Here is a 1,153,433-nt window from a genome sequence, read left to right as displayed (position 1 = left end):
ACAATAAATATTAATAAAAAAAAAAAAACATCCTGGCAGGGATCAGACCCCCCCCCCAACAGAAAGCTCTGTTGGTGGGCAGAAAAGGGGGGGGGGAATCACTTGTGTGCTGAGTTGTACGGCCCTGCAGTGAGGCCTTAAAGCTGCAGTGACCTATTTACTGAAAAATGGCCTAGTATTTAGGGGGGTTTAACACTGCTGTCCTCAAGTGGTTTTAATGATCTGATCTGCCATGTCCATGGCTTAATGACGTGTTTACGCTGCGGATTATGTTAAATGATATTCCCTGACGTTGGTTAACATAGCCGCAAATATCACCTTGTGGGTATGAGGCTTTAAAAGAATCTAAGATCTAATATATGGGTGTATTAATACTTACTTGGGGTTTCCTCCAGGCCTATGAGGCTCCATTGTCTTCTTATCACCACAGGTAATCTAGCAATGACTCAATTATTATCGTACCGCTTTGGCTGTGAAATATGTGTAATTATTTCATATGATTTATTTTCATTCCAGTGTTACCCAATACATTTATGTTATATGTTTATTTCTCTATTTCATGTCTCCTATAAACCCCATTTTATAGTCTTGTTGAAAAGTACATTCCTTGTGTTTTATACAGTGCAAGGATTTATGGCAAAAATTATTTTTTTACACTTTTTGTAGACTATTTTTTATGGGTTCCAATAATACTTGGTAAATAAGTGTGGGAGCCTCCTGCTCAAAAAAAGTGCAGGTACTGAAAATAATTAGAAAGGGCTACTGCTCTGTGCAGCAAATTACTCATGCAGAATGGGGGACATTTCTAGCCACTCAATAATCCAGAGATAATGCAGATTACATACTCACATATAACTGCATTATTAGTGTACAATCAGCTTCAGATATTTACTGCTTGCAAATTGTACAAAAAAAATATTTTATCAGTATTACATTAAAAAAAAAACAAAAGAAACCCAAACACTTGTTCAGTAATAACATGCTTGCAGCATTGTTTACAAAAATTTTATTTCACTTTAAAAGCTTGGAATGTCCAATGACATTGGAACTTCCTGTATAACAGCAGGAACTCAGCTGAGCTTTATCAAAACAGTTTTCATGGCCAGGTCAACGGCAGTTCCTGTCACAGCTTATGCCAGCATTAAAAATATTAATTCAAGGCTCTAGAAAACATGTTCGACTATCAGCAGCTGTAATGTCAGCTACTGTCACATATTACATCTATTCTAGCTATTAAATTCAGTTGCTCATTGGATTTACATAAAAGGTAACACCAGGGGCGTAGCAATAGGTGTTGCAGAGGTTGCCACCGCATCGGGGCCTTGGGCCAGAGGGGCCCCAAAGGGCCCTCACTCAAATACAGTATTAGCTCTCTACTGGTCCTGTGCTCATAATAATCACTTCTATAGATACTTTGAACTGTGGTAATCATTAACAAACTGTTTCCCATCCAGAGGCGTATCTAGGCAATATAGCGCCCATGGCAAACACTGAGATTGCGCCCCCCCAAAATAGTCACATGCCTCCAGATAATTAATCAAGTAGTCACTGCCTCCCAATTAATTGCTCACCACTACCGCATCCCCTGGCTCTCTGTTCCTAGCTGTCAGACCTTAGATTTCCGCCACCTCCGCATCTTCTGCCTCCTGGCAGGGGCATAGCTGGAAATCATATGGCCCTATAGCAAAGTTTTGCTTCCCCCCCCCCCCAACCCCACTCGCGCCCACATTAATTTTTAATAGCCAGAAAGTGCTGCTGAAAGTGTCTGTGTTATATAAATACATACTAATATGGTAGGACATCAGACTATGACTATGGTAGGATTAGATTGTGAGCTCCTCTGAGGACAGTCCGCTAGCCGTTCTACTCATATGTACTGCTGCCATAGCTCATTTGCCTGGAAGTAGGTAGATGGTTAACTGTTTGCTAGTGAACACTTTGGGCTATCACTACTTGTAAGGTAAATAAAGACCAGGGGACCTTGAACCAGACACTATTCAAATATTTGGCACAGGTCACTTTTAATACACAGATTTTTCCTTTTTATTAAAAACAGTGATGATCCAGTGTCCCCCAGACACTGCACTTTTACAAAAGTATGTGTCTCCCAGACTCCCCCTCAGGTTTACTAAGTATGCTTTCTCTGAGTCTGTGTCCCCCCACCCCCTCTCTTCCCCAGATGACCCCTGTGGTCAGCACTTTGTACATTTACTGATAAGCTGCCCCAGCTACTGCTTTTCTTTCTCTGCTGGGACACTGGGCACTGACCTGTTGTCTTCAGACTTCAGAGGCTGCCAAATCACAGGCTTGGAGAGCTTCATACACGCTGTATGAAGAAGGAAGGAAGGAAGGGGGGCGGGGCGGCCTGCATGCACCCTGGAGAGTGTGACTCCAGCTAAGCTGCCGTTATTATGACTGCAGGTGATCTGCACAGTGGGGAGGGCACCGTGGGTCTCTAGGAGGCCCTCTGCATACCCCCAAATCGCAGTACTAGGGCCCCCCTATGGCTGTGTTGCTATGGTGATCCCTCTCGATTCCTCCAGTCTCCCCCGCCCCTGCCTGCCGGCTCTCTCTTCGCTGTTGGAGTTTAGATTAGTGACAAGAGGAGAGACAGAGAGGGCGCACACTTCCCACCCCATGCGCTTCAAATGCAGGAAGTGGCTGATGACGTCACTTCCGCATTTGACGCCTGAGTGGATGGTGTGTGTACTCTCTGTCTCTCCTCTTGCCGCTAATCTAAAGGGACAGAGAGCCGGCGGGCGGGGGCGGGGGAGACCGGAGGAATCAAGCGCCGGGAGGTACAAGATGCGGAGGTGGCGGACAACATGGGGGCAGGCATGGCGCCCATGCTACACTGGCGCCCATAGCACTAGCCATGCCTGCACCCCTCTAGATCCGCCACTGTTCCCATCCCCTTCTTGTACCTCTGACACTGTAGTTGCCATTGGCAGGTTTTGGTGTGCAGTATTAATTGTTATGTATAGAGTGCTTGGGGGGCCCCATTGTAAAACTTGCAACTGGGCCCACAGCTCCTTAGCTACTTCACTGGGTAACACACATATGTCATGAATTGACGTCTGTGCTAAACACTGGACAACTGTGATCCAACTGCATCCTGTCCTGCAGTTGTGTTTGCTTGCCAGGACTGAGCCAGTGGGTCACATCTTGCAATCCGTTGGCTTAGTAAATAAGGCTTGTGTTTTAATTTTAGGTCTATTTTAAATAACTTGGTTTTTAGTGGTTTGTAATGGCAGTGTGACATGCAAATACCTTCTGTTTCTAGGAGGACTGTGTTACCGTGCAGGTGGTAAGGTGGAAGCCGGGGATGCTCATCCAGATCTGGGTACCCGGGTAAACCCGGGTATCCAACCATTTTTCCGCTATCCGGTCGGATCCGGATTCCGGATACCTGGGGCTGGATCCGGATAGCTCTATGCGGGTATCTGGCTGCATAATCCGGGTACCCGCGGATATCCGACGGATATCCGGATCCGGGTACTGTAACAAGGGAGATGATGTCATTGAGCCAATCAGAGGGCTCCCAGCCAATCAGAGGGATCCCAGCAGAAGCTCTAGCAACCAATCATAGAGGCGAACTCTGGCCAGCCCCACCTGACCTCATTGAGCCAATCAGAGGCCTCCCAGCCTAAGCCCTGGCACCCAATCACAGAAGGGAACCCTGGCTAGCCCCCCTGTGTAATAAGGAGGGCTGGCATGATGAGACAGATCTTCCTTGCTTGTGTAGCTGGCTGGCTGGTCACTGACAGACTTGCTCCAGTGCTGTTGGCTTAGCAAGTGCTGCCTGTATACAGTGATAAACCTAAAGCTTTGAGTGCTAAACACCTTCACTACACTATTGCTCTATTGTTTTTTTTAGCTAGCTAGTGTAATTGTTTGATTTCATTCACTCAGTTAGGTCCTGGCTGTGTCTGTGTAGGCCAGCAGGACAGTATAGGTTAGGGAGGGAATAGGATTACTGTGTTATTGTATTGTATTATATAGTTAGTTAGTACTGCAGTTAGTTGTTAGAGAGAGTAGTACTGTGTTAGCTTACTACTAGAGATGGGCCGAACCTCCGATTTTTGGTTTGCGAACCCTGTTTGCGAACTTCCGCGGAAGGTTCGGTTCGCGCGAACTTTCGCAAACCGCAATAGACTTCCATGGGGAGGCGAACTTGGAAAACTAGAAACACTTATGCTGACCATAAAAGTGATGGGAAAGATGTTTCAAGGGGTCTAACACCTGGAGGGGGTATGGCGTAGTGGGATAGACGGCAAAAGTCCCGGGGAAAAATCTGGATTTGACGCAAAGCAGCGTTTTATGGGCAGAAATCCCAAAGAAACATCACGTGTCAACACTCTAGTTAACAGAATAAAAAGTACACCCACACGATTTATGCCCAGATTGATGGGCTCCTTTTCTAAACAATCCCACCAAATTTTGGGGATTTTTGAAAGATACTGGCCAATTCTCCATCAAGACAAGGAATTGTCAAAACATTTGTCTACAAAACCGGCCATTACATCGACGCACAAAAAACCTTCTGGACATTTTGGTTCATAGCACATTTAGGGAAGAACAACCGTCCAGATTGACCTGGCTTCCACCCAAGCCAAATGGCTCATATAAATGTGGCCACTGTAAAGTCTGTCCTTTCTTGATAAAAACAGCCACTTTCTCCTCTCGGAATACCGATAGGCAGGCTCGGACAGAGCCGCCGAACCACCGACGGTTCCATCGGTGGGCCCCGACCCGACTGCCCCTCCTCCTGACCTGGGGGCCCCTAGAAGGCGTGCGCTGCATGGGAGAGCCGGGGAGGGCAGCCCGACTGGTTTTTTTTTTTTTTTATGTCCCTTAAAAAAAACTCTTTTCCCCGGGGGGGCCCCCTCCTATCCTCCCCCTCCCTCACCTCGGAGGGCCCCCCTCCTGTTACGAGCGGCGGGTACAGCAAACTTCCGGAGAGGTAAGGCAGAAGATAGAGGTCCAGCTGCCTCTCGGGCTACGCTGTCTCCTCTATGCCGCTCGCACTGCTTCCTGGTTTAGTGCGAGCGGCATAGAGGAGACAGCGACTGGGAGGCAGCTGGACCTCTATCTTCTGCTTTACCTCCCCGGAAGTTTGCTGTACCCGCCGGCCGCCGCTCGTAACAGGAGGGGGCCCTCCGAGAGTCCGAGGTGAGGGAGGGGGAGGATAGGAGGGGGCCCACGGGGAAAATAGTTTTTTTTAAGGGAAAAAAACCCCCCAAAAAAACAGTCGGGCTGCCCTCCCCGCGGCTTGTAAGGAGGGGGGACACCCAGGTGAAGGGGAGCATAGGAGTCGGGGCCCCCACTGGCTACCCACCCGGCTACCTAACTGCCCACCCTTCTGCCTACCCTCCCACCCGGCTACCTAACTGCCCACCCGGCTACCTAACTGCCTACCCTCCCACCCGGCTACCTATCTACCCACCCGGCTACCTAACTGGCTGCCCACCCGGCTACCTATCTACCCACCCAGCTACCTATCTGCCTACCCTCCCACCCGGCTACCTAACTGCCCACCCGGCTACCTAACTGCCTACCCTCCCACCCGGCTACCCTTCTGCCTACCCTCCCACCCGGCTACCTAACTGCCCACCCGGCTACCTAACTGCCTACCCTCCCACCCGGCTACCTATCTGCCCACCCGGCTACCTATCTGCCCACCTGGATACCTATCTACCCACCCGGCTACCTAACTGCCTACCCTCCCACCTGGCTACCTAACTGCCCACCCGGCTACCTATCTACCCACCCAGCTACCTATCTGCCTACCCTCCCACCCGGCTACCTATCTGCCCACCCGGCTACCTATCTACCCACCCGGCTACCTATCTACCCACCCAGCTACCTATCTGCCTACCCTCCCACCTGGCTACCTAACTGCCCACCCGGCTACCTAACTGCCTACCCTCCCACCCGGCTACCCTTCTGCCTACCCTCCCACCCGGCTACCTAACTGCCCACCCGGCTACCTAACTGCCCACCCGGCTACCTATCTGCCCACCCGGCTACCTATCTACCCACCCAGCTACCTATCTGCCTACCCTCCCACCTGGCTACCTAACTGCCCACCCGGCTACCTAACTGCCCACCCAGCTACCTATCTGCCCACCTGGCTACCTAACTGCCTACCCTCCCACCCGGCTACCTAACTGCCCACCCAGCTACCTATCTGCCTACCCTCCCACCCGGCTACATAACTGCCTACCCGGCTACCTATCTGCCTACCATGCCATGGGCGTCCCTACATAGGGCAAAATGGGGCATGCGCACTCCCCTGGCTAGCTGCTGCCCCCCCCTAGCTACCCGGACGTGGCTGGCCCGCCCGCCCTGGGGTGGCAGCGGAGAGAGAAAAGAAGCGGCAGGCACAGCGGCGCTGCCTGCCGCATCACTTAATTCTAAAGGGGGGAGCGAGAGAGGGGGAGCCCCAAGGTGAGGGAAGGGGGAGGGGGAAACGTCCTCCCTTCCCCACCGCTTCTCTTCTCTCTCCGCTGCCACTGAGGACACCTATAGATCTGGCTATTTAAACTGGGGACACCTATAGACCTGTCTATCTATACTGGGGGGCTCCTGTCATACCTAAACTGGGGGTACCTGTCACTAACTGAACTGGGGGGGGCGCCTGTCAATACCTGAACTGGGGGCACCTGTCACTACCTGAACTGGGGGGCACTGTCACTACCTAAACTGGGGGCTCCTGTCACTACATACCCTGGGGGGCACCTGTCACTACAAACACTGGGGGCTCCTGTCACTACATACCCTGGGGGGCACCTGTTACTACCTTAACTGGGGGGCACCTGTCACTACAAACACTGGGGGCTCCTGTCACTACCTAAACTGGGGGGTATCTGTCACTAACTAAACTGGGGGGCTCCTGTCGCTACCTAAACTTGGGGGTCCTGTCACTACCTAAGCTGGGAGGCTCCTGGTGCTACCTAAACTAGGGTGCACCTGTCACTACCTAAACTATCCAGGCCAGCCCAGCATCACCACCAGCCAACCAGCCCAGAATCACTGTCAAAAAGGCCACAGCATCACCACCAACAGTCAGGCCAACATTTACTTCAACCAGCCAAGTACAGCCCAGCATCACCGCCAGGCCGGCCACAGCATCACCGCCAGGCCTTTCAGCCCACACATCATCCCCAATCCAGCCAAAAACAGTATTGCCTGGCACAGCAGCCAGTAGAGGAGAATTCAGAAGCCAGGTGAGAGGTGTATACCATATTAAGTGGGCATTCTGCCTATTTATGTGAAATGCTGTTTATTTATGTGCCTCATGACTGCTGAATTTGTCTTGTTGGGGGCCTCATGGTTACTGAATGTCTTGTTGGGGGCCTCATGATTGCTGAATTTGTCTTGTTGGGGGCCTCAAGATTGCTGAATTTGTCATGTTGTCATATTTGTCATATCTAACCTATGCTGAGGGAAACTATTCTGGCTACCTATATTAGCCCACTGCCTTACTGTTACAGTTACATTACAATTACCCCCCACCCATGTGATGTCATGTCCACACCCATTTTTTTTGTCGCTGCGCGCTTTGCTTTTTTTGGGGGGGGGGGGTGTTGGTAAATTATCCGCACCGGGTGTCAAACACCCTAGCTACGCCACTGGAGGGGGGCACAGCTTGGAAGGGGGGGAATTGGGCACAGAGCGGCGGGGAGGGGGGGAAGCGTCCCCCCCTCCCTCACCTAGGGCCCCCCCCCCTTCCGCGCACCCCCCCTCCTCCAGAAGTGCAGCCAGCAGCGAGCGGAGAATAGCTACAGAGATGATGCTATCTCCGCTCCGAGTCCGCATGCCGCTGCCCTGCTGGTCTCTGACTGTAGTGTGTGACGCTGTCCAATCACGTTCTCGCAGTACTTCCTGCTAGAGCGTGATTGGACAGCGTCACTACAGGAGACAGAGACCAGCAGGGCAGCAGCGGCATGCGGAGCGGAGATAGCATCATCTGAAGCTGGTAAGCTATACTCCGCTCGCTGCTGGCTGCACTTCTCGAGGAGGGGGCTGCGCGGAAGGGGGGGCCCTAGGTGAGGGAGGGGGGAGGCTTCCCCGCTGATCTGTGCCCTCTGCCCCCCCTTCCAAGCTGGGGGGGACTTGCATTGTGTGGGGGTATCTCTGCCACCAACCTGATTGCATTGTGTGGGGGTATCTGCAGCCAACCTGATTGCATTGTGTGGGGGTATCTGCAGCCAACCTGATTGCATTGTGTGGGGGTATCTGCAGCCAAACTGATTGCATTTTGTGGGGGTATCTGCAGCCAAACTGATTGCATTTTGTGGGGATATCTGCCGTCAACCTGATTGCATTTTGTGGGGGTATCTGCCGTTAACCTGATTGCATTGTGTGGGGGTATCTGCCGTCAACCTGATTGCATTTTGTGGGGGTATCTGCCACCAACCTGATTGCATTGTGTGGGGGTATCTGCCGTCAACCTGATTGCATTTTGTGGGGGTATCTGCTGCCATTTGACTACTTGATGAATGATCATGAGGCATGTAACTACTTGAATATACAATGTATCTGGTCGGACCTAATCTCTGTGAATAACGCCGCTACTTATTTTGTGTTTTGTATTTTTTTTTTTTAAGTCTGCCCATGACTCATCATGACCACGCCGATGTTCCAGTGCATGGTGACACCCATTTAGTTTCGCATTTAGACATATCCCTATTGGAGACTGTCCTCAGAATTGCTCACAATCTATTCCCTACCATAAAGTCATGCAAAATTTCTAAAGTACATGTGTATGTGAGCCCAAAATGGGGGGGGGGGGGGGGGGGGGGAGGGAGTAGGAGGAGGAGAGGGGGGTGGGCCCCAGGCTGAAACTTCCTTGGTGGGCCCTTGGTGTCCCAGTCCGACCCTGCCGATAGGACTTTTTCCATTAGATCATTTATCAATTGTAATACCCCGGGGGTGGTTTACGCCTGCAAATGCAGATGTGACATGATGTATGTGGGACTAACAACTAGGCCACTGAAACAATGAGTCCTCGAACATATCGGGGACATAAAGCATAAAAATGACACATCAGTGGCCAGACACATGAACACAGCCCATTCATCTAAACCCTTTGAAATTACCTTCTGGGGTATTCAACAGTGGAAAATGGGTGTGAGAGGTGGCAATTTGGATAAGAAATTGCATCAACTGGAGGCCGGTTGGATCTTCAGGCTGGATACCTTAGCACCGCATGGTTTAAATGAAGATTTTGCTTTATCCAGCTTCCTATAAAGTATTGGCAAGTGGTGACACTGGGCCATTTTTTGATTATGTGTATTTTGTCCTGTTGCTCGATATAGACATTTTGTGCCGCACGTTTCACCTTATTAGATATATATATATATATATATATATATATATATATATATATATATATATATATATATATATATATATATATATATATATACCTTATCCCTATAGGTCTCTGATGCTTTTCTGTATAATCAGCCTCCTCTATTAGTTTTTTATGGGGTACTCTGCACTATTTAGGTGTAGATGATATGTATTCACCAAGCACCCCTTAATATTCCTTAGTCTCTCCCCTCTCCCCCCCCCCCTCCCTGTTTTTCATGCCATTCTTGTGATTCCTCTATTAGCCATGTTTGGGGTTTTATGCGACTATATAACTAGTGGATATATGCATCCACATTTATAGATGTATACACCTCTATGGTAGCAGACCCGTATACAGCAGCGCTGTTTCATGATGCATGTCAATGGGCAGACACCTCTTTCTATTATTTTACCCATCCCATCGCTTAGCCGGCTCTATTGCGTCACAACCAGGCCGCTGTAGCTGCTACCGATAGGTGTTTACAAATCACCATGGTAACTCCAGCGCGTCCGTGACTGTGACGCTTGCTAATCTCTCCGCCTCCCTTTGATCACACTGGCACCGGGGATTGTATACATGTTACCATGGCGACCAGCAGGGAACTGCGGCAAATCGGACAGCTCTATACCAAAGGGAGGGGGCGAGATCGGGAGTGACGTCACTTCCCCTACCCGTCAGCCGCTCATACGTCTAAGTGATGCTAATGTTGCACTGCGTGCATACAGCACGCAGTGCGCTACACTCACATGAATAGGGGCATGGCTGCTGTGGATATCTCCCCAGGGAATGAGCATGAGTAACACTTTGAGGGGGCGTGAAACACACAGGTGAGACTATTTGGTGATCTCTGAATGAGTACTTAACCCCCTTGGCGGTATGAAAAATACCGCCAGGGGGCAGCGCAGCAGTTTTTTTTTTATTTTATTTTTTTTAAATCATGTAGCGAGCCCAGGGCTTGCTGCATGATAGCCGCTGCTCAGCGGCATCCCCCCAGCCCCGCCGATCACCTCCGGTGATAGGCGATCAGGAAATCCCGTTCAAAGAACGGGATTTCCTGGAGGGCTTCCCCCGTCGCCATGGCGACGGGGCGGGATGACATCACCGACGTCAGCGACGTCGGGACGTCATTGGGAGACCCGATCCACCCCTTGGCGCTGCCTGGCACTGATTGGCCAGGCAGCGCAGGGGTCTGGGGGGGGGGGGGCGCGCGCCGCACCGGATAGCGGCGATCGGGCGCGCGGCGGCAGCGATCGGGGTGCTGGCGCAGCTAGCAAAGTGCTAGCTGCGTCCAGCAAAAAAAAATTATGAAAATCGGCCCAGCAGGGCCTGAGCGGCACCCTCCGGCGGCTTACCCCGTGTCACACACGGGGTTACCGCTAAGGAGGTTAATGAACTGTGTATGGCAAGCGCTTCAGCTTTGATTTGGGCTATTGTTACTGTGGGTGTATGTGGTGGGGGGCTGTTTATTATTTTTCATATACTATGTGTACTTTTCCTGACGAAGCTCAGCTTATGGAGTGAAACTAGCACTAGTCGATTTGCACTACCACTGTATATATTTTTAGCACTCCTTTGTCTTTCCCCAGCAACTTTACTACCTTCTGTGAAGGGTGTTGGTATTACTACTATGTAGGTTATATAGCTGCAGACCATTAATACTGCTGTGGATCATTGCAGCTTTATACATTGACTCTACATTTTGCCAACAAAGGTTTTTTACTGTGTGCCCTAGCTTAATGGGAATAGCTACACCTTGTGCCGGGATTCACATATTTGCTAGTGTGAACCAGGCAACAGGGGGGATCAGCAAAGATCTCCCATAAACGGAGCATACACATGCTGACTATTGATTGGCAGACCATTGAGTGTGGTTTATTACTGTTGACCATACCCACACTACTGGTGTCTGGCCTCTCATGGTGTCAGCATTTTATTCAATTTTTCATACATTACTCACTCACCTAAGGTCGTGTAAATAACGACAGGTGATTGAGGGTGACTAAACTCTTGTCACTTTTTAGTATGCTATAGGTCAGGTCCGAGTGGACATAAGTTTGTGTATACAGTGATAAACCTAAAGCTTTGAGTGCTAAAAACCTTCACTACTACTATTGCTCTATTGACACACCTCACTGTGTTACGCACCGCAACCAGCTGTTTGTGTAGTGACGGCCGTGCTGGACTACTGTGCAACATGGCGAGATTGCTCTTCCTCACTCAGTGATGTCGGGTAATGTGTGACTGCCTTATCAACTTTCCATGGCATTGATAAAAAGCTTACTTTTTTTTTTTAAATTACATTTTCTACTTGCTGTGTACTTGTTCAGTACCGCTACAATGAGAATCATATGGAGGCGGGCAAGTCTGCCATTGTGACCCCGGGTAATGGCCGGGGAAGGAGGGTTTGAATCCGGTGTGGAGCCTGAGAAACGGCTACCACTACACATCCAAGGAGGGCAGCAGGAAGGCATGCCCGCCCCGAGGTACTGACCAAAAATAACAATACAGGAGGACTATCGAGGGCTTGCTGTATTTGAAATGAATGTACTTTAAATCCTTTAACGAGAACCAGTTATGGCGGGCAAAGATGACACCACATTCCTTTCACGAGAATCATATGGAGGCGGTGAAGTCTGCCATTTGTGACCCCGGGTAATGGCCAGGGAATGAGGGATGGAATCCGGTGTGGAGCCTGAGAAACGGCTACCACCACACATCCAAGGAGGGCAGCAGGAAGGCATGCCCACCCCGAGGTAGTGACCAAAAAAAAGAATACAGGACTCAGGAGGACTTTTGAGGCCCTAATTGTAATGAATCAACTTTAAATCCTTTAACGGGAATCAGTTATGGAGGGCAAGTCTGTCATTGTCACCAAGGGTAATGGCGGGGGAATCAAGGTCCGATTCAGGTCCGAAGTGGGAGCCTGCTGAGATCCATGCTGTACCTGCCCTGACCGTGCTTTGCAGACCAGGCATCTATGGTCAGATGGACCCTTGACCCAGCGGAAGACAAACCAAGTCGAAAGCATTTGCCAAGAACTTTTTATGGAGGGCAAGTTTGCCATTTTTTCAATTGTATGAAACTTTAGATGGTACTATAGCCTCAGTACCATGGTGACTGACCATGGGTAATGGCCAGGGAATCCGGTTTCTATTGCGTTCCGGAGTTGGAGCCTAAGAAACGGCTACCACCACACATCCAGGCAAAGAGGGCAGCAGGAAGGCATGCCCGCCCCGAGGTAGTGACCAAAAATAACAATACAGGACTCAGGAGGACTTTTGAGGCCCTAATTGTAATGAATCAACTTTAAATCCTTTAACGAGAATCAGTTATGGAGGGCAAGTCTGCCATCCATTCAAGTGCAAGTTATGTTATGCACTGACTGCCAGGTATAATACAATGTGCAGTCACAGATGCAGTAAAAGGTATGCAGTGACTGCAAACAGCCGTTTGTGTAGTGACGGCCGTGCTGGACTGGTGCGCACCATGACGAGAGTGCAGATGACGGTGGCTTTACAGCCCATATGGTCGCTCTGCTGTTGTAGCTGAATGACAGAGCAGTGACTGTCCAGCTGATCAAATTTGGTCTGACCACAATGAAACAACGACCTTATTATCTTTGGTGTGCCACCCCCACCCGAGACACTCATATAGCCGGCGGTCATTGCTTCATTGTGATATGCAAGCCCCTTCACCGCGGCAAGGTGATGATCATGAAGGGGGATGGGCACATGTACATGCCTTTTTTTTGTTGCAGCCGCCCGCAGTGCAGCCAGAAAAATTAGGCGGGCATGTACACGCAGCAGAAAAATTAGTATAGCGGCCGCTGCTAGCAGCGGCTTTAAAAATTATGGAATCCGCCTAGAGTCCTGGACCCTGTTGGTGGCGGCGGAGAAGGCAGTCAAGAGGCCTGCAGGCAGAGATGCTGTGTGTGGGGACTGACTTAGTCTTCGGTCGTGCAGTAGCCCTCCGGGATCCATGCCTCATTCATTTTGATAAAAGTGAGGTACTGAACACTGTTGTGACTTAAGCAACTTCTCTTCTCAGTGACAATGCCTCCAGCTGCACTGAAGGTCCTTTCTGACAGGACGCTTATGGCAGGGCAAGAGAGAAGTTGGATGGCAAATTGGGACAGCTCTGGCCACAGGTCAAGCCTGCGCACCCAGTAGTCCAAGGGTTCATCGTCGCTGCTCGCAGTTAGTGTTGGGCGAACATCTAGATGTTCGGGTTCGGGCCGAACAGGCCGAACATGGCCGCGATGTTCGGGTGTTCGACCCGAACTCCGAACATAATGGAAGTCAATGGGGACCCGAACTTTTGTGGTTTGTAAAGCCTCCTTACATGCTACATACCCCAAATTTACAGGGTATGTGCACCTTGGGAGTGGGTACAAGAGGAAAAAAAAATTAGCAAAAAGAGCTTATAGTTTTTGAGAAAATCGATTTTAAAGTTTCAAAGGGAAAACTGTCTTTTAAATGCGGGAAATGTCTGTTTTCTTTGCACAGGTAACATGCTTTTTGTCGGCATGCAGTCATAAATGTAATACATATAAGAGGTTCCAGGAAAAGGGACCGGTAATGCTAACCCAGCAGCAGCACACGTGATGGAACAGGAGGAGGGTGGCGCAGGAGGAGAAGGCCACGCTTTGAGACACAACAACCCAGGCCTTGCATGAGGACAAGAAGCGTGCGGATAGCATGCTTTGTACCACCATGCAGTCATAAATGTAATAAAGATAAGTGGTTCAATAAACAGGGACCACGCGGCAACGCTAACCCAGCAGCAGCACACGTGATGGAACAGGAGGAGGCGCAGGAGGAGAAGGCCACGCTTTGTGAGACACAACAACCCAGGCCTTGCATGAGGACAAAAAGCGTGCGGATAGCATGCTTTGTACCGCCATATAGTCATAAATGTAATAAAGATAAGAGGTTCAATAAACAGGGACCACGCGGCAACGCTAACCCAGCAGCAGCAGCAGCAGCACACGTGATGGAACAGGAGGAGGCGCAGGAGGAGAAGGCCACGCTTTGTGAGACACAACAACCCAGGCCTTGCATGAGGACAAAAAGCGTACGGATAGCATGCTTTGTACCGCCATGTAGTCATAAATGTAATAAAGATAAGAGGTTCCATAAACAGGGACCGGCAACGGTAACCCAGCAGCAGCAGCAGCAGCACACGTGATGGAACAGGAGGAGGCGCAGGAGGAGAAGGCCACGCTTTGTGAGACACAACAACCCAGGCCTTGCATGAGGACAAAAAGCGTGCGGATAGCATGCTTTGTACCGCCATGTAGTCATAAATGTAATAAAGATAAGAGGTTCCATAAACAGGGACCGGCAACGGTAACCCAGCAGCAGCAGCAGCAGCAGCAGCACACGTGATGGAACAGGAGGAGGCGCAGGAGGAGAAGGCCACGCTTTGTGAGACACAACAACCCAGGCCTTGCATGAGGACAAAAAGCGTGCGGATATAGCAGCAATGCTTTTTGCCGCCATGCAGTCATAAATGTAATACAGATGAGAGGTTCAATAAACAGGGACCGGAAACGCTAAACCATCCCAGATGTTCATCGGTCATGTTACTTGGTTGGGGTCCAGGAGTGTTGCGTAGTCGTTTCCAATCCAGGATTGATTCATTTTAATTTGAGTCAGACGGTCTGCATTTTCTGTGGAGAGGCGGATACGCCGATCTGTGATGATGCCTCCGGCAGCACTGAAACAGCGTTCCGACATAACGCTGGCTGCCGGGCAAGCCAGCACCTCTATTGCGTACATTGCCAGTTCGTGCCAGGTGTCTAGCTTCATGCCCGGTTTCAGGTCCAGCGGTGCCAGCCACAAATCCGTCTGTTCCTTTATTCCCCTCCAAATTTCCTCCCCTGTGTGCTGCTTATCCCCAAGGCAGATCAGCTTCAGCAACGCTTGCTGACGCATGCCAACAGCTGTGCTGCACTGCTTCCACGATCCTACTGCTGCTGGTGCTGGGTTAGCATTTCCGGATGAGGTACAGCTTTGAGATGCGTTGGAGGAGAAGGAGTCAGAGAGGTAGGTGCTGCTGTTGTTATCCAGCTGTTTGCGGCGTGGGCAACACCCGCGCCGTAGCAGGTGAGGAATCGCTGCCAGGCTCCACAAGGTTCACCCAGTGCGCGGTAAGGGAGATGTATCGACCCTGGCCGAACGCACTCGTCCAGGTGTCAGTGGTGAGGTGAACCTTGCAGGCAACGGCATTCTTCAAGCTTCGGGTTATTTAGCTGACCACGTGCTCATGCAACTCAGGCACTGCAGAGTGGTAGCGGCTGGGAACCACGTAACGTGGGATGGCCACTGACATCATGCCCTTGAAGCTGTTTGTCTCCACCACTCGATATGGCAGCATTTCGCAGGCCAGAAGCTTGGCTATGCTGGCTGGCTGTTACTGCCACGGCCCGGGGGTCATTTGCTGGCAATTTCCTCTTGTGCTCAAACATCTCAGAGACAGACAACTCAACCGTAGCGCTGCACACCGAAGGGCTGTTGGTTGTTGTGTTTGATGAACACTGGGAGACCTCAAGAGCACTAGTCCGGAAAGTGACAGTGTCAGCATCGTCTGATGTTTGTGAATGTTGTGAACCACGCAATGGCTGGGCTACTGCTGCTGCTGAGGCGGGTCTGGTGGTGAGTCTGGTGAACCCAAGGGAGGCAGTGTTGCTGGTGGTACCCTGTCCTGCCGCGTTTGCCCACAGAGTGGGATGTTTGGATAGAATGTGGCGGCTCATGCTGGTGGTGGAGAGGTTGTTAATACTTTTCCCCCTGCTCAGGCGGGTCTTGCACACCTTGCAAATCGCCATGGTAACATCCTCAGTGCAGTCTTCAAAGAAAGCCCAGACTTTAACTGGCTGAGGACTCGGACCTCGTGCGTGATGTGCTGGTGCTGCTTAACCCACTGCTGGACGCTTGAGAGGTCATCCAAGTAATTATCTGGTCCTGTTCTTTTGGATCTGTGAGGGTTGTTGTCCTGGACAACATGGGCAGTATTGAGTGGGTTTTCTTGGGTGCTCCCCTGTGGCCTGTACGTGAACCGTCAGGGGAAACACCTCTTCCCTTGCCCCTCCCTCTTTCACCGGATTTCTTCCTCATTTCACTTATCCTTAAAGTACACGCTGACTGGCAGCAGTACAGTGGCAGTACAGAAATGCTATACAGTGGTGGGTGAGCGGTGTACCACTATTGTCAGCAGTGACACAGAGCACAATGCTATACAGTGGCGGGTGAGCGGTGTACTACTGTTCCCAGCAGACACAGAGTGGAAGTAAACACAATGCTATATAGTGTGGCTGAGCCGTGTACACAGAGTGGCATTAAACACAATGCTATATAGTCTGCTATATAGTCACCCCGAACAGGGTGATGTTCTGCAGAACCCGAACAGTGGCAAACACTGTTCGCCCAACACTACTGGGAGGGAACGCAGATTTTAGTACCTAAACACACGATACAACATGTTTTCCGGGGTCGGACTCTGAGGCACATACAGATGGTCCCGATCATCATCCTCATCATACAACTCTTCTCCTGAGTCTGACCCACCCACCACCTCTGCCACCCCAACATCCCCAGACACAGACCCCTCATCGTCCTCAACATTAACTTGGGATGCTGGCCTGAGCCAGACCTCCTCCTCCACATCAGGCCCCATCATCTCCTCAATGGCAGCCCTCATTAATCGCTCTGGCGACGGACTGATGGACACAACGTTCTCCTCCGGGGAGGGCTGCTGCTGACCACTGGCTGCTGGGGTGGATGTTATAGCTTGCATGGGGCGTTGGCTGTTGCTGTTGTTGGGAGTGCTGCTCACAGCGGAGGTCTCTGGGGAACTCATGTTGAGCTCATATAGTGGTTGACGGTGAGTGGAGTATTACTGATCCCAGCAATATACACACTGACTGGCAGAGTACGCAATGCTATATAGTGTGGCTGAGCGGTGTACACAGAGTGGCAGTAAACACAATGCTATATAGTCTGGCTGAGCGAGCGGTGTACTACTGTTCCCAGCAGAATCAGAGTGGCAGTAAACAATGGTATATAGTCTGGCTGAGCGGTGTACACAGAGTGTCAGTAAACAATGGTATATAGTCTGGCTGAGCGGTGTACACACAATGCTATATAGTCTGCTATATAGTGTCAGTAAACAATGGTATATAGTCTGGCTGAGCGAGCGGTGTACTACTGTTCCCAGCAGAATCAGAGTGGCAGTAAACAATGGTATATAGTCTGGCTGAGCGGTGTACACAGAGTTTCAGTAAACAATGGTATATAGTCTGGCTGAGCGGTGTACACAGAGTGTCAGTAAACAATGGTATATAGTCTGGCTGAGCGGTGTACACAGAGTGGCAGTAAACACAATGCTATATAGTCTGGCTGAGCGAGCGGTGTACTACTGTTCCCAGCAGAATCAGAGTGGCAGTAAACAATGGTATATAGTCTGGCTGAGCGGTGTACACAGAGTGTCAGTAAACAATGGTATATAGTCTGGCTGAGCGGTGTACACAGAGTGTCAGTAAACAATGGTATATAGTCTGGCTGAGCGGTGTACACAGAGTGGCAGTAAACACAATGCTATATACTCTGGCTGAGCGAGCGGTGTACTACTGTTCCCAGCAGACACAGAACAGTAAACAGAATGCTATATAGTGTGGCTGAGCGAGCGGTGTACCACTATTCCCAGCAGACACAGAACAGTAAACAGAATGCTATATAGTGTGGCTGAGCGAGCGGTGTACCACTATTCCCAGCAGACACAGAACAGTAAACAGAATGCTATATAGTGTGGCTGAGCGAGCGGTGTACCACTATTCCCAGCAGACACAGAACAGTGAACAGAATGCTATATAGTGTGGCTGAGCGAGCGGTGTACCACTATTCCCAGCAGACACAGAACAGTGAACAGAATGCTATATAGTGTGGCTGAGCGAGCGGTGTACCACTATTCCCAGCAGACACAGAACAGTGAACAGAATGCTATATAGTGTGGATGAGCGAGCGGTGTACCACTATTCCCAGCAGACACAGAACAGTAAACAGAATGCTATATAGTGTGGCTGAGCGAGCGGTGTACCACTATTCCCAGCAGACACAGAACAGTGAACAGAATGCTATATAGTGTGGCTGAGCGAGCGGTGTACCACTATTCCCAGCAGACACAGAACAGTGAACAGAATGCTATATAGTGTGGCTGAGCGAGCGGTGTACCACTATTCCCAGCAGACACAGAACAGTAAACAGAATGCTATATAGTGTGGCTGAGCGAGCGGTGTACCACTATTCCCAGCAGACACAGAACAGTAAACAGAATGCTATATAGTGTGGCTGAGCGAGCGGTGTACCACTATTCCAAGCAGACACAGAACAGTGAACAGAATGCTATATAGTGTGGCTGAGCGAGCGGTGTACCACTATTCCCAGCAGACACAGAACAGTAAACAGAATGCTATATAGTGTGGCTGAGCGAGCGGTGTACCACTATTCCCAGCAGACACAGAACAGTAAACAGAATGCTATATAGTGTGGCTGAGCGAGCGGTGTACCACTATTCCAAGCAGACACAGAACAGTGAACAGAATGCTATATAGTGTGGCTGAGCGAGCGGTGTACCACTATTCCCAGCAGACACAGAGTGGCAGTAAACAGAATGCTATATAGTGTGGCTGAGCGAGGTACACAGAGTGGCAGTAAACAGAATGCTATATAGTGTGGCTGAGCAAGCGGTGTACTACTATTCCCAGCAGACACAGAGTGGCAGTAAACAGAATGCTATATAGTGTGGCTGAGCGAGGTACACAGAGTGGCAGTAAACAGAATGCTATATAGTGTGGCTGAGCAAGCGGTGTACTACTGTTCCCAGCAGTGACACAATGACAGGGGGGACCCTGGCTAGCGTGGCTGGAGCGCGAACTACCCTGCCTGCCTACCCAAAGCTAAACCCACAGACAAATGGCGGAGATATGACGTGGTTCGGGTATTTATTTACCCGAACCACGTGACCGTTCGGCCAATCAGAGCGCGTTCGGGTCCGAACCACGTGACCCGTTCGGCCAATCACAGCGCTAGCCGAACGTTCGGGGAACGTTCGGCCATGCGCTCTTAGTTCGGCCATATGGCCGAACGGTTTGGCCGAGCACCGTCAGGTGTTCGGCCGAACTCGAACATCACCCGAACAGGGTGATGTTCTGCAGAACCCGAACAGTGGCGAACACTGTTCGCCCAACACTACTCGCAGTGTCTATATCCACACTTAAGGCCAGGTAGTCGGCTACCTGCCGGTCCAGGCGTTGGTGGAGGGTGGATCCGGAAGGGCTACGGCGAGGCGTTGGACTAAAGAGTGTCCGCATGTCTGACATCACCCCGAGATCGCTGGAGCGTCCTGTCCTTGCCTGCGTGGACTTGGGAGGAGGAGGAGGATTACTGCCAGTAGTACCTTTATTGCGTTGTCCTGTCACATCACCCTTAAAAGCATTGTAAAGCATCATTGACAGCTTGTTCTGCAAGTGCTGCATCCTTTCCGCCTTGTGTTGAGTTGATAACAGGTCTGCCACTTTGTGCCTGTACCGAGGGTCTAGTAGCGTGGCCACCCAGTACAGGTCATTCCCCTTGAGTTTTTTGATACGGGGGTCCCTCAACTGGCTGGACAACATGAAAGAGGCCATCTGCACAAAGTTGGATCCAGACGTACTCTCCATCTTCTCTAGCTCTTCCTCAGTGATGTCACGCAACTCCTCTTCCTCCCCCCAGCCACAAACAATACCACGGGAACGTGGAGCAGCAGAAGCCCCCTGTGACGGCTGCTGCGGTTGTTCTTCTGCCGCTGCCTCTTCCTCCTCCACAGAAACACCTTCCTCCTCCTCATCAGAGTCTGACTCCTCTCCTTCCCCACATAACTCCTCCTCTTCCTCCTCCTCCCCCTCTGTGCTGCCGCAGGTGTCGAGGAAACATCTGGTTCAGATGAAAATCACTCCCACGAGTCCTCCTGCCGTAACTGTTCCTGTTCACGCTCCTCCACAGCTTCATCCACCACTCGACGCACGGCACGCTCCAGGAAGTAAGCGTAGGGGATCAAGTCGCTGATGGTGCCTTCAGCGCGACTCACCAGGTTGGTCACCTCCTCAAACGGCTTCATGGTCCTGCATGCATTTGGCATCAGTGTCCAGCTGTTGGGCCACAACATCCCCATCTTCCCAGATTGTGTCCTTCTATTGTAATTATACAGGTACTGGGTGACGGCTTTCTCCTGGTCTAGCAGGCAAGAGAACATGAGCAGGGTGGAATTCCAGCGAGTCGGGCTATCGCAAATCAGGCGTCTCACCGGCAACTTGTTTCTACGCTGAATGTCCGCAAAGCGTGCCATGGCCGTGTAAGACCGCCTGAAATGCCCACACAACTTCCTGGCCTGCTTCAGGACATCCTCTAAGCCTGGGTACTTGGACACAAATCTTTTCACAACTAGATTCAGCACATGTGCCATGCAGGGTACATGTGTCAGCTTTCCCAAATTTAATGCGGAAATGAGATTGCTGCTTTTGTCACACACCACGTTGCCGATCTCCAGCTGGTGCGGGGTCAGCCATTGCTCCATCTCTTTGTTAAGAGCAGCCAGGAGAGATGGTCCAGTGTGACTCTCCGCTTTGAGGCAAGACATGTCTAAAATGGTGTGCACCGCCGTACCTGGCATGTAGCGTAGCTTCTGGGGAGATGGGGCTGTGTAGCTGGAGAGGAGGAGATGGCAGAACCGCTAGAGTTGAACTGCCACTCAGCCAAGAAGGAGGAGGAGGATGACAGCGAAGAGGATGTAGCAGGAGGAGAAGAAGAGGAGGTGGCAGGAGGCCTGCCTGCAAGCCGTGGAGGTGTCACAAGTTGGTCCGCTGAGCAGCCACGTACTCCTTGCTTGCCATCGGTCACCAGGTTGACCCAATGGGCTGTGTACGTAATATAGCGGCCCTGCCCGTGCTTGGCAGACCAGGCATCCGTGGTCAGGTGGACCTTCTTCTGGGCTTCTTCCGCTCAAAGACTTCCTTCACGGACACCTAGCTACTGCTGTGGGCAGAGGAGCAGGAACCGCTCAAGGGCACAGGCGGTGTGGAGGAGGGTGGCTGTGAAGGTGCAAGGGAGAAATCGGATGAAGATGATGCACCTGAAGGATGAAGAGGATAAGGAGGGTGGCTTGTCTTTTGGGTGCTGCTTTTCCTCTGGTGTTATTCCCATTGCTGTTTGTGCCTTTTCTCCAGGTGCCTTTGTAAGACACTTGTCCCTACGTGAGTGTTGGCCTTTCCACGGCTCAATTTTTGGAGGCAGAGAGAACAGATGGCTTTGCTCCGATCTGAGGCACACACGTTAAAAATTTTCCAAACTGCTGAGCCCCCGTGGGGAGATGGCACTACGGTGGCATCAGCAGCTGATCTTGAAGGGCATGTTGGCTGCCTGTCCATATCTGGCGATACATGGCGCCGGACACTGCCCCCAGCTGTTTCTGAGGACAAGCTCCCTCTGCTTCTTTCATAGACTCTTCTCCTCCTACTCCTCTCTGGCTCCCCCTCTGAACTGTCCCCCTGGTCATCTCCTCTATTGGGAACATACGTGGCATCCGTATAATCGTCGTCATAATCCTCCTGCCCAGCTTCACTTTCCTCAGACACCTCCACAACTGCACCAACATCAGGTGCTTCATCATCCCCCTCCTCACACGTTACGTCCATACTATCGCCACCTAACTCAGACGTATGAGATGGTGTACCTGCTCCTTCTTCTTGTTGTCGCAGTAGTGACTGTGAATCAGTGATTTCACCACCACCAAATAACTCCTGCGAAGTGTCAAATGCAGCGGATATGGTGCTTGTTGTAGCGCTGGTGGCTGCAGGAGATGAGGTGTTCTGTGTTAAATACTCAAGCACGTCCTCACAATTTTGGGAAGTGATGGCACGTGCCTTCTTTTGAGCACTGTACTTTGGGCCAGGTCCGCACGAAATCACAGCAACACCACCTCGCACAGACCTGCCGGTGCCAGGTGGCCTTCCTCTGGGTCCGCCTCTACCTTTTCCTCTACCTAGTTTGTCCATTTTGTCCATCTCGGGGGGATGCTAGGTATATGCAGTGAGGTGGGTTCACTCAACCCAAAGGGAGTTATATGCAGTGAGGTGAGTTCACTCAACACAAAGGTAGTTATATGCAGAGAGGTGAGTTCACTCAACAAAGGTAGTTATTATATGCAGTGAGGTGAGTTCACTGAACACAAAAGGTAGTTATATGCACTGAGGTGAGTTCACTCAACACAAAGGTAGTTATATGCAGAGAGGTGAGTTCACTCAACAAAGGTAGTTATATACAGTGAGGTGAGTTCACTCAACAAAGGTAGTTATATGCAGAGAGGGGAGTTCACTCAACACAAAGGTAGTTATATGCAGCGAGGTGAGTTCACTCAACAAAGGTAGTTATATGCAGAGAGGTGAGTTCACTGAACACAAAAGGTAGTTATATGCAGTTAGGTGAGTTCACTCAACAAAGGTAGTTATATGCAGAGAGGTGAGTTCACTCAACAAAGGTAGTTATTATATGCAGTGCGGTGAGTTCACTGAACACAAAAGGTAGTTATATGCAGAGAGGTGAGTTCACTCAACACAACAGCTAGTTATATGCAGTGAGGTGAGTTCACTCAACACAAAGGTAGTTATATGCAGTGAGGTGAGTTCACTGAAGACAAAATGTAGTTATATGCAGAGAGGTGAATTCACTCAACACAAAGGTAGTTATATGCAGAGAGGTGAGTTCACTCAACACAACAGCTAGTTATATGCAGTAAGGTGAGTTCACTCAACAAAGGTAGTTATATGCAGAGAGGTGAGTTCACTCAACACAAAGGTAGTTAGATGCAGTCAGGTGAGTTCACTCAACACAACAGGTACTAGTAGTAGGTATATGCAGTACTGGGTAGTACAATGTGCAACTCCCTGTCACACACACAGGTAGTCACTGAATGTGCTGCTGCTGGCTGGGCTGCTGGCAGTGGCACACACACAGTATGAATTAGCAATGCTGTCTAAGCAACACAAGTGTCAGTTTGACACACATAAAGAAAAAAAATACACAACAGGATTAGCTCTGAAAAGAGCTGTTGAATGAGGGTTGCTATTTGAGCAATTAGATTCTGCCAGGAGCAAGTTAACAAGCCAAGAGCCTGACTAATCTGTCCCTAGGAGAACAAGTCTGCAGCAGCTCGCCCTATTCTCACTAGCAGCAGGCACACGAGTGAGTCTAATGGCTCCAAGGCTGAGTGTAGCCGGATTGGCTACAATGTGCCTGCTGACTGTGTAGAAAAGTTGACCCTCATAGAGCATTATGGGGCGAATCAAACTTCCGGGAAAGTTCGCCTTCGCCGGCGGAGGCGAACCACCCGAGGTTCGCCTGGAACCGTTCGCCGGCGAACCGTTCGGCCCACCTCTACTTACTACAGATTACTGCAGTGTTGCTGTGCTGAGCATTGTCAGTGTGACAGTTAGACAGATAGGGCTTGATTCACAAAAGAGTGCTAACTGTTAGCACGTCCGTTTTCGTGCGAATTTTTGCATTGCACGTGATCGCGAATTTTCGCGCGAAACGATAACGTTTTCGCGCGCAAACGCAAATTTTACCGTGAAATCGATAACGTTTTCGCGCGATGCGAAAATTCGCGCGAAAACGGCCGTGCTAACAGTTAGCACTCTTTTGTGAATCAGTGTGCACTGTCTGTCCTCTACTCTGCGGTCTGTCACTCCGTGCTGATTTGATTTAAAGAGACTCTGAAGCGAATAAAAAATTATGATATTATGATTTGTATGTGTAGTACAGCTAAGAAATAAAACATTAAGATCAGATACATCAGTCTAATTGTTTCCAGTACAGGAAGAGTTAAGAAACTCCAGTTGTTCTCTCTATGCAAAAAAGCCATTAAGCTCTACGACTTTTGCAAAAGTCGTGGAGAGGGCTGTTATCTGACTTTTATTATCTCAACTGTTTACTTTTTCTATGCCAGAGGAGAGGTCATTAGTTCACAGACTGCTCTGAAAGAATCATTTTGAATGCTGAGTATTGTGTAATCTGCACATATTAGAGAATGATGCAATGTTAGAAAAAACACCATATACCTGAAAATAAAAATATGAGAATATTTTCTTTGCTGCTAATCTTCTAGTAATTATTCATAGTACACAAACAATTCATTATATCATATTTTTTTTTCCGCTTCAGTGTCTCTTTAAAGTCCAACCCCGATTTCATTAAAGTAAAAGTACCCCACATCATCTGGTGACATCATCACGTATAAGTTGTACTATATCTGCTGGCACTGGCAGCCGGGGGAGGGGCAGCAAGGGCAAGAGGACAGGGAGCAACATTACGGCCACCCTCAGAAGGTCTGCCGTGTCAGTGTCGACCCCAGCGGGCAGCCTACCCTCAGTCAGCGAGCTTTTCGCTCCAGGCTCCACTATTGAACTCAGGGCTGTTAGCCGCATGGAGTTTGAGGAGGATGTTCTGGGTTTTGAGGAGGGGGGGTATGATGTTGATGATGGGATGAAGGACCGTGACTACCATCCACAGGATGGGGATGTCAGCTCTGACTCTGAGGAGGAGGATGCGTCGGTGGGTTTGGCATGGAGGATCAGCATTGCAGACAGTGGCCGTGGAATGCGGGACCCACCACATCCTTCTGCCGCTACCACCAGCCGCACCACTCAACCCCCAACCGCCACAGGGAGAAAAGCCGCAGCATCCCATTCAAGCCGCAGGGGAATCTTCACCTCCCCCATTTGGCGGTTTTTCACTCTGCCCTCATTGGACAGCAAGTTTGCCATATGCAATGTGTGCAAACTAAAGATGAGCAGAGGTTGTGACACCTACAAGTATGGCACCTCCAGCTTCATCACCCATCTGGCCGAAAAACATGTTGTTGAGCATGAGGAGTTCAAGAGGCTGAAGCAAGCTGGCGCTGGCTAGCACCGCCATGGTGCCACAGGCCACTGCTGCTGATACCACCACCTATATTCAACCCAAAACACAATTGCGGTGTCATTTTTTGGAGGTGTCTGGGCTGAAAACTGTCATGTCCCAGTTGTGCGATTGGACTTTGGACACAACGTGGGCTGCACGACTGCTGTCTGGACCCTAGTCCTGATGTTAATTGACAGCTTTTTTTTTTTTTTCATTTCCACCAAATAATAAATTAGTGTTTCCCTTTAAAAAAACATGATGCTACATGCATCATTTACCCTAAAAACCCTTTAAAGCTATTTAAAGGGCACTTTCGGTTTTTCTATCCGGATACCCGAATAGGTCGGGTACCCGCGAGTAATTTGGTCGGATATCCGAATTCACTCGGATATCCGCAAGGTCAGATCCGGATATCCGAATCGGATCCGGGTATCTGGGTACCCGGATCCGGATCCAGGTGGGTTTTAAAAAGTACTACCCGAGCAACCCTGGTGAAGGCCTTTTTGGACCATTTATTCCCTCTTTAGTCCTTGTATGTCTTGGTGAGATGTCCCTTTTTACCCAGTTCATAAACAAAGTCCAAAAAACTCTGGACATCCGAACATTTAATGGACATCCTGTATTAAGAGAAATTGAGCGCACTACCGCAGGTTTTGTATTGGGAGGGGAACCAATGTGTGTGCAAGATCAAAAAAAAGGACTGAACTTTAATATGTAGCAAATTATGCAAAAGTAGAGTAGGCGGAAACAAAGAGAATTAAAAAAAAAGTATGAGCAGTGAGAGAAAGCGGAGTAATATAAGAGCAGTAAGACAATCATAGATAGTAAGGGTGGACAGATAGAGTAATGGTGGCCATACATGGTACAATTTTTTCATCCAATCTTACCATTTCTATGTAATATAAGGGAACTGCCTAAATTATCCTTTCAGTATATTCACTTAATTTACCCTTATACTACATAGAAATGGTAAGATTGGATGAAAAAATTGTACCATGTATGGCCACCTTTAGAGAGAGAAATGAGAGAGAGTGGGCTCTAGTCACAACACTTCTCAAACATGACTTATTTATCACCTAATTGATAACTTTAGGTGATAAATAATTTACAAGCAAAATAATCACTCATAGTTACATAGTTACATAGTTATTTTGGTTGAAAAAGACATACGTCCATCGAGTTCAACCAGTATAAAGTACAACACCAGCCTGCTCCCTCACATATCCCTGTTGATCCAGAGGAAGGCGAAAAAACCCTTACAAGGCATGGTCCAATTAGCCCCTAAAGGGAAAAATTCCTTCCCGACTCCAGATGGCAATCAGATAAAATCCCTGGATCAACATCATTAGGCATTACCTAGTAATTGTAGCCATGGATGTCTTTCAACGCAAGGAAAGCATCTAAGCCCCCTTTAAATGCAGGTATAGAGTTTGCCATAACGACTTCCTGTGGCAATGCATTCCACATCTTAATCACTCTTACTGTAAAGAACCCTTTCCTAAATAAATGGTTAAAACGTTTTTCCTCCATGCGCAGATCATGTCCTCTAGTCCTTTGAGAAGTCAAATTAGGAACTCAAAAACTCAAATTAAGTTATTCCTGATTAACTTGATTTAAATATTACTTTTCTTACCTTAATTATATTATATTTTTGCTCTTTGGGATCTTAACCACTTGAGGACTTTCTACCCCTTAAGGACCAGACACTTTTTTTCCATTCAGACCACTGCAGCTTTAACAGTTTATTGCTCGGTCATACAACCTACCACCTAAGTGAATTTTACCTCCTTTTCTTGTCACTAATACAGTCTTCTTTTGGTGCTATTTGATTGATTGCTGCTGCGATTTTTAGTTTTTATTATATTCATCAAAAAAGACATGAATTTTGTCAAAAAATGATTTTTTTTTTAATTTCTGTGCTGACATTTTTCAAATAAAGTAAAATTTCTGTATACATTTTTGTCCAAATTTATTGTGCTACATGTCTTTGATAAAAAAAAAAAAACATTCAGTGTATATTTATTGGTTTGGGTAAAAGTTATAGCGTTTACAAACTATGGTGCCAAAAGTGCATTTTCCCATTTTGAAGCATCTCTGACTTTTCTGAACACCTGTCAGGTTTCATGAGGTGCTAAAATTGCAGGATAGTATAAATACCCCCCAAATGACCCCATTTTGGAAAGAAGACATCCCAAAGTATTCACTAAGAGGCATGGTGAGTTCATAGAAGATTTTATTTTTTTGTCACAAGTCAAGAAAATGACACTTTGAAACAAAAATAAAACAAAAAAAAAAGTTTCCATTTCTGCTAACTTGTGACAAAAAAAAAAATGAAATCTGCCACGGACTCACCATGCCCCTCTCTGAATACTTTGGGGTGTCTACTTTCCAAAATGGGGTCATTTGTTGGGTGTGTTTACTGTCCTGGCATTTTGGGGGGTGCTAAATTGTAAGCACCCCTGTAAAGCCTAAAGGTGCTCATAGGACTTTGGGCCCCTTACCGCACCTAGGCTGCAAAAAGGGGTCACATGTGGTATCGCCATACTCAGGAGAAGTAGTATAATGTGTTTTGGGGTGTATTTTTACACATACCCATGCTGGGTGGGAGAAATATCTCTGTAAATGAGATTTGTTTGATTTATTTACACACAATTGTCCATTTACAGAGAGATTTCTCCCACCCAGCTCGGGCATGTGTACAAATACACCCCAAAACACATTGTACTACTTCTCCTGAGTACGGCGATTCCAACACTTTTTTGCAGCCTAGGTGCGCTAAGGGGCCCAACGTCCTATTCACAGGTCATTTGTGAGGCATTTGGTTTCTAGACTACTCACGGTTTAGGGCCCCTAAAATGCCAGGGCAGTATAGGAACATTACAAGTGACCCCATTTTAGAAAGAAGACACCCCAAGGTATTCCGTTAGGAGTATGGTGAGTTCATAGAAGATTTTATTTTTTGTCACAAGTTAGCGGAAATTGATTTTTATTTTCACAAAGTGTCATTTTACACTAACTTGTGACAAAAAATAAAATATTCTATAAACTCACCATACACCTAACGGAATACCTTGGGGTGTCTTCTTTCTAAAATGTGGTCGCTTGGGGTTCCTATACTGCCCTGGCATTTTAGGGGCCCAGAACCGTGAGGAGTAGTCTGGAAACTAAATGCCTCAAAATGACTGTTCAGGGGTATAAGCATCTGCAAATTTTGATGACAGGTGGTCTATGAGAGGCCGAATTTTGTGGAACCGGTCATAAGCATGGTGGCCTCTTAGATGACAGGTTGTATTGGCACTGAAGTGCAGGAAGCGCAGGATGTTCTCAAATCGTGATCTGGACATGGCAAGCAGAGAACATGGGCATGTGATGTATTGGGTGCGTAGACCAATAAGACCGCAATACATTCTTTTTGACTAGACCCAGGTTAGGAGAAGGCCCCAAAAAAATGTTACGTTCGGAAACTTGGAGTGGTTTCTACCGAAAAGGCTGGGCATAGTAGCTTCTTGGATTGGCGGTTGCGTATTGTGTGGCATAACGGTTGGTCTCAGTCACAGTTAAGTCGTAGAGACCAGCAGTGATCAGAAGCCCGCAGGGGGCAGATTAGGGCCTGATCTGATGAATAGGAGTGCTAGGGGGTGACAGGAGGTGATTGATGGGTGTCTCAGGTGGTGATTAGAGGGGAGAACAGATGTAAATAATGCACTGGAGAGGTGTTCAGGCGGGGTCTGAGGGTGATCTGAGGGTGGGGTCGGGTGTTTGGGTGCCCACAGGGGGTAGTTTAGGGTCTGATCTGATGGGTAGCAGTGACAGGTGGTGACAGGGGGTGACGGGGGGATTGATAGGTGATCAGGGTGTGATTAGATGGGAGAATAGATGCAAGCAATGCACTGGCGAGGTGATCAGGGCTGGGGTCTGAGGGCATTCTGAGGGTGTGGGCGGGTGATTGGGTGCCCAAGGGGCGGATAGGGGTCTGATCTGATGGGTAGCAGTGACAGGTGGTGACGGGGTGATTGATGGGTGATTGATGGGTGTTCAGTGGGTGATTAGAGGGGAGAACATATGTAAACAATGCACTTTGGAGGTGATCAGGGGGGGTCTGCGGGCGATCTGAGCATGTGGGTGGGTGATCAGATGCCCGCATGGGGCAGGTTAGGGTCTGATCTGATGAGTGGCAGTGACAGGTGGTGACAGGGGTGATTGATGGGTGATTGACAGGTGATCAGTGGGTGATTTTACAGGGGAGAATAGATGTATACAGTACACAGGGGGGGTCAAGGGGGGGTCTGAGGGCGTTCTGAGGGTGTGGGCGGGTGATTGGGTACCCAAGGGGCAGATTAGGCTCTGATCTGATGGGTAGCAGTGACAGGTGGTTACAGGGGGTGATTGATGGGTGTTCAGTGGGTGATTAGAGGGAAGAACAGATGTAAACAATGCACTTTGGAGGTGATCTGAGGGTGGGTCTGCGGGTGATCTGATGGTGTGGGTGGGTGATCAGATTCCCGCAAGGGGCAGGTTAGGGTCTGATCTGATGGATGGCAGTGACAGGTGGTGGCAGGGGGTGATTGATGGGTGATTGACAGGTGAGCAGTGGGTGATTTTACAGGAGAGAATAGATGTATACAGTACACGGGGGGGGTTACTGGGGGAGGGTCTGAGTGCATTCTGAGGGTGTGGGCAGGTGATTGGGTGCCCAAGGGGCAGATTAGGCTCTGATCTGATGGGTAGCAGTGACAGGGGGTGACAGATGTAAACAATGCACTTTGGAGGTGATCTGAGGGTGGGTCTGCGGGCAATCTGATGGTGTGGGTGGGTGATCAGATGCCCGCAAGGGGCAGGTTAGTGTCTGATCTGATGGGTGGCAGTGACAGGTGATTGACAGGTGATCAGTGGGTGATTACAGGGGAGGTTAGATGTATACAGTACATGGGGGGGGGGGGTCTGGGGAGGATCTGAGGGTGTGGGGGTGATCAGGAGCCCCCAGGGGGCAGTTTAGGGCCTAATCTAAAAAATAGCGTTGACAGATAGTGACAGGGAGTGATTGATGGGTGATTAGGGGGTGATTGGGTGCAAACAGGGGTTTGGGGGGTGGGCAGGGGGGGTGTGAGGGGTGCTGGGGGCGATCAGTGGGCAGGATCAGTGTGTTTGTGTACAGACAGAGGGGGCTGCAACCTGTGGTGGGCAAAGCCTATTGCCGGCGGATGCGCACGCATACCAGAGCGCGATCCCCGGCTAGGCAACACATAACGAGCCGCCGCCGATGGGCGTATTGCGGTCGTTTAGGCCCAGCCTTTGCCGCCGCCCATCGGCTGAAAGCAGTCGTTATGTGGTTAAAAAAGTAACATAGATAAGGTGAAAACAGAGGAAAACAGGTAAAAAAGCATTGTGAATCAAGCCCAAAGGGCGGGCAGAGAGACAGTGAAAAAGAGGGTGGAAAAGTAGAAAAGAGAGAGGGTAGGAACAGAGAGAGGCCAAATAGACAAAGCAGAGGAGAGTATTACACTACTATATACTTGTTTAGTGTAAGTACACTATTACACCAGCATAAATGATGAGTCATAAAAGATGGAGTGTTTAAGGGGAAGCATGGAGTTTGCAATCCTAAAGGGTGGTCAGGTAAATGACCACTCTGCTCATCACTCTATATTGGAAAGGGGCACCTGAGGCAATCTAATACTTGGGAAGAGCAGTAGAAGCTACAGAATATTGGGAGTGGGGAGGGGTATGAGCTCCAGAAGCTACCCAATACTGAGTGGGGGAGCACCAGAGACTTCCTAATACTGGGGGGAGCACCCAAAGGTGCATCTACAGACGTGCTGGTGTGGCTAATGCCCTGAGCGCTGCCTCCTTCCAGGCACTAAAGGGGATGCAGTTCTCTCTTCCTCCTCCCTGTGCTGTGCAGAGAACACAGGAACACAAGAGTTGTAGCGTTTGTATCACTGTGAGGGGACAGAGCAGCTTCCCTCCCCCTTCCCTTCAGCTGTGTGATTGTATTAAAGGAGGTCCTGCAGCTATCACACTGCTGATTATTTCATAATAAAATGCATTTACTGTTTAGGTGGCATGCTGCTGCGTCTGTCCCATACCCTGGGGCGGGCTTTCCTGCCCCCCGTCACTGGGCGCCATTGTTGGGATTGATATGGACTCGGCAGCATGCTGCTCCACCTTTATGGCCGTTATGTGAGCTTTTTTGCTTCAGCGACATGCTGATGCGTCTGATCCATACCCTGGGGCGAGGCCCTCGCCCACCGTCACTGGGCACTCTACTTAGAGCTTTCATAGACGCATCAGTATGTTGCATTGCTTTTCCGAATCCTAGATACCCCCTTGCTATGACTTGGCGCACTGTGTTACCCGACACATTCCAAAGGTCAAATCCTATCGTTCCCCTTATAGAGCCAATCTGGTTGTGAGGATTTCTGGCCTGATCTTTATAAAGCACAGACCATTTAGTGTGGAAAGTGCTACCGCGTGCTCATCCACACCTTATCGCGATTTGCGAGTCGGTTTGTTCAGTTCCTCTGGATAATATGTTCGGGTACTCACAGAACCCATATAATAATAGGTACAGGGTCATTATAATGTGTGATCACGTGGGAAAAGGGGTACAGATGAGCGGGTCGCATTCTCAAGATGATATTAGGTACCTTCCTGGGACTGCCTATACCTGGAAACAATAGGGTCAAACTATGACGCAATTATCTGCTAGTGAGCGAGAGAGGGGATGCCACAGTCACCTACACGGTGGGCCCTGGCATCTCAATTCCCTCGTAGGTGTAAATCACTACACAGAGAATTAAATGTGTGCATTGAACACCTGACATAACTGTCTAAGCAAATTTGGCCTAATTGGCTATTCATGAGGCAATGCTCATGCAAATATGCATTCGCTTTCGCATACCAACTATGCAGGGTCAAAAACCAATGCCGCAAAGCGGTCGCCCTGCGGGAATTAGTTCATGCTGCAATAGCACTATCCAGGAGCGCACGGGGAGGCTTCCCAATGCCCTCATACAACTGGGGGGACCGTGGGGTCCCAGGCGCTCTCACTGCCTGGGAACCACAGCGGCACCCCGGAGGGGGAGGCTGGGTGGCGCATGCGACCCCCCCGAGCGTGGCCAGCACCGGGGAGAGCCGTCCACACCCACCTTCCAATAATTAAAAACAGGCACTTACCTTAACGTCCATTGCGTTCTGCTGCTGAGCATAGCTTGGGTGCAACACATTTGAAAAGGAAAGGAATGAAGCATGCCTTGCACCGAGCTTTGGAGCTCAGGGCTGGCTCACACACTGCACTCCAAGGGGGGGGGGGAGGACAGGCGCAGACAGCCCACTCCAGGGCTTGTAGGTGTATCCTGTTATCACAGGATAAAGTTCAGGCATACGCCTGCTGGGTTTTGGTTAGCTGGATGTTATTTTTTGAACTTCTAGCTGATTATGAGGGTTATTTTCTAAGGGGTTTCAAATGGACAGGTTCTCTACACAGCTTTGCACTTCACAAGGATTAACATGATGAGTATGAAAAAAATGCCCATCAATGCCAAAGGCCTCAATATACCTGAAAAAGGAGGATGTTGCTTAGGGATATGTGGAAGCAAAGAGCTCAAGTAATCTTTGTTCAAGAAATGCATTTTAGAGGACCAGATCACCCCAAAATTCGAGACAGACACTTTCCCATATCGTACTACAGCAACTCCTCGCTCACAAAAGCTAAGGGGTCTGCTATTATAATAAGTAACTCCCTAGCGTTTACGGAGCTCGAGATCAAAATTGATCCTCAAGGGAGATTTATCTTTGTTAAATGTCTCATTAAACACATCAAATACAGGCGCATGCGCGCAGCTGACCAAGATGGCCGCTTGATCTAGGTCCTGCGCGTGTTCGAGGAGAATACCCACATCTAACTCTGGCAATGTTGCTCGGATTTGGCTCGTTCCTGCACTAACAAGAAGGGGAATACTCAGCCCATAGATCGTACTATGGCGAACAACACCAGAGCCAGAACGGGATCCAAATCCACGGCCTCAAGCGCTTCGGTTGAGTCACCCAAGATGGCGCCCGCTGTAGATCAGGAGGCGGACCAGCGCCCCGCCGGCAGTCAAGAGCTTTTCCACCATAACGGCTCACCTGCAGAAAACCCTACCTTCTCCGACCAAATCACTCTAGAAGAGCTCCGATCCATCATCCGTCAGGAGGTGGTCGACGCCACCAAACAATTGGGCTGCGAGCTTCTAAAAGAAATCCGCCTGCTGGGCCGCAGAACGGCTGCCGTTGAAGATCGGCTCGACAATGTTACTGTGGTCCTGGAGGGGCACGAAGAGGAAGTCACATCACTACGAGCTGAGGTACGGTCCCTACATGATAGACAGGAAGATTTTGAAAATCGCTCCCGCAGAGAAAACGTTCGCATCCGGGGCATCCCCGAGACAATACAGGACCTCCCGGGCTTCACCACTGCCCTTTTCCAAGAGCTCCTCCCGGGCCTGCCCATAGACCAGCTTGAAATGGACAGAGTCCACAGAGCCCTGTCACGCCAACTTCCTAATGGCGCCCCGAGGGACATCATCATCAAAACCCACCATTACCTGACAAAAGAGAAGATACTCCTGGCCGTACGCAACGCAACAGATCTTTCCTTCCAAGGCCATAAATACCAACTCTACGCCGACCTGGCTCCTGCCACCCTATCCCGCCGCAAGGACCTGCGGCCTTACCTATCGATCCTGAAGGATAAAGGAGTACGTTATAAATGGGGCTTCCCCTTTCAGCTCATCTTTCCATGGCAAGACAAACAACAGATCGTCCGATCCGTGGATGATGCCAGGGAGCGCTTTTGCCTATTAGGCCTGCCGCTTCCCCCACTGCCATCGCAAGAATCCTCAAACCAAGCGGGCCACCCTCACCAGTCACCCCAAGCAAGCCCAACTAGCCCCAAGGAACAACGCCCTCCCAAGGATCGTTTTCAAGCCCTGCAGCAGCTCTCATCACAAGTCTTTCAGAAGGTACCGTGACTTTAGCACTCATGCCTTTTTTTCATATTATTTTACCTCACTTATTTTTACTACGGCTGCTCCTCCGAGCAAAGCTTCTCAGGAAGACTGTTGAAGGTTGGAGCTTTTGCCACATTTAAACCGATGCCTGCTCCCTTCAACTCGATTCATGTCCTGCTAACCCGGACACTACGTATAGGCCTTCCACAGCCCCTCGTGTGGGCCAATGCCTGCCCTGCAGAACATTTGCTCCTTTTACGCTTTTGTTACACATTCAGCTTCGCCATGATCTTTTGCTCCACTGACCGTTTGCGGAGACTGCTGATAAGATCTCCCCGCTTGCTCTCTGCGGATTACGATTACATACTGGGCATGACAGGCACGCCTCATACGCATTAACTTCCAGCCAGCTACAGCGGATTGGTTTGCAGCAGACCTAATGTTCTCCCTTAATGTTATTGCACTTAATCTGTTATTTGGTTTGGTTTTATGTTTTTCATGCCTACTAACGCAAATCTCTCCAAGTAATTTGAATACTGCCCACTTTTCGGTTGCCAGTTGGCATACACTTTACTATTAACGACTGCTCCTCCCTCTTTATATGTAGTGTCCTAAGTCAGACCATGTTCATATGTTAACTGTTAGCATAATCTGTAGTATTACTATGAGCTTCTATTAGAAGATCCAATGTTCAACGCCTGTAAACGCTACAATCTCCCAAACCTACATAGAGCAGTTAATATGCTTCCTCCTCCATTTGCACACCACATAAACTGTTATCTCGCACAGGTGGATTTCTTTTTGTTTTTTTTGTTTTTTTTGTTTTTTTTTTTCTTTTATTCCTTATTCTAAAATGCCACTACACTATTTTACTCTGTTTGGGCCCCACACGCGGGCCTTGGCTCCTTCACTGCAAGTCAATAGCACCCTGGCCTGTAAGTTCTCACTGTTCACTGTTTTAGTAATAACCCAACCCCAGCTACAAGTTACCACAGCAAGATTAGCATTATTGCCAGACTTTTCAGATTATGTTTATTTCGCTCTCCTCAGTAGACCCCACGCCTCACAGAGCACCCAATGAGCTTCGGTCACCTGGAGCCCCGTGGGTGCATCCTGATGCTGTATTGCATCCTGCTATTCGGTTACGGATTCGCCGTTGTTACGGCGCATTCCTCTGTTCTGTCCCCCTTCTCCTTCTCATCTTTTCCCTCTGCTCCTCTCACTTTCTCTCCCAAGTCTTTCTATACTCTGAGTAGTGTTCTCCAGTCTGCATCCCGGAATACATTGAGACACCTATGTTTTATCATATCCATTCACATAAGCTCGACTCTCCATTCTAAACCACAATGGCATTAAATATATGTTCCCTAAATGTAAAGGGCTTCAACTCACCTATCAAAAGGTCCAAGGCCTTCACATATTTTCGTTCTGCTCATGCAGATATCATTTGTCTGCAGGAGACGCACTTTCCCAGACAATACGCTCCCAAATACCTACATCGCACCTTCTCACAATTCTACACTGCCAGCGCCCCTACGAAGCACAGAGGGATCCTTATTGCCTTTCGGAACTCTGTCAACTTCATTTGTAAACAAGAAATTAAAGACCCGGAGGGTAGATTCCTCATCCTATTAGGCACCATCCACGATATGGACGTAACCATCTCCTCCTATTATGCCCCCAACTCTAACCAACTGCCATTTCTCACGCATTACATCGACCTCCTCCTAAACCACGCCGTGGGCGCCCTAATCGCCTGCGGAGATTCTAATCTTACCCTACATCCTCATCTAGATAAAGACAACCCCAACGCATCTAATCCCTCACTTTTAGATATCCGAAACGGGAAGCGTTTCGAACAACTACTAGGCGATGCCCACCTTATTGATTGTTGGCGAGAACTCCACCCCTCCGCCAAACAATACACCTTCTTTTCCCATCCGCATAACTCACAATCCCGCATTGACCATTGCCTCATCCCAGCTTCTCTAACTCCTAGACTCACCAACGCATCAATTAAACCTATTCCCTGGTCGGACCACAGCATGGTAGCTATCACCCTCTCTTCCATCATAACAAGACCCCCAGAGATGCATTGGACACTCAACCAATCCCTCTTATCCGACCCTGATGTGGCCACCGCCTTAGAAGGCCACTTGAAGGATTACTTTGCCCTCAACTCGGGCAACTCATTCCTTCCGACTATGTCGTATGGGAAGCCCATAAAGCCGTTCTAAGGGGTCATCTCATCAGCATCGCCTCCTCCAGGAAAAAGCGCAAACTAGCAGAGCTAAAGATTCTTGAGCAAAACTACTCTGAGGCAGCTGAACAGCTCCAAGCTGATCCTTCTCCACGCAACAAACAATTATATTCCCAAGCCGCTGAAGCCCTCAATCTTCACCTCACTCATGCAGCTGAAAAAGGCCTAAGATGGAATAGATATAACTTCTATGTCAACTGCAACAAGCCTACATCAATGTTAGCTCGCAGACTAAAACAAATAAGCCCACAGGTTAAAGTTATCAAACTGCGCACCAGTCCCTCTTCTTTCACATGTAATCCACATAAAATCGTTAATATCTTTCAGCAGGGCCTCTCTAAACTCTATCAATCCTCAACCAAAGTTAACACCCTCCTGTTGGATAATACCCTCAAGGCTCTTCCACTCCCACCCTTAAATGACCTCTTTAGACAAAACCTAGAGAAAGCCATTACACTAGAAGAAGTCGTTAATGCCATTCGATCACTTAAAATAAATAAAGCCCCCGGCCCAGACGGGTTCTCACTTTCTTACTACAAGAAATTTGCGCACATCATATCTCCGCCCCTAGTCCAAGCCTTCAATTCCATACTTCAAGATGCTAGACCCGGCCCTGAGTCCCTTTTGGCAGGCATTAGCATGCTCCCCAAACCCGGCACCGATCACACCACCTGGTCGAACTTCCGCCCTATCTCTCTACTAAATGTAGATATTAAGGTTCTCGCAAAAATTTTAGCAACTAGGCTTAATGCAGATATCGGTTCACTGGTGGGGTTGGATCAGGTGGGGTTTATGCCGGGGAGACAAGCGGGGGACAATGTCAGACGCCTTCTGCATGTAATCTCAGCAGCCAAACAATCAAACTTCCCCATGATGCTACTCTCGCTGGACATCCAGAAGGCGTTCGATACGCTTTCCTGGGACTATTTACTTAAACTACTATCCCACTGGGGCTTTGGGCCAAACTTTTTGCATTGGATCAAGGCCCTTTATCACTCCCCACGCGCCTTCATTAAATACTGTGGCTTCCGCTCCACCACCTTCCCCATATGCAGAGGCACTAGGCAGGGGTGCCCCCTTTCTCCCTTGCTATTTGCACTGGCGATGGAGCCGTTGGCCCTTATGGTCGGTGGCTGTGTAGACGTTGGGGGGCTTCCCTTACACGGACGACAACACAAACTCTGCATGTACGCGGACGATGTTGTTCTCACCATTACCAACCCACAAGAATCACTTTCAAACCTGGCAGATATCTTGCTCACCTTCGAGGACATCTCTGGATTAAAAATAAATAGCCAGAAATCCAAGGCCCTCAACATTTCCCTCTCAGAATCGACACTACAAGCCTTAAAATCCTCCTGTGACTTTTCTTGGGAACCCTCCAAATTAAAATACCTAGGCATCTTCCTCACAAACTCATACCATACCATGTATAAAGCTAACTACCCCAAATTGATACAAGAGGTCGCTCACCTCATGGAATGCTGGAAAAAATACTGCATCTCCTGGGTAGGTCGTATAGCGTCGGTCAAAATGACCATTCTACCCAAATTACTTTATGCATTCAGAGTGCTCCCCCTTAATATTCCCACTGTTACTCTCAAACATATACAATCCTTGATACTCTCTTTTATCTGGGGGAAAACCAAACCTAGAGTCCCGAAAAGCACTCTCTTTCGCCTTAAGCAAAGTGGGGGGCTGGGGGTCCCTAATATAGCGGCATACTATACTGCAGCGCAAATCTCTCAGCTTACAATGTGGCACGAAACCTCCCACCCCCCACTCTGGGTGCAGATTAAGCAAGCCATCTGCGTTCCTGTTGCGCTCCAGAACCTTCTTTGGCTAACCCCGACCCAACGTAAAACCATCAAAGACCCCATTATCACTCACTCCCTCGGGATCTGGGATAGGGTCAAGTATAAGGCGGGCCTTATATCTCAGCATCTTCCCCTCACCTCCTTCTTAGGTCATCCTAACTTCACCCCAGGTCTAGACAACCCCCGAGCGTTTAATTGGTGGAAAGAAAAAGGCCTCACCTCTATTTACGACTTAGTAACCAATACTGCAGTTAAAACGTTCGCTTCACTTCGGGAAACGAGACAAATACCTGCTCATGAATGCTTTAGATACTTACAAATCTCTCACTTCATAGCCCGTTTTATCAAGCGTCATGATTCATTACTATCACGTACATGCTTTGAACATATCTGTGCCTCTGCCCCCGGCTCTGCGGGCCTAATCTCGTTAGTATATAAATGTATTATTAACCCTGCTAATTTACCTAAACCATCATATATCACAAAGTGGGAACAAGAGCTCAATATCTCCCTTGACCTTGAAGATCTCGCTGATGTCTGGTCATTCACCCCTAAATGCTCAATCAGCGCGTCCATTGTAGAAACACAATATAAGGTACTCTTCCGATGGTATTTAACTCCCAATAGGTTAGCAAAATTCGACTCCAAATCCAACGGATTATGCTTCAGAGGTTGTGGACATTCAGGAACCATGTCACATATATGGTGGTCCTGCCCCAGGGCCCGTAGGTTCTGGATCAGGATATACCAAATAATATACACTTCCATTAAGACACGGATCCCTAAACTCCCGGAAGTTGCCCTTTTGGGCATCAGACCCCCTGACACCTCAATTCACCAATATAGGTTACTGACTCACATATGCCTTGCAGGAAAACGAGTGATAGCCAGCTCGTGGCGCACCCCTTCCCTATCTATTGCCCACTTTAAATCCAATTTAAACAACGCACTTTGCTTTGATAAAATGAGAGCTATCTCTGATGATTCGCTTCATAGTTTTGAAAAGGTCTGGTCACCCTACACTTCGCAATATTTGCGCTGCCCCTCTAATCTGATCACTGAGGTATAAACGGCCTGGTCACGGAAGTGATTGAACACTTAATATAAAGGAGGCCCCATGCACTCTAAGAAGTGCCAATAAAGCAGTTCTCTCTCATCCGTGGATCGCAGACGGAGAACCTACTCCTCTACCTTTTCCCCCTCTTCCCCCTCTCCTCTCTATCCCTTCCTCTGGCTTTTCTCTCTCTTCCCTACTCCCCCAAGGGGGCTTTCTCTATACCCCCCTTGCTCCCCCCTCCCCTACCCAGCTTACCACCTACACTCATCAGTATATTGGGAGTGCCGCACGGCACCTTCCTCCCGCTTCCTCTCAGCCCTGATGTCACAGGTACTTAGGGTCACCCCCGAAATGGTCCACCCCACCTGCATACAGGACCTATTTCACTTTGGGCATTCTCCCTTTGCATATCCGTTGACCCCATTACCCTGGGGGCGTTGGTAAATGTTGCCCTAGGCTACCAACGCCCGTTTGACTTGCCTCAAATATAGGCCTCTTCAAAGAGGTGTAATGCACCGTTAGGGCTTTGCTGTTTTTATAACCCCAATGTTCTTTTGAATGTTTGGTTTACAAAAGTTGAAATGTTTGTACTCCTGCAATGTCTGTCTCAATAAAAATTTTATGAGAGAAAAAAACACATCAAATACACTTTAGACTCTGTGTACGCCCCAAATTGAGATCAGGACAAATTTATGCAGAACGTTCTCTCGGAGCTGGATGCTTTTGCGGAAGGAAGCGTTATTTTAGGAGGAGACCTGAATGTAGCTTTGGTGCCTAATCTAGGCACTTCACATGGGAAGACGAATGTTGCCTATGCCAAACTCAATCGGATAAAGAAAGTTTTGCATGACAGACAGCTAGTAGATGCATGGAGGGTGACACATCCAACAACCAAAAATTTTACATATTACTCCACAGTTCATGATATGTATTCAAGGTTAGACTACATTGTAGTTTCACATACCTTATTGTTGGAACACATTTCAGCTGCAATTGGAGTAATATCATATTCTGATCATGCTCCGATAACCCTACTGCTTAATTGCAAATCTAAGCGTGAAAAACCCTTCACGTGGAGGCTGAACGTGAATATGCTACAAGATATGCATACAAGAGAAAAGATTGCTGAACAAATCCGGGAATATTTAGCTTTAAACAATACACAAGATGTGTCACCCTCCATACTCTGGGAAACTCATAAGTGTGTCTTGAGGGGATATCTAATTAAGCTGGGTACTTGGATGAAGAGGGAGAGGGGTGCAGTAGTGGAGAGGCTCTTGGGAGAAATTCGAGATTTGGAACGTAAGCATAAAGCCCACCCAACACCAACTGACCTACTGACCCTGACAGCCACTAGACAGAAACTAAACAAAATATTTCAAGAGCAGGCTAGTCAAGCGGCCCGCAGATGCACACACGCTTACTATGTACATGCCCGTTTCTAGGGCCGTGCGACCCGTGCGGCCGCCCTGAGCACTGAAAGAATGGGGGCGCTGTAATGGAGGGGGGAGTCAGCCGTGGGGAGGGCAGCCCGACCTCTCCCTCCCTTCCTCTCCGCGGGCCGCCCTCTGCGCTCCCCCCTCCGAGTCTGACTGCAGAGTGAGTGCAGGAAAGCGCTGTGTACAGAGGGCAACTCACCTGCCTGCATTCCAATCGCCACTCACTCGCCGCTGATCTCCTCCTCTGCTTAGCCGCTGATACACACACTGCTTCCTGTTTAGCAGGAAGCAGCATGTGTATCAGCGGCTGGGCAGAGGAGGAGATCAGCGGTGAGTGAGCGGCGATTGGAACACAGGCAGGTGAGTTGCCCTCTGTACACAGCGCTTCCCTGCGCTCACTCTGCAGTCAGACTCGGAGGGGGGGCACGGAGGGCGGCCCGCGGAGAGGAAGGGTGAGAGACATCAGGCTGCCCTCCCCGCGGCTGACTCCCCCCTCCATTATGGGGGGGGGGGCTACCTACCCACCCACCTACCTACCCACCTACCTACCCTATACTGGGGGGCAGCTACCTAATCTAAACTATACTTGGGGGGCACCTACCTAATCTAACCTATACTGGGGGGCAGTTACCTATCTAACCTATACTGGGGGCAGCTACTTACCCTATACTGGGTGGCAGCTACCTAATCTAAACTATACTTGCTGGGCACCTACCTAATCTAACCTATACTAGGGGGCAGCTACTTATCTAACCTATACTGGGGGGCAGCTACCAATCTAACCTATACTGGGGGGCAGCTACCTATCTAACCTATACTGGGGGGCACCTACCTACCTAATCTAACCACACTGGGGGGCAGCTACCTAATCTAACCTATACTGGGGGGCACCTACCTATCTAACCTATACTGGGGGGCAGCTACCTAATCTAACCTATACTGGGGGGCACCTACCTAATCTAACCTATGCAGGGGGGCACCTACCTAATCTAACCTATACTGGGGGCAGCTACCTATCTAACTTATACTGGGGAGCACCTACCTAATCTAACCACACTGGGGGGTAGCTACCTAATCTAACCTATACTGGGGGGCACCTATCTAATATAACCTATACTGGGGGGCAGCTACCTATCTAACCTATACTGGGGGCACCTACTTATCTAACCTGCATTGGGGGCACCTACCTACCTAGCCTATACTGGTGGCAACAATACTGGCTACCTATATTGGAGGCACCTACCTAACTAACCTATACTGGGGGCACCAACCTATCTAACCTATGCTGGGGGCAACTATTCTGACTCCCTATATTAGAGGCACCCACCTAGCTAACCTGTACTGGGGGCACCTGCCTATCTAACCTATACTGGGGGCAACTATACTGGAGCACCTATGCCTGGCTACCTATACTGGGGGGGGGCAATAGCCGGGCACCTATACTGGAGCACCTATGCCTGGCTACCTATACTGGGGGGACCTATAGCTGGCTACCTATACTGAGTGCAACTAGACCTGGCTAACCTATACTGCAGGCACATATACCTGGCTCCGCGGGGGGGGGGGGTCGCAATTTTTACACCCTCGCCCTGGGTGCATTTTGGCCTAGAAACTGCCCTGACCAGAACCCTTAAACAGCAACAGCAATGCACATATATATCTCAGATCATCGACAAGACTGGTAAGAAACATATAAAAAGTGAATCTATCGCACGTACATTTTGTGACTTCTACCATAATCTATATAACCTAACAGAGAACCCACATAATAATTGTGCAGAACCAGAGATCTCGGATATTACAGATTACCTGGAATGATCTGGTATACCTAAACTAACAGATAAGGTTAAAAACCTATTGAAGGAACCCTTCACGGAGTTAGAGATCAAACATGTCATCGTAGGCATCAAATACGGTAAATCCCCCGGCCCTGATGGCTACCCTGTCGAGTAGTACTATGAAAAGTTTGGAGAGGTACTGATTCCATATATGTGCAAAATGTTTAACCCACTGACATCAACTGAAAAGTATACAGCTCCCTCAACAGACATTAAAAATCACACATAGCTGTGATAGCTAAGCCACAGAAAGATCCAACAGCTTGCTCCAGCTATCACCCTATCTCACTCCTCAATCTAGATCTGAAGATCTTTGCTAAAGTGATAGCCAATAGACTCGCGGAACATATGAGCTCCCTGATACATTGGGACCAAGTGGGTTTCATACCACAAAGAGAGGCCCGAGACATCACCACCAGATCCAATTCGCTTGGTCGAATGACATCTCTTGTATGCTTCTTTCAACTGATGCTGAAAAGGCTTTCGACCAGGTGGGCTGGAGATGGCTAAATTTGGTGCTGACACAAATAAATATAAGCGAACGCATGCTGGCTTGTATTAATAAACTATACTCTACGCCCTCTGACAGAATCAAGGTGAACAGCATACTCTCTGACCCCCTGCAGATCACTAATGGTACTCAACAGGGTTGCCCCTTATCCCCTCTAATCTTTGCTCTGATAGTGGAGCCGTTCTTATGTCATGTCAGGAATAATGGAAATATCATTTTCTTGACGCAACCAAACCCTGCCTAATTTAATAGAGGAATTCTTAACTTTCAGCAAACTGTCCCACTTTAAGATTAATATGGATAAATGCGAGGTTTACAGTGTAGGGATACCAACACCGGTGGTGGAATCTCTGAAACATAATTTTGCATTCAAATGGAAAGACAGGGGCATTAAATACCTGGGAACGTTTATTAATTAATCACTTAAAAAGATATTTGACTGAAACTTTCCTCCATTGCTGCAGACCTTGACAAATGATCTTAACCGTTGGGATTTTACCCAGCTTTCATGGATGGGACGCATCGTAGTGCTTAAAATGAACGCAATGCCTAGATTGCTCTACCTGTTCCAGACCTTAGCTGTTGCTGTGCCCCTCTCCTTCTTCCGTCAAACACAAACATTTTTTAACAGTTATGTGTGGAGACGCAAACCACCCAGATTGAAAAGGGAAGTACTATATTGTAATAAGCAAGATGGAGGACTTGCACTCCTCCCCAATGTACAGTGATACTATCAGGCAGCGATCTTAAGCAGAACAATTGACTGGAATAGACATAGAGAGCATAAACAGTGGGTAAATCTGGAGATGGCCCTAGCGGACTACCAAATTCAGAATCTAGTATGGATACTCCATAAACCTAAACCTACATGGGCTCTCCCACCTCTCTGTCAGAATACACTTGAAATTTTACATAAAACAAATGCGCAGCTGAGAATAGCCCCACATCCCTTCCCGCTGTTCCCTTTGTCAACACACCCTGAGATAGGGGAGGAATCTGGGGTCCTATCACGAAACAGAGTATTATAGGAGAGAAACCTACACTTTAGAGATTTGTGTTCCCATGAACGATGGATCCCAGGGGGGGAGCTGAAAGATAAACAAACATGCCAATGTTTGAGATGGTGGGAATATATGCAATATTGACATCTCCCTATGTCCCAGGGCATAACCCCAACACAGCTGAGGCAAAATTCTGAATAAGAGAATATGTGCATAGGAGAGGGGGCAATGGGGAAAACACGATCGCCGCTATATGCACTCTTAACCTCGCAGGCAACACCTCATATGCCATTTTTCTCCAAATGGGAGGCTGCACTGGGTAGATCATTTACACCAGCACAACAGAATAAGATATGCATCTATGCACACAAAACATCTAGGGCAGTTAAGGCGCAGGAGGTGAACTATAAAGTGCTCACCCATTGGTATTTTACCCCCGTAATAGATTCTTCCCCGAAAAAGAGAACGTTTGCTGGTGCTGCAATAATGAACCAGGTTCATCACTTCACATACTATGGTCATGTCCAGTGTTAGATACATTCTGGAAAAAGGTAGAGAAAATAATTACAGCTGTTTCAAACAGGCCTATATCATTTACCCCTGAGTTCTACCTCTTGCACCTTAATGACTGGTCCATGAAGAGCTATAAGAATTCTATTGTTTGCCATATACTCAACAGTGCTAAATGCCTACTGATCAGACACTGGGGAGGCACCACAATCCTGGGAATGGAAGAGCTAATCAGGGAGCTAGATAATACTGAATTAATGGAAAATCTAACCTACTCAGCACTAAATAAAATGGAAAAGTTTAAAAAGACCTGGGACTATTGGAACCATTTTAGAACCACAGAAGAGTTTGAAAATCTCCTTAGTGCAATATGACTCTCATATGAAGGAACTATATACAAGGCCAAAATTGATGGACATTCCACTGGAGTATACGCATCATTGAACAGTACTCATGATTTAGACTAGATATCTTAAAGGGATACTGTAGGGGGGTCGGAGGAAAATGAGTTGAACTTACCCAGGGCTTCTAATGGTCCCCCGCAGATGTCCTCACCGATGCTCCGGCCCCGCCTCCAGTTCACTTCTGGAATTTCTGACTTTAAAGTCAGAAAACCACTGCGTCTGCGTTGCCGTGTCCTCGCTCCCGCTGATGTCACCAGGAGTGTACTGCGCAGACACAGACCATACTGGGCCTGCGCTGTGCGCTCTTGATGACATCAGCGGGATCGAGGACACGGCAACGCAGGCGCAGTGGTTTTAAGACTTTAAAGTCTGAAATTCCAGAAGTGACTGGGAGGCGGGGCCAGAGCATCAGTGAGTGGCTGCGCCAACACAGGATGTCTGCGGGGGACCATTAGAAGCCCCGGGTAACTTCAACTCATTTTCCCCCGACCCCCCCTACAGTATCCCTTTATGAGAACTCATCTAGGGAGGGGGAGGGTTTGGTAGGGGAGGAACGGGGAGATCAGTTAATGCAAAATGTTGTTTAAAGTTGAACTGTTACCTATAAATCAGTATCTCTTATGGCGCTATCACTGTTCAACTGGACAGGAAGGCTTGACCTTCTGTTTAGCTGTTCACACAGTTCTCATGTTTTTCTGTTAAAACTGAAGCATACCATGTTTCCTACAATGTCACATGCTTTAGCTTGTATATATATGACTATGTAAAGTTGTGTTACTGTGATGCTGGAGGGTCATACTTTCTGACCACCCAGCACAACAAGGCTAAGAACTGGATAATGGAAGAGGCTACACAGGCTGTGATATCGCTACAAATAAGACGCAATGGCAGCGCAGTGCGATAGCAAACATTCAGACAGATACAAGACAGGACTATAGATTGAAGCGTAACTAGTAGCAACCGCAGCTCACAGTCACGTCCACAGAAGCAGAGCAAGCAGGCTAACCAACTTCACCAGCAAGCATCCACACAGGCAAGACTACAGGAAAGAACGTAACTAATAGCAACACAACTATGCTAGCTAAGCACGGTGATCACGATAAGCGCAACCTACCGAAACGTGCTAAACACTAAGGCCAATATGCAATTCACTTTTTCTACTGAGTTTTCGCCTAGGTGATATTTTTACAACTTGCCATAAAATGTGTTTTAAGTCACCAGCAATCAAGAAATTACTAAAAATAAATTTGATAGTACTTTTTCACTAACTTTTGGGTACTTTTTCAATTGTAAAATGCAGAAAATTTAGTTTATAGAGAAGATGAAAATTATCTCCTAGGAGATAACTCAGGTTAAAAAATTAATTGCATATGGGCCTAACTATCTAAACACAGGATATCAACAGTTCGAGTACATACAGTATATATCAGCGGCACTGATATATCACCGTAGCACGAATACAAGGAAAATAACAAATGCTGACTAGAATATGTATATATTGGCGATTAACCAATATATAACATATGCAAGGGAGACTAGCTAGATCTGAAGCAATACAGCGAACTAAGCTAGGCAATACAAACAATACAAAATCTCTACATTAGAAGGAGTACGTATATATGTCCCCCGTGGGAAATATATAATCGTAGCTCCACAAGATAACTGAACTAGAAAGTAGCAAGACAAGGAAATATTATTCACAGTATCAAAGGACCCAGTAACAGCTAAGACAGAGCTGAAACTATGATGGGTGAGGTTTAAAAGGGGAGGCAGACTTTTATGCTGGCATCAGCCAATGGATGCAAGCATGCAAATCTCCACACAGCTGAATGGTAATCATTCAATCCTGAGCTGGATTGATTACCATTTGCTAGCTGAAAGACTATCATAACACATGCATGCAGTACTATGCAACAACATGCATGCAGGAAATCCAGGGCTATCTGGCTGCAGCTCCGCTGTAGTAAGCCATTGGTGGAATGATGACAACATTCTGAGCTGCCCAGAACTGCAGAGCAATTGTAAATGACAATGTGACTCATTGCGAATGCACAACCGAATGCAGGCTGACAAGCCAGAACTGTCCGTTTAAGGGCTCCACCACAATGGACAGAACACGCCACATTAGGAATCCTTACAGTACCCCCCTCCTTTAAAGGCAGCTTCCAGACGCCCATGGAAACTGGCATAATTCTCCTGAACCACCCAAACCAAAAAACCAGATGCAAAAAATCCAGCAAACTGATCTGACTGATAACTCATGAAGGTTCGTGACAGCCCGACAAGACCAAATTCCAGAATCAGTCTCACCAAGACTGGACCAATCGGAACCAGAACCTACAGAACCATGCCCATCAGTACTACAAGCCTCAGTATGATACCCATCAGAACCGTGATTTCCAGGAAAAAGCCCCCCAAAATTCTGAGCGATACCCACCACCTTCCAGGGACTGTCCAAAAATGCCAAACCTTTTGCAATGCCCACCGGAACTGTCCTTACCAACACAATACCCAAGTTGAACCAGTCCAAGGCACCAGGACAAGTATCCTCAGAGATGAACTTTGAAGCGCCATAGAGATCCCAAGAGGTTAGAACGCCCTTTAGGCTCACATGGAGAACTATCAAGAACCCCTGTGGAACCTAGGGCAATTCCAGAGTCAGGGTTACAAGTACAAACATCAAGATCAGGGCTTTCAGGGACCAGAACCATCTCTGGGCATGCAGGCAGACTGGCAATATCAGAACATGTCCCCACTAAGGAAGCATCTGAGTATGCTGACACTTTAGACACACTTGGGCATTCTGGCACACAGAGCACATCTGGGCACACTGGTACAAGAGAAACTTCTGGGCATGTCAAGGAACTGCGGACCTCAGAGTCAGTCACGATAGGACCGAAACCAGGACTGGGCAGAAAATCATCATGACTAGACTTCACAGCTACTGGACTCTAACTAAAGAATGCAGAATCAGACTTAAATGTCACTGATTATAGCAAGGTTATTAACAAATCATGTTCAGGGGCATTAAGACAGGACAAATCTTCTGATGTATGCACCGAACTAGATAGGGGTTCCACAACTTCCTCTGGACTGGACAGAGCCTCATCTAGTACACTGGATTGGAGCTCCAAAAGAGCTGCAAAACAGTGGTGCTCAGCAGAGCTCGAATATTCGAGTAGCTCGAATATTCGAGCTCTTTTTCAGCAATTCGAGCTCGGTATTCGAGCTCCGAATAGCTGCAGCTATTCGAATGGGCTATTCGCGTACACTCGAATAGCCCATTCACTATTCGAGCTATTCGAGCAAACGGCGCTATTCGAGCTCGGTACCGAGCTCGAATAGCGTCATAGCCCAGATTGATGTCCTTAGAGCCAATCAGAGGGCTCCCAGGCCCTCTGACGGCAGCCAATCACAGAGGGGGACCCTGGCCAGCCCCTACCCTATAAATAGCGGCCGCCATGTTACGTTTCTCCGTCCTTGCCTGAGACTTGCATAGAGAGAGAGTTGCTCCTTTGTGCTTTGGCTTAGCAAGAGCTTTATTGTGGTCATTTACCTAGCGTTTTTGCTCACATACACCTCCTATACACACCTATATTGTTGTTAGTTAGTTAGACATTGTATTTTAGTTAGTAGCTTTTGTGTTACATAGAGACAGACACAGCTGCTGCAGGCTTACAGCTTTAGGCCTCAGGGCCTGCCTGTGTGGGCAGCTGTCCTCCTGTCCTCTGTTTATTTCTCTCATCTATACCAGTATTTCTGCTGTCCTTTACTACTGATTGTATTAGTATTGTAGTTATATACTGTAACTGTACTAGGACACTCACTGTCACTGTTCATAGGCTACTAGCTGCTCCTGCGTGTGTGCACTCACTGTCTGTGTACACACTACACACACTCTATTTCCAAGTTCTGATAACTGATTGATTATTGTAATTGAATATTGTAATTAGTTAGTTGTACTCACTGTTACTACTTACTGTACTAGGAGTCTCGGACACTCAGTCACTGTTCATAGGCTACTAGCTCCTGCGTGTGTGCACTCACTGTCTGTGTACACACTACACACACTCTATTTCCTTCTGATAACTGATTGATTATTGTAATTAGTTAGTTGTACTTACTGTTACTACTTACTGTACTAGGAGTCTAGGACACTCAGTCACTGTTCATAGGCTACTAGCTCCTGCGTGTGTGCACTCACTGTCTGTGTACACACTACACACACTCTATTTCCTTTTGATAACTGATTGATTATTGTAATTAGTTAGTTGTACTTACTGTTACTACTTACTGTACTAGGAGTCTAGGACACTCAGTCACTGTTCATAGGCAACTAGCTCCTGCGTGTGTGCACTCACTGTCTGTGTACACACTACACACACTCTATTTCCTTCTGATAACTGATTGATTATTGTAATTAGTTAGTTGTACTTACTGTTACTACTTACTGTACTAGGAGTCTAGGACACTCAGTCACTGTTCATAGGCTACTAGCTGCTCCTGCGTGTGTGCACTCACTGTCTGTGTACACACTACACACACTCTATTTCCTTCTGATAACTGATTGATTATTGTAATTAGTTAGTTGTACTTACTGTTACTACTTACTGTACTAGGAGTCTAGGACACTCAGTCACTGTTCATAGGCTACTAGCTGCTCCTGCGTGTGTGCACTCACTGTCTGTGTACACACTACACACACTCTATTTCCAAGTTCTGATAACTGATTGATTATTGTAATTGAATATTGTAATTAGTTAGTTGTACTCACTGTTACTACTTACTGTACTAGGAGTCTCGGACACTCAGTCACTGTTCATAGGCTACTAGCTCCTGCGTGTGTGCACTCACTGTCTGTGTACACACTACACACACTCTATTTCCTTCTGATAACTGATTGATTATTGTAATTAGTTAGTTGTACTTACTGTTACTACTTACTGTACTAGGAGTCTAGGACACTCAGTCACTGTTCATAGGCTACTAGCTCCTGCGTGTGTGCACTCACTGTCTGTGTACACACTACACACACTCTATTTCCTTCTGATAACTGATTGATTATTGTAATTAGTTAGTTGTACTTACTGTTACTACTTACTGTACTAGGAGTCTAGGACACTCAGTCACTGTTCATAAGCTACTAGCTCCTGCGTGTGTGCACTCACTGTCTGTGTACACACTACACACACTCTATTTCCTTCTGATAATTGATTGATTATTGTAATTAGTTAGTTGTACTTACTGACTGTTACTACTTACTTACTTACTGTACTAGGGACACTCACTCAGTCACTGTTCATAGGCTAGCTCCTGTGCGTGTTTGCGCGTGCGTGCACTCACTGTCTGTAGTGTACACACACTAAATTTACTTGTGATTACTACTGATTATTGTAAGTTGTAACTGCTAGTTGTACTTCCTGACTGTTACTACTTACTTACTGTACTAGGGACACTCACTCAGTCACCTCACCCACCAACCCACTCCATTAAAGTACCCCACTTTTCACCCGCCCTTTTAAAAAACTTTTGTCTATACGCCCAAAACATCGAAGATGTCTGGAAGTGGCAGCCAGCGCGGTTTGGGCAAGGGGAAGGGCAGCAAGGGAATCAGGAGGAGAGGGAGCAGCATTGTGGCAAGCCGCGGGCGCGGGCGCGCCACCATGCACAGTTCCGCAGCAGCAGCGTCAGTGGCTAACATTCCTCCCATAGCCACTGGCCGTGGACGCCTTGGGCGCCGCCCAGCAGGAGCATCTGCAACTCACGCTGCAGAGACACAGCAGCAGCAGCGTGTAGCACCTGCTCCGATTTTCCTCCAGCCGGGTCGGAAACGTCCCATTGAGGAAAAGCATGCAGACACTGTGGTGCAACTCATGACGGAGGATGAGCAGCCCGCCATCAGCTCTGCATCTGAGGCCTCCACCCTCACCACCACCACCACCACCCCTGTTCGCAGCAGCCGCCCAGCAGGGTCTGGGGAGGAGGCCAGTTCACCGTCACTCGCCGACCTGTCATTCAGCAGTCTTTTGACCCCAGGCATCATGAGTAAATTGTCTGCTGTTGTTGGCGATCTTGAGGAGGAGATGCTGATGGGCACTTTGGGGGATGAGGGATTGGACAGCAAGACTGTGGCGACAGTCAAGCAGCCCATCCATGCATCAGGAGAGGAGTTTGGGGGGTCCTCATCCCAGCAGGACATGTTTCAGGAGGGGGAGGATGTTGATGACCCGGTGACAGACAGAGACTGGGTGCCACCACCTCCAGGGGATGTCGTCCTCAGCAGCTCTGAGGAGGAGGAGGAGGATGCTCTTGTGGGCCTTGCAAGGAGGCGCATCATTGCAAGCATTGGCAGCAGCAGTAGGCAGGTCCCACAGCCTGCTGGTGTCTCAGGCTCAGCAGCAGCAGCAGCAGCATCTGCCAGTACCACCACCAGCCGCACCCAAGCCCCCAAGCCCCCCCCCAAACCACCACAGGGAGACAGGCAGCAGCGCTTCCATGCCGTAGGGGGATGTTTCTGTCACCAATCTGGCGCTTTTTCACCATGCCCACAGTGTACAGCAAGTACGCCACTTGCAACCACTGTCAGCGGAAGTTGAGCAGAGGTGCAGACCCCTTAAAGTTCTCCACCAGCTCGCTCATCAACCACCTTGCTGCGAAACATTTCCACCAGCATCAGGAGTTCCAGAGGCTGAAGGCATCTGGTGCTGGCAGTGGCACCACACCCATCACTGCACAGCCTTCAGCAGCAGCAGCAACAGCAGCCACCCGCCCTCCTGCTCCTCCAGCAGCACCAGCAGGAGTGCGGAAACGCACTGCTCCTCCCCCCTCTGCAACTCCTGCCGCCGACACTGAGGCCTGTTCTGGCAGCCAGTCCTCAGTGGCCTCCTCCGCTGTGTCTGCTGATTCCCGTGCCAGCAAAAGGCCACGCCAGAGCCTTTTGAGCGAGTCCCTCCAGGGGGTGGTTAGGGCTCTGCCTCCCAGCAGCCGTCGCGTGCGGCAGCTGAACGGCTTGCTGGCACGGGCCATGTGCTCCCAACTCCTGCCGTACACGCTCGTGCAGGAGGGGAGCGACATTCGTGCGCTGCTTGCTTGCGCAGCCCCAGACTGGCAGCTCCCCAGCAGACACTTTTTCTCCCGCAAGGCCATTCCTGCACTGCACCGCTTTGTGATGGCCAATGTGGAGCGAGGGCTGGAGCACGCGGTTGGTGAAAGGGTCCACGTCACCATGGACTCCTGGAGCAGCCGCTTCGGGACAGGCCGCTACCTGTCCTTCACTGTCCACTGGGTCAGCTTGGTGGAAGGGGGTGAGGATGGGAGAGCAGCAGCGGGCACAGCAGCAGCAGCAACACAGTGGGTGGTGCCACCCCGCAGGGTCAGGGGAACTGCAGCAGGTTCCTCCGATCCTCTGCCATCCTCCGGCACACCTGGCCAAACCCCCCGCCTCAGCAGCAGCGTGAAGGCCCGCCACTGCCAAGCGCTGCTGCACTTGGTCAGCCTTGGGAAGACCAAGCTGACGGCAACCCATGTGTTGGCCAAACTCCAGGAGCAGGAGAGGATTTGGCTGACCCCCAGAGGCCTCAGAGTCGGAGAGGTGGTGGCCGACAATGGGGCCAATCTGGTTGCCGCAATAGACAGGGGAAACCTGACCTACATCCCCTGTCTTGCCCACGTGCTGAACCTGGTGGTGCAGAAGTTCTTGCGCACCTACCAGGGGATGGGCGAACTGCTGGAAACGGCAAGGAACGTTGTGCGTCACTTCCGGCGCTCGGCTGCAGCCTGTGCGAGCCTGGAAGACGTGCAAAAGGAGCTGGATCTGCCACGCCATCGGCTGATCCTTGATGTTCCGACTCGCTGGAACTCCACCCTGGCGATGTTGGAGCGTCTGGTTGAACAGAAGCGCGCTGTCAAACAGTACCTTGCCCTGGCCACTGTTTCCGCCGCTCAGAGAAGGGACAAGACCAGCAACATCCCGTCCATCGTCCCCGATGATGACTGGAGGCACATGCAGCAGGTGTGCTTAGTGCTGGCTCCCTTTCTGCAGGCCACTAACATGGTGAGCAGGGACCATGCTATGGTCTGCGAGTGGGTGCCCCTGGTTTGTCTGCTGAACAGGGCCCTCGATGCTTTGCTGGAACAGGGAGCGGCAGCCTTGGACCAGAAGAAGCGGCAAGCAGCTGCACAGTCCACCTCTGAGGGGGAGGTGGAGGAGGACTTGGTGGAGGTCCCTGACCTTGCTGCTGATGAGGGGGAGCAGCACAGTGCAGCTGAGTTGGTGCGGGGGTGGAGAGAGGATGAGGCTGACGAGGCAGAGGAGGAGGATGAGGACTGCAGCACTGCCGTCGATGTGCCAGCAGACGTGGCCCGCCTCTTCCCAATGGCAGCGCACATGCTGACGTGCCTGCGCAGAGACCCCAGGGTGATCCAGATGAAGCAGAGGGAGGACATCTGGATCAGCATGATGTTGGACCCACGCCTCAAGGGGAAGTTGAGCCAGTTCCTGCCGCCTGCAGGAGGAGACCCAGCGCAACAAATAAGGAGCTTGCAGCAGGCCCTTGTTGAGCGCTTGGAGGAAGCCTTCCCCCAGCCTTCCACCCCCACTGTCCAGCAGCCAGCACAGAGGCAGCAGCAGGTGCCTGCATCCAGCAGCAAGCGCCCCACAGACCTGCTGTCTCTCAGCCACGAGCTCTACAGGACTGTAGAGGCTCCGGCAGCAGTGACTAGAGAGGAGGTGCATGCAGCAGCATCCTCCACCGGTCACAGCCAGCGCCTGACCCGCATGGTGGCTGACTACATGGGGTCCTACAGCGGGCTTGACAGCGATGCCCCTGTTGATCCCATGGAGTATTGGGTCAAGCGCCTGGAGATCTGGAGCGAGCTGGCGCAGTACGCCCTGGAAGTGCTGTCCTGCCCCCCTGCCAGCGTGCTGTCCGAGCGCTGCTTCAGTGCAGCTGGTGGTGTGGTCACCGAGAAACGCTCACGTCTGTCTCACAAGTCTGTGGACAGACTGACGTTTCTCAAGATGAACCAGGCGTGGGTGGAAGGCGAGTTCCTGGCCCCTGTTGTCGGCGAGAGGGGGACATGAACTGGCTAAGAACCATCGTTAATGTGCCTTACCACCCTTTACCACCTCCTGGCTCCTGCTCACTAAGCCAGCCTGGTTCACTTTGACTATTACGTCGCCTGCAGCCACACATTTTACACCTACAGTGGGCTGCTGTGTACTGCCCTTCTGCTGTCTGTCTGGGTTTCCCACTGCCAGGGTACACAGATTTACCTTCTGCTGCCACTCTGCCACCAGCTATTACGTCAAACAATAGCTATATATCTGTGTAATTTGTTTTACAAACAAAACCAAAAAACCATTAAAAAAAAAAAAAGGTTTAATTTTTCTGAGGTGCCCGGGTTGAAAACTGTGTTGTCCCAGTTGTGTATTGGACACGATGTGGGCTGCACGACCGCTGTCTGGGACCTCCTGTTGTGTTCATTTACGGCCTGGTATCACCGCTAGGTACCAGGGCTATTATGTCACGCTGCCTGCCTGCTGCCACACTCACACTACTCCTCCATTCCTCCTGCTGCTGCTGTCTGTCTGTGTTTCCCACTGCCAGGGTACACAGAATTACCTTCTGCTGCCACACTGCCACCAGCTATTACGTCAAACAATAGCTGCTCACATTACTCCTCCATTCCTCCTGCTGCTGCTGCTGTCGGTCTGTGTTTCCCACTGCCAGGGTACACAGAATTACATTCTGCTGCCACTCTGCCACCAGCTATTACGTCAAACAATAGCTATATATCTGTGTAATTTGTTTTACAAACAAAACCGAAAAACCTTAAAAAAAAGGTTTAATTTTTCTGAGGTGCCCGGGTTGAAAACGGTGTTGTCCCAGTTGTGTATTGGACACAATGTGGGCTGCACGACCGCTGTCTGGGACCTCCTGCCTGCTGTGTTTATTTACAGCCCTGGTATCACCGCTAGGTACCAGGGCTATTATGTCACGCTGCCTGCCTGCTGCCACATTCACACTACTCCTCCATTCCTCCTGCTGATGCTGCTGTCTGTCTGTGTTTCCCAACGCCAGGGTACACAGATTTACCTTCTGCTGCCACTCTGCCACCAGCTATTACGTCAAACAATAGCTGCTCACATTACTCCTCCATTCCTCCTGCTGCTGCTGCTGCTGTCTGTCTGTCTGTGTTTCCCAACGCCAGGGTACACAGATTTACCTTCTGCTGCCACTCTGCCACCAGCTATTACGTCAAAAAATAGCTATATCTGTGTAATTGGTTGTAAAACTAAAACTACAAAACCATAAAAAAAAAAAAAAGGTTTAATTTTTCTGAGGTGCCCGGGTTGAAAACTGTGTTGTCCCAGTTGTGTATTGGACACAATGTGGGCTGCACGACCGCTGTCTGGGACCTCCTGCCTGCTGTGTTTATTTACAGCCCTGGTATCACCGCTAGGTACCAGGGCTATTATGTCACGCTGCCTGCCTCATTGACTGCCTGCTGCCACACACTCATCCTCCTCCTCCTGCTGCTGAATTTACCTCCTGCTGTCTGTGTGTTTCCACTGCCAGGGAGCACATACAATGGCGCTTCCAACATGCGTGCGCCACCAGCTATTTGTTACGCTCAAAAATAGCTGCATTTCTTTAAAAAAAAAATTTTGAAAAGAGAAATAAGTGAAGAAGAAGACGATATAGAAGAAGATGAAGAAGATGAAGAAGAAGATGAAGATGATGAAGAAGAAGAAGATGAAGAAGAAGAAGATGAAGATGATGAAGAAGAAGAAGAAGATGAAGAAGAAGATGAAGATGATGAAGAAGAAGAAGATGAAGAAGATGAAGAAGATGAAGATGAAGAAGATGAAGAAGAAGAAGATGAAGAAGAAGATGAAGAAGATGAAGAAGAAGAAGAAGAAGATGAAGAAGATGAAGATGAAGAAGATGAAGAAGATGAAGAAGAAGAAGATGAAGATGATGAAGAAGAAGAAGATGAAGAAGAAGATGAAGATGATGAAGAAGAAGAAGATGAAGAAGATGAAGATGATGAAGAAGATGAAGAAGAAGAAGAAGATGAAGAAGTTGAAGATGAAGTAGATGTAGAAGAAGAAGAAGATGAAGAAGATGAAGAAGATGAAGAAGAAGATGAAGAAGATGAAGAAGAAGATGAAGAAGAAGATGAAGAAGATGAAGAAAAAGAAGATGAAGAAGAAGAAGATGATGATGAAGAAGATGAAGAAGAAGAAGAAGAAGAAGACAATATAAAAGAAGAAGATATAGAAGAAGAAGATATAGAAGAAGAAGATATAGAAGAAGAAGAAGAAGATATAGAAGATAAAGAAGAAGAAGAAGAAGTATATACAGTACTGAACAAATTTCTGGACACAACTTCTCTTTTCAACTTTTTTTTTTTAAAGGAACATCCCCACATAATCACTTGCTGTTGTTACTTGGAAAAAAAAGAGGTTTCTTGCATCATTCACCCTCAAAACAAGTGTTGGAAGCTATTTAAGGCCATTTCGAATAGTCAGCTCGAATAATGAGCTCGAATACCGACTCGAATAGTGAGCTCGAATTCCGAGGTCGAATCGAATAGTAAAAATTATTCGACTCGAATATTCGAATGATCTCGAATAATTTACTATTCGAATTCGACCTAACTCGAATTTTGAAAAGGGGTATTTGAGCACCACTACTGCAAAACAAGTCAGTATTGCAGCAACCCCCACTGAACTGGGCAAAACTGGGGAGCTCACTGGACAGGAAGGGGACTCTGGAACCTCTGCCACACTGGCCAGAGAACCAGAATTTTCCAAGATGCAAGGCAGGGTTTCAGGAACACTCACTAAACCGGACTGAAATTCTAAGACTTCTATTATTTTTACCAGAGTCAGAATTATCCATGTTACAGGGCAAGACTTCTGAAACATTCAGAGGACAGGGCTGGAGTTCCCTGGCTGATACAACATCAGACAGGGACTCCACAACCTTAGTTAAATCAGACTATGTACAGGGCAATGTATCCAAAATACCCGCTGACGAAGACAATGCTTCACTGGACAAAGATTCATCAAGTTTTATTAGAGTGGACTGTAATTCTAAGACAGCTGCTAAACAGGTGAATATTACTGCAACACCAACTGAGGTAAGCAGTGCCTCTGAGTCCTCTGCTAGAGATATTGAAGCATCCAAAGTACTGGGTGAAGCATAAGACTCTGAGACTTCAGCTTCACTGAACAGGATCACTGAACAATCCATGTTGCAGGGCAGAACCATGGAAGCACCTGCTGGACAGCATAAATGATTCTGTGACCTGAGCTTCATTGGACAGAACTACTGAATAATTCATGGTACATTTTCTGGACAAGGCAATGATTCTGTGATTTCAGGTTCACATAACAGATGCTCTGAACCATTCACGGAACCAGAGAAAAATGTGTAGAAACAGGAAGATCAGGACACAATGTTTGCACATCTGAACCAACGTTCTTCAACTGTAAAATTGGAAAATTCAGATGCTGGGGTTCTAAGGTTACTAAACATGATTGCAGAGACTCAGGAACTGATGCAGTGCATCTATTGGTGTCTGTGGATCATATGATTTGCAGGATGCAGAAAACAAATCAGTAGGAATTTGTTTGTATTTTTTTGCAAAACATTTTGTGATTAATTTAACAAATCCCAGGGGGTCATCAAAAACCTCCTCATTTTCATTAGCAACTTCCTCAGCCCAAGTTCTCATCTGGCTATCAAGCAGGTATAAGACAATAAACCTGGACTGCTGAAATGTTGTAGCTGATCTGAAAAAAGAACATGAATTCAAAATTTTGCAATTCTGCAAGTAAGTCGGAAAAGACTTCTTGCCTCCATTATAATGAGTTAGAGAAGCAAGGTGTGCATCTCTTCTTGGTTGTTGGGAAACAAGGCTAGCAGGCGATGTCGTTGCTAGGGGCAAAACAGAATTTGCATTTTTCTTTACAGAAGGTAATTGCTTAGCGATTCTCAGCATCACAGGACCAAAAATGGAACGCCTTAAGTTAGTGTGACTACACAAATGATTGGTTGCTATGGGCAACGGAGAGACCGAATTGACACTGGTTACTGAGTGTTGCTCATACTGACTCCCAGAGTGATCATTCAAGATCTCCATGCATCAATTAGCGGAATCACAAAGTCATGCACACACAGATTAATTTCAATCAAAGTAGAAGCAGACTCAATGCATGCATGCAAAACCATGTAGCTCTTAGTAGTGTAAAATTCATAGAAATATTCTTGATCATACTCCAATTCATAAATCAAAGCTTCAATTTCCCATTTTTCAAACGGAGGATCCCATTTATTCTTTTCGGAACTAAACAATTATTCTGGGTATAGGTAATTTACAGCTAGACCAGTCTGCAGGAAGCTAGCTGGAGTGGACTTGGCTTGGTTCACTCCAGACAGAGAATTAACTCGATTAACTGGATCATTACTAGGATATTTCCTATTCTTAAGAATGTCCAGGACTTGTAACAAGTGTTGAACTGCAGAATATGGAAATTTTCCTTGCTGCACAATTTGATTTGCTCAATACTCTGTAATATTTCCTCATAAGAATATTCAGACAATTCTTTTAAACAAAAATCTTTATTCTCCCTGGCTAGCAAGGAAAGTTCATTGATAGTTCCATAGGTCCATTTGACTCCCATGAATGATAATTGCATTTCGTTATCTGCTAATGACAGAGTCTGATGCGTAGTTTTATGCAAGACTTTAGACTTTGCTGCATACGGATTGCTTTTAAATGCTGCTGAAGGGACATTTGATTGACTAGCAATCAGGAGTTCATTAAGAGGATATGGTAATGGAGATATATTTAACCAGTTATGAATCACAAAAGCTATGAATTCTAAGGGCTTTTGTCTCAGAGTAGTGTGATCTAAAACATCAACTGCCCAATCAAAAATCTTGCCCTTGAATCAGAATCAGAATCACTTTATTTCGCCAAGTACGGCAGGGCCATACTCGGAATTGCTTATGGTACACATGGCATAGACATAGTATGAGGACAGACACGAAAACACATACAAGTACCAATTTATATAGGTAGCAAAAACTTCAGTAGAGGTATAGATATGTCCTTTACGTATAACATTCCCAGGAGCATTGGGAACCAGGGCAGGTGGAAGACGGATGCTGGCGCTAGGGCATGCTAGTAGGCAGGCCTCGACAGGGAAGGTTGGCGTTAAGCAGCCGAACCGCGTGGGGGTAGAAGGAGTTCTCCCGTCTGGTGGTTTTGGATGTTAATGTTCTGTAGCGGTGGCCCCGCGGGAGGATTTCGAAGTAGCGACTGCCTGGGTGGGAGGGGTCCCAGGAGATCATGGTGGCTCTCTTCATCATCCTGGCGGAGTGAAGGAGATCAAGAGGTGGAAGAGGAGACCCGATGATCTTCTCTGCGTTGGATATGACCCTCTGCAGTTTGAGTTTGTCACTGGCAGTTGCACCCGCGTACCAGACAATGACTGAGGAGCAGAGGATGGATTCTATGGTGGCGGAATAGAAGCTGGTGAGCAGTTTCCGGGGCATGCCGAATCGCTTCAGTTGGCGCAGGAAGAATAGCCTCTGCTGAGATTTCTTCTGAATTCTGATGGTGTTTTGTCCCCATTTCAGGTTGTTTGTGAGGGTCGTGCCTAGAAACCGTACAGATGACACCCTGGAGACTTCATTTCCCCCAATGAGGATGGATGTGGGGGGGGGGAGGGTTCCTCCTGAAGTCAACGACTAATTCAACTGTCTTAGCTGTGTTGAGTACCAGGTTGTTGTCCCCGCACAAGTTGCAGATGCTCTCGACTTCGCCGCGGTATTCCTGTTCTCCGTTGCTGCCAATTAAGCCGGTTATGGTGGTATCGTCCGCAAATTTGATGACCTTCACGGAGTCAGCGGACGAGATACAATTGTTTGTATAGAGAGAGAACAGTAGAGGTGACAGGACACAGCCTTGTGGAGCCCCTGTATTGGTGGTTCTGACGCTGGAATAGCAGTTTCCCAGCCTCACCTGTTGCGTTCTGTTTGTCAGGAAGTGTTTGATCCATGCCCGAAGGGTGGGGTCTACTCCGAGCTGCGTCAGATTAGAGAGCAGGATATCTGGGCAGATCGTGTTGAACGCTGAGCTAAAGTCCAGGAACAGGATCCTAGCGTAGGAGGCAGGGTTGTCTAGGTGCTCCGAGACGTATGCCATGCAAGCATTTATGGCGTCCTCCACGGATCTGTTTGCCCTATATGCGAATTGGAGTGGGTCCAGGTGGGCGTCAGTGAACTTCTTCAGGTGAGCAAGGACCAGCCGCTCGAGGAGCTTCATGATGTTAGAGGTCAGGGCCACCGGTCGGAAGTTGTTGTGCTCGGTGCTGCCTGGTTTTTTGGGGACTGGTACGATTATGGATCGCTTAAAACAGGAGGGGACTGTGCCCTCCAATAGTGACTGGGTGTATAAGGAGGAGAGCACAGGGGCTAGCTGTTCAGCACAAGTTCTCAAGCAGATCGACGACACCCCGTCGGGGCCAGAAGACTTCCTGGGGTTTAGCTTGCGGAGTAGCCGGAGTACCTCAGCTTAATGGACGGCAGCAGGTGCCAGGGTGCCGGATTCCCCCGAGGGGGGGGGTCACCTTGGCCGTGGCTGTTTGGTCTGTGCGCTGGCCAGGTTGTCTCTCGAACCTGCAGTAGAACTCATTGAGCTCCTCCGCCAGTTGAAGACTTGGGGTCACCGGCTGAGAAGCTGGTTTGAAGTTCGTGGCTGCCCTCAGGCCCTTCCATACTTCCCGTGTGTTGTTAGACTGGAGGCAGAGCCCCAGCTTCTCGGAGTAGGCCCTCTTTGCTGATCGCAGCTCTCTTTTCAGGGTGTACCTGGCCTCCTTGTACTCTTCAGTTGAGCCAGACCTATGCACTTCTGCCTTGCGTTTCTGAAGTCGGCGAAGCTTGTCGTTGAACCAGGGCTTGTTGTTGGGGAAAACCCTGAAGGTCTTGGATGGTATGCACATATCCTCGCAGAAGCTGATGTAGGAGGTGACGTTTTCAGCCCATTCATCAAGGGAGGGAGCCTCGAGGGTCGACCAGTCGGTGGTATCAAAACAGGCCTGGAGCTCCAGTTTTGCTTCGGTTGTCCATTTTTTGATGGTTTTGATGGTGGGCTTAGAGGTCTCCAGGAGCCTCCTGTACGTGGGGGTCAGGTGGATTGTATTGTGATCGGAGTTTCCCAGGGGGGCAACTAGAGAGGCCTTGTAAGCGTTCTTATGGACCGTGTAGCAGTGGTCCAAGGTGTTACAGTTCCTGGTAGGGCAGGTTATGTGCTGCTTGTAGCGGGGCAACTCATGTCGAAGGTTCGCCTTATTAAAGTCGCCCAGGATGATGAACAGGGCCTCCGGGAAGGCAGTTTCCCACCGCGAGATACAGTCCCTGAGGGTTTTCAAGGCCGTCTTGGTGCATGCGTCGGGAGGGATGTAGACTCCGATGAGGACAAGGGAAGAGAACTCCCTGGGGGAGTACTGGGGCCTGCAGTTTATGACCAGAAACTCGACATCAGGGGTGCAGGTTTTGTTGAGAGTGATGATGTTGGAGCACCAGGAGGTATTGATGTAAAAGCAGATGCCGCCCACTCTCGTTTTCCCAGAGAGGGATGCGTCACGGTCTGCTCTGAGGAGGTTGTAGCCTGGTACATGTAGGAAGTTGTCAGTGGTGCTGTCACTCAGCCAGGTCTCCGTAAAACAGAGGACAGGGGTGTTATTGCCGATATGGGGTTTGCCACCTAGCAGAAGGAGCAGCTCATCTAGTTTATTTGGGAGTGAGCAGACGTTTGCTAATAGGATGGCCGGGACGGGAGTGCGCAGACCTTTCCTTTTGAGTCGGACCTGGGCCCCCGCCCTCCTACCTCTGTGGCGGCGTTTGTTCGGAGCACACTTGGAGACGAGGTATTTGGCGTGGGTGGTTACAGCATCCCACAGGGCGGAGCCCCATGAAGTCTTGGGGGTGTCCAGGGGTTCCCATTTGAGGAGAGCCTCTCTAGATAGGGTGGCAGTGTTTTGTGGCCGGTCCCTGCCCATGGTATAGGTGCCTCAGTAGAAGGTGTTAGGCCCAGGTGGTAGTATGAGGCAGCAAGCGGCACATCACCAGTATAGGGCACAAGTGGGTGGTAGGCCCGGGTAGTAGCGAGGGGCAGGCAGTAGGTGTGAGGCAGCGGCAGGCGGCACAGCGAAATACAGGGCTCAAGTGGGTGGTGGGCCCTGGGCGATGGTATGAGGCAGGCCGGACACAGTGCGGGCACCAGAAGGGTGGTGGGCTCGAATGATGGTATGAGGGCACAAATGGTAAGCAGACAGCACAGTACAGTATGGGACACAGATAGGAGCTATAGCCGGCAGCAGATAGGTGAAAAAGCAGGCAGCACAGCACAGTATGGATGCGGGAGGTGTAGCGGGCATCCGATAGGTGGTATAGCAGGCAGCACAGTATGTCAGGTGGTGTAGCAGGCAGGAGGTGTAGCAGGCAGCAGGTAGGTGCAGCACAGTAAGGGTGGCCCAGAAGTTTGGAGGTAGCAAGCAGCACGATGGGTGGTATGAGCAGGCAGCAGGCAGAGACAGAACAGTGGAGCACGATGGGTGGTATGAGCAGGCAACAGGCAGAGACAGCACAGTGGATACCCCCAGGGAGGTGGACAGCAGGACTCACCATGGATGGGTGGCACAGGGCCGCCTCCGGCAGGATCCGCAGCAGCTGAGGGTAGTGTGAAGGGGGTGGATGGTCCTGGAGGTGGCTGGTCATGGAGGCCCCGATTCCTGGATGCTGGTCAGCGTTTCCTTGCCTGCGAAGTGCACCAGGCGGAATCCGCGTCGGCGGTGGAGATTGTTGCTGCGGGAGGGGGGCAGGCAGGGCCCTGCCGGGAGTTGCGGTGAAGAGGCAGTCCGGGGGCCATCAAGCATCGGCGTCAGGAGGCTGATCACTTGATGCAGGGGAGGCAGGAGTTGCCGCGGCCGGGACTTTTCCGGGGTTGCAGCAGCCGGCAGAGCGGAGGACCGGACGGGCAGACAGCAGCAGAAGCGGAGGTCCGGAGTGCCAGCAGCAGAGCAGAGGTCGGAGCATCAGCGTGCACACGGCTCACAGGGAGGCAGGCGGCAGTCGGGACGTGTCCGGGGATGCAGGAGCGGAGGTCCGGAGTGCCATCAGCAGAGCGGAGGTCCGGAGTGCAGACAGCGGCAAACTGCGGGGTCCAGCATAAGCAGCGGCAGGCAGAGTAGGGCCAGGAGCGGAGACCGGAGGGCCTGAGGATCGGCGTGGGACCTCGTGGAGTCCAGTGTGTCGGGTGAGTGTCCTCTGGGAGCTACACTACACCACACAGCCGGGGAAACACACTTGGCTGATTCTACTCTAACAGCTAAAAATTAACTAAAACTATCCCTAAAACTATCTAAAGCTATGGTAAACTATCTAAAAACTATGTAGAACTGCAAAAGTTGCAGGAGCCATGTGACCGAGGCACCTACACGGGCGCCATCTTGGTCTTTTCAAATAAGAGAGTGCAAACGATCTGATCAGCCCAGGTTGAAAATGCAGAAGCCTGAAAATCTGGATTTAACAAAAATCTATGCAATTCTGGCATAAATTTGCTTGCTGTTTCACAGTCAAGCTTTTAAAATCTTTCAAAAGACAGGGAACCATAACACACGGTGTCAGAGGCCTCCTCCATGTCATTTTGTGTTTGGCCCGTCATAATGTAATGTTGGGGGTCATACTTTCTGACCACCCAGCACAATAAGGCTAAGAACTGGATAATGGAAGAGGCTACACAGGCTGCCCCGAGCAACTGCAGCTCTGGGCTTCCGATATCGCTACAAATAAGATGCAACGGCAGCGCAGTGCGATGTTGCGCTGCTCTTGCGATAGCAAACATTCAGACAGATACAAGACAGGACTATAGATTATAGCGTAACTAGTAGCAACCGAAGCTCTTGGTCACGTCCACAGAAGCAGAGCAAGCAGGCTAACAAAAGTCACCAGCAAGCATCCACACAGGCAAGACTACAGGAAAGAACGTAACTAATAGTAACACAACTATGCTAGCTAAGCATGGGTGATCACGATAAGCGCAACCTACCGAAATGTGCTAAACACCAACTAGCTAAACACAGGATATCAACAGTTCGAGTACATATATATCAGCGGCACTGATATATCACCGCAGCACGAATACAAGGAAAATAACAAACGCTGACTAGAATATGTATATATTGGCGATGAACCAATATATAACATATGCAAGGGAGACTAGCTAGATCATGATGAGGGCATAAACTATTAGCCTCCACCTTTTAAATTTTACCTTTACCCAAAAACCTTATTCCCCCACACCATCTTTCATAACAAAATACACAGGACTCCAATATAACGTGGGAAATAAGGGCCAGAGCAGCCCTTAGTCTTTATTGAACAAATTAACAATAGTGCAAATAGAAATTAAATGGGGAAGGGATCGGGAGGACCAAACAAATGAACATAATTGACACGAGGGAAAGCAGCTCCTAACTCCGGCCCCCAGCCGCGAACTCCGACTCGGGGACAGCTGCATTCCGCCCAACATAGCAGTCTCTTAAAGCGTTGCACTTCTTCGGGGGGGTGCGCACCAAGGCAAACACCTCACCTCCCAGCTCTTGACCACCTCGGGATACCATACCCCCTCCACGCCGAGCCGGCAGGAAACCTCATGCCTGCGCGGCCCACCACAACCTAAGGGCCCTCTGGATTCCATCTCTAAGTGTGAGAGTCCAAAGATCTGTGCCCACCGCGTTCAGGTGGACCCCATACATCCTCAGGAATCTGGAAGTATCCAGTTCCAGGTCCACATGTCGCACTGCCACCCCCCCATTATGAACCACGAACCTGGACACTTCTCTATTTAGCTTCTTTCGAGCCCTGTTTACTTTGTCAACCAACTTGGCTTGTCTCCATTTTTGTCTACCCACCACCTCGGACCAGACTACTACTGTATTCGGGAAACTGGATCGCAATCTCAAGAAATCAAATTTTATGTCTCGTATGATACGCCTGGTGGAGTAGGAAGTCAGGTCATTACCGCCCGCGTGGATAACTAAAATGCCTGGGGGGCGATCAAGCCTAGCAAAGTGGTGAACCTCCAGGCACCACCCTAGCCCATACCATACCAGGGCCCCCGATCCAACGCACGCAAGCCTGGGCTCGTGATATGTCACCGCTCGCCGAGCTCCCCAGGCCACGTATGAGTGGCCAAGGATCCAGACCAGGCAAGGTGGAACATCTGAAACACATAACAAAACAAACACACAGTAGAAAATAAAGAAACAAAGCAACAGAACATATTCATAAAAGATGGGGCCTCACGTAGGAAAGAAAACAAGCTGATTCCCAGCGGCCAATTTTTTTAATCCAGGAGTTGCTCAGCCCCCACCTTGCAGCTTCGGTTGCAGCCCGAATCCGGAAGGAATGGGATGCAAAGCTAAGGGGGTCGTGACCCAGGAGACTAAGCAATTTTTGGAAAACCACCACGAATTGAAAATGGGATAACGAGGACCCCTCCTCATGACAAAAAAAGGTTACACCCCCTTTTGATCTAACATCCAAAAAACTCTTGACAGATTCTAACGGGCAAAAGGGGGACCCCTGTACTGGAAAAAGGGTAATCACTCTGCCCTTTCTGCGCTGATCTGTTTTTGACCTGCGCAAGTATATCACTACTGACTCATCTGAAACAGAAACATCCCCTTGCAACAAACCTCCTGGCTTTGATTTATTCGAACTAACCAGTTCTCCAATTCTAAAAGCCCCAAAAAATGCAAGGGAAAAAGCAGCTACAAACAAGCGAGACTCATACATTGAAAAACAGACCTCAGACATACGAACACACATGTCAGACAATATTGAGAAGGTCACCGGCCGACGCCTGTCGTGGCCCAAGACCCTGGACCGATAGCCTTTTAGGGCCATTCATACCCTCGGATCTTTTGTAACATCCGGAACTCCCTGCATTTTAAACAAAAATGCAAGAGCTGCAATTTTCTTGGATAAGGCCGAAGGTGAAACGCCCACTGCTCCATTACTTGCCATAAAATGGAACAATAGGCAAAGCTGATCGTCTGACAAAGTCACCGCACCACTCTGCTGCAACAAAGCATTCCATTGCGACCAAACCGACGAATAACCGTTCCAAATGGAGTGCGACACTGACCGTTGCATCCACGCCTCTATAGTCCGAAAGGAATCATCCATAGAACCTCCGGGCATTGCAGGCCCGATTGCTCGGCTCCCGGGGGTTCTCGTCGGAAACGATCCCACTGTAAACGAGAGAGGGCATCAGCCACATCGTTAGTCGTTCCAGGGATATGGGCAGCGTAAACATACATGTTGTTACGAAGGCAAGACAACACCAAATGCCGAAGCAGACATACAGCTGGTGGGGATGAAGCAGACACATGATTGATTGCCATCAATACTCCAAGATTATCGCAATTGAATTTGATCCGTTTGTTTCGAAATTGGCCACCCCATAGTTCTACTGCCACCACAATTGGAAACAATTCCAGCAGCAATAGATTCTTCGTGAAACTGGCTTGAACCCAATTGTCCGACCAAGGAGCTGCACTCCACTGCCCAGCAAAACAGGCCCCATATCCACAGGACCCTGAAGCATCCGTGAATAGCTCCAGGTCGCAGGTGGTAACACATTTTTCCATCCAAACCGAGCGACCATTAAACTCGGCCAGAAAGGAGAGCCACATGGTCAAATCGTCCCTCAATTCCTTGCGTAACCGAATCCGATGATGTGGAGCTGAAACCCCCGCTGTTGCAGATGCCAGACGCCTGCAGAATATGCGCTACATTGGCATAATTCTGCACGCAAAATTGAATTTGCCCAGAAGAGATTGCAATGCTCACAGGGTGATCTTACACACTTGTAAAGCATCCGCTATCGTGTTTTGAAGATCCACCACTTTGTCTTCTGGTAAGCGGCACTCCATGGCGACCGAATCTAAAGTAATGCCCAAAAACTTGATAATTGTTAGCAGACCCTCGGTCTTATCCTCTGCCAACGGAATGCCAAACGAATGGCAAACCTGTTGCATGGTCGCCAACAAATAACCACACTGTGATGAACCCTTTTCACCCAGGAACAGAAAGTCATCCAGGTAATGTATGACTGACCCTAGTCCTGACACGTCCTTCACTACCCATTTGAGGAATGTACTAAACGACTCAAAATACTGGCAAGAGATGGAGCAGCCCATGGGAAGGCACAAGTCGACATAGAAGCTGTGATCCCAAAAACAACCCAAAAGGCGAAAGCTCTCGGGGTGGACCGGCAGCAAACGGAACGCAGCTTCCATGTCCGTCTTTGCCATCAGCGCACCCCGACCTAAGCGCCTCATCCAATTGACCGATTTATCAAAAGATGCGTAGACCACAGACGTTTGCTCCAGGTCTATCCCGTCATTAACCGACGCTCCCTTGGGATAATAAAGGTGATGGATAAGTCGAAACGCGTTTGGTTCCTTTTTTGGGACCAAACCCAGAGGGGAAACTACTAAATTGTCAAACGAGGGGGCACGAAACGGGCCTGCCATGCGCTTTAGACCCACTTCCTTAGCCAATTTCTGCGAAATGATCTCTGGGCGAAGGTCGACGGACTTCAAATTACAATAAGCTGGTGCGGATGCTGTAGAACAAGAACTAGGGATGACAAAACCATGCGTAAAACCGTGTCGCAACAGATTTGCAGCGGGTAAATCCGGGTATCTACTTAGAAACCGCTCCATCTCTTGCACCTTCACCGGCGTCTTCCCTTTTACCTGAAGAGTCGGAGGAACGGTCCTTCCCTGCTTTACCACATTTTGTTGCGGAATGGCTGCTGCCACAGGAGGAACACTCGTGCTTAAAGTGGCACGAGCTTCCAAACCGGCATGAACTCTCATTAAACTGCCAGCAGAGTCCTTTCTTTTTTTGCGGCCAGCTGTCCAGATGTTCCTGAACCGCTGGCCCCACTCTGAAAGGACTTACCGCTGCGACCCGACGGCATCGTCAATTCCATCCAAAGCATAATATCTTTGTGGTCCCAACGAACCGAAGGACGCACTGCCTTGCGCTGCCGGAACTGCTCATCATACCAAAGCTAGGCGATGCCGCCGTAGGCACGATGAGCCTTCCCGATGCCGTCTAGGTAACAGAACAACGCAGAGCAGCACTCCGGATGCCATTCGCCCAAAACGCTCACTAAAATAGTACACGGAATCAATCTATAACGCCGCTGTTCCTCCTCCTCCTTCCTACTCTCATCGGGTTTTACCCGATCCAGGTTAAACTTTTCTAAAGGGAGCAATGAGCATATTTCCACATAATCCCCCCTCCAGATCCGTTCCTTAACTTCTGGTTTTAAGTGCAGCCCCAATGGCCCCTCAAAACACAGATAAACCTCCCCTTTTGCCGAGTCAGCCATTCTCACTTGACCAGCTGCCGGAGAGGGGGAAGGGGATGTAAGCCCTTGTGCTGGTACCACTACTGCGGGGGGGCGAAGGAGCCAAGGCCAGGTCAACCGCCTGCCCCACTGCATTAGTGTGCATGAGAGAAGGAGGTGACACCTGTGCTACACTTGTGGGAAGCGGACTAGGAAGGGGAGGGACCACCTGTGGTAAACATGCACCCAACATTGGTATCAAGCTTGCTGACACAGGGGTGGGAGGCGAGACTACCGCCTGCCCTTGAGTACCCACCCACGCCGCCAATGGGCTGGGTGTAGCTGCCACTACCGCTGGGGAGGCCTGCAAAGCCAAAGCAGCGTGTTGACCAAAGACAAAGCAGAAGCGGGGGGGGAAGGGACGCTAGTGGGAGGGGAAACAGCAGCAAAAGGCACAACAGTAGATTCCACACCTGCAACAGTACCTAACCCTGACCCACTCCCACCAGAATGTAAATTTAAAATCTCACCTGGCTGCACCGAGATTGAGCCCAGGCCAACCGATGCTCCAGATCCATCAGGATGGTCACCATCAGAAACTTCACCCTCCGAGGAGGAGCTAGAGCTCTGCCTGGGGGAAACCCCGGCGACTCCTCGAGGAGGGCTTCCGGAACTTTCTTCCCCTGGTCGGGGCCCTCTCGACTTCTGGGTAGCCTTCTTGCCAGAGATGCGTGGGGGAATCTGAGGGGAGGCCTGCCCAGATCGAGCAGCCGTGCTGCCAGACGCAGCAGGCTGGGTGGCCTGTCCAAAAGACGAAGCCTGCCCAGAAGAGGCAGCCGTAGAAGGCCCAGCCTGGTCTGCAGATGGTGTTCCAGAAGGCTGAGCCGGCCCCACGGATGTGGCCGCCGTCTTACCACGGGTGGAGACACCCGCCCCGGAAATACTCCTGCGCTGAGCAGGCCTGCTCCCTTTTTTAGAAGCCGACGCTGGGGAGGCACTAGGTGTCGCCAGCGGTGCCCTGGGGGAAGCGGTTTTCGGCGCACCGCTGGAAGAGCCCCGCCGCTGCTGGGGATTCCTTCCAGCTGCCTGCTTGCCGCTATGCTTCGTGCGCTTGGCAGGTGGGACTGGAGGGTCCCGGATGGGGCTCCCATTCTGGCGCTGAGCTCTTGGGGAGGCGGTCGGGCGGGCGCCGAACCCTCGCTGATGCCGCAGCCTGAGCTGGAGCTGCGTCCAGCACGCTGAACTGGCCAGAGATCCAGTCAGCTCCCTGGGTGGCCGCCTCCTGCCAGATCCGATCAATCAGGGACTCCAAATCCATCTCGCACGGATCCCTGCAGCGCTGCTACAGCCTTCCAGCTTTACAGTAGTAAGCCTTGTGGGCCTTGCTCCGCCCACCCTACTTAACCCCTTTTTTCCCACCGATCCCGCCTCCTTCCTCCTCAGTTCCCCTTAGGCCAGCCCTCTCTTCCGGGATCAACAGCTCAGCTGTTAATACTCTCTCCGCTGGGGCAAAGTTAGCCCCATCATGTCTGCCCTCCCCAGGCCCTGAAGCCCTCAGTACGGGCTCCACTGGAGCAATACAGCAAACTAAGCTAGGCAATACAAACAATACCAAATCTCTGCACTAGAAGGATGTTCTCTGAGCGCGCTCAGACTGGTGCTCCAGACATTACATTACATTTCTGCTACTTTAAACCTCTAAATGGAAAGACTGGACTGAAATTTCAGTGGATTCTAATGCATCACCTCTCCAGAAACACCTATAACCTTTCAGAACACCTGGATTACTTGGGATGGCAAAGATTTAAGCTGGATTGGATCTTCCTTGAAATCACCCACTGCTGTACACTGCACACCTTCCTTGGAATTGACCTGAGACTTTAAAGACTTTCAGCCTCTTTGTGCCCGCCCTCTCCCCATCCTGTGAGTAACTTTCATCGATTATCTACAGCATCTATGCTCTATAGACTATATTTTTCTACATATGTTATATATAATATCTTCAAACTCCTAAACAAAGGACTGTATTTTCAAATCCATGCTGTCCATCCATACATCTGTGTAAGGACAATTCAGTCTACACAAACGCTTTGATCTCTGCAGGATACCTTTCAGGACACCTGGATTACTTAGGATGGCAAAGATTTAAGATGGAGCCAAGAAAGTTCACACCTTGACTCTAAATAGGGCCTTACTCAGCAGGAGCCCTGGGCTGTCTCTTTTGTCCATTCTAATGTGTAAACATCAATATTTAGCAAAAACACTTCTCCCTGCATACCAACCAAGAAATATTTATCCAATTGACAAATCAACAATAATTCTACTTAAGTCTGTTGGAATCCTCAGAAAGACTCAAAGAGGGTCCAGAGGACGTGGGAAAAGACGTTCTTCACTGCAGAACCAAAATAACTCTGTGACAAATTCTACAGAGTACACCCAGGCAACAACCTCAATAACTCCAGCACAATCGAGCAGAGATGACAGCCACACATCTGGAGACTGTTCTGTCCTGGAGTCCTCAATCTCAGACCTCAGCTCCCAGGGTAGCCCCATCAAGGCTGTCCTCTGTAAGGTCAGATCGATAAACAACAAAAAAGCAACCATACATGATCTAATGGAGTCTTCTGATCTGGCCTGCCTGACTGAAACCTGGCTTTCTGAACCAGTTGGCACCACCCTGGAGGCCGCTGTGCCAACAAACTATTCCGTGATATACTGCAACAGGAAAGAACGCAGGGGTGGAGGAGTTGCACTTTGCTTTAGATCAGACCACTTACTGTAGGACCTACCAACTCGTTTGAATGCTTGGGGGTGCAACTTTCAGCTGAGAAAAACATAAACATATTGTTGATCTACCGCCCACTAGAAAAGGACGCGGACTTCCTTAAAGGATTTACGAGGCCAAATTAGTCAAAAAAGTTAATTACCTGTATAATCTTTTACTGCACGGAGGACGCTGTCCGCGCCCTCCGTGCCGATCCGCCGGGTCCCCCCACTCATTAGCCCCCCAGGCCAGCTCACGACCCCACGGCCCGGGTCAGGCTCCCCTGCCTCTCCCAAAATGGCTGCTTCCTCTGGCCTCGGCTGCGCAGTCCGCATAGCCGCGAGTGCGGCTGCGCAGCTCTAAGGCCAACCTCCCCGATCCACGATACGTAGCGTGGATCGGGGGGTTGGCCCTAGAGCTGCGCAGCCGCACTCGCAGCTATGCGGACTGCGCAGCCGCGGCCAGAGGAAGCGGCCATTTTGGGAGAGGCAGGGGAGCCCAACCCGGACCGTGGGGTCGTGAGCCGACCCAGGGGGCTAATAAGCGGGGGGACCTGGCGGATTCGGAGCCGGCAGACGCTATATGTTACCACCCACCAGTCACATGGTCCCTTGTGTCAGTTGGCGTCATTCGCCCGTTCTGATCTGAAGTTACAATGTCTCTCCCAATTGGCTGTTATGGTAGCGTAATGAGTCACACGGGAACTACATTACCCATAAAGCCTACAATCCCCAGAGTTCCCCCTGGTATATCGGGAACCAATGTTTTAACACATATGATTGGTTCCCGATATACCAGGGGGAACTCTGGGGATTGTAGGCTTTAGCGCGAGGCTATTAATGTTGAAGACGGCCCGCGTGGGGTTATGGGTAATGTAGTTCCCGTGTGACTCATTACGCCAGCATAACAGCCAATTGGGAGAGACATTGTAACTTCAGTTCAGAACGGGCGAATGACGCCAACTGACACAAGGGACCATGTGACTGGTGGGTGGTAACATATAGCGTCTGCCGGCTCCGAATGGTCAAGCCCCTGATGAGTCGGATGACGAAACTAGTAGGGCGTGGCCTGGAGAGCCGGTGAGACGCTGAGACCTCGAGGGGAAAGATACTTTTTATATGCGCAATTTTTACGGAAACACATGTGAGTGCACTACTTTTAATCATTATTTTTAAATAAACGGAATTATGCTATGTCAAGCGTTGTTTGAGTCCTAGAAATCTGACATTGGAGGTAAAGACTTACAACATAAACGCTGGTCTGCTGGTCTGTGAGGGGTCGGCCATTGAGTCTGGTGAGAGGCTTACCTACTAAGGTGGTGGAGACACGCTGGGTGACAGCATTGGCAAAGAGGGGAGCACCGGTGGAAAGTAGTTGTCTATTGATATAACAGTATCACACTATTGTAGTTTATTTTTTTCACATGACTAATGAGTATAAGAAGAGCGGAAACGGAGAAAGGAAGATCTGTTACTGGCTGGGCCAAATACGTGTTTTGCTGATCTTGAGTGATTAGCCATCTCTTCTGGTGAGCGTAATTGTTAACATTGGATGGAACTCTGGGGTGTATGAAGATTGTGGGAGACATAGACGTGACTCACATTAATGGAAGGACTTTATGTTTATTAGTCTGAAAGGGACTTGAATATTGAAATTGAGCATAGTGTTGTTGAGCGCTCTGCTGTTTTTATATTTAACCTTAATATCGAGTCTTCAAAGGACCTCTGTGACCAATTTGCCCATTTCTTCACAGACAAAGTCTCCGCTATAAGGTCCGTCATCCAACTTACAACATCTGAGCCTAATATAGCGCCGAAGACCATTTGCAGAGACAACGTAACACCTTGGTCAAACTTCAAAGAAATCGATGAAGAAGTCACATCAAGCATCCTCCTTCACCTCCGCCTAACTACCTGTGACCTGGATCCTGGCCCAACACAGTTCATGTTGAACTGCCCTGACCTGTTTGTACCGGTATTCCTCAAAATTGTTAACTGTTCCTTACAATCAGGGATATTTCCTGCTTTACTGAAGGCAGCAATCATCAGGCCTCTCCTCAAAAAAACCCTCCCTGGACCCTGATGCAATGACTAGCTACAGACCTGTCTCTAACCTTCCCTTTCTGGGTAAGCTAATAGAAAAAGCTGTATATCTCCAGCTAGAATCCAAAATCCTACAAAACAACAGCTATGACCCATTCCAGTCTGGCTTCAGGAAACATCACAGCACTGAAACTGCCCTCATCCAAATATGAAACCACCTGCTCATGGCAAGAGACAGAGGAGAGTGTTCCATCCTCATACTGCTAGACCTTTCTGCAGCCTTTGACACAGTTGACCATGACATCTTGATAAACAGGCTACAGGAATACTGCGGCATTGATGGCATAGTTCTTCAGTGGTTCAAATTCTTCTTGAGTGGCAGAACCCAAAAAGTGTCTATGGGGCCCTTCCTGTCCACCCCTATACCACTTAAGTATGGAGTGCTCCAGGGCTCAATCCTCTCTCCCCTGCTTTTCACGATTTACATGTTACCACTTAGAAAACTATTCCAAAAACATGGCCTGACATACCACTGCTATGCGGACGACACCCAACTATATCTTTCCTTCAAGCCTGGTGTGACAGACCCAACTCCAACTATAAACGCCTGCTTACGTGAACTACAGCAATGGATGAATGACAACTGGCTGCAACTAAATGCAGACAAAACTGAAGTCCTTCTGATCGGAGGGCAGCGCATGACAACAAAACAACTTAACTTGCAGTCTTCACCACTGGGCATAGGAGGCACGGATCAACGCAGCTCTAATCATGTGCGTAGCCTGGGGATTTAAACTTCAGAACTCACATCTCTGCTGTGGTGAAATCATCCTATTTTCACCTTAAGAACATCGCAAAAATCAACCACCTCATCCCCCCAGAAGATCTACCAACTTTAGGTCATGCCTTCATTACCTCCCGACTGGACTACTGCAATGCTCTCTACACTGGCCTTCAAAAAAAGGACTTGTACCACCTACAGCTGATACAGAACACTGCTGCCAGACTGCTAACCAACCAACCCCGTCACTGCCACATAATGCCAGTCCTGCACTCCCTTCACTGGCTACCTATAGAATGGAGGGTTCTATTCATGATCGGCCTACTGACATTTAAATCACTAAATAATCTGGGCCCTGGATACATGAAAGAAATGTTGCAGCTGCGTAGCAATCCCCGCATTCTCAGATCCACAGGTTCTAATAATCTAGTCATACCCAGAGTCCACTTGGAAACTGTTGGTCCCAGAGCCTTCTGTCATGCTGCCCCTACGTTTTGCAACTCCTTACCTCAACAGATCAGGACAGCTCCATCTCTAGAGGTGTTTAAATCTAGACTGAAAACCCACCTGTTCAGTTTGGCATTTGCAGAAATATAACTTTTGTTGTGTGAATACTTCATCCTACTACGAATTACTGAATCTGAGAGAGCCTAAGCGCTTTGAGTCCTATTGGAGAAAAGCGCTATAGAAATGTTATTGTATTGTATATTGTATTGAGTACATATATATGTCCCCGTAGAAAATATATAATCGTAGCTCCACAAGATAACTGAACTAGAAAGTAGCAAGACAAGGAAATATTATTCACAGTATTAAAGGACCCAGCCACAGCTAAGACAGAGCTGAAACTATGATGGGCGAGGTCTAAAAGGGGAGGCAGACATTTATGCTGGCATCAGCCAATGGATGCAAGCATGCAAATCTCCACACAGCTGAATGGTAATCATTCAATCCTGAGCTGGCTTGATTACCATTTGCTAGCTGAAAGACTATCATAACAAATGCATGCAGTACTATGTAACAACATGCATGCAGGAAATCCAGGGCTATCTGGCTGCAGCTCAGCTGTAGTAAGCCATTGGTGGAATGATGACAGCATTCTGAGTTGCCCAGAACTGCAGAGCAATTGCAAATGACAATGTGATGCATTGCGAATGCACAACCAAATGCAGGCTGACAAGCCAGAACTGTCCGTTTGCGGCTCTACCGCAATGGACAGAACACGCCACAGGAGGAATCCTTACAGTTACATTGTACTGCACTTTCTATTCCTTTGAAAATAAAGAATATTAAAAAAAAATAGGAGCCAACCCACATCACCTGTGTATGTGTTATACCTAGGCTTGTGTGCATGGAGTCCATCAATCAAATTGATCATAATGCTCCATGTGCGCAAGCCCAGTCTGCCTAGCTGTCACACATACAGCATACCACATGCATGCACACAGCAGCTGCTTCCCTCTAATAGGGATAAGTCCCAGTAGTTGTAGTACAGCACTGCAGCAAATGACCGTTGGCCGGCTATGTTATTCACAGTTTGTCAACACTTACTGTAATAGGAGGTAATGCATCAGTGTTCATATTCCTCTAATAGATATTAGCCAGCACAAGCAGGAGGCGTGAGTATCGCCGGCTCCGGGTGCTATGCTTATAAGAAATGACAGCTTGAGCAAACACCCTGCGTGCAGAGTTCGGGATCCCATCTTAAAGGGCAAGGCATATCTGTTGCAGAGTATAGACTACCCGGCAAATGCTGAGTGAAGTGAGGGCACAGAGCGGTGGACTATCACAAGTATTCCTTGTTTTTTCACAATTAATATTGATTGGAAGAATATGAAGACTGATACATTACCTCCTATTAAGCGTTGACAAACTGTTAATAACATAGCCGGCAAACGGTCATTTGCTGCAGCGCTGTACTACAACTACTGGGACTTATCCCTGTTAGAGGGAAGCAGCTGCTGTGTGCATGCATGTGGTATGCTGTATGTGTGACAGCTAGGCAGACTGGGCTTAAGTGCATGGAGCATTATGATCAATTTGATTGATGGACTCCATGCACACAAGCCTAGGTATAATTCATACACGGGTGGTGTGGGTTGGCTCCTATTTTTAACTTTAACTCTATTTCTGCGCAGTAAAAGGTTTTAATTTCTATCTGTGTTTTGGTTTCTAGAAGGAGCCTCTTGTATGTTGAGGAATATTGTGCAATAAAGATTTGACTATTTGGACTAAGATGTACTGGTGTTAGTGGCCAATTTGTATGTTCAAAAGGGTTTTTTAGTCTATTTATGGCTACACCAACTCATTAGCCCATATCATTAGGTCCTATCAGTATTATTTGCACGGTATGAGCTGCAGATTCCTTGGAAGCCCAAACTTTTTGTGTTTCTGACATTATTGTCAGATCTGAAAGATTAGCTTCATGCTTGTTTCTGGCATTATTCTTACACTACTGCATCCTAATAGACCAGCAGGACTGCCAGGCAGCTGGTATTATATAAAAGGAAAGGAAATAAATACGGCAGCTTCCATATATTTCTCACTTCAGTTGTCCTTTAAGAAGAAAAATATTAATCCACCATTAGATAAGGTAAATAACTAAGCTGTAGATTATAGGTTAGCGCTCTCACCTTGCAGTGCTGAGTCCCTGGTTCGAATCCCAGCCAGGACACAATCTGCATTGAGTTTGTATGTTCTCCCCATGTCTGCATGGGTTTCCTCCGGGCACTCCGGTTTCCTCCAACGTCCCAAAAACGTATAGATAAGTTAATTGGCTTCCCCCTAATTTGGCCCTAGACTATGATACATACACTACATAATACATACACAGACATATGACTATGGTAGGGATTAGATTGTGATCTCCTCTGAGGTACAGTTAAGTGGCAAGACTACATACTCTGTACAGTGCTGCGGAAGATGTCAGCGCTATATAAATACTAAATAATAATTATAATAATAAAAGCTGGGGGTTGTGCTGCACTTAGCAATACAATGCCACTGTCATGGCAAGATTGGCAAAGTGTTCTACTTTGTTTTTGTTCTTAGGGGATGTGAAGATATACTTTTAAAACATGATGTTTTTCCTATTACCATATTCTGTAATGTTTGGGTTTGCATGTGCCTAAGATAAGCTGTTCTCTTCGTATCATCTGTTTTTTTATTTGTGTGACATCTGTAAGTGAAAAAAAAAATCAAAGGCTGCTCTGTACTTCATATAAAAAGGTACCTTAAAAACTTCAGAATAGAAATAATACATTTTTGAGTGCCTCCTCTAGAGTATTAGCACCAAGGCAGCTTAGCCCCATGAAAAAGAAGATTAAAGGAGCACACTTTGAATCACCATTTTTTCACCATCAATTAAAACGTAAATAGCATCTAAAATCGAAAGCGCTGACAGCCGCGTTTTGTGATTTTGAGAGCTTTTCAAAGCGCTTTTTGCAGAGCGGGTTCTTTTTTCACCTCCTGACACAAGTCAGGAATTGAACTCTTTGACCCTGAAAATGTATTTACTCTTAAAAGCGTGAACGCAATCGCCACACAAAGCGAGTTTGTGAGTGTTTTGCGTTTTTCCTATACCTTCTATTGTAGAAAAATCACCCTAAAAATGGCAGCACTTTGCTGAGCGCTGGATCGGAAACTAACCGTGCAGATGTGAACACTCTCATAGGAAATCATTGCACAAGCACTTTTAGGGCATTTTTGAACATCACCGGCACTAAAAAAAAACGCCCTAGGTGTGAACAAGCCCTAAGCGGTATAGGCAACAGACTCACGTGTGATGTACCAAGCGTTCAGAGGGTGGTAGCTGTTTTCCATGAATGCGCTTCTTCAGGACAACCCCACCTTGCCTTATATATCATCTCGGAATCGAGATGAAAAATTAACTATAGCAAGTAACTTGTCTATATACAGTATCTTATCTAAAGTTTAGATGGTTTACACAGTAAATCTAGCTGCAAACAGCTTCAACAGCCTATATGTATTCACGCTTGGTTCTAGACGTATTCACAGAGGTCTAGATAGAACGTTGTCAAAAACATAAGCTAAGGTGAGATCAGATGGCTGAGGTACAAAGGAGGAAACAACGGCTAGGTCGATAACAGGCTAGGGTCATACACGGGAGATCAGATGGCTGAGGTACAAAGGAGGAGACAAAGACTAGGTCGATAACAGGCTAGGGTCATACACGGGAGATCAGATGGCTGAGGTACAAAGGACTAGGCAAGATAGTGGTCAGTAAAGCTAAGGCAGTCGCATTGAAATACAATAATTGATTAATCAAAGTTGCATTGAAATACAATAATAGTTTATCACAGAGTGACAAAGTGCCCAGCAATACCAGCGTACTGATTGCTATCACGGGCAAGGAGTGAATGTGAAACGAGGGTTTAAATACACTTAGAGCCTGACCAAGGCCGGCACCAAGCCACAGCAACCAATCAATAGAGATGTCGCGAACCTCCGATTTTTGGTTCGCGAACCCCGTTCGCGAACCTTCGCGGAAGGTTCGGTTCCCATAAAAGTTTGCGAACCGCAGTAGACTTCAATGGGGATGCGAACTTTGAAAAATAGAAAAAATTATGCTGGCCACAAAAGTGATGGAAAAGATGTTTCAAGGGGTCTAACACCTGGAGGGGGGCATGGCGGAGTGGGATCCATGCCCAAAGTCCCAGGGAAAATTTTGGATGTGACGCAAATCAGCGTTTTAAGGGCAGAAATTACATTGAATGCTAAATTTCAGGCCAAAAGTGCTTTAAAACATCTTGCATGTGTATACATCAATCAGGGAGTGTAATTAGAGTTCTGCTTCACACTGACGCACCAAACTCATTGTGTAACGCACCGCAAACAGCTGTTTGCGTAGTGACGGCCGTGCTGGACTGGTGCGCACTGTGGTGAGAGTGTAGGCCGTGGCGGTTTTCAAGCCCATATGGTGGCCGGGCTGTGGTAGCTCAATGATAGAACAACAGTGACTGTCCAGCTGATCAAATTTGGTCTGACCACAATGAAGCAACGACCTTATTATCTTTTGTGTCGCACCCCCACCCGAGACACTTAAATAGCCGGCGGTCATTGCTTCATTGTGATACGCAAGCCCATTCATCGCGGCAAGGTAATGATCACGAAGGGGGATGGGCACATGTACATGCCTTTTGTTTATTTGTTGCAGCCGCCCGCAGTGCAGCCAGAAAAATTAGGCAGGCATGTACACGCACCAGAAAAATTAGTGTAGCGGCCGCTGCTAGCAGCGGCCTTAAAAATTCAGAAATCCGCCTAGAGTCCTGGACCCTGTTGGTGGTGGCGGAGAAAGCAAGCGGCCTGCAGGCAGAGATGCTGTGTGTGGGGACTGACTTAGTCTTTGGTCATGCAGTAGCCCTCCGTGATCCATTCCTCATTCATTTTGATAAAGGTCAGGTACTGAACACTGTCGTGACTTAGGCGACTTCTCTTCTCAGTGACTATGCCTCCAGCTGCACTGAAGGTCCTTTCTGACAGGACCCTTGCGGCAGGGCAAGAGAGAAGTTGTATGGCAAATTGGAACAGCTCTGGCCACAGGTCAAGCCTGCGCAACCAGTAGTCCAAGGGTTCATCGTCGCTGCTCGCAGTGTCTACATCCACACTCAAGGCCAGGTAGTCGGCTACCTGCCGGTCCAGGCGTTGGTGGAGGACTATGGTAAGAAGTTGGACTAAAGAATGTCTGCATGTCCGACATCACCCTGAGATCGCTGGAGCGTCCTGTCCTTGCCTGCGTGGACTTGGGAGGAGGAGGGTTACTGCCAGTGGTACCTTGATTGCGTTGTGCAGCCACATCACCCTTAAACACATTGTAAAGCATCATCGACATCTTGTTCTTCAAGTGCTGCATCCTTTCCGCCTTGTGTTGAGTTGGTAACAGGTCCGCCACTTTGTGCCTGTACCGAGGGTCTAGTAGCGTGGCCACCCAGTACAGGTCATTCGCCTTGAGTTTTTTGATACGGGGGTCCCTCAACAGGCTGGACAACATTAAAGAGGTCATCTGCACAAAGCTGGATGCAGACGTACTCTCCATCTCCTCTTGCTCTTCCTCCGTGATGGGACGCAACTCCTCTTCCTCCCCCCAGCCACGAACAATACCACGGGAACATGGAGCAGCAGAAGCCCCCTGTGACGGCTGCTGCGGTTGTTCTTCTCCCACCACCTCTTCCTCCTCCACAGAAACACCTTCCTCATCACCATCATCAGAGTCTGACTCCTCTCCTTCCCCACACGACTCCCCTTCTTCCTCCTCCTCCTCCTTCTCTGTGCTGCCGCAGGTGTTGTGGAAACATCTGGTTCAGATGTAAATTGCTCCCATGACTCCTGCTGCCATAACTGTTCTCGTTCACGCTCCTCCACAGCTGTATCCACCACTCTTCGCACGGCACGCTCCAGGAAGTAGGCGTAGAGGATCAAGTCGCTGATGGTGCCCTCAGCGCGATTCACAAGTTTGGTCACCTCCTCAAAGCGGTCCATGACCCTGCATGCATTTCGCATCAGTGTCCAGTTGTTGGGCCATAACATCCCCATCCTCCCAGATTGTGTCTTTGTACTGTAATGATACAGGTACTGGGTGATGGCTTTCTCCTGGTCTAGCAGGCGAGAGAACATCAGCAGGGTGGAATTTTAGCGAGTCAGGCTATCGCAAATCAGGCGTCTCACCGGCAAGTTGTTTCTACGCTAAATGTCCGCAAAGCGTGCCATGGCCGTGTAAGAGCGCCTGAAATGCCCACTCAACTTCCTGGCCTGCTTAACCACTTGAGGACCGTGGGCTTTACACCCCTTAAGGACCAGCCACTTTTTTTCCATTCAGACCACTGCAGCTTTCACGGTTTATTGCTCGCTCATACAACCTACCACCTAAATGAATTTTGGCTCCTTTTCTTGTCACTAATAAAGCTTTCTTTTGGTGCTATTTGATTGCTGCTGCGATTTTTACTTTTTATTATATTCATCAAAAAAGACATGGATTTTGGCAAAAAAATGATTTTTTTAACTTTCTGTGCTGACATTTTTCAAACAAAGTAAAATTTCTGTATACGTGCAGCGCGAAAAATGTGGACAAACATGTTTTTGATAAAAAAAAAACATTCAGTGTATATTTATTGGTTTGGGTAAAAGTTATAGCGTTTACAAACTATGGTGCAAAAAGTGAATTTTCCCATTTTCAAGCATCTATGACTTTTCTGACCCCCTGTCATGTTTCATGAGGGGCTAGAATTCCTGGATAGTATAAATAACCCCCAAATGACCACATTTTGGAAAGAAGACATCCCAAAGTATTCACTGAGAGACATAATGAGTTCATAGAAGATATTATTTTTTGTCACAAGTAAGCGGAAAATGACACTTTGTGAGAAAAAAAAAAAAAAAAAAGTTTCCATTTCTTCTAACTTCGACAAAAAAAAAATGAAACCTGCCACGGACTCACTATGCCCCTCTCTGAATACCTTGAAGTGTCTACTTTCCAAAATGGGGTCATTTGTGGGGTGTGTTTACTGTCCTGGCATTTTGGGGGGTGCCTAATTGTAAGCACCCCTGTAAAGCCTAAAGGTGCTCATTGGACTTTGGACCCCTTAGCGCAGTTAGGCTGCAAAAAAGTGCCACACATGTGGAATTGCCGTACTCAGGAGAAGTAGTACATTGTGTTTTGAGGTGTATTTTTACACATACCCATGCTGGGTGGGAGAAATATCTCTGTAAATGACAATTTTTTGAATTTTTTTTACACACAATTGTCCATTTACAGAGAGATTTCTCCCACCCAGCATGGGTATGTGTAAAAATACACCCCAAAACACATTGTACTATTTCTCCCAAGTACGGCGATACCACATGTGTGGCACTTTTTTGCACCCTAACTGTGCTAAGGGGCCCAAAGTCCAATGAGTATCTTTAGGATTTCACAGGTCATTTTGCGGAATTTGATTTCCAGACTACTCCTCACGGTTTAGGGCCCCTAAAATGCCAGGGCAGTATAGGAACCCTGCAAATGACCCCATTTTAGAAAGAAGACACCCCAAGGTATTCCGTTAGGAGTATGGTGAGTTCATAGAAGATTTTATTTTTTGTCACAAGTTAGCGAAAACATTTTTTACACACAGTTGTCCATTTACAGAGAGATTTCTCCCACCCAGCATGGGTATGTGTAAAAATACACCCCAAAACACATTGTACTACTTCTCCCGAGTACGGCGATACCACATGTGTGGCACTTTTTTGCACCCTAACTGTGCTAAGGGGCCCAAAGTCCAATGAGTATCTTTAGGATTTCACAGGTCATTTTGCGGAATTTGATTTCCAGACTACTCCTCACGGTTTAGGGCCCCTAAAATGCCAGGGCAGCATAGGAACCCTGCAAATGACCCCATTTTAGAAAGAAGACACCCCAAGGTATTCCGTTAGGAGTATGGTGAGTTCATAGAAGATTTTATTTTTTGTCACAAGTTAGTGAAAATTGATTTGTATTGTTTTTTTTCACAAAGTGTCACTTTCCGCTAACTTGTGACAAAAAATAAAATCTTCTATGAACTCACCATAGTCCTAACAGAATACCTTGGGGTGTCTTCTTTCTAAAATGGGGTCATTTTCCTATACTGCCCTGGCATTTTAGGGGCCCTAAACCATGAGGAGTAGTCTGGAAATCAAATGCCGCAAAATGACCTGTGAAATTTTAAAGGTACTCATTGGACTTTGGGCCCCTTAGTGCAGTTAGGGTGCAAAAAAGTGCCACACATGTGGTATCGCCGTACTCGGGAGAAGTAGTATAATGTGTTTTGGGGTGTATTTTTACACATACCCATGCTGGGTGGGAGAAACATCTCTGTAAATTACAATCTTTTGATTTTTTTTTACACACAATTGTCCATTTACAGAGATATTTCTCCCACCCAGCATGGGTATGTGTAAAAATGCACCCCAAAACACATTGTACTACTTCTCCAGAGTACGGCGATACCACATGTGTGGCACTTTTTTGCACCCTAACTGCGCTAAGGGGCCCAAAGTCCAATGAGTACCTTTAGGATTTCACAGGTCATTTTTGTTTCAAGACTACTCCTCACGGTTTAGGGCCCATAAAATGCCAGGGCAGTATAGGAACCCCACAAATGACCCCATTTTAGAAAGAAGACACCCCAAGGTATTCCGTTAGGAGTATGGTGAGTTCATAGAAGATTTTATTTTTGTCACAAGTTAGCGGAAATTGATTTTAATTGGCTTTTTTTCACAAAGTGTCATTTTCCGCTAACTTGTGACAGAAAATAAAATCTTCTATGAACTCACCATACTCCTAACGGAATACCTTGGGGTGTCTTCTTTCTAGAATGGGGTCATTTGTGGGGTTCCTATACTGCCCTGGCATTTTAGGGGCCCTAAACCGTGAGGAGTAGTCTTGAAACCAACAATGTCGCAAAATGACCTGTGAAATCCTAAAGGTACTCATTGGACTTTGGGCCACTTAGCGCACTTAGGGTGTAAAAAAGTGCCACACATGTGGTACCGCCGTACTCAGGAGAAGTAGTATAATGTGTTTTGTGGTGTATTTTTACACATACCCATGCTGGGTGGGAGAAATATCTCTGTAAATGACAATCTTTTGATTTTTTTTACACACAATTGTCCATTTACAGAGAGATTTCTCCCACCCAGCATGGGTATGTGTAAAAATACACCCCAAAACACATTATACTACTTCTCCCGAGTACGGCGATACCACATGTGTGGCACTTTTTTGCAGCCTAGGTGCGCTAAGGGGCCCAACGTCCTATTCACAGGTCATTTTGAGGCATTTGTTTTGTAGACTACTCCTCACGGTTTAGGGCCCCTAAAATGCCAGGGCAGCAGGGGCGTAGCAATAGGGGTTGCAGAGGTTGCGACCGCATCGGGGCCCTTGGGCCAGAGGGGCCCCGAAGGGCCCTCCCTCAACTGCAGTATTAGCTCTCTATTGGTCCTGTGCTCATTATATTCACTTCTATAGATGCTTTGAATAGTGGTAATCATTAACAAACTGTTCCCCATCCCCTTCTTGCACCTCAGACACTGTAGTTGCCAATGGCAAATTTTGGTGCGCCGTATCAATTGTTATGTATAGAGTGCTTGGGGGGCCCCATGTAAAACTTGCATCGGGGCCCACAGCTCCTTAGCTACGCCACTGCAGGGCAGTATAGGAACCCCACAAGTGACCCCATTTTAGAAAGAAGACACCCCAAGGTATTCCGTTAGGAGTATGGCGAGTTCATAGAAGATTTTATTTTTTGTCACAAGTTAGTGAAAAATGACACTTTGTGAAAAAGAACAATAAAAATCAATTTCCGCTAACTTTTGACAAAAAATAAAATCTTCTATGAACTCGTCATACACCTAACAGAATACCTTGTGGGTCTTTCTTTCTAAAATGGGGTCACTTGTGGGGTTCCTATACCGCCCTGGCATTTTACGGGCCCAAAACCATGAGTAGTCTGGAAACCAAATGTCTCAAAATAACTGTTCAGGGGTATAAGCATGTCAAAATTTTGATGACAGGTGGTCTATGAGGGGGCGAATTTTGTGGAACCGGTCATAAGCAGGGTGGCCTTTTAGATGACAGGTTGTATTGGGCCTGATCTGATGGATAGGAGTGCTAGGGGGTGACAGGAGGTGATTGATGGGTGTCTCAGGGGCTGGTTAGAGGGGAAAATAGATGCAGTCAATGCACTGGGGAGGTGATCGGAAGGGGGTCTGAGGGATATCTGAGGGTTTGGCCGAGTGATCAGGAGCCCACACGGGGCAAATTAGGGCCTGATCTGATGGGCAGGTGTGCTAGGGTGTGACAGGAGGTGATTGATGGGTGTCGCAAGGTGTGATTAGAGGGGGGAATAGATGCAAGCAATGCACTGGCGAGGTGATCAGGGCTGGGGTCTGAGGGCGTTCTGAGGGTATGGGTGGGTGATTGAGTGCCCTAGGGGCAGATAGGGGTCTAATCTGATGGGTAGCAGTGACAGGGGGTGATTGATGGGTAATTAGTGGGTGTTTGGAGGAGAGAACAGATGTAAACACTGCACTTGGGAGGTGATCTGATTTCGGATCTGCGGGCGATCTATTGGTGTGGGTGGGTGATCAGATTGCCCGCAAGGGGCAGGTTAGGGGCTGATTGATGGGTGGCAGTGACAGGGGGTGATTGATGGGTGGCAGTGACAGGGGGTGATTGATGCAGTGAGTTATTACAGGGAAGGACAGATGTAAATAATGCCCTGGCGAATTGATAAGGGGGGGGTCTGAGGGCAATCTGAGCGTGTAGGCGGGTGATTGGGTGCCCGCAAGGGGCAGATTAGGGTCTGATCTGATGGGTAACAGTGACAGGTGGTGATACGGGGTGATTGATGGGTGATTGATGGGTAATTAGTGGGTGTTTAGAAGAGAGAATAGATGTAAACACTGCGTTTGGGTGGTGATCTGATGTCGGATCTGCGGGCGATCTATTGGTGTGGGTGGGTGATCAGATTGCCCGCAAGGGGCAGGTTAGGGGCTGATTGATGGGTGACAGTGACAGGGGGCGATTGACGGGTGATTGGCAGGTGATTGACAGGTGATTGACAGGTGATCAGGGGGGATAGATGCATACAGTACACAGGGGGGGGGGGTCTGGGGGGGGGGTCTGGGGAGAATCTGAGGGGTTGGGGGTGATCAGGAGGGGGAAGTGGGCAGGGGGGGGGGATAAAAAAAATAGCGTTGACAGATAGTGACAGGGAGTGATTGATGGGTGATTAGGGGGGTGATTGGGTGCAAACAGGGGTCTGGGGGGTGGGCAGGGGGGGTCTGAGGGGTGCTGTGGGCGATCTGGGGCAGGGGGGGGAGAAATCAGTGTGCTTGGGTGCGACATAGGGTGGCTGCAGCCTGCCCTGGTGGTCCCTCGGACACTGGGACCACCAGGGCAGGAGGCAGCCTGTATAATACACTTTGTAAACATTACAAAGTGTATTATACACTTTGTATGTGGCGATCGTCGTGTTAACATCCCGCCGGCACTTCCGTATAGCCGGCGGGATGTTGCGGCGGGTGTACGGAGACAGGCGCCGGCGGAGGATCGCGCCACGGATGACGCGATCGCTCCGCCCATGCCCTTACAAGGACCGCCGCCTCTGTGGGTGAGCTGGTCCTTGCGGGCTACACTTCCCGGCCGCCCCTGTGCGTTAGGCGGTCGGGAAGTGGTTAAGGACGTCCTCTAAGCCTGGGTACTTGGACACAAATCTTTGCACGACCAGATTCAGCACATGTGCCATGCAGGGTACGTGTGTCAGCTTTCCCAAATTCAACACAGAAATTAGATTGCTGCCGTTGTCACACACCACGTTGCCGATCTCAAGCTTGTGCGGGGTCAGCCATTGCTCCACCTGTTTGTTAAGAGCAGCCAGGAGAGCTGCTCCAGTGTGACTCTCCGCTTTCAGGCAAGACATGTCTAAAAACACAAGATTGGTTCACACAATGGCCAGGGGCCCCGGACCTCTCCCACTGGCCGGGGCCCCAAGGGCAACATGCGATACCTGGAGGGGAGTGCAGGTGGGCCTGGACCTCTCACACCCAGGCTCTGGACCTCTCACATCCAGAATGCCCACCAACACTGCCTCCATACTGAATGCTAAATTCGACACACACAAGCAATAGAACACAGCAGTACATGCATCCAGCTACATTTAAATGGTCAGCAGGCGCTCGTCAGCCAATCAGGATGCACTGTCATACACCCTTCACCTGCCATACCACATCTAGCAGCCATTAGCATTCAGGTGGGAGGCTTTAGTTGGACGCAATCGCAAGATTGCGTCGCTAGCAGGACCGCCCCGTGAAGGCATCCCTCCCACGGGGGTTCCTCCCTAACCGCTCACCTGTTTGCTGTGTCCTAGAGCTGAAAAAAAAAAGTTTAAAAACACAAGATTGGTTCACACAATGGCCAGGGGCCCCGGACCTCTCTCACTGGCTGGGGCCCCAAGCCCAACATGCGATACCTGGAGGGGAGTGCAGGTGGGCCTGGACCTCTCACACCCAGGCTCTGGACCTCTCACATCCAGAATGCCCACCAACACTGCCTCCATACTGAATGCTAAATTCGACACACACAAGCAATAGAACACAGCAGTACATGCATCCAGCTACATTTAAATGGTCAGCAGGCGCTCGTCAGCCAATCAGGATGCACTGTCATACACCCTTTACCTGCCATACCACATCTAGCAGCCATTAGCATTCAGGTGGGAGGCTTTAGTTGGACGCAATCCCAAGATTGCGTCGCTAGCAGGACCGCCCGTGCAGGCATCCCTCCCACGGGGGTCTCTCCCTAACCGCTCACCTGTCCGCTGTGTCATAGAGCTGAAAAAAACGTTTAAAAACACAATTTAAATGTAGCTGACCATTTAAATGTAGCTGGATGCATGTACTGCTGTGTTCTATTGCTTGTGTGTGTCGAAGACATGTCTAACACTGCGTGACACCGTCGTACCTGGCATGCAGCATAGGCCCTGGGGTGCGAGGGCTGTGTAGCTGGAGAGGAGATCGCGGCACCAGCCAAGGAGGAGGAGGATGACGACAGCGAAGAGGTGGTAGCAGGCGAAGAGGAGGTGGCTGGAGGCCTGCCTGCAAGCCGTGGAGGTGTGTGACAAGTTGGTCCGCTGCGCAGCCACGTACTCCCTGCTTACCATCGGTCACCAGGTTGACCCAATGGGCTGTGTACGTAATGTAGCGGCCCTGCCCGTGCTTGGCAGACCAGGCATCCGTGGTCAGGTGGACCCTTGACCCAACGCTCTTCGCAATAGATGACACCACTTGCACAGTACAGTTTGGGTATGGCCTTTTGTGAAAAATAATTGCGGCCTGGTATCTTCCACTGCGGTGTACCAATGGCCACAAACTTACGGAAAGCCTCCGACTCCACCAGCTTGTATGGTAACAGCTGGCGAACTAATAGTTCCGCCACGCCAGCTGTCAGACACCGGGCAAGAGGGTGACTGGCAGACATTTGCTTCTTCCGCTCAAATACGTCCTTCATAGACAGCTGGGTACTGCTGTGGGCAGAGGAGAAGGAACCGCTCAAGGGAAGAGGTGGTGTGGAGGAGGGTGGCTGTGAAGGTGCAAGGGAGAAAGCGGATGAAGACGATGCACCTGAAGGAGGAAGAGGAGAAGGAGGGTGGCTTGTCTTTTGGGTGCTGCTTTTCCTCAGGTGTTCTTGCCATAGCTGTTTGTGCCTTCTCTCCAGGTGCCTTCGTAAGGCACTTGTCCCTATGTGAGAGTTGGCCTTTCCACTGCTCAATTTTTGCTGGCAGAGACAACAGATGGCTTTGCTCCGATCTGAGACACACGTTAAAAAATTTCCAAACCGCTGAGCCCCCTGGGGTGATGGTGCTACGGTGGCATCAGCAGCTGACGTTGAAGGGCATGTTGGCTGGCTGTCCATAGCTGGCGATACATGTCGCCGGACACTGCCCCCAGCTGTTTCTGAGGACGAGCTCCCTCTGCTTCTATCATGGAGTCGTCTCCTCCTACTCCTCTCTGACTCCCCCTCTGAACTGTCCCCCTGGTCATCTCCTCTACTGGGAAAATACGTGGCATCCGTATAATCATCATCATAATCCTCCTGCCCAGCTTCGCTTTCCTCAGACACCTCCTCAACTGCACCAACTTCAGGTGGTTCATCATCCCCCTCCTCACACGTTATGTCCATACTATCGCCACCTAACTCAGACGTATGAGGTGGTGTACCTGCGCCTTCTTGTTGTTGTTGCAGTAGCGGCTGTGAATCAGTGATTTCACCACCATCAAATAACTCCTGCAAAGTGTCAAATGCAGCGGATGTGGTGCTTGTACTAGCGCTGGTGGCACTGGCTGCGGGAGATGAGGTTTTCTGTGTTAAATACTCAACCACGTCCTCACAATTTTGGGAAGTGATGGCACGTGCCTTCTTCTGAGCACTGTATTTTGGGACAGGTCCGCATGAAATCACAGCAACACCACCTCGCACAGACATGCCGGTACCTGGTGGCCTTCCTCTGGGTCTGCCTCTACCTCTTCCTCTACCTGGTTTGTCCATTTTGTCCATCTCGGGGGGGGGGGGGGGGTGCTAGGTATATGCAGTGAGCTGGGTTCACTCAACACAACAGGTAGTTATATGCAGTGAGGTGGGTTCACTGAACAGTTAAGGTAGTTAGATGCAGTGAGCTGGTTCACTGAACAGTAAAGGTACTTAGATGCAGTGAGGTGGGTCCACTCAACACAACAGGTAGTGAGATGCAGTGAGGTGGGTTCACTGAACAGTAAAGGTACTTAGATGCAGTGAGGTGGGTTCACTCAACACAACAGGTAGTTAGATGCAGTGAGGTGGGTTCACTGAACAGTAAAGGTACTTAGATGCAGTGAGCTGGGTTCACTGAACAGTAAAGGTAGTGAGATGCAGTGAGGTGGGTTCACTGAACAGTAAAGGTACTTAGATGCAGTGAGATGGGTTCACTCAACACAACAGGTAGTGAAATGCAGTGAGGTGGGTTCACTGAACAGTAAAGGTACTTAGATGCAGTGAGGTGGGTTCACTCAACACAACAGGTAGTGAGATGCAGTGAGGTGGGTTCACTGAACAGTAAAGGTAGTTAGATGCAGTGAGGTGGGTTCACTCAACACAACAGGTAGTGAGATGCAGTGAGGTGGGTTCGCTGAACAGTAAAGGTACTTAGATGCAGTGAGATGGGTTCACTCAACACAACAGGTAGTGAAATGCAGTGAGGTGGGTTCACTGAACAGTAAAGGTACTTAGATGCAGTGAGGTGGGTTCACTCAACACAACAAGTAGTGAGATGCAGTGAGGTCTGCTAATGTGTTGTGTGTTTTTTTCTTTCAGATTAAAGATATTACAACATCATTATTTTCAGACCCTTATATCCATTTAGATGCAGTACAATATACTCTTTTTGAAACTAGTATATATGTGAGTAACTTATATGTATTAGCCAGCTATGAGTGGCTATTGGAATTCATATTTTAATAGCCACTGTTAATGATACTTAGATGCAGTGAGGTGGGTTCACTCAACACAACAGGTAGGTTAGATGCAGTGAGGTGGGTTCACTGAACAGTAAAGGTAGTTAGATGCAGTGAGCTGGGTTCACTGAACAGTAAAGGTACTTAGATGCAGTGAGGTGAGTTCACTCAATACAACAGGTAGTGAGATGCAGTGAGGTGGGTTCACTGAACAGTAAAGGTACTTAGATGCAGTGAGGTGGGTTCACTCAACACAACAGGTAGTTAGATGCAGTGAGGTGGGTTCACTGAACAGTAAAGGTACTTAGATGCAGTGAGGTGGGTTCACTTAACACAACAGGTAGTTAGATGCAGTGAGGTGGGTTCACTGAACAGTAAAGGTACTTAGATGCAGTGAGGTGGGTTCACTCAACACAACAGGTAGTGAGATGCAGTGAGGTGGGTTCACTGAACAGTAAAGGTACTTAGATGCAGTGAGCTGGGTTCACTGAACAGTAAAGATAGTGAGATGCAGTGAGGTGGGTTCACTGAACAGTAAAGGTACTTAGATGCAGTGAGATGGGTTCACTCAACACAACAGGTAGTGAAATGCAGTGAGGTGGGTTCACTGAACAGTAAAGGTACTTAGATGCAGTGAGGTGGGTTCACTCAACACAACAAGTAGTGAGATGCAGTGAGGTCTGCTAATGTGTTGTGTGTTTTTTTCTTTCAGATTAAAGATATTACAACATCATTATTTTCAGACCCTTATATCCATTTAGATGCAGTACAATATACTCTTTTTGAAACTAGTATATATGTGAGTAACTTATATGTATTAGCCAGCTATGAGTGGCTATTGGAATTCATATTTTAATACCCACTGTTAATGATGTCTAATCCCGTGTCGTGCCAGCGAAAATTATTGACGTTGTTTTGCAAAGAAAAACTACAGAAATCCATTGTGAAAATACATTACTCTCCATTACCTATATACCACATGTATACCACATGTATATACCACACGATACCACATGTGTGGCACTTTTTTGCACCCTAACTGCGCTAAGGGGCCCAAAGTCCAATGAGTACCTTTAGGATTTCACAGGTCATTTTGAGAAATTTTGTTTCAAGATTACTCCTCACGGTTTAGGGCCCCTAAAATGCCAGGACAGTATAGGAACACCACAAATGACTCAATTTTAGAAAGAAGACACCCCAAGGTATTCTGTTAGTAGTACGGTGAGTTCATAGAAGATTTTATTTTTTGTCACAAGTTAGCGGAAATTGATTTTTATTGGTTTTTTTCACAAAGTGTCATTTTCCGCTAACTTGTGACAAAAAATAAAATCTTCTATGAACTCACCGTACTACTAACGGAATACCTTGGGGTGTCTTCTTTCTAAAATGGGGTCATTTGTGGGGTTCCTATACTGTCCTGGTATTTTAGGGGCCCTAAACCGTGAGGAGTAGTCTTGAAACGAAAGAAAAGGAGCCAAAATTCATTCTCCTCACAAGAAAAGGAGCCAAAATTCATTTAGGTGGTAGGTTGTATGAGCGAGCAATAAACCGTGAAAGCTGCAGTGGTCTGAATGGAAAAAAAGTGGCCGGTCCTTAAGGGGGGTAAAGCCCACGGTCCTCAAGTGGTTAAAGAACCTCCTATGTGTGCATTCAAGCGGTCGAGGAGTATGCGCGATACCCTTGTTCATGCTAGGAATACGCCAGTGGCTGACAAGAGGAATACAGGTAATTGGCTTTCAGGTTTACCAGCTTTGAAGGGGATGTATCCCTGTGGCCACTGTGTACAGTGTGGTTTTGTTGCAAGGGGACCATACTTTTCTCATCCGAGAACTGGTTCTCGCATATATCTCGATGAGTTTGCTAATTGCTCCACTACAGGTGTAATTTACATTATTATATGCCCCTGTGGGATGCTCTATGTTGGGCAAACCAGCAGGGACATTCGCACACGTATCTGCGAACACCGCAGCAATATTCGCTGCGGTGACGCGGATTCTCCATTGGCGCGCCATTTCTACACTGCTGGTCACTGTATATCGCAGCTACGTTATAGGGTAGTGGAGGTTGTTAATAAACTGTGGAGAGGTGGTGATATGGAGCAGAAATTGAAATGTAGTGAACTTTTTTGGATTTATAAATTAAAGACCAAATTTCCATTTGGTCTTAATGAGGAGGTAGACCTATCGGTTTTGTAGAGTGTTGTTTACTGTTAGTAAGGTCAGTTTTAGCATTTTAATGATGTTGTTGCTATTTAAATATTTGTATGCAATATCTTTTTCTAAAAATGTCTGTCTGTGTTTTTTGTAGATTTTGCCCGGCAAAGCACCGTCAAATTGCACCAGGAAGCGTTTATGGTAGCCAGGGTAACGCTCCACCTTCCTCCGTTCTTATATGCGAAGTCTAAGTCTTGTATGGCAAAAAATCCGAATGGATGCATTGATGTTCCGCAACACATGCGTACGTTTGTACGCAATGACTTTTGCATTACGGAGTATGGCGGAAGCGGATGTGATGTCAATGCGTATGGCGGCAATTGCCGCTTGTACGCATGCGTCACGAGGGCCGGCCCCGGTGCTTTGGGCCAATGAGCAGTTAGATGATGTGTATTTAAATCCTTGTCTGGACACAGCATGAAGAGGACGCTGCCCTGCATGATCGCATCTGTTGCTTATCTGGTGTTTGCCTGTTTGGACTTTGTTTGCCTGTGATCAAGAGACTCAAATTGCCTCGAAACAGCCCTGCTGTTGGGTAATTTAGACTTTCCTCCATTTCTGTTTTGTCAGGATATTGTAACATTGTTTCACTGCTTGCTGTACAGTTTAAATTTTGCTATGATGTTAATGTTTGTATCCTGCCCGTGTATCGGGTCTATGTAAAAGTGTTTTCACTTTAATAATAAGCATTGCATTTAAAAACATTTATTGGCTGGTGTGCATGTTCTTTTTTGTATTATTGAGGTATTTTGTATAACATTGCACCCTGCGTGAATATACAGAGCTTTTTCAGCTTGATGGTCTATTTCTATGGGTGTGCAGACCCTAATGTACATATATCGCGCTAAAGGCACCATCAGCGACTTGATCCCCTACGCTTACTTCCTGGAGCGTGCGTTCCTAGAGTGGTGGATGAAGCTGTGGAGGAGCGTGAACAGGAACAGTTATGGTAGGAGGAGTCGTGGGAGCGATTTTCATCCGAACCAGATGTTTCCTCAACACCTGCGGCAGCACAGAGGTGGGAGGAGGAGGAAGAAGAGGAGTCATGTGGGGAAGGAAAGGAGTCAGACTCGGATGAGGATGAGGAAGGTGTTTCTGTGGAGGAGGAAGAAGGGGCGGCAGAAGAACAACCGCAGCACCCGTCACAGGGGGCTTCTGCTGCTCCACGTTCCCGTGCTATTGTTCGTGGCTGGGGGGAGGAAGAGGAGTTGCGTGACGTCACTCAGAAAGAGCAAGAGGAGATGGAGAGTATGTCTGGATCCGACTTTGTGCAGATGGCCTCTTTCATGTTGTCCAGCCTGTTGAGGGACCCCTGTATCAAAAAAACTCAAGGGGAATGACCTGTACTGGGTGACCACGCTACTAGACCCTCGGTACAGGCACAAAGTGGCAGACCTGTTACCAACTCAACAGAAGGCGGAAAGGATGCAGCACTTGCAGAACAAGCTGGCAATCATGCTTTACAATGTGTTTAAGGGTGATGTGACAGTACAACGCAATAAAGGTACCACTGGCAGTAATCCTCCTTCTCCCAAGTCCACGCGGGCAAGGACAGGACGCTCCAGCGATCTCGGGGTGATGTCGGACATGCGGACATTCTTTAGTCCAACGCCTCATCGCAGCCCTTCCGGATCCACCCTCCACCAACGCCTGGACCGGCAGGTAGCCGACTACCTGGCCTTAACTGTGGATGTAGACACTGCGAGCGGCGATGATGAACCCTTGGTCTACTGGGTGTGCAGGCTTGATCTGTGGCCAAAGCTGTCCCAATTTGCCATCCAACCTCTCTCTTGCCCTGCCGCAAGCGTCCTGTCAGAAAGGACCTTCAGTGCAGCTGGAGGCATTGTCACTGAGAAGAGAAGTCGCTTAAGTCACAACAGTGTTCAGTACCTCACCTTTATCAAAATGAATGAGGCATGGATCCCAGAGGGCTACTGCCCAACCGAAGACTAAGTCAGTCCCCACACACAGCATCTCTGCCTGCAGGACGCTTGACTGCCTTCTCCGCCATCACTAACAGGGTCCAGGACTCTAGGCAGCACGGTGGCGTAGTGGTTAGCTCTCTCGCCTTGCAGCGCTGGGTCTCTGGTTCGAATCCCAGCCAGGGTACTATCTGCAAAGAGTTTGTATGTTCTCTCCGTGTCTACGTGGGTTTCCTCCGGGCACTCCGGTTTCCTCCCACATTCCAAAAACATACGGATAAGTTAATTGGCTCCCACTAAAAATTGGCCCTAGACTACAGTACTTACACTACATAATATAGATATATGGCAATGGTAGGGATTAGATTGTGAGCTCCTTTGAGGGACAGTTAGTGACAAGACAATATATATATACACTGTACAGCGCTGCGTAATATGTCAGCGCTATATAAATACTAAATAATAATAATAATAATAATAATAATAGGCGGATTCCTGAATTTTTAAGGCCGCTGCTAGCAGCAGCCGCTATACTAATTTTTCTGGTGCGTGTACATGCCTGCCTAATTTTTCTGGCTGCACTGCGGGCAGCTGCAACAAAAAAACAAAAGGCATGTACATGTGCCCATCCCCCTTCGTGATCATTACCTTGCCGCGGTTAAGGGGCTTGAGTATCACAATGAAGCAATGACCGCCGGCTATATGAGTGTCTCAGGTGGGGATGGCACACCAAAGATAATAAGGTCATTGTTTAGTTGTGGTCAGACCAAATTTGATCAGCTTGACAGTCACTGTTCTGTCATTCAGCTACATCAGCCGGGCGACCATATGGGCTGTAAAGCCACCATCACCTGCACTCTCGTCATGGTGCGCACCAGTCTAGCACGGCCGTCACTACACAAACGGCTGTTTGCAGTCACTGCATACCTTTCACTGCATCTGTGACTGCACATTGTATTATACCTGCCAGTCAGTGCATACCTTGCACTTGAATGGATGGCAGACTTGCCCTCCATAACTGATTCTCATGAAAGGCAAGGGGTGTCATCTTTGTCCGCCATAACATGTTCTCGTTAAAGGATTTAAAGTGAATTCATTTCAAAAACAGCAGGTCCTCCCGAGTCCCGTATTGTTATTTTTGGTCACTACCTCGGGGCGGGCATGCCATGCCTGCTGCCTTCCTTACCTGGATGTGTGGTGGTAGCCGTTTCTTAAGCTCCAACTCCGGAACGGAATAGAAACCGGATTCCCCGGCCATTACCCGTGGTCAGTCACCATGGTACTGAGAAACTAGTACCATCTAAAGTTTCACACACTTGAAAAAATGGCAGACTTGCCCTCCATAAAACATTCTTGTCAAATGCATTCGAGTTGGTTTGTCTTCCGCTGGGTCAAGGGTCCATCTGACCACAGATGCCTGGTCTGCAAAGCACGGTCAGGGCATGTACAGCATGGGTCTCAGCAGGCTCCCGCTTCGGACCGGAATCGAACCTTGTTTCCCTGGCTATTACCCGTGGTGACAATGGCAGACTTGCCCTCCATAACTGATTCTCGTGAAAGGCAAGTGGTGTCATCTTTGTCCGCCATGACAGATTCTCATTAAAGGATTTAAAGTGAATTAGTTTCAAAAACAGCAGGTCCTCCCGAGTCCCGTATTGTTATTTTTGGTCACTACGTCGGGGCGAGCATGCCTGCTGCCCTCCTTGCCTGGATGTGTGGTGGTAGCCATTTGTTAGGCTACAACTCCAGACCGGAATCATACCAGGAAGGGTTCCCCCGCCATTACCCTTGGTCATATTAGATTCTCGTTGCAGGTACTGAACAGCAAGTAGAAAATGTAAAGTAAAAAAAATAGATGTAAGCTTTAACAATGGTAGAGAAAGAACCATCGAAAGTTAATAAGGCAGACAGACATTACCTAACCAGACATCACTGAGTGAGGAAGAGCAATCTCGCCATGGTGCGCACTGCGCAGTAGTCCACCACGGCCGTCACAACACAGACAGCTGTTTGCGGTGCATTACACAGTGAGTTTGGTGTGTCAGTGTGAAGCAGTACTCTAATTACACTCCCTGATTGATGTATACACATGCAAGATGTTTGAAAGCACTTTAGGCCTGCAATTTAGCATTCAATGTGATTTCTGCCCTTAAAACACTGCTTTCTGTCAAAACCAGATTTTTCCCCGGGACTTTTGGCATGTATCCCACACCGCCACCTGGGGGTCCAGGTATTAGACCCCTTAAAACATGTTTTCCATCACTTTTCTGGCCAGCATAAGTGTTCCTAGTTTAACAAGTTCGCCTCCCCATTGAAGTCTATTGCGGTTCGCGAACTTTTCCGCGAACCAAACCTTCCGCGGAAGTTCGCGAACGGGGTTCACGAACCGAAAATCGGAGGTTCGGCCCATCTCTAATCATCAGTTGCCTGTAGGCATATGCCTACAGGACCTTATGGTAAATCCATAAATGAATCTAACATTTCCTAGGTTTAAAAAGTCGAAACTCGGAATTTGGTTTTCAGTAAAATCTGTGTGAACATATCCACTCCTAACTAGGGATGGACAATGAGATGCAAATCATTCCGAGTTCTTAAAGGATAATGCAAATGTTGTATGCAAATTTATGCAGCTTGAAAACAGGCCAATCAAATGTCACCTTGACAGGATTCGACTGGTCTGTTTTCAAACTGCATACATTTGCTTACAAAGTTTGCATAATCATGTATGAACTCGGAATGTTTTCATCTCATTGACCATCTCTACTCCTAACCCTATCAGACAAAGCTCTCTATAAATCGCCCCCTCTGTACATTTCGTTACTGGAAAACCACCAAAAATCTTTGCTCCTCCTATGTAACATGCTTGTCCTCTAGCATAGTCTCTTCCTCGCATGCTTCTTTTCATAAGTGTCCCTTCTTCTTTGGAACGGTCTTCCACATTATGTCTGTCAAGCTTCAAGTGTGGATACCTTCAAAAACGCACCTCTTCAGACAAGTTTATAATTTCACTAATATTATATACTGTAAATAATATAATTTATAGTCATATTTATCTCCTCACCTAGGAACTGATTCATGAAGCTGTGCTGCTATAGCAGCGCGAGCTACATGACAGCACTGCAAGCTAAATTCAGGCAGGCACATTTCACGCGCCGTCGTACAGCGTAGCAAGCCTTCCTTAATTACGCGTGCTGCTTACATAGATGGCTGCTGCTGTGAAGTATCAAGATCACGATACTTCATTAGGGTGGCTGCAACTATGTTATTTACCATAGTTACTATGTACTTTTCATAGTAACTATGGTATGTTAATTAACATAGTAGCGGCCACGCTAGTGAAGTACCGCGGTCGCGATACTTCACAACACTGGCCAGCATTTAAAGGAGCTTTTAAAGTAACTAAGGAAGGCACTCTATGCTGCACGACCGTGCATAGCGTGCCTTTCTGAATTTAGCTTGCGGTGCTGTCATGTAGCTTATGCAGCTTCATGAATCAGCCCCCTAGTGTCTACAGCCTAAAACCCTCTAGAATGTAGAGGCTCAATGAAATTGGCTTCTGTACAGCAAATGGAGCTCAGCTGACAATTGTCAGTTGAGTTTAGTGGTGGTTGAAGAGCGACTGTGGTGGGAGTGCACAGAGCCAGGATATTGAAATATACACCCTGGCAAAGATAAAAGGCTACAAACAAGGTGCAGCGTTCAGTCTCACATGTAAAAAATTTACAGAATAAATGGTAAAACAATCATTTCCATCATCAGAAGAGCCCAGAACTCAAAACTTACATTTTACATATACATATAAATAAAAAAAATACCCCATTTTTTTTAGTGTGGATACTCAGACGATAAGAGGCCATTTTCAGTATAAAGCATGTGCCCAGGATAAAGGTACAGCTAATAAACTGGCAAATGTAAGAAAGTGCATATGTGCCCACTCATGAGTTTACAAAGTGAAACAATTGTAATTATGTGCTTCTCCTCTCCCGACCTCAATTCAGTAAAGGCCCATACCCACTATTAACCATCCCATTCCCTTCACCTTTCATCTAGTCTTGGTTCAGTGGGTGGTTTGGTTGCCAGACCAGGTGTTAGCTGACTCATGTTTGTGTGATGTTTCAGCACTGTAATGCAGTGTTTAATGCACAGCAACCCCAACGATATGTCTTAATGAAATTACTTTCTCATTGCCTATCCCTGACACAGGGGCGATGTTAGGATCCTAGGAGATCCAGGGCACCAAGCAGGAGGAACCTGTGGCACGCGGTGCGCTTGCCGCGGCAACAAATGGGCATGGCCCTGTGGGAAATGGGCGTGGCCATGGGTGGGACCAAATTACATGAACTTAACGGTACTGTAACCTAACAATAAATGTGCCTGCCCAGCAAAATGTTGGCTGGAGTCCCCTATCCTTTAGATAGTTTATTATCAGTATAGGCATAGAGTAAAGATGCATACACACATTCAATTTTGACTGGTCAATCACCTCGTCCCCATCTGGAGTCTCTGCAGTCTGCCACACACAGGGTTATTACTAGCTGCCACAGCTGCATCCTCCCTGTGTCCCAACCTCCAGGCTGGTTCTGGCTGTGACTGTTCTCCCCGCCCCCCTCCATTTGCAGCTTTGCAGCAGAGGCTTGCTCTATAGCTCCTCATGCCTCTAGTGATGTTTAGATTCTTAGCACTACAAGGCTGGCTGTGGCTTCACTCCTCTCCCTGGCCTGAAGCTTCACTGTTGTTTGTATCTCTCCCCCCAACCCCTCACCCCTCGCAGTTACTTACTTTTGTTGCCTCTGGCTGGTTCTGGTGAGACACTGGCGAGGCTGGCACCTTAGGTGGTGTGGCAGTCTGTCTGTGGCTGTGTGGGGACAGACTGGAACCAATCTGGGGGTAGCAGGAAGCCAGGCTGAGGGAGGAGGATGCCAGGTTGAGGTGGAGGAGTCGGCACTGTGTGGTACCTGTGGTGTGAGGCGCTCCATCTGTGGCTGTGTGAGGAGCCGAGACAAGTGCTGCAGGTTGAGTTGAATTTTGGCGCCATGCGGGGGTCAGCGGGTGCCGGGTGGGCAAATGGCATCTCCTCTACATGTGCAGGGGGCGGAGATCTCTCCAGCCCCATCTTTTCAATTCAATCTCACACCCCTACCAGGTGCTCCTGATTGGGCAGGGGGCAGAGGGACGCATCTCGCATGGAGCCTCAGCTTTTTTAATGTGCTGGTCAGCCACTGATGATCATGAGTGGCACCCACAACATGGCGGCCACCGTGACGAGCGAACAGCGGAAACGCTGAGCCACTGACCAAGAGTCGGTATTAGGGGCTCCCCAAAGCCTTATCCGTGGTACGACCACAGATATATGATCCTAGCGGCGCGCCTGCCCTGATTTCTTCCTTGTTAAAAAAGTAATTCTTGATGCTTAACCTTAGCCCTTCCCTATATGAAAACACACTTTAAAAACTCCCTTCCAAATGCCCAACTTTAGTGCCCCTCTTTTTCTTTAATGATAACACCTATCCTATTCTATATCCCTCTAAATAAGCACTTAAATGTAGTAATATTGACCTTTCCCCAGCTTCAGACGTTCATCTTCTGTGCCAGAGACCAACTACCTGCCAGGCCTTCAGCTGTAAACTTCTCTGATGTCCAAATTCATGACAAAAGCAATCCATTATCAGTTTGCTTATGCAGGTGTTTTAGCCAACAACCAATGCTCAAACCATTGACTCCAAAGCTACCTGTTTCCCATTGTGCTGTCACTTGACATGTCTTGCTTCTGACTGAGCTGCAATGGTTTATTGGCTAAGCAGGTATTCAGGGAGGTGGTGTGAAACACAAGAGACATTTGTGAAGCACATAATCAGCAACGATACTAAATAAATGAGGTTTACTTTAGACCTTTTTTAGCTAGGTAAGTAAAGTCCATTTGAGCTCATTATCCCTGTAAACTACAAGCTGTTAAGTATGCAGCCTGCATATCACCTAAAATGTCCTTTAAATTCAAAGAAAATATTTCTTCTTTACTAATTAAACAACTGTATTTTATAACATAAACAGTTTGTTTAGATAATCTCTGCTGTAATCCTAATTATGTCTAATCCTGATTCCTGCACATAAAACTTCCTTTGGCAGTGATCCGGAGAGACCTCAGTGACAGTGATGTGCTGTGACACAGCTCTCTCATAGATCTAAAAGATCAAGGCTCTCACTAGGCACTATCAGTAGTGCAATCAGAGCAGCTAATGCCCTTAATGGTCCAAATCCTTCTTCCATCAACAGCTGCTGGTCCTATTTATTTTAAAACAAGTGGTACTTTACTTCTTGCACCAAAAAAAAAAAAAAAAAAAAGCAATTAAAGGCTTCTAAAACATTGTTTATATTTCATTTACTGTAAAGTTGCCTAGTGCTGACTTGGGCACTCACATTGTTTTATTTGTTGTCTGTGAATCCCAAGGAAGTGACCAGAGCAAATAATGTTTATGTGGAGACAAAGGGCAAGAGAAAAGCCTGACCCCAAACTGGACATAAGCTGCCTGTATGGTAATACTGTAAGGCTTGGGACCCACTATGCGATTGTAAACCATGCTAGGTAAAGTGATTTTTGGTCCTGCTTTCCCCTATCATTTTGAAAATACTGCATGCAGGATGATGGCAATTTTGCAAATCACAATCACTCCTGTGTGATTACCTTCATTGACTTTCATTAGCTTAGCGCTTTTGGAATCGCTGGCAATCAGTGGTGATTCCAAAGCGTGGCTGAAAGCACTCTAGTGGGTCTCAGGCCTAAGGCATTTACTCTAGTTGCTATAGAATTTTTTTTATAATAAAACAGATATAGATATAAATTGATAATGATGAATTTTAGATATTCAATATTTTCTTTATTTTGTATTTACAGTGGGATGTGAAAGTTCGGGCAACCTTGTTAATCGTCATGATTTTCCTGTATAAATTGTTGGTTGTTACGATAAAAAATGGCAGTTAAATATATCATATAGGACAGTGTTCCCCAACCCTGTCCTCAAGGCCCAACAACAGTGCATGTTTTGTGGAAATCAACAGAGGTAGATCATCAGCTCTGCTGAAACACTAATTACCACACCTGTGCATCTTTGTGGTTTCCTGCAAAACATGTACTGTTGGTGGGCCTTGAGGACAGGGTTGGGGAACTCTGATTATAGGAGACGCACACAGCGATATTTGAGAAGTGAAATTAAGTTTATTGGATTTACAGAAAGTGCGCAATAATTGTTTAGATAAAATTAGGCAGGTGCATAAATTTGGGCACTTGTTGTCATTTTATTGATTCCAAAACCTTTAGAACTTATTATTGGAACTCAAATTGGCTTGGTAAGCTCAGTGACCCCTGACTTACATACACAGGTGAATCCAATTGTGAGAAAGAGTATTTAAGGGGGTCAGTTGTAAGTTTCCCTCCTTTTTTAACTTTCTCTGAAGAGTAGCAACATGAGGGTCTCAAAACAACTCTCAAATGACCTGAAGCCAAAGATTGTTCAACATTATGGTTTAGGGGAAGGACACAGAAAGCTGTTTCAGAGATTTCAGCTGTCTGTTTCCACAGTTAGAAACATATTGAGGAAATGGAAGACCACAGGCTCAGTTCAAGTTAAGGCTCGAAGTGACAGACCAAGAAAAATCTCGGATAAACAAAAGCGACGAATGGTGAGAACAGTCAGAGTCAACCCACAGACCAGCACCAAAGACCTACAACATCATCGTGCTGCAGATAGAGTCACTGTGCATTGTTCAACCATTCGGCCCACTTTACACAAGGAGATGCTGTATGCAAGAGTGATGCAGATAAAGCCTTTTCTCCGCCCACAGCATAAACAGAGCCACTTGAGGTATGCTAAAGCTCATTTGAACAAGCCAGCTTCATTTTGGAATAAGGTGCTGTGGACTGATGAAACTAAAATTGAGTAATTTGGGAATAACAAGGGGCGTTATGCATGGAGGAAAAAGAACACAGCATTCCAAGAATAACACCTGCTACCTACAGTAAAATATGGTGGTGGTTCCTGTGATGAATGATACAGAAATCGAGATGATTAGCGATTCTGTATCGTTCCGCAAAGCAGAGCGGAATGACATTTTTTCTTTTTAAACGTACAACAGATGTCTTTCCTTCTCTCTGAGTGAAAGCAAACCCATCACCCACACTAAATTAACGTGTTCAAAAGAATTCCTTGCTGGCCAGGGACACAGAGGTGTGAAACCTAGCCAGAATCTGGGTGTCATACATCAAAGGGTGTTGCTCTGGCTGGTCACACTGAAATGCTAATTGAGCACCAAAAGTTATTTTCATCACAAGAAGGGCTAAGGCAGCTTTCCCAGCAAGAGTCCACCCGAAGCGGCACCGCTGGGGAACAGGTTTAAATGCATATGGTTTTTAATTTCGGTCTGTTAAATGAAAACCGTGTATAGCACAGCTATGATATTAATATAGTCTTGTTCGTTAAAATCTGCCCAATGTGCTGATATAAAAATCATAACAATAACTTGACCGGTTATTGGTGCATGACCCTCCTTGGGGCCCACTCAGCCTAACGCACTCATGCGAGATGTCATATTAATCAGTATTTTCTGACAATTATGAATCTGCTATCCACCCAAATATGACATGTATAGTTTATGAGTTACAGTATTTTACAACTTAAGCTCAAAATCATCCTAGGAGGAGGTGGACAGTCATTGGTGGGTAATTCAGAGGGGGCAGGCATTGCCACACCCCCAAACCAGCTTCACCAAAAGCACATTGCTAGCAGGCGGACTTCAGTCCTCCATTTTAATATCATCTGGATTACAGCTCGACCTGCTGCTGGGCAGAGGACTCCCAGCAGCCATCTTGGAACTGTAACATTTGCTTGGATTAAAAACTATACCTAAAGACCTATAATTCTTCTGAAACCAAGGACTTTGCATTTATTTTCCGAGAAGGAAATATCTCCAAACAGACTGCATTTCGGCTAAGTAAACCTTTTCACAATTATTCCCTTTTATTTTAAGCTTTGTGTGTATATGTTAATTAGTGTATGTAAATGTGTGTAAAGCACTTTTGTTATTAAACGTTTAAAAATCGTTTAGCGGTTATGACCTGTTGCTGAACATGCACAATCATACTTACTCCTCCAAAAACGTTACCTTGTGTTCTAGAGTATCTTGTATTTATAACCCATATGCTTGAATCGGGCACAAATAAACAGGTCTGGCGCCGATCCCTGCATACAGCTAAGGGTTAACTTACAGGGTTTGCTGTGGGCTAAAGTATTTACAGTCCTGTGCTGACTCACAGGTGGTGGCAAGCTTTTGAATTGTACGTCTGTGGTGAATCCTTTGGATTCAGGACGCTCCTCTCCGCTAGTCGGTTCATAGACTGCAAATCCACATATGGGCATCTATGCGCAAAGCGACAGCGAGACCGAGTTTCTGACTCTGAGTGATTGACCCGATAAAGGAATGGCCCGTGCGGTCTATGACAGTTCCATCATGCTGTGGGGCTGTGTGGCCAGTGCAAGGACTGGGAATCTTGTCAAAGTTGAGGGACGCATGGATTCCACTCAGTATCAGCAGATTCTGGAGACCAATGTCCAGGATTCAGTGACAAAGCTGAAGCTGCACCAGAGCTGGATCTTTCAACAAGACAACAACCCTAAACACTGCTCAAAATCCACTAAGGCAATTACGCAGAGGAACAAGTACAATGTTCTGGAATGGCCATCTAAGTCCCCAGACCTGAATATAATTGAAAATATGTGGTGTGAGTTAAAGAGAGCTGTCCATGCTCAGAAGCCATCAAACTTGAATGAACTAGAGATATTTTGTAAAGAGGACTGATCCAAAATACCTTCAACCAGAATCCAGACTCTTATTGGAACCTACAGGAAGTGTTTAGAGGCTGTAATTTCTGCAAAAGGAGGATCTTCCAAATATTGATTTCATTTCTTTTTGTGGTGCCCAAATTTATGCACCTGCCTAATTTTGTTTAGACAATTTTTGCACACTTTTTGTAAATCTAATAAACTTCATTTCATTTCTCAAATATCACTGTGTGTCTCCTATATGATATATTTTAATGACATTTTTTATTGTAACAACCAACAATTTACACAGGAAAATCATGACGATTAAGAAGGTTGCCTAAACTTTCGAATCCCACTGTATATAGCGCTGACAGCTATCGCTGCGCTTTAAAAAAACATAGTCTTGTTACTAACTGTCCTTCAGAAAGGCTCACAATCTGATCCGTACCATCGCCATCCAGCATAGTGTAAGGCCATTTTTGAGGGAAGAATTAACCACTTGAGGACCCACCCTTTACCCCCCCTTAAGGACCAGCGCTGTTATTTGTGATCTGTGCTGGGTGGGCTCTACAGCCCCCAGCACAGATCAGGGTGCATCTAGAGCGACCAGATCGCCCCCCTTTTTCCCCCACTATGGGGATGATGTGCTGGGGGGGTCTGATCGCTCCTGCCTGCCGGTGTTGCGGGGGGGGGGCACCTTAAAGCCCCCCTCCGCGGCGAAATCCCCCCCCCCCTCTCCTACCTGGCCCCCCTGGTGTTCCGGGCTGCACAGGACGCTATCCGTCCTGTGCAGCCAGTGACAGGACGTCCCCTGTCACATGGCGGCGATCCCCGGCCGCTGATTGGCCGGGGATCGCCGATCTGCCTTACGGCGCTGCTGCGCAGCAGCGCCATACAATGTAAACCAAGCGGATTATTTCCGCTTGTGTTTACATTTAGCCTGCGAGCCGCCATCGGCCGTGATTTGACAGGAAGCAGCCGCTCGCGCGAGCGGCTGCTTCCTGATTAATCAGCCTGCAGCTGGCGACGCAATACTGCGTCGCTGGTCCTGCAGCTGCCACTTTGCCGACGCGCGGTATGAGTGCGCGGTCGGCAAGTGGTTAATTACCTGTATGTTTTGGGGCTTCAGGAGTAAACCCGAGTGCCCGAAGGAAACCCAACACAAACATGAGGCGAACTGACTCCATTCAGATATTGTCCTGCCAAGATTCAAACTGGGGACCCAGCGCTGCAAAGCAAGAGGGCTGTTAATCCATCATTTTGATCAAATGTAGCAAGATCAATGGGAAGACATTTCCATCACTTGTTTTTTTGTTAATTACAAAGTCCCTGACCATAAATAATAATAATATAATAATGGCAGTATTTGTATAGCGCCTTTCTCCTGTCGGACTCAAAGCGCTTGCGAGGCAGCCACTAGAGCGCACTCAGTAGGCAGTAGCAGTGTTAGGGAGTCTTGCCCAATGAACTCCTTACTGAATTACTGGCTTACTGAACAGGCAGAGCCGAGATTCGAACCCAGGTCTCCCATGTCAGAGGCAGAGCCCTTAACCAGTACACCATCCATTACCAAAAATGTTGGGATGTTCTGTAAAATGTATATGAAAAGATTGCCAATTATTTAAACCATATATTTAAAGGGAACCTAAACTAAACATAAAAAAAGTTTCACTCACCTGGGGGTTCTACCTGCCCCCTGCAGCTGTGTCAGGAACTATGCACAACATTTGCATGGACTGCCGGGACTTTCATTGTGCCACCAGCAGAGACTGGACTGTGAGCAGCCCTGATTTTCTGCAACTCATTACATGCATCCTGTTATCATATGGACTATTTAAGGACTGCTTCTTCCTACCGCTAATTGCCAGAACTTTGAGCTCCCAGGCCTGAGCTTCTGGACACCCTGGTTCCTTTTACTTGCCCTGATTTCTGTGTATGACTTCCTGTCGCCGAATCCTGTTTATTTGTCACTGCTTCCCGGGTTATTTGTATATATATTGTGTGCTGTGCATAGGTTTGCATGATATTTGCATTCACGTTGTAGGCCTGCATTGCAATAAATCTTTATTTTTGCACCTTATTCCCTGGTTCCAGTGTCTGTATACTACAAACTGTGGACAAACCCTTGTTTCTCCATTCAGGTCTGTGACAGAAAATTCTGGCAATTAGCTGTAGGAAGAGACAGTCCTTAAAGGGAACCTAAACTGAGAGGGATATGGATATTTCCTTTAAAAAAAATACCATTTACTTGGCAGTCCTGCTGATCTCTTTGGCTGCAGTAGTGGCTGAATCCACACCTCAAACAAACATGCAGCTAATCCAGTATGACTTCAGTCAGAGCATCTGATCTGCATGCTTGTTCAGGGGTTGTGGCTGAAAGTATTAGAGACACAGGATCAGCAGCAGAGTCAGGCAACTGGTATTATTTTAAAAGGAAAAATCCATATCCTTCTCAGTTTAGGTTCCCTTTAAATAGTGCATGTGATAACAGGATGCATGTGATGAGTTGCAGAAAATCAGGGCTGCTCACAGTCCATACAGCCCTCTGCTGGTGGGTGATGGCACAATGAAAGTCCCGCCAGTCCATGCAAATGCTGCCACCAGCAGGCAGGAAAAGGTTGTGCATGGTTCCTAACAAGCTGCTCTGTTCCCGCGCCTTCATGGAACGATCCTCCGGTCCCCTGCAGCTGCTGTGTTTCAATTTCAGTGACTGGGTCAGTCAATGGCCACTGCACCTGCACGGCCCTGGCCACACATGTCCTTATTCAAGCTCCCACCGCTGGGAGCGTCCTGTGCAGTATGTGATTTTTGCAGGCATGCACAGTCCATCCCTGCGCAACCTGGCTTGATCACGCGCCCGTCGCCGTAAGTTTCCTAGGCATGTGTGGTTCAGTCTTTCAAGAACCGCCCATGCGCAGGACCTGTACGGTGACGGGCGTGTGATCGGGTATGCGAAATGGCCACGCATACGCTGTTGTGCAAGACTTCGTCTGAAGTCGTTGGGCTAACAGGGGTCACCAGTGGGACCACAGAGGGGACCCAGAGGACGCAGAGGGACCTTGCTGGCTACGGGGGGCTGGAGGAAGCCCCAGGTAAGTGCAGATTTTCATTTTAACAGTCTGCTCAGGGTCCCTTTAAAGGATACCTGAAGTGAGGGGGATATGGAGGCTGCCATATTTATTACCTTTTAAACAATACTAGTTGCCTGGCGTCCTTATGATCTTTCATTCATCAGTAGTTTCTGGATCACACACCTGAAAAAAAGCATGCAGCAAATCCAGTTGAATGTCAAACATTTTATCTGGATGCTTGTTCAGGGTTTATGGCTAAAAGTATTAGAGGCAGAGGTTCAGCAGGACAGCCAGGCAATTAGCATTTTTCAAAATGAAATAAACATGACAGCCTTCATAACCCTCTCACTTAACTTCAGCTGTCCTTTAAAAAAAAAACAAGTAAGAAAGAAGTATGTAGAAGAAGATAATGTCAACATATACAGTAAGTATACAGGGGAAGAATGAAGGTTCAGTACTTCTTTTATTATTTTGATATAATATTTCATTGTTTTAGTTTAGCTAAAGTTTTTACATTAACTCATTGTTATAAATAGTATCTAAACAACACTGATGTAGGCACCCTGGGTATAAACTATTGCAACAACTATAACTTATAAATGACAGGTAGTGTGCCTTACCTATTTTGAAGGACAAACCAATATTATTGGAAAAATGTTTATTCATTTAAACACATAAAGACAACGCATTTCACGGGTGCTGCTAGCCTGCTTCTTCAGGTCAATATAGTGCATACAATAAAAACATATACTGTACATATATGTTCTGACGCTCACTATTTTCAACACTGCCCCATAATCTAATGTGCAATACAAGGTCCCTATGTCATTTATCAACTATTATATTGTGTATCCTAAATTATATGTTATATGCTATATAGAATTATATTATATATTGTTGTTTGTTACTTTAAGCAATTGTGTAAACTATTGAGGTATCCTAAAGGTCCGTACACACGCCGGACTGAAGGCAACAATGGGTCCGTCGTCACCTCCCGCTGGGTGGGCGTTCCAACGACAGTCCGGCGTGCTTCTGAGCGATCCGCCCTTAGACATGCTATACAAATCATATAGCACAGAATAATCTAATTTCTCATAATTAACATGAGTTTACTAAAGATAGGTCTTGTTTGACCAGGGTGGTCATTTACCTGGAAAAGTTAAAAAAACTGGGCTTATTTGGCTTGTAAAAGAGCGCTTTCATCACCTGGCTTTGTCTCTATTTACAGACTCCGCCAGGGATTGGGGATGACAAAGCTGACCCAACTGTCCACTAGGGATGAGAGAAAATGCCTCTGATGTTATTGTGAAAATTTTGCTGAACCTTCTAGGTATGTTAAGGAGAACAGTGAGAACAATGATAGAAACATCTTTCAAAAAGACCTCATAGTTTTTTATATAACACTAGAAAAATGTTTTTTTAAAGGCCGCTAAATGACAGATTTATGTATAGACCATAATATAGGAAGGGGGAAGGGGAGGGGGCTTTGGAACCACCGTGATCAGATGCAAATACATTGGGGGCCGTCTTTCCACCACCTGCGCAGAGCACTAGCAAGCACTCAGCCAGTGGACGGAAGCAGCTGACAGGCGGTGAATTCACTGACTTCAGCTGTTCGTGAAAAAGAATTTGGCAATCTGGAGGTGGTGATGGGATCTAGCTCGTGTAGTAGAAACCAGAGAGATGCTGCACGTGAAGTGGACAGGGCTTGGTGGCAGAGTGAAGAGAGGGATGCTTCTCAGCCACGGAGCCATAAGCCACAGGAGCTGTAAGCCTATGAATGTGAGATGCTCATTTTCAGGCCCTTCCCTGTGTGACCAAAAGTTGTACAGGCACATGTATTTAAAGAGTAACTGTCAGGCTGCAGAAGCTAATTTAAACCTCTATTCTCCTGTGTTAAACAGTTTAGAAGGAAACCCAAAAGCCATTAGTGAAGATAAAAATCTTAGTTACCTTTGATGTGTGCTTATCTTAAAGGCTGTTATAGACCCATAAGGACGCAAGCCGCATACTAAACTGAAAAGCATTCTGGGGCCCTCCCCTCGGCTGCTAATGAGACGTTACAGCAGCTTCTAATCAGTCCAGCGCGTAGCACTGATAAATCTCCGGGCAGAGTACACTGCAGGAGTCAGCTATTGTTCCTAGCCACATGGCTCATTAATATTCACTGCACACTGTGTTGTTCAAGTACCAGCTTTTCTGTGATCAGGAAGCAGGCAGGACATGACGACACATTTGACAGAAAAACATGGAGCCTGCCATGAGCTGTCAGGAGCATCTATCTCTGCATATACTATATACAAATTCTGTGAAATCCAAACGTGGACAGTGAAATGCATATGTAATGTAAGCACAGCCAATCTTTAGCTACTGATATATGTGTTTATTTTCTCTGAGACCTTATACCTAACAGCTCCTCTTTAAGAAAAAATAATTTTTGAAGTCGGTAAAATTACATTTTGTGGAATTTTGCCATTTACATTAGCGTCTATACCGTTGAATTCCAAGGTTAATTACAAAGCCCCAATACATTCCATCATTACCAAATTTGCTAAGTATGTTAGTAGGAATAGTGGGGACTAGAGGAAAAAAAATTGTAATTTTTGAAAAAAATTATTTTTAAAACGTTGACAGAAAAAAATGTTTTTTAAACTGGTAAAATGGCATTGTGCTGTAGTACACTTTAATATACAGTATAGTTCCGAGTACTGTATACACATTTTAAGAAAACGTACAGCATAGTGTCCCTCCACCCAAGCCACTTTAACCCCTTGTCACCCATACAAGCAAGTGTAGCCAGGATTCGGAGCACAAACCACGTGGGGTTCTGCACCCTGAGCTAAACCAGGCCACATGGTCCATGAAGTGAGGGGAGGAGGCTCTGAAAGAGACTTAAAGGGCCAATGGGGAGCCCCAGTGGCACTTTTTAAAGATGCCTTGCCAGGGCTTGCTATACTTTGGTGTAGCAAGCCCGACCCCCATGACCCCCATGACATCCACTGTCACCTGCCTTTCTCTTCCCTCAAGCACATAGCACCCACACCTGCCGCCTCAGGGCATTCACAGCACTCTGCCCTGGCACCCTCCTCTTGCCGACTGCTGCATGCTAACCCCCGCTTTAAACTGCTGACACTAGCCCTGCATTGAAAGGAAACCCCACAAATGGAATACCTTCATTTTACATCAGCGTAAAAACCGATGGAAAACTCTGGCAGCAAATTTAAAGATGCTTTTGCCTGTTCACAGTGGGCATGGCATGGTGGTGTGTTCCCTGTCTAAGCAGGAACGCTTGAAATGGAACAGAAAAGATTTAGTATCCAAAAGTTAAGTCACATACGGTATCGGTTGAAAAGGGCGCCTGAGCTGCCTGTATGAAAAGGGCGCAGCCATAGACATCAATGTTATTCCTGGAAATATGGGCTACAAGGTGTAGAAAAGGGCGCCCGAGTTTTGATTTAGGCTACAAGCGGGCTCCCCTTTGTAGCCCATATTTTTTCGGCTACAAGGTTTTCAGCTACAGTAGGGCGCCCCTTTGTAGCCCATATTTTTTCCAGCTACAAGGTTTTCGGATACAGTAGGGTGCCCCTTTGTAGCCCATATTATTGCCTTTTTTTTGTAGCTGAAGTTTTTATATGGGCTACAAGCACTGTAAGCCGAATTATTTCATTCCCCCACTATCCATGGCGGCCTGGAGGGGGAATAGCAATTAACACATCCCGGAGTTTTTTTCCTAGCCGAAGTTTTTATATGGGCTACAAGCGCTGGAAGCCGAATTATTTCATTCCCCCACTATCCATGGCGGCCTGGAGGGGGAATAGTAATTAACACATCCCGGAATTTTTTTTCTAGCCGAAGTTTTTATATGGGCTACAAGCGCTGGAAGCCGAATTATTTCATTCCCCCACTATCCATGGCGGCCTGGAGGGGGAATAGTAATTAACACATCCCGGAGTTTTTTTGTAGCCGAAGTTTTTATATAGGCTACACCAGGCGCCTTTTTTTGTAGCTGAAGTTTTAATATGGGCTACACCAGGCGCCTTTTTTGTAGCCGAAGTTAATATGGGCAACACCAGGCGCCTTTTTTGTAGCCGAAGTTGGTATATATGGGCTCCACCAGGCACCCTTTTTTACCGGCGCCGTTTTCATATAAACCCTCACATACAGTGAAGCATACAGTTGAAAAAAGTATGTTTCACTGTCACCGTTTTGTGGTAACACACAGCATGCAGTGCATTGGGATGCTGCATGCCATTAACCCACACCAGCTGCACAGTGAATGGGTGTTGCATTGAAGTGTGAAATTCCCCGTTACAATGCGGCTGTTACGTAGCACCGCAACGCCCCACTGTGAACGTAGCCTTAGGGAACACCTATGTGGCAGTCTGCCAAATGCCTAAGGAGTACAAGATATTAGTATGAAATAGCGAAAGCAAAAAAAACAAAACCCAAAACTAAGAAACAATGATATATAATGGCACCCATTATATTATGTAAAAATCGTGCAAAAAAGGGTAATCATTGTAATTCCCATTTTTTCACAGAGAGTTAAAACCAAATGCCATTATTTGGTGTTGCCATAGCTGCACATGATTACTAATATGTATGAACTAGATAAAATAAAGCTATGACAGTAATAGGGTATAATTATCAAAAGTGTGCACAGTTATTGAAAGCCCCTATCAATCCATCTCGGAACTATTTTTGGCTTTCAATAAGAAATGCAATGTGAAACCTTAAAATGGAGGAAAGATATCAGTTCCTCCCTACATGAGAGTACTAGAAGCATCAATAACATTTTAAACATTATACTATATCTATAATCAATCAATAATAGTTTGTTTAAGTTAGTAGACTAGTTCAAGTAGTAGGAAAAAAAATCTTAATTTGCATTCAAATCAAATTTTAATAATTAAACAAGTCTCTAAAGGTGGCCACTAATGGTCCAATTTCTAGCGAAAAATCGTTAGAGCGATCAGAAATTCTGATCGGACGAAAAATCACTCACTACACCATCAACGAACCAATCTTTGCTTCCTATCACAACCAACAAGAAAATCCAAATTTTGGTTTGACAAAAATCCAATCTGACGACTATTGTTATAATACTTTGTAATCAATTGTGCCCATCAACAGAGATTATTTACAACCAATCCGATCAGAATTTCTGAACGATTTTTCGCTAGGAATTGGACCATTAGTGGCCACCTTTAGGAAGCAAATGACCTCCTAGGTGCAAAATCCAAAAGCCGAATTTCTGTGCTAATACTTCTTTGACACTGTTGATCTTTATCTGCTTCTCCATAACCTTGTCACTGGGGAACTCACCTCTTCAGGCAAGCATACTCTCCTCAAAAAAACATTCTAAGTGTGCTCTTGCACACTCCAATCCTAACAAGTATAACAAGCACTATGAATTGTATTGCAAATATAAGCCATTTATTGCTACACATATTAGCTCATGAATAAATACATGCTTTACCCATAAATTGGAGCCCAAGTTGCTACCCCTTTAAAACCACCTTCCTGCGAGGTTAACCCACAGTGGCTTACTTGCCCTGGATGCAGTTAAACGATTTATGTACTAGGTTTTAGATTAACCCCTTGGGGCATGTCCTATTGAAAGATTGCATAGGGTAAAGCAGTGACTTGCATATATGGTTTTAAAGGGGTAGCACCTTGGGCTCCGATTTATGGTGAAAGCATGTATTTATTAATGAGCTAATATCCGTAGCAATAAAAGGCATGTATTTGCAATGCAATTCATAGTACTTGTAATAAGCATACTCTCCTGCCTAGGACACTTAGCCCATTGACCACCATCTCTACCACTTCGTACACAGCTTCCCTTTACCTACTGTCCTATCCCTTAAACCTTTAGACTGTAAGGCCTTTTGACCAGGGCTCTCTTCCCCTTTTGGCTCACAAAGCTGTGTAATGTGTGTGCATACTTTCCACCCGTGTAAAATTATGTAGTTGATTTGTTCACTGGATCAGCTGTAATCCACCCTTGTCTTGTATTAACTGATGAATTGTTTGTGTTGTATTGTCATACCCTGTATGCTGTTGTACAGTGCCACGGAAGATGCAGGCGCTATATAAATCAATAATCATAATAATAATAACAACAATTGGGGATCAAAGGCCTAGTGCATTAGTGCATTATTGGATTTGCCCTCACCAGTCTGGATCTTTCACTGCCCCCTACTGCAATACTAGCTTCTCTCCATGCCTGCTGTCTGAAGGTGTACCTAAGGCTCTGGTTTTGTGTACCTCTTCTCTTCTCCATCTACACTCATACCCTTGGAAAAACTATACACAGTTTCCAGTTTCACCTTTGCATAACACTTGAATCTATCTGCCAGCTTCTGACCTCTGTAAAGGGGGCGTAGCCAATCTTCCAGCACAATCAGTTAACCTTTTGCACACTCACATGCTAATACTCACTGCAGAACAACCATCCAGGAAACACTGCTATCCTTGCAGTTAAGTTAAACGTCTTCATTAGCAAAAAAAAAAAAAAACACCCCACATTATTTTTCGTAGTCGCATACGCTGAGCAGAGGCTCCCCTGAGTTTGTATGTGTCCCACCTCTGGCGCTATAACATACATAATGGAACATGCAAGCATACAGTACATCAAACTATCAAAAGATTAAAGGAAGACTATCAATTAAAACAACTTTTTTTTAATACTCTATATTAGGGTACACATTACCACTAGTCTTAGGGGCACTTTATTTATTCACCCACTTCTTTCTCTCCCTGCTTAAAAATCATCCTTCATTCCTCACACAGCTGACAAATATACTTTACTGTGTCACAGCATGCAGGAGACATGAGGAGGAGACTGATCTGAAGAGGTAACAGGTAGCTAGATGTGCTGTAATATTGCTGTAATACAACTAGCAGTCAGGGGTGACATATATACACTACTCCTGACTGACTGACTAGCTTGCTTGTGATGATACACTCCAGGCTGCATCTACTTCATAGGCTGCTATGTGGTGTCTGTGCTGAGAGGGAGAGACACTGTTTACAAAAGCATTATCAAGATCTTTATCAGTCAGAGAACAGAAGACAAGGAACACACATTTAACTTAATATCATCCACTGCGCGCTACCGTATCTGTAAAATAATCTGACATAGCGTAACCTGCTTACTCAGTATAAAACTACACCCACAGCAAAAGTGTCAAAAGGTGAGACCGTGCCCGTGCAAATTACTCCCTCCACCTCTGAAAACAGAGCAGCTCACCAGATGATGACCACCAATATACAGGTGGAGTTCAAGCTCAGCATGTGGTACTCAGAGGCTCATCAGTAATCCACATCCATGGTGTCATAAAAAAGGCCTTTATTCCTCAATAAAAAAACACATAAAAACTTCATTGCGTAACATCCAATGCTCATATAAAACACACTGCGCCTCTCGCGCCCTCTATGAACTTACAAGCTCCAAGATAAAGATAAGCATATCACAACGGCAGGGCTGTCCGGCGTACCACTCTATTACTGCTGGGTTCGTTCGCGGCGTCCCGCTCGTTCCCCCGCAATCAGCGGCTCGTCCGGACTTCCGTGTAGTGCGTCAGGCGTACTGCCAGTACGCCTGACGCACTACACGGAAGTCCGGACGAGCCGCTGATTGCGGGGGAACGAGCGGGACGCCGCGAACGAACCCAGCAGTAATAGAGTGGTACGCCGGACAGCCCTGCCGTTGTGATATGCTTATCTTTATCTTGGAGCTTGTAAGTTCATAGAGGGCGCGAGAGGCGCAGTGTGTTTTATATGAGCATTGGATGTTACGCAATGAAGTTTTTATGTGTTTTTTATTGAGGAATAAAGGCCTTTTTTTATGACACCATGGATGTGGATTACTGATGAGCCTCTGAGTACCACATGCTGAGCTTGAACTCCACCTGTATATTGGTGGTCATCATCTGGTGAGCTGCTCTGTTTTCAGAGGTGGAGGGAGTAATTTGCACGGGCACGGTCTCACCTTTTGACACTTTTGCTGTGGGTGTAGTTTTATACTGAGTAAGCAGGTTACGCTATGTCAGATTATTTTACAGATACGGTAGCGCGCAGTGGATGATATTAAGTTAAAGGCATTCCCAGAGGATTCTACACAGCGCACTCCAGGAACTGCTCTGGACCTAAGGACTTTTATGTGTATTGTGTTCACTCTAGTAACGACATAGTACTGTTTCTATTGTGGTTGGCGCAGCATTTTCTACCACTAAAGTATAAGGAACACACATTGCAGGAATCTTTAACCCCTTACAACCATCTTAATAAAGCCTCATACACACGCTCAACAAAAGTCTTTTAAATGCACAATTATCAAACATTTTTTGTTGTTGAAACAAACCAAAAAAGTTGTTTGCTATTGTTCAAACAACTGATAAAACTCAGCTCAAGTCAAACTGTTGGATTGACTTGAGCTTCGTCTTATCAGTTGTTTAAACAATAGCAAACAACTTTTTTGGTTTGTTTCAACAACAAAAGTTGTTTCATAATTGTGCATTTAAAAGGCTTTTGTTGAGCATGTGTATGAGCCTTAAGGTGGCCACTAACGGTCCAATTTCTAGCGAAAAATCGTTCGAGCGATCAGAAATTCTGATCGGAAGTGAAATCGTTCACTACACCATCAATGAACTAATCTTTGCTTTCTATGTATCACAACCAACAAGAAAATCCACATTTGGGTTCGATGAAAATCCAATCGGACGACTGTTTTTATAATCGTTCATAATCCATTGTGCCCATCAACAGAGATCATTTACAACCAATTCGATCAGAATTTCTGATCGCTCTAATGATTTTTCACTAGAAATTGGACCGTTAGTGGCCACCTTTAAGATTTTTTCAGCAAGGTGATTAATAAACTATACACTGAGGAGTTGATAGCAACCCCCCTGTGCAGGAACATGGTCTAGTGATGCAGAGCCCAACACTTTTGTATCTAAAACTAAAGATGGATGATTTTACAGCAGAGAGGCAGAGCTGTGTGCGGAAGGAAATTGCTCCTAGAACTTGTGGTAATGTGTGCCCTAGCATACAGCATTAAAAAAAAGTTGTTTTAATCGATAGTATTCCTTTAAGAGCACATAACCTAATGTCCTCTATTGGGACAGATAGTGCTTTAAACTAATCCCATTAGGGAGCTACAATATAAAGCCATATGCACCATACACACAACAGTGTGAGCTGCGTAAATGCTAGTAATAGTTAGGGTACAGAATAATAGAGATAAGGGTGTAAATCAATATACAAAATACAGATTTGGTAATTATAGGGACAAATGTAACATGATGAATAAATTGCATAACAAATTACAAGACATTAATAAAATGTATAACAAATTACAAGACACAAAACGAATAATAAGTTTCAAGATACAAAAGGGTGAAAGAGTACTGCCCTTGCGAGCTTACAATCTAAAGAAATTGGGAGACAAGAGGTTGGGTAGTACACAATAGTGTGTTTTTAGATTATCTAGTAAGGAGTGCAACTTGGCCAGAGGTCAAAGGGAGAATGGCCTAAGTTACAGCTCATGCTTGTTGGAAAAAGTGAGTTTTGAGAGAGCATTTAAAGATTTTATAGGTTGGAAAGTGTCAGATGTGTTGTGGAAGGGGATTCCAGGGGAGGGGTAAAACACGTGAGAAATCTTGCATGCATGAATGCGAGGAGGTGATTCTAGGTCTATAGAGCGAGAGCACTGGATTTAACCATGGCCACAAGGATTATAATTACAAGAAAATCACAGAATCCATGCTCATGCATGTTATTGGGCCAGAGTTAGCATACATTTCAACTCAGGCGAGCCTCTGCGCAGTATATGTCACTACGCAAAATAAAGCAATTTTTTGCTAATGAAGACCTCTGCTTTTAAATTAGCTGTAGGGATGGCAGTGGCTCCTGGATGGTTGGTCTGCAGTGAGTATTTGCATGGAATTATTTTGTGGCTGTGCAAAGAATTAATTGATTTTGCTGTTTGACTGGCCACCCCCCATTTTATCTTACTTAAGTGTCCTCACTTGAGGAGGTGAGCCTGGATTCTGTGTTTTTCTTGTAACTATAATCCTTGCGATCAGTCTGGTTAGCTCTATGTCTTGAAGGTGACTACACATTTTGAAGACATCTGAGCTTTTTCTTAGGGCCTTGTCCACTATGGTAGAGAATATTGTATATAGATAGTCTCTGATAAAACTTGTTAACTAGGGGGTTATTATTATTAATTTATAAAATACCAACATATTCCGTGGCACTAAGTCTTTTTCACAATTTCTAAGAATTCCCAATGAGTATATAATTAGTGATACAGCAAACCTGCTCCATTTTTGTTATGTACAGTGCACATCTCAGTCAAATTGAAACATAGACGGTGTTGATGAAAGATTAGTAAAGTTGCATTTGTGGGCTTGTGTAAGAACAGTGAACTTTAGGCACATGAAGTTTCACCAAATATCCAGTCTGCAGGTTTGCAAGAGGGTCATACCAACATATAGGAGCTGCAGTAATGTATACCTATACTCGCAAGCAAGCCGACCCGCATATAAGCCGACCCCCCAACTTTTACCCGAAAAACCAGGGAAAAATGATTGACCCTCATATAAGCCGGGGGTAGGAAATGCTGGCCGCGTGATCCCCCCAGTGCGTCCCAGTATAACTAGTATAGTGCCCAGTATGGGTAGGTAGTGCCTCAGTATAGCTAGTATAGTGCCCAGTACAGCTAGTATAGTGCCTCAGTATAGCTAGTATAGTGCCCAGTACAGCTAGTATAGTGCCCAGTACAGCTAGTATAGTGTTCAGTATAGCTAGTATAGTGCTCAGTATAGCTAGTATAGTGCCTAGTATAGGTAGGTAGTGTTCAGTATAGCTAGTAAAGTGCCCAGTATAGCTAGTAAAATGCCCCAGTATAGCTAGTATCGTGCTCAGTATAGCTAGTATAGTGCCCAGTATAGCTAGTATAGTACTTCCTCCATCATCACACAGCTGCCGCCGTGGGGCGAGCTGCTGTGAACTATTTACACGCCCTGCACGGAGACGGAGAGGGGAATATTGGAAGCCGCCGGTAAGGTAATAGCAGCAGCAGCGGTGGCCGGGGGGCGGGGGGGGGGGAACCTACGCAGACATCGGTATAAACTATTGCAACAACTATAACTTATAAATGAGAGGTAGTGTGCCTTACCTATTTTGAAGGACAAACCAATATTATTGGAAAAATGTTTATTCATTCAAACACATAAAGACAACGCATTTCACGGGTGCTGCTAGCCTGCTTCTTCAGGTCAATATAGTGCATACAATAAAAACATATACTGTACATATATGTTCTGACTCTCACTATTTTCAACACTGCCCCATAATCTAATGTGCAATACAAGGTCCCAATGGTATGTCATTTATCAACTATTATATTGTGTATCCTAAATTATATGTTATATGCTATATAGCATTATATTATATATTGTTGTTTGTTACTTTAAGCAATTGTGTAAACTATTGAGGTATCCTAAGACATGCTATACAAATCATATAGCACAGAATAATCTAATTTCTCATAATTAACATGAGTTTACTAAAGATAGGTCTTGTTTGACCAGGGTGGTCATTTACCTGGAAAGGTTAAACAAACTGGGCTTATTTAGCTTATAAAAGAGCGCTTTCATCACCTGGCTTTGTCTCTATTTACAGACTCCGCCAGGGATTGGGGATGACAAAGCTGACCCAACTGTCCACTAGGGATGAGAGAAAATGCCTCTGATGTTATTGTGAAAATTTTGCTGAACCTTCTAGGTATGTTAAGGAGAACAGTGAGAACAATGACAGAAACATCTTTCAAAAAGACCTCATAGTTTTTTATATAACACTAGAAAAATGTTTTTTTAAAGGCAGCTAAATGACAGATTTATGTATAGACCATAATATAGGAAGGGGGGAAGGGGAGGGGGCTTTGGAACCACCGTGATCAGATGCAAATACATTGGGGGCCGTCTTTCCACCACCTGCGCAGAGCACTAGCAAGCACTCAGCCAGTGGACGGAAGCAGCTGACAGGCGGTGAATTCACTGACTTCAGCTGTTCGTGAAAAAGAATTTGGCAATCTGGAGGTGGTGATGGGATCTAGCTCGTGTAGTAGAAACCAGAGAGATGCTGCACGTGAAGTGGACAGGGTTTGGTGGCAGAGTGAAGAGAGGGATGCTTCTCAGCCACGGGAGCCATAAGCCACAGGAGCTGTAAGCCTATGAATGTGAGATGCTCATTTTCAGGCCCTTCCCTGTGTGACCAAAAGTTGTACAGGCGCATGTATTTAAGAAAAAATAATTTTTGAAGTCGGTAAAATGCCATATTGTGGAATTCTGCCATTTACATTAGCGTCTATACCATTGAATTCCATGGTTAATTACAAAGCCCCAATACATTCCATCATTACAAAATTTGCTAAGTATGTTAGTAGGAATAGTGGGGACTAAAGGAAAAAAATTTTAATTTTTGAAAAAATTATTTTTAAAACGTTGACAGAAAAAAATGTTTTTTCAACTGGTAAAATGGCATTGTGCTGAAGTACACTTTAATATACAGTATACTAGTTCCGAGTACTGTATACACATTTTAAGAAAACGTACAGCATAGTGTCCCTCCACCCAAGCCACTTTAACCCCTTGTCACCCATACAAGCAAGTGTAGCCAGGATTCGGAGCACGAACCACGTGGGGTTCTGCACCCTGAGCTAAACCAGTCCACACGGTCCATGAAGTGGGGGGGTGGAGGCTCTGAAAGAGACTTAAGGGGCCAATGGGGAGCCCCAGTGGCACTTTTTAAAGATGCCTTGCCAGGGCTTGCTATACTTTGGTGTAGCAAGCCCGACCCCCATGACATCCACTGTCACCTGCCTTTCTCTTCCCTCAAGCACATAGCACCCACACCTGCCGCCTCAGGGCATTCACAGCACTCTGCCCTGGCACCCTCCTCTTGCCGACTGCTGCATGCTAACCCCCGCTCTAAACTGCTGACACTAGCCCTGCATTGAAAGGAAACCCCACAAATGAAATACCTTCAATTTACATCAGCGTAAAAACCGATGGAAAACCCTGGCAGCAAATTTAAAGATGCTTTTGCCTGTTCACAGTGGGCATGGCATGGTGGTGTGTTCCCTGTCTAAGCAGGAACGCTTGAAATGGAACGGAAAAGATTTAGTATCCAAAAGTTAAGTCACATACAGTGAAGCATACCGTTGAAAAAAGTATGTTTCACTGTCACCGTTTTGTGGTAACACACAGCATGCAGTGCATTGGGATGCTGCATGCCATTAACCCACACCGGCTGCACTGTGAATGGGTGTTGCATTAAAGTGTGAAATTCCCCGTTACAATGCGGCTGTTACGTAGCACCGCAACGCCGAACTGTGAACGTAGCCTTAGGGAACACCTATGTGGCAGTCTGCCAAATGCCTAAGGAGTACAAGATAAGTAGTATGAAATAGCGAAAGCAAAAAAAAAACAAAACCTAAAACTAAGAAACAATGATATATAATGGCACCCATTATATTATGTAAAAATCGTGCAAAAAGGGGTAATCATTGTAATTCCCATTTTTTTCACAGAGAGTTAAAACCAAATGCCATTATTTGGTGTTGCCATAGCTGCACATGATTACTAATATGTATGAACTAGATAAAATAAAGCTATGACAGTAATAGGGTATAATTATCAAAAGTGTGCACAGTTATTGAAAGCCCCATCTTGGAACTATTTTTGGCTTTCAATAAGAAATGCAATGTGAAACCTTAAAATGGAGGAAAGATATCAGTTCCTTCCTACATGAGAGTACTAGAAGCATCAATAACATTTTAAACATTATACTAGATCTATAATCAATAATAGTTTGTTTAAGTTAGTAGACTAGTTCAAGTAGTAGGAAAAAAAATCTTAATTTGCAATCAAATCAAATTTTAATAATTAGCAACAAGTCTCTAAAGGTGGCCACTAATGGTCCAATTTCTAGCGGAAAATCGTTAGAGCGATCAGAAATTCTGATCGGACGAAAAATCACTCACTACACCATCAACGAACCAATCTTTGCTTCCTATCACAACCAACAAGAAAATCCAAATTTTGGTTTGACAAAAATCCAATCGGACGACTATTGTTATAATACTTTGTAATCAATTGTGCCCATCAACAGAGATTATTTACAACCAATCCGATCAGAATTTCTGAACGATTTTTCACTAGGAATTGGACCATTAGTGGCCACCTTTAGGATGCAAATGACCTCCTAGGTGCAAAATCCAAAAGCCGAATTTCTGTGCTAATACTTCTTTGACACTGTTGATCTTTATCTGCTTCTCCATAACCTTGTCACTGGGGAACTCACCTCTTCAGGCAAGCATACTCTCCTTAAAAAAACATGACCAGGGTAGGGCCCTATTTGAGCCGACCTTATTAATTACCGTAACAGAAGCTATGACACCCAATTGGAGTTATAAAGCCACAGCTTTATTACAATATTGACATTAAACATTAAATGAGCTGTGACAAGAAACACTGAAATAAAAAAAGGGGGGGGGGGAACAAAAACATATTACAATCACAAACATATTTCTATTAACAGATGGTGGGGCGCTTGAGCGCTCTGCAGGTCCCTTGACAATGCCCTCCCGTGCCGGCCACCAGCCTTCGGCTTACATTATCACATTATACATTATTGAATTATCCATTATTGCCATTATCCATTATCATTATCATATATATTCCATTATGGGATCCTCATTCGGCGCATTAATTGGTTATGCCAGCTCGGTGGGGAATACTTTCTCGATGTCCAAAGATACGGCATTGTCAAGGACCCGCCACAGCATTTGTCCTTGCCCTCTCAAGGACAAATGCCCGCCCACACGCAGAGCGCTGCCTCGAGAGCCTCTCTCAGGCCACATAATAGGATGCTGTTGCCCAGGTCGTTTAAGCGCACTCCACCACAAGCTGCCTTGAGACAGCGAGATATCCTCCCGCTGTACCCCCCCCCCTCTACTTCTATTGGGGCCTACCAGCTCCCCCAACCTTAGAGCTCCATGGAAGGCTAATGCATAAGCCAGTTGAAACAGCCGAACTTCGTGTTCACTGAGGCTATATGCCTCCAGTGTGCCCCGTAGTTCACTCAGCAGTGCCAGCGTGATGCAGATTGGATATGGGTGGGTGCTGAAAGGGGGGGGGGGCTTGCCATCCTTTCCATGGCTAGCTCTTTGTCAAGTTTCTGTGCCACCACCCCTGGGAATTGGTGAGCGGATTTCAAATTCTTTGCATTTGCCGTTTGAGTAGGCCGATTTGCATGGCATTATAAACCCCTCCTGAAAGCCATATGCTAGAAGGTCGGCCTGCTCCCTATTGGGGTACCTATCTAGCCATGGGGCCATCCCCCCGACGTTAACTGGCGTGACCCCCTTTCCCAGTTCCTAGCTCTGTCTTGGTATCCTGTGTGTTTTTGCTTCTTTTGAAACAATCAGCCCCTGGATGCCCGCTGGCCCCGCAGGCCGCGCAATCGTGCTTATATCTGCATTTGGTTCCCCGCTTGTAGGTATCGTTGTTGTAGTTCCAGCATAAACCTTTTATCTGCTGGGCCAGCGAGGCATCCTCCCCGCCGTCCGCCGCTTGAAAGGGGGTGTTGTGGCCCCCCTTGTACCCGCTACCGTACTCCGGCTTGGTTGGGCTACTCAGCGACATCCATAGCATGATGTCCCTGTGTTCCCACGTCAAAGATGGCCTGACTGCCATTTTTTGCCGGAACTGTTCATCATAGAGCAGCCAGGCCTTCCCTCCATATTTGTGATATGCTTCCCTGATGCCGTCTAAATAACAGAACATTGCTGCGCACTGTTCTGGGGTCTTCTCACCCACTATGCTGGCAAATATGTGAAAAGCTCTCGACCAATTGGGAAAGGTTCTAGGTATCAGTCTATACATCCGCCTTTGGTCATCCTCTTCTTTGCGGTGCTCCTTGCCCGTTTCCCACTTTTCAATGTTATAACTATCTAGCGAGAGCACTGTAACTATGTCGATGTACTGACCTTTCCAAATTTTTTTCTTTGTTTCCTCTGACACATGGAACCCCAATGGACCCGCGAAACAAACATAGGTGCTGCTCTTGGCCGAATCGGCCACTCGGGGGGTCTGTTTAGATTTCTCGGTCCTTCCCACCTCTGGGGTTGCTACAACCGGCGATTGACCATTCCCAACTTCTGGGACCAAGCAGCTCCCTTCCGTCTGTTTCGCGGGCCCCGCTTTCTCTCCCCCACCCCAGGCCCCCACCTGGTGCGTTGTCTTATTAGCCTTAATGGCATTTAAAATTTCCAGCAGCAAAGTCCACTGGTCCACATCTTGGGAGACAATCTTAGCAGTTCTAGGCACGGGCATTTCGTTAGAAATTAATCGATTAGTCTCACCTGTCCAGTTGTCCATCTCTGGAGGCGCCGCTGGTCCTTCCCTTCCATGCGGCCCCTGAGCTATCTGCTCCCCGGAGCCGTGGTGGGTGACCTGTGGGGGTAATAACAAAGAAGAGACCCCCTCCGCCCAGTTATATTGTTGCCGGGCGACCTGTCGTTGCCATGCTGTCGCGTCCCCTGCTGCCTCTTGGTGTCCCCAACCTTCATCCTGCTGGTCCCAGTGTTGTTCCTGCTCTTCCTCTTGTTCTCCTTCCCCCTCACTCTCCCCCGCTTCCTCTGCCGGACTCACCTCCGTGGTACTCTTCGCCTGCTGCTACCGCCTTCTGGCCCCTTCTGACCCGCCGCGTCTCCTTGCTGTACCGTGGCCCCCACCCTGGCTTCTAGTGGCTCCCCTGCTCGTTGCCCCTGGCCTCTTCTGCTTCCCCCCGCCCCCGAGGCCCCTGCCCCGTGCCGTCCTGCATCTGGCTGCCCCCCTGTGCCCTCTGGTTAGTGGCCCATGTCTCCCCCTGGTGGCCCCCCGTTCAGGGACCTGGCTGCGCAATGGCCCTTTTTCCTGGCCATCCTCTTGTGGACCCAGATCTACTCTGGGTCCTCCTCGGCAGCCCTGCTTGTGTGATCTGCGGGGGTGGGGGTTCGAGTGCCTGCTAGCTGGGGGTTGGTTGGGCCTTTGCTGGCCCCACCGCTGGCTGCCTCCCCCTCCGGGCCGTGCTGACCAGGGCTCAGTTGCTTCCTGACCTGGCGGCGGCCATTTTGCCGTGGGCTTGTGCAGCCTGGGCGGCGGCCATCTTGCCGGAGCTCCGTGCGGCGGCCATTTTGTTGGAGCTCCGGACAGCGGCCATCTTGGTGTGTACCAGGGAGAAGGAGGGGGCGTGGGCCTGCGGGCTGCTGCGAGCCGGACGCGCAGCTCTCCCCGGACGTGCTGGATGCTCCCCTTGGGCCGCTCCCCGCCTGCCTGCTGGAACCTCCTCGGTGACCAGATGCTGCTCTCCCCTGCCTGCCCGCCGGTTGGGAACTGCCGCCAGCCGTGCCGATTGCCGCCCCGATGGGACCCTCCTCCCCCCGCCTCCTGCTCCTGGCTGGAGAGCCTGTGGGGCTGAAACGGACCAGTGGCCTCCTCCTCCTAGAGCTCTCCAGGCGCGGAGCCCCAGCCAGGTGGGTCAGCTGTGTCTGTAGCCACTGCATCCCCTGCTCACCTGGCATGGCCCGCACCCGGTCCCACAGCTGCTGCATGGAGGAATCCATGGCTGCCCTGTGCCCTATCTGCCCTGTCCACAGTGCCCTGTTCGGGATGGGGAGGGAGGTGGATTATGGTGGGATACTGCAGTGCAGGAGCCAAGGGGGGTGCTGTTCCCGGCCTGTGTGGGATGGACGGGATGGGAAGGATGGGATGGATGGATGGGATGGACAGGATGGGATGAATGGGGTGGGATGGATGGACGGGACCCGAAAGATCTTTTTCTGGTACCTATCAGCGCAACCAGAAGCTTCACTGGGTGGGTGGGAGGCCTGGGAGCCCAGAAGCAGCTCTGGATGGGACGGGTAATGAAAGGTAGGTTCGGGGCAAAAGGGGGTGAGGGATCACCGGCTGTGTCCCTGCTGATAAAGCTGCTCGGGATGGATGGGCTGTTGGGAGAGGCGGAATCTGCAGCTTGGGGCAAATTAAAGGTAGCCCTGAGGGTAAGCTACAGTTTGTTCCTCCCGATGCTGGGTCAAGGGTGGGGAGGGATTCCTGGCTAAGGCCCAATAAAGAAAATGTTTGCACTTACCCCAGCCTTTGCTCCAGCGAGGAGAAGTTTGCTGTATCCACACGATCCCAAAAGGAAGGCTGCCTGGCCAGCCCCCTGGTCTTATAGTGTCCTGGCCCTGGCCAGGACACTCCACCTGTCCTTCACACCTGGCGACCCTATTGTTCTTGGCCAGTCCAGCTCAGAGCCCACCCGGTCACGCCCCTTCTCGCCCTAGCTTCGCCCAGCTCTCAGGTTACTTTCTAAGTGTGCTCTTGCACACTCCAATCCTAATTTCTTCAATCCTAATTTCTGAACGATTTTTCGCTAGGAATTGGACCATTAGTGGCCACCTTTAGGATGCAAATGACCTACTAGGTGCAAAATCCAAAAGCCGAATTTCTGTGCTAATACTTCTTTGACACTGTTGATTTTTATCTGCTTCTCCGTAACCTTGTCACTGGGGAACTCACCTCTTTAGGCAAGCATACTCTCCTCAAAAAAAACATTCTAAGTGTGCTCTTGCACACTCCAATCCTAACAAGTATAACAAGCACTATGAATTGTATTGCAAATATAAGCCATTTATTGCTACACATATTAGCTCATGAATAAATACATGCTTTACCCATAAATTGGAGCCCAAGTTGCTACCCCTTTAAAACCACCCTCCTGCGAGGTTAACCCACAGTGGCTTACTTGCCCTGGATGCAGTTAAACGATTTATGTACTAGGTTTTAGATTAACCCCTTGGGGCATGTCCTATTGAAAGATTGCATAGGGTAAAGCAGTGACTTGCATATATGGTTTTAAAGGGGTAGCACCTTGGGCTCCGATTTATGGTGAAAGCATGTATTTATTAATGAGCTAATATCCGTAGCAATAAAAGGCATGTATTTGCAATACAATTCATAGTACTTGTAATAAGCATACTCTCCTGCCTAGGACACTTAGCCCATTGACCACCATCTCTACCACTTCGTACACAGCTTCCCTTTACCTACTGTCCTATGCCTTAAACCTTTAGACTGTAAGGCCTTTTGACCAGGGCTCTCTTCCCCTTTTGGCTCACAAAGCTGTGTAATGTGTGTGCATACTTTCCACCCGTGTAAAATTATGTAGTTGATTTGTTCACTGGATCAGCTGTAATCCACCCTTGTCTTGTATTAACTGATGAATTGTTTGTTTTGTATTGTCATACCCTGTATGCTGTTGTACAGTGCCACGGAAGATGCTGGCGCTATATAAATCAATAATCATAATAATAATAACAATTGGGGATCAAAGGCCTAGTGCATTAGTGCATTTTTGGATTTGCCCTCACCAGTCTGGATGTTCTTTCACTGTCCCCTACAATACTAGCTTCTCTCCATGCCTGCTGTCTGAAGGTGTACCTAAAGCTCTGGTTTTGTGTACCTCTTCTCTTCTCCATCTACACTCATACCCTTGAAAAAACTATACACAGTTTCCAGTTTCACCTTTGCATGACACTTGAATCTATCTGCCAGCTTCTGACCTCTGTGAAGGGGGCGTAGCCAATCTTTCAGCACAATCAGTTAACCTTTTGCACACTCACATGCTAATACTCACTGCAGAACAACCATCCAGGAACCACTGCTATCCTTGCAGTTAAGTTAAAAGCAGAGGTCTTCATTAGCAAAAAAAAAAACCACCCCACATTATTTTTTGTAGTCGCATACGTTGAGCAGGGGCTCCCCTGAGTTTGTATGTGTCCCAACTCTGGCGCTATAACATACATAATGGAACATGCAAGCATACAGTGCATCAAACTATCAAAAGATTAAAGGAAGACTATCAATTAAAACAACTTTTTTTTAATACTCTATATTAGGGTACACATTACCACTAGTCTTAGGGGCACTTTATTTATTCACCCACTTCTTTCTCCCCATGCTTAAAAATCATCCTTCATTCCTCACACAGCTGACAAATATACTTTACTGTGTCACAGCATGCAGGAGACATGAGGAGGAGACTAATCTGAAGAGGTAACAGGTAGCTAGATGTGCTGTAATATTGCTGTAATATAACTAGCAGTCAGGGGTGACATATATACACTACTCCTGACTGACTGACTAGCTTGCTTGTGATGATACACTCCAGGCTGCATCTACTTCATAGGCTGCTATGTGGTGTCTGTGCTGAGAGGGAGAGACACTGTTTACAAAAGCATTATTAAGATCTTTATCAGTCAGAGAACAGAAGACAAGGAACACACATTGCAGGAATCTTTAACCCCTTACAACCATCTTAATAAAGCCTTATACACACGCTCAACAAAAGTCTTTTAAATGCACAATTATCAAACAACTTTTGTTGTTGAAACAAACCAAAAAAGTTGTTTGCTATTGTTCAAACAACTGATAAGACTCAGCTCAAGTCAAACTGTTGGATTGACTTGAGCTTCGTCTTATCAGTTGTTTAAACAATAGCAAACAACTTTTTTGGTTTGTTTCAACAACAAAAGTTGTTTCATAATTGTGCATTTAAAAGGCTTTTGTTGAGCATGTGTATGAGCCTTAAGGTGGCCACTAACGGTTCAATTTCTAGCGAAAAATCGTTAGAGCGATCAGAAATTCTGATCGGAAGTGAAATCGTTCACTACACCATCAATGAACTAATCTTTGCTTTCTATGTATCACAACCAACAAGAAAATCCACATTTGGGTTCGATGAAAATCCAATCGGACGACTGTTTTTATAATCGTTCATAATCCATTGTGCCCATCAACAGAGATCATTTACAACCAATTCGATCAGAATTTCTGATCGCTCTAATGATTTTTCACTAGAAATTGGACCGTTAGTGGCCACCTTTAAGATTTTTTCAGCAAGGTGATTAATAAACTATACACTGAGGAGTTGATAGCAACCCCCCTGTGCAGGAACATGGTCTAGTGATGCAGAGCCCAACACTTTTGTATCTAAAACTAAAGATGGATGATTTTACAGCAGAGAGGCAGAGCTGTGTGCGGAAGGAAATTGCTCCTAGAACTTGTGGTAATGTGTGCCCTAGCATACAGCATTAAAAAAAAGTTGTTTTAATCGATAGTATTCCTTTAAGAGCACATAACCTAATGTCCTCTATTGGGACAGATAGTGCTTTAAACTAATCCCATTAGGGAGCTACAATATAAAGCCATATGCACCATACACACAACAGTGTGAGCTGCGTAAATGCTAGTAATAGTTAGGGTACAGAATAATAGAGATAAGGGTGTAAATCAATATACAAAATACAGATTTGGTAATTATAGGGACAAATGTAACATGATGAATAAATTGCATAACAAATTACAAGACATTAATAAAATGTATAACAAATTACAAGACACAAAACGAATAATAAGTTTCAAGATACAAAAGGGTGAAAGAGTACTGCCCTTGCGAGCTTACAATCTAAAGAAATTGGGAGACAAGAGGTTGGGTAGTACACAATAGTGTGTTTTTAGATTATCAAGTAAGGAGTGCAACTTGGCCAGAGGTCAAAGGGAGAATGGCCTAAGTTACAGCTCATGCTTGTTGGAAAAAGTGAGTTTTGAGGGAGCATTTAAAGATTTTATAGGTTGGAAAGTGTCAGATGTGTTGTGGAAGGGGATTCCAGGGGAGGGGTAAAACACGTGAGAAATCTTGCATGCATGAATGCGAGGAGGTGATTCTAGGTCTATAGAGCGAGAGCACTGGATTTAACCATGGCCACAAGGATTATAATTACAAGAAAATCACAGAATCCATGCTCATGCATGTTATTGGGTCAGAGTTAGCATACATTTCAACTCAGGCGAGCCTCTGCGCAGTATATGTCACTACGCAAAATAAAGCAATTTTTTGCTAATGAAGACCTCTGCTTTTAAATTAGCTGTAGGGATGGCAGTGGCTCCTGGATGGTTGGTCTGCAGCGAGTATTTGCATGGAATTATTTTGTGGCTGTGCAAAGAATTAATTGATTTTGCTGTTTGACTGGCCACCCCCCATTTTATCTTACTTAAGTGTCCTCACTTGAGGAGGTGAGCCTGGATTCTGTGTTTTTCTTGTAACTATAATCCTTGCGATCAGTCTGGTTAGCTCTATGTCTTGAAGGTGACTACACATTTTGAAGACATCTGAGCTTTTTCTTAGGGCCTCGTCCACTATGGTAGAGAATATTGTATATAGATAGTCTCTGATAAAACTTGTTAACTAGGGGGTTATTATTATTAATTTATAAAATACCAACATATTCCATGGCACTAAGTCTTTTTCACAATTTCTAAGAATTCCCAATGAGTATATAATTAGTGATACAGCAAACCTGCTCCATTTTTGTTATGTACAGTGCACATCTCAGTCAAATTGAAACATAGACGGTTTTGATGAAAGATTTGTAAAGTTGCATTTGTGGGCTTGTGTAAGAACAGTGAACTTTAGGCACATGAAGTTTCACCAAATATCCAGTCTGCAGGTTTGCAAGAGGGTCATACCAACATATAGGAGCTGCAGTAATGTATACTTGTTAAATATGGTTTAAGAGCTGTTAATGTTAACTGAGTGTCTGGACAGGCAAAATAAACCTTTTTAACTGTGTCATTAGCTAAAACTGAAGAAAGTTTTACCATACTGAATCTTAGCAATGGACTCTTCTAGAAAGCCCCTCTGTGTATTTTACCAGTTGGTCTGGTCTCCTCAGTACAAAGATTGACTGTGGAAGAGCAGTAGCATACCTAGGGAATTTGACACCCGGAGCTGATTATTTACAGACACCCCCCTACCCCCCACACTCACACCCCTTAAACAACCAATTTTTTCATGGGAGAGTTGACTGGTTGGGGCGCCGAGCATGTTGCTGCAAATTTGGGGGATTTATGGGGAAAAGGAGTAGTCAGGATGTGGATGGAGCTAACCGGGGATGGGCTCACGTGTAGTTCACTACTCGAATTTGTGATTGAAATGAGGCTTAATTGCCTCAGATGTGCGGCTGGGAGAGAGGGGGTTACTTACCCATAAGTCTGCTGTCTTCTATGCGTTCCAAACGTCTTGCACGTGTCCTATTGGACGTGTTGCAAGACTCACTACCACGCACCTCATCCTTCCGGCTTGAAGGAGGAAGTGTGCGTAGTGAGCCAATCCCTGGAGCTAGCCATTATGAAACTCTGTATACTGCTGCAGAAGATGTCAGTGTAATATAAATACACAATAATAATATGGGAGGACATAAGACTGACTATGGTACGATTAGATTGTGAGCTCCTCTGAGAACAGTCAGAAAAAGAGGGACGTATGCAATAGGGGGATGCATAAGGGGGGGGGGGGGGGGGGGTAAAGAGGTACAGGCACAAGACATTGAGCCTGGTGGGAGAGGAGAAATGGCAGGAAGACCTCTGATCCGGACTGCAGACTTCGTCATGGCATGGACATGCTGTTAAAAGGAGCCACTGAAATCTGAAAAGAGGAAAGGGTCACAGGGGAAGACAACAGGGTGGAAGGGGATCTGGGAAAAGAGATAAGATTACTTGCAATCAAGCTAATCTAAATTGCCTGGAGCTTGCATCTCTGCTCACTACAGAAGTCGGCTGTCAGCACCTGTATCACTGACTTTTGCAACAGCAGACTGCCCTGCATTATTAATTACTCTGATCAGGATAAATAATTAATAGTCCAGGGCACTTTGGTATTACAGTAGCCAGTGCACATGGCTACTAATGACAGGCAACTTCTGAAGCACTAAAACCATCCTGCCACCTCTTCCTGCTAATGTCCCAGCTGCAGCACAGCAATCATTCATTCACTCTACTCACCCTGCTGCTCTGCATATTCACTCACTGCAGGCTCTGTGTAGAGAGCAAGGAAACACATTATCCATGGGACAGGAAGGAGGGGGGGGGGGGGTGCCACATCTACTGCAGCAAGTAGTACAGTCCCATGCACTGCCTACTGCTCTTTTCCTGAATGTTGCCGGAACTATGAAAAAAGGTCCAAGGTAGAAGAACACAGTGGCTGAGCCACAAAGTGGCACCCCTAGGCATGGCTGTGAGCACCTGAAGCCTTATGGTAGTTACACCACTGTGGAAGAGGTAGGATCTCTGTCTATGTTCTCTAAAACAAAAGTTCATTTATCTGTTGTAAATAGTTTTTAGTTGTAGGTTTACTTGTTTAATAGACAATAAAAACATTCGAGCCCTTTTTGTTCCGGATATATTCAGCTGTGATGTCATGTAAGTACTAACTCACAAACCTCAGCAACTTTGATTATGATCTCTTTTGATACAAGGTGGCAAATAATCAGGGCTGTACAGTGGCGTAGCAATATGGAGTGCAGAGGTAGCGACCGCATCGGGGTCCTTGGGCCAGAAGTATTCGCTCTCTATTGGTCCTATGCTGGTAATAATAACTTCTACAGGGGCTTTTATTAGTAGTAATCATTAATAAACTGTTCCCCATCCCGTCCTTGCACCTCTGATCTCTGACACTGTGATTGTCCTTGGCAGGTTTTGGTGCGCTGTATCAATTGTTATGTATAGAACACTTGGGGGGGCCCAATGTAAAGTTTGCACCTGGGCCCATAGCTCCTTAGCTATGCCACTGGGGGTGTAACAATAGACCCTGCAAGGTAAGTAGCCGCACGGATGGGCCCAGAAACCACAGGGGGCCCCGTGGGGGGAGAAGTTTCTTTTCCCTTTCCTGAGAGACTGTCCTGCAAATAATGTTGACTTAGAATGTTTAATGAATCCAGGCCATGTTTGCCAGACCATTTATAATATCCCCACTGAAAATATTCAGACATCTCTATTGGTGCCTTAGTAAATCAGGCACAGAAAGTCATTGGAAAGCTCACTGCATGTGTACTGTACTCGTATTTCATACACAAACAAACATGACAATTTACATAATTCAAAAGGGTAACCTTTATTTTTATTTTTTTTAAATCCCATAATTATTTTAAGTAAAGATGTCTCTTTTTCTTCCTATGATTAACTACCTGCAGACCGAGCAAGTATGCATCTACGGCGGGCAGGGGGCGCTGCGGTCCTGACCAGACGTAAGCTCTACGTCCCATTGACTGCGCGCCCCCGCCCGTCGCTCGGCCCGCTCTGCCCCCGCCGCACTGTGATGCCCTGCCGCCTCTATGACGGCAGAGCACTGTGAGCCGGGCAGGAGCCGTTTTCATTGGCTCCTGGCCCTGTCATTCATGTAAGCTGTTCCCATTGGCTTACATGGAATTACAGGGTCAGGAGCCAATGAAAGCGGCTCCTGACCGGCGCACAGCGCTCTGCCGTCATAGCGACGGCAGAGAGAGCAGCCTGCGGCGGGGACAGAGCGGCGTGTCCGGCGGGAGCGACGGTAACTTGCGGCGATTCGTCGTGAAGCGGCGGTTTGCTGGACCAGCACCCTCTGGTCCTTAAGGGCAGAGGGTGCTGGTCCAAAAAGGGTTAAAAAAACAAAACAAAACAAAAACAAAAAAACAACAACAACATTGCATACACCTTTCTACTTCCTGTGACTTTGCATTTTCATGGAAGAGGAAATGAAAGTTAAGTAATGGCATGTAAAGTCTACGTGGACTTTAAACTGTTTTAATGTTTTAAGCTTCAAATACATGACTCACAATTTCCTTGTGATAATCTTGTTGCAAACACTCTTATCAGTTCTAACTTAGCAAAATGATAATAGAATCTATTGATTTTGACCATATTAGCTGAGATATTGCATTGTTCTCAATGTTATTTTTTGACTTTGAAATAACCAATCAACGAAACCTTAAAGTGTGCCCGAGGCGGTTCTTTGTAATACAAATGGGACACAGAGGTATTTTCTTTGCTTAATGACATGCCTCTGTGCCCTTTGTGCGGCGTTCTCTGTCCCCCCAAAAATGCAGACAATGGTATTGTCACTAAATAACTAGTGTAAGGGGGATTCCCCAGCAGGCGAGACACTCCAGCAAAAGGCCCCTTTCCCCCTCCTGGATCCTCTTCCCTGCTCTATGCACCTCTCGCTCGCCTCTATCCCTCCCCTCCAAGCATCTCCTCCACCCCTCCCCATCTCTCTGATCTGTTAGGAGAAGCAGAGAGGTGAGCTGCAGCGTTGTGACCCCGGTAAAAGGCTTTACCTGATCCGGATAGCTCCTCGGATCAGGTAGTATGTTTTATAAAACCACTGGGGAGCAAGAGGTAAGGATAAAACATTTTACTATACATTGAGCCAAGTGGAACTCTGTAGAATTGTAGCTCCAGTGCAGACCAGGCCACAGAGTTGACAGGGAGTTGGTGAGCTTGGTCAGGTGATGACTCTGTGCTAAGGAAGGAACTTTCCCAATGCTAACAGCATACCTCCTAACATTTTAAATGTTGAAAGCGGGACACTTAGGCCACGCCCCCAACCCCCTAGTCACGCCCACAATTTTTTTTTACATAAATATTTTTAATTAATTACTCCCGAAAGGGAGGCGCATGAGGGTGCCAGTGGGTGGGGAGGAGGAGGGTGAGGTAGGCTGTGGGTGGGCAGAGAGGGGGGAAAAAAATCAGATCGAGGCACCAGCCCGAGATGCGAACGCGGCATGGATGGCTGCCGCCGTGACGTCACAGGAAGCGAGAAGACCAGATGGGATCCCGGTACGCAGCAGAGAGGCAATGAAGTTACAGCCCGCAACCGCTGCGCATTTTACTCTGCGGGGGGAAAGGGGACACTGGTAGTACATTAGGGGGGAGGGAGAAGCTTAATGGCGGCGACCATTCATGCTGCGTACCTATCTCGGGCTGGTGCCTCGATCGGATTTTTTTCCCCTCTCTCCCCAGCGGCCGGGACAAAGGGGGGGGGGCAGCGCGGGACAGCGGGACGGCCCCCCAAAATCGGGACCGTCCCGCCGAAAACGGGGCGGTTGTGTGCTCTGTACTAACAGTTTCATGATTTATTAATATAATCCATTTGGTGCGCTCCCCACCCTTACACTAAATCCTAGTGGAGAAGAGGACCACAAGTCTGCCGCACTGGTTGAAATGTCACATAAAAAAATATATAGTTTAAGAAACCGTGGCTAATCGGGTAGGAAGTGTTGCAGCGCAAAGGAGGAGACATCCTCGTGGTTTTACATGCGTGATATCGTATATACTTGTAGTATACTATATACTAGTAGTGCTACATTTTTACAATAAATTTACGCTATGAAAGTTTTGTTTAGTTCATGGTGTCATAAGAAGCTGTTTTGGTATAATAGAAGATTTGCCATCCAGGACTGTGCATATAAGCGCTGTGGGCCGTCTGTGAGACCGGGCAGCATCTGCTGAAGGTGAGCACGGTCCCTGGAGGTGACACCATTGCATGATCTAGGGGTGACCCTCTAAGTGTACAGTGTTGTTTATGGGCTACCAGGTGATGGTGGATACTCCATAAGTTTACAGTCTGCGCTATAAAAATGATGTATTTTTTTATTTGCGAATGAGGCTAATGCAAGGGAAGATACCAGGGGCTTGATTCACTAAAGCGTGATAACTGCTATCACAGCAGTTATCACGCGCTCTGCCGCGCAAACATTTTTACACGCGAACAGCATTAGTTCACGTGATAAATGAAGGTTATCGCGTGATCACGTGCGCTTTTCAAGTGAAACGTGCACATGATCATGCGCAAACGTTCGTTTATCGGGCTTGATTCACTAAACCATGATAATTCATATCACGGCCACACTAGCATTTTCACGCGTGTTTTTGCACAATCGCGAATTTTCTCGTGCAATTGTGGGAAAAAATTACAGATTGTGCACGAAAACGTGCGCGGCAATGATATGAGTTTTCACGGTTTAGTGACTCAAGCCCAATGTGTGATAACTTTGGTAACGTGTGATATCTTTGATAAGGTGTAATATTTGTCCTATCACGGTTTAGTGAATCAAGCCCTTCACTAGAGATAGCCCGAATGGTTCGCCTGCGAACGGTTCCAGACGAACTTTCGGTGGTTCGCGGTGAACTAGGTGAACTTTTGCGGAAGTTCGGTTCGCCCCCATAGAGCGCCATTAGGGTCAACTTTGACCCTCTACATCCTAGGTTCTCAATGTGTGGTACGCGTACCCCAGGGGGTACTTCTGATGGTTCCAGGGGGTACTCAGGCTTGATATACTTAACCAAGAATAACACATTTAGAGTTTTAGAAACTGATAAATCTTATTTAAGAAACACCAAATTAGGTGTTTTAGCTAATTAAAAGCTTAAGTAAATGCTTGGAAATGATTTAGAACCAATTATAATGTACTACGATTAAATATATATTTGTCAAGGGGTACTTGTGATAAGGTTTACTATACTAGGGGGTACTTGGTAAGTACAGGGTTTTCAAAGGGGTACATTCCAATAAAATGTTGAGAAACACTGCACTACATCACAGTCAGCAGGCACATTGTAGCCAATTAGGCTACACTCTCTCCTGGAGCCACTCCCCCCCCTTATATAAGGCAGGCTCCGCCGGCCATTACACTCACTCGTGTGCCTGCAATAGTGAAAGAAGGGACAGTTGCTGGCAGACTCTCATAGATTAGTTAGGCTGTTATAGGCTTGTTATCTTGCTCCTGGCTGATTCTTATTGCTAAAATAGCACCCCACAACAGCTCATTTGAGAGCTAATCTTGTTCTTGTGATCTATTTTTTTTTCTGTGTGTCACTGACACTTGTGTTGCATAGACAGCCTTGTTAATTCATACTGTGTGCGTGCCACTACCAGGCCCAGCACATTCAGTGACTACCTGTGTGTGTGACAGCAGGTGCACATTCTAATACCCATTACTGCATATACCTATTACCTGTTGTGTTGAGTGAACCCACCTCATCACTGCATATACCTACCTTTTGTGTTGAGTGAACCCACCTCATCACTGCATATACCTACCTTTTGTGTTCAGTGAACCCACCTCATCACAGCATATTCCTAGCTGTTGTGTTGAGTGAACCCACCTCATCACAGCATATACCTACCTGTTGTGTTCAGTGAACCCACCTCATCGCAGCATATACCTAGCTGTTGTGTTCAGTGAACCCACCTCATCACAGCATATACCTAGCTGTTGTGTTCAGTGAACCCACCTCATCACAGCATATACCTACCTTTTGTGTTCAGTGAACCCACCTCATCACTGCATATTAGGAGACAAGAAATGTCTGGCACTATAGTTTATTAGTGCAGCAAATTGCAAAAAAGTCATGTGGCAAGTACAGTTGAAAATGCAAAGCGTGCAGGTAAATTGGCATCAAAACAAAGGCATCACAGTGTTGGCTGTACCTAGGTGTGTGGGAGGTGGCTGGTGGCAGGTGTGCACGTAGTGTCCGGAACGGCAGCGGAACTAAGTAAGCTTCTGTCAAAAGACGCACTTCCGTTACGCTGCAATGGCCCGCCCTCACTATGTGAAAGGTCCAAAGTATCGCTCCAATGGGGCTCGAGATGGGAGGTGCCCAGCTAAAAGGAAAAGGTCGCGCGCCCACGTCATCAAGGACGTTGCGGGCAGCGGCCAATAGCTAAGTGTCTAAGCACTCGGGCCACTCACGAAGGTTGCAGTTGCTTGGCATTGAGATGCTAATCGCTATGGCAGGCCGGGCAGCCCCGCTCATGTGAACACGAGTAACAGGGCAAACACAGAGAGCCACGGCGAATATAAATCTAATACAAAGCAAAAAGATGAACTAACTAATAACAGCGGCCGATAGAAAATCGCACGGCTATCAACAATAGTCACCAAAAGTGTCTAGTATTCTCACACACTGGGGCTTATTAGCTAATTGGATGCAGCGGTGGAGCGAAACAAGAATGGGATCACAATCAAGAGAGGGATGGGAAGTGAACTGGGGTGTACCTGTGAATGTGGGTGAGAGAAGGGGGAGTGAAAGGGAAGGAAGAGAGAAAGAAGGAAGAAAACGTGAATGGGTACACTAAAGAGATGACCCAAAAGGGAGGTGAGATGTCATAACACCAGACAGACACTACATAATTGTGGAGAGGAACAAGTTACATCATGGCAAGTAAAAAGTCCCAGAAAGGGAAACTAGAATTGAAAATTTCAAATTTTATTACATGAAATTGTATTAAAAGACCCAGGGGTGGGTCAAACTACAAAAAGCCATATAAAAAAGGTACGTGGCTGAAAAATTAGAAAAAATGTTTAAAAGATGCCATGGTGTAAACCAATGGTCAACAACGAGTGGCTGCAAGGAGGCGTGAATGGAAGAAAGGAACCTAAGGGTCCAAGAAGCTTGCAAGATCTACATAGTCGTTAAGACCCAACGCACCCATAGCATTGGTGCGCAGAATCCAATGTGCTTCTTGTCTGAGCAGCAATTTTTTCTTGTCGCCACCTCTACGAGGGGTATTGCAAACATCATTTTGATGGACGACCGACATGTGTTCAACTATCCTTGGGCAACCTTTGCCCTTGGGTAGCAGACGCACATGTTCCAGGATACGCTCTTTGGCCATCCTGGTTGTCTTAACGTAAAACGTAAAAACGTTGGCATGGGAACCAAAGTGCATAGACCACATATTTTGTTCTGCATGTGGCAAAAAATGGAACATTACATTGCACAGGGCCAAGCTGAAAGGATCTGCCTGTTTTCATTAAATGGCAGGCTTTGCAAAAGCCGCATCGGTGATTGCCTGTGGATGTGAATTTGCTCAGCCAAGTGCGCTGTGGATTTTTGCGAAAGTCACTATGAACCAAAATGTCACCAATAGTAGGTGCTCTTTTAAAGGCTATCAGAGGTTGGGGAGGTAAGCTGTTCTTCAGAACCAGATATTCAAGTAAGAGTGACCAGTTCTTACTAAATGCCCACTTAATTTGTTTAGCCATAGGGGAACTTTCAAAAGAGAACACTCCTGAGTTGTTGGAACAACATCTGGGGAGATTATGCGAAAGAGAGGTGGGAGTATTCTGGACAGTCACCACTTTGGAGAGGTACAAGGGAGAGCAATTGGTGGCCAGGGGGTTTAGGAGATATCAGGAACCGTCTGAATACAGACAAGATCCCAAGTTTGTGGAAACTTGGAAGCAGGAATTTTTGGAGCGATTAGCCCGTCTACAAGACATCGTGCTTAAAGGGAAGGTTCAAGCAAAATAAAAAAAATGAATTTCACTTACCTGGGGCTTCTACCAGCCCCATGCAGCCATCCTGTGCCCTCGTAGTCATTCACTGCTGCTCCAGTCCCCCACTGGCAGCTTGCCGACCTCAGAGGTCGGCGGGCCGCATTGCGTACTTTTACGCATTCCCGCTAGTGCAGGAACATTAACACATACATTTTTATGCGTTACTGGTTCAATGCGTACATTTTTACCTCAGAGGTCGGCAAGCTGCCAGTGGGGGATGGCTCCATGGGGCTGGGGCCCCAGGTAAGTGAAACACATTTTTTTTATTTTGCTTGGACCTTCCCTTTAAAAGAAGCAAGGTAGAATTGGACCTTTTAACAACTGCCATTTCTGAAAATAAAGCTGAGTATAAAAAATTCCTCACTGAGGAACATTTTAAGAAAACTTGATAAAATCGATTAAAAACTAGCATCCGTCCAAGATAATATCAAGGCTCGCAAGCTGCATAAATTCCTATGTGATAGAGAAGATTATAAGTTTGGCAGGATTTTCTCCTGGGGACAAATCCCTGGTTCTAAACCAAGAAGAACACCAAGGGCATATTGGACCACTGACTCCGAGTCTAACGGAGAGGATACCCCTGAGACCTCGTCCAAAGCGGAACTCTAAAAAACCAGCTCCCAATCCCACTGACGTCCCTTTAGGTGGCGCATCAGGCGTGGAAGAGAAAGAGGGAAGAGACAGAAAAGTTACTTGGGAGGACAAGCCGAGAGGAAAAGGCAAGAAGAGGAAAGCATTTTAACAGCCAAGATGCCATCTAACGCTAAAATGAGTCTGGTGAACTTACCTACTGTAGAGTTACCGGAAGGGGTAGAACGTCTCCTTAACAAAGGGTTAAATTTTTCTTTCACTCAACAATTCAACTATGCACAATTTAAAGTGGATCTATACAAAGGAGTCAGGAAACTCAATATTCAGCATCACTTTGGAAAAATGAAAACAGAGGAAGCTTTATCCTTGATGGGCCCCCACAAAACTGAACAGACATTCGTAGGTCCCTTAGGGTTCAGTCCATCGGGATCATTGAATGATAAAGACCTTGGGGAAATATCAGCCCTGAACGAACTTTTAGTTGAGTCAGCTCTGGTTGAAGTACCACTGTCTGACATCACTAAGTTTAGGCCGTGTAGATCAACAATGCCCTTTCCCACACAAGCAGGCTCCTGTATAGATCTTTTTGAAAAGCAAATTGACAGTGAAATTAAAGCATTAGTCTACCCCACTGTAGCACAAAACTTCTTCCCTGTTGAATGTAGAGCCCTGCGTTGGTTGAAGAATCGCCCCGACCTCACCATATGCAAAGCTGTCCTCCTTTCCACCGAAAGTTATGAAGCAGAAGCTTTAAGACAGCTATCCGATACTCTGACCTATAGACCCCTCAGAGGAGACCCCACGGCAAGTTACCATTCTGCCCTGAGGAACCTCCTTCGGTGAGGGGTAGAAAATGGTTTCCTCACATCTGTTTTGGCCAATAATCTCTTGCCTTCCTTTGCAGTCAAACCCGTGTGGTATTGTCTACCCAAGATCCACAAATCCGTGACCGACCACTTTTGTCAGATCTCCCATCGCACCTTGGCGATACCATTGATGTCCTCGGTGGCATCGGGTCCTCATCGTGGTGCATGGGGGACCTGTTGGTGACCATTGATATCACCAGCCTTTACAGTAGTATCCCACACCTTGATGGTTTTTGTGCTGTAAAGATGTATTTGGATAGAGACAAAAAGGATGCTTCCTATATTGCTTATGTGTGCGAATGTCTGGAGTTTGTCCTCACACACAACGCTTTTCTGTTTGGGGATTCATGGTATCAGCAGGTCTCGGGTACCGCGATGGGGACCCCTGTCGCTTGCACCTATGCAAATTAATTTCTAGGTGCTTGGTAGGAACTCTACATTCATTCTGCCAATAATCCCTACAGGTCAGCCTTGAGGATGTGGTCCAGGTATGTGGATGACGTCCTTGCCTTCTGGTCAGGGGGCGTACCACTTCTTGAGTGTTTTTTGGAGTACATAAATCAAAATGATGTAAACATGCATTTTACCATGAATTGGTCAGAAGAAAGCATTTGCTTTATCGACCTTGAATTGGTTATTACACCTGAAGGTATTGTGACTAGAGGTTACCGTAAACCAACGGCCTCTAATACCATCTTATACTCCAATAGTTATCCACGGCATGTTACAGAATCTCTTCCTTCTGGTCAATTCCTGCGTTTACGCAGGAATAATACTAATTTGGAGGATTTTCTAAACCAGGCTGAAGACCTCAAACAAAGACTTCTCATTAGAGGTTATAATGAAGCTTGCTTGGACTTAGCTATCAGAAAAGCCACCATGAGAGATAGATCAGAGCTGATAAAGAGGAGAAAGCAGAGCAGGCCCACTAACAACACAGGAGTGTTCTCTTTTGAATTTTCCCCTATGGCTAAACAAATTAAGTGGGCATTTAGTAAGAACTGGTCACTCTTACTTGAAGATCCGGTTCTGAAGAACAGCTTACCTCCGAAACCTCTGATAGCCTTTAAAAGAGCACCTACTATTGGTGACGTTTTGGTTCATAGTGACTTCCGCAAAAATCCACAGTGCACTTGGCTGAGCGAATTCACATCCACAGGCAGTCACCGATGCGGCTTTTGCAAAGCCTGCCATTTAATGAAAACAGGCAGATCCTTTCAGCTTGGCCCTGTGCAATGTAATGTTCCATTTTTTGCCACATGCAGAACCAAATATGTGGTCTATGCACTTTGGTTCCCATGCCAACGTTTTTACGTTGACAAGACAACCAGGATGGCCATATAGTGTATCCTGGAACATGTGCGTCTGCTACCCAAGGGCAAAGGTTGCCCAAGGATAGTTGAACACATGTCGGTCGTCCATCAAAATGACCCCAATCTCTTGTCTTTTGCATGCATTGATGTTTGCAATACCACTCGTAGAGGTGGCGACAAGAAGAAATTGCTGCTCAGACAAGAAGCGCATTGGATTCTACGCACCAATGCTATGGGTGCGTTGGGTCTTAACGACTATGGCTATCATTCATGAACAGGCTGTCGGTAAAGAGAATCAGTGCAGGAAAACACCGCTGGCGGATTTTTAGGCTTCTGGGTGGGCATTCATAAAGATGTATCCATGTGCGGAAGCAGTGCGGAGATTCCCTGAAGTAAGCTGGCGGTAACCTTGCGGAAACACGGAAGCTGTCGAGTTGATACATTTCTCCGTGTTCCGCTCTACTGCAGCTGCCTGGGAGGTCTGTGTGTCTCCATTCACTTACATTGTTATCGCCACATCAGAGGGAGCGGTACTTCCCGACCTCACACCGCTTGCTGTGATCTTTATGAATGAACATTTTGCTACATTTGTTCCGATAATCACTGCACAAGGCGGTGATTTATCGCTCTGCTCGGTAATGTCATTTTTCCATGCGGAAAGAGCCTTTATGAATGCTGACTTTGCTAAGTGGTCGGTAAAGTCAGCTGTTTTAAGCATTTCCGCATGCGAAAATGCTTTATGAATGATAGCCTATGTAGATCTTGCATGCTTCTTGGACCCTTAGGTTCCTTTCTTCCATTCACGCCTCCTTGCAGCCACTCGTTGTTGACCATTGGTTTACACCATGGCATCTTTTTAACATTTCTTCAGATTTTTCAGCCATTTACCTTTTTTATATGGCTTTTTGTAGCTTGACCCACCCCTGGGTCTTTTAATACAATTTAATGTAATAAAATTTGAAATTTTCAATTCTAGTTTCCCTTTCTGGGACTTTTTACTTGCCATGATGTAACTTGTTCCTCTCCACATTTATGTGGTGTCTGTCTGGTGTTATGACATCTCACCTCCCTTTTGGGTCATCTCTTTAGTGTACCCATTCACGTTTTCTTCCTTCATTCTCTCTTCCTTCACTTTCACTCCCCCTTCTCTCACCCACATTCACAGGTACACCCCAGTTCACTTCCCATCCCTCTCTTGATTGTGATCCCATTCTTGTTTCACTCCACCGCTGCATCCAATTAGCTAATAAGCCCCAGTGTGTGAGTATACTCCACACTTTTGGTGACTATTGTTGATAGCCGTGCGATTTTCTATCGGCCGCTGTTATCAGTTAGTTCATCTTTTTGCTTTGCATTAGATTTGCATTCGCCGTGGCTCTCTGCGTTTGCCCTGTTACTCGTGTTCACATGAGCGGGGCTGCCCGGCCTGCCATAGCGATTAGCATCTCGTTGCCAAGCAACTGCAGCCTTCGTGAGTGGCCCAAGCGTTTAGACGCTCAGCTATTGGCCGCTGCCCGCAACGTCCTTGATGACGTGCGCGCGCGACCTTTTCCTTTTAGCTGGGCGCCTCCCGTCTCGAGCCCCATTGGAGCGATACTTTGGACCTATCACATAGTGAGGGCGGGCCATTGCAGCGTAACGCAAGTGCGTCTTTTGACAGACGCTTAGTTCCGCTGCCGTTCCGGACACTACGTGCACACCTTGCGAAACGGTCATAAGGACCGTGCACCTTTTGGCGCCCACACCAGCCACCTCCCACACACCCAGGTACAGCCAACACGTTACTGTGATGCCTTTGTTTTAATGCCAATTTACCTGCACGCTTTGCATTTACAACTGTACTTGCCACATGACGTTTTTTGCAATTTGCTGCACTAATAAAATATAGTGCCAGACATTTCTTGTCTCCTAGTTCGCTTGCATTTACTTTGCCTGCTGTCTTGAGCACATAGTTTTACTGGGTGTGTTAACACCTATGCCAGTAATTCACAGCTTTTCAAGAGTGCCTGCCCACTCTCCTACAAGAATCATCACAGCATATACCTGTGACAATCCAGCCCTGCGATCCCGTCCAATCTGCTCCCGTTAGCGTACGCAGGAAGTACGGGTGCAGAAGGACAACGAAGACCGGATGCTGGATCGTCAGAGGAAGAAGGTTAATGCGACAGAGCTTGCCAATCCCGTCTATTCTGCTCCCGTTAGCATATGTAGGAAGTACGGTGAACAGACTGACAATGAAGATTGATCGCGCAGCTGCCGACAATATGTAATGGCAATCAAAAGGACAGACCCTGCTTCACATTCAGTAGAAAAAGTTTATTAAAGCATGAAAAACATCACTGCATAAGCACCATAGTGTTACTTTAAAATCATACTTCACTGCTGGTGTAAACAAGCGCAGCCGGCTGGGCTCACACATGCACCTTCCACTTGTATCACATCAGTCACACCCGGGATCCCTTCACTCATCCACTGTATAGCAGGGGACTATCTATAAGTACAGCAAGCCAGAGTTCAGCAAAATTCCAAGCAAGGAGATGTAACAAACCCTGCATAGGGCTTAGCAAAGCCAGTAGAAGCACATGCAGGTCACAGAGGGCGAGGGTAAAGCATGGATTCATAAAGCCTGAAGCATGGAATTGCAATAAACCAGCTTGAATCTGCCTCACTGAGGCTCTCACCACTCAGGAACAGTTTCTGGTCATCTCCCATCTACTGTATCAGGAACATGGCAGTCTCTTAGCAGGCAGCTTTCACTACCCTGGGCAGTCCACATGCTCAGCAGGGCAGGCAGGGTCCTGGGTGTCTCATGCAGCTGATGGAAAGCATGTGCACACGTGTTTTGCCAGCCAGTGATCTCTCCAGCCACACAGACCTTCTCTTGTATGTCCTCCCACACGGTCAGCCGGCGCCAGGCTCCGTGGTAGGCTTCATGCAGGGTGTGTGGTCGGGCAGCGCTTGGTAGTCAGTGAAGAACGCCTTCACCACGCGTATCGGCTGCTTCCGGCCTTAATCATGTGATCACATGATTAAGGCCGGAAGCGGCCGATACGCGTGGTGAAGGCGTTCTTCACTGACTACCAAGCGCTGCCTGACCACACACCCTGCATGAAGCCTACCACGGAGCCTGGCGCCGGCTGACCGTGTGGGAGGACATACAAGAGAAGGTCTGTGTGGCTGGAGAGATCACTGGCTGGCAAAACACGTGTGCACATGCTTTCCATCAGCTGCATGAGACACCCAGGACCCTGCCTGCCCTGCTGAGCATGTGGACTGCCCAGGGTAGTGAAAGCTGCCTGCTAAGAGACTGCCATGTTCCTGATACAGTAGATGGGAGATGACCAGAAACTGTTCCTGAGTGGTGAGAGCCTCAGTGAGGCAGATTCAAGCTGGTTTATTGCAATTCCATGCTTCAGGCTTTATGAATCCATGCTTTACCCTCGCCCTCTGTGACCTGCATGTGCTTCTACTGGCTTTGCTAAGCCCTATGCAGGGTTTGTTACATCTCCTTGCTTGGAATTTTGCTGAACTCTGGCTTGCTGTACTTATAGATAGTCCCCTGCTATACAGTGGATGAGTGAAGGGATCCCGGGTGTGACTGATGTGATACAAGTGGAAGGTGAATGTGTGAGCCCAGCCGGCTGCGCTTGTTTACACCAGCAGTGAAGTATGATTTTAAAGTAACACTATGGTGCTTATGCAGTGATGTTTTTCATGCTTTAATAAACTTTTTCTACTGAATGTGAAGCAGGGTCTGTCCTTTTGATTGTTGTTTCTGGTTTAGCCATTGCCAGCCCCATGCTCCCACGATATTGTGGTATTCATAGTTCAATACCTGTGAGTTCCAGGAACTAGTTTTTTCTTGACAATATGTAATGGGACAATCCCTCACCAATCCTGTATTACTAGGCCACGGTTGCCATGCAGGTCTCATGCACTAGAGACTGCTGGAGGCAAATTCACTGTGTGCGTAGTAAACTGTTGGTTGGAGGTGACCATACATGCACAATCCCGATTGTATATACAATAGGTAAACTAAAAATATTGATTTTGCGCTGGAAATCTGATAAATTCATTGCCACCACTGTCTGATTGAATGCATGGAGCAGACAGTCTCCAACTAGCCACTCCTAGAAGGAGGAAACGGTTATTTACAACCTAGCTAGCAAATCAACAAGTTACAAGCAAATAATAAAACAATGCGGTAGTATGACTCTGACTCTTCAGAGGGCAGATTTGTTATAGCAGCAATCAGATGACCAGAACAGACACAAGACTGAACGATAAAATCGTTCGTTTTATTCTAAAACTACATGCACACAACTTAATTTAGCCCATAGATAGATCTTCCTGTCCGGCAGAAGAGATTGGTTTGATAGAAAGAGAATAGAGATGAAAAGAAACAGAATGTCTTAATATACAGTTCAAATACCGTTATTGGTAGTCCATGCAGCAATCGCAAGTCTTTGGTGGAAAGTCCAAGATGGCGGTTGCCATGTGGCCAGAGGCCTTTGTGAGAAATAATAAGATGGAGATTTTGGGCCAGTGTCCCGATGGCTGCCCGGATGTTGTTAGGCCAAGATTTCAGATGATGGACGCTGGACCTTTGTGTCATGGGAGTTTTGTTCCTCTCTGTAGGTGGGGGGAGTTATGACACGTACAAGTCCAGCCTTGTGGAATTTGAATAAGGCAGTGCCCCCTTAGGCAGGGAGAGACTTTGGGCCAATTCATGTTTTGCCCGCTCTCTGCGTGCCCATAGGTAACATCAAGAACCCGAATGAATATTCATAATCAGCGTAAGTGTGTGAATCTGCGAATACCAAACACGAAGAGTCTGGGTGGCTAATAGCACCGTCCTCCTTTTTCATACTGGCACTGGTTCCGAAAGATCCAGAGGGCTGAAAATCTCTCAAGACCAGTGTCACGTGCAGTTCAACACACGCTGCAGATTTGAATAACCTGGTATCTTTGTAACACCAGAAATATTACAAAACTGTTATTATTAAATACAGCTTGTAAGGGTTGTGGAACCTTTGGGAGTCTCAATTTGGCGTGATAAGGATCACTCCTTTGTCTCCTTTGAACTCAGGCCAGAAGGCTGCTATGTGCCGGACACCTGCTGGGTCAGTGCCTAGCAGTCTAAAAAAGAGCAGTGTAGGTGTGAGATTTCTCTCTCTCTGCCTGATTGGGGGTCCTGAATGCCAGGAAACCCGTTGTCACACTGAGGTGAGAGAAGCTGGGTAATTAGGAACAGTGTTTGCTGCCAGAGCCAGGAAGGAGAGAGGAAAAAAAACAATGGATTTAAAGCAAAAATGTAATTTTGACTATTTTTGCAAAGAAACTTGCGTTTATCGCTCACATGACACATACGCGGTTTTCTCGGGAACCGCAGAGCGTCACAATACCTAGCTGTTGTGTTTAGTGAACCCATCTCATCACTGCATATACCTACCTTTTGTGTTGAGTGAACTCACCTCATCACAGCATATACCTAGCTGTTGTGTTCAGTGAACCCACCTCATCACTCCATATACCTAGCTGTTGTGTTGAGTGAACCCACCTCATCACTCCATATACCTAGCTGTTGTGTTCAGTGAACCCACCTCATCACTGCATATACCTACCTGTTGTGTTCAGTGCACCCACCTACCTACGTGAGTGCACTTATTGCATACCTGTTAATTGTACCTGTGTGACTACACATTGTATTAGTCAAGTCAGTGCATACCTTTCACTTCATTCCCCCCAATATGCACAAAACGGACAAAACAGGTAGAGGAAGAAGTAGAGGCAGACCCAGAGGAAGGCCACCCAGCAAGTCTGTGTGAGGTCGTGTTGATGTGATTTCGTGTGGCCCTGGCCCAAAGTACAGTGCTCAGAAGAAGGCACGTACCATCAACTCGCAAGATTGTCAGGACGTGGTTGACTATTTAACACAGAACACCTCATCTCCCGCAGCCACCAGCGCTACTACAAGCACCACAACCGCTGCATTTGACACTTCGCAGGAGTTATTTGCTGGTGAAATCACTGATTCCCAGCCACTACTGCAACAACAAGATGAAGGCGCTAAGCAAGTTACACCACCTCATATGTGTGAGTTAGGCGACACTATGGACGTAACTTGTGAGGAGGAGGATCATTAAGTACCTGCTGTTGGTGCAGTTTTGGAGGTGGAGTAGAAGGAGACGAGTTGCTGAAAGAAGCAGGGGGAGCTCGTTATCAGAAACAGCTGGGGGCAGTGTCCGGCGCCATGTATCGCCACCTATGGACATCCAGCCAACATGCCCTTCAACGTCAGTTGCTGAGGCCAACATAGTGCCATCACCCCAGGGGAGCTCAGCGGTTTGGAATTTTTTTTAGTGTGTCTGCCTCAGATCGGAGCAAAGCCATCTGTTCTCTCTGCCTCCAAAAATGTAGCCGTGGAAAGGCCAACACTCATGTAGGGACAAGTGCCTTATGAAGGCACCTGGAGAAAAGGCACAAACTGCAATGGGAAGAGCACCAGAGGAAAAGCAGCACACAAAAGAAAAGCCGCCCTCCTTCTCTTCTTCCTCCTTCAGGTGCAGCGTCTTCAGCCGCTTTCTCCCTTTCACCTTCACAGCCACCCTTCTCCACTCTGCCTCTGACCTTGAGCGGTTCCTGCTCCTCTGCCCACAGCAGCCAGGTGTCCGTGAAGGAAATCTTTGAGCGGAAGAAGCCAATTTCTGCCAGTCACCCCCTTGCCTGGCATCTGACAGCTGGCGTGGCAGAACTGTTAGCTCGTCAGCTGTTACCATACAAGCTGGTGGACTCTGAGGCCTTCAATAAATTTGTGGCCATTGGGACACCGCAGTGGAAGATGCCAGGCCACAATTATTTCTCTAAAAAGGAGATACCCAAACTGCACCGTGAAGTAGAGAGGCAAGTGGTGTCATCTCTGGCACACAGCGTTGGGTCAAGGGTCCACCTGACCATGGATGCCTAGTCTGCCAAGCACGGTCAGGGCCGCTACCTTACTTACACAGCCCATTGGGTCAACCTGGTGACCAATGGCAAGCAGGGAGTATGTGGCTGTGCAGCAGACCAACTTGTGACACCTCCATGGCTTGCAGGCAGGCCTCCTGCCACCTCCTCTCCGCCCTGCTACATCCTCTTCGCTGTCGTCATACTCCTCCTCCTTGGCTGGTGCCGCGATCTCCTCTCCAGCTACACAGCCCCATCTCCCCAGGGCTTATGCTGCATGCCAGGTACAACAGTGTCACGCCATCTTAGACAGATCTTGCCTCAAAGCGGAGAGTAACACTGGAGCAGCTCCCCTGGCTGCTCTTAACAAACAGGTGGATCAGTGGCTGACCCCGCACCAGCTGGAGATCGGCAACGTGGTGTGTGACAAAGGCAGCAATCTCCTTTCCGCTTTGAATTTGGGAAAGCTGACACATGTACCCTGCATGGCACATGTGTTGAATCTAGTCATTCAAAGATTTGTGTCAAAGTACCCAGGCTTAGAGGACGTCCTGAAGCAGGCCAGGAAGTTGTATGGGCATTTCAGGCAGTTTTACACGGCCATGGCACGCTTTGCGGACATTCAGCAGAGAAACAACTTGCTGGTGAGACGCTTGATATGTAATAGCCCGACTCGCTGGAATTCGACTCTGCTCATGTTTTCTCACCTGCTAGAACAGGAGAAAGCCGTCACCCAGTACCTCTACAATTTCAGTAGAAGGACACAATCTGGGGAGATGGGGATATTGTGGTCCAACAACTGGACACTGATGCGAAATGCATGCAGGCTCATGCGGCCGTTTGAGGAGGTGACCAACCTGGTGAGTCGCAGTGAAGGCACCATCAGCGACTTGATCCCCTACACTTACTTCCTGGAACGTGCCGTGCCTAGAGTGGTGGATCAAGCTGTGGAGGAGCATGAAGAGGAACAGTTACGGCAGGAACAGTTGTGGGAGCAATTTACATCAGAACCAGATGTTTCCTCAACACCTGCGGCAGCACAGAGGGGGGGAGGAGGACGAAGAGTCATGTGGGGAAGAGGAGTCAGACTCGGATGATGAGGATGTGTTTCTGTGGAAGAGGCAGTGGCAGAAGAACAACTGCAGCAGGAGTCGCAGGGGGCTTGTGCTGCTCAACATTGCCGTGGTATTGTTCATGGCTGGGAGGAGGAGGATGTACCCGACATTACTGAGGAAGAGCAAGAGGAAATGGAGAGTAGGTCTGGATCCAACTTTGTGCAGATGGCATCTTTCATGCTGTCCAGCCTGTTGAGGGACCCCCGTATAAAAAAACTCAAGGGGAATGAGCTGTACTGGGTGGCCACGCTACTAGACTCTCGGTATAGGCACAAAGTGTTACCAAGTCACTCGAAGGCAGAAAGGATGCAGCACATGCAGAACAAGCTGGCAAGATTGCTTTTCAATGCGTATAAGGATGATGTCACAGCACAACGCAATAAGGGTACCACTGCCAGTAATCCTTCTCCCATGTCCACGCAGGCAAGGACAGGACGCTCCAGCGATCTCATGGTGATGTCGGACATGCGCACATTCTTTAGTCCAACGCCTCACCTTAGCGGTTCTGGATCCACCCTCCACCAACGCCTAGACCGGCAGGTAGCCGACTACCTGGCCTTAAGTGTGGATGTAGACACTGTGAGCAGCGATAAACCCTTGGACTATTGGGTGCGCAGGCTTGACCTGTGGCCAGTGCTGTCCCAATTTGCCATCCAACTTTTGTCTTGCCCTGCCTCAAGCGTCCTGTCAGAAAGGACCTTCAGCGCAGCTGGAGGCATTGTCACTGAGAACAGAAGTCGCCTAAGTCACAAAAGTGTTCAGTACCTCACCTTTATCAAAATGTATGAGGCATGGATCCCGGAGGGCTACTGCCTGCCCGAAGACTAAGTCAGTCCCCACACACAGCATTTCTGCCTGCACGCCGTGTGACTGCCTGCCCCAAGACTAAGTCGGTCCCCACAATGCATCTCTGCCTGCAGGCCGCTTGACTACCTTCTCCGCCACCAACAACAAGGTCCACCAGGACTGCAGGCGGATTCCTGAATTTTTAAGGCTGCTAGCAGCGGCCGCTATACTAATTTTTCTGGTGCGTGTACATGCCTACCTACCGTAATTTTTTGGCTGCAGTGCAGCTGCAACTACAAAACAAAAGGCATGTGCCCATTCCCCTTCATGATCATTACTTTGCCGCGGTGAAGGGGCTTGCGTATCACAATGAAACAATGACCTCCGGCTATATGAGGGTTCTGGGGGGGGGGTTGGCACACCAAAGATAATAAGGTCATTGCTTCATTGTGGACAGACCAAATTTGATCAGCTGGACAGTCACTGTTGTTCTATCATTGAGCTACCACAGCCCGGCGACCATATGTGCTTGAACACCGCCACGGCCTGCACTCTTGCCATGGTGTGCACCAGTTCAGCATGGCAGTCACTATGCAAACAGCTGTTTGCGGTGCGTTACACAGTGAGTTTGGTGTGTCAGTGTGCAGCAGTACACTAATTACACTCCCTAAATGATGTATACACATGCAAGATGCTTTAAAGCACTTTTGGCCTGCAATTTAGCATTTAATGTGATTTCTGCCCTGCTTTGCGTCAAATCCAGATTTTTCCCGGGACTTTTGGCATCCATCCCACTCATCCATGCCCCCTCCAGGTGTTAGACCCCTTGAAACATCTTTTCCATCACTTTTGTGGCCAGCATAAATGTTTCTAGTTTTCAAAGTTCGCATCCCCATTGAAGTCTATTGCGGTTTGCGCGAACTGAACCTGTTGCAGCGAACTGCGAACCTAAAATCGGAGGTTCGGGCCATTTTTACCCATCACATGAAATTATGCTTTTCACGTGAAAACGTTTGCGAGCGCCAGTTCGCGTGATAACTGCTGTGATAGCAGATATTACGTAAGAACTGCTGGGATATGGGTTACCATGCTTTAGTGAATCAAGCCCCAAAAGTGAAGTGCCAGTGATTGGGATGATATGCTGGTAGTGCTGTCTGTGGGTCTGGGCAGCTACCACAGAAGGTGAGATTGGTTCCTATTGGTGGTGGAACACAATCGCAGTGTTAACTGTTTAAAGTCCACACGGGGAATTTTTATATGCTGTGGTGCTTCCGGATACTGTGATGATGGTCTATGCAATGGTGGTCTTGAGTTGGAAGATACGGTTAGAAAACCTCCATCTATCGTGATACTGTGGACATTGCAGTTTCATGATTTTTCTACGTTGTGTGTCTGATTTTTCAAGAGAGCATTTCACTGGAATGGCTGCATCAAATATGAACATTGTGGGAACATAATAGTTTGCCTTTGCTAACAATAAAATATCCAGGAGGATGTACTTGGAATAGAAGATCCCATCTCACAGACAGAAGCCTTGGATTCTTCTCGTTGAATAAAACCTGACAAATTGTCAATGTCTAATAATTAATATCAAAATAATATAACTTATACAGATGGTCAATGAGATGCAAATAATTCAGAGTGGATGGGGGATTATGCAAATTGTTATGCACATTTATGCAGCCTGAGAATGGAGCAATCTAATTCCACCTTGGTGGGATTTGATTGGTCCATTTGCAAACTGAAAAAATAAGAATTGTTTGCCTCTCATTGACCCTCCCTAATGCTGGAATGTCTCCAGTGGATTTCTTACAGACAGCAAGTTCTTACACACCACCCCTTTTCAATGCATCAAATATTGTAAAGCACACTGGAAATGTTGCATCAACTATGTAACATCATGGTGAGATATCAAATGATGAACAGCATGGGACACAAGCACAGGAAGTGTAATTGTCATACTCAGGTGCACCACTACCCATCCTAAGTAAAGAAAACAGACCTAAGTGGTGGACAGAAACATATTCCCTAGGGATGCTCATTGTAAAACCTTGCCGCATATGTCGGCGGACTGCCGGGATCCACACTGAGGCGCAAGTCTCTGGGTCTCGGCGAAGCTCTGATGTCAGTGGAGTGCATGGCGCTCCTTCCATATTGGCCAAGCAGCGGACGCATCCTCAGAACGCGCTACGCCACTGTAAACATTAGCAGCATGCGTACCGGCATATCAGCTGACTTGCTGACATGCCGCAGACTGATTGGTTGTTTTGGATTCTGTTACTTTTTGATTGGTTAGTGCTAATATAAAAGAAAGGTGAGCGTCCTCAGTCTTCACCCATGATAGCCTACGCTGGGCTTGTAGCTGAGATTGCACTCACACCAAGTGCCTTGTCTTGCTGCAGATTCTGTCTGTCTCTTGAACAAGCTTCTTGCAGATCTGATACCTTGTTGCCTACCCGGATTGAACCTGACTACTCTTCTTCTGATTTTCTATTATCGACCCGGCTTGTACCTGTCTTTGCATTGTAACCTGTTTTGATTCCTATTCCGACCCGACTAAGAGGAATCCACCAGACACCGACGTAAATGAAAATATCAAGAGTTTTTATTCTTGACCGGAACAAATGGTCAACTGGTAAGTATCGAACCAAAGAAAGTGATTCACAATATATATCTTTTTTCTCACATTACATATATCAACTCAATCTTCTTTTCTTCACAGCCGGTGCACCGGTAAAGCTGGGGGAGGAAAGTTCAAGTTATATTTAGAACTCTTACAAGTAAGTACTATACATACAGTATATTCTGTGTCTACATTCATTAACTGTTATTCATAGCATATATACCATAGTATCACAATTCCTCAGCTGTAAGCTTGGATAGGAATAGGTCTACTGAGCAATTTCAGTTCTAATCAGTCTCTGTCCCTTGCTACCAAGTCCAAGCTATATTGCCCAGCAAAACCCTTTTTTAGTAACTGGGCTATGGTATTAAGTAACTTTTCTCTCTTTGTAATTATGGGATTTCTCCAGCTCCTTCTTATGTGACATGAAAATAAACAACTAACAAAATAAAGATAAAAGAAATAAAAGAAAAGAAAGAAAATAAATTAATAAATAAATTAGGGATCAATTATATCCAAGTTGGGTAACACAGGATCCTCCTTGCTTTGCTTGTATTCCACATAAGATGAAGTTCCACAGAAGTGAGTAGAACAATTAGATTTAAACAACTGGTTGACTTCTCCTCTTTATTGGATGCTTCTCTCCATTAACTGTAGTTCCTCTCCTTCAACAGTTTCCACGGCGACTCAGCTACACCACCTCTCCTTTTATTGGCAAGTAACTATAAAAATGTTGTGTCTTACTGATAAGTTCCCTTGTGATATATTTCTCTCTCTCTTTCCTTCTTTAACAGGATTTCCAATTCTGGCAGAGCATTTATGAAAGTGTATGAACTTTACTGACTGGTTACAATTAACATGGGACTGAGGATTTGACACTTTTAAACAGGAAGAGTGTCTCAGAAACAAACTAGCAGTTGGCGGCTGAGCTATGCATCAAATGAGGGTTTCACAAGGAGGCCAGGCACTCTATGGCAACAAAGTTCAAGATAAACTGTGATGTAACCTGGACACAGTCTCAGCTTCTCAGACATAAACAGTGTTAGAATGTATAATTAAACGGTTAACCATATCAAAGGTTACTGTTTCTTTAAGTTAATACTGGACAGGCAGATTCCGATTCGCCACTCTTAATCAGAGGAAAATGTTTCATTAATTTCTGTGGTTAACTGTCACTCTCTATCTGGCAATAAACACTGAACTCTTTTCTCTTCGTCTTTCTTACTCTTGCTCTTATTACTGCCCGTGACACTTTCAAGTAGTAATACTCATACTCATCTGTCACTTTCTGACTTGCTGCATTACATTTGGATCTTCTTCTCTGTCCCTTCCCTGCTTCCCAGCTGTTGCCTATACCATTCCTCTTTATAAATGGTGTCCTCTCTGTGCCTGGATTTTTTTTTTTAAAGTTTCTTTTTATTTGATTTTAGAAACATATATTAAACAAAACATTCCCCCAAACAGAAGGGGATAACAACATATAAAACATCAAGAAGAAGCTTACATACGGAATGTCATAAGTACATGTCGATATTCATCAGAGATGCAAAACATTTAGCAGTAATTATACCATCGTCTCATTTAAGAAGGTACAATACAGTGCAACCAACAACCTCACCTAGATATCAGATCAGTGCTGACTCCCCTCGCTCCCTCACCCCAACAGCGTACATAGGTTATTTCTGGGGTTGCATCTAATGCCACGATAAAGATGTACATGGTTTGTGTTATAGAATACTTTTAAGGTGTATATATAAAATGATAGATAGATCTCACTCTTCCTAGCCAGACCTTAAGGATACTTTATTCTGAAGATAAAGTGTCTCGGTTCTTGGTCCATACATCCCAGACCTTTTGAAATTTATTGGCACAACCCCTAGCAATGTAGGCTGCTTTGTATAAATGTAGAGATGAGTTGATAAGATTTTTCCAGAATTGGATTGATGGAGGATCCTGCTGTTTCCAAGACAGTAATATAGATTTCCTGTAATAAAACAGGAGGAGACCCACCAATGCTCTTTGGGCTCCAGTTGGAGCTAAGGATGATACTTCACCTAGAAGGCAATGAAGTGGTTTAGGGGGAACCCGTAGTTTAGTTACTTGTGAGATAAACTCACATATTTCCTTCCATTTTGCTGCTATTGCAGGACAGAGCCAAAAAATATGATCAAAATTTGCCGCATCTATCCCGCATCTCCAGCAACTGGAGCCCTCTGAGGAACGGAATTTTCCCATTCTAGAGGGTGTCATATATGCTCTGTGAATTATTTTAAATTGGATCAATTTGTCCCTTGAAGCTATTAAGTATTCAAATGATTTTATGAGAACATTTTCCCAATCTTCATCATCTAGATCAGAAATTAACCCAGTCCAGGGCTGCATGTAGACAGTGGAGTGGGGTTCAGTAAGTAATATTATATGTTGGTACAAAGTAGAGAGTGCCTTTTTGAGATTTTCATTGCATAGAGTATCTTCTAGTTCGGAACTTTGTAGACTAACCCGGGCCCCGCCATATTGCGACTGAAAAGCGTGTCTCAGCTGGAGAAAGCGGAAAAAATAGTTATTTGGCAATGAGAAGTTTTCTTCGAGACTGTTGAAGTTAATTAGAGTGCTGTTGGAAATAATATGTTTCAGCTGAGAGACGCCCCTCCTTATCCACACAACGGGGTCAGGGATAGAATAGAACTGTTCGAGTGTAGGGTTATTCCAGATGGGGGTGTTTGGGGATGCCCTATTGGCCGGGGGTTTGTACCAGGAGTGTACTGTGTTCCAGGCCTCGATTACAACTTTCATGTTTAGGGTTAGAGGATAGGAAGCTTTCATTCCTCTATATAGGATCTGTGCGAGAGCTTCAAAAGACCCCAAACAAGCCGCATCTAAAACTGTAGATGCATTAGAATGGTCTTGTACGAGCCACCAGTGAGCAGTTACCAATTGACTGGCTAGGAAGTATTTATATAGATTAGGGAATGCTAGCCCTCCCTCCGTCAATGGTCTCTGTAGTTTCCTTAGGCTGATTCGGGGAGTTTTGTTATCCCAGATAAAACTGCACATTATTGAATTGAGTTGTGCAAAAAAATTTTTGTTCAGTCGCATGGGGGAATTTCTAAATATATAGGTATATTTTGGTAGTAACTTCATTTTAATTAAGTTGATTCTTCCAACAAGGGACAAAAGGAGGCACTTCCAACTAGTCAATTTATGTTTGGTTTCTTGTAGAAGGGGGAGGATGTTGTACTGGTAGAAATCTGCAGTGTTATCAGATATCCAAACCCCCAAGTATTTGACCTTATCTACGGAATCTAAGGGTGTTTGTAGTTGGGAGTTTTTAGTAAGAGGAAGTATCTTTGATTTACTCCAGTTAACACATAAACCCGACAGTGGAGAAAAAGAATTGAAGATATCAAGTGCCCCAGTTATAGATTTGGTCGGGTTTTCAAGAAAGAGTACCATATCGTCTGCATACAGGGATACCCTCTCCTCCAGCCCCCCCACACGAAAGCCCTTCAACGAGTTATGTTGGCGAATTGCCATTGCTATCGGTTCGATGGCCATCGCGAATAGGGCCGGAGAGAGAGGGCACCCCTGCCTAGTGCCCCTTTGTAAACGAATGTCTTTCGACAGCATTTGACCAATACGAATATTTGATTTGGGGTGACTATAAATCATTTTAAGTCCAGAAATAAATTTGGGCCCAAATCCAAATTTGGCCAGAGTCAGCCAAAGATATCTCCACTCCACGGAGTCGAATGCTTTTTGTATGTCTAGGAATGCTAGTGCTCTTGGAGCCTCAGTCCCAGAAGACAGCTGTATATGCGTGTGTACTCGGCGTAAATTTATATCAGTCGTCTTCTGAGGCATGAAGCCTGTTTGGTCCGGGTCAATAATGTCTGAAATACATTCATTTACTCTGGTGGATAGGATTTTGGTGAGAATTTTTTGATCGTTGTTAAGAAGGGAAATTGGACGATAGGAGCTACATTCGATGGGGTCTCTCTGTGCCTGGATAACTGCTAGCCAACACACCGGATCCTCTCTGCCATCCTGAGGTAGCTGATACTGTGAAGTGTGCCTTCTCTCTCCTCGCCACATAACTGCGCACTTTCTGTGAGGAGAACTGGTTATAACCAGTTCTCCTATGCCCCTGTCTCGCGATATGCCTCTCGCGCTGCTGCTCGCGCTGTCTCTCGCACTCCCTCTAGAAGTTTCCCCGTTCTGTGCATCCTGGTTGCTATGCGACAAGGGAGAGTGTATGTGACTATATGCTCGCATTTACTCCCTTTCTAAGCACCTGTTTGGCTCCACCTGGCTGCCATATTCAGAACAACAACACATATATCAGCAACATAAACAATAACACTTTGTCCCCTGAAAGGACTACAGCCTCTTCTGGATTCCCTGTTGCCAAACCTCGGATTGTTAAAGGATGCTGCCTGCCCTGATCCCAGCCTGTCTGACCTTGCATCTGTATTGTGATTATACTTTCGTCTGGATTGCCTCTGCCCATAGGCCTCAGGTGACTATTCAATTATACTGTATCTGCATTACCTTGCTGTGTTTGGTGAATGCTATATGCCAGGTTGTATGCTACATCTACCTGCAGGGTTGTATAGTTTGTTGTTAGGTAGGAGTGTACGCAGGTGTTAGGGCTGGGTTATAGGTCAGTCATATGAGCATACAGTCTGACCTATAGCAAGTAGCCAGACAAGCCTGACACTCATTCACATTTCTGATCGGAAATTGAACTTCCTATCGTAACTCTGAAATCGGATATTGGATTTCTGTGGAAATACTGCATTACCGCAACTCAGTAATTTTAGCCCAATCACAGAACTTAGAAGCATTGGACCAATCAGACAATGCAGAGTCAACTTGGGAGTATTTGGCCAATCAGAGAATGCAAGAAATGACCAGAAAAAGACTCCTCAGAAATCGTAAAATTGAAATTGGATTTCTGCAAAAATACTGCATTAACACAACTCAGTAATTTTAGCCCAAGCACAGAAAAATAACAAAATTATAGAAGTATGATTTGTATGTTCGGCAGTGATGTATCATGGGATATCTTTTTTGCTCAATAAAGCTAAATAATTACAAATACGTTGTAAGGATTCCTCCTGTGGCGTGTTCTGTCCATTGCGGTAGAGCCGCAAACAGACAGTTCTGGCTTGTCAGCCTGCATTCGGTTGTGCATTCGCAATGAGTCACATTGTCATTTGCAATTCCTCTGCAGTTCTGGGCACTTTAGAATGTTGTCATCATTCCACCAATGGCTTACTACAGCTGAGTTGCAGCCAGATAGCCCTGGATTTCCTGCATGCATGTTGTTGCATAGTACTGCATGCATTTGTTATGATAGTCTTTCAGCTAGCAAATGGTAATCAAGCCAGCTCAGGATTGAATGATTACCATTCAGCTGTGTGGAGATTTGCATGCTTGCATCCATTGGCTGATGCCAGCATTAAAGTCTGCCTCCCCTTTTAGACCTCGCCCATCATAGTTTCAGCTCTGTCTAAGCTGTTACTGGGTCCTTTGATACTGTGAATACAATTTCCTTGTCTTGCTACTTTCTAGCTCAGTTATCTTGTGGAGCTAAGATTGTATATATTTCCCATGGGGACATATATACGTACTCCTTCTAGTGCAGAGATTTTGTATTGATTGCTTATCGTGATCACCCGTGCATAGCTAGCATAGTTGTGTTGCTATTAGTTACGTTCTTTCCTGTAGTCTTGCCTGTGTGGATGCTCGTTGGTGACTTTTGTTAGCCTGCTTGCTCTGCTTCTGTGGACGTGACTGTGAGCTGCGGTTGCTACTAGTTACGCTCCAATCTATAGTCCTGTCTTGTATCTGTCTGAATGCTTGCTGTCGCAAGAGCAGCGCAACATCGCACTGCGCTGCCATTGCATCTTATTTGTAGCGATATCGGAAGCCCAGAGCTACAGTTGCTCTGGGAAGCCTGTGTACCCTATGTAGCCTCTTCCATTATCCAGCTCTTAGTCTTGTTGTGCTGGGTGGTCAGAAAGTTTGACCTCCCGGCATTACATACGTACATTCCGCCTTAGGGAGACAAATTTATATTTAGCATAGCTTTTTTTAAGAGGATTTTTGGTCCCTTTAAGTCCTTTCTAATCTCATCATGCTTCTGAGTCACTATGCATTGTGATGTTTGTTAAAGGCTAGGATCACATTAGCACATCGGAGGGGAAAAATTGCATCACGCATTAATGTGCGGTGTAATGCATACATTAAAGCATAGAGTACATAAAAAGTAAGCTTCACATTTTGTCACTCACCATGTATTAAGCTACCAGTTGGGCCAGCAGGGCTTTGGAGTAGTTTAGGGCCTCCCCACACCTGGATGTCACCACCTCTGCCACAGCCTTTTGGCGATGTATGCTCTCACAGTTTACTCCAGAAATACTAGAAAAGGTGCCACAGGTTAACTCCAGCCTGGTGCTCAGGATCGACTTGGATCCTAGCTAGGCCCTCTGCCTCTATGCTAACATTAGGGAGCTTTACCTTGGGTTAAGTATACTTTAAAGACAGCAAACAACACACTGACTGAGAACAGATCAATGCTGTTCCCACTTGATATTGCCTGACTGGAATGCTGTCATAGAAACAATATTCTTTTCGATCAAATGAGTTACACAGCATAATTAGATATGTAATTGATAAAAGTGAATATTTATTACAAAATGAAGGGGTGGGGTGGGTGAAAGCTTCCAGTATATGATGACTTAAAGCGAAACTGCAATATAGAATAAAATAAAAAAATTAAACATACCAGTAGCTTCTAAATGATAAACTCAATCTGTCTGTATGATTAGCGCCACTCCCCGCTGCTGCAATCACTGCATTTTTTTTTCTGGATTCAGGCAAGATGGCCCGCAGTGCCTGATCACTTCCGGGTTACTGCTTGTCATTAGTATGTTTTTTTTGTTTTGTGTGGTAGCGTCAGGGGAGGACTGGGACCTTTTGGCCTGGGGGGAAAACACAACCTAGAGGCCCTTTTTCGGTAGCACCAGCCCAAATGCATATCTTTCTTGATTCCAATTACTGTATATAAATACATTGCCATAGCGTTACACTGCATTGAACAGTGCAGTGGTTTGGTTCATTTTCTAGAGTTCCTTGTGAAATCTTTTGAATATTAATGTCCGGTGTGTGGTAGCAATCATTTTTTTCTATTTAAGTCCAATCGAAGAGAAACTTATTGTTTTGGAACATTAGGGTTTATGCAATAAACTGCGGTAAGCAGAATTATGTGCAGCCGTAAAGTCTTACCACATGAGTAGAGCAGAATGCAATCCATTACATGTAATGCATTATGCTCTACTCATCGTTTGGTAAGACTTTATGTACGTAATTCTGCCTAACTCAGTTTATTCCATACACCCCAATGTGTGGAAAGCTATGTTTATGACCAGCTGAAATACAAACATAGCATATATCACAAATAGCATCCATCACACATATGAAACACACCAAATATTTCCTCACATATGCCTGCAAAGGGGAACTTAGTGCTGTGTGAGTACTGCATGCTATGTGGGTGCAGTTTATTGGGGTATAGGGAGTCATGTGGGTTGTAATGGCAAGTATTGGATTCCAGGAGGGTACTGAGAGTGAGTACAGGATGCCATGTGGGTGATGAGTGCTGGCTAAGGAGGTATTGCTTGTCATGTGGGTTCTGAGCAGGAGTGAGCTTCACAGAGTTCCAGCATTAGGATTCCAAATACTGACTAAAACATGTGGGCTTTGGGGGGGCGGGGGGGGGGGGGTTTAAGGGGAGGGGAGGGAGCAGTTAATTTACTCATGACCGCCTATAACTAATGCACTTCATGTTGGTTTCTACATCCAATACCTCCACCTTTTGAGTTTGAAGAAAAAAGCATTGGAAAGACAGGACGTCTCTATAGGCAGCAACAAGGGTATGTTAACTTCCCCACGCCCACAAGTTTTAATTGGTATTCCAAATCAGAACACCAGGAGCTCTGTGGAGTTCATGCCTTGTGATGAGTGCAGATGCTCAGTGCCATGTGGGTTCTAGGTGCTACCTATAGGTGGGTATTGGGTGTTGCATGGATGCTAAGTATGGATACTGGGTGCCAAGTAGAGGCTGGGTGCAGATGAAACTACTGGGTGCAGGTACTTCGTGCCATGTGGGGGCTAGGTGCAAGTACTTGGTGCAGGTACTGGGTGCCACAGGATGAGAATGCATGGTGCCATGCCTGTACTGGGTGGTGGCTTTGGGCGGGCACTGGGTGTCATGCGGGTGCTGATTGCAGGTACTCTGTGCCATGATGGTTCTGGAAATGGGCACTTATGTGGGTGCTGGGTGCAAATAGTTGGTGCCATGTGGAGGCTGTTTGAAGTTGTGAGTACTGGGAGCCATGTTGTGGCTGCTGGGTACAGGTATTGGGAGTCCAGTTGGTGCAGAAATTGGGTACCCGCTATGGGGGAAGGGTTGCAGGTACTGGGTGTCATGTGGGTGCTTAGAGCAGGTACTAAGTGTCATATGGAGGCAAAGTGCTAGTATTGGGCACAATCTGTGTGGGGGCTAGGGTGGGTATCATATGCAGTGTTCTCCCCAGGCTCTTTTAGCCCGGTGCTCCACCCAGCTAGTTTTGGTAAGCACCCGGCTGTCATCTGCTCACCTCCTCCTCTACTGTAAGCAGAGTTGGCCCTGCATTCTCTCATCTTGCCCCACCCAGCTTTTTCATGCCACCTGGCTACATTTTCATGCCACGCGGCTGGAAAAAAATCTGGGGAAAACACCAATATGGGTGCTTGGTGCAAGTACTGGGTGCCAGCTATAGGGGTGGCTGAATTCGGCACCATGTGGTTGATGCAAGCAGACTATAGTGGGGTATTGGGTGTTATGTGGGTATTTGTGCCATGTGTGTTTGCCATGGGGAGGGGTATTGGCTTGGTGTGAAGGTTGTAAGTAGATTCTGGGTGATAATGTGTACATTATGGGGGTGAGCTACTGGGTGAGTGTAATGTGGGTGCTGGGTATTGGGAGGAGTCACTGTGGAAGTGAGAGGTCAATGTAGGTAATGGGGATGTGAGAGGTCACTGTAATTGCTGCTGGGGGGAAGTGTGTGTGTGTGGGGGGAAGTCATTGGTAATCCTGCTGGGGATGGGAAAGGAGCAACTGGGGGAGGGAGAGGTCAGTGCATATTTATTATAATGTTGCCCGGTCAGTTGGACGCAGGGTGAAGCCGAATGACAGGAAGCGCTAAATATTTTTCCCCCTCGGAGTTGTTGCAACTTGAAGGGAAACATAATTCAGGGTCTACTGCTACTGCTGCCACACGGATAACACTGTAAATCCCGCTGTGTCACAATAGACATATTAACATTACATCTACAGTGGCAAACAGGTCAGGCATTATGCAGTAATAATGACCTGCCTCTTAGGTCAGTGTGGGTGCTGGGGGAGGGAGCTGCCTCTCCAAATAAAGTCTAATTCGGTGGAACTTTCTTAGTGGGCAGAGCTTCCAGTGAATAGTGGTGGGGTACCTTTATTGAAAATTTCAAAAGTCAAGAGCCCCCCCCCCCCCCCCTCTCTGCACGGACCTTCCAGACTGCACACCAATAAAACACACATTGCAGGACACACTTGTGACAGGACGCACACACACACAAACACACACACACACACTACACACACACTACACACACACATACTACAGTTCTCTCTCTTCAGTGATGCGTTCCTCCAGATCAGAGGTGCATGTGATTGTTACCAATAAACTCTTCAAAGGGCAGAGGAATGACAGCAAGCCAGCAACTAACTGCAAGTAGACAAAATCCAATGATATAAACCTCCTCTGGCGACCCGACCTCCGTTCCACTCCTCCACTGTCCACAGCTTAGCTTACTAGTTAGGTCAGGTGGCATCTCACAGAAGTAAAGTATCTTCGTTTCCAACCAGCAAGCTGAGCAAGCTCACTCTGTGACGGGGCAGCTCTTTGCTTTTACTTCACTCAGATGAGTGAGCAGCAATGGCTCCAGGCGGGGGGCGGAGTCATGTCCCGACTCACTCAGCAGCGTGAGCATGCTGATGCACACTATGCACACGCAGTGGCCGGGCAGCGTGAGTGGAAGGAGGCAGAGCCAGTCGGGCTGCGCACCTCCTCCTGAGCCGAACACGCTGTCTATAAAGGACGGGGGTGGGGAGTGAGCGGCCACGGCCACAACACATTCAAATAGCGAAGCTGCCTGCTTGTGCACAGCTCTCATTCTCCCTGCGTTCTGCACCTGTCCCGCACCGGCCCTAATTAATTTGGAAGAGGCGGCCCGGGGGGTAATCGCCCCCCGTCCCACCGGGCCAGTCCGCCCGTGGGTAGCCTGCACGAGAGGACTCCAGCACTGCACATGCGTAACTTGTCCTCTTGTGCGCTCTCAATCCTGCTCGTTCCTTCTCAAGCGCTAGTCATTGCTGGTCAGTGCTCTTATCAGGATGATCTCCTGCAGCAGGGCTTATAAAAGCAAAGGATCTGTGAGTCTTCTGACCAGCTGCTGTGTACAGTGAGCCTGCTGAGAGCAATGTGGGAAGTGTAGGCTGTAAATCTGACAATGCTGATATAGCAGCTCTCCCGACGCTCAAAGTACACAGATGCAGGTGAGAAAATTCACAGGTCCTTTGCCTTTATAAACGCTGCTGCAGGAGATCATCCTAAGAGCACTGACCAGCGTGATGGTGTCTGTCCCTGCCTGCCGCCATCTGCAGTGTGTCCACTCACTCCGTCCGTTCTGCTCCGTGTGTCACCTCTTGGCTGCTACACACACATTCCTCTCCCAGCCCCATAAGCCCCAGCGGCACAGGCACAGCTCCATGCGGCCAATCAGGAGGGGGTTGCGAGCAGCGTTGCTGGTGCGATGACAGAAGTTGGTAGGTGGGGTGGGAGGTGGACGGGACACAGAGTCCTCTCCCTCTTATGAATGTACTATACGGCCGCTGGTTTGGTTGGGAGGGAGGGGTGATTTGATGACTGATACGCGTTTGGATTTATAGCTGTCCGGGCTGCCACGGTGAGATGGGCTGTGTGTGCCTCTACAGCGCTGCCTCGCTGTCTTGTCCTGCAAGGTCATGTAAACACAGCCCCTCTCCTCCTCGTTCATGTGCCATAAATCAGCGTTCACGCTGCGCTGAAGGAACGAGCGTGGAGTGGCACTGGTGGGGCGGAGAAAGCGCGGGGACCTGGCCTGAGGGGAAGAAAAACATCTTGCAGGGAGAGGAACACAGGCTCTTCGGCATGATTTTAGCATTCACTTATAAGTCTATGCAGTTTACCGGCAGAATCTTGGGATGGGACAACACCAAAAGAGATACATAGGATGCGCAGAGGTATGTGATCCTTAAAGGTAAATACCCATATTATCAAATTGTATTAAAAAAAGATCCTTCAGTTCCGCTTTAAGAAATAAAAGGAGGTATCTTACCTCATCAGTATCTTACTCCTGTGTATAACTATGCTTGAATAAAATCTTTTTTAAATATATTGTTTTTTGTCACCTAATGAGGTAAGATACTTCATTTTATTACTTAAGCCAACATACAGTATACTCAAGTCATCATGTACTGAGGGCCACTTGGCTAGTAACCCTGAGGTTGATTCACAAAATCGTGGTAATACTGCCGGGCACAGACAGCCAGTACCAGACCGACAGTATCACGAGTAACAGCATGACCAGCTGTACTGGAGTAGTTACAGTAACATGCATTACTTGCAATAACGCTCATAATGTGTGTTACAGTATCAACGGTCGTGCTACTCGAGTACCCCAGGTCACACAAATAGCGTAACTCATGGTACTTGCAGATGGAAATAAGGTTAATGCTGCCATGCGCTGTCTGAATCTCCAACTGTCAAGGAACCTCCAACTGACCCCTGAGCACATTTTATTCCCTCTCACCAGCCGGAATCTCTTCTGACATATGTTTCTTCTTTGCTCCAGAGTAACAGATGCATCTCTAGCTTCTAGGTTAGTGATATGTCTGTACAGAACTCAGCTCTAAACTGTTCCATGAGGAATCGAGTTCCAATTCTTGTTGGCGACAGTCTTTATATGCATATTTAATTACCACTACAAACATGATGCGACATTCACTTAACCCAAAAGACAATTAAAAGAACATGAAATTACTTGTTTCTATATAGGTGGGGGAATATAAGGATTTGCACCAACAAGCTCTGTCAGAAGATAGGTTGAATTTGTCATTTACAATTCTACAATACCTTTCTAGGCTTGATGTAGTATGAATCCACCCGTTTTCAACTTACCTAATCACTGTTCTAATCCATTTCCCTTCTAAATATGATCAGATGTTGCCAATCATTTTTATGTTGAGGCAAAAGATTGTATGCCGATTAAATCTTAATGATTTAATTTGTTTGTTGTTGATTAGAACATGCATGCAGTGTACAGCTACCTGTACCTGAATTAACAAATTGCTGAATGTGGTAACGTAGGTTACCTAGTGAAAAGTTTAGTTAATATCTTATACTGGCAAGGGCTAGAGAAACCTGTACCTACTTTGCTTATGCGGAAATTTGGCCCGGCTAATGGTAAAGTTTGGACTGGTACACTCACTAAAATTCTTGTTGTCCAAAATGATCTGGAAAAGATCATTTTGGGAAGCATTTTTTTTAAATGAAAACTGTACAGATGCTGTTCAGCTCTACATTAAGCAGTGTGTATTTCTCTATTGAGAGCACAGGTGTTCAGACATACAAGCAGCACCATATTGTGGTAGCTTCCTTTGAGGTTTCCACAAAACTAAATGAGTTTCAGGCGAGGTGATCCATGCTGGGAGATCATAGCAGAGGTGGCAAGTGATATTGAACCTGAACACATTTTACAACAACAAATAACATTTGTAGAGCGCTTTTCTCCCATAGGACTCAAAGCGCATAAGCATGGCTCAGACCATCGTGGTACAGAGGAAGAATTTTATAAGTCCGGAAATGCCAGGCTAAACAGGTGGCTTTTCAGTCTGAATTTGAATAGCTCCAGGGATGGTGCTGTCTTTACTGGGTGTGACAGGGAGTTCCAAAGAGTAGGGGCAGCATGAGAGAAGGCTCTATCTCCAGATTTTTTGAGGTGCACTCTGGGAGTGACCAAGTTTATAGAACTTGCTGATCTGAGGTTGTGAGAGGTGTGGTGCAGCTTCAGCAAGTCCTTCATGTATCCAGGGCCCAAATTGTGCAGGGATTTGAATGTCAGCAGTCCAATCTTGAAGAGTATTCTCCATTCTACTGGTAGCCAGTGCAGTGAGCGAAGGATCGGTGTAATGTGACAGTGGCGAGGCTGGTTTGTTACATAGTTATTTTGGTTGAAAAAAGACATACGTCCATCGAGTTCAAACAGTACAAAGTACAACTCCAGCCTGATCCCTCACATATCCCTGTTGATCCAGAGGAAGGCGAAAAAAACCCCACAAGGCATGGTCCAATTAGCCCCAAAAGGGAAAAATTCCTTCCCGACTCCAGATGGCAAGATTGTTAGCAATCCGGCAGCAGCATTCTGCATTAATTGCAGGCGACGCAGGTCCTTTTTGTGGAGGCCAGCATAAAGGGCATTGCAGTAGTCCAGCCGTGATGTGATGAAGGCGTGAACTAGGGTTGGAAGATCCTCTGGGGGAATCAGAAGTTTAATCTTTGCAATGTTCTTCAGATGAAAGTAGGAAGATTTAACTACAGATGAAATTTGGTTTCTGAAACTCGAATCCCCATCGATTAGTACGCCAAGGCTGCGCACAAGGTTGGAGCTGTTTATGTCTGAATTCCCAATCCTGATTGGTGTTGCTTTAGGATAGAGCTGTTTTGATGGCGAGCACTGGCTTTGGACAAAGAGGACCTCCGTTTTGTCAGCATTCAGTTTCAACCAGTTATCATTCATCCAAGCCTGTAGCTCAGCTAAGCAAGAGTTTATTTTTGGAGTAGGGTCTGTTCCACCAGGTTTGAAAGACAGGTATAGCTGTGTGTCATCGGCGTAGCAGTGGTACGTCAGGCCATGTCGTTGGATAAGTGTACCAAGTGGCAACATGTAGATTGCAAACAGCAGAGGGGATAGGATTGATCCTTGTGGCACTCCGAATTGTAGAGGTGCAGGTTTGGACATTATAGGTCCTAGGGATACTCTCTGTGTTCTGTCAGTCAGGAATGATCTGAACCACTGGAGGACTGATCCACTGATGCCACAGTACTCCTGCAGTCTGTTAAGCAGGATTTCATGGTCAACTGTATCAAAAGCCGCTGAGAGATCCAACAGGATTAGGATGGAACATTCCCCTCTGTCCCTTGCCATGAGCAGATCGTTGCAGACTTGGATGAGGGCTGTTTCACAGCTGTGGTGTTTCTTAAAGCCAGATTGTAGAGGGTCCAGGATGTTGTTTACTGACAGCCTGGTTTCAAGATTTTAGATTTGCAGTTGAGTTGTTCACAAATTATCATTTCGGCTTAGGAAAATCTCAAGTGTGTACATTCCTTTAGTCTCCAAGGAAACTTTAAACTTTTAATATGTACCTTGCTTTTTTCTCCTCTTTCCTTACATTCAATGGAAAACAAAAGTTTGCTTTCTTAGAACAGAAAGAATTTGCGATAATACAGGTTGGAGTGAGCTTGAGATGTCTCCCAGTGCATCACTGCTGAATATATGCAAATTAACCATTGTTGCCCTTAGTTAAAGCAGAGAAACCGAGAGCCCAATATAGTGTAGTATGTATTGGATCAGGGAGAATTAGTGTAGAGTAAGTATTATACTTAGAAACATGGGTTACCGTTTAGGCAACCACTATATAGGCAGGTGGGGAGATTAGACCTGTCCCCACTCAGGAATAAGATGTCGCTCTCTGAAGAAGGAAAGGAGGGTTTGTCACCCTTCCAACCACCAAGGGTGGATATCTTGACAAGTAGATGTACAGAGGCGCCAAAAGGATAAAATATGCTAAAATATTTAAAATATTCGGGTGGCGGCGGTGGACCGGCCACTCAGAAATAGACTCGATGCTGTCGCTTAAGATAAAGACAATTTATACACATACTCCATGAACAGAACCGCAACGCGTTTCACGGGTATATTCCGGCTTCCTCAGGCAATAAACAGATAGGAGTACACAGTACAGTCTCAAGGTCACGAATAGCGCCTCTCGTTGCGGTTCTGTTCATGGAGTATGTGAATAAATTGTCTTTATCTTAACCACTTGAGGACTCAGCCTTTACCCCCCCTTAAGGACCAGCGCTGTTTTTTCCATTCAGACCACTGCAGCTTTAACGGTTTATTGCTCGGTCATACAACCTACCACCTAAATGAATTTTGGCTCCTTCTCTTCTCACTAATACAGCTTTCTTTTGATGCTATTTGATTGCTGCTGCGAGTTTTAGTTTTTATTATATTCATCAAAAAAGACATGAATTTTGGCAAAAAAATGATTTTTTTAACTTTCTGTGCTGACATTTTTCAAATAAAGTAAAATTTCTGTATACATGCAGCGCGAAAAATGTGGACAAACATGTTTTTGATTAAAAAAAACCCATTCAGTGTATATTTATTGGTTTGGGTAAAAGTTATAGCGTTTACAAACTATGGTGCAAAAAGTGAATTTTCCCATTTTTAAGCATCTCTGACTTTCCTGACTACCTGTCATGTTTCATGAGGTGCTAAAATTCCAGGATAGTATAAATACCCCACAAATAACCCCATTTTGGAAAGAAGACATCCCAAAGTATTCACTGAGAGGCATAGTGAGTTCATAGAAGATTTTATTTTTTGTCACAAGTTAGCGGAAAATGACAGTTTGTCACACAAAAAAAAAAAAAGGTTTCCATTTCTGCTAACTTGTAACAAAAAAAAAAATGAAATCTGCCATGGACTCAACATGTCCCTCAATGAATACCTTGAAGTGTCTATTTTTCAAAATGGGGTCATTTATGGGGTGTGTTTACTGTCCTGGCATTTTGGGGGGTGCGAAATTGTAAGCACCCCTGTAAAGCCTAAAGGTAGTCATTGCACTGTGGGCCCCTTAGCGCAGTTTGGCTGCAAAAAAGTGCCACACATATGGTATCGCCATACTCGGGAGAAGTAGTACAATGTGTTTTGGGGTGTATTTTTACATATACCCATATTGGGTGGGAGAAATATCTCTGTAAATGACAATTTTTTGATTTTTTTTACACACAATTGTCCATTTACAGAGTTATTTCTCCCACTCAGCATGGGTATGTATAAAAATACACCCCAAAACACATTGTACTACTTCTCCTGAGTACGGTGATACCACATGTGTGGCACTTTTTTGCACCCTAACTGCGCTAAGGGGCCCAAAGTCCAATGAGTACCTTTAGGATTTCACAGGTCATTTTGAAAAATTTGGTTTCAAGACTACTCCTCACGGTTTAGGGCCCCTAAAATGCCAGGGCAGTATAGGAACCCCACAAATGACCCCATTTTAGAAAGAAGACACCCCAAGGTATTCAATTAGGAGTATGGTGAGTTCGTAGAAGATTTTACTTTTTGTCACAAGTTAGCGGAAAATGATTTTTATTGGGTTTTTTTTACCAAGTGTCAATTCCCGCTAACTTGTGACAAAAAATAAAATCTTCTATGAACTCACCATACTCCTAACGGAATACCTTGGGATGTCCTCTTTGTAAAATGGGGTAATTTGTGGGGTTCCTATACTGCTCTGGCATTTTAGGGGCCCTAAACCGTGAGGAGTAGTCTTGAAACCAAATGTTTCAAAATGACCTGTGAAATGCTAAAGGTACTCATTGGACTCTGGGCCCCTTAGCGCAGTTAGGGTGCAAAAAAGTGCCACACATGTGGTATCGTCGTACTCGGGAGAAGTAGTACAATGTGTTTTGGGGTGTATTTTTACACATACCCATATTGGGTGGGAGAAATATCTCTGTAAATGACAATTTTTTGATTTCTTTACACACAATTGTCCATTTACAGAGATATTTCTCCCACCCAATATGGGTATGTGTAAAAATACACCCCAAAACACATTGTACTACTCCTCCCGAGTACGGCGATACCACATGTGTGGCACTTTATTGCACCCTAACTGCGCTAAGGGGCCCAGAGTCCAATGAGTACCGTTACCATTTCACAGGTCATTTTGAGAAATTTGGTTTCAAGACTACTCCTCACGGTTTAGGGCCCCTAAAATGCCAGAGCAGTATAGGAACCCCACAAATGACCCCATTTTACAAAGAGGACATCCCAAGGTATTCCGTTAGGAGTATGGTGAGTTCATAGAAGATTTTATTTTTTGTCACAAGTTAGCGGAAAATGACACTTGGTAAAAAAAAACCAATAAAAATCATTTTCCGCTAACTTGTGACAAAAAGCTAAATGTTCTATGAACTCACCATACTCCTAATTGAGTACCTTCTGGTGTCTTCTTTCTAAAATGGGGTCATTTGTGGGGTTCCTATACTGCTCTGGCATTTTAGGGGCCCTAAACCGTGAGGAGTAGTCTTGAAACCAAATTTCTCAAAATGACCTGTGAAATGCTAACGGTACTCATTGGACTCTGGGCCCCTTAGCGCAGTTAGGGTGCAAAAAAGTGCCACACATGTGGTATTGCCGTTCTCGGGAGAAGTAGTACAATGTGTTTTGGGGTGTATTTTTACACATACCCATATTGGGTGGGAGAAATATCTCTGTAAATGGACAATTGTGTGTAAAAAAAATCTAAAAATTGTCATTTACAGAGTGATTTCTTCTACCCATCATGGGTATGTGTAAAAATACACCCTAAAACACATTGGTCTACTTCTCCCGGGTACGGCGATAGCACGTGTGGCACTTTTTTGCAGCCTAACTGCGCTAAGGGGCCCAACGTGCAATGACTACCTTTGGGCTTTACAGGGGTGCTCACATTTAGCCCCCTGGCCCCACATGACAGGACAGTTAACAAACCCCACAAATGACCCCATTTTAAAAATAAGACACCACAAAGTATTCCATGAGGGGCATGGTGAGTTTACAAAAAAAAATATTTTTTGTCACAAGTTAGCAGAAAAGGATACTTTGTGAAAAAAACAAAAAACAACAATTTATGCTAACTTGTGACAAAAAACAAAATCTTCTATGAACTCACCATGCACCTCACGGAATACTTTGGGGTGTCCTCTTTCCAAAATGGGGTCATTTGTGGGGTCTGTCCTGGCATTTTAGGGCCTCTGCAATCATTACATGTATGGCCAGTATTTCTGCTATACTCCTTATATTGGGCATACAGGTAGTGCATTCTGGGCTGAAAGGAAAAATGAACGGCAAACATCCCTTCATTCGCATCGATCAATGTGGATGAACAAATATCTGCCAAAAAATGTGAAACAAAAAGAAAAGAAAGAGGGACATAGGAGCTGCCACCCCAAAAATCCAAACCCACCAGCTCGTATGCCCAGGCAAACCTGATTTATTCATCCACATCGATCTATGTGAATGGAGAAATCATTGCTTGAGTTCTTTTTTGATACAAAGTGCTTGCCAAAGCATATGAACCCCAACACCGCTCCTCGGCCCATATGCCTCTGCAAACGTATCTTTTTTACTGTGGAGGAGAAATCTCGTCCTACAGCGCTGCATGCACTGATTTTGTGTAACCTGACAGAAGCGCAATGCTTCTGTCAGGATGCATCATCAGTGCTGCAGCTGATTGGTCGGTTGGAAAAAAAGAGAGAAGAAGGAAAAAAAAAAAAAAAAAAGCAAGCAGCAAAGCACTTCAATAACATTAACTTTTTAAACTTTATTAAATATGTTCAAACCAAACAATAACATTGGTAACCAAATATTAACTTTTTTGCTTACCTGTTTTTTTGTTTTTTTTACCTGCGAGCTGAGGATAAACTTCTCCTCCCCCATGGGTCAATGTGCAAAGTGCAAATCGCACAGATATGTGGCGAAGTACATTATGCATTCTGTCCCAAGTGAAAGGAGAGGTTTCTGGCAGGCCAGTGTATTTGGATCTCTCAAAACCTGATGTTTGGGTTCACACTGCATACTGGCCTATCCGGTCGGTCGAGCCCGCCGCACCGTCTCGCCCAAAATAGATCTTCAGGGAATACCACAAGAGTAGCATTCGGCCTAGTAACTAACTGCGTCGCCGTAGACTAACATGACTTCCGGGCCGACCCAAATTGCCGCAGAAGCCACGCAGTAACGTAGGCATGAACTAGCGTTAAGTCAAGCACTTCCGGCTTAGGGGGGGACCGCAAAGTGTGACTTTTGCTAGGCAATTTGCCCTAACGCATCGCGCCAGTGTGAAATAGCACTGAGAGACCCTTGTGTGCCTACTGCTGTGTCTGTAGTTCCCTAGGTTCTAAAAGTGTGCCTTCTCGTGGTACCTCTCATAACAGTAAACGGGGGTGTCACGCCTTATTCCAGCCTTGCTGCAGACACGACATCTTTTTCTGGGGTTGCGTTGAGTTGGGGTACTGGGAATCGGGTAGGCGTAATGCCTTCCATGCAGCCGGCTAGTTGCATTTGGGTAAACATTTTTTATTTTAGTTGCATTTGGGGGTTGGGCTCTGGCACCTTCTGGATAGAGGAGTGCCGAAACGATCTCTTCCTGGAATTGAAGGAAAGATCCAGTTCTCCCAGCCTTACTGTAGAGAACAAAGCTGTTGTACATCGCCAATTGAATTAAATACACAGACACTTTCTTATACCAGCGTCTGTTTTTTCGGGAAATTAAATAGGGCCCTAACATCTGGTCATTGAAGTCCACCCCTCCCATGTTGGCATTATAGCTGTGGACGGCGAGGGGCTTTTCAATGACCTCTGTTGCCCGTGTAATTTGTACTGTCGTGTCTGTGTGAATGGTAGACAGAAGGTAAACGTCCCTCTTGTCCTTCCATTTCACCGAGAGCAAGTCATCGGTACACAAGGCGGCCCTCTCCCCCCGTTGAAGTCTGGTGTTAACGAGCCGTTGGAGGAAGCCCCGGCGACTAGGCCGGACGGTGCCACAGCATCGGATTCCTTCTACCTTTAAGTGCTGAAAGAGGGCCACACTTGTGTAAAAGTTGTCCACATAAAGATGGTACCCCTTCTGGAACAAGGGTGACACCAAGTCCTACACAATCTTTCCACTGCTCCCCAGGTAGTCAGGACATCCGACCGGCTCCAATTTTGAGCCTTTTCCCTCATAGACCCTAAAACGAGATGTATAGCCTGTGGCCCTATCACAGAGCTTATACAGTTTCACCCCATACCAGGCGCGCTTGCTTGGGATGTACTGTTTGATGCCAAGGCGCCCGGTAAAATGTACGAGGGACTCATCTACACAGATGTTCTGTTCAGGGGTATAAGCATCTGCAAATGTGGATGACAGGTGGTCTATGAGGGGCCGAATTTTGTGGAGCCGGTCATAAGCTGGGTGGTCTCTTGCATGACAGGTGTCGTTGTCATTGAAATGCAGGAAGCGCAGGATGATCTCAAATCGCGCCATGGACATGGCAGCAGAGAACACGGGCATGTTATGTATTTGGCGTGTAGACCAATAAGAGCGCAATACATTTTTTTTTGTAATACCCATGTTGAGGAGAAGGCCCAAAAAAAATGTAAGTTCGGAAACTTGGAGTGGTTTCCACCGAAAAGGCTGGGCGTGGCAGCTTTTCGGATGGGCGGTTATAAATTGTGTGGCATATAGGTTGGTCTCAGCCACAATTAAGTCAAGGAGATCCTGGGTGAGGAACAGTTCAAAAAAGTCTAGGGCCGATCCTAGTTCAACTGTCTCCACCTGGACTCCAGACTGGGTGGTGAAAGGGGGCAGTATGGGTGCGGCGGGATCAGGGGAATGCCAATCAGGGTTTGCCAGCACCTCTGGAAAACCAATGGGAGTACGGGCCCGTCTACTTGGTGGCTGCGGATCGGATCTTAATTCACGTACCACCGAACCAGTTTCTACTTCCAGGCTGGTGTTCGCCACTTCACCAGGGTCTTCTACGGAAGTACTGGTGTTGATAGGTCCAGGAGATGCTGCGCTGCTGGTGCATGCCTCACCAAGAAAAATCAGATCAGCGCCAGCACCACTCTGCTGCCCTTGAGACTGATCTTCCGCCACCTGCAGTCCAGTGACATGGGGTGTGGTACGCCTGGCTCTAGCCGGGACCTCAACCTCGTCATCGGAACTATCGGTCAGAGAGCCACTGCTGTCTACAGGATCGTACTCTGAACCCGAAGATTCGTCGAATAAGTCGACCCAATCATCCTCATCCGACTGGTCCATGTACCTGTAGATGTCTTCATTGGAAGACCTCTTTTTTGCCATGGTGGCCTGCTAAATTTAGGAGGTATTCCTCTGAGACTACCCAGGAAAAGAGCACCTACCTAGCGAAAGGGAGTACTTGAGAGGTAGAAAGCTGTGGTCACTGAGTTTAGATTAAAAAAAAAATCAAAACTGATGTTTACAGTGCCACAGCTTGTGTACAGTGTTTTTTGCAGTGATCAGAAAAAAAAAATTCTGTCACTGCGGTGGGGCGGGCTGAACGCAGTGCAGGCGAACGATCAGGTCTGATCGGGCAAACACTGCGTTTTTTTGTGGATCCTAGTGACCCTAATATAGATCTGACTGTGATCACTAATAATCACTTACAGATACTATATAGTACCAATGCTAATTAGCGACAGTGATGACGCTAATTAGTGACTGTGGTGCAGTGGGCTGAGCACTAACTGACACTAACAACCCTTTTGCTTAGCTAACTGGCCTAACTATTTGTTAAATGAGGTCATAATTATGGGCGACTTCAACTTTCCAGACATTGACTGGAGTATTGAGGCTACCCATTCTGGTAAAAGCAGCAGATTTCTGGCAGCACTACAGGACAATTACCTGACTCAAATGGTAACTGAACCAACTAGGGGGCATGCGTTACTGGATCTGATCATTTCTAATAGACCAGATAATGTATCAAATGTGCAGGTTCAAGAACATTTGGGAAATAGTGATCACAACATGATAACGTTTGATCTGGTGACTGATAGGCCACGGGGCAGCGGGACCACTAAAACTATGAATTTTAGAAAAGCAAAGTTCACTCAAATTAGGCAGGCACTAAGTTTGGTGAACTGGGATAATGTACTACAAGGGGAAGACACTGAAGGGAAATGGCAAGCTTTTAAACTTATACTCAATCATTACTGTAGTATGTATATCCCATATGGAAACAAAATGTCTAGGAATAAAAAAAGGCCTCTATGGATGAATAGAAAGGTTAAAGATAAAATGAAGAGGAAAAAGAATGCCTATAAGGTCTTAAAACAGGAGGGGACCGAGGCTGCACTAAGCAATTATAACAGTACATGTAAAGGAGGATACTGTGCACCTGTATCATAAACAGTTCCAAAGATTTATTTCGTTCCTCAGTCAAAAATATGAACAGCCTTGACATACGCAAAAAGAGGGTGCCAAACCTGTGTGCTTGAAGTTGAATTACTGCAGGACTTTGCAAGAAATCGTTAGAGAACGAACAATAGAGGAACATAATAAGATTTCCGGAGAACTCCAGGAGACCAGAGAACAACTACAAGAAGTAGCCTCAGAGGAGAACTTCACAGCAATTATTGCAAAAATCGAGAAAAAGATCTTGCCGATCCAGAACGAGCTTAAGGCTAGGAAACTTAAAAAGTTCCACCGTGATCGAGACGACTTCAGGAAAGGCAGAATCTTTTATTGGGGACAGGGAGGCACACCACAACGGGGGACCAAGCCAAGAAAAGGCAAGGGCTACTGGACCACAGATTCCGGTTCGGATTCAGAGGAGGACGGCAGTAATACCAGTAATAATAAGAAACCGGATAGGAAGCCGAAACCTAAACATCCTAGGAAAAAGAAGGGGGACTATAACCGAGACCCAAAGGCCAAACCCAGTCAGCCGAAACCATGTGCCTCCACCCCTTTAGGCGGGGAGTCCGCAGAGGAGGAAGACACAGACACTGGGAGAAACGTAACCTGGGACTCACCTGTGGCCACCAGGAGCCATTACAGCCACAGCAATGTCAAACGCAAGAGGACAAAGGAGTAAGAACTCCTGCAGAATCAAGAATTCAACAATGTTCAGAGGGAGAACTCCAGGTGGTCAATTTAACCAACCAGACTATTCCTGAAAGCTGCATTGCCCTCCTAAAGAAGGGTCTGGGATTTTCACCTGTACAGAACTTTGATTATGTGGACTTCTTTGTTGACCTATATAAGGCCACCAGGAAGATGATGATCACCCAACTTTACAAAAGCGGGGAGGGGACGCTCCAAGGACGGAATGATGGAGGCCCAACATCGGTGGAGAGTCCCTTATCCACCCTCGGGTTTAGTCCTGAGGTGGACTGGGACGCCACCGAGATAGAGGCACTCCGGATACTAGAGGAGCTGTGGGAGGAGGGAGGTTCCTGTGATGTGGAGGAGAGACAGGCACCCTTACCAAACCTGTCCCTGGGTAACCCCACTGACTTTCGAGCATGCAGGTCCACACGGCCCATACCCATTCCCCCCGGTTCCCCGATCGATCAGTTTTTTCACCAGGTCGCAGCGGAGATGAAAGCTATGTGTTACAACCAGGCCCCCGATAATTTAAATAAGACCGACAAAGCCGCCATTAGGTGGCTAAGGCAACGCCGTGACCTGGTGATAAAGCAGGCGGACAAAGGGGGGAACGTGGTGATCATGTCCAGTGAGTTTTACACAAATGAGGCCCATAGGCAACTAAACAACACTGAGTTTTACCAGAGATTGGGAGGCAATCCCACCCTAAAGTACCAGGCCAGCCTCCGTTCCTTGTTAAGACAGGGGGTGGAGAAAGGGTACATGTCACAGAGATTGGCAGTTGACCTGCTTCCCATGTCTCCCCGAAGTCCTGTGTGGTACCATCTTCCCAAGTTGCACAAGTCTTCGGAGAGCCCCCCAGGGAGACCAATCGTCTCGGGGTGTGGCTCCCTGACAGAACGTCTGTCCCGGTTCCTTGACCACCTGCTACGCCCCCTGCTCCGGGGGGTCCCATCCTACCTGGCGGATACACTCGACACAATTAACTTGGTCGAGAAAATCCTGTGGAGAAGTGACTACAAAATGGCCACCATAGACGTGGAAAGTCTCTATAGTAGGATACCCCATGAGGGGGGCCTGGGGGCGGTTCGAAGGTACCTGGACAGAACAAGCAAGGACGAGGGGTACAAGGATTTTCTTTGTGATTGCCTAAATTTCGTATTGACACATAATGCCTTTATGTTCGATGGAAGATGGTACCACCAGAGGTCGGGGACAGCCATGGGAACCTCTGTGGCATGTACCTATGCAGGTCTTTTTCTGGGGGCATGGGAGGAGGACTACGTCCACAACCCCAGAAATCCATTCAGACAGAATATAAAGACCTGGGCCAGGTATGTGGACGATGTGCTGGTCGTGTGGCAGGGAGACCAGGAGGAGTTCAGTGCCTTCATGAGTTACCTCAATGATAATCAGGTGAATATGCGCTTTACGTCAGAGGTAGGCGAGCAATCCATCAGTTTTCTTGATCTGAGGATTAGGCCCAATGGGGCCAACCTAGCCTGTGAGGGGTACAGGAAGGACACGGCTGTGAACTCTCTTCTTCACAGACATAGCTTCCATCCTAAGCATGTCAAGACCTCCCTGCCATACGGCCAGTACCTGCGTCTAAGACGAAATAACTCCAATATGGAGACCTTCGAGGTACAGGCACGGGAACTTACTGCAAGACTTGAAGCCAGAAATTACGACAGGCACTGCCTGGAGGAAGCCCAGGATAGGGCAAGAAAAATGGATAGGAACTCCCTCCTCCTGAGAGGCTCGGGGAGTCGAAAAGATAATAAGAAAAGTAACTTAACTCTCACTTTCGACTTCACCCCGATGTCAGCAAAGTTGACCCAAATCATCAAAAAGAATTGGGGGGTAGTGACGAGAGATCCAGCCCTCCACAAGGTGTTTCCGGACCCCCCCAGAGTTGTGTTTAGAAGGGCCCCCACCTTGGGGGACACCCTAATCCGAAGCGAATACCGCTCACCCCCTATTAGGAATTGGCTATCAGACAACCGTCCGAAGGGCAACTACAAGTGCGGCCACTGTGACTTCTGTGCCAATATGTGGGAGGGCACAAACTATCGCCTGGGAGGCCTACAGTGGGAAGTGAGGGCTTTCATCACTTGCCAGACCAAATTTGTCTCCTATGTGGTATTCTGCCCCTGCCTCTTCTACTATGTTGGAAAAACAACTCGCCCCCTTAAAGAAAGGGTAGGCGAGCATTTTAATTCGATCAAATCGGGCAAGGGTAGTCCCAGATTGATTGAGCATGTGAGGGAGGCTCATGGTGGGAGGGCAAGATGCCTGAGATTCGCAGGTCTCTTACATGTTGCCCCGTCAGGGAGAGGGGGTGACCGTGACCGGGAATTAACCAGACGAGAATCGCGGGTCATCTTGCGCTCCGAAGCCATGGGACCTCTGGGCCTGAATGATAGACTGGAGCTGGCGTGTTTCCTTGAACCTTAGGGCTCCTGGTGTCCCCCCTTCTTTTCTCCTTCTTGAGGTACTCTATATCTCCGCCTAGTGAATGTTTCTCCCTGAGGGTTCTGGTTCCGGGTTCTTTCTTTTTCCTCCTTTTTTTCTCCTTTGGGTGCGTTTGGGGGTGGCGACTTGTGAGCCTCTCACTGGGTGTGGGCAGATGTGAACGCCCAATACGGGATGAATGACTGTCCGCACGAGCGGCATACGGGTACCATAAATATCAAAAATAATAAATACATAACGCATGGGTAATGCAACAGAGGTCCCCAATAGGTGGGCCTGTATGGATCCACATAGGATCCAATAAAACATATAATGGATAATAATCAAAATATATATAAAAAAAAAAAAAAAAAATGTCCTTTGGTTTGGGTGCCTGATGCGGCCCGATGCGGACAGCCGACTGCGGGGGTGAATTTATCCGCCTTTGGGTGAGTCGAGGAACCTAGGGTCTTTGGCACCCCTGAAATCTAAGAATCAATAAAGCTCTTCCCCACACACGATAGGTGAGAGGTGTTGGGACCTGGCCCCCTTTGGGATGCCTTTGGAGGACCCCAGACACATATAAACCCCCCCCCCCCCTCCTCTTTCTCTCCCCCTCTCCTCTTTTTCCTTTCCCCTCCTACTCTTCTAGTGTCTCGCTTGTACTTCCCAATATCCAAAAGTGGGGACAAAGGATGCCCCCACAACAATGAGATGTGTGAGCCTGCCCCCTACCAATATGAGCATGAAGCACCTTAGTGTAGCAATAGTGTAGTCCTTTTCTTCCTCCTTCCCTTTCGTTCATAAGGATATGACAGGGATAAGGGTGAATACAACCCATAGGGTCTCTAAGTTCCCACACAGCCCTCCCGATCTTTTTAATGGGGTTTTTTTCGGGTTTGGGGGTCCCCATACGGGGTGTTCTTATCAGATCAAATAAAGGAATCAATTTTACATTTTAGAGATAGAACAGGCGGGTATAATGTCATATCCTCAGGTATATGGTGTGGACAGATGTCAATTTGCACAGAGCACGGTATTATGCCTTCCTTTATAGACACAATGGATTGTTTTTATGGGTTACCAATGTTAATAATGTATTTATATGTTATCGAATGCACACATTTTCTACAATAGAGTCACAGACATAGCACATTTTGATGACCTGGACACTTCGTCCCTTCTAGATGCACCGCACAGCATCACCTGATGTATAACACTATCTTAGGTCTTTCGCCGTAGGACGGCGGAACTCCGCCCCCTCACCCCCGACCTTTCCCTGTCACAACTCTACACCAATGAGACGGCGCCGGAGGCGGGGACGAAAGGTCCTATACAGGAGGCTTCCCGGCGCCGTCTCTTCACGGACACGCATGTGAGCAAGCGCCCGAGCGGCGTGAAACGGCTGTAGTGCCGTCCGCATCTTCCCCGGGTCACCTCTCCCTTCCACACCGCCTCAACTTCAAGCACACAGGTTTGGCACCCTCTTTTTGCGTATGTCAAGGCTGTTCATATTTTTGACTGAGGAACGAAATAAATCTTTGGAACTGTTTATGATACAGGTGCACAGTATCCTCCTTTACATGTACTGTACTTGTTTTTGGTGCCCTGCACAGAAATACTTGCTGCACATTTCATAGCTCTTCCTGCATGTCCCAGTGAAGTGGTTGGAACAACAATAATAAGGTGTAGGAATCGCATGCTGCATGTGATGCATAGCACCCTCTGAAGCTAGGCCATTAATCCCCAAGTCCAAGCATATGAGTGCCAGATCTCAAGCTATCCTGCTATACTGTACCTAAGCAATTATAAGGAGTGCAATAAAAATTGTAAAAAAGAAATTAGGCAGGCAAAGATTGAAGCTGAAAAACAAATCGCTAAGGATATCAAATCTAACCCAAAAAAGTTTTACAAGTACATTAACTCTAAAAAAAGAAAGGTTGACTGTATAGGACTCCTAAAGGATGAGGATGGGAACTCAATGGTGGATGACCAAGGTAAGGCAGAGTTATTAAATGCTTTCTTTGCTTCTGTCTTCACAAAAGAAACAGCACTGTTGCAAACTACAGAGGCAGAAGAGTCTCAATCTTCTAACTGTAATATTAAATACTTAACGCAGGAAGAAGTGAAGGCAAGACTAAATAAATTAAAAATAGACAAGGCACCTGGCCCGGATGGCATGCATCCTCGGGTCCTAAGGGAATTAAGTTCAGTTATAGATAAACCACTTTATCTTATCTTTTGTGACTCTCTTGCAACTGGCAGAGTCCCAGTGGATTGGCGTACAGCCCACGTTTTCCCATTATTTAAGAAGGGCAAAAAATCTGATCCAGGAAATTATAGACCTGTAAGTTTAACATCAGTTGTATGCAAACTATTTGAGGGGTTACTAAGAGATACTATACATGACTTCATAGTAGAAAATAATCTTATTTCTCAGCATCAACATGGGCTTACTAAAGACAGGTCCTGTTTGACTAACATGCTCAGCTTTTATGAGGTAGTGAATGCTAATATGGATATTGGGAATGCTGTAGATGTGATATACTTGGACTTTGCAAAGGCCTTCGACACTGTTCCCCACAAAAGTCTGGTGCAAAAGTTGAGGATGCAAGGACTGGGGAAGAGTCTGTGTTCATGGATAGGGAACTGGCTAATGGACAGAAAACAAAGAGTTGTGGTCAATGGATTGTACTCAAAATGGGAGACTGTTAGCAGTGGGGTCCCACAGGGGTCTGTTCTGGGTCCAGTGCTCTTCAATTTATTTATTAATGACCTAGTAGATGCAGTAGTGAGCAATGTTGCTATTTTTGCAGATGATACAAAATTGTGCAGAATCATCAACTCTCAGGAAGATAGTGTCATATTGCAACAGGATCTGGATAGGATGGCTATATGGGCACATACATGGCAGATGAAATTCAATGTTGACAAATGTAAGGTCATGCATTTTGGACGTACTAATGGTCTAGCACCATACAAAATAAATGGGATACAGTTGGGGACATCAAACTTGGAGAAGGACTTAGGAGTACTCATTGACAACAAGTTAAATAATCGTACTCAATGCCAAGCAGCTGCAGCTAAAGCTAACAAAATTTTGGGATGCATTAAAAGGGAAATAAAAACTCGAGATGCTAGCATAATATTGCCCCTGTTTAACTCTCTAGTAAGGCCACATCTGGAATATGGAATTCAGTTCTGGGCACCACATTACAAAAAAGATATTGCAGTTTTAGAGCAGGTGCAGAGACGAGCAACAAAATTGATGCGTGGGATGGAAGGTCTCACTTATCGAGAAAGGTTAGATAAACTGGGTTTATTTAGTCTAGAGAAAAGACGCCTTAGAGGGGATCTAATTAACATGTATAAATACATCAGAGGGCAATATAATACCTTGGCGGATGAGCTTTTTGTCCCTAGGCCTTCTCAAAGGACTAGAGGACATGATCTGCGCATGGAGGAAAAACGTTTTAACCATTTATTTAGGAAAGGGTTCTTTACAGTAAGAGTGATTAAGATGTGGAATGCATTGCCACAGGAAGTCGTTATGGCAAACTCTATACCTGCATTTAAAGGGGGCTTAGATGCTTTCCTTGCGTTGAAAGACATCCATGGCTACAATTACTAGGTAATGCCTAATGATGTTGATCCAGGGATTTTATCTGATTGCCATCTGGAGTCGGGAAGGAATTTTTCCCTTTAGGGGCTAATTGGACCATGCCTTGTAAGGGTTTTTTCGCCTTCCTCTGGATCAACAGGGATATGTGAGGGAGCAGGCTGGTGTTGTACTTTATAGTGGTTGAACTCGATGGACGTATGTCTTTTTTCAACCAAAATAACTATGCAACTATGTAACCACTAGTGATACTAAAAACGTTTTTAGATCACTAGGATAGTGATGGTGAGGGGGGGGGGGGGGGGGTTGGGGATCAGAGAGCAATCACAAATAATCAAAAACAATCACGAGACAATTACAACACAATTACAGCAATCGGCGCAATCAAAGCCAATCACGGACCAATTGAATCCAATAACGCGACAATCAAAAACCAATTACGTGACAATTGAAGCCAATCACACGACAATCGATGCTAATCACAGGGCAAAACAGCCAATCAGTGGGCAATTGGCAAAATCAAAACCAATTACGGGCAATTGAAGCCAATCACGCGACAATCGAAAACAAATTACGTGACAATCGAAGCCAATCAAACGACAATCGATGCCAATCACAGTGCAATTGAGACAATTGTAGCCAAACAAAGCACAATCAAGCCTTACAGACAGGAGATAAGATACACAATGGCAGGGGGGAGAATATACGCAATCAATGAACTAGGACGGTGTGGGGAGGATCGGAAGGGGTGGGGGGTGATCAGATACCCCTAAGGGGTAGTTGGGGGTCTAATCTGATGGATAGGAGTGACAGGTGGTGACAGGGGGTGATAGATGGGTTATTGACGGGTGATAAGTGGGTGTTTACAGGGAAAAACAGATGTAAACAATGGACTGCTGATGTGATCAGGGGGGGTGTCTCGGAGGGATCTGAAAGGGTGGGTGGGTGATCAGAAGCCCCTAAGGGGCAGTTGGGGGTCTGATCTAATGGGGGGCAGTGATAGGTGGTGACAAGGGATGATTGACAGGTGACTGATAGGTGATTGGCAGCTGATCACTGGGGAGATAGACAGATGCAGGGGAGATAGATAGGTTCAGTATACAGGGGGGGGGGGGGGTCGGGGGGAGATCTGAAGGGGTGGGGGGTGATCAGATAACCCTAAGGGGTAGTTAGGGGTCTGATCTGATCGATAGGAGTGACAGGTAGTGACAGGGATTGATTGATGGGTGATATGGGGGGTGGTTAGGTTGAAGCTGCGTGCTGCAGGGGGGTGTCTGATGGGTGCTGCGGGTGATCGGGGGGTCTGTGGGGCTCCTAAGGTGTGCGTGTGTGCTGCTATACTATGCCTGCTCTCCTCGCTGGTGGTCGATCGCTAAGTGTGACCACCAGCGGGAGGCAGGCAGTATAATACAGTTTGTTACGTAAACAAACTGTATTATATGCGTTCTATTGGTTAGTTTGAACTTTTACAGCCCGCCGGCGCTGCTGATTGGCCGGCGGGCTGAAGCTGCGTGATCGCTCGTTAATCAGTCTGCAGCCGGCGACGCAGTTCTGCGTCGCTGGTCCTGCAGCTGCCACTTTGCCGACGCACGGTATAAGCGTGCGGTCGGCAAGTGGTTAAGCGACAGCATCCAGTCTATTTCTGAGTGGCCGGTCCACCGCCGTCACCCGAATATTTTAAACATTTTAGCATATTTTATCCTTTTGGCGCCTCTATACATCTAATTGTTGCCCTTAGAAGCTAAACACACCTCCAGAACCGCTGGAATGCAATGATGTGTCAGCTTGTTAATTTGTACAGAGCCATAAAAATCCAACATGCATACAGACTGTTTCAGATTGTTCGATCCTCATCAGTGCATGGCATGGATTAATTTGGCTCTATGGAGTAGGGCTTCTAACACCGAGAGGTACAGACTAACCAGAAAGCTCATGGTGAACCAGAAGTCATTGGAGTGTGTGAGGGGCTACAATGGTCCTAAAAGCCCCCTCACTAAAATGCTACGGAAAACAAGAGTTTGCTTTCTTAGAACAGAAAGAATTTGCGATAATTCAGGTTGGAGTGAGCTTGAGATGTCTCCCAGTGCATTACTGCTGAATATATGCAAATTAACCATTGTTGCCCTTAGAAGCTAAACACACCTCCAGAACCGCTGGAATGCAATGATGAGTCAGCTTGTTAATTTGTACAAAGCCATAATAACCCAACATGCATACAGACTGTTTCAGATTGTTTGATCATCATCAGTGAATGGCATGGATTAATTTGGTTCTGTGGAGTAGGGCTTGTAACACCAAGAGGTACAGACTAACCAGCAAGCTCATGGTGAACTAGAACTCATTGGAGTGTGTGAGGGGCTACAATGGTCCTAAAAGCCCCCTCACTAAAATGCTATGGAAAACAAGAGTTTGCTTTCTTAGAACAGAAAGAATTTGCGATAATTCAGGTTGGAGTGAGCTTGAGATGTCTCCCAGTGCGTCACTGCTGAATATATGCAGGATTGAGGTCTGGGGAGGATGAGGGCCACATCACGAGTTTCTCTCCTTTTATGCCAATAGCTGCCAAAGACTCAAATGTAATCCTTGCAGCACGAGATGGTACGTTGTTATGCATGAAGATGATTTTACAACGGAAAATACGGTTCTTCTTTTTGTACAACGTCTTCTTTTTGTACCATAGAAGAAAGTGGTCAGTTGGAAACTCCACATACTTTTCAGAGGTTATTTTCACACCTTTAGGAACCCTAAATGGGCCAAACAGATCTCATCCCAGGATTCCAGCCCAAAACATTACTCCGCCACCTCCTTGCTGACATTGCAGCCTTGTTGCGGTGTGGTGTCTGTTAACCACCCACCCACCACTCCATCCATCTGGACCATGAAGAGTTGCACAGCACTTATTAGTAAACAAGACTGTTTGAAATTAGTCTTCTTGTAGTTCTGGGCCCACTGCAGCTGTTTCTGCTTGTGAGCTTAGGTTAGGGGTAGTTGAATCCTCTAAAAAAAATCACACACTTTGATGTTCGGGGGACTCTGGAGGCACCAGTAGCTTCAAGTATGTGTTTGCTGTTTTGTATTGGCATTCTAGCAGATGTTATCTTAATCTGATGTATTTGTTTAGCAGAACCATTCTTCATTTTGGTTTTATCTGTCAATCACAAATCTTTTAACAGTACAATGATCATGCTTAACCACTTGTCGACCGCCCCCAGCCGATGGGCGGCAGCAAAGACTGGGCCTAAACGACCGCAATACGCCCATCGGCGGAGGCGGCGGCAGGCGTGGTTATGCGGCGATCGCATCAGCCACCGGCGACTGGCTCCGCCCCCTCACGCTGTAACCCATCGGCCGTTCGGAAGCGCCGGCGGGTTACTAGCACCCGGATCGCCGCATGTACACAGTATAATAGGCTTTGTAATGTATACAAAGCCTATTATACTGGCTGCCTCCTGCCCTGGTGGTCCCAGTGTCCGAGGGACCACCAGGGCAGGCTGCAGCCACCCTAGTCTGCACCAAGCACACTGATCCTGCCCCCCCTTCCCTCTGATCGCCCATAGCACCCCTCAGACCCCCCCCCCCGCCCACCCCCCAGACCCCTGTTTGCACCCAATCACCCCCCCTAATCACCCATCACCCATCAATCACTCCCTGTCACTATCTATAAACGCTATTTTTTTTTTTAACCCTAATATGCCCCCTGCTCCCTCCTGATCACCCCCACCCCTCAGATTCTGTTCTTCCCTGTAATAACCCACTGATCACTCGTCAATCACCTGTCAATCAATCACCCCCTGTCACTGCCACCGATCAATCACCCCCTGTCACTGCCACCCATCAATGACCCCCTAACCTGCCCCTTGCGGGCAATCTGATCACCCACCCACACCAATAGATCGCCCGCAGATCCGACGTCAGATCACCTCCCAAGTGCAGTGTTTACATTTGTTCTCTACCCTAAACACCCACTAATTACCCATCAATCACCCCCTATCACCACCTGTCACTGTTACCCATCAGATTAGACCCTAATCTGCCCCTTGCGGGCACCCAATCACCCGCCCACACTCAGATTGCCCTCAGACCCCCCCTTATCAATTCGCCAGTGCATTATTTACATCTGTTCTTCCCTGTAATAACCCACTGATCACCTATCAATCACCCATCAATCCCCCCCTGTCACTGCCACCCATCAATCACCTCCTGTCACTGTCACCCATCATTTACCCCCTGTCACTGCCACTCATCAATCAGCCCCTAACCTGCCCCTTGCGGGCAATCTGATCACCCACCCACACCAATAGATCGCCCGCAGATCCGACATCAGATCGCCTCCCAAGTGCAGTGTTTACATCTGTTCTCTCCTCTAAACACCCACTAATTACCCATCAATCACCCCATATCACCACCTGTCACTGTTACCCATCAGATTAGACCCTAATCTGCCCCTTGCGGGCACCCAATCACCCGCCCCACACGCTCAGATTGCCCTCAGACCTCCCCTTATCAATTCGCCAGTGCAATATTTACATCTGTTCTTCCCTGTAATAACCCACTGATCAACTGTCAATCACCTATCAATCACCCCCTGTCACTGCCACCCATCAATCACCCCCTGTCACTGCCACCCATCAATTAGCCCCTAACCTGCCCCTTGCGGGCAATCTGATCACCCACCCACACCATCAGATTGCCCCAGACCTACCCTCAGATCACCTCCAAAGTGCATTGTTTACATCTGTTCTGCCATCTAATCACCCACTGATCACCCATCAATCAGCCCCTGTCACTGATACCCATGAGATTAGACCCCTATCTGCCCCTAGGGCACCGAAACACCCGCCCACACCCTCAGAACGCCCTCATACCCCAGCCCTGATCACCTTGCCAGTGCATTGCTTGCATCTATTTCACCCCTCTAATCACACCTTGAGACACCCATCATTCACCTCCTGTCACCACCTGTCACCCCCTAGCACACCTACCCATCAGATCAGGCCCTAATTTGCCCCGTGTGGGCTCTTGATCACTCGGCCAAACCCTGAGCCCCCCTTCCGATCACCTCCCCAGTGCATTGATTGCATCTATTTTCCCCTCTAACCACCCCCTGAGACACCCATCAATCACCTCCTGTCACCCCCCTAGCACTCCTATCCATCAGATCAGGCCCAATATAACCTGTCATCTAAGAGGCCACCCTGCTTATGACCGGTTCCACAAAATTTGCCCCCTCATAGACCACCTGTCATCAAAATTTGCAGATGCTTATACCCCTGAACAGTCATTTTGAGAAATTTGGTTTCCCGACTACTCACGGTTTTGGGCCTGTAAAATGCCAGGGCAGTATAGGAACCCCACAAGTGACCCCATTTTAGAAAAAAGACACCCCAAGGTATTCTGTTAGGTGTAAGGTGTATGACGAGTTCATAGAACATTTTATTTTTTGTCAACAGTTAGCGGAAATTGATTTTTATTGTTTTTTTCACAAAGTGTCATTTTTCACTAACTTGTGACAAAAAATAAAATCTTCTATGAACTCACCATACACCTAACGGAATACCTTGGGGTGTCTTCTTTCTAAAATGGGGTCACTTGTAGGGTTCCTATACTGCCCTGGCATTTTAGGGGCCCTAAACCGTGAGGAGTAGTCTAGAATCCAAATGCCTCAAAATGACCTGTGAATAGGACGTTAGGCCCCTTAGCGCACCTAGGTTGCAAAAAAGTGTCACACGTGGTATCGCCGTACTCAGAAGAAGTAGTATAATGTGTTTTTTATACATACCCATGCTGGGTGGGAGAAATCTCTCTGTAAATGGACAATTGTGTGTAAAAAAAATCAAACAATTGTCATTTACAGAGATATTTCTCCCACCCAGCATCTGTATGTGTAAAAATACACCACAAAACACATTATACTACTTCTCCTGAGTACGGCGGTACCACATGTGTGGCATATTTTTGCACCCTAAGTGCGCTAAGGGGCCCAAAGTCCAATGAGTACCTTTAGGATTTCATTTTAGAAAGAAGACACCCCAAGGTATTCCGTTAGGAGTATGGTGAGTTCATAGAAGATTTTATTTTTTGTCACAAGTTAGCGGAAAATGACACTTTGTGAAAAACACAATTAAAATCAATTTCCGCTAACTTGTGACAAAAAAAAAAAATCTTCTATGAACTCACCATACTCCTAACGGAATACCTTGGGGTGTCTTCTTTCTAAAACGGGGTCATTTGTGGGGTTCCTATACTGCCCTGGCATTTTAGGGGCCCTAAACCGTGAGGAGTAGTCTTGAAACCAAATGTCGCAAAATGACCTGTGAAATCCTAAAGGTACTCATTGGACTTTGGGCCCCTTAGCGCAGTTAGGGTGCAAAAAAGTGCCACACATGTGGTATCGCCGTACTCAGGAGAAGTAGTATAATGTGTTTTGGGGTGTATTTTTACACATACCCATGCTGAGTGGGAGAAATATCTCTGTAAATAGACAATTGTGTGTAAAAAAAAAATAAGAAATTGTCATTTACGGAGATATTTCTCCCACCCAGCATGGGTATGTGTAAAAATACACCCCAAAACACATTATACTACTTCTCCTGAGTACGACAATACCACATGTGTGGCACTTTTTTGCAGCCTAACTGCGCTAAGGGGCCCAAAGTCCAATGAGCATCTTTAGGCTTTACAGGGGTGCTTACAATTAGGCACCCCCCAAAATGCCAGGACAGTGAACACACCCCACAAATTACCCCATTTTGAAAAGTAGACACTTCAAGGTATTTAGAGAGGAGCATAGTGAGTCCGTGGCAGATTTCATTTTTTTTTGTCGCAAGTTAGAAGAAATGGAAACTTTTTTTTTGTCACAAAGTGTCATTTTCCGCTAACTTGTGACAAAAAATAAAATCTTCTATGAACTCACCATGCCTCTCACTGAATACGTTGGGATGTCTTCTTTCCAAAATGGGGTCATTTGGGGGGTAATTATACTATCCTGGAATTTTAGCACCTCATGAAACATGACAGGGGGTCAGAAAAGTCAGAGATGCTTGAAAATGGGAAAATTCACTTTTGGCACCATAGTTTGTAAACGCTATAACTTTTACCCAATCCAATAAATATACACTGAATGTTTTTTTTTTTAATCAAAGACATGTAGCAGAATAACTTTCGCGCTCAAATGTATAGGAAATTTTACTTTATTTGAAAAATGTCAGCACAGAAAGTTAAAAAAGTAATTTTTTTGACAAAATTCATGTCTTTTTTGATGAATATAATAAAAAGTAAAACTCGCAGCAGCAATCAAATAGCACCAAAAGAAAGCTGTATTAGTGACAAGAAAAGGAGGTAAAATTCATTTAGGTGGTAGGTTGTATGACCGAGCAATAAACCGTAAAAGCTGCAGTGGTCTGAATGGAAAAAAAGCCTCTGGTCCTTAAAGAGAATCTGTATTGTTAAAATCGCACAAAAGTAAACATACCAGTGTGTTAGGGGACATCTCCTATTACCCTCTGTCACAATTTTACCACTCCCCGCCGCATTAAAAGTAGTCAAAAACAGTTTTAAAAAGTTTGTTTATAAACAAACAAAGTGGCCACCAAAACAGGAAGTAGGTTGATGTACAGCATGTCCACACATAGAAAATACATCCATACACAAGCAGGCTGTATACAGCCTTAAGCAGCCCATACACTCAGCCGATTTTCTGGCCGACCGATCGATCCCGATCGATCGATTGCAAATCGGTTGGCCAATCGACCGATCGATGGCCGATTTCGATGGATTTCCATCGAACTTGCAGGGTGGAAAATTTAGGTCGATCTGAAGAGATTGCTTATCAGTTTGCATTGGCCTTAATGGAAATCTGATGGCAAAAAAATGCCATCAGATCGAATTTCAATAGATTTCAAACTGAAATCTGTTGGAATTCTATCCTGGTAAAAAATGTTCTAAAAACGCATCAGATAGACCATCAGATGCATTTCTTATCTATCTGCTGCCAATCTGACGAGTGTATGGGCACCTTTACTTCTGAATCTCAAGAGATCACTTGTGTGTGTTTACCTTCTGTCCCCAGCTTCTCTCATGCACTGAACATTACAGGCTTCCTGCAGACAGCTCTGCCTATGTCGTTAATTCCTCAGTATGTGACAGACCAGCTCCTTTCACAGCCTCCAGAGGAGGATTTTTATCCAGCTCTCTTCTATCACTGATAAGATAGCAGAGAAGCTGCTGGCTTATGTAAATAAAACACACACTGGAGTGTGCATAGAGGAACAGTTCAACACTGAAGAACTTGGCAGCCTTCCAGACACAGGCCGACAAGTCTGACAGGGGAAAGATACATTGATTTATTACAGAGATGGTTATAGTAGAAAGAGCTGCAGTGAGCCAGAACAGATTAGAATAGGTTTAGGAACTTGTAGGATGGTAGAAAAAACGTTGTAATTTTTGTTACAGAGTCACTTTAAAGAGAACCCGAGGTGGGTTTGAAGAATATTATCTGCATACAGCGGCTGGATCTGCCTATACAGCCCAGCCTCTGTTGCTATCCCAAACCCCCCTAAGGTTCCCCTGCACTCTGCAATCCCTCATACATCACAGCCACTTTGCTGACAAACAGCTTGTCAGAGCTGGCTGTGTTTATCTCTATAGTGTCAGTATGCTGCACTCCCCGCCTCCTGCAGAACTCCGGTCCCCGCCTGCATCCCTTCCCTCCCTGCTGATTGGAGGGAAGGGACAGGGGCAGGGACCGGAGCTATGCAGGAGGCAGGGGAGCAGCTGAGACTGACACTACAGATGTAAATACAGCCTCACAGCACGGCTGTGATTTATGAGGGATTGCAGAGTGCAGGGGGACCTTAGTGGGGTTTGGGATAGCAACAGAGGCTGGGCTGTATAGGCAGATCCAGCCTCTGTATGCAAATAACATTCTTTAAACACACCTCGGGTTCTCTTTAAGGGGCGAAAAGACTGTGGTCCTCAAGTGGTTAAAGGGATACTGTAGGGGGGTCGGGGGAAAATGAGTTGAAGTTACCCGGGCTTCTAATGGTCCCCCGCAGGCATCCTGTGCCCGTGCAGCCACTCACCGATGCTCCAGCCCCGCCCTGGGTCACTTTTGGAATTTCAGACTTTAAAGTCTGAAAACCACTGCGCCTGCGTTGCCGTGTCCTCGCTTACCCTGATGTCATCAGGAGCGCAGGCACAGACCATACTGGGCCTGCGCAGTACGCTCCTGGTGCCATCAGCGGCAGTGAGGACACGACAACGCAGGCGCAGTGGTTTTCAGATTTTAAAGTCTGAAATTCCAGAAGTGACCCAGAGGCGGGGCCGGAGCATCGTTGAGTGGCTGCATGGGCACAGGATGCCTGCAGGGGACCATTAGAAGCCTTGGGTAACTTCAACTCAATTTCCCCCGACCCTTAGAGCAGGGGTCCCCAACCTTTTTCAGTCCGGGGACCGGTATCCAGACCAAACCTTTCTCCGGGGCTCGGGGTGGGTGTTACAGGGGGCGGGGTTAGTGGCTGAATCCCGCCAAATTTGTAGTGGCAGGAGCCCCCCTCCGATTTGGAGTGTATAGGTAAATAGGTAGGGTATCTAGGTATAGTTGCCCCCAGCATAGGTGGCTAATATAGTTGCTCTAGTATAGTTACCCCGGGTAGCTAGCATAGTTAGCCCAGCATACCTAGTATAGTTAGCCCAGCGTGGCTAGTATAGTCAGCCCAGTGTGGCTAGTATAGTCAGCCCAGTGTGGCTAGTATAGTCAGCCCAGTGTGGCTAGTATAGTCATCCCAGTGTGGCTAGTATAGTCAGCCCAGTGTGGCTAGTATAGTCAGCCCGGTGTGGCTAGTATAGTCAGTCCGGTGTGGCTAGTATAGTCAGCCCAGTGTGGCTAGTATAGTCAGCCCAGTGTGGCTAGTATAGTCACCCAGTGTGGCTAGTATAGTTAGTCCAGTGTGGCTAGTATAGTTAGCCCAGTGTGTGTAGCCCGGACAGGTGCCCTGAGTGCCCCCTCCCTCCCTCCGCGGTCGCCGGTCCAGTTACCTTATGAGCGACGGCTGCTTGCACTTTTATATTGCCTGGTGGCCCCTGTCCTCCATGCTCTATCTTCTATAACCGCAGCAGCAGGTCCAGCGGCTGCTAAGGAGGAAGAAAGCAAGAGAGCGGCTTCCTGTGACGGCGATATATACGCCGTTACCATGGTAACCGCTCTTGTTTCCTTCCTCCTTAGCAGCCGCGGGACGTGCTGCGGTTATAGAAGATAGAGCATGGAGGACAGGGGCCACCACGGAATATAAAAGTGCAAGCAGCCGCCGCTCCTAAGTTAACAGGAGCGGCGGCCGCGGAGGGAGGGGGGCAAGAGGCCAGATCCACGGCCCGGATGAAAACTGCTCACGGACCGGCACCGAGCCGCGGCCCGGTGGTTGGGGACCCCTGCCCTACAGTATCCCTTTAAGTTTTCATGAAATATAAAAGTTTTAATACCTGGTTCAAGGCATTAAACTATTTCACACTTTTCAGCAGCAGAGAGATCATTTTTCTTTCTCATATTGCTTGAAAATGGTGGTCATCTGCTTCAGGATGTGGTACACCCTCTTTTAGTAGTTTTTCCTTTAATCTGGCTTACCGGGCACACTAGTTATCAGAGGTGTCCGAGATTGATTTCAGTGATCAAAACAGACACAATATCATCCATGAGTTTAATTGAAAAACAAAATATTTAATCTTTACGACCGTTACATACAATATGCATAATAATTTGGAACACAGTGTGGTTATGGCAAACTTTATTTCTGCATTTAACCTTTTTCCAGGGGGGCGTGGCCAAGATGGCACTCTGAGAGGACGTGTGAGCTCGGAGCTCCGCTGCCCAACAAGTACAATCTACTGCCATCGGGGGGTTTATACGCCCGCACAGTATTCCTTTGCTGCTGACAAGAGAGATATATCACCCTGGAGGATTGGTGCGCTCCTCCAGCTCAGCTCTCAGAGGAAGAAGCATCCTGGGACGCTGCACAGCTACCCTTAGCAGGCCCTTCCCGCCCGCAGAGATCTCCACGCCGTTTCTCACCTTATCACGAAATGGGCAATAAAAAAGGTGACAAAAAGGACAAAGGTGAAGCAGGACAGACAGGAGAGAGAACCCCTGCTGCTCCGGCCCCTTCAAAGCAAGCTTACACTGCGGCTGCAGCACACATACAAGAAGACATGGCTAGCCACGTGGCAGATGAACCCTCGCTCCCTAACTCGGCTGAACTGCTAGAAGCGATTCAAACTTAACCTTTTTCCAGCCATTTTTACGTGCACTGCGGCACCACATTCTTCTGTTCCTCCCCAGCCTACCAGTGTGGGCTCCCCCGCAGCCTAAAGCAGAAAGGCCCAGGGGACTGTGGCAAACCTATAATATTCCTATGCTATGTATTGTATAGTTTACTGTATTTTTTGTAATGAATCATGTTTATTTTATATTTGGTTTGATGCTAGCTAATGTAAATAAGATCCTCTATTGTTGCTGCTCCAAATAGCTGGAGGTGACACATGCCGAGTTGTCTATAGACTTGTTCACTTATTAAAACAATGAACTTGCTGGAAACCTCGGTAGCCTCAGATAAGACCTATTGTGATCCAGGCTTTTCTGGAAGCTTCTGGGTAATGCCTATAAGAACCAGATGAGCTGTGTTTACAGTCAGAATTGTGCTGAAGTTGTGAATGAGCAGACCTGCTGTACATTCTTTTGATGTAGTTTTTGAGTGTTACTACTGCGTGATATGGAGTTTTACTACTGCTTGAGATGGAATAAATGAATTATCATACACAAACTGTCAGTCGGCTCGTGGTGTATGCAGGGGCACCTCTAGCCATATTGTCACTCCAGGGGAGAAAACCTGTGGTGCCTCCCCCCCCATGGCGCCCCCCATGAAAATAATCATAATGCAGCAGTGTTTCACCAAAACATAATCCTAATACGGCAGCGTTTCACCAGAAAATACACAATGCCGGCTGTGTTTCACCAGAAAATACACAATGCGGGCAATGTTTCACCAGAAAATACACATAGGCAGGGCTCCACTTTCATAAGCCACAAAGTGGGACAGAAGGAGGCACAGGGGGACTGAATAAGGCACACAGGGCAACCTAGAGAGGCACAGGGGGACAGGAAGAGGCATGAGGGTTAGAAGTCACAAAGGTGGACAGAAGGAGGCCCACAGGGGGACACAAGGAGGCACAATGGGGGACAGAATGAGACACAAAGGAGGACAGAAGGAGGCACAGGAGGACAGAAAGAGGCACACAGGAGGACACAAGGAGGCTCAATGGGCAACAAAAGGAGACACAATGGGGGACAGAATGAGACACAAAGGAGGACAGAAGGAGGTCCACAGAGGGGCAGCAGGCAGTACAAGGGGACAGAAGAAGGCAGCACAAAAAAGGACAGTGGGAGGCACAGGGACACTGAAGGAGGCACACAGGGGGACAGTAGGAGGCACAAAGTGGGGCAGAAGGAGGCACAAAGGGAGACAGTAAGAGGCACAAAGGGGAACAGAAGGATGCACAAAGGGGGGGGGGGGGCATAAGGAACCACAAAAGGGTGACAGTAGAAGGCAGAGGGGGATGTAAGGAGGCAGAGGGGGATAGACAGAGCCACGAAGACAGAAGAAGGCACAAAGGGGTACAGAAGGAGGCACAAGGGGACAGAGGAAGGTGCAGGGTAAAGATGGTGCCACATGAGGACTGAAGAGTCACATGGAGAGAGAATGAGGAACATGAGGACAGAAGGAGGCAGAGTGGGACTGAAGGAGGAATAAGGGCAGAGGTAGCACAGGGGGACAAAGAATGGCACAAGGAGACATGAGGCACAGGGGGACACAAAGTGGCAAAGGGAGACAGGAGGCATAAAGGGGGACAGATGGAAAAACGGGGTCAGACATGGCACAAGGGACTAAAGGAGGCACAAAAGGGACAGAAGGAGGCAGATGGGGGGAGGATGTACAAGGCACAGAGGGACACAGTGGCAGCTGCCTGCAACTTACGATAAGCAGATGCATTAGAAGCAAGTAATAGACCACCCATGGGGGCGGGTCTCCATTCAGGGGGCAGGGCTCCATCCAGCAACATGGCGCCCCTAGGACCAATGGCACTCCAGGCAATGGCCTGTACTGCCTATGCCTAGAGGCTCCCCTGGTATGGACCCTCATCCCTACAGGGATGCTTGATAATTACCTGATCTGGACACAGGATCGGCTCTACTCTTAACCCAGTGTAGCTGACTGCAGCAGCGCTGCCCCAATTTATTGTACATGAGATAACTCATTCATGGCTGCTAAGAGGTTATAGAAGGCTTTGATACTTTCCTTCCATGGAGCATTTCGGCTATAATTACTAGGTAATTCCCGGGAGAGTTGATCCAGGGATTTATCTGACTGCCATCTGGAGTCGGGAAGGACTTTTTCCCTAAGGCTAATTGGCCCAGGCCTTGTAAGGTTTTTTGCCTCCCCCTATATCAACTGGGATATGTGAGTGTTCAGGATTGTTTTTGCTTAGTTTTCCTAGCTGATGGTACGGATGTCTTTTTTCAACCAAACTAACTAATAATATTGCTCTGCACTGGCGGCACATGGCAATATTACTGTTACTACAGCCAGCAGTGTTCCATGAGTTCCGCTATTAGCACGACCTGTGGTACTCGAGAAACGTAAGCATTGCTGTGGTAATGTGCATTACTAAGAAGCATTACCGTAACAACGCTCACTGTACTTAAGTACCGCGGGTCGCACTAATAGCTTAACTCGCAGTACATTAACCACCTAACTACTGAGGTTTTTTTCCCCTTCTGTAACAGAGCAATTTTCACCTTTCAGCGCTCTTTCCATTCATTTGCCCATAACTTCATTACCAGGGATAAGCAAGGGTGTGTGTGTGTGTGTGTGTGCGTGGGGGGGGTCAACTTACCCAGGAGCCTTCTGCTTTAATGGATTAGGTGGCTGGATAGTGTAATGGTTAAGGGCTCTGCCTCTGACACAGGAGACCTGGGTTCAAATCTCGGCTCTGGCTTTTCAGTAAGCCAGAAACTATTCAGTAGGAGACTTTGGGCAAGTCTCCCTAACACTGCTACTGCCTATAGAGCGTGTCCTAGTGGCTGCAGCTCTGGCGCTTTGAGTCCACCAGGAGAAAAAGCGCAATATAAATGTTCTGTGTTTGTTTGTTTTGTTTGTTTAATACGTCCCACGCTGCGTTCCAATTCACGGTCACATGAATACCGCACTTCCTCCTTCAACCCGAAAGGAGGAAGTGCGGTAATCACGTAAGCGTGAATTGGAACGCAGCATGGGACACTCAATGGGACGGATTAAAGCAAAAGGCTCCTGGGTAAGTTTAACCCTCCTGCGCACCTCCACTCAGGTGTGCTAATTACCTGGATGAATTCCGAATAAAACCTATTCGGAATTCATCCGTTGCTCCCCCTGTTCTTTACTACTTATCACACTGAAACAATCTATATCTTGTTTTTTTTGTGGCCGTCAACTATGCTTTCTTTGGGTGGTACATTTTGCTAAGAATTATTTGATTCTAAATGCATTTTAATTGGAAAAATAAGAAATAAAATCAAAAAATTCATTATTTCTCAGTTTTCGGCCATTATAGTTTTAAACTAATACATGCTATCGTAATTAAAACCCACACATTTTATTTGCCCATTTGTCCCGGTTATTAAAACGGTTTAAATATTTCCCTAGTATAATGTATGTATTTAATTTGGAAATAAACATGCATTTTTTTCAATTTTGCGTCCATCACTAATTACAAGCCCATAATTTCATAAATTACATTAATATACCCTTTGACATACATATTAAAAAGTTTAGTCCCTAAGGTAACTATTTATGTATTCTTTTTTTCTTTGTCTTTTTTATATGTATGTCATTTATTTAGTTAACTATAGGAAAGGGTGAGAGGTTACACATTTTAAATGTGTATATGGGTCTTTTTATGAAAATAAATGAATGTAGGTGTAATTTTACTATTTGGCCACAAGATGTCCTTGCGCATTTTTTCCTATTAGTGTACTATAAGTATGCTAAACGGGAAGCAATGTTTACATGTTACTTAGGAGATATAACGATGCAGGCATCTCATGGATGCTGGGGATCATTGACACAGGAACACTCATTCATCTCCCCGCTAACGGGCGGTGATGAGTACCCACATGGGTGCACATGCAGGAGCGAGTGCCGGCCATTCGCCGCAATAAACAAATGTTTACATCCCTGGGCAGGAACTTAGGTCTTGTGAGATGTAGATATACCATCTGAAATTTCATTAGTGGTTAATATTGCTGTGAGCTGTCTGCACGCAGCAATTTTACCACTGCTTGGTACACCAACCCCAGTGTGACATAAATTAAAGCAATGCAAAAGCAAATGTGGAGATTGCTACATTGCTTTTACTCAAAACCTTTGTCTAGTACATTTACAGTGCTGCCCATAATTATTCATACCCCTGGCAAATTTTGACTTAAAGTAACATTTATTTGCCCAGCAATTAATTTTTTTGATGGGAAATGACATAGGTGTCTCCCAAAAAATTAGACGATGTACAAGAGGCATTACTGTGAAAAAAAAACATTTTTCAGTTTTTATTTACAATTGAGAAAAAAGTGTCCAGTCCAAAATTATTCATACCCTTCACAAATTGTCACAGTCTGTGGGAAAATCCAAAGTTCTATACCATTCCAAATAGTCCCAGCTGTTCTAAAGCATCCTAAATACCCTGATTAATTGGGAACAGCTGTTTTAATCAACTCCACATGTGAAAAATAGCAGCTCTCTGCAGTTGGTTTGTGGACAGTCATGGCTAAGACCAAGGAGCTCAGTGAGGACCTGCAGCTGCGCATTGTGACTGCTCACAGGTCAGGAAAAGGCTACAAGGCCATTTTTTAATGTTTTCAAGTTCCAGTGGCTACAGTGCCAACTAGTATTAAAAAATACAAGATGTTTCGCACTGTGAAAAATCTCAGAGGACGTGGTCAGAAGTCAAAAGTGACACCTTTGCTGGCCAGTAGGATAATGAGAGAGGGAAAAAGAATCCAAGGATCACCACCAAGGCCATTCTGGTGAATCTGGGCTCTGCTGGTGGCAATGTCTTAAGGCAGACAATCCAACGGACACTGCACACTGCTGGGTTCTGCGGATGCAGACCAAGGAGGACGCCACATCTCCAGATAAGGCACACAAAAGCTTGCTTGGCCTTTGCTAATGCTCATCTGGGCAAAGAAGAAGACTTTTGGTCAGATGAAACAAAAATTAAATTGTTTGGCCACAATGATGTTTCCTTCATTTGGCGTAAAAAAGAAGCCTTCAACCAAAAGAACACCATCCCCACTGTCAAACATGGTGGTAGAAACCTAATGCTTTGGGGTTGTTTTTTAGCCAATGGACCAGAGAACCTAATCACAGTAAACGGTACCATGAAAAAAGAGCAATACACGAGGATTCTCAAGGACAACATCAGACAGTCTGCAGAGAAACTTGGCCTTGGGCACCAGTGGACATTTCAGCATAACAATAACCAAAAACACACAGCAAAAGTGGTTAAGAAATGGTTAGCAGACAACAACATTAATGTTTTGGAGTCCTGACTTGAATCCAATTAAGAATATGTGGAGGAAGCTAAAGATCAGGGTGATGGCAAGAAGACCCTCCAACCTGAAAGATTTGGAGCTCATTGCTAAAGATGAATGGGCAAAAATACCTGCGGAGATGTGCAAAAAGCTGGTCTGCAATTATAGGAAGCATCTGATTGCTGTAATAGCCAATAAAGGTTTTTCTATTGATTATTGAGAAGGGTATGAATAATTTTGGACTGGACACTTTTTGCTCAAATGTAAATAAAAGCTGAGCATTTTTTTTCCACAATAATGCCTCTTGTACATTATCTTTTAAGAGACACCTATGTCATTTCCCGTCAAAAAAAATTACTTGTTTGTTGAATAAAAGTAACTATGTCAAAATTTGCCAAGGGTATGGATAATTATGGGCAGCACTGTAAATGTACTGGACAAATGTTTTGAATAAAAGCAATATACTTGCCAGGGGAATGAATAATTCTAGGCAGCACTGTAGGTATCAGTTTAGAAGCTTTACAAAGCTGTGTCTAACATGGATGTTTGGAGAAGCCAAAGGCAACATTTCCACTTGGGTGTTACAGACGCGGCATCAGTGTTCATGCAAAATCTTATCCGAATCCCGCTGCAGTGCCAATTTAGGATTTGGATGCCTGTCAGGAAAAATACGCTGCAGGAACTATTTTTTCCACCGCATGCGAATCAGAAGCAGCCTATTCCCCTATTCCAATTCCCCTTCCAAATTTGTGTGCGGCGAAACCCTGCAAATTGAATTTAGTGGAAACGAAGCCTAAGCTTTTAGAGATACTTTAGTCCAAAGGGACATAGTATCAAATTAAATTGTTTGTTAAAATGACACCAAGGCATCCAAGCAAAGAAGCCACGTTGATTTTATCTGCACTACCCCTCTCTCATCAACCAAAAGACTGAAACTATGTAGGAATGTAAATGCTAGAAAATCTAGAGTCATGTATCTTAACAACAAAGCATCAATATTTGCAGCCAGGCTGATACATAAGACCACATAACAGGACTCAGATTGCTACATTTTTAAAGGTGAGCTGTTTTGTAAACAAGCTGACATTCTATAACATTGAAGACAAAGCTTATCAACTCTTTCCATATTTATAATTGTTCAGCTTCTTAAATTATTGTCATCCATTATAAGGTCAGTTTTGAAGTCGAGGAATATAAATGAATTACTGAAATAATCAAAACATGTCAGAGAACAATAACTTGACAATTAGTCAAGTGGAAAAGTTGAAAATATTTTCTTCCCATAAGTAAATAAGTTAAAGTAACTCTGTCATCAGTTTAACCTAGATAAACTGGAGACAGGTCTGTTTATGATGAAAGAAGGATCTTGGATTAGAACCTTTTTTACAATTGATCAGTTGCTGAAATAAGCTCTTTCAGGATGCATTGGATTCCAATGCAAATCCTTATAGCAACTATGTACAAAATGAGCGCAACCCATGAAACACCTCCAGACACTCTGACTGAGAAAACTCCACTAGACAACCACTTGAGTAGAAATATCAAATTGTATAGATAGAACTAACTTATAATTGATAATACAAACAAAAAAAGTAATAATAATAATAATAATAATGTTTCTGACTGGACTGAAATCCTAATGAGATTACACTATATTTCCACACTTTTGTGAAATAGTGAATTGTTAGACTAAATTTCGTATATCTAAATTCTGTATATAGAAATACACTAAATGTATATAACCATACAAGAGGAAGATATCAGTATTATATTCCTACTATGCAACAAATAATGGTACCACTAGTTATTACCAGTTTCATTCACTTGTTTCTTCGACATCAACCTTTTCAGGCTATAAAGCAAAACATCAGCTATCATTGCAGAAACATATAATCATGTCAGTAAATATACTATTATAATCTACTTTAAAATACTTGGAAAGAATGCCCTGGCATTTCTCACTGAGTATAGTCTCTCTTAAAATAGTCTTCGGTCCCTTGCCAGAATCCAAACTAGGATACTCAATGTGAGGAATAAATAAAAAAGTCTAATTAATTAACTGTTCTTGACTGATGAATAATGTAGGATATTTCCAATGAAGAAATTGCCACTGCAGCCTAGTAATTTCCTTTCATTTGTACTCCACAATAGGGCTCTTGTAAACTTGTGTTGCTAATGTGAACAATGTTCCTCTTCATCACCTGTAGCATTTGATTTTCTTTCTTTTTTGGGTTAACAACCCTCTCCTCTAGGGTAACTACATGTAAGTGTTTTTATCTCCTGGAAATAAACTGTGAGGCTTCTGATGCAAAGTAGTTCCTCTGAATTCAACTACTGTACACGTTCTTCTCTTTGCAGGAATATTCACTTAAAGAGGAGCTGTCAGCCATACTATCTCAGAAAAAAAAAACCAAATATATAGGTAGATATAGGTAGATAAATACTTGCTCTACTTACATAACATATGTATTGCACTGTCCACGTTATGACTAGAGATGGGCCGAACGGTTCGCCTGCGAACGGTTCCAGGCGAACTTTGGGGGTTCGCGTTCGCCTGCATTAGGCGAACTTTTGCGGAAGTTCGATTCGCCCCATAATGCTGTATTGAGCAAAATTTTTACCCTCCATTTCACTGTCAGCAGACATGTTATTGTCAAACACACTGCTTTCAGTGCTAGAGAACCCGCCCACCCTCCCTTCAAGCTAGGTGCTTTATACCATTTGACTCAGTTGTCTGCCTACACTAATTAGTTATGGGACAGCTGCTACACACTCTGCTAGGGAGATTTTAATTGGCCTCCTCCCTCCTCCCACCTCCCTCCTCACACCTCCCTTCTACCTATTCCCTCCTCCCTCCTACCGGAGGGAGGAGGGTCTCTTCTGCCAGGAAATTATACTATTTTAAAAACCAGTATACATCATACCATAGCTGGTACATCATACCATAGCTGGGAATACATACATGAGTATACATCATACCATAGCTGGGGATACATACATGAGTATACATCATACCATAGCTGGGTATCGAACCCAGATCTCACTGTGTGGTGGGCACGTCACCCTAAGCACTGTACCACTACAGAAGTAAGTGAAGCTAGCCTAAAATTTAACATTTATGCTCAATGCAATAGAACCATTAGGTTGCTTAAAGGAGAACTGTAGTGAGAGGTATATGGAGGCTGCCATATTGATTTCCTTTTAAGCTATACCAGTTGCCTGGCAGCCCTGCTGATCTATTTGGCTGCAGTAATAATAATAATCCAAACATTTGTATAGTGCTTTTCTCCTGTCGGACTCAAAGCGATCAAGAGCTGCAAGCCACAGGGACGCGCTCAAGAGGCCACCCTGCAGTGTTAGGGAGTCTTGCCTTGAACTCCTTACTGAATAGGTACTTGACCTAGCCAGGATTCAAACCCTGGTCTCCCATGTCAAAGGCAGAGCCCTTAACCAGTACACTACCCAGCCACTGTAGTGTCAATCACACCAGAAACAAGCATGCAGCTAATCTTGTCAGATCTTACAAAAATGTCAAACACCAGATCTGCTGCATGCTTGTTCAGGGTCTAGGGCTAAAAGTATTGGAGGCAGAGGATCTGCAGGATAGCCAGGTAACTGGTATTGCTTAAAAGGAAATCAATATGGTAGCCTCCATATACCTTTCACTACAGTTCTCCTTTAAAGGGAACCTTAACTGAGAATGATATGGATGTTTCCTGTAAACAATACCAGTTGCCTGGCAGTCCAGCTGATCTTTGTGACTGCAATAGTGGCTGAATCACACCCTGAAACAAGCATGCAGCTAATCCAGTCTGACTTCAGTCAGAGCACCTGATCTGCATGCTTGTTCAGGGGATGTGGCTAAAAGTATTAGAGACACAGGATCAGCAGGCGATTCAGGCAACTGGTATTATTTTAAAAGGAAAAATCCATATCATTCTCCGTTTAGGTTCCCTTTAAGAATTTGTAGCATAAAAGCCAACTCACATTGGCTGGGATTTGAACCTGGGTCTCACTGTATGGTGGACAAGCACACTAACCACTATACCAACTGAAGCTGGCCTGAAATTGCTGGCCTAAAATTTACTATTTATGCTCAATACAAGAGAAAAAGTAGACAAGACAAATAACACAAAAGAGAAGGCCATGTCTGGCTAAATATCTGTAAGCAGTGGCTGCATGGTGTAATGGATAAGGGCGCTGCCTCTGACAAAGGAGACCAGAGTTCAAATCTCAGCTGTCTGTTCAGTAAGCCAGCACCTATTCAGTAGGAGACCTTAGGCAAGTCTTCCTAACACTGCTACTGCCTATAGAGCATGCCCTAGTGGCTGCAGCTCTGGTACTTTGAGTCCGCCAGGAGAAAAGTGTGATATAAATGTTATTTGTCTTGTCTACTTTTTCTCTTGTATTGAGCATAGTGTTGGGCGAACAGTGTTCGCCACTGTTCGGGTTCTGCAGAACATCACCCTGTTCGGGTGATGTTCGAGTTCGGCCGAACACCTGATGGTGTTCGGCCAAACTGTTCGGCCATATGGCCGAACTAAGAGCGCATGGCCGAACGTTACCCGAACGTTCGGCTAGCGCTGTGATTGGCCGAAGGGGTCACGTGTAGTGTTGGGCGAACATCTAGATGTTCGGGTTCGGGCCGAACATGGCCGCGATGTTCGGGTGTTCGAGCCGAACTCTGAACATAATGGAAGTCAATGGGGACCCGAACTTTCGTGCTTTGTAAAGCCTCCTTATATGCTACATACCCCAAATTTACAGGGTATATGCACCTTGGGAGTGGGTACAAGAGGAAAAATTTTTTAGCAAAAAGAGCTTATAGTTTTTGAGAAAATCGATTTTAAAGTTTCAAAGGGAAAACTGTCTTTTAAATGCGGGAAATGTCTGTTTTCTTTGCACAGGTAACATGCTTTTTGTGGGTCGCGTTCAATGCAGTCCTAGGCCGAAGAGGTCATAGCCTAGGGTCACAAAAACCTGTTTATTTGGGCTATTTCAATGGTAGTGATGGTGACGTACATAAATCTCAGCTATGGCCGTTAGCAACGTCTGAATTTCACGAAATGTCTCATGCAGGTAGAAGACATATTGTTAGACTTGGATTCCAAAGATGGGGTCCCTACATCTCTGCAAATCAGAGTTACAGGGGTCCAAAATTGGTAAAATCCCCCATAGACTTTCATTGCCTCCCTATTTCACTTTCCAAAATCTCACATCTTTTCAAAGGGCAATGGCTTAGCAGTACCAAATTTTATAGCATTGTAGGGACCCTTAGGGGGAACATGACTGGTGAGTTTCGGGCCCCTAGGCCAAAGAGGTCATAGCCTAGGGTCACAAAAACCTGTTTATTTGGGCTACTTCAATGGTAGTGATGGTGATGTACATAAATCTCAGCTATGGCCGTTAGCAACGTCTGAATTTCACGAAATGTCTCATGCAGGTAGAAGACATATTGTTAGACTTGGATTCCAAAGATGGGGTCCCTACATCTCTGCAAACCAGAGTTACAGGGGTCCAAAATTGGTAAAATCCCCCATAGACTTTCATTGCCTCCCTATTTCACTTTCCAAAATCTCACATCTTTTCAAAGGGCAATGGCTCAGCAGTACCAAATTTTCTAGCATTGTAGGGACCTTTAGGGGGATCATGACTGGTGAGTTTTGCCACTGCTGAGCCATTGCCCTTTGAAATGGTGTGAGATTTTGGAACGGTAAATAGTAGGCCCAATGAAAGCCTATGGGGGATTTTACCAATTTTGGACTATTCACGGAGCCCCCCGCCGTGAATTGACAGGAAGCAGCCGCTCGCGCGAGCGGCTGCTTCCTGATTAATCAGCCTGCAGCTGGCGACGCAATACTGCGTCGCTGGTCCTGCAGCTGCCACTTTGCCGGCGCGCGGTATGAGTGCGCGGTCGGCAAGTGGTTAAAGGGAACCTAAACGGAGAAGGATATGGATTTTTCCTTTTAAAATAATACCAGTTGCCTGAATCGCCTGCTGATCCTGTGTCTCTAATACTTTTAGCCACATCCCCTGAACAAGCATGCAGATCAGGTGCTCTGACTGAAGTCAGACTGGATTAGCTGCATGCTTGTTTCAGGGTGTGATTCAGCCACTATTGCAGTCACAAAGATCAGCTGGACTGCCAGGCAACTGGTATTGTTTACAGGAAACATCCATATCATTCTCAGTTAAGGTTCCCTTTAAAGGAGAACTGTAGTGAAAGGTATATGGAGGCTACCATATTGATTTCATTTTAAGCAATACCAATTACCTGGCTATCCTGCAGATCCTCTGCCTCCAATACTTTTAGCCCTAGACCCTGAACAAGCATGCAGCAGATCTGGTGTTTGACATTTTTGTAAGATCTGACAAGATTAGCTGCATGCTTGTTTCTGGTGTGATTCACACTACAGTGGCTGGATAGTGTACTGGTTAAGGGCTCTGCCTTTGACATGGGAGACCAGGGTTTGAATCCTGGCTAGGTCAAGTACCTATTCAGTAAGGAGTTCAAGGCAAGACTCCCTAACACTGCAGGGTGGCCTCTTGAGCATGTCCCTGTGGCTTGCAGCTCTTCAACGCTTTGAGTCTGACAGGAGAAAAGCACTATACAAATGTTTGGATTATTATTATTACTGCAGCCAAATAGATCAGCAGGGCTGCCAGGCAACTGGTATAGCTTAAAAGGAAATCAATATGGCAGCCTCCATATACCTCTCATTACAGTTCTCCTTTAAGCAACCTAATGGTTCTATTGCATTGAGCATAAATGTTAAATTTTAGGCTAGCTTCACTTACTTCTGTAGTGGTACAGTGCTTAGGGCCCACCACACAGTGAGATCTGGGTTCGATTCCCAGCTATGGTATGATGTATACTCATGTATGTATCCCCAGCTATGGTATGATGTATACTCATGTATGTATTCCCAGCTATGGTATGATGTACCAGCTATGGTATGATGTATACTGGTTTTTAAAATAGTATAATTCCCTGGCAGAAGAAACCCTCCTCCCTCCGGTAGGAGGGAATAGGTAGAAGGGTAGAAGGGTGGAGGGAAGAGGGAGGTGGGAGGAGGCCAATTAAAATTTCCCTAGCAGAGTGTGTAGCAGCTGTCCCATAACTAATTAGTGTAGGTAGGCAAATGGTATAAAGGACCTTGCTTGGAGGAGGGAGGGTGGGTCCTCCAGCAGTGATGTGTATTTCACTCAATTAGGTGGGGCTCCAGGTATTAGAGCTTTTGAAACATGTTTTCTATCATTTTTCCAGTTGATAGAATTTTTTAAAATTTTGAAAGTTCGCCTCCCCATTGAAGTCTATTGCGGTTCGCGAACTTTTTCGCGAACCGAACCTTTCGCGGAAGTTCGCGAACAGGGTTCGCGAACCTAAAATCGGAGGTTCGGCCCATATCTAGTTATGACTCCTGTGAATTTTATAAAGGAAAAGTAGAGAATCCTATTCTAGACAGTTTCCATACTTACACCCTTATTCTCCTCTGCTCGATTTGCCCGCCCTTCACTCTGGAAAGTGCATTGTTTCAGCCTGAGAAATTTTGGCCAATCAGAGAGGAACAGAGGTGTAGGAGGGGAAAACAGGAGGGAAAGAGGCTTTAGCCAATCAGGCTGCATTAGTTAAGTCTGAGGGGAAGTAGAGAAGCAAAAAAAGACAACCCAGCATGCCCTGCAATTTCTCTTTTGTGTACCATATTTTCTGTGTAAGATTTATGTAAACTGGGGAATGATAATTTGTCAACAAGAAAAGTAATAGTGATTTTAACTTTTGGATTGCCTGATTAGCATCCTTATTACTTGTTTACAAGATAAAAATAAAGAATTGATTTTTGATTTTATGCCCGACAGTTACTCTTTAACAACAGAGTGTAACTGTAGGTAATTTCTTAATACATTCTATTTAAACTGTTAAGAACTTGGTTATAATCTTTCTTTTTTTCCTTTTCAGGCAAAGACAACCTCCAACACATCAGGTAAATATAACTTGTCTTTCAGCTTCACTTTCATCACAGACACAGGAAGGTAAGCATATATCTCAATATTAAAATACCAGTTGCAGTTCATGAATACATTTCCATAGCTGAATATATGAGGTGACACAGTTCAATACCAGATATAAGAATAATCCTGTGTGGTTACCTTTAATTAACTCTTCAGGGAACACTTATCTTTAACCACTTGAGGACCTAGGGCTTTACCCCCCTTAAGGACCGGCCACTTTTTTTCCATTCAGACCACTGCAGCTTTCACGGTTTATTGCTCGCTCATACAACCTACCACCTAAATGAATTTTGGCTCCTTTTCTTGTCACTAATAAAGCTTTCTTTTGGTGCTATTTGATTGCTCCTGCGATTTTTACTTTTTATTATATTCATCAAAAAAGACATGAATTTTGGCAAAAAAATGATTTTTTTAACTTTCTGTGCTGACATTTTTCAAATAAAGTAACATTTCTGTATACATGCTGCGCGAAAAATGTGGACAAACATGTTTTTGATAAAAAAAAAAACACAATTCAGTGTATATTTATTGGTTTGGGTAAAAGTTATAGCGTTTACAAACTATGGTGCAAAAAGTGAATTTTCCCATTTTCAAGCATCTATGACTTTTCTGACCACCTGACATGTTTCATGAGGGGCTAGAATTCCAGGATAGTAAAAATACCCCCCAAATGACCCCATTTTGGAAAGAAGACATCCCAAAGTATTCACTGAGAGGCATAGTGAGTTCATAGAAGATATTAATTTTTGTCACAAGTAAGCGGAAAATGACACTTTGTGACAAAAAAAAAAAAAAAAAAAAAAAGTTTCCATTTCTTCTAACTTGCGACAAAAAAAAATGAAATCTGCCACGGACTCACCATGCCCCTCTCTGAATACCTTGAAGTGTCTACTTTCTAAAATGGGGTCATTTGTGGGGTGTGTTTACTGTCCTCGCATTTTGGGGGGTGCTAATTTGTAAGCACCCCTGTAAAGCCTAAAGGTGCTCATTGGACTTTGGGCCCCTTAGCGCAGTTAGGCTGCAAAAAAGTGCCACACATGTGGTATTGCCGTACTCAGGAGAAGTAGTATAATGTGTTTTGGGGTGTATTTTTACACATACCGATGCTGGGTGGGATAAATATCTCTGTAAATGACAATTTTTTAATTTTTTTTACACACAATTGTCCATTTACAGAGATCTTTCTCCCACTCAGCATGGGTATGTGTACAAATACACCCCAAAACACATTATACTACTTCTCCTGAGTACGGCGATACCACGTGTGGCACTTTTTTGCACCCTAACTGCGCTAAGGGGCCCAAAGTCCAATGAGTACCTTTAGGATTACACAGGTCATTTTGAGAAATTTCGTTTCAAGACTACTCCTCATGGTTTAGGGCCCCTAAAATGCCAGGACAGTATAGGAACCCCACAAATGACTCCATTTTAGAAAGAAGACACCCCAAGGTATTCTGTTAGTAGTACGGTGAGTTCATAGAAGATTTTATTTTTTGTCACAAGTTAGCGGAAAATAACACTTTGTGGAAAAAAACAATAAAAATCAATCTCCGCTAACTTGTGACAAAAAATAAAATCTTCTATGAACTCACCGTACTACTAACAGAATACCTTGGGGTGTCTTCTTTCTAAAATGGAGTCATTTGTGGGGTTCCTATACTGTCCTGGCATTTTAGGGGCCCTAAACTGTGAGGAGTAGTCTTGAAACAAAATTTCTCAAAATGACCTGTGAAATCCTAAAGGTACTCATTGGACTTTGGGCCCCTTAGTGCAGTTAGGGTGCAAAAAAGTGCCACACATGTGGTATCGCCGTACTCGGGAGAAGTAGTACAATGTGTTTTGGGGTGTATTTTTACACATACCCATGCTGGGTGGGAGAAATAACTCTGTAAATGGACAATTGTGTGTAAAAAAATCAAAAGATTGTCATTTACAGAGGTATTTCTCCCACCCAGCATGGGTATGTGTAAAAATACACCTCAAAACACATTGTACTACTTCTCCCGAGTACGGCGATACCACATGTGTGGCACTTTTTTGCACCCTAACTGCACTAAGGGGCCCAAAGTCCAATGAGTACCTTTAGGATTTCACAGGTCATTTTTGTTTCAAGACTACTCCTCACGGTTTAGGGCCCCTAAAATGCCAGGGCAGTATAGGAACCCCACTAATGACCCCGTTTTAGAAAGAAGACACCCCAAGGTATTCCGTTAGGAGTATGGTGAGTTCATAGAAGTTTTTATTTTTTTGTCACAAGTTAGCGGAAATTGATTTTAATTGTTTTTTTTTCACAAAGTGTCATTTTCCGCTAACTTGTGACAAAAAATAAAATCTTCTATGAACTCACCATACTCCGTACGGAATACCTTTGGGTGTCTTCTTTCTAGAATGGGGTCATTTGTGGGGTTCCTATACTGCCCTGGAATTTTAGGGGCCCTAAACCGTGAGGAGTAGTCTTGAAACCAAATGTCGCAAAAGGACCTGTGAAATCCTAACGGTACTCATTGGACTTTGGGCCCCTTAGCGTACTTAGGGTGTAAAAAAGTGCCACACATGTGGTACCGCCGTACTCAGGAGAAGTAGTATAATGTGTTTTGGGGTGTATTTTTACACATACCCATGCTAAGTAGGAGAAATATCTCTGTAAATGACAATTGTTTGATTTTTTTTACACACAATTGTCCATTTACATAGAAATTTCTCCCACCCAGCATGGGTATGTGTAAAAATACACCCCAAAACACTTTATACTACTTTTCCTGAGTACGGCGGTACCACATGTGTGACACTTTTTTGCAGCCTAGGTGCGCTAAGGGGCCCAACGTCCTATTCACAGGTCATTTTGAGGCATTTGTTTTCTAGATTACTCCTCGCGGTTTTAGGGCCCCTAAAATGCCAGGGCAGTATAGGAACCCCACAAGTGACCTCATTTTAGAAAGAAGACACCCCAAGGTATTCCGTTAGGTGTATGGCGAGTTCATAGAAGATTTTATTTTTTGTCACAAGTTAGTGAAAAATGACACTTTGTGAAAAAAAACCAATAAAAATCAATTTCCGCTAACTTTTGACAAAAAATAAAATCTTCTATGAACTTGTCATACACCTAACAGAATACCTTGGGGTGTCTTTTTCTAAAATGGGGTCACTTGTGGGGTTCCTATACCGCCCTGGCATTTTACGGGCCCAAAACCGTGAGTAGTCTGGAAACCAAATGTCTCAAAATGACTGTTCAGGGGTATAAGCATCTGCAAATTTTGATAACAGGTGGTCTATGAGGGGGCGAATTTTGTGGAACCGGTCATAAGCAGGGTGGCCTTTTAGATGACAGGTTGTATTGGGCCTGATCTGATGGATAGGAGTGCTAGGGGGGTGACAGGAGGTGATTGATGGGTGTCTCAGGGGGTGGTTAGAGGGGAAAATAGATGCAATCAATGCACTGGGGAGGTGATCGGAAGGGGGTCTGCGGGGGATCTGAGGGTTTGGTCGAGTGATCAGGAGCCCACACGGGGCAAATTAGGGCCTGATCTGATGGGTAGGTGTGCTAGGGGGTGACACGAGGTGATTGATGGGTGTCTCAAGGTGTGATTAGAGGGGGGAATAGATGCAAGCAATGCACTGGCGAGGTGATCAGGGCTGGGGTCTGAGGGCAGTCTGAGGGTGTGGGTGGGTGATTGAGTGCCCTAGGGGCAGATAGGGGTCTAATCTGATAGGTAGCAGTAACAGGGGGTGATTGATGGGTAATTAGTGGGTGTTTAGGGTAGAGAACAGATGTAAACACTGCACTTGGGAGGTGATCGGACGTCGGATCTGCGGGCGATCTATTGGTGTGGGTGGGTGATCAGATTGCCCGCAAGGGGTAGGTTAGGGGCTGATTGATGGGTGGCAGTGACAGCGGGTGATTGATGGGTGGCAGTGACAGGGGGTGATTGATGGGTGATTGACAGGTGATCAGTGGGTTATTACAGGGAAGGACAGATGTAAATAATGCCCTGGCGAATTGATAAGGGGGGGTCTGAGGGCAATCTGAGCGTGTAGGCGGGTGATTGGGTGCCCGCAAGGGGCAGATTAGGGTCTGATCTGATGGGTAACAGTGACAGGTGGTGATAGGGGGTGATTGATGGGTAATTAGTGGGTGTTTAGAGGAGAGAATAGATGTAAACACTGCGCTTGGGTGGTGATCTGATGTCGGATCTGCGGGCGATCTATTGGTGTGGGTGGGTGGTCAGTTTGCCCGCAAGGGGCAGGTTAGGGGCTGATTGATGGGTGGCAGTGACAGGGGGTGATTGATGGGTGGCAGTGACAGGGGGTGATTGATGGGTGATTGACAGGTGATCAGTGGGTTATTACAGGGAAGGACAGATGTAAATAATGCCCTGGCGAATTGATAAGGGGGGGTCTGAGGGTAATCTGAGCGTGTAGGCGGGTGATTGGGTGCCCGCAAGGGGCAGATTAGGGTCTGATCTGATGGGTAACAGTGACAGGTGGTGATAGGGGGTGATTGATGGGTGATTGATGGGTAATTAGTGGGTGTTTAGAGGAGAGAATAGATGTAAACACTGCGCTTGGGTGGTGATCTGATGTCGGATCTGCGGGCGATCTATTGGTGTGGGTGGGTGATCAGATTGCCCACAAGGGGCAGGTTAGGGGCTGATTGGTGGGTGGCAGTGACAGGGGGTGATTGATGGGTGATTGACAGGTGATCAGGGGGGATAGATGCATACAGTACATGGGGGAGGGGGGTCTGGGGAGAATCTGAGGGGTGGGGGGGTGATCAGGAGGGAGCAGGGGATAAAAAAAAAATAGCGTTGACAGATAGTGACAGGGAGTGATTGATGGGTGATTAGGGGGGTGATTGGGTGAAAACAGGGGTCTGGGGGGTGGGCAGGGGGGGGTCTGATGGGTGCTGTGGGCGATCTGGGGCAGGGGGGGGGGGGAAATCAGAGTGCTTGGTGCAGACTAGGGTGGCTGCAGCCTGCCCTGGCGGTCCCTCGGACACTGGGACCACCAGGGCAGGAGGCAGCCTGTATAATACACTTTGTAAACATTACAAAGTGTATTATACACTTTATATGCGGCGATCGTCGGGTTAACATCCCGCCGGCGCTTCCGTATGGCCGGCGGGATGTTGCGGCGGGTGAGCGGCGCCAGGCGGAGGATCGCATCACTGATGAGGCGATCTCTCCGCCCATGCCCCTACAAGGACCGCCGCCATTTGTCAATACGGCGGTCCTTGCGGGGTCCACTTCCCGGCCGCCATTTGTCAATACGGCGGTCGGGAAGTGGTTAAGTAATAATCTTACAGTTGCTGACAGGAAAGCAATATTTCATAGCTTCACACTATATTTCATGTCACTGGCATGTCACTGCAGCTGTACCTGTACCTTCTCTCCCCTCAGGTTTCATCTTTTCTCCCTTCGTAAGAGCTTGTTCACACTAAGGGCGCTTTCTGGGTTTTTTAAGTGCCGGCGATTTTCAAAATCACCCTAAAAGCACTAGTGCAATGATTCCTTATGAAAGTGTTCATATCAGTGCGTTTTGACTGCTTTCCGCTCAGCAAAGCGCTGCCTGTACCATTTTCAGGGCAATTGGCTATAATGGAAGGTATAGGAAAAGCACAAAACGCTAACAAAATCGCTTTATGCAGCGATTTTGTGTGCGCTTTTTGTTCTGTGACAATTTAAATGTGAAGTGTTTCCGGGTCAGTCTGCACTTCCTGTTTGGACAGAGAGCAAACGGAGAAAAAAACCCAAGATGAGTCACAGGAGCTGGTTTACCACCGCGGAGCTAATCTCCAAGATACAGGACCACCCTGAATTATTTGACAAGAAGCATCCTGACTATAAAGATACCCCCAAGACCAATATGGCGTGGGCTGATATAGCTGCATACTTTTATGAGGACATATGGGAGAATTTTCTGATAGAACCAAAGCAGATAAAAGTAAGTTGACTTTTATGCTGACATTAATCTTATTTTTGCTTGCATAATTGTGTTATTTGTGTAGTTAACGTATGTAATGCTATGATCTTTAATGAAGAAGGCAATACTTTTCTTCTTCTAATATGCATAACTACAAAACTAGGCCTCATACAAACACAGACATGTGTGCCTTCTAACGCGGTGTGTTTTTTGCATCAATGCGAATTTGAATGTTATTTTTTGCAACCAAGCACAAATGTATGGGGTGTTTTTTATGAATAATAGTCCAAAATGAGAAATCTGTGTTTTATTTTAAGGATATTTTTAATCAACAAAAAAATGTGGACACTTCTCCACTCATACAATAACAAGATAATTTTTTTGTCAAAAAAAAAACAAAACACAAGCTAATGCTAATAATGCATTTTAAATAGGTATTGCACTCACTATATGAGGAAATATTGAGCCATCTGCTCTCTAATATTTAGCGCACTGTGGGTTCCTCTTAACAAAGCACCACCAAAGTTTGAAAATGTGGGAGGGATGACATCCTCTTCAACTATGTTTCCTTTCATAGTTCACACACAGTTATGTAGGAGGTAGGTAGCCTTCACAACAGTCACTGCATTTGTTGGCATCATTTTCATGGCAGTGTGGTAAATGCGCCATTTGCTAACTAGGATGCCGAAGGTGCATTCCACCACTTTCCTGGATTTGCTTAGTCGTAAATTAAAATAAATTTTTTCTGCTGACATGGCTCTTTGGGAAAAAGGCCTCATCACATGCTCTGAAAGGGCAAAGGCCTCATCACCAATAAAGGTGCAGGCAGGCGCGGAGCTAGGGGGGGTCGGGGTAGGTCAAGTGCCCCCGGGCGCCGGGTCCCTAAGGGCGCCCAGCTGAGCTTATTTTTTTTTTTTTCCTCTGCGGAGGGGAGCAGTGCAGAGAAGAGAAGAGGGAGAGCTATGCGGACGGTGGAGAAGGGGGCCATCTCCCCCCCTTCTCTCACCTTAGGGCTCTCCCTCCCTCCATCGCTGTCCCCTCCGTTATTGTCCGGGTGCTGGCGCAGCGGGCGGGACTCACCTCCGTCTCGCTCCAGCGCCGGCCGGAAGTTCGGATCCCGCAGCCGCTGCTCTGGTCTGGACTAGACCAGAGTAGCGGCAGATCCATCCGCGCTGCGACGAGACGGAGGTAAGTTCCGCCCGCCGCTGCCAGCACCCGGACATTAATGGAGGGGACAGCGAGGGAGAGAGAGCAGCTCTTCTCTGCGCTGCTCCCCTCCTGCTGGGGAGGCAGGGAGGGGGACACCTGGCTACCTACTCTGGGCATATATACCCCTGGCTACATCTACTGGGCATATATACCCCCTGGCTACATCTACTGGGCATATATACCCCTGGCTACATCTACTGGGCACATATACCCCTGGCTACATCTACTGGGCACATATACCCCTGGCTACATCTACTGGGCACATATACCCCTGGCTACATCTACTGGGCATATATACCCCTGGCTACATCTACTGGGCATATATACCCCTGGCTACATCTACTGGGCATATATACCCCTGGCTACATCTACTGGGCATATATACCCCCTGGCTACATCTACTGGGCATATATACCCCTGGCTACATCTACTGGGCATATATACCCCTGGCTACATCTACTGGGCATATATACCCCTGGCTACATCTACTGGGCATATATACCCCTGGCTACATCTACTGGGCATATATACCCCTGGCTACATCTACTGGGCATATATACCCCTGGCTACATCTACTGGGCATATATACCCCCTGGCTACATCTACTGGGCATATATACCCCTGGCTACATCTACTGGGCATATATACCCCTGGCTACATCTACTGGGCATATATACCCCTGGCTACATCTACTGGGCATATATACCCCCTGGCTACATCTACTGGGCATATATACCCCCTGGCTACATATACTGGGCATATATACCCCTGGCTACATATACTGGGCATATATACCCCCTGGCTACATATACTGGGCATATATACCCCCTGGCTACATCTACTGGGCATATATACCCCTGGCTACATCTACTGGGCATATATACCCCTGGCTACATCTACTGGGCATATATACCCCCTGGCTACATCTACTGGGCATATATACCCCCTGGCTACATATACTGGGCATATATACCCCCTGGCTACATATACTGGGCATATATACCCCCTGGCTACATGGACTGGGCATATATACCCCTGGCTACATATACTGGGCACATATACGCCTGACTATATATACTGGGCACATATTATTCTCCTGGCTACATATACTGGGCATATATACCCCTGGCTACATATACTGGGCACATATACCTCTGGCTACATATACTGGGCACACATATCCCTGCCTACATATACTGGGCACATATACCCCTGGCTACCTGTTCTGTGGACATCTCTACCCCTGGCTACCTGTTCTGGGGACATCTATACCACTGGCCACCTATTCTGGGGACATCTATACCGCTGGCCACCTATTCTGGGGACATCTATACTGCTGGCCACCTATTCTGGGGACAACTATAGACCTGGGGCTACCTATTTTTGGGGAACCACGTCAGATTGAGTGTATTTTGGAGAACTGCTGCCAGGTGAGAGGTGTCTACCATATTAAGGGGGCATTCTACCTATTTATGTGAAATGCTGTCTATTTATGTGACTCATGACTGCTGAATTTGTCTTGTTGGGGGCCTCATGGTTACTGAATTTGTCTTGTTGGGGGCCTCATGATTTGTTGGGGGCCTCAAGATCGCTGAATTTGTCTTGTTGGGGGCCTCATGATTGCTGAATTTGTCTTGTTGGGGGCCTCATGATTGCTAAATTTGTCTTGTTGGGGGCCTCATGATTGCTGAGTTGGTTATGTTGGGGGTCTCATGATTGCTGAATTTGTCTTGATGGGGGGGGCTCATGATTGCTGAATTTGTCTTGGAACATGCTGGAAGGTACATACTGAGGGAGGGTGGGTGAGCGTGAGCCTGCTAACCTCCATATACATTTGGCTCCACCCATAACCACGCCCACATTTATTATGTGACCACGCCCCTTTTTGGCGCGGCGCGCTACGCGCGCCGCAACCTTGACTTTGGGGGGCGCATTAATAGTCTTTGTCCCCGGGCGCTGAAAACCCTAACTACGCCTCTGGGTGCAGGGATAGACAGGTGAATGGGTGTTATGCCAAGGACGTGGTCAAGGGATGTGAAGTTGGCCCAGTTGCAGCTTTATACCAAACCGACTGTGGCGAAAGATTGCAGAGTCACTACTGCTCTCATAGGCACCCACATCAATATAATCACTTTTATATTCTGCATCAACTACAGCCATTAGAACTATCGAGAAGAACCTATGATAGTTAAAGTATTGGCTGCCAGATAATGCTGGCATTACCATCCTGACATGCTTGCCATCAACCACTCCCAGGCAATTTGGGAAATTGTGCTTTTTCCAGAATAACTCTGTTTTTTTCTCATTTTGCATGATCTGGGGGAGGCATTAAGTCCTGTTGCAGCTCCAGCCAGATGTTTCTGCAGGTATCTAAAACCATGTTCTAGACAGTGGACTTCCCCAACCTATATTCAAAATGTAGTGCTGCATACATATGTCCTGTTGCAAGGAATCTACAAATGTAAACACAAAACACCATTTATGTATTGTTCTTTTGCAGTTGATCAGTTGAGAACAAGATGGAAATCTGTTTGTGGCAATTACAAAAGGGAGTTGGAGAAACCAAAAAATGAGCAAAGAAGTGGTGAAGGGGGCCACAAACCATCAAAAATACAAGTTTACACCATTTCTGGACTTCCTCAAGCCACATACGGATACTGGGAAGTAATTATTGACACAGATGAATGAGAAAGCCATGATACTGATTCATAATAAGGCGAGCTTTATTTTTATTATCCTTTCTTAACAGTACTGAAGACAATCTATCTACTGAAGAAACCACAGAAACACAAACTACAGATTACGGACAGTGGATACAAGTGCAACACCTGTACAAGAATATGAGGAGAACATCCCTATGCACTCACCAGAGAGTCCATCCACTCATTTTAGTCCACCATGTTCCTGTAATGTTTCATTTAGGTACAGACAATGTTTTAGTGTTAGAAGAGCAGGTAGAAGAATGTCAAGGGCTGAATATGATCATAAAGTGATAGCTTCCATTGAGAAGGCAGTAACACACATGGAAAAAAGAGATCAAGACAGATCCAAATATAATGACCAGTCTACTCAGTTTCTCCTGAGTTTAGTTTCACCTTTAAAAAAATACCACCAGATATATTGTCAGCCAAACATGCTGTCATTGACGTTATAGAGAAATTTCTCGCACCAGAACCTGCTAAGGAAACACAAGAGCCATACTATTATGGGCAGACTCATATGGGTCAACCATATAGACCCCCAGTACAGCAACCATATTATGGTCAACATATGTATGAGCATTACAATTCTTATCCAAGTATGCAACATTATGCTCAGAGGCCTGCAAACCCCTACTATCCTAACCTACCACAAGTCCACAAGACACCTCTCCTGACACACTAATCTTTGCAAACTTAAGAGGTCAACCTAGTGTACACAACAGACCACAGGAAAATTCACCTGTCAGAGAGACAAACAGCATGTCACAGTTATTGTTTTTGAATGACATTTAATGTGCCCTCCTTCCATAAACAAAATGCTGATGAAGGTTTACTTCAAATGTTTACAGTTCATTTTGTTATGCAAATTAACATTATTTTATATATTTGAGCACACAGTGCTCATACTTTTTATTAATAATTACCTTAATGTAATTAAAAGTCAGTGTGTAGGACATATAGGCAGCCGGAACACTGTCCTTAAAAGTCTGGGCCACAATATCTCCAGGAGATAGTCAAAACTGTGGTGAAAAGTCATTGTGTCACAATTTGTAAACTTGTAAACTTTAAATGTGCAAGCTACACATTTTTCTGTGTCTTCAGTTGACATTTTTTTAATAAAAAAAAATTCAATTTTTTGCTTAAAAAAATTATGGAGTCAGTTACTGACAGATTACTGAAAAGAAAAAAAAAACAAAAAAAAAACAAAAAGATTATTTGCCTTTGTTAACATGTAAGGTTATTGCATTGTTATTGCATGCATTGTTGAAACGGACTGAAAAGGTGAGTTATATATACTTACAACTTTGGGTATAGTGGGCGCAAATTGATTGCCTATTGCTGATAACGACATTGGGGTCAGATATGTTCACATTTGAGTAAATAAACAGATCTCAAGATAAAATGCCTTTGAAGGGCCAATATATAACTTAAACATGGTATTACACAGGCAAATGAAAAAAAAACAGTTAAACTTACTTGGCTATATTCATCCTGGTGTAAGCAAAGAATTTCTCTGGATGAGCACGCAAATTGGTAAATAGACTGGAATTGGCCCTTCCAATCTCGACTCTAATTCATGGGATGCACCCAGTACAGACGAGGCCTGGACCGTCCCCTCATGAAAGCAACAGCAGACAATAGCAACACCAACTCTTCCTCCATTGCTATACTCCTCTCTACAAACCCACAAAGCATTGCAGGTACCACTCCCCTCATATATATCCTGGGCAGTACACTCATTAAAAGATTAATTATACTAATTGCAATTATTTAGGTTATTTAACTTAGGCCAAGAACTAGCTAAAAATGAAAAATGCAAAGAAAAATAAAAAAAGAAATGCTTAGAAAAACAAGAGCCTAATGCTGGGAATACATGGCTCAATTCTGAGCCATTTAGATGGCTCGATAGATAATTTTCGACACGTTCGATCTCCCGCCTGATCGTTTCCCAGTTCGATTCCGCATTGAACACAATGGAAAAACGAGCGGAAGATAAGAGAATCACCTGCGGAGTTGAGTGGGGAATCGATCAAGCGGGAGAATCGAGCGGCATAATCGAACCGTGTATGCCCAGCATAAAAAAAAAAATCATGCACAAAAATGGAAAATGTGAACAAGGCCTAAAAATCACTCTCCTCTCCACTTTACTCTGCTCCTCTGTTCTCCATTTCTGTCCCTTTCTGTCCCCCATTTTTGTCTGCGTTCACCTCCATCTCTGTATCCCTCTCAGGGGCATAACAATAGACCCTGCAAGGGATGTAGCCACAGGGGGATCCAGAATCCACAGGGGGGGGGAAAGTTTATTTTCCCTGTCATGATAGATTGACAACTAAGGGCATGGAGTGAAAAAAAACAACTTTCTGCTCTCTGCATAATTGTTCTAATGACTGCATTCGTTCAGCCACAGATAAGGAATCATACAAAGTTTTGCAGACAAAGATTTGTAGACAGTCCCTATTCAGTGTTCCACAGGGTCTTGTGTACAGCGCTGCTCTACTAGAGATGGCCAGAACTGTTCGCCGGCGAATGGTTCCTGGCAAACTTCCGTGGTTCGCGATCGCGGAGAACCGCAAACTTTTGCGGAAGTTCAATTCGCCCCCATAGTGCATCATTAGGGTCAACCTTGACCCTCTACATCACAGTCAGCAGGCACATTGTAGCCAATCAGGCTACACTCCTTCCTGGAGAGCCTTATAAAAGGCAGGCAGCGTCAGGCATTGGACTCAGTCGTGTGCCTGCAGTAATTAAAGAAGGGAGAGCTGCTGCAGAGAGAGCTATAGGGAAAGCTTAGTTAGGCTCTTGTAGGCTTGTTAGCTTGCTCCTTGCTGATTCTTATTGCTAAAAAAGCACCCCTCAACAGCTCTTTTGAGAGCTAATGTTGTTCTTGTGATCTATTTTTTTTTTTTTTGTGGCCCACTTGCATTATATACAGCCTTGTCAGTCAGTCGCAGCTGGCCTTTGGCACCTTAATTCCTACTGTGTCACTACCTGGCCCAGCACATTAAAGAGGAACTGTAAGCTCAAAATAATTTATTGCCAGCAGGTAGCCTATACCCAATTTATAGATGAAAACCCAGTATTTTCTGCTAGAAATCCAGCATTTTGCTGGAATTACACCTTTAAGTAGGAAGCCACGCCCCCTCATGAGGCTGCTCCGCGGCTGTATATTCATTAAGCTTGTGCGCATTGCCTTCTGGGTAGTGCCATCATAGGTTGCTAAGGGGGAAAAAAAACAGCAGTCCTCACTGTCATCAAGGTGGGACATGTGCACGAGGCAGAAGAAGTTTATCTTGCAGCCTCCGATGGGATGATTGATCATCCCTCTCTGCCCTGTGAAGCTGCCGCTGCCACTATCAGGTCAGCGACATGTGTTTAACTCTCCTCATCCCAGCTGGAATCCCTCTCTCGTCAGCTCTGCCTTTGATCTTCTAACTCTGCCTGCACGTCGGGTGAATGCACATGACATGCAGGCAGAGCTATAAGATCATCGGAGGCTGTAGGAAGAGCTGACGAGAGAGGGATTCCAGCTGGGATGAGGAGAGTTAAACACATGTCGCTGACCTGATAGTGGCAGCGGCAGCTTCACAGGGCAGAGAGGGATGATCAATCATCCCATCGGAGGCTGCAAGATAAACTTCTTCTGCCTCGTGCACATGTCCCACCTTGATGACAGTGAGGACTGCTGTTTTTTTTTCCCCTTAGCAACCCATGATGTCACTACCCAGAAGGCAGTGCGCACAAGCTTAATGAATATACAGCCGCGGAGCAGCCTCATGAGGGGGCGTGGCTTCCTACTTAAAGGTGTAATTCCAGCAAAATGCTGGATTTCTAGCAGAAAATACTGGGTTTTCATCTATAAATTGGGTATAGGCTACCTGCTGGCAATAAATTATTTTGAGCTTACAGTTCCTCTTTAAGTGACTACCTGTGTGTGTGACAGGCAGCTGCACATTTGTAATCCCAATCACTGCACCTGTTCACTGTTCAGTGCACCTGCATAGCACCTGTTCAGGGTACCTGTGTGTGTGTGTGTGTGACAGGCAGCTGCACATTTGTAATACCAGTCCCTGCAACCTGTTCACTGCACCTGTGTAACCACACATTGTTGTACCAGCAGTCACTGCATACCTGTTCACTGCACCTGTGTAACCGTACATTGTATTAGTCAAGTCAGTGCATACCTTTCACTTCAATCCCCCCCCAATATGGACAAAACAAGAGGCAGAGCCATAGGCAGGCCACCTGGCAGGTCTATTCGAGGTCACGCTGTCGTGATTTTGTGCGGCCCTCAACTAAAGTACAGTGTTCAGAAGAAGGCACGTGCCATCAACCCCCAATATTGTCAGGATGTAGTTGACTATTTAACACAGAACACCTCATCTTTCTCAGCTTCCGCACGGAAGCGTGACATATCTTACTCCTCATGCTCTGATTCTGGCACCCCACTTAACACTCAGTCGGCCGCCACCACCAAAGTGCCATCACCCCAGGGCTCAGCGGTGTGGAATTTTTTTTTGTGTGTCTGCCTCAGATGAGAGCAATGCCATCTGTACCCTCTGCCACCGAAAATTGAGCCGTAGAAAGACCAAGACCCACGTAGGGACAACTACCTTACGAAGGCACATGATTACAAAGCACAAACTGCAATGGGATGACCATCTGAGGAAAAGCAGCACACAAAAGCAAAGCCACACACCACAGTGGAAGAGACCAGGCCGCAATTTTTTCTCAAAAAAAGGCGATACCTAAACTGTACCGTGATGTTAAAAGGCAAGTGGTGACATCTCTGGCACACAGCGTTGGGTCAAGGGTCCACCTGACCACGGATGCTTGGTCTGCAAAGCACGCTCAGGCCTGCCCAAAGAATAAGTCAGTCCCCACACACAGCATCTCTGCCTGCACGCCGTGTGACTGCCTGCCCCAAGACTAAGTCGGTCCCCACAATGCATCTCTGCCTGCAGACCGCTTGACTGCCTTCTCCGCCACCAACAACAAGGTCCACCAGAACTGCAGGTAAATTCCTGAATTTTTAAGACCTCTAGCAGCGGCCGCTATAATAATTTTTCTGGTGCGTGTACATGCCTGCCTAATTTTTCTGGCTGCACTGTGGCTGCAACAACAGAACAAAAGGCATGTACATGTGTCAATTCCCCTTCGTGATCGTTACCTTGCCGCGGTGAAAGGGCTTGCGTTTCACAATGAAGCAATGACCGACGGCTATATGAGTGTCTCGGGGGGGGGGGGGGGCAGGGGCGGGTAGGCACACCAAAGATAATAAGGTCGTTGCTTCATTGTGGACAGACCAAATTTGATCAGCTGGGCAATCACTGTTGTTCTGTCATTGAGCTACCTCAGCCTGGCGACCATAATTTTTCTGGCTGCACTGTGGCTGCAACAACAAAACAAAAGGCATGTACATGTGTCAATTCCCCTTCGTGATCGTTACCTTGCCGCGGTGAAGGGGCTTGTGTTTCACAATGAAGCAATGACCGACGGCTATATGAGTGTCTCGGGGGGGGGGGGGGGGGGGGGGGCAGGGGCGGGTAGGCACACCAAAGATAATAAGGTCGTTGCTTCATTGTGGACAGACCAAATTCGATCAGCTGGACAATCACTGTTGTTCTGTCATTGAGCTACCTCAGCCTGGCGACCATATGGGCTTGAAAACCGCTATCGCTTGCACTCTCGCCATGGTGCGCACCAGTCCAGCACGGCCATCACAGCTGTTTGCGGTGCGTTACACAGTGAGTTTGGTGTGTCAGTGTGAAGCAGTACTCTAATTACACTCCCTGATTGATGTATACACATGCAAGATGTTTTAAAGCACTCTAGGCCTCCAATTTAGCATGCAATGTGATTTCTGCCCTTAAAACGCTGCTTTGCGTCAATTCCAAATTTTTCCCCGGGACTTTTGGCATCTATCCCACTCATCCATGCAAAAACTCAGATGTTAGACCCCTTGAAACATCTTTTCCATCACTTTTGTGGCCAGCATAAAGGTTTCTAGCTTTCAAAGTTCGCCTTCCCATTGAAGTCTATTGCAGTTCGCGAAAGTTTGCAAGTTCGCGAACGTTTGTGGAGGTTCGAGAACCCGGTTCGTGAACCTAAAATCGGAGGTTCGGGCCATCTCTATGCTCTACCCCCAGCCTCTCTACCTCTCCCCAAGTGCTGTGTACTGTAGTGATGCTTGAGGAGTCTGGGCACGGAGAGAGACAGCTTTCTGTTTTAATTACTGCATCTGCTCAGCCATTGATAATGAATCATACAAAGTTTTGTAGACAAAGATTTATAGACAGTCTCTATTCAGTGTGCAGCAGGCTTTTGTGTACAACACCCTACCCATCCCCAAGTGCTGTGATCTGTAGTGATGCTGGAGAAGTCTGCAGAGCCAGTTCTTCTCCATCAAATATGGACAGAGTGAGTGTAATAAGTTGAGGCTAGGAGTACATTCATCTGTCAGTTTTCTGTGTGCATTTTTCTGTATGCGTTTTCTGCACACCATGGGCTTGATTCACTAAACCGTGATAACTCTTATTTCGGCCGCGGTAGCGTTTATTGCGCGCGCAATCGCAAATTTCTGAGCGCAATTGCATATCTTTGCACGTGAAACCGCTAGTGCGCCTGTGATATGAATTATCACGGTTTAATGAATCAAGCCCCATGTGTGTCTGTCTGTGTGAAAACATACACATTTCATCACAGAAGCTAATGTATGTAATGCATTCAGTGCTTCACTGGTGTCAGTTTTTCTCTGCATGGAGAAAACACATTCAAGTGTACACTAGCCAATTGAAGAACATTGGTTCTCAGTTTACCTGTGCAGAAAGCGAGGGGGAGAGAGGGGGCCCCATCCAAGGTTTCACAGGGAGGCCCACTGATTTCTAGTTATGCCCCTGTATGCAAGCAACATAACTGCATTAATGCAGCTTGTGTTATATAAATAATGCACACTACTTGTATAACCCATGGTATGCTATTTTTGTAATACATGTTTTACAAGCAACATGCACATTGTATATATAACGCAAATTGCATTATTGTACAATGCATTCTACATTGTTTGCATAAACACCAGTAAAATTGACACGCACTGTGTGCACATATTAATTTTACTGGCTTTTTGTGTATCAGGGCCTGCGTTACCATTTAGATTGTGTTACTCATTTACAACACTTTGGGCTGGTGCACACCACAAGAGCTTTTAAACACTAGAGATTTTAAAAAAGCTTTTGAAAATGCAATGCTATGGGGGATTTTTGCAAAATCACATCACTCTAGTGTGCACACACACATAGGATAATATTAGCAGGAGCTGTTAAAATCACAAAGCGTTCAGAAAAGCCCTTCTGGTGTGCAGCAGCCCTTAGACTAAGCCAGTAATTGGCAGGGGTCATTCAGACTTCCTTCTCACAGTTTGCTAGGAACACTATGGAAAATTTATGTTTAATAGGTACCAAAAAAAGGTATAAAAGGAATATTAGCAAATAACCTTTGAAATGTGCAGAGCTTAAGGCTCGGTCCACACGAGGTGCGGTTGCAAAACCTAATCCGTGGCCCGAGCTCCGGTTTTCAAAAACCGGAACATAAATGGATCAAAAAACGTATCCGTGCTGCCCTTTTGCAGTACATTTCCAGTCCAGTTCCATTTTTAAAAACGTGTCCATGTCTATAGCTGTGGGTGGGGGGGCGCCATGCTAGAGGGGGTAGCAGCCAGGAAGGGGGGCAGCAGGCACACCCCCCTGACCTGGATCCCCCCTTCCATGCTCCCCCTCCAGCTAGTTTTGTTAAAATCAAGCCAGCAGGGAGCCGTAAACTCACTCACTTCCTTCCTCCACCGCTCGCCGCGTGACTTCCTGCAATGCCGCCCACTGAAGTACAGAGGGCGGCATTGCAGGAAGTGACGTGGCAAGTGGTGGAAAGCAAGGAAGTGAGCGAGTTCCCCGCTCACTGCTGGATTTATTTTAACAGCTAGAGGGGGAGCACGGAAGGGGGACCCAGGTGAGGCAGGGTGAGCCGCTGTGCCCGCTGCCCCCCTTTCTGGCTGCTACCCCCTCCAGGCTACCTCGGGACACCTAGAGGAGGAGCAGGCAGTAAGCAATCCGGATCTCCCTCCGTTTTTGTGTGCAAAACAGCCTGTGAAGGGGGAGATGCATTTTTGTATTGCCTTTCACTACCCCTCCGTGTATCCGGGGTCCGTGAAGTCCCATCTGGGGTCCGCGAAGTCACAACAAATCGAGACTCTCTATTCAGTTTTTCAAAACGGATCCCCCGGATCAATTTTGAGAAGTCTGTAAAGACAGCTGCTATTTTTAACATTGGTATCTGTTTCTCCAGTTTTGGTCCAGGCCCAAAAATGGAGCCACGGATACGTTTTTAAACAAGTGTACACCGGCCCTAAGTGAACAGAGTGCTTATTTTGCTTCAAGACTGGAGTTTCACTTTAACCACTTGAGGACCGCAGTGTTAAATCCCCCTAAAGACGAGGCCATTTAAGGCCTCGCTGCAGGGCCGCACAACTCAGCACACAAGTGATCCCCCCCCTTTTCCTCCACCAACAGAGCTCTCTGTTGGTGGGGTCTGATCACTCCCCCAGTGTTTAATTTTTATTTTTTTTAATATTTGTTATTTTTTTAAATTAAATTTCCCTATTCATTTTTTCCCCCTAACTCCCTCCCCTCCCCCCAGCCAGCCAATGACGGCGATCGGCTGTCATAGGCTAGGCTTCAGCCTATGGGAGCCGATCGCTCTCCTGTGTCCCAGGGGAACAGCCTTGTCACACGGCTGTCCCCAGTACAGTGCTGTCTTAGATTGCAACGCTGTACTATGCTAATAGATGGCGATCGCTGCTGGAAGACTGAAGGCGGAGCTCCGCTTACCAAGCGGAGATGAGCGTGCATCGGCGTGCGCAATCTCCTGCAAAATCCAGCCCAAGGACTTGACGCCATTTGGAGTTATGTGGTCCTGGGGCTGCCACCATGGTCACGCCCATTGGCGTGACACGGTCGTTATGTTGTTAAAGAGGAACTCCAGTGAAAATAACATGATTAACAAAAGTTCTTGATTTTTACAATAATGTATAAATGATTTAGTCATTGTTAGCCCATTTTTCCTCTCCCTGATTTACATTCTGACATTTATCCAATGCTGTCATTTTTACTGCTGGCTGGTGATGTCATTGGAAGTAGCTGCTGCTTGCTTTTTTGGCAGTTGGAAACAGCTGTTATTCCCACAATGCAACAAGGCTCCCACAGTGTGATGTCAGGACCATAGTCCTGACATGACACTGTTGGAGGGGTTTCAACACAATATCAGCCATACAGAGCCCCTGATGATCAATTTGAGAAAAGGAAAAGATTTTTCATGGGAAAGGGAGTATCAGCTACTGATTGGTATGACGTTCAATCCTTGGTCATGGTTTCCCTTTAAGCTCAGTGGGTACATACAGCATATGCAATTATGTAACTAAATCTAAGCCCCAAAATATGAACATATATATATATGCAGTGGACATACACAATGCAAAGAAAATGGCGCCAAACATGAAAACCCATATCTACCCAAAATATTTTATTCCATCCTGGATCAAGTGCAGACGGAATATAACATCTGGCAGATTGTTACATTTGTCTGTGTTCCTGCTGGTAACAATTCTTGAATTTCAACCCATAGTGTCACAAGGAAGAGAATGAATGAATAAGAGAAAAATACTTACACAGATAAGGGTAGTTATGCTCATCCTGTTGGGACTTAAATGAGGGATATGGTCAGTCTAGGTAAATGCAGACATTGTGGGTGGGTAGTGTAATGGTTAAGGGCTTTGCCTCTGACATAGAAGACCTGGGTTCGAACTCGGCTCCTCCTCAGTAAGGAGTTCTTGGGTGAGACTCAACACTGCTACTGCCCACTGAGTGCGATCTAGTGGCTGCCTCGCAAGCGCTTTGGGTCAGACAGGAGAAAAGCGTTATACAAGTACTGGAATTATTATTATTACTGTCCTCCACACTCAAAACACATGCTCACAACAAGCTGGAACACTTGAAATAATAAAAGCAAATAGGTTGTGAAAATGGAGGATCTTTGGTTCCAAAATGGAATGCAGTATAATTTGTTCTTGGCCATTTCACAACAATGAGGTTCCCTCATTAACACTGATCCCTACATGATTTTCTGTATACAGAATTTTCTTGAAAAGGGGTTAACATACAATCTGAAACAAATGTTTTCTGTCCCAGCTATATTTCTGTCTTAAAGAAAACCTGAACTGAAAATTAAAAGTCAAAATAAGCATACACAAGTCATACTTACCTCCCGTGTAGTCTACTCCTCAATCTCTTTCTTCTCTCCCGCGTCCTGTATGTCCACTGTGATCAAGGGAATTCTCCATCCTCCATTTGAAAATGGCCATTACCCCATAACAGCTTTCTGGTCAGCACACTGTTAAACTGTAACATCGTCCACTTGAGCCATATCAAAACATGGACTTTACCGGGCATATCAGTTGTCCACTCAGCTATAACTGACAGCAACTGATATATAACTGACAGCAACTGATATATTTCAGTTCTGACAAAATGTTGTCAGAACTGGAAGGGATCATTGTCAGAAGAAAATGGTGAGCTTCTGAGATGGACTGATGGCGAGGTAACTATTTAATGTTCATTTGAAGTTACCTCGTGTTTATTTTAAATAATTTTACTCAGTACAGGTTCTCTTTAAGATTGATCAGATCCTTTGAGGATCATGGCATGGTTTATTAGATATGGCATTACAGATCAATAAAAGTACTGATTGCGGGAAAAAAAAAAAAAGGTTGCTGTAGGCTTACCTCTTTATTGTATTTGGGGATTAAGTTATGGGTGGTGATTATGGTGTTTCCACTAGCTCACTGTATTCCCTACTCTAAGCCTATCAGCATGTTTAAAAACCTGGGTTTCAAAGTAAGGTAATTCTCATTTTCACCTTTTAAACAAAGGAACACATGCATGCACCTGAATTAAGTCTCTTTCTGTAGGAAGTGACAAATTGTACCAAAACGAAAAGGAAAAGAAAGTAAATGGGCTATTCTGGCATAGGGGCAAGAAAGCTAAAGCCTACAAGACCCCAGTGTCTGCTGAGACATATACACCATGATCGCTTTGCTACCAAAACAGCTGCTCCTGTTTTACTGCCTGAGGAAGTGGGCTGTGCCCCACAAAACACATTGCATATTTTGGAGTATGCTATTAAATAATTTTTGATGCTAATCTCATGTTGACTCTTCTGTGGGGAGGTAAGTACAATTTCCCCTATTTTTATTCATTTTAACATTGTTTTATCCTGATTGGGGCCTCGGTTTCATCTTCTATCTAAAGAGAGCAACATCTTAACATCCCTGATGGGACGGGTTTAAGTTCCCCTAATGCCTAAAAAGTGGTTGACAATTGGTAACCCAACTATACATTATTTTTCTTCCATTTGGATAAAATTACTACACTTGTTTATATTAAAAAAAAAAAAATCAAACAAACAAGAAGAGAGGAATACTCATGGTCATCCTGCTGAGACTTAAAGGATACCTTAGGCCTTATTCAATTCTAAAAAATTATGCCCTCTGTGTGTTTTTTTTGGCAAGGTGCGCATAGTCTTACTGCACCTCCCATGGCCCGGCGTCTGCCTCCGTTCACCCGCATTGCCTCCCGTTATCCCCTTCCTGGATAGAGTGGTCGGCGACCTTTGCCATCGGAATTACTGTGCTGCACATGAGCATGGTGTCTTCTTGGGGCAGCTTGTGACTGCGCACACCTGCACAATGACTTATCTGGTACGCACAAACCGCCCCAAGGGACACCATGCACAGCACAGGATTTCCGGGGCAAAGGTCGCTAACCACTCCGAGCAGAAAGAGGACAACGGGAGGCAATGCGGGCAAATGGAGGAAGACGCTGGGCCATGGAAGGGTGCGGTAAGCCTATGCGCAACTCCCCCCACACACACAGGGCATCATTTTTAGATTTTAATAAGGACTAAGGCATCCTTCAAAGGAAAATCAGGTGCTGGGGCATGTGGTCAGTTTACATGCAGACAATCATTAACCCTCTGTACGTAAAACATGCTCACAATAAGTGGGAACACTGACAGTAAAAAAGCTAAACTAGACAAACTAGGTTTCATTGCTGTATCCATCACTTTTGTTTGTATAGATATTGTCACATACTGTATGATGAAGAAATTAAGAAAATACTCTCCCATGGGGATGCTGATTGCAATAAAAACTTTAAAGAGTTTGTATTCCTCTTCCACACGAACAAATTGAAAATTAAACTTTTTGGTTGGAAATAGGCTTTAATAGAGAAACATTCAGTTATACCTTAAAAGATAGAGTATAAACACAAACTTTAAGGAAGTCTGAAGCGAATCTAAAAAACCCCAAAAAACAGATATTTACATAAGGACAGGGAAGGCTCTGGGTCCTATAGAGGCCTTCCCGTTCCTCTACTGGTGCCTGCGATCCACCATTGGCTCCCCCGATTGCAGTCTCCGACCAATGGGGCGGAAACTACTCTCTTTCGCTGCGGGAGGCTCCGGAAGTCTTTGGGAGCCTGAGTGCTCCCGACAAGGGCTGCTCGTACTGCACATGTGTGAGCACGCCATCTCGCACACTAATGCATGTGCAGTACATAGCGACCAGTTTTTGGGAGCACTCAGGCTCCCAGAGACTTACTAAGCCTCCTGCGGCTGGAGATTTGAACAGAGGAGCCTGCGGTGGAATGAGGGGACCAGGAGAGGAACAGTAAGGCTCTACAGGACCCAGAGCCTTTCCGTTCCTTAGGGGAGTATCTGTTTTGGGGTTTTTTTTTTTTAGGTTAGCTTCAGACTCACTTTAAAAGGGAATTTGGTAACTATCCTACCACAGCAAAATTGCTTATATTTATGAATACGTTGATATTGACATTATAGCAGCTAATCATATTAACATCCATTAGTATTGGTGAAATGGGTATGTTTTTAAAGGAAACACTACCAAACACATCACAATGCAACATTTTTTACATTTTATAAAGAACACTTTAGAATACCTATTAACACTGCTCTGCATTGCTTCCTCACTGATACTGCCAGAGGATACTGTTTACCTATGTGGCACCCAATGCTTTTCAAATAATTCCAGCAGCATTTTAATGTACATGAAGGATGGGCACCATTCACTTATAGGGATTGTGAAAACACCACCATGCTGCAGAGAGCATAGATGCCAAGTATTGTTTACTGCACGGCACCACTGCATGTGTAAACTGTGCCTTTGGAGAGTAAGCCAACTGCAAGTGCAGAAAGCAGTAGTTAGACATTTTAAGTCCTTTAAATTTTCTCAGTTCTGAGCTTCTTCTTTAGCTTGGTTCACTGGTGCCATCTATGTAAAGAAGGAAAAAAAATAAAAATTATTATCATGACTACATTTTACACATAGATTGGACACATTTACAAAACATTGCTTTTAAAATCATATCTCAGGAATTCTTGTACACAAAAATACAGCTGAAATGATTCTAACATGCTGCATGTACTTTTGAGGAGGAAGAAATACAGTCTGAAATGAAGGCGTACCAAATAATATTTTTTTTCAGCCATATTTACTCAATGCAACTTATAACAGCCAAGTAAAAGAATTAATACAAATAAAGGACAGGAAAAAAAAAAGAGCAAACCAAGTCAGATGAGGAGAGGGTCTCTCCCCCTCCCCCTATGTCAGCACTTGTTAAACAAGGGGGGAGCACTCTGTGGTTACCTATAATGGGAGGCACTCCCTGCTTGCCTATACTTGGGGGGACCTCATTGATTAACTATAAGGATAGAGGTGCACATTCTCTGGCTACCCATACTTAAGGAGGGGGTGGACCACTCTCTGGCTATCTGCACTTGGTGAAGGGGGCCTCACTAGATACCTATAATGGGGGGGAGGGCACTCTGTTGCTACCTACAATGGGGGCACTTCTCTGCTTGCCTATACTTGGGAGACCTCATTAGTTATCTATAAGGGGGGACGCTCTCAAGGCTACCCATAACAGCTGCCTAAACTGGGGGGTACTCTATGGCTACGTACAGTGGTAGTGGTGGTGGAGGGGGGGGGTGTCACTCTGGCTACCTAAACTATGTGTGTGGGAGGGGGACTCTCTGGCTGCCTAAATGTATTGCTCTGATTCTGCTCTGTTGTGCGCCACTCACTGTCTCTTCACCCTGCCTGCATAGTGACAGATGCGTGGAGGTCACATCTGTACAGCATCTGGTATATGCTGTTACACAAGAGATCAAGTCCTGATCCTTGCTAAGCAACAGCAATAACTCGGTGCACAAAACTTAAAGAGAAACTCCGACCAAGAATTGAACTTTATCCCAATCAGTAGCTGATACCCCCTTTTACATGAGAAATCTATTCCTTTTCACAAACAGACCATCGGGGGTGCTGAATGGCTGATATTGTGATGAAACCCCTCCCACAAGAAAAGTACATACTCTTGGCTGTTTCCTGTCTGTGAACCTTGCTGCATTATGGGAAATAGCTGTTTACAGCTGTTTCCAACTGCCGAAAAACATGCAGCAGCTACGTCACTTGCCAACAGTAAAATGTCACCATGCAATAAATTTCAAAATGTAAATCAGGGATTTAAAAGATTTTACAATGGGCAAACACTGAATAAATCATTTATACATAATTATTGTAAAAATGAATCACTTTTTTTTATTACATTATTTTCACTGGAGTTCCTCTTTAAGGTCTTGAGTGACCAATGTTTTACTAAGTAGCTTATGGAAATCTAGATCTTGGGAAAGCAACAAGCGCAGTACATTTTAGACTTATTTATTTATTGTATTTATAAAGCGCCAACATATTACGCAGCGCTGAACATTAATTTAGGTTACAGACAATATTTAGGGGTGACATACAGCAATATGACAATACAGGAATACAAGAAACCCAGATCACACAGCACAGTATGAGCATAAGGTAATGCTTAGTCGGTCACTGGATGGAGCATGGAGATTAGGCAAGTTAGGTTACCTCAAGTGCATAGCATGGGTTCACAGTAATGGGGGTGCATGATCAGGTAGGACACAAAAGGAGGAGGACCCTGCCCAAAGGCTTACAATCTAGAAGGAGAGGTAGAGACATGAAAGGTAGGGACCAGAGTTCCGTTGTGGGTTTAGAGCAATTGTGAGGGATGGTAGGCCAGAGTGAAAAGGTGAGTTTTGAGGGCCTTCTTGAAGATGTTGAAGGAGGGGGCTGCCCTAATGTGTGGAGGTAGAGAGTTCCAAAGTGTTGGAGCAGCTCTTGAGAAGTCCTGGAGGCGTGCATGGGACTGTGTGATGCGGGGGGCGGTCAGGCGAAGTTCATTGGAGGAACGGAGTGAGCGGCTAGGTGTGTACCTCTGAGTAATATCAGAAATGTAGGTTAGACAGGTTTTGTGGACAGATTTGTAGGTCAGACACAATATCTTGAATCTGGTTCTGGACTGGATAGGAAGCCAGTGGAGGGATTCACAGAGGGGAGCTGCCCTGGTGGAGCAATGGGAGGAGTGGATAATTCTGGCTGCCGCATTCATGATTAACTGCAGTGGGGATATTCGGGTCATAGGGAGAGCAGACAGAAGGGCATTACAGTAGTCGAGGCGGGAAATTATGAGGGCATGGATGAGGAGTTTGGTGATGGCAGAGGTCAGGAAAGGGCGAATCTTACAGTTGTTACGAAGGTGGAAGTTGCAGGACTTTGTGAGGTTTTGGATGTGGGGAGTGAAGGAGAGTTCGGAGTCCAGGGTGACACCCAGACATCGTGCTTGAGAGGTAGGGCGAATGGTAGTGTGGTTAACAGTGACATGCACATCTGGGAGGTTCAGGGATGGCCGGGGTGCGCTAGATCATAAATTCTGTTTTGCCTAGATTTAGTTTCAGAAACCTAGTGGACATCCAGGAGAGATGGCTGATAAGCAGGAGTAGACCTTGTCCATGGTAGTGGTCGAGATGTCAGGGGTGTGGAGGTAGATTTGGGTGTCATCTGCATACAGATGATAGTTAAAACCCATGGAGGAGATAACCTTGCCAATGGAGGATGTGTATAGGGAGAACAGTAGGGGGCCAAGGACCGAGCCTTGGGGGACTCCCAACGAGAGGTGGTTTGGGGTGGACAAGGACTCATTGAAGGAGGTTGTGAAGGAGCGGTTGGAGAGGTAGGATGAAAGCCAGGTCAGGGTGAGATCGTGAATGCCCATGGACTGGAGGAGTAGGGGACGATCTACTGTGTCAAAAGCTGCTGAAAGGTCAAGGAGGAGGAGAATGGAGCATTTACCTTCAGCTTTAGCTAAGGCAAGGTCATTGACCACTTTGGTGAGAGCTGTTTCAGTTGAGTGGGCAGGCCGAAATCCAGATTGCAGTGGGTCTAGCAGTGACTTGGCATTGAGGTACTGGGTCAGGCGTTTGTGAACCAGACGCTCAAGGAGTTTTGAGGCAAAGGGGAGGAGGGAGATAGAGCGGTAGTTGGAGGGTAGCGAGGGGTCGAGGGAGGGTTTCTTGAGCAGGGGCAATACTGTGGCCTGCTTGAATTATGAGAGGAAAGTGCCTGTGGATAGGGAGATGTTAAACAGGGTAGTGAGGACTGGGGTCAAATCCGTTAAGTGAGGCTGAAGTAAATCAGAAGGGATGGGGTCAAGGGGGGAGGTAGTGGTATGGAAAGTTTGCAGTAGGTGGTTGACTTCCTTAGTGGTAGTAGGAGTGAAGGAGGTGAAGGGAGGACAGGGTGGAGGAGGAGTTGGTTGGGAGGGGGAGGGAGGTGAAGATTGAAGATTGGATATTTCCTGACAGATGTAGACTATTTTGTTGGTGAAGTGGGTGGCTAAATCTGTGGCAGAGAGGGAGGAAACAAAGGGTGGGGGGTGGGTTTAAGCAGGGAGCTGAAAGTGGCAAAAAGACGCCGGGGATTGGAAGATTGTGCTCTGATGAGCTTGGTAAAGTATTCCTGCTTCGCATCAGCAAGGGCAGTGTGGAACTGCAGCAGGTTAGTCTTGTACTGTAGGAAATCCTGTTTAAGTCGAGTTTTCCTCCATCTCCGTTCAGTGGTACGCGTTTCCCTCTGGAGGTTGCGAGTATGGGTAGTGCTCCAGGGCTGGGGGTTAGGGGGGCGGTTGCGGCTAAATATTGGTGGAGCAGCTTTCTTTAGGGCTGATGAGAGAGTTTGGCGATACTGAGCTGCAGCAAGATTAGGACAGGTTAAGGTGGGGAGAGTGGAGGAGAGGGCATGGAGGGGGTCAGCAAAGACGCTAGAGTTGAGCTTGCGTAGGTCACGCTGCCATTGACCAGGTGGGTGGGCGGGTAGGTTGGAGGTGCCTTCCGTGAGAAGGTTGAAGGTGAGAAGGTGATGGTCTGAGGGTGGAAATGGTGCGATGTCAAGGTCTGCAATGGTGGTGGATTTAGTGAATATAAGGTCGAGAGTGTGACCTGCAGTGTGAGTGGGGGTGTTGGTGTGTTGTACTAGGCCAAGTGAGTTGGCTATGGTGAGTAGCCGGGTCGCGACAGAGTTGCAGAGTTCATCGATGGAAATATTGAAATCCCCGAGGATGATGGTGGGGAGGTCAGAGGAGAGGATGTGTGGGAGCCAGGAGGCAAGGTTGTCGAGAAATTGTGGTGTGGAGCCCGGAGGGCGGTATAAGACAGCAACAATGGCTGGGAGGGGATTGTAGAAGTGGATAGTGTGGGCCTCAAATGATGTGAATTTAACTTCAGAAGAAGTTAGGGTGACATTGAGAGCTTCTGATTTGGAAAAATTAATTTTAAAATTAGAAAGTCTGCCAAACTCCTTAAACGTATCTAGTAAGTTGGGAAGAGTTACAGTTGGGGACCCAAGGACGAATAGTAAATCATCTGCGAAAGCAGAGACTTGGAATTCCTTATTGACAATTAAAATTCCTTTAATAGAGGCGTCAGCCCTAATCAAATTGAGAAAGGGCTCCAGTGTAAGAATGAAAAGCAGGGGGGAGAGGGGACACCTCATACCGTTTGAAATGTCTAAGGAATGGGACAAAAGACCATTCACTTTAACTTTGGCTGAGGGGTTATTATATAGAATTTGGATCCATGCTAGTAATTTTGGGGGGATCCCCAGGCCTCAAAGAACCATAAACATATAGTCCCAGGAGATGTGATCAAAAGTTTTTTCTGCGTCAGTGGAAAGCATTATTCCCGGCATCGAGTGTTTTTGCATGTAAGAAATGATGCCTACTGCCTTCACAGTGTTCTCTTGTCCCTCTCTCCCGGGCACGAATCCCGATTGGTCAGGTGCCACAATATCTGAAATAAAAGGCGCGAGCCTGTTAGCTATAATTTCAGCATCTATATTGAGCAAAGATATAGGCCTATAGCTGGCACATAGATTTGGATCTTTACCCTCTTTTGGGATTACTGCAATATGCGCCTCCAGGAACTGTTTGGAGGGGCAGAGCCCGGGAGAGAGGGGGTTGAACGCACCTACAAAGGGGTCGGCTAATAAATCTTTGAACATCTTATAATACTGGGTAATGAATCCATCGGGCCCCGGGGCTTTCCCCGGTTTCATGCCTTTAAGTGCTGCCAGGAATTCCAAGACCGTGATAAGGGCATTCAGATCAGCCGCCTCTTCCTCCGAAAATTTTTGGAGGCCATAGTTCGTTACAAAGTCTTCCAACAGGTTTTTCCTGGACGGAAGAGAATTGTTTGAGCTTGCAGCATGATTGAAATTGTACAGGGATGCATAGTACAACCTGAATTCCTCTGCTATGTCTTCAGAAGAGAAGCGACTGGTCTGATTGGATGAAGTGATAGATTTAATGCTACATGTTAGTGCCTGTTTGTGTAAAACTCTCGCCAGATATTTACCACATTTAGAACTAGCATTTATTAGATCATGCAGGGTTTGCGCAGCTAAGGATTGTTTGTGTGCAGATTCCAATGCTCGTATTTTAGATATCAGGCAGTCAATGTTTCCTTGATGTTTCTTTTTTATCTTAGCCCCCAGACCAATCAGGTAACCCCTCATTACTGGCTTGTGAGCTTCCCAGGTGACAGGGGGTTTGTTTATAGTGAAATACGAGTCAATTCTTTGTCTTAGTTTCTCTTGGTGTCTTTTATCACCAGGTAAATATGGGTTCAGACTCCAACATCACGTCTTTTGGATTCTCTCGGGGAACTGCAAGACAATAGGTATAGGAGCATGGTCTGATAGAGTCTGAACCCCTATATCTGCTGAACGAATTAGAGGCAAGTCCCTTTGTTGGATAAAGAAATAGTCAATGTGAGTGTATTTGTTGTGGACTGCAGAAAAAAAAAGAGTAGTCTCTGGTGGTTGAATGCAGAGTTCTCCAAGAATCGAGCAGTGACAGGCTATCTAAGCGCTGCTTCACAAATTTAAGGGCTCTATAGGGCAGTGAGGAAGTTCCATTTGATGTGTCTGCCAGTGGTTTAAAGGTAGGTTTAGGTCTCCACCCAGAATTACTATACCTGATTGAAAGTCGCCTAATTTAGTTAACACTGAGGCTATAAAGGAGGGTTGTTTAGAATTTGGTAGTGTTGGGCGAACATCTAGATGTTCGGGCCGAACAGGCCAAACATGGCCGCGATGTTCGGGTGTTCGAGCCGAACTCCGAACATAATGGAAGTCAATGGGGACCCGAACTTTCGTGCTTTGTAAAGCCTCCTTACACGCTACATACCCCAAATTTACAGGGTATGTGCACCTTGGGAGTGGGTACAAGAGGAAAAACAAATTTAGCAAAAAGAGCTTATAGTTTTTGAGAAAATCGATTTTAAAGTTTCAAAGGGAAAACTGTCTTTTAAATGCGGGAAATGTCTGTTTTCTTTGCACAGGTAACATGCTTTTTGTCGGCATGCAGTCATAAATGTAATACAGATAAGAGGTTCCAGGAAAAGGGACCGGTAACGCTAACCCAGCAGCAGCACACGTGATGGAACAGGAGGAGGGTGGTGCAGGAGGAGAAGGCCACGCTTTGAGACACAACAACCCAGGCCTTGCATGAGGACAAGAAGCGTGCGGATAGCAATTTGCATTTTGTCGCCATGCAGTCATAAATGTAATACAGATGAGAGGTTCAATAAACAGGGACCGGAAACGCTAACCCATCACAGATGTTCATTGTTCATGTTACTTGGTTGGGGTCCCGGGAGTGTTGCGTAGTCGTTTCCAATCCAGGATTGATTCATTTTAATTTGAGTCAGACGGTCTGCATTTTCTGTGGAGAGGCGGATACGCCAATCTGTGACGATGCCTCCGGCAGCACTGAAACAGCGTTCCGACATAACGCTGGCTGCCGGGCAAGCCAGCACCTCTATTGCGTACATTGCCAGATCGTGCCAGGTGTCTAGCTTCGATACCCAATAGTTAAAGGGTGCAGATGGATTGTTCAACACAGCTATGCCATCTGACATGTAGTCCTTGACCATCTTCTCCAGGCGATCGGTGTTGGAGGTGGATCTGCACGCTTGCTGTTCTGTGTGCTGCTGCATGGGTGTCAGAAAATTTTCCCACTCCAAGGACACTGCCGATACCATTCCCTTTTGGGCACTAGCTGCGGCTTGTGTTGTTTGCTGCCCTCCTGGTCGTCCTGGGTTTGCGGAAGTCAGTCTGTCGGCGTACAACTGGCTAGAGGAGGGGGAGGATGTCAATCTCCTCTCTAAAGTCTCCACAAGGGCCTGCTGGTATTCTTCCATTTTGACCTGTCTGACTCTTTCTTCAAGCAGTTTTGGAACATTGTGTTTGTACCGTGGATCCAGAAGGGTATAAACCCAGTAATTGGTGTTGTCCAGAATGCGCACAATGCGTGGGTCGCGTTCAATGCAGTCCTAGGCCGAAGAGGTCATAGCCTAGGGTCACAAAAAACTGTTTATTTGGGCAATTTCAATGGTGGCGAGTCTGACGTACATAAATCGCAGCAATGTCCGTTAGCAACGTCTGAATCTCACGAAATGTCTCATGCAGGTAGAAGACATACTGTTAGACTTGGGCTCCAAAGATGGGTTCCCTACATCTCTGCAAACCAGAGTTACAGGGCTCCAAATTTGGTAAAATCCCCCATAGGCTTTCATTGGGCCTCCTATTTACAGTTCCAAAATCTCACATCTTTTCAAAGGGCAATTGCTCAGCAGTGGCAAATTTTCTAGCATTGTAGGAACTGTTAGGGGGATTATAACTGGTGAGTTTCGGACCCCTAGGCCGAAGAGGTCATAGCCTAGGGTCACAAAAACCTGTTTATTTGGGCTATTTCAATGGTAGTGATGCTGACGTACATAAATCTCAGCCATGGCCGTTAGCAACAGCTGAATTTCACGAAATGTCTCATGCAGGTAGAAGACATATTGTTAGACTTGGATTCCAAAGATGGGGTCCCTACATCTCTGGAAACCAGAGTTACAGGGGTCCACAATTGGAAAAATCCCCCATAGGCTTTCATTGCCTCCCTATTTCACTTTCCAAAATCTCACATCTTTTCAAAGGGCAATTGCTCAGCAGTGGCATATTTTCTAGCATTGTAGGGACCCTTAGGGGGAACATGACTGGTGAGTTTTGGGCCCCTAGGCCGAAGAGGTCATAGCCTAGGGTCACAAAAACCTGTTTATTTGGCCAATTTCAATGGTGGCGAGTCTGACGTACATAAATCGCAGCAATGGCCGTTAGCAATGTCTGAATCTCACGAAATGTCTCATGCAGGTAGAAGACATTATGTTAGACTTGGATTCCAAAGATGGGATCTCTACATATCTGCAAACCAGAGTTACAGGGCTCCAAAATTGGTAAAATCCCCCATAGGCTTTCATTGGGCCTACTATTTACCGTTCCAAAATCTCACACCATTTCAAAGGGCAATGGCTCAGCAGTGGCAAAACTCACCAGTCATGATCCCCCTAAGAGTCCCTACAATGCTAGAAAATTTGGTACTGCTGAGCTATTGCACTTTGAAAAGATGTGAGATTTTGGAAAGTGAAATAGGGAGGCAATGAAAGCCTATGGGGGATTTTACCAATTTTGCACCCCTGTAACTCTGGTTTGCAGAGATGTAGGGACCCCATCTTTGGAATCCAAGTCTAACAATATGTCTTCTACCTGCATGAGACATTTCGTGAAATTCAGACGTTGCTAACGGCCATGGCTGAGATTTATGTACGTCAGCATCACTACCATTGAAATTGCCCAAATAAACAGGTTTTTGTGACCCTAGGCTATGACCTCTTTGGCCTAGGGGCCCGAAACTCACCAGTCATGTTCCCCCTAAGGGTCCCTACAATGCTAGAAAATTTGCCACTGCTGAGCAATTGCCCTTTGAAAAGATGTGAGATTTTGGAAAGTGAAATAGGGAGGCAATGAAAGCCTATGGGGGATTTTACCAATTTTGGACCCCTGTAACTCTGGTTTGCAGAGATGTAGGGACCCCATCTTTGGAATCCAAGTCTAACAATATGTCTTCTACCTGCAATTCAGACGTTACTAACGGCCATGGCTGAGATTTATGTACGTCAGCATCACTACCATTGAAATAGCCCAAATAAACAGGTTTTTGTGACCCTAGGCTATGACCTCTTCGGCCTAGGACTGCATTGAACGCGACCCACGCATTGTGCGCATTCTGGACAACACCAATTACTGGGTTTATACCCTTCTGAATCCACGGTACAAACACAATGTTCCAAAACTGCTTGAAGAAAGAAGAAGACAGGTCAAAATGGAAGAATACCAGCAGGCCCTTGTGGAGACTTTAGAGAGGAGATTGACATCCTCCCCCTCCTCTAGCCAGTTGTACGCCAACAGACGGACTTCCGCAAACCCAGGACGACCAGGAGGGCAGCAAACAACACAAGCCGCAGCTAGTGCCCAAAAGGGAATGGTATCGGCAGTGTCCTTGGAGTGGGAAAATTTTCTGACACTCATGCAGCAGCACACAGAACAGCAAGCGTGCAGATCCACCTCCAACACCGATCGTCTGGAGAAGATGGTCAAGGACTACATGTCAGATGGCATAGCTGTGTTGAACAATCCATCTGCACCCTTCAACTATTGGGTATCGAAGCTAGACACCTGGCACGAACTGGCAATGTACGCAATAGAGGTGCTGGCTTGCCCGGCAGCCAGCGTTATGTCGGAACGCTGTTTCAGTGTTTCAGTGCTGCCGGAGGCATCGTCACAGATCGGCGTATCCGCCTCTCCACAGAAAATGCAGACCGTCTGACTCAAATTAAAATGAATCAATCCTGGATTGGAAACGACTACGCAACACTCCCGGACCCCAACCAAGTAACATGAACAATGAACATCTGTGATGGGTTAGCGTTTCCGGTCCCTGTTTATTGAACCTCTCATCTGTATTACATTTATGACTGCATGGCGACAAAATGCAAATTGCTATCCGCACGCTTCTTGTCCTCATGCAAGGCCTGGGTTGTTGTGTCTCAAAGCGTGGCCTTCTCCTCCTGCGCCGCCCTCCTCCTGTTCCATCACGTGTGCTGCTGCTGGGTTAGCGTTACCGGTCCCTTTTCCTGGAACCTCTCATCTGTATTACATTTATGACTGCATGCCGACAAAATGCAAATTGCTATGCGCACGCTTCTTGTCCTCATGCAAGGCCTGGGTTGTTGTGTCTCAAAGCGTGGCCTTCTCCTCCTGCGCCGCCCTCCTCCTGTTCCATCACGTGTGCTGCTGCTGGGTTAGCGTTACCGGTCCCTTTTCCTGGAACCTCTCATCTGTATTACATTTATGACTGCATGCCGACAAAATGCAAATTGCTATCCGCACGCTTCTTGTCCTCATGCAAGGCCTGGGTTGTTGTGTCTCAAAGCGTGGCCTTCTCCTCCTGCGCCGCCCTCCTCCTGTTCCATCACGTGTGCTGCTGCTGGGTTAGCGTTACCGGTCCCTTTTCCTGGAACCTCTTATCTGTATTACATTTATGACTGCATGCCGACAAAAAGCATGTTACCTGTGCAAAGAAAACAGACATTTCCCGCATTTAAAAGACAGTTTTCCCGTCACTGGACATCTTTTCTTTCCTGCTATTAATATACAGATTAACAAAAGTTTGCTTTCTTAAAACAGAAAGAGTTTGCAATAATTTAGGTTGGAGTGAGCGCCAAGATGTCCACCCCAATGCATCACTGCTGAATATATGCAAATTAACCATTGTTAACCAATATACAGATTAACTCTAAGCTTGGACTATTAACATCAATATCTCTCAGCAAAGAAAGTAATACTTCCTTTGTTAATAAATTATGGGCCCTTTAACCTCCTTCCCCTCTCCCTCTTCTTTCTACTCTCTTCTCCTTTCTATATGTCTATACCCCGGATCCGCTTTGGCTCCGTCACTGGACATCTTTTTCTCCTACTAAAATGACTTACAGCTTGTCACTCTAAATAACATCCTGGGCAATATTACATTTCAATACTGTGATAATTAATGACACTCATTTATTCACTCCTTTAAGGTACCTACAATAACTCTGCGTGTTACATACCGGTATATTCTTACCTTTGTGTTTCTAGTCATGCTCGTATTCATATTCTATTAATCAGCTGAATTCATGGTTGATGTTTGACAACGTTCAATATATATGCCCTCAACTCATGTTAGAGTTGAGTGTAGCTGGGCGGCGGTCCTCCTCACTTCGGCCGTTTCCCCTCAGAGGTAATCTCAACTGCAGATTGGTGGTTGTTATAGATAGAATTTAGGTGTAGATTGCCTCTGCAACAGTTTTAGGGTAGTTAGGGTGCAGACATTTTCCTTCCTATGGTTCTGGGAGGAAATGTAGGGTGGGGGGGTTACTGGGTTTTATATGTTCCTACTATTTCTATGTCTTTGTTGTGTAAGAGGCCTTCCTCTTCTTCTTTCCCTTTCTATCTTCTTGGCTCTGGACTCGCCTCCTGGACACATCCCAACTCGGGTGGTATCTGCAAAATTGACTGCACTCCTGTACCACATATTAAATCGTTGCCAATACTATTGCTAATCACGTCAAATGGATACTCTTAGATGTGTTTCTTGGAATGTCAGAGGAATGGGATCCAAAATCAAACGTTCCCTAATTTTTAATTATCTTAAACGATACTCCCCACATATTTGTATTCTACTCGAAACGCACTTATTGGGAAATAAAATTTTGTCACTTAAACGCCCTTGGGTGTCACATCATTATCACTCAGCCTATTCCTCTTATTCTAGAGGTGTCTCAATACTAGTACATAAATCTGTCCCCTTGAAGATATTAGACTCACTTTGTGACAATATGGGTCGATATGTTCTGCTTAATTTTGAACTGTATGGATTGGAATATATACTTGCAGGGGTGTATGTTCCCCCTCCGGTAGATAAGCAAATTCTTTACGACATTACCTCTAAATCCTCTAGATGGCATGGCGACAGACTTATAATAATGGGTGATTTTAACTTGACAATGGAATCTTCTATAGACAGGACTGGAAGCTCTACCCGGGATGGGAAAGACCTTAAAATGTGGGTAGAGGGCAACCAATTGCATGATCTTTGGCGATGGAAATATCCCACCAAAAAATCATTTACTTGCTTCTCCTCTGCGCATAAATCTATGTCCCGTATAGATATGGCTTTTGCAACCCCTCCTATACTGTCCCAAGTACAGGCTATAGATATTCTACCATCAGGTATCTCTGACCATGCTCCTATATTACTTACTCTAACAATTTCTACTAAACCTAAAGATAGACTTTGGAGAATATCCCGTTTTTACATAAATGAACCACTTATTCAACCCCAAATCTCGCATGCCTTAGTTAACTACTGGGAAACCAATGCTAACTCCACTTCCGAAGTTGTGATTTGGGATGCGGGAAAGGCTGTTATTCGGGGGCACTATATGTCTGAACTAAAAAATTATAAAACCAACTCCAGAACACATATAATAAACCTTGAAAATAAAGCTAAAGATGCTGAAAATTTATTTATACAATCTAATACTCCTGAAAACTGGAGGGCATGGCAGCAACTGGTAAGACAATGGAGACTTGCACTAGTGTCCCTGACCAAGAACGCCTTACTCCACCAGTCTCAATGTATCTTTGAATTTGGAGATAAAAACAGTAAACTTTTAGCTTGGCTATCAAGAGATACCGGGGGCCCCACAGCCATTCCTGCTATCTTAGGTGGAAATGACACTCTTCTAGTTGACCCAGAACATATAAATGAAACCTTTGCCACTTTCTATAAAGCTCTATATTCCTCTAGAGTCCATTACTCCTCTGTAGATCTAGATAATTATCTAGATACTATTGAACTACCGCTTCTTTCAGAACAAAATAAAACAAACCTTGATAAATCAATTACAGTTGAAGAGGTCCAAGTGGCCATTGCTGAGCTTAAACCTAACAAAACACCTGGCCCAGATGGTCTTCCCTCTGAGTTTTATCAGTGTTATTCCGATATACTGGCCTCTAAACTATGCTCTCTGTTTAATAGGGTTATAGAGGGACAATCTTTACCAGAGACATTTTCAGATGCAATAATAATACTTATACTCAAACCTGGTAAAGATCAAACCCAATGTGGGTCATATAGACCTATTTCTTTATTAAACACAGACGCTAAAATCCTTGCAAAAATAATAGCTAATCGAGTTAAAACAATAATTACCACAATAATACATAGTGATCAATCAGGATTTATGCCTAATAAAGGCACTGATATTAATTTACGTCGTCCATTCACTAATTTGTCCCTACCCTCCTCGATGTCCGGCCGCAGGGTGGTTGCCTCGCTGGACACCGAGAAGGCATTCGATTCTATGGAATGGCCTTATTTGTGGGAACTACTAGATCGATATGGATTCGGTACTAATTTTATTAAATGGGTCAAAGCCTTATATAGAGCTCCTAAAGCCAGAATCCGTACTGGCAACACCATCTCTGAACCCTTTTCTTTATATCGAGGCACGCGCCAAGGTTGCCCCCTATCTCCCTATCTTTTTGCTTTGGCAATTGAACCCATGGCTATTCTTTTACGCGACTCTGACCAGATGCAAGGGATCTCAATTGGCAGTATTGAAGAACGTGTGTCGCTATATGCAGACGACACTTTGCTATACCTAGGTGACCCAGAAACCTCGCTAACTTCGACACTTGACATTATCACAACTTTTGGATCATTCTCGGGTCTCCGAATCAACAAAACTAAGTCTGTCGTCATGCCTCTAGATAATATTCAACCAATCACTAACTCCAGTCCTTTGCAATGGGTGTCAGAATTCCGTTACCTTGGTATCTCTGTGACCAATCAAGTACAGGATTACTTTAGACTTAACATCTTACCGGTTGTAGATGCCTTTCGAAAGAAGTGCCAGTCGTGGAAACATTTACCACTTTCCCTCATTGGGAAAATAAATATTTTTAAAATGGTCTTCCTACCAAAACTTTTGTACGTTCTAAGACACACGCCAACTACCATCCCTAAAAAGTTCTTCAAAAACTTACATTCCCTAGTTTCAACATTCATATGGACTGGCCAGATTCCTAGAATTAGCCTCACTACATTACAATTGCCCATAGACCAAGGGGGACTCGCCCTTCCGAACATGCAATTATACTATTATGCAGCAGTTTTAGTCACAGCAAGATGGTGGTTCGCACAAGACAGATATAACCCTGCAGTGGTTACTGAAGCCGCGCAGCTAGGTTCCTACGAAAGACTCACACTTTTGGTATTTAGAGGAACCGCAAATGATGAACGATGTACCATTCCCGTGGGCACGGTCTGTAAAGTCTGGTCTGAAGCAATCAAATATCTGGATGTAGAGGAATATACCTCTCCACATACTCCCCTATGGGATAACCCTAATCTACAACACTTTACACAAATCCCTGATCCTATACTTTGGGCTAGAGCGGGAATTAAATCCTTGCAACACATAATTAAGAACGGGTCATTATTAACTTTCAATGAATTGAAGCAAGCATTCTCCCTCTCAAATAAAATGTTCTTTCGATACTTACAACTCCGACATGCCTTCTCGGCACAATTCCCCAATGGCGCCCCTACCCTAGAGGCCAATCACATGGAACGAATTCTTATGACACAAAACCTAGATAAACCCTTATCAGTAATTTATTCTGCTCTCCTACAGAGAAATAATGAAAAACTTCTCAGTTGTCAAGAAAAGTGGAACCAAGACATACCTGGCTTAGACAATACTGATTGGGAAGACATTCTAGATGACTATATCAAAATTCCTATTTCTGCTAGAGACAGATTAGTACAGGTCAAGTTTTTGCACAGAACCTATCTCACTCCTGAAAGAATGCATAAGATATGCGACTCACATAGTGCAATATGCCATAGATGCTCTACTGAGACTGGAACATTTTTTCATATGTTCTGGAGCTGTGATAAACTAAAACCATTTTGGAACGAAATATTTAATATCATAAATGACATTTTGGACTCCCAATTCATCTGTACACCCAAACTAGCACTGTTAGGACTATTTGATGAGCCCTCTTGCGGCAAGCACACCCAATACTTGATACGTATATTATGCTATTATGGCCGAAAGGAAATACTACGTGTATGGAAAGGAGATACCCTACCATCAATAAACTGCTGGAAACGTACAATAAACACAGCCCTTCCGCTATATCGAATGACTTACAAAAATCGTAATTGTCCGCAGCGATTTGATAAAATCTGGGCACCGTGGTACAATAATATTACAACTGCTGGGTCCAACCCTGATTGTTAACCGATTTAAAATACTTAACGCTGGTGACTGATCTTTGGGGGTGGTCCGGAGGCGGGTCCAAAAGCCATTCTCTTTCCCCTCTTCTCTTCTTCATTCTCTTCCCTTTCCTATACCTTCTCCTTTCTCTCTTACACCTCTCTAGTCTTTTTTCCAGCGGCACTAGTTGGTACTGACATGTACATTATTATTCGTAACTACATGCAATCTTGATGTATCCATTTACACATATATTTACTATTATGTACAGCTGTTCATCTTCTAAACCATTTTATGTACATATAATATGATTATATGCTGTTGCCATGATGTCTTGTTATGCATTAACTTTCTCATACTGGGAAACAGTGCTGCCATTTCTGTATCTGTATCTATATCTTGTTTACTTTTACAAAATAAAACTGATTTGTTAAAAGACAGTTTTCCCTTTGAAACTTTAAAATCGATTTTCTCAAAAACTATAAGCTCTTTTTGCTAAATTTGTTTTCCCTCTTGTACCCACTCCCAAGGTGCACATACCCTGTAAATTTGGGGTATGTAGCATGTAAGGAGGCTTTACAAAGCACGAAAGTTCGGGTCCCCATTGACTTCCATTATGTTCGGAGTTCGGCTTGAACACCCGAACATCGCGACCATGTTCGGCCCGAACCCGAACATCTAGATGTTCGCCCAACACTACACGTGACCCGTTCGGCCAATCACAGCGCTAGCCGAACGTTCGGGGAACGTTCGGCCATGTGCTCTTAGTTCGGCCATATGGCCGAACGGTTTGGCCGAACACCATCAGGTGTTCGGCCGAACTCGAACATCACCCGAACAGGGTGATGTTCTGCAGAACCCGAACAGTGGCGAACACTGTTCGCCCAACACTAGAATTTGGGGTATATACGTTAGCTAGTGTAAATGTACGACCCCCTCAGTTACCTTTAACAAACAGGTATCTATCTTCTAGATCCTGTTCAATATCAGTGGTAACAAATTCTAGGTTTTTGTGTATGAGAATGGGTACTTTAACGATCGGTGTAACACAGAGAGGATCTGATTATCGGTGATCTGCAGTATCACCGAGAATACAGATATATACCCGATTATTGATGATCTGCAGTATCACCGATAATCAGATATATCTCTAACCTCTGGACACCTGAGTAATATCAGTGTTTGGTGCAACAGTAATACTTTGAGGAGAGCCCCCGTATAGAGGGTGCAAGGCAGTAAGAGATACTGCCCAAAGAACAGGCTCCTTCCAATGGCCTGAGGCTTCCCAAGGGGAGGAGTCAGGCTGAGAGCGGGAAGGACCAGAGAGTGAGTGACACCAATGGTGGAGTGTCACTGACAGATCTGTGAACTATCTCTAAACAGAGGAGATAGTTCTCGAGGTTGGACAAGCCAGGTCGGCAACAGACAGACAGATCAGATACAGAGGAAAGAGACTGATACCTAAGGCAAGCAAGGTTTGGCAACGGAGTATCAGATATGTATCAGATATGCGAAGTACCAAATCAGAGATCAGAAGAGAGGTCAGGAAAGCAGAAGGTCATAACAAATAATCAACAATGTCTAGTCTTAAGGTGTGAACTCCTTGATAATCAACACCCTGGAACTAGTCTGAAGTATAACAGGAAGGTAAAGCTAATTCCTAGTCTTGGGTGTGAGCTCCATAGTCATCAATACCCTGGAACTAGTCTGAAGAATAACACAGATAATATACAGTATTCCTAATTTGGGGTGTGAGGTCCGTGATCATCAACACCCTGGAACTGGTCTAGAGAATAACACTAAGATATACAGAATTCCTAATCTGGGGTGTGTGGTCCTTGGTCATCAACACCCAGGAACTGGTCTAGAGAATAACACAGAATCTGACAAAAAGGTCTGAGTGCTTCCACGTAGTGATCGCAACGGCAGACACCAGAGAAATGACTAGTACCCAGTATATATACTAAAGCGCTCTCCAGCCCCTCCCCTAAGTGCTGGACCAATGGGATCTGGTTGAATTGTCAGCTGACCGGCTTGGTCAGCTGATTCCCTTCTGGCTGTTATAAAAGCTCTGCCTCTCAGCGCGCGCGCGCGTCCTTCTGAACCTGTGTGGACTATCAGTCCCAGCCACACCAGACATGTGTTGTAAACCATCCGCTGTGCTGGGCGCGGAAGCAGCCGCAACGCTATCAGAGCATGCAGCGTTTTTTCCGCGTTTAGCCATACCGACAGATGTAGGCCTATGCGTGCAAACCGCCGCGTCGGACGCGGGAATCAGCCGCCTTGCTCTGAGCACCCGCGGCGGCTTTTCCGCGTTTTCTCACAGGTACCCTTTAACTTTACATTGGTCACTTGTTGCATGGTAAAACCTGTGTATACCCATGGTTTAGGAGTTTAGGAATCTGGTTGCTTTTGAAATGGGTTTCCTGAGTAAAACCTACCATTGCTTGTTGTTTATGGAGAAAGTCTAAAAGCGATGTACGCTTTTCCGGGACATTAAGACCATTGATGTTAAGTGACAAGATCTTCCACTTTAAAGGAAAACTAGAGTCTGAGCTAGCTTGTTGTTGGTTAGTAGCAGCCATGATCACCACCCCAAAAGAGAGAGAAAGAGACCCCAGCAACGCGTCTCATAGAGGTATATTTTATGTTCAGGTAGATATCTAACAGCCAGCTCCAAGAACCCGGGTCAGGAGGCACTCATAACAGAAAATGGAAGAAGGCTGAAGAATGGTAAGTCATTAAAACCTAGCAAGGTCTGAAAAGGCGCACTGATAGATGCAATCCACACGGGTAGACACAACTGTGCCTTACCGTGAGTCACGTGGAATAACAAGTCAGATGACAGTAGTCAACTGCTGTGGGGTAGTGCTTAACACAAAAAGAACAAGACAGAACTATCCGGTTCTATCTCCAGAGAACTAGATTGAAAGCAAATGATATGCAAAGGTTGTGCGACTGTTCAGAGCTAAAACATGAATTATGAAAACCCAGAAACATTATTATTACCTAAAACAGAATAATTAACCAGAACCAGTGTGTCCCATCCCCAATCTATCCCTGCACAAAACATGTTATTCAAATGTGCTTCTCACCTACCCATCTAGGCATGTTAATAAAAAGAACTGCTATTGCCATAATAGTCATTCAAATTGCAAGTACGATTCTTCCAAACTTTGTTTAAAGAGGAACTCCAGTGAAAATAATGTAATAAAAAAAGTGCTTCATTTTTACAATAATTATGTATAAATTATTTAGTCAGTGTTTTGCCCATTGTAAAATCTGTTAAATGCCTGATTTACATTCTGACATTTATTACATGGTGACATTTTTACTGTTGGCAGGTGATGTAGCTGTTGCATGGTTTTTTGGCAGTTGAAAACAGCTGTAAACAGCTATTTCCCACAATGCAGCAAGGTTCACAGACAGGAAACAGCCAGGAGTATGTACTCAGAGTTTCTTATGGGAGGGGTTTTACCACAATATCAGTCATACAGTGCCCCCTGATGGTCTGTTTATGAAAAGGAATAGATTTCTCATGTAAAAGGGGGCATCAGCTACTGATTGGGATAAAGTTTAATTCTTGGTCGGAGTTTCTCTTTAAGCCGCCATTTTAAGTGTGAGCCTTAAAGAGACACTGAAGCGAGAATAAATCTCGCTTCAGTGCTTATACATAGCAGGGGCATGTGTGCCCCTGCTAAAACGCCGCTATCCCACGGCTAAACGAGGGTCCCTTCACCCCCAAGCCCCCCTGCAAAATCAACGACCAACTTGGTCGTAGATTTTGCTGCTGCTGGAGGCAGGGCTAACGGCTGCAGCCCTGCCTCACAGCGCGTCTATCAGCGGCGCATCGCCGCCTCTCCCCTGCCCCTCTCAGCGAAGGAAGACTGAGAGGGGCGGGGGAGAGGCGGAGATACGCGCTGACAGACGCGCGTCAGGTAGGGCTGCGGCGGCTAGCCCTGCCTCTATGCGGAAAAGGGGATGCGATGCACGGAGGGGGATTTGGGGGTGAAGGGACCCCCGTTTAGCCGCACGATAGCGGCGTTTTAGCAGGGGCACACATGCCCCTGCTATATATAAGAGCTGAAGCGAGATTTATTCTTGCTTCAGACTCTCTTTAAGCAATCAAGAGCTCTCCCCTTCATGCACAACCTCTAAAACGAGGCTACGGGCAGTTGGAGGGGAGAGCTCCTCAATCAAACTTAGTGGTTATAAACCTCCGAATACCATTTATATATATAAGCAAGCAAGATAATGCAATTGAGACAAATATTCCAGTTAGACATAGTGTATCATTAAGTATCAGCATTATATGATACAGTATCCTATAAACTCCTTCACTGTAGGTGCTTCAAGCATTTAAGCAGGGTTGAGACTTAGCGAATACTTGCATGGGAGAGGATGGGAGAGAGGTAAACTGTACAAACGGGGCCTGTTCAGTTTAGGTATATTGTCTCTAGAAGATTGAAAACTGTCAAAAATGCTGAGATGTAATGAGGACGGCAGTGGCAAAAAGAGGGGGATCAAATACTTGAGCGATAATGGAAAACAGTTAAGCAGGTAGGAATAGCGTTTTGGAGGCCTGATAAGACAGGTGAACACAGTGGGAAGGACATATGGAAACAATATAGTCATTGAAGAATGCATAACATGAAGAGGATACACTCGCTGGAACGGTCTCCGGACCCTTGTGAAGGAGACTCAGGGGATGAGAGAGAGGAGATCGCCTTTTTGAGCGGTTGGAAGCCTGAGTGTTGCGTCTGTTCCCCTTCTGAGGGGGCTCTTCACTGAGCCTTAGCTCCTTAGGTAGCTGGAATTCCGCATACCACTCTGGGAGTTCAGTGGACTGTAGATCAAAAGTTTGGCAGAAAGCGGGTAGATCAGCTGGTGTGCGTAAGATTGCCATTTTGTTTTCCTCCATCACTGCCAATGCGAACGGAAAGCGCCAGCGGTATTTAATTCCTTTATCTCTGAGCAGTTGGAGTAGAGGTTTCAAGGCCTTACGATTAGAGTAGATCTTGGAAGATAGCAATTTGATCCTCATTGAATTTAACTTCATCCTGCTCTCTAGCTGCTTTGGAGACCGCTTCTTTCAAAGGAAAAGATTGTAGGCAGCATATTACATCTGTGGGGGGCTCGTTATCGTTACCTCTAGGGCGGAGAGGCCGATGCCCTCGTACAAATTCAATGTGATCTTCCTTAGGCTTTTCCAGCAGGCCGTTGAAGATTGCAGTTGAGGCAGGTACGATCTGGTCAGCTAGGAGAGACTCCGGAAGGCTTCGCACGCTTAGGTTATTCCTTCTCCCTCGGTTATCAAGGTCCTCGATGCGTCTGTTCGCTTCAATCAGCAGCGTATTATGAAGGGATATTGCTTTCTTAGATGCATCTAGTATGGCGTCTCTCTGGATTCTGTTATAATTTAAGTAGGCCTCAGTTACTTGGCCTGAGTTTTGTGTAAAAGGCTTGTCCGCAGTGTATGCCTTTAAAATAGATAGAGGTTTGGTGATGCAGGCAGAGGCATCTCAGGGTCTGCGTGTAGCAGAAGATACACGCAGATACTGAGAACATGTTCCTAAAGAAGGCCATCGGTTTACTCTGACCTCCACTTACAGGACAGGAACAGTAAACATTGGCCATATTTACTAAACATCCACATGCCTGCATCTGGGTCAAGTGCCTCATTGATTATTAATCGAGTAGGCGGGTATGATGACACCACGAGTGGGTCCACCAATAGACTGATATAGGGGGTGGCGAAGATGATGTCATATTTAACTCTTTCCTAGTCGGTATTAAATCTGGAGCGAGCAATGGAGAACTCACTTCTGCTTCTTCCTTCTGCACTAGCTCGCAATACTGACTGGAACCCAATTATTTCTTTAAGCATGTTCTTCCTTTATGTAATCTGATATAATGTCTGTTGTACATAGGTAGTTTAGTGGAACGTAGGTTAGCAAGAAGTGCCTGAGTGACTTCAGTAGGGAGTCTAATCATGAGCTTGTAACGCAACATGAAGATTGGCATGGCTAGGATATGATGAATGTATCTATCTGTATTTCTGTAGTCCTGAATAAATAACGTAAACATTGAAGAAGCCTGAGAAAGTCTATCTACTGTTTGCTGTGTGGAGAGTCAAGTGATCTCACAGTCTGTGAGACGATGGTGTCGAAGCAAGGTGATAAGAACAGTTTATAACAGTGGTGCCTGAAATCCTTCCCTGCCTAGCAATACAGGCAGACGGGGCCGGGGCCGGAGAAATTGGTTTCAAGATATTCCACAGCAAAACAAGCGGAATAGACTGTAAAGCTTATCAAGCTGATACTGATAAGCTGGTGTGAGTGTGTGGGAGCCAAGCACACGGCAGCGATTCGAGAAATCAGCGGCGAAACTCTTGGACGTTACACTGTGACTACATTGTGCACTGTAGTCACCAGCCGAAATATGGGTCGAACGGGACACTCCGGGGCCAGCTCGCAACTCGCTGTGGGAGATGTCGATCCACTGAGCCAGTCCAGTGTGGGGACGGAGAGGACGGTGATTAAACGCTCAGAACGTTCCGGAGTCCATGGAAGTTTCGCAGGTGAAGTTGCGGGAATGCTGGTTTATTGCCAAGAATCTGCTGCTCAGGCAAGTTTGTTTGACGTTGTTATATGGCGTTATTGGTGTTATAACAAGGAGAGGATAATGTGTTAATGTGTATATTTTGTGTTAATTGCAGTGTGGAGGCTGCGGGCTTCTCATCTCTCCTGTGCGTGAAGGGAGGGGTGAGGAGAGGTGCAGCTCCGATGTAAATACAGAATGTGTTTTCAGAGTTTATGTGTTTTGTTTGGTTTCTTCGGATTCAAGTTTCCTGTGTTGCATATTTACGTGGGGGTTATTTCTGCATTTGTTTCAGGCATGTTTTTGCTGGAAAGAAGTCGATTGGTTTTTTTTTTTCTCTTCTCTTCTCTCCCCGTCTCTACAGAGACTGGGAAGAATGTCCAGATAGAGAGGGGGGGGGGGGGTCCCCCGCAGCAGGAGATAAGCCAGCGGTGCTTCTGTTAGTACTGGATGGGAGGGAGAGGGGATAGAAGAGGAAATCGAGTGTCTTTCTGTTTGTGAGATGTTCTGCAAGTTTCTCGTATTTCCAGTCAGAGCTGCTAGCATGCTTGTAAATATCTGTATCTGTTATGTTGTTCAGCCAGCTCGTCTGTTGTTCGTCTCAGTAATAGTGCTGTAATAGTTCTGAGTTATGGCTGAGATAAGCTGCAGATGAGTTGTGGAGAGAGGGAGTTTTCCACGTCCCAAGGATTTCTCCTTAGGTTTTTACGGACATCCAGGAATGTATGATTTTTTTTTTTTTTTTTACTCTGCATTGTGGATAGATGCTTTGTAACTATGCATAAAATGTTTGGTATGTGTGAGTTTTGTTTTCTCTCCTAAGATATAGGAACCAGAGGCTGCTATGGGAGCAGCCATCTTAGCTGGCAGTCCAGGACTCAAAATGGCGGCAGTGGAGAGAGCCCGCCCCCGAGAGTCATGGCCCCCACACGTCATGGCAGGGGGGGAGGAGGGGCTGGGGGATCCACGTCACGTCAGGCTGTGCTCGCGGCTCCGGGCAGAGCAGCTGAAAGGAAGGGGGGTAGAAATACAGAGACATTCTCCTGTGTGTCTCGGTTCTCAAAGTATTTCCCCAGAGCTTTTCCCTGGGTCCATGGAAAGGAATGCCAGAATAGGAAGTGTTTCCCAGCTAGGTGCAGGGACACACGTAGCAGTGCAGATCAGGAAAGGGTCTGTACTGAGTTGCTTATGGGATTATTCCTGTAAGTGGGGCACCTTAATGGGTGGTGCAGCATGAGTTCCCAATAGCGTATAGGGGGGGACAGCGCATCAGGGGGGGTGCCGGAGTTGGAAGAAAAGGGAGTTGACCAATCCGTCGCCGCTGCTGCAGAGCGGTGACGTTTTTTCCGGTTTTTGTCGTGGACAGGGCCAGAGCTTGACTGAGAGGTCTATGCTGGGCTGGGGCTGTTTTTTGGTGCGGTTTTTTCGTCCACTGATTGGTCAAAGGTGTTTTTTTCCAGCTCCTGTCAATTGTAGCACAAAGAACAAGGACTGACAGCAGTTCATGGGGCAATTATACAGATGATAGAATTGCCGTTTACAGAGTGACAGTGTATCAGTACGGTGTTTGCCATGTGGCTACCTACCAAGTGGGCATTCAGGGATCTGCATACAGGCATGTGATGCTGGTATGCTTAGCCCTGCACCCTGTGTAGTTTAAGTGCAAAGTGCTCCTTCCTACAGGGAGGCAGCCAGTTTTTTTTGGTAGTTTAGGTGGTGGCACGGCAAACCTTGATCAGAGGGTACAACACACAGAACTTCTAGCAGAGCTGGTATCGCGATGAAGTTCTAGATAAGTAAATGCGGTAATGAGTAAGAGCATTGCAGGCTCACCTGCAAAGCAGCAACAGGTGTGGCATCCGTAATCTGTGCATGCGACGGCCGCGCATGGACAGATAAGGGGGAATGTGGAGTGAGCTGCAATGAGGTGAGAGCTTCCAAAGGTGAAGTCCGCGGGAGCATATTTTAAACTGGTAAGTACTGAGGATAGTACTGAGGTAGGGGGGTGAGGTTTAACTCCAATCTACCAAAAAGAGTAAACAGAGTTCATGAGAACCATAAAGCAACGAGATCAATTACGGTATATATTGATCAATTTAAAGTGTAAAGAGTACAAGCCGCAGGGCGAATCCCAAATCATTAATAAGAATTGATTTGTTTGTATTTCGATTTCAGGTGTTTGGCAATATGGAATGGAGACAGCTGCAGTGCTGGCAGCAAGGATGGAGATGTCAGTCGGATAAGCGAAAGGTTCCAGATGCCAATCTAAGTTTGGAGAAACACGAGATTCCTGAAATTGGAAAGAGACTAAAACACGAGATTCCTGAAATTGGGAAGAGACTAAAAACCGAGGTTCCTGAGATCGGAAAACGTCTAAAAAAACTGTCTGAGCAAAGCATAGTGCAAATTGCTAATGTTTTTCTTTCCCAAGGTGGTGCTTTTATAATGAAGAGTACCGTGCTGATGGTGATCCTAGGTTGCCATTCCGTCCTAGGAGAACGAAGAGAGGACATTCTCATGTATAATAAGGGGTTAATGAGAATGCAAGGCCCAAGCATGTTAATGTTGGGTGACAAAGGTACTGATCCTTTCACACCTCCCTCCGCTTGGCACAGATGGACCATGCAGGGACGGAGGAAAAGAGCACTTGTGCCAGGAGAAAACAAATTTCATGGCACAAGGTGGGTGAAAGGTCTGAAGGGTCAGGTGTGCGGGCAGTGGGAATTGAATGGCAGTGTAAATCTCCCAGAATCGATGCACCGATCCAAAGGTTTGTTAAAGGGTACATTGCAGTACAATGGGTACATGCAAGAGGTGGAGTGTGTGATTCAGGGGTACCTTGTCTTGGTTATGCAGAGTGAGATGGTTCCAGATTGGAGAGGAACGAGTAGGAGGCGTCAATTCTCCTGCCGGAGAGACGCGGGGGACAACATCACACTCTGGAGCTACCAACAGAGAGTGCCTCTGAAACAACTATACACACGTAAAGGCTGGAAAGCCAAGGGTGGGTGGTTCTCGAAACAAGAAGTAAAAATCGAGATCAAGCCACATTTCCAGGTGACAAAGAGGGTGGGGAGAGCGGTCCCGGGGGAGGGAAAGCCCACACAGGGAACCCCATTCACACCACACGGGTCACAACAGGGGACGATATTACACAGTCCATATGCAACAGCTTATCCTCATGATAGTTGGGTAAGTGAAGAGGTACTCTTAATCGAACGATTGCAGAGAGTACAATCTTCCCGACCTCAGGTACATAGTGTGCCTCAGGAGATAAGGGGGGAAGAGGTCCAATCAGGACAGCTGGGGACATATTTTGTCAGCGAGAGATTGGACAAGGGGAGGTATATTAATTTTTCTGGAGAAGGATCTTTTGCATGGCAGCTTCGAGATGTTTGGGTGAACAAATGGAAACGGTGCAACATTCCTTTAGGCACCGCCACTTCCTTAGTTCCCACCTCAACCCGGGTCTTACACCAGGACCTGAGAGGTCAACCTTTTTTGGTGCTAGACGGGGAGGTGAAGCAAGTAGAGTTGTCCTCATGCGGGCAAGTCTTGCAGAAGTACCTGCGTTGGCCGGGGCAAGTCAAATTTAGTGAAGAAGCCTGCAGGCTCAATAACGCAGAATGCGAGGCTACCATTCAAAAGATCCACCCTGAAGCCCAACCGATAGTTCCGGTGGCTGAAGGAAAGGTTTGGTTTTTTAACATAAGTTCTAATGATACATTCAAGGTATATTCTCATAATTGTTCCGATAAGGGGGAGTTTCCAAGGGGAACATATGGTGGGAGCGGAGATCCCATATGGATCCAGTCATCCAGGTGGGATGACGTTGTTTCTCAAATTGTTAAGAGAACTCTAAAGTGCAAAGTTTCCCGGGTAGTTCCCGTCCTGAAAGAGAACACGACATGGGACAAAGGGGAACAGGGGTTTGATCCAAGACGACCACATTTTGTTACAAAGGTTAAACAAACAGTACACTAAGTTAGAGGTAAGATTTCACCATGATACAGGTGATCTTAACGAGGTAGAACACAAAAATGAGCAGGTGAGTTCCAGTCTGCCCTGGTGGACAAAGGTTCCGGTGATGTTCCAGGGACACTCGGACGGGGCATCTGCAGTTCCAAAGTTCTTTCTACACCCACTGGTCGTCTGGATGGGGATGACAACTTTAGGCATCATTGTCCAGGTGAGGTTGCGGGTTAAAATTACGTAAAATAAATTAACCTGGTCCAGAGATTGGTGCCTCATAAACAATCTACTGAACCAATAGTTTAAATTAAGGGATCTACAGGGTTACGGGTATAGGTTTAGTAGTACCTGTGATGGAGCTGATTGTATAAAGGCGCTCTTTTAGAAGGCACCTGGCACTGCTCCATCGAGTAACAAACAAACGAGTTTCACTTTTCTGTGGTCATGCAAGTTTGTGAGTGATACGCAAGTGACGCAAGTGCTGAGCATGTGGTATTGAGGGACTTAGAAGTAGGGCCTCCCCAGAGAGCCTGGTTACAGGAAGACCAAGAGGTCTTGCTCTCTCTCTTCCAGGGGTAACCGCCTAGAGCAGAGAAGTTGTGTGAGCACGAACATCGAAAAGTGAAACATACAAGAAAGAAACCAGGTACTGGGAGGTTCAGGCGCTGGGATCTGCGGGTCAAGCCGTTTTAGGGGGGATTGTTATAATTTAAGTAGGCCTCAGTTACTTGGCCTGAGTTTTGTGTAAAAGGCTTGTCCGCAGTGTATGCCTTTAAAATAGATAGAGGTTTGGTGATGCAGGCAGAGGCATCTCAGGGTCTGCGTGTAGCAGAAGATACACGCAGATACTGAGAACATGTTCCTAAAGAAGGCCATCGGTTTACTCTGACCTCCACTTACAGGACAGGAACAGTAAACATTGGCCATATTTACTAAACATCCACATGCCTGCATCTGGGTCAAGTGCCTCATTGATTATTAATCGAGTAGGCAGGTATGATGACACCACGAGTGGGTCCACCAATAGACTGATATAGGGGGTGGCGAAGATGATGTCATATTTAACTCTTTCCTAGTCGGTATTAAATCTGGAGCGAGCAATGGAGAACTCACTTCTGCTTCTTCCTTCCGCACTAGCTCGCAATACCAACTGGAACCCAATTATTTCTTTAAGCATGTTCTTCCTTTATGTAATCTGATATAATGTCTGTTGTACATAGGTAGTTTAGTGGAACGTAGGTTAGCAAGAAGTGCCTGAGTGACTTCAGTAGGGAGTCTAATCATGAGCTTGTAACGCAACATGAAGATTGGCATGGCTAGGATATGATGAATGTATCTATCTGTATTTCTGTAGTCCTGAATAAATAACGTAAACATTGAAGAAGCCTGAGAAAGTCTATCTACTGTTTGCTGTGTGGAGAGTCAAGTGATCTCACAGTCTGTGAGACGATGGTGTCGAAGCAAGGTGATAAGAACAGTTTATAACAGATTCCAGCCTTCTCTATGGCGTGCAGCCTCGAGGAGATAGCCACATCCTCTCTTACTTCGGCAACTGCGTCTGTTAAGGCCGTCTTAATTTCCTTAGCTAGGTCTCTCATATCCCCCATTGTTGGAGCCCTGGCCTCGACCTACCCTCTTGAGCTGTTTGGTTAGAGTCGTCGTTTGGGCGTGGGGGAGAGGAAGCTGACTTCTCCGGTGCCATTTTAGAGGCATGCACAGTCAGATTCTTGGACTGCTGTGTCCGGAAAATCTCTGGTATATTCTTCCCACTTGGTGTCTGGCTGTCTCCAGAGGATCTTGTCTGAATCTGGCACTGAGTATTTCTTCTCATTGAGCAAGTAAGTAGCAGAAAGCGTTAGTTTTCTGGGGACCGTTGCCGGAGCTCTCGCAACGTGCGTCCATCTTGGATCAGCGTCAAGCCACGCCCCTGGCCACTCATTTTTCTTTACTTAGCTGCTTTTTTCTTGCCATAATACAAATTCTAACAGTCTATTCAGTGGGACTATCAGCTGTGTATCCACCTGACTTTTTCACAATGCAACTGATGGTCCCAACCCCATTTATAAGGCAAGAAATCCCACTTATTAAACCTGACAGGGCACACCTGTGAAGTTAAAACCATTTCAGGTGGCTACCTCTTGAAGCTCATCAAGAGAATGCCAAGAGTGTGCAAAGCAGTAATCAAAGCAAAATGTAGCTACTTTGAAGAACCTAGAATATGACATTTATAGTTGTTTCACACTTTTTGGTTATGTACTATACTTCCACATGTGTTAATTCATAGTGTGGATGCCTTCAGTGTGAATCTACAATGTTCATAGTCATGAAAATAAAGAAAACTCTTTGAATGAGAAGGTGTCCAAACATTTGGTCTGTCCCGTACATATACACACACACACACACACACACACACACACACACACACACACACACACACACACACACACACACACACACTATATACAGTGGTTTGCAAAAGTATTCGGCCCCCTTGAAGTTTCCCACATTTTATCATATTACTGTCACAAACATCATTCAATTTTATTGGAATTCCACCTGAAAGACCAATACAAAGTGGAGTACACGTGAGAAGTGGAACGAAAATCATACTTGATTTCAAACATTAAAAAAAAAAAAAAAAAAAAAAAAAAAATTACTGCAAAGTGGGGTGTGCGTAATTATTCAGCCACCTAATGGCCCATACTCACGGGCTACAATTGTCGCCGCAACATGTGGCGCGCGCGTGTTGCGGCGACAGGTCGCCCATGAGTATGCGGCGTTGCACGGGCGCGCACCCCGAACTGTCGCCCGTCGCTGATGTCGCCAGGCGATTGGCGCGGTCAATCGCCTGGCGACAGTCGCCGCCGCAACTCCGCCGCAACTGTCGCTAGTCCGCGTGAGTACGCGGACTAGCGACAGCAACATAATTGCAAATAGACGGCGCTTCCGGCGGGGGGAGGGACAACAGCGACAGCTTCTGCCGCATCAGTTGCCAGGTCCCTCCGCCGTGTGTATGCGGAGGGACCTGGCGACGAGATGTCGCCGGCATGTCGCGCACACGCTCCCGTGTGCTAGCGACATGCCAAAAAGTAGCCCGTGAGTATGGGCCATTAGTCAATACTTTGTAGAATCACCTTTTGCTGCAATTACAGCTGCCAGTCTTTTAGTGTATGTCTCTACCAGCTTTGCACATCTAGAGACTGAAATCCTTGCCCATTCTTCTTTGCAAAACAGCTCCAGCTCAGTCAGATTAGATGGACAGTGTTTGTGAACAGCAGTTCTCAGATCTTGCCACAGATTCTTGATTGGAGTTAGATCTGGACTTTGGGCCATTCTAACACATGGATATGTTTTTTTTTTAAACCATTTCATTGTTGCCCTGGCTTTAGGTTTAGGGTCGTTGTCCTGCTGGAAGGGGAACCTCTGCCCCAGTCTCAAGTCTTTTGCAGACTCCAGGAGGTTTTCTTCCAAGATTGCCCTGTATTTGGCTTCATCCATCTTCCCATCATCTTTGACCAGCTTCCCTGTCCCTGCTGAAGAGAAGCACCCCCAGAGCATGATGCTGCCACCACCATATTTGACAGTGGGGATGGTGTGTTCAGAGTGATGTGCAGTGTTAGTTTTCTGCCACACAGTCACACAGTGTTTTGCATTTTGGCCAAAATGTTCCATTTTGGTATCTGACCAGAGCACCTTCTTCCACATGTTTGCTGTGTCCCCCACATGGCTTGTGGCAAACTGCAAACAGGACTTCTTATACTTTTCTGTTAACAATGGCTTTCTTCTTGCTACTCTTACATAAAGGCAGGGGCGTCTCTAGCCATTTTGTCACTCCAGGCGAGAAAACCTGTGGCGCCCCCCTCCCCCATGTGGTGCCCCCCTGATGAAGATAATCATAACGCAGCAATGATTCACTTAAAATAATCATAATGCGGCAATCTTTCACCAGAAAATAACCATAACGCAGCAATGATTCCCCATAAAATAATTATAACGCAGCAATGATTCACCATAAAATAATTGAACGCAGCAATGATTCACCATAAAATAATCGTAATGTGGGCAGCATTCATCAGAAAATAATCGTAATGCGGCAGCGTTCACCAAAAAATAATCGTAATGTGTCCAGCGTTCACCAGGAAATAACCGTAATGTGGCCAGCGTTCACCAGGAAATAATCATAATGTGGCAGCGTTCACCAGAAAATAATCGTAATGTGGCCAGCGTTCCCCAGGAAATAATCGTAATGTGGCCAGCGTTCCCCAGGAAATAATTGTAATGTGGCCAGCGTTCACCAGAAAATAATCATAATGTGGCCATCGTTCCCCAGGAAATAATCATAATGTGGCCAGCGTTCACCAGGAAATAATCATAATGCGGCAGCGTTCACCAGAAAATAATCGTAATGTGGCCAGCGTTCCCCAGGAAATAATCGTAATGTGGCCAGCATTCCCCAGGAAATAATCGTAATGTGGCCAGCGTTCCCCAGTAAATAATCTTATGTGGCCAGCGTTCAACAGAAAATAATCGTAATGTGGCCAGCGTTCCCCAGGAAATAATCGTAATGTGGCCAGCGTTCCCCAGGAAATAATCGTAATGTCGCCATCGTTCCCCAGGAAATAATCGTAATGTGGCCAGTGTTCACTAGCAAATAATCATAATGTGGCCAGCGTTCACCAGGAAATAATCATAATGAGGCCAGCGTTCACCAGGAAATACAACCACTAAACAGCAACGGTCTTGTCTGTCCCAGCTGTCATTTTTCCCTTAATGTCGTTGCCTGCCATATTTATTTATAGGAGCCACTGCCTGTAAAGGGATATATAGGGGCGAGCGTGGGAGGGAGGGGGGGATGGTAATCAGGGCCAGCCAGGGGAGCATATAAAAAAATTCGCTCGGAGGAAAGTTTGATCAAACAGTGGAGGAATCATAGCGGGCACGGGACGCCGGTAGCCGCAACAGGAGGAACACCGCTGGGTATTGGACCCGATAGGCGCTTAACAAACTTGGATGACGTGAGTGCGCATTCAGCGCAGGGCAATTGATTTTATGTCAAAGATTTTATGCTATGTCCGATTTTATTGTTTTTTCATGAGGTATTGGATTAAAACCTTTGGATTTCATCTGCTGCTGAGTCTGTGGTTGTTGAACCCAAGCTTTAGACCCACCTGGATTTGAGGTGGTCTGCTTCTGGTGAGCGTGCATTTTTTAAGGGGATCTCATGGAATTTTGGCACTTGAAGTGGAGCACTGACGGAGCACTTTTGGCACTTTATGGGTGTTTTATTATGATGTCATTTTATCAGTAATACACTATGTGCAGTTCTTCTTGATTTACAGGTGGCACATTATAAGAAGAGGAGCGCTGTCTCAGTAAAACTATTATATAAAAAAATTATCAAGAGCTGAGCCTGCGAGCAGCAGAGGCAGAGGGCACTCACTGTGAGCCGGTGTCGCCTCTGCATTTGTGTAGCCAAGCCAGCCGCCCTGGTGCATCACTTCAACCACGTGTGACAGGCGGGGGGCGGAGTTAGGGGCGGCGCCGGTGTGTAAATCAGCGTACGGCGATCGCACGCTCAGCACCAGTCAGCACAGAGAAGGAGAGGGGGCGGGGAGAGGGGGCGGACCAGTAGGCAGCAGCACGCACTGCACATATAAACTAACGTGCGTGCTGCTCGGAGGCTCTGAATGGGGAAGAGGAAGGGGGCGGACCAGTAGGCGGCGCCGGGCACAGGCTGAGCTGCCTGTCACAGCCGGCGCCGACCTGGCTGGCTGAAAGGAAAAAAATAAATAAATAAACACGCACAGAGCGCCCACTGCCACCAACTGCGCCATAGGCAAAAATTTAGAGTTGCCTAATGACACAGACGTCCCTACATAAAGGCCAACTTTATAAGCAATGAATGAAAAACAAACATGATTCTTTAGGCCTAAGACACACTGTGAGCACTTTTCTGACCGTCAGTGGTGTTTCTGCGTTGTTTTTTTAACCACTTAAGGACTGCAGTCATAAAACCCCTTAACCTATTTTGGTTCCTGGACGTAGAAACTACGTCCAGGAACCATGCGCGCTACCGCGTGCTCCCGTGGCCGATCCCCCGCTGAAAAAGCGACAGCTTCTCTCGGAAGTTACGCTTTTTCTGGCTGTAACGTACCCCATACGTCGCTCTAAGTGTGTGTTACGCTTAGAGTGACGTCATGTAAACAAACTCATGGCCGCCATCTTGTGGCCAAAAAGTAAAACTAGAACTAAAAGTAAAAAAAATTAAATTCAAACACACATTTACATTATAAATCACATGTTTACATCCCACCCTCCCAAAACTACCCAAATAAAATGTTAAATATAAAAAAAAACAAAACATTACAATAAAAAAACAACAACATGTAAATATTTACATAAGGGTCTAAACTTTTTAAATATCAATGTAAAGATGAAATACTTCTATATTTTTTTATTTTAAACTTGTAAATAGTGATAGATGCAAAACGGAAAAAATGCACCTTTATTTCCAAATAAAATATTGTCGCCATACATTGTGATAGGGGCATAATTTTAACGGTGTAATAACCAGGACATATGGGCAAATACAATATGTGAGTTTTAATTATGGAGGCATGTAATATTTTAAAACTATAATGGCTGAAAACTGAGAAATAATGAATTTTTTCCGTTTTTTTCTTATTCTTCCTGTTAAAATACATTTACAGTAAAGTGGCTCTTAGCAAAATGTACCCCCCAAAGAAAGCCTAATTGGTGGCGGAAAAAACAAGATATAGATCAGTTCATTGTGATAAGTAGTGATAAAGTTATAGGCTAATGAATGGGAGGTGAACATTTCTCAAGTGAAAACGACGGAACGCGAATGGGTTAAGGACCAGACACTTTTTTTCCATTCAGACCACTGCAGCTTTAACGGTTTATTGCTCGGTCATACAACCTACAATCTAAATGAATTTTACCTTCTTTTCTTGTCACTAAGGCCTAGTGCACACCATAAACCGCTAGCAGATCCGCAAAATGCTAGCAGATTTTGAAACGCTTTTTCTTCTTTTTCTGTAGCGTTTCAGGTAGCATTTTGCGGTTTTGTGTAGCGGTTTTGGTGTAGTAGATTTCATATATTGTTACAGTAAAGCTGTTACTGAACAGCTTCTGTAACAAAAACGCCGGAAAAAACGCTCTGAACAGGCGTTTTTCAGAGTGGTTTGCGTTTTTCCTATACTTATCATTGAGGCAGAAACGCATCTGCAATCCAAAAAATGCCTCACCCCGGCAGTATGCGTTTCTGCAAAACGCCTCCCGCTCTGGTGTGCACCAGCCCATTGAAATACATTACCCAAGCGTATCCGCAGCCGCAAGCGGATCGCAAAACGCAGCTGAACCGCTCTGGTGTGCACTAGGCCTAACACAGCTTTCTTTTGGTGCCATTTGATTGCTGCTGTGATTTTTAGTTTTTATTACATTCATCAAAAAAGACATGAATTCTGTCAAAAAAATTATTTTGTTAACTTTCTGTGCTGACATTTTTCAAATAAAGTAAAATTTCTATATACATTTTTGTCCAAATTTATTGTGCTACATGTCTTTGATAAAAAAAAAATCCAATAAGTGTATATTTATTGGTTTGGGTAAAAGTTATAGCAATTACAAACTATGGTGCAAAAAGTGAATTTTCCCATTTTGAAGCATCTCTGACTTTTCTGAGCACCTGTCATGTTTCATGAGGTGCTAAAATTCCAGGATAGTACAAATACCCCCAAAATTACCACATTTTGGAAAGAAGACATCCCAAAATATTCACTAAGAGGCATGGTGAGTTCATAGAAGATTTTATTTTTTGTCACAAGTTAGCAGAAAATGACACTTTGTGACAAAAAAAAATAAATAAAAAAAGTTTCCATTTTTTTTAACTTGTGACAAAAAAAAATGAAATCTGCCAGACTCACCATGCCCCTCTCTGAATACTTTGGGGTGTCTACTTTCCAAAATGGGGTCATTTGTGGGGTGTTTACAGTCCTGGCATTTTGGGGGGTGCTAAATTTTAAGCAACCCTGTAAAGCCTAAAGGTGCTCATAGGACTTTGGGCCCCTTAGCGCACCTAGGCTGCAAAAAACTGCCACATATGTGGTATCGCCGCACTCAGGAGAAGTAGTATAATGTGTTTTGGGGTGTATTTTTACACATACCCATGCTGGGTGGGAGAAATATCTCTGTAAATTAGATTTTTTTTTAATTTTTTTACACACAAATGTCCATTTACAGAGATATTTCTCCCACCCTGCATGGGTATGTGTAAAAATACACCCCAAAACACATTATACTACTTCTCCTGAGTACGGCGATACCACATGTGACACTTTTTTGCAGCCTAGGTGTGCTAAAGGGCCCAACGTCCTATGAGTATCTTTAGGATTTTACAGGTCATTTTGAGGCATTTGGTTGCTAGACTACTCCTCACGGTTTAGGGCCCCTAAAATGCCAGGGCAGTATAGGAACCCCACAAGTGACCCCATTTTGGAAAGAAGATGCCCCAAGGTATTCCGTTAGGTGTATGGCGAGTTCATAGAAGATTTTATTTTTTTGTCACAAGTTAGTGGAAAATGACACTGTGAAAAAATACAATAAAAATCAATTTCCGCTAACTTGTGACAAAAAATAAAATCTTCTATGAACTCACCATACTCCTAACGGAATACCTTGGGGTGTCTTCTTTCTAAAATGGGGTCACCTGTGGGGTTCCTATACTGCCCTGGTATTTTAGGGGCCCAAAACCGTGAGGAGTAGTCTGGAAACCAAATGCCTCAAAATGACTGTTCAGGGGGTATAAGCATCTGCAAATTTTGATGACAGGTGGTCTATAAGGAGGCAAATTTTGTGGAACCGGTCATAAGCAGGGTGGCCTTTTAGATGACAGGTTGTATTGGCATTGAAGTGCAGGAAGCGCAGGATGTTCTCAAATCGTGACCTGGACATGGCAGCAGAGAACATGGGCATGTGATGTATTGGGTGCGTAGACCAATAAGACTGCAATACATTCTTTTTGACTAGACCCATGTTAAGGAGAAGGCCCAAAAAATGTTACGTTCGGAAACTTGTAGTGGTTTCCGCCGAAAAGGCTGGGCTTGGTAGCTTCTTGGATTGGCGGTTGCGTATTGTGTGGCATAACGGTTGGTCTCAGCCACAATTAAGTCGTAGAGACCAGCAGTGATCAGAAAAAAAAAAATTCTGTCACTGCGGTGGGGCGGGTGAGGGTTTGGCCGGGTGATCAGAAGCCCGCAGGGGGCAGATTAGGGCCTAATCTGATGGATAGGAGTGCTAGGGGGTGACAGGTGGCGACAGGAGGTGATTGATGGGTGTCTCAGGGGGTGATTAGAGGGGAGTATAGATGCAATCAATGCACTGGGGAGGTGATCGGAAGGGGGTTTGAGGGGGATCTGAGGGTTTGGCCGAGTGATCAGGAGCCCACACGGGGCAAATTAGGGCCTGATCTGATGGGTAGGTGTGCTAGGGGGTGACAGGTGGTGATTGATGGGTGTCTCAGGGTGTGATTAGTGGGGGGAATAGATGCAAGCAATGCACTGGGGAGGTGATCGGGGGGGGGGGGGTGTCTGAGGGCGATCTGAGGGTGTGGGCGGGTGGTTGGGTGCCTGCAAGGGGCAGATGAGGGTCTGATCTGATGGGTAGCAGTGACAGGTGGTGACAGGGGGTGATTGATGGGTGATCAGTGGGTGATTAGAGGGGAGAACAGATGTAAATAATGCACTGGGGAGGTAATAAGGGGGGGGGGGGTCTGAGGGCAATCTGAGGGTGTTGGTGGGTGTTTGGGTGCCCACAACGGGCAGATTAGGGTCTGATCTGATGGGTAGCAGTGACAGGTGGTGACAGGGTGATTGATAGGTGATCAGGGTGTGATCAGAAGGGAGAATAGATGCAAGCAATGCACTGGCGAGGTGATCGGGGGGGGGGGGGGGTCTGAGGGCAATCTGAGGGTGTGGATGGGTAATTGGGTGCCCGCAAGGGGCAGATTAGGGTCTGATCTGATGGGTAGCAGTGACAGGTGGTGACATGGGGTGATTGATGCGTGATCAGTGGGTGATTAGAGGGGAGAACAGATGTAAACAACGCATTTGGGAGGTGATCTGAGGGCGGGTCTGCAGGCGATCTGAGGGTGTGGGCGGGTGATCAGGTGCCCGAAGGGGGCAGGTTAGGGTCTGATCTGATGGGTGGCAGTGACAGGTGGTGACAGGGGGTGATTGACAGGTGATCAGTGGGTGATTACAGGGGAGAATAGATGTATACAGTACACGAGGGGAGGGGGTCTGGGGAGGATCTGAGGGTGTTGGGGGGTGATCATGAGCCCCCAGGGGGCAGTTTAGGACCTAATTTAAAAAATAGCATTGACAGGTAGTGACAGGAGGTGATTAATGGGTGATTAGGGGGGTGATTGGGTGCAAACAGTGGTCTGGGGGGTGATCGGGGGGGTCTGAGGGGTGCTGTGGGCGATCAGGGGGCAGGATCAGTGTGATTGTGTGCCTACCGGGGGGGCTGCCTCCTGCCCTGGTGGTCGCTCGATCACTGGGACCACCAGGGCAGGAGGCAGCCTGTATAATACGCTTTGTATACATTACAAAGCGTATTATATGCTTTCCATGCGGCAAATCGGGGGCAAACAACCCGCCGGCGCTGCTAATTGGCCGGCGGGTTGACGTCGCGGGTGAGCGGAGCCTAATGCCGGCGGATGCGTGCGCATCACTGTGCGCAATCCCCAGCAATTCAGTCCCCCAGGTGTCGCCGCCAATTGGCATTACGCGGTCCTGGGGTGCCACTTTGCCGCCGCCAATTGGCTATGGGCAGTCGGCAAGTGGTTAAAAGGCTCCAATCGACTTGCATTTAAATCACTGTAAAATTGCTGAAAATCACAGTGAGTGATTTTTAAAAAAATCGAGATCGTGGCAATTTCGCCACGATTTTATTGCAAGCCAATGGGAGCGTTTTTGTAAAAAAATGCAGACACAGCGCTGACGGCCAGAAAAGCACTCACAATCTGTCTCAGGCCTAAGTGGACATTGGTGCATGTTCTCAGACACACTTCCAAAAACCATGGTCTGTTAAAGTTTATTCTTGCTTTCCGAAATACAAGTTAAAAAACTATATAATGGAAACAAGAAACCAAACAAAAGCCCTGTTCACAGTGATCACTTGTGTTGCAGAATAATTCTGCATGTCAACTCACTGCCCACATAATTCTGTAGGCATGTTCACAGTACTGTGTTGAAACTGATCAAGTTATACTAACTTGCTGCATGCTGGCTTTGTATTAAAGTCTATGTCCAGTCCCCATTGCGGTTCATACTCATTATTACATGTGCAATATACAACTGACCACTGTGAACCTAGCCAAACATGATTCAGAAGAAGATTAATTTAGGCAAGTGGAAAACTGTTCTGTGCTTAAATGCATCATAACTGATCAGAAGCAAGGGTAACCATATCTATAAAAGCAGATGCTTTGGCAGTTTACTGATCTGAAGCATACAGATGTGCGTTAACACAATGTCAAGGAGGAAATCTACTTAGAAAAGCAATTATTGCTACACATCTATCTGGAAAGTATTTCTGTATAAGGCTATTTAGGAAAGGGTTATAAGGCAAGTGCTTCATTGTACACTGAAAAAGATTAGTCACAAGTGGAAAACATTCAAGACAGTTGCCAATCTTCACAGATGTAGACATCCAAGCGAATTGATCCCAAGATCAGACTGTGCAATGATCACATAAAAACAGCCCTTTTAAGGTGGCCATACTCTAGTGACTTGGCGGGAAATCGATCATCTGATTCAATAATTATTATCGAATGAATTCGATTCGCAAGCATGCCTATTCAACAATTGGCCAAAATTAGTTGAATGTATTGATTGGACATGATGGGAAATATCGGACCAATGTTGTCGATCAGGAGAGTGGCGGAAACGGCGTGGGATAATCATGGACGAGGAATGTGACAGTGACCCTGACTGCTGTCCCTTCCAAATGTACCCATGCATTAAAATACTCCCAGCCCCTCCTCCTGAGATTCCTGTTTGCATAATAAGTAGTAGCAGATTTGCATATAATTTGCATCTGAATTGAATGCAAAGTGTGCAGAAAATCTATTTAGGTGCTGCACACTGAGCTGGTGGTCATTTCAAATGCAGCCTTAGTGGTATGCGCTGGCATTCTCCTCGCTGTTCAACCAAATGTACGTTACACATTTTTGTTTGCTTAGCTGCTCCCAAGGTTTTAAATTTAGGTTAGGTCACTTGCCCGGAGGTTTGCCTCACCGTAGCGCAAGTGTCTAGTATAATATACTTTGCATGCAAACCATATTGGAAGCTAAAGTTCCTCCTAATTTAATAAATGTTAGCACTTGTCTTGGATGCAGAGCATGCATTTTTCAGTCTAACAGAGGCGGTGTATGCCTGTGCGATTAACCATTCAATTGCAACATATGTTTAGGGACGCGCAGCCTTTCCCCCCACCTTTTATTAAAATACTTTACCTGTCATACTGTCCACTGGTTGTCCTTTGCTATGTCCGCCATTCTTCCTCTTTCGGGCCCCATGTGACTACCGGCATATAGCTTGTGGACACATGGTCCTACATGCTGTAACGCCAGCAGCCACATATGGTGCCAATGTGGAAGTACAGTGGACACTCGGGGGACAGTGTGACAGGGAAAGTATCTTATGCACGGGCTCCGGGGGCACATAAAACATTTGGCAGGATGAGGCCAAGGTCGATTCCTGAAAGATTTCATCAATCGGGAATTGGCGTGCGATGTATGAGCAGCGTACAGATCTCTCTGATCAGATTCGATCAGAGAAAGATCTGTCTCTTGCTCAAATCTGCCCATCATCGCTAGATATATGGGCACCTTTAGACTCTACAGACTTTACTTAGCATGTTAACTATTACAGTTCATGACAGTAAAATCAGAAAAAGTATGGCTTGTTTGGAAGAATTGACAGAAGAAAGCCTCTCCCCTCCATAAAGAACACAGTAACCAAGCAGCTCAGGGTGACCCAAACTACTAGGAATGTATAGGGGGATAAAAGGAACCAAAAAGCCCTCCTACTAAAAAAGCAAAGCTTGGTGTACGGTAATTGCCTTCTTAAAACAGAAGTAAATTTGCAATAATTCAGTTATAAGTGAACATTTGTGGTTACCCACAATGCACTACTACTAAATATGCAAATTATCCCTTTTCGCCCTTGTTAAGCCAAGCAAGCATCCAGACCCGCTGGTGTATAGCAAGCCTATAGCTTTAAGTTTTACACAGCCATATCAAACCCACATGTAGACAGCCTGTTTCGGACTTTGCAATGTCACATCTAAGCAAACCACAAGACATTCAGACAGACAAGACTAAGACAAATATGACCATAACTGACAGCACCATGTTTGGCAAAAACCAAACACAGAATATCAGCACGGACACCACATACCAAAAGTGAAGTATGGCACAATAGATGAGAGAAAAGACTGGCACTAGATGTCAACAAGAAGGCATGGGTCTGATATACCGGATTCCGTACTCAATGCATACACGTGCAACTCAGAAACAAGCACTGTATTTGTAGCAAAAAGGAAAACGAGGCAATGTGATTGCAAAAGTGAAGTACCTTTAATCCACGGTTGGAAGACACATCAGGGTGAACAGTGGGGGTGAGGGAGGCCTGACAGCTGTTTCGCTTAAAAACAAAGCTTCCTCAGTGGCCAAGGGAAAGGCCTCTGAGGAAGCTTTGTTTTTAAGCGAAACAGCTGTCAGGCCTCCCTCACCCCCACTGTTCACCCTGATGTGTCTTCCAACCATGAATTAAAGGTACTTCACTTTTGCAATCACAGTGCCTCGTTTTCCTTTTTGCTACAAAAGTGAAGTATGGTAGTGGAGAGGTGGTGATTTGGGCTTGTTTTGCAGCCACAAGACCTGAGTACCATGTAATCTGAGAGTCTATGAACTCCATTTTTATTTTATGACTGTTATTAGTTAATTAGAAGAGTATTAAATAATAATGAGTCTACTTAGCTGCCCAGTAAGATTTTATGAGGGACCATATGCAATTCACTTTTTCTCCTGAGTTTTCTCCTAGGTGATATTTTCAAACTTATCAATAAAATGCCTTTTAACCACTTGCCGACCGCGCACTCATAACCCGCGTCGGCAAAGTGGCAGCTGCAGGACCAGCGACGCAGTTCTGCATCGCCGGCTGCAGGATAATTAATCAGGAAGCAGCCGCTCGCGCGGGGGGCTCCGTGAATAGCCTGCGGGCCGCCGATCGCGGCTCGCAGGCTAAATGTAAACACAAGCGGAAATAATCCGCTTTGTTTACATTCTTACAACGCTGCTAACAGTAGCAGCGTTGTACCAGATCAGCGATCCCCGGCCAATCAGCGGCTGGGGATCGCTGTCACATGACAGGCAGGAGCCTGTTAGAGGCTGCACAGGACAGATCCGTTCCTGTGCAGCCTCTGATCTCCGAGGGGAAGGGAGGTAGGAGAGGGAGGGGGTGAATGTCGCCGCGAAGGGGGGTTTTGAGGTGCCCCCCGCAAACCTCAGCCAGCAGGAGCGATCAGACCCCCCCTACACATCATCCCCATAGGGGGCAAAAAAGGGGGGCGATCTGGTCGCTCTGCCTGCTACCTGATCTTTGCTGGGGGCTGCAGAGCCCACCCAGCACAGATCACAGAATACAGCGCTGGTCCTTAAGGGGGGGGGGTAAAGCGTGGGTCCTCAAGTGGTTAAACCACTAGCAAGCAAGAAAATACTCAGAATAATTTTGATTTCTCTTTCACCTTCTTTTTGGTACTTTTCAACTGCAAAAGTTATTTTAAAGAGAAGATTAAAAAAAATCTCCTAGGAGGTAAACTCAGGAGAAAAAGTGAATTGCATATGGTTCCTGAACTGGGATAACAAAAAAAAGCTGACTTTTTTAATTTTTAAGGGCTTCTTCCAGCCCCCGGTAGTCTTTAAAGCATCTCATGAATGGTCCGCACATGCATAGTAGCTCACGACCAAGCCAAATCAGAGATTTTTCTGAGGGGAACAGCAGCACAATGGAGGGGTCTCCGAAAACACTAAGGGGCCTCAAAGACTATGGTGGGTTGAAAGAAGTCCCAGGTAAGAAAAATTAAATTCTTTATTGCCCCAGTTCAGGTCTAGTTAACGGCCAGCCCATTGGCCCACGCATGTGTGGGTTTCCTCTGAGTATTCTGGTTTCCTCCCACATACCAAGAACACACGGATAAATTAATTGGCTTCCCCCTGACTTGACCCTAGACAACAATGGACATTTGAGTATAGTATGGATTAGATAGAGAGCTCATTTGAGGGACAGTTGAGGGACAGTTAGTGAAAAGACTATATATGTATACTCTGTATATGTTTACTCTGTAAAGTACTGTGGAAGATGTTAGCGCTATATTAGCACCATATATAGTGCTGCCCATAATTATTCATACCCCTGGCAAATTTTGACTTAAAGTTACTTTTATTCAACCAGCAAGTCATTTTTTGATGGGAAACGACATAGGTGTCTCCCAAAACATAATAAGACGATGTACACAAGGCATTAAAAAACATTTCTCAGCTTTTTTTTACATTTAAGCAAAAAGTTTCCAGTCCAAAATTATTCATACCCTTCACAAACTGTCACAGCCTGTGGGAAAATACAAAGTTCTATACCATTCCTAATAGTCCCAGCTGTTCTAAAGCATCCTAATTACCCTGATTAATTGGGAACAGCTGTTTTAATTAACTCAACAGGTGAAACACAGCAGCTCTCTGCAGTTGGTTTGTGGACAGTCATGGCTAAGACAAAGGAGCTCAGTGAGGAGGACCTGCGGCTGTGCATTGTGACTGCTCACAAGTCAGGAAAGGGCTACTAGGCCATTTCTAAAAGTGCCAGTTGCTACAGTGCAAAGTATTATTAAAAAATACAAGGTGTTCCGCACTGTGAAAAATCCCAGAGGACGTGGTCAGAAGCCAAAAGTGTCACCTGTACTGGCCAGGAGGATAGTGAGAGAGGTGAAAAACAAAATCCAAGGATCACCACCAAGGCCATCCTAGTGAATCTGTGCTCTGCTGGTGGCAATGTCTCTAGGCAGACAATCCAACGGACACTGCACACTGCTGGGTTCCACAGATGCAGACCAAGGAGGATGCCACTTCCCCAGATAAGGCACACAAAAGCTTGCTTGGCCTTAACAAATGCTCATCTGGACAAATAAGAAGACTTCTGGTCTTCTGTGTTATGGTCAGATGAAACAAAAATTTAATTGTTTGGTCACAATGATGTTTCCTTTAAATGGCGTAAAAAAGGAGAAGCCTTCAAACCAAAGAACACCATCCCCACTGTCAAACATGGTGGTAGGAACCGAATGCTTTGGCGTTGTTTTTTAAGCCAATGGACCAGGGAACCTAATCACAGTAAACGGCACCATGAAAAAAGAGCAATACATGAGGATTCTCAACGACAACATCAGGCAGTCTGCAGAGAAACTTGGCCTTGGCCACCAATGGACATTTCAGCATGACTATGACCCAAAACTCACAGCAAAAGTGATGAATGGTTAGCCGACAACACAATTAACGTTTTGGAGTGGCCCAGCCAAATTCCGGACTTGAATGCAATTGAGAATCTGTGGAGAAAGCTAAATCAGGGTGATGGCAAGAAGACCCTCCAACCTGAAAGATTTGGAGCTCATTGCTAAGATGAGTGGGCAAAAATACCTGTGGAGACATGCAAAAAGCTGGTCTGCAAATATAGGAAATGTTTGATTGCTGTAATAGCCAATAAAGGCTTTTCTATTGATTATTGAGAAGGGTATGGATAATTTTGGACTGGACACTTTTTTCTCAAATGTAAATAAAAGCTGAGAAATATTTTTTTCCCACAATAATTCCTCTTGTACATCATGTAAAGTATCAAAGAAGTGAGAATTGGCTCTTGGGTGCATGAAAAGGATGAAAACTTTAATCGTATATATCACAAATATCAGACAATAACAATATTACAAAAACCCCGTAAATACAAAATAACCCCATAAAAATCCCTCCTCACAAAAACCTCCCAACAACATGGGGGCTGCAGTCCCCCATGAAACTGTAAATATGCACCCTGCAAAAAACCTAGTAGTGGTACCACTGTTGTAAACAAATTAAAAGGCCAAAAAAAGGGGGTCAAGCCTGGCATATGAAGCACAGTTGGAAATCGATGGGTGCAGGCAAAACTCCTGAGTAATGTTCCTGAAACATGTGATAAGCGCAGGGAAGCAGATTGGGCAGCAGCATGCAAAGCACAAAGGAGCTCATAAACTGGAAGCAAAAAATGGCATCAAAGCAGACTGATGGCATGCGATGTTAATGACCAGTAATGCAGATGGATGGCATGCAAATGGCATATGTGAGAAACAATCCCCCAATCGCAGGGTAATGGAGATAAAGCAGAGCAAAAGTCTTTCACAATGGAGGGCACATGTGATGGATGTAGCATAAAGTCCCCCACTCGCAGGGCATGTGCAGGCAAACAGCCATCTATATTCGTGCAATGATGCTCTCACATAGTTACCAAGCTCCAGTGGTGGAGTCCAAAAGGCAAATGCAGATGTCGGCAAGGCTCCCTTATGCTGCCACACAGTTGACCCAGAGGCCAAGATGCTGAATGTCCGTGGGACCAAGGGGGTGCAAATTCCGGGTTGAGGAGGAGGAAATTCGCGCTGTCAGGAGGAGCCTGACATGTTTCGCCGCATCTAGCGGCCTTCTCAAAGGCAGACAGCGTGGTTATGAACATGGACGCCATAACGGCGTCCATAAATGCTGAATGCGCCCGTGCAGCCCGCCTACCTGCCCGCCCCCAATCACGCACACCGTCACCACACGCCCACCACAATGTCGGCGGCTGGGCGGCCCGCACTTGGAGCGCAGATGCGCTCCGAGGCGCCGAGCGGATGACGCGAGAGATGGCCACCCAATGGGGAGGATGAACGAGCGGAGCAGTGGGCAAGGCGGACACCGCGGACGCACACACCAGATATACACCAATACAATTAAAAAAATTAAAGGAAAAAATGAAGCAAACGAATACTAAACCCTTATAAATGTGAATCCAAGTGTGTGAATTAGCGTCCCGAGCATGGACGCACCAAAGAACTTTAGGGGCGCCAAGCATCGAAACGCAAATCCCACCCAAACACATAAACATTTATGTATATATACATATAAAAGAGAGGTGGAGAGAGACCCGCCCCTAAAAGTAATATTATAATAACATCCAAGTGGGTATGAAAACATACCCACATATATATGAATGGCCCTAAAGAAAAATTAGCTACCCGTGAGAGGAGGGAGGCCAACAAACAAGGGGGAAAAACGCATGGGGCCCAAAAATGAGACCCTCCCAGATGCAACGCAATGTGCATCCGGGTAGAGGGACCAGAGTGGAAAAAGAGGGGGGCTAGAGCAGAGACCCACCGAAAGCTCCAGGAAACTCCAACTTAGACTTATAGAATTAAACGGGCAAAAAAACCCGATAATTGATGCTGTCATTTAAACCCTTCGGTTCAGTGGCTTTAAGATCAAAAATCCAACGGGACTCCAGCTGTAGGAGGGCTCTGTCAATGTCACCACCTCTAGGATGAGCATGAACTCTATCCAGGCCTATGAAACTAATAAAGCTAGGGTCCCCTCTGTGCTCCAAATGGACGTGTCTGGAAATTGGGGATTTAAAGTTGCAATTTGCAACGTCCCCCACATGATTTTTAATCCTTTCCTTAAAAGCTCTTGATGTTTTTCCGACATAAAAACTGCCACATCTGCAGTACATAAGGTAAATAACCCCCACAGTATTGCAGTTAACAAAATGTTTTAATTTCCATTGACGCCCATTGGGCAAGGTGATATCCCTGCCTATTTGTAAATAGCGGCAGTAGACGCACCCTCCACAGCTGTAGGTACCCGTGACAGTACAATGTTTCTGGGGACCATTTTTACCCCAGAAATGGCTTGATGTGACATAGTTCTGCAGTGTCTTACTGCGTTTAAAAGTCACCTGTGGAACAGGCGATATAAACTCCCTTACCACTTTGTCATTTGTCAGCACATGCCAGTGTCGGCGGAGTATCCCGTCAACCTCTCTATTTTGATCGTTATATCGAGTTATTAAACGTGTATTGTTACTAGTGGAGGTATCTTTACTTTTTTTAGTCAGAAGAGCCGTCCGGTCTGACATCTTCGCTCGTTTGTAGGCCTTTTTCAGCCAGCGGTCCTTATAGCCTCTTTCTCTAAAACGAGAACGTAATAGCTTTGCCTCCTTCTCAAAAGTGGTTTCATCGCTACAGTTCCGACGTGCCCTCAAGTATTGACCCATGGGAATCCCACGAATCGTGTGAATGGGATGTGCACTATCAGCATGAAGATATGCATTAGAAACTGTAGGTTTGCGATATAGATTGGTTGACAGGGAGCCATCCGGCCCGACACTGATCATGAGATCCAAAAATGCCAAAGAGTGTTCATTGTATTCCATAGTAAATTTCAAGTTCCAATTATTGTGATTCAGTGTGGCCACAAATTCATTCAGTAGTTCTATACCACCTGTCCAAAACATGAGCACATCGTCTATGTACCTGTGCCATGCCACAATGTGGCACAGGTACATGACGAGGGCATCACTGCCGAAAAGATGGCGTTCCCAGTCCCCCAGGTACAGGTTTGCCAGCGAGGGGGCACAGGTGGTCCCCATCGCGGCTCCCTGCACCTGGAGGTAGTGAACGCCATCAAACACAAACACGTTGTTCTGTAGGATAAATGTCAAAAGGTCAAGAATGAACTGGTTATGGGGGAACTCCCCCATCTCCATTTCAGAAAGGAATTTGCCTACAACCTCGACCCCCCTCCCCTGTGGGATACTGGAATAGAGGGCCTCCACGTCCAGGGTCACCAACAAACAGCCAACAGGTAACTGCAATCCCTCAAGAATGCCCAAAAGATGCAGCGTGTCACGGACATATGAGGGTAGTCGGTGAACATGTTTCTGTAAATATTTATCAACATATACACTTATGCGTTCGGTTAATGATCCATTGCCAGGGACAATGGGTCGTCCTGGTGGTCTAGTGAGATTCTTGTGCACCTTGGGCAGGGCGTAAAAAGTAGGTGTGGTCGGGTTCTCTACTTTAAGAGTGGATCCGACCTCTGCCGTGATAACGCCCCAGCCAATCGCGACGTCAATAAGATCAAAAAGCATCCGCTGGTTGGTGATGACCCTAGACGCGGGGACCCTCCGGTACCATTTCTTATTGTTCAGGATTTTCTGGCACATAAATACATATTGCTCTACCCTCATGACCACCACGTTCCCCCCCTTTATCCGACGGTTTAATGATGATGTGTTTATTTTCGCGCAAATCTCTGAGTGCGCGGTATTCCTCGTCAGATAAATTGGGAATTTGATTTTTTGCTATCCACAGATTACGGATGTCCCTCTCAACCAGCGAGACAAACGTGTGGACGCTAGGACATAAGGAAAAGGGAGGGAACGAGGCGGACCTGGGCTTGAATTGTTGATTAATCTGTTCACTCGCTGTGCTATTAGGAGTAGTGAATCCAAAGAGATCATCTTCATCTCCCTGATCGGTTTCCTCACTCAACTTGATCAGATCCATTAGTGCTCTATAATCCTGATTGGACCAGTCTTTCCAATCCGTGATTACACCCCCAAGGGGGGTATCACTCTTTCTCTTGTGTAGAGTTCTCAACGTTAAATTGCGTCCAAACAAGTGTAAATCCTTCACCAATTCAAACCTATCCAGACTATTACTAGGGCAATAACCAAGACCCTTACCCAAGAGGTCTATGGTGCCCTGAGATAGAGCAAAACCCGATATGTTAATTACCTGCAAGTTATTAGAGAGTGTGGATTTGGTTTGAGGTGAAGGGCATGCTATGTCCCTGCGTTCCGTTCCCCGTCCTCCCCCAAAAAACCCGTAGAAGAGGACTGAGAACCAGAAGGCCCACATGCTCCTAAATCCGATTCACTATCCTCCCCCTGGGAATCTGTGGCGCTTGTAAGATATTTATTGATTGGGCCCACCTGTTTATTTTTACTTCTCTCTGTTATTTTGCTTCTCTCTGTTTTTTTCTTACTGTCTCTATCTTTAATTGTTTTTGATGGATGTTTGTCCCCAAAAGATCTTGTTACTGGGCGGTGTGGAGCGTCAGGATGTAAATCAGTGGAGGACACCCAAAGTGGTAAGGGAGTTTATATCGCCTGTTCCACAGGTGACTTTTAAACGCAGTAAGACACTGCGGAACTATGTCACATCAAGCCATTTCTGGGGTAAAAATGGTCCCCAGAAACATTGTACTGTCACGGGTACCTACAGCTGTGGAGGGTGCGACTACTGCCGCTATTTACAAATAGGCAGGGATATCACCTTGCCCAATGGGCGTCAATGGAAATTAAAACATTTTGTTAACTGCAATACTGTGGGGGTTATTTACCTTATGTACTGCAGATGTGGCAGTTTTTATGTCGGAAAAACATCGAGAGCTTTTAAGGAAAGGATTAAAAATCATGTGGGGGACGTTGCAAATTGCAACTTTAAATCCCCAATTTCCAGACACGTCCATTTGGAGCACAGAGGGGACCCTAGCTTTATTAGTTTCATAGGCCTGGATAGAGTTCATGCTCATCCTAGAGGTGGTGACATTGACAGAGCCCTCCTACAGCTGGAGTCCCGTTGGATTTTTGATCTTAAAGCCACTGAACCGAAGGGTTTAAATGACAGCATCAATTATCGGGTTTTTTTGCCCGTTTAATTCTATAAGTCTAAGTTGGAGTTTCCTGGAGCTTTCGGTGGGTCTCTGCTCTAGCCCTCCTCTTTTTCCACTCTGGTCCCTCTACCTGGATGCACATTGCGTTGCATCTGGGAGGGTCTCATTTTTGGGCCCCATGCGTTTTTCCCCCTTGTTTGTTGGCCTCCCTCCTCTCACGGGTAGCTAATTTTTCTTTAGGGCCATTCATATATATGTGGGTATGTTTTCATACCCACTTGGATGTTGTTATAATATTACTTTTGGGGGCGGGTCTCTCTCCACCTCTCTTTTATATGTATATATACATAAATGTTTATGTGTTTGGGTGGGATTTGCGTTTCGATGCTTGGCGCCCCTAAAGTTCTTTGGTGCGTCCATGCTCGGGACGCTAATTCACACACTTGGATTCACATTTATAAGAGTTTAGTATTCGTTTGCTTCATTTTTTCCTTTTATTTTTTTAATTGTATTGGTGTATATCTGGTGTGTGCGTCCGCGGTGTCCGCCTTGCCCACTGCTCCGCTCGTTCATCCTCCCCATTGGGTGGCCATCTCTCGCGTCATCCACTCGGCGCTGTGATGCGCCTTGGAGCGCATCTGCGCTCCAAGTGCGGGCCGCCCAGCCGCCGACATTGTGGTGGGCGTGTGGTGACGGTGTGCGTGATTGGGGGCGGGCAGGTAGGCGGGCTGCGCGGGCGCATTCAGCATTTATGGACGCCGTTATGGCGTCCATGTTCATAACCACGCTGTCTGCCTTTGAGAAGGCCGCTAGATGCGGCGAAACATGTCAGGCTCCTCCTGACAGCGCGAATTTCCTCCTCCTCAACCCGGAATTTGCACCCCCTTGGTCCCACGGACATTCAGCATCTTGGCCTCTGGGTCAACTGTGTGGCAGCATAAGGGAGCCTTGCCGACATCTGCATTTGCCTTTTGGACTCCACCACTGGAGCTTGGTAACTATGTGAGCGCATCATTGCACGAATATAGATGGCTGTTTGCCTGCACATGCCCTGCGAGTGGGGGACTTTATGCTACATCCATCACATGTGCCCTCCATTGTGAAAGACTTTTGCTCTGCTTTATCTCCATTACCCTGCGATTGGGGGATTGTTTCTCACATATGCCATTTGCATGCCATCCATCTGCATTACTGGTCATTAACATCGCATGCCATCAGTCTGCTTTGATGCCATTTTTTGCTTCCAGTTTATGAGCTCCTTTGTGCTTTGCATGCTGCTGCCCAATCTGCTTCCCTGCGCTTATCACATGTTTCAGGAACATTACTCAGGAGTTTTGCCTGCACCCATCGATTTCCAACTGTGCTTCATATGCCAGGCTTGACCCCCTTTTTTTGGCCTTTTAATTTGTTTACAACAGTGGTACCACTACTAGGTTTTTTGCAGGGTGCATATTTACAGTTTCATGGGGGACTGCAGCCCCCATGTTGTTGGGAGGTTTTTGTGAGGAGGGATTTTTATGGGGTTATTTTGTATTTACGGGGTTTTTGTAATATTGTTATTGTCTGATATTTGTGATATATACGATTAAAGTTTTCATCCTTTTCATGCACCCAAGAGCCAATTCTCACTTCTTTGATACTTTACATTTAACATGTTGGCAAGTGCATGATAAGGATATTTAGTTATGCTACGTTAGGACTATTTCATTTCAAAATCTGTTATATCCCTATTTTGACGCTGCCCTAGAATATTGAGACGTTTCCTACATACCTCTTGTACATCATCTTATTATCTTTTGGGAGACACCTATGTCATTTCCCATAAAAAAATGACTTGTAGGTTGAATAAAAGTAACGTTAAGTCAAAATTTGCCAGGGGTATGAATAATTATGGGCAGCACTGTAAATACAAATAAGAATAATATTAAGATTCTCTTTATAGCTGGTACAATCCAGCTTTACACTGTCACATTCCTATTGAGTTGTCATTTGCCTAGACACATCAAAACAAATAATGAGGACAATTTTTAGGAGTAGTAGTATACTGTTAAAATAATAGAGAAATACAAATTATTTTTCTTATAGTTTCACTTACTGATTAGAAAACTGGTGTCCTCTTCCTCTCTTGCCTCTACGTGACGATCTTTGTCCTGGTGTATTAATAACAAAGTTTATGCAAAACAATTTAGTTCAACAAACAGTTTAAGCACCGACAAGCACCTCAAACATGGATTTTAGTCTCTATGAAAAAACAAATATAAACCAAACTGCTTCTAGTCTGTAAAGATGAGAAAATGTTCACAAATAAATACAAGATTAAAGGTGCATACACTCCATACACTCGTCAGATTGGCAGCAGATAGATAAGAAATGCATCTGATGATCTATCTGATGCGTTTTTAGAACATTTTTTACCAGGATAGAATTCCAATAGATTTCAGTTTGAAATCTATTGAAATTCGATCTGATGGCATTTTTTTGCCATCAGATTTCCATTAAAACTACGTTTCCACTGTAGCGTTACATTTTCGCCTGCAAAAAATCGTATAAGATTTTTCTGATTGGTGAAAATTTGCATGTAAATTTGTACGCGTTTTTATGTTAATTTTCGTACGCGAAAATTCGCATTAGTTACATATGCATAATCTGCCTAGTAACAGCTTAGTCATGACTGCTGACAACTTCCTGTAACCATGGATCTAATGCGAATTTTCGGGCAAGTAACGCGAAAATTCGCATTGCCTATACAAAGCATTGTACGCGAATCATACGCAATGTCCGAAAAAATGATACAGGACCTCAGATTTTTTCACGCGTACGAACGCGTACGAAAATTCGCATAGAGTGGAAACGGCTGTATTAACTAACATTAGTTTTAAAATCTATGCAAATTTTCTGAGCAGAAAAACTGACACAAAACGCACAAGTGGAAACCTAGCCTAAGGCCAATGCAAACTGATAAGCAATCTCATCAGATCGACATAAATTTTCCACCCTGCCAGTTCGATGGAAATCCATCGAAATCGGCCATTGATCGGTCGATTGGGCAACCGATTTGCGATCGATCGGGATCGGGATCGATCGGTCGGCCAGAAAATCGGCTGAGTGTATGGGCCCCTTTAGTATCCAAATTAATTCTCTGTGCAGAGATTTCCATTAAGGCCAATGCAAACTGATAAGCAATCTCTTCAGATCGACCTAAATTTTCCACCCTGCAAGTTCGATGGAAATCCATCGAAATCGATCGAAATCGGCCATCGATCGGTCGATTGGCCAACCGATTTGCAATCGATCAATCGATCGATCGGGATCGATCGGTCGGCCAGAAAATCGGCTGAGTGTATGGGCTGCTTTAGCCTTGTATCTGCTCTGATCGTGTTTGACCTGTTTTCTGTATCTGACTAACCTTTTGCCTAAGCGATTATATCTTGTTTGTATCTCTGGTTTGACCCTGCATGTATGATGTTCCGTTGCCTGCCGATTATAATTCTGATGCTCTGTCTCTGTATATAATGTATATGATTCTCATGTGTATATATTAGTCAGGTTTGGGGTTCAGTGTGCACACTATATTGTTATGCTGGGATACCTTTGCATATTATCCTATATGCAGGGGGTCCATAGCATCTGCAATACCTGATATATTCTGCTTATGTGTTAGTTTCCAGTTGCACCATTGCTTATATTACTTGCCTGACGTCTGCATGATTCTCTGCATAAACTTAATACTAATTGTTTATGCATCCTCATAGAGTAATTCTCTGCATAAACTTAATGCTAATTGTGTATGCATTCTGATGGTCAGATTCTCTGCATAAACTTAATCTTGTTTATGCGTCCTGTTTGTTTGATTCTCTGCATGATCTTAATGCTGATTGTTTGTTTGTAAGCTGTGTTAGGCTAGAAACCCACTAGGAGAGTTTTTCTGAGCGCTTTGTGATTTGAAAAGCTCTAGCTAATGTAATGCTATGGGTGTGATCCCACTTGAGTGATGTGATTTTATAAAAATCCCCCATAGCATTGCATTACCAAGAGCTTTTTCAAATCACTCACGCTTACAAAGCGCTCCCAGTGGGTTTCTGGCCTAACTGTTTCGTTGCATAACTCTGTGCATGAACTTAATGTGCAACATTTATGCTGATTACAATAAATCTTTATGTTTATTCCTTTAATTCCAGTTTCAGTGTTTCTTGCATACTGACAGAGCAATCTTCCTTGCGATTCCCTTGCATTGCACACCAATGCAACAGAATCATGACAACTATAAAATACAAAACTAGATTCATGGCTCACTGATACCAAAATGGAGTTAAGGGTTTGTTAGTCAAACGTTAGGCCATGTTTACAGAAATTGTGTTTTTCTAATCAGGTCCAGCTGTCCCACTGACTCTTTTTAATCATATCCATGAAAGGTTGTAGCCTTAATTTTCAAGTGTTTTCAGAAACATGCACTTTATTTTCATTGATTTCATGATTATGATCAATATTTTACCATAATATATAAGTGACATGTCACGAAGATGTAAATGTTTGGCGTGATGTGTCACAACCTGAAAAGGGTTGGGAACCACTGCATTGAGGTACAGTAATACTAGATGACCTATTTTTATTGTACTATTTATAAAGCTGTGATTCGACATTCAATAACTAAATGGTTCTAAATCTATTTACATAAGCGTTTTCATTTTATTGTATGCAATGTTACCTCTGTTACCTCTGTCATAGTCATACATCCCTTGGCAATTGCCTCCTGTACCTTCATATTCAGAGGAAAGACCAAAGTGTGGACTCTGTCCTGTATAAACATAATCCAACAGTTAACTTTGGCCAGAGAATTGTGGTAATTTCTGCTGCAACATATATAGTGTTTCTTGTCCTACATGTAAAATAGTTACTGTCAACGGTACAATCATCTGCCTGACCGCACAGGCCTACTGCCTGGGTGTCACCCTGGACTTGGTCCTCTCCTTAACCCTCAACAATCAAACCATTTCTGTACAACAGGAGGAGATAACCACGCTTTCAAATGCAGGCTGCACCAGAATTGACCAGCTGCATAGATGTGCAGAGCCCACACATGGGAAGATTACACAACTTGCATTCAAAACACAATTTGCATTCAAAACAGATGCAACAAATGGAGGATGTTAGCTTCCAAAAAAACAGTTTGCGGGCAGATCGTTCAGTACTAGATTATTCTACCACATTGAGGGGTTCTCACGGAAGAGACCTAAACTCTAACAATTAAAGGGAACCTAAACTGAGAAGGATATGGATTTTTCCTTTTAAAACAATATCAGCTGCCTGCCTCTGTTGCTGATCCTGTGTCTCTAATATTTTTAGCCACAGCCCCTCAACAAGCATGCAGATCAGGTGCTCTGAATGAAGTCAAACTGGATTAGCTGCATGCTTTTTTAAGGTGTGTGATACAGCCACTACTGCAGCCAAAGAGATCAGCAAGACTGACAAGCAACTGGTATTGTTTAAAACGAAACATCCATATCCCTCTCAGTTAAGGTTCCCTTTAAACATAGTGTAAGCCTGGAGCAGTTAGCCATAAAATGGTCTACACATTTTCTAAAGAACAGAGAAGGAACTGGTAGCGAACACGCTAAAACCAGCGCAGGAGATTTGGGCACAGCGCAGGAGATTTAGGCGCAGCCGGTGCCACCATAGGCCGTAATAGGAATTACAGCTATAGCAGGCACAGGGAGTAACTTCAGCGCCATCAGAAGACAGAACTGAAGTTACTTTTAAAACATAATAATTCGGCTTCCAGCAGTTGCTGGAAGCCAAATTGTTTCATTCCCCACTATCCATGGCGGCCTGGAGGGGGAATAGTATTTAATACGGCCGGGACTTGTGCGGCAGCAGGATCAGCCATATACCGGCTGAATCCTGCGCCCAAGTCTCCAGCGCCGTCATCTCTCGTATGCACTGGTAGCAGGGCCGGTTTAAGCAACAATGGGGCCCCAGGGCAAAATAAACCTGCTCCCCCCCCCCAACAGATACAAAAATCGGCATTAAGGGACCTTTTTTGCAGCTGGTATAGTCAGGGTGTGAAGCCCCAATCGGTCGGAGCTCCACATTCTGGCTACCCCAGCCTGCATGGGGGACAAGGGGTTAAAAAGTTTCAGGAATGGGGACCCCATATAATTTTTTTTTTTAAATTCCCACACTCTAAACATACAAAAAAAATTGGGAAAATAGGAAAAAATGCCAGGGATCTTCATACAGCCATATTGCGGCTGTATAGCGATCCCTGGCCAAAGCGCTGCAGCTGCGTATGGACCCCCTGGAAACCCTGTCAGGAAATGTATTGCTCTTCCTTTTGATGAATGTAAGTGACATTTACCGCATTTAAAAGTATACTTTTTTCCTTCAAAACTTTAAAATCGATTTTCTCAAAAACTATAAGGTCTTTTTGAAAAATAGTTTTTTCCTCTTATTCCCAATGATCTCCTTAACCACTTAAAGGGGAACTGAAGAGAGAGGTATATGGAGGCTGTCATGTTTATTTCCTTTTAGACAATACCAGTTGCCTGGCAGCCCTGCTGATCCTCTGCCTCTAATACTATTAGCCATAGCCCCTGAACAAGCATGCAGCAGATCAGATGTTTCAGTGGTTCAGACTTATAAGTCTAATCTGACAAGACTAGCTGCATGCTTGTTTCTGGTTTTAATCAGATACTACTGCAGAGAAATAGACCAGCAGGGCCGCCAGGTAACTGGTATTGGTTAAAAGATAATAAACATGACAGCCTCCATATACCTCTCTCTTCAGTTCCCCTTTAAGGACCACAGTCTTTTCGCCCCTTAAGGACCAGAGCCTTTTTCTCCATTCAGACCACTGCAGCTTTCACGGTTTATTGCTCGGTCATACAACCTACCACCTAAAGGAATTTTACCTCCTTTTCTTGTCACTAATACAGCTTTCTTTTGCTGCTATTTGATTGCTGCTGCGAGTTTTAGTTTTTATTACATTCATCAAAAAAGACATGAATTTTGGCAAAAAAATGACTTTTTTAACTTGCTGTGCTGACATTTTTCAAATAAAGTAAAATTTCCTATACATTTGAGCGCGAAAGTTATTCTGCTACATGTCTTTGATAAAAAAAAAACCATTCAGTGTATATTTATTGGATTGGGTAAAAGTTATAGCGTTTACAAACTATGGTGCCAAAAGTGAATTTTCCCATTTTCAAGCATCTCTGACTTTTCTGCGCACCTGTCAGGTTTCATGAGGGGCTAAAATTCCAGGATAGTACAAATACCCCCCAAATGACCCCATTTTGGAAAGAAGACATCCCAAAGTATTCAGTGAGAGGCATGGTGAGTTCATAGAAGATTTTATTTTTTGTCACAAGTTAGCGGAAAATGACACTTTCTGACAAAAAAAAGAAAAAAAAAAAAAAGTTTCCATTTCTTCTAACTTGCGACAAAAAAAATGAAATCTGCCACGGACTCACTATGCTCCTCTCTGAATACCTTGAAGTGTCTACTTTCCAAAATGGGGTCATTTGTGGGGTGTGTTCACTGTCCTGGCATTTTGGGGGGTGCCTAATTGTAAGCACCCCTGTAAAGCCTAAAGATGCTCATTGGACTTTTGGCCCCTTAGCGCAGTTAGGCTGCAAAAAAGTGCCACACATGTGGTATTGCCGTACTCAGGAGAAGTAGTATAATGTGTTTTGGGGTGTATTTTTACACATACCCATGCTGGGTGGGAGAAATATCTCCGTAAATGACAATTGTTTTATTTTTTTCCCAGAACGTCATTTCGGACAGCACCCCTGGATGAGACCCATCTCCCTCCGCACTGTGGACAGGAAACTGTTAAAACCAAACATTTGCATAAGCAATAGGCAGCAGTACATAAGATACATTCAGGCTATAGTACCTCAGTTTAGTTTCCTGTCCCGGACGGAATGCGTGGGGAGATGTCTCCAGGAGTGCCATCCATGTCAGGCGGCAGGGGCAGCGTTTCTCAGGGCTCCAGGTGCAGCTGTACAGGGAGACAGTCTGGAGCCCTGCAGCGTGTCGGAGGCTTCTCTATTGGTGGCAGCGGATTTATGCGCACAGGCGCGCGCATGGAAGAAAGGTCACTTCCGGTTGAACCGGAAGTAGTCACGCGCATGGCGTCCCGCGTGATCTGAGGTCTGAGCTGCGCGGCAGGGGCCGCGGCGGTGATTGGAACAGCACACAGCTGTTCCCTGGAGGCGACATTAGCATACAATGAGCGGCAATTGCCGCATGATTAATGAGGTAAGCAGCATCTATTTAAAGTATATGTGGACATGATTCAGTTGGTTTGTGACTCTGAATCATGGAGGACGCCGCTGGGTCAGCTCCTGCACAATCTGTCAAGTCTGCCCAAGAAACCTCTCTGGCAAGTAGATGGATTATGATATTCTGCTTAGCTAGCTATACATTTGATATACATATTTATATCTGGAGGGAATGATCTAATGGCTGGTTATTTTTTATTATGTCTTATAGCCTAAAAGACAAGATAAAAGTGATAAAGCTAAAGAAGCTGAAAGGTCTGACAGATCCTCTGCTCATTCCAGCCAGCATGGATCTAGCAAGACGGAAAAGAAATGTGCCATTTGTAACAGCCATTTATCATCTTCCTCTACTAAGAAATTGTGTCGTCATTGTACAGATAAGCTTGTTAAGGAGGAATCCCCCGTTATATTAAAGGATTTAATGGGTTGGATGCGGGCTGAAATGTCCACAGCAATTAAAGAAATTAAAGATTCTGCTATTGCCTCTACCGCCTCAGCTGCTTCAGATAACGCTGGAACCAGTACTGCTGTAGATTCAATACCTATAGTAATTAGTCCGTCATCTCCAGGGGTACCTGTAGTTCCACCCGTACCTCCTAGGAGTCAGAGAAGAGAAAGCGATATTGAAGGTTCTGGTTTATCAGATGGGGAAATTTCTCCTTTTGACGAGATTTCTAATGAAGAAGATGATTTATCTAAGCCAGATAAACCAAAGTTTGCATTTTCACCCGAATTAATGAAGGACTTATTGATTGCCATGCATGACACGATGGGTATCAGGTCTGAGCAGAAATCATTGACACCCTTGGACGAGATGTATGAAAGCTTGGCGGATCCCCAATCCAGGTTTATCCCAGTCCATAATACGCTTAAAGGGCTGGTGCACACCAAAAACCGCAAGCAGATCCGCAAAATGCTAGCAGATTTTTAAACGCTTTTTTTTATTTTTATGAGGCGTTTTGCTAGCGTTTTGCGGATTGCTGCTGCGGTTTTCAGTATAGTAGATTTCATATATTGTGACAGTAAAGCTGTTACTGAACAGCTTCTGTAACAAAAATGCCTGGCAAACCGCTCTGAAGTGCCGTTTTTCAGAGCGGTTTGCGTTTTTCCTATACTTAACATTGAGGCAGAAACGCATCCGCAATCCAAAAAATGCCTCACCCAGGCATTTTTCGTTTCTGCAAAACGCCTCCTGCTCTGGTGTGCACCACCCCATTGAGATACATTGACCAAGCAGATCCGCAGCCGCAAGCGGATCTGAAAACGCCCAAAAAGCCGCTCGGTGTGCACCAGCCCAAAGTTATGATTAATAAGGAATGGGATAATCCGGAAAAGAGGGCCTTTTGGCCCAAATCCCTATCCAAACGGTACCCTTTCAGTCCTGAGGACCAGGGGTTTTGGGGTGTTCCGCCTAAGTTGGATCCATCTTTCTCAAGGGTGTCAAAAAAGACTGACTTGCTCTTTGAAGATTTTGGGAACCTTAAAGATCCAATTGATAAAAAAATGGACAATGTCTTAAGAAGAGCATGGGAATCTTCTTCTCTAACATTTAAGCCTGCCATAGCCTCCACAGCTGTAAGCAGATCTTTAAAGACCTGGCTTTTGGAGATACAGAATAAGATTGCTTCTGGAGTACCTAGAGATGAAATTTTAAATGACTTTCCTAAAGTTTTGAATGCTTCTAATTATTTGATTGATGCCTCAGATGATACGGTTAAGTTAACTGCTAGATCTACAGCTTTGGTTAATTCGGCGAGAAGAGGAGTATGGGTGAAAACTTGGAGTGGTGACACTGCTTCAAAATCAAAGTTGTGCGGTATCCCATGTGAGGGGGGTTTGCTCTTTGGCTCAAAGCTGGATGATACTCTGGACAGAACAGCAGATACCAGGAAAAATTTTCCAGTTAAAAAGAGACCCTTTCAGAATAAACGTCCCTTTCGTCCTTCATCCAAAAACGAGCCAGATCCCAGGTCCTCTAAGGGTAAAAGATGGGCTCCTTACAGATCACAAAAACCTAGATCCAATTTTGTTCCCTCAAAAAAGCCAGATAAACAATGACGCCAGGATCCCAGTGGGGGGGAGAGTTGCAAACTTCTTCGAGTTGTGGCAGCCTCTATTCCCAAACCAGTGGTTGCTAAAAGTAGTATTGGAAGGTTACAGTATAGAATTCAGTCAACGGCCTCCAACTCAGTTTTGTGTTACTCCCCACTCAAGAGATCCAGAAAAGGTTGTAGCTCTTCAAGAGGAAGTTCTCTCCCTTCTACAAAAGAGAGTGATTCGAGAGGTTCCAAAATGCCAAAGGGAACAGGGGTTCTATTCCCCAGTTTTTCTAGTAAAAAAGCCACAGGGCAAGTTTCGTTTTATTCTGAACCTGAAAAATCTGAACCAGTCAGTAAGGTACAGAAGATTCAAGATGGACAACATCCAGTCAGTAATTCGTGTGTTACAAAGGGACGATTATCTAGCATCCCTAGACCTAAAAGATGCCTATCTCCACCTGCCAATACATCTATCCTCACAGCAGTATCTAAGGTTCGCAATACAGATGGAGACAGAGGTAAGACATTATCAGTTCAATGCTTTGCCTTTTGGATTATCTTCAGCCCCATGGTTATTCACCAAGGTGATGTCTGAGGTCCTGGCAGTTCTTAGACAGAAAGGGGTTAACATTATTGGATATCTTGATGATTTCCTATTGTGGGGTAATTCACCTGATAAGGTCAACGAGCATATTGAAACTACAATAGACTTCCTACAGCATCTAGGCTGGATCATTAACTGGGAAAAATCTTCATTAATCCCTACTCAACTTATAGAATTTTTGGGGTTTAATGTATCTACTAGGGAGGAAAGACTGTTTTTGCCTTCCAGAAAGAAATGCATTATTCTTAATACTGTCTTCTCATTTCAGAGATCAAGAAGCATATCATTGAAAAAGGCTATGGCTCTACTAGGTCTTCTCACTGCTTCCTTTCCAGCGGTCCATTGGGGACAGTTCCACTCCAGGTTCCTTCAACTGTGGATCCTCAGATCCTGGAACAAGTCACTTACAGCTCTAGACAAGAAAGTACTGGTGCCTCACAGCATAAAAGTGTCTTTGATGTGGTGGCAGAACCACACACATCTATCCATGGGACGTCTTTGGAGTTACCCGGTTCAGACAACAATAACAACAGACGCCAGTTTATGGGGCTGGGGAGCTCACCTGAATTTCCTACCAGCACAAGGTCAGTGGTCTACGGAAGTAAGTTCGCAATCCTCAAACAACAGGGAGCTAGAGGCTGTCTGGCGGGCCTTACAACATTTCAGTACACAGATCAGAGATTCTCATGTCTTGATAAAAACAGACAACAGGAGTGTTGTGGCCTTCCTGAACAGGCAGGGGGGTACGAAGAGCAAGAGCTTATGGAAGCAGACTGCAAAGATCCTTTTCTGGTCAGAGGCAAACCTCAGCTCTCTGACTGCTGTACATTTGAGAGGGGCGTCAAATCAGACTGCAGATTGTCTCAGCAGGAAGAAACTGGACCAGAACGAATGGTCCCTGGATCAGGGGATATTCCAGGAGATTGTTGCTCAGTGGGGACATCCAGAGGTGGATCTCTTTGCCAGAAGGATCAATGCGAAGTGTCCAAAGTTCTGTTCCCTTTATCCAGAGGATACTCCTTGGGTAATAGATGCCTTCACGATCAATTGGGGGAATGCAATAATGTACGCATTTCCTCCAATCCCGTTAATCCCAAGAGTAATAAGGAAGATTATTCAAGACAGAGCACAAGTAATACTGATTGCCCCGCTATGGCCGAAACGAGCATGGTACACAGGTCTTCGATTACTAGCAGTATCAGCACCAATCACATTTCCACTTTTACCGAATCTATTGACACAAGGACCGATTGTCCATCCGGATCTGGGGCGCCTTCACCTATCAGCATGGAACCTGAGTGGGAGATATTAAAATCTAAAGGTTTCTCAGACGAATTATCACAGACTTTAATACAAAGTAGAAAGAAGGTTACCCGTGTAATTTACCAGAAGGCATGGAGGGTATTTAACAACTGGTGTTTGGAAAGATCATTCAATACATCTTCACTCAGGTCTATTCTGGAATTCCTGCAGTGTGGGTACAAAAAAGGTCTCAGTGTCAGTACTCTTAAGGTACAGGTGTCAGCCCTTAGTGTCTTTTTGGAAAGAAGACTGGCACAAGAGGATCTGGTGATCCGTTTCTTTCAAGCATTAAAAAGATTGAAACCTACAACTAGATCTAGAGTTCTAACCTGGGACTTGAATGCTGTCCTTCAAGCCTTATGTGAGTCTCCGTTTGAGCCTTTAGAGCAGATTTCAGACAAATATCTAACTCTTAAAACTATTTTTCTTCTAGCAATTACTAGTGCTAGAAGAATAGGGGAATTACAGGCGCTATCCATAAAGGAACCTTACTGCATAATTTCCGAAGATAGGATAACGCTACGTCCAGATATGTTGTTTCTTCCAAAGGTAGTGTCTTCATTTCATAGAAATCAGGAAATTTTTCTACCATCCTTTTGTGAGAATCCATCAAATGACAAGGAAAGAAAGCTCCATAATCTGGATGTCAGAAGGAGTCTTATTCACTACCTAGAGCGTACAGTTTCCTGGAGAAAGACAGAGGCAATTTTCGTTCTGTTCGCAGGAAGATCCAGAGGTAATAGAGCTTCCAAAACTACTTTGGCACGATGGATTAGACAAACAATTGTTTCGGCATACCAACTTCAGGGAATACAACTGAAGACAACTATTAAGGCTCACTCTACAAGAGGTATCTCAACATCTTGGGCAGAGAGGGCAGGGGCCTCCATAGATCAGATTTGTAGAGCTGCAACCTGGTCAAGTCACAATACATTTGTGAAGCACTATCGTCTGAACGTTTCTGCAAGCACAGATCTATCCTTTGGGCGAAAAGTGTTGCAAGCAGTGGTCCCACCCTAAATCTTTATCTCTTGTATATCGTCTCATCCAGGGGTGCTGTCCGAAATGACGTTCTGGGAAAGACCTCTTTACTTACGGTAAAGTCTTTTCCGGTAGTCATGAGGACAGCACCCCTGCAACCCGCCCTTAATTGGGTGGAAAAGAAGATAAGTATTTGTGTAAGCAGGATTTATGTCCGTGTCATCTTTTGTATTAACTGAGGTACTATAGCCTGAATGTATCTTATGTACTGCTGCCTATTGCTTATGCAAATGTTTGTTTTAACAGTTTCCTGTCCATAGTGTGGAGGGAGATGGGTCTCATCCAGGGGTGCTGTCCTCATGACTACCGGAAAAGACTTTACCGTAAGTAAAGAGGTCTTTTTTTTACACACAATTGTCTATTTATAGAGATATTTCTCCCACTCAGCATGGGTTTTGGAAAAATACACCCCAAAACACATTATACTACTTCTCCTGAGTACGGCGATACCACATGTGTGGCACTTTTTTGCACCCTAACTGCGCTAAGGGGCCCAAAGTTCAATGAGTACCTTTAGGATTTCACAGGTCATTTTGAGAAATTTCGTTTCAAGACTACTCCTCACAGTTTAGGGCCCCTAAAATGCCAGGACAGTATAGGAACCCCACAAATTACCCCATTTTAGAAAGAAGACACCCCAAGGTATTCAGTTAGGAGGATGGTGAGTTCATAGAATTTTTTTTTTTTTTTTTGCCACAAGTTAGCGGAAATTGATTTTAATTGTTTTTTTTCACAAAGTGTCATTTTCCGCTAACTTGTGACAAAAAATAAAATCTTCTATGAACTCACCATACTCCTAACGGAATACCTTGGGGTGTCTTCTTTCTAAAATGGGGTCATTTGTGGGGTTCCTATACTGCCCTGGCATTTTAGGGGCCCTAAACCGTGAGGAGTAGTCTTGAAACCAAATGTCGCAAAATGACCTGTGAAATCCTAAAGGTACTCATTGGACTTTGGGCCTCTTAGCGCACTTAGGGTGCAAAAAAGTGCCACACATGTGGTACCGCCGTATTCAGGAGAAGTAGTATAATGTGTTTTGGGGTGTATTTTTACACATACCCATGCTGGGTGGGAGAAATATCTCTGTAAATGACAATTGTTTGATTTTTTTTTACACACAATTGTCCATTTACAGAGAGATTTCTCCCACCCAGCATGGGTATGTGTAAAAATACACCCCAAAACACAATATACTACTTCTTCTGAGTACGGTGATACCACATGTGTGACACTTTTTTGCAACCTAGGTGCGCTAAGGGGCCTAACGTCCTATTCACAGGTCATTTTGAGGCATTTGGATTCTAGACTACTGCTCACGGTTTAGGGCCCCTAAAATGCCAGGGCAGTATAGGAACCCCACAAGTGACCCCATTTTAGAAAGAAGACACCCCAAGGTATTCTGTTAGGAGTATGGTGAGTTCATAGAAGAATTTTTTTTTTTGTCACAAGTTAGCGGAAAATGACACTTTGGGAAAAAAAAAACAATACATATCAATTTCCGCTAACTTGTGACAAAAAATAAAATCTTCTATGAACTCATCATACACCTAACAGAATACCTTGGGGTGTCTTCTTTCTAAAATGGGGTCACTTGTGGGGTTCCTATACTGCCCTGGCATTTTACGGGCCCAAAACTGTGAGTAGTCTGGAAACCAAATTTCTCAAAATGACTGTTCAGGGGTATAAGCATCTGCAAATTTTGATGACAGGTGGTCTATGAGGGGGCAAATTTTGTGGAACCGGTCATAAGCAGGGTGGCCTCTTAGATGACAGGATGTTTTGGGCCTGATCTGATGGATAGGAGTGCTAGGGGGGTGACAGGAGGTGATTGATGGGTGTCTCAGGGGGCGGTTAGAGGGGAAAATAGATGCAATCAATGCACTGGGGAGGTGATCGGAAGGGGGTCTAAGGGGGATCTGAGGGTTTGGCCGAGTGATCAGGAGCCCACACGGGGCAAATTAGGGCCTGATCTGATGGGTAGGTGTGCTAGGGGGTGACAGGAGGTGATTGATGGGTGTCTCAAGGTGTGATTAGAGGGGGGAAATAGATGCAAGCAATGCACTAGCGAGGTGATCAGGGCTGGGGTCTGAGGACGTTCTGAGGTGTGGGCGGGTGATTGGGTGCCCGCAAGGGGCAGATTAGGGTCTAATCTGATGGGTAACCGTGACAGGTGGTGATAGGGGGTGATTGATGGGTAATTAGTGGGTGTTTAGAGGAGAGAAGAGATGTTAACACTGCACTTGGGAGGTGATCTGATGTCGGATCTGCGGGCGATCTATTGGTGTGGGTGGGTGATCAGATTGCCCGCAAGGGGCAGGTTAGGGGCTGATTGATGGGTAGCAGTGACAGGGGGTGATTGACAGGTGATTGACAGGTGATCAGGGGGGATAGATGTTTACAGTACACGGGGGGGGGGGGGGGTCTGGGGAGAATCTGAAGGGTGGGGGGGGGTGATCAGGAGGGGGCAGTGGGCAGGGGGGGGGAATAAAAAAAATAGCGTTGACAGATAGTGAAAGGGAGTGATTGATGGGTGATTAGGGGGGTGACTGGGTGCAAACAGTGGTCTGGGGGGTGGGCAGGGGGGGGGTCTGAGGGGTGCTGTGGGCGATCAGGGGGCAGGGGGGGGGGAAATCAGTGTGCTTGGGTGCAGACTAGGGTGGCTGCAGCCTGCCCTGGTGGTCCCAGTATAATAGGCTTTGTATACATTACAAAGCCTATTATACATATGTGCAGCGGCGATCCGGGTGCTAGTAACCCGCCGGCGCTTCCGAACGGCCGGCGGGTTACTACGAGCGGTGGGCGGAGCGAGTCCCCGGCGGCTGATCGCGTCACGAATGCCGCGATCGCCGCATAGCCACTCCCGCAGCCGCCCCCGCCGATGGGCGTATTGCGGTCGTTTGGGCCCGGACTTTGCCGTCGCCCATCGGCTGGGGGCGGTCCTCAAGTGGTTAAAGGACTTCCGAGGCCAAAAACAAGAAAATGACACTATACCTTTTTAATATCAGAATCCACAGAGGACGTCCAGCGCGTCCCCCGCACCGGTCCGCCGTCATTGCAGCACTTTTCGTTTCCGCTTTGCGACTGCGCAGCCTTGGGCAGCATTACGGGACTCTGTACGCGGCGGGAGGCGGGCTAAAGGCTGCGCAGTCGCACTCGCGGCAAAGCGTACTGCGCAGCCGCGGCTCAAGGCGGCGGCCATCTTACTTGTGGCATACATGCGACCCGTTCAGTGGGGTCGGGCCGAGCCATGGGGGAAACGAAAAGGGCTGCAATGACGGCGGAACGGTGCGGGGGACGCGCTGGACGTCCTCCGTGGATTCTGATATTAAAAAGGTATAGTGTCATTTTCTTGTTTTTGGCCTCGGAAGTCCTTTAAAGGGACACTTAAGTAAAAAAAAAAAAAAAAAAAAAAAAAAGTTTTACTCACCTGGGGCTTCCAATAGCCCCCTGCAGCTGTCCGGTGCCCTCGCCGTCTCCCTCCGATCCTCCTGGCCCCGCCGGCAGCCACTTCCTGTTTCGGTGACAGGAGCTGACAGGCTGGGGACGCGAGTGATTCTTCGCGTTCCTGGCCACAATAGCGCCGTCTATGCTGCTATAGCATATATCATATACCATATAGCAGCATAAAGGGTGCTAATGTGTCTGGGAACGCGAAGAATCACTCGCATCCCCAGCCTGTCAGCTCCTGTCACCGAAACCGGAAGTGGCTGCCGGCGGGGCCATGAGGATCGGAGGGAGACGGCGAGGGCACCGGACAACTGCAGGGGGCTATTGGAAGCCCTAGGTGAGTAAAACTCATTTTTTTTTGTTTGACTTAAGTGTCCCTTTAACATATCCTGCAAATTTAGGGGTTCTAGCATTTAAGGTGGATTTGCTATTAACCATTAAAGTTGGCGGGTTTTTAAATGTGTATTTTTCTTCCTTTGAAACTTTAAAATCGATTTTCTCAAAAACTATAAGGTCGATTTGAAATGTTTTCCCCTCTTGTAGCCAGTGGGGGCCCCTACAAGCTCTGGGGCCCTGGGGCAATTGCCCCCTTTGCCTCTATGGTAGCGCCGGCCCTGACTGGTAGTGCTCCTATTCAGGCTGCAACTGAAATGATTACCAACAGAGGTGTGCAACGCCTCCCAGAGACATACATACGCTCCTTGAATTCAAACCAGATGCAAACCATGCACTAAACCCTAAAACTGGATGAAATTGAATAGAAATTGATACACATGAATGCAGCTAGCCATAAGTAGACTTCCATTTTTGTACAACAGGAGGAGATGGCAGCACACCAAGTGCAGGCTGTACACAAATTGACCAGCTGCATAGATGTGCTGAGCCCACGCATTGGCAGATTACACAATTTGCATTCAAAACAGATGCAACAAATGGAGGACGCTAGCATCCAATAAACCGTTTGCGTGCAGATTGTTCAGTACTAGACTCTTCCACGTTGAGGAGTCCTCACGGAAGAGACCTAACCTCTAACAATTAAACAAAGTGTAAACATGGGGCAGCTAGCCATAAAATGATGTACACATTTTCTTGCAACTCCTCCACAATCAAGCCAGCACCATCCGTAGTAAATAGCTCTTTATTGTTAAAGTAGCATGACAGACATGTTCACAGCCAACTGACAAACAATTGCCCTTAAATACCCCCCTGTATTCACCTCCACCAATCAGAGTCAGGTATCAGCAACCTATCAGACAGACAGACGACACAACCCCTTCGGGACAGACGACACAACCCCTTCGGGATCGAATTTCATCCCATAAGAGTGCTATAAGAAAGGGGGATGAGGATCAAGCGGTCTCCTGTCATTTTAAACAATGTGGTCACTCTGTGGCCCAATTGAGGGTACAAGTAATAGATCATATTCCTTTGAACCATAGGAGGGGAGATCGACAGAGGATGTTACTCATGAGGGAGGCGGAGTGGATCCACAGGTTGGGAACTCTGGGGAGGGGTGGCTTGAACAGAGAATATAATTTGTTACCATGTATATAGTCATGAAGGAGGGAATTGATATTGGTGTTTGTTCTCTGAGAAATGGAGGATCTCTATGTGTAATATTGTGCTGTATCGCTAATGTTTGATTTTAATTTGTTTTCACTTTCCATCCTTTCAGGTGTTGGGATATCTGCACCCTGGGGACAGAGAGGCGGCTTTACTTGTTTCCCAAGTGTACATGGGGCGTAAGTGTTGGCTGGTGAGTTGGCATCAAGCTTTTTTCCTCTCAAGGCGCCTACGTGATGCTGGCCTTGTTGCCAGGGACACGTTATGTTTGGTTGTCAGGGGTATATTATACATGTCCCCCTACTAGCAGAGCTTTTGTTAGCTCTGTGGTGTGGGGGAGAGCGCAATGCCCCATCTTAGTTGGATTATTAAATTGAGTTTATATATTACATAGATCTGTATTTATGGTTTCCGTCAGAGGGCGCAGTACTGCGCTATCTGGATTGAGAAAACTACGGATCTATCAGCGGTGGGTATATGGGGTAACTACCGCTATATATGCGGGGTTGTATCTCTTAGGTTGCTAAGGGAAGCGCGTTGTATACGCCCCCTGACAACGGGAGACACGTGACAGAGTCTCGTGATGACAGTGTCTGAGGTGACGCTGACTGTGGGGTGGTGGGCGTTGTAGACGCCCCCTGACGCCAAGGGTCATGTGACTATACGTCATGACGGCGCTGCCGAATGAGGAAATGGCTGATGTGGGACTTGCGGGCCTGCACACGGCAAGGTAGCCAGGTGAGGGGGAATGCGCAGTTGCGCATATTATTTGCATAGTTATGAGCAGTTCCCCAGTACGTCCGCTCGTGTGATGCAGACAGTTGAGGACCCAGCAGGTACTATTATGGGATATGTAATTTGAATGTTAGAGACTGTAGTTCTCACTGTGGTCCGCTTTGCTGCCTCTGTGTTCTGATAGGTTGCTGATACCTGACTCTGATTGGTGGAGGTGAATACAGGGGGGTATTTAAGGGCAATTGTTTGTCAGTTGGCTGTGAACATGTCTGTCATGCTACTTTAACAATAAAGAGCTATTTACTACGGATGGTGCTGGCTTGATTGTGGAGGAGTTGCTGGAACGTCTGAAGTGCAGAGACGCTGCAAGCCTGAGCACATCCACCATTCCCCTCCTTGGGTGCTTGCTTCACACTGATCTTGATTACACATTTTCTTAACAACTGCGAAGGAATTGGTAGTGCAGCTAGAGCCACCCCTATCAGGCCCTTAGATTGTAAGCCTTTGGCAGGGCCCTGCCTCCTTGTATATGCGACCTGATCATGCAACCTGCCCACACAATAATGTGAACTTGTTTACTGAGACTACTACTTCAGTGTATAATCTGGCATTGTGTGTCTTACTGCTGATTACCGGTGTTGTGTTATCGGTCACCCCCTATTATAATTGTCTGTAACCTTATTTATTGTCCAGCAATGCATAACATGTTGGCACTATATGATTCAATAAATAATAATACCTTGATAGCTTGTTTGTGGGTAAAAAGCTTTATTGTGGTCTTGGTTTTCATTCATGTGTGCATACTGATGAAACTGTCTTTCTCCAGAGAAGACACCACCTGACCCTCCTGTAAAATATAGAAATAGTTATGAAGTTTGCTTTATTATCTTGCAAAAACGCAGAAGCATTTCTGTATAATTGGCTCCTCAAGAAATTCCATAATCCTTTACATAATATACCATCCTTACATGCACATCCTACATCACAGGTGTCAAACTACAGTCCTTGGGGGCTATAGCAATGCCAGTGTTTAGGATGGACGGAGAAAGTAAAGTCTATTTAAAGTGGACCTAAACCCAGGACTTCATCTCTGCTCTAAAAGATAAGCAACAGCAGAATAACCTTTAAAGAAAAACATTTTTGTTACAGTTTACAGAACTCCTGTAATAAATCTGCAATGTGCATTTTTCCCACTTTCATGGAAGCAGACAAAGGGTTAACATCCTGTGTTTACAAATTAGCAGAGGCTGCCGAGATTCCTATGCTAACACAGCTGAGCGATCAAACTACAATACCTATTACTTGCAGCTGCGGGGGAATTAGACAGACTCTTCACTCTAAACACAAACAAGGTGTATTAATCTGTGTCTTCCATGGGTCCTGTGCATGAGTTCAGGTCCCTTTTAAGATGTGGCAAAAATGAGGACCTTGGCCCTTAAGGACAGGAGGACTGGAGTTCGACATCTTTGTTCAACATGGATGTCTACAACAAAACCGACAGCACTTAGGTGACACACACTTTAGATTGATTAATCAGATGACAAGAATCACTCCACAAATTGTTCAGATTATGCGACCAGCTATTCACTATCAGTAGCAGCTAGAAAATTATTGGACTGGACTGTTGTGATTTAAGAAAGTCAAGAGAGTAAAAGAATGAAGGCAGAGCCATTCCTGGACATTTTGACTTAAAGTTACTTTTATTCAACCAGCGAGTAATCTGTGTGTGTGTGTGTGTATATATATATATACACACACACACACACACACACACACACACACACACACACACACACACACACACACACACACACACACACACACACACACACACACACACACGCACACACGCACACACGCGCACGCGCACACGCGCACACACACACACACACACTAAATAAAGAAATACATTTGCCTCGGCAGAGTAACCAATTTATAAACCCAGGATGTTAAAGGACAACCAAAGTGTGAGTGATATGGAGGCTGTCATATTTATTTTCTTTTAAACAATACCCGTTGCCTGGCTGTCCTGCTGATCTTATGCTACTTATAATTTCAGCCATAGACCCTGAACAAGCAGGCAGCAGATCAGGTGTTTCTGAGAATATTGTCAGATCTGACTGTATTAGCAGCATGCTTATTTCTGGTGTTATACAGACACTTCTGCAGCCAAATAGATTAGCAGGGCTGACATGCAACGGGCATTGTTTAAAAGGAAATACATTTGACAGCCTCCATATCCTTCTTTCTTCAGTTGCCCTTTAACTCTATGTTTGCTTCCATAAAAGCAGAACGTAGACACACTGCAGATTTATTGCATTGTTTGTATCAGTTGTAACAAAGAAATGTTCTATTTAGATGTTATGCTGTTGCTTATCTTTTAGTGGAGAGAGGAAGTTCTGAGTTCAGGTCCGATTTAACTAGACTTTAGTGAATTCCGTGGCTCATCTTATTAAATAAATATGTCTATTAAAGATAAAATCTTGATTGTACAATCTTACTACTTCTATGTAATATGAGAGACTACTTGGCAAATATTGAAGCTAAAAATCAAATCGCTAGGGAAGCTTCTGTCTTCACAGCAAAGCATAGTTGTTGCAAATTCAAGATACAATCTTCCAATTTTAATATTAAATACTTAACAGAGGAAGGAGTGAAGGCAAGACTAATTAAAACCAAAACAGATAAGGTACCTGGCCCAGATGGCATACATCCTCGGGCGCTAAAGGAACTAAAGTTATTGATAAACCCCTTTATCTTATTTTTTGTGACTCTCTTTCAAGTGGTGATCCAAAAGATTGGCGTACAGCACACAATTTCCCATTATTTATGAAGGGGAAAAAAAATAAGATCTGGGAAATTATAGACCTGCAAGCTTTAAGTACCCCTGAGCAGGGTCGGACTGGGACATTGGGGGCTCACCAGAGAAATCTGAACGTGGGGCCCACACATCCTACGATTGTGGTGGAAAAAAAAAAGTGTGACCGTTGCACTGGAAGGTTGGCGTGGTCATGATGTTTCATGAACAGGGCAAAACGTAAATAGCAGCATTGTAATTCAGACACACTGCTGTCCAGCAAAACTTTGCATAGAGTCCCGCTCCTTTAATATACATTAATGTCCTAGTTACCATACATATGGCATTGTTTAGATTGTGAGCTCCTCTGAGGACAGCCAGTGACATGATGTACTCTGTAACGTGCTGCAGAAGATGGCAGTGCTATTTAAATACATAATAATAATATGGTAGGACATTACACTATGACTATAGTAGGATTAGATTGTGAGCTCCTCTGAGGACAGCCAGTAACATGACTATATGTACTCTGTACAGTGCTGCAGAAGATGTCACTGCTATATAATACATAGTAATAATATGGTAGGACATTATATGACTATGGTAGGATAAAGCTACATACACACGGGGGACAATTGTCCCCCGTTGCATGCGTGCATGCGAACAGGGAGCGCCAGCTCCCTGCCGGCGACAGCTGTCCACACGTCTCGCCAGAAAGGCAGAGACGTGGCGGAAGCTATTTGTGAATGGAGCATCCCCCAGCCGGATGCTCCATTCACTAGCATAGGTCTCCTGTCGCTAGCCCGCATACACACACGGGACTAGCGACAGTTGCGGCGACAGCTGTAGCTGGCGATTGAACATGTCAATCGCCGGGCGACAGCTCCGACGGGTGACGGTTCGGGGCGCGCGCGTCATACACACGGGCGACCTGTCGCCGCAACATGCGCGTGTCACGTGGTTGCGGCGACAGCCGTACCTCGTGTGTATGCACCATTACAGTGTGAGCTCCTCTGAGGACAGTCAGTGACATGACTATGTAGTCTATAACAGGGGTCCCCAACCTTTTCCGGCCCGGGGACCACTTTCTGACCAAATTTTTCTCCGGGGCCCGCGGGGGGAGGGGGTGTAGCGTCCTAGTGGACAGTGTCGTGCACAGCGGGTTACCGGGGGGGGGGGGGTTTGGGGGTAGTCATAGCTAGCATAGTTGCCTCAGTATAGGGAGTTTGGTTGCCCCAGTATGGCTAGTACAGTTACCCCAGTATAGCTAGTAGAGTGCCCAGTAAAGCTAGTATAGTGCCCAGTAAAGCTAATAGAGTGCCCAGTGTAGCTAGTATAGTGCCCAGTATGGGTAGGTAGTGCCCCAGTATAGCTAGTATGCCCCAGTATAGTTAGTATGCCCCAGTATAGCTAGTATAGTGCCCCAGTATAGCTAGTAAAGCCCCAGTACAGCCAGTATAGTACCCAGTATAGCTAGTAAAGCCCCAGTACAGCCAGTATAGTGCCCAGTATAGCAAGTATAGTGCCTCAGTATAGCTAGTATGCCCCAGTATAGCTAGTATGCCCCAGTATAGCTAGTATAGTGCCCCAGTATAGCTAGTATGCCCCAGTATAGCTAGTATAGTGCCCCAGTATAGCTAGTATGCCCCAGTACAGCCAGTATAGTGCCCACTACGCCTAGTATAGTGCCCAGTATAGTGCCCCAGTATAGCTAGTATAGTGCCCCAGTATAGCAAGTATAGTGCCCCAGTATAGCAAGTATAGTGCCCCAGTATAGCAAGTATAGTGCCCCAGTATAGCAAGTATAGTGCCCCAGTATAGCAAGTATAGTGCCCCAGTATAGCAAGTATAGTGCCCCAGTATAGCAGCACACTCCTCCTCCCCCCCCCCGCTGCAGTTACCTTGGCCAGCGGTCTCTCTTATTCCCCTCTCTCTCTCTTCCCAGCGTGTGAGTAACAGCGCGCCCTGCAGCTGCTGTGATAGGATAGAGAGTAGTGTTGTCCGGATCATGAACGATTCGGATCTTTGATCCGAATCTATTTTGTGAGTCGAATCATCCGAATCATCAAAATGAGTGATTTGGATCACAAAAGGGGCGGGGCCAGGAGTGACACGCCCCCTCTCAGCGGGCAGCGGGGTCCTGCTGGAAGCAGCGCAGAGATGGATCGCTCTGTTGGAGGGGACTCAGGGGAGCCAGCCTTGCAGGGACAGGTAGAGAGGACATGGGTGCCACTGCCAGATATGTGTAGAGCACACATACTGGCTATAACGTGCTGCTCATTAAAGGCTGTCTGTTCGTAGTTGTGCACAGTGATCACATTGGAAACTTTTGGCTCAGCACAGCTCAGTAACTTTGCAGTCATTGTGATTGCAGTGTAATATGATCCTCCTGCACTCAGCACAGCTGCACTTATCTTTGGGGAATGCTTTCTTTAACTGTGCGACATTTCCACTCAAGGTATACAGATGAACATGTAGGTGAAATATATGTAAAGCATATGATTGCAGCATGTGGGTATTGTGTGCAATTTGCAAACATTTCTGCTTTATGCTTGTCCCTCCTCCCTTCTCTGTCCACTCCCTGCCCTCTGTCCATCTTCTCCCCTTCTCTGTGTGTCCACCCCCCTCTCCTTCTCCTGCCCTGCTAGTCATTTCACCCCCCGAATGCTTCCCTTGTAAAATGATCCGAGATTCGGATCAAAGATCCGGATCTTTTCAATGATCCGATTCGAATCATCCGGATCATTGAAAAGATCCGAACTTCCCATCTCTAATAGAGAGGGAGGAAGCAGGAAGGAGAGAGCGGTTCCCATAGTAACGGCGCGCCGCTACAGGAAGCCGCTCTTTCTCTCCTGTTTTCCTCCCTCTCTATCACAGCAGCCGCAGGGCGCGCTGTTGTGACACACACTGGGAAGAGAGAGAAGGGAGAATATAACAGACCACGCGGCCGCCAGAGGTAACGGAGCGGCGGCCGCGGAGGGGGCAGGGCGGGCAGACAAGAGGACAGTCCCGCGGCCCAACTGGAAACGTCCTGCGGACCACCAGTGGGCCGCGGACCACAGGTTGGGGATCCCTGGTCTATAAAGTACTGCAGAAGATGTCAGTGCTGTAAAAATACATAATAATAATATGGTAGGACATTAGACTATGACTATGGTAGGATTAGATTGTGAGCTCCTCTGAGGACAGTCAGTGACATGGCTATGTACTCTGTACAGAGCTGCAGAAGATGTCAGTGCTATATAAATACATAATAATATGGTAGGACATAGAGTACAACTAGAAAGGAAAATGAACGAGGGAAGTGGAAAGGAGTGAGATGGGGGCATGGGCATAACAATTGTACCCAGAACTCCTGGCGGTCTCCATGGTTACCATGCTGAGTAGAGGTGGAGCGTTATACATTACTTGCTCTCTCAGCAGGACAGGTCCTCTTCACTCCCCTTTCGTTTAGCTCATCGCTGCAGCGTACAGTCAATTACTATGTAGCTCTCGATGACATGTATAAAGAGCCACGTGGTGATCAGCTGCACAGCATGGTGATGAGCTATACTGAAGAGGAGCGAAGAGGACCTGTTCTGTAGCTTGGAGAAGATAATGTATAACATGTTGTTGCTGCTCTGCCTAATGGGTGATCAGGGGACGGGGGACACGGACATCTTCAATCCCACAATCATGTGGGTGGCAAACAGTAGCTTTTTGCTGGGGGGGCCTGGAGGACTGTAGTTACACCCCTGGATTGGGTTGAAAAGGGGAGGAGTGCATGATAGGAGTTAAAAGATGTAAGAGTTATTAGAGGAAAGGAGAAGGGGGGGGGGGGGGGGGGTTGGGTGATACAGAGAACAAGATGGGGGGGGTCAGGAGAGGGAGGTAAAGTATAAGATGGAAGGGGGGGGGGAGACAGGAAGGGAGAAAGAGCAGGGACAAGATGGAGCGAGGGGAAATGAAAAGAGAGAGGGAGAGAGAGTCCAAGATGGGGGAGGAAAGGCACTAAAGTAAAACTGCTAACAAAGCAGTGCTGCAGTGCAGGTGATCCACCTCCTTGTTGTGACACAACTAGCATCTTCACACAGCACAGGAAGTTACAGCAGTCTCTGCCTGCATACCTTCTCCTGTGCAGTACTGCTAATTCCCCACCAAATAACTCTTGCAAAGTGTCAAATGTAGCGGATGTGGTGCTTTATAGTAGCACTGGTGGCTGTGGAAGATGAGGTGTTCTGTGTTAAATAGTCAACTACGTCCTGACAATCTTAGGATTTGATGGAACGTGCCTTCTTCTGAGCACTGTACTTTGGTCCAGGGCCGCACAAAATCACGTCAGCACGAACTCGAACAGACGTTCCGGGTGGCCTGCCTCTGGCTCTGCCTGTTTTGTCCATATTGGGGAACATGAAGTGAAAGGTATGCACTGACTTCACTGATACAATGTGCAGTCACACAGGTGCAGTGAAAGGTATGCAGTGACTGGTATTTCAAGACAATGTGCAGCTGTCACACAGGTGCAGTTAACAGGTACGCAGGGACTGGTATATAAAACAGCGTGTGGTCACACAGGTGCAGTGAACAGGTATGCACGTACTGGTATTATAAATGTGCAGCTGTCACACACACAGGTGCAATGAACAGGTATGCACGGACTGGTATTACAAATGTGCAGCTGTCACACACACAGGTATCGTGAACAGGTATGCAGTGACTGGTATATAAAACTGCGTGCTGTTACCCAGGTGCAGTGAACAGGTATGCAGTGAATGGTATATAAAACTGCATGCTGTCACTCAGGTGCAGTGAACAGGTATGCAGTGACTGGTATCAATACAATGTGCAGCTATCACACACACAGGTGCAGTGAACAGTTATACAGTGACTGGTATATAACACTGCGTGCTGTCACGCAGGTGCAGTGAACATGAACAGGTATGCACGGACTGGTATTACAAATGTGCAGCTTTCACACACACAGGTGCAGTGAACAGTTATGCAGTGACTGGTATATAACACTGAGTGCTGGATTTCATTTCATACAAAAAAACATTAAACAACTTCAGAAATGTGGCAAAACAGTCTTATTTTTCTTCCCTAATATCTTTCCTCTTCCACAATCCAAAGCACTTGTTTAGCACTTTTAACTCCCTTCACCATCTCCTTCGTCCTTCCTCATTCTTATAAGATGAAGAATTTGCAACATACTTCACTGATAAAATTGACAAAATCCAAAGTGTTTTTTACCCGCAGCCTTCAAATCCCATCACCACACCTCTCATCGGCTGCTCTCTATGTGCATTCTTTCCACTCTCTGAACATTCCCTCTCCTCTATAATCTCAAAATCCCATCTAACCACCTGTTCTTTGAATACTATTCCCTCCCATCTCATTTCACAGCTATCCTCATCCTTCATGCCTGTACTAACATTGCTTTTTAAAGGAATACTGTAGGAGGGGTCGGGGGAAAATGAGTTGAACTTACCCGAGGATTCTAATGGCCCCCTGCAGTCATCCTGTGCCCGCGCAGCCACTCACCGTCATCACTGATGCTCTGGCCCTGCCTCCGGTTCACTTCTGGAATTTCAGACTTTAAAGTTTGAAAACCATTGCGCCTGCGTTGCCGTATCCTCGCTCCCGCTTATGTCACCAGGAGCGTACTGCACAGGCGTAGCACCATACTGGGACTGCGCAATACACTCCTGGTGACGTCAGCGGGAGCAAGGACACGGCAACGCAGGCGCAGTGGTTTTCAGACTTTAAAGTCTGAAATTCCAGAAGTGAACCAGAGGTGGGGCTGGAGCATCGGTGAGTGGCTGCGCGGGCACAGGAGGTCTGCGGGGGACCATTAGAATCCCCGGGTAAGTTCAACTCATTTTTTTCTGACCCCCCTACAGTATTCCTTTAACCTATCCCTCTATGTCGCACTTTGCCAATTTTGGCTTGACCTTTAATGTACATAAAAACTAAGAGTGACGTAATTTAAAGTCACTCTTCACTGGAGTTTATCAATTCGACACACTCTGTACACAGAGATTTACTTGAAATTGTTAGTGCTCAAAGTCTCTGTGTACTGGCTTAATGTCCCTGTCAGATTGCTGGACGGTAGTGCACTCCAAATAAGTGAATAAACATGCAGGGGTCTTTGAGCTCTGACTTGAGCGGTGTTGCTGGGGGAATCTCTGCTGGTGGGGGGAATATTTTGTATATAGTGTATATATTTATGTGTGTCACAAACTCCTGACGACGCCTCTTGTACTGAGGTGAAACAATTGTTGAGTTACACTTTACTAGTCACGCTCTATACGTCACTCCTGACACCCAGGGTGATTTTTCATACCCAGCTACCTTCCATGAAGGTTCATTTTTAACCCCTATGAAGATAATTTCCTTATTGTCATAGCATGTTGGGCTGGCTAATCAAACATATATGTTTTCCAGCCTCCTAGTAAGGAAATAGTGTGTCTCTCTGTACAATTTTGATTGCTGTCTGTGTGAATGCAAATGTACCCCAATCGTGACTAACATGGAACATGCAGGATAGCTACACCCCACCCAAAATACATAGTGTGTGTGTGTGTGTGTGGGGGGGGGGGGATCAGCAAAGACCCCTGCATGTTTATTCACTTATTTGGAGTGCACTACCGTCCAGAAATCTGACAGGGACATTAAGCCAGTACACAGAGACTTTGAGCACTAACAATTTCAAGTAAATCTCTGTGTACAGTGTGTGTCGAATTGATAAACTCTGATCCAGTGAAGAGTGACTTTAAATTACGTCACTCTTAGTTTTTATGTACATTAAAGGTCAAGCCAAAATTGGCAAAGTGCGACATATACAGTATTTTCACCTGTACTTTTTTCGGTAGTGAGTTTTAAACCTATCCCTCTACAATTGCATCTTTCCATACCCACTTAAAAAGGCTGACACCATTACTTAAAAAAAAATCTCTAGATCCCACCACCCCCGCCAAATACCGCCCTGTGTCACTTCTCCCATTCACATCCAAATTGTATACTACTCCACCTCTTGCACCTATCCCCCCCCCCCCCCCCCCCCCCATGCCTTTAGATTGTAAGCTCGCAAGGGCAGGGCTCTCACCCTCGTGTCTTGGAATTTTTTATACATTTTATTCATCATGTTACTTTTGCCACCATAATTACCGATCCTGTATCGTGTACCAGTTCTGTATTTTGCACATGGGTGTATGTCATTGTCTGTATTATTATGTACCCCATGTTTGTTTCTTACTTTGTACGTCACAACAAAATATGTTGGCACTTTATAAATAATAATAATAATAATTAGAGGGCAATATAAAAGCTTGGCAGATGATCTTTTTGTCCCTACAGTCCTGGCCAAAAGTTTTGAGACTGTCAAATATATTAGTTTTCACAAAGTTTTCTGCTAAACTGCTTTTAGATCTTTGTTTCAGTTGTTTATGTGATGTACTGAAATATACAGTAGCTTGCAAAAGTATTCGGCCCCCTTGACGTTTTCCACATTTTGTCATATTACTGCCACAAACATGAATCAATTTTATTGGAATTCCACGTGAAAGAGCAACACAAAGTGGTGTACACGTGAGAAGTGGAAAGAAAATCATACATGATTCCAAATATTTTATACAAATAAATAACTGCAAAGTGGGGTGTGCGTAATTATTCAGCCCCCTTTGGTCTGAGTGCAGTCAGTTGCCCATAGACATTGCCTGATGAGTGCTAATGACTAAATAGAGTGAACCTGTGTGTAATCTAATGTCAGTACAAATACAGCTGCTCTGTGACGGCCTCAGAGGTTGTCTAAGAAAATATTGGGAGCAACAACACCATGAAGTCCAAAGAACACACCCGACAGGTCAGGGATAAAGTTATTGAGAAACTTAAAGCAGGCTTAGGCTACAAAAAGATTTCCAAAGCCTTGAACATCCTACGGAGCACTGTTCAAGCGATCATTCAGAAATGGAAGGAGTATGGCACAACTGTAAACCTACCAAGACAAGGCCGTCCACCTAAACTCACAGGCCGAACAAGGAGAGCGCTGATCAGAAATGCAGTCAAGAGGCCCATGGTGAGTCTGGACGAGCTGCAGAGATCTACAGCTCAGGTGGGGGAATCTTTCCATAGGACAACTATTAGTCATGCACTGCACAAAGTTGGCCTTTATGGAAGAGTGGCAAGAAGAAAGCCATTGTTAACAGAAAAGCATAAGAAGTCCCATTTGCAGTTTGCCACAAGCCATGTGGGGGACACAGCAAACGTGGAAGAAGGTGCTCTGGTCAGATGAGACCAAAATGGAACTTTTCGGCCAAAATGCAAAACCCTATGTGTGGCATAAAACTAACACTGCACATCACTCTGAACACACCATCCCCACTGTCAAATTTGGTGGTGGCAGCAGTATGCTCTGGGGGTGATTCTCTTCAGCAGGGACAGGGAAGCTGGTCAGAGTTGATGGGAAGATAGATGGTGCAAAATACAGGGCAATCTTGGAAGAAAACCTCTTGGAGTCTGCAAAAGACTTGAGACTGGGGCGGAGGTTCACCTTCCAGCAGGAGAACGACCCTAAACATAAAGCCAGGGCAACAATGGAATGGTTTAAAACAAAACAAAACATATCCATGTGTTAGAATGGCCCAGTCAAAGTCCAGATCTAAATCCAATCGAGAATGTGTGGAAAGATCTGAAAACTGCTGTTCACAAACGCTGTCCATCTAATCTAACTGAGCTGGAGCTGGTTTGCAAAGAAGAATGGGCAAGGATTTCAGTCTCTAGATGTGCAAAGCTGGTAGAGACATACCCTAAAAGACTGGCAGCTGTAATTGCAGCAAAAGGTGGTTCTACAAAGTATTGACTCAGGGGGCTGAATAATTACGCACACCTCACTTTGCAGTTATTTATTTGTAAAAAAATGTTTGGAATCATGTATGATTTATGTCCCACTTCTCACGCTTACAGCACTTTGTATTGGTCTTTCATGTGGAATTCCAATAAAATTGATTCATATTTGTGGCTGTAATGTGACAAAATGTGGAAAACTTCAAGGGGGCCGAATACTTTTGCAAGCCACTGTAATTATAAGCACTTCATATGTTTCAAAGGCTTTTAATGACAATTACATGAGATTTATGCAAAGAGTCAGTATTTGAAGTGTTAGCCCTTCTTTTTCAGGACCTCTGCAATTCGACTGGGCAAGCGGTCAATCAACTTCTGGGCCAAATCCTGACTGATAGCAAACCATTCTTTCATAATCACTTCTTTCAGTTTCTCAGAATTAGTTGGTTTTTGTTTGTCCACCCGCCTCTTGAGGAATGACCGCAAGTTCTCAATGGGATTAAGATCTGGGGAGTTTCCAGGCCATGGACCGACAATTTCCACGTTTTGGTCCCCCGGGCCACTTAGTTATCACTTTTGCCTTATGACACGGTGCTCCATCATGCTGGAAAACGCATTGTTCTTCACCAAACTGTTGTTGGATTGTTGGAAGAAGTTGCTGTTGGAGGGTGTTTTGGTACCAGTCTATATTTATCGCTGTATTTTTTGGCAAAATTGTGAGTGAGCCCACTCCCTTGGATGAGAAGCAACCCCACACATGAATGGTCTCAGGATGCTTTACTGTTAGCATGACAAAGGATTGATGGTAGCGCTCACCTTTTCTTCTCATGACAAGCCTTCTTCCAGTTGCCCAAAACAATTGGAAAGGGGCTTCATCGGAGAATATGACATTGCCCCAGTCCTCAGCAGTCCATTCACCATACTTTCTGCAGAAGATCAATCTGTCCCTGATGTTTCTTTGGGAGAGAAGTAGCTTTTTTGATGCCTTACTTGACACCAGGCCATCTTCCAAAAGTCGTCGCCTCACTGTGCATGCAGATGCGCTCACAACGGTCTGCTGCCATTCCTGAGCAACCTCTGCACTGGTTGCACTAATCCTCTTTAGGAGATGATCCTGGCACTTGCTGGACTTTCTTGGACGCCCTGAAGCCTTCTTAACAAGAATTGAACCTCTTTCCTTGAAGTTCTTGATGATCCTATAAATTGTTGATTTAGGTGCAATATTAGAAGCCACAATATCCTTGCCTGTGAAGCCATTTTTATGCAATGCAATGATGGCTGCATGCGTTTCTTTGCTAGTCACCATGGTTAACAATGGAAGTTCAATTATCTCAAGCATCACCCACCTTTTAACATGTCAAGACTGCTATTCTAACCCAATCAGCCTGACATTATGATCTCCAGCCTTGTGCTTGTCAACATGCTCATCTGAGTTAACAAGACGATTACTGAAATGATCTCAGCAGGTTCTTTAATGACAGCAATGAAATGCAGTGGAAAGGTTTTTTGGGGGGATTCAGTTAATTTTCATGACAAAGAAGGACTTCATCTGAACTTCATCTGAACACTCTTCATAACATTCTGGAGCATATGCAAATTGCTATTATAAAAACTTAAGCACCAACTTTTCTAATTTACAATATTTTTGACAATCTCAAAACTTTTGGCCAGGACTGTAGGCTTGTGCAAAGGACTAGGGGACATCTGTGCATGGAGAAAAAAAAAGAATTTGCCATTTATTTAGTGGAATTTGCCTTCTTAAAACAGAAGGAGATTTGCAATAATTCAGCTATAAGTGAACATTTGTGGATACCAACAATGCACCACTGCTGAATATGCAAATTATCCATTTTCGCCCTTGTAAGCAAGGCAAACATCCAGAGCCGCTGGTGTATAGCAAGCCTATAGCTTTAAATATTACACAGCCACACCAACCCCACATGTAGACAGCCTGTTTCGGGCTTTTGGTCCTCATCAGTACATATTCAGCAGTGGTGCATTGTGGGTATCCACAAATGTTCACTTATAGCTGAATTATTGCAAATTTCCTTCTGTTTTAGGAAGGCAAATTCCACCAAGCATTGCTTATTAGTAGAAGGGCTTTTCGGTCTCTTTTATCCCCCTATACGTTCCTAGTGGTTTGGGTCACCCTGAGCTGCTTGGTTACTACATTTATTTAGAAAAGGGTTAATCACAGTAAGAGTGATTAAAATGTGGAATGTATTACCACAGGGAGTAGTTATGGCAAATTCTATATCTGTGTTTGAGATGGGCTAAGATGCTTTCCTTACGTTGAACGACATCCATGGTTATATTTACTAGGTAATTCCTGGTGACGTTGATCCAGGGATTTTGTCTTATTGCCCTCTGAAGTCAGGAAAGATTTTTTTCCCCTCTGTGGCCAATTGGACCATGCCTTGTCATGCCTTTCGCCTTCCTTTTAGTTTAACAGAGTGAAGGCTGCTGTTGTACCTTATTTTGTGGTTGAACTCGATGGACTTATGTCTTTTTTCAAACCATATAACTGTGTAAAAGTGTTTGTGTGTGTGTATGTGTGTGTGTGTGTGTGGGGGGGGGGGGGGGGTGTTGTTCATCTTAACTGCGGTTAATATAATGTTTATTATATATACAGAGAGCACAGTGAGAGCACATAGCTATGATCTTCCAGTATGCTTTCAACGCACACTCTGCAATGGGGGTGCACTACGGCCACACATTGGGGGTTGGCCTGACGAAGGCAATAAGTGGAAGGGTAGGCTTATATGCTGATGAGCTATCAGTAAGTATATACTGTACAGTAATCTGGTCTAATCATGCTTCCAACCTGGATCCACTTCTGCTTCCTTCTGCAGATACTGTCCAAAGATTCACTGTCACCTTAATTTTAGTTTATTTGCTGCATTTCCTTTTTTTCTGTACCCTCTCTTAGATTATAATCTGGTAATTGTGGGTCCCTCCACCTTTTGTCTTTGCTGTGAATGGCCCATCAAAACGGAATGTATTTTTCATTTTTAAGTATTTATTTATACTATGTATAAACTATGCATGTATTTTTGCTACCCATGTTGGTCTATATTGGAATCTCCACGGTCCCATGCAGGATGATGCAATACATTAAATAATGATAATAATAGTAATCATTATTATACCTCTGTGTTTTACTTGTCTATTCCACTGTTGACTTATTTTGCCGCTATATCCATACTGTGCATTATAATCAAACTGCTGTTGCTTAGTAAAGGAATCACTTGAATGTCCAGAACTGGATTGAACTGTTCTGCAGACAAATCAGTTTTATTTGATCGCTGTACAAATTTGTGGATGTACATATAATTCTTGAGGTGGAAGTGTGTGTTGCCTTCACAGCGAGAAATGGTAAAAAAAATGTTAAAATACTATGTTAGTACCTTCAAAGATGCAAACAAAATCCTTATCTGTTAACTCAATACCTGCTCATTCTTTTAGTAAAAATCATTAAATAATCTTCAAACTGGAAGGAAGAAGTATTGGTGAGATGGAATGCAACATGGAGCGTAGTGCACAGAGGTGGCAAAAAGGGTGAGACCGCCTCCCAACCCCACCATAGTTGTATACTGATCCCTAGAACTGGTGAGGAGAAGGTAGTTAGGGAGTGTAATCACAATGTGGTCTGAGAGAGGTGGAGTCTGCATCCAAATTACACCCCAGGTAACTGGCGGGAGGATGCCTCCGTATTTCCACTTCATAAGGGCCTTTATGCTCTATGTAACATGTTTGCAAGTGCAATTGTGCTGCTTTGTGATCGTTTTACCTTCCATTTCCACTGCCATGATTACGATGTGATCAGTCACCGAAAATCAAGCAGGCTGGTTATTGTAATTCAGGAAAAAATGAATCGCGCTAGTGAAAAAACAGCACCGTCAGCACATGTCAATCGATGTGCTATTGCGATCAGCAAAAAGGCAATGATCTACTTTTTGAAGCAGATTGTAGCCTAGTGGAATAGGCCTTTAAGCCCATTTATGCTTTATGCCTAGCAGGACTCCAGAAAGTTCCAAGCATAGGTTTGCAAACACTGATTGTGTGCAAGATCATTTGCATCCTACCTTGCCTGAAGCATTTAAACTACCATTTCATGGTGTCTTCTGATCTTCTGTTTAGTCCACTCACATGGTGGGCAGTTCTTTTCTTCCTAATAATTTTATTTTAATCAAGATCACACTTGAGACCTGCACTCTGGGGTTTCTGACCCTCTACCTGTTAGCCCCAGCAGTGTGGCTTGACCTCCCAACCATTTTCACAGAGCTAGAGGGAGTGAACTGTTTCTTTGCTGAAACAACATTCCTCAGCACCGATAAGGGGACTGAGGGGGACAAATTGTGTAGCGTGGGTGGCAAGTCTAACTGCCTGCTTGCCAAGCCACCCCAAATCCTTGTTCTGCCCTAGGCCCAGGCCTCTGTGACCTGTTCTTGAATCTTGCCCTGACATTGGCTAAGCTAAAGATGAGACATAAATCACTCTGAAGAACAGTTAAGCTGGCCATACACTAGGCCGATTCCCTGCCGATCGACAGCAGATTCGATCACTGGGATCGAATCTGCTGTCACATCGTTCACGCTACACGCTAAATTTCGATCTATTTCGTCCCGAAATAGATCAATCCCGTCGATTGCTCCGTGCGGGAAATCACCGTCGATCGCCGGCAGCACCACCACCACAGATTGTGAACGGTTTCAGGCTGAAATCGATTCACAATCTGTTTGCAGTAAAGGCAGCCATACAATCCCCTCTCTGATCAGATTCGATCAGAGAGGGATCTATCTGTTGGTCGAATCTGATGGCAAATCGACCATTGTATGGCTACCTTTAGAGTAGAGACATAACTCCTCAGCATTATATAGATAATAGTAATAAACTCTAAACTAGCGAAAATGAAAATTATCTAAATCAATAAAGAATAATCCCAAAAATTTAAATATCAACAACCTCCAAAACTAAATTCCAAGGCCATACATTTTATTCATCACAATCAATATACAAAAGTGTAAAATGTTTGTACATTTTTGTATATTGGTTATGATTAATAAAATCTATCGATTTTTTTTAGATGATACTTACGACCCTGGGACTTGCTTTTGGATTATCCTTTTTTGCTTTCACTACTCAACGACCGCCCCATGGGAACGAGCGTGGCCGCGGCGGCAGCCCCAGGACCGCCTAACGCCTGCTACTGCAGGAGATCGCGCACAGGCTGTGCAGTCTCCGAGCGGCGATCTGTTAGACGGCGAAACCACCGTCTTTACACATAGTACAGCGCTGCCGTGGATAGCACGGCTGATCCCCTGGGGCACTAGAGAGCGATCGACTCACATAGGCAGAAGCCTATGACAGCCGATCGCCAGGATTGGCCGGCTGGGGGGAGGGAGGGGTTTGTACCAAAAAAAAAAAAAAAAAAGGAAAACAGTAAAAAATATTAAACAAAAATATGTATATGTACATAAATAAATATACAAAATAAACAACTAGGGGGCGATCAGACCTCACCAACAGAGAGCTCTGTTACTGGAGAGAAAAGGGGGGGATAACTAGTGTGCTGTGTTGTGCGGCCCTGCAGCTTGGCTTTAAAGCTGCAGTGGCCAATTAAACAAAAAACAGCCTGGTCTTTAGGGGGGTTTAGCACTGTGGTCCTCAAGAGGTAAAATGTATTTATTTTATTTATTGTATTTATAAAGCGCCAACATATTATGCAGCGCTGGACATTAGTTTAGGTTACAGACAATATTTAGGGGTGACATACAGCAATATGCAATACATGAATACAAGAAAAACCAGATCACGCGGCACAGTTTGAGTACAAGGTAATGCTTAGTCACTGGATGGGAGCATGGGGATTAGGCAATTTGAGTTCACTCAAATGTATAGCATGGGTGCACAGTAATGGAGGTGCATGAACAGGTAGGACACAAAAGGAGGAGGAACCTGCCCGAAGGCTTACAATCTAGAGGGAGAGGTAGGGACACGAAGGGTAGGGGACCAGAGTTCAGCTGTGGGTTTAGAGCACTTGTGAGGGGGGGGGGGGGAGGGCAGAGTGAAAAGGTGAGTTTTGAGGGCCTTCTTGAAGATGTTGAAGGAGGGGGCTGCCCTAATGGGTGGAGGTATGGAGTACCATAATGTTGGAGCAGCTCTTGAAAAGTCCTGGAGGCGTGCATGGGACTGGGTGATGCAGGGGGTGGTCAGGCAAAGTTCATTGGAGGAGTGGAGTGAGCGGCTAGGTGTGTACCTCTGAGTAAGATTGGAAATGTAGGTTGGACAGGTTTTGTGGACAGATTTGTAGGTCAGACACAGTATCTTGAATCTGATTCTGGACTGGATAGGAAGCCAGTGGAGGGATTCATGGAGGGGAGCTGCCATGGTGGAGCGATGGGAGGAGTATATAATTCTGGCTGCCGTATTCATGATGGACTGCAGCGGGGCTATTCGGGTCATAGGGAGACCAGACAGAAGGGCATTGCAGTAGTCAAGGTGGGAAATTATGAGGGCATGGATGAGGAGTTTGGTGGTGGCAGAGGTCAGGAAAGGGCGGATCTTGCAGATGTTACGAAGGTGGAAGTTGCAGGACTTTGTGAGGTTTTGGATGTGAGGAGAGAAGGAGAGTGCGGAGTACAGGGTGACTCCCAGACAGCGGGCTTGAGAGGTAGGGCTGAAAGGTCAAGGAGGAGGAGAATGTACAGCCCACGTTTTCCCATTATTTAAGAAGGGCAAAAAATCTGATCCAGGAAATTATAGACCTGTAAGCTTAACATCAGTTGTATGCAAACTATTTGAGGGGTTACTAAGAGATACTATACATGACTTCATAGTAGAAAATAATCTTATTTCTCAGCATCAACATGGGTTTACTAAAGACAGGTCCTGTTTGACTAACATGCTCAGCTTTTATGAGGTAGTGAATGCTAATATGGATATTGGGAATGCTGTAGATGTGATATACATCTGTTCCCCACAGAAGTCTGGTGCAAAAGTTGAGGATGCAAGGACTGGGGAAGAGTTTGTGTGCATGGATAGGGAACTGGCTAATGGACAGAAAACAAAGAGTTGTGGTCAATGGATCGTACTCAAAATGGGAGACTGTTAGCAGTGGGGTCCCACAGGGGTCTGTTCTGGGTCCAGTGCTCTTCAATTTATTTATTAATGACCTAGTAGATGCAGTAGTGAGCAATGTTGCTATTTTTGCAGATGATACAAAATTGTGCAGAATCATCAACTCTCAGGAAGATAGTGTCATATTGCAACAGGATCTGGATAGGATGGCTATATGGGCACATACATGGCAGATGAAATTCAATGTTGACAAATGTAAAGTCATGCATTTTGGTCGTACCAATGGTCTAGCACCATACAAAATAAATGGGATACAGTTGGGAACATCAAACTTGGAGAAGGACTTAGGAGTACTCATCGACAACAAGTTAAATAATCGTACTCAATGCCAAGCCGCTGCAGCTAAAGTGAACAAAATTTTGGGATGCATTAAAAGGGAAATAAAAACTCGAGATGCTAGCATAATATTGCCCCTGTTTAACTCTCTAGTAAGGCCACATCTGGAATATGGAATTCAGTTCTGGGCACCACATTACAAAAAAGATATTGCAGTTTTAGAGCAGGTGCAGAGACGAGCTACAAAATTGATACGTGGGATGGAAGGTCTCGCTTACCAAGAAAGGTTAGATAAACTGGGTTTATTTAGTCTAGAGAAAAGACGCCTTAGAGGAGATCTAATTAACATGTATAAATACATTAGAGGGCAATATAATAGCTTGGCGGATGAGCTTTTTGTCCCTAGGCCTTCTCAAAGGACTAGAGGACATGAGCTGCGCATGGAGGAAAAACGTTTTAGCCATTTATTTAGGAAAGGGTTCTTTACAGTAAGAGTGGTTAAGATGTGGAATGCATTGCCACAGGAAGTCGTTATGGCAAACTCTATACCTGCATTTAAAGGGGGCTTAGATGCTTTCCTTGCGTTGAAAGACATCCATGGCTACAATTACTAGGTTATGCCTAATGATGTTGATCCAGGGATTTTATCTGATTGCCATCTGGAGTCAGGAAGGAATTTTTCCCATTTGGGGCTAATTGGACCATGCCTGGTGGGTTTTTTTTCGCCTTCCTCTGGATCAACAGGGGTATGTGGGGGACGGGCTGGAGTTGTACTTTGTACTGGTTGAACTCGATGGACGTATGTCTTTTTTCAGCCAAAATAACTATGTAACTATGTAATGGAGTATTTACCTTCAGCTTTAGCTAGGGCAAGGTCATTGACCACTTTGGTGAGAGCAGTTTCGGTTAAGTGGGCAGGCCAAAATCCAGATTGCAGTGGGTCTAGCAGTAAGTTGGCATTGAGGTACTGGGTCAGGCGTTTGTGATCCAGACGCTCAAGGAGTTTTGAGGCAAAGGGGAGGAGGGAGATAGGGCTGTAGTTGGAGGGTAGTGAGGGGTCGAGGGAGGGTTTCTTGAGCAGGGGTAAAATAACTTCCCTTTCCGATATACCAGTTTAGAGTTCGTTTGATAGAGCCCAAGGCCTTTCTTTGTGGGGAAGCATAGCCAATACTGATAAATAACAATCTTAGATTGTCTCATCAGTTAATATTAATAGACATATAGATGGATACAGTCATACAGACATCCATTATGGAACTGTAGGTCTCATTTTGATCAGGCACATTGGGACTTATAGATAGATCCACTGACATCATGGAAATATACAGTATATTACAATACAGTATATCAATACATGGCACATGTTAAAAGAGTTGTAATAAGTTATTATTATATGTTCTGGCAAATGTGCCGAGGGAGAAAGGCTATTCAAACTCTTGGGCTCATATGCAATTAACTTTTTCTCCTGAGTTTTCTCCTAGAAGATAATTTTTTATCTTCTATTTAAAATAACTTTTCAGCACTTTGCAATTTAAAAATTACCAAAAAGTAGGTAAAAAGGACTATCAATATTATTTTTAGTATGTTCTCGCTTGCTGGTGTTTTAAAAGACATTTTATTGACACGTTTTTAAATATCACCCCTGAGGAAACTCAGCAGAAAAACGAAATTGCTTATGAGCCTTCAGAGCTTGTTCACTCCTAGAGCGTTTTTGGGTTTTTTTTAAGCGCCCTAAAAGCGCTTGTGCAATGATTCCCTATGAGAGTGTTCACATATGAGCGGTTCGATTCCAATCCGCTTACCAAAGCGCTGCCTGTACCATTTTCGGGGCGATTTGCCTCAATGGAAAGTATAGGGAAATTGCAAAGGCTTGAAAAAGCACTTTGTATAACAAATTCCCTACTGCTTTCACGAATAAATTCATTGTATTTATTAATTTCCGGGTGAAAGAGTTCACTTCCTGACATCAGGAAGTGAAAAAACGAATCGGTCTGCAAAAGAGCTTAGAAAAGCGCTTTACAAAAAATCACTAACACACAGGTAAGTGCCGGGAGGCGCTAAAAAAAAAACGCACAAACGCAATTATGATGTGAACAAGGCCTTAAAGGAATCATCACGCTAAAAATAAAAAAATCAGCTTTACTCACCTGGTTAGTAGTTCTGCGCCTGCACAGTGCGCTGCGGACAACATGGCCATGATTGACAGCGGCGCTTCATGCAGGCGCAGTAAGGATGACCTCGAGGTCGTCCTCTGCACCATGCGGGGAGCCTGGGACGGCGACGGAGAGTGGTCAGCGTGGGACAGTCTGCTGCAAGGGGATGGAGAAAGCCCCAGGTGAGTAAAGCTGATTTTATTATTTTTAGCCTGATGATTCCTTTAATAAGCCTTAAAATCCTCCTCAAGTTGACTTGAATGGGATCAGAATCTATGTAGCCAGTTATTTTTTTGTTTCACTCTAAAATTATTTAAATCGCTTTGCAGAGATGTGCTCTCACTTAGACATAAAATAACATTTCTCTGTTTACTAATGATGCACACAAAACAAAACTTCCACAATATTTGTTGAAAAATGAAAAAAACAGACCAACAGCTAAAAGAGGGGCTACATAAACGATTTTGTTGTACAGTATAATCTGGTTATAGTACACACCAAGGTACCAGGAAAATTGGTTTACTATATCAGATGTGGAAAAACCCTGTCCTCCCATTGGAGGTACAGTATAAGCATTTGCACATTTGGTGGACTACAAGGTTAAGTATACCTTAGGGCTGCAAAGCCAGGCTGGGCAAACAGTATTCAGGGCTCCTTCAAAATTGTAGCAGTCACTGAATAGAGGCCACTTGCTTGCTGTGAGTGACTAATACCTCAGCGGGCAGGACTTTTTTTATTATTAATAATAATAAAGCGTCAAAATCTTCCGCATCGCTGTACGAAGTATATATTGTCTTGTCACTTAATTGTGCCTAAACGGGCTCACAATCAAATCCCTAACATAGTCATATGTATGGCTATGTGTGTATCGTGTAGTGTACGCATCCCAGTCTAGGACCAATTTAAGTGGAAGCCAATTAACTTATCTGTATGTTTTGGGGATGTGGGAGATAACCGGAGTGCCCAGAAGAAAACTCACGCAGACACGGCGTGAAAATACAAACTCCGTGCAGATAGTGCCCTGACCAGGATTCGAAACGGGGATCCAGCGCTGCAAGGCAAAAGAGTTAACCACTACACCACCATGCTGCCCAGGACTTGCAGAATGTGTCCTGCAAAACTTTCTTCTCACACTTCAGCCAATCATGAAGCCTCTCTTCAAAATGCAAATGGCTCCAATTACTCAGCGGGCAGGACTTAGCACTCTTCTCTCCACTCTCCTTAGTTTTGCAGCGAGATGGCCCGCTCTGATCTGCACTACAAGTGAAAGTAGCCTGACCTGAGCTCCACATGCTACCAGGAGCATCATCGCTAACAAGAGAAGACATACCTGGAAGTATGGATAATCCCGTGAGAGGACTGTGACGATACATTTATCAGTGACTGCAAAGTGGAAGTGGTAACGCTGCAACCTCTTTTATTTACATTCACATTATTCCTAATTTTCCCCAGGCTGCTTATTTGTACAGTACTGTATATCCAGTACCGGTGTCATTCTTCTTGTCTTAAAAATGTTATCAGGCATCAACTCACTTGTAACCAACCTGAAGAGAGCAGCCGACCATGAGTTTTACACTACACATATGATGCATGTGCCACTCACATTTTACTATATCCAGAGTCAGTGTCACGTAGGGGCCAAAAAACAGGTTTACTATAACAAAAGTTTTATTATATCTGGGTTTACTATACCAGGCTTTGCTCCCATAGTCTTATAATGGTGACTGGCAGGGACCAGGAGAGGTAGTTTACTAAACCCTAATGTGAAACAGAGTTTATTATAATGAGATTAACTGTATAATATTGTTGTAAACACCTTTACTTTTCAGTCTCAACCCAGCTATGTTTTCTTTCATATATGGCAGATGATTCAAAACTTGTTTACATGCAGCCACCATAGTGCAGAATGTTTTGTAAACACAACACACAGATTTCCTATTGCCGACTTGGTGCATTTCACTGACAGACATACCTTTTTATTGTTCAGTTGCTCAGCAACCAGCTCTCATACCTCAGGAACCAAAATTTTGATTCCCCTTAACTATACTGTGTCCCAATATACCTGTATGTATATATTTATGTGCATTATTGTTATGATTGTGTATCTGTATAACACTGGTATCTTGCACATCCCTTTACAGAGTAAAACTCTATACTACTACTTCTACTACTATACTGTGTCACAATATACCTGTATGCATATATTTATGTGCATTATTGTTATGATTGTGTATCTGTAGATCACTAGTATCTTGCGCATCTCTTTACATTGTCAAACTCTATACTACTACTACTACTATACTGTGTCACAATATACCTGTATGCATATATTTATGTGCATTATTGTTATGATTGTGTATCTGTATAACACTGGTATCTTGCACAGCCCTTTACAGTGTCAAACGCTATACTACTACTTCTACTACTACTACTACTACTACTACTACCGTGTTTCCCCTAAAGTAAAACATCCCCCGAGAATAAGGGGGATGCAGGAATTCCTAACATGCTTGAAATATAAGACATCCCCCACATGTAAGCCCTAGCAGCAGCCCACATGACACCAGCAAGTCATGCTCAATACAAAGCCTGGATACAGGAGAGCAGCAGTATATTGTGACTTCTACAGTCCTGTATATGTGTCAGGCAATTTGTGTTTTTGTTGGAGCCAGCCCTCCTGATCTGTGGTGATAAGCATCAGCAGCACTTCACCTCTTCCCTGGACATACAGCTTATCCTATCATAGCTCTGGTGAGCCTGACTGAGTTCTCTGCCTGCAGGAAATAAACTTTTACCCACATGATCAGCAGAATCAATTCCTTGTAAGTGAGAGCCAATATCTGCAAACCATAAGCTCTGTGCATGCGGCTTGTGTTTCAGCATGGTTTGCAGTATATACATTTTGTATAGGAAAACTACCAGTGTTTCCCCCAAACATAAGATATCTTCTGAAAATAAGCTCTAGCACATCTTTTGGGGCAGAAATTAATATAAGAGAGTGTCTTATTTTCAGGAAACACAGTACAACTACTACTACAATTAATAATAATAACTAGATGGTGTCGTTTCTGTTTCAAAATGTTTATTGAATTTTGAATTTTTTGTATAGAAAAGCAGATACAGTCATGTTTGGTCGCAGACCAACTTATAACAGAGGAACAGTTCGTGTGCCAACATTGGTTATTACATAGTTTAACTACTGAGGTTTCCATTAGTCTTGCCGTGGCATCTCAATCAAAATTACGTAGTATATTCACGGAAACTTTCCAACTAGGTCACAAACTAGACCAGGAGTGCATACAGGTGGCCCTTTGGCCACAGAGAGAAAGTAGAAGGAAAGAAAGAAAAGATGGATAAAGGAGGAAGAAGAAGAAAGGTGGGGGAGGGGGAATGGGAAGGGATGAGTGTCAAGAAGCAAGGTCCTAAGGGGGTGCTATTTAGAGCCCCGAGGTCTTGACTGATCGGTTCCTAGGTGAGGCCTTCTGACTGTTGCCAGGGTTCCCAGATTCTATTAAATCTGTCCACCTTGTCTTCAAGAGTAGCTGCCATCTTTTCCTGGATCATGAAGGCAGTTACTCTTCTTTTCGTCTCTGGGAAGGAGACAAATTGTGTCCTCCAGGCTCTGGCTATACTCTGCTTGGCCGCTACAAACACAAAGTGTGCTAGCACTTGTTGGTCTCTGTTCAGAGAATCTAGTCTAAAATGTAAAAGGGCCGCCCAAGGGTCTTTTGCTGTCTGAACCCCAAACAGGGTGTGGAAAAGCCTGAAGATTTTTGACCAAAATCTAGAGAGCATTGAGCAGGACCAAAAGGTATGTACCATGTTCCCTGGGGCCCCACAGCCTCTGAAACAAAGGCCAGAGTTCGTACTAGAGAGGTGTTTTAGTCTAGTAGGGACCCAGTACCAACGTAGGAAAACTTTGTATGCAGATTCTACGATTGAGAGGTTGATTGATAGTTTCGGGAGTGTAGTCCAGGCCTTCTCCCATCCTTCTCTGGGCCTAGATCCTCTTAGTTCAGACTCCCATCGGGTCATATATGAATGAGTTGGGGGACTGGAGGGCTCATTCAAGGTAGTATAGAGGACGGATATAATCCCTTAGAGCAGAAGTGTTCAAATCTGCTGAGGGTTAGCGGGTAAGCTGTCTGGGGTGGCAAAAGGGCCCTAAGCCAGTGGTGTAACTGCATATAGCGAAAGCGCTCTGCACTGGGGATTTTGAATTTGTCAACTAGCCTCTCCCAGGAAAGAACACCTGTGCTGTCTGTCAGTTTCTGGATTTGTTCTAAGCCCTGTTCCCTCCACCACCTGAAGCTGTTAGAATTATACTGACCCGGTGTGAACAAGGGGTTGTTGATAAAAGACATGAACGGGAGGGAAGGGGACATCAGGCCTTTCGAGTATCGGATTGAGTCCCAAACAGCTAAACAGTGCTGCATTACTACACTTAGGCTGGCAGGTCGGTGTGGTTTCGAGAGCCAGATGGGGGTCTGGACTGACTGAGGGAATGACGCTGGAATATCAAAATAAGTCCAGAGGGGCATTCTCTCTCCTTTGTATAGATCTATCAGGTGTACAATCTGGGATGCCTGGTAATAGTTGTTTAGGTGCGGTACCCCCAGGCCTCCAGTGTTTCTGTGGGTATGCATTATAGTTTTAGAGATCCTAGGGCGGGAATTTGCCCATATGAACTTGGTCAATTTATTTTGGAGCATTCTGAGAAAGTGAGGGGGGACCTTCACCGGTAGCATCCTAAAGTAATAGAGTATCTTGGGCAAAAGTGTCATTTTTATCGCGTTAATGCGGCCCAGCCAGGATAGGTTAAAGGTGGACCACTGTGAGAGCCATCCAGAGATGGAACGAGACAGGGGGTAAAAGTTCTGTTTGAATAGTGATTTGTATGAGCCCGTCAATTGTATGCCCAAGTATTCTATTGAATCTGAGTGCCACTTAAACGTATATTGAGACTGGAGAAAAGAGCGGGACTCTGGGTCCAAGGTGATATTCAAGACTTGGGACTTGGTTGGGTTTATTTGTAATCCCGAGGCCTTAGAAAAATCTGACAGTAGGGACATTAATTCAGGGATCGAGGATTCAGGTTTTGTAAGAAAGAGCCAGAGGTCATCAGCAAACAAGTTTTGCTTGTGTGTTATACCCGCTAGTTCCACTCCCGAGATCCCGTCCCTCTGTCTTATTGAAATTGCCAGGGGTTCCATTGCCAGTATGAACAGAATGGGGGACAAAGGACACCCCTGTCTCGTTCCTCTATCAATGGGGATGAGCTCTGACATATAGCCCGCGTAATGTACCCTGGCTGAGAGTCTGGAATATAATACCTTGATCCAGGTCAGAAACGACTCCCCGAAACCCCATTTCTCTAAAACCTTGAGTAAATACTCCCAGGAAACTGTGTCGAAAGCTTTGTATATGTCCAGGGCTAAACATAGTCCTGGGATCTTCCTGCTGTGCATCAATTCAATCACCTGCAGTGCTCGGAGGGTCGCATGGGATGCCTGCCGGCCTGGGACAAATCCCACCTGATCCTTGTGTATTATAGAAGCTAAAAAGAGATTTACACGTGATGCTAGAATTTTACTAAGCAGTTTGAGATCTATATTTAGGAGTGAGATGGGCCTAAACTGGTGGGGTTCTAGGGGTTCTTTATCTGTCTTCGGGATCATTGTTATGTTTGCATGAAGTGAGTCGGCGTGGGGATAAACTCCCTTCCTGAGCTCGTTAAAAACTGAGGTCAGAAGAGGTGCTAACTCTTCACTGAACTTTTTGTAAAACATACCTGAATAGCCATCCGGCCCTGGGGTTTTGGAGACCTTGAGGGACTTATAGCCACCAGGGTCTCTTCTTGTGTGATTTCCCGGTCTAGGTTCTCAATCTGGTCTATTGGAATTGTGGGGAGGGATATTTTATCAAGAAAGGATTTAATCGGGGTTCCAGAGTGCCCGGGGGGGCGACTGTAGAGGTTGTGTAGGAACTCTTGAAAGCCGTGAGTTATCTTTTGGGGGTTACACGTAACCTGATTATGAGCTAAACGTACCGCTAGTGTAGGTGGCTTATAGATTCTGTTTTTTAGCTTATTTGCTAACAGTGTGTGGGATTTATTCGCCCATCTATAGTATTTGTTTTTCTGCCAGCGAAGATGTTTCTCTGCCGCCTCAGTTAACACCGAGTCAAGTTGAGCTCGGAGAGAATCTCTTTCCCGTTTCAGTGTGGGTGAGGGTTGTGATTTCCAAACAGCCTCCGCCCTTTCCAATTTTAAGGAGAGGTCTTGTGCCTTCTGAATACGTTGCTTTTTAAAATATGTAGCTAACCCGATTAACCGACCTCGCACCGTAACCTTTAGGGCTTCCCAAAAGGTGATGGGTGACTCTACTGACCCTCTATTATCCTCTGCGAATTCTGTGAGGAAAGATCTAATCTTTTCTAAGGTGGATGGGTCTGATAAGAGGGAGTCATTAAGCCTCCATCTGAAGCTAGTTTTCCTGGGGACTAAAGATGAGAGGTGGATCATTAAAGGATTATGATCTGACCAGGTGACTGAGAGGATTTTGGCCAGGTTGGCGTTAGGGAGGAGGGGCAGATGTAAGAAAAAATGGTCTATCCTACAGAAACTATCGTGTGGATTAGAATAAAAAGTGTAGTCTCGGGTGTTGGGATGCAAGTCTCTCCAGACATCAAAGAGGCCTTGCGCTTTAAAAAGATCTGCTACTGCGTTTGGGCGAGGAGCCCCTGGATTTTGTGAATTTGCTCCTAAGGGAGAGGGGCGTGACCTATCTGCTACTTCGTTTAGCACTGCGTTTGTGTCGCCACACAAGAGTAATGTCCCTTCACTGTTTATGACCTGGATCAAGTGGGACAGGAAGCGTTCTTGGAAACTGTTAGGGGCATAGTAGGACACCACCGTAATAGTGGCGTCATACAGTGTCCCGGTCAATAGAAGATATCGCCCTGTAGGATCTGAGATTTGCTTTGTGCATTTAAAAGGTAAACCCCTTCTAAAAGCGATTGTAACCCCCCTCACTTGCCAATGAATGATACACCATGGGGTAGTGGTAACTAAGGAAGGAAGGATGGGAGGAGGTCGAGAACCTGGTTTCCTGAAGGCATACAATGTCGGCCTTACAGGACTTGTAAAACTGGAATGCCTTTGTTCTCTTTTGGGGGACATTGAAGCCCTGGACATTATGCGATATAATGGAGAGTGAACCTAGGTCAGCATGTGTAGCCATTTGGAATGAAGTAAACGACGTGGTCCCGTATTAGACCCCACGTAAGCAACATCCCTCTCGTGACCAGGTCTGCCAGTTGACACAAATGGTTGGGGAAGGGGAAAGAGGGGGGGGAAAGGGTGAAGAAAGAGAATAGCAGGTAAAGAAGAAATATACAGCAGTATAGAATAAGAGAAGAAAGCTGCATCCCTCCAGAAGGAGGCCAAATGGAGGGAGGCTGTGCAAAACGCACAAGCGGCCTGTTCTGCACTTGATGGGCACAGAAGGGGCCCGGTTCCCCACAAAGAGCTCCAGTCCCTGGAGCGTCAACGTGACTAAACTAGGGTTAGTGGCCTCCCTCAACTGCATCGTCTAACAAAAAGAAAAAATAACTGATACAACATAACATCATTCAGAAAGTTATTTATTAACCATGTTCTGGGCCTGCCTCAGCCCAGGCAATCCCGGGATATCCCATAGGTACCTATAACTAAATTGCAGTCCCTGGTGCACGCTAAAAGAACATAGGGGTATGTTACACTTTACTGAGCCAACCTGGTTAGCAGGATGTCTCATGGATCATAGTTAGATAGACAGCAACCAGGCAGGCCCGCTGCTGCTGAAGTATCTACCTGTACCCTCATTTGGATCAGGAAAACAGGGGCTGGATGGATGGGGAGGGGGGGGATAGGGTTGTGTAAGGGATTCAGAGGGGCAAAGGGCAAAGAGAGGGGGAGGGGGTGGAGGGAGGGGCGGGTTAGGGGGGGGGGTTGGCTGGGGTAGGGGGGAAGGGAGGGTTCAGGGCAAACCCTTGTCGGACACTTCTCAAACAGGGGGACTGTCGTCCGATTTCCGGTGCTACCCCATGTATTTAATTGGAGCTCTGCCAGACCGTGCGTCTAAGAGGCCTTGCAAGGTGGCGGAACAGTTAGCTATATAAAAGTCTTGCGTGGTCACAATCACTGATGATCTGGGGGTCTTCTCGAACCAAGAGGGGGCCCAACAGTTTGTATAGGTGGAGTTTGTTTGAACGTTATTCAAGCTTATCAGTTCTATGAACCAAACTGTTTAACTCGAGCTAGTTATTTAAAGCCATAAACGCCATCTAGGTAGATCAATTGTAAAAACAAAAATAACTGACAGTCAGTTTGAATTCGGGTATTTTCTCGTCCCCTGTACTTATGATCCATACGGGAGAAGTCTCAGTTCAAGTTCTCCCTAGGCTGAGGGGGGATCTTAAATGCTTCAAAAGCCAGGTAACAAAAGGAAAGGGTGGGAAATGTACAAGAGGCCAAAAAGAAGGGCTCTACACATCAGTCAGAATACTTAGCCATCCCGACGTTTCGCTGATCTTCAGCCTGGATCTGATAGCTGGGAGAGTGGAGCGAGATTCTTTCGGCGTCTGGGTTTGTTTTGGCGGGGTTTCACCGTGTCCCAGAGAGGGAGTGATCTCGAGGAGTGCTGGCTATGAGTGGGCGAGCTCGCTGGGAGACAGAGGCGAAGTTGTTCAAATTTCTGCTGGGCCTCCTCCAGCGACGACACAGATATCTGCTTATCTTGGTAGGTGAATACCAGCTTGAAGGGGAAGCCCCACCTGTATTTTATCTGCTTGGTGAGTAGGATCTGGATGAATGGCTTCATCGCTCTCCGACGCTGCACCGTGGTCCGCGAAGAGTTGGTAACTATTTCCTTGAAAGGACAGCTCGCCCTTGTCTCTTGCGGCTCGAAGCAGCGCTTCCTTGGTATTATAGAAGGTGGGTTTGAGTATAATGTCTCGTGGAGGGCCATTTTGTTTTAAAGGGGTTAGAGCTCTATGGATGCGGTCAAACTCTAAACGATCTATGGGGATGGTTGGATCAAGCTCTTGAAAAAGTGCAGTGATCATGGAGGTGAGGTCGGTCACTGTTTCTGGGATTCCCCAGACTCTCAGGTTTCCTCTTCGGGCCCTGTTCTCAAAGTCCTCCATCTTAAGTTGTGAAGAGTGAGCATCGGTCTGCAGGGTCCCGATGTCTCTATCATGGGCCTCTAGGTCTATTTCAGCCTTGTCCATTCGCGTCTCGAGATCACGGGTCCGGGACCCTAGCTCTCGGATTTCCTTATTTAATGGGGATGTGATGCGGGCTGTGGTCTCGTCTAGCCTACGCAGCAGAATTTGCTCAAATTGTTCTAGCAGGGCTTGGTTGCGGGCGCGCTCACCTGCTGCACCCCGCGGGGTGGCTGAAGTTTTCTGCTGCGATCTGGTGGACAGGCGGAGCGAGGAGACGCTGCTATCGTCTGAGGCTGGGCCCGGGGACTCGCCTCGCTGGTTCTTTCCTGGCGCCATCTTGGATATCCTTCGTGACTCGGAGAGGATTAAGTATTGGCTTCTCAGGTGGTATGATCCGCACGATTTCGGTATCCCGTGAGAGAGGGTTACTTTGCCGTCCGGTCTAGCGTGATAGATTGGTTGTGGGATGCCTATGGCAGGTCGGATTACTACGGATGCAGCTGAGGGTTGCGGAGCAAGGTTAGATTGCGGCCATCTTCCTCGGCTGCCGGCCACGCCCCGATGGTGTCGTTTCTGAAGAAGCCACATGATGTTGGCTTTGTGTCTGATTGGCTGTATGTGGCTCCGCCCACTTTGCCAAGTTTTAATCCCAGTCACCCAGTGACCCAAAGTGCCAACTTTGGGAACTCTGGCTTTAATACTTTGAGAATTACAGCAGTTTCCATTTTCTCATTGAAGTCAATAAAGAAAATCTGATTGGTTGTTTGTAGCTTTGTCCACTTTTTTGGGTCCCCAAAATGTGACATAATTTTTCAGCTTCACCCCATTACCAAGAGCACCAAGTTTGGTGAGATGTACCTCAGTCTGAGTTGGATCATCGAAGGGTGAACACTGGTCTCTGTAGATCTGCTCCCAAGAACTTTTCTGTCTGAGTCTGACTGACCAACGAAGCAGGTATGCGGAGAGACTTTGAACTTGAGGGCCCTGCCTGGGCCTTACCCGGATGAGGCTTACCTTTGCTAGCCGGCAGTCTCAGGATGGAGCAGCCGGCCCCAAAACCTCCAGACCCCAATTGCCTGGAGAGGTAAAGTACTGTGACTGCAATGGACACTGTTACCTGGGTGCGTGCTGTAAATGAGTGTTTTGATCTGCTAAAAAGCCAGTTTCAGGAAGTGAGGTTCCGTTATGGGATAAAATGACAACCCAGTTTCCTGAGAACTGATCCCATTCTGGTAGATCTGAAAAACAAGATTGCAGAACAGGATGCCTTACTTAAAAACCTAGAGGCTTCTGGTACACAGGCAACGGTTCCAGGCTATGATGTCAGACAGCAGTGATGAGACCCTGGAGAGTGAGGGAGATGAAGACTGTCAGATAGTGGAGGAGGGCAGTATACCTGTGAGGTCTACTAATGTGGTGCACTCTAAGGTAGAAGAGAGCTTATCCTCAGCCACATGCCAGCAGTCAGCTCCCATATCACAAGTTGCTAATGTGGATATAAAAACAGAGCCAGTCGAAATAAAAAATATGGAATCTTCCGATTCAAAGCAATGGTGAATATGGAAATTGTTCCAGAAACTCAGGAGAGTGCGGTCTTACCAAACATGGAGGATCCCACCCTGGGTGCTGTACAGGTAGATGATGGCGAGGTGCGAGCTGTGATGAAGTCTCTGGAGCCTGAGCCTGTGCAGTGTGGAGAGGAGGATGGTGTTGCGGATTTCCATGGTGGAGAGGTGGAGCGGATCGAGATGCCTGTGGAGGGTAATGGAGGAAAGCTGGAGGAGATGGAGCCAAATGACGCTGATGTCCCTCTGTGTCCTGATGGATGTAATATGCTAGAAGGCCTGCACAGTCCTGGGTTTGCTGTGAATAGCACAGAGGAAGTCGCTGTGTCCACTTCCGGGTCGGGAGAAAGCACTTCTGTAAAGCTATGTGCACTTCCGGTGATGTCACGGAGGTACACACTGAGAGCAGTACCTCATCTGCAGCAGGGCAGTTTGTCGGGAAAATTTCCCGCACTGAGAAGATGGCCACAGCAAGCAAAAAAGCACGGCGAAAAGGCTGCAATCGTGGGCAGAAGAGTCTGCCAGTAGCAGTTAAGAGTGAGAGTCTTTCTGTGCCAAGTGTCTTTCATGGTGTAGTTACAAGGGGGAGAGCGAAGAACCTTGCTACACAAAATGTGTTACTTCAACTAAAGCTATTAATAACAAAACTGACGGTGAAAGTGTTGGGGAAGTTGCAGGTGTTCAAGCTGATGATGGACATCCCAAAACCAAAAGAAGGGTAAGAAACTGTTTGTTCTTGTTCCTGCTATGTCTAACACTGCTATGCTAAATGATGCAGAAAAATGTAGTTATGTGTCCGCTCCGCCGTGACACAAGGAAACATAGAAAGTGATCCTATAAAAATGGATATAATGTTCAAAAAGAAGGGGGGAGGGGGGGATGGTTGAAGATGAAAATAATGTATGTAAAACTATTTTTGGTGATAAAGTTGTTAAGAAGAATGGAGTAGATGCGCTGGTGGAAAATACTGTTGACGTTAAAGAAATTAATACAGATAGCAGTAAAAAAAGAGGTGGAAATGTATGATGTATAGGGAAATGCTTTATCTTCTGGTACTGAAGTGGATGTTGGTCAGGAGAGTAATGGGGCAGAGGGGTTGGCCGCTATTGATATATCTGTTGGTGCATCTGTTGAAACTGAACAAAGAAAAGGTGATCTGGAAACAAAGTGTAGAAGAGGTTATGTTGGCACTGAGTGCACTGGCGGATGTAGATGAAGTGTTGGGTGACTTTTACTCTGAAACCAAAAGGTATGTGACTACTGATTTCAAACTGGTTATTGTTAATGTCAAAACAGGTGAAGAGTTGGAAACAGGATCTTTAAAATTTAATCCAAATCTGAGGAAATGTTCTGCTGTTGGACTAGGTATTGATAAATGTCATCAAACAGATTTCATAGTAGACAGCAAATTTTACATTTTTCTCTGATTGCTTATACAGATACAACATTGCTGGTGATGAAATATGTAGAGATAAAATTATGTGTGTTAGCGGAAGTCATCCATCGCTTTGTCAGCGGCCGACCCCTGTGCCCCCAGCTCCAGTTACCCAGTTACGGTTACACCCAAGAAGATGGAACCTGTACAGCAAATCCCGAATCCAATTTGGGCAGGGGAGGGTACGAGTGGTCCTTCAGTAGCAGGTAAAACAAGGTCAGCCAATTCAAGACCTGGTATGTCCTATGCCCAGGTGGCAAGGGGTCAATCAACAAGAGGTCAGCCCCCAAATGGGAAGAGAGTACCTGCTCCCTTGGAGTCTAGTACTGATATGCCCAAGCTTGGGAGGAGGAATGCTGTGCGTTTAAAGTGCGTTGGTGAGGGAACAATCCCTAACAAAAAATACTTTGTTGATCTCCTCCTAGGCTTGGGTATTAAAGCCCAAGATATCGTTGCTATTTTGGCTCCAGGGGACCCCCCAAGTTACTATGATGTGAGCTTAGTAACAGCAGGTTGATTAGATTTTTTTCTTGAAGAGAGGCAAAAAGTTAGCGATACGACATGGAAGGGTTTCCTAGCAATTCCTGTGTCTAGACAGTCTTTGACAAAAAAAGTTCACATCATAGTGACAAACGAGTCCATCCCGGTGAAAGATCTTCTCATCTGGATTGGTCATTTTGCTGAAGTCGTGTCCCCTATTCACAGAGTCCTCATAACCGGGATATTTGGTGGGGGGGGGGGGGGGGGGGTATGAGGTGACTGTTAAGATCCACCAAAAGGAAGGTGTGACCACCTATATCCCCCGTTCGGCCCTTATTGGGCGAGATAGGATAACAGTCTTTTATCCAGGTCAACCGAGGGTGTGTAACAGAAGTGGTAGTAGGGGACATCTCAGCTATAGCTGCCAGACACCGCGGTGTCATTTGCGTCAGGAGACCGGGCACCTTGCAAAAGATTGCAATAAGATTCAATGTAATTTATGTTTCAACTTTGGACAACCATATAGTGAGTGCCTGCTCTCCTGTGCAGGTGTACCGTGGGAGGTGGAGGAGGACATGAAGCACCCAATGGGTGAGAATGACCAGATGTCTGATCCTATCCCCCCTGTTTTTCCTAGTCAGTCTACCCCTCCTAATGTATCTACTTCTGAGTCTGTCCAAAATGTTGCTCCTTCCTCTGTATCCCATTCCGCTAAATAAAAGTCTGGCAGATCCAGGGGAGAATACTCCACCCGGGATGCAGCTGTGGTGCAGGTCTCTCTTCTGGAGTTCATGAGCCGCCTGGACATAGGAGGGACAGTGGGTCCTACCTCTCAGGGTCCCCCTGCAAATAACCCTAAATCTTCTTCTTCTCCTACATCTCTTTCTCTTTTTTCTTCAAGTATTCCTTCCTATACCTCTTCTCAACCTTCTCCCCAATCTCAAATTCCCCCAGACCGCTTCCCTCAACCCCACTCTACACTTTCTTCTCAGTCCTCACAACTACCTTCTTCTTCTAATGCAGAATCTTCTGGGAGTGCTTCAAGTATCCAAGGGGGTGTTAAGCCATCCTTGGAGGATGAGGGATCTTCAGAGGGTAAATGGGAAAGCGTAAAGAAAAAAAAAATGAAAAAAAAAAACTATATAGAGAAAAAAGGGTAAAGGAGAAGTTGTAGGAGACAGGCCTAAAAATGCAAGATATTCTCCTTTCTTATAGATACAATGCCCTGGAGGAGGAATACTCCCCAGTTAAAGAGATGTAGGTTTGAACACCTGGTCAGGGGGATGTCTCTTAGATTGTTTGTATGTACATTGTCAATGTTTGTGCTCTTTCTTTTTATTCTCTGTCCTTGTGCACAGTTAACTGAAGGAAAAACTTCAAATATTCTAATGGCTGTCCTCCCTCCACTTAACCTGGCAACAATCAATGTTGCCAGTATAAAAACAACCAGAGCTCGTGAATTGGCTTTCGATTATCTCAGTCGTTTTGATGCTGATGTATTATTTTTGCTGGAGACCAGACTCACTTCCTTGGCTGATATTAATTTAGCCAAGCGGGATTGGAGACCTGGGCCGAGTTACTGGTCCCTTGCAGCTGAGCCTGGTAGTGGGGTGGCGGTTCTTTTTAGAATCAGTATGGTAACTTGCCAGCGAATAGTTGAAGTTGAGATGGGGAGGTGTCTGGTCTTGAACGTCATTCTGAAGGGACAAAACCTCAGGCTGATTAACATCTACGTCCCACACTCTATCTGGGAGAGGAAGAATCTCTTTAGAATGATCAAGCCTTTCCTTTCTATTGCTCAGTCTGTAGTCTTCGGTGGTGATTTTAACACCGTGGTTAGGCTTATGGACAGGGCAGGTACCGGGACTCGACTGAGTAGTGATAGTGATTTCTTAGTTAATGTAGTTCATGTAATGCACACCTGGGCAGCTAACGTCAAAAGTAGTTAATGATTCTGGTTGGCTTTTTATAGTGGTAGTCATAGGAGTAGAATAGACAGTTTTTTTTACTAAGGAGGATTCTGTCACCTCAACCCCTAGTCTGCAGGCAGTAGAATTCTCCGATCACTATATTCTGTCGGTAGATTTGAATGTCTCCGATGCTCCTCCCAGGGGTAAGGGAATTTGGAGATTAAATTCGGCACTACTATTGGAAGAAACAATAAGAATCTGTTGAGGAGTTTTTTCAGGCACAGGTTTCAATCCTGGACTGATTTAGCAGCAAGTCTGAGTGGTGGAAGGTGGTCAAAAAACGTGTGGTTGGACTTTTCAAGAGCCTAGCAAGGAAAAAACAGATTAGTAAATATGTTGCTTACCAGTGACTGAGAAGGAGGCTGGAGGCTTGAAATCCTTGTTTCGAAGGCGGAAATCAAGGGGGAAATTTCTGAGGTCAAATCTCAACTTAAGCAGCAGCAATATGATCGGCTGGCTTCGTTGGTTTTGGAGAGAGATCATGGAAAATACCACTCACCTGACCCTTACCAGAATTGCAAACAAAGTGCAGCACTTAAAACAGTCAGTGGTTTCAGAGATGCTTCAGGATCTGTGGCAGAGTCAGTCCAGATCTTGGCCATCGCTAGCAGTTTTTATGCTGATCTGCTCAGGAAGAGGCCAATTGACCAAACAGGGATGGAAAGCTTCTTGGCCTCTATACCAGGTCTGGAAGATGTAGATATTTCTGATACAGATTTGACAAGAGACATTACTGCTGAAGAAGAAGTAAGTGCTATTTATAGCATTGCGTCCAAAAAGACCTCTGGTTTGACGGCTGAACTTTATAAGGCTTTTAAATCATTCTTGCTGCCGCAATTAGCAGATGTATTCAATAACTGTCTTGCTGAGGGAGAGTTACCGCCTCCCATGAGACAGTCAGCGGTAATTTTATTGTCAAAAGGTAAAGATCCAGTGATGATTGAGAATTGCCGTCCCATCAACCTTCTCAATATCGACAGAAAAATTCTGGTTAAGATTTTGATCTGGCGTTTATCCTAGGTAACGTGTCCTTTCTCGCCACCAGCACTGCTCTGTTCAGGGTGAAGGCACTTTCTAAGCAGTGTTAGCTGTTCGGGAAGTCCTGGAGCGGTGCAGGGCTGAAGGTTAGGGAAAGTATTTACTGGCGTTGGATCAGTCAAAAGCTTTTGATCGAGTTGATCATGAGTACCTGTGGCGGTTACTCAGTGTCTATGGTCTACAGGGTAGATTCATTAATTGGCTCCGTGTGTTATTCAAAGGGGCTGAGAGTTTCATGCTTGTTAATGGTTGGTCAACTTTTTGAGGGGTCCGTCAGGGTTTTCCCTGAGCTCTTTGCTGTATACGTTTGCAATAGACCTCTTTGTGAGAAGGGCAGTTCACTCAGTGGAGTTTCGGTGGGCATCCCTGGTGTCGAAAGTGGTGGCCTATGCTGACAATGTTACTATTGTAGGAGGTAGTGGTTGCAGAGATTGCAAGGTAGTTGTTGGCATCCAATTCCAAAATTAACCATGACAAGTGTGAGATTTTCTGGATGGGAAATGATGGAGAAAGCTTTGTACTTCCTGACTCCTTTCCTGTGCCCCAGGATAAAATTAAAATACTTGGCATCACATTTGGCCCAGGCAATTGTGGCCTGCAAAATTGGGAATGTAGATTTGAAGATGTCAACATGAAGGTGACTCGTTGGAAGGGTTGGAATTGAACCCTGAGGGAAAGGATAGACTTGATCAAAACTTATCTGATTCCAGCAATATTAAAGGTCAGTTACGTTGCAATCTTGCCAGAATCTCTGTATACAAAGATCTACTCTTTGTTCTTTCAGATGCTCTGGAAGAATAAATTGAACCCTGTACGCAGAAAGGTCACTGACAAAACCAGGCAGGAGGGTGGCCTAGTGATGGTCAACCCAGAAGTTTTCTTTTCTCTGATTTTCATTAAGTACAACATTGGTAATATGCTTTCAGAGAACCCGTCTGATTGGGTAAGCCTCTTCCGCATCTGGTATGAACCTTTTCTCCCGAGATGGGAGAGCGGTGGCTCAGTGAATAGTCTCAGGACACGTAATGGCCATCTTCCGGTTTACGTTGCTCCATAGTGGGGAAACGAAGGCAGTGGGGATTGAGTGCAGAAGATATCAGATCGGTTGAGAGGCGAGTTCTCACAGACCGGGTGATTGATTCTTATTTTTCATGACTCACTGTCCTTAAAGGAGTTATCCGGCAAAATGTATGATCGAAGCATCACTTACCGGGGGCTTCCTCCAGCCCCAAGCTCCCAGCATGTCCCTCGCAGCCTCTCTCACTGCAGCCATTCGCCACAGCTCCGTCCCGGTCCCCGGCGATGACGTCAGGGCGACCTCCGGGTCGGCCTGTACTGCGCCTGTGCGAGCGGCTCTGTCAATCACCGCCACGTGGGCCAGAGCGGACTACATTTTGCCGGATAACTCCATTAAGAGATTGCCCAAGCACAATGTTGGAGGAGGGATTGCGTTTGATTAACTCATCGCACATTCCAAACAAATTACGCGACATTGCTTGGCTTTCTTTCCATGGTAAACTCTATGTTAGCGGAAACATGAAGTTCATGGGAGTGGCAGACCATGTGTGTCCTCGAGAGGAGTGCAACGGTGTTGAGGAGACCATGGACCACTTTCTGATGGAGTGTCCCTTTAACCTGGATGTGTACAAAGATGTGTAGGGTTCTAAAAATCCCATTCCTGAGGCATCTGAGTTATGCTGAGTGGGCATATGGAACTTTCAAACCACGCCGTGCTTAAATTTGTGCACTTTGTATATCGTTAACTTAGTGATTAGACAGCACACATGGCGTGCACGTTGTGATGTAGCAATTCGGCAGAAGATCCTACCTGTCCGGGTGGTGGCACAGAATATTCTGGGTGAGGAGGGGAAAATTTGGTGCTTGGAGAGGGGAAAACTGGGGAGAGGACCTTGAGTTCTGGCATGGCAGAACATTAAAGAAAACCTGTAGTGAGGAAAACCTTCCTTGGGGGGGTACTCACCTGGGGTGGGGGAAGCCGCCAGGTCCTATTGAGACTTCCCCAGTCCTCCTCGGTCCCAAGGCAGCGGAGATAAAGCTCCCCAAACAGCGGGGTTGTAAATATTTATCTTCCCGGCTCCAGTGCAGGCGCAGTATCAGCTCTCCACCTCGGAGATAGGCAGAAATAGCCGATCGCTGTCGGGCCGCTCTACTGCGCAGGCGCAAGTCACCTGCGCAGTAGAGCGGACCAGATAGAGATCGGCTATTTTCGCCTATCTCCGTGCGGAGAGCCGCAACAGCGTCTCCGCTGGAGCCAGGAAAGGTAAATAAATCAGCGCTTATCAGCGCTTGTCAGGCTTGTCGAGGGAGGATTGCTGGACACTTCGGAGGAGCCAGTGCTAAACTGCCTGCAGCTACAGGGGAGTGGGAAGCCTCATTAGGACCCTGAGGCTTCCCCTCCCGAGGTGAGTACCCCCCAGGGGAACTATTTTTGTTACAGGTTCTCTTTAAGCCTCCTTAAACTGGTGGAAACCTCTTCTTTTGGGTGAGTTTGCTATCTCTCAACTTTGCACAATTAGATTTTGATATTTTTCTTCTTATATTTTTTGATGATTGGCTGCAGACAAAACAGGAGTCTTTCTTTCAGTTGACTTTTTATGTGGGCTTTTTTTTTTTCTCTGTCTCGTTATTTTTTTTTTTTTTATAAGTTTTGTATCATGAAGTTATGTATTCTATGTTTGTTTTGTGTGTTGTGGTGGCTGGATAGTGGTTAAGGGCTCTGCCTCTGACACAGGAGACCTGGATTCGAATCTCGGCTCTACTTGTTCAATAAGCCTGCACCTATTCAGTAGGAGACCTTGGGCAAGTTTCCCTAACACTGCTACTGCTTTAGAGTACGTCCTAGTGGCTGCAGCTCTGGCGCTTTGAGTCCGCCAGGTTGTATAAATGTCAGTGTTTGGGGTTTTTTTTCTTGGGCCTTATGCGAGTATGTTGTATTGTAGGTGTTGTTTCTTGCACAGTGTCTTGTTTTTGTTCAGATGAATGGGCAATCCCCCCAGATTCTTTCAGGTGTTTGTTATAAGCTTTATGGATCTTTCTAGTTTATTGTTTATTACTTTTTGAAGTTTGATGCAAGCTCATGAGATTATACATTTCTGTTGTATCTATATACAGTGGTTTGCAAAATTATTCGGCCCACTTGAAGTTTTCCACATTTTGTCACATTACTGCCACAAACATGAATCAATTTTATTGGAATTCCACGTGAAAGACCAATACAAAGTGGTGCACACGTGAGAAGTGGAATGAAAATCATAAATGATTTCAATTTTTTTTTACAAATAAATAACTGCAAAGTGGGGTGTGCGTAATTATACAGCCCCCTTTGGTCTGAGTGCAGTCAGTTGCCCATAGACATTGCCTGATGAGTGCTAATGACTAAATTGAGTGCACATGTGTGTAATCTAATGTCAGTCCAAATACAGCTGCTCTGTGACGGCCTCAGAGGTTGTCTAAGAGAATATTGGGAGCAACAACACCATGAAGTCCAAAGAACACACCAGACAGGTCAGAGATAAAGTTATTGAGAAATTTAAAGCAGGCTTAGGCTACAAAAAGATTTCTAAAGCCTTGAACATCCCAAAGAGCACTGTTCAAGCGATCATTCAGAAATGGAATGAGTATGGCACAACTGTAAACCTAACAAGACAAGGCCGTCCACCTAAACTCACATGCCGAACAAGGAGAGCGCGGATCAGAAATGCAGTCAAGAGGTGTAACGATCGGTGTAACACAGAGAGGATCCGATTATCGGTGATCTGCAGTATCACCGAGAATACCGATATATAGCCGATTATTGATGATCTGCAGTATCACCGATAATCAGATATACCTCTAACCTCTGGACACCTGAGTAATATGAGTGTTTGGTGCAACAGTAATACTTTGAGGAGAGCACCCGTAAAGAGGGTGCAGGGCAGTAGAGATACTGCCCAAAGAACAGGCTCCTTCCAAAAGCCTGAGGCTCCCCAAGGGGAGGAGTCAGGCTGAGAATGGGAAGCACCAGAGTGTGAGTGACACCAATGGTGGAGTGTCACTGACAGAACTGTGAACTATCTCTAAACAGAGGAGATAGTTCTCGAGGTTGGACAAGCCAGGTCGGCAACAGACAGACAGATCAGATACAGAGGAAGGAGACAGATTCGGAATCCTAAGGCAAGCAAGGTTTGGCAACGGAGTATCAGATATAGCGAAGCACCAAATCAGAGATCAGAAGAGAGGTCAGGAAAGCAGAAGGTCATAACAAATAATCAACAATGTCTAGTCTTAGATGTGAGCTCCTTGATCATCAACACCCTGGATCTAGTCTGAAGTATAACAGGATGGTTAACCTAATTCCTAGTCTTGGGTGTGAGCTCCGTAGTCATCAACACCCTGGAACTAGTCTGAATGATAACACAGATAATACACAGTATTCCTAGTCTTGGGTGTAAGCTCCGTAGTCATCAACACCCTGGATCTAGTCTGAATAATAACACAGATACTGACAAAAGGTCTGAGTGCTACCACGTAGTCATCGCAACGGCAGACACCAGAGAAATGACCAGCACCCAGTATATATACCAAAGCGCTCTCCAGCACCTCCCCTAAGTGCTGGACCAATGGGAACTGATAGAATTGTCAGCTGACTGGCTTGGTCAGCTGACACCCTTCTGGCTGTCATCAAAGCTCTGCCTCTCAGCGTCCGTGCGCGTCCTTCTGAACCTGTGTGGACTATCAGTCCCAGCCACACCAGACATGTGTTGTAATGCATCCGCTGTGCTGGACGCGGAACCAGCCGCACCGCTATCAGAGCATGCGGCGGTTTCTCTGCATTCAGCCATACTGACAGATGTAGGCTTATGCGTGCAAACCGCAGCGTTAGACGCGGAATCAGCCGCCTTGCTTTGAGCACCCGCATTTTCTCACAGTACCCCCCCCCCCCCGAGGAGTGGACTCCGGACATCTCCTACCCGGCTTCTCAGGATGTAGGGCGTGGAACTCCTTCTTTAATTCATCCGCATGCATGCGGCAATCAGGTACCCATGTTCTTTACTCAATACCATAACCCTTCCAGTGAACTAAATACTGTACTGAGTTCTGTACAATACGTGAGTCTAACATCTTTTCCACTTCATACTCAGGTTAGTCATCCACCATCACAAGGGAAGGAGGAGTGGAACCTACATGCACTGCTGGCTTAAGCAGGGATACATGGAACGATCTTACACCACGCATGCTGGCAGGAAGATCAATGGCATAAGTAACATAGTTGATTTTCCTGGTTACTGGGAAAGGGCCCACAAATCTGGGTCCTAACTTGGGCGAAGGCTGTTTTAAAGTCAAATGACGAGTGGACACCCAGACCAAGTCTCCTGGCCGGAACTTCCACTCTATGGAACGTTTCTTGTCAGCTTGACCTTTCTGACTTTGAAAGGCCTTCTCTAGATTCTTTTTCACGATCCCCCAAATGTTCTTAAATGACTTTTGCCAAGCCTCCAAAGCTGGAAACGGAGTGGAAGCTACTGGCAGTGGGGAGAACTTAGGCAACTTTCCAGTTACCACCTGAAATGGAGAGAATCCAGAGGAAGAGCTCTTTAAATTATTGTGTGCAAATTCTGCAAACGGCAAGAACTTGACCCAATCATTTTGCGCATCCGCGACATAACACCTTAGAAACTGTTCCAATGACTGATTGATTCTTTCGGTCTGACCATTGGTCTGTGGGTGGTAGCTCGACAAAAACGACAGTTCCATGCCCAATTGATGACAAAATGCCCTCCAAAATTTAGAAACAAATTGGACTCCCCGATCTGACACTATATTTTCCGGGATGCCATGTAGCCGGAAAATGTGCATGATGAAAAGATCGGTCAACTCCTGGGCCAAGGGGAGTCCTTTCAGGGGCATGAAATGGGCCATTTTACTGAATCTGTCGACTAACACCCAAATGACCGACATGCCTTCAGACCTCGGGAGCTCACCCACAAAATCCATGGACAAGTGGGCCCATGGTTCACTCGGGGTGGGCAAAGGCTGCAATGTTCCCACAGGTGCCAGACGGGAGGGTTTGCTTTTTGCACACACTGCACATTCTCTCACATACTCCTTGCAGTCAGTTGCCAATGAAGGCCACCAAGCACACCTAGCAACAAGGTCCTGTGTTCTGGCGGCCCCAGGATGTCCAGCATTTTTGTGGGAGTGGAACATCTGCAATATCTGGAGACGAAACGGCAATGGTACAAACATGACCCCTTCAGGCTTTCCCTCAGGAACATCCTGCTGGAAGGGACTTAAAGTCTCCATCCAGTTCTTCCAGGTCTCTGTGGCTGCCAATACCACTTTCTGTGGGATAATAGTCTCTGGGTCTGAGGGCTGTGCTGTCTCTGGCTCAAAGCATCTGGATAAAGCATCTGCTTTAGTGTTTTTACTACCTGGAGTATACGTAATTACAAATCTGAATCTCGAGAAAAACAGTGACCATCGAGCCTGACGGGAACTCAATCTCTTAGCCCCCTCAATGTATTCCAAATTTTTGTGATCAGTGTAAACTGTAATCGTATGTTCTGCTCCTTCTAGCCAATGACGACCTTCTTCAAAGGCCAATTTAATGGCTAGGAGCTCCCTGTTGCCTATATCGTAGTTTTTCTCTGCTGGTGAAAACCTACGAGAAAAATAGGTACATGGGTGTAATCTTCCCTGCAACCCAGAACGCTGAGACAGCACAGCCCCCACCCCAACCTCTGAGGCATCCACCTCTACGATAAAGGGATAGGATGTGTCAACGTGTCTCAAAATGGGTGCAGAACAAAACAGTTATTTCAGAATGGAGAAAGCAGCAAAAGCTTCAGGGGACCAGTGGTTGGTATCTGCTCCTTTCTTTGTGAGACTGGTGAGGGGTGCAATGACTGTTTAGTACCCCCTTATGAACCTTCTATAGTAATTTACGAACCCTAAGAACCTCTGGAGAGCCTTCAGTCCCACTGGCTGAGGCCACTCCAGGACAGCAGAGACTTTGGCAGGGTCCATAGAAAGGCCCGAGGTAGAAATTATGTACCCTAGAAAGGCGACAGATGTTACCTCAAAAATGCATTTCTCCAATTTAGCATAAAGCATGTTCTGTCTTAGCTTGTGCAGCACAAATCTGACATGACCCCTGTGCTCTGAGGGGTTATCTGAGAAGATTAGTATATCATGCAACACGGGAGTCAAGATCTGACTCAAGGTTCCTACAAATGTACTAGAGTGGTGTCGTAGTTCACACTACCTTGTTGTCACAGGTCTACTAAAAGACTACTACATCCTACATCCACCACTCTAGTACATTTGTAGGAACCTTGAGTCAGATCTTGACTCCCGTGTTGCATGATTCATTTTTCCTGTACGAATACCGGCCTTGTTTATAAGATTAGTATATCATCCAGATATACCAGGACAAATTTACCCAAAACCTCCCTGAACACCTCATTAATGAGTTCCTGAAAGACGGCCAGAGCGTTACACAACCCGAAGGGCATCACCAGGTACTCGTAATGCCCATCGGGTGTGTTAAAGGCCGTCTTCCAGTCATCGTCCTCTCTGATTCGCACCAGGTTGTATGCACCCCGCAAATTTAATTTTGAGAAAATCATAGCATTGGTTATCTGAGTAAATAAATCGTCTATCAAAGGTAAAGGAAAGCGATTCTTTACTGTGATTTTATTCAGTCCCCGATAATCAATGCATGGCCGTAGGCCTCCGTCTTTTTTCTTTACAAAAAAGAAACCTGCTCCAGCAGGTGACCGGGAAGGGCGAATGACAAATTGTAGAGATGACCTCTAGGGGGCATACAACCAGACCGGAGATCGATGGGACAATCGAAAGGGCGATGTGGAGGAAGTTTATCGGCTGATTTAGGACAAAACACGTCTGAAAAATCAGAATACTGATCCGGCACTCCCTCCATGTGAATCTTTGTCTGGCCCAAGGTTACCTTCGCTAAACAATGATGAAAGCAATGGTGAAAGCAATGGGACGACCAGCTCGTTAGCTGACCAGTGGCCCAATTAATCTGAGGGGAGTGAAGTTGTAACCAAGGCATGCCAAGAATGATCGTGGAGGTTGTCATGTGTAACTCAAAAAAAATGCAAATTCTCCCTATGCAGCACCCCTATAGTGATTCCCACCTCTGGAGTCTGTGACAGAGGACTGTTACCCTGCAGAGGGGAATCATCCACTGCCGTAACTTGAATCGGTGGTTTTACCGGGGTGAGCGGAATACCCAATTTTTTTTGCAAATTCGTAATCCATAAAATTAGCCGCTGAGCCTGAGTCAATGAAGGCTTCAGTGACCTCAGACTTATCCTCCCACGAAATAGTACAAGGAAGAAGCAAACGTTTATCATCTAGGGGTAAAAATTGCATGCCTAGGGTACTACCCCCAACTACACCTAAGGCAGCAGCGTTTCCCGATTTCTTAGGGCAATTCTGTATTTCATGACCCCCCTCTGCACAATAAAGACAAAGCTGCTCTAATATCCTGCGTCTCCGCTCCACCTGAGACAACTTTGACCGACCATTCTGCATTGGCTCAGGTGGAGACGAGACGGGAGGAGGTGGAGTCACAGGGGGCGCAGCGTGGGATACCATTCTCACATGGCTACTACCCCGGGTCTGCCTCTGATAGCGCAGCCGGCGATCTATCCTGATGGCCAATGAAATGGCCTCATTGATGGACTTAGGTTCAGGCTGACTTAACATAAGATCGGAAACCTCATCTGACAACCCTGATAAGAAACAATCTAAAAGGGCAAAGGTGTCCCACCTGGCTGATACTGACCACTTCCTAAATTCAGCAGCATAATCTTCCACCGGACTCTTGCCTTGACGTAACTGTTTGAGCTTCCGCTCAAAAGTCGAGGCAATGTCTGGATCATCGTAAATTATAGCCATGGCTTTAAAAAATTCCTCTACAGAGGTTAGGGCCAAGTCTCCGTCAGGCAGACTGTACGCCCAGGTCTGAGAATCACCTGATAACAAAGTTTTAATAAATGTAACCCTTTGGGCCATAGTTCCTGAAGAATTAGGTCTCAACTCAAAGTATGATAACACTACTAAAATTTCGGAAGTCAGATCTGTGACCGGAAAATTTTTCAGGTACAGGCATACATATGTCTGTGCTAAGAGGAGGTCGCACTGATTGAAGTTCCGGAATAGCCCCAAATATCTGACATATCTGGGTCTGTTGGTTCAAAACTGCCGCGGAAAGTTGGTTTACCGCGGTGGTCAGGACTTCAACATGGCTATACAGTGCGTCCATTTGAGTTTGGTCTGCCGTTCTGTAACGATCGGTGTAACACAGAGAGGATCCGATTATCGGTGATCTGCAGTATCACCGAGAATACAGATATATACCCGTTTATTGATGATCTGCAGTATCACCGATAATCAGATATACCTCTAACCTCTGGACACCTGAGTAATATGAGTGTTTGGTGCAACAGTAATACTTTGAGGAGAGCACCCGTATAGAGGGTGCAGGGCAGTAGATATACTACCCAAAGAACAGGCTCCTTCCAAAAGCCTGAGGCTCCCCAAGGGGAGGAGTCAGGCTGAGAATGGGAAGGACCAGAGTGTGAGTGACACCAATGGTGAAGTGTCACTGACAGAACTGTGAACTATCTCTAAACACAGGAGATAGTTCTCGAGGTCGGACAAGCCAGGTCGGCAACAGACAGACAGAACAGATACAGAGGAAGGAGACAGATTCGGAATCCTAAGGCAAGCAAGGTTTGGCAACGGAGTATCAGATATAGCGAAGTACCAAATCAGAGATCAGAAGAGAGGTCAGGAAAGCAGAAGGTCATAACAAATAATCAACAATGTCTAGTCTTAGGTGTGAGCTCCTTGATCATCAACACCCTGGATCTAGTCTGAAGTATAACAGGATGGTTAACCTAATTCCTAGTCTTGGGTGTGAGCTTCGTAGTCATCAACACCCTGGAACTAGTCTGAATGATAACACAGATAATACACAGTATTCCTAGTCTTGGGTGTGAGCTCCGTAGTCATCAACACCCTGGATCTAGTCTGAATAATAACACAGATACTGACAAAAGGTCTGAGTGCTACCACGAAGTGATCGCAACGGCAGACACCAGAGAAACGACCAGAACCCAGTATATATACCAAAGCGCTCTCCAGCGCCTCCCCTAAGTGCTGGACCAATGGGAACTGATAGAATTGTCAGCTGACCGGCTTGGTCAGCTGACACCCTTCTGGCTGTCATAAAAGTTCTGCCTCTCAGCGCGCGCGCGCGCGTCCTTCTGAACCTGTGTGGACTATCAGTCCCAGCCACACCAGACATGTGTTGTAATGCATCCGCTGTGCTGGACGCGGAACCAGCCGCACCGCTATCAGAGCATGCGGCGGTTTCTCCGCGTTCAGCCATACTGAAAGATGTAGGCTTATGCGTGCAAACCGCCGCGTTAGACGCGGAATCAGCCGCCTTGCTTTGAGCACCCGCGGCGGCTTTTCCGCGTTTTCTCACAAGAGGCTTATGGTGACTCTGGACGAGCTGCAGAGATCTACAGCTCAGGTGGGGGAATCTGTCCATAGAACAACTATTAGTCATGCACTGCACAAAGTTGGCCTTTATGGAAGAGTGGAAAGAAGAAAGCCATTGTTAAAAGAAAAGCATAAGAAGTCCCGTTTGCAGTCTGCCACAAGCTATGTGGGGGATAGAAAATATGTGGAAGAAGGTGCTCTGGTCAGATGAGACCAAAATTGAACTTTTTGGCCAAAATGCAAAACGCCATGTGTGGCAGAACACTAACATTGCACATCACTCTGAACACATCATTCCCACTGTCAAATGTGGTGGTGGCAGCATCATGCTCTGAGGCTGCTTCTCTTCAGCAGGAACATGGAAGCTGGTCAGAGTTGATGGGAAGATGGATGGAGCCAAATACAGGGCAATCTTGGAAGAAAACCTCTTGGAGTCTACAAAAGCCTTGAGACTGGGGCGGAGGTACACCTTCCAGCAGGACAACGACCCTAAACATAAAGCCAGGGCAACAATGGAACAGTTTAAAACAAAACATATCCATGTGTTAGAATGGCCCAGTCAAAGTCCAGATCTAAATCCAATCGAGAATCTGTGGCAAGATCTGAAAACTGCTGTTCACAAACGCTGTCCATCTAATCTGACTGAGCTGGAGCTGTTTTGGAAAGAAGAATGGGCAAAGATTTCAGTCTCTAGATGTGCAAAGCTGGTAGAGACATACCCTAAAAGACTGGCAGCTGTAATTGCAGCAAAAGGTGATTCTACAAAGTATTAACTCAGGGGGCTGAATAATTACGCACACCCCACTTTGCAGTTATTTGTAAAAAATGTTTGGAATCATGTATGATTTTCATTCCACTTCTCACGTGTACACCACTTTGTATTGGTCTTTCACGTGGGAATTCCACTAAAATTGATTTATGTTTGTGGCAGTAATGTGACAAAATGTGGAATACTTCAAGGGGGCCGAATACTTTTGCAAACCACTGTATGTATATAGACTTATGTGTATTTCTTTGATTATATGATTTACTTTGGTAAGAACATGCATACTTTATTTATTTATTTTATTTTTATGTATGTATGTTTAAACTGAGAAAACTTTTCTAATAAAAATCAAAAGTTTTACATTTGCCAATGAAAGTCTATGGGAAACAATGGGGTCTTCGGGGGGCCACCACAGGGGCATAGAGGGTGGGATTGCTTAACAGAACACAAGCAACCTATTAGGGTATGAGCCGAACAAGTGTGCAAAGTTTCATAATTCTACTCCTAAAACTCTGGAAGAAGTAACGTATAGAAATTTGCAAACTTTTCATTGGCCGTTGGTAGCTCCGCCCACTTTGGGGTACCCCCAATACAAATTTTAATTCAGGGTGGCACCAAAAATATGTGATCCGAGTTTGGAGAGTGTAGCTTCAAAACTGTATAAGCGGTGGCGATTTGAAAATTTCATAGCCAACATAATAAGAAGAACGAGCTGAACTTGAAGAACAGTATGTTGGCCATTTCATAGACAACATTATAAGAATAAGCTGAACTTGTAGATAAATATGTTGGCTTCTTCAAAGCCAACACAGTAGTAGTAGTAGTAGTAATAGTAATAATAATAATAATAATAATAATAATAATATGTGCATTGTTCCAATGTGTGTGCAAGTACTGTATAAGTAGATATGTACATTGTTCCAATGTGTGTGCAAGTACTGTGTAAGTAGATAACAGTTACTTGACTAAAATGGTAACTAAACCAACTAGAGAGGATGCACTACTGGATTTGGTCCTTTCAAATAGACCAATAATGTATCAAATGTGCAGGCTCAAGAACATTTGAGGAATAGTGGTCACAGCATAATCTGCTGATTAAGAGGTCCTGGAGCAGTGCAGCAACTAAAACAATGAATTTTATTTATTTTATTTTTTTTACTTGAAAATATTTTTATGTAAGAAAATTGCAGTAGAAAAATATTTACAGCATTCCAATGATGAAACATACCAAATACAAAACTGTGTACCGGAATTACAATAGTTGAGTAAGACAACTAAGCACTATTCACTATCTCCTGGACAAGCCAACACAACATGTTGGGTAAAGGGAGGTATTTTCCGTTCAAGATTATACTAAAGAATGTGTAGAAGGAAAATTGCAAAAAAAAATTAAGGCTACCAATACTTAAAGGGATACTGTAGGGGGGTCAGGGGAAAATGAGTTGAACTTACCCGGGGCTTCTAACGGTCCCCCGCAGACATCCTGTGTTGGCGCAGCCACTCACCGGTGCTCCGGCCCCGCCTCCGGTTCACTTCTGGAATTTCAGACTTTAAAGTCTGAAAACCACTGCGCCTGCGTTGCCGTGTCCTCGATCCCGCTGATGTCATCAAGAGCGCACAGCGCAGGCCCAGTATGGTCTGTGTCTGCACAGTACACTCCTGGTGACATCAGCGGGAGCGAGGACACGGGCGTGCAGGCGAAGTGGTTTTCTGACTTTAAAGTCAGAAATTCCAGAAGTGAACTGGAGGCAGGGCCGGAGCATCGGTGAGTGGCTGCGCCAACACAGGATGTCTGCGGGGGACCATTAGAAGCCCCGGGTAAGTTCAGCTCATTTTCCCCCGACCCCCCTACAGTATCCCTTTAAAGGGACTCAGAGCAGTGCAGAAACTATGGAAAGATGCATATCATTTTAAAGCTCTCTTTCTCCTCTTTCCAATGATATATAAACTGCCGCCCTACGCCTTTTAGTTTTGAACCGCTCATTACGTGCGGGCAGAACTTCCTATGATGTCACTTCCAGGAACAGTACGTGACATCTTCACTGTACAGAAGATATAATAATGGCTAGATGTGAGTCAAACGTTCGTTGGCATCACATCCATCGCAGAAATGCACATTTTCCTGTATTCTACTGTGACGTTGTTCCGGATCGTTCATTAAACGATCAGATCGTTACACACTTTTAAAAGCTACTTTTGCTTAAGTCGTTCTTTCATCAATTAAAAGATCGTTCGTCGTTCACAACGAATGATCATTGTCCCTCCCACTCAGTAACATCTATCCTAGGCTGATTAATATTCAACCTTGGATGCACTGGCTTGTGGGTAATGATGGTGGGATGGGGTTCTATTTTGGTTAGGTGTTCTTCCAACCTTACAACCAACTTGGAATCCTTTGCTAAGAGTGCAACCAGGTCCAGTGCCTCTGGACACCCGAGTGGAGTCAGGTTTGTGGATCTCCACCTGCCTTCAGTAGTTGGTTGCCCACCTGCAACCTCAGCGCCACTCTCTGCCTAAATTATCCGACTCTTTGTTGTGATTTACTACACCATCGGGGCTTCCATCTTCTCTGTGTTTTTTCTCCCAGGGTGTCCCTCCTTGATTACTGTTGCTTGTGGGTAATGACTTCACATGAAGCTCCTCCTTGATTTCAGAATAGGTTATGCTGCTGATATTTAACCTGCCTGGCGCTCTGATTCCCGCGGCCCTGCAGCCGTGGGAACATTTTTTACACATTTTTTTTTCATGTAGCTAGCCTAGCGCTAGCTACATGATTCCCTCCTCCCTGCGGCATCCCTCTCTGCCCTCCAATCGCCGCCGGCGCAATGGCCCGTCCGGAAATCCCGTTCATCGACGTTGTCACGTCACAGGGAGACCAATCCACCTCTCAGCGCTGCCTGGCACTGATTGGCCAGGCAGCGCACAGGGTCTTGGCTGGGGGGGGCCTGTATCGCGGCGGGTAGTGGCGGATCGGCGGCGAGCGGCAACGGTCGGGTAAGGCACGCAGCAAGCAAAGTGCTTGCTGCGTGTTTAAAAAAAAATTATTCAAATCGGCCCAGCAGGGCCTGAGCGGTGACCTCCGGCGTCTCTGGACGAGCCTAGCTCGTCCAGAACGCTAGGGAGGTTAAGGCCTAGTATTCCTGCAAAATTGTGCTCCCCTCCCCCCCCCCCCCCCCAGTTTACAAGATAGCTTTGTATACCCTATCAAAGGTACCTGAAGGACAGGTGGTTGCAATCAGGCACAGAGGTACGGTAGTTGGGGAGTTCCCTCCCTACCCTCAAAAACTGGTGTGTGTAGGAGATATACAGTAAATGTGAATGCAGATATATATCGGGCCTTAAATATCAACCACACAACCTAGTAGAAAATGTAGCAGCACACGATCAGACTAGTTCCCAGCATAGTCAGGGCCGGATTTGTACTCTTTACTGCCCAAGGCCACTGTCACCATCCGCTCCCCTTTGGTATAGGTAGCAAGATGACCGCTCCCCCCTTCCCTCCAGTATAAGTAGCCAGATGATCCCTTCCCCTTCGTATAGGTAGCCTGATGATCCCCCCAGTATAGGTAGCCAGAGGACCCCTTCACCTTTCCCTCTAGTATAGGTTGCCAGATGACTCCCTTAATCCCTCCTTTCCCACCCCCTTCAGTATAGGTAGCCAGCTCACCTTCACACTGCAGCAGCCATCAGTGTCACTCCTCCACTCGTCTCCAGTGCAGAAGCTTCCTTTTCCTTTCTGTCTCTAATACTGCCTAATGCTTCATACACACTTGAGATAAAAGTCTTTGGAAAAGGCAAGATCACAGACCAATTTTACCCCCTTCCATGTAGTATGAGAGCCATACTCTACACAGTCTATTCTATGGAGCTGAACTCCACATCAGAAAAAAATCTTTGCAAGATGCTGCACACAAAGATGCCCGTACACACTCAAAAGATCATTATCTGCAAAAGATCTGTTCCTGCAAAAGATCCATTCCTGTAAAATGCATTCATAGTCTATGAGATCTGCAGATCCTCATACACACTTGGTTTAACAGACTTCATCTGCATATCTGGCAATCATCTGCAGATCTGAAAATCCATCCTGGTGGATCTGATCTGCAGATGATCTGCAGATGATTGTCTGTTAAACCAAGTGTGTATGAGGATCTGCAGATCTCATAGACTATGAATGCATTTTGCAGGAATGGATCTTTTGCAGGAACAGATCTTTTGCAGATAATGATCTTTTGAGTGTGTACGGGCATCTTTGTGTGCAGCATCTTGTAAAGATTTTATCTGATGGGGAGTTCAGCTCCATAGAATAGACTGTGTAGAGTATGGCTCTCATACTACATGGAAGGGGGTAAAATTGGTCTGATATCTTTCATTTATCTTTCAAGTGTGTACACACCATAAGTCTATAGCCACTGGCCACAATGCAAACGTGCACAGAGAGCAAGATGGCTGCTGCACAGGCGGCTTGCAGCAGAGTACCATGGTCAGGCGCTTGCCTGATCTCCCTGCATTGCAGCATTTGCAAGATTGTAAATGCTGCACCAGTTTAGCCTGCTGCTTTGGTGCCCTTACTCCTGTGGAGCCCTAGGCCATGGCCTAGGTGGCCTTGGCCTAAATCTGGCCCTGCCCGCGGCTGAACACTAACTAAATCACCCCAAACTCCCCAGCAAAAATCCACAACTTTCTTGGTCTGGGATTTTGCTTCTGGAGAAGGCAGAGCTTTCAGCTGCAGCTCTGCCTCCATGCGTGTCAATCTATGCGTATCTCTGCCTCTCCCCGCCCCTCTCAGTGAAAGAAGACTGAGAGGGGCGGGCGGAGGCAGCGATCCGTGCTGATGGACGTGTGTAGAGGCAGAGCAGCAGCTGAAAGCTCTGCCTCTTCACGGAAGTGCTCCCCGCAATGTGCCCCGGGGAGCTTGGGGGGGGGGGGGATTTAGTTAGCGTGCAGCCGCAGGGATGCGGCATTTTAGTTAGGGCAATGATGATAAAGAGATTTTTAAAATTTAAAAACCTGAATTTTATGAGACTTCAGAATCTCTTTAACACTGAAAATTGTGGCAAAATTTTGCAATGACTGTGTTTGCAATTCTATTTTAGGGAACAAGAATCACTCCCTGAACAGGAATCGCAATCACTGCAAAATAGCAGTGACTTACAGTGTGAAACAGGGCCTCAAGCATTCTGGATAAATGTGGATATTTATATAACAAAAAGAAAAGGGGGGGGGGGGGGGGGGGGTATTCAACCAAAGAAATTAAAAAAACAAAAACCCGATTTCTGCATGCCAGTAGTAAACATGGTTACTCCCACACTGTGGACACATTTTTTCTATACCACACTAACTGGGTAGGGAGATTTGTTTTTTTCTCTTTTGCTTATTTTTTCTTCTTCTCCTAATATTTATACAAAACAAAGGGATAGAGTGTAATAACAGCTCCTCTTTAAGCAATAATAATGAGTGTAGTAAAAGTTGTAAAAATGATATTCGGCTGGCAAAGATTGAAGTTGAAAATCCATGCACAGCCGCCGGGCGCTCCATACGGTGGCCGCCATCTTGTGGGCAGCGCTCGCCGCTAGAAACCCCTGGCTTTGCTCAGCCTGCAGCTAGGGACTGAGGCTGAGCTGTTGGCACAACACCGCCCCCTGCCCAATCGCGCGATACGGCGGCCATCTTGAGGGCGGAACTTGGCGCTGGTTATCTTTAGCCTGCAGCTATGAGCTGTCGAGAATACACCGCCCCGTCCAATCACCTGGCAGGGGACGTGTAATTGATCAAACAGCAGGGGGCTGGAGAGAGCTTGAGTAGCTCCGCCCCCTGCACGTGTAATTTGAAAATGGTGTCCTTAGCCTGTTTCGCTGGCCCCTGCTCTCTTTCTGCCACCCAGGAGTCCTAGGAGAGGAGATGTGAGTTCCCCAGTATGAGCTGTTTCAGCAGACCAAAGTATCAGGTTTATGGGTAAGGATTATTCACTTGTCAGCAGGTTTGTTTATGGTTTTACTTCATTTGCTGACAGCCTGAACCCTGACGGGATAACATTAACTTGACATTCACATATTTTGTTCAGACAGTACCCAGATTTGATGGTTATCATATCTGTATGTGCCTTTTTCAAGCACTCAATGTGCTGTGGACCACAGCTTCAGCGTGTCCTGGAAAATGTGTGTGTGGGTACATTTCATGCTGCTGCATTTCATGTTGGAAGTAACACTTGTTTCATTTAATGTATGTGATGAACCACTAGCCGCCTTTAATGTATAGGACGTACAGTTAGCTGCCTTTAATGTATAGGACGTACAGTTAGCTGCCTTTAATGTATGGGACGTACAGTTAGCTGCCTTTAATATATGGGATATACTGTCTTCTGCATTTCATGTATTGGACATATGGTTAGCTGCCTTTCATGTATGGGATGTACCGTTCGTCGCGTTTCATGTATGGGATGTACCGTTCGCCGCCTTTCATGTATGGGATGTATCGTTCGCCACGTTTCATGTATGGGATGTACCGTTCACCGCGTTTCACGTATGGGATGTACCGTTCCCCACGTTTCATTTTTGGGATGTGCCATTAGCCGCGTTTCATGTATGGGATGTACCGTGCTGCTTTTCATGTTGGGGAGGTAGCATTTGCCACAAGTGAAATGGAAAAATCCCTCCCCCCCCTTTATGAAATATAACACCACCCGGCTACTTTTTCATGCCACCCGGCTAGAAAAAAATTCTGGGGAGAACACTGGATAGTAGGGAATAATTTGTGCACATATTATTTATACTGAAGCTAACGTCCTCCTTTGCTGTACCTGTTTTGAATGCATGTTGTGTATTTTAGTCCACAATTGTGGAGCTCTGCACATCTATTGCAGGTAGTCAATTCGGGTGCAGCCTCTGTTTGGAAGCGCTGCCAATGTCTCCTGCTGTACAAAACTCATGTACGTATACTTATGGCTAGCTGCATCCATGTGCATCAATTTGCATTCAAATTATAGATTAGGACTAGTACATGATTTGCATCTGATTTGCACTCAAGGCATGCATTTAGCCCTGTGGGGCTCTGCATGCCTCTGTTAGTCTACAATTCAGTTGAAGCCTATGAGCGCTGTCATTTGTTTGATATCTGTTTGAGAGAAATGTGTATACCATTTTATGACTAGCAGCACTAGGAAAAAATCGTGTTTTTATCTTTAGACTAGCAGTAGGTCTTCCCCGAGAGGACCCGTCACCGCCGTGGGGAAGTCTAGTAGGGAATAATTTGTGCACATATTATTTATACCAGGGGTAGGGAACCTTGGCTCTCCAGCTGTGATAAAACTACAAATCCCAGCATGCATTTGCCTTTATTAATCATGAGTGTGGCTGTCAGACTCCTGCAATGCATTGTGGGACTTGTAGTTCCTTAACAGCTGGAGAGCCAACGTTCCCTACCCCTGATTTATACTGAAGCTAACGTCCTCCTTTGCTGTACCTGTTTTGAATGCATGTTGTGTATGTTAGTCCACAATTGTGGAGCTCTGCACATCTATTGCAGGTAGTCAATTCGGGTGCAGCCTCTGTTTGGAAGCGCTGCCAATGTCTACTGCTGTCCAGAACACTGGATGAGATAGTAAACTCAAAGGTGGACGACTGAAATAGGGCAGAGCTATTAAATGCTTGCTTTTGAGGCAAAGTCTCAATTTTACAATTTTAATTTTATTATTATTTAGTATTTATAAAGGGGCGACATCTGCCGCAGCACTGTGCAGAGCGCTTGTCACTTGACTGTCCCTCAGAGGGGCTCACACGCTAATACCTACCATAGTCATATCTATGCATGTGTCGAGTAGTGTATGTATCCTAGTCTAGTGCCAAATTAAGGGAAGCCCAGAGGAAACCCTCGCAGACACAGGGAGAACAAACAAACTCTGTGCAGATAGTGACCTGGCTGGGAATAAACCCAGCTTGAAAGGCGAGAATGCTAACCACTATGCGACCGTGCTGCCCATAATATTGCATACTTAGGAAAAAGTGAAGGCAATTGTAAAAAAATCAAAACGGATAAGGCCCCTGGCCCAGATGACATATATACTTGGGTGCTAAGGGAATTAAGTTGGTATCGATAACCCCTTTATTTCATATTTTGTGACTCTTTAGAGTTTGATAGTTCCAATAAACTGGTGTACAATCCATGTGTTCTCATTATTTAAGAAGGGCAATAATCAGATCCAGGAAAATATAGACCTGTAAGCTTAACATTCGTTGTGTCCAAACCATTTGAGGGGATCTAAAGCAATGTTATACAAGACTTCATAGCAGAGAATATTACAATTTTCACAGCATCAACATGGGTTTACTAAGGACAGGTCTTGTTTGACTAACATGCTCAGTTTTTATGAAGTGTTAAACGCTAATATGGATCTTGGGAATGCTGTAGATGTGGTATACTTGGACTTTGGAGAGGCCTTAGATACGATGTTCCCTGCAAAAATCTGGTGCAAAACTTGATGTAGTAGAAAGTAATGTTGCTATTTATGCAGATGATACAAAGTTGTGCAAAATTATCAACACACAGGAAGATAGTGACATATTGCAGTAGGATCTGGATAGGATGGCTATATGGGCATGTAAATGGCAGATTAAATTCAATGTTGAAAAATGTAAAGTCATGCATTTTGGTCCTACCAATGGTCTAGCACCATACAAAATAAATGGGATACAGTTGGGGACATCAAACTTGGAGAAGGACTTAGGAGTACTCATCGACAACAAGTTAAAGAGGAACTGTAACGACAAAACGTCCCCTGGGGGGTACTCACCTCGGGTGGGGGAAGCCTCCGGAACCTAATGAGGCTCCCCACGCCGTCCTCCATCCCTCAGGGGTCTCGCTGCAGCCCTCCATGCAGCGGTGACATCAATATTTACCTTCCCGGCTCCTGCGCAGGCGCTCTGACGGCTCCGAAGTAGGCGGAAATACCCGATCGCCGTCGGGTCTGCTCTACTGCGCAGGTGCAAGTTTCCGGCGCCTGCGCAGTAGAGCGGACCCGACGGAGATCGGGTATTTCCGTCTATTTCCGTGCCAAAAGCAGCCACAGCGCCCCCGCTGGAGCCAGCAAAGGTAAATATTGAAGCTACAGTCGGGTCTGTCGCCAGCTGTTTGGAGGGCTGCAGCGAGATTCCCGTGGGACAGAGGACGGCGTGGGAAGCCTCATTAGGATCCGGAGGCTTCCCCCACCCGAGGTGAGTACCCCCCAGGGGAGGTTTTTGATGTTACAGAGTCTCTTTAAACAATCGTACTCAATGCCAAGCCGCTGCAGCTAAAGCGAACAAAATTTTGGGATGCATTAAAAGGGAAATAAAAACTCGAGATGCTAGCATAATATTGACCCTGTTTAACTTTCTAGTAAGTCAAGTCATGCATCTTGGCACCAACAGCCTAGCACAAGGGTGGGCAAACTTTTTTGGTACTTACGTATTATCCCACCTTGCAGGATGGCTCGGCAGTTAGACTGGCTGGAAAAGTGTGCACTGTGTTTCTTGAGCAGCTAATTCACCACGGATCAGCTGCTCTGTTCTGCACAACTTTCTTGTGACCTCGTGGCAAGGTGCCCAAGTGTTTCGTGTGATAGCGTACACACTGGGAACCTCTGTAAATAGAGACAGAGCAGTTCTCACTCTCTCCGCTCAGCAAGAGCGGTCAGCTCTCCCCCTGTAGTATAAAACTCAGGCGGGGCCGCGGCGCTCTGTGTTTGGTTGGGTTGCCATAGAGTTGCCGGCTGCCTCTGTTTTGATAACCGGAACTCTCTGCGAATGAACTTTGGGAGTGAGTGACAGTGACCCAGGCTGCAGCTAGAGGCCAGCGGGGAGCAGAGCTCTGAACTCCATATCTGGCCTAATAATCCCCCAGCAACTCCACTACCTCTTCTCCCCAATCAGAACGGCCCCAACATCCCCAAACTCGTCACTCTCCATCACAACCTGTGCGGCCCCGCTACCTCCTCCGCTCCCAGGCTAGCTCCCGAGGGAGGAATCCTGCGAGGAGCACAAGCTCTGCCCACTGCACTGCGATTACCACCCTTCCTTCACTGTTAGATGAAAGGAATTCATGACGAATCAGCTGCTGAAGAAAAGTTGCATACACTTTTCCAGCCTAACTGCCGAGCCGTCCTGCTAGACGGGATAATATGCAAGTACCCTTTTTTTTTCAGATTGGGATGCATTCCTCTAGAATGCGGCCAGCAGCTTGAGTCTGTGTCTCCCTCCCTCCCTTCAGAAAATGTGCAGACGAATAAAGATTGGGTGGTAACTCACTCAATCACACTTTGATCACTCCATTGATCTCCACGGCAAACGGCAGCGTCATGTAACACGCTAGAACATACTGAGGGGCAGGTCGCATGATGCAGCCTCTGCCACGGCACTGGAGAGTGCGATTGGGTAAGTGGTTTCTTGTATGTACTATGTACTATGCACATATTTTTTAAGGGACGGTGGGAGGGAGAAGGGGAGGGGAGAGGAGCGGAACACTGGCTCTCTATCGCTGAGCTGCCTTCATAGCGGCCGTGAGACAGATCCAACCCATGAGCTGTAGTTTGCACAGGCCTGGACGAGCACCATAACATTAATGAGAAACTGTAGTGAAAATAACGTCATGAATATAATTGCTTCTTTTTTTACAATATTCATTTATAGATTATTTAGTCAGTGTTTGCCCACTGTAAAATCTTTCCTCCCCCTGCTTTACTTTTTGAAATGTCTCACAGCGCGCCCAGACTGGTGCTGCTGCTCTCTAGGGCTGCTCCAGACATTACATCTCATTTCTGCTACTTTAAATCTCTTAATGGAAAGACTGGACCCACATTTTAGAGGATTCTAATACTTCGCTTCACCAGCAACACCTATAACCTTTCAGAACACCTGGATTACTTGGGATGGCAAAGATTTAAGCTGGATTGGATCTTCCTTGGAATCAACCACTGCTGTACACTGCACACCTTCCTTGGAATTGACCTGCGACTTTTTTGACTTTCGTCCTCTTTGTGCCCGCCCTCTCCCCACCCATCCTGTGAGTAACTTACATCGATTATCTACAGCATCTATGCTCAATAGACTATATTTTTCTACATATGTTATATATAATATCTTCAAACTCCTAAACAAGAGACTGTGTTTTCAAATCCATGCTGTCCATCCATACATCTCTGTGTAAGGACAATTCAGTCTACACAGGCCCTTTGATCTCTGCAGGATATCAAAGCTGGAGCTGAAAAAGTTCACACCTTCACTCTAAATAGGGCCTTTCTCAGCAGGAGCCCTGAGCTATCTCTTTTGTCCATTCTAATGTATAATGCTGAATACACACCATGCGTTTCCGCGTCGAATGCGTCCGTCGATACGCATTGATTCGATTTCCGAGCATTTCCGAACGCATTTCGATGATTAGTAGGTTGATTGCCATGTAAAGTATGGCAAATCGACCTAACGATCCATCGAAGCTTGAATCGGACATGTCGGAAATAAACGAATCGATGCGTATCGACGGACGCATCGAACGCGGAAACGCATGGTGTGTATCCAGCATAAAAGAGGGTCCCCAGGATGTGGGAAAAGACGTTCTTCACTGCAGAACCAAAATAACTCTGTGACAAAATCTACAGAGTACACCCAGGCAACAACCATAATAGCTCCAGCACAATCCAGCAGAGATGACAGCCACACATCTGGAGAATGTTCGCTCCTGGAGTCCTTAATCTCAGACCTCAGCTCCCAGGGTAGCCCCATCAAGACTGTCCTCTGCAACGTCAGATCGATAAACAACAAAACAGCAATCATACCTGATCTAATAGAGTCTTCTGATCTGGCCTGCCTGACTGAAACCTGGCTTTCTGAACCAGTTGGCCCCACCCTGGATGCTGACGTGCCAACAAACTATTCCGTGATACACTGCAACAGGAAAGAACGCAGGGATGGAGGGATTGCACTTTGCTTTAGATCAGTTTTGAAAATCAGACCACTTACTGTAGGACCTACCAACTCATTTGAATGCTTGGGGGCACAACCTTCAGCTGAGAAAAACAAAAATATTGCTGATCTACCGCCCACCAGGAAAGGACTCAGACTTCCTTAAAGGGACACTTACGCCAGGAAAAAAAAAGTTTTACTCACCTGGGGCTTCTACCAGCCCCCTGCAGTAGTCCTGTGCTCTCGCAGCCAGTCACTAATCCTGCGGTCCCCCGCTGCCTGCCAGTTTCGTTTTTGCCGACAGGCCCGACAGGACTGGCCACGCGTAGCCTTCTCCGCATTCTCGACTGTAACTAGCACTATTGAGGGCCGCAACGCGTACAATACTATGCGTTGCCGCATATCTATGCGTTGGTAATGCAGCAGCGCGTATCTTTGTACATGTTGCGGCCCGCAATACCGCTAATTACAGTCGGGAATGCGGAGAAAGCTATGCGTGGCCAGTCCTGTCGGCAAAAACGAAACTAGCTGGCAGTGGGGGACCAGAGGATTAGTGAGTGGCTGCGAGGGGACAGGACTGCTGCAGGGGGTTGGTAGAAGCCCCAGGTGAGTAAAACTCATTTTTATTTCTGGCTTAAGTGCTCCTTTAAGGAACTTGTACATCTCCTATGCAACCTACCACTGGAACACCCCAGATGGATTGTTCTTGGAGATTTCAATACATGGGTGGATGACTCCTCTTCACAATTAGGAATAGAGCTACCTCGTGCCTAATATGAACTGGGCTTCTTCCAATCAATCAGCTCTACTACACACAAGAAAGGGCACACTCTGGACCTTATATTCCATACTGAGCTGTCAATAGCCAGTATGGAAATTAATCCTGTTGCCTGGTCAGACCATCACACTATCCACTTCTCCCTCTCAATACAAGCTGTCAAACACCAGTTCAAGAATCAAATAAAATGTCACAGCTTAAAAGGGCTAACACCATAACATATCCGAGATAACCTTAGCTTTGATTAATTGACTGACTCCAGCTTGGACCCTGATACAACAAATGTGTGTCCTCCACCTTTGAGACCATTGCTCCTCTGTGCACCAAATATCTTACTCCACACCATCATGCACAGTGGTTTGATAACTCTATAAAAGAGCTGAAAAGACAAGGCCGAAGACTTGAAAGACTGTGGCGCAAATCTCAGTCCCCAGAAGACAAACATGCCTTAATCCTCCACTTGAAGAACTACCAAAAGGTAATCACGGGGAAAAATCATCCTTTCTATCACAAGAGATTGCAAATGTGGTTAACAAACCAGCCCAACTGTTCCGCACAGTGGAAAATCTCTGCAGCCCAGCCAGTCTTCAAAGGACCTCTGTAACTAATTTGCCCATTTCTTCTCAGACAACGTCTCAGCTATTAGGTCCACCATCCAACTTACAGCATCTGAGCCTAATATAGAGCCGAAGACCATTAGCAGAGACAATGTAACACCTTGGTCAAACTTCAAAGAAATTGATGAAGAAGTCACATCAAGCATCCTCCTTCACCTCCACCAAACTACCTGTGACCTGGATCCTGGCCCAACACAGTTCATGTTGAACTGCTTCGACTTGTTTGTACCGGTATTCCTCAAAATTGTGAACTGTTCCTTACAATCAGGGATATTTCCTGCTTTACTGAAGGAAGCAATCATCAGGCCTCTCCTCAAAAAAACCTCCCTGGACCCAGATGCAATGACCAGCTACAAACCTGTCTCTAACCTTACCTTTCTGGGTAAGCTCATTGAAAAAGCTGTATACTTCCAGCTAGAAGCCAAAATCCTACAAAACAACAGTTATGACCCATTCCAGTCTGGCTTCAGGAAACATCACAGCACTGAAACTGCCCTCATCCAAATATGCAACCACCTGCTCATGGCAAGAGACAGAGGAGATTGCTCCATCCTCATACTGCTAGACCTCTCTGCAGCCTTTGATACAGTTGTCCATGACATCTTGATAAACAGGCTACAGGAATACTGCGGCATTGATGACATAGTTCTTCAGTGGTTCCAATCCTTCTTCAGTGGCAGAACCCAAAAAGTTTCTATGGGGCCCTTCCTGTCCACCTCTGCAACACTTAAGTATGGGGTGCCCCAGGGCTCAATCCTTTCTCCCCTGCTTTTCATGACTTACAAGTTACCGTTTGTAAAACTAATCTAAAAACATGACCTGACATCCCACTGATATGCGGATGACACCCAACCATATCTTTCCTTCAAGCCTGGTGTGACAGACCCAACTCTAACTATAAACGCCTGCTTACGTGAACTACAGCAATGGATGAGTGACAACTGGCTGAAACTAAATGCAGACAAAACTGAAGTCCTTCTGATCGGAGGGCAGCACATGACAACAAAAAAACTTAACTTGCAGTCTTCACCACTGGGAATAGGAGGCACGGATCTACACAGCTCTGATCATGTGCGTAGCCTGGGAGTTCTAATTGATGGAGATTTAAACTTCAGAACTTACATCTCTGATGTGGTGAAATCATCCTATTTTCACCTTAAGAACATCGCAAAAATCAAGCACCTCATCCCCCCAGAAGATCTACCAACCTTAGTTCATGCCTTCATTACCTCCCGACTGGACTACTGCAATGCTCTCTACGCTGGCCTTCCAAAAAAGGACTTGTTCCGCCTACAGCTGATACAAAATACTGCTGCCAGACTAAACAAGTAAACCCGTCACTGCCACATAACGCCAGTCCAGCACTCCCTTTACTGGCTACCTATAGAATGGAGGGTCCTATTCAAGATCGGCTTACTGACATTTAAATCACTGAATAATCTGGGCCCTGGATAAATGAAAGAAATGTTGCAGCTGCGTAGCAATCCCCGCATTCTCAGATCCACAGGTTCTTATAATCTAGTCATACCCAGAGTCCACTTGGAAACTTTTGGTCCCAGAGCCTTCTGTCATGCTGCCCCTACGTTTTGGTACTACTTACCGAACAGATCAGGACAGCTCCATCCCTGGACGTCTTTAAATCCAGACTGAAAACTGACCTGTTCAGTTTGGCATTTGCAGAAATATAACTTTTGTTGTGTGAATACGTCATCCTACTACCAATTACTGAATCTGAGAGAGCCTAAGTGCTTTGAGTCCTATGGGAGAAAAGCGCTATAGAAATGTTATTGTATTATTATTGTATTGTATCTTTAGTACTGGCAAGTGATGTCTGGAAAGTTTATTATTGAGAGTTCTATGCACTGATGGAGATATTGCTTGCTTGGCAGTTGGAAAAAGATGTCATTTCCCACAATGCAATAAGGGTCACAGACAGCAAACTGTCAGGGCCGTGGTCATGACATCACACTGTGGGAGGGGTTTCACCATAATATCAGCCATACAGACCTCCCTGATGATCAATTAGAGAAAAGGTAAAGATTTCTCATTCGAAAGGTAGTATCAGCTACTGATTGGGATGAAGTTCAATCATGGGTTAAAGTTCCTCTTTAAACGGGATACCAAGCAGCTGCAGTTAAAGCAAATAACATTTTAAGATGTATTAAAAGGGAAATAAAAACTCAGGAAGCTAGCATAATACTGCACCTGTTTAGCTCTCTTGTAAGGTCACATCTGGAATATGGAATTTAATCCTGGGCACTGCATTAAAGGAGGGGCATTGCAGTTTTAAAGAAAGTGCAGCGACAAGCAAACAAAAAATGGATTGAGAGGGGTGGAAGATCTCACTTACCAGGAAAGGTTGGATAAACCAGGCTTATTTCATCAGGAGAAAAGATGCCTTAGAGAAGGTCTAATGATCAAATACAGTATACACACATCAGAAAGCAATATAAAGCTTGGCAAATGAGCTTTTTGTTGCCAAGCTTATGCAAAGAATTAGGGGACATGATCTACGCATGGAGGAGAAACATTTTTTCCCATTTATTTAGGAAAGTGTTCTTTACAGTGAGAGTGATTAAAATGTGGAATGTATTACCACAGGAAGTAGTTATGGTAAATTATATATCTGCCTTTAAGGTTTCCTTACACTGACACATCCACAGCTATAATTGCTAGGTAATTTCAGGTGTTGGTTAAGGAATTTTATTTGATTGCCATCTGGAATCGGGAAGGATTTTTTTTTCACTTTTAGGGGTTATTTGTCCAAACCTTGTGAGGGTTTTTGCCTTCCTCGGATCAACTGAAATATGTGAGAGTACAAGCTAGTGTTTTTTAAACCCAAATAACTATGTAAGAAAGCCAACGAAACAGTTTGCTGAAGACAAGCAGACTAAGGACTATGAGAAATGTATTTGGTTCAGATAGTGTCAAGCATGTGTGGTGGTAACAAGGTGAGGAGTACAAAGATAAGTGTGTCTTGCCTACAGTCACCCATAGTGCTGGGAGTGTCATAGTTTGGGAATGCATGAATGTTGCCACAATAAGGAGTTACAGTTCATTGAGGGAACCATGAATACCAACATGTACTGTGACATTCTGAAGCAGACCATGATCCCTTCTCTTTGGAAACTGGGCCACAGGGCAGTATTCCAACATGATAGGGATCCCAAACACACTTCCATGATCATCATTGCTTGCTAAAGAAACTGATGATAAAGATACTGGTCAAGCATTTCTCCAGACCTAAACTCTAGCGAGAATCTGTGGGACAGCCTCAAATAGAAGGTGGAGGAGCGCAAGGTCTTTAACATCCACTAGCTTTGTCATGGCGGAGTGAATAAGGATTCCAGTGGCAACCTGTGAAGCTAAAGTGAATTCCATGCCCAAGTTTAGGCAGTGCAAAAAAATACTGGTGGACACACAAACTATTGACAATTTTTGAATTTTGACATTCCTTTTCCATTAAAGGGATTCCGAGCAGTGTGGAAACTATGGAAAGATGCATATCATTTTAAAGCTCTCTATCTCCTCTTTCCAATGATATATAAACCACTGCCCTATGCCTTTTAGTTTTTGCGATTTTCGCAATTGAAATTGCTGCGGCCGCGATTTCAAATGCAAAAATATAGAAAACTAAAAGGCGTAGGGCGACAATTTAGGTGTCGCCAGAAAGAGGAGAAAGAGAGCTTTAAAATGACATCCATCTTTCCATAGTTACATTGTATTACACAGGGCGACTTTTTCCTAAAGTCAACAGCTCCATTCAGCAGAAAAAGTCGCCCTGTGTAATACAATGTAACTATGGAAAGATGGATATCATTTTAAAGCTCTCTTTCTCCTCTTTCTGATGACCCCTAAATCGTCGCCCTACGCCTTTTAGTTTTCTCTATTTTCGCGTTTGAAATTGCGGCCGCGGCAATTTCAATTGTGAAAATCGCAAAAACTAAAAGGCGTAGGGCGGTGGTTTATATTTTATTGGAAAGAGGAGAAAAAGAGCTTTAAAATGATATGCATCTTTCCATAGTTTCCGCACTGCTTGGAGTCCCTTTAAAATATATAACAAATATTACCAAAAAGTGAGAGGTGTAGTTACTTTTATGAAATGTTGTATTTGTGTATACATTTTTGTTAGAATTTATATAAGTGTAAGTGTTCATGCATGTGTTTTCATTGTGTGCATACATGCAAGTGTCAGCGTGGTGTTGGTGAACCTTCAGTCCACAACACTGGTTTGGGGGCATTATCAGAGTCTTGAGGGGCCATCTTATTAAAATAATAAATAAATATAAGAATGTGATATGTCATGCCACAAAAAATATCACCAAGATATTTATAAATATGTGTTAGGCACATCACAAGTGCTTCATTACATCTTTGCCGTATAATAGCACATCTATCAACCTCTCTCACCAAAGGCAGAGTTTCATCCACACTCAAAGAAGCCCTCATAATGCCTATACTCTATTTTCACCCTATTTCTCTCCTCCCTTCTCTTCCAAGTGCCACGTCAACACCAGCATAGTCCATCACCTCACTGCTAATTCTCTGTTTGACGACTTCCAGTCTGGATTCAGCCCCAGCCACTCAACCAAAACTGCCCTACTCAAAGTAACCAATAACATGGCAACTGCTAAATCTAAAGGCCTCTATTCAATTTTCATCCTCCTAGAGCTCTCTTCCGCTTTTGACACAGTGGACCACCCTCTCCTTCTCCAAATCCTCTAACCATGGGCATTCAAGGTCTTGCTGGCTTTCCTCTTATCTCACAGATATCCTTATCCCCTACTCTCCACGACTCCTTACTGTTGGAGTTCCCCAAGGCTCAGTCCTCGGACCTCTCCTTTTCTCTGTCTACACTTATGTCACTTATGTTTACACTTATGTTTCTTGTCTACACTTAGTCAGCTCTTCAGTTCCTTTGGCTTCCAATATCACAAATACGCTGAGGATACCGAAATCTACATTTTAGCACTTGACTTGGATACTTTAACAGCGGGTGTCCCTGACTGTATCAATGCAATCACCTCCTTCACGTCTTCTCGTTTTCTAAAACTCAATATGGACAAGAAATTGTAATCTTTCCACCTCACTGCCTGGCATCATTATTTCTGTTGATGGCACTTCAATAATGCCTGTCTCCCCCAGGATTACTGCCTAAGTGTTAAGCTGGCCATACACTGGCCCGATTTGCCGCCGTTCGACAGCAGATTCGATCACTGGGATCGAATCTGCTGCCAATCGTTCGCGCTAAACACACCTGCCGATCCGATTTCCTCCTGAAATCGGATCGGTACCGTCGATCGCCCGCGGGTAAGGAGCGCGTCGCTAGCGGCGGCCGATCCGATACAGGTATACATTACCGGACGCTGGCTCTCGGGCATCTTCTCCGCACTGCACCGCTCTGTTCCTGCTTCATCCCAGCGTACATTAACTTCCTGTGTCACTCCAGTGACCAGGAAGTTCAAATAGAGGGCGCGCTATTTGAACTTGCTGGTCACAGAGTGACACAGTGTACGCTGGGATGCAGAGCGGTGCGGGATGCTGGGATGCAGTGCAGCGCGGAGAAGAGGACCCGGAGCCAGCTTCAGGTAATGTATACGGGTGGGGACAGGCGGCAGGAGCAGCTCAACAGATTGTGATCGGTTTCAGGCTGAAATCGATTCACAATCTGTTTGCAGTAAAGGCAGCCATACGATCCCTCTCTGATCAGATTTGATCAGATAGGGATCTGTCAGTTGGTCGATCTAATGGCAAATCGACCAGTGTATGGCTACCTTAATACTGGACTCAAGTCTCTCATTCAAACCACACATTGACAAACTGTCCTCCTGTTGCTTCCACCTAAAAAAACATCTCCTACATCTGCCTTTTTCTCACACAGGACACTACCAAACTTCTGGTACATGCCCTGATTATTTCACGACTAGACTAGACTAGACTAGACTATTGCAACTTCCAGCTCTATCTATCTCTCCAGCAGTGGCTGGATAGTGTACTCAAGGTTAGGGCAAGCAGATAAACAGAAAAGTCAGGTACAATCCAGTTAAAATTAAGTACCACAGGGATAGCAAACTTTGACTGCAGATGAGGGTCAGGAACAGCAGGAATAAGGCAATGTCAGAGATAGCAAAGAGCCAGGATGCACATGACAAAACCTTGAAGCGGGATTGTCACCATGAAAATCAAATTTCACCAGCAACTGGTCTGAGTGTATTAAGTGATAAAGATGCTAATCCTGCATTCAAAACTGTTATGGTTTAGAGTTATCACATTATTAGGAGCACTGGCCCTTTAATTGCCATTAACATCAGCTGGCAAAACAGTTGTATGCTGGGGGTCTTTTTATCTATAATATATTCCTCCTCTTCCCTTTATTTCCCCTCCTTTTAATGACATAAGACAATGTACTTCCTAGTATAGACCTCAGTGGGAGTGTCTGAAGACTCAGAGGAGGGCGGGTAATGAATACACAATTAGCAAGAGGAGGAAAAAAAAGAGTGAGGCCCAGTGCACACCAAAACCGCTAGCAGATCGTCAAAACACTAGTGGTTTTGAGAGCAGAGAGCCGATATTTGCCGGGTGCACACCGAGCGGATTTTGTATGTGATCCGCCGGCCGCATCAGCATCCGCGTGGCTAATGTATCTCTATGGGCTGGTGCACACCGGCGGTTTGAGGTTTTAAGCAAACCGCAAACGTGCAGCAAGAGGCACGTTTGCGGCTTGTTAAAAACCTCAAACCGGCGGTGTGCACCAGCCCATAGAGATACATTAGCCACGCGGATTTTCAAGCGGATGCGGCCGGCGGATCCGCCCAGTGTGCACTGGGCCTCAGAGAGGAAATTATGTCACGATTAGCTTCATTTAAAGGTAACCAAGATGGAAACTGTCTAGAACAGGATTTTCTGCTTTTCCTTTATAAATTCACTGGAATCATAACGTGGACAGTGCAATGCATTTGTTATGTAAGTAGAACTAGTATTTATCTACTTATTTATGTGTTTTTTATTTCTAGGTTAGCATGGGTGTCACTTGTTCTTTAAAGAGCTGGCATGGCTCTACTGATCAGGAAGTGCTTAAATGATTTCCGAGTATCTGAGATGCACAACAGCTGTTCAATTTTGTTAATGGAAATGTTGCCAGTTAATAGACAGCAAACCCATCTTTATGTATAAAATACAAGTGTACCTGCGTCCTGTCCCTGTGTCAATGCTTTTGCGCTACTGCGCATGTTCCTGCACCGACACAGCCATTGGGAAAGAAAGCAGGATGGGGCAGGAGGTGGGCCAGCCAGCGGAACGGGCAGGTGGGTGTGCGCGATGGTTGCGCACATAGTGGGTGGCAGTGAAAGACCTAAAGCCCGTTTTTAAACAGGCTTAGGTCAGCTAGTAAATAATACTGCTGGAAAGTCAGCAGTGCACACTGGGGCAGAAACAAAAAGTCTTGAGCTTAAATCCAGGGAGCAACCTCATAGAACCACTGGAAATCATCCATATTAACCACTTGCCGACCGCCCACTACCTACGGGCGTCGGCAAAGTGGCACGCCCGGGACCGCCTAATGCCCATAGGCGTCGGGTCCTGGACAAGAGGATTGCGGGCGATCACGCCCACAATTGCCGGCATTAGGCTCCGCCCACCCGTGACGTCAACCCGCCGGCAAGTTGTTAACCCCCCATCTGCCGCATAGAAAGTGTATAATACGCTTTGTAATGTATACAAAGCGTATTATACAGGCTGCCTCCTGCCCTGGTGGTCCCAGTGATCGAGGGACCACCAGGGCAGGAGGCAGCCCCCCTGGTAAGCACACACACACACACTGATCTGGCCCCCCTGCCCCCTGATCACACAGCACCCCTCAGACCCCCCCACCTCCCTGATCACCCCCTCAGACCCCTGTTTGCACCCAATCACCCATCAATCACTCCCTGTCACTATCTGTCAACGCTATTTTTTAGATTAGGTCCTGAACTGCCCCCTGGGGGCTCCTGATCACCCCCCACACACACACACCCTCAGATCCTCCCCAGACCCCCACCCCCCATGTACTGTATACATCTATCCTCCCTTGAAATCACCCACTGATCACCTGTCAATCACCCATCAATCACCCCCTGTCACCCGCTCACACCCTCAGATCTCCCTCAGACCCCCTGATGACCTCACCAGTGCATTGCTTGCATCTATTCTCCCCTCTAATAACACCCTGATCACCTATTAATCACCCCGTCGCCACCTGTCACTGCTACCCATCAGATCAGACCTTAATCTGCCCCTTGCGGTCAACCCCCAGGGCCCGTTTTTAGGGCCGTGCGGCCCGTGCCGCCGCCCTGGGCGCTGTTGTGAGGGGGGCGCTGTAAAGGAGGGGGGAGCCGGAGCCGCGGGGAGGGCAGCCCAACCTCTCCCTCCGTGCTCCCCTCTCAGACACAGAGTAATTACGCAGCAGGAAGCTCTGTGCATAACTACTCACCTTCCTGTGTTCCACTCGCCGCTGATCTCCTCTCGTCATAGACGCTCATACACACGCTGCTGCCTGTTTAGCCAGAAGCAGCGTGTGGGTGCGTATTTACTATGCGTCTGAGGGGGGAGCACGGAGGGCGGCCCGGGGAGAGGGAGGGAGAGGGAGGGCTGCCCTCCCCGCGGCTCCGGCTCCCCCCTCTATTATGGGGGTGGACCTACCTAACCTATACTGGGGGAAGCTGTCTATCTAACCTATACTGGGGGGCACCTACCTATCTTACCTATACTGGGGGCACCTACCTAATCTAACCTATACTGGGGGGCACCTACCTAATCTAACCTATACTGGGGGGAACCTACCTATCTAACCTATACTGGGGGCACCTACCTATCTAACCTATACTGGGGGGCACCTACCTAACTTATACTGGGGGGCAGCTACCTAATCTAACTTATACTGGGGGGCACCTACCTAATCTAACCTATACTGGGGGGCACCTACCTAATCTAACCTATACTGGGGGGCACCTACCTAATCTAACCTATACTGGGGGGCACCTACCTATCTAACCTATAGTGGGGGGCACCTACCTATCTAACTTATACTGGGGGGCAGCTACCTAATCTAACCTATACTGGGGGGCACCTACCTAATCTAACCTATACTGGGGGGCACCTACCTAATCTAACCTATACTGGGGGGCACCTATCTAATCTAACCTATACTGGGGGAAGCTGCCTATCTAACCTATACTGGGGGCACCTACCTAATCTAACCTATACTGGGGGGCACCTACCTAATCTAACCTATACTGGGGGCACCTACCAATCTAACCTATACTGGGGGGGCAACTACCTAATCTAACCTATACTGGGGGGCACCTACCTAATCTAACCTATACTGGGGGGCACCTACCTAATCTAACCTATACTGGGGGGCACCTACCTAACTAACCTATACTGGACGGCAGCTACCTATCTAACCTATAGTGGGGGGCACCTACCTATCTAACCTATACTAGGGGGCAGCTACCTAATCTAACCTATAATGGGGTGCACCTACCTAATCTAACCTATACTGGGGGGCAGCTATCTATCTAACCTATACTAGGGGGCAGCTACCTATCTAACCTATAGTGGGGGGCACCTACCTATCTAACCTATACTGGGGGGCAGCTACCTAATCTAACCTAAAATGGGGGGCAGCTACCTAATCTAACCTATAATGGGGGGAACCTACCTAATCTAACCTATACTGGGGGGCACCTACCTATCTAACCTATACTGTAGGGCACCTACCTATCAAACCTATACTGGGGGCACTTACTTATCTAACCTGTATTGGGGGCACCTACCTACCTAGCTAGCCTATACAGGTGGCAACTATACAGGGAGTGCAGAATTATTAGGCAAGTGGTATTTTTGAGGAATAATTTTATTATTGAACACCAACCATGTTCTCAATGAACCCAAAAAACTCATTAATATCAAAGCTGAATATTTTTGAAAGTAGTTTTTAGTTTGTTTTTAGTTTTAGCTATTTTAGGGGGATATCTGTGTGTGCAGGTGACTATTACTGTGCATAATTATTAGGCAACTTAACAAAAAACAAATATATACCCATTTAAATTATTTATTTTTACCAGTGAAACCAATATAACATCTCAACATTCACAAATATACATTTCTGACATTCAAAAACAAAACAAAAACAAATCAGTGACCAATATAGCCACCTCTCTTTGCAAGGACACTCAAAAGCCTGCCATCCATGGATTCTGTCAGTGTTTTGATCTGTTCACCATCAACATTGCGTGTAGCAGCAACCACAGCCTCCCAGACACTGTTCAGAGAGGTGTACTGTTTTCCCTCCTTGTAAATCTCACATTTTATGATGGACCACAGGTTCTCAATGGGGTTCAGATCAGGTGAACAAGGAGGCCATGTCATTAGTTTTTCTTCTTTTATACCCTTTCTTGCCAGCCTCGCTGTGGAGTACTCGGACGCGTGTGATGGAGCATTGTCCTGCATGAAAATACTGTTTTTCTTGAAGGATGCAGACTTTTTCCTGTACCACTGCTTGAAGAAGGTGTCTTCCAGAAACTGGCAGTAGGATTGGGAGTTGAGCTTGACTCCCTCCTCAACCCGAAAAGGCCCCACAAGCTCATCTTTGATGATACCAGCCCAAACCCGTACTCCACCTCCACCTTGCTGGCGTCTGAGTCGGACTGGAGCTCTCTGCCCTTTACCAATCCAGCCACGGGCCCATCAATCTGGCCCATCAAGACTCACTCTCATTTCATCAGTCCATAAAACCTTAGAAAAATCAGTCTTGAGATATTTCTTGGCCCAGTCTTGATGTTTCAGCTTGTGTGTCTTGTTCAGTGGTGGTCGTCTTTCAGCCTTTCTTACCTTGGCCATGTCTCTGAGTATTGCACACCTTGTGCTTTTGGACACACCAGTGATGTTGCAGCTCTGAAATATGGCCAAACTGGTGGCAAGTGGCATCTTGGCAGCTGCATGCTTGACTTTTCTCAGGTCATGGGCAGTTATTTTGCGCCTTGGTTTTTCCACACGCTTCTTGCGACCCTGTTGACTATTTTGAATGAAACGCTTGATTGTTCGATGATCACGCTTCAGAAGCTTTACAATTTTAAGAGTGCTGCATCCCTTTGCAAGATATCTCACTATTTTTGACTTTTCTGAGCCTGCGAAGTCCTTCTTTTGACCCATTTTGCCAAAGGAAAGGAAGTTGCCTAATAATTATGCACACCTGATATAGGGTGTTGATGTCATTAGATCACACCCCTTCACATTACAGAGATGCATATCACCTAATATGCTTAATTGGTAGTAGGCTTTCGAGCCTATACAGCTTGGAGTAAGACAACATGCATAAAGAGGATGATGTGGTCAAAATACTCATTTGCCTAATAATTCTGTACTCCCTGTACTGGCTACCTATATTGCAGGCACCTACCTAACTATCCTATACTGGGGGCATCTACCTATCTAACCTATGCTGGGGCAACTATTCTGGCTACCTATATTAGAGGCACCCACCTAGTTAACCTGTAGTGGGGCACCTACCTATCTAACTTATACCGGTTGCGCCTGCCTATCTAACCTATACTGGAGGCAACTATACTGGCTACCTATACTGGAGGCACCTACCTGGCTAACCTATACCGGGGGCAACTGTACTGGCTCACCTATGCCTGGCTACCTATACTGAGGGCCTATAGCTGGCTACCTATACTGGATTACCTATTCTTGGCTACCTATACTGGGGGGACCTATACTGAGTGCAACTAGACCTGGCTAACCTATACTGCGGGCGCCCATACCTTGCTCGGGGGGGGGCGCAATTTTTACACCCTCGCCCTGGGTGCATTTTAGCCTAGAAACTGCACTGACCCAAACACCCGCCCACACCCTCAGACCCCCCCCCTTATCACCTCCCCAGTGCATTACTTACATCTGTTCTCACCCACTGATCACCCATCAATAACCCCCTGTCACCACCTGTCCCATCATACCCATCAGATCAGACCCTCATCACCCGCCCACACCCTCAGATCGCTCTCAGACACCCCCCGTATCACCTCGCCAGTGCATTGCTTGCATCTATTCTCCCCTGTATCACACCCTGATCACCTATCAATCACCTCATCACCACCTGTCACTGCTATCCATCAGATCAGACCCTAATCTGCCCCCTGCGGGCACCCAAACACCCGCCTACACCCTCAGACCCCGTCTGAACACCTCCCCAGTGCATTATTTACATCTGTTCTCCCCTCTAATGACCCACTGATCACCCATCAATCACCCCGTCACTGCTACCCATCATACCCATCATATCAGATCCTCATCTGCCCCTTGCGGGCACCCAATCACCCGCCCACACCCTCATATCGCCCTCAGACCCCCCCCCCCTCCGATCACCTCACCCTGGGTGCATTTTAGCCTAGAAACTGCACTGACCCAAACACCCGCCCACACCCTCAGACCCCCCCCCCCCCTTATCACCTCCCCAGTGCATTACTTACATCTGTTCTCACCCACTGATCACCCATCAATAACTCCCTGTCACCACCTGTCCCATCATACCCATCAGATCAGACCCTCATCACCCGCCCACACCCTCAGATCGCTCTCAGACACCCCCCCTATCACCTCGCCAGTGCATTGCTTGCATCTATTCTCCCCTGTATCACACCCTGATCACCTATCAATCACCTCATCACCACCTGTCACTGCTACCCATCAGATCAGACCCTAATCTGCTCCCTGCGGGCACCCAAACACCCGCCTACACCCTCAGACCCCGCCTGAACACCTCCCCAGTGCATTATTTACATCTGTTCTCCCCTCTAATGACCCACTGATCACCCATCAATCACCCCGTCACTGCTACCCATCATACCCATCAGATCAGATCCTCATCTGCCCCTTGCGGGCACCCAATCACCCGCCCACACCCTCATATCGCCCTCAGACCCCCCCCCCCCCCTCTCCGATCACCTCGCCAGTGCATTGCTTGCATCCATTCTCCCTTCTAATCACACCCTGATCACCTATCAATCACCCTGTCACCCCCTGTCACTGCTACCCATCAGATCAGACCCTCATCTGCCCCTTGCGGGCACCCAATCACGCGCTCACACCCTCAGATCCCCCCCCCCCCCCCGATCGCCTCCACAGTGAATTGCTTGCATCTATTCCCCCCTCTAATCACACCCATCAATCACCTCCCATCACCACCTGTCACCTTCTAGCACACCTACCCATCAGATCAGGCCCCAATTTGTCCCGTGTGGGCTCCTGATCACTCGGCCAAACCCTCAGATCCCCCTCAGACCCCCTTCCGATCACCTCCCCAGTGCATTGATTGCATCTATTCTCCCCTCTAATCACCCCCTGAGACACCCATCAATCACCTCCTGTCACCCCCTAGCACTCCTATCCATCAGATCAGGCCCTAATCTGCCCCCTGCGGGCTTCTGATCTCCTGGCCAAACCTTCACCCGCCCCACCGCAGTGACAGAATTTTTTTTCCTGATCACTGCTGGTCTCTACGACTTAACTGTGGCTGAGACCAACTGTTATGCCACACAATACGCAACCACCAATCCAAGAAGCTACCATGCCCAGCCTTTTTGGTGGAAACCACTCCAAGTTTCCAAACGTAACATTTTTTAGGGCCTTCTCCTTAACATGGGTCTAGTCAAAAATAATGTATTGCAGTCTTATTGGTCTATGCACCCAATACATCACATGCCCATGTTCTCTGCTGCCATGTCCAGGTCACCATTTGAGAACATCCTGCGCTTCCTGCACTTAAGTGCAAATTCAACCTGTCATCTAAGAGGCCACCCTGCTTATGACCGGTTCCACAAAATTCGGCCCTTCTGTTAGGCTTGGTGGTATATTCTCCACAGTCAGTACGTGGTATATATCCTGACGTGAAGGAGGTACACACGCTAGCACAAGGAACCAGGATATCCCCAGTTTAGTGGAGGAGAGGACTGACTCCAACAGGAGATGTGGCGCACAGAGCAGGCGTAGATCTGAACAGCCACAAACAATCCTTTAACTATAGTGGCTCAGCGCAAGGTAGCGCTGAGCGCATAAACCAATACACAGAAGATCAGGACAGGTAACAGAGTGAACGCTTGCTGAACTAGTCACTGCTTAAAGAGTAACTGTCAGGCTGCAGAAGCTAATTTAAACCTCTATTCTCCTGTGTTAAACAGTTTAGAAGGAAGCCCAAAAGCCATTAGTGAAGATAAAAATCTCAGTTACCTTTGATGTGTGCTTATCTTAAAGGCTGTTATAGACCCATAAGGACGCAAGCCGCATACTAAACTGCAAAGCATTCTGGGGCCCTCCCCTCGGCTGCTAATGAGACGTTACAGCAGCTTCTAATCAGTCCAGCGCATAGCACTGATAAATCTCCGGGCAGAGTACACTGCAGGAGTCAGCTATTGTTCCTAGCCCCATGGCTCATTAATATTCACTGCACACTGTGTTGTTCAAGTACCAGCTTTTCTGTGATCAGGAAGCAGGCAGGACATGACGACACATTTGACAGAAAAACATGGAGCCTGCCATGAGCTGTCAGGAGCATCTATCTCTGCATATACTATATACAAATTCTGTGAAATCCAAACGTGGACAGTGAAATGCATATGTAATGTAAGTACAGCCAATCTTTAGCTACTGATATATGTGTTTATTTTCTCTGAGACCTTATACCTAACAGCTCCTCTTTAAGTGACAACAAGCGTCCATACAAGACAGACAGGAATGAGGCAGCCAATGCGATTGCAGCAGTGGCGTGCCTCACAAGGACAGGACAGAATAGTGGGGAAATAGAGTCAAAGAAGACAGACGTAATACACACAAATATACAATAGGTATGATTTTCTAGCGTATTACGATTACAGCTATCAATGAACTACAAACGACTAACTGACATATGTATATATCGGCAATAAACCGATATATGACATAAGCAAGGAACACTAGCTAGGAACTGGAGCAGGACTAGGAAGGATTCGCTACTTCTACGCAGAAGCGAGCGCAATCCACGCAAGGCAACAGGAACAGGACTGACTAGCTAAGCACGCGCAACCTACCAAAACGTGCTGAAAGCTGACTGACTGAACACAGGATATAAACAGGTAGTGTATGTACCGTATTTTTCGGACCATAAGACGCTCCGGACCATAAGACGCACCTAAGTTTAGTGGACAAAAAACAAGGAAGAAAAGATATATACTAAACTTGGTGTGTCCAAGGTACAGGGGTGTCTTGTGGAGCTTTACCTGTTACAGCAATGGCTGATTGAACATGTATGTGGTGCCTGGACAATATGTGGTGGTTACAGCAATCATGAGCCCAAATAGGATAGGTACATCTTCATGTTCATTTAGTGGCAACTTGAGGTTTAACAATAAAGAAGATTCCATTACAGCAGTGCAAAGTGTATTGGTGTTTCTCCTTTCCTTGCACATTCCTTTCACGATGTTAATGTAGTGTTGTACCATCACCTAACTTATGTTAAAATAACTAAAATTGGGGCTCAAAATCAAACAGTGCTTGGATCATTGGTTTTTCGCCAGTTTTGAGATCTAGGGACATGTGCACTGCAGTGTTAATGCCAAAAGCCATTTCTGAGCCACATGCACATTCTACATAGCTAATTGTAAGTTATAAATAAAAAGCCCCATGCACATGATTTTCATCAGACATCTACCATTAGCACTTTCTGTCTTCTACGCAGTTCTTTGATTTGTTAGGACAGATTGTGAAATGACAAGTTAGCACTGTTACCTCATAACTGTCCCCCTCCCCTCTCCACAGAGCAGAATGCTTGGCTGCAGCAGTGTGTTCTGTCATCCAAAATGATAGTTAATCATTTAACTATTGAGTGCCATAGGGACATCAAAATATGTGTCTCTGATTCCCTTTACACTCTGTAGCTTGTAGGGATTATATGCATTTCATTACAGGAGTAGGACAGCAGGCAAAGTTCCTCCTGGTTCATTAACCTTTTCACCTTTTATCAGGCACATAAGCCACTTAAACGATTCACAAGCAGGAGAGCTGTCTTTATGAGCTGCTGTTATTCCTCACTACTAGACACAGGCAGATCAGCGTTGTAGTGTGTGCGAGTAACCTGATCCTGGCTCACAGCTGGACGTCTCTTGTCTCTGATCTGTGTTTAGAAGCCCTGTGATCCTGCAGTGTGTCGTCTTTCAGCCCCCTCTTACTTCCTGCATGTCACGTGAGCTTACCCGACATGTAGGAAGACTAGGCTGAGAGACGACACAGAGCAGGATCGCAGGGCTTCTAAACACATATCAAAGAGAAGACTTCCAGCTGTGAGCCAGGATCAGGTTATTCACACCGCGCTGATCTGCCTGGATCTCAAGTGAGAAATGACAGCAGCTCATAAAGACTCACAGCTCTCCGGGTGAACTGCACACACGCACACACGAGGCTGCCCAGGCACTGCTCAGATCCCGATGGTCTTGGAGGCGGGACCACAGCTCCCTCTTTGAAGCCAATCACTGCACTTGCTGAGCGTCAGTGACCTATCAGAAGTCAGTGGGAGTAGTTCCTTAACAAGCAAAGGAACGACTCCTACTCACTTCTGATAGGTCACGGACACTCAGCAAGTGCAGTGATTGGCTCAGTGAGGGAACTGTGGTCCCGCCTCCGAGACTATCGGGCATCGGTTGCAGAAGGGCTCATCAGGCATCATTAGCAGGGGGGACATCTAGAGCTAGCCCAAATTTTAGCATTTGGACCATAAGACGCACTGACTTTTTCCCCCCATTCTGGGGGGAGAAAAAGTGCGTCTTATGGTCCGGAAAATACGGTATATATCAGCGACACTGATGTATTAACGTAACACGAATACAAGGAAAATAACAAACGTGCTAGTATGCATATATATCGGCGATGAACCAATATATGATGCAAGACCAGCAAAGTAACAAATACTGAAAAGCAGGAACAGAAACTAGAAGGACTCACTGACTCATACGCAGGAGAGCAGTGCAATCCACAAACTAACATTAGAACTAGAAACACGATCTGGGGCCAAAGTGACAGCAAGACAGGCTGGTGCTGCTGAGACTATGATAGCCCATGGAGCCCTGCAGGATGCAGTCCTTTATACTGAGGTCATCCAATGGGAGCAGACATGCAGATTGACACACAGGTGAATGATAATCAATCACAGGCTGACAGCAGGAAAGGGCAGACAATGATATGCAGCCTGCCAGAAAAGGATTGCAGAAGGAATCAACACTCAGTGTGTTTGCCAGCAAAACTATGCGAGCAAAAGCATGCAAAGAAGTCAAAAACTGCTTGTCTTCAGTAAAACTGCAGCCAGCAGTACATGCTGCAGACATGAGCATAACACCTTCATAGACCACCTGTCACCAAAATTTGCAGATGCTTATACCCCTGAACAGTCATTTTGAGGCATTTAGTTTCCAGACTACTCTTCACGGTTTTGGGCCATAAAAATGCCAGGGCAGTATAGGAACCCCACAAGTGAACTCTTTTTAGAAAGAAGACACCCCAAGGTATTCCATTAGGTGTATGATGAGTTCATAGAAGATTTTATTTTTTTCATTTCAGCTCCTTTGCCACATAAGTTGTAGACTGGCAGTGGTGAACCCACGCCTCCAAAGGGACTGGAGCCTAAATCCAGCACCTTAGACCACTCAGCCACACTACCTTGCCAGAGAAGTAGACTGGCAGTGATGGGAAGGCCAGTTTTCAGCTCCCACTATGGTGCTACTCCAATTACGGTGTTCCCTCTATTATACTGACCTTGTGAGGTTATAATGTTCCCATCATGTTGTTCTACATTATAAGGTGTATCACGGTGTCCTCCTCATAACAGAACTACCATTGTGGCTAACACCATCTTTATGCAAGTTTACAATTGAACATGCTGGGGAGGGGTAAATGAGATACCTGTTCCCAGCTTCATACACATTGTTGTGCCTTCTCCATTCACCCTTCCTATAATGATGTGACTATAGCAAAGCTAAGAAGAGCAGGTGATGCAGTTGGGTGTGAGGAATCTTGAAGCAAGAGACAGGTATCAGAGGGGTATATTTCATAGACTGCAGTAGTCAGTAAAACATGTGTAAAGTATAATCATATACATGAGTACAGTGTAATGCATTGCATATAATGTATTGCATTCTGCTCTTCTCATCAATCGTACAGACATTACGCACTATATTCTGATCACTGCAATTTTATAAATACACCCCTGTAATACTTAGCACAGGCATGTTCCAATTTGTACTTTACAAGGAAAGGATTCTGTGGGCGACAGAGAAGTAGAGATGGCCCAAACCTCCGATTTTCGGTTCAAACTTCCGGAAAAGTTCGTGAACATGCAAACTTCCTCGAACCGTAATAGACTTCAATGGGGAGGCGAACTTTGAAAACTAGAAACATTTATGCTGGCCACAAAAGTAATGGAAAAGATGTTTCAAGGGGTCATGGCGGAGTGAGATACACGCCAAAACTCCCCAGGAAATCCGGATTTGACGCACAGCAGCGTTTTAAGGGCAGAAATCACATTTTATTGCTAAATTGGAGGCCTAAAGTGCTTTAAAACATCTTGCATGTGTATACATCAATCAGGGAGTGTAATTAGTGTACTGCTTCACACTGACAGACCAACCTCATTGTGTAACGCACTGCAAACAGCTGTTTGTGTAGTGACGGCCGTGCTGGACTGGTGCGCACCATGGCCAGAGTGCTGGCGATGGCGGTTTTCAAGCCCATATGGTCGGGCTGAGGTAGCTGAATGACAGAACAACAGTGACTGAACGTCCAGCTGATCAAATTTGGTCTGTCCACAATGAAGCAACAACCTTATTATATATCTTCTTGGTTCAGGTGTGCCCCCCAACCCCAACACACTCCTATAGCTGGCGGTCATTGCTTCATTGTGATACGCAAGCCCCTTCACCGCGGCAAAGTAATGATCACGAAAGGGAATTGACATATGTACATGCCTTTTGCTTTGTTATTGCAGCTGCAGTGCAGCCAAAAAAATTAGCCAGGCATGTACACGCACCAGAAAAATGATTATAGCGGCCGCTGCTAGCATTCAGGAATCCGCCTGGAGTCCTGGTGGACCCTGTTGGTGGTGGCAGTCAAGCGGCCTGCAGGCAGAGATGCTGTGTGGGGACCGACTTAGTCTTGGGGCAGGCAGCCAGTCACACGGCGTGCAGGCAGAAATGCTGTGTGTGGGGACTGACTTAGTCTTCAGGCGGGCAGTAACCCTCTGGGATCCATGCCTCATTCATTTTGATAGAGGTGAGGTACTGATGACTTTTGTGACCTAGAATACGTCTCTTCTCAGTGACAATGCCTCCAGCTGCGCTGAAGATCCTTTCTGACAGGACGCTTAAGGCAGGGCAAGCCAGAAGTTGGATGGCAAATTGTGACAGCTCTGGCCACAGGTCAAGCCTGCGCACACAGTAGACCAGGGGTTCGTCGCTGTTCACAGTGTCTACATCCACACTTAAGGCCAGGTAGTCGGCTACCTGCCGGTCGAGGCGTTGGTGGAGGGTGGATCCGGAAACGCTAAGGCGAGGCGTTGGACTAAAGAATGTCTGCATGTCCCACATCACCATGAGATCGCTAGAGCGTCCTGTCCTTGCCTGCGTGGACATGGGAGAAGGTTTACTGGCAGTGGTACCTTTATTTCGTTGTGCTGTGACATCACCCTTAAATGCACTTTAAAGCATAGCCTTCAGGTGAGTTGGTAACATGTCCGCAACTTTGTGCCTATATCGAGGGTCTATTAACATGGCCACCCAGTACAGCTCATTCCCCTTGAGTTTTTTCATACAGGGGTCCCTCAACAGGCTGGACAGCATCAAGGATGCCATCTGCACAAAGTTGGAGCCAGACGTACTATCCAACTCCTCTTGCTCTACCTCAATGATGTCAGGTAAGTTCTCCTCCTCCCCCCAGCCATGAACAATACCATGGGAGCGTTGAGCAGCACAAGCCCCCTGCGACACCTGCTGCGGTTGTTCTTCTGCTGCCTCCTCCTCAAAAAAAACCCCACCTTCCTCATCATCTGACTCCTTTACCCCACACAACTCTTCCTCCTCCTCCTCCTCCCCCCTCTGTGCTGACGCAGGTGTTGAGGAAACATCTGGTTCTGATGAGAATTGATTGCACAACGCTTCCTCCTGTAACTGTTCCTGTTCACGCTCATCCACAGCTTGATCCACCACTCTACGCACGGCACACTCCAGGAAGAAAGCATACGGGATCAAGTTGCTGATGGCGCCTTTACTGCGACTTGTTATAATTTAAGTAGGCCTCAGTTACTTGGCCTGAGTTTTATGTAAAAGGCTTGTCCGCAGTGTATGCCTTTAAAATAGACAGAGGCATCTCAGGGTCTGCGTGTAGCAGAAGATACACGCAGATACTGAGAACATGTTCCTAAGAGAAGGCCATCGGTTTACTCTGACCTCCACTTACAGGACAGGAACAGTAAACATTGGCCATATTTACTAAACATTCACATTCCCGCATCTGGATCAAGTGCCTCATTGATTATTAATCGAGTAGGCGGGTATGATGACACCACGAGTGGGTCCACCAATAGACTGATATAGGGGGTGGCGAAGATGATGTCATATTTAACTCTTTCCTAGTCGGTATTAAAGCTGGAGCAAGCAATGGAGAACGCACTTCTGCTTCTTCCTTCTGCACTAGCTCGCAAGGCCGACTTGGACCTCTAAGCATGTTATTCCTCTATGTAATCTGATATAATGTTTGCTGTACATAGGTAGTTTAGTGGAACGTAGGTAGGAAGAAGGTACCTGATAGACTTCAGTAGGGAGTCTAATCATGAGCTTATAATGCAACATGAAGATTTGCATAGCTAGGATATGATGACTGTATCTATCTGTTTTTCTGTGACTTGAATAAATAACGGAAACATTGGAGAAGCCTGAGAAAGTCTATATCCTGTTTGCGGTGTGGAGAGTCAAGTGATCTCACAGTCTGTGAGACGATGGTGTCGAAGCAAGGTGATAAGAACAGTTTATAACAGTGGTGCCTGAAATCCTTCCCTGCCTAACGATACAGGCAGACGGGGCCGGGGCCGAAGGAAAATGGTTTCAAGATATTCCACAGCAAAACAAGCGGAATAGACGGACGCAGACGGTAAAGCTTATCAAGCTGATACTGATAAGTGGGTGTGTGCGGGAGCCAAGCACACAGCTGCAATTCGAGAGAACCAGCGGCGACACTCGTGGATGTTAAACTTAGACTGAAGTGCACATCAGTCCTAGCCTAAACCGGATCGCAGGTGTCTGGAAGCTCCGAGGCCGGGTGGCAGCTGCCGCTGGAGATGATCCGCTGAGCCAGTGTGGGTACACAGAGCTGACGCTCAGTAGTTCCAGAGATCCACTCAGTGTCGTGGAAAGTTGCCAAAAGCTGGTCGAATTCGCAGGCTTACGAAGTCTTCTGCTCAGGCAAAGGCAAGTATGTTTTACGTTGTTGTGTTGCATTATCTTTATTGTATGAGAGGAGGATAATGTGTTAATGTGTATATTCCGTGTTAATTGCAGCATGGTGGCTGCGGGCTGTTGTATATTTATGTAGTGGTTATCTCTGTATTTGTCTCAGGCATGTTTTTGCTGGAAAGAAGTCGATTGGGTTTTTTTTTTCTCTTCTCTTCTCTCCCCGTCTCTACAGAGGCTGGGAAAAAGGGGGGGGGGTCCCCCGCAGCAGGAGATAAGCCAGCAGTGCTGTAATAGTTCTGAGTTATGGCTGAGATAAGCTGCAGATGAGTTGTGGTGAGAGGGGATAGAGGGAGAGAAGAGGAAAGCGAGTGTCTTTCTGTTTGTGAGATGTTCTGCACGTTTCTCGCATTTCCAGTCGGTGCTGCTGCTAACATGTTTTTTCAATGTCTGTATTGTGTTGAAGTTCAAGCTGGGATGTTAACAGTTAAAACAGTTACAGTGGTTGGGAGTCGTATAGCTCGCTCGGGCGGTTCTTAGTTATGTCTGTGATAGAGTGAGAAAGATTCCTACGTCTCTGGGGATCCGTATGTTTGATTGCAGTTCGGATTACAGCTGAGACGTGAAGGAATGCTGAGGCTGATTTTTGTGCATTGCGGATAGATGCTGTGTGTAACGATGCATAAAAAAATGTATGTTCTATTTGAGTTTGCTCTCTCTCCTAGGTCTATAGGAACGAGAGGCTGCTATGGGAGCAGCCATCTTGGCTGGCAGTCCAGGACTCAAAATGGCGGCAGTGGAGAGAGCCCGCCCCCGTGAGTCATGGCCCCCACACGTCATGGCAGGGGGGAGGAGGGGCTGGGGGATCCACGTCACGTCAGGCTGTGCTCGCGGCTCCGGGCAGAGCAGCTGAAAGGGAGGGGGGGAGAGATACAGAGACATGCTACTGTGTGTCTCGGGGTTCAACGTATTTCCCCAGAGTTTTTCCCAGAGTCCATGGACAGGAATGCCAGAATAGGAAGTGTTTCCCAGCTCGGTGCAGGGACACACGGAGCAGTACAGATCGGAAATGGGTCTGTACTGTGTGGCTTATGGGATTATTCCTGTAAGTGAGGCACCTTAATGGGTGGTGCAGCATGAGTTCCCAATAGAAGGAAAGGGGGACAGCGCATCAAAGGGGGTGCCGGAGTTGGAAAAAAGGGAGTTGACCAATTCGGGTTTCCGTCGCCGCTTCTGCAGAGCGGTAACGTTTTTTTCCGGTTTTGTCGTGAATAAGGCCAGAGCTGGACTGAGAGGTCTATGCTGGGCTGGAGCTGTTTTGTGTGCGTTTTTTTTTCGTCCACTGATTGGTCAAATATGTTCTTTCCAGCTCCTATCAATTGTAGCACAAAGAACAAGGACTGACAACAGTTCATGGGGCAATTATACAGATGATAGAATTGCCGTTTACAGAGTGACAGTGTACCAGTACGGTGTTTGCCATGTGGCTACCTACCAAGTGGGCATTCAGGGATCTGCATACAGGCATGTGACGCTGGTATGCTTAGCCCTGCACCCTGTGTAGTTTAAGTGCAAAGTGCTCCTTCCTACAGGGAGGCAGCCAGTTTTTTTTGGTAGTTTAGGTGGTGGCACGGCAAACATTGGTCAGAGGGTACAACACACAGAACTTCTAGCAGAGCTGGTATCGCAATGAAGTTCTAGATAAGTAAATGCGATAATGAGTAAGAGCATTGCAGGCTCACCTGCAAAGCAGCATCAGGTGTGGCATCCGTAATCTGTGCATGCGACGGCCGCGCATGGACAGATAAGGGGGGATGTGGAGTGAGCTGCAATGGGGTGAGAGCTTCCAAAGGTGAAGCGAGCTTCCATAGGTGAAGTCCGCGGGAGCATATTTTAAACAGGTAAGTACTGAGGATAGTACTGAGGTAGGGGGGTGAAGTTTAACTCCAATCTAAACAGAGTTCATGAGAACCATAAAGCAACGAGATCAATTACGATATATATTGATCAATTTAAAGTGTAAAGAGTACAAGCCGCAGGGCGAATCCCAAATCATTAATAAGCATTGATTTGTTTGTATTTCGATTTCAGGTGTTTGGCAATATGGATTTGAGACAGATGCCGTGCTGGCAGCAAAGCTGGAGATGTCAGTCGGATACGCGAAAGGTTCCAGATGCCAATCTAAGCTTGGAGAACAGCGAGATTCCTGAGATTGGAAAGAGACTAAAACACGAGATTCCTGAAATTGGAAAGAGACTAAAACACGAGATTCCTGAGATCGGAAAACGTCTAAAAAAACTGTCTGAGCAAAGCATAGTGCAAATTGCTAATGTTTTTCTTTCCCAAGGTGGTGCTTTTATAATGAGGAGTACCGTGCTGATGGTGATCCTAGGTTGCCATTTCGTCCTAGGAGAACGAAGAGAGGACATTCTCATGTATAATAAGGGGTTAATGAGAATGCAAGGCCCAAGCATGTTAATGTTTGGTGACAAAGGTACTAATCCTTTCACACCTCCCTCCGCTTGGCACAGATGGACCATGCAGGGACGGAGGAAAAGAGCACTTGTGCTAGGAGAAAGCAAAGTTCATGGCACAATGTGGGTGAAAGGTCTGAAGGGTCAAGTGTGCGGGCAGTGGGAATTTAATGGCAGTGTAAATCTGCTATTGAATGCCACACTCCCAGAATCAATGCACCGATCCAAAGGTTTGTTAAAAGGTACATTGCAGTACAATGGATACATGCAAAAGGTGGAGTGTGTGATTCAGGGGTACCTTGTCTTGGTTATGCAGAGTGAGATGGTTCCAGATTGGAGAGGAACGAGCAGGAGGCGTCAATTCTCTTACCAGAGAGACGCAGGGGACAACATCACACTCTGGAGCTACCAACAGAGAGTGCCTCTGAAACAACTATACACACGTAAAGGCTGGAAAGCCAAGGGTGGGTGGTTCTCGAAACAAGAAGTAACAATCGAGATCAAGCCACATTTCCAGGTGACAAAGAGGGTGGGGAGAGCGGTCCCGGGGGAGGGAAAGCCCACACAGGGAACCCCATTCACACCACACGGGTCACAACAGGGGACGATATTACACAGTCCATATGCAGCAGCTTATCCTCATGATAGTTGGGTAAGTGATGAGGTACTCTTAATCGAAAGATTGCAGAGAGTACAGTCTTCCCGACCTCAGGTACATATCGTGCCTCAGGACATAAGGGGGGAAGAGGTCCAATCAGGACAGCTGGGGACATATTTTGTCAGCGAGAGATTGGACAAGGGGAGGTATAGTAACTTTTCTGGAGAAGGATCTTTGGCATGGCATCTTCGAGATGTTTGGGTGAACAAATGGAAACGGTGCAACATTCCTTTAGGCACCGCCACTTCCTTAGTTCCCACCTCAACACATGTCTTACACCAGGACTTGAGAGGTCAACCTTTTTTGGTGCTAGACGGGGAGGTGAAGCAAGTAGAGTTGTCCTCATGTGGGCAATTCTTGCAGAAGTATCTGCGTTGGCCGGGGCAAGCCAAATTTAGTGAAGAAGCCTGCAGGCTCAATAACGCAGAATGCGAGGCTACCATTCAAAAGATCCACCCTGAAGCCAAACCAATAGTTCCGGTGGCTGAAGGAAGGGTTTGGTTTTTTAACATAAGGTCTAATGATACATTCAAGGTATATTCTCATAATTGTTCCGATAAGGGGGATTTTCCAAGGGGAACATATTGTGTGAGTGGAGATCCCATATGGATCCTGTCATCCAGGCTGGATGACGTTGTTTCTCAAATTGTTAAGAGAACTCTAAAGGTCAAAGTTTCACGAGTAGTTCCCGTCCTGAAAGAGAACACGACATGGGACGAAGGGGAACAGGGTTTGATCCAAGACGACCACATTTTGTTACAAAGGTTAAACAAACAGTACACTAAGTTAGAGGTAAGATTTCACCATGATACAGGTGATCTTAACGAGGTAGAACACAAAAATGAGCAGGTGAGTTCCAGTCTGCCCTGGTGGACAAAGGTTCCGGTGATGTTCCAGGGACACTCGGACGGGGCATCTGCAGTTCCAAAGTTCTTTCTACACCCACTGGTCGTCTGGATGGGGATGACAACTTTAGGCATCATTATCCAGGTGAGGTTGCGGGTTAAAATTACGTAAAATAAATTAACCTGGTCCAGAGATTGGTGCCTCATAAACAATCTCCGGAACCAATAGTTTAAATTAAGGGATCTACAGGTTTACGGGTATAGGTTTAGTAGTACCTAGGAGCTGATTGTATAAAGGCGCTCTTTTAGAAGGCACCTGGCACTGCTCCGTTTTGTAACAACCAAACGAGTTTCACTTTTCTGTGGTCATGCAAGTTTGTGAGTGATACGCAAGTGACGCAAATGCTGAGCATGTGGTATTGAGGGACTTAGAAGTAGGGCTTCCCCAGAGAGCCTGGTTACAGGAAGACCAAGAGGTCTTGCTCTCTCTCTTCCAGGGGTAACCGCCTAGAGCAGAGAAGTTGTGTGAGCACGAACATCGAAAAGTGAAACATACAAGAAAGAAACCAGGTACTGGGAGGTTCAGACGCTGGGATCTGCGGGTCAAGCCGTTTTAGGGGGGATTGTTATAATTTAAGTAGGCCTCAGTTACTTGGCCTGAGTTTTATGTAAAAGGCTTGTCCGCAGTGTATGCCTTTAAAATAGACAGAGGCATCTCAGGGTCTGCGTGTAGCAGAAGATACACGCAGATACTGAGAACATGTTCCTAAGAGAAGGCCATCGGTTTACTCTGACCTCCACTTACAGGACAGGAACAGTAAACATTGGCCATATTTACTAAACATTCACATTCCCGCATCTGGGTCAAGTGCCTCATTGATTATTAATCGAGTAGGCGGGTATGATGACACCACGAGTGGGTCCACCAATAGACTGATATAGGGGGTGGCGAAGATGATGTCATATTTAACTCTTTCCTAGTCGGTATTAAAGCTGGAGCAAGCAATGGAGAACGCACTTCTGCTTCTTCCTTCTGCACTAGCTCGCAAGGCCGACTTGGACCTCTAAGCATGTTATTCCTCTATGTAATCTGATATAATGTTTGCTGTACATAGGTAGTTTAGTGGAACGTAGGTAGGAAGAAGGTACCTGATAGACTTCAGTAGGGAGTCTAATCATGAGCTTATAATGCAACATGAAGATTTGCATAGCTAGGATATGATGACTGTATCTATCTGTTTTTCTGTGACTTGAATAAATAACGGAAACATTGGAGAAGCCTGAGAAAGTCTATATCCTGTTTGCGGTGTGGAGAGTCAAGTGATCTCACAGTCTGTGAGACGATGGTGTCGAAGCAAGGTGATAAGAACAGTTTATAACACGACTCACCATGTTTGTCACCTCCTCAAACGTCCGCATGAGCCTGCAGGCATTTCGCATGAGTGTCCAGTTCTTCGGCCAGAACATCCCCATCTCCCCAGTGCATGCCCTTCTACTGTAGTTGTAGAGATACTGGGTGACGGCTTTCTCCTGTTGCAGCAGGCGGTCAAACATCAGGAGGGTTGAATTCCAGCGAGTCGGGCTATCGCAAATCAAGCGCCTCACCAGCAAGTTGTTTCTCCGCTGAATATCGGTCAAGTGTGCCATGGCCGTGTAAGACCGTCTGAAATGCCCACACAACTTCCTGGCCTGCTTCAGGATGTCCTGTAAACCTGGGTACTTACACACAAATCTCTGTATTACGAGATTGAGTACATGTGCCATGCAGGGTACATGTTTCAACTTTCCCAAATTCACAGCCGAAAATGAGATTGCTGCCATTGTCACACACCACGCTGCCGATCTCCAGTTGGTGCTGGGTCAGCCACTGATCCACCTGTTTGAGGCAAGGCATTTCTAAAATAGCGTGACACCGTCGTACCTGGCATGCAGCATAGGCCCTGGGGAGCTGGGGCTGTGTAGCTGGAGAGAAGATCGCAGCACCAGTAGAGTTGCGCTGCCACTTAGCCAAGGGGGAGGAGGAGGATGACGACAGCGAAGAGGATGTAGCAGGAGGAGTAGGAGGAGAAGGAGAGGAGGTGGCAGCAGGCCTGCCTGCAAGCCGTGGAGGTGTCACAACTAGGTCCGCTGCACAGCCATACTCCCTGCTTGCCATCGGTCACCAGGTTGACCCAATGGGCTGTGTAAGTAATGTATCTGCCCTGACCGTGCTTGGCAGACCAGGCATCCGTGGTCAGATGGACCCTTGACCCAATGCTGTGTGCCAGAGATGACACCACTGGGTATCGCCTTTTTTGAGAAATAATTGCGGCCTGGTATCTTCCACTGCGGTGTACCAATGGCTACAAATTTTCGGAAGGCCTCAAAGTCCACCACCTGGTATGGTAACAGCTGGCGGGATAACAGTTCCGCTAAGCCAGCTGTCAGACGCCGGGCAAGGGGGTGACTGGCAGACATTGGCTTCATCCGCTCAAAGATTTCCCTCACGGACACATGGCTGTTGCTGTGGGCAGAGGAGCAGGAACCGCTCAAGGTGAGAGGCGGAGTGGAGGAGGTTGGCTGTGATTGTGAAGGTGCAAGGGAGAAAGCGGCTGAAGATGATGTACCTGAAGGAGGAAGAGAAGAAGGAGGGTGGCTTTGCTTTTGTGTGCTGCTTTTGCTCAGGTGGTCTTCCCATTGCAGTTTGTGCCTTTTCTGCATGTGCCTTCATAAGGCAGTTGTCCCTACGTGGGTGTTGGCCTTTTCACGGCTCAATTTTTGGTGGCAGAGAGTACAAATGGCATTGCTCTGATCTTTGGCGTATACACCAAAAAATGTCCACACCGCTAAGCCACCCTGGAGTGTGGGCACTATGGTGGCGTCAGCAGCTGATGTTGAAGGGCATGCTGGCTGGCTTTCCATAGGTGGCGATACATGGCGCCGGACACTGCCACCAGCTGTTTCTGACGACGAGCTCCCCCTGCTTCTTACAGGAACTCATCTCCTCCTACTCCTCTCTGACTCCCCCTCTGAACTGTCCCCCTGTTCATCTCCTCTATTGGGAACCCACGTGGAATCCGTATCATCATAATCATCCTCCCCAACTTCACTTGCATCAAACACCTCCAAAACTGCACCAACAGCAGGTACTTCATCATCCTCCTCCTCACACGTTACGTCCATAGTGTCGCCTAACTCAGACATATGAGGTGGTGTAACTTGCTTAGCGCCTTCATCTTGTTGTAACAATAATGGCTGTGAATCAGTGATTTCCCCACCAAATAACTCCTGCGAAGTATCAAACGTAGCGGATGTGGTACTTGGAGTAGCGCTGGTGGCTGCGGAAGATGAGGTGTTCTGTGTTGAATAGTCAACCACGTCCTGACAATCTTGGGAGTTGATGGGACGTGCCTTCTTCTGAGCACTGTACTTTGGTCTAGGGCCGCACAAAATCACGTTAGCATGATCTTGAACAGACCTGCCTGCCTCTGGGTCTGCCTCTGCCTGTTTTGTCCATATCGGGGGGGGGGGGGGGGGGTTAAGTGACTTGACTAATACAATGTGCAGTAACACAGGTGCAGTGAGAGGTATGCAGTGACTGGTATTACAATACAATGTGCAGCTGTCACACAGGTGCAGTTAACAGGTATGCACGGACTGGTATACTAAACAGCGTGCGGTCACACAGGTGCAGTGAACAGGTATGCAGGGATTGGTATTACAAATTTGCAGCTGTCACACACAGGTACCGTAAACAGGTGCAGTGCCTGGTGGTATATTACGCTGCTTGCGTTCACGTAGGTGCACTGAACAGGTTACAGGTATGCACTGCAGTGATTGGTATTACAAATTTGCAGCTGTCAAACACAAGTACCGTGAACAGGTGCAGTGATTGGTATTACAAATGTGCAGTTGTCTCACACACAGGTACCGTGAACAGGTGCAATGACTTGTGGTATTAACAATGTGTGCACTCACGTAGGTAGGTAGGTAGGTAGGTGTACTGAACAGTGAACAGGTGCAGTGATTGGGATTACAAATGTGCAGCTGCCTGTCACACACACAGGTAGTCACTGAATGTACTGGGCCTGGCAGTGGCACAGTAGGAATTACCACCAAGGGGCCAAAGGCCAGCTGAGACTGACTGACAGGGCTGTATATAATGCAAGTGGGCCACACAGAAAAAAATAGATCACAAGAACAAGATTAGCTCTCAAAAGAGCTGTTGAGGGGTGCTTTTTTAGCAATAAATATCAGGAAGGAGCAAGCTAACAAGCCTACAAGAGCCTAACTAAGCTTTCCCTATAGCTCTCTCTGCAGCAGCTCTCCCTTCTCTAATTACTGCGGTTCACAGTTCTCCGTGATCGCAAACCACGGAAGTTTGCTGGTTCCCGTTCGCCGGCGAACCGTTCGGTCCATCTCTACAGAGAAGTTCACTGATAACAGCATATCTGATATGCCTAACTTAAAGTATAACTATACTTAAAGTGTGTCTATATATATATATATATATATATATATATATATATATATATATTTTTTATTTATTTTTTTTTACAAAATTTGCACTGTATGTTGAGTGGATTAAGGCATTACAATTCTAATGACATTCGAGAGTAAAGAAAAGGAAAAGGCCTGTGTTTAAACAAAGAGTAGGTCAACAAGAAAATTCACAAAGAGCTAGTCATAAAAGACATGAAGGGAAGTGTTCTGTATATGCTAATAAATCACAGGGATGCTGTGAAAACAACTAAAATCTTCAATCATCACGAACATGGGTTTGTTGCTGATTTGAGTGATATATATGCTGAACTAATGGCTTAGTAATTTACCATGCATATCACCTCATCAAACAGACTTAGGAGAAAAAAAATATCTGCAGTATTTATGCAGTGTTTATGATATTCTCAAAAATCAAAATATTAAATGTTTTATCAATTAAATCCCTTGCCTACATAAAGAAAAATGAAGATCCCCAAAATTCTACATTATGTTTGTTAAATTTACCCACAGACATGAAACTTTCATTAGCAAATAGTAAGCCCAGCAAGTACTTCCAGCAGACCTACCATCTGCAGTTAAACATACAGACACTGTAGACTTGTTTTCATCAAAGAAAGGCACAGTCAACAATAATTTGGTGGTGTGATGTCATGAAAAAGGTGAATTAAGTTGTACACATCAAATTCTGATTGGCCAATAATTGGCCAATTTTACTTCCTCCATGCAGTATGAGGGCCAACAGATTTTGAATACTATGAACGGATTATGCAGGTAAGCTCTCAAACTACATGGACGCGGTAAAATTGGCCAATGGTTTTACAACTAAAATTGGATTTGCATACCAGGCTATAAGCCCAGCACACACTTTCAATTATGTTTGAAAGATCACTGACCAATTTTACCACCCTCATGTAGTATAAGGGTTTACCTGCACAATGTGCTCATAGAATTCAATTTCTGTTGACCCTCATACTAAAATGGAGGTGGTAAAATGTGTCAGTGATTCGCCAATCATAATTAAAAGTGTGTACCGGGCTTAACTGATGCTAAACTAAATGGTTAGTTTTAAGATTGCATTTGCATGCATACACATACAGTGATTTTTTTTTTGTTTTTCAACTTCAGGCTGTCATGAATTTGTTAAAGCACACCTGAAATGAGAGGGATATGGAGAATGTCATATTTATTTTCTTTTAAACAAAGCTAATTGTCCAAATCAAACACCTGGAACAAGCACGCAACTAATCCAGTCAGATTTCAGTCAGAAACATCTGATCTGCATACCTGTTCAGGATCTAGCTCTAAATGTATTAGATGCAGAGGATTATGAGGAAGGCCAGACAAGCACAACCGCCTCTGCCGATAATCCGGCATGTCTACAGCAGCCCCTGACACCCAACCGCAGCCCAGCCAGCGATCCACCAGGCGGATCAACTTGGCTGAGTGACAGCCTGTACAGGCTTGGTCCAGCAATGTCACCAGAATTATGAGATCAAGTGTGTGTACAGATTCATAATGAGCTAGTGGCTGGATAGTGTAAAGGTTAAGGGCTCAATGTCTGACGCAGGAGACCAGGGTTCTCTGCTCTGCCTGTTCAGTAAACCAGCACCTATTCAGTAGGAGATCTTGCAGCTCTGGAGCGTTGAGTCCGCCAGGAGAAAAGCGCCATATAAATGTTCTGTTTCTGTGTCTATTGTACAATGTACACATCTTACAAAAACAAAACATTGAGATAAAAAAAGACTACTATGTATTAATGATAACCTTTTCTACATGTTTAAGAGTAATGTTTATTATTTTAAGGCCCTTAAGCAAGAGGGACAGTATCTGAAGTACAGAAATTTGAAGGAGTTTTTGAATACACAAATTCAAAACAAGATAAGTCGTAGTGTGTTGCACTTCTAAAAGATCTGGCAAGGAGCCTAAAAGTAGAAGATCAAACAAAAGCTGAGATTTTAATGCTGGGTTTGCTTTTGACTTTCTGGACACATTTTACAGCGATGTCAATCACACTTCTGTGAAATCAAACTACCCACTTAGGAAGCAACACTGATTGACAATCAATTTCACATGCGGTTGTGCAAATGGAATAGACAACTGGTGGAAATTATAGGCAATTAGCAAAACATCCCCAATAAAGGAGTGGTTCTGCAGATGGTGAACACAGACCACTTCTCAGTTCTTATGCATTCTGGCTGATGTTTTGGTCACTTTTGAATGCTGGCAGTTCTTTCACTCTAGTGGAAGCATGAGGTGGAGTCTACAACCCACACAACTGGCTCAGGATGGCACATCAATGCGAGCTGTGGCAAGGTTTGCTGTGTCTGTCAGAGTAGTGCCCAGAGCATGGAGGCACTACCAGAAGACAGGCCAGTACATCAGAAGATGCGGAGGAGGCTGAAGGAGGGCAACAAAGGGCAACAACCCAGCAGCAGGACCACTACCCTCTGCATTTATGCAAGGAGGAACAGGAGGAGCACTGCCAGAGCCCTGCAAAATGGCCCCCAGCTGGCCAAAAATGTGCATGTGTCTGCTCAAATGGTCAGAAACAGACTCCATGAGGGTGGTATAAGGGGCCCGACATCCACAGATGGGGGTTGTGCTCACAGCCCAACAGAGAACACCAAGATTGGTAAATTTGCCACTGGCGCCCTGTGCTCTTCACAGATGAAAGGAGGTTCACACTAAATACATGTGACAGACGTTACAGAGTTTGGAGATGCCATGGAAAACATTCTACTGCCTGCAACATCCTACAACATTACCGGTTTGGCAGTAGGTCAGTAATGGTGTGGGGTGGCATTTCTTTGGGGGGCCGCACAGCCCTTCATGTGCTCACCAGAGGTAGCCGGACTGCCATTCGGTACCGAAATGAGATCCTCAAACCTCTTGTGAGACCATATGCTGGTGCAGTTGGCCTGGGTGTCTCGTAATCAGTGGCATACCTAGGGAATTTGACACCCGGTGCTGATTATTTACAGACACCTTACCACCCCCCCCCCCCTCCCCCAAACATTTTTTTTGGGGGGAAAGAAGTCATCAGGATGTGGAAGGAGCTAACCGTTATGAAATTCTGTATTCTATATAGTGCTACAGAAGATGTCAGTGCTGTATAAATACACAATAATAATATGGTACAAACATTAGACTTTGATTATGGTACGATTAGATTGTGAACTTTTCTGAGGACAGTCAGAAAAGGGGTCATAGGAAAGAGGGGGGTAGAGGCACAAGACAGAGAGCCTGGTGGGAGAGTAGAAATGGCAGGAAGGACTGCAGTTTGGCAGGGACATGCTTTTAAAAGAAGCCACTGAAATCTGAAAAGAGGAAACGGTTATGAGAGAAGACAACAGGGTGGGAGAGGGTGCTGGGAAAAAGAGATAAGATTACCTGCAATCAAGCTAATCTAAATTGCCTGGAGCTCGCTTCTCTGCTCCCTACAGAAGTCAGCTGTCAGTAGGTCAGTAACAGCAAACTGACCTGTATTATTGATTAATTACTCTGATCAGGATAAAAAATCAATAGTCCAGGGTATCCACTCTGGTATTACAGCAGCCAGTGCACATGGCTACTAATTTATTATTATTATTTTTGATTTATATAGTGCCAGCATCTTCCGCTGTACAGTAGCATACAAGGTATAACAATACAGATTATATAATACAACACAAGAGGGTATAACAGCTAATACTGTGAACAAATTAACTACATGTTTTTAGAAAAGGTGGGGATATGTAAACCCATCACACAGCATTGTGAGACAAAAGGGGAAGAGAGCCCTGGCCAAAAGGTCTTACAGTCTAGACATTTAAGGTATAGGACAGTAGGTAAAGGGAAGCTTTGTGTGCAGTGGTAGAAATGGTGGTTAGTGGGCAGGGTCCTAGGTAGGAGAGTATGCTTGCCTGAAGAGGTGAGTTTTCAGATTGCACCTAAAAATAGTAAGTGTGGGTGAGTGGCGGATGTGTTGAGGGAGAGTGTTCCAGAGGAGGGGAGAGGATAGAGAGAAGTCTTGCAAGCGGAAGTAGGAAGAGGTGATAAGGGAAGAAGACAGAAGGATATCGTAAGCAGAGTGGAGATTGCGAGTAGGATGGTATCTGGAAATAAGTTGGTTTAGATAGGAAGGAGCTATATTGTGGAGAGCTTTGTAGGCGAGAGTAAGAATTTTAAATTGTATCCTTTGTGTAACTGGCAGCCAGTGAAGGGACTGGCAGAGGAGAATTGGGTTGGAGAAGCAGGAGGAGAGGTGGATGAGGTGCAGCAGAGTTCATGATAGACTGTAGCAAGGCTAAACAGTTGGTAGGGAGGCCGCAGAGCAGAGAGTTGCAATAGTCTAGTCGGGAAATAATCAGGGCGTGCACCAGAAGTTTGGTAGTGTCCTGTGTTAAAAAAGGGCAGATGCGGGAGATGTTTTTTAGGTGAAAGGCGACAAGAGGAGGATAGTTTGTCAATGTGTGGTTTGAATGTGAAACTTCAGTCCAAAATTACACCTTGACAGCGAGCCTGGGGGACAGGTGTTATGGAGGTGCCATCAACAGAAATAGTGATGTCTGCTAGGGCCATTGAGTTGTGAGGTGGGAAGACTACTATTTCAGTCTTGTCCATATTTAGTTTCAGAAAACGGGAGGACATGAAAGAGGTGATTGCATTGAGACAGTCCAGGACACGAGCTGTTAAGGTGTCCAAGTCAGGTGCTGAAATGTAGATCTGGGTATCGTCAGCATATAGGCGATATGACAGGCAACTTCTGGAGCACCTCTCCCTGTTAATGTTCCAGTTGCAGCACAGCAATCATTCTCTCTACTCACTCTGCTGCTGCTCTGCACATTCACTCACTGCAGGCTGTGTGTAGAGAGCGAGGAGACACATTGCCCACAGGACAGGAAGGGGTATGGGTGCTACATCTAGTGCAGGGAGTAGTACAGTTCCCTGCACTGCCTGCTGCTATTTTCCTGAATGTTGTCCAAACTATGAGAAAAGGTCCCAGGTGTAAGAACAGAGTGACTGAGCACCACAGCACCTATCCATGGCTACAGCCAGTGCTGTGAGCACCTGCAGCCCTATGGTAGGTATGCCACTGCTCCTAATGCAAGACAATGCTAGACCTCATGTGGCTGTAATGTGTCAGCAGTTCCTGCAAGATGTGGGCACTGGATGCTATGGCCTGTCCCGCCCATTCACCAGACCCGAATCCAAATGAGCACATCTGGGACATTATGTCTCGCTCCATCCACCAATGCTGCATTGCATCACAGACTGTCCAGAAGTTGGTAGATGCTTTAGTCCAGGTCTGGGAGGAGATCCCTCAGGAGACCCACCACAACCTCATCAGGATCTGAACTCTTGCACAGGACAAAAAAAATGGAGAGAAATGCACCCTGTGTGTATTTAGAAAGTTTAGCCTGTGTTAATTCACCCTTATTTGTGTATAATTACAAGTTGTAATCTGATCCCTCCCTGTGTCACATGACTGCCTATGGCAGAGATGGCAAATAAGCCCATTTGAAAGCACTGGATGTTAACAGTATGTCTGCTTCCATGAATCAGGAAGTAGAAACAGTGCAGATTTATTTTAAGATTTGTATCATCTGTAACAAAGAAATGTTTTTTGTTTAAACATTATTATGCTGTTGTGTATCTTTTAGAGCAGAGAGGACTTATGAGTTCAGGTCCGCTTTAAAATTACTTTTTTTCTTCAGGTTGCTATACTTATTCCAAGACTAGAGATACACTCTCCAATTTCCACAAAATGTGGGACCAATGGATCTCCTGGCAGGATAATTTGGGCTTGGCACATGCGTTGCTTTCTTTATAGGGTTTCCATTGTTATCCCTATTGCTTAAGCCCCATATTCACTGCCTTGGTATTGCAGTTTGGGGTACTAGAGCCACTGTGATTAACCTGTTTGAAATATTTTTTTAATGCTTTGCATTCCTCTGTTTTTCCTCTTTCCCGCTACACTGAAATCCTTGACATTATTGATGGGTGGCATTGTTGGCCTACAGGCAGAAGTGTGACCCATACATAGCTGCACCTAAAGCTTTAACAAAGTGTTTTCTTGTAATAACTGTGCAATTTTACAGAATAATTTTATTGCTCTTTGCCCCTTGCATGGATTTTATAATTGTTGTTGATGTTTTTTATGTGTTGACGATTTCAATAAAAACCATTTGAAACTAGAAGTCAGGGCTGAAGGAGTAGACTAGTTGGAGAAGATTGAAACCAACATTTGCTCAAATAACCATAGTTAACACACAACATGTCAATCAGACAATGGGCTAAAGCAGCAGAAGACCACCTAGTTGCCATTCCTATCAGCTAAGAACAGGAAACTGAGGTTGCAATTTGCACAGGCTTAATAAAAAATACAAGATTGGAAAACAATGCCTGGTCTGATGAGTCTCAATTTCAGTTGCAAGTCAGATGGTGGGGCCAGATTTTGGTGCAAACAACATGAAATCATGTATCCATCATGCCTTGGGTCAGAAGTTCAGGTTGGTAGCAAAACAGGTCAAGACTGGCACCATCTTCATGCTCAATTATATTCTTTCATAGCAATATTATACATTACACAGCAACTGTTGGAGTGTTGCACTACTTACCGGTAGTCAAGCTTGCTGCAGCACAGAATGCAAATGAAAAATATGATTTATATATACTCTGACATGGCCTATAACCAATGGCAATGCAGTATTTAATTGCCTGATCATAAAAAAACATCTAACAGAGACTTACTATAGGTTGGCTAATGTAGGATGTCCAGCTCTTCCCTGCTGGTCCGCACAAGTACACCCACACCTATTCGTCATGTCTCTCTGGGTGGCACCTCATTGCTGTCACCCATTGGCCACTCCCCCGGCAGACCTGATCGGGGAACTGACACGAGTACATGGCATGGCAAAACCATCCCACTCTAAACCAAGAGCCATATACTTCCTGCAGGGGCTCGATGGTAACCAGGGAAACCAGGCACCAGATCGTACAGAATGTGCTCCCATATCTGCATGTACGAATTTTACACACAGGTTGGGTGCTCTTCTATGTGACATTAGTGGAGACAGTACAAGGGAGCTATCTGCTAAAATGGTGCCATTGCTTTCTGATGATAGTTGGATTATACTGTAAAAGGAATTTGCTTACCATTACAGTAGCAATAAAAAGTACGTAAACCCTTTGGAAATATATGGATTTCTGCACAAATTGTTCATAAAATGTGATCTGATCGTCATCTAAGTCACAACAGAAGACACTCACAGTCTGCTTAAACTAATACCACACAAATAATTAAATGTTTCCATGTTTTTATTGAACACACCATGTAAACATTCACAGTGCAGGTGGAAAAGGTATGTGAACCCTTTGATTTAATAGATGGTTGAACCTCCTTTAGCAGCAATAACGTCAACCAAATGTTAAAGTTATTGCTAGCCAGTTGATTAACATTAGTTCTCAGTTTTGCTGTGCAGAAAACACACAAACATACAAGTTTGTTCCCAGCCTCAGGACAGGTCAGCATAATGAGATCAGAAACCAAGAGTAGCAGCTGGGAGAAACATGTGGCCCAGTAAGTTTTTGGGAAGGTTAGGAGGCGCCCGGTAGAAAGTAGTAGTGTAAATTACACTATATGGTGGAAACAACAATAAGTAGATAAAAAAAAAGTGTGGTCCTACCTTATAGGTGTCCCATTACGGGAAGAATACAAATGGAGGTATAGAATTAAAAGTAAATTTGATTTTATCCTCAGGTCAATAGTAGTGCCTTCAAGAACAAAAAGCAGCACTCAGATACAGCTGGAGTCAAACAAGAAATGCAATATATAGTTATTAGACTCTACAGATAGCTCAAGCTGCACGATATTGCATTTCTTGTTTGACTCCAGCTGTATCTGAGTGCTGCTTTTTGTTCCTAAAGGCACTACTATTGACCTGAGTGAAATGAAGTTTATTGGATTTACAGAAAGTGCGCAATAATTGAAGTTCGCAAAAATTGTTTAAATAAAAAAATTAGGCAGATGCATAAATTTGGGCACTGTTGTCATTTTATTGATTTCAAAACCTTTAGAACTAATCATTAGAACTCAAATTGGCTTGGTAAGCTCAGTGACCCCTGACCTACATACACAGGTAAATCTAATTATGAGATAGAGTATTTAAGGGGGTCAATTGGAAGTTTCCCTCCTCTTAATTTTCTCTGAAGAGTAGCAACATGGGGGTCTCTAAACAACTCTCAGATGACCTGAAGACAAAGATTGTTCTCCATCATGGTTTAGGGGAAGGATACAGACAGCTGTCTCAGAGATTTCAGCTGTCTGTTTCCAAAGTTAGAAACATACTGAGGAAATGGAAGACCACAGGCTCAGTTCAAGTTAAGGCCCGAAGTGGCAGACCAAGAAAAATGTCGGATAGACAGAAGTGACGAATGGTGAGAACAGTCAGAGTCAACCCACAGACCAGCACTAAAGACCTACAAAATCATCTTGCTGCAGATGGAGTCACTGTGCATCGTTCAACCATTCTGCGCACTTTACACAAGGAGATGCTGTATGCGAGAGTGATTCAGAGGAAGCCTTTTATCCACCTACAGCACAAACAGAGCCGCTTGAGATATGCTAAAATACATTTCGACAAGCCAGGTTCACTTTGGATAAAGCTGCTGCAACTAAGGGAACTAAAATAGAGTTATTTCGGCATAACAAGGGGCGTTATGTATGGAGGAAAAATAACACTGCATTTCAAGAAAAACACATGCTACCTACAATAAAATATGGTGGTGGTTCCATCATACTGTGGGGCTGTGTGGCCAGTGCAAGGACTGGGAATCTTGTCAAAGTTGAGGGACGCATGGATTCCACTCAGTATCAGCAGATTCTGGAGACCAATGTCCAGGAATCAGTGACAAAGCTGAAGCTGCGCGGGGCTGGACCTTTCAACAAGATAACAACCCTAAACACTGCTCAAAATCCACTAAGGCATTCATGCAGAGGAACAAATACAACTTTCTGGAATGGCCATCTCAGCCCCAGACCTGAACATAGTTGAAAATGTGTGGTGTGAGTTAAAGAGAGCTGTCCATGCTCAAAAGCCATCAAACCTGAATGAACTAGAGATGTTTTGTAAAGAGGAATGGACCAAAATACCTTCAACCAGAATCCAGACTCTCATTGGAACCTACAAGAAGCGTTTAGAGGCTGTAATTTCTGCAAAAGGAGGATCTACTAACATACTGATTTCATTTCTTTTTTGTGGTGGCCAAATGTATGCACCTGCCTAATTTTGTTTAAACAATTATTGCACACTTTCTGTAAATCCAATAAACTTCATTTCACTTCTCAAATATCACTGTGTGTGTCTCCTATATGATATATATAACTTACATTTTTTTATCGTAACAACCAACCATTTATACAGGAAAATCCTGACGATTAACAGGGTTGCTCAAACTTTCGCATCTCATTGTACATACCCAGGCAACGCCGGGTCATCAGTGGGCCGAGTTAAATACAAATTTCACTGGGAAAATGTAAACTGCAGCCATTCTTACACTGTTAATGGTAGGGCTTTGCACAGTTGGTCACTAGAGATGGCCCGAACCTCCGATTTTAGGTTCCCGAACCGCAAATATTCGCGAACTTACAAACTTTTGCGAACCGTAATAGACTTCAATGGGGAGGCGAACTTTGAAAACTAGAAACATTTATGCTGGCCACAAAAGTGATGGAAAATATGTTTCAAGGGGTCTAACATTTGAGTTTTTGCATGGATGAGTGGGATAGATGCCAAAAGTCCCAGGGAAAAATCTGGATTTGACGAAAAGCAGCGTTTTAAGGACAGAGATCATATTGCATGCTAAATTGGAGGCCTAAAGTGCTTTAAAACATCTTGCATGTGTATAGATCGATCAGGGAGTGTAATTAGAGTACTGCTTCACACTGACACACCAAACTCACTGTGTAACGCACCGCAAACAGCAGTTTGTGTTGTGATGGCCGTGCTGGACTGGTGCGCACCATGGCGAGAGTGCAGGCTATAGCGTTTTCAAGCCCATATGGTCGCCAGGCTGAGGTAACTCAATGACAGAACAACAGTGATTGTCCAGCTGATCGAATTTGGTCTGTCCACAATGAAGCAACGACCTTATTATCTTTGTTGTGCCACCCCCCGAGACACTCATATCAGCCTGGAGTCCTGGTGGACCCTGTTGGTGGTGGCGGAGAAGGCAGTCAAGCGGCCTGCGGGCAGAGGTGCTGTGTGGGGACCGACTTAGTCTTCAGGCAGGCCTGAGCGTGCTTTGCTGACCAGGCATCCGTGGTCAGATGAACCCTTGACCCAACGCTGTGTGCCAGAGATGTCACCACTTGCCTTTCAACATCATGGTACAGTTCAGGTATCGCCTTTTTTGAGAAAAAAATGTGGCCTGGTATCTTCCACTGCAGTGTGTGGCTACATAGTTACATAGTTATTTATTTGGTGTGAGGCACAGCGGAGCCGCCGCCGCACAGGGCAGCATGCCGGCGGTCTCCGCTTCACAAATGGCGCTCTCCGTGTCTCACTCGGCGGGTTCCGCCACTCATGCGGAGCCGCCGGCACAGAGCAGAGGAGACACTGCCGCCGTTGGCAATATGGCGGCGGATCCCGCTATTCACCCGGCGGACTTCGGAGCGCACGCTGACCTGGAGCCTGGCCTCTCTGACATTCAGGGCCAGAGGCTCATGCGCACGCGCGCGAGGCGACAGGACTCTTACCTCCTACGAAGGAAGGTCAGCTGACTCTCCAGTCAGCTGACCTTAGGAGGTCTCCGGATTGGCTTAGCTCCTGGGCGGGCTGGCTGAGTTACACTCAGCATAAAAAGAGCTGGATGTCAGTTCTTCTTTGTCTGCTGTCGTGTAAACACTTCTGTGTTAGCGCTCAGACCTTAGTGCAGTGCTCTGGTGTTGATACTAAGGATTTCACACCTTAGCGTAGGATTATTATTGTATATTGATCTGTGTTTTGACTCTGGCTATCCCTGACTATTCTATCTCTTGCTGATTGTGTACTTTTGCCTATCTGATCCTTGTTGCCGACTCCTGCCTGTTCAACGATTTCTCTTCTGCCTTCCGCTCCTGTACTGTCGCTGCTATCTCTGTTGCCGAACCCTTGCATGTCTGATCGTTCTCTCTTCAGTGAAACGTCTCCCACTGGAGGGTCAACTCTGAGGCTTGCCTCTCCGAGACGCCTGCCCCAAGCAGACGATTACTGCTGGGGGTCGAGATTCCTCACTCAGTCTGGTCGGAGGATCTCACGCACGGGGTTCCCATTCAGAGGTAACCACACCTCTGAGGAATTACCGTGTGGTGGACATTTCCACACCATCTGATATATTACTGTCTTATTGTGTTTTTGCTGGTGTTCAGAGGTTAGCAATATATCGGATTATCGGTGATACTGCAGATCATCGATAATCGGGTATATATCTGCATTTTTGGTGATACTGCAGATCGCCAATAATCAGATACTCTCTGAGTGCTGACACCCATCGTGACATTTGGGTTGAAAAAAGACATACGTCCATCGAGTTCAACCACAGAACAAAGTACAATACCAGCCTGCTCCCTCACATATCCCTGTTGATCCAGAGGAAGGCGAAATCCCTTGTAAGGCATGGTCCAATTAGCCCCAAAAGGGAAAAAAATCCTTCCCGACTCCAGATGGCAATCAGATAAAATCCCTGGATCAACATCATTGGGCATTACCTAGTAATTGTAGCCATGGATGTCTTTCGACGCAAGGAAAGCATCTAAGCCTCTTTAAATGCAGGTATAGAGTTTGCCATAACTACTTCCTGTGGCAATGCATTCCACATCTTAATCACTCTTACTGTAAAGAACCCTTTCCTAAATAAATGGCTAAAAGATTTTTCCCCCATGCACAGATCATGTCCTCTAGTCCTTTGAGAAGGCCTAGGGACAAAAAGTTCATCCGCCAAGCTTTTATATTGCCCTCTGATGTATTTATACATGTTAATTAGATCCCCTCTAAGGCATCTTTTCTCTAGACTAAATAAACCCAGTTTATCTAACCTTTCTTGGTAAGTGAGACCTTCCATCCCACATATCAATTTTGTTGCTCGTCTCTGCACCTGCTCTAAAACTGCAATATCTTTCCTGTAATGTGGTGCCCACTGAATTCCATATTGCAGATGTGGCCTTACTAGAGAGTTAAACAGGGGCAATATTATGCTAGCATCTTGAGTTTTTATTTCCCTTTTAATGCATCCCAAAATGTTGTTAGATTTAGCTGCAGCGGCTTGGCATGGAGTACGATTGTTTAACTTGTTGTCGATGAGTACTCCTCAAGTCCTTCTCAAAGTTTGATGTCCCCAACTGTTTCCCATTTATTTTGTATGGTGCTAGACCATTGGTACAACCAAAATGCATGACTTAACATTTTTCAACATTGAATTTCATCTGCCATTTATGTGCCCATATAGCCATCCTATCCAGATCCTGTTGCAATATGTCACTATCTTCCTGAGAGTTGATGATTCTGCACAATTTTGTATCATCTGCAAAAATAACAACATTGCTTACTACTGCATCTACTAGGTCATTAATAAATAAATAAATTGAAGAGCACTGGACCCAGTACAGAACCCTGTGGGACCCCACTGCTAACAGTCACCCATTTTGAGTATGATCCATTGACCACAACTCTTTGTTTTCTGTCCATTAGCCAGTTCCCTATCCATGCACACAGACTCTTCCCCAGTCCTTGCATCCCCAACTTTTGCACTAGACTTTTGTGGGAAACAGTGTCGAAGGCCTTTGCAAAGTCCAAGTATAGCGTTCACTACCTCATAAAAGCCGAGCATGTTAGTCAAACAGGACCTGTCTTTAGTAAAACCATGTTGATGCTGAGAAATAAGATTATTTTCTACTATGAAGTCATGTATAGTATCTCTTAGTTACCACTCAAATAGTTTGTGCACAACTGATGTTAAGCTTACAGGACTATAATTTCCTGGATCAGATTTTTTGCCCTTCTTAAATAATGGGAAAACGTGGGCTGTACGCCAATCCACTGGGACTCTGCCAGTTGAAAGAGAGTCACAAAAGATAAGATAAAGGGGTTTATCTATAACTGAACTTAATTCCCTTAGGACCCGGGGATACATGCCATCCAGGCCAGGTGCCTTGTCTATTTTTAATTTATTTATTCTTCCTTCACTTCTTCCTGCGTTAAGTATTTAATATTACAGTTGGAAGATTGAGACTACTGCATCTGTAATTTGCAACAGTGATGTTTCCCTTGTGAAGACAGAAGCAAAGAAAGCATTTAATAACTCTGCCTTACCTTGGTCGTCCACCATTGAGTTCCCACCCTCATCCTTTAGGAGTCCAATACAGTCAACCTTTCTTTTTTAGAGCTGATGTACTTGTAAAACTTCTTTGGGTTAGATTTGATATCCCTAGCGATTTTATTTTCAGCTACAATCTTTGCCAGCCTAATTTCTTTTTTACAACTTTTATTGCACTCCTTATAATTGCTTTATGCAGCCTCGGTCCCCTCCTGTTTTAGGACCTTATAGGCATTCTTTTTCCCCTTCATTTTATCTCTAACCTTTCTATTCATCCATAGAGGCCTTTTTTTATTCCTAGACATTTTGTTTCCATATAGGATAACATACTACAATATTGATTGAGAATAAGTTTAAAAGCTTGCCATTTCCCTTCAGTGTCCTCCCCTTGTAGTACATTATCCCAGTTCACCAAACTTAGTGCCTGCCTGAGTTGATTGAACTTTGCTTTTCTAAAATTCATAGTTTTAGTGGTCCCGCTTCCCCGCGGCCTATCAGTCACCAGATCAAACGTTATTATGTTGTGATCACTATTTCCCAAATGTTCTTGAACCTGCACATTTGATACATTATCTGGTCTATTAGAAATGATCAAATCCAGTAACGCATTCCCCCTAGTTGGTTCCGTTACCATTTGAGTCAAGTAATTGTCCTGTAGTGATGCCAGAAATCTGCTGCTTTTACCAAAATGGGTAGCCTCAATACTCCAGTGAATGTCTGGAAGGTTGAAGTCACCCATAACTATGACCTCATTTTTGCTTGCAGCTTTTTCAATCTGCTGTAGTAATTGCTCTGCTTTTGTGTGCTGCTTTTCCTCAGGTGGTCATCCCAGTGCAGTTTGTGCTTTGTAATCATGTGCCTTTGTAAGGCAGTTGTCCCTACGCGGGTCTTGGTCTTTCCTAGGCTCAATTTTCGGTGGCAGAGAGTACAGATGGCATTGCTCTCATCTGAGGCAAACACACACAAAAATGTCCACACCATTGAGCCCTGGGGTGATGTCACTTTTGTGGTGGCGGCCAACGGAGTGTTAAGTGGGGTGCCAGAATCAGAGCATGAGGAGTAAGATATGTCACGCTTCCGTGCGGAAGCTGAGAAAGATGAGGTGTTCTGTGTTAAATAGTCAACTACATCCTGACAATATTGGGGGTTGATGGCATGTGCCTTCTTCTGAACACTGTACTTTGGTTGAGGGCCTCACGAAATCACGAAAGCGCGACCTCGAACAGACCTGCCAGGTGGCCTGCCTCTGGCTCTGCCTTTTGTTTTGTCCATATTGGGGGGGATGAAGTGCAAAGGTATGCACTGACTTAACTAATACAATGTACGGTTACACAGGTGCAGTGAACAGGTATGCAGTGACTGCTGGTACAACAATGTGCGGTTGCACAGGTGCAGTGAACAGGTTGCAGTGACTGGTATTACAAATGTGCAGCTGCCTGTCACACACACACACAGGTACCCTGAACAGGTGCAATGACTGGTGGTATTAACAATGCGTGCACTCATGTAGGTATAGGTAGGTAGGTGCACTGAACTGGTGCAGTGATTGGGATTACAAATATGCAGCTGCCTGACACACACACACACACACACACACACACACACACACACACACACACACACACACACGGACTGCAATGACAGGTGCAATGACTGGTGGTATTAACAATGCATGCACTCACGTAGGTATAGGTAGGTAGGTGCACTGAACAGTGAACAGGTGCAGTGATTTGGATTACAAATGTGCAGCTGCCTGTCACACACACACACAGACTGCAATGACAGGTGCAATGACTGGTGGTATTAACAATGCGTGCGCTCATGTAGGTATAGGTAGGTAGGTGCACTGAACAGTGAACAGGTACAGAGATTGGGATTACAAATGTGCAGCTGCCTGTCAGACACACAGGTAGTCACTGAATGTAACAAGGAACGTTCATAACACTCTACCCCCAACCATCATACCAGTCGGTGCAGGATCAGGCAAGCCAGGCCATAGCAAGACAAACGAGCAAAGAGGGATCCGCAGACCAGACCAGGTTGAAGTAAAAAGGCTGATAAGTTTATTCGAAAAAATCCAGAGACAATGCAATAAAATCACAGGATCAACTAATTGTTGATCCTGTGATTTTATTGCTTTGTCTGTGGATTTTTTCGAATAAACTTATCAGCCTTTTTACTTCAACCTGGTCTGGTCTGCGGATCCCTCTTTGCTCGTTAGTCACTGAATGTGCTGGGACTGGCAGTGGCACGGTAGGAATTAAGGTGCCAAAGGCCAGCTGACTGACAGGGCTGTATATAATGCAAGTGGGACACACACACACACACACACACACACACACACAAAAAGATCACAAGAACAACATTAGCTCTCAAAAGAGCTGTTGAGGGGTGCTTTTTTTAGCAATAAGAATCAGCAAGGAGCAAGCTAACAAGCCTACAAGAGCCTAACTAAACTTTCCCTATAGCTCTCTCTGCAGCAGCTCTCCCTTCTCTAAATACTGCAGCTACACGAGTGAGTGAAAAGGCTGACGCTACCTGCCTTTTATAAGGGGGGGGCTTCAGGAGGGAGTGTAGCCTGATTGGCTACAACGTGCCTGCTGACTGTGATGTAGAGGGTCAAAGTTGACCCTAATGATGCACTATGGGGGCGAATCGAACTTCCGCACAAGTTTGCGGCTCTCCGCGAACGCGAACCACGGAAGTTCGCCGGGAACCATTCGCTGAACAGTTCGGGCCATCTCTATTGGTTACTGGGTGACTGGGATTAATATTCAGAAATGTGGGTGGAGCCTACAAAAAATTCACCTATTGATTTTCAAGGAAAATATTTAATTGCTGACATTCTTGCACCGTTAATGTGCCATTAACGGTGCAAGAATGTCAGCAATTAAATACTTCCCTTGAAAATCAATCTGAATTTGAACCTCAGTCACCCAATGACCAACTGTACCAGAAAAGGGAGTAAAGCCACAGCCAATCAGATTTGTTTCATTTCAATGCAAATTATTGATGCCAAAGACTGCAAAGCCCACAAATTTTTTTTTTTTTTTTTGCATATCACACTATTCCTATTTTTCCACTGCAATTACATCTCATAAGTACATAAAACATACATTTTATTTAGTAGTCGATATACAATTTGGAGTTTAATATAAACAATGTAAAAAAATATATAGATAAGAAATAAGTTCTATTATGATAAAAGTAGGACTGCATCTGTGACTTGTTAAAAAAAAAAAATACAAGAGCTGGTGATGGAATGGGGAGGAGGGGAAACTTTTCATGACTTCAGCAACCATGGTCTGCTTCTTCTATATACATACACAACCAATTGGTTTGACAAAACCATCATGGATCTAAAAAAGAAAGGGCGCAGACTAGAAAGACAGTGGCGTAAATCAGGGACTGGGGAGCACAAATCTAGCCTAGTTCAACACCTCAGACAATACCAACAAGCAATAACCAAGAAAAAATCAGACTTTATCTCGCACAAAATATCTACAGCCAACAACAGAGCTGCTCAACTCTTCCACACAGTGGAATCACTCTGCAATCCTTCCTGCCTAAAAGCCCCAACCACATACTCCAGGGAAAGGTGTGAGGAATTCTCTGCCTTCTTCACAAACAAGGTGTCTACCATCCGTGCCAGCATTACACCAACAACATCAATTGACCACTGGACGTTGCATATGCCTACTACCGTACCACCATGGCAAGTCTTTGACACTCTGAGTGTAGAAGATTTTGGAATTCTCATTCAAAGTCTCCACCCCACTACCTGCGACCTGGATCCTGGCCCAACTGGATCCTTAATGCAGTGCCCAGCGCTGTTCAGGCCAGCACTTCACAAAATCACTCAGTGCTCCTTGCAAAGTGGACTTTTCCCAGAAGAACTAAAGAAAGCAATCATAAAACCCCTCCTGAAGAAACCATCACTAGATCCTGATTCTGTAACCAACTACAGACCTGTGGCGAACTTACCATTCCTATCAAAAGTTATCGAGAAAGCAGTCGCCAACCAGCTAGAAGCCAGGCTTACAGATAACAACATCTTTGATACTTTTCAGTCAGGATTCAGGAAAAGGCACAGCACTGAAACAGCATTAGTCCGAGTAATGAATGATCTACTTACTGCAAGGGACAAGGGTGATTGCTCAATTCTGATTCTTCTTGACTTGTCAGCAGCATTTGATACTGTGGATCATGAAATACTAATCCAGCGACTGAAGAATTACTGTGGCCTAAGGGGTACTGTTCTTAGCTGGTTTCAGACCTTCCTATCTGGCAGGACACAGCAAGTATGTCTGGGCACACACTACTCTAATCCAGTGCCACTTGCCTATGGAGTTCCACAGGGTTCTGTACTATCACCATTACTCTTTGCAGTCTACATGCTCCCACTGGGCAAAATAATCCAGAACTATGGTTTAGGATACCATTGTTATGCAGATGACACACAACTGTATCTGTCCTTCAAGCCTGGCACCCAAGACCCATCAGCATCCATAAATGCGTGTCTAGTGGATTTACAAAATTGGATGAACACCAGCTGGCTGAGGCTGAACTCTGACAAAACAGAGGTGTTGGTGGTAGGTGGTCCACACATGATGGATAAAGTTCAAAACGCTCACCACCTCAAACTAGCAATTGGGGGAGATACTGTACAGTATAAAGACTCTGTGTGAAACCTTGGGGTGATCCTGGATGGAAATCTAAAACTCAGACAGCAGGTATCAGCTGTCGTCAAGTCTTCCTTCTTCCATCTAAGAAATATAGCGAAAATCAAACACCTTATCCCAGCTGAAGACCTACCTGCCCTGGTTCACGCATTTGTATCCTCCCGCCTAGACTACTGCAACGCCCTGTTAATCGGATCTACAGATAAGGTTCTGCGCCCCTTACAGCTAGTACAGAATGCTGCAGCCAGACTCCTAGCCAATGCCCCCTGCAGCTCACACATCACCCCAGTACTGCAAACTCTTCACTGGTTGCCAGTAAAATGGAGAATCAATTTTAAGATCTGCCTGCTGACATTCAAGGCTCTACACCACATGGGACCCAAATACATAGCGGATCTATTGGAACTTTATGCCCCTCCACGCACCCTCCGCTCTGCCAACAAGATGAAGCTGGTTATTCCCAGGATACACTTAACATTTGGTGCTCGGGCCTTTTCCTATGCAGCCCCTACTCTATGGAACTCACTTCCACAATCAGTACGAGAGGCTCCTTCTCTGGACAGCTTTAAAAAAAGGCTAAAAACTCACCTCTTTTCCCTAGCCTTTGAGACTGCATAATGCAGGGTCACAGCGCTTTGAGTCCCCAGGGAGAAAAGCGCTATATAAATATTATTGTTATTGTTATTTGCTTTGGGGAACCATACATTATCTGATGTTTATACAAAGTCACATGCTTAGCATCAATACAACAGAACCAGACTGTACAAAGAATTTGCACGCAAAGAAGTTTACTTGCCCTGCACATATAAGTTAAAGTTTAAAAACAATGTACTTTCAGTACCTACACATTTAAAGGAAACCTAAACTGAGAAGGATATGGATTTTTCCTTTTAAAATAATACCAGTTGCCTGAGTCTCCTGCTGATCCTGTGTCTCTAATGCTGGGAACACACGGTGCGTACCCGCACTCGATTCCCGTCCATGCGTCGCTCGATTCCCGTCGATTCGTTTATTTCCGACATGTCCGATTCGCGATTCGATGGATCGTTAGGTCGATTTGCCATACTTTACATGGCATTCGACCTAAAAATCATCGAAATGCACTCGGAAATGCTCGGAAATAATCGAATCGTCGGGAATCGAGCGGCGCATTTGATGCGGGAACGCAACGTGTGTACTCAGCATAATACTTTTAGCCACAGCCTATCAACAAGCATGCAGATCAGGTGCTCTGACTGAAGTAAGACTGGATTAGCTGCATGCTTGTTTCAGGTGTGTGATTCAGCCACTACTGCCAACAAAGATCAGCAGGGCTGACAAGCAACTGGTATTGTTTAAAAGGAAACATTCATATCCCTCTCAGTTAAGGTTCCCTTTCAGTAGCCATGCAAACCAAGGTTGCATCAATATATAAAAATCTATATATATTTATATGTCCCCAAAGAGCCATGTTCAATACAGAGCACTATATACAGTTGCAATACCTGTGTCCGTATTTTACCCAGGGAGATCATGCAGTAATTCCCTTGCCAAAAATGGCAGATAAAGCTAAAGCTAAAAATATGTTGCCCAACTATACACATTGGCTGAGGTCCATTCAATACTTGGAAGAAGTGCAGAAAGAGTGAATCAACGAGCAATCAGTGTCTCCAGGTTTGAAGCAGATATTTTCTTCTACAGCACAGATCAGTTCTCTCCTAGTGGTCACTTCAGTTTTCCAGCTGCCTAATCCATTCCTCCACCATGCTCCTGTGCTTTGTAGGCTGCTTCCATCCCGAGGTATTTGTCCTTCCCAATCTGTCACTATACTTTCTTCTGGAGCTCAAGAGGTCATCAACCTCAAAACTTGGACTCCTCCAAGAATATCTTGATGTCAAGTCTAGTGCTGTGCTTCTTGACACAATTTCAGATGCACTTAGGCTACTTTGGCTCCTCTTAGAAAGAAATTCTGATGACATACTCCAGCTGCCAAGATCGGATGTTGTATTTCTTGGGTAAAATTTATGATTACGTAACCTACTAAACTTTTCCTCCTCAAAGCATGATTTACGCCTACTTTTTCTTTCATTCAAACTCCTAATTCTGTCTAGTTCTTCAGATGAACCAGAGAGACCCTCTACTACCCTTCCTCTCTCCATTCTACTTCTCTTAACTTGTCTCACTATTGAGCTCATCTCCAGAATGGGTTAGAAGTCGCTAAACTTTTGTACCATCTCACTATTGTCAGACCTTCACTGTCATGATATACCCACTCCAGTCCTATTCTAACTGGCGGTAACATATTTACATATCCCATAATGTTATTGAAAAAAAGTATTCTGAAATGAAAACTGTCTTGATATTCTGATGTGATATTCTGATATTCTCCAATGTGAAGGATATGATACCTTAAATTGCTCTGTGGGGACATGATGTCAGAACTTGTAGTATGAGTGCTGTTTAAATTTGAGGTGCACAGTGGCAGCATGTGCTGTATGGCATACAGAACTGGATTATCCACAAGGCACACCTAGGCAGCTGCCTAGGGCCTGTAGAGAGTCTAGGAGCCTGGTGTATGCAAGCCCCCACCAAATCTTACTAAATAAGCCAGATGACCATATGTGGAGGACAAACAGTGTTATCTTGCCTAGGGCCCCATTTCATAGTAATCCTTTTCTCACGGCTTATATCATACGCAAAGTGTTCTATAGTATATGCAATTTTATTTTTTACTAGTACAAAGGCCCGCCCGATGAAAAGTGGGTGCTAGGCCTTAGACTCGAACCCCCCCAACACGTGCACATCTGCAGCCTGCGCATGCACGCCCACAACCCACTCATGCTCACACCACCGCACACACTTGTCTGTGTGAGTGTGAGCGGAGGGGGGTGGAGGGCACAGAGTCTGGCTGCCTTACTTTTTTCAGCAATGTGGAGCCTATCCACGGAGGGAGACGCTGGAACCTCGAGGATATTTTACATGCGCATAGTTTTAATGGAGATTGTAAGTGCAATTTTAAACAATTTTTTATTGGAATAAACGGTGTTACGCTATTGGAGTGTCTGTCTGAGTTCAAAGGTGCTGAGAGACTGGAGGGACGTGCCTGAGAAGGAATTGTGACACCGCTGCAGGCGCTTATGCTGGTCTTAATTGGTCAGCCATATGATCTGGTAAGAGGCCAGCGTGTCTGTAAACGGATTGTAGGTGTGGTTCACACTGGTGGAGGTTTGTGTGGCAGACACGAGGTGAAGTGTATATGAACCAACGTACTACACCATAGAGGTTCCTCTTGTCTTTTTACATGTACCGCGGTGAGTCCATTGAAGACACGAGAAGGCTTTTGCAGGCTGGGCCACATACGCTAAATGCCAAATGTAGTGATTGGCATTTTCATCTGGTGAGCATGATCATTTTGCATTAAGGATTCCATTAATTGATGACAATATTGCAAGTCTGGATTGTGTGACAAGGGCTGGGAATACAGGCGTGAGAAGTACAAGGACATTTACTCAGGCTATCGTATTGGGCCTGAGCACTTGGATTTTCGCCTATGTTTACACATTGTGAAGAGTATATGCATTGTGCACTATTGCTGTGAGGGGGATCGGATTTTTTTGGTTTGGGGGGTATCATACTGTGCCTATTTGAGAGTAAAAGAAGAATTATGTGTATACTGTAGACCTGTTGAGCGCTTAGTTGCATATAAAATTACTGAAAGGGGACACACATCTCTACCACTTAGAGCGCACCAGGTTAATAATAATTTTAACATTTGAGGTCTGTGGAGAGGAGCGCACTTTTCTTTCTATTTATTTTAATGTGGTTTTTCTGGTGGATTTAATTTTCCAGTCTTATAGCGAATTATGCCTACCAGTATAAAATTGATATTTTAAATGTGTTTCTTGTCTTTATCTACAGTACATTTAAGTTATTTAAAAAAACAAACATATTTTTATGCAGGTTTCCTTTCTTGCTCAGTGGTCCCTCTTCTTCTTTTTACACTAGCTTACATTTTTCTGGGTGGCCCTAAAGGGGGTGACTTATATAATTGTTTGGGGGGGAGGGGGGTTGTTTACTTTCTGGTCACTAGAATTGAGCAGACGTTTTTCTTGTGTATCCCTATTTCATTATTTCTGACATTCCAGGGAGCTTACCAGACAACATGTAATATCAAAAGATGGTAAACTATTTTCAAATCTGAACCATCGTATTAAAGGTGCACATTGGGTCACGTTGAGCCTTCTGCTGCAACCGTGCGCCTCAGCTGTGTAAATTTGAAATAAGTGGTATTTTTGAGGAATAATTTTATTATTGAACAACAACCATGTTCTCAATGAACCCAAAAAACTCATTAATAGCAAAGCTGAATATTTTTGAAAGTAGTTTTTAGTTTTAGCTATTTTAGGGGGATATCTGTGTGTGCAGGTGACTATTACTGTGCATAATTATTAGGCAACTTAACAAAAAACAAATATATACCCATTTCAATTATTTATTTTTACAAGTTAAACCAATATAACATCTCAACATTCACAAATATACATTTCTGACATTCAAAAACAAAAGAAAAACAAATCAGTGACCAATATAGCCATCTTTCTTTGCAAGGACACTCAAAAGCCTGCCATCCATGGATTCTGTCAGTGTTTTGATCTGTTCACCATCAACATTGAGTGCAGCAGCAACCACAGCCTCCCAGACACTGTTCAGAGAGGTGTACTGTTTTCCCTCCTTGTAAATCTCACATTTTATGATGGACCACAGGTTCTCAATGGGGTTCAGATCAGGTGAACAAGGAGGCCATGTCATTAGTTTTTCTTCTTTTATACCCTTTCTTGCCAGCCAGCTGTGGAGTACTTGGACGCGTGTGATGGAGCATTGTCCTGCATGAAAATCATGTTTTTCTTGAAGGATGTTCCACTGCTTGAAGAAGGTGTCTTCCAGAAACTGGCAGTAGGACTGGGAGTTGAGCTTGACTCTATCCTCAACCCAAAAAGGCCCCACAAGCTCATCTTTGATGATACCAGCCCAAACCAGTACTCCACCTCCACCTTGCTGGCGTCTGAGTCGGACTGGAGCTCTCTGCCCTTTACCAATCCAGCCACGGGCCCATCCATCTGGCCCATCAAGACTCACTCTCATTTAATCAGTCCATAAAACCTTAGAAAAATCAGTCTTGAGATATTTCTTGGCCCAGTCTTGACGTTTCAACTTGTGTGTCTTGTTCAGTGGTGGTCATCTTTTAGCCTTTCTTACCTTGGCCATGTCTCTGAGTATTGCACACCTTGTGCTTTTGGGCATTCCAGTGATCTTGCAGTTTTGAAATATGGCCAAACTGGTGGCAAGTGGCATCTTGGCAGCTGCACGCTTGACTTTTCTCAGTTCATGGGCAGTTATTTTGCGCCTTGGTTTTTCCACACGCTTCTTGCGACCCTGCTGACTATTTTGAATGAAACGCTTGATTGTTCGATGACCACGCTTCAGAAGCTTTGCAATTTTAAGAGTGCTGCATCCCTTTGCAAGATATCTCACTATTTTTGACTTCTCTGAGCCTGTCAAGTCCTTCTTTTGACCCATTTTGCCAAAGGAAAGGAAGTTGCCTAATAATTATGCACATCTGATATAGGGTGTTGATGTCATTAGACCACACCCCTTCTCATTACAGAGATGCACATCACCTAATATGCTTAATTGGTAGTAGGCTTTCGAGCCTATACAGCTTGGAGTAAGACAACATGCATAAAGTGGATGATGTGGTCAAAATACTAATTTGCCTAATAATTCTGCACTCCCTGTATAATACTTAGTTGAAATGTTGCTAGTCTTTACTTTGCTGTCAAACAATGAGTGTACCAACAGTTCAATGTGTAAAGTCATAAAAAAAGTACAGATACACACAAAATCTGCCATAGTACTGCCTACTTGGCATTCATATATACAGGAGATGCAATGGATTGTCAAATACACGTCAACACTGTTTATATGTTTTTCTAGAATTAGAGCTTGCAGATCTTATCATACGAAATACATAACTTTATAATACATAACATTATATCTTCACCCTTATCTTAGTAAAGCTTGCCCTGCATGTAAACCACCACTACATGGGTCAAGAAACTATATTGAGAAGAAAGAAGGAAGAAGAAGAGCGAGGAAGCAAAGACAGAAGAAAAGGAGTAGAGAGGTCTATATGTTCTTGTCCAGAGCAGCCTTTGGGGGGGGGAGGAGGGGGGGGGCAAGTGGAGCAATCGCCCCAGGCCGCGCGCTTGAAGAGGCCCGGCACTGCGGGCCGCGATCGCTCGCTCACCTGGCCGCGTGCCCGTGCAGCCAGCAGGAGGGGAGCCGAGAAGAGGGAGAGCTGTGCAAACGGCGGGGAAGGGGAGCCATATCCCCTCTCCTTCCCTTACCTTAGGGTGCTCTCCCTCCCTCGCTCTCTCCTCCGAAACTAATGTGCGGGTGGGCTGGCTGGCAGCGGGCGGAACTCACCTCCATCTCCAGCACCGGAAGTTCTGGTGCCACTGCCGCTGCTCTGGTCTGGACCAGACCAGACCAGCGGCAAATCCATCCCGCGCCTGCGACGAGACGGAGGTAAGTTCCGCCCACTGCCAGCCAGCCACCTGCACATTAGTTTCGGAGGAGAGAGCAAGGGAGGGAGAGCACCCTAAGGTGAGGGAAGGGGGGTGGGGGAGATGGCCCCCCTTCTTCGCTGCTGTGCCCACCTCTCTCCCTCCACTGCGCTGCTCTCCTCCTGCTGGGGGTACACCTGGCTACCTATTCTGGGACATATACACCTGCCTACATATACTGGGGACATATATACCTGCCTACATATACTGGGACATATACCCCTGACTACATATACTGGGGACATATACCAATGACTACATATACTGGGACATATACCCCTGGCTACATATACTGGGACATATACCCCTGGCTACATATACTGGGGACATATACCCGTCTATATATACTGGGACATATACCCCTGGCTACATATACTGGGGACATATACCCCTGACTACATATACTGGGCACATATACCCCTGGCTACATATACTGGGGACATATACCCCTGACTACATATACTGGGACATATACCCCTGGCTATATATACTGAGAACATATACACCTGACTACATATACTGGGGACATGTCCCCCTGGCTACATATACTGGGCACATATACCCCTGGCTACATATACTGGGCACATATACCCCTACCTACATTTACTGGGCACATATACCCTTGGCTACATATACTGGGGACATATACCGCCACTACATATACTGGGCACATATACTTCTGCCTACATATACTGGGCACATATACCCCTGCCTACATATACCTCTGGCTACATATACTGGGGACATATACCCCTGCTTACATATACTGGGCACATATACCCCTGGCTACCTGTTCTGGGGACATCTCTACCCCTGGCCACCTGTTCTGGGGACATCTATACTGCTGGCCACCTATTCTGGGGACATCTATACCGCTGGCCACCTATTCTGGGGACACCTACAGACCTGGGGCTAACTATTTTTGGGGAACCACTGCTCTCAGATTGAGTGTATTTTGGGGAACTGCTGCCAGGTGAGAGGTAGCTACCATATTAAGGTGGCATTCTACCTATTTATGTGAAATACTGTCCATTTATGTGCCTCATGACTGCTGAATTTGTCTTGTTGGGGGCCTCATGATTTGTTGGGGGCCTCAAGATCGCTGAATTTGTCTTGTTGGTGGCCTCATGATTGCTGAATTTGTCTTGTTGGGAGCCTCATGGTTATTGAATTTGTCTTGTTGGGGGCCTCATGATTTGTTGGGGGCCTCAAGATCGCTGAATTTGTCTTGTTGGTGGCCTCATGATTGCTGAATTTGTCTTGTTGGGAGCCTCATGGTTATTGAATTTGTCTTGTTGGGGGCCTCATGATTTGTTGGGGGCCTCAAGATTGCTGAATTTGTCTTGTTGGGGGCCGCATGATTGCTGAATTTGTCTTGTTGGGGGCCTCATGATTGCTGAGTTGGTCATGTTGGAGGCCTCATGATTGCTGAATTTGCTGAATTTTGCAAGACAAAAGTTACTACAACAATGTGAATTTTGTGAAACATGAACCATAGAATTTCCAAATTAATTGAAGCATGAGCTCCCCCACCCCCGTACTTAAAACCACCATGCAAATGTTTGTTTTTATATTGGTTGGCTTAGTGGCCTTTACCTGACATAACTGTTTTTAAACAATAATAATAAGGAATACTGCATTAAAGGTGGACAAGCCCATGAACGTGGCGATACGGTATATGGCCTACACTTATGGCTCTAGGCCCCGCATGTGACACTCGCCCCAGGCCCCGCATACTCTAAGGCCGCCTCTGTTCTTGTCACCCGGTCTGACAACTTTTCCTAGTGCATTTGTCTCATGCTCCATAACCCAAGACATCCACATTTGGTGAAATTTTTGTGGACATCCTCCGCTAGCATATGTGATTTTATACATAGGAAGAGCAAGGTTTGTATTTTCTATGATTAGGAAACCCAAAAGGATGTTTGCTAGGTAACATAAAAGAAGCAATCCTGCTCTCTGCAAGCAGGGAGGTTTCCTACCTCTCTAAAAGAAGGAATCATCAAGCCCCTTCTCAAAAAACCTTCCATGGATCCAGATGCTATGAGCAGCTACAGACCTGTCTCCAACCTCCCCTTCTTAGGTAAAGTTATTGAAAAGGCTGTCTATCTGCAACTTGAAACCAGGCTGTCAGTAAACAACATCCTGGACCCTCTACAATCTGGCTTTAAGAAACACCACAGCTGTGAAACAGCCCTCATCCAAGTCTGCAACGATCTGCTCATGGCAAGGGACAGAGGGGAATGCTCCATCCTAATCCTGTTGGATCTCTCAGCTGCTTTTGATACAGTTGACCATGAAATCCTGCTTAACAGACTGCAGGAGTACTGTGGCATCAGTGGATCAGTCCTCCAGTGGTTCAGATCATTCCTGACTGACAGAACACAGAGAGTATCCCTAGGACCTATAATGTCCAAACCTGCACCTCTACAATTCGGAGTGCCACAAGGATCAATCCTATCCCCTCTGCTGTTTGCAATCTACATGTTGCCACTCGGTACACTTATCCAACGACATGGCCTGACGTACCACTGCTACGCCGATGACACACAGCTATACCTGTCCTTCAAACCTGGTGGAACAGACCCTACCCCAAAAATAAACTCTTGCTTAGCTGAGCTTCAGGCATGGATGAATGATAACTGGTTGAAACTGAATGCTGACAAAACTGAGGTCCTGTTTGTCCAAAGCCAGTGCTCGCCATCAAAACAGCTCTATCCTAAAGCAACACCAATCAGGATTGGGAATTCAGACATAAACAGCTCCAACCTTGTGCGTAGCCTTGGCGTACTAATCGATGGGGAATTGAGTTTCAGAAACCAAATTTCATCTGTAGTTAAATCTTCCTTCTTTCATCTGAAGAACATTGCAAAGATTAAACATCTGATTCCCCCAGAGGATCTTCAAACCCTAGTCCACGCCTTCATCACATCACGGCTGGACTACTGCAATGCCCTTTATGCTGGCCTCCCCAAAAAAGACCTGCGTCGCCTGCAATTAGTGCAGAATGCTGCTGCCAGATTGCTAACAAACCAGCCTCGCCACTGTCACATTACACCGATCCTTCGCTCACTGCACTGGCTACCAGTAGAATGGAGAATACTCTTCAAGATTGGACTGCTGACATTCAAATCCCTGCACAATCTGGGCCCTGGATACATGAAGGACTTGCTGAAGCTGCACCACACCTCTCACAACCTCAGATCAGCAAGTTCTATAAACTTGGTCACTCCCAGAGTGCACCTCAAAAAATCTGGAGACAGAGCCTTCTGTCATGCTGCCCCTACTCTTTGGAACTCCCTACCACACCCAGTAAAGACAGCACCATCCCTGGAGCTATTCAAATCCAGACTGAAAAGCCACCTGTTTAGCCTGGCATTTCCAGATTTATAAAATTCTTCCCCTGTACCACGATGGTCGGAGCCATGCTTATGCGCTTTGAGTCCCACGGGAGGAAAGCGCTTTACAAATGTTATTTGTTGTTGTTGTTGTTGTTGTTGTTGTTGTTCTTTTATGTTACCTAGCAAAAATTCTTTGCGGTTTCCTAATCATATTCATAACCCCTGTCCATAGTGCTTGTGAATACTGGCAGCCCTACAACGAATTTACCAAATTAATTCCCTGGTCAGGTAACAATGAATAATGCCATACAGGAAGATGTGTGCCATAGTTAAAACCACGTTCCACCATGTTCTTTACATGAGGTCAAAGGCAGGGTGAAGGGTAGAAAGGAAGAAAAATACCAACTTGCTGTGGTTCCAGCACTTGATTTAGATCTCTACCTTAACTGAGGGACCCTTTTGGCACTTATACAGGGGAGGTGCGTAATTATACAGGGGGTATCTTGGATAACTATATTGGGGGCTACCTACATGGGGGGGGGGGGCATTTAAGGCTACCTATCCTCGAAAAAAAAGCTATGATTACCTTTACTACAGGGCTACTTCTGGCTACCTATACTGAATGGTTACCTATACACAGGGACTACCTTTGATTACTTATACTGGGGGCACACATCCTGCTATCTATACCAAGGGGGGGGGGACCTCTGGCTACCTATACTGGGTGTTTACACATCCTAATACCTATACAGTAGGGACTAATATTTAGGGGCACACCTGAATGCTAAAGCCTTGTGCACACTGTACAGATCTGACACTAGCCTGCAGTTCTGTGCTCTGTAGCTATGCTGACGGACTTACAGAGAGGCATTGGATTAATGTAACAGGGCAGGTGAGTGGGAAAGTCAATACTCTGGGCTGGCTCGATTTGTTAGGCTGACCATTGGCTGAGGCGTCGGAGAGAATCAAGGGCAGCTGTAAACATGCTAGTTTCTTATTTTGGCTGTCATCACCGGCTGCCTAGGTTGAGTTGCATCTAGTATGTGCACGAGGCTTAATTTTACTATCTGGGGAAGGGATCATGCATGGCTTCCTAACAATCCTACCTGGGGAACTCGCCGGACTGCCTAATACTGTTAACTGGTTGGGGGCACATCTGGCTACCTAATATTCATATCTATGTACACATGGCTACTTAATTCTGTTATAGGGAGAGCATAGCTACTTTTATATATATATATATATATATATATATATATATATATATATATATATATATATATATATATATATATATATATATATATATGTGGTACTACTGTCTCAAGTATTTTTAGATTGGCACACCTCACTACAGGTATTTAATTTGCTTGTCTTGAGGTACCTGGCTACTTGAAGGGTATGTATAGTGAAAGGAATGTGCCCAGTTTAACTTATCTGGGGCTTCTTCCAGACCCCTATATTCCTTCTGGTCCTTTGCCATAGTTACACTGTTCCATTCAGCAGCTGTGCCCCTCCGTAAGCAGGCTGACAGAGTCAGTCACGGACTACTGTGCATGCGTGGCCCAGGCTGAGCGCCTCCTCAATCCCGCTCTCATAGCCGGGAGCATTCGGTGCATGTACAGTTGCAATTTTTTATTGGCTGGGGGTGCATGATCGAGAAGGTCTATGGCCCAGAGTCATGCATGCAGCTTTAGGGGGGGTACAGCTGCTGAATGGAACAGAGCAAAACAACTGTGAGGGTCCAAAAGAACTACAGGGGGCAGGAAGAAGCCCCAGGTAAGTTAAACTGGGCACATTATTCTCACTTTAGGCTTCCTTTAATTACTTTATCTAGAGGTGTGCGATTACCCAATTATTTTATTTGGATGCTTGTGACTTCTTAATATTTTTATCAGAGGGCATGTGAATACTTGATTAATTAACAAGGCTGCAGGTGATTATCTGTGTCCTTTCTTTATTACAGGTGTCCACCACTGACACCTATTTGGGAGAACACTGCCTTACCATTTGTGGGAACCCTACCTAATTATTATTATTAATGTGGTGGTGGTGGTGGTGGGGGGGGGGGGATACTGGGGGTATCTCACAAAAGTGAGTACACCTCACATACACCACATTGTTGTAAATATTTTATTACACTTTTCATGGGACAACATTGAAGATATGACACTTTGATACACAAAGTAGTCTGTCTGTGTATAGCTTGTACAGAATCAGAATCCACTTTATTAACCAAGAAATAGTTTATTGTACAAAAGGAGCAAAACCTTCTGATGGCTCTATGTATTCTAATGTGAATTCGTATTGCTCCTTTTGTACAATAAACTTTTGCATATAAAAGTTTAAAAAACTTCATATTAACAATTACCCATTATGCAATTGAGATAGAAGAAAATAAACCAGAGTATGTAGCAGCCTAGTGATTGTCGATAGGTGAGCCGATCGACCAAGTTATTTACCTAGGATTACATGTGATTACGATTTCCAATTTTTAATCGGTACTGCATGCTGCGTTTTTTGTGTTAATCGGAATCACAAATCGGATTTGCAGTGTGCAGGGGGCCTCATAGTGTGTTGGTGCAGGCCCGAAGATCTTCGTCCTGTATCACACCCTATATGCAGATCACAGGGTCCAGTGCAGCCAGGCATACCATTTTATCATGGAAGAAGGCCACAATTTGCCACCAAAAGGCCGCAATCAGCGGACATTCACAGATCAAGTGGAAAAAGAAGGGGGAGTTAGTGCCGCAGTTAGGTCAAATATTGCTCGTCCCTGGCTTGTATTTAACCATATGGCTAGGGGTCAAATATGCCTGATGAAGGATATATAATTTCAAGGCCGATTTAACCTGTTAGCAGCCATGAAGAAGCCTCGAGTACAATAACTCCGGACAGTGCTGTGGCCGCCGGCTATACCGGGCTTATAGTAGAGCTGATCCTGCGTCCAGATCAGCTAATTATCAAGCACCCCCTGCACCACTCTGCCAAAGGTTGCAGGATGCACACTGGCAAGCTGGGGAAGCATAAAAGGATGTGGTGCCGCAGTACATGTAAAAAAAAAAAAAAAAAAAAAAAACACGGCTGGCACAAGGTTAATACATAGAGAAACTCAATCAGAATCAACTTTATTCATCAAGTGTGACGTTGGACCTGGAATTATTTGTGGGACATACGGCAAGAATAAAACATAGTGCAGAAACAATATTACGATCAGAGCAACATATAACATACTGCAAAAGGTGAAAAGCATACAAGGTGACACATATACAGGACAGAGCATGACATAGGTCTGGTATGCTAAAACTCCAGAGATGCTGAAGGGAGATTCTGGGGGGAGGTTTTGTTGTGGGGGCTTGAGTTCAGGAGGAGGACTGCCTGGGGGAAGAAGGTGTTTCTCTGCCTGGAGGTCTTGGTGGGGATGGTCCTGTAGCAGTGGCCTGAGGGGAGGAGGCTGAAGAAACTGACAGGGTGAGAGGGGTTGTGCGTTATCCAGTTGGCCCTAAACCTCATTCTAGATATGTGGATGAGGTCCAGAGGTAGCAGGGGTGACCCAGTGATCCTCTCAGCAACTGCTGATTACTCTCCAGAGTTTGTGCCTGTCACTTGAATTTACCCGTGTACCAGATGATGATGGAGGAGCAAAGGACAGATAAAATGGTGGCAGTATACAAACTGGTTAACAACCCCCATGGTATTGCAAACGTTCTCAGTTGCCTCAGGAAGAACAGCCCCTGCTGGGCCTTTTAATTATTTACAAAAATGTGAGAGGTGTATTCACTTTTTCAGAGATACTGTATGTGCAGGGATTTTTCAATCTAATAAAAAATAGTGCACATTTACATTTTCCCCACCACCAACTATCCATGTTCCGCCTCTTATGGCTACTTTTTCATGCCACCTGGCTGTTATAAATTTTAGGGAGACCACTGCATACTGTATATATTCATTCTTAACAGGAGCACACCATGCTAGCAAGGTGACATCAAATACCTCCAATCAGCATCCAGAACAAACTAGCATGGGCTCCACTGTATCCTCAGGAAATGTATTTTATTAGATTCGCACAGATGCACTAAAAAAAAACATTCTTGAAGACACAATAGTTGCATGCTTCCAAATTTGTGGCAACAGTTTGTAAATTGATTTTTTTCTGTTGTGTGTGCCATGGAATAGGTTGGCACTTAATAATTCAATGCCCCTAGCCACAGTTTCTATAGGATTGTGAAAAGCATAAGCTGCTCACTGATGAATATTCTCAGCTTCTATAAGAAAGATCCCAGTGCAAACCAGCAGGTATAAGCTTTCCCTACTCTAACACAGTACAATATTCTATTCTACTCTAAGTATGAGTGCCACTGTGCAGGAAATTAGTTGAGACAAATTCAGATAATTATGCAAGCAATATACAGTGGCATGCAAAAGAATTCGGCCCCTTGAAGTTTTCCACATTTTGTCACATTACTGCCACAAACATGAATCAATTTTATTGGAATTCCATGTGAAAGACCAATACAAAGTGGTGTACACGTGAGAAGTGGAACGAAAATCATACATGATTCCAAACATTTTTTACAAATCAATAACTGCAAAGTGGGGTGTGCGTAATTATTCAGCCCCCTTTGGTCTGAGTGCAGTCAGTTGCCAGTAGACATTGCCTCAGTTGCCAGTAGACATTGCCTGATGAGTGCTAATGACTAAATAGAGTGCACCTGTGTGTAATCTAATGTCAGTACAAATACAGCTGCTTTGTGACGGCCTCAGAGGATGTCTAAGAGAATATTGGGAGCAACAACACCATGAAGTCCAAAGAACACACCAGAAAGGTCAGGGATAAAGTTAATGAGAAATTTAAAGCCGACTTAGGCTACAAAAAGATTACCAAAGCCTTGAACATCCCACGGAGCACTGTTCAATCGATCATTCAGAAATGGAAGGCGTACGGCACAACTGTAAACCTACCAGGACAAGGCCGTCCACCTAAACTCACAGGCCGAACAAGGAGAGCGTTGATCAGAAATGCAGTCAAGAGGCCATGGTGACTCTGGACGAGCTGCAGAGATCTACAGTTCAGGTGAGGAAAATTGTCTATAGGACAACTATTAGTCGTGCACTGCACAAAGTTGGCCTTTATGAAAGAGTGGCAAGAAGAAAGCCATCGTTAACAGAAAAGCATAAGAAGTCCTGTTTGCAGTTTGCCACAAGCCATGTGGGGGACACAGCAAACATGTGGAAGAAGGTGCTCTGGTCAGATGAGACCAAAATGGAACTTTTTGGCCAAAATGCAAAACACTATGGGCTTGATTTACAAAACGGTGCTAACTTTAGCACTGGCCCTTAGCACGTCTAAACTCAGTTGAAATGTGAGAAGAAGTGATCGTGCGCAAAGTTGCGCGCGTACTGCACAGAGCGCAGGGCGCTCCGCGTGAAGTGCCCACTAAAGCCTATGGGACTTAGCGCGCGCATAGGACTTTGCCTACGATCTGATTGAGAAAACTGGTGCTAACCTACTTAGCACCCTGGTTAGCACGCCTTAAGACTTTAGACGTGCTAAGTAGGTTAGCACCGCTTAGTAAATCAAGCCCTTTGTGTGGCGGAAAACTAACACTGCACATCGCTCTGAACACACCATCCCCACTGTCAAATATGGTGGTGGCAGCATCATGCTCTAGGGGTGCTTCTCTTCAGCAGGGACAGGGAAGCTGGTCAGAGTTGATGGGAAGATGAATGGAGCCAAATACAGGGGAATCTTGCAAGAAAACTTCTTGGAGTCTGCAAAAGACTTGAGACTGGGGCGGAGGTTCAACTTCCAGTAGGACAATGACCCTAAACATAGCGCCAGGGCAACAATGGAATGGATTAAAACAAAACCTCTTCATGTGTTAGAATGGCCCAGTCAAAGCCCAGATCTAAATCCAAATCGGGAATCTGTGGCAAGATCTGAAAACTGCTGTTCACAAATGCTGTCCATCTAATCTGACTGAGCTGGAGCTGTTTTGCAAAGAATAATGGGCAAGGATTTAATTCTCTAGATGTGCAAAGCTGGTAGAGACATACCCTAAAAGACTGGTAACTGTAATTGCAGCAAAAGGTGGTTCTACAAAGTATTGTCTCAGGGGTCTGAATAATTACGCACACCCCACTTTGCAGTTAATTATTTGTAAAAAAAAGTTTTGGAATAATGTATGATTTTCGTTCCACTTCTCACGTGTACACCACTTTTTATTGGTCTTTCACGTGGAATTCCAATAAAATTGATTCATGTTTGTGGCAGTAATGTGACAAAATGTGGAAAACTTCAAGGGGGCCGAATACTTTTGCAAGCCACTGTATAATGAAAATACACTGAAATATGTTTTTGTCTGTAAAATACCCCATGCAGTATTTTCCTCTTTTTGTAGCAATTCTGAAAGATTTTTCTGCATTTCTGAACATGCAGTAAAACATGCGGTAAATGCATAAAGTGCGGTAAAACGTGCAGTATTTCAGCTGTAAACATGCAGTAAATAATTAACAGTAGTCTTTAATTGTCTTCCATAAGATTATGTTTTTTTTGAGAGGGGAAGGTGTATTTGATTATGTAGCAACCTATATTTATAGGCATCCCCATAAAAAAAAAATCCAGTAAATATTTGGAGTTTTATTTCTACTATTCGGCCTGGTGCACACCAGAGGAGTTTTTCTGAGCGTTTTGAGTTTTTAAATCTGCTGCTAATGTTATCCTATGTGTCTGTGCACACTGGAGCAATGAGGTTTTGTAAAAAACCCCATAGCATTACATTGGGAAGAGCTTTTGAAACCTCTAAAAGCTCTTCCCAATGTAATGCTATGGTTTTTTTTTTACAAAACCTCATTGCTCCAGTGTGCACAGACACATAGGATAACATTAGCAGCAGATTTAAAAACTCAAAACGCTCAGAAAAACTCCTCTGGTGTGCACCAGGCCTTCTTTTCTATTACACAGCCTGAATACGAAACTCCACTAAAACAGCAATAGGATCTCCACTAAAAACTGCAAAATGCATACAAATTGACTTTACCTCCAGGTACAGGCAGGTCTTAAACTGATCAGTAAATGATGTGCTAACATGCCCCCTAATTTCCAAGAGAATAGCTATTTTCAGTAAAATGAATGGAAATTACCTCACAAATTACCTCATAATTTACCGCATGAGGTAAAACATGACTAAAACCTACCAGAATTGCTAAATGTCATTATCTCCAGAGGTAAATTACCGCGCATGAGGTAATTTGTTTGAAAACCCTACCAGAATTGACACCATTGTTGTAACTTCAATAGCAGAAATAATAATACAGTAACAGATGTTATGAGCTGCAACAGTAATGTTTAACAGTGTGTACACAAACAAATGACTGATCTTGTTACAGCTACCAGCACTTGCTTCATATACAAAGGATATAAGTATTTTTATTAGGTAGAGTTAACTGAAGGTAATAGCATAAACAATGTAAACAGCCATAGGCAACAGACAAAGAATCATAGCTATGGGGTTTTTTTTATGTGCATCTTAGTGTATATAATACACACTTCACAAAAATAAATTTACTCACGGTTATGACTTCTTGTTATTGGTGGTGTAATTACCTGGAAAAGGGCAGCTGCCTCCTCTAGGATTTGAATGCAGGTTCCTACCCTGCTCTGCACAGGCATCAGTGATCAGCGTTTTCAGCTTCTGGAACTGTGCAATCAGCATTTCCTACAAATACATTTAACAAATACAAAGCCAATTAATTGTGGCAATCAGCTACAAATATATGATAAAATGCAAAAAAAATATTTTTTTATGTTATTGGATTGTAGCCTTGCAAGGGCAGGGCTCTCTCACCCTTTTGTATCATGGAATTTGTTACACATTTATTTATATTAATGTTGTCACTTTAATTCCCAATTCTGTATTTTGCACTGATTCTGTATTTTGCACCAACTCTGGATTTCGTATATTTGTGTATACCATTTTATGTATTATTTTGTACCCCATATTTGTTTCTTACTTTGTACAGTGCCCCAAAGTAAGTTGGCGTTTTATAAAACAATAATAACAATAATTACAGATACCAGCAGAACATCAGTGGCAGGGGGGTAACTATAGGGGCTGCAACCCCCTCAGCTGCAGGGGGGGGGTGCCCAGGGCTGTTTTGGGGGGGGGGAGGCAGAAGTTATGTGTGTAGGGTGGGAGTGCTGCCACTCGATAGTAACCCCTAAGGTATTGAACTGGCTGAAGCGTCTAATAGATGCCACGCCATTTCTTTCCCAGCAACCCACAGCTCACCTCAGCCTGCGGGAGTCTTCCGGGAGGCAGAGCAGGGCTACGGGAAGATGTCGTCCGAAGCCCTGCACTGGAGACTATTTGTGTCTCCAGTACAGGGCTTCGGGCGCCATCTTCCCGTAGCCCTGCTCTCTGCCTGTCAGCGTGGGAGATTTGCTGCAGGCGGATCGTCAGGGAGCTACCAGAGGCCGGCAGGTAGAGGAGACTTCTACCAGGTGAGTAAATTATTTTTCTTGCAGGTGCATTATTTTCTGGTGAAATGCTGCCCACTGTACGATTATTTTTTGATGAAATGCTGCCCACTTTACAAATAGTTTCTGGTGAAATGCTCATGCTGTCCACTTCATGATTAATTTCTGGTGAAATGCTGCTCACTTTGCGATTATTTTCTGGTGAAATGCTGCCCACTTTACGATTATTTTCTGGTGAAATGCTTATGCTACCCACTTTTCGATTAATTTCTGGTGAAATGCTGCTCACTTTACGATTATTTTCTACTGAAATGCTGCCCACTTTAAGATTTTTTTCTGGTGAAATGCTGCCCACTTTACAAATATTTTTTGGTGAAATGCTGCCCACTTTACCATTATTTTCTGGTGACATGCTGCCCACTTTACGATTATTTTCTGGTGGTGAAATACTTATGCTGCCCACTTTAAGATTAGTTTCTGGTGAAATGGTGCTCAATTTACAATTATTTTCTGGTGAAATACTGCCACTTTATGAATTTTTGTGCATAAGGAAACTTATGCAGACATGGGGATAACATACAAACTCCGTGCAGATAGTGCCCTGGCTGGGATTCAAGTCTGGGACCCAACGCTGCAAGGCGAGAGTGCTATTCACTACGCCACTGAGCTGCCCATACTGATACTTGTGACTGGCCTTCACAGAGCCCAAACTTACAACCATGTTCAACATTTTTGGAAAAAAATGCTATGTAGGCTACTGTTCAAAATGAAGCAAATGTCTACGCTCTATACCAATATATCACTTATATTTACAAAATATAAAATGAAGTCACTGTCTATAGGCCTTACAGCAGCAAGACTTGGTGGGGGCAGCTCAATATGATTTTGGAAAAATTAAACATTCAATTAAAACATTTTTAAAAACTGGTACAATACAGCAGGAGGTGCTAAAAGGTTGCACGCTGTCACAGGCTGGTCTGATGACATGAGTTACCTTTAAGATATCTGGTTCCATATGCAATTAACTTTCTCTCCTGATTTTTCTCCTATATTACATATTCACACCTTGCCAAGAAAATGCCTTGCAAGTCCCCCCCAGGAAGCAAAAAAATAAATCAAATAATAATAATAATTATATATATATATATATATATATATATATATATATATATATATATATATTTCAATTGCAAAGTGCTGAAAAGTTATTTTTAAAAAGTTGAAAAATGATATCCAAGGAGAAAACTCTGAGAAAAAGTAAATTACATATTATATTACAGTGGGATGCGAAACCTTGTTAATCATGATTTCCCTGTGTAAATCGTTGGTTATTACGATAAAACATGTCAGTTAAATATATCATATAGGAGAGACACACAGTGATATTTGAGAAGTGAAATGAAGTTTATTGGATTTACAGAAAGTGCGCAATAATTGTTTAAATAAAATTAGGCAGGTGCATACATTTGGGCACTGTTGTCATTTTATTAATTCCAAAACCATTAGAACTAATTATTGGAACTCAAATTGGCTTGGTAAGTTCAGTAACCCCTGACCTACATACACGGGTGAATCCAATCATGAGAAAGAGTATTTAACCAGCTGAGCGGTCTGGACGAGCTCAGCTCGTCCAACACCGCCAGCGGCTGCCGCTCAGGCCCTGCTGGGCCGATTTTAATGAAATAAAAAGCAGCACACGCAGCCGGCACTTTGCCAGCCGCGTGTGCTGCCTGATCGCCGCCGCTCTGCGGCGATTCGCCGCGAGCAGCGGCGAAAGAGGGTCCCCCCAGCCGCCTGAGCCCAGCGTAGCCGGAACAAAAAGTTCCGGCCAGCGCTAAGGGCTGGATCGGAGGCGGCTGACGTCACGACGTCGGCTGACGTCGATGACGTCACTCCGCTCGTCGCTATGGCGACGATATAAGCAAAACAAGGAAGGCCGCTCATTGCGGCCTTCCTTGTTTATTCTGGGCGCCGGAGGCGATCGGAAGATCGCCTCCGGAGCGCCCTCTAGTGGGCTTTCATGCAGCCAACTTTCAGTTGGCTGCATGAAATAGTTTTTTTTTTATTTAAAAAAAACCCTCCCGCAGCCACCCTGGCGATTTAATCAGAACGCCAGGGTGGTTAAGGGGGTCAATTGGAAGTTTCCCTCCTCTTTTAATTTTCTGTGAAGAGTAGCAACATGGGGGTCTCAAAACAACTCTCAAATGACCTTAAACAGAGTCTGAAGCTAGAATAAATCTCGCTTCAGACCTCATAGATAGCAGGGGCATGTGTGCCCCTGCTAAAACGCCGCTATCCTGCGGCTTAACGGGGGTCCCTTCACCCACAAATCCCCTCCGTACATCGCGGAATCTCTTCCGCATTGGGGCAGGGCTAACCGCCGCAACCCTGCCTCCCGCGCGTCTATCAGACGCGTACCTCCACCTCTCCCCCGCCCCTCTCAGTCTTCCTTCACTGAGAGGGGCGGGGGAGAGGCGGTGATGCGCGTCTGATAGACGCGCTGTGAGGCAGGGCTGCAGCCGTTAGCCCTGCCTCCAGTAAGAGCAAAATCTACGACCAATATGGTTTAGCCGCGGGATAGCAGCGTTTTAGCAGGGGCACACGTGCCCCTGCTAACTATGAGCTCTGAAGCGAGAATTATTCTCGCTTCAGTGTCTCTTTAAGGCAAAGATTGTTCACCATCATGGTTTAGGAGAAGGATACAGAAAGCTGTCTCAGAGATTTCAGCTGTCTGTTTCCACAGTTGGGAACATATTGAGGAAATGGAAGACCACAGGTTCAGTTTAAGTTAAGGCTCGAAGTGGCAGACCAAGAACAATTTTGGATAGACAGAAGTGACGAATGGTGAGAACAGTCAGAGTCAACCCACATACCAGCACCAAAGACCTACAAAATCATCTTGCTGCAGATGGAGTCACTGTGCATCATTTAACTATTCTGCGCACTTTACACAGAGAGATGCTGTATGCAAGAGTGATGCTGAGGAAGCCTTTTCTCTGCCCACAGCACAAACAGAGCCACTTGAGGTATGCTAAAGTACATTTGGACAAGCCAGCTTCATTTTGGAAGGAGGTGCTATGGACTGATGAAACTAAACTGTAGTTGTTTGGGCATAACAAAGGGTGTTATGCATGAAGGAAAAAGAACACAGAATTAAAAAAAAAACACCTGCTACCTACAATAAAATATGGTGGTGGTTCCATCATGCTGTGGGGCTGTGTGGCCAGTGCAAGGACTGGGAAACTTGTCAAAGTTGAGGGACGCATGGATTCCACTCAGTATCCGCAGATTCTGGAGACTAATGTCGAGGAATCAGTGACAAAGCTGAAGCTGCTCCGGGGCTGAATCTTTCAATAAGACAATGACCCTAAACACTGCTCAAAATCCACTAAGGCATTCATGCAGAGGAACAAGTTCAATGTTCTGCAATGGTCATCTCAGTCCCAGACCTGAAAATAATTGAAAATCTGTGGTGTGAGTTAAACAGAGCTATCCATGCTCGGAAGCCATCAAACCTGAATGAACTAGAGATGTTTTGTAAAGAGGAATGTCCAAAATAACTTCAACCAGAATCCAGACTCTCATTGGAACCTATAGGGTGTAATTTCTGCAAAAGGAGGATCTACTAAATATTGATTTCATTTGTTTTTTGTGGTGCCCAAATGTATGCACCTGCCTAATTTTGTTATTATTGCACACTTTCTGTAAATCCAATAAACTTCATTTCACTTCTCAAATATCACTGTGTGTGTTTCTTGTATGATATATTTAACTGACATTTTTTATCGTAACAACCAACGATTTATACAGGAAAAATTATGACAATTAACAAGGTTGCCCAAACTTTTGCATCCCACTGTATTATACAATTATTTTGATAGCATGTTCTGAATCACTTTTTGGTTATTTTTCAATTACAAAGTACCGAAAAGGTATTTTAAATGCAAGCAGCTGCTCTGGCTGCTATGGCTATTGCTACACCCCTGGTAGGAGGGTGTAGCAATCTTGGAATGCCACCAGATGATTGGTCCCTGGCCTGTTTCCATAACCAACATCGTCAGGTGAGACCTGTCCTTGTCTCCCACGGCCCGCTATTTATTTCCATCTGTGAGCACTGTCTTTTTTGTCTTACTGGTTCCATTGCTTGTAATGCGACAAGACTAATTTCACACATGGTGCAATGCAACTGTCCTATGGCAGGGTTGGTTAAGGTTAGGCATCAGTAGAGGGAGGGTAGGGAGGGTTCCGTGTGAGAATAGTGTTAGATTTAGTTGTAGTCATATCTGTATTATTTACCAATGTTTTACAATTGTAATTGCCAATTTAACAATGTACAATATCGGTAAATATTACCTACAGTGGTGTGAAAAACTATTTGCCCCCTTCCTGATTTCTTATTCTTTTGCATGTTTGTCACACTTAAATGTTTCTGCTCATCAAAAACCGTTAACTATTAGTCAAAGATAACATAATTGAACACAACATGCAGTTTTAAATTATGGTTTTTATTATTTAGTGAGGAAAAAAACTCCAAATCTACATGGCCCTGTGTGAAAAAGAAATTGCCCCCTGAACCTAATAACTGGCTGGCCCACCCTTAGCAGCAATAACTGCAATCAAGCATTTGCGATAACTTGCAACGAGTCTTTTACAACGCTCTGGAGGAATTTTGGCCCACTCATCTTTGCAGAATTGTTGTAATTCAGCTTTATTTGAGGGTTTTCTAGCATAAACCGCCTTTTTAAGGTCATGCCACAACATCTCAATAGGATTCAGGTCAGGACTTTGACTAGGCCACTCCAAAGTCTTCATTTTGATTTTCTTTAGCCATTCAGAGGTGGATTTGCTGGTGTGTTTTTGGTCATTGTCCTGCTGCAGCACCCAAGATCGCTTCAGCTTGAGTTGACGAACAGATGGCTGGACATTCTCCTTCAGGATTTTTTGGTAGACAGTAGAATTCAAGGTTCCATCTATCACAGCAAGCCTTCCAGGTCCTGAAGCAGCAAAACAACCCCAGACCATCACACTACCACCACCATATTTTACTGTTGGTATGATGTTCTTTTGCTGAAATGCTGTGTTACTTCTACGCCAGATGTAACGGGAAACGCACCTTCCAAAAAGTTCAACTTTTGCCTCGTCGGTCCACAAGGTATTTTCCCAAAAGTCTTGGCAATCATTGAGATGTTTTTTAGCAAAATTAAGATGAGTCTTAATTTTCTTTTTGCTTAAAAGTGGGTTGCGCCTTGGATATCTGCCATGCATGCCGTTTTTGCCCCGTCTCTTTCTTATGGTGGAGTCATGAACACTGACCTTAATTGAGGCAAGTGAGGCCTGCAGTTCTTTAGATGTTGTCCTGGGGTCTTTTGTGGCCTCTCGGATGAGTTTTCTCTGCACTCTTGGGGTAATTTTGGTCGGCCGGCCATTCCTGGGAAGGTTCATCACTGTTCCATGTTTTTGCCATTTGTGGATAATGGCTCTCACTGTGGTTCGCTGGAGTCCCAAAGCTTTAGAAATGGCTTTATAACCTTTATCAAACTGATAGATCTCAATTACAGTACTTTTGTTCTCATTTGTTCCTGAATTTCTTTGGATCTTGGCATGATGTCTAGCTTTTGAGGTGCTTTTGGTCTACTTCTCTGTGTCAGATAGCTCCTATTTAAGTGATTTCTTGATTGAAACAGGTGTGGCAGTAATCAGACCTGGGGGTGACTACAGAAATTGAACTCAGGTGTGATAAACCACAGTTAAGTTATTTTTTAACAAGGGGGGGCAATCACACAGGCCCATGTAGATTTGGAGTTTTTTTCTCACTAAATAATAAAATCCATAATTTAAAACTGCATTTTGTGTTTACTTATGTGTATTTTTGACTAATAGTTAATGGTTTTTGATGAGCAGAAACATTTAAGTGTGACAAACATGCAAAAGAATAAAAATTCAGGAAGGGGGCAAATAGTTTTTCACACCACTGTATATTCTACTTGCTGAAACTGGGTGCCCACATTTTCCAGCACCTCTTTTTTATGCACGTGTATACAATATTTACACTGTAAAGAGACTCTTCATATGAACTGCTGACTTTTGGTCCATTTTACAATTTTCTCAAATAAATGTTAGTAGTAAAAATGTTTCTGTACCGTGTTAGCCAAACAATAAATAAATGTAAAATTGTATTGTTTCTGCCTACTATGGGGTCAATTCATAAAAGGCTGTGCGAAAAAAGGCTGTGTGAAAAAAAAAATGCATTCAGTATTTTAAAATTTTTCTGTGCTAATTCATAAAAATGTTCACAGGTGCGGTAGAAGTTCGGTAAATTACTGAAGCCCATTGACAAAAACCTGTTTGTAACAGCAGAAGAGAGTGGAGTGTCTCTGTGTTGTTACATGTTGTTCTCTTGCAGTAAGGGCCTTACAATAGTAAGAGGCATCACAGAATAGAATGTTCATGTTTGTTATACTGCCTCTGCTTTCTCTGTCTGTCTATTTGTGTTTAGGCATGGGCTCACGAGTATTCACCAGTGGCTAAGCACTCAAATACGTGATTTAAATAAGGCTTAATTGCCGTAGCTGCGGCGGGGAAACAAGGGTTATTTACCCATAAGTCCGTTGTATACCATGCGCTCCAAATAGCTTGCACGCGTCCCATTGGATGCGTTGCAAGACTCTCTATGCGAACTTCCTCCTTCCGGTTTGAAGGGGAAGTCTCTTTTGTTCTGAGATCTCTCTGCTCGCTGCCTGGAGGATAGAAAAGCTAGACCCGCCAAAGAAGTCTGCGGGTCCTATCAGATCCAATCATCGGGACTTGCAGAAGACAGGGGCTGTTTCTATTGGCTCCCTTCTCCTGTCAGTGACAGCTCTCACTGCACAGTCTCGCACAGACTCCGCACTCTTTTCGCCACATCAAAGCAGCTGGTAATGTTTTGTGGCTTTACCGCATGTTGTAGACTTTATGAATTGACATTTACTGACATGTGTTAAGGTACTTACTGCACAAGTCGGTAATTTACCTCACTGCTCAGTAATTTCAGCTTTTCATGCAGTAACAGCATTTATGATTTGACATTTTCCTAAGTGCTCAATAAAGTCAGCGGTTTTCTGCATTACTGAATGCGGTAATGCTTTATAAATCAACCCTTATGTAGTAAGTGTTATTCCTCCCTTACCTAAGAATCAATCAATCAAGTCCCAGAGAATATTAGGGGACAATAGCCTTGTTTCACTAAGCCACAAAGTGCAGGGATCACATCCTACAAAGCCACTGGATTCGACTGGTCTCAGGGTGGGATTAAAGTAGCAGCCGGTACTTAGAAAAGAGCTGGTGTAAGTTAACAGCACACACTACACAGCACAACAGCACATAGCGTGTGCACAGTATTTATATTTTAACTCGCGCTGTTCTATTTAAGCTGCCCTGCTTTAGCAGGGCAGCTTAGTGAATCAAGGCCAATGTACTTTATCATTACATCATGTCCCTTTATTATTATTTATTAATATATTAAAAAAATGGTACCCTGATATAATGTCCATTCAGATTTATGTTAAGAATGTTTCGTGGTTACTCTTTTTTTTTTTTTTTATTGATCTTAACAAGATAATTTGGCATCAATCTGTGTGGGCTGATTTCAAAGGAATTACATTCTCAACGTTAATTTTAGAGTCAAATTGCAAGACAATTTGTTATCTTATTAACCGGCTCAGCACCGCAGTGTCGAAAACCTCATGCATCCGAGCAACGTTCACCTCCCATTCATTCGCCAATAACTTTATTGCTACTTATCACAATTAATTGATCTATATCTTGTTTTTTCCGCCACTAATTAGGCTTTCTTTGGGTAGTACATTTTGCTAAGAATGATTTTTTTCTAAATTCATTTTAACAGGAAGCTTAGGAAAGAAATTAAAAAAATTCATTATTTCTCAGTTTTTGGCCATTATAGTTTGAAATCAATATACGCTACTGTAATTAAAACTCATATATATATATATATTTTTTTAAATACAATTTTTTTTTCCACCAAAATAAACAAGGGGTGGACATTTGTACAGGCCAAAAAGATAGATACAAATAACAGGTATGTATTACATTAAGCTTCTCTCATAGCAAACATTTATTCTTTCGGACTGTTGAACTTTGAAGCAGATTGTCCCCTTCCCCCCCCCACCCCCCTATTCCTCCCACCCTCCTCCCATCTGTCATCTCTAAGGTTCCAATCACGCTGATGAGCTTGACTAAGAAATCTCAAATCTGCCTAAGGATCCCTGTAACTGTTCCACAAGATACCATTTGGTGTAAATAAAGTGTTCCATCAGTTCTCTTAGCTGGGTGTCATTATGAGAGGTAAGTATGTATTGTCTCCATTTTTTAAAGAAACTTCTAGTCTTTTTGTCCTTATGAATGATGGCTTCCAACTTGTCCTGTTGAAAAAGATGATTTAATTCTTCTTTAACATCCCACACCGTAGGTGTACTGGGGTAAATCCATTTATTAAAGATCACCTTGCGCGAGGCTATAATGATTAGATGAGCCAGTTTACTTGGACCTGGTTTTACCCGGTCATTTTCTCCTGGACCTTGGGGCTTGGAGGCAAAGTAATTAAACAAAAACAACAATGGGGGGGCGTGGTCAACATGGCGACCTAAGCGGACGCGTGGTGAAGAGGCTCCGCTACCTAGTTTTCTTTTCTCCGCTACTACTGCTCAAACATAGCTGAATCCTGCTCTGCATACCCCCTGCAAGCCCAGCATACACCCAGGCGCAAACTGGAGAGCTGGTTCGATCCTCCAGCGGAGGGATCTGCGGAAACCGGTGCCGCTGCTACCTCTGACTGGGGAGAGTCTGTGGGTCCTGCCCGGGAAAAGTTATCCTCATCTCGTCATCACCCCTACGAGGCCCCAGCAATGTCGCAGCGCAACAAGCAGAATAAAGAAAAAGAGAAAGGGGACAAAACTAAACAGCCAGACCAACCTACGGCTACCCCGTCTGCCCAGAAGCTGAAAGAAAAGGGCGATAAGGAAGCAGACATCATGGTCGCAGCTGAAGAACCTGAGCCACTCCCGCTATATGTGGGCACCATCATGGAGGCAATACAGACATGTCAGGCTGCCCTTACAGTTAAAATTGACCATGTGGACGCTGGCTTGGGGCTGCTTCGACAAGACATGTGCAACATTCGGGAGCGAATGACTGAGGTGGAAAGACGCACTTCAGACAACGAAGACACGGTCCGGGCACACAGCAGTGACATCCCCGCCATGCAACGACGGTTGAAGACCCTGGAGGAAAAATCGGTAGATGCCGAGAACAGGAACCGGCGTAACAACCTGCGCCTGGTTGGTCTCCCGGAGGGATCTGAAGGGGACGATGTACCCGCATATGTTGAACAACTACTCAGGCGCCTTCTCCCTGACAACACTTTCTCCCCCTTCTTCGTGATTGAAAGAGCCCATAGGGTCACCAGCAAAAAGAATCCTCCTGGAGCACCTCCGCGAGCCCTGATATTCAAAATCCTAAACTTCAAGGATCGAGATAATATCTTAATAGCTGCAAGAAACGTCGGTGACCTGTTCCTCGAGAACCACCGTTTAATGATTTTCCCGGATTTTACCAACGAGACGCAGAAACAACGCCAGTCCTTCTCACAAGTTAAGCAGAAGCTACGAGATCGTAGTATCCCGTACGCCATGCTTTTCCCAGCAAAGCTCAGGGTCCAGGCAGATGGAGAGACCAAGTTTTTTACAACACCTGCTGAAGCTATGACTTGGATAAATACCTTACCACGTATACCTGAGTAATATGTTTATTATTGCTTGCCTACGGAACTGTAAGTACAATGTTATCTCCACTTTGATGCCGATAATCAGACGCTGGTCCAGATATTCAGATTACCATGAGCATATACAATATCCCCCTGGATAGCCCGGCAGACTGGTCGATGGGAGATCACTCCCGGCGTCTATCTAGCTCCTTCATAACTAACTCGGATATGTGAACCTGGTTCGATTTTGTTTTTGCAGTCCGCTATATATGTTCTTTCAGGACGTTCATTCATTTTTTTCTTCTAAGTGTTGATAGTGGGTGCACGGTTTATTGCTCTGAGACTGTCTATTAGGCAGTATCGGGATACTGATATGCAAGTCCCTCAATCATCAGCCGGACTTGTTGATGTTATTTCCGTTATACTGTTATTTTCTTCTACTGTTCAACTCTATTTTATAAACTCCTGTAATATGCTATACCATTGCTGTGAAACATAATGGGTGTCTTAAACGAACCCCTGCAGTTGGAACTAGATCTCTCCGTTTATTTCAGAGACTGTTCAACAGACACAATGTGAATGTATACTTCTCCTGCCTTTATCTGTATATATGTTGCCGGCTATAGACGACCCAGGGGATCTAATGTACCGGCCCAACAGGCATACGCTAAATCTGATCCGCCATTATACTCCGATTGGCGCGCTAATGACCTTGTTGCTCTTCGTTTTTAAATTGCCCGCCCATATCTTTTTATCTTTTTGGCGCGCGTGCGGTGTACATAACGGTCAGTTGTAATCCCCGGTTCTTCATAGCCTGTCTGCTAACATGATATACCCTAATACTCGGTCTCCTGGATCGTCTAGAGGAATTAATGCGGTTTAATTTTTCATACTGCGTGCCTGCAATGTTAGGTTAGGATGGGAGTATAGATATATATTAGTGAATTGTGATATACTGATATGATTAATACAATCAGGCGCATTGGTAATGTGACTTATTGCACAGCTAAGCCCTTAAGGATTGAGAGATGCCTGAAAATGTGTTCTTTATTTGCTTTGTGCCTTGTGCCGGTGACGCCTCGGGGGACCGAGCAGTTGAAATCTTCCTGAAGGGAATGCTATGCCTTTAATACTTGCAATAATAATTACAGGAAAGGCCGGTTACTAGCCTTCATACAATAAGCCTCTTCAAACTCTTACATTCCTTGATTTCGGATGGCTCTGCATGTACTGCCTGCAGCTGGTCTCCCGCGGCGTCGCTGGTGGGGGGCATCTCTATTATTCTGTATTTTAGTCTATCCTTGGGTACTTTATGGTAAATGGTCATATCCATTCTGCTTGCAGATTCGGCCCACGATGCTAGGCATATAGGTAAATAATACCCTTCCTTTCACATGCTGGATCCACTCGGTCCTTTCTATGGTTAAGACACTCCGTTTGTATACTACCCTTTAGTTCCACGTTTTAGTGGAAAAATACCCTGGGGTGCGCTTCCTATACTGCCATATGCTAACCCTCAGTGCCTAGGACATATATGTTCAGTTAATGATTATGCCTACCGTGTAGGCTGCACCATCCTAAAAACGCCGTACTGTGCAGCAGAAGGGTGTATGAGGCACCGTGATTATACCACTCCAGTATTACGGGGCCCGGCTTTATTATATATATGACCCTGAAAGTGAGTAAATACTATATTTCTGTGATAGGGGGTCACTGAGGATGTTTACAACACCTCCCCGATTTATGACGGAAGAGTCGACTCACATACTTTAATTAGTGGCTTCATACACAGATTGAGTCTCTCTTTAGGTTGGAAATATGCCTCTAATTCTGACCATAGACTGCATTACCCAGTAGATGGCGGTATAGCACCAGATATACAATATTCACAAGAAACCATAGCTCCTTACACATTAAGAAAACTGAACGATGGACTGGGTGCTGCGCATCTGAGGCTTTTCCCTCCCTTTAAAGGGTAACTTTTACTGTTAATGCCCTCCTTTTTAGATAGCAGTCTTAATCTAACTAGGGGCAGAGTGTACATATGAAATTTGAGGAACTTCTAATGGCTCCTGTTGTTTGGATAACTTAGTAGTGCTCGCTTCATACTCCAGGCACCGCAGCATCACGTTGTGGCTTGAATGGTCACACAGCTCTAAATTGGTCCTCTATAAAAATGCGTTGTGGATTAGTGGAAGCAATACCCTATTTTCCCGGCACCACGCACAAGAGAATGTGGAGCGCTGAACAAGATATAATATAGCCACATAGCTTGGCCACTATACTCTGGTCCAGCTCCGCAAGCTTTCCCAATTCTCCATGGTACTATGTCTTGCAATGTTGTATTTCCTATGTTTGAAACGTTAAGATATGCACCCCCAGCCCATTTTGGGTTGGGTGCACTAGGTGGCGGCCCCCCACGCGCTGTCCGCTTCCCCTCAGAGGTGGCCCTATCGGAATTTCATCCATCAAGTTAATCTTCGCAAGCTTGACTACCTCTGCAGTAGATTGTTAGTTAGGGTGCAGACATGCTCTACCTGGTGTTGTTGGTAAGAGATGTAGGGTGGGGGGTTCTGGGGGTTTTGTTTTCTCTTTCTTCTATTCTTTTCTATCTTTCCCTTGGCTCTGGGCTCATCCTCTGGTCACGGCTCAACAGGTTGTTGTTCACACTATTGAATGACCTCTGGATGCCTGCAATGTGGACAACGTATGGCTCTTGGAACAAGCACTGTAGGTATGCTTTATTAATATTACTAAACACTGTAAATGGATACACTTAAATGTATATGTTGGAACACAAGAGGGCTGGGCTCTAAAATTAAGAGATCCTTAGTGTTCAATTATTTAAAGCAGTATACCCCACATATCTGCATTCTACTTGAAACACATTTAACAGGGAACAAACTCTTGTCACTTAGGCGCCCCTGGGTGTCGCAGCATTATCACTCATCATACTCTTCTTACTCTAGGGGAGTCTCGGTACTCATCCATAAATCCCTTCCACTACGGGTGGTCTTCGACTCGTGCTGTGACGGCCAGGGACGTTTTGTTCTACTTAATTTTGAACTATACGGCCTCGACTATATCATAGCAGGAGTATATGTTCCTCCGCCAGCAAACAAACAAATTTTATATGATATTATTACTAAGTCCTCTAGGTGGCATGGTGACAGACTTATTATAATGGGTGACTTTAATTTAACTATGGACCCTGCATTAGACAGAACCAGTGCCTCCTCCAGAGATGGTACTGACCTTAAAACCTGGGCGGAAGGTAATCACCTACAGGACATATGGAGATGGAAACATCCCACAGACAAAGCCTTTACATGCTTCTCCTCTGCGCACCGCTCTATGTCCCGGATAGACCTAGCCTTTGCCTCCCCACCTATATTACCCCAGGTACAGTCGATTGACATACTACCATCAGGTATTTCAGATCATGCTCCTATCCTACTCACAGTAACCATTTCCACTAAACCCAAAGACCGGCTATGGAGAATATCACGCTTCTATATAAACGAACCCCTTATACAACCTCAAATTTCGCAGGCCTTACGAGACTACTGGGCTACAAATTCTGGATCCACTTCTGACCCGGTGGTCTGGGATGCGGGGAAAGCAGTTATCAGGGGGCAGTATATGACAGAACTCAGGACATATAAAGCAAACTCTAGGGCACATGTGCTGAGCCTTGAGAACAAGGCTAAGGACGCTGAAAATACCTTTATACAATCTAACTCCCCTGAGTCCTGGAGATCTTGGCAGCAGCTAATTAGGCAATGGAGACTAGCTCAAATATCCTTAACTAAGAATATCATGCTACATCAAACGCAACGCATCTTTGAATTTGGGGACAAAAATAGTAAATTGTTGGCCTGGCTGTCTAGGGACTCTGGTTTACCTACAGCTATTCCTGCTATAGTAGACCAAGGCAATGTCACTCATATGGATCCAGAAGAAATTAATAAGGTCTTTTCTAATTTCTATCAAACACTATATACTACAAGGGCCCATTACTCCGCAGAGGAACTAAACAACTACTTAAATAATATAGATGTGCCAATGCTATCTGAACAGAATAAAGCGATCTTAGATAAACCAATAACCATTGAGGAAATACAAGATGCCATATCCGAGCTTAAACCTAACAAAACCCCTGGATCAGACGGTTTTCCTTCTGAATTCTATAAATGCTATACTGATATCTTGGCTCCTAGGCTGCGCTCCCTCTTCAATGAAGTTCTAGAGGGATCTCCCTTACCTGAGTCCTTCTCAGAAGCCATAATCATCCTTATTCTGAAACCAGGGAAAGACCCAACACAATGCGGGTCCTATAGACCAATTTCATTACTCAACACAGATGCTAAAATCCTTGCTAAAGTATTAACAAATAGGGTTAAGCCAATAATAACCTCCTTAATCCACGGTGATCAATCCGGCTTTATGCCTAACAAAGGCACCGATATTAACCTGCGCAGGCTCTTTACCAACATCTCTCTGTCCTCCTCGGTGCCCGGCCATAGGGTAGTTGCCTCGCTGGACACCGAGAAGGCATTTGATTCAATAGAGTGGCCCTATCTCTGGGAGATACTAAATAGATATGGGTTTGGTAATAGTTTTGTCAAATGGATTAAAGCTCTATATCAAGCTCCCAGGGCAAAAATTCGCACTGGAAACAACATTTCTGAGTCTTTTCAATTGCAACGCGGTACCCGCCAGGGGTGTCCGCTGTCCCCATATCTCTTTGCCCTTGCAATAGAGCCCATGGCCATTTTAATCCGTGACTCTGAACACATTCGGGGAATTCCGGTGGGGTGTATTGAGGAAAAGATATCACTATACGCGGACGATACCCTGCTATATCTAAATGACCCAGAGAAATCTCTGACCTCGGCTTTAGATATCATCACAACATTTGGCTCATTCTCGGGTCTCAGGGTCAACAAGGATAAGTCTGTCATCATGCCACTCGACGATTCTCAACCCCAAACATCTTCTAACTCATTACAATGGGTTTCTGAATTTAAGTATTTAGGTATTTTAGTAACAAACGATATACGCGAGTATTCTAAACTTAATATTAAACCAGTTGTGGAGGCCTTTCGGAAAAAATCCCAGACTTGGAAACAATTGCCGCTCTCACTCATTGGGAAAATAAATATATTCAAAATGATTTATTTACCCAAATTTTTATATGTACTCCGTAACTCACCAATTATGATCCCCAAAAAATTCTTTAAAACCCTACACTCTTTAATCTCAACATTCATCTGGTCGGGCCAAGTCCCCAAAATTGCTTTGACTACGTTGCAATTGGGAACCGACCAAGGTGGTTTGGCGCTTCCCAATATGCAACTTTATTACTACGCTGCAACATTAGTCACAGCTAGGTGGTGGCTCTCTCAGGACCAATATAATCCCGCTGTAGTTACGGAGGCGGCGTGCTTGGGATCTTACGAAAGACTTACTCTCCTGTTGTATAGAGGCACTACCAACGATGAACGCTGTACCATCCCAATGCAAACGGTTTGTAAGATATGGTCAGAGGTGGTTAAATATTTAGGTGTAGATACTTATATTTCTCCATATACTCCCATATGGGATAACCCCAACCTACTGCACTTTGCTCAGATCCCAGACCCTAAGATATGGGCTAAGGCGGGAATTAAAAGCCTACAACATATCATCAAGGATGGTTCTTTATTAACATTTAATGAACTAAAACAAATGTATTCCATTACAAACAAAATGTTTTTTCGCTACCTACAACTCCGACATGCCTTTGCGGCTCAGTTCTCTGGCGGCGCACCTATATTGGTTGTGCATGATCTCGAACGCACTCTCCTGACAAAACATCTAGAAAAATCCCTATCCGTAATTTACTCAGTCCTTATGTCTATAAATAATGAAAAAACCCTTCGCTGTCAGGAAAAATGGAACATAGACATCCCAGGACTAGATAACACTGACTGGGAGGATATTCTTGAAGATTTTGTAAAAGTCCCCATCTCAGCCAGAGACAGGCTAATCCAGGTCAAATTTTTGCACAGAACCTACCTAACCCCGACCAGAATGCATAATATCTGCAGTGGCAATAGTGCGTTATGCCAGAAGTGCTCTGCTGCAAATGGCACGTTCTATCACATGTTTTGGACCTGTGACAAAATTAAGATATTTTGGAACAATATATTTGATACTATAAACGAAATCCTAGAGACGTATGTCGAATGTACACCAAAACTTGCGCTACTGGGGATATTTGAAGAACCATCCTATAATAAATTTACACAATACTTGGTCCGCATTTTATGTTTTTATGCACGTAAAGAAATATTAAGAGTATGGAAAGGTGAGGCAGTACCTTCACTCAATATGTGGAAACGCACTATAAATCGAGCTCTACCACTATATCAAATGACATATAAGAATCGTAACTGCCCATTAAGATTTCATAAAATATGGGCACCATGGTGTGACAACCTCTCTACGAATGGGTCCAACCTGGAGTCTGATTAATCTCCTGCTCCTCCTATGGAACAACAGCGGGTCTATGGAGGATAAGGCTGCCTGGGTGGTGGCTGGGGGTGAGCCTGGAGCCAATCCCTTTTCTTCTCTTCCTCTTTTTTCTGTCTTTCCTTACTCTCTCTTCCTTCTCCTCCCTAAATACGCCTCTCTTGTCGGATACTGGGTCTCCCACGCGCAGTTTGCGGGGTTGACATCACATCTTAGTAGAAGTGCCAATCCGGGTATATATGTGTGGACTTTCTATGTATCCGTAACTATATCCTTTTGTTACTCCGCATGAGACTGATGAAATTCCCTCTGGAATACTGCATGATAACACTGTTTCCTGTTCTACCTGTGATTGTAATACCCATTGTGACGAGAATGTAACTAAGACATATTCTCCCGTGTGTGGGGGCTCAGTGTTCCTTCACTGTATCTGTATTTTTCTGATGTTTGTTTTTCAAAATAAAAATTGATTTGTTAAAAAAAAAAAAAAAAAAAAACAACAATGGGGAGTGGTCTAGCTGTGCATTACATGTTACTTTTATATAAGCTAGAACATGTTGCCAAAATCTAGCAATCGTCGGGCACCTCCAGAGACGATGGAAAAGATCTGCGTCTTGTAAGGAGCACTTTGGGCACCTCGGGGAATAATGCGAGGGAGGAGACTGATATCTAATGTTGAATGCATATTTTGCTCTATGAATTAATTTGAGGTGGGATTCTCTCCACGTTTCCCCTGGGACCAATTTGTGTACAATCCTATAGCCTTCCAATATCTTTTCCTCTATGTTTTCCTCTGTTATATCCTTGCCCCATCTAGTCAAATTGTTCAATGCTTTTGGCGCTAAATTTATTTCTTGTAATCTAGCATGGATCTCGGACAAGGATACTTGTGTTATTTGTGGAGAGAGGAATCTATCGAAAGCATTTAGGGAAGCTATATTTGAGATATTTGTAAGATTGCTCTTAATATAAGATCTCAGTTGACCGTAATAGAGGAAGTGATTTTTTGGAATGTTACATTTAGATCTAATTTCTTGAAAAGATAGGAGTCTTCCCCCTCGCAAATCACAGATCTGTCCCAATCGCTCCACTCCCTTTCCTTGCCAATTCAGAAAACCTCCATGTGCAATGCTAGCTGGAAAACCTGGGTTGCCCCACAGGGGGCATATATTTTGATATGTATTGGGGAACGGAATATATTTTCCTTAGGGCTCTCCATGTCAGAATTGTATCTTTAATTACTCTGCTGTCTTTAAGCCTCTGGGGAAGGGATTTCTGAGGAGTGTGTAGTAGGCCTGCCAATAACCAAGGTTCAGTGAATGATGCTTCTAGGGAATAATTAGAGTATATGCTTGTTTTATTTAGCCAGTCTCTCACATATCTAGTTAGACATGCTAGATTATAACGACGTATATCTGGGACTGCTAGGCCCCCCCATTCCTTAGGTAGAATCAGTTTGGATATGGATATCCTTGATTTCTTATTTCTCCACAAGAATTAAGAAAATGCTCTATTTAAATCCTGGATATCCGATTGTTTCAGGAGAAGGGGGATAGTCTGGAGGGGGTATAACAGCCTATTAAAGCTGACTGATTTAATTAGAGCAGCTCTGCCCATTAGGTTTATTGGTAGATTTTCCCATCTGGTTAGTTGAAGTTTTAAGTCCGCAATTAAGGGGGTATAATTTAGAGAGTACAGGAGAGTGGGATTTTTATGAATTTTTATCCCTAGATAATTGATCACTGAGCGAACCTTCACTGGCAGATGTGATAACTTGTGCATTGGGGCAAGGGGCGAAAGATAAATTAATTCACATTTTGACACATTAACTTTGAAACCGCTCTGGGCGCCTATTTCCTCAATCAATTTTAGGGCCTGTTCTAGGTGGGATTCTAAATCTCTCAAAAATAGTAAGATGTCATCGGCAAACATGGCCTGAGACAGTATTGTGTCTCCAATTTCCATGCCTGGGATTGACTTATCCAGTGCTCTGGTCAAGGGCTCCAAGGCTAGGTTAAAGAGCAAAGGGGATAAAGGGCAACCCTGCCTTGTGCCCTTCTCAAGATGAAAAGTCGCTGATAAGAAACCTGATATATATATGCGAGCGCATGGATCTGCGTGCATGGCATTGATCAAGTTTCTAATAGTTCCTTTTATATTCATTTTGTCCAAAACCCCATCTAACCATGACCAGTTAACATTGTCGCAGGCCTTTTCAGCATCAATCATTAGTAGTGCATAGTTTCTGCAAGATTTTGGGAAAGACTTGACATAATCCTTAGTTATTAAATATCTGTCACAATTGGCGCTAAGTAATCCAACTCCTAAGCTGCACGTTATATGAGGGAATCCCTACACCCTCAAACAAAAAAATTAATAAATCATAAAAACATCAAAAACATGCGCTAATCTGGAAAAATACCATGTCACAATTTATTCAAAACCTGTTAAAATCACAGTGTATCAAGATGCCAATTGTGCAAATACGCAAATAGATCACCCTTTCATACACTCACACATCCAATAGAAGGGCCCTTCTATCTATTTCATTTAGATTCCCCTATTAAGATCCGAACAGCCTCTGACATTAAGTCCCTTCCTAGAGGATTAATGTTCCTATATAGTTCTTCCGTTGCGGTACATATGGCTGTAACTAAAAGTTCCTTTTTGGGAGAGCGCTGTGGTGTAAACTTCCAAGTTCAAGTATAAATTTCAACTCATTCAATATATCTTAGAGAGTGTCCACATAAACTCACGTGACCAGTATTCTGGATAATCTGCAGTGGTTTCTCACAGAGATGTGCTCGTAAGCATAAACATCTTTTCGCTGGGACCTTCCTCACTCATAAGAGCTTCTTCTGCCCGCTGCCTTCCTAAGCGTCTCTCGGCGTCCTGTTGCGGCATACGTAGGTTCTGTTTGTCAGACTCAAAACCCCGCTCGCCGCACTTCCGCTCAGCTAATCCGGCTTGCGTGTCAGGTTGGGTGACATCACCTCGTAAGCCTCTGGACCTTCGTTCACGAGCGGCTGCTGCGCGCTTACACAGCCTGCTCTGTCCTGGGGCTCCTTAGCAGATTACTTTTGCATTAGAACGACCTCTACGCGTTTCAGCCAATAGCGTTGGCCCTCATCAGGAGGATTTAGTAATGCTGGAATGGTCGGTCACCTCATCTCTGTTTATATTGCAATATCTCCGTTTGGCTCCACCCTTATGCAAATATTCCATGGAATCCTCAATTCTTAAGGGGAAATTAAGGGGAAATATTCCCATTACACATTCTTCTCTTTCTGTGATCACCAACATAACGTCCTCATATCACCATTCCATTCATACTATTCATAATAAAATGCATCAAGATTCATAAAATTCATTTAAAAAATGCAAAGAGTTCCATTTCGCTATTTAAACCTTTTGGGGCTAATGTATCTAGCTGGTAGATCCATTTTGACTCGTTTTGTGACATTTTGCAAATATAATCACCACCCCTTTTTCCAGGTTGGATAATTTCCAAACCATAAAAGATAGTACCCTTTAAAAGCCCCCCATGTTTCTCTTTATAATGTTTGGACAACGGGTGTCCCTCACTTTTCTTTTCTATATTATTAAAATGTTCCCCAATCCTCCTTTGTAGTGACCTTTTAGTCCTCCCCACATACCTTCTTTGACAGGGGCATTGAATGCAATAAATCACACCCATCGTTGTGCAAGTAATCGAATCTTTAATTCTATAGGTAGTCTGATCTGGTGCTGCCACCTCCAGTATTCTTCCTGGGTTCTCTGTTCTCCTACAGTTTAGACAACGACCACATCTAACAAACCCCCCTCTCCTATGTTCCCGTAGTGTGGCCCCCTCATGTTTACATGAGTGTTTACACTCATTCGCCGCCGTGGCTATCGATAAACCAATATTCGGTGCCTTTTTAAAGATTAGCTCTTGTTTCTCAGGAATTAATTCCCCCAGTATCTTGTCCTCCTTTAATACATCCCAGTGTTTGCGGATTATCCCCGCTATTCTGTTAGACTGTGTGGTATGTTGAAGTATCATACTGAAGTTATTTGCGTCCCAATCTTTCTTGTTTTTATTTTTATTTTTATCAGTAGATAACAAATCCTCTCTAGATTTCAATCCAGCAAGTCTCCTCGATTCCTCCACCTGCTCTAATGGGTACCCCTTCTCCACGAAGCAGTCCACGAGCCTGTCCGCCTCCAACTCATACTCCCCAATCTCAGTGCAGTTACGGCGCAGCCTTGTGAACTGCCCCCTGGGAATGTTGTCCAGCCACCGTGGGAGATGACAACTGGAGTATAGGATGTAGCTATTAACATCCACTGTTTTCTGAAAAGTTTTCGTTTTCAGAGATTGGTCCTCCACATATAAGTCCAGATCCAAAAAATTCACATTACTGGCACTGATATTAACAGTGAATCTAATACCCCAGTCATTCTGACCCAAGTACTCCACATACGGTTCCAGAGATGCCTCATCCCCCCTCCAAATTAACAACACATCATCTATAAATCGTCGCCAGAGGACCAGGTTCGCACCACCATCCTGTTCTCCAAATACATACTGTTCTTCCCATTGGGACATATACAGGTTAGCATAGGCCGGTGCGAACCGGGTCCCCATGGCTGTCCCCCCGGTTTGTAAGTACCACCTCCCCCCAAATTCAAAATAATTATGCTCCAAAATAAACTTAATAGATTGGAGGATGAAACCTCTCTGTTCTTCACTCATCATTTCATCTCCTTCCAAATAGGATCTGACTGCCTCCATTTCTTTTTCATGTTTGATTATCGTATACAGGGAGAAGACATCCATGGTACACAGTATCCAATTATCTTCCCACTGTAAATCCCCCAATATATTCAAGACATGTTTCGTATCCTCTATATATGCTCTGGTGCCTTTCACATATTGCTGCAAAAAAGAGTCTACATATCTTGAAAGGTTAGCAGTTAATGACCCCACCCCCGATATGATGGGCCTACCAGGTGGATTATTAATGTCCTTATGTATCTTTGGCAGGTGGTAAAACAACGGCCTTCTTGGAAATTTTACGTCCAAAAACTCATACTCTTTCTGATTGAGGATCCCCTGTTGTGATCCCTCATCCAACAACTTCTTTAATTCCCCTGCAAATTTAATAGTTGGGTCCATACTCAAGACGTGATAGGTCTGAGTCGCCCAATAGGCGCAATGCCTCATTATGATAAACAGAGGAGTCTTGAACAACAATGCCCCCCCCCCCCCTTATCTGCTGGGCGTATCGTTATTTCGGGATCATTTCGGAGTTCCTGTAGAGCTCTCCTTTCCCCACAGGATAGGTTATCATACCCAAACTTATTGACCTTCAAATGTCTAATGTCCTTTTCCACCAAATTTTCAAAGGCCGTCATTGCCTCACTATATTCAGTTAATGGGAAGAAAGTTGAGGGGTTTCTAAATGTAGTATGTGCAGAAGTCAATTGTGTATTCTCCTTCTATATGGAGTTCTTCAGAAAGTGTTTCCTTAGACACATTTTTCTCATGAAGGCTTAGGAAGGCAGCGGGCAGAAGAAGCTCTTATGAGTGAGGAAGGTCCCAGCGAAAATATGTTTATGCTTACGAGCAAATCTCTGTGAGAAACCACTGCAGATTATCCAGAATACTGGTCACGTGAGTTTATGTGGACACTCTCTAAGATATATTGAATGAGTTGAAATTTATACTTGAACTTGGAAGTTTACACCACAGCGCTCTCCCAAAAAGGAACTTTAAGTAGTTACAGCCATATATACCGCAACGGAAGAACTATATAGGAACATTAATCCTCTAGGAAGGGACTTAATGTCAGAGGCTGTTCGGATCTTAATAGGGGAATCTAAATTAAATAGATAGAAGGGCCCTTCTATTGGATGTGTGAGTGTATGAAAGGGTGATCTATTTGCGTATTTGCACAATTATTGGCATCTTGATACACTGTGATTTTAACAGGTTTTTAATAAATTGTGACATGGTATTTTTCCCGATTAGCGCATGTTATTGATGTTTTTATAATCCTGAGTTAGTAATATTTTATGTATGTTAGATACCGCAGAGCGCAGACCGTTGTCGAACGAAGCCCACCTGATTTGGATTGACCAATTTAGGTAAGAGATCTGCCAGACGGTTTGCCATTATCTTTGAGAGCAATTTAAGGTCTTGGTTTATTAACGAGATAAGGCGATAGTATTCAGGATCCAATGGATCTTTCCCTGACTTTGGAAGCAACTTAATATATGCCATGTTCGCAGATTGGGGGTACCGCCCCTCTTTTAAAATTTTATTAAATAACGAGGCTAAGTAAGGAGCTAGCTCTTGCTTTACGATTTTATAAAGTTCCGGAGTAAGGCCGTCTGGGCCCGGGGGCCTTTTTGTTTGAAAGCTGCTTGATTGTGGAGATCACCTCTATAGGGGTGATTGGTGAATTTAATTCCATTAGATCGTTCTCTGATAGTGAGGGCAAGGAAACCCGATCAAGCCATGAGAGGCCCGAGGACACCTCACTGGGGTCCTGAGATTTTTTGTATAGCAGAAAATTGAACTAATAGTTTTGGGATCGCTGCTCAATTGGCCGGAACTAGAACGGAGACTGGTGACCACTGTCATCATATGGGGGGGTTTTGACATTCTTGACAGTAGAGATCCCATTTTGTTGCCAAATTTATAATAATAGAGGTCTCTGTAGGACTTCAAGTATCTTTCCCTAAGCCTAAAGTTAGTGTCCGAGGTCTTTTTTGCTGTCAGCCATTTGAGTCGCGTTTCTGGGGATGGGTTAATGAGAAATGCCTTATGTGCGGAGCGTAGTTCCTCCATAGATGACATGTAGGCCTCATGAGATTTTTTCCTTTTTCCCGCTACATAGCTAATTATCCTCCCCCGTATTGTGGGCTTGGCTGCTTCCCAGAACAAAAAGATTTCTTTTATATGTGTGATATTATCATCTTTGTACTCCCACCACCACTGTAATAAGAGTTGGGTAAGAGGGAAATCGCCAGATGATGTCTGAGCCTTTGGGAACCACCGGGGAAAATAACAGCTGTATTGGCGAGTGATCTGAAATCACAAGATCTAAAATATCCGCAGACAGTACCTGGGCCACAACTGGGGGCGATACCATGAGGTAGTCTAAGCGGGACCAGATATCATGAGGTGCAGAATAAAATGTGTGTTCCTCACCATCTGGGTGTAAAGATCTCCAGCTATCACACAGAGATGTGGAAGCTAAATAATCATTGAATATTTGTGACTTGGAGACTGTGAGACTGCTAGGTGGTGTTCTTTTAGATCTGTCCTCGCTTATGTTGCATATAGCATTAACCCCCCCCCCCTGTATGATTTTGGTATTGCCCTGCAGGAGAATTTCAGATGTTATTTCTGTGAAAAAAGATTTATCCTCTTCATTAGGTGCATACACATTAAATATTACCAACTCTTCCCCTGCTAGGCGCAACCTGATCCACGACCATCTCCCCCTCGCATCTTTCTTACTTTCTATGACTTCCCCCTGAAAGGATTTATGAAGTAATATGAGGACCCCAGATTTACGGCCTTGTGAAGGTGAACCAAAGACTTGTCCCACGCACGATTTTCGCATGAAATTAAATTGCTCAGTATTAAAGTGGCTTTCCTGAAGCAAGGCTATATCGGTTTTAAATTTTTTAAGGTGGCGTAATACAATAGAACGTTTCCCAAGTGACCCAAGCCCCTTCACATTCCATGAGGTAATTCTCAGCGTCATGTAGCAAAACGATCGTGGATCAGATTGCGCAGCATTTTACATAGCATAATTGGTACAACGTAACTATAGACCCCGAGATGACAGTTCCCCCCCAAATCCCCCCCCCCTTACACCCCCCCATCGCTACAGATAGTTTCAGAAGCAGGGCTAAACCACTCTGATAATCTAGTGAAAGAGTTAGTTTAACTGTAGCCGAGCTGGAAAAATTTAAAATAAAAAAAAAATAGGATAAACCAAACCAAAACACTGGTGCATGACTTCACTTCTTCCCTGGATGATGTCTCCATCCTTGAAAACTCCAGAGTCGGATCTCCAGCCAGGACTTGACCTTAGATGGAATCATATAGAACGCTCGATAAGGTGAAAAAAGTATAAAAAACCCCATGTATTTTATTTGCCCATCTGTCCCGGTTATTACACCGTTTAAATTATGTCCCTATCACAATTTATGGTGCCGATATTTTATTTAGAAATAAAGGTGCATTTTTTTCAATTTGCATCCATCACTATTTATAAGCTTATAATTTTAAATAATATAATAACATACTCTCTTGACATGCATATTTAAAAAGTTCAGACCCTTGGGTAACTATTTATGTTGTTTTTTTTTTTTTTTATTGCATTTTTTTTTTTTAATAAAAAATGTATGTGGGTAATTTTTGGTGTGGGAGGGAAACTGCTAATTTTAAATGTAAAATAATAGAATTGTTTAATTAAAAATGTATGTGGGTGCAGTTTACTATTTGGCCACAAGATGGCCACAGTAAAAAAAAGTCCTGGATGCGAACGATCTCGCATACAGGAACTAAAAAGAAGAGGAGAAGTTTCCTGGGGGCAGAAATACCACGCTCTCTGAATAGAGAGCGTCGTTTTTTCTGTGGGGAAGTTAGATCAGTGAATGGGAATTATATTCCCATTCACTGATCGGGGGGCTAGCGGCGAGTGCGCGCCCGAGGGCACTCCCGATCCTGCGCACCATGCGGCGGCAGCAGCAGTGCCTATCTGGACGAGTAAGTTCGTCCAGATAGGCTGAACTGGTTAAAATGATAGCGGAGTATTCAAAAAGTAAACCTGGACCCCTTAATGCAGTAGAGTAGTCATTAAAAAAAAACATTTATAACTCTAGCCACGCTTTCTAACAACTTACCTGGCAGGGTCTGCATTGAAGCAGATGTTGGATTTCAATTACATGTGTGGGCAAGAGGCAAAAGCACAACCAAGAATACAGTACTGCCCATAATTATTCATACCCCTGGCAAATTTTGACTTAAAGTTACTTTTGTTCAACCAGCAAGTAATTTTTTGACGGGAAATGACATAGGTGTCTCCCAAAAGATATTAAAGACTATGTACAAGAGACATTGTGTAAATAAAAAATTCTCAGCTTTTATTTACATTTGAGCAAAAAGTGGCCAGTCCAAAATTATTCATACCCTTCTCAATAATGAATAGAAAAGCCTTTATTGGTTATTACAGCAATCAAATGCTTCGTATTTTTGCCCTTTCATCTTTAACAATGAGCTCCAAATCTTTCAGGTTTGAGGGTCTTCTTGCCATCATGCTGATCTCTAGCTCCCTCCACAGATTCTCAATTGGATTCAGGTCAGGATGTTGTTGTCTGCTAACCATTTCTTTACCATTTTTGCTGTGTGTTTTGGGTCATTGTCATGCTGAAACGTCCACTGGTTTCTCTCCAGACTGCCTGATGTTGTTGTTGAGAATCCTCATGTATTGCTCTTTTTTCATGGTGCCATTTACTGTGATTAGGTTCCCTGGTCCACTGGCTAAAAAACACCTTCAAAGCATTAGGATCTCACCACCATGTTTGACAGTGGGGATGGTGTTCTTTGGGTTGAAGGCTTCTCCTTTTTTACGCCAAATGAAGGAAACATCATTGTGACCAAACAATTCAATTTTTGTTTCATCTGACCATAGCACAGAAGATGTCTTCTTCTTTGACCAGATGAGCAATTGCAAAGGCCAAGCAAGCTTTTGTGTGCCTTATTTGAGGAAATGGCGTCCTCCTTGGTCTGAATCCATGGAACCCAGCAGTGTGCAGTCTCTGTTGGATTGTCTGCCTTGAAACATTGCCACCAGCAAAGCCCAGATTCACCAGGATGGCCTTAGTGGTGATCCTTGGATTCTTTTTCACCTCTCTCACTATCCTCCTGGCCAGCACAGGTGTCACTTTTGGCTTCCGACCACGTCCTCTGAGATTTTGAACAGTGCGTAACATCTTGTGTTTTTTAATAATACTTTGCACTGTAGCCACTGGACCTTGAAAACATTTAGAAATGGCCTTGAAGCTCTTTCCTGGCTTGTGAGCATCCACAATGCGCAGCCGCAGGTCCTCACTGAGCTCCTTTGCCTTAGCCATACTGTCCACAAACCAACTGCAGAGAGCTGCTTTTTTCACCTGTTCAGTTGATTAAAACAGCTGTTCCCAATTAATCAGGGTAATTAAGATACTTTAGAACAGCTTGGACGATTTGAAATGGAATATAACTTTGGATTTTCCCACAGACTGACAGTTTGTGAAAGGTATGAATAATTTTGGACTGGACACTTTTTGCTCAAATGTAAATAAAAGCTGATTTTCAATAGAAGCCCATTTTCATTAGATTCCAGCAGCAAATCTATTAAAAATCAATCGCACAGCTGAGTGCACTGTTCTATGCAGTGCAAAGATATGGGTCATCAATCTACCAATGGTCTCGCCCCATCCCAATCAAACGAAATTTTCCACCATATCCAATTGATACGGATCTAATTTTTAATCAAAAATCAATCGGTTTGACATTTTTGAGGAGACGGTTCCCAACAGATGAACTGAATCTGTGGGGAACTCAATGGGAAAACAGATGAGTGTATGGGCACCCTAAGCCACAGGAGTACAGCCATAAAGTGCATATGTATATGGAATGTACCTGTGGGACCTGATTCCGCCGAGACCCGGGCTGAGTCTGCCACTTCCGGTTCTCGGCGCTTGTTCCCCGTGGATTATGCTGCCGGTGGCTCGCAGGCCGCAATTCCTGAAAGGCGGAGGGAGCGTTCCCAGTACGCCCTCCATAAAGGTAAACAGTGATCAGCTGACTCCGGGCAGCTGACACCTAGGCAGAGTCTTGCCATGTGATTGGTTGCGTGGAGTGTGGCCGGCCACAGATTGGATGATGTTCTGTATTTAAACCTGCAGAGTGCTCCCAGTCATCGCCCATGATAACCTTAGCTTTGGCTAGTTTTTGGGTTGCGCACTCTGATCATTATTGATATTCTGGACTTTGACCTCGGCTTGTATTTGACTACTCTGTTGTGTTTAAAGTGAACCTCCGGACTAAAAATCTACTCCGCAGAACTGAAAAGGCTTGGTGTTTCTTTAACAGTTTCACAGTAACAGAACTTTGTTTTTCTTACCAAAGCATCATTTTTAGCTAAGCTCCACCCATCAAAGAAAAAAGCCCGTGTTTTTTTCCCCTGATGCTGTGCAGAGCATGATGGGATTTCCTATTTTGTTATTCACGTTACCTAGCAACTGGGAGAGGTGCTCAGGACACAGGAAAGTTGGAACTGTGTCTCATGCTCCCTGTCACCGCCTTTCAACCAAAAAGATGGCTGCCATCATGAAATCAAACATTCTCTCTTTAAAGGGAAGGTTCAGGGAGGGTATTGAAAAAAAATAAATTTCCACTTACCTGGGGCTTCCTCCAGCCCGTGGCAGGCAGGAGGTGCCCTCGCCGCCGCTCCGCAGGCTTCCGGTGGTGTCCGGTGGCCGACCCGACCTGGCCAGGCCGGCTGCCAGGCCGGGCTCTTCTGCGCTCCAAGGCCCGGCACTTCTGCGCCCCACGCGGGCGCGCTGACGTCATCGGACGTCCTCCGGGCTGTACTGCGCAGGCGCAGTAGTTCTGCGCCTGCGCAGTACAGCCCGGAGGACGTCCGATGACGTCAGCGCGCCCGCGTGGGACGCAGAAGTGCCGGGCCTTGGAGCACAGAAGAGCCCGACCTGGCAGCCGGCCTGGCCAGGTCGGGTCGGCCACCGGAAGCCTGCGGAGCGGCGGCGAGGGCACCTCCTGCCTGCCACGGGCTGGAGGAAGCCCCAGGTAAGTGGAAATTGATTTTTATTTTTTCAATACCCTCCCTGAACCTTCCCTTTAACAACTCTTTAACTTATGTTTGGAACCCTTGATACGTACCATTCAGAATGACAAGAAAATAAACGGGAGTAATTGTGGGATGCGACGATTTCAAAACATTGGCTTATGCAGATGACCTCCTGTTGGCACTAAGAGACCCTGTAGCGTCCCTTTATAGGTGCGAGCAAATCTTAAATAGTTTTGGAGCTAGCTCCAACTTCAAGATAAATATGGAAAAAAGCCTAATTCTTGATCTTGGTTGCTCACTAGAAACAAAAACAAGGATCCAGGAATTTAATAAATATGCTTGGAACCAAGTAATTAAATATCTGGGTGTAAAGCTATGTGGGGATATATCTAAAATATACGATTATAACTATAAAAATTTGATGGAAGAATGTAAAAAAAACTAAAAGGATGGGATCGGCCCTATTTTAACCCCGTAGGAAGAACCTCGATAATAAAGATGTGTATATTGCCCAAAATCTTATACCTTATGCAGTGCATTCCGATTGCCCTCCCCAGCACTTGGTTTAGGGGTTAGAACAGACTCTTCCAGGATTTTATTTGGGTTAGAACCTCACGTAGACTAAGTTACAATACAATTAGTAGAGTTAAGGCAAGGGGTGGGATGGCGATCCCAGATATTTTATCATACTATAAATGTATACACTGTGAGGGATAGCGGACCCGCTGCCAGCATGCATATGGCAGCGGGCTCCGCTTCTCAGACTCTTACCGCCGGCGTGCCACCGAGCGGGGCTGTGCGGTCGGCGGAGTCCGTATGCTCGGCGCATTCCGCCGCACAGTTGCCTTCTGTGGGGTCCCTTTCGCCGGCACTTACCCGCCTCATAACGCGCGAGGAGGCAGGATTTTTATGCCTCGAGACGGGGAGTCAGCTGACCAGGCCTGTCAGCTGACTCCATCTCCGCTGGTGATTGGCTGGGGCTCTGGGGCGGCGCAGGGCAGCTCACTTGCTACAAATAGGACTTGCTAGTCAGTAGCAAGTTGTCTGCTGTCGTTAATACACTTCTGTGTAAGCGCTCAGACCTTAGTTCAGTGCCCTGGTGTTGATGCTAAGGATTTCACACCTTAGTTAGGATTGTATTTGATATTATCTGTGTTTGACTCCGGCTATCCTTGACTACTCTCTCGCTCTACGCTATTGTACCTCTGCCTATCTGATTCTTGTTGCCGACCTCTGCCTGATTACCGATTATTCTTCTGCCTTCTGCTCCTGTACCGCTGCCGCCATCTCTGTTGCTGAACCTTTGCCTGCCTGACCTTTCTCCCTTCAGTGGAACGTCTCCCACTGGAGGGTTATCTCTGAGGCTTGCCTCTCCGAGACGCTTGCCCCAAGCAGACGATTACTGCTAGGGGGTTGAGATTCCTCATTCTGCCTGGTTAGAGGATCTCACTCACGGGATTCCCATTCAGAGGTAACCACACCTCTGAGGAATTACCGTGTGGTGGATATTTCCACACTTCTGTGATATATATTACTGTCTTTATTGTGTTTCTTTTGCTGATGTGTCCAGAGGTTAGCTAATTACCTGTATTAACGGTGACTCTGCAGACCATCAATAATCAGGTATTTATCTGCATTCTTGGTGATACTGCAGATCGCCAATAATCAGATTCTCTCTGTGCGCTGACACCAATCGTTACAGAACAGCAGACCACTAGTATGGATGCATTACGCAGTCAGATCGAGACTCTAACCACCTCACTTAACAACCTCATTGAGGTGGTTAATTCGCAACAGACTCAGATCAACCAATTGGCTGGGTCTGTACGGGTCTTGCAGACGACTGTGGCCACTGTGCAATCCCCTCCGGTCACAGATCTCCGTATGTCAGTGCCCGAAAAGTTTTCAGGGCAAAGATCCGACTTCCAAAACTTTTGTAACCGGGTTAAGTCTTATTTTGAGCAACGACCAACGTTGTCAGGTTCTGAGCAGCAAAGGGTGACCTTCATTAAGACCTTATTGTCCGGGGACTCACAAACCTGGGCATATGGTCTGTCGCCCGAGGATACAGCACTGACGTCAGTTGAGGAGTTCTTTAAAGCGATGGCTATAATTTATGATGACCCGGATGCTTCGATCACTGCTGAGAGGAAGCTCAAAACTCTCAAGCAGGGTCGAGATTCGGTTGAAGTTTATGCGGCCGAGTTCAGAAGGTGGGCTGTGTCATCAAGGTGGGGGTCCTATGCCTTATTAGACTGCTTCCTCTCAGGCCTGTCAGACGCAGTCTCTGAATTAATGTTAGGACACCCAGAACCCAAGTCCGTCGACGACGCCATTTCCTTGGCAATACGTGTGGACCGTAGATTGCGCTATCAGCGCCAATCGAGGGGCAGAAATGCAGTAAGAACTCTCTCTTATGCATTCGCATCACCTACCCCTCCTACTGACGAGCCGATGCAAATCGGACATTCTCGGTTGACTCGGGCCGAGAAAGAGCACAGAAGGGCAGAAAATCTTTGTTTATATTGCGCAGAGCAGGGTCATATTGCTCAAAATTGCCCCAGGAAATTGGGAAACGCTGCTGTCTAGATGTAGTTAGAGGTAATACCCTAGACGCACAGAGCTTACCTCTAAGTCAGAATAATCGGTTGCTCCTCCCGTGTTCCATTTCCTGGGGAAATTTTACTGTTTGTACTGAAGCTTTCGTGGACTCTGGGTCCGCGGCCAATTTTATAGATTACGAGTTCGTGAAAGGACTGGGTGTTCCCTTACAGCCCTTAGACCGACAAATAGTCGTCACAGCAGTGGATGACTCTCCCCTACAGTGTAGACCAGTGTTTCTGAACATTTTATTGGTATGTACCCCTTTTAAAACCCTGTACTCACCAAGTACCCCCTGGCATAGTAATCATTATCACAAGTACCCCTTGACAAATATATATTTATTCGTAGCACATGAAAATGAGTTCTAAACAATTTCCAAGCATTTACTATTGCTTTTAATTAGCTAAAATACTAATTTGGTGTTGTTTAAATAATATCATTTTCTAAACCTCTAAATTTGTTATTCTTGGTTAAGTATATCAAGCCCGAGTACCCCCTGGAACCATCAGAAGTACCCCCTGGGGTACGCGTACCACACGTTGAGAACCTAGGGTGTAGACAACCTCTCTCTCAGACCTCAAGGTTGTCATGCACGATAGGGGTTCTACATAAGGAGAGTTTACAGTTTCTTGTTTTGCGCATGGCAACCTCCACTGTAATTCTCGGTATGCCCTGGTTGCAGCTCCATTCCCCACAGAAAGATTGGGCCTGAGGTCAGCTACTCAGCTGGTCACCTTATTGCCATACTCAGTGTTTGGGGAAGATTGCCATTTGTGCGCCAATATAGAGATTAAGGGGTACCAGCACAATACACTGAGTTTACAGATGTGTTCTGTCCTAGGTCCGCTGATAAACTCCCACCACATCAGAGTTTTGAATGCCCTATCGACCTAAGATCTGGTTGTATGCCCCCTAGGGGTCATCTCTATAATCTTTCCGGAGCAGAAAAACTGGCAATGCGGGAATACATTACGGAGAACCTGGCAAAGGGGTTCATCCGTCCTTCTCGGTCACCAGCCGGGGCGGGGATTTTTTTCGTTCAAAAGAAAGATGGTGGTCTTAGACCTTGTATTGACTACGGAGGTTTAAAAAAGATCACCATAAAGAATCGCTATCCGTTGCTTCTGATAGACGAACTCTTTGCCCAGATTACCAATGCCAGTATTTTCTCTAAATTGGATCTACGTGGGGCATACAATCTGGTACACATTAGGGCTGGTGACGAGTGGAAGACGGCCTTCAATACACTCGACGGGCATTACGAGTATCTAGTTATGCCCTTCGGGTTGTGTAATGCCCCGGCCGTCTTCCAGGAGTTGATTAATGAGGTCTTCAGGGAGGTTTTGGGGAAGTTTGTCTTGGTATACCTTGATGACATACTGATTTTTTCTCCAAACCTCATAGAGCATCGCAAGCATGTCAAATATGTATTGAAGAAATTGAGACAAAATTTTATTGTATGCAAAACTAGAGAAGTGCCTCTTTGAGGTCACTCAAATTCCTTTTCTGGGATACATTATTTCAACGTCCGGTCTCTCTATGGACCCAGAAAAGGTTTCGGCTGTTTTGGAGTGGCCACAACCGGTAGGCCTGAAGGCACTTCAGAGATTCCTTGGTTTTGCTAACTACTACCGGAGATTTATCAAGGGATTATCTTCGGTAGTAGCCCCTCTGACTAGTCTAACCAAGAAAGGGGCTGACCCTTACCATTGGTCATCCGAGGCCCAGTCAGCCTTCAACACCCTTAAAAAATTATTTTGCTCTGCACCGATATTGAGACATGTCGATGTCACCCTTCCCTTCATGGTGAATGTAGATGCCTCGGAGATAGGGGTGGGGGCGGTTCTGTCTCAACGTTCAGGTGTGCAGGGCAAGACACATCCCTGCTCCTACTTTTCACGTAGATTCTCCCCTGCTGAAAGAAACTACGATGTAGGCAACAGGGAACTCCTTGCCATCAAGCTAGCCTTTCAGGAATGGCGTCATTGGCTTGAGGGTGCAGAGCACACCATTGTGGTATATACTGACCATAAGAACCTGGAGTACATTGAGGGCGAAAAAAGGCTTACTCCCAGACAGGCCCGCTGGTCTTTGTTCTTTACACGCTTCAGATTTGTCATCACGTATACTCCAGGTTCTAGAAATGTCAAGGCAGATGCCCTCTCCAGATGTTTCGAGCCAGAGACAGCCCAGTCAACATCTCCCGAGGGTATTCTGCCTCCCAAGGTGGTGCTAGCTGCAGTTGAGACCTGGGAGGATTGGGCACCCACACTAGCTGATTATCAGTTAGATACCCCGGAAGGGAAGCCGGGAGGGGTTCTCTTCGTGCCACTACAAATCATGCAGCTGTTCCATGCCCATAAGAATGCAGGTCACCCTGGGGTCACTCGCACTCTAGATCTGCTCACTAGGTGTGTGTGGTGGCCGTCATTGGCTTCAGATTGTAGAGAGTTTGTTAGAGAGTGTATTGTCTGTGCCAGGAACAAACCTTCCCGCCTGGCTCCGGTGGGCACCTTACAATCCTTGCCAGTACAAAGTGAACCATGGACCCATTTGTCCATGGACTTCATTGGCGAGCTGCCCAGGTCCGAAGGCATGACAGTCATCTGGGTAATTGTAGACAGGTTCAGCAAGATGGCCCATTTTGTTCCACTTAAAGGGTTTCCCTCAGCCCAAGAATTGGCCGATCTTTTTATACAACACATCTTCCGGTTACACGGAATTCCGGATGACATAGTTTCTGATAGGGGAGTCCAATTCGTGGCAAAGTTTTGGAGGGCCTTTTGCCATACATTGGATATGAACCTGCCCTTTTCGTCAGGGTATCACCCACAGACCAACGGGCAGACTGAAAGGGTTAATCAGGCCCTGGAGCAGTTCCTGAGATGCTATGTGGCGGACGCGCAAACCGAATGGGTTAAATTTTTACCCTTTGCCGAGTTTGCGCACAACAACCTGAAAAGTTCATCAACAGGGTTGTCCCCTTTTCAGGTTGTGTCGGGAAAATCCCCTAAATTTTCCCCATTGCCTGTGTGTTCTTCTCCCTTCCCTGCCCTAGAGGATTGGCAAAGGGCTTTGAGGGAGTGTTGGGAACAGGTGAAAAGAAATTTAGGCCTAGCCTTTCATAGACAAAAGAAACAGGCCGATAAGAGACGGTCTTGATGAGTGGCACTTTGCTCCAGGAGACAAGGTATGGGTGTCAACAAAACATTTGGCACTCAGACAACCGTCCACCAAGTTGGGTCCTAGGTTCATAGGGCCTTATCCGGTGGTCAAAAAGATCAATGAGGTTTCTTATGTTATTGATCTTCCAGCCAGCATGAGATGTGGGAGATCGTTCCACGTCTCCTTACTGAAACCCCAGTCGTAGTAGAGGGCCAGACGGAGTTTGAAGTTGAAAAGATTTTGGATTCTCGTTTGGTACAAAATTCTGTGCAGTATCTGGTCCATTGGAAGGGGTATGGGGTGGAGGACAGGTCTTGGGTACCAGAGGGTCGCAAGCATGCCGAGAGAGTGAGGAAGAGGTTTCATCAGTTACATCCTGAGAAACCAGGTGGGAAGTGTCCGGAGTCCACTCCTCAAGGGGGGGGGTACTGTGAGGGATAGCGGACCCGCTGCCAGCATGCATATGGCAGCGGGCTTGGGCTCCGCTTCTCAGACTCTTGCCGCCGAGCAGGGCTGTGCGGTCGGCGGAGTCCGTATGCTCGGCGGACTCCGCCGCGCAGTTGCCTTCTGTGGGGTCCCTTTCGCCGGCACTTACCCGCCGCATAACGCGGGCGCGAGGAGGCAGGATCTTTATGCCTCGAGACGGGGAGTCAGCTGACCAGGCCTGTCAGCTGACTCCATCTCCGCTGGTGATTGGCTGGGGCTCTGGGGCGGCGCAGGGCAGCTCACTTGCTACAAATAGGACTTGCTAGTCAGTAGCAAGTTGTCTGCTGTCGTGAATACACTTCTGTGTAAGCGCTCAGACCTTAGTTCAGTGCCCTGGTGTTGATGCTAAGGATTTCACACCTTAGTTAGGATTGTATTTGATATTATCTGTGTTTGACTCCGGCTATCCTTGACTACTCTCTCGCTCTACGCTATTGTACCTCTGCCGATTATTCTTCTGCCTTCTGCTCCTGTACTGCTGCCTCCATCTCTGTTGCTGAACCTTTGCCTGCCTGACCTTTCTCCCTTCAGTGGAACGTCTCCCACTGGAGGGTTATCTCTGAGGCTTGCCTCTCCGAGACGCTTGCCCCAAGCAGACGATTACTGCTAGGGGTTGAGATTCCTCATTCTGCCTGGTTAGAGGATCTCACTCACGGGATTCCCATTCAGAGGTAACCACACCTCTGAGGAATTACCGTGTGGTGGATATTTCCACACTTCTGTGATATATATTACTGTCTTTATTGTGTTTCTTTTGCTGAGGTGTCCAGAGGTTAGCTAATTACCTGTATTATCGGTGATTCTGCAGATCATCAATAATCAGGTATTTATCTGCATTCTTGGTGATACTGCAGATCGCCAATAATCAGATTCTCTCTGTGCGCTGACACCAATCGTTACATACACCTAATAAGAGTTATTGATTGGAATTTAGAATACTCGACAAAATCAGGTAAAAAAAATATGGACGATATTAGAAAAAGAGGAGATAGACCTGGACTTGATATTTACTTGGCATCCAGCCCACATACGTAGACTGTGGGGGACGTCATCACACCCCTTAATTAAACCCACGTTAGGAGTTTTGTATAATAAAATCAAAACATGGCAGATAAGGGGAGGTCTCTCACTTATGAAATCACTAAGACACAACCAGGAATTTCCGCCCGCATCTTCAGCTGGATGGTTCTCCAAAAACGGGCTGAACGTAGACACTCGGCTAATTCATATTTATGGTAACAAGGAGCTGGGGATCACCGGATTGATGGGGGAGCAGCAGGGGAATACTTACTGGTGCTTCACTCAACTTAAAAGCTATATGGACAAAAATAAGCCCATTAGGAAGGACGTGAATCTTTTTGAAAAAAACTTTCCTCCTTAATAAAAGGCCTCCAAAAATATTGTCATCACTGTATGACTTCCTAAAAACTACCGACCAAAGTGATCCCCCTCCATATAGTAAAAAATGGGAGCTTAATTTAAAAACTTCCTTGGGAGAAAAATGGCCTACAATTTGGTCTGCTATATGGATAGGCTCAGATTCAGATCTTCAATGGATGCAATATAGGGTGGTATCCAGGTGGTACCTGACACTGGAACGGGTAGGAAAATTCAATTCAGCGTCAGGTGACACATGCTGGAGATGTGGACAGACAGGGGGGTCAGAAACCCACATGTGGTGGAGTTGCCCATCAGTGTCGTCTTTGTGGAATGAACTTATCGATTTGGGCAGACAGACGATAGATGGTAACTTCAACCTGTCAATAATCAACGCTATATTTGGTATAACTGATCAGGAGGAAAATAGAGAAAGTGCTTTTCTCAAAGAGGTGGGTACCCTTTATATGAGGAAGGTAATTGCCAGAAACTGGAAGGGTCTGGTTCGTCCCTATTTCTCAGATTGGCTTAGGGAAATGGAAATCAATTATGAAAGATCAAATATCTACACACCAGAAACAAGCCCAATACAACAAAGTATAATTAACCACTTTGTCCTCCTTGACGTATAAAAACGTCAAGGAGGACAGGCGCGCTCCCGCGGTCGATCGCGCGCGTGCACGCGCACTCCCGGCCGCGGAGTCGGTAGCCACGGAATCAATGTATCGGGCTGGGGAGCCCGATCATTGATTCCTCTCCCCCGCTGAAAAAGCGACAGCTTCTCTCGGAAGCTTCGCTCTTTCTGAAGCTGTGTCCCTCTAAGCGTACATTGTACGCTTAGAGTGACGTCATGTAAAAAAAATCGAGATTGCCATCTTGTGGCCAAAATGTAAAACTACATGTAAATGCCCAAAAACATTACAATACACCAATATTTCCCCAAATAAAACACTTTTAAAACCCACCCTCCCAAAAATGCCCACATAAAATGTTTAATAAAAAAAAACTAAAAAAACATTACTATAAAAAAAACAAAAACACATAAATATTTACCTAAGGGTCTAAACTTTTTAAATATCTATGTAAAGATGAAATATTTCTCTCTATTTTTTTTTATAAGCTTGTAAATAGTGATGTATGCAAAACGGAAAAAATGCTCTTTTATTTCCAAATAAAATATTGTCGCGATACATTGTGATAGGGACATAATTTAAATGGTGAAATAACCGTGACAAATGGGCAATAACAATACGTGGGTTTTAATTATGGAGGCATGTATTATTTTAAAACTATAATGGCCGAAAACTGACAAATAATGATTTTTTTCATTTTTTTTCTTATTCTTCCTGTTAAAATGCATTTACAGTAAAGTGGCTCTTAGCAAAATGTACCCCCCAAAGAAAGCCTAATTGGTGGCGGAAAAAACAAGATATAGATCAGTTCATTGTGATAAGTAGTGATAAAGTTATAGGCTAATGAATGGGAGGTGAACATTGCTCGGATGCATAAGCTGAAAACGACTGAGATGTTAAGTGGTTAAAGAAATATGGGGTAGTATGAGGAGAATCTTCTATTCTACAGATATATAGGGTCAGGCAAAGTGCTATAGCATAAGTAGGGAGAGATGGAGGACAAGCGCTCAGTATTCCATCGGAGTGATGGTCCAGTGATGGACTTAATCCAGCCTGCAAGGATGTGACTGAGGTGTGTCATTTGGGCGATGTATGGAAGTTGTATGGGGGCGAAGTGGGGTTGGGGGTGGGGAAATAGGGGCGGTAACGGGTTATTTGCACCTTCTAAATTTGAAAAGGTACTATTTCAGAGATCATACTATCTTTTGGATTCCTATTTGGCTCATTCATAGCCTTGATGATTAAAAAGATGTATTTTTCTCTTAATTTTTTTTCCAAGCAATGATGCAAACAGTGCCTGACTAAAGGCAAATGCCTTATGCCAATCAGGATGTAACCCGGTGGGGAGGCTGAGCTTGGAAAAAAAATCAAATATTTGCCTGTTCTTTTAAAACAGTGTGGGTAAGAGATTATATTACCTATCTATTTTAATTTACATAACGTAACGTAATTTAATGACAGTATGTTTGTTTAGGCTGGAGTTCCTCTTTAACCTCTGCTTGATTCCCGGATAACCCTTAGCTTGCCGTCTGGACCGACCGCTGCTAGTTACTGGACATCCCTTGTTTGCTGCCTAGACCGACCTCTGCTAGTTACTGGACATCCCTTGCTTGCTGCCTGGACCGACATTGGACTGTTACCGGATATTCTTTGAATGTGAAAGGGATAGCAGAGATGCCGCCGCGGAGACAGGCGGCATGTCGGCTGTCTCCGCGTGTCAGCCGGCGGCCTCTGCTGCGCAGTTTCATGCTAGTGATCTGCCTGGTCCTTCTATTGCACATAGATTGAGGGCTATGGCGACAGGACCTTTATGCGCATAGAAGGAGAGTCAGCTGATCTGCCAAGTCAGCTGACTCCAACAGTACTTCGGATTGGCTCAGTGGCTGGGGCGGCGCTGCGGAGCAACTTTGTATATATAGTACCAGACTGTCAGTTGCTCCGTGTCTGCTGTTGCAAATGCTTACGTGTGAGCGCTCAGACCTTAGTCAGATCCCAAAGTGTGCTAGAATCAGCCGGAGCTTTGGATCCACACTTGGCCAGATTCTGTTGATAGCTTAAAGTACTAATTACATTGTATTATCTGTTATGACCTTCTGCTTTCATTGACTATTCTCCTGCTTGCTGACTCTGTACCTCTTCCCATCTGATTCACGTTGCCGACTCTGCCTGAACTCAACACTGAATCAGTCTTCTGTCTTTGTACCTTAATTGGTCCGTACGTTGCCTACTCTGCTTGTCTGACCTCTCTATCCTCGCCAGTGGGCCTAGCCACTGGTGAGGGATCCGTAGCATTCACCTGCCCCTCAGGTGAAGCTTTATTGCAGTACTGTTTGTAACACCTGCTCCTCAGGTATCCAATAGCTGTAGTATAGTCTTAATCACCTGTTCTTCAGGTGATCACCTTTTGCAGCACTGTTTGTAACACCTGCTCCTCAGGTGTCCTTTAGCTGCAGTACAGCCGGACTCGCCTGCTCCTCAGGTGATCCTTGGCTGCAGCATTGTCTGTAGTCACCTGCTCCTCGGGAGACCTCCTCTTCCTCATTACTGTTGCACCAAACACTATACACCTTGGTAGTCCTGTGTCTGGCTATACTAGCATTATTGGTGATTCTGCAGATCACCACATAATCAGGTATAAGCATCTGTATTATTGGTGATACTGCAGATCACCAATAATCAGAAAATCTGTTTAGCTGACACCAATCGTTACAGAACAGCAGACCAAACATTATGGACGCACTATATAGTCAGGTTGGAGTCCTGACCACCGCAGTAAACAATCTTACCGGGGTGATCAATACCCAACAGACTCAGATCACTCAACTGTCTGGGACAGTACAGGTACTTCAAACGACTATTGGTACAGTGCGATCCCCTCCAGTCACGGACCTTCACATGTCCGTACCCGAGAAGTTCTCAGGGCATAGATCTGACTTTCAAAACTTTAGGAATTGTGTGCTATCTTATTTTGGGTTGAGGCCTAATTTGTCAGGTTCAAAGTACCAGAGGGTAACATTTATAAAGACCCTCTTGTCAGGAGATTCGCAAACATGGGCGTATAGTCTTCAATCTGAGCATGTGGCATTATCCTCAGTTCAGGAATTTTTTAAGGCCATGGCCATTATATATGATGATCCGGATATTTCGATCACTGCTGAGAGGAAACTCAAGGCTCTCAGGCAGGATCGTAATCCGGTCGAGGTTTATGCGGCAGAGTTTAGAAAGTGGGCTGTGTCAGCTAGATGGGGAACATATGCATTGTTAGACTGTTTCCTGTCAGGGTTGTCTGATGCAGTCTCTGATTTGATGTTAGGGCATCCTGAGCCCAAATCCATTGATAAAGCTATTTCTCTGGCTGTGCGGGTAGACCGCCGCTTACGCTATCAGAAACAGATCCATGGTATGAATGCAGTAAGATCTTTCTCCTACGCCTCCTCTCCACCCTCGTCACCACCAGACGAGCCGATGCAAATCAGACACTCTCGGTTGACGCAAGTGGAAAAGAATCGCAGAAGGTCAGAAAGACTTTGTCTATACTGTGCTGAGGAGGGTCACATTGTCCAGAATTGTCCCAAGAAGTCGGGAAACGCTGCCACCTAGGTGTAGTCAGAGGTAATACCCTAGGCGAGCAGTCTTTACCTCTAAACAATAATCGTCTGCTTCTTCCTTGTTCCATTACCTGGGAAGGTCAGACCACACTCACAGAGGCGTTTGTGGACTCCGGCTCTGCAGCCAATTTCATAGACTATGACTTTCTAAAAAAATTGGGGATTCCCTTACGCCCTTTAGACCGACAGGTATTGGTCACAGCGGTAGATGACTCTCCCTTGCAGTGTAGACAGACTCCCTTGTTTCTCAGACTCCCTTGTTATTATGTAGTATAGGGGTGTTACACAAAGAGAAATTACAGTTCTTTGTCCTGCAAATGGCAACCTCTACCATTATCCTTGGTATGCCCTGGTTGCAACTCCACTCCCCTCAGATAGACTGGGCTTCAGGTCAGCTACTGAGCTGGTCAACCCATTGTCATCATCATTGTTTGGAGAGAGTTGCTGTTTGTGCCACCAGGGTACAGGTCAAAGGGGTGCCAGTGCAGTATGCTGAATTTGCTGATGTGTTCTGTCCGAAGTCTGCAGATAAACTCCCACCCCACCGGAGTTTTGATTGTCCCATAGAATTAAGATCTGGTTGTATGCCCCCTAGAGGTCATCTTTATAATTTGTCAGGGCCTGAGAAGTTGGCAATGCAGGAGTACATTAAGGAAAACCTGGCCAAGGGCTTCATCCGTCCTTCCCGGTCACCAGCCGGGGCTGGGTTCTTTTTTGTACAGAAAAAGGACGGTGGCCTTAGACCTTGTATTGACTATCGAGGTCTGAATAAAATCACAGTAAAAAAATTGCTACCCGTTGCCCCTGATTGACGATTTATTTGCTCAAGTGACCAATGCCAGTATCTTCTCCAAGTCCTGCGAGGGGCATACAACCTGGTACGCATTAGGGACGGTGACGAATGGAAGACGGCGTCCAACACGCCCGACGGGCATTACGAGTATCTGGTTATGCCCTTCAGGTTGTGTAATGCCCCTGCTGTCTTCCAGGAGTTAATCAATAAAGTCTTCAGGGAGGTTCTGGGAAAGTCTGTGCTAGTTTATCTAGACGACATACTGATTTTCTCTTCTAATCTGACAGAACATCGTAAGCACGTCAAGTTTGTTTTAAGGAAATTAAGACAGAATTTCGCTGTATGCAAAGCTAAGAAGTGCCTCTTCGAGGTCACTAAAGTTGCTTTTTTGGGATGCATTATTTCCACTTCTGGCCTCTCCATGGATCCAGAGAAAGTCTCTGCTGTTTTGGAGTGGCCCCTACCTGTAGGGTTGAAGGCACTCCAAAGATTTCTTGGCTTCGCCAATTACTATAGAAAGTACATGAAGAGGTTCTCCCGGGTAGTGTCACCCCTTACCAATCTTACCAGAAAGGGGGCTGACACTTACCATTGGACGTCAGAGGCACAGACCGCCTTTGCCACACTGAAAAAATTGTTCTGCTCTGTTCCCATTCTGAGACATGTGGATGTCACCTTCCCCTTCATTGTTGAGGTCGATGCGTCAGAGATTGGGGTTGGAGCTGTACTGTCTCAGCGCTCGGGCCTTCAAGGCAAACTACACCCTTGTGCCTTTTTCTCTCGTAGATTCTCTCCTGCCGAGAGGAACTACGATATCGGCAATCGGGAGCTTTTAGCCATTAAGTTAGCCTTTGAAGAGTGGCGCCATTGGCTGGAACGGGCAGAACATACCATCACAGTCTATACAGATCATAAAAACTTGGAGTACATTGAAGGGGCCAAGAGACTTAGTCCCCGACAGGCCCGCTGGTTCTTATTCTTTTCAAGGTTCAGATTTATTATAACGTACACACCACGTAGCAAGAACGTCAAAGCAGACGCGTTATCTAGGTGCTTTGAGCCTGAGACAGTCCAGCCTTCAACCCCTGAGACCATCATACCTCAAAAAGTGGTGCTGGCAGCTACTGAAACTTGGGAGGACTGGACGGCTACCCTGGGCCCTTACCAACAGGACATTCCAGAAGGAAAGCCTGATGGGGTTATGTTTGTACCACTTCCTTTTCTCCTACAACTTTTACAATTATTTCATTCTCATAAGAATGCTGGGCATCCTGGGGCCTGCCCGAACTCAGGATCTGTTAGCCAGATGTGTATGGTGGCCTTCACTGGCACTTGATTGAAAAGAGTTTGTGAGAGAGTGCTAAGTTTGTGCTAGAAGTAAGCCCTCTCGCCAGGCACCAGTGGGTACATTACAACCCCTACCCATACCAAACGAACCCCGGACTCATTTGTCCATGGACTTTGTGGGAGAACTCCCCAGGTCTGAAGGTAAAACGGTCATTTGGGTGGTAGTCGATAGGTTCAGTAAGATGGCTCATTTCGTCCCCCTGAAAGGACTCCCCTCGGCCCAGGAATTAGCTGATCTCTTCATTCAGCACGTTTTCCGGCTGCATGGCATTTCGGAAAATGTGGTGTCAGATAGGGGAGTCCAGTTTGTTTCAAAATTTTGGAGAGCTTTTTGCCATCAGTTAGGTATGGACCTTTCGTTTTCATCAGGCTACCACCCACAGACCAATGGTCAGACCGAAAGAGTTAACCAGTCCCTTGAACAATTCCTCAGGTGTTATGTGGCCGATGCCCAGTCAGATCAGGTAAAGTTCTTGCCGTTCGCAGAATTTGCGCACAATAACCTGAAAAGTGCCTCCTCTGGATTTTCCCCTTTTTAGGTGGTGACGGGAAAATCTCCCAAGTTTTCTCCTTTACCTGTGGCATCTACTCCTTTCCCGGCCCTGGAAGATTGGCAAAGGGCGTTAAAGGAGATTTGGGTGTTAGTTAAGAGGAATTTGGGAAAGGCTTTCCAGACTCAGAAGAAACAGGCGGATAAAAGGCGGTCTGTAGAGTGGAAGTTTTCCCCAGGGGACATGGTGTGGGTATCTACTCGGCATTTAGCGTTGAAACAACCGTCACCTAAGTTAGGACCCAGATGTATAGGCCCATACCCTGTGTCCAGAAAGATTAATGATGTCACATATGTGATTGATCTCCCAGCCAGCATGAGAGGTGTGAGATCATTCCATGTTTCTTTGTTGAAGCCTGCAGTAGACGTGGGTTCCTCTCCCCCCCCCCCCCCCCCTGTGATGGTTGACGACCAACCTGAGTATGAGATCAAGAAGATCTTGGATTCTCGATTGGTGCAGAAATCTGTACAATACCTGGTCCATTCTACCATGGAGGAATCCTGCAAATAACTTTTGGATCTCAAGGAACCCCTGCAAACAATTTTTTGGTCTCGAGGAACCCCGGCATTTATTTTGCAGGACGCATGGTCTTTAAAAGTATGTGTGGCTGTTTATTTCACTACCCCCATTACACTGCCACTCATTGTACCATCTCCTGATGCCCCAATTAAGTGCTTCTTGTTACAGTACTACCTATTATAGTGTGCTCTATTATACTTCCCCCACGATGGGGGAAAATGCCAAGGAACCCCTGCAGAGTCCTCAAGGAACGCTGGGGTTCCAGGGAACCCTGGTTGAGAAAGCCTGGTCTGGAGGAAAGAACTTGGGTGCCGGATTGTCGCATGCATGGCAGCTGTCTCCGCGTGTCAGCCGGCGGCCTCTGCCACGCAGTTTCATGCTAGTGATCTGCCTGGTCCTTCTATTGCACATAGATTGAGGGCTACGCGCGCCAGGCGACAGGACCTTTATGCTAATAGAAGGGGAGTCAGCTGATCTGTCAAGTCAGCGGACTCCAACAGTACTTCGGATTGGCTCAGTGGCTGGGGCGGCGCTGCGGAACAACTTTGTATATATAGTGCCAGACTGTCAGTTGCTCCATGTCTGCTGTTGCAAATGCTTATGTGTGAGCGCTCAGACCTTAGTCAGATCCCAAAATGTGCTAGAATCAGCCGGAGCTGGGGATCCACACTTAGCCAGATTCTGTTGATAGCTTAAAGTACTAATTACATTGTATTATCTGTTATGACCTTCTGCTTTCATTGACTATTCTCCTGCTTGCTGACTCTGTACCTCTGCCCATCTGATTCACGTTGCCGACTCTGCCTGAACTCAACATTGAATCAGCCTTCTGTCTTTGTACCTTAATCTGTCCGTACGTTGCCTACTCTGCTTGTCTGACCTCTCTATCCTCGCCAGTGGGCCTAGCCACTGGTGAGGGATCCGTAGCATTCACCTGCCCCTCAGGTGAAGCTTTATTGCAGTACTGTTTGTAACACCTGCTCCTCAGGTGTCCAATAGCTGTAGTATAGTCTTAATCACCTGTTCTTCAGGTGATCACTTTTTGCAGCACGGTTTGTAGCACCTGCTCTTCAGGTGTCCTGTAGCTGCAGTACAGTCGGACTCGCCTGCTCCTCAGGTGATCCTTGGCTGCAGCATTGTCTGTAGTCACCTGCTCTTCGGGAGACCTCCTCTTGCCTGTGTCTGGCTATACTAGCATTATTGGTGATTCTGCAGATCACCACAAAATCAGATATAAGCATCTGTATTATTGGTGATACTGCAGATCACCAATAATCAGAAAATCTGTTCAGCTGACACCAATCGTTACAGTATGCCACTTGAACTGGACGATAAGTATCAATTCTATTTTCCTTATCAGTCAACTAACAGTATGCATATAGTCTCGCATAACCAGTCATTTATCATCTGTGACTTCTGTTATCTGTCACATAATTTGCATGCAGACTAAAAGGAACTGTGTCATTCTTGCATCAATTCTCACATGTTGCTAAATAATGCATGCAAGTCTGCCTGGACTGTTTCATAATTCTGATCTAATTACTACTGCTGTTGAATAGTTTTGAATGAAGACTTATCAAACCTGGATTACTTACCTGAATTGTGTATGTGATACTGCTGAACTGTGTTACTAGCCTCAGTAGTGGCTCCTGGTGGTATATCTGCCTTCTACGTCAGCTTGTATGCCCTTCTCGCCTAAGTCCTAATTAGGGCCAGCTAGTGGTGTGCCAGGCAGGGACAGTGTAGGTGTCAGTGATGTGCCAGGTAGGGATAGCTAGATGAAGAGTGAGACCTATGGCCTGGGACATACACGCCGACTCCTGAAAAGATACCACCAAGCCTTACCAGGTTGGGCTGGGCAATGAAAACAAGACTGGAGGTCTGTAAAAATTAAATAGAAAATAAAAAAAACAATCATGTTTATAATATAATTTCACAACATCTTAAACTAATAATCCTTATTTTCCTAGAGTGGGAATTAAGTATAATCAATTTTACCAGGTGTAATAACCGAATTATGTTCTGACACTACAAATCTAAACGAACACAGCTGGACTTGAATTTTTCTGGTTGCATAACTTGAAATAATAGTTTCTTATTTTCAATCATCCCTTCAATTTTCAAATCCAGGTGAAGGAAACTAATTTTCTTACTGAAGAATGTTTAAAGATATTTATGTTTAGTTTCAGAAACAATTGTACATGTTCCAAACTTGAATCACTGGAATGAACCTGAGTTGTGTGTTCTGTCTATTCTCGGACATGTCTATCAGTATGTAACACACAGAGGCACCATGAAGGGTCTTACACAACCATGTGTGTAGTGCACATGAGACAGTGTACTGGGCTACCGTGAAAAGGTGGACATGCTTTGTGATGATAAGCCATTAATCACAATGCCAAGCAAAGATATATTTGCACAGGTGCTTTTGGAATGCAGAGCCAAATATGGCAAGAAAGATAAATATTCTTTTCTACAAGTCTAAAATATGTTTTGTATTCTTTTTGATTTCAGAAAAGTGTGGAGGAACCCTCCGACTGAATGGAAAACAAATTAACAGAAAGTTTGAACCAACACCAAGAACTATCTTTTTTAAGGTTGTAATAATGTACTTTTTTAACTAAAGGATATCCACCTTTTCCTTGTAGAGAAACTCAAACGCCTAAAAATATCAACATATACTGGCAAATTAGCTCAGACATGCGCACACACTTCTAAAGTATGATACAATTGAGGGACAATCCCAACATATGTGGTCTTGACATGAACAAAGATAACAGTTCCAAGTCTGTTTGTGTTACACTCACCGTCCTGTCCGGTTCCAGCGTTCTTGCGGACGCGTCTCTACGTGCGCACAGGTGTGCTGTGTTTCATATCCTGTCCGGGTGTTTTGGCGCACACAGCATTGTGCGCATAAGGTCACGCGCTTGCGCTGTGCGCAGGAAAGGTCGCGCGCATGCGTAATAAGTTACGCGCACGTGCGCAGTACGCATGCGCAGGCATTATTGTTGGCACCCAAACTCACTATTTAAGCAGGCCTGCCCTTCTCAGGAGTGCTGTTTGTTCTTACAGCGTTGCCTGAACGTATACCTGTATCCTGATCTGTATTTCCTGATTTGACCTTGGCTTGTGACCCCGACTACTCCTGATCTCTGCCCGTCCTGACCCTTGGCTTGTGTTCCCGATTACGATTGTCTGCCGCCTGCCTCGACCTCCTGCTTGTCTCCGATTCTCCAGATATCCGCCTGTCCTGACCTCGGCTCCGTCTACGACTACGATTACCTGTCTCTAGCTCTCCACATTGAGCTGTTACCCTGTTCTCCGATTCACTGTGGAATCACCTTTAAGTGCAACCTGGTGGGCACTAGTCAGCTAAGTATCCACTTCCCCCTCAAGGGGTTTTGGTCCTGCTTCCCCCTCAAGGGGTTGTGGGTGAAGACCCGTGGTCACTTAGATCCTGTGCTTGGGTGGTTCATACCGCTGTGGAAAGGTCAACAGCACCTGATCCGGTCTGCCAGACGTAACAGTTTGTAACCTTATCAGCTTTTAATTAGAAAATAAAGCTATGTCAGTCTTGTGATTTGCACCTTGTGACAGCTCATGCACATTTGACTACGTGCTCAACTCAAGGCAATCCAATAATCACTCCCCAGCTGTAAGCACAGAGATGCTAATGCTATCACTGGTGGGGAAGCACTGAACAAGGAAGAACTTTATTGGGGCAATGATCAATCCATTGGGAATCTTAACCTCCTTGGCAGTAACCCCATGTGTGACACAGGGTAAGCGGCCGAAGGGTGCCGCTCAGGCCCTGCTGGGCCGATTTACATAATTTTTTCTTTGCTACACGCAGCTAGCACTTTGCTAGCTGCGTGTGCATAACGATCACCGCCGTTACCCGCCGATTCGCCGCGCCGCCCCCCCCCCCCCCCCAGACCCGTTACGCTGCCTGGCAAATCAGTGCCAGGCAGCGCTGAGGGGTGGATCGGAACACCCGCTGACGTCACGACGTCGATGACGTCATCGCGATAGTCGCCATGGTGACGAGGAAGCCCGTACAGGGAATCCCGTTCAGAACGGGATTCCCTGCAGGGTAAAAGTGCCGGCGGCGATCGGAGGGGTAGGAGGGATAGCGAAGGGAGGGGGGGAAGCATGTAGCTAGCGCTAGGCTAGCTACATGCTTTAAAGAAAAAAAGAAAAAAAAGTGCTGCGCTGCCCCCCTGGCGGATTTATTGTACCGCCAGGGAGGTTAAAGAGGAACTCCAGTGAAAATAATGTAATAAAAAAAGTGCTTCATTTTTACAATAATTATGTATAAATGATTTAGTCAGTGTTTGCCCATTGTAAAATATTTTAAGTCCCTGATTTATATTCTGACATTTATTACATGGTGACATTTTTACTGCTGGCAAGTGATGTAGCTGCTGCTTGCTGTTTTGGCAGTTGGAAACAGCTATTTCCCACAATGTAAACAGGGTTCACAGACAGGGAACTGCCAGAAGTACCTCGGTTACTCAGAACTTCTTGTGGAAGGGGTTTCACCACAATATCAGTCATACAGCGCCCCCTGATGGTCTGTTTGTGAAAAGGAATAGATTTCTCATGTAAAAGGGGGTATCAGCTACTGATTGGGATAAAGTTCAATTCTTGATTGGAGTTTCTCTTTAAGTCCCATCAGCTCATTAGCTGCTCCAGTAACAGAATTGCCTATTGGTCACTCATCCACAACTTAATTGAACAGTTACACCTGGCTGCTAGTGGGACCACCATAGGGAATAATGCTGAGTACACACGATGCATTTTTTTTTGGTTAATTTTCTGTCCAATTAATTTCCGATTTATTTTTCCGCTCAATTTCTTGCTCGATTCTCTTATCTTTTCTTATCGATTTCCATTCACTTCTATGAGAAATCGAACAGAAAAACGATCGAAAATAAGATCGGACACGTCGGAAATTATCGAACCATCTATCTGCCGAAAAAACTTATGGTGTATTCCCAGCATGGTGTATTCCCAGCATTACCTTTGATTTTGTGTTTGATTGCCATCCCAACCATTTATTGTGTACCTTGACTTAAAGGGATACTTAAGTCTGGGCAAAAAAATGAGTTTAACTCACCTGGGGCGTCCCTCAGCCCCCTGCAGCTGATCGGTGCCCTCGCAGCTCCGCTCCGATGCTCCTGGACCCGCCGGCGACGACTTCCGGTTTCGCCGTCACCGGCCGACAGGCATGGGAACGCGAGTGATTGTTCGCGTTCCCAGCCACAATAGCACCCCCTATGCGACTATTGCGGCCTTCTTGCCGCAATAGTCGCATAGGGGGTGCTATTGTGGCTGGGAACACGAACAATCACTTGCGTTCCCATGCCTGTCGGCCAGTGAGGGCGAAACCGGAAGTCGTCGCCGGCGGGTCCAGGAGCATCGGAGCGGAGCTGTGAGGGCACCGATCAGCTGCAGGGGGCTGAGGGACACCCCAGGTGAGTTAAACTCATTTTTTTGCCCAGACTTAAGTATCCCTTTAAAGAGGAACTGTAGTGAAAATAACATAATGAATAAAATTGCTTACTTTTTACAATATGCATTTATAAGTTATTTTAGTCAGTGTTTGCTCACTGTAAAATATTTCCTCTCCCTGATTTACATTCTGATATTTATCTCTGGTTGTGATAGCTTTAGTTCTGTCAGGTGATCTGTGCGGAATGCTCATTACTGAGATTTCTATGCACAGAGGGAGATTTTGCTTTATTGGCAGTTGGAAAAAGCCATTATTTCCCACAATGCAACAAGGGTTCACAGAAAGAAAACTGTGAGGACCATGGTCATGACATCACATTGCGAGAGGAGATTCACCACAATATCAGTCATACAGAACCCGCCTGATGATCTATTTGAGAAAAGGTAAACATTTCTCCTGGAAAAGAGGGTATTAGCTACTGATTGGGAAGAAGTTCAAGTTCCTCTTTAAGGTGACCGTATGAGTACAAGTAATTAAGGCGCCGGAAAATTTGTGCACAGGGTAAAGCCAAAAAAAGGCTCACCCTGCTCCTGCAAAACTACCGGTGGTCGTTAATTACTATTCCTCCTCCAGGCCGCATGGACTCTGGCTTAAGCTGTAATTCACAGACACCTGCACATTTGTGGCCCACTGGAGGTCATTTTGCATGGCTTTGGCAGTGCTCCTCCTGTTCCTCCTTGCACAATAGCAGCCTTGTTTCTGGGTTTTTGCCCTCCTACAGCCTCCTCTACGTCTCCTGATGGCCTGTCTCCTGGTAGAGCCTCCATGTTCTGGACACTACACTGACAGAGGCAGCAAATCTTCTTGCCACAGCTCGCATTGATGTGCCATCCTGGATGAGCTGCACTACCTGAGCCACTTGTGTGGGTTATAGACTCTGTCTCATGCTACCACTAGAGCAGTGCTCCTCAACCCTGTCCTCAAGGTCCACCAACAGTGCATGTTTTGTGGAAATCCACAGAGGTAGTTAATCAGCTCTGCTGAGACACTAATTACCTCACCTGTGCATGTTTATGGTTCAATATGGTAGAAAGTAGAGGAAGAGGCACCGCTTCTTTAAAAATCCCTTTATTCCGGTGGGGGAAAATGCAGGTACATAGCAGTGGGGGTAAAAGATGCCTGACAGCTGTTTCGCTGGTTAAACCAGCTTCTTCAGAGGCAGATCTGACAATCTGCCTCTGAAGAAGCTGGTTTAACCAGCGAAACAGCTGTCAGGCATCTGTTACCCCCACTGCTATGTACCTGCATTTTCCCCCACCGGAATAAAGGGATTTTTAAAGAAGCGGTGCCTCCTCCTCTACTTTCTACCATATTGGATTTCAAACTGCGTTCTGGACGTGCACGCTCTGGTTCCCACCGCCGGTGTGTCTGCCCTGCTGCATTTGGTGCCAGGTACTGTGTCTCTCTCTCCATTGCATGTTTATGGTTTTCTGCAAAACATGTACTGTTGGTGGGCCTTGAGGATAGGGTTGGGGAACTGTGCACTAGAGTGAAAGCACTGCCAGCATTCAAAAGTCAATCAGCCAGCCCAGAACCACTCCTTTATTGGGGATGTCTTGCCAATCGCCTATAATTTCCACCTGTTGTCTATTCCAATTGTACAACGGCATGTCAAATTGATTGTCAATCAGTGTTGCTACATAAGTGGTACAATTCTTATGAGAGAGCTGGAAGGCACTCGGCTATTGCTGTGGTTTACCGGCATATGTCACTATACACCCAGTAAACTATTTGCTCAAGACAAAAGGCGAAGCTGTGCAGAATATCCAAGAGACAAGAAATGTCTAGCACTATAGTTTATTGTTACAGGATACAAGAGACAAGAAATGTCTGGCACTATAGTTTATTGTTACAGGATACGTAGCAAAAACATTGTGTGGTAAAAAGTAGTTGTGGCAACATAACGTGCAGATTGCAAGACTGACATAACATATTGATCACAAACGTGTGAATCGCTGTACCTGGGTGCAAGGGGAGGCTGCAGGGGTGGGCGCCAAAAGGTGCACGGCCTTACGACCGTTTTGCAGGGCTTACGTCAAATGTACATGCATAGACATTTTTCCCATCCATTAGTCAATATACACCATTATAACGAATATATCATGCATCTTTCACACAAGCATATTTCAAGTAGCGAGTAAAAAAATATTCTTTATAACAAACTTGGAGGCTTTAATGCTTTCCTTCCATTGAAGGACATTAACAGCTACAATTACTAGGTAATTCCAGGCGAAGTTGATCCAGGGATCTTAACTGACTGTCACCTGGAATCAGGAAGGAATTTGTTTTTCTTTAAGAGCTAATTGGCACAAGCCTTGTAAGTTTGTTTTTTTCCAGCTTACCCTGGATCAACTGTGAGATAGACTTCAGGGTCCATATTGATTTATATAAAGTATCATAACACAGCCATGTTTGATAATTCACTAATTACCCCCTGTCCTGTATACCATGTGACTTTCATAGCCAATTAATCAAACCCTTTATGAGTGCTAGTCATTTCTGTTTAACATTTCTTTGTCCTGTATACCATGTGACTTTCATAGCCAATTAATCAAACCCTTTATGAGCGCTAGTCATTTCTGTTTAACATTTCTTTGTCATTGAACAATTATGGCATTGTCCCGGAAAGATGATGATATTCCGTGACAAAAAAATGCTATGGGGGCTGTAACTGAGGGAGGGCCCAGTGGCGTCAGCCTTAAAGTGTTATGCAGCATTTCCTCTTTGTTATAAGAGATTATTTACAGCATAAAATCGAATACCCCCGTCACAGAAGCACCATGAAAAACGCAGTCGCAATCGGTTTTCTGCACCGATTGTCATTAGCAGGACAATCCAAATTGTATGTGTAGGTCCTAGCAGACTGCAGAGCTTCGGGGGTCTCCCTTTTTTTGTGGCTGATAGAGCTCTTTTCATGAAAATACATTTGTTCTCTGACCGAGCCAACCAGTCCAGTGTTTCTTTTAATTAGCTGGTAATGAGAAGGATGCAGCCGGCACCATCGATTAGCTCTTAAGGTTTTATTTAAAGACTGTCATCAGGTACATCATAGTACAATCAGCGACGTTTCGGAGCGTTGGATCTAGCTCCTTTATCAAGCCATGACAGTCTCAAAGTATAGCTGACACACTGAGTTTTAAATAGTACATCACATATCAGTACACCAATCAAAAGCTGTCTAGCTGTCTAGCCAATCCCCTTCCGCTATGTATAAAGCGGACTTGATGGGGAACTTCTCACGTATGGTGTGAGCCAATGAATTCAATGTGGCCCCGTCCTACGCAAACATATACATGAATGAATATGAGGAATCTTTTGTTTATAACAATTCATTGTTTAAAAAATATGCCATCTGTTGGCTTAGATATATAGATGATGTGTTTTGCGTGTGGACGGGGCCACATTGGACCCTTGACCAATTTGTGGTCGAATTGCATGGTCAATGTGAGTTCATTAGATTGACATCTCATTATGACCTTCAACAGGTCAATTTTTTGGACACCATGGTTGTGCTGAAGGATGGGGGTCTTGACACTGATCTTTATGTCAAGCCCACCGATAGGAATGCTATTCTTTCTTATGAAAGCTTCCATCCTATTAGCACTATCAGGTCTATTCCAAAAGCACAGTTTAAAAGGGTCAGCCGGATAGTGGGTATTAAGGAGAAACGATATCTCAGGTTTAAGGAAATGTCTCAAAAATTTATTGATAGACATTACGCCTGTGGACTGGTGGCGGAGGCACGCAGAATGGCAGTGAGTGCAACTTCAAGATCTAGGGGGAAATTGGGCAATAGGATTCCGTTTGTGACACAATATAACATCCTTAGTAAGGATGTGGCGAAAATTATTAAAAAACATTGGTCATCCCTTGCCCAATCGTTCCCCTCGATCCCTGAATTTCGAAGTCCTCCATTATTTTCATACACAAGAGCTCCAACTCTTAAGGACAAATTAACTCATGCTGAAATGAGGACTTTAGTAAGACCACCTGAGGGCTCCAGGAGAGGCATGTACCCCTGCCTTAACTGCGTCCACTGCAATTCAGTTATCAGGGGCAATGTATTCACACATCCCAGAACGGGGAAAACTTTTTATATCAAAGGAATACACAATTGCGATTCAAAGTATGTAGTCTATATTTTGAAGTGCCCTTGTGGGCTATTATATGTAGGGGAGACGACTTAAAAGTTGAAAATTAGATTGTCAGCTCACAAACATGCAATCCGTGAGCGCCTCGTGGAGCAACCGGTTGCAAATCATTTTGTAACTTGTAAACATAATGTTAGCCAGTTACGTTGTCAGATCATTGACAGTGTGCCTCGCTTAACAAGAGGTGGAGATAGATTGAAACTATTACTGCTCCGTGAGGTGCACTGGATTCGCACCTTAGATACTCTTGAGCCCCGGGGTATGAATCGGGAATATGATTTGTCACCATTTGTATAGCTACATATGTGTCCTTTATATAAGTAACAACAATCCTTCCCCTTCTATTTGTTATGCTGTATATTTTTCTTTTATTTTTGATTATAATACTGCTATTCGTTTAACAACATAGTGTGCCATTCTGCCTCCTTATGCAGCAATGACACTGTCTCCCTGACAGTGTGTGTGCATCATTCCTATCCGGGCAGCTTGTCACTTTGACCTCCCCCTCGCTTTACATCACTATGGCAACGCGGCTTTTCAGCCGCATTTGTCATACAGGGAGACGCATGGCCGGCTGATTGGTGGTTTTGTTCACGTGACCACCCGGCGTTAGGTAGTGACGCTTTGTCCTGCCTTCTTAGGAGGCGGGCGGATTACCGCCCGCGTCCTCTCCGTCTCCCTGGTAACGTCTCTGACGTTACAGCGCTGCCTCCCCGCAAGTTCCCCATCAGGTCCGTGTGAATGATGGGTGTGTACTACTGCTTGCGAGGGTGGCGTGGGGCGGTGCTGGTGCGAACTGTTGGAGATAGGGGATGCACACAGGTGAGTGGTTTTTGAATTCATTGGCTCACACCATACGTGAGAAGTTCCCCATCAAGTCCGCTTTATACATAGCGGAAGGGGATTGGCTAGACAGTTAGACAGCTTTTGATTGGTGTACTGATATGTGATGTACTATTTAAAACTCAGTGTGTCAGCTATACTTTGAGACTGTCATGGCTTTATAAAGGAGCTAGATCCAACGCTCCGAAACGTCGCTGATTGTACTATGATGTACCTGATGACAGTCTTTAACCTTCCTGGCGGTAACCCCGAACGTAGTTCGGGGTAAGCCGCGCAGGAGGTTTTCTCAGGCCCTGCTGGGCCGATTTGAATAATTTTTTTTTTTGCTGAACGCAGCTAGCACTTTGCTAGCTGCGTCAGCACTTCGATCGCCGCCGCCCCGCGCTCGATCGCCGCTATCCGCGTCGCAACACAGCCTCCCCCCCTAGACCCCTGCGCTGCCTGGCCTATCAGCGCCAGGCAGCGGCAAGGGGTGGATCGGGACTCCCTTAGACGTCACGACGTCCATGACGTCATCCCGCCCCGTCGCCATGGTTCTTTGAATGGGATTTCCTGATCGTCTATCGCCGGAGGCGATCGGCGGGGCTGGGGGGATGCCGCTGAGCAGCAGCTATCATGTAGCGAGCCCTCGGCTCGCTACATGATATAAAAAAAAAAAAAAAATCAAAAAAACGGCTGCGCTGCCCCCTGGCGGTATTTAATATACCGCCAGGAGGGTTAAATAAAACCTTAGGAGCTAATCGATGGTGCCGGCTTTATCCTTCTCATTGTCTTCACTCAGATGGTACTGAGTTAGCCGTGGCACATCTACTGACATCTCCAGGGGGTAGTGCATATCTGTACCTACTACTGTTTTAATTAGCTGGTATAAACAAAGCTCCTTCAGGGACCAATGACACTGCCAGCAGCAACCCCAAATGGCAAAGCTGTTGCTGGCTTCCTTTATGGACAGGATAAACCAAGCAGGAGGCCAGACTGGCTGACTCCGCTGGGAGTAGATTGAAAATAGATGGAATGTATGATTTTTGCTTGTTTAACCACTTGCCGACCAGGGGAATTTTCACTGATCGGTGCTGCGTGGGCTCTACAGCCCGCAGCACCGATCAGCAGTGCAGCAGGGCGATCAGACTACCCCCCTTTTTTCCCCACTAGGGGGATGTCCTGCTGGGGGGGTCTGATCGCCGCCGGCCATTAGTGGGTAGCAGGGGGGGGCTCCTCAAAGCCCCCCTCCGCAGCGTTTTGTGCGCTCCCTCCCTCCCCTTACCTCCCTCTCCCTTGCTGGGCTGCGCAGTACGGATAACCGTCCTGCGCATTGTGGGATAGGCTTCAGCCTATCATATGGCGGCGATCCCCGGCCAATCAGAGGCCGATCTGATTTACGGCGCTGCTGCGCAGCAGCGCCGTATGATGTAAACAGCGGGGATTTCTTCCCCGCCTGTTTACATTTTGCCGGCGAGCCGCTATCGGTGGCTCTCCGGCTGTTCACGGAGACACCCTCCGTGAACTGACATGGAAAGGCCGCTCGATCGAGCGGCCGTTTCCATGGTAATCCGCAGACGACCAGTTTACGCCAATCGGCGTTAGCTGGTCGTCAAGAGGTTAAGGAATACATATGATAGGTATGATAATGATATCATTTTGTTGGTCCGGTTCTGCTGAATACTTTAATATTACATTTATGCCACTGACATACCCAGCCGCCAAGTTATTCAGCTGCTTAGTGCCAGAACATGTGACACTATCCAAGTTTGATATCATAAGAATTGTCATATCATATTCTGAGGATTATGAATCTGTCATCAGCACAAATATGGCATTTATCTTTACTGACTTGTTCCACAGTTAAACCTAAAAAAATCTCTCTCCAAGGAGATGGACTGTGATTGGTTTGTAAACCGAAGGGGGCAGGCTTTGTCCCACCCCAAAACTAGCTTCAATAAAACCAGGATGCATATGGGGGGGGGCAGTCCTCCATTTTACCATCATCACGAAAGTCTGCTGCTGGCCTGCGAACCGTGCCAGCGGCCATCTTGGATATACTTTGACCCAGAACAAAGACTTTCCATTTGCTCAGATTTCCCCAAAGGGACATATTTCACCTGGCTTAAGTATTTCTTTATTTTCTTTCCTTTTTTTTTTCACACTGGGTTATTTTTCTCCTTAATCGTTCATTGTAATGATTTTCTGTATATATTATTTATATTGCATTTATTAATAAAAGACTCTGAAGTCATTTATTTCTCAGCTACACCTACTATTCAGTAACACAGAACGCATCCTAACTTACTGAAGAGTCGCTACTACTGTCCGTATAGCCAGATAGATAAAATAGTGTGTTGTAACCGTTCTTATTCGCAGGTCTTAGAATCAGTTAGAGTAAGTCCTCTGTCCTTCTACAGAGGTGGTGGCAGCTTTTTACCCTGAAATAGTGTGTAATTTGTGTTACTGTAACTCGCAAGCTCCCTTCTAGCCTGTCTGCTGCCAAAATTCCAACGATTGCGTCCAAAAGGTGGGACAGTCTGTGGGACGAAATGCATTGAAAGGCACTGAGTGGTCCGGCCACTAGGGGGCCTGTGGTAGTCTCCACCCCCCCCCCCCCCCCCCCGCCTAAATAAAAAATTGTAGCAGAGCAGCATTCAAACAGTTAAACAGAGCAATTTGTTCTTCAGTGGAAAGCTCCTTGCTTCAGGGAAAAAATCTCCTGGCTGCATCCGAAGACTTGATAACAATTATCTTTTGTTTACATTCCTTTATCAAATACATTTAGCAAACTGCCAAAACTGAGCTGAGAAGTGATCACTAGATAAGAGTTTAATATACTGTATAAATACAGCAGCTATGCAATAAAATGCAATGGCAGCTTACAGAGCAGTTAAACTGTATTTTGGGAATTTGTAATTTTTAAACAGACAATATTACTTGTGCACAAAAGCAAATATGATAACTGTATGGGTAATAAAAAGTAGGAAAACACATTTTTATTGAATGTTATGTCAGAGTTTCATCCCACTTTAAGGGGGTCCACAGCAGGCCCCATGGACACCCGCAGTGGGGGTTCCTGAATTGCAGAGTAGTGAGCAGAGTGCTGGAGATGAGTGACATACCTCTCTAGGCTCTGCCAATGATCTACTTTCCTCTTAGCATCCTTGTATCCATGACTACAGTACCCTCCATTGTGACAAGGGTTACGTGACTATAATGCACGTTACACAGTTTTAGTAAAACCTCTTATACAAGCAATGCATAAAAATGCTTGGGTAACATAGTTACTTAGTTTGGAGGAAATAAAAGACAACCGTCCATCAGTCCAACCATAATAATACAAATAAATACATTTATAAATAATTAAACATTAGGTACCTTTCTGTCCTGCAGAGTAATCTGCCGCATTAATGAGAAATGATCCAGTCCCCACCAGTGTTACATATGATCAATGAGTCTACTACTTGTAAGTAGGTTTTTATTTTGTGCAATAAAGACCCCTAAGATTTTACACTAAGGAGTGCTCTATTTTTCTTTAGTGATGAAAGCAAAAAAACAACAAAAAACCTCTTACTAGGCCTAGGCCTATTAACCTTTAACCACCTGAGCGGTCTGGACGAGCCGTCCAACACCGCCGGAGGTCGCCGCTCAGGCCCTGCTGGGCCGATTTTCATCAAATAAAAAGCAGCACACGCAGCCGGCACTTTGCCAGCCGCGTGTGCTGCCTGATCGCCGCCGCTCTGCGGCGATCCGCCGCGAGCAGCGGCGAAAGAGGGTCCCCCCAGCCGCCTGAGCCCAGCGTAGCCGGAACAAAAAGTTCCGGCCAGCGCTAAGGGCTGGATCGGAGGCGGCTGACGTCAGGACGTCGGCTGACGTCGATGACGTCACTCCGCTCGTCGCTATGGCGACGATATAAGCAAAACAAGGAAGGCCGCTCATTGCGGCCTTCCTTGTTTATTCTGGGCGCCGGAGGCGATCGGAAGATCGCCTCCGGAGCGCCCTCTAGTGGGCTTTCATGCAGCCAACTTTCAGTTGGCTGCATGAAATAGTTTTTTTTTTATTTAAAAAAAACCCTCCCGCAGCCACCCTGGCGATTTAATCAGAACGCCAGTGTGGTTAAGGGGAAAAAATTTCCTTCCGATTCCAGGTGGCAGTCAGATAAAATCCCTGGATAAATTCTGCTGTGAATTACCTAGTAATTATAGCCACAGATGTCCCTTGATGCATCCTTGCATTGAAGGACATCCACGGCTATAAGTATTATAGTGGGGCAGCGGGACCACTAAAACTATGAATTTTAGAAAAGAAAAATTCAATCAACTCAGGCTGGCACTAAGTTTGGTGAACTGGGATAATGTACTACAAGGGAAGTACACTGAAGGGAAATGGCAAGCTTTTAAACTTATTCTCAATCAATATTGTAGTATATATATCCCATATGGAAACAAAACATCTAGGAATAAAAAAAGGCCTCTATGGATGAATAGAAAGGTTAGAGATAAAATTAAGTGGAAAAAGAATGCCTATAAGGTCCTAAAACAGGAGGGGACCGAGGCTGCATTAAGCAATTATAAGGAGTGCAATAAAAGTTGTAAAAAAGAAATTAGGCTGGCAAAGATTGAAGCTGAAAATAAAATCGCTAGGGATATCAAATCTAACCCAAAGAAGTTTTACAAGTACATCAACTCTAAAAAAGAAAGGTTGACTGTATAGGACTCCTAAAGGATGAGGGTGGGAACTCAATGGTGGACTGTATTGGACTCCTAAAGGATAATGGTGGGAACTCAAGGGCGGCGAAAACATAAAAAAAAGGTATTTCGAGAATCTGCATGGTATGATTACCATGCACTTTGAAACCATGGTATATCGTGATACCGGTTTACCGCGACAACTCTACCAACAAGAGCTAAAATCGAAACTTCCCCCAGAATATCCCAATGAATACAAAAAATAGAGAAAGATATGCTTGTCTCGTGTATAAATAAAGAAAAAAAAATCCTACTATAGATCAGCATAGCTTCAACTGTAAGAATGGGTAAGATTTCAACAAGTTAAAATAAATCCCACAATGCAAATAATATCACAAGCACTTAACCTCCCTGGCGGGGCATTTCTGGCTGGAATTATGAGTCAAAAGCGGTACATTTTTTTCAAGAATTTTAGGCCTCCAATCCTTAACCACTTCAGGACTCAGCCTTTTATCCCCCCTTAAGGACCAGCGCTGATTTCCAAGATCTGTGCTGGGTGGGCTCTACAGCCCCCAGCACAGATCAAATAACAGGCAGAGCGACCAGATGGCCCCCCTTTTTTCCCCACTAGGGGGATGATGTGCTGGGGGGGTCTGATCACTCCTGCATGCGTGTGGGTGGCGAGGGGGGGCACCTCAAAGCCCCCTCCACCGCAGGATTCCCCCTCTCCCTCTTCTCCCTCCCTGCCCCGGAGATCGGAGGCTGCACAGGAACGGATCTGTCCTGTGCAGCCTCTAACAGGCTCCTGCCTGTCATGTGACATCGATCCCCGGCCGCTGATTGGCCGGGGATCGCTGATCTAGTACAACACTGCTACTGTTAGCAGCGTTGTAAAAATGTAAACAAAGCGGATTATTTCCGCTTGTGTTTACATTTAGCCTGCAAGCCACGATCGGCGGCCCGCAGGCTATTCATGGAGCTCCCTGCTGTGAATTGACAGGAAGCAGCCGCTCGCGAGAGCGGCTGTTTCCTGAATAATTAGCCTGCAGCCAGCGACGCAGATGTGCGTCGCTGGTCCTGCAGCTACCACTTTGCCGACGCGCGTTATGAGCGGGCGGTCAGCAAGTGGTTAAAGGACCACGATCGAACAGACAACTGAACTGACAAAATAGTGTGCAAGTGTGTAGGGAGGCTGGCTGATAGCTTACTATTTTGGCAGTTAAACTGCTGTTCATGAAATGCTGTTGAAAACAAAGAAAACCAGGAAACACACTTGTCTTTCAGTTTTCTGCGCACATTTTTCTGTTTACTTTTTCTGCACACTGAGGCCTCGTTCACATCATTTAGCGCAGATGGCTGTGCGATCGGAAAGCAACGCGTCCAATCGCACGCCATCTGCGCTCCTATGCGGTGCGCTGCAGATCCCATTCATTACACTGAATGGGATCTGCGCTGCGATTCCCAAAAATGCGTGCAGTACGCGAGAGCGCAATCGCGCTGCCACGCAGCGCATATGATGGGAACGGTAGAAGGGCTGTCTATGCCCTTCTACCGTTCTTGCGTGTCGCACACTATACGCGCTGCCAAAATGCGCACGGCAGCGCGTATAGTCTGAACGAGGCCTAAGGGCCCGTTTCCACTAGGAGCGGTGCGATGTGGCTAAATAGCCGCATCGCACCGCAGGTGTCCTGAAACACATGCACGCCAGTGGAAGAGTTTCCACTGTGTGCATGTTGTGCGGAGCGGTGCAATCCGAAAATCTGCAGCATGCTGCAGATTATCGCACGGCCGCATCCGCCTGCAGCCACGTCCCATCTCCCCATGGACTTCTGCATCGGGAGATGCGGAAGTGATGCGGCCGGCGGCATCATTTACAAGTGGAAACCCGCCCTAAGTGTGTTTCTATGCAGGGAAACACATGTTTTTTCACAGCAGCTGATAATTGTAATTGATAGAGAAAACTGACAAAATGTGCAGAGTCATCATGCGGAATGACAATTTTTTTTCTGTGCGTAAAAAAATTATGTAGGGCCCGTTTCCACTAGACGCGTTGCAATGCGGAAACCGCTCTGCATCGCAACGCAAGGAAACTACAGCTACTTCACGTCAATGGAGTCGTTTCTATTGACGCAAATTTACCTACGCGATCAGGCACAATGCGACGTAGGGGAAATTATGGATAGCATGCTGCAGTTTTTCGCAGCACGCATCCAATCCCCATAGCCGCTGACGGGAAGCTGCATGATGCTGCATCCGGCTGTCCGGAAGACAACAGGAAGTACCTGCGGAGGGACGCGAGGCGATGCGGCGATCACCTCGCATCCTATTCGCCAGTGGAAACGGGCCCAAAAGGAAACCTGAACTGAAAATGAAAAGTCAAAATAAACATACACACGTCATACTTACCTCCCATGAAGTTTACTCATCAATCTCTTTCTCCTCTCCCGTACCCTGTTTGGCGACTGTGATCAATGGCTTCTCCGTCCTCCATTTTGAAAATTGCCATTACCCCATAACAGCTTCCCGGTCAGCACACTGGTAAAATGTAACAAGTGAGCCAACAGACCCAAGTGAGCCCATAGGAAAACATGGACGTTACCTTGCTTATCTGTTGTCCTTTCAGCTATAACTGACAGCAACTGATATGTAACCGACAGCAACTGATATATTACTGACAACAACTGATATATTTCAGTTCTGCCAAAATCTTGTCAGAATCGGAAGGAATCGATGTAAGAAGAAAATGGTGAGCTTCTGTTAGGAACTGGCTGCGAGGTAAGTATGAAATATTCATTTGCAGGTACCGTATATACTCGCATATAAGCCGACCCGCATATAAGCCGACCCCCCAACTTTTCCATGGAAAAACAGGGAAAAACGATTGACCCCCATATAAGCCGGAGGTAGGAAATGCTGGATTGGTGCAGGCCGCGTAATCCCCCCAGTGTGTCCCAGTATAGCTAGTATAGTGCCCAGTATGGGTATGTAGTGCCCCAGTATAGCTAGTATAGTGCCCAGTTTAGCTAGTATAGTGCCCAGTTTAGCCAGTATAGTGCCCAGTATAGGTAGGTAGTGCCCCAGTATGGCTAGTATAGTGCCCAGTTTAGCTAGTATAGTGCCCAGTTTAGCCAGTATAGTGCCCAGTTTAGGTAGGTAGTGCCCCAGTATAGCTAGTATAGTGCCCAGTATAGCTAGTATAGTGCCCCAGTATAGCTAGTAGAGTGCCCCAGTATAGCTAGTAGAGTGCCCCAGTATAGCTAGTAGAGTGCCCCAGTATAGCTAGTAGAGTGCCCCAGTATAGCTAGTATAGTGCCCCAGTATAGCTAGTATAGTGCCCCAGTATAGCCAGTATAGTGCCCCAGTATAGCTAGTATAGTGCCCCAGTATAGCTAGTATAGTGCCCAGTTTAGCTAGTAAAGTGACTAGTTTAGCTAGTAAAGTGCCCAGTTTAGCTAGTATAGTTCCCAGTATAGCTAGTATAGTGCCCAGTATAGGTAGGTAGTGCCCCAGTATAGGTAGGTAGTGCCCCAGTATAGCTAGTAAAGTGCCCAGGTTAGCTAGTATAGTGCCCAGTTTAGCTAGTATAGTTCCCAGTATAGCTAGTATAGTGCCCAGTATAGGTAGGTAGTGCCCCAGTATAGGTAGGTAGTGCCCCAGTATAGCTAGTAAAGTGCCCAGGTTAGCTAGTATAGTGCCCAGTATAGCTAGTATAGTTCCCAGTATAGCTAGTATAGTGCCCAGTATAGGTAGGCAGTGCCCCAGTATAGGTAGGTAGTGCCCCAGTATAGCTAGTAAAGTGCCCAGGTTAGCTAGTATAGTGCCCAGTTTAGCTAGTATAGTACCCAGTATACGTAGGTAGTGCCCCAGTATAGCTAGTATAGTACCTAGTATAGTGCCCCAGTATAGCTAGTATAGTGCCCAGTTTAGGTAGGTAGTGCCCCAGTATAGCTAGTATAGTACCCAGTGTAGGTAGGTAGTGGCCGGTATAGTGCCCTGCTCCCCCCGCTGCTATTACCTGCAGCGGCTTCCTCGTCCCCGGCGGCGCTTCCTCTTCCCCGCTCTCATGCCTCTATGAAGAAATCACAGCAGCGCGCCCGGCGCTGCTGCTCTGATGATGCAGGGGGCAGGAAAGAGCGCGGCTCCCTGTAGCGGCGATCTGCATCACCGTTACCATGGGAACCGCTCTTTCCTGCCCCCTGCATCATCAAAGCAGCAGCGCCGGGCGCGCTGCTGTGATTTCTTCATAGAGGCATGAGAGCGGGGAAGAGGAAGCGCCGCCGGGGACGAGGAAGCCGCTGCCGAAACAAGTAATAGCAGCGGCGGCGGGGGGAGCGGGCAGGGGGTAGCGGGGGCCGTGGACCACGGACCACCAGGGAAGACTCGCATACAAGCCGACCCCCCAACTTTTGACCCCCTTTTTGGGGGTCAAAAATTCGGCTTGTATGCGAGTATATACGGTATATCATGTTTTTATTTTAAATAATTTTACTCAGTTCAGGTCCACTTTAAGTGTGAACTAGCCCATTGATTAACATAAGTTCTCAGAAAACGCGCACAAAAACAGTCAAGTGTGTTCCCTGCCTGAGAATCCCCTATGAGGAGATGGACTGGCCCAAAACCTGTCAGCTTTTAACTGCCTGCTTTTTTTTTTCGCGATAATGGTCCTTTAAGTCTTCACTCACCAAAATATATCAGACTAAAGGCCTGGTAGACATTCTGCATATAAATAAAAGACTAGAACACATAATTGTTGAAATAATTAAATTTATCAATAAACTGGAAAAATAGGAAAACTGTACAAATAAGATAGCAGATTATTATACAGTATGTGGCCTCTTGCACACTGCACGCGATTCCGATTCAGATTCCGTTTTTTAATCAGTTTTTACATCCGATTCAGATTCTGATTTGCAGTTTGCTCCTTGCACACTGCAAATCGGAATCTGAATCGGATGTAAAAACTGATTAAAAAACGGAATCTGAATCGGAATCGCGTGCAGTGTGCAAGAGGCCTGTACATGTAAATTTTAAAGCAAGTAACGGCACAGAGTTTAACATTACAATCAGGGCAGTAGAAGCGTGATTCCTTTCTGACTTTTTTCCCCTTCTCGTCAGTCTTTGAGCAGCAAACAACATGTCCTGGTTGGTGTATTTTTTTGGGGAGTGGATGGTATGTACCGTATATACTCGCATATAAGCCGACCCGCATATAAGCCGACCCCCAACTTTTCCCTGAAAAAAACAGGGAAAAATGATTGACCCCCATATAAGCCGGGGGTAGGAAATGCTGGATTGGTGCAGCCCCCCAGTGTGTCCCAGTATAGCTAGTATAGTGCCCAGTATAGGTAGGTAGTGTCCAGTATAGCTAGTATAGTGCCCAGTATAGCTAGTAAAGTGCCCAGTATAGCCAGTATAGTGCCCAGTATAGGTAGGTAGTGCCTCAGTTTAGCTAGTATAGTGCCCAGTTTAGCTAGTAAAGTGCCCAGTTTAGCCAGTATAGTGCCCAGTTTAGTTAGTATAGTGCCCAGTTTAGCCAGTATAGTGCCCAGTTTAGCCAGTATAGTGCCCAGTTTAGCTAGTATAGTGCCCAGTTTAGCTAGTATAGTGCCCAGTTTAGCTAGTATAGTGCCCAGTTTAGCCAGTATAGTGCCCAGTTTAGCCAGTATAGTGCCCCAGTATGGCTAGTAAAGTGCCCAGTTTAGCCAGTATAGTGCCCAGTTTATAAATAACAGGTTCTGGCGCTGATCTTGAATTCTACCGGGCTGCAACAGTATTCAAAGGGTTCACTCTCATCCCCACCAAAATGCAAGTAAATAGAAAAAATAGATACCTGCGCCCTTACTTCTTAAAATAAAGAACTTTAATAGAACAATAAAATAGCCCATAAAACGTACTGCATATGACACTTCATACACACAATCATACAGACCTCAACTGCCACTCAGTATCCAACACTCCTCAAAGGTCTCCTCTGATGGCAATACACCTGTATGTCAATAGTGCACTATTGAGTCATTCCCATACTTCCAATATCAAAACGGAATTCCGTATAAGCAGTAAAACAGCAAAACTTCAACTTTTCCAAATGCGTTTGTGTTGCGTTTTAGGCACCTGAGCAGCGTTTCCCATGCGTTCTAAACGCCTCTAAAGATGCAACAGTAAGTTGACCTAATCTTCCGTAAGGCAGCACAACTTAATTAGCACAACTTGATCAGCAGTAACAGGTTTCCAAGCACAATAAAGTTCACAGCACAATGCCTGCGGCTAAGTCTTTCTGTATTGCACGGATTTCCAAAGACACTTGTAATCCGCCACAGCGAGTTGCCTGTATTAGCAATAGAAATTAGCATAGAGAGATAAAGGTGACTCACAAAACTCCTTAGGATATCGGGAGTAGGCAGTGGTATTCAAGAGTCCGTGTGATCTTCAGTAAGGCAATGAGTCCCGGCCGGTGACTCTCCAAGATGTTCGTTTGCCAGATAGACCCAAATGCATAACGGAACTCCGGCGTGGTCTGCCGGAGGTTCAGGTGACGTCACCACAAGTTTGCAGCCAATCAGCTTACTAGTTTCGGTGGGTCCGCCCTCTGAAGAAGGTGGGCGGACCCACCGAAACTAGTAAGCTGATTGGCTGCAAACTTGTGGTGACGTCACCTGAACCTCCGGCAGACCACGCCGGAGTTCCGTTATGCATTTGGGTCTATCTGGCAAACGAACATCTTGGAGAGTCACCGGCCGGGACTCATTGCCTTACTGAAGATCACACGGACTCTTGAATACCACTGCCTACTCCCGATATCCTAAGGAGTTTTGTGAGTCACCTTTATCTCTCTATGCTAATTTCTATTGCTAATACAGGCAACCCGCTGTGGCGGATTACAAGTGTCTTTGGAAATCCGTGCAATACTGAAAGACTTAGCCGCAGGCATTGTGCTGTGAACTTTATTGTGCTTGGAAACCTGTTACTGCTGATCAAGTTGTGCTAATTAAGTTGTGCTGCCTTACGGAAGATTAGGTCAACTTACTGTTGCATCTTTAGAGGCGTTTAGAACGCATGGGAAACGCTGCTCAGGTGCCTAAAACGCAACACAAACGCATTTGGAAAAGTTGAAGTTTTGCAGTTTTAGTGCCCAGTTTAGTTAGTATAGTGCCCAGGTTAGCCAGTATAGTGCCCAGTTTAGCCAGTATAGTGCCCAGTTTAGCTAGTATAGTGCCCCAGTATGGCTAGTATAGTGCCCAGTTTAGCCAGTATAGTGCCCAGTTTAGCCAGTATAGTGCCCAGTTTAGCTAGTATAGTGCCCAGTTTAGCCAGTATAGTGCCCAGTTTAGCCAGTATAGTGCCCAGTTTAGCTAGTATAGTGCCCAGTTTAGCCAGTATAGTGCCCAGTTTAACTAGTATAGTGCCCAGTTTAGCCAGTATAGTGCCCAGTTTAGCTAGTATAGTGCCCAGTTTAGCTAGTATAGTGCCCCAGTATGGCTAGTATAGTGCCCAGTTTAGCCAGTATAGTGCTCAGTTTAGCCAGTATAGTGCCCAGTTTAGCTAGTATAGTGCCCAGTTTAGCCAGTATAGTGCCCAGTTTAGCTAGTATAGTGCCCAGTTTAGCCAGTATAGTGCCCAGTTTAGCTAGTTTAGTGCCCAGTTTAGCCAGTATAGTGCCCAGTTTAGCCAGTATAGTGCCCAGCATAGGTAGGTAGTGCTCCCGGCCCCCCCGCTCCCCGCTCCCCCCGCGGCCGCCGCTGCTATTACCTGCTTAGGCAGCGGCCGCTTCCTAATCCGCGTTCCTCTTCTGAACTTCCAGCGTGTATCACAGCAGCGCGCCCGGCGCTGCTGCTGTGACGATGCAGAGTGCAATAGCGGCGATCTGTATCGCCGTTACCAAGGGAACCGATCTTTCCTGCCCCTGCATCGTCACAGCAGCAGCGCCGGGCGCGCTGCTGTGATACACTCTGAAAAGTTTCAGAAGAGGAACGCGGATTAGGAAGCGGCCGCTGCCTAAGCAGGTAATAGCGGCAGGCCGCGGGGGGAGCGGGGAGGGGGGGGGAGCGGGGCGCGGACCACCCACCACTAGACCACCAGGGAAGACTCGCATACAAGCCGACCCCCCAACTTTTGACCCCCTTTTTGGGGGTCAAAAATTCGGCTTGTATGCGAGTATATACGGTACTCCATGAAGTGATGGCCAGTGAAGTGCCCCGCGTTCACAATGTAAGAGGCATGGCACCCCACTCTGGCATCTGCTGCTGTCTGGTATTTCAGGCAGATGCAGTCACACATCTTCCATATAAAGTCTGCGTGAGTTACTGCCCTGTCACTGCGCTGCTTGAAGAGGATGTATGCATTCCACAGACTTTGCTCCAGGAGATTGCGAAATATTTTCTTGTAGTATTTTTTTTTTATTGTTTGTAGACTGCGGGGTAAAAAGTAATCACCTGGTTGGCTCTGTCCACTCCAACAACTGTGAAATTATAGTCCACCACAACCTGAGGTTTATCAATCTCTTTTCCTCCTCTCATTCTGGCGGGGACAGTGAATGTGTCGTGGACAATGCTGAAGAGACACACATCTTTTTTTTTCATGCAAGTGGAGAGCCAGCATTTTCATCTTTTGCCAAGCAACTATGTTCCCAGTTTTCAGCTTCTGCTTGACAAATGCTGATGGCATTTCCCACCTGTTAGGCCTAATGGTGGCATCCGTCTTATGCTTGATGAAGATCTCAAACAGTTCAGGGGATCTGTAGAAATTGTCAGTGGTGACACAATAGCCTTTGTCCAGCAAAGGCTCAACAAGGGACAGTACAGAGGATGTCGTCACTCCGTAGTCGCTGAACCTGGGGTTAAACTTGGTGCCCTTTCTGGTATACAATACAGTGTTCCAAATGAAACCGGTTGCCGACTCACATAGCACGTATGATTTTACACCAAAGTGGGCGGCTTGGATACTATGTACTGGAACCAACTTGGCCTCCCCTTATAGGCCATCAGGCTCTCATCCATGCTTATGTCCCTTCCTGGTACATAAGTGGTCTAGAAGTTGTCAACCACCATCTGATACACTTCCCAGATTTTTTATATTTGTTTTGGAGCAGGGTGGGTGGACTCCTCGAAGGTGTCGTTGTTGGTGAAGTGCAAATACTTCATTATCAGGCTAAACCGATATTTGCACATCACCGTTCCGAAGAAATGGGGTTACAAATGTCCTGTTTGGTGACCGGCTCCCATGTCCTGCTCCTGGAAAAGCACCCTTGTGGATCAGCCAGTTGTTGGGTGGCATAGCGGTTAGTCTCCTTCACTATTTTCTCAATATCCGCGTCCGTGAAAAAGAGCTGCAGGTAGGCCAGGGGGTTGTGCTCGCACTCTATCTTCAGGCCAGGTTCCCCAGTAAAAGAGAACCATGGGGGCGGAGGCGGAGCTTGAGAACTATGGGGCACCAAACGCGGACATCACGGACCTCGGTGGTGATGGAGTTACTGTCGCTACCTGGGTCAGATGACAGATCTCCAGGTGCATCGCTGTCACTTGAGTCCACCAGTGACTGCAGATCAGGATCACTGTCCTCAAACTCCACCAGTGCTTCTGCAGTGAGACGCCTTCTGGAGGCTGATGCCATAGCAAATGACAGGCAGGCAGAGGTCGGTGCAAACAGCAGGCAGAGAGTTGTCAAATCCAGGCAAAGGTTGGTACAGGCAGCAGGCAGAAAGTAGTCAAAATCCAGGCAAAAATAGGCAACAGTAAATCAAAGTCCAGGCAAAAATAGGCAAGAGTAAATCAAAGTCCAGGCAAAAATCAGTGCAGGGAGACGGCAGAGAGAATAGTCAAAATCCAGGCAAAAATCGGTAAGGGCTCAGCCACACTATAAGCACTTTTCTGAGCGCTTGGTGATTGATTAGCGCTTTTTAAAAATCACTCCCTTACACTTTCATTAAAATCGCATAAAAATCACCACGTTCGCATACGTGAAAAATTGCAGGGATTTTTACACGATTTTTACCGTAATTTGAATGAAAGTGAATGGGAGCGATTTTAAAAAAGCGCTCAGAAAGCGCTAATCAATCACAAGCGCTTAGAAAAGTGCTTATACTGTGGCTGAGCCCTAACAGGTAATCAGTGGCCAGTGCTGTTCGTGCGGGATCCAGGAAAGCAGAGCACGCAATGGTTTTTGCTAGCCCAAACTGAGCTCCGGCGTACCGCTTTCAGCTCCCAAAGTGGAGCCTGAGCTCACTTCGGAATTACCGCCGGGGGGGGGGGGGGGGGGGAGGGGGGGTTTAATATGACATTAGGTATGAATTCACTAATGGATTCTTTCTTGATTTAATAAGCAATCGATAGCTTCATGATAATGATCATTTGTGGAATTAGTTCCATGCTATCTTGAAGATATTTCACCATAAATATGTGAGAATATAATTGAAATGCTGCAAGACTATCATATTTGTTTATAGCGGCATTCTATCGGCCCCCTGCAGCTGTAATATCCCACGCCGTCCTCCTCCGATCACTTGTTCCCCGCCGTAATTATTCGTCTAACTAAGCAAAAATAACTCGTGCTTGCTCCCGATGACGCGCGGGAGTGAGAACGCACGGCCATGGCCGCGCAGCCGCAGTTCTATTCGTCTAGTCTAGACAAATAATTACACCGGTGACGGCGGTGGGGAACGAGTGATCGGAGGAGGACGGCGAGGGACATTACAGCCTGGGAACTGCCAAATTCATTTACAGATGGCCCGACCTCAGATTTTGGGTTCGCGGACCAAGGATGCAAACTTCGGCAAAAGTCTGCGAACCAGCGAACTCGGCGAACCACAATAGACTTCAATAGGCAGACGAACTTTAAAAACTAAACACTGTTTCTGGCCACAAAAGTGATGGAAAAGATGTTTCAAGGGGTCTAACACCTGGAGGGGGGCATGGCGGAGTGGGATACATGCCAAAAGTACCTGGGAAATTTACAGATTTGATGCAGAGCAGGATTATAATCCATAAACAGCAGAAATCACATTGCATTCCTAAATGGGAGGCATAAAGTGCTTGAAAACATTTTGCGTGTGTATACATGGATCAGGTAGTGTAAGTAGTGTATTGCTTCACACTGACTGACCAAACTCACTGTTTAACGCACTGCCAACTGTTCGGGCCATCTCTATATTAATTTCCTTTTAGAGCCGGATCACACTTACGTCTGCGGGAACCAGACACAATTCCCTGCAAGCGTTTTGCCACACAATATGTGTGTTTTGTCTGAGATTCCACCCATGGGGTTTTTTTTTACAATAACCAGTCATTTCAATGAGAATTTGCATGCATTGTGTAGAAGAGTAGTACATGTTGTATCTTTTTTTAAACACTATGCAGAATTGCAGATGCCTCCTGAAAATGCAGCAGCCCCATAAAAAAATCATTACATTACATCATTACATTTTTTGGGGCATTTGGCATTACAGCAAATGCTCCCAAAATGCACTTGTGTGGTTGCTTTCTTAAACAATGCAGATCACCTGACTATCCTACTGCTCCTCTACCACTGATACATTTAGCCATATACCCAAGAACAAGCATGCAGATCAGGTGCTCTGCTAAAATTGTAGTAGTGTACTGAAACAGTAATGCAACACATAAGTGTATAGGGGCCCTATTGTTTTTGGTGTGCAAAACAATGCTTAAAGAGTAACTGTTAGGCATGAAAAACAAAATCAATTCTCTATTTCTATCGGTTGATCATATAAAAGGTATGCTAAAAAGGCAATGCATAACTTAAAAATCAATCTTACTTTTTATTGCAAAGATTAATCCTCATGTCCCCAGCTCCTTAGTACGCAGCCAGTAATCAGCCGCAAAAGAGAAGTTGCAGTGCAGGCTGGGGCAGGGGCGGGGGGGGAGGAGTTTCTGCACAGACACAGCTAGTTCAGCCTGATTGGCTGCAGCCTGTGTCACTTTCACTCCTTTTCCTCTCATTGGCTGCCTCCCATGACTGTCCGTGTCTGCCCCCTCCCCACACTCCAGCCCGACAGGCATCTCCGCCGATTCATGTGGGCAGTGGCCGCCACCACCGTACCGCATAGCATCCATGGGGACCCCCGTCCCTGCTACCATTTCCTTAGGGATTCCCTGCCTGAGACATAACGCTCGCTATTGGTGTGGGGAGGAGGGGGGAGTAAGGGAGGAAATTACCTCACTATTGGCTTCAGCTGGAGGGAGTAAAGATGGCCCCTGCCAGCGAACAGAATTCTCTCCATTTACCTTTTTTTCACTGAAATCAACACTTGGACTGTGCAATACACATGTTACGTAAGTAGAGCAAGTATTTATCTACTTATGTCATTTTTTATCTGGCATAGTATGGCTGACAGCTCCTCTTTAAGTTTAACCCTGGGTTCTGATCGAATCCTTGACCATAAGGCCATAAAACACACTTAACACTCAAATTAACTTTTTAAACACATTATATCTGAAATAAAGTGAAAACACTTTTGGCAATGTACCATAATCCAGATTACACAATATGTATGTCAGGTTCATGCTCAGCTGAACTTTACACTAGGAACACAACTATGCCCTGGGCTTTATCCTTACAGCAGAGAAGTACTTAATTATGACTGTTTATTTTGTGAACTTGCAGTACTTTATTTTATTACAATTTAAATGTATTGGGAGATGGTGGCAGTACATTTATTTTGTCGACTGACTCTAGGATCCAAAAATGTATCCAACTCCTTGACTCTGACTCCCCCTGGCTGTAACACTCATCACAGATTCCCTATTAATCAATTAAACGAATTAAACGTGCACTCCTGTATTACCACCCATTTAACACCATTACTTACATGTCTTTTATTATATAAGTAAGGTATTGAAAGAATCCGGCGTCTGTACTGCAGTCCCAACTAGCGATCTGCGACACCAATCAACTCAGCCCAGCTAATAACTTTTTTTGGTCCAACTTACTCCGCCCACCGTGTGACATCATATCGCTGCCGCTCCATCGGCCCTACACTGCCTCGCACATGAACAGAATGCGTCATCAGCTGTACAGCTGACTCTGCCTGTACAGCCTCGGCCCAGCGATGTCGCCTGAAGGATCGGTTCCCGATTCCCATCAGGCGATGTCATACAAGCATGTGCCTTAAGAAATGAGCTTGGGGTTGATGTTGGGTACTGTGTGGAGGAGGTAGATGTGAGGGGTGTGTTAGCCAGCAGGTGAATAATATAATTGTAAAAATAGCACATGTCTGAGCAGTACAACTTTTCTTCTGTCTTTTGTAATGGTAAAGGACCAATTGAAACAATTTGTTACCAGCAATTGTTCCTAGTGAACATTTTCTGACCTGCAACGTTAGTGTTGTCAACTTAGCCTTGTCTGACTGCACGTCTATCTTCGCTCTGTACTCTGCACATACATTCTGATGGACATATACTGACCTCTACTTGCATCTCACCACTAGTGATGGTCAAATATCTCAAACGAACATTTGTGGACCGTTTGCAAACTTTGTTCATTAAAGTTTGCAAAGCGAGCCTCTGTGGCAGACCCCATGGACTTTAATACCAGACAAACTTCTAAAACCTTCAGGGTAGGAACACACTAGGCAGAATTACATATGCGTTTTTCATAGCACATAGTGGAAAACGCATATGCGATTCTGCCTAGTGTGTTCCTACCCTCAGGGCATATTTGCTGCTACAATTTCTTGAGTTAAAGAAACCTGAACAGTCCAACCTGAATTATTGCAAAATCCTTCTGTTTTAAATAGGCAAACTTTTGTTTTGCTTAACATTTTAGTAAGATGGCTTTTTGGTCCTTTGTAGCCCCTTACACACTCCAATGAGTTCTGGTTCACCATGAGCTTGCTAGGTAGTCTAACTCTTGGTGCTTCAAGTCCTACTCCATAGAGCCACATTAATCCATGCCATGCACTGAGGAGGATCAACCAATCTGAAACAGTCTGTATGCATGTTGGATTATTGTGGCTCTGCACAATTAACAAGCTGACACATCATTGCATTCCAGTGGTTCTAAAGGTGTGGCTAGCTTACAGGGACAACAAAGGATAATTTGCATATTAAGCAGCGTTGCATCGTGGAAGACATCATATGCCCACTCCAACCTGAATTATCCCAAATACCTTCTGTTTTAAGAAGGCAAACTGGTTTTTGTAAAAACTGTCCAAAAACAGGGGCAGCGGCATGGCAGAGGCAATGGCAAAAATAGTATAGTACGTATAGAAATATAATAGTATTCTACGCAGAGGCTTTTTTTTATGTGCACATGTGGAAAATCACAATTTGTCTCTAGTTTTTAAAATTACGTTCTTTAGAATGGCCGCCATGTTTACCTGCCATAAAAATTGTTAATTGCAGCCACTGTAGGAGAGGCCTGAAATATGTGACATTTACCTGCTTAATAAATTGTTAGCTGCAGCCACTATAGCAAAGGTCTGAAATATTTACCTGCCTAAAAAATTTGGTAGTTACAGTCACTGTGTCAGAGGCTTGAAATATTTGCCATGTACCTGCCCAATATACTCTAGATAAAAATGAAGTGGGGCCATATTTTATACTGGGCAGTGGTGAAGGATAGCTGTGGGTGGGCATGAAGAATTACAATTTCACGTCCATGCTGTGACCCTTTGAAATCCATGCTTTGTTTATTTTTATTAATGTTACATAGACCACACTAGGAGAGTTTTCTTAACAGTCACGAGTTTGCTTATCAGACACCGTCTTGCTGCACTAAACATGCTTTTCAATAGGACACTTGGCATGGGGCAAGCCAAAAGCTGAATGGAAAATTGAACCTGCTCTGGCTACAGGTCAAGCCTGCACACCCAGAATCCCAGGGGTTCTTCGCTCCTCAGAGTATCTACATTGATCATTAATCCAAGGTAGTCAGATACCGGTCTACATGTCACTGGAGGTGTTCCCGGAAGGGTGAACGCAGAAACCTCCTCTTGATGCACTGGATGGAAGAAACATCTAATATTTGAATTTATTAGCACATTTGCACTGTTCTTGCAGGCATGAGATTATTGCAGACTTGGGACAATTACTGATTTGCATTTATATAGCGCCATCATCTTCCATAGCGCTTTATAGAGTTGCCAACTGTCCCTCAGAGGAGCTCACAATCTAATCCCTGCCATAGGCATATGACATTGTAGTCTAGGGCAAATTTAGGGGTAAGTCACTTAACTTATCTGTATGTTTTTGGAAAGTAGAAAGAAACCGAAGTGCCCTGAGAAAACATACAAACTTCAGGCAGATAGTGCTGGAATTCAAACTGAAGACCCAGCGCTGCAAAGTGAGAGTGCTATCCACTACACCACTTTGCTGCCCATTACAGGCACCTCTTGGAATTGCACTTCCTGTGCTACCACCCAGAAAAGAGGAAACACTGAACCAGAGCACACCTAATATGCCCCAGAAAACTCCAGAGACCGTGGCCAAACTTAAAAAGGTTTGGAGGGGAGGGCGAGATGGCGACAATACCTCAGATGAGGAGGCTGTAGGCCCCTCTTCATCATGGAGGCCATAACATGTTGCCACTTGCCAGACCAGCCTCAATACCATCACAACCAAGCTGGAGGAGATCAAGACAGATGTCTTGCTCCGTCGACATGATATGAAGCAACTGCGTTCCCAGGTTACCGAGACAGAGGAATGCATTGGCCTCCATCAGGAAGGCATTCAACCTTTACAACCTGCCATAATGGATGCACACACTGAATTTAAAGTGATGAAAGCATGCCAAGATGACCTGGAGAATCACAACAGACGGTCTAATATTTGCATAGTTGGTCTGCTGGAGAAGGCCAAGGGCCCTCGCCCTGCAGATTTTACGGAGAAGCTGCTAACTGACATATTTGGCCGGGAGTGATTCTCGCCTGTCTGTCATGGAACGAGCACACAGAATTACACCAAAGATGCCAGCACCAGGTCTCTCTTTTTGCACCTTTATCTGTAAATAACAACTACAGAGATCGTGATGCCCTGCTGCAGGTGGTTTTGGTGCACCGCGCTCATCGCCAAAACTTAGGTGTCGTCTAGCAGTATTGTTATACTGCGTGGGTGATATGACAGTAATTTGGGGTTAATTACATCTCCTTCTGAGTTGTGATGACTCACAGTGGGAGAATACACCATGTTCCCAAATATTATGCAAATTATATTTCCCTCAGATTTTCCTAAATAGTGGATGCAAGTCAGCATCATCTTTTAGTCATCAACCATTAAAGCATTATTCAAATATTACTGAACAAACTTCCTCATGATAACCGGATTTATTAAAAAATAAAAAACCTTAAAATGCACTGTTCAAAATTCTTACGCACAACAGAGTTTTAAAATATTTTATAAGCTGAAAAGATCTGAACATGGTCATTTGTTGAATTTGCAGTATTAGGAGGTCTAATATCCTAATATCCTATAACCAAAAGCAATTTCAATCAAAAACATTTTAACAGGTCAAGTTATGTATTAACATAGGACCCCTTATTTGATGGCAGCTTCAGAATTCTTGCACCCATTGAACTTGTGAGTTTTTTAAGAATTTCTGCTTGAATTTCTTTGCAGGATGTCAAAATAGCCTCTCAGAGCTGCTGTTTGGATGTAAACTGCCTCTCACCCTCATATATATTTTGCTTCAGGATACTCCAAAGGTTCTCAATATGGTAGAGGCCAGGGGAGGATGAGGGCCACAATTTGAGTTTCTCTCCTTTTGTGCCGATAGCAGCCTATGGTGCAGAGGCATTCCTTGCAGCATGAGCTGGTGCACTGTGATGCATGAAGATGATTTTGTACACAAAAAACCTAGGTGAGGAAGTGTCTTGCACATAAAAAAAATATTTTTTATTGAACAGAGCATGGGCCACCCCCCCATTTAAATTCAATAAACATAAGACTAAAGAGATTGCACTGTGATCACCAAGCTACGCTTATGCAAGAAAACATGTGAACATGTGCCTCTGTAATGCTGCCCATCCCCTCCATTATACACCCCACACTGTGCCAGTCCCTAACAAATGTGGCTGTATATATACAAAAGGACTCGCACACCAGCATGAGATTCATCAAAATTGTATTATAAACACAACGGCTGATTATATACAAACAAGTGCAAATAATGCACTATGCACAAATAACATAAGTGTATTGGCAACAAAAGACCAACCGGTCAAAAGAAATACAGCATAATGGTATATGTCAGCAAAACATGAAGTAAATGACTGCACAAGCAGTATCCCTTTAAGAGCAGCAATGAAAAAACACAAGCACAGTTTTAAACATGAATGCAGTACATACAAGTGGTAAGGTAGCAAGGGATACAGTCACACAATTGTGCAGTTACAACATGAATGGTATACCCTGACAGCGGCTGTTTCGGGGGTTCCCTTCCTCAGAGGGTATCACCTGGCTCAGTGCTGCTAACTTCCACAGCGATCAGCGCTGTTTAAATGCTGTTAAAATCCCCTAGATTGCCCTGGACACCTGGGGCCGGCCCCTGTGACATCAGAGGGCGTGGCACGACCATGCCACGCCCGCCGTGACATCACTTCCGGTACAGGAAGTACCCGGCAGTGCAGCCTGCCATCCAGGAGACTGAAAAGCCAGTCCCAAGATGGCTGCCGCACATGCTCAGTCTGGTACTCTAGCCCGGGCTGCTGTTCCATAGAAAGCAATTGTAAATGCAAGCAAATGGCAAACAGGGTTTTGAATACAGCAGAAGTCCATAATGATGGATAAATTGGTGTCCAGGAAAGAAGGTGTCCAGAGTCTTATGGTGGAATCTTGCAGCAGATGTCATCTTAATCTAAAGGTAAAGTGAAACAAATATATATTACAGCAGGCCAGAATAGAATTTAAAGAGACATGCGCATAGATTAGCACAGTGTGTTAGAAAGACATAAACCTGTTAAAAGAAAGTCATGTTGTCAAAAATGCCTGAACTACCTAAGGAAGGGTGTCAGATCTACCTCTTCGTTCATCCCATTAGGTGTTTTAGTATTAAGTTTGTAAATCCAAAAGAGCTCTCTTTGCAATAATTTCGATTCTCTGTCCCCTCCCCTCTGGGGTGAAGTCACCATCTCTATAACCCTATATCTCAATTGTGTCACATTATGTCCTGCTTCCAGGAAGTGGCGTGCTACAGGGGATTCTACAATCCCGCAGCGTATGTTGCTGCGGTGTGCGCTAATCCTATCTCGGATTTCCCTAGTTGTTTGGCCAACATATAATTTCCCACAGGGGCAGATCAAACAGTACACGACAAATTTGGTAGAGCAGTTAGCAAAACCCCTTAACGTAATTCTTTCCCCAGTTAATGGATGGGGGAAAGATGACCCTTTCTGGACATATCCACATTGTGCGCAGTGGCCACACGGAAACATACCCGTTGGTGCTGGGAGGCTGGAGAGCCAATTGGTTGTGTTGGTCGTTGGTTGGGGGTTACTTCTCGCATGGACCAATGTGTCCCGGAGATTCTTAGAGCGCTTGAATGCGCAAACGGGAGGGTCCTTAAACGTTGTCGATAGTGTTGGGTCACTGCACAAGACGTGCCAGTGTTTGTAGATGATCTGCTTGGCCTGTAGGGATAGAGGAGAGTATGTTAAGACCATCGGTATGCGATTTGAATTACCTTTAGGATTAAAGGTTAGCAGAGTTGAACGATCCCTGTCTGCAGCACGATTTAGGGCACGTTGTAAAACAGTGGAATCATAGCCTCTCTCCTTAAAATTATCAAACATAATTCTTGCTTCTCTGAAGAAGGCCTCATCACTGGAGGATATCCGCCTCAACCTGAGAAATTGGCTGTACGGGAGGCCTTGTTTGAGTCTCTGGGGATGGTAGCTCTTGGCATGTAAGTATGTGTTTTTATCTGTTGGTTTTCTGTAAGGTGCTGTTTGGATCAGGCCCTCATGTGCAGAGACTAGCACATCCAGAAAATGAACCCTGGATGAGCTATGCTCGAGGCTGAAAGAAATTGTTGGGAAGGAATTGTCCAGATCTCGTTTGAATATGTGTAGTGCATCCTCACTCCCCCCCCCAGATCATGAAGATATCATCTATGTACCTCAGCCAGCAGAGGGCATGGCTGAGGTACAGGGGGTGGGTGTATACATACTCCTGTTCGAATGCTTCCATAAATAAATTTGCATAACTGGGGGCTGCATTGCTGCCCATAGCAGTTCCCTGTAGTTGCTGGTAAAATTGTTCTTCAAACTTGAAATAGTTTTTAGTGAGTACCAAATTGAGTAGTGCCAAGAGAAATTTGGAGAGAGGCTCTGGTATCCCCATTTTATCAAAATTTGCTCGAATCACATTAATACCTGAAGAATGAGGTATGGATGTATAGAGGCTGGTGACATCTAAGGTACAAAGAATTACAGAACTAGGAAATGAACCAAAGCCAGATAGCTTACACAGGAAGTCCGTGGTATCTAGAACATAAGATCGCATGCAAGAGACCCGAGGGCGTAATACCTGATCAAGTAAGATGGCCAAAGGTTGGAAAACCGAATTGGTACCAGCCACAATGGGACGACCAGGAGGATCCACCAGTGTTTTATGAATTTTAGGCAGTATATAGAAAAGTGGAGTCAGAGGAAATGGAGACAGAAGGAAGTTATACAGTTGATTGGTAATGATTCCAACCTCATTGGCTTCAGAGATCAATTCATCGATTTCTCGTTTGATTGCTGCTGTCGGATCACCTGTTAATTTTTGATAAATGAGATGGTCATTAAGTTGTCGTAAAATCTCTCGTCTATAGTCTGCATTATTCATCACCACCGTGGCGCCGCCTTTATCGGCCGGCTTGATCACCAATTCAGGATTTGTGCATAACGAGTTGAGCGCAGTGCGCTCCTCAGAAGTGAAGTTGCTGCGGGATTGGTGACCAGTGCGGTCGACAGATTGGAGATCACGCTGGACCAGATGAACAAAGGTCTCAACAGTGTGGGATGTGGTGGGAGGCATCCACTTACTTTTACTACGACACATCTTTAAGTCAACCTCAGGGGGAAAGGAGAGCGCGTTGGTGGGGGTGGGTGTCGGGACGGGAGGTCGATTGGCAAAAAATGCCTTTATCCGGATGGACCTGAAAAAGTTAAAAAGATCACAATCGAGTTCAAGGTTAGACCCTGTATGGGTAGGGACGAATCCCAATCCCTTGCCTAATACCTTCTTTTCTACTGGTGATAGTGGATAATCTGAAAGATTAACAATCAGTTCCTCGTTTGCGTTCTGCTCCTGGTTACTCGAGGGTCTCCTGTGGGAATTCCTGCCCCTCCTCGTCCTCTTCCTCTTCCTCCCTTGCCTCTCTGTTGTGGCCCTAAAAAATGTTCTGAGCCTGAGGATGCGTCACCTGTGCTACTGTCGGAAGGTGGGTTGGACCCCTGGGGTGGCTGTCGTGGACGTCTTTTAGGGCGTCTGTCAACCTTCCAACTATATACTCTATCCTCCTGATAGTCAAGAGTATCCCTCCTGAATTTGTCAAGTTTATTGGTCAACACGTCGTGTTTATATGATGAGAGAGCTGAGTCGTGAAATTCAATATATATATCAAACTCTTCCTTAGGTAGGAGTGATCCGAGTTTGGTTTTTAGGCTCTGAGCCAGGGATTCAAGTCGTGTTATTTCACTCTGGATGCCCTGGATGGTTAAGGTAATGAGGTCTAGGCTGCACTTATTAAGGATTTTAAACCAATTATGACAATAATCTTTACTGTTGCGACAAAATGTGGGGCGTATATTCAATCTCAGTCCCCTAGGGATTCGTTTAGCCCTAAGATACTCAACCAGGGTATCTGAGTGTAGTTTATAATCAATAACCCGTTTCTCCAAGTCCTCAAACTGCCTTTTCAGGTATGAGGTATCAACGGAAATGTTGCTATGAGTATTGGCAAATTGTTGAACAACACTGTCAATCTCTGACTGGCTGTATGCTAGCGTGTCAGCTGAGCGATTAGATAGATTGCTAAGATCAGCAAAAGACATTATAGTTCATGGGTGGGGTGCAGAAACCTGTAACAAAACAGAATACTATATTTACAAGAAGGTACTGCACACCCTATGTATGCAAATTGATGCACTGGGTACAATGGGTGCTGAGTCTGTAATTAGGCTAAAAAGCCCTAGAGACAATATATATACAAAAGGACTCGCACACCAGCATGAGATTCATCAAAATTGTATTATAAACACAACGGCTGATTATATACAAACAAGTGCAAATAATGCACTATGCACAAATAACATAAGTGTATTGGCAACAAAAGACCAACCGGTCAAAAGAAATACAGCATAATGGTATATGTCAGCAAAACATGAAGTAAATGACTGCACAAGCAGTATCCCTTTAAGAGCAGCAATGAAAAAACACAAGCACAGTTTTAAACATGAATGCAGTACATACAAGTGGTAAGGTAGCAAGGGATACAGTCACACAATTGTGCAGTTACAACATGAATGGTATACCCTGACAGCGGCTGTTTCGGGGGTTCCCTTCCTCAGAGGGTATCACCTGGCTCAGTGCTGCTAACTTCCACAGCGATCAGCGCTGTTTAAATGCTGTTAAAATCCCCTAGATTGCCCTGGACACCTGGGGCCGGCCCCTGTGACATCAGAGGGCGTGGCACGACCATGCCACGCCCGCCGTGACATCACTTCCGGTACAGGAAGTACCCGGCAGTGCAGCCTGCCATCCAGGAGACTGAAAAGCCAGTCCCAAGATGGCTGCCGCACATGCTCAGTCGGGTACTCTAGCCCGGGCTGCTGTTCCACATGAGGGCCTGATCCAAACAGCACCTTACAGAAAACCAACAGATAAAAACACATACTTACATGCCAAGAGCTACCATCCCCAGAGACTCAAACAAGGCCTCCCGTACAGCCAATTTCTCAGGTTAAGGCGGATATCCTCCAGTGATGAGGCCTTCTTCAGAGAAGCAAGAATTATGTTTGATAATTTTAAGGAGAGAGGCTATGATTCCACTGTTTTACAACGTGCCCTAAATCGTGCTGCAGACAGGGATCGTTCAACTCTGCTAACCTTTAATCCTAAAGGTAATTCAAATCGCATACCGATGGTCTTAACATACTCTCCTCTATCCCTACAGGCCAAGCAGATCATCTACAAACACTGGCACGTCTTGTGCAGTGACCCAACACTATCGACAACGTTTAAGGACCCTCCCGTTTGCGCATTCAAGCGCTCTAAGAATCTCCGGGACACATTGGTCCATGCGAGAAGTAACCCCCAACCAACGACCAACACAACCAATTGGCTCTCCAGCCTCCCAGCACCAACGGGTATGTTTCCGTGTGGCCACTGCGCACAATGTGGATATGTCCAGAAAGGGTCATCTTTCCCCCATCCATTAACTGGGGAAAGAATTACGTTAAGGGGTTTTGCTAACTGCTCTACCAAATTTGTCGTGTACTGTTTGATCTGCCCCTGTGGGAAATTATATGTTGGCCAAACAACTAGGGAAATCCGAGATAGGATTAGCGCACACCGCAGCAACATACGCTGCGGGATTGTAGAATCCCCTGTAGCACGCCACTTCCTGGAAGCAGGACATAATGTGACACAATTGAGATATAGGGTTATAGAGATGGTGACTTCACCCCAGAGGGGAGGGGACAGAGAATCGAAATTATTGCAAAGAGAGCTCTTTTGGATTTACAAACTTAATACTAAAACACCTAATGGGATGAACGAAGAGGTAGATCTGACACCCTTCCTTAGGTAGTTCAGGCATTTTTGACAACATGACTTTCTTTTAACAGGTTTATGTCTTTCTAACACACTGTGCTAATCTATGCGCATGTCTCTTTAAATTCTATTCTGGCCTGCTGTAATATATATTTGTTTCACTTTACCTTTAGATTAAGATGACATCTGCTGCAAGATTCCACCATAAGACTCTGGACACCTTCTTTCCTGGACACCAATTTATCCATCATTATGGACTTCTGCTGTATTCAAAACCCTGTTTGCCATTTGCTTGCATTTACAATTGCTTTCTATGGAACAGCAGCCCGGGCTAGAGTACCCGACTGAGCATGTGCGGCAGCCATCTTGGGACTGGCTTTTCAGTCTCCTGGATGGCAGGCTGCACTGCCGGGTACTTCCTGTACCGGAAGTGATGTCACGGCGGGCGTGGCATGGTCGTGCCACGCCCTCTGATGTCACAGGGGCCGGCCCCAGGTGTCCAGGGCAATCTAGGGGATTTTAACAGCATTTAAACAGTGCTGATCGCTGTGGAAGTTAGCAGCACTGAGCCAGGTGATACCCTCTGAGGAAGGGAACCCCCGAAACAGCCGCTGTCAGGGTATACCATTCATGTTGTAACTGCACAATTGTGTGACTGTATCCCTTGCTACCTTACCACTTGTATGTACTGCATTCATGTTTAAAACTGTGCTTGTGTTTTTTCATTGCTGCTCTTAAAGGGATACTGCTTGTGCAGTCATTTACTTCATGTTTTGCTGACATATACCATTATGCTGTATTTCTTTTGACCGGTTGGTCTTTTGTTGCCAATACACTTATGTTATTTGTGCATAGTGCATTATTTGCACTTGTTTGTATATAATCAGCCGTTGTGTTTATAATACAATTTTGATGAATCTCATGCTGGTGTGCGAGTCCTTTTGTATATATATTGTCTCTAGGGCTTTTTAGCCTAATTACAGACTCAGCACCCATTGTACCCAGTGCATCAATTTGCATACATAGGGTGTGCAGTACCTTCTTGTAAATATAGTATTCTGTTTTGTTACAGGTTTCTGCACCCCACCCATGAACTATAATGTCTTTTGCTGATCTTAGCAATCTATCTAATCGCTCAGCTGACACGCTAGCATACAGCCAGTCAGAGATTGACAGTGTTGTTCAACAATTTGCCAATACTCATAGCAACATTTCCGTTGATACCTCATACCTGAAAAGGCAGTTTGAGGACTTGGAGAAACGGGTTATTGATTATAAACTACACTCAGATACCCTGGTTGAGTATCTTAGGGCTAAACGAATCCCTAGGGGACTGAGATTGAATATACGCCCCACATTTTGTCGCAACAGTAAAGATTATTGTGATAATTGGTTTAAAATCCTTAATAAGTGCAGCCTAGACCTCATTACCTTAACCATCCAGGGCATCCAGAGTGAAATAACACGACTTGAATCCCTGGCTCAGAGCCTAAAAACCAAACTCGGATCACTCCTACCTAAGGAAGAGTTTGATATATATATTGAATTTCACGACTCAGCTCTCTCATCATATAAACACGACGTGTTGACCAATAAACTTGACAAATTCAGGAGGGATACTCTTGACTATCAGGAGGATAGAGTATATAGTTGGAAGGTTGACAGACGCCCTAAAAGACGTCCACGACAGCCACCCCAGGGGTCCAACCCACCTTCCGACAGTAGCACAGGTGACGCATCCTCAGGCTCAGAACATTTTTTAGGGCCACAACAGAGAGGCAAGGGAGGAAGAGGAAGAGGACGAGGAGGGGCAGGAATTCCCACAGGAGACCCTCGAGTAACCAGGAGCAGAACGCAAACGAGGAACTGATTGTTAATCTTTCAGATTATCCACTATCACCAGTAGAAAAGAAGGTATTAGGCAAGGGATTGGGATTCGTCCCTACCCATACAGGGTCTAACCTTGAACTCGATTGTGATCTTTTTAACTTTTTCAGGTCCATCCGGATAAAGGCATTTTTTGCCAATCGACCTCCCGTCCCGACACCCACCCCCACCAACGCGCTCTCCTTTCCCCCTGAGGTTGACTTAAAGATGTGTCGTAGTAAAAGTAAGTGGATGCCTCCCACCACATCCCACACTGTTGAGACCTTTGTTCATCTGGTCCAGCGTGATCTCCAATCTGTCGACCGCACTGGTCACCAATCCCGCAGCAACTTCACTTCTGAGGAGCGCACTGCGCTCAACTCGTTATGCACAAATCCTGAATTGGTGATCAAGCCGGCCGATAAAGGCGGAGCCACGGTGGTGATGAATAATGCAGACTATAGACGAGAGATTTTACGACAACTTAATGACCATCTCATTTATCAAAAATTAACAGGTGATCCGACAGCAGCAATCAAACGAGAAATCGATGAATTGATCTCTGAAGCCAATGAGGTTGGAATCATTACCAATCAACTGTATAACTTCCTTCTGTCTCCATTTCCTCTGACTCCACTTTTCTATATACTGCCTAAAATTCATAAAACACTGGTGGATCCTCCTGGTCGTCCCATTGTGGCTGGTACCAATTCGGTTTTCCAACCTTTGGCCATCTTACTTGATCAGGTATTACGCCCTCGGGTCTCTTGCATGCGATCTTATGTTCTAGATACCACGGACTTCCTGTGTAAGCTATCTGGCTTTGGTTCATTTCCTAGTTCTGTAATTCTTTGTACCTTAGATGTCACCAGCCTCTATACATCCATACCTCATTCTTCAGGTATTAATGTGATTCGAGCAAATTTTGATAAAATGGGGATACCAGAGCCTCTCTCCAAATTTCTCTTGGCACTACTCAATTTGGTACTCACTAAAAACTATTTCAAGTTTGAAGAACAATTTTACCAGCAACTACAGGGAACTGCTATGGGCAGCAATGCAGCCCCCAGTTATGCAAATTTATTTATGGAAGCATTCGAACAGGAGTATGTATACACCCACCCCCTGTACCTCAGCCATGCCCTCTGCTGGCTGAGGTACATAGATGATATCTTCATGATCTGGGGGGGGAGTGAGGATGCACTACACATATTCAAACGAGATCTGGACAATTCCTTCCCAACAATTTCTTTCAGCCTCGAGCATAGCTCATCCAGGGTTCATTTTCTGGATGTGCTAGTCTCTGCACATGAGGGCCTGATCCAAACAGCACCTTACAGAAAACCAACAGATAAAAACACATACTTACATGCCAAGAGCTACCATCCCCAGAGACTCAAACAAGGCCTCCCGTACAGCCAATTTCTCAGGTTGAGGCGGATATCCTCCAGTGATGAGGCCTTCTTCAGAGAAGCAAGAATTATGTTTGATAATTTTAAGGAGAGAGGCTATGATTCCACTGTTTTACAACGTGCCCTAAATCGTGCTGCAGACAGGGATCGTTCAACTCTGCTAACCTTTAATCCTAAAGGTAATTCAAATCGCATACCGATGGTCTTAACATACTCTCCTCTATCCCTACAGGCCAAGCAGATCATCTACAAACACTGGCACGTCTTGTGCAGTGACCCAACACTATCGACAACGTTTAAGGACCCTCCCGTTTGCGCATTCAAGCGCTCTAAGAATCTCCGGGACACATTGGTCCATGCGAGAAGTAACCCCCAACCAACGACCAACACAACCAATTGGCTCTCCAGCCTCCCAGCACCAACGGGTATGTTTCCGTGTGGCCACTGCGCACAATGTGGATATGTCCAGAAAGGGTCATCTTTCCCCCATCCATTAACTGCGGAAAGAATTACGGTTTAATGTTTTGCTAACTGCTCTACCAAATTTGTCGTGTACTGTTTGATCTGCCCCTGTGGGAAATTATATGTTGGCCAAACAACTAGGGAAATCCGAGATAGGATTAGCGCACACCGCAGCAACATACGCTGCGGGATTGTAGAATCCCCTGTAGCACGCCACTTCCTGGAAGCAGGACATAATGTGACACAATTGAGATATAGGGTTATAGAGATGGTGACTTCACCCCAGAGGGGAGGGGACAGAGAATCGAAATTATTGCAAAGAGAGCTCTTTTGGATTTACAAACTTAATACTAAAACACCTAATGGGATGAACGAAGAGGTAGATCTGACACCCTTCCTTAGGTAGTTCAGGCATTTTTGACAACATGACTTTCTTTTAACAGGTTTATGTCTTTCTAACACACTGTGCTAATCTATGCGCATGTCTCTTTAAATTCTATTCTGGCCTGCTGTAATATATATTTGTTTCACTTTACCTTTAGATTAAGATGACATCTGCTGCAAGATTCCACCATAAGACTCTGGACACCTTCTTTCCTGGACACCAATTTATCCATCATTATGGACTTCTGCTGTATTCAAAACCCTGTTTGCCATTTGCTTGCATTTACAATTGCTTTCTATGGAACAGCAGCCCGGGCTAGAGTACCCGACTGAGCATGTGCGGCAGCCATCTTGGGACTGGCTTTTCAGTCTCCTGGATGGCAGGCTGCACTGCCGGGTACTTCCTGTACCGGAAGTGATGTCACGGCGGGCGTGGCATGGTCGTGCCACGCCCTCTGATGTCACAGGGGCCGGCCCCAGGTGTCCAGGGCAATCTAGGGGATTTTAACAGCATTTAAACAGCGCTGATCGCTGTGGAAGTTAGCAGCACTGAGCCAGGTGATACCCTCTGAGGAAGGGAACCCCCGAAACAGCCGCTGTCAGGGTATACCATTCATGTTGTAACTGCACAATTGTGTGACTGTATCCCTTGCTACCTTACCACTTGTATGTACTGCATTCATGTTTAAAACTGTGCTTGTGTTTTTTCATTGCTGCTCTTAAAGGGATACTGCTTGTGCAGTCATTTACTTCATGTTTTGCTGACATATACCATTATGCTGTATTTCTTTTGACCGGTTGGTCTTTTGTTGCCAATACACTTATGTTATTTGTGCATAGTGCATTATTTGCACTTGTTTGTATATAATCAGCCGTTGTGTTTATAATACAATTTTGATGAATCTCATGCTGATGTGCGAGTCCTTTTGTATATATATTGTCTCTAGGGCTTTTTAGCCTAATTACAGACTCAGCACCCATTGTACCCAGTGCATCAATTTGCATACATAGGGTGTGCAGTACCTTCTTGTAAATATAACAAATGTGGCTGGATATACAGTGCTGATCATAATTATTCATACCCATGACAAATTTTGACTTAAAGTTACTTTTACTCAACCAGCAAGTAATTTTTTGATGGGAGATAACATAGGTGTCTTCCAAAAGATTATAAGACAATATACAGTGGGATGCAAAAGTTTGGGCAACCTTGTTAATCGTCATGATTTTCCTGTATAAATCGGTGGTTGTTACGATAAAAAATGTCAGTTAAATATATCATATAGGAGACACACACAGTGATATTTTAGAAATGAGGTGGTTTATTGAATTTACAGAAAGTGCGCAATATATGTTTAAACAAAATTAGGCAGGTGCATAAATTTGGGCACCACAAAAAAGAAATGAAATCAATATTTTGTAGATCCTCCTTTTGCAGAAATTACATCTTCTAAACGCTTCATGTAGGCAGGGGCGCATCTGGGAAATATAGGGCATATGGCAAACACTGAAATTGCGCCCCCTCTCCCTGTCAGAGCTCCCTTCCCTTCTAGAAACAGCATCCTTTCTCATGTACATGTGTTTTTCAGCTCAGGATATTGCTGACGCTACTTTTTTGGAAATATCTCTCGGATTCCCTCTCTGTACTCTTTACTAACATTAAACCAAGTGTGCCCTATACACATAAGTTAAGTAGCCATGTTCCCCAAACAACGGAATTAATGTGATCTGAAGTCTGAGTGCCTGGAAGGCACGGGGGCGGGCATGGCAGTGCAGCACAGGAGCAGCCATGGCGCCCATAGTGCTGTGGCGCCCATGGCACGAGTCCTGCCGGCACCCCTCTAGATACGCCTCTGCATGTAGGTTCCAATGAGTGTCTGGATTCTGGTTGAAGGTATTTTGGACCATTTCTCTTTACAAAACATCTCTAATTCATTCAAGTTTGATGGCTTCCGAGCATGGACAGCTCTCTTTAACTCACACCACAGATTTTCAATTATATTCAGGTCTGGGGACCGAGATGGCCATTCCAGAAAGTTGTACTTGTTCCTCAGCATGAATGCCTTAGTGCAGGGGTCTCAAACTCAATTTACCTGGGGGCCGCAGGAGGCAAAGTCAGGATGAGGCTGGGCCGCATAAGGAATTTCACAATTGCAGTGCATCGCCGCCTCTGCCCACCCCTCGCTCTTCCTTCACAGAGAGGGGCGGGGAGAGGTAGCGATCCGTGCGGCAATTGACGTCAGGAGGGGCAGAGCTGTAGCTGAAAGCTCTGCCCCTTCCAGGAAATGCCGGCAGATTGCCCCCCGGGCGATTTGGGGGCTCTGCAGCCCTCGTTTAGCGGCAGGGATGCGGCGGATTACTTGGGAGCACTGAAGCGAACTATAAGGAAGCTTTTGCCGGCGAGGGCCACAAAATATTGTATCGAGGGCCGCAAATGGCCCGCGGGCCGCGAGTTTGAGACCCCTGCCTTAGTGGATTTTGAACAGTGCTTAGGGTCGTTGTCTTGTTGAAAGATCCAGCCCTGGTGCAGCTTCAGCTTTGTCCTGGACATTGGTCTCCAGAATCTGCTGATACTGAGTGGAATCCATGCGTCCTTCAACTTTGACAAGACTCCCAGTCCCTGCACTGGCCACACAGCCCCGAAGCATAATGGAACCACCACCATATTTTACTGTTGGTAGCAGGTGTTCTTTTTCCTCCATGCATAATGCCCCTTATTATGCCCAAATAACTCAGTTTTAGTCTCATCAGTCCACAGCCCCTCCTTCCAAAATGAAGCTGGCTTGTCCAAATGTACTTTAGCATACCTAAAGCGTCTCTGTTTGTGCTGTGGGCAGAGAAAACGCTTCCTCTGCATCTCTCTTGCAAACAGCATCTTCTTGTGTAAAGTGAGCTGAATGGTTGAATAATGCACAGTGACTCCATCTGCAGCAAGATGATGTTGTAGGTCTTTGGTGAAGGTCTGTGGGTTGACTGACTGTTCTCACTATTCGTCGCTTCTGTTTATCCGAGATTTTTCTTGGCCTTAACGTGAACTGATCCTGTGGTCTTCCATTTCCTCAATATGTTCCTAACTGTGGAAACAGACAGCTAAAAATCTCTTAGACAGCTTTCTGTATCCTTCCCCTAAACCATGATGGTGAACAATTTTCGTCTTCAGGTCATTTGAAAGTTGTTTTGAGACCCCATGTTGCTACTCTTCAGAGAAAATTAAAAGAGGAGGGAATCTTACAATTGACCCCCTTAAATACTCTTTCTCATAATTAGATTCACCTGCGTATGTTGGTCAGGGGTCACTGAGCTTACCAAGCCTATTTGAGTTCCAATAATTAGTTCTAAAGGTTTTGGAATCAATAAAATGACAACAGTGCCTACATTTATGCACCTGCCTACTTTTATTCAAACAACCATTGCGCACTTTCTGCAAATCCAATAAACGTCATTTCACTTCTCAAATATCACTGTGTGTGTCTCCTATATGATATATTTAACTGACATTTTTTATTGTAACAACCAACAATTTATACTGGAAAATCATGACAATTAAAGTTGCCCAAACTTTCGCATCCCACTGTACAAGAGGCATTATTGTGGAAAAAAAAAACATTTCTCAGCTTTTATTTACACTTGAGCAAAAAGTGTCCAGTCCAAAATGATTCATATCCTTCTCAATAACAAAATAATGGAAACACCTTGATAAGTCTGTATTGGCTATTACAGCAATCAAACACTTCCTATAATTGCAGACCAGGTTTTTGCATGTCTCCACAGTTATTTTTGCCCATTCATTTTTAGCAATGAGCTCCAAATCTTTCAGGTTGGAGGGTCTTCTTGCCATCACCATCATCTTTAGCGACCTCCACAGATACTCAATTGGAGTTAAGTCTGGACTCTGGCTGGGCCACTTCAAAATGTTAATGTCTGCTAACCATTTTTTCACCACTTTTGCTTTGTGTTTTGGGTCATTGTCATGCTGAAATGTCCACTGGTGCCCAATACCAAGTTTCTCTGCAGGCTGCCTGATGTTGTCATTGAGAATCCTCATGTATTGCTCTTTTTTATGGTGCCATTTACTGTGATTAGGTTTCCTGGTCCATTGTCTGAAAAACACCCCCAAAGCATTAAGTTCCCACCACCCTGTTTGACAGTGGGGATGGTGTTCTTTAGGTTGAAGGCTTTTCCTTTTTATGCCAAATGAAGGAAACATTGTGACCAAACAATTCAATTTTTGTTTCATCTGACCATAACACAGAAGAGCAGAAGTCTGCTTCTTTGTCCAGATGAGCATTTGCAAGGGCCAAGCGAGCTTTTGTGTGTTTGTGTGCCTTATCTGGAGAAGTGGCATCCTTTTTGATCTGCAGCCGTGGAACCAGTAGTGTGCAGTGTTTGTTGGATTGTCTGCCTTGAGACATTGACACCACAAGAGTCCAGATTCACCAGTATGGCCTTGGTGGTAATGCTTGGATTCTTTTTCACCTCTCTCACTATCCTCCTGGCCAGCACAGGTGTCACTTTTGGCTTCCAACCACGTCCTCTGAGATTTTCCGCACTGCGGAACTTCTTGTATATACTTTGCACTGTAGCCACTGGAACTTGAAAACATTTAGAAATGGCCTTGTAGCCCTTTCCTAACTTGTGAGCAGACACAATGCACAGCCACAGGTCCTCACTGAGCTCCTTTGTCTTAGCCATGACTGTCCACAAACCAACTGCAGAGAGCTGCTGTTTTTCACCTGTTGAGTTGAGTTGATTAAAACAGTTGGACAAAATAAGGTAAATACCTTGAAAAACAACAAAATATATTTTAATATGGTGTAGGTCCACCTTTTGCGGCAATTACAGCCTCAATTCACCGAGGTATTTATTCATACAAATTGTGAATTTTTTCCAAAGGAATTTTAGCCCAGTCTTCAGTTAAAACACCCTCCAGTTCTTTTAGAGATGATGGCGGCGGAAATCGACTTCTTACTTGAATCTCTAATACCGACCACAAATGCTCAATAATGTTGAGGTCTGGGTATTGTGGTGGCCAGATGAGATGCTCAACTTCATTAGAATGTTCCTTGTGTCATTCTTTAACAATTCTAGCTGTATGGATTGGGGCATTACTATCTTAAAAGATGGCATTCCCCCCCGGAAACAGCTCTTGAACTATAGGATGAACTTGGTCGCCCAAAATTCCTAAATAGTCACAGCTGTTAATTGTTCCATGAAGGGAAATCATTGGACCTGGTGGATTTCCAAGAAATAGCACCATAGATCATCACAGAACCCCTGCCATGTTCTACTGTTGGGAGAAGGCAGTCTGGATGAAATGCTTCTTTCAGCTGTCTCCAAACGTACACTCGGCCGGAGGTCGGAAATAAGGTAAACAATGATTCGTCACAAAAAAAAAATCACATTTTTCCACTGCTCGAGGGACAAATTCTGGTGGTTTCTACACCACTCTAAATGCTTTGAAACATTTGTCTTTGAAAGCAGAGGTTTTCTAATTGCAATTCTTCCGGAATCAAGATTGGTGCAGCTCCCGACGAACAGTTTTGGTGGAAACTGGGTTCTGTAGGTGTTCATTCAGCTCTCTACTGATTTTAGGAGCCGTGGTCTTGCGAGCATTTCTAACAATTCGATTTAGAGTCAGACGGTCTCTCTCAGACAACTTCGACTTTCGGCCACAACTGTGCTTTGCTGAGGACGTTTTTCCTTTTCTTTCAAAGGCAGTCATTACTTTTGAGACAGTACCTCTTGAAATGCCAAGCATTTGGGCAGTTTCTGTTACAATAGCGCCTGCGAGATCTGCCCTTTTTATACTTTGGTTTAAATATCTGTAAAAAAACAATTATTTTAATTAAACATATCAAATTACAAAAATAATAAGCAAAAAAATTAACATACGTCAAGTTTTTATTGCTTAAAAGATGTTCAAAGATTATGACAAAATGTTAGGTGTTTCCATTATTTTGTCCAACTCCTGTATGTGATTTCATGTAAAAAAAATACTTGCTAGTTAAATAAAAGTAACTTTATGTCAAAATTTGCCAGGAGTATGAATAATTATGGGCAGCACTGTATAAATTAACTCAATGTCGGCTGCTGTAGGTGAATTGCACTAAATGCAAGTCCATTGCCAATTATGTTTGTTGAACAAGATGCATGACAGCTACTTTGCACAAAGATGACCGGCCCGTCCTGGCCCTTATTCCAAACTTTATACTTTCGCTGAATAGCTTAATGCAATGCCATCCAAGGCAAGTGAATAAAGAATTGTCTGTGATACTTGCAATTAGGCGGTGAGCTCCTGCGTTGCCAGCGCACAGGTTACTAGGCCATCCACAGTTTTCAAAGTTCCCCGTGCTGAAAAGACCCATGCCTCCTATAATCAGAGCGCGGCTTGCACTGATCCAGATAACAGATCCACTGGTCTTCCACAGTATGCACGCTCTGAACGGTGGCACTCTTGGGGGATAGTTAGGGAGAGACACACGGGTGGTCTGGTAGGGACGCTATAGAACTTTGGATTTTCCCACACACTGTGACAGTTTGTGAAGGGTATGAATAATTTTGGACTGGGCAATTTCTGCTCAAATTTAACCACTTGAGGACCACAGTGTTAATCCCTCCTAAAGACCAGGCCATTTTTTAACAAATAGGCCACTGCAGCTTTAAGGCCTCACTGCAGGGCCGTCCAACTCAGCACACAAGTGACCCCCCCCCTTTTCTCCCCACCAACAGAGCTCTCTGTTGGTGGGGTCTGATTGCTCCCCCAATGTTTATTTTTTTTGTAATTTTTTTTAATTTTATTTTATAAATTAACCTATTTCTTTAACCATCTTGCCGGTTCAATTCCTCTGGCAAGGAGGCAGCGCAGGAGGTTTTTTTTTGTTTTTGTTTTTTTTAAATCATGTAGCGAGCCGAGGGCTCGCTACATGATAGCCGCTGAGCGGCGGCATCCCCCCACCCACTCCGATCGCCTTCGGCGATCAGAGTATGCAGGAAATCCCGTTGAGAACGGGATTTCCTGCAGGGCTTCCCCGGTCGCCATGGCGACGGGGCGGGATTGCGTCATGGGGAATCCCGATCCGCCCCTCAACGCTGCAAGGCACTGATTGGCCAGGCAGCGCAGGGGTCTGGGGCGGGGGGGAGCGGCTCGACGCGGCGGATCGGCGGCGAGCGGCGGTGATCGGAAGTTACAAGCAGCTAGCAAAGTGCAACAAAAAAAAAATTATGCAAATCGGCCCAGCAGGGCCTGAGCAATCCTCCTGCGCAGGTTACCCCGAACTGAGTTCGGGATAACCGGCAAGGAGGTTAAGAATTTTCCCTCCCTCCCTCCCTCCCCCAGTCAGCCTATCACTGCGATCGGCTGTGATAGGCTTCAGTCTATCACCACTGATTGCTTCTTTGTCCCCCAGGGCGTCAGCCGTGTCACGCGGCTGTCCCCAGTATAGCCTTAGATTGCAGCACTGTACAGGTACATTAAATGGCGGTTTCACCGTTAACAGTCTCTGAGCAGAGATCGCTGCTGGGAGGCTGAAGGCAGGGCGGAGCTCCGCCTACCAAGCGGAGATCTCCTGCAAAAGCCAGCCCCAGGACTTGACGCTAATTGGCGTCAGGCGGTCCTGGGGCTGCCGCCGCGGTCACGCCCGTTGGCGTGACTCGGTCTTTAGGTAGTTAAATAAAAGCTGAGAATTTTTTTTTCCCCACAATAATGCCTCTTGTACATAGTCTTATTATGTTTGGGGAGACACCTACGTCATTTCCTGTGTGCCCCACTGCACATTCCTCTGTCCCACAGTGCCTTCTTCTGTCCCCCTCTCTCATTCTCTCTCCGCTTACTTGCAGCTGTTGATATATCACATAACCCTGGGCCACAGCCTGCTGCCAGATAAGCATCTCCTGCTCACTTGCTTCACACACCTCACAGCCCTCTGTCCACTAATAGCCTCACCATCCATCTTCGCCCCAACCTCATTTCCATTCATCCCATCCACAAACACACCCCCTCCCCTGCGGTCTCTGGAATGCCAGACCTGTCCGCAATAAACTTACAGCAGTCCACGACCTCTACCTCTCCAAAACCCTCACCCATCCTCGCACTAAGACATGGCTCACCCCTTATGACTCTGCCGCAGTGGCTGCCCTCTCCTATGGTGGGCTTCACTTCAGTCACAACCCCAGACCAGACAACAGGACCGGGAGAGGGGCAGGTCTGCTCCTATTCCCATCCTGCACCTTCCGTGTCCTCACCCCACCTCCTTCCCTACAATTTACATCACTCGCGGCCCATACCATCTGCCTCTACCATCCCCTCTCAGCCATTGGTGAGGTCTTAGATCGCCCTCCGTTGAGCTCCATACCACACTTTCTCGATAACCTTGCCTCCTGGCTCCCACACATCCTCTCATCTGACCTCCCCACCATCAACCTTGGGGATTTCAATATTCCCATCTATAAACCCAACAACTCTGTAGTGACACGGCTACTCTCCATGGCCAACTCTCTTGGCCTAGTACAACACAGCAACACCCCCACTCACACTGCAGGTCACACACTCAACCTTATGCTCACTAAATCCACCACCATTAAAGAGACTCTGTAACCTCAAAAAGATCCCCTGGGGGGTACTCACCTCGGGTGGGGGAAGCCTTGGGATCCTAATGAGGCTTCCCACGCCGTCCTCTGTCCCACGGGGGTCTCGCTGCAGCCCTCCGAACAGCCGGCGACAGGCCCGACTGTAAAATCAATATTTACCTTTGCTGGCTCCAGCGGGGGCGCTGTGGCTGCTTTCCGCTCCGAACTACACGGAAATACCCGATCTCAGTCGGGTCCGCTCTACTGCGCAGGCGCAGGAAACTTGCGCCTGCGCAGACCCAACGGCGATCGGGTATTTCTGTGTAGTTCGGAGCCGACAGCCGTCAGAGCGCCTGCGCAGGATCCGGGAAGGTAAATAATGAGGTCATCTTGTACGGAGGGCTGCAGCGAGACCCCCGTGGGACAGAGGGTGGCGTGGGAAGCCTCATTAGGATCCGGAGGCTTCCCCCACCCGAGGTGAGTACCCCCCAGGGGATCTTTTGATGTTACAGATCCTCTTTAAAGACCTTGACATTGCCCTCAGACCACCACCTTCTCACCTTCAACCTCATCACAGAAGGCACCTCCAAACTAAGGTCGATGGCAGCGAGACCTACGTCAGCTCAACCCTAATGTCCTAGCTGACCCCCTCGATGCCCTCTCCTCCTCTCACCCCACCCAAAGCTGTCCTAATCTTCCTGCAGCTCAGTATCGTCAAACCCTCTCATCATCCCTAGAAGGAGGTTCCTCCCCCAATATTCTGTCGCAACCACCCCCTAACCCCCAGCCTTGGCGCACCACCCATACAACCCCTCGCAACTTTCAGAGGGTAGCACGTCCCACTGAACGGAAATGGAGGAAAACTCCACCAGGATTTCCTACAGTACAAGGCTAACCTGCTGCATTTCCACACTGCCTTTGCTGATGCAAAGCAGGAATACTTCACCAAGCTCATCATAGCACAAGCTTCCAACCCCCCTCTCTTTTCCACGTTCAACTCCCAGCTTAAACCCACCCCTACCCTCCATTTCCTCCCTCTCTGCCATGGATTTAGCCACCCACTTCACCAACAAAATTGTCCCCATTCGTCAGGAAATATCCATCCTTCAATCCTCACCTTCCACCCCCTCCCATCCAGTTCCTCCTCCACACTAACCTCCCCTCGCCTCCTTTACTGCTACTAGCATTGAGGAAGTAAACCACCTACTGCAGACTTCCCATCCCACTACCTCCCACTACCTCCCCCCTTGACCCCGTCCCTTCTGACTTGCTCCATTCTCAATACCTGGATTTGGCCCCAGTCCTCAATGCCCTGTTTAACCTCTCCCTATCCACAGGCACCTTCCCCACAGACTTTAAGGAGACCACTGTACTACCCCTGAATATATAAAGTCAGCGCAGGTCTATAGTAATACAGCTTTCATCATTTTTTGGTATACAGGATCTTCGAACAAAAGGGTAAAGAAGCAAGGCTTACCAGATTCCAACAACCCACATTATAAGGTTGTAAACGAGTTTGATAGGTGGTCCGCAGAACTTTCAAATGGTGTCGTTTCACCAGCGATGTTGCACACTACAGATTCCTCCGGAATATAGTAGATATCCTGAGATCGCAGAGACTCACCAAAGGGGAGTCCAGTAGGATAGTGACATGAAAGAGATGTACGGCACATCTAAGTGTAAACCGTCTTTATTACATAACAAGTAAAACAATTAAAAACAAGGATAAAGGAAAACTCACATACGGGGCCCGTGCACTGGGAACCCCGAAAAAGTAGCGCGCATAAAATGGTCAATAGAAGACCTCAAATAAAATGGTGCCGCCTGTCGCCTTCCCTAGCGACAGGCGGCACCATTTTATTTGAGGTCTTCTATTGACCATTTTATGCGCGCTACTTTTTCGGGGTTCCCAGTGCACGGGCCCCGTATGTGAGTTTTCCTTTATCCTTGTTTTTAATTGTTTTACTTGTTATGTAATAAAGACGGTTTACACTTAGATGTGCCGTACATCTCTTTCATGTCACTATCCTACTGGACTCCCCTTTGGTTTGTCTCTGCGATCTCAGGATATCTACTATATTCCGGAGGAATCTGTAGTGTGCAACATCGCTGGTGAAACGACACCATTTGAAAGTTCTGCGGACCACCTATCAAACTCGTTTACAACCTTATAATGTGGGTTGTTGGAATCTGGTAAGCCTTGCTTCTTTACCCTTTTGTTCGAAGATCCTGTATACCAAAAAATGATGAAAGCTGTATTACTATAGACCTGCGCTGACTTTACATATTCATTGCTTGTGTGGACTTTTGGACATTGTCCTTCTCGGCTGCGGTCGCCTTCTGCCTTGGCGCTGACACTTGTTGTTTATTACTGTACTACCCCTGCTCAAGAAACTCTCCCTTGACCCCTCACTACCCTATCTCCCTTCTCCCCTTTGCCTCAAAACTCCTTGAACGTCTGATTCACAAACGCCTGACCCAGTACCTCAATGCCAACTCCCTACTAGACCCACTGCAAACTGGATTTCGGCCTGCCCACTCAACTGAAACAGCTCTCACAAAAGTGATTAATGACCTCACCTTAGCTAAAGCTGAAGGCAAATACTCCATTCTCTTCCTCCTTGACCTTTCCGCAGCTTATGACACAGTAGACCATTCATGACCTCACCCTGGCCTGGCTCTCCTCCTACCTCTCCAACCGCTCCTTCAAGACCTTCCTTAATTAGTCCTCATCCACCCCCAACCACCTCACGCTGGGAGTCCCCCAAGGCTCGGTCCTTGGCCCTCTACTGTCCTCCCTATAAACATCCTCCACTGGCAAGGTCATCTCCTCTATAATACTCCTGTATTGTCTTAATGCTGTATGTCACTCCTAAATATTGTGTGTAACCTTAACTAATGTCCATTGCTACATTATACGTTGGTGCTTTATAAATACAATAAATAAATAAATGTAGATAGATCTCCTCTCCAAGTTAATAAGCTGACCATATTTGCCCTCTGATGTCAGACATCTTCCTCCTCCCAACACATGTAAAAATTGTAGCCATTAGGCTGAGCTCGGTGATAATTTCCTTAATACACCTGGACCAAACCAGTTTTATGGCAGAGAAAAATATATCTATTAACATTCGCAAGCCTCTAACATCCAGTGTGATCACCTTAATAAAGGCCAGTGCACCATTGCTTCGCTGGACATGGCTAAAGCTTTCAATACAGTTGAATGACCATGGTCCTTGCTAGGTTTGTATGAGAGAAAGTTTTCAGAGATGGGTCCGTATCCTATACACCGACCCCACAGCTAGGGTATGTACAGATTCATGGATATCATAGCCATTTCCCTTCGGTAAAGGCATGCAACAGTGATGCTCCCTTTCCCCCCTCTTATATGCTCTGGTGGCGCAACCTCTGGCATGCAGGATACATGCGCACCAATAGATTGTAGGTTTCCAAACTCCCCACAAAGAAGAGAAAATCAGCATGTACACAGACGATACCATACATTATTTGGCAGATGGGGGACTGTCCTGGTCACATGCACTAGACGTAATAGATGAATATGGCTACTACTCTGGTTTGCACATGAATCAAGCAAAATCTGTTATCCTCCTGCTTGATGCCTGGGGTGACAACCGGGCTCTTTCAGCTACCCACTGCAACTTGTAGAAACCTTTAAAGAGAACTTTAGGTGGAATTTTTAAATCTTAATAGGACACAGAGGCATGTTCTGTGCACAATGACATGCCTGTGTCCTATTGCCACTGCTAGTCCTCCCATGGCTCTGCTGTTCCCCCTGAAAATAGCGCCAGGCTAGCGACGACATCCTCCACATTGCCTCCTCCACTACAGGCTCCCCGCCTCCGTTAGCTTCCTCCAATCGGAAGCTTCCAACTGGAAGAAGATAGAGGCAGGAAGCGGCGGGGGACCTGTAATGGAGGAGGCAATGCGGAGGAAGATGATTGACAAGCCTCAGGTAAACAGACGGATAGCGACAAGCAGAGTGTCGCTAGCCTGGCCCTATTTTCAGGGGGAACAGCACAGAACATGCCGCTGTCTCCTATTAGAATTTAAAAATTCTGTCTCGGGTTCTCTAAGTATTTAGGCGTTCAAATTAGTAAAGACCCAACACATTACCTAAGTCAAGAAATATATGGCTTACTGGCACTGACAGAAAATAGATGCAGGGCAGGGCCGGGACAAGGTCCACCACCAACAGAGGCTGAGCTGTCCAAGTGCGCCCCCCCTTCCCCCGTTCCCATCAGCCACAAATATGTCACTGACATGGATCTGTGGCCTGTCTCTCCCAGTTATTGTTCCTCTTTACATGGCAGTGTATATAGTGAGCTGCTCCATAGGACTGCATTAGGCATACATACAGTAATCATCAGTAGTAAAGATCACTTGAAGTCTTTTTGTTTATATGGGTTTTTAGGTAGGCAGGTATAGGTGCCCCCAGTATAGGTAGCCAGGTGTAGGTGCCCTCTGTATAGGTAGCTAGGTCTAAGTGCCCCCAGATTTCATTCAGACACTTCATATTCTTCTACATCTTCAAAACATACTAGTAAGTCCACTGGTTTTCCCCCAAACAATCCTATGGTGAAAATATTAGACTATAACTATGGTAGAAATTATACTGTGAGCTACTCTGTGGACAGTCAGTGACATGACTATGTACTCTATAAACTGCTGCAGGAGATGTCAGTGCTATATAAATACATAAAAATAATATGGTAAGACATTACAATATGACTATGGTAGGATTAGATTGTAAGCTCCTCTGAGGACAGTCAGTGACATGACTATGTACTATTTAAAGTGCTGCAGAATATGTCAGTGCTATAGAAATACATAATAATAATATGGTAGGACAATAGACTGACTACGGTAGGATTAGACTGTGAGCTCCTCTGAGGACTGTCAGTGACATGACCATGTACTCTGTAAAATACTGTAGAAGAGGTCAGTGCTATATACAGTGGGTTGCAAAAGTATTCAGCCCCCTTGAAGTTTTCCACATTTTGTCATATTACTGCCACAAACATAAATCAATTTTATTGAAATTCCACATGAAAGACCAACACAAAGTGGTGTACACATGAGAAGTGGAACGAAAATCATACATGATTCCAAACATTTTTTTTTTACAAATAAATAACTGCAAAGTGGTATGTGCATAATTATTCGGCCCCCTTTGATCTGAGTGCAGCCAGTTGCCTATAGACATTGCCTGATGAGTGCTAATGACTAAATAGAGTGCACCTGTGTGTAATCTAATGTCAGTACAAATACAGCTGCTCTGTAAGGGCCTCAGACGTTGTCTAAGACAATATTGGGAGCAACAACACCGTGAAGTCCATAGAACACACAAGACAGGTCCAAGACAGGTCAGGGATCAAGTTATTGAGAAATGTAAAGCAGGCTTAGGCTAAAAAAGGATTTCCAAAGCCTTGAAAATCCCAAGGAGCACTGCAAGTGATCATTCAGAAATGGAAGGAGTATGGCACAACTGTAAACCTACCAAGACAAGGCCACCCACCTAAACTCACAGGCCGAACAAGGAGAGCGCTGATCAGAAATGCAGTCAACAGGCCCATGGTGACTCTGGACGAGCTGCAGAGATCTACAGCTCAGGTGGGAGACCCTGTCCATAGGACAACTATTAGTCATGCACTGTACAAAGTTGGCCTTTATGGACGAGTGGCAAGAAGAAAGGCATTGTTAACAGAAAGCATAAGAAGTCCCGTTTGCAGTTTGCCACAAGCCATGTGGGGGACACAGCAACCATGTGGAAGAAGGTGCTCTGGTCAGATGAGACCAAAATGGAACTTTTTGGCCAAAATGCAAAACGATATGTGTGGCAGAAAAGACAATCCTAGTTACTGAATCATAGGAAGTGTCTTCAAGCAAGGTACATGGAGACACATAGATGTCAGATATTCCCCTGAGAATGATTTGCAAGAGCGGATCAGGGTGGTATCTGGAGAGGGTTACTTAAGGGATTATTCGTTTAAGTCAGTGGTGCTCAACCTTTTTTGGCCCGAGGGCCGAACTTCAAATCAAGAAAAATCTCAAGGGCCGGAACACATGCATACAAAATTTTGATGTAAAACGTTTAACGTTTTTCTAGTAACAGTTAACATGGTGTTGGAAATGGAAAGAAAACGACAATATAAGAATTGTTGTACTCACCATTTGATGCACATTTTCTTAATGAGAAGTTTGTGTCTGTGTGGGGCTGTCAGCTCTGTGTGGGCCTGAGGGGGCTGTCGGCTCTGTGTGGGCCTGAGGGGGCTGTCAGCTCTGTGTGGGGCTGAGGGGGCTGTCAGCTCTGTGTGGGGCTGAGGGGGCTGTCAGCTCTGTGTGGGGCTGAGGGGGCTGTCAGCTCTGTGTGGGCCTGAGGGGGCTGTCTGCTCTGTGTGGGCCTGAGGATGCTGCCCGCGGTGTCCTGCGGAGGAGGAGAGGATAGGGTGGTATTGCGCCGTAGTAATTATAGGCTGAGGACGGAGGCTGCCCGCGGAGGGAGAGGATCAGGTGGTATTGTTACAGACCGTTATACTAGTATCGGCACTCGGCAAGTAAGTAGTCCCGTGCATACACCCGCGTGTGCTGCGTATTCAGCCCCGGGTAGCGCTGGGATAGTTAGAAAGCCTCTCTCATTGGTTACTGCAGGAACCTTCCTCCAATAGGAATCAGCCTGATTCCTATTGGAGGAAGGTTCCTGCAGTAACCAATGAGAGAGGCTTTCTAACTATCCCAGCGCTACCCGGGGCTGAATACGCAGCACACGTGGGTGTATGCGCGGGACTACTTACTTGCCGAGTGCCGATACTAGTATAACGGTCTGGTCTGTAACAATACCACCCGATCCTCATCCTCTGCAGGACACCGTCGCGCGGGCCACAAATGGCCCACGGGCCGTAGGTTGGGCACAGCTGGTTTAAGTGAAGCACCATAAATAGCGGTGCAACATGAGTTCCCAATAGAAAAGGGGGAGGGGGGAACAGTACACAAGGGTGTACAGGAGGTGGAAAAAAAAGGAGTTGACCAATTCAGGTGTCTGTCGCTGCGGCTGCAGAGCGGTAAACGTTTTTTCAGGTTTTGCCGTGGACGGTGCCAGAGATTGACAAAGAGGTTGATGCTGGGCTGTTTGTGTGTTTTTTCTTGTCCACTGATTGGTCAAATATATATTTTTTCCAGCTCCTACCAAGTTTAGCACGAAAAACCGAACTGAAAGCAGTTCAAGGGGCAATATAAAAGATGCAAGGAGTTGCCATTTACAGAGTGACAGTGTATCAGTAGAACGTTTGCCATAGGTCTACCAACCTAGTGGGCATTCAGTGATTCTCATGCAGGCATATGAAGCTGGCATGCGTAGCCCTGAACCCTGTGTAGTTAAAGTGCAAAGCACACCTTCCTACAGGGAGGTAGCTATTTTTTGGGCAAGTATAGAGGTAGTAGCATTGGCAAACATTGGTTAGAGGGTACAACAAACAGGACTTCTAGCAGAGCTGGTTGCGATCGATGAAGTTCTAGGTAAGTAAACGAAAATGGGTAAGAGCATTGCAAGCTCAGCTGAAAAGCAGTCTGCAGGTAGCCGCAACAAGTGTGTGGCATCTGTACTCAGTACATACTGCGGCCGACTATGTACAGGGGGGATGGGGTAAGAGCTTCCAATGAGGTAAGAGCTTCCAAAAGTGACGTCCGTGGGAGCATATTTTAAAAAGGTAAGTACTTATGACGTTGTACATAAGGTAGTGAAGAGGAGTGTAGCTCCATTCTACCAAAAAGAGTAAACAGAGTTCAAGAGAACTATAAAGAAACAAGATCAATTATAGTATACATTGATCAATCTGAAGGTGTACAGAGTAAAAGCCCGCAGGGCGAAACCCAAATCATTAATAAGAATTGATTTGTTTGTATTTCGGTTTCAGGAGGTTTGGCAATATCGAATCGAGAAAGCTGAGGTGCTGGCAGCAGAGACAGAGACAGACATGTCAGTCGGATAAGCGAAAGTTTCCAGAGGCCAATCCTGTTTTGGAAAACAGCGAGATTTCCGAGATCAGAAAGAAACTAAAAAAACTGACTGAACAAAGCATAATGCAAATTGCTAATGTTTTTTTTCCCAAGGAGGTGCTCTCATAATGAAGAGTACCATGCTGATGGTGATCCTAGGTTGCCATTTCGTCCTAGGAGACCGAGGAGAGGACATTCTCATGAACAATAAGGGGTTAATGAGAACACGGGGCCCAAGCATGTTAATGTTTTGAGAAAAAGGTACTGATCCTTTTGCACTTCCCTATGATTGGCCCGAATGGACCAAACAGGGAAGGAGGAAAAGATCACTAGTGCCAGGTGGAAACAAATATTTATTACAGCTGTATGTATGTTGGATTGGTATGGCTATGTAAAACATATTAGCTTCAGGCTCGCTAGCTATTCTGGGTGTGCAGCTTTGCTTTCAAGGGCATAAAGAGATGATTTGCATACTCGGAAGTGATGCATCATGGAAAACCACAGTTGATCACTTACAGTACAGCTGAATTATCACTAATACCTTCTGTTTTAAAAAGGCAAAATTACATTTGTCCATTTGAATAGCACTGAACAACCTATAAGAGCCGGTTCAAACGGACGTTTCCCGGGTCATAAACGTTGGCTGTGGCACTGGTATTTAAGCGCTGCCGATTCAAATGAACTGGTACCAGTACTGCTGAATGGGCAGCTATGGTACCATTGTTCACTGGCATTTGCCGTCGTCCATGCAAACGCTGCGTTTTTATCCCTACTTTTCAAATAGTCTTCCCAGCGCTTAGGTGATCCTGGAAGCAAAATGTACCTTCCAAGATCGCTTTTACACGTCCCCTTGTGGGGGTGAAAAACACTGCATGCCGCTGTAAGCTGCTAAAGACTTTTCTTTAAATAGAACCCGAGGTGGGTTTGAAGAATATTATCTGCATACAGAGGCTGAATCTGCCTATACAGCCCAGCCTCTGTTGCTATCCCAAAGCCCCCTAAGGTCCCCCTGCACTCTGCAATCCCTCATAAATCACAGCCACGCTGCTGACAAACAGCTTGTCAGAGCTGGCTGTGTTTATCTCTATAGTGTCAGTCTGCTGCTCTCCCCACCTCCTGCAGAACTCCGGTCCCCGCCTGCATCCCTTCCCTCCCTGCTGATTGGAGGGAAGGGACGGGGGCAGGGACCGGAGCTATGCAGGAGGCGGGGGAGCAGCTGAGACTGACACTACAGATGTAAAGACAGCCTCACAGCACGGCTGTGATTTATGAGGGATTGAAGAGTGCAGGGGGACCTTAGTGGGGTTTGGGATAGCGACAGAGGCTGGGCTGTATACGCAGATCCAGCCTCTGTATGCAGATAACATTCTTTAAACACACCTCGGGTTCTCTTTAAGCATTTAGACTAGATCAGAAGCCCGTTTTATTTGGCCTTGCTGATAAAGATCTGTAAATTCTAGCATATAACCGGTCACAAACAAACCAGGAAGAACAGGAAGAAATAATAGTTCACCATCAACTCAAAATCTATAAATTGCTACTGACTGATTTAAAATGCATCACTTTGAATTGTGACATATTGATGGAGCTAACATTTTCTATTAACAACCTCAAGACCGCGTCACACCAATGGCCGTGACCGCGGCGTCAGCACCAGGACTGCCTAACGCCAATTGGCGTCAAGTCCTTGGGCCGGCTACTGCAGGAGATCGCGTGCATCTCCTGCTTGGTAGGCAGAGCTCCGCTCCGCCTTCAGTCTCCGAGCGGCCTTTTCACTTAGTACAGCGCTGCGATCTGCGATCCTGGGGCACAAGAGAGCAATTGGCAGTGATGGGCTGAAGCCTATCACAGCCGATCGCTGTGATAGGCTGGCCGGGTGAGGGCAGCAGGGACGGTTGTTATAATTGAAGGAAAATTATGTTTATTTATTTAAAAAAAGAGAACAAATATTTGGCAAAAAAATAAAAAATAACCATCCGGGTGGCGATCAGACCCCACCAACAGAAAGCTCTGTTGGTGGGGAGAAAAGGGGGGAATCACTTGCGTGGTGTGTTGTGCGGCCCTGCAGCTTGGCCTTAAAGCTGCAGTGGCCCATTTCAGTAAAATGGCATGGTCTTTAGGGGGGTTTAGCACTGTGGTCATCAAGTGGTTAAGACTGCTGCAATGTGTTCAAATCTGTTTTCCCATTATGAGAATCATTACTCACGTTTCCTTCTATGATCTCCTCCAAGGGTTTCTGCCCATGACACAGCAGGTACTTAAGGTGAAAAAACTTCCCATCAAATGTGTTCCATGGCATCAGGTCCATCATAGTAAAAGGATAACCACAGGCACAATTTGCCCCCATCAAAGTAATTAAACCACGAAGAAAAAGAAATGCAAGATGAACTGCCCTGGAATCCACATAAGGAAGCTATGGAAAAAAACAAGATTTTTTTAATTTAATTTGTTTTATCAAACATATAACTGCATAACATACATAACAGAAAATAAAAAAATGCATATGCCACGCAGGGGATACATCATTATACACAGGGAAATAGGTAACTAGGTTGAGATGACAAATTGTATAAACAGAGTTACCAGATAATAAAAAAAACTTAGGAGATGCTATAACACATACAACCGTAAATAAGTCATTGTGCAGAGGTGTGCCTAATAGTGACAGCCTCCCAGACAATTTGAATACACAAAAAAATTATTCCATTAATCATCTTAAGACCGGTCTACTTTGAAAGAGTCTTGGGATTCAAGCCAATGTGACCAGATTTTACCAGTTTTAGCAGGACAACGGCAATGTGGATATAATACTTTTTAAACTGTACAACCTCATTTATCAGAGAAATCGAATGAGAAGTTTGGGATTGGACAGAACCCTAGCCAAAAATAAAGCCTTCCTGAGCAATATTCTGTAATAATGCTGCTAGTCTACTTTATCCATTAGCCAAAATATACATAATTTAGGGTCTTGAGGTACAATGCTGCCAATTTGAGACAACCTTTGTACCACTTGGTTCCAGAAACCTGCTACCACCGGGCAATACCAAATTAGATGGAAAAAAATTGCATCCCTTCAACCACATTTGGGACAGCCAGCATTATCTTGTCTTATCTTTGAGTCCTACGGGAGAAAAGCGCTTGTTGTAGGGATTTATTTCTCATAGAGGCAAGTGTCCAATAGGTCCGATTCAAAATAAAAAGTTGAATAAGCCTATTATGGGCAGCAGGAAAGGAGAACTTAACTAACCAAAACATCCTTTCATTTGTCATCTTGTATACAAAGATTAGATTGGCTCCACTTGACTACTCTTGCCATTTCTCAACCCCCAATATAGGCATTTAAAAGTTGGGTGCACAGATAGGAGATAGTAGGTCCTTGGGCCCCTTGTGTCTTAAGAATCCCAATATAAGGATAATCTGCTATGAGCAGGTTGGAAACACTAAATTGGGCTCTCAAACAATGTCAGAACTGGCATGTTCTAAATCGAGCATAGTTGGGCGCATGGCGCTTACCTTTATGATCTGAAAAACAATATATTTAATTATTAACATTACTGTTCTGGACAATTTAATTTACATAAGAAGTTAAGCAACTTAGAACATACTGTAAGTGTTCATTCTGTATCAGTATATATATATATATATATATATATATAGATAGATAGATAGATAGATAGATAGATAGATAGATACACACACACACACACACACACACACAAACACACAGCAGCAGTGCACATACAGAAAAGTGCTATAGACTTGTCAGCTAGTTTGTAATCTACCTCAAGGGAGCATAAAAAGAGAGAAATATGGTGTGTGCTATTGTTAATATCCAATTCAGAAATTCTGCTTAGCTGGCCATTGTGTTGATCCTATCTCTGTTTCATCAGACGACAATTTACTACAACTTAATCAATTTTACATTTGTCTCTGTTTCATTAGTGTGATCACTTGATGTCTAGTCTTCAGTTGTTTATGTTTGGTTTTAAAGTGCACTATTGTGTACTAGGCAAAAATTAAAATGTAACTTTCTGTAAAGATTCAAGTGAAAGAAAAATGAGAATGATGATCTCGGAACCAGTGATTGGTGCAGGCACCCGTGGCATGGAGTCCACATGAGCATGGGTCTTCACCAGCTAACCATTCAAGGAATGATGGGCCGTCACCCCTAGCGGGTGACGGACTACTTTGCTGCCTGGTGCCGACCAGGTCACAACTCACAGGGCTGCCCCACCAGTGATGAGAAGAACCGGAATGAAAATCATACATGATTCCAAACATGTTTTACAAATAAATAACTGCAAAGTGGGGTGTGCGTAATTTTTCAGCCCCCCTGAGTCAATACTTTGTAGAACCACCTTATGCTGCAATTACAGCTGCCAGTCTTTTAGGGTATGTCTCTACCAGCTTTGGACACCTAGAGACTGAAATCCTTGCCCATTCTTCTTTGCAAAACTGCTCCAGTTCAGTCAGATTAGATGGACAGCATTTGTGAACAGCAGTTTTCAGATCTTGCCACAGACTTTTGATTGGATTTAGATCTGGACTTTGACTGGGCCATTCTAACACATGGATATGTTTTGTTTTAAACCATCCCATTGTTGCCCTGGCTTTATGTTTAGGGTCGTTGTCTTGCTGGAAGGTGAACCTCCGCCCCAGTCTCAAGTCTTTTGCAGACTCCAAGAGGTTTTCTTCCAAGATTGCCCTGTATTTGGCTCCATCCATCTTCCCATCAACTCTGACCAGCTTCCCTGTCCCTACTGAAGAGAAGTACCCCCAGAGCATAATGCTGCCACCACCATATTTGACAGTGGGGATGGTGTGTTCAGAGTGATGTGCAGTGTTAGTTTTCCGCCCAACACATAGCGTTTTGCATTTTGGCCAAAAAGCTCCGTTTTGGTCTCATCTGACCAGAGTACCTTCTTCCACATGTTTGCTGCGTCCCCCACATGGCTTTTGGCAAACTGCAAACTGGACTTCTTATGCTTTTCTGTTAACAATGGCTTTCTTCTTGCCACTCTTCCATAAAGGCCAATTTTGTGCAGTGCATGACTAATAGTTGTCCTATGGACAGATTCCTCCACCTGAGCTGTAGACCTCTGCAGTTTGTCCAGAGTCACCATGGGCCTCTTCACTGCATTTCTGATCAGCACTCTCCTTGTTCGGCCTGTGAGTTTAGGTGGACGGCCTTGTCTTAGTAGGTTTACAGTTGTGCCATACGCCTTCCATTTCTGAATGATCGCTTAAACAGTGCTCCGTGGGATGTTCAAGGGTTTGGAAATCTTTTTGTAGATTACCTGCACTAAATTTCTCAATAACTTTATCCCTGATCTGTCTGGTGTGTTCTTTGGACTTCATGGTGTTGTTGCTCCCAATATTCTCTTAGACAACCTCTGAGGCCCTCACAGAGCAGCTGTATTTGAACTGACATTAGATTACACACAGGTGCACTCTATTTAGTCATTAGCACTCATCAGGCAATGTCTATGGGCACCTGACTGCACTGAGACCAAAGGGGGCTGAATAATTACGTACACACCACTTTGCAGTTATTAATTTGTAAAAAATGTTTGGAATCATGTATGATTTTTGTTCCACTTCTCTCGTGTACACCACTTTGTATTGGTCTTTCACGTGGAATTCCAAAAAAAATCGTTTCAAGTTTGTGGCAGTAATGTGACAAAATGTGGAAAATTTCAAGGGGGCCGAATATTTTTGCAAGCCACTGTATATATATTTATCATCAACTCTTTATAAATATGTTTATGGCATAATACTTAAGATATGCATAAATAACCTCTTCGCTATGATACCTAATTATGCAACAGAAACATAGTTAATCTCATGAACAAAATGTAACGATCGGTGTCAGCACGCAGAGAAAATCTGATTATTGGTGATCTGCAGTATCACCAAGAATACAGATATATACCTGATTATTGATGATCTGCAGAATCACCGATAATACAGATATATTACTAACCTCTGGACACCTATGTATATAAGAGTGTTTGGTGTAACAGTAATACTTTGAGAAACACACCTGATGAGCAGGTGATCTTAGGCAGTATAGGCAATACTGCTTTTTAGACAGTACAGGAACCTTCCAGCAGCCTGAGACTCTCCAAGGGGTGGAGTCAGGCTGGAGGTAGGAAGGACCAGAGAGTGAGTGACACCTGAAGGTGGATGTCTCTATCTGATCCGGAGACTCTCTCTTAAGAGGAGAGATCGCTCTCGAGGTCGGGCAAGCCATGTCAGCAACACACGGACAGACAAAGTACAAAGACAGAAAGCTGATTCGGTATCCAAGGCAAGCAGGGTTTGGCAACGGAATACCAGATGTGCAAGGTACCAAATCAGAGATCAGAGGAGTAGTCAGGAAAGCAATAAGTCATAACAGATATCAAACAATGCCTAGTCTGGGTGTGAGGTCCGTGGTCTCTACACCCTGGAACTAGTCTGATGTATAACAAGTTCCCTAGTCTGGGTGTGAGGCCCGTGGTCTCTACACCCTGGAACTAGTCTGATGAATAACAGAATGATAACACAAGTTCCCTAGTCTGGGCGTGAGGTCCGTGGTCTCTACACCCTGGAACTAGTTTGATGGATAACAGAATGATAACACAAGTTCCCTAGTCTGGGTGTGAGGTCCGTGGTCTCAACACCCTGGAACTAGTCTAACATATAACAGAGTAATAATACAAGTTAACTGGCTCAGTGTGAATTCCCAGGTCCTCCTGGTTCAAACACACTGTTGGATCTGACTAGGGTCTGAGTGCTTCCACGTAAGTGTTAACAACGGCAGATAACTTGTGACTGACCAGCAGCAACTATATATGGAGTAGTGCTCTCTGGCGCCACCCCTAAGTGATCAACCAATAGTTACCAGCTCTGGGGTCAGCTGATCGACTTGGGTCAGCTGATCCCCCTTTGCCCATCATAAAAGTTCTGCCTCAGCGCGCGCGTGCGTATTCCTAAGCCTGTGTGAACTAACAGACCCAGCCACACCAGACACGCTGCTGCGTGCCAACCACCGCGTTGGACGCGGAACCAGCCGCCTTGCTGTCAATACATGCGGCGGCTTTTACGCGTTCTTCCATGTTACCAGACGCACGCTTCCGCGTGCAAACCGGCGCACTGGACGCGGGATCAGCCGCCTTGCTGTCAGCACACGCGGTGGCTTTTCCGCGTTCTCTCACACAAAACCTATAACAGAAAATGAAACACACTATCTGGAATTTGAAATGTTCCCAAAACAGGAAATTTGATTTAACATTTAAACTTTAACTATTTGACAGTGGCGACCTTCAGAATAGATTTGAATTTTAAAGCTATTCAATGCATGGCCCATTAAACCTCCAACTTAACCACCGCGTCAAATGACAAGTGGCAACTCAAAAGTCTCCTCATTTAACACCATGATAATCGATCAGTGTTTTTGCTCAAGGTATGTCTGGGTCTGTATCAGTAACTAGTTTCAAAACATAGTTAAGGGGCATTTGAAATACTGCATCTCCTCAAAGACTGCCATCAATCTAAGCCTTTCTTTATATACTTAAGATAAATAAGCAGTGTAACTTGAAAGAAGGGGCGGACCTCTGCTACTCTCAAAATGAACAGAAAACTAGAAGAACTTGTTTTCTAAATGTCTCTAATGCAGCACAGTAAATATTTAACTGTTAACAATCAAAATGTATTGTGTTGATATGCACAAGAAGGCTGTGCTGCTGATTTTTAGTAAGAGCTTTGTGTAAATTGATCCTTTTCAAAAATATGGAAAAGTCCTATTTTTAGGTGGAATTATGAGCAATGATGGTAGGTGTTGAAAAAATAGCCCTATTTTTTCACTGTTCTATCAAGAGTATATGGCGATAAAAACAATTTATCACAGACAAAAAAATAACAAGTGTAATAATAATGATAATGCAATATTACTGATTTTTTTTTTATAAGGTTACAGCTGATATCATAATGACCCTTATTTAGTTAAATTTTTCTCCTGAGTTTTTTACTAGGATATCATTTTCATATTCTCTTTAAAATAACTTAATTGCATGCAGGCCTTTTTCAGCTTACCTATAAAGCCATGATTGAGAAAAAGGTGCAAATTATAGTAATCCAAAGTATGTCTTATAATGTAAGTTTTAAAGGGGTTCTCTTGCACCTTTTAAAAAACAAAAACTGCTACTTACCTGGGGCTTCTATCAGACCCCTGCAGCTGGATTGTCCCGCGCCGTCTACCTCCGATGTTCCGTTTCCTGCCGCTGGCACCAGTGTAATTATTCGCCGTGGCCGCTATCGTTCCCGCGCGTGTCATCAGGCGCTTACTGCGCAGGCACAGTCTTGTGCCTTCTCTGCAAACTCCCGATGATGCTCACGGAAGCAAGCACGTGCGCGGCCACGGAGCCGCAGTTATATTCGTCTAGTTAGACAAATAATTACACTGGTGCTGGCGGCAGGGAACGGAGCATCGGAGGTAGACGGCGCGGGACAAACCAGCTGCAGGCGGCTGATAGAAGCACCAGGTAAGTGGCAGTTTTTGTTTTTTAAAAGGTGCAAGAGAACCCTTTTAAGTCAGATCAGTGAAAGATTAAAGTACACTTGAAATAAGCCCCACCAAAAGTTGGGGTTTTCTTCAGCCCCCTTCAGGCTGATAGGACTCTTGCCGTCCTCCACTTGGATCCTCCGCTATGGGCCCTGGTAATTTCTGAAGTTGGGGCTTACTGCGCATGCACGGCCTGGCCGCCTCATTGCGATCCCAGCCCCAAGAGAGCAACGGGGGAGTGTGCGTGGCCAGACTGCGCCAACTTGGGGAATTACTGGGACCCATAGCAGAGGATCCAGGCAGCAGAGGACGGTGAGGGACCGATCAGCATGAAGGGGGCTGAATGAAACCCCAGACAGGGGCGCCTCCAGCCATTTTGTCACTTCAAGCGAGAAAAAAATGTGGCGTATTTCATCAGAAAATACACGTAAATGCGGCAGTGGTTCACCACACTTCTTGTATATAAAAATACGTAATGCGGGCCGGCATTTTACCAGAAAATACATATAATGTGGATAGCGTTTCACCAGAAAATGTACATAGGTAAGGCAGGGCTCCCCCCCCCCCTTTCCAATTAGCTCCCCCTAATAGCCCTGGTGCTAGTGTTGCCTGCACCTGTAAAAAACAACAACAACAACAACAACAAAAAAACGCATTTACTCATCTGCAGAAGACTCCTCTCTTGGCCTCCTTCTGGCGCGCACTTCCCCAGATGAACTTCTGTGCAGCAACTCTGGCTGCAAAACTCTCACATTGACAGGCAGAGCAGGGCTGTGGGAAAATGGTGCCTGAAGCCCTTGGCTTCAAAGATCATTTTCCCATAACCCTGCTCTGCCTGCCAGAACCAACAGACTCCGCAGGCTGAAGAGGTAAGCTTGCGGGCTGCGGCGGATGAACTGGTGCAGTGTATTAGATGCTGCAAGCCAGTTCACCACCTGCGGTGGCTGCGCCCCCCCCCCCCATTGTTTTTATGCGGATTGCCTGCAGGGGGAAGCAGGGGATGGTTAAGGTTAGCCCGTGGTGATGGGGGATGAAGGTTAGCCATAGGAGTTGGTTCTTCTGGGAGTTTCTTATTTTTTAATGTAAGACCTTTAATGTGGAGAAAAAAAGCAAACAAAAAAATCCTGGAGGCCTTTAGGTATTCACTCACCATTAAAGTACCCCTGATCTGGTTCCCCTGCACAACCAACTGTAATAGAACACGGAAAAGCCGTCGCGTGTACTGGCGGCAAGGCGGCAGATTCCGCGTCCAGCGTGGCGGTTTGCACGCAGCAGCGTGCGTCTGGTGTGGCTGGGTCTGTTAGTTCACACAGGTTGAGGAATGCGCGCGCTGAGAGGCAGAACCTTTATGACAAACGAGGAGAGATCAGCTGACCAGGTTGGTCAGCTGACCTCAAAGCAAGTGGCTATTGGTTAATCGCTGATGGGTGGCGCTGGAGAGCGCCGCTCTATATATAGTCACTGCTGGTCAGAGTCAAGTTGTCTGCCGTTGCGAACACTTACGTGGAAGCACTCAGACCTAGTCAGATCCTAAAGTGTGTTAGAACCAGGAGGACCTGGGAATTCACACTGAGCCAGATTACTTCTGTGTATTATTTGTGTTATCATTCTGTTATACTTCAGACTAGCTCCAGGGTGTCGAGACCACGGACCTCACACCCAAGGTTAGGGACTCTGTGTTATCATTGTGTTATACTCCAGACTAGTTCCAGGGTGTGTCGAGACCACGGACCTCACACCCAAGTCTAGGAATACTCTGTACCATCATATTATACTCCAGACTAGTTCCAGGGTGTAGAGACCACGGACCTCACACCCAAGACTAGGCATTGTTTGATATCTGTTATGACCTATTGCATTCCTGACTATCCCTCTGCTTTCTGATTCGGTACCTACGCATATCTGATTATCTGTTGCCAAACCCTGCCTGCCTTTGGATACCGAATCAGCCTTCTGTCTTTGTACCTTGTCTGTCTGTGTGTTGCCGACCTGGCTTGCCCGACCTTGAGAGCTATCTCTCTCCTTAGGGAGACCTACTGGTGACATCCACCTTTCAGGTGTCACTCACTCACAGGTCCTTCCTACTTTCTGCCTGGGACTCCACCCCTTTGGAGATCTCAGGCTGCTGGAAGGTTTTGCTTCCCTAAAGGCGGTCTCGCCCATACTGCCAAAGACCATCTGCCCCTCGGGTGGTCTTACTCAAAGTCATTACTGTAGCACCTAACACTCACACTATAAAGGTGTCCAGAGGTTAGTTATACTTGGATTATCGGTGATTCTGCAGATCATCAATAATCAGGTATAATCTGTATTCTTGGTGATACTGCAGATCACCAATAATCAGATTCTCTCTGTGTGTTGACACCGATCGTTACAGAACGGCACACCAAAACCAAATGGACGCACTTAACAGCCGTCTTGCTGCACTCACCACCTTGGTGGAGAATTTCATCCAAGTGCTGGACAGTCATCAGACCCAGATCAATGCTTTGTCTGGGTCTGCACAAGTCCTACAGACGGCTGCGAATATAGTGCGATCTCCTCCAGGTACAGACTTACATATGCCTGTGCCCGAAAAATTTTCTGGTCACAGATCTGACTTTCAGAATTTTAGAAATCGAGTGTTATCGTACTTTGAGTTGAGACCTAATTCGTCGGGAACCGTGGCACAGAGAATTACGTTCATTAAGACTCTGCTGTCAGGGGATTCCCAGACCTGGGCATATAGTCTACAGACAGGGAATGAGGCCCTAGCATCGGTTGAGAGATTTTTTAAAGCTATAGCTATAATTTATGATGATCCGGACATTGCCTCTACCGCTGAGCGGAAGCTCAAGACTTTGCGGCAGGGCAGGGCTCCGGTTGAAGTTTACGCAGCGGAGTTCAGAAAATGGGCAGTTTCAGCTAGATGGGGGTCATTTGCACTTCTGGACTGTTTCTTGTCAGGGTTGTCAGACGCAGTATCTGATCTAATGTTGGGTCACCGTGAGCCAAAGTCTATTGATGAGGCCATTTCATTAGTCAGGGTTGATCGTCGTATACGTTACCAGAAACAGACTCGGAGTAGGAACAATGTGAGATATGTTTCCTACGCCTCTCCTCCACCCGTTTCACCTCCACCGGAACCAATGCAGATTGGTCGGTCGAAATTGTCCCGGGTGGAGCAGAATCGCAGAAAAACAGAACAGCTCTGTTTATACTGTGCAGAGGAGGGTCACAGAGTGCAGAATTGTCCCAAGAAGTCGGGAAACGCTGCCGCCTAGGTGTAGTCGGAGGTAATACCCTAGGCGCGCAGTCGTTACCTCTAGACGATAAGCGTTTGCTCCTCCCTTGTACTATATCTTGGGGAGATCAAACAGTGGCCACTGAGGCCTTTCTAGATTCTGGCTCAGCAGCCAATTTTATGGATTACGAATTTGCTAAGAAATTGGGGATTCCTATTTCTCCTTTGAATCAACGGATTCTGGTCACTGCAGTGGACGACTCTCCTCTGCAGAGTAACTACCCTCTGTCTCAGACTCCAGAGTTAAGGGTTACGGTGGGGGTGTTACACAAAGAGAGTCTACAGTTTCTGGTTTTGCAGATGACAACTTCCACGATCATTCTTGGCATGCCATGGTTACAACTTCACTCTCCTCAGATCAATTGGGCTTCAGGTCAGCTAACGAGCTGGTCTACCCATTGTCATCATTGTTTAGCGAAGGTAACCTTGGGTAACACCAAGATTCAGGTGGAAGGTTTGCCAAGCCAGTATTCAGAATTTGCGGACGTGTTTAGTCCCAAATCAGCAGATAAACTTCCTCCTCACCGTCCTTTTGATTGTCCCATCGATCTCAGGTCTGGTTGTATGCCCCCTAGAGGTCATCTCTATAATCTGTCTGGGCCAGAGAAATTGGCTATGCAGGAATACATTCGAGAAAATGTAGCTAAAGGTTTTATTCATCCCTCTCGGTCACCAGCAGGGGCAGGATTTTTTTTCATGAAGAAAAAAGATGGGGGCCTCCGTCCATGCATTGATTATCGAGGCTTAAATAAGATTACAGTAAAAAATCGTTATCCTTTGCCTTTAATTGACGATTTGTTTACCCAGGTCACCAATGCTAAGATTTTCTCGAAGCTGGATTTGAGGGGTGCATACAACCTTGTGCGTGTCAGGGACGGTGATGAATGGAAGATGGCCTTTAACACACCCGACGGGCATTACGAGTACCTAGTGATGCCCTTCGGGTTGTGTAACGCCCCGGCCGTCTTCCAAGAGCTGATTAACAAGGTGTTCAGAGAGGTTTTGGGCAAATTCGTCTTGGTATACTTAAACGATAATTAGCTTAAGATGTATACAGCGCTCAGATGCCTGCCCTTTATCTAATCAATATGATTTACATATGTTGTATACAATCAATATGATTTTGCAACTACGACACATATAATCCTTATATAATAAGCATACATCAATTTGGTGAGTCTACACAATGGGTATACAAAATATAGTCCCTGTATGCCACACACAGTTCTATGGGTGCGCTTCTGGAAAAAAGGCTTGAGTAGGTCCTTTCTTGTAAATACTGTCTCTGTACCAGACCAGCGCTCCAACCATAAATCCTCTTTGTATAGATTGTAGCCACCACCAAGGACACCCTAAAAGATCCACACTCACCAGCTACGATGGGCCATTAGTCACAGTGGCCTTAATTCGCTTTTGGGGTACTTGCCCGGCTCCCCACACCCTGTGGCTGACACCACTCCCAGACCTCTCCTTATCTCCTTCTTGGATCACATATACACCTCAATATAAACAAAGTCTATCATTGCGCAGATATCATATAATAAAAAGACGGTTTATTAAAAGGTTCCACTCACATATTACATGCAGATGGTAAGCCTGTGGAGTATAGGAACGGGCTCCACCCCGTGCGGCCTCCCGGGCTGACCGCCGATATGCTGTTAATAAATGGCTATGCTCGCTCCACCACGCCACCACGTCCCACTGCTCTCACTCCTGTTAGTTGCCAGGGATGGTGAGATGCCCCAAAAGCAAATAGCTTTTTTATTGAATCTATTGGCGTTTGCACTTAAAAGGAATTATTTTTGGCATCAGGGAGAATATTTTTTACAGATAAGAGGCTGTGCCATGGGGGCAGGTTATGCACCATGTCTGGCAAACCTCTTTATGTCAAGATGGGAAGAAGGCACTATGGAGGTGGAAGGACAGGCACCGTTTAGATATTGGTCAAGATATATAGATGACCTGTTTTGGTTATGGGAAGGATCTGAGGAGCACTTACAAGAGTTTATCCAACGGTTAAACACTAATAATTGGAATATTGAGCTTAATGTGGAATTTAGTATGTGGAATATAAGTTTTTTGGATTTAAATATTAGGAAGGAGGGCACGAGGTTGATCACGAAAAGTCACTTTAAAGAAACTTACAGGAATGGATTTATTTCAGTGGATAGCAATCACCATTCTAGGTGGATAGGGGGGATACCCAGGGGCCAGATGCTGAGGATGAGACATAATTGCACTAATACACAAGAGTATGTGGAGCAGACACAAACTTTGATAAATAGATTCACGGAGAAGGGTTATGATGAAGTTGGGTTACAGAGGACCATGATTGAAGTGGGTAGAAGGGATAGAATGGAGTTATTACAAGATGGGAGGGGACTCACAATATCAAACGGCATTTGTCACAGAGTTTAGTAGTCAGCACAGGTGTTTGGAAAGAGCCATTTCGAAACATTGGGGAATTCTGTTGGAGGATGTAACTCTGAGAGGACTATTGCCTGATAAACCCAGAATGATATTTAGAAAAGCCAATAACTTAAAGAATATACTAGCCCCCAGTTGTGTGAACCCTCCACAGCCAGCTAGATTAGCAACATGGCAGAGGAAAGGTTTTTTTCCATGTGGGGGATGATTTTCATGTAGAGGGGCCAAAGGGGTGAAAACGAATTGTTTTGTATCGTTCCATAATGGAAGATCGTTTAAGATCAAGCAAAATGTAACATGCCACAGTAAGGGAGTGGTATACCTACTCTGGTGCGATTGTGGAAAACAATACATAGGCCGCACAAAGAGAGAACTTACGGAACGTATAGCGGAACACATTAGAAACATAAGAATGGGGGTAAGGGGGCACAGTGTGTCTGAACATTTCAGGAAAGTGCATGATAGAGACCCAAGTGGGCTAAGATTTTGTGCAATTGAAAAGGTGAGTATACCATGGAGGGGGGGAAATAGGGTGGAATGTAGATGTGGATCTAAATTGCTTCATTGATGATAGCTAAATGAGAATTACAAGTCAGGAAATGGATTTGGGAAGCTCTAAAGGGTGGGGTGTAATAAAGTGGAGGGGAGGTAGTACCTATTTACATCGTTAGAGGGGAGCAGTGAGAATTAGTGCTTTATAGTATAAAGAGGGAATAGCTCTCCTAGGTGTATTTGTTCCATTTGGAGATAATACATTTCTGTGGTGACAATTTATGGTACATATGATGATACACATGGTGATGCTACAATGTAAAAGCCTGTGGAGAAAGGATGCTTCATATCACGAATGTTTAATAAATAAGGATGTGGTTAAGGAATTATTAAGGATAGCGTAAGTAATGTAGAGGTGATGAAGAGATGTAATAATTAACTTATGATAACAATGAGGGCAATATCACATTGGATCTATAGAATCAGCAAAGATCTAGAGTGAGAATAATGTAAGAAAAGTTTTTAGGTATAAGACCTTTTAAAATGCGACATGTTTGTTTTGATAAAGTTTTTGTTTTTAGTATGGCCGGCGGCTTCCTGGGCTCCGAAACGCATGATGAGGCGCAATATGACTGCGCATATGTGAGTGTACGTGTGACGTTGCGGAAACAAGTACGGGTGACGCAATGGCGGCGCCCAACAATCATGGTACGCAAGGTGTGGCACAATGAGACTGCGCATTGGGGAAGTAAGCGTCATATAGCGGAAGAAATAAACGCAAATAAACGAAGAAAGGCATGACGCAATGGCGGCGCCCAAGAATTCAGACGTGATGGCCTGGCGTACGTGGGAGGCGTAACCACGTCGCGGAGAGGGTGGAGCAGACGGCCTATACAAGCAGGATCTCCGCATAGTGGCTCCATCCCCTGAATGAGTCATTTCATGACGAAATCGATAGGGAGGAGCCACATGCGGAACTAACAGGAGTGAGAGCAGTGGGACGCGGTGGCATGGTGGAGCGAGCATAGCCCTGGATTAACAGCATATCGGTGGTCAGCCCGGGAGGCTGCACGGGGTGGAGCCCGTTCCTATACTCCACAGGCTTACCATCTGCATGTAATATGTGAGTGGAACCTTTTAATAAACCGTCTTTTTATTATATGATATCTGCGCAATGATAGACTTTGTTTATATTGAGGTGTATATGTGATCCAAGAAGGAGATAAGGAGAGGTCTGGGAGTAGTGTCAGCCAAAGGGTGTGGGGAGCCTGGCAAGTACCCCAAAAGCGAATTAAGGCCACTGTGACTAATGGCCCATCGTAGCTGGTGAGTGTGGATCTTTTAGGGTGTCCTTGGTGGTGGCTACAATCTATACAAAGAGGATTTATGGTTGGAGCGCTGGTCTGGTACAGAGACAGTATACTTAGACGATATACTGATTTTTTCTTCCAACCTCTCAGAACACAGGAAACATGTTGGGTTTGTGCTACGGAAGTTGAGAAAGAATATGCTGTATGCTAAACTGGAAAAATGCATTTTCGAAGTGACTTCTGTCGCCTTTCTGGGGTACATCTCAACCTCTGGCCTTTCTATGGACCCTGGAAAGGTTTCTGCTGCCTTGGAGTGGCCTCAGCCTGTAGGACTGAAGGCACTCCAGAGATTCCTGGGGTTCGCCAACTACTACAGGAGGTTCATAAAGGGGTACTCCACGGTGATCTCGCCTCTCACCAGTCTCACCAAGAAAGGGGCAGATACTCATCACTGGTCCCCAGAGGCCCATGCTGCTTTTTCCACTCTGAAGAAATTGTTCTGTTCTGCACCCATATTTAGACATGTAGACGTCACCTTTCCCTTTATCGTGGAGGTAGGGGTAGGGGCTGTGCTGTCTCAGCATTCTGGTTTGCAGGGGAAACTTCACCCCTGTGCCTATTTTTCCCGTATGTTTTCACCCGCAGAGAAAAACTACGATATAGGCAACCGGGAACTTCTAGCCATCAAGTTGGCCTTTGAGGAATGGCGACATTGGCTAGAAGGGGCAGAACTCACCATTACAGTTTACACTGACCACAAAAATTTGGAGTACATTGAGGGCGCTAAGAGACTTAGCCCCCGGCAGGCCCAGTAGTCGTTATTTTTTTTCGAGATTCAGATTTGTAATCACTTATACCCCTGGTAGTAAGAACATCAAGGCTGATGCCTTATCCAGATGTTTTGAGCGCGAGACAGCACAGCCCTCAGCCCCTGAGACCATTATACCTCAAAAGGTGGTCCTGGCAGCCACTGAAACCTGGAAAGACTGGACTGTCCATTCCAACAGGATGTTCCAGAGGGGAAGCCTGAGGGGGTCCTGTTTGTATCATTGCCTTTTCGTCTGCAACTCTTGCAGCTGGTTCATTCCCACAAGAATGCTGGGCATCCTGGGGCCACCAGAACTCAGGATCTACTTGCTAGATGTGCTTGGTGGCCGTCATTGGCAACAGACTGTAAAGAGTTTGTGAGAGAGTGTGCTAGGAGCAAACCCTCCCGTCAAGCACCTGTTGGAACATTGCAGCCTTTGCTAGTTCCGAGGGAACCTTGGACCCATTTGTCCATGGATTTTGTGGGCGAACTCCCCAGGTCTGAGGGCATGACGGTCATTTGGGTGGTAGTCGATCGATTCAGTAAGATGGTCCATTTTGTCCCCCTGAAAGGACTCCCCTCGGCCCAGGAATTGGCTGATCTCTTCATCCAGCACATTTTCTGGCTGCATGGCATTCCGGAAAATATAGTGTCAGATCAGGGAGTCCAATTTTTATCGAAATTTTGGAGGGCATTCTGCCGTCAGTTAGACATGGATCTTTCTTTTTCATCAGGCTACCACCCGCAGACTAATGGCCAGACCGAAAGAGTCGATCAGTCCCTGGAACAGTTTCTGAGATGTTATGTGGCAGATGCACAAACCGACTGGGTAAAATTTTTGCCGTTTGCAGAATTTGCACACAACAATCTGAAAAGTTCCTCTTCACAATTTTCCCCATTTCAGGTGGTGACGGGGGGGGGGGGGGGGAAGGTCACCTAAGTTTGCCCCATTGCCAGTGGCTTCTACTCCGTTTCCAGCCCTGGAAAATTGGCAGAGGTCCTTAAAGCAAACTTGGGGAATAGTAAAAAGAAATTTGGGGAGGGCTTTTCAGAACCAGAAGAATCAGGCTGACAAGAGACGTTCCATAGAATGGGAATTCTCTCCAGGGGACTTGGTCTGGGTGTCCACACGACATTTGGCTCTAAAGCAACTGTCACCCAAATTAGGCCCTAGATTTGTGGGTCCTTTTCCAGTGACCAAAAAAATCAATAATGCCAAAAAAATTAATAACTTATGCTATTGATCTCCCTACCAGTATGCGTGGGGTGAGATCATTCCATGTGTCCTTACTCAAGCCGGCAGTGCATGTGGATTCCGCTCCCGCCCCGTGTTGATTGACGACCAACCTGAGTATGAGATTGAAATGATTCTGGACTCACGGCTTGTGCAGAACTCGGTGCAGTATCTGGTTCACTGGAAGGGATATGGCATAGAGGATAGAACTTGGGTGCCAGACTGTCGTATGCACGCAGAGGAATTGAAGAAAGAATTCCATGACCTGCACCCTGGAAAGCCTGGTGGCAAGTGTCCGGAGTCCACTCCTCAGGGGGGGTACTGTAATAGAACGCGGAAAAGCCACCGCGTGTACTGGCGGCAAGGCGGCGGATTCCGCGTCCAGCGCGGCGGTTTGCACGCAGCAGCGTGGTACTGGTGTGGCTGGGTCTGTTAGTTCACACAGGTTGAGGAATACGCGCGCGCGCTGAGAGGCAGAACCTTTATGACAAACGAGGAGGGATCAGTTTGACCAGGTTGGTCAGCTGACCTCAAAGCAAGTGGCTATTTGCTAATCGCTGATGGGTGGCGCTGAAGAGCGCCGCTCTATATATAGTCACTGCTGGTCAGAGTCAAGTTGTCTGCCGTTGCGAACACTTACGTGGAAGCACTCAGACCTAGTCAGATCCTACAGTGTGTTAGAACCAGGAGGACCTGGGAATTCACACTGAGCCAGATTACTTCTGTGTATTATTTGTGTTATCATTCTGTTATACTTCAGACTAGTTCCAGGGTGTTGAGACCACGGACCTCACACCCAAGATTAGGGACTCTGTGTTAGTGTGTTATACTCCAGACTAGTTCCAAGGGAAGTGCAACAAGCTTTTGTTAGTGCAGAGCACAAATGGAACACATTGGTACATGAAAGAGATGCTGTGCACCTTCCTCTTGTATTGCTTTTATTCAGGCCTTTAACCAACAGTCAGTGTATACAACATAGAAATCAGAAGTTGTCAAACCTGGATTCACGGAGGTGCGGAGGTGGGTGGGGAAGAGGTGACCAGGGGATGCACTACAGCCGTGTCACGCCGTCTGGCGCTTGCTCACGTGCGTATGCACGAAGCTCGCGGTGGGCGGGCGCAACGTGTCGATGGGCGGGGTCACGTCCCGTCCTGTGTGAGCGTCTCACTTCCGGCTGGCAAAGTTTTGTGGACCTGAGCTGCTGAACCGCTGCTCCCCGCTGTTGACTTAGCGTGGTAGAGCAAGGCGGTGGAAGACAGAGCCAGGCATCCGCGCTGCTGACTTGGACGGGGGCAAGCTACCATCACGCTGTCCTCTGACTGGTGAGAACTGCTGGTCTGGAAAACGCTGCTGGTGTTATTGCATGCCCTTGATGTCAGCAAAGGAGTTGCTGTGTTTACGGGACTCTCATCAACTGTCAGCTGGTGTCACCTTGGTCTAAGGAAGATTCTTAATACTCTCCTCCCCACTCTGAAGAAAATCCGGAGTATGTGGTACCGGTACCAGTGTGGGTGAGGTATGGGCGGTGTGTGTTTGGCCATGAGTCAGGAGCGCTCCACAAGTGGTTTTAAGTGTTTTTAGGCAATCGGATCTAATTTGCAGCTATTGATGACTGAATAAAGGTTTATATTGATTGGTTAATTCCCTGAGCAGTTGCTTTATTTTGAATTTAGTCTGGGCAGGATTTATATACCTGTTGCCAGTTGTTCCCAGTCCATGCAGACTCTCTGTCCGTGCTCAAGCAATAGACAAAGTATGGTTGAGAGAGAAAACAAACAGTAGCCGGCACTGCATACACCACATTCCAAATTATTATGCAAATTATATTTCCCTCTGATTTTCCTAAATGGTGAATGCAAGTGACAGTTAGCATCATATTTTAGTCATCAACCATTAGAGCATAATTCAAATATTACTGAACAAACCTCCCTATGATAACGGAATTTTTTCAAAAATAAAAAACTTAAAATGCACGGTTTCAAATTTTTACGCACAACAGTTTTAAAACATTTTATAGGCTGTTAAGATCTGAAAATGATTATTTATTGAATTTGCAGCATTAGGTCATATTTGCTATAATCTGAGCTATTTCAATCAAAAACATCTTAACAGGTCAAGTTATGTATGAACATAAGACCCTTTGTTTGATGGCAGCTTCAGAATTCTTGCATCCATTGCACTTGTGAGTTTTTGGAGAGTTTCTGCTTGAAGTTCTTTGCAGGATGTTAGAATAGCCTCTCAAAGCTGCTGTTTGGATGTAAACTGCCTCCCACTGTCGTATATCTTTCGCTTCAGGATGATCCAAAGGTTCTCACTATGATGGAGGTCAGGGGAGGATGAGGGACACACTATGCATTTCTCTTGTTTTATGCTGATAGCAGCCTATGTTGCAGAGGTATTCCTTGCAGCATGAGCTGGTGCATTGTCATGCATAAAGATGATTTTGTCACAGAAGGCAAGGTTCTTTAAGTACCATCGAAGAAGGTGGACAGTCAGAAACACATACATTTCAGAAGTCATTTTCACACCTTTAGGTACCCTAAAGGGGCTGACCAGCTCTCTCCTCATGATTCTGACCCAAACCATGACCACCTTCTTGCTGATGTCACAGTCTTGCTGTGACACGGTCGCTGTCCACCAACCATCCATTACTCCATCTATCTTGACCATCCAGGTTTGCACGACACTTATCAGTAAACAACATTGTTTGAAAATTATTCTTCTTGTAGTTCTAGGCCCACTGCACCTTTTCAGCTCATGAGCATTGGTTAGGGGAGACTGAATAGAAGGTTTATGCATAATTGCAATCCTCTGGACGATCCTGCAACTTGATGTTCACTGTTTTTTTTTTGCTGCTTTGTTATGGCATTTTAGCAGCTGCTCTCAATCTGATGTATTTGTTTGGCAGAACCCGTCCACATTTTGCTTTATCTGCACTAAGCCTTGTGCGCTCCGAGTCAGCTGCAAATCTTAACAGTTCGATGATCATGCTTAGGTTTTCGTGAAATGTAAAGGTTTTCATACCTTGTCCAAGGCGTTCAACTATTTCACAGTTTTCGGCAGCATAGAGGTCATTTTTCTTTATCATATTGCTTGAAATTGGTGGTCTGCTTAATAATAATGTGTAACACCCTTTTTGAGTAGTTTTTCCTTTAATTGGGCTCACCAGCCAAACTAGTTATCCAAGATTGATTTCAGTGATCAAAAGAGACCTGAGACACCATCCATGAGTTTAATTAAAAAACAAATTATTTAATCTTTGAAAAACACTTAACCACTTGCCGACCGCCCACAGCCGATGGGCGGCAGCAAAGCGGACGCCGAAAGGACCGCAATACGCCATTCGGCGGCGGCTCCTTTGGGCGTGTCGGGGCAGCGATCGCGTCACTGGTGAAGCGCGCTGCCCCTGGCAACAGGCTCCGCCCACCTGCGTCATCATCTCGCCGGCCGTTCATAAGCGTCGGCGGGATGTTAACCCTTCGATCGCCGTAAAGTGTATAATACACTTTGTAATGTATACAAAGTGTATTATACAGGCTGCCTCCTGCCCTGGTGGTCCCAGTGATCGAGCAGCAGAGAGGTCACCACCAGGGCAGGCTGCAGCCCTCCATGTCTGCACCCAAACACACTGATCTCCCCCCCTTCCCCCTGATCGCCCACAGCACCCCTCAGAACCCCCCCTTAACACCCCCCAGACCCCTGTTTGCACCCAATCACCCCCTAATCATCCATCAATCACTCCCTGTCACTATCTGTCAACGCTATTTTTTAATTAGGTTTTAATCTGCCCCCTGGGGGCTCCTGATCACCCCCCCACATCCCTTAGATCCCCCCCAGACCCCCCCTCCCCCGTGTACTGTATACATCTATCCTCCCCTATAATCACCCAATGGTCACCTGTCAATCACCCATCAATCACACCGTCACCAACTGTCACTGCCACCCATCAGATCAGACCCTAAACTGCCCCTTGCGGGCACCCAAACACCCGCCCACACCCTCAGATCGCCTGCAGACCCACCGTCAGATCACCACCAAAGTGCATTGTTTACATCTGTTCTTCCCTCTAATCACCCACTTATCACCCATCAATCACCCCCTGTCACTGCTACCCATCAGATCAGACCCCAATTTGCCCCTTGCGGGCACCCAATCACCCACCCACACCCTCATATAGCCCCCCAGACCCCCTCTGATCAACTCACCAGTGCATTGCTTGCATATATTCTCCCTTGTAATCATCTACTGATCACCTATCAATCACCCCATCACCCGCTGTCACCACCTGTCACTGCTACCCATCAGATCAGACCCCAATCTGCCCCTTGCGGGCACCCAATCACCCGCCCACACCCTCAGATAGCCCCCCCAGACCCCCCCCTGATCAACTCACCAGTGCATTGCTTGCATATATCCCCCCCCTCTAATCCTTGAGACACACATCAATCACCTCCTGTCACCCCCCTAGCACTCCTATCCATCAGTTCAGGCCCTAATCTGCCCCATTTTAGAAAGAAGACATCCCAAGGTATTCCGTTAGGTGTATGATGAGTTCATAGAAGATTTTATTTTTGTCAGGAGAAGTAGTATAATGTGTTTTTGGGGTGTATTTTTACACATACCCATGCTGGGTGGGAGAAATCTCTCTGTCAATGGACAATTGTGTTTAAAAAAATTGAAAAAAATCTCATTTACAGATATATTTCTCCCACCCATCATGGGTATGTGTAAAAATACACCCCAAAACACATTATACTACTTCTCCTGAGTACGACAACACCACGTGTGACCCCTTTTTGCAGCCTAGGTGCGCTAAGGGGCCCAACGTCCTATGAGCACCTTTAGGCTTTACAGGGGTGCTTACAATTTAGCACCCCCCAAAATGCCAGGACAGTAAACACACCCCACAAATGACCCCATTTTGGAAAGTAGACACCCCAAGGTATTCAGAGAGGGGGATGGTGAGTACGTGGCAGATTTCTTTTTGTCACAAATTAGCAGAAATGGAAACTTTTTTTTTGTTTTATTTTGTTTCAAAGTGTCATTTTACGCTAACTTGTGACAAAAAATAAAATCTTCTATGAACTCACCATGCCTCTCAGTGAATACTTTGGGATGTCTTCTTTCCAAAATGGGGTCATTTATACTATCCTGGAATTTTAGCACCTCATGAAACCTGACAGGTGGTCAGAAAAGTCAGAGATGTTTCAAAATGGGAAAATTCACTTTTGGCACCATAGTTTGTAAACGCTATAACTTTTACCCAAGCCAATAAATATACACTTATTGGATTTTTTTTAATCAAAGACATGTAGCAGAATAAATTTGGACAAAAATGTATATAGAAATTTTACTTTATTTGAAAAATATCAGCACAGAAAGTTAAAAAAATCATTTTTTTTTACAAAATTCATGTCTTTTTTGATGAATATAATAAAAAAACTAAAAATCACAGCAGCAATCAAATAGCACTAAGAAAGCTGTGTTAGGAACAAGAAAAGGAGGGAAAATTCATTTAGATGGTAGGTTGTATGACCAAGCAATAAACCGTGAAAGCTGCAGTGGTCTGAATGGAAAAAAAGGCTCTGGTCCTTAAGGGGTAGAAAGACTGTGGTCCTCAAGTGGTTAAATACAATTTGCATAATAATGTAGAATGGAGTGTAAATAGATTTATTTAGAATTAGCAGATTTATATACAGATAATCAGCGAAGTGTGGCAAACAAGAGGGCACCTGGGCAGTGATCAGCAAATGGCTGTTTTGCACTCCTGTGTTTGTTCATGGCTTGATCTGGTATGTGGGTGGAATGAACGTTCAAGATGTTACCAGATCAAGCTGTCAACAAGTGCGAAACGGGCGTTGACTGATCATTGTCCAGGCACCCACTTGCTTTGCCATTCTTGCCAGCAATAATCATCTCAATGTAAGCGTGTAATTCTCAATAAATCTTTTTATGCAGTGTCGGCTACTGTTTGCCTTCTCTCACTTACCATTAAAGGAAACTGTAAGTGAAGGAATAAAAAGACATTTACTTACTTGGGGTTTCTTCTAGCCCCCTGTAATTAATCAGGTCCCTTGCTGCCCGTCTAGTCTGCACCACCGCTGTTTTGCTGTCACCCCACACCCTGTCCCAGCTGAGTGCACCTCCTCAATTGCTCTCACATGGCCGGGAATATTCACAAACTGTGCAGGCTCAGAACACTTCCTCTCCCTGTGACATCGCCATATTTAAATAATTTGGTATATAGAAATACTTTTTCTTTTTGCTATATTTGTGCGGTCATAGCACTATCATTTGGACATCTGACCATGGGTCTGTTATGGCCTTTTTTTTCGATGTCCTTAATTTATTTCAATTACAAGATTTGTGATTATCTATCAACTCTACTTCTTTAATTTGCATGCTAGTGCACGATTATAGTATTGCATGGTGTTTAGCACATGCTTTTTGCTATCATGGATATTAGATATTGATAGAGCATATATACTTTTAATACAAACAGCTTGCTATGCTGCTTTATGTGTGTGTGTGTGCGTTGCCCATCTATGCCCTCCTATTGTAGCCACTTGCCCTCTCTGTCATATACTTATCTATGCATGTGAATAGCTCCACTTGCTTGGTCTTTTCTTCCGGTTTCGTTGAGCCCTCTGGCTGATTGGCTGTGTCTCCTCTGGGAGGCCTATGACGTACACGGCTGCCTGAATGATTGGGCTGCGTGATGCGTATTTAGGTAGGGCACAAGCGCTACATCATAGCCACGCCTCCCTTTGAAAAAGCCGGTAGACCCGGCGAAACAGGTTAGGGTCTCTGGCGTGTTCCTGACGCTGACACGTGCTGCCGATTCCGCTCCCTGCTGACCGATGTCCCCGCATCTCTATCACCATATTTCCGGTTTGCCGGTATAGCTTCTGGCTGCAGCAATACTTAGCCGTCGACCATTGGGACTTACTGTGATTCCAGCCTGACGCGGACAGCGGGTGGAGACTCTTATATTCGCCATTGTTGGAACCCGGCTCATTGCCTCTGGATTCTGACTCCTTGATTGGTGCAAGTGGATCCTATCTGACTGTGCGGTCTCTCCCCTAGCCATGAGCTCCGGCGGTGGGTTGAGGGACCTGCAACATAAGCCTGTTGCTGGAATTCTCATCACCTCACTTCAGGAGTCGGTACAGAATGGCTTCACTACTTACTTATGTCCATATGGGGATTATCCACGGTTAGCCTGTCAATATACTGCTTTAAACAGTGTGACTAGCACGCCACTTGACTTCTGAAAACTGTTCTCGCTTGCTTCGGCTGATTCTCTCCCAGCTGGAATCGGACTCACATCTTTTGCTGCAACTGTGAACTATACGGCTAACTTGCTACTTTGTCATTGTGAACTGCCTTTTCTTGCTGCAGCCTGCTAGCACCTGCCTGGAGCTAGACTAACAGTCTTTGCTGCTTTTGCTTGCTTTACCGGCCCTACTGGCAATTGGGATCCTTGATCACATTAGGTGATCTCAGTTAGGAGTGGATATCTGTGGTTATGGGTGCAGTGGATAAGTGTTTATTTTTGGCAGCTCTGTGTGTGTTTTTTAAAACAATGTGCTTTTTCTGGATGAATAATTAATAAAGATTTTTGTATTTTTATAATTGTTTTTGATAGTTTTTGTTGCACTTGATCTCCACCCCCGCCCCCCACATTTATTTTGATCTTTACGTCACAGAACACTTCTGCCCATTGGAACATGATTAAGGAGGCATGCTACTAGTCACAGCAATGGGAGGATAGCGAGGGACCTGATAGACTGCTGAGGGCTGGAAAATGCCCGAGGTAAGTAAATGTCAACTATTTTCCTTCAATTAAGGTATCCTTTAAGTTTCTAAGGGCACTTTAATCTTCAAAGAACCTTCTCTTGTTTGAAGAGTAACATACCCTTAGAAATTAGTAAATGCAATCGCCGTAACTGTATATCAAGATGGAGCTGATCAGCAGCCGTGGCACATAGCTCCACACTTCTTTTCGCTTTTTGTTTGTTTTTTAGCTTAGTTTTGTTACTTTTGTTATACTGGTTTAGCTCTTAGCTTTAGTTCTTAGTATTTAGCTTACTTTTAGCCAGTTTTAGCCAGTTTCCAGGTCTACTTACTGCGAGTCTTGAGCTGCATCCGCACGGCCGGGTCTCTGCTGCGGGACTCAACCCTGGGACTCAACCGCCAGACCCATCTCTGCCGCCACCAGACTGATCTCCGGCCACTCACGTGGTCTCTGCTGGTCTCTGCTGCGGGACTCAACCCCGGGACTCAGCCGCCAGACCCATCTCCGCCGCTGCCAGACTGATCTCCGGCCACCCATGTGGTCTCTGCAGGTTTCTGGTCTCTGCTGCTGGACTCAACCCCCGGACTCAGCCACCAGACCCATCTCCGCCGCCGCCAGACTGATCTCCGGCCACCCACGTGGTCTCTGCTAGTCTCTGGTCTCTGCTGCGGGACTCAACCCCGGGACTCAGCCACCAGACCCATCTCCGCTGCCACCAGACTAATCTCCGGCCACCCACGTGGAAGGGCCGGCTTATGGAGGTAAAAGCCCCGACAGACTGCGGAGTGTAGTTCCTCTCCCGGGGCCTCCATCCTCCCGCTCCCAGAACTCAGCACATGCTTGGGGCCGCCTGCTGATTGCTACCAGGCCCCTCACCCCCTGCAAGGTTTGCTCCATCAGGCACCCGAACACATCCAGGAGCCAGCCCGCGGCCAAAATGGGTCTCCGCTGTGGAAGACAGCGGGGATATCTGCAGCAGGCAGCCAGCCATCCTCCAGCCTCCGCTCAGTGCTGCACAAGGCCGCTCAGGAATGCCAGGCCTCCCACGTGATCCGTAGCAGCAGAGAGGCTCCCGCACTCGGCAGTGGATCCACAGAGCTGCCTCATCTGCAAGCCAGCCCATCATCGCTGCTTGGCGCCCCATCGGTGACCAGACACTGCAGCTGCGCAGGATAAGAAGCACTCTGACCCACACGGCACCCGACCATCAGACTGCCGCCCACCAGGAGCAAGAACCACCAGGGGTAAGAACCTTGCCTTCTCTACTCTGTCTGCAAGCTTACCCGCTGCCCCACAGCTCTCTGCAGTCCAACCTGCCTGTCTGCAGACCCACAGCGGTCCTGCTTCCCTGCCCTCCAACTGCCTGCTGACCTGCAGTTTTTCTCTGCCCTCCAACCTGCCTGTCTACCGACCCACAGCGGTCCTGCTTCCCTGCACTCCAAATGCCTGCTGACCTGCAGTTTTTCTCTGCCCTCCAACCTGCCTGTCTGCTTGCTGACCCACAGCGGTCCTGCCTACTTGCACTACAACCTACCTGCCTGCTTGCTGACCTACAGCGGCCCTGCTTATCTGCCCCACAACCCTCCTGCCTGTCTGGTTGATGACCCACAGCGGTCCTGCTTCTCGGCCCTCCAAGCCTGCGTGCACTTCTGCTGACCCACAGCGTTCCTGCTCCTTTGCCTTCCAAAACTAACTTCAGGGGTGCTGGGGCACCCCTGACGCTCCCAGAGCCTAGCGAGTAACTTCGGGGGAGCTGACTATCTGGTGACTGCTGGCATGCACTCTGGCGGAGAAAGCTGGATGCATCAAAATGCCATGCCCCTCCACCCCCCGCTGGCGTACCACCACCCCCCGCGCCGGCGACCAGGACATGCCCAAGCTGCTCCCAGCCACACGCACCACCTATACCAGAAAATAGCTTCTAGGATGGGAGCCACGGGCCCCCCTCTCCCGAAAGCCAAGCTCCTGACCACCTGGGTCTGGGACCACATACAGCAAGTCCTTGACCCAGCCCTGAGACTCCAGCCAGGCCAGCGGCGGAGAGGATGCCGTGCTGGAGCCCGCGTGAGGCAATGGAAGAAGGGCCTACGTTCAGCCATCCCCTCAGTCCTCCTGGCGAATGTACAATCCCTCTCTAACAAAATGGACGAACTACGCCTCCTCTGCGACAGGAGAGACCTCGGCAGTTACACTCCGGTCGTCTGCCTCACGGAAACATGGCTACATGAGGACATCCCCGAGAACGCCCTCCTTCTCCCGGGCTTCAGCATCATCTGAGCAGATCAGGACCCTGTCCTATCGGGGAAAGAAAGAGGTGGTGGCATCTGCTTCTACATCAGCTCCTCATGGTGCCTCACCTCGACGATACTTGACAGGAAGTGTTCTCCGGACCTGGAACTACTACTAATTAACTGTAGACCGCCATACTCACCACGGGAGTTTTCCTCTTATGTCTTTGATGGAGTGTACATCCCCCCTGATGCCGACGTCAAATCTGCCCTACTGATCCTAAGCGAGACCATCCTGCAGTGGTAGACATCCCTTCCAGACTCACTGTTTATCGTTGCGGGCGATTTCAACAAGGCCAACCTGCGCCAGAAGATGTCACGCTATCATCAGCATGTAGCCTGCCCCACCAGGGGCCCGAACACCCTGGACCACTGCTACACGGCACTGAAGGATGCATGCAAAGCGGCTCCATGGGCAGCCCTGGGTTCCTCTCATCACTGTCTCATCCATTTTATTCCTACCTACAGGAGGCGCCTAGAATCAGCCAAACCGATCGTTAAGTCTTCCAAGGTGTGGTCAAACGAGGCCAAACAAACTTCAAGCCTGCTTTGAATGCACCGACTGGAGGTCCCTGGAAGCACCAGACCTGGACGAATGGGCAGATAACGTCGCCTCATATATCAGTTTCTGCGAGAACTCGTGTGTACCAACAAAATCCTTGAAGGTGTACCCGAACAACAAGCCGTGCTTCACCAACAGGCTACGGCAACTGCGGAGGCTAAAGGAGGCTGCACACAAGTCCGGCAACCAGGAGGACTACAGAAAGGCAAGAAACGATCTTAAGCGGGAGCTGAGTGCGGCCAAAAAAAGAATATGCTGGGAGAATAAAAGATAACCTGTGCTCAAACGAATCACGTGCTGTATGGAAAGGGCTGAAGGCCGCCACTAACTACAAGCCCCAACCCCAGCATGCAACACCCAGCCCGACACTAGCAGAAGAACTCAGCAGATTCGACTGCAGGTTCGAGAACCAGGAAGAACTGGAGGGGAACCAGGTATTGGCTACCCCTCCTCCAGGCCCTGCAAGCAACACCCTGAGACTGCCCTTTCCCACGATGGTGAGTGAGGCCGAGGTCCTGCGCCTCCTATCAACTCTAAATGCCAGGAAAGCCCCCGGTCCTGATGCAGTATCTCCAGCTTGCCTGAAAACCTGCTGTCGGCAACTTGCTCCCATACTCTTCGCTATCTTCACCAAGTCCCTGGGGGAGGGCAAGGTCCCTGCGTGCTTCAAGAGGTTAACCATCATCCCTGTCCCTAAGAAACTAAGGGTCACCGAACTCAACAACTTTAGGCCCGTGGCCCTGACGTCCGTCATCATGAAAACCATGGAGCGTGCGGTCCTAGCCTACTTCAAGCTCTCCACTTCGCCCCTCCTAGACCCCTTCCAGTTTGCATACAGAACAAATAGGTCCACCGATGATGCGATCAATATCTGCCTGGAGCTCATCAACTACCACCTTGACAGGCCAGACACGTATGCTAGAATACTACTCCTAGACTTCAGCTTGGCCTTTAACACCATCTGCCCACGCATTCTCCAACGGGACCTAGCAGCACTTGGAGTCTACCCAGGTCTACAACGTTGGATCACTGACTTTCTTACCAACAGGTCCCAAGTCATCAGACTGGGCGATATCAACTCTCAAGCAGTGACCACAAACACAGGAGCCCCCCAAGGCTGTGTCCTGTCACCACTGCTGTTCTACCTCTACACAAACTATTGCAGGTCTGAGGCAGACTCTGTCAAGGTCATTAAGTTCGCTGATGACACCACCATCGTTGGCCTTGTCACCAAGGACAATATCCAGGAGTACCATCAGCAGGTGGAGAGAATTTGCAACTGGAGCAAGGTGAACAGGCTTGTGCTAAACACTGCAAAGACCGTCGAGTTAATCATAGACTTCAGGAAGTCTGCTCCCACCCCACCTCCAATCTACATCGGCGGAAATGAGGTAACCAGAGTGCCCTGCGCCCGGCTTCTGGGTACTACCATCTCCAGTAACCTCAGCTGGAAGCCCAATATCACTGCCACCCAACGGAAAGCCCAGCAGAGAATCTTCTTCCTCTGCCAGCTGAGAAAGTTCGGCATGACTCAAGAAATTCTAACCAGCTTTTACTCCGTCACCATTGAGTCGATCCTCTGCTCTTCCATCCTGGTGTGGTATGCTGGCGCCACAGTAAATGACAAGGACAAACTGCAGAGATCATCAGGTCAGCGGAGAGGATCATTGGGTGCCCCCTCCCCTCACTTGCCCTATTACAAAACAAAAGACTTAGATCCAGGGCACTGAGGATTGCTAATGATCCCTCACACACCCAGGCCACCGCTACTTCAGCCTTCTGCCCTTGGGCCGGAGGCTACGAGCCATCTCCACTAAGACCACGAGACACAGGAACTCGTTCTTCCCCTCGGCAGTCAGCCTCCTAAATTCCCTCCACACTCCAGCATCAAAGAACGCCCCAACGAGCGGCGAGGCCGGCTGCGCTATGGCCGACCAGTCAACCAGCCCACAAGACTAACTATTAGACATCTCAGCGACACACTGAGCAATGTGATGTATATTACAATGTATTGTTAACCTGATGCCTGTTGTTCACTGCTACCTAAGCTATGTCTCTTTATGTACTCTTCCTGAGCTATTTGTACTGTGCCAAAAACAATTCCGGGCATGACCCCTCATGCTTGGCGAAATAAAAGGATTCTGATTCTGATATTAATGCTAAAAAGGCACTGTTACTACATATAGCAGAATGCAGTAAATTATTCAGGATACCCACTTACTACTAACTAATTTTCCTGGTTTCAGTATCATAAGCACTTCCTATAGCTATATACTGCTGTATATTAAATGTAGCTCCACCCTACCAAAGATGCTTAGCCTAGGTTGATTAGTTATTTTGGAATTACCATCTGTGATACATTTCAGAATGTAAATGGGAAAACACTGACTATTTATTTTTACTATAGTTCTTCTTTCATAGATCCTGAACAAGCATGGAGATCAGGTGTTCTGACTGAAGTCTAACTAGATAAGCCACATGCTTGGTTCAAGTGTGTAATTCAGACACTACTGATGCCAAAGAGATCAGCAAGTCAGTTTTTAAACGTGCTTGAATAAACCTGACCTGATCTAAAATCCTTTTTGTCTGGGTTGTGTCATCTGGAGAGGTAGGATACCTCATTTTTATAGTAATTTTTATAGTCTTTATTATTTTCTATTATTTACATACAATCTGACAATCATGTTTTGGGCGCTTCCACCCCTCATCAAATAAATCAGCAAGACTGCCAGGCAGTTGGTATTGTTTAAAAGGAAATAAATATGGCAGTCACCAATTTCCTGTCACTTCAGGTTCCCCTTAAAAGGTCTATGATAACACTAAAATGGTCATGGGAATCTCTGATCAAGACTCCTTAACCTCCCCGGCGTTCTATTGAGATCGCCAGGGAGGCTGCGGGAGGGTTTTTTTTAATAAAAAAAAATCTATTTCATGCAGCCAACTGAAAGTTGGCTGCATGAAAGCCCACTAGAGGGCGCTCCGGAGGCGTTCTTCTGATCGCCTCCGGCAAGCATAAGTAACAAGGAAGGCTGCAATGAGCAGTCTTCCGTGTTTGGCTTTCCTCATCGCCATGGCGATGAGCGGAGTGACGTCATGGACGTCAGCCGACGTCCTGACGTCAGCCGCCTCCGATCCAGCCCTTAGCGCTGGCCGGAACTGATTGGTCCGGCTGCGCAGGGCTCGGGCGGCTGGGGGGACCCTCTTTCGCCGCTGCTCGCGGCGGATCGCCGCAGAGCGGCGGCGATCAGGCAGCACACGTGGCTGGCAAAGTGCCGGCTGCGTGTGCTGCTTTTTATTTGAGGAAAGTCGGCCCAGCAGGGCCTGAGCGGCAGCCTCCGGCGGTGATGGACGAGCTGAGCTCGTCCATACCGCTCAGGAGGTTAATGGAGATAGTCAATGAGATGCTAATAATGCTGTCTTGCATAAGAATTTAATGCAAATTGTATGCAGCTGAGATTTGGATCAATCAAAAACAGCTGGAAGTCCATTTGATCTCTGTATAAATAGATCCCAAAGTTTTAATCAGCAGGCATAATATTACACACACACATTATATACAGTTAGAGTCAAAGTTATTTGTCACAAAAAAAATCAGTAGGACAACTGTAATTATGACTACAATTCTTCATGAAGAGTCATGTTTGTTTTATTAGCTATTGTGTAGGGAAAAACAATACAGTTTTGCTTGAGGGAATAGACAAAAATATAATTATATGTGGATTTTCAAACTTATTTTTGCAGGGCTGTTTGAGTGTCATGTGCAGGTAATGCATGCTGCAAGCAGTTTAGCATCAAACTGTCACAACCGGTTGGACTTGCATTGTAATGTTTTAACACCAAACTGGTGGCATGCGGAAAGAGTACAGGCATTCAAGAACTTTTTCAACTCTAGAATGATGTATTTAAGCAAATTAAAGCTCATGCCTTTGTTTTGGCGGCAGGAACAGTTAACAGTTGTTGTAAATACACTTCTAAGGTGAGGTAGTTAATACTTTTGACCTAACTGAAACCAAAACACATATTTTACATAATGGAATGTTTGGAATGAAAGTCCTTAGATTCACCAACCATCTACAATGGGACATTAAACTGCTTTATGAAAATCAGTCTAAATTTACCAGTAAATATGGTATGTTTTTTTCTAGGCGCTCTGAGATTTCTACAAAAATAAGTACAAAAGGGTTGCTACATCAAAACACAGTTACACACAATTTTTCAACCAAACAAGTTAATTTACTAAATGCTATTTTCTAGTACACTTAATAGTAGATGTGAATAACGAAGTTCAAATAAATATTCTTTTTATTTCATATATACAGTACATCTTAGAACTTTTACAAGTAAAGGTGTGCTTCAGAAAACAGTGAGTAGGATCAGTCGACTTCTGATTCTACTGAAATAGCAAAATAAACGCATATTGAAAAAGCAAAGGTTGACCTGGTAAGGTGACACCATTGCCACATAGGTGTGGCCCAGGTTGCTCTGGCACATCAATGTGTATATTAGCACTTGCTAATGTACTGTGTATGACGTCAACCTTTGACCTCCTTTCCTGAGTAAGGGAGCCTCCCTGCGTTAACATATTACAAAGGCACCTAGCCCTTCCTGGCTTCCTCAGGGAGTAATGCCAAGCTACATAACTTCCTGTGAAACACCAATCTTCAATGACTGGGGCATTTCCTTACATCGAGTTAACTCCCTCATTGCAGTCTACATCATGTGAGATCCACTGACATTCACTTCCTAACATACAAATAAATACAACACAAACCTTTTCAACATAGTATTCTGCGGAACTGTGACATCCATGCAAAATGTTGTTACGGTTTTAAATTGATGCTATAAAAAAGTTACATATATTGCAACACATATGTCACGGATGTTTTCAGGAAAATATTAATTTGGTCAGAGGTCAGTTAACAAGGCAATGTGTGAAATGTCATATATACAGGGTAGTGCACAAAAGACCAGCTTGGCTGGCAGCTACGAGCACAAGTATAGAGGCCAATCCCAAAAGCGCCTCTTAAAGAGAATCTGTATTGTTAAAATCGCACAAAAGTAAACATACCAGTGCGTTAGGGGACATCTCCTATTCCCCTCTGTCACAATTTCGTCGCTCCCCGCCGCATTAAAAGTGGTTAAAAACAGTTTTAAAAAGTTTGTTTATAAACAAACAAAATGGCCACCAAAACAGGAAGTAGGTTGATGTACAGTATGTCCACACATAGAAAATACATCCATACACAAGCAGGCTGTATACAGCCTTCCTTTTGAATCTCAAGAGATCATGTGTGTGTTTCTTTCCCCCCTGAGGGGGGAATGCATAGCAGAACCACAACACTGAAGAACTTGGCAGCCTTCCAGACACAGGCTGACAAGTCTGACAAGGGAAAGATACATTGATTTATTACAGAGACTGTGATAGTACAAAGTTCTGCAGTAAGCCAGAACACATTAGAATAGCTTTTGGAACTTGTAGGATGATAAAAAACAGGATGCAATTTTTGTTACGGAGTCTCTTTAAGGTGGCCACAAATGATACAATTTGCCGAGCAATTCTTTGTATGAACGATCGGAAATTATCAATTTGGACCACGAATGGACAAAACTCTCCAAACCAATTCGATCAAATTAATAAAATCGATCTGAAAATTGGATCAATTTTATTAATGTGATGGGATTGGTTAGGAGAGTTTGTCCATTATTGGCCCCAAACAATCATTTCCAATCTTTCCCACAAAGAATAATTTGTAAACAATCGTTTCTACACTTTAAACCACACGTTCCGTATGAATTTCACTAAATGAGTTAACTAAAAGAAAAAAAAAGTTTCACTTAACTAGGGCTTCTACCAGCCCCCAGCAGCCATCTTGTGCCTGCGCCGGTCCTCAACGATCTTCTGTTCCTCCGCCGCAGCTTAGTGTGGTTTTCATTCAACTGGCCACGCGTATCCTTGTTCGCGTTCCCATCGCATTAGCATCCTACACCTATGCACTTGACGGGAACAAGGGTATGCGTGGCCAGGGCTGCGCTGGCGCAGTGGCCCATCGACTGTCAATCGTGGAAAGCGAAACTAAGCCGCGGCGGGGGAACGGAGGATCGGTGAGGGCCGGTGCCACCGGGCACAGGATGGCTGCAGGGGGGCTGGTAGAAGCCCCAGGTAAGTGAAAATATTTTTTTTTTTTAGTTGGCTTAAATTTCCCTTTAAAAGGTCATAAAGACAGTGATATAGAGTATTATAATTTTAAAGCATTGATAGTTATAACATTTTCTACAGCACTTTAAAACATACAGCCATGTCACTAGGCCTTGTTCACATTGCAATCGCAAGTGCTGATCGATTTATTGAGAGATTTTAAAAGCACTTTTTCCCGCGCTTTGTGCTTAGAAAAGCGCTTTTCTAAGCACTTCTGCTGAGCGATTAATTTTGACCCTTCCTGACGTCAGTCAGGAAGTGCACTCTTGTACAAAGAAATTAATAAATACAATGTATTATTCATTAATTATTTCCCTATACTTCCTATTGAAAAATAACGCTCAGAAAATGGTACATGAGCTGCGTTTGAGATTCAAAGGAAAGCGGAGCGCTCGTATATGAACACTCACATACAAAATCGCAAGCGTTTAAAAAAAAAAGCAAAAGCAAACGCTTATAGTGTGAACAAGCCCTAACTGTCCATTCGAGGACTTTACATTCCTACCTTAGTACGCATCTCCAACTAGCCATATTAACCACTTGCTGACCGCCCATAGCCAATTGGTGGTGGCAAAGTGGCACGCCCAGGACCGCATAGCACCAATTGGCGGCGGCTCCTGGGACACTAGCTGGCCGGGGATCGCGTGCTGCGATGCGCGTGCATCCACCAGCAATAGGCTCCGCCCACCCGCCGGCCGTTCAGAAGCGCCGGCGGGTTGTTAACCCCTGATCTGCCGCATTGCAAGTGTATAATACACTTTGTAATGTATACAAAGTGTATTATACAGGCTGCCTCCTGCCCTGGTGGTCCCGGTGATGGACCACCAGGGCAGGAGGCAGCCCTTCTAGTATACACCCAAACACGCTGATCCTGCCCCCCCTGCCCCCTGATTGCCTACAGCACCCATCAGACCCCCCCCCCCCCCCCGATCACTCCCCCAGACCCCTGTTTGCACCAAATCATCCCCCTACTCACCCATCAATCACTCCCTGTCACTATCTGTAAACACTATTTTTAGATTAGGTACTAAACTGCCCCCTGGAGGCTCCTGATCACGCCCCCACACTCTCAGATCCTCCCCAGACTCCCCCCCCCCCTGTGTACTACATACATCTATTCTCCCCTGTAATCACCCACTGATCACCTGTCAATCACCCATCAATCAACCCCTGTCACCACCTGTCACTGCCACCAATCAGATCAGACCCTAACCTGCCCCTTGTGGGCACCTGATCACCCGCCCACACCCTCAGATTGCCCGCAGACCCACCCTCAGATCACCTCTGAAACTGCATTGTTTACATCTGCTCTCCCCTCTAATCACCCACTGATCACCCATCAATCACCCCGTCACCACCTGTCACTGCTACCCATCAGATCAGACCCTAATCTGCCCCTTGCGGGCACCCAAACACCAGCCCACACCCTCAAATAGCCCCCCAGACCCCCTCTGATCACCTCCCCAGTGTATTATTTACATCTGTTCTCCCCTCTGATCACCCATCAATCACCCCATGTCACTGCTACCCTTCATATCCATCAGATCAGACCCTCATCTGCCCTTTGCGGGCACCCAATGACCCGCCCACACCCTCAGATCGCCCTCAGACCCCCCCCCCCCCCCCCCCGATCACCTCCTCAGTGCATTGCTTGCATCTATTCTCCCCTCTATTCACACCCTGAGACACCCATCAGTCACCTCCTGTCACCACTTGTCACCCCCTAGCACACCTACCCATCAGATCAGGCCCTAATTTGCCCCGTGTGGGCTCCTGATCACTCAGCCAAACCCTCAGATCCCCCTCAGACCCCCTTCCGATCACCTCCCCAGTGCATTGATTGCATCTATTTTCCCCTCTAACCGCCCCCTGAGACACCCATCAATCACCTCCTGTCACCACCTGTCACCCCCTAGCACTCCTTGTCAGGAACCGGCCCGCGGCGCGCCTGCGTATACGGTTCCCGACTGCGGGTTTGACCAGATTAAGCGGGGAACAGCCTTATTTAAGCTACAAACAAGGCTGGAACCCCTCAAACACTTCCCACTGCCACCACTAGCGTTGCTAGACACGTTCACTCAGCTATCGAGTGCTCAATACGCAATCTGCATTTTCGTATTTGGGTCAGCTCTGCGCTTAGGCCAAATACGAGAGCGCCCCGCACACACACACCGTTGCAATCTTACACTATAGTGACGCAAAACCACTAACAGTCGTTCCGAACGATACTGTTAGCTACTCGCACTGGTGTTTCGTATGTTGGGTCAGCTGCGCGCTTTAGGCCAACGTATGACAAACGCCCCCACACACAATGCAATTACAATTTCATACGGTAGTGTTGCTCAAACATACAACTAGGCATGAACTTATACACGGTTACACTTCAGTCTCTTCTAGGCTATGAGTGTTAGTTTAGTACAGCAGAAGTCAAGCTTATTAAATAATAATTTAATATTCCAGAAAAACATAGAACAGTGCAGAACTTAATATATACAAAAAAATTACAAAAAACAAAGTAAAAATAGTTACAAGATAAAAGTTACAAAGATAACACACACGGATATTTACGTAAAAATAACCGGGGGAAAAAAGAACGTTACCAGCTTAGGTTAGAACGTTGTTTGACGGGAGGATGCCGTTTCGACCAGGAGTCGCGATCCTCCCTAGCTATTCGCTACCTCCGAGAGAAGATACCGGTGGCTGTCCTGGGCCAGCTTAAATAGTCCGAAGTGTCCCCTGGGGCATTTAATGTCCAGCCCCCAGGAACTAATGCAGTTTCCCCGTTTGTGACATCACCGACCGCTTGTCATAATCTTTCTTGTGATATGCAAACTTCAAAGGGGGTTCCTGTTTTAGCTTCTTGAAGTTTGGCAGGATACAATCTCACCCATTGAACTCTGCAGACATCAAAAAGCTTCCTCCACATTATTTCCTTGGTTAAAGTGTATTTTAGCACATCCATGAAAAGATTGAATTTTGGTTACAGGTAGCAGTTTGCCTGTAATCCTGTTTACACTTACAGATTTCAAAGCAATTCCACTTCCGTTTTTAAAGTCTGTAGAAATTTCCCACCCCTTCCATGTAAATTTCCAACCTTCAGGTGTCAGCTTCCCATCCCCAACACTCTGGTAGGCTTGCTTTGTATGACGGGACAATGGCTGATTCCAGTTCAAAAGCCATGCCGACCAGCCTATTCTTCCTCAATTGGCCGCTAATTAGCAGTACACACAGTTTCCCCAGCTGGACAATGAGGGCAGAGGTAATGTACATTTACATGCAGACTTACATTATCCTTCAGATTACTCTGGCCAGGTGACCAATTACTACCAAGCACAATACACATCTGAGGTTTTACCCAGTAGACAGAAAAAAGACAGAAATATGTTCTGTTATTATCCTTAACATTATCAGCACCCCAATATATCACCACACCTCCCCTCTTTAGAATGGGGCAAGGCAGATGATCTTCCCAGATTATCCTGCCTGCGCCTACATTGTTGGTTCTGCTTGACGGGACAACCCATCAGCATTCCCATGATTGCTCCCCTTCCGGATAGCGCTGGCAGGTGATTCTAACGAATCATCCTGCCAAAGCCTACATTGACGGCCTGGCCGGGTGGGGTAACCCTTTAGCATCCTCAGGAGGGTTCCCCACCTGTCAGTTAGCTCCAAGCTACACGACTGGAAAGTTAGGTCAGGTTGCTGCAATGTGTCGTTGCCCTTGGCAACCTGACGTAACCAACCAGGGGAATGTGGGTCAGTGACGACCGTGAATTCGCGACCATAGAGACAGTGCTGCAGCTGGGGGAGGGTTCCAACCGTCGCTACACGCACTTTCTCTATAGTGGCAGGAGCTATCTCTCGGTCCCTTTGGGGAATGATTCTCTGCCGGGCTGCCTCCTCCACTTCGGACAGCTCCGAGGGAATAACTTCCCAGAACCCTCTCAGCCCGACCCTCCCAGCTGGTGACCTGCTGGCTAGCCCCCTGAGCTCTTCCAGGCTGCTGTCAAATCGAACAGCCCCAGAGAGCTCAGGGCTGCCTGTCACACATTCTAGGAAGGCTGCAGACGGAGAGGCTCCTGGGCCCTCAGAGCCAGGTTCCGAAGTGGATGTTGCTGACCCAGCAACATTTGTCACTTTAGTGGACAGTCCCTCTGCTGTAGACTCGCTAGCGCTGCGGGTTACCACGGCAGCCGAGGGAGCGCCCACCTGACCCATATCATAAACCACATCACCTTTGGTCTTGAAACCATCTGAAGGGGAAGGATCTGGCCTGGTGCCATCTGCCCCTTCAGTGGACAGTCCACCTGCTGCAGCCCAGCGAGCGCCGCTGGTTACTCCTGCAGCTGATGGAGTGTCCACATGACACCCCGCATTTTGTAGCACAACACATATGACATCAGCATTATCAGCCCTACATATATTGTCATTTGGGACATCACATAAAACATCAACATTATCTGCAGCATTACACCCATTGCTACTCAGCACTTCACAAGTATCATCAACAGTTCCTGCCTCGATCGCCTCGATAGTCCGTGCGTCATAAATGACCTCATCAGTTTCTGCATTCTTGGTATCAACAGGTTCCACTCCAGGCCTAGGCACTGGAGACTCACTAGGGCTGGCTCCTAGTACACAGTCCATAGCCCCTGGGGCCTCGCCAGCATTCCCCACTTGCACAGCATTATCAAACAGTACCTTGCAAGAGTCCTGAACTTCTGCTGGGGGTGCAGGCCCCACAGGGTTTGGGGTAGGCTCATACCGGGCCACTAACCGTCCCAGGTCAGTACCCAGCAAAACGTTGGTGGGGATTTTGTCAGTTACCCCAACTTCTTTCAGTCCACTGCCGGCCCCCCAATCCAGGTGGACCAAGGCGGTGGGTATGGCTGGGGTGACACCCCCAATTCCTCTGACAGCAATCATTTTCCCAGGTAGGTACTGCTCTGGGTTCACAAGCTGGGGATGTATGAGAGTCACTTCTGCTCCAGTGTCTCTCAGCCCAGTGGAAACTGTACCCCCAACCGTGACAAGCTGCAGATTCTCTGCATAGCCAGTGGCATTCCTGGTAGCACACAAAGCCGTTGGGATTTCACTGGGGTTTGAGGCCTCACTGGATTTTGGGGCCTCCCTCTTCCTCTCTGGGCAAGTCGTGCTGATATGACCCACCCTGTCACATACAAAGCATTTCCGAGTGTCAGGTTGCTTGAATTCAGGAGACAGCGGTGCTTGCCTCCTCTGGGTGCTGGGTGAAACAGGTTTAGCCATCTGTTCTCCTCTCCAGCTGGGCGTAGTAGTCCTCCGGGACTCAGGTGCTCTATGGGCGGTGTAGGCATCGGCCATTTCCGCAGCCTCATCCACTGTCTTTGGTTCTCGATCTAGCACAAACAGCCGGACCTCAACAGGACAGGTGTGTAGGAACTGGTCTTTTATCATCAGCTCCTGCAGGGCATCCAAGGTTTTAACTGACAGTCCTTTTAGCCACTGCTGGAAGGCAGTGCGCAGGTTGCAAGCATGATCCAGGTAGCTGTCATTAGGACCTCGCTGCACTGTCCTGAAACGTTTTCGATACACCTCGGGCGTGAGGTGGTATCGTGCAATGATGGCTTTCTTAATTGCCTCAAAGTCTGTTTCTTCCTCCTGGGGGAGACTCACAAACGCCTCCAGGGCCTTGCCTCTCAGCCCTGGTGTGAGGTATCTTGCCCACTGCTCACGGGGCACCCCATACTGCCGACAAGTCCTTTCAAACCCCTGTAGGAAAGTGTCTATGTCAGAGTCCTTGTCCATAGCGGGGAACTTATCCAGGGGGATTCTGTGGACTCGCTCACCTTCGCGTTCTGCGGGTCCAGCAGACCGGTTCTGCTGCTGAAGTTTAGCCAGCTCCAGCTGGTGTTGCCGTTCAGCTCTTTCCCTCTCGGCCTGGTGTCTTTGTGCAGCTTGTTCCTTCTCTGCCTGTCGGTGCAGTAGGATCAGCTTTAGGCGCAGTTCAGGATCAGCCGAGTTCAGTAGCTGTAGATCAGCTTCCAGAGATGGCATCTCCCTGCTCGGTGGATCGTCCAGGACATCGTCTCCACTCGCATTCTGTGGCGGGAGCGATTCCTCCTCTGGCGTGTCGTGAGCTGCATCCGCTGACGTTGAAGCACGGGCTTGCTCTGCCTCATACTCCTCGAGGGCACGAACCAACTGCTCCTTCGTCTGGCCGCTCACCGTCTCGATGCCTCTGTGCTCACACAGGTTGAGTAGCATCTCTTTGTTTTGCCTTGCATAGCTGGATGCTTTCTGAGCCATCGTGTTGCAAAAAATAAAAAGAACAAAGGGGGGAAGGGAAAGCAAAATACCACGTGTGTATCTTTGCACTGAGTAGACTTCTGTAGGCTAGTTGCTTCTAGCAAGCTTCCAGCCTTTAGTACTCAGAATAGCGAGCTAAACTGCGTACTAATGTACTAAACGATCCCACCACTGCCAGCCAATTATGTCAGGAACCGGCCCGCGGCACGCCTGCGTATACGGTTCCCAACTGCGGGTTTGACCAGATTAAGCGGGGAACAGCCTTATTTAAGCTACAAACAAGGCTGGAACCCTCAAACACTTCCCACTGCCACCACTAGCGTTGCTAGACACGTTCACTCAGCTATCGAGTGCTCAATACGCAATCTGCGTTTTCGTATTTGGGTCAGCTCTGCGCTTAGGCCAAATACGAGAGCGCCACGCACACACACACCGTTGCAATCTTACACTATAGTGACGCAAAACCACTAACAGTCGTTCCGAACGATACTGTTAGCTACTCGCACTGGCGTTTCGTACGTTGGGTCAGCTGCGCGCTTTAGGCCAACGTATGACAAACGCCCCCACAAACAATGCAATTACAATTTCATACGGTAGTGTTGCTCAAACATACAACTAGGCATGAACTTATACACGGTTACACTTCAGTCTCTTCTAGGCTATGAGTGTTAGTTTAGTACAGCAGAAGTCAAGCTTATTAAATAATAATTTAATATTCCAGAAAAACATAGAACAGTGCAGAACTTAATATATACAAAAAGATTACAAAAAACAAAGTAAAAATAGTTACAAGATAAAAGTTACAAAGATAACACACACGGATATTTGCGTAAAAATAAACGGGGGAAAAAAGAACGTTACCAGCTTAGGTTAGAACGTTGTTTGACGGGAGGACGCTGTTTCGACCAGGAGTCGCGATCCTCCCTAGCTATTCGCTACCTCCGAGAGAAGATACCGGTGGCTGTCCTGGGCCAGCTTAAATAGTCCGAAGTGTCCCCTGGGGCATTTAATGTCCAGCCCCCAGGAACTAATGCAGTTTCCCCGTTTGTGACATCACCGACCGCTTGTCATAATCTTTCTTGTGATATGCAAACTTCAAAGGGGGTTCCTGTTTTAGCTTCTTGAAGTTTGGCAGGATACAATCTCACCCATTGAACTCTGCAGACATCAAAAAGCTTCCTCCACATTATTTCCTTGGTTAAAGTGTATTTTAGCACATCCATGAAAAGATTGAATTTTGGTTACAGGTAGCAGTTTGCCTGTAATCCTGTTTACACTTACAGATTTCAAAGCAATTCCACTTCCGTTTTTAAAGTCTGTAGAAATTTCCAACCCCTTCCATGTAAATTTCCAACCTTCAGGTGTCAGCTTCCCATCCCCAACACTCTGGTAGGCTTGCTTTGTATGACGGGACAATGGCTGATTCCAGTTCAAAAGCCATGCCGACCAGCCTATTCTTCCTCAATTGGCCGCTAATTAGCAGTACACACAGTTTCCCCAGCTGGACAATGAGGGCAGAGGTAATGTACATTTACATGCAGACTTACATTATCCTTCAGATTACTCTGGCCAGGTGACCAATTACTACCAAGCACAATACACATCTGAGGTTTTACCCAGTAGACAGAAAAAAGACAGAAATATGTTCTGTTATTATCCTTAACATTATCAGCACCCCAATATATCACCACACTCCTATCCATCAGATCAGACCCTAATCTGCCCCCTGCGGGCTTCTGATCACCCGGCCAAACCCTCACCCACCCCACCGCAGTGACAGAATTTTTTTTTCTGATCACTGCTGGTACGACTTAATTGTGGTTGAGACCAACCGTTATGCCACACAATACGCAACCGCCAATCCAAGAAGCTACTATACCCAGCCTTTTCGGTGGAAGCCACTCCAAGTTTTCGAACGTAACATTTTTTGGGTCCTTCTCCTTAACATGGGTCTAGTCAAAAAGAATGTATTGTGGTCTTATTGGTCTACGCACCCAATACATCACATGCCCATGTTCTCTGCTGCCATTTCCAGGTCACTATTTGAGAACATCCTGCGCTTCCTGCACTTCAGTGCCAATACAACCTGCCATCTAAGAGGCCACCCTGCTTATGACCGGTTCCACAAAATTCGGCCCCTCATACACCACCCGTCATCAAAATTTGCAGATGCTTACACCCCTGAACAGTCATTTTGAGGCATTTGGTTTCCAGACTACTCCTCACGGTTTTGGGACCCTAAAATGCCATGGCAGTATAGGAACCCCACAAGTTACCCCATTTTAGAAAGAAGACCCCCCAAGGTATTCCGTTAGATGTATGATGAGTTCATAGAAGATTTTATTTTCTGTCAAAAGTTAGCGGAAATTGATTTTTATTGGTTTTTTTTTCACAAAGTGTCATTTTCCACTAACTTGTGACAAAAAATAAAATCTTCTATGAACTCACCATACACCTAACAGAATACCTTTGGGTGTCTTCTTTCTAAAATGGGGTCACTTGTGGGGTTCCTATACTGCCCTCGCATTTTAGGGGCCCTAAACCGTGAGGAGTAGTCTAGAAACCAAATGCCTCAAAATGACCTGTGAATAGGACGTTGGGCCCCTTAGCGCACCTAGGCTGCAAAAAAGTGTCACACGTGTGTTATCGCCGTACTCAGAAGTAGTATAATGTGCTTTAGGGTGTATTTTTACAGTTACTTGAATGAGCAATATATCCGCGCAAGAGAAATATAAAATGTCCTTCTTGGATCAGAACAAGTCCAATAAAGCTTGCCAAGTTAAAAGTCCTCAGATAGACTCCATAAAATTCCACAAAATTCCACATCAATAAAACTTTAGCGCTCCGAGCTCCTGATGACGCTATTGCGAAACCTGGTCGAGCGGAGGATTGGTGGATGGGAAAGCGGCACCCCACGTACTGATTGATTATATGCGCTTTACTGCTGTGGGTACCTTTCAAAAGGGCCCAGGAGTGAGTATCCTGTATACACTGTTTTATTGAATAAATGTTTTGTACTTTTAAACGGAGTACACTTAGATCTTTATTCATTTGTCATGCACATGCTGGGAATCAGGAATCAGGAATAGTTTATTTCGCCAAGCATGACTGGGTCATGCCCGGAATTGGGTTTGGCACAGTACATTTGGCTCAGAAGAGACAATCGATAACGTAGATAAGCAACAGGAGCAGAAACTTACAGTTACACATGTCAGTAGCAGACGGTTACATTTGCATTTCAATAACATTACATATTACTTTACATTTGCATTTCCAGTTTACATACTAGAGCAGCAGTTGGCTCTGTCCATGGCAGTTCTATGTGTCGTGGGGGTGCCCTGATGGGAGTATGTGGAGGGAGTTCAGGAGGCTGACAGCTGAGGGGAAGAAGGAATTACTGTGCCTAGCCGTCTTTGTGTAGATGGCCCGAAGCCTCCGTCCCAATGGCATCGGACTGAAGTAGCAGTGGCCCGGGTGAGAGGGGTCGTTAGCGATCTTCAGGGCCCTCGATCTCAGTCTTTTGATGTGTAGGAGGGCAAGTGAGGGGAGAGGTCTCCCAATGACCCTCTCCGCCGCCCTGATGACCCTCTGAAGTAAGTGCCTGTCGCTGGCGAATGTCTATTTGCTGAGGAAGGAGGCTGGACATATCAGCGTAGAAGATAGAAACAAGAAATGGTAATCGTGGTGGCATATATACATACGCTTCAGACCTTATAATCTGGGTCTTTCTAAGAGCTGGTAAGCCTGCACTTTGAAGGGTGTTGGTGGAGGAAGGAAGTACCTTTAGCGCTAAAGTTTTATTGATGTGTATTTTTACACACACCCATGTTGGGTGGGAGAAATATCTCTGTAAATGGACAATTGTGTGTAAAAAAAATAAATCAAAAAATTGTCATTTACAGAGATATTTCTCCCACCCAGCATGGGTATGTGTAAAAATACACCCCAAAACACATTATACTATTTCTCCTGAGTATGGCGATACCACATGTGTGACACTTTTTTGCAGCCTAGGTGAGCTAAGAGGCCCAACGTCCTATGAGTACCTTTAGGATTTTACAGGTTAATTTTGAGGCATTTGGTTTCTAGACTACTCCTCACGGTTTAGGGCCCCTAAAATGCCAGGGCAGTATAGGAACACCACAAGTGACCCCATTTTAGAAAGAAGAAACCCCAAGGTATTCAGTTAGGTGTATAGTGAGTTCATAGAAGATTTTATTTTTTGTCACAAGTTAGTGGAAAATGACACTTTGTGAAAAAAAAAAGTCAATTTCTGCTAACTTGTGACAATTACTAAAATCTTCTGTGGTGTACTGTGGTGCCCAGAACTGAATTCCATATTCCAGATGTGGCCTTACTAGAGAGTTATACAGGGGCAATATTATGCTAGCATCTCGAGTTTTTATTTCCCTTTGAATGCATCCCAAAATTGTGTTAGCTTTAGCTGCAGCGGCTTGGCATTGAGTACGATTATTTAACTTGTTGTCGATGAGTACTCCTAAGACCTTCTCCAAGTTTGATGTCCCCAACTGTATCCCATTTATTTTGTATGGTGCTAGACCATTGGTACGACCAAAATGCATGACTTTACATTTTTCAACATTGAATTTCATCTGCCATTTATGCGTTCATATAGCCATCTTATCCAGATCCTGTTGCAATATGTCCCCCTCTTCCTGAGAGTTAATTCTTCACAATTTTGTATCACCTGCAAAAATAGCTACGTTGCTCACTACTGCATCTACTAGGTCATTAATAAATAAATTGAAGAGCACTGGACCCAGTACGGACCCCTGTGGGACCCCACTGCTAACAGTCTCCCATTTTGAGTATGATCCATTGACCACAACTCTTTGTTTTCTGTCCATTAGCCAGTTCCCTATCCATGCACACAGACTCATCCCCAGTCCTTGCATCCTCAACTTTTGCACCAGACTTTTGTGGGGAACAGTGGCCTGAGCAAAGTCCAAGTATATCAGATCTACAGCATTCCCAATATCCACATTAGCGTTCACTACCTCATAAAAGCTAAGCATGTTAGTCAAACAGGACCTGCCTTTAGTAAACCCATGTTGATGCTGAGAAATAAGATTATTTTCTACTATGAAGTCATGTATAGTATCTCTTAGTAACCCCTCAAATAGTTTGCATACAACTGATGTTAAGCTTACAGGTCTATAATTTCCTGGATCTGATTTTTTGCCCTTCTTAAATAATGGGAAAACGTGGGCTGTACGCCAATCCACTGGGGCTCTGCCAGTTGAAAGAGAGTCACAAAAGATAAGATAAAGGGGTTTATCTATAATTGAACTTAATTCCCTTGGGACTCGAGGATGCATGCGATCTGGGCCAGGTGCCTTGTCTATTTTTAATTTATTTAGTCTTGCCTTCACTTCTTCCAGCGTTAAGTATTTAATATAACAGTTGGAAGATTGAGACTCTTCTGCCTCTGTAATTTGCAACAGTGAGGTTCCCTTGTGAAGACAGAAGCAAAGAAAGCATTTAATAACTCTGCCTTACCTTGGTCATCCACCATTGAGTTCCCACCCTCATCCTTTAAAAGTCAACCTTTCTTTTTTTTTTTTTTTTTTCTTTTTTTTTTAGAGTTGATGTACTTGTAAAACTTTTTTGGGTTAGATTTAATATCCCTAGCGATTTGATTTTCAGCTTCAGTCTTTGCCAGCCTAATTTCTTTTTTACAATTTGTATTGCACTCCTTATAATTGCTTAATGCAGCCGCGGTCCCCTCCTGTTTTAGGCCCTTATATGCATTCTTTTTCCTTTTCATTTTATCTCTAACCTTTCTATTCACCCATAGAGGCCTTTTTTTATTCCTAGACATTTTGTTTCCATATGGGATATACATACTACAATATTGAATGAGAATAAGTTTAAAAGCGTGCCATTTCCCTTCAGTGTGCTCCCCTTGTAGTACATTATCCCAGTTCACTAGACTTAGTGCCTGCCTGAGTTGATCGAACTTTGCTTTTCAAAAATTCATAGTTTTAGTGGTCCCGCTGCCTCGCGGCCTATCAGTCACCAGATCAAACGTTATCATGTTGTGATCACTATTTCCCAAATGTTCTTGAACCTGCACATTTGATACATTATCTGGTCTATTAGAAATGATTAGATCCAGTAACTCATTTCCCCTAGTTGGTTCCATTACCATTTGAGTCAGGTAATTGTCCTGTAGTGATGACAGAAATCTGCTGCTTTTACCAGAATGGGTAGCCTCAATAGCCCAGTCTATGGCCTCAATTCATAAACAGCAGTGCGATAAAAAAATCTTGTCGGGAAAATACCGCACTCGGTATTTTCCCGGTCTGTGTGCTAATTCATAAAGATTTCCCCAGCTGCCCTTGGAGGTCGGTAAATTACCGCAGCCCATTGAGCGGTAGAGTAGAGCAGTGTCTCGATTCTCTCTTTGCCCTGCAGAAATGAATCACACAGATGGCTCTTTCCACTGATGACTCAGACAGATGAGTCACACAGTCTTTCCCTGCCTGCAGAAATGATTCACACAGAGGGCTCTCTGGCTCTCTCCACTGATGACTCAAACAGACTTCGGCTCTCTGCACTTTTGCATTAATTAGAGCTGTCAGAGCTGTCGGTAACTTGTTATCGCCTCACTAGAGGTGTCGGTAACTACCGCCAGGCTTACCGCTTGTGGAAGGCTTTATGAATTGACATTTGCTGACAATTTATTGACATGTGTTGTCGGTAACTGCAGCCAAGTCGGTAATTTATCTCCCTGGTAATGTCAGCTTTTCATGCGGTAACAGCCTTTATGAATTGACATTTTGCTAAATGGTCGGTAAAGTCTGCTGTTTTCAGCATTACCGCATGAGGTAATGCTTTATAAATCGAGGCCTATGTCTGGAAAGTTTAAGTCACCCATAACTATGACCTCATTTTTACTTGCAGCTTTTTGAATCTGCTGTAGTAATTGCAGTTCTGCAGCTTCACGAATATGTGGTGGCCTGTAGCATACCCCAATAAGCAATTGGCAACCTTTATTTGCACCATGAATATTTACCCAAACGGACTCCACATCTTCACAATCTTCCTCCATCTCATCGTTCAGGACAGCTGTAAAAGAATTCTTAACAAAGAGACAAACCCCTCCACCTTTTTTCCCTGCTCTATCCTTCCTAAACATTGTATCCCTCTAAATTAGCTATCCAGTCATGGCTTTCATCCATCCATGTCTCGGTTATTCCCACAATTTCATAGCCTTTGTCAATCAGAATGAACTCTAGTTCATCTATTTTATTTGCAAGGCTCCTAGCATTGGTTACCATGCACTTTATATTTTTACCACCACATTTACCAATTTTGTTTACATGAAATGGGCTACTTGAAGTTTTACCAACCTCCTTACCCTTTACACTGTCCCCACCCCCCTCTCCTCCCCCCATAATGTTAGGTTCCCATTGTCTTTTTACCTTATCTTGTCTACATATTGAGACTTTATCCTCCATTTTGGAAAGTAGACATCCCAAAGTATTCAGAGAGGGGCATGGTGAGTCTGTGGCAGATTTCTTTTTTGTTTGTCACAAGTTAGCAGAAATGGAAACTTTTTTTTAATTTATTTTTTTGTTCACAAAGTGTCATTTTCCGCTAACTTGTGACAAAAAATAAAATCTTCTATGAACTCACCATGCCTCTTAGTGAATACTTTGGGATGTATTCTTTGCAAAATTGAGTCATTTGGGGGGTATTTATACTATCCTGGAATTCTAGCACCTCCTGAAACCTGACAGGTGCTCAGAAAAGTCAGAGATGCTTCAAAATGGGAAAATTCACTTTTTGCATCATAGTTTGTAAACGCTATAATTTTTACCCAAACCAATAAATATACACTTATTGGATTTTTTTTCTCAAAGACATGTAGCACAATAAATTTGGACAAAAATGTATATAGACATTTTACTTTATTTGAAAGATGTCAGCACAAAGTAAAAAAAAATCATTTTTTTGACAAAATTCATGTCTTTTTTGATGAATATAAAAAAAACTAAAAATCACAGCAGCAATCAAATAGCAACAAAATAAAGCTGTATTAGTGACAAGAAAAGGAGGTGAAATCCTTTTAGGTAGTAGGTTGTATGACCGAGCAATAAACCGTTAAAGCTGCAGTGGTCTGAATGGAAAAAAAGTGTCTGGTCCTTAAAGGGAACCAGAGAGGAACTTTAATAAAAAAATAGAACAAGCTTTTATACATACCTGGGACTTCTTCCAGCCCCATAAGCCTGGATCGCTCCCACGCCGCCATCCTCCGCTTCCTGTATCGGCGGTACCGGGTCCCGTCACTTCCGGCGGACGCGGCCAATTGTCCGCATCACAGGGGCTCCCTCCATACCCGTACGCATGAGGCTGCGCAATAGGCAGCCTCATGCGTACGTATGTGGAGGGAGCCCCGTGTGATGCGGACAATTGGCCGCGTCTGCCGGCCGACTGGCCGACTCGCGGCAACGACGTGACCCGGTACCGGCGGATCCAGGCAGCAGAGGACGGCGGCGTGGGAGCGATCCGTGCGTGTGGGGCTGGAGGAAGCCCCAGGTGTGTATAAAAGCTTCCCCCCAACCTCTCTGGTTCCCTTTAAGGGGTTTTAGGACTGCAGTCCTTAAAGGAGTTATCTGGGCTAAATAAAGAAAATAAACGCTACTTACCGGGGGCTTCCTCCAGCCCCAAGCTCCCAGGACCTCCCTCGCCATACCTCTGCGCGCAGCCGTTTGCCGGAGCTCCGTCCCGGTCCCCGGCGTTGACGTCAGAGCGACCTCCAGGTCACCGCCACGTGGGCTGGAGCGGACAGTCCGCTCCGGCCCACGTGGCGGTGATTGACAGCGCCGCTCGCGCAGGCGCAGTACAGAGCGACCTGGAGGTCGCTCTGACATCATCGCCTGGGGACCGTGACAGAGCTCCGGCGAACGGCTGCACACAGAGGTTCTGGGAGCTTGGGGCTGGAGGAAGCCCCCGGTAACTAGCTTTTACTTTCTTTATTTAGCCCGGATAACTCCTTTAAGTGGTTAAACAGTCATGTGAGCCCTCCAGGTAGTCCTGGAGCAGTCATGTGAACCCCATTAGGCAGTCCTGTGATCTCCCCTCCACTCAGATAGTACTACAAGGTTGGCAGATAGGTCTTCCGATTAGCAGTATTCAGCAATCCTGTGAGCCTCTCAGCCACAGTTATAGAATACGTTAAAATATTTGGCTCGCCCCAATGAAAATGATACCACATATGCCAGATTTCCTCACTAGCTGAGCATGTAGCATACTATTATCCCTAGTCTGTGCGTCTATAGTGACTGAATACAATTGCTTGGGTGCACAGTTTGGGGCCCCGTTGCTGTAAAGATACATTGCTAGGCAACAGCATAGCGATGGGTCCCCATACTGATTAAGGGCTGGTTCTCACCGGAGCGGTTCTGGAGCGTTTTTTAAAACGCTTGCAGGGGGAAAACCACTTGGCTAATGAAAGTGAATGGGCTGGTGCACACCAGAGCGGGTCATTTTTTCCACAAACGCAAACTCGGGGGCTGCAGCATTTTGTAGATTTCTGAGGCGTTTCTGCCTCAAAGTTAAAGTATAGGAAAGTGGAAACCCGCTCTGATCTAGCTTTTTTCAGAGCGGTTTTCCAGGCGTTTTTGTTACAGAAGCTGTTCAGTAACAGCTTTACTGTAACAATATTTGAAATGTGATACACAAATACGCTCCAAAAAACGCAATCGCTCTGAAATCTGCTTCAAAAACCTCTAGCGTTTTGCAGATCTGCTAGAGGTTTTTGGTGCTAGAGGTTTTTGGTGTGCACTGGGCCTTAGTGAATGAACGCTTTGAGCGGCAGTCATTGTAGGTGTCCATGTATCTTAAGGCCACGTATAGGTGACATGAGGGGTTAATTAGGTAGGAGTTGAGACCTAACCAGAGGGAGGGGGAGCTTCATTTTTGGTGGGGCACTGTCACTGTAAACTTTTTAAACTTTTGTTTTTTGTTGTTTATTGTTACATAACCTCTAACCTTTGAGTCTATTATTAAAATTTAGTATGTAAATAGTGCAGACATCTTCTGCAGTGTTTTTCACAGTATATTTAATTTTGTCACTAACTGTCCCTCAGAGGGGCTCACAATCAAATCTCTACCATAGTCATATGTCATCATGGTCTAGGGCTAATTTAAAGAAAACCTGTAACTAAAAAAGTTCCCCTGGGGGGTACTCACCTCGGGTGGGATAAGCCTCCAGATCCTATCGAGGCTTCCCCCGTCCTGCTGTGTCCCACAGCGGTCTTGCTGTGCCCCTCCGAACAGCGGGGATGTAAATATTTACCTTCCCGGGTCCAGCGCAGGCACAATATTGGCTCTCCACTCAGAGATAGGAGGAAATAGACAATCGCTGTTGGTCCACTCTACTGCGCAGGCGCAAGTCTCCTGCGCCTGCGTAGTAGAGGACCCGACAGAGATTGGCTATTTCTGCCTATCTCCGTGCTGAGCCCCCGCTGGAGCCAGGGAAGGTAAATATATCAAGCCTTGTCAGGCTTGTCGAGCCAGGATTGCGGGACGCTTCCGGGGAGCCAGCGCTGGATTGCCTGCAGCTACAGGTATGGGGAAGCCTTATTGGGACCCTGAAGCTTCCCCCTCCCAAGGTAAGTACCCCCAAGGGGACTTTTTCTTATTACAAAGTCTCTTTAAGGGGGAAACTAATTAACTTATCCATATGTTTTTGGGGTGTAGGAGGAAACCGAAGTGAGAAAAACCAATGCAAACATGGAGAGAACATGCAAACTCCTTGCAGATAGTGCCCTGGCATGGATTTGAACATTGGACCCAGCGTTGAAAGGCGGGAGTGCTATACAGTATGCCACTGTGCTACTAGTTAAAGGAGAACTGTAGTGAAAGGTATATGGAGGCTACCATATTGATTTCCTTTTAAGCAATACCAGTTACCTGGCTATCCTGCAGATCCTCTGCCTCCAATACTTTTAGCCCTAGACCCTGAGCAAGCATGCAGCAGATCTGGTGTTTGACATTTTTGTAAGATCTGACAAGATTAGCTGCATGCTTGTTTCTGGTGTGATTCACACTACTGCAGCCAAATAGATCAGCAGGGCTGCCAGGCAACTGGTATAGCTTAAAAGGAAATCAATATGGCAGCCTCCATATACCTCTCACTACAGTTCTCCTTTAAAGAAACTGTGAAGTGAGTTTAAATTTCCGTTATTAACTAGTATTTATGTAATGCTGAACCGCCGCATCCCCGTGGCAAAACGAGGGGTTTATACCCCCCAAAACCCCTCTGCAAAATCCACAACGTGGATTTTGCTCCTCATGGAGGCAGAGCTTTGACCTGCAGCTCTGCCTTCACGCGTGTCAATCTGCCCGCAAATCTCCGCCTCTCCCTGCCCCTCTCAGTGAAGGAAGATTGAGAGGGGTGGGGAGAGGCGGCAATCAGCAGGAATTGACATGCCAAGAGGCAGAGCTGCAGCCATAAACTCTGCCTCAAGCAGGAAGCGCTTCCTGGACTAAGCAGAGGGGATTTGGGGTTATAAACCCCTCGTTTTGCTGCAGGCATGCAGCGGTTTAGGATTACCTATGGTGCTTTACATAAATACTAGTTAAACACGTAAATTTAGTAGTAGCAGTAGGGTATTGTACCGTGTTAGCCATCAGTAAAAGCAAGAAGTTTTAAATCAGGATGATACCATTTATTGGCTAACTACAAATGAATAAGAATAAACAAGCTTTCGGCCTTGCAGCCTTCGTCAGGTTTATATCCTGTTAGTTTGCAAGCTGGTGGTACAGACAACTTATATACATGCAACATCAAAAAGGGAAAACAGATATTTTTTTTCAAGCATAAATACATCATTAAGATGCCTTAATACAAACAGACCATCTAAATGGGGTAAGATAAGGATCCTTGTTTACTTTATTGCTCACAGAGCTGGTATTAGGATTGACCCAGAGGTATCGTAAATTCTTAGTTCACAAGTTCAGCTAGGGTGGCTGAGACAGTTCATATATCATCAATCTCATACCAATATAGAAAGTTGTTGTCCTTATTCAGACCCTTCTGCACAGCTTTGAAACAATTTATAAATTTTGTTTCTGCTATTAATCGGTCATTTGAGGTTTTGAAGCCGCCCTTCAGGGCAGTGACACGAAGATCATCCATGCTGTGTCCGTTGGACCGAAAGTGTGTAGCAACTGGGAGTCCAGATTTGGTATCATTAATAGTGTGCCTGTGTCCATTCATACGTTTGCGCAGAGTTTGTCCAGTTTCTCCCACGTACATAACATTGGGGCATTTAGCACACATGATCAGATATACCAGATTGGTGGACCCACAAGAAAATTTACCTTGTATTCTGTACTCCTGTTGTGAACCTGGTATCGTTACCCTGTCAGTGGAGTAAATGTGTCTGCAGGTCCCACATATTTTTTGTCGGCAGGGTGATGTTCCGTTTTGTTGAGGCCTATTCAAAGAGCTCCTGACAATCATCTGTTTTAGATTGTGTGGTTGCCGATATGACAAGAGTGGAGGTTTAGGGAATATCGTTCTCAGTCTGTGATCCTTGTGTAAAATGGGATGAAGTTCCTTAGCAATCCTCCTTAAGATTTCCAGGTGTGGGTTGTAGGTGACAACCAAAGGGACACGTTCCTCTTTCTGGTTTTGCTTATATTTCAGGAGTTCAGTCCTGGGGATGTTGCTGGCTTTCCTGATTTGGGCCTCAGCCATGGGAGGACTGTAACCTTGTTTAATGAAAGTGTTCTTAAGGTGATCCAGGTGCTTGTCTCTGTCCATCCTGTCAGAACAAATCCAGTTGTACCTTATAGCTTGGCTGTAAATTATAGAGCTCTTAATGTGCTTGGGATGAAAACTGTCATATCTTAGGTATGTGGGACGGTCTGTAGGTTTGCGATACACAGAGGTTTGTATGTTGTTACCCCTGATGTATATGGTGGTGTCCAGAAAGTTAATCTCTGTGTGAGAGTAGGTAAGTTTCAATTTGATTGTAGGATGGAAGGCATTGAAGTTCCTGTGGAACTGGAGAAGATCATCCTCACTTGCGGACCAGATGATTAAAATATCATCAATGAAGCGGAAGTAGGCCAAGGGTTTTATGCCACATGCATTGAGGTATTCCTCTTCGATTTTGGCCATGAATAGATTTGTATACTGTGGAGCGAATCGCGAACCCATTGCTACGCCCATCTGCTGTAAATAGAGGTCCTGTCCAAAAGTGAAATAATTATGAGTGAGAATGAATTTGATCAGTCCAGTAATAGGCTTTACAGGTATGCCCTGACCCTGAAGATATTTACGGCAGGCCGCAATACCATCATCATGGGGAATGTTCGTGTACAGGGACTCAACGTCCATCGTGGCCAGTATGGTTCCCTCAGGTACTGGGCCGATGGCTGACAGTTTGTTCAGGAGGTGGGTGGTATCCTGTAAGTAGCTGGGTCTTTTACAGACAAGAGGTTTCAAGATGTTTTCCAGCCACCCTGAGATGTTCTCTGTAAGAGTTCCGCTCCCTGAGATTATGGGCCTGCCTGGGTTTCCCTCTTTGTGGATCTTGGGAAGCATGTAAAAGCAGGCTGTTCTAGGCTCTTCAGGGATAAGGGTCCTTACATGTAGTCTGATGTTTGCAGGCAATCTGTTAACCATCCTATTAAGTGCCATCATGTAGCCTTTTGTGGGGTCCCCCTGTAATTTGGCATAGTGAGCGGTATTGGATAATTGTCTTTGTGCCTCTTGGATGTAGTCACTGGTGTTCATTATGACTATGGCACCACCTTTATCCGCTGGTTTAATAATAATGTCCTTATTCTCCTTAAGGGATCTGATGGCCTGTCGCTCCTGTGGTGTTACGTTCTGGGCCAGTGTCTTTCTTTTACTCAGGATCCTGTCAGAGATTCTGCGTCTGAATTTGTTTATGTATTTATCCAGGGCCGGGTTTTTTCCTTCTTTGGGGGTCCATCTTTTTTTCTTTTTTTTTCTTTTTAGATCTGGTGCGTTTTGGTCCATTATCCATTGTATCACAGGCTTCCTTATCATGGTAGTGTTCCTTGAGTCGCAGCTTTCTGAAAAATTCCTCCATATCTCCACAGAGTGCAATCCTGTCTATGGGTCTCGCAGGGCAGAATGACAGGCCTTTGGAGAGTACTGACATTTCAGCTTCAGTAGCCTGATAAGAGGAAAGATTCATTACACCTGTGGGTTGCTCTTTTTCTGCTGCTTGTGCATCCAGGCGTCCACTCTTAATTCTAAGTCTCTGAAGTTTTTTCTTTTTGTTGTTAATTACTACTGAAGCTGAAATGTCTCCTTCAAGTGAGACCATTACTATTACCTATTTGGGTGTTAAACTTCCATCAGACTTTAAGATGCTATTTGTTCTCAGCTATAATGCACTTTTCATCAACTTGCAAAGAGATATAAACCAGTGGGTTAATTTAAAGGGACTAACCCGGTTCAGGAGAATGGCAGCCATGGAAGTGAATGTTCTCCCTTGTTTCCTCTATCTCTTTCAAACCCTGACGGTTTACCTTCTTACCTTTTTGGTGGACTTAAGGGGCCCATAAACTGGTCGATTTCAGCCATCGATCGATCAATTTATTCTATGGAATCGATCGATCAAAAAACGATTCTACCAAATCTATCGATTTGCGGTCGATTTTGATCGATTTCATCTATCTGACAGGATGGAAAATCTAGGTCCATCTGCCGCTGGCAGCAGATCGATTGCCCATAGAGTTGCATTGGATTTAATGGTCCAGTAATGCATTGAGATCAATTTCCAATAGATTTCATTATGACATCTATTGGAAAGGTAGCCCCTGATGAGTTACATAGTTATTTTGGTTGAAAAAAGACATACGTCCATCGAGTTCAACCAGTACAAAGTACAACTCCAGCCTGCTCCCTCACATATCCCTGTTGATCCAGAGGAAGGCGAAAAAACCCTTACAAGGCATGGTCCAATTAGCCCCAAAAGGGAAAAATTCCTTCCCGACTCCAGATGGCAATCCGATAAAATCCCTGGATCAACATCATTAGGCATTACCTAGTAATTGTAGCCATGGATGTCTTTCAACGCAAGGAAAGCATCTAAGCCCCCTTTAAATGCAGGTATAGAGTTTGCCATAATGACTTCCTGTGGCAATGCATTCCACATCTTAATCACTCTTACTGTAAAAGAGTTGCTAGGCAACTAATCACGTAGGGCACACCTACACCCAAACCAGCTTACACTTTTGTTGCAGGTAGTTTGAAATTTCAACAATAATTGGACCCATGACTTCAACTAAAGGAAACCCAGACTTTGTTCCAGGGCTGTGGAGTCGAAGTTGGAGCCGGAGTTGGGGCAATTTTGGGCCCCCGGAGTTGGAGTCGTTGATTACATAAACTGAGAAGTCGGAGTCGGGAGTCGGATGATTTTTGTACAAAATCCACAGCCCTGTTAAGTATTAGACTAAGGAGTCGGAGTCGAGGAGTCGGAGTCATTTTGGGTACCCTGAGTTGGAGTCGTGGTTTCAGAAACTGAGGAGTCGGAGTCGGAAGATTTTTGTACCGAATCCACAGCCCTGCTTTGTTCCTGGAACAGACAAAACTTTTTTTTTTCAAGGATTGGGGACTTAAAGCGGAAATTAAGTTTTAAAACAAACTTTTACTTACCTGGGGCTACTGCAAGCCCCCAGCAGCCGTCCTGTCCCGCGGCAGTCCTCCACGATCCTCCATTCTCCTGCCGCCAGCTACTTTTGGTTTCGCCACCAGGCCACACATATCTTTCTTTGCGCTCCAGTCTGCAATAGTGCTATTGCAGACGGGAAAGCGTAAAAAAGAATATTGGCAGGGCTGCGCAGGCCTCGACTTACAATCCCAGGAGCGATATGGGGCGGTGGCGGGAGAACTGAGGATCGTGGAGGATCAGCACGGGACAGTACAGCTGCTGGGGGCTTGCAGAAGCCCCATGTAAGTGAAAGAGTTTGTTTTAAAACGTACTTCAGTTCCGCTTTAACACTCTCACTAGAGCTTTGGATTTATTAATCTGAACTTAAAAGGGAACTGAAGTAAGAGGTATACGAAGGCTGCCATATTTATTTCCTTTTAATCAATACCAGTTGCCTGGCAGCCCTGCTGGTCTATTTCTCTGCAGTAGTATCTGAATAACACCAGAAACAAGCATGCAGCTAGTCTTGTCAGATCTGACTTTAAAGTCTGAAACACCTGATCTGCTGCATGCTTGTTCAGGGGCTATGGCTAATAGTATTAGAGGCATAGGATCAGCAGGGCTGCCAGGCAACTGGTATTGCTTAAAAGTAAATAAACATGGCAGCCTCCATATACCTCTCTCTTCAGTTCCCCTTTAGGGCGGGTTTCCATTTGCGAAGTGATGCGAGTGTGGCTACGCAGCCGCATCGCATCACTTCCGCATCTCCCGATGCGGAAGTGTATTGAGGAGATGGGACACGGCTGCGGGCGGATGCGGCCGTGCAGAAAAACGCACCGCTCCGCTCTGTACACCATGCACGCAGTGGAAACTGTTCCCTTGGCGTGCATGCGTCTATGTAGCCGCATCGCTCCTAGTGGAAACGAGCCCTTAGGGCCCGTTTCCACTATCGCGAATCTGCATGCGTTGCCCGCATGCGGATTCGCACAGCCAATGCAAGTGGATGGGCCTGTTTCCACTTGTCAGTTTTGCTGTGCGTTTTTCTGTGCAGGATTTTTCTGCACAGCAGAGCCCTCAGAATTCGCTTGCGTGTGGAATGCAGGCGAATCGCACGCAATGTATTTAATAGGGAAATCACATGCGTTTTCCCCATGCGTTTTTTCCGCGAATTCGCATGCAATTTCGCATAGGTACCCATGTTAATTCACACAGGCAGTGACATGGTTAAAATCGCATTACCCTAACCTATGCGAAATCGCATTCAAAATCGCTGCAAAAAACGCATGCGGAATCACACCCGCACGCGATTTCGCCTGCGGTGATTTGCCGGCGATTCCGCAACGCAATAGTGGAAACAGGCCCTTCAAGGAAAGGTCTGAGAACTTTAAAAATAAAAAATCCACTTACCTGGGGCTTCCTCCAGTGGAAATGCTCATCTTCTCCTGCGCTCCAGCATACGGCTCACTGGACACGCTGACGTTATCTGGTCTGGACTGTACTGCACAGGCGCAGAACTACTGCGCCTGCGCAGTATTGACCGGATGATGACAGTGCGACTCTGAGAGCCGCTCGCGCAGGTGCAGTGGACATCCTGCGCCAGAGGGGACCCTGGGCCACTGGCGGTGAGCGGAGCTGCGGCGAGAGCACAGGGCGGCTGGCAGGGGCTGGAGGAAGCGCCAGGTAAGTGAATTTTTTTTATTTTAATAGAGTGTCCTTTAAAGATTTTAAGGCAGTACTTCTAAGTTAGGCATTTTTTAACTCCCCCTGAATTGAAACAAGCTGTATTTACTCCACTTACCACTTTTGAGCTAAAGAGTGCATTCATACTGCATCAGTAACCTTGCAGAATAATTCTGCATGTCTTGTCATCTCACTGCTCATACAATTCTGTGGGCCTGTTCACATCTCTGCATTGTAATTGATTGCATTATTGTAGCTCGCTGCATGCAGGTTTTGAATTAATGTGTATGATATAATGTGCACAATGTCCATTGCAATTCCCACATATAATGCACACATTTTGCAATGCGCACAATGTGAATCCAGCCTAAAGGTTAGTTAATAGCCCAAAGAGAGATATATGGGCCTGGCTGTATGCGCTCCTCTCCTCTCTTCACATCCCTCAACCACAAGTCTATCATTCCAACACAAGTGGCATGATGAATTACATTGAACGCTGCCGGAAAAGAAATGGGACACGATCTGTGGGAAATATTTCTCCTGTGCACTGGTTTCCTCCCAAATCCCAAGAACATACAGAAGTTAATTGACTTCCTCCTGAATTGGTCCTAGACTACGATACATACACAATACATACATACACAGACATATGACTATGGTAAGGATAAAGGTACATACACAAGTCTGACTGGTCATTTCAACGTCAAGTCAGACGTGTGTAAAAACGATCGTTCCACTGATAAGACTGGTTTTGACGGATCCGGTTGGCGCTGCGAAAGATGTTGGTGCTATATATACTGAATAAAAATGATTCCTTATTGTTATCACATGATTATTTTTATGTTTCGGTTTTTAACTGCACAAGTGACTACTGTACCTTATAGAAACTCTGTAGTGATCACAGTGCCATTAAAGTAGGACTGAAAATGCGGATATGCTAACAACCTGTTGCCACCTAAACAACCAATCATACTAGATGTGTTTTGAGGAAAACCCTGGCTGTAAAAAATGCACTTTCAATGTAAATGAATTTTATGAAAACAAGCAACCATATAACTGCTGGAATTATGATGTCAAAGGTGCAAAAGTTTTTCATAGGTTTAAGTTAGCACAGAACTGGTTAGAACCTCTATCAGGTTTTATTACTGTCTATATTCGATCTAAGAAGATTTCCCTTGACCTACCTGTTACTGTGACAATTGGAACTTGGAAAGAATGTGACTTGAAATCAAGAATTTTATAGCCTTCATTGTAACTGAAGCACAATGGGTTCAACTGTTCATGTTACAGCTGTCCAAGCTAGGATACAATACTTTGTGGAGATTTCCTCTAACTTCCTGTTGTGTCTGAGACATACAGTTTTTAACACTTCTACTATGGTCCATTCTAAGGGGTTGACAAATCAAACTGAAGCACAAGCATAACTGCAACCAAAAACTAACCATTCAGATCCCTTATTTAATTTTATCAAACCAGATTAAAAAAAAAAATCAGCATGGGGAAATACAGAATAAAGCTGTAAAATAAGGTAAGCATTAAGTAAATACTGCTATGTCAAAGCGATCTATTCAGGTAGGGGCAAAAAATTATTTGTATGTAGCAATCAACCAGGTGCATTCAGGTTAGAAAATAAGACACCCTGGCCTGTATGCAATTAACTTTTTCTTACGAGTTTTCTCCTAGGAGATAATTTGTTATCTACTCTTTAAAATAAAGCTTTAAAACAACCAGATTTGTTCTGACAGGATGGACAGAGACAAGAACCTGGATCGCCTTAAGAACACTTTCATTAAAGTGAACCTTAAGTCACACAAATAAATTGAGTTTTACTCACCTGGGGCTTACCTCAGCCCCCTGCAGCTAAGCGGTGCCCACGGCGAGTCGCTCTGATGCTCCGGGTCCCGCTGGCGGCCACTTTCGGTTTCGCCTCAGGACCCGTCAGGCTGGGGAACGCGGCTGATACTACGCGTTCCCAGCCAAAATAGCACCCCTATGCGGCCATCGACTCGTCGTGGGCACCGATCAGCTGCAGGGGGCTGAGGTAAGCCCCAGGTGAGTAAAACTCAATTTAATTGTGTGACTTAAGGTTCACTTTAAACAAGGTTACAGTCCTCCTATGGCTGAGGCCCAAATCAGGAAAGCCAGCATCATCCCCAGGACTGAACTCCTGAAATATAAGCAAAACCAGAAAGAAGAACGTGTCCCTTTGGTTGTCACCTACAACCCACACCTGGAAATCTTAAGGAGAATTGCTAAGGAACTTCATCCCATTTTACACAAGGATCACAGACTGAGAAAGATATTCCCTAAACCTCCCCTCTTGTCATATCGGCAACCACACAATCTAAAACAGATGATTGTCAGGAGTTCTTTGAATAGGCCTCAACAAAACGGAACATCACCCTGCCGACAAAAAATATGTGGGACCTGCAGGCACATTTACTCCACTGACAGGGTAATGATACCAGGTTCACAACAGGAGTACAGAGTACAAGGTACATTTTCCTGTGGTTCCACCAATCTGGTATATCTGATCATGTGTGCTAAATGCCCCAATGTTCTGTACGTGGGAGAAACTGGACAAACTCTGCGCAAACGTATGAATGGACACAGGCACACTATTAATGATACCAAATCTGGACTCCCAGTTGCTACACACTTTCGGTCCAACGGACACCGCATGGATGATCTTCGTGTCACTGCCCTGAAGGGTGGCTTCAAAACGTCAAATGATCGATTAATAGCAGAAACAAAATGTATAAATTGGTTCAAAGCTGTGCAGAACGGTTTGAATAAGGACAACAATTTTTTATATTGGTATGAGACTGATGATATTTAAACCTTCTCAGCCATTCTAGCTGAACTTGTGAACTAAGAATTTACGATACCTCTGGGTCAATCCTATTCCCAGGTCTGTGAGCATGGCGTAAACAAGGATCCTTATCTTAGCTAATAACCTCCAATCCCATTCAGGTGGTCTGTTTGAATTAAGGCATCTTAATGACATGTATTTATGCTTGAAAAAAATATCGGTTTTCCCTTCTGATGTTGCATGTATATAAGCGGTCTGTACCATCAGCCTGCAAACTAACAGGATATAAGCCCGATGAAGGCTGCAAGGCCGAAAGCTTGCTTATTTTTATTCATTTTTAGTTAGCCAATAAATGGTATCATCCTGATTTAAAACTTCTTGTCTTTAAAATAACTTTTCAGCACTTTGCAATTGAAAACGTACCAAAAAGTAGGAGAAAATGTACTATCAAAATTGTTTTGAGCATTTTCCTGCTTGCTGGTGGTTTAAATGGTATTTTATTGAAAGTTGTGAAAATATCACCTAGGAGAAAACTCAGGAGAAAAAGTAAATTGCATATGGCTCCCAGCCTCTAGTTTTTTTTTTAAAAAATGAGTCAGTGTTTGGTCTTTCTCTCAAAAATTACTTTATTGATTACCATAAGATTCCAGAAGATCAGTGATGCTCGGATACCCCCAATCACAAATTTGAGTAAGGGCCAGTGCACACCAAAAACCTCTAGCAGATCCGCAAAACGCTAGAGGTTTTTGAAGCAGATTTTCAGAGCGATTCTAGGCATGTTTAGAGAGATTTTCTAAACATGCCTATCCTTTTTTGGAGCGTTTTTGTGTAGCAGATTTCATATATTGTTACAGTAAAGCGGTTACTGAACAGCTTCTGCAACAAAAACGCTTGGAAAACCAATCTGATTTAGCATTTTTCAGAGCGGTTTTCCCCTTTCCTACACTGTAACAGTGAGGCACAAATGCCTTAGAAATCTAAAAAATGCTGCAGCCCCTGAGTTTGCGTTTGTGGAAAAAACGAACCGCTCGGTTGTGCACCAGCCTGTCAGGAATATATTGGGGTGCTTATGATGTAAGGATAACAGGAACATATTCTTCCATTTTTTCTGCCTGTGTTCCATATAGGTCGGCTAGAAGGGAGCTGTGGCCATTGATTGCTTGGGGCAAGGAAATGGGTGATTGTCTTGGCCATATGAGGTGCTTTGAGTCTGTATGCAGTTCCTCTGAGAGTGCTAATGGGATTATCTGCCTGTTTTTTTGAACTCAGGAGACGGCCCATTGTCTCAATACACAAAGCAAGAGGACCAGAGTCTGGAGACTAACACAGGAACGTTTGAAATGTACATGACAGGCTATTAGAAATGGGTGAAGTCCTGTTGATACCATTTTTTACCTGTGGAAATTAAATCATTAGTGGAGGTGCAAAACTATACCCTGTAAATTACATCTAATAAAACGGAGACAGGAAAAAGCCTTAATCAAGTTTTCACCTGGAGTTGAAAGACTCACTTCACAATCTTTGATGTATAGACTTATCTGGAAATGGAATATGTCTGAGATTTAATTAAAACCTAGTTCCTCCCCTCCCCAAGGAAGTTGCAGCCTCCAGGCGTAGCTCAGAGTATAAAAAGCCGAGGCAAATGCCTAGTGACCATCTGCTCTGGGAGTTAGCGCATAGCTAGAGTTGATCTCGACTTCCGGTCGAACAAGCGGCATGCTCCTGCCGACAACGTTGAGACCTTCAAGTTGGTAACGTTTTTTTTAATCCCCATTTTTATTTTACGCAAATATCCGTGTGTGTTATCTTTGTAACTTTTATCTTGTAACTATTTTTACTTTGTTTTTTGTAATCATTTGTATATATTAAGTTCTGCATTGTTCTATGTTTTTATGGAATATTAAATCATTATTTAATAAGCTTGACTTCTGCTGTACTAAACTAACACTCATAGCCTAGAAGAGACTGAAGTGCAACCGTGTATAAGTTCATGCCTAGTTGTATGTTTGAGCAACACTACCGTATGAAATTGTAATTGCATTGTGTGTGGGGGCGTTTGTCATACGTTGGCCTAAGCGCGCAGCTGACCCAACGTACGAACAATGCCAGTGCGAGTAGCGACAGCAGAGTGGCTAACAGTATCGTTCGAAACGACTGTTAGTGGGTCCTTGCTTCACGACAGTGTAAGATTGCAACTGTGTGTGTGTGTGGGTGCGTGGCGTTCCCGTATTTGGCCTAAGCGCAAAGCTGACCCGAATACGAAAATGCGGAGTGCGCGCTGAGGACTCAACAGCAGAGTGGAAGTGTCTAGCGAACCGCTAGTGGTGGCAGTGAGAGGTGTTCTGAGGGGTCCCAGCCTTGTTTTAGCTTGACTAAGGCTGCTTCCCCTCTCAGTCTGGTCAAACCCGCAGTCGGGAACCGTATACGCAGGCGTGCCACGGGCCGGTTCCTGACACAGCCCATTAAAATACATTACCCAAGCAGTTTTCAAACCGCTAGCGTTTTTAAAAACGCTCCAGAACCGCTCTGGTGTGCACCAGCCCTAAATCCGTCCATGGTAGAATCGAAATCCGGATACGCCATGATAGTGATCTGGATTTGATCGGAGCTCCGAATTTGACTCGGATTTTAGCCATGTTTACATGTAGAATCCATGATCACGGCCGTGTTCACAGATTTTACTTTTAACGTTAATAGCAAAGCCCCCATACATGCTACAATCACCAAAATTGCATGGATTATCAAGGTGTCTTCTTCAAAAAGACCTTATAGTTTTTGAGAAAATCAATTTTTAAGTTTCAAATGAAAAAAGTATTTGTGATTAAAAACCCACTGACTTTAGTGGTTAATAGCAAAGCCCCCTTACATGATATAAACACCAAATTTGCAGGATATGTTAAGTAGAACAGTGGGAACAAGGGGATTTTTTTTTCAAAAAGTCCCTATAGTTTTTGAGAAAATCGATTTTAAAGTTTCAAAGTACCGGTATGTTTCAAAGGAAAAAAGTATACATGTAAATGCGGTAAATACATTAACTGTCATGTACCGAATTTAAATGTATACCATTTTCCTTTGAAACAATAAAATCGATTAAAATTTCTCAAAAACTATAAGGTCTTTTTGACGGTTCTACTTAACATATCCTGCAAATTTGGTGTTTATAGCATGTAAGGGGGCTTTGCTATTAACCGCTAAAGTCATCGGGTTTTCAGGCTATAATCACGTCCGTGATCACAGCTAAATCCGTGATCATGAGCCGGATTTGGACCACGATCACGAGTGCATTGGGAACTGAATCCGTGATCGAGAGGCGATCACGAATTCGGGATCCGACCTTGTGATCAGGAAACACAGCTTGTGATCAAGGGTTACCCGTATTCACAAGGCCGTGGAGAGCAACACTGCATAAGACGCACTTATGTTTACAGGACAAAAATCAGGGGGAAAAAATATACTAAACCTGGTGCATTCATAGTGCAGGGGCGTCTTGTGGACCTTCTTTACACCTTCTCTACACAAGCTGTCTATCTAAGCTACACTGCCCGGCTACACTAACTCCTGCTGCCCCACTAGCTACACTAACTACCCTACACTAACCCATGCTGTGCCCCAGCTACACTAACTACCCTACACTAATCCCTGCTGCCCCATTACTGGAGGGTGCCCTCTCACTGCGTGACCTGACAGACCAAGCATGTTGGGCACCATTAACCAGGAAGAACAAAGGCCTTGGAGATAGTTAAATGCTTCTGCCGTGCTTTCTGCATTTGCAAAATACATACTGTACATTTACACTGCTGCTGCATGTCACTATTGTACACAATTGATCCCTTTTGTACACAGCAGGAGGCCCATCAACCCTCTTTGTACACATGCATACACATTCTATTTCTAATCTTAGCTGCATGTTTATGTCAGCCTTCTGTGATTATACAATAACACATTGTTTATTAAAAATAAATTAAGAATCTGTATAAAGACTTAAAGCTCAATTCCATAAGACATTTTTGCTTTAATAATTATAATGTGGTTTAGTATTGGATAGTGTGGAAAGGGGTCAAAACCTTTTTTTGATTTTTACCGGTGTCCCGTGTTTACATATGTGAGATTTTCCATCACTAATTGTCCAGTGAGCTTAAACCTCATTCACATGCAATCCCAGCAGGGGTACAAGATCCCTCGGCGATAATGCAGGGTTGATGCTGTAAAGTCCTGTAGGCTGGGGACATTATCTGTTGCTATGAGGTGGAGGGGTAGAGGGCCAATGTTACAGTGGGGGGGGGGGGGGGGGGTTTGACACCAAGTGGGAGCCAGGTGAGTGAGGAGAACAACAATGCTCTCGACTGTCACTCAGTCTAGTGAGGTACCAGAGAGGAAGTAAAGAAAAACCTCTAGTCAGGAGACCAAACATTTTTCATCCTTTCCCATACTGCACAGAAATAAAGTAAACATTTCCTGGGTCTGCTTTAGGTCGCATTCACAGTGGGACGTTATGGTCGCACGTTATAAAGTCTTATAGCGCAGCTTACCGCACTGCAATGCTAATCCTATGGGCCGTACACAGTGCGACGTTAAATAGACACTGAAGCGAAAAAAAATTTATGATATTATGATTTGTATGTGTAGTACAGCTAAGAAATAAAACATTAAGATCAGATACATCAGTCTAATTGTTTCCAGTACAGGAAGATTTAAGAAACTCCAGTTGTTATCTTTATACAAAAAAGCCATTAAGTTCTACGACTTTCAAAGTCGTGGAGAGGGCTGTTTTCTGACTTTTATTATCTCAACTGTTTTTTTACTTTTTCTCTGCCAGAGGAGAGGTCATTAGTTCACAGACTGCTCTGAAAGAATCATTTTGAATGCTGAGTGTTGTGTAATCTGCACATATTAGAGAATGATGCAATGTTAGAAAAAACGCTATATACCTGAAAATAAAAATATGAGAATATTTTCTTTGCTGCTAATCTTCTAGTAATTATTCATAGTACACAACCAATTCAATATATCATATATTTTTTTTTTCGCTTCAGTGTCTCTTTAAAGTCGCATTAAAAAACATGTTGCATTGTGGTAACTCACTGCTTGCAGTGCGTTACCTCTTAACGCAGACATATTGCGACTTTAACGTCGCATTAAAACGCAACGTCCCACTGTGAATATAGCCTTAAAGCCTATTTTAGGGTTTCAATTTGTTAGGCCTCCCCACACTCCAAAACAGCTGAATAAGGCTAGTTGGGGGAGGGAGGAGTTAGCTGGAAAAAAAATATGGAAATAGACTTCAAGCTCCATACATATATGACCTGACTGGCTTCCAATCCAAAAGTCTATAGCTGATGACTAAATTTGTACAGGCATTGCTCACCTTCTAGTATAGCAGTAGGAATGTCAGGCCTGTAGGAATATCCACCCACAAATCAGCTCCAATGCCCCAATCTGACTCCACACCCTTCACCCTATGTGGCGCCCCCGCTTGAACAGGAGGTGAGGAGACAACACCTACCAGATTTTGGTTACACCCAGGCCTTTAGTGTGCAAGGTATTGGAGCTGAATTCAGGGTGAGCGAATAAACTTCCAGGCCAAACAGGGATTTAGAGTTAGCAAAGTCCAGCAACAGTTCAGGGTTATACACGGGTGATCAGATATATCGCTGTAAAGGAGGGCTAGGCAAAGAGAGGTCAAAAACGTATCCGAGGTCAAACCAGGCAGCAAACAATCATAACGATAATCCAGGCAAGAGGTGGCAGACAACAGGTCCAATAACAGGCAGAGGTCAAAATCCAGGTAGTCCAATATAACAAGACAGCATAATACAGAGCACCCAGCAACCAGCAAGCTAGAGCTGTCACGGGCAAGGAACAAGTGCACTGAGCAGCCTTACATGCTCCAGTCAGCCAATCAGTGGCCGGCCACACAACACTCCACCAATCACACAGCAGCCTACCTAGATGTCAGCTAGGAGATCAGCTGACATCATACCAGATAGCAGAGAGTCAGCTGACCAATTAACGCTTTAACACTTTCTGCGCCTGAGCCCATACGGATGTTTCCTAATGCTGCGCGCGCTATCATTGCGGACAACAGTACGTGTATATGCATGCGCGTGAGTGTCTCGGCTGCTGAATCTGCGTGCGCTATGCGCAGGAACAGCGCGCGCAGAAGCCTAAGAAGAGAGCGCCGCGCTGGTACTAGCATCGTAGGTCTGATTCCTTACAAGGTGTTATGACACTATCCAGCCACTGCTATGTGAGTTGGAATTTGTAGGTGGGAGCCCCCCTCCCTTTTTTCACCACCACCCCATGACCACCTTCCTTGCTGATCACCCACCTAGCATTCTGGACCAGTAGTTAATGAAGATAATAAGCCTTGAGAGATTGGCTAAACAATTTTAAAAAATATGTTTACACACATTTTCCCAAATAAAATCCAAGTTCACAATGCAACATTGCCAGCTAGTTCCTGGCAAGCCCTTCAACTTTTCCTTGGAGCATAAAGGCCCTTAGCAAGGGCAGGGAATCTTATAGAATTATTCTACATATGATAGCCGGTGTTGTGGGCATAACTGTGTAATTACTACCTTAGATGCTTTTTGTACATTCCTCCATACTATCTGATTTTTTTTGAGCCATAGCTTATATTTGTCAAGCATCCTTTAGTATGTGATTTTCTGTTTGAAAACCCCCTTTACAATAAATATTTAAACTTCTTGTGCTACCTAAAGACACTCTAAATGGGGCATAAAGCGTACCTGAACTCAGAACATCCACTGCTCTAAAAGATACGCAACAGCATAACCTTTCAACAATATGCATTTCTTTGTTACAGCTGATACAAATCCTAAAATAAATCTGCACTGTTTCTACTTCCTGATTCATGGAAGCAGACATATTGTTAACCTCCTGTGCTTTCAAATGAGCTTTTCTGCCATGGCAGTCACGGGACACAGTGGAAAGATCAAATTACAACTTGTGATAGACTAGACTAGACACAAATGAGGGGGACGTAAACAGGCTAAACTCTCTAAATACATACAGGGTGCATTTCTCTATGTTTTCCTTCTGCCCGGTGCAAAAGTTGAGGTCCACTTTAAAAAGGGCAACCATTATGCTATACAATCTATACTAACCTCGTTCTCCCACTTAGAATGTTACGTCTCAAAGAAACCTTGCCTTTATCCCAGTCCCCTCTCAATATAATTTTACATCTGTGCTTTGCTGAGTTGACTTGCATATTTATTCACTTACAAGTCACAATGACTGCTTTATGCTTTTCACAGTCAACAAATATTTCACAAAAGAAACATTATAAAACACAATTACATTTAAGTTGGCCAAATGCAGTCAGATTTTACTTTTCCAAAAAGCTAGAGTAAGAATGTACCAAAATGAGTCAAATTACATTTCATCAAGTACACCCACACACTATCCACACTATGCAGCTACTGGTAGATTTTGTCCATATGTCATAATGCTCTGTTTCATTTAACATTTCTCCTGAGTTCTTTAACAGGATATTTATCTTGCATCTATCAATAACATATTTTTACAGCCCTCAGCAACAAAAAAATACTTCTAATAGGTTGCCGCAATAGTACCTATTTTAGTATTTTTTCACTCGCTACATGCTAAAAAAGTATTTCGTAGATAAGATGAGAATACATCTATAAGAAAAGTTTAGAGTCAGGGACAATGTCTGCAGCAAAATCTGAGTACCCGTCCAGTCGCAGATTTACAAACTAGTTCATTGTAGGAGAATACACGTAAAAGTGTTGTACACATGAACATCTTGCACAATGTTCTAACTTTCTCACGTGAATAAATATTTTCAGTACAAAGAATAGGACATAGGACAAAACACATATTTATAGAGGTAAAAACTATCAAATGGAGGGAAAAAGAAGAATGTCTACCATCCCCCACCAGTTTCGCAGAGCCATCTGCCCTTCCTAGTGAAAGCTTAGGCAGATGTGAGTGACATTCCAACCTATGACTATAATTGTTCTGCTGACAGGTGCTACCAGTTAGCAGCAGATGACAGGCAGGTGCGCGTGCCGTTGCTTACTTACAGCACTTGTCTTCTATCCTGGCCCGCCCTTTGGACAACACCTCCCGCTTATGGACACAGGTCAGCTACATAATACTGTACACTCTGACAGCACCTATTGTGGATTAACACTGAACTCCTTACCATACTCTGTTAATCTCTGCAATCGAAACAGTCGTTTCTGTCAATTGCAAAGGCAAAAACAGGTAGATTCTATCTTTAAAAATGTATACACAGAACTTACTGCCCTTTTGAACCCCCAAGTTTCAGAATACACCATGTGTTGTGCTTGTACAAATTATAATAGTAATTTTCAAAATACCAGTATGTAGTGCAAGCTATCGATCATATATATTCATACAAAACCTTCTCATACCTATAATGACTGAATTTTACATAATTAATAGCTGTGAGATAAAGTCATTAAGCTACTGTGTTATAAGAAGCTGACCATACACGGTTCCACACTTCCTATTCATTCAACGTTCTATCAGATAAAATCATCAAATCTAATGAAAATCTATTGGACGATGAAAGTGGACCATTAGTGGGCAGCTTAAAATGAACCTATTCAAAGAGTGTATGGTCTGCTGGCACTACAAGACTTACAGTCCTTCAAATGGCAAATCTAATGTGAGGGTATTGATTCAGAGGCGGGAGATAAATGAAACATCCAGACACTACCTTGATTAGAATTGCTGCATGCTCATGAGGTTAGTAGCAGATACAAAGCATGGATCGATAAGGAAAGAAACAAGTTCCATCAGGCACTGCAGTTGGTTCAAATTTATTCAAAGTTCAAATATAGTGTGAACCACAATGTATACATTTCTTGCGTTCATTGGTAGGTGCATAAGTCATATCCAAAACAACTGGTGCTAAGATGACAAAGTCAATATTTCTGAGTAAGATGAATGTCCTACCATATCAGAGGGTGGTGGTTGCAGGGCAAAAACGGTAGCCTAACAGCCGCTTCGCACGGCGGTGCTTCTTCCAAAGCTGATCAACGTGTAGGTGTAATTTTACTATTTGGCCACAAGATGTCCTCAGTAATTTTTTTTCTATGCGTCCTACTTACAGGAAGTGAAGCACAACTTTTTTTTTTATAAAATGGCCGTGGCTTTTCATTGAAGCTGGCGATCATTGCAACGGGGATTAGATCAATAAATAGGAACGGGAACACAGTTCTCATTCATTAATCCAGGCTAACGGTGGCGAGTGCGTGTGCAGGAGCGTGGATAGCGGCAGGAATGCATGCAGCTACGCTCCAGGCGCTCAGGTGAATTCTGATGGGGCGTAGATATACTGTCTCTGGGCGCACAAGTGGTTACATTCATCACAGGTGTGATAATCTTTATTTACTGTGTGTTCAAAAATCAGTAGAAAAAAACATATGCAATTCACTTTTTCTCCTGAGTTTTCTCCTAGGAGAATATTTTTCATCTTCAATTTAAAATAACTTGACTGTCAAAATTATTTAGAGTTTTTGCTTGCTTGCTGGTGGAACAAAAGGCATTTTATTTGGAAGTTGTAAAAACATCACCTGGGAGAAAACTCAGGTGAAAAAGTCAATCCCAGAATGGTCTGTGAGGAAAATCTAAACAGCCTAGACTTAACATCATTGGGAGGACAGGGTTACATACAAATATACTGTGTATACTGTAAATATAGGAAGTGTTTCTGATGCTCAAACTAGGATAACAAATAACGTAAAACTGAGTATCCTAAATAATTTATCGTGTTTTGGACCAGAAGATGCTCCTAACCATAAAATGCACCAAGGTGTAGAGGACAAAACCGGGGAAACAAATGTACTAAACCTGGTGCTTGCATGGTGTGGGGGCATTTTGTTAATCTTTTTCCCAAAATTATTATGTCCCCATTGTACCGCGTGTCCTTCTAGTGCTTTATGTCCCCATTTTTTTTTACCATTTTTTGTCCCCTTGTACTTTTTGTGACTGCCTTGTGTCCTCTGTCTCTGCTTGTGCCTCTGTCCCCCTTTGTTCTCCTGTGTCCTCCTCTGTCCTCCTCAAAATACATAGTTATTTGGGTTGAAAAATGACATACATCTATCGAGTTCAACCAGAAAATAAAGTACAACACTAGCCTGCACTCTCACATATCCCCGGTTGATCCAGTGGAAGGTGAAAACCCCTTACAAGGCATGGTCCAATTAGCCCCAAAAGAGAAAAAAAATTCCTTCCCGACTCCAGATCGCAATCAGATAAAATCCCTGGATCAACAACGCCGGGAATCAGCTAGTAATTATAGCCATGGATGTCTTTCAAAGCAAAGAAAGCATCTAAGTCCCCATCTGAGCCCCTTGGGTCCCCCTGTGTGCTCCTCTGTCCTCCTCTGTCCACCTTTGCCCTCCTCTGAGCCCCTTGTGTCCCCGTGTCCTCCTCTGTCTCGGTGTCCTCCCGTTTCCTCCTCTGTGCCCCTCGTGTGCTCCTCTGTCACTCTGTATTCTCCTCTGTCCCCGTGTCCTTCTGTGCCCGTGTCCTGGTCCATACCCCTGTGTCCGCCTTCACGCCCCTGTGTTGGCCTCCATATCCGTGCTCTCCTCTGTGCTACTGTATCCTCCTCATGTGTTCCCCATGCAAATCGCAGTGTATCCAAAATAGAATCAGCAGTTCACCTGCTTCAGGTGCCTGCAGCGATCAAAGACATTTCCTTGTTCTCATGCCCCCCCCCCCCCCCCCCCTCGTGCTGGTCCCATGTAATAATAATCAGGAGAAGCAAGCATTACAGAAAGCTGTGATGGAGTGAAGATGTTGACGATCACCATAGCCACCAGGCGCTCTGCACGGGGAAGCGCAGTACAGGAAGTACCCAGTATTGCGACAGGTGCATGGTGGCTTATTTTGGCGGGTGTTCGCATTCCTTCCATAAGACGCAGTGACTTTTTCTCCCCACTTAAGTAAGAGAAAAAGTGGTCTTATGGTCCAAATACTGTACTTCATTATACTATATTCAGGTCCATAAATATTGGGACATCGACACAATTCTAACATTTTTGGCTCTATATACAACCACAATGGATTTTAAATAAAATGAACACGATATGCTTAAACTGCAGATTGTCAGCTTTAATTTGAGGGTATTTACATCCAAATCAGGTGAACAGTGTAGGAATTACAACAGTTTGTACAATACGTGCCTCCCACTTGTTTAGGGAGCAAAAGCAATGGGGCAGAATATTAATCATAAATCAAACTCCCTTTTTAATACTTCGATGCAAATCTTTTGCAGTCAATTACTGCCTGAAGTTTGGAATGCATAGACATGACCAGGCACTAAGTTTCATCCCTGGTGATGCTCTGCCAGGCCTCTACTGCAACTGTCTTCAGTTCTTGCTTGTACTTGAGGCATTTTCCCTTCAGTTCTGTCTTCAGCAAGTGAAATGCATGCTCATTCGGATTCAGGTCAGGTGATTAACTTTTGCCATTGCATAAAATTCCACTTCTTTCACCTTTAAAGGGACTCCGAGCAGTGCAGAAACTATGGAAAGATGCACATCATTTTAAAGCTCTCTTTCTCCTCTTTCCAATGATATATAAACCACCACCCTACGTCTTTTAGTTTTCGCTATTTTCGCGATTGAAATTGCCGCGACAGCGATTTCGATCACGAAAATAGAGAAAACTAAAAGGTGTAGGGCAACGATTTAGGTGTCGTCAGAAAGAGGAGAAAGAGAGCTTTAAAATGATATCCATCAAGCCATAGTTATATTGTATTACACAGGACGACACTTTCCCCAGTGTCAGCAGCTCCATTCTGCTGAATGCAGCTGCTGACTTTGACAAAAAGTCGCCCTGTGTAATACAATATAACTATGGCTTGATGGATATCATTTTAAAGCTCTCTTTCTCCTCTTTCTGACGACACCTACATCGTTGCCCTACGCCTTTTAGTTTTCTCTATTTCTCTATCGGCCGCAGCAATTTCAATCACAAAAATAGCGAAAACTAAAAGGCGTAGGGTGGCGGTTTATATATCATTGGAAAGAGGAGAAAGAGAGCTTTAAAATGATGTGCATCTTTCCATAGTTTCTGCACTGCTCGGAGTCCCTATAAAAACAATTTGGTTGCTTTTGCAGTATGCTTCGTCCATCTGCACTGTGAAGCGCCGTCCAAAGAGTTCTGAAGCTGAATAGGAGCCGATAAGATTGCCTGAAACACTTCTGAATCCATCCTGCTGCTTTTGTCAGCAGTCACATCAATAAGTGCAAGAGAACCAGTTCCACTGGAAGCCATACATGCCCACACCATGACACTACCACCCCCATGCTTCACTGATGAGGTGGTATGCTTAGGATCATGAGCAGTTCCTTTACCTCTCCATACTCTTCTCTTCCCATCTCTCTGGTACAAGTTAATCTTGGTCTCATCTGTCCATAGTATGTTGTTCCAGAACTGTGAAGGCTTTTTTAGATGTCGTTTGGCAAACTCTAATCTGGCCTTCCTGTTTTTGAGGCTCACCAATGGTTTACATCTTGTGGTGAACCCTCTGTATTCACTCTGGTGAAGTCTCCTCTTGATTGTTGACTTTGACACACATACATCTACCTGCTGGAGAGTGTTCTTGATCTGGCCAACTGTTGTGAAAGGTGTTTCTTCACCAGGGAAATAATTCTTCAGTCATACACCACAGTTGTTTTCTGTGGTCTTCTGGGTCTTTTGGCGTTGCTGAGTTTACCGATGCGTTCCTTCTTTTTAAGAATGTTCCAAACAGTTGTTTTGGATACATCTAATGTTTTTGCCATCTCTCTGATGGGTTGGTTTTGTTTTTCAGCCTAATGATGGCTTGCTTCACTGATAGGCCCGGTTCACATTAGCGTTTTTTTGCAGATCGGAAACTGGAACGTATACTGTAAAAACGGAACGGATGTGAATGGATCCAATGTTAACCTATGGATCCATTCACATGCGTCCGTTGGTACGGATACGTTCCTTACGTTCCGGTCCCCGGACCTAAAAATTGCTGCAGGCCCTAATTTTCTGGACCGTTCTGCCCAGCGGAACGGATCCGGACAAAAAATGCTGCAGCATTGGGGCAATGGGAAACGGAACGTTTCTTCACACTAGTGAAGAAACAGACTGTTCCATGGAGAATGGGGGCATGTGCCGACCCGAATCTAGCGACGGGAGGGTGAGGGGAGGGTGCAGCAGCCAGGCGGGTGGATGAGGGAGGGTTTATACATATCTAATCTTCAGTAGCAGCCGGCGGTAGAGGCTTCCGTCTTCTTCCGGGTCATGTGACTAGTCGCATGACGCGCTGTGTAGTCACAGCAGAAGAAGAGGAAGCCTCTACCGCCAGCTACTACTAATAAGGTATATATTTGCTGAGTGAAAATGGATCCGATCAATCACTGACCAGATCCATTTTCACTATGTGAACCGGGCCACGGACTGAGCCATCAGGATCTGGTGAAGCAGAGACCGGATCCGCTCACCGGATCCTTTTGGCTCAGAACGCTAATGTGAACCGGGCCATAGTGACAGCTCTTTGGATCTCATCTTGAGAGTTGAGAGCAACAGATTCCAAATGCAAATAGCACACTTGAAATGAACTTTTAACCTTCTATCTGCTCATTGTAATATTGAGGGAATAACACGCACCTGGCCATGGAACATCTGAAAAGCCAACTGTCCCATTAATTTTTGCTCTCTTAACAAGTGGTAGGCACATATGCAAATTATGTAATTCCTACACCGTTCACCTGCAGTTAAAGCACATTATATTCGTTTAATTTCAAATCCATTGTGGTTATGAATAAAGTAAAAAATGTTAGAATTGTGTTGATGTCCCAATATTTATGTAGCTGACTGTACGCAAGCAGACTATTTCTAAAAACATTTGTGAAAGAATTGGTCTCAATGAATTACGTCATGGAACCATGATGGGATGCCAGCTGTGTAATTATTCCACTTGTTAATTTTCCTCAAAAATAAATACTCTTTAGTCAACTATTACTGGTTTTATAACAAAGTGGAAGCAACTGAGAACATCAGCAACTCTGCCACTCAGTGGTAGGCCACATAATGTCACAGAATGGGGACAGCACATACTGAGGCGTATTGTTTTGTTGGCGGCAAGGAGCAGGTCTTGTTGACCCAGTTACCAGTCGTAGGCAAGGGCTTCCCCAAGGCGTGGAGTCTAAGTTTCCACAGGTCTTCACCAGAGCAATCGGCAAGGGATGATGGGCCGCACCCCCTAGAGGGCAACAGACAACTTTGCTCCCTGGTGTTCACCAGGTCAAGACACCTGGGGCTGCCCCACCAGTAACCAAGGAGAACAGTAGACACTGTGATGTGGAGGTACTCAGGTGGAAGCAGGTGTAGACAATGGAGGTCTTAGAGTTAAGGACACAAGCCGAAGTCCATGCAGGCAGCTAACTGGCGAAGTTGAGGTTACAAACCAAAGATCGGGGCATAATACCGTAATGTAGAACAGAGGCGCCAAAATAAGTAAAAACAGCTATTAAAAAGTTTAAAAATGCTTAGGAGGCAGTGGTGGACTTACCTCCTGCAAGCAGACACAAAAAAACTGTGTATTCAAGACAAATACATTTTATTGGTACATGGCCGGGGTTTTGCAATGCGTTTCGCAGGCTCACAGCCGCTTCATCAGGCAATAGGTTATTGTAATACACAACTGAGGACAGAGGCACAGATTGGTGTGTGTTAGGGCCACATACATAAGTACATAAGAATCAGTAACATAAGTGAGCCTGCGAAACGCATTGCAAAACCCCTGGAGTGTACCAATAAAATGTATTTGTCTTGAATACACAGTTTTTGTGTCTGCTAGCAGGAGGTAAATCCACCACTGCCTCCTAAGCATTGTTAAACTTTTAATAGCTGTTTTTATTCTTTTGCCACCTCTGTTGTACATTTCGGTATTATTAATATCCACACAAGGTGGAGGGGGTTTCCCCCCTCCACCCCTTTCTTTCTCCTATCTACAGAGAGTGGCTTCTTAATTCTGAGTGGGGACAGGTTAATCTCCTCACCTGCCTATACAGTGGTTGCCTGGAGGTAACCCTGGTTTGTGAGTATAAACTTGTACTCGTTCACTATACCCAATTGCTAATACTTACTACACTATATTGGGCTCTCGGTTCTCCTTTCTTACAAAGATCGGGGCAGGCAGATCACAATGAGACATCAACAACAGAAACAAGTGTAAAGCAATGGTTAATCACAACTGGTTAGCCCAAGTTGTCAGAATGAACAGAGCTGCCAGTGTGGATCAGAGGACCTCTATAGGCAAAGAGGTTTGAATTTGAGGCTGAAATTAGGACATCGCATGTGCTCCATTGTGTGCGCACTGGTCTGTGCATACATAGTTGCACATACTCCCATCTGCGCATGCATGCGCATTGCTTAACGCATGTGCAGTAGACCTGGACTGAGCCAGTTACTGGGGCTGAACAGCAGACTGCGGAAGGATGGCGTGGGACTCAGACAAGCTTATGGGGGCTAGAGGAAGTCCAGGATAAGTATCGATTCTTTAGTTCTTTTGATTTCTGGTCTACTTTACAGTGAACCTGAACCAAGTAAAATTATTTAAAATAAACACATAATGTACCTGCAAATGATTATTTCATACTTACCTCTCTGTCAGTTCCTCACAGAAGCTTACCATTTTCTTCTAACGCCGCCTCCTTCCAGTTCTGACAAGATCTTGTGAGACTTGTCTTGCAGGAAGCTAAACGCCTTCGGGCCCTTTTCCACTATATCAGATAACGTCAATTATAACTGAAAGGACAACTGTATCTGTAAGGTAATGTCCATGTTTCCCTATGGCTCAAGTGATATTACTGGTTAATGGAGTGCTAATCCGGAAGCTGTTTAAAATGTTTATGTTGTTGCTGTTTATGAGAATTCAATTGATCACAGTGGACTAACCAGAAGTGGGAGAGGCGAATGAGATTGATAAGCAAACCATGCGGAAGGTAAGTATGACGTGTGTATGTTCATTTTGATTTTGATTTTTCAGTTCAGGTCTGCTTTAAGGAAAATATTCAGCATTGTAGCTCTCTAATGGCTAATCCAGAGATTACTAGCAACAGTCCACTTCTTAAGTACACAGAGAGATGTCATTATAAAACAAAAACGAGTGGGAAGCAGAGAAGGTGGAGAATGTCAAATTTCCATTAAAACTTTTGCACAATAAGAAAAGGGCAAATATTGATTGTAGAAATTCATTTGACTTGCATTTCACTAAACTACTAAGTAAACATATAGTCCATCAATCCACCTACTAAACTGTCACAATGAACTTTATTGTTTACCACAAAAGACCCAATATTTCTGACTTTTATTATGTGTTTATTTGCCTCATGGTTTAATTTACTGTTGACTTGTGGGATTCATGAAATACCACAGTCCTTGTAAACAAAGATTTGTTGAGATGTTGTATGACACATGGACATAAAATGTCGGCAATAGAGTATCCATGTTTTCTCTGTAGAACAACACTATCAAGAAAAAAAATGTTCATTGCTTCTCACAGTTCTATGGTCTGTAGGTCATTGTAAACCAATATGCTACCAAATACAGATACTGTATCCACAGTTTACCCTACAATTATGCAAATATGTCCCTGTTGGACACAGCATGAGTCAGAGCATAGGAACAGGTAAGGCAGACAGACACTGGGCAAGGTGGGATAGGTGATCAAACAAAAAAAATAAGGTGACAGTGACAGTTTGAGACGGAGTGCTGTACAGACAAGTCACTAGGCTACAGACTCACAATGGGTTCATTTGCTATGGAGAGGGGTGGGGGAGGGATGATGGTGTGGCACACAGCAGTTTCTGGTGGTCAGGGTAAGGAGGAGAACAATGCGCTCCAGTACTGGGATTTATCAGGGGATGCTGTACACACACACACAAAAAAAAAAAACATACATCCATTGCATTTAACGTCTGTACCTCAATCCAGAGTGATAAAAAATCCACGAGGGCAAGACTGACTGGATAAAGGTATCATCTTCCCATACTTAGCATTCATAGTTGTGGATGCCCATCAAAGAAAAAAAAAAAAAAAAAAAAAGCATCTAAGCTCCTTTTAAATGGAAGCACAGAATTTGCCTTAACTGCTTACTGTGGTAAGATATTCCACATCTGTCAGGGTCCTGTTGATCTCAACACTAGTGATTGGTGCATCCACCCCTAGAGTGTGGAATCTAAGCAGGAACAAGTCTTCACCAGGGCACCTCGTAATGGAAGATGGGCAGTCGCCCCTAATGGGCGACTGACTGCTTTGCTGCCTGGTGCCCACCAGGTCATAAACCCCAGGGCTGCCTCAACAGTGATTGGAAGAACAGGAGAGGCGAACCCTGCAGTAAGGGGAGGAAGAGCAGACTGGAAAGACAGGACAGGCTTATGACAGGTGTGGCAGGACTGGCTGAACTGATGTATCAGGACAGAATGATGACAGGAGGACTGGTTGGACTGAACTATTGAGACAGGGATGACTGACTGGAAAGGGCAGAGGGTGACCGGAGTCACAAACGGCGTGGAACATGCCGCAACTGCTCAATTTATGAAACCGCACTGATCGCTGTTTGGCCAGGTTTTAATTATTCTGGCCTTTGCGCCAGTGGGGAAGCCCCAGCCCAGCTGCGGCTATGATTCTGGAAGTCTGCTGAGGCGGCATTCGTGGAGACCTTTGCTGGTCCTGGGACCAGTGAGTATGACAACATTTTAACCATACTGAAGGCCTTATTTAATTTACTTTTTTGTCTAAATTGTCCACTAGGAGATAATTTTTCATCTTATGTTTAAAATAACTTTTCAAAACTCTAGAATTTAAAAAATACCAAAAGTATTTTTTTGCTTGTCAGTGACTTAGGCAGTGATTCTAGGCATGTTTAGAGCGGATTTCTAAACATGCCTAGCGGTTTTGGCTGCGTTTTTGTGTAGCAGATTACACAAATTGTTACAGTAAAAGCTGTACTGAACAGCTTCTGTAACAAAAACTCCTGGCAAACCGCTCTGAAGTAGCGTTTTTCAGAGCGGTTTGCGGTTTTCCTATCCTTTACATTGAGGCAGAAATGCTTCTGAAAACCGCAAACATGCAGCAGGAGGCACGTTTGCGGTTTGCTACAATCCTCAAACCGCCAGTATGCACCATCTCATTGAGATACATTAACCAAGCGGTTTGACAGGCGGATGCGGTCGGCAGATCACATCAAAAACTGCTCGGTGTGCACTGGGCCTATGAGCAAAATTTGGGAGAAAAAAAGTGTATTGAATAAGGACCTCTTTATATAACAGTTGGTAAAATCTCCTTTACTCCATCCGTAGATCATGTCCTCCTGTTCTTTGCGCAGACCTATGGATAAAGCTAATTTGACAAGCTTTTATGTTGCCTTTGGATGTACTGTATTTATACATGTTAATTAGAAGTTATTTTTTTCCCCAAGTTAAATGTCATCTTTATCATGCTCCCCATTGGCAGCCTGCTAATGGGCGTGAGTTAAGGCTCCAACGGCCTGTTTTCACTACACGCAGATTGGATGCAGAATGGATGCAGAAAAACTGACTCCAATGAATGCCTATGGGAAAATCTGCATCAGAAAAATCGCGTTTAGTGGAAACAGGCCCATAGGCATTCATTGGAGTCAGTTTTTCTGCATCCATTCTGCATCAAATCTGTGTAGTGGAAACAAGCCCTTTTTTTAACTATATAACACCTACATTCTCGGTTTTCTGCACCGATTGTCGTTGACACGCCAGATCAAAATTGGATGTTTAGGGCCTCGCAGACTTCAGCCTTGGGGGTCTTCTTTTGGAAATCTGCCCTTTCATAGAGTTGCTTTTCATGGGGAATATTTTGTTCTCCAGGGAAGCCAGTGTTTACATTCAATTACCTGGTTCCAAGAAACTTCTCTCTCACCTAAGTGTGTTTCAGTACCATTTGGCCTGAACGACTTTAAGAATGCAGGAAGCCAACTGGCACCGACATGCGGACCATAAGAGATGGGTTGGGTTGGAGGGAGAGTTTATAAAAGAAAATTTAGCTGATATTCCCTGGGCCTCTAGGAATAGGAAAATCCCAGATCCCGCTGCCTCGTTAATTACACATACTATTAACACTTTCACCAAATATAGACACCTCTCTCAGGTATCGTCCCGGCCCTCTCCTCTTTTTCCCATCTTGAGTAACCCTTCCTTCCCACCAGGCCTTCCCTCCAGGAGCTACTCGGCCTGGAGAGGAGAACCAGCTCTACGTGCTCACCATTTGCTTGCGAATGGAGATTGGGCGTCCCTTCAAACACTAGAACAAATCCTTGGCACACAGAAACTAGACCACTGGAGCTGGATACAGTTTAGACATTTCATTCTATGCCAAGGTATCAAATCTAGCTTTACAAGACCTCTTACCATTTTTGAGCGAACATGCTTCAGTAAGGGCCAGATAAAAGGAATGATCTCATTAATGTATTCTTTATTAAACGACCCTCACGCCCCTTCGGTCACATTCCGGAATAATTGGGAACAAGACTTGGGGACTATATTCACTAACAAACAATGGGACAAAATTTTGGTATTTGCTCATAAATCATCTATCTCCTCTAGGTCTCAAGAATCTGGATATAAAATCCTAACCAGGTGGTATTTAACCCCAGCCCGATTGCACTCCATGTTCCCTAACTCTTCTAATCTCTGTTGGAGATGTGGACAGGAAATGGGCACTCTGCTTCACATATTTTGGTATTGCTCTAAACGTACTCAATTTTGGTCTGATGTTAGAAGTATTATGCATGAAGTGACTGATTTCCTCCCTCCTGACAACCCAGTTTTCTTTCTGCTCCATCATAACATGTGGTCAATCAGAAGATATAAGAAAACCCTAAAAAGGCATTTGGTTAATGCGGCTAGAGCCTTAGTCGCTAGGCACTGGAAATCAGTGCAACCACCTACAATTAGAGAATGGCTCGGTTTGATGGGGCAGACACAACAAATGGAGGATTTAACTGCAACGATACATGATAGACATGAGCTATACTGGAAAACCTGGTTTGGCTGGTTCGAATTTAAAGAAACGCAGCGTTATCGCTCACTCATGATTAGCTAATTAGACTGGGAATAGTCTTAGTTTGATAGAATTGGAGGTTTCCCCCAGCTATTGCCTTTTCTCCCGGCGTTGGGAGACTGCTTGTTCGTGTACTGGTGCTTCCCTTGGCTTGCCCCGGGTTCTCGTCATGTCCGCCCGCAACCTCAGTCTTTTCACTTCTCTCTCTCTTCTTTTTTCTTTTCTTTTTTATGTTTGTCTTTGTCATATAATCATCCTGTTTTTGAGGGGGAAAGCCTGTTTATGTGGCAGAGGTCTGTACAATGTCAGCAATTATGGACTTCCTGGTGTATGTTCCCTCTGGGCCCAGGAAAGCCGGTCTTTCAGAAACTTTTAACAGACCTGCTGTACTGAACTGATAGCTAGCCTTTTACAAATTTTAATTGTTAATCAGGCAACCTCCTCCGTCCTCTACACACATGTATGTTTCTATGTCTACGGAGCCATTCCGGCTGATGGCCCTTCATGTACGCTTATATTATGTAATCATTAGACTTTCCTCAGTTAGTCGCATACTTGTTTCCTTTTCCTTTCCTTTCTTTATGTGTAATGATACGATATACAGTTATATGACACCTATGTCCTTTGTTCATGTAATTTCTCTTTTTTCTTATCCTTTGAAAAATAAAAGAATCTTTAAAAAAAAAAAAAAAAAAAAAAAAAAGAATGCAGGAAGCTCACAGTAGGGAGCCCATTGAGAATTTGGTCTCCGGTAGACACGGCAGCCAGCCTTAGGAATACATAGAGTATATGACTTTAGCCTGTTTAAGGAATACAGTTTATATGAGAGGTATGAAAGTTATATCATTCTGCTGGTCCAGATCTGGTGAATATTTTAATATTAAATTGGTGCCACTGACATACCCAGTCACCGAGGTATTCAGCTGCTTCGTGCCAGAACATGTTACCCTAATCAAGTTTGATTTCCTAAGAATTGTCATATTCTGAGGAATAGGAATCTGTGGTTGTTATGTGTGTGCGGGAAGTGTGAGCTGAAGTATGAAAAATGTCATATTTGGTGGATGACATATGTCCCACACAGAAGGGTAACTGCCCCTGTCCAGCCCCTGGGCTGATCCTGAGACCCCACCCAAAAATGTGGATCATTCAAAAAAAAAAAAAAAAAAAAAAAAAACTCGACGGACTCCTCCCCCAGTCCTCCAAATTCCATAGTCAAGAAAGCATGCTGTTGCTCTGAGGACTGAGCAGCGGCCATTTTGGTTTGAACTTTGCTCTGGAAACAAAGGAACTTAATGTGCATACCCAGAAGGACATTTTCATCTTAGCTTAAGTATCAGTTTATTTCTTCACTTACTTTTCTTTTTATACTGGGCTACTATTGTCTCTATAATTGTTGATTTTAATGATTTTCTGTATATTTTAATTATTTATATTGCATTTATAATAAAAGACTTCTAAAAGTCATTTATTTTTCGGCTACGCCTACTATTCAGCCACACAGAAAGAATCCTAGCGTTCCGAAGAGTCGCTTTCAGGCTTGGCGGATAATTGTTTACTGTCAGCCCCTATGCCCCAATCTATCTCCACCTGCTTCACCCTATGTGGCGCGTCCCCGCTTGAACAGGAGGTGAGGAAGTAACACCTACTTGACTTCGGTTACACCCAGGCCTTAAAGGTGCAAGGTATAGAGGCTGATGGCCGGTAACCAAATAACCACCAGAACCTGGCTAGAACTGAGATAGGCTAAACAAATGATCTACGATAACTAACCAAGGTGGTTCACCATGAGGGTAGTCAAGACAGTCCGAGTCGGTACACAGAGAGACAGAAATATCGCAATACAAGGGGTATCACAAAGAGTAGTCAGTAAATGATCCGGGTCAAGGCAGGCAGCAGACAACAATCCAGGAACAAGGCAAAAGGTCAGGATACACAGATCAGAGAATACACAGATAGGCCTAGTGCACACCAGAGGAGTTTTTCTGAGCGTTTTGAGTTTTTAAATCTGCTGCTAATGTTATCCTATGTGTCTGTGCACACTGGAGCAATGAGGTTTTGTAAAAAACCCCATAGCATTACATTGGGAAGAGCTTTTAGAGGTTTCAAAAGCTCTTCCCAATGTAATGCTATGGTTTTTTTTTTTACAAAACCTCATTGCTCCAGTGTGCACAGACACATAGGATAACATTAGCAGCAGATTTAAAAACTCAAAACGCTCAGAAAAACTCCTCTGGTGTGCACCAGGCCATAGAGCACCCAGCAGCTACCACAGTGACGCTATCACGGGCAATGAGCAACAGACCACACAGGATTTAAATACCAGCATCAGCCAATCACCTACGCCAACCAGCAATCAGCTGACACGCCGTCTAAGAGCGTACGTCAGTCGCCTAGCAACCGGCGTCTGAGCTGACACTGCGAGCGCCGCTCCATCCCAGCGCGTGACGTCACTGCCCACAGCACTGGAGAACCGGGAAGAAGTCGCCGTGCTGGCGCTAGCTGAAACGGAATCCACAGCGCGTGATCCATCAGGTAAGTTACTGACAGTCGCTACTACTGTTGATAGCTAGATAAAATAGAGTGTTTTAACCGTTTTATCCGCAGGTCCTCGAATCAGTTAAAGTAGGCCCTCTGCCCTTCTGCAGAGGTGGTGGCAGTTTTATACCCTGAAACAGTGTGTAATTTGTGTTACTGTAACTCACAAGCTCCCCTCTAGCCTTTCTGCTGCCAAAATTCCAGCGGGTTCAGCTCATCAATTGCGTCCATGAGATTGGGTGATCTATGTGCTGAAACCGATTGGAAGGCATTGTGCGGTCCGGCCACCAGCAGGCATGTGACAGTCACCATTTCATAAAAGCTGGGCTTGTAGATCAGACAAGACCTGTCTTTAGTAAGCCCAAGCTGATCTGAAATTATATTATTTGCAATTCTGTATAGCATCCATTAGGATACCTTCAAAAAGGATCAAGAAAATTGGTTCCACCAGAATGACCTCTAGTTTTGTAGAATCACTGTTGTGACTACCCCTAAAGTGTCTAGACATACTGTGAGAATCTAGATTGTTGTTGATATTATATCAGTGTTTAACCACTTTACCCCCAGCGGTACGAATTTCTCCGCCCCTTTTTTCCCTCCTAAAAAACCAGGGACGGAGAAATCCGTACCTTCCGCGCTACCGCCGCTGTCCGCGCTCCCGCCGCTCGTGCGCGCGCACCCGCCGCTCGTGCACGCCGCCGCCCGCTCGCCCGGAGATCAATGAACGGGAAAATCCATTCCCGTTCGTTGATCTAGCCCCCGCAATGATCTGCTGCTTCTTTCAGAAACAGCGAGATCATTGTGCGTCTCCCAGCCTCCTACTGCTTCCTGTAAGCGTCCTTCCGGACGCTTACAGGTCGCATGTAAACAAACACTCTGTGGCCATCTTGTGGCCAAATAGTAAACTACACCCTAAAAGCATTTTACATATACAAACATTACATTTACACAATAAATTAACTCATTACCTCCCACACTCCCCAATTTTTATTTTTTTTTTGTAATTATATAAAAAACAAAAATACAATAAAAAAAAACATAAATAGTTACCTTAGGGACTGAACTTTTTAAATATTTATATCAGGAGGGTACAACACTGTTACTTTATAAACTATGGGCTTGTAATTAGGGATGGATGCAAAACTGAAAAAAATGCACCTTTATTTCCAAATAAAATATTGTCGCCAAACATTGTGATAGGGACATAATTTAAATGGTTTTATAACCGGGACAAATGGGTTAATACATTTCATGGGTTTTAATTACAGTAGCATACTTTATTTAAAAACTATAATGGCCGAAAACTGAAAAATAATAATTTTTTCCCACATTTTTTCCTATTTCCCCATTAAAACACATTTAGAATAAAATAATTCTTGGCATAATGTCCCACCTAAAGAAAGCCTAATTGGTGGCGAAAAAAACAAGATATAGTTCATTTCACTGGGATAAGTAATAATAAAGTTATAGATGAATGAATGGAAGGAGCGCTGAAAGGTGAAAATTGCTCTGGTGGTCAGGGGGTAAAACCCCTCAGTGGTGAAGTGGTTAATTAGCCGTTTTCATTCTGGTGAAACAAATTTTCTTGTTGATCCTAATAGATTTGAAAGTCTGTGCATTTGTGAGATTTGTTACATTCACAGACTTGGTACTTTGGCACCAAACAGTCTAAAGCTGGCCATACACAAATTGATTCCTACCACACACTGCATATCGATTTCCAATAGATTCCAGCAGGGAATCTACTGAAAATCAATCAAACTGCAGCATTCTACTGTTTGGGCTGGTGCACACCGAGCGGCTTTTTCAGCGTTTCTGCAGCCGCTTGCGGCTGTGGATCCGCTTGGTCAATGTATCTCACCAGAGCGGGAGGCGTTTTGCAGAAACGAATCCTCCCGGGGTGAGGCATTTTTTGGATTGCGGATGCGTTTCTGCCTCAATGTTAAGTATAGGAAAAACGCAAACCGCTCTGAAAAACGGCAGTTCAGAGCGGTTTTGCAGGCGTTTTTGTTACAGAAGCTGTTCAGTAACAGATTTACTGTAACAATATATGAAATGTACTATACTGAAATCCGCTGCAGCAATCCGCAAAACGCTAGCAAAACGCCATAGAAAAATAAAAAAAAGCGTTTCAAAATCTGCTAGCATTTTGCGGATCTGCTAGCGGTTTTTGGTGTGCACCAGGCCTTTGATGCAGTGCAGCCGTATGGGCTATCGATCTACCAATGAACACCCCTGCCCTTCCTCCTCCCATTCGAAATAAATTTTCCATCCTGTCTGATCGATACTTTCAATCGATTGTTGGTTAAAATTTGATCAAACTGACATTTTGGAGAATCGTTTCCCAGCAGATGAATCAAATCTACAGGGAATCGAATGGGTAAATCAATGAGTGTATAGGCACCTTAAATGAATTAGAATAATTTTATTTGGCCAAATAATTTTGCCCCCCCCCCCCCCCCTAGAGTTTGTAGCTTGATTATGCAATCTCACTGTCTGACACCCTTCTTGAGGACTAAACAGACACTGAACTACTGTTATCAATACATTTGCATGACGTGGTTTAAGGTGCGTACACACGCACGACAGCAGCCAACGACGGGTCCTTCGGCACCTCCCACTGGGCGGGTTTTCAGCAGACTGTAGTGCGTGTGTACGCAATGTCGGCGGACTGATAAGGCTGTTCCTGAACAATCCGCCCGGCCAATCGTTCAGGAACAGCCTTATCAGTCCGCCGACAGTGAAAACTGAAAACCCGCCCAGTAGGAGGTGCCGACAGACTCGTCGTAGGCTGCTGTTGTGCGTGTGTACACATCTTTAGTATGTTAGCTTACAGTGGCTTGCAAAAGTATTCGGCCCCTTGAAGTTTTCCACATTTTGTCACATTAATGCCACAAACATGAATCAATATTATTGGAATTCCACATGAAAGACCAATACAAAGTGGTGTACAAGTGAGAAGTGGAACGAAAATCATACGATTCCAAACATTTTTTACAAATCAATAACTGCAAAGTGGGGTGTGTGTAATTATTCAGCCCCCTAAGTCAATACTTTGTAGAACCACCTTATACTGCAATTACAGCTGCCAGTCTTTTAGGGTATGTCTCTACCAGCTTGCACAACTAGAGACTGAAATCCTTGCCCATTCTTCTTTGCAAAACAGCTCCAGCTCAGTCAGATTAGATGGACAGCGTTTGTGAACAGCAGTTTTCAGATCTTGCCACAGATTCTCGATTGGATATAGATCTGGACTTTGACTGGGCCATTCTAACACATGGATAAGTTTTGTTTTAAACCATTCCATTGTTGCCCTGGCTTTATCTTTAGGGTCATTGTCCTGCTGGAAGGTGAACCTCTGCCCCAGTCTCAAGTCTTTTGCAGACTTTAAGAGGTTTTCTTCCAAGATTGCCCTGTATTTGGCTCCATCCATCTTCCCATCAACTTTGACCAGCTTCCCTGTCCCTGCTGAAGTGAAGCAAGCCCAGAGCATGATGCTGCCACCACCATATTTGACAGTGGGGATGGTGTGTTCTGAGTTATGTGCAGTGTTAGTTTTCTGCCACACATAGCGTTTTGCATTTTGGCCAAAAAGTTCCATTTTGGTCTCATCGGACCAGAGCACCTTCTTCCACATGTTTGCTGTGTCCCCCACATGGCTTGTGGCAAACTGCAAACGGGACTTTTTATGCTTTTCTGTTAACAATGGCTTTCTTCTTGTCACTCTTCCATAAGAGCCAACTTTGTGCAGTGCACAACTAATAGTTGTCCTATGGACGGATTCCCCCACCTGAGCTGTAAATCTCTGCAGCTCGTCCAGAGTCACCATGGGCCTCTTGACTGCATTTCTGATCAACGCTCTCCTTGTTCGGCCTGTGAGTTTAGGTGGACAGCCTTGTCTTTGTAGGTTTACAGTTGTGCCATACTCCTTCCATTTCTGAATGATCGCTTGAACAGTGCTCCTTGGGATGTTCAAGGCTTTGGAAATCTTTTTGTAGCCTAAGCTTGCTTTAAATTTCTCAATAACTTTATCCCTGACCTGTCTGGTGTGTTCTTTGGACTTCATGGTGTTGTTGCTCCCAATATTCTCTTAGATGACCTCTGAGGCCGTCACAGAGCAGCTGTATTTGTACTGACATTAGATTATACACAGGTGCACTCTATTTAGTCATTAGCACTCATCAGGCAATGTCTACAGGCAACTGACTGCACTCAGATCAAAGGGGGCCGAATAATTATGCACACACCACTTTGTAGTTATTTATTTGTAAAAAATGTTTGGAATTATGTATGATTTTCGTTCCACTTCTCATGTGTACACCACTTTGTGTTGGTCTTTCATGTGGAATTCCAATAAAATTGATTCATGTGTGTGGCAATAATATGACAACATGTGGAAAACTTCAAGGGGGCCGAATACTTTTGCAACCCACTGTATTTATCTATTCTGCTTAATATGTTGTCACTTTATAAATTTAATAATAATAATAATATATACATTTAAAACTTTGTATCCAGTGTGGTTTGTTCCACAGAGATACAATTTATTGAATAATTGCTCAAGTAGTTCTGCCAAACTGATAACTGTTTCAGCCGAACATTCTCAAGGCCCATACACACGAGGCACAATTGTCTGAAGCAACACAGGGCGCGCACGTGTTGGAGCGACAGTTCATACGTGTGTATAAGGCGTGCGCCACGAACTGTCGCTAGTCCAGGTTGTCGCCGGGCGATTGAACTTGTCAATCTCTAGCTACCTTTGTCGCAGGAACTGTCGCTAGTCTACTGGCGGTATGAACGTGTATACGCTGGACTCTTGCGTACACTTGTGTCGCTTGCGACAGTTCAACACCACTTCCTGTTTTGTCTCTTCGTGTGTATAGGATGTTTAGCAAGCGACTACTGTATCTGAGAGACAATTTCCGTTGTGTCGCGCACATTTAATCACCACGTGTAGATAAGTGTCACTGCTGAGAACTGTCGTAGCCGGATACTCTCAACAGTCTCTTGTCTCCATGCAACTGGAGACATCCGTGCCTCATGTGTATTAGCCTTTAGAGTAGCTTTTACCTCCTATGCACCAGAAAACTGCACCCGATGTTTGTAATCTCCAGAAATTACTACACACACCAGAGTGTGCTTCTACACCCATTTGCTGTGTTGTGCTGAAAAAGCAAATACAGCCATAAGTCCAGGTGATTTTATATTAAACTATGCTAGTGATTGTTTTCTTTGTAGATTCACACAGGGAGCACCCATGTCTCCTCTCCCTAAAAGCCTTAAAGGAAACCAGAGCTGAGTTAATATAAAAGTTTTATACATACCTGTGGTTTCCTACAGCCCCATGCACACAGATTGCTCACACGCCGCTGTCCTCAGTCTTCTCCCTCTTCGGTACAGGGTCCCGAAACTTCAGTCAGTCAGTCGCGGCCAGTCTGCGCAAAAGAAGAGGTGTACCCTCTTCGTATCTCTCCGGCGGCTGGAGAAAGCCCCAGGTTTGTCTAAAACTTTTATATTAACTCAGCTCTGGTACACTTTAAATATAGGCAGGAAAAGAGCCCAGCAGTAGAGATGGAAAGCAGTACAGTAAGCACCATGTAGCTTGTGCCACCTTGCCATTCACAGTCCATCAGAGGCAGTTGATTTAAATAGAAAAGATAAATACAGTGCCTGTGTAAAACTCTGGGTGTTTCTACATATTCATTTATTTGGACTATCAATGCTCTCACAAGGTAGGGAAAAACAAATTTGGAGACTGTAAAAGTAAACCATTTTAATGTGCCATAGAGCATCAGGTGTGAGGAATGCATTCTGAGCATGCTCTTTTCATGCCTGCATGTACAATGTCCAGGCTGGGGCTTTACACATACAGATATAGTGTATGGGCAGTTCTGTTTACGTAGGATATAATTTATTTGTCATTGTGGTTGCCTTCATTTATGAAAAGGCTATACCAACTGAATGCGAGAACAAAACTGCAGCTTGTCAAACCATAATTCCCCAATATTAATGATAGTTTAGAAGTCATGACATTGTGCAAAGTACATATTAATGAATTCTCACTGTAGTCAAAAACGTAAAAAAAAGTGGCTCAGGGCTACAAAGGTCAATACTTTCTTCTGAAGTGCTCTCAGAGTCTAGTACACACACACACACACACACACACACTTAACCAGCTGAGCGGTCTGGACGAGCTCAGCTCGTCCATCACCGCCGGAGGCTGCCGCTCAGGCCCTGCTGGGCCGATTTTCATCAAATAAAAAGAAGCACACGCAGCCTGCACTTTGCCAGCCGCGTGTGCTGCCTGATCACCGCCGCAGCGCGGCGATCCACCCCGTGCAGCGGCGAAAGAGGGTCCCCCCAGCCGCCTGAGCCCAGCGTAGCCGGAACAAAAAGTTCCGGCCAGCGCTAAGGGCTGGATCGGAGGCGGCTGACGTCAGGACGTCGGCTGACGTCCATGACGTCACTCCGCTCGTCGCCATGGCGACGAGGTAAGCGAAACACGGAAGGCTGCTCATTGCGGCCTTCAGTGTTACTTCTGGCCGCCGGAGGTGATCAGAAGAACGCATCCGGAGCGCCCTCTAGTGGGCTTTCATGCAGCCAACTTTCAGTTGGCTGCATGAAATAGTTTTTTTTTTTATTGAAAAAAAACCCTCCCGCAGCTGCCCTGGCGATCTTAATAGAACGCCAGGGTGGTTAACATTTCGTGGTGCCTGTGAGGTGTGCTATTATTATTTTTGGATTTATACAGTATAGAGCCATCATTTTCCCTGGCATAGTACAATAGAGTATATGACAAATAGTGACAAGGCAATTTGTTTCAGATAAACTACAATTGAACAGATCAGAGATGTATCATACATAAAAGGTGGAAAATATGTTTGCATGTTACACAGCAATAATAACATGCATAAGGGGAGGAAGCTCTGCCCAAATGAACTTACAGTCTAAGAGGTAGAAAAATAGGTAGGGAAAGCCGAGTACAAGATGGTAGTGTGGTGGATAGTGGAAAGGTAATGCCTTCTTGAAGAACTTAATTTTCAGGTTACACCTAAAGATAGTGAGTGAGGGTGAGTGGTGATCAGATTGCAGAAGCTAGTACATGAGAAGTGGGTAAATTTTAGAGAAATCTTTTATGCAAGAATTAGAAAAGAGGTGACTAGAGAGAATGAGGGAAAACTAGAGAGGATGTGAGGAGAATACAGTATGGTTAGCAGAGCGGAGATAAAGCACAGGGAAGTATCTGGAGACAAGTGTAGCTAAACAGGGATAAACAAGACTGTAGAATGTTTTGTAGATGAAAGTTATTATCTTGAATTGTATCCTTTGTGTGCTAGGCAGCCAATGCAGCAACTGATTAGGCAGGTTAGTATTAGAGGAGTGAGAGGGAAGGTGGATGGGTTGTGCCGCAGAGTTCAGGATGAACTGGAGTGGGGCTGGTCAGCTGGCAGGTAGGCCACAGAGGAGGGAGTTACAGCAATCAAGACCTGAAACAATAAAGACATGCACAGGTTTGGTAACATTCTGGGAGAGAAAGGGGCAACTGCGGCTAATGTTCTTTAGGTAAAGACAACAGGAGCTAGATGGTAAATGGATGTGTGGTTTTAATAAGAGTTGAGTCAATTAGTATGTCAATATTGACAATTAAGCCTGGTAGGGGAACTAAACATGTGGTGGAAAAATGACCAGTTCAGCTTTTTCCATGTTAAGTTTCAGAAAGCGGGAGGACATGAAGGAGGAGACAGCATTTGGAACGCAAGCTGTTAACATAGCCAAATGAGAAGCTGAGAGATAGATTTGGGTTCTGTATTTATATAGCGCCAACATATTCCGTAGCACTGTATATTGTCTTGTCCCCTAACTGTCCCTCAGAGGGGCTCACAATCTAATCCCTACCATAGTCATAAGTCTATGTATGTATCGTGTATGTATCATCATCATCTAGGGCCAATTTAGGGAAAGCGAATTAACTTATCTGTATGTTATGTAATTGTTATGTTGGAGGAAACCAGAGTGCCCAGATGAAACTCACGCAGACACAAGGAAAACATACAAACTCCCTGAAGATAGTGCCCTGGCTCGGATTTGAACCGGGGACCAGGGCCGTGCAGAGGATTCTCAAGGGGGGGTGCTCAAATTTTAAAAAGGGGCCCTAATCGATAAATCGTGCTAAATTGTGTATGTAATACCCCTTCTCCAGAAAGCACTAGGCAGTCTTAACCCCCCCCCCCCCCACCACCACACACACACACCTTTATAGAAGTATCAGGCAGACTTTGTGTCTTCTTCCAACCAACTTCTTTGGTGCCACCACCCTCAAATCAGCAGTCATAGGTGCGCACTATTAGAGTGGGCACAGTGGAGCCTGATGTAGGCATGGATTCACCTTTCATTACTGGGACCTCTGTCCCTCTAGATCAGCATCCAAGCTTCTTTTCAGGCAAAGAAGCAGTGGTTGCCAATATGCAGTGGTTGCTAAGCATTAGTAGATGCAAAACTGCAGTAAGTGCCAAGGTGCAGTGGGTGCACAGATGCAGTGGGTGGTAAGACGCAAAGGTCCAGTTTGTGCTAATTTACAGTGGGTGCCGATGTGCCAAAGTACAGTCCGTGTCAAGCTGCTGTGGGTACCAAGGTCCAGTTTGTATTGGGTGTTTATTTGCAGTGGATGCTATGCTATATTGGGTGCTGAATGAGTAGCAGAAGGCGATAAACAATAGTGGGTGCCATGTGAGTGCTAATTGATACAGGGAGCCATGTGAGTGTTGGACATGAGTGAGTAGGTAGTGCCATGTGTGGTCTGGATGTGTGCCATGGGAGAGTACTGAGTCTCATATGGGTTCAGACCAAGGGTGGGTACTGGTTGCTATTTGAGTGCTGGCCATGGATGGGTACTAGGTGCATATAATGGCTTTGGAACTTTGTGCTGTGTGAGTACTGTGCCATGTGGGTGTTGATTATGGGGGTTATAGGGTGTCATGTGGGTCTTAGGTGCAAATACTGAGTGCCAAGTGGGTACTGGGAGCAAGTACATGGTAACATCTGGGTAATGGGTGCTGGCTAGTGGGGTATTTGTTGTCATGTGGGTGCTAAAGGCAGATGGTGGGTGCCATGTGGGTTCTGGGTGCTGGCACAGGGTGTCATGTGCATTCTGGCTGTATGGGTTGGTGTCAAGCCTCATGTAGGTGTTGATTGCAGTTACTCAAGCCCTTATGAGTTCTGGGTGCAAGTACTGGATGTCATATGTGAGTGTTTGGTGTTTGTGCTGGGCACCAAGTGGAGGCTTAGTGCAACTGGAACTACTGCAGATGAAACATGTGGGTGTTGGGTGCAGGTACATTGGTGCGAATACTTGGTGCATTGCCTGCACTAGGTGCTAGCTATGGGTGGGCATCGTGTGTCATGTGGATTCTGAGTGCAGGTACTTTGGGTGCTAGTACTAGTTTATGTGAGTTCAGATAATGTGCAAGTACTGTGCCAAGTGGGTGTGAGTACTGGGTGCCAGCTATAGGGTGAATGATGCAAGTACTAAGTGCCATATGGAGGTCGGATATAAGTATTAGGTGAAAGTTGCTTGGTGCAAGTACTGGGTGCTTGCTATAGTGGGGGTTACTGGTTGAGTGTAATGTGGGTGCTGAATATTGGTGGGATTGCGGTGGGTGCAGGGAGTGGGAGGTCACTGTGGGTACTGCTATGAATAGCATAGTTGCTGCTAGGAGAGGTAGAGGTCAGTGTGGTTGCTGGGGGAGGTAGAGGTCAGTGTGGGGGCTGGTGGAAGGGTAGGTCACTGTGGGTTCTGTGGAAGGAAGAGGTCAGTATGAGTGCTGGAGGAAGGGGAGGTCACTGTGGGTGCTGGGAGAGGTCATTGTAGTTATTGGAGGAGGGAGTAGTTGTGGATGCTGTGTGTTGGGAGAGATCAGTGTGGGCGCTGCTTTTGGAATGGGAGGTCCCTGTAAGTGCTGCAGGGGACAGGAGGGTAGCCTCTGGGGGAGGGAAAGACCACTGTGGGTGCTGGGGGAAGGATAGGTCAGTGTGGGTGCTGGGGTAGGCAGGATCACTGCTAGAGCTGGGGAGGGAGAGGTGATTGTGGGTGGTAGGTGAAGGGAGAGGTCACTGTGGGAGGGAGAGGTCACTGTGGGTGCTAGGTGGAGGGAGAGGTCACTGTGGGAGGGAGAGGTCACTGTGGGTGCTGGTGGAGGGAGAGGTCACTGTGGGTGCTAGGTGGATGGAGAGGTCACTGTGGGTGCTAGGTGGATGGAAAGGTCACTGTGGGAGGGAGTGGTCACTGTGGGTGCTGGTGGAGGGAGAGGTCACTGTGGGTGCTAGGTGGATGGAGAGGTCACTGTGGGTGCTGGTGGAGGGAGAGGTCACTGTGGGTGCTAGACGCAGGGAGAGGTCACTGTGGGTACTAGGTGGAGGGAGAGGTCACTGTGGGTGCTGGTGGAGGGAGAGGTCACTGTGGGTGCTAGGCGCAGGGAGAGGTCAATGTGGGTGCTAGGTGGAGGGAGAGGTCACTGTGGGAGGGAGAGGTCACTGTGGGTGCTGGTGGAGGGAGAGGTCACTGTGGGTGCTAGGTGGAGGGAGAGGTCACTGTGGGTGCTAGGTGGAGGGAGAGGTCACTGTGGCAGGGAGAGGTCACTGTGGCAGGGAGAGGTCACTGTGGGAGGGAGAGGTTACTGTGGGAGGGAGAGGTCACTGTGGGTGCTGGTGGAGGGAGAGGTCACTGTGGGTGCTAGGTGCAGGGAGAGGTCACTGTGGGTGCTAGGTGGAGGAAGAGGTCACTGTGGGTGCTAGGTGGAGGGAGAGGTCACTGTGGGAGGGAGAGGTCACTGTGGGTGCTGGGGGAGGGAGAGGTCACTGTGGGTGCTAGGTGGAAGGAGAGGTCACTGTGGGTGCTAGGTGGATGGAGAGGTCACTGTGGGAGGGAGTGGTCACTGTGGGTGCTGGTGGAGGGAGAGGTCACTGTGGGTGCTAGGTGGATGGAGAGGTCACTGTGGGTGCTGGTGGAGGGAGAGGTCACTGTGGGTGCTGGGCGCAGGGAGAGGTCACTGTGGGTGCTAGGCGGAGGCAGAGGTCACTGTGGGTGCTGGTGGAGGGAGAGGTCACTGTGGGTGCTAGGCGCAGGGAGAGGTCACTGTGGGTGCTAGGTGGAGGGAGAGGTCACTGTGGGAGGGAGAGGTCACTGTGGGTGCTAGGTGGAGGGAGAGGTCACTGTGGGTGCTAGGTGGAGGGAGAGGTCACTGTGGGTGCTAGGTGGAGGGAGAGGTCACTGTGGGTGCTGGGGAAGGAGATGTCACTGTGGGTGCTAGGTGGAGGGAGAGGTCACTGTGGCAGGGAAAGGTCACTGTGGGAGGGAGAGGTCACTGTGGGTGCTAGGTGCAGGGAGAGGTCACTGTGGGTGCTAGGTGGAGGGAGAGCTCACTGTGGGTGCTAGGTGGAGGGAGAGGTCACTGTGGGTGCTAGGTGGAGGGAGAGGTCACTGTGGGTGCTAGGTGGAGGGAGAGGTCACTGTGGGTGCTAGGTGGAGGGAGAGGTCACTGTGGGTGCTAGGTGGAGGGAGAGGTCATTCTGGGTGCTGGGGAGGGAGAAGTCACTGTGGGTGCTAGGTGGATGGAGAGGTCCCTGTGGGTGAGGAAGAAGTCACTATGGGTGCTTGGTGAGGTAGAGGTCAGTATGGGTACTAGGTGGAGGGTGAGGTCAGTATGCCACACTAGGATTCCTATCTAGACCTCTTCACCTGAAAGTGCCCCAGGAGGAGGCGGAGCTTCTCGCGGGTGGGCGGGGCTTAACGCGGTAGGGGGCGGGGCTTATTTTGCGCGATCAGAGGGGCCTTTTTTACTGATTTTAAAAAGGGGGGTGCCTGGGCACCCAGAGCACCCCCCTCTGCACGTGCCTGCCGGGGACTCAGTGCTGCAAGGCGAGAGTGCTAATCACTACGCCCCTGCGCTGCCCAGTATCATATAAGTGATACTGGCAGCAAAAAAGAGCTGATACATTGTTTAGAACCATAAGTATAGATGGAGAAGAGAAGGAGTCTGGGGGGCTCCTTCCTGAGAGATAAGAGGAAAGCCAGGAGAAACCAAGTCCCTGGAGAGGAGAGGGTTTGGAGATGCAAGGATAGTCCATTGTGTCAAAAGCTGAAGAGAGATCCAGAAGGATGAGAATACTTTAGCACTTGATAGGTCATAGACTACATTCACTAGGGTTGTTTCTGGGGAGTTACTGTGGCAGAAGCCAGACTGGAGGTGATCAAATAGTAAGTTGGCGGTGAAGTGATGTACCAGTTCCAAATGGACCTATCGCTTGAGCAGTTTAGAGTAGAAGGGAAGGAGATAGATGGTCCTATAGATGGGGATGGTAATGGGGTTCAGAGAAGCTTTAGGGTTCAGAGAAGGTTTTTTTTGTTTTTTGAGTAAAGGTGTTATAAACGCTTGCTTGAAAGTGGATGGGGAAGTACCAGTTGAGAGGAAAAGGTTGAAGAGAGAAGTTAAAGGGGACCTGAACTCTTCTAATCTGCTCCAAAAGATAAGCCAGAGTATAATATACTTTAACCACTTGCCGACCGCCTACTTCATATTGGCGGCGGCAAAGTGGCAGCCCCAGGACCACGTAACGCAGATTGGCGTCAGGTCCTGGGGCACTCTCTGGCCGGGGATCGCGCGCTGGGATGCGCGCGCATCCGCCGGCAATAGGCTCCGCCCACCCGCGACGTCAACCCGCCGGCCAATCGGAAGCGCCGGCGGGTCGTTAACCCGACGATCGCCGGATAGGAAGCGTATAATACGCTTTGTAATGTTTACAAAGTGTATTATACAGGCTGCCTCCTGCCCTGGTGGTCCCAGTGTCCGAGGGACCACCAGGGCAGGCTGCAGCCACCCTAGTCTGCACCCAAACACACTGATCTGCCCCCCCCTGCCCCCTGATCGCCCACAGTACCCCACAGACCCCCCCCTGCCCACCCCCCAGACCACCGTTTGCACACAATCACCCCCCTAATCACCCATCAATCACTCCCTGTCACTATCTGTCAACGCTATTTTTTTTTTTAGTCCCTAAACTGCCCCCTGCTCCCTCCTGATCACCCCCCCACCCCTCAGATTCTCCCCAGACCCCCCCCCCAGACCCTCCCCCCCCCCCCCGTGTACTGTATGCATCTATCCCCCCTGATCACCTGTCAATCACCTGTCAATCACCCGTCAATCACCCCCTCTCACTGCCACCCATCAATCAGCCCCTAACCTGCCCCTTGCGGGCAATCTGATCACCCACCCACACCAATAGATCGCCCGCAGATCCGACATCAGATCACCTCCCAAATCCATTGTTTACATCTATTCTCTCCTCTAAACACCCACTAATTACCCATCAATCACCCATCAATCACCCCCTATCACCACCTGTCACTGTTACCCATCAGATTAGACCCTTGCGGGCACCCAATCACCCGCCCACACGCTCAGATTGCCCTCAGACCCCCGCCTTATCAATTCGCCAGTGCAATATTTACATCTGTTATTCCCTGTAATAACCCACTGATCACCTGTCAATCACCCATCAATCACCCCCTGTCATTGCCACCCATCAATCACCCCCTGTCACTGCCACCCATCAATCAGCCCCTAACCTGCCCCTTGCGGGCAATCTGATCACCCACCCACACCAATAGCTCGCCCGCAGATCCGACATCAGATCACCTCCCAAGTGCAGTGTTTACATCTCTTCTCTCCTCTAAACACCCACTAATTACCCATCAATCACCCCCTATCACCACCTGTCACTGTTACCCATCAGATTAGACCCTAATCTGCCCCTTGCGGGCACCCAATCACCCGCCCACATGCTCAGATTGCCCTCAGACCCCCGCCTTATCAATTCGCCAGTGCAATATTTACATCTGTTATTCCCTGTAATAACCCACTGATCACCTGTCAATCACCCATCAATCACCCCCTGTCACTGCCACCCATCAATCACCCCCTGTCACTGCCACCCATCAATCAGCCCCTAACCTGCCCCTTGCGGGCAATCTGATCACCCACCCACACCAATAGATCGCCCGCAGATCTGACATCAGATCACCTCCCAAGTGCAGTGTTTACATCTCTTCTCTCCTCTAAACACCCACTAATTACCCATCAATCACCCCCTATCACCACCTGTCACTGTTACCCATCAGATTAGACCCTAATCTGCCCCTTGCGGGCACCCAATCACCCGCCCACACGCTCAGATTGCCCTCAGACCCCCGCCTTATCAATTCGCCAGTGCAATATTTACATCTGTTATTCCCTGTAATAACCCACTGATCACCTGTCAATCACCCATCAATCACCCCCTGTCACTGCCACCCATCAATCACCCCCTGTCACTGCCACCCATCAATCAGCCCCTAACCTGCCCCTTGCGGGCAATCTGATCACCCACCCACACCAATAGATCGCCCGCAGATCTGACATCAGATCACCTCCCAAGTGCAGTGTTTACATCTCTTCTCTCCTCTAAACACCCACTAATTACCCATCAATCACCCCCTATCACCACCTGTCACTGTTACCCATCAGATTAGACCCTAATCTGCCCCTTGCGGGCACCCAATCACCCGCCCACACCTCAGAACGCCCTCAGACCCCAGCCCTGATCACCTCGCTAGTGCATTGCTTGCATCTATTTCCCCCCTCTAATCACACCTTGAGACACCAATAAATCACCTCCTGTCACCCCCTAGCACACCTACCCATCAGATCAGGCCCTAATTTGCCCCGTGTGGGCTCCTGATCACTCAGCCAAACCCTCAGATCCCCCTCAGACCCCCTTCCGATCACCTCCCCAGTGCATTGATTGCATCTATTTTCCCCTCTAACCGCCCCCTGAGACACCCATCAATCACCTCCTGTCACCCCCCTAGCACTCCTATCCATCAGATCAGGCCCAATACATCCTGTCATCTAAGAGGCCACCCTGCTTATGACCGTTTCCACAAAATTTGCCCCCTCATAGACCACCTGTCATCAAAATTTGCAGATGCTTATACCCCTGAACAGTCATTTTGAGAAATTTGGTTTCCAGACTACTCACAGTTTTGGGCCCGTAAAATGCCAGGGCAGTATAGGAACCCCACAAGTGACCCCATTTTAGAAAGAAGACACCCCAAGGTATTCCGTTAGGGGTATGGTGAGTTCATAGAAGATTTTATTTTTTGTCACAAGTTAGTGAAAAATGACACTTTGTGAAAAAAACAATAAAAATCCAATTTCCGCTAACTTTTGACAAAAAATAAAAACTTCTATGAACTCGTCATACATCTAACCGAATACCTTGGGGTGTCTTCTTTCTAAAATGGGGTCACTTGTGGGGTTCCTATACTGCCCTGGCATTTTACGGGCCCAAAACTGTGAGTAGTCTGGAAACCAAATTTCTCAAAATGACTGTTCAGGGGTATAAGCATCTGCAAATTTTGATGACAGGTGGTCTATGAGGGGGCAAATTTTGTGGAAACGGTCATAAGCAGGGTGGCCTCTTAGATGACAGGATGTATTGGGCCTGATCTGATGGATAGGAGTGCTAGGGGGGTGACAGGAGGTGATTGATGGGTGTCTCAGGGGGCGGTTAGAGGGGAAAATAGATGCAATCAATGCACTGGGGAGGTGATCGGAAGGGGGTCTGAGGGGGATCTGAGGGTTTGGCTGAGTGATCAGGAGCCCACACGGGGCAAATTAGGGCCTGATCTGATGGGTAGGTGTGCTAGGGGGTGACAGGAGGTGATTTATGGGTGTCTCAAGGTGTGATTAGAGGGGGGAAATAGATGCAAGCAATGCACTAGCGAGGTGATCAGGGCTGGGGTCTGAGGGCGTTCTGAGGTGTGGGCGGGTGATTGGGTGCCCGCAAGGGGCAGATTAGGGTCTAATCTGATGGGTTTAGGGCCCCTAAAATGCCAGGACAGTATAGGAATCCCACAAATTACCCCATTCTAGAAAGAAGACACCCCATGGTATTCTGTTAGGTGTATGATGAGTTCATAGAAGATTTTATTTTTTGTCAAAAGTTAGCGGAAATTGGATTTTTATTGTTTTTTTCACAAAGTGTCATTTTTCACTAACTTGTGACAAAAAATAAAATCTTCTATGAACTCACCATACCCCTAACGGAATACCTTGGGGTGTCTTCTTTCTAAAATGGGGTCACTTGTGGGGTTCCTATACTGCCCTGGCATTTTAGGGGCCCTAAACCGTGGGGAGTAGTCTAGAAAACAAATGCCTCAAAATGACCTGTGAATAGGACGTTGGGCCCCTTAGCGCACCTAGGCTGCAAAAAAGTGTCACACATGTAGTATCGCCACACTCAGGAGAAGTAGTATAATGTGTTTTGTGGTGTATTTTTACACATACCCATGCTGGGTGGGAGAAATCTCTCTGTAAATGGACAATTGTGTGTAAAAAAAAATCAAAAATGTGTCATTTACAGAGATATTTCTCCCACCCAGCATGGTTATATGTAAAAATACACCACAAAACACATTATACTACTTCTTCTGAGTACGGCGATACCACATGTGTGACACTTTTTTGCAGCCTAACTGTGCTAAGGGGCCCAAAGTCCAATGAGTACCTTTAGGATTTCACAGGTCATTTTGAGACATTTGGGTTTAAGACTACTCCTCACGGTTTAGGGCCCCTAAAATGCCAGGGCAGTATTGGAACCCCACAAATGACCCCATTCTAGAAAGAAGACACCCCAAGGTATTCTGTTAGGTGTATGATGAGTTCATAGAAGATTTTATTTTTTGTCAAAAGTTAGCGGAAATTGGATTTTTATTGTTTTTTTCACAAAGTGTCATTTTTCACTAACTTGTGACAAAAAATAAAATCTTCTATGAACTCACCATACCCCTAACGGAATACCTTGGGGTGTCTTCTTTCTAAAATGGGGTCACTTGTGGGGTTTCTATACTGCCCTGGCATTTTAGGGGCCCTAAACCGTGAGGAGTAGTCTAGAATCCAAATGCCTCAAAATGACCTGTGAATAGGACGTTAGGCCCCCTTAGCGCACCTAGGTTGCAAAAAAGTGTCACACATGTGGTATCGCCGTACTCAGAAGAAATAGTATAATGTGTTTTGGGGTGTATTTTTATACATACCCATGCTGGGTGGGAGAAATCTCTCTGTAAATGGACAATTGTGTGTAAAAAAAATCAAATAATTGTCATTTACAGAGATATTTCTCCCACCTAGCATCTGTATGTGTAAAAATACACCCCAAAACACATTATACTACTTCTCCTGAGTACGGCGGTACCACATGTGTGGCACTTTTTTGCACCCTAAGTGCGCTAAGGGGCCCAAAGTCCAATGAGTACCTTTAGGATTTCACAGGTCATTTTGCGACATTTGGTTTCAAGACTACTCCTCACGGTTTAGGGCCCCTAAAATGCCAGGGCAGTATAGGAACCCCACAAATGACCCCATTTTAGAAAGAAGACACCCCAAGGTATTCCGTTAGGAGTATGGTGAGTTCATAGAAGATTTTATTTTTGTCACAAGTTAGCGGAAAATGACACTGTGAAAAAAAACAATTAAAATCAATTTCCGCTAACTTGTGACAAAAAAAATAATCTTCTATGAACTCACCATACTCCTAATGGAATACCTTGGGGTGTCTTCTTTCTAAAATGGGGTAATTTGTGGGATTCCTATACTGTCCTGGCATTTTAGGGGCCCTAAACCGTGAGGAGCAGTCTTGAAACGAAATTTCTCAAAATGACCTGTGAAATCCTAAAGGTACTCGTTGGACTTTGGGCCCCTTAGCGCAGTTAGGGTGCAAAAAAGTGCCACACATGTGGTATCGCCGTACTCAGGAGAAGTAGTATAATGTGTTTTGGGGTGTATTTTTCCACATACCCATGCTGAGTGGGAGAAATATCTCTATAAATTGACAATTGTGTGTAAAAAAAAATAAAAAAATTGTCATTTACGGAGATATTTCTCCCACCCAGCATGGGTATGTGTAAAAATACACCCCAAAACACATTATACTACTTCTCCTGAGTACGGCAATACCACATGTGTGGCACTTTTTTGCAGCCTAACTGCGCTAAGGGGCCCAAAGTCCAATGAGCATCTTTAGGCTTTACAGGGGTGCTTACAATTAGGCACCCCCCAAAATGCCAGGACAGTGAACACACCCCACAAATGACCACATTTTGGAAAGTAGACACTTCAAGGTATTCAGAGAGGAGCATAGTGAGTCCGTGGCAGATTTCATTTTTTTTTTTGTTGCAAGTTAGAAGAAATGGAAACTTTTTTTTTTTTTCTGTCACAAAGTGTCATTTTCCGCTAACTTGTGACAAAAAATAAAATCTTCAATGAACTCACCATGCCTCTCACTGAATACTTTGGGATGTCTTCTTTCCAAAATGGGGTCATTTGGGGGGTATTTGTACTATCCTGGAATTTTAGCCCCTCATGAAACCTGCCAGGTGCGCAGAAAAGTCAGAGATGCTTGAAAATGGGAAAATTCACTTTTTGCACCATAGTTTGTAAACGCTATAACTTTTACCCAATCCAATAAATATACACTGAATGTTTTTTTTTTTTATCAAAGACATGTAGCAGAATAACTTTCGCGCTCAAATGTATAGGAAATTTTACTTTATTTGAAAAATGTCAGCACAGAAAGTTAAAAAAGTCATTTTTTTGTCAAAATTCATGTCTTTTTTGATGAATATAATAAAAAGTAAAACTCGCAGCAGCAATCAAATAGCACCAAAAGAAAGCTGTATTAGTGACAAGAAAAGGAGGTAAAATTCATTTAGGTGGTAGGTTGTATGACTGAGCAATAAACCGTGAAAGCTGCAGTGGTCCGAATGGAAAAAAAGGCTCTGGTCCTTAAGGGGTTTTATGACTGCAGTCCTTAAGTGGTTAAAGAAAAACATTTTTTTTAAAGCGGATACAAATCCTGCAATAAATCTGCAGTTTGTCTGCTTCCTGATTCATGGAAGCAGACATATTAACATCCTGTGTTTACCTATTAGGTCTCTGCCGTGGCAGTCAGCTGACAGTTGAGGGATCAAATTACAACTTGTGATTAGTCACATATGAGGGGGAATTAGACAGGCTAAAGTTTCCAAATACATACAGGGTGCTTTTTCTATGCTTTCCTTCTGTCCTGTCCACTTTAAGGGAGGTATGATAAAAGAGGATAAGTAAGTAATGAAGTGAGAGGGGGTAGAATCAAGAGGGCGGGTTGTGGGACAAAATTTAGAAAGGAGAAGGTGTCTTGTAGGAAGACTCATAGCGAGGAGGTGCGGTTAGGTGTGTGGATGTGCCCCAAGAACAAGCAGGAACTGAAGACAGTTATTATTTATAAAGCCCCAGCATATTCCGAGGCGCTGTACAAAGTAGGAAAACAGACAAGGGGTACATAATGATACAGACAATGATATACATCAAATATGGACACTGGTACACAATACAGGACTAGTAATGACAAATGTAACATGATAAATAAAATGTATAATAGAGTGCAAGCTATGAAATGAATTACAAATTCCAAGACACAAAAGGGTGAGAGAGCCCTGCCCGTGTGAGCTTACAATCTAAAGAATTTGGGTGGGGGGAGGGTGCTGTGGATGGGCATTCCAGAGAAGGGGTGAGGCTCATGAGAAGTCTTGTATACGTGAATGCGATAAGGTAATTCTAGAGGAGGATAAAAGAAGCTCATGTGCAGATTTGAGATTGCGGTTGGGTTGGTTTCTGGAAACTAACGAGGAGAAGTACAGGGGAGAGAGACTGTGGAGAGCTTTGTAGGTTAGGCAGGGCTGGATTTACCATAAGGCATGTGCCTACAGGCGCCTGATGATGGAAAGGCGGTTCAGTTGCCTCCCTGAGCGCCTCCCTCCCTACTTCCCTATGCAGAGTCCTGATGAGAGTGTAAATGAGAGGTTACTCACCCAGCTCCCAGCATTCCACTGACAATATTCTCCTTTCAGTCAGGAGCATCTCTAGCCACTTAATACCGAGGGTATCTCTGGCTACCTAATTCTAAGGGGCACCTGTAGCTACCTATGACGGGCAAGGAAAGGGAGAAGTGACAGCTGGGACAGCCAGCCCACTTGCGGTGTGGTTCCGCAACGGTTTGTAGGTTCATGAAGGTTGAAGTCTAAAGGTGCATACACACATCAGACTATAGTCTTTGGAAAATGAAAGATCACAGACCAATCTTACCACCCTTCATGTAGTATGAGAGCCATACCTACACAGTCTATTCTATGGAGCTGAACTCCCCATCAGATGGAAATCTTTGCAAGATGCTGCACACACAGATGCTGTACAGACACAAAAGATCAGTATCTGCAAAAGATCTGTTCCTGCCAAAAATCCATTCCTGCAAATTGCAATGATAGTCTATGAGATCTGCAGATCATCATACACACATGATTTAACTGACATTCATCTGCAGATCAAGTAATCATCTGCAGATCTGAAAATCCATCCTGGTGGATCTCATCTGCAGATGAATGTCAGTTAAATCATGTGTGTATGATGATCTGCAGATCTCATAGACTATCAGTGCAATTTGCAGGAATGGATTTTTGGCAGGAACAGATCTTTTGCCGATATTGATCTTTTGTGTCTGTACAGCATCTGTGTGTGCAGCATCTTGCAAAGATTTTTTTCTGATGTGGAGTTCAGCTCCATAGAAAAGACTGTGTAGAGTATGGCTCTCATACTACATGAAGGGTGGTAAGATTGGTCTGTGATCTTTCATTTTCCAAAGACTATAGTATGATGTGTGTATGCACCTTAAGGTGCTGGGACATCTGTGCCTATAGGCTCCAGTGAGGTAAATCCGGGCCTGAGGTTAAGGTTAAGCATTTGAACTGTATCCTCTGGGTAATTGGTAGCAAATGAAGAGCTTGACAGAGAGGAGCCGCAGAGGAAAACCGAGAAGACATTTGCAGTAGAGGCCTGGCAGAGCATCACCAGGGATGAAACCCAGCCTCTGGTGATGTCTATGCGTTCCAGATTTCAGGCTGTAATTGACGGCAAAGGATTTGCAACCAAGTATTAAAAAGTAAAAGTTTAATTTATGATTATTATTCTGTCCCATTACTTTTGCTCCCTTAACAAATGTGAGGCACATATGCAAACTGTTGTAATTACTATACCGTTAACCTGATTTGGAGGTAAATACCCACAAATTAAAGCTGACAGTCTGCAGTTAAAACACATTGGCCTCGATTCACAAAAGGGTGCTAAGTGTTAGCACGCTAGTAAAAAAGGCACTTAGGACGCGAAAACGTCCGCTTCACACGCTAATATGCTTGCAAGCGTTTGCGCATGCAAAGGTTAGCGGTGCGCAGTGCGCGCAAAATGTCGCACCGGTGCGCGCAGAACAGCACACCGATGCGCACAAAACGTCGCACTGTCTGTGTGCAAAATAGCCTGAAAAGCTATTTTACACGCGAACGGTGCAACGGTTCGTGCGCACCGGTGCGACGTTTCGGGCACACCAACTTAACGTGCGATCAGTAACAACTTTGGACGTGCAAAATACTTAGCACCCTAGTTTGCACGTCCAAAGCTTTTAGGCGTGCTAACTGTGTTAGCACCCTTTTGTGAATCAAGCCCATAGTGTTTGTTTCATTTTAAATCCATTGTGGCTGCGTATAGAGCCAAAAAAGTTACAAATCTGTCAATGTCACAATATTTATGGACCTGGCTGTATACCTGCCTACTTATACTAGGGCACCTATACCTAGCTACCTACATTAGGGGTACCTATACCTTGCTACCTGTACTGGGGGGCTAAATACTGCATTGCAAATAACGTTCTCAAGCCCACAGAGGGTAAGGGGCAAAATTTTTACATCCTCGCCCTGGGAGCAATATAGCCTAGAAACCTCCCTGAGCTTCCAATAAGCAATCTGCATCAGGCACACAGGGGAGAAATGGGGGGGGGGGGGGGTTATACACGAGACGGCTTATATTCACCATTGGTGTGCTGACCCCTTGTTTACCTCCGATAGTTCCCCAGTGATGATGACGCCAGGGTCATGCAACATCATCAACATCTGGCGGCAAACTATTTTTTTTTATTTAATTCAATACAATAAACCTGGGGGGATTCAGAAGACAGATGGGCACCATGTGGTGGGCGACACAGGACAGGTAATGAATAAATGCACAAACAGGGGGTACATTTATACACCAGGAGGCAGCGGCAGACTCGGCTGATTCCAGAAAGATTTCATGCTGAAATCGACTGGGAATCGGCCTGCGGTGTATGGGCAGCCAAAAGATCACCAGATTCAATCAGAGACAGATAGGTTTCTTGACCGAATCTGCCCACCATCTCTAAATGTATGGCTAACTTTACATCCGCATAAGTGCAGGATGAGCAGCTGTAGCTTGTGTTAGTAAGTGTTAGGGCCCATTCACACTTGTGTTTGCAAAATGCCGGCGATTTTTGCAGGAGTGATTTTTCCGTGATTTCACGCGGAAAAATCACTGAACACTGCAGCGATTTTTCCGCGTTCGCGTTTAGCGACTCTATAGCACCGAAACGCGGTCGCCGGGAAATCGCCTGAAAATCACCTGAAAATGGTGCAGGCGACGCATTGCGTTTTTGGGCGATTTGCGGCGATTAGCGCAAATAGCCCAAGTAAGAACGGGCCCATAGAAATGACACTAGCGCTTTGAAAAGTGCTAGCGTTTGAACGTTTTGCCGAAATCGCCGGCAAAACGCTCAAGTGTGACTGGGCCCTAAAAGATCAGAGATTTTGGGGAGTAAGTTTGAAATTTAGTTTTGTTTTGATTTCACATTTCAAGCTTTTATTATTCTAAAAATGTATACAAGACCCTTGCTTGACACATTTTGGTAAGTTACAGGAAAATGGCTATAAAAATGAATTGGATCACTTTCTGCACAGAAATTCAGCAGAAATTGAACGACAGGGAGGTTAACCTCCCTGGCATTGAAATTCCCATAAATTCTGTGCAAAAAGATGTTTAATTAATTTTCAAGCATTTTTTGTTGTAATCATTTTTTTTTTAAATATTGGTTTCAATACATGTTGTTGATGACGCTGCGTGACCCTGGCGTCATCAACACCAATCACTGGGGAATGTCATCACCAAGGAACATGGAAGAATATATTAATATCAGGTAGCAGTTATATTAATATCAGGTAGCAGTCTTATGTGAACCTTATATTCTGCACTAGTTTCATGATGCATAGAGTTTGACTGCCCTATCCTGATTTCTAACGTTCTGTTGCATCTGCTGTCTATGTTAACGGGACTCCGGACACCGGACCAAACTGCACACTATATTACTATTTAAACTGCCATAGCTGATATCTGTGATACTGGGGCTTGGAGCATTATGAGGGATCACGGTCTCCGTCAGGAGATGGATATCACTTTATGTCTCATATGACCTTCTCTACCCGCACAATGCTCGGAGGCTCCACCACTGGTACCATGCTATTCTGTTCCCTGACTATGGAGGCCCTTGTGGCCAATGGAAAAACTTTAATACTTATGATGCCTAATATTTACCTATATATATATGCAATTTGGCCGAGGAAACAATCTCGACCTTATTCTCTTCTCAAATGTACTGTCCCTTCTCTTTCTACTCTGATATTCTTACTTTCCTATCATTATCCCTCATTGTGTTTGGCCATCCCCTCGCGACCTGATTATATGCTGGTTTCTTATCTCCGGGTTCCTTAAAGTTCAATCACTGAACATCAGGGGACTCAACACCCCTGAGAAGCGCAGGCCGCTCCTACGTGAACTGCATAAGCAGAAAGTTCATATTGCATTCCTGCAGGAGACACACTTCCGAGCAGATAACATTCCAAAACTCACAGACAATCACTTTAACCCTTCCTCCAGAGACTACACCTATTTCTCAAATCTACACAGTAATTATACACGCATTGATTATCTTTTTATCTCCCAAAATCTATTATCTGAATCCATAAAAACGGATATCAACCCAATGATTCTCTCAGACCACTCCCCTGTCACTCTTGAGATTGGCCTGAGACCAAAACATCATATTCCGAAACAATGGAGACTTAATGTCTCTCTTTTACAATCCCCTGAACATAAGGATACCATCCAAGCAGCACTCTCTGAATATTTTGAACTAAACGACACCGGTGATATCAATCCATTCTCTTTATGGGACGCGCACAAATGTGTCCTGAGAGGAAGGGTCATACAGATCTCTAGTATCCTTAATAAACAGAGGAATGGAGCCATTGAGGATTGCTTATTAACAATTCGCCACCTGGAAACTAAACATAAATCCTCTCTTTCACAGGAGGACCTAACCACCCTTCTAAGTACCAGGGAAAAATTAAGGTTATTATTATTCCAAAGAGAAAACCATATAGCATTAAAATGCAAGCGGAACTTTTATGAGTACAGCAATAAGTGCAGTAGGATGTTGGCTAAATCTCTGAAGGAACAATATGCCTCTACCCATATATCTAAGATACAGGACAAAAGAGGCAAGATGAAACTCAGGGCGGAATCCATAACACGTGTCTTCCGAGAGTACTATTCTACTCTATATAACCTAGATCCTAGAGATAAAGGAGGCACAAAACCCACTAAGACCTCCTTGATAACTGATTATCTAAAAGACTCAGGTCTTGTACCTCTTGCAGAAACAATCACTGAGGACTTAGAAGCCCCAATAACAGAAATGGAACTCAGACAGGCCTTAAAGGAGTCGCAGACAGGCAAGGCCCCGATGGACTTCCCCTGGAAAATTATAAGATTTTTTGTGATATTCTCTGTCCGCATCTTCTTAAAGCCCTAAACTCCCTTACTCTAACAGACCCAGCCCCAACTCATCTACCACGTGATATGCTCTCTGCTCACATCACAGTTATTCCAAAAGTGGGGAAGGACGCCACCTTGTGCTCTAATTACCGCCCTATCTCCTTGTTAAATGCTGATCTAAAACTCTTTGCTAAGATCATTGCTAACCGCCTAGCCCCCTTGATTTGTGATGTAGTACACCCAGATCAGGCTGGCTTCATCCCAGCTGGGGAGGCGCGAGACAACACCATTCGTTCTATAGATCTAATTGACTGGGCCACCAGATCTAACACCCCGACCCTTCTCCTATCAACAGACGCTGAAAAAGCTTTTGATAGAGTTGACTGGGACTTTATGGAATGTACATTAAAACATCTAGGACTTGGTCCGCATATGTTAACTTGGATCCTATCCTTATACTTGCAGCCCACAGCCAAAGTACGAGCGAATGGTGTTGTCTCCGAGCCCTTTGACATTACTGATGGCACACGCCAGGGCTGCCCCCTGTCACCATTAATCTTCGCTCTCACCCTTGAACCTTTTCTATGCATGATTCAAAAGAACCCAGACATCAAGGGACTGACTCCAGACAATTTGAGCACAAGGTGGCGGCCTATGCCGGCGATCTCCTATTTTTTCTCTCCACGCCCCATACATCCCTCACAAACTTATTAAAAGAATTTAAAAGATTTGCTCACCTGTCAAATTTTAAAATTAATGCAGACAAATGTCAGGCCATGAAAATCGGTATACCTCAACAACAATATCTCCTATTATGCCAAAACTATACTTTTAAATGGACTCCTCAAGCTATACACTACTTAGGTGTCCACATCCCATCCTCGTTGCCCCTTTTATATAAACTAAATTTTCCGCCGCTCATTCAAAAAATTAAATCAGACTTGCAAAAATGGAATAGACCGCCATTTTCTTGGCTAGGACGAGTTAATATCCTTAAAATGAATATTCTACCTAAAATACTATACCTATATCAGGCCCTACCTATTACCCCTCCTGTAGGCCACTTTAGAGACCTCAAGACGACTTTCACTAGATTTATATGGAATGCAAGACCTCCCAGGATAAAATTTAACACATTGACTCTCCCAAAAATTCAAGGAGGGCTCGCAACCCCTGACTTTCGAAAATATCATACTGCAGCAGCATTAACCCGAGCAGTTGATTGGCACAGAAACTTCCAACATAAACGTTGGGTCTCCTTGGAGGGGGAATTAATGGGGAGAGACTTATCCTCGTACGCCTGGTCATCAAACAAACCACAGGGTAAATACGTATCGATACAATCCACTTTTACAGCCCTCAATAAATTTAGACATTTTCACGATATATCCCCTTGGCCGTCACCCTTGGTCCCTATTCTAGATAACCCGGGGTTCTTGCCTGGCTGTCATCCACAAAGCTATATTTGTTGGGAGGATGAACTCCCTGCTCAGAGGACATGACCTGATTCAAAACGGTATTTGGATTCCATTGGATAATCTTAAAAGAATATTAGACAATCCTTTCCTTGATACATGGAGCTTGATACAATTTCAGCACATTCTGCAATCGATGGGTACGAGAGAACATCTATCCCGACATCTCACCCCATTTGAACGTTTGTGCATGGGTAAAGGCCCCCTTATGAGGATACTTTCAGATATCTACCAATTACTAATATCAGACTCCTCCTGGTCCACTACCTTGAGGAATAGCTGGGAATCCGACCTGCACCGACAATTCACCAATGATCAATGGACTAAAATGCTGACCCTCTCCCAGAAAACTTCAATTTCAGCTCAAATACAGGAATCTAATTATAAACTACTCACAAAATGGTATTTAAGTCCTGTTAGACTCGCTCGAATATACCCAGACGCTGACCCCAGGTGCTGGAGGTGCAGGGGGGATACTGGCACTCTTTTGCATATCTTTTGGGAATGCCCCAATATCAAACCATTCTGGTCTAAGGTCCAACATTACATTAAAGTCCTTACAGATGGAGAACCTCAAAGTGATCCTTCCTATTACTTACTTAACAACACCCATAGATCTTTGAAGACTTTTAAGAAATCTCTCACCAAACATTTAATCCAAGCTGCTAATTCCAATGCTAATTCCAAAACACTGGAAGTCTTAGACGGCTCCATCGATTGCAGAATGGTTTGCGGAAATTCAATATATTGAACAAATGGAATCCATGACCCACAACCTCCATAATAGAGATGAACAGTACTCCCAGACCTGGATCCATTGGCATATTTTTGTAGAATCGGAAGAATATAAGTCCTCTCTATCACAACTATAGTTATCGGTCTTAACCATTATTCCCCTAGGATGTTCAAATACTTAATTGTTACTGGAATATTGGCACACATCTTGTGTGCCACATGACATGTGAGTCGCGAGATGGATGGTATATATATATATATATATATATATATATATATATATATATATATATATATATATATATATATATGTACCCCCTTTCCCCTCTTCTCTTTTTCTTTTCTTCCTTTTCCTCTTACTTCCTCTGTCCTTTTTCTTTTTTTTTTATTTTATTTTTGTTTAGGGGTCTCTCTTCACCCTGCGATTGCAGGAATTCCCTAAGTGTACTTAATCACCTTCCCCAAACAAGGTACCGCCCATTTGTGTCGATAGAAATGCCCACATGCCCTTATCTTGGCATACTTACCGGTATGGGATATCTCCATTACTATTTGTCGTCAATAGACTGGTGGACTCAATTAATTGAGAGACGGATGTGTGACCCCAATTGGGCTCTGTCTCTTAAATTAAGCATTTACCACTACATTTCCGCCTCGTTGATAACAATGTATCTCATCAGCCCTTTGTTTTACCTTATATACCCCACGCCACGGTTATACCTTTCCTTGGGCCTTGCAACAACCTTAGTCCTTAACCTGCTCTAAATGGGGCGGAGCTGGCTTGCCGCCCTACATCTCTACATATGCTGATAAATGTTGTAAGTTATATTATGTGCCTTATATTTATCACCTTCACTGTGACCTTATCGCCTGTTATTTGACTGTTATGTACCGCTTTTATTTTTGTTCTTGAAATTTAGCTATCAGAGGTACACCACAAGGGATCAGCATGGCAATAACCCCCCCACCAAGTCTCCCCCATGTGCGTGATGTAGGGTGCGCTTCCAACCAAGGCAGTTTCTAGACTGAATTGCTCCCAGGGGAGGTTGTAAAATTGGACCGCCCACCTGTGGGCTCAAGAACATTATTTGTGATGCAGTATTTAGGTAATCTCCTACCCCCGCCCCCAGTAAAGGTAGCCTGGTATAGATGCCGCAGTAGAGGTAGCCAGGTATGGGTGCTGCAGTATAGGCAGCCAGGTATAGGTGCCGCAGTATAGGTAGCCAGGTATATGTGCCACAGTATAAGTAGCTAGGTATGGGTGCCGTAGTATAGGTAGCCAGCTATAGGTGCTGCAGTATAGGAAGCCAGCTATAGGTGCCGTAGTATAGGAAGCCAGGTATACGTGCTCCCTGTATAGGTGCTTCTCCCTCCCCTGATCCCCCGTGCTGTGCAGTGGGGAGGGATCGCTGCAGGGAAGCCCTGCAACTTCTCTACTCTGCCAGGTCTGCTTGTGGGATTCCCTAGGATGGCTGGATAGATGTTTGCACACCGTGGGTTGCACAGATCGCTACCCACAGTGCGCCGACAGCCATCAAGCTAGGGAATCCCATATAAGTGAAAAAAGCAGAGCCGAGAAGTTTTAAACCTCTCACGGCATGGAGGAGCCTGACTCATCCTCATCACTTTCACCATCTTTTTGCTGGATGAGTCACGCTCGTTCTTACCGCTAGAGAAATTAAAGAATAAAAGGAGGCAAAGTCCTCAGCTGAAATGGTGGGAGGTGAAGGTTTGAGGAGGGAATTCAAGGTGGAAAAAAGCTGGTTGGGATTGTGGAACTGGCTATACTTCATTCTAAAGTACAAACCTAGCTAAAAAGAAATATCGCCTTAAAAAAGCCTGTTAAGATGTACAGTATTCAGAGACAGAAATAATTAGCAGATATTACATTTCAACTAAATACTTAAAGGACAGGTGCGAGAAGAAAAAAGGGACTCACACGTGTGTATGTGGCGTGAGGAAGCCACGGGTAAGTATTGGTTCTACTACAATTTTTATCTCTGGTTACCTTTTGAGAAGCGCTAGAACGCGATCACGCCAAAATCGCTGCAGTGTTCAGTGATTTTTCCGCGTGAAATCACGGAAAAATCACTCCTGCAAAACGCTGACAAAAATCGCCGGCGTTTTGTAAATGTGAATGGAGCCTCATACTGTAGAGGGGGCTAACAAATGTCTTTCCAGATGGAGTAGAGTAAAGGTGGCCAATAACATACAATTTTACACCAATTCGCTAAATGTTATCGGTTGTACCGGAAAATCAAACTTTTTTTTTTCATTCATTCGAGAAATGTGATTGAATTTCACGTTTTTACTTGATAAAAAAAAGAAGATTGGGAGTGTTGGATTTTTCTGAACAATTTCTATGAAAATTGGTTGGTGTAGGGTAGATTGACAATTACCATATATTCTGATGTATAAGACGACCGGGCTTATAAGACGACCCCCCAACTTTTCCAGTTAAAATATAGAGTTTGGGATACTCTCGCCGTATAAGACTACCCCTCTTCCAACGCACACCAAATAAGAAAAAAAAAATCATATACTGTTGCTATGTATGGACAGATACTGGTGCTGTACTGTATGTGGTACCCAGTATATAACACTATATAGACAATTGACTGGTTGGGTTGGTCAACTCTCCCTCTCCATAAGTGTATTGGTCAGCTCTCCTTGTCTACCTTTTTTATCAGAGCGGTATGGAAGAATAGATTGCGCTGTACCCATAAAACACGACTGTTTCCCCCTTCTGGCCCGCCCTTGTATCCTATTTACCTCCTTCTCTGCCTCTCAGATCTCACACATGTGCGCCTGTTGATAACAGGATAGGGCGTATCACCCGGCATCAATGACACCCGGTGTATAAGACGACCCCTCCCTTTTCAGATGATTTTCAAGGGTTAAAAAGTAGTCTTATATGCCAGAATATACCGTACTTGATATTCAAACCCAAGCAATTTTTCTGAGAGTTTTATCATTTTTCTCATAATTGAGGACGAATTGAACAATTGTGTGTGTACCGCACACATATTACAATCAGTCAGAAAAAATTATTGCAATTCTTGAACTGAAAAGATATTTTTAAAAATTGTATGGTGTGTGGTCACCTTAAAGATGAACATATCCAAGTCGATATTTCCAGCACATGTAATCATGATTATTAAATCTGCTATTAGTCTATTAAGCTCAAAACTTAAGATTTATGAACATCTCACTGACTTTGGAAAGTTTATTAAGGGTGATTGGATTCTGTGGTACTGTATATTTTGTTTGGAGTACACTGGGAAGGAACTAGGGAGGGTCCACAGCATTGTACTGTATCTAGTGATGATTAAAATGGGCAACTTTTGCTTAAAGAAATGCAGTGTACATTTGCGATTAAAAAATGAATAGGTTTTGGGTAAACTATGCGTACATTTCGAAATACGCAAAATGACATTTGTGTAATCCAGAAACATTTTCTTGCATAAAATAGTGATTTGGGGCGCGAGTCGCACAGCAGCGCCATAGCAATAATGTTATACTGCGAGGGGTGCATAATACCCTTACGTACTTATTCGGGGGTTCTGGTGATCTTTGGACTCTGAATGACTCCTACCTGCAAGTTGCTACGGCTCTGAGGGGGAAATAAAATTTAACGCTGCCAGACATTTGAGCGGAAGCTGGGTGAGTCATCATTCGGCTCATCCTGTGTCCAGCTCACCAGCGGTGTACACATACATACGTGCCCAGGGAGTCTTCACAAGCTACACAACGGTACCACAGATGCTTTCCTTGTAAGATATTTCTCTGTTCACTCTTATTGGCAGCTACTCATTTTTTTTCTGTTCATTAGTCATTTTACTTTGTATTCAGAGAAACCTACATGAATTGTGTTTCTTTGATAGCTATTGACTAATACTACTAAACCCACATTAATTGGGTTGCTATTATAAACTTATTTATAGCATTGTGCACTTTTATATCTCCTGGATGCTACTTGCTTAATAATTAATTTTGCATTACTCTGAGTACCCTTAATATTGATATACTTGGGTGCTATTTAAAGAGACTCTGAAGCGAACGAAATTTGCCATTTTTACCTTATTATTCGCTTCAGGAGTCTTATTAGAAGTAAATCGATGCATCCCCGCTGCAAAACAAGGGGTTTAGGCCCCCAAATCCCTGTGCAAACATCCACGACCAACTTGGTTGTGGATTTTGCTGCACTAAGAGGCAGAGCTTTCAGCTTCAGCTCTGCCTCTTCTGACGTCAATCGCCGCACGGATCTTTGCCTCTCCCCGCCCCTAACTATGAAGGAAGACAGAGGGGAGGGGAGAGGCAGCGATCCACCGCGATTGACATCAGGAGAGGCAGAGCTGAAGCTGAAAGCTCTGCCTCTTTGAGGAAATGCCAACCGGATTGCCCCCCGGGGTTTTGGGGGGTCTAAAGTGCTCGTTTTGTGGCGGGACGTGGCGGTTTACTCCTGCTGAGAGTACTGAAGCAAAATCAAAGGTAAAAATGGCAAATTTTTTTCACTTCAGTCTCTCTTTAATAACAGTGCAACTTGTTAACCTTCATGCCATTTTAATAGTTTTTAACATTTTTGTTCCCTAATACAATACAATACAATAATGCAATACAATAACATTTGTAAAGCGCTTTTCTCTCATAGGACTCAAAGCGCATAGTTGTGTCTCAGATCAATACAGGGTTGCAGGCTGGGTTGTGTTACAGAGGAGATAGTCAGATGTTCATGAATGCCAGACGGAAGAGGTAGGTTTTCAGTTTAGACTTAAATGCTTCCAGGGATGGAGCTGTCATGATTGGGTGTGGCAGGGAGTTTCAAAGTGTAGGGGCAGCATGACAAAAGGCTTTGTCTCCAAAGGTTTTGAGGTGGACTCTGGGGGTGACCAAGGTGTTACGTCCTTTTGATCTAAGATTGTGGGGGGTGTGATGCAGTTGCAACAAGTCCTTCAGGTATCCAGGGCCCAGATTGTGCAAGGATTTGAATGTCAGTAAGCCAATCTTAAACAGAATTCTCCATTTTATCGGTAGCCAGTGGAGTGAGCACAGGGTTGGTATTATGTGGCAATGGCGGGGTTGGCTCATTAACAGCCTTGCGGCGGCATTCTGTACTAATTGCAGGCGGCGTAGGACTTTCTTATGAAGGCCTGTGTAGAGGACATTGCAGTAGTCTAACCTTGATGTGACGAAGGCATGAACTAGGGTTGGAAGATCCTCTGAAGGAATTAGGTGTTTAATCCTTGCAATATTCCTTAGATGAAAGAAGGAATGTTTCACAACAGCTGAGATTTTTATTTATTGATTATTTATTTATTGTATTTATAAAGCACCAATATTTGATTCCTGAAGCTTAATTTCCCATCAATCAGTACTCCCAGGCTGCGTACACAGTCGGAGTTGTTCAGGTCTGAGCTCCCTATCCTTAGCGGTGTTGGTTGAGACTAGGGCTGCTTTGCTGTTGAGCCCTGACCCTCGATAACAAGAACCTCAGTTTTGTCAGCATTAAGTTTTAGCCAATTATTATTCGTCCACTCCTGAAGCTCAGCTAAGCAAGAGTTTATTTGTGAAGTAGGGTCTGTGACTCCAGGATTGAATGACAAATATAGCTGGGTGTCATCAGCATAGCAATGATATGTCAGGACATGTTTTTGTAGGATTTCTCAAAGTGGCAGCATGTATATGTTGAAAAGTAAAGGGGATAATATTGCACCCTGAGGTACACCGTATTTTAGTGGTACAGGGTTGGAGAGGAAGGGCCCTAAGGCTATCCTTTGTGTTCTGCCAGCCAGGAAGGAGTTGAACCACCGGAGAACAATGCCATCTATGCCACAGTACTCTTGTAGCCTGTTGAGCAAGATTTCATGATCGACTGTGTCAAAAGCCGCTGAGAGGTCGAGCAAAATCAGGATGGAACATTGACCCTTGTCTCTTGCAATGAGCAGATCATTGCAAATCTGGGTGAGGGCTGTTTCACAGCTGTGATATTTCCTGAAGTCAGATTGAAGAGGGTCAAGGATGTTGTTTCTGGAGAGCCTGGCTTCAAGTTGGAGGTAGACAGCCTTTTCAATAACTTTTCCCAGAAAGGGGAGGTTTGAGACAGGTCTGTAGCTGTTTAGAGCATCTGGGTCTAAGGATGGTTTCTTGAGTAGTGGCCTGACGATTGCTTCTTTCAGAGTAGAGGGAAACCACCCTTGTAAGGAACCGTTGACTATTTTGTGCAATGCCGGTGTAAATAGTTCAGGGCATTTCAACATGAACTTAGTGGGGCCAGGGGCCAGATCGCAGGTAGTCTGGCGAAGGTTTGAGAGGATATCCAAGATGTCTTTTTTAGTGATTACCTTAAAATCAGACCATGGTGGTAGGCTATTTTTGCACCTGTTATATGGCTCTGCATGGGTTTCTGGGGCTGTGAATTGAATGGCAGATCGTATGGAAGAGACTTTGTCTGAGAAGAAGTGGGCAAATTTTTCGCACAGTTCCTCTGAAGGTCTGATGCTGGATTTCCTGCAAGCTGGATTGCAGAGACTGTCAACCGTGCAGAAGAGTTGGGCAGGTCTGTTGGCTGCTTTTGCAATTTCGTGAGACAGGAATAAGGACTTCTTTTTGTTAATCATCGTTTGATATTTTTTCAGGTGAGCAATTAGGGAAAGTTTGTCATCAGGGGACTGATGTTTGCGCCACCTTCGTTCCAGTCTGTGTCCCTGTTTCTTTAGTTCCTTTATAGAGTTGTCAAACCAGCGAGTGTGATGTAATGGTGCGGAACGTTTAATCTTTAAGGGAGCTATGGCGTCAAAAGTGGCGGAGACATCGTGGTTATATTTAAGGATCATGGATTCAAGGCCTACGTTGTGATCTGTCAGTCCGCCTAGATTGAGGCTGTTCTGAAGGTGTTGGGGTGTCAAACCTTTCAAGGAACGATATTTTATTAGTTCTTTCACTTGGCGTTTTGTAGCCGGTGCTGTAAAGGCGAAGTGAACACTCGTCTGACCAAACTACTGGATCAATTTCCACATTGGATATTAGGAGTTCTGAATGGAAAATGAGGTCCAAAGTGTGTCCTTTTTTGTGGGTAGGGAGTTTGACGGCTTGAGAGAAGCCCAGTTCATTCATGGAGAGAAGTAGCTCAGTTCCTAATTGGGAAGAGTGTGTATCGACCCATGCGTTAAAGTCTCCCAGAATTATCCACCTAGGGTGTTTAAGTGTTATGCAAGATAAAAGTTCTGCTATTTCCTTGAGAAAAGCTGAGCCAGCATCAGGGGTCGGTAGACAAGCAGTATGTTTATTTTTTTCTCAGCTGAGAGTTGGGCTGCCAGACATTCAAAAGAGTGGGTGGGGGCTACAGCGAGGGGTTTAACCACTTAAGGACTGGGGCTGTTCTTTCAGATCGTGTGCACGGCAGGGCGATCAGACTTCCCCTTTTTTTCCCCACTAGGGGGGGGATGACCTGCTGGGGGGGTCTGATCGCCGCCGCTCCGTGTGGCCGAGCGGGGGCTCTTCAAAGCCCCCCTCCGCAGCGTTTTCCGCGCTCCCTCCTTCCCCTTACCTCCCTCTCCCTCACTAGGCTGCGCAGGAACGGATATCCGTCCTGCGCCATGTAGGATAGGCTTCAGCCTATCAAATGACGGTGATCCCCGGCCAATCAGAGGCCAGGGATGGCCGATCTCCTTTACGGCGCTGCTGCGCAGCAGCGCCGTATTGATGTAAACAGCTGGGATTTCTTCCCTGCGTGTTTACATTACCCGTGCAAGCCGCGATCGGCGGCTCGCACACTGTTCACGAAGACACCCTCCGTGAACTAGCATGGAAAGGCCGTTTGGCCATTTCCATGCAAAACCACAAACGTCCAACTGCTGCCTATCGGCGTTAGCTGGTCGTTAAGTGGTTAATATTCAAAATGGATTTGAAGCACAGAGCTAATCCTCCTCCCTTGCGGTTTTGCCTTTCGTAGTGTAAAACTAAGTAATTGTCTGGTACCGCAGCCGCGAGAGTGGGTCCTGAGTTCTGATCCAACCATGTCTCTGTAATTAAAGCTAGATCTGACGCCTCTATTATGGTGGCCATACACTGGTCGATTTGCCATCAGATTCGACCAAAAGATAGATCCCTCTCTGATCGAATTTGATCAGAGAGGGATCGTGTGACCACCTTACTGCAAACAGATTGTGATTCGATTTCAGCCTGAAACTGATCACAATCTGTAAAGCTGCCGCCCCCCCACCTACCCCCTGCATACATTACCTGTTCCGGCCGGCGCGAGTCCCCTGGTCCACTGCTGTCTTCTTCTCCGCCTGGTCCCGGCATCTTTTCCGCATCGGCTCCCGGCTGGCATCTTCTCCCATCACCTTCCGCATCACACATCCGGCATCCGCGTATAACTTTCTGTCACTCCAGTGACAGCGGAAGTTCAAATAGAGCGCCCTCTATTTGTACTTCCGCTGTCACTGCAGTGACACAGGAAGTTATGCCGGATGCCGTGATGCGGAAAAGATGTCGGGAGCCGGGAGGTGACAGCGGTGACAGCGGGGACTCGCGCCGGCGAAGCAGGTAATGCATCTCCGCTGTAATGCGTCGGTCGTCGGGCATTCGAATGCCGCTATCGACGCACTTCCGACCCGCCAGTGATCGAGAAAAATCTTCCGCACGGGATGGATCGATGAGAGCGATGGATTTCGGATGGAAATCCATCGTTCTGTCAGCGGTGTGCGCGGCGATTTCACGGCCGTTTCGATCACTGTGATCGAAACGGCCGTATTTTGGCGGGAAAATCATTAGGTGTATGGGCCCCTTTAGATCGTGAATAACTGCTGTTTTGTTGTTTATGGACCTGGCATTGCAGAGTACTGCTTTAATGTTGTTTGCCTTAACTTTGAGGCCTGTGTTCCTAGCTCCTGGCTGGGGGTTGTAATCAGGAGTGTGGCAGCTATCTCTGTTATCTAGGTCCTTTACTGATACAGCTGATTTGGAGATATGTGAGGATTGCTTTGGCTTTGAGTTATGGGTGCCTGCACGTCTTCCCCTCTTCCCCCACCTTGTTTTCTTGAGAATCCCAAGGGATTTTAGAGGGGTAATCAAAGCAGAATCTATTTGTAATGGCCCATACTCACGGTTTACAATTGCCGCTAGTCGCCAGCACACGGGAGCGTGTGCGCGACAGACCGGCGAAAGCTCGTCACCGGGTCCCTCCGCATACACACTGCGGAAGAGGGATTAGTGGTGCGATGGAAGCTGTCGCCGACGTTCCTCCCCCCGCCGGAAGCTCCGTGTGATATCCATAGGTTGCTGTAGCTAGTCCGCATACACACGCGGACTAGCGACAGTTGCGGCAAAGTTGCGGCGGTACCTGTCGCCAGGCGATTGACCGCGCCAATCGCCTGGCGACAGCAGCGACGAGCGACGATTCGGGGTGCGCGCGCCATACTCACGGACAACCTGTTGCCGCAACTCGCGTGTGCCATGTGGTTGCGGCGACAATTGTAGCCCGTGCGTATGGGCCATTAGAGTTTCTTGGGAACAGAGGTTGCAATATAGATAAGCATCTCAGCTGATAGACATCCTGCTGAGATCAAAGGGAAGGGGTAGCTGTACTTCTCAGAAAAAAGGAGATGCTCCAGTTTAAAACAAATTAAAACAGTTCCTTGTTTCAATTTAAAAAGTTTGGAATAAAGGCATTAAAGAGAGATAGTCATATAACATAGAAAGCTCACAAGGTGTTTTTTGCCAGTTCCGTTACTTACAGAAAGGATCAGGAGCTGAGGGTTGAAGAAAGTTGAAGAAATTCAAAGTTTGAGGTCAGCTTCTAGCAGGCTAGGCATTTTCAGTCCAATTTTAATCCAGTTTAAATCTCGGCCATCCAAAGTGATCCATAATTTCTGATGAGCTGTAGTTGTTGCCAAAGAGGTGATGAATAGGATTCCTCTGTATTTTGGGTCCTGTCCGTACCCAAATAGTCACATTTCTGAGACAAGATGTGGAGCAGCTTGAGAGAGCTGAAGCCCAGCTTGGGCACGCTCAGTAGATCATTGTCGTGCAATTTTGCATGTTTCCAATTTTTTCAAGGATGTCCTTTCATGTGGTGGCAGTTGCTGATTTCATTCATTATGCATGCTTTTTGAAAGGGCTTGTTTGTTTGTTTGCACAAATGTAGGTAATATAATCTGATCTTACTGTATATCTTTCTCCACCACAGCCTCAAGCTGCGCACTGCTTCCTTAAAGGGAACCTAAACTGAGAAGGATATGGGGTTTTTCCTTTTTAAAATAATACCAGTTGCCTGACTCTCCTGCTGATCCTGTATCTCTAAAGCCCCATCGTACACGATACGATTATTTGTGCAATTCGATTATGATTCTATTTACGATCCGATTAAATCCAACATGTCCGATCTGGATTGCATTTGATTCAATTCGATTTGCCATTGTTTTGTAATGGCAAATCGAATTGAATCGAATGGAATACCGATCGGACATGCCGGATTTAATCGGATCGTAAATAGAATCGTAATCGAATCGCACAAAGAATCGTATCATGTAGATTGGGCTTAAAGAGAACCAGAGACTATGATAAAAAAATGTTATACATACCTGGGGCTTCCTCCAGCCCCATAAGCCTCGATCGCTCCCACGCCGCCGTCCTCCGCTTCCTCTATCCGCCGGTACCAGGTCCCGTAATCCCGGCCAGTCGAGCCAAGCGCAGTGCGTCACTGCCGGCGGACGCGGACAATTTTCCGCATGAACAGGGCTTTCTCCATATTCTTACGCATGCGCCGTCATAGTACGCAGGCACATGCGTAAGGATAAGGAGGGAGCCCCTGTTCATGCGGAAAATTGTCCACGTCCGCCGGAAGTGACGGGAACGGTACCGGCGGATAGAGGAAACGGAGGACGGCGGCGTGGGAGCGATCCAGGCTTATGGGGCTGGAGGAAGCCCCAGGTATGTATAAAATCTTTTTTCATTTTCCACTATCCTTCATCTCTGGTTCCCTTTAATACTTTTAGCCACAACCCCTAAACAAGCATGCAGATCAGGTGCTCTGACTGAAGTCAGACTGGATTAGCTGCATGCTTGTTTCAGGTGTGTGTTCAGCGACTATTGCAGACAAAGAGGTCAGCTGGGCTGCCAGGCAACTGGTATTGTTTAAAAGGAAACATCCACATCCCTCTCAGTTAAGGTTCCCTTTAAAGAGACTCTGAAGAGAGATAAAATCAATGCCTTTAACTTTTATTAATGTTCAGCACTATAGCTAGTGCTAAAATTCCGCATCCCTGCAGCAAAATTAGGGGTTTATACCCCCCAAATCCCCTGTGCAAACTGAGGGGAGCACTTTCTGATTGAGGCAGAGCTTAGGGCTGTAGCTCTGCCTCTTCACGAGTCATTCCCTGCTGATCACCACCTCTCCCCGCCCCTCTTAATCTTCCTTCACTGAGAGGGGCGGGGGAGAGGCGGAGATCCACGGGCAGATTGACGCGAATGGAGGCAGAGCTGCAGCTCAAAGCTCTGCCTCCATGGGCAGCAAAATCCACAACCAAGAAAGTTGTGGATTTTGCACAGGGGATTTGGGGGGTTATAAACCCCCCGTTTTGCCACAGGGATGCGGTGTTTTAGCACTAGCTATAGTGCTTAACATTAATAAAAGTTAAAAGCATTGATTTTATCTCACTTCAGTGTTTCTTTAAAGAGAACCTAAATATGGATTTTTCCTTTTAAAATAATACCAGTTGCCTGACTCTCCTGCTGATCCTGTGTCTCTAATAATTTTAGGCTCGGTTCACATCATAAATCGACAGCGCTATCACTAGTGCTAAGCGACTTATGAAGAGGTTTTTCCTCCACTTTGCGCTTAGAAAAGAGGTCTTCTAAGTACTTTTCTAAGCGCTTTTGCAGTGCGATTAGTTTTTCCCTTCCGCACATCATTCAGGAAGTGAACTCTTTCACCCGGTAATGAATAAATCAATGTATTTATTCATGAAAGTGCAGGGGAAATCGCTATACAAAGCGATTTAAAGCGCTTTGCGGTTTCCCTATACGTTCCATTGAGCAAAAACACTAAAAATGGTACAGACAGCGCTTTGCTAAACGGATCAGAAACAAACCGCTCAGATGTGAACTCTCTCATAGGGAATGATTGCACAAGCGCTTCTAGGGCTATTTTAAAAATCGCTGGCGCTTAAAAAAAATGAAAACACCCTAGATGTGAACAAGCCCTTAGCCACAGCCCCTCAACAAGCATGCAGATCAGGTGCTCTGACTAAGGTCAGACTGGATTAGCTACATACTTGTTTCAGGTGTGTGATTAAGCCACTACTGCAACCAGCTGGACTGACAAGCAACTGATATTGTTTAAAAGGAAGCATCCATATCCCTCTCAAGTAAGGTTCACTTTATAGGGAAAAATCCATATCCTTCACAGTTTAGGTTCCATTTAAGTACAGTTCTATGAAGTCTCACTCTCCTGCTGCTTTTACCGTGTTTCCCTGAAAATAGGAATACAAATTCCCGCAATTTTTGTCCCAAAAATGTGTTAGGGGTTATTTTTAAGGGATGTCATATTACTTCCCCACTTTCCTCCCACATATTCTTTCCCTTGTATTCCTTCCCCACTGTACTACCTCTTCCTTTCTGGATTCAAAGGTGCCGGTATGTATCAATGTATTGATCAGGCGCCAGCCCTGTCAACCCATGCACACAGCTGATAACCTTGCTGTGTCCCAGGATGAAAGGGCCCATGCCCGAACCGCACTGCACCACATTGTGTCCCCTTGCTGGCCACCTCTTCCTGCTGTGCAATGTACAGTACTGATCAGGCACCAGCCCTGTCATCCCTGCACATAGCTGATAACGTTTCTGTTTGCCAGGATAACAGGACCCATGCCCAATTTCATTTTGTCCCTTGGTGACCTCTTCCTGCTGCTGCTGTGCATTGTACTGCAGCTTGTACTGTATTGGAGCTGATGGTCTCACGGGCGGGACCATGGCTCTATTATTGGACCAATCACAGCAGTCACCGAGTAGCAGCAAGTGTAGTGATTTGCCCAGTTATGGAGCCATGGTCCCCGCCCGCAAGACCATTGGCTCCAATAGAAACATAAGTTGCCTGAAGCTGTGCTGGGGACACAGGCATGGGCCTGGGGGACATTGGAGGACACGGGGACAGCTGAAAAGAGGATGTGAAAGACACGGGACATGGGAAGACACTGTGGAGGACAGGATACATTACGGTACTGTAATAACACAAGTTGCCACTTTTGCCCTATAGTAACTGCTGCTAGGGCTTACTTTTGGGGTAGGGCTTCTAATTTTGAGCATGCTCGAAATTTCAGCTATGGCTTATTTTCAGGGGATGTATTATTTTCGGGGAAACACAGTATCTGAATTCCTGACACCAGGCAGAGGACTTTGCTTTACTATAGATTTTGATTAGATTTTAATTTCTTTTTCAAATTTAATGTTTCATCTCTTAAGAAAATGTATCATAAGCAGCTAACCTACTTGGGATCTGCCTTAATGTGGCTACACACCAAACAATTTTTTAAATATCTTTTCAATTCAAGATTTACAATCAATTTTTCTGACTGATTGTAACATTTCAAAAATCTGACCAATGTTAAAAACACGTATGTTCAATTTTTCCCCAATTACAAAAAACAAAATTATTGAAAATTCAGAAAAAAATTGCTTGGGTCTGTACATCAAGTATTTGACAATCTACCCTACACCATTCAATTTTCATATAAATAAATCCAAAACTCCAGATCGCCTTTTATCAAATAAAAAAAAGGTAAATTCGATCTGATTTCTTGAACAAATGAAAAAAGCTTTTGATCTCTTAGGACAAACCAATAGTTTTTATCAAATTGCCGTAAAAAATTGGATCATTTTATTGGATGGTATGTGGCCGCTTTTAAAGAGGTGCTCATCCTTTGAAAACATTTTTAGTTGAGATATCACCTAAAACGCTGGGTCTGTCCAGCAAAACACATTTTAACTAAAGGAATCAACTGAACTATACATTGGGCTCAATTCTGGTAGCTATGTGAGGTAAATATTTTTTTGTAGGTAAAATACCTCATGAGGTATTTTCCTCTTCTTTTATCAATTCTGAAAGATTTTTCTCGATTTCCGAACATGAGGTAAAACATGAGGTACCGTATTTTCCGCCGTATAAGATGCTCCGGAATATAAGACGCACCCAAGTTTGGAGGGCAAAAACCAGGGAAAAAAAATACTAAACCTGGTGCGTCCATATTCCAGGAGCGTCTTGTACATGTCCTTCTGTGTGTCCTCATGTGTGCTCCTGTGCTTTCCATATCCCCATGTGTCCTTCTGTGTGTCCTCCTGTGCCCCCCATGTGTCCTCCTGTGCCCCCCATGTGTCCTCCTGTGCCCCCCATGTGTCCTCCTGTGCCCCCCATGTGTCCTGTGTGTCCTCATGTGCCCCCCATGTGTCCTGTGTGTCCTTCTGTGCCCCCTCATATGTGCTTCTGTGCCCTCCATACGTCCTCCTGTGGCCCCCAATGTGTCCTCATTTGCCCCTCATGTTGCCTCTGTGCCCCCATATGTCCTCCTGTGGCCCCCCATGTGTCCTCCTGTGGCCCCCCATGTGTCCTCCTGTGCCCCATGTGTCCTCCTGTGCCCCCATGGGTCCTGTGTTTCCTTATGTGCCCCCTCATGTGTGCTTCTGTGTCCTCCTGTGGCCCCCAATGTGTCTTCATTTGCCCCTCATGTCGCCTCTGTGCCCCCCATATGTCCTCCTGTGGCCCCCAATGTGTCATCATTTGCCCCTCATGTCGTCTCTGTGCCCCCATATGTCCTCCTGTGGCCCCCAATGTGTCCTCCTGTGGCCCCCCATGTGTCCTCCTGTGGCCCCCCATGTGTCCTCCTGTGGCCCCCCATGTGTCCTCCTGTGGCCCCCCATGTGTCCTCACTTGCCCCTCATGTCGCCTCTGTCCCCCCATGTGTCCTCCTGTGCCGGCTCGAGTTTCCTCCGGTGTCCGGCTCGAGTTTCCTGATCCCCCCGTCCCCGAGTGTCAATAGCGGCAACTTACCTTTAACATGCTCCCGCGCCCCTTGTGGATCCCCAGATCCACAAGGGGGAGGGAGCGCATGCTAGCGGGGGGCAGCGCAATTATCCGGGATCGGCGCGGGAGCATGTTAAAGGTAAATTGCCGCTATTGACACTCGGGGACGGGGGATCAGGAAACTCGAGCGGGCGGGCGGGAGGGAGGGAGGAAGGAAGGCAGGCACTGAAAGGCAGGGAATCCCCGACATGGCGGCGGGTCAGCGGTTCTGTATCGGCGGGCGTTCGTAAGTCGTGGATTCCCTGCCTTTGCCATATAAGACGCAGGGACTTTTTCTCCCTATTTTTGGGGGAGAAAAAGTGTGTCTTATACGGCGAAAAATACGGTAAATGCATAGTGAGGTAAAACATGAGGTATTTCAGTGATAAGCATGCAGCAAATAAGTAATAGTCTTTAATTGTCTTCCATAAGTTAGGATAGTCTTTGGAAGATTTTTTTTTTTTTTTTTTTTGAGGAGGGAAGGTATATTTGATTATGTAGCAACCTATGAAATGTAAATTTATAGGCATCCATTATAAAAAAAAAAAAAAGCACTTTTAACCAGAGGATGGGGGGGGGGGGGGAAATCGGTGTTTGCTGCAGTTTTACTTAATTTTTTTCAAAATAGAGGCTGTGGGTTGGAGCATTTTTACTTTTTTTCCAACCAGAGGTTGGGGAATGGCAATGTTGAGGGAGGGGTGCGGCAGACGAAGGATTGTACAGGGTTTGGAGCATTTTTTCTTTTTTTAAAACAAAATGGAAGCTGGGGGTGGGGGGGGGGATTCGTTTGTCAGATCACTTTTACTTATTTCAGCAAAATATGGGGGTCCTGAACACAGAACAAGCTGAAAAGGATTCATGTTCTGTGACAGATATCACAATTCTGTCACAGCACTACATTTATCATGTGGTAGAGGTAGGTCTAATTATGTGAGATAAAAGACATGCAAAGACGCCCCTTATTTCTCTTCAGAATTCAAGTGTGAGGTATTTCACTTCTAAATACCACACATTTTTAGTCGAACATTACCACAAGAATTACCTCATGGAATTACATGAGGTAAAACTTTACTTAAACTACCAGAATTCAAAAGTTGATTTCCCTCATGAGGTAAACCCAATTCCATGAGGTAATTATTTACTAAATGCTACCAGAATTGAGCCCATTGGCCTCAATTCTGGTAGCTATGTGAGGTAAATATTTTTTTTGTAGGTAAAATACCTCATGAGGTATTTGTAACGATCGGTGTAACAGAGAGGGTCTGATTACCGGTGAACTGCAGTATCACCGAGAATACAGAATATACCCGATTATTGGTGATCTGCAGTATCACCGATAATCAGATATATATTCTAACCTCTGGACACCTGAGGAATAAGAGTGTTTTGGTGTAACAGTAATACTTTGAGTATTGCACCTTAGGAGAAGGTACAGAAGCAGTAAGGAGTACTGCACGGGAGTAAGTTCCTTCCGTATGCCTAGACTCTCCCGGGGGAGGAGCTAGGCTGAGGATAGGAAGGACAGAACGTGAGTGACACCAGAGAGAGGATGTCACTAACAGGTCTGGGAACTGCCTCTAACAGTAAGGCCAGTTCTCAAGGTCGGGCAATCCAGGTCGTTTACACACAGACAGATACGGTACAGATTCAGGAGACAGATACGGAATCTAATAAACAGGCAGGGTTTGGCAACAGAGTATCAGAATAGCGGGGTACAGAATCGAGAGGCAAATACAGAGTCCAGGAACGAGCAGAGTTTGGCAACAGGTTATCAGAGATAGCAAGGTACAGAATCAGAGTTCAGCAGGATAGTCAGGCAGGCAGAAGGTCATAACAAATAATACAGTACAATATTCCTAACGCTAAGGTGTGAGGTCCGTGATCGTCAACACCTTTGGAAACTATGCTAGAACACAGATTCAGACAAGGCCTGAGTGCTACCACGTAGTGATCGCAACGACAGACAACCAGAGAATGACCAGCACCCAGTATATATACACCTATGCTCTCCAGCACCTCCCTCAAGTGCTGGACCAATGAAGGTTGCTGTGATTGTCAGCTGACCGGCCAGGTCAGCTGACCTTTCTCTGACTGCCATAAAGGTTCTGCCTCTCCACGCGCACGCGCGTCATTCTGAACCTAGGTGGACTATCAGTCCCAGCCACACCAGTACTGCTTTGCAATGTCTCCGCTGACCCGTGCGCGGGGTTGGTCGCACCGCTATCTGCACCGGCGGCTGCCTCCCCGCGCTGGGTCAAAGTGTCAAGAACAGAGCCATGCGTGCTAACCGCCGCGTCAGACGTGGCGGTTTTTCTGCGTTCCGCCATGCTCTCCATGGAAACAGCCGCCTCATGCTGAGTGGAGGCGGCTGATTTTCCGCGTTTCCTTACAGTATTTACCTGTTTGTATAGCAATTCTGAAAGATTTTTCTCCATTTACGTACATGAGGAAAAACATGCAGTAAAACATGAAGTAAATGCATAGTGAGGTAAAACATGAGGTATTTCAGTGGTAAGCATGCAGTAAATCAATAATAGTAGCCTTTGTCTTCCATAAGTTAGGATTTGGATTTGTCTTCCATAAGTTTGGAAGATTTTTTTTTTTTTTTGAGGAAGGTGTATTTGATTATGTAGCAACCTATGAAAAGTATAATTATAGACATCCCTTATTTTAAAAAGTAAATAAATAAATAAAAAAAAAAATTAGTAAATATTTGGAGTTTTATTTCCACGATTCTTTTCTATTACACAATCTGAATAGGAACGACACTAAAACAGCAATAGGGACTCCACTAAAAACTGCAAAATGCATGCAAATTGACTTTACCTCCAGGTACAGGCAGGTCTTAAACTGATCGGTAAATTATGTGCTAACATGCCCCCTAATTTCCATGAGAATAGCCATTTTTGGTAAATTACCTCATGAATTACCTCATAATTTACCTCATGAGGTAAAACATGACTAAAACCTACCAGAATTGCTAAATGTCATTACCTCATGAGGTAAATTACCTCACATGAGGTAATTTGTTTGATAACCCTACCAGAATTGAGGCCAATATGTCATCGAGGAGGAGGTAAAGTAGTAAACTTCATACATTGGTACAACTGGGACATTTTTTAAATAGGTGGAGGATTTATTTTCTAATAGTTAATATTTGTTGACAAAAGCATCACACTCATCATTAATGTGTGAAAAGTTGGTATTTAATTTCTGCACAAAGGGAAAACCATTTACATATTCCTTAATTCTTTATTTAACTGTTATCAGGGTAGGTGACTGCTAACTTTGATATTTAATGCAAGATTACAACCCGGTTAAAAGTGCTACACACAAGTGTGGTGTGTCTGTACCTGCAAGCTTTTAAGCCAAGATGCTGATTTCCCTTGAAGGCACAAAGCTTGAGCCAGAAATGCTTCCACGTCTGTCAGACTTAGACTATCCACCTGATGATAAAGAAATACATAGTTGTAAGCCGTAGTAAAGGGGAAAAAAAACAAATTAGAAATGTTTGGTTTGCAGATGGATCCCAGACAGGCGTTTTGCACATTCATTACATTCTTAGTTAAAGGGGAAAGTGCTTTAGATTCATCAGTTTGTCTACAACAACACAAATAAAGAGGTCAAAACTTACAAAAAGCCAGCAATATCTTCAGGTTGCCTGATATAGAGAAAAAAAGGACTGTATTCTATAAATAATGCATAAAAAGTTTGTAAAATATGGTGGTGTGATTTTGGGTGATCGCAATCGTCTCCAAGTAGCTAGATGAAAGAGTCCAGGAACCCAATGGTGCAGTATCATTTGTAAGAATTTGATATGTACAGTGTAAGTATTATACTCACAAGTATGGGTTGCAATAATCTGCAACCACCATTCAGGCTTACAGGAAAAATAACCATCCCAGCTAGGTACTCCAGGTCCGCTTCTTTTTAGTCACACTCCCTTCGATTTATTGAAAACATGTTAGAGTAGAGAGGCACTCACTTCCGTGGAATACTGCTTTGAAAAGCGCTATTGTATTGACCTGAAGCAGGAATAAAAAGTATACTTACTGTATATTCTGGCGTATAAGACTACTTTTTAACTCTTGAAAATCTTCTGAAAAGTCAGGCTTCGTCGTATACGCCAGGTGTCATTGATGCCGCATATGTGCATTCAACCCATGCGGTTTGAAAGTGCTAAGTAGATAAATTCACCGGGTTTCTAATTGTGAAAAAGCCTTAATAGTATTTCCTCTTCTCCAATGCGGTTTAACCCTATCAACAACAAAACACCTGATTCCATCTGGTACCCCCACCATGCACAGATGAAAAATGTTCTGGAACACTATGAGATTTATTCTCAGGATGTGTAATGTTGTAAATGTGTTCAGAAAAACTTGTTTTGCTGTTCTGCCCGTGTGACCCACTTATTGCAGACCACACGGGCAGACGAGCACATACACAACTCCCACTGTACTGCAAGTAAGAAACTGGTAGATCTTGAACACCCTTCCATTTGTAGAGGAAGTGAAGTTAGTAACCTTGGTCCCACCATATTCGCATAGCTTACATAATTTTACATTTTTACATGGAAGAAAACCAAAATTAGCTTACCTGGTAATGCTGTTTTTAATAACCCTCCAGGACAGGTGCTACATATGAGATGAGATATGGGCTCCGCCCTCAACAGGAAACACAAAGAACTAGCTCTCTATAAGTTCCACCCCTCAGTATCCACCTGCCAGTACGTTCCAATTAACTGTCCTGATACCGATTCTTCTTTCAAACAATTTAACAAAAAACTTGCATGTACATAAACATCCGTATAAACACACAGAAATATATGCTTCAGTCAATATTATACATAAATATATATATCAAAATGGGTGGGTCACCTGTCCTGGACGGTTATTAAAAACAGCATTACCAGGTAAGCTAATTTTGGTTTTTTCAAATAACCCTCCAGGACAGGTGCTACATATGAGATGATATGCAATAAATACCAACCTCAGGGAGGGACAACAGCCTGAAGAACTTTTCTTCCAAATGCCTGTTCTTCTGCTGATAAGCCCAGTTGGTAATGCCTAATGAAGGTGTTCACGGATTTCCAAGTTGCTGTCTTGCAGATATCCGCCGCTGTTGCTCCAGCTCTATAAGCCCATGAAGTTGCCACTGACCCTGTTGAGTGAGCGGTTACCTCTCTAGGACTTTGAACTCCTTTCGATTTGTAACTGACAAACAAAAAAACTAATAACTAGAGGTTCTAATGCTAACCTCTCATCCGAGTATAGTGATAAGGCTGCCACTTGGATCTTTAGGGTACTCAATGCTAGATTTTTGTCAACGTATTCTTGCAAAAATCCTAACACTGTAGCAAGCTTATTGGATCGGAGTCCTGTCTTTCTCTTCCATTGACAAAAAGTTTTCCAATAGTTTTGATATATTGCTCTAGTGACTTTCTTTCTACTTTTAATTATATTCTATTAACCCTCTATCTTTTAAGATCTTCCTTTCAGAAACCAAGCTGTCAATCGAAGATTCGGAATCTGAGTCCATTTGTCTTTTCTTTTTGAGAAGGTATAGTCTGTCTGTTAATGGCATTGGTCTGTCCACCAGCATCAACTTAATCATTGGATACCAGATTATTTTCAGCCAATCTAGTTCAATTAATATTAGATACATTGTTATCGATTTCAGCTTCTGTAATACTATTGGTAACAGTGGTATTGGAGGAAATGCATAAGATATTTGATAATCCCACATTTGAGCCAAGGCATCTACTCCCGAAGCGCCTCTTGGGTCTAGAGAGAAAAACTGGCGGCACTGAGTATTCTCCAGATTGGCGAATAAATCGATCTGTGGTTGTCCCTACTTTTTCGCTAACAACTTGAACACTTCAGGACTTAGCATTAGATTGATAGTCTCTTCCCGCTGAACAGATCCACCATGTTGCTTAAAGGAATACTATCGATGTATGCATTTATTTTTAAATGCTGTATGTTGTAGCACACATTAGGACAAGTACTAGGAGCAATTTGATTCCTCACACAGCTGTTCCTCTCAGCTGTAAAATCCTCCGTCAGTTTTGGCCGTCAGTGTTTGATACAAATGTATCTATATGCTGAGGGCTCCCAGAGGGCTAAGCCCATGTCTGCACAGGGGAGTTGCTATCAACTCCTCAGTTTATAGTTTAATTATCACCTTGCTGAAAGAATCTTGTTGATATGGTGGTAAGGGGTTAAAGATTCTAGCAATGTGTGTTTATTATCTTTGCTTCTCTTGACTGATAAAGATACTAATAATGCTAATTGTAAACAGTGGTCTGCCCCTCTCAGCAGCTTGTAAAGTGGATGCAGCCTGGAGTGAATCACCACAAGCAGGCAGCCAGACTGAGTGTAAACACAGACTATTGTTTATAGCTAGTTATATTCCAGCAATATTCCAGCTCATTTAGTTACCTGTTACCACCTCAGATCAGCCTATTTCTCCTCATGTCTCCTGCATGCTGTGAGTGACACAGTGAAATATATTTGTGAGCTGTGTGACAGAGTAACCAAGCAGCTCAGGGTGACCCAAACTACTATGAGCTGTGTGAGAAATGAATTTTTAAGCAGGGATAGCAAGAGAGAGACCTGGGTGAATAAATAAAGTGCCCCTAGCACTAGTGGTAATGTGTACACTAATATACAGTATTAAAAAAAAAAGTCGTTTCAATCGATAGTACTCCTTTAATGAACCCTTTAGGTGAACCGCTGAGATCGATTGAAGATTGTTCTCCGCCCAATCTAGCAGCTGCAGTATCAAATCAAGAAGTTGTGATGACCTGGTACACCTTTGTTTGTTTACATACATCACTACTGTTATATTGTCTGACCTGATCTTGAACATGCTGGTCTTTTAACCTGTATTTTGCATGGTCTAGGGCTCTCTTCATTCCCAGATGCTCTCCGAAATTTGAAGATTAATCTGCTTTGACCAAGTTCCTTGTAGATATATCCCATCTATGTGGGTTCTCCCAAGAATACTTGCGTCTGTTAACACTTTTGTCATCTGAAACTACCATAGTCGTCCCCGAGTGACATTGTCTGCTATTATACACCAACTGAGTGATTGTTTCAACCGTGTTGGAATAGACACCATGCGGTTTAAAGCTGCATGACTTACTTTCCAACTGCGCAGGAGCCGTTGTAATATTCTCACGTTTCAATCAAGGATGGTTGTAGTCAGCCAACTTCGCTACGCTGGAACTACACATGGTTTTACTCAATTACACTTCAACAAACTACGGCTGCGAATATCAAATATTCGTTTTGTATGCATCACGTAGACTATGCATTAAAAATACGCAATTACGCGTAGTGTGAAGCATAGTGTGTGCGGATGCTTGTGCTTATATGCAGAAAATTTTACGCATTCATTTCTCTATAACTGCTTATACCGGGACCTCTTCAATGCCTACATTCCCCTTTCCCCTGCGTAAATTTGTAAGCATACAATCACACGCTGAAAATTAGACGCAAGAAACGCATTCGTAGTTCACTACGCAATACACACATTCACTACGCATAGTGGGCGTAAGCTACGTGTAGCAGTACTTCACTATGCGTAAATTCATAAGCGTTGTTTTGAAAAACTTTACCTATGAACTACCATGCGTAGATGCAAACTATGATGCGTAAATTCGTACTGGCGTAGTTTCTGCTCATCCCAGGTTTCAATGCCCAATACACTGCCGGTGCTGTGGATGTCAAAAATCCTATTAGACTCATCACTTGTTTGACTGTTACTATTGATCTTTGCTGGAAATTTTCCACTAAGGCATGAATTTTGCCTAACTTGTCTTGTGGAAGAAATAATTTCTAAGCTATGGAAATTAATTCTGAACCCCAAGAACTGAATAACCTGTGTCGGAATCAAATTTGATTTTTGTCGGTTTCCTAACCAACCTGCTCGTACCAACTGCTGGATGACGAGATCTCTGATGTTTCAACTTCACAATACTGTCTGTCACTACTAAAAGGTCATCTAAGTATGGCATTATCATAACACCTTTTTAATGAAGGGTTCCCACAATTTCTGCCATTACTTTTGTGAAGATTCTGGGTGCTGACGTGACTCCGAATGGGAGCAGTAGCAGACCATGCTTTCTTAAGAGAAATTTCAACTTATTTTCTGGTTTTTAAGGCCGCTTTAGACCTTGAATGATAACTCATTCACCTTCCAACCTGACTAAATGCAGCATCAAGTTTAGAACATGAATCCCCAGGCTTAGCGTCTTCCTCAGAAAATGGATAACGCCTTTTCAAACCCTGAGGCTACTTTCACAGTGGGATGTTGCGTTTTGATGCAACGTTACAATCGCAACGCAAACTTACACCGCAGCACCCCAAAAGGTTGCAACGCAAGTTAATGCCTCGTTATCGTCCCATACAGTAGAACATACAGGCAATGAAAACTATGCTTCCAAGTAATTACTGAGCATGTGCAAACCGTCCAACGCAGCCAATAATGTGTATAACGCACAGCGTGCAGCACTATCTAACAATGCTACAAGTTACACATAAACGCAACGTGTGCACTGTGAATGTCCCACAGACTTAGTATTGCTGTGCGTTAGTCTGCGTTGAATCATTTTATAACATGTGATTTTACTGTCGCACTGCGAAAGAGGCCCTAGATACAAATATTCTTTTATCCGGCTCTTTACATTGAGCTGTGACTAAGTTTTAATAGAGGAATATGAACTGGGAAACATAACTGCTAATGCTCACATGGTTCCATTCCTGTGTATATCATGTATCATTGCAGATGATAATTTTTTTTTTTTTTTTTTTTTTTTTTTGTAGTGGAATATCCAAAGTTGAATGAATTGCCTTCAATGATTCTTCAGTTTCTTCCAGCAGCAAACTTAAACTTTGAGGACTTTACAGTCCCCTCTGCTTCACTCTGCACAGATAAATCCTCAAAAGATTTGGAATCCGGATTAACAACTTCCTGCTGACTATCATCTTCCTCTTCAGAAGAAAGTGTTATTCTAGGAGATTTCCTTATTGCTTTCTTAGGTTTTGTAGATTGAATTTAAGCAGTCTGAAGCGGCTGTGAAACTGAAGTAGAAGGAAGGCTTTCTTTAAAAGCTTTAAATGTTTCCACCATTTCTTGCCTAATGGATAACAAACTCTTTGCAAGATGCTGTAGTATCTTTATTATTTGCACTTGATATGCATTTTTAACAAGATACTTTAGACCAGTCTAATGCTGGGAATACACGGTTCGTTTTTGCCTTCGTTTAAACCTTCGATTCGTTCGGTAAACGAATCGAGTGTTGAAAACGTATGTGAAAATAGTCATAATCTCATTATAGTTTCGATTAATAGACCCCAAAAACGAACGACTAGTGATCGAACATGTTTGATATTATCTCTCTTTATCCATCTAATCGAGCCATTGGTAGGCTTGATGGCTGTTCAGATCGATTATACATTCGTTTTTGCTAGTCCGTCCCTGTAAAAAGGGATTTTCGTTTCGTTTCTTTGCAGCCTTCGATCATTGGAAAAACGAAACCATCAGAATCGGAAAAAAAAACTAAACCGTGGGTGGTGATATTAACCGTATGACTGATTATTTCGGGATCGAAAAGGACAAAAGGCACAATCGAAACGAAGGTTTAAACGAAGGCAAAAACGAACCGTGTATTCCCAGCATAAGGCCTTTTGCACACTGCATGCATTTGCAGTGTGCAGGGAGCCCAAGGCTTCTTTCCCCCCAGGATGTTGTGTTTTAGGGCATGCTATAAGTTGCATAACGTGCCCCCAACGCAACGCCCGGTGGTGCTGGAGGAGGATGCTACCAAGAACTGCGTTATGCAGCTGTTGGTGCGCCTTTTTCGCGATGTGCGATGCGGAGACCATGTGACCCGCATCACTTGGTCCCGCCAGCCAAACGCCACACAGAGCGGCCGCTCCAGGAAGTAAACACTGCACGTCACAGTGCAGTGAATATTAATTAGCCGTGTGGCTGGCCGCGGAGGAGGAGGGGAGACCTCCCCTTCCAACATAACTGCGCATGTGCAAACAGTCTAACGCGGCTTACCTGTTTATAACACACAGCATGCAACACTTTGTTCCAAAGATGGCAATTGCTGGACCTATCAGAGCTATCAGTAGGCTCAAAAGCATCCTGAAAAACATGCAATTGATGATTTAATCAATTAAGTCTGTTAACCAGCATACATAAATATTTAACATGCCATGAGATAGCTATTTGGTATAATCAGTAAACCCCAGACTTAGCTCTACTCATAAAGCTAGGCATATATAAAGTATAACAGTGAAACTTAATCTAATTTCAAGTAAAATGAAATGATAAAAATAAATTATGCTGCCCATTCAAATGCAAGATGCATACGACAAATTAAATGCGCACAGAACACATTTCCTGGGATAATTAATCAATCAATTGATTTTGTCCACCTGCGTGCACAAACCTCATGATGAAGTTATCTGCAGCAAAGTTATATAATTCAGCAGTTTAAGTAAAGACATGAGAACATGCTTAAGATAAACACCCACAACCCAAACAATTTGGGTAAGTAAACATAGTGCTGAATACATGGGCAATAGTAGACAAAAGACTTTCTACAACCATCAGCGCTGTAAGAAACTAAAAAAATCTTCCCTTGCGCCAGGTTTAGGCATAGACCTCAGAATCAGACGGGCAACCATCCTCCGATGTCCGCCGCCACTTACTTGGTCTGCCGTCCTCTGTCTCGTGTCCATCTCCACCAAACACCAACCGCGGTGTGGGGAATGGACCTCTCGGCGTTCTGACAGCTGCGCGTACCGGATACGATGTCCCCATAAGGTCGGAAGTGTTGTGCTCACAGCGCTATTGCCCTTGCCTCCGCTCTGGACACGCTGAGAATCACACTACCGCCAAAGGAAGTCACCTTTCCGCCTCCGCAAAGTGAAAGCTTCCCTCCGACGCGCGATCGGTCTCCACCATGCTGCCTCAAACCCCGTCTCTCCTTACATAGCTGACCTCCAGCATGATTCAGAGATCCACTACCGTGGAAAAACAAGGTAAACCCCCAGTAATCCTTCCAGGACAGGGCTACCTATAAAAGTTCCATGGCCTCAGCACTGCCTGGCTGCTGACCATATCTAGCTGTAGAGAGCTAGAGGCTTCCCGGGACAGGAAACACAAAGAACTGGCAGGTGGATACTGAGGGGTGGAACTTATAGAGAGCTAGTTCTTTGTGTTTCCTGTTGAGGGCGGAGCCCATATCTCATTTCATATGTAGCACCTGTCCTGGAGGGTTATTTGAAAAAACCTTTTCAAGATGGAACCATATGGATCTATTTACTCGTACACAATTAGTCACTAATTTATTACTTATGTTCGAAGGTCTCCTATATAGAATGCGAGATTTCCTGGGAAGATGTGGACCTATGTTTGAGTCTTTTTGCAGAATACCCCATTTTTTTAAATAATATGCTTCACTGTATGGTGACTCCTAGCAAAAGTGGTAATGAACAAAAAAATCGTCCCTTACCTTATGTGAATTTGTTGCTTTGAACTTCTTGGCCAATCTTGAACCTCTCCCCTCTTAAAATCCCCTCTCCCTCCCTTTACAAATCATATCTTTATCATAACCTTTCTCTATAAAACAGTCTTGTATAATTACAGATTGTTCGTAAAATCCTAATGTCACTATGACACCAAGTACCCATCTACTAGCTATCCTATAGAGATGGATTCTGTTTCCAATTTTAAAACAAAGGCCCAGCCTAGGAAGAATAATGTAGATATACTGTATTTTAAAACAGTGGTTCCCCTTAAAGTGTACTCAAGGTGAAATGTGACATGATGAGATAGTTAAATGCCAAACATACCAATAACTAGGCTTTGTTCCTTTTCTTCTTTTTCTGCCTATAACCATTCAGGTATGCAAGTGAAAATTTCTCTCCAGTCGGGGCCTAGTTGGACTAAAATGTAACCGTCACTAATAAGGAATTCCAAGGCATAAAACTTTTGCCTGGAAGAGAACAGATTCTCAGTGCAGGGGATAGATAAATTTAGCCCTGGGAAACAGACTGTGTGAAAAACTATATCATTGAACCTATTTTTGTAGCTTTTAAAAAGAAGATACAATTGTGGTAAAAAAAAATAGGAGTAAAAGGATAGATACAATAGTTTAACTTATTTTCATCTCAAGTTTCCTCTAATGTGAAAACAAACTTATTGCTGCTGCACACAAAGCAGAAGCAGGTAATAGAACACCTATGGAGTGGGGCTTAGTCCAGGGGTGGGGCTTCATTTGGGGCAGGGATTAATCCGGGGCCATGGCGCCCCCTGGACCAATGGCTCTCCAGGCAATGGACTGGAATGCCTTTGCCTAAAAACAGCCCTGCCTGCATGTATATCTGTTAGGAATCTAGCTCTATGCGGTTGTACCTGCTGGTAGCACTAGGTGCTTGGACTGTGGTGTTATCTGCGTTCACCGGCAGGTTGCATTTTGCAGCACTTCACGGACATCATCTTACCTGCAGTTTCCCAGTTTACCTGCTGGTGGCTCTCTGTATCTGGATAGCTGTACTTTCACTAATCACCAGCAGGTGGCCCTCATGTAAATCATCCTGGACAATTATACATTACGTCACTAGTTTTGATTTTTATTTAAGTACTCCACCTACCTCAGTACCTTGCCAGAACCTCAGGCCAGCTTGGCTGTCCAGTTGCTGTGTTCTGTGTTCCAGGCTCTGATAAGCGCCATCTTGATCTGACCTCCTGGCTCTTGTTCCCTGCTTGTTCTGACTCTGATTCATTCTCTCTCCCTCTCCCTTTCTCCCTCTCTTCCTCTCTCGCGCTCTCTCTATCTATCTATATACATACACACAGTGGGATGCAAAAATTTGGGCACTCTTGTTAATCATCATGATTTTCCTGTATAAATCATTGGTTGATACGATAAAAAATGTCAGTTAAATATATCATGTAGGAGACACACACAGTGATATTTGAGAAGTGAAATGATGTTCATTGGATTTACAGAAAGTGTGCAATAATTGTTTAAACAAAAATAGGCAGGTGCATAAATTTGGGCACCGCAAAAATAAACGAAAACAATATTTAGTAGATCGTCCTTTTGCAGAAATTACCGCCTCTAAACGCTTCCTGCAGGTTCTAGTGAGAGTCTGGATTCTGGTTGAAGGTATTTTGGACCATTCCTCTTTACAAAACATCTCTATTTCATTTTATTGATTCCAAAACCTTTAGAACTAATTATTGTAACTTAAATTGGCTTGGTAAGCTCAGTGACCCCTGACCTACATACACAGGTGAATCCATTTATTAGAAAGAGTATTTAAGGGGGTCAATTTTAAGTTTCCCTCCTCTCTTAATTTTCTGTGAAGAGTAGCAACATGAGGGTCTCCTAACAACTCTCAAATGACCTGAAGACAAAGATTGTTCACCATCATGGTTTAGGGGAAGAATACAGAAAGCTGTCTCAGAGATTTCAGCTGTCTGTTTCCACAGTTAGGAATCTATTGAGGAAATGGAAGACCTCAGGCTCTGTTCAAATTAAGGCTCAAAGTGGCAGACCAAGAAAAATCTCGGCTAAACAGAAGCAACAAATGGTGAGAACAGTCAGAGTCAACCCACAGACCAGCACCAAAGACCTATAACATCGTCGTGCTGCAGATGGAGTCACTGTGCATCATTCAACCATTCAGCGTACTTTACATAAGGAGATGCTGTATGCGAGAGTGATGCAGAGGAAGCCTTTTCTTCGCCCACGGCACAATCCAAGCCACTTGAGATATGCTAAAGCACATTTGGACAACCCAGCTTAATTTTGGAATATGGTGCTGTGGACTGATGAAACGAAAAATAGAGTTATTTGGGTATAAAAAGGGGCGTTATGCATGGAGGAAAAAAGAACACAGCATTCCAAGAAAAACACCTGCTACCTACAGTAAAATATGGTGGTAGTTCCATCATACTGTGGGGCTGTGTGGCCAGTGCAAGGACTGGGAATTTTGTTAAAGTTGAGGATGCATGGATTTCATATAAAGAACTGGTAAGTGTGAGAAAACTATCTCAGTATTGCCCCCTCAATGTGGCTGAAGAGAAAAACAATGTGGGAAATATTAAAAGTGCAAAGTGCTAATCATAGTGATAAGGTGCATAAATACATTCAGGAAAAACAATAAAATCAGTTCTGCACTGATTTTATTGTTTTTCTGAATGTATTTATGCACCTTATCACTATGATTAGCACTTTGCACTTTTAATATTTCCCTTGAAAAAGCTTCCTTTAAGGAAGTGAAACATGTCGGGTTATTTGGTGGGGGTTGTGTATTAATTTATTCAGTGACAATGGCTTCAATTCATCAAGCAGTACCGCATGCGGTAATGCTGAAAACAGCTGACTTTGCGGAGCACTTAAGAAAATGTTAATTCATCAAAGCTGTTACCGCATGAAAAACTGACATTACAGAGCAATGAGATAAATTACCACCTTGTGAGGTGATTATCTCCACACATGTCAGTAAAATGTAAGCAAATGTCAATTCATCAAGCTTACAGCATTCGCTAACACATTCGGTGATTATCTCCAGCTCTCCCGTGTCAACTAGCTTCGAATGCCTTTCTGTGGATGTCCTCATGATTGACAGGAGCAGGCAGCCAATAGAAATAGCCCCTGTTCTCTTGCAAGTGCGCTGATAGGTCGCACAGGCTTCTCCAGTGAAACAGACCCCCCCAGGCAGTGAGCAGAGAGAACGGACAAGATATTTTCCTAGTTCCCTTCGGTGGTGTAACCCTTTGAGTCCCTGTTTGAAAATTCAAAGTTGCTAGTTGTGAAATCAACAAGCATGGCATTTGTAATGTCTCTGGGAAGTTAATCTAAGTTGTGGCAATTAGGTAAAATGTTAAAGGGACTCCGAGCTCTGAAAAAAAAGGAAAGTTGTACTCACCAGGGGCTTTTTCCAGCCCAGTGCTGGTCGGGAGGTCCCACGCCGGCGTCCTGGCTCCTCTCCTTCTCCCCGCTCCGGAATGGCTGGCAGGCCGCAGCCCGGGCGACACTCTCCCGAGTGTCGGGCTGCTTCTTCCGCATATGACGCGGATTACGTCACACGCCGGCCGCCTCGCGTCATCACGGCGGCCGGCGTGAAAGTACTGTGCATGTGCGCTTTGTTCGCGCATGCGCAGTACTTTCACGCCGGCCGCCGTGATGACGCGAGGCGGCCGGCGTGTGACGTAATCCGCGTCATATGCGGAAGAAGCAGCCCGACACTCGGGAGAGTGTCGCCCGGGCTGCGGCCTGCCAGCCATTCCGGAGCGGGGAGAAGGAGAGGAGCCAGGACGCCGGCGTGGGACCTCCCGACCAGCACTGGGCTGGAAAAAGCCCCTGGTGAGTACAACTTTCCTTTTTTTTCAGAGCTCGGAGTCCCTTTAAGAAAGACTGATGGACAGATTCAAGGCAGCAGAGGCAGTATAAAAAACAGTAAATATAAGAAATGGTTACATCTAAAGGGATGTCGGGATACCTTCTATTGTAAATGCCTCACAGCAGCTTGTAACAACACAGAGACACTCCAAGCTGCTCAGCACTGCTCTGCTGTTATCCAACAGCCTTTGATGAATTGAAGCCTAGTAGTTCAGTAACTTAAGAACTTCTACAGCACATGTGAAAATATTGATGAATTAGCACAGTGAAGTGTAAAATACCGAATGCGATATTTTAAGAACTGGGGTTTTGTTAACGAACACCCTTTGATGAATTGAAGCCAATGTTAGGAGGCTGCTGAGGGTTTATCCTCATATACTTTACCACAGCCCCAAACTGTTTTTTTCTTCAGCCACTTTGGGCTCAATTCTGGTAGCGTTTAGTAAATAATTACCTCATGGAATTGGGTTTACCTCATGAGGGAAATCAACTTTTGAATTCTGGTAGTTTAAGTAAAGTTTTACCTCATATAATTTCATGAGGTAATTCATGTGGTAATTTTCTACTAAAAATGTGTGATATTTAGTAGTGAAATACCTCACACTTGAATTCTGAAGTGAAATAAGGTGCGTGTTTGCATGTCTTTTACCTCACATAATTAGACCTAGCTCTACCACATGATAAATGCAGTGTTGTGATAGAATGGTGATATCGGTCACATAACATGGAGCCTTTTCAGCTTGTTCTTTGTTCCGCCCTCCCCCTCCCGACCCCCAGCCTCTTAGGGCCTGTTCTCACCTGAGCGGGAATCGCGCGATTCCCGCTCACAGCAAACCGCTAGTGGTTTAGCAAAAACCGCTACACAATGTAGCGAGTGGCAGCGGTTTGCCGGCGACGAGCGTTTCGCGATTAGCGACCGTGATTAGCGTGCAAAGCACGCTAATTGCGATCGCTCCAAAACCGTCACAGTGTCGTGATTTTTCCGCACAAATCGCGGGTAAATCACTCCCGCAAAACGCCGGCGGTAATCGCCGGCGTTCTGCGATTACAAGTGTGAACGGGCCCTAAAAGTGCTCCGAAAAAACCCACAAAGTAAGTAGCGGTGTTATTCACAGAGATTAGGTCCGTCCAGATACATTTTAGATAAAATAATCAAGTAGTTCCATGCCTCATGATAATTTATCAAGTAGTCAAATGGCAGCAAATTTTCCGACAAAATGCAAATTGGCGGCAGATATCCCCACAAAATGCAATTAGATTGGCGGCAGATACCCCCACAAAATGCAGTCAGATTGGCGGCAGATATACCCACAAAATGCAATTCGATTGGCGGCAGATATCCCCCCAAAGGTAATTAGATTGGCGGCAGATTTCCCCACAAATGCAATGAGATTGGCAGCAGATATCCCCACAAATGCGACAAGATTGGCAGCAGATTTCCCCACAAATGCGACAAGATTGGCAGCAGGTTTCCCCACAAATGCGATGAGATTGGCAGATTTCCCCACAAATGCGACGAGATTGGAAGCAGATATCCCCACAAATACAATCTTATTGGCAGCAGATTTCCCCACAAATGCGACGAGATTGGCAGCCGATTTCCCCACAAATGCAACGAGATTGGCAGCAGATTTCCCCACAAATGCAACGAGATTGGCAGCAGATTTCCCCACAAATGCAATGAGATTGGCAGAAGATTTCCCCACCAATGCGACAAGATTGGCAGTAGATTTTCCCACTAATGGGATGAGATTGGCAGCAGATTTCCCCACAAATGTGACGAGATTGGTGGCAGATCACTGCCGGGCTGCCGTTCACAATACCGGGGGAAGCGGCTTAATGACGTCATCAAGCCCCCAGTACGGTAAACAGTAGCCCTGAGATGAACAGTGGAGGGTGCGCGATCAACGCTGGAAAGCCATGACAGTGAGTAGTCTTGCGGATGCCCATCCCACAGCACATAAGGCAGGGGTACCCAACCTTTTCCGCCCCGGGGACAACTTTCTGACCCAATTTTCCTCCGGGGACCTGGGGGGGGGGAGCGTCTGGGTGTTTTGCATGACCTAGTGTGCAGCGGGTTACGGGGGAGAGGGGGGCTGGGGTGCGGCGGCATAGCTAGCATAGTTGCCCCAGTATAGGGAGTTTAGTTGCCCCAGTATAGCTAGTATAGTGCCCCAGTATAGCTAGTATAGTCCCCAGTACATAGCTAGTGTGGTGCCCAGTATATAGCTAGTATAGTGTCCCAGTATATAGCTAGTATAGTGCCCCAGTATATAGCTAGTATAGTGCTCCAGTATATAGCTAGTATAGTGCCCCAGTATGTAGCTAGTATAGTGCCCCAGCATGTAGCTAGTATAATGCCCCAGTATGTAGGTAGTATAGTAAGTATGCAGCTAGTATAGTGCCCCAGTATGTAGCTAGTATAGTGCCCCAGTATGTAACTAGTATAGTGCCCCAGTATGTAGCTAGTATAGTGCCCCGACTACCCTCATCCGACCCCCCCCCCCCCCCCCGCGGCACCCGGAGGGACAATCCATATGCATCCCCTTGCAGCGCTAAGAAGCATTGGTGCTACTACTCACAATTAAGGCACGCTCCTGCGTTCACGGGGCATCCTCCTTCTCCTCCTCCGTACTGCTCTGGCTGTTTACCGTACCCGGGACGCGGCTTGATGACGTCATTAAGCCGCGTCCCCGGTACGGTAAACAGCCGGAGCTATACGGAGGAGGAGAAGGAGGATGCCCGGTCAATGCAGGAGCGTGCCTTAATGGTGAGTAGCACTTATACTTTATAGCGCTGCAAGGGAATCCATACTGATTGTCCCTCCAGGAGTCCGGGTGCCGCGGGAGGGGGGTCTGGAAGAGTATGACAGGCCGGGCTCGGGAGGGGGGGTCGGGGTTGAGTATGACAGGCTGGGCTCGGGAGGGGGGTCTGGGAGCAGCATGAGAGGCTGGGTTCGGGAGGGGGGTGGACGGAGCAAAATGACAGGCTGGGGTCTGGAGGGGGATCGGGGAGCAGTATAAGAGGCAACTGTCGGGAAAATACCTCATTGTTTACCGAGTGAAAAGCACTCGGTAAACCATGTTTTCCCCCTGTGTCGCTAATTTACCGACTATAAGCAACAGGCGGGAAAATGTACAAGAATTAAAAAAAAAATAAAAAAAATAACGACTGAGGTATTTTCCCGACTGATGCTTTTATCACCTCCCACAGCTACCAGAATTGAGCCCTTTGAGAGGGCAATACTTACCAGTTCTTTATATAGCCCCTCATGTCGCTGTATCAGTCTTGAAACAATAGCAGCCAAGGTCCATTTTAACATGTATTATTAAAAGTTAATTTTTAGTCCTTAGTATAGGATCAGATCTGTGTTATTTATCCTAAATCAGGCTTCTGTGTTGTTTATGATGCATGGATTCCACTCAGTATCAGCAGATTCTGGAGACCAATGTCCAGGAATCAGTGACAGAGCTGCATCTTTAAACAAGACAATGACCCTAAACACTAATCAAAATCCGCTAAGGGATTCATGCACAGGAACAAGTACAACATTCTGGAATGGCCATCTCAGTCCCCAGACCTGACTACATTTGAAAATGTGTGGTGTGAGTTAAAGAGAATAGTCCATGCTCAGAAGCCATCAAACCTGAATGAACTAGAGATGTTTTGTAAAGAGGAATGGTCCAAAATACCTTCAACCAGAATCCAGACTCTCACTAGAACCTACAGGGAGCGTTTAGACGCTGTACTTTGTGCAAAAGGAGGATCTACTAAATATTGTTTTCCTTTCTTTTTGTGGTGCCCAAATGTATGCACCTGCCTAATTTTGTTTTAACAATTATTGCACACCTTCTGTAAGTCCAATAAACTTAATTTCACTTCTCAAATATCACTGTGTGCGTCTCCTATATGATACATTTAACTCACATTTTTTTTTTATCGCAACAACCAGCGATTTTTACAGGAAAATCATAACGAAGGTTGCCCAAACTTTCGCATCCCACTGTATATATAGTTAGATAGTTAGTTTAGTATTGCTGTATCTTTTGTGAGTTGCACTGTTGGCATTTGCCATTTTTCATCTGTATATAGTTGCACTGATTGACAAGTAGAGTCTTGTACCGTGATAGCCATCAGTAAAAGCCAATGCTTTTACTGATGGATAATAAAGTATTTTCTTATTTCACATTCATTCAGTCTTTGCTGAGAATTGTGGTCTATCATTCTGCTGCTAAGTGCAGCCGTAACAGTAGGTTCTGTCCACACACAGATCACAGCAGCAAGTCTGAGTTTTTGGACATGAATCTCAATCAGGTGCAATATTATGCATTATTAGCAAAGGAGGGTGAGTTTTTCTGCGCTTTTCAAGTACTTCTCAGATCATCTCAGAGAATCATTGCTTGCCTTAGTTGATCGCATGTATGGCTTTGTAGCACAAGGAATTCGTCATTGTCAGGAAGTGGAATCTTTAAAGAGAACCCAAGGTGGGTTTGTGAAATACTATTAGGACACAGAGGCACATTCTGTATATAATGAGCAGCCTCTGTGTCCTTACAGTGTGTATCCAGGCTCCCCCCGGGCTCTGCTGTCCCCCATAAAAAAACTGCCAGGCTAGCGACACACAGATTGTCACTAGTCTGTTATTTACCTCTGCGTGTCAGTCAGTGCTACTCCCCCGCCTCCTCTATAGCACGGCTCCCTGCCCATGTCCCTTCCCTCCCAGCCTCTGTAAGCCGATTGAAGGAAGCTTACAGAGGCGGGGAGGGAAGGGACACGGGCGGGGAGCCAAGCTATACAGGAGATAGAGGAGCAGCGCTGACTAAAACTCAGAGGTAAATAGCAGACTAGCGACAATCTGCGTGTCACTAGCCTGGCGGGGTTTTTTTTATGGGGGACAGCAGAGCACGGGGGGAGCCTGGATACACACTGTAAGGACACAGAGGCTGCTCATTGTATACAGAATGTGCCTCTGTGTCCTAATAGGATTTCACAAACCCACCCCGGGTTTTCTTTAATTAAAATATGAGTAGATTTAGCACTTTCCAATTTCCCCTCAGATGATTTTTCGGCGCCCCTACATCCAGCCCAAATGCATTAATTATTGTATTTATTAGAAGATGATGCAGAATATTTTGTGGAACAATATCTGGGGAAGGGTGTGGGAATGCATGGAATCTGCATATTCTCTTGTGTATCAGGGTTTGTGTATCTATATAATGCCTAGTACACACCATCCAATTTTCTGTTAGATTTTTCTGTTAGATTTTCTGTAATTAGATTATTTTCTGTAAAGTACTGGTAGAGGCTGGTCATTATGTATGCTGCATTGTCTTCTGGTTATCTCCTGCTGAGTAGAACAATGCTTAATTGCTAGGCAGATAGATGGTTAGATGGAAATTATCTATCTGGCAGGTAAATCTAACAGAAAATTGTATGGTGTGTACTAGGCATAAGGATGTACTTCCTTTAATCTCTGCCTGGGAAAAACTGCTTTCTTCCTCTTCCACTCCTCAGTCTGCTTCCTCACTTTCCTTTTCTGCTGATCAGAGCTTGCAGCACACAGCCTCAGTAAGTCCAGAGTAGAACACCCAGACGATGATTTGGCCTCTTATAAAGTAGGCCCTTCAGTTGTCAAAAGAAAATGGAGATCTAAGCATAAAAAAAAAATATGTTCCCACTACCTCCATTCAGCATGTGCAGCCTATTGAATCTGGGTCTGCAACTCCTGCCACATCTGCTCCATCTGTTGATCTATTTCCATCCCTGACAATACAATCAGTTACCCAGTCTCCAGTACAGCCTGCAAATACTCCAGCCACCTCATGCAAGCCTCCTGCAAAGACTTTACTGCATTTGAATCTTCTGCACATTCTCCTGCCATTACATTCCGGCCTGCAGACACTTTGCTCCAACCCACAGAGACTTTGCTTCAACCTGCAGAGACCTGCATCCAGTGTGCAGAAACTTGCATTCAGCCTGCAGAATCTTGCATCCAACATGCAGAGACTTTGCTTCAGCTTGCAGAAACTTGCACCCAGTCTACAGAAGCTTACATCCAGCCAGCGGAGACTTCAGCCTACAGAGATTTTCTTTCAGCCAGCAGAACACTGCACCCAGGGGTCTTCACGAGAGCACCCCGCAAGAGATGATGGGCCGCTACCCCTAGTGGGCAATGGACTTCTTTGCTGCCTAGTAGCCACTAGGTCGCAGTCCCCAGGATAGCCCTACCAGAGGCAGAGAGAACCACCGAACCCCGCAGTGGGAGGATGGATGCGTAGTCGAAGAGTAAGCAGAAGGTCAAGGTAGACAGCAGACGGGCGTAATCAAGTAAACAGGCAATAGGTCAAGGTAGGCGGTTGGCAGGCGTAATCGAGTAAACAGGCAATAGGCGGAGGCAGTCGGCTGGCAGGCGTGGTCAGAGACAGGCAGTGGATCAGGGCTGGCAGCAGGCAATTGGAAGTCAGGAACAAGCGAGGTTGGCAACAAAGAATATAGATCTGAGAGAAGTCAAATCGAGCCGGGGTCAAACATGAGATAAACAGGAATCTGGCACACCAATAAAAGCTGCAATGAAGTAAGAGCGCTGAATGGCCATCACCAGTCCCTTTATATACTATATTTGAATCTGGCACATAACTTTTGCATTAATGTGTACGTCTGTTTGAGGTGTAAACGCATATGCATGCGTGGGCACACGCATATACGGCAACGGCATCCGTGGAGCCTATTCTTGTATATTAAAGACAAGGTGCACCCGTGTGCGTAGGAATTCCCGCACGACGCTGTGAATGGTAACACCCTGTCTGAAGCTATCCAGTCTGCTGCTCTGCCTGACGCTACCCAGCCTGTTAGCCTGTCTAGTGCTACCCAGCCTGCTGCCCAGCCGTCACAGGCTTCTGCTGCTGCCCAGCCGTCACAGGCTTCTGCTGCTGCCCAGCCGTCACAGGCTTCTACTGCTGCCCAGCCGTCACAGGCTTCTGCTGCTGCCCAGGCGTCACAGGCTTCTGCTGCTGCCCAGGCGTCACAGGCTTCTGCTGCTGCCCAGGCGTCACAGGCTTCTGCTGCTGCCCAGGCGTCACAGGCTTCTGCTGCTGCCCAGGCGTCACAGACTTCTGCTGCTGCTGCCCAGCCGTCACAGACTTCTGCTGCTGCCCAGCCGTCACAGACTTCTGCTGCTGCTGCCCAGCCGTCACAGACTTCTGCTGCTGCCCAGCCATCACAGACTTCTGCTGTTGCCCAGCCGTCACAGACGTCTGCTGCTGCCCAGCCGTCACAGACTTCTGCTCCTTTCCAGTTGCCTTAATATGCTGCTGATTCTCCTGATGGTACCAAGCCTGCTGTTGGTACCGAGCCTGCTGTCCTGTCTAATGGTATTCAGTCTTCTGCCCAGCCTGATGGTATCCAGTCGTCTGCCCAGCCTGATGGTATCCAGTCGTCTGCCCAGCCTGATGGTATTCAGTCCACTACCCAGCCTGATGGTATCCAGTCCACTGCCCAGCCTGATGGTATCCAGTCCACTGCCCAGCCTGATGGTATCCAGTCGTCTGCCCAGCCTGATGGTATCCAGTCCACTTCCCAGCTGAAGGGTATCCAGTCTGCTGTCCAGCCTGAGAGTATCCAGTCCGCTGCCCAGCCTGTCGGTATCCAGTCTTAGGTCCGTGCAGAGGGTCCTTAAGTGGGGGGTGCTCAAATTTAAAAAAAAGGGGCTCGCAATGTCTTGTAAGAACATTATGGAGCATCCTGAGGCCACCCAAAAGGGGTGGGGTTATGTTAGGTATCTGGCTCCATGCGGTTGCACCTGCTGGTGGCACTAGGTCAGGGTTGCCAACCCTGACATCTTCTGCAGCACTTTACAGAGTACATTGTCATGTCACTGACTGTCCTCAGAGGAGCTCACAATCTTATCCTGCCATAGTCATAGTCTAATGTCCTACCATATTATTATTATTATGTAATTTAACAGCACTGACATCTTCTGCAGCACTTTACAGAGTACATAGTCATGTCACACTGACTGTCCTCAGAGAAGCTCACAATCTAATCCTACCATAGTCCAAGTGTAATGTCCTACCACATTATTATTATTATTATGTATTTCTATAGCACTGGCATCTTCTGTAACACTTTACACAATACATAGCCATGCCACTGACTGTCCTCAAAGGAGCTCACAATCTAATCCTGTCAAAATTGTCCTACCATATTATGAGATGTTACCCAGTTTATGCAGGAGGTGATTTCCCATGACATCAGGCGTAATTAATTATTTATAGAATAGAAGAGGTTTCCTAAGTACTTGGATAGGTGGCTGCTATCATGTGAGGCAATAACGCTCTGAATATTATGTGTTGTTTTATGTTGATCCTATGGTTCTAAAGGAAGAATACTTGTACCATGCAAGTGTCCTAGTCATCCCCTATACATGCAATCCCTGCACTGTGCAATAAGTAACATTCATGCTTTTGTGCGAAAATGAGTATGACACTTTACTGGAAAGTAGGAATCGTACTGATTTAAAACTTCTTCCACTTGCTGATGGCCAACATGGTAAAATACTGCTTTCCTGGAAAGTGACAGCAGTTACTTTGTAGAATGATAGAAAGCTGCACTGTTGCAGCCCTGAGTGCTGGTAGGGATGTCTGTGTGTGACCTGTCATTGTGCCTAGTCTGTGAGGCTCACACACTGCGGTCACTGATTGATTTCTCATGTCATGGGTTCACTTTTTATTCCCCATTCAGTAAAGCTTGTGGCTGCGTGAGTTCAGCCTTTTCCATTCTCCTCCCCCACCCATACAGGATTCTCTCTCTCATCCCCTCCGAGTTTTACAATGCAAACCATAAGTCACTTGCCAGCTTTCACACTGAATGATCCTGTGTGGCGGTGAGCCCATCCAGTGTCCCTTCCCCTCCCTCAAGCCACTCTCTACAGTTTCCAAGGCTGGGAGCTCGGGGACTATACTTTATTGCTCCAACTCAGATTTGCTTTCCCCAGGGAATCTGTCCGCTCTACAGCTGCTGCTGCTTGCTTCCTGGACTGGAGTGTGGGGGGCGGCCTCGCTTGGCTGTTTCTCTTGCTCTCTCTCACTGGGTAGAGAGAGGCAGCAGCAGCAGAAACAGCATTCTTAATTGGAGGGTGGGAAAGAGGCAGGAAAAATAAGCCTGAGGCTCCTTACAGAGCTGCCGCCTGGAGACCCAGCTGCCTGTAGCCGCGGTGCGCACATGCGGACACAAGATCGCGGCAGAGATAACCTTTTTTTAGACAGACGCCTGACTGAAAGTATGGACAATTACAGACACACAAAATTTAATGCAGTATATACGGACTGCCCGTCCTTTTACGGACATTGTCAACCCTGCACTAGGTTCTTGGACTGAGGTATTATCAGTGTTCACCAGCGGGTGGCATTATCATCTTACCTGCAGTTTCCCGGTTTACCTGTATCTGGGATAGCAGAACTTTCACTATTCACCAGCAGGTGGCCCTCATGTAATTAATCCTGGACAATTGTTCATTACATCATCTGTATTTGTATTTAAGGGCTCCATCTACCTCGGAACCTTGCCAGAACCTCAGTTTAGCTTGGCTGCCCTGTTGCTGTGTTCTGTGCTCAGATGAGCTTCTGGCTCTTGTTCCCCGCTTGCTCTGACTCGGATTTGCCCTGTCCTTGTCTGCTGTTCTGCCTTGTTTTGTACATAAAGAACATACGAATATATATATATAGATATATTCGTATGTTCTATATGTACAAAACAAGGCAGAACAGCAGACAAGGGCAGGGCAAAACCGAGTCAGAGCAAGCGGGGAACAAGATATATATATCTATATCTCTCTATCTATATCTATCTATATATATATCTATATATCTATCTCTATATCTATCTATATATATATATATCTATATATATCTATCTCTATATATATCTATATATCTATCTCTATATATATCTATATATCTATCTCTATATATATATATCTATATATATATATATATATCTATATATATATATATATATATATATATACAGTCCAGAGGTGGTCAACAGCTCAACACACGGATAAACACTCTCCTGGTGGTGGTGTGCACGCAATTGGGGGTGCCCAGTTCCCCTGAAGTACAACAAAAAGTCCAGAGAATTGCAGCACACAAGCTCAGTTTATTGAGCAAATAATACAGCTTTACAGCAGCAAACGTTTTGGCTGTCCATAGCCTTTTTCAATGCTAATCAATACAAATCACATGATCAATTTTATACCTGCAGGGAAATGACATCATTACATCACATGATCTCCCAATCAGGAAGTAAACAAAACAAGAAAGCAATAAATTGCATATGCACATATGGCAGTCCATAATACATAATCCACTTATCTGATCCCAGATAATCTTATGTAGAATGATGTCTTATCCAGACCCAAAAGTATCTTATTCATTTTTCTAGAAAGAATCCCGCCCCACATTTGAAAACTGCATTGAAATGTATTTTGGATGAGGCCGTCAGGAAGAGTGTTATAGCAAAAGATTTAAGTTAATATTTGTTTGTACACAATCCTGTAATTCCTGTCCTGTACACCCTGCCCAAAGTCCACAAAAATCCCACAACACCACCTGGACGTCCAATCGTGGCTGGGATAGGGTCAGTTTTTGTTCCCTCAGCCACTTTGTTGGACAAAATACTTTCTCCCCTAGTCAGACAGACACCATCGTATTTACGAGACACCACCAATTTTTTAAACAGGGTATCCAAAATCACATTTGACATAACTGATGATATCTGGTTAGTTGGATGGGATGTATCATCTTTATACACGTCGATCCCACAAAGCGAGGGGATTGGGGCGTGTATGAATTTGATTCGACAAAGTGATGAATACAACAGCCAGGAAATGGAGTTCATGGAAACTTTATTTCATTTTGTGTTGGACAACAATTACCTTATGTTTAAAGAGGAATTTTTTCTTCAACAGCGGGGCACAGCTATGGGATCCAAGGTCGCTCCGTCCTTCGCAGGTGCATTTATGCACGACTTTGAGACCAAACATGTCTATTCTAATGTAGCGTTCGCCAGACATTGTCGCGTCTGGTGGCGCTACATAGACGATGTCTTCGCGATATGGCGGGGCGACATTGGATCCCTCATGTCTTTTCACTCGGAACTTAACAATTTTCATCCAAACATTGGATTCGAGATTGTCCATGACAGAACTGAAATTCACTTCCTGGACACGACTATACGAAGACAGGGGTGCTCTCTGTCTTCTAATCTGTACCAGAAACCGACTGATCGGAATCAACTTCTACGCTTCGAGAGCTACCACCCACCCGCTGTCTTTCGCTCTGTAGCCAGGAGCCAGCTGATGCGGGTTCATAGGATCGTCTCGGATAAGACACAAGCTGCACAGGCCAGACAGCGGATGTGTGAGAGGCTCTCGGAGCGGGGATATCCTGAATCTTTGTTACAAGAGGAGTTGCAACGTGTCATAGAGCCCGACTCCTCTCCAAATGAACACAAGTGTACCCAACCACGTCTTCCTTTTGTGTGCCAGTTTCATGGCTTTTCCCATAAGGTACTTGCAAGTGTGAGGCGACATTGGCACATGCTTGCGGATGCCTATCCGGAAATACCAGAATTTTCTCTGCCTCCTATCCCTGCGTATAGGAAGAACAAGACAGTGGGCACACGCTTGGTCCATGCCGACACTGGTCCTGCCCCTAAGAGTCTGTCTACTTTTTTGGGCCCGACACAAGTGGGAAGTTTCCCTTGTTTATCCTGTAGTGAGTGCCGCCATGTAATAAAAGGCTCGACATTTGGGGATGAATATGGTGTCAGATTTTATTTGACCTGCCAGAGCTCTTATGTTGTGTACTTATTGCGATGCCCCTGTGGATTGAATTACATAGGGGAAACCACCCAAAAGGTGAGGGATCGCATTGCACAGCATAGGAGCTCTGTCAGGAATGTCAACTCTGACTTACCCGTAGCTCGCCATTGTAGGGAGTTTGGTCACAGAGATGTAGACCTTAAATTTATGATCATTGACCATATCCCCAAACCTAGAAAGGGAGGGGATAGAATATTGATGTTAAAGCGACGTGAGGTATTATGGATCGATAGATTGGGTAGTCTACACCCGGGAGGTCTCAATCATGACTTTGACCTTCATCTCTTTTTGTAATTTTTAGGTCTGGATTCTTTCTAGAAAAATGAATAAGATACTTTTGGGTCTGGATAAGACATCATTCTACATAAGATTATCTGGGATCAGATAAGTGGATTATGTATTATGGACTGCCATATGTGCATATGCAATTTATTGCTTTCTTGTTTTGTTTACTTCCTGATTGGGAGATCATGTGATGTAATTATGTCATTTCCCTGCAGGTATAAAATTGATCATGTGATTTGTATTGATTAGCATTGAAAAAGGCTGTGGACAGCCGAAACGTTTGCTGCTGTAAAGCTGTATTATTTGCTCAATAAACTGAGCTTGTGTGCTGCAATTCTCTGGACTTTATATATATATATATATCTATATCTATCTATCTATCCATCTATCTCTCTCTCTCTCTCTCTCTCTCTCTCTCTCTCTCTCTCTATCTATCTATCTATCTCTCTCTCTCTCTCTCTCTCTCTATCTATCTATCTATCTATCTATCTATCTAATATAGCGAAAATAAAACACCTTATCCCAGCTGAAGACCTACCTGCCCTGGTTCACGCATTTGTATCCTCCCGCCTAGACTACTGCAACGCCCTGTTAATCGGATCTACAGATAAGGTTCTGCGCCCCTTACAGCTAGTACAGAATGCTGCAGCCAGACTCCTAGCCAATGCCCCCCGCAGCTCACACATCACCCCAGTACTGCAAACTCTTCACTGGTTGCCAGTAAAATGGAGAATCAATTTTAAGATCTGCCTGCTGACATTCAAGGCTCTACACCACATGGGACCCAAATACATAGCGGATCTATTGGAACTTTATGCACCTCCACGCACCCTCCGCTCTGCCAACAAGATGGAGCTGGTTATTCCCAGGATACACTTAACATTTGGTGCTCGGGCCTTTTCCTATGCAGCCCCTACTCTATGGAACTCACTTCCACAATCAGTACGAGAGGCTCCTTCTCTGGACAGCTTTAAAAAAAGGCTAAAAACTCACCTCTTTTCCCTAGCCTTTGAGACTGCATAATGCAGGGTCACAGCGCTTTGAGTCCCCAGGGAGAAAAGCGCTATATAAATATTATGGTTATTGTTATTGTTATCTATCTATCTATATATCTCTATCTATCTATCTATCTATCTATCTATCTATCTATTTATATAGATACTGTAGATATAGTGGGTTGCAAAAGTGTTCGGCCCCCTCGAAGTTTTCCACATTTTGTCACATTACTGCCACAAACATGCATCAATTGTATTGGAATTCCACGTGAAAGACCAATACAAAGTGGTGTACACAGAAGAAGTGGAACGAAAACAATACATGATTCCAAACATTTTTTACAAATCAATAACTGCAAAGTGGGGTGTGCATAATTATTCGGCCCCCTGAGTCAATACTTTGTAGAACCACCTTTTGCTGCAATTACAGCTGCCAGTCTTTTAGGGTAGGTCTCTACCAGCTTTGCACATCTAAAGACTGAAATCCTTGCCCATTCTTCTTTGCAAAACAGCTCCAGCTCAGTCAGATTAGATGGACAGCGTTTGTGAACAGCAGTTTTCAGATCTTGCCACAGATTCTTGATTGGATTTAGATCTGGACTTTGACTGGGCCATTCTAACACATAGATATGTTTTGTTTTAAACCATTCCTGCTGGAAGGTGAACCTCCGCCCCAGTCTCAAGTCTTTTTGCAGTCTCCAAGAGGTTTTATTCCAAGTTTGCCCTGTATTTGGCTCCATCCACCTTCCCATCAACTCTGACCAGCTTCCCTGTCCCTGTTGAAGAGATGCACCCCCCCCCCCCCCCCCGAGCATGATGCTGACACCACCATATTTGACAGTGGAGATGGTGTGTTCAGAGTGATGTGCAGTGTTAGTTTTCCGCCACACATAGCGTTTTGCATTTTGGCCAAAAAGTTCCATTTTGGTCTCATCTGACCAGAGCACTTTCTTCCACATGGTTGCTGTGTCCCCCACATGGCCCGTGGCAAATTGCAAACGGGACTTCTTATGCTTTCTGTTAACAATGCCTTTCTTCTTGCCACTCATCCATAAAGGCCAACTTTGTACAGTGCATGACTAATAGTTGTCCTATGGACAGTCTCCCACCTGAGCTGTAGATCTCTGCAGCTCGTCCAGAGTCACCATGGGCCTCTTGACTGCATTTCTGATCAGCGCTCTCCTTGTTCGGCCTGTGAGTTTAGGTGGATGGCCTCGTCTTGGTAGGTGTACAGTTGTGCCATACTCCTTCCAATTCTGAGTGGTCGCTTGAACAGTGCTCCATGGGATGTTCAAGGCTTTGGAAATCTTTTTGTAACCTAAGGCTCAACACACACCATACAATCTTAGTTGTTCAATCTTACCACTTCCATGTAGTATAACAATCAATCATTCAAGGTATGTTCAATCTTTTGGCCCTTATACTACATAGATTTGGTAAATCTGTACAACTAAGATTGTATGGTGTGTGTTGAGCTTAAGCCTGCTTTAAATTTCTCAATAACTTGATCCCTGACCTGTCTTGTGTGTTCTTTGGACTTCATGGTGTTGTTTCTCCCAATATTCTCTTAGACAACCTCTGAGGCCCTCACAGAGCAGCTGTATTTGTACTGACATTAGATTACACACAAGTGCACTCTATTTAGTCATTAGCACTCATCAGGCAATGTCTATAGGCAACTGACTGCACTCAGATCAAAGGGGGCCGAATAATTATGCACACACCACTTTGCAGTTATATGTAAAAAATGTTTGGAATCATGTATGATTTTCGTTCCACTTTTCATGTATATGTTACGGCCAGAACCCGAAGTTTGGCCACTTCTAGTTCTGGCCGGCCACTTCGGGTTCTGGCCGGCCAATTCGCGAAGTGCCCGCTGCGCTGCGGCCAATGTTAGAAACGGATCGTTTACTCTGATATGAATGTATCTTCTGGCCGCAGCGCAGCGGCCAAACGTATTAATTTGTTGCAATTTTAAGCCGGCGGCAATGTAACGATTCAAGCCGCCGGCTTTTTCATCTGCCTCATCTCTCTCCCTCTCTTTCTTATGGGCAGCCGGGCGGGGACACGCGTGTCCCTCCGGAGTCGTTCGTCGCGGCAGGGAAGCCTGCCGTTCTTGCAGAGCGGGTGCTGGCAGAAGCAATGTCTGCAGCCTCCCCGCTCTGCTGCCCCTGCTGCGACGAACGACTCCCGGGGGGGACTCGCGTGTGTCCCCCCCCCCCCCCCCCCCCCGCCGGCTGGCCATAAGAAAGAGAGGGAGAGAGATGAGGCAGATGAAAAAGCCGGCGGCTTGAATCGTTACATTGCCGCCGGCTTAAAATTGCAACAAATTAATACGTTTGGCCGCTGCGCTGCGGCCAGAAGATACATTCATATCAGAGTAAACGATCCGTTTCTAACATTGGCCGCAGCGCAGCGGGCACTTCGCGAATTGGCCGGCCAGAACCCGAAGTGGCCGGCCAGAACTAGAAGTGGCCAAACTTCGGGTTCTGGCCGTAACATATACACCACTTTGTGTTGGTCTTTCATGTGGAATTCCAATAAAATTGATTTATGTTTGTGGCAGTAATATGACATAATGTGGAAAACTTCAAGGGGGCCGAATACTTTTGCAACTCACTGTATCTATCTATATCTATATATCGATTGGTTTAGGATTGCTGTGTTTTATGTGGGTTGCACTGTGGGGATTTGCCATTGCTCATTTGTATATAGTTGCACTGATTGACAATAAAGCCTTTTCTTATTTCACATTCATTGGTTTCCATCTCAGTCTTTGCTGAAAATTGTGGCCTATCATTCTGCTGCTAAGTGAAGCCATAACAATATCTGAGTTTAGCAGCAGCTACACATAACATGAGGCAGTTTTTTGCTGTTCTGCAACTGTACCACATGTCAACTGCTGACACACATATGGTTACAAACGCTGTCCTTTGGTTGCATCAAACTGCAGCCACAAGGCACTTTTTGGTTAGCAGATTGGAGGGAGGCTGAACCGACCAAGGTTTTTGCTTAGTAACCCTCAGATAAAAAAAAAAGAGTGAAAAAAAAAATATCACAGAAAACAAGTTTATTACATCAGGACCGCTACCTGACTCGTTTTAAAGGGAACCTGAGGTGAGAGGCATATGCAGGCTGCCATGTTTATTTCCTTGTAAACAATGCCAGTTGCCTGGAAGCCCTGATGATTTTCTGGCATAACGTAATGCAAGTCAAAACCCTGGAACAAGCATATGGCTAATCCAATAAAACCTGAGTCAGCTGAGTCAGAGTCTGACCTGGAAATAATTTTTTGACCTGGTCTGACCTGGTCAATTTTGATTTTAATTGTTTTTTTCACAAAGTGTCATTTTCCGCTAACTTGTGACAAAAAATAATATGACCTGTGAAATCTTAAAGGTACTCATTGGACTTTGGGCCCCTTAGCGCAGTTAGGGTGCAAAAAAGTGCCACACATGAGGTATCGCTGTACTCAGGAGAAGTAGTATAATTTGTTTTGCGGTGTATTTTTACACATACTCATGCTGGGTGGGAGAAATATATCTGTAAATGGACAATTGTGTGTAAAAAAAAAAATTAAAAAATTGTGATTTACAGAGATATTTCCAGGGCTGTGGAGTCGTTCCAAAAATCCACCGACTCCGACTCCTCAGTTTAGGATTCCACCGACTCCGACTCCTCGACTCCGACTCCTCTAATTTGCATATTACAATTTTGTTGATTAAAAGTATGCAACATGAAATTCGTCTCTTAACTGCCAATGCTTAGGAATTTTACAAGACAACTGAAGTGAGAAGGATATGTAGACTACTATATTTATTCCCTTTAGACCAGTGCTGTCCAACTGGCGGCCCGCAGGCCGCATCCGGCCCACCAGGCCTCCTACTGCGGCCCCCCTGCTCCATGGTGTAGTGTAGCGCAACTTTTATTTATTTATTTATTTTTGTAAATAAAAACCCTTTCCCCTGTGCTGTGCGGACTATATATTATATATTTACAGGCTTCCACCTCTTTGTCCCCCGTGCTGCCGCCTCTAACACACCTAAGATCGGCGGTGGCGGCAGCAGAAAAAGATAGGAACCAGTTACACCAGCGCATGACAGCCGCACGGGGGACTTTACGTGCTGGACTTGACCGATGATGTCCTGGCCTCCATTCAAATTCACCGCACGGCTGCCATGCGCTGGTGTGACTGGCTCCGAGTCCGATCTCCTGCTCGCCGCTGCTGATCTGAGGTGAGTTACAGGCGGCAGCACGGGGGACAACAAGGGAGGGGGGTGTTCTGGTCAATCTGAATTCACGGGTGGTTTCCCGTAAAGCATTACACTGAGCAGCCCGTTCATTTTACTGACCGCCCGCTGCTTCTGCTGGTAACGTTGCGCTGTGTCTGGGGAGTGGTGACGTCACACGGGCAGATCATTGCAGTGGAGGAAACACGTTGATAACGGCCGCGGAAAGATGTAAAAATGATACTTTTGTATTTGAAAGGAATGCTGAGCTCCTCTCTGGAAGCTGTACGCCCCCTATAGGGCAGGTCTGCTGACAAAATGGCCCACAAAATGCACTTAGATTGGCCGCAGTTGTGCCCACAAAATGCACTCAGATTGGCCGCAGATGAATTCAGATCTGCGGGCAATCTGACTGCATTTTGTGGGCACAACTGCGGCCAATCTGAGTGCATTTTGTGGGCACAACTGCGGACAATCTGAGTGCATTTTGTGGGCACATTTGCGGGCAATCTGAGTGCATTTTGTGGGCACATCTGCGGGCAATCTGAATGCATTTTGTGGGCAAATCTGCAGCCAATCTGACTGCATTTTGTGGGCACATCTGCAGCCAATCTGTGTATTTTGTGGGTAAATCTGCAGCCAATCTTTGTGTATTTTGTGGGTAAATCTGCAGCCAATCTGAATGTATTTTGTGGGTAATTCTGCAGAGAATCTGTGTATTTTGTGGGGAAATCTGCAGCCAATCTTTGTATTTTGTGGGTAAATCTGCAGCCAATCTGAATGTATTTTGTGGGTAAATCTGCAGCCAATCTGTGTATTTTGTGGGTAAATCTGCAGCCAATCTGAATGTATTTTGTGGGTAAATCTGCAGCCAATCTATGTATTTTGTGGGTAAATCTGCAGCAAATCTGGGTATTTTGTGGGTAAATCTGCAGCCAATCTGATTGCAGTTTGTGGGCAGGGCAAATCTGCAGCCAATCTGAATGTATTTTGTGGGTAAATCTGCAGCCAATCTGAATGTATTTTGTGGGTAAATCTGCAGCCAATCTGAATGTATTTTGTGGGTAAATCTGCAGCCAATCTGAATGTATTTTGTGGGTAAATCTGCAGCCAATCTGAATGTATTTTGTGGGTAAATCTGCAGCCAATCTGAATGTATTTTGTGGGTAAATCTGCAGCCAATCTGAATGTATTTTGTGGGTAAATCTGCAGCCAATCTGTGTATTTTGTGGGTAAATCTGCAGCCAATCTGTGTATTTTGTGGGTAAATCTGCAGCCAATCTGTGTATTTTGTGGGTAAATCTGCAGGCAATCTGTATTTTGTGGGTAAATCTGCAGCCAATCTGTATTTTGTGGGTAAATCTGCAGCCAATCTGAATGTATTTTGTGGGTAAATCTGCAGCCAATCTGTGTATTTTGTGGGTAAATCTGCAGCCAATCTACCGGTATGTATTTTGTGGGTAAATCTGCAGCTAATCTGTGTATTTTGTGGGTAAATCTGCAGCCAATCTGAATGTATTTTGTGGGTAAATCTGCAGCCAATCTGAATGTATTTTGTGGGTAAATCTGCAGCCAATCTGAATGTATTTTGTGGGTAAATCTGCAGCCAATCTGAATGTATTTTGTGGGTAAATCTGCAGCCAATCTGAATGTATTTTGTGGGTAAATCTGCAGCCAATCTGAATGTATTTTGTGGGTAAATCTGCAGCCAATCTGTGTATTTTGTGGGTAAATCTGCAGCCAATCTGTGTATTTTGTGGGTAAATCTGCAGGCAATCTGTATTTTGTGGGTAAATCTGCAGCCAATCTGTATTTTGTGGGTAAATCTGCAGCCAATCTGAATGTATTTTGTGGGTAAATCTGCAGCCAATCTGTGTATTTTGTGGGTAAATCTGCAGCCAATCTACCGGTATGTATTTTGTGGGTAAATCTGCAGCTAATCTGTGTATTTTGTGGGTAAATCTGCAGCCAATCTAAATGTATTTTGTGGGTAAATCTGCAGCCAATCTGAATGTATTTTGTGGGTAAATCTGCAGCCAATCTGAATGTATTTTGTGGGTAAATCTGCAGCCAAACTGTGTATTTTGTGGGTAAATCTGCAGCCAATCTGAGTGCATTTTGTGGAGAATCTGCTGCCAATCTGGTTGTACTTTGTGGGGAATCTGCTATCACTCCAATAGCATTTTGTGGGGAAATCTGCTGCTAGATGCCCTCCACCATGTGGTCTAAAAAAAAAACGGCCCTCCATGCCCACGAAGTTGGACAGCACTGCTTTAGACTAAAGCTAGTCCTTGGTAAGAGTACTTGTAAAAGGTACAAACCGGAACAAAGAACATCTATCAGGCCCTAGGCAATGTAAGTGTGGGTACATGTAAGAATGATGTGCAGGTACTCTGCAGGGGAATGAGGAGATTCTTCCTCTATTACACATTTTTCATGCACAATCTGAACAAGGTTTATGGGTGACAGACAACACCTCTGTGTTCAATGTGCACAGCATTCTCAGTGGATTCCCTGCAGCTCTGTGGGGAGTGCATATGTAGAGTATAGTACTACTGTGTAACAAAGTAAACCTCAGACAGATGAAATTAAAGTTTTATACATACCTGGGGCTTCCTCCAGCCGCCTTCAGGATAATCAGTCCCTCGTTGTCCTCCTCCACCACCTGGATCTTCTGCTATGAGTCCAGGTACTTGAGCCAGTCGGGCGTAGTGCACATGCACACACTCCGCCGCCAGGAGCATACTACACCTGTGCAGCACTATTGCGCAGGTGCAGAATGTTCCTGGCTGTGGGAGCGGCATGCGGCCGGACAGCGCTGACTGGCTGAATTACCAGGACTCGTATCAGAAGATCCGGGTGGTGGAGGACAGCGAGGGACTGATTAGCCTGAAGGGGGCTGGAGGAAGCCCCAGGTATGTATAAAACTTTACTTTTCATCTGTCTCAGGTACCCTTTAATTTGTAGTCACCAAACCAAATTTTAACAACATATCAAATTATTTGATTTCATCAGCAAAGGGAGTGCATACATTTGCATAAATCAGCATCAGTGCAGAATTATTTCCATCTCATTGACCATCTCTATTAGTGACACAGCTACACATCAGGCTTTATTCCTACAGCATAGATGCTATTTAGTATATATAAGAGATTCCTGTGTACACATCATATATACAGTCACAATCAGATATGTATATCTGACCTTAAAAATACGGGGACTGCTTTATTGAAGCAGCACAAGTAACTAATTTTGATTGGTTTATTTCATTTTTGTGGACTAAGCGCAGCTATTACTGTATATATACTGTATATATACATTATTTTTAATGACTATTATCTGAGAAATAGAACATTTTATCATATTTTCTATTTTAATTACAGTTACAAATTCATTAGGAGTCGGAGTCGGTGCATTTTTTCCCGACTCCGACTCCAGGCACCCAAAATTGCCAGACTCCCCGACTCCGACTCCACGACTCCGACTCCACAGCCCTGGATATTTCTCCCACCCAGCATGGGTATGTGTAAAAATACACCCCAAAACACATTATACTACTTCTCCTGAGTATGGCAATACCGCATGTGTGACACGTTTTTAGCAGCCTAGTTGCGCAAAGGTGCCCAAAGTCCAATGAGCACCTTTAGGCTTTACAGGGGTGCTCACAATTTGACAGTCAATCAATCAATCAATCAATCAATCAATCAATCAATGTGGATGAAAAAATACCTGCCAAAAAAATGTGGAAAAAAAAGAGGGGAAGGCGTCTGCCAGGACATAGAAGCTGCCACCCAAAAACGTCCACCCACTCAGCTCGTATGCCCTGGCAAAGCCGATTTATCCATTCACACCGATCGATGTGGATGAACAAATCATTGCCAGAGTTCTTTTTTGATACAAAGTGCTTGCCAAAACATAGGAGCTCCAACACCGCCACTCAGCTCATATGCTTTGGCAAACGTATCTTTTTTACTGCATGCACCGACTTGTGTGTAATCTGACAGACACACAATGCTTCTGTCAGGATGCACCATCAGTGCTGAAGCTGGTTGGTCGGTCGGTCGGTCCACCTGGAAGGGTAAAGGATGGAAAAAAAGAGAGAAAAACACACACACAAAAAACAAGCAAGCAGCAAAGCAATAACTTCATTAACATCAACTTTTATAAACTTTAATGAACATTTTTAACCCAAACATTAACATTGGGAACCAAACATTAACTTTTTTGCTTACCTGTTTTTTTTGTTTGTTTGTTTTTTCTCTTACCTTTCTGAGGACAAACCTCTCGTCCCCCATGGGACAATGTGCAAATTGCAAATCGCACAGAGATGTGGCGAAGTACATTACGCACTTTGTCCCAAGTGAAATGAGAGGTTTCTGGCAGCACTGTGTATTAGGGTCTCTGGAAACCTGATGTCTGGGTTCACACTGCATATTGGTGTATCCGGTGGGTCGCGCGCACCGCATCGCCCCAAACAGACCTTCAGGGAATACCGCTAGAGTAGCATTCGACAGTAATCGCATTCGGCCTAGAAGTAACTGCGTCGCCGTAGACTAACATGACTTCCGGCCCGACCCAAATTGCCACAGAAGCCACGCAGTAACGTAGGCATGCACTAGCGTTAAGTCAAGCACTTCCGGCGTAGGGGGGACCGCAAAGTGTGACTTTCACTAGGCAATTTTCCCTAACGCATCACGCCAGTGTGAAATAGCACAGAGACCCTTGTGTGCCTACTGCTATGTCTGGAGTTCCCTACTCTCTAAAAGTGTATCTGCTCATGATACCTCTGGAAACACTCCCCTAGGCATAGGCCAGGCTGGTCAGGACACATGGGACAGTAAACAGAGGTGTCACGCCTTGTTTCAGCCCTACTGCAGACATAACAACGTTTTCTTGGGGTGCGTTGATTTGGGGCACTCGGAATGGGAAAGGCATAGTGCCTTTCATGCAGCCGGCTAACTGCATTTTGGGGTTGGGCCACGGCACCTCCTGGATACAGGAGTTCCATAACGATGTCTTTCTGGAATTTAAGGAACGCTCCAGTTCTCCCATCCTTACTGTAGAGAACAAAGCTGTTGTAAATACCCAATTGAATTAGATAAACAGACACTTTTTTATACCAGCATCTGGTTTTGCGGGAAACTAAATAGGGCCCTAACATCTGGTCATTGAAGTCCACCCCTCCCATGTAAGCATTATAGTCGTGGACGGCGAGAGGTTTTTCAGTGACCTCAGTTGCCCGTTGAATTTGGACTGTCGTGTCTGTGTGAATGGTGGACAGAAGGTAAACATTACTCTTGTCCTTCCATTTCACCGCAAGCAGGTCATCTGTACACAAGGCAGCCCTCTCCCCCGTGCAAGCCGGGTACTTGGGGGAAGCCCCGGTGACTAGGCCGCACGGTGCCACAGCAGCGGATCCCGTCTATCTTTAAATGCTGATAGAGGGCCACACTTGTGTAGAAGTTGTCCACATAAAGATGGTACCTCTCCTGAAACAAAGGTGACACCAAGTCCCACACAATCTTGCCACTGCTCCCCAGGTAGTCAGGGCATCCGACCGGCTCCAATTTTGAGTCTTTTCCCTCATAGACCCTAAAACCATAAGTATAGCCTGTGGCCCTTTCACAGAGCTTATACAGTTTCACCCCATACCGGGCGCGCTTGCTTGGGATGTACTGTTTGATGCCAAGGCGCCCGGTAAAATGTATGAGGGACTCGTCTACACAGATGTGCTATTCAAGGGTATAAGCACCTGCAAATTTTGATGACATGTGGTCTATGAGGGGCCGAATTTTGTGGAGCCGGTCATAAGCATGGTGGTCACTTCGATGACAGGTTGTGTTGTCATTGAAGTGCAGGAAGCGCAGGATCATTTCAAATCGTGTCCTGGACATGACAGCAGAGAACATGGGCAGGTGATAGATTGGACGCGTAGACCAATAAGACCGCAATACATTCAATTTGACTAGACCCATGTTAAGGAGAAGGCCCAAAAAAGTTTTAAGTTCGGAAACTTGGAGCGGTTTCCACCGGTAAGCCTGGGCATAGTACTTATCCGGGTTGTCGGTGATGTATTGTGTGGCATAACGGTTGGTCTCAGCCACAATTAAGTCGTAGAAATCCTCGGTGAAGAACAGATGAAAAAAGTCTAGGGCCGTTCCTAGATTATCTGTCTCCACCTGGACTCCAGACTGGGCGGTGAAAGGGGGCAGTACGGGTGCGGCGGAACCAGGGGATTGCCAATTGGGATTTGCCAGCACCTCTGGAAGACTATGGGTAGTACGGGCCCGTTTTCTTGGTGGCTGCGACTCGGGTCTTAATGCACGTGCCACCGAACCAGTTTCAACTTCCCTTCTGGTGCTCACCACTTCACCAGGGTCTACGGAAGTACTGGTGCTAGGTCCAGGAGATGCTGCACTGCTGGTGTATGCCTCACCATGAAACCTCAGACCAGCGCTAGCACCACTCTGCTGCCCTTGAGGCAGATCCTGCGCCACCTGCGGTCCAGTGACATGGGGTGTGGTACGCCTGGCTCTAGCCGGGACCTCAACCTCGTTATCGCTATAGGTCAGCGAGCCACTGCTGTCCACAGGTTCATACTCTGACCCATAAGATTTGTCGGATGAGACGTCCCAATCGTCCTCATCCGACTGGGCCATGTACCTTAGAACCTCATCATCGGAATACCCCTTTCTTGCCATGGTGGGCTGCTAAATTTAGGGGGTATTCCTCTGAGACTACCCAGGAAAAAGAGCACCTACCTAGCAAAAGGGAGTACTTGCGGAGCAGAAAGCTGTGATCACTGAGTTTTGAAAAAAAAAAATCAAAACTTATCTTTACAGTGCCACAGCTATTGTACAGTGTTTTTTGCAGTGATCAGAAAAAAAAATTCTGTCACTGCGGTGGGGCGGGCTGAACGCAAGTGCAGGCGAACGATCAGGCCTAATCGGCAAACACTGCGTTTTTAGTGGATCCTAGTGACCCCAATATAAATCTGTGTGCGATCAGTAATGATCACTTACAGATACTATATAGTACCAATGCTGATTAGCGACAGTGATGACACTAATCAGCGACTAATTAGTGACTGTGGTGCGGTGGGCTGAGCACTAACTGGCACTAACACAGGGGCCTAGCTAACTGGCCTAACTGTTAACACTAGTGATACTAAAAACACTGTTTTTAGATCACTAGGATAGTGATCGGGGGGGGGGGGGTGATCAGGGGGCAATCAGACAGCAATGGGGGCAATCAGAAACAATCACAGCCAATCAGAGAGCAATCAAGGCAATTACAACACAATTAGAGCCAATAAGAGTGATTAGAGGGCAATCACAGCCAATCAGCGCAATCAAAGCCAATCACGGGGCAATCGAAGCCAATCACGAGACAATCGAAAACCAATCGCGGGACAATCGAAAACCAATCACGGGACAATCGAAGCCAATCACGGGACAATCGAAGCCAATCACGGGACAATCGAACCCAATCACGGGACAATCGAGCCAATCACGGAACAATCGAAGCCAATCACAGCACAATCGAAGCCAATCACAGGACAATCCAAAAACCAATCGAGGGACAATCAAAAACCAATCAAGGGGCAATCAAAATACAATCACGGGACAATCTAAGTCAGTCACAGGGCAATTGAGACAATTGGAGCCAATCAAAGCACAATCAAGCGTTACAGACAGGAGATTAGATGTACACAATGGCAGGGGGGTGATCTAGGGCAGGGTGGAGTGATCAGAGGGAGATCTAAGGGCAGGGGGGAGGGTGATCAGGAGCCCGCAGTGACAGGTGGTGACGGGGTGATTGATAGGTGATCGGTAGTTAATTACAGGGGAGAATATACGCAAGCAATGCACTGGCGGGGGGGGGGGGGGTCTGTGGGCGATCTGAGGGTTCCGGTGGGTGATTGGGTGCCCGCAAGGGGCAGATTAGGGTCTAATCTGATGGGTAGCAGTGACAGGGGGTGACGGGGTGATTGATAGGTGATCAGAAGGTAATTACAGGGTAGAATATATGCAAGCAATGCACTGGCAAGTTGATCAGAGGGGGTCTCAGGGCAATCTGAGGGGGTGGGCGGGTGATTGGGTGCCCAAAAGGGGCAGATTAGGGACTGATCTGATGGGTAGCAGTGACAGGTAGTGACAGGGGGTGATTGATGGGTGATTGAAGGGTGATCAGTAGGTGTTTAGAGGAGAGAAAAGATGTAAACAATGCACTTGGTAGGTGTTATGAGGGTGGGCCTGTGGGAGATCTGAGTGTGTGAGTGGGTGATCAGATGCCCGCAAGGGGCAGGTTAGGGTCTAATCTGATGGGTGGCAGTGACAGGTGATGACAGGGGGTGATCGATGGGTGATTGACAGGTGATTACAGGGGAGAATAGCTGTATACAGTACACGGGGGGGGGGGTGTCTGGGGAGGATCTGAGGGTGTGGGGGGGGGGGGTGATCAGGCGCCAGTTTAGGACCTGATCTAAAAGATAGCGTTGACAGTTAGTGACAGGGGGTGATTGATAGGTGATTAGGGGGGTGATTGGGTGCAAACAGTGCTGTCAGGGGGTGGGCAGGGGGAGTCTGATAGGTGCTGTGGGCGATCAGTGTGCAGGGGGGGCAGGATCAGTGTGTGTGTGGTGTCACTTACAGTGCTGCCTTCCTCTCTGGTGGTCGATCGAGCGTTGTGACCACCGGGGAGGAGGCAGCGTGTATAACACGCTTTGTTTACCTAACAAAGCGTATTATACACTTTCTATAGGCTAGTTTAAAACGTTGCAACCTGCCGGCGCTGCTGATTGGCCGGCGGGTTGACGTCACATGTGGGCGGAGCCTAATGCCGGCAATGCGTGCGCAGTCTGCGCGCGCGATCGCCCTCAATCCCCTCCCCCAGGACCCGACACCATTCTGCGTTTCGTGGTCCTGGGGCTGCCACTTTGCTGCCGCCAATATGAAGTAGGCGGTCGGCAAGTGGTTAAAGTCAGATCTGACTAGACTAGCTGCATGCTTGTTTCTGGTGTTATTCAGATACTACTGCAGAGAAAAACACCAGCAGGGCTGCCAGGCAACTGGTATTGATTAAAAGGAAATAAATATGGCAGCCTCCGTATACCTCTTACTTCAGTTCCCCTTTAAGTAGTATCAATAGTAGGACAATAATGAAAAGGCAGTCACTACATATAAACTTTCCCTGGTCTTATCCAATTAGCAGTAATGAACAAACCAAATTCACATTACTAAAACAGGAGCAGTATAAGCTGGATTTTGATACATTGACTAGGGAAGTGGAATTGTGTTTCTTACACAAATCATTAAACCAGCATAATATTTAATTATCCAAGGTACCTGCACCCCAAGATATATCAGCAGACAACAGGTTGCAGAAAGGTGGGTCTCCAGATTTCTAAGCTCCTCTGCCCATTTTTCCCCATGAAAACATGCCATACAAGTAAAGAAGCGTCTTCTTTGAATGTCAGGATCTTCAGACAGCCAGAGACTCCTGGCAGTTGGTGTCCCACCTATACAAATAAAAACATGAGTATAACTAGCATGCAAAAGAAATAACTACTTTAAGCAAATAGTGCACTGAATATAATCTATGGAAAACAAAAGTTTGCTTTCTTAAAGGGACCCTGAGTAGTAAAAATAAATGGAATTGCTACTTACCTGGGGCTTTCTCCAGCCCACCGTAGGTCGGGAGGTCCCCCGACGTCTTCCTGGCTCCTCTTCCGGTCCCTGTCCCTCCGCCGCATACAGCACTGGCGACACCCGGGCTGGGTGTCGGGCTGCCGCTTCTGTATCTCGGTTGCTTCGCGTCATCACGGTGGCCGCTTCGCGTCGTCACGGCGGCCGGCATGACAGTACTGCGCATGCGCGATGAAACCGCGCTTATGCAGTACTGTCACGCCGGCCGCTGTGATGACGCAAAGGGACCGGCGTGATGATGCGAAGTGACCGAGATACGGAAGCAGCAGGGTGTCGCCGGTGCTGTATGCGGTGAAGGCACGGGAGAGGAGCCAGGAGGACACCGGGGGACCTCCCGACCTATGGTGGGCTGGAGAATGCCCCAGGTAAGTAGCGATTCCATTTATTTTTACTGCACGGGGTCCCTTTAAAACAGCAAGAATTTTCGATAATTCAGGTTGGAGTGAGCGCCGAGATGTCTCTCAGTGCATCACTGCTGAATATATGCAAATTAACCATTGTTGCCCTTAGAAGCTAAACACACCTCCAGATCCACTGGAATGCAATAATGTGTCAGTTTGTTAATTTGTACAGAGCCATAAAAATTTTACATGCATACAGACTGTTTCGGATTGGTTCATCCTCAGCAGTGCATGGCATGGATTAATTTGGCTCAATGGAGTGAATCTAGTACACAGGTGTCAAACTCAAGACTAATGGGACGAATCCAGCCCGTGACACTATTTTATTTGGCTCTCAAGAGCTTAAAGTATGCAGGACTGTAAGTAGTAAAGGAAAAAAGTAAACTAAGAGCATCAACCTGAACTGTATACTTGTGCATGTACCAGGCAGCAATGTTTGACGTTTCCATGGGGTTGACAGGCCGTAGCAGATGTATGTACACGCACATAAAAGCTGTGAGCAAGCATACTTTATAAGGAAAATAGCGGTTAGCTGTTTGGAGCTGCCACCCCTATCTTGCACTGGCCTAGAAATCCTGCAATAAGCAGTTTAATGCAGTTAATAATAACTTCCAGTTTGTTGTAAGTGTAAGAACATTTGTGTAATACAGTATACAGCATAGGTTTTACTGCAGAGTACAATATGCTTCATATTCAGAGGACCACACTAGCAAAGTAGTCACATTCATGCACCTGATGTTTTCAGGGTGCACACCAGAGACTCCTCTCCTCTTGTTTATTAAATCTTAATACACAATTTGGCTCGCAATTAATGCTTTGTTTTAGATTTTGCCCCCTTATGCATTGCATGTCAAATCAACACACTGATTTTGACTCACGTTCTTTGATTTTCACGAAACTTGGTGTATCTAGAAATTGTAAAAAGCAGCGTCTTTGGCCTCCAGTTCAAAAATTAGGACATTGATTTTTTTAATTCTCATTAAAAATTGCTGCATCCTGAACCAGATGAAATACAGACTTGGAGAAAGTCATTTTAAAGCTCTGTTGTGCTTTAACATGGTATGTAACAGGAGGAACTTGAAACATTTTTAATTCATTTTTAAAAATGAAAATGGTTTACTTTTTAAAAAAAATTCACAAAATTACTTCGCACTATACTGTAACCCATCTCAAGTTTCATTTTGGGATTATAATGGGTTCAAGTCATATAGGAAGCACAAACGTAGCTGAAATACTACTAATACTTAAAGTGTACCAGAGACGGCACACTGCAGAGTTTTTTTTGTGTCAAAAATTGTATGGAAATTTTGTATGTTGTAAGATATTGGAAATACTACACTTTGATAAATAAAGAATAAAAAAAGAAAAAAAAAAGAAAAAAAGAGCAATACCTCAGATTTCCCGATGACAACATCAGGCAGTCTGCAGAGAAACTTGCTCTTAGGCACCAGTGGACATAACAGCATGACAATGACCCAAAACACGCAGCAAAAGTTAGCAGACAACAACATTAACGTTTTGGAGTGACCCATCCAGAGTCCTGACTTGATTTAAATTGAGAAGCTGTGGAGGGAGCTAAAGATCAGGGTCATGGCAAGAAGACCCTCCAACAAAGATTGAATTGAAAGATTTGGAGCTCATTGCTAAAGATGAATGGGCAAAAATACCTGTGGAGACTTGCGCCTGCGCAGTAGAGCGGCCCAACAGCGATCAGCTATTTCCGACTTTCTCCGAGCGGAGAGCCGATACAGCGCCTGCGCTGGAGCCGGGAAGGTAAATATTTTCATCCCCACTGTTCGGGGAGCTTTATTGTCGCCACTGTGGGCCTGAGGAGGACGGGTGAAGCCTCAATAGGATCCGGAGGCTTCCCCCACCCGAGGTGAGTACCCCCCAGGGGAGTTTTTTTTGTTACAGGTTTTCTTTAAAGGACTTACGAGGCCAACTATGTAAAAAAAGTTAATTACTTGCCTCTCCGTTTCAGGCACGGAGGAAGCCGTCCGTGCCCTCCGTGCCGCTCCGCCGGGTCCCCCCGCCCATTATCCCCTGGGCTGGCTTCCGACCCCACGGCCCGGGTCGGGCTCTCCTTCCCCTCCAAAGATGGCCGCTTCCTCTGGCCGTGGCTGCGCAGTCCGCCTGGCTGCGAATGCGGCTGCGCAGCTCTAGGGCCAACCCCTACGTAGTGTGGATCGGAGGGGTTGGCCCTAGAGCTGCGCAGCCGCATTCGCGGCCAGGCGGACTGCGCAGCCGCGGCCAGAGGAAGCGGCCATCTTTGGAGGGGAAGGAGAGCCCGGGCCGTGGGGTCGGGAGCCGGCCCGGGGGGATAATGAGCGGGGGGACCCGGCGGAGCGGCACGGAGGGCGCAAACGGCGTCCTCCGTGCCTGAAACGGAGAGGCAAGTAATTAACTTTTTTTACACAGTTGGCCTTGTAAGTCCTTTAAAGGACAACTGAAGTGAGAAGAATGTGGAGGCTGCCATATTTTTTTCCTTTTAAATAATACCAGTTGCCTGGCAGCCCTGCTGATCTATTTGCAGGCTGGCACTGTGTCCCCTGTGCCACCTACCCCATGCATCCCTCTGTGCCCATGCCTCCTTCTGTCCCCCTTTGTGCCTTCTTCAGTCTACTGTGCCCCCTACTGACCCCTTATATCCTCATTTGTGCTTCCTTCTGTCCCTCTGTGCCACCTCTGCACCACTGTGCCTCCCTTTGTCCCCCTGTCCCTCCTTCTGTGCCCCTTGTGCTACCTCTACCCCCCCTTCCCCCGTGCCTCCCGCTCTCCCCATTTGCCTCCTTCTGTCCCCTTGTGTCTTCTTCTGTCCCCTTATGCTACCTCTGCACCGCCCCCCACCCCTGTGCATACCTATGTCTTACTGTGCCTCAATCTGTCCCCCTCTATGTCTCCTTCTGCACCCCTTTATTCTTCCTTCTGTCTCTCTGTGCCCTTCTGTCCCCTTCTGTGCCTCCTTCAGTAACCCTCTGCCTTCTCTTGTCCTCCTTTGTGACTTCTTCTGACCCTCGTGCCTCCTTCTGTCCCCATGTGCCTCCCTCAGTCCCCCATTCCTCTTGTCTTCTTTTGCTACTACTGCTGATCTGTGCATCCCACTATCCCACTGTGCCTAGGCTCCTTCTGTCCCCCTTTGTGTCCGCCTCTGTCTCCTTTTGCCGGCATCTGTCTCCATCCCCCTCCTGTGCTCCCTCAGCCCAGTGCGTAAATGCAAAGTATAGCACAGCAGAAGCTATGCTTTCACCTCCCCTGTCTGTCTCCTGTTCCCTCAAGTACTGGCACCTCATTCTCCTAATGTCACGTGTAATTATGCTACATGCAGTAAGTGATGTTGGGCACTAGGCCAAAAGGCGAGCAGACAAACGGAAGCACAGCACTAGACACTTTGCACCACCCACTGTGACCACTGCCGTCCTCTTTTCTGTCCTTTTTGTAGTCCAAGCAGAAACATCTTAAAAGCTACAACTGGGGCTCCCCATTCGTCTATTAGAATCATCCTAATTCTCATTGGTCCACCTAGTAGACTAATAGGGCACCCTAGCGGAATCATCAAAGAAGCTTTGGCAGAGACTTCAGAGAAGAGAAAAGTAGTGGTACCAATCACAGTGGGTCACATGGGCTGCACCGAGCGATGTGCCAGCAGCATCTGGTATGTAGCACGGACGTTGGGTAAACGTCGAGCATCAGGAACTGGCAGCTGAGGACCCTTCAATCATGATTTAAAAGAGAAGAAGGAAGTAAAGAACAAAGAAGTGATAGCTGAAAAACAGAAGAATACAGATAAAGTATTCTTTTATCCATAATAAATTTTATTCTTCTAATTTTACCATTAAATAGGTATAGGGTCAAAAGTGACCCATTATAAACATTTACCTGGAGGGTCGGGACATCTGGGGGTCCTCTCTTAAAAGCGGGCTCCTAGATTCTAACATAAGCCCTCCAGGACATTTGCACCACCTCCTCCTTTTGGGCACCAAAGGTGGGGAAGAGCCCCTTGTCCATGATATGGACTGTCCAGGACTCTGTAGCCCTTCTCTAACAGAGCCCCCTATATCATGTACCATGTGGGCTAGCATGGCTAGTATGGTGGAGCCCCACTGAGGCTAACTCAACCCCCCTGGCTATACCAGCCTGCATGGGTAAAAAAGGGTTAATGAAAGCTTAGTTTAAACAAAAAACAAAAAACTTTATTTTGGTTTTGTAAAGAAAAGTAGGCCAATATACCCATGCAGGGGCTACAGAGTCAACGTTTGAACATAAACAAACAGAAAGAACAAAAAGTATATTACTAGTATATAGCAAAATAACTTCTCAGGCATCAGATATGTAAAACCAAGTATATTATTGAAATATTAGTTATTAGCTACAATTTGTGCAGAACATGAGAAAGGCCAAAATTCTCCAGCTATTTTATCCATGGAGACCAAGTATTATAGAGCCCCTGCATATTATTGGAGATTGAACACGAGAAGTCCACAGCACCACGTCAGTGATCTATAGCTCTTTTATTGTTTTAAAAAGACAAAGAGATAGCCATAACAGCGACAGACGCTGTTTCGGACAAAGTCCTTCCTCAAGCTGTATCAGGCTCTCTCTGAAATACAACACATTTGCCACTCTTATATATACAAATCTTCAACCAATCGGGACGCAGAGAGAACATGGAGGACCTCCATGACATTTCTTTGACATTTTTTCTGATATCCCCATGTGTCATGCCAATGTTTTTGCGAATGGAGGATCTTTTATGCATTTGAGTAGGTATTTACGTGTCTTTTTTCGCATGTATGTTTTCTATGCTTCATTTTATATTTGTGGTCCCTTATGAGGCTTTACGCGTACGTTTTTACGCGTGTGCATACTTGTACGCATGCTGTAATGCGTATTTTTTTTACGCGTATAGTGACGTTTTTCGCATGCGTCTATGAGTACGTCATGAGGTCATCATGACGTTCCAGGAAGTGTTTTGGCATGACACACGGGGAAGGAGCTGCAGTTCCCCATCAGGTCCTCTTCAGTATGTCAGTTAGAGAGTCAAATTCTTAAGATAGAGTGTTATTGGTCCTGTGATATAGTGGGTGTAACTTTGTAGGCTGCCTCGCAGTTCCCCATCAGGTCCTCCATGTTCTCTCTGCGTCCCGATTGGTTGAAGATTTGTATATATAAGAGTGGCAAATGTGTTGTATTTCAGAGAGAGCCTGATACAGCTTGAGGAAGGACTTTGTCCGAAACAGCGTCTGTCGCTGTTATGGCTATCTCTTTGTCTTTTTAAAACAATAAAAGAGCTATAGATCACTGACGTGGTGCTGTGGACTTCTCGTGTTGGACTTCATTTGACCCACTCAGGGCTACTGGGTCTATCCACTCTAGCACACGTCTGTCCCCATTGGAGTGCTTGTCTATCCGGTTTCTACATTTACAGCCCACGACGTTGGCACCATGGGTGACACAGAAGGAAGCCTTGCTGCTATTACCTTGGCTTACACCAATGACCAAGCTGTCCGAGTCATGTCTGAAGCTGCTGGAGGGGTGTCCTTTTTACAACAGCCAGATCATCTTTTCTTGAAAAAAGAATTGGAACAACTGAACCGTAAACGCATCGACTACGACATCCATGCGAAAACTCTGGCGGAATACCACCGCGTCGGACGCATCCCTAGACAAATGAGGACCAATGTGCCTCCAACACTGTTTCCGAAAGATGGCGAGTTTTGTACCGGGTGGGAACACATCTGGAACAAGGCAGCATTTGATGCTATGGTACACCCTGTGATCAGAATACAACGTGAACTTTCCACCTTGGATGACAAGATCGCCAAAATTACTACAGATCTCAAAGCGTTGTTGTCAGTGGAGGAATTCACCAGTTTTCAGGAGCTATTGAAATCTAAATTAGAGATGTACCAGTCGATGGCAGAGGTGGAGAAACGAGATACATTTCAAAGAGATAGTAATGATTACTCATCTGGCTTTGTGTATGCATGGCAAAAAGTTTCGTTTGGTAGAGGCAGAAGGCCTCCCGTATCGAAACCAAGGAAACCTCGACAAACACCTAAACGGTCACCAAGATCTGGTGGGGGTGACAATTCCACTGACGTCCCAATATCGTCTGATGACAGTGTTGCTAGCGGCTCCCAACGAAAAAACGACGCGGTGGTAAGCGATTCAAGCGGAAACAACGACAGGGCACGCGCACCTCTGTCCAACAAGATGAGTCTGAGAGAACGAAGGAACCAGACCATCCGTTAGTTGTGAATATATCCAGTTATCAACTGAATGATACAGAATTGCGAGTATAGACTCATGGTCTTGGATTCTGTCCAACTAACCCGCCTGACTTTTTTCTCATTGAACAAGAGTGCTTTCGTTTTCTACGCAACATCAAGCTTAAAGTTTTTTTCGTCAATAATTCTTTTTTGTCCAGACCCCGATCTCCTGAGGAGGGACTTTTTTCGGCCAGGGAATTAGGTTTGAGGAATAAAAGTTCTTTTTCTCCGCCCAGTAATCCTGCAATTGATTTGTTCGCCTCAAGAACGTTGGAAGATGTTCAATCTTTGGAGCGTAATTTCCGTAGTGGACATTTACAATATAGATCCAATATGAATCAATCTGAAAGACTGGCTCTTAAGGGATTGCAGGCAAATTCTAACATCACTATAAGGGCGGCTGATAAAGGGGGTGCAGTGGTGGTCCTAGACACTTGCTATTACAAGGAAGACATTTTCTCTCAATTGAATCAACCTGAGGTTTATAAGAGACTTACTGGTGATCCTATTCACCTTATACGTAAAAGAATATTGACTGTTTTGGATCAGGCTTATTCTAGAAATATCATAGATGAAGATTTGCGCAGATTTTTGTTTTGTGACCACCCTGCTACCCCCCAGTTTTATACATTACCTAAAATCCATAAGAACCTACTCTGGCCACCGGGGAGACCCATTGTGGCCGGAGTGGGTTCTATTTTTGTTCCTTTGGCTCAATTTTTGGATAGGTTGTTACAACCTTTTGTTGTGTTATTGGATTCATATCTAAAGGATACAACCATGTTTCTTGATAAGCTGAATACGTTGGATGTCGGATCTTCTGACATTTATTTGGTCACTCTTGATGTGGAAAGCCTCTACACCTCCATCCCACACGATGGGGGTGTAGAGGCTGTGGATTGGTTTTTACTTACCCAGTCGGATCTCTCTGAGGAGCAGAGGAAATTTGCCATTGCTTTACTTAGGATTATATTGGAGGAAAACTACTTTGTCTTTGAGGGCGTTTATTATCAGCAACGCAGGGGGACCGCCATGGGGTCGAATGTGGCCCCCTCCTACGCAAATCTATACATGGGCCTATACGAGGAGGCATTTGTTTATACACATGAATATTATCGTAGGCATGTTGCATGCTGGCTACGGTATATTGATGACATATTTTGCGTGTGGAGGGGGTCCCAGGAGGACCTGGCAGTCTTCCTTGCTGATTTGCACGAGAGTTGTCCGTACATTCGATTGACGGCTCATGCACATCCTGATCGTGTTGCCTTCCTAGACACTGTGGTAATCCGCACTGGAACGACATTTCAAACAGATTTATTTGTCAAACCAACTGACCGTAATTCATTACTGGAATTTGCCAGTTTTCATCCCATTTCGACCCGTGAACATATTCCGGGCGGCCAGTTGGGTAGAGTCAAAAGAATTGTTTCGGACCCTGCCGTCAGAGAGACCCGTATTGTAGAGATGAGAGAGAAGTTCAGGCGGAGAGGTTATCCAGAATATACCCTGGAACAGCTGCCTTCACATAGAAAACGTGTTTCTGGGCCAAGACTCCCCTTTGTCTCCCGTTACAATACCTGCAGCAATCAGCTGGGGTCTGTTGTGAGGAGACATTGGGGCCTCTTGAAGGAATCCTTTCCTCACATTGATGAGTTCCGTTATCCACCCCTATTTTCGTTTAAGCGGGCCCCTACAGTGAGAGATAAAATTAAATCTAAGACCATTACCCCTGTGGTGACCTCTAGAAGGGGCACTTTTCCTTGTTTGGGCTGCCATTTATGCAGCCATATTGTGAGGGGAGATACGTTCGCGCATTCATCCAGGTGTGAGAGGTTCTCTATACGGGGCCTCTACACCTGTGATTCAACGTATGTAGTTTATTTGCTTAGATGCCCTTGTGGGTTGGTGTATGTGGGTGAAGCCACACAGCGGCTGCGCGAGCGTATCTCCTCTCACAAATCTGCTATTAGGACACGGAATATGGAACAAGCTGTTTCTCAACACTTTACTTTGTGCCGCCACACGGTCCCGCAATTAAGGGTTCAAGTCATAGACGGGGTTCCCAGTAATTTCAGGGGTGATCGAGCAAAGGAACTCCTCAAGAGGGAAGCCTTTTGGATTAAACGCCTGGGCGCATTGGGGAATAGTGGACTGAATAGGGATTATGATCTCTCTTTCTGCGTTTAATTTGTTGTCTTTTGATACTTGGATTGATTTGATTGTTGGTGGGGTTAGGGTGATAGCATCCTTAGGATATTTTGAGATCCACAATCTCTTCCCCCTTTCTTGGGGTTAGTAGTAGTTGGTATATATCTAGGCTTCATTATATGTGATATGTGTCTCTTTTGTGTTGTTGGGACGCAGGGACGACATGGGTGGGCATGTATTTTTAAATTTGTCCGCTATTAATCCTTTTTGGCCTCTCTTTGACATTTTTTTCTGATATCCCCACGTGTCATGCCAATGTTTTTGAGAATGGAGGATCTTTTATGCATTTGAGTAGGTATTTACGCGTCTTTTTTCGCATGTATGTTTTCTATGCTTCATTTTATATTTGTGGTCCCTTATGAGGCTTTACGCGTACGTTTTTACGCGTGTGTGCATACTTGTACGCATGCTGTAATGCGTATTTTTTTTACGCGTATAGTGACGTTTTTCGCATGCGTCTATGCGTACGTCATGAGGTCATCATGACGTTCCAGGAAGTGTTTTGGCATGACACACGGGGAAGGAGCTGCAGTTCCCCATCAGGTCCTCTTCAGTATGTCAGTTAGAGGGAGGAGGTAAGAATATTTTCAAATTCTTAAGATAGAGTGTGATTGGTCCTGTGATATAGTGGGTGTAACTTTGTAGGCTGCCTCGCAGTTCCCCATCAGGTCCTCCATGTTCTCTCTGCGTCCCGATTGGTTGAAGATTTGTATATATAAGAGTGGCAAATGTGTTGCATTTCAGAGAGAGCCTGATACAGCTTGAGGAAGGACTTTGTCCGAAACAGCGTCTGTCGCTGTTATGGCTATCTCTTTGTCTTTTTTAAAACAATAAAAGAGCTATAGATCACTGACGTGGTGCTGTGGACTTCTCGTGTTGGACTTCATTTGACCCACTCAGGGCTACTGGGTCTATCCACTCTAGCACACGTCTGTCCCCATTGGAGTGCTTGTCTATCCGGTTTCTATATTATTGGAGATTGAGCAGTGAAAGAAAGGGCTTGTCAACACGTGTGTTTGCACCCGCCGTTGCTAAGGGGAGCTTCCATGTTTTCATATTTGACTGGAGGATTTCATTGAATATAAAAACAAGCGGAGACCAGGAAAAGAGGGGACCCCGATGGCAACAAGCAGTGCCAGGCCCCTCCTGCAACAGTAATCTAGCCCACCATGGGTTTTATCTAAAGTATTTAACCCCAATTCAGGGGTACTTTAAAGTACACCTAATGTAACAAACATAATGTGGAAGTAAACATAATATGTAAATATAAAGAGGGCTTGGATGCTTTTCTTGCATTGAAGGGCATCCACGGCTATAATTATTAAGTAATTTCCGGCAGAGTTGATCCAGGGATTTATCTGACTGCCATCTAGAGTCGGGAACATTTTTTTCCCTTTTAAAGAGTACCCGAGGCGGATCACACAATAAATGACAGAACACAGAGGCATGTTCTCTGATCAGTGACATACCTCGTGTCCACTCTGTGCTGCTGACAGCTCGCCCTTCGCTTTCCTGTGCGACCATAAAATGAGCAACAGGCTAGCAACAATCTGATTGCCGCTAGCCTGCCATTTACCTGCCGCAGTCAATCAAAATCCTTCCCCTGCCTCACTCCCCGCCTTGTCACCTCAGTCCCCCGTCTCCTCCAATCAGCAGCTAAACCGTGACCCAGGAAGTACTACCAGGTCATAGCTATCTTGGATTTGTCTGCTGGTGGTCGGAGGCTGCAGAGGGTGAACAGGGCCATGGAGAGTGGCATGGAGCGGTGAGGATGCATCCTGGAGGCAGCGCAGAGCAACTAGTTTTTTTCTTATTTTTTATGGCGTCTCGGCTTTTCTTGAAGGTTAATTGGCCCAGGCCTTGTAAGATTTTTTGCCTTCCCCTGGATCGCCTGGGGTATGTGCGGGTTCATAATAGTGTTTTTTGCTTTGTTTTTTTTTCTGGTTGGACTGGATGGACGGATGTCTTTTTTCAACCAAACTAACTATGTGTAACTATGTAAAGGAGAGTTGATGGTACAGAAAGTCTTAAAATCAGCTTAATAATTGAAAATTCAATTAAATGTAACCTTATAGACTCAATAGTCATAAAAAAGACAATATCACGATTCTTTCCTATATTTTTCGACATATTTAACCACTTATCATTTTTCATACAGTATATCTACGCCCCTTGAGACTTCTTAGCCTCAGGGGCATAGATACAGTAGAATCCCTTTATAGTAAACTCCAAGGGACCAGGAAAAGTAATTTACTATATCAGAAGTTTACTATATAAGATTGGTCATACATTATATTTTTATACACAGTTCCTGGGACCTGAGGAATAAAGTTTTCTATATCCAGAGGTATACTTATATTAGAGTTTGTTGGAATTTACTATAACAAGATTCTAGCCACTGTGAGCGTTCCCACACACGTTCTCGTCGCCGTCTGTTAGTACACAGATCAGTAAATGGGAACACAGTTCCCATTCACAGATCTAAGTGCCTGTGATCAGTGATCACCAGCATCAATGAGATGCCAATGATCATTGACAAAAGTGAAAATAAAGCATACACCTGTTACTTCCTGTAATGCCTGTATGCAGCAAACAGTAAACACTAGGAATAAAGTAATAGTAAAGTTACACCAGTACTTTTCGCTGTATAAGACGCACTTTTTCTCCCCAAAAAATGGGGAGATAAAGTCCCTGCGTCTTATACGGCAAAGGCAGGGAATCCCCGACTTACGAACACCCGCCGATGCGAACCGCGACCCGCCGTCGGGGATTCCCTGCCTGCGTGTCCTGCTGTGGCCGATGACGCGTCATTACAAGCCGGCACTAGAGGAAGCCGCCCACAGAAGCCGGATGTCTTCAATCGCCGCGGGCAAGATGGAGGAGGTAAGAGCTGCCGCTTCTCAATCAGAGGGGGGCCCGAGCACACACAGGGGGGGACACGAGGAGGGGGGCAAGCAGGGGGGACCCGGCGAGCACACACAGTGGGACCCGGCGAGCATACACAGGGGGACCCGGCAAGCATACACAGGTGGACCCGGCAAGCACACACAGGGGGGACCCGGCAAGCACACACAGGGGGGACCCGGCAGACAGCAATGTGCAGACAGCAGGACACATGGGGGCAGACAGCTGGACACATGGGGGCAGACAGGACACATGGGGGCAGACAGCAGGACACATGGGGGCAGACAGCAGGACACATGGGGCAGACAGCAGGACACATGGGGGCAGACAGCAGGACACATGGGGGCAGACAGCAGGACACATGGGGGCAGACAGCAGGACACATGGGGGCAGACAGCAGGACACATGGGGCAGACAGCAGGACACATGGGGGCAGACAGCAGGACACATGGGGCAGACAGCAGGACACATGGGGGCAGACAGCAGGACACATGGGGGCAGACAGCAGGACACTTGGGGGCAGACAGCAATGTGCAGACAGCAGGACACATGGGGGCAGACAGCAGGACACAGGAGGACACCATTTGGGGGAGGTCATGTACAAGACGCTCCTGAAATATGGACGCACCAGGTTTAGTTTATATTTTTTTTTCCCCTGGATTTTGCCCTCTAAACCTGGGTCAGTCTTATATTCCGGAGCATCTTATATGGCGCAAAATACGGAACATTACATTAAATAAAAATATATAAAATACCCCATTAATTAACCCCTTAGAACCCCTCCTATAATTACCAAAAATAAATCACTTGTTTATTAAAAAAAAAAATTAAAAAAAAAGTTACATTAAAAAAAAAAAATTTCCTTAGAGACTCAACTTTTTTAATATGTATGTCATGAGAGTATATTAAGGTTATTTTTGCAAATAAGGGCATGTAATGAGTGACAGACGCAAAATGGAAAAACATATACCTTTATTTCCAAATAAAATATTATCACCATACATTGTAGAAGGGACATATTTTAAACATTTTAATAACCAGGCCAAATGGGCAAATAAAATGTGCAGGTTTTATCCACAGTACCATATTTAGCTTTAAAACTATAATGACCGAATACTGAGAAATAAAGAATTTTGTTTCCATTTTTTCTTATTATTCCTATTAAAATGCATGTAAAATAAAATAATTCTTCGAAAAATGTACCACTCAAAGAAAGCATAAATGGTGGTGAAAAAACAAGATATCAATCATTTTGTTGTGATAAGTAGTGATAAAGTTATTTGCGAATGAAAGGGAGAAGCGCTGAAATGTGAAAATTGCTCTGGTCCATAAGGGGGGAAAAACCCTCAGTGGTGAAGTGATTGAAATAGTATTAAATCATATGTCTCGAATTATTTGACAGTTCATTTTTGTAAGCTAAATACCAATATTACCTGCAGGTTACTGTTTTGAAGCTGAAAGATAGTAGTGAAAGGTATACAAATATGTTAATTCTGACTCCAAATCATATAGCCTACTAGCAAACTAACCCTACTTTTAAGAATGTATATGTGTTTATTTACTTTTGTGTCTAAACTGCCTGGTGTCAGCTCAGTTTCATTCACGGGGCAGACTTAGGTCAATACCTGCCAAGGGATAGCTGTGAGTTTGTAGCAAGGCTCGTGCCTCTAAGGAATGCAAAGAACATTTTAGAAGGTAAAAAGCTTTGTACTCATGATGCAAGCATATCACATTAGCACCGACCTTATGACAGTGTAATCATAGCACTCAAGAAAACAAGTGATGGTTCAGCATTACTACTGAGACCATAACAATAAAAATCAAGTGTTTCTTAAAAATTACTACTGAAACCATAACAATAAAAATCAAGTGTTTCTTAAAAATACTGCAAGACTGGGGATGCCAGCAAATTCTTGCCTACAAAATAGTACACAGGAAATGTAAAAAAAAAAAAAAAAAAGGGAAAAAATGGGTTTGTTTAGTAAAGAGAACCTGTGCTCAACAATAAATATGCAGAGTGCAGTATACAGAGTTCCTTAATTAATATGAATGAAGAATCGGCAATTAAAAGTTAATTCACCTCATCTGCTCTCATATAAATTAGCTAAAGGAAACCTAAAATGAGAAGGATATGGATTTTTCCTTTAAAATAATCAGAATCAAGTTTATTTCGCCAAGTACAACGTAAGTCGTACCCGGAATTGGTTTTGGCACAAACAGGGTCGGTGATGGTACAATAGCAGCATGGTGCATTTAGCATACAATATATACATACAGTACATACATACATACAGGTATATACAGTAAATACATACAGTAGGTACAGTGCAAATACAAGGCATAGAGATATAGCATAGATAGAGTGATGTGTGAAAGATAAACCCGGGGGTAGGACCAGGGGGGTAATCCGCTGCAGTCTATGGCACTCAAAACGCTTTGCAGCGATGCTTTGAATCAGATGCCCCACAGTCTAACCCTAGGAAAGAGACAAAGAGAGGAGAGGAAAAAAAGAGGCGAGTCCCCTTAGGATTGTGGCGTAACCTGGTCGGTCAGTTAGTGTCCCACTGGCTGGCTGCGTCGCTTGTCTGCTGTTGAGACTGGTGCCCGATGTTAGGGGATGTGTCTGCTGCGGATCCTGGTGGGCGTTGGAGTGGCTGGGGTCGATGCCTGGCTGCAATCCCTGGAACTCTCCCTGTGAGGCTGGGGGCTGTATTGGACCTGCTGCTAGGGCCCTGGTCTGAGACTGTGGCTTGATGGAGTTCTGGTCAGTCCCCTGGAGCAGGTTGTGTAACCTGAGCAGCAGCAGCGGCGGATAAGGGACACAGCAGTGAGGGTGGACAAGATGGTGGCAGCAGGCTCCAGGCAGAGGGCTCCAGGATAGAAGCTAGGGCTCAAACGTTTACAGGCAGCATGTGGCCGCATTTGCCCCTCTGCAGTGGTGAAGCAGTCCCTGTGCCTTTAATTGCGGGCGGTGTCCTTTGGTTCCCCTGGCAGCGGCGGTGTAGCTGCCCACGTGGCGGCCCCGTGCATGTAGGATCCAGGAAGTACCTCCGCTCTGCAGTCGGCAGTGGGGCGAGACGGCCCGTTCCCTGGCAACAGCCAGCACCGATGACGAGTGTGTCCTGTCCTCCCCAGAGCGGCCGCATCAGCGCCTGTCCCTCTGTGGGGGTTGGGAGGCCTGTGTGTGGTCTGAGGACTAGCCTGGATGCGGCGATGCGATGGCGGCGATGCGATGGCGGCGATGCAATGGCGGCGATCCGGGGTCCTTAGCCCAGCGTGCCCAGGCTCCCCAGGATGAGAAGAGCAGAGGGAACTCCTCCGACCTCCCGGCATAGGTGAGCCACAAAGGGAAGGGGGGAAAGAGTGTGAAGAGCCGGAGCCCTGTGTGCCGAGGCGTCCTACTCAGGCGCCATCTTGGATGAGTAAAATAATGCCAGTAGCCTGACTCCCCTGCTGATCCTGTGTCTCTAATACTTTAAGCCACAGCCCCTCAACAAGCATGCAGATCAGGTGCTCTGACTGAAGTCAGACTGGATTAGGCTTGTTTCAGGTGTGTGATTCAGCCATTACTGTATCCAAAGAGATCAGCAGGACTTTCAGGCAACTGGTATTGTTTAAAAGGAGAAAACATATTCATTATATAAACATGCTGTGACATAGACACACCCACTGTGACATCAGTGGGTGGGCAGCTGATGTGTTTTCACACACAGACTGCTCGGTGATAAGTGATGTGACTGTGGCTAGTAATACCGGATCCCTAACGAACAGGGACCAGAGGGTGATCAATATTTCTGATCGAGTATTATCCCCAGCAGAAATGTCACTTCTTGATAAAGGATTGGGGTTTGTACCCACGTGTGGTATTAATATGTTGAATGTAAAAACTGATCTCTATAAATACACTAGAAATGTGAAGTGGCGTGTATGGCATAGCTTACAAGTGCCAAAAAAGGGACCCATCACCCGACCTGCAGATGTCATAGAAATTCCAAATAAGCTAAGAACTAGATGTAAAACTGATCCGCCATTCTCCAGTGGAACATTGGACTTATTTGAGAAGCTTGTGGTGAGAGAGACTGAGAAAGCCATTAAAGAGAAAAGGATGCCTAGGCAGCGTAATCTGACAAGAGCGGAGAATGCTGCTTTAAAAGGCCTAAAGGGGGATCCGTCGATAATAATTAAAAAAGCGGACAAGGAGGGAGCAATCGTGGTCCAGAATCGGACGGATTATATCAATGAGATCAAACGACAGCTGAGGGACATTAATATGTATAAAAGGCTGCCCAGAGATCCAACAATAGAGTTTAAACATGAGATTGATATATTGCTTGATGATGCAGCAGAGACAGGGTTAATTACTAAAGAGCTGGCAGTGACTTTAAAAAAAGATACACCAAGAGTACCTATCTACATCGGCCCCCGGGAAGACCTATAGTGTCGGCAGTGGATTCTCTCTTGGAGTCTTTGGGCATCTTTGTAGATACATGGTTGCAACCCATTGTTAAATCTGAGGAATGTTGTCTAAGAGACACCACGCAATTCCTTAACAAGCTTGACCACGTCAATGCCAGTGAGATCAAATTTGTGGTCAGCATGGATGTGGTCAATTTATATAATAATATAATTAATGAGGAAGCGCTGTCTGCAGTCAGGAGAAGACTTATCGATGACGAACGAATATCTAATGAGATGCTTCCATTTATCATGTCCTGCCTTGAATTTTGTCTATCCCATGCCTATTTCAGGTTTGGGGATGAATTCTATCTGCAGTGCCTCGGGTGCCGATGGGGGCCCCTTATGCTCCTACTGTAGCTAATCTTGTCATGTGTGACTTTGAAAAAGTCAATTTTTTGGGCTCGGAGGCCCCTGTTGGCATCTGGGGGTACTGCAAATTTATTGATGACTTGTTCTTTGGGTGGACAGGGTCAGAAGAGGAGCTGCGATTGTTTTTCAATGCATTGAATGATAAACATACAAGGCTTAAATTTAAAATGGAATACGGCCAGGATGTCTTACATTTTTTGGATGTGGAGATAATTAAGAAAGCGGACGGTTTTGATACTGATTTGTACCGTAAGGACACCGACAAAAATGGGTTTCTGTTGGCCAGCAGCTGCCATCCGAGACCCCTTGTCAATGGCCTATCAAAAAGCCAATATATGCGATTACGACGGATTACGTCGAGTGATGCATAATATTGGAAACAAGCGCGGCTCCTCACACAGGATTTTGTAAAGAGGGGCTATGACAGAAAAAAGTGTGAGGAATTTGCTAGAGAGGTGGGAGGAATAGCTAGAGAAACATTGAGGACGGATAAGGAGGCAGAAATGGATGTCCATTTTATCACGGCGTTTTGTAGGGTAGCGCCCATTTTGTGTGATACAGTGTTGAAGTTTTGGCCTTTGGTGGAGGCAGATGCCCAGTTGGCCCGTGTATGCAGGTCGCCACCCAGGTTTGTGTATGGAAAGGGCAAGTCAGTTAGAGACACCCTGGTGCGAGCAGACATAGGCAGATCAAAGTCAGCCAGACAATTGTTCTTGGGGGACTCTAAAAAGGGCACCTTTCCTTGTCTAAGTTGGCAGCACTGTAACGGGATCATTAAGGGTCCCACAGTGCATCAACCCAGGACAGGTGAATCTATTCCTTTAAGGGATTTTGCCACATGTGACACAAAGGGGGTTGTGTATCTTATCAAATGTCCATGCGGCCTGGCCTATGTCGGCCAGACCTCTAGGGATATAAAAACACGCTTGAATGAACATCGCAGTCATATACGCAACCCCGAAGCCCTCAGAGAGAGAATGGAAAAAGAGGAGAAGGAGAAAGGGAAAAAGCGAGGGTATGCTTTGGCCAGACACTTCATAGAAATGAGGCATAGTATCAGCCAATTGAGGTGGCAGGTCCTTGAAGTGGTTGAAAGACAGGAGGGTACAGATTTCAGAACTATATTGTTAAGACGGGAGGCCTGGTGGATGGACCGACTGGGTACGCAGCTACCAAACGGTCTAAACGATGACTTCAGTCTGAAATGTTTTTTTTGTGACATCATAGCTGTTCTCTATAGTAAGGGTTAAATTGTGAATTTAAGTATGTGCCCACCCACTGATGTCACAGTGGGTGTGTCTATGTCACAGCATGTTATATAATGAATATGTTTTCTCCAGTTGGATTAAGCACTTGATAAAGGGCTCCACGCCCGAAACGTTGTGCTTATTTGTATGTGCTATATAACCGCTGCAAATAAATGTGAAACTTGTGGAGATATTTCCTGGTTTGCCGACTGGTTGAGTCTGGATTGGTTCTGCATGATTGGACTTGAAACTTGAGGTTGGATGGATCCTCTTTCCGATCTGTGATTCCCAGCATAAGAGGTGTTTTGACAGAGGCCTGCAGGTTATGAACTTCAGTGTTATTGTTTAAAAGGAAACATCCATCTCCCGCTCAGTTAAGGTTCTCTTTCAGTGTGTGAAACGCAGCTGATGGAGGGCAAGGTTTGATGCAGTGTTGCCAACTCATCCCTTTAATTACTGACATATCTAAGATATACAGGTTCTGGAGCTACTTACACATAATCAGTGCCTTACCTGCATCCACCTAGCCAGGAAACCTGTATAATTCGTATGTGTCAGTAATTAAAGGGATGAGTTGCAAACACTGGTTTGATGGGCTGGTGAGCTGGATGAATTTTTAATGCAAAATAAAGTATGTCCCGTGCCTGCGCAGCCACTCACCGATGCTCCAGCCCCGCCTCCGGTTCACTGATGGAATTTCAGACTTTAAAGTCTGAAAACCACTGTGCCTGCATTGCCGTGTCCTCGCTCCTGCTGATGTCACCAGGAGCGTACTGCGCAGGCACAGGCCATACTGGGACTGCGCAGTACGCTCCTGGTGACATCCGCAGGAGCAAGGACACGGCAACGCAGACGCAGTAGTTTTCAGACTTTAAAGTCGGGGCCGGAGCATCGGTGAGTGGCTGCGCAAGCACAGGACTTCTGCGGGGGACCATTAGAAGCTCGGGTAAGTTCAACTCATTTTCCCCCGACCCCCCCTACAGTATTCCTTTAAAACGAAGCCACGGCAGTTTGGAGAGCACTCCCTCTTCCTCCAAGCATAGGAGCACACATACACCAACCTACTAATACACATTCAGATCGACCCATCTTTACTGTGATGCAATTGGTTTGTGTAAGGTCTACACCTATAACTCAGCCACTCCAGGATCCTATGGAAACCTAGATCACTTTGTTTTTCCTGCTTTACTGTTCAAGAAAGTCAAATGTTTTGAATGTTGATCCTGCAAAATGCCACTAACATAAGCCAACCAGTTAAGCTTTCAACCAAGCACCAACCATAATTTAACCACCCTTGCGTTCTATTAAATGCCCAGGGTGGCTGCTGCGCAGTATTTTTTGAATTTTGATGCGCCCCTCCCTGCGGCGTCCCTCACACCCCTCCGATCGCCGCCGGCGCGTATGCCCATAAGGAAAACCCGTTCTGAACGGGATTTCCTTTAGGGCTTCCCCCGTCGCCATGGCGACGAACGGAGTGACGTCACAGGGAGTCCCCTCAGCGCTGCCTGCCACTGATTGGCCAGGTTGCGCAAGGGGTCTCGGGGGGGCCCTGTAACGCGGCGGGTTGCGGCGCAACGGCGGCGATCGTCACCAACACGCAGCTAGCAAAGTGCTAGCTGTGTGTTTTTTTAAAAAAAAAATTAAGAAAATCAGCCCAGCAGGGCCTGAGCGGTGCCTTCCGGCGGTTAAGCTTTGTAACAGTAAGGGCCCTTTTACACTTTATGCGTTGGTATGCGTTAGTGCTAGGGATGATCAGAAAGGGTGATTTCCGATTCCGCGGAAATTCGGAATTCCGTCAGAACGAAATTCCGTAACCGTCACTTTCTGGCGGTATTTCGCGGAATTCCGCGTTCTGGCGGTACAATTTCAGTAATCTCATTTGAAACCTCGTTTTTGAAACATCGTAGGCCATGGGACCTAGTGTCTTTTCCACCAGTCATTTTTTTTTTTTGGGGGGGGGGGGGAAGCAGGAGTTGTCGTAGGCCATGGGACCTAGAGGTGGTTACACGGCAGTCATTACAATTTTTGTTTGGAGCAGCAGGAGTTTTCGTAGGCCATGGGACCTAGAGCAGCAGGAGTTATCGTAGGCCATGGGACCTAGAGGTGGTTTCACGGCAGTCATTATAATTGTTTTTTTCTAAAGCAGTAGGAGTAGTCGTTGGCCAAAAGCATAGGGTTAGTGATATTACGTCGGATTTTTTTTAATCTTAAAATGCAAAAATATGCGAGCGTAGTGATAGCCAGCAGAGTTTGAGAGGGAGAGCCTTTCAGGCTTGAAAAACAGCACATTGTAATTTAGTCTAATCATCATCATGAATGAGCGAGAGGGGCCTTGTAATTATCACTGATCCATGACTCGCTCATTTTTATTAACGTTAGTATGTCCACATTGTCTGTGGACAGACGGGTCCGTTGGTCGGTGACCACCCCACCTGCAGCACTAAATACTCGCTCAGAAAGAACACTGGTGGCGGGGTTATGCCAGAACCTCCAGTGCATACTGAGCGAGTTCAGGCCAGGTATCCAAGTGTTTTGTCCAATAGTCCATGGGGTCATCATTATTCTTCATATTGTCTGGAGCACTGGCAGACCCCAAGTAATCATTCACCATATGGGCCAGCCCCTGGCGGTGACCACTTTGTCCGCTGGTGGTGCTGCTGCTAGAAGGCGTATCTGGCATTGGCTGATAAAATTCCTTCAACATAGTCAGCAGGTTCACAGATTGGCTATTGGTGCTGCTGCTGGGAGTGGGACCACCAGACCTTTGCTGAGTATGATGAGGCTTGGTAGCTTGGGCCTGGGATACAGGTGCAGGAAACGCATCTTCTATCCAACGAAGAAGGGCATCCCGGATCTGGCTCATCCTGGCGTCTGCTTGGGAGGGGGGTATGAACTGCCACATTTTCCCCTTGCACCGGGGATCTAAGATGGTGGCCACCCACATGTCGAGCCTTGATTTTAGAGTTTGAATCCGGGGGTCCTTACGGAGGCACTGGAGCATATGCGCAGCAATAGGGAAGAGAGGTCTGCCATTAATCACCTCTTCCTGGCTGTCAGAACGGTCATCATGCTCCAGCTCCACATCATCAGAATCTTCTTCCCACCCCCGAACAATGGGCTCTTCCACTTCCACAAGCTCTGCCTCCTCATCCAGAACTTGAGCATGCTCACTCACTCCCCCACTTGACTGACCACTGTTCAGTAGGGCTTCCTCCCCCTGTTCGAGCAGTTTGTCAAGAGTTTGTCAAGAGCCTTGTCCAGCATGAAGGCAAGAGGGAGCACTTCTGATATGCTGCAGTGCTCCTCACTGACCACTTTTGTTGCCTGCTCAAACGGCTCCAACACTTTGCACACCTGTCCAATCAGCTGCCACTGGTCCCCAGTAATGTAGTTCAGTGGCCCAGTTCTGGAGGAAGATGTCTGAGACAGGTATAGCCTGACCGTGATTCGCTGCTCCCACAACCTCTCCAGCATGTGGAGGGTGGGGTTCCACCACGTCGGACAATCGGAAATAAGCCTGTGTTGCGGCAGGCTATGGCGGCGCTGCAGCAGTTTCAAGGCCGTGGTGGCGGTTGCGGAGCGACGGATGTGGGCTGACACTTTTTGTGCTGAGGCCACAGCATCCTTCAACCCATCAAGTGCGTAAAAATGTTTGCACTACAAGGTTGAAGACGTTGGCCAAGCAAGGTAAGTAAGTTTAGTCACCTTGCGAAATGCCATGTTGGCACCATTATCAGACACCACTACACCTGTGTCCAGTTTTCAGGGGGTCAGCCACTGCCGAATCTGATCCTGTAAGGCTTCAAGGATTACAGATCCAGTTTGCCTGTTCTCATCCATGGATTCCAGTTTCAGCACTGCTTGGCATCGATGGTGCTGCAGACCAGTGTAGGAGCGAAACCACTTGCTGGGAGGCTCAGCAACGGCAGACTGGCCTTGGACAGAACAGGTAGCAGAGGGAAGTAGAAAAGGCCTCCCCTTCAACCCACGTGGCGGCACCACCAGCTGAGATGCCCCAGATCTTGCACCCTCCTCAGCAGCACCATGGAGGGTGACCCAATGGACAGTAAAAGTTAGATACTTTCCCTGCCCATGCCTGCTGCTCCAGCCATCCATAGTGAAGTGCACCTTGCCACCGACAGCGTAATCCATAGACCGGCCGACACACTCCACAATGTGCTGGTGAAGGGCAGGGATAGCATTCCTGGCAAAATAATGCCGGCTGGGGATCCACCATTGTGGAGCAACACTGATCATCAGTCTGCGGAAGGGGGCACAGTCCACAAACTGGTAGGGCAGCAGCTGTTGGCCTAACAGCCTTGCCAGGAGCGCATTATTTTTCCCAACAAACGGATCACTTGCAGGGAGCATCCGCTTCCTCTGCAACATTTCTGGCACAGAGGCCAGACGCTGGAACACTGGTGATATTTTAGAGGAAGTCAACAAGGGTGATGACTAGGTGCTTGCCGAGGTCTGGAGCCCTCTTTCAGCCTGACATGCAGAGGGATTTGAAGTATAATGGGACTGAGCAGGTTGGATAGGGACAGGACGACTAGAAAAAAAAGAGGAGGGGCCTGTTGCTGCTGCCTTTCCTCCACCCATCTTATTGTAATTTTTTACATATTCGAACTCCCATCTGTGGTGGTTGCGCAGATGGCTTATCAACCCTGAAGTGCAGCACCCGGGACCCGATTTGCCTCTGCTCACCGATTTACGGCACACAGAACAGACTGCCCTGGATTCATCCTCTTCCAGAACAGTAAAATAATTCCATGATGGGGACGTGCGTGCACGTGGAGCAGTGGTGCGACCTGTTCTAGCACGTCGATGCTCAGCATTGGACTGGTGGGTACTGGACAGACGGGAAAGCACTTGCAGGCTGCTGGCCAACCGTCTGCTCTGTTTCTCCAAGCTGCTCACGCCTGCTAGTGCCTAACCCACCAGATGGCGACCACGTTGGATCAGCCGCCTCATCATCCAAAATATCATCCAGTTCAACCAAAGCACTGGAACCCATAAGTGACTCTTCTGGACCCTCCACCTGGCCACCAAACACCTCTGTAGTTGACTGGTGGTGATGTTGACTGGTGACACTGGATGAAGAAAACACAAGGGCCATTTCTGTCACCACAGAACCCACCACTTCTTGGGAGTTGGTCCCATGGTCTCCTCCAATGCCTCCTCCCAATCCTTCTCCACATCTCTCTCATCGACGTAGGTGTGCTTTACTTCTGGGGGAAAGTACTGGGAGTAAGCAACCTCGTCAAAAGAAGCAGCTGCGGTCGGGTTCTGGTCATGTGGAACCTGGCCACTACTGGTGCTGCTGCAATTAGCTTCAAGTCCCTCAGACTGGGTAGAGGGTTCCTGATCTAAATAATCGACAACTCTCTTCGCCTGCTGCTCTGTCAAAATGTTCCTGCGTGCGAACACAGGGAAGACATTTTATAATAGATAATTATCTATTATAAAATGTTTGAATGAATATTGATCAGTCCATCATTGCTAAAAAAGAAAAACTATACATGGAGTGCTCACTCTTATTATTACTGCATTTAACCTTTTGGCCACCACACACAGCTTACCTTATCCTGCCCACCTCTAAATGCAGGGTAGCGCAGGGAAAGCTGGGATATTTACCTGATCTGTACGTGCGTGAGGGGCTGAAGGGGGGGGGGGGGGTTAAGGGATGACTGGTCACCGTGTGTGTGGGAGGAGAGGGGGGGAAGATGACTGGTGTGTGTGTGTGTGTGTGTGTGTGTGTGTGTGTGTGTGTGTGTGTGTGTGTGTGTGTGTGTGTGTGTGTGTGTGTGTGTGTGTGTGTGTGTGTGTGTGTGTGTGTGTGTGTGTGTGTGTGTGTGCTTGATCTGGCAAGGGGCCCCATGATAATTTTGCTGTAACTTATGAATTTGTGGGGTTGAGTTGCTTTGGTTCACAATAAATAGACGTGGTGCACTGGCAAGCCACTAATTAAATCAAAGGTTAAAAGCTCAAAGCACATTTACCTGGTATTGACAGTGGAGCGGCTGGAACAAGATCTGGTTTTTGTAGATGGTTTCCATGGTAGACATACCACTCACTAACAATAGGACATGTATCGGCTGAACCTAATATAAAGAAATAAAAAATATATATCATTACATTTATTTATAAGTTTCAATTACCGTACACATAAATACCAGTATTATTTTCATTCGAGAGAAGTAATTGCCAGTGTAATTTCAGATGGAAGACGAAAAAAAAACTACAGTATATAAATATACATCACTATGCATGTAATTTTGTAATCAAATGCCATAAAACACTATCTTTCCACTTCAGTCTGCAGATTCCCAAAAATTATTTAATTGGAAACTTGCTGGAAACCACAACAATAGTATACTGCTTGATGTGAGAGATGTCCAAAATACTCCTCTCTGTTTGTCTCATTGGTTCATAAGTCTGCACAAAGCACACAGTAAAAATATATTTCTCCCTTTTTGGCAGCTAAATGAACAAGATTGTATGTCGCACTAAAATGGCTGCTGCACAGATTTCAGAGTTTAAACGGATCTCTTAAAGGGTTATTGTCATCAAAAAAAGGTTTCCTCTAAAACATTAAACACAGCAAAACATGTATATAAAATAAGACTGCTTTGATGTCTTTTGAATGCACATTTGCACCTCACTGAAGCTGGTATCATTTCAGGCAGATGTATAAATTATCAGATGTTCTCCTAGAGAAGTAATTTGTGATTAAACAAAGCAGATACATTTTCTGCTCCTCCCTTGGATACAGCAAAAGATTTTCTGCCTTGTCTACAGTGTATACACTTCTGGCTCAGTCAGTTCTCCCTTGTCATCCTTTGTTGTCCCTGTAAGCTAAACACACCTCCAGAACCACCACTGTAATGCAATGATGTGTCAGCTTGTTAATTGTACAGAGGCACAATAATACAACATGCATACAGACTGTTTCAGATTGGTTGATACTCATCAGTGCATGACATGGATGAATGTGGCTCTATGGGATAGGACTTAAAACACCCAGAGTTACAAACTACTCAGCAAGCTAATGTTGAACCAGAACTCGTTGGAATGTGTAAAGGGGCTACAAAGGACCCAAAAGCCCTCTTACTAAATATGTTATGCAAAACAAAAGTTTGCCTTCTTAAAGCAAAAGGTATTTTTGCATGTTGGATTATTGTGGCTCTGTACAATTAACAAGCTGGCACATAATTGCATTCCAGCGGCTGTGGAGATGTGTTTAGCTTACAGGGACAACAAATGATGACTTGCATATTTAGCAGGGATGCATCATGGGATACATCATATGCTCACTCCAATCTGAATAATCGCAAATACCTTCTGTGTGAAAGACCATCATTCATCAGACAATACAACATAAACCTACTTTCTAAGCATAAAAAAAAAAAACTGTGGTATTCTAAGGAAAAAACAAACAGTGTGCAGGGAGGCGGGGGAGCGCCAGGAGGTGCGGCCAAGGAGAGAGAGCTGCCCAATGGCAGCTCTGGAGACCCTGTAGGAACGACCCTGGTGGGTGGTTGGAACGGGGAATCCCTCTCCCCTGTGTTTACCTCTGAGATGGCAACAAATAATGCCGCCAATCTTGGAGGGCTATAGCGCGGGGATGGGGGGGGGGTAAGGCAGGGTAAGGGGCAGAGAGTGGCAGTGGGGGGGGCACAGAGGCATGTCACGAGGCAGAGAACATGCCTCTGTCCCGTCTGACCCCCCCCAAGAACCACCTCGGTAACTCTTTAAAGAACAAGCTTTTAGCCAGCAACACTAAAATACTTTTCAGAGGTCTCCCAGCACAGCCTGTCTGAAGAAAAAGACTTGCTTACCAGCTGTTTTGTGTCAGAACTGGGGAGAGGGGGAGGCAGAGCTGAACTGTAACCTGGCTGTAAACGGTTTAATTTACACTGAGTGGCAAAGAGAGACATACAGGGCCATATGCAACTGACTTTCACCTGAGTTTTCTCCGCCGTGATATTTTTGCAACTTCTAAATAAAATGCCTTTTAAACTACCAGCAAGCAAACAGAATCTCAAAATAATTTTGACAGTGGGGGGCGTGGCCAGGACTAGCATGTGAGAGGACGTGTTTCAATTCAGCTCTGCTCTCCGGCTTCAATTATCCTGTTTCATCCTGCCTTCCGAACATACTAAATCCGCACTAAGTAAGCTGCCGAGTGCTCTGGACCACGGTCCCAAAGCTCAAAAGGACAAATATAAAGACTAGGAGAAGGTCGTGGGCCCGCTGGATAAATTTCGCCAAACTGTCCAAGATGGCGCCTCCTCAGAATCTAGTATGCCGCCCTCCCCAGATTCTGAAGCTGAACCAGCCCCGACTACCACTCAAATACTGGAGGCTATCAACACCCTCCATACATCATTAACCGAGACCTTTAATACAAAGGTCGGGGAGGTGAAGACTGATATACAACTTCTCCGCGCAGATCTGGGTAACCTACGTGACCGGGTACATGATACTGAACGGAGGGTCTCTGACTTGGAGGATAACGCTAGAAATATACCGCATGAGATGGCCGACATGCAGCTGCAACTAAAGACTATGCTCCTAAAGCAGGAGGACATGGAGAATCGACTCAGGCCCAATAACATCCGCCTGATAGGCCTTCTCGAGAAGGTAGAGGGAGATCACACTGAGGGCTTCTTGGAGCAATTACTCATTACGCACTTCCTGGAAGCTTTTACATCTTGCTTCTCGGTGGAGAGGGCCCACAGGATACCATCTAGAGTCCAGCCTGCCGGTACCATGCCTCGAACATTTATCGGTCGCCTTCTCCACTTCGGAGGCCGCGATACAGTCCTTCGCCTGGCACAGGAAAAAGGTAACATACAGATGTGCAATGTATCGGTCTCCATCCTCCCAGACTTTAATGTTGAGACCCAAAAGCAAAGGGCAAGCTTTATAGAAGTTAAAAAGAAGCTGCGAAATCGTGACCTACAATATGCCATGCTATTTCCCGCCAGCCTGCGAGTTTTGGCAGAGGAGAAAATGCATTTCTTTACTACTGCTTTTTAGGCCTCATCTTGACTAGAAAAGCTACCAGCAACCCCACAGCAGCAAGCTACCTGAATGTTTCGTATTAGCCTGGGCCTTGCAAGTATTTCTTCAATGACTATATTGTTTCCTATTATAGCGACTGAGACGCCATTTTACTGGGTCTAACTCACTTCGAATCCTTATGGCTTTTCAAGCCTGGATAATATATCACTAGTCTACTAAGACTTGCTTCTTCACAAAATGTGCACTATATAAATGTTTACATTTATGGTTTGTTTATGCAAGTTACTAGTTTTATATTCAATAGTATGTTAGGTCCGTAGTTATTATTAGGACAGGATGTCCCATTTATCCTATTTGTTCAGCCGGATTGAGCCGGCATGTTCCCTACTGATTGTGCTGTGTTATTAAATAACCTCCCCTGGAACAGATGGCACCCTGTTTTATAAAGAGCAGAGCTTTTCAAAGGATTTTTTCACCTGCTGCGCTTTTGCAACCGCTGTCCCAGTGAATGTTCAACATTGAATTTAATGCTCCGGCCTTGTTCTAATGGCAAGGAGCTGGGTATTTGTTTTATTTTTTCAGTTTTTTAATTATTCTGCCCACTCCACTAATGAGTCTCCATTTGCTTTCGTTCCTCATGCTACTGTGATTCATTTACTTATAGGTTGGACATGGCTACTAGGGTATCTTTCTTAACCTGGAATGTACGAGAGGCGAGAGATAAAATTAAAAGGTGCTTAAAAAACAGTCGGTAGAAGTTATTGCTCTTCAGGAGCAATATTTCTCTATTTGGCTGAACCAGGTGAATCTTTGCAAACTGCCTTCTCAACTATTGAAACTTTTGGCTTATTCTCTGGTCTGCACATAAATTAGGCTAAGTCATATGTCCTACCAATAGATAATTTTGCTACTTTCTCTGACCAACTTACAACACCTCTCAAATGGGTTAGTGATTTTAGATACCTAGGTATTAATATTTCTCGCCTTTTGGATGATTTTATCCCTCTGAATCTCACCCCTCTGTTGCATTCCATGATTGCTAAACTCTGAGCATGGGAGAAATTACCACTAACTACATTAGGCCGCGCAAATATGTTTAAAATGATCATCTTTCCTAAGATCGTATGTAGTATGGCATTCACCAGTATATCTTCCACCTACCACTTTCTCTAAGCTAAATACACACTTGACGCAATTTATCTGGTCCCACCAAAGACATAGGCTGTCCCTCTCTGTGTTACAGAACCCCAAAGATTTAGGGGGTATGGCACTGCCGGATAGTTATTCCTATAACCTAGTTGCACAGCTATCACTCGTTTATGCTGGGTTTAGGGAGGACAAGCAGACATTGCAAATCCTCTTATTTGATGAATTATCTGTCAGGTACACTGATCCAGTATAAATGTCCTAAAACAGTGCTGTCCAACTTCGTGGGCATGGAGGGCCGGTTTTTGTCCAGGCCACGTGGTGGAGGGCCGGAAGACCATTTCCCCCCCCCCCCCCCCCCCCGGGAAAAAAAATCTAGCCGCCGTTTCCCCACAAAATGCAATCAGATTGGCTGCAGATTTACCCACAAAACGCAATCAGGATTGGCTGCAGATTTACCCACAAAACGCAATCAGGATTGGCTGCAGATTTACCCATAGAACGCAATCAGGATTGGCTGCAGATATACACACAAAATGCAATCAGATTGGCTGCAGAAGTGCAGATTTACCCACAAAACGTTATCAGGATTGGCTGCAGATATACACACAAAATAGCATCAGGATTGGCTGCAGATTTACCCACAAAACGCAATCAGGATTTACCCACAAAACGCAATCAGGATTGGCTGCAGATTTACCCACAAAACGCAATCAGGATTGGCTGCAGATTTACCCACAAAACGCAATCAGGATTGGCTGCAGATATACACACAAAATGCAATCAGGATTGGTTGCAGATATACACACAAAATGTCATCAGGATTGGCTGCAGATATACACACAAAATAGAATCAGGATTGGCTGCAGATATACACACAAAATAGAATCAGGATTGGCTGCAGATATACACACAAAATGGAATCAGGATTGGCTGCAGATACACACACAAAATAGAATCAGGATTGGCTGCAGATTTACCCACAAAATTGAATCAGGATTGGCTGCAGATTTACCACAAAACAGCGTCAGATCAGCTGCTATCAAGTAAATTTGCCTCGGCTGCTATAATAAATGAACAGCCCCCCTCCGCTCCGCTCGTTCCCCCCCCCAGTGCTGCCGCCGCCTCACCTCAGATCGGCTGCTACATTTTACAGCCCCCCTCCCCTCGTCCCCCCCCCCCCCCCCCCGTGCTGCTGCCGCCTCACCTCATATCAGCGGCGGGCAGGAGATAGCAACCAGACAGACCACCGCACGGCAGCCACGCGGTGAATTTAGAGGCGGCGGCAGCATGGGGGGGGGGGGAACGAGCGGAGCGGAGGGGGGCTGTTCATTTATTATAGCAGCCGAGGCATAGGGGAAAAGGAAAAAAAAGTCCCCTCAACTCTGGGGACTCGGGGCCAACACTGCCACAGCAGAGGGGCCGCAGCAGAAGGCAGAAGCAGCCAGCACTGTCCTAAAAGGTAGACAAGGTATAATTAATTTTCAATCTTTGACACCTACCCTAAAACAAATGCTGATGGTATGGGACAAGGTACATGCAAAATTGCTTCATAACTATGTAATAAGACATCTCCCCCTTTGGAAAAACAAGTGTTTACAATAATTATTTAAATTAGAGGACTCTGGTTTCTGGATCAATAAAAGGTATAACATTTCTCTACCAACTTCTTCGGGGACCAAGACTTAAATCATTCTCTCAACTCTCAAAAGAATATGGACTTCACCACACTTCTTTCTATAAGTATATGTAATTATCTCATGACAAGACAAAACAAGACAAATAACATTTATATCGCGCTTTTCTCCTGGCGGACTCAAAGCGCCAGAGCAGCAGCCACTAGGGCGCGCTCTATAGGCAGTATCAGTGTTAGGAAGACTTGCCTAAGGTCTCCTACTGAATAAGTGCTGGCTTACTGAACAGGCAGAGCCGAGATTCGAACCCTGGTCTCCTGTGTCAGAGGCAGAGCCCTTAACCATTACACCATCCAGCCACCATCTGATGCTATCTATACACAATTTGAAGTTTTACCTTCAGAACTTAAGGACTCATGGTCTTACTTCCAAACAGTTAATCTCTGCTTTATATAATGCAATTATTACTCCTACCACTAGTGTACGTGCTACTTCTCGTAAAGTTATCTGGGAAATGGATGTAGGTTCACTGGAGGATCAACATTAGGAAGATACCTTTGACAGAGTGCTCCTAGTATCCCCTCATGCCCCTGATCGCCTGAAATATTTATACAGAATACATAGAGCTTTTTCTAACGCCTGTAAGACTCTCTAAATTCAAAGCTGACTTATCGCCTAACTGTCCTAAATGTATAACAGAAAGGAGTATCTTTTCATATGATCTGGGCCTGTCCTGATGTTGATCTCTACTGGGTTCAAGTTATTAAATTCTTAACCATTTACTGACATCCTAACGTATTAAAACATCATGCTTACCGCTATTATTTACAATAACAGGAAATGTAACAATTAAATAAAGTGAAGAAAAAAAAAAGTGAACATTTCCTATGAGAGTTCACTATCGCCATCTTGTGGCCAAAAAGTACATTACACCTACAAAATACATTAATTTTCAAGTACATACAGATCTTCATAAAATTACACTTCCAACCCCCCCCCCCCCCCCAAAAAAAAAAAAAACACTTGTAAAAAACAAAAATCAGCTAAAAAAAAATAAAATAAATAGTTGCCTTAGGGACTCAGCTTTGTTAATTTATATTTTATGGAGGGAAATTAATTTTAATTTATTACATAGGGGCTTGTAATTATGGCCAGAATAAAAAAAAAAACACAACAGAAAAATAACACTTATATTTCAAAATAATATACTGTCGCCATACATTGTGATAGGGACATCATTTAAACTGTTTAATAATCGGGACAACTTGGCAAATAAAACGTGTTTGTTTTATCCACAGGAGAATGTTTAATTTTAAAACTATAATGGTTGAAAACTGAGAAATAATGATTTTTTTTCTTTTTTTTTCAGTTTTTCTCATTAAAATGCATTTAGAATAAAAAAATTCTTAGCAAAATGTACTATCCACAGAAAGCCTAATTGGTGGCGAAAAAAACGAGGTATAGATCATTTTCTTGTGATAAGTAGTAATAAAGTTATTAGGGAATAAAAGGGAGGAGCACTGACAACTGAAAATTGCTCTAGTCCGTTAGGATAAAAACCCTTGGGGGTGAACTGGTTAAACGATTACATGAGTTGTCAGATTACCTGTGACCCCAAAATATGTCTCATATATTTTTCCTGATTCTCTTACTGACAAACACACTTGTCAATTTATAATTGAAGTACTACATATTGCCCGAAAAACTTCTTACTGGATACAGGCTAAAACCCCTACCCTTAGAGAATGGATAGCCTCTGAACGGTATTCTTCCCCTGCGAAAAGCAATATATGAAAAAAGAGGTGCATTGCATCAATTTGATATAATCTGGAAGAATTGGTTAGATTCTCGCCATATTAAAGGTGGCCATACACTGGTCGATTTGCCATCAGATCGACCAACAGATAGATCCCTCTCTGATCGAATCTGATCAGAGAGGGATCGTATGGCTGCCTTTACTGCGAACAGATTGTGAATCGATTTCAGCATGAAACCGATCACAATCTGTGGAGCAGACGCTGTGTCCCCCCCCCCCCCCCCCACCCGCTATACATTACCTGATCTGGCCGGCGCGAGTCCCCCGGTCTCCGCTGTCTTCTTCTCCGCTCTGGGCTCCAGGTTTGGGACCGGCTGGCTTCACTTCCTGTCTGGGGAAGTTTAAACAGTAGAGGGCGCTCTACTGTTTAAACTTCCTGCCGAGACAGGAAGTAGCCAGCCGGAACCCGGAACTCAGCAGAGAAGAGACAGCGGAGACCAGAGGACTCGGGCTGGCCAGAACAGGTAATACATTGTCGCTCTACTGCGGTCGTCGGGCATTCGAACGCCGCTATCGACGCACTCCCGACCCGACGGCGATCAAGGGAAATCTTCCGCACGGACGGGAATCGTCAAACGATCGATTTTGGACAGAAAGCGATCATTCAGTCAGCGTTTGCGCGATGATTTCACAGCCGATTCGATCACAGTGATCGAATCGGCTGTATATTGGCGGGAAAATCGGTAAGTGTATGGGACCCTTAAGTCTTATGCCTTCTAATAGTCCTTACATAATCCTTTAACAACCTTGGTAGCTATGATGTAATATATTTCATAGTGTTATTTACATTCAAGGAAATGGAAGAACTTATGATTTTAAGCTCTTCTTTCTTATTTTAGTGCAGTGGGCAGCAGCACTCTTGATATTTCTTTATGGGTTCTGTTTGCTTTGAGTTTTGTTTTAAAACAGTTATTAAATGGTTAACTGAAAACACTTCAAGTGGAATTTTCTACTCCTGTGTATTCAAGTATTGGATGATGTACGCTATACTTGTTGTCAAATATGGATATAATGTACTGTGCTCGTCCTCTCTTCAAATAAACTCGATTTGTTTTTTAAATAATTTTGATAGTACATTTTCACCTACTTTTTGGTATTTTTTCCATGGCAGAGTGCTAAAAAGTTATTTTAAATTGAAGATGAAAAATTATCTCCCAGGAGAAAACTCAGGAGAAAAAGTGAATTGCATATGGGCCACAGACAGGAACACAGAGCTTCAGCTGATGATTATTTACAGTGGCTTGCAAAAGTATTCGGCCCCCTTGAAGTTTTCCACATTTTGTCAAATTACTGCCACAAACATGCATCAATTTTATTGGAATTCCACGTGAAAGACCAATACAAAGTGGTGTACATGTGAGAAGTGGATCGAAAATCATACATCATTCCAAAAATTTTTTACAAATCAATAACTGCAAAGTGGGGTGTGCGTAATTATTCGGCCCCCTGAGTCAATACTTTGTAGAACCACCTTTTGCTGCAATTACAGCTGTCAGTCTTTTAGGGTATGTCTCTACCAGCTTTGCACATCTAGAGACTGAAATCCTTGCCCATTCTTCTTTGCAAAACAGCTCCAGCTTAGTCAGATTAGATGGACAGCGTTTGTGAACAGCAGTTTTCAGATCTTGCCACAGATTCTCGATTGGATTTAGATCTGGACTTTGACTGGGCCATTCTAACACATAGATATGTTTTGTTTTAAACCATTCCATTGTTGTCCTGGCTTTAGGTTTAGGGTCATTGTCCTGCTGGAAGGTGAACCTCCGCCCCAGTCTCAAGTCTTTTGCAGACTGCAAGAGGTTTTCTTCCAAGTTTGCCCTGTATTTGGCTCCATCCATCTTCCCATAAACTCTGACCAGCTTCCCTGTCCCTGCTGAAGAGATGCACCCCCCGAGCATGATGCTGCCACCACCACATTTGACAACGGGGATGGTGTGTTCAGAGTGATGTGCAGTGTTAGTTTTCCGCCACACATAGCGTTTTGCATTTTGGCCAAAAAGTTCCATTTTGGTCTCATCTGACCAGAGCACCTTCTTCCACGTGGTTGCTGTGTCCCCCACATGGCTTGTGGCAAACTGCAAACGGGACTTCTTATGCTTTCTGTTAACAATGCCTTTCTTCTTGCCACTCTTCCATAAAGGCCAACTTTGTACAGTGCATGACTAATAGTTGTCCTATGGACAGAGTCTCCCACCTGAGCTGTAGATCTCTGCAGCTCGTCCAGAGTCACCATGGGCCTCTTGACTGCATTTCTGATTAGCGCTTTCCTTGTTCGGCCTGTGAGTTTAGGTGGACGGCCTTGTCTTTGTAGGTTTACAGTTGTGCCATACTCCTTCCATTTCTGAATGATCGCTTGAACAGCGCTCCTTGGGATGTTCAAGGCTTTGGAAATCTTTTTGTAGCCTAAGCCTGCTTTAAATTTCTCAATAACTTGATCCCTGACCTGTCTTGTGTGTTCTTTGGACTTCACGGTGTTGTTGCTCCCAATATTCTCTTAGACAACCTCTGAGGCCCTCACAGAGCAGCTGTATTTGTACTGACATTAGATTACACACAGGTGCACTCTATTTAGTCATTAGCACTCATCAGGCAATGTCTATAGGCAACTGACTGCACTCAGATCAAAGGGGGCCGAATAATTATGCACACACCACTTTGCAGTTATTTGTAAAAAATGTTTGGAATCATGTATGATTTTCGTTCCACTTTTCATGTATACACCACTTTGTGTTGGTCTTTCATGTGGAATTCCAATAAAATTGATTTATGTTTGTGGCAGTAATATGACATAATGTGGAAAACTTCAAGGGGGCCGAATACTTTTGCAACTCACTGTATCTATCTATATCTATATATCGATTGGTTTAGGATTGCTGTGTTTTATGTGGGTTGCACTGTGGGGATTTGCCATTGCTCATTTGTATATAGTTGCACTGATTGACAATAAAGCCTTTTCTTATTTCACACACATTCATTGGTTTCCATCTCAGTCTTTGCTGAAAATTGTGGCCTATCATTCTGCTGCTAAGTGAAGCCATAACAATATCTGAGTTTAGCAGCAGCTACACATAACATGAGGCAGTTTTTTGCTGTTCTGCAACTGTACCACATGTCAACTGCTGGCACACATATGGTTACAAACGCTGTCCAGTATTAGAGCCAGTGAAGATTGTTTTTGTATGTTGGATGTGCTTGGCACAGTCCTCCATAGTAATGCCCACAGTGAGAACTGTTCTCTGTAAATGTCATTTTCTTCATATAAAATATGAAAAGATGAAAAAAAGCCTTTATATTGCCATTTGCTAGTAATTACTGGAAATATACTGTATGTGGCATTTAGAATTTTAACTGATAGTTGTCCTTTAAATAATACCTGTAACTTCAATTTGCAATCCACACTGACTGCAGCAATATGTGCCTTGAAGGCTGACATACCTGCCTGCAGGCTCTTGTTTTGCGCTGGGAGTGTTCTGCACTGCCCAAAGTATTTCTCCTTCCCCTTCTCCAAACAAAACCTCCCAGAACAGAAACACAAAGTCTGACTACTTGGCATGGGAAAGGACTGTCCAGAGGTTTTTAAAGTCCACCTGAGACAAAAGGGGTGAAAAGTTTTATACATACCTGGGACTTCCTCCTGCTCCCTCCACGCAGATCACTCCCACGCTGTTGCTGCCATCCTACCCCCACCTGCATTGTCCCGTAGAAGCCCAGTTATCTTCAGCCAGTCTGGGCCAGTTGGTGCAGGCACAGTCTGCTCGTGCGCACACCCGTCGTGCTCCCTAAGGCTAGGAGTGTTCTTCAGGCGCAGAACACTCCCGGCAACAGCAGCGTGGTGGGGAGCGCTTGTGTCCAGGCCTCACATGTGCAGTACACCTGACTGACCGAAGATAACGGGGGTTTCTACGGGACCATTCAAGTGGCAGAGGACGGCGGCGAGGGAGGGATCAGGTCGGAGGGGGCTGGAGGAAGCCCCAGGTATGTAACTTTTCTCCCCTTTCGTCTCAGGTTTACTTTAAATACCTGCACAGAAGTACAGACTGTAGATGTGGTTGAGAGAAACACCAGTGCAGGACTTCTTGCTTAGACAGCACCCTAGCTGGGACTTTGGGTTCACCAGGACTCTCATGCTGTTTCTACTTTAAGCTGCTATGGACTCAGCCATGCTGCTGCACACTTGGAGATATATGTTATTGTTGAGGATATGCTGTTATTGTTGATGTGTTGGTCTCAATAAACACTGGTGGCAGTGGTGGGATCAGACCACAAAGTGGCGATGCATCGAATACAGAGACTGGACTGTGGTGAGATTGCAGGAGAGAGCACAGGAATGGCACATTAGTTACAAAAGACGACAAAAGTACAACTAGTAAAGATCCTGGAAGAAACAGATTAAAAGGATAAGGAACACCAGAGACTTCCCTGAGCTGGAGAGAGGAAATGTGGAGCCCGAGCCAAATGAAGAGAGTCCAAAAAGCCCATGGGTTGTATAGTTTAGAGACGAGATGGCTGCATTTGGACATGGGCCCACACTGGAAGATAGGAGAGCTGCAGTTCAATGGTCTCAAAAGAGGTAAGAGAGAGAGAGAGAGACTTTCTGGAAACCACAGTATTTACACCCTAATCCCACACCTTGGGAACCCATGTAAGTTGCTCATAAGGACTTTTAACTAGGCAGAGGATGATGCTGAAATATAAGATGGTTATTGTGATGTGTATTGTAAAGTACTGTATATTTTGTTAGTCAGACATGCCTCCTTGTGCTCTGAAATCAAAGTTTCAGAGGCTTAGCTCTTCCCTCGTCTCCCCTATTACCGCCCGTCTCTGCCCTCTTCTTCGGAACACCATCCCTTCATGCACTCTCCTGTGTGGCTGTCCTGGTTCATAGTTCAGAGAGCGAGCTGGGACATGCTGAAGTGTGCTGCAATACATACAGTATGTATAAACATATGCAGCGATTTTTGTAATCGATTTTCACATGCGATTCTGATTTTTAATCTGTACTGCATCGCAAATCTGAATCACAAATTGGATTTGCAGTGTGCAGGGAGCCTAAAGGTGCATACACATGCCGGTTTCCTGCAAACGTCAGGTTGTCAGACCCGCCCGCGGGGTGGCCGTTCTGCCGACAAGTGTGTACAGTCTGTCGGCAGGCTGATAAGGCTGGTTTTTACATATCTGCTTGGCGGATCTGTCAAAACCAGCCTTATCAGCCTGCCGACAGACTGTACACACTGGCAAACTGTCTGCAGAACGGCAGCCCCACGGGCGGGTCTGACGAACCATCTTTTGCAGGAATCCGGCGTTTGTATGCGCCTTAAAAGCAGGAAAAAAAACAAAGTAGTTGTAACGATCGGTGTCAGCACGCAGAGAGAATCTGATTATTGGTGATCTGCAGTATCACCAAGAATGCAGATATGTACCTGAATATGGATGATCTGCAATATCACCAATAATACAGATATAGTACTAACCTCTGGACACCTGTGTATAATGGTGAGTGTTTGGTGTAACAGTATGACTGAGTAACGCACCTGAAGAGCAGGTGATCTTAAGCAGTATTGGCAATACCGCTAACAGAGAGCACAGAAACCTTCCAGCAGCCTGAGACTCTCCAAGGGGTGGAGTCAGGCTGAAGGTAGGAAGGACCAGAGAGTGAGTGACACCTGAAGATGGATGTCACTGACAGATCTGGAGACTATCTCTTAAGGGGAGAGATAGATCTCGAGGTCGGGCAAGCCAGGTCGGCAACACACGGACAGACAAAGTACAAAGACAGAAAACTGATTCGGTATCCAAGGCAGGCAGGGTTTGGCAACAGAATATCAGATATGCGTGGTACCGAATCAGAGAGCAGAGGAATAGTCAGGAAAGCAATAGGTCATAACAGATATCAAACAATGCCTAGTCTTGGGTGTGAGGTCCGTGGTCTCTACACCCTGGAACTAGTCTGATGGATAACAGAATGATAACATAAGTTCCCTAGTCTTGAGTGTGAGGTCCGTGGTCTCTACACCCTGGAACTAGTCTAATGTATAACAGAATGATAATACAAGTTCCCTAGTCTTGGGTGTGAGGTCCATGGTCTCTACACCCTGGAACTAGTCTGATGTATAACAGAATGAAGACAACAGAAGTAATCTGGCTCAGTGTGAATTCCCAGGTCCTCCTGGTTCAAACACACTGTAGCATCTGACTAAGGTCTGAGTGCTTCCACGTAGTGTTCGCAACGGCAGACAACTTGTGAGTGGCCAGCAGTAACTATATATAGAGCAGCGCTCTCCGGCGCCACCCCTAAGTGATGAACCAATGGTTACCCGCTCTGAGGTCAGCTGACCAGCCTGGTCAGCTGATCCCTCCTCGGCCACCACAAAAGCTCTGCCTCTCAGCGCGCGCGTATTCCTAAACCTATGTGAACTAACAGACTCAGCCATACCAGATGCACGCTGCTGCGTGCAAACTGCCGCGCTGGACGCGGAACCAGCCGCCTCGCTGTCCATACATGCGGTGGCTTTTCCGCGTTCCTTCAGGTTACTAGACGCACGCTTCTGCGTGCAAACCGCCGCGCTGGACGCGGAATCAGCCACCTGCTGTCAGCACACGCGGCGGCTTTTCCGCGTTCTCTCACAGCAGTGCTGGGGAACTGAGAAACTCCTGCCAAAAAGGTCAAGGGTTCACACTGAACATAAACATACATTTATTCATTTGTACATGTAGGTTACAGATGTCCTCTGAATAAAAAGATACAAGAGCTCCATAATTCATATTAATAACATGATATTGAAAAAAAATAAGATCACCAACCTGGAAAGTACAGTTAAGTCTTCCAACCCTAGTTCATGCCTTCATCACATTATGGTTAGATTATTGCAATGCTCTCTATATGCTCTCTCTTCTAAATAAACCGAGAAATTACCGAGGACGGTTATATGCAGTTCTAGTAATACCCTCTCTGGAATTCCAGATCAGTGGTTTTCCAGTTTGCAAAGACATTTAGTCACATTGGCCTCAATTCACTAAGATCATGCTGGAGATAATAAGGCAAGAGATAATTTGCCACCACACAGTGAGAGAGTTATCTTATCTCTTTATTCCTTAAGTTACCTCCTCTGTAGTTAAGTTACCTCTTCTGTAGTTAAGTTACCTTCTCTGTAGTTACTTTCACAAGCAGTTAATTAACAGCCTGTCTTTAATTCTGGAGTTATTTTAAGGATTGAAGTGTTAACTTAAAGACAGAAGAGTTAACCTTAGTTTTACCTGAGGTAAAATGTTTCCTGAATGCTACATGCCTTATCATCATGATGATAACTCTAGAAACATTACTAAAGACAGGAGATAACCTTAGTGAATTGAGGCCATTGTGCTAGCAGGCATTAATTGTATTACTGAACCATTAAGTTTATCCAGTGGATAACTCTATAGTTCTATAGTTCTATGCAGACGACACCCAACTATATCTTTCCTTCAAGCCTGGTGTGACAGACCCAACTCTAACTATAAACGCCTGCTTACGTGAACTACAGCAATGGATGAATGACAACTGGCTGAAACTAAATGCAGACAAAACTGAAGTCCTTCTGATAGGAGGGCAGAGCATGATAACAAAACAACTTAACTTGCAGTCTTCACCACTGGGAATAGGAGGCACGGATCTGCGCAGCTCTGATCATGTGCGTAGCCTGGGAGTTCTAATTGATTGGGATTTAAACTTCAGAACTCAAATCTCTGCTGTGGTGAAATCATCCTATTTTCACCTGAAGAACATTGCAAAAATCAAGCACCTCATACCCCCAGAAGATCTGCCAACCTTAGTCCACGCCTTCATCACATCCCGACTGGACTACTGCAATGCTCTCTACACTGGCCTTCCAAAAAAGGTCTTGTACCGACTACAGCTGATACAGAATACTGCTGCCAGACTGCTAACCAACCAACCCCGTCACTGCCACATAATGCCAGTCCTGCACTCCCTTCACTGGCTACCTATAGAATGGAGGGTCCTATTCAAGATCGGCCTACTGACATTTAAATCCCTGAATAATTTAGGCCCTGGATACATGAAAGATATGTTTCAGCTGCGTAGCAATCCCCGCATTCTCAGATCAACAGGTTCTAATAATCTAGTCATACCCAGAGTCCACTTGGAAACTTTTGGTCCCAGAGCCTTCTGTCATGCTGCCCCTACGTTTTGGAACTCCTTACCTCAACAGATCAGGACAGCTCCATCCCTGGACGTGTTTAAATCCAGACTGAAAACCCACCTGTTCAGTTTGGCATTTGCAGAAATATAACTTTTGTTGTGTGAATACTTCATCCTACTAATTACTGAATCTGAGAGAGCCTAAGCGCTTTGAGTCCTATGGGAGAAAAGCGCTATAGAAATGTTATTGTATTGTATTGTATATTATAATTCTATAGTTATCCCTGGAGGCATTGGAGTCCAAATTGAAAAGCCACCTGTTCAATCTGGCACTTATGAACACTATTTCCTCTGTAACACAGTCCATCCTGCAACTATGTATTGATCTGAGACATAGCTATGCACTTTGAGTCCTATGGGAGAAAGGTGCTTCACTAATGTTACTGTATTGTAATGTATCCTATTTACAATTTTTGGGATCTGTCTAGTCTTCATGGCTGGCAGCAATAAACTACTTTCTTGCTTCTAAGTGAACACTGAAATGGCTGCCAGAAATTGAGTACCTTGTGCCCCCATTTAAAATATCAAAGTAGCTAAGTGCCCTCTCTCCCAGCCCCAATACAAAAATTAGGTAGCCGTGTGCCCCCAGAAACAAGAATTCAACAGATCAGAATATCATTTAATTTGGGAGTGATATTGTGCCCCCCAAATATCAGTATTACCCAGCCATGTGTGTCAAGAGATAGTATAAGATAGCTAGGTGAGGCACCTATATGGTAATTTTAGGTAACCACGTAAGCTCCCACAGAGCATTTTTAGACAGCCATGTTAAAGCTTGAATTAGGTAGCCAGTTACTATAATGAGATTATACTGTATTAGGTAACCAAGTGAAACGCCTCAGATATTGGTTTTAGGTAACTGTGTGTGTCCCCGTGGCCACCGCTATCAATTTGCCCGCCACTGATTCCACATAACTATTGATGGAGATTTGTTCTTTCTATACTGTATTGTTCCAACACAGAAGTGGTCCAAGCAATTTATTTCTTCTATGAATAGGTGTAGTTTTTAGACAGGAAACAATTCAATAGACCTAAGCATTCATGTTGGAGGCCCTTTAAATTGCTACTTGGATAGGCAGATATGGCAATATGCTGGAGTTTCAACTTTCTACAATCTGTAACAAGGGACCTGCTCTGGAAGCTCAAGAATGCAAAGAAAAGAACACTTAAATTATTAGTGGTAACTCCAGTGCTAATTTCATGCAGTGTAATGTGGGGAGGTATTGGTGCACTGAAAAAAAAAAATCACAATTTCCTACATGTTGTACTTACAAATGTTTACTCAGTAAACACACCTAACATTTTCCAGGACTACAGAGTTAAAACAGTGGCTAATTATGTTCTGGAGGGAAATGAGTTTGCAACAATTGCTGGAAGTATGACTGAGTTAAAAAAAAAAAAACAGAAATGAAACATCATTGCTTGTCACAATTGAGTTGAACCAAAATAATGCACAGTTCAAGTTTAATATATAGTTTAGGACACTGATGGCTGTGTTAAACTGATGAACGATAAGAGATTTCTATGAAAGTAAAATGTAACACTTCAACAGTCCCTTAAAGACACAGCCAAATGTGCCCTGCTCCTACAGAAAGAACAAGAAAACAATGATGCAAGTGCAAAGACATGCAGCTATTAAAGAACTAAAATAAACAATTATTTTTTGCAACTTCCTTTCAGGCTCTTGTTTTGTCCAAGGACTGCTGTGAAGTCTCCAGGATATATCAAAAACAGAAAATACTTCTTGTTCACTATTGGCTATCTGAGATACCCAAAACAGGATAGTAAATACTATTTACGTTGAACTTAAAACAAATGTTAAAGTTGATTATTTTGCTCATCTGTGAGTTCATTAACAAAACCAATTTTTTTGTTTTGTTTTAGTTATTAGTTATTTTTCAGTCCCTCCTCAGTCATGTCCAACTGTTTGCGACCCCATGGACCACAGAACACCAGGCCCCTCCATCCTCTGCTGCCTCTCATTTGTTCAAGTTCCTCTCTGTTGCTTCCATGATACGATTTTATGTATTTATTTATTGTATTTATAAAGCGCCAACATATTTGCACAGCGCTGGACATTGGTTTAGGTTACAGACAATATTTAGGGGTGACATACAGCAATCAGACAATACAGGAATACAAGAAAAATCAGATCACGCAGCACAGTAGGAGTACAAGGTAATGCTTAGTCAGTCACTGGATGGGAGCATGGAGTTTAGGCAAGTTGCGTTCACTCAAACAGTAAGGAGGTGCATGATCAGGTAGGACACAAAAGGAGGAGGACCCTGCTCGAAGGCTTAAAATCTAGAGGGAGAGATAGGGACACGAAAGGTAGGGGACCAGAGTTCAGCTGCGGGTTTAGAGCACTACAGAGAGGGGTGGTAGGCCAGAGTGAAAAGGTGCGTTTTGAGGGGCTGCCTTAATGGGTGGAGGTAGGAGCAGCTCTTGAGTAGCCCTGGAGTTGTGCAAGGGACTGGGTGATGCGGGGGCGGGGGGGGGGTCGGAAGAAGTTCATTGGAGGAGCGGAGTGAGTGGCTAGGTGTATACCTCTGAGTAAGATCGGAAATGTAGGTTGGACAGGTTTTGTGGACAGATTTGTAGGTCAGACACAGTATCTTAAATCTGATTCTGGACTGGATAGGAAGCCAGTGGAGGGATTCACAGAGGGGAGCCGCTGTGGTGGAGCGATGGGAGGAGTGGATAATTCTGGCTGCCGCATTCATGACAGACTGCAGCGGGGCTATTTGGGTCATAGGGAGACCAGACAGAAGGGCATTGCAGTAGTCAAGGTGGGAAATTATGATGGCATGGATTAGGAGTTTGGTGGTGGCAGAGGTCAGGAAAGGGCAGATCTCGCAGATGTTATGGGAGGTGGAAGTTGCAGGACTTTGTGAGGTTTTGGATGTGGGGAGTGAAGGAGAGTGCGGAGTCCATGGTGACACCCAGACAACGGGCTTGAGAGGTAGGGTGAATGGTAGTGTGGTTAACAGTGACATGCACATCTGGGAGGTTCAGGGATGGCTGGGGTGGGAAGATCATAAATTCCGTTTTCTCTAGATTTAGTTTCAGGAACCTAGCGGACATCCAGGAGGAGATGGCTGATAGGCAGCAGGAGACCTTGTCCATGGTAGTGGTGGATATGTCAGTCATGTGGAGGTAGATCTGGGTGTCATCTGCATACAAATGATAGACAAAACCCATGGAGGACTGTAACGATCGGTGAACACAGAGAAGGTCTGATTATTGGTGATCTGCAGTATCACCAAGAATACAGATATATAAACGATTATTGATGATCTGCAGTATCACCGATAATCAGATATATCACTAACCTCTGGACACCTGAGTGATATGAGTGTTTGGTGCAACCGTAATACTTTGAGGAGAGCACCCGAAGAGCGGGTGCAAGGCAGTAAGGGATACTGCCCAGAGAACAGGTTCCTTTTAGAGGCCTGAGCCTCTTCAAAGAGAGGGGTCAGGCTGAGAGTGGGAAGAACCAGAGTGTGCGTGACACCAATGGAGTAATGTCACTGACAGATCTGTGAACTATCTCTTAACAGGGGATATAGCTCTCAAGGTCGGACAAGCCAGGTCGGCAACACACAGACAGATCAGATACAGAGACAGGAGACTGATTCAGAATCCTAAAGCAAGCAGGGTTTGGCAACAGAATATCAGATATAGCGAAGTACCAAATCAGTGATCAGAAGAGTGGTCAGGAAAGAAGCAGGTCATAACAGATAATCAACAATGTCTAGTCTGAGGTGTGAGCTCCGTGATCATCAACACCCTGGAACTAGTCTGAAGAATAACACAGATGATATACAGAATTCCTAGTCTGGGGTGTGAGGTCCTTGATCATCAACACCCTGGAACTGGTCTAGAGACTAATGCTGCGTACACACTGGCGACTACGGTCGTTTGAAACAGCTCATTAACGATCGTTCCGCCGACAATCGGGGAAAGAACTTTACCCAACGATCATTAACACGAACGACAAAAGAACGACATCGGGAAGATGAAGATATCCAACCTGACGGATCGTATCTACCGACAATCGTTGGAAAACTATAGTGTGTACAGACATCGGCCGAGAACGATCGTTACAAGGGCCAATGCGCCTGCGTTGGATTCTGCCCAGCTTCAGTACTTTCTTTGTAGCGCAGCCGTAAAGATTGTTACATTGCTCATTTCAATGAAACTTTGTTTTCAAGTTAACAATCATATATTTGTATCTATTGTAACCCCATGTTAGTTTTTTTTTTTTTAATTTTATCTAAATATGTACGCAACATTTCCTTCTGATCGTTCTTTTCCGCGAGAACGATCGTTACAATGTGTATGATGATCGCTGCATCCCATCGTTGCATTCCAATCTTTCCAATATCGTTCGTCTGGTAACTATCGTTCCTTGCAAACGATAGTTATCGCAAGTGTGTACGCAGCATAACACAGATACTGACAAAAGGTCTGAGTGCTTCCACGTAGTGATCGCAACGACAGACACCAGAAGAATGACCAGCACCCAGTATATATACTATAGCGCTCTCCAGCGCCTCCCCTAAGTGCTGGACCAATGGGAACTGGTTGAATTGTCAGCTGACTCTCTTCTGACTGTCATAAAAGCTCTGCCTCTCAGCGCGCGCGCGCGTCCTTCTGAACCTGTGTGGACTATCAGTCCCAGCCACACCAGACATGTGTTGTAAACCACCCGTTGTGCTGAACGTGGAACCAGTCGAGCCGCTATCAGAGCATGCGGCGGGTTCTCCGCGTTCAGCCATACTGACAGATGTAGGCTTATGCGTGCAAACCGCCGCGTTGGACGTGGAATCCACCACCTTGTTCTCAGGACATGCGGCGGTTTCTCCACGTTCAGTCATGCTAGCAGATGTAGGCCCACGCGCGCAACCTGCCGCGTTGGACGCGGAATCAGCCTCTGAGCACTCGCGGCGGCTTTTCCGCGTTTTCTCACAAGGACAAACTTGTCAATGGAGGATGTGTATAGGGAGAACAGTAGGGGGCCAAGGACCGAGCCTTGCAGGACTCCCACCGAGAGGTGATTGGGGGTGGATAAGGATTCATTGAAGGAGTTTGTGAAGGAGCGGATGGAGAGGTAGGATAAAAGCCAGGTCAGGGTGAGGTCGTGAATTCCCATGGACTGGAGGCGTAGGGGACGATCTACTGTGTCAAAAGCTGCTGAAAGGTCAAGGAGGAGGAGAATGGAGTATTTACCTTCATCTTTAGCGTGCTCCCGCTGCCGCCCGTTTGCCCGGAGATCAATGAATGGGAACACAGTTCCTATTCATTGATCTAAGCCCTGTATGAAAGACCAGCGCCGTCTATGAGACAGCTCTGTCATTCATAAAGCCCGTCCACGCATTGCTTCCGTTTTGCGTAGTAATACTACGTATATGGAAGATAGGTGTGAGGACATTTGTGGCCAAATAGTAAAATTACATCTGGAAAATAAAATTTCCAGATAATGACTTTTTTTTTTACTTTTAAAATTAGCCCATTACTTCCCACACTCCAATAGTTACACAAACATTTTTTTGTTAAAAAAAAAAAAAAAAAAATCTAAAATAAAAAAAAATACATAAATAGTTACCTGAGGGACTGAACTTTTTTAATATGTATGTCAAAGGTATATTACTGTTTGCCCACGTTGCATAAGAGTATAACGCTGCACGTTAAATGAAAGTGCAGCATGCTGTGCGTCATACTCCTATGTGGCTGCGTTAGACTGCTTGCACATGCTCAGTAATGTATGTCAGGAGAGGAGGAGGGGAGAGTCAGCTATTGTGTCTAGCCACATGGCTAATTGATATTCACTGCACTGTAGTGTTGTCCAGATCATGAACGATTCGGATCTTTGATCCGGATCTTTTTTGAGAGTCGAATCATCCAGATCATCACAATGAACGATTCGGTTCACAGTGGATGTCTGGAAGAAACAGGAACTGCAGCTTCTGTGCACAAGCACAATCTTCCTGCTGCATCTCTCCCTTCCCCATTAGCACCCTCAATGTGCCCTCATTCTCCTGAACCTCTCGCTTTGCTGCACACCTGCTCCCTGCTTCCCTAGTAAAATGATTCAAAGATTCGGTTCAAAGATCCGGATCTTTTCAATGATCCGATTCGAATCATCCAAATCATTGAAAAGATCCGGACTTACCAGTATAGAAAGAAAGCGGTGCACCAAGAGCCGCATAACGCGGCTCAATCGGACATCCAACTTCAACACCACCATGCGTTGCATTAGGGGCACGTTATGCGACCTTAAAGTCCCCTAAAATGCAGCGTCTTGGTGTGAAAGAGGCCTTATTTCCAAATAAAATAATCAGCACCATACATTGTAATAGGGACATAATTTAAATGGTGTAATAACCGGGACAAACGGGCAAATAAAATAAGTGGGTTTTAATTATGGTAGTATGTATTATTTTAAACCTATAATGGCCGAAAACTGAAAAATGAATTTTTTCCATTTTTTCCTTAATATTCCTGTTAAAATTGATTTAGAATAAAATAATTCTTAGCAAAATATACCCCCCAAAGAAATCCTGAATGGTGGTGGAAAAAAAAAAGATCTAGATCATTTCATTGTGATAAGTAGTGATAAAGTTATTGGTGAATGTATGGGAGGTGAAAGTTGCTCAGATGCATAAGGTGAGACAACACTGAAGGCTAAAGTGGTGAAAGGGGCACCATGGTGAAAAATTGTAAAATGTAATATATGTGCAAACATAGACAAATAAGAAGTATGTTTTTTCCAGAGTAAAATGAGCCATAAATTACTTTTCTCCTATGTTGCTGTCACTTACAGTAGGTAGTAGAAATCTGATAGAAGTGACAGGTTTTGGAGTAGTCTATCTCTTCATAGGGTGCATTCTGAATCAGCATCAGTCATCACGGCTGACCACGGATGCCGATTTTGAGCCCGTAATTGCTCAAATTGGCCCATAATTACGGGTTACCCATTACGAGCCCATGATGAGCACCATTGATCAGTTTATCATCTTGATCAATATCCCTACAGCTTGTCAGTCCGGTCATCCAGATCCCGATCCTGCATTCTCCACACTGCAGGGCCCACTCTACTGTTCTTCCTGTCACTGATGTGGTCAATTCCAGAGGCTGCAAACAGGTGACCGCTACGCATAAAGCAGTCTGCTACCCACAAGAGGTAGCAGTCCATTGCCCCTTCTAGAAAGCTCTAGTGAAGAACAATGGAATCTGTAACTCAGAGAAGCACCATGTCTTCCAGTAGTGCCGAGATGAACTAGACCCTGACATAAGTGCTTTAACCAATACAAGGGCTCTTCCAGAGATTCCGATCAGCTAAATTGTTTGGTAAAGAAAAAGAAATACAATGCAACAAAGAAGAACTAGGATATTTGTGATAAGATGTTAAGGAGCTCACAATTAAAGCCTCTCTAGAGGAAAGACAAGATCTTGAGGGGTGTGGCCAGCTGGCAATGGAGTGAGACATGCCTCACAGCAGCTCCCAGTGGCCTTCTCTCCAGCCAGCCAACCAATCCAATAGTGACCGGAGGTGGGGAGTCAACCAACGCTACTCCCTGGATACAGTGGGGCACTACGTGTATGCATGATGTCAAAGGGCTGTGAGAAAAGTGGAGAATCGGAATCTGGTGAAAAACAAGATGTCACAAATTGACACTGACAAAGTACACCCCTCTACCGTGCAGCACTCTGGCCATGCTTCAGACATTACACCAGCAGAGCCCACTTTGTCAGATATATTAGTTGTGGTTATGTCTTGCAATACAGCCATAGGGGTTCTCACTGCACAAACTGTACTTCTGAGCTAGAAGGCAGGGTGAGTGATGTGGAAGACAAAATGGCGCCTACACTGCATGATCTGAAAAGAGTGATTGCTCATGCTGTTAATAATTCTGGTAAGAATAATGACTTGAGTATAGGCTCAGATCAAACATTAGATTTATCAGTTTTCCTGAGAAATGTGAGCAATCTGATCCTACTACTATTATTGAGAACTGACTCCTTGAGACATTTGGCTCTTCCTATCTGACCAAGCTGTTTGCTGTGGAGAGTGTACATTGAATTTATACAAGACCCCCATGACCCGGAGCTCCACCAAGACCTATCCTGCCAAAAATCGTGAATTACCGGAACAGGGAACTAATCCTCCAACAAACATGTAAATTGGGAAAAATGATCAGAAATGATCAGAAAATAGCCTCATACAGAAAATATCCTTATACCCAGACTTCTCTGTAGAGTTGCAAAGGCAGAGCGTAAAATTCATTAAGACTAAGCGATGATTATAGAAGCTGAACAGTAAGTACGCCATGATCTTCCCAGCAAAGCTCACGGTTATCTGGAGAAATAAATCTCACTACTTTTAGGATCCTATAGAGGCTATGCATTGGCTGGATAGAGACAAGCAACATATTAAAAGCCAGGCTAAGAATGAAACTGTATTGCATTTGTGCTTCTTCATTAAGGGTTGGGCATTTCTACACGTCATATATACAATAGGATGTGAAAGTCTGGCCAATCTTGTGACTCGTCATGATTTTCCTGTATAAATCGTTGGTTGTTATGATAAAAAAGTCAGTTAAATATATCATATAGGAGACACACACAGTGAAATTTGAGAAGTGAAATGAAGTTTATTGGATTGACAGTGCACAATAATTGCTTAAATAAAATTAGGCAGATGCATAAATGTGGGCACAGTTGTCATTTTATTGATTCCAAAACCTTTAGAACTAATTATTGGAACTCAAATTGGCTTGGTAAGCTCAGTGACCCCTGACCTACATACACAGGTGAATCCAATTATGAGAGAGTATTTAAGGGGTACATTGTAAGTTTCCCTCTTAATTTTCTCTGAAGAGCAGCAACATGGAGGTCTCAAAACAACTCTCAAATGACCTGAAGACAGAGATTGTTCACCATCATGGTTTAGGGGAAGGATTTAGGCTCTGTAGAGCTATCTCAGATTTCAGCTGTCTGTTTCCACAGTTAGGAACATATTGAAGAAATGGAAGACCACAGGCTCAGTTCATGTTAAAAATTATTATAGTGTTGCGCCTAATTAGACAGCAGCGACGACTGTAAAGGGATCCCACCTCCTTAGAAGTATAATAATGCATAAACAAACAGACTGCGCTTGTCAAATGGAAATACAAATCTTTAATGAGGTTGTGAATTATACAACCTGAATATCTGTTCAAGGGACAGTTTCCCATAAAATGTCTATAAAATGTATATGAACACTAAAATAGTAAAAATGATAAAATAATATAATAATATGATATTCTTGTATTGCTATAGGTCACTCCATAAAACTGCGGCAACACTCTGTCTATGGGTGGTTATTGAAGTGATTTTAACCAAAACTTACTCAAAACCAGTGGACACTAATAGCTATATTAACCACTTCCCTACCACGCTATGTTTTGCTGATCGGTGCTGCGTGGGCTCTCCAGCCCGCAGCACCGATCAGCTAGCAGCCAGGCCGATCAGACTTCCCCCCTTTTTTCCCCACTAGGGGGATGTCCTGCTGGGGGGTCTGATCGCCGCCGGCTGCTTGCGCTTGCGGGGGGGGGGCTCTTCAAAGCCCCCCTCCGCAGCGCTTCCTGGCCTCCTTCCCCTTCCCTCCCTCTCCCTCCCCCTGTGAGCGGAGCAGGACGGATTTCCGTCCTGCGCCTGATGGGATAGGCTTTAGCCTATCAGATGCCGGTGATCCCCGGCCAATCAGAGGCCGGGGATCACCGATCTCCTCTACGGCGCTGCTGCGCAGCAGCGCCGTATACATGTAAACACCGGGGAAGATCTTCCCCGTGTGTTTACATTTACCCTGCGAGCCGCCGATCGGCTCGCAGGGTGTTCACGGAGACACCCTCCGGGAACTGACATGGAACGGCCGCTCATACGAGCGGCCGTTTCCATGGTATACACTTCTGGATTCAGGGGCGTGTATATACGCTCCGAGAATCCGGAAGTGGTTAATATAGATAGCTGTCACCATTATAAGTGGCTGATGAATATTCCCAAGGGTCAGTTCCTAAGACTCAGAAGGAACTGCTCCAAAACTGGTGACTTTGACACAGAGGCTCAAATTATGCAAGAAAAAGATTTGAATACAAAGGTTACCCGCAGGACATCATTCTGGGAGCTAGGGAGAAGGCCAAGAACACTACAAGACGGGATTTATTAGAAGAGAAAGAGACCCATACCGGCCACACTTTTCAGCAGCCGAGTATGGTTATGCAGTATTCCTCTCAAGCCCCCAGAGTGAGAAATATAGTGAGGAGATATTGGGGTTTGTTGAGGGAGGACCCCGTGCTGACCCCTCTATTATCCGAACATCCGAGATTAATTTTTAAAAAATCTAGAAATTTAGGTAACATACTAGCACCCACCATCAAAAAACCCGGAATGAGGAAAGCTAAGGGATATTTTAAAAGATGTGGGTACTGTAGAGCCTGTAAAGAATTGGATTCTCCTATAGAAAGGATCCATGAGATTACCTCAACTTCTGGGAATGAAACATTTAGCATGAAAAATGTAACGAACTGTGACTCAAAAGGGGTTATTTATGTGTTGACATGCCCCTGTTCCAAGCACTATGTGGGTAGAACAAAACGCACCCTGAAAGAAAGACTGAGTGAGCATTGTACTAATATCAAAAAGGGCAATAAAAAACATCCTTTGTCGGCACATTATAAAATGGAACATGGCTGCTCCTTTAAAGGATCCAAATACTGTGTTATTGAACAAGTAACAAGATCATGGAGAGGTGGAGATTACTTATTAGAAATGTCAAGACGTGAAACAATGTGGATATTTAATCTGAATACACTAATTCCGCATGGACTTAACAAGGATCTTGAGCTATATGCATTTGAATAATCCTATTAGCATAACCACACACCATAAAAAGTCACCCTCCTATTCCCCGAGTAGCTAAGCTTTGAGAAAGAGAGGCGTTCCTCTCGAAACGTCAGCAGGAGCTACAGTCGTGACGTCACGCCGCACAGGGGAAGGAGGCGTGTCGGAGTTCCGTGCTGGAGAGTTGCTAGCGAAAGACGGAAGTCTGACTGGTTGAAGACTTGATCCATCTACGCCATCCACGCTATCCGGACCCCTTTGGGAGCCGGGCACGCTTGCCCGACACTGCACAGCAGCTGTCAAGTCTCTCTCACTTCGCCGCCGGCCGGGGCTGGTGAGATTGAGCGGCTTCTTAGAAGACACTATCTGCTAAAGGATTGACAATCAAGGAGGGTGAGATCGCTCCGGTATTACATCTTAACATTGGGTCATACATCCCTGGAGATTTCCTGCTCAGCTTGCTATTATTCCCATAGAGCATAACGCTTGGAAATATATACGCTTGATTAACACGCATGTATTGAATGCTACGCTTGGGATGTCACCACATACAACATTACCACTAAGAAATTAAAAGTCACTTTTCAGAATCTGCTGCTGCAGTTTTAACCAGTAACAAGCTGCCACTGAACGCCTACGCTTGGGAAACCAATACATGTATTACAACCAATTATCAGGAATACAAGCTGCAATATCCTATTATCCCAAGAAAACATTGCTAAAATCACTTCAATAACCACCCATAGACAGAGTGTTGCCGCAGTTTTATTGAGTGACCTATAGCAATACAAGAATATCATATTATTATATTATTATTTTTACTATTTTAGTGTTCATATACATTTTATAGACATTTTATGGGAAACTGTCCCTTGAACAGATATTCAGGTTGTATAATTCACAACCTCATTAAAGATTTGTATTTCCATTTGACAAGCGCAGTCTGTTTGTTTATGCATTATCAGTTCATGTTAAGGCTCAAAGTGGCAGACCAAGAAAAATCTCAGATAAACAGAAATGACGAATGGTGAGAACAGTTAGAGTCAACCCACAGACCAGCACGAAAGACCTACAACATAATCTTGCTGCAGATGGAGTCACTGTGCATCGTTCAACCATTCAGCGCACTATACACAAGGAGGAAACCTTTTCTCTGCCTAAAGCTTAAACAGAGCCACTTGAGGTATGCTAAAGCACATTTGGACAAGCCAGCTTCATTTTGGAATAAGGTGCTGTGGACTGCTGAAACTAAAATTGAGTTATTTGGGCATAACAAGGGAGTTTATGCATGGAGGAAAAAGAACACAGCATTCCAAGAAAAACACCTGCTACCTACAGTAAAATATGGTGGTGGTTCCATCATGCTGTGGGGCTGTATGGCCAGTGCAGGGACTGGGAATCTTGTTAAAGTTGAAGGACACATGGATTCCACTCAGTATCAGCAGATTCTGGAGACCAATGTACAGGAATCAGTGACAAAGCTGGAGCTGCGCCAGGGCTGGATCTTTCAACAAGACAACGACCAGCTGTCCATGCTCAAAGCCATTAAACCTGAATGAACTAGAGATGTTGTGTAAAGAGGAATGGTCCAAAATACCTTCAACCAGAATCCAGACTCTCATTGGAACCTACAGGAAGCATTTAGAGGCTGTAATAATTGCAAAAGGATGATCTACTAAATATTGATTTCATTTCTTTTTTGTGGTGTCCAAATTTATGCTCCTGCCTAATTTTGTTAAACCACTTCATGACAACACAACGTGTATATATACATCCACTGTATTTGTGGAGAGTGCTCTACCAGTTTGTAAATAAATGTGGCACATGTGGTATCATTTTAACCATGACAAGTTGTAAAATACATTTTGGAGCTTCCTAAAGCTTAGATCCACATCACATAAAAAATAGGTAGGGACAAACGCAATCAAAACCTAAAAAGTCAATTTCAAAATTTTAAACACACTTGGGAAAGTTGTAGGAAAACTACAAGAGACATATGTGGTAACATATTAACCGTGATGGGTAGTAGAATAAAGTTTAAGAGTTTTAAGGTTGAGGCCCATGTCTTATATATTCTTTTTAGTCACAAACTGAATCAAAAGCAATTACATTTTTGCATATTCTGTACCAAAAATTAAAAAAAAGATACAGAATATAAAAGAAAAAAACATTTTTACCTTAGGAACTTTAGGCTTTTTAAATATGTATGCCATGAGGGTATATTACTATTATTTTTGCAAATAATGTCTTGTAATTGATAGTGTACAATAAGAAAGCAAAAAAAGACACCTTTATTTCCAAACACAATATTGTCACCATACATTGTACTAGGAAAATAATCTAAATGTTATTATAACCAGGATGGATAAGCAAATAAAATGTGTCTGTTTAACTTATAGTTAGCACTGTTTTTTGTAAAGCTATGCTAGATGTACAGTGGGTTGCAAAAGTATTCGGCCCCCTTGAAGTTTTCCACATTTTGTCACATTACTGCCACAAACATGCATCAATTTTATTGGAATTCCATGTGAAAGATCAATACAAAGTGGTGTACACCTGAGAAGTGGAACAAAAGTCATACAGGATTCCAAACATTTTTTACAAATAAATAACTGCAAAGTGGGGTGTGCGTAATTATTCGGCCCCCTGAATCAATACTTTGTAGAATCACCTTTTGCTGCAATTACAGCTGCCAGTCTTTTAGGGTATGTCTCTACCAGCTTTGCACATCTAGAGACTGAAATCCTTGCCCATTCTTCTTTGTAAAACAGCTCCAGCTCATTCAGATTAGATGGACAGCGTTTGTGAACAGCAGTTTTTTAGATCTTGCCACAGATTCTCGATTGGATTTAGATCTGGACTTTGACTGGGCCATTCTAACACATAGATATGTTTTGTTTTAAACCATTCCATTGTTGCCCTGGATTTATGTTTAGGGTCATTGTCCTGCTGGAAGGTGAACCTCCGCCCCAGTCTTAAGTCTTTTGCAGTCTCCAAGAGGTTTTCTTCCAAGTTTGCCCTGTATTTGGCTCCATCCATCTTCCCATCAACTCTGACCAGCTTCCCTGTCCCTGCTGAAGAGATGCACCCCCCGAGCATGATGCTGCCACCACCATATTTGACAGTGGGGATGGTGTGTTCAGAGTGATGTGCAGTGTTAGTTTTCTGCCACACAGTTTTGCATTTTGGCCAAAAAGTTCCATTTTGGTCTCATCTGACCAGAGCACCTTCTTCCACATGGTTGCTGTGTCCCCCACATGGCTTGTGGCAAACTGCAAACGGGACTTCTTATGCTTTCTGTTAACAATGCCTTTCTTCTTGCCACTCTTCCATAAAGGCCAACTTTGTACAGTGCATGACTAATAGTTGTCCTATGGACAGAGTCTCCCACCTGAGCTGTAGATCTCTGCAGCTCGTCCAGAGCCACCATGGGCCTCTTGACTGAATTTCTGATCAGCGCTCTCCTTGTTCGGCCTGTGAGTTTAGGTGGATGGCCTTGTCTTGGTAGGTTTACAGTTGTGCCATACTCCTTCCATTTCTGAATGATCGCTTGAACAGTGCTCCTTGGGATGTTCAAGGCTTTGGAAATCTTTTTGTAGTCTAAGCCTGCTTTAAATTTCTCAATAACTTGATCCCTGACCTGTCTGGTGTGTTCTTTGGACTTCACGGTGTTGTTGCTCCCAATATTCTCTTAGACAACCTCTGAGGCCCTCACAGAGCAGCTGTATTTGTACTGACATTAGAATACACACAGGTGCACTCTATTTAGTCATTAGCACTCATCAGGCAATGTCTAAAGGCAACTGACTGCACTCAGATCAAAGGGGGCCGAATAATTATGCACACACCACTTTGCAGTTATTTATTTGTAAAAAATGTTTGGAATCATGTATGATTTTCGTTCCACTTCTCATGTGTACACCACTTTGTGTTGGTCTTTCATGTGGAATTCCAATAAAATTGATTCATGTTTGTGGCAGTAATATGACAAAATTTGGAAAACTTCAAGGGGGCCGAATACTTTTGCAACCCACTGTAAATGGAGAAATAGCATGTTTTTTCCAATTTTTTCCCCCTTATTTTCCCTTTAAAATGGATAGAAAATAAAGTAATTACTCAACAAAATTATTACTCGCTAAGCCTAATTTGACCAGAAAAAAACAAATATATAGATCATTTAGGTGTGATAAAGGTAATAAAGGTATTGGTGAATGAATGGGATCAGCGCTGATATGTGCAAATTGCTCTCGTCCTGAAGTGGTTAAACAATTACTGCATTTCACACTTTCTGTAAATCCAATTAACTTCATTTCACTTTTCAATATCACTGTGTGTTTCTCCTATATGATATGTTTAACTGACATTTTTATCATAACAACCAACGATTTATACAGGAAAATCATGATGATTAACAAGGTTGCCCAAACTTTTGCATCCCACTGTATGTATATAGTGCAAACATATGCTCTAGAAGTATACAAATTGTTTCTGTGAGGTGTAATAATATGTAATATATAGAGAGCGTGTGTGTGTGTGTATTAGATATATAGAGAGAGATCTGCTGACCTGGTGCTGTATGTATTTGGCCGGTGTCGGCTCCGGACACTTTTTCCAACCCCAACACACAAACACTCAATGACCAAGTTTGTGAGTTTTGGCATAAATTTTTATAATCTCATAGAAATTAAGAAATTAATTAAATCAGATTGGTGGTTTGTGACTCCGCCCTCTTCAGCATTTGAACCCCAGTCACCCAATGACCAACTGTAGCAGGTTTGAGGCATCGGCTATAAACAGTGTTAAAATGGCAGCAATTTAAATATTCCCCTTGAAAATTAACAGGTGAATTTTGATTAGCTATTATAGGCTCCACGCACTTCCTGAATATTATATAAATCCAGTGACCATTTGGGCAAAGTTTGAGAACCCTGCCATTAACGGTGTAAGAAGGCCTGCAGTTTTTCCAGTGAAATTTGTTTTTGGCTCTGCCCACTTTTGAACCTGGACACACAGTCACTCAATAACCAAGTTTTTGAGCTTTAGCCTCTGCCATAAACAGTGTAAGAATGGTAGCAATGTAAATATTCCCCTTGAAAAATCAATAGGTGAATTTTGATTTTCTAAATATTAATCCCAGTCACCCAGTGGCCAACTGTGTCAAATTTGGGAACCCTGTCATTAACAGTGTAAGAATGGTGGCAGTTTATATTTTCCCATGTAAAAAATTTAGTTGTGGTTATGCCCAAATAACTCAATTTCAATTTCATCAGTCCACAGCACCTTACTCCAAAATGAAGCTGGCTTGTCCAAAATTGCTTTATCATACCTCAAGCGGCTCTGTTTGTGCCGTGGGCAGAGAAAATTCTTCCTCTGCATCACTCTCGCATACAGCATCTTCTTGTGTAAAGTGCGCCGAATGGTTGAACGATGCACAGTGACTCCATCTGCAGCAAGATGATGTTGTAGGCCTTTGGTGCTGGTCTGTGGGTTGACTCTGACTGTTCTCACCATTCGTCACTTCTACCTATCCGAGATTTTTCTTGGTCTGCCACTTCGAGCCTTAACTTGAACATAGCCTGAGGTCTTCCATTTCCTCAATATGTTCCTAACTGTGGAAACAGACAGCTGAAATCTGAGACAGCTTTCTGTCTCATTCTCCTAAACCATGATGAACAATTTTTGCCTTCAGGTCATTTGAAAGTTGTTTTGAGACCCCAATGTTGCTACTTTTCAGTGAAAATTAAGAGGGAAACTTACAATTGACCCCCTTAAATACTCTCTCATAATTGGATTCACCCAGTGGCGTAGCTAAGGAGCTGTGGGCCCCGATGCAAGTTTTACAATGGGGCCCCCCAAGCACTCTATAGATAACAATTGATACGGCGCACCAAAACCTGCCAATGGCAACTACAGTGTCAGAGGTACAAGAAAAGGATGGGGAACAGTTTGTTAATGATTACCACTATTCAAAGTATCTATAGAAGTTATAATTATGAGCACAGGACCAATAGAGAGCTAATACTGTAGTTGAGGGAGGGCCCCACGGGGCCCCTCTAGCCCAAGGGCCCCGATGCGGTCGCAACCTCTGCACCCCCTATTGCTACGTCCCTGGAATCACCTGTGTATGTAGGTCAGGAGTCACTGAGCTTACCAAGCCAATTTACGTTCCAATAATTCGTTCTAAAGGTTTTGGAATCCATAAAATGACAAATAAGGTTGCCCAAACTTTTGCATCCCACTATACATACAGTACATACATACATACACACCCATACTTCCGCAGATAGATAGATAGATTTTACTATTACCCTGCCGAGGCATGTAGCCTTATGATCTTATATTTCTGTAAGCCAATCTGCATTACATAGGTCTTCCCTCAATTATTCCACACTTATAATAGTAACATCACCTATTTTTGTAGTCCATGAGGTGAAGATTATGAGCAGTGGATGCTTGCATTACCTTTGCCTGTCACTGCAGCCATATTTCTATTCTTTTTTTTATTGCATTCTCTTTCCCCACACTCCTTCCAAATTGGTTCACATAACCTACCCACTTGCAATGTGACATCATTGCCTTTAATGCATATTCACACATTCCATCCCTCCCCTTTCCGTTACACCGAATCCTCTAGCCCTTAGTTCTGCATTACATCATCCTACTTGCATATTCACACATTCCACACCTCCCCTTTCCTTCCCCCTGGATCATCCAGCCCGTAGTTCTGTATTCAAAACCAGACAAACTCAATGTGCGCTCCTCCACTATATGCCCTAATGGCTGTACAGTTGTTCCGCTTATTTTTCCTGGGTCGCTCATGTCTTTTAAGTGCATGTGCCACTTTAAGTATAAAATATAGTTTAAAGTATAAAACAGGAAAATTGGCTTACACCCAAGGACTCTGGGAGGAATTTTATATGGACTTTGGGAATGTTTATGTATTAAGGGACATTGTTTTATGATTCTTCTGTATCTGTAGAGTGCCGTTATTACTACCCATATTCTTAGTTCTGTATTACATCATCCTAATTGTATATTCATACATTCCACCCCTCCCCCTTTCCCTCCCCTGGAATCTCCAGCCCATAGTTTTGCATTAAATCATCCTAATTGCATATCCATACTACATTCCACCCCTTCCCTTTCACTCCCCCTAGATTCACCAGGCCATAGTTCTGTAATAAATCATTTTTATTGCATATTCATACAATCCACCCTTTTGCTCCCCCTGGACTCCCCAACCCATAGTTCTGTATTATTACACCCTCCCACTCAATGCCGATTGATCCAATTTGAATTAAATGGTGTGCAAATTTATATAGTGGTATACCGTCTTTTTTTTTTTTTTTTGTAAATATGACCTGAAGAAACAGAGGACGTACCTCCGGTAAAAACGCTTCGTCTTTAAAGGACCAGTTTCACAATTTTTTTTTTCAAATAGATAATTTTAGTGCTGGTTTAATGTATGTAGTGTTTCAGTGTTTACCAGCTTTTTTTTTTTTTTTTTTTTTTTAGTAGTATTGGAGAAATAAACTTACTTTATTTATTGCCCCCCCCTGTATTGGCAACGGCGACATGGGGTAGAATAATGCTGTGTGAGATTTTCTGGCCGATTTTACTGTCGGATCGATTATTTCCAACATGTCCGATTTGCTTTCCGATTTCCGAACATTTTCCTATTAAAGTGCACGGAAATCGATTGGATAATGCTAGGAAATCGATTGGAAAGCAAATAGAACATGTTGGAAATAATCGATCTGACAGTAAATCGGACAGAAAATCTCATAGTGTGTACTCAGCATTACACAGTATAGGGGTGTACAAGCGGCAGTTAGAAAGCAGGCATACTGCTGTCACCCCTGCCTGCATCGTCAGCTCCAAACAATCGCTGAAACCGCCGCTCGTAGACTCGGCGGGACAGGTGACGTCACCGCTGTGCAAAAAGGAAGCCTTTTGCTACATTTGTATATAAGCACAGCGCGAGAGTATATACAAATGTAGCAAATGCACGAGCGCAGAGAGCGGCATACACTGCACGAGTCTCTGAAACACACTAGGTGGCCCCAGCAGTGCCTGCTCAGACGGGACTCAGAAGGTCCCCTCCGCAGGCTTTCTATTTGCACAGCAGTGACGTCACCTGTCAATATGCCAGGCGCTCCCACTGAGTCTAGGAGCGGCGGTTTCAGCGCTCGTTTGGAGCCGACGATGCAGGCAGGGGTGACAGCAGTATGCCAGCTTTCTAACTGCTGCTTGTACACCCCTATACTGTGTTAGTCTACCCCACGTCGCCAATACAGGGGGGGCCGATAAATAAAGTTTGTTTCTCCAATACTACTCAAAAAAAAAAAAAGCTGGCAAACAAAACACTACACACATTAAACCAGCACTAAAATTATCCATTTGAAAAAAAAAACCCCTTTGTGAAACTGGTCCTTTAAGCTCAAGAAATACCCTTATACCACCCATGTATCTTGCCACCTCTTTACAGCCGCCGCAGCATTGCCCAGCAACTGTCCGACACTGTTTCCCTGCACTCAGCGGGCGCAGCACCTTGTCACGCGCACTCCACTCTTGTGTTGCTGCCCTGGCTCAGGAGAGCTGGCAGTCCTGCAGTGCATCAAATGCTGTTGTCGCCCATCCACCATCTAGGACATGAGGACACCATCCAGACATCGATACAGGCTGCACCTCCCAAATGCGCACACCGTGTGGACATCCCCAGAGCCTGGTCCCTGGCTTTTAAAGGGACACAAGCACATAGAGGCTGTAATTCACTGACAGCCGTTTGAATTCAGGCGAGACCTGTCCTGGACAGGGCAATTATTTATTGCACATATTGATCTTAGAGCGCTCTTTTTCTATATTTTTATACAGTGGTTGCCTAATCAAGTTACCTGATTGCACCACCAGGGGATCCATCCAGATTCCCATCCACAGAGGCTAAGAATGAAGAACTTTGAACTGTGTCTCCCTATGACTTGACCCCTCTTTAATGTTGGGACTTTTTAAAGTTCGAGTTTAGTACACTAGGTTCAAGAGACTTGACTGCTCTGTAGTAGAGAGCGGATACGGGGACCATGGGGCTTCAAATTCCCCGGTATGGTTTACATTTTTCTCAATAGTCGAAAACCAGTTTTTATTTCTACTATTGATTATGTTATTAGTAGTTGTAATAAAACGGTTTATTGAAGCTACTACGCAGCAGTTGCATAGGGCATATGTTAAAGAAGTGCTGATACACCATGATTGTAGTAGCCAGGATTACAGTAATATTGCTTTAATATACTTTATATACAGTACATCATAAACATGCTAGCTGGAATGTAAGGGGCATATGTAGTAAGCACATTGTAGTAAGGTCACTTGTGGCCTTGGTCACGTTTGTGCCATTTCTTTCAAAGTGCCAGTTATTTCAAAGTGCCTTAACAACTACCAAAAATTTACAAAGAATTCACCCAGGAATTCTAACAGGATTCAACAGCCACAGGACTCTGCTGGAAATAGGAAAACCTCTGCATCGAGAACTGCCACTAACGTTCTGCTTGTCTGCAAATCTCTATAAGCAGCATTGCTACATGCACCCCCCCCCCCCCCAATGTACCACACTCCATATTCATGTCACCTGCTCTGCTTTCCTCACCTTGCTCAGCTTCTCATGAGCTGTTGGCTCTCCTGAAATCTCTCTCTCCCCAGCAGCTCAAAAAAACTAACAAACCTTTAAATCTCATTCACATTTGTTTACTCTCTCCCTGCTGCTCCTACTTGCAGCTGGTGATATATCACCTAACCCCAGGCCACAGCTTGCTGCCAGACGAGCATCCCCTGCTCACTTGCTTCACACACTTCATAGCCCTCTGTCCACAAAGAACCTCAACATCCATCCTCGCCCCAACCTTATTTCCATCCATTCCACCCACAAACACATGCTCCCCCTAACCTGCGGTCTCTGGAATGCTAGATCTGTCCACAATAAACTTACAGCGGTCCACGACTTCTTCCTCTCCAAAACCTTCACCATCCTCGCACCCACCAAGACATGGCTCACCCCCTCTGACTCTGACGCAGAGGCTGCCCTCTCCTATGGGGGGCTTCACCTCAGTCACACCTCCAGACCAGACAACTGGACTGGGGGAGGCGTGGGTCTGCTCATCTCCCCATCCTGCACCTTCCTCCCTCTCTACAATTCATGTCAATTGAGGCCCACACTATCTGCCTCTACCATCCCCACCCAGCCATTGTTGCGGTCTTATACCACCCTCCGAGCTCCACACCACAATTTCTCGGCAACCTTGCCTCCTACACATCCTCTCCTCTGACGTCCCATCGATGAACCCAACAACAATGTCATGACCCGGCTACTCACCATAGCCAACTCCCTTGGCCTAGTTCAACACACCAACACCACCACCCACTCTGCAGGTCACACTCTCGACCTTATATTCACTAAATCCACCACCATTACAGACTTTGACATTGCACCCTTACCACCCTCAGTCCATCACCTTCTCACCTTCAACCTCCTCACGGAAGGCACCTCCAAACTACCCTCCCACCCACTTGGTCGATGGCAGCGAGACCTATGCCAGCTTAAGCCTAGTGTCCTTGCAGACACCCTCCATGCCCTCTCCTCCACTCTCTCCACCCTAACCTGCCCCAATCTTGCTGCAGCTCATTATCGTCAAACCCTCTCAACAGCTCTAGAGGAAGCTGCTCCCCCAATATTCAGCCGCAACCACCCCCCTAGCCATGGCGCACTACCCATACTCGCAACCTCCAGAGGGTAACACGCGCCACTGAACGGAAATGGAGGAAAACTCGACTTAAAGGGAAGGTCCAAGCAAAATAAAAAAATGAGTTTCACTTACCTGAGGCTTCTACCAGCCCCATACAGCCATCCTGTGCCCTCGTAGTCACTCACTGCTGCTCCAGTCCCCCGCTGGCAGCTTGCCGACCTCGGGGGTCGGCGGGCCGCATTGCATACATTTTTACGCATTCCCGCTAGTGCAGGAACATTAACACATACATTTTTACGCGTTAGTGGTGCCATGCGTAAATGTTTACGCGTTGCACCACTAACGCGTAAAAATGTATGTGTTAATGTTCCTGCACTAGCGGGAATGCGTAAAAATGTACGCAATGCGGCCTGCCGACCCCCGAGGTCGGCAAGCTGCCAGCGGGGGACTGGAGCAGCAGTGAGTGACTACGAGGGCACAGAATGGCTGTATGGGGCTGGTAGAAGCCCCAGGTAAGTGAAACTAATTTTTTTATTTTGCTTGGACCTTCCCTTTAAAGAGAAACTTCAGCCTAAACAAATATACTGTCAGTAAGTTACATTAGTTATGTGTGAAGGATTGCGGAATGGCCGCCACGTGCTCTGGCGGCGTGGCGGCCGTTTCCGCGTCTGCTCTGGCGGATTACACGCAGTGACATGTGTCTGATGCTATACAGCCTTCCTGTGCACATAGACTGCGGAATACATGCGCGCGCGGCAAGACAGAAGCTTTATGGGAAGCAGAGAGGGATCAGCTGACCCCGCCGGTAAGCTGATCCAAGGATGGATGCGGATTGGCTGGAAGGGATTGGGCCACGCTGGCCAGTGCTGCACTATATAACCACTTGTCCCTCAGTCTCACATCATCTGCCGTTGCAAATGCTTAACGTGTTAGCACACAGATCCTACAGTGTGGTTGAACCAGGACGGACCTGGGAATCCATACTGAGCTAGATGACCTTCTCATGTTATGTTATTCTATGTTATGCTTTAGACCAGTTCCCGGGTGTTGTGACTACGGACCTCACACCCAAGACTAGGATACTGTGTCAGTTCTATGTTATGCTGTAGACCAGTTCCAGGGTGTTGTGACTACGGACCTCACACCCAAGACTAGGATACTGTGTCAGTTCTATGTTATGCTTTAGACCAGTTCCAGGGTGTTGTGACTACGGACCTCACACCCAAGACTAGGATACTGTGTCAGTTCTATGTTATGCTTTAGACCAGTTCCAGGGTGTTGTGACTACGGACCTCACACCCAAGACTAGGATACTGGGTCAGTTCTATGTTATGCTTTAGACCAGTTCCAGGGTGTTGTGACTACGGACCTCACACCCAAGACTAGGATACTGTGTCAGTTCTATGTTATGCTTTAGACTAGTTCCGGGGTGCTGTAACTACGGACCACACACCCAAGACTAGCACTGTATACCTGTACTTCCTTGGTTCGCCACTAGGCTGTAGTGAGATAGGATCTCACAACCAGATAGGGCAAATCTGTTCATATTAGCAGCAGGGCTTCCTGCAACCAGGCCTAGGTCCCTCTCCTAGGGAGCCTTTGGCCTAAGGGAATTCACCCACGTCTAGGGGTGAATTTCCTTCTCCTCACTGCCTCCAGTCTTCCTGGCAGTTCCCTCTCAAAGTGTTACTGTGATATTGTACACTCACGTCTCAAGTGTCCAGAGGTTAGACATACCTGGATTATTAGTGATTCTGCAGATCATTCATAATCCGGTGTATGTCTGCATTATTGGTGAGTCTGCAGCCCACCAATAATCAGATTCTCTCTGCGTGTTGACACCGATCGTTAAATTATGTTAATTAAAATAGATAGGGTGGGTAAGAGATTATATTACCGGTTTTAAAAGAACAGGCAAATGTTTGATTTCATGAGGGCAGCCATCTTTTTGGTTGAAGGGAGGTGACAGGAAGCATAAGACAGTTCCAACTGTCCTGTGTGCTGATCACCCCTCCCAGTTGCTAGGCAACGTGAACAACAACATAGGAAATCCCATCATGCTTTGCACAGCATCAGGGAAAAAAAGTCAGGGCAGTTTTCTTTGATGGGTGGAGTTTAGCTCAAAATGCAGCTAAAAATGATGCTTTGGTAAGAATGTTCTGATGCTGTGAAACTGTTAAAGAAACACCAAGCCTTCTCAGTTCTGCTGCCATCTCCTCCTGGATGTCCGCTAGCTTCCTGAAACTAAATTTAGAGAAAACGGAATTCATGATCTTCCCACCCCAGCCATCCCTGAACCTCCCAGATGTGCATGTCACTGTTAACCACACTACCATTCACCCTACCTCTCAAGCCCGTTGTCTGGGTGTCACCCTGGACTCCGCACTCTCCTTCACTCCCCACATCCAAAACCCCACAAAGTCCTGCAACTTCCACCTCCCATAACATCTGCAAGATCCGCCCTTTCCTGACCTCTGCCACCACCAAACTCCTCATCCATGCCCTCATAATTTCCCACCTTGACTACTGCAATGCCCTTCTGTCTGGTCTCCCTATGACCTGAATTATCCCGATGCAGTCCATCATAAATGCGGCAGCTGGAATTATCCATTCCTCCCATCGCTCCACCACAGCGGCTCCCCTCTGTGAATCCCTCCACTGGCTTCCTATCCAGTCCAGAATCAGATTCAAGATACTGTGTCTGACCTACAAATCTGTTCACAAAACCTGTCCTACCTACATTTCTGATCTTACTCAGAGGTATACACCTTGCCACTCACTCCGCTCCTCCAGTGAACTTCGCCTGACCGCCCCCCGCACCACCCAGTCCCTTGCACACCTCCAGGACTTTTCAAGAGCTGCTCCAACAGTATGGAACTTCCTACCTCCATCCATTAGGGCAGCCCCCTCCTTCAACACCTTCAAGAAGGCCCTCAAAGCGCATCTTTTCACTCTGGCCTACCACCCCTCACTAGTGCTCTAAACCTGCAGCGGAACTCTGGTCCTCTACCTTTCATGACCCTACCTCTCCCTCTAGATTGTAAGCCTTCAGGCAGGGTCTTCCTCCTTTTGTGTCCTACCTGATTATGCAACTCCATTACTGTGCACCCATGCTATGCATTTGAGTGAACTCCACTTGCCTAATCTTCATGCTCCCATGCAGTGACTGACTAAGCATTACCTTGTACTTTTACTGTGCTGCGTGATATGGTTTTTCTTGTATTCCTGTATTTTCATATTGCTGTATGTAACCCCTAAATATTGTCTGTAACCTTAACTAATGTCTAGCGCTGCGTAATATGTTGGCACTTTATAAGTACAATCCGTCCTTTCCTATCTGGTCCAATATGCCCCAGTCATTTATGGTTCACAAGAGATCCAGCTGACCCTCGAAATGGCTAGGTGAATAAATAAGTGATGGGTGTCTTAATTCTCCCACTCTGTACACAAGTCTTATTCTAGGGGTGTCTCCATACTTGTTCATAATAACATTGACCATGTACATAATCATGCTATGATCGACCCAGAGGGTCGATATGACCCAGAGGGTAGATATGTATTAGTAACAAATTAATTGTACAATTTACAATGCACTATTAAATCGGTGCTCTCCTATATACAAGACAAAGCCAATTTTCCCCTCATAATGATGTGATTTTAATTGCTGTCTGGATATGCAGAAAGATAAATTGGGCTTTAAGGGAGATACTGTAGTTCCAGATATACACAGCTACACAGAATTTTGGGAAAGATGGGGATATGGGAGCATTGGAGATTGCGACACCCTGACTCAAAAGGTATTCTTGCTTCAATAAATCTTATATGACCCTGACTAGAATAGATCTGTCCATTATCAATCAATGTATGCTGCCCTGGTTGACTGAGGCCCACTATAAAACTAAAGGCCTGATGGACCACTCCCCCATGGTTGTTATCATCCAGATGGGCAACTCACTGCTGCTCCATAACCATACCTCGACCATTATTATTAAACAAGCAATTTTTGACCAGAGAGATCAGACGGACACCTTCTGGCAACTATAGTAAGGGCACAGCGGGGGCATAACTTTATTCCAAAGCTTAATACTCCTGATAATACACTAGTTAGTATTACATATGCTGTTTTACAAGAGTTATGTAGATTCTATGCATATCTACAGGTATATCTGTCCAGGGCCCAATACAACACCACTGAATTGGGGGCCTTTGTCAGTGTAGTCAATGGGATCCTTCGGACAGAGGGAGATAGACAGATATTAGAGGACCCCTTGACCTTAGACGATTAGAATTAGCAGTGGGCTTATAACAAGGCCCCAGGAATGAACAGTCTCCCCTTTGTAGAAGTATAAAAGGTAGAAAACCGAGAGCCCAATATAGTGTAGCTTGTATTGGAGGAGTGCGAATGATAATGATGAAACGTAAGTATTGTACTTACAAACCAGGGTTACTTCCAAGGCAACCACTTAAAGGCAGGTGGGGAGACCAAGCCTGTCCCCACTCAGGATTAAGACGTCGCTCTCTGTGGATAGAGGAAAAAAAGAGGGTGTACCACCCTTCCACCAAGGGTGGATTCTTGATGTGTAGAGCTGTACAGAGGCGCCAGTAGGATAAAAGTCACTAAAACGTTTAAAACGTTTGGGATAAGGTTTCATATATATATATATATATATATATATATATATATATATATATATATATATATATATATATATATATATATATATATATATATATATATATTTGGGATATTACAGATTGACATGAAAATCGCTCATCAATACATTGTTTATGGTTATTGAAATAATTATATAACTTTGGATTTTCAGACTTTGTCCCACCTCATACCAGTATTGATAACATATAAATTTGGTGTCTTCGCTACACATTATTTATTGATACAGATTGTATAGTTCATAACCCCAGGGCCACGGTATTAGATCCTCTTATGTATAAGTCACGGTTGTCAATACCTCATTATTGTCATACTGTTACGCCACACACGGTCTTCTAATTGTTGCTTTTTATCTCTGTCGTCATTTTTTAGTGTATCACTCCAGTTGTTTATTGCCTGAGGAAGCGGGATTTTGCCCGTGAAACGCGTTGCAACTTGTCTTTGGAGTATACAAATAAATTATTTATTACTTGAATCGACAGTACCTGTGTCTGTTTTGGGTTGGCTGGTCCACCACCGCATCCCGAACGTTTTAAACGTTTTAGTGACTTTTATCCTATTGGCGCCTCTGTACAGCTCTACACAGTCTCCCCATTTGAAACACATACACATTATTTCGCTGTCCTCTTGCCTAGATTTCTGGAGTTAGCAAGTAAAGCACATGAAAAAATTGTGTGTGTGTGTGTGGGGGGGGGGGGCACATTTTGGAAAATGTTATCCGCATGTACTGACTTGAAAAATTGTTTTTTTTTCCAGCTATGTGTGCAATCATATATGTGTCTTGGACATAAATAGATGTGGTGCGTCATACCTGTTTTTGCATGCTTGCCTTCTTTCGAGTACAGCAGAGTTCCACAACCCTGTCCTCAATGCCCACCAACAGTGCATGTTTTGCAGGAAACCACACACAATCACAGGTGGAGTAATTAGTGTTGCAGCAGAGCTGATTAACCACCTCTGTGGCTTTATACAAAACATGCAGTTATGGTGGGCCTTGAGGACAGGGTTGGGGAACACTGAAGTAGAGCACATGAGCTGGGACAATTACCCCCCTCCCTTAATCAAGCAGTAATTGACCTAAGTCAGGCAAAGAATCCTTTGTTGGCCGAATCCTACCGCTTGTTCTCATTAAATACAGATATCAAGATCATAGCAAAGGCCTTGGCCAATAGACTGTCAAAAGTTATGATGGCATTAATCAACCCAGATCAAAACAGGCTTTATCCCCTTAAAAACAACACCAAGACTGTGTAAATCTACAGGCCCATGCAGACAATGAGGGAAATAGAGCTATACTGTCATTAGACATACTCAAGGCCTTTGATAGTAAACAGGGTGGGCCATTTATATGGATACACCTTAATAAAATGGGAATGGTTGGTTGATAACTTCCTGTTTGTGGCACATTGGTATATGTGAAGGGGGAAAACCTTTCAAGATGGGTTGTGACCATGGTGGCCATTTTGAAGTCGGCCATTTTAAATCCAACTTTTGTTTTTTCAATAGGAAGAGGGTCATGTGACACATCAAACTTATTGGGAATTTCACAAGAAAAACAATGGTGTGCTTGGTTTTAACGTAACTTTATTCTTTCATGAGTTATTTACAAGTTTCTCTCTGTTTACAGCCAATGACATGTCGCCGAGATTAAAGCGGGAGGAGCGGATAAAAATTGTGTTTATGTCTGGTGAACGCAGTAACCGGGTCATTGCGGCCGATTTCAATGCAAAAGATCCTACGAGACCACCCATCTCCCATGCTACAGCTAGCAAACTGCTTGCTAATTTTCATGAAACTAGTTTAGTGTTGGATTGGCCAAAATACGGACGCATGAAATCTGTCACTAATGAAGAAACATCAGTGGCTGTCCTGTAGAATGGGAATATTTATATGTAGTACTTGAAAATATAGGCTTCGGTCCCTTCTTTATGGGATGGGTAAGGACATTATATAATTCCCCCTCACCTTTCCTTTAGGGCCAATGTGTCGGTGACGGCCCCTTTTATACTACAACTTGGCACAAGACAATGTTGCCCACTGTCTCCATTGCAGTTTGCTAAAGCAATGAAGCCAATACATAATGGAAATCCTTCAATATGTGGGGATTGATGTATAAGTAAGGCACCATGGCATTATAAAAATGATCCTTATGCCCCATATGCTTATCTTTCATCATAACTTGCCAATATGGCTCCGAAATAAACTTTTCAAGATCCTTGATAAGAGGTTTAGAGACTTAATCTGGGAAAACAGCCTAGGATTAAATAATAAACATTACAATATCCTAAAATGAGGTGGGGACGACAGCCCAGCTACAGCACTTGGGGGGATGGACCCAGGAGACTTTGACGGAATCACCTACAAGCTTACTTAACTACCGGCTGGGTACAGATTTGATATATGAAGCACTGGAGGGAGGCCGAGCCCTTACTTTAAACCCTAAGATATCAGCATTGACTCTTTTGTACAGGGAATGTGCTTTGCAGAGAATAACAGGATTTGATACATATACACCAATATGGTATAAATGTTACATGGCTGAATTGGATGGTCTAAACCTTCGAGACCAATGGATTGGCATGGGGGTAGATAAACTTGCCACCCTGTTCTAAAACAACAGAGTGATTTAATTTGATTCTCTGTCCCAGGCCCTGCTAAGAGTCCCTAGGGGTCAACTTTAGTTTCAATATATTAGTGTGAGGAAACGCGGAAAAGCCGCCGTCTCTCGAGGTGAGGCGGCTGTTTCCGCGTCCAGCATGGCGTCACAACGCGGAAAAAACGCTGCATGCCGCATGGGCAGTGCGGCGGAATCCGCATTGGTAACGGCGGAATCCGCATCAGAGGCGGCCCCCGCACTAGATACATTGCATGACAGTACTGGTGTGGCTGGGACTGATAGTCCACCAGGATTCAGACTTACACGCGCGCGAGCACAGAGGCAGAGTTTAAATAGCAGTTAGAAGGGTGTCGGCTGACCAGCTGGGTCAGCTGACAAATTCCACTGCTCTCATTGGACCAGCAATTAGGGAGGTCCTGGAAAGGTCCTAGAGTATATATACTGCTGGTTGTTCACTTGCTCTTTGTCTGGCGTGCGATCACACATGTGGGAGCACTCAGACCTGTAGTCAGATCCTTAAGTGTGCCGGGACCAGCTGGAGCTGTAATCCTACACTTAGCTAGATTCTGTTGATAGCTAAAGTACTAGTTTGATTGTGATTATATGTTATGACTTTTGCCTGCTTTGACTATCCTCCTGAACTCTGATCTTGTACCTCGATATTTCTGATACTCTGTTGCCGAACCCCGGCTCGTTCCTTGACTCTGTTTCTGCCTCCTGATTTTGTACCCCGATATATCTGATACCCCGTTGCTGAACCCTGCCTGTACTTTGACTCCGCCTTTGCCTCCTGATCTTGTACTTTATCTGTCCGTGTGTGTACGACCTGGCTTGTCCGACCTCGAGAACCGACCTTACCGTTAGAGGCGGTTCCTCGCTCTGTTAGCGATCCTTCCTCTTGAGGGTCACTTTCAGATATACCTTCCTACTGTCAGTCTGACTCCTCCCGTCTTGGAGAGCTCAGGTCTGCGGAAGGAATCTGTGCAGTACTCCTTGCTGCATTGAGGCCTTGTCCTCTAAGTGTTACTGTTACACCAAACACTACACTCTACTCAGGTGAACAGAGGTTAGTTTGCATATCGGATTATCGGTGAGACTGCAGATCACTTATAATCTGGTATATATCTGTATTTCCGGTGATACTGCAGATCACCGGTAATCAGATACTCTCTGCGCCCACCGATCGTTACAATTAGATTAGGACATGCTATCAAGAAGCAGGCCGATACATATGCATTTGTGTCGAATTTGTCACCAGTATTTAATATGGTTGCACAGGCATCCACCAAACAAGGCCTGATCTTTGAAACAAATTACCCAAGAGAAACTTGATCAATGGGTCTAGTCAAGTTGACATACTAAAATATGTAGAAGTGATACCCTTATGTGTCCCCTTTTAAGATGCAAGTCTTATTTGTGGGTAAACAGGGACCTTAAAGGGGATGAATTATAGACAAAACCTTGTCATCAACCTCAATAGGTAAGCATTGACCAAATCATTCAATAACCAATTAAACCATCAGTTTATTATAAATCTTTAAGAAAAAAATATTCTCATAACTACAAATACACAGTATCCACATAGCCATTACAGCAAAGTCATGATTAAATAGTTTACAAACGTTATGCATAGTTCCCAATAAGAGTACCATGAAACTGGAAATTGTCCCTTATATCATGTCCACAAATATATAAGTATCATGTAATTCCTCTTTGTGACAAATATATCTATATAACTAACAGTTTATGTACAGCCGAGGTAAACAATCAATTTTCTTGACGCATTTTGTGAAACATTGGACCATATAATATTCACTTCTTCAGTTTTATTGCATATAAGGCCTGATCTTACTTGCTACAATATGCTGCTTGCAGACTTACTCAGAAAGTTCCCATTAGGTGTAAGGTGTCTTGTGAGAGGGATATTCCAGACCTCTCGGAGGAAGACTGGATGGAGGCCCTCCAGGCAGTCCCCCTCATGACAGTAAAACAAAAAAATGTGCACACACTATACCCCGAAGCATCTGCATTGTCTTGACCTGCTTTCTTCATCTGATTGCTCTAGATGTGAGGGACCATGGAGGCCTCATTCAACTGTTCTGGAACTGTGCCAAACTTAAGAAATATTGAGTATTGGGTATTCTTGATTTTTTTGACAAGATATACCAAATAACATTTCCTAGAACTGTTCTTATATGCATACTTGGAGGTTTTGAGGGTGGACATGATCATATTATAATTGCAGTAGTTAGATCACTGTTCATAACCAGAAAATTGAGCCTTCAATTATGGAAGGACCTTTCCCTTCCTACTCCAGTTATGTGGATTATGCAAATCAAGAACACATTTTTTTTACTTTGTTTTTATTGAAGAGAAATCTTTGTGCAAAGCATAACATAAGTTACATTAACAGTATGATTATTAGTTACAACACAAAATGTTTTTAAAGACAAAAGAAGAAAATTATATCAGATCATATTCAAGTACAACACGAACTGAACCTAGAATTCTGAGTTAGCCAAGGTCCCTGGGAGTTGCCCATCTCTAGTGGAGACCTTGTGGCATAGTGAGGGAGTTCCTTTTTATACTATAGTAAAATTGAACTTTCCGCATAACCATAGCGGATGAAGATAACAAATAACCTAGACAAAATAATAAGAGTTGAGCAGTTAATGACCTGAAGTGGAAGGCCAACACTGCCTCCACACAGAGGAAATCCCAACAGAGACTTTTCTTTCTCCGCCAACTAAAAAAGTTTGGTATGGCCCAAAAACTTCTGACAAACTTCTACACCGCTACAATCGAATCTGTCCTATGCTCTTCCATTCTGGTTTGGTATGCCAGCTCCTCTGCCAGCGACAGACTCAAACTGCAGAGGGTCATCAGATCAGCGGAGAGGATCATCGGGAGATCCCTTCCCTCTCTGGACCTCCTTTACCATTCCAGGCTGTACTCCAGAGCATTAAAGATCACCAGCGACCCCTCGCACCCAGGCCACCGCTTCTTTAGTCAGCTCCCCTCGAGCCGGAGACTCCGGTTCCGTTCCATCTTCACCAAGACCTCAAGGCATAAAAACAGTTTCTTTCCCTCAAACAGTGAAGAGGTGTCACCTGATGAAGAACCGTGATGGTTCGTAACATGTAGTGTTGCTCCATCAATATATGCTTTAAATAGCAAGCCTTTTGTGTGCCGCCTCTTCACTGTTTGCATGATTCTACCCTCAGGTGGGTGACCTGAGTGAGGCGTAGCACCGGCAGTTCAAGGATTAATTTTCCTGAAGGGGTTCCAGGACCGTGGCCAAGTTCACAGTGTGAGTTTCTTTCCCTCGGCTGTCAACCTTCTGAACTCTCTCCACGTAACTGCCCATCCCCACACCAAACAGTGTGCCGGCACTGCGGCACACTACACATAGACGGCGCTCTAGCTGAAGCCGACTTTTCTTTTGACTTTCTTTTGGTTGTTTTTTGTGTGTTTTTTGTGTTGTTACTTATGCTACATTGTCTCTCTCTGCAAATGTGTTCCTTCCTGACTGCTTGTTTTGTCCTGTATCTATATCCTGTATCAGTACCCTGTACGTGCCAAGCCCAATTCCGGGCACGACCCAGTCGTGCTTGGCGATAATAAAGATTCTGATTCTGATTCTGATTAAGTGTTGTGAGAGACATAGTAAATTATAGGTGTAATAAAACTATATTCATGAGAATAACTAGTTAGAACATATCTGGATCTAAAAGGTTAACTTAAAGGGAAGGTCCAAGCAATACAAAAAACAAAATCCACTTACTTGGGGCTTCCCCCAGCCCCTGGCTGCCATCCTGTGCCCTCGACCACAGCTCAAGAGGCTCCCGGTGTCCTGCGCTGCAGAAGCCGACCTCTTCAGGTCGGCTTCCTGGTCGGCTTCTTGTGCACTCCACGCACGGGTCATGTGGTCCGGCCGACGTCATCAGGTCTGTACTGCGCACGTGCAGAACTACTGCTCCTGCGCAGTACAGACCTGACGACGTCAGCCGGACCACGTGACCTGCGCCGTGGAGCGCACATAAAGCCGACCTGGCGAGGTTGGCTTCTGCAGCACAGGACACCGGGAGCCACTTGAGCTGCGGCGAGGGCACAGGACGGCAGCCAGGGACTGGAGGAAGCCCCAGGCAAGTGGATTTTTTTATTGCTTGGATGTTTCCTTTAAAAGGTAAAAAAAAAATTGAAAATGAATTGGATAGATGAAATATCTCAAATGAGGTATTACAGAAGCATTCTATATAGAGTGTTAGTACAATGTGTCAACTCCTTTAAATACTTAGGAATTTTGATCTCTAGATCCCCTACTAACTTTGCTAAGCTTAACCTCGAACCTCTACTTAATATGGTTTGTGGCAAGCTAAGAGCCTGGGAAAAGCTCCATCACTGTGGTTGGCAAAGCTAATCTGCTTAAGAAGATGCTACTCCCCAAGATTCTCTATGTAACCTGGCACTCCCCCATATTTCTTTCCTCAGCTACCTTTTTTTTACTAACCTGAACGCTACCCTTACTTAGTTCATTTTGGCCAAAAAACATCGTTTAGCATTATCCATTCTGCAATGCCCAAAAGATGTGGGCGGTGTAACTTTACCTAATTGCTATTTGTATTATCTCACAGCACAACTATCACATACAGTATGTTTGCCAGTCTACGTGATGATACATTGCCAATACAAAACCTACTACTCTCTGACTTACCCATTATACTTGTCAACTTGTCAAATGATAGACAACGGTGCTGATATGATGTTTTATGTTATTTTGTGTTGTTCTTTACACATTTACCAAAGCTTTATTGCTCTTATGGATGATAACTTTTTTTTAATTTACCTGCATCAATAAAGCTTGGTTGGGAAAAAAAAAGTTAAATCTTTTGTTATATTAACTATATAGTAACAATGTTAAGAAGTATTATGAAATGTTTTAGGGTTTAGTCAAATGAATATAGATCATTGGAAGCATCTGGATGGCATCTTGATAATAAGGATTTTTCTAGAAATACATTTTGTTGGAGTAGGTTTTTGAATTGTTGTAGTGTGGGGATGTCCATTGTTCTCCAGTGTGAGAGTATTAGGTGTCTTGCTGCACAGAGGATGTGACTTACTGTGGGTCTAAAATGATGTGGGTAGATATATGCCAATATGAAAGATGGCAAGAGTTGAGTTGAGTTTGGGGGAAAATTTACATTGTACAGCGAGGTAATCTACTGCAGCGATGTACTGGGGACAGCCGTGCCGTGTCACTCGGCTGTCCCCAGGAGAGGCTCCGATCGCGATCCCCTCTCAAAGGCCGGTGCCTATGAGAGGTGATAGCCCTGATTGGCTGGCGAGGGGAGGGGGGGGGGGGGAGGGTGAGAGAAAAATAAATAAAAAATAGTCATTTTTAATTAAAAAAAAAGCCCTGCAGCAGGGATCAGAACCCACCAACAGAAAGCTCTGTTGGTGGGCAGTAAAAGGGGAGGGGATTCATTTGTGTGCTAATTTGTATGGCTCTGCAGCGAGCCATTAAAGCAGCAGAGCACCAAATTGCAAAAAATAGCCTGGTCACTAGGGTGGATTAAGCCTACGGTCATCAAGTGGTTAAGCTATGTTGAGTATGGAGATGTTTTATTTGTAAGTAGGTAAAGATTTCCTTATTTGTTAGTGTGTAGTGTGTGGTGATATAAATCAATAACTCATTAAAGCTTGAGAAAGTTATCTATACCCACAGGAGTTCCACTAGAATGTTTGAGAAAATATGGAGTAACTAGCTTTCTGCATATGATTATATAGACCCTGACTTGGTGAGGAACCTAATCCTCTGCACAATTGGTGTATCTCTGTGAAATATTGTTAATGATTAATATTGTATGCTTGTACAGCAAATCAAAACACTTTCAATGAAACATACACTGAAAAGTATCGAAAGCATAATGAGCAATTTTAACTACTGCAACTTCAATAAAGGGAGTTTTGTTGATCAAAAAAAAAAAACAAACACAAGCTCTTCTAGAGGCAGGTACACACCAATCCGCACACACCTAAAATGATAATAAAAACAATATTTTAAGTCAGCCAAGCGTATCTTCTCCTCCTCGTCCTGATTCAAGCTCCATGATCTATCAGCCTGGCTTTAAGAACAAGAAATCCGGTGCTCTTTTAGGCTGCTTCCACACAGGGACGTTACAGGCGCACGTTAGTGCAGCCTGTAACGCTCCCCCAACGCACAGCAATGTAACACAATGTAACACAAGTGGGCTGTTCACACTGCCCACGTTGCGTTACATGTAACGCTGCACGTTGTGGTGAAAGTGCAGAATGCTACGGCGTTAGAGCGGCTTAAGCCGCGTTAGACTGTTTGCACATGCTCAGTCTTGTTGGGGAGGAGCGGAGAGCTGCCAGGCACATGGCTAATTAATATTCACTGCACGTTGTGTTTACTTCCTGGTGCGGCCGCTCTGTGCGGCGATTGGCCGGCGGGACCACGTGAAGCCGCATGCGTCCAAGAGTACGCATCACGGCATCATGGACGCCAGAGTGAGAGATGACATCCACATCGAAGAGCACCAGGCCTTGCGTTAGGTGCACATTATGCGACCTTAAAGTAGCACCTAACGCAACGTCTTGGTGTGCAAGTAGCCTTATAGATGGTTACAAAAAAAAATATTCCCTCCCTTTGGACAGTGGGCTGCAAGGCAGTATGCAAACAAGATTAAAACCCCAAAACACCTCCAAGGAGACCACAGCCTTGTTAAGGAAACTGAAGGAAAATGTGCTGGACTGGTCAATCTTGTCTCCATACCTAAACTCTATTAAGCATCTGTGGGGCATCCTCCAACAGAAGGTGGAGGAGTGTCAGGTCTCTAAAATCCACCAGAAGTTGAAAGGATTCCAGTGGCAACCTGTGTAGCTCTAGTGAACTCCATGCCCAAGAGAATTAAGGTAGTGCCGGAAAAATAATGGTGGGCACACAAAATATTGACACATTGGGCACAATTTTGACATTTTTCACTTAGGGGTATACTCACTTTTGTTGCCAGCGATTTAGACATTAATGGCCATGTGTTGATGTTATTTTGATGGGACAGAAAATGTACATGGTTATACAAACTGTACACTGTCATATCTTCAGTGTTGACCCATGAAAAGATAGAATAAAATATTTACAAAAAACATAGCTCCCAACTGTCATACTCATGTGGCTCTGCTCCGTCCTTGGCATTCTCCTCGTGTGACTCTGTCTTTGCACTAACGTCCTCCAGTCTCTATGCGTTGCCGGCCGCAGTTTAGTGACTGTGGTCGGGTACGTGCATACATTTGTGTGGAATGGCATCAAGCCACGCTTACACATGCGCAGGATTTTGGCAGACATTTGTGTGCATGCATGGCGTATGAGATTACACGCCAAAAGTTCCGGTCTGCTACCATAAAAGGCCTCTTCTCCCAGCGTCTTGTGCTGCTCGTTCTGACAGCTAGTCTGGTTGTTCCGCAGTTCGCTCTTGACCAGCCTGTTCCTGTTTTGATCTTCCTGTTGTGACCCGGCCTGTTTGACTATCCTGATCGTCTCCTTCTGATTGACCTCTGCTCTGATCACTGGATTCTGCTAACTGCCTTGCGCCTGCCTAACTCGGATTGATTATTGGAATCTGCTAATTGCCTGCCCCAACTCTGATTGATTTCTGGCATTCTGTTATGCTAGGATTACATGATACGTTTTTTGCGTTCAATTTGGCGTGCAATTTATTAGCCATTCGATTTTCTGCTCGATTCTCTTATCTTCCACTTTTTTTTCTTATCTTTTTTCCATAGACTTCTATAAGAAATCGAGCGGAAACGAATCAAGCTGAAACATCGGACATGTCGGAATGTTTTCATCGAAGGCATCTATCGGAACGATTCTTACAACAAAACGTATTGTGTAAACCCAGCATTACTCACCTGGAAACTTCACAGCGAGGCCTCACCATTCTCTCAACCACTAGCTGAGGCTTGCCTAGTAGTGACCTGGTGGGCACTATGCAACAAAGCCCATCATTCCTTGCGGGGTGCGCTGGTGAAGACCCGTGGTCACTTAGATTCCACTACTGGGTAGTGTCTTTTCCTTCAGTGGAAGGGTTAACTGTGTTTGAAGACCTAAAATCCTCTTTTGGAGAGACAGTCTCTCTTTGGGAATCCAGTCTCTCTGTCTCCCTCATTTGTCCCTCTGTCAGGACTGATGTACAGATCTATAGTTACATAGTTACATAGTTACTTTGGTTGAAAAAAGACATACGTCCATCGAGTTCAACCAGTACAAAGTACAACTCCAGCCTGCTCCCTCACATATCCCTGTTGATCCAGAGGAAGGCGAAAAAACCCTTACAAGGTAAAAATTCCTTCCCGACTCCAGATGGCAATCAGATAAAATCCCTGGATCAACATCATTGGCATTACCTAGTAATTGTAGCCATGGATGTCATTCAACGCAAGGAAAGCATCTAAGCCCCCTTTAAATGCAGGTATAGAGTTTGCCATAACGACTTCCTGTGGCAATGCATTCCACATCTTAATCACTCTTACTGTAAAGAACCCTTTCCTAAATAAATGGCTAAAACGTTTTTCCTCCATGCGCAGATCATGTCCTCTAGTCCTTTGAGAAGGCCTAGGGACAAAAAGCTCATCCGCCAAGCTATTATATTGCCCTCTGATGTATTTATACATGTTAATTAGATCTCCTCTAAGGCGTCTTTTCTCTAGACTAAATAAACCCAGTTTATCTAACCTTTCTTGGTAAGTGAGACCTTCCATCCCACGTATCAATTTTGTTGCTCGTCTCTGCACCTGCTCTAAAACTGCAATATCTTTTTTGTAATGTGGTGCCCAGAACTGAATTCCATATTCCAGATGTGGCCTTACTAGAGAGTTAAACAGGGGCAATATTATGCTAGCATCTCGAGTTTTTATTTCCCTTTTAATGCATCCCAAAATTTTGTTAGCTTTAGCTGCAGCGGCTTGGCATTGAGTACGATTATTTAACTTGTTGTCGATGAGTACTCCTAAGTCCTTCTCCAAGTTTGATGTCCCCAACTGTATCCCATTTATTTTGTATGGTGTTAGACCATTGGTACGACCAAAATGCATGACTTTACATTTGTCAACATTGAATTTCATCTGCCATGTATGTGCCCATATAGCCATCCTATCCAGATCCTGTTGCAATATAACACTATCTTCCTTAGAGTTGATGATTCTGCACAATTTTGTATCATCTGCAAAAATAGCGACATTGCTCACTACTGTATCCACTAGGTCATTAATAAATAAATTGAAGAGCACTGGACCCAGTACAGACCCCTGTGGGACCCCACTGCTAACAGTCTCCCATTTTGAGTATGATCCATTGACCACAACTCTTTGTTTTCTGTCCATTAGCCAGTTCCCTATCCAAGCACACAGACTCTTCCCCAGTCCTTGCATCCTCATCTTTTGCACCAGACTTTTGTGGGGAACAGTGTCGAATGCCTTAGCAAAGTCTAAGTATATCACATCTACAGCATTCCCAATATCCATATTAGCATTCACTACCTCATAAAAGCTGAGCATGTTAGTCAAACAGGACCTGTCTTTAGTAAACCCATGTTGATGCTGAGAAATAAGATTATTTTCTACTATGAAGTCATGTATAGTATCTCTTAGTAACCCCTCAAATAGTTTGCATACAACTGATGTTAAGCTTACAGGTCTATAATTTCCTGGATCTGATTTTTTGCCCTTCTTAAATAATGGGAAAACGTGGGCTGTACGCCAATCCACTGGGACTCTGCCAGTTGCAAGAGAGTCACAAAAGATAAGATAAAGGGGTTTATCTATAACTGAACTTAATTCCCTTAGGACCCGAGGATGCATGCCATCCGGGCCAGGTGCCTTGTCTATTTTTAATTTATTTAGTCTTGCCTTTACTTCTTCCTGCGTTAAGTATTTAATATTACAGTTAGAAGATTGAGACTCTTCCGCCTCTGTAATTTGCAACAGTGCTGTTTCCTTTGTAAAGACAGAAGCAAAGAAAGCATTTAATAACTCTGCCTTACCTTGGTCATCCACCATTGAGTTTCCACCTTCATCCTTTAGGAGTCCTATACAGTCAACCTTTCTTTTTTTAGAGTTGATGTACTTGTAAAACTTTTTTGGGTTAGATTTGATATCCCTAGCGATTTGATTTTCAGCTTCGATCTTTGCTAGCCTAATTTCTTTTTTACAATTTTTATTGCACTCCTTGTAATTGCTGAGTGCAGCCTCGGTCCCCTCCTGTTTTAGGACCTTATAGGCATTCTTTTTCCTCTTCATTTTATCTATAACCTTTCTATTCATCCATAGAGGCCTTTTTTTATTCCTAGACATTTTGTTTCCATATGGGATATACATACTACAATATTGATTGAGAATACGTTTAAAAGCTTGCCATTTCCCTTCAGTGTCCTCCCCTTGTAGTACATTATCCCAGTTCACCAAACTTAGTGCCTGCCTGATTTGATTGAACTTTGCTTTTCTAAAATTCATAGTTTTAGTGGTCCCGCTGCCCCGTGGCCTATCAGTCACCAGATCAAACGTTATCATGTTGTGATCACTATTTCCCAAATGTTCTTGAACCTGCACATTTGATACATTATCTGGTCTATTCGAAATGATCAGATCCAGTAACGCATTCCCCCTAGTTGGTTCCGTTACCATTTGAGTCAAGTAATTGTCCTGTAGTGCTGCCAGAAATCTGCTGCTTTTACCAGAATGGGTAGCCTCAATACCCCAGTCAATGTCTGGAAAGTTGAAGTCGCCCATAACTATGACCTCATTTTTACTTGCCGCTTTTTCAATTTGCTGTAGTAATTGCAGTTCTGCAGCTTCATTAATATGAGGTGGTCTGTAGCATACCCCAATAAGCAATTGGCAACTTTTATTTCCACCATGAATATTTACCCAAACGGACTCCACATCTTCGCAATCTTCCTCCATCTCATCGTTGAGGACAGCTGTAAAAGAATTTTTAACAAAGAGACAAACCCCTCCACCTTTTTTCCCTGTTCTATCCCTCCTGAACACATTGTATCCTTTTAAATTGGCTATGTAAATATAAGACTTTTTCTACAGACAAATTTATTTAACTGACTCTAAACTTTATTCCCATGGAATAAACCAGGAAGGACCATTGTGGTTTGAATTATAAAAAGTGTGTCAGTGGTGTGGCAGGGTTGTTTATTAACCTCCCTGGCGGTGCATTTCTGTCAGGAATTAGGAGTCAAAAGCGGTACATTTTTTTTCATGAATTTTAGGCCTCCAATTTTTAAGTCTTAACTCACCAAAATACATCAGAATAAAAGTGTGGTAGACATTCTGCATATAAATAAAAGTCAGGAACACAAAATTGTTGAAGTAAATAAATTTATCAATAATCTGAAAGAAAACTGTACAGATAAGGCAGCAGATTATGCAGTATGTACATATATACTCCTAATACACCTCCCGTGTGTGGTATATTTTAAAGCAAGGAATTGCACACAGGGCAACATCACAGTCTGGACAGTAGAATCGTGATTCTTTCCTGATTCTTTTCCCCTTCTCGTCGCTTTTGCTGCAGCATACATGACATGTCCTAGTTGGGGCATTTTTTTGGGGAGTTGGTGGAATGTATTCCATAAAATGGCGGCCAGTGAGGCGCTCCGGATTTACCACATAAGAGGCACAGCGTCCAACTCTGGCATCCGATGCAGTCTAGTACCTTAGACAGATGCATTCGCACAGTTTCCAGGTAAAGTCAGCGTGCGTCACTGGCCTGTCACTTCCCTGCTTGTGCAGAATGTATGCGTTCCAAATGCTTTGTTCCAGTAGGTGCCGGAAAATCTTCTTATAATATTTTTTCTGCTGTATCCTTACAGCAAGATAAAAGGTCACCACCTGGTCAGCTCTGTCCACATCACCCATGGTGTGGTTATAGTCCACCACGACCTGCGGTTTTGCAATATCTTTTCCTCCTCTCGTTCTGGTGGGGACAGTGGAGGTGTTGTGAACAGAGGAGACAGACGTCTTTTTTGTCCCGCCACCGGAGGGCTAACATCTTCCCTTTCTGCCAAGCAGCTATGTCCCCAGTCTTCTGCTTCTGCTTGGCAAAGGCCGACGGCATCTCCCTCCTGTTAGCCCTAACAGTGCCGGAGGTGTCAGTCTTATGCTTTATATGAACCAGCGTTGCTGCACCAATGGATTCGATGTGCAGAGACCACCCCTGGAGTCACAGGGAAACTTCAGCAATCATCAAAAGGTCCACACCATCCAGTATTCAAGCTTCTTTATTTATAGCTCTTAGTAAAAAGACATGAGTAAAAAAAGGTCTGCATGAAGATGACGCACAGGCGTTTCGACCCTTCTTTCTCAAATCATTGCAGAGTCTGAAAAGAAGAAAGAAGGGTCGAAACGCCTGTGCGGCATCTTCATGCAGACCAGTCTTATGCTTTACAAGAATCTCAGACAGTTCAGGGGAGGTATAGAAATTATCTGTGGTGAGACAGTAGCCTTTGTCCAACAAAGGCTCCAGAAGGGACAATACAGACGATGTCGCCACTCCAAACTCGCTAAACCTGGGACAAAATTTTGTGCCTTTTCCCGTATACAAAATAGTATTCCAGATGTATCCAGTACTTGACTCGCATAGAGTGTATGATTTGATCCCAAAGCGGGCCCGCTTGGAAGCAATATATTGGAGCCAGCTCAGCCTCCCCTTATAGGCCATCAGGCTCTCGTCCACGCTGATGTCCCTCTGTGGCACATACGTGGTCCTAACATTTTCCACCACCATCTGGTAGACCTCCCAGATTTTCTTTAGTTTTGGAGCAGGGTGGGTCGACTCCTCAAAAGTTTCATTGTTAGAAAAGTGGATAAATTTCTTTATTAGGTAAAAACAGTACTCGGACATAACTGTACCGAAGAAGGGGGTTGCAATGATCTTATTCGTGCTCCAGTACCATTTCTGCAGGGGTTTCCCCACCACTCCCTGCAGAATGATCAGGCCCAAAAACAGCCAGATATCCGCTGCTGTTACCGGCTCCCAGGTCCTGCTTCTAGAAAAGGGTCCTTGAGGAGTAGCCAATTGTTGGGTGGCATAGCGATTAGTCTCCTCCACTATCCTCTCAATAACCGCCTCCGAGAAGAAAAGCTGCAGGTATGCCAGGGGGTTGCACTCACACTCCTTCAAGCCAGGCTCCCCAGTAAAAGGGTCGATGGGGCACCAAACCCGGACATCACCAACTTCGCTGGTGATGGAGTCGCTGTCGCTATCTGGGTCGGATGACAGATCCCCAGGTGCGTCACTGTCACTGAAGTCCGCCAGTGACTGCAGATCGCTGTCCTCCAACTCCGCCAGCGCTTCCGCGGTGGGACGCCTTCTGGAGGATGATGCCATAGTAAATCCAGACAGAGGTCGGTGCAGGCAGCAGGCAAAGAGTAGTCCAAGTCCAGGCAAAAATCGTCAACGGGTAATCAATCAAAACCAGGCAGAAGGCAGAAAGAATAGTCAAAATCCAGGCAAAAATCGGTAACAGGTAGGCAGAAATCAGATTAGATAAGCACTCACAGATCACAGCCAGTTCCTCTCCAGCTCAACAGCCACAGCTCCTCTCAGCAATCCAGGAAGCAAAAGGCAACATTGCATTGGATACAAAATCCTATTGTATCCAATACAATGCTGTTTTGGCCCAATCAGAAGCGTTTATTTTAATTTTATTTTTTTTTATACTCCCTCCCTCCCCTGTGACCCTACGTCACTCCGCCGCTGATCGGCTATGATGGGCCAATTGGCCGTCGGGTCCCCGAAGATCAGAGCGCTAATGGGGACTCCGGCAGCCGGGTGGAAGAAGCCTGGGTCCCGCTGACGAGCGCTGATCGCGCACGGGACCCAGGAATTGACTGCAGGCACTTTTTTTTTTTTAATACAGCATCTCTCCCCGATGACTCTTCGCCGCCTGCGACGTCACAACGCACCGCCGATCCTCCCTGCTAATTGGCCGCCGGGTCCCGGAAGATCAGAAGGTAATGGGGACTCCGGCGGCCAGGGGGGAAGAAGCTGACAAGCGCTGATCACGCGCGGGACCCAGGAATTAGCTGCAGGCACTGCTTTTGCCCAAACGAGCAGAGCTCGGGCTTACTGCTCCTGACATGTGTCAGTCAGCCCGAGCTCTGCTCGTGAATACCGCCAGGGGGGTTAAGTGTCCCTTTTTCTTATCTCAAAAAGTTGGGAGGTATACAAAAAGTGTGCTGACTTTTGTGTGATACTGTGAATGAAGCAGTCTATTAAAGTGACACTGAAGTGAAAACAAAATTATATATATAATATATTGGTTGTGTAGTATGGATAATTACTAGAACATTAGTAGCAAAGAAAATATTTTCAGTTATATCGTTTTTTTTATAAACTTGGATCATTTTCTAATATTTGCATTTTACACATTAAACTCAGCATTCTAAATGATTTCACAGAGCAAGCTAGTGAACTTTTGAACTTTCTTCTGCAGAAAAAAACAAAATACAGTGACAGACATTTGAGATAATAAGTTAAAAAAAAAAAATTAAAAACTTCTGCGCTGCCCCCTGGCGACTTTTAATAGACCGCCAGGGGGCAACGCAGCACTTTTTAAAAAAAATTTTAACCACTTCCCGACCGCCGTATTGACAATTGGCGGCCGGGAAGTGGACCCCGCAAGGACCGCCGTATTGACAAATGGCGGCGGTCCTTGTAGGGGCATGGGCGGAGCGATCGCGTCATCCGTGACGCGATCCTCCGCCGGCGCCTGTCTTCGCTCACCCGCCGCAACATCCCGCCGGCCATATGGAAGCGCCGGCGGGATGTGAACCCGACGATCACCGCATACAAAGTGTATAATACACTTTGTAATGTTTACAAAGTGTATTATACAGGCTGCCTCCTGCCCTGGTGGTCCCAATGTCCGAGGGACCACCAGGGCAGGCTGCAGCCACCCTATGTCGCACCCAAGCACACTGATTTCTCCCCCCCTGCCCCAGATCGCCCACAGCACCCCTCAGACCCCCCCCCCTGCCCACCCCCCAGACCCCTGTTTGCACCCAATCACCCCCCTAATCACCCATCAATCACTCCCTGTCACTATCTGTCAACGCTATTTTTTTTTACCCCCCCCCCTGCCCCCTCCTGATCACCCCCCCACCCCTCAGATTCTCCCCAGACCCCCCCCCCCCCCCAGATCCCCCCCCTGTGTACTGCATGCATCTATCCCCCCTGATCACCTGTCAATCACCTGTCAATCACCCATCAATCACCCCCTGTCACTGCCACCCATCAATCAGCCCCTAACCTGCCCCTTGCGGGCAATCTGATCACCCACCCACACCAAAAGATCGCCCGCAGATCCGACATCAGATCACCACCCAAGCGCAGTGTTTACATCTATTCTCTCCTCTAAACACCCACTAATTACCGATCAATCACCCATCAATCACCCCCTATCACCATCTGTCACTGTTACCCATCAGATCAGACCCTAATCTGCCCCTTGCGGGTACCCAATCACCCGCCTACACGCTCAGATTGCCCTCAGACCCCCCCCCCCCCCTTATCAATTCGCCAGGGCATTATTTACATCTGTCCTTCCCTGTAATAACCCACTGATCACCTGTCAATCTCCCATCAATCACCCCCTGTCACTGCCACCCATCAATCCCTCCCTGTCACTGTCACCCATCAATCAGCCCCTAAGCTGCCCCTTGCGGGCAATCTGATCACCCACCCACACCAATAGATCGCCCGCAGATCCGACATCAGATCACCACCCAAGCGCAGCAGTGTTTACATCTATTGTCTCCTCTAAACACCCACTAATTACCCATCAATCACCCACTATCACCACCTGTCACTGTTACCCATCAGATCAGACCCTAATCTGCCCCTTGCGGGCACCCAATCACCCGCCTACACGCTCAGATTGCCCTCAGACCCCCCCTTATCAATTCGCCAGGGCATTATTTACATCTGTCCTTCCCTGTAATAACCCACTGATCACCCATCAATCACCCCCTGTCACTGCCACCCATCAATCACCCCCTGTCACTGCCACCCATCAATCACCCCCTGTCACTGCCACCCATCAATCAGCCCCTAACCTGCCCCTTGCGGGCAATCTGATCACCCACCCACACCAATAGATCGCCTGCAGATCCGACATCAGATCACCTCCCAAGTGCAGTGTTTACATCTGTTCTCTCCTCCAAACACCCACTAATTACCCATCAATCACCCCCTGTCACTGCTACCCATCAGATTAGACCCCTATCTGCCCCTAGGGCACTCAATCACCCGCCCATACCCTCAGAACGCCCTCAGACCCCAGCCCTGATCACCTCGCCAGTGCATTGCTTGCATCTATTCCCCCCTCTAATCACAACTTGAGACACCCATCAATCACCTCCTGTCACCCCCTAGCACTCCTATCTATCAGATCAGGCCCAATACAACCTGTCATCTAAAAGGCCACCCTGCTTATGACCGGTTCCACAAAATTTGCCCCCTCATAGACCACCTGTCATCAAAATTTTCAGATGCTTATACCCCTGAACAGTCATTTTGAGACATTTGGATTCCAGGCTACTCACGGTTTTGGGCCCGTAAAATGCCAGGGCAGTATAGGAACCCTACAAACTGACCCCATTTTAGAAAAAAGACACCCCAATGTATTCTGTTAGGTGTATGACGAGTTCATAGAAGATTTTATTTTTTGTCAAAAGTTAGCGGAAATAGATTTTTGTTTTTTTTTCACAAAGTGTCATTTTTCACTAACTTGTGACAAAAAATAAATTCTATGAACTCGCCATACACCTAACGGAATACCTTGGGGTGTCTTCTTTCTAAAACGGGGTCACTTGTGGGGTTCCTATACTGCCCTGGCATTTTAGGGGCCCTAAACCATGAGGAGTAGTCTAGAAAACAAATGTCGCAAAATGACCTGTGATTACGACATTGGGCCCCTTAGCGCACCTAGGCTGCAAAAAAATGTCACACGTGGTATCGCCGTACTCAGGAGAAGTAGTATAATGTGTTTTGGGGTGTATTTTTACACATACCCATGCTGGGTGGGAGAAATCTCTCTGTAAATGGACAATTGTGTGTAAACAAAATCAAACAATTGTCATTTACAGAGATATTTCTCCCACCCAGCATGGGTATGTGTAAAAATACACCCCAAAACACATTATACTACTTCTCCTGAGTACGGCGGTACCACATATGTGGCACTTTTTTACACCCCAAGTACGCTAAGGGGCCCAAAGTCCAATGAGTACCTTTAGGATTTCACAGGTCATTTTGCGACATTTGGTTTCAAGACTACGCCTCACGGTTTAGGGCCCTTAAAATGCCAGGGCAGTATAGGAACCCCACAAATGACCCCATTCTAGAAAGAAGACACCCAAACATATTCCGTTAGGAGTATGGTGAGTTCATAGAAGATTTTATTTTTTGTCACAAGTTAGCGGAAAATGACACTTAGCGGAAATTGATTTTAATTGTTTTTTTTCACAAACTTGTGACAAAAAAATAAAAACTTCTATGAACTTACCGTACTACTAACAGAATACCTTGGGGTGTCTTCTTTCTAAAATGGGGTCATTAGTGGGGTTCCTATACTGCCCTGGCATTTTAGGGGCCCTAAACCGTGAGGAGTAGTCTTGAAACAAAAATGACCTGTGAAATCCTAAAGGTACTCATTGGACTTTGGGCCCCTTAGCGCAGTTAGGCTGCAAAAAAGTGCCAATCATGTGGTATCGCCGTACTCGGGAGAAGTAGTATAATGTGTTTTGGGGTGTATTTTTACACATACCCATGCTGAGTGGGAGAAATACCTCTGTAAATGACAATCTTTTGATTTTTTTACACACAATTTTCCATTTACAGAGTTATTTCTCCCACCCAGCATGGGTATGTGTAAAAATACACCCCAAAACACATTGTACTACTTCTCCCGAGTACGGCGATACCACATGTGTGGCACTTTTTTGCACCCTAACTGCGCTAAGGGGCCCAAAGTCCAATGAGTACCTTTAGGATTTCACAGGTCATTTTGAGAAATTTTGTTTCAAGACTACTCCTCACGGTTTAGGGCCCCTAAAATGCCAGGACAGTATAGGAACCCCACAAATGACTCCATTTTAGAAAGAAGACACCCCAAGGTATTCTGTTAGTAGTACGGTAAGTTCATAGAAGATTTTATTTTTTGTCAGAAAAGTCATAGATGCTTGAAAATGGGAAAATTCACTTTTTGCACCATAGTTTGTAAACGCTATAACTTTTACCCAAACCAATAAATATACACTGAATGGGTTTTTTTAATCAAAAACATGTTTCTCCACATTTTTCGCGCTGCATGTATACAGAAATTTTACTTTATTTGAAAAATGTCAGCACAGAAAGTTAAAAAATCATTTTTTTGCCAAAATTCATGTCTTTTTTGATGAATATAATAAAAAGTAAAAATCAAAAGGAGCAATCAAATAGCACCAAAAGAAAGCTTTATTAGTGACAAGAAAAGGAGCCAAAATTCATTTAGGTGGTAGGTTGTATGAGCGAGCAATAAACCGTGAAAGCTGCAGTGGTCTGAATGGAAAAAAAGTGGCCGGTCCTTAAGGGGGGTAAAGCCCACGGTCCTCAAGTGGTTAAATCATGTAGCGAGCCCATTATAGCCGCTGTGCAGCGGCATCCCGCCACCCTCTTTGATCGCCTCCGGCGATCTCCAATCAGGAAATCGCGTTCAAAGAACGTGATTTCCTGGAGGGCTTCCCCCGTCGGTACGGCGCGGCGAGCGGCGGCTAATCGGCGCAAAGCGGCGGCGATCGGAGTGCACACGCAGCTAGCAAAGTGCTAGCTGCGTGTTGCAAAAAAGAAATTATGCAAATCGGCACAGCAGGGTCTGAGAAATCCTCCTTACGACTGGAAGATTAAGGCTCGTCTCAATTTTGCTAAAAAACATCTCAATGATTGGCAAGACTTTTAGGAAAATACCTTGTGGACCGACGAGACCAAAGTTGAACTTTTTGGAAGGTGCATCCGTTACATCTGGCGTAGAAGTAACACAGCATTTCAGCAAAAGAACATCATACCAACAGTAAAATATGGTGGTGGTAGTGTGATGGTCTGGGGTTGTTTTGCTGCTTCAGGACCTGGAAGGCTTGCTGTGATAGATGGAACCATGAATTCTACTGTTTACTAAAAAATCCTGAAGGAGAATGTCCGGCCATCTGTTCGTCAACTCAAGCTGAAGCGATCTTGGATGCTGCAGCAGGACAATGACCCAAAACACACCAGCAAATCCATCTCTGAATGGCTGAAGAAAAACAAAATGAAGACTTTGGAGTGGCCTAGTCAAAGTCCTGACCTGAGTCCTATTGAGATGTTGTGGCATGACCTTAAAAAGGCGGTTCATGCTAGAAAACCCTCAAATAAAGCTGAATTACAACAATTCTGCAAAGATGAGTGGGCCAAAATTCCCCCAGAGCGCTGTAAAAGACTTGTTGCAAGTTATCGCAAACGCTTGATTGCAGTTATTGCTGCTAAGGGTGGCCCAACCAGTTATAAGGTTCAGGGGGCAATTTCTTTTTCACACAGGGCCATGTAGGTTTTGAGTTTTTTTCCTCACTAAATAATAAAAACCATTATTTAAAACTGCATTTTGTGTTCAATTATGTTATCTTTCACTAATAGTTAATGGTTTTTGATGAGTAGAAACATTTAAGTGTGACAAACTGTAACGATTGTGGAATTCTCTCTGTAGTCAGCGCACAGGACGTGTGCTGGCACTGTGGAAATCCTCCACAAGCGCATAATTTGAGAGAACCCAGCAAAAGTTGCAATGCACCTGTAAAGGGAAATTCCTGTCGGCAGATGGAGCTGTGGAGTGCAGAGGAACAGATCCTCTGCCCTGCCACAGACGCCAGACAGGAATTGTACGAAGGGAAGAAACGCAGGGCAAGATAGCCCTTAAAGAGAGAGAGCAAAGCGACAGAGTGTATGTGTGTCCACCAATCTAGTCGCCACCCTGCGACGATGAACACACAACCATGAAGATCAGGTGAGAAGGCAATCGCAAGAGATGGCGATTGCTAACAGCGACAAGACCGAATAAGCACAGATGAGGAATGAATGTATGTCCACCAATCTAGCCGCCAACCTGTGACGGTGGACACACAACAGATGAAACCAAGTGAGAACGCAATCGCAAGAGAAGCGATTGCGAATGAGAATGAGCACAGGTACAGAATGTATGTATGTGCACCAATCTAGTCGGCAACCCGCTACGGTGCACACACAACAGCAGAAACAGAGTAGGAACGCAATCGCGAGAGAGGCGATTGCCAGAGGTGACACAAGGCTACAGCAAGGCAGAGCACGAGAGTAGCAAAGGCACAGCAAATCATACAATGAGAAGATAAAGAAAATAACAAACGCTAACTAAACGCGAACACTGCACTCATTCGCAACAGCGAACGCATTTACTGCGCGATCTCCGCACGTTAAGCACAACAGAGACAAGCACGCCTAACTAACCCCCGCCACACAAACACAAAACAGAGAACGCGAGCGCTTGCTTAACGGTTACCTCACTGAGCCTACAGCAAGCGTTCGTATCCGACAAGACGAACGGACGGGAAGCAGGATAGGAAAGATCCACTGCTCTTTCCGCCAGAGCGAGTGCGATCCAGGTAAAGTAACAGAGCTAGCAGGATCCACTGCTCTTTCCGCCAGAGCGAGTGCGATCCAAGTTCAGGGACAGGATCATAGATCAGAAAGATCCACAGCCACTACCGCTAGGGGCTAGTGCGATCCAAGCAATACAGACAGATGAGATAGCCGGTAGCAACCGCTGCTCCAGGTATACTCCAAGAAAGCGATCAGAAGGATCCACAGCCGCTACCGCTAGAGGCTAGTGCAATCCAAGTAAGACAGATAAAACAGAAGGGGCTACCAGTAGCAACCGCTGCTCTGGTTAGCACCCGCAGACAGACAGAACGATTTCCTGACGACCACCGTTGGCGACAGGACAATCGCAACAGAGAGACAATACAGACAAAACAGATAAGCAGGCAAACTGCACTAGAGAAGCTGCCTAGTGCAGTCCCCAGAATTACTCTAACTAACTATAACAATCCAACAGGAAAGGTTGACACTCCAGGAGTGATTTAACAAACCGTTATGACCAGCAAAGCCTTCTGGTCAGCAGAAGGCTTTTATACTGCCAGCCCTCAAAAGGAGACAGTTGGGCAATTTGCATGTATGCAAATCCCTCAGCAAAGCAACTCTGAAAGTTGCAAGATGAAGCCAGGTCTCTTTTCCAGAGACCTGCATCTCTCAGACATAAGGAATGGTCAAACAGCTGTCTGCCTGTGCAGCCAGCTGAGCGGATCATTACACAAACATGCAAAAGAATAAGAAATCAGGAAGGGGGCAACTAGTTTTTCACATCACTGTAAGTTTTTTTTCACTTCTGAGTCTCTTTAAAAGGTAAAACTCTGACTGCAGGCTAAGTCTTCAATGGTCTGAAAATCTATTGCCTCTCAAGGACAAGATCTCCGTTTCAGAAAACTTCTGGGCCTTTATACTTAAATCTTGTCATAATGACCTACTAACTGCGCACTTCAGGGGTTCCAAGACTCTTTATTTTACTACAGTGAACATTCTGGTGGCCTGATCTGGTTTGAGACTGTGGTACTGTATTTTTCGGACTATAAGACGCTCCAGACTATAAGACGCACTTACCGTATATACTCGCATACAAGCTGAATTTTTGACCCCCAAAAAGGGGGCCAAAAGTTGGGGGGTCGGCTTGTATGAGAGTCATGTTGGTCCGCGGGCCCCCCCTCCGCTAGTCCGCGGGTTCCCCGCTCCCCCCACGGCCGCCGCCGCTGCTATTACCTGCCCGCATCTTCTATTCCCCTCTCCGTACTTGTAAACATCCACAGCAGCGCGCCCGGCGCTGCTACTGTTATGAGGCAGGAAAGAGCGTGGCTTCCTGTTACTATGGGAACCGCTCTTTCCTGGCTCGCCGCTCGTCACAGTAGCAGTAGCAGCTAAACTGGGGCACTTTACTAGCTATACTGAGCACTATACTAGCTATACTGAGCACTATACTAGCTAAACTGGGGCACTTTACTAGCTATACTGGGGCACTTTACTAGCTATACTGGGGCACTTTACTAGCTATACTGAGCACTATACTAGCTAAACTGGGGCACTTTACTAGCTATACTGAGCACTATACTAGCTATACTGAGCACTATACTAGCTAAACTGGGGCACTTTACTAGTTATACTGAGCACTATACTAGCTATACTGAGCACTATACTAGCTATACTGAGCACTATACTAGCTAAACTGGGGCACTTTACTAGTTATACTGAGCACTATACTAGCTATACTGAGCACTATACTAGCTAAACTGGGGCACTTTACTAGCTATACTGAGCACTATACTAGCTATACTGGGCACTATACTAGCTATACTGGGGCACTACCTACCCATACTGGGCACTTTACTAGCTATACTGGGACACACTAGGGGAATAAGGCGGCCAGCATTTCCTACCCCTTATATGGGGGTCAATCATTTTTCCCTGGTTTTTCAGGTAAGAGTTGGGGGGTCGGCTTATATGCGAGTATATACGGTAGGTTTAGAGGACAAAAATCAAGGGAAAAAATAATTAACTAAACCTGGTGCGTCTATGGTGCAGGGGCGTCTTATGGACTTTTTTCCCCAATTATTATGTTCCCCTTGTACCTTCCTTGAACCTCCTGTGTCCTCTGTCCTCCTATACAATATACAATACAATAACATTTATAAAGCGCTTTTCTCCCATAGGACTTAAAGGACATAGTTGTGTCTCAGATCAATACAGGGTGGCAGGATGGACTGTGTTACAGAGGAGATAGTTAGGTGTTCATAAATGCCAGACTGAAGAGGTGGGTTTTCAGTTTAGACTTAAATGCTTCCAGAGATGGTGCTATCCTGATTGCGTGGCAGGGAGTTCCAAAGTCTAGGGGCAGCATGATAGAAGGCTCGTTCTCCAAAGGTTTTGAGGTGAACTCTGGGGGTGACCAAGGTGTTACATCCTTTTGATCTAAGATTGTGGGGGGTATGATGCAGTTGCAGCAAGTCCTTCAGGTATCCAGGGCCCAGATTGTGCAAGGATTCGAATGTCCGTAAGCCAATCTTAAATAAAATTCTCCATTTTATCGGTAGCCAGTGGAGTGAACACATGGTTGGTGTTATGTGGCAATGGCGGGGTTGGCTCGTTAGCAGCCTTGCGGCGGCATTCTGTACTAATTGCAGGCGGCGTAGGTCTTTCTTATGAAGGCCTGTGTAGAGAACATTGCAGGAGTCCAACCTTGATGTGATGAAGGCACGAACTAGGGTTGGAAGATCCTCTGATTGAATTAGGTGTTTAATCCTTGCAATATTCCTTAGGTGAAAGAAGGAATGTTTCACAACAGCTGAGATTTGATTCCTGAAGCTTAACTTCCCATCAATCAGTACTCCCAGGCTGCGCAAGCAGTATGAGTTGTTAAGGTCTGAGCTCCCTATCCTTAGTGGTGTTGGTTGAGACTGGGGCTGCTTTGCTGTCGAGCCCTGACCTCAGTTTTGTCAACATTAAGTTTTAGCCAGTTATTATTCATCCACTCCTGAAGCTCAGCTAAACATGTGTTTATCTGTGGAATAGGGTTTGCAACGCCAGGTTTGAATGACAAATATAGCTGGGTGTCATGAGCGTAGCAATGATCTGTCAGGCCATGTTTTTGTATGATTTCTCCAAGTGGCAGCATGTATATGTTGAAAAGTAAAGGTGATAATATCGCGCCCTGGGGTACACCATATTTTAGTGGTACAGGGTTTGAGAGGAAGGGCCCTAAGGCTACCCTTTGTGTTCTGCCAGCCAGGAAGGAGATGAATCACCGACGAACAATGCCATTTATGCCACAGTACTCTTGGAGCCTGTTCAGCAAGATTTCATGATCAACTATGTCAAAAGCCGCTGAGAGGTCGAGCAAAATCAGGATGGAACATTGGCCTTTGTCTCTTGCTATGAGCAGATCATTGCTAATCTGGGTGAGGGCTGTTTCACAGCTGTGATATTTTCTGAAGCTAGATTGAAGAGGGTCAAGGATGCGGTTTCTGGAGAGCCTGGCTTTAAGTTGGGGGTAGACAGCCTTTTCAATAATTTTCCCCAGAAATGGGAGGTTTGAGACAGGTCTGTAGCTATTTAGAGCGTCTGGGTCTAAGGATGTTTTTTTGAGTAGTGGCCTGACAATTGCTTCTTTCAGACAAGAGGGAAACCACCCTTCTTGTAAGAAGCCGTTGACTATTTTGTGGTATGCCAATGTAAATAGCTAAGGGCATTTCAACATGAACTTCGTAGGGCCAGGGTCCAGATCATAGGTAGTCTGGCAAAGGTTTGAGAGGATATCCAAGATGTCTTTTTCAGTGATAACCTTGAAGCCCATGATGGTAGGCTATTTTTGCATCCATTATATAGCTTTCCGGAGCTGTGAATTGTATGGCAGATCGTATGAAGGAGACTTTGTCTCAAAAGAAGTGGGCAAATTTCTTGCACAGGTCCTATGACGGTCTGACGCTGGATTTCCGGCAAGATGGATTGCAGAGATTGTCACCCATGAGGAAAAGTTGGACTTCTTTTGGTTGATCAGCGATTGATATTTTTCCAGGTGAGCAATTAGGGAAAGTTTGTGTTCAGGGGACTGATGTTTGTGCCACTGTCGTTCCAGTCTGCGTCCCTGTTTCTTTAGTTCCGTTACAGAGTTGTCAAACCAGCGAGCGTGATGTAATGGTGCGGAACGTTTAATTTTTAAGGGAGCTATGGAGTCAAAAGCGTCTCCTAGGTCCCCTGGTGTCTCTGTGTCCTCTTTCCCCCTCCCTCTGTCCCATGTTCTCTGTCCCTCTGTTCCCTTTCTCCATCCCCATGTCCTGTTTCCTCTGTGTCTTCTACCCCTGTGTTCCCCTGCGTCCTCTATCAGTCATGTCCCTTATATCTTCATCATGTCCTCTAGTGTGTTATTTAAATACTTGCAGTCTGGCATCTCTATCCCTGTGTCCTCTATCCCTCATCTCCATTTTATCCCCATGTACCCTTCCTCCATCCTTGTGTTCAACAGTGAGTTAGATACATACGGTACTTGTAGGTGGGCATCTCAATCCATGTATTCCCATGTCCTCCATGTCACTAATCTGCTGGGCATCTCAATCTCTGTATTCCCGTGTCCTCCAGGTCCCCTGTCACTCATCTGCTGTACATCTCAATCCCTGTATTCCCTGTGTCCTCCATGTCCCCTGTCACTTATCTGCTGGGCATCTTAATCCCTCTGTTCCGTGTCCCCCATCTTTTTTTTTTCTGTTCTATTGCTGATGTCCTCTTCCTCTGTCCCTGTGTCAGCCAGCGCATTTAATACATACCAGTAGCTGTTCCAGAGTCCTTTGTGTCCTCCATCTCTTATTTCTCTTCGATCGCCGGCACGTCAGCACACATGAACGATGTCCTCCTCCGCCGTCCCCACGTGTCAGCCAGCGTTTGAGATTCAAACTGGCAGCCGCGCAACTCCCTCCATTTAAAAGTCACAGCACAGTTTTGCTGATCTATGGGCGGGACAACAGCTCCATTGGTGGGACCAATCAGTGCACTCCCTGCTACTGAGGGAGTGCAGTGATTGGCCCCAATTATGGGCTGTGCTCCCGCCCTATGGACTATCAGGTGCTGTTTTGATTAGAGCAGGAAACATTAAGCAGCGTGATTGGCAGTCTGGAGCAGCACCCCCGCCTGATTGGCTCATAGTTCGGCAAAGCTGTGCGCGTTAATGTGGGGAACTGTGCGGCTGCTAGTTGGTGTCTAAAATGCTAGTAAACATGGCGATGGAGGAGGAGGACATCGTGATCAGGAAATAAGTGATGGAGGATGTGGAGGACACAGCAACAAAGCTCAGGCTACATGTATGTACTCAAACACACTGGCGGACACGGACGGAGGACGAGGACATCGGGAAGAGAAGGGAGAGGTGAGCTAGGGGAAATACAGGACACGGGAACACAGGGATTGAGATGTGGGGCTGTATGTACAGTATCTATGGTGGACACGGGCTGAGGAGCAGGTCCAAATATGTAGTATTCAGACTATAAGACGCACTGACTTTTCACCCCCACTTTTGGAGGAGAAAAAGTGCGTCTTATAGTCCAAAAAATATGGTGTCTGTATCATCTTATACCACCTGAATGAAATGGTTTCCCTAAAAATCCTAGTCTAAAGCTCCACCACAGCAATTACTATATGACTGCATAAAGCATACTGCATTTTCAAATCACTTGTTTTCTTGTTCTGTGCTTACCACAGATCCCTGAGACGTTATTGTTGACCACACTTATCTCAACTTTGTGTGTAAATGTAATACCAACAAGCCAAATTTTCAGTTTTACATAATCAGCTGGTTCACTTACCATTTCCAGTGCCAAGAAGAACTGCATAAATATGCTGACGGGCAGCTTTAAATATAACAGCTTGTCCATGTATTTCTGGGTCATTTTCATCTTCCAAAGTATTACTGCAATCACTCTCTCCTGTGCAAATGATATTGCAAATCATGGTACTCTCTCCTCTGTAGTGCTCATCTAAGGCAATCTATAATCACAGAAAAAAGATGCACTGATCAATTAAGTATAGCACTATGGGGGTGGTGTTCATACTCATGCACTTAAAGGAAACCTCAATCAAAATGTGCTGCCCTATGATATACTTACTCAGGGCTTCCTCCAGCCCCTTGCAGCCTACGTGTCCCTCACAGCATCTCCGCTTGCAGCCGCCAGCTCTGTACACTGCGGACTACGTGGATTTGATTGACAGCAGTGCTTACGCTGTAAAGGAGGTTAGTCTCTGCACCGGCAGGGACCCTGGGCTGGCAGCTGCGAGCGGAGATGCTGCGTGGGACATGTCGGCTGCAAGGGGCTGGAGGAAGCCCCAGGTTAGTATATCATGGGGCAGCACATTTTGATTGATGTTTGGAAGCAGAGTTTTGCACATGGATATAGCAACGTATACTAAAATGTTTTGGAGCCGTTAAACAAACCACCGGCTTCCCATTACTTCATGTGCTTTTCATTTTATGGCAATTAGCAGTTCTTGAAAGTATCAACAATAACTTTAAAGTGAACCTAAACTGTCACAAAGAAAAAGCGTTTCACTTACCTGGGGCTTCTACAAGCCCCCTGCAGCCATCCTGTCCTGGGCCAGTCCTCATCGATCCTCCATTCTTGTGGAGCTAGGCTGCCTAGTGAACTTCCCTTATCTGACATACCGTGTACACCCGCATATAAGTCGATCCCCGTATAAGCCGAGGAACCCACTTTTCCCTCAGTAACCAGGAAAAGTGATTGACTTGAGTATAAACCCCCTCCCCAGTATAGACCCCTCCACATTAGCCAGATGTGCCCCAGTACAAGTCAGCCCACCTCCCCATAGCCAGATGGGCCCCAAGGATGATAAAGCGGTTTCCAAGATGCCACTGGATGACATAATAGATATGAGACACAGAGATTGGCACAGAGGAAGAAGACCCGATCATTGCACCGCTGTCACGTTCCTTGCATACTCCCAGGTCAGGGGACACAGGCAGTCTTGAGCAGCGCCCTCTGCACACCATGTTGCAGGGGATGCAGGGCATGGACACAGCAGGGAGTCAGCTGGCAAGAGCAGGATCATTAGTGCAAGATCTTTATGCTTCTCTGCCAGTAAAAAAAAATCTGGCATCCGTTCTGCTCCACAGACTTGCATATAAGACGAGGGGGTAACTTTTCAGCATTTTTTTGTGCTAAAAAAATAGGCTTATACAAGAATATATAAGGTATTTAGTTTATATATTTGTTCTATTCTAGCATAATGATTTAGCACAACAGGTTCAAGAACATTTGGGAAATGGGTGATCACAACACGATAACGTTTGATCTGGTGACTGATAGGCTGCGGGGCAGCGGGACCACTAAAACTATGAATTTTACCTAAAAGCAAAGTTCATTCAACTCAGGCAGGCACTAAGTTTGGTGAACTGGGATAATGTACTAGAAGGGGAGGACACTGAAGGGAGATGGCAAGCTTTTAAACTTATTCTCAATCAATATTGTAGTATGTATATCCCATATGGAAACAAAATGTCTAGGAATAAAAAAAAAGGCCTCTATGGATAAATAGAAAGGCTAGAGATAAAATGAAGGGGAAAAAGAATGCCTATAAGGTCCTAAAACAGGAGGGGACCGAGGATGCATTAAGCAATTATAAGGAGTGCAATAAAAGTTGTAAAAAAGAAATTAGGCTGGCAAAGATTGAAGCTGAAAATCAAATCACTAGGGATATCAAATCTAACCCAAAGAAGTTTTACAAGTACATCAACTCTAAATAAGAAAAATTGACTGTATTGGACTCCTAAGGGATGAGGGTGGGAACTCATTGGTGGATGACCAAGGTAAGGCAGAGTTAATAAATGCTTTCTTTGCTTCTGTCTTCACAAGGGAAACATCACTGTTGCAAATTACAGATGTAGAAGAGTCTCAATCTCCCAACTGTAATATTAAATACTTAACGCAGGAAGACGTGAAGTCAAGGCTATATAAATTAAAAATAGACAAGGCACCTGGCCCAGACGGCCTGCATCCTCGGGTCCTAAGGGAATTAAGTTCAGTTATAGATAAACCCCTTTATCTTATCTTTTGTGACTCTCTTTCAACTGGCAGAGTCCCCGTGGATTGGCGTACAGCCCACGTTTTCCCATTATTTAAGAAGGGCAAAAAATAAAATCCAGGAAATTATAGACCTGTAAGCTTAACATCAGTTGTATGCAAACTATTTGAGGGTTTACTAAGATACTATACATGACTTTATAGTAGGAAATAATTTTATTTCTCAGCATCAACATGGGTTTACTAAAGACAGGTCCTGTTTGACTAACATGCACAGCTTTTATGAGGTAGTGAACGCAAATGTGGATATTGGGAATGCTGTAGATGTGATATACTTGGACTTTGCAAAGGCCTTCGACACTGGTCCACACAAAAGTCTGGTGCAAAAGTTGAGGATGCAAGGACTGGGGAAGAGTCTGTGTGCATGGATAGGGAACTGGCTAGTGGCTAATGGACCGAAAACAAAGAGTTGTGGTCAATGGCTCATACTCAAAATGGGTGACTGTTAGCAGTGGGATCCCACAGGGGTCTGTACTGGGTCCAGTGCTCTTCAATGTATTTATTAATGACCTAGTAGATGCAGTAGTAAGCAATGTTGCTATTTTTGCAGATGATACAAAATTGTGCAGAATCATCAACTCTCAGGAAGATAGGGACATATTGCAACAGGATCTGGATAGGATGGCTATATGGGCACATAAATGGTAGATGAAATTAAATGTTGAAAAATGTAAAGTTATGCATTTTGGTCGTACAAATGGTCTAGCACCATACAAAATAAATGGGATACAGTTGGGGACATCAAACTTGGAGAAGGACTTGGGAGTACTCATCGACAACAAGTTAAATAATCGTACTCAATGCCAAGCCGCTGCAGCTAAAGCTAACAACATTTTGGGATGCATTATAAGGGAAATAAATACTCGAGATGCTAGCATAATATTGCCCCTGTTTAAAGGGGAACTTCAGCCTAAACAAACATACTGTCATTAAGTTACATTAGTTATGTTAATTAGAATAGATAGGTAATATAATCTCTTACCCACCCTGTATTAAAAGAACAGGCAAATGTTTGTGATTCATGGGGGCTGCCATCTTTGTCATGGGGGCAGCCATCTTTTTGGTTCAAAGGAGGTGACAGGGAGCATAAGACACAGTTCCAACTGTCCTGTGTCCTGATAACCCCCAGCTTCATGCGCTAGGTTTCAAATGTCAAATTCAAAATGAAAAAAAAAAATTGCACCAAAACAGCAGAACGAGAACAACAACATCAGAAATCCCATCATGCTTTGCACAGCATCAGGGGGAAAAAGCCAGGGCAGTTTTCTTCTGTGCAGCTAAAAATAAGGCTTGTATAAGAGAAACAAAGTTCTGATGCTGTGAAACTGTTAAAGAAACACCAAGCCTTTTCAGTGCTGCTGAGTCAATTTTTAGTCTGGAGGTTCACTTTAACTCTCTAGTAAGCCCACATCTGGAATATGGAATTCAGTTCTGGGCACCACGTTACAGGTGCAGAGACTAGCAACAAAATTGATAAGTGGGATGAAAGGTCTCACTTACCAAGAAAGGTTAGATAAACTGGGTTTATTTAGTCTAGAGAAAAGACGCCTTAGAGGGGATCTAATTAACATGTATAAATACATCAGAGGGCAATAGAAAAGCTTGGCGGTTGAGCTTTTTGTCCCTAGGCCTCCTCAAAGGACTAGAGGACATGATCTGTGCATGGAGGAAAAACGTTTTAGCCATTTATTTAGGAAAGGGTTCTTTACAGGTAGGCCTGGTGCACACCAAAAACCGCTAGCAGATCCGCAAAATGCTAGCAGATTTTGAAACGCTTTTTCTTCTTTTTCTGTAGCGTTTCAGCTAGCGTTTTGCGGTTTTGTGTAGCGGTTTTGGTGTAGTAGATTTCCTGTATTGTTACAGTAAAGCTGTTACTGAACAGCTACTGTAACAAAAAACGCCTGGCAAACCGCTCTGAAGTGCCGTTTTTCAGAGCGGTTTGCGTTTTTCCTATACTTAACATTGAGGCAGAAACGCATCCGCAATCCAAAATCTGCTGCAGCCCGGGAGTATGCGTTTCTGCAAAACGCCTCCCGCTCTGGTGTGCACCAGCCCATTGAAATACATTACCCTAGCGGATCCGCACCCGCAGGAGGATCGCAAACCGCAGCGGAAACGCTCTGGTGTGCACTAGGCCTAAGAGTGATTAAGATGTGCAATTCTATACCTGCATTTAAAGGGGGCTTAGATGTTTTCCTTGCGTTGAAAGACATCCATGGCTACAATAACTAGGCAATGCCTAATGATCCAGGGATTTTATCTGATTGCCATCTGGAGTCAGGAAGGAATTTTTTTCCCTTTTGGGGCTAATTGGACCATGCCTTGTAAGGGATTTTCGCCTTTCTCTGGATCAACAGGGATATGTGAGGGAGCAGGCTGGAGTTATACTTTGTTCGTGGTTGAACTCGATGGACGTATGTCTTTTCTCAACCCAAATAACTATGTAACAGTATGTTTTATTTAATTGTTAGCGACATAGTTTTAATAAAGGTTACTGTTAAATTTGTCCAGTTCCCTGCAACTGTATATCTATAGTATGCCTAGTTATGGATTTATAAGTTTTTTGCATGCAATGCTCTTTCTATACATGGGCATATTTGATGGACCTGTATGCATTATATGCGTATGTCTTTTTATTTTATTATTTTAAGTAGTGTTATATAGGTGGAGGTTTCTCCTGCATATATGGTATAGATAGCACACACCCAGAGTGTATGCTTGAATTGTTCCAATTGTAACCATTATCAGTGTTCAGAGTTTAGCGATTTGCGTTAATGATTTTAGGCTCTTGATTTGGCCTGAGGAAGTGGGCAGGGACCCACGAAAAGTGTTGCTAGTGCTATTAAAGTTCATTTTTGTATGAATTTGTCTTCATTGAGGTAAGCCACCTCAAACAATTTATTTTATTGTTTTTAATTCACTTTATAATTTTCTGGGCGCCTTTTAATCCTGTTTGTGCAATGCAGAAAATGTTCTGCTGTGTCCAGGGAGGTAGCACAGAGCTTTCTATACTTTGTATTCACAGCAATTACTTAATTACAAGATAATCTGATAATTTGTCCTGCAACTGGCAATGTTATTAGTTAGCTTCGGTGAAGTGTAAATACAGTGGCTTGCAAAAGTATTCGGCTCCCTTGAAGTTTGTCACATTACTGCCACAAACAATCAATTTTATTGGAATTCCACGTGAAAGACCAATACAAAGTGGTGTACTCGAGAGAAGTGGAACGAAAATCATACATGATTCCAAACATTTTTTACAAATCAATAACTGCAAGGTGGGGTGTGCGTAATTATTCAGCCCCCTGAGCCAATACTTTGTAGAACCACCTTTTGCTGCAATTACAGCTGCCAGTCTTTTAGGGTATGTCTCTACCAGCTTTGCACATCTAGAGACTGAAATCCTTGACCATTCTTCTTTGCAAAACAGCTCCAGCTCAGCCAGATTAGATGGACAGCGTTTGTGAACAGCAGTTTTCAGATCTTGCCACACATTCTTGATTGGATTTAGATCTGGACTTTGACTGGGCCATTCTAACACATGAATAGGTTTTGTTTTAAACCATTCTATTGTTGCCCTGGCTTTATGCTTAGGGTCGTTGTCCTGCTGGAAGGTGAACCTCCGCCCCAGTCTCAAGTCTTTTGTACACTCCAAGAGGTTTTCTTCCAAGATTGCCCTGTATTTGGCTCCATCCATCTTCCCATCAACTCTGACCAGCTTCCCAGTCCTTGCTGAACAGAAGCACCCCCAGAGCATGATGCTGCCACCACCATATTTGACAGTGGGGATGGTGTGTTCAGAGTGATGTGCAGTGTTAGTTTTCCGCCACACAAAGCGTTGTGCATTTTGGCCAAAAAGTTGAATTTTGGTCTCATCTGACCAGAGCACCTTCTTCCATATGTTTACTGTGTCCCCCACATGGCTGGTGGCAAACTGCAAATGGGAGTTCTTATGCTTTTCTGTTAACAATGGCTATCTTCTTGCCACTATTCCATAAAGGCCAACTTTGTGCAGTGCACGATTAAAAGTTGTCCTATGGACAGATTCCCCCACCTGAGCTGTAGATCTCTGCAGCTCGTCCAGAGTCACCATGGGCCTCTTGACTGCATTTCTGATCAGCGCTCTCCCTGTTTGGCCTGTGAGTTTAGGTGGACGGCCTTATCTTGGTAGATTTACAGTTGTGCCATACTCCTTCCATTTCTGAATGATCGCTTGAACAGTGCTCCGTGGGATGTTCAAGGCTTTGGAAATCTTTTTGTAGCCTAAGCCTGCTTTAAATTTCTCAATAACTTTATCCCTGACCTGTCTGGGGTGTTCTTTGGACTTCATGGGGTTGTTGCTCCCAATATTCTCTTAGACAACCTCTGAGGCCGTCACAGAGCAGCTGTATTTGTACTGACATTAGATTACACACAGGTGCACTCTGTTTACTCATTACCACTCATTAGGCAATGTCTATGGGCAACTGACTGCACTCAGACCAAAGGGGGCTGAATAATTACGCACACTCCACTTTTCAGTTATTGATTTATAAAAAAATGTTTGGAATCATGTATGATTTTCGTTCCACTTCTCACGTGTACACCACTTTGTATTGGTCTTTCACGTGGAATTCCAATAAAATTGATTCATGTTTGTGGCAGTAATATGACAAAATGTTGAAAACTTGAAGGGGGCCGAATACTTTTGCAAGCCACTGTATGCCTTCAAATGACATTAGACTAGTCTTTTTAGGTTTTATATTTATTTTTGCTAGGTTTAACATTTAAGAACAAAAAATTTAATTTGCGTTTTTTACCACTTTTAATAACAAATACCTTAAGTATTTCAATTACTGGTAATCCATGGAAAATGATAGAGGGTCAGATGCACTATATTGCAGTAAAGCTGTTTTTCGCAGTGAGCGCAGAGGGATTAACGTAAATAAAGTACTTCTCTGCTGTAAGAATAAAGCCCAGTGCAGTTACATAGCTAGTAGAGTTGAAAAAAAAGACATACGTCTATCAAGTTTATTGCAAAAAATATAGCCGGGGGGCAGGGGGAGGGAGAAAAAAAGCGGACACATTTCTTGGACCGACACAGTCTGGAATTACTTTGTAATTAAATTATAGCCATGGATGTCCTTCAATGCAAGAAAAGCCCCCTTTAATTACCTAAAGACCGAGTCGCACTAATGGGCGTGATCACGGCAGCAGCCCCAGGACCGCCTGACGCCAATTGGCGTCAAGTCCTGGGGCTGGTTTTTGCAGGAGATCGCGTGCGTGGATGCACGCTTGAAAGGTGGCGCTCCGCCTTCAGTCTCCCAACTGCGATCGCTGGTCGGAGACTGTTAGATGGCGAAACCGACGTCTATAAACCTTGTACAGCGCTGCAATCTACAGCAGCACTGTACTGGGCACAGCCGTGTGACAAGGCTGTCCCAATGGGACACAAGCGAGCGATTGGCTCTCATAGGCAGAAGCCCATGACAGCCGATCGCCATGATTGGCTGGCTGGGGGGAGGGAGGGATTTCAGAAAAAAAAATAGCAGAATTTATTTAAAAATAAACAACAAATATTTATACAAAAAAATAAAAATAAACACTGAATAAGAGATCAGACCCCACCAACAGAAAGCTCTGTTGGTGGGGAGAAAAGAGGGGGGGGGATGAAATCACTCGTGTACCGAGTTGTGTGGCCCTGCAACGAGGTCTTCAAGCTGCAGTGACCAATTTACAGAAAAATGGCCTGGTCTTTAGGGGGGTTTAACACTGCGGTCCTCAATTGGTTAAATGCAGGTATAAAATTTGCCAGAACTACTTCCTGTGGTAATAGGGATGATCAATGAGATACAAAAATCTTATGTGTTTATGCAAATATATGTACATTTTTATGCAAATATATGCAGCTTGAAATTGGACCAATCAATTTAAACCTGGTGGGACGTGATTGTTCCATTTTCAAGCTGCATATATTTGCATAAAAGCTGAAATATTTGCATCCCTAGTGGTAATACACTCCACATTTTGATCATTGTTACTGTAAAGAATCCTTTCCTAAACCGATGCCAAATGGTTTTCCTCCTAGTGTTAAAATCAATTAAGCCATTAGGCAACCAGACATTTATACAAAAATTGAATATGGTTCACAGTACAATAAAAAAAAAGTGGTTTAATCAGAAGTAAACCGCCGCATAACGAGCGCTTTAGACCCCCAAATCCCCGGGGGGGGGGGGGGGGGGGCAAACCGGCCGGCGCTTCCTGAAAGAGGCAGAGCTTTCAGCTTCAGCTCTGCCTCTACTGCTGTCAATTGCGGCGGATCACCGCCTCTCCCCGCCCCTCTCAGTCTTCCTTCATAGAGAGGGGCGGGTAGAGGCGGAGATTCGTGCGGCGATTGACCTGCCTCAGCGCAGCAAAAACCACAACCAAGTTGGTCGTGGATCTTTGCCCGGGGATTTGGGGGGTCTAAACCCCTCATTTTGCGGTAGGGATGCGGCGGTTTACTTCTGATGAGACTACTGAAGCGAATAACAAGGTAAAAATGGCAAATTTTATTCGCTTCAGAGTCTCTTTAAGGGTTCTTTCATACTTGTGCAGTGCCTTGTGGCAATTTACCGCACTGCTACCGCAGGCCAATGAAAGTCTATGGGTGCTTTCATATTACCTACGGTGCGCCAGAAGTGCTCAATCTGATGCACTTCCAATTCTACATTAGCGCACGTATCTGCATCGACATGCAGCAGACCGGAAGTCATGTTAGTCTATGGTGATACCGAGATTGTAAAACTGTTGGGGGCAGCAGTGCAGCGATTTTGCGATGCGCATGCACAGAAGTGTATTTTTACAATGCGCTTCCATGCACTTCCGTATTTTCAAAACAGGAATTGACATCAAGCAAGTGTCACTTTCTGTTTGGCCAGATGCCAGACGGGTAATAACGCATAGTAGGCTTGTTTTTGGCGGTGTGGCCGCCGCACTGCACACTCCAATATACAGTTTGAATCCAGCCTCATGGTAACAAATTCAAACACAAACACTACCGACCTCAACCTAATAGGCGTGCAAGGGTCCTGTCTGCATTCTGCACATACACTCCTACCCAGAGATGTACTGTAGCATAGCTTTTTGCACATTAACTATGTACTATGCGGTTAGATTAGAAGGTCACTGGAGCTGAACTGAACTGCCCTCCATCTCCTCTGTACTGACTGGGGTACCTTAAAGGGGAACTTCAGCCTAAACAAATATACGGTCATTAAGTTACATTAGTTATGTTAATTAAAATAGATAGGTAGTATAATCTCTTACCCACCCTGTTTTAAAAGAACAGGCAAATGTTTGTGATTTCATGGGGGCAGCCATCTTTTTCAGGGGGGCAGCCATCTTTTTGGAGATGAAAGGAGGTGACAGGGAGCATGAGACACAGTTCCAACTGTCCTGTGTCCTGATCACCCCTCCCAGCTGCGTGTGCAAGGCTTCAAATCTCAAATTCAAAATTTAGAACAAATTTGCACCAAAACAGCAGAAGAACAACAACTTCAGAAATCCCATCATGCTTTGCACAGCATCAGGGGAAAAATGCCAGAGCAGTTTTCTTCTGTGCAGCTAAAAATGAGGCTTGAGTAAGAAAAACAAAGTTCTGATGCTGTGAAATTGTTAAGGAAACACCAAGCCTTTTCACTGCTGCTGAGTAGATTTTTAGTCTGGAGGTGCACTTTAATGCTAGTGAAGGTTTTAATCTGTTTATGCTATTGCTTTATACTTTATAGCCTTATGACAAAAAGCAACAAATATTACCTTATTGCAGCCATGCCCAACCTATGGCCCAGCTTTTGTGGCCCGCGAAGGATCAGAGGATTGCGTCATAGGACGGGTAAACAAGCTTTCTCGCGAGTGCGCATGCAACCATAGGAGGGTAAACAAGCACTCTTGCGCTCACGCTGTGATAGAGACCCTCGCTCATTGGTTGCTGCAGGAACCTCCCTCCAATAGGAATCAGCCTTATCCCTATTGGAGAACTTTCCCCCAGCAACCAATGGGTGAGAGGCTAGGACGGTACCAAATTACAATCTCCCGTTGGGCTCTCCTGTCCCAGACGCTTTGCCGTGCTTGCCTCACTGTCTCTTTGCCACTCAGGCCTCACTGTCTCGGATCCCAGCCCTCACCCCCCGTACTTTCTGCCCGGCCAACCTGTGAACAACGTTTTTAGGCCCCAGAAACTGTGCTCCGCGCCAACCTTCACCTGCACCTCGGCCACGGCAACTAATTGAGACCCTGGCTGAATACTAGGCCGCAGTTCACATAGCACTTGTGCTGGGCAGGGGATCATCCAGAAAGCTGCTGATCACAGCACTAACCCCTTATCGAAAGGATCAAGCCTGCCTTCAGCCTTTACAGCCCAGGATTACTTGCTGGTGATACATTTGGAATACTGAAATTAGGAAGGTACTGCTGCTGGACTCTGTTGCCATCGCTGCATTAATCTGCCTCTGCACATACACCCAGTATGCTGCCTCTGCAAATACACCCAGGTATCGTATTTAAATTTTGTATGCATCTGTTCCGGCACACAAGATTTATCTTAATATGAAGTGTGGCCCTCGGGCAAAAAAAGGTTGGGCACCACTTATTGTTTTCACTTTTTGACTTCTTAATGACATAGGCTTAGCTACAGATTTTAGAATCAAAGTTTTAACATCCTCTTTCATGTGGGCAGTGAAAGGCTTAGATAGCCAAAAATTTAGTGTCAGCTTCCTTGCCAGTAGCTATTTGGTGTGTCCCTAACTGCCAAAATTATTCAGTTTTCTTGCTTGCTGGTGGCTTAAAAGGCATTTTATTGATTAGATGTGAAAATATCACACAGGTGAAAACTTAGTAGAACAAGTGAATTGGATCTGGCCCCGAAATGTCTTGTGCTCTTTCAATCAACATAGAAATTGGGATTTACAAGCAAATTCAATTGTCAGCTTCACCTGAGCGATGTCTAAAAGTGTAAAACATAACTTGAATATTAGCTATTCGTCTGAGCGATGCTCCTGTATCCCAAACAATGCTGAGCTATCAGGAGCAAGGTATTTGTGCCATGGAGCTGTTCTTCAGCACCACGATACTGCTGTCTCCCTCCCCTGGGTGATGCATGTTCACCCATCGCTGTCACTTAACGTTCACTGCTAAAAGAACAACACTTCCAGCAATGCCACACACAATGTCCATGTATCATGGCGTGCTCTGCTGGCAATGTCGCCTCCCATCACTCTGCACCACCTGTGGGACCTGCTCCGATTGCAGACACGGTCGTCCTCTCCAGGGTCTTCACTGAAGCCCAAGCAAAAGCATATGATGCTCTCGTAGTTGTTCCCCATTCGACCAATGAGAATCAACCTCTAACTTGACAAATTAAGCTCCTCCTCCACCTCCAGCATGTTATTTAGTTTCATAGCAAGAAAATATTGCCCAAGCAAGTTCTTTACAGATTGGAGGGGGGGGGGGGGGGGTAGGTCAAAATGGAGTTGAATTATGCGATGGTCTCAACATGAATAACAATCAAATCTTTGAAAGTGCATATACAGATTTAAGATAGGTATACACAGGGGCGTAACTAAAAATTCCCGGGCCCCCCTGCATCATTAGTGGCAGCGGCAGGCTGAATACATACATACCTCCAACGCGCAGGAGGTCTCCGATCTTTAAGAGCTTCATGCTACTTCCTGTTTACACAGGAAGTAACATGAAGCACTTACTGATCGGAACACTCTGCGCGATGGAGGTATGTATTGAGTCTGGCGCCGCCACCACTAATGATTGCAGGAGGGGGAGCGCTGAGAGGAGAGCCCGAGGTGAGGGGGGGGGGGGGTGGGGGGGGTGTCCCCCCTCCCCACTGATCTGTCACACTCTCCTCTTATGCTGCGACCCCTCCTGCCCCCCAAAAAGGCCCTGAGCATCCCCTATTGTTACGCCCCTGGGTATACACAAATCAATTTAAAGAGACTCCGTAACAAAAATTGCATCATGTTTTTTATCATCCTACAAGTTCCAAAAGCTATTCTAATCTGTTCTGGCTTACTGCAGCACTTTCTACTATGACAGTCTCTGTAATAAATCAATGTATCTTTCCCCTGTCAGACTTGTCGGCCTGTGTCTGGAAGGCTGCCAAGTTCTTCAGTGTTGTGGTTCTGATATGAACTCCCCCTTTCAGGCCCCTCTATGCACACTGCCTGTGTATTATTTAGATTAGAGCAGCTTCTCTCTTCTCTCTTATCTTTTACAAGCTGGATAAATCGTCCTCTGAGCTGGCTGGGCTTTCACATACTGAAGAATTACAGACAAGGGCAAAGCTGTTTGCAGGAATAAAAGAGCAGCCTGAAATTTCAGTGCATGAGAACAGGGGGAAAGAAACACACAAATGATCTCTTGAGATTCAAAAGGAAAGCTGTATACAGCCTGCTTGTGTATGGATGTATTTTCTATGTGTGGACATACTGTACATCAACCTACTTCCTGTTTTGGTGGCCATTTTGTTTGTTTATAAACAAACTTTTTAAAACTGTTTTTAACCACTTTTAATACGGCGAGGAGCGGCGAAATTGTGTCAGAGGGTAATAGGAGATGTCCCCTAACGCACTGGTATGTTTACTTTTGTGCGATTTTAACAATACAGATTCTCTTTAAGTTTCCATTTCATCACTTTGTTCAATAAAAATATCCAGTTGATCAAAAAAATCAATCAATCACAGTAGCATACACAGCAATCAATGTATTGTTAATTCTGTAGTAAAGGACGTTCAAGTTCCCAGAGAAGAAAAGCCCATTGGAAAGGGCATATGTGCTCCAGAATTTTTTATGAATTTTGGCCACTTGCAATTTTTTCTTCCAATATTTCCACTAGGAAATTATTTTTTGTCTTTTTAAAATATCTTACCAGCACTATGCAGTTAAAATAATTTTGACAGTACTTGTTCACCTACTTTTTGGTACTGTTTTGAGTATTTTCTTACTTGCTAGTGGGTTAAAGGACAACTGTAGCAAGAGGGCTGTGGAGGCTGTCCTATTTATTTCCTTTTAAGTAATACCAATTCTCATACTGCACATGCCCAGGATGCTCCTAGCGTGATCAAAGACGCACACGGCCAGGGCCGTGAAGGAGCAGTGGCCATCGACTTGCTGAGACATAGGAAATCAAAGCAAGTCGCTCCGGGGCCCAGAAGATCTGTTTGCCACAGCGTGGGAACAGGGTGGCTGCAGGGGGCCGATAGAATCCCCAGGTAAGTTAAACTGGATTTTTTTCAATTGCTTTTGGTTTCCTTAAAGAGAAACTCCAACCAAGAATTGAACTTTATCCCAATCAGTAGCTGATACCCCCTTTTAGGCTGCATTTCCACTTGTGCGGTGCGAATCGCCGAGGTAAAAATTCGCATGCGGATGCGAATTTCGCATGCGGGTGCATGCGAATTTTCATGCGAAGTCGCATGCGAATTCGCATGGATGACGATGCATGCGAATTTAACCTTGGCAGTGCTGGAGTGCTTTTTCCATTGTTTCTATGCGAATTCGCATGAAAATTCGCATGAAAATTCGCATACCTAAACCGCATGCGAATTTCCTATTAAATGCATTGCATGCGATTCGCATAGCGGTATGCGGTATGCGAATTCTGATGGCTCTGCCATCCGAATTTTTTCTGCACAGAAAAACGCACAGGAATCCTGACAAGTGGAAACAGTCCCATTCACTTGTATTGCTATGCGAATTTGCATGCGAAAAATGCATGCGAATTCGCGATAGTGGAAATGAGCCCTTACATGAGAAATAGAATGATTTTCACAAACAGACCATCAGGGGGCGCTGTGTGACTAATTTTGTGTTGAAACCCCTCCCACAAGAGGCTCTGAATACCGCAGTACTCTGGGCAAACTGCCACAATGTAACAATGTTCACAGACAGGAAATGGCTGTTTAAAGCTGTCTGTAACAGCCAGAGCAGCTAGAAACAGCTACATAACTTGCCCACAGTAACAATGTCACCATGTAATACATGTCAGAATGTGAATCTGGGAGAGGAAAGATTTTACAATGAGCAAACACTGACTAAATCATTTATACATAATTATTGTAAAAATGAAGCACTTTTTTTTATTAAATTATTTTCACTGGAGTTCCTCTTTAAGGGCCCTTTTCCACTACCAATCGCAATCACAATCGCTAAACGCTAACGATTGTGATTGCTTTTTGTCACTCATATTTTTATGTGATCACGATTTTGCATACCCAATGCACTTGCATTGCAAAATCGTGGTAAAAATTGCTCCTGAATGCATTTTGGACAAAATTGAATCACGGTAGTGGAAAATACCAAATACCTACAGCGATTCCTATATTAATTGCAAAACCTAGCGATTTAAAAATCGCTAGCATTTTGCGATTTTGCTGAATCGCTCTGCAGTGGAAAAGCGCCCTTAAGGCTGTTAAGGCTTTTTTCACACTATAGGCCCGATCCAATTCACTTTTTCTCTTAAGTTTTCTCCCCTGTGATATACAGGATCTTCTAAAAAAATTAGCATATTGTGATAAAGTTCATTATTTTCTGTAATGTACTGATAAACATTAGACATTCATATATTTTAGATTCAAATACACACAACTGAAGTAGTTCAAGCCTTTTATTGTTTTAATATTGATGATTTTGGCATACAGCTCATGAAAACCCAAATTTCCTATCTCAAAAAATTAGCATATTTCATCCGACCAATAAAAGAAAAGTGTTTTTAAAACAAAAAAGTCAACTTTCAAATAATTATGTTCAGTTATGCACTCAATACTTGGTCGGGAATCCTTTTGCAGAAATGACTGCTTCAATGCGGCGTGGCATGGAGGCAATCAGCCTGTGGCACTGCTCAGGTGTTATGGAGGCCCAGGATGCTTCGATAGCGGCCTTAAGCTCATCCAGAGTGTTGGGTCTTGTGTCTCTCAACTTTCTCTTCACAATATCCCAGGAGATTCTCTATGGGGTTCAGGTCAGGAGAGTTGGCAGGCCAATTGAGCACAGTAATACCATGGTCAGTAAACCATTTACCAGTGGTTTTGGCACTGTGAGCAGGTGCCAGGTCATGCTAAAAAATGAAATCTTCATCTCCATAAAGCTTTTCAACAGGTGGAAGCATGAACCCACTTTAGAACCAGAAACAGCGGCAGAAGCGCCTGACCTGGGCTACAGAGAAGCAGCACCGGACTGTTGCTCAGTGGTCCAAAGTACTTTTTTCAGATGAAAGCAACTTTTACATGTCATTTGCAAATCAAGGTGCCAGAGTCTGGAGGAAGACTGGGGAGAGGGAAATGCCAAAATGCCTGAAGTCCAGTGTCAAGTACCCACAGTCAGTGATGGTCTGGGGTGCCATGTCAGCTGCTGGTGTTGGTCCACTGTGTTTTATCAAGGGCAGGGTCAATGCAGCTAGCTATCAGGAGATTTTGGAGCACTTCATGCTTCCATCTGCTGAAAAGCTTTATGGAGATGAAGATTAAATTTTTCAGCACGACCTGGCACCTGCTCACAGTGCCAAAACCACTGGTAAATGGTTTACTGACCATGGTATTACTGTGCTCAATTGGCCTGCCAACTCTCCTGACCTGAACCCCATAGAGAATCTGTGGGATATTGTGAAGAGAAAGTTGAGAGACGCAAGACCCAACACTCTGGATGAGCTTAAGGCCGCTATCGAAGCATCCTGGGCCTCCATAACACCTGAGCAGTGCCACAGGCTGATTGCCTCCATGCCACGCCGCATTGAAGCAGTCATTTCTGCAAAAGGATTCCCGACCAAGTATTGAGTGCATAACTGAACATAATTATTTGAAGGTTGACTTTTTTGTTTTAAAAACACTTTTCTTTTATTGGTCGGATGAAATATGCTAATTTTTTGAGATAGGAAATTTGGGTTTTCATGAGCTGTATGCCAAAATCATCAATATTAAAACAATAAAAGGCTTGAACTACTTCAGTTGTGTGTATTTGAATCTAAAATATATGAAAGTCTAATGTTTATCAGTACATTACAGAAAATAATGAACTTTATCACAATATGCTAATTTTTTGAGAAGATCCTGTAGTGGTATAAATAAAAGCCTTTTAAGCCACCAGCAAGTAAGAAAATACTCAGAATAATTTTACCCGTATTTTTTCACTTCTTACACAGTTCAGTCTTCTACCTGTAGGGCAACAAGTGCCATCGGGTTGCAATTTAATGCACTCAACATGCAGGATTTGTACACAAATGCCTTTGGTAAGTAATATACAGGGAGTGCAGAGTTATTAGGCAAGTTGTATTTTTGAGGAATAATTTTATTATTGAACAACAACCATGTTCTCAATGGACCCAAAAAACTCATTAATATCAAAGCTGAATATTTTTGAAAGTAGTTTTTAGTTTGTTTTTAGTTTTAGCTATTTTAGGGGGATAGCTGTGTGTGCAGGTGACTATTACTGTGCATAATTATTAGGCAACTTAACAAAAAACAAATATATACCCATTTCAATTATTTATTTTTACCAGTGAAACCAATATAACATCTCAACATTCACAAATATACATTTCTGACATTCAAAAACAAAACAAAAACAAATCAGTGACCAATATAGCCACTTTTCTTTGCAAGGACACTCAAAAGCCTGCCATCCATGGATTCTGTCAGTGTTTTGATCTGTTCACCATCAACATTGCATGCAGCAGCAACCACAGCCTCCCAGACACTGTTCAGAGAGGTGTACCGTTTTCCCTCTTTGTAAATCTCACATTTTATGATGGACCACAGGTTCTCAATGGGGTTCAGATCGGGTGAACAAGGAGGCCATGTCATTAGTTTTTCTTCTTTTATACCCTTTCTTGCCAGCCACGCTGTGGAGTACTTGGACGCGTGTGATGGAGCATTGTCCTGCATGAAAATCATGTTTTTCTTGAAGGATGCAGACTTCTTCCTGTACCACTGCTTGAAGAAGGTGTCTTCCAGAAACTGGCAGTAGGACTGGGAGTTGAGCTTGACTCCATCCTCAACCCGAAAAGGCCCCACAAGCTCATCTTTGATGATACCAGCCCCAAACCAGTACTCCACCTCCACCTTGCTGGCGTCTGAGTCGGACTGGAGCTCTCTGTCCTTTACCAATCCAGCCACGGGCCCATCCATCTGGCCCATCAAGACTCACTCTCATTTCATCAGTCCATAAAACCTTAGAAAAATCAGTCTTGAGATATTCCTTGGCCCAGTCTTGACGTTTCAACTTGTGTGTCTTGTTCAGTGGTGGTCGTCTTTCAGCCTTTCTTACCTTGGCCATGTCTCTGAGTATTGCACACCTTGTGCTTTTGGGCACTCCAGTGATGTTGCAGCTCTGAAATATGGCCAAACTGGTGGCAAGTGGCATCTTGGCAGCTGCACGCTTGACTTTTCTCAGTTCATGGGCAGTTATTTTGCGCCTTGGTTTTTCCACACGCTTCTTGCGACCCTGCTGACTATTTTGAATGAAACGCTTGATTGTTCGATGACCACGCTTCAGAAGCTTTGCAATTTTAAGAGTGCTGCATCCCTCTGCAAGATATCTCACTATTTTTGACTTTTCTGAGCCTGTCAAGTCCTTCTTTTGACCCATTTTGCCAAAGGAAAGGAAGTTGCCTAATAATTATGCACACCTGATATAGGGTGTTGATGTCATTAGACCACACCCCTTCTCATTACGAGATGCACATCACCTAATATGCTTAATTGGTAGTAGGCTTTCGAGCCTATACAGCTTGGAGTAAGACAACATGCATAAAGAGGATGATGTGGTCAAAATACTCATTTGCCTAATAATTCTGCACTCCCTGTATAGTGGGTGCATGACACACATTCAGATGAACATGGTGGTTTTCAGCTGGTGGTTCGCTGCACACAGCTGGTGATGCAACACTATAAACATTGCTTAGTCATGAAAAAGGTTTAAAAAAAACGTCCTTGCAATCTAAAAATTATGTAATATTGTATTGGAATTCTCAAACTGTCATCTGCTGTTTGTACTGTTCACTGATTTTACAATAAATCCTGTTTGTTCAAAAAAATAAAAAACAAATATGTTACGTTAATATTATGTTTTCTATTTCAAAGCACGCTTGCCATAGTGTTGATGGATAAGAGGCTCATCCACCATTCCAATATCCAGGAGGTGGTGAGTGTGGGAAATAGAATTTATAGTAGGATTTGATTGCTCCCTTAATAAGATGGTGTCAATATAACTACCCATCCATGTAAATAGATAAAAGGAGTAATTTTTTAACAACATTTAAAATTCAATAAAACTTGCATAACGATTTTTCAAGTATTTTACTGCAATTATTTGATAGCGGTTTCTAAGGTTTAGGGGAGGTGCATTTGCTTTTTTTTTCTTTTACATGCATTATTATTATTATTATTATTATTATTATTTAGTATTTATATAGCGCCGACATCTTACGCAGCCCTGTACAGAGAATATAGTCTTGTCACTAACTGTCCCTCAGAGGAGCTCACAATCTAATCCCTACCATAGTCCTATGTCTATGTTGTGTAGTGTATGTAGCACAGTCTAGAGCCAATTTTAGGGGGAAGCCAATTAACTTATCTGTATGTTTTTGGGCTGTGGGAGGAAACCTGAGTACCCGGAGGAAACCCATGCAGACATGGGGAGAACATACAAAACTCCTTGCAGATGTTGACCTGGCTGGGATGCATTTGTCATGTCTCTTCTAAGCCCAACTTTTTATAACTCATTGCCTTGCTAAAATAAGCAACAACTTCCCCAATAAAGACATAGTGCCATATCCTATTCTAGGTGACAAGTAGCCTGACTGTGCCAGCTACTTATCACCTGACCATTGCATGCAGATTACCAGCAAATCCAACTGCCAGTTTCCATCATGTGATGGCCAAGCGTTAGGAGCATTATTCAGGCAAATAGTACAGTAGCTCACAAAAGTAAGTATACCTCTCACATTTCTGTAAATATTTTTACTGTATTGGACAACACTGAAAATATGACACTTTGTTTCAATGTAAAGCAGTCAGCGTACAGCTTGTATAACGGTGTTAATTTTCAGTACCATCAAAATAACTCAACACACAGCCACTAATGACTAAACCGCTAACACTAGTGAATATCCCAAGTGAAGTACAAGCTATTCTGAATATATATCATCCTCAAATGGAAGCAGGTTTAGGCTTCTCAATAGGAATATTTAAAGCCGTGCAAATGTACTCTAACAATTTACTAGACTGCTCAGGTAGCAGTTTACATTTTTCCTCTATTAGAGCTTCTGAGTGTCTCCTCTACTTGATCGGAAGATACCCCTCCATGCTCTATAAAAAAGTCTATATCCTCCAAGGAGGAATCCACAACCCTCTGTGCCACAAATACACTAGGTAAGTCTGTATCCATTATAGGAGGGACTATCACAGAAGTGGCTGGTAAAGTAGGAGCTTCCTCTGCAGCCAACCCTTTCTGCTAACAGCTGCTGAAACTTAGACAAAACAGATCAGCATTTTCATGTTTTACCACTTGCAGTATACAGGTATTGCACATGTAACCCTCTAAAATAGAGTATTGTAATGTGGGAGTGTAATGTACATGTGTAATGTGGCATTAGCATGTTAACTGAACTGTGCCTTTAAAAAGGGGTATTGTGAAGTAGGAATGTAACTTGCCTTTATTCTGTGAAATTGACATACTGTGTGCACTGCACCTTTAACAGCAGTATTGTGGAATAAAAACCGGCGCACAGAGAGAGACCAGGCGCTCAGATAGTCGCATAGACTGGGTTGCTAGGCAACCCAGTACACAGAACGGGGAATCTTCTAGAAACGGAGGAGAGGACAGAGCAGAGGCAGAGGGGGAGTGGCAGAGGCTGAGGAAACTGAAAATATGTAAGGAGAACTGGTATCAACCAGTCAGTCAGGAGGTGGCAGTGATGGAGGAAGGAGGCCAGTGAGAGGAGCCATAGCAGCCACCACATGGAGGCAAAGCGGGGGCCCGGCGGCACCAGGTTAAAGTGGCAGCAGGCAAGATCCGAGCCAGCGTGGAAGGAGAGAAACCCTGTCAGGTCAGATGAGTATGGGCCTTGTGCCAGCATTAAGTCACAGTTGTGTTCAGAAAAGGGCCAGCATTCATTCAGTGGAGGTTTCCTGAGTATAGAGACAGTTAACCCAAGTTACTGAAGGGCATATTCTGATGGAAGTGTGTGACTAAAATCTGCCTGTCTGATAAAGCCTTAAAGAGACAGTAACACTGTGATGATAATCAGCTTATTAATGCAAGACAGTGTTGCCCTGCCAAAGGAACAGAGACTGTAACCAAGTATATGAATTGTGAGTGCCTTTTGTCATCAGAAAAGTGAATAGCCTCTAATAGCCCCCTCAGAACTAATACAGCTCAGCCGCTAGCAGTGATCCTGACTCAGGCCCAGTGCACACCAAAACCGCTAGCAGATCCACAATATGCTAGTGGTTTTGGGAGCTGATTTCAGAGTGATTCTAGGTATGTTTAGTGAGGTTTTCTAAACATACCTAGTGGTTTTGGGTGCGTTTTTGTGTAGCAGATTACACATATTGTTACAGTAAAAGCTGTTACTGAACAGCTTCTGTAACAAAAACGCCTGGCAAACCGCTCTGAAGTAGCATTTTTCAGAGCGGTTTGCGTTTTTCCTATACTTTGAGGATGAAACGCTTCTGCAAACCGCAAACATGCAGCAGGAGGCACGTTTGCGGCAGGGCAAAAACCTCAAACCGCCGGTGTGCACCATCCCATTGCAATACATTAGCCAAACGTTTTTACAGGTGGATGCGGCCGGCGGATCGCTCCAAAAACCGCTCGGTGTGCACTAGGCCTCACAGACATTTTTCCTGTCAGCCGGTTCATCATTTCTTCAGTTGATGTGTTAATCAGTTATGCACTAAAAGCCTGATGTGAGAAATGAACCAAAGTGTTTTGTGTTACTGGAGTGCACGGCCTAAGAAAGAGAGAGGGAGATCAAAAGCCGTGGAGATAAAGAGAATCTGTCAGTGAAACGTAACTAGATCTGTTAACCTGTTAGCCAAGTAAAGGAGAAGATTGGTGGTGGAGATACACTGCATCCTGCGTTATTGAGAGCACTGCAGTGGAGATCGGAGTGACATCTGACAGAGATAAAGAGTGAACAAAGTTGGAGATTCAAGTGTTGCAAATAACAAAATTAGAGCTTATTCAGCATAAAGTTCAAATAGTATAAGAAAAGAGTCAAATTGAAGGAGAGTGAGATATTGATGGTATAGCTGGGTGCACTGGTCAGTTTTGTTCTTTTATTTGATTTTTATTTCTCTAACCCCTTTTCGATTATTTGATTCCTTCTTTATTTTGTTTATTATTTTGGGAAGTCCCTATTAGATAAGTGGTGCTTAAGAGATATAGTAATTTGAGAAGTACAGTAGATAGAGCAACAGTCCCGAGAGATTTTCTGAGTAAAGTGAACATGCTTTTGGATGCCAAAATTGCCAACCAACGAACTGTGAAAATTGCTTCAGTACCATAGTAAAGAGAGTCACGAGTCCTCTAAGGTTTTACTGAGCAATATAGCTTGGACTTGGCTATAAGGGCCCTTTTCCACCTGCAATCGCTAGCGTTCATGCTGAACGCTAGCGATTGCTGAATCGCAAAACCGGCGATTCCCCGACGTTTGCGGCCGCGATTTTGCTATGCTATGCACTGCATAGCAAAATCGCGGCAATTATCGCTCCGCCGCGCGTTCGCGTTCCCGACAAAAGCGAATCGCGGTAGTGGAAATGACCTACCGTGATTCCTATGTTAAAAAGCAAACCGTAGCGATTGTAAAATCGCTAGCGGTTTGCGGTTTTGCGATTCAGCCAGCGCTGGTGGAAAAGGGCCCTAAGGGACTGAGACTGTATAGACCTGTCCCTACCCAAGCCCCTATACCTCAGTGAATGGTACTGTGTTCAATGGTGTTGTACTGAAAAGTGGTTGATGATTGTAAAAGAAGAAGATCTGTTGTAGCTCAATATATACAGTGGTGTGAAAAACTATTTGCCCCCTTCCTGATTTCTTATTCTTTTGCATGTTTGTCACACTTAAAATGTTTCTGCTCATCAAAAACCGTTAACTATTAGGCAAAGATAACATAATTGAACACAAAATGCAGTTTTAAAATGATGGTTTTTATTATTTAGTGAGGAAAAAAATCTCCAAATCTACATGGCCCTGTGTGAAAAAATGATTGCCCCCCCTTGTTAAAAAATAACTTAACTGCGGTTTATCACACCTGAGTTCAATTTCTGTAGTCACCCCCAGGCCTGATTACTGCCACACCTGTTTCAATCAAGAAATCACTTAAATAGGAGCTATCTGACACAGAGAAGAAGACCAAAAGCACCTCAAAAGCTAGACATCATGCCAAGATCCAAAGAAATTCAGGAACAAATGAGAACAAAGTACTGTAATTGAGATCTATCAGTCTGGTAAAGGTTATAAAGCCATTTCTAAAGCTTTGGGACTCCAGTGAACCACAGTGAGAGCCATTATCCACAAATGGCAAAAACATGGAACAGTGATGAACCTTCCCAGGAGTGGCTGGCCGACCAAAATTACCCCAAGAGCGCAGAGAAAACTCATCCGAGAGGCCACAAAAGACCCCAGGACAACATCTAAAGAACTACAGGCCTCACTTGCCTCAATTAAGGTCAGTGTTCACAACTCCATCATAAGAAAGAGACTGGGCAAAAACGGCCTGTATGGCAGATATCCAAGGCGCAAACCACTTTTAAGCAAAAAGAACATTAAGGCATCTCAATGATTGCCAAGACTTGTGGGAAAATACCTTGTGGACCGCCGAGACAAAAGTTGAACTTTTTGGAAGGTGCGTGTCCTGTTAAATCTGTCGTAGAAGTAACACAGCATTTCAGCAAAAGAACATCATACCAACAGTAAAATATGGTGGTGGTAGTGTGATAGTCTGGGGTTGTTTTGCTGCTTCAGGACCTGGAAGGCTTGCTGTGATAGATGGAACCATGAATTCTACTGTCTACCAAAAAATCCTGAAGGAGAATGTCCGGCCATCTGTTCGTCAACTCAAGCTGAAGCGATCTTGGGTGCTGCAGCAGGACAATGACCCAAAAGACACCAGCAAATCCACCTCTGAATGGCTGAAGAAAAACAAAATGAAGACTTTGGAGTGGCCTAGTCAAAGCCCTGACCTGAATCCTATTGAGATGTTGTGGCACGACCTTAAAAAGGCAGTTCATGCTAGAAAACCCTCAAATAAAGCTGAATTACAACAATTCTGCAAAGATGAGTGGGCCAAAATTCCTCCAGAGCGCTGTAAAAGACTTGTTGCAAGTTATCGCAAACGGTTGATTGCAGTTATTGCTGCTAAGGGTGGCCCAACCAGTTATTAGGTTCAGGGGCAATTTCTTTTTCACACAGGGCCATGTAGGTTTTGAGTTTTTTTTTCTCACTAAATAATAAAAACCATCATTTAAAACTGCATTTTGTGTTCAATTATGTTATCTTTAACTAATAGTTAACATTTTTTAATGAGCAGAAACATTTAAGTGTGACAAACATGCAAAAGAATAAGAAATCAGGAAGGGGGCAAATAGTTTTTCACACCACTGTATATATAAAATTGTTTGTGTAACTTAACCTTTTTATCCTGCAGCTTTTACCGATGCATTGGCTGTGAAGAGGAAAAGATTGTATTTTGACCTGTGATGTGCAAGGAAACTGTATTTTTGTGTTGAGAGTTATACTGGTTGTGAGAAGTTACCAGTTGACCACAGCTAGGTCACAAATAAATCCTTGATATTCGCATCTGAGTGAGTGTCTGCTGGATTCCTCTCAGCCGGGGCCAAGTGCTGAGGATAAATCGGGTTACACACAGAGCTTGGGGAAGAAGGGAGCTAGCTTTTTCTGGCGTATACCACATTCCCTTGTGGGTTTAAATGGTGTGGGGTTCTGAAACACATAAGCAGAAACAATGCCAAAAATTAAAGTACATATAAAAAAAAGCTTCGCCCCATAATTACTGACAGAAAGAAGACCTTACCGGTCAGAGTCAGTATGCGCCATAGTGTCCCTGCCCTGAGAGCTATTCTCCATTGCGGATGGGAGAGAAAACGCTTATCCAGGACACTATGCCGCAGTGTCTATGCCTCCACGCAGCTAAATTAGACGCGTGCGGCGTTCCCACGAGGCTTAAGGTCCGCCTCCCCGCCAGCGGAAGTTCTAGGCCACCAATTGATTACTTCCACCGGAGCTCAAGCGGAAACGCCGCATCTCGCCCTGCGCTACCATCGGGTAGCCGGGTGCGAGATCATGAGCAGAGCCTGCAGAGGTGCTTTAGTCATTTGGGAGGCTCGCTTTACCAGCCCCTCTCCTGCCCGGACCATCACACCACCAGGTCGCCATACGGAGTCCTCATCTGAAGCCTCCCGCAGGCGGGCAGAGATAGGGCTGGATTTACCCTCGGACCCCGGCTTGTATCCTGTCTGTTCAAGGGACAGGAAAGCACTGAGGGTAGGTAGGAGGATGTGGCTATTTAAATTGTATCTTGTGCTTCCTGTCCCCTGGCAGGAGGAGCAATCTCCTGGTTCTGATCCCGAGTGAAGGCAAGCAAAAAAGTAATTTATGGCTCATTTTACTCTAGGCGAAATGTACTTCTTATTTGTATGTGTTTTACATTTTAAGATTTTCGCAACCGTTCCTCTTTACTGCTATATACAGTGCTGCCCATAATTATTCATACCACTGGCAAATTTTGACTTAGTTACTTTTACTCAACCAGCAAGTAATTTTATGACGGGAAATAACATAGGTGTCTCTCAAAAGATAATAAGACTATGTACATTAGGCATTATTTTGGGGGGGAAAAAAATCTCAGCTTTTATTTGAGCAAAAAGTGTACAGTACAAAATTATTCATACCCTTCTCAACAATCAATAGAAAAGCCTTTATTAGTTACTAGCTGACCTAAGCCCGTTTAAAAACGGGCTCTAGGTCTCTTAGGGCTCTTTCACATCAGAGCTGGCGTTGGAGAACGCTCAACGCATACGTTTTGTTGTGTGCGTTTTAAAGAGGAACTGTAACATCAAACTGTCCCCTGGGGGGTACTCACCTCGGGTGGGGGAAGCCTCAGGATCCTAATGAGGCTTCCCACGCCGTCTTCCGTCCCTCGGGGGTCTCGCTGCAGCCCTCCGTACAGCGGCGACGTAAATATTTACCTTCCCGGATCCTGCGCAGGCGCTCTGGTGGCTGTCGACTCCGAAGTAGGCGGAAATACCCGATCGTCGTCGGGTCTGCTCTACTGCGCAGGCGCAAGTCTCCGGTGCCTGCGCAGTTGAGCGGACCCGATGGAGATCGGGTATTTCCGTCTAGTTCCGAGCCGAAAGCAGCCACAGCGCCCCTGCTGGAGCCTGCAAAGGTAAATATTGACTTGACAGTCAGGTCTGTCGCTGGCTGTTCGGAGGGCTGAAGCGAGACCCCCGTGGGACAGAGGACGGCGTGGGAAGCCTGATTAGGATCCCGAGGCTTCCCCCACCCGAGGTGAGTACCCCCAAGTGAATCTTTTTGATGTTACAGAGTCTCTTTAACCACTTGAGGACCGTGGGCTTTACCCCCCTTAAGGACCAGGCACTTTTTTTCCATTCAGACCACTGCAGCTTTCACGGTTTATTGCTCGCTCATACAACCTACCACCTAAATGAATTTTAGCTCCTTTTCTTGTCACTAATAAAGCTTTATTTTGGTGCTATTTGATTGCTGCTGCGTTTTTTACTTTTTATTATATTCATCAAAAAAGACATGACTTGTCAAAAAAATGATGTTTTTAACTTACTGTGCTGACATTTTTCAAATAAAGTAAAATTTCTGTATACATGCAGCACGAAAAATGTGGACAAACATGTTATTGATTAAAAAAAAACCCATTCAGCCTATATTTATTGGTTTGGGTAAAAGTTATAGCGTTTACAAACTATGGTGCAAAAAGTGAATTTTCCCATTTTCCAGCATCTCTGACTTTTCTGACCCCCTGTCATGTTTCATGAGGGGCTAGAATTCCAGGATAGTATAAATACCCCCCAAATGACCCCATTTTGGAAAGAAGACATCCCAAAGTATTCACTGAGAGGCATAGTGAGTTCATAGAAGATATTATTTTTTGTCACAAGTAAGTGGAAAATGACACTTTGTGACAAAAAAAAAAAAGTTTCCATTTCTTCTAACTTGCGACAAAAAAAAAAAATGAAATCGGCCACGGACTCACCATGCCCCTCTCTGAATACCTTGAAGTGTCTACTTTCCAAAATGGGATCATTTGTGGGGTGTGTTTACTATCCTGACATTTTGGGGGGTGCTAAATTGTAAGCACCCCTGTAAAGCCTAAAGGTGCTCATTGGACTTTGGGCCCCTTAGCGCAGTTAGGCTGCAAAAAAGTGCCACACATGTGGTATTGCCGTACTCAGGAGAAGTAGTATAATGTGTTTTGGGGTGTATTTTTACACATACCCATGCTGGGTGGGAGAAATATCTCTGTAAATGACAATTGTTTGATTTGTTTTACACACAATTGTCCATTTACAGAGATATTTCTCCCACTCAGCATGGGTATGTGTAAAAATACACCCCAAAACACATTATACTACTTCTCCTGAGTACGGCGATACCACATGATTGGCACTTTTTTGCACCCTAACTGCGCTAAGGGGCCCAAAGTCCAATGAGTACCTTTAGGATTTCACAGGTCATTTTTGTTTCAAGACTACTCCTCACGGTTTAGGGCCCCTAAAATGCCAGGGCAGTATAGGAACCCCACTTATGACCCCATTTTAGAAAGAAGACACCCCAAGGTATTCCGTTAGGAGTATGGCGAGTTCATAGAAGATTTTATTTTTTTGTCACAAGTTAGTGGAAATTGATTTTAATTGTTTTTTTTTCACAAAGTGTCATTTTCCGCTAACTTGTGACAAAAAATAAAATCTTCTATGAACTCACCATACTCCTAACGGAATACCTTTGGGTGTCTTCTTTCTAGAATGGGGTCATTTGTGGGGTTCCTATACTGCCCTGGCATTTTAGGGGCCCTAAACCGTGAGGAGTAGTCTTGAAACCAAATGTCGCAAAATGACCTGTGAAATCCTAAAGGTACTCATTGGACTTTGGGCCCCTTAGCGTACTTAGGGTGTAAAAAAGTGCCACACGTGGTACCGCCGTACTCAGGAAAAGTAGTATAATGTGTTTTGGGGTGTATTTTTACACATACCCATACTGGGTGGGAGAAATATCTCTGTAAATGACAATTGTTTGATTTGTTTTACACACAATTGTCCATTTACAGAGAGATTTCTCCCACCCAGCATGGGTATGTGTAAAAATACACCCCAAAACACATTATACTACTTTTCCTGAGTACGGCGGTACCACATGTGTGACACTTTTTTTGCAGCCTAGGTGCGCTAAGGGGCCCAACGTCCTATTCACAGGTCATTTTGAGGCATTTGTTTTCTAGACTACTCCTCACGGTTTAGGGCCCCTAAAATGCCAGGGCAGTATAGGAACCCCACAAGTGACCCCATTTTAGAAAGAAGACACCCCAAGGTATTCCGTTAGGTGTATGGCGAGTTCATAGAAGATTTTATTTTTTGTCACAAGTTAGTGAAAAATGACACTTTGTGAAAAAAAAAAAAAACAATAAAAATCAATTTCCGCTAACTTTTGACAAAAAACAAAATCTTCTATGAACTCGTCATACACCTAACAGAATACATTGGGGTGTCTTTTTTTCTAAAATAGGGTCACTTTGTGGGGTTCCTATACCGCCCTGGCATTTTACGGGCCCAAAACCGTGAGTAGTCTGGAAACCAAATGTCTCAAAATGACTGTTCAGGGGTATAAGCATCTGCAAATTTTGATGACAGGTGGTCTATGAGGGGGCGAATTTTGTGGAACCGGTCATAAGCAGGGTGGCCTTTTAGATGACAGATTGTATTGGGCCTGATCTGATGGATAGGAGTGCTAGGGGGGTGACAGGAGGTGATTGATGGGTGTCTCAGGGGGTGGTTAGAGGGGAAAATAGATGCAATCAATGCACTGGGGAGGTGATTGGAAGGGGGTCTGAGGGGGATCTGAAGGTTTGGCCGAGTGATCAGGAGCCCACACGGGGCAAATTAGGGCCTGATCTGATGGGTAGGTGTGCTAGGGGGTGACAGGAGGTGATTGATGGGTGTCTCAAGGTGTGATTAGAGGGGGGAATAGATGCAAGCAATGCACTGGCGAGGTGATCAGGAATGGGGTCTGAGGGCGTTCTGAGGGTGTGGGCGGGTGATTGAGTGCCCTAGGGGCAGATAGGGGTCTAATCGGATAGGTAGCAGTGACAAGGGGTGATTGATGGGTAATTAGTGGGTGTTTAGGGTAGAGAACAGATGTAAACACTGCACTTGGGAGGTGATCTGACGCCGGATCTGCGGGCGATCTATTGGTGTGTGGGTGGGTGATCAGATTGCCTGCAAGGGGCAGGTTAGGGGCTGATTGGTCTGAGAGGTGCTGTGGGCGATCTGGGGAGGGGGGGGGGGGGGGGAAATCAGTGTGCTTGGGTGCGACATAGGGTGGCTGCAGCCTGCCCTGGTGGTCCCTCGGACATTGCGACCACCAGGGCAGGAGGCAGCCTGTATAATACACTTTGTAAACATTACAAAGTGTATTATACACTTTGTATGCGGCGATCCGGGTGCTAGTAACCCGCCGGCGGGTAACAGCACGAGGTGGGCGGAGCCAGTTCCCGGCGGCCAATCGCATCACGAATGACGCGATCGCGCCGCCCATGCCCGTAAAAGGACCGCCGCCATTTGTCAATACGGCGGTCCTTGTGGGGTCCACTTCCCGGCCGCCAATTGTCTATACACTGCAGTAAGAGTGCGTTTTTAATGAGTTTTCAATGCGTTACAGCACATAGGAAAATGCAGGTAATTTTTTTTCTTTTTTAGTTTTCAACTTTCTACATTGTTCCTCTGCTGCATTCTGGGACTGATTGCCTGCGTTGACGTTTTAAAAGCGCGCATGGGGTGCGTTTTACATTGACTAACATTGTAACGCGTAAAGCTAGCGTCGGCCGAAAAACTGCGCCTGGGTGCGTCGTAACGCAACGCACAAAAACTCTGCATTATATGTGAAAGCTAAAATGAAAGTCTATGGACTATCATTTTACCTTGGGTAACGCAAACTTTACCCGTTGCGTTGAAACGCAGAAAATCTGCCCTGATGTGAAAGACCCCTTAATGCCGCCGCGTGTGTGCGTGTGTGTGCGTGCGTGCGTGTGTGTGTACAGTGGGTTGCAAAAGTATTTGGCCCCCTTGAAGTTTTCCACATTTTCTCACATTACCGCCACAAACATGCATCAATTTTATTGGAATTCCACGTGTAAGACCAATACAAAGTGGTGTACATGTGAGAAGTGGATGGAAAATCATACATCATTCCAAACATTTTTTACAAATCAATAACTGCAAAGGTGGGGTGTGCGTAATTATTCAGCCCCCTGAATCAATACTTTGTAGAACCACCTTTTGCTGCAATTACAGCTGCCAGTCTTTTAGGGTATGTCTCTACCAGCTTTGCACATCTAGAGACTGAAATCCTTGCCCATTCTTCTTTGCAAAACAGCTCCAGCTCAGTCAGATTAGATGGACAGCGTTTGTGAACAGCAGTTTTCAGATCTTGCCACAGATTCTCCATTGGATTTAGATCTGGACTTTGACTGGGCCATTCTAACACATGGATATGTTTTGTTTTAAACCATTCCATTGTTGCCCTGGCTTTATGTTTAGGATCATTGTCCTGCTGGAAGGTGAACTCCCGCCCCAGTCTCAAGTCTTTTGCAGTCTCCAAGAGGTTTTCTTCCAAGTTTGCCCTGTATTTGGCTCCATCCATCTTCCCATCAAGTCTGAGCAGCTTCCCTGTCCCTGCTGAAGAGATGCACCCCCCGAGCATGATGCTGCCACCACCATATTTGACAGTGGGGATGGTGTGCTCAGAGTGATGTGCAGTGTTAGTTTTCCGCCACACAAAGCAATTTGCATTTTGGCCAAAAAGTTCCATTTTGGTCTCATCTGACCAGAGCACCTTCTTCCACATGGTTGCTGTGTCCCCCACATGGCTTGTGGCAAACAGCAAACGGGACTTCTTATGCTTTCTGTTAACAATGCCTTTCTTCTTGCCACTCTTCCATGTGTGATGGCCTCAGAGGTTGTCTAAGAATATTGGGAGCAACAACACAATGAAGTCCAAAGAACACACCAGACAGGTCAGAGATAAAGTTATTGAGACATTTAAAGCAGGCTTAGGCTACAAAAAAATTACCAAAGCCTTGAACATCCCACGGAGCACTGTTTAAGCGATCATTCAGAAATGGGAGTATGGCACAACTGTAAACCTACCAAGACAAGGCCGTCCACCTAAACTCACAGGCCAAACAAGGAGAGCGCTGATCAGAAATGCAGTCTAGAGGCCCATGGTGACTCTGGACTAGCTGCAGAGATCTACAGCTCAGGTGGGGGAATCTGTCCATAAGACAACTATTAGTCGTGCACTGCACAAAGTTGGCCTTTATGGAAGAGTGGCAAGAAGAAAGCCATTGTTAACAGGAAAGCATAAGAACTCCCATTTGCAGTTTGCCACAAGCCATGTGGGGGACACAGTAAACATGTGGAAGAAGGTCCTCACGTCAGATGAGACCAAAATGGAACTTTTTGGCCAAAATGCACAACGCTTTGTGTGGCAGAAAACTAACACTGCACATCACTCTGAACACACCATCCCCACTGTCAAATATGGTGGTGGCAGCATCATGCTCTGGGGGTGCTTCTCTTTAGCAGGGACAGGGAAGCTGGTGAGAGTTGATGGGAAGATGGATGGAGCCAAATACAGGGCAATCTTGGAAGAAAACCTCTTGGAGTCTGCAAAAGACTTGAGACTGGGGCGGAGGTTCACCTTCCAGCAGGACAACGACCCTAAACATAAAGCCAGGGCAACAATGGAATGGTTTAAAACAAAACATTTCCATGTGTTAGAATGGCCCAGTCAAAGTTCAGATCTAAATTCAATCGAGAATCTGTGGCAAGATTTGAAAACTGCTGTTCACAAATGCTGTCCATCTAATCTGACTAACAGTTGTCCTATGGACAGGAATAAACATACATATATCCAGGCACATCGCCTCTAGTTAGGACATTAAATAAATTATTAGGGAAAGGGAGGTCCTGAAGGGGGTGTGGCTAGAAAACAGCAAAAATCTATTAACCCTTCGCACACTCACATGCAAATGTTCAAACAATTGCATTCACAGATTCACTCATCCAGGCACAACTGTTATCCCTACAGCTAAATTAAAAGCCAGGGTTTTAGTTCACAGAAGAATGCATTCTTATGCTTAATCACCTATACTGCGCAGAAGTACCCAGGTAAACATAGGTGTCCTAACTCTGGCCCTGTAACATGCATAGTGCAGACATGCAAACACATTCATTGCATCAAACCTATCAATGGATTAGGAGCACACATCCTAACTTCCTCTCCTGGGAAAGACAGTGCATCTTACCAATCGCACAAGGGAGCTAATGTTATGTGTCCATGTGCACCATGCGCATACACCAGCATAAGCTGTCTGCATGCTGACAAACATACAGGGGAAGGGGGGAGTGCACTGAATTGGACCCTAGCCACAGGGGTCAATGATAAGAATAAACATACATATATCCAGGCACATCGCCTCTAGTTAGGACATTAAATAAATTATTAGGGAAAGGGAGGTGCTGAAGGGGGTGTGGCTAGAAAACAGCAAAAATCTATTAACCCTTCGCACACTCACATGCAAATGTTCAAACAATTGCATTCACAGATTCACTCATCCAGGCACAACTGTTATCCCTACAGCTAAATTAAAAGCCAGGGTTTTAGTTCACAGAAGAATGCATTCTTATGCTTAATCACCTATACTGCGCAGAAGTACCCAGGTAAACATAGGTGTCCTAACTCTGGCCCTGTAACATGCATAGTGCAGACATGCAAACACATTCATTGCATCAAACCTATCAATGGATTAGGAGCACACATCCTAACTTCCTCTCCTGGGAAAGACAGTGCATCTTACCAATCGCACAAGGGAGCTAATGTTATGTGTCCATGTGCACCATGCGCATACACCAGCATAAGCTGTCTGCATGCTGACAAACATACAGGGGAAGGGGGGAGTGCACCGAATTGGACCCTAGCCACAGGGGTCAATGATAAGAATAAACATACATATATCCAGGCACATCGCCTCTAGTTAGGACATTAAATAAATTATTAGGGAAAGGGAGGTGCTGAAGGGGGTGTGGCTAGAAAACAGCAAAAATCTATTAACCCTTCGCACACTCACATGCAAATGTTCAAACAATTGCATTCACAGATTCACTCATCCAGGCACAACTGTTATCCCTACAGCTAAATTAAAAGCCAGGGTTTTAGTTCACAGAAGAATGCATTCTTATGCTTAATCACCTATATTGCGCAGAAGTACCCAGGTAAACATAGGTGTCCTAACTCAATGAATGTGTTTGCATGTCTGCACTATGCATGTTACAGGGCCAGAGTTAGGACACCTATGTTTACCTGGGTACTTCTGCGCAGTATAGGTGATTAAGCATAAGAATGCATTCTTCTGTGAACTAAAACCCTGGCTTTTAATTTAGCTGTAGGGATAACAGTTGTGCCTGGATGAGTGAATATGTGAATGCAATTGTTTGAACATTTGCATTTGAGTGTGCGAAGGGTTAATAGATTTTTGCTGTTTTCTAGCCACACCCCCTTCAGCACCTCCCTTTCCCTAATAATTTATTTAATGTCCTAACTAGAGGCGATGTGCCTGGATATATGTATGTTTATTCTTATCATTGACCCCTGTGGCTAGGGTCCAATTCGGTGCACTCCCCCCTTCCCCTGTATGTTTGTCAGCATGCAGACAGCTTATGCTGGTGTATGCGCATGGTGCACATGGACACATAACATTAGCTCCCTTGTGCGATTGGTAAGATGCACTGTCTTTCCCAGGAGAGGAAGTTAGGATGTGTGCTCCTAATCCATTGATAGGTTTGATGCAATGAATGTGTTTGCATGTCTGCACTATGCATGTTACAGGGCCAGAGTTAGGACACCTATGTTTACCTGGGTACTTCTGCGCAGTATAGGTGATTAAGCATAAGAATGCATTCTTCTGTGAACTAAAACCCTGGCTTTTAATTTAGCTGTAGGGATAACAGTTGTGCCTGGATGAGTGAATCAGTGAATGCAATTGTTTGAACATTTTCATGTGAGTGTGCGAAGGGTTAATAGATTTTTGTCCTATTGACAGGGTCTCCCACCTGAGCTGTAGATCTCTGCAGCTCGTCCAGAGTCACCATGGGCCTCTTGACTGCATTTCTGATTAGCGCTCTCCTTGTTCGGCCTGTAAGTTTAGTTGGACGGCCTTGTCTTGGTAGATTTACAATTATGCCATACTCCTTCCATTTCTGAATGATCGCTTGAACAGTGCTCCGTGGGATGTTCAAGGCTTTGGAAATATTTTTGTAGTCTAAGCCTGCTTTAAATTTCTCAATAACTTGATCCCTGACCTGTCTGGTGTGTTCTTTGGACTTCACGGTGTTGTTGCTCCCAATATTCTCTTAGACAACCTCTGAGGCCCTCACAGAGCAGCTGTATTTGTACTGACATTAGATTACACACAGGGGCACTCTATTTAGTCATTAGCACTCATCAGGCAGTGTCTATAGGCAACTGACTGCACTCAGATCAAAGGGGGCTGAATAATTATGCACACACCACTTTGCAGTTATTTATTTGTAAAAAATGTCTGGAATCATGTATGATCTTTGTTACACTTCTCATGTGTACATCACTTTGTGTTGGTCTTTCATGTGGAATTCCAATCAAATTGATTCATGTTTGTGGCAGTAATATGACAAAATGTGGAAAACTTTAAGGGGGCCGAATACTTTTGCAACCCACTAATATATATATATATGTATGTATACGTGTGTATGCGCGTGTGTATATATGCGTGTGTGTGTGTGCGTGTATATATATGCGTGTGTGTGTGTGTGTGTGTGTGTATATATATACACGTGTGTGTGTGTGTGTATATATATATGCGTGTGTGTGTGTATATATATATGCGTGTGTGTGTGTGTGTATACTTATATTTAAAAGCACCCAGTCGGTCATACACAAGTTAACCAATCTGTCCGTTTTCTGTTCCCTGCATTCACTTCTCACCAACCAATCCCCAATTGTTTGGGCTTTACAGAAAGTGATCAAAGGTTTTTGGGCCAGAGGTTTAGGGAGGGGGGTCTCGTTCAAATCACCCCAATTTCTGTGGATAGATAAATTTGTAATTTTTTTAGCCACTGGGGAATATTCAAAAACCAAGGGGCACGGTTATACTCGGCTTTTCTCCCTCCCTGTTTTTTTCTTTTTAGCTTTCCTCCTGAGGAGCTCGGTCCTAGGTTGTGCACTCGCTTTTTGAAAGCTTCCATTATTAGTGATAGATGGTACCCACGGGCCAAGAATCTGAGGCCCAGCTCATAACTCCTTAAAGTCAGAGTCCTTACTGTTAGTGGTAACTAGAGTATAACAGGATACTGTTGGTTGCTGTGGGTTTTCTATAACCTCTGGTTATTAACCTCCCCTCCTATACCTTGATGGTAAGGTCCAGAAATTGCATTTTGTTCCTACCCCAAACTCCTGTAAAATGCATGCTGAATTAATGAACATTCATCCTATCAATAAATTCATTGAATTCCATCAAGTTTTTCATAAAAGTTGTCAGGGCCTTCTAACTGTCTCAAAGCCTTTGTTACATAGTAACATCTTGGCATCACCACTAAATTCCCGCCCTTGTCTGCTTTCTTAATGATTATTCTAGGATTCTCCTTTAACCCTCCTGGCGGTTTGCTAAAAATCCGCCAGGAGGCAGCAAATCTGTTTTTTAATTTATTTTTTTTTCATGTAGCGAGACAAGGTCTCGCTACATAATAGCCGCTGCTCAGCGGCATCCCCCCAGCCCCTCCGATCGCCGGAGGCGATCGGAGATCAGGAGATCCCGTTCAAAGAACAGGATCTCCTGGAGGGCTTCCCCCATCGCCATGGCGACGGGCAGGATGATGTCACCGACGTCATGGACGTCGTGACGTCAAAGGGGACTCCGATCCACCCCACAGCGCTGCCTGGCACTGATTGGCCAGGCAGCGCACGGGGTCTGGAGAGGTGACCGCGGCACGACGAATAGCAGCGGATCGGCGGGTAGCGGCGGCGATCGCATTGCACACGCAGCTACCAAAGTGCTAGCTGCGTGTAGCAAAAAAGAAAAAAAATTATGCAAATCGGCCCAGCGGGGCCTGAGCGGTGCCTTCCGGCGGCATAGCCCGTGCTCAGCACTGGCTTACCGCCAGGGAGGTTAACCATTTCAAAGCTACGGTTTCTTCTGGTGTGATGTTAGGTTCCACTCTAGGATAGATCAATGCCTGCATATCATTCTGCACTTTTAGATGTTACTATGTAACAGAGGCTTTTAGAGGCTTTGAGACAGTTAGAAGGCCCTGACAACTTTTATGAAAAACTTACAAAAACCCCAAGCTTCCATTTTAAAAAATCTGCTGCAAACCTTACTGTAGAGGGGGGGGGGGGGGGGGGGGGGAGTAAAGCAGGGCTGGTTATCAGAAGGCCTTCTACCACCTTTCCCTAGGAAACCGGTATGGTATTTCAGGCTTCCGGAATGGCGTCAGGGACCTCGGTGGCCCCAGCCTTTGACAACATTTTTTTGGCAGGATAAATTATAGGATACCAGGATTCCCTTGAGAAAGCTCTGGCCCAAAAACCTTTGATCACTTTCCATAAAGCCCAAACAATTGGGAATTGGTTGGTGAGAAGTGAGTGCAGGGAGCAGAAAGCAGACAGATTGGCTGACTCGTGCATGACCGAAGGGGTGCTTTAAATGTGGTAACTAACCACTGTGCCAAATTTATACCAGAGAAAAGAATCACGCTTAGTGGTGAATCACTTTTGATCAAGGATTTCATCTCAATGCTCGTAGTCTATGCAATCCTCTGTTCCTGCAATTGATATTATATTGGGATGACAACACGCCAAATGTGCACGATATTTCAAGAACATGTAAATTCCCTTAATACCAGGAAAGGGGCAGGACATTTGATCAAACATGTTTTGGAGGAACATGGAGATGTCACTTTCCCTTAAAGATTCACTGGTTTAAAAGTGGTAGACTCTCTCCAAGGAGAGGGGGTGATTGGGAAAAACATTTAAGGCCAGAAGAAGCCAGATTAATTTCCCGCACTAAAGCCTGCAGCCGCCTTGGCCTGAATGAATAAGAATGAACTGTTCTGTTTTCTGCAATGATATTGATGCTTATTGTATGTGTAGGGACCTACTCATTTTCTGATTGTAGTATTGCCAAATATATCTTTTATATTGATTTTAATTGTTTGTCTGTTTTGTGGTTTCCTAGGGTAACACAGAAGTCTCCTTGCAGATTGGCATGTCTGTATCCCTATGACAACAAGTGGTTAGCTGCTGCAACCACATGACGCCTAGAAAACATCATGGGCATCACAAGTTGTCATGGTTACTGTGCTATTGAACTTTATTGACCGTTTTATGCCTTGCATAAGACAGGAGCTTGTCGGGGAGTAATCTGTTCGGGCATAAGCAAAAGCGATGGACTTTGATTGGTCGATTGGCCAAGTGACGTACCTGGATTGCCGTCACCTGAAGTCTGAGTGCCACTATGCACTTTGTAAATCCAATAACCCACCATACCTTACCCTTGATTGTTTATGGCTAAAGACAGGGGAAAGAGGCTGCTTACTATCTTGATAATGTTTACCATGGCGGCACACAACAGGCAGTTTAAGTCTATATACATGCTGCTTGGAATTGCGCCCGGCATGTAGCGCTACCGTGGCAACCAGCAGCCTCTCTCCCTTGTAAGGGTTCGCAAGCATAAGTATATACACTGTCAGCCATTTTGTCTTCTCAGCAGCCATCTTAGGATCCATATATATATTGTAGCAAGCTTTTAGTTTAGCCAGATCTTGAAGACTGAACCTGTCATGCTACACTGCATTCTCACTTCCCCAATTCTGTTCTATCTTTGTCCTACAGGAAACTTTTATTGTGCCACTTTGACACCTGCAGAGATGTCATATGTTATGCTAGGAAAGTCCTCATCTGTATTATTTAAATCGTGTATTATGTAAATATGCTGGAAATTTCTATGTCTATTGAGTTTGCGCAGGATGTACAAATTACTGTATAAATATAATGATTCAAAGGCAATAATTAATCTGTTTGGCAACCACAACCTGTCTGTGTGTCTCTTATTGTGGCTGACCAGCTGATTCAATGCCAGTACTGGTATAGAAATCACAGAGTATTATTTCTAGGTTTTCTAGGTCATCACTGAAGGTCCAGTGGGTCTGTGAAGTGACCACTTCCTTTCAGCTGGGGCTCTCGTCCTGGGATTCTTCAAACGCCTCAGTTCATGTAAGTACTAATTATGTCTTTATGTTGATTGAAGACTGTTTATTACTTATATGAATTGTTGTGGGTGTCGAAGCAGGCAACTCAGGTAATAGTTTAATAGGTTGACTTTTGGTAAGTCTAAATTTTCGGACTTTTTAGGTAAAAGTCTGAATGAATTGGGTGTTAGATTTTTTGGGAAAATCTAATTTGTCTATTTGGGTCTGATCAACTCAGTAGTAATTTCTTCAGGAAAGAAAGAGTTCCTTTTGGTAAGGAATTAGAAATGATTTCTTTTGGTAAGAATAAGGGTTTAGATAGTCGCCATAGTATATTGATTATGTGGGTTCAAATACTTTGTGATTTCTAATATATGTTTGTCTGGTCGTCTGCTTATCTTATCTGTTGCATAGAAGTATAAGATAATTTGTTGGTATTTGTGTGGAACTTCAAGTCCAAATCATTATATAGAGTGATTTGGCTCCACTGTATTGTGTTCCTTACTAAATAATAGATTGGGTTTAAAGAGGATCCCTAGACTTGAATAATATATACAAGAATCCCTAGACTTCAATAATATATTTCTAACCTGAATAGATGGCCAAGAAAGTATATTATAAATTAGAATTGGGTGAGATGGGCCAGAATATTGTTAAGTTAATTCCTGCCCCTACGCCTATGAGTTTTGAGTCATGTGTAGAGTTTGTTATAAGGGCCTCTGGAAAAAGATCTTTAGTTCACCCGTGGGTAGAAAAAGTAGTGGAAAAGACCAGGGAAATGAATTTTAGTCCACAATTCCCCTTAATTGGTAGTAATAGCCTAATACATATGAACTTAATTAAGGACTTATGTTTAAAGAGGGAAAAAGATTTGTCACATAATATTAACTGGGATTATCAATATATGTATCAAGGAGCAAAGAATTGGTTAGAATTTGCCCCGCATTATTATTACCGAACAGTTGAATAATAATGTGTGTTTTATGTATGTCTGTTGTCTGTCTATAGGGTGCGCCAGCGATGATATAAATTGCTATAAGATTCTTACTGTATTTCTGAGAGAAGGTTAGTAAAATTAATATTAAGAACACACATGGGATTCGGATAAGAGCGGTCATTTACTGAAATCGCCAGTATAAATTCTATGTACGTACAAACTGGTTTCAGACGCCACCTTTGGAAAAGGTCTGTTTGTACTGGGTTTTTGTGATGACCGATCATTAAAATTATCTGAATTATCCATGGGTCATGTAAAATAAGCTTTTCTGTAAAAAGAAACATCTCAGAAATATAATAATGTAATCAGTTTCCTGTAAATTAGGATCTAAGTATGCAATAATATGTATCATAATGTATTCATATATGTATTGTGTACAACCTGACACATATGTGTGTAAATTGGGAGATTGTATTGAGTGCATGTATGTGATATGTATGATAGAGAGGTGATAACTGCAGGGACATAACAATAGGGGGGAGGGGTACAGAAGGACTGACCGTACCCATGCCTTTGGTCCACAAGGGCCCCGAAGGGTCCACCCTCTATCACCGTATTAGCTTTCTATTGGTCCTGAACAATAGTAGTCTTTAACACACTGTTGCCAGTGTGTCCCAATCCCCTCCTTGCACCTCTGACACTCTAAATGTCTTTGGTAAGTTTTGGCACGCTGTATCAATTGCCCTGTATAGAGTTCTTGGGGGGGGGGCTGATGTAAAATCTACACCAGGGCCCGTAGTTAGAATTCTCCTTTAAGTTTGAAAGGGTTAAAAATTAGCACACGTCATTTTTAAGGGATCTAATCTGCGCCCGCCAACATCTGTGTGGGTTCCTCCTCTGAATCAGTCAGTGACAGCAAAATAAAATGAGGAAGTAAAAAGTAGTGCTTTTTAATCTAATGGGGTCTAACATTAAAACATTAGATTAATTAGGAAACATATATGTCCGTATGTATGGATTAATGTCAGGTATACTACTTGCCTTATAAAATAGTAGTATTTTTAACTCTTTTTATCTGTTAATAATGATTTCTGCATATATACGGATGTATTCTTAATAGTTAGAAATAAAAAAGTTAAATTGTATCTAAATAGGCTTGGTTCTGTGACAAAGGATTTTGGTTCTGTGACAAAAGATTCGTTTTTTGCTTTTCTTTAATTGGTGTTTCCGGGTGGCTGCACAAAACGCCTGCTTATGTTTTTTTTCTGCCAGCAGAGAGAGAAAAAAAGAGGAACTAGCGTACTACTTTGCAGAGAAAAAAAAGCACATTCAGAAGTCTTTTCTGAATATACCGTATATCTGTATACATATGTATCTTATGAGGTATATTATTGGAGTATTTGGAACAGTGAATAATTTATATATATTTCTTTTGTCCCTATCTTTCTTTAATATACCTGCTACTGTGTTGTTCACTACACACGCGGCAGTCTGTAAATAAATCCACATGTCTAGTATAGGAAGTTTTAAGGAGAATGATTTTTTTCCTGAACCTTAGTGTCCTTAAATTAAATTAGATTTCACTGATACCAACTGTCACCCAGGTCCATATGTATATGATTGAAGTTTCCCATACTGCAGAATAGATTTTTTTATACGTGTCCAAAAGAGGTGCTGAGATTTTTTCATAGGTAGTATAGTGGAATCATATATCATAGTTTGGGGCCAATTTGGAAGGGAGCCGGTTGATTTGTCTGTGGGGTTTTTTTTGGGTGAGGAAACTGAGTGTCTGGAGGAAACCCATGCAGACTCGGGGCAGATGTTAACCAGGCAGAGATTTAAATAACATTACAAGGCGAGAGCACTGGCTGCTACGTCACCGTGTTACCTTAGTGTCATAGTGTAAAGAGAATTTAGTTTTAGTACAACCTAATTCCCTTGGTCTGAAGTGGGTTAATTGAGTAATGGCGTTTTGTCACCCAGACTTATACAAGTGAGTAGAGTTAAATCATTTCCCCATGTCATGGTAGTTGCCATAAGTTTGTTAGAATAATGTTCATATTTGAACGGAATTTATATAGCTTGTAACTTTGAAGCATATAGATTCAAATAATTTACTCAATAGTTCTCCATAGATAAAATCCTTCTTGAATATTGTATCATAGTTGGTAGGCTGTATTTTTATATCAATCGCAGCAGAAAAGGCATTTAATGTTGTTTGCAACTCATTGTTGAAGTATTACTTGCTATTGTAACTAAACTGTGTCTAATTTAATTCTTCACTGGCCTGGTCACCCAGTTGAACGAATTCTCTCAGCTTGCTCCTCCTCCAAAGCCACTCTGATAAAGCACAGTTATTGTAACTTCAATATTTCTAAATGTCATGCAACTCTTGAAAGATAATGATGTATTGTATACTGTTTGTACTATATTTTAGTGGATATTGTGAAACTGTGAAAGCCATATTCATTTGGGAATATTTATGGAAAACATTGAGGACATATTAAATAGTCAGGACAGGTATATAGTTTTAGGTCAATTAAGATCACGTGTGTAGTTCTGGGTCACACTTGCTGTTTATCTCATGTCACCCTTTAGATTATGGGAATTCTTTTCCAATAGTGGGGTTTTTTTTTACCTTAATAACCCCTCTTCCTGTTCATAAATCCATCTCCTTTACATTAATATCTCCTCTCCGGGTGGCACAATATCTTTGTGTGTATGTAATTAATGACATATATTAGCAGAGAGCTGTTTAAGGCTCTTACTCTATGTCACTCATATTTTTAGTGAGAATATATGGTTGTTTTTTTGTAAGCCCAAAATCCACTCAGCATAGGAAAATAAGTACATTTTTCTTAGCCTTAGGAAAATAGCTTAGTTTAATGCTTGAACCTTTTTGACAAACTGCAGAATCATTTGATGTTGATATGACAATTATTTGGATGGATTTTTAGATTTTTGACAGAATTTTTCACTGTTCTGAAGACTCTAGGAAAAAATACACTGTTTAATTTTATAGTGTAATGATTAGAAGCTTTACCTCTGGCAGAATTGTAATTTCAGTTCTGCTTGATCTGTAGTTCAGTGTCTGTTTAGTAAGGAGGCCTTAGCCTAGTCTCTGTAGTGCTGTTCTGTGTATGTGTACCTATAGAAGTGTGTCTCGGGGACAACCATAGGTATAGTACCTTGAGCGCACTATGAGGAAAAGGACACTATAGAAATTATTTGTATGTCTGTAGCTTTAAATCTAAAAGGGGACCCAACCCTACTACAGGGAGCCAGTGCTGGCCACTGATCCACTGTACTGTGACCCTGCTCATATTATGCCATATAGCCTTTTGCTAATTTTGATCAGACATTAAAATAAATTTAATGTATGCTCAAATGGGGGAAAAGAGGTATAGGGAACGGTCATGTTAGTTTGTTGTCTATACACATGTCCAGCCCTGTCCAGGCCTAGTGTGTCATGTCATTTCATGTAGTGGTGTAGTAAGAAGGGGTAGTGAGGTAGATATTGCACTAGTCTAGGGCCACCTGAGTTCTTTAAAATACATTGATTGTGGAAGGTATGATGGAATGAGAGTGTGACTGGTAATGGAAGAATGAAAAATGGGAATTCATTATGGTGTAAAAATTCATTGGGAATTTATCCTCTGTGCCATGTATGGAGTCACATACTCGCACGGGTACAGCGACACGACGTCATGCGAACGGGGTATTGCGAGAGATCCGTTAGGATCATAGAAAGATCCGCTAAGTGTGTGTTGAAGTTCATGGTGGAGAGTATGAATCCTATTAGTATTACAACTACTAGGAAAAATAAATGACTTATTGGATTTTTTGGGAAAAACCTGATGCTCGCACATGTCTCTTTATTCTTTCAGAAACAACTTGCCAGACATCTATCCTGAGGAGGATAAGACAGCCTGACCGGAGTCCATCCGGAAGTCATCCATCCAGAGGGAGTCTGAGGCTATCCTGAGTCTATCTTTACAGAAGGATTTCTTACTGGATCCGCTGTTTTGGGTGAAATAGTTCAACTAAGGCCTGAATCCCAGAAAGAGACTTTTTCATCAGTTCCATAGTTGCGTGTGTCATCTGTTGAAGAATGGAACAAGATCTGGATCTCAGACCCAGGAAGATTGTATGGATTGTGGGACATTCTTATGTGTATTGGGCTCGTAGGAAAGCTACTAATAGTGACTATGGGGAAAACCTTGGGTTATCTAGAAATAACTTCATGATCTATTGGTTCAGTATTAGAGGGATGATTTGGAATATGTTTTTTGGTAGGGTTACTTCTTTAATGCGGAGATTTCCTATGCCAGACATTCTTATTTGTCACTTGGGTGGGAACGACGTGGGTAAAGTTAACACTATTGATTTGTTACACCGCATGAAATATGATTTTATGCGCATTCATGAGATCATTCCCCAATGTGTGTTGGTTTTTTCTGAAATCATTCCCAGACGGGTGTGGATTTTTCCTCAAGATAGATTGAGGACCATTAAGACATTCATTAATAGGGCCTTATCTAGATCCCTGCCAGCTATAAGGGGTTTTTCTTATTGGCATAATAAGCTTGAGGGTTCCCGGCCTAACTTATTCCGCCCGGATAGGGTTCACTTGTCTGATCAAGGATTGGATATTTTTAATGCCGATCTTAGATCAATGATTGAATCAGCTGCCATGAGGGGTGGGTCACTATATTAAGTATATGATAGAAAGAGAGCTAGTTGTAAGTCAAATTATAGGTTAATGCTTTCTGAAGAGTAAAAGCCTTTATTTTGCTATATCATTTTTCAAGTAAAAATTAGAATTAGGGTTTTTGTAAGTTATATAATGGGTTGACATGTAATGAGCAGATATCTCAATTACTAAATAAAGCCAAATGCTGATAAATCCAGGGATTTTTTCTGATCGCCATTTTGGGGTCAGGAAGGAATTTTCCCTTTTTGGGGCTAAATACACTATGCCTTACAAGGGTTTTTCGCCTTCCTCTGGACCAGCAGTGAAATGGGCCGGTGTGGTGTGTTATGTTATGTACACACCTCTTTCTTCAACCCAGATAACTATAAAACTGTATATTTATGAGACAGTAAAATATATATTTACACACCCACGCATACGTGTTGCTACACATATAATTCAGCAGACCTGATCTCAGTGGGCAATTTTCAGGGTACAAGTCTCCTATTTTTGGTACCTTGGTCTTTGGTAGATTCAAGTTGGCCATAATTGTCTTGCTAAGTTTTACTAGAGTATTATATTCTGTCCTATCCTGATTATGAATATAACTGATGAGTGCCCATATGTTTGATTAGCAGAGTCCTTCTAGTATGGTCAAATCTGAAGGTAGCCATCATTACAGTTGTCCTGTTAGTCCTGATCTTGAAAGAGTATCTATAGCAGCGGTTGCTATTAGTTGCATCTTTTTCTGCTTTGATTTGTAGTGTGTCTGTATAGATATTTACCGCTACTGTGGTAAAACGTCAATTAGCTAACATTCCTTTTCCTTGTTAAATCAGAGTTATATCTGTTTATCTGAACAAGCATAACAGGATTTTGGTCAGTATGATTGGTGCAATGGACTACAATTTCACAGCAACACAGTTGCCTTGGGCAACCGGATTGGTATATTTAGTATGGGATAATTGGAAGGCCAGAGATGTTGAGGATCTCATGTAGCCTTATTCCCTAGATTTCTGCTGTGATCTGTATTCCCTTTCACAAATGTGTCCTGGACTGAGGCCTGTAGCTACGGTTTGACCTACTTGGTGAGTTCTGGCAGTACTCCTGTATTTCTGATCTCAGCCTCTGTACTCGGGGCATTAAGGCCTGAGTATGATTGTAGTTGGGTTGATGTCCACTCCCTGGGTTAACAGGAGTGTGTGACCTAGAGTAAAGGATACAAAGATAGTTTGGAGTACAGTGGCTGATGGAGGGTCGGAGGTCTGCCATGCCTCACAAATGGGTTATAAACTAAATTGTAAAGTCAAGACCACCCTCTCACAAATATAGCCACCTTATGCATGCGCTAGTTGCTATCATAAGGGTGTTTTTGACCTTGGCCGACCTAAGGCCTAGTATTTAGAAAAGTCCTTTTCTAGACAAGAGCAGATGGAAGTTTCTCTTGGAATAAGTGCAGGCTAAGTTAGTTTTTTTCTTGTATTGATCTGAGAGAAATATTCCTGCTGCAGGCTAAGATTATACACATGAGTGTACCCTCACATGCAGTATGCATAAGATTTTTGTTAGATTACATCAGGAAAGAGAAGTACAGACAACTTTTCATGTTATGTCCATTATCGCATCGGAGGACTGTGACCAGAATTTTGCCCACTGATATGTTAGTTCTGTATAAGGCTAAATAATTGACATTGATATGATTATCTTTTTTCATAAAGATACAATTAGATTGGCATCCTCCAGGATACTAATCTTTGGGGGACAATACTAGCATAGTCTGTGTAGCCATTTTTCCTTTGGAAAATGTCTAAAAAGGAGGGAATTGTAAGGGTTCGCAAGCATAAGTATATACACTGTCAGCCATTTTGTCTTCTCAGCAGCCATCTTAGGATCCATATATATATTGTAGCAAGCTTTTAGTTTAGCCAGATCTTGAAGACTGAACCTGTCATGCTACACTGCATTCTCACTTCCCCAATTCTGTTCTATCTTTGTCCTACAGGAAACTTTTATTGTGCCACTTTGACACCTGCAGAGATGTCATATGTTATGCTAGGAAAGTCCTCATCTGTATTATTTAAATCGTGTATTATGTAAATATGCTGGAAATTTCTATGTCTATTGAGTTTGCGCAGGATGTACAAATTACTGTATAAATATAATGATTCAAAGGCAATAATTAATCTGTTTGGCAACCACAACCTGTCTGTGTGTCTCTTATTGTGGCTGACCAGCTGATTCAATGCCAGTACTGGTATAGAAATCACAGAGTATTATTTCTAGGTTTTCTAGGTCATCACTGAAGGTCCAGTGGGTCTGTGAAGTGACCACTTCCTTTCATCCCTCTCACTCTTGATACCTATATGCCCAGCGGCTACATGTGACCAGACGAACTCCGGTGGTGATTGGGCGGAAACCTGGCCTTGTTGTTTGGCTACAGTGGGAAGGGGGTGTACCCGGAATGGGCAGGCTTTCCTCCACTGCGGCGTACAACGCACATAGATGACTGGGCGTATCCTCTGGGTGAATTACAGTCATTTTTCATGTATTTATGAAGAAGACTTCAGGTGTACACCACTTTTTGCCTCTGACGAAGCAGGGGAACCTGCGAAACGGCTGTGATCACTCTATCTGATGTAACTTTCTGTACCGGTTGGGATTAAACTTACACTGAAGCATTAGAGCTGGTGCCCGACCTGCTTTTCTTCTTTGAATTTGATGACTAAATCTGGACTTAATTGAAGTATCCACATATATCTTTGTAAGATGATTTTATCCAACCAATAGCAATAGGACACAGAAACAGGTTCCCTTCCAAATGACATGCCTCTGTGTCCTCATAATGCCGCTCTCTGCCCCAACTGCTCCTGGTAGCACCTCCATACTCTGGACTCTACGCTGACCGACACAGCAAACCTTCTTGCCACAGTTTGCATTGATGTGCCACCCTGGATGAGCTGCACTATCTGAGCTACTTGTGTGGGTTGTAGACTCTGTCTGATGCTACCACTGGAGTGAAAGCACCGCCACCATTCAAAAATGACCAAAAACATCAGCCAGAACCACTCCTTTATTGGGATGTCTTGCTAATTGCCTATAATTTCTACTTGTTTTATATTCCATTTGCACAACAGAATATGAAACAGATTGTCAATCAGTGTTGCTGCCTAGGTGGACAGTTTGATTTCACAGAAGTGTGATAGGCTTGGAGTTGCATTGTGTTTTATTGGATCCGAGATGAAAAACTAACTATAACAAGTAACTTATCTATATATCTTATCTAAAGTTTAGATAGTTTACACAGCATATCTAGCTGTAAACAGCTTCAAAAGTTTATGATTATTTATTCCTGTGATACAATGAGGGCATCCATGTTCTGTTTGTCACATTCAAAAATCTATTAACCCCTCGCACTCACGCATGCAAATGTTCAAACAAATGCATTCACAGATTCACTCATCCAGGCACAACTGTTATCCCTACAGCTAAGTTAAAAGCCGGGGTCTTAGTTCACAGAAGAATGCATTCTTATGCTTAGTCACCTATACTGCACAGAAGTACCCATGTAAACATAGGTACTTGTGAATCTGTGAATGCATTTGTTTGAACATTTGCATGCGTGAGTGCGAGGGGTTAATAGATTTTTGCTGTTCTCTAGCCACATCCCCTTCAGCACCTCCCTTTCCTTAATAACTTATTTAATGTCCTAACTAGAGGCGATGTGCCTGGATATATGTATTTTTTTCTGTTTGTCACATTGTCACAGGCTGAGGGCTGGAGAGGCTATCAGCTTGTCTGTGTGTAAATTCAGTCCCCTCTCCTCCTCCCCTCAGCCTCTGAAAACAATGTCTAGTAACCTCCTCCTGCCCAGACTGAGCTCCCATAAGCCCTCGCTACAGTTACAAGGCACAAAAGGAGCTGTGGCCGAGGCTTGTTTAGTTTATAGGGCATTAGAGCATTAAAACAAAACTAAAACAGTATTTGGCTTGAGGAATGCCCTATAAACTATATGAAAGGAACACAATTATGCAATGAGTTAAAGTCCACTTTAAGTGTTCCCTTTATTTGTTTGAGCAGTGTATATATATATATATATATATATATATATATATATATATATATATATATATATATATATATATATATTTATTTTTTTTAACAATCAAGCATCAATAAGCAGGTTAAGACCTGCTTTACTATACATACAACGGTGGGAGGAGGAACCCCAGGGTGTGCACAGAACTTATAAGCTAATGAGCGTAAATAAATGGTTGTACCTCAGATGAGGATTGACTTTAAAATTATTTTATTGGACACAAACATGTTTCACGGGCTGCCGGCAACCAAATTACTTGAGGTGACCACGGGACAACGTAGTGGCCGGGGAGGATGACGAGAGAGCCCATGTACCACACAGGGCTGGAGGAAGCCCCAAGTAAGTATAAATACTGCATAATGCACCTGTAAGAACCCCCGTTGTACGCCAGTAGTGGAATGCAGAGACCTGAGCTGGGGCTCCAACTTCCGGGTCTCGACAAGCCGTTGACGTTACTGGAGCACAGGAGGCTTCTCAGACCTCATTGGTCAGGCGAAGGACACGCTCTCAGTACGCGCTCTGCCGATGTAAACAGTGACACACTTCTCTGCTTGCTTGTCAGCTGATAGCTGACACACTGGAATACTATTGGTTTGTTTTAATGTCTGCTTTCTGTTGACTAGTTAGTCCTAGTATTTAAACCTGGTGAGCGCCCCCAGTCATCGCCCGTGACAGCATTAGCTTTGGCTTGTTGTTGGGTAGCGCTCACTGTCTAATTGATTCCTGTTGCTGACTATTGCCTTGTATCCTGACCATGCTTAACCTCTGATTGATTCCTGTTGCCGACTATTGCCTTGTACCTCGACTACGCTGTCTTGCCGCCTGGATTGACCTCTGCTTGGATACGGATTTGCATGAACTCTGCCTGGACTGACTTTGGCCTGCCTTGACTACGCCATCTCTGAAAAGTGTGTATCTGGACTCTCTCACCGCCACCAGGAACTTCTGCTGCTTGGCTCACTCGTCTGGATAGCCTCATCTACTAGGCCTCAGGTGACTATCTTCCATATTCATATCTACTGTGTCCAGTATTGAATTGCCTTGAATATTCAGGTTGTATGGTGATTAGCTGTCTGTCAATCTGTATGCTACATCTACCTGAAATGTATGTTGTAGTTTTGTGTTAGGCAGGAGTTTGCGCAGGTTTTACGGGTGGCTCTGGGTCAGTCATATGAGCATACAGCTTGACCTGTGATCATTGACCTGACAGCACCATCTCAGGTACACTTTGGGGTCGATTCATAAAGGGCTGTGTGAAGAAAAAAAAATCTGGTCAAGAAATACCGCATTCAATATTTTAGACTTTTGTATGCCAATCCATAAAAATTTTCACAGGTGCAGTAGAAATTCGGTAAATTACCGAAACCCATTGACAAAAACCTTTGCAGTAACAGCAGATCAGTGTGGAGTGTCTCTGTGTTACAAGCTGTTCCGTGCAGTGATGGCATTTCGAGGCATCCAGACATCCCCTTAGATGTTCATAGGAAAAAGACACCGAGAGCCCAATATGGTGTAGTATGCTCAGGACAATAGTGAATAATGTAATGTGAGAAGGTTATACTCACAAACGAGGGTTACCGCTGAGGCAACCACTGTGTATGCAGGTGAGGAGATTAGACCTGTCCTCACTCAGGGTTAAGAAGTCGCTCTCTGTAGATAGACGAAAGGTAGGGGTGGGTCCCCCTTCCACCAAGGGTGGACACTATAATGACTTTGATGAACAGAGGCGCCAGCAGAATAAAAACAATAATTAAAAGTTTTCAAATATGCTGGGGAGGCAGTGGTGGACTTACCTCCGAAAGCAGACTAGACTACTTGTCTGACATAAACACTTTATTAGTACCCCAATAGATGCAACGCGTTTCGCAGGACCAAGCCCGCTTCATCAGGCAATAAAACAGGGGACAAAACTGTGGACAAAGGCAATAAATACAGTACTGCAGTGAGCTACATAATATAAAAAGCATTCATACGGTGCATACAAATATCAATTGCTAAAAACGTTGGGGGAAAAAACGGTTTGTTTTTTTTTGTTTGTTTGTTTTTTTCTTCAAACTGACATAAAAGCTTGCATAAGGTTTGCATGCGGTTTTGTAAACAGGTGTTTGTAGTTAGTTGATGCGACTGCTCAAGGCAGCCAGACAGTGGGTACCCAGACTATGGATGCCCATGTGAGGTGTGGGAGCGGAGCCCAAATCATACCGTTATAAAGTGCACTGTGTAATAAATATTAAAGTGCAAAGTATAGTAAAATAAATACTGTGGCATAATGTATTAATCATAATGACTAATGTCCTGAAAAAGTAGTTAAAGAGAATCTGTATTGTTAAAATCGCACAAAAGTAAACATACCAGTGCGTTAGGGGACATCTCCTATTACCCTCTGTCACAATTTTGCCGCTCCTCGCCGCATTAAAAGTGGTTAAAAACAGTTTTAAAAAGTTTGTTTATAAACAAACAAAATGGCCACCAAAACAGGAAGTAGATTGATGTACAGTATGTCCACACATAGAAAATACATTTATACACAAGCAGGCTGTATACAGCCTTCCTTTTGAATCTCAAGAGATCATTTGTGTGTTTCTTTCCCCCTGCAGCTATCTTCCACTGAAGTATCAGGCTGTTTCTTCCTGCAGAGTGCAGACAGCTCTGCCTGTATGTAATTCCTCAGTATGTGAAAGCCCAGCCAGCTCAGAGGAGGATTTATCCAGCTTGTAAAAGATAAGAGAGAAGAGAGAAGCTGCTCTAATCTAAATAATACACAGGCAGTGTGCAGAGAGGGGCCTGGATGGGGGAGATGCATCACAGAACCACAACACTGAAGAACTTGGCAGCCTTCCAGACACAGGCCTGACAAGTCTGACAAGAGAGAGATAAGTTGATTTATTACAGAGATGGTGATAGTAGAACGTGCTGCAGTAAGCCAGAGGACATTAGAATAGCTTTTGGAACTTGTAGGATGATAAAAAACAGGATGCAATTTTTGTTACGGAGTCTCTTTAATAAGTGAATAAGAACAAGTGGATGCTTAGTAGCTGACCAGGGGCCAGACATGATCTCACTGAGTAACACATACTAAAAAAAGGACATTTTAATGTGTAGTAATATGTAATAACAGCTTTAAAGATTATAAAGCCAATAATAATAAAAACCAGTCCAACTAAAAAATGATGAAGTGTAAGGGAATGGCAGTCTTAATGAAAGGCAAACAGCAGAGTATAAAAAATGGAGTGTAGCTTACCAGTAGCTTTCAGGTAGCACGTATAGCGCCTCTGTACAGAGGTCAGGATGCTAGGTGCTATTAATGCAGTTGTGGACAGGTCTCACCCAATGCGGGGCAGCCACTGAAGTAAAGTGAGCGGGACCAGTCACTATGGAGGGAAAGAGTAGCAGCCAATCGGCTGCTGACATGTGTATACTCGGCATTGCGTGTGCCAAAAACGGCGCATCAATGCAAACAAAACTATAGATGGCATGCATATTTTTATTAAGCTGTGTCTCGATGGTGTAATGGTCAAGTGCTCTGCCTCTGACATAGGAGACCCGGGTTCAAATCCCGGCTCTGCCCGTTGCCTTGTTTAAGGGAAAATGCTGGGGGCACCTGCATTTTGAAGGAGTATAGCGAAAAACACTGCTGTACTTCAAAATTAAGGCTGCGTTGATGGACAAGGGAAGGGGAGGGTCCCGGGTCCCTGTTGGGGACCCATGGATCAGGGCTCAAATATGTGAGGGAAAAATGTTATTATGTATAAAAACCGGGAAATTTATAAACAACACGTACAGCTGGAATCTTGTTGCCAACTAGTGGTGGAAGTATAGAATTGCATCTTTGGGGATAAAGCTACTATATAAATACAATTTCACAAACACAAAACACAAGTAAAAAACAAAATCTAGTTAATATAAGTAAAACATCTGGAAAGAAAGTGCTTAAACATACCCAATTCATAGTTACAGTCCCTTGGACGTCTCTTAGTCTACCGATAAATGATATGTAAGAGCATTAAAGTGACAAAATATAGTTTTCACAGAATATACATTGGTCTCTTTGCACACAAACAGTGATAATATATGGAAAAAGCGGTGCAATGAATTAAATTGGGTATAGATCATACAATTTTTATATTCAAAGTAAAATCGTTATGAGATGATAAAAAGAATTAAAAAACTAAAAGAGAGCGACCAGGATAAAAAGAGCGGATAAGAATATTGATAGGTTAGTATCACACACAGGACCGGCACCATGCTGAGTATTATAGCTCTTTTAAGGCTTTATTGTTGCAGACATGATAAGCAACAACAGACTGCTGTTTCGGCCTACACCGGCCTTTGTCAAGTTGCTAAGTGATCATATACAAACACAATGCATCAAACACACATATATAATACAAAGACCCACCCCAAACATGGATCTGTGACCAATCAGAGGAGGTACATATTGGAGGACCTGATGGGAGACAGCTACAGTCCAAAAGGACCAATCATCGTAGAGTATTTAAATTCAAACTCACCATTCAGGAAGAAACGAGGCTGTCCCGCTGTCCGCCGCCATTGCAGAAGCACGGGCGCATCATAGTATTCTAAACCGCCGCCTCCGTCCACGGAGGCAAGTGGTGTGACGTCAAAGTCATGTGACACCGTCACCTGACTAGACCAGCTGACCAGCATCACCAATCACTTGCGTCCAGTGCATTGCATAGCCGGCACAGCCCCCGCATCATCACGGTAGGCGGTGCTAATGCGGACAAATGCCTGCCCATATTGCCATAGCAACCTGGGCGCCCGCAAACATAATATATAAGTCAAAGCACTCACCATACCGCTGCGGGGTTAAAGGGGCACTCCTCATTACCTCCAGTCACTCCCATATTGGTCTGTAAAATAAACAAAATAAAATTAAAACCACAAAAAGCCACAAATACCCAGATCATAAATAGAAAGATACTTAGTCAAGGTAACAATAAACTTAGATACAAAAACCCAGGTCTAACTAGCGATTCAATCCCGCTCCTCCCATAGCATCCAATCGCCTGATCCAACCTGCCTCCCCCGTAATAGCTCTTTAAGTCTATCACCTCCCCTCCACTGGGCACATACCCCATCAATGGCCATTACCCTGAGTTGAGAAACACCATGGCCACATGCTTTAAAATGTTCTGCCACTGCCTGTCCCACCGTGCCGTTCCTGATAGCAGATTTATGTGCTGAAATCCTCACCTTGAGACACTGTGTAGTCATGCCCACGTAAATAAAACCACATGGACACTTAAGTAAATAGACAACAAAATCAGAATCACATGTATAGTGTCTTCTAACATGAAACACAGTTCCCAAAGTGGGATGTACAAAAATATTACCACGGATCACACTGTTGCACATATGGCAGGACAGGCAGGGGAACATACCAGCTTTGCCTCTGTGAGCCTGAGCAGGAGGTGCCGATTTAAGCCGCAGTTTATCCCGTAAAGTAGGGGCACGGCGGAATGACATTCTGGGGGGGTATCTAAACTCGTGCTTCTGCAATGGCGGCGGACAGCGGGACAGCCTCGTTTCTTCCTGAATGGTGAGTTTGAATTTAAATACTCTACGATGATTGGTCCTTTTGGACTGTAGCTGTCTCCCATCAGGTCCTCCAATATGTACCTCCTCTGATTGGTCACGGATCCATGTTTGGGGTGGGTCTTTGTATTATATATGTGTGTTTGATGCATTGTGTTTGTATATGATCACTTAGCAACTTGACAAAGGCCGGTGTAGGCCGAAACAGCAGTCTGTTGTTGCTTATCATGTCTGCAACAATAAAGCCTTAAAAGAGCTATAATACTCAGCGTGGTGCCGGTCCTGTGTGTGATACTATTTGCTGTGGCCCCCAGGTACCGGGGTGAGGACCTTGGCACACCAGTATTTTTGAAGTTTCTGGCATTGGTGGTGCTCCTGGACACTTGAGGAATCTTGTATTGTACCGCTACCAGTGAGCACCATGGCCGAATCAGAAGTACCAGTCGAGGATACTTTTTATTATTCTGGGACCCAGGCCGCTTCGATCCTGGCATCCATTGAGTCAGATACAGCTTTTCTTCTGAAACCAGACGTGAAGCCTCTACAGACTGAGTATGAGGCCTTGAGGAGAACCAGGATTAACTTGGAGGTTCATGCAAAAACCCTGGCAGAATACTGCAGAGCCCATAGGATACCTCGTGCTGTTCGAGCACATGTGGCACCATTAATCTTCCCCAAGGATCCGGAATTTTGTGAGGTGTGGGTCCGTATATGGAACAAGGCATCTTATGACGCAATGTTGCATACTATTGTAAGGATCCAGAAGGAGATCCCTGTGCTGGGTGAGAAAATTGAAACCACACTCCAACGGATCAAAGGCCTTATGATGGAGGAGGATTATAAGAAATTTACTGAAGCTATGGATAAGAAACTGGCAGAGTATCTGAAAATCCAGGAGGAGACTAAACGTTCCAAGTTTAATCGTGATAAATCGGATTATGAGACGGGTTACGTGTATCCTTGGCAGAAGCAGGTTACACCATCTCAAAATAGACCAACACGTCGTTATAGGAGGGCACCGGGGAGAGGACGCCCTGGAGGGAGTGGATCAGGAGCAGGTTCATCTGGCTCTGATGAAGTCGTTACATCTAGAGATAACTCCCCGGCTCACCCCCAAGGCGTAGGAAACGGCGAGGGGGTCGTAAATACAGGCGGAGGACCCAAAAACAAGCCTCCCAGGAACCCGATGAACCTCAGGCCCAGGAGGGGCAGATGACTGCATCCAATCTGGTGGTAAATATTTCCTCTCACATGTTATCTGAGGTTGAGGAACGTGTACTCAACTATGGCCTGTCTTATAGTCCAACCTTTTTGCCTGACTTTTTCAAATTAGAACAAGACTTATATCGTTTTTTCCGTTCTATTAAGCTGAAGCACTTTTTTGGTACTGTTCCGCAGGCATCTGGCTTTAGGGATTATACGAACGTAGGCCGTGATGCGTTGTGTCTGAGGGACACTGGCCTACGTAATTCAAGTACTTTCAAACCCCCTAGCCATGCCATTATTGATATGTATACCTCTAAGGTAATCGAGGACTTGACAGCGATTGAACGTGATTATAAGAATGGACTGTTTCGTGTCTCTCACAATCTCACTAAATCTGAGAACGTTGCTCTTAAAGCCTTGCAAAATAATAAGGAAATTGTTGTCTGTCCAGCAGACAAAGGGGGATCAATAGTTATACTTAATCGTGATGACTATGTTGCTGAAATTGTTAGACAGTTGTCAGATCAGCATGTATATGTAGAGCTACAATGTGACCCTTTGCCCAGAATCCAGAGGTTGATATTGAAGATATTACGTGAGGCTCTAGCTAGGGACATCATTGATGAGCCCTTATTTAAATTTTTGCAACAGACTGGTCCCACCACGCCACATATGTATATTCTTCCGAAGATACATAAAACGTTACATCGTCCTCCTGGACGTCCTATAGTGGCGAGGGTGGGATCAGTCTTTGTCCCGATAGCACAGTATCTGGATAAACTTCTTCAACCTATTGTACAGTCCCTGGACTCATATCTGCGGGACACAGGGATGTTTTTGAGTAAATTAAGATCCCTACCACCTTTGGAGGGCGATGCGGCCTTGGTTACATTGGATGTTGAGAGCCTCTACACCTCCATCCCACATGATGGAGGTGTAGAGGCGGTGGATTGGTACCTTATGATGCAATCTGATTGTAGTTCCCCCCAACGGAGTTTTTTGATGAAGTTGCTTGAAATTGTTCTTAAAGAAAATTATTTTGAATTTGATGGGCGTTTTTTTGGGCAGCTACGGGGCACTGCTATGGGTTCCAATGTGGCCCCCTCCTATGCAAACATGTTTATGGGACTATACGAAGAGACTTTCATTTATTTGAGTCCCTATTTTCGCCAACATGCGGTTTGCTGGTGGCGTTACATCGATGACGTGTTAAAGCATGTGGCCATGGTGTTTCTCAACTCAGGGTAATGGCCATTGATGGGGTATGTGCCCAGTGGAGGGGAGGTGATAGACTTAAAGAGCTATTGCGGAGGGAGGCAGGTTGGATCAGGCGATTGGATGCTATGGGAGGAGCGGGATTGAATCGCGAGTTAGACCTGGGTTTTTGTATCTAAGTTTATTGTTACCTTGACTAAGTATCTTTCTATTTATGATCTGGGTATTTGTGGCTTTTTGTGGTTTTAATTTTATTTTGTTTATTTTACAGACCAATATGGGAGTGACTGGAGGTAATGAGGAGTGCCCCTTTAACCCCGCAGCGGTATGGTGAGTGCTTTGACTTATATATTATGTTTGCGGGCGCCCAGGTTGCTATGGCAATATGGGCAGGCATTTGTCCGCATTAGCACCGCCTACCGTGATGATGCGGGGGCTGTGCCGGCTATGCAATGCACTGGACGCAAGTGATTGGTGATGCTGGTCAGCTGGTCTAGTCAGGTGACGGTGTCACATGACTTTGACGTCACACCACTTGCCTCCGTGGACGGAGGCGGCGGTTTAGAATACTATGATGCGCCCGTGCTTCTGCAATGGCGGCGGACAGTGGGACAGCCTCGTTTCTTCCTGAATGGTGAGTTTGAATTTAAATACTCTACGATGATTGGTCCTTTTGGACTGTAGCTGTCTCCCATCAGGTCCTCCAATATGTACCTCCTCTGATTGGTCACGGATCCATGTTTGGGGTGGGTCTTTGTATTATATATGTGTGTTTGATGCATTGTGTTTGTATATGATCACTTAGCAACTTGACAAAGGCCGGTGTAGGCCGAAACAGCAGTCTGTTGTTGCTTATCATGTCTGCAACAATAAAGCCTTAAAAGAGCTATAATACTCAGCGTGGTGTCGGTCCTGTGTGTGATACTATTTGCTGTGGCCCCCAGGTACCGGGGTGAGGACCTTGGCACACCAGTATTTTTGAAGTTTCTGGCATTGGTGGTGCTCCTGGACACTTGAGGAATATTGATAGGTTAGTGTAATTTCTCTAATTGTTCATTGAGGCCCTCTGGAACGAGGGTCCTCAGGATCTGGATCCAATACATCTCAGTCTGTCAAAGGCACAGGCAGGTATGCACGTACTGAATCAATAAGTGTTATGTAAAAGAGATCCGGGTCATTATTGTGGTGAGTGGAGAAGTGACGTGAAACACTGTGCAGGGGAAATTTGTTGATAATATTCCTTTTGTGTTGGCCGATCCTGTTACGTGCCATTTGGGTTGTCCGCCCCACGTACTGGAGCCGGCAAGGGCATGTTATGACATATATGACATACCTTGATTCACAGGTGAGATGGCCATTGATTGGGTATTGTACTTTGGTGGTGTGTGAGGCAAAATGTTGATCTGATAGAATATATTTACACGCAGTGCAGCGGGATTTATTGCAAGGATAACAGCCTGGGGCCAGTCTTATGGCTGTATTGTGGGTGGTGTTGTGTGATCTGCGTAGTCGACTGGGAGCTAGAATATTTTGGAGGTTTGGTGCTCTTCTGTAGGTGATGGCGGATTTGGGAGGTAGCAGTGGGCGGAGAAAAGGATCCTGTAAGAGAATGTCCCATCTGTTGCTGATGATGTTTCTTATTTTTACATGTTGAGCATTAAACTGCGTAATGAATCTGGGGGGGGGGGGGGGGGCTTCAGTATTGGGGAGGCTGGCAGGGGTGGTTTTGGGTTTTTGGGTTTTAGCTGTATGTTTTGCATCTTTGATCAGTTTTCTCTGATATTTGCGGGCTGTGAATTTCTCGGTAAGTATATTGGATTGGATGTCATATTGTGAGGGGTCTGTACAATTTCTGTAGATTCTGCGGTATTGGCTATAGGGTGTGTTAGTGATCCAGGGGTGGTGATGATGACTGTCGAAATGGATGTAGTTGTTTGCATCGACTGGTTTGAAGTAAGTTTTAGTTTTGATACGGTTGATTTCTGTATAGAGTGTAAGGTCAAGAAATTCTATGGAGGAGGTGTGATGGTGGTGTGTGAACTGTAGGCCGGCTGTGTTAGAATTGAGGTAGCTGACAAAATTTGGGATGAGTATGGTGTCTCCCTTCCAGATGAAAATAAGATCATCTATATAACTTTTGTAAAAAAAAATATTATGTAAATATGGATTATTGGAAGTTAATTTGAGGTGTTCGAAGTATCCCATTGTGAGATTAGCGTAAGAGGGGGCAAATGAGCTCCCCATGGCTGTCCCGCTGATTTGGTGCTAGACATTGTCCAAAAACGTGAATACATTATTATTGAGAATGAACTCGGCACATTGTGTCAGAAACTGTTGTTGAGGTATTGGCATAGATGTATTGGAGGATAGGAAGTGTTGTATGGAGGTAAGACCAAATGAGTGGGGGATATTTGTGTATAGGGCTGTGACATCACATGTCAGCCAGACAAAATCTGGCTGCCATGTGAAGTCTTGGAGTAAAGAGATGAGATGCTGAGAGTCTTTCAGAATCAGAATCAATTTATTTTCGCCAAGTAAGTTTGCACCTACAAGGAATTTGTCTTGGCAGTTGCTTAACAAACACAAACAAAAACAATACAAGGGCCGACAGTGTGAATATTTCAGGAAGGAATCAAGGGCCTGGACATTTAGTTGCAAGTGCTGATCTAAGAATTTTGACAAATTGCTAGTAATGGAGTCGATACCTGAGATAATGGGCCTACCTGGTGGTTTGGTCAAACATTTATGTATTTTCGGAAGGTAATAAAATATGGGAGTTTTTGGTTGGGAATTAATAATGAAGTTTCTTTCATTTTTCGTAATAATATTGTTGAGGAAGGCATTATTGATGAAGTCTTTGAGTGTGGTGTTTAGGGCTGAAGTAGGATCATTGGCTAGAGTTTTGTAATATATATAAAGAGGTTGGCGCTCAGGATACTCATACCCCTCAATGGGTTTGGGTTAATAAATACATATATGATACAACAGTTAAAATGTAATCCCTCTGTAGTCCATATATCAAATGAAAGTTACAATGTCCAAGTGCTTAAGCCCTAAAATTAAAAGCAAATTTATGGCTGGGATAAATCCTCTTCCTGATGTCACAAGTAGTACACTCCTGGCTAATATTTCAACAGCAGACCTCCACCAACACCCTTTGTGGTCCACTCACCGCTATCCTAGACCAACCAATGGTCTATATACGCCTTGGGACCATTACCGGGTCGTCCCCCACCTCTGCGACCAGTTAATTCCACTGATGACACCAGATATTTCTTCAGAAGGAATCACCCTTCATATTCATCCTCATAAGAAAAACTCCATATAGTGTAATACTGCTTAAAAAATTTATTTATAAAAACGCAATTGCACTCACATGTATCCTCTTTAAAATAGCGCGTAGAGTGTTGTTTGAGCGGGCTCTCCCCCGCATAGGTGGCCAGGCTGGCAGGCTCGTCTAGACGTATTCCCCCGTCTTCCGCCGCGCGTACGGAGATCAGGAACGCCACACGTGTCCTCCTCGCTGCCGCTCACCCACACGCTGCACTTCCGCCTTCACGTCAGACTCCGCCCTATCGATTTCGTCACACAGTGACTCATCAGGGGCATGGAGTCTGACGCGTATGGCGGACATTTTTATGCCTGGCGCGCCCTCCGCGCAAACTCAGTGCCCCTCTGTGTAGCCTGCAAGTCTGCCGCCATCTAGGGTACAGTTTCATAATTACATCTTCCATAAAGATAAAAATTCTCTCCGTTGCTTCTAATACCTAACACTTGTATATATGATAAAACTACTTAAAGAGACATTTATATATATTTGATTCCCACCCATACAATACAAATCCCTCATTATCACATTATTCCTTGCCATGTGTGCCATACAGTCTTTTGTAATGCGCAGGGTTCCCCAGGAGTCTATTGGCCTCTTCTATATAGTCTGAACGGTTAAGGATGACTATGCCCCCTCCCTTGTCGGCAGGTTTGATGACGAGATTATGGTTTTTGGACAAGGATTTCAAGGCTGCGTTCTCAGATGGACTGAGATTGGATGTGGATGGTGTAGGGTATTCTTGAAGTGCTGGGAGGTCACTGAGGACCATAGCATAAAAGGTTTCTATATAATTTCCCTTTGAGGCTGCTGGATAGAACCGGGATCTTCCCTTTAGCGTGGTGGTGATATATTTTTCCAGCTCCAATTCTGGAGTGGATGCAGTAACTGTGGGTAGGGTATCGTTATTGGTGATTATTATCATGGTGGAGTCTGTAACGTTGGGGGGTTTGAGCTTTTTTATGGCAAAGTGCCTTTTTAATGTTAGTTTACGTATGTAACTATTGAGATCTGAGAATAATTCGAACAAATTAGCCTGGTTAGTTGGACAGAATGACAATCCCTTTCTCAAGAGTTTGGTTTCGTTAGTGGTGAGGATATGGTTAGAGAGGTTAAATATACATTTGCTGGTCTGGAGTGGTGGGTCTGGGCTGGACTGTGGAGTGATGATTATGTTTTGTTTCTTTTTTCTTTTCCCTCTACTTCCTCTTTTTCTGTATCTGATAATTGTCGTTTTTTGTTCGTGGGCTGTAGGAACACTCGTTCCGAGCGGGGGCTGGGTAGTTGGGTGGAAAGGATGTTCTGGGTTAGTGCTGAGGGGAGTTCTAAAAAAGAGGAAGTGAGGGTGTTGTTGGTATGGTTTCCCTTGGTTTTGGCGGTATCCGGCAGTGGCTGGAAGAAGGTTTTTATGGACGTCTGGTGAGTATGGGGACTAGACTTTTTAGTGAGAGATGATTGGTTTTGTGTGGTGGATTCCTGTGAGGTCTGATGAACTGAGAAGTTGAGGGAATCAGAGTCAGAGTTGCAGATACTGACCTGGGATGCTGCAATTGGGGAGTTCGGTATAATGCTGGTCGGAGAGGCGGGTTTGTTTATGTGGGCATCATCTGGGTTGATTTCATTAGAAACCCCCATTAATGATGGGGGAGGACCATCATGTGAAAAGTTGTAATCAGGCTTGGTGGGAGGAGGCTTAGTGTGATCAGTGCCGGCTCCAGCCCGGGGGGTGGAGGTAATGGATGAATTGATTTTGTGACGTGAGTTCAAGCCCTTATTCCGTTGGGTCTTGGGTGCAGGGGTGTGTGCGTTATTGCTGGTGAGTGGTGCTTTCCCTAGTGTGAAGGCTGGTACAGAGGTGCCTGCATTGTTGTCAGTCACAGTGGCTGTGTCCATGGGCGGTGGTGCCACGTTCACGGGGGCAGCTGGAGTATGACCGGTGGGAGGTGGTAGTTGTGGTAGGATAGGGGGTGGTGGATAAGGTGGGTATCTAAATGGAGGTGGTGGGATGTTAAGGCTCATCAATGATATCGGGAGTGGTGGTGGGTTGGTACTAGGTACCTGCGGTCCCGGGGCAGGACGAGGCCTGCGTTCTCTTTCCCGGTGCTCAGCATATGCTAGCCTGTCCCTATTGAGTTTCTTGAGTTTAGACTCTATGGTATCTAGCTCGAATCTCTTAACTCGTGTTTTAAGATTGGACATGAGTGGGTAATATTGATCGCTTTTGGAGTGCAGTAGTAGAAACTCCCTGCACTCCGTAATAATGGGCTGTAATTCCAAAATAAGAGACTTTCTTTTAGCTATAATCCTTTCCATCATCCCTTTCGTGCAAAATTCTAAGTAATCATACCAATCGGTACTAAACAACAAATCTTTGGGGAAAGCAGTAAGTGTTCTGATCCTTATACCGTCGGGCGAGATTTTTTTCATGGATGTAAGTTTGTTGCATTGCAATATCGGCTAGATGGAAGAATTCATCTTTTAGAGCAGATTAGAGTCTTTGGAAAGTGGGTTTTAGATCAGTGTGGTTATCTGTCGAGGTAGTAGTTGTCGGCATAGGATCAGAGTTGGTCCCCACCGTGGGTGCACGTTTAAATTGGGCCAGGAGGTCATCCCTGTGGGTGGCTCTGTCCTCAATGAAGTTCATATGGGCATCCATAGTCTGGGTACCCACTGTCTGGCTGCCTTGAGCAGTCGCATCAACTAACTACAAACACCTGTTTACAAAACCGCATGCAAACCTTATGCAAGCTTTTATGTCACAGTTTGAAGAAAACAAACAAACAAACAAAAAAAACCGTTTTTTTCCCCCAACGTTTTTAGCAACTGATATATTTGTATGCACCGTATGAATGCTTTTTATATTATGTAGCTCACTGCAGTACTGTATTTTTTGCCTTTGTCCACAGTTTTGTCCCCTGTTTTATTGCCTGATGAAGCGGGCTTGGTCCTGCGAAACGCGTTGCATCTATTGGGGTACTAATAAAGTGTTTATTTATGTCAGACAAGTAGTCTAGTCTGCTTTCGGAGGTAAGTCCACCACTGCCTCCCCAGCATATATTAAAACTTTTAATTATTGTTTTTATTCTGCTGGCGCCTCTGTTCATCAAAGTCATTATAGTGTCCACCCTTGGTGGAAGGGGGACCCACCCCTACCTTTCGTCTATCTAATGAGAGCGACTTCTTAACCGTGAGTGAGAACACGTCTAATCTCCTCACCTGCATACACAGTGGTTGCCTCAGCGGTAACCCTCGTTTGTGAGTATAACCTTCTCACATTACATTATTCACTATTGTCCTGAGCATACTACACCATATTGGGCTCTCGGTGTCTTTTTCTTATCTCCCTACAAGCTTGCTTGGCCGCTCCACTTCTGGAAAGGCGTACTTACATCCGATTGCAGCCCGAAAATGAACTTCCTTGAGGACAGAGCCACCCACAGGGATGGCCTCCTGGCCCAATTTAAACGTGCACCCACGGTGGGGACCAACTCGGATCCTATGCCGACAACTACTACCTCGACAGATAACAACACTGATCTAAAACCCACTTTCCAAAGACTCGAATCTGCTCTAAAAGATGAATTCTTCCATCTAGCCGATATTGCAATGCAACAAACTTACATCCATGAAAAAATCTTGCCCGACGGTATAAGGATCAGAACACTTACTGCTTTCCCCAAAGATTTGTTGTTTAGTACCGATTGGTATGATTACTTAGAATTTTGCACGAAAGGGATGATGGAAAGGATTATAGCTAAAAGAAAGTCTCTTATTTTGGAATTACAGCCCATTATTACGGAGTGCAGGGAGTTTCTACTACTGCACTCCAAAAGCGATCAATATTACCCACTCATGTCCAATCTTAAAACACGAGTTAAGAGATTCGAGCTAGATACCATAGAGTCTAAACTCAAGAAACTCAATAGGGACAGGCTAGCATATGCTGAGCACCGGGAAAGAGAACGCAGGCCTCGTCCTGCCCCGGGTCCGCAGGTACCTAGTACCAACCCACCACCACTCCCGATACCATTGATGAGCCTTAACATCCCACCACCTCCATTTAGATACCCACCTTATCCACCACCCCCTATCCTACCACAACTACCACCTCCCACCGGTCATACTCCAGCTGCCCCCGTGAACGTGGCACCACCGCCCATGGACACAGCCACTGTGACTGACAACAACGCAGGCACCTCTGTACCAGCCTTCACACTAGGGAAAGCACCACTCACCAGCAATAACGCACACATCCCTGCACCCAAGACCCAACGGAATAAGGGCTTGAACTCACGTCACAAAATCAATTCATCCATTACCTCCACCCCCCGGGCTGGAGCCGGCACTGATCACACTAAGCCTCCTCCCACCAAGCCTGATTACAACTTTTCACATGATGGTCCTCCCCCATCATTAATGGGGGTTTCTAATGAAACCAACCCAGATGATGCCCACATAAACAAACCCGCCTCTCCGACCAGCATTATACCGAACTCCCCAATTGCAGCATCCCAGGTCAGTATCTGCAACTCTGACTCTGATTCCCTCAACTTCTCAGTTCATCAGACCTCACAGGAATCCACCACACAAAACCAATCATCTCTCACTAAAAAGTCTAGTCCCCATACTCACCAGACGTCCATAAAAACCTTCTTCCAGCCACTGCCGGATACCGCCAAAACCAAGGGAAACCATACCAACAACACCCTCACTTCCTCTTTTTTAGAACTCCCCTCAGCACTATCCCAGAACATCCTTTCCACCCAACTACCCAGCCCCCGCTCGGAACGAGTGTTCCTACAGCCCACGAACAAAAAACGACAATTATCAGATACAGAAAAAGAGGAAGTAGAGGGAAAAGAAAAAAGAAACAAAACAATCATCACTCCACAGTCCAGCCCAGACCCACCACTCCAGACCAGCAAATGTATATTTAACCTCTCTAACCATATCCTCACCACTAACGAAACCAAACTCTTGAGAAAGGGATTGTCATTCTGTCCAACTAACCAGGCCAATTTGTTCGAATTATTCTCAGATCTCAATAGTTACATACGTAAACTAACATTAAAAAGGCACTTTGCCATAAAAAAGCTCAAACCCCCCAACGTTACAGACTCTACCATGATAATAATCACCAATAACGATACCCTACCCATAGTTACTGCATCCACTCCAGAATTGGAGCTGGAAAAATATATCACCACCACGCTAAAGGGAAGATCCCGGTTCTATCCAGCAGCCTCAAAGGGAAATTATATAGAAACCTTTTATGCTATGGTCCTCAGTGACCTCCCAGCACTTCAAGAATACCCTACACCATCCACATCCAATCTCAGTCCATCTGAGAACGCAGCCTTGAAATCCTTGTCCAAAAACCATAATCTCGTCATCAAACCTGCCGACAAGGGAGGGGGCATAGTCATCCTTAACCGTTCAGACTATATAGAAGAGGCCAATAGACTCCTGGGGAACCCTGCGCATTACAAAACTCTAGCCAATGATCCTACTCCAGCCCTAAACACCACACCCAAAGACTTCATCAATAATGCCTTCCTCAACAATATTATTACGAAAAATGAAAGAAACTTCATTATTAATTCCCAACCAAAACTCCCATATTTTATTACCTTCCGAAAATACATAAATGTTTGACCAAACCACCAGGTAGGCCCATTATCTCAGGTATCGACTCCATTACTAGCAATTTGTCAAAATTCTTAGATCAGCACTTGCAACCACATGTCCAGGCCCTTGATTCCTTCCTGAAAGACTCTCAGCATCTCATCTCTTTACTCCAAGACTTCACATGGCAGCCGGATTTTTTCTGGCTGACATGTGATGTCACAGCCCTATACACAAACATCCCCCACTCATTTGGTCTTACCTCCATACAACACTTCCTATCCTCCAATACATCTATGCCAATACCTCAACAACAGTTTCTGACACAATGTGCCGAGTTCATTCTCAATAATAATGTATTCACGTTTTTGGACAATGTCTAGCACCAAATCAGCGGGACAGCCATGGGGAGCTCATTTGCCCCCTCTTACGCTAATCTCACAATGGGATACTTCGAACACCTCAAATTAACTTCCAATAATCCATATTTACATAATATCATTTTTCACAAAACGTTATATAGATGATCTTATTTTCATCTGGAAGGGAGACACCATACTCATCCCAAATTTTGTCAGCTACCTCAATTCTAACACAGCCGGCCTACAGTTCACACACCACCATCACACCTCCTCCATAGAATTTCTTGACCTTACACTCTATACAGAAATCAACCGTATCAAAACTAAAACTTACTTCAAACCAGTCGATGCAAACAACTACATCCATTTCGACAGTCATCATCACCACCCCTGGATCACTAACACACCCTATAGCCAATACCGCAGAATCTACAGAAATTGTACAGACCCCTCACAATAGGACATCCAATCCAATATACTTACCGAGAAATTCACAGCCCGCAAATATCAGAGAAAACTGATCAAAGATGCAAAACATACAGCTAAAACCCAAAAACCCAAAACCACCCCTGCCAGCCTCCCCAATACAGAAGGCCTCCCCAGATTCATTACGCAGTTTAATGCTCAACATGTAAAAATAAGAAACATCATCAGCAACAGATGGGACATTCTCTTACAGGATCCTTTTCTCCGCCCACTGCTACCTCCCAAACCCGCCATCACCTACAGAAGAGCATGAAACCTCCAAAATATTCTAGCTCCCAGTCGACTACGCAGATCACACAACACCACCCACAATACAGCCAAAAGACTGGCCCCAGGCTGTTATCCTTGCAATAAATCCCGCTGCACTGCGTGTAAATATATGCTATCAGATCAACATTTCGCCTCACACACCACCAAAGTACAATACCCAATCAATGGCCATCTCACCTGTGAATCAAGGTATGTCATATATGTCATAACATGCCCTTGTCGGCTCCAGTACGTGGGGCGGACAACCCAAATGGCACGTAACAGGATCGGCCAACACAAAAGGAATATTATCAACAAATTTCCCCTGCACAGTGTTTCACGTCACTTCTCCACTCATCACAATAATGACCCGGATCTCTTTTACATAACACTTATTGATTCAGTACATGCATACCTGCCTGATGCCTTTGACAGACTGAAAAAAACTGAGATGTATTGGATCCAGATCCTGAGGACCCTCGTTCCAGAGGGCCTCAATGAACAACTAGAGAAATTACACTAACCTATCAATATTCTTATCCGCTCTTTTTATCCTGGTCGCTCTCTTTTAATTTTTTAATTCTTTTTATAATCTCATAACGATTTTACTTTGAATATGAAAATTATATGATCTATACCCAATTTCATTCATTGCACCGCTTTTTCCATATATTATCACTGTTTGTGTGCAAAGAGACCAATGTATATTCTGTGAAAACTATATTTTGTCACTTTAATGCTCTTACATATCATTTATCGGTAGACTAAGAGACGTCCAAGGGACTGTAACTATGAATTGGGTATGTTTAAGCACTTTCTTTCCAGATGTTTTACTTATATTAACTAGATTTTGTTTTTTACTTGTGTTTTGTGTTTGTGAAATTGTATTTATATAGTAGCTTTATCCCCAAAGATGCAATTCTATACTTCCACCACTAGTTGGCAACAAGATTCCAGCTGTACGTGTTTATAAATTTCCCGTTTTTTATACATAATAACATTTCTCCCCACATATTTGAGCCCTGATCCATGGGTCCCCCACAGGGACCCGGGACCCCCCCCCCCCCCCCCCTTTCCCTTGTCCATCAACGCAGCCATAATTTTGAAGTACAGAGTTAAGTAAATGAAAAAAAAAAGAATGTAAATAAGATACTGTACTTTTCACAACACCAGCATGCTAGAACACTTCTTGGTACAGTTTTTCACTACACTCCTTCAAAATGCAGGTGCCCCCAGCATTTGCCCTTAAACAAGGCAATGGGCAGAGCCGGGATTTGAACCCGGGTCTCCTATGTCAGAGGCAGAGCACTTGACCATTACACCATCGAGACACAGCTTAATAAAAATATGCATGCCATTTATAGTTTTGTTTGCATTGATGCACCGTTTTTGGCACACGCAATGCCGAGTATACACATGTCAGCAGCCGATTGGCTGCTACTCTTTCCCTCCATACTGACTGGCCCCGCTCACTTTACTTCAGTGGCTGCCCCGCATTGGATGAGACCTGTTCGCAACTGCATTAATAGCACCTAGCATCCTGACCTCTGTACAGAGGCGCTATACGTGCTACCTGAAAGCTACTGGTAAGCTACACTCCATTTTTTATACTCTGCTGTTTGCCTTTCATTAAGACTGCCATTCCCTTACACTTCATCATTTTTTAGTTGGACTGGTTTTTATTATTTTTGGCTTTATAATCTTTAAAGCTGTTATTACATATTACTACACATTAAAATGTCCTTTTATTAGTATGTGTTACTCAGTGAGATCATGTCTGGCCCCTGGTCAGCTACTAAGCATCCATAGTCTGGGTACCCACTGTCTGACTGCCTTGAGCAGTCGCATCAACTAACTACAAACACCTGTTTACAAAACCGCATGCAAACCTTATGCAAGCTTTTATGTCACAGTTTGAAGGGAAAAAAAAAACGTTTTCCCCCAACGTTTTTAGCAATTGATATATTTGTATGCACTGTATGAATGCTTTTTATATTATGTAGCTCACTGCAGTACTGTATTTTTTGCCTTTGTCCACAGTTTTGTCCCCTGTTTTATTGCCTGATGAAGCGGGCTTGGTCCTGCGAAACGCGTTGCATCTATTGGGGTACTAATAAAGTGTTTATTTATGTCAGACAAGTAGTCTAGTCTGCTTTCGGAGGTAAGTCCACCACTGCCTCCCCAGCATATTTTAAAACTTTTAATTATTGTTTTTATTCTGCTGGCGCCTCTGTTCATCAAAGTCACTTTAGATGTTCATGTTTTATTATACTGCCTCTGCTTGCTCTGAAACTGTTCTGAATCTATTAGTCTTTCTTAATATACTATTTAATTGCCACAGTTTAGAAGAACTTCAAGAAACTTTACACATGCCATGCGTAGGTGATTTTCCCCACTAGTTCCTACACATCTTCAAACAGGAACCCAAGTGTAACGCTGGTATAAGTGTTCACTGAGTATACTGTAACTCAAAGTCAGATCGTCACCTAAGGTCATACACGTGAGGTCAGAAATATGCGGTACAAAAGGATAAAGGCAGAGCTAGGTCAGTAACACGCTATGTTCATACACTGGTAATCAGATGGCTAAAGTACAAAGGGCTGAGACAGGTGCTAAATCGTTAAACAGGCAGAAGTCATACACAAGATCAGATGGTAGAGGTACAAACAGGGATGAGACAGAGACAGGGTCGTTAGGCTAACCAAGGTCAATATTGAATATCAGATGACTATAGTACCGAGGGATGACTTTAATCAAAGTGGAAGGCACGGCGGGTCATACACAGAACAACAATCAGGATGATTACAATATACAATACTGAACTAACTAGAATACGTATATATCAGCAGTGTCTGCAAATATACGTAGCTCTGTGGATCACTAACTAGACTCAGTAGTATAGCAAGGTCCAGCGCTCAGAGAACTGAAAGCTATAACGGACAGCTCAAGGTTTATATAGCAGGAATAGAGCACAGACCAAGCCCCCAGGAAAATCAGACCAATCAGCAACATCCCTGCAGCAAGTGTCAGCTGACCGCAGGAATCAGCTGACACACATCAGACACGCCTCCTTAACCTATAAAGGCAGTTCTGAGCTGTGCGCTTCCTCCTAGAGAGACTGCCAGAAACAACACGTTGACCCACATCTACAGGGGAGCCGGGGATGCGACCGACCAAAGAAGTGAAAGCTTCCTCCAGCTGCTCAGAGCAGCATCCAGAGACAACGCCAGGTAAGTTTGTTACACCAAGAGGTTAAACAGCGAAAGGCATTTAGGTGAAGCCTGTTTTGTTCCAATCGCTCTGCTGCTGCCTGGGGGGTATACAAGCTTGTCCCACCTGAGAAGGCTGCAGGTCCTATCAGATTCCATCATTCAGACTTGCAGGAGAACAGGGGCTGTTTCTATTGGCTCCCTGCTCCTGTCAGTCACAGTTCTTGCTGCTTCTGCTGGTGAGTCACGGCTCTCAGCACAGTCACTTTGGAAAATGTCATTTCATAAAGGCTGTTACCACATGAAAAACTGAAATTATCGAGTAGTGAGGTAAATTACCGACTTGTGTGGTAAATACCTCAACAAATGTCAGTAAATGTCAATTCATAAAGCCACTAAAAATACCATCTGCTTTGAAGTGGTGAAAAGAATGTGGACTCTGGGCTTGATTCACAAAGCCATGATAATGCTTATCACGGTCATGCTAGTTTTGCGCACGCTATAACGTGTGTAATAGTTTCCGCAAGCAATTGCGAATTTTTGCAAAGGCACACGCATGCTAAACGCTAGCGTGACCATGATAAGAGTTATCATGGCTTTGTGAATCAAGCCCAGAGTCCGCATTCTTTTCACCACTTCAAAGCAGACGGTATTTTTAGTGGCTTTATGAATTGACATTTACGGACATTTGTTGAAGTATTTACTGCACAAGTTGGTAATTTATCTCACTGCTCGATGATTTCAGTTTTTCATGCGGTAACAGCCATTATGAATTGATGTTTTCCAGAGAGCTCGGTAAGTCTGCTGTTTTCAGCATTACCATATGTGGTAATGCTTTATGAATCGACCCCTTTAAGGACACCTGAGGCCTCACACACTTTCCTTTCTTTGAATTTACACACCACTCAATGAGCACGCAAGGGCAATTTTACCGAAATAGTTTGACTTTTATAAATGTCCTATTTGCACTAAAAGTGCCCAAACACGACATTTTTTTAAATTTACATTTGATGTTTTGCAGGAAGTGGTTAAGGTTTGCATGAATACTAAATGATTTACCAGCATCACCAGGGTCATAACATGAAAAATTACTCAGAATCCTTACTAAAGACAGCAGTAAAGCTTCAGGAATTGTGTTCTTTGTTACTAAAGATGTGTTAATATATATGCTAATACTACACTAAAAATATAATGCATTTATGAATAAAATGTCCAATCCGTGATCACATGAGCTTGGAGCAAGTGACTGAAATAAATGTACACATTTCAGAGTTAAGTAAATGAAAAAAAAAAATGTAATTAAGATACTGTACTTTTCACAACACCAGCATGCTAAAACACTTCTTGCTACAGATGCTTTTCCCTTACTGATAAGAAAAGTGGCATGAGCTTATGCTAACCCCATTTCATCTACAACAGGCCTATAAATTCACATAACCAAAAATTCAGCTTCACTAATGTATTAGTACATAAAAATTTTATATAAAAAAAAAAAAAAAAAACACTGTTCTACACAAAAAGGTCCTACTCGGCTGTCCTGTTCTGCCCATTGAGGTGTGAATTACAGTTTTATATGCATTCTACTTTGAAAATGATTCACAAAATATTTTGCAAAGGTTGCATTATCAGTTAATAAGTCTGAATAACTGATTTGTTGCTTTTTCATGTTATATGTAAGGTTTCATCTAGCTTTAACTTTCAATACCAGTTAATCTTTTAAAGCTGACATACTTGTAAAGACATGAAAGACATTTCCAACACTGGAGCTTTACCACCTGTCAGATATGACTGACTAGGGGAAGTAAGGGTGTTCCCAACACTTTCATACATATGTGTGTAAATCAGCCTTAGGCAAACTAGCAGTTCAACAGTTTAAAAGAAAATGTCTAAGCAGAGCTGATTAACAACAACATTTTTATACATACCTGGGGCTTCCTCCAGCCCCATCTCCCACGCCGCCGTCCTCAGCCTTCTCCAGCTCCGTTACCAGGTCCCGTAACTTCACCCAGTCGCGGCCAGTCTGACGCAAGAGAAGTGCGCTCTTTATGCATCTCTCCGGTGCCTAATGAATAAATGAAACGGGGGGGGGAGGGGGGAGCAGGCATGTATGGTAAGCTGTCCTAATGCTCATCGCTCCCCCATTCTTTTTACCCCGCCGATAGTTCTAGTTGCTCTACAGCCCGGTCTTCTTGGTCGGCCGGGTCGAGCATCACTGCGCCTGCGCGAGTCCTACAGTGGCCTGGAGCGTTCTGCGCATGACGTTACGTGCATGCGCTGCGGGGAGCAATTGGAACTATTGGCGGGGCAGAAAGAAGAGCGGGGGAGCAGTGAGCATCAGGACAGCTCACCATACATGCCTGCTCCTCCTGTTTCTCATATTTATTTGGGCTCTGGTGGTATCCTTTAACCACCCTGGCGTTCTATTTCCCCAGGATTTCCGTGCAAAAAGTGGTTCAATTAATTTCCAATAATTTTCAACCAATTTTTTTTGCAATCATTTTTTTTATATTGAATTCAATACAGGTTATTGTATTGAATTCAATAAAAAAAAAGTGTTTGCTGCGAGATTTTGATGATGCTGTGTGACATTGGTGCCATCAACGCCGATCGACGGGGGACATGTGATCGCCAAGGGAGAAGCAAAATCCGCCAAGGGACATGGAAGAAGGCACTGGAGAAGCTATCAGAGGTACGCGGCGAGGGATCAGCATGCCAATGGTGAGTATAAGACCCAGATGTATAGCCAGATGTATTAGCCAGATGTGCAGCCAGGTGTAGTTAGCTAGATGTTTTGCCAGGTATATAGGGAGCAAGATGTTTGCTGGTGTATAGGAGACAGATGTGCAGCCAGGTGTATAGGAGACAGATGTGCAGCCAGGTCTAGGGAGTCATATGTATAGGGAGCTAGGTTTGCGGGTGCCTCTGCCCCCCCCAACCCCATTGCCCCCGATGCCCCCTAACTGTGGCCGGGTGTCCCTTCTGTGGGGGGGGCTCCCCTTCTGTGCTGGCTGGTAGTGGCCGGCGGGGATCCCCTCTGTGGGGGGGGGGGGAATCCCCATACTGTGCGTGTGGGTGGCCCTTCTGTGTGTGCATTGGGGGGGGGGGGGCAGGTATCATCCTTCTATGGGGGCTAGTCGTGGTGGGTCGGGGACACCCCCTTCTGTGGTGGGTGGGAGGTGGGGGTCCCCATCTATGCGGGCTGTGGGTGGCCTCTCCCTCCTCTTCCCCCATCCCTCCCTCTCTGTCCTCCATGCCCCCCCTCTCACCCCTGATCCTGTGTCCCCCCCACTACACACAGCATACAGAACTAGCATCCAGCCACCCTGGGAATCCCTGTGCAGCCGGCGGGGCAGAGAATGTGTGGGGCTGTGCAGGGATTCCCCTTCTTTGTCGGCGGGTGGCTGGTGCGGGGATCCTCTCTGTGGGGGGGCCGGGGATCCCCGTACTGTGCATGCGGGGTGACCCTTTTGTGTGTGCGGGGGGGCGGGTATCCCCTTCTATGGGGCTGGTCTTGGCCGGTCGGGGACACCCCCTTCTGTGGTGGGGGGAAGGTGGGTGTCCCCATCTATGTGGGCTGTGGGTGGCCTCTCCCTCCTCTTCCCCATCCCTCCCTCTCTGTCCCCCGTGTCCCCCCCCCCCCCCGATCCCGTGTCTCCCCCCTGTAAGAAGCCCTGATCTACTCACCTGAGGGCTTTCTCCTGCGGCGGCCACGATGGACACCCTCCTCCTCCATCGCGAAGTCTCGTGTTCTCTGTAATTACAGTACGCAGCTTGGTGACGTCACCAAGCCGCGTACTGTAATTACACAGACCGGGACTTCGGCGATGGAGGAGGAGGGTGTCCATCGTGGCCGCCGCAGGAGAAAGCCCTCAGGTGAGTAGATCAGGGCTTCTTACAGGGGGGAGACACGGGATCGGGGGGGGGGGGGGACACGGGGGACAGAGAGGGAGGGATGGGGAAGAGGAGGGAGAGGCCACCCACAGCCCACATAGATGGGGACACCCACCTTCCCCCCACCACAGAAGGGGGTGTCCCCGACCGGCCAAGACCAGCCCCATAGAAGGGGATACCCGCCCCCCCGCACACACAAAAGGGTCACCCCGCATGCACAGTACGGGGATCCCCGGCCCCCCCACAGAGAGGATCCCCGCACCAGCCACCCGCCGACAAAGAAGGGGAATCCCTGCACAGCCCCACACATTCTCTGCCCCGCCGGCTGCACAGGGATTCCCAGGGTGGCTGGATGCTAGTTCTGTATGCTGTGTGTAGCACAGATCGCTACCCACAGCGTGCTGGCAGGCATCCAGCCATCCTGGGGAATCCCTCTGATGAGGGAAAAGTGCAGCCGGCGGGGAAGAGAAACAAGAAATCTCCCTGGCGGTATTGACGAGCTCAGCTCGTCAATACCGCTTTCAGCAAGTTTTTCCTGGACGAGCTGAGCTCGTCAATACCGCCAGGGTGGTTAAAGAGGAACTTCGTACAGGGGATAAACAAAACAAAACAAAAAAAAAAGCAATACATTGCAAAGTGAGAAGTTAAAAAATAGAACAAAGATCAAGAAACTATTGATATTTGCCATGTAATTTGTTCATATTGTGTTATCCACTATCAGCCTGCACGTTATCATTTTAAAGAGAGTCTGAAGCGAGAATAGATCTCGCTTCAGACCTCATATATAGCAGGGGCACGTGTGCCCCTGCTAAAACGCCGCTATCCCGCGGCTTAACGGGGGTCCCTGTCCCCCCAAACCCCCTCCGTAATGCGGGGGAGCGCTTCCGCATTGGGGCAGGGCTGACCGCCGCAGCCCTGCCCCACGCGCGTCTGTCAGCGCGTATCTCCGCCTCTCCCCCGCCCCTCTCAGTCTTCCTTCACTGAGAGGGGCAGGGGAGAGGCGGCGATGCGCGTCTGATAGACGCGACTGGAGGCAGGGCTGCAGCCGTTCGCCCTGCCTCCAGGAAGAGATTTTCTACGACCAACTTTCCGACCATCTTTTGCGGGGGGTGGGTTGGGGGTGAAGGGACCCCACTTTAGCCGCGGGATAGCGGCGTTTTAGCAGGGGCACACGTGCCCCTGCTATATATGAGAGCTGAAGCGAGATTTAGTCTCGCTTCAGTGTCTCTTTAACTACTGGCAGACATGGGGGGAAAAAAAAAAAAAAGACAGAAAGCAGCAACTGCTATCTATAACCACACCCCTTAACAATGTGATAGGCTTAAAGGTTGTTTTGTTTTCGTTTTACAGATATACATATGTACAGAGGGAGATCCTGATTGCTCAGCAGTTGGAAACAACTGTTATTTCCCACAATTCAACAAGGCTTACAGACAGGAAACATCACACTGTAGGAGGAGTTTCACCACAATATCAGCCATACAGACCCCCCTGATGAGCGATTCTAGAAAAGGTAAAGATTTGTCATGGTAAACGGGCTATCAGCTACTGATTGGGCTGAAGTTCAATCCTTGGTTATAGTTCCTCTTTAACCACTTCATCACTGAGGGGTTTTACCCCTTGAACACCAGAGCAATTTTCACCTTTCAGCGCTCCGTCCATTCATTCGTTTATAACTTTATTATTACTTATCGCAATTAAATGAACTATATTTTGTTTTTTCCGCCACCAATTAGGCTTTCTTTAGGTGGGACATTATGCCAAGAATTATTTTATTCTAAATGTGTTTTAATGGGAAAATAGGAAAAAATGTGGGAAAAAATTATTATTTTTCAGTTTTCGGCCTTTATAGTTTTTAAATAATGCATGCTACTGTTAGGCCCGGTTCACATTAGCGGCTGCTATCCGGAATCGCCGTGCCGGAGCCGTGCCGGAGCCGGACCGCATGCGGACCGGACGAAACGGACGCACGGCATAGTAATGAAAGTCTATGCGACCGTTCACATGCGTCCGTTTCGTCCGGACCGGATCCGGACTCCGGCGTCCGTTCCAACATGCGCTATTTTTTGGTCCGGCTGGTCCGGCTGACGTATCCGGACCGGAGCCGGAATGTTGCATCCGGCCAATGTAAACCAATGAGAACCGGAGAGCGCACAACACACTGGCTATAAAAACCGGATGTTGTACCACACTTCCTATGCTGACTCTATGGTATGGTGGCCATTTTGGATGGGGACCACATGGCACCAGCGTTCACAGAGTGGAGCAGCAGTGACTTCATGCTGGAGCTCTTTGGCAGCAATATGGAGCAGGATCTGTCTGATAGCGAGGGGGTGAGGCCCTACACATCAGAAGACCTCATCCTACAGGTGCAGCAGGTACCAGCCCTGTGGGACAAGGGGGATGCGGACCACAGCAACATCAAAAAATGCAGAGGCCTGTGGAAAAAAATTGCCAAGCTGTATGTGGAGGACTTTGAGAACTTGAGCAAGAGACAGCAAGGCACAGAGGGTATGTTGACTAGAAGTTTTTTGGGGGGGGCTTGTGGTTTAAGCTTGTGATGTATTCAACTTTTGCTATGGATTTGTGTCACCCACGTGTTGCCCACCCACCCGTGGCCCACCCACCTGTTCCCCACCCACCTGTACCCCACCTGTGATGTATCCCACCCACCTGTACCCCACCTGTGATGTATCCCACCTGTGATGTATCCCACCCACCTCTACCCCACCTGTGATGTATCCCACCCACCTGTACCCCACCTGTGATGTATCCCACCCACCAGTACCCCACCTGTGATGTATCCCACCCACCTCTACCCCACCTGTGATGTATCCCACCCACCTGTACCCCACCTGTGATGTATCCCACCTGTGATGTATCCCACCCACCTGTACCCCACCTGTGCTGTATCCCACCCACCTGTGATGTATCCCACCCACCTGTACCCCACCTGTGATGTATCCCACCTGTGGTGTATCCCACCTGTGATGTATCCCACCCACCTGTGATGTATCCCACCCACCTCTGATGTATCCCACCCACCTCTACCCCACCTGTGATGTATCCCACCCACCTCTACCCCACCTGTGATGTATCCCACCTGTGATGTATCCCACCCACCTGTACCCCACCTGTGATGTATCCCACCCACCTGTACCCCACCTGTGATGTATCCCACCCACCTCTACCCCACCTGTGATGTATCCCACCCACCTCTACCCCACCTGTGATGTATCCCACCCACCTCTACCCCACATGTGATGTATCCCACCTGTGATGTATCCCACCCACCTGTACCCCACCTGTGCTGTATCCCACCCACCTGTACCCCACCTGTGATGTATCCCACCTGTGGTGTATCCCACCTGTGATGTATCCCACCCACCTGTGATGTATCCCACCCACCTCTACCCCACCTGTGATGTATCCCACCCACCTCTACCCCACCTGTGATGTATCCCACCCACCTCTACCCCACCTGTGATGTATCCCACCTGTGATGTATCCCACCCACCTGTACCCCACCTGTGATGTATCCCACCCACCTCTACCCCACCTGTGATGTATCCCACCCACCTCTACCCCACCTGTGATGTATCCCACCCACCTCTACCCCACCTGTGATGTATCCCACCCACCTCTACCCCACCTGTGATGTATCCCACCTGTGATGTATCCCACCCACCTGTACCCCACCTGTGCTGTATCCCACCCACCTGTGCTGTATCCCACCCACTTGTGATGTATCCCACCCACCTGCGATGTACCCCACCTGTGCACATAAAACATACACAATGACCAATTATTATACATCAATTTATTGTAAAAAATTAATACATTTAAAATCACTCAAACTTGAAACTCCAAAATAAACACATTTCAACAAAACATATTAAAAACCAAACATTCACCCTCGTCCAGGTGGTGTGGTAAAATAAAGTCTCAGTTGGTCCCTGTTCCGCAGTGACACTACCCTTGGCCTGGTTGCATACCTCCGCAGGGGCATTAGTGGAAGCACATTCGGGGGTTCCGGAGTCTCTCTTTCCTCCTGCCGCACAAAGTTGTGGAGGATGCATGCTGCCTTCACCACGACAACTGCGTTGCCCGGTTTCAGCAGCATGGGCGTGTGGAACACCCTCCACTTTGACACCAGGATCCCAAATGTGCACTCCACCATTCTCCTTGCACGGCTCAACCGAGCATTGAAGTGTAGCTGGCTGGCATCAAGTCCCCTGTCTGGGTACGGACGCATTACATGGTCGGACAGGGCGAAGGCCTCGTCCCCCACAAACACATAGGGGTAGGCCGGTGCCCTTGTCCCAGGCCAGGGTCTGTCACGGGGGAGACGCAGTCTGCCTTCCTCCATCAGCCGGCAAAGGGTCGTACGCTGGAAAATTCCAGAGTCATTGGAACTACCGTACGACCCCACATCCACGTACACAAACTTGTAGTCCGCATCTGCCACTGCCATTAGAACAATGCTGAAGTATTTTTTATAGTTGAAATAATGGCTGCCACTCCCCACGGGTTTCTGAATCCGGATGTGTTTCCCATCCAGTGCGCCAACACAATTAGGAAACTTGCACTCGGTCCAGAAGCCCTGGGCGATCTCCTCCCATTTCGTGGTGTCCGGCACAGGCATGTATCTGGCCCTCAGTCGCGTCCAAAGGATCCTCGAAGTCCTCACGACGATGCCTGCCACCGTGCTCTTCCCAATACGAAATGTGACATGTAGCGATGTATATGTTTGTCCAGTTGCGATGTACCTACAAGAGAAATAATCGAAATCAATTTTTCATGTCGTTACAGGAGAAAGGTACAAGACAAGGTGGCGCAATATACGGGATGCATATGTGAAATGGCTACGGAAGAAAAAACTTGCCGAACGAAGTGGCAGTGGCGGGGGAAGGCGACAAAAAGACTACCAATTTGCCAAGCAATTGTCTTTCATCAATGCAAGCCTGGAACCTAGACTGTAAGTACCACTACTGTGGGCAGGAACTGAGAGCTCATTTACCATGACTTCGGCCATGTATTGCTATGGCCTCAATTCCCATGGCTAGCGAACTTTTCTCACAAGCTTTATCAAATGTTGGGTAGAAACGGGTGATAAAGTGATTGCTAGTGTTTGCTAGCTCTGTGAATTGACGCCACATGCTGTTTGGCACACCAATAAATATTTTTTTTATCTACAGGACTGAAGACAATTTGGAGCAAGAGGAACCGACCCAGGAGGCACGGTTCAGCAGTGAGGAGAGCTTGGTGGATGATGACGTCGCCGATGTTACCTATTGCCCCGAGGCGAGGAGTAGGAGGAGGGAGTCCTTAATCACAACTCCGTCCTTTGATGATGACTTGGCAGAAGAGAGCTTGGATGTTGAGGTTGCAGGACCGAGTGTGGAAGAAGCTGAACCTCCACAATCGACCGCTATGGAAGCTCCAGGGGAACAAGAACAAAGTGAGGAGCACCGAGAGACTGCAGCACAACCAGCGCGCAGGGCAACCCCGACACAGGCCAGAGGACGGGAAGATGCTGCCACACCACCAGTGAGGACCACCACACCAGTGAGGCGTCGAGGTACCCTCCCCCCAACAAGGAGAGAGACAGAGTCCGAGATGTCCGGGGCTGTCTCCGGACTTCTCGGGATTCTTCAGAGCCACCAAACTCTCATAACCCGGCAGTTGCAAGATGAGGACAGGGGCCATATCATGGAGCAGTACAAGTCCCACATCACTACACTGCAATGTGAGCTCGACGCTGTACATGGGCACTACAGGGACGAGCTTAAAATGATGCATGAGATGCACAGAGGAGAAATCGACCAACTGCGTGCGCAGCATCATCAGTCGGTGGGCCAGCTGCAGAACATGATGCAGCAAATGCATCAACAAAGCAAGGAACTACTGAAATTGCAGGCACACCCGTGTTTTCACACTGTGATGTCTCTAATACCATATCTTGAAAAGGTGCCTTCACAAAACCTGATGGCGTGCCATTACAATTTGCTGGAGGTGATTAAACAGCACATGGACACGCCATTATTGCAACCACCAATTTTTAGACCCCCACAACCAACAGCGGTGCCCACCTGGCAATCATCACAGATGTACACCGGCTACAGAGGCAGTCAATATGGGCCACCGCTGTCAGGGTCCAGCTCATCCACGACCAGCACCCAAGAGAGTCCAGATTTCCAGGCAGCAACTCCCACCTTTTCTAGTAGTGGTGCCGATACAATTTGAAAAAAAAAGTCAAATTGTTCCTGGACATGCTCCTCTGAATACCTCCGATCCTCGGAGGAAGGATACCATCACAGGGCTTTTTAACTTTTGGTTTTGCTGGACTTGAACTTTAGGGCCTGGTGTCCCCGAAAGACACTACCTGGGTCACAACCTTGTGCCTGTTGCACTGCACCTGTAGTCCTGCACCTGTGCCTTTGATTCCTCTTGTTCCTTACTTTGTTGATCCTAATCACTTGCACAAGACCCTTGGAGCCATGGGTGAAGGACACCTTCACTGGTCGGTGAGAGGCCTAGCCTTTTCACTGACCTGTGTCCTTCATCCATGGCTCAGAGGGTCCTGTGCCAGTCGTTAGGTTTTAGAAGCACTAATAATTTAGGGCCTGGTGTCCCCGAAAGACACTACCTGGGTCACAACCTTGTGCCTGTTGCACAGCACCTGTAGTCCTGCACCTGTGCCTTTGATTCCTCTTGTTCCTTACTTTGTTGATCCTAATCACTTGCACAAGACCCTTGGAGCCATGGGTGAAGGACACCTTGAGTGGTCGGTGAGAGGCCTAGCCTTTTCACTGCCCTGTGTCCTTCATCCATGGCTCAGAGGGTCATGTGCCAGTGGTTAGGTTTTTGAAGCACTTCAACTTTAGGGCCTGGTGTCCCCGAAAGACACTACCTGGGTCACAACCTTGTGCCTGTTGCACAGCACCTGTAGTCCTGCACCTGTGCCTTTGATTCCTCTTGTTCCTTACGTTGTTGATCCTAATCACTTGCACAAGACCCTTGGAGCCATGGGTGAAGGACACCTTGAGTGGTCGGTGAGAGGCCTAGCCTTTTCACTGCCCTGTGTCCTTCATCCATGGCTCAGAGGGTCATGTGCCAGTGGTTAGGTTTTTGAAGCACTTCAACTTTAGGGCCTGGTGTCCCCGAAAGACACTACCTGGGTCACAACCTTGTGCCTGTTGCACTGCACCTGTAGTCATGCACCTCTGCCATCGGTTCCTCTTGCTCCTCACTTTGTTCTTGTTCCTAACCACTTGCACAAGACCCTTGGAGCCATGGATGAAGGACACCTTGACTGGTCGGTGAGAGGCCTAGCCTTTTCACTGCCCTGTGTCCTTCATCAATGGCTCAGAGGGTCATGTGCCAGTGGTTAGGTTTTTGAAGCACTTCAACTTTAGGGCCTGGTGTCCCCGAAAGACACTACCTGGGTCACAACCTTGTGCCTGTTGCACAGCACCTGTAGTCCTGCACCTGTGCCTTTGATTCCTCTTGTTCCTTACTTTGTTGATCCTAATCACTTGCACAAGACCCTTGGAGCCATGGGTGAAGGACACCTTGAGTGGTCGGTGAGAGGCCTAGCCTTTTCACTGCCCTGTGTCCTTCATCCATGGCTCAGAGGGTCATGTGCCAGTGGTTAGGTTTTTGAAGCACTTCAACTTTAGGGCCTGGTGTCCCCGAAAGACACTACCTGGGTCACAACCTTGTGCCTGTTGCACTGCACCTGTAGTCATGCACCTCTGCCATCGGTTCCTCTTGCTCCTCACTTTGTTCTTGTTCCTAACCACTTGCACAAGACCCTTGGAGCCATGGATGAAGGACACCTTGACTGGTCGGTGAGAGGCCTAGCCTTTTCACTGCCCTGTGTCCTTCATCCATGGCTCAGAGGGTCATGTGCCAGTGGTTAGGTTTTTGAAGCACTTCAACTTTAGGGCCTGGTGTCCCCGAAAGACACTACCTGGGTCACAACCTTGTGCCTGTTGCACTGCACCTGTAGTCATGCACCTCTGCCATCGGTTCCTCTTGCTCCTCACTTTGTTCTTGTTCCTAACCACTTGCACAAGACCCTTGGAGCCATGGATGAAGGACACCTTGACTGGTCGGTGAGAGGCCTAGCCTTTTCACTGCCCTGTGTCCTTCATCCATGGCTCAGAGGGTCATGTGCCAGTGGTTAGGTTTTTGAAGCACTTCAACTTTAGGGCCTGGTGTCCCCGAAAGACACTACCTGGGTCACAACCTTGTGCCTGTTGCACTGCACCTGTAGTCATGCACCTCTGCCATCGGTTCCTCTTGCTCCTCACTTTGTTCTTGTTCCTAACCACTTGCACAAGACCCTTGGAGCCATGGATGAAGGACACCTTGACTGGTCGGTGAGAGGCCTAGCCTTTTCACTGCCCTGTGTCCTTCATCCATGGCTCAGAGGGTCATGTGCCAGTGGTTAGGTTTTTGAAGCACTTCAACTTTAGGGCCTGGTGTCCCCGAAAGACACTTGGGCAGCTATGCCCTACAACTCTTCCAGCACAAAGTTGGTGGTTGGTGTTCCTTAAAACTGACCGGGCTATACCATAGATATGTTATTTTTTGGTCTTCCATGTTGGAAGAATGTTTCCATGTTGGAAAGTGGTTGTTTTTGCAATAAAAAAATTTGTTTTTACATACCTCAGTGTGATGAGTAGTTGTTCTTGTGGTGTGACTGCTCTCCTGAACGTGGTATCCTTCTTCCTAAGGTCATCCTTCACCATCTCCAAAAGGGTATCAAACCTGTCAGGAGATGTAAAGGAAGAAGCTGTAAAGTATGTTGTGGGACAAGGTGTTGGGTGGAGGATGGGGGAGGTGTGTTTACAGAGGTTTGGGAGTGTTGTGGAGGGTGGGGGTGTAGTGTATAGCTAGGTATACAGGGGTGTGGGGGTCAGGGTGGTGTGTTTAGCTAGGTATACAGGGATGAGGTGTTGTGGGGGTGAGGGTGGGGTGTTTAGGAATGGTGGGGGTTGGTGTATTTAGGCCTATATACTTACAGGGGAATAGACATCCGAGTGTAGCTGTAGAACTTCTGTGGGTGTCGTCTGAGGTCCCGGTAGAGGGCCTGGAACTCTCCCTTCCTCTGCCTCCTGGCTAGTAGAGGGTGCACCCACCATCTCCTGCGAGGAGCACGCCTTCTCCCCACATAGTAGTAGGTAAACAACAGGAAGGAGAGAATTCCCAGGTAATAAGCGTAAAAAATGACTGGATCCATGGTCCCAACTGCTGTCTCTGTATCCAAGGATGGTCTCCACACGTCCAGCTGTCTCCAACAATGACCCCAGAGCTTCTGCTGACCTCCCAGAACCCCAGGTATTTATACAGGTTGTTATCTCTTTAAGAATCCAGATCCGGACCGCAACCGTGTTCATACCGCACGGAAACCGTATGCAACCGGACCGGATCCGGACAGGAACCGTACGGTTCAGGTCCGATCCGGCTCCGGTGCGGTCCGGACATCCGGTGCGGTTTTTGCAAAACCGCAAGTGTGAACGGGGCTTAATTAAAACCCATGAAATGTATTTGCCCATTATTCCCGGTTATAAAACCGTTTAAACTATGTCCCTATCACAATGTTTGGCCCCAATATTTTATTTGGAAATAAAGGTGCATTTTTTTCAGTTTTGCGTCCATCCCTAATTACAAGCCCGTAGTTTATAAAGTAACAGTGTTATACCCTCTTGACATAAATATTTAAAAAGTTCAGTCCCTAAGGTAACTATTTATGTTTTTTTTTTAATTGTATTTTTTTTTTTTTTAAATTACAAAAAAAAAAATAAAAATGGGGAGTGTGGGAGGTAATGAGTTAATTTATTATGTAAAACTATTTATTTTTATGTGTAAAATGCATTAGGGTGTAGTTTACTATCTGGACACAAGATGGCCACAGTGAGTATGTTTACATGCGACCTGTAAGCGACCGGAAGGACGCTTACAGGAAGCAGTAGGAGGCTGGGAGACTCACAATGATCGCGCTGTTTCTGAAAGAAGCAGCAGATCATTGCAGGAGCTTAGATCAACGAACTGGAATGGATTTCCCGTTCATTGATCTCCGGGCGAGCCGGCAGCTGGCGTGCACGAGCGGCGGGTGCGCGCGCACGAGCGGCGGTAGCGCGGACAGTGGCGGTAGCGCGGAAGGTACGGATTTCTCCGTCCCTGGTTTTTTAGGAGGGAAAAAAGGGACGGAGAAATTCGTACCGCCGGGGGTAAAGTAGTTAAAGGGAACCTGTACTGAGTAAAATTATTTAAAATAAACACGAGGTAACTTCAAATGAACATTACATAGTTACCTTGCTATCAGTTCCTCTCAGAAGCTCACTATTTTCTTATGACAATGATCCCTTCCAGTTCTGACAACATTTTGTCAGAACTGAAATATATCAGTTGCTGTCAGTTATATATCAGTTGCTGTCATCTACAGCTGAGAGGAGAACTGATGTGTCTATGTTTCCCTATGGCTCAAGTGGACGATGTTACAGTTTAACTGTGTGCTGACCAGAAAGCGGTTATGGTGTAATGGCCATTTTCAAAATGGAGGACGGAGAATTCCATTGATCACAGTGAACAAACAGGACGCAGGATAGGAAAAAGAGATTGAGGAGTAGACTACACAGGAGGCAAGTATGACTTGTGTATGTTTATTTTGACTTTTAATTTTCAGTTCAGGTTTTCTTTAAGAGGGAAGGATTGAAGACAACAGCTAATGTCTCTAGGAGGAGCCTCCTCTCCCCCAGGTGGGTGCAGTGCTCTGTAAACACAGATAAACTCTATAGCTAGGTCCTTATGCTAGGTACACATGAGCAATTTTTCAGCCGGATTTAGGCCAAGTTCACATTTGCGTTTTTTTGCGGACCCAGCCATCTGGATACGGGAAAACAGTCCATTTTTACAGCCAGTGTGCAAAACCTTCCGTTTCCATTCTGCTAAGCGAAACGGTCAGGGAAATTGGGTCCTGCTGCATTTTTTTGTCCGTTCAGCGGAACGAAAATTGGAACCGTACGGCTGGATCTGCAACTAAAAGCTAATGTGAACCGGGCCTTACTGTCAGATCGACTATTTCCAATATGTCCGATCTAATTTCCGATCGATTTTCCAAAGAAGTGAAAATTAATCGGAAATCGGATTGGACAGTTTTGAAATAGTGGATCTGACAGCAAATCTGTCAGAAAATTGCATCAAGTGTACCTAGCATAGGCCGCAGAAGCAAACCATTAAAAAAATAACTGTAAGCGCTGGAACAATCTAGTCTGGCACAACAGATTCAGGGAGGCCCCGCACCCCAATGTTATAGCGTCTGCCTCTATTGTCCAGATAGTCTTTGGGTTGTGGGAGAGCATTGGTTGCCGGCCATTCATACCAGGATGTCTTCTCCACTCCCCCTCAACAATAGGCCCAGTTTGGACATCTTCCTGGTCTACCAGACTCGCCATTTCCTTCAACAGCTTCAAGCAAGCCCTCAAAACACATTTCTTTAAAATAGCCTACCCCACACCTACCACACTCTAACTCTCTGTCAATCACCCTTTCCACAGTCCTACCTTATGTGTCCCCCCACCCTTTAGATTGTAAGCCTCGGCAGGGCCTCCCCCTTCCCTTAGTGTGTCCTTCTTAATTTTACTACCCCGGCAATTACACCCTTCTCATGGACTAACTCGTACTTGTTTTCCCGGGTCTCTGTAAACCGCATTTTATACCCTGATTGTATGTATAACCTTGTGCTTTGTTGTAAAACCGTTTGCTACCTCTCTGTCTGTCACCCCTTGTTGCAATGTATGTATCCCGATTTATTGTCCAGCACTGCGTAATATGTTGGCGCTTTATAAATACAATAAATAATAATAATAATAATACCATGGATGGAGGGCAGTAGGGCTGTGGACTTTTACAGTGGAGGAAACTGTAATGTACAAGCCACCAGAACGAGAACCTCAACTTTTTCCAAGATCAAGGCTAATAGTACTGCTAGCTGAGAATAGTTGACAGAAAGCCCACCTAACTTGTGTTGAGAACTGACAGGACACAGACAGTTCAAAAGCTGCGTACAGACCAGCGGCGGTACCTAGGGAATTTGACACCAGGTGCTGATTATTTACACACACACACACAAGAAAAAACAAACAATTTTTGGATGGGATGGTTGATGGGTTGGGGCACCGAGCGTGTAGCTGCAAATTTTGGGGGATTTTGGGGGGAAAAAAGAGTAATCAGGATGTGGACGGCGTTAACCATTATGTAACTCTTTACAGTGCTGCAGAAGAGGTCAGTGCCACTGGCTTCTGCAACAGCAGACTGTGCTGCATTATTGATTAATTACTCTGATCAGGATAAATAAGCAATGGTCTAGGGCACTCTGGTATTACAGCAGCCAGTGCACATAGCTACTAATGGCAGGCAACTTCTGAAGCACTAAACACATCCTGCCACCTCTCCCTGCTAATGTCCCAGCTGCAGCACAGCAATCATTCTCTCTACTCACCCTGCTGCTCTGCACATTCACTTACTGCAGGCTGTGTGTAGAGAGCGAGGAGACACATTGCCTATGGACAGGAAGGGGGAGGGGTGCTACATCTAGTGCAGGAAGTAGTACAGTCCCATGCACTGCCTTCTGCTATTTTCCTGAATGTTATACAAACTATGAAAAAAGGTCCCAGGTGAAAGAGTACAGTGGTTGAGCACCACAGTGGCACACCCAGCCATGGCTACACCCGGTGCAGTGAGCACCTGCAGCCCTATGGTAGGTACGCCACTGGTACAGACTGTTTTGCCAGTTGAAATTACCTTCCATTACCTTCCACTAAAATTTGGTTGGTGGTTCAGAAATTCAAGTATGTACTCCTCTTTAATTGCAGCAACTAAAGACAGGAATACTGGATTAAATTAGATAAACAGTTAGTGTCTACATGCAGGCCAGTTTCTGACCTTTCTGCCACTCCAGGCAAGTAGACCTGTGCCCCCCCCCCCCCCCTCAAAGCCTTACATACACAAGACAAATAACATTTATATTGCACATTTCTCCTGGCAGACTCAAATCACCAGAGCTGCAGCTACTAGGACGTGCTGTATAAGCAGTAGCAGTGTTTGGGAGTCTTGCCCAAGGTCTCCTACTGAAAAGGTGCTGGCTTATTGAACACGAAGAGCTGAGATTCGAACACAGGTCTCCTGTGTCAGAGCCCTTAACCAGTACACTATCCAATTACTGTGTTAGTACGCGGTAATCCCCATCTGGCTCGGATCCAAACATGAAGTGATGCTCGTTTGGAAAATAGAGAAGCGTATTGTAAAAAATACACTTCTGCGCACCGCCATCCTTTTTAAAATCCCTGCATCGCCATAGACTTAAATAATTTCCAGTTCCCCGCACGTCATTGCAGAGATTGCGAAGTAACGTCGGCATGAACGCTGGGTAGATCGGCGACTTCTGGCACACCACATACTGTATGAAAGCACCCATACTTTTTAATTAGCATAGCGGTGAGGTGAGGTAAAATGACCCACCGCACTAGTGTGAAAGGGCCCTGAAAACATGGTGGCCATGCCTGGGCCTTTTTCCGTGCACCCATACTCTCCATGGCCCCTCTGGAAATCTGGGCTCCTCTCTGTCTTGGTGCTTTTGAACCCCCCCTCCCATCCAAAGGTCTAATTAAACCAAGTTGGAGCAATGTGCATGCTCTGCCTTCTCTGCATTTGTGCTCCTGAATGGCTGTGCTCAGCCGCTGTAGCTAGGAGTGTTTTGAGCATGCACGACTTTGGAGACATTTACAACTGTGCATGCCCAGGATGGACCTGGCTGTATCTGCTTTGCACAGCCGTGGGGGAGCGTACACAGAGAAAGCACAAGTGGAAAGAGCATGTGCCCTTCACAGGATACCAGGGATGGAGGAGCAAGATAGAAGGCAGACTGGCAAAGCGGAGGGGCCACAGAATTTATGATGGCATAGAAGCCCAAGATATGAACAACTTCTAGTTTTAGTTCCCATGTGCATAAAGATGGGGTTAAAGTGTACCTGAGACGAGGAAAACAATTCTGTTACCTACCTGGGGCTTCTCCAACACCTGTAGCCTTACAGGTCCCTTGGTTTCCTCCCAGTCCACTTCTTTGTGTCGCAGTGCTCCTCCGAAAGCTTCCCAAACCAGACGAGTTATGGGCTACAGGTGCATGTGCAGCCCTGACCGTTTGCATCCTTGATTGCGCTCCCGTGGATAATTTTTTTGTAGGGCACAGCAGCACAATGGAGCAGACTGTTTCCCAGTCCCCAGTCTCAGGGTTTTACTTTAACTACTGCTAAGCAAAAGGGGGTGGGGGCTAGGGTTTGCAGCCACCAGTTGGAGACCTATAATATGTCCAGCTCACAATCAGAACACCACCCCACTTCAGTACTACACCAACAGCTGCACAGTGAGTCACTATGCCCTCACTGATTACCTTGATCCTGGACATAAAGTATAGTCGGTCTTATTACCTGCTTCATCCTGGACAGACAGTATAGCTGGTCCTGAAGGCTCCTGCCTCACGGTTCAATGGTTGGGTCATGTCACAGGATGATGCTGTGCTACCACACTCTGTTTCTGTCAACAGTACAGAGCTCTCCTACAACCTCAAAACCCCGACCTCTACACATCATTGAACAGAGAACCGAAGTCTGGAGAAAAAAGTGCACTCACAGCCACCATGATGGCTGTGCAGGGGGTGGAGCAGAGAAACATGTTTTTTAATTAGCCTCCAGGGGGGCATGTAAGAAAAAGGAGGGAAAGCTTAGTAGCATGGATGCTAAGGGTCTGGGTAAGGATTGTGAGCATCCTTTAAGCCAATTGTTCTCCAGCTGACCTGGAATGCCCTTGGCTTTAAAGCGGAAAGTAGTGTTTCACTTACCTGGGGCTTCTTCTAGCACCTTACACACTTCCTTTATCACTCCGGTCCTCTACGATTCTCCTGCCGCTTTCGGTACTATCGTACTGTCGACTTACAAGTCGACGGCAACTGCGCCTGCGCTCCCCGAGCCATGCGGATCCTTCTAGCGTCCTGCGCTAATAAGCTATTGCGGAGAAACATACACGTGGCCCGGGCACACAGGTGCAGTTGTCGAGTCCACCGAACTGAAAGCGGCAGGACAACGTAGAATCGTGGAGGACAACCACGGGCAGGAAGGCTGTTTTTTTTTATTTCAGTTCCTCTTTAAATTGCCCTGTCTACATCCCTTTTTTGGGCTGCATGGATCTGCATGGAGATTTGCATAGATGTGCATGTCATTGATCATCCCTAATCACTATATGAACACACATCACAACTATATAAGGATTATGTGAGCTGCCAGTAAAAGTCTTAACGCTATGTAAGGTGCAGTGCATATGTGCCTGATTATGCTTTGCGTTGCATCCTGGTTCTCTCCAATCAGAAGCGGCGTTACGCGATCCCGGGTGTGATGCAGTGACTCCTTTGTGTCTCACTACTCGTTGGGATGAGTTTAGCTGCTCTTATTTGGCGGCTCCTTTTTTCTTTTTTAGGTGTTTCTTTTTGAGTCGGCTCTATTCACACATAGGGTTAGTCCTGGGTGATTAGTTTGTATTTTTTTGGGTGCTGTAATTTTGAATTTAATGTATTGCGGCATCTTATCACTAATTATTTCTTTTGTCCCCGCTTTTTTACTGAAATTTTCTCAAGGGGCAGGTCTAATGAAAATAATATGCATGCTATTTGTATCCTTTTCACCTAATCCACCTTTCTCACTTTATTACTTTGGTTGGTTGACCGATTTGGTGGTTGATTAGCAATACTGGTCTAACATTACTACCAATATGAGAAGTTATATAAAGGGTGTCAGTCGCTCGCTCTCCTTATCCACGGATGATGCAAGTTTGCATAACCAGTCTGGAAGAAGACTAGCGACACCTAATTCTTGTTCCTACCACTGGCCAGTTCACACACGCTATTTTAATTTGGGGTACCCATAACTTTGAGCCCTGTACGTGAGTACTGTTTTTATGTTTTATGATTTTATGGATCATTTATCCTCAATAAGGCGGTGTAATGGATAGCGGAGATACGGCCGCAACAGCAAGCGGCATGGCGGCTATGTCCGCGTCGCAGCCGGTGGTTTCCGCCGCGCAGTTACATGCTGGTGCTTTGCCTGGTCCTTCTATTGCTCATAGACTGATGGCCCGTACTCACGGGCTGCAAATGTTGCCTGTCGCCAGCACACATGAGCGTGTGGGCGACAGGCCGGCGACAGCTCCTCGCCAGGTCCCTCCGCGTACACACGCGGAAGAGGGACCAGCGGCGAGACGGAAGCTGTCGCCGACGTTCCTCCTCCCCCCGCCGGAAGCTCCATTTACCACAATGGAGGTTGCTGTCGCTAGTCCGCGTACTCACGCGGACTAGCGACAGTTGCGGGGGAGGTGCGGCGGCGACTGTTGCCATGCGATTGAAACTTTCAATCGCATGGCGACATGAGCGACGGGCGACAGTTCGGGGTGCGCGCGCGTGCGACGGCCCATACTCACGGGAGACAAAAGTCCCTCGTGAGTATGGGCCATTAGGGCTACGCGCGCGCATGACAGGACCTTTATGCAACTAGGTGGTGAGTCAGCTGATCAGGCGATCAGCTAACTCCAGCTATGCTCCGGATTGGCTTGGTGACTGGGGCGGCGCTGTAGAGCGCTTGCAGTATATATAGGACAGGTCATTCAGTTGCTCCGCGTCTGCTGTTGCAAATGCTACGTATTAGTACTCAGACCTAGTCAGATCCCAAAGTGTGCTAGAACGAGCAGGAGCTGGTGATCCACACTTAGCCAGATTCTGTTGATAGCTTAAAGTACTAATTGAATTGTATTATTTGTTATGACCTTCTGCTAGCTTGACTACTCTTCTGTTTACTGATCCTGTACCTTTGCCTATCTGATATAGTTGCCGACTCTGCCTGAAATACTACTCTGATCTAGCTTTCTGTCTCTGTACCGTATCTGTCCGCTCGTTGCCAAACCTGCTTGTCTGACTCTCCTGTCCTCACCAGTGAGCCTAGTCACTGGTGAGGGATCCTCTGCTAGCATCACCTGCTTCTCAGGTGAATACTAGCTGCAGTACTATCTGAATCACCTGCTCCTCAGGTGGTCAGTAGCTGCAGTACACTCTTTATCACCTGCTCCTCAGGTGAATAGTCATTATAGTACTATTCTCTCCACCTGCCCCTCAGGTGATAGTGGCTACACTACAGTCTGAATCACCCGCTCCTCGGGTGATCAGTACGCTTGTTTTAACATAGTTCTTCCCGCTCCTCGGATGAACTATCTCACTATTGTCTGTATCTCCAGCTTGCTGGAGTTTGTATTCCTGTGTTGTATAGAGATATTCCTCTATCCCAGCTCCTCTGGGAAAGCAAGTATCTCTATCATTACTGTTGCACCAAACACCTACCCTTACATTGGTTGTCCTGGTTCTGTCTATACCAGTATTATTGGTGATTCTGCAGATCACACATAATCAGGTATAGCATCTGTATTGTTGGTGATACTGCAGATCACCAATAATCAGAGAAGTCTGTTCTCACTGACACCAATCGTTACAGGCGGTCTACACTTAGTATTGCTGTTTATCATTTTATGATATATCATCAATCTTATACCGATGCTATCTGGAGGACGAGTTTACGCAGTTAAAGACTGGATCAGTTCTGTGACCACTGGGAGCCTCATGCTATGTATACAACCTTATAACGTGGGTTGTTATTGGCTGGTAAGCCTTTTTCCTTTTGGGTGATGGGATTCACTTTTATTGGCCTGATACCTCAGATGTGAAGCACGGTGGAATTGTATCACATATCTACTTGAGGCCTGTGCTGATTCAATTACATTTTTCACCTGCCTACTACGGTACCTTGCACCACTCAATGGGACTGATGCACAAAGCAGCTCACAGCAGTTACATAGTTATTTGGGTTAAAAAAAAGAAATACATCCATCGAGTTCAACCAGTAAATGCAAGTACTAATGCCAAGGGAGTAGAGCATGCTACCAGATTAGCAAGATACCGGATTAGCGCAATGTATGTTACCAGGGTAAAACGTGTTGCTATGTTAACAGCAATGAGGTACCCCAATAAAACATATTTTGCTATTAGGGTAAAGCACATCTTTCATGGCATTAGTACCTGTAAAATTGTCATGTGCTACATCCACACAGCAAATTTAACGCTGCTTCCTGCATCAGGCTCAATATTAGATAGGATCTTAGGGTGGTATGAAACTCAAAATTTCATCTCTGCTCTGAAACAAACGCAGCATAAAAATGTACTGGTATTAAGTTACTTGATGGTTTAATTACAAATAGTTTAATTTCACTGAAGTTAAAATTAATAAGATCAGGTGCCATTTATGAAGAAGAAGAAGAAGAAGAAGAAGAAGAAAAAGAAGATGAAGAAAAAGAAGATGACGAAGAAGAAGATGACGAAGAAGAAGATGACGAAGAAGAAGATGACGAAGAAGAAGATGACGAAGAAGAAGATGACGAAGAAGAAGATGACGAAGAAGAAGATGAAGAAGATGAAGATGATGAAGATGAAGAAGAAGAAGAAGATGAAGAAGAAGAAGAAAAAGAAGAAGATGAAGAAGAAGAAGATGAAGAAGAAGAAGATGAAGAAGAAGAAGATGAAGAAGATGAAGATGAAGAAGATGAAGAAGAAGATGAAGAAGATACATACATATAGAGAAGGAAAGTTCTGGATCCCATGGAACCTTTCTGGTCCTCGCTACATCCTCACTGTCCCCTGGAGAAAATATGTGCCTATGGGACTCCTTCAAAGTCTTCAGAAGTACTCATGTCCCAAGTACTTCTAAAAATAGGCGCATCCAGCTGCACAAGCCAAGACTCATGCATGTGCAGTAGGGATCCAAAGACTGCCTGAAGAGGGTCGAAGACGTGTTTGACCAGGCTGATCTAAGAATTTCACCAGGGCCCTGTGCTGGAACAGCCCAGAGCTAGGACCAAGAAGGCTCTTTGTGATCCAGAGCCTTCCCCCCATACAGGTCAGGATCTGACTCATTTCTTTTTATGCAGCTTCAGATTTACTTTAAGGTTTTAAAGCATACATGAAATTTGAGTTTCAAATCACTTTAACAGCTTCTGCCCACTGTTCCAAATTATTACGCAAGTGATATTTTTCTCCGATTTTCCTAAATAGGCAATGAAAGTGGCAGTTAGCATAAATTTTGTGTCATCAACCATTAGAGTATAATTTGCTTAACAAACCTAATAAATACAACGGTGTGTTTAAAAAAAAAAAATGCACTGTAGCAAAGTATGCACAACAGAGTTTAAAATTATTTTATAGGTTGTAAATAACTGAAAATGGTCATGTGGTGAATTTGCAGCATTAGGAGGTCAAATTTACTTAAATCAAAAGCCATTTCGATCATAGGACCTCTTATTTTATCACAGCTGCTTGAATTTATTTGCAGGATGTTAGAATAGCTTACCAGAGCTTCTATTTGGATGTTAACGGCCTCCCACGCTCATAGATATTTCCCTGCTGGATTCTTCAGGTTTTCAATAGGATTGATGTCAGAGGAGGATGGGGGCCACACCAAAAGTTTCCTCCCCTTTTATGCCGATAGCAGCCAATGATGCAGAGGTATTCCTTGCAACATGAGATGGTGCATTGTGCATGGTCACCGAGTCCAATGCACACCTCCAGGACTTCTCAAGAGCTGCTCCAACACTATGGAACACCCTACCTCCCTCCATTAGGGTCACACCGTCTTTAAAGTGAACCAGAGACGAAGCACCCTCATGTATTTTACCATATACAGTGTATCAGTGGGAACTTTAGAGAAAACACTTACCCTGCTCTCTGTTTCATTCTTCACTGCTCAGCCTGCTTCTTATCAGCCCTGATAAAATCCCACACTGAGCATTCAGTCTGGCTTTGCTCAGGAATCACTATAGCCGAGTTTGTCTTCTCTGATGTCTTTTTAAGCCCAAGCCTGCCCCCTTCTGGCTCTACTACAATGATTTCTGAGCAAAGCCAGACTGAATGCTTAGTTGGGATTTTATCAGGGCTGATAAAAAGTAGGCTGAGAAGTGAATGATGAAACAGAGAGCAGGGTAGGTGTTTTCTCTAATGTTCCCACTGATCTATATGGTAAAATACAGGAGGGTGCTTAGTCTCTGGTTCACTTTAAACATCTTTAAGAAGGCCTTCAAAATGCACCTTTTCCCCCTGGCCTACCCCCCGTGCTCTAAACCTGTAGCTGAACACTGAACTCTGGTCTCTTACTTCGCGTTCTAGATTGTAAGCCTTTGGCAGGGTCCTCCCCCTTGTGTCTCATACCTGATCACGCACCTCCATCAACATACACCCATCCTATGTATCTGAGTGAACGCAACTTGCCTAATCTTCATGCATCCAATCAGTGACTAAGCATTTCCTGTACTCATACTGTGCTGAGTGATCTGGTTTGCATGTATTCCTGTGTTGTCTTATTGCTGTATGTCACCCCTAAATATTGTCTGTAACCTTAACTTATGTCCAGCACAGCATAATATGTTGGCGCTTTATAAATACAATAAATAAATAAATAGTCATGCATGAAGAATTTTGTCACGGAAAGCAGGTTTTTTCTTTTTGAACCATGAAAGAAAGTGGTCAGTCAGAAACTCCACATGCTTCTCAGTGGTCCCACTACCCAGGGTCGTGCTAATATCGTAACTCAAGGTACATGTAGGTAATATTGCTTTGCGCTGTCTGTGCAAGGCAGTATTACCATGATTTTGTGCATCAGGCCCCATGAGGGTTACTGGCTCTGCACATGGGAACAAAGAGGGGTTAATGTCTGCAATTAGGGACCAGGAGGGGTTAACGTCTGTACTTAAAGTGGACCCAAATGAAAAATACAAGATTTCAGAAATAAAATCTATTTTCTAAATTATAATAAGCAGCGTTTTTTCAGCTGCATGATGAAAAATATAAAATATTTTACATTTGTTGGAGGAACCCCTCCCTTCCTTTCATATTGCCGGGACAGAACCTGGCAGACTGGTGGAGGAGATAAAAAAAAAAAACACTGGTTGCTACTGATGATGTCACGGGGAGGGACGACGCCACTGTGAGGGAGGGTAGCTGATGACAAATACACCCATGATCTAAAACCTATTACTAAGCTCAGAAGTAATAGCTGCCACCTGTATAACCGTAGTTATGAAAAGAGAAGGGTGAAAAGCATGCACTGAAATGCTCATACGCTTGAAGGAGTGTTTATCTTTGTATGTGCCAGAGTAGTGCAACTAAATATTTTGAATTAAAAAAAAAAAAAAAAATGTTTGGTTTGGGTCCGCTTTAATAAAGTACTGCGGATATTAACATCTCCTGATCCCCAAGTGCAGCTATTAACCCCTCCTGGTCCCTAATGTAGCCAGCACCTGTCAAATTTTGCCCCTTCCCCTAGAGATGTGTCTGTATTATTATATTATATAGTGTCAATATCTTCCGTAGCGTCGTACAATCATAACATCCAGCAAAACAAGTAAAAATACAAACATAGTTAACCACTTAACAACCTCTGCCACGCTTATCTACGCCCCTTTAAACTTCACCTGAGTCACAGGGGCATAGATAGGCAACTCCTGTTTATTTTGCTGCTGTGCGCGATCGCGTTTGCGATCGCGTGCACGCGGATGTGCATACGCGTCGGGCACCTGCTGGTCCGTGATTGGCTGATGTGAACATGTGTTCACAAAGCCAATGACGGTGCTCATTCATGCAGAATGTGTGTAAACATTGCATCAGTCTCTATGCTGTTACAGTTACTGAGATCACTCGTGAGAGGATCTCAGATAACTAGCACAGCATTAGTGACTGATCAGCATCAGTGATGTTTTTTTTAAATAAATTATACCCCCATTAAGCCCATTAACCCTTGCCTCCCTTAAATGTGAAAATTGCTGTGGTTTTTATGTGAAAAACCCTGTGGTAGGGAAGTGGTTAAAGGATACCCGAAGTGACATGTGACATGATGAGATAGACATGTGTATGTACAGTGCCTAGCACATAAATAACTATGCTGTGTTCCTTTTTTTTTTTTCTTTCCCTGCCTGAAAGAGTTAAATATCAGGTATGTAAGTGGCTGACTCAGTCCTAATTCAAACAGGAAGTGACTACAGTGTGACCCTCACTGAAAAGAAATTCCCCTTTTTATCTCTTTCTTGCTCTCGGAAGCCATTTTCTGCTAGGAAAGTGGTTTATAGTTGGAATGTCTTATCAGTGACGGTCACAAACTAGTCACTTCCTGCCTGAGTCAGCCACTTACATGCCTGATATTTAACTCTTTCAGACAGAGAAAGAAAAAAAAAGTAACACAGCATAGTTATTTGTGTGCTAGGCACATACCTGTGTACATGCGCATGTGTATCTCATCATGTCACATGTCACTTCGGGTATCCTTTAACCACTTGCCGACCGCCCACAGCCGATGGGCGGTGGCAAAGTGGACGCCGAAAGGACCGCAATACACCCAAGGGCGTTGCGTCCTTTTGGCATGCCGGGGGAGCGATCGAGTCATTGATGACGCGCGCTTCCCCCGGCAACTGGCTCCGCCCACCCGCGACGACAACCCGCCGGCCGTTCGGAAGTGCCGGCGGGTTGTTAACCCCGCGATTGCCGCTACAAAATGTATAATACACTTTGTAATGTATACAAAGGGCCTGATTCACAAAGCGGTGATAACTCAGTTATCACGCCTAAAAGACTTTAGGCGTGATAACCTTTGCACTAGCAAAGTTATCACCGCTTTGTGCTCTAACTTGCGCGAAGCTCCCGCGCGCAAAGTTTTGCGCGCTTACACGCGCGCGCAAAGTCCCATAGGGCTTAATGGGCACTTCACGCGAAGCACGGTGCGCTGCGCGCGTAGCGCACCACGCTACGCGCGCAAAACTTTGCACGCGGGAGTTCGCACGAATTCTTCAGATCACGTCTAAACTAAGTTTAGGCGTGATAAAGGGCTTTTCACAGGCGTGCAAAGTGTTTGCACCGCTTTGTGAATCCGGCCCAAAGTGTATTATACAGACTGCCTCCTGCCCTGGTGGTCCCAGTGTCCGAGGGACCACGAGGGCAGGCTGCAGCCACCCTAGTCTGCACCCAAACACACTGATCTGCCCCCGCCCCCCCTGATCGCCCACAGCACCCCTCAGACCCCCCCCCCTGCCCACCCCCCAGACCACTGTTTGCACCCAATCACCTCCCTAATAACCCATAAATCACTCCCTGTCACTATCTGTCAACGTTATTTTTTTTTAATTCCCTAAACTGCCCCCTGGGGACTCCTGATCTCCCCCCCACCCCTCAGATTCTCCCCAGACCCCCCCCCCCCCCCCAGTGTACTGTATGCATCTATCCCCCCTGATCACCTGTCAATCACCCCCTGTCACTGACACCCAACAATCGGCCCCTAACCTGCCCCTTGTGGGCAATCTGATTACCCACCCACACCATCAGATCACCCACAGACCCGCCGTCAGATCACCTCCCAAGTGAAGTGTTTACATCTGTTCTCTCCTCTAAACACCCACTAATTACCCATCAATCACCCCCTATCACTGATCACCTGTCAATCACCTGTTAAACACCCATCAATCACCCCGTCACCCCCTGTCACTGCCACCCATCAATCAGCTCCTAACCTGCCCCTTGCGGGCAATCTGATCACCCACACAATCAGCTCGCCCGCAAACCTGTAGTCAGATCACCTCCCAAGTGCATTGTTTACATCGGTTCTCTTCTCTAAACATCAACTAATTACCCATCAATCACCCCCTATCACCACCTGTCATTGTTACCCATCAGATTAGACCCTAATCTGCCCCTTGCGGGCACCCAATCAACCGCCCACACGCTCAGATTGCTCTCAGACCCCCCCCCTTATCAATTCGTCAGTGCATTATTTACATCTGTTCTTCCCTGTAATAACCCACTGATCACCTGTCAATCACCTATCAATCACACATCAATCTCCCCCTGTCACTGCCACTCATCAATCACCCCCTGTCACTGCCACCCATCAATCAGCCCCTAACCTGCCCCTTGCGGGCAATCTGATCACCCACCCACACCATCCGATCGCCTGCAGACCCGCCATCAGATCACCTCCCAAGTGCTTTGCATCTGTTCTCTCCTCTAAACACGCACTAATTACCCATCAATCACCCAGTCACCACCTGTCACTGCTACCCATCAGATTAGACCCCTATCAGGCCCTAGGGCACCCAATCACCCGCCCACACCCTCAGACCCCAACCCTGATCACCTCGCCAGTGCATTGCTTGCATCTATTCCCCCCACTAATCACACCTTGAGACACCCATCAACACCTACCCATCAGATCAGGCCCTAATTTGCTCCGTGTGGGCTCCTGATCACTTGGCCAAACCCTCAGATCCCCCTCAAACCCCCTTCCGATCACCTTCCCAGTGCATTGATTGCATCTATTTTCCCCTCTAACCACCCCCTGAGACACCCATCAATCACCTCCTGTCACCCCCCTAGCACTCCTATCCATCAGATCAGGCCCAATACAACCTGTCATCTAAAAGGCCACCCTGCTTATGACCGGTTCCACAAAATTTGCCCCCTCATAGATCACCTGTGATCAAAATTTGCAGATGCTTATACCCCTGAACAGTCATTTTGAGACATTTGGTTTCCAGACTACTCACGGTTTTGTGCCTGTAAAATGCCAGGGCAGTATAGGAACCCCACAAGTGACCCCTTTTTAGAAAAAAAGACACCCCAAGGTATTCTGTTAGGTGTATGACGAGTTCATAGAAGATTTTATTTTTTGTCAAAAGTTAGCGGAAATTGATTTTTATTGTTTTTTCACAAAGTGTCATTTTTCACTAACTTGTGACAAAAAATAAAGTCTTCTATGAACTCGTCATACACCTAACAGAATACCTTGGGGTGTCTTTTTTTCTAAAATTGGGTCACTTGTGGGGTTCCTATACTGCCCTGGCATTTTAGGGGCCCAAAACCGTGAGTAGTCTGGAAACCAAATGTCTCAAAATGACTGTTCAGGGGTAGAAGCATCTGCAAATTTTGATGACAGGTGGTCTATGAGGGGGCAAATTTTGAGGAATTGGTCATAAGCAGGGTGGCCTCTTAGATGACAGGTTGTATTGGCACTGAAGTGCAGGAAGAGCAGGATGTTCTCAAATCGTGACCTGGACATGGCAGCAGAGAACATGGGCATGTGATTGATGGGTGTCTCAGGGGGGGGATTAGAGGGGAAAATAGATGCAATCAATGCACTGGGGAGGTGATCGGAAGGGGGTCTGAGGGGGATCTGAGGGTTTGGCCGAGTGATCAAGAGCCCACACGGGGTAAATTAGGGCCTGGTCTGATGGGTAGGTGTGCTAGGGGGTGACAGGAGGTGATTGATGGGTGTCTCAAGGTGTGATTAGAGGGGGGAATGCACTGGCGAGGTGATCAGGGCTGGGGTTTGAGGGTGTTCTGAGGGTGTGGGCTGGTGATTGGGTGCCCAAGGGGCAGATTAGGGTCTGATAGGATGGGTAGCAGTGAAAGGTGACAGGGGGTGATTGATGGGTGATCAGTGGGTGATTAGATGGAACAACAGATGTAAACAATGCACTTTTAAGGTGATCTGAGGGTGGGTCTGCGGGCGATCTGATGGTGTGGGTGGGTGATCAGATGCCCGTAAGAGGCAGGTTAGGGTCTGATCTGATAGGTGGCAGTGACAGGTGGTGATTGACGGGTGAATGACAGGTCATTACAGAGGAGGATAGATGTATACAGTACATGGGGGGGGGGGGGCTGGGGAGGATCTGAGAGTGTGTGGGGGGGGGGTGATCAGGAGCCCCCAGGGGGCAGTTTAGGGACTAATTTAAAAAATAGCGCTGACAGATAGTGACAGGGAGTGATTGATGGGTGATTATAGGGGCGATTGGGTGCAAACAGGGGTCTGAGGGGTGGGCAGGGGAGGGGTCTGAGGGGTGCTGTGGGCAGAGGGAAGGGGGGGGGCAGATCAGTGTGCTTGGGTGCTTACCTGCGTGGCTGCGGCTGCAGCCTGCCCTGATGGTCCCTTGATCACTGGGACCACGAGGGCAGGAGGCAGCCTGTATAATACGCTTTGTATACATTACAAAGCGTATTATACACTTTGTATGCAGCGATCAGGCATCTAGTAACCCGCCGGCACTTCCGAACGGCCGGTGGGTTACTGTGCGAGGGGGATGGAGCCTGTCGCTGGCGGCTGATTGCGTCACAAATGACGCGATCGCCGCATAACCACGCCTGCAGCCGCCGATGGGCGTATTGCGGTCGTTTGGGCCCAGCCCTTGCCGCCGCCCATCGGCTGTGGGCGGTCGGCAAGTGGCTAGTCTAAGCATTACTGGGAGGGTAGGGTTACATACCAATATACAACAATACATAGAAATAGGAAGGGTTTCTAATGCTGAAACCAGGATATTTCATGTAAACATGGGTATTCTGAATAATTTGCAAAATTCTACTATTTGTCACTACAATGCCTCTTTTATAATATTTACAGTGCTGTCACAGGGATATCCAGCTGCTTGTGGATGATCAGAAATCATAAAAATAGGAGTAGCACATTTTAAAGAATAAAAGACCATTTCATTAAAAAAAAAACTCTTTGATTTGCTTTTTCTGGATCATATGCAGTGTGGGGCACCCAATAATTCTAAACAGTGTATTCACTATAGTTCCCCATCTAAATAAGCTAAACTGACTGGCCCTGTGCTAATAAAGCAAAGCCACTACTACAAATCACAGTAATCCAAATATGATCTTTTTTAAGGGAAACAGCAAATGTGCCTTGGCCATTTTAATATGTATTTGCCAAAGCAATCCTGTAGCTCTGCTCAGACGTCCTTGCTTTACTCAGTGACAAATCAATGGTATATTAGGTATACATGGGACAATAGTTTTTTTAAGTAATAACTTTTCAAGTGGTATAAAGCACAATTTCAGTAACCAGTAAGGGTTCTAACAAATGTGTCCACGTCTAATACTATAGTTCCTTTTGTTCTGCTTTAGTTCTCAAAGTCCAGCTACTGCTACAATCCAATTTATAAATAGAGTTCCTTCCTTTTGGAGGAAACTACACAGCAGATATTAGTAGCAAGCATATTTCTGTAGTCGGTGCTAAGTTGTTTAAAGGGGCATTATGATTTTCAAAATCTATGCACACACATATGGGGCCCATACGCAACTACCTTTTTCTCCTGAGTTATCTCTTAGGAATTCATATCAATCTTCTCTTTAAAATAACTTTTAATCATTTTAGTACAATTGAAAAAGTATCTAAAAGTTGGTGAAAAAGTACCATCAAACGTTTGAGTATTTTTTTGCTTGATGGTGGTTTAAAAGAAATTTTATCACATGGTATGAACATATCACCTAGGAAAAAAACTCAGGAGAAAAAGTGAATTGCTTATGGGCCATAGAGTTTACTTTAATCAAATGTGTAAAGCACGATAAAGAGTAAAATTTACAGCACAGTCTTTTAACCTGATATGTTGATGTACCGCCAAGAAGTGATGGGGGCTGCTGCATGCACTCAGATGAATCTTACAGGAAATGGCAGAGAGTTTTGCCCCTTATAATTCCTCCTTATCTGTGACTAAGCACAAATTGTAATTTGATCCCTAAGCTGTGTCAGCTGACTGCCTCAGCAGAGATATCATTTGTAAACACAGGATGTTAACAATATGTCTGCTTCCATGAAAGCAGAAAGTAGACAAACTGCAGATTTATTGCAGGATTTGTATAAGCTGTAACAAAGAAATATTTTTCTTTGAAGGTTATTATGCGGTTACTTATCTTTTAGAGCAGATAGGAAGCTTTAAAGAGAATCTGTATTGTTAAAATCGCACAAAAGTAAACATACCAGTGCGTTAGGGGACATCTCCATTACCCTCTGTCACAATTTCTCCGCTCCCCGGCGCATTAAAAGTGGTTAAAAACAGTTTTTAAAAGTTTGTTTATAAACAAACAAAATGGCCACCAAAACAGGAAGTAGGTTGATGTACAGTATGTCCACACATAGAAAATACATCCATACACAAGCAGGCTGTATACACCCTTCCTTTTGAATCTCAAGAGATCATTTGTGTGTTTCTTTCCCCCTGTTCTCATGCACTGAAGTTTCAGGCTGCTCGTTTCTTCCTGCAAACAGCTTTGCCCTTGTCTGTAATTCCTAAGTATGTGAAAGCCCAGCCAGCTCAGAGGACGATTTATCCAGCTTGTAAAAGATAAGAGAGAAGCTGCTCTAATCTAAATAACACACAGGCAGTGTGCAGAGAGGGGCCTGGAGGGGGGAGATGCATCACAAAACCACAACACTGAAGAACTTGGCAGCCTTCCAGACACAGGCCGACAAGTCTGACAGGGGAAAGATACATTGATTTATTACAGAGACTGTCATAGTAGAAAGAGCTGCAGTAAGCAAGAACACGGCGTCTCTTTAAGACCACAAACTACAAAGACCATACTGAAATCAGATCTTGACACCATTTCAACTGTATGAATGGGCGACATGTGACTTTTCCAGGACCATGGAGTTTACATGTGTTATACACAAGCAGAATACACAGAAAATATACAACAGCTGATTTACAAGTCAGAATATGTCAGAAAGTCAGAAAATGTACAACAGCTGACTGGCAAGTCAGAAGATCAGACGATGACAACATTGCCTGATCCTATTCTAGTTGGCACCTGGCAAGGTGTTGAAAAACGTGCTTCGGTGCTGCATCCTTTTCAGGATTGTATGCTGTACCTGTGCTTTTGCAATTCTGCAGCTGAATCGTTATAGCTGTGCACAGAAATGGCTATAGAGAGTTAGATGTGTGCTGCGGAAAACTGATGCATTCAGTCCGAATAGCACATTAGACGGCAAGCGCCTACTGTCTAAATAGCCAGCGTTTTCCCATTATTCGCATGCAAGGGAACGTTGCATATTGGTAACTAGTGAGAATAGGCCCTAGAAGTTGATTTTCCCATACTCTTAAAGGGAACCCGAGGTGAGAAGGACACCTGAACTGAGAGGAATATGGAGGCTGCCATATTTATTTCCTTTTAAACAAAACCAGTTTACTGACTGTCCTGTAGATCCTCTGCCTCAAATACCTTGAAACATACAACCTAAACAAGAATGCAAATTAGTATGTATTTATTTAATCTAGTCGGATTTCAGTTGTAAGCTCCAGGCATGTTTCAGATGTGTGATCCAAAGAGATCAGCAGGACTGCAGGCCAAGTGGAATGGTTTATAAGGAAATAAATATGGCAGCCTCCATATCACTCTCACCTTTCAGCTCACTTTAAAGACTGGGAGACAAATCTCGATACATTAATACCTTTTTATCTGTTAAATGGTGGGTCACTACAGTCAATTTACGGCTCCTACACAGAACATATCTTAGAACATACAAGAAACAAAATACAGAAAACATATCTTAAGACCTCCAGACTTTGCTTTGGAGCTTGTGATGATGAAGGGTATTTCTACTACATGTTGGATATGCTCTCATGTGACATCGTTATTGAATAAATTGTGCATCTTTTAACGGTCACCGGGAGACAGTTTTGAAAAGAGACTTTAGTCTTGCTCCTGGGAAACAAGCCCAATTATATGAAATTTTCCATACTAGTACAGTAGTACAATTTATAGCTGTAACGGTCTTGTGTCGTAGCTCAGATGTCTGATTATGTGGTGATCTGCAGAATCACCAATTCAGACACTATACCAGATTATGTGTGATCTGCAGAATCGCCAATAATGCCAGTATAGAAAGACAAAGAGCTGAGTGTGTGGTGTTTGGTGCAACCGTAACTTTAATAGTATAGCGAGACCTCACCAGAGGGGCTGGTGAGGTACTATCAGGACACTGACTGTATACTTAAGTACAGTAACTTTAATAGTTCGGCAAGACCTCACCAGAGGGGCTGGTGAGGTACTATCGGTTCACTGACCGTATAATAGAGTACTATCCCAGCTAGCTGGAGATACAGCAACTGAAGAGAGAATCTCCCGAGGAGCGGGTGATTCAGACAATACTGCAGGCCTGAGATACAAACAGTACTGCACTAATGATCACCTGTGGAGCAGGTGATTCAGACTGTACTGCAGCCTAGGCGTAGAAAACGCAAACAGTACTGCACTAAAGAGCAACTTCACCAGCGGAGCTGGTGGAGCTAGCACCTCACCAGGTGGCGAGGGCCCACTGGTGAGTAGAATGGTCTGACAGGCAAGGTTCGGCAACAGAGAGGTAAGTATCGGTACAGAATCGTGAGACAAGAGAGTAAACGGTAATCAGGCAGAGGTTCAGCAACAGGAAAGTACGTAACGGTACAGAATCGTGAGACAAAAGAGTAATCGGTAATCAGACAGAGGTTCAGCAACAGGTAGGCAGATAGGCAAAAGTACAGGATCAGAAAGCAGGATCAGAGTCAGAGAAATCGCTAAGAGTCATACACAGGAGATCAATTCAATGAGCAATATCCTAGTCTAGGTGTGAAGTCCTTGGCATCAACACCCGGGAACTAGTCTAACAAATAACAATAGCAAGGTAGCAATATCCTAGACTAGGTGTGAAATCCTTAGCATCAACACCTGGGATCTAGTCTAAGGTCTGAGCGCTAACACGCAAGTATTCACGACAACAGACACCAGACACCAGCAGAATGAAGCCCGAAGGCTTAAAGTGAACCTAAAGTCAGTAAAAAAAAACGAGATTAACTCACCTGGGGCCTCCCTCAGCCCTCTGCAGACGATCGGTGCCCTCGCAGCTCCGCTCCGATGTCCCAGGACCGGCCGGCGAGCACTTCCGGTTTGGCCGTCACCGGCCGACAGGCATGGGAACGCGAGTGATTGTTCGCGTTCCCAGCCTGTATATCGCCCCCTATGCTGCTATTGCGGCCAGGAGGTCGCAATAGCAGCATAGGGGGCGAAATACAGGCTGGGAAGGGGGCTGAGGGAAGCCCCAGGTGAGTTAATCTCGTTTTTTTTTACTGACTTTAGGTTCACTTTAAGAGGCAGAGGAGACCCCATCGGCACGCCCCTCCTGGATCAGCCAATCCTGGGACTCCTCTGAAGTCAGCCGACCAGCAGGGCTTCTTCCCCGCATAACGGTCCCATCTGTGCGCGCGCCCGAGCGCTAAGGCGACCCCCTGCACGGAAGAGCGTTCCGTCCTCGGCGTCCTGGACGCCAGACGGAAGGATGGCCGCATGGAGGCAGCTGCGGCGGCGGTGCTGTTCGCCGCAGCTGCCTCGTCTCTTACAATAGCCATATCTGCCAAATCCGATTTGACAGTAAAGCTTAAATGAATATTTCCTAATGATAAACTCAGACATCAACAAAAATACATAAAGTAATGATTCACTAAAAAATATTAGCCATCTTATGCTGGATACACACGGTGCGTTCGTGCACTCGATTTTCCCGTCGATTCCCGTCGATTCGTTTATTTCCAACATGTCCGATTTGGATTTCGATGGATCGTTAGGTCGATTCGCATGCAAAGTATGCCGAATCGACCTAACGATCCATCGAAATCCAAATCGGACATGTTGGAAATAAACGAATCGACGGGAATCGACGGGAAAATCGAGTGCACGAACGCACCGTGTGTATCCAGCATTACACATAGGTTATACCTCAGATTAAAAAACACCTAGTCTCCATGATGACCTTATGCAAATAATGTGGGTTTACAACCAGGGCTTTGAAGTCAGTACAAAAATTATCCAACTCCAACTACGACTCCTCAATTTATGAAACCACCAACTCCATCTCCGTCTCCAGGAACCCAAAATTGCTCTGACGTCTAATATATAACCAGGGCTATTGATTTGGTATAAAAACCACCAGTTTATAAAACCACCAACTCCAGGTACCCAAAATTGCCCCAACTCCGACTCCACAGCCCTGCTTACAACACTAAATAAATTAAAAATAGACAAGGTACCTGGCCCGGATGGCATGCAATCCCTTTATCTTATCTTTTGTGACTCTCTTTCAACTGGCAGAGTCCCAGTAGATTGGCGTACAGCCCACATTTTCCCATTATTTAAGAAGGGCAAAAAACAGATCCAGGAAATTATAGACCTGTAAGCTTAACATCAGTTGTATGCAAACTATTTGAGGGGTTACTAAGAGATACTATACATGACTTCATAGTAGAAAATAATCTTATTTCTCAGCATCAACATGGGTTTACTAAAAACAGGTCCTGTTTGACTAAAATGCTTAGCTTTTATGAGGTAGTGAATGCTAATGTGGATATTGGGAATGCTGTAGATGTGATATACTTGGACTTTGCAAAAGGCCTTTGACACTGTTCCCCACAAAAGTCTGGTGCAAAAGTCGAGGATGCAAGGACTGGGGAAAGAGTCTGTGTGCATGGATAGGGAACTGGCTAATAAACAGAAAACAAAGAGTTGTGGATCAATGGATTATACTCAAAATGGGTGACTGTTAGCAGTGGGGTCCCACAAGGGTCTGTACTGGGTCCAGTACTCTTCAATTTATTTATTAATGACCTAGTAGATGCAGTAGAAAGCAATGTTGCTATTTTTGCAGATGATACAAAATTGTGCAGAATCATCAACTCTCAGGAAGATAGTGACATATTGCAACAGGATCTGGATAGGATGGCTATATGGCAGGGGTCTCAAACTCAATTTACCTGGGGGCCGCAGGAGGCAAAGTCAGGTTGAGGCTGGGCCGCATAAGGGATTTCACTAAAAAAGTCAATCAGCAGCTCCTTCCCCCGACGAAATGCCGGCGGATTGCCCCCCGGGCGATTTGGGGGCTCTGCAGCCCTCGTTTAGCGGCGGGGATGCGGTGGATTACTTGGGAGCACTGAAGCGAACTATAAGGAAGCGAACTATAACGGGCCACAAAATATTGTATCGAGGGCCGCAAATGGCCCGCGGGCCGTGAGTTTGAGACCCCTGCTATATGGGCACATAAATGGCAAATGAAATTCAATGTTGGTCGTATCAATGGTCTAGCACCATACAAAATAAATAGAATACAGTTGGGGACATCAAACTTGGAGAAGGACTTAGGAGTACTCATCGACTACAAGTTAAATAATCGTATTCAATGCCAAGCCGCTGAAGCTAAAAGCAAATATTTTGGGATGAATTAAAAGGGAAATAAAAACTCGAGATGCTAGCATAGTATTGCCCCTGTTTAACTCTCTAGTAAGACCACATCTGGAATATGGAATTCAGTTCTGGGCACCACATTACAGGAAAGAAATTGCAGTTTTAGAGCAGGTGCAGAGACGAGCAACAAAATTGATACGTGGGATGGAAGGTCTCACTTACCAAGAAAGGTTAGATAAACTGGGTTTATTTAGTCTAGAGAAAAGATGCCTTAGAGGGGATCTAATTAACATTTATAAATACATCAGAGGGCAATATAAAAGCTTGGCGGGTGAGCTTTTTGTCCCTAGGTCTTCTCAAAGGACATGATCTGGAGGAAAAACGTTTTAGCCATTTGTTTAGAAAAGGGTCCTTTACAGTAATGGTGGCCACTAATGATCCAATCTTTTTCATCCAATCTTACCAAATCTATGTAGTATAAGGTTAAATTGAGTAAATATATTGAATGGATACTTCAGGCAGTTACCTTATATTACATAGAAATGGTAAGATTGGATGAAAAAGATTGGATCATTAGTGGCCACCTTAAGAGTGATTAAGAAGTGGAATGCATTGCCATAGGAAGTAATTATGCAAATTCTATACCTGCATTTAAAGGGGGCTTAGATGCTTTCCTTGCGTTGAAAGACATCCATGGCTACAATTACTAGGTAATGCCCAGTGATGTTGATCTAGGGATTTTATCTGATTGCCCTCTGTAGTCGGGAAGGTTATTTTTTTCCTGTTTGGGGCTAATTGGACCATGTCTTGTAAGGGTTTTTCGCCTTCCTCTGGATCAACAGGGATATGTGAGGGAGCAGGCTGGTGTTGTACTTTGTTCTCTGGTTGAACTCGGTGGACGCAAGTCTTTTTTCAACCCAAATAACTAACTATGTAACATGGTATTAACCCCCTTGCCATTCCAATTGTGTTGTCAAGGGAGCGGCGCAGCACTTTTTAAAAAAAAAAAAAATTTTTAAATCATGTAGCGAGCCCAGGGCTCGATACACGATAGCCGCTAACAAGCGGCATCCCCCTACCTACTGCGATCTTTGCAAGCAGGAAATCCTGTTCAGATCGGGATTTCCTGCAGGGCTTCCCCCATCGCCGTGGCGACAGGGCGGGATGACATCACCGACGTCATGGACGTCGGGACGTCAGAGGGAATCCTGATCCACCCCTCAGCGCTGCCTGGCATTGATTGGCCAGGCTACGCAATGGGTCTGGAGGGGGGGGGGGGCGGCGTGGCGGGTAGCGGCGAATCGTCGGCGATCGAGAAATGCACGCAGCTAGCAAAGTGCTAGCTGCGTGCAATAAAAAAAATTGAAAATCCGCCCAGTGGGGCCTGAGAAATCCACCTACGCAGGTTACCCCGAGCTGAGCTCGGGATAACCGGCAAGGAGGTTTAAATAAACTGGATTCCTATTGTATTGGCTCTTTACATATTCTGACTGACTGTTCCTTGTAACTGTAATGTCTAGTACACACCATACAATTTTCTGTTCGATTTTCTATCTATATTATAATGCTCTATAATAAAACCCCTGTGTCCCTGCGTGTGCGGTGTCTGTGTAGCTGCTCCGTGCTTTTTGCTACCGCGCATGTGCACAGCACGGAACCAGCCTTACAGAGACAGGAGGACGGGGATGGGGCCAAGGAGCCGAGCGGGCGGCGTGTGAGCGGGCAACCGGCGAGCGCGGCGGGTGGCCGGCGTGTGAGCGGGCAGCCAGGTGGCGGATGCGCGCGGCGGGAAATACAGGCCTAGAGCCCATTTTTAAATGGCTTAGGTTTGCTAGTCTATATTATAATTTAGATTTTCTGTAGAGACTGGTCATTCTCTCTGGTGCATGTTCTTCTGATAATCTCCAGTTGAGTAGAACAATGCCTAATTGCTAGGCAGGTAGATGGTTAGATAGATAATTTCCAACATGTTGGAAATTCTCTATCTGGCAGGTAAATCTAACAGAAAATTGTATGGTGTGTACCTAGCATAAGGTGATAATAAAGATCTCACTGTAAGTTTGTGTTTAAAAAAAAAAAAAAAAAAAACCTTTTACAATCTTTTCTAACTTTCCCAAGAGATATTAGTTTATTATTTCTAGCAGTATGTTTACTGCTCTCTTAAATGAGTACTGTATGGGCCCTTAGGGAAAAAAAGAGTTGAACTTACCTGGAGCTTCTAAAGGTCCCCCGCAGACGTCCTGTGCTCGCACAGCCACTCGCCGATGCTCCGGGTCCCTGCTGCTGGTTCATTCCAGAATTTGTGACTTAAAGGACTTCCGAGGCCAAATGTTCCCCCAAAAAATAAAAAAGTTAGATACCTGTATCACTTTGGTGGACACGGAGGATGCCGTCCGCGCCCTCCGTGCCTTTCCGCCGGGTCCCCGCCTCTCAATATCCCAGCGAATGGCTCCCGATCCCACGGCCAGGCCCTGCTGCCTGTATAAAGATGGCCACCAGCGCTGGCCGCGGCTGCGCACTCCGCATGCCGCTACTGCGGCTGCGCAGCTCTAGGGCCAACCCCCCGATCCACGCTACAGGAAACAGCCTGTTGCATGGATCGGGGGGTTGGCCCTAGTGCTGCGCAGCCACAGTAGCAGACCAAGCGGAGTGCGCAGCCGCGGCCAGCGCCGGCGGCCATCTTTATACAGGCAGCAGGGCCTAACCCTGGCCGTGGGATCGGGAGCCATTGGGAGGGGATATTGAGAGGTGGGGACCCGGCGGAACGGCACAGAGGGTGTGGACGGCATCCTCCGTGTCCACCAAAGTTATACAGGTATCTAACTTTTTTTTTATTTTTGGGGGGAACATTTGGCCTCGGAAGTTCTTGAAGTAAAAAAAATAAATAAAAAAAAAACCATTGCGCTCTATGTGCGGCATTCTCTTCACTCCCACTGACGTCCCCGGGAGCGCACTGTGTATGCGCAGCCCGTACTGCGCTCTGTGACATCAGCGAGGGTAAGGACGCACAGACGCAGTGGCAAACTCCGAAAGTAACCAGCGGTGGGAACCGGAGCATCGGCGAGTGACTGCACAAGCACAGAACGTCTGCGGGGGACCATTAGAAGCCCCAGACAAGTTCAACTATTTTACCCTAAGGGCCCCCTACAGTACTCCTTTAAGAGTTTTGGAAAAACAAATATAGTAATACCATAAAATTAGCAATGCACATTCTTTTGTGTTTTTCACATCTGTACTTTTTGTAATAAATGTATTGTATGAGGGACAGTTATGTGACAAGTCAATATACTCTGTACACCGCTGTGGAAGATATCGCCCCAATTTAAAATACTAAATAATAATAATAATAATAAATAATGAAAGTTGCTGCCTCCAGCAATGCTTTATTACTATCAGAATGGAGGTTTCCTTTCCTTGTATAATTAAGCATTTAAAGGCTCATACACACGTCCAACTTAATGCACAACCAACCTCAAAACATGACCAAACGTACAACAAGTTGCTTTCATGACAAGTACACACGCCACCCAACTAAACAGCCAACATACTTAAAGCGGTTTAAAACTGACAACATTTTCAACAAAAATGTGTTTTCCTACTTTTTATAACCCATACAATTATCATATTTGCTTTTGTGCACAAGTATTATTATTCATTTAGACATTATAACTTCCCAAACAGCAGAGAAGAAAGGTTCCGCTACACCAGTGGCTGGGTGAAACAAACATCCATTTATTATCACATCAGTAAGTACAAAAAGTTAAAAAAGCTCACGCGCATCAGAGCACATGGCTCCTTAATCATAGTGAGATTTTTTTTCACCCAGCCACTGGTGTAGCGGAACCTTTCTTCCCTGCTGTTTGTTAAGCTTTGTGGGTTCCTGGCTCCCTTTGGCCTGCTTGTGTGTGGTTGTAGCGGGTCCCTTTTTGCTTCATTGCTATAACGTCCCAAAGTTCCATTAATTTATTTTTAAAGCTGCTGGTGCATTTTATTCATAACTGTTGTAATTCTGTTGTGAATGCAGCCACCAGTGATTTCTGACCGGTGTTTCACCCCAGGGCTCATCAGCTGAAGTCCTGCACAGCCAGAGAATTTTTACATAAATGTATCAAGTAAAGAATGTGTACACAAGATAAGCTTAACAGCAGTTCGGATGCGGGTTTTCCCTGCAGAAGAGTCAGCCCTGTGATGTAACCCTTTGAATGCTGTTTTACTAAAAAAAAATAAAAAAACAAAAAAAATTGTGTTAGCATATTATATGCTGTAAATGATCTTTTAGAGCAAAGAAAAAAATATGGGTTATATTCCGCTTTAAGTACTATGTGTGCAAGCTAAATGACAAACTTCACAACATGTCTGCATTCAAAAACAACAAAGTTGTTCTAAAGACTTATATACACATTCCAACCTGCACGATAGCTGGTCAGATTGATCCTCCGGTTGGATCTGGTAAACAACCGGTTATCACTTGGTCATCTGTTTGTCAGCTGTACACACACCAAACTTATCTTCCAACAGACAACTTTGGAAGATGGACAGATTGTGGGTAGGTGTGTATGAGCCTTTTTACTCCTCTCATACCATTCCTGTGTGTCTATAAAAGCCTTGTTTACCTCTTATTACCCTGTGGCATAGCCAGCAACAGGAAATTCATTTCTCACTGCTTTTTTTTTTAAATTCTATGTAATCACAATGGGCATAGCGAGAGTAAATGAACTATTAAACAAAATGCTTTATCATGTGCAGGGAAGAACTGCACATAAATTGTAAATACGTTTTTTCAATAGCTGCTGAAAATTGCAGCAAGAAACTAACTTGTTTTAAATGAAGAAAATAGTGATCGCATTGCAGCATGTTTGCAATGGAGATCGCAATTTTTATTGTAAAAAGGCCCTAAGGCTTCTTGCACACTGCACTCAATTCCGATTCAGATTCCGCTTTTTAATCAGTTTTTACATCCGATTCAGATTCCGATTTGCATTGTGCAGGGAGCAAACTACAAATCAGAATCTGAATCGGATGTAAAAACTGAGTAAAAAGCGGAATCTGAATCGGAATCACTTGCAGTGTGCAAGAGGCCTTAAACACATTTTTTTTTTAGACTCGTACAGAATCTAACCTACGAGATTCCACTTTCAGCCTCTTGACAAGCTGAGCTTTTCTCTGCATAAAAGACATAGCAACCCTGGATGTCAGGGTCGTTTCTAGCCTTCTTGTCGCCAAGGCAAGAAGGCCTGCCACCCCCCTCCCCCAAAAAACGAAACAAAAACAAAAAAAAAAACACAAACACGCACACACACACACTAAAGAATATAAATCATGTGCCGTATAGGGTCGATACATGATACACGGAGTACCTGAGATACAAACAACCTGCCGATCCGGTTGCATTTCAGTACACCCCCTTCCTGCACTCCCCAGAGCCCAGTTTGTTGATGCAAAGTATAGTGCAGAAGAAGCTGAGCTCTCACCTCTCTGCTGGAGTCCGGTGCTGCACTACCCCCTTTCTGCTTACCCTAGTGCCCATCATCTCCTAACACATATAGCGAGATTATACGTGACATGCAGAGATTGAGCTGTCAGCACTAGGGGGAACAGGAGACAGACAGAATGGTCACACAGGCACAGTGCTAGACTGCGGGGGGGGGGGGGGTTGAGGGAAATGGGTGAGAGCACAGCGTCTGCTGCGCTATGCATTTATCCACTGGGATGGAGGAATGCAAGAGGGGGATTGGGACAGATAGTGGCACAAGGGGACAGAGGGAGGCACAACGGGGGACAGAAGGAGGCACCAAGGGGGACAGAGGGAAGCACAATGGGACAGAAGGAGGACAAAGGACAGAAAGACACAAAGGGGGACAGAAGGCAGCACAAAGGGATGCACAAGTGGGCAGAGATGGCACAAAGAGACAGAAGGGAGCATAAAGGGGGACAGAACGAGGCACAAGGGGACAGTGGCTGGTTAAGGGCACTGCCTTTGACATGGGAGATCAGGGTTCGAACCGTGGCTAGGGTCAGTACCTATTCAGTAAGGAGTTCAAGACAAGATTCCCTAACACTGCAGGGTGGCCTCTTGACCACGTCCCAGTGACTGCAGCTCTTTAGCACTTTGAGTCCAACAGGAGAAAAGCGCTACACAAATGTTAGGATTATTATTATTATTATTATTATTATTTTAGGACAGAAGGAGGCCCAGAGGAGGCACAGAGGGATGTAAAGGTGGGCAGAAATGGCACAAGGAGACAGAAGGAAGCACAAAGGGGGACAGAAGGAGACACAAAGGGATGCACAGATGGGCAGAGGAGGTACAAAGGGAAACAAAAGGAGACACAAACGGGGACTTAATGAGGAATAAAGAGGAGCAGAGAAATGCATGGGTGGGGGAGAGGCAGCACAAGGGGACAGAGCGAGGCACAGCGGGACAAAAGAAGATGTAAGGGGGGCAGAAGGAGGCACAAGGGGGCAGAAGGAGACACACAGAGGGAAAGAAGGAAGCACAATGGGGGACAGAAAGAGGAACAAAGGGTAGCAGAGGGATGCACAGGGGTTAAAGAGGTAACCAGGGGACAGAAAGAGACCCAGGGAGACAAAATAAGTTGCAAAGGGGGAAAGAAAAAATTGCAAAAGGAGACAGAAGGAGGCACAAAGGGATGCAGAAATAGCCGAGCTTGAACGGGTCCACTCTGCTGCACAGGAGCGGATTTGATTGGGCTCGGCTATTTCCGGCTGAGCCTGAGCGGAAAGCTGCTACTGTGCCTGCACTGGAGCCAGGTCTGCTGTTCGGGGGCTACCAGTGATGCAACCGAAGGACAGAGGACAGGAGAAGCCTTGTTAGGATCCAGAGGCTTCTCTCCCCCCCCCCCTCCCCCCAAAGTAGGTACCCCCAGGGGATGTTTTTAATTTTACAGATCCTCTTAAAAATAGTGCGTTTTGCTAATCGCCATACAATTGTCACTACACAGTTCAAAAACTTAAAGAGGACCTAAACTCTGATTTGTAGGGGAACAGGTCTACTTAATTATTTTGTCTTGAGGCACCGAATTATTTGTTTATTGTATTTCTAAAGCGCCAACATATTACTCAACGCTGGACATTAGTTAAAGGGACTCCGAGCAGTGCAGAAACTATGGAAAGATGCATATCATTTTAAAGCTCTGTTTCTCCTCTTTCCAATGATATATAAATCACCGCCCTACGCCTTTTAGTTTTCGCTATTTTCGCGATTGAAATTGCCGCGGCCACGATTTCAATCGCGAAAATAAAGAAAACTAAAAGGCGTAGAGCGACGATTTAGGTGTCGCCAGAAAGAGGAGAAAGAGAGCTTTAAAATGATATCCATCAAGCCATAGTTATATTGTATTACACAGGACGACACTTTCCCCAGTGTCAGCAGCTCCATTCAGCAGAAAAAGTCGGCCTGTGTAATACAATGTAACTATGGCAAGATGGATATCATTTTAAAGCTTTCTTTCTCCTCTTTCTGGCGACACCTAAATCGTTGCCGTACGCCTTTTAGTTTTCTTTATTTTCGCGATTGAAATCGTGGCCGCGGCAATTTCAATCGCAAAAATAGCGAAAACTAAAAGGCGTAGGGCGGTGATTTATATATCATTGGAAAGAGGAGAAAGAGAGCTTTAAAATGATATGCATCTTTCCATAGTTTCTGCACTGCTCGGAGTCCCTTTAAGGTTAAAGACAATACTTAGGGGTGACATACAGCAATAAGACAATACCGGAATACATGCAAACCAGATCACGCAGCACAGTAGGAGCACAAGGTAATGCTTAGTCAGTCACTGGATGGGTGCATGGAGATTAGGCAAGTAGAGTTTACTCTGATCCATAGGATGGGTGTATGGTAATGAAGGTGCATTAACAGGTAGGAGACATAAAAAGGAGGACCCTGCCCAAAGGCTTACAATCTAGAGGGAGAGGTAGGGACACAAATGGTAGGGGACCAGAGCTCATCTGCAGGTTTAGAGCACTGGTGGGGGCAGAGTGAAAAGGGGAGTTTTGAGAGCCTTCTTGAAGATGTTGAAGATGGGAAACCCTAATGGGGGGGGGGGGGAAGAGACATAGGGGAGTTCCATATTGTTGGAGCAGTTCTTGAAAAGTCCTGGAGGCATGCATGGGATTGGGTGATGCAGGGGACAGTCAGGTGAAGTTCATTGGAGGAGTGGAGTGAGTGGTTAGGTGTGTTCCTCTGGGTAAGATTGGAAAAGTAGGTTGGGAAGGTTTTGTGGACAGATTTGTAGGCCAACAAATTAAAAATAAACTTCTGCTTACTCATGCAAATCCATTCATAAAAATCATGCAGCAATCAATGCTGTCCCTACAGCTAAGTTAAAATCTAGGATCTTAGTTACAAAAATAAAAAGTCTCCTGCATAGTCACATACACTTTGTAGAGGTAGCCCAGTGCCTAACTCTGGCCCTGAAACATACATAGTACAAACATGCACGCATTCAGTGCATCAAAACCTATCTAAGGAATAGGAGCACATATCCTTACCGTCCTCCCTGAGACAGATAGTGCATCTAACTAATTGCATGGTACATATGTAGGTACTAGCAGTTCCCTTGCAGGATTAGTTAGGTGCACTATCTGTCCCAGGGAGGACGGTAAGGATATGTGCTCCTATTCCTTAGATAGGTTTTGATGCACTGAATGCGTGCATGTTTGTGCTATGCATGTTACAGGGCCAGAGTTAGGACACATACGACACTGGGCTACCTCTCCGCAGTGTATGTGACTACACAAGAGACTTTATTCTTGTAATGAAGATCTCAGCTTTTTACTGCATTGATTGCTGATTTTTATGAATGGATTCGCATGAGGATTTACATGAGTGTGCGGAAATTTATTTGGAATTTGCGGTTTTGCTTGCCACACCCCTTTCAGCACCTCCCCATTAAATCTGCAAGTGTTTAAATTCCCTAGCCCGAGGTAAGCAGCCTGGACTTTGTGTTTTTTAGATTTGTAGGCCAGACACAGTATCTTCAGTGAATCCAGTGGTGGGATTAACAGAGGGGAGCCGCCGAGGTGAAGCGATGGGAAGAGTGTATAATTCTGGCTGACACATTCATGACGGACTGCAGAGGGGCTATTCAGGTCATAGGGAGACCAGGCAGAAGGGTGTTGCAGTAGTCAAGGCAGGAAATTATGAGGGCATGGATGAGGAGTTTGGTGACTGAGGTCAGGAAGGGGCGGATCTTGCAGATGTTACAGAGGTGGAAGTTGCTGGACTTTGTGAGGTTTTGGATGTGGGGGGTGAAGGAGAGTGCAGAGTCCAGGGTGAAACCCAGACAGCGTGCTTGAGAGGTAGGGCTAATGGTAGTGTGGTTAACAGTGACATTCACATCTGGGAGTGTCAGCGATGGCCGGGGTGGGAAGATCATAAATTAAGTTCTATCCAGGTTTAGTTTCAGGAACCTAGCGGACATCCAGGAGGAAATGGCTGATAGGCAGGAGGAAACTTTGTCCATGGTAGTGGTGGATAGGTCAGGGGTGTAGAGGTAGATCTGAGTGTCCCCCAAGGACCGAGTCTTGGGGGACTCCTACCAAGAGGCGGATGAGGACTCATTGAAGAAGGTTGTGAAGGAGCGGTTGGAGAGGTAGGATTAGAGCCAGGCCAGGGCAAGGTCATGAATGCCCATGGACTGGAGGGACTGGAGGAGAAGGGAAAGGTCCACTGTGTCAAAAGCTGTGAAAAGGTCAAGGAGGAGGAGAGGTCTAAGGCTAGGTCATTGACCACTTTGGAGAGAGCGGTTTCAATTGAGGGGGCAGGCCAAAATCCATATTGCAGTGGGTCTAGCAGGGAGTTTAAATTGAGGTACTGGGTCAGGCGTTTGTGAACCAGACGCTCTAGGAGTTTTGAGACAAAGGGGAAGAGGGAGATAGGACGGTAGTTGAAAGGTAGTGAGGGGGTCGAGGGAGGGTTTCTTGAGCGGGGTTATTACAGTGGCCTGTTTGAAGTCTGAGGGGAAGGTGCCTGTGGATAGGGAGAGGTTAAACAGGGCAGCGAATACTGGGGCCAAATCCGGGAAGTGAGGTCGAAGTAGATCAGAAGGGAAGGGGTCAAGAGTGAAGGAGGTGAGGTGAGGATAGGGTGGAGGAGGTGGGAGGTGAGGATTGAAGGCTGGATATTTCCTGACGAATTGAAACAATTTTGTTGGGGAAGTGGGTGGCTAAATCCGTGCCAGAGAGGGAGGAAATGGAGGGTGGGTTTAAGCAGGGAGTTGAAAGTGGCAAAGAGACGCCAGGGGTTGGAAGCTTGTGCTCCGATGAGCTTGATGAAGTATTCCTGCTTTGCATCAGCAAGGGTAGCATGGAAATGCATCAGGTTAGCCTTGTACTGTAGGAAATCCTGGTTAAGTCAAGTTTCCCTCCATTTCCACTCAGTGGCACGTTACCCTCTGGAGGTTGCAAGTATGGGTGGTGCGTCAGGGCTGAGGGTTATGGGAGCAATTACACCGAAAATTGGGGGAGCAGCTTCCTCTAGGGCCGATGAGACTGTTTGACAATATGAGCTGCAGCAAGATTAGGACATGTTTGGGTGGGGAGAGAGGAGGAAAGCGCATGGATGAGGTCGGCTAGGACACTAGGGTTGAGCTGACGTAGGTCTTGCTGCCATCAACCAGGTGGGTGGGCAGTGCCTTCTGTGAGGAAGTTGAAGAGGAGAAGGTGGTGGTCTGAGGACGAGAAGGGTGAGATGTCAAGGTCTGTATTGGTGGCGGGTTTAGGGAGTATAAGGTTGAGAGTGTGACCTGCAGTGTGGGTGGGGGGTGTTAGTATGCTGTACTAGGCCAAGGGAGTTGGCCATGGTGAGTAGCTAGGTCATGAGAGAGTTGTTTGGTTCATCGATGGGAATGTTGAAATCCGAAAGGTTGATGGTGGGGAGGTCAGATAAAAGGATGTGTGGGAGCCAGGAGGCGAGAAAGTGTGGAATGGAGCTTGATAGAGGGCGATAGACCGTAAAAATGGCTGGGAAGGGATGGTAGGGGCAGATGGTATGGTCCTCGAATGAAGTAAATTGTAGGGAGGGAGGTGGGGTGAGGACACGAAAGGAGCAGACCCACCCCTCCCCTGGTCCTGTTATCTGGTCTGGGGGTGTGACTGAGGTGAAGCCCCCCATAGGAGAGGGCAGCCTCTGCGGCAGAGTCAGAGGGGGTGAGCCATGTCTCAGTGAGTACGAGGATGGTGAGGGTTTTGGAGAGGATGTTGTTGTGGACTGCTGTATTGTTAGTTTATTGCGGACAGATCTGGCATTCCATAGACCACAGGGTATGGGGAGCGTGTGTTTGTGGGTGGTATGGATGGAAATGATGTTGGGGTAAGATGGATGTTGAGGCTATTAGTAGACAGAGGGATGTGAAGTGTGTGAAGCAACTGAGCAGGAATACTTGTCTGGCAGCAGGCTGTGGCCCAGGGTTAGGTGATATATCACCAGCTGCAAGTAAAAGGAGGAAGAGAGTGAGCAAATGGGAATGAGATTTAAATGTTTGGAAGTTTTTTTGAGCTGCTGGGAGGAGAGAGAGAGTTAAGCTAATTAAATGTTTTTATCAATAAGCATGTGACTACTTAAAGGACAATTGAAGGAAGAGGGATATGGAGGCTGCCATATTTATTTTAAATTGAAGTAATACCAGTTGCCTGGCTATCCTGCTGATCTTTTGCCTCTAATACTTTTAGCTAAAGACCCTGAACAAGCATGCAGCAGATCTGACAAGATTAGCTGCATGCTTGTTCCTGGTGTTATTCAGACACTACTGCAGCCAAATAGATCAGCAGGGATGCCAGGCAACTGGTATTGTTTAAAAGGAAACAAATATGGCAGCAGGGGGGGGGGGGGGGAGCCGAACAGGGTGGCGTGAGGACGTCTTTCCTCAGAGCTCCAGGCAAGCAGCTTATATTTTACTAATAATGGGGGATTCCGGAGAGTTGCCAGCCACCACAGAAGCCTCTAATACCAAAGGAATTGCAGGGAAACAAAAGCAACCCCAGTGACTTCTGCTACTGCCGCTCCATCATCCTCAGTGGCCAAATACTTCACAGACCCGACCACGAGGCAGCGGACGGACAAGATGGCGGAGGCCTCCTCATCTACGAAGTCTGCAACTAAATCTAATGACCCGCCTGGCTCCAAAAACTTAGAAGACATCTGGGATTTCCTAAAAGGATTTCCTACAAAGCAAGATATGGCCCTACAAACCGAACTCTTACAAAACACAACTAAAACTGAAGTCGCTAACCTGCGCGCGGACATATCAGCTATAACGGACAGGGTGACGGAGGCAGAGAAGGAAATATCCACCCTACGGACCGAAGTAAATGACTTCAAAGCAGCGCAGAAGACGCAATCTACACTGCAAACTCTTTTCAGGTCTCAGATAGAAGATTTACAAAATCGCAGCCGGCGGAATAACGTTCGCCTGAGAGGTCTGCCAGAGGCCACACGCTCTGAGGATCTAATCCACACAGCAAGAGCCATCTTTGATTGCCTCCTCAACCGCCAACACTCACCACCGATCAGGATTGATAGGATCCACCGGGCTCTGCGCGCACTGCCCCAGGGAGAAGCCCCTCCACGTGATGTCATTTGCAGGGTTCATCACTTTGAAGTGAAGGACGCTATCATGGCCACTGCGCGCAGATCAGGTCCCATAGACTTTGACGGAGCCACCATAACGATCTTTCAGGACCTTGCACCCTTTACGTTAGCCCACCTCTTTGCCCGAAATGAGCAGAAGTCTGCCATACTTCGCATGCCTTCTGAGTTACCGGATTTCTGCAAGGCCCTGGAGATCCCTGAGGTGCCCTTACCATCATGGGACCCGGATCTCCTGCTCATCGCTGGACCCCAACGCCAGGGGAGAAAAAAGCCCAGGAGAAATCCTTCAGGGTCGTGAGTATGTCTACTCGGATAATGATTGCTTTGACAAACTTCCCCTTACAAGGGTACTGAAACGTACTTATTTCATTTAACTAACTTGGATCTCCCGTTCTCGGAACTGTATCTGATGCAGCCATAGCGTGCATGTGGTCAGTCAGACTTCATATGGTCTACCATCTACCTGCACGCTACCCGTTTAACATGACTCACACTCTGCCTTGAGAGAGGCATATGTGTTATACCTCAGCTCTCAATGCCTTAACAACATGGAGCCTACCACTTATGACATGATTCGCCTTGATAACTACAGGTTTTATTGCAATGTTTTATACCTCTTTAAATCTTGTTCTGCACTTGTCTGTATACATGGATATACTTAGAGGCCTGATCACAACCTATTTTAAGCTCAACATACGGATCTCACTATGTCTGCTGTCTATCTATTGGGATTTTATCCCTCAACTCGACCGAGATTCATTTAATTCCCAATGGCATTGCTCTACACTGATCTGCTCACCCGACTTTATCCAGAGGCCCCATAACGCTTCAATACGAACTCATGATACGGATCTTACCATGTATGCCGTCTTGCTATCTTTGTTCCAGCTCTCTGATCGCTTGATCTGCCTTGAAAAGCCAAAAGCAATCTTGTATTGAACGAGGTTAATCTTGGTTATCTCTTACCGCCCATATGTGCTTTTAGATACTAGGTTACCCATGTCATGCTATTTGATTATTAGATGTGATGCTGTTTTCTCCTTAAAATTCCGGTTATATCCTATATAGTTACTATCTCTTATACCCAAATACAGGTGTTGGTTTATTCTAAAGCAGTATGTTTAGTATAATAATATGATCGTTTATATATATATAAATACTTTGGCCTCACTGGCCTAAAGGCTCGCAGTTAGTTATATATGTAACAGGAGCAAATAAAGGTGGTTATCTCACGATGCTGTATATTTTATACGTTATCTGTGGCTTCCATACAGTTGCTTCCTTTTACAATGTTATCCCTGTTGTTCCCGGAACTAGCTCACTAGGCTGGGTACTCCCTGGGCCCCCATGTGAATCGTCTGATGGGTGCCCGGAGTCTCTGGTGTGGTCGCTGTGTTCCCTCTGTTTCTCCCACATGGACGTCTATAGGGCGATTAACACTCTCATTCAATTTCTAATTTTGCTCTCACTTTGGTCCAAAAGCTTTCAGTGGTTGGCAAATACTCCCAACATTCCTTGTTTTTGTATCTCTTTTTCTTCCTCTCATCTGTCCTATCCTATCCTGTATATGTGTCCCGTGGCGGGCTTCCCCCTCACAATCTGTAGCTTTCTATACCATCTAAAAGTTCCTTAAGGTACAGACGATCAATGTAAGGGGCCTAAACACTCCCGAGAAGTGGAGAGCCCTTTTACGCTTATTGCATAAACAAAAGGTTCAAGTGGCATTTTTGCAGGAGACCCATTTTAAAGGCTCTAAGCCTCCCAAGTTAATAGACAAATATTTTTCGAAAGCTTACTTTAGCTCTTCACCTGACTACAAAACAAAAGGGGTTGCAATTTTGTTAGCAAAAAATATCGAACTCTCAGTCCTGCAAGAATGCCATGACTCTGCGTGCAGATTTCTTTTTATTAAGGGCACTCTTTTACAACGAAAGTTCACTTTTGGAACTTTATATGCGCCTAACAGTGGACAGGCTACCTTCCTGATGAGAGCCCTTGAGGCATGGACTCCTTTGCTGAGGGGAGTGTGATCCTAGGTGGAGATTTCAATATGATCTTAGACCCTTCCCTAGATAACTCTTCTGGTCGCAGCTCTTGCACCAATAAAGCCCTCAGACAATGCAAGAACTTACTATCAAGTAGACAATTAATAGATGTTTGGAGGGTTCACCATCCTAAAACCAGGGATTACACCTTCTTCTCTAAACTTCATAACCTATACACCAGGATTGATCTTATGTTGATCTCGCAGAACCTCCTCTCTGAGCAAGTATCCTCTGACATAGGCCAAGCCATTCTCTCAGACCACTCACCAGTCTCTATAACATTAGGAGTTAGGCCAAAGACCCATTTACCTAGGTCTTGGCACCTTAATACCTCCCTCCTGCAGGAACCAGAAATCAAACATCGCATTTCAGCTGCACTAGAGTACTATTTCTCAATTAATGATAATGGCGAAGTGTCCTCCTCCACCCTGTAGGAAGCCCATAAATGCGTCATCCGGGGTGTATTTATACAAGAGGCTAGCCGTTTAAAGAAAGAAAGAGAACAAACAATAGCAAAATGTCTGAATTCTATTGGGGAATTAGAGTCCAGACATAAAAACTCACTCTCGACATCTGAACTCTTATTACTAGAAACAGAAAGAGAAAAACTCAGAAGCTTATTACTGTTTAGGGAAAAACAAAATCGCCACTAAATGCAAAAGATCGTTTTACGAGTACGGCAATAAATGTATCAAAATACTCGCTAGAGCCCTGAAAGTGCAGTATGCTTCCAGCAATATCTCTAGTATACAGGACTCCAGAGGTCACAAGCACATTAAAAATGAGGAGATTGCCGAGGTATTTCATAACTATTATCAGTCGCTCTATAACCTTAATGGCCCCATAACCACATAACCATCCCTGCCCCTAGTCAGGACATTCTGCAATATTTGCGTAGCTCTGGACTCCCGGCTGTGCCAGAGGAGGTAGCCCAGGAATTAGAAGAACCAATTTCCGAGATGGAGATTAGACAAGTCCTTAAGGAGTCCCCTACTGGTAAGGCCCCGGGCCCAGATGACCTTCCGCTTGACTACTATAAGTCCTTTAAAGACATACTCTGCCCATACTTAACAAAAGTCTTTAATGACTTAACCCCTGATGAAGGTCCTGCCCTTTCTTTACCACGAGACATGTTAAAAGCCCATATTACGGTCATTCCTAAACCGGGCAAGGACGCCACCTTGTGCTCGAATTACCGCCTGATCTCCCTACTAAATGTAGACTTAAAGATTATGGCAAAAGTCCTAGCTAATCGCTTGGCTCCACTTATGTCCGACCTGGTTCATCCAGACCAAGCAGGATTCATCCCTGGACGTGAGGCACGAGACAACACCATTCGCACCCTGGACTTGCTTGATTGGCTTTATAGTAAGGAGTCCCCAGCCCTCCTTCTCTCCACTGACGCTGAGAAAGCTTTTGACAGGGTGGACTGGGGATTCCTTGAATGCACACTTAGACATATTGGTCTTAGGCATAAGATGCTCTCCAGAGTCTTGGCGCTCTATAGTGGCCCTTCAGCACACGTGAAGGCAAATGGTGTTGTCTCAGAAGCATTCACAATTTCCAACGGCACACGGCAGGGCTGCCCCTTGTCCCCTCTAATTTTTGCCCTCACCATTGAACCGTTCCTTCGCACGGTTCGCCTAAATACAAATATCAAGAGGATCCAGGTGAACTCCGAGGAGCACAAGGTGGCAGCCTATGCCGATGACCTCCTGTTCTAGTTACACAACCCCATTATTTCCCTCCCAAATCTTTTTTTTTTTTTTTTTTTTTTTTATTATGCAACGAGTTTATTGATCATGTCAAAAAGTTAAGTGAACAAACATGTTATAAGAACATTTAACATCGAGTGCCACAGGCAGCAATCACAAGAAATATGGTAATAACAGACCCAAGTTGAGAATCAAACATCATAGAGTTTATACATACTATGATAATAATGTCCATCTGGGAATGAAACAAATGTGAAAGGTTAAAGCGTATCCGAGATGAAAAACTAAATATAACAAGTGACTTGTCTATATATCTTATCTAAAGTTTAGATAGTTTACACAGCAAATCTATCTTCAAACAGCTTCAACAGTATTTTAATATTTTTTCCTGTGATACAATGGGAGCAGACATGTTTTCTGCTTGTCACTATTACACAATTACACATACAGGCAAGCTTATCTGTATCTAGGCATGCTAATCTGCATATTCTGTGAAAACTCCACTCTTATCTCCTCCATTACACAGGCAACTGATCTGTATCTGCACTGCAGCTCTCAGATTGTGAAAACTCTGCCTCTGAAATCTATAGCTAGTAACACCTTTTTCACCTGCCCAGACTGAAATCCCACAATCCCTTGCAAGCGCCAAGGCACTCTGGAGAAGCTGTGGGTGTGGCTTGTTTAGTTTATAGGAAATTAGGGTATTAAAACAAATCAAAAAAGTATTTGGCTTAAGGAATGCCCTATAAACAATAGGAAAGGAACACCATTATGCAATGAGTAAAAGTTCATCTCGGATCCACTTTAAGAGAGATGCAGCCTCCTAAATTCCCCCATAGGCTTTGAAATTTGTCAGAATTTTCCAAACTCATGTAATAAAGCCTATCAGTTAACATAATCGTGTCTAATCTATATTTTACCAAACGAATGCTTAGTCCTGGAGTTTTCCAATTGAGAGCAATGGACCAATGACCTGCCAACAGCATATAATAGTAAAATCTTAAAAATTGTTTAGGTATTGATGAATTTTGGCCATATAAAAGGCACATAGTCGCTGAGAGATGAGGACGGACCCCAGTAACTTAAAAAAATAAAAGTTGCCAGTCATTCCAGAAACTTATTGCGGTAGGGCAGCTCCAAAAAATATGTGAGAGGGTGCCTAATGCACCACATCCTCTAAAACATAGAGAAGAACATTCAGGATTTATACGATTAAGGCGGAGAGGTGTATAATACCATCTCATCATAAGTTTGACCGCCGTGTCTTTCAGTATAGCGGAACGAGTAACTGTGGCTACATTACTCCAACATGAGGCCCATTGGGGAGTATCTATTTGTGTTTGCAGATCTTGCTCCCATGCTCTCTGATAGGACATAGGATCAGAAGATCCTGCTCTGTCAGGACATAATTAGGAAATTGGGACTGTAAAAAGTGTTGAATTTGCAGATAATGATAGGCTTCCCCCCAAGGGGCGTCTCTGCCAAAACGAAACTGTTGGAATGATATGAACCTACCCCCTTGCCAAAATTTATTGGCAGTAACCAGTCCTTGGTTAACCCACCATTCAAAGGCGCCCGGATTAGAAAGGGCTGGTTTAAAGCGAGTATTGCTCAGAAAGTATAATTTAGGAGAAGGGGTTCGTATTAAATTAAATTTAGAAAGTACCCTAGACCAGAATTGTAATAAATGGGCGACAACTTTTATTTATTTTTTTTAAATTAAAGATAAGATATTTAAGATGGTATGGTTGGATTGATTGGAGCTCAAATTCCCACCAAGGAGGGAGTGAGGAAGTAAGGCCCCAATCTAATATATGACTTAAACGGGCGGCCAAATGATAATGCCAAAGGGATGGAAGCCCTATTCCCCCTTGATTACAGTGTTTATATAAAACTGTTGCCCTTACCCGTGGCGGTTTATTATCCCAAATATACTTATTAAAAAAGGGATTGGATAGGTGCTAGAGTGCCTTTAGTCAGGGAGATTGGCAACATACGAAAGGCATATAAGAGTTTAGGTAGCAATATCATCTTACAGGCAATGACTCGACCAAGCCAAGATGTTTTAAAGGGGGCCCAACTTTTAAGTATTGCGCCAATCTGCTGAAACAGGGGAGGGTAATTAACCTCAAACAAATGACGAAAAGAAGGGGTTAAATAAATGCCCAAATATTTAAATTTTTTCCTCTGCCAAGTAAAATCAAAATTGGCCTCTAATAACTTAATAGCATGAGGGGGTAGGTTCACAGGCATAGCAACCAACTAAGATTAGTTAATAGCGAGGCCTGAGAAGCTTGCAAATTGAGACAGCAGTCTGAACAAATTAGACAAGGTGATGACCAGCCTAGAAAGAAACGATAAAGCGTCATCTGCGTAGAGCGCAATTTTATGCTGGCCATCACCATAGCCATGAATGTCAGGGTGCTGTCATATGGCTGCAGCTAGGGGTTTCATTGCTAAGGCAAAAAGCAGGGGCGACAAAGGGCACCCCTGCCTAGTGCCTCTTTTTAAAAGAATAGGATCAGATACCGCACCTGAAATGCGAATGGTAGTAGTAGGGGCAGAATATAGAGCAGAAATTGCTCCTGCAAAGGCACCTGTAATACCAAAAGGTCTTCATAGAAGTTAACAAATAATTCTAATTCACAGAATCGAAAGCTTTGCTTATGTCTAAGCCTAACATCAGGAAGCCTGTATTATGCAATTCTGCATCTTGCAGTAAGTTAACTGTCAACCTGACATTGTCATAACCCTGTCTTCCAGGGATAAATCCAGTTTGATTACCTTTGATCAAATTACCAATACAATGGGATAGCCTGGAGGCGACGATTTTGGCAAATAATTTTACATCGTTGTTGAGAACTGAGATTGGGCGAAAACCACCAGGAGAGAGATGATCTGCCCCAGGTTTAGTGATCAAAGTGAGATTAGCGGACAACATTTCTGGTGGAAAGGCTGCCCCTTGTAATACAGAATTATATAAAGAAGTGAGGGGGGGTACCAAAAAATCAGCGAATTTTTTGAAATATTGAGAAGAGAACCCGTCCGGACCCGGGGCAGTCGAAGGCCTCAAAGATTTAATTGCCAAACGGACTTCCAACTCAGAGATCGGAGAGTTTAAGGCCTCCAACTGCTCAGGGCCAAGGGACGGTAAGTCCAAACCGGCAAGCCAGGCCTCCAGAGCCACCCCATCCACCCCCGAAACCCGACCAAAGAGGTTGGTATAATATGTTTCAAATATCTTAATGACCTGAGAAGGAAGGCATTCTAACTTACTCTGAGAATTCCGCAACTTAAAAGTGTGCGGTGGCTTATAAAAGTTATTGAGTTTCCTAGCGAATTGTGTGGAAGGATTGTTACCATATAATAGGAAGCGAGCTTTAGAAAATTTTATTGCCTTAAGGTGGGACTGAGAAAGAAGGGAATCAAGCTCTATTTGTTTTGCAGAGATTAGTTGAGAGGTGGCCTGGTCCAGGTTCTGAAAATGTCTCCTGTACAAGGAATCTATTTCACGAGTCAAATTCAGAATCTGTTCTGACCTATGTTTTTTTAGATAAATGGCTTTTTTATTAAACAGACCCGAATTACAGGCGTATGCGCCACCCAGCGAAGAGAAGGGGAATGATCCTGAGAATCATTAAGTAAGAAATAATCTTCTAATCCGGAGGCTATCTCAAATCTGCTAGCTTGATCAGCAATTAAGCTGTCATTCAGGCGCCAAAATTTAGGATTATATGGAAGCCCTATACCAGTTAATGCTACAGATACTATATGATGACCCGACCATACACAACTGACAATGGTGGAGGCATGAACATTGGCAGCTAGGACAGGTGTTAAAAAAATGTAGTCAAGTCTAGCATATGACTGACGTGGGTGAGAAAAAAAGGTATATTCCTTACATCCAATATTGCATGCCCGCCAAATATCAACCAATTTGTTTCGGATTAAAAGGGAAGAAAAGTTTTTAGGGAAACATTTAGCAAACGGTGATAAGGTAGTACGATCTAGGGCCGGGTTACCAACCGAGTTAAAATCACCTGCAAGAATAATATGGGAAGAAAAATACTTATCTAAGATAGGAGAGAGCCTCCGGATGAAGTTAGACTGAGAGGTGTTAGGGGTGTAACAATTTATTAAAGTCACTTCTTTACCTTCAAGAATGCCTTTCAGCATAAGGACCCTACTTTCAGGATCCACATAGGAAGAAATGAGGTCAAAAGAAAGGCTGTTATGTAATAGTATGGCAACACCCCTGGCCTTTTTATCAAAAGTAGTGATATATACACGCTTAAAGGATCTGTCAAAATACTGAGGTGCCTTACCCACCATAAAATGCGTTTCTTGTAAGAAAATTATACGTGCCCCTAGCCGTCTGTATTGCTGGAATGCCTTCCTTCGTTTAATAGGTTCATTAAAACCTTTCACATTGTGGCTGATAATCTGAAACTGAGAGGACATTATAAGTGAGGTGAGAGAATAGGATCAACTGACTAACCTCAACAATTGGGCCTGATACCTGTGTAAAAATGACGATCAATAAAACATAAACATAATAAAACAACGAACTATACGAATGATTCATACAGCATAAACATCCAACACATCTGGGCAAGTATTGCAATCCCAATACTCCCTGCATTGCCCAGGAAAACTCTGCATGGAATAATAAGGGTAAAAATAACCACAAAACCATATTCCAAGCTGGGGGGGGGGGGGGGGGGGTCATAATATTAGGTAAGGTCAGGACGGCACATGCACTGAACAACTTAAAAAAATAAAAAAAGGGAACAAAGGTAATGGTAAAGTGCATATATCGAGCGATATCTGTGCAAATGCAAAAATTATCAAGTATCAGACAAAAACGAAGCAGTCAAGCTTTATAAACTAAGGGTTAATTGAATTGGGCTAATGTCAATAAGGGAAAAAAAAAGAAAACCCTTATGGAGATCGTGGAGATCGGTGTTGAGGTGGGGAACGAGGAGATTGCTGCTGCGACCAAATTGGAGAGACGTCTGGTCTGGGCGTAGAGAGAGGAGATGAAGTTGACCGAGCTGGAGAGGATCTGACAGTGTTCCGTGACAGACCCAGCTTGCCAAGAAGTTCTAGGCCCTCTGCAGGAGTCGTAGCCACTAGAAATGTGCAATTATGTGGCACCAGCAATTTAAAGGGGAACCCCCATCTATAGCGAATTTTCGCCCTAATCAGCTCGGCGTTGATATGTTTCATATTCCGTCTACGATCCAGTGTAAGAGGAGAGAGGTCAGGAAATATCTTGTATGTATGACCCTCAAAAGATAGCTCCGGTTGGTTTCGAGTGTGCAAGAGGATTTGTTCTTTCAAAATAAAATCTTTAAAACACATTACCACATCCCGAGGGGGTTCACCAGCTGCAGGAATAGTTTGGAGGGCCCGATGTATGCGGTCAAAGATAAACTGCTCGACAGGGACATCAGGGAGCAGGGCATGGAACATGCTGGGAACAACTTCCAATAGGGATGTATAGGATTCAGGTAGGCCTCGGATCCGTAGGTTATTGCGCCTATCTCTGTTGTCCAGGTCCTCCGACTGCAACTGCACTAAAGAGACAATAGATTGCAGGGATTCATGCTCTTGTTTAAGGGCGTTGTGGGCTACTGTAAGCTCATCATATTTTTTTTCTAAATGATCTGTGCGAGAACCTATGTCAGCTATCTCTTTAGATAAGGTATCCGCCGTCCGGCGGAGTTCCGTTTGTAGTTTGCCCACAAATTTGTTATATATGCGATCCAGACTCTCTTCAAGGTCTCTTTTAGATAGCGGGGACTGAGCGGAGGCTGGTGGCTGAAAGCTAGGATCACTCACCGCCTTTGGAGCTCTGTTCGACCCGCCGGTGCCATCTTGAGAGGTTGCCATCTTTCCTCTAGGCCGCAGCAAGTAATCCTGAACGGAGCGTTGACTGCCCGAGTCCTTCTTCGATCGTCGCCCCGGCCAGAATGTTCCCCCGGGGGTGAGTAAGGTAAAGCGGGTGAAAAAGTGCAGAGTGAGCCCCGGGTTGCTGCAAAAGGTGCCTCCGAAGAGCAGAGCTACAGCGCCATGCGTCTGCTCCGGACCGCGCCCAAGCCACGCCCCCCTCCCAAATCTTTTTATGGAAATAGACAAATACAAATCTCTTTCTAACTATAAAATCAATCTAGATAAATGCAACGCCCTGAGTATTCTCCTTCCCATGCCCTTAAAAAATCAACTACAATCTAATTTCCCTTTTAAATGGGGCTCCACCGCTATCACCTACTTAGGAGTGCAGATACCAGTTAAGTTAGAAGATGTATATAAACTAAACTTCCCTCCTCTCATACGCAAACTCTCCCAAAATCTTCAAGACTGGAACCGTCCACATTTTTCATGGTTTGGCCGCATAAATATTCTTAAAATGAATATCATGCCACATCTCCTATATTTATATCAAAAACAAAAGTTTGCTTTCCTAAAACAGAAAGAATTTGCGATAATTCAGGTTGGAGTGAGCTCGAGATGTCTCCCAGGCACCACTGCTGAATATATGCAAATTAACCATTGTACCCTTAGATATTTATATCAGGCACTTCCCATATCTCCTCCACCTGATCACTTTAATTTGATTAAAAGACTATTCCTTAACTTCATATGGAAGGGTAAATCAGCCAGAATAAAGTATGCCGCTATGGTTCTTCCCAAGGTTCAAGGAGGCCTGGCGGTACCTGAAGCTAGGAAATACCATGCAGCAGCTAGTCTGGTCAGAGTGGTCGATTGGCACAGGCATACTGCTAATAAGAGATGGGTCCAAATAGAATCAGCATTAGTAGAACATGATCTCTCACTTTTACCTTGGCATGTTAAAGCTCCACCCACGATATCTACATCAGGTAAATCTACTCGAAATATTCTATTGAAGTATCACAAATCATTCAATCTCGCACATTGGCCTTCACCACCTATACTTGACAATACAATGTTTCCCCAAGGTTGCCACAGTAATGCTTACGTGCCTTGGAGAATGGGCACTGCCCTCAGAGTTAGAGATCTTCTTATAGGGAAAAAATCGCGCACAATTCAGCAATTAAAAGAACTGCGAAATTGCCCCTTCTTAGACCCTTGGAGTCTAATGCAATTTATTCATTTTGCCGGTTCAATTGGCTCAAAAGACGAACTGTCTAGGCCTCTAACACCGTTTGAAATGCTGTGCAATGGACAAGGGCCAATAAGAAAATCACTGACCAACATATACCAACTGCTCTGCACAGATGAGACCTGGTCGCACTCTTTGAAAGAAAAATGGGAAGCTGATCTACAGGCCTCATTCACGGATGAGCAGTGGGATAAAATTATTCTTCTAAACCACAAATCCTCAATATACTCTAGAGTCCAAGAAACAAATTATAAAATATTAACTCGCTGGTATATTACGCCCAGCAGATTGCACAAGATTTATCCCACTGCTGACCCGAAATGCTGGAGATGTAAACAACAAGTAGGGACGTTACTTCATATCTTCTGGGATTTTCCCCTTATTAAAAGTTTCTGGACTAAAGTGCAATCTTGCATTAAAAAGCTCACGGATGCTGACCCGATAGCAGACCCTGCTTACTATCTCCTATATCACACACACAAACCTATCAAAAAAAAATCAAAAAATCTTTAACAAAACATTTACTACAAGCAGCGAGAGTTTCTATAACCAGACATTGGAAAGATACTAACCCTCCCTCAATCCTAGAATGGATAGCGGAGCTTAAATTTATTTATGAGATGGAGTCACTTACAGCTTCCATTCATAATACTTCTGAGCAGTGTTCACGTACTTGGATGCCCTGGCATGAATATCTGGCGTCTGATGGTTATAAGGATCTGCTCTCTGCCTCTCACCCATGAGCTCTCTGATCTTCGTTCACCCCTTACATTGTCCCTCATAAGGACTAGGAGAACTAGCACTTACCTATTATATGATCGAGGGGGATGCCCCGCTACGTGGACCCAGTCTTCTTTTCTTTGTTCTCTTCTTCTATTCTTCTTCTACTTTCTTCTCAATCTCATTCTTCTTCTCAAGATGGTTCTTGTCAAACTGGTCGGAAGCCTATGTAGCTCCTCTAAGTAAAAACCTCTTTTCTACCATTACATATTTAGTGGAGCTTGAGCTTAGAAGATGAGGCATACACTATTTTGCTCCCTCTATAGGTGTTCCGGGTTGGGTGTTCCCTCTGGGCTCCCGGACATCAATTAACTCCTTTAATCGCTGCAGTGCCTCATCTGCTAAGTTAATGGCGGTTTGTTATACTATCTCATTGCTCCAAATCTATGAGAGTTGCGAGGCCAAATATATACTTTCTCAGGTTCAGCGCTGGTTTGCTGTAAAATTTGTGCACTCTAATTTTTTTTGCATTTATATTTGACAATCTAATGTACCCTTCTCTATACAATACAATACAATACAATAACATTTCTATAGCGCTTTTCTCCCATAGGACTCAAAGCGCTTAGGCTCTCTCAGATTCAGTAATTAGTAGGATGAAGTATTCACACAACAAAAGTTATATTTCTGCAAATGCCAGACTGAACAGGTGGGTTTTCAGTCTGGATTTAAACACGTCCAGGGATGGGGCTGTCCTGATCTGTTGAGGTAAGGAGTTCCAAAACGTAGGGGCAGCATGACAGAAGGCTCTGGGAACAAAAGTTTCTAAGTGGACTCTGGGTATGACTAGATTATTAGAACCTGTGGATCTGAGAATGCGGGGATTGCTACGCAGCTGTAACATATCTTTCATGTATCCAGGGCCTAGATTATTCAGGGATTTAAATGTCAGTAGGCCGATCTTGAATAGGACCCTCCATTCTATAGGTAGCCAGTGAAGGGAGTGCAGGACTGGCGTTATGTGGCAGTGACGGGGTTGGTTGGTTAGCAGTCTGGCAGCAGTATTCTGTATCAGCTGTAGGCGGTACAAGGCCTTTTTTGGAAGGCCAGTGTAGAGAGCATTGCAGTAGTCCAGTCGGGATGTGATGAAGGCGTGGACTAAGGTTGGCAGATCTTCTGGGGGTATGAGGTGCTTGATTTTTGCAATGTTCTTCAGGTGAAAATAGGATGATTTCACCACAGCAGAGATTTGAGTTCTGAAGTTTAAATCCCCATCAATTAGAACTCCCAGGCTACGCACATGATCAGAGCTGCGTAGATCCGTGCCTCCTATTCCCAGTGGTGAAGACTGCAAGTTAAGTTGTTTTGTTATCATGCTCTGCCCTCCAATCAGAAGGACTTCAGTTTTGTCTGCATTTAGTTTCAGCCAGTTGTCATTCATCCATTGCTGTAGTTCACGTAAGCAGGCGTTTATAGTTAGAGTTGGGTCTGTCACACCAGGCTTGAAGGAAAGATATAGTTGGGTGTCGTCTGCATAGCAGTGGTATGTCAGGCCATGTTTTTGGATTAGTTTTCCCAACGGTAGCATGTAAATCGTGAAAAGCAGGGGAGAGAGGATTGAGCCCTGGGGCACCCCATACTTAAGTGTTACAGGGGTGGACAGGAAGGGCCCCATAGACACTTTGTGGGTTCTGCCACTCAAGAAGGATTGGAACCACTGAAGTACTATGCCATCAATGCCGCAGTATTCCTGTAGCCTGTTTATCAAGATGTCATGGTCAACTGTGTCAAAGGCTGCAGAAAGGTCTAGCAGTATGAGGATCGAGCACTCTCCTCTGTCTCTTGCCATGAGCAGGTGGTTGCATATTTGGATGAGGGCAGTTTCAGTGCTGTGGTGTTTCCTGAAGCCAGACTGGAATGGGTCATAACTGTTATTTTGTAGGATTCTGGCTTCTAGCTGGAGGTATACAGCTTTTTCAATTAGCTTTCCCAGAAAGGGGAGGTTAGAGACAGGTCTGTAGCTGGTCATTGCATCTGGGCCCAGGGAGGGTTTTTTGAGGAGAGGCCTGATGATTGCTTCCTTCAGTAAAGCAGGAAATATCCCTGATTGTAAGGAACAGTTAACAATTTTGAGGAATACCGGTACGAACAGGTCGGGGCAGTTCAACATGAACTGTGTTGGGCCAGGATCCAGGTCACAGGTAGTTAGGCGGACGTGAAGGAGGATGCTTGATGTGACTTCTTCATCAATTTCTTTGAAGTTTGACCAAGGTGTTACGTTGTCTCTGCTAATGGTCTTCGGCGCTATATTAGGCTCAGATGCTGTAAGTTGGATGGCGGATCTTATAGCGGAGACTTTGTCTGTGAAGAAATGGGCAAATTGGTCACAGAGGTCCTTTGAAGACTCGATATTAAGTTTTTGACATGCTGGGTTGCAGAGTTTTTCCACTGTGCGGAACAGTTGGGCTGGTTTGTTAACTGCATTTGCAATCTCTTGTGATAGAAAGGATGATTTTTTTCCCGTGATTACCTTTTGGTAGCTCTTCAAGTGGAAGATTAAGGCATGTTTGTCTTCTGGGGACTGAGATTTGCGCCACAGCCTCTCAAGTTTTCGGCCTTGTCTTTTCAGCTCTTTTATAGCGTTATCAAACCACTGTGCATGATGGTGTGGAGTAAGATATTTGGTGCGCAGAGGAGCAATGGTCTCAAAGGTGGAGGACACACATTTGTTGTATTTAAACACCAGAGTATCAGGGTCCAAGCTGGAGTCAGTCAATTCATCAAAGCTAAGGTTATCTCGGATATGTTGAGGTGTTAGCCCTTTTAAGCGGCGATATTTTATTTGATTCTTGACCTGGTGTTTGACGGCTGGTATTGAGAGGGAGAAGTGGATAGTGTGATGGTCTGACCAGGCAACAGGATTAATTTCCACATTGGCTATTGACAGCCCAGTATGGAATATAAGGTCCAGAGTGTGACCTTTCCTGTGAGTAGCAGAGCTGATTGATTGGAGGAAGCCCAGTTCATGTAGGGCCCGAGGTAGCTCTTTTTCAAATTGTGAGGAGTCGTCGTCCACCCATGTATTGAAATCTCCAAGAACAATCCATCTGGGGTGTTCCAGTGTTAGGTTGCATAGGAGGTCTACAAGTTCCTCAAGGAAGTCTGAGTATTTTTCTGGTGGGCGGTAGATCAGCAATATGTTAATGTTTTCCTCAGCTGAAAGTTGCACTCCCAAGCATTCAAACGAGTTGGTAGGACCTACAGTAAGTAGTCTGATTTTCAAAGCTGATCTAAAGCAAAGTGCAACCCCTCCTCCCCTGCGTTCTTTCCTGTTGCAGTATATCACGGAATAGTTTGTTGGCACAGCTGCCTCCAGGGTGGGGCCAACAGGTTCAGAAAGCCAGGTTTCAGTCAGGCAGGCCAGATCAGAAGACTCTATTAGATCATGTATGATTGCTGTTTTGTTGTTTATTGATCTGACGTTGCAGAGGACAGCCTTGATGGGGCTACCCTGGGAGCTGAGGTCTGAGATTGAGGACTCCAGGAGGGAACAGTCTCCAGATGTGTGGCTGTCATCTCTGCTGGATTGTGCTGGAGCTATTAGGGTTGTTGGCTGGGTGTACTCTGTAGATTTTGTCACAAAGTTACTTTGGTTCTGCAGTGAATAACGTCTTTTCCCACGTCCCCTGGATCCTCTCTTTGTCTTTCTGTAGATTCCAACAGACTTAAGTAGAATTATTGTTGATTTGTCAATTGGATATATATTTCTTGGTTGGTATACAGCTAGAAGTGTCTGTGCTGAATATTGATGTTTACACATTAGGATGGACAAGAGACAGCTCAGGGCTCCTGCTAAGAAAGGCCCTATTTAAAGTCAAGGTGTGAACTTTCACGGCTGTGGCTGGTATCCTGCAGAGATCAAAGGGCCTGTATAGACTGAATTGTCCTTACACAGAGATGTATGGATGGACAGCATGGATTTGAAAACACAGTCCTTTGTTTAGGAGTTTGAAGATATAATATATAATATATGTAGAAAAATATAGTCTATTGAGCATAGATGCTGAAGATAATCGATGAAAGTTACTCACAGGATGGGAGACGGCGGGCACAAAGAGGCAGAAAGTCTTTAAGGTCTCAGGTCAATTCCAAGGAAGGTGTGCAGTGTCCAGCAGTGTGTGATACCAAGGAAGATCCAATCCAGCTTAAATCTTTGCCATCCCAAGTAATCCAGGTGTTCTGAAAGGTTATAGGTGTTGCTGGAGAAGTGATACATTAGAATCCACTGAAATTTCGGTCCAGTCTTTCCATTAAGAGGTTTAAAGTAGCAGAAATGAGATGTAATGTCTGGAGCAGCCTTAGAGAGCAGCAGCACCAGTCTGGGCGCGCTCAGTCTAGTTGTGATACTGCACCATCTCTTATGTAACTGTGCTGAAGCTTGTTATACTTTTTGAAAAATTATTAAATAAAGAATTTACAAAAAAAAAAAAAAAATAAATAATATGGCAGCCTCCATATCTCATGTCACTTCAGTTGTGCTTTAATTATTTTATCTGAATGCAGGTGACTACTTGTTTCTTTTATAAGGGAACCTGTGACTATATGATTCTTTTGTCTGTTGGCATGTGACTGCTTGCTTACTTTTTTTTTTTTTTTTTTTCTGGAGGCATTAAACTACTTAATTCTTAAATAAGGAGGAACCTGGCTTCTTTATTCTTTTATCTGGAGACACGTAATTAGTTATGTGCCTGCAGATAAAAGTCACATTCTTAATTATTTTATTTGGAGGCATGTAACTAATTTTATGTAGAGGGATGTGACTACTTAATTCTCAAATCTGGAGGCATGCAGATACCTATTTTTTTAGCTAGCACAATATGTAAACAAATGGCGACCTTCGCCAGCTCTCCCAGCATCTGAACAGAAACACACAGGGTCCTGACTGGGTGCAACAACAAGAGCCAAATGCATATAATGTAAAAAAGTCAAATCTGGCATTCCTACTCACCTAAAAGCTCTAGTTTCTGGCTTTGTATCCCCAATACAAGCAGTTGAGCCATCCTCTCCCATTTAAAGTCTGCACATAAATCCTACTCAATGCACTATATACAACACAAATGTAGTTGCACGTAATCATCTCTGATTTCATACTCAGCTGATAAGCCCATAAGGGGTCATGTACTATTTCATGGGGACTTAATTTCTATTGCTTCAGAGTAAAGCCCCATCTACACGATAAAAAAAAATTTGTGATTCGATTCATCGATTCAATCAGACATGTCCAATCGGGATTCGATTCAATTTGCCATTGCAAAACAGTGTGTGTGTGTGTGTGTGTGTGTGTGTGTGTGTGTGTGTGTGTGTGTGTGTGTGTACAGGTCCTTCTCAAAAAATTAGCATATTGTGATAAAGTTCAAAAATTAGCATATTTCATCCGACCAATAAAAGAAAAGTTTTTTTAAAACAAAAAAAAAGTCAACCTTCAAATAATTATGTTCAGTTATGCACTCAATACTTGGTCGGGAATCCTTTTGCAGAAATGACTGCTTCAATGCGGCGTGGCATGGAGGCAATCAGCCTGTGGCACTGCTCAGGTGTTATGGAGGCCCAGGATGCTTCGATAGCGGCCTTAAAGAGAATCTGTATTGTTAAAATCGCACAAAAGTAAACATACCAGTGCGTTAGGGGACATCTCCTATTACCCTCTGTCACAATTTCACCGCTCCCCGCCGCAATAAAAGTAGTCAAAAACTGTTTTAAAGAGTTTGTTTATAAACAAACAAAATGGCCACCAAAACAGGAAGTAGGTTGATGTACAGCATGTCCACACATAGAAAATACATCCATACACAAGCAGGCTGTATTCAGCCTTACTTCTGAATCTCAAGAGATCACTTGTGTGTGTTTACCTTCTGTCCCCAGCTTCTCTCATGCACTGAACATTACAGGCTTCCTGCAGACAGCTCTGCCTATGTCGTTAATTCCTTAGTATGTGACAGACCAGCTCCTTTCACAGCCTCCAGAGGAGGATTTTTATCCAGCTCTCTTCTATCACTGATAAGATAGCAGAGAAGCTGCTGGCTTATGTAAATAAAACACACACTGGAGTGTGCATAGAGGAACAGTTCAACACTGAAGAACTTGGCAGCCTTCCAGACACAGGCCGACAAGTCTGACAGGGGAAAGATACATTGATTTATTACAGAGATGGTTATAGTAGAAAGAGCTGCAGCAAGCCAGATCACATTAGAATAGGTTTAGGAACTTGTAGGATGGTAGAAAAAACGTTGTAATTTTTGTTACAGAGTCACTTTAAGCTCATCCAGAGTGTTGGGTCTTGCGTCTCAACCTTCTCTTCACAATATCCCACAGATTCTCTATGGGGTTCAGGTCAGGAGAGTTGGCAGGCCAATTGAGCACAGTAATACCATGGTCCGTAAACCATTTACTAGTGATTTTGGCACTGTGAGCAGGTGCCAGGTCGTGCTGAAAAATGAAATCTTCATCTCCATAAAGCTTTTCAGCAGATGGAAGCATGAAGTGCTCCAAAATCTCCTGATAGCTAGCTGCATTGACCCTGCCCTTGATAAAACACAGTGGACCAACACCAGCAGCTGACATGACACCCCAGACCATCACTGACTGTGGGTACTTGACACTGGACTTCAGGCATTTTGGCATTTCCCTCTCCCCAGTCTTCCTCCAGACTCTGGCACCTTGATTTCCGAATGACATGCAAAAGTTGCTTTCATCCGGAAAAAGTACTTTGGACCACTGAGCAACAGTCCAGTGCTGCTTCTCTGTAGCCCAGGTCAGGCGCTTCTGCCGCTGTTTCTGGTTCAAAAGTGGCTTGACCTGGGGAATGCGGCACCTGTAGCCCATTTCCTGCACACGCCTGTACACGGTGGCTCTGGAGGTTTCTACTCCAGACTCAGTCCACTGCTTCCGCAGGTCCCCCAAGGTCTGGAATCGGTCCTTCTCCACAATCTTCCTCAGGGTTCGGTCACCTCTTCTCGTTGTGCAGCATTTTCTGCCACACTTTTACCTTCCCACAGACTTCCCACTGAGCTGCCTTGATACAGCACTCTGGGAACAGCCTATTCGTTCAGAAATTTCTTTCTGTGTCTTACCCTCTTGCTTGAGGGTGTCAATGATGGACTTCTGGACAGCAGTCAGGTCAGCAGTCTTACCCATGGTTGTGGTTTTGAGTAATGAACCAGGCTGGGAGTTTTTAAAAGCCTCAGGAATGTTTTGCAGGTGTTTAGAGTTAATTAGTTGATTCAGATGATTAGGTTAATAGCTCGTTTAGAGAACCTCTTGATGATATGCTAATTTTATGAGATAGGAATTTGGGGTTTTCATGAGCTGTATGCCAAAATCATCAATATTAAAACAAAGTAAACAAATTAAAGTCTTGAAGTACTTCAGTTGTGTGTATTTGAATCTAAAATAGATGAAAGTCTAATGTTTATCAGTACATTACAGAAAATAATGAACTTCATCACAATATGTTAATTTTTTGAGAAGGACCTGTATAATTTAACTTACATTTTTTATCGTAACAACCAAACGATTTATACAGGAAAATCATGACAACTAACAAGGTTGCCCAAACTTTCGCACCCCACTGTATCTCCAATGGTGTCATACTGAGTTAGGGCCTGTCTGTAATTTTAAGCTTAAAGAGACACTGAAGCGAGACTAAATCTCGCTTCAGGTCTTATATATAGCAGGGGCACGTGTGCCCCTGCTAAAACGCCGCTATCCCGCAGCTTAACGGGGGTCCCTTCACCCCCAACCCACCCCCCGCAAAAGTTGGTCGTAAAATGGTCGTAGGGACGCGCATCGCCGCCTCTCCCCCGCCCCTCTCAGTGAAGGAAGACTGAGAGGGGCGGGGGAGAGGCGGAGATACGCGTCTGACAGACGCGCATGGGGCAGGGCTGCGGCAGTTAGCCCTGCCCCAACCAGGAAGCGCTACCTGCCCTGCCCCGTTAAGCCGCGCTATAGCGGCGTTTTAGCAGGGGCACGCATGCCCCTGCTAGCTATGAGGTCTGAAGCGAGATCTATTCTCGCTTCAGACTCTCTTTAAGAAAAAAATATTATCTAAAGATACTGAAAATGTTCAATCCCTAGAATTTTTCAGGATTCTATATGCACTTGGTAGGGTTTAAAGCAGTAGGATTAGCCATACTATGCCAGGGGGAAAAAAACACATATATAAAGTAGATAAATACTTGATCTACTTGCATAACACATGTATTGTACTGTCCATGTTTTGATTTCAGAGAATTTTATATAGAAAATGAAGAAAATTCTGTTCCTGGTGGGAACCATGTATTTTGCCCACAGTTTAGGCTAAATCCTGATGTCATTTCTGCCCTGCTACTTACATAACAGATGTATTGTGCTATCCACATAATGATTCCTGTGAATTTTATAAAGGAAAAGCAGAAAATCCTATTCTAGGCAGTGGCCATTTTGCCAAGCTAATGCTGACATTATATCCTCCCTGACTCTTGTTCCCCCCCCACTGCCACTGAGGTGTATACTATGAACTGCACTGTCTTTTTTTCTTTCCTTCTCCAATCGCTGAGTCACCTCAGCCTTGCTTGTAAACACAAGAGAGCAGGGGATCATGTTTCAGATAGGCAGCTAGGCAGGGAAATAAATGGAAGGAGGAGGACTATATTATAGATAAAAAGAACCCCCAACATGCAACTGTTTGGCACTGACTACTAAGGGGCCAGTGCTCCCTAACCAATTAACTAAGTTAGCAGTCAGCAGAGCTGTGTGCGCGCATGCGCGTGCCCGAGAGATCCTCTCATTGGTGCATGTGAACAGAACCCAAGGACATTTCAGATGGCACTAGTGCTCCAGGGGCTAGCAGCCAGCAGCAAAGTCCGCAGGTACCACTGGACATTTCACACCTACTGTGGGTACCGCCAAACATGCAAGCACCCCAAATCCCTCCTTTCATTGCAAACAGTGGCTTAATGGTTGACATGACAGGGAATATGTCACCAATTTAATTTTTCCAGCAATTTGTCAATGACGATTTTTTGCAATTTATTGTCGAGCAGACAAATTTGAATGTGTAACGATTGGTGTCAACACGCAGAGAGAATCTGATTATTGGTGATCTGCAGACTCACCAGTAATGCAGATATACACCAGATTATGAATGATCTGCAGAATCACTAATAATCCAGGTATGTCTAACCTCTGGACACCTGAGGCATGAGTGTATGGTGTAACAGTAACACTTTGAGAGAGAACCGCCAGAGGAACTGGAGGCAGTATGGAGAAGGAAGTTCACCCCTGGCTGTGGGTGAATCCCTTAGGCCAAAGGCTCCCTAGGAGAGGGGCCTAGGCCTGGTTGCAGGAAGCCCTGCTGCTAATCAGAACAGATTTGCCCTGTCTGCATGTGAGATCCTATCTCTCTACACCCTAGTGGCAGGATAAGGAAGTACAGGTATACAGTGCTAGTCTTGGGTGTGTGGTCCGTAGTTACAACACCCCGGAACTAGTCTATTACATACATAGCATTGACACAGTTTACTAAGCTTGGGTGTGAGGTCCGTAATCACAACACCCTGGAACTAGTCTAGAGCATAACATAGCATTGAGACAGTTTCCTAAGCTTGGGTGTGAGGTCCGTAGTCACGACACCCTGGAACTAGTCTATAGCATAACATAGCATTGAGACAGTTTCCTAAGCTTGGGAGTGAGGTCCGTAGTCACGACACCCTGGAACTAGTCTATAGCATAACATAGCATTGAGACAGTTTCCTAAGCTTGGGTGTGAGGTCCGTAGTCACGACACCCTGGAACTAGTCTATAGCATAACATAGCATTGAGACAGTTTCCTAAGCTTTGGGTGTGAGGTCCGTAGTCACGACACCCTGGAACTAGTCTATAGTATAACACAGCATAACATAACATGAGAAGGTAATCTAGCTCAGTGTGGATTCCCAGGTCCTTCCTGGTTCAACCACACTAAGATCTGACTGAGGTCTGTGTGCCAACACATGAAGCATTTGCAACGGCAGACGATGTGAGACTGAAGGACGAGTGATTATATAGTGCAGCGCTGACCAGCGCCGGCCAATGCCCCTTCCAGCCAATCCGCGTACATCCTTGGATCAGCTGACTAACGGAGTCAGCTGATCCCTCTCTGCTTCCCATAAAGCTTCTGTCTTGCCGCGCGCGCGCATTCCTCAGCCTATATGCACAGGAAGGCTGTACCACATCAGACACATGTCGCCGCGCGTAAACCGCCGGACCGGACGCGGAAACAGCCGCCACGCCGTCAGAGCACGCGGCGGCTATTCCGCAATCCTTCACAGAATGCCTTTCAATTCATTGCGTCGCACCCTAGGTCCACTTATGCCCGGAAATGAACACCAACAAACTTGTCGGAGTTGAAAATGTTACTAGGCCTAACAAAAAAAAATAATAAATAAATAATAAAAAAAAAATATATATATATAGCAGCTCAGAATGTACTGGAGTACAAATCCCATACACCACACCCCTCTGTACTCATCAACTATGCCAAAGCTGTGTTATCAGATGAGGATGATGAAATTTCTGCATTTCAATGACAATAGTCAAAACAAGAGTCCAGACTATGCAGACAGAGACCGGCTTTTTAAATTAAGGCCGCTTTTAAAATCACCTGAATTTAAAATTCAACGTAATTTGTGTGCCTGGAAGAGAAATCGCAATAGACTAATCTCTAATGCCATTTCATGGCCGGCTTGGATTCAAACAATTAATCCCCAGTAAGCGAGACAGGTATGGGGTAAAGCTCTATAAGCTTTGCGAAAGCGGATCAGGGTACACCTTTGCATTTCGCATCTATGAGGGGCGAGAGAGCATGCTACAGCCAGAGGGGTGCCCAGCAGACATGGGCGCCAATGGAAAAATTGTGGTGGACCTCATGACCCCCTTACTAAATAAGGGGTATCATCTATTTGTAGATCATTTCTACACCAGCTTGCCACTTTTTAAATTTCTTTTTTCGGCTGACACCGTTGCCTGTGGTACCATCAGGGCAAACCGAAAAGGCCTTCCGCAAGAAGTCCTGAAAAAAAATTGAAAAAAGGGGGAGACTTATAGTCCGCGCAGCAACGAAGTCCTTGCACTAAAATACAAGGACAAAAAAAGATGTGCTTATGCTGTCCACCATGCACACAGAGGGCACAGTGTTAGTACTCTTTTCCACTATGAAATGCAATCGCGATTGCGATCGCGATTCCGATCGCGATCGCAATCGCGTTTCAATTTCCACCATGTGATTGCGATTGCGATTGAGCTACTATACTCATTATAGTCCAGCTCAATCGCATACAAAACGCGGCAGGACGACGATTGCGCTTTGACCAAAATCGCATCGCAATCAGATCGCACTAATGGAAATTGCTGCTGCAGTTTCCATTAGTTTAATGTACCTTGCGATTTGCAGTCAGAAGCAAATCGCAAATCGCAGGCTAGTGGAAAAAGGCCCTTAGTGACGTCTCGCCGATCAGAGACTGTCAAGCCTATTGCGATTGATGAGTACAACAAGCATATGGGAGCAGTGGATCTGTCCGACCAGATGTTGGCCCCATACTTAGTAGCTAGAAAAACTAAATCCTGGTACAAGAAGGTAGGGATTTATTTGCTACAAATGGCAATGTTTAACGCCCATGTGACATACAGAAAAGCAGGCAATACCGGGTCATACCTGCAGTTCCAGGAACAGATCATTTCATCTTTCCTTTTTGGATCTGGCACAACACCAGTACGCACTGACCAATCCCAGTGCGAAGACATAATGAGACTCCCCGACAGGCACTTTATGGAACCACTCCCTTCTAATCCCCTGAAAAAATAACCTCAGAAGAGGTGCAAAGTGTGTGCCACACACCAAATGAGAAAGGACACAAGATATTACTGTCCAGATTGTCCCTCCAACCCAGGCCTCTGCTTTACTCCGCGATATAATATATAGCATACGGTCAACAATTATTAGAACCATGCCTATGTCCAAAAAGATTTCTGTAGCCACCAGCTCTATTTGAAAATAAAATAATAAAAAATAAAAAAAATAAAAAAAAAATAAAAACTTTTCCGAAACCTTTCATTATATGCAGATCACCCACTTTGTAAGGCAACACCTCTCATACTCCAACTCTCCTCTTTCGCGGACTACATTCGAAAATATCTGTGCTACAGACCCCCTCTCCCCTGGAATCATCTCCTTAATCTACAAAGAACTGACACTAATACGTAACACAAATAAGCCAGCATACATTCAAAATTGGGAAAAAGACCTTAATATTTCAATTGATCACGAGGATCTTCTAGCCATCTGGAACAATATCCCTACTACCTCAATCAATGCCGACCTATTAGAAATCAACTATAAGGTACTTCTCCGTTGGTACTTAGTACCATCCAGATTAGCTAAGTTTAATAGGTCTAATACTCCTAACTGTTTCAGGGGTTGTCCCTCTCCGGGCACCCATGGTCACATTTGGTGGTCCTGTAGTATAGCCAGGAGATTGTGGATGAGGGTATGTACCTGGATATCATCCTTACTTCATGTGCATGTTCCTAGACACCCTGCTCATGCTCTCTTGAGCCTTCCTTACACTGAACTATCCCATGCTCAAAATTCCCTAGTTAACTACATATTTATTGCCACTAAACTTACTATAGCTTCTGCTTGGAACTCTAGGTCTCTATCAATAGACCAAGTTAGGAATAGACTTGGACGCATCCTATTTTTCGAAAAACTAAGAGCCAGAATAGAAGATAAAATGGGGAAATTTACCAAAATTTGGCAACCTTTGATAGAATACCTTTATGGCCCGGACTATGACAAATGGATTCAAGCTACCTGATCTAACGATGCGCTGGTTGGATGTATTTATATGGCTCTCAATCTCCTGGAAGTTCACTCCCCGTCCCTTACTTCCTATACTTCCTTGTCGTTACTTCTTATTCTTCACTCTCTGTCTCTTTCCTACCTTTGCGTATTTCCATACGTTTAATACTCAATCACTTACTATCTATTTGAAACTTGTGTTGGCTTATTATTCCTCATAGAAAACAGCTGAGTAACGCCATGACCTATCCCTAATATACTTCCCTCCCTGGTGAATATTGTAACTCAGCATCGCCTAGTCACGCTGGTGATTAGGCCAATTAAACTTTTAACCCATTTATTGCAGGTAGTCTGGTCCTACCCGGCCTTTTTGGCTTCATGAATGGGTGGTTCCTGACTCCCTTTAAATCGCACACTATAGGCTCAACACCCTACCCATTATACCTGGATGAAGAGACAAATGTTGATTGTTCTTCTTTAGGTTTATTAATATGTAACCTTTGTTTCCATTACATACATTGTTTTTAAATCCCTTGGCTGCACTACTCGGTTTAATAATTGTAACAGCAAATGAATGGTCTTTATCCTTAATCTGTGTTAACAGTTTCGCTTTTCTATGCAAACGCCAACTTATTTGCTTATATACCATGTATTACAAAAATGCTGTGGTCTTTTACATGATATGTTAAAATTTAAAACGTTAATAAAAATGATTGAAAAACAAAAATAAAGAAAATAGACCAGGGGCAGCATTAGGCATGTGCCATTAATGCGTGCACAGGGCCACCATTCCCAGCGGGCCACCACATTATATTCTTATTTTTCCAGTTGGTCATTGTTTATGACTGTATTTTGTTCATAGTGTCTTTTTTTATTTTGCAGTTATACACGAATGAATATCAAACAATAAAAAAGTATAAAAATAAGTAGCTAGGCATTGCTGCTACCTCCACATGGTGCCTAGTGGAAACAGCGAAAGCTGGCAAAATGCAGTGGATATTTCATAATCATTTTATATTTGTTTTATCAGCACATAGTGGCTATGCAGTCTCTGTGGTGGACGTGGCCATTTGCCCTGCATAGGATACTATATTGACAATGGCGGATGAAGGGGCCACAAATTCTTTCTCTGCCCAGAGCAACCATGATCCTAGAGCTGCTCCTGCACAGGCTGATTATAATGGTCAACTACATGATCATCTAGAAACAAAATAAGGCTTATGGCACATCATTTTCATCGTGAGAAGCTGAAGAATACATTTTCCAGTGTTTTATTTCAGAGACACCTTCACTTTTAAACAGGTCTGTGGAGTCGGTGGAAAAATCCACCGACTGACTCCTCCGTTTAGGATTCCACCGACTCAGACTCCTCTAATTTGCATATTACAATCTTGTTGATTGAAAGTATGTAACATAAAATTCATCTCTTAACTGCCAACGCTTAGGAATTTTAAAAGACAACTGAAGCGAGAAGGATATGTAGACATACATATGCCATATTTATTCCCTTTAGTCATAAAAACTAGTCCTTGGTAAGAGAGTACTTGTAAAAGGTACAGACCGGAACAAAGAACATCTATCAGGCCCTAGGCAATGTCACTGTGGGTACATGTAAGAATTATGTGCAGGTACTCTGTCGGAGAATGAGGGGATTCTTCCTCTATTACACATCTGAACATGGATCAGGCCCTAGGCAATGTGACTGTGGGTACATGTAAGAGTGATGTGCAGGTACTTTGCAGGAAAATGAGGCGATTCTTCATCTATTACACATTCTTCATGCACAATCTGAACATGGATCAGGCCCTAGGCAATGTGACTGTGGGTACATGTAAGAGTGATGTGCAGGTACTCTGCAGGAGAATGAGGCAATTCTTCCTCTATTACACATTCGTCATGCACAATCTGAACCAAGTTTATGGGCGATAGACAACACCTCTGTGTTCAATGTGCACAACATTCTCAGTGGATTCTCTGCAGCTCTGTAGGGAGTGCATATGTAGAGTATAGTACTACTGTGTAACAAATTAAACCTGAGACAGATGAAATTAAAGTTTTATACATACCTGGGGCTTCCTCTAGCCACCTTCAGGCTAATCAGTCCCTCTCTGTCCTCCTCCGCCACCTGGATCTTCTGCTATGGGTCTCGGTACTCGAGCCAGTCTTGCTTAGTTTGTATACACACACTCCACCGCCGGGAGCGTACTACACCTGCGCAGCACTATTGCGCAGGTGCAGAATGTTCCTGGCTGTAGGAGCAGCACGTGGCCGGACAGCTGACTGGCTGAATTACTGGGACTCATAGCAGAAGATTCAGGTGGCGGAGGAGGACAGCGACTGGATTAGCCTGAAGGGGGCTGGAGGAAGCCCCAGGTATGTATAAAAAAAAAATGTTTCATCCGTCTCAGGTACCCTTTAATTAGTAGTCACCAAACCAAATTTTAACATATCAAATTATTTGATTTCATGAACAAAGAGAGTGCATACATTTACATAAACCAGCATCAGCGCAGAATTATTTCCATCTCATTGACCATCTCGATTAGTGACACAGCTACACATCAGGCTTTATTCTTACAGCATAGATGTTATTTAGCATATATGATTCCTGTGTACACATCATATATACTGTACAGTCACAATCAGATATGTATATCTGACTTTAAAAATATGGGGACTGGGGGGCGGAGCGTGCCATGGACTGATGAAGACGTGCCTGTACAGAGCTCCCGGCCACTGACTGATTTATCGCTCATAATACCCCTATTTCTCGCTACTTTTAGCCCTACATGGCATGGCAGGTCGAGGGAACCGAAAGAAACAACAAAAAAAGGCTTCCAATAACCCAAAGGAATCCTTAGAGCAATTTTTTCAGCCCCGCACGACCCGAAGTACTGCTCCTAAGATGGCCGACGGGACTCCTGGCTCGTCACCTTCAAGCTCTCCTAAGCAAAACAAGGCGATGGAGGAGTTGTGGTCCTACCTGAAAGATATGCCGACGAAGGCTGACATGAACCAGCAGACGGAGGTGATTGTCTGCTCAACTAAAGAGGAAATCGCGGCGCTGAGGGCCGACATCTCGTCCACGGTCCAGAGGGTCATGGGCCTGGAGGTTCAAGTTGCTGAACTGCAATCCGAGGTGGCACGCCTAAAAGAGAACCGAGAACAGCAAAATCTTCTTCAGAGCCTAATGCGAGCACAAGTAGAGGACCTCCAAAACCGCAATCGGCGGAACAATGTGCGGGTCCGGGGCCTTCCTGAGGCCAAGAGGTCAGAGGATCTAAAACCAATCCTCCAAGCAATTTTCAACGGCCTTCTTAACAGACCTGTTGGCACAGCAATCAAAATGGATCGCGCACATCGTGCCCTACGAGCGGCCCCCCGTGGGTCTGCTCCCCCTAGAGATGTAATATGTTGCATCCACGACTTTGCTACGAAAGAGGCTGTGATGAATGCTGAACGTGTAGCGGGAACTGTTGACTTAGACGGAGCGACCATCTCCCTATACCAGGACTTGGCGCCCTCAACACTGGCGCAACGGTGGGCGTTGAAGCCCCTCATAGCAGCTTTACAACAAGCTGATGCGGAATATAGATGGGGTTTCCCATTTCAGCTGCAGGTACGCCTGGGAGAAAAGTCCTTTACCCTCAGACACCCGAGGGAGCTACCGGAATTTATCAAGACCTTGGGCCTCGCCACAGTGGCTTTACCGAACTGGAACCCGGACTCGATTTATTTTGCCCTACCGCAAAGAACGCGACGGCCGCGTACCTCTACCTCCTCTGAGGCTGGCTCGTGAGTATTGCTCAAGGTGAACTATCTATACACCTCCCTGTCTACCATGTCACCCCGCCATTAACTTTTACAGACATGAACCCCCCCTTCAGTACATCATTTGATGCACAATGAAGCTGGATATTTGACACTTAAGCCCTGGGGAGAGGTCCCCCGCATGGATAATGCAATGTGCCTTCCTGTCGCCCCCCTCGTGACTCTGCTTGCAGTCCACTCTCCTTCACTTCACTAATATGGACCGAGCATGATGTCGGACGCCTTGGGTGCGGTCAAGTCACTTACATAAGTTCCTTATATGTTCGCAATATCGTTTTCTGGTATATCTGATGTCTGATATAGCTGTTTGGTACTTGCATTGCTATCATCGCATGAGGAACTGACCCAATTTATAGATAAAGATACCTACAGTAATATATGATGGGTGTTGGTGGAGGGTGGGCTGCTGCGACCTTGTATGGGTGGGGGAGGCCTATTTACTGAACTTTCAAACTAGGCGGAATCCCTGGTACCGAAGGGACCACGGTCCAGCAATACATAGCCAAGGTTAAGCCCTTCGTTGGAATGCTAAGGAGCGACCATACGTCATACATGGCTTAGATATACTCTGATGGGGTGGAGGGGGTGGGGGAGGCCCCCCCTTCGGGGACTGATAGATACCCAATTTGGATAACATAATTGGCGGGAGATTCTCCACCGCGCTGGCGGATGTTGGCGGGGATGGGATGGGGGTGGGGAGGTTGTAGTAATAAGAGTTGCTCTTGCTTTACACATTTTATAGTATATCTAGAGGGTATTGCACTGTTTTTGGTTTATGGGTTCCCATGACTCATATATATTTATGCGTACTTAAGTTTGATTAATGATTTTATTTCCTAAAGGGGATTAATGAATATATCTGACGTGTATGGTGACCGGGGGCTCTGGGGCTTCCTGTCACGATGGTTCGTTCCCCATCTCCCACATCCATGGCCAGCACACGATATATCCTCTCTTCCGGCTGGAATGAGAGGACTGGCCTAATTTGGATATTGTGGACCCTGGGATTTTATTCCCGGTGCCCACTTGATGTGGAGTTTAGACTCCTTTATGCTATTTCTGCTTTTCTCTCTCTCGTCTTCCTCTTTCTTAACCTGGTTCTCCATAGTGGCAGGGGTGGCAAGGCCTGCGCTGGTCCCTTCATTTCTAAAAACTAATGGCGTCACTTAAGGCGCAGACGCTGAACGTCAGGGGATTGAACATCCCTGAGAAACGCTCTGCCTTATTAAATGACCTTCATAGGTCCGGCATCCAGGTTGCCTTTTTACAAGAAACACACTTGAGGGGTGACAATCATCCAAAACTTAGCAATAGACACTATCCGCAAGCGTATTTTAGCAATTCTCCTTCTACTAAGACAAAAGGTGTGGCAATTTTGTTCTCCAGCTCGATCCATATGACTCAGATACAACAACAACAAGCCACACCCTGATGAAGCCCATTGGGCGAAACATGTAGGTGGGAGGAGCTATAGGAGGCCGGCCTCGCCCACTGCTACGAGCCCACGCCGCTCTGAGAGCGTTCTCTGTCACCATCACTGCTGCTGCATTAATGCGCTGAGCAAGCACGAACGGCATATAATCTCCAACACTGGTGAGATGTCAAAGCTGGCATGCAAGCTGAAGAGACAGCTGCCACAGATCTGCTGGGACATGTAAGATACAGGGGAACCACCCCTTCCTGAACAGGACAGAAAGTGTTTTGACACGCTGCCTACTTTGCTGCTGCAACTAACACTATTGCTAGAACAGCCTGCTTATCTGCTTATGTCTATCTTGCACTGTTGAGAACTGCTATCTGACTCATTGCTGTGCAGTGGACACTTGGAGTCCCAAGTATTTCCATTATATGATACGGATATGTGGAGGTGATGCTTTCATTTATACAAACAGCATTCAAAGCTATGACTGAAAGCTTGCACAGCTAATCATTACGTTGGACTGGCCAGTTATGCAATTTTGTGAGTCAATATAAACTAAGGAAAGCTTTGGACTGTTGTGCAGGAAGAACTTCCGTTAAATTGCTTACCCAGAGCTCTGTGGTTTATCATGTATACATGCAATTGCTTTTTCATTAGCAGTATGATGCAGATGGATGTATGTGGTGCGTGCGTGGAATGCAGGGGTTGCCAGGCCTAATTCCAGTCTCCAAGTGTTTTTAGTGATTTTATCAGAATATTTTGATACTGTATGCTATTGCTGCAATTTTTCTATAAATAAAGTTTTGTTTGTGACAAAGTGAGGCCTGGATTTAACTTTTTGGTGGAGGTTTTTGCACAACATCTGAGTGACTCAGATGGCAGATATTTGCTGGTGAAGGGTGTGATGATCGCTGCTGCAGCAGCTGTTGCTGGAAGTAGTAGTGCTGCAGCTCAGGCAGTTCTGATCTATTTCCATGCAAACTGCATAGCTTTGTCTGTCTTTCCCTGCTGTCAGCTTGTGACTGATTATCATTCACCTGTGTGGGAATCTGCATGTCTGCTCCCATTGGATGACCTCAGTATAAAGATCTGCTTCCTGCAGGGTTTCCTTGGGTTTTCATAGCTTCAGCTTAAGCCTGTCTTGCTGTCGCTTTAGCCCCGATCGTGTTTCTTGTTATAAAGATACTTTGCTGGTCTTTGCATCATATATTGGTTCATTGCCAATATATATGCATACCAGCACGTTTATTATTTTCCTTGTATTTGTGTTACGTTGATACATCAGTGTTGCTGATGTATACGTACACGAACTGTTTATATCCTATGTGCAGTTAGTCAGCTTTCCAGCACGTTTTGGTAGGTTGCGCGTAACGTGACCACCCGTGCTGAGGTAGTTACCCTGCTCCTGGTTCTGTTTGTGGATTGCGTTCATCTCTGCGAAGAGATAACGAATCCTTCTGAATCCTGTTCTGTTACCGTTTGTGGATTGCGTTCATCTCTGCGAAGAGATAGCGAATCCTTCTGAGTCCTGTTCCCTGTATTACTCCATTCCTAGTCAGCGTTCCTGCTTATGTCATATATCGGTTCATTGCCGATATATACATATGTTAGTCAGACGTTACAAATAGTTTCATTGATAGCTGTAATTGTAATACGCTAGGAAAACATACTTATTGTATATTTATCTGTGTTACGTTCATCTATCTTAATCCTGCTATTTTCTGACTATCCTGTCCTGTCTTTGTGAGGCACGCCATCACCGCATCGCATTGGCTGCCTCATTCCAGTCTGTCTGGTTTTGGACGCTTGCTGTCGCTAAGTAGCCGCTAGCTAGCAAGCGTTCATTCTGTCTTCCTGTCCTGATCTCCTCAGTTCTGGTTTATGCGCTCAGCGCTACTTTGCGCTGAGACGTTATAACGAAAGCATTGTTTGTGGCTGTCAGATCTGCACCGGCTCTGTGCGCCACAATCTCCTATTGGAGTCAGTCCTCCCCTCCACTATACTAGGGATAGCCTGTTTCCTTGTGCTAGTGTGTGTACCTCCTCCACGCCAGCTCATGCGTTGCATGCTGACTGTGGAGAATACACCACCAAGCCTTACATTGGGTATGCTAAATAATCAGATGATGACTTTTGGCTCGTTTTACGCCCCCAACAGTAAACAACATATCTTCCTGGAACAATTCCTGAGTGAGCTAGACTCTTTTGCAGAGGGGAGCTTGATACTAGGGGGAGATATGAATGTGGCATTAGACCCGTCATTAGATATATCATGGGGTAGATCTGCGCTACCATATAGGATCTCTAACAAATGTAAACATGCACTTCGCTCACGTCAACTTGTGGACGCGTGGCGCATCTCTCACCCCACAGTGAAGGACTACACCTTCTTCTCCAGCCCACACGGAATATATTCCAGGATCGATTATATTTTGGTTTCCCAGAATTTGCTCTCGATGATCTCTGACATCCGCATCACTGTGGGAGCTTTTTCCGATCATACTCCGGTAGTGGCTACATTGGATGTGCTCGGAAACAGGAAGAAATCTTCTACCTGGCGCCTAAATGTCTCTTTGTTAAAAGATGTCGACGGAATATCCCCTATGTCCCTATGGGCTGCACACAAATGTGTGATACGGGGCGTCCTGATTCAGGAGGGCAGCAGATTAAAGAGGGAGAGAAATCATGCCATAGAGAGCTCATTCCAGGAAGTTCATAGACTGGAGACGCTCCACAAGGGATCATTGTCTCCCTCTGATCTGGCTGCTCTCACTACAGAACGCGAAAAATTAAAATCACTATTATTCTTTAAGGCGAGATTATGCTGCCACCCACGGCAAAAAAACATTATTTTGAATATGGAAACAAGTGCAGCAGATTGTTAGCTCGTGCCCTCCGCAATCAGCAAACGTCCAATTATATACCCAGTATTAATGACGGGAGCTCAAGAAAACATTATAGAACCCGGTCAATTGCACGCATATTTCGAGAATTTTATGGTTCTCTATATAATCTCCCCAGTGATACCTCAGACTCTGCTCGCTCTCGAATATCCACCAAGATCAAGGACTATCTTAAAGGCTCTGCCATGCCAACACTAAACGAGGCTGATGCAAAAGGCCTTGGAGGAGGAGATCTCATATGAGGAACTTAAGATGGCTGTATCCCAGACCCCCACTGGCAAGGCACCTGGCCCTGACGGCTTCTCGTTAGAATATTATAAGAAATATCTGAATTTGCTACATCCCACTCTGCTGAAAGCGTTCAATTCCATTTCAGACCCAGTGAATCATACGGCCTTTCCGAGGGACATGCTCATGTCCCACATCACAGTAATACACAAGCCGGGCAAAGATGCAGCGGTTTGTTCAAATTATCGCCCTATTTCTTTACTTAATTTAGACCTTAAATTCTTTGCCAAGATTCTGGCCAACAGACTGTCCCCCTTAATGGCCGGCCTGGTCCATTTTGACCAGGTTGGCTTCATCCCTACTAGAGAAGCAAGGGACAACACAATACGAACCCTGGCGGCTGTTCACTGGGCACGGTCGGAGGCCTTACCCCTTATGTTACTTTCTACTGACGCGGAGAAGGCCTTCGACCGTGTCCACTGGGACTTACTAAAAAACACACTACACCACATTGGTCTCCCCCAAAACATGCTGATGGTTATCATGGCGCTTTATAAATCACCTTCGCCCCGCATCCGGATTAATGGTGAACTGTCTGATGCTTTTGAAATATTGAACGGCACCAGACAGGGATGCCCGCTATCCCCCTTTATTTTCGCATTGACTTTGGAACCTTTACTATGCAAAATTAGGGCCAACCCAAATATCAAGGGCATTCAATTCCCATCCGCCACTCACAAAAATCGCAGCATATGCGGATGATTTGCTATTCTATTTGACTGGCCCGCATATCTCCGTCCCCAACCTCATTCAGGAGTTCTCCACTTATGGGCATATTGCGAATTTTAAAATAAACTACGATAAGTCAGAGGCGCTTGATATAGGACTAGACCCTTCCCTGCAAAATACATTGAAGGCCAATTTCCCATTTAAATGGGCAATCAAGGCATTAACATACCTCGGAACCAAAATCCCCGATAATATCTCAGAGGTCTTTAAACTTAATTATCTACCCCTGCTGGCCACAGTCAAGGCAGACCTGCAGAGGTGGGATGTGGCAAAATTCTCCTGGATAGGACGCACTAACATTATTAAAATGAATGTGCTTCCTCGTTTTCTATATATCTTTCAAGCCTTACCAGTACCTGTGCCTAACTCATATTTTAAAGAGACTCCGTAACAAAAATTGCATCCTGTTTTTTATCATCCTACAAGTTCCAAAAGCTATTCTAATGTGTTCTGGCTTACTGCAACACTTTCTGTTATCACAGTCTCTGTAATAAATCAATGTATCTTTCCCCTGTCAGACTTGTCGGCCTGTGTCTGGAAGGCTGCCAAGTTCTTCAGTGTTGTGGTTCTGCTATGAACTCCCCCTTTCAGGCCCCTCTCTGCACACTGCCTGTGTGATATTTAGATTAGTGCAGCTTCTCTCTGCTCTCGTATCTTTTACAAGCTGGATAAAGTGTCCTCTGAGCTGGCTGGGATTTCACATACTGAGGAAATTCAGACAAGGGCAAAGCTGTTTGCAGGAAGAAAAGAGCAGCCTGAAACTTCAGTGCATGAGAGCAGAAGGGGGAAAGAAACACACAAATGATCTCTTGAGATTCAAAAGGAAGGGTGTATACAGCCTGCTTGTGTATGAATGTATTTTTCTATGTGTGGACATACTGTACATCAACCTACTTCCTGTTTTGGTGGCCATTTTGTTTGTTTATAAACAAACTTTTAAAAACAGTTTTTAACCACTTTTAATGCGGCGGGGAGCGGCGAAATTGTGACAGAGGGTAATAGGAGATGTCCCCTAACGCACTGGTATGTTTACTTTTGTGCGATTTTAACAATACAGATTCTCTTTAAGGAACTTCGACTATGCTTTAGAAGATTCATATGGAAGAATAAACCTCCCCGTCTAAAATACGCCCTGACTATATTACCAAAAGAACGTGGCGGGCTTGCAGTGCCATGTCTCCAACTATATTACTCTGCAGCTATACTGATCCGTGTTGTGGACTGGCACAGGCACGCCGCTCTTAAGAGATGGGTAGAGATGGAACAGGATATTACTCACTCCTCTCTAGCACATCTTCCCTGGTCCCTGGGGCCACTAGCAATCTCTAGTTGTGGATATCCAATACTTAATAACACTATCAAAGTATATCGTAAAATAAATAAATTCTCTTCCTTAGCTCCTGACCCTTCTCCACTGATCCCTATTCTTAATAACCCGGACTTCCCTCCAGGTATGCACCCAAGAGCATATATAAATTGGAGAGGGCCTTGTGCCCTACATTTATTGGACAGGGGCAAATGGGTGGATCTGGCCAGTATAAAATCTAAATTGAACCTGCCACTATTAGATCAATGGTCCCTTCTCCAGTTTCAACATTTTCTCCTGTCTAAAGGCACCAGGCTCTCCTTCTCACGAGAAATTACCCCTTTTGAAAAACTCTGCATGGCAGAGGAATGTGCAACTAAGGGAATATCGCAGATATACTCTTTACTCATATCTGACTATAGTCCCTCTCTCACCCTAGGTGCTAAATGGGAAGAGGACCTGGGCTTACCCTTCACTGACGACCAATGCAGAAGATTTTACTCTTCTCCCAGAAGTCAACAACATCAGCCTGCATCCAAGAATCAGGATATAAAATGCTTACCCAGTGGTATTATACCCCGGTTAGGCTCCATAGGATGTTCCCAAACACCAGTCCTCTCTGTTGGCGCTGTGCCTCACATAGAGGCACTTTTTTTTACACATCTTCTGGAGTTGCTCGGGTCTTAGCTCTTACTGGAGCACAGTTAAATCTATAATGTCACAGGTGACAGGCATTGACCCTACTGATGACCCGACCTATTACCTACTACATAACAGCCCAAGGAGCATACGGAAGTTCAAAAAGTCCTTATCCAGACACCTGATTAATGCAGCTAGAATAATAATTGCCTGGCACTGGAAGTCTAACCAAGCTCCTACAATCACTGAGTTGTTGCAGGAAATAAAGACCATGAGCCTGATGGAGGATCTTACCCTCTCCATACATAATAGACGAGACTCCTATTTGCACACCTGGAGACCCTGGTTCGAATTCGAAGAGTCTGAGGAATTCAAGAGATGGAACTCCTAATTTAAGTATATAGATACTTCCTTCCTCCTGACGGCCGTCAGTTTATACCTGAGGGATTCCTCCTGAGTCCCTCTATGGATTGGGGCCGGCAGCCCCCCCCCCCTTCTTTTTGGGCCTTATGGTTGAACCGGGTTCCCCTTTCTTTTTCTTCTCTTCTCCCCTTCGCGCTAGTCTTCCTTTTCTCTTCCTCTCCATCCATTTATATAGCTATCTGCCTATATTTTTTCGCCTCTTTTTTCACTTCTTCTTCTTTAGCTCTGTAGAATTTCTTCTACACTTATAAGTGTCTTCAGGAAATAAGCAATCTCACCACACATATCCAGATCTTGAAATGTTTTGCTTAGTGACTGGTGGAGCTTGGGTGTATGTTCCCTACGGGCCCTGAGCCCTGCCGCTAATGCTTCCATTCTCCTTAATGGAGTTATAAGGAAAGATCTGATGGCTAAATACGCTAATCACGTGTTTGTAAGACTTCTTTTTTTTTGGTGACCATGTTTCCTAATCCACAAATAATTTCCTGATATCTGTTGTGCATAATCTCGTACCTCATAATGTGATATGCATTATTTCGGTTGACACTGCTAGTTAACCGTAGCTGATTCCATATCCCTTTGTAACACATTGTGATGTCTTTTCTCTACTTTCTGTTATAAAATGTTATAAAATGTTTAAATAAAAAAAATCTTTAAAAAAAAAAAAAATACGGGGACTGCTTTATTGAAGCAGCACAAGTAACTAATTTTGATTGGTTTATTTCATTTTTGTGGACTAAGCACAGCTATTACTGTATATTTAAATTATTTATAAAGACTTATCTGAGAAATAAAACATTTTATCATATTTTCTATTTTAATTACAGTTTAAATTCATTAGGAGTCGGTGCATTTTTTCCCGACTCTGACTCCAGGCACCCAAAATTGCTCCGACTCCACGACTCAGACTCCACAGCCCTGCTTTAAAAATGCTTAGCGACAAAGTGTCACCAACAGTCAAAAAAAAATATTTATTTTCAAACAAGTGGTCACACTTGTGCAATTTTCAGCAAAACCACAAAAATGTAACGGACACAATATACCCATCTTTGAATAGCCCTGGATCTCTACTTTTCAAAATGGTGGCACTTGTAGTACTTATTTTCTGTTCTGACACACATAGGACTCTGTGAAGGAAGCGTGATGCTATAAAAAAGGAAAAAAATGCCTTTCAAAAATCCAAGTACGCAGGTCTCTTATGAAGGCCCACTATGTGGTCAGCTAGTAACAAAATAAGGCCTATGGAATATCATTTTAACCAGGAAGAGCCAAAGAACATTTTTTGAAGTGTTTTATATCAAAATCACTCAAATTAGGCAGGGTGAAAAGTGAAAAAAAAATGTATATTTTCTGCTTTTACATCTAATTTTCCTTGTCATATGCATATGAAATAAAATAATTGCTGGGAAACAATATTACTGAGAGAAAGCCTAGATTGTCCTGAAGAAAACACCACATGTATCACTTAGATTAGCATAAGTAATTAAAAAAAGTTATTACTGTATTAAAAGCAACACAGCGGAGTATCAAAATTGTCAGGAATCTGAAGGGGGTAAAAACCCAGGAATGCGAAGTGGTTAAGTATGTGATAACTCCAAATCATAACAGCAGAAAACATTTTGAAAGTTTGGGATGCAGGATTAGCATCTTTATCACTTAATACACACAGACCAGTTGCTGTTGAAATTCTTATGGTGACAATCCCGCTTTAAAGAGGAACTGTAAGGTGGAAATGAAATCACCACCAGTGTGAAGCCAATAGCAAGTTTATCAGATAAAACCCAGTCCTCACTTTTTAGCCTTAGATGCACTGAATTGTGGGAAACATGACATCACATGGTTTCAGAAAAGATAATTTTGCTGATATTTAACCTCCTTAGCGGTATGCCCGACACTGCATGCAAACCACCACGTTGGACGCGGAAACAGCCGCTTTGCTGTCAGGACATGCGGCGGCTTTTCCGCATTCCACCATACTACCTGACGCATGTCTATGCGTGCAAACCGCCGCATTAGACGCGGAGTCAGCAGCCTTGCTCTTGGCACATGCGGCGGCTTTTCCACGTTTTCTCACACCCTGGAGGCGTTTGTGAGTCTCCCCCAGGAGGAAGAAACAGACTTTGAGGCAATTAAGAAATCCATCATTGCGCGATACCACCTCACGCCCGAGGTGTATCGAAAACGTTTCAGGACAGTGCAGCGAGGTCCTAATGACAGTTACCTGGATCATGCGTGCAACCTGCGCACTGCCTTCCAGCAGTGGTTAAAAGGACTGTCGGTCAAAACCTTGGATGCCCTGCAGGAGCTGATGATGAAAGACTAGTTCCTACACACCTGTCCTGTTGAGGTCCGGCTGTTTGTGCTGGATCGAGAACCAAAGACAGTGGATGAGGCTGCGGAAATGGCCGATTCCTACACGGCCCATAGAGCACCCGAGTCCCGGAGGACTACTCCATCCAGCTGGAGGGGAGAACAGATTGCTAAACCTGTTTCACCCAGCACCCAGAGGAGGCAAGCACCGCTGTCTCTTGGATTCAAGCAACCAACCACTGACACTCGGAAATGCTTTGTATGTGACAGGGTGGGTCATATCAGCACGACTTGCCCAGAGAGGAAGAGGGAGGCCCCAAAATCCAGTGAGGCCTCAAACCCCAGTGAAGTCCCAACGGCTTTGTGTGCTACCAGGAATGCCACTGGCTATGCAGAGAATCTGCAGCTTGTCACGGTTGGGGGTACAGTTGCCACTGGGCTGAGAGACACTGGAGCAGAAGTGACTCTCATACATCCCCAGCTTGTGAACCCGGAGCAGTACATACCTGGGAAAATGATTGCTGTCCGAGGAATTGGGGGTGTCATCCCAGCCATACCCACCGCCTTGGTTCACCTGGATTGGGGGGCCGGCAGCAGATTGAAAGAAGTTGAGGTAACTGACAAAATCCCCACCAATGTTTTGCTGGGTACTGACCTGGGACGGTTAGTGGCCCGGTATGAGCCTACTCCAAACCCCGGGGAGCCTGCATCCCCAGCAGAAGTTCAGGACTCTTGCAAGGTACTGTTTGATAACGCAGTGCAAGTGGGGAGTGCTGGTGAGGCCCCAGGGGCTACGGACTGTATACTAGGAGCCAGCCCTAGTGATTCTCCAGTGCCTAGGCCTGGAGTGGGACATGTTGATCTGGAGAATGCAGAAACTGATGATGTCCTTTATGACGCACGGACTATCGAGGCGATCGATGCAAGAACTGTTGATGCTACTTGTGAAGTGCTGGGTAGCACTGGGTATAATGCAGCAGATAATGTTGATGTGGAATGTAATGTTCTAAATGTCAATATGTGTAAGATGGATAATGCTGATGTCATATGTGTTGTGCTACATAATGCTGTGTGTCAGGTGGACACTCCGTCGGCTGCAGGAGTAACCAGCCGGGCTCGCTGGGCTGCAGCAGATGGATTGCCCACTGAAGGGGCAGACGGCACCAGGCCAGGTCTTTCCCCTTCAGATGTTTTTAAGACCAAAGGTGATGTGGTTTATGATATGTGTAATGTGGGCGCTCCCTCAGATGCCGTGGTAACCCGCAGCGCTAACGGGTCTACAGCACAGGGACTGTCCACCGAAGTGACAAATGTTGCTGAGTCAGCCACATCCAATTCGGAACCTGGCCCTGAGGGCCCAGTAGCCTCTCCGTCTGCAGCCTTCCTGGAATGCGTGACAGGCAGCACTGAGCTCTCTAGGGCTGTTCAATTTGACAGCAGCCTGGAACAGCTCAGGAGTCTGGCCAGCAGGTCACCAGCTGGGAGGGGCGGGCTGAGAGGGTCCTGGGAACTTATTCCCTTTGAGCTGTCCGAAGTGGAGGAGGCAGACCGGCAGATAATCGTTCCCCAAAAGGGACAGAGAGATAGCTCCTGCCACTATAGAGAAAGTGCGTGTAGCAACGGTTGGAACCCTTCCCCAGCTGCAGCACTGTCTCTATGGTCGCGAATTCACGGTTGTCACTGACTCGCATTCCCCTGGTTGGTTACGTCAGGTTGCCAAAGGCAACGACACATTGCAGCAACCTGACCTAGCTTTCCATTCGTATAGCTTGGAGCTAACTGACAGGTGGGAAACCCTCCTGAGGATGCTAAAGGGTTACCCCACCCGGCCAGGCCGTCAATGTAGGCTTTGGCAGGATGATTCGTTAGAATCACCAGCCAGTGCCATCTGGAAGGGGAGCAATCATGGGAATGCTGATGGGCTGTCCCGTCAAGCAGAACCAACAATGTAGGTGCTGGCAGGATAATCTGGGAAGATCATCTGCCTTGCCCCATTCTAAAGAGGGGAGGTGTGGTGATATATTGAGGTGCTGATGATATTAGGGAGTACAGGAACATATCTCTGTCATTTTTCTGTCTACTATAACTCACATGTGTATTCTGCTTTGAAGTGATGGTCATCTGGCTGTACTACATTTGCATCTAAAGGGACTTCAGTGAATAAGCTGGGGTAATCAGACAATGGCAGAAGTGAAGTGTGTAAGTCATTGACACTTGAAACATTTACACTTCCATTGAGGAAGAGCCTCCTGTGTGTTAAACACTATTTCGTTGTGAGGAAATTAAATTATTGTTGGAGGTGCAAACTATATCCTTATCTTTGATCAGCTAGGAAATACTGTCAACATTGGGGTTGTCACTTGTAGCGTGGACTAGGGAAGTCTTTTCATGTATGTGGATGTTAGATCTCTGGAAATCCACACAGGCTTACAGCCTCGAGGCGAATATCTCATTATGAACACCAGGGGACAGATACCTCAAATCAGTCCCCTCCTGACGGTAGCTGCGGCTGGTCTCCTGGCCCAAGCTAGTGGACTCCTGGTCTAACCAGAATGGTGTCCGTCCACAAAAGTCCAGGGTTCTTCTATCTGGATCCCTGTATTTTGGTAAGCAAATTGCTTGGTGTGTATTTTTGTAACTTTTACTTTTGTAACTTATTTTGTTTTTTTGTAATCTTTTGTATATATTCTGTTCTGCATTGTTCAACTTTTTTCCCTGGAATATTAAATTATTATTTAATAAGCCTGACTTCTGCTGTACTAAACTAACACTCATAGCCTAGAAGAGACTGAAGTGTAACCGTGTAGAAGTTTTACTGCCTAATTGAAAGCTTGAGCAACACTACCGTATGAGATTGTAATTGCATTGTGTGAATGGGGCACTTCTGCGCTCGACAGCCGAGTGGGAAGTCTAACAGTATCATTCGGAACGACTGTTAGTGGTTTTGCTTCATTACAGTGTAAGATTGCAACTGTGTGTGTGTGCGTGGCGTTCTCATATTCGGCCTAAGCGCAAAGCTGACCCAAATACGAAAACGCGGAGTGCGTGTTGAGCACTCGACAGCTGAGTGAACGTGTCTAGCAACGGCTAGTGGTGGCAGTGGGAAGTGTTTGAGGGGTCCCAGCCTTGTTTTTAGCTTAAATAAGGCTGTTCCCCACTTGATCAGGTCAAACCCGCAGTCGGGAACCGTATACGCAGGCGTGCCGCGGGCCGGTTCCTGACACTCCCCATAGAGAAGAGCGGAGCTGTCTGGGGAGGCTGTGCCGATCGCTGGATTCAGGCTAGGTAATGTATTTAGCGGCGATCGGGGGGGGATCAAAAGTAATCAGCGGATGCCGGACCACCACTACTAGCTAGCCTACTGCTAGCTGAAGCTATTACAGCTATGCAAATCACTTAAAATTATACTAGGGGGGATGTCGGCTGCAAACCCTCCGGCATTTCGTAACGCTCAGGGAGGTTAAAGTCCGATATCTTTGCATTCATACCACATATACACACACACACACACACACACACACACACACACACACACACACACTTTGAGGTTACCACTTATGTGCTAAAAGCCGCTCTCAAGTCCCGTTGGTTCACAAAATAGCTTCATATACCCTATCTCAGGAACCAGCAGGACACAGAAGTAGTTCAAGGGGGGGGGGGGGGGTGTCAGTGGTATGTATGCAGAGATATTGGGCCTTTATTATCAGACAAACAGCAGAAAAATCACAAGTGTAAAATACAGTCTGTTTCACAATGAAAATTGTGGCACAATTGAGTTGTGAATGCATTTGCAGTGCTCATTAAGAGAACGAGAATCGTTCAATAAAACTCCAATTGCGATGCGTTTCAGGGAATAACTCGATTCCTCTGGAAAAATATTGGCGTATCTGCTGTCCAAGGTTTAACGCGTGGCACCTCCAGCAGTTGTTTCTATACAATGACCTACTAGAGAACATTTGAAATGCCTAATTAACTAATTGCTATGTTCCTACAGTGAGGGAAAGCACTATTTGATCTTCTGCTGATTATGCTTGTTTGCCCTGGACTAAAAAAATCACCAGTCTATAACAGTAATGGTTGGTTCATTGCAGCTGTAAAAACAGAACAAGAACACCCTCAAAAACCCAGTGCCCCAAAGTCAAACCTTGATGTGCATTGTAATGAGTGAAATAAGAATTTGATTTATCAACCAGCAAGACTTCAGGCTCCCAGGTGTATGCAGGTAACGAGTTGAGGCTAGAAGCCCCCTCTGTAAGGGACTGCTTCTAATCCCAGCTTGTTACAGGACCTACTGTATATAGAAGACACCTGTCCACAGTAGCAATCAATCAAATTCCAAATTAGCCACTACAGCCAAGGACAAAGAGCAGTCCAAGGATTTCAGGGACAAGATTGTAGAACTGCACAAGGCTGGACTGGGCTACATGACTATCACCAAGTAGCTTGGTGAGAAGGTGACAACAGTTGGCACGATAATTGGCAAATGAAAGAAGCACAAAATAATTTTCAAGCTCCCTCGGTCTTTGGCTCCATACAAGGGTTCTTTTAATGTTATGCTGTCTCTCATAGCTACAATAATCCTATCATTACAATTATAGACCAGACAAGTCTTGGCCAGAGGGCAAAATCAGCAGATCAAATACTTATTTCCCTCACTAAGTTTTAAAGTTTCTAAAATACACCACGTTCCAATTATGCAACCGATATTTCCCTCTGATTTTCCTAAATAGTGGATGCAAGTGGCAGTCAGCATCATCTTTTAGTCATCAGCCAGAGCATACTTCAAATGTTAATGAACCTCCTCATGATAACGGGATTTAAAAAAATAAAATAAAATGCACTATTCCAAATTACACACAGAGTTTTAAAACGTTTTATAGGCTGTAATGATCTGAAAATGGTAATTTGTTTAATTTGCAGCATTAGGAGATCATATTTACTATAATCAAAAGCTACTTAAATCAAAAACATCTTAACAGTTCAAGTTATGTATTAACATAGGACCCCTTATTTGATAGCAGCTTCAGAATTCTTCAATAATTATATTAAAAAAAAAAAAAAAAAGAAGAAGAAAGCACATTTTGTATCGTCCACACATAAAAACTTAATTTAAAAAGAAGAGCATTTCTTTTGAAAAAAAACATATCTCTTGTTCTAGAAAAAAAAAAAAAAAAAAAGAAAAAAAAAAAAAAAAAAAGTACCCATGTGGCATTAGGGCTCAGATACATTTTAAGCGCTTTTCTGAGTGCTTTTTAGCTTTCAGAGCTTTCTGTGAGCTTTTTTTTAAAAAAAAAAAAAGGCTGCCGTTGACTTACATTAAAAATCACAATACAATCGCACGATTTTACTGCGATCTTAATGTAAGCCAATTGCAGTATTTTTATTTTTTTTAAAAGGCTAACAAGTGCTTAGTGTGTCTGAGCCCATACTCCTGAAGCAGAGAAAATGGACTCCAGTCATGCTTGTTAATTTGGACGCCGTCATACCCCACAATTTAGTTATCTGCTATGGCGTTGCCACGAGGTTGATCTGGGTGTCAGGTGCCCAATAAGACTATACACCTTTATTCCATTCCACTTGCAACAGCGGCCTCTCTCTTGGCCTGCAGATGCCCCAATCTGACCCTGCACGCTTGCAGCTTTTTCCTGCCCTGCCCTGATCAGTCCCTGCAGAATGGCAGCTTCTCCCTTCTCTGCATTGATCCGGCCCTACCTTCCCGCAGCGAGTGCTGGAATTACACTGCCACTCTCACTGTCTAATCTACAGATAGAAGAAGATCTGTATAATTACTAATAATTTTCTATTGGGGTTAGTGGAATAACAGTAGAATAACCCATATTCTACTATAGTGATTTCCTGGTGCCTATTTTACCAGGTGCCCCTTATACTTGTACCCTGTGAGGTCATATAGTGAATACTGAATAAAATGCGTAAACAAAACCCCAGCTAAAGGGACACCAGCTAGGTCGAGCTTTTGGTGTTTTTTGTATCCCACTGGGGAAATTTTCCCCTTAAATTTTTGCAGTGTCACCAGTGACAACAAAAATAAATGAAATTTCTACAACATGGTCAGAGATAGTAACAAAAAGATGACCGTTTATATATTTTTCCTGATTAAAAACGTCATGACTTTCCAAAATTAATATTTTAAAAAATACCTGCACAATTTCTGGATCTTGCAACATTATTGATCGTGGCATGGTGGTTCCACTAAGCTTTAATTTCTGAGAATTCCAAGGAGAAGTCTGCTCTGGTAACACATAAGACTCTATTCCTTGCTGCAGCAATGCCATATCAAACCCTGGGGACAACATCTTTTGTAACTCCTTAAGGCAATCTTGTTTGTGTTTAGTACTAGAAATAAAAAAGGCCACAGACCTTATAACATTGGCCCTCCTGTTACGTTCTTTACGTTTTGAGTGATAGAAAGCCATGCATTTTCTGTGAAAATCTTCTAGATTGGTTTCTGCCACTATGTCATTTCCAAGTAGAGAGGCCAGAAGAGGAAGATCTGAAACATGAAGTCCAAGTTCCTCACATAAAATTTCTCTTCTGTACATCAGAGTAACAAGACTGTCCAAGCAAAGTTTGTTGATGGAGAAATATGGGACAGTATTGAAGATTAAATAGTCACTGTCTTCCCCCAAAATTCCGAAGCAGTTGTGTTGTATAGCATAAGCAGCTGCTTCATAATCACCTTCAACATGTGTACAAAGTATTTTCTGACCCAAACTCTTCAAAGCAAATCGTGTAAAAGTAGCTATTCCAGAAGGAATAAAAAACATATTTCTACTAGGCTGCTGCCCACTAGATTTTAAAAAGCTGAAAATTTTGCACACTTCAGTTTGGTCTCGCAGCCGTCGTTTTGCCCATTCTGCCCGCTTCTTCTGCTCAATAACACCATCAAAGACAAATACAAGCTTAATGCCAGCATTATCAAATGCTGCAATAAAATTCTCCAAGCTGGTAACATATTCCTTCCACTGACCTCCGTGAATCCAATCATATGGTGTATACCAAGTCCGTAAGCAGCCCATAGCATCTACAACAATAGTAGGAATACAGTCAGGATGGAAGGATTTGTGTCTTTCAGCCATTAGCTTTAAGCTGACCATGCTGCAGACGTTGAGGCAAGAGTTCTGCACAAAGCTTTGAAGTCCCTTGATGCCCATTGTAAACACTTTGATGCAATAACCAATCTAGGACAAGAAAAGAAACAACCATACAATAATAAGTTATAAAGCATAATCATTACCAATGTGCAATTAGCACATTACTGGGTTTTATGCAAATTCAATAACCCGTTAAGTGGACCTGAACTGTTGCACTGGACAGAAGGAAAACATAGAACTGGCCCTACATACATGTTGCAAGGTGAAACATTTGCATCAGGCGCCAAGATTATAGGGGCAGCATGTTTGTACTGTGTTTACACTAACAGCATGCAGTCATAGTAGGAGAAGCGAGAGGAGATTGAGGTGAAGGTCATCATTGGGGAAAAGCAGCTTGTTGTGCTGTGTGAGGAGTCTGACAGTGAGTGAGGAGGGGAAGGCAGGAGAGAAGCAGTGTTACATTTGACTTGTACAGCAGAAGGGAGGAGGTGGCACTGCTGTGGCACTGATGAGAAATGGAGTGGCTGTGGGTGAGCAGTTTGTCTGTCACAGAATCACAGCCAGCCAGTGGGCTATTGTGTTGAGCTGCATTAAGGGCTCAGCCTCAATATAAGCGCTTTTCTGAGCGCTTTGTGATTTATTAGTGCTTTTACAAAAAAATTGCTCCCATTCACTTTCAAAAACCACGTTAAAAAAATAAAAAAATAGATTTGTACCAAAGTGAATAGGAGCGATTTTTAACAAGCACGCAGAAAGCACTAATCAATCACAAGCGCTCAGAAAAGCACATAGTGTGGCTGAGCCCTTGAAGCAAATAAAACAAAGTAAATTGTCAGGTGCTGTGCGATCATTTCTGGGGGGGGGGGGGGGGGAGGGGGGAGCTCACAAGTTTGCCTGAGGCAGCAAAAAGTCTAGAACCGGCCCTGATGTATGTACTTAGGGAATTTTACCTGTCTAATTCCCCTCATCTGTGACTAAGCACAAGTTGAAATTTGATCTCTAGCTGTGTCAGCTAACTGCCCTGGCAGAGAGCTCATTTGTAAAAGTAAGATGTTAACAATATGTCTGTTTCCATGAAAGCAGAAAGTAAACATTTTTTTGTTACAGCTGATACAAATCCTGCAATAAATCTGCAGTTTGTCTATCTTTAAAAAGGTTATTATGCTGTTGCTTATCTTTTAGAGCTGAGATGAAGTTCTGAGTTCAGATCTGCCTCAAGTAATTTGGGGCAACTTGTGTTATACATGTACGGTCTATGTTACCTATTACACAAGCAACATACGGTAGGTGTTGCATATATAAAACAACATACACAAATTACTTAAATTGTTGAAGTGATTTGCATAAGCCTGGGAAATATTACGAGAACACAAAGTTTAGGGCCCTTTCCCCCCCTCATTTGCGCTATGGGAAACACGAGTATTGTTGCAATTTACAGTAGTTGCATTTCTATATGATTCTTATTGATGAAGTTGTGATTTCTATTCAATATAATTGTTCTGTGGTGAATCGATAGGGACCTTAGGCAGTGTAGTCTTTGCCCTTGCGGATCACATCCAATTGCCAAACACAGGTCTGAAAATGCAAATGTGGGGAATGGGCCTTGCCAAGTTATAGTGCACATATACCCAAACCGTGCCACCCCAGCCATCCCTGAACCTCCCAGATGTGCATGTCACTGTTAACCACACTACCATTCGCCCTACCTCTCAAGTCCGCTGTCTGGGTGTCGCCCTGGACTCCACAGTCTCCTTCACTCCCCACATCCAAAACCTCACAAAGTCCTGCAACTTCAACCTCCATAACAATGTAAGGGATAGAAGACAGAGACTGGGGGCAAACGGAGCATACTCAAAATGGAGAACTTCTAGCAGTGGGGTACCACAAGGGTCAGTACTTGGTCCTATTCTTTGCAATTTATTGATTAATGATCTAGTAGAAGGAATACAGAGTAATGTAGCCATCTTTGCTGATGATACAAAATTATGCAGAATTATCAACACTAAGACTGATAGTGACATATTACAACAGGACCTTGACAACATGGTCATATGGGCAGGCACATGGCAGATGAAATTTAATGTTGATAAATGTCAAATCATGCATCTTGGACGTATCAATGGTAGATCATCTTATAAAATAAATGGCATACAGCTGGGAACATCTGACTTGGAGAAGGACTTAGGAATACTGGTCGATAACAAGTTAGGTAATCGTATACAATGCCAAGCAGCGGTAGCGAATGCAAATAAAATTCTGTGAAAAAGGGAAATAATGTCTAGAGATGTTAGTATACTACTTCCTCTGTATAAATCACTTGAGAGGTCACATCTGGAGTATGAAATACAGTTTTGGGCACCACACTATAGAAAGGACATTGACCTTCTGGAACAGGTACAAAGACAAATTAAATTAACTAAATTAATCAGAGGATGCTGAAAAGGAGGTGGGCACAGCGCAGGAAAGGGGGGAAAGTGGCACAGAGCAGCGGGGAGGGGGAAGCCCTCCTCCCTCACCTAGGGCCCCCCTTCCGCGCTCCCCCCTCCAGAATTGCAGCCAGCGGCAGCAGCAGGGAATGGCTTACAGAGAGCTATATACCTGCGTGCTGCTGGGTCTGGTCTTCTGCACTGACACTGTCCAATCACGCTCTCATTGTACTTCCTGTGAGAGCGTGATTGGACTTGGCAGTGCAGAAGACCAGACCAGCAGCGGCACGCAGAGCTCTCTGATTCTTGGTGAGTGATTCCCGCTCGCTGCTGGCTGATATTTTGGAGGGGGGGCATGGACGGGGGGCTCCAGGTGAGGGAGGGGGGGTTGCCTCCGCCCCTCCCCACCGCTCTGTGCCCACTGCCCCCCCCCCTTCCAGGCAGGGGGTATCTATAAACCTGCCTACCTAACTGGGGACATCTATAGACCTGCCCACCTAACTGGGGACACTTATAGACCTGCCTACCTAAACTGGGGACACATATAGACCTGGCTACATATACTGCATTTTGTGGGAAAATCTGCTGACAATCTGATTGCATTTTGTGGGTAAATCTGCCGACAATCTGATTGCATTTTGTGGGGAAATCTGCCGACAATCTGATTGCATTCTGTGGGGAAATCTGCCGACAATCGGATTGCATTTTGTGGGTAAATCTGTGCATTTTGTGGGGAAATCTGCCGACAATCTGGTTGCATTTTGTGGAGAATATGCCGACAATCTGGTTGCATTTTGTGGAGAATCTGCCGACAATCTGGTTGCATTTTGTGGAGAATCTGCCAACAATCTGGTTGCATTTTGTGGGGAAATGTGGCGACAATCTGGTTGTATTTTGTGAAGAATCTGCCAACAATCTGGTTGCATTTTGTGGGGAAATCGTGCGCCGCATGTGGACATCTCCCTGTTGGGGACTTGTCCTCAGAAGTGCTCACAATCTATTTCCTACCATAATCTAATGTCCTACCAAATTTTATATCTATCTATCTATCTATCTATCTATCTATCTATCTATCTATCTATCTATCTATCTCAAAATTTCTAGAGTACACGTGTATTGTTTTTTGTTTTGTTTTTGTTTTTGTAATAAAATCACATATTTTATTTAAATAATTCTTCACCCCCTCCCCCCCAATCCAGAGCCAATCAGAGCTTATCACCTCTCATAGGCATCAGCCTACAAGAGGGATTTTCTTGTGGCACACTCGAGGGGACAGCTCAGTGGCAAAGCTGTCCCCTTTGCAGAACAGGGCTGTACTTGTAAATAAACTATTTTTTTTTTTATGTGTAACCGCCTGCCTCCTGCGACTGCGGCTGGCACTCAGGCTGATCTCAAAACTCTGCTCCATCATTCGGCGTAATTTCCTCCACCATGACTTGATGCCAATCGTCATTAGGCGGTCCTGGGGGAGCCACCTTCCGATTGCCCCTCTCCATAGGACAGTACATGCAGCCTCCTGCCTCGCCTCCGCTCGACATAGGACAGTACATGCAGCCTCCTGCTTCTCCTCCCCTCTCCATAGGACAGTACATGCAGCCTCCTGCCTCTCCCCCTCTCCATAGGAAAGTACATGCACCCTCCTGCCTCTCTTCCCCTCTCCATAGAACAGTACATGCAGCCTCCTGCCTCTCCTCTCCATAGTACAGTACATGCAGCCTCCTGCCTCTCCATAGGACAGTACATTCAGCCTCCTGCCTCTCCTTCCCTCTCCATAGGAGAGTACATGCAGCCTCCTGCCTCTCCTCCCCTCTCCATAGCACAGTACATGCAGCCTCCTGCCTCTCCTTCCCTCTCCATAGGACAGTACATGCACCCTCCTGCCTCTCCTCCCCTCTCCATAGCACAGTACATGCAGCCTCCTGCCTCCTCTCTCCATAGGACAGTACATACAGCCTCCTGCCTCTCCTCCCCTCTCCATAGGACAGTACATGCAGCCTCCTGCCTCTCCTTCCCTCTCCATAGGACAGTACATGCAGCCTCCTGCCTCTCCCCCTCTCCATAGGACAGTACATGCAGTCTCCTGCCTCCTCTCTCCATAGGACAGTACATACAGCCTCCTGCCTCTCCTCCCCTCTCCATAGGACAGTACATGCAGCCTCCTGCCTCTCCTTCCCTCTCTATAGGACAGTACATGCACCCGTCTGCCTCTCCTCCCCTCTCCATAGGACAGTACATGCACCCTCCTGCTTCTCCTCCCTTCTTTATAGGACAGTACATGCACCCTCCTGCCTCTCCTCCCCTCTCCATAGGACAGTACATGCACCCACCCTCCTGCTTCTCCTACCTTCTTCATAGGACAGTACATGCACCCTCCTGCCTCTCCTCCCCTCTCCATAGGACAGTACATGCACCCTCCTGCCTCTCCCCCCCTCTCCATAGGACAGTACATGCAGCCTCCTGCCTCTCCCCCTTTCCATAGGACAGTGCATGCACCCTCCTGCCTCTCCTCCCCTCTCCATAGGACAGTACATGCACCCTCCTGCCTCTCCCCCTCTCCATAGGACAGTACATGCAGCCTCCTGCCTCCTCTCTCCATAGGACAGTACATGCAGCCTCCTGCCTCTCCTTTCCTCTCTATAGGACAGTACATGCACCCTCCTGCCTCCCCCCCTCTCCATAGGACAGTTCATGCAGCCTCCTGCCTCTCCCCCTCTCCATAGGACAGTACATGCAGCCTCCTGCCTCCTCTCTCCATAGGACAGTACATACAGCCTCCTGCCTCTCCCCCCCCCCTCTCCATAGGACAGTACATGCAGCCTCCTGCCTCCTCTCTCCATAGGACAGTACATACAGCCTCCTGCCTCTCCTCCCCTCACCATAGGACAGTACATGCAGCCTCCTGCCTCTCCCCCTCTCCATAGGACAGTACATGCAGCCTCCTGCCTCCTCTCTCCATAGGACAGTACATACAGCCTCCTGCCTCTCCTCCCCATAGGACAGTACATGCAGCCTCCTGCCTCCTCTCTCCATAGGACAGTACATACAGCCTCCTGCCTCTCCTCCCCTCTCCATAGGACAGTACATGCAGCCTCCTGCCTCTCCTTCCCTCTCTATAGGACAGTACATGCACCCTCCTGCCTCTCCTTCCCTCTCCATAGGACAGTACATGCAGCCTCCTGCCTCTCCCCCTCTCCATAGGACAGTACATGCACCCTCCTGCCTCTCTTCCCCTCTCCATAGGACAGTACATGCAGCCTCCTGCCTCTCCCCCTCTCTCCATAGGACAGGACATGCAGCCTCCTGCCTCTCCCCCTCTCCATAGGACAGAACATGCAGTCTCCTGCCTCCTCTCTCCATAGGACAGTACATACAGCCTCCTGCCTCTCCTCCCCTCTCCATAGGACAGTACATGCAGCCTCCTGCCTCTCCTCCCTTCTTTATAGGACAGTACATGCTCCCTCCTGCCTCTCCTCCCCTCTCCATAGGACAGTACATGCACCCACCCTCCTGCTTCTCCTACTTTCTTCATAGGACAGTACATGCACCCTCCTGCCTCTCCTCCCCTCTCCATAGGACAGTACATGCACCCTCCTGCCTCTCCTCCCCTCTCCATAGGACAGTACATGCACCCACCCTCCTGCTTCTCCTACCTTCTTCATAGGACAGTACATGCACCCTCCTGCCTCTCCTCCCCTCTCCATAGGACAGTACATGCACCCTCCTGCCTCTCCCCCCCTCTCCATAGGACAGTACATGCAGCCTCCTGCCTCTCCCCCTTTCCATAGGACAGTGCATGCACCCTCCTGCCTCTCCTCCCCTCTCCATAGGACAGTACATGCACCCTCCTGCCTCTCCCCCCCCCCTCTCCATAGGACAGCACATGCAGCCTCCTGCCTCTCCCCCCCCCTCTCCATAGGACAGTACATGCAGCCTCCTGCCTCCTCTCTCCATAGGACAGTACATGCAGCCTCCTGCCTCTCCTTCCCTCTCTATAGGACAGTACATGCACCCTCCTGCCTCCCCCCCCCTCTCCATAGGACAGTTCATGCAGCCTCCTGCCTCTCCCCCTCTCCATAGGACAGTACATGCAGCCTCCTGCCTCCTCTCTCCATAGGACAGTACATACAGCCTCCTGCCTCTCCCCCCCTCTCCATAGGACAGTACATGCAGCCTCCTGCCTCCTCTCTCCATAGGACAGTACATACAGCCTCCTGCCTCTCCTCCCCTCTCCATAGGACAGTACATGCAGCCTCCTGCCTCTCCCCCTCTCCATAGGACAGTACATGCAGCCTCCTGCCTCCTCTCTCCATAGGACAGTACATACAGCCTCCTGCCTCTCCTCCCCATAGGACAGTACATGCAGCCTCCTGCCTCCTCTCTCCATAGGACAGTACATACAGCCTCCTGCCTCTCCTCCCCTCTCCATAGGACAGTACATGCAGCCTCCTGCCTCTCCTTCCCTCTCTATAGGACAGTACATGCACCCTCCTGCCTCTCCTTCCCTCTCCATAGGACAGTACATGCAGCCTCCTGCCTCTCCCCCTCTCCATAGGACAGTACATGCAGCCTCCTGCCTCTCCCCCTCTCCATAGGACAGTACATGCACCCTCATGCCTCTCTTTCCCTCTCCATAGGACAGTACATGCAGCCTCCTGCCTCGCCTCCGCTCGACATAGGACAGTACATGCAGCCTCCTGCTTCTCCTCCCCTCTCCATAGGACAGTACATGCACCCTCCTGCCTCTCTTCCCCTCTCCATAGGACAGTACATGCAGCCTCCTGCCTCTCCCCCTCTCCATAGGAAAGTACATGCACCCTCCTGCCTCTCTTCCCCTCTCTATAGGACAGTACATGCACCCTCCTGCCTCTTTCCCTCTCCATAGGACAGTACATGCAGCCTCCTGCCTCGCCTCCGCTCGACATAGGACAGTACATGCAGCCTCCTGCTTCTCCTCCCCTCTCCATAGGACAGTACATGCACCCTCCTGCCTCTCTTCCCCTCTCCATAGGACAGTACATGCAGCCTCCTGCCTCTCCTCCGCTCGACATAGGACAGTACATGGCTAGGTACACACCATACATTTGTCTGGCAGATTTACCTGCTAGTTCGATTATTTTCAATGTGTTCTATCTGAACTAAAAAAAAGTTTTTCAAAGCAATTTTTCTAATGAAATTGTGTTCACTTCCATGAAAAACAAATAGCAAAACCATTGAAAATCAGAACATGTTGGTAATAATCGATCTGGCTGATAAATCTGCCTAATGCTGGACATACACGGCACGTTTATGCGCCGGAATCGAGCCGCTGGCACAATACTGGCGCATCCCCGTGAATCGATTCCCGCTCGTCCCCGTGGGCACTTCCTTATCAGCGATTCGTTTTCTGCATTGTCCGCCCGCGGGGATCAAGCTTGGTATCGACCCGCTGCGGTGATCGGACAGGTTGAATATTATCAATCGAGCCATCAGCGGCTCGATTGATAAAATAAAATGTGCCGTGTATGCCCAGCATAAGAATTGTGTGGTGTGTAGCTACTAGCTAGCATTTAGAATGCATGGAAGGAGGCTGGCGCAATTATAGTGGTTGACATAGGAGCTATTTTACACAGATACGCCCATGACAAACTGCAACAATATAAGTGTGCAGAGGAGTTGTGACATGACATGTTTGGTCTGTCTATCATTAGCCAATAACTGATCATGCTGTTATACACCTCTAAAGAGGATTCAGTGTGCATGAAAAGTAACGTGTAACGAAGGATGAAACCAAGTGCAGTCTTTAGGCTATGTCACTGCTGCAAAAATGTACATGCAGACAGGATTTCAGTAAGTTGAGAAATCACTCATCCTCTTTAGCAGTTTTTGACATCCTGTCCTCAGACATAAACAAGCTCCACAGAGTCGCACATTGATGATGTATGAGGAGCCATACCTTGGTGGGAGTGTCTGAGAGCTGGGAAAAGGGAGTGCTAATGCATACTAAATCAGAAGGAGGAGGGCAAACAGTAAGGGAGGATATGACATCACGATTGGCTTCACACACAGTCATCCTAAAATGGAACCTCCCAGGAATAGAAATCTCTTTATTTACTATATATAACTCGCTGCAAAGCAAACCATGGACAGTGCAATGCATATGTTATGTAAGTACAGCAAGTATTTATCTACTTATATATGTGTTTTTTTTTCCGGAGACACTATGCCTAACAGCTCCTCTTTAAAATCTGAAACATCTAATGCTACATACACACTTGAAAGATATCAGACCAATTTTATCCCCTTCCATGTAGTATGAGAGCCATACTCTACACCAGGGGTGCCCACACTTTTTCGGCTCGCGAGCTACTTTAAAATTTGCCGAGGCCAGGAGATCTACCAACGTCCCAAATGCTAAGCACGCGTCCCCCCCCCCCCCCCGCCCGCGTTAGCCAGGTATATGTGCCTGCAGCATAGGTTACATGCCCTCAGTATAGGTTAGCCTGGTATTTGGGCCCTCAGTATAGGTTAGCCTGGTATTTGGGCCCTCAGTGTAGGTTAGCCAGGTATATGGGCCCTCAGTGTAGGTTAGCCAGGTATATGGGCCCTCAGTGTAGGTTAGCCAGGTATATGGGCCCTCAGTGTAGGTTAGCCAGGTATATGGGCCCTCAGTGTAGGTTAGCCAGGTATATGGGCCCTCAGTGTAGGTTAGCCAGGTATACGGGCCCTCAGTGTAGGTTAGCCAGGTATATGTGCCTGCAGCATAGGTTACATGCCCTCAGTATAGGTTAGCCTGGTATTTGGGCCCTCAGTATAGGTTAGCCTGGTATTTGGGCCCTCAGTGTAGGTTAGCCAGGTATATGGGTCCTCAGTGTAGGTTAGCCAGGTATATGGGCCCTCAGTGTAGGTTAGCCAGGTATATGGGCCCTCAGTGTAGGTTAGCCAGGTATACGGGCCCTCAGTGTAGGTTAGCCAGGTATACGGGCCCTCAGTGTAGGTTAGCCAGGTATACGGGCCCTCAGTGTAGGTTAGCCAGGTATACGGGCCCTCAGTGTAGGTTAGCCAGGTATACGGGCCCTCAGTGTAGGTTAGCCAGGTATATGGGCCCTCAGTGTAGGTTAGCCAGGTATATGGGCCCTCAGTGTAGGTTAGCCAGGTATATGGGCCCTCAGTGTAGGTCAGCCAGGTATACGGGCCCTCAGTGTAGGTCAGCCAGGTATACGGGCCCTCAGTGTAGGTTAGCCAGGTAAACAGGCCCTCAGTGTAGGTTAGCCTGGTATATGGGCCCTCAGTGTAGGTTAGCCAGGTATATGGGCCCTCAGTGTAGGTCAGCCAGGTATATGGGCCCTCAGTGTAGGTCAGCCAGGTATACAGGCCCTCAGTGTAGGTTAGCCAGGTAAACAGGCCCTCAGTGTAGGTTAGCCTGGTATATGGGCCCTCAGTGTAGGTTAGCCGGGTATATGGGCCCCCAGTGTAGGTTAGCCTGGTATATGGGCCCTCAGTGTAGATTAGCCAGGCATATGGGCCCTCAGTGTAGATTAGCCAGGCATATGGGCCCCCAGTGTAGCTTAGCCAGGTATATGGGCCCCCAGTGTAGGTTAGCCAGGTATTGGTGCCCCCAGTGTAGCTTAGCCAGGTATTGGTGCCCCCAGTGTAGCTTAGCCAGGTATTGGTGCCCTCAGTGTAGCTTAGCCAGGCATATGGGCCCCCAGTGTAGCTTAGCCAGGTATATGGGCCCCCAGTGTAGGTTAGCCAGGTATTGGTGCCCCCAGTGTAGCTTAGCCAGGTATATGGGCCCCCAGTGTAGCTTAGCCAGGTATATGGGCCCCCAGTGTAGGTTAGCCAGGTATTAGTGCCCCCAGTGTAGCTTAGCCAGGTATTGGTGCCCCCAGTGTAGCTTAGCCAGGTATTGGTGCCCCCAGTGTAGCTTAGCCAGGTATAGGTACCTGTAGCGTAGGTTAGCCAGGGTCCTCTGGACTCCTGGAACCTCCGGCAGGCAGGCCGCTGGCCAATATGAATGGCGGGGAGAAGACGCGGCGAGGAGAGAGGCAGCGCGGCCGCTACGTCATGGCTGGGGGCAGCGCCGGGCATGTTACCAGCACGCACGTTGCAGGCTGCCCGGCGCCGCCCCCAGCCATGACGTAGCGGCCGCGCCGCCTCTCTCCTCCCTCTCTGCTCGCCGCGTCTTCTCTCCCCGTCTCCCGTGCATTCTTATTGGCCAGCAGCTAAACATGATGAGCTGCTGGCCGCAAAATTTAATGAGACGCGGCCAAGAGGCCGCGATCTACCGAGGAGGCGGTCGCGATCTACCGGTAGATCGCGATCGACCTATTGGGCAGCCCTGCTCTACACAGTCTATTCTTTTGTGCTGAACTCCCCATCAAATAAAAATCTTTGCAGGAAGCTCTACACAAAAAGATGCCTGTACACATTCAAAAGATTATCTGCAAAAGATCTGTTCCTGCAAAAGATCCATTCCTGCAAAATGCATTCATAGTCTATGATATCTGCAGATCCTCATACACACCTTGTTTAACAGACATTCATCTGCAGATCAGATCCACCAGGATGGATTTCCAGATCTGCAGATGATTGTCAGATATGCAGGTGAAGTCTGTTAGGCTGAATTTCCACTTGTGCGTTGCGAATCGCCGCGGTAAAAATTCGCATGCGAATTCGCATGGATGACGATGTATGCAAATTTAACCATGGCAGTGCTGGTGTGCTTCTCCATTGTTTCTATGCGAATTCGCATAAAAATTCGCATACCCAAACCTCATGCGAATTTCCTATTAAATACATTGTATGTGATTCGCATAGCGGTATGCGATATGCGAATTCTGATGGCTCTGCCATGCAAATTTTTTCTGCACAGAAAAACGCAAAGGAATCCTGACAAGTGGAAACAGTCCCATTCACTTGTATTGCTATGCGAATTTGCATGCGAAAAACGCATGCGAATTCGCGATAGTGGAAATGGGCCCTTAGGCTACTTGCACACCAAGACCAAGTTAGGTGCTACGTTAAGGTTGCATAACGTGCACCTAACACAAGGCCTGGTGCTCTTCGATGTGGACGTCAGAGTGAGCCGCGTTGTGCAGCTCCCTCTGGCGTCCGTGATGCCGTGATGCGTACTCTTGGACGCATGCAGCATCACGTGGTCCCGTCGGCCAATCGCCGCACAGAGCGGCCGCACCAGGAAGTAAAGACTGCACGTCACAACGTGCGGTGAATATTAATTAGCCATGTGCCTGGCCGCTCTCCGCTCCTCCCCAACATGACTGAGCATGTGCAAACAGTCTAACGCAGCTTAAGCCGCTGTAACGCCGTAGCATGCTGCACTTTCGGAAGAACGTGCAGCGTTACATGTAACGCAACGTGGGCAGTGTGAACAGCCCACTTGTGTTACATTGCTGTGCGTTGGGGGAGCGTTACAGGCTGCACTAACGTGCGCCTGTAACGTCCCTGTGTGTAAGCAGCCTTAAACAAGGTGTGTATGAGGATCTGCAGATATCATAGACTATGAATGCATTTTGCAGGAATGGATCGTTTTCAGGAACAGATCTTTTGCAGATAATGATCTTTTGAATGTGTACGGGCATCTTTGTGTAGAGCATCCTGCAAACATTTTTATCTGATGGGGAGTTCAGCTCAATAGAATAGACTGTGTAGGTGTGGCTCTCATACTACATGGAAGGGGGTAAAATTGGTCTGATATCTTTCAAGTGTGTACACACCATTACTTCAGGAAGTAGTTATGGCAAACTCTATGGGCTTGATTCACTAAGACATAGCATGCATTATCAAAGTTAGCAGAGTTATGCTACTCTGATAAGGCATGTTATCTCTGATAAGGCATGCTATTTGTCTTAGTGAATCAAGCCCTATATCTGCATTTAAAGAGGGCTTGGATGCTTTTCTTGCATTGAAGGGCATCCACTGCTATAATTTTTTAGTTGAATGTAGAAGCAGGTATACCGCTACACTTGCCGGAAAAGACAGAGCTGGACCTTGGTAACCACCCCGTGGATTAGTGAATAAAGAAAAAGGGTCCGCTTCAATGTCGCACAAAATGTATTGGGGACTTATCCCAGAGCAGCAAAAGGAACACTCCGCTGACATGTTTTGGACCTAAAGAGGTCCTTAATAGCACCAGGATTGCTACGATTAAGGACCTATTTAGGGGATAAGTCCCCAATAAATTATGTACGACATTGAAGCGGACCCTCTTTCTATAATTATTTTAGGTAATTCCTGGAAGCATTGATGCAGGGATTTATCTGACTGCCATCTGGGGTCATGAAGGAATTTTTCCCTTTTAAGGCTAATTGGCCCAAGCCTTGTAAGGTTTTTGCCTTCTCCCGGATCAACTGGAATATGTGCAGGTTCAGGATGGGGTCTTATTTTTATTTTATTTTTTCTGGTTGGACTTAAAGAGGAACTGTAACGACAAAACGGCCCCTGGGGGGTACTCACCTCGGGTGGGGGAAGCCTCAGGATCCTAATGAGGCTTCCCACGCCGTCCTGCGTCCCTCGGGGGTCTCGCTGTAGCCCTCCGTACAGCTGTGACGCAATATTTACCTTCCTGGCTCCTGCGCAGGCGCTCTGATGCCTCTCGGCGCCGAAGTAGGCGGAAATACCCGATCACCGTCGGGTCTGCTCTACTGCGCAGGCGCAAGTTTCCGGCGCCTGCGCAGTAGAGCGGACCCGACGGAGATCGGGTATTTCCGTCTATTTCCGTGCAGAAAGTCGCCACAGCGCCCCCGCTGGAGCCAGCAAAGGTAAATATTGAACTGACAGTCGGCACAGTCGCCGGCTGTTCGGAGGGCTGCGGCGAGACCCCCGAGGACGGCGTGGGAAGCCTCATTAGGATCCGGAGGCTCCCCCCACCCGAGGTGAGTACCCCCCAGGGGAGATTTTTAATGTTACAGAGTCTCTTTAATGGACGAATGTCTTTTTTCAACCAGACTATGTAACATCTGCAAGATCCGCCCTTTCCTGACCTCTGTCACCACCAAAGTCCTCATCCATGCCCTTATAATTTGCTGCCTTGACTACTGCAATGCCCTTCTGTCTGGTCTCCCTATGACCAAATTGCCCCACTGCAGTCCATCATGAATGTGGCAGCCCGAATTATCCACTCCTCCCATCCCTCCACCACGGCAGCTCCCCTCTGTGAATCCCTCCACTGGCTTCCTATCCAGTCCAGAATCAGATTCAGGATACTGTGTCGGACCTAAAAATCTGTCCTACATTTCCGATCTTAAAACTCGTTCTACTAGATCCGGAAACTTATCCGGGGCTCAGTTTTTCAGGCCGGATCAAAACCGGAGCGACGATACCAGTGTTTTAGATAGCAGCTGTCTCCCATAAAAAAAAATTAAAAAAATAAAGTATTTGTCTGCGTTTGCAGGGACCCGTTTTCAAAACCTAAATTGAAGTTCCGGAGCTGCTGCATTTTCACGCAACAGAAATCGATCCTGATACGCGCATGGGTAGTGACAGGCAATAGAAAAACGGATCCCGCTCTACACAGGCAGATCCGGAAACAAATCAGTTTTTGTGTCACAGCCTGTGGGGGAGAGGGGGCCGCCATGCAGGAGGGGTATAGCAGGCAGGATGGAGGTGGCAGAGGAGGGACGTCCTCCCCCCCTCCCTCACCTGGGTCCACAGTCCCTGCTAGCCCCTCCAGCTACATGCCGCAAAACTTGTTAAAAATGTATAGCAGCGGTGAGCTTACCTTCTCCCCCTACTTCCTCTGCTCTCCGCCTGCAATGCTGCCCTCCAAAGTATAGAGGGCGGCATTGCAGGAAGTGACGCGGCGAGCGGAGGAAGTGGAGAGAAGGTCAGCACCCCGCACGCCACCGCTATACATTGTAACAAGTTTTGCGGCCTGTAGCTGGAGGGGTAGCGCGGACTGGGGACCCAGGTGAGGGGGCGGAGTTTAGAAAAACGGATCCTGAACGGACCAGTGCGGATCTAGCCTTACTTAGAGGTACACTTCTCCAATGAACTTCGCCTGACCGCCCCCCGCATCACCCAGTGCCATGCACACCTCCAGGACTTCTCAAGAGCTGCTCCAACACTATGGAACTTCTTACCTCTATGCATTAGTGCAACCCCCTCCTTCAACATCTTTAAGAAGGCCCTCAAAACTCGCCTTTTCACTCTGGCCTAACCACCACTCACTGGTGCTGTAAACCAGCAGCTGAACTCTGGTCCCCTAACTTTACTTCTACAATTCTATCAGTATCCAGCGCTCACCAGTATAAAACAGTGTACACTCCAGAATTATGGAGGAGCCTATAGAGTGATAATGGTTGTCGTCAACAAAAGAATTGTCTCACTAAGTCTCAATTAACACTTCAAAATTTATTAATGTCTGCTTACAAAACCCCCCATAAAAACGAGCCAAAGAGTATATACCAGCCTAGCATACACAGCCGGCCGTGTCAATCACACTGCACAACCATACAACACCATTCAATCACAGAACTATACTCCCGGGAGTTTCCAGTTATTAGTGTCTCTCCATGATGTGTAATAAATGGCCTTAGATCCAGTTCGTATACAACAAAACGCATAAGTTATAGTAAAGAGTCCCAGTACAATTCCAGATATAATCTTCACATATATATGTAAGCAATTCTCAACTGCTGCGCTGTCTTGCCGTATAGCTTCATATATGGATTCAGGGGGAGTGAGGTTTAGCATGCAATAGTGTTAGTCCATGCAGCGGGGGGATCCCAGTTAACAATTATAACTACTTGTTCAAAGCCAGCATTCAAGCATTAGTTAAGCCAGTGACATTTAGTGGGCTCAGCCCAATCCTCGCAGTGTTGACCACTTCTCTTATATGCATATACTATGCTGCAGTGCCCTGCGGGCTCTCACCACCTCCTCAGGTTTGTCAGTCGTTCCTTGTGACTCTTCGAGCCCCCTCCGGCTATTGCTCGCCTCCGCCTCCTCTCAACCCCATTCAGCGCCAGCAGCGGTTCACGTATCTTTTGGATCCATGCGCCATAACACATGCAGCGTGTGACGTCACTCCAGCTCGTCCCCGTAACTAGTATCGCCCACCCTACGAGCTTCCTCAGACGGTCACATGGGCAGCGCCGTCACGTTACTTTTAAAAGCCATCCTCTCCTGCCCCATTTACGTATCCCCGCCTCTGCTCTTCGGCAATTGGTCAGTCAGTTCCCCATCATATAGTGCAGCAACAAAGGTCAGAGCGCTGTATGTTTTCCCTAGTCAGTTCAACAGATGTTTTTACAGTCATGCTAAATGTATGAAGGGGCTTAATAATGCATATTTTAGCAAAGAGAAAAGATTTATATAGGATTCAACCAAATCTATCCCAATTACTCATGCACGCCCACTTACATACTCTTTTTCTTACAAATATCACAGATACTTTATATCCCCACATTAGTCAGCCTTCAAAGACCCACATAATTTCCTCACTTTTTATCACTTCTTGTATCTTTATGACAACATAACAACCAGAACCCAGAGGGTCCGTATTGGAACCATCAACATAGGGGCCAACAGCAATAAAATATGGAGGGGACCACCCCACATAATCATATGGGTCAATCATAGAAAATAACAGCTTCACCCCCATCTATCCTACACTGGTAAAAAGGGGGACAGTGGCAGGTCAGAGTTCAAACCCCTTGGAATTACTGTAGCTAGTCTGAAAATCCAGCTTGATTCTATCTGACATAACCGTCTGTCCAGATTCCCCCCTCTTGTTGGAATAGGCATTTTAATGATCCCCCTGAATCTTAATGAATCAGGGTCCATTTGGTGAAACAATTTAAAGTGTAGGCCCAGTGGACTGGTTTCATCTCCCTCTTTAATATTTCCCACATGTTGCTGTATTCTCTGTTTAAGCATGCGTGTCGTCTTTCCGATGTATTTAAGCCCACATGGGCAAACAATCATATACACCACAAATTTACTTTCACAGTTTATGAAAGACCGAATGTCATAGGACCTTCTAGACTGTGAGTCTGAAAAACTTTCCACACGATCAACTAAATGGCACACTGTACATTTTCCACACGGGAACATCCCATTAGGGCGTGTTGAGGGGCCTAACCACATGCGTGACGATTGAGCTATAGTAGATCTAAACTCAGATCGCACCAGCATGTCATGCAGATTGGGGGCCCTTTTAGCCGCCACGTGAGGATAATCCCCTACTACCTGTACTATCTTGGGATCTAGTCTCAACAAATGCCAATGTTTGGCTAAGAGCCTCCGCAACTGATTCCAATGGGTCCCATACTGCGTCACTATCCGTGTCACATCATCTTTTGGTGTTCTCTTTTTCTTGTCTTGTGTCAGAAGTCTTTCTCTTGGGGTCTCATTACTACGTAATTTGGCCCTCTCTAGTACCTCACTGCCATAGCCACGGCACCTGAAACGACCACACATCTCCTCAGCCTCCCTCTCATACTCCTCCTCCCCGCTGCAATTCCTGCGGACTCACAAAAGTTGTCCCACAGGAATGCCTTGCAGTAGAGAAGGAGGATGAAAGCTCGAGGCATGCAGGAGAGTGTTTCCTGCGGTCGGTTTACGATAAGTCTCCGTTCTAACTCTGTCACCATCTTTTTTTATTCGTAGATCCAAAAAACTGATCTCATTCCCATCAATGGTGTAGGTTAACACAATATTTCTATTATTCATATTCAAATGTTCCAAAAAGACACCTAGTTCTTCCATGGTGCCCCGCCAGATCAGGAGGACGTCATCAATGTATCGAATCCAGGCCGCGACGTGCACCCCAAACTCCACACTTGCATATACCTCCTGTCGCTCCCACAGACCGAGATGGAGGCACGCATAGGCCGGAGCGCACGCCGCGCTCATGGACGTCCCCCTGATCTGGCGGTAATAGGTCCTGTCAAATCTAAAACAATTGAGGGTAAGTACCATTTGCAAGAGATCCATAATGAGCTGACACCGCCCTAGTTGTAGCCCTCCAACATTTTTCAAGAAGAATTCTACTGCTCCCAACCCCACTTCATGTGGGATGGATGTGTATAATCCTTCAACATCAATGCCGACTAAGAGATTGTTAGGGTGTATTTGAAGGTCATTCAACAGATATAGCACATGTCCCGTATCGCGCGCATACGACGGTAGACCTTCCACAAATCCCTTTAGATTTGTGTCCAAAAATGTGTACACTTTTTCAAAAGGGCCCCCTATCGCCGAAATTATCGGTCGACCCGGTGGTATCTCGGCATTTTTATGTAATTTCGGTAAGAGGTACACCACAGGCGTACGGCAACTATCCACTTTCATAAAGCGCCATTCATCGCTGCTAATAACATTTTCTATCAGGGCCTGGTCTAACCGCTTGTTCAATTTTTTGATGATATCAGGGAATGGATCTGAGGTCAGTTTTTTATACACCTCAATGTCGCCCAATTGTCTTTTAACTTCCTCCAAGTATAGCTCCTTTCCCCACAGTACTACGTTGCCCCCCTTGTCACTAGGCCTTACTAGGACTTCCTCAGAGGACTTCAATTCCTGTAGTGCTTCATATTCATCCGATGACAAAATTATCTTTTATTTTTGGGCGCCAATTTAGGTACTTTAAATCATGTTCTACTGCCTCTGCAAATGTTTTCAAGTGTGGGTTCAATGACAGGGGAGGGAAATATTTTGATTTCGGTCTTAGGTCTGTAAACGATAGGGGTCTGTTGTCTATCTCGTCAGCATCAGTTACATTAAGATCCGAGAGTGACTCAAACATTACCAGGGATCTCCTATCCGCTATCGTCAGTTCAGTACCTGGCTATTCACACTCCCTACCGTCCTTATTGGCTGTAGTCTTTCCTGCCCACATAACCTTAAAAAGGACTCTTCTTAAAAACAGCCGTATATCTTTATATACTTCGAAGTGATCGCCATGATGTATTGGGCAGAACGATAGACCTCGATTTAATAATGATTTATGTGAATTTTTAATCTCATATGTCGAGAAATTTACAATATTCAAATTCTCATGTACAGTTGTAAGCTCTTGAGTCATACCCTCATCATCAAATATTATGTCTTCTGCTGAGACTTGGCTTCTCTCGGTGGTTGATTTCTCTTTAATATAGGTTTTGGATCCTTTTTCCCTTTTCTCTGTTTCCTCATCTTTCGTTTCTTGACCCTTCCTTTTTTGTCCTCCCCTCCGCCCCCGCTTCCTCCTTCCTCTGAACTGTCGTCTAAAAAATTAACCGATTTGTCGGATTGTATGCCATCAGCATCAGTGCCCTCAGTCTCTGATCCCCCAGTGCGTTAACCTGATCTAGTTCTAGGTTGTCCAGGCTGGTATTCGAAGAATACCCCATCTTTCCATCCCTCAATGTCCTTTAGAAACTTATCCCTCTTTACACTTTTTTAATTTTTCGCTGAGTGGATTCTATTTCTTTTTTCAAGTGATTATTAAATTTTTTGAATTCAGGGTGAGTCTCAAATTTCTGCATCTGAATAAGGCTCTCCTCTATTTCTATCTGCAACTCTTCTACCTGAAACTCTTCTTCCTCCTTCATCATCTCCATAGTAATAATGCCTCTTTTGATACATTCTTCCTTCCATTTTGGTAAGAATCTTTCATTTAATAAATGACCTGCTGGTTTAATCTTTTCCCTTATACCCCAAGGTATTACTTTGTAAATTTTATTCTCATCTTTTAGGCTACTTGCACACCAAGACGTTGCATTAGGTGCTACGTTAAGGTCGCATAACGTGCACCTAACGCAAGGCCTGGTGCTCTTCTATGTGGATGTCAGAGTGAGCCGTGTTGTGCAGCTCACTCTGGCGTCCATGATGCCATGATGCGTACTCTTGGACGCATGCGGCATCACGTGGTCCCGCCGGCCAATCGCCGCACAGAGCGGCCGCACCAGGAAGTAAACACTGCACGTCACAACGTGGAGTGAATATTAATTAGCCATGTGCCTGGCCGCTCTCCGCTCCTTCTCAACATGACTGAGCATGTGCAAACAGTCTAACGCGGCTTAAGCCGCTGTAACATGCTGCACTTTCGGAAGAACGTGCAGCGTTACATGTAACGCAACGTGGGCTGTGTGAACAGCCCACTTGTGTTATATTGCTGTGCGTTGGGGGAGCGTTACAGGCTGCACTAACGTGTGCCTGGAACGTCTTAGTGTGTAAGCAGCCTAAGGCTCCCTGCACACTGCATGCGATTCCGATTTTTAATTGTTTTTTACATGCGATTCCGATTTTTAATCGTTACTGCATGCTGCGTTTTTATCTGCGTTTTTCTGTTGATAGCATTCAGGGAAAATTAGAATTGCAAATCGGAATCGAAATCGGATTTGCAGTGTGTGCCTTAGGGCCTGTACACACTGCTGCGCTTGCGTTGCGTTTTTAAAAACGCAAGGTCTTTGGAAAAAGAATGAAAATCGTGATGACTTGTACACACTGGTGCGATGCGTTTTTAAAAAAACGCAAACGCAGTGCCTGCTGCGCTTTTTTAAGCGCAGCGCATGAAAAACGCATTAAAAACGCATGCGCTTGCGTTTTTTGCCTGCGTTTTTCAGAAGTCAGTATCCCAGAAGACTCTGCAATGTCCTGATTCCTGTTGAAATGTAAACTAGAAAAAAAACAAAGGATTCTTTAGCCAATCAGCAATTACAAGAAAAACGCAAACGCACAAAAAACGCAGGCAAAAGCGCATGCGTTTTTAAAACTACAGGCACTTTAAAAACGCATGCGCTTGCGTTTTTGCCTGCGTTTTTCAGTGTGTACAGGCCCTAAGGCTCCCTGCACACAATTCCGATTTTTTTTTATCTTTTTTTACATGCAATTCCGATTTTGAATCTTTACAGCATGCTGCGTTTTTTCTGCATTTTTCTGTTGATAGCATTCAGGGAAAATTGGAATCGCAAATCGGATTTTCAGTGTGCAGGGAGCCTAAAATTGATATATTCCTTATTTTCAAATGCTACAACTGTAACAAAGGGTATGGGGTGGCTGCCATATGTATTTCCTTTTTAAGCAATACTAATTGCCTGGCTGTCCTGCTGATCCATTGCTTCTAATAAATTTAGTCATAGACCCAGAACAAGCATGCAGCAGATCAGGGGTTTCTTAGGCCCAGTGCACACCAAAACCACTAGCAGATCCACAAAACACTAGCGGTTTTGGGTGCGGACGACAGAGTTTAGTCCCAGTGCACACCGGGCGGATCTTGATGCGATCCGCCGGCCGCATCCGCATCGGCATCCGCGTGGCTAATGTATCTCTATGGGCTGGTGCACACCGGCGGTTTGAGGTTTTAAGCAAACCACAAACGTGCACGAGAGGCACGTTTGCGGCTTGCTAAAAACATCAAACTGCCGGTGTGCACCAGCCCATAGAGATACATTAGCCATGCAGATTTTCAGGCGGATGCGGTCGGCGGATCCGCCCAGTGTGCACTGGGCCTTATTGTCATATTTGACAAGATTAGCTGCATGCTTGTTTCTGGTATAATTCATACACCACTGCAGCCAAATAGACCAGGGCTGCCAGGCAACTGGTATGGTTTAACCCTCCTGGCGGTATATTAAAAACCGCCAGGGGGCAGCGCAGCCGTTTTTTTTATTTTTATTTTTTTTAAAATCATGTAGCGAGCCTAGGGCTCGCTACATGATAGTCGCTGCTCAGCGGCATCCCCCCAGCCCCCGCCGATCGCCTCCGGCGATAGGCGATCAGGAAATCCCGTTCAAAGAACGGGATTACCTGGAGGGCTTCCCCCGTCGCCATGGCGACGGGGCGGGATGACGTCACCGACGTCATGACGTCTAAGGGAGTCCCGATCCACCCCTTGCCGCTGCCTGGCGCTGATAGGCCAGGCAGCGCAGGGATCTAGGGGGGGGGGGCTGTGTTGCGACGTGGATAGCGGCGATCGAGCGCGGGGCGGCAGCGATCGAAGTGCTGACGCAGCTGGCAAAGTGCTAGCTGCGTTCAGCAAAAAAAAAAAAATACTCAAATCGGCCAAGCAGGGCCTGAGAAAACCTCCTGTGCGGCTTACCCCGAACTACGTTCGGGGTTACCGCCAGGAAGGTTAAAAGGAATTAAATATGGCAGTCTCCACATATCTCTCGCTACAGCTGTCCTTTAGGACTCTTTTCCATGGACAGTTGAACTATATGCTCAGCAAGGAATTACCAGGCATCAGTGAGCAGTAATCAGGCAGCAGCTAGCAGTTGCCAGGCAGCAGCAGGCAGTTGTGAGAGTTGTTTATGAGGCATTTCACTTCCTATCAACTGTCCATGGAAAAGAGGCCTTATGAACTAGGAAAGAAAGGACCAGTGTCATTTGAAATTTTAAAATAACATATTTTTCTTATTAACCTCCCTAGCGTTCTGGACGAGCTAGGCTCGTCCAGAGACGCCGGAGGTCACCGCTCAGGCCCCGCTGGGCCGATTTGAATAATTTTTTTTTAAAATACGCAGCAAGCACTTTGCTTGCTGCGTGCCTCACCCGTTCGCCGCCGCCCATCCGCCACGATGCAGCGCCTGCCCAGGCCAGACCCCGTGCGCTGCCTGGCCAATCAGTGCCAGGCAGCGCTGAGGGGTGGATCGGGTCTCCCTGTGACATCATGACATCACGACGTGCGTCGTCATGGCAACGGGGGAAGCCCTCCTGGAAATCCCGTACTGAACGTGATTTCCGGACGGGTGATTGCGCCGGCGGGGATCGGAGGGGTGGGAGGGACGCCGCAGGGAGGGGGGAATCATGTAGCTAGCGCTAGGATAGCTGCATGATAAATGTAAAAAAAAAAAATGTGCAAAAAACGTTCCTGCGGCCACGGGAATCAGAACGCCAGGGAGGTTAAATCTTTATGGTATATGTGACTAGGGGTGTGCCAGGGGCGTGGCTTATGTGTCCCTCTTTCTTATCTCAAAAAGTTGGGAGGTATGATGCAAGACAGCTCAGTAGCACAACTACTCCATGCTTCTGCACAGGGTGCAGCCGCAATCCTTTGGCCACACGCACTTCTTCAACAAACTGTCACAGGAGTTCAGGGGGTCACAGAACTGGAACAGTGAAATGGAAGAAAATGAGGCTTCTCAAGTCCCTACTGTGGTAAAGCACTTTTTTCCTCTCTACAGGTACACGTTAATGATGATCCCCTTTATTTAACAGGTCTTTATTCTAGCATGTCTTTACTTCTATGATTTATCCTTTATCAATTCACCATATTGCCTTTTTACGAAATGATAAACTCACACTTCTGGCCCATAACACTAATGTAATGCAAATAAAGGGTCAAATGTAGCATATTACCGTACTGATGATTTCCTATTTATTCCTGTGTTCTGTTCTTGCGTTCCTCCACATGCTGGTTGGCATCTAATTCATCACTTGCCAACCGGCTTCTTCTTCCGGTGTACACCGGTGTAATTCCACAGGCAGCGTAATCAGACATTGCAGCCCGGAAGCAGCCTTCCTCACTGAGTATCGCGCATGCTCAGTGGGAAGTTAGACATTATTTAGCTGAAATATCTCCGCTTCCGCACCACGTACACTCCCGAAATTTTCAGGGGAGGGAGGGGACCCCCAGATCCAGCTCTGTGTCGAATTGCAGCCCCCTAACCCCGGTAGTTCCCGAGATAGGTTTGCTGCAATCAGTATCGGGAACCAGCGGGGCTCGGGGGCTGCAATTCGGCACAGAGCTAGATGTGGGGGTCCCCTCCCTCCCCTGAAAATTTCGGGGGTGTACGTGGTGCGGAAGCGGAGATATTTAGGACGATTCACACGTGGCTGCACAATGTAATGGGGCGCAGGCTCCTACTGCGCATGCGGGGCTGCAAAATCTGAGAGGCTGCAATAGCTGACATGACACCGGCCTCTTCTTATTTACACTGCCAATGTGCAGTAGGCGTGTACATACATCAACACAGGCGTCACAGGGATGCGCCTGGGTAAGCTTATCATGGGTTTCTCATTATAGCGACGGTTCTATTCTGCTAACAACGTGATTTGGTGAGGCAGACAGTAGACAGTGAAATTTGCAGACTGGGAGTCGGCCATGATTGTGCTTCAGTGTCAGGCTCGGCATTTGTTAGCTATGTGCTACCCTTTTCCTACTGACATTTCTTCTTTGCTGTTAACGATCTTTATGTAAATATAAAAATTCTCCTGCTCCCAGTGTCATTTGATGTGTGAGGTGTCAAGCTATGCAGACAATATGAGCCATGTGTGTCACTGCCCTCGAACTCCCATCTCGTCTGTTCATCTTACCCTCCTAGTGTTTCTGCGAAGTGTGTTCCCAGCCTCTAACTTTTAAGCATTGCCATACCTCTGTGTTTTTTTTTTTATGTACACCAGAGATGCATTTTGGCTGGGAGCACACATAACGTAGCGCGAAAGGCATTTTATGTTAATGTGTGCATTTTTGGTGCACTTGTGATGTGTTTTTCAATCGTTTTGCATGTATTTTAATGCATTTGCGGTCCGCATATACAAAACGTATATGTGTTTTGTATCCGTTTTTATATTTCCATTTATGCAAATCACTAGGAGGACAACAGGTGAAGTGGAAATACTGGAGAAAAAATATTTTGGGGGAAAATGCATAGAAAAATGCATACCTTTGCGTTCCCATTGACTTTAATTGTGCGTTTTTGATGCGTCTATGAATATTATGCAACAAAACCAGCGATTTTAAAAATGCAGGTTTGAAAACGTATAGAAAACGCATATGCGGTTTTTATATGCGGTTTTTTTCCTGTGGCCCATAGACTTCCATTAGCAGCAAAAACGCAGTGTTTTATGCAACGCTAGCGTTTCTGCTATGTGTGCACCCAGCCTTTAACTAACTTAGGATATTGCTGTAGAGTAGCTGTTAAATAGACTAAAACTAGTTCTTGTAGAAGTTAGACGGACAGGAAGAAAGAACATTGATCAAGCTTTAGGCAGTCTAACTTTGGGTACATCTAAGGGCTTGCTCACATCATACGCACTTCCGTGTACATTTGGAAGCGCGTATGATGTGCGACACGCTAAAAACGGCAGAATGGCATAGCCATTCTGCCATTCACATCATATGCACTGCGCAGCAGTATGATGCGCTTGCGAACTGCTGCATGCATTCTGCCCGCAAGCGCAGAGCTGACCCACTCACTTTAATGAATGGGATCAGTAGCAGGGCTGAGGAGTCGGGGCAATTTTGGGCACCCGGAGTCGGAGTTAGAGTCGTGGTTGCAGAAACTGAGGAGTCGGAGTCAGGAGTCGGAGTCGTGGTTTCAGAAACTGAGAAGTCTGAGTCGCATGATTTTTGTACAAAATCCACAGCCCTGTTAAGTATTAAACTAAAGCTGGCCACTAACGGTCCAATTTCTAGCGAAAAATCGTTCAAGCGATCAGAAATTCTGATCGGACGAAAAATCGTTCACTACACCATCAACTAACCAATCATCCAAATCCAAATTTTCGTTCGACGAAAATTCATTCGGGTGACATTTTTTTTTTCACTCGTTCATAATAGATTGTGTCCACCAATGGAGATTATTTACAACCAATCCGATCAGAATTTCTGATCGCTCAAACGATATTTCGCTAGAAATTGTACCGTTAGTGGCCAGCTTAAGGAGTCGGAGTGGAGGAGTCGGAGTCTGAGCAATTTTGGGTACCCGGAGTCGGAGTTGAAGTTGGAGTCGTGGTTTCAGAAACTGAGGCGTTGGAGTCGGAAGATTTTTGTACCGACTCTACAGCCCTGATCAGTAGTGCATCGGGTAGTGGCGCAGATGGCGTGTGATTGTATGTGTTGCATTCCGATCACACGGCCATCTGCGCTAGATAGATGTGAATGATGTGAGTGATGTGTAGGTACTCTGCAGGAGAATGAGGTGGTTCTTCCTCAATTACACATTCTTCAATCATGATCTGATCCAGGTTTATGGTTGATAGACAACACCTCTTGCATACACCTCAGCATTCAATGTGCACAATATTCTCAGTGGATTCACAACAGCTCTGCGGGGAGTGAGTATGTATAGTACTACTGTGTAACTTAAAGAGAACCCTAGGTGGGTTCTAAGAAACCTGTTAGCACACAGAGGCTGGGTCTGCATATAATGCCCAGTCTCTGTTGCTATACTGTCTCCCCCCAGGCCCCCCCTGTGCTCTGCTGGCCCCCATAAATCGAACCGCCGTGCTAGCGACACGCACCGTGTCGATAGCAGGCTGTTTACATCCATACTGTCACTCTCCACTATTCCCCCTCCTCCTCTATATCGCTGCTCCCCACCTGCGTCCCTTCCTTCCCCGCTGATTGGAGGGAAGGGACACAGGCGGGGAGCGACGGAGAGTGGCAGTGTGGATGTAAACAGCCTGCTATCGACACACTGCGTGTCGCTAGCACGGCGGTTTGATTTATGGAGGCCAACAGAGCGCAGGGGAGGGGGGGGGGGTCCTGGGGGAGACAGTATAGCAACAGAGGCCAGTGGTGCTCATCTGAGCTAGGATATCCGAGGTACTCGGATATCCTAGCTCTTTTTTCACTATTCGAGCTCGAATAGTATTAGCTATCCAGGCTGTGCTATCCGAGCGCACTCAGATAGCAAGCAGATATCCGGAGATATCCTAGCTATCTGAGCTCGGATAGCGTCACGACAGACGTCACCTCGAGTCCTCACAAGCGAATCAGAGGACTCCCAGCCCTCTGACTGCAGCCAATCACAGAGGGGGAGCCTGGCCAAGCCCCCCTCTATAAATACCGGACGCCATCTTGCCTCACTCGTCCTGCTTGCGACTTACTGACTGATAGTACTAAGAGACTGCTACAGTGCTTTTTGTCTGTGTGCAAGTGCATTTCTATTGTTCTAAACCAAGCGTTTTTACACTCCAACACTTGATATTCAACTGTATTGCTTTGTATTGTAGATATATTGTATTTTAGGCAGTTTAGTTTGTGTGATTACTAGGGAATAGGGAGGGAGACTGTCACTGCTGCAGCTGCAGCCAGCAGCTAGGCCCTGTGCCTAGGCAAGGCAGCCTGCCCTGCTCTGTGTGCTAGTCTATAGTTACCTGTGCTCTCACCTGTCCTACTCTACTCCTGTACTACTACTTCTGTGTTAGATTATTGTACTATTTTGTAGTTAGCAAGGCCCAGCTTTACTTCTATACCTGTCCTGTATCTGCTCTCTGTAATCTAGCCACACCTGTTCTATTATTTAGCTAGATTCTTCTATTGTTTAGTTAGTAGTACTGTAGTGTACTGTACTCTAGTCTGTGTATAGGGACCGTCCGTCACCGCGTTACCTAGGGTCTTTGTTAGTGCTACACCCGTCCTATTGTTTATATATTTCTTCTATTGTGTATTCACTGAATTGTACTGTAGTCTGTGTATAGGGACACCGTCATTCAGCGTCAGCTAGGGTCTTTGTGTGCGCAGTGCACATCTGCGCTGTCCGCACCCTCTCGTTAGTGCTACACCCGTCCTATTGTTTATATATTACTTCTATTGTGTATTCGCTGAATTGTACTGTAGTCTGTGTATAGGGACACCGTCAGTCAGCGTCAGCTAGGGTCTTTGTGTGTGCAGTGCACACTCTCTCGGTAGCGCTACACCGATCTCTGCTGTAGAGTACACCTGTCCGTCACCTCACACACCCACCACCACTAGTCCCACCCCATTAAAGTACCCCACTTGTCCCACCCGCCTTTACTTTACATACATAAGTTGTTGTTTTTTTATTTGTATAATATTAAAAATATACAATGTCTGGCACTGGCAGCCGCGGTTTGGGCAGGGGCAGCAAGGGCATCGCCAAGAGAGGAGGTTGTGGGCGTGGCAGCCGCACCACCACCACCATGCGCAGTTCTGCGTCTGCACCAGTGGCTATTCCGCCATTAGCCACTGGCCGTGGACGCCTTGGCCGCCCAACAGCTGGGAGTCACCTTGGCCGCCCAACAGCTGGGAGTTACGCTGCAGACGAAGCAGCAGCGTGTGGCCCAGATGTTCCTCCCACCGCCAGGTCGTAGCCGTCCTATTGAGGAGAAGGACGCAGACTCTGTGGTGGAACTGATGGTGGATGAGCAGGCCACCATTAGCTCTGGAACCGAGTCCTCCACCCCCGCCCCCACTCCTGCAGCAGCCGACCAGCACTGCCTGGGGAGCAGGAGGAGGAGTGCAGTTCTCCAGCCCCAGCGGGCGACACCAGCACCCTGTCACTCAGCACCTTCTTATCCCCAAGCGCAGTGGGGTTATGGAATGCTGTTGCGGCAGAATTGGCGGAGGAAGGAATGCCCATGGGCACTTTGGGGGATGATGCTTTGGACAGTCAGACAGTGGTGACTGTCCATCCGCCCATGCATGCAGAAGGGGAGTTTGTGGGATTCCAGCAGGACATGTTTGCGGAGGGGGAGGATGATGATGACAGGGTGAAGGACAGAGACTGGGTGCCAGGTCCTGGGAGTGGGGATGTCATCAGCTCTGAGGAGGAGGAGGATGCCTCTGGGCCTTGCTAGAAGGATCAGCATCGCAGGCATGGGCAGGATCACAAGTAGGCGTGGTATGCAGGCCACACAGCGTGCTGATCCGGAGACGAGTTCTGCCAGTGCCGCCACCAGCCGCAACAAGAACCTCCCCCCCCCAACCACCACAGGGAGACCAGCGGCAGCAGCAGCACCTTCCAGCCGAAGGGGCAACTTCACCTCCTCAATATGGAATTTTTTCACCCTGCCATATGTGGAGTGCAAGTATGCCACCTGCAACCAGTGCCGCAAGCAGCTCAGCAGAGGGAAGGAGCCCTCTGCGTTTGGCACCACTTCTCTGGTCAACCATCTTGCAGGGAAACACTTTCACGAGCATGAGGAGTTCGTGAAGTTGAAGGAAGCTGGCAGTGGCAGACTCGCCACCACTGCGAAGCCGTCGGCAGCAGCCACCCGCCCTCCTCCACCTCCAGCAGCACCAGCAGGAGTGCGTCAGCAACCCACTGCTCCTCCTCCCTCTGCAACTCCTGCCACCGACACTGAGGCCTGTTCTGGCAGCCAGTCCTCAGTGGCCTCCTCTGCTCCCTCCACTGATTCCCGTGCCAGCAAAAGGCGTCGCCAGACCCTGCTCAGCGACACCTTCCAGGGGGTGGTCAGGATTCTGCCTCCCAGCAGCCGTCTCGTGCGTCAGCTGAACGGCTTGCTGGCATGGGCCATGTGCTCACAACTCTTGCCTTATTCCCTTGCGCAGGAGGGGAGCGACATGTGTGCGCTCCTGACGTGTGCAGCCCCCGATTGGCCAATCCCCAGCTGAATTTTTTTTCACGCACGGCCATCCCTGCACTATACCGCTCTGTGATGGCCAATGTCGGGAGAGGGCTGGAGCACGTGGTGGGTCAACTGGTCCATGTCACCATGGACTCGTGGAGCAGCCGGTTTAGGACAGGCTGCTATCTGTCCTTCACCGCGCATTGGGTCAGCTTGGTGGAAGGGGGTGAGGATGGGGGAGCAGCATCGGGCACTGTCAGAGCAGCAGCAGCACCAACAACGCAGTGGGTGGTGCCACCATGCAGGGTCAGCGGAATTGCAGCAGGTTCCTCTGATCCGCTTCCATCCTCCGGCACACCAGCCCAAACCCCCCGCCTCAGCAGCAGCTTGAAGCCCCGCCACTGCCAAGCGCTGCTGGAATTGGTCAGCCTGGGGAAGACCAAACTGACGGAGAACCATGTCCTGGCCAAACTCCGAGAGCAGGAGAGGAATTGGCTGACCCCCAGAGGCCTCAGAGTCGGAGAGGTGGTGTCCGACAATGGGGCAAACCTGGTTGCTGCAATCAGCAGGGGAGACCTGACCCACATCCCCTGCCTGGCGCACGTCCTGAGCCTGGTAGTCCAAAAGTTCCTGCGGACCTACCAGGGGATGGACCGACTCCTTTAGGCAGCAAGGAAGGTCGTGCGTCATTTCCGGCTCTCGCCTGCAGCCGTAGCGAGCCTGGAAGAGGTGCAGAAGGAGCTGCACCTGCCACAGCACCGGCTCATGATAGATGTTCCAACTCGCTGGAACTCCACCCTGGCGATGTTGGAGCGTCTGGTTGAACAGAGGCAGGCTGTCAGCCAGTAACTTGCACGTGCAACAGTTGCCTCCATCACTGCAACTGGGCGTGCCGCCACCAACCTCCCATCCATCATCTCCACAGAGGACTGGGGGCACATGCAGCAGGTGTGCTCAGTCCTGGCACCCTTCCTGCAGGCCACCAACATGGTCAACAGGGACCATGCAATGGTGTGCGAGTGGGTCCCCTTGGTGTGTGTGCTGGACAGGGCCCTGTATGCACTGCTGGAAGAGGGAGCAGCAGCCTTGGACCAGCAGGAGCTGCAGGCAGCTTCACAGGCCACTTCTGAGGAGGAGGAGGAGGGCTTGGAGTTGGTGGAGGTCCCTGACCTTGCTGCTGATGAGGGGGAGCAGCAGAGCGCAGCTGGACTGGTGCGGGGGTGGAGAGAGGATGAGGTGGAGGAGGCAGAGGAGGACAGCCCTCTCGGCTCTGGGGCTGCCGATGATGTGCCAACAGACGTGGCCAGACTCTTCCCAATGGCAGCGCACATGCTGAGGTGCCTGCGCAAGGACCCAAGGGTGATCCAGATGAAGCAGAGGGAGGACATCTGGATCTGCATGATGCTGGACCCACGTCTGAAGGGGAAGCTCAGCCAGTTCCTGCCTGCAGGAGGAGGCCGTGCACAACAAATGAGGGATTTGCAGCTGTCCCTTGTTGAGCGCTTGGAGGAAGCCTTCCCTCAGCCATCCACCCCCACTGTCCAGCCAGCACAGAGGCAGCAGCAGGTGCCTGCATCCAACAGCAGCAAGCGCACACGCACCACAGACCTGCTGTCTCTGACCCAAGAGCTCTACATGAGTGTAGAGCTGCCAAGGACTAGAGCGGAGGTGCCTGCAGCAGCATCCTTCTCCAGTCACAGGCAGCGCTTGACCCGCATGGTGGCTGACTACATGGGGTCCTTCAGCGGGCTTGACAGCGTGGCCCCTGTTGATCCCATGGAGTATTGGGTCAAGCACCTGCCGATCTGGAGCGAGCTTGCGCAGTACGCCCTGAAAGTGCTCTCCTGCCCCTTTTCCAGCATACTGTCAGAGCGTTGCTTCAGTGCAGCCGGTGGAGTCGTCACTGAGAAGCGATCTCGTCTGTCTCACAAGTCTGTGGACAGACTGACGTTTCTCAAAATGAACCAGGCTTGGGTGGAAGGCGAATTCCTGGCCCCTGTTGTCGGCGAGAGGGGGACATGAAGTGGCGCACACACATTACACCTGCTGCTGCTTCTGTATTTCTTCCTGCTGTCTGTGTCTCTACTGCCAGGGAACACATTACACGGTGCTGCTGCCCATGCGCCACCATCTATTACGCTCAAAAATAGCTGCCTGTATTAATTTAAAAAAAAAAAAAAAAGTAATTATTTTAGAGGTGTCCGGGTTGAAAACTGTGCTGTCCCAATTGTGTATTGGACACAATGTGGGCTTCACGACCGCTGTCTGGAACCTCATGCTGTTCATTTACGGCCCTAGAACCACCGCTAGGACCCAGGGCCTACTACAGTGGTGTGAAAAACTATTTGCCCCCTTCCTGATTTCTTATTCTTTTGCATGTTTGTCACACTTAAATGTTTCTGCTCATCAAGAACCGTTAACCATTAGTCAAAGATAACATAATTGAACACAAAATGCAGTTTTAAATGATGGTTTTTATTATTTAGAACTCCAAATCTACATGGCCCTGTGTGAAAAAGTGATTGCCCCCCCTTGTTAAAAAATAACTTAAAGGTGGTTTATTACACCTGAGTTCAATTTCTGTAGTCACCCCCAGGCCTGATTACTGCCACACCTGTTTCAATCAAGAAATCACTTAAATATTAGCTATCTGACACAGAGAAGTAGACCAAAAGCACCTCAAAAGCTAGACATCATGCCAAGATCCAAAGAAATTCAGGAACAAATGAGAACAAAAGTACTGTAATTGAAATCTATCAATCTGGTAAAGGTTATAAAGCCATTTCTAAAGCTTTGGGACTCCAGCAAACCACAGTGAGAGCCATTATCCACAAATGGCAAACGCATGGAACAGTGATGAACCTTCCCAGGAGTCGCCGGCTGACCAAAATTACCCCAAGAGCGCAGAGAAAACTCATCCGAGAGGCCACAAAAGGCCCCAGGACAACATCTAAAGAACTGCAGGCCTCATTTGCCTCAATTATGGTCAGTGTTTACGACTCCACCATAAGAAAGAGACTGGGCAAAAATGGCCTGCATGGAAGATATCCAAGGCGCAAACCACTTTTAAGCAAAAAGAACATTAAGGCTCGTCTCAATTTTGCTAAAAAAACATCTCAATGATTGCGAAGACTTTTGGGAAAATACCTTGTGGACCAACGAGACAAAAGTTGAACTTTTTGGAAGGTGCGTGTCCCGTTACATCTGGCATAGAAGTAACACAGCATTTCAGCAGAAGAACATCATAACAACAGTAAAATATGGTGGTGGTAGTGTGATGTTCTGGGTTTGTTTTGCTGCTTCAGGACCTGGAAGGCTTGCTGTGATAGATGGAACCATGAATTCTACTGTCTGCCAAAAAATCCTGAAGGAGAATGTCCGGCCATCTGTTCGTCAACTCAAGCTGAAGCGATCTTGGGTGCTGCAGCAGGACAATGACCCAAAACACACCAGCAAATTCACCTCTGAATGGCTGAAGAAAAACAAAATGAAGACTTTGCAGAGGCCTAGTCAAAGTCCTGACCTGAATCCTATTGAGATGTTGTGGCATGACCTTAAAAAGGCGGTTCATGCTAGAAAACCCTCAAATAAAGCAGAATTACAACAATTCTGCAAAGATGAGTGGGCCAAAATTCCTCCAGAGCGCTGTAAAAGACTCGTTGCAAGTTATCGCAAATGCTTGATTGCAGTTATTGCTGCTAAGGGTGGCCCAACCAGTTAGGTTCAGGGGGCAATTTCTTTTTCACACAGGGTCATGTAGGTTTTGAGGTTTTTTTTCTCACTAAATAATAAAAAACATCATTTAAAACTGCATTTTGTGTTCAATTATGTTATCTTTGACTAATAGTTAACGGTTTTTGATAAGCAGAAACATTTAAGTGTGACAAACATGCAAAAGAATAAGAAATCAGGAAGGGGGCAAATAGTTTTTCACACCACTGTATGTCTCGCTGCCTGCCCTCCTGCCCGCTGCCAAATGCCAGTCTGCCACACACACTCATCCTCCTCACTCTGCCTGCTGCTGTATTTCCTCCTGCTGTCTGTGTGTTTCCACTGCCAGGGAACACATTACAAGGTGCTGCTGCCCATGCGCCACCAGCTATTACGCTCAACAATAGCTGCATTATTTTGAAAAAAAAATTGTAATTAATTTAGAGGTGTCCGGGTTGAAAACTGTGCTGTCCCAATTGTGTATTGGACACAATGTGGGCTTCACGACCGCTGTCTGGAACCTCATGCTGTGTATTTACGGCCCTGGAACCACCGCTAGGAACCGAGGCCTATTATGTCTCGCTGCCTGCCCTCCAGCCTGCTGCCAGTCTGCCACACACTCATCCTCCTCACGCTGCCTGCTGTTGTATTTCCTCCTGCTGTCTGTGTCTCCACTGCCAGGGAACACATTACAAGGTGCTGCTGCCCATGCGCCACCAGCTATTATGCTCAAAAATAGCTGCATCCATTTGAAAAAAAAAATTGTAATTAATTTAGAGGTGTACGTGTTGAAAACTGTGCTGTCCCAATTGTGTATTGGACACAATGTGGGCTTCACGACCGCTGTCTGGAACCTCATGCTGTTTATTTACAGCCCTGGAACCACCGCTAGGAACCAGGGCCTATTATGTCAGTCACATCACACTGCCTGACACACACTACTCCTCCTCCTGAAGCTGCATTGAGCTTCTGCTGTCTGTGTGCTGCTACCACTGCCAGGGAGAACAGAAGAACTATTTTCTGCTGCCACCTGCCCACCCACTCTCCTACCGACAGCTATTACCACACACTACAAATAGCTGCAGCAAGCCTGCAACTACTTCCTCCTCCTGCTGATGTCTGTGTTTTACCACCACCAGGGTACACAGAAAAAGGCGCTGTGGCTTGCAATGTGCCACTACCTACCTATTATGCCATCAATGCAAATATAACTATGGTGTTATTAAAATAAAATATTTCCACAAATGAAGTAAAAAAGAATATTACAAAAGAAAGGAAAACCAAGACACATATGAAGAAGGAGAAGAAGACTGTTCCAACAACCATTTTGGACACACCTTTGCATGCAAACACTTTTCATGAAGTTAATTTACTATTTTTGATACCTTTTTTTTTTTTTTTTATAACTACTACATCACCACATAATCACCACATAATCACTTGATGTTTTTCTTCATAAAAAAGGTGGTTTCATGCATCATTGACCTCCAATACAAGTTTTACAAGCTATTTAAGGCCAGCTCGAATATTTTACTCGAATACAGACTCGGATAGTGACGTCGGATATCCGAGGTCGAATCGGATATTCGATTAACTCGAATATTGAACTTCGAGTGAATTCGGATAGTTTACTATCCGAATTCGACCAAACTCGAATAGGATAATGAGATATCCGAGCAACACTGACAGAGGCTGGGCATTATGTGCAGACCCACCCTCTGTGTGCTAATAGGATTCTTAGAACCCACCTCGGGTTCTCTTTAATTCGTAGTCGCCGAACCCAATTTTAACATCATATCAAATTAATTAAAACGCAGAATTATTTGCATTTCATTGACCATTCCTGCTAGTGACACAACTACACATTAGGCTTTATTCTAGCAGCAGAGATGTTATTTATTATACTTTAAAAGATTCCTGTTTACACATCAGATATACAGTAACATTCAGATATGTATATCTGGCTTTAAAAATGCAGTGACTCCTTTATTGCAGCAGCACAAGTAACTTTTTTGCTAATTTTTTGATTGGTTTATTTTTTATTGGCTAAGCACAGCTATTACTGAAATCTTGTACAGTTGGTCATTAAAGCGTACCAGAGCTGAGCTGAATGCAAAAAATTGATACTTACGAGCGGCTTCCAGCAGCATAAGCCGTCTGAGTCTCTCCCCGTCCTCCTGCGGTCTGCCACTCGGTTGTGATCCACCCCGGTAATAGGCTCAGTCAGGTTCAGTCTGGGTGTTCTGTGCATGCGCAGACCTCCCGCGTGTGCGCAGGAGACCCAGACTGACGCGATGGAGCCTATTAATGGGGCTGATCGCGGCTGAAGAGCAGACCGCGGGAGGACGGGGAGGGACTGCTGAAGGAAGCCGTGGGTAAGTATCAATTTTTGCATTTAATTCAGCTCTGGTTCACTTTAAAGGTATCAGCTAAACAACTTTTGTTGTTATGTCTTCGGGTTCTATTACTGTATATATGTTATTTATGATTATTATCTGAGAAATAGAACATTTTATCATACTTTTCTTTTAATTTCAGTTCAGTCGGCTCGATTGATAAGAACTATCTAACCATGTATGCCAAGCATAACAAAAAATTGTATGGTGTATTCCCAGCATTAAGCAGAATTATTGTTGATTTGTCAATTGGATAAATATTTTTTGGTTGGTACACAGGAGAAGTGTCTCTGCTGAATATTGATGTTTACACATTAGAATGGACAAAGGATATAGCTCAGGGCTCCTGCTGAGTTAGGCCCTGTTTAGAGTCAAGGGGCCTGATTCACAAAGCGGTGCAAACTTTTTCGCAGACTTTTGCGCGCGCAAAAGTCCACGATCGCGGCAAATTGCGCGCGCAAAAGTCCGCGAAAAAGTTTGCACCGCTTTGTGAATCAGGCCCACGATGTGAACTTTTTCAGCTTCAGCTTTGGTATCCTGCAGAGATCAAAGGGCCTGCATAGACTACATTGTCCTTACGTAGAGATGTATGGATGGGCAGCATAGATTTGAAAACACAGTCCCTTGTTTAGGAATTTGAAGATATTATATACAACATACGTACAAAAATATAGTCTATTGAGCATAGATGCTGTAGATAATAAATGAGTTACTCAGGGGATGAAGAGAGGGCAGGCGCAAAGAGGTTTAAAAGTCTTTAAAGCCTCAAGTCAATTTCAAGGAAGGTGGGCAGTGTACAGCAGTGGGTGATTCCAAGGAACAAACAACAACAAACACAGAACATTTATATCGCGCTTTTCTCCTGCGGACTCAAAGCGCCAGAGCTGCAGCCACTAGGACGCGCTCTATAGGCAGTAGCAGTGTTAGAGAGACTTGCCTAAAGTCTCCTACTGAATAGGTGCTGGCTTACTGAACAGGCAGAGCCGGGATTCGAACCCAGGTCTCCTGTGTCAGAGGCAGAGCCCTTAACCATTACACCATCCAATCCAGTTTAAATTTCTGCCATCCCAAGTAATCCAGGTGTTCTGAAAGGTTGTAGGTGTTGCTGGAGAAGTGATAAGTCAGAATCCTCTGAAATTTGGGTCCAGTCTTACCATTAAGACGTTTAAAGTAGCAGACATTAGATATGTCTGGAGCAGCCTCAGAGAGCAGCAGCACCAGTCTGGGTGCGCACAGTGTACATCCCGTACAGTAAAAGCCCTGTCCCGTGACCCAGCAAGGCTTCACTAATTCGCTGAGGGCAGACTGTGAGCTATCCAGTGTTTTGCTACAGCATCACACTCTGCACAGTGAGGCATGCCTGTATCGTGCGTACATGGCATCTTGGCACCAGGGCTTTTCGGCGCAGGGTGAGCCAAATGATGGCTCACCCTGCTTCCGCACAAATTCCGGGGGGGCTTACATACTATTCCCCCTCTGAGTCGTCGCAACTCAGAGGGAGATGTTATTCAGGGTCCGGCAATCGCCGGATCCCCGAATTACGCTATGCGTGGTCTATAGCATTACTGCTATAGCTGCGCCAAGCTGCGTGGTTCAAGGCAGGTGCTGAAAAGCCCTGTTTCATGGATCATCTTCGACCCCCGTCCCCTTGTTACTATAAAGGTGTTTAAAATTTGAGAGGATAATAGTTTGGAAAGTTTATAGAGTTGTGCATTACATTAAAAAAGTTTTCAAAGAATCCATTGTTATAATTTTATTTTTGAAATATAGAATGTCACAGGAGCCCTGGTGGCTGGAACGCGAAATGCCTTCCAAACGGTTCCAGATTGGGCAAACTGTGGTCGCAGTCAATGCGCAGAAACCGTTGGGAATTGGCCACAGACAAACCAGAAGGGAGCCAGTGGGTTACGGAAATGCACTTTACACACTATTTCAGGGTATATCTGCCACCACCACTGGTATGGGCCAGTGGTCCCTACCGACTGACTGTCTGACTGATCCTGCAAATAAAACGGTTAAAACACGCTGTATCCTGTCTAGATAGCAATAATAGTGGCGACTCCTCAGATACCTGAGTTCAGTTTCTGTGTATGGCTGTATAGCAGGTGTAGCGGAACAGTAAGCGACTTTGATAAAGTCTTTATTTACGTGCAATATAAATAATTAATATATACATAAAATCGTTAAAATCAACAATTATAGAGACAAATGATAACACAGTATAAAAGAAACTAAAAGGAATAAAAAAATACTTAGATTTGTGGAAAGATGTCCTTGTGTGGGAAAAACTTGTAGAGTTCCTTTTGTTTCAGTTCAGAGTTCAGACCAGGTGGATGCTAGCATATCCTCAAGCTGGCACAGATGTGATCAAGATGGTGTTTCAAGGTGGAGGACACTTGCGTTTCAGCCTATCAATAGTTTTATCACCCATTGCTGCGGGGAGTGGCTATGACAGGCACAAGTCCAGCCTCGGGAGGATGGAGCAGGGGCTGTCCCATCCTTACAGACTCTCAGACTGGCAGAATTCTAGTTCGGGCCCATCTTGGGGTGCACGTGGGGGCAGTTAAAACCTATACCGCATATTCACACTCAGCATGATTTTACGCATCCTAGGACATGAAATATGACCGGTCTATCATGAGAATTTACCCCCTGTCTCTTCAAACCCATATTGCTATGAGAGTTTAGGGGACAGAGTTCTGGGAATTTCACAGAACCAGCACCGGGACTCATGCTACACTTTCCCCACATTTGGCGAAGCTGCCATCTCAGGAACCCCAGAAATATGACAGATCTGGGAAGTTATGGATTATGCTATGGGCTTCAGGTCATTCAGGGTGTGTGCTGGCAGCTGGCTTCCCTTTGATCCTTACCAGGGAGCAAGGTGTCAAGACCTCCCGGGGATTCGTAGCCTGCCTGCTTCATTGATAATGACATAAAGGGCTGGTGCACACCTAAAAGCGCTAATGTAATCACAAACGCAAAGCTACATTTTCAGGCATGTGCCTAGCGATTTTCTATGTACCCAATTTTTGGAGCGTTTTGGTGTAGAGATTTTATTTTGCACAGTAGAGCTGGAAGTGTACAGCTTTTGTATTAAAAAAAAAAACAACTTGAAAAATTGCTCTGTTTTAGGGGTTTTTTTTAGAGCGATTTTCCACTTTTCTATACTTAACATTGAGGCTGAATTGCCTCAGAAATTCTGCAGGAACCATGTTTGCATTTGGGGAAAAAATCACATCGCTCTGGTGTGATCCATCCCATTCAAATACATTAGCCAATCACTTTTCAAAGTTCTAGCGTTTTAAAAAGCGCTCAGTAGCGCTCTAGGTGGGCATCAGCCCAAAGACAGACTTGCCCACACCTGCCGATGAAATAGCCTTTAAGTCAATTGTTCAATTACTTTTGAGACCCTAAAATAAAAGGATTGTGTTAAAGAACAAGTGACTCCCATGCTAATCTAGAAATAAAAAAACACATATATAAGTAGATAAATACTATTTCTACTTACATAACAGATGTATTGTGCTATCCACATAATGATTCCTGTGAATTTTATAAAAGAAAAGCAGAAAATCCTATTCTAGGCAGTGGCCATTTTGCCAAGCTATTGCTTACATTATATACTCGCTGACTCTTGTCCCCCCCCCCCCACCCACCCACCTTCTCTTGCTCATTGTGTATTCATTAGCTGCCCTCCTCCCATAGTCTTCAGACACTCCCACTGAGGTGTATACTAGGAACTGCACTGTCTTTTTTTTATTTACTCCTCCAATCGCTGAGTCACCTCAGCCTTGCTTGTAAACACAAGTGAGCAGAGAGTGTTTCTGATAAGCAGCTAGGCAGGGAAATAAATGGTAGAGGAGGAATATATTATAGATAAAAAGAACTCCCAGCATTCACCTGTTTGGCACTGACTACTAAAGGGCCAGTGTTCCTAAAGTATGTGATAACTCCAAACCATAACAGCAGAAAAAGTTTTGCAAGTTTTGAATGCAGGATTAGCATCTTTATCATTTAATACACTCAGACCAGTTGCTGTTGAAATTTGATTTTTTTATGGTGACAATACCGCTTTAAAAAAAGCTTTAGTTGCCTCACATTACATAATTACATAGGTATTTGGGTTGAAAAAAGACATACGTCCATCGAGTTCAACCAGAGAACAAAGTACAACAGCAGCCTGCTCCCTCACATTTCCCTGTTGATCCAGAGGAAGGCAAAAAACCCTTACAAGGCATGGTCCAATTAGCCCCAAAAGGGAAAAAAATCCTTCCCGACTCCAGATGGCAATCAGATAAAATCCCTGGATCAACATCATTAGGCATTACCTAGTAATTGTAGCCATGGATGTCATGCCAGGAAAGCATGTAAGCCCCCTTTAAATGCAGGTATAGAGTTTGCCATAACTACTTCCTGTGGCAATGCATTCCACATCTTAACCACTCTTACTGTAAAGAACCCTTTCCTAAATGACTAAAACGTTTTTCCTCCATGTGCAGATCATGTCCTCTAGTCCTTTTGAGAAGGCCTAGGGACAAAAAAGCTCATCCGCCAAGCTTTTATATTGTCCTCTGATGTATTTATACGTGTTAATTAGATCCCCTCTAAGGCGTCTTTTCTCTAGACTAAATAAACCCAGTTTGTCTAACCTTTCTTGGTAAGCGAGACCTTCCATCCCACGTATCAATTTTGTTGCTAGTCTCTGCACCTGCTCTAAAACTGCAATATTTTTCCTGTAATGTGCCCAGAACTGAATTCCATATTCCAGATGTGGCCTTACTAGAGAGTTAAACGGGCAATATTATGCTAGCATCTCAAGTTTTTATTTCCCTTTTTTAATGCATCCCAAAATTTTGTTAGCTTTAGCTGCAGCGGCTTGGCATTGAGTGTGATTATTTAACTTGTTGTCGATGGAATACTCCTAAGTCCTTCTCCAAGTTTGATGTCCCCAACTGTATCCCATTTGTTTTGTATGGTGCTAGACCATTGGTACGACCACAATGCATGACTTTAAATTTTTCAACATTGAATTTCATCTGCCATTTATGTGCCCATATAGCCATCCTATCCAGATCCTGTGTCCCTATCTTCCTGAGAGTTGATGATTCTGCACAATTTTGTATGGCATTGCTCTGCTCTCTAAGGAATCTGCAAGGAATCTTCAATAAATAACCTGGAACCTGCAAGGGATCTGCCAGGAATCTGCAAGAAAGAACCTGCAAGGGATCAGCAAGGATTGTGGAAAAAGTAATCTGCCAGGAATTACACGGCAAACCTCATCTTCTCCCGCTTCCTCCCGGAACCTGGACGCACCATCCTTCTCTTGCTCTGATTTGGGCACACCAGTAGTTACCACTCACCCGGCTGCCACCACTAGCACCAAAGCCGCTTCAGTTGATGTGTCAGAGCAGTTATTCACATGTCCGTTTAAGGAAATGAGTGATGCGCAAGCATTACTGCCAGAACATGCAGGAGATACGGATGTTACACCACCTGATATGTCTCAGTCAGGCCTCAGTACACACATGGACATAAGGTGTGATAATGATGATATAGTACCTACTGCTGGTTCTTTTTTTTTTAAAGTGTCGAAACAAGTAAAGCAGCTGATGGTGATGACGATGTATCAATGGATGTGACGTTGGCGCCTTCAAGAAGAGATGAAGAAAAGTGTGAGAGTTCAATTGGGGAGATAGAGAGGAGGAGGAGACGAGTTGTTGTAAGCAAGGGGAGATCGTCACAAGGAGCTAGTGGCACTGCCACACAGCATGTGTCGGCACCTGGGGTCAGCCAGCCAACACGCCCGCCAGCTTTTGCTGTTACTACCACCACCACCAGAATACCAACATCCCCAAAGCTCACCAGTGTGTCTATTTTTTTTGTGTGTCTGCCTCTGGCAACAGCAAAGCCATTTGTAACCTGTGCCACATGACTCTGAGTCATGGAAAGTCCAAAACCCACCTAGGCACAACAGTTTTGCGAAAGCACCTGAGCTTCAAACAGCCATGCCAATGGGAGCAACACACGAGAAGAAGCGGCACCCAAAGGCGAAGCCACCCTCATCCTGGCCCAGCTTTTTCAGCCATGTTAACCTTTGCTGCCCTGGTCCTTTTGCAGCCACCCTCCACTCTGCCTGTCACCTTGAGCTATTCCTACTCATTTGTCCACAGTCAGGTTTCTGTCAAGGAGAATTTTGAGCAGAAAAAGCCGATGTCTCCGAATCACCCACTTGCTCGGCATCTGACAGCTGGTTTGTCGCAACTGTTAGCCCGCAAGCTGTTACCATACAAGCTAGTGGAGTCTGAGGCTTTAAAAAAAATTGTTGCGATTGGGACACCGCAGTGGAAGGTACCCAGAAGTGGAAGGTACCCGGCAGGACTTATTTTTCCATAAAGGCAATCCCCAACCTGTACCGTAATGTGGAAAGCCAAGTCAAGGCATCTTTGGCCACAGTGTTGAGGCAAGGGGTCATATGACCACTGATACCTGGTCTGCAAAGCACGGTCAGGGCAGGTATATCACCTATACCGCACACTGGGTAAACCTGCTGACCCCTGGCTCGGTAGTGGAGTTGGTGACACTGCCACGAATGGCAGGCAGGCCTGCTGCCACCTCCTCTTCTTCTCCTCCTCCTACTCTATCCTCTTTGCTGTCGTCCTCAGCTGAGTCTGCTGCTGCTGCTGTGCTCTCCTCTACTCCAAGTGCACACCCCAGCTCCCCAGGGCCTAGTCCACATCCCAGGTATGACTGTGTCACGCTGTCCTGGGCCTGACTTGCCTGCAAGCCGAAAGTCACACCGAACAAGCACTCTGAACTAACAGGTGGATCAGTGGCTGATCCCGCACCAACTGGAGATCGGCAAAGTTGTGTGTGACAATGGAAGCAATCTGTTGACGGTATTGAATTTGGGAAAGTTAACACATGTGCCTTGCATGGCACATGTGTTGAATCTTATTATACAATGCTTTGTGTAAGTATCCAGGCTTACAGGAGGTCCTCAAGCAGTCCAGGAAGGTGTGTGGCCAGTTCAGGCGTTCCTACAAGGCCATGGCACGCTTTGCAGAGATTCAGCGGCGAAAGAACCTGCCAGTGAGGCGCTTGATTTGCGACAACTTAACTCGCTGGAATTCAACTCTGCTAATGTTTGATTGCCTGCTCCAACAAGAAAAAGCCATAAATTAGTATCTGAATGAGCACGATGCTAGGACAAGCTGTGGGGAGCTGGGATTTGCTGTGTTACTGGACGATCACGCGCAATGCTTGCAGGCTCATGCATCCTTTTGAGGAGGTGGCAAACCTAGTGGGTCACAGCGAAGGCACCATCAACAACCTCATCACATACACGTTCTTCCTGGAACATTCCCTGAGAAGAGTGCTGGATCAGGCCATAGATGAGCGTGATCAGGAAGAGTTGGGGGCGCCATCACCATCAAAAGCCTTGTCGTCATCACTTGCAGTACCTGCGGCAACGCAGGTAGAGGAGTCTGAGGAAGAGGAGGAAGACGGTAGCTTTGAGGAGGTGGAAGACCAACCGCAGCAGGTGTCCCAGGGGGCTTGTGGTCACCTTTTGTGTACCCTTGGTGTTGTACGTGGCTGGGGGGAGCAACAGACCTTCGATGACATCAGTGAGGATGAGGAACGGGAGCTGGCCAGCTCGACATCCATCCTTATGCAAATGGGGTCTTTCATGCTGTCCTAACTGTTGAGGGACCCCCATATAAAAAGGCTTAAGGACAATGACCTGTACTGGGTGGCAATGCTGCTACAACCTCGGTATAAGCACAAAGTGGCGGAAAAGTTACAAAATTACCACACGGCAGAAAGGATGCAGCAGTTGCACAACAAGCTGGCAAGTATGCTTTACACTGCATCTAAGGTTGATGTCACAGCACAACGGGAAAGAGGTGCCAGTAATCCTCCTACTACTACCACACCGTTAAGGAAAGGACGCTGTAATGATGTGATGGCGATGTCGGACATGCGCACTTTCTTTAGTCCAACGCATCGACATAGCCCTTCGGGATCCACCCTCAGAAAACGCCTCGACCGACAGGTAGCGGACTACCTGGCCTTAAGTGCGGATATAAGCAATGACCCATATGAGTGTGTTGATGGGCGGCACACCCAAGATGAGGTAATTGCTTCATAGTGGACAGACCAAATACGATCGGCTGGATAAGTTTTGGCAAACAATTATTTTTTTATGGTCATCTCAGGTGATCAATAAAGCCTACTAGGCCCACACTGCAGAATCAGTGTTTTCTGGGTCACTTTACTGTCATTGAACTACCGACCATAGGGGCTGGAAAACAGCAATCGCCTGCACTCTCACGAATGTGCGCACAAGCACGGCGACCACTAGACAAAGTTTGCCGTCAAGAGGACTAAAATTTATGTCCTGAGAGTGTCAACTATTTGTGGTTGTTTGCGGTGCGTTGAACGGTGAATTTGGTCTGTCAGAATTTGGTATGTTAATGTGAAGCAGGCGTAACGCTTACAGTACCTGATCGACATGTACACACACAGGATGTTTTAAAGCACTTTATTCCTCAAATGTAGGACTATACTGCGATTTCTGCCCTTTAGCGATTAAAACGACTCTGCATGAACTCCATAATTTTTGTAGGACTTTTGGCATGAATCCTCCTCCGGGATGCCATAGTCCAGGTGTTAGGCCCTTGAAACAACTTTTCCATCACTTTTGTGGCTAGAAACGGTCTTTGTAGGTTTTAAAATTCGCCTTTCCATTGAAGTCTATGGAGATTCGCTGGATTCCCCTTTTCACTAATTTTTCGAGATTCGGATTTTTGAAATTCGCGAACCTGAAATTTTATATATTCGGCCCATCACTAGTGATCACTCATGCGCAGTACGGAGTGGCACGTCTTCAGGAGCACTCAGACCCGTAGACTGCCGAAGTCTCCTGCAGTGAGCAGTCTCCAACCCATCGGTTGGAGACTGTTGACGGAGGAGACAGCGGTAGAAATTGGGGACTGTAGGAGCAACTATAGGACCTAGAGCCTTCCCTCTCCTTAGGTGAGTATCTGTTTTTGTTTTTTTTGGGGGGAGGGGTTGGCTTCAGACACCCTTTAAACATCCAATCATACTTAAATTAATTGATATTTTTAACAAAGCAGAACTAAAGAAGCCATTATCTATAAAACTTAATGAGATGCTAATAGTTCAGAGTTGATGCAGAATTATGCAAATTTATGCAGCTTGAAAATGGACCAATTGAACTCCACTTTGGTTGGATTAGATTGGTCCATTTTCAAGCTGCATAAAATTGTTTACAACCCCCTCAGTGGATGCATGTAACGATTGGCGTCAGCAAAACAGATTTTCTGATTATTGGTGATCTGCAGTATCACCAATAATACAGATGCTATACCTGATTATGTGGTGATCTGCATAATCACCAATAATGCTAGTATAGCCAGACACAGGACAACCAATGTGAGATAGTGTTTTTGGTGCAATATAAGTGCTGCTTGGTACCGTCCACTGTGGTTTCCCAATCGCAACACATTTTTTAAAGGTCTCGGGCTACACCAGCTTGTATGGTAACAGCTGGCAGGCTAACAGTTCCAACAATTCAGCTGTCAGATGCTGGGCAAGGGACACTGAGACATCAGCTTCTTATGCTCAAAAATTTCCTTGACAGAAACCTGACTGTGGGCAGATGAGCAGGAACTGCTCAAGGTGAGAGGTGGAGTGGAGGGTGGCTGTGAAGGGACAAGGACAGCAGAGGGTGACGTGGCTGAAGAAGCCCGACCAGAAGAAAAGTGGCTTAGACTTTGGGTGCTGATTCTCCTCATGTGTTGCTCCTATTGGCGTTGGTGTTTGGAGCTCAGGTTCCTTATCAAAACAGTTGTACCTAGGTGGGTGTTTGACTTCCCATGGCTCAGAGTCTTGTGGTACAGGTTGCAAATGGCTTTGCTATTGTCAGAGGCAGACACAAAAAAATAGCCGCACTGGTGAGCTTTGGGTTGACGGCATTTTGCTGGTGGTGGTGGTAACAGCAGAAGTTGGCGGGCATGTTGGCTGGCTGACCCCAGATGCCGATACTTGCTGTGTAGCAGTGCCACTAGCTCATTTTGACGATCTCCCCCTGCAATTTACGACAACTTGACTCCTCCTCCTCTCTGTCTCCCCATCTGAACTGTCCCCCTGTTCTTCATCTTTTATTGCGGACACCCATGTGACATCCATGGCCACATCATCATCATCATTATCAACTGCTTCACTTGTATTAGATACATCCAAGAAGGCACCAACAACAGGTACTACAACATCGTCATTACACTTTACGCCCATGTGTGTAATGACGCCTGACTGAGACATATCAGGTTGTGTACCATCTATATTGCCTTTATCCTCTGCCAATAATGGTTGTGCATCACTAAATTCATCACACAAATGTGTGAATGACTCCTCTGACATATCAAGTGGAGCAGCTGTGGTGCTAGTGGTGGTTTCGGCTGCCGGGCAAGTGGTAAGTTGTTGTGGGGTGCCCGAATCAGAGCTGCGTCTAGTTTCTGTGTGGAATATGTGGAAGATGGGGTGTGCTGTGTCAGTCAACTACGTCCTCTGAATTTTGTGTGTTAACCTCCTTGCCGTTCTGATTCTTTCCAGATTTTAGGGTCTAAAAGAGGTGCAATTTTTTTTCACTCTTTCAGACCCTAAAACCTGAAAAAAATCATTCTGGCAGGGAGATGTGCAACAGAATAAAAAATTTACCTTCCTGGGCTCCAGCGCTGCAGTTTGCATTTTCACCACAAGATGGCGCTAATGTACATATAAACGAACTTCCCTATATTTCTCTAATATAGAGAAGTTCGTTTTACATATTAGCCCTGCCCCCGATGACGTCACGCTGCCACCACCGCTCTGCTGCTCTGCTTGGCTGCCGGGTCCCCGGAAGAATAGCGGGGACATGGGGGATCCCGGCGGCCAGGGAAAGACCCCACACTGCCGGGGAGAGAGGCTGGAGTCCCGCTGAGCAGCACGATCGTGCGCGGGACTCCACAAATCAAGGTAAAGCTCTGCAATGCCTACCCCGACCTGAGCTCGGGATCACCGCTAATAGCTTCTTTTTTCTACCCCGAGCTCAGGTCGGGAAAACCGGCAAGGAGGTTAATGGCACGTGCCCTCTGAACACTGGGCATTCTTACAGGAAATCACAGCAGCACGACCTCGAGAACCCCTGTGGGATGGCCTGCCTCTACCTGTCATTTTTTTACTTGGGGTACTGTGCCTGCAACATGTGAAAAATAATGCACTGGAGTGGTACTGTGCCTGCAACTGAATGTGCCAACAATCACAGTAGTGTACACAGCTCTGGGTGTCAGTGAGCTGTGTAGTGTCACACACAGAGAAATGCAATAGTGCTATCAGAATACAGTCTAAACTAATGCAGTGGTGGTGCTGTTGTGCCTGCAACTGAATGGGCCAACAGCAGTAGTACTGTGCACAGCTGTGGGTACCAGTGGGCTGTGTAGTGTCCTACACAGAGAAATACAATAGTACGATCAGAATACAGTCTAAAGTAAAGCACTGAAGTATTACTATGCCTGCAACTGAATGGGCCAACAGCAGTATTACTGTGCACAGCTGTGGGTAATAGTGGGCTGTGTAGTGTCACACACAGAGAAATGCAATAGTACTATTAGAATACAGTCTAAAGTAATGCACTGAAGTGCTACTATGCCTGCAACTTAATGGGCCAACAGCAGTAGAACTGTGCACAGCTGTGGGTATTAGTGGGCTGTGTAGTGTCCAGTTGTGCTCGGATACCCCTTTTCAAAATCCGGGTTGATCCGGATACCCAGATATCCGGGTCCAGACCGGATATCCGGATCCGAACTGTTGGGTATCCGAATAGAATCAGGTATCCGACCCTGGGATATCCAGGCAAATTCGAATATCCGGGTAGAAAACCCGGAAGTGGCCATTTAAATTGCTTTAAAAACGTTTTTGAGGGTAAATGAGGCATGCAGCATCATTATTTTTTAAAAGGAAACAATAATTGATGATGTGGGGACTTAAAATCCCCCCCCCTCCCCCCCAAAAAATGGCTGTCAATTAACATTAGGCCTAGGTTCCAGACAGCGGTCGTGCAGCCCACATTGGGCTTGATTCGCAAAAGAGTGCTAACTGTTAGCATGGCCGTTTTTGTGTGCAATTAAACGTTTTTGCACGCAAATGCAAATTTTCGCGCAAAAACAACAATTTTGCACGAAAATTCGCGTTTACGAGCGAAGAAGTTTAATTGCGCGCGAAAATTCGTGATCGCGCGCAAATGCGAAAACAGCCGTGCTAACAGTTAGCACTCTTTTGTGAATCAAGCCCCTTGTGTCCGAAGTGCCACGCGCAAAGTGACACATGCAAACATGTGCAAAGTGCCATGTGCAAAGTAACACGTGCACTTTGCACGTGGCATTTTGCACGTGGCACTTTGCACATGACACTTTGCACGTGTTTGCAGGTGGCACTTTGCACGTGGCACTTGGCACTTTGCATTTTGCACGTGGCACCTTGCACGTGGCACTTTTCTCTTGGCACTTTGCTGTTTGCACGTGGTACTTTGCACGTGGCAGGCAGCAGCTGGCCTGGTGTGTGCACAGCACACACACAGACACATAGCAGCTGCAGCAGCACTGCAGCACACACTGTAAATGTCACACTATGACATCAATCAAGCTAATAAACGATTTAACTATAGTGTAGTGATAGTGAAGGGGTTAATCACTGAACAGCTTATCACTGTGTACAGCCCTTGGCCCAGCAACACTGCAGCACACACTCTGTCACACTATGAGACATCAATCAAGCTAATTAACGATTTAACTATAGAGTAGTGAAGGGGTTAATCAATGAACAGCTTTAGGTTTATAACTGTGTACAGCCCTTTGTAGGCCACCAGCACTGGAGCATGTCTCTGTGTGCATTCAGCAAGCCAGGGTGATCTGTCTCATCATGGCAGCCCTCCTTATTATACAGGGGGGCTGGCCAGTGTTCCTTTCTGTGATTGGGTGCCAGGGCTTAGGCTGGGAGGCCTCTGATTGGCTCAATGAGGTCAGGTGGTGCCGGCCAGGGTTCCCCTCTGTGATTGGTTGCTAGGGCTTCTGCTGGGAGCCCTCTGATTGGCTACAGGACGTCATCACCTTAGTTACAGTATTTCGGATCCGGATATCTGCAACTATTGGGCTAACCCAACTATCCGCAGATAGCTATCCGGATTTGGAAAACTGGATCTGGATCTGGAATCCGAATCTGATCCGGATAGGCCTAAAAAGTTCGGATATCTGGGTTACCCGGATATCCGGAATTCGTATGAGCACCACTGGTAGTGTCACACACAGAGAAATGAAATGGTGCTATCAGAATACATTCTAAACGAATGCACTGGAGGTGCTATTGTGCCTGCAACTGAATGGGCCTACAGCCGTAGTACTGTGAACAGATGTGGGTATCAGTGGGCTGTAGTGTCACACACAGAGAAATGTAATCGTGCTATCAGAATACAGTCTAAACCATACATGTCAAACTTCAGCCTGCGGGCCATATCTGATCCTCAGAGCCATTAAATTTGGCCCTCAAGTGGTTTCCCCACTTTACATTATGTTTGGCCCACTCTAGACCACCAGGAAGCTATATTGGAGGTGAAGCCCTAGATTATCAGGGGAGCCATATGGGGAAGGTAGGGGGAAAGCACTAAACACCAGGGAACTGTATAGGGTAGGGTGGGGGCCTCTAGACACCAGGGAACTTTATAAGGGAGGAAGGTGACCTGTAGACATTAAGATTGGCCCGCGACTAGGTCCCACTCAGTTGCAGGCACAATAGCACTTCCAGTGCATTAGTTTAGACTCTAAACTAATGCACTGAAAGTGCTATTGTGCCTGCAACTGAGTGGGCCAACAGCAGTTGTACTGTGCACAGCTGTGGGTATCAGTGGGCTGTGTAGTGTCACACACAGAGAAATGCAATAGTACTCTCAATACAGTCTAAACTAATGCCTTGGGGTGCTACTATGCCTGCAATCAATAATAATGGGCCAACAATAGCAGTAAGCAGTAATACAGTGCACAGCTCTGGGTGGGTGCCAGTGGGCTGTGGAGTGTCGCACACAAAAGAAACAGCAGAATGATGTATAAGGCATTGGCAGCTCTCAAAGGGGCTATTCGGCGTGCTTTCACAGCAAGTCAGTCAGCAAGGAACAACAAAAAACAGGCCTAGCTAACTCTCCCTATCTCAGCAATACACTCTGTCCCTTCCTCTCACTAAAGCAGCCAGAAACCGAATTAAACATGGCCGGCACAACTGCATTTTTATAGGGGGGGGTAGTCAGTGAGGGAGTACAGGCTGATTGGCTGCCATGTGCCTGCTGACTGTGATGTCAGGGGTCAAAGTTTAGCTCAATTATGATGTATAGGGGGAGGGTCAAACACACCATGTGCTTGCCGTCCGCCATGGACGCGAACAGCTGATCTTCGCCAGGAACTGTCCGCCAGCGCACCATTCGGGCCATCTCTACTCTTGGACAAAGGCCCAAGAATTCCACCTACTGATTGAATGTGGTTGAAGATGTACATCAACAAATGTGCAGCAATTTTCCATCAATCCGCCAACCCCAGGCACTATGGGTCAGCCAGGGACACACACGGTGTACTTGTGGATATTGGGCAGATGATATAAGGCTGAAATTACTGGTTTGTCAACACTGAGAAAGGCAAATTCCTTTTTGGAAATAACATTATGATGTAATGCAGTGGCGCAGCTAAGGAGCCGTGGGCCCCGATGCAAGTGTTACAATGGGGCCCCCCAAGCACTCTATACATAACAATCGATACAGTGCCCCACAGGGGCGTAACTAGAAATCACTGGGCCCCCCTGCGAATATTTGGATGGGTGCCCCCCCCCCCCCATAAGTGCCAAATAATCGTAATGGGGCAGCGTTTCACTGAAAATTAATTGTAAAGTGGGCAGCATTTCACCAGACAATCGTAATGTGGGCCAGAAAATCGTAATGTGGGCAGAGTTCACCAGAAAATCTTAATGTGGGCCAAAAAAACATAATGTGGGCAGAATTTACCAGAAAATCGTAATGTGGGCAGCAGTCACCAGAAAATTGTAACGTGGGCAGCAGTCACCAGACAATCGTAATGTGGGCAGCGTTCACCAGAATATCGTAATGTGGGCCAGAAAATCGTAATGTGGGCAGAGTTCACCAGAAAATCGTAACGTGGACAGCGTTCACCAGAAAATCGTAACGTGGACAGCATTCACCAGACAATCGTAACGTGGGCAGTGTTCACCAGAAGATCGTAATGTGGGCCAGAAAATCGTAATGTGGGCAGCAGTCACCAGAAAATCGCAATGTGGGCAGCAGTCACCAGAAAATCCTAATGTGGGCAGCAGTCACCAGAAAATCCTAATGTGGGCAGCAGTCACCAGAAAATCCTAATGTGGGCAGCAGGCACCAGAAAAAAAAATGCCCCTGTAAAAAAAAAAAAAAACAACAATTCACTTACCTGTCAGGAGTCTCTCCCAGCCTCTGGTGCGCAGCTCCTCCAGCGACGATCCTCCTGTGCACTGCAGCACGTCTCCCGTGCTGACAGGCAGAGTGCAGGGCTACGACAAGATGGCGCCCGAAGCCCTGTACTGGAGACACAAATAGTCATCCTGCCGTAGCCCTGCTCTGCCTGCCGGAGGAATATGCAAGCTGCTGGAGCGGGGCTGCGGGGAATGAACTGGCACAGCGTCTATCAGACGCTGCGGCCAGTTGAGCACTTTGCTGGGGGGTCCAGAATCGGGCAGGCGGCAGCGCTCCCCCCGCGCACAGTGAGCGGGCCCCAGAGCGGCCCCGGGCCCCCCTGCAGCTGATGGGGTCGCATCCCCGGTAGGTACGCCGGTGGTGCCCCAAAACCTGCCAATGGCAACCACAGTGTCAGAGGTGCAAGAAGGGAGTGGAGGGGAATTCGTTAATGATTACCACTATTCAAAGTATCTATAGAAGTGATTATTATGAGCACAGGACTAATAGAGAGCTAATACTGTAGTTGAGGGAGTGCCCTTCGGTGGCCCCGATGCGGTCGCAACCTCTGCAACCCCTATTGCTACTGTTGTAATGCCTCAAAGTATGCTACCCAATTTGCATTTATAAATCTGGGTAGGATCAGATGGTAATCATCAATAATAGGCTTGATTCTCCTATTGTCTTTTAGCCTCAGGCTATATCACAATATTGCCCCCTTTATATGCCTCTTTTATGACACCGGATTTATTATAAGCCAGGTTCTGTAGAGCAAAAAACGAATCCATGGTTAAATACTTGTTTTTATTTGGTTCTACCCTTAAATCTCTAAGTTCCCTTACACATGACATGGAAAAAAAATCTTGACCACTGGGCAATTGTCAAAGGCAGGTACTAAAGTGGAAGCCTTTTTATATTGCCGGTTCCCTGATGACATTTCATTTTCCTGGCTGTAATAGTTCCTCAGTAGTGTTCAGCATATCTTAACCGCTTCTTTGATATCATAAAAATTATGGTTTCTTAGTTGTGTTGGTAAAATGACTTACAGTAGTGATTGAAATCCTTGTGGGTGGGGGGCACTAAAGTCAAGTTTTGCTTGGCATTGTGAAACCTACACAAAAGGCATCTGCTGTACTGTATTGACCAGCACCTAAGACAAGGAAGGTATCCTAAGCTTTATTCACTTCGCTAAGCTATGTACTGCTAAGAGACTGAAACCCTGCCAGGCTAGTTTGGCTGTGTTTTCCTCCAGATTCGATTTCCATATTTCCTACCTACCATATTACCTACCGCCCTTGCTCAAAGAACTCTAAAGGTAGCCATACATCAGGCAACTTGGCTGCCGATCAACCATCTGATTTTATTAGTCAAATGCATGCATGATTGACTATGCGACCAGTTTTGGTCCGAAATTGGTCAGATTAATTGGTCGGACATGCTGGAAGATGTAGGGCCGACTCACTCAATCGGGTGCACGGTGGTAATGGTGAGTGATATTGGGATGTGCGACAAATGCAACAAAACCCCCAACGCTGTCCATCCTAATGTGTAATGTACCTCCCTCCCCCCCCTTGCACTATACATTACATGTCTGTGGCGCTGCTTATCCTCCCCTGCCCTCCACTGGCTCCGAGTGCAGTCCTTCATCCATACAGGCACCCCACGTAGTTGCTGGAGTAACGGGGGCGCGTATGTGACATCACTCATGCAACCGCACATACATCGGCAACCACTTGGGGCATGTGTATGGAAAAAGGATTGTGCCCAGAACCAGCGGAGGATACGTGGCGGCCATGGACAGGTTATGTATAGTGCACTAGGTACTAAGGGCACAATACACATTAGAGGGTGATGTCAGGTTGGCGAGGTGGCGGATGCGACATCACAAGGCCGATTCCATATCAATTTCAGCATGAAATTAAAGAGAACCCGAGGTGGGAATTACTTTTACTATTGGGGCACAGAGGCTGGTTGTGCGCACTAAGACCAGCCTCTGTTGCCCCATCGTGTGTCTCCATGTCCCCCCTGCTCGCCGCTATACCCCCCGCATTGCTGGCGACACGCAGCGTGTCGCCAGCTCAATGTTTACCTTGCGCTGTCTGTCAGCGCCGCTCCCCCACCTCCTCCGTATCGGCGCCACCCGCCGCGTCACTTCCCTCCTATCAGCGGGAGGGAAGGGACACGGGCGGGTGCGCCGATGCGGAGGAGGCAGGGGAGCAGCGCTGACTGACAGCGCAAGGTAAACATTGAGCTGGCGACACGCTGCGTGTCGCCAGCAATGCGGGGGGTATAGCGGCGAGCAGGGGGGACATGGAGACACACGATGGGGCAACAGAGGCTGGTCTTAGTGCGCACAACCAGCCTCTGTGCCCCAATAGTAAAAGTAATTCCCACCTCGGGTTCTCTTTAAACGGGAATCAGCCTGCAGTGTATGGGCAGCCAACAGATATCTCTCAAATCAGATTTGATTAGAGAGAGATCTGTCTTTTGGTCAAATCTGCCCATCATTGCTAGATGTATGTCTACCTTAACCCGAACTTGTTGTCTAGAATGTTTGATGAGGGCTTCTTTTAGTGATTAAGAGGAAACTACCCTCTCTTCCAAGCATTTTCTCATGATTTTTTCAGATATGCTTTCTCAAATTAGGATGACATCTGCATATGTACCCCCTAATGTGGCACAAGAGTTAAGCCAGATGAGAGTCAGATGACTGCAAGCGAGAGGAATGGTTATGCAGTTCAGGCACTTAAAGGGAACCTTAACTGAGAGGGATATGGATGTTTCCGTTTAAACAATGCCAGTTACTTGTCAGTCCTGCTGATCTCTTTGGTGTAGTAGTGGCTGAATCGGACACCTGAAACAGGCATGCAGCTAATCCAGTCTGACTTCAGTCAGAGCACCTGATCTGCATGCTCGTTCAGGGGCTGTGGCTTAAAATATTAGAGACACAGGATCAGCAGGAGAGTCAGGCAATTGGTATAATTTTAAAAGGAAAAATCCATATCCTTCTCAGTTTAGTTTTGCTTTAAGAGATAGCATGGTCAGTACTAGCCAGATGTCAGTCCAGGCAGCGTTCTTGCAAGTCCTTATCTAGGCAGGGCTCGATCCAGGCGGCAAACAGACAAGTCCAGGTACAATAGAAGAGTTGGCAACAGGTAATCCAATAGAGCGTGGTCAGGGTACAAGCAGAGTCGGCAACGGGTAATCCAATAGAGCATGGTCAGGATACAGGCAGAGTCGGCACCAGGGAATCAATCTAGAATAAGCGTGGTCAAGATACAAGGCAGAATCGGCAATAGGAGTCAAATGGTTTGTGAGCGTATATCCAGCAACAAGCCAAAAGCTAATGCTTTCACGGACCATGCTTAAATACAAGGACTAACCAATCAGAAACAAATGGAATTGAAAACCACCAATAGAAGCTCAGCGTGTCAGCTGACACACACTTGGTTATTGTTTACAGCGGCGAAGCACGTACTGAGAGCATGTCTGCCGCCTATCCAATGGAAGCTGAGCGCCAGGCTGCGCTCCAGTGATGTCAGCTACCTGCCGAAACCCGGAAGCTTGCGCCTCAGCCCGGGTCACGGCGTTCCGCCGCCATGAATGCCCCGATGATCTTACATGACTCAGGTTTTTTTCTAAAATTCATCTGGAATGGACGGAAGCCCAGACTGAAATATGCCATCCAAATAGCTCCAAAGTAATCTGGGGGATTGGCAGTCCCAAACCTGTGACTTTATTATGTAGCAGCTGTTCTCATCAGAGTGATAGACTGACACAGACACGTCAAGCATAAACATTGGGAGGGCATGGAGAATGAGTTGGTTGATGGACGTCTCAGACATAGGCCTTGGTCCGCCCTCTCCCTTAAAGGAGTCATCAGGGAAAATGTAGTAAAATAAGTGCTACTTACCGGGAGCTTCATCCAGCCCCAAGCTCTCAGCGTGTCCCTCGCCACAGCTCTCCCCACAGCCGTTCGCCGCAGCTCGCTCCTGGGCCCCCGGCAATGATGTCAGGGCGACCTACGGGTCGGCCTGTACTGCGCCTGCGCGAGTGGCGCTGTCAGTCACCGCAACGTGGGCTGGAACGGACTGTGCAGGCGCAGAACTACTGTCCACTGCAGTCCGCTCCGGCCCACGTGACGGTGATTGACAGCGCCGCTTGCGCAGGCGCAGTACAGGCCGACCTGGTGGTCGCCCTGACGTCATCACCAGGGATCGGGAAGGAGCTGCGGGGAGAGCTGCGGTGAAGGACATGCTAGGAGCTTGGGGCTGGAGGAAGCCCCTGGTAAGTAGCACTTATTTTATTACATTTTCCCTGATGACTCCTTTAAGATTAGTCATGCTGCAGCAGCAGTGTTTTCCCAGACGATTCGGGTACTGGTGAAGTACAGGGGGAACTCGCTTATTTCCTCATGGCCCTCGCCTCTCCTTCCCATCCTGGGTAACCCGAATTTCCCTTTAGGCCTCAATCCAAGAAGCTACTCCAGCTGGCGTGCGGAGCAACAGCTTAGAGCTCATCACCTTCTATATGATGGAAATTTGGTTCCACTCATGAATCTCAGGCTCACCCTAAACTCCCCAGCCTTGGATTACTGGAGTTGGATCAAGTTTAAGCACTCCCTTTTGTCCCAGGGTACTAAGTCGGAATGGTGTAGGTCTCTTACCACATTTGAGCAGACATGTATGGTCGAGAGTCCGATACGGGGCACAGTCTCCTTAGTTTACTCTCTTCTAACTGAAGCAGAGGGACCATTGACAGTGTATAAAGATAAATGGGAGAGAGAGTTGGGTATGGCCTTTAGTGATAAGCAGAGGCGGAAAACTGTGATCTTCTCGCATAAGTCCTCAATATCCTCTAGGAGCCAGGAAGTAGGTGATAAAATCTTAGGGTCAAGTAGATGGGGGTCAAGATGGGGTGGTACCAGGTGGGACTTGACCCCATCTAGACTTTACAAGATGTTCCCGGCCACTTCTCTTTGTTGGAGATATGGACTAAAGACGGTTCATAGTTATGGGCGACTTCAACTTTCCAGACATTGACTGGGGTATTGAGGCTTCCCATTCTGGTAAAAGCAGCAGATTTCTGGCAGCACTACAGGACAATTACTTGACTCAAATGGTAACGGAACCAACTAGGGGGAATGCGTTACTGGATCTGATCATTTCTAATAGATCAGATAATGTATCAAATGTGCAGGTTCAAGAACATTTGGGAAATAGTGATCACAACATGATAACGTTTGATCTGGTGACTGATAGGCCACGGGGCAGCGGGGCCACTAAAACTATGAATTTTAGAAAAGCAAAGTTCAATCAAATTAGGCAGGCACTAAGTTTGGTGAACTGGGATAATGTACTACAAGGGGAGGACACTGAAGGGAAATGGCAAGCTTTTAAACGTATTCTCAATCAATATTGTAGTATGTATATCCCATATGGAAACAAAATGTCTAGGAATAAAAAAAAGGTCTCTATGGATGAATAGAAAGGTTAGAGATAAAATGAAGAGGAAAAAGAATGCCTATAAGGTCCTAAAACAGGAGGGGACCGAGGCTGCACTCAGCAATTATAAGGAGTGCAATAAAAATTGTAAAAAAGAAATTAGGCTGGCAAAGATCAAAGCTGAAAATCAAATCGCTAGGGATATCAAATCTAACCCAAAAAAGTTTTACAAGTACATCAACTCTAAAAAAAGAAAGGTTGACTGTATAGGACTCCTAAAGGATGAGGGTGGGAACTCAATGGTGGATGACCAAGGTAAGGCAGAGTTATTAAATGCTTTCTTTGCTTCTGTCTTCACAAAGGAAACAGCACTGTTGCAAATTACAGAGGCAGAAGAGTCTCAATCTTCTAACTGTAATATTAAATACTTAACGCAGGAAGAAGTGAAGGCAAGACTAAATAAATTAAAAATAGACAAGGCACCTGGCCCGGATGGCATGCATCCTCGGGTCCTAAGGGAATTAAGTTCAGTTATAGATAAACCCCTTTATCTTATCTTTTGTGACTCTCTTTCAACTGGCAGAGTCCCAGTGGATTGGCGTACAGCCCACGTTTTCCCATTATTTAAGAAGGGCAAAAAATCAGATCCAGGAAATTATAGACCTGTAAGCTTAACATCAGTTGTATGCAAACTATTTGAGGGGTTACTAAGAGATACTATACATGACTTCATAGTAGAAAATAATCTTATTTCTCAGCATCAACATGGGTTTACTAAAGACAGGTCCTGTTTGACTAACATGCTCAGCTTTTATGAGGTAGTGAATGCTAATATGGATATTGGGAATGCTGTAGATGTGATATACTTGGACTTTGCTAAGGCCTTCGACACTGTTCCCCACAAAAGTCTGGTGCAAAAGTTGGGGATGCAAGGACTGGGGAAGAGTCTGTGTGCTTGGATAGGGAACTGGCTAATGGACAGAAAACAAAGAGTTGTGGTCAATGGATCATATTTAAAATGGGAGACTGTTAGCAGTGGGGTACCACAGGGGTCTGTACTGGGTCCAGTGCTCTTCAATTTATTTATTAATGACCTAGTGGATGCAGTAGTGAGCAATGTTGCCATTTTTGCAGATGATACAAAATTGTGCAGAATCATCAACTCTCAGGAAGATAGTGTCATATTGCAACAGGATCTGGATAGGATGGCTATATGGGCACATAAACGGCAGATGAAATTCAATGTTGAAAAATGTAAAGTCATGCATTTTGGTTGTACCAATGGTCTAGCACCATACAAAATAAATGGGAGACAGTTGGGGACATCAAACTTGGAGAAGGACTTAGGAGTACTCATCGACAACAAGTTAAATAATCGTACTCAATGCCAAGCCGCTGCAGCTAAAGCTAACAAAATTTTGGGATGCATTAAAAGAGAAATAAAAACTCGAGATGCGAGCATAATATTGCCCCTGTTTAACTCTCTAGTAAGGCCACATCTGGAATATGGAATTCAGTTCTGGGCACCACATTACAAAAAAGATATTGCAGTTTTAGAGCAGGTGCAGAGACGAGCAACAAAATTGATACGTGGGATGGAAGGTCTCACTTACCAAGAAAGGTTAGATAAACTGGGTTTATTTAGTCTAGAGAAAAGACGCCTTAGAGGAGATCTAATTAACATGTATAAATACATCAGAGGGCAATATAATAGCTTGGTGGATGAGCTTTTTGTCCCTAGGCCTTCTCAAAGGACTAGAAGACATGATCTGCGCATGGAGGAAAAACGTTTTAGCCATTTATTTAGGAAAGGGTTCTTTACAGTAAGAGTGATTAAGATGTGGAATGCATTGCCACAGGAAGTCGTTATGGCACACTCTATACCTGCATTTAAAGGGAGCTTACATGCTTTCCTTGGGTTGAATGACATCCATGGCTACAATTACTAGGTAAGGCAGAATGATGTTGATCCAGGGATTTTATCTGATTGCCATCTGGAGTCGGGAAGGACTTTTTCCCTTTTGGGGCTAATTGGACCATGCCTTGTAAGGGTTTTTTCGCCTTCCTCTGGATCAACAATGATATGTAAGGGAGCAGGCAGGAGTTGTACTTTGTACTGGTTGAACTCGATGGACGTATGTCTTTTTTCAACCAAAATAACAATGTAACTATGTAACATTACGCCACATCTTTTGGTCCTGCAAGAAGCTTACCCAGTTCTCGGCAGATGTGAGGGATTTGATGCACGTACTGACTAATTTTCTTCCTCCAGACTCTCCAGCCTTTTGTAAGGATCTGCACATGCAGATTCTTATCAAGACAAGGCAAGAGCAAGAAATCACATACAGTGGAGGAAATAATTATTTGACCCCTCACTGATTTTGTAAGTTTGTCCAATGACAAAGAAATGAAAAGTCTCAGAACAGTATCATTTCAATGGTAGGTTTATTTTAACAGTGGCAGATAGCACATCAAAAGGAGAATCGAAAAAAATAACCTTAAATAAAAGATAGCAACTGATTTGCATTTCATTGAGTGAAATAAGTTTTTGAACCCTCTAACAATAAAAGACTTAATACTTAGTGGAAAAACTCTTGTTTGCAAACACAGACGTCAAACGTTTCTTGTAATTGATGACCAAGTTTGCACACATTTTAGGAGGAATGTTGGTCCACTCCTCTTTGCAGATCATCTCTAAATCCCTAAGGTTTCGAGGCTGTCTGTGTGCAACTCTGAGCTTGAGCTCCCTCCATAGGTTTTCTATTGGATTAAGGTCCGGAGACTGATTAGGCCACTCCATGACCTTAATGTGCTTCTTCTTGAGCCACTCCTTTGTTGCCTTTGCTGTATGTTTTGGGTCATTGTCGTGCTGGAACACCCATCCACGACCCATTTTCAGTTTCCTGGCAGAGGGAAGGAGGTTGTCGTTCAGGATTTCACGATACTTGGCTCCGTCCATTTTCCCGTTAATGAGATTAAGTTGTCCTGTGCCCTTAGCAGAAAAACACCCCCAAAGCAAAATGTTTCCACCCCCATGCTTGACGGTGGGGACGGTGTTTTGGGGGTCATAGGCAGCATTTTTCTTCCTCCAAACACAGCGAGTTGAGTTAATGCCAAAGAGCTCTATTTTGGTCTCATCAGACCACAGCACCTTCTCCCAGTCACTCACAGAATCATTCAGGTGTTCATTGGCAAACTTCAGACGGGCCTGCACATGTGCCTTCTTGAGCAGGGGGACCTTGCGAGCCCTGCAGGATTTTAATCCATTGCAGTGCAATGTGTTTCCAATGGTTTTCTTGGTGACTGTGGTCCCTGCTAATTTGAGGTCATTCACTAACTCCTCCCGTGTAGTTCTAGGATGCTTTTTCACCTTTCTCAGAACCATTGACACCCCACGAGGTGAGATCTTGCGTGGAGCCCCAGAGCGAGGTCGATTGATGGTCATTTTGTGCTCCTTCCATTTTCGAACAATCGCACCAACATTTGTCACCTTCTCTCCCAGCTTCTTGCTAATGGTTTTGTAGCCCATTCCAGCCTTGTGCAGGTCTACAATTTTGCCTCTGACATCCTTGGACAGCTCTTTGGTCTTTCCCATGTTGAAGAGTTTGGAGTCTGCTTGATTGATTGATTCTGTGGACAAGTGTCTTTTATACAGGTGACTAGTTAAGACAGGTGTCCTTAATGAGGGTGACTAATTGAGTAGAAGTGTCTAACCACTCTGTGGGAGCCAGAACTATTAATGGATACAAAATATAGGTAAAAGGCTGCGCATCCCTGACCCAATACTGTACAATTGAATGGTTAATCGCTGTGGCGCACACCGCCCCCCCTGGACTAAAATGTACGCCCGCATCCAAACAATGCAATACTGGTCTATGGAGAAATTTTAGCTTCCATCATAGTTTTGCATGCAAAAATATAGATATACTGGACATCTGCACCAACGTTGAGGTAAATCTCCAGAGCAGATGTCCTAACACTAAACTGACCTAAGTTAAAAGCAAATGTCTTTACCCTGGCAGCAGCTACGCTAAAATGTGTAACTTACATTCAATACAGACAGCAGAAAACAAAGCAAGCGCTCACCAATATGGGCCGCATCTGAATGACTCACCACCTCATATGCACCGCTTAAATAGCTCAAATACACACTCAGCAATCAGACAGATGCAAAACATATGCAAAACTAAACTAAATACTTACCATGCAAAACAGGATAGCACAATGGGTGCTGCTAGCCTGGTAGTTACAGAACTGTGGATACAAAATATAGGTAAAAGGCTGCGCATCCCTGACCCAATACTGTACAATTGAATGGTTAATCGCTGTGGCGCACACCGCCCCCCCTGGACTAAAATGTACGCCCGCATCCAAACAATGCAATACTGGTCTATGGAGAAATTTTAGCTTCCATCATAGTTTTGCATGCAAAAATATAGATATACTGGACATCTGCACCAACGTTGAGGTAAATCTCCAGAGCAGATGTCCTAACACTAAACTGACCTAAGTTAAAAGCAAATGTCTTTACCCTGGCAGCAGCTACGCTAAAATGTGTAACTTACATTCAATACAGACAGCAGAAAACAAAGCAAGCACTCACCAATATGGGCCGCATCTTTTATTTAGTATTTAGTTTAGTTTTGCATATGTTTTGCATCTGTCTGATTGCTGAGTGTGTATTTGAGCTATTTAAGCGGTGCATATGAGGTGGTGAGTCATTCAGATGCGGCCCATATTGGTGAGCGCTTGCTTTGTTTTCTGCTGTCTGTATTGAATGTAAGTTACACATTTTAGCGTAGCTGCTGCCAGGGTAAAGACATTTGCTTTTAACTTAGGTCAGTTTAGTGTTAGGACATCTGCTCTGGAGATTTACCTCAATGTTGGTGCAGATGTCCAGTATATCTATATTTTTGCATGCAAAACTATTATGGAAGCTAAAATTTCTCCATAGACCAGTATTGCATTGTTTGGATGCGGGCGTACATTTTAGTCCAGGGGGGGCGGTGTGCGCCACAGCGATTAACCATTCAATTGTACAGTATTGGGTCAGGGATGCGCAGCCTTTTACCTATATTTTGTATCCACAGTTCTGTAACTACCAGGCTAGCAGCACCCATTGTGCTATCCTGTTTTGCATGGTAAGTATTTAGTTTAGTTTTGCATATGTTTTGCATCTGTCTGATTGCTGAGTGTGTATTTGAGCTTTTAAGCGGTGCATATGAGGTGGTGAGTCATTCAGATGCGGCCCATATTGGTGAGTGCTTGCTTTGTTTTCTGCTGTCTGTATTGAATGTAAGTTACACATTTTAGCGTAGCTGCTGCCAGGGTAAAGACATTTGCTTTTAACTTAGGTCAGTTTAGTGTTAGGACATCTGCTCTGGAGATTTACCTCAACGTTGGTGCAGATCAGGGCCGAGCCTGGGCGGGTGCTGCGGGTGCAAGGCACCCAGGCGCCTGCCTCTGAGAGGCGCCGCCCGGCCCCGCTCGCCCGGCCCCGCTCTCCCCCTGTGGCCGCCGCCGCTTCAAGCTCCCTCCCTCTAGCCACCGCGTCAGACCTCGATCAGGCGGGCGGGCGCTAGGACCTAGCACGCCGCACTGATATGCGGAAGTGACATCACTTCCGCATATAGAGCGGGTGCGTCCGGCGCCCTTTTCCTGGTCGGGTCGCCCGCTGATTGAGGTCTGACTAAGGGCTGCTGAAAGGTGAGGGGGGGAGCGGAGGAGGGAGCGGCGGCGGCGGGGCGCGCTCCTGTCACTCACTAGCTATCCTGGGCACAGATACCACCTGGCTACCTATCCTGGGCGCACATACCCCCTGGCTACCTATCCTGGGCACAGATACCACCTGGCTACCTATCCTGGGCACAGATACCACCTGGCTACCTATCCTGGGCACAGATACCACCTGGCTACCTATCCTGGGCGCACATACCCCCTGGCTACCTATCCTGGGCACAGATACCACCTGGCTACCTATCCTGGGCACAGATACCACCTGGCTACCTATCCTGGGCACAGATACCACCTGGCTACCTATCCTGGGCGCACATACCCCCTGGCTACCTATCCTGGGCACAGATACCACCTGGCTACCTATCCTGGGCGCACATACCCCCTGGCTACCTATCCTGGGCGCACATACCCCCTGGCTACCTATCCTGGGCGCACATACCCCCTGGCTACCTATCCTGGGCGCACATACCCCCTGGCTACCTATCCTGGGCGCACATACCCCCTGGCTACCTATCCTGGGCGCACATACCCCCTGGCTACCTATCCTGGGCGCACATACCCCCTGGCTACCTATCCTGGGCGCACATACCCCCTGGCTACCTATCCTGGGCGCACATACCCCCTGGCTACCTATCCTGGGCGCACATACCCCCTGGCTACCTATCCTGGGCGCACATACCCCCTGGCTACCTATCCTGGGCGCACATACCCCCTGGCTACCTATCCTGGGCGCGTATACCCCCTGGCTACCTATCCTGGGCGCTTATACCGCCTGGCTACCTATCCTGGGCGCACATACCCCCTGGCTACCTATCCTGGGCACAGATACCACCTGGCTACCTATCCTGGGCACAGATACCACCTGGCTACCTATCCTGGGCACAGATACCACCTGGCTACCTATCCTGGGCGCACATACCCCCTGGCTACCTATCCTGGGCACAGATACCACCTGGCTACCTATCCTGGGCGCAGATACCACCTGGCTACCTATCCTGGGCGCAGATACCCCCTGGCTACCTATCCTGGGCGCAGATACCCCCTGGCTACCTATCCTGGGCGCACATACCCCCTGGCTACCTATCCTGGGCGCACATACCCCCTGGCTACCTATCCTGGGCGCACATACCCCCTGGCTACCTATCCTGGGCGCACATACCCCCTGGCTACCTATCCTGGGCGCACATACCCCCTGGCTACCTATCCTGGGCGCACATACCCCCTGGCTACCTATCCTGGGCGCACATACCCCCTGGCTACCTATCCTGGGCGCGTATACCCCCTGGCTACCTATCCTGGGCGCATATACCCCCTGGCTACCTATCCTGGGGACATATATCCCTAGCTATATATTCTGGGGACACTGTCTGTTTGTCATTATGTGCATTTACTGGTGAAAATCTCTCTTATGTGCATTTACTGGTGAAAATCTCTCTTATGTGCATTTGCTGGTGAAAAGCTGTCTTCTTATGTGCATTTAGTGGGGAAATTTTGTCAGTAAAAATAATCTTTTGTCAGTAAATTTTTAGGTATTTGTCAGTAAAAAAATAACGTGAAAGGTTGGCAACACTGGCAGGTTGCGCGGCGCAACGGGAAAGATACAGGCAGCCCACCTCACGCTTGGGCTTGGCGGGGGGAGGAGCCTACGACAGCGAGAGTAGGGTGGCCGCAGGCAGCCATAAATACGCAGTGTGTGACTGCGTCGCACTCGCAGAGCCTCTCAGCCTGAGTCAGTCCAGAGACTAGCAGACTCGCAGGAAGCCAAAGCCAGCCAGGAGCAAGCCCATGGAAGAGGGGTAGGAATGGGGTGTCCCATGCATGCGGAAAGAGGTGGAAGGTGTGGGTGTGATTAGGCAGGACACTGGTGTGGTTATGTGGTTGGGCGCGGTAAATTTAACCACTCCCATAGGCGCCAGAGAAAATCTTGCACCCAGGTGCCAGGCACCCCAGGCTCGCCCCTGGTGCAGATGTCCAGTATATCTATATTTTTGCATGCAAAACTATGATGGAAGCTAAAATTTCTCCATAGACCAGTATTGCATTGTTTGGATGCGGGCGTACATTTTAGTCCAGGGGGGGCGGTGTGCGCCACAGCGATTAACCATTCAATTGTACAGTATTGGGTCAGGGATGCGCAGCCTTTTACCTATATTTTGCATCCACAGTTCTGTAACTACCAGGCTAGCAGCACCCATTGTGCTATCCTGTTTTGCATGGTAAGTATTTAGTTTAGTTTTGCATATGTTTTGCATCTGTCTGATTGCTGAGTGTGTATTTGAGCTATTTAACCTCCTGAGCGGTATGGACGAGCTCAGCTCGTCCATCACCGCCGGAGGCTGCCGCTCAGGCCCTGCTGGGCCGATTTTCTTCAAATAAAGTGCAGCACACGCAGCCGGCACTTTGCCAGCCGCGTGTGCTGCCTGATCGCCGCCGCTCTGCGGCGATCCGCCGCGAGCAGCGGCGAAAGAGGGTCCCCCCAGCCGCCTGAGCCCAGCGTAGCTAAGGGCTGGATCGGAGGCGGCTGACGTCAGGACGTCGGCTGACGTCCATGACGTCACTCCGCTCGTCGCTATGGCGACGATCTAAGCAAAACAAGGAAGGCCGCTCATTGCGGCCTTCCTTGTTTATTCTGGGCGCCGGAGGCGATCGGAAGAACGCCTCCGGAGCGCCCTCTAGTGGGCTTTCATGCAGCCAACTTTCAGTTGGCTGCATGAAATAATTTTTTTTTATTTAAAAAAAACCCTCCCGCAGCCTCCCTGGCGATCTCAATAGAACGCCGGGGAGGTTAAGCGGTGCATATGAGGTGGTGAGTCATTCAGATGCGGCCCATATTGGTGAGCGCTTGCTTTGTTTTCTGCAGAACTATTAATGGTTGGTAGGGGTTCAAAAACGTATTTCACTCAATGAAATGCAAATCAGTTGCTATCTTTTATTTAAGGTTATTTTTTCGATTTTCCTTTTGATGTGCTATCTGCCACTGTTAAAATAAACCTACCATTGAAATGATACTGTTCTGAGACTTTTCATTTCTTTGTCATTGGACAAACTTACAAAATCAGTGAGGGGTCAAATAATTGTTTCCTCCACTGTATATGAAAATACTGAGGTCTGCACAGGTTGGATTTGAAGGTGAATAGAAAACGTGTTTATTTACAAAGTGCAGTAATTGAAACGTACAACCAGCATACACATACAAGCATCAGCAACAAAATGAATCAAAGACCAGAACCCCCCTAACTGACTAACTATACAGTTATATATACAACATTATGCAATATTACACTATATACAATGGCATACACAGGAACACAGATCTCACGATATATACAGGAGTGGATAAACCAAATCAGCATACAATAGACAAGTCAGACAGGCAATAATCAAACTAGGCAATCAGAATATATCAGGAATACAGAGACAGTAGGCAAAGAGAATTGTCAAGGGTCAATACCAGGAGTTCAGAGTACAAGGGCAAGGATCAGGAAGCACAGGAAAAATGGCCAGTCACAAACACTGCAAAAGTTCCAGAATGATCTAGCAATGTGCTGCTAGCAAGTCCACCCTTAAAGAGAATCTGTACTCTAAAATTCTTACAATAAAAAGCATACCATTATATTAATTATGTACTCCTGGGCCCCTCTGTGCTGTTTCTGCCTCTCCCTGCTGCAATCCTGGCTTGTAATTGCCGTTTTTATCCAGTGTTTACAAACAAAAGATAGAGCAAGTGATACGCTGAGAGTAAGCTCAGTGTGTGAGTCATACAGAGTGTGCAGGGGACCTGGAGAGGGTGTGTATAGCTTCTGCCAATGACAAGCAGTGCAGCACATTCCACACATTCCAGCCTCAGCCGACAGAAGAGAGAAGATTAGATCATATAACAGAGATAACACAGCCACTGTGCAAATAGGAAAGGCTGCAGTTAGACAGAGCACATTAGAACAGGTATAGGAACTTATATGATAGCAGAAATAAGGATGAAAATTTTGTTACACAGTCTCTTTAAGTATGCTGCACATTGATGAGCTGACTGGCCAGAATTCCCTCACAGTTCCATCTGCTGGTGTGCTAGAGAACTGCACAACTCCCAGCAAGATGAGAGCCATCTGCTGGTAAACAGCGGAAGTCCACACCAAAGTTCCTCAGTGCTGCCACCAGCAGGATGACAAAGGCATAGAGCCTGACACCTTTTTCTTGCTGCACCAGTATTCATGGTCCATCAAGAAATATAAGAAAACCTTGACCAGACACTTGATCATTGCCGCCAAGGTTTTGATTACTCAGCACTGGAAATCCACTGAGCCCCCCCACAGTGGTTCCCGGGAGATTGACTGAATACAAAAAAAAATGGAAGACCTTACCGCTACCATGCAGGGGAAACAACTAATTTTGGAAAACTTGGTTCGGTTGGTTTGATTTTCAAGAAACTCCATGGTACATTGCCCTTGCATCTACCTAAAGCCAATGGGTACCGATTAAAAAAAAAAAGTCAGATGCTCACCTAACGAGAGGGAAGGCTCGGTCCTAATGAGCCTACCCTCTCCTCGACCGGTGCGGTGGATCCTCCGTTCAAATCCCCCGCCGCGGGGAACTTCGGAAGTCTTCAGGAGCACTCGGGCTCCCGAAGACGAGCCGCTCCATACCGCGCACGTGCGAGTGCATCATAGAGCCACGCGAGTGCGTCATAGAGGGCGCTCGCACATGTGCAGTATGGAGCGGCCCGTCTTCGGGAGCCCGAGTGCTCCCGAAGACCTCCGAAACCCCTCTTCGGCGGCCGAAGTGGCAGTATTTGACCGAACTGGTCGAATACTGCTACAGGGGATCCTGAGCATGACCGGGCACCGGAGAGGAGAGGGAAGTCTCATTAGGACCGGTCCTTCCCTCTCCTTAGGTGAGTATCTTGACTTTTTTATTTTCAAAAGGGTACCTATTCACTTTAAAACAGATACACCCATTTGTATGTTGAGGAGGGGTCATGAGCTCATCTTCTGCTGGCACTGAGACAGCTTTTTTCAGCAGTGCTCAGGTTTGGCGTGTTACCCCTCTTTTTCCTTCTTTCTATTTCCTCTCTTTTTCTTTTTTCTAACTTTTTTTTCTTCCTACTGTGTTTATTTTTTCACTTTTTATGTGGTACATTTTGGAGAATTTTATGACTATGCCAGCAGGGCCGGGCCGAGGCAGAGGCAAAAGAGGCTCCAGCCTCAGGACGCAGTGTAGGAGGGGGCGCCCAACTCCCTCAGCTATCATTCCCTATTGTGTTTGAAGCAGAGAGAAATAAGAAAAGGGGATACATGGCAGTGACTGCAAGCCAAATAACTAGAGATTAAGGTGTTGGGGGCCCTGGGGTGGGGTGCCTCTTATAGCAATCAGTGTGTGCCAGCTGGGGTGGGAGGGATGGAGGGGCGCACTTTGGTGTCTCAGCCTTGGGTGCCGGAGGACCTTGTCCCACTTCTGTATGCCAGTATGGATACCTATATTCCCCTTATTCTGTTAAGGCTTGTGTGGTTTAAGTGCCTGAGTGAATGTTCCCTTGCGGGCCCTGGGCTACTCATTAGAGCTTGTAATATGACAAGATTTGGAGTGGGGGCTTTAATTGGGCCTTCATGGCCCTCAGAGGTACCATCTGGGTTCTGATGATATACTTCATACACAGCAGTTGAAAGGTGTTATCTTATATTGTAGACATGTTGGGTGGCAGTGGTCGCCAACCCAATCTTTACATAATTCGGTCCAAATTACATGTCCTCCTGAGTTGCTACAACTCAGCGGCGGAATAGTAATCAACATGGGCCTGGAGTTTGTGCAGGTCAGGCACCAAAGCATGCCCCCCACCAAATCTGTCAAGTTCATCAGCATACATATTAAATATACAATGATGTACATGCACACATATATGGACACCACACAGACAAACATACTGTGTGTATATATATATATATATATATATATATATATATATATATATATACATACACACACACATTTGCACTGTACTTACAAAGGCACACAAATTAGCAAGCACAAAGTTCATACACACAAGACTACCAGACATACACATGCACACTGACACCCCACACAGACTACAAACACACACACTTTTACCTACTGCAAGAAGGGTGCTGCGTTTTGTTGCAGGCAGCACATCATTATTATTATTATTATTTTTTATTTATAAAGCGCCAACATATTCCGTGGTGCTGTACAATGTAAGAAAACAAACAAGGGATACATAATGATACAGACAATGATATACATCAAATATGAACACTGATACAAAATACAGCACTGCTGATTACAATTTGATTTAACATGATGACTAAAATGTATAAATGTCTAACAGTGTGCAAGCAATTAAATTAATAACATTCCAGAACACAAAGGGTGAGAGCCCTGCCCTTGAAAGCTTACAATCTAAAGGAATGGGGTGGAAACAAGAGGTGGGGGAAGTATACAGTATATGTACAGGCAGTGCGTAATTAGGTTATTTAGTGGGTGCATGGCCTAAGCTAGAGAATATGCTTGTCGGAAAAGGTGGGTTTTGAGGGAGCGTTTAAAGATTTCAAAGGTGGGAGAGTGGCGGATGTGTTGTGGAAGGGCATTCCAGAGGAGGGGTGAGGCACGTGAGAAGTCTTGTACACGTGAATGTGAGGAGGTAATTGTAGAAGAGGATAAAAGAAGCTTGTGTGCAGATCTGAGATTGCAGTTGGGTTGGTATCTGGAGACTAGTGAGGAGATGTACAGGGGAGAGAGATTGTGGAGAGCTTTGTAGGTTATGGTTAAGAGTTTGAACTGAATCCTCTCATTAATTGGTAGCCAGTGAAGAGCTTGACAGAGAGGGTCAGCAGAGGAAGAGCGAGAGGAGAGATGAATGAGTCGAGCAGCAGAGTTCAGTACAGAATTGAGCGGTGCTAGTCGGTTAGTTGGAAGTCCACCAAGCAATATATTGCAATAGTCCAATCGAGATATAATAAGAGCATGTACTAACATTTTGGTTGTGTCATGGGAGAGAAAAGGTCGGATATGTGCTATGTTTTTCAGTTGGAAATGGCAGGAGTTGGTTAGGGAGTTAATGTGAGGAGTAAATGGGAGAGAAGAATCAAATATTATCCCCAAACACCGTGCTTTGGGAACTGATATTATAGACGTGTTGTTGACATTTATTGTAATATCAGGCAAAGAGGTGGACAGGGATGGTGGAAAGACTATTAGTTCAGTTTTAATCATATTAAGTTTTAAGAAGCGAGAGAACATGAAAGAGGAAATGGCGGACAGGCAGTCGGGAACCCGTGTGAGGAGGGAGTTAAGGTCTGGGGCCGAGAGGTACAGTTGTGTATCATCTGCAAATAGGTGGTATTGGAAACCAAATGAGCTGATTAAGTTACCAAGACCGTGCATGTAGATGGAGAAGAGGAGGGGACCGAGGACAGAGCCTTGAGGTACCCCTACAGACAGAGGATGTGAAGAGGAGGCCTGATCTGAATAAGAAACAGTGAAAGACCTTCCAGAGAGGTAGGAAGATATCCAGGAGAGAGCGAGGTCCTTTATTCCTAGATGAAAGGATCTGTAGGAGTAGAGTGTGGTCGACAGTGTCGAATGCTGATGACAGATCTAGAAGGATGAGTATGGAATAATAGCCTTTGGATTTAGCTGTGAGGAGATCATTAGCTACTTTGGTGAGGGCTGTTTCTGTGGAGTGGTTTGGCCCGGAAGCCAGACTGGAACTGATCAAGCAAGGAATTTGCAGATAAATACTGACTTAGTTCAGCATGAATGTGGCGTTCAAGTAATTTAGATGAAAATGGGAGAAGTAACACTGGTTGGTAGTTAGCAAGTTCGGCGGGGTCTAGAGATGTTTTTTTAAGTAGTGGTGTTACAACAGCCCTCTTTAATGAGGATGGAAAAATTCCAGTGGAGAGGGATAGGTTAAACAGCGATGTTAGGGCAGGGATGAGGGATGTGGATAGCTGTGTAATGAGATGTGATGGGATAGGATCCAAAGAACAGGTGTTAGATGGGATTTGGAGAGAAGGGAAGAGAGCGAATGTTTGAAGATTGTAGAGAAACTGTATCATCATTCTTCTTCACTCTCTGCGTGGGCCCCTTCCTCCATTGTCTGCCTGGCCGGTATGTGTATACAGGTGGCAGGAAGGGGTGGGGCCATGTGTGGGTGGAGCGGAGCCATTACCGGCTCTTTCTTGTTCTGGTCTGGAATTGGCCGAAGCTAAAAAACAGTGTTGGGCCATATCAATGGGCAGAGAGGCAGCAGGTGAAAAATAATCCCATTTCACCGACATGCCGTGGGCCCATCAATACAGTACAAAAAAAAGCACAAACAGGTAGCATCAGCAGGCCTCCTTGTGGCTAGGGCCCCATAGCAGCACGGTGGCATAGTGGTTAGCGCTCTTGCCTTGCAACGCTGGGTTCCCGGTTCGAATCCCAGCAAGGTCAACATCTGCAAGGAGTTTGTATGTTCTCCCCGTGTCTGCGTGGGTTTCCTCCGGGCATTCCGGTTTCCTCCCACATTCCAAAAAAAACATACAGATAAGTTAATTGGCTTCCCCCTAAATTGGCCCTTGACTATGATACATGCACCACACGATACCTACATAGACATATGATCATGGTAGGGACTAGATTGTGAGCCCCTCTGAGGGATAATTAGTGACAAGACAATATACTCTGTACAGCGCTGCGTAATATGTCGGCGCTATATAAATACTTAAATAAATAAATAGCAGATGCTATTGCTGCTATGGTGATCCTTACGCCACTGGCTACAAACACCTGACAAATTGCCAGTGTAAGAGGTCTATTAGATGCTCTGTTAACAAGACTCCATTGTAGTCTCTTTAACCAGAGCCTCTCTTTATTAATATCAACTCTTCCAATTCTGACCATGTTTAAAGCGGACCTAAACTCAGAAATTCCTCTCTGCTCTAAAAGATAAGCAACAGTGTAATAACCATTAAGAAGAAAAACATTTATTTTGTCACAGCATACAGAACTCCTGCAATAAATCTGCGGTGTGTCTACTTTCTGGTTTCATGGAAGCAGAGAAAGGATTAACATCCTGTGTTTACATACTAGCTGTGTCTAAAATTGCAATTTGTGTCCGCAACCCTTGCAAATGTAAATACAACAACTAGCGTGCTAGGGCTCAAATATAAAATGTAAAGGGAAAAAGAAAGCCCATATATACAGCACCACTGGAAACGGTACAAAAAAGTTTATTCCAATATACTGACATATAATAATAAATGACACAATGAGATTCAAAGAATCAAAACCAATTAAAATGCGACCAAATCCATATCCTGCTGAGGAAATATCATATAATACAATACTATAAATGATAGCATCATAGTACATCAATTAGTAATGAAAAAATAAATATATATATATAAATACCAGCAAAGTGGGCTACTGATAAAAGCCCAGCAATGCTTGAACCCGGGTTCAGTAATATTAGTGCAAAAGTACTGTGCAAAGTGGCAAATAGGAATAAACAATGCATATGGTGTACAAAAATATATATATACATGAAATGTGCAAATGGCTGCAAACGACACTATATAGGAGCAGCCTATAGAGTAAAGTGCATAGGTAGAAAAAGTAAGAGTGCAAAAAATGGAGGATACTTATGCCCAAGTATAGCTGGTATGATGCAACAGCAGGAGAAGAGATAGGCACCCCTCAGGACGACCCCGCTAGCTCCGCGGGCGTAACCCCGCTTTGAAGGAGAGAGGACACCTCATTGAATGCACGCCAAACCGGCGTTTAAATGAGGATGCATGCCAATTCTGGATCTGAATCTGTGTTTAACTTCACGTTGCGGCCGCTGTGCGTCGGTTTGCGCACGGTTTTGGAACTTGGACATATGTATTGCTGCTTTTTGAATGACATGGGTATTTTATGATTTAACCATGCTGCTCCTTTAAGGACTTCCTCACTCTTGATGTGATTGATGTGTTTAATTTATGCATATGTGATTATATTATATATGATGACACAGGTTTAGGTATACAATTTCTTTACTTGTACTATATTTGTATATATGTCATTTTGTATGTATATTTGTATATATTTATGCATGCATTGCCATGTTGCGATTATGCTGGGACGTTTGGGCTCTTTGGCTCCTTTAAATCTGGTTTTCTGGGTTGGTGCTGCCTCTATCTGTCTCCTCCCTGTCTCAAGCAGTCAGCGTCTTCCTGGATTCACCGCTGCGCTCCACCCTGGTTTGTAGTCCTTCCTCCTTCCTGTCTCCTCGCAGCCAGCGATGATGTCACATCCGGGTTACGCGTCGCTGGCTCGGATGTGCACGCCCTCCTTCTTCTTCCTCATTTAAACGCCGGTTTGGCGTGCATTCAATGCGGTGTCCTCTCTCCTTCAAAGCGGGGTTACGCCCGCGGAGCTAGCGGGGTCGTCCTGAGGGGTGCCTATCTCTTCTCCTGCTGTTGCATCATACCAGCTATACTTGGGCATAAGTATCCTCCATTTTTGGCACTCTTACTTTTTCTACCTATGCACTTTACTCTATAGGCTGCTCCTATATAGTGTCGTTTGCAGCCATTTGCACATTTCATGTATATATATATTTTTGTACACCATATGCATTGTTTATTCCTATTTGCCACTTTGCACAGTACTTTTGCACTAATATTACTGAACCCGTGTTCAAGCATTGCTAGGCTTTTATCAGAAGCCCACTTTGCTGGTATTTATATATATATATATTTATTTTTTCATTACTAATTGATGTACTATGATGCTATCATTTATAGTATTGTATTATATGATATTTCCTCAGCAGGATATGGATTTGGTCGCATTTTAATTGGTTTTATTTGATTCTTTGAATCTCATTGTGTCATTTATTATTATATGTCAGTATATTGGAATAAACTTTTTTGTACCGTTTCCAGTGGTGCTGTATATATGGGCTTTCTTTTTCCCTTTACATACTAGCTGTGTCTGCTGAGAATGCCGAATTTCTGTGCTGACACAGCTGAGAGCTCAAATTAAGCTTGTTATTACTTACAGATGAGGGGGAATTAGACGGGCTCTTTTCTCTAAAAACACACAGGGTGCACTTCTCTCTGTTTTACTTGTGTCCTGTGCTAAAGTTCAGGTTCACATTAACCTACCTGGCGGTAATCCCGAGCGTAGCTCGGCTAAGAATATTAAGCTTTAAGCCCGGGCTAGCTAAAATAGCAGTTCCTGCTGCTTACCTGGGTCGTGTGTGATCTGCGCTGGCTAGTGGGACTCCAGGGCTCTCCTTCAGGCCACAGGGATCCCCCTTCTCCACTCTGTTGCCTGGATCCCGGTGGCCAATCAGCAGTGGTGTGGCGGTATGGAGCGGCGTGATGTCATCAGGGGGCGGCGCTGCAATTAAAGTGGACCCAAGCACAGGACAGAAGGCAAATGGAGATTCGCAGCCTGCACGTATGGAGAGAGTTTAGCCTGCCTAATCCTCCATCTGGATGCGATCTCCTTGCACAGGGCAGAAGGTAAACCTAGAGAAATGCACCCTGTATGTATACAAAGAATTTAGCCTCCCTAATCCCCCATCTGGACGCAATCTCCTTGCACAGGGCAGAAGGGAAACATAGAGAAATGTGCCCTGTATGCATGTAGAGAGTTTAGCCTGTCTAACCCTCCCCCCCCCCCCCCCCCCATCTGGACGCGATATCTTGCACAGGGCAGAAGGTAAACTTAGAGGAATGCAGCCTGTATGTATGTAGAGAGTTTAGCCTCTCTAATTAATTCCTCATTTTGTCTCTAATCACATGTTGTAATTTGATCTCTCTTGTGTCACATGACTGCCATGGCAAAGATGGCAGATAAGCTTATTTGAAAGAACAGGATGTAAACAATATAGTCATTTGGTTCCCACTGCTTCTGAGCTAAGTGCTTCTGCCTTACTGTTACCGATTTTTGCCTGGATTTTGACTACTGTTTGCCTGCCGCCTGCACTGACTTCTGCCTGGATTTTGACTTCTCTCTGCCTGCTGCCTGTACTGACCTCTGCCTAGATTTTGACTACTCTCTGCCTGCTGCCTGTACTGACCTCTGCCTAGATTTTGACTACTCTCTGCCTGCAGGCTGCACCGACCTCTGCCTAGATTTTGACTACTCTCTGCCTGCCGCCTGCACCAACCTCTGCCTGGATTTTGACTACTCTCTGCCTGCAGCCTAGGACTGATAGCAAAGGGAAAAAAGTCAGAAAAAAATTGCGCTTCTACTGCCCCGATTGTGATGTCGCCCTCTGTGGCATTCCCTGTTTCAAAATCTAAGACATGTGTGAAGTGTATTAGGTATATATGTACATACTTGTATAGTCTGGTGCCTTATTTGTACAGCTTCACTTTTATTTCAACATTTTGTGTTCTAGTCTTTTATTACACATGGGATGTCTACAAGACCTTTATTCTGACATATTTTGTTGAGTTATGACTTAAGAATTGGAGGCTTAAAATTCTTGAAAAAAATGTACCGCTTTTAGACCCATAAATCCAGAAAGAAATAAACCACCAGGGAGGTTAAACCAATCTCTATTCATGTTCTGTTCGTGTGAACTATTAGTCCTAACTGCTCTAGTTCTAAACTCCATCTTTCCTGTGCTTTTCCTTTCACACCAGCGATACAGAAGGTCCACTGTTATCAAACATGTAAAAAAAAAGGCAAATAACATAAAACAAATGTAAAATGCAATCTGAGTGTTCTATATTTTCCTTTAAGATATGATTGTGTAGAGGTGCAGGCACATTTTTGAAATACAGTAGCATAAATAAAAACTTACTAGCCATGGTTGTGTTAGTGGGTAATTGTTAAAACCTCATAAACTTGTGTAAAGCAGCCTTCTCTGGCCCTGGACCAATGTCTGGTGTGACAGGTCACATTCTTTAGGACTGATTGTAAAGGTCCCTGTTAAAGTATGTAATATACAATGCAGCCATCTGCCACTTGTAAACTGCAAAGAGACCAGTGCTGAGTCTCTGATGTTGAAAAACAGGGGGCTTTCCTATTCATATTCACATTCATATTCAGACCGTGTTCCCACTTGTTTTTCAGTAGCAATTTGTTATTTAAGTTCACCCACCCAACTCATTTTTATAAACCTGTCGGGGACAAGCAAAATAAACAGCACAACCCTAAAAGAATGTGGAATGCTGTGTTAAATGTAAGTAACAGAATATGATGATTTTCAAACTACATGTTTAAATAAAAATAATACAAAGACAATATAGCAATATGTGCTCATATTGAAATTGATTCCATCAAGATGCTTCAAAAAAGTTTGCAAGGGAGCATTTGTATCCACGTATTTGCATCTTTTTTTTTTTAGCAAAGTTCTAAGAGTGATTAACAAAAGCACCATAAAGCGAACACTTGGGGCTCGATTCACAAAGCGGTGCTAACCCAGTTAGAGACTTTAGGCGTGATAACCATTGCACCATGCTGGTGAAAAACCAGTTTAGGCGTGATAAGTTTAGGTGTGATAAGTTTAGGTGTGATAAGTTTAGGCATGCTAAGTTTAAATAAGTTTAGATCGCACGCAAAGTCCCGCACGCAAAGCAGTGCCATTAAACTCTATGCGAGGTGCACCAGACTTTGCTAGCGCAAAACTTTTGATCAGCTGTGCACTGTGGTGCTAACCCAGTTGGTGCTTAAACTTATCACGCCTAAACTTATCACACCTAAACTTATCACACCTAAACTTATCATGCCTAAACTGAGTTTAGGCATGATGAAGGACTTTTCACCAGCGCGCTAACTGTTAGCACCGCTTTGTGAATCAGGCCCTAAGAATCCAGCACAAGAGACTTGGGCGCAGCCGGCGCCACCATAGGCCGTAATAGGAATTACGGCTATAGCAGCGCACAGAGTGTAACTTCAGCGCCGTCAGAAGACAGAGCTGAAGTTACATTTAAAACACTGTAATTCAGCTTCCATCAACAGCTGGAAGCCGAATTACATAATTCCCCACTATCCATGGCGGCCTGGAGGGGGAATAGTAATTAACACGGCCGGGACTTGTGCGGTAGCAGGATCAGCCATATACTGTCTGTATCCTGTGCCCGAGTCTCCCTTGCCGATTCCTCTCGTACACCCATAAATGTGCATATGCCAAAATCTGGTGTATGCACAATGACAAAGCAAAATTTCCACAATGGTTTTTTTTTTTCCTTTTTTGTTGTAAATTTATTGGTTGTTTTGTATGTTTGTTTTTTTTCAAACAGAGATCTATTTTTCAAGTAAAATAATATTAAAATTAAAAACTGAAAGAAATCACAGTTAAACCTTTGTCCCCCTATGCTGGCTGGTATTTCTTGGGACTATTCCTGAGCACTACCAATTCACACAGTCCATACCATAGGGGATGGGGGGGAGGTTGGCACAGCAAAGTCCACCACCTTTATGGACAAGGTTCTCATCCCCACCTTCTGCTCAGGGAGGTGGGAGTAATGACCTAACATGCCTGTTGGGATAGGCCTTTGAGGGGACAAGTGTTATAAGCTGGGTAACCCCATGCCTGATGGACAACAGCGATCTTTTTGTGGGTGCTGGCAGGATGTAAAATACTTACTGAGCCTCCAATGACGTTCAGCAGCATTCCTGTACCTCCACGTGGGTTCCTAGCAGCTTCCGGCGTCCTGTGTACGGAAGGCGGCGTATCACCTGACCCAGTGCTGGTCAGGTGGACACGCGGCTTGCATGCATGGGGTAAGCTGGAAAGCCGCTTAGTGCCTGCAAGGAGTACAGGAAGGCTGCAAGACATCATTGGAGGAGGAAGTATTTCAGGGGGGACATTTCTGCAATTTCAGCTGGTTGTTTAACGGGCAAGCATATGTATCTGGCATCAGATGACCCCCGCTTTTGCTGGATACTGGGGACTGTACCATATTTGAAATCAAAAGGCAATTACATGATTTATAAATAATAAAAAAATGTTTCTTCTTTCTTCATTATTTCCTCTTTATTCTTCTGTTTTAAATTGTATGCAAAATGGTTTCAGTAAGTGACAAGTCTAGAGTGCAGTCACGGTAATGTAACTCCCAGACTCTTCTACTATAGAGCAAAGCTGTTATAATAAGTGTAGAATGTAATTTTGCATTGTTAACCTGAAATAACAAAAGTTTCCCCTGAAAACAATATGTTTGGACGGAGACATGTTGCTCCTTGTATCTATATCAACAATAATGGGGCCTTCCGAGATGTGATAGCCACTCACGGCATGTATACCAATGCACCCCTATACAATAAATGCTGTATTTTGAACTACACGCTATTAACAAGCAGGATGTTCCCTCACTTCAGTCTTCCAGGGATTTTTATATTAAGTCTATTTTCACAGTGGTGCATTGGGTTCCGTGTAAAAAAAGTCACATCGCACATTATGCCTGCAATGCGATGCATACATACAAGCATGGTGGCATAGTGGTTAGCGCCTTGCAGTGCTGGGTCCCCAGTTCGAATCTCAGCCAGGTCAACATCTGCAAGGAGTTTGTATGTTCTCCCCGTGTCTGTGTGGGTTTCCCCTGGGCACTCCGGTTTCCCCACACTTCCCAAAAGCATACAGCTAAGTTAATTGGCTTCCCCCTTAATTGGCCCTAGACTATGATACATGCAGTACACAATATATACATAGACACACTGTATGTCTATGGTAGGGACTAGATTGTGAGCCCCTCTGAGGGACAGTTAGTGATAAGACAATATACTCTGTACAGAGCTGCGTAATATGTTGGTGCTTGTAACATTCTGTGGAGATGCAGCTGCGGGCAGTCAGGATGCCCCCGCAGCTGCTTCGGTTTCCCTGTCGGGCGTTTCTCGTGTCTCTCCGGCGTCTAGCACGCTGAGGGGATTGTCAGTGGCACATAGGGTGGCTTTGTCGCGCGCGCACAAACAGGACCTTTATGTGGGGAGGAGGCGCATCAGCTGACCTGCCGGTCAGCTGACGTCAGAGGAGACTCTCGGCAGCTCGGATTGGCTGATGGGCGTGGCCAAGGGGTCTCCTCTGCTTCTTAAAGGGGAACTGAAGAGAGAGGTATACGGAGGCTGTCATGTTTATTTCCTTTTAATCAATACCAGTTGCCTGGCAGCCCTGCTGGTCTATTTCTCTGCAGTAGTATCTGATTAAAACCAGAAACAAGCATGCAGCTAGTCTTGTCAGATCAGACTTATAAGTCTGAACCACTGAAACACCTGATCTGCTGCATGCTTGTTCAGGGGCTATGGCTAATAGTATTAGAGGCAGAGGATCAGCAGGGCTGCCAGGAAACTGGTATTGTCTAAAAGGAAATAAACATGACAGCCTCCATATTCCTCTCTCTTCAGTTCCCCTTTAAGCCTCCGAGAATCACTTGCAAACTGTCTGCTGTTGCGAATGCTTCGTGTGAGCACTCAGAGCTTAGATAGTTCCGGTGTGCTTTGATCTGGGAGGAAACCAGGGATTTCATACAAGACTAGGAATTGTTATTACTACTGTTTTTATTGCTTGATTATCTGTGTATGACTCTGGCTCTCTTCTGACTACTCTTACGCTATAAGATTCTGTACTTTTGCCCATCTGATCCTGTTGCTGACTCTGCCTAAAATACCTCTATCCTTCTGCCTGCCAATTTTGTACTGTATCCTCCTGTCTGTTGCCGAACCGATCTGCCTGACCACTCTACTCACCAGTGAGCCCTTGTCACTGGTGAGGTTCCTTACTGATAGTAGCTCCTCTGGTGAGGTTCTGCCAAAACTAATCAGTATTACTGTTGCACCAAGCATTGTACACTTGCTATTACCTTGTTAGCTATACTTACGTTATTGGTGATTCTGCAGATCACCATATAATCAGGTATAGTGTCTGATTTATTGGTGATATTGGTGATACTGCAGATCACACAATAACCAGACTTCTGTTTGCTACACCAATCGTTACAGTGCTATATAAATACTTAAATAAAATAAAAATACAAAGTATGCTTCACTGTAACTGTAAATACGCACATTATAGTACTGCATGCATTAAGTTATGCTAACAGATCCGTTGCACAGCACTTCTAACATGCCAATGAGAACATGTCGTTACAATATAATTGCATCATGTTAGTAATGCAACTTTATTGTCTGACGCAATGCCTCAGGCCCCTATCACACTGGCGCATTGCGTTAACCTGTTTTGCTGCAGGGTAACGCTACGCCAATGAAATTCCATGGGGCATTTCATATGGTGCGTAGTGTGACGCGATCTGCCAGAAGTTCCCTATTCGATGCAAAAGCAACAATGCGTCGATGGATATGTGCGTTAACATGCGGTGAACCGGAAGTCATTTAATGTTTTTGGGCGTTCACATTGCGGCGCATGTGCGGAAGCGTATTTTTTCAATACATTTATACGCAATTTAAATTTCAGCTACAGGAAGTGAGCATTAGAAAACCTCACTTCTTGCTTGGCTTGCAGCCAGAAGGGGGATTACCGGGCATGGGCACGGTAATCCCCAAAGTCTATTGCTAGCTTTGCAGTGCAATGCCTTCATTTCACCGCACCGCTTTATTAACGTCGTTTAGCAGAGTGAAACCGGCCCTAAGTGTAAAAGTAGCCTAAAGATTATATTAACGGTAATTCTACATGCATATTTGATATCTTGTGAAGCATGTGGAATACAATATGTGGGGCACAAATAAAGAAGCTTAAAATATAACTGATCAACACATATCTAACGCAAGAAGCATACTAATCTAGCTTAACATTTTGGGCCTGATTTAGTAAGGGATCCAGAAATCTCTTAGCATCCTCAGTCTAGCAAGCATGGACTGACTTTTTTCTAAACTATCTGCTTTTGAAGACATTGTCTGAGTCCTATCATACAGCCTAATCCACATTTCACCAGTGCTGCCCATGAACTGATGTGACCCTGGTGAGAACAGAAAATCCTTACCACTTAATAACAGCCCTATGTGTCCTAACAGAAGTTACAAATATGAAGAGTTGTGTGCATTAGAAAACGAACTAATTTCTAAATAACAAAGGAAACATTTATTTTTATTAATCAGTTGTTTAAGATATGAATCAGATAACAAAAGGACTGACTCTGTTATATTTTGAATAAATATGAGTTTCTGAAATATACTATGCATGATACATATTGAATTGACACTTTTTAGCTATATTTAATTGTACATTGCATCATTAAATTTTCAAATCCATATTCTGTGGTGACAGATAAGCGCCAGGGGGCATGAAACATGTTGGAGCTTAGTTATCTGTAGCACATAGATGTCATTTGCCTGAAGTAAAGGTTCGTAACAGCAACTAGCAGTATGCAAGTAATATATTTTTTTCTATAGATTTTAAAAAGGAGAAAATGTTATTGGAAATAAGTTGGCATACACTTATTTTTCATTAGTTGATTATATGTGCAGTATTGTGACAGCATTATACATAAATACATACGGTGGCATGTAGTAATAGTACAGTAGTACAATTTAAGCATACTAACCAACTAATGTTTTATTTTCAATTAATGGTTTTACATTACATATTTACACATTATTTGCAGTCAATATTTTTGTTTGATTATATGTTGTATTTTCTCATATGTTGTATTTCATTATTTCCTTAATTCAATGAATTAAATGAAAAACTAAAACCTAATTAGCATCTTTTCTTTCTTCTTTTTTTCCTTTACCTTTACTATTGTTTTTGTTAAATAATTTTAATAATACAAGGGACTGTTTGTTTATTATTTCTCAAAACAAAAATCACTGCCTGGTTACCAGAATCACCTGTTTTTGTTTTTATTTTGTTTTTGTGGTTTTTTTTAGAACCCGTTCACTCAAGACATGCTTTATTGCAAGCTCTGTTTCCTAGCAGCCATATGAAGCTGGTTCATTCACCTCAGAATGGAGGAGGGCATAGGGAAAAGAACAGGATTTGTTTAAACTACTTCTGTCTTCATTCACAGCCTGATGTCCCTCTGCATTGTTGAATCTACAATGGCAGCTAAATAACTCATTGTTAAGGAAAACCAAATGAAAATGGGGAAAGATGGATAATATGCACAAAAACCCATGCCAAAATTTAGGCAGTAAAATTCTGTCTGTTTTAGCTTCATGTGCTGTCAAATCAACACCTGCTCAGGTGCACTTTTGCTCTGAGCGGATTTTGTAAACAGCGATACATTATAACATGTACATAGAAAATTAATTCACAAAACATCTGCTACGCATATAGTCTCAGGCTGTGGTTAATAAGAACAAGGTAGTTTATATAAATCTTTGTAAGTATAAATCTAAGTAAGATGGAAGAAAATTTAGCAGAATATAAAGGAGTTCGACATTGTGACAGGTGGAAAAGACCACTGATAGGAAAGATAAACAGATGAGGCATTTTGGAGGATTTAGGTACAAGGAGATGAAAAGATAAAGAGACAGAGATACTGCTATTTGGAGGACTTTGAGGATTATGCTCAGATGTTATTGTCACAAATTAAACTGAGTAAAACTCTAAGGAGTCAAAGCCAGATTAATATATTTAGGGACTCTAGCTGCACAAAGACCTTCCATTGTAGACACGTCTGAATAGCTGTGAATAGTTTGGAACATATGCAGCCTGTCACTGCAGGTGCCCACATCTGTTCTTCTCAGGCAGATGCTCACAGAAACAGGGAAGAGTCTTTACAGTGCTCTGGAACAAGCCCTGCAGCGCTCCCCCCCCCCCCCCCCCCCTTCATTTCACCCAGCAGTGATTTAGGATGGAGGTTGTGGGTGGAAATTATCATTGCACCATTGCACTCTACCCTGTGCAGACAGAGGCAAATCACAAAAAAACCTTGTTGATCAAGGCAGTGACCTCAACTAAGAGTTGCAAGTCACAATTTCACCCTGCATGGACAAAGAAAGAAGGAAGGAGCACCATGTAGAGTTGCCATAGGAATGTTAATTCCAGTATGTTTCTTGTATGTGAAGGGTTTTCCACATATACAGATTTTGTGAAGTTTATTTCTTGCTGTGGGGCCTTCAGACAAATATAGAAGTGTGATGATATTACAGCATTCATTACAATGGCAGACACATTATATGTACATAAATATGTAAGTATATTCAGACTAAACATTTTATAAGAGAATCCAGTTCAGTTATTGATAAATCCCTTTATCTTATCCTTTGTGAATCTTCTTCAAGTGGGACATTTCCAATGGACTGGTGTACAGCCCGTGTTTTCCCACTATTTAAGAAGGGCAAACAATCTGATCCAGGAAATTGTAGACCTGTAAGCTTAAAGGGAACCAGAGAGGAACGAGGGGTGAAAAAAGACAAAGATTTTATACATACCTGGGGCTTCTTCCAGCCCCATAAGCCTGAATCGCTCCCACGCCACCGTCCTCAGCTTCCTGGATCCGCCGGTACCGGGCCCGTCACTTCCGGCGGTCGCGGCCAATTGTCCGCATCACAGGGGCTCCCTCCATACATGTACGCATGCGGCTGCGCAGTAAGCAGCCACATGCGTATCTGTATGGGGAGAGCACCCTGTGACTCGCGGCAATGACGGGACCCGGTGGCGGCGGATTCAGGCAGCGGAGGACGGCGGAGTGGGAGCGATCCGTGCGTATGGGGCTGGAGGAAGCCCCAGGTATGTATAGTTCATCCTCTCTGGTTCCCTTTAACCTCCCTGGCGTTCAGTTTCTGATGGATTTCTGTGCAAAAAGTGATCCAATTTATTTTCACAACCCTTTTTCCTGTAACTTACCAAAATGTGTCAAGCAAGGGTCTAGTAAACTTTTTGAGTATAATAGAAGCTTAAAACACAAAATAAAATCAAAACTAAAATTTCTAAATTACTCCCCAAAATCTCTGATCATTTACACTTCTGAGCTGCAGCTGCTCAATCTGCACTAATACAAATGTAAAGGTGGCCATACATCTAACAATGATGGGCAGATTTGACCAAGAGACAAATTTTTCTCTGTTTTTCTCGAATTTAATTAGAGAGAGATCTGTCGTCTGCCCATACACCACATGCCGATTCCCGATTGTTTTCAGCATGAAATCTCTTGGGAATTGGCCTGAATCTGCTACATCTGCCGCTGATCCTCCCCCCCCCCCCCCCCCCAGTGTATAAATGCACCCCCCGTGTGCATTCATACATTATCTGTCCTGTGTCACCCACTGTGCAGTGCTCACCCGTCTTCGGAATTCTCTGCAGGTTACTGTATTGAATTCAATGCAGAAAAAATCACTGATCGCCAGGGAACATGTCACTATTGGAGGCAGACAACAAGGGATCAGCACACCAAGGAGTATAACCCCCCCCTCCGCCTGCATCTCCCTATCTGTCCCTGCATGTATTTATTTGTCCCTCCCTCTACGGTCTATTCATACTCTCCCGGATCCTACCACAAACCCCCGATACGCCCCCCCCCCCCCGTGATTGTCCCCTTTCCCCTGCATCTCCCCATGTATCCCCGCATCCATGTATCTATTTCCTCCTCCCCCCCCCCCCCCGGTCATCGTGGGTGGCCGGGTGCGCTGTCACTCACCCTTCCACTCGCCCGTGCCGATCACCCGCTCTGCTCTTCTCTGTTTACTGTACTGGGACACGTCATGCCGGATGACGTCATGCCATGTCCCGATACTGTAAGCAGAGAAGAGCAGAGCGGGTGATCGGCGTGGGCGAGAGAAAGGGTGAGTGACAGCGCGCCCGGCCACCCGCGATGAGGGTGGGGGGAATAGATACATGGATGCGGGGACACCTGGGGAGATGCGGGGGAAGGGGAAAGAATCACTTCAGGGGACAATCACTGGGAAGGGGGGGGAAGGAAGGATCCAGGGGAGTATAATAGACCGTAGAGGGAGAGACAAATAAATACATGCAGGGACAGATGGGGAGATGCAGGGAGATTTACTCGGAGGGGGGGGGGTGAATCATGGAGGGGGGCTTTATGCTGCATCACATATAGTTAGCTTAGCTATATGGGTCAGGTAAAACTAGCTAACTTATCCAGGGAGCACAGACAGCTTTAGAAAACGTCCTGAGCGGCATGCCCCACACTGTGTCGGGCATACCGCTTTCAGCTTATTTTTCCTGCACGACACAGTGTAGGGCATACCGCTCAGGAGGCTACAGGACTTCCGATGTGAGGGGGATTAAACAGATTTTACTCACCTGGGGCCTCTTCCAGCCCCTAGCAACTGTCTCAGTCCCTCACTGCAGCCCCAGTCCTCCTCGGTGTACCCTCACCCACCCGTAATGATCGCGACCCCACCGGCGGGACGGCTGTTCTGTGTTTGCACGGGCACTCGTGCCAGCGCATCCATGTCCTCTGGTGAGGGACCAGATTACGTGGACACGGGGGCACAAATTTGAGGGTTTCCTAATTGTTGCTATACCACACTTTATAGCAGAGAACAATATAATTGTTCAGCATCGATGAGGATTTGCTAAGGACAGGTTTTGTTTGACTAACATGCTGAGCTTTTATGAGGGAGGGGGTGCTATTGTGAAAACTGGAAAAGCGGTAAATGCAATATACTTGGACTTTGCAAAGGCCTTCAATACTATTCCCCAAAATAGTGTTATGCAGAAGTTGATGGTGCAAGGTTCGGGAAGAATCTGCGTACAAGGAAAATTAACTGGCTAATGGACAGAAGGCAAAGCGTTATGTTCAATGGATCATATTCAAAATGGGTGACTGTTAGTAGTGGGGTCCCACAAAGGTCAATACTGGATCCAGAATGCTTGTTTATTTATTAATGACCCAGTAGATTAGGTAGCAAGTATTGTTTTGGTTTTTTTTTTTTATATATATTATACAAAGTTATGCAGAATTAGTAACACACAGAAAGATAGTGACATACCGAAGAAGGATCAGGATAGGATGGCTATATGGGCAAGAAAATGGCAGTTGAAATTCAATGTATCTTGGTCATACAAATGGTCGGAGCATAATCTATAATAATAATTTCCAAGCTGGCCAGTGTGTGTCTGTAATTCCTTCCATCCAACCTGCCCCCCCCCCCTCCCCCTCCCCCCAACCACCATTGACTTTGACAGGGAAATGTTCAAATCGCTGCCACCCGTACAGTTTTGAGATAAAGTCACCAAAATCAGACCAAATATTGTTGATGTCAACCTGTGTTAAAATGTGAATTTTTTGGTGATGAGTGGGTGGCACTAAAAACAGCCAATCGAAATTAAGCTATTTTCTGTATGCTTCTTCACCTACAGTTTTTGGAGTACACTTATGAAACTTTGCACACCTCTTCGACCTATAGTGGTTTAATAGAAATAGGTAAAAGAAAAGCAGCATCCAGGTCCATATAAAGCACCTCAGTCTAAGGCGCTTTACATGGACCTGGATGCTGCTTGTCTTATGCTATTTCTTATTGCCTGATGAAGCGGGGTCACGCCTGCGAACCTCGTTGTGAGTTATTGTGGAGTCTGTTTAATAAATTTGTGTGTTTGAAAACGACACTACATGTAACTTGTGTCCTTGGGAGTATGTAAGTCCACCAATGCCTCTCCTACTTTTAAGATTTTTATCTACTTTTAATCTACTGACGCCTCTGTTCTACTACCCTAAAGTGGTTTAGGTTTGGTTGTGCTTTCTCAAGGAATCCCATCCTCCATGCCCTAGGGTTGGCTCACCCAACACCCCTCCTTTTCATTTGAAAATGTCAAATTTTCACATTTTTCACATTTTGGAGTTTAAAAAATTTGAACGGGGCCACAAACTGCAAGTAAGCTTTTACCAGGCTCAGATTTACATCACAGGATTCAAACCACAAGTGTGCTGGCATGCCTAGCTGCCACTTCTCCCTTACTTCCCTTGTACCCATCAAAGGTAGATACAGGTGCCCCTTAGTATTAGGAAGCCAGGGGTGCGTACAAATAAAATATATATATATGCCAAGGGATGAGCAGCACAAACCGAATTTTATGCAATACTATGCAAAGCATGCACGCAGCACTGGAGAACCCCAATCTCCATAAGAAATATATAAATACAGAGGGTGCTGCAGCACACAACAGGAAAACAGTGACAGGGGCTCTTGGTTACGCTTTAACGCGTTTAAGCTCACCAACTGCGCCAAAGTGTCCCCGATCTGGTGAGTCCTACTCTAACCAGGCAAAAGTGCTAGTTTTTATCAGCGTTCTAGTGGGAACCATGCCAAAAGCCCAGGGGTCAGCTAAATGGGAGAAATGAAATTAAAAACACCTTACCTTCTACTAGCTACTAACTGAACTATGAGCACCGCTCATTTATATGCTTAACTGTGCTAGAGATGGGTGTGGTTATGCACGCTCACTGGGGAAAATAACATAAGCCAAGGGATGAGCAGCACAAACCGAATTTTATGCAATACTGTGCAAAGCATGCACGCAGCACTGGAAAACCCCAATCTCCATAAGAAATATATAAATACAGAGGGTGCTGCAGCACACAACAGGAAAACAGTGACAGGGGCTCTTGGTTACGCTTTAACGCGTTTAAGCTCACCAACTGTGCCAAAGTGTCCCTGATCTGGTGAGTCCTACTCTAACCAGGCAAAAATGCTAGTTTTTATCAGCGTTCTAGTGGGAACCATGCCAAAAGCCCAGGGGTCAGCTAAATGGGAGAAATGAAATTAAAAACACCTTACCTTCTACTAGCTACTAACTGAACTATGAGCACCGCTCATTTATATGCTTAACTGTGCTAGAGATGGGTGTGGTTATGCACGCTCACCGGGGAAAATAACATAAGCCAATGGATGAATATCGGTAAAATTACAGATATTCTACTACTTAATTCCCACAGTATTCCCACAGTTTAATATTTACAGACATTGTACTATGATCTAACTTAACCCTACTCTCACACAGAACCCTCCCTCTGCCAATGCCTAACCTTTAAACCCTCCCTCTACCAATGACCAACCATTAATCCTCTGTCTACTGATGCCTATCCATTAACCCTCTATCTAAGAATGCCTAACCCTTAACCGTCCCTCTAACAATTCCTATCGATTACCCCCCTTGGTGACTAACCAGTACCCACCCAAACCCAACCACCCCCTTCATCACCTTCTACTACCCCCCCCCCCCCCCAAGCCACAATTAGCAGCAATGAGCGGACATTTGGGTTTGCAAAGGTGCCTGATAAAATAGCTGGGGTATCCCCGATTCCTGTTATTTTATTCCCGGCCCCCAAATTTCCATTCATTGCCACAAATTTATAATTGCAGCAAATGGCAGCTAACTGTTTTCCAGATTGCCACTCGCTTCCATTTTACCAGTTTGGTCAGAGGTACCCTCAGTATTAAGTAGCTAGAGGTTCCCCCAAGTATTAGCTAGCTAGAGGTGTCCCTGGCTAAAGGGAGATCTGGTCAGTGGAATGCCAAAAGCCGGGTGAGTAACCTCTCATTTACACTCCTTTTTGAACTTTGCATAGGGAAGGGGGGGGGGGGAATCGGGGAAGGGAGCACCTTTCCAATAGGAGCCTTTCCAACATCAGGCGCCTGTAGGCACAAGCCTACAGTGCTTTATGGTAAATTGGGGTCGGATTTTAACCTTTCAACACCCAAGTCCCACTTTCACCAGCAGCCCCTCCCTTAAAATTTACTTAGATTATGACAGTGATTAGATTGTGAGCTCCTCTGAAGAAGTTAGTGACATGACCATTTAAGCTGGCCATACACTGGCCCGATTTGCCGCCGTTTCGACAGCAGATTCGATCACTGGGACCGAATCTGCTGCCAATCGTTCGCGCTACACGCCGAATTTCGATCCATTTCGTCCGATCCCGTCGATCGCTCCGTGCGGAAAATTACCGTCGATCGCCCGCGGGTAGGGAGCGCGTCGCTAGCGGCGTTCGAGTGCCCGACGACCGACGCAATAGAGCCGCATACATTACCTGCTCCGCCAGCGCGACTACCCCCGGTCACCGCTGCTCCGTGTCCGCGCTGGTCTCCGCCATGCTTCAGTTCCACCTGCCCGGCAGGAAGTTTAAACAGTAGAGGGCGCTCTACTGTTTAAACTTCCTGCCGGGCAGGAAGAAGTAAAGCATGCCGGGGACGGAGACCAGAGCGGAGAGGATAGCGGAGACCTGGGGACTGGAGTCGCGCCGGCGGAGCAGGTAATGTATGCGGGCAGGGGGAGCGGCGGCAGCAGCACCACCACCACCACAACAGATTGTGAACGGTTTCAGGCTGAAATCGGTTCACAATCTGTTTGCAGTAAAGGTAGCCATACGATCCCTCTCTGATCAGATTCGATCAGAGAGGGATCTATCTGTTGGTCGAATCTGATGGCAAATCGACCAGTGTATGGCTACCTTTACTCTGTAAAGTGATGATAGGACATTAGACTAGGATTATGGTAGGATTAAATTGTGAGCTCCTCTTAGGACAGTCAGTGACATTACTGTGTATGCTGTAAAGTGCTACAGAAGATGTCAGTGGTAAAAATACATAATAAATAGTGCCCCCTGCTTCTAGCTTCCCTATATTGTGTCCCCAATTTATAGTTCACCCTATATAGTGGCCCCAATTATAATGCTCACTTTATAGTGTCCTCCACTATTGTACTGCCCCACAAGCATGCTTCCCTATAGTGCTCCCTCCAGTGACAAATTCTAACTTAATAACCCCACCGCTAAATACATGACACACACCCTAACCAATTTCAAAATTCAGCTAATTAAAAAAAGAATAAGTCATGTTGAAATGTATATACTATTTATTTATTTATTGTATTTATAAAGCGCCAACATATTACGCAGCGCTGAACATTAATTTAGGTTACAGACAATTTTTAGGGGTGACATACAGCAATATGACAATACAGGAATACACGAAAACCAGATCATGCAGCACAGTATGAGTACCAGTAAGTATGAGTATGAGTAATGCTTAGTCAGTCACTGGATGGAGCATGGAGATTAGGCAAGTTAGGTTCACTCAGATGCATAGCATGGGTTCACAGTAATGGAGGTGCAAGATCAGGTAGGACACAAAAGGAAGAGGACCCTGCCCAAAGGCTTACAATCTAGAGGGAGAGGTAAGGACACAAATGGTAGGGGACCAGAGTTCAGCTGTAGGTTTAGAGCACTTGTGAGGGGTAGTAGGCCAGAGTGAAAAGGTGAGTTTTGAGGGCTTTCTTGAAGATGTTGAAGGACGGGGCTGCCCTAATGGGTGGAGGTACGGAGTTCCATAGTGTTGGAGCAGCTCTTGAGAAGTCCTGGAGGCGTGCATGGGACTGAGTGATGCGGGGGGGGCGGTTAGGCGAAGTTCATTGGAAGAGCGGAGTGAGCTAGGTGTGTACCTCTGAGTAAGATCGGAAATGTAGGTTGGACAGGTTTTGTGGACAGATTTGTAAGTCAGACACAGTATCTTAAATCTGATTCTGGACTGGATAGGAAGCCAGTGGAGGTATTCTAGGAGGGGATCTGCCGTGGTGGAGCGATGGGAGCAGTGGATAATTCTAGCTGCCACATTCATGATGGACTGCAGTGTGGCTGTTCGGGTCATAGGGAGACCAAATTAACAATAACTAACCATGGTACTTTCATGTAATGCTGGTACAGATTATGGAATACACTAGTATCTTATGACATGCTTCTGGGGGTTTATTGCCCTACCCACTTGCTTCATATGATGCATTTTATTTTCTATTTGCCAAAATATGCTTTCCTGCTTTAGGAGTTCTGCTAAAATGTTTGGTGGTGGTGGTGTGTGTGAGAATATGGGTATCAGGGGTGCTGAGAAGCATTTTCAGGAACTTTGGAAGGTTGAGGCACATTTTTTTGCAGGCACTATGAAGTTAGCGCAAACACTTTTTGGGGGTCATCAGAGAACAGGAAAAGTTTTGGGGTAACATTGGCCCAATACGTGTCACATATGGGCAATTTATGCACATAGATAAAACAAACCAAAAGAGTCAAAGAGGAACTGTAGTAAAAATAATGTAATTAATAAAATATCTTATATTTTACAATATTAATTTATACATTATTTAGTCAGTGTCTGCCCATTGTAAAATCTTTCCTCACCGCGATTTAAACGCTGAAATTTATCACAGGTGGACATCTATAGTCCAGGTTATCTCTGCAGAATGTTTGTTTACTGGGAGTTCTATGCACAGAGGGAGATGCTGCTTGCTTGGCAGTTGGAAACGGCCTTTATTTCCCACAATGCAACTGACATCACACTGTGGGAGAGGTTTCACCACAAAATCAGCCATACAGATGTACCTGATAATCTATTCGAGAAAAGGTAAGGATTTCTTGAGGGAAAGGGGGTATTGGTTACTGATTAGGATGAAGTTCAATCCTGGGTTAAAGTGACACTGAAGTGGAAAAAAAACATATGGTATAATGAATTGTATGTGTAGTATGGATAATTCATGGAACATTAGTAGCATAGAAAAGTGTCTCATATTTTTATTTTCAGTTATGTAGCTTTTTAAAAAAAAAACAAAACATTACATCATTCTCTAATATTTGCAGTTTACAAACTACACTGACCTAAAGGATTATTAGGAACACCTGTTCAATTTCTCATGAATGCAGTTATCTAATCAACCAATCACATGGTAGTTGCTTCAATGCATTAAGGGGTGTGGTCCTGCTCAAGACAATCTCCTGAACTCCAAACTGAATGTCAGAATGGGAAAGAAAGGTGATTTAAGCAATTTTGAGCGTGGCATGGTTGTTGGTGCCAGATGAGCCGGTCTGAGTATTTCACAATCTGCTCAGTAACTGGGATTTTCATGCACAACCATTTCTGGGGTTTACAAAGAATGGTGTGAAAAGGGAAAAACATCCTGGATGCTGCAGTTCTGTGGGCGAAAATGCCTTGCTGATGCTAGAGGTCAGAGGAGAATGGGCCAACTGATTCAAGCTGATAAAAGAGCAACGTTGACTGAAATAACCACTCATTACAACCGAGGTATGCAGCAAAGCAATTGTGAAGCCACAACACGTACAGCCTTGAGGCGGATCGGCTAGAACAGCAGAAGACCCCACCAGGTACTACTCATCTCCACTACAAATAGGAAAAAGAGGCTACAATTTGCACAAGCTCACCAAAATTAGACAGTTGAAGACTGGAACAATGTTGCCTGGTCTGATGAGTCTCGATATCAGAATTTGGCGTAAACAGATTGAGAACATGGATCCATCATGCCTTGTTACCACTGTGCATGCAGGTGGTGTAATGATGTGGGGGATGTTTTCTTGGTACACTTTAGGCCCCTTAGTGTCAACTGGGCATCGTTTAAAGCCATGGGATTCATGACCACCATGTACCCATCCTCTAATGGCTACTTCCAGCTGGATAATGCACCATGCAATGAGTTCACTGTACTAAAATGGCCCCCACAGTCATCAACTCTCAACCCAATAGAGCATCTTTGGGATGTGATGAAATGGGAGCTTCGTGCCCTGGATGTGCATCCCACAAATCTCCATCAACTGTAAGATGCTATCCTAACAATATGGGCCAACATTTTTAAAGCATGCTTTCAGCACCTTGTTGAATCAATGCCACGTAGAATTAAGGCAGTTCTGAAGGCGAAAGGGGGCCAAACACCAGATTAATATGGTATTCCTAATAATCCTTTAGGTGAGTGTATCCTCTGTATTTTAAACTATACAGAGCAGGAAAGTTCAAAAGGTCATTAGCTCTGCAGTAAAAGCTTCAACAAACAAGAAGCAGTGAGACAGGTTGAGATAAGTGCTTCAGAAAAGAGCACTATAGAGGACTAAATTAGTTGGAGAGCTCAGATAAGCTCGTTTGCATAGATAACAACTGAAGTTTCTTAAAGGTGCACAATTTACCCCACAACGAATGCTTCAGATACATGCAAATAGCTCACTTTGTAAAAACGAATCTACCTGATACCTCCTCTCTCTCATCTAGAACATCATATGAGGCTATTTGTGCAACAGACCCATTTTCCCCAGGTACAATTTCCATGATATATAGAGACAGTGGCGGACACAGCAGTGGGCCCCTGTGCAAAATTGCAATTGTGGGCCCCTATGACCTGCGCGCCGCAGCAAAAATGGGCGTGGCTAAATGGGTGGGGATACAACCTACGCGCCGCGGCAAAAAATGGGCGTGGCATTGACCGGATGAGGGCGGAGCTAACTGTAATTTAAAGTGAACCCGGGGTGAGAGTGATATGGAGGCTGCCATATTTATTTCCTTTTAAACAATACTAGTTGCCTGGCGGCCCTGCTGATCTATTTGGCTGCAGTAATAAACTGAATTACACCAGCAACAAGCATGCAGCTAATCTTCTCAGTTCTGACAATATTGTCAGAAACCCCTGACCTGCTGAATGCTTGTTCAGGGTCTATGGTTGAAAGAATAAGAGGCAGAGGACCAGCACGGCAGCCAGGCAACTGGTATTGCTTAAAAGGAGAGAAATATGGCAGCCTCAATATTATTCTCACCTCAGGTTCCCTTGAAAAGCCCAAGTTTTGGTGACCTTTTCCCCTGAAAATTCACATAATTGTGCAGGTTTTCTCAAGAAAAGACACATAGGGCTTGATTCACAAAGCGGTGCTAACCTACTTAGCACGTCTAAAGTCTTTAGACGCGCTAACCAGGGTGCTAAGTAGGTTAGCACCGGATTTCTCAATCAGATCGCGCGCTAACTTTGCGCGCGTAAAGTTTTACGCGTGCTAAGTCCCATAGGCTTTAATGGGCACTTCGCGCGGTGCGCCCTGCGCTCTGTGCAGTACGCGCGTAAAGTTTTACGCGCATAAAACTTTACGCGCGTAAAGTTTTATGCGCGATAAGCTTGTTTAGACGTGCTAAGGGGGTTTTCACAGGCGTGTTAACAGTTAGCACCGCTTTGTGAATCAAGCCCATAATGTGAGCAGATTTGCCCAGAAAATACATTCAATCATGTCGGCAGATTTGCCCTGAAAATACGTGCAATCGTGTCGGCAGATATGCCCTGAAAATACGTGCAATCATGTCGGCAGATATGCCCAGAAAATACGTGCAATCATGTCGACAGATATGCCCAGAAAATACGTGCAATCATGTTGGCAGATATGCCCAGAAAATACGTGCAATCATGTCAGCAGATATGCCCAGAAAATACGTGCAATCATGTCGGCAGATATGCCCAGAAAATACGTGCAATCATGTCGGCAGATTTGCCCAGAAAATACGTGCAATCATGTCTGCAGATTTGCCCAGAAAATACATGCAATCATGTGGCAGACCTGCCCAAAACATACACCTGCTAATATAGATTAAAAACAAAAACATTTACTCACCGGCAGCAACAGACCTCCTGTCCCAGCCTCCATCCGGCGCGCAGCTCCCATGGGTGGTTGGGTGGGTAGGTAGCCGGGTGGGTGGGTAGGTAGGTAGCCTGGTGGGTGGGTAGGTAGGTAGCCTGGTGGGTGGGTAGGTAGGTAGCCGGGTGGGTGGGTAGGTAGCCTGGTGGGTGGGTGGGTAGGTGACTGGGTAGCCGGGTGGGTAGGTAGCCTGGTGGATGGGTAGGTAGCTTGGTGGGTAGGTAGCCTGGTGGGTAGGTAGCCTGGTTGGTGGGTGGTTAGGTAGCCGGGTGGGTGGGTTGGTAACTAGCCGGGTGGGTAGGTAGCCAGGTGGGTGGGTAGTTAGGTAGCCTGGTGGGTGGATAGGTAGCCAGGTGGGTGGGTAGGTAACCTGGTGGGTGGGTAGGTAGGTAGCCTGGTGGGGTGGGTAGGTAGCCTGGTGGGTAAGTAGGTAGCTTGGTGGGTGGGTGGGCGGTTTGGTAGCCTGGTGGGTGGGTATGTAACTAGCCTGGTAGGTAGGTAGCTGGGTGGGTAGGTAGCCTGGTGGGTGGGTAAGTAGCCTGGTCGGTGGGTAGGTAGGTAGCCTGGTGGGTGCGTAGGTAGCCTAGTGGGTGGGTGGGTAGGTAGCCTGGTTGGTGGGTGGGTAGCCTGGTGGGTAGGTAGCCTGGCTGGTGGGTGGGTAGGTAGCCTGGTGGGTGGGTTGGTAACTAGCCCGGTAGGTAGGTAGCCGGGTGGGTGGGTAGGTAAGTAGCCTAGTGGGCGGTTGGGTAGCCGGGTGGGTGGTTCGGTAGCCAGGTGGGTGGGTTGGTAACTAGCCCGGTAGGTAGGTAGCTGGGTGGGTAGGTAGCCTGGTGGGTGGATAGGTAGGTAGCTGGGTGGGTGGTTAGGTAGCTGGGTGGGTAGGTAGGTAGCCTGGTGGGTGGGTAGGTAGGTAGCCTGGTGCGTGCGTAGGTAGCCGGTGGGTGGGTGGGTAGGTAGCCTGGTGGGTGGGTAGCCTGGTGGGTAGGTAGCCTGGTTGGTGGGTGGGTAGGTAGGCTGGGTGGGTGGGTAGGTAGCCGGGTATGTAGCTATCCGGGTGGGGGGCCCGACTCCTATCCTCCCTCCCTCACCTCGGGGTGCCCCCCTCCCGGTATGCACGGCGGGAGAGCAGCATATACAGGAAGTCTCCGGAGTTCCAGCAGGTGCTAGAGGCTCAGCCGCTTGGTCTCCTCTGTCTCTTCTCCTCTGTATACTGCACGCTACTTCCTGGTTTAGTAGCGAGCGGTATACAGAGGAGAGGAGACAGCGGAGACCGAGCGGCTGAGCCTCTAGCGCCAGCTGGAACTCCGGAGCCTTCCTGTATTTGCTGCTCGGCTCTCCCGCCGCATGAGGGGGGGCCCCGAGGTGAGGGGGGGGTAGGAGTCCCCCAGGATTTTTTTTTTTTTTTTTTTTAAACCCAGCAATACTTAATGGTTTAAAGCATCGGAACTTCAGGGGCCTTTGTGCGGCTGCACGGCCGTATGTCCGCCCTGTATAGAGACTTGTCACGAATGTTCTCTGAGCGTAAACCAGAATATATAACTAAATGGGAAAAGGAGCTGGGCGTTACAATAGAAATTGATGACCTACAGGATATTTGGAATAATATTCCCCATGTTTCAGTAAATGCTGATCTGATTAAAGTCAATTACAAATTATTATTTAGGTGGTACTTAGTCCCTCAAAGACTGTCAAGGATTAAAACAAACTCTTCTTGCAATTGCTTTAGAGGTTGTGCGGAGGTCGGTACACATACCCACATTTGGTGGAAATGCAAGAAAGTACATAGATTATGGATAAGAGTTTGTACCTGGGCTTAGTCATTACTTAATGTCCCCATCCCCAAGAATCCTGTTCATACACTCTTAGGCCTTCCATATCCGAACCTGACCTTCACTCAAAACACTCTGATTAAGTTTATTTTTACAGCTAAAAAATTAACAATAGCTGCTTCCTGCCCCGAGAATCCCCCTTAAAAAGATGGACTGGCCCAAAACCTGTCACCTGTCACATTTTTTAACTGCCTACTTTTTTCACGAAAGAACTCCTTTAAAGGGACACTTAAGTCAAACAAAAAAAATGAGTTTTACTCACCTAGGGCTTCCAATAGCCCCCTGCAGCTGTCCGGTACCCTCGTCGTCTCCCTCCGATCCTCCTGGCCCCGCCAGCAGCCACTTCCTGTTTCGGTGACAGGAGCTGACAGGCTGGGGACGCGAGTGATTCTTGGGGAATCACTTCAGGAAATGCTGTTGAAAACAAAGCCCTGAGAATCCCCCTTAAAAAGATGGACTTCAGGAAATGCTGTTGAAAACAAAGAAAGCCCTGAGAATCCCCCTTAAAAAGATGGACTGGCCCAAAACCTGTCATCTGTCACATTTTTTAACTGCCTACTTTTTTCGCGAAAGAACCCCTTTAAGGGTTGATGGCCCTGCCCAACCATATTTGGTCTTGTGAATGGGCAGTTGCTACCTTCCCTAGCTATGTTGTTGAGCTCTTCAATACGTTGCCTTTTTAAAATTGTATTACTCCATTACGGGGATGTCATTATATGATTACCAATTCCCTGGTTTATGATACACACTCCTCACAGGTCTGCTACGTTAATACCAACATAACATACATTGTATTTGCACTATCTCTTTGTTTGAATATAGCACTGTATTATACGATACATTATTTTGGCTGTTGATCTTATTCTTGTTTATGTTAAAACCAATAAAAACTATTGAAACAAAGGTACACTGGTCGATTTCTGCCATCGATATACAGGCGATTTGACCACTCTGGTCAAATCGGCTAGAAATCGATGCAGCAGGCAGCATGTTCGATCGAACAATTGATCAATTCCTGACCAATTTTGATCGATTTAGTTGATCGGTCCGGTCTGAAAATCTAGGTCGATCAGCTGCTGGCTAGTGTTGGGCGAACATCTAGATGTTCGTGTTCGGGCCGAACAGGCCGAACATGGCCGCGATGTTCGGGTGTTCGACCCGAACTCCGAACATAATGGAAGTCAATGGGGACCCGAACTTTTGTGCTTTGTAAAGCCTCCTTACATGCTACATACCCCAAATTTACAGGGTATGTGCACCTTGGGAGTGGGTACAAGAGGAAAAAAATTTAGCAAAAAGAGCTTATAGTTTTTGAGAAAATCGATTTTAAAGTTTCAAAGGGAAAACTGTCTTTTAAATGCGGGAAATGTCTGTTTTCTTTGCACAGGTAACATGCTTTTTGTCGGCATGCAGTCATAAATGTAATACATATAAGAGGTTCCAGGAAAAGGGACCGGTAACGCTAACCCAGCAGCAGCACACGTGATGGAACAGGAGGAGGGTGGCGCAGGAGGAGAAGGCCACGCTTTGAGACACAACAACCCAGGCCTTGCATGAGGACAAGAAGCGTGCGGATAGCAATTTGCATTTTGTCGCCATGCAGTCATAAATGTAATACAGATGAGAGGTTCAATAAACAGGGACCGGAAACGCTAACCCATCACAGATGTTCATTGTTCATGTTACTTGGTTGGGGTCCGGGAGTGTTGCGTAGTCGTTTCCAATCCAGGATTGATTCATTTTCATTTGAGTCAGACGGTCTGCATTTTCTGTGGAGAGACGGATACGCCGCCGATCTGTGACGATGCCTCCGGCAGCACTGAAACAGCGTTCCGACATAACGCTGGCTGCCGGGCAAGCCAGCACCTCTATTGCGTACATTGCCAGTTTGTGCCAGGTGTCTAGCTTCGATACCCAATAGTTGAAGGGTGCAGATGGATTGTTCAACACAGCTACGCCATCTGACATGTAGTCCTTGACCATCTTCTCCAGGCGATCGGTGTTGGAGGTGGATCTGCACGCTTGCTGTTCTGTGTGCTGCTGCATGGGTGTCAGAAAATTTTCCCACTCCAAGGACACTGCCGATACCATTCCCTTTTGGGCACTAGCTGCGGCTTGTGTTGTTTGCTGCCCTCCTGGTCGTCCTGGGTTTGCGGAAGTCAGTCTGTCGGCGTACAACTGGCTAGAGGAGGGGGAGGATGTCAATCTCCTCTCTAAAGTCTCCACAAGGGCCTGCTGGTATTCTTCCATTTTGACCTGTCTGGCTCTTTCTCCAAGCAGTTTTGGAACATTGTGTTTGTACCGTGGATCCAGAAGGGTATAAACCCAGTAATTGGTGTTGTCCAGAATGCGCACAATGCGTGGGTCGCGTTCAATGCAGTCCTAGGCCGAAGAGGTCATAGCCTAGGGTCACAAAACCTGTTTATTTGGGCAATTTCAATGGTGGCGAGTCTGACGTACATAAATCGCAGCAATGGCCGTTAGCAACGTCTGAATCTCACGAAATGTCTCATGCAGGTAGAAGACATATTGTTAGACTTGGGCTCCAAAGATGGGTTCCCTACATCTCTGCAAACCAGAGTTACAGGGCTCCAAATTTGGTAAAATCCCCCATAGGCTTTCATTGGGCCTCCTATTTACAGTTCCAAAATCTCTCATCTTTTCAAAGGGCAATTACTCAGCAGTGGCAAATTTTCTAGCATTGTAGGGACCCTTAGGGGGAACATGACTGGTGAGTTTCGGGCCTCTAGGCCAAAGAGGTCATAGCCTAGGGTCACAAAAACCTGTTTATTTGGGCTATTTCAATGGTAGTGATGGTGACGTACATAAATCGCAGCAATGGCCGTTAGCAAAGTCTGAATCTCACGAAATGTCTCATGCAGGTAGAAGACATATTGTTAGACTTGGATTCCAAAGATGGGGTCCCTACATCTCTGCAAACCAGAGTTACAGGGGTCCAAAATTGGTAAAATCCCCCATAGGATTTCATTGCCTCCCTATTTCACTTTCCAAAATCTCACATCTTTTCAAAGGGCAATGGCTCAGCAGTACCAAATTTTCTAGCATTGTAGGGACCCTTAGGGGGAACATGACTGGTGAGTTTCGGGCCCCTAGGCCGAAGAGGTCATAGCCTAGGGTCACAAAAACCTGTTTATTTGGGCTATTTCAATGGTAGTGATGGTGGCGTACATAAATCGCAGCAATGGCCGTTAGCAAAGTCTGAATCTCACGAAATGTCTCATGCAGGTAGAAGACATATTGTTAGACTTGGATTCCAAAGATGGAGTCCCTACATCTCTGCAAACCAGAGTTACAGGGGACCAAAATTGGTAAAATCCCCCATAGGATTTCATTGCCTCCCTATTTCACTTTCCAAAATCTCACATCTTTTCAAAGGGCAATGGCTCAGCAGTACCAAATTTTCTAGCATTGTAGGGACCCTTAGGGGGAACATGACTGGTGAGTTTCGGGCCCCTAGGCCGAAGAGGTCATAGCCTAGGGTCACAAAAACCTGTTTATTTGGGCTATTTCAATGGTAGTGATGGTGGCGTACATAAATCTCAGCCATGGCCGTTAGCAACGTCTGAATCTCACGAAATGTCTCATGCAGGTAGAAGACATATTGTTAGACTTGGATTCCAAAGATGGGGTCCCTACATCTCTGCAAGCCAGAGTTACAGGGGTCCAAAATTGGTAAAATCCCCCATAGGATTTCATTGCCTCCCTATTTCACTTTCCAAAATCTCACATCTTTTCAAAGGGCAATGGCTCAGCAGTACCAAATTTTCTAGCATTGTAGGGGCCCTTAGGGGGAACATGACTGGTGAGTTTCGGGCCCCTAGGCCGAAGAGGTCATAGCCTAGGGTCACAAAAACCTGTTTATTTGGGCTATTTCAATGGTAGTGATGGTGACGTACATAAATCGCAGCAATGGCCGTTAGCAAAGTCTGAATCTCACGAAATGTCTCATGCAGGTAGAAGACATATTGTTAGACTTGGATTCCAAAGATGGGGCCCCTACATCTCTGCAAACCAGAGTTACAGGGGACCAAAATTGGTAAAATCCCCCATAGGATTTCATTGCCTCCCTATTTCACTTTCCAAAATCTCACATCTTTTCAAAGGGCAATGGCTCAGCAGTACCAAATTTTCTAGCATTGTAGGGACCCTTAGGGGGAACATAACTGGTGAGTTTTGGGCCCCTAGGCCGAAGAGGTCATAGCCTAGGGTCACAAAAACCTGTTTATTTGGGCTATTTCAATGGTAGTGATGGTGGCGTACATAAATCTCAGCCATGGCCGTTAGCAACGTCTGAATCTCACGAAATGTCTCATGCAGGTAGAAGAAATATTGTTAGACTTGGATTCCAAAGATGGGGTCCCTACATCTCTGCAAACCAGAGTTACAGGGGTCCAAAATTGGTAAAATCCCCCATAGGCTTTCATTGGGCCTCCTATTTACCGTTCCAAAATCTCACACCATTTCAAAGGGCAATGGCTCAGCAGTGGCAAAACTCACCAGTCATGATCCCCCTAAGGGTCCCTACAATGCTAGAAAATTTGGTACTGCTGAGCCATTGCCCTTTGAAAAGATGTGAGATTTTGGAAAGTGAAATAGGGAGGCAATGAAATCCTATGGGGGATTTTACCAATTTTGGACCCCTGTAACTCTGGTTTGCAGAGATGTAGGGACCCCATCTTTGGAATCCAAGTCTAACAATATGTCTTCTACCTGCATGAGACATTTTGTGAGATTCAGACTTTGCTAACGGCCATTGCTGCGATTTATGTACGTCACCATCACTACCATTGAAATAGCCCAAATAAACAGGTTTTTTGACCCTAGGCTATGACCTCTTCGGCCTAGGGGCTCGAAACTCACCAGTCATGTTCCCCCTAAGGGTCCCTACAATGCTAGAAAATTTGGTACTGCTGAGCCATTGCCCTTTGAAAAGATGTGAGATTTTGGAAAGTGAAATAGGGAGGCAATGAAATCCTATGGGGGATTTTACCAATTTTGGACCCCTGTAACTCTGGTTTGCAGAGATGTAGGGACCCCATCTTTGGAATCCAAGTCTAACAATATGTCTTCTACCTGCATGAGACATTTTGTGAGATTCAGACTTTGCTAACGGCCATTGCTGCGATTTATGTACGTCACCATCACTACCATTGAAATAGCCCAAATAAACAGGTTTTTGTGACCCTAGGCTATGACCTCTTCGGCCTAGGGGCCCGAAACTCACCAGTCATGTTCCCCCTAAGGGTCCCTACAATGCTAGAAAATTTGGTACTGCTGAGCCATTGCCCTTTGAAAAGATGTGAGATTTTGGAAAGTGAAATAGGGAGGCAATGAAATCCTATGGGGGATTTTACCAATTTTGGACCCCTGTAACTCTGGTTTGCAGAGATGTAGGGAACCCATCTTTGGAGCCCAAGTCTAACAATATGTCTTCTACCTGCATGAGACATTTCGCGAGATTCAGACGTTGCTAACGGCCATTGCTGCGATTTATGTACGTCAGACTCGCCACCATTGAAATTGCCCAAATAAACAGTTTTTGTGACCCTAGGCTATGACCTCTTCGGCCTAGGACTGCATTGAACGCGACCCACGCATTGTGCGCATTCTGGACAACACCAATTACTGGGTTTATACCCTTCTGGATCCACGGTACAAACACAATGTTCCAAAACTGCTTGAAGAAAGAGCCAGACAGGTCAAAATGGAAGAATACCAGCAGGCCCTTGTGGAGACTTTAGAGAGGAGATTGACATCCTCCCCCTCCTCTAGCCAGTTGTACGCCGACAGACTGACTTCCGCAAACCCAGGACGACCAGGAGGGCAGCAAACAACACAAGCCGCAGCTAGTGCCCAAAAGGGAATGGTATCGGCAGTGTCCTTGGAGTGGGAAAATTTTCTGACACCCATGCAGCAGCACACAGAACAGCAAGCGTGCAGATCCACCTCCAACACCGATCGCCTGGAGAAGATGGTCAAGGACTACATGTCAGATGGCGTAGCTGTGTTGAACAATCCATCTGCACCCTTCAACTATTGGGTATCGAAGCTAGACACCTGGCACAAACTGGCAATGTACGCAATAGAGGTGCTGGCTTGCCCGGCAGCCAGCATTATGTCGGAACGCTGTTTCAGTGCTGCCGGAGGCATCGTCACAGATCGGCGGCGTATCCGCCTCTCCACAGAAAATGCAGACCGTCTGACTCAAATGAAAATGAATCAATCCTGGATTGGAAACGACTACGCAACACTCCCGGACCCCAACCAAGTAACATGAACAATGAACATCTGTGATGGGTTAGCGTTTCCGGTCCCTGTTTATTGAACCTCTCATCTGTATTACATTTATGACTGCATGGCGACAAAATGCAAATTGCTATCCGCACGCTTCTTGTCCTCATGCAAGGCCTGGGTTGTTGTGTCTCAAAGCGTGGCCTTCTCCTCCTGCGCCACCCTCCTCCTGTTCCATCACGTGTGCTGCTGCTGGGTTAGCGTTACCGGTCCCTTTTCCTGGAACCTCTTATATGTGTTACATTTATGACTGCATGCCGACAAAAAGCATGTTACCTGTGCAAAGAAAACAGACATTTCCCGCATTTAAAAGACAGTTTTCCCTTTGAAACTTTAAAATCGATTTTCTCAAAAACTATAAGCTCTTTTTGCTAAATTTTTTTTCCTCTTGTACCCACTCCCAAGGTGCACATACCCTGTAAATTTGGGGTATGTAGCATATAAGGAGGCTTTACAAAGCACGAAAGTTCGGGTCCCCATTGACTTCCATTATGTTCGGAGTTCGGCCGTGTTTGGCCCGAACCCGAACATCTAGATGTTCGCCCAACACTACTCGTGACCCGTTCGGCCAATTACAGCGCTAGCCGAACGTTCGGGTAACGTTCGGCCATGCGCTCTTAGTTCGGCCATATGGCCAAACAGTTTGGCCGAACAGGGTGATGTTCTGCAGAACCCGAACAGTGGCGAACACTGTTCGCCCAACACTACTGCTGGCAGCAGATCGATGGCCCATAGTGTTGCATCGGATCGAATAGTGCAGTGCAGCAATGCATTTCGATGGATTTTAAATAGATTTCATACTGAAATGTATTGGAAATCTGTTCCTAGTGTATGGCACACATCAGATAGATTCCTGTCCGATTTGATCCGACAGGCATCTGACAGGACTCTATCTGATGGTCGAATCTGTTGCAAATCTATAAGTGTATGGGTACCTTAAAGTACCCGTGACCTGGTCGAATATACTTTTAAAATTGTTTTATTGCTGGTGCTGTGACTTTGTCATAGCACACAGCACCATCATCTCCAATGCCCCCTGTGGCCCCATTCTGGCAATAATACATAAAATAAATACATCAGAGGGCAATATAATAGCTTGGCGGATGAGCTTTTTGTCCCTAGGCCTTCTCAAAGGACTAGAGGACATGATCTGCGCATGGAGGAAAAACGTTTTAGCCATTTATTTAGGAAAGGGTTCTTTACAGTAAGAGTGATTAAGATGTGGAATGCATTGCCACAGGAAGTCGTTATGGCAAACGCTATACCTGCATTTAAAGGGGGCTTAGATGCTTTCATTGCGTTGAAAGACATCCATGGCTACAATTACTAGGTTATGCCTAATAATGTTGATCCAGGGATTTTATCTGATTGCCATCTGGAGTCGGGAAGGAATTTTTACCTCTTGGGGCTTATTGGACCATGCCTTGTAAGGTTTTTTTTTTCGCCTTCCTCTGGATCAACAGGGATATGTGAGGGAGCAGGCTGGTGTTGTACTTTGTACTGGTTGAACTCGATGGACGTATGTCTTTTTTTCAACCAAAATAACTATGTAACTATGTAATTATGAGCGCGGAGGAAGTGACAATTCTTCCTCCCCGCTGTGTCCATAACTCCGCCCCCTCCACCTGCTTCAGTTACTGATTCATTGCACACAGCACGCAGGGTAGCTGCACTGTGTGTGGGCTTGTGATAATTGAGGTCGGATATCCTTCCGACCTCAATTACTACAAGCCCACACAAAGTGCAGATAGGAACTAAAACGGCAGGTGGAGAGGGCGAAGCTATGGATGCACAGCTGGGAGGAAGAACAATTTATTTATTTTATTTATTTATTTAATGTATTTATTGATTGTATTTATAAAGCGCTAACATATTACGCATCGCTGTCACTTTCTCCTCATAATTGACATTCTGCCTCAGTCGAAGGCTATGGCTGGGCAGAACAGGGTTTACAGGGGGCACAGGAGGGGGGAGGATGGTAAAAGTTTAAGGGGAGGGGCTAACTGGGTGAGGGATACTTTAACTCTTCCTGTACAGGAAACAATATTAGACTTATATCTGTGCTGCTAATGTTCTATTTCTTAGCTGTACTACACATTCAAATCATTATTATAACTTTATTTTAATTTCAGATTAGCCTTTAAAGTTCCCTTTTTAAGAGCCAAGTAGATGAACATAATTGTATAAATTTCAAAGCGCTATAGCTATTATATGGAGAAATTCATTGAGTGCGCTTTCACCAGACCTAGGTAAGTCTCTCAAAGTCACTATATTTCCTGCTCAGCGCACATCATTCCATAAAACCTTCAGATCACTTAAATTGTTGCAGTGTTCTCCGCAGTTGCCTCCACCATAAACACCCGATAAAGATCACACTCACCGGACGTATTGACCTCTGCTAGATAGGTCAATCATGCACAAGCCCAGGAGTCCTAGGATCTTCAGGATCCTGGTGTCACCTCTGCCGATACCAGCTTATCCTTACTTGCACCTCAAAGAAAGCCTCACATAGCATAATACTGTTTTGCTAAAAACACGTTTTTATTTAAAATTTCACTCACATTTCCTTGATGAATTCCAGGCACAGAGTTTTATACACGGGCTCTCCCCCGCCGCCAAGCTGGGCGTGATGGTATCTGTAGTCCCACTGACTTCCAATTCTCCCACTGATTTCTGCCGCTCCAGGGGTCCGTTGTTTGTATTGCCCAGTGCGTCCACCTCCGCCCGATCGGTTTCGTCACTGTCTTGTGACTCATCAGGGGCACGAAGGCTGGACGCTTTGCCGGGCTGATTTGTATCCTACTTGCGGCCATTACTTGCCGCCCCCTTTCCCATCTCCCCCTGCGCCACGGCGCTCCTATTGGTTTCTCCTCTATTTTCCCACATGACGTGGGTCCCCATGTGGCCTTATTCCTCCTCACCTATTGGTTAGAATTGGGACCTTTCAATTGGTCACGTACTACTTCCTTCTTCCCTTATTGGCCGCCATCCGTCAGCCTGGTTTAAGTGGTCAGCGCGAGTGCACTCCGCGTTGATTGGCCTCCTACTCTATCTCAGGGCGAGCTCCTGCTTGTGTAGAGGGAGATCCCGTTCACAGTTCATTACACATTGCATATTACACATTACATACATTCTTAAACATTAAAATTTATAAATTGATAAAAAGCATATCAGGCATTATTCATTGTACTTGTAGTTAGCCTTGCAGTAGCTATACCTATAAGTTAGGTGTTTTTTTTCTTCTTGCATCACAGGTGTCCCTTTGATTTATGTTCACTGTATAGGTCCTACTATATGGGTCACCCAGGAAATTATTGAGTCATCCCACCCCCATGTTACTCTTCCCCATCCCACACACAATAGATATTAATCCCACCTATCTCAATTGTCAGCAATAAAACAGTTCAGGTCCAATTCTATGTTGAGCCCTCCCGGTTTGAGACTGCCCAAACTCTAAATCCACCGGGTCTCTTTCCTAGAGATATGCCTAACTTTATGGCATCCCCTCCACCCATATGTCATTTTTTCCAACCCACAGAAATACAATCCCCTCGGATCGCAATTGTGTTTATCCCTAAAATGATCCGATACACTGTGGCCCACCAAACCCTTCCTTATATTTCTAATGTGCTCCTGTATTCTTTTTTTGAGGGCTCTAGTGGTCCTTCCCACATATTGTATTCCACATTCACACCATAGTAAGTATACCACCCCCACCGTGTTACATGTGATATTCTGCATTATCTTGAATCTAGCTTGGTTGGTGAAAGACGTAACCTCATTCTTTCTACTGCCCATTGCCTCCTCACAGGCACTGCATCCTCTGCAAGGAAAAAAACCATTTTGTTGCCAAAAAGGAGCCTCTACTTTGGCTGGCCCCTCCACCAAACTTGGCGCCAAAATCTGTTTGAGATTCGGCTTTCTCCTATATATAAATTGTGGCTTCTCTGGTATTATCCTCTGGAGTGTCCTATCTTCTTTGAGGATGTGCCAATGTCTCCTTACTATGGCCTCCATCTGCCTATGTTGGCAAGAATATTCCGATACAAAAGGTAGATTATATGTCTTATTCCCTTCCACCCTCCCTGCTTTTAACAGCTTCCCCCTATCCTTCTTCCCCACTTCTATCACCTCTTCATACAAATCTTCCTCCTTATACCCTTTTTCTACGAATCTCTCCACCAACTTTTGTGATTGTGCCATATAGTCTTCAACCCTCGTGCAATTCCTTTTTACCCTAGTGAATTGACCCTTAGGGACTGCTTTTAGCCATTTTCTGTGATGGCAACTACCTACAGACTACCTACAGGAATTTATATCCCCAAGGGACAACAGAAAAAGGGGACAAGAAGGGGGGTACGAGCGGGACAGCGGGTACAAGAGAAGAAGAAACCAGTAGGGGAAGGTATTTTTAACATCAGTGGGGTCCAGCTGGAAAGAGAGGAATTAAAGCTATTGGATAAGGGTCTCAAGCATGCCCCAAAGAAACCTATCAACAAATTTCAAACATATATAGACCTACAGAAGTACAGTAGGACTTTGAACATTAAAAAATATTTCCTCAATAAGGAAGGACCGATAAGTAGAATCAACCCAGTGGAGCAGTTTGTACATACCGGAATGCGAAACAGGTCTATATTTAACCCACAGGATAACACGAATGGGAATTGTGTGGAGGTCTTCAAAAAATTAGTTGAACGTGACCTAAACAATATGGAAGTTAAAAGAGGTGACAATACAATGTCGGTTGCCAAGGGTATGTTGCGGGATAAGGACCTGGTGATAAGACCGGCAGACAAAGGGGGAGGGGTAGTGGTGCTCAATAAGGAATAATACAGAGAGGAATTGGATAAATTGGTGGCAGATTCAGCAACTTATAAAAAACTGAGGGGGGGTCCCACCAAGGCATTTAAAGAAGAACTCAGGAAAATGCTGAGGGGGGGGTTTGGATAAGGGTATAGTAAATGATAGGGAATTTGAATTTTTGATACCGTCAGCACCAAGAATACCAATTATATATCAGGTACCAAAAATCCACAAGAGCACCACTGCCCCCCCTGGTCGACCCATAATAAGCGGGATCGGATCCATAACACATAGACTGGGGCAATATATTGATTTTTATTTACAACCGCTGGTACGCAAATTGCCTCATGTAATCAAGGATACAAAGCATATGTTGTGTATATTGGAAGGAAAAAAGGTGAAGGATGATAGCCTCATGGTCACGGCAGATGTGGCAAGCTTATATACTAACATTCCGCATGGACCTGCAATTGATGCAGTCCGATATTTTCTTGGGGAGGAGGGGGAGTTGGACAAGCAACAGGTAGAATTCCTAATAGACCTACTGAAATTTGCTTTAAGCAGGAATTATTTCTGGTATAGGGGGGATTTTTATATTCAAATAAGAGGATGTGCTATGGGGGCGGGATTTGCACCGTCATTGGCAAACCTGTTTATGGGGAGGTGGGAAGCACGGGTGTTAGAGGAGAGAACACTGGGAAGACACATAGGGATGTGGCATCGATTTATTGAAGATTTATTCATTTTATGGGAAGGCACGCAGGAGGAACTGCAAGAGTTTATAGTGCAATTGAATAATGATCACTTGAACATTAGATTGGAGATGATATGTGATCACAAGATCATACACTTTTTAGATATAGAGATTGAAAAAGGTGGAGGTGAATTTATCACTCGCACATTTTTTAAGTGTACGGACAGAAATGGATATCTGTCTGTAGGTAGTTGCCATCACAGAAAATGGCTGAAAGCAGTCCCTAAGGGTCAATTCACTAGGGTAAAAAGGAATTGCACGAGGGTTGAAGACTATATGGCACAATCACAAAAGTTGGTGGAGAGATTCGTAGAAAAAGGGTATAAGGAGGAAGATTTGTATGAAGAGGTGATAGAAGTGGGGAAGAAGGATAGGGGGAAGCTGTTAAAAGCAGGGAGGGTGGAAGGGAATAAGACATATAATCTACCTTTTGTATCGGAATATTCTTGCCAACATAGGCAGATGGAGGCCATAGTAAGGAGACATTGGCACATCCTCAAAGAAGATAGGACACTCCAGAGGATAATACCAGAGAAGCCACAATTTATATATAGGAGAGCGCCGAATCTCAAACAGATTTTGGCGCCAAGTTTGGTGGAGGGGCCAGCCAAAGTAGAGGCACCTTTTTGGCAACAAAATGGTTTTTTTCCTTGCAGAGGATGCAGTGCCTGTGAGGAGGCAATGGGCAGTAGAAGGAATGAGGTTACGTCTTTCACCAACCAAGCTAGATTCAAGATAATGCAGAATATCACATGTAACACGGTGGGGGTGGTATACTTACTATGGTGTGAATGTGGAATACAATATGTGGGAAGGACCACTAGAGCCCTCAAAAAAAGAATACAGGAGCACATTAGAAATATAAGGAAGGGTTTGGTGGGCCACAGTGTATCGGATCATTTTAGGGATAAACACAATTGCGATCCGAGGGGATTGTATTTCTGTGGGTTGGAAAAAATGACATATGGGTGGAGGGGATGCCATAAAGTTAGGCATATCTCTAGGAAAGAGACCCGGTGGATTTAGAGTTTGGGCAGTCTCAAACCGGGAGGGCTCAACATAGAATTGGACCTGAACTGTTTTATTGCTGACAATTGAGATAGGTGGGATTAATATCTATTGTGTGTGGGATGGGGAAGAGTAACATGGGGGTGGGATGACTCAATAATTTCCTGGGTGACCCATATAGTAGGACCTATACAGTGAACATAAATCAAAGGGACACCTGTGATGCAAGAAGAAAAAAACACCTAACTTATAGGTATAGCTACTGCAAGGCTAACTACAAGTACAATGAATAATGCCTGATATGCTTTTTATCAATTTATAAATTTTAATGTTTAAGAATGTATGTAATGTGTAATATGCAATGTGTAATGAACTGTGAACGGGATCTCCCTCTACACAAGCAGGAGCTCGCCCTGAGATAGAGTAGGAGGCCAATCAGCGCGGAGTGCACTCGCGCTGACCACTTAAACCAGGCTGACGGATGGCGGCCAATAAGGGAAGAAGGAAGTAGTACGTGACCAATTGAAAGGTCCCAATTCTAACCAATAGGTGAGGAGGAATAAGGCCACATGGGGACCCACGTCATGTGGGAAAATAGAGGAGAAACCAATAGGAGCGCCGTGGCGCAGGGGGAGATGGGAAAGGGGGCGGCAAGTAATGGCCGCAAGTAGGATACAAATCAGCCCGGCAAAGCGTCCAGCCTTCGTGCCCCTGATGAGTCACAAGACAGTGACGAAACCGATCGGGCGGAGGTGGACGCACTGGGCAATACAAACAACGGATCCCTGGAGCGGCAGAAATCAGTGGGAGAATTGGAAGTCAGTGGGACTACAGATACCATCACGCCCAGCTTGGCGGCGGGGGAGAGCCCGTGTATAAAACTCTGTGCCTGGAATTCATCAAGGAAATGTGAGTGAAATTTTAAATAAAAACGTGTTTTTAGCAAAACAGTATTATGCTATGTGAGGCTTTCTTTGAGGTGCAAGTAAGGATAAGCTGGTATCGGCAGAGGTGACACCAGGATCCTGAAGATCCTAGGACTCCTGGGCTTGTGCATGATTGACCTATCTAGCAGAGGTCAATACGTCCGGTGAGTGTGATCTTTATCGGGTGTTTATGGTGGAGGCAACTGCGGAGAACACTGCAACAATTTAAGTGATCTGAAGGTTTTATGGAATGATGTGCGCTGAGCAGGAAATATAGTGAAGTAGATGAACATCTGTGACATAATGCTGTAGGATTTTTGTCCAGGAACAAATGAAGCAGCGAGCACAGCAAATCAGTCTTGGGTCCTGGACACTCTGCTCTTCAGTAGGGAGGAGCGGGCACATTTTTTTTTTAAGCATAGTAGGAAAGTGCGGTACATTGCGGTATCTTCAAGCATAGTACTTTTTTTTTAAGTTGATCTCGTGGCAAATTGGCCTATATTTGCTCGCCTAGCTTTTTCATGATAATTGTGCATATGCGCATCGATTTTTCACCTTTACACATTTCTGTAAATTCAAGATTTCATTAAAGAATACCACCAACTTTAGTGGTTAATAGTAAAGCCCCCATATATTCTAGAAGCACCAGAAAACAGTGGGAACAAGGGGAAAAAAAGCCTTGTTATTTTTTGAGAAAATCAATAGTAAAAGTAAAATAGGAAAAATGTTTTTTAAATGCTGTTACATGACAGATAATGTATCCACCTACGGATAGTGAAAATTTATATGTACCAAAAAAAAGCAGTGAATTCCTTGGTGGGGTTTCCTGGTGGTCAGTACGCAGTCCATAATGACCACCCGGAAACCTGGTGCAAGTGGCAACACTTTGGCCAGGGATCGCTGTACAGCAGTAATTTGCATAAGAATCCCTGGCAAATATACCTATTGTTTTCACTAATAAAAGTAAATATAGAAAAAAAATATGTGGGATCCCCCCTCTGAAGCCTCTTTTACTCATTGTCACCCTGGTATTGGAGAGCCTGGACCAGTCTATGATATGGGAGGTCTTTCAATCTATGAACAAGGGGCTCCTCCCCAGTGCCCAGGAGGAGGGTGGGGCTAACCGCCCAATGCCTGTGGGTGTAGGCCTGTGGGTGTGGGCCTTGGGGGAGGGGGGGGGTTCATGGTGGCTTCTGGGGATCCCCTTTAACAAACGGACCCCCAGATACCTTCCCACCTTCAGTTGAAATGAGTATAGGGGTACTGGAGTACCTCTTACCCATATCCACAGAGTTAAAAAATAAATAAAAATGCAACAACGAGAAAATTATATCATTCGTCTTAATTATTCATAAATACCGTACTTAACTTTAGTTAATCCCATGCCAATATCCTCAGAAATTTCCCATGTCAATATACTCTCTTTATGGTGATTGAAGATCCCTGAAGAGCAACAAACAGCGCCCACACATGTCGCCACCGGCACCTGTTATACTTCAGTATGGAAATAACCGACAAAGCACCTTTTAAAGTGCTGCCAGGACAGTATAGCAAGCCCCAGCCCTGTGACTGCCGCTAGCACCCACGCTCTCTCCTTCAGTACTTCCACCCCCCCCCCGGCCAAAACACATAGCACCATCCGGAGGCTCTGTTACGTCTTTTAAGGGACCAATGGGGAGCACCAGTGGCACCTGCAAAAGTACTCTGCTGGTTCTTGCTGTACTTTAGTATAGCTAGCCACAACCCTGTGACTGCAGCCAGCACCTACAATCTTGCTTCACCCCACCCGCCCAACCCACGAAACGCATAGCATCCTTAAGAGGTTCCAGAGGGGGGGGTCTCCATGGCATCTATTGAAAATTTCCTTTTATTAGTGCAAACAATAGGTATATTTTCCTGGGATCCTTATACCGCAGTATTGTGGATGTAGGGTGATCTCTGGCCAAATCATTGCCACTTGCACTGGGTTTCCAAATGGTCATTATGCACTGCGTAATAACCATTTGGAAAGCTCAGCAGGAAATTCACTGCTCTTTCTGTTGCTATACCAATAAGTAAATACACTGTCATACAACCACATATAAAAAATCTTTTTCTTATCGCAATTTTACAATAGATTTTTTCAAAAACTACAAGGTCTTTTTAAAAGATTTTTTCCCCTGGTTCCCACTTATCTCCTTAACATACCGTGCAAATCTGGTTATTCTACCATGTATGGGGGCTTTGCTATTAAAGTGGATCCGAGACAAACTTTTACTCATTGCATAATTGTGTTCCTTTCATATAGTTTATATATTTTGTTTTGTTTTAATGCTCTAATTCCCTATAAACTAAACAAGCCTCGCCCACAGCTTTTTAGAGTGCCTTGGCACTGTAGCATGGGAGGTCAGTCTGGCTAGGAGGAGGAGGTTACTAGCCAGAGATTTCAGAGGCAGAGGGGAGTGAATTTGTCACATTACACACAGGCAAGCTGATAGCATCTCCAGCCCTCAGCCTGTGACAAACAGAACATGGCTGCATTCATTGTATCACAGGAATAAATAATCATAAACTATTGAAGCTGTTTGCAGCTAGATTTGCTGCGTAAACTATCTAAACTTTAGATACGATATATATACAAGTTACTTGTTATAGTTAGTTTTTCATCTCGGATCCGCTTTAACTGCTAAAGTCGGTGCTATTGACTTCGATGTAATTCACAGAACTATCCTAAATTTGCCAAGCTTTTTGCGATAACGTCAGAGACAAGAGTGTAATAGAGGGGAGCAGCACATATGATCGCAGGGGAGCCCAGATCTGTGGGGGGCCCCCAATTACTAACCTTCCCTTCCGCCGATACAGGGGATTATACAAGTTTTTTATGGCCCCTGTGAGATGGTTCCCAAGCCTGTGAAGAGCAGAAAAAAAGGAAGGCAAGGGAAAAGATGTGAACATTGGGGGTCCCCATCAAAGTTTCACCGGGGGGCCCCATGAATTGGAGTTACGCCGCTGGTCAGAGGCAGCATTTTTAACCCATCCCTACTCTTCAGCTGTGCTGCATGGGAAGTACTGTGGCTCTATGGAGAGTGCAAGCGTGGGCTGACAGTCACTGCTTTTACTTTCTAAGATCAGAGAAGTGAGGCTTGAAGGTGTTTGGTATTCTATATTTACTTTACTGTTTATACTGGTAATACTCAAAATTGTTAACTGTTCCTTATAATCGGGGATATTTCCCGCTATACTAAAGGAAGCAGTCATCAGGCCTCTCCTCAAAAAAACCTTCCCTGGACCCAGAGGCAATGACTAGATACAGACCTGTCTCAAACCTTCCCTTTCTGGGGTAATTGAAAAAGCCATACACCACTAGCTAGAAGGCAAAATCTCACAAAACAACATTTTTCCAGTAACCCTCCAGGACAGGTGAACTACGAGATTTGACCCCTCCCAGGAAACATCCACTTGATCGCTCTATAAGTTTAGACCCACCGCAGGTGTCCGGCAGTATGGATGTTTCCTGGAACAGGTCTCTCTGTAGTTGTCCGAGTCCTGGAGAGCCTGGGTGGCTAAGGGCATTGGGCATGCTGCTGGGGGCGATGTGGCTATTGTGGTGGCAGAGGATACTCTAGCGGCTTACCTCCCTCAGATGCACGATATTGGTGGTGGCGGCGGCAGGGAGAGAGCTGCGGCGAAGACGCTATTCAGCAAAGGCCACCGGCGCAGTTTGTAGACGCTGAGGGAGACAGGAGCGGTAGGCAGAGGCTGTGCACAGGTTTCCCTCAACCAAGATGGCGGCGCGCTTACTTCCGGCGACGTCACTTCCACCCACTGGGATAGAAGAGCGTAGCGTCTTGGCGTTCACTCTCACTAGCCCTGAGAAGTTGTGAGAGATGGACGCTGCTCAGGAGTCCGGCGATGCAAGGCAGAAGGCCAGCAAAGACGCCAAAGCGGACAAGCTTGAGACTGACCCAAACAGACAGTATGCAGGAGCGGTGAGATAAAGGCTGATTGGGGTCTATTACAGTTAGCCCTAGCTGTGGGGGCTACAAATGGAAGGTTGTAGATTTTGACTGGGGGTTTTTCTGTTCTGTGTTTTATTTCAGAGTAATGCTGCTGCTGATAAAACTGACAGGCCCAGGTCTAATTGTTGCCCTACTTGCAATGCTAAATTGTATCATTCATGGACAAAATCATTGTCAGGCATGTATTATCATGGTGTTAATCCAGGAGTATGCTACTTCATATAAATACTTAATGAGTGCTATGAGGAGTGAAATGACTGAATCTATTAAGGCTTTTACAGAAGCTATGGCTGTATCTGTTACACAAGCACCTGTGGTTAATGTAGTTCAAGATAAGGTTCCGATACCAATCAATGTTGAAACTACTATTTCCGCACCAGCAGTGGTGGTTACAAATACTGAAGTTACTAATGATATTCCTGTGGCGATACCAGAAGAAATAGCTAGTAAAGTTTCTGATGAACCGGTTAATGTGCGTAGAAAAGCTACCTCCAAGTCTAATAGACAGGTTTTGTCTGTGTAGCGATTGTGGGATAATCTCCACATTCAGCGCACGTCGTGTACGCTGACATTGAGGAGATCTCCCACAAGCGCTCAGACAGAGGACCCCAGTTATATTGCAAATACACCTGTGGAGGAACAGACCAGCCAGCAGGAGGAGCTGTGGAGCACAGAGAAGAAACACCTCTGAATGAAGCCACAGATTTAGTGCGAACGCACTGGTTAAAGAGAGGATAGGCTGACAGGATGGAAGCGTACTAATCGTAGCCACTCCCAGTGACAGTAAGCACTAATAACAGGACAGACTAAAAGGACAGACAGAAAAGAGGCAAAGGCAAGACCAGGCAGAGTGAGAGACCAGCAAGCAAAATAACAAATACGCTAGTATGCATAAATATTGGCAATTAACCATTATTTAAAGAAAGTACTAGCAAAATAACAAACGCTAACTAAACGCGGTCTTTGCACGTTAAGCGCAGCAGAGACAAGCGCGTTGGACGTACGCTCACCGCACGTTAAGCGCAACAATGACAAAGCGTACCAACTGACTAACAGATGAACACGGAAAATACAAACAAACAGATAACAGGAACGTTTGCTAATCGGTTGCCTTACCTCAGGCAACAGCAAGCATTTGCGCCAGACGGACAGACAAACAGATAACAGGAACAGGTCAGATAGGATCCACTACTCTTCCGCAAGAGCTAATGCGATCCACACGGCAAGACAGACAGAATGAACGCTTGTGTAGCAAGCGTTCACGAACAAGACAGGCAGGAATGAAGTAGCCAATCGCAACCTCAGCGATGGCTTCTTTCGCAAAACAGGACTGGAAGGATCCACTGCTCTACCGCAAGAGCTAGTGCGATCCACACGGTAACACGGAATCAGGGCCTGAGGTCCAGTAGCAGCAGCCAGACAAGCTAAGACTGAAACTATGTCGGACAAGGAACACAGCAGGAAGCAACTCTTTATGCTGAGGTCATCCAGAGGGAGTGGACATGCAAATTCCCACACAGGTGAATGGTAATCAATCACAGGCTGACAGCAGAGAAAGGCAGACAAAACTAGACCATTTGCATGAAAAGACATCGGGAATTGCTTGGCTGCAGTACAATTGCAGCCAGCAATACATGCTGCAGAGGAGATCCTAACAGTCTGATTCCAAACCAGAAGAAATTGAGATGAATGATGTATCAGGTTCTGAGGAGGAGGGTGATGCAGAATTAAATACTGATAAACCTACAAGATTTAAGTTTGCATCAAGTGAGATAGAAGAGTTATTAAAAGCTATATGATGATCTGAAGACTGATAAGCCACAAGTGACTTCCGTGCATGATGAACTGTACGCGGGAATGGAAGGAGATCAGCCGCTTGTTTTTCCTGTGCATACTTCTACTCAGAACATGATTAACAATCAATGGAAAAATCCAGATAGAAAAGTTTTTTTATCTAGAGGGTTTAAAGGCAGATTTCCGTTCTTGGAAGAGGATAGCAAACATTGGGACAAGTGTCCTAAGCTGGATGCAGCGTTCTCACAGGTTAATCGTGAAAACGAATTAGCTTTTGAGGATATTGGTAACATGAAAGAACCTTCAGATAAAAAGGCAGAGTTTGCTTTAAAGAAAACTTGGATAGCTATTGGTGCAAATTTTCGGCCTGCCTGCCGCCGCTACTACAGTTGTTGCTCGTACTTTAAATTTGTGGATGCGGCAAGTTGAAAGGCACATTAAAATTGGTTCAAGTAAAGAGATAATTTTAAATTCCTTCATGGTGATGTTTAAAGCTATTCATTTCATAATTGATGCAGCTTCTGAATCAATTAGGTTAACGGCCAGAGCGGCAGCTTTAGCCGATGTAGCCAGAAGGAATCTTTTGAATAAAACCATGGGAAGGTAGTGCTTTATCCAAAAACAAAGTATGTACAATTCCGTTTTCAGGTGATCTATTATTTGGGCCAGAATTGGATCAGATTCTCAAACGTACATCGGACAAAAAGAAATTGTTTCCAAAGAAAAAACGTTTTCAACAAATGAAAAAGTTTTTTCGTAAAGACAAACAAAATATCAAGCCAAACCAGCAAAACAAGCGTAAGCAGTGGTCCTTTAACAAAGAGCAGAACAAGCCGAACGCTTTGTTCAAAAGCTCGGACACACAGCCTAAGCAAAAGTGACAACGAAAACCAGGTTTGGGGAAGACTCGGGCACTTCCTTCCTCACTGGAAACAAATATTGTAAAGCCCATTTATAATAGATCTTATCGAAAACGGTTATCATATAGTGTTTCAGGAGAAACCTCAAACGCTATGTAACAACAAATCCGTTAAAGATTGCAGAAGATACAGAGGATCTAGAGATAATCCTGAAGGATATGCTGGAAAGGAAAGTAATAACCAGGGTTGCTCCGGTAGTACTTTTTAATACCCGCCCGGATCCAGGTACCCAGATACCCGGATCCGATTCGGGTATCTGGATCCAACCTTGCGGATATCCGAGTGAATTCGGATATCCGACTAAATTACCCGCGGGTACCCGACCTATTCGGGTACCCGGATAGAAAAACCCGAAGTGCCCTTTAAATAGCTTAAAAAAGGGTTTTGAGGGTAAATGATGCATGTAGCATCATCTTTTTTTAAAGGGAAACACTAATTTATTATTTGGTGGACATAAAATGAAAAAAAAAAGCTGTCAATTAACATCAGGAATAGGTTACAGACAGCGGTCGTGCAGCCCACATTGTGTCCAAAGTCCAATCGCACAACTGGGACATTACAGTTTTCAGCCCAGACACCTCCAAAAAATGACACCGCAATTGTGTTTTGGGTTGAATATAGGTGGTGGTATCAGCAGCAGTGGCCTGTGGCACCGTGGCGGTGGGAGCCAGCACCAGCTTGCTTCAGCCTTTTAAACTCCTCATGCTCAACAACATGTTTTTTGTCCAGATGGGTGATGAAGCTGCAGGTGCCATACTTGTAGGGGTCACAACCTCTGCTCATCTGTAGTTTGCACACATTGCATATGGCAAACTTGCTGTCCAATGAGGGCAGAGTGAAAAAACATCAGATTGGGGAGGTGAAGATTCCCCTGCGGCCTGAATGGGATGCTGTGGCTTTTCTCCCTGTGGCGGTTGGGGGTTGAGTGGTGTGGCTGGTGGTAGCGGCAGAAGGATGTGGTGGGTCCCGCATTCCACGGCCACTGTCTGCAATGCTGATCCTCTGTGCCAAACCCACCGACGCATCCTCCTCCTCAGAGTCAGAGCTGACATCCCCATCCTGTGGATGGTAGTCACGGTCCTTCATCCCATCATCATCATACCCCCCCCTCCTCAAAACCCAGAACATCCTCCTCAAACTCCTTGCGGCTAACAGCCTTGAGTTCAATCGTGGTGCCTGGAGCGAAAAGCTCGCTGACTAAGGGTAGGCTGCCCGCTGCGGTCGACACTGACATGGAAGACCTTCTGAGGGTGGCCGTAATGTTGCTCCCTGTCCACTTGCCCTTGCTACCCCTCCTCCAGCTGCCGGTGCCAGCAGACATAGTACAACTTATACGTGATGATGTGACCAGATGATGTGGGGTACTTTTACTTTAATGAAATCGGGGTTGGACTTTAAATCAAATCAGCACGGAGTGACAGACCGCAGAGTAAAGGACAGACAGTGCACACTATCTATCTAACTGTCACACTGACAATGTCAGCACAGCAGCACTGCAGTAATCTGTAGTAAGCTAACACAGTACTACTCTCTCTAACAACTAACTGCAGTACTAACTAACTATATAATACAATACAATAACACAGAATCCTATGAGCTACAGTAATCCGGTGAGCTACAAACTTTTAATGGGTTTACAATCACTTGCCATCACCATCACTTGCTGTGCTTTTATGTCTGCCACTCTGCACCCCAGCTTTCCACCCATGCCTGTACTGCATACTACTGCACCTTGAACTCCCACTGAGCCCATACTGTATGCCTGCACTCAGGGCCGGATTTGTACTTCTTACCGCCCAAGGCCGACTATTACCAGCCGCCCCAACCGAAACCGTATCCTACCACCTCTCTCCACACACACCCATCCAAAAATTTTTGGGCCGATGGTGTCCACTATTGGGGCTAGTGCTGAGGTCTCCATGGCAACGTGAAGTGAATCAATCATGTCACACGGGGGAACTGGTCAATCAAGCGATCTACAGGTGATGAGCGTGGTGGGAGCGTTACACCACACACACATAGTCAAAAGTGGCTCACAATTGGACATTGTGTGGGGTCAGCAACACGTAAAAGTGAGTCCTGTACCCACTGCTGTCTCCAGGGTAACAGCGCTGGCCAATCAATAATTAAGAAATGGGTACTGTGAGAAGCTGCCTTCTGTATCCTGTACTATTTGCTGGTGCTGCCCCTGGTCCTTTCATCCCCCACACCAAGTGTGTGAGACCCGGCCTTCTGTAACTGCCTGGAGCTGCTGCTATGTCATTGGACTCTGGCTTTTTGCTAGTCACACACTGTTCACAAACATTTGGTTAACGGACTGTAGCTGCCTGTAGCACAGCACAGGCAGATGCCAGCTGGTACTAATAGTGCAGTTATCCTGACCACTTTCATTTGTTTGGACACTTGCAAATAATGCCCTGCAAATAATGCCCACTGTCTGCAGGCCGCCCCTTGTTTATCTGGTGCCCTAGGCCATGGCCTATGTGGCCTTGCCAGAAATCCGGCCATGCCTGCACTGTATGACCGTGCTGCATTTCAGACCACTACCGGGCCTGTACTGTATACCACTGCACCTGAGACCACTATTTGTGCCTCCATACCGTCCACCGGGGCCATTCACACTGTGCTGCCTGCTCAATACCACCTACTTGGGCCCTATACTGCGCTGTGCGGTCTGCTCAACAACACCTTCCTGGACCATATACTGTGCTGTGCCTGGTGTCTAGCCCAACTCTGCACTGCCGTAGTCTGACCCTGCACCGCTCCTTGTGACCCTACACTGCTCGTTGTGACCCACCACTCGTCCCGGGTGTGCTCGCCGCCCCGCTCCCCGTGATCCTCCACCAGACTTCCGACTCTGCTGCAACCCATGCCACCCTCTGCCCTAAACCCAAATACCACCTCCTACTGAGGCACTTGTACCATGGGCACAGAACGGTCACAAAATTTTGCCACCCTATCCAGAGAGGCCCTTCTTAAATGGGAACCCCCGGACAGCCCCAGGCCTCCATGGGGCTCCCCCCTGTGGGATGCTGTCACTGCCCACATCGAATACCTCGTCTCCAAGCGAGCACCGAACAAACGCCACCACAGAGGTAGGAGGGCAGGGGCCCAGGTCCGACTAAAAAGAAAAGGACTACGCACTCCCGTCCCTGCCATCCTACTTGCAAATGTCTGCTCACTCCCCAACAAACTGGACGAGCTACTCCTCCTACTCGGCAGCAAACCCCAGATCAGCAAGAACACCCCTGTTCTCTGTTTCACTGAGACCTGGCTGAGCGACAGCATCCCTGACAACTCTCTACACGTGCCTGGCTACAACCTCCTAAGAGCAGACCGTGACGTGGCCCTCTCTGGGAAAACGAGAGGGGGGGGGGGTATCTGCTTCTACATCAACACCTCCTGGTGCTCCAACATCACCACTCTCAACAAGACCTGCACCCCAGATGTTGAGTTTCTGGCCATAAACTGCAGGCCTCAGTACTCCCCCAGGGAATTCTCTTTCCTTGTCCTTGTTGGGGTCTATATCCCTCCTGACGCATGCTCCAAGTCTGCACTGCAAGCCCTCAGTGACTGTATCTCGCGGTGGGAAACATCCCTCCCTGAGGCCCTCTTCATCATCCTGGGCGACTTCAACAAGGTGAACCTACGACAGGAGATGCCCCGCTACAAGCAGCACATAACCTGCCCCACCAGAAACGGCAACACCCTGGACTACTGTTACACGGTCCATAAGAACGCATACAAGGCCATCCAAGGGGCCCCCCTGGGTAACTCCGACCATGACACAATCCACTTGATCCCCACTTACAGGAGGCTCCTGGAGTCCTCTAAGCCCACAGTCAAAACCATCAAAAAATGGACAGCAGAGGCAAAACTGGAACTCCAAGCTTGCTTTGATACCACCGACTGGTCGACCCTGGAGGCACCCTCCCTCGAGGAATGGGCTGAGAATGTCACCTCCTACATTAGCTTCTGCGAAGAGGCGTGTATTCCACCCAAGACCTTCAGGGTCTTCCCCAACAACAAGCCTTGGTTTAATGACAAGCTCCGCCGACTTCGGAAACGCAAGGAGGAAGCGCATAGGTCTGGCTCCCCCGAGAAATACAGAGAGGCCAGGTACGCCCTGAAAAGAGAACTGCGATTAGCAAAGAGGGCCTACTCCGACAAGCTGGGGCTCTGTCTCCAATCAAACAATACACGGGAGGTATGGAAGGGCCTGAGAGCAGCCACGAACTTCAAACCCGTACCTCAGTCTGCGACCCGAGCCTCAGGCTGGCGGAGGAACTCAATGAGTTCTACTGCAGGTTCGAGCAACAACCTAACCAGCACTAGGACCAAACAGCCATGGCTAAGGGGACCCCCCCTGCGGGTGAACTTGGCGCCCTGGCTCCTGTTGCTGTTCACGAATTAGAGGTACTCCGGCACCTCCGGAAGCTGAATCCCAGGAAGTCTTCTGGCCCAGATGGAGCGTCGTCGAACTGCCTGAGAACCTGTGCCGATCAGTTAGCCCCTGTGCTCACCTCCTTATTCGAGCGTTCTTTATCGGACGGCACAGTCCCCTCCTGTTTTAAGCGGTCCACAATTGTGCCAGTCCCCAAAAAACCCGGCAGCACTGAGCACAACAACTTCCGACCAGTGACCCTAACTTCCAACATTATGAAACTCCTTGAGCGGCTGGTCCTTGCCCACCTGAAGAGGTACACAGACGCCCACCTCGACCAGCTCCAATTTGCTTATAGGGCAAACAGATCCGTGGAGGACGCCATCAATGCCAGCCTAGCATACATCCCCGAGCACCTGGACAACCCTGCCTCCTACGCTAGGATCCTGTTCCTGGATTTTAGCTCAGCGTTCAACACGATCTGCCCGGACATCCTGCACACCAATCTGAAGCAGCTCGGAGTAGATCCCACCCTCCGAACATGGATCAAGGACTTCCTGACAAACAGAACGCAACAGGTGAAGCTCGGCAACTGCTATTCCAGCGTTAGAACCACCAATACAGGGGCTCCACAAGGCTGTGTACTGTCACCACTATTGTTCTCCCTCTATACCAACAATTGCACCTCATCTGCCGACTCTGTGAAAGTCATCAAATTTGCAGACGACACCACTATCATCGGCCTAATTGGCAGCAACGGAGAGCATGAATACCGCAGCGAAGTCGAGAGAATCTGCAACTGGTGCAGGGACAATAACCTAGTACTAAATGCCGCAAAGACAGTTGAACTGCTCGTAGACTTCAGGAGGAACCCTCCCCTCCTCCCACCTGTCCTCATCGGGGGTACCGAAGTCTCTAGGGTGACTTCAGTGCAGTTCCTCGGCATGACTCTCACCAACAACCTGAAGTGGGGGCAGAACACCTCCAAAGTTCAGAAGAAATCTCAGCAGAGGTTGTTCTTCCTGCGCCAACTGAAGAGATTCAGCATGCCCCGGAAACTGCTAACAAGCTTCTATACTGCCACTATAGAATCCATCCTCTGCTCCTCAGTCATTGTCTGGTACGCGGGGGCAACGGCCAGCGACAAGCACAAACTGCAGAGAGTCATAACGGACGCAGAGAAGATCATCGGGTCTCCTCTTCCACCTCTTGATCTCCTCCACTCCGCTAGGATGAGGAAGAGGGCCACCATGATCTCCCGTGACCCCTCCCACCCAGGCAGTCGCTACTTCAAGCTCCTCCCATTGGGCCGCCGCTACAGGACTATACCATGCAAAACCACGAGGCGGAAGAACACCTTCTTCCCCCAAGCGGTTCGGCTGCTGAACTCCAACCGCCCCCTGTCAGGCTCGCCTACTGGTATGCCCTAGCGGGGTCTCTCAGTCAGCTCCCGCCGCTGCTCGCCCTTGTTCTCAACTGCGCAGGGTCTGTACAAGGGCCATCATTATCATCATTATTATTACTACTATTATTAGTATTTTATTGGACTGCTCCTGCCTGGCAGGTAGAAAAACACTAACTGATGACCCGGGACTGTTACTAGTAAGGGTCAGACCTATACCATTAATGCAATTAACGTAGTTCTAAATTGTTTTTGCTGTGCGTCTTGTCTTCTTGTACTATGTCTATGCCATGTGTACCACAAATAATTCCGAATATAGCTCTGCTGTATTTGGCGAAATAAAATGATTCTGATTCTGATTTTATTCCCTCCCTAACCTACACTGTCCTGCTGGCCTGCACAGCACACACAGACAGGACCTAACTGAGTGAATGAAATCAAACAATTACACTAGATAGCTAAAAAAACTATAGAACAATAGTGTAGTGAAGGTGTTAAGCACTCAAAGCTTTAGGTTTATCACTGTATACAGGCAGCACTTGCTAAGCCAACAGCACTGGAGCAAGTCTGTCAGTGACCAGCCAGCCACACAAGCAAGGACGATCTGTCTCATCATGCCAGCCCTCTTATTACACAGGGGGGGCAGGCCAGGGTTCCCTTCTGTGATTGGGTGCCAGGGCTTAGGCTGGGAGGCCTCTGATTGGCTCAATGAGGTCAGGTGGGGCTGGCCAGAGTTCCCCTCTGTGATTGGTTGCTAGGGCTTTTGCTGGGAGCCCTCTGATTAGCTGGGAGCCCTCTGATTGGCTCAATGACATCATCTCCCTTGTTACAGTACCCGGATCCGGATATCGGTCGGATATCAGAAGATTTATCTACGAGAACAAAAGGAGGAAAAATTGTACAGGAAATATCGAATTTTCAACCACTAACAGTGATCTCAATCAGAGAAGCCATGAGACTACTAGGTCTGTTAACATCATCAGCACCAGCAGTTCAATGGGCCATGTTACACACAAGAATTTTTCAGATGTTGGTTTTGAAAAACTAGGGCAGAACAGTTCAAACATTTATCTGACTGTGAAGATAACAGGAGAAGTAAAGCTATCTCTCCAGTGGTGTCTAAACAGACAGATATTATCTCAAGGAAAATTGTGGCAGTTTCCAGTAGAGATAGTGCTGACAACAGATGCGAGCATGTCAGGTTGGGGAGCACATGTAGAACACTTCAATATGCAGGGGCTCTGGGATTAGCATATCAGAACTCAGTCTTCAAATTACAAAGAAATGATGGCGGTAAAATTGTCAGTGATAGCAGCGATGCATTTACTAAAGGGGCATCACGTTCAATTAAGGACAGACAATGCTACAGTGGTAGCGTACATGAACAGACGGGGTGGAACGAAGTCGTTCAATTTACTGAATCTGGCATTAGAAATTCTGGAACTGGCAGAGAACAATCTAAAGTCGTTCACAGCAGTACATCTAAAGGGATCAATGAATAAGCTAGCAGACTTTCTCAGTCGGAATCAAACATCAAATGTGGAGTGGAGCTTGAATACAGAGGTGTTCAGATGGTTATCCCGGATTTGGGGAATTCCGGAAGTCAATTTATTTGCAAACAGAGGGAATGCGAAATGCATGGGAGCAGCCAGTGGCGGTGGATGCTCTAGCGCAGAAGTGGGAGTTCAGACTTGCATACGCGTTTCCTCCTCTAAACAATATACCGCTAGTGCTCAGGAAAATAATGAATTCAGAAACGACAGTCAAACTAATTGCACCGAATTGGGACAAACGATCTTGGTTTCCACTGTTATTGAAAATGAAGTTTGCAGGGCCAGTTCTATTACCAATGATGGACAATCTGGTTTCAGTTCAAGGGGACAATGTTCAGCAGGTGATGAAATGGAATCTATCGGCTTGGTTAGTGAGAGGTCTATCCTCAGAGCAAAAGTACTATCAAATAGAGTGGTAGAAACTCTATTAGATAGTCAGAAATTAAATACCCATAAAATTTACGGAAAATATTGGAAAACTTATAACCAGTGGTTACAGCAGTCTAAGTTTAAGTCTTCTGAAATAGGTACGGTTTTGGAATTTTTACAAACCGGGGTGGATAATGGACTAGTCCTAAGCACGATTAGGGTCCAGGTCTCGGCGTTATCGTTTTTTTTGGACAAACAGTTGGCTAATGATCCGTTGGTGGTTAGATTTTTAAAGTCGGTTGAGCGGAAAAGGCCGGTTCAAGTGAAACCATTTCCTAAATGGGATCTGTCGACGGTGCTGAAAGCATTAACCTTTTCTCCGTTTGTTCCATTAGAAACCAAGATGGCGCCGGGTGCGGACGCCACGGCCACAGGGCTCCGGCCTTCTTTCTATCTTTTTCTTTAATTCTGCCCTACCGCACTCACCAGCAACCTCCATCTGCCTGGGTGAGATGCGGGGGCCACATGAGGGCACGGCAGGCTGCCATCGGCTGCCCGGGCTGCTCTGCCGCTCCGCTGCGAGGGACCGACCACAGGGCTGCTCTGCCGCTCCGCTGCGGGGGACCAACCACAGGAGCACACCACCTTGCAGGCACGCGGACCATCCGCTGGTCCGCTCGTGAGAGGAGGGACGCGCGCTGTCACCACCGGCCGGCTTCCGCATTCCAAGGGGGCTGTTGAGGGAGGCCACTGCATCGCCATTGCCGGGAGACCAGGACGGCGTGAGGATCAGCTGCTTCAGGGCCCACGTGCTGTGCGCCGGCTGGAGAGGCAGCATGGAGCTCATCTGATCTGCCGCCGCTGCCTCCAGTTCTTCAGCGTCACCACCTGCGCCGATCTCATCCACGGTACCGCAGCTCGTCATCCAGGACGTGTTGTTGGAGGCTGCCGCACCAGGACCTTGCACGGAGGAGTCCACCGCTGTCCCCCTGCCACTGCTCACAGCAGCCTGAAGCCGCCGCCATGGAGACCCGGAGAAGGAACACCACAGCTGTTCCCCCACTGCTCACAGCCCAGCAGGCGCTACTAGTGGTTACAGGTCGCTACACAGGAGGGTCACAGCTGATCCCCAGCCTCTCACTGCACGTGGGACACGCCATGACAGGCCTCATCCACCAAGGCCGGAGGATCCTTTGTCCACAGTAATGGCTCTGGGTGTTTCAGCTGCCAGGCGTACGGGGCCCCCTCTGCTTGCAACCACCATCCAAACTGATTTTTCGCCTATTCTCGATCGAGGGATCCCTGCCACTGCCTCGGGAGATCCTTGCACAGCAATTGGACTGATTGTCGGACCCAGGGGTGGTTATTATCTGCAGCCCCAAAAGGACTTTGCCTCTGTCTCTCTCTTCCTGCCTTGGTTCTTCTCTTTGTCTCTCTTAGCTATCCCTACTCTCTTTCTCTCTCTCTTTCTCTATCCACTCTTTTCCAGGACACACTGCGGGGCATCTGGAGCTGCTGCGGAGTGAGCGAGCACCGTCGATAGTTGGCAGGCTGCTCCCCTCACATAGCACTCCAGACCTCCCCACGCGTCCTCCACTACAGTTATGGGCGATATGTATATTTAGGCATATGCTTACTTGTACTACTGTACCGATTGTATGTGTTGAATTGCATGCATGTGTTTGTACCATCTCCGACCCTGTATGAGCCAAAAAAAATTCCGGGTACAACCCCCGTTGTACTTGGCGAAATAAATCTGATTCTGATTCTGATTCTAGAAGACTTAGACTTAAGACTGTTAACATTAAAAACGGTCTTCCTGATAGCCAAAACATCAGCAAGGCGAATAAGTGAACTGGAGGCCTTGTCATGCAGAAAACCGTTCTGTACAATTTATGATGATAGAGTTGTACTGAGAACCAGCAAAGAATTTCTACCAAAAGTAGATCGGTTTCACAGATGTCAAGAGATTATATTACCTTCCTTTTACATGAATCCTTTAAATGAAAAAGAAGAGAAATGGAGCATGTTAGACGTGAGAAAGAATCTGATTGAATATCTGAAGAAAGTAAAAGATATAAGAAAATCTGAGAGTTTATTTGTTAATTTTTCAGGCAAATTGATAGGTCAGAAAGCTTCAAAAAAGACTATTGCTAGATGGATCAATTTATGTATAGTAGAAGCCTATAAAAGCATGAAGTTGGAAATGCCTGGTGAAGTAAAAGCTCATTCTACTAGGGCAAGGGCTACGACTTGGGCCTTCAGAGCTGGAGTGTCTCCTTGTAACATATGCAACTGCGGCCACGCAGAGTGTCTCCGCAGCCGCTTCGGTTCCCTATTCAGAGTCTTTTTCCGTTCCCTCGGCGTCTAGTACGCAGAGGACGGAATTGTAATTTGCACATAAGGTTTCTGTATTGCGCGGCCGCGCACGTAGACGGGACCTTTATGCTGGGAGTAGGCGCGTCAGCTGACCCGCTGGTCGGCTGACGTCAGAGCGGACGTTCGCTGCTCAGGATTGGCTGATTGGAGTGGGCGTGGCTTGGAGGTGTCCTCTACTTCTTAAGCCATCGCTGCTCACTCGCAACTTGTCTGCGGTTGCGATTACTTATATGCTAGCACTCAGACCTTAGACTAGTATTCGGTGTGCTTTGATCTGCGAGGAAACCAGGGATTTCACACAAGACTAGGAGATTGTTTACTGTATATTATTGATATTCTGTGTATGATTCTGGCTAACCTCTGACTCTGCTATTGCTACTCGTCTTTGTACTTCTGCCCATCTGATCTAGTTGCCGAATGCCTGCCTGATTACCTACTACTCTTTTGCCTTCTGACTCTGTACTGTATCTGCCTCTTTGTTGCCGAACCTAGCCTGTCTGACGCTCTGACTCACCAGTGGGCCCTCGCCACTGGTGAGGCATTCTTAATAGTGCCCACCAGCTCCTCTGGTGAGGCTCAGCTAAACTAAACAGTTACTGTACACTAATAGTGCCCACCAGCTCCTCGGGTGAGGCTCAGCTAAACTATCAGTTACTGTATTCTATGGATGTCCACCAGCTCCTCTGGTGGGGCTCAGCTAAACTAATCAGTTACTGTATTCTATGGGTTCCCACCAGCTCCTCTGGTGGGGCTCAGCTAAACTAATCAGTTACTGTATTCTATTAGTGCCCACCAGCTCCTCTGGTGAGGCTCAGCTAAACTAATCAGTTACTGTATTCTATGGGTGCCCACCAGCTCCTCTGGTGAGGCTCAGCTAAACTAATCAGTTACTGTATTCTATAAGTACCCACCAGCTCCTCTGGTGAGGACTTGCTAAACTTTTTGTTGCTGAGTTGTTATAGTGCCTACTAGCTCCTCTGGTAAGGCCCAGTCAATTGTTGCACCAAGCACTACACATACCTTGTATCTTGCCAACTATACGTGTATTATTGGTGATGCTGCAGATCACCACATAATCAGGTATAGCATCTGTATTATTGGTGATTCTGCAGATCACACATAATCAGACGTCTGTGTTGCTACACCAATCGTTACACTCCTTTGGAGATATGTAAAGCGGCGACATGGAAGAATATCAATACATTCATGCGCCACTACAAATTAGAGCGGATGACTGCAAAAGAAGAAGAGGAAGAAAAGTCCTGCAAGCGGTCAGCCCGCCCTAAGGTTGGTGATGTTTATTTCTCGCTCATCATCTCGTAGTTCACCTGTCCTGGGGGGTTACTGGAAAAACCCTAAGCTAGCTAACGGGTAGATATATTTTAGGTGACCCTCCAAGACAGGTTGGAAACCCACCCATTCTTAAAAAGTTAATTGTATATGTATATATTATGTACTAAATATAGTGAATAATAGGTTAGTTTGGTGTGTAGACCATGTTCAGGGTTTCTTGTATACTTACTGCCGGACACCTGCGGTGGGTCTAAACTTATAGAGAGACCAAGTGGATGTTTCCTGTTTCCTGGGAGGGGTCAAATCTCGTAGTGCACCTGTCCTGGAGGGTTACCTAAAATATATCTACCCGTTAGCTAGCTTAGGGTTTATGACCTATTCCAGTCTGGCTTCAGGAAACATCACAGCACTGAAACGGCCCTCATCCAAATCTGCAACCACCTGCTCATGGCAAGAGACAGAGGAGAGTGCTCCATCATGATGCTGTTAGTGCTGTTTCTACAGTATAGAACTCCTTACCTCAGCAGATCATGACAGCTCCATCTCTGGATGTGTTTAAATCCAGACTGAAAACCCACCTGTTCAGTTTGGCATTTTCAGAAATATAATTTTATCTTCTGTGTTAATACTTCATCCTACTACAAATGACTGAATCTGAGAGAGCCTAAGCGCTTTTCAGTCCTATGGAAGAAATGCGCTATAGAAATGTTATTGTTGTTACTTGTCCTTGTCACACTGTCATGACCTTTAGTATCCTGCTGGTGACGTATACTACTATGATTTGCTTGCTGAAGATGACAAGAGTTATTATGTGCACATGCAGCTAAGGCTAGGTCTACACTAGGCGTGGTTGCAGGACGGAGCCTGTGGTCCGTGATCCTAGTGGTCCGTGGACCTAGCCAATCCTGAATGCAAACGGATCCATGCTGCTTTTTGCAGCATGATCCGTTTGCGTTTTGGATGGAGGGGCATAGCAGGCAGGACAGGGGTGGCAGCGGTCAGTGGGGAGGAGGGACGTCCCCCCCCCTCACCTGGGTCACCCGTCCCCGCTACCCCCTTCACCTAGTTTCCCTAAAAGTTTTTCAAAAGTAGAAGAGCGGGGAGCTTACCTTCTCCTCCTTGTACTTCCTCTGCTTGCAGCGTCAATGCCTGCAATGCCGCCCTCTATACTTCGGAGGGCGGCATTGCAGGCAGTGACACGGAGGAAGTACAAGGAGGAGGTAAGCTTGCTGCTCTTCTACATTGGCACAACTTTTGAGCAAACAAGCTGGAGAGGGTAGTGGGGACAGGGGACCCAGGTAATGGCCCGAACGGTTCCTGGCAAACTTCCGTGGTTTGCGATCATGGCGAACTGGGAACTTTTCCGGAAGTTCGGTTCGCCCCCATAGTGCACCATTAGGGTCAACTTTGACTCTCTACATCACAGTCAGCATGCACATTGTAGCCAATCAGGCTACACTCCCTCCCGGAGCCACTCCTCCCCTTATAAAAGGCAGGCCCCGCCGGCCATTATACTCATGTGCCTGCAGTAAATAGAGAAGGGACAGCTGCTGCAGTGCAGACTCTCTCATAGGGAAAGATTAGTTAGGCTCTTGTAGGCTTGTTAGCTTGCTCGTTGCTGATTCTTATTGCTAAAATAGCACCCCACAACAGCTCTTTTGAGAGCTAATCTTGTTCTTGTGATCTATTTTTTTTTCTGTGTGTCCCACTGACACTTGTGTTGCATAGACAGCATTGATAATCCATACTGTGTGTGTGCCACTGCCAGGCCCAGCACATTCAGTGACTACCTGTGTGTGTGACAGGTGCACATTGTGATACCCAGTACTGCATATACCTACTACCTGTTGTTCACAGTGCACCCACCTACCTACGTGAGAGCACGCAGTGTGATATACCACTCCGTGCATACCTGTTAACTGCACCTGTGTGACTGACTGCTCATTGTATTAGTCAAGTCAGTACATACCTATCACTTCATCCCCCCCCAATATAGACAAAACAAAAGGCAGAGGCAGGCCACCTGTCAGATCTGTTTGAGGTCATGCTGTCGTGATTTCGTGCGGCCCATGACCAAAGTACAGTGTTCAGAAGAAGGCACGTGCCATCAACCCCCAATATTGTCAGGACGTAGTTAACTATTCCTCCTCCTGCTCTGATTCTGGCACCCCACTTAACACTCAGTCAGCCGCCACCACCAAAGTGCCATCACCCCAGGGCTCAGCGGTGTGGAAATTTTTTGTGTGTGTCTGCCTCAGATGAGAGCAATGCCATCTGTACTCTCTGCCACCAAAAATTGAGCCGTGGAAGGACCAAGACCCGCGTAGGGACAACTACCTTACAAAGGCACATGATTACAAAGCACAAACTGCAATGGGATGACCACCTGAGGGAAAGCAGCACACAAAAGCAAATCCACACACCGCAGTGGAAGATATGCAATAATTTCTCAAAAAAGGCGATACCCAAACTGTATCGTGATGTTGAAAGGCAAGTGGTGTCATCTCTGGCACACAGCGTTGGGTCAAGGGACTATCTGACCATGTGGTCTGCAAAGCACGGTCAGGCCTGCCCGAAGACTAAGTCACTCCCCACACACAGCATCTCTGCCTGCACGCCGTGTGACTGCCTGTCCCAAGACTAAGTCGCTCCCCACACAGCATCTCTGCCTGCAGGCTGCTTGACTGCCTTCTCCGCCACCACTAACAGGGTCCAGGACTCCAGGCGGATTCCTGAATTTTTAAGGCCGCTGCTAGCAGTGGCCACTATACTAATTTTTCTGATGCGTGTACATGCCTGCCTAATGTTTCTGGCTGCACTGCGGCTGCAACAACAAAACAAAAGGTATGTACATGTGCCAATTCCCCTTCGTGATCATCACCTTGCCGCGGTGAAGGGCCTTGCGTATCACAATGAAACAATGACCGCCGGCTATATGAGTGTGTCGGGGGGGGGGGGGGGGGTTGGGGCACACCCAAGATAATAAGGTCGTTGCTTCATTGTGGACAGACCAAATTCGATCAGCTGGACAATCACCTCAGCCTGGTGACCATATGGGCTTGAAAACCGCTAGTGCCTGCACTCTCGCCATAGTGCGCACCAGTCCAGCACCACCATCACAACACAAACAGCTGTTTGCGGTGCGTTACACAGTGAGTTTGGTGTGTCAGTGTGAAGCAGTACTCTACACTCCCTGATTGATGTATACACATGCAAGATGTTTTAAAGAACTTTAGGCCTGCAATTAAGCATTCAATGTGATTTCTGCCCTTAAAACGCTGCTTTGCGTCAAATCCAGATTTTTCTTTGGGACTTTTGGCGTCTATCCCACTCATCCATGCAAAAACTCGAGCAAAATGTTAGACCCCTTGAAACATCTTTTCCATCACTTTTGTGGCCAGCATAAATGTTTCTAGTTTTCCAAGTTCGCCTCCCCATTGAAGTCTATTGCGGTTCGTGGAAGTTTGCACGAACTGAACTTTTTGCGGAAGTTCGCGAACCGAAAATCATCGGTTCGGGCCATCTCTAGTGAGGGAGGGGGGGACGTCCCCGCAGACCGCTATCACCCCAGTCCTTCCTGCTATGCCCCTCAAGCATGGCGGCCCCCTCTCTCCCCTATAGGCTGGGACACAGAATCGGATCCGTTTCTGTGTCCAAAACTGCCTGTGTAGAGGGGGATTCGATTTCCCATTGCCTGCCATTACCCCTCCATGTATTCAGATTCATATGCGTTGCGGGAAAATGCAGCAGATCCGGACCTTCCGTTCAGGTTTTAAAATCGGGTCCCTGCAAACGCATATGGATCCATTTTTTGTTTGGGTGAAGACAGCTCCTATTTTTAACATTGCTATCCCTGTCTCTGGTTTTGATCGGCAGAGCAGGGACAAGGTCCTCCAGCACCCAAGGCTGAGACACCAAAGTGTGCCCCTCCATCCCTCCCACCCCAGCCGTCACACACTGATTGCTATTAGACTAAGAGGGCCACAGGGCCCACAACCTCCCCAACACCTTAATATCTAGTTATCTGGCTTGCAGTCACTGCTATGTATCCCCTTTTCTTATTTCTTTCTGCTTCATACACAATTAGGAATGACAGCTGAATGAATTGTGCGCCCCCTCCTATACTGCGCCCTGAGGCTGGAGCCTCTCCAGCCTATGCCTCGGCCCGGCCCTGTTGATCGGGTTTTAAAACAGGAGACACGGATACGTTTCCGGACCTAGTGTGAACCAGCTCTTACTCCAAAGAGTATCTTCAGCAGCTAATTGATCTTGTGCAAAAGTATGTACAGCAGAAAGTCTTGTCAGTAGAAGATGTGCAGAATCTGTTACAGATTCTTCATTTCCCACTGGAATGTAAAACATTTAAGAGTTTTTTTAATCCACCATTGAACCTGTCTGATATTGAAACTTTAGCTAAAATATTTGAATATGATAGGGGGCATTTATTTATTTGATTTTTACACTAAAGGTGGCCACACACCATACATTTTTTTAAATATCTGTTCAATTCAAGAATCTCAATACATTTTTCTGACTGATTGTAACATTTCAAAAATATGACCAATGTACCACACACATATGTTCATTTTTCCCCCAATTATGATAAAAATGATTGGAAACTTCAAGAAAATTACTAGGTTGTGTATATTAATAAATTAACAATCTAACACACACCATACAATCTAGAAAAATGGAAGAAAAATTTCCAGCATTCCGGATCAATAAAAATCTAAAAAAAAAATGGGAAATCCGATCGGATTTTTCAGATGAATGAAAAAAAAAGCTTTCGATTTTTGTTTTAGGAGATCCGATCATATTTATCGAATTGCCGTAAAATTGGCTAATTTTATTGTATTGTGTTTGGCCACCTTAGGAAAGATAAGAATACTTTGCAATCCTGTGTCAAATCCCTCCAGTCACTAATTGATTTAGGAGTATGCAAATTTGAAAACCTCTCGTTGTTATTATCAGCCTGACAGGAAATGTTATTTCCATTCCAAGCCCTTCAAAAATCAAGCCAATTTTAATTTTACTGCTGGACAGATCAATTTTTATTGTAAAAGTTGAGGATGCAAGGACTGGGAAAAACTCTGTGTGCATGGATAGGGAACTGGCTATTGGACAGAAAGCAAAGAGTTATGGCCAATGGATCATACAGTCATGGCCGAAATTGTTGACACCCCAAAAAATTTTTCCAGAAAATTGAGTATTTCTCACAGAAAAGTATTGCAGTAACACTTTTTTTGCTATACACATGTGTATTCCCCTTGTGTGTATTGGAAGGGAAGAAAAAAAGCAAATTGGACATAATTTCACACAAAACTCCAAAAATGAGCTAGACAAAATTATTGGCAGCCTTAACTTAATATTTTGGTTGCATACCCTTTGGAAAAAATAACTGAAATTAGTAGCTTCCTATAACCATCAATAAGCTTCTTACACCTCTCATCTGGAATTTTGGACAACTTTTCCTTTGCAAACTGTTCCAGGTCTCTCTTATTGGAAGGGCGCCTTTTCCCAACAGCAATTTCAAAATAGGTGACCGTTAGCAGTGGGGCCCCATAGGGGTCAGTACTGGGTCCAGTACTCTTCAATTTATTTATTAATGACCTAGTAGATGAAGAAGAAAGTAATGTTGCTATTTTTGCAGATGATACAAAATTGTGCAGAATTATCAATTCTTGATAGTGACATATTACAGAAGGATCTGAACTAGGATGGCTATATGGAATCAGAATCAGAATCACTTTATTTCGCCAAGTACAGCAAAAGCTGTAATCGGAATTATTTGTGGTACACATGGCATAGGCCTAAATTAGTATAATACCAGACAGACGCACAACATGTACACTTGAGATGCATTGCTATTTCAAACATAGGTAAATAATGATAATAATGATAATAATAAAGGTGCAGGTAGTGGCCACGAGTCAATTTTGATGAGCCCAGCTAGAGTGCGCTGGTATGCGGGCCAGATATGGGCACATAAATGGAAGATGAACTTCAATGTTGAAAAATGAAAAGTCATGTATTTTGGTCATACTAATGGTTTAGCACCATACATATTAAACAGGATACAAATGGGGACATCAAACTTGGAGAAATTCTTTGGAGTATTCATCAACAAAAGGTTAAATAGTTGTATTCAATGCAAAACAGCTGCAGCTAAAGCAAATAAAATGTTGGGATGCATTAAAAGGAAATAAAAACTATGCTAGCATAATTCTGCCCCTGTGTAACTCTGTAGCAAGGCATATGAAATTCAGTGCTTGGCACCGCATTACAGGAGGGCAGGAGGGACATTGCAGTTTTAGAGCAGGTGCAGAGATGAGCTACAAAATTGATGGGATGGAAGGTCTCACTTAACAGGAAAGGTTAGTTAAACTTGGCTTATTTAGTCTGGAGAAAAGACGCCTTCTAGTTACCATGTATAAGTACATGGTTAGTATAAGTATCAGAGGGCAATATTAAATGATGCCTTAGTTCTCATGAAAATTTAAAAATGGGGCAGCCGGCATGTGTAATGGGCTCTCCTCATGCCCACCGCTCCCTCCGTTCTCCTCTGTCCCCCTCCATTATGATACACCGATCCGCCAAAGCTACTTCCTAGTTGGGAGGGTTGGCAAAGACTGTGCACTACCAAGGCCTACCTTAAAGCGGAAGAGGAGGGATCACGAGACTAGACAGAAACAATATATACTGTAAAGGGAAGGAGGACCACTAGACCCCAGGAAAAGCTCTGCAAGACCCACAGTGAAAAAGCTAAATAAGAACAGTGACCACTAGTTCACGAGGGCAAGCTATAACAAAAAGAGGAGGGCTATTACATTAAAAATGCCATTTAATCACATCTTAAAGCCATGTCCACTTTTGACACAAAAAAACTTCAAAACAAAAAACAACTACTCCTAAATATAAAGTAACTAATTACACTTTCTGTACACCTTTTGTTCCCCAGTTTACCTCTAGATATGTTTTTATTATCATTGCAGTAATGGAAGAAAACATTACTTACTGCAGAAAGCAAACTTTTGTTTTTCTTAGCATTTTAGTAAGGGGGCTTTTAGGACCATTGCAGTCCCTTACACACTCCAATGAGTTCTGGTTTACCATGAGCTTGCTGGTTAGTCTGTACCTCTGTGTTACAAGCCCTACTCCATAGAGCCAAATTAATCCATGCCATACACTGATGAGGATCAAACAATCTGAAACAGTCTGTATGCATGTTGGATTATTCTGGCTCTGTACAAATAAACAAGCTGACACATCATTGCATTCCAGCGGTTCTGGAGGTGTGTTTGGGTGACAATGGTTAATTTGCATATATTCAGCAGTGATGCCCTGGGAGACATCTCAAGCTCATTACAACCTGAATTATCGCAAATTCTTTTTGTTTTAAGAAAGCAAAATTTTGTTTTTAATGCAGAAAAATAGACTTATTACAAAAATGAATATCATCAATATACATTGTAGCAGCAACAACATTTAAGTGTTAAAATAAATTCAATAAATAGCCTGGTTTAATTAAGATGTATTATTCCCAGCAGCACTTTTGATTTTAAAATAATAATAGGTGAAAACTGAGAAATTGTATATTTTTTTTCCTTCTTTTTCCCTTACAAATGCACAGGAAATAAAATAATTCTTAGGAAAAAAACAGGACAATTATGAAAATATTATTGACAAAAAAATGCTGCTGCCCATAATTATTCATACCCCTGGCAAGTTTTGATATAAAGTTACTTTTATTCAACCAGCAAGAATTTTTTTTTTTAATGGAAAATGAAAAGACAGGTGTTTCCCAAAAGATATTAAGACGATTTACAAGAGGCATTTTTGTGGGGGAAAAATTCTCAGCTTTTATTTACATTTGAGCAAAAACTGTCCAGTCCAAAATTATTCATACCCTTCACAAACTATCACAGTCTGTGGAAAATCCAAAGTTCTATACCGTTCCAAATAGTCCAAGCTGTTCTAAAGCATCCTAATTACCCTGATTAATTGGGAACAGCTGTTTTAATCAACAGGTGAAAAACAGCAGCTCTCTGCAGTTGGTTTGTGGACAGTCATGGCTCAGACAAGCTCAGTGAGGATCTGCAGCTGTGCATTGTGGCTGCTTACTAATCAGGTAAGGGCTACAAGGACATTTCTAAATGTTTTCAAGTGCCAGTGGCTACAGTGCAAAGTATTATTAAAAAATACAAGATGTTCCGCACTGTGGAAAATCTCAGAAGATGTGGTCGGAAGCCAACAGTGACACCTGTTCTGGCCAGGCGGATAGTGAGAGAGGTGAAAAAGAATCCAAGGATCACAACCAAGGCCATCCTGGTGAATCTGGGCTCTGCTTGTGGCAATGTCTTAAGGCAGACAATTCAATGGACACTGCACATTGCTGGGTTCCATGGATGCAGACCAAGAAGGATGCCACTTCTCCAGATAAGGCACACAAAAGCTTGATTGGCCTTTGCAAATGCTCATCTGGACAATGAAAAAGACTTCTGGTCTTTTGTGTTATGGTCAGATGAAACAAAAATTGAATTGTTAGGTCACAATGATGTTTCCTTTATTTGGTGTAAAAAATGAGAAGCCTTCAACCCAAAGAACAGCATCCCCACTGTTTAATGTGGTGGTGGGAACCTAATGCTTTGGGGGAGTTTTTCAGCCAATGGACCAGGGCACCTAATCACAATAAATGGCACCATGAAAAAGAGCAATACATGAGGATTCTCAATGACAGCATCAGGCAGTCTGCAGAGAAATTTGGCTTGGGCACCAGTGGACATTTCAGCATGACACTGACCCAAAACGCACTGCAAACGTAGTGAAGAAATGGTTAGCAGACAACGACATCAACATTATCTTGACTTGAATCCAATTGCAAATCTGTGGAGGGAGCTAAAGATCAGGGTGATGGCAAGAAGACCCTCCAACCTGAAAGATTTGGAACTCATTGCTAAAGATGAATGGGCAAAAATACCTGTAGAGACATGCAAAAAGCTGGTCTGCTATTATAGGAAGCGTTTTATTGCTGTAATAGCCATTAAAGGTTTTTCCATTGATTATTGAGAAGGGTATGAATAATTTTGGACTGGACACTTTTTGTTCAAATGTAAATAAAAGCTGAGATTTTTTTTTTCTGCAATAATGTATTTTGTACATCGTCTTATTATCTTTGGGAGACACCCATGTAATTTCCCGTCAAAAAATTACTTGCTGGTTGAATAAAAGTAACTTCATGTCAAAATTTTCCAGGGGTATGAATAATTATGGGCAGCACTGTATATATTAATAAGATGTCAATAGCAGTGATAAAGTTATTGCTGATTAAATAGGGGAATAGCTAAAAATCAAAACTGCTCCGGTAATTAACGGGAAAACAGGCCGAATGCAAATTGGTTGGTACAGACCAGATTCATTATTTGTGTGAATATTTAAAGCAGGAGGATCAGCCAGACTAAGCCAGGAAAAAAACAAACCCATATTTAAGTAGACAAATACTTGACCTACTTACAAAACAGATGTATTGTACTGTACAAGTTTTGATTTCAGTGGATTTTATATAGAATATGAAGAGAATCCTGTTCCTGTTAGGGACCATGTATTTTTCCCATAGTCTAAATCCTGATGTCTTTTCCTCCCTTAAGTTTTTTTCTGTTCTCCTCCAATCTGCTGTGCCATCTCTGGCTTGATTGTAAACAGGTGTGAGCACAGGATCATGTTGCAGCCTCAGCCTGTCACACTGAATTGTGCTCAGACCAATCAGTGAGAAGCAGAAATGTGGGAGGGGAGATGACAAGCATACTCCACAACGATAGCAGAGAATAGAGCTAGGCTGACAGATAAGATTTATTACAGCAGAAAGATTTCTGAATAGATTGGAGTGCTTGCAATGCAGGGTGAGGTTCCAGGCAGCATTACAAACACATTGCAGTGTTTACATTTTTGAGGCTGACAATCCCTATTTAAAGGTCACTAAGAGAAGACTTCTGGTTCTGGTGCACGCATGGACAACAGCTTGTAAGTAGAGCTCTGCTCAGCCAGCAAGCAAAAAAGTGGTTATACCACATACAAAAACCTCTCGGCAGCTGCAGAGGGGGGAACACACTCCCTGGGTTACACAGTGTGTCTGGATGGACAAGTTTGTTTCAGGGTCGGCTTGTAAAAGCACATGGGCAGAAAAAAGCAAAATCCAAAATGGTGCCTATGGACGAGCATGGGACACTGATCCGGAGAAGACCAAGGTGAGACCCCCTGTGAAGTTGAGAACAAGGGCGTTGCGTCCTTTCGGCATGCCGGGGAAGCGATCGCGTCATTGATGACGTGCGCTTCCCGCGGCAACTGGCTCCGCCCACCCGCGACGACAACCCGCCGGCCGTTCGGAAGCGCCGGCGGGTTGTTAACCCAGCGATTGCCGCTACAAAGTGTATAATACACTTTGTAATGTATACAAAGTGTATTATACAGGCTGCCTCCTGCCCTGGTGGTCCCAGTGTCCGAGGGACCACCAGGGCAGGCTGCAGCCACCCTAGTCTGCACCTAAACACACTGATCTGCCCCCGCCCCCTGATCGCCCACAGCACCCCTCAGACCCCCTCCCTGCCCACCCCCCAGACCACTGTTTGCACCCAATCACCCCCCTAATAACCCATCAATCACTCCCTGTCACTATCTGTCAAACGCTATTTTTTTTTAAATTCCCTAAACTGCCCCCCTGCTCCCTCCTGATCACCCCCCTACCCCACAGATTCTCCCTAGACCCCCCCCCCCGTGTACTGTATGCATCCATACCCCCTGATCACCTGTCAATCACCCGTCAATCACCCATCAATCACCCCCTGTCACTGCCACCCATCAATCAGCCCCTAACCTGCCCCTTGTGGGCAATCTGATCACCCACACCATTAGATCGCACGTAAACCCGCCGTCAAATCACCTCCCAAGTGTATTGTTTACATCTGTTCTCTTCTCTAAACACCCACTAATTACCCATCAATCACCCATCAATCACCCCCTATCACCGCCTGTCACTGTTACCTATCAGATCAGACCCTAATCTGCCCCTTGCGGGCACCCGATCACCCGCACACACGCTCAGATTGCCCTCAGACCCCCCCTTATCAATTCGCCAGTGCATTAATTACATCTGTTCTTCCCTGTAATAACCCACTGATCACCTGTCAATCACCTGCCAATCACCTATCACCCATCAATCACCCCCTGTCACTGCTACCCATCAATCAGCCCCTAACCTGCCCTTGCGGGCAATCTGATCACCCACCCACACCATTAGATCGCCCGCAAACCTGCCGTCAAATCACCTCCCAAGTGTATTGTTTACATCTGTCCTCTTCTCTAAACACCCACTAATTACCCATCAATCACCCCCTATCACCCCCTATCACCACCTGTCACTGTTACCTATCAGATCAGACCCTAATCTGCCCCTTGCGGGCACCCAATCACCCGCCCACACACTCAGATTGCCCTCAGACCCCCCCCTTATCAATTCGTCAGTGCATTAATTACATCTGTTCTTCCCTGTAATAACCCACTGCTCACCTGTCAATCACCTGCCAATCACCTATCACCCATCAATCACCCCCTGTCACTGCCACCCATCAATCAGCCCCTAACCTGCCCCTTGCGGGCAATCTGATCACCCACCCACACCATCAGATCGCCCGCAGACCCGACGTCAGATCACCTCCCAAGTGCATTGTTTACATCTGTTCTCTCCTCTAAACACCCACTAATTACCCATCAATCACCCCCTATCACCACCTTTCACTGTTAACTATCAGATCAGACCCTAATCTGCCCCATGCGGGCACCCAATCATCCGCCCACACGCTCAGATTGCCCTCAGACCCCCTCCTTATCAATTCGCCAGTGCATTATTTACATCTGTTCTTCCCTGTAATAACCCACTGATCACCTGTCAATCACCTATCAATCACCCCCTGTCACTGCCACCCATCAATCACCCCCTGTCACTGCCACCCATCAATCAGCCCCTAACCTGCCCCTTGCAGGCAATCGGATCACCCACCCACACCACTAGATCGCCCGCAGATCCGACGTCAGATCACCTCCCAAGTGCATTGCATCTGTTCTCTCCTCTAAACACCCACTAATTACCCATCAATCACCCCCTGTCACCACCTGTCACTGCTACCCATCAGATTAGACCCCTATCTGCCCCTAGGGCACCCAATCACCCGCCCACACCCTCAGACCCCAGCCCTGATCACCTCGCCAGTGCATTGCTTGCATCTATTCCCCCCACTAATCACACCTTGAGACACCCATCAATCACTTCCTGTCACCACCTGTCACCCCCTAGCACACCTACCCATCAGATCAGGCCCTAATTTGCCCCGTGTGGGCTCCTGATCACTCGGCCAAACCCTCAGACCCCCTTCCGATCACCTCCCCAGTGTGTCGATTGCATCTATTTTCCCCTCTAACCACCCCCTGAGACACCCATCAATCACCTCCTGTCACCCCCCTAGCACTCCTATCCATCAGATCAGGCCCAATACAACCTGTCATCTAAAAGGCCACCCTGCTTATGACCGGTTCCACAAAATTTGCCCCCTCATAGACCACCTGTCATCAAAATTTGCAGATGCTTATACCCCTGAACAGTCATTTTGAGAAATTTGGTTTCCAGACTACTCACGGTTTAGGGCCCCTAAAATGCCAGGGCAGTATAGGAACCCCACAAATGACCCCATTTTAGAAAGAAGACACCCCAAGGTATTCTGTTAGATGTATGACGAGTTCATAGAAGTTTTTATTTTTTTGTCAAAAGTTAGCGGAAAATGCCACTTTGTGAAAAAAAAACAATTAAAATCAATTTCCGCTTACTTGTGACAAAAAATAAAATCTATGAACTCACCATACTCCTAACGGAATACCTTGGGGTGTCTTCTTTCTAAAATGGGGTCACTTGTGGGGTTCCTATACTGCCCTGGCATTTTAGGGGCCCTAAACCGTGAGGAGTAGTCTAGAAAACAAATGCCTCAAAATGACCTGTGAATAGGACGTTGGGCTCCTTAGCGCACCTAGGCTGCAAAAAAGTGTCACACATGTGGTATCGCCGTACTCAGGAGAAGTAGTATAATGTGTTTTGGGGTTTATTTTTACACATACCCATGCTGGGTGGGAGAAATCTCTCTGTAAATGGACAATTGTGTGTAAGAAAAATCAAAAAATTGTCATTTACAGAGATATTTCTCCCACCCAGCATGGGTATGTGTAAAAATACACCACAAAACACATTATACTACTTCTCCTGAGTACAGCGGTACCACATGTGTTGCACTTTTTTGCAGCCTAACTGCGCTAAGGGGCCCAAAGTCCAATGAGCACCTTTAGGCTTTACAGGGCTGCTTACAATTTAGCACTCCCCAAAATGCCAGGACAGTAAACACACCCCACAAATGACCCCATTTTGGAAAATAGACCCTTCAAGGTATTCAGAGAGGAGCATAGTGAGTCCGTGGCAGATTTCATTTTTTTTTGTCGCAAGTCAGAAGACATGGAAACTTTTTTCCATTTTTTTTTGTCCCAAAGTGTCATTTTCCGCTAACTTGTGACAAAAAATAAAATCTTCTATGAACTCACCATGCCTCTCAGTGAATACTTTGGGATGTCTTCTTTCCAAAATGGGGTCATTTGGGGGGTATTTATACTATCCTGGAATTTTAGCACCTCATGAAACATGACAGGTGGTCAGAAAAGTCAGTGATGCTCCAAAATGGGAAAATTCACTTTTGGCACCATAGTTTGTAAACGCTATAACTTTTACCCAATCCAATAAATATACACTGAATGTTTTTTTTTTTTATCAAAGACATGTAGCAGAATAACTTTCGCGCTCAAATGTATAGGAAATTTTACTTTATTTGAAAAATGTCAGCACAGAAAGTTAAAAAGGTCATTTTTTTTTACAAAATTAATGTCTTTTTTGATGAATATAATAAAAAGTAAAACTCGCAGCAGCAATCAAATAGCACCAAAAGAAAGCTGTATTAGTGACAAGAAAAGGAGGTAAAATTCATTTAGGTGGTAGGTTGTATGACTGAGCAATAAACCGTGAAAGCTGCAGTGGTCAGAATGGAGAAAAAGGCTCTGGTCCTTAAAGGGTAGAAAGACTGTGGTCCTCAAGTGGTTAAGTAGGAGATCCAAGCACAGTCAGGAAGCAGAAAAACACATAAAACACAAGGGAAATAAGACCATGCACAAAAAATAGATATCGTGAACAGAACCAGGCGAAAAAACCTGCGTATTGTAGTCCTCCCAGAGGTACGCCAGGTGTCATTGATGCCGGGTAATATACCCTGTCCTGTTACTGCATCTCAGATCTCGCTGCTGAGGACTGTAGTGAAGCGGCACAGACGCACACGCGTGAGATCCTAGAGGCAGAGAAGGAGGTAAATGGGATACAAGGGTGGGCCAGATGGGTGAAAGAGGCGTGTTTTATGGGCACAGTGCAATCTATTCTTCCATACCGCTCTGATAAACAGGTAGACAAGGAGAGCTGACCAATCAACTTAGGGAGAGTTGACCAATCCACCCAGTCAATCGCCTATATACTGTTACATACTGGGTACCACATACAGTACAGCACCAGTATCTCTTCATACATAGCACCAGTATATAATTTTGTTTTAATTTTTATTTGGTGTGCATTGGAAGAGGAGTGGTCTTATACGGCAAGAATATCCCAAACTCTATATTTTAACTGGAAAAGTTGGGAGGTCGTCTTATACGCCAAGTCGTCTTATATGGTGGAAAATACGGTAGGCCAAAATTTTGATTAATAAACCTAGATAAACTAGACATTACTCTGCATCTGGAGAAAGGAACAAAATGCTTTTTAAAGGGATACTGTAGGGGGGTCGGGGGAAAATGAGTTGAACTTACCCGGGGCTTCTAATGGTCCCCCGCAGACATCCTGTGTTGGCGCAGCCACTCACTGATGCTCCGGCCCCGCCTCCAGTTCACTTCTGGAATTTCTGACTTTAAAGTCAGAAAACCACTGCGCCTGCGTTGCCGTGTCCTCGATCCCGCTGATGTCACCAAGAACGCACAGCGCAGACCCAGTATGGTCTGTGTCTGCGCAGTACACTCCTGGTGACATCAGCGGGAGTGAGGACATGGCAACGCAGGCGCAGTGGTTTTCTGACTTTAAAGTCAGAAATTCCAGAAGTGAACTGGAGGCGGGGCCGGAGCATCGGTGAGTGGCTGCGCCAACACAGGATGTCTGCGGGGGACCATTAGAAGCCCCGGGTAAGTTCAACTCATTTTCCCCCGACCCCCCTACAGTATCCCTTTAAGAGGTGGAAACCTTATTTAATACAATTGATCCCCTCTAACGATATCTGTACCTTTATGGATCCTCAACAGGAGAGAGTACAGAGAATCCGGGCACCATCAATTGCAAACACCACGCTTTATTTCATCCCCAACACTGACAAGATACACGTGTAGAGGGCTGATCTGACAGCCGTTTCGCAAGCAAACACGCTTGCTTCCTCAGAGACAAAGAACCCTCCGTGAAATGACACAATATATACAAAAAAGTACCAGACATAAACTGCATAGATTAGGGGCGGCGCCCAACGATGGAAGGCTGGGTTACTCACCGTGCCGTCCTGTCAGCTGGTTACCGGGCATGTATCCATCCGATAGATTGCCCCGAGCCTCCGGCGCGCACTGCAGGGTAGCTCCGCCCCTTTCGGGGCAGGTACATCCGGGAGTTTCCTCCAATCCGCGTCACTCGCGTCATTCGCATGGACGACGTCCTCCTGGTCTGGCGGGGCAGCCAAATCCAGTTCCAGGAATTTGTAGAGTGGCTGTGTTGTAATGATCTCAATATGAGATTTACTGGTGTTTGGGGAGGAAGATCTCTGGAGTTCCTGGACCTGGTGATCTACCCGGAGGGAGATGGGCTGTTGAGTAGGGGGTTCAGAAAGACAACAGCTACCAACTCCATACTCCACTATTCGAGTTACCACCCACACCATGTCCTCAACTCCATTCCCTACAGTCAATTTTTGAGACTTAAAAGGAATAACTCTAAGCAGGAGGACTTCGAGGTACAGAGTAGGGATTTAGGTTTTAGATTGTTGGCTAGAGGTTACCCGTTACCCCTCCTGATTCAAGCTTATAATCGAGCCGATGGACTCCAACGGCTACAGCTACTCAGAATTAACAACAAAAAAAGTGTGAGAAGAGGTTCTTCTACACCTGGGACCACCAAACAGGTTGCCCCCTTTGTTTTTGACTTCTCCCCAATGTCAGAGAGGATACGGTCCAGTATCCTCAAGAATTGGTCTGATTTGAGGGAGAGTCCTGGCTTGGGACCGGCCCTGGGTGATAGACCACTAATTTCGTTTAGACGAGCTCGAACGATCGGCGACACGGTCGTGCGTAGTGAGTTTCGGGTCCCACGAGAACGAAACTGGCTGGAACAGTTGAAACCAAAGGGCAATTTTAAATGCCACAACTGTACTCACTGTAGCCAGTTTATTCCGGGGAAATCGATGAATGTGGGTGGAGTCACCCTGAGCATCGGTGAATTTATGCACTGCAGATCAAAATTTGTAGTGTATGTGGTGGTCTGTCCCTGCGGCCGTTTCTATGTTGGGGAAACAACACGACAGATGTGTACCCGCTTTCAGGAGCATTACCACTCCATTGAAACCGGCAAGGGGGCTACAAGACTTATTGCTCATGTTAGGGATACTCATGGGGGCAATGCCAATGTCCTAAGATTCTGTGGCCTGAAAATGGTGGATGTGCCACATAGAGGTGGGGACAGGGAAAGGAACCTCTGTAGAGAGGAGGCAAAATTGATTTCGATCACAGATGCCTGTGGCAATTTGGGATTAAATGAACGCAACGAGTTGCACTGCTTTCTGGAAAAACACTAACCAATACTTATCTTGCTTCTAGGTATGGACTCTGACTGTATATATATTTTTTCTATGATATAGTGGTTCATGCTGCTTCCAACCTTGATTTTTCTATGTATTATATATTGAAGATGTTGGGTAGTGATCTGTTGTAGAGATCTGTGGGTCTATGGCATCCCTGCTGGTGGTTGGCCCGTCTTTTATCACTACTATTTTTTGTATTAGGTGCTATCGAGACTGTATATTTATATATATATATATATATATATATATATATATATATATATATATATATATATGTTTTTAACTTTTCTTGCAGGCTTACCTAGATATGTGTGTATTAGATCTGCCATGTATATGTACAGTTTTTTATATTCGTTGTTGTAGGATTTATAAATTATATCTATGTTTATGTTTATTCTCTTGCAGGAGGAGGTGGGGACCGCCGACGTCACTTACGCGTCCCCCAGGCGACTTGCTGGGTGGAACGCGGAAGTCAGCTGGTTGATACCCCCGGTGGTGGCACGCAGAATCAGGTCACTACGCGAATGACGCGAGTGACGCGAGTGACGCGGATTGGAGGAAACTCCCGGATGTACCTGCACTGCAGGAGCTACCCTGCAGTGCGCGCCGGAGGCTCGGGGCAATCTATCGGATGGATACATGCCCGGTAACCAGCTGACAGGACGGCACAGTGAGTAACCCAGCCTTCCATCGTTGGGCGCCGCCCCTAATCTATGCAGTTTATGTCTGGTACTTTTTTGTATATATTGTGTCATTTCACGGAGGGTTCTTTGTCTCTGAGGAAGCAAGCGTGTTTGCTTGCGAAACGGCCGTCAGATCAGCCCTCTACACGTGTATCTTGTCAGTGTTGGGGATGAAATAAAGCGTGGTGTTTGCAATTGATGGTGCCCGGATTCTCTGTACTCTCTCCTGTTGATGTGACGAATCTACCGTCTGGAGGCACATCATTTTAACCACCTACCCCCATCTGTTTGCCAGCAGCAACTAGTGCCGATTCCATCCACCTCTTTAACGTTACCTTTATGGATCCATTTAACCTTCCTGGCCTAGCTGCCACAGAGGATCACATGGCCCCGGGAGGATTTTTTTTTAATAAACTGTGATTTATATTCTTAAGCTAGCACTTGGCTAGCTAAATATGTCCCCCAAGTCCCTCTGCTCTGCACCAATCGCCGCCATAATACGTACCCTCCAGGGATCCCGCGATGGCGCAGCCTCCCAATCGGCTGGAGGTTTCGCTATGGGGAGGATTGGGACTGCGCATGACGTCATGACATCGATGCTGTCAGACGTCATGCCCGATCGTCACCATAGCGACGAGTGAAGCTGAATCGTGAAGCTGCGGCTCTCGCGGGATCGCGGAGGGGTAAATATTGCCGCCGGCCATCGGGGGTTTTAGGTGCCGCGGGACTTGGGGACATAGTTAGCTAGCAAAGTGCTAGCTAAAGCATAAAAATCTCATTTTATTTAAAAAAAATCCCTCCCACAGACGCAGCCTCTGAAACTGCGTACCGCCAGGAGGCTTAAATATACGGAGTGGTATATAATTCTAGAACAACTCCAAGACACTCTTGGGAAACTGGAAGGCTACTCAAATAACTTTCCTGTTCCAAAGAGGAATACACTGATTACCAGCTAAGCATACTTAAATAGGCACTATGGCGAAAAACTAGTAACATTTTAAATATACAAATAAGAAGTAACATTTTTTTTCCAGAGTAAAATGAGCTATAAATTACTTTTCTCCTATGTTGCTGTCACTTACAGTAAGTAGCAGAAATCTGACAGAAGTGACAGGTTTTGGACTAGTCCATCTCTTCATAGGGGATTCTCAGGGATTTATTTTTTTTCAAAAGCACTTAGTGAATGGCAGTTGCTCTGTCCAACTGCCAAAAAACTGTGTAGCGAGCAGGGAAGCTGGCCAGCATCATTGTTTAAGGCCTAGTGCACACCGGAGCGTTTCCGCTGCGGTTTGCGATCTGCTTGCGGGTGCGGATCTGCTAGGGTAATGCATTTCAATGGGGTGGTGCACACCAGAGCGGTAGGCGTTTTGCAGAAACGCATACTCCCGGGCTGCAGATTTTGGATTGCGGATGCGTTTCTGCCTCAATGTTAAGTATAGGAAAACCGCAAACCGCTCTGAAAAACGGCACTTCAGAGCGGTTTGCCAGGCGTTTTTTGTTACAGTAGCTGTTCAGTAACAGCTTTACTGTAACAATACATGAAATCTACTATACCAAAACCGCTACACAAAACGCAAAACGCTAGCTGAAACGCTGCAGAAAAATAAGAAAAAGCGTTTCAAAATCTGCTAGCATTTTGCGGATCTGCTAGCGGTTTTTGGTGTGCACCAGGCCTAAATCCTTTTTAGGGAATAATATTGGAAGAAAGAGCAATAGAAAAACTGGCACCAGTATGCGGCAGGGATGGAACGGCCACAGGTAAGCTTACCTGCAACGTGCACCGATATGCCACAGCGTCTTGAAGAAAGGAGAGAAGCGGGCACTGCTGCAAAAAATCCCTTTATTGTGGCCGGGTTACAGAGTGGTCAGCAGTGGGGGGAGAGGGTTGCCTGACAGCTGTTTCGCAGGTATACAACCTGCTTCTTATGCAGCAGTGCCCGCTTCTCTCCTTTCTTCAAGACGCTTTTTAGGGAATATCTTTATAAAGAATAAAAGCCTTGCTGAGTGAGAATGCCCTATGAAGAGATGGACTAGTCCAAAATAGAGATGGACCGAACCTCGGATTTTCGGTTCGCGAACTTTCGCAAAAGTTCGGTTCGCGCGAACTTTTGCGAACCGCAATAGACTTCAATGGGGGTGCGAACTTTGAAAACTAGAAACATTTATGCTGGCCACAAAAGTGATGGATGGAAAAGATGTTTCATGGGGTCTAACACCTGGAGGGGGGCATGGATGAGTGGGATAGACGCCAAAAGTCCCGGGGAAAAATCTGGATTTTACGCAAAGCAGTGTTTTAAGGGCAGAAATCACACTGCATGCTAAATTGGAGGCCTAAAGTGCTTTAACCACTTGCCGACCGCCCACAGCCGATGGGCGGCGGCAAGGGCTGGGCCCAAACGACCGCAATACGCCCATCGGCGGTGGCGGCGGCGGGCGTGGTTATGCGGCGATCGAGTCATTCGTGACGCGATCAGCCGCTGGCGGCAGGCTCCGCCCGCCTCACCCTTTAACCCGCCGGCCGTTCGGATGCGCCGGTGGGTTACTAGCTTCCGGATCTCCGTAACAAATTGTATAATAGGCTTTGTAATGTATACAAAGCCTATTATATAGGCTGCCTCCTGCCCTGGTGGTCTCAGTGATCGAGGGACCACCAGGGCAGGCTGTAGCCACCCTAAGTCGCACCAAACACACTGATCCTGCCCCCCCTTCCCTCTGATCGGCTACAGCACCCCTCAGACCCCCCCTGCCCACCCCCCCAGACCACTGTTTCCACCCAATCACCCCCCTAATCACCCATCAATCACTCCCTGTCACTATCTGTCAACGCTATTTTTTTATGCCCTAAACTGCCCCCTGGGGACTCCTGATCACCCCCCCACCCCTCAGCCCCCCCTCAGCCCCCCCCATGTACTGTATGCATCTATCCCCACTGATCACCTGTCAATCACCCCCTGTCACTGCCACCCATCAATCACCCCTTAACCTGCCCCTTGCGAGCAATCTGATCACCCACCCACAGAATCAGATCGCCCGCAGACCCGCCGTCAGATCACCTCCCAAGTGCATTGTTTACATCTGTTCTCTCCTCTAAACACCCACTAATTACCCATCAATCACCCCCTGTCACCACCTGTCACTGCTACCCATCAGATCAGACCCCTATCTGCCCCTAGGGCACCCAATCACCCGCCCACACCCTCAGAACGACCTTAGACCCCCCCCCCTTATCAATTCGCCAGTGCATTAGTCAAATCTGTTCTTCCCTGTAATAACCCACTGATCACCTGTCAATCACCTGTCAATCACCCATCAATCACCCCAGTCACTGCCACCCATCAATCAGCCCCTAACCTGCCCCTTGCGGGCAATCTGATCACCCACCCACACCATCAGATCGCCCGCAGACCCGACGTCAGTTCACCTCCCAAGTGCATTGTTTACATCTGTTCTCTCCTCTAAACACCCACTAATTACCCATCAATCACCCATCAATCACACCCTATCACCACCTGTCACTGTTACCCATCAGATTAGACCTTAATCTGCCCCTTGTGGGCACCCAATCACACGCCCACATGCTTAGATTGCCCTCAGACCCCCCCTTATCAATTCGCCAGTGCATTATTTACATCTGTTCTTCCCTGTAATAACCCACTGATCACCTGTCAATCACCTGTCAATCGCCCATCAATCACCCCCTGTCACTGCCACCCATCAATCAATCCCTAACCTGCCCCTTGCGGGCAATCTGATCACCCATCCACACCATCAGATCGCCCGCAGACCCGACGTCAGATCACCTCCCAAGTGCATTGTTTACATCTGTTCTCTCCTCTAAACACCCACTAATTACCCATCAATCACCCCCTGTCACCACCTGTCACTGCTACCCATCAGATCAGACCCCTATCTGCCCCTAGGGCACCCAATCACCCGCCCACACCCTCAGAACGACCTTAGACCCCCCCCAGACCTTCCCCCCCGTGTACTGTATACATCTATTCTCCCCTGTAATCACCTGTCAATCACCTGTCAATCACCCATCAATCACCCCCTGTCACTGCCACCCATCAATCAGCCCCTCACCTGCCCCTTGCGGGTAATCTGATCACCCACCCACACCATCAGATCGCCCGCAGACCCGACGTCAAATCACCTCCCAAGTGCATTGTTTACATCTGTTCTCTCCTCTAAACACCCACTAATTACCCATCAATCACCCATCAATCACACCCTATCACCACCTGTCACTGTTACCCATCAGATTAGACCCTAATCTGCCCCTTGCGGGCACCCAATCGCACGCCCACATGCTCAGATTGCCCTCAGACCCCTCCTTATCAATTCACCAGTGCATTATTTACATCTGTTCTTCCCTGTAATAACCCACTGATCACCTGTCAATCACCCATCAATCACCCCCTGTCACTGCCACCCATCAATCAGCCCCTAACCTGCCCCTTGCGGGCAATCTGATCACCCACCCACACCATCAGATCGCCCGCAGACCCGACGTCAGATCACCTCCCAAGTGCATTGTTTACATCTGTTCTCTCCTCTAAACACCCACTAATTACCCATCAATCACCCCCTGTCACCACCTGTCACTGCTACCCATCAGATCAGACCCCTATCTGCCCCTAGGGCACCCAATCACCCGCCCACACCCTCAGAACGACCTTAGACCCCCCCCAGACCTCCCCCCCCTGTGTACTGTATACATCTATTCTCCCCTGTAATCACCTGTCAATCACCTGTCAATCACCTGTCATTCACCCGTCAATCACTTGTCAATCACCACCTGTCACTGCCACTTATCAGATCAGACCCTAACCTGCCTCTTACGGGCATCTGATCACCCTCCCACACCATCACATTGCCCCAGACCTACCCTCAGATCACCTCCAAAGTGCATTGTTTACATCTGTTCTGCCATCTAATCACCCACTGATCACCCATCAATCACCCCCTGTCACCACCTGTCACTGCTACCCATCAGATTAGACCCCTATCTGCCCCTAGGGCACCCAATCACCCGCCCACACCCTCAGAACGCCCTCAGACCCCAGCCCTGATCATCTCACCAGTGCATTGCTTGCATCTATTCCCCCCTCTAATCACACCTTGAGACACCCATCAATCACCTCCTGTCACCACCTGTCACCCCCTAGCACACCTACCCACCAGATCAGGCCCTAATTTGCCCCATGTGGTCTCCTGATCACTTGGCCAAACCCTCAGATCCCCCTCAGACCCCCTTCCGATCACCTCCCCAGTGCATTGATTGCATCTATTTTATTCTCTAACCACCCCCTTAGACACCCATCAATCACCTCCTGTCACCCCCCTAGCACTCCTATCCATCAGATCAGGCCCAATACAACCTGTCATCTAAGAGGCCACCCTGCTTATGACCGGTTCCACAAAATTCGCCCCCTCATAGACCACCTGCCATCAAAATTTGCAGATGCTTATACCCCTGAACAGTCATTTTGAGACATTTGGTTTCCAGACTACTCACGGTTTTGGGCCCCTAAAATGCCAGGGCAGTATAGGAACCCCACAAGTGACCCCATTTTAGAAAAAAGACACCCCAAGGTATTCTGTTACGTGTATGACGAGTTCATAGAAGATTTTATTTTTTGTCAAAAGTTAGGGGAAATTGATTTTTATTGTTTTTTTCACAAAGTGTAATTTTCCGCTAACTTGTGACAAAAAATAAAATCTTCTATGAACTCACCATACACCTAAAAGAATACCTTGGGGTGTCTTCTTTCTAAAATGGGGTCACTTGTGGGGTTCCTATACTGCCCTGGCATTTTAGGGGCCCTAAACCGTGAGGCGTAGTCTAGAAAACAAATGCCTCAAATTGACCTGTGAATAGGACGTTGGGCCCCTTAGCGCACCTAGGCTGCAAAAAAGTGTCACACATGTGGTATCGCCGTACTCAGGAGAAGTAGTATAATGTGTTTTGGGGTGTATTTTTACACATACCCATGCTGGGTGGGAGAAATCTCTCTGTAAATGGACAATTGTGTGTAAAAAAAAATCAAAAATTTGTCATTTACAGAGATATTTCTCCCACCCAGCATGGGTATATGTAAAAATACACCACAAAATACATTATACTACTTCTTCTGAGCACAGCAGTACCACATGTGTGGCACTTTTTTTGCAGCCTAACTGTGCTAAGGGGCCCAAAGTCCAATGAGTACCTTTAGGATTTCATAGGTCATTTTGAGACATTTGGGTTTAAGACTACTCCTCATGGTTTAGGGCCCCTAAAATGCCAGGGCAGTATAGGAACCCCACAAGTGACCCCATTTTAGAAAGAAGACACCCCAAGGTATTCTGTTAGGTGTATGACGAGTTCATAGAAGATTTTATTTTTTGTCACAAGTTAGCGGAAATTGATTTGTATTGTTTTTTTTTTCACAAAGTGTCAATTTCCGCTAACTTGTGACAAAAAAAAAATCTTTTATGAACTCACCATACTCCTAACAGAATACCTTGGGGTGTCTTCTTTTTAAAATGGGGTTACTTGTGGGGTTCCTATACTGCCCTGGCATTTTAGGGGCACTAAACCGTGAGGAGTAGTCTAGAATCCAAATGCCTCAAAATGACCTGTGAATAGGATGTTAGGCCCCTTAGTGCACCTAGGTTGCAAAAAAGTGCCACACATGTGGTATCGTAGTACTCAGGAAAAGTAGTATAATGTGTTTTGGGGTGTATTTTTATACATACTCATGCTGGATGGGAGAAATCTCTCTGTAAATGGACAATTGCGTGTAAAAAAAAATCAAAAAATTGTCATTTACAGAGATATTTCTCCCACCCAGCATGGGTATGTGTAAAAATACACCACAAAACACATTATACTACTTCTTCTGAGTATGGCGGTACCACATGTGTGGCACTTTTTTGCACCCTAAGTGCGCTAAGGGGCCCAAAGTCCAATGAGTACCTTTAGGATTTCACAGGTCATTTTGCGACATTTGGTTTCAAGACTACTCCTCACAGTTTAGGCCCCCTAAAATGCCAGGGCAGTATAGGAACCCCACAAATGACCCCATTTTAGAAAGAAGATACCCAAAGGTATTCCGTTAGGAGTATGGTGAGTTCACAGAAGATTTTAGTTTTTGTCACAAGTTAGCGGAAAATGACACTTTGTGAAAAAAAAACAATTAAAATCAATTTCCGCTAACTTGTGACAAAAAATAAAGCACCTTTAGGTTCTACAGGGGTGCTTACAATTAGGCACCCCCCAAAATGCCAGGACAGTAAACACACTCCACAAATGACCTCATTTTGGAAAGTAGACACTTCAAGGTATTTAGAGAGGAGCATAGTGAGTCCGTGGCAGATTTCATTTTTTTTGTCACAAAGTGTCATTTTCCGCTAACTTGTGACAAAAAATAAAATCTTCTATGAACTCACCATGCCTCTCAGTGAATACTTTAAGATGTCTTCTTTCCAAAATGGGGTCATTTGGGGGGTATTTATACTATCCTGGAATTTTAGCACCTCATGAAACATGACAGGTGCTCAGAAAAGTCAGAGATGCTTGAAAATGGGAAAATTCACTTTTGGCCCCAAAGTTTGTAAACGCTATAACTTTTACCCAAACCAATAAATATACACTGAATGGATTTTTTTTTTAATCAAAGACATGTAGCACAATAAATTTGGACAATAATGTATACAGAAATTTTTACTTTATTTGAAAATGTCAGCACAGAAATAAAAAAAAAATCATTTTGTTTTACAAAATTCATGTCTTTTTTGGTGAATATAATAAAAACGAAAACTCGCAGCAGCAATCAAATAGCACCAAAAGAAAGCTGTATTAGTGACAAGAAAAGGAGCGAAAATTCATTTAGGTGGTAGGTTGTATGACCGAGCAATAAACCGTGAAAGCCGCAGTGGTCTGAATGGAGAAAAAGGCTCTGGTCCTTAAGTGGTGAAAAGACTGTGGTCCTCAAGTGGTTAAAACAGCTTGCATGTGTATACATCAATCAGGGAGTGTAATTAGTGTACTGCTTCACACTGACATACCAAACTCACTGTGTAACGCACCGCACACAGCTGCTTGTGTAGTGACGGCCGTGCTGGACTACTGCGCACCATGGCGAAATTACTTTTTCTGCTGGCTGTTCAGTACCTGTAATGAGAATCTGTTATGGAGGGCAAGTCTGCTATTCATTCAACTGTGTGAAACCTTTGATGATACTTTCTCTGTACCATAGTGACCACAGGTAATGGCCGGGAAATCAGGGATCGATCCCGGTCCGGAGTTGGAGCCTGAGAAACGGCTACCACCACACATCCAAGGAAGGCAGCAGGCGTGGCATGCAAGTCTTGAGGTAGTGACTAAAAATAACAATACAGGAGGACTTTCGAGGCCCTGCTGTATATGAGACGAATTAAGTTTAAATCCTTTAACGACAATCTGTTATGGAGGGCAAGTCTGCTATCCATTCATTCAAGTGAAAGGTATGCACTGACTGCCAGGTATAATGCAATGTGCAGTCACAGATGCAGTGAAAGGTATGCAGTGACTACAAACAGCTGTTTGTTTAGTGACGGCTGTGCTGGACTGGTGCGCACCATGACGAGAGTGCAGGTGATGGTGGCTTTCCAGCCCATATGGTCGGGCTGAGGTAGCTCAATGACAATGACACCAGCTGTTTCTGACGACGAGCTCCCCCTGCTTCTTTCAGCAACTCGTCTCCTCCTACTCCTCTCTGGTCCCCCCTCTGAACTGCCCCCTTGGTCATCTTGTCTCTTAGGATCCCACGTGGCATCCGTATTATCATAATCATCCTCCCCAGTTTCACTTGCCTCAGATACCTCATAAACTGCACCAACAGCAGGTACTTCATCATCCTCCTCCTCACACGTTACATCCATGGTGTCGCCTAACTCAGACATATGAGGTGGTGTAACTTTCTTAGCGCCTTCATCTGGTTGTAACAATAATGGCTGTGCATCAGTGATTTCCCCACCAAATAACTCCTGTGAAGTGTCAAATGCAGCGGATGGTGCTTGTAGTAGCACTGGTGGCTGCGGAAGATGAGGTGTTCTATGTTAAATAGTCAACCACGTCCTGACAATTTTGGGAGTTGATGGGACGTGCCTTCTTGTGAGCACTGTATTTTGGGCCAGGGCCGCACAAAATCACGTCAGCACGACCTCGAACAGACCTGCCGTGTGGCCTGCCTCTGGGTCTGCCCCTGCCTCTGCCTCTACCTGTTTTGTCCATATCGAGGGGGGGGAAGAAGTGAAAGGTATGCACTAACTTGACTAATACAATGTGCAGTCACACAGGTGCAGTGAAAGGTATGCAGTGACTGGTATTACAATACAATGTGCAGCTGTCACACAGGTGCAGTTAACAGGTATGCTATATTACACAGTGGTATATTACACAGCGTGCGGTCACACAGGTACTGTGAACAATTATGCAATGACTGGTATTACAAATGTGCACCTGTCACACACACAGGTACCGGCCAGGCACAGTGACACTGCGTGCGCTCACATAGGTAGATGGGTGCACTGAACAACAGGTAGGTATATGCAGTGGTGGATATTACAAATGTGCACCTGTCACACACACACAGGTACCGGACAGGCACAGTGACACTGCGTGCGGTCACGTAGGTAAGTGGGTGCACTGAACAACAGGTAGGTATATACAGTGGTGGGTATTACAAATGTGCACCTGTCACACACACACAGGTACCAGACAGGCACAGTGACACTGCATGCGCACACATAGGTAGGTGGGTGCACTGAACAACAGGTAGGTATATACAGTGGTCAGTATTACAAATGTGCACCTGTCACACACACACAGGTACCGGACAAGCACAGTGACACTGCATGCGCTCACGTAGGTAGGTGGGTGCACTGAACAGTGAACAGGTGCAGTGATTGGGATTACAAATGTGCAGCTGCCTGTCACAGACACAGGTAGTCACTGAATGTACTGGGCCTGGCAGTAGCACAGTAGCAATTACCACCTAGGGGCCAAAGGCCAGCTGCGACTGACTGACAGGGCTGTATATAATGCAAGTGAGGCACAAAAAAATCGCGAATCGAACCTCTAGTAAAGTTCGCGGTTCTCCGCGATCGCGAACCTCGGAAGTTCACCGGTTCCCATTCGCTGGTGCCCGTTCGGGCCATCTCTAGTCCAAAACCTGTCACTTCTATCAAATTTCTACAACCTACTGTTAGTGCCAGCAACATAGGAGAAAAGTAATTTATGGCTCATTTTACTCTGGAAAAAAATGTACTTATTTGTCTGTTTACACATATTTTAAATTTTACAATTTTTCGCCATAGTGTTTCTTCTATTTCCGACTAGCAGGAAGACAGTATGATTCTTTAGTCTGGGGAAAAAGAGGAAAAATCAATGAGAAGGGGAGGGGGGGGGGGGCTATATCTTTTTTTTTTTTTTTTCCATTGAACACCATGATGGTAAAAAGTTTCCTTTGTAGTGAAAATGTAAAAATGAAAATAAAAAAAATCTAAAAAACAAAATCAATGGAATATTATACTAAGCAGAGGAATATGTCTCTGCTTGTATATGTGCAACCATGTCTTAGTTTGGTTACATGCTTTGCAAGCGAGAATCTGCTTTTCTTCTGATTGCCAGTTGGCAACAAATTCTTTCATGAGTTTATTCTCTTCCCTCTCCTGTTAACCCACTATATACCTACTCTGACCAGAATTTAATATCTACAGCCGTTAGATAATCTATTAATGTAACCTCATTGCAAACTGCTGCCAGACCCATCAAGGCCGGATTTACAATCCGTGCCCTTAGACCAAGTATGTTGTAGTTCCACTTCCATGTGCAGCAGCATCCTTCCCATTCCATGTGCAGCCCCCTCTTCTATGTGTATCATCCATGTATGCAACCCCTCTCTTTCATGAACAGCCACTTTGAGCATCGGTTTACCCTTTTCATGTGTTGCTCCCTATTTACAGCCTTCTCTCATGTAGCAACCCCTTTTCATTTCCAGGTGCCCCTTTGGGCTGCAGCTGCCCAAAGCCTGGGCCTTTGTGGTCTTTCCAGAAATCTGACCCTGAGACCCATACCGTGGTCCAAACCATATCCAGAGAAATACAAAAATTAAAAAAAAGTTTACTCCTGCTTCCAAATTGTGTCAGAAAACCAAACAGAAAAGAATTTTTTCCCTACCACCTCCATTCAGCACATACAAACTCCAACCTAAACCTGCAGATATCCTAGTTGATCCAGGGGAAGGCGAAAAACTTTACAAGGTCTTGGCTAATTAGCCTTAAAATGCAAAAATACCTTCCCGATTCTATATGTCAGTCAGATAATTCCCTGGATCAACTCTTCTTGGGACTTACCTAATAATTATAGCCATGGATGCCCTTCAATGCAAGGAAAGCATTCAAGCCCTCTTTAAATGCAGATATAGAGTTTGCCATAACTACTTTCTGAGGTAAGATGTTCCGGAGGTTAACTACTTTCTCTATGAAGGACCCATTTCTAAATAGATGGTAAAAACTTTTTTTTCCCTCCATACACAAATCATGTCCCCTTGTCCATCGTACAATCCTAGGGACAAAAAGCTCATCTGCCAAGCTTTTGTATTGCCCTCTGATGTATTTATACATGTTGATCAGATCACCTCTCAGTCGCCTTTTTTTCCAAGCTAAATAAGCCCAGTTTGTCCAACCTTTCTTGGCAAGTGAGATCTTCCATCCCGCTGATTAATTTAGTTGCCCGTCTTTGTACCCGTTCCAGAAGGTCACTGTCCTTTCTATAGTGTGGTGCCCAAAACTGTATTCCATACTCCAGATGTGGCCTCACAAGTGATTTATACAGAGAAAGTAGTATACTAGCATCTTGAGATATTATTTCTCTTTTTATGCATCACAGAATTTGATTTGCTTTAGCTACTGCTGCTTGGCATTGTGTACAATTACCTAACTGTCTTGTACAGTTTCCAGAAACTGCATTTGCAAGATCCTGCGCGGACTTGTTTTTTATTGTATTGCAGTCTCCTGAACAGATTCCACTCATTGAATTGCAAACTCCAATACAGTCTTCAGCCATTGTATTGCAATATTCTGCACAGTTGTCAGCTATTATCCAATCTGCAGAGACTTTGCTCCAGTCTGCAAAACCTTTGCTCCACTCTGCAAATCCTTTTGCACGAGCTCTTCCAATGGCACAGCCAGGTGCTCTGCCAATGGCCCAGCCATGTGCTCTGCCGACAGCCCCAAACCTTACGCTATTCAGTCTGCTGCCCCAACTGATGGCATCAAGTCTGTTTTCCTGCCCGATGATATCCAGTCTGATGCCCTTTCTGAAGAAATCCAGTCTGTTGCCCATCCTAAAAGTATCCAGTCTGCTGCCCAGCCTTCTGTCCTGCCTGGTGGTCTCCATTCTGCTGTCCAGACTGCTGTCCTGTCTATTGGTCTCCAGTCTGATTCCTGGTCTGCTTTCTTGCCTGTTGGCTTTCAGTTTGCTACCCAGCCTGATGTTCTGCCTATCACTTTCCAGTAACCTACAGTCCAGGATTCCTAGACTCTGCTCCAGAAGATGCCGAAATATCTTTTTGTAGTACTTCTTCTGCTGCTTGCAGACTGCGGGATAAAAGGTCACTGTTTGATCCGCTCTGTCCACTCCAGCCATTGTTAGGTTGTAGTCCACCACAACCTGCGGCTTCTGAATGTCTTTTCCTTCTCTCGTTCTAGTGGGGACAGTGGTGGTGTCGTGGACCATGGAAAGGAGACAAATGTCTTTTTTATCCCACCATCGGAGAGCCAGAATCTTCCCTTTCTGCCAAGCAGCTATGTCCCCGGGTTTCAATTTCTGCTTCCCAAACGATGTTGGCATCTCCTGCTTGTTCGGCCTAACTGTGCCGTAGGCATCAGTGCGATGCTTTATGAGGATCTCAAAGAGTTCCGGGGAGGAATGAAAATTGTCCGTGGTGACACAATATCCCTTGTCCAGTAACGGCTCAGCAAGTGATAAAACTGAACTTGTCGCCACTCCATACTCGCTGAACCGGGGATTGAACTTTGTTCCCTTTTCGGCATACAAAACTGTGATCCAGATGTACCTGGTTGAAGACTCACAAAGCATGTAAAATTTTATGCCAAAGTGGGCCTGCTTATAAGCTATAAATTGCAGCCAGCTCAGCCTCCCCTTGTAAGCCATCAGGCTCTCATCCACGGATATATCCTCTGAAACATAAGTGGTCCTGAAGTTGTCCACCACCATCTCGTACACTTCCCAGATTTTTTTAAGTTTGGGAGCAGGGTGAGTGGACTCAAAGGTGTCGTTGTTGGCAATGTGGAGAAATTTCATGATGAGCGAAAACCGGTACTCACTCATCACCGTACCAAAGAACGGGGTCGCTATCATTTTGTTGGTGGTCCAATACCACTTCTGCAGGGGCTTCCCCATCACTCCCTGCAGATTGATAAGGCCCAAAAATAGCCAAATATCTTCTTTGGTGACCACCTCCCAGGTCCTGCTTCTTGAAAAGGGGCGTCGTGGAGCAGCCAGTTGTTGTGGGGCATACCAGTTAGTCTCCTCCACAATCTTCTCAATAACGGCCTCATCAAAGAAGAGCTGCAGGTAGGCCAGGGGGTTGTGCTCACACACTTTCTTCAGGCCAGGCTCCCCAGTAAAAGGAAAACGGGGGGTGGTGGCGGTGCCTGAGAAAGGTCAATGGGGCACCAGACCCGGACATCACTGACCTCAGTAGTGATGTATTCACCCTTGCTGTCACTACCTGGGTCGGATGAGAGATCCTCAGGTGCGTCACTGTCGCTTGAGTCTGCCAGTGACTGCAAATCGCTGCCCTCCAACTCCACCAGCGATTCCACAGCAAGACACCTTCTGAAAGCTGACGCCATAGCAAACTACAGGCAGACAGAGGTCGGGAAAAACGGCAGGCAGAGAGTTGTCAAATCCACGCAGAGGTCGGTACAAGCAGCAGGAAGAGTAGTCTCCGCCAGACAACCTGCGACCTGGACCCTGGACCAACTAAACATATGCTGAAATGCCCTGACCTGCTTGGTCCAGCATTTCACAAAATAGTAAATTGCTCTCTGCAAGCAGGGAGGTTTCCTACCTCTCTAAAAGAAGGAATCATCAAGCCCCTTCTCAAAAAACCTTCCATGGATCCAGATGCTATGAGCAGCTACAGACCTGTCTCCAACCTCCCCTTCTTAGGTAAAGTTATTGAAAAGGCTGTCTATCTGCAACTTGAAACCAGGCTGTCAGTAAACAACATCCTGGACCCTCTACAATCTGGCTTTAAGAAACACCACAGCTGTGAAACAGCCCTCATCCAAGTCTGCAACGATCTGCTCATGGCAAGGGACAGAGGGGAATGCTCCATCCTAATCCTGTTGGATCTCTCAGCTGCTTTTGATACAGTTGACCATGAAATCCTGCTTAACAGACTGCAGGAGTACTGTGGCATCAGTGGATCAGTCCTCCAGTGGTTCAGATCATTCCTGACTGACAGAACACAGAGAGTATCCCTAGGACCTATAATGTCCAAACCTGCACCTCTACAATTCGGAGTGCCACAAGGATCAATCCTATCCCCTCTGCTGTTTGCAATCTACATGTTGCCACTCGGTACACTTATCCAACGACATGGCCTGACGTACCACTGCTACGCCGATGACACACAGCTATACCTGTCCTTCAAACCTGGTGGAACAGACCCTACCCCAAAAATAAACTCTTGCTTAGCTGAGCTTCAGGCATGGATGAATGATAACTGGTTGAAACTGAATGCTGACAAAACTGAGGTCCTGTTTGTCCAAAGCCAGTGCTCGCCATCAAAACAGCTCTATCCTAAAGCAACACCAATCAGGATTGGGAATTCAGACATAAACAGCTCCAACCTTGTGCGTAGCCTTGGCGTACTAATCGATGGGGAATTGAGTTTCAGAAACCAAATTTCATCTGTAGTTAAATCTTCCTTCTTTCATCTGAAGAACATTGCAAAGATTAAACATCTGATTCCCCCAGAGGATCTTCAAACCCTAGTCCACGCCTTCATCACATCACGGCTGGACTACTGCAATGCCCTTTATGCTGGCCTCCCCAAAAAAGACCTGCGTCGCCTGCAATTAGTGCAGAATGCTGCTGCCAGATTGCTAACAAACCAGCCTCACCACTGTCACATTACACCGATCCTTCGCTCACTGCACTGGCTACCAGTAGAATGGAGAATACTCTTCAAGATTGGACTGCTGACATTCAAATCCCTGCACAATCTGGGCCCTGGATACATGAAGGACTTGCTGAAGCTGCACCACACCTCTCACAACCTCAGATCAGCAAGTTCTATAAACTTGGTCACTCCCAGAGTGCACCTCAAAAAATCTGGAGACAGAGCCTTCTGTCATGCTGCCCCTACTCTTTGGAACTCCCTACCACACCCAGTAAAGACAGCACCATCCCTGGAGCTATTCAAATCCAGACTGAAAAGCCACCTGTTTAGCCTGGCATTTCCAGATTTATAAAATTCTTCCCCTGTACCACGATGGTCGGAGCCATGCTTATGCGCTTTGAGTCCCACGGGAGAAAAGCGCTTTACAAATGTTATTTGTTGTTGTTGTTGTTGTTGTTGTTGTTGTAGTCAAAATCCAGGCAAAAATCAGTACACAGTAAATCAATCAAAGTCCAGGCAAAATCAGTGCAGGGAGAAGGCAGACAGAATAGTCAAAAATCCAGGCAAAAATCAGTAACAGGTATCCAGTTATCAGCAGTAAACCCACAGATCAAAGCACAGCAGCCACAGTCTCCACAGAGCAAATGGCAACATTGAATTGAATACAAACTAACTTGTATTCAATGCAATGCTACTTGTGGCCAATCAGATCATTTGTACTTTTTTTTTTTCCTCCCTACCTCCATCCCTCCCCCATGTGGCCAATCAGATAATTTGTACTGTTTTTATATATTATTCTACCTCTCTCCCTCCCTCCCTACCCCATGTGGCCAATCAGAACCTTTTTATTTTATTTTTCCTTCTGCCTGACTCCCTCCCTCCTTCCCCCACGACCCCACGCCGCCCCCTGATATCACGCCACACCGCCGCTCCATGTCACTGATTGGCCGCCGGGTCCCCGGAAGATGAAAGAGGTAATGGGGACTCCGGCGGCCGTGAGGGAGAAGCCTGGGTCCCGCTGTGCAGCGCTGATCGCGAGCGGGACCCAGAAAGATGCGCTTTGTGTTTTTAGCCAGTCCGAGCTGTGTTCGGGCTTACCGCTTTCAGCACACAAAGCGGAACCCAAACACAGGTTGGGCTTACCGCCGGGGGGGGGGGGAGGTTTAAGCAAAATTCAGGTGAAAGGGTTCGGACGGGCATAATTATAAACTGTCACCAGCAGGGGGCACCATGTGCAGGTATACTCTTTCATATCCCCCTCCCTAACCACTTACCCGATTCTGCATACTGGAAGCTATACAAAAGAAATTTAAAAACACAAGCACTGGTGCACATGGCAGATGGGGGCCCCCCGAGTTACTGAACACCGTCTACTAACTGAGCACACACTGTAACTTGTAGTTGGCTCTCAGGCCTATACTCATCTGGCTGCCGGGGTCCTTTCTGTCCAGACTAGCTCGGATGTACACTGTGCACGCTACCTCTGGTCTCCGTTCACTGTCTGGCTGGGTTGCCTTTGCCTTACTTGCTCCACTGTAGTCTCTGTGTGGCCACCGAGTCCCCTCCTAGCCTCCGGGGTGACTGCTGCGGCCTTTCTCTCTCGTGGCCTCCTTTACCGCTCCCAACCGCTGCCTCCTGTCTTCTCCCAAGTTCAGCTCCCTCTCGCTCTCTGGCGCGCTCTGTCTGGACAGGCCGCGTGGGGCTTCTGAAAAGTTCCACGGCTCTGTGTGCTTTAGTTGCCTAGCAACAGTCTATGAGACCATTACTGCAACTCCACTCCTCTCCCATGCGCCGTTTTGGTTCCACTTGGTTAACATCTAAGGCAAAATTCTGCCTTAGATGCCAAAGTCACCTCACACATAGAAATACATTAGCAAAATCTTAAGACCCTCTTTTAGAGGGTTACAACTTCCCCTAGACTTTAACAATTGTAGTGCTCTACAATTCCTCATATTAGCATCACTTAATAAGAATTCACAATTAACACTTTACATGGATATCAAATATCTATCATGTGACCTCCCCGGGCTGATTTCTTCAAATTGTCAGATGAACTCCACAGAATTGATATTCTCCAAGTCAGTATCTGTGAATTCCCCTGTAGCCAAAAGTTCACGTTTCATTCCTCTTAGGTAGGACTCTGCCAACTGTTCATTAATCACTTGAAGCGTCTCGGCCCAACATTGTCCTTTCTTGGTACGGCGGTGCCGTTTGGAGTGCTCACCTGCAACACCTTAGACTCTTCCTTCTGCTGTACAACATCACTTTAAAGACAGTCTTGGGTACACTCTCTCTCTTGCAGATTCACTGTAACTTGGAGGGGTGCCCCTTCCCTTGACAAATCTTCAGCAGGCTCAGGCCTCACTCTTCTCCGCCTGATTCTCTGTGGCTTGGGTGGTGGAAACCAGTAATCTGGCCAGCCTTTCTTGCTCTGGGCCACCCACTGCTTTCGTGACCAGGTAAGTCATTCATCACTGGTAGGAGGAGCTTGGGTAACTGGAATATCATCAACAGTTCCCAACTGTACTTCTTCGTGTTCCACTGGTATTTCTGCCTCTTTAAATCTCTGATCACATAAGGAACTTCAGATACAGCTTTCATCAACTCGTGCAGAAGTCATGGAACTCTTGTGGCCTCTCTCAGGAGAATAACCAAGTCTCTGTACACTGGTGGCCCCTGGCCCTTTCCTTCCTTCCACAAGGTCAAACTCAACCATCTCTCAATTCCTCAGATGGCAAAACTTCTCTCCATTCCTCAGACGGCGAAACTTCTCTCGGCAGTGCCTCTGCTTAATGGCTGTCCACTGTACAAACACATCTCTCTCCTGACCATCTATGGATATAAACCCATATCCTCTTTGGCAATTGAACCAATTCACTCTTCCTCTCACTCTCAGGATCAGGGCTCTTTGTTCTCCTCGTAAAGGATCTTGTTTCCTATTCTCTCGAAACTTTTTATAACCTCTCCCTGTTAGCCGCTTCAACCAAAACGTTTGGTTGTCATTAGGGGTCTGTACTTCACATTTTGTAGTTTGTCCCTCCACCACTGGATTCTTCAGTTTAAATACGGCTTCCCTCGGAATTGTGCTGGACCACTGCAATTTCTAGCCATATGTCCAACTTCTCCACATTTCCAACAAAGAAACGGTGGCTCTCTTCCAACACCTCTTCCGAACGTCTTCTGTCAATACTGTAACTGCTTCAGTCAGAGCTTCAATGTCGCTTCTATGCGGTTCCGTTACTTCTCTTTCCTCCAGCTCAGGTACTTTTCAAGTTTCTTTATAATGGCTGCATCTCCGCAGTTTCATCCTCCTGCTGATACTTTATGGCGAGACTCTGCAACTTCTGGAAGTTTATCTCCTTGTCTCTTTCAATCTTTAACTTCAAATGCTGTCTAAGGGTCTCACTTTTCAGTCCCAGCAGGAACTGGTTAATCAGGAGTCTGCATCTACACCCGTAAACCTCTCCTTTCTCTCCCTCCTTTTGAGTCAACACGCCCATCAAGGCCTTCAAAGCATTAGCATACTGTGGTATAGTTTCAACTTTTCTCTGGGTGCGGTCCATGAATCTCTTACAAATCACATGCAGGTCAGCAGGATCTCCATATATCTCCTCCAACACTTTGATGACTGCCTCCAAGAGGCTGGCTCAGGCAAATCAGAAGTCACTATGGTCTTTCTAGCATCTCCCTCCAAAGCCAAGATGGCAATCTCTCGCTAAACATCAAGGGGTACTTTATAAGCCTTCACTGCACTCCCAATCCTCTCTACCCAATCTTGAAGTAGTACATTGGTACCATCAAACTTCGGTAGATATGTCGCCAACAGGCCCACAGGTATCATGCTAAAAGCGGCTGAAACTGGATACTGCAACTTGTGAGCTGGTTCCTGGAGTTATGTCTTGACCCTCTTGCTGTAGCTCTTCCTCCATCCTGCTGACTACGCCAAAATTATGTAACCCGATTTATCCGTTAGCACCGGGCTCCGGCTGAGAGGAATCCACCAGACACTGACTCAGATGAAATTATCAAAGATTTATTTGTGACCTAACAGTGGTCACTGTAGCTTCAATAAACCCGCAACACTTCAATAACACAATACACCTCCCTTGCACATCACAGGTCAAAATACACAATCTTCTAGTTTTCACAGCCGGTGCACCGGTAAAAGCTGCGGAATAAAAAGGTTAAGTTACATACAAATTATATATGACAGTTGAGCTACAAAGGTCTTCTTGTACAACAATCAACCACTTCAAAGCATGTTTACATCACAGTACCATTGAGTGAGGAATTGGCTAGGGAAGGGGATGGTCTACTGAGCAATTCAGTTCCTAAACAGTTCTCAGTCTATGCAACCAAGTCCACGCTATATTGCTCAGCAAAACCTGGGGGAACTCGTGGCAGTTTTCAAGATTTTACTGTATAGTTTCACAGTTCATTTGGTGATCCCAAAAGGACGTTTGCTTTGCTCAGAAGATCTCTCAAACTCTTTACCCTTGGTAATATCCCACCAACCCACTTTACACTTAGCATCACCTGTCGGGATAGGGCCTCCTCCCAAAACAACAAACAAAAGAAAATATAAATCAAATCATCAAAAAGGGTTAGGCAAATAAAAGTAAACAAAATAAAATACAAAGGGACCAATGCACCCAGCTATGCCACCCAAATCACTCTCCCACAATATAACTTTCTTTTTTTGTGCACTTTGACTTTTAGGCTGAATAAGCTCTAATTTAGAGTTGTTGCAAAACTTGTACTCCAAGTGAGTTAACTCTGCATCTTGGTCAGATGTCAGTTAACTTCTCACTGTAGCACTGTAGCACACTTTTAATAGCTCGACATTCAATACCATCAGCCCTGAAATACTCCAAGACAATCTCGCTGCGCTAGGAGTCCACCCCACCCTATGCCTGTGTATCACGGACTTCCTCACCAACAGGTCCCAGGTCGTCAGGTTAGGCACTATCTCCTCACAACCTAGGATCACAAACACAGGAGCCCCGTAAGGCTGCGTCCTGTCGCCGTTTCTATTCTCTCTGTATACGAACAACTGCAAATCCATGTCAGACTCTGTAAAAGTAATCAAATTTGCCGACGACACGACCATTGACTGTCTTATCACCAAAGACGATGAGAAGGAGTACCGTCACCAGGTCGATAGCATTTGCCACTGGTGTAGAGAGAACGGTTTGGTCCTGAACACAGCAAAAACTGTGGAGATGATCGTTGATTTCAGGAGACGCGCCTCCACCCCGCCTCCAATCTGCATTGATGGCAAGGAAGTAGAAAGAGTCCCCAGTGTCCGCCTTCTGGGCACAATTATCTCCAATGACCTGAGGTGGAAAGCCAACACTGCCTCAACACAGAGGAAAGCCCAACAGAGGCTTTTCTTTCTCCGCCAACTGAAAAAGTTCGGTATGGCCCAAAAGCTTCTGACAAACTTCTACTCCGCCACAATCGAATCTGTCCTATTCTCGTCCATCCTGGTGTGGTACGCCAGCTCCTCCGCCAGCGACAGGCTCAAACTGCAGAGGGTCATTAGATCAGCGGAGAAGATCATCGGGATACCTCTTCCCACTCTAGACCTCCTCTACCACTCTAGGCTGAACTCCAGAGCTTTAAAGGTCACCAACCTCCCCTCACACCCGGGCTACCGCTTCTTTAGTCAGCTCCCCTCGAGACGAAGGCCCCGGTTCCGATCCATCTTCACCAGGACCTCAAGACATAAGAACAGTTTCTTTCCCTCGGCTGTCAACCTTCTGAACTCTCTCCATGGAAATGCCCATCCCCACCCCAAATATCATGCCCGCACTGAGGCACTCTGCATATAGACGATGCTCCAGCTTAAGTGTATTTTTTGGTTATTTTGCTTTGTTTTGGTGTGGTTACTTATGCCACATTGTCTCCCTCTGTATAAATGCTATATAATGTTCTGTTCCTACTGCATGTCCTGTCCTTTAACTGTAACTATTTCATGTATCATCACCCCTGGATGTGCCAAACCCAATTCCGGGCACGTCCCAGTCGTGCTTGGCGAAAATAAAGATTCTAATTCTGATATCACAAGACGCAATACAACTTAGATCCCTGATCGAATCTGATCAGAGAGGGATCGTATGGCTACCTTTACTGCAAACAGATTGTGAACCGATTTCAGCCTGAAACCGTTCACAATCTGTTGTGGTGGTGGTGGTGGTGCTGCTGCCACCGCTCCAGCATACCCCCCCCCCCCCCCCCGCATACATTATCTGCTCCGCCGGCGCGAGTCCTCCCGGTCACCGCTGCTCTGTCTCCGCTCTGGTCTCCAGGTCCGGCATGCTTTGCTTCTTCCTGCCCGGCAGGAAGTTTAAACAGTAGAGCGCCCTCTACTGTTTAAACTTCCTGCCGGGCAGGAGGAACTGAAGCATGCCGGAGACCAGCGCGGACACGGAGCAGCGGTGACCGGGGGTAGTCGCGCCGGCGGAGCAGGTAATGTATGCGGCTCTATTGCGTCGGTCGTCGGACAATCGAACGCCGCTAGCGACGCGTTCCCTACCCACGGGCGATCGACGGTAATTTTCCACACGGAGCGATCGACGGGATCGGACGAAATGGATTGAAATTAGGCATGTAGCGCGAACGATTGGCAGCAGATTCGATCCCAGTGATCGAATCTGCTGTCGAAACGGCGGCAAATCGGGCCAGTGTATGGCCAGCTTTACTCTCACAGCCTTAGTTATCTCCTCTTTCTTTAGGACTGTGTACCCAGGCAATATGCATAAATCACACTTTGGTTCACTTCTTGTATCAAACTCTTAGTAACACTTCAGAACATAGCACAGAAAAGCACATGAACTTTAACTCTTGACTTGAAATGGACTTGACAGGAACAATGTCTCTATACCAGGACTTAATGCAAGCGGAGGGCTGTGTCAGCCCTGTCTGCGGGGTACTTAATGAGGCTGTTAATGTCTCTTAGTGACAGCAAGGCCTTCACACTCAATGCACTTTATATAATCAGCAGAAGATTTCTTCACCTCAATTGGGCAGCTCTATCTTGCATCAACAACTGTATCACCAACACAAGGTCTCTGTATCTTTAAAGCTTTTGCACACAAACAGTCTTTAGTAACAGCACTTTGAACAGAATTGGCCTCTTCAGGTTCTGAGTTGCTATTTTTCTATCTCATAACAACACAATATACCCTATTACTGAAACTAAAACTTTTATTGTTAAAAGGATAAGATCAAAGCAGTTGGCTGACTAGAATACATAAACTTGCACGTGATGCAGGGCCTACTAAGTCAGTAAATGTTTGGCTGCAAATATGTTATGAGCCTACAGGCTATACCTAATACTTGTCATTTTAGAATGTACATTTTACACCTTATCACTTTAGCACTGTCTTTGCACTTTGTCCCTTGAAAAAGCTTCATTTATAAGTGAAACATGTCGGGTTTTTTGGTGGGGGTTGTGTAATATTTTATATATATTTGTGATGTTAAAGGGACCTGAGATGGAGTTTCTCATCCAACATTTACTGACTTAGTAGGCCCTGCATCACGTGCAGGTTTATGTATTCTAGTCAGCCAACTGCTTTGATCTTATCCTTTTAACAATAAAAGTTAAGTTTTAGGTTCAGTAATAGGGTATATTGTGTTGTTATATTTAGATTCAGGTTCTGTGATTTACTATATTTCTATCTCAGCAAGCCTCTGCTGAACACCGGCTACTAACTGAACACACACTGTAACTTGTAGTTGGCTCTCAGGCCTATACTCATCTGGCTGCCGGGGTCATTTCTGTCCGGACTAGCTCGGATGTACTCTGTGCACGGCGCACGCTGCCTCTGGTCTCCGGTCACTGTCTGGCCGGGTTGCCTTACTTGCTCCACTGTAGTCTCTGCATGGCCGCCGGGTCCACTCCTAGCCTCCGGGGTGACTGCTGCGGCCTTTCTCTCTCATGGCCTTCTTTCCCGCTCCCAACCACTGCCTCCTGTCTTCTCCCAAGTTCCGCTTCCTCTTGCTCTCTGGTGCGCTCTGGCTGGTTCTAACCAGTTCCCTCTGGCTACACCTCTCCCGCCCTGCCCCTCCATACCTGCGCTGTAGTGTCTGACAGGCCGCGCGGGGCTTCTGGAAAGTTCAATGGCTTTGTGTGCTTTGGTCGCCTGGCAACAGTCTATGCGACTATTACTGCACCTCCACTCCTCTCCCATGCGCCGTTTGGGTTTCACTAGGTTAACATCTAAGGCGAAATTTAGCCTTAGATGACAAAGTCACCTCACACATAGAAATACATTAGCAAAATCTTGGGACCCTCTTTCAGAGGGTTACAGTGAGCCCCGGTGCTCCCACCATCAGGGGGTTCATCCACACTGACTCTATATACAGTAAATGCTTGTAACGATTGTGTAATTATTTCCGTGGTCAGCGCACAGGATGCGCACTGACACTGCGGAAATCCTCCACAAGCGTATAATCTGAGAGAACCCAGCAACGGTGCTTTGCACCTGTAGAGGGGAATTCCTGCCGGCAGATGGAGCTGTGGAGTGCAGAGGAACAGATCCTCTGCACAACCACAGATGTCAGTTAGGAATTGTACGAGGGGAAACAATGCAGGGCAAGATAGCCCTTAAAGAGAGAGAGCTCAGAGACAGGGTGTATGTGTGTCCACCAATCTAGTCGCCATCCAGCGACGATGAACACACAACCGTGAAGATCAGGTAGGAAAGCAATCGCAAGAGATGGCGATTGCTAACAGTGACACAAGACTGAATAAGCACAGAGAAGGAATGTATGTATATCCACCAATCTAGTCGCCAACCAGCGATGGTGAACACACAACAGTGGAAACCAAGTGAGAAAGCAATCGCAAGAGATGCGATTCCCAATGAGAATGAGCACAGGGACAGAATGTATGTGTGTGCACCAATCTAGTCGCCAACCGGCGACGGTGAACACACAACAGCAGAAACAAAGTAGGAACGCAATCGCGAGAGAGGCGATTGCCAGAAGTGACACAAGACTGAGCAGGACAGAGCACGAGAGTAGCAAAGGCACAGCAAACAACAATGATAAGGAAAATAACAAACGCTAGCTAAACGCGAACACCGCACTCATTCACAACAGCGAACGCGTTTACAGCGCGGTCTCCACACGATAAGCGCAACAGAGCCAAGCACGCCACCCTAACTAACCAATGACACACAAACACGAAATAGAGAACGCGAACGCTTGCTTAACGGTTACCTCACCGAGCCTACAGCAAGCGTTCGTAACAGACAAGACAGAGAGAAGGAGCAGCCAGCAGCAACCGCAGCTCTGGCCTACACTCCCAGACAGAGTACAAAAGGAACCACCGCTGCTACTGCTAGAGCGAGTGCGATCCGGACAGACAAACGAACAGAAACAGGAATAGGTCAGATAAGATCCACCGCTCTTCCGCCAGAGCGAGTGCGATCCGGGTTCAGGGACAGGACAAGAAGGATCCACTGCTCTTTCCGCCAGAGCGAGTGTGAACCAAGTAGGGAAACAGAGTTAGCAGGATCCACTGCTCTTTTCCACCAGAGCAAGTGTGATCCAAGTACCGAAACAGAGCTAGAAGGATCCACTGCTCTTTCCGCCAGAGCAAGTGTGATCCAAGTACAGAAACAGAGCTTAGCAAGATCCACTGCTCTTTCCGCCAGAGCGAGTGCGATCCACACGGCAAAACAGACGTGCGATCCAGGTTCTGGACCAAACAATTCACCATCGCCAACTGCTGGCGACAGTGCAATCGCAAGGACAAACAGAAGACAGAACAGGCAATACAAATAATACATCCTGACTGTACTAGAGGGATGCCTAATGCAATCCCCAGGAATACTCTAAGATATCTTTAGCAAACAATAGCAAGGCTGACACTCCAGGAGTGTTTTAGCAGTAACAAACCATGATGACCAGCAAAGGATTGTGGGATCACATGGTATTTATGCTGCAAGCCTTCAAGGGAGGCGACTAGGCAATTTGCATTATCAGTATATGCAAATTCCTCAGCAGCAGAGCAGGTCTGAAGCTTGCAAAGCAAAGACAGGTCTATTTTTCAGAGACCTGCATCCCACAGACTTAAGGAATGGTCAAACAGCTGTCTGCCTGTGCAGCTAGCTGAGCGGATCATTACAATGCTGAATGCAATACATTTCGAGAAGTCAAGTAGGAGGTGGAGGAGCACCCAATCCAAAGAGGAATTTCTGTGTGCCCAAGCTAAGGATCTCAGTACCAATTAGATCTGTAGGCCATGTGCACAAAAAGGCTGGCACCACAAAAATAGAAGTAAAACATTAGCTCTGTATTGAAATGTCATTAACATGACATGATAGTCAGTATAAAAATAGCAGAAAAGCTCTTTATCAAGCCACTTAGCCATCATGATGGCTAAGTGGCTTGATAAAGAGCTATTCAGCTCGAAACAGCGGGTTGTCGCTGCCATAGCCTTTTCTGCTATTTTTATACTGACTATTATGTCATTTTAATGACATTTCAATAAAGAGCTAATTTTTTACTTCTATTTTGTGGTTCCAGCCTTTTTGTGTACAATACATTCGAGAAGCAAATGCTCACTCCCAGCCCGCAAGGTGCCATTTTATATGGTCCACAAACAGCCTGTCAACCAATCAAGTGTAATGGTAAACAGAAACAATTAGGAGGTACTAAAGCAAGGCATATACTCCAAACAACACAAAACAAGGATATTTCTTTAAAAAAATACCAAAAAATTTATTAATTATCAAATATCAAAAAGACACACACATACAAACAAATAGCATAAAAAAGAAACAGCCCAATCACCGTCAACACATCCCCAATTCATACCACATATACACTTCAAGATTCACACCTGGCCACCTGGTTCTGACATAGAGACATGTCTCATATGATATCAATTGCTCAAGAATGTAATTCCCATGTAGAGGCTAATTCCTCTTTCTTTTTCAATGGTACTGTGTTGGCAGTACCAAATCTAGTAGGAACTGCACAAGTTCAGCAAAATTCAGGTGAGAGGGTTCGGCTGGACATAATCGTAGACTATGTCACCAGCAGAGAGCGCCACGTGCAGGTGTACCCTCTCCTGCCCCCTACACTTACCCGATTCTGCATGCTGGAAACTGCAAAAAATAAATACTTTTCTTGAGTTGCTACGGTAATGCATGTTACTCACGTGCATTACCATTAGTAAGGTACGTTACACTATAGCAATGGTCGCGCTACTCAAGTACCGTATGTCCTGCTAATAGCCTTACTAATGGTACTAGCCGCCGATAGTAATGGTAATACTCACGTGCGCTGTTTGTGTATGGCAGTATTATCGCTATTTAATGCATTAACCCCTATTTATTTTACCTCCCCTGGCGGTCTGATTCTCTCCGGATTTTAGGGTAAAAAAAATCACACCGTGACTCGTGATAAGGTTAAGTGAAGGCAAGAAGGTTAAGTTGTTTCTGGACTTGTTCAGTCACGATAATGATCTGCATGACCAGATCATTACACACTGTTCTCCTCCTCTTTGATTCAGCCTCTTTTGTTCTGCAGTAACTAGGAGTTGGAATTTGGGAATACTGCTATGTAAGCCCGTGCATCTTACCTTTTCCAAATGAAAAGCCAACAAAGCTAAGTATCCTGACTGACTTTGTACACCTCCTCGAGTCTTCAGTGTCTGCTCCACTCTATGCCCCTCCCCATGACCATGATGCAGGACTGTACCACAGGACATAATGAAGGGGGGGGGGGGACTGTAGGCTTCAGCTAATTGTAGCCTACACAGGATATGTTGCTCTACGCCGTACACCTTGATTGTTCCTACTTGGTTGGCCCTGACAGGCTGCACCATTGAAATTAGGGGTGGTGGAACTTTTAGCTCTCCCAATGGTCTACCACAGAAGTTGAGTGCACATGCTCAACATCATATCCAGAGGTTGCAAAAGATTGCAAATAGAAGTATGAGTGTGGCAGCATTGCTGCAGAGGTCGAAATGGTGGGAAGGTCATCCTGTAAGTGCTCAGACCATATGCTGCACACTGCATCAAACTGGTCTGTATGACTGTCATCTCAGAAGAAAGCCCGCAAGGAGTATGCTAAAGACAAGTAGACTAAGGATAGCACGGTGGTGTTGTGGTTTGCGCTCTCGTCTTGCAACACTGGGTCCCCCGTTCCAAGCCAGGTTAACATCTGCAAGGCGGTTTTTATGTTCTCCCCATGTCTGCGTGGGTTTCCTCCGGGCACTCTGTTTTCATCCCAAATCCCTAAAACATACAGATAAGTTAATTGGCTTCCCCCACAAATTGACCCTAGACTATGATACATACACTACACGGTACATAGATAAGACTATGGTAGGGATTAGATTGTGAGCTCCTCTGAGGGACAGTTAAATGACAAGACAATTATACACTTTGAACAGATGTCAGCGCTATATAAGTACTAAATAATAATAATAATAATAATAATAATAATAATAATAATAATGACATGCATTACTGGAACCAAGTCCTGTGGTCTGATGAGACCAAGATAAACGTATCCTGTTCCAATAGTGTTACATATGTGTGGTGGCAAACAGGTGAGGAGTACAAAGACAAGTGTGTTTTGCCTACAGTCAAGCATGGTGGTGAGAGTGTCATGGTTTCAGGCTGCATGAGTGCTGCCAGCACTGGGAAGCTTCAGTTAATTGAAAGAAACAGCCATGTTCATTAAATAAAAGAATTAGATAGCTATGTGCCTATAGATATCGGTATTAGGTAGAAAAATTTGCCCTTAGATATTAGGTAGCCATAACGGACCTCCAATTGCTGGCTGGGTGCAGGGTGCTTGCTGGGTGCTGGTTAGGGCAGTGTGCAGGCTGGTGGCTGGGTGCAGGGACAGGATGCAGTGTGCAGGATGGGTGCAGGGACAGGGTGCAGGTTAGGGCAGTGTGTAGGATGGGTGCAGGGACAGGGTGCAGGTTAGAGCAGTGTGCAGGATAGGTGCAGGGACAGGGTGCTGTTTAGGGCAGTGTGCAGGATGGGTGCAGGGTGCAGGGACAGGTTGCTGGGGCAGGGTGCAGGGACAGGGTGCTGGGGCAGGGACAGGTTGCTGGGGCAGGGACAGGGTGCAGTGCAGGGGCAGGGTGCAGGGACAGGGTGCAGTGCAGGGACAGGGTGCTGGAGCAGGGACAGGGTGCTTGGGGCCGGGTGCAGTGCAGTGACAGGGTGCTGGGGCAAGGAAAATACTGTAAAAATAAAGTTGTAACAGTCAACCAGATAAAATAATTAAGTAGCCAGGTGCCTCACAATAAACACATTACATAGACAGATGCCTCAAGATAAAACAATTTAGTAGCCAAGTCCACCCTGGATACGTAAATTAAACAGCCATGTTCATCAAATAAAAGAATTAGATAGCTATGTGCCAATAGATAACAGTATTAGGTAGAAAAATGTGCCCTTAGATATTAGGTAGCCATAGCAGACCCCCAATTGCTGGCTGGGTGCAGGATGCTTGCTGGGTGCTGGTTAGGGCAGTGTGCAGGCTGGTGGCTGGGTGCAGGGACAGGATGCAGTGTGCAGGATGGGTGCAGGTTAGGGCAGTGTGTAGGATGGGTGCAGGGACAGGGTGCTGTTTAGGGCAGTGTGCAGGATGGGTGCAGCGACAGGGTGCGGTGCAGGGACAGGGTGCTGGGGCAGGGTGCAGTGCAGGGACAGGGTGCTGGGGCAGGGTGCAGGGACAGGGTGCAGGTTATGGCAGTGTGCAGGATGGGTGCAGGGACAGGGTGCTGTTTAGGGTAATGTGCAGGATGGGTGCAGGACTGGGGCAGGGTGCAGGAACCGGGTGCAGTGCAGGGACAGGGTGCTGGGGCAGGGTGCAGTGCAGGGACAGGGTGCAGAGCAGGGTGCTGGTGCAGGGACAGGGTGCTGGTGCAGGGACAGGGTGCGGTGCAGCAATAGGGTGCAGTGCAGGGACAGGGTGCAGTGTAGGGACAGGGTACAGTGCAGGGTGCTGGGGCAGGGACAGGGTGCAGGGACAGGGTGCAGTGCAGGGTCAGGGTGCTGGTGCAGGGCGCAATGCAGGGACAGGGTGCTGGGGCAGGGTGCAGAGACAGGATGCAGTGCAGGGACATGGTGCAGGGCAGGGACAGGGTGCTGGGGCAGGGCGCAGTGCAGTGACAGGGTGCAGGGACAGGATGCTGGGGCAGGGTGCAGGGACAGGGTGCAGTGCAGGGACAGGGTGCTGGGACAGGGTGCAGTGCAGGGGCAGGGACAGGGTGCTGGGGCAGGGTGCAGTGCAGGGACAGGGTGCTGGGGCAGGGCGCAGTGCAGGGACAGGGTGCAGCCAGGGACAAGGTGCAGCCAGTTACAGACCTCATATCTCGCGGTGACCGGTCCCCGCCGCCTATCCCCGAATCCGAATCTCTTCTCATAATGACAGACCTCAGATCCCGGTGACAGCAGAGTTACAGGCCGCACACGCTATACGCGCTCAACATACTCCAAATGCGGAAGTGAAATCAGAGTTCAATGACATCACTTCCGCATTTGGAATATGTTCAGTGCGTATAGCGTGCGCGGCCTGTCACTTTGCTGTCGCCGCGATCTGAGGTCTGTCATTATAAGAAGGGCCAGGGCAGGCTATATGAAGGGGGGGCCCCAGGTGAGGGGGGGAGACTGCCATCCCTCCCCGCTGCTACTCCTTCCTGCGCTGTGCCTGCTGTGACCCCTCCTACAGTGCTCGGGGCCCCTAGGGACCAGTAATTAAGGGCCTACCGGGCAAAATCCCGAGCTCCAGCCGGCTCAGTACGAGCCTGAGCGCAAGCTCTCTAACATCTACCAGCTTCGTCATGGACGAGTGGGAGAGGATTCCAGTGGCAATCTGTGAAGCTTTAGTGGACTCCATGCACAAGATAGTTAAAGGGACTCCGAGCTCTACATAAAAACAAAATTGGTACTCACCTGGGGCTTTTTGCAGCCCACCATAGGTCGGGAGGTCCCGCGACGTCCATCTGGCTCTTCTACCAGGGCCTGGCCAGAAATGACTCCCGGCTACACTGGGCCCGAGTGTCGGGCTCCTTCTTCCTGAAACGTCATGTCTGTCGTCACCGCGCCAGCCGCCCCACGTCATCATGGCGGCCAGCGTGACAGTACTGCACATGCGGGGTTTAATCGCGCATGCGCAGTACCGTCATGCCGCGATGACGCGAGGCGGCCGGCGTGGTGACGACAGACGTGACGTTTCAGGAAGATGGAGCCCGACACTCGGGCCCAGTGTCACCGAGAGCCATTTCTAGCTTGGCCCTGGGAGAAGAGCCAGATGGACGCCGAGGGACCTCCCGACCTACGGTGGGCTGCAGAAAGCCCCAGGTGAGTACCAATTTCGTTTTTATTTAGAGCTCGGAGTCCCTTTAAAGCAGTGCTGGAAAATAACAGTGGGCACACAAAATATTGACACTTTGGGCACAATTTTGATTTTCTTCTCTTAGGGATGTAATCACTTTTGTTGCCAGTGGTTCAGACATGAATAGCTGTGTGTTGCCTTATTTTGATGGGACAGTAAATTTATACTGTTGTATAAACTGTACAGTGATTTCTTTACATTGTGTCAAAGTGTCATATCTTCAATGTTGTCCCTTGAAAAGATATAATAAAATATTTACATAAATGTAAGAGGTGTACTCACTTTTGTGAGATACTGTAAATAAAACCACAGAAAGTGAGTGTGCGCATTTTTTGTCCTTAGGACAAAAATACTTTACTTGTATCGAGAAAGGTTAGATAAACTGGGTTTATTTAGTATTTAGTCTAGAGAAAAGACGCCTTAGAGGGGATCTAATTAACATGTATAAATACATCAGAGGGCAATATAATACCTTGGCGGATGAGCTTTCTGTCCCTAGGCCTTCTCAAAGGACTAGAGGACATGATCTGCGCATGGAGGAAAAACGTTTTAGCCATTTATTTAGGAAAGGGTTCTTTACAGTAAGAGTGATTAAGATGTGGAATGCATTGCCACAGGAAGTCGTTATGGCAAACTCTATACCTGCATTTGAAGGGGGCTTAGATGCTTTCCTTGCGTTGAAAGACATCCATGGCTACAATTGCTAGGTAATGCCTAATGATGTTGATCCAGGGATTTTATCTGATTGCCATCTGGAGTCGGGAAGGAATTTTTCCCTTTAGGGGCTAATTGGACCATGCCTTGTAAGGGTTTTTTCGCCTTCCTCTGGATCAACAGGGATATGTGAGGGAGCGGGCTGGTGTTGTACTTTATACTGGTTGAACTCGATGGACGTATGTCTTTTTTCAACCAAAATAACTATGTAACTATGTAACTATGTACACAGAAAACATCAATTAATAATTCATGTAATGTCTTACATTACTTGGTTCTGTTTTCTTTTGTTACATACACACTCAATGAGTGTCGCCCATTAGGTTCATGCTCGATCCTTTGTCTGACACTGCAATCAACAAGTGTTGTACAGATGCCTCCTACAGGTGTAGCGGGTAGAAAGAGGGGGGATCTATTTATTTTTATTTTTATATTATTACCTGGTCAGCAGCTTTAAATAGAGGCGCTGCTGACACAGGTTTGTTAAGTAAGGGCATTTTTCCCTTAGTTGTAATGTGTAATGTGTGGGTAGGCAGAGCTGATGGCTGAGGGAAGGTTGCTAAGCAACCAGACACACAAGCAGGGGAGCTGTTAGGGAAGATATAACAGCTTTCTGAGGGGTTGAGTTGGCAGTTGGAGCAGACAGGAGAAGGGGAAAGATGCAGCAGGCCAGACGATGCGATAGCTGACATTTTGGGAGAAAATTACTGAGCCATGATGATTCTTCAATCCTCCATAAGATAAGCCAGCCATCAGTCCTGTAAAGCTGACAAGAAGTGGGAAAGCCAGGAGAGAATCGTTCAAGATGACACGTATGAAATGTGATCAATGTGTTCATAAATCAGCATGCCACAAGAAAGATTTTTAAACATTTTTAATGGCGCTAGTCTACTTTAGGGGACCCACCGCAAATCCCCATAGAGGATTTGAGCTGTGCTGAAAATGGAAAGAATTTCTGCTTTCAGCTTGTTGAAAACACCACAAGTCATATATCTTTGTAAAGCTTAGACTCTGCTCTAACGAATGATGCCACAGTCGGTGAGCAAACGCTGAAGCTCACCGCGTAGGAGGCGCCGTACGGGTTGTGTGTAAACACCGGTGGGGTTAATCCTTCACCACCCCAGCAGCTGGCAGCTATCAGTGAGGACAACTTACACCACGGACTTTGAGATGATCCATGACACCATGTTGCTGGATGGCAGGGGTGCCCTCCTGGCCTGCCGGATCCCGTGGTGTCCTGGCCCAGGGAAGGGTCACGGCTGATGATGATTCTGTCGTTGGCTGGGTATGCCCGGGGAACTATCATACGTGACTCACCAATTCTCCGGCTTAAAAAAAAAAAAAAATTCTGCCACGCCCCCAGCTAACAATCCTTCCAATGAGGAGGGAGAAAAATATCAGAAGCACAAAACTAAGATGGCCGACGGAGCTTCGATCGCGGCGGATCGGCATCTCGTACGCGGTCAGTTTCAACTTTTGCTCACCGAAAGTGACATCATTCGTTAGAGCAGAGTCTAAGCTTAACAAAGATATATGACTTGTGGTGTTTTCAACGAGCTGAGAGCGGCAATTCTTTCCGTTTTCAGCACAGCTCAAATCCTCTATGGGGATTTGCGGTGGGTCCCCTAAAGTAGACTAGCGCCTTTTTAATTACAGTAAATTTGGCTCTGGTAATATCCCCCACTTCTGAAGTGTAGTGTTAGGAGGCTGAGAATTCAGAATTATCCTCCCTACTGTGATGAATATAATCTCACTTGTATTTTGTTTTGATTTTTATAAGTGGCCTGAATGGTTGCTGTAATGGGAAAACAGTTGTGTTATGGAAGACAGAAACTGCATATTACCCATATACTAGGCCTGAGACTAAGAGATAGTGAAATTGAGAGGAAAGTGAATCTGCTTAAGGAAATGAGCTACTGTCCTGTCCGCTAGAGGTCTATCTTAACTTCTTATAACTTACTGACTTTACCAAAGTAATAAATGCAAGAAACCATTTTGTTTTGGTTATTTTATGTGTGGTGCACAAGATAGTGCGAAGTTATATTGGAAGAAATACTTACCTATGGGAAGAGTGGTCCGACTGGATTCCTGTGAAAGAAAGGAGAAATGATTAATATGTCCATTTACCAGTAGTGTTGAAAGATTTAGAAGAAGTACCTGTTAATAGACTATTTTTCTGGCAATAGACTGGTCCTGCAAAAGAACAGAAGAGATTACATACAGGAGCGGCAGAAGCTGAGATTTATAAAGAAACTGTTGTGCTTTTATTTTTATGCTGTTTTTTGGGCAAGCATATTGAGTAGTTTTGCTCATAGGAACAAGTGACGGAGTTATTTTCTTCTTCTTATTTAATTCTAGTAACCTTATTCATTTACTAAGAATTTAGTAATTCACTAACCAATTTTATTTATTTTATCATTTATTATTAACGTATTAACCAACCAATTTATTAACTCCTAACCATCTAACTTATACATTTATTATTCTGGCTTTTCCTAAGAAACGGCTGAACTATTGAACAAGAAAAATAGCCAGAATAATTGATCAGACTGAGGACAAAAAAAAATAACAAGAGTACTCTATTTACTATTGAGTTATGAAAGATTTTGCTGATCAGCAAACTTAGAGTTTAAAGTACTATATAATGGTTTTGTCAGGGAAGCATTAAACTGAAATTTCTTTAGTACTCAGGGTTTAGGAAATCCAAATAAGGTCCATTTTTCATTAAAGTGGGTGGGAACGCTGAGAAAATACTTACCGGGTGGGAAGGTTATGTGTTATTGTTAACCAGTTGTTTTCCTCCTAGCTTCCGGAAGTGTTCTATAGAAAGAAGACCAGAAGATAATAAGAAGACTGTGATATTAGATTGTGTTGTTTGTAATTCTCATTGGTTACATGGAGTAGAAAGTGTATTTTTTATCTTTTATTTTTAATAAACTTTTTGAATCTTACAACCTGCATTGGTGTTTGTGGAGTTCTCCTTCAGTTGGCAGTTGAAACAGTTTACATAATTTTGGCGTAGTCGGCAGGATGGAGGCGGAGTTACAGTCAGAGGGCCAAGGCCCCACTCCAGGAACCAGTGCCGCTGCGGGGGAAAAATCCCACTTAACACCCTCTGCTTATCAGATGACACCTGTTGGGCTTCTGGCCACCTATTTACCTAAATTTAATGGCCATAATATGTTGCTAAGAGGTTGGATTGAACGAATCCAGAGTGCTATTAAGGCTTATAAAGTCCCTGTGGAAATTCAACGAGAAATAGCCATCCTAGCTTTGGAGGGGGATGCACGCAAGACTATAGTCACCTCTGAACTCCCTGAACCTGCTCCAATAGAGACAATTATTGAAATTTTGGAAGAAATATATGGAGATCCAGCTGATCTACATATACTGCGTAAGAGATTTATTGATCGTATACAAAAACGAGAAGAGACTATTCCTCAATTCACAAATGCCCTCAAAGAGCTGATGAATGCCCTGATTCAGAAAGAAATGGAAGAAGGTGAGATTTCTCATGTGGATGCCGAGGCTTGGTTGGTACACCAGTTTTTGCTGGGTTTGAGGAGTGGAACCACTCGACAGCATCTTAAAGCAAAATTAGAAAGAGATCGAAAAATCCGATTCCATAAACTGCAAAGTCTGGCAGTCAAGTACCAGCAGGAAGAGGAGGCTATGCAGGTTAATTCCTTCCAGATGAATGTACAAGCACCTAATTTTCAAAACAAAGAACAGAAAGAACCCTACAAAAGTGAGATAGAGACTTTGACTGAGGTAGTCCAACAACTGACAAAGGAGATAAAGAAGTTGAAAGAAGAAGAACGATCCCTGTCTAGTAAAAACCTTCCTTCAAGAGTAGAAAACGAACGAGAATCACCATTTGTCTGCTGGAATTGTGGGAGAGAAGGACACTTGGCTAGAAACTGTACTGACCGTAAGCGGTTGGAGAGACGACCATATTTAAACTGAATGATCCTGCAGCCGAGGGTCAGACTGCAGGATATATCCAACAGACCCCAGATAGAAGTAAATCACCTTTGATGAAAAGTATAAAGACACAGACCCATAGGAATTTCGGAAAAAATTGGAGTAATGGCTCCTTTAAGAAAAAGAAAATAATTGTATTTAAGAAAATGATAGGTGTAGTGAAGTGGTTCAACAATAAAAAAGGCTATGGTTTTATATCTCCTGGACACAAGGAAAGAGATGTGTTTGTACACTGGACGGCCATAGGGAAGAATAACTCCAGGAACCAGTTTCGCAGTTTGAGGAATCCGGAGACGGTCGAATTTGATCTTGTAAAAAGAAATAAAGGTATGGAGGCTGCCAATGTAACTGGTTTGAATGGTACTCCAGTTCAAGGCAGCAAGTATGTGAAGCATTTGAGACCCCGCAGGCATTGTGCGATAGATCTTGATTACTATCAGAAGTCTCTGTTGTATCAGAAACTGGGAGAAGCAAGGTATCCTGAACCATCCGCACTGCACAAAGAGTTTAAACGGAGGTGTGATTCAGTTTCATCTGATACTCAATCCGGTAAGGTGAGGGAACCTAGAGATACCGGAGACAAAAAAGATAAGCAAATTCAGGATAAGCCAATTATCTATGTACCAAAGGAAACTGTAAAAGACTTAAGTACACAGAAAATTGAAATATGTGAACCGAGAAAAGAAACAGACGCTTCTTCAAGAAATGACTGGGAAGATTACTGGAATCCAGTGCCTAAACCTCAACGACACAGACGTAGTCGAAAAAGATATGGTTTATCCGAAACCCCTCGGATACAATCCATCAAGGAGGAAGATCTTGATTACCTGACCAGGACCTCTCCAGATGACCAAATAAGAAGAGTAGAAACAGGGCCTGAATTGGAGTCTACCATTGTTTCTCAAATTAAGATCCACGATGAAGTAAAGTGGCCTGAGTTTGATAGTAGACGTAAAGAAGAACAAGTGTTAATACCACAGGAAACTGTGGTTCAAATTCAAAATGGGGAAAATAGTTCTGAATTGAGTAAAACAGCTCTGACATTTAATAAAGAAGCATCTGAAAGTTTAGATTTACAGCTTCAACGATACAGGAGGAAAAAGAAAGGACAGTGTTGGATGGAAACGCTTCAGGTGATAAATGAGCAGTTACAGGAAGCTTATCTGAGGAAGCAATTGTCTGATGCTTCAGCAGATAAACCATCCTTCAAGATGGATATGGTTGTCTTATAGCGATGATATATCGTTTTACCAAGGTTGCGGAATTGGTATGTCTCAGGTGAATGAAATTGCGGAAGTATGGTGGACTCCCCCCAGGAATGCATGGTGTTCTGCCCCAGGGATTTTGGCTGATGACTGTAGCTTCGTCTCCTGGCCAATGCCGATTTTGATTCTCCTGAGAGAATCCCAAATTTTGAACAAGAGGAGGTAAACGCTGCTTTGACTGGGGAGAATTCCATAGATCTCAATGAGGTGGGGGTGGAAAATTTAGACTGTATTAGAAAATCTACTCGAACTAACCAAGGAAAATTACCTGATAGGTATATGCAAGAGGAATTCCTTTGGTATTGATGTATGATTTTAGTGTATAATTGTAGAGGACTACAATATTTAAAGAAGGGGGGAATTGTAGCAGGTAGAAAGAGGGGGGATCTATTTATTTTTATTTTTATATTATTACCTGGTCAGCAGCTTTAAATAGAGGCACTGCTGACACAGGTTTGTTAAGTAAGGGCATTTTTCCCTTAGTTGTAATGTGTAATGTGTGGGTAGGCAGAGCTGATGGCTGAGGGAAGGTTGCTAAGCAACCAGACACACAAGCAGGGGAGCCGTTAGGGAAGATATAACAGCTTTCTGAGGGGTTGAGTTGGCAGTTGGAGCAGACAGGAGAAGGGGAAAGATGCAGCAGGCCAGACGATGCGATAGCTGACATTTTGGGAGAAAATTACTGAGCCATGATGATTCTTCAATCCTCCATAAGATAAGCCAGCCATCAGTCCTGTAAAGCTGACAAGGAGTGGGAAAGCCAGGAGAGAGATTTCAGACAGAGGAAAGAGAGCCAGACAGATGATAGCCAGTGATTATTGACACTGAAGTGCTGGAAAAGAAATCGTTCAAGATGACACGTATGAAATGTGATCAATGTGTTCATAAATCAGCATGCCACAAGAAAGATTTTTAAACATTTTTAATTACAGTAAATTTGGCTCTGGTAATATCCCCCACTTCTGAAGTGTAGTGTTAGGAGGCTGAGAATTCAGAATTATCCTCCCTACTGTGATGAATATAATCTCACTTGTATTTTGTTTTGATTTTTATAAGTGGCCTGAATGGTTATGGAAGACAGAAACTGCATATTACCCATATACTAGGCCTGAGACTTAAGCAGCCCATACACTCAGCCGATTTTCTGGCCGACCGATCGATCCCGATCGATCGATCGATCAATCGATTGCAAATCGGTTGGCCAATCGACCGATCGACGGCCGATTTCGATCGATTTCGATGGATTTCCATCGAACTTGCAGGGTGGAAAATTTAGGTCGATCTGATGAGATTGCTTATCAGTTTGCATTGGCCTTAATGGAAATCTGATGGCAAAAAAATGCCATCAGATCGAATTTCAATAGATTTCAAACTGAAATCTATTGGAATTCTATCCTGGTAAAAAATGTTCTAAAAACGCATCAGATAGATCATCAGATGCATTTCTTATCTATCTGTTGCCAATCTGACGAGTGTATGGGCACCTTAAGAGATAGTGAAATTGAGAGGAAAGTGAATCTGCTTAAGGAAATGAGCTACTGTCCTGTCCGCTAGAGGTCTATCTTAACCTCTTATAACTTACTGACTTTACCAAAGTAATAAATGCAAGAAACCATTTTGTTTTGGTTATTTTATGTGTGGTGCACAAGATAGTGCGAAGTTATATTGGAAGAAATACTTACCTATGGGAAGAGTGGTCCGACTGGATTCCTGTGAAAGAAAGGAGAAATGATTAATATGTCCATTTACCAGTAGTGTTGAAAGATTTAGAAGAAGTACCTGTTAATAGACTATTTTTCTGGCAATAGACTGGTCCTGCAAAAGAACAGAAGAGATTACATACAGGAGCGGCAGAAGCTGAGATTTATAAAGAAACTGTTGTGCTTTTATTTTTCTGCTGTTTTTTGGGCAAGCATATTGAGTAGTTTTGCTCATAGGAACAAGTGACGGAGTTATTTTCTTCTTCTTATTTAATTCTAGTAACCTTATTCATTTACTAAGAATTTAGTAATTCACTAACCAATTTTATTTATTTTATTATTTATTATTAACGTATTAACCAACCAATTTATTAACTCCTAACCATCTAACTTATACATTTATTATTCTGGCTTTTCCTAAGAAACGGCTGAACTATTGTACAAGAAAAATAGCCAGAATAATTGATCAGACTGAGAACAAAAAAAAAAACAAGAGTACTCTATTTACTATTGAGTTATGAAAGTTTTTGCTGATCAGCAAACTTAGAGTTTAAAGTACTATATAATGGTTTTGTCAGGGAAGCATTAAACTGAAATTTCTTTAGTACTCAGGGTTTAGGAAATCCAAATAAGGTCCATTTTTCATTAAAGTGGGTGGGAACGCTGAGAAAATACTTACCGGGTGGGAAGGTTATGTGTTATTGTTAACCAGTTGTTTTCCTCCTAGCTTCCGGAAGTGTTCTATAGAAAGAAGACCAGAAGATAATAAGAAGACTGTGATATTAGATTGTGTTGTTTGTAATTCTCATTGGTTACATGGAGTAGAAAGTGTATTTTTTATCTTTTATTTTTAATAAACTTTTTGAATCTTACAACCTGCATTGGTGTTTGTGGAGTTCTCCTTCAGTTGGCAGTTGAAACAGTTTACACAGGTACATGTTACTAAATTCTTTAGATGGCCCCCTCTGAACACTGCATGTGTGGAGGACTTCAGGGGGCTGGTAGAAGCCCTAGGTAAATAGCTAGCTACATTTCATTTCACTTAACACTTTCTTTAAGCATGAGTTCACACTTTGGGCCTGATGCACGAATATGTGGTAATATTGCTGTACACAGGCATTGCACAGCAATATTAACCTTATTACCGGCACTGTGTACCACAAGTTACTCTATTAGCATAACTAGCATAATTGTTGCTAAAGTAATGCGTGCAACTGATGATAACAGTATTAAGGGTAATATTGCCCTGCGCTGTCTGTGGATGGCAATCAGTGGCGTAGCTAAGGAAGGAGCTGTGGGCCCCAATGCAATTTCTTCTATGCCCCCCCCCCCCCCACAAGCACTCTATACATAACAATTGATACGGTACACCAAAACCTGCCAATGGCAACTACAGTGGCAGAGATGCAAAAAGGGGATGGGGAACAGTTTGTTAATGACTCCCACTATTCAAAGTATCTATAGAAGTAATTATTATGAGCACAGGACCAATAGAGAGCTAATATTGTAGTTGAGGGAGGGCCCTTCGGGTCCTGATGTGGTCGCTTTCGTGCATCAGGCCCTTTGTGAGTACTATCACAATTGAATGGGCATGTTCTCATCTCTGCGATGTAACAGGCCACGCTACCCTGAAGTGTGTGTTATATTGTGTGTGTGTACTGAAATGGACACTGTGCATTTTAAGCCAAAAATAAGTTGCCTGCATTCCTCTTCCGATTAGGCTAAGATATGTAATCTTAAAAGAAATGCCAGACACTTATTTTTGACTTATGATTGAAATAATAACACCACTAGTGGTGCTCATCACGACCTCTTTATTACGGATTTTCCGTAATTACGACCGGATTTGAGAAATTACAGAATCGGAATTAGCATCCAATCACAGATGGTGATTTCGAATGCATCCATAATTCCATACGCATTCAACCCGTAATTCCGGATTACGAGCTGGAATTACGAATGCCTTTATACTTAGCGGTGTTTTTTAAAATTTTGGCTCCAAGGCTCCCTATTGGTCTATTAATAAATCAGTGGGGAGCCTTGGAGCCAAATTCAAAGATCCTTTGGCTCTAGCTATATGTAGTATAGCTAGAGCCTTGGCAGGAAGCGGTAGTGTGTGGAGGCAAGTGCGCAGAGATCTTCAATCAAGATTGCAACATTAGAGGATATTGTCGTGGGACCATTTTCAAGGATATTGGCGTGGAAACTTTTTTTTAAAGGCACAGGTAAGTATGTCAGGTTAATTAAAATTAATAAAGGACTTTTTTCATTTTTATTTCACTTAACCCCTTTGTGGAAATGGATAAGGGGTACTAAGTACTCCCATTCTCATTTCTCCTGGGAGGGTGGCTGGCATCTGGGGGTCCCCTTCTTAAAAGTGATTCCCTATGAGAGTGTTCACCTATAAGCGGTTTGATTCCGATCTGCTCACCACAGGTATGCCTGTACCATTTTCGGGGAGATTTGCCTCAATGGAAGGTATAGGGAAATCGCAAAGAGCTTGAAAAAGCGCTTTGTATAGCGATTTCCCGATCGCTTTTAGGAAAAAATACATTGTATTTATTCTTTTCTGGGTCAGGAAGTATTAAATCAAATTGCTCTGCAAAAGCGCTTAGAAAAGCGATGTAAAAAAAATAGCGTATTCTCACGTCAAAGCAAAAAGACCCTCTAATAGTGGATGTTATTACTAATGAATATGACATCACGAATGTATATTCAAAAAAGGGTATCAAAGTTTATTTAAACAACAAGAGACATAATAAAAACTGTAAAAAATCCCCAAAGACTATAGGTACATAGATCTCCTGGTAACTATATAAATAATGTATGGCCACATCAATGGGCTAATTGTATAAGGCCAGAGGCGCTTTTAGGCATAGGCAGTACAGGCCATTGCCTGGAGCACCATAGGTCCTGGGGGAACCATGTTGCTGGATTAAGCCCCACTCCTAAATGAAGACCCACCCCCTGACTAAGCCCCGCCCTGTGGGTGTTCTATTACTTGCTTCTGCTGCATCTGCCACCTCTGTCCCCTGCACCTTCCTCTGTCCTCCGGTGCCTCCTGTGCCTTCTTCTGTCTCCCTGTGGCTCTGCCTGTCCCCCTCTGCCTCCTTCTGTCTCCCTGTGCCTCCTTACATCCCTCTTTGCCTTCTTCTGCCCCCCTTTTGTGCCTCCTTCTGTCCCCCTTTGTGCATCCTTCTGTAACCATTTTTGCCTCCTACTGTCTCCCAGTGCCTCCTTCTGCCCCCATTTATACTTTTTTTCTGTCCCCCATTGTGCCTCCTTCTGCCCCGTGTGCCTCCTTTTGTCCTGTGTGCCTCCTTCAGTCCTCCTGTGTCCCCTTTGTGCCTCAATCTGTCCCCAATGTACCTCCTTCTCCCCAACTTTGTGCCTTCTGTCCACCTGTGGCTCCTTCTGTCCTCTTTTATGCCTCCTTCTGGCCCTCATGCCTTCTTCTGTCCCCCTATACCTCCTGTTGCCCCTCTGTATACCTCCTTCTGTCCTCCTGTGCCTTCTTCTGTCCTCCTTTGTGTCTCATTCTGTCCCCCAGTCAAAAAACTCTGCAACATAAGGTTCCAGGTTGCTGATTTCTAATGCAACCAGTGAAATATCAACCAATCGAAAAAACAAAAAATATACTGTATATACACACCAAACCTATATAAAAAAACATCATACAAAGACTTCTAGTGAATAATGCTGCATGGATTCAGAAAATACTGACTACTGAATACTGACTACTCCTCACAAGGCACTGTGCAAAGACAATTGATAGTGCAAATTGTGCAAGTAAAAAGATGTAGCTGTCCAGTAGTGGGGATTGTTGCCCTACGCGCTTGCAGAGGTACATCTGCTTCAATGGAGGCTCAAAAAAGTAAAAAAAAAACGTAAGCACCGGGAGGCGCTAAAAAACTCGCACAAAATCACAAAACGCTGGCGTCAGCGATTGCGATTTATGATGTGAACAAGGCCTAATGGTCAGGCGCGGAGCTAGGGGGGGTCGGGGTAGGACAGGTGCCCCGGGGCGCCTTGTCCCCGAGGGCGCCCTCAGCCTGGCTGAGCTGCGGGGTTTTTTTTTTTTTTGCGGCGGAGGGGAGGGGAGCAGCGCAGAGAAGAGGGAGAGCTGTGCGGACGGTGGGGAAGGGGGGCCATATCCCCCCTCCTTCCCTCACCTTAGGTGCTCTCTCTCTCCCTCGCTGTCCCCTCCAATGTCCAGGTGGCTGGCCTGGCAGCGGCGGGCGGAACTCACCTCCGTCTCGCTCCAGCGCCGGCCGGAAGTTCGAGTGCGCAGCCGCTGCTCTGGTCTGGACCAGACCAGAGTAGTGGCAGATCCATCCGGCGCTGCGACGAGACGGAGGTAAGTTCCACCCGCCGCTGCCAGCCTGAGCCACCCGGACATTGGAGGGGACAGCGAGGAAGGGAGAGCAGCTCTTCTCTGCGCTGCTCCCCTCCTGCTGGGGAGGGGGACACCTGACCTGGCTACCTACTCTGGGCACATATACCCCTGGCTACCTACTCTGGGCACATATACCCCTGCCTACATATACTGGGCATATACCCCTGGCTACCTACTCTGGGCACATATACCCCTGGCTACCTACTCTGGGCACATATACCCCTGGCTACCTACTCTGGGCACATATACCCCTGGCTACCTACTCTGGGCACATATACCCCTGCCTACATATACTGGGCATATACCCCTGGCTACCTACTCTGGGCACATATACCCCTGGCTACCTACTCTGGGCACATATACCCCTGGCTACCTACTCTGGGCACATATACCCCTGGCTACCTACTCTGGGCACATATACCCCCTGGCTACCTACTCTGGGCACATATACCCCTGCCTACATATACTGGGCATATACCCCTGGCTACCTACTCTGGGCACATATATCCCTGGCTACCTACTCTGGGCACATATACCCCTGGCTACCTACTCTGGGCACATATACCCCTGCCTACATATACTGGGCACATATACCCCTAACTACATATACTGGGCACATATACCCCTGGCTACATATACTGGGCATTTATACCCCTGGCTACATATACTGGGCACATATACCTCTGGCTACATATACTGGGGACACATACCCCTGCCTACATATACTGGGCACATATACCCCTGGCTACCTGTTCTGTGGACATCTCTACCCCTGGCTACCTGTTCTGGGGACATCTATACTGCTGGCCACCTATTCTGGGGACACCTATAGACCTGGGGCTACCTATTTTTGGGCAAGCATTGCTGTCAGATTGAGTGTATTTTGGGGAACTGCTGCCAGGTGAGAGGTGTCTACCATATTAAGGGGACATTCTGCCTATTTATGTGAAATGCTGTCTATTTATGTGCCTCATGACTGCTGAATTTGTCTTGTTGGGGGCCTCATGGTTACTGAATTTGTCTTGTTGGGGGCCTCATGATTTGTTGGGGGCCTCAAGATCGCTGAATTTGTCTTGTTAGGGGCCTCATGATTGCTGAATTTGTCTTGTTAGGGGCCTCATGATTGCTGAATTTGTCTTGTTGGGGGCCTCAGGATTGCTAAATTTGTCTTGTTGGGGGCCTCATGTTTGCTCATGATTGCGGAATTTGTCTTGATGGGGGTGGGGGGCTCATGATTGCTGAATTTGTCTTGGAACATGCTGGAAGGTACATACTGAGGGAGGGTGGGTGAGCGTGAGCCTGCTAACCTCCATGTACATTTGAAGGGGCGTGACCAAATGTGGAGTACCCATAACCACGCCCACATTTGGTCACGACCCTTCACCTTAGGGGGCGCATTAACAGTCTTTGTCCCCGGCGCTGAAAACCCTAGCTACGCCTCTGCTAATGGTTTATTGCTTGGTCATACAAATTACCACCTAAATTAATTTTACTTCCTTTTCTTGTCACCAATACAGCTTTCTTTTTGTGCTATTTGATTGCTGCTGGGATTTTTCGTTTTTATTATATTCATCAAAAACGACAGGAATTTTGTCAAAAAATGATATTTTTAATTTCTGTGGTAAAATTTTTCAAATAAAATTAAATTTCTATATAAGTTTTTGTCCAAATTTATTGTGCTACATGTCTTTGATAAAAAAGAATCCAATAAGTGTACTGTATATTTATTGGTTTGGGTAAAAGTTATAGCATTTATACAAACTATGGTACAAAAAGAGAATTTACGCATTTCGAAGCAGCTCTGACTTTCTGAGCACCTGTCATGTTTCTTGAGGTGCTAGAATGCCAGGATAGTATAAATACCCCCAAATGACCCCATTTTGGAAACAAGACACCCCAAGGTATTTGCTGAGGGGCATGGCGAGTTCATAGAAGATTTTATTTTCACAAGTTAGCAGAAATTGACACTTTGTAACAAAAAAAGGTTTCCATTTCTGCTAAAAAAAAAAAAAAAAATCTGCCACAGACTCACCATGCCCATCAGCAGGGCCGGATTTACCATAAGGCACTGTAGGCATGCGCCTACAGGCGCTTGATGATGGAGGGGCGGGCTCACTCCACTCCCTCAACGCCTCCTTCCTTCCCTATGCAGAATACCTATACAGAGTCCTGAGCAGAGCATAAATGAGAGTTTAGTCACCTGTAGCTACCTATCACTGGTAAGGGAGAAGTCACAGCTGGGTCAGCCATCTCACTTGCGGTGTGGTTCAGCGTAGGTTTGTGGGTTTCTGGAGGGTGAAGTCTAGGGCGCCAGGACATCTGTGCCTATAGGCTCCTGTGATGTAAATCCGGGTCTGCCCATCAGTGAATACCTTGGGGTGTCTATTTGCCAAAATGGAGTCATTTGTGGGGTGTGTTTACTGTCCTGGCAATTTTTTTTGGGGGGGGGGGGGGGGGGGGTAAATTGTGAGCACCCCTGTAAAGTCTAAAGGTGCTCATTGGACTTTGGGCCCCTTTGCAAGTGTCACACCTGTGGTATCACCGTACTCAAGAGAAGTAGTATAATGTGTTTTGGGGTGTCTTTTCACACATACCCATCCTTTGTGTGAGAAATATCTCTGTAAATGACAACGTTTTTGATTTTTTTATACAAAGTTGTCAATTTATAGAGCTATTTCTCCCACCCAGCAAGGGTATATGTAAAAATACACCCCAAAACACATTGTGCTACTTCTCTTGAGTACAGCAATACCACATATGTGACACTTTATTGCAGCCTAGATGCGCAAAGGGGTCCAATGAGTACCTTTAGGTCTCTTTCACAGTAGGACGGTGCGTTTGATGCGGCGTAAGGTCGCATAACATGCCCCTAATGCAACGCATTGAAAGACTATAACTTGGACGTTATAGTACATTCTTTAGCCCTGCGTTTGGTGAACCGTTTTCGTCACACAGTGATGGAACGAAAACGGCGCATGCTTTACATTAAAAAAAAACAACACATTACTGAGCATGTGCAACACACACAACACAGCAGATTTATTGCTAAACTCACAGCATGCAACACTTTCTAAATATAGCTACACATTACACACAACGCAACGTGTGCACTGTGACTGTTGCACAGACTCAATATTGCTGTGCGTTAATCCACATTTTCTAACGTGCGACTTTATCGTCGCACTGTGAAAGAGCCCTTAAGATTTCACAGGGCATTTTTAGGCTAGTTTCACAGTAGGACGGTGGGTTTTGATGCAACGTCGCAACGCAAATTACAAAGCAATGCCCCAAAAAATGTGCAACGCAACTTAATGCCCTGTTACGGTTGCATACAGTAGAGCATACAGGCAATGAAAAGTATGTTTCCAAGTCATTACTGAGCATGTGCAAACAGTCCAACGCAGCTAATAATGTGTATAATGCACTGCATGCAGTACTTTCACTTAACATGCAGCATCAGTCACCAACGCAACGTGTGCACTGTGAACGGGGGCATTGATTTTTCATTGCAGTGAGTTATTCTACGTGTGAAAGAGGCCTAAGACATTTGGTTTCCAGACTATTTATCACAATTTAGGGCCCCTAAAATTCCAGGACAGTATAAGTACCCCACAAGTGATCCCATTTTGGAAAGAAGACACCACAAGGTATTTTATTTTTTGTCACAAGTTAGCAGAAATTGATTTTTTTTGTTTTTTCTCACAAAGTGTCATTTTCTGCTAATTTGTGACAAAAAATAAAATTTTCTGTGAACTCAACATACCCCTCACTGAATACCTTAGGATGTCATCTTTTCCAAAATGGGGTGGGGTTTTTAAACTGCCCTGGCATTTTAGGGGCCCTAACCCATGAGAAGTAGTCTGGAAACCAAATGCGTAAAAATGTCCTTTGAAATCCTAAAGATACTCATTGGACTCATTGGCTCCTTTGCGCACCTAGGCTGTAAAAAAAAGTGTCACACACAGGGGCGTAGCAATAGGGGGTGCAGAGGTTGCAACCGCATCAGGCCCCGAGGGGCCCACCCTCAACCAAAGTATTAGCTCTTTATTGGGCCTATGCAGATAATATTCACTTCTATAGATGCTTTGAATAGTAGTAATCATTAACACACTGTTTCCCATCCCCTTCTTGCACCTCTGGCACTGTAGTTGTCCTTGTTAGGTTTTGGTGCGCCATATCAATTGTTATGTACGGAGTGCTTGGGGGACCCCAATGTAAAACTTGCACTGGGGCCCACAGCTTCTTAGCTAAGCCACTGGTCACACATGTGGTATTACCATACTCAGAAGAAGTAGTATAATGTGTTTTGGGGTGTCTTTTCACACATACCCATCCTGTGTGTGAGAAATATCTCTGTAAATGACAACCTTTTTGATTTTTTTTTTACAAAAGTTACCACTTTACAGAGACATTTCTCCCACCTAGCATGGGTATGTGTAAAAATACACCCCAAACACATTGCGCTACTTCTCCTGAGTACGGCAATACCACATATGTGACACTTTTTTGCAGCCTAGATTTGTAAAGGGGTCCAAAGTCCAATGAGTACCTTTAGGATTTCTCAGGGCATTTTTAGGCATTTGGTATTCAGACTAGTTCTCACAGTTTATGGCCCCTAAAATGCCAGGGCAGTAATGCCAGCGGAATACCCCTTTCTTGTCATGTTGGATTGATTAAATTTAGGGGGTATTCCTCTGAGACTACCCAGGAAAAAGAGCACATCTGCCTAGCAAAAAGGAGTGCTTGCGAAATAAGTTCTTGCAATAATAATAAAGATCACAAATGATCAAAACTGATCTTTATAGCGCCGCAGCGATTGTATTGCGTTTTTGCAGTGAACAGGAAAAAAAATTATGTCACAGTGTTGGGCTGAACGCAAGTGTGGGCAAACGATTAGGCCTGATCGGGCGAACACTATGTTTTTTTGTGAAGCCTACACTAAGGTGACCCTAATATACTTATATAGATCTGACTGTGATCAGTATTGATCACTTACAGATACTATATAGTACCAATGCTGATTAGCAACAGCGATGGTGCTAATCAGCTACTAATTAATGATTGCTGCTGTAGGCTGGGCGCTAGCTAACGCTAACTACCTAACTGTTAATACTAGTAATACTAAAACAGTTACAGTTTTCACTGATCACTGTTTTTAGATCACTAGGATAGTGACAGGGGGAAGATCAGGAGCTAACGGGGGTTGATTAGGGCCTGATCAGTTGGTGATAGTCACAAGGCATGTATAATTCATATGTGCCGGTGTTTAAAGGGATGAGGTGGCAAATTTGGCCTGATGCAGTAAACTCTGGTAAAGTTCTGTGTGCATGGCAATTTTTCTGTTACTAGTGCATGGGGAGCACCTGACCTAACTCTCAGCATTATGCGCGTTACCAGGTTAACACGTGTTGCTATGGTAACACAAGGCGTAACACGCATTATCATAGCAACATGCACATTACCACGGCAATGCACATGGACAACAGCCAGTGCTTCCCCTGTACTAATACCAATAAAATTGCAGTGCTCTCTGTGCTCAAGGAAACTTTACCAGAGTTGAATGTATCAGGGCCAAAGTGTGAACATAGTGTGAACTTAGCCTAATGTCTGACCTATTAAAATTGTGAAGCCTACCTATAGCCTACCTATTCACTTTCTACCCAATTTGATAAATAAATGCCATTTTTTTGTACTTTTTATTTATACTCAGTATAGCAAGATAAAACATACATAAGTGAGCAGAAACATAGTCAAAGGATGTCCTTGCCATATCACATTTTTACAACTTAACCACTTAAGGACCACAGTCTTTTCGCCCCTTAAAGGGACACTTAAGTCAAACAAAAAAAAAATGAGTTTTACTCACCTAGGGCTTCCAATAGCCCCCTGCAGCTGTCCGGTGCCCTCGCCGTGTCCCTCCGATCCTCCTGGCCCCGCCGGCAGCCACTTCCTGTTTCGGTGACAGGAGCTGACAGGCTGGGGACGCGTTCCTGGCCACAATAGCGCCATCTATGCTGCTATAGCATATATCATATACCACATAGCAGCATAGATGGCGCTAATGTGTCTGGGAACGCGAAGAATCACTCGCGTCCCCAGCCTCATTTTTTTTGTTTGACTTAAGTGTCCCTTTCAGGACCAGAGCTTTTTTTTTCGATTTAGACCACTGCAGCTTTAACGGTTTATTGCTCGGTCATACAACCTACTATCTAAATGAATTTTACCTCCTTATCTTGTCACTAATACAGCTTTCTTTTGGTGCTATTTGATTGCTGCTGCGGTTTTTAGTTTTTATTATATTCATTAAAAAAGACATGAATTTTGTCAAAAAATGATTGTTTTTACTTTCTGTGCTGACATTTTTCAAATAAAGTAAAATTTCTATATACATTTTTGTCCAAATTTATTGTGCTACATGTCTGATTAATAAAAAAAAACATTCAGTGTATATTTATTGGTTTGGGTAGAAGTTATAGCGTTTACAAACTATGGTGCCAAAAGTGAATTTTCCCATTTTGAAGCATCTCTGACTTTTCTGAGCACCTGTCATGTTTCATGAGGTGCTAAAATTCCAGGATGGTATAAATACCCCTCAAATGACCCCATTTTGGAAAGAAGGCATCCCAAAGTATTCACTAAGATGCATGGTGAGTTCATAGAAGATTTTATTTTTTGTCACAAGTTAGCGGAAAATGACACTTTGTGAAAAAAAAACCAATACAAATCAATTTCCGCTAACTTGTGACAAAAAATAAAATCTTCTATGAACTCGTCATACACCTAACAGAATACCTTGGGGTGTCTTCTTTGTAAAATGGGGTCACTTGTGGGGTTCCTATACTGCCCTGGCTAACTTGTGACAAAAAAATGAAATCTGCCACGGACTCACCATGCCCCTCTCTGAATACTTTGGGGTGTCTACTTTCCAAAATGGGGTAATTTGTGCGGTGTGTTTACTGTCCTGGCATTTTGGGGGGTGCTAAATTGTGAACACTCCTGTAAAGCCTAAAGGTGCTCATAGGACTTTGGGCCCCTTAGCGCACCTAGGCTGCAAAAAGGGGTCACACATGTGGTATCGCCGTACAGAGAGATTTCTCCCACCCAGCATGGGTATGTGTAAAAATACACCCCAAAACACATTATACTACTTCTCCTGAGTGCGGCGATACCACATGTGTGACACTTTTTTGCAGCCTAGGCGCGCTAAGGGGCCCAACGTCCTATGAGTACTTTTAGGATTTCACAGGTCCTTTTCAGGCATTTGGTTTCTAGACCAGTGTTTCTCAACTTTTTCGAGCCAAGTACCCCCTATCGCAATTCAGTTTGAGCCAAGTACCCCCTACCAAGTGCCGCGCGCACGTGTGCGTGCGTGCGTGTGTGTGCGTGCGTGTGTGTGTGCGTGTGTGTGTGTGTGCGCGTGCGTGTGTATACACCCCCCAGGTATTGGTGCCCCCAGTATAGATAGCGAGGTATAGGTGCCTGCTCCAGTATAGGTGCCCTCAGTATAGCTAGGTATAGGTGGCCCCAATATAGCTAGTTATAGGTGCCCCCAGTATAGCCAGGTATAGGTGTCCTCAGTATAGCTAGGCATGGGTGCCCCCAGTATAGCCAGGCTTGGGTGCCCCAGTACATCTAGGTATGGGTGCCCTCAGTATAGCTAGCCATGGGTGCCCCCAGTATTGCTAGGTATGGGTGCCTCCAGTATAGCCAGGCATGTGTGCCTCCAGTATAGCTAGGTATAGGTGCCCCCAGTATAGCTAGGTATGGGTGCCCCCCAGTATAGGTGCCCTCAGTATAGCTAGGTATAGGTGGCCCCAGTATAGCTAGGTATAAGTGCCCCCCAGGATAGGTGGCCCCAGTATAGCTAGGAATAGGTGCCCTCAGTATAGCAAGGTATAGGTGCCCTCAGTATAGCAAGGTATAGGTGGCCCCAGTATAGCTAGGTATAGGTTCCCCCAGGTATAGGTGCCTTCAGTATAGCTAAGTATAGGTGGCCCAAGTATAGCTAGGTATAGGTGCCCCCAGTATAGCTAGGTATGGGTGCCCCCCAGTATAGGTGTCCTCAGTATAGCTAGGTATAGGTGGCCCCAGTATAGCTAGGTATAAGTGCCCCCCAGGATAGGTGGCCCCAGTATAGCTAGGAATAGGTGCCCTCAGTATAGCAAGGTATAGGTGCCCTCAGTATAGCAAGGTATAGGTTCCCCCAGGTATAGGTGCCTTCAGTATAGCTAAGTATAGGTGGCCCAAGTATAGCTAGGTATAGGTGCCCCCAGTTCAGCTAGGTATGGGTGCCCCTAGTATAACCAGGCATGGGTGCCTCCAGTATAGATATGTATAGGTGCCCCCAAGTACAGCTAGGTGTGGGTGCCCCCCAGTATAGCCAGGCATGGGTGCCCCAAGTATAGCCAGGAGGGGGACGCAGCGCATGAGGGGAGCGATGCCCACACATGGCGGCGGGGAGGGGGGTCCACTCCCTCCCTCCCTCACCTGGGCTCCCCCATCAGCGCTTTCCCCCCTCCGACACATTACAGCGGCATGGTGAAAGGAACACAAACTTCTGCATTCCACGCTGGAGGTCCGATCTTCTTTGAGCCTGACGCAACTTCCTGATAAACAGAAAGCAGCGTCATCGCTAACAGAGAAGAATCTCCAGCGTGGAACGCGGAAGTAAGTCCACGTTCCTTTTACCATGCCGCCGCTGTTAATGTGTCGGAGGGGGAAAGCGCTGACGGGGGAGCCCAGTTGAGGGAGGGGGGAGTGGACCCCCTCCCCGCCGCTATGTGTGGGCATGCTCCCCCGTTTTGCACTGAGTCCCCCTCCTGGCTGCGTACCCCCGGCTGGGGTCTCGCGTATCCCCTGGGGTCCACGAACCACGTGTTGAGAAACACTGTTCTAGACTACTCCTCACGCTTTAGGGCCCCTAAAATGCCAGGGCAGTATAGGAACCCCACGAGTGAACCCATTTTAGAAAGAAGACACCCCAAGGTATTCCGTTAGGAGTATGGTGAGTAAATAGAAGATTTTATTTTTTGTCACAAGTTAGCGGAAATTAGTAGTAGTCTAGAAACCAAATGCCTCAAAATTACCTGTGAATAGGACGTTGGGCCCCTTAGCGCACGTAGGCTGCAAAAAAGTGTCACACATGTGGTATCGTCGTACTCAGGAGAAATAGTATAATGTGTTTTGGGATGTATTTTTACACATACCCATGCTGGGAGGAGAAATATCTCTGTAAATGGACAATTGTGTGTAAAAAAAAAAATCAAAAAATTGTCATTTACAGAGATATTTCTCCCACCCAGCATGGGTATGTGTAAAAATACACCCCAAAACACATTATACTACTTCTCCTGAGTACGGCAATACCACATGTGACCCTTTTTTGCAGCCTAGGTGCGCTAAGGGGCCCAACGTCCTATTCACAGGTCATTTTGAGGCATTTGGTTTCTAGACTACTCCTCACGGTTTAGGGCCCCTAAAATGCCAGGGCAGTATAGGAACCCCACAAGTGATCCCATTTTAGAAAAAAGACACCCCAAGGTATTCCGTTAAGAGTATGGTGAGTTCATAGAAGATTTTATTTTTTGTCACAAGTTAGCGGATATTGACTTTTATTGTTTTTTTTTTGTTGCACAAAGTGTCATTTTCCACTAACTTGTGACAAAAAATAAAATCTTCTATGAACTCAGCATACACCTAACCGAATACCTTGGGGTGTCTTCTTTCTAAAATGGGGTCACTTGGTGGGGTTCCTATACTGCCCTGGCATTTTAGAGGCCCAAAACCGTGAGGAGTAGTCTGGAAACCAAATGCCTGTTCAGGGGTATAAGCATCTGCAAACTTTGATGACAGGTGGTCTATGACTGGCCGAATTTTGTGGAACCGGTCATAAGCAGGATGGCCTCTTAGATTGACAGGTTGTATTGGCACTGAAGTGCAGGAAGCACAGGATGTTCTCAAATCGTGACCTGGACATGGCAGCAGAGAACATGGGCATGTGATGTATTGGGTGCGTAAACCAATAAGACCACAATACATTCTTTTTGACTAGACCCATTTTAAGGAGAAGGCCCCAAAAAATGTTACGTTCAGAAACTCGGAGTGGTTTCCATCGCAAAGGCTGGACATGGTAGCTTCTTGGATTGGCGGTTGCGTATTGTGTGGCATAACGGTTGGTCTCAGCGACAATTAAGTCGTAGAGACCAGCAGTGATCAGAAAGAAAAAAATTCTGTCACTGTGGTGGGGTGGGTGAGAGTTTGACCGGGTGTTCAGAAGCCCGCAGTGGGCAGATTAGGGCCTGATTTGATGGTTCGGAGTGCTAGGGGGTGACAGGAGGTGATTGATGGGTGTCTCAGGGTGTGATTAGAGGGGGCAATAGATGCAAGCAATGCACTGGGGAGGTGATCGGGGGCGGGGGAGGGGGGGTCTGAGGGCGATCCAAGGGTGTGGGCGGGTGATTAGGTACCCGCAAAGGCGCAGATGAGGGTCTGATCTGATGGGTATGATGGGTAGCAGTGACAGGGGGTGATTGATGGGTGATTAGAGGGGAGAACAGATGTAAATAATGCACTGGAGAGGTGTTCAGGCGGGATCTGAGGGTATTGAGAGGGTGTGGGAGGGTGTCTGGGTGCCCGCAGGGGGCAGTTTAGGGTCTGATCTGATGGGTAGCAGTGACAGGTGGTGACGGGGTGATTGATAGGTGATCAGGGTGTGATTAGAGGGGAGAATAGATGCAAGAAATGCACTGGCGAGGTGATCAGGGCTGGGGTGTGAGGGCGTTCTGAGGGTGTGGGCGGGTGATTGGGTGCCCGCAAGGGGCAGATGAGGGTCTGATCTGATGGGTAGCAGTGACAGGTGGTGACAGGGGGTGACAGGGTGATTGATAGGTGATCAGTAGGTGATTACAGCGGAGAATATATGCAAGCAATGCACTGGCAAATTGATAAGGGGGGAGGGTTCTGAGGGCAATCTGAGGGTGTGGGCGGGTGATTGGGTGCCCGCAAGGGGCAGATTAGGGTCTGATCTGATGGGTAGCAGTGACAGGTGGTGACGGGGTGATTGATGGGTGATTAGTGGGTGATTAGTGGGTGATTAGAGGGAAGAACAGATGTAAACAATGCACTTTGGAGGCGATCTGAGGGCGGTCTGCGGGTGATCTGAGGGTGCGGGCGGGTGATCAGGTGCCCGCAAGGGGCAGGTTAGGGTCTGATCTGATGGGTGTTAGTGACAAGGGGTGATTGATGGGTGATTGACAAGTGATTGATGGGTGATTGACAGGTGATTAGTGGGGAGAATAGATGTATGCAGTACACGGGGGGGGGGGGGGGGGTCTGGGGAGGATCTGGGGAGAATCTGAGGGTGTGGGGGGGTGATCAGGAGCCCCCAGGGGGCAGTGTTAGTGACGAGGTAATTTATGAGTGATTGATGGGTGATTGACAGGCTGTCGTTATGTGGTTAACAATCAAAACTTTGATTCTAACACATTTACGCCTTGTTCACATCTAAACTCGTAATCGCAAACGTAAGCGTTTTGCGATTTTGTGCAGCATCCCCCCCCCCCGCGCCTGGTGCTCCACTGTGCGCTGCATTGCATTTTTGGTAAAAGTGCTCTTCTAAGTGCTTTCCCAGAGCGTTTTTTTAAATTCACTTAAATTCAGGAAGTGAACTTTTTGACCCGGAACAGAATAAATAAAATGTATTTATTCTTAACAACGCGAACGCAATTGCTGCACAAAGCGATTTTGTGAGCATTTGTGTTTTTCCTATACCTTCCATTGAGGCAAAATCGTCCCAAAAATGGTACATGCACCGCTTTGCTGAACGTAAAGAGCAGGAACCGCACTGATATGAACCTTCTCATAGAGATTCATTGCACAAGCGTTTTGTGGGCGATTTTAAAAATTGTCTGCACTCAAAAGAAGTCTAAAAACGCCCCTAGTGTGAACGAGCCCAAAGACAATCATCACAGAATCTATAAAGAGGAAACGGGGGAATTGCAGAAGTGTAGCCAGAGGGTTTTTCATTAGCTAGATTACCAATCATAGAAAGTCTTACAATATTCCCCTTGCTTTGATATGAGGAGATTTTTCCCCTAATTTCACAAAATTCTGTTGTCCGTGTCCGAATGTATAGAAGCAAAAAATAAATTAAAATTAAAATCTTGAAATCAAACCCAAACAAAATAACAACGTGCAGATCTCTGCACGTACTCCCTCGTTCCTTTCCCCGAATTAGATCTCTAGTTTACCCAAGAACCCTCCAATTTTCCCTTTTAAGTACTATGTTGTATTTTAAAGAAATGCCTTTTCTAGATAAAGCTGGCCATATACTGGTCAATGTGGCCAACAGATAGATCCATCTCAGATCATTATTCGACCAGAAAGAGATCTATCTGATTGAATCCCTACACACACTGTAAACAGATTTTCAATATATTTAGGCTGAGTGTACACATGGCTGTGCATGAAAGGGCAAGTTTTCTGTCATGTGCGGGTTCTTTTGTGCGTGCGTTTTTAGCGGGTTTGCATTTTCTCCCCACATATGCGTTTTTCTAGCGTGTGCGTGCGTTTTTATGCGTCTGCGGTTCGCATATACAAAACACATGTGCGTTTTGTATGCGTTTTTACATTGCATTTTATGCAAATCACTAGGAAGACAACAGGAAGTGGACATACATCACAAAACAATAAAAAAAAGCATAGAAAAATACATACAAAACGCAATACATTGCGTTACCGTTGTCTTTCATTAAGTGCATTTTTTATGCGTTTTTGAAAACTATGCAACAAAACCAGCGTTTTTAAAAAGCGT

The 1,153,433-nt window shown here is 45.5% G+C and overlaps 2 protein-coding genes across 15 annotated transcripts; one reads left to right on the top strand and one right to left on the bottom strand.

Moving 5' to 3' along the window:
- Positions 1-228,662: 228,662 nt before the first annotated feature.
- FAM120B (family with sequence similarity 120 member B) lies at positions 228,663-976,731 on the bottom strand. 11 transcript variants are annotated; one of them, XM_068231923.1, is made up of 13 exons: positions 976,594-976,729; positions 952,934-953,974; positions 789,927-790,107; positions 718,674-718,775; positions 694,453-694,625; positions 655,636-655,728; positions 528,404-528,610; positions 423,528-423,639; positions 394,561-394,575; positions 297,234-297,341; positions 282,184-282,273; positions 279,574-279,628; positions 228,663-229,748 (listed from the first exon to the last, which is right to left on the bottom strand). In XM_068231923.1, exons 2-13 carry the CDS (start codon positions 953,945-953,947, stop codon positions 229,736-229,738), a joined length of 2,163 nt encoding a protein of 720 aa, XP_068088024.1. In that variant the 5' UTR covers positions 953,948-953,974; positions 976,594-976,729; the 3' UTR covers positions 228,663-229,735. The 11 variants fall into 11 exon arrangements, 10 of the variants coding, with proteins under 10 accessions (XP_068088024.1, XP_068088025.1, XP_068088030.1 ...); XM_068231924.1 differs by having other exon boundaries at positions 282,193-282,273; XM_068231929.1 differs by lacking the exon at positions 952,934-953,974 and adding an exon at positions 842,333-842,391 and having other exon boundaries at positions 976,594-976,716.
- LOC137570834 (uncharacterized) lies at positions 507,207-510,487 on the top strand. 4 transcript variants are annotated; one of them, XM_068279543.1, is made up of 4 exons: positions 507,207-507,605; positions 507,879-507,937; positions 509,006-509,198; positions 509,778-510,487. In XM_068279543.1, the coding sequence occupies exons 1-4, from the start codon at positions 507,590-507,592 to the stop codon at positions 509,780-509,782; spliced, it is 273 nt and encodes a 90-aa protein (XP_068135644.1). In that variant the 5' UTR covers positions 507,207-507,589; the 3' UTR covers positions 509,783-510,487. The 4 variants fall into 4 exon arrangements, with proteins under 4 accessions (XP_068135644.1, XP_068135642.1, XP_068135641.1 ...); XM_068279541.1 differs by having other exon boundaries at positions 507,879-508,108; XM_068279540.1 differs by having other exon boundaries at positions 507,207-507,937.
- Positions 976,732-1,153,433: the final 176,702 nt, after the last annotated feature.

Source organism: Hyperolius riggenbachi, chromosome 4 (genome assembly GCF_040937935.1).
Source record: "Hyperolius riggenbachi isolate aHypRig1 chromosome 4, aHypRig1.pri, whole genome shotgun sequence".
NCBI classification, from domain to species: domain Eukaryota; kingdom Metazoa; phylum Chordata; class Amphibia; order Anura; family Hyperoliidae; genus Hyperolius; species Hyperolius riggenbachi.
The sequence above is the reverse complement of the archived record's forward strand: the minus strand, read 5'-3'. Positions and strand labels throughout refer to the sequence as shown.

Coding starts and splice junctions, on each gene's coding strand:
- FAM120B (XM_068231923.1), bottom strand. CDS start 953,947: ATGGGCATCAAGGGACTTCAAAGCTTTGTGCAGAACTCTTGCCTCAAC. Junction 790,108..952,933: donor AAGATCCAGAAATTGTGCAG/GTATTTTTTAAA, acceptor CTGTGATTATAG/ATTGCCTTAGATGAGCACTA. Junction 282,274..297,233: donor CCCACAAACAAGCTATCAAG/GTATTATTATTT, acceptor ATGTTTATACAG/GACAGAGTCCACACTTTGGT.
- LOC137570834 (XM_068279539.1), top strand. CDS start 507,590: ATGTGTCGTAGTAAAAGTAAGTGGATGCCTCCCACCACATCCCACACT. Junction 508,109..509,005: donor TGGCCATCTTACTTGATCAG/GTATTACGCCCT, acceptor CTATCCCTACAG/GCCAAGCAGATCATCTACAA.